The sequence below is a fragment of the Leopardus geoffroyi genome, chromosome B1, assembly GCF_018350155.1.
Source record: "Leopardus geoffroyi isolate Oge1 chromosome B1, O.geoffroyi_Oge1_pat1.0, whole genome shotgun sequence".
Taxonomy (NCBI): Eukaryota; Metazoa; Chordata; class Mammalia; order Carnivora; family Felidae; genus Leopardus; species Leopardus geoffroyi.
In genome coordinates this window covers 109,934,475-111,061,282 of record NC_059327.1, presented here as the reverse complement: position 1 = coordinate 111,061,282, position 1,126,808 = coordinate 109,934,475, and the positions used below count along the sequence as shown (strand labels likewise).

Sequence of the window (1,126,808 nt, the reverse complement as noted above, 5' to 3'; positions counted from 1 at the left end):
ACTTCTTCATTTTTATTATAAAAAGTTATCAAGCTATGAATTTTTTCCAGGTATACTTTTGGTTGCATCCTTATGTCTGGAAATGTTTTGGAAAAACACAGTAAGATGACTTGTAAGTGCTATTGGAATTTCCAAGCAGGCCGATTACAATTCTTTTTGTTGTTGTTAATAATTAGAACTGTTATGCATTGTCAAAGAGCTCTTCCTTTTGAGGGTTTGTGAAGTTTCTTTTGATCCTACTACATTATTCATCTTTATAAATGTTCAACAGTAATGCACACTTAAATATATATTTATTTTGGATAAAAGATGAAGGGTGCATTTATAAAATCATTTTGATTAATGAACTGTTTTATATTAATTTTTATTCTTAAGTATAATTATACTTAGGGGGGCTAGGGCAGAGGAGACAGTTGTTTTGAGTAAAATATCATAAACAACTTTAAATGTACCTAACCCTGTACTTATTTCCCTACCTTGTTTAAATTAGAAGTGTGGGAAGAAGGTGATAATAAACAATCAGGAAGAGGTAGAAGAAGGAATAAGAATCACATGACAGAGATGCTTTAGTAACTTTTAAAGTGCCTCAAACATGGAGGAGACACACTACCTAGGAAGGACATTTGCTAAGGTCTAGATGATGGAAATAAAATCTTTCAGAGTATGTTTTACTTTGGAAATGATTGGGATATAAAATTAAGTAGAGAATGATACGAATTATAAATGAGACTTTGGTGCCAGGATTAAAGAGAATACAGCATGACAACTCATAGCAAAGTGTCTTTTTAGTGTCTGAAAGTGCCCAAGTGGCTCACAGCAAGATAAATAATTGGTCACCTGTCTCATAGCTTAGTCACCTCAGAATAACTGGCAGATAATACCTGCCACATAGTAGGTATAAGACAAATCCAGGCCTACTTAACTCCAAACCCTGAGTTCTTTCCATTTGCCATAAAGCCTTTCTAGCATATGCTTATAAAGAAAATGGCCAAAATAAATAAATAATACTATTGTGAAATGTATTTTAACTTGTACACATATTCAAAATTATTTGAAATGACCTATAATGAGACACATAGATGTGTCTAGAACTATTAAACTTAGGGTAAATAATGTGGACCAAAAAAGGTAGGATCTGGGTTGATGAATTGTATAAGATTATCTAAGTAAAGGACACCCATGAACTAATTACAAAATCTGGCTCTGAGTTTCCTGGGAGTAAAGGCAAAAAGGAACAATATGATAAGGTTTAGATCCTAACAATCTAATAAAAAGAAATGTGTCCATTTTGTATGAAAATCAGAATGTCTCCTGCTTTAACCATAGAAGAATTTATTATGTGGGACTTTAAGTAAAAATAACTCTAAGCAGCATAGTAAACATCTTCAATGGCAATTTTTACAAAACATTATTTTTAAAATTACAATTTATAAACCAATTATATTTTTATAACTAATTATCATAAAATAAGGAAAACAAAATCAGTTTCATTTATAGCATAGTGCTTTCCTTTAAAAAAAAATCCTAGCATTAGTAAGGGAATATCATCAATAGAATAATGGACTTTACTTGTTTTCCTTTGTTTTAAATAAAAACTTACATACATTTTCTGCAATGTTGTACAATTTTTATTGTTTATTATATTTTATTGAAATTGGGTACTGGATTATCTGTCTGCTCTTTAGTTGGGTATCATAAGCTGAATCATCTTTGTCTGTAAGAGCTACCTACAAATTACTGCATCTAACTGTTATCCTGCAACATCTCAATGTTTTTCTCTAAAAATAAGGTAAAGGAAAAAAACCTGTGACATCACTAGGTCTCTTTCCCCTGATTATCCAGGATCAGATTCCCTAGACAGAAGATGTGGTTAGCATTTGATCCTAATCAAAGGACCCAAAATACGTGGATATAGTTCATTTTAATCTTAGTTGAAAAGATTGTGGATAGACACTTAGGAAAAAGTGAAATCAGCATAATATCTCCTCTTCAAGTGCAGTCCAGCTTTCAGAGTGGTAACTTGGATTTCAGCCTCTTCATAGTTGTCCTTGATGAAAACAGAAGGATTTCACAGCACAGAAAGCAGTGGTTTATGAGGCTGGGTACAAGACAGACGTACAAGAGAACTCTGTTCATCTTCTTCAAAGTGATGCAGCGATGGCACGGCCGCTGCTGTGGCCACATGTAATATAGCCTGTAGCTCTTTAAAGAGGATTAGCTTTCGCGGCTGGGAGCATTCAAAGCTGGATTTCATGTAGAGTGGAATATGCTAATGAAATGTAAATGTCTATGGCAAACATTGCGTAATATCGAAACCCCTCAAAACTGAGCTTTGTCTCTTGCACAGTGGGAAACCAAACTTTATCATGTCAGAAGAAAAAGTAGAAAAGAAACAACCCTAATACGTTTCTGCCCTATGTATCTGCGTCTGTAAAACGTGAATTTAAATATATATACACATGTATATTTATATTTAAACTAAATTAAATTTTAAAGTCAGTGGGGAAAGCAAAGTCATTCAAAAATATCTTGATAGATCTGTGCCCACAGATAGATGTGAAATAATTCATATTAGTAGAAAAGGATATATGCATCATATGGATTTTTTAAACACTGTTTTCAACACTATTTTTAAACACTATTTTAAGTCTGCAAAGGGCTTCACAAGGTTTCCCCCCATTTCACCTTAAAATTTTTATTTGTAATTTTTCCTTTTTTTTTCTACATCATGTCCTTCTGTTCAATAATGAAAAATACTGTGTCTCTATCATAATTTTCCATCTAGTTCTTTTACTACTAGGAAGCCAGTATGAGATTTGATTCGTCTCTTAAAGCTACATATGTACTTAATTAAATTAAGGTCATTTTCACGTATTAGAATTTTAGAACACATCTGACATTGGGAAGGTGAATTCATTATATGAGGTGTGTGACTGGCAATCCATGTAACTGTGTATAGCATCTTGGACTCCACACACATGGTTCCCAAAGATTAAAAAGCCCTTAAAGAATTTCTTCTCAATTGCTGGGAAATAAAGATCCCAGGAATCACATGGAACCGGGTGCTTGTGTGATCTTTCATTAGTTACTAGCATTTTCACTATGCTCAACCGAGTAGTTTAGGTTCTCTGCATTTTGTTGGTCAGTGGTGTGTGTGTGTGTGTATGTGTGTGTGTGTGTATTTTATACCTCAGTTTTTGAAGGGTTTGTCTCTGTAGACACTGAGGAGGAATGGTAATACATATTCATGAAAGAGTACTCTTTCCAGGCCCTGCTACCTCTGACAAAGCCTTAGCTGTTTCACACAGCAAGCTGACTGGGATTGTGTGTGAGGGCTGCATGGCCAGATTAGTGCAAACAGCAAGCCCACTCCTCTGCTTGTTAGGCCTTGCCTTCCTGACAATTTCCCCAATTGTCGCTTGTGACAAGGCTGTCATTAGGTGATGGCTTCTTTTGGCCATTTTCAGATAAAGATAATTTCCTTAACTTCCATTTTATTTGACAACAAGCAGTTTGGGAGAGAAAGGAAGTGCTTCAGTAGTTTATGGATTAGGGTTTTGTCACTTCAAAGGCATCTTTGATCTAAAAATATGTGCTGTACCAAATTCATTATGTCTTTCCTTAAAGAGCTTTTAAATTTATTGATCTTCTCCTCAATTATTCTCCTTTTACGTCCAGTAATGATGTGTGAGATGGTAGTGTTGGGAAAAGCCTAAGGAGGAGTGTGGGGAAAATGCAGCCAACTGGTCACTTCTAAGGCCATTACAAGAATGAAACAACAGGTGCTTTTGTTTAGTGTCGATTCTCTTCTGAATCCCCATGCAGACAAAGGCCCCTCTGCTGTTTATCACTCAACATAAAGATATCAGTACCAACAGGATAAGACAAAGTTACATTTGATATTATAACCTAGTAAAGCAAAAACCCCGCAATTTGTGTAAAAATTATGCCTGCAATTGTTTTCATTCTCACCATTGACTACTTGAGTTCCAAAAGCCTGTGTAAGAGTAATAGAGAAAGAGCAAGTGACTTCTTTGAGGACCAATAATTTGGCTTCCTCTAGAAGCAATATTACATTGTACTGAGGCTCAGCTTGCCAAAATTCTTAAAATTGGATCATTAGACTGCCACCGAGAGCAGAAAATAAGAGATGATGAATCCATATGTGAAAATTTACTTGAAAAGCTGAGCAAGATGAGCATTTACAGCTTCCATGCTAGATTCTCTTATTTAGAAGGTCTACTTAGCCTTTTCACCTTCCTTTTGCTGTTGTTGTTGTTGTTCTAAACAAATGTTATGCGGAATTATTGTGTTTTAAACAACACCTAGGACAAAGAAGTAAATAGTTTACATCTAAACTATCACGATTAACCATTGTCTTCTAATGCTTCACCTATAATAACTTCAATTTAGGACAGAGCAAGCCACTCCCACTTCTGCAACTGGAAAAAGGGGGTTAAAACAAATGGCTTCATTTCTTTTTTCTTTTTTCTTGTCTCAATGTATTATTTTATTAGCCTTTTGTCAGGCTATTTTATAATTTAGAGATATCCAGATGGTTTTGATAATTAGTTCATTTTAGCGAAGCATCATTTTAAAATCTTACACATTAAAAGAAATATGTAATTTAAAAGCATGACCTTAGGTTCCTAAAGGCAATAAAAATTGTTTCTTTTAAAAAGTCAGTTTTCTGAATTTCCAAAGACCAGTAGAACATCATGTCTTTCATTCTGAAAAACTCACTTAGAGGTTTGGGACTCTATCTTTAGGCCCTTAATACTCCTGTCCATAAAGTCAGGATTAAAAACAGCCCTCAAAACAAAATGTCAGAAGCATTTTCCATGTGTTAGGTTATTTCATCCTTATTAAGAGGTGGATACTATTATTAACTCGATTTTACAGAAAGAAGCTGAGGTGCAGAGAAGTTATGTAAGTTGGCCATTATCTCATATTCAGTAAGTGGTAGACCCAGACTTGAGTACTTGGATGCAAAGCTTATGTTGTTAATGGTAGGTCCTAGAAGACGTAGGCTCTGGAATATCTGCTGGTACTGAACAAGTAAATGTTAGCTTTCTTCTCCTTCCCCATCCTTCAGCTCCCCAGTCCTGGGCCCTTGTTCCACAGAGTCCAAGAAAATGGGAAGAGAGAGTAGGAAACAATAATGTGAAGGGGGCTGATCCAGGTTTCCTTCTGCCCGTGTGTCAGACGCAGGGGTGCTGACATGCCAAAATCTGATAAATTCAGACAGTGGGTTCATGGTTCATTGTGCTGTCTTTTCAAGGAACCTTCCACCCCTTCATTATAGACCTCTGATGTGATTTGCCTTGACTTCGTTTTAACCAGGAAACCTTATTTTAACTTCCTAGTGAAATCAGTAAGTGCCACTTTGGAGGAGGAAAGAAGTGCTTTTTGAGCAAGAATGTTTTGGAGAAAGATCCCTGTTTTGTCTTAGAGTTCACCTGCTCTGTAACACGTGAATGCACCACAGAAACTGGCAGGCAGCAACACCACCAGCCTGCCTCCGAGGAGACAAAAGTAAACACCCGTTTCAAAGAGATTGCACTGAAATATGATATCAGCTGCAAGAGAGGGCCATCTCCTCTGGTCAAATGAGAAAAATCATATTATCCTCACTGTGGTATACAAATAGCTTGTAAGCCACATTCTCCATTTGAATGATAACAATAAAGTGCTAACCTCACTGCTGCCGGGCCAGGGCCAGCCTGATCCCATCTCCAAACACAAACACTTCTGCCTCGGTTTTGGCTGGGGGCTGTGCAGTGGCCTCCCAACCCCCACCTTTTCTTCCCCCCCTGTTAATTGGCTGAGACCACCAGAATTTGGAGGACACAGATGTCACTGATAGTTTTCCTAGGGAGCACATTCATGCCCATCTGTTGCAGCCTAGAAGGCTGTTCATATATCCACAAGGCCTTCATTTAATTCTTGTCAGAAAGTAATGTAAATCCAGTTTACCTCAGAGGTCGCAGCCGAGATTTATGCCAATGAGCCCCCTGCAATTTACACACACTGTAGTTGTATAGGATGAAAAGAAAGCCTTTCATGTTGGTGCATATTAACAAGAAAGCCTGCCTTCCGAGAGGGGCTTTTTGATTGAGGTTTCTCCTGATTTTAATACAGCCGATGCCAGTTGGTATACCCAGCTTTAGAAAAAGGAAAAAAAAAATCTAATCTTTAAACTAAAGTTTCTTCTTTTATAAGATGTAAAAGAGAGAGAAATCCTAGCAAGTGGCACTGCCATGTCTTTAATTATCTGCTATGAGACAAAACTCCCCTGCACTTGCAGAAGATAGAGTGTGACAGGAGAGCGTGTTCTGGCCTGAAGTCTAGGGAGAATTCAGTTGTAAGCAATTGTCTTTCCAATGTGAAAATAGTAGTGGTGACCAGTTGAATTAGTCTCTGACTTTTCAGTTGTCTCTTTCTCGTATGTTTAGAGGAAATTATGGCATTTGATTAACTTTCTTTGGACCAGGCTGGGTAGAAATTGATTCATCAGTAAAGTGGAAGAGTACATACGTGATACATACTTATGTATTTATAAAATTATTGGGAGCCTACGAGTGCTTAAAAGGACTTCCATTCATCCTATCTTTCCATACATTTTGAAATATTCAGGACGGTATCAGTAAGCTGGAAGGCAAATAGTTTTAAAAAACACCCATCAGGTCAAAATCTTCTGGAAAGCCTGAATATGCTTTTTATGAAGTATATGACCATGGGCAAGTTACTTTAACCTCCATGACCTCAACTTTCTCATCCCTAAAGTGGGGATAATAAAGCCTATATTATAAGGTTTTGTGTCTTAAGTATCTTGCATAGGACCTAAGATAGAAAATATTCAACCTGTGATAATTTCCTTCTCCATCCTGCCTTTTGGCAGTGTCTGTGACAGCAAACTGTAGATTAAAACCGTTAGTTAACTTGATTTAAAAACTCTAAGCATTCAAATCATCAGATTACTTTTTCATATTTTTTAAAAAGGTTAAACAGACATGAAGTTGGAGATTTTCTTTCCAGTTTGCAATTTTTGTTTTGAGTTGTTTAACTTTTGAATCCTGTAGAAAGTAGAATAATAGAAGTGTGTTACATAGTTTTGTTAAAAGCAGGCTTGGCTTCTCTACTCATTCAGTCCTAGCCTGTGATTTCCCAAGACAGTGTTAATAGGGGGCGTGCTTCTCTTGTTTTTGTAGACAGTGCTCATTTACCCATGCTAATGGCTTTGAAATATTGGTATGATTATTTTTGCACACATTTAACTTTTTGTTTATATCTTTGTTAGGATAATATTCAAATTGCCTTGTGCTTTCTAAGCACGTACTGTTAAAAGGGAAGTGCAGCAAAAAAGCCCAGATTATATGATGAGGATGGAGGTGGAAGGGGCCGTAATTAAAATTATGTGTTGTTGGTAACTCATTACGCAGACACTTCAAATACACATAGTCATAGTCTGGACTTAATTACAGAATCAGATGAAGCAGTGGCTTCACTTTAGAGAGTAGGGCTCACATTCACGAGGGCAAAGCACAGTTTTGTTGGCTATCCAAACTTCGTACTAGGCAGATTTAAAATAATTTCAAAATAGTCTTTGACCGCTTCTCAGAGTTTATCAAGACATTTCTTTTTTGCTTACAGTCTTTAAAACAGAATCTTTAAAAATTTTTCATTGTACACAATTTCAAACGTACAAAATTAGAGGGGGCAATATAAGAAATCTGATACATTTTATTCAGTCTCAACGTCTAACGATCTGTAGCCAATCTTGCCTAATTTATACCCTCACTTTCTCCCCGCCTCCACGTCCCAGATGATTTTTGAACCAAATTTCAAACTGCATGCAATTTCATGTATAAATATTTCAGAGTGTTTCCCTAAAATATATGAACTCTTTTTCTTTTCTTTTTTTCCTTTCTTAAATGAACTCCTTTTTGAAAAGCACAGTACTATTATCTCACCTTAAAAATTAACACTAATTCCTTAATATCATTTATTGCAACTTAGTATTATCAGTGAGAAAATGGAAGGCCCCCCTCCATTATTTGGAAGATTATTATTTGGTGGATTATTTGGATTTCATGTTACAAATTAGTTATTTTGCTCCCACAACACAAGAGTTTCATGAATACTCTTTTGTAACAACTTTTAATGTTGATTTATGTGGTCGGTGTGTTTTGTGATATGTGCTAGTATCTTCCTAGAATGAAAATTTATCATTTTATTGGAAAATAAAAATTGTATCATTATTCTACTCCTACCTACCTTCATTGATTCATTTGGGTAAGTGTTTTCCAAACTTATTAGCTTCAAATGAAATTATGCATGGAAAGCCACTATATAAAACGGATGGAAATGAAATTGCTCTGGGGCCATGTTGCCGACCTCTCATTTGTCCCATTCTGTCCCCATGTGGGGTTTTGGTAAGTGAAATGCTTTTTTATAAATGTATACCATTTTCCCATTCTGGTTTTCGGGCAAGACAAATTGCTATGTGAAACAATGTAAAGAATAAGAGAGGATTGCATACATAGCTGAAACGACAAGAAAATGACAACATACTTAATTTTTAAGCCTACTACCACTAAAAAGAATGTTTCACTTAAAGTAATTAAAATGTTTATTGTAATGGGAAAAATCTACTGTGTTCATAAATAATGGCCCCACTTCTTAGTTGACTATACTGGGGCCTCCTGGGAGGAGATGTATTTGCTCCCTGTCAGGATTAATCTATAAATGCAATCACCACTTAGACCTCATCAGTTCTTTCCTTCCCCTTCATTGGTCCCTCTGGAATTATATTGCAGCTTGAGTAAGGTCAAAATTAGGATACTTTTTCCCCAGGAAAAACACAGCCGTTGTTATTTCAGTGCTTTAAAATTTGACAATCAACCCAAGAGTTACTTCTTTGAACAGCCTGGAGTATACATTTCTGTCACAGAATCAATATTCTACCAAAGTAATGCATTCTGTTTTTCAGTGTGTTTATTGGTTTCTTTCCCACAAAATCCAGGGACACAGAGTAGTCTCACATGAAACCACAGTGGATTGTATGTTTAAAAGCCTGTGTCTAACACCTGCAGATAATCCCAGTGAGTTGCCATTTGAACTTGGACAACCACTGAATTTCTGACTTTATCTTCAAATGTGGGCCATATTACTAGCTATCTTCCTCACTGTAATCTTACAAAAGTAAGGTAATTCTCCGATTTCCTTTGTCAAGTTTTAATATGAATGTCTTTGCCTCCAACTTGTCTAAACGTAAGTAATCTCATCCTGGTGGGTCAGAATACTGCTTTGGAGTTTTTTTCATAAGCTAAATAATATACTTATTTTGCTTTCCCAATGAGGCTGTCTTCGAGGGTTGTCTATTCTGTTTCTTGGCAACCTGTAGAAGTATCAAGTACAATATATAATGGATACTCAACCTATGCTTAACTACCATTCAGAAGTTTGCAAATGCAGTACATATTATTTTATATTTTAAGCCTGTAAGTTAGCTATCAAAGCTAAACCTCAAGGAAATAGTAAGAAACAGATCATTAATTTTTGCCAGGAAAAGATTGTATAAAAACTAATGTGTTTCAGTTGCTTACTTTGATTTACTTATTTTAAAAAAATTTTTCTGTTCTACACTGGCAAATATTCCTTCATTAGCTAAAAGCAAAGAATAGAATTAACACTAAGTCTCAGATCTCCATCCTTCTCATTAGGGGAAAGAGAATATGTGAGTTCTTCTGCTTGAGGAGCTACCAAAGAAAGTGAGTGGAGTAGTTCAAAAGCAATAAAATTATATCCCCAAATCAGGTGATTGATGTTCTGAGCACATTTGCTCTGTGACGGAGCAACATTTTATCCAGTAACAGAACTCTTACTGAAAGTGAAGAATCCTGAAATTGTAAAACTGTACTCATTTTCCAAGTCAGCCTGATGAAAGGAGGGCCTGGAAGCTCTCTATAGGTTACAGAGAGAGCAGAAGCAGGTTTGGTTTTCTAATAGAGTCTTTCTGGCTCCTAAAATGACTCCCATTAAGGAGTCTGTGCACTTGTATATACCTTAGGATGCATATAAGCTGTGAACAAGTAAGTAAACAAAAAATTAAACGTGCTAACTTTTCTTTATAGACACCTTTCCCCCCACCTTAAGACCACACAGGAGTGGTAAAATCCTGCTGTAAACTCTCCTACAGAGCCCCTCACCCCGGGGCTGTACGTGGTTGTCACTATGTTCAATTAGTTTGGTGCGTGAATATTTGCCTCATCGAGTGATATTTTTGCCTTTGTGCCCTCCGAGGGTGTGGATATCCCAGTGTGTGGATATCCCGGCGGTTCTCCCTCAACAGTCTCTTGCCACTCCAGAAAATTCAAGTCGTATTTGTTCCCAGGCCAGTAGGAGGCTCCCTGCCAAGACCCATCCGCTGCGGTGACATGCACACGCTGTGTGAATCACATGGCCACATGGTGGACTTTTATTATGTCGGCCTGGGAGTGTGGTCTGCCAAACCCCAATCCAGAAGTCCACCCCCTGGCGCCTTTGACATTTTAAGTAAAAAATAAATAAAGAGCTTTGTGTGTATCTCAGAGTGAAGAAGAAGATGTGGGGTTGGGGGTGTTTCTGTCTGATCTGTAATCCGATAGACGTTCTTTCCCTTAGCCACTTCAGGGCTCGCTTTCCTGCCGCCTCAGATAGGGGAAAGGCTGAGTACTGGAGGCAAAGGCTGATTAAACCAAGTTGGCTGGGTTTTAAGGGCTTTTCTTTAAGCAAGTAAAACTCACATTTTTCTTCCTGAAAATATCTAACTGGTTATAATATTTCAATTCTCTAACATATTTTTATTCATTAATGAATGTGAATCTGGAGAATTATTTAGGGAATAGTCCCATTACTACAGGACTTTATACTGGGGAAAATAGCAACATATCAAGAATCTGAAAACTTTGCATCGCCAAGCAATTTTCTCTCTTAAGAACATAAATGCTAATTAAGTCAATAAGGAAATCAAATCCAAATAAGGTGAAGAGAAATTAGGTGACCCTTTAAAATATGAAATTTTATTTCTTGAAACTTTTGTTAATAACAATAACTGACCACTATGGAGCACTTATTGCATATGCTAGGCAATGTTCCTTGTGTTCTATATATAATATATTATATTTACATTATTACAGTTATCTAATATCATAATATAATCCAATCGATCCTTATAAAACTCTGTGAGATTGGTTCTATGATTACCCTTTTTTACAGACGAGAAACTGAGACATGATTTATCTCAGGCTGCTCAGCTAACAAGCAGCAGTACTGAAATTTAAAGCTGAGAACCCTGACTGCAAAGTGCTTGTGCTTACCTTGGCTACCCAGTGATGGCTTGGACACTGAAAGGGCAATTCCTCATTTTACTCTCTTCATTTTTCTGCTTCTATAATTTCAGAGCCCCCTCATCCCTTTCCTCCAAGACACAGTGTTCTTTCGTAGGCTATCTCAATCCGAATCTACATCAAAACAACTCTCCTGGCTGTGAGAATTACAAATACAAATTTGAAATATTTTGTTGCAAAAATAACTTTAATCCCCACATCAGCTGGCCTCATCAAAAGTCTGTAATGTTTCATAGCCCTGGCAATTTTATATCATAGTATATACGTCATGCCATTTCCTTTTGCATACGGCACCATTGCCTGGTCTTTCCCCCTAGTCCACCCCGGGGACATCCAGCAGGTTTGCCATTCTGAGTCTGTCACACAGAGCATCTCAGTTGCCTCATCAACAAAACACAGACTACATTAATGGTCAAGTCAGCTCCATTTTTTCTTTTAAAGATTTTTCTTCCAGTGAAGTTATTCTTGCTGTGTTTTTCTCTGGAACTCTGGTATCCATTTAATGAGAAGGTGTGTTTTAAGGACAAGTCCTTAAAGCTTGTTATATTCCTATCCTACTTGTCCAGAATTCCTATCCTGATCATTGCTTGGGACTTTGGGCAAGTTACTCAACCTCCTCCTCCTTCTGATTCGTCACCTAGAGTTTGGGTGGACAATATCTGCCTCCTAGAGTATAGTTGTCACTTTGAAGGCCCTTCAAAGTTTGTAAAATAATTTTTTCTTGCTCTGTGAATGCCCCCCAGTGTCATGGAAGCTCTGGATTTGGGGACGTATGGAGTTAGTAAATGTGGCAGCTCTTCTCTTATTTCGGGTGCAAAACTACAAAGAAAACTCTTCCTGGAAGCACCACTTGGAAGTACAGGATCCTTGAGCCAGACCAGATGGCAGGTTTGGCTCACCTTGACCTGAGATGTTACTCTTCTAGCCATGGGGGCCGGGCTTCTAATTCATCGGATGTCACCATGGCTGATGGAGTGGGTAACTGTAGCTGCAGAGTATGAGCAACAACCCCCACGATGATGACCTTTTTTTTCCCCTCCTCTTTCTTCCTGAGGCCAACAGGTAACCCATTCATGACCCGGAACACTCTCATTGCACTTTCCTGTGCAGTCAAGTTGAATAAACACATTCAGCAGTCAGCAACTGAAGAGGGTGGGGCACAAGGGCAAGAGACACAGAGACAACTTTGAGAGAAGGGACAACTTTGGCCTCCAGTCTCCTGTTCTAACAAGGTGTGGCCTTTAGGCTGGAAGTCTTGATATAAAAGAGCCACAGGAAAAAACTCCTCTTTCATTTATAGAATTCCCGAAAATCTTTTCTTGTTTTAATTACATACACTCCTTCATTTTCTTTGTAAATGGAAAGAAAAGGTGAATTGAATTTCTTGGCCATCTAGTGTTTGTGAAATTAATGGTTCAAACTGCCTGTCTTATTATTTCACTAGTCACTGCTACCTCATGGATCCTCAATACAAGATGAGGATCTCCTCCTTGGAGTCTCTTGTCATTCCACTCCCCAACTAGATTTCTTCTCCTCACTTCTCTCTCCAACTATTTCAGATCCTACCTCCTTGAAAAGTCCCAGTGCAAGTGCCCCTTCCTACTCTGAAACATTCTTTCATTCTTTCAATGGAATCACTGACTCCAATCCTAAGGGCAGGAATTGATATTTATTACCTGTGCAATACTCCTAGGCTTGAGTTTCTATTTTCCGCTTTTTAATTTTTTCATTAAATGTCAAATAGGTATCAAAAAATTATAAAATAGGGGCACTTGGGTGATTCAGTTGGTTAAGCGTCGGACTTTGGTTTAGGTTATGATCTCACGGTTTGTGGGTTCAAACCTTTCATCAGGCTCTGAACTGACAGTGTGGATCCTGCTTGGGATTCTCCCTCTCTCTCTCTCTCTCACCACCCCTCCCCCACTCACGCTTTTTCTTTCTCTCTCAAAGTAAACTTTACAAAATTATAAAATAGGTGTAGTATACCGAGAACATGATGAATGCTCATAAATCAAATAGTCTGAGTAAAAAACGTACCACTTTCTTTGACGTTTCCTGTGTTCATATGCTTCCCCCTCATCTTCTTCACTCTCCCCTCAATAAATCCACTGTTGTTAATTTTTAGTTTATCATTCCCTTACTTTTCTTTGTAATTTAACATATATATTTGTATCCTGTAATAATATATTGTTTAGCTATAACCATTTTTATGCACATATTCGTCTATGACGTGCTTTTTTATATTTCTAAGATTCATCCATATTGCTATATGTAACTGTAATTCATTCACTTACTTGCTTATTCTATCCCAGTGTATGAATACACTTTACACAGTTTTTAATTAACTTTTTTTTTTAAGTTTATTTTGAGAGAGAGGCAGAGAGAGAAAGTGAGGGAGGGGCAGAGGAGAGGGGGAGAGAGAGAATCCCAAGCAGGCCCCATGCTGTCAGCGCAGAGCTTGATGCAGGGCTTGAAGCCATGAACCATGAGACCATGACCTGAGCCAAAATCAGGGGTCAGACACTTAACCAACTGAGTCACCCAGGCACCTCTACACTTCGGTTTTTTAATCCATTCTCCTCTTGATGGGTAATGGATTGTTCCTTTTGTTTGCTATTACAAACTGTGTCACTGTGAACATGCTCATATTCCCTAGACACAGGTCCCAAGATTTTCTCCAAACTAGAATATCTAAGAGTGGACACTGGGTCATAGTGCACCCACTATGTGCATTTTTTTTACTTTACTGTATAATGCCAAACTACAGTTTCCAGTTTCCAACAATAGTGAATGGAAGTAACAGTGACTATTCTTTTTTTTTTTAATTTTTTTTTCAACGTTTATTTTTTTTATTTTTGGGACAGAGAGAGACAGAGCATGAACGGGGGGGGGGGGGGCAGAGAGAGAGGGAGACACAGAATCGGAAACAGGCTCCAGGCTCTGAGCCATCAGCCCAGAGCCTGACGCGGGGCTCGAACTCACGGACCACGAGATCGTGACCTGGCTGAAGTCGGACGCTTAACCGACTGCGCCACCCAGGCGCCCCTAACAGTGACTATTCTTGACAACTGTTATCCAACTTAAATTTTTTTCTAATCAAGAAGTTGTGAATAATGGTCATGGTTTGAATTTGTATTTCCTGATTACCAATGAGCTTGGACACATTTCATGTGTTCATTGGCCATTAATGTTTTCTCTTGTGTGAAGTGTCTGTTCAACTCTTTTGTTCATTCTTTTTCTACTATGAGATTGGTCCTTTTCTCAAGGATTTATAGGAATTCTTTGTATATTCTCAGTAGAAATCCTTTGACAGTTACATACATTGCAAATACTTTCTCCCAGTTTATGACTTGTCTTTTCACTTTCTTTATGGTGTCATTTTACTAATCAAAAGTTCATCTCTCTCACTAATTAAATAGCAATCTTTTGTGATTTGCTCTTTTTATAAGTGTTTGAGAAATTCTTCCCCAACCAATGGTCAAAAGGGTATTCTGTCTTAGATACTCTCCTCTAAAAGTTGCATACTTTTGTCTTTCACATTTAAGTCTTTAACTAGTATTGATTAAAAAAAATAACCAATTAGCTCAAGGTCATGTATTGAGCTAGTGTATTAAACAAATTCCCATATATACATGTGTCTCTTGCAGAACTATATTTAGAAAGGCAATTTGCCTATCCTAGTGCCAGTAATTTTTGCATCATTCAATATGATTTTATTATTAATTATTGACATCTGTTATGATACTCCCCGCTCCTCCCTTGTTATTTTTCATTAGAAGTATCTTGATTATTCTTGAACTTCATCCTTTCACATAAATTTTAGAATCATCTGGTCAGGCTGGCACACAAACACATGTTCAGCTGTAACAATTTTTATTGGAATTGCATAAAGATGGAAATAAATTTGGGAAAAATTGCTATCTTAATAATATTGTGCTTTCCAGGCCACTACCATAGAATATTTCCTCATGTATTTAGATTTTCATTAATGTCTTTCAATGAAGTAAGTTTTATAATTTCTTTCCAAAAGTCTTACATAGTTATTATTAGAATTATTCATAGGTTACTTCATATATACACACATATAAGTTTTAATTATACTTTATATATTTTATGCCATTGTAAATGGTGTATTTTTATTGTTACGTGTTTTTAGCTACTTGTTGTAGATTTAAGGATATTTTGCATAAGACTGAATTTATTGGCTTGTTGGATGTTTGATAAAATTTTACTGGTAAAACTGTATGTTCCTGGTGTTTTCTTTGTAGGAAGGTTTTTCAACTACTGATTACATTTCTTTAAGATTACAGGACCATACAGGTTTTCTGTTTCTCCTTGGTTTCTTTTAAGTAAGTTATGCTTTTATATGAATTGCCATTTTATTGTTTTCAAATGTATTGGTATATAATATTTCATTATTCACTTGTTAGCTTTTTTTTTTTTTAATTTTTTTTTTCAACGTTTATTTATTTTTGGGACAGAGAGAGACAGAGCATGAACGGGGGACGGGCAGAGAGAGAGGGAGACACAGAATCGGAAACAGGCTCCAGGCTCTGAGCCATCAGCCCAGAGCCCGACGCGGGGCTCGAACTCACGGACCGCGAGATCGTGACCTGGCTGAAGTCGGACGCTTAACCGACTGCGCCACCCAGGCGCCCCTCACTTGTTAGCTTTTTAAAAATCTCTGTAGTATCTGTTAATGTCCCCTCCTAAGATTTTTAGTCCTACTTTTATTTGTTCTCTATCTCTTGATCACTTTTACCAGCAGTTTGTCAATTTCAGTGGTCTTTTGAAAGAACTTTATTTTATTGAGCTTCCTATGGAATATTTGTTTTTTCCATTAATTTCTGTTTCATCCCATTAATTTCTGTTCTTTTTTTTATTTCACTTTTTCTACCATTTATTTTTTTCTATTCATTTCCTTACTTTTGGTTATTTAAGTTTAACTCATTAAATTTCCCTCATTCTTTATTTCTATTGTAAGTATTTTGGCTATAAATTTCCTTTTATGTTCCACTTTGATTGAATTCCACATATTTTGACATGCAGTATTTATCATTCCATTGTAATACTCTCTAATTTTCATAATGATTCTTTCTTTGACCTGCAAATTATTTAGAACTGTATTTCTTAATTTTCATCTATTTGAATATTTTTCTAGTCATCTTTTTGTTATTGGTTACCTTAATTGCCTTTCAGTCATACAATGTCATATGCAAAACATTAATCTGTTTTCTGAAATTTGTTGAGATTTGTCTCATAGCACAGTAAACCTTAAATTCTTATGAATGTTCCTTCCAGGCATGCTTGAAAGTAATGTATAGACTGCCATTGATATGTTATTTCATAAATATCTATTCAATCAAGTTTGTTAATTGTGTTGATCAAATCAGTGATATCATTACCACTTTTTTTTTGTCTGCTTAATGTATTAGTTTCTAAAAGAGGTGTGTTAAATTTTCCCACTATGATTATGTATTTGCATATTTTTCTTTATGGTTCTTTTTTTTTTTTTTAGAGACATTAAGCAACCTTTTAAAAAATTTTTTTAATGTTTATTTTTTTGAGAGAGAGGGACAGAGTGGTAGCAGGGGAGGGGCTGAGAGAGAGGTAGCGAGACACAGAATCCGAAGCAGGCTCCTGGCTGTGAGCTGTCAGCACAGAGCCCGATGCAGGGCTCGAACCCAAGAACCATGAGATCCATGGCCTGAGCTGAAGTTGGACGTTTAACCGACTGAGCCACCCAGGTGCCCCTATTGTTCTTTCACTTTTTGTTTCATATATATTAAAAGCTATACTCCTAGATGCATATACATTTAGAATTGCTATACCTTCCTGGTGAACTGAACCATGTATCATTGTAAAGTAGCTTTTTTATCTTTATTAATGCTTTTTGCCTTAAAGTCTGTTTTGCCTGATATTAATATACTTTCTTTTATTTATTTATTTTTATAATTTTTTTAATTTTTAAATTTTATTTTTATTTTTTTAAAGTTTATTCATTTATTTTGAGAGAGAGAGAAAGCATAGGTAGGGGAGGGGCAGAGAGAGAGGGAGAGAGAGAGAGAAAACCCCAAGCAGGCTCTGCACTGTCAAGTGCAAGCCCAGTGTGGGGCTTGAATTCACAAACAGTGAGATCATGACCTGAGCCCAAGTCAAACGCTTAACCAACTGAGCCACCCAAGGGCCCCAATTTTTCAATTTTAAAGAGAGCACGCTAGTAAGGGAGAGAGGCAGAGGAAAGAAGAGAGAGAGAGAAGCTTCTGCACTATGCTCAGTGCAGAACCTAATGCTGGGCTAGATCCTGTGACCTTGGGATTATGACCTAAGCCAACATCAAGAGTCGGAAACTCAACCAACTGAGCCATCCAGGTGCCCCAATATACTAACTTTCTTTTAGTTAGTATTTTTCTAATATATCTTTTTCTTATTACCTTTAAACTTTCCTTATTGTTATGCTTTAAGTAAATCCATGTGACTATTTTTAAAATCAACTCTACCTTTATCTTTTAACTATAGCATTTAGTTCATTTATATTTATTGGAAATACTGATATATTTAAATTTATTTCTGTCATCATATTTTGTATTTTAAATTTATCCTGACTTATCCTTGTTTTTTTTCCCCTTTTCTTTTCTTGCCTTCCTTTGGATTGTTTTGTTTCTTTTCATGTTTTACCTTCTACCAGTTTGAAACTTACATGTTTTATTTTTAAAAGATTATCTTAGAAGTTTTTATCACAGTCTAAAGTTAAAATCTCCCTACCTCCTGTCAATTCCAAGATCTAAAAACACTTTGACATCAATCACTCTCCTCCTCATATATATGTTGTTTGTATTTGTATGTGTTTTTTTTTCTATTTTTTAATCTCATAAGACATTGTTATTGTTGTAGCTTTATACAATCAGTATTTATATTTAGCCAACATTTCACCACTATTTTTGTTTATTATTTTCCCTTCAGTCTCAGGCCCTTCATCTGTGATCACTTTCCTTCTATGTAAAGTATGTACTTTAGGGGTTTATTTAGTAAGAATCTGTTGATGTTTATTTTTAAATATTTTTATTTTTCAAGGTTTCCCCTCAGTATATTGAAGATATCCTTTCACTGTCTTCTAGTTTCCATTGTTGCTTTTAGGTAGGTAGCTATAAATCCACTGTTGTTTCTTTGAAGGTGCTGTGTTTTCTCTCCAGTGACTTTAAAGATCTTCTCTGTGCCCTTGGTATTCCCTAGTTTTGCTATGATATTTCTAAATATGGATTTTTATTTATTTATTTAATCTGCTTGAATATTATGGGTATTTTAATTACTGTCTTTCTCCTGTTCTTAAAGTTCTTAGTCATTATCTGTCCAAACATTTCTTTTGCTTCTCCCTCTTCTTCCCATCAAGGATTCTTTTTTTTTTTTTTTTTTAATTTTTTTTTTCAACGTTTATTTATTTTTGGGACAGAGAGAGACAGAGCATGAACGGGGGAGGGACAGAGAGAGAGGGAGACACAGAATCGGAAACAGGCTCCAGGCTCTGAGCCATCAGCCCAGAGCCTGACGCGGGGCTCGAACTCACGGACCGCGAGATCGTGACCTGGCTGAAGTCGGACGCTTAACCGACTGCGCCACCCAGGCGCCCCAGCCCCCATCAAGGATTCTTATGAGGCATATGTTAGAGCTTTTCCATCAATTTTCCCTGTTTCTGAACCTCTCTTTTGTATTTTCTCTCTCTGTCTTTTTTGTTGTTGTTGCAGTTTAGATATGTTCTGATTTATCAACAGTTTAAAAATTCTATCTTCAGCTAGAACTAATATTTGACTGAATCTATTTAATTCATAGATTTAAAAATTTTTAACTATTATTTTTTCATTTATAGAAATTCTATTTGATTCTTTTTCAGTCTGCCTATATCTTTGTATAGTTTCCTGTTCTTAACTCATATACTCAATATACGCTTTCACAATTTAAGCATGTATATTTTGTAGTCTGTATCTGATAATTCCATTAACTAAATTCTTTGTGGGTCTGATTTTACTATCTGTTGTTTCTTCTTTCATCCATTGTTTCCTTTTACCTCATGCATTTTGTGAGTTGGCCAGGGACTCATATTTCTTGGTATTTTATAGGTGGAAATTCTTTGAAGCCTAGTTTGAAGTCAGATTCCTTTAGAGAAGATTATGTTTCATTCCACCAGTTGCCTGAGAAAACCACCAACCAAGGACCTTTCTTTTCTTTTTTTTTTCCATGAAATTCACGTATGTAAAACTACCTTTTATTTGCTCTAGCTATTTTTTTTTTTTTTTGAGAGAGAGAGAGAGAGATTGAGGGCACAAGTGATCGAGAGGCAGAGAGAAAGAGAGAAAGAATCCCATGAGGGTCAGAGAGAGAGAGAGAGAGAGAGAGAGAGAAGCAGAGCTCATGTTCTCCTGAAGCAAGGCTCTTGGTCATATGATACGGGGCTCACTCACCCATTGTCAGACTCGAACTCATGAACCCTGATAATCATGACCTGAGTCAGATGCTTAAACAACAAGCCACCCAGGCGCCATGCTGTAGCTATTTTAAATAACAAGCACAGGGTTAGAATATTATTTATCTCTCATGATGTTGAAAAATATCATATAAAAAGCTAAGGAATGAATGAAAAAAAAATGATTAGGTATTTGACATGTTTTCAATAAACACATATGATCTTGAAAAACATCATATAAAAGCTAAAGAATGAATAAAAAAACGATTTGGTATTTGACATGTTTCCAATAAACACATGTGATCTTGAAAAACATCGTATAAAAGCTAAAGAATGAATAAAAAAACGATTTGGTATTTGACATGTTTCCAATAAACAGTTAATTAAAAAATTTACATGAGCTCTGCATGTTGCCTGGGTCGGGATGTCATTATGTTATAAGTGGACTTTACAAGGTATGTTCTCCTGAAGCTTTAGGATCATTTTTAAATAACTTGTTTTAAAGTAATTATTAGCCGGAAGTTTTGTAGATCTGTGGAAATTCTCAAGAGAAAAAAAATCTGGTCTCCCTCAAGAGGCAGCATGTTTTGCCACAGGCAAATTTCCTGAGAGGTGGCAGGAGAGGATGAGGATTCACTTTTAGCTTGCCCTTACACTAAAGGATCAACCTTTACTGGGACATCAGTTTTATGCAAGGGAACAGTGTCTTCTTATACATTCCAACTTGGGTAGGCCTTCGGTTTTATTTCCTATCTTCCCACACTCCAAGATCGTGAAAACCAAAGTTTCAGCTTACAGTGTTTGCAAATACACTCAAGGCAAAAGCTAACTTCTGTACTGGCTAACCTTCTGGGTTCCAGCTTTTTCTTGGTTTGTTTTCTGAGTAGTCCTTCCTTTCTTATAATTTTTTTTTAATGTTTATTTATTTTTGAGACAGAGACACAGCATGAGCAGGGAAGGGGCAGAGAGAGAGGGAGACACAGAATGTGAAGCAGGCTCCAGGCTCTGAGCTGTCAGCACAGAGCCCGACGCGGGGCTCGAACTCACGAACTGTGAGATCATGACCTGAGCCGAAGTCGGACGCTTAACCGACTGAGCCACCCAGGCGCCCCCTTTTCTTATCATTTTTATTGATACATTGTAGATGTGATAAAGGGCTTTTGCAGCATTTTTACTTGTTTTCAGTGGGAATGTTGTTCAGAATGTATAGTCTTCCATACCACTAGAATAGAAGTCTACCCTTTTGGGTTTTGGTGACTTAGAAGTTGCCTTCTCCTTCTCTTTTTATTCAGTTTTAAAATGCCAAAAATATCTATCCAAGCCCCACAGTTGTCTTACTCTCCAATCAGTTCTCTTTCTACTTTTGTGTCCCCACTTGCACAGACCAGTACCAGAGGCACTATGGACAGAATTTGTGTGTGGGGTTGCTCAGGGGAAGGTGAAAAGGTGGAAAAAGCTGCATTGTCATTGCTGGTGACTGATCAGAGAAATGTATTCTTGTTGTTCTTCGTTAGATACCAGAATAGAACAATATGATAAACGATTTTGAATGTAGATGAAAAAGTAATTTTAGTATAATTATTCATTTATATATGAATCAAATGAGCTCTGTATGTTCGCTTGTGAGTCTAACCAAACATTAATTGAATTCCAACAAAGATATTTTAAACTGAGACTTTGGACTATAATCCTGTTTAATATTTTAATGTACTTATGTCTTATTCCCATAATTATATTATAACTCCTTGACAGTGTAGGCTTCTTTATGCCTCTACTTCTTTATGCTTCCCCACATCGTTTAGCTTAAGGATTATGACTAGCTGGCTGGTGGATTATTACAGAAGTGGCAGCTAGTAGACCATGGAATGCCTTTGGAATTCTTTTATTTTCTTTGATTTACCCCCAAAGGAGTACTAATTGTCCAAGAAAAAGACTCACAAATGCCAAAAGAAATGGGGTTTTGAATAATACACTGATTTGCCTTCTCTTAATGATGGCTGATTTCTCAATTATCTTACAACTCATCCACTCAGCTGTATCCTAGGTCACCAATAGAAATAAAATACACAAATATCAAAATCAAACATAGAATATATGAACACATGACCATTTGGCTATGTGCGTGCATGTGTGCCATAGATTCTAACTTTGTTGGATATCTAATATTATCCTGGAAGTATCTGTTTGTATGTTCTCTTGCTCTTGATGGCCTCTTTCTATTTAATTTTTTGAAAAAATGTATATAGGGGATGTCAAAATAGAAAAAATAATTCTTAGATTACAAAAAATATGGGGAAATTAACATTATTCAATTTAGGAATAGGTACAGCTCACAGAAAACGCCACAGTTCAGGGAGCAAAAATTGATATGTGTTGAAATTGAAAATGATTCTTTTATAAAGGAAGCTGACCAAAATTTCCAGCAGGATCATTGCCTGAAGGAAAATTTTCTAGGCTCCAGCCTCTGTTATGCTTAACAATGAACCATACAAGTCTGGACAGATGGTTGGATTCCAAAGTGTTTCTCATGTTACAGTATTTTCTTCCTATTGTCTCTCCTGAATTCTGCAGGGAAATGAGAAAATGCTATAACTTTCAAAAAGTATAAAGAATATTTTCAATATATTTTGGGAAGTCCCAAGTACTAAACATTAATTATCCTGGAAATCTTCTTTTCTTAGAAATGCTTTCTTGGTTAGAATCCAATTGTTTATTCTGGACAGTATGACTTATCTTTCTATCTTCATTGCTAGAAATATAAAATACAAAATGCATTTATGCCTTTTCCTAGATCTCTTCTATGTTCCCTGTCTCAAAGTATGGTAACTGTCCATTCAACTTTGAGCTATGGTGAGCCACAATCTTGGGACTCATTTTTAAGACCATATCTATCCAACAGCAACACTGCATTTATTCCCTAAACAGCCCTCAAATTTGTCCAACTTTCTGTCTCTATGACTCTGGCCCAAAGTTCTGATATTTCTCATCTAGATTATTACAATAAATGCCTAACTAATCTACCTGCAATCACCTTTTTCCTCTCTGCCCCTAAACACCCTATAGCCAAAACAGAATGGACTTTTCCAAATGCAAATCTGGTCATGTTCCTCCTGCTACCAGTAGTTTCCTATGACTCTTGGGTTAAACACAAGATTCCTTACCTGGCACACAGGGCCCTGAACAGCCCCTACCTACTTCTCCAAACTCACCTCATCAACTTTCTCCTTTTATCTCTAGTTAAACTAATTTGACCTTCTTTCATTTCCTCTATATTTCTATCTGCATTACGGCTGTTCCCTACCATTTTAATTTCATTAAGCCCTGTTCTTCTTACAGAGTTTAATTCAAGCATCATATCCTCAAAGAATCTCCCATTAACCTGCTGTAGTTTCACCCAAATTATTAGGACAAGTCCTGTTGTTTGCCCTCACAGAACCACATTTCTTATCTCTCTTTCACAGCACTTAGACAAAGGGAAGAGATTTATGATCCTGTAGACATTAGGGTTTCAAGTGAGGGAACAAAAGCAGAGTTATATTTATTTAGTAATCAACCTCTAAGATTCAAGCCAACATTTCTAAACCACAGAGAAAAGTACACATAAGAATATTATACCTAAGTGTTCTCAAAAGAGCCAAGAATTATGCAATAAATAAGTATCAGATATTCTTAGGCAAAATAGACAATCTGCTGAGTATGTAATTTAAGACCTGGAAAGATATTAGCAATTGTTCCCACTTAACCCCCTTAAAATAGAGATAAGAAAAATGAGTCTCCACAGTGAACCTCAGAGGTCTCACAAATAGTTGATGATAGAGAATGAAGTGGAATTAGTCACAAATATCTGTTGAACACTATTATGTGTAACAGTTTTCCTATATCCAAGTCCTCTATTCATTACTACATGCTCTTTCTGTTTAAACATTTACAGAAACAGAGCAATTAAAGTTTATTTTAATTTGTCAGTATAACAAAAGACTACCTCCTACCTTAAAAGGATGATATGGCACCAACAAAACATCATTCTAAGCCTTTAGACAAAGGAATGGTGTGCTATTAACATTACATCACAGTACAGGATTATTTCTTTGTGCATGAGTTCTTCATATTTTCTTATTATACTCCTCTTTCTATATGAGGTTCTAAAAAGGATCCTAAAAAGAGAACCCCCTTCTTCCTTTCATTTGAAGAAAAAGGAGTGTGTCCTACTCACTTTCAGTTAATTTCAAGCAAGGTTTGTTAAGTTTCTCAATTACCAACTGCATTTCTCAATCTCCATGCTAACCCTCCATTAGAGCACAGCTCCCTTTTTCAGGAATGGTGGGCCATTCCATTGCTACATGGCTTCTTGCTCGTGCTACTCCACTAATTAGCTCTCTGACCAGCCGTTACTTCTTGGTTCCTTTCGTAGAAAGGCAAACTAATGGCCAGCTCTTACCACACAACATTCGCTTAAAAACACTTGGGCTAAAAGGGACATTGGAAACCATTTAGTACCACAACCTAATCCATGCAGGAATACTTTCTGAAACATCTTTTTTTTTTTTTTTTTTAACGTTTATTTATTTTGGGGACAGAGAGAGACAGAGCATGAGTGGGGGAGGGGCAGAAAGAGAGGGAGACACAGAATCGGAAGCAGGCTCCAGGCTCCGAGCCATCAGCCCAGAGCCTGACGCGGGGCTCGAACTCACGGACCGCGAGATCATGACCTGAGCTGAAGTCGGACGCTTAACCGACTGAGCCACCCACGCGCCCCTGAAACATCTTAAACAGAAGAGAGATTTAATTTATACTTATGCTTTAAATGCATCCAGTAACTAATTCATCACAATCTCACTTCTGTGAATTCTCTTTCAAGAAACAGGAATTTTGTATCCAAGTACTCTACTTGTGTTCTTCACCAACAATACACCATTATTTTAAGGAAACAAGCCTGTTACATCCTGAAACTTTGCTGTGGCAGTTTTCTGTCTAAAGAACGTGTGTGTGTTTTCAAACCCAAAGTATATAAAGTATACCAGCCAGGTTAGAATGAAAAAGTGAAAAGTTTATATTACACAGTTAGTTCATCTTTCATTTTCTGTTCCTGTTAAGGAAAAAAAAAGAAAGAAAAATATTTTCTTGCTATTTAAAATTCAAGACTAGCTTCTTAAAATGAGACTTTTTATCCCAACACCTACACAATAATTCATGACTTTAATATTTTTAATGATTACTTCCCTGCATGTATAAGCCAGGAGATGAAAGAACATGAGTCATCCATACATTTGTTACTTCCTTCCCTTTCAGACTCTCTTGCTTTAGTAATAAAATTCTATGTGCCCTAGGGGCGCCTGGGTGGCTCAGTCGGTTAAGCGTCCCACTTGGGCTCGGGTCATGATCTCGGGGTTTGTGAGTTTGAGCCCCGCGTTGGGCTCTGTGCTCACAGCTGGGAGCCTGGAGCCTACTTCGGATTCTGTGTCTCCCTCTTTCTCTGCTCCTCCCCTGCTCCCACTCTGTCTCTCTCTCAAAAATAAATAAAGATTAAAAATTTTTTTTTAAAATTCTATGTGCTCTATAAGAATGTCTAAACCCTATAGCAGCTCCACTCTATTCTGGCAAACTCAGGAAGAGTTTCTTTGTTTCATTTGTTCATTGTAAACAAAGGAAGTTTGTTTTGTTTACAGTGCACATTCCTTAATAAAGGAAAGATTTATAGATAATAAGATAGTATTCTTATTTATTTATTTGTTTATGATCTGTAAGATAATAAAGATGTGTTAATCCAGTAATTTTATGGTATTTATTGGCCAGGTACTTTTGTACTGTTAGTAATTTATTTTGTTCGTGAAATTACCTTGACTGCAATAGATCATTATAGTATATTCATATTTACATATGCAATCTGTCATCCAAAAATTCATCCATACACTAGATCTAGGAAATTGGGCTTTCTGGGATATCATTTCTCTATTTTATTTGGCAATACGCCTGGCGGTGAAGAGCTTTAAATTTGGCATCTGTCATTGCCTATCTTGGTCCAAATTATATGATGCTAAATACCATGAAGAATACTTCACAGGGGAAATCAGTAGTGGGTTATGAGAATGGTAAACTTCATATCACCATGTGCTTGTATCTGAATATTAGAACTGTTAGCCAGATGCTTCCTGTAGACTTCCGGAGAGACAGAAAGTGCGGTGCCACTGGGATCCAGAGGCACTGATGGGAAGTATGCAGAAGATACATAAATCACAGAGTATATTCATTTCATTTGGCTTCATGGGATTCCACTGACATCACTGCGGGTAACCAAGGTCTGCACCAGGACCCTCTCCCTTCTGCTCTCTGACGCCTTCGAGGTGCTGCCCATCTAGACCAGGCCCTGCAGTAATTTCACACACTCCCCTAATAAAGTCCTCCGGGGCTGTCATGTATTTTCATGTGTTTGCCCTATTATCCCTCCCTGCTTGAGTCTTACAGATAATTGATGATGCTTCAGTTAATCATCTTTCTCTCGCTTTTGTTCACCAGGTACCTTCGCCTTGAAGGGGCTCTTTTATTGAGAATCGATGTCTTCTTCTGGGTAATTGATCACCATAGACCCAGGGACACTTGACTCATCGTTGAGGAAGAGTAATCATCATGAATAATCAAAAAGCCGTAGCTACACTACTGCAAGAGTGCAAGCAAGTGCTGGACCGGCTCTTGTTGGAGGCGTCAGATGTGTCGGAGGAGGACAAGAGCAAGGACCAGCAGTGCAGAGGTGAGGTCCTGAGGAGAGGCGCTGGGGGGAGGGAGAAGCCAGCAGGTTTGCTCTCAACTCCCCTGCCTGAACGACATGTTTTCATCTCTGCCCTATTTTTCTTCTCTTGGCAGATGACCACCGAGAGATGAGTGGATTTCTAGGGCATGAATGGGACATGGGCTACAGGCGGACGGGCAGGGGAGGAAGCCCACTTTGTTGCAGTGAATTGCTGTCAGTTCTAATTTTAGGCTTCAGTAAACATGAGGCTACAAGAAAACAGTTTAGTTCAAGAAGAACAAAGGGTGCAAGTAGGCTGGTGCTCGTAAATTTCAATTATTAAAAAATTGAAGCAACTTCTGAATGGTGGCATATACTTTTTTCAAACTAAGCTTTTGTGCCTCATCAGTTTCCATAGGCTTCTACGGTTTCCAGAAATATGTCATCTCATTGGTCCAATCTTTCTTTTTTTTATTATCAATACATTTCTCATGCTGCATTCACATGCCATTTGTAAAATAAATCCTTTCATACCGATGAATACTGATTGCATCATTATCAGGGTTTAAGAATTTGGCCTTTTGCTCATTTCATAGTTTATGCCATTCATAGTTTTAGATGAGTCGTTGTTTGAGAAGTTTTGATCACAAAGTCTAGAAAGTTAAAACATTTATTTCTTCCATAGACAGTTTTGGAGAGGGAATTTTCTTTCCTTTCAGCATTTGCATAAATTTTCCTGCGTTTCTATAAGTGTATCTCTTTTATGTGCTTTTAATTTTTTTTTTTTTTTTTTTTTTTTTTAGTGACTGGCTATTCCTTGCAGAGATAAGATTACATAAAATGCACACTCCCCATCTCTTTTGTTGTGGATGATTATGTAATGGGAAAGGTTCTGGAGGAGTCTCTCCCACATTCTTGTATACTGGCACACACACACAGAGGCACTTCAGGTACCTAGAGGCGTCTTAAATTTTTGCAATCCGTTATTTTTGCCCCTTTCAAGGTAAAATGCCCCATGTCCCATTGTTTCACAACACCTTAGTTTTTGTGTTTTCCTTCTTTATTAGCCAGATACACCACTGCGTGATTTTGCTTGCTAGTTATACGTGCCCATCAGCCTGGGCACACTCTGGCAGGTGTTAGCCTCTTGTCAGGGAACGGCGGGTACTTGGCGCCTCCAGAACACACTGCAGGCTGGTTCTAGTTCCCTCAGGGCCAGCGTATTGTGTTCTCTCTACTGAAGTTTTTCTCTTGTCCTTTTACTACATGGCATCCTTTGTCTCTTTAGCCCAAATTCCTTCAAGCTTTGTGTTCTCCCTAGTGAAAACTCAGAGCCCCCACTTGGGTAGCATTTTCTTCTTTTTTCTTCCCACAGAAGAGGAGAAGTGCCACAGAAGAGGAGAAATAATCAGTTTAGTTCCAGATAAGGCAAATCAGGGCTACAAAATCATTCGATTAGCAACGGCCCTTCAGGTACGCTGCTTGGGGAAGTAAGTGATCAGAGACGCAGAAGAGGATACTGCTCCGTCAGGGGCTGACTGCTGGGGTTGGCTGAATCTGATAAGCCAGTGCGGGAGGAAATTTGTGCTGAGCCATTGATAATCTCAGCATTAACCGATCCGCATGGAGGCAGGCTTCAAGATCCACCCCAAGCACCATCAGTACAACTGAATGCAGTGTGAGTGCAGAGTCCCTCCCTTAGCAGGTGGTTTCTGAGCCATACTAGTGACTTAAGTGGTCACTCACATGTGCTCCAAGAGAAAGGTATTAGTACAGGGCAACTTATGGTGACAGGGCAAGCCAGAGAACTCTAAACATGATTACTGTGGTTTTGTTCTTTCCCTCCTCTTCACAACCCTGTTCTCTTCCCTCAGAAATTGTCCTTGCCAACATGGGTGACTACCTCTAGCAACTTCCTCAGAAATAGAAATAGAGAAGGAACTGAAATCTAAACAGATATATATATATATATATATATATATATATATATATATATACACACACACACACACGCATATATATGTATATATACATATATATGCATATATATACACATATATACATATATATGTATATATATACCATATGTATATGGTATATTTTATTACATCATATGGTATATTTTATATAATATAATTTACTATCAAATTGGCTAACATACAGTGTGTAAAGTGTGCTCTTGGTTTTTGGGGTAGATTCCCATGGTTCATCACTTACATATAACACCCAGTGCTCATCCCAACAAGTGCCCTCCTCAATGCCCATCACCCATATTTCCCCTCTTCCCATCCTCCCATCACCCTCAGTTTGTTCTCTGTATTTAAGAGTCTCTTATGGTTTGCTTCCCTCCCTCTCTCAAACAGAGATATATTTTTTAAATGTATTTCAGAAGCATCATTTATTTCAGTGTGCCACACTGGACTATCCATGTTCTGGCATGATCTGTAAGGAAAGGGTAGTGTGGAGGAGGCAAAATGAGTTGTACAGAATCAGATTTTCTCCATCATCATGAAAAAAATTGAAAATATTGAGACCATTCAGTGCCAATATAAGGTGAAATTCTTTGAATCCAGATATCAGATTCCTGTTGTCATTTGACTACTCATTTGACTCCAGAGCTTGATACTCACGGGCAGAGTGTCCAAATTTATTGGTCAAACTGGGACACTTGAGAACAAGAAGGAGCACTATTAATAAGTACAGGAGGACCACAGAGAACTGTCCTAAGTGAACAGGACTGAATAGTCATCCTATTCCCAACTATTTAGAAATATCATTTAAGAAACTTTCTTTACATACATACCGGAGCATTTCTGGCAATCAGAGGGCCAGGCTTTCCAGCAGATTATGACCACATAGGTCCCTAATGCCATGGCTCTGCTTTCTTTGGAGGAGTGCTATCACACAGTCAGTGCTCCGTAGTTCTGGGTTGCTGAATCAAGAAGCAATGATTTCAGTGTGATATTTATAAATCATCCTCAGTAGTCAGTATGGATTACTCACTGGTGTGGCCCATCTGATACCCTCTCAATGCCAAGCAGTGTCTCCTCACCAGCAGTCATCCATACATTTGCCCACGTGGCAAGGACACAGAAAGGCATCATGGACCAAGGCAGAGTTAGGTTTTCTTCCTTCTCTTCTTTTTGTGTTTTACTCTCTCTGTCATATCTCTTTGGTCCTATTTAGCATGTCTCATGCAGATATCAGACAAATCCTTTTAACCATCAGGGTGTGAATTACAACAGCGATAACACACGATGTCTGTCTTCAGGGAGCTCACAGTCCAATGAGAGGACAGTATAGTTTCAGAGCAGTGGGATGAACACTGAAAGGGCATCTGCATTTGGGGACTTGGGAGCACTCAGGAGGGACATCTCAATTCTGTAGGATGGACATCTCATGGCAGGCTGATGAGAAGTACCCAAGTTTGCACTGAGTGCTAAAGCCAGTGGGCCTGAACTTGATCATGAAGGGACTGGGAGAAGGCAATGCAAAAATGAGGACAGAGTATACAAAGTCATTGAAGAACTGTATGCAGGGCAATGGTCTGCTCCATCTTTTTTTTTTTTTTTTTTTTTAAGCAAAATGGGGATCAACAGTGTGGAAGTTGGAGTGGATGAGGCAAGATAGGAAGCAGGGGTTCAGGCAAGAATTACTGATAATGAAAAGAAGGAAATGGATTTTTTAGGATCTACAGATTTCAATAGCCAGTTAGATTCAAGAAGGAAGAGAGAGCAAAGAATCTAGACTGACTTTTAGGTTTCAGACTTGGTGACTCAGTGAATGGTGGTAGTGTTCGTCAAAATAAAGAAACAGATTTAGAAAAAAGACAGTGAGATAAGTTTCAGATATTTTTGAGTATGAAATGTCTGTAAGATAAGCACCTAGAGATTTATAGCTGGCAGTCATATAATCAGGTCCATAATCCCTTATTCAGACCACTTGGGGTTCACATGTGCTTCAGAATTCAGAATTTTTCAGGTTAGGAAGGTAGTATGGAACATGTACCATCTACTACATTCATACTCCCGTGGAAGCTGGACAGCACCTGTAGTCAAACATAATTTTTACAACAAAACTTTTGGCTTCTCACTAAGTAAGATAAACAAGACCATAAGTATTCTCTAGTCAGTTCAAGTCTGGTTTGGGTGCCAAACTTAAGAAAAAAACCTTCTAGTTTCCAGAACTTTTTGGGTTTTCCAAGTTTGGACAGGATATTGTGGACCTCTTATAATGAGGTTTGGTGCCCAGGAAGAGATCGAATATGTCTACTAATGTAATACAAAGCCATCTCACAATAAGTCGATACCATTTCAAATTTCATTTTTTGGTAGCCATTGTCAATATTCAGATGTAGTCCATAGTGAAAGTATGAGGTGAGGCGAGAGGTCTTGGAGAGGTAAAAATAGGTTGTACAAATTGACTCTCTGCATTACCCAGCTGCCACAAGCCCCAGATGTCATTCCATCTCAGTCCCTTTCTCATTTTACAGGGAAAATAATATTTCCTTCATTCCTTTCTCTGATTCTTCATGCAGAGATAGTCACTGAAGTGCTTTACTTCCTGCTAAAAACCTTTCTTAATGCCTGACTACCCCAATTTACCTGAAGGGCAAAGTAGACCAGGGCCACCCCTGACAGATAGCTTTGCGCTATTATTCTTTGAGTCAGAACCACCAGCTCAGACCAGCCAGCAAGAGGTAGAAAAATTTTTTTTTGCCACGGAGGTGCTTCATCATAACATTGGTAACTCAACAGCCTTTTCTTTGACTGCAATTTCCTTACCTGAACTCTGACCTTTTCAGCTTCACTCCCCAGTGAATTAAGGACCCTGATCCAGGAGGCAAAGGAAATGAAGTGGCCCTTCGTGCCTGAAAAGTGGCAGTACAAACAAGCTGTGAGCCCAGAGGACAAAACAAACCTGCAGGATGTGATTGGCGCCGGGTTGCAGCAGTTACTGGTAGGAAGAGCCACACCACCTGTTCCTCTGACACCCTGAAGTGAGGCATTTAGCCTCTAAGTGGTCTAATAGATTAAATTTCTTTGAAGCATAAGACAGCCCCTACCCTTATGGTCAGCTCTGCCAGATTGACTAATGTGGGGGAAATAGCTTTTAGAAAGCGTTGCCTGCCTGTAAGACCTTCTGTTGGAAGCCAAAGCAAGTAAAAGTGAAGAAGAGTGGTCAGTGGGTCTATCGAGAAAACTGTCATCCTGAAATGTTTATTATATCCCTGGTAGTCCAGAAGCACTGGTTTTGGTTCTGCCGTGTTTCTTAGCATTTTTATTTTGAAATGCTCCTTTTTAAGGGTTGAGTAGCTTGAAAAAAAAAATCATTCACCATTATTTCATCAGTATGACATGCTGTCCACCATGTCCCTTCCCAAACCTGGGATCCTCCTCATTCCCTTGTCTCCTCACAATGCGGGCTGTTCAGGAAGCATTAAATCAAAGTCATTGACCTGCTTATTCCTCAAATCACTTCTTGGAAATTGATCAAACTGCTATCTCTTCCTTGGATAGAAGAGGACCTCAGGAACAGCACATGAACTCAGAACTGAGCTCAGATTTCAGCCTTAGGTTCTAGGGATGCTACACAGAGTGTCACTGTTCTTTTTAGTAGCATTGTTTTTTTACTTACATTCTCTCAGATGATTGTCAAGAAAGAGAGTCTATTAGCTTATATGTATTTTTTCTCATGTAAAAATATATGTTTGTCTGGACACCAGGCATTACAAGCAATGATAATATCCTAACATTTTTATTGCATCAGTTTACATGAGAATGTGTTTTGGGGTCACCCCCAAAACAAGTGTACAGGTATTGTGTTTTCCTACCGAAACAGAAATCTGGGAAAGGTTCCCTGATCTATGTACATATAATGGCATCTTTGGAGACTTAGTAGAAATAGCAAAGCCCCCACTTTTCCCGTGACCTACCCCCGCCAAAAATATAAACAAACAGACTGAGGTTAAGCAGACTGGAGACTGCAGGAAAAGGAAAGTGGGTATTTGGAAAGTATGCAGTGGTGAACCAGCGATTTTAAATGACCAGGCTTGGTATATGGGGAAAAGGGGAATGGAATAATAACTATGGTTTGCGTATCACTGCAGATTTTACAAAGTGCTCACACATATATCATCTCCTTTACTTCTCAAAATGGCCCTCCTGTAATTACCACCATTATCATCCCCATTTTACAGATGAGGGAGTTAAGGTGCAGGGAGATTAACGTGCCCAGGGGAATATACCTGTGAGTGGTGGAGCTACCCCTTCCTCCATCTAGCTACCGATTCTCCTTCAGAAAGCCCCATGTGAGGAACTTGAAAGCACAGGTAGAATCCCCAAGACTTGTTTACTCTAAAGCAAGATGTAGGCTATCCAGTAAAACTTCCTGCAACGCAGGAAATGTTCCATAGCTCTGCTGCCCAGTGCGTTAGGCCCTGGCCACTTTGGCTCTCCAGCACTTGAAATGTGGCAAGCATGAGAACTGAACTTTTTTGTGTTATTTAATTTTTAAAAATCAATTTTTATATAAATAGCCACATGTGGCTAGGCCTATGGTTTTATGGCACAGGGCAGCTCTGGAGAAGTGATACTTAAAACGAGACCTCACAGCAGCAGCACTAGAAACTTGTGGGATATTCAGATTCTTGGGCCCCACCCAAGACTTATCAAATCGAAAACTCTGGGCCTGGCAATAAGCATAGACAAGCCCTCCAGAAGATTCTCATGCATGCTAGAACTTGAGAACCAACGTTCTAAAGAAAAGAGGAGGAAAGTCAGAGAGCCTGACCAGGGATGTGAGGGGAGAAGGAACAAGGTAAGGGGTAAAAGGAGACTCCAATGTGAAGTTTCCAGGAGACCAACCGTAAAAGCAATCTCCTTCCCATTAATTCCAGGAACTTGTTTAAACTTGGGCCAGTTCTTGAAAAGCCATAGTTGCTTCACCTGCTTGGGAAGCCTTGTGTGATTCAGCCGAGGGTGGCGTAGAACGTTCAAGGCTTCCAAGGCAGGTGAGAACAGGACCTCTTCTTTGACCTTTGGGACTTAGAAAGTTCCTCTGAACTCCAAACATAGGCTGAGAGAGGGAGACACATCACACCACGACAACCATGGTTTTACTCCTCTTGGTCCATCCGCAATCACCAGATCCCCCTCGCCGCATGCAAAGCTGTTAGTGACTCTAGATGAAAAACTCAAGATGGTATTTTAAAAACTGGGTCTTGCTGCATTTGGGGGCTAATGTGAGTTGGCAGACAAGGTGTTCATAGTTGTTAGACTGTATTTATTCCTTCTACTTTCCCTCTACATACTGCACGGATGTCACAGTTGGGAAAATAGAGACATACAGAATTTAAGACATTTGTGTCCGGCTCACGAGATCACTAGTGGCAGCTCTGAGAATCAGTCCATTAGGCTTCTTTAGTCCCTGATGTATTTAACCTGGGAGCTTTTTGAACTCTGAGCATCATTTTCTTTCGCTTCCCCAGCAAGCTATAAATTAAGTAACCACACCTCCTAAAGACTCTTAGGATGCTTTCCTATTGTGTCAGACCCCAAGTGCACAATTACTAAACCACTCTGTTTTGTAAATACAGAGCACTATAGCACTCTGTGAACTCATGCTACTTTCGATATCTTAGCTTGCCAAAAGTATCCCGAGTGAATTCCATGATTTGTTTTTGTCCCATTATCTGTTGGTTTCAATATTATTCTTTACTGAAGCAGGCTGGCCATGTTTTAATAATCAATTCATTACGAGATTCTCTTCTTTACATAAAAAATTGGTTAAAGGCTGCTGAGTTTTCTGTTCAGCCAAGTTATGTCTTCTTATGCTTTTTTCCACAAATCTAAACTTGCCATGATTTTCTTTGCCTTGAAATGAATCCTTCCCATAAAGTTTCCCCTCCATTTTTAAAATTAGCATTACACTTAGAGTCTAGCCACTGTTAAGTTTAATTTAATTTAAGTTAATTCCACAAATAACATATCAAAGTTAAGCACAGAATTATGCTGAGTGCCTGAGTTAGTGAAATTAAGGGTCATTTATAATGTTACTCTCTTAGGCTAAACTTAATCAAGAAAAATTACATGTGTTTTATGCTTTGCTTTCTGTTCTCCACAGCCTCTCCCATTTCCTCCCTCCCCACACGCTCCCCCCCACCCCGCCTCCTCCTTCCCCACCCCCAACCTTTTCTCCTTTGGTGTGTGGCCACAGACAGAAATTTATGGCAGGGGCCAACCTCCTTTACACTCCACACAAAGCTCGCTGACTTGAGAGAGTTTGTTCGCTCTCTCCCAGAAAAAACACCTGCAGCACGCTCCCCAAGAAACCTGGAGAGATGGGAGATTAATGTGGCTGTAATAGCTGGGCAGTGTTTTTGGTATTATGCCCTCTCCCCAGGTAGATGGGTCTTTTCCGAGATGATACCAATTATTTATTGCTGAAACATCTGTTGATAACTGCAGCTGCCCTTGTGAAACAAAGCCTATCACGGGGTCACAGGCTATAGGGACCTAAAATCCTACCTCATGCTAGTTTTAGACTATTCAATAACACCCTCAAGTCCATGGGTTACCATCATCTTTAATGTCTCATCATGCCATAGAAAATACTTTGTAAACACTGCACTGCCCTGCCCTACAGGCTTTGAAGTATTATTTCATCTCCATTGGTAATTTATATTCCAGTGCCATTGTGCTGTGGGAAAAAGAGGGGGAACCTTTTTTGTTTTCCATTTAATTGTATATCGCCTGACACTTTGACCTGTATTATTAGTATTAGTCAGAAAAAGGATTTTCTCCCTCTCTTATTTAAAAATAAAATTTCAAGGGAAAGTGAGCGCTCCTTCAGCTCTTTTCACTCAAAACAATGTTTACACTCTAAGAGGAAAAGATGAAAAGCACAAGCAATTTTTTTCAAGTGTCGGAGAAGGGCATTTCAGTTTTTGAAAGAGAACAGTAAGGCCCTTATAAATATCATTCAGCAAAACCTTTGATGGATTTTTTTTTTTTTTCCAAAAAGTATTGAAGGCATTTACCATTAGCTTCTGTTTAGCTTGGTTTTGGGCGGGCACAGTAGCGTTCTTACTAGTAAAACTCTCCTTGCTTCTGAGATGCCAGGGAATGAAGGCACCGGCCTCTGTGTAGATGCCACCTTTTGTAACTTTTCCAGTAACTTTTACACTTCTAAAAAGGATGCTTTCTGCACAAATAAAGAAAGTATGAAAACAAAACTTGTAAAAAGGAGATTAAAGACATGTTTGGATTTGCATGTCTGTCGCAGTTGAGAGCAGGCTGGGTTGCCGGGCTAAGAGAAGTTGCTGGCCAGGCCCTGCTTTTGAGCCTTCCTGCAGATTTGGGCATCCTGATCTTGGCAAGGATCTGGCCTCTCCTCAGCCCTGTTTCTGTGGAGAAAGGGAACTTAAGTTTAGTGGGGTGTCTCTGCAAAGAGATATGGGGTAATTTTTAGAGGTTGGCTAGAGTAGGGTGCAAGGAGATAAAGCAGTCTCAAAATGAGGATTTTTCCCCATTTTCTCTTTAACTATATAACCATGAAAATGGATAATATGATAACTTTTATTCCACAATTTTTTTGGAAATATCTGTGCTACCAGTAATTTGAAGAGAGACTACATAAATAAGTAGTTGTTTCCTTATGTGATCTTGGGTGAAAAAGCTTTGTGGATGAACGAAGTTTGATAGATTTAACTTCCAGAATATTTATATGTCTGCAGATAATCTTGTTGCCTTTAATTTGTTGATATTGTTATTTTTAAACTACTTAAAGTACTAAGAGGTCAAAAATTAAAACATAAATAGGAGCTCCTGAGTGGTTCAGTTGGTTGAGCATCTGACTTCAGCTCAGGTCATGATCTCACAGTTCATGAATTCTAGCCCTGCATCAGGTAAGCTGCTGTCAGCACAGAGCCCACTTTGGATCCTGTCACCCTCCCTCTCTGCCACTCCCCTGCTGGCGTTCTTTATCACAAAAACAAATAAGCATTTAGAAAATATATAAAAAAATTAAAACATAAATGAAAATGAATAAAGATAAGAGTTGTTCATTACAATATTATGGGGAAAGGTTTTTAAAATGGCTAGTGTGATTAACCTAAGAGCAGAGAGGACAGGAATAGTATTTAGCAAAAGATGACTATAAATGTATTAGGAAATGAAAAGTCAAGTTCAAGAAAGATACATTGTGTGAGGACTAGGTAAGGTGAGATGCTATCCCTGGAAGCAATAAAATTCTTCTCCATGAATAAGCTCTGGGTTTAAGAAGTTCTTAAAACCAATTTTAAAACATTTATTTCAGGTGTCAGTTTTCATATTAATAATAGAGAATTCTTGGCTTAGATCATGATTCAGGTCATGATCTCACAGTTCATGGGTTCAAGCCCCACATCAGGCTCTGTGCTGACAGCCCAGAGCCTGGAGCCTGCTTTGGGTTCTGTGTCTCCCCTCTCTCTCTGCTCCTCCCCTGCTCATGCCCTGTCTCTCTCTGTCTCTCAAAAATGAATCAATGTTTAAAAAATATTTTTAAAAAATAGAGAATTCAAAAGCAGTAATAGGTAATTTTTGGATTATGATTCTTTCAGCAAGTGATTTTTTCAAATGAAGTTTCACCTTCAACTATGTGCCTTGGGGTTTTAATAGTGGAGATCTTTTTCATTAAGATGCAAAAGGCAAAATGAATGCAAGCTGCATATTCATTCATTTACTCAGGAAAACTTTACTGAGTATTAACATGGGCCACACATTTGATATATTGAACACTGAAAGAAAGGCAAAGGAAGTGGAAGACCTAGTGTATGTCCTGGAAAAACCACCAGAATGAGGAGATGGGTCAACCAACCTTTGTCAAAAGCCCTGCTTGTTGGAACAGTTCCTCCCATTTGTCGATCACTTAATATGTGGCAGGTGCTCAATACATATTCTTCTAATTCTTACAGGCTCGGCCATATGACCTGTCTTAGCCAATGAAATGTGATTAGAAGTAACATATGCCAGTTCCAAGCAGAAGCTTTATAAGCCATTGTGTAGTTCTACCACTGGAAGTCTTCCTTTGCCTCATGAACAGGATCATGGCTACTCCCTCAGCCTGGCTTCTGAAAAGGGCAAAATACATGGAGCAGAGTCTCAGAGTTAGAGCCAAACTGCAGCCAATTCTAAATATGAACGACAACCAAGTAACTTTGTTGTTAAAGGTACTGAAATTTTGGGGTTATCACAGTCTTACCAAGTGATCTAGGTTGATTTGTCCCCCACCAGACGCATTGAAGTCCTAACCCTCAGTGCCTCCAAGTATGATTTTATTTGAAAATAGGGCCATTGCAGATGTAATTAGTTAAGATGAGGTTATACTGCAGTAGAGTGAGCCCTCAGTCCAATCTGACTAGTGTCCTTATAAGAGGAAGGCCATGGGAAGACACAGAGATACAGAGAGAATGCCACGTGAGGACAGCAGCAGAGGTTGGGTTTTGCAGCCATCGGCCAAGGAATGCCCAGGGCTTCTGGCAACACCAGAAGCCGAGAGAGAGGCGTGCAACCTTAGAGAGAGTGTGTCCTGCTGACAACCTGATTTTGACTTCTAGCCTTGAGAACTTTGAAACAATACATCTTCGTTGCTTTAAACCACACAGTTTGTGGTGCTTTGTTATGGCAGCCACCGGAAACTAATACACTAAAGGAAAGCTGGCTAATGTACATGTGGAAGATAATGCAATAAAAAAACTCTCAAATGACCTCAAGATTCTTAGTATGTGGTCCTATGCCTCTATAGAGAAGAAGGCAAAATATACCACAGTCCACAATCAAGAATAGAATTTGTTCAAAAGGACATTTCAACAAAAATGGTTTCTAAAAGAAAAAAAAAAAGTAGGGTAGGGTATTTACTATATTATTTCATCCTTAAATGTGGCTGGAGAAAACAGATTGGAAAAAGCCAATCACTCTTTCTATTTCATTCAGTTTCGGGGCTATAGAGCAGTCAACAGTCCACTAACCATCTCTATTTGGATGTCCCAGATATCTCAAGTCCCCTAGGGCCCAAACTGGCTCATCATCTCCCCACTTCTGCTCGCTCCGTCCACCCCATTGTCTCTTCCTCCAGTGATCACAATATCAGTAAATGGTATCATGAACCTCCCAGTTACCCAAATCAAGACCTAGGAATCATCTTTAATTCTATCTTCCCATCAACCCTCATGTCGTATTAATTATCAAGTCCCACCGTTTCCTCATAAATATCTCTCAAATACATCTTCCTTTCTCCAACCCTACTGCACCTGTGCTGGTTCAGACCATGACACCTCCTTCCCAGATTATATCCAACCCTTCCCCTACCTCTAGTCATGTCCCCTGTATAAACAAGAATAGTAAGGTTAGGCTGCAGAAAAAGCAATGCCAAAACTTAAAGCAATAAAGGTTTGATTTTTCACGTCTCTATATGTCCATCTGAGGGGGGAAAGAGAGCTCTGCTTCATGGCACTCCCCTCAGGGACCCAGCTTGATGGAATACCTACCATTTAGAATATTGCTAGTTGCCATGGCAGGAGGAAAAGGAAATGATGAATTGCACAGTGGCTCTACATACGTGCATACAGAAATGACCACAGGTCACAGTAAGCGATGCAGTCACAACTGACGTCAAGAAGGCTGGAAAACACCATTCTTCCATGTGCTCAGGAGGGGAAGACACAGAAATAGATTGGCAGGTAGTACTCATTATCACCATGACCCACCAGCTTTACTCTACACTGCAACCAAAACCATCTTTCTAAGATGGCCATCCGCTACTTCTTCTGGCTTAAATCTCTGGGGCAAATCTCAGTTAATTTGAAAACAAGAACTCTTTTAAACTGTACATCTTACAAAAGTACCTAATACTAATCCTGAACAACAAAATCTACATAAATTTGGATGAGCATTTCCATGAAAGTGGTGGGATTTTACTTTTATTTACTTGACTTTTATTCTTTATACATTTTTTTATTCTTCACCATAAACATCTCTTACCATTATGAAAAAGGAAGGAGAGAGAGAGAGAAGAGTATCTGTTGATCAGTCCCCTTTAGATCCAGATCAGGTCAAGGGCGCCTGGGTGGCTCAGTCGGTTAAATCCAGATCAGGTCAAATGTTCAGAAAAACTTAAGTAAGGGTAGTAAGTTTATGCTGCACCACTTCTCTCACACCAAGTACAGATACGGAATTGCTTCTATCTTAACAATGAACAAGCTAAGGTGATTAATTAAGTGACTCGGACAAGGCATCTTTTGCCGATAAAGGAAGGATTTGAAATTGCAACGTTCTTATTTCTGAATCTTCTCTTCCCATTTAATGGCCTGCCATAAGCTAAGTATCATTCTTCTCCTGTTATGTTTTTGGAGATTATTTTAGCACACAGCTGTGTACCCACACATACACACATATGGAAAATATATGTGTATATATCTATATAATTGGTATGCATGAATACAATTTCTTTCTTTCTCTTTCTTTTTCTTTTTTTTTCCAAGAGAGTACATGTGTGAGTGCAGGAGGGGCAGGGGGAGAGGGAGAGAGAAAATCTTAAGCAGGCTCGACATGGGGCCCAAAGCAGGGCTGGATCTCACAACCAACCATGAGATCTTGACCTGAGCTGAAATCAAGAGTCAACCGTTCAACCTACTGAGCCACCCAGGCGCCCCAATACAAGTTCTTTCTTTACCAAATGATAGAACATTGAAGCTGGAGGGAAATTTAGAGATCATTTCTTTCAAGCTCATCATTTGGTCAGTGGGGAACTTAAACCCAGAGAGAGAAAGAGGTGGCTCACCGTAAGTCACAGACCCCATCAGCAAGAGCCACAGGATATGACACCCAGGTCCCTGAATCTCCCTGAATCTGCACACCCCCATACTTCACACGGGCCTGTGGTAGAACTTGACCAGCCTTTCCTTGCCGCCTTCCTATTCTTTCTGCTGCCCTATAATCTGCCTTGGGCTCCCTCTGCTAACATCATGGGACTTTTTTACTTAGAGCAGAATTAATTAAGACAGAAATTTTATCATTTCCTATTATCAACACTTAAAACCTTAGCTTCACCTGCTGAACCTCATAGTCCTTCTTTGGAAAAGCAACCAGACAAAATGTTCAGATTCATCAAAAATAAATTTCATTCAATAAGTGAAAATTAGGCACCGAGAGAATGGAGTCCTTAAAAGACAAATATTAGCCCCAAGGCCTATGAAGTTTCAGACTTTAAGATAGAGTCTGATTAAAATCACCAAGGATTTAAACCCTGCTCTAAAACTGTGCCAAAAACCGCCCCTTTTAATACGGTACTTTCAAGTTTTAAATTAAAACGATGACTTGTTTTTAAAATTCTACCAACGAAACTTCAGCTGCCACAGAATCGGGCATGCGAGTTATCCCTTTGATGAGGGCTAACCCTATGGCATGAGCTTCATGTCTCCCCATAATGAAACCCCAAGGCTGAGCCAAGTCTTGGAAGAGTTGATCCGAATAAGATGAGCAGACAGAGCAGCCAAGTTCAAAATGCAGGAAATTAACACGTTGCAGTCCCCGGGCAGACAGAAGAAAGCAGTGACCTTCAGAAAAGGATAAATCCTGGGGGGGTGTTTATTCAGTCCTGTCAGTAAGTAAGAATAACATCACCTCCTAAATCTTATAGGTGAAAAAACTAAGGAGCTTACAAATATCATCTCTAAAAATACATCTCCCTATATCTGACACGGATCCTATTAGTTCAAACAATATGAAAATATCGTCTTTGTATGTCAACAAACATCAAACCGTGGCAGTTTCATAGGATTCAATCTGATATGTTCACAACATACAATCTTGAGAATAACCCTCAAAAGTAGATTTGATTATGCCCATTTTGCAGATGAGGTGATTGGTTCAGGGAGCTCAAGAGACTCTCCTAAACTATATTACCGAGTGTGGCTAGGCTGAGATATAATCCAGACCTCCCCCTGTGCCTCCTCCCTCTGCCTGCCTTCATCCTATCATGACGTGAAATCATCTACCCAGCTTATTAAACCAACTTGCCTCACTCTCAAGGGCAGACACCAAAAATTTTTAAGCTCAACAAATTTCGCAGATATTTGGGATTAGCCCTTTCTTTTTTAGGCTATATTGGTACAGCACCAAAGAAAACTTACGTTATCCCACTGATGAACATATTCTGCATCAGTTGCCTTTGATTTTTGTTGTTGTTGTTGCCCACCCCATCAGGAAAAACATTTTAGCAGGCACCCTGATTTACATGTAATTTTTCTTTCTTTTTTTATATATTTTTAAATGTTTATATATTTTTGACAGAGAGACAGAGTGTGAGCGAGGGAGGGACAGAGAGAGAGGGAGATACAGAACCCGAAACAGGCTCCAGGCTCCGAGCTGTCAGCACAGAGGCCGACGCGGGGCTGGAACCCACGAACCGTGAGATCATGACCTGAGCCGAAGTCGGACTCTTAACCAACTGAGCCACCCAGGCGTCCCCGTTTAATTTTTCATTTAATAAGTTATATGCACGTACTATGCATATGTATATATATTTCTATAGAAGGGAAACTTAAGAACAACACAAAGATTAAATGACCACTTTACAATAATTTTTTAAATTACATTATTGGCATGAGAACTTCTTGTTCAATTTAAAATTATAATCAAATATGTTTAATTAGATGTTATGTTTAACATCTTAGCACTGTGCCTTGAAGATATGGGGAGGATAGGGTTTTTTTAACACTTAGTTTTTTTTAATGGCTGTCATAGTTGAAAAACCTTATCCTTCTAACATAAGCAGATCCAAATAAAAGAGGTCAGCTAATCCATACTACCCATATTTCAATCCATCCATGAATCCTGAAACATCATGTGCTGAAATTCAGCTGCAAATTTCCACATTTTGCAAGTTAATCAGAAGATACTATTTTTTTAACGAAGGATATAAAAGCTCTTCATGAAGAAGATTTTTAAACAGGTTAAAAATTTCCCATTTGTGTGAGTTATCTTTATGTGATGCTTTATTTGGTATGAAGATCACAATGATGAAAACATTTCCAGCCCTCATGATCTGAAAAACATTTTCAAAATACCTTTTGGATAGCATACTGTTGTCAGCCACTTATCACAGGAAAGGAAATTTTGGAGAACTTGTCTGTTTATAAAAAATCTAAACCCTGTAAAGTTGACAATTCTTTAAAGAACTTTGCCTTGAGATGTTTATAGTCTTTCTCCCTCTTATTATGAGTTATTTCAAAGCAGCCGTGATTTATAATACTATCATCTGTCAATCTACTTAACCAGATATGTAGAAACTGCAATACAAGCAACTGAAAATTGAGTTCAGAGTTCTCATTGTTGGCCCCTCCAAGATGAGGGCTTCCTCAGGTAACATCTGTACTAAGTGGCCATCTGACACACAGGCAAAGTAAGGAGCTGGTGTCCATCTACTTTTTAAAATGTCAGTAAAGCTTAATTTCTTTCTTACTAGTAAACTTCAGAGGAGTCTTTTTGAATTGTCTTTCTGTTTTGAGAACAGAGAGATTGTGTACGGCCATACCACCCTGAACATGCCTGATCTCATCTGATCTCGGAAGCTAAGCAGTGTCAGGCCTGGTTAGTACTTGGATGGGAGAACTGAGACAGTGATTCCACAGATCTACTCCCAATCCACTCTCAAAATAATGAGTTCCTATTACTGAGCATCTATTATGGAGCATTTTACATACGTTCTCTTTAATTTTCTCAGTAATCTGTACAGTATTATTATCTTTATATATAAGAAGTTGAAACTAAAAAGTTAAAAAAAGTTACCCCATACACATACATATATATGTTATTATATATATAAATATATATATTATATATTTATTTATATATAAATATATATATTATATATATTATAAATATATATTTTATATATATATATAAATAAATTATAAATATATATTATTTATATATAATGGAATATTATTCAGCCATAAAAAGGATGAGGTTGTGCTATTTGCAACAACTATTTGGGCCTAGAGGGTGTAATGCTAACTGAGAAAGATAAATATCATATGGTTTTACTCATATGTAGAATCTTTAAGAAAAAATAAACCAAAAAAAGCAGAATCACACCTATAAATACAGAGAACAGTTGGTTGCCAGAGGGGAAGAGGAGTGTGGGGATGGGAAAAATGGGTGAAGGAGAGAGGGAGATATAGGCTTTCAGTTATGGAATGAATAAGTCACAAGAATAAAAGTCACAACATAAAAAAAGGAAGCAAATATAAAATATTTTATGAATTTTTAAACCTTTTGATATTACAGTATTACCTTTAGTATTAATTTATGTTTTTAAAAATACCACTTAGCTGTTAAGAAACTGAATTATTATTTAAAAAAATTCTCTGGAAGGACATATACGAAATAGATAATGTCAATCACCTTCTCAGAGGGGAGGAAGGAGCCTGGGCCCAGGGGGCCCAGGGTGTCGGACTTTTCACTATATCCCCAAGCACATTTTGAACTATGTGAATATACTACCTCCACAAAAAAATAAATGAAATGTAATTTTTTTAAAAAAAGACAGAAGCTAAGATCAAATAGAGTAATCAAGACTCTAGCTGAATTTTGCTATCAAGATATCAAAAATGACTGAATTTTTTTCAGATTTATCTATTAATGTATATAGGCAACCTTTCAAACAATGCAAAGAACTTAACATTCCAAACAGTATGTTAGTGACTCTGACAGTTGAACTTCTTCATGAGTCCCTCTCCCAGTACCAGCAGTCACACACCACCACTATAAAAAAAAAAAAAAAAGGAGAGAAAATAATGTACCTGTGGAAGAACCCCAGACCACAAAACTGATTGTCAAGCTGGCCTCTTCCTCTGCAACCATTGATGACAGCCACTGAGATAGAAGAATCATAAGCAGTGATGAACCAATATTCTGGATTCTTCCCTGGAGCGCCTTAAGGGCAAAACCTGAGACTCCTTTGCTATTACCACTCATGGAACCCATTAGCTGTTAAGAGGAGTAATATCCACATGAGGTGAACACGGTTCCCAGGAAACAAAAGAACATCAGTTACAAAGGTCTTCCAGTTCCATATTAGATAAGAACTTTTGCTTTTGACCTGACTTGGTACTCTTTGAGAAGGGAGACATCTCCTCAGGAACCAAGGTGGTTAGGACAAGGGAGAAGAATGCATCTTCTTCATCAAATAGCTCTTCTTCTGGGGACCTATTTTTGGACTTGAACTCAATGTGTTGACTCAGATTATAATGCTAAATGTTTGGTCTAAATATTAAATTTTAAAAAATTTTTTTAATGTTTATTTATTTTTGAGAGAGACAGAAAGAGAGAGAGAGAGAGAGAGAGTGTGTGTGAATGGGGGAGGGTCAGAGAGAGAGAGGGAGACACAGAATCCAAAGCAGGCTCCAGCCCCTGAACTGTCAGCACAGAGCCCAACATGGGAATCAAACTCATGAATTCTGAGATCATGACCTGAGCTAAAGTCAGATGCTTAACTGACTGAGCCACCCAGTCACCCCTAAATATTAAATTTTTGTTTTTAACTCTGACATTCATCTCTTCTATATTTTCTAAAAACCACCCAATACATTGAGCTGGGAAATTTCATCTTCAAAATGTTTGAAGATCAGATATCACCATGTCTGTCTTTGTTAGTATTGTATATCCAATGCCTATAAGATACATCTTATATCTTAAATATTTTGTTGGGTGAATGAATAAATTCTCAGTAAATCATATGCCAAGAATCATTTGATACATTATAAAGCTTCACGTGCAAAATTTTCCCCTATAAATGGAGTGTATTGCAATAATGAGTTCCCCTTCATTTTTGAGATTAAGCTCATGGGCCCCAAATCAGTTGAGTTCTGTCCGCAGTCAAGTGTCACATCAACTAATATAGACTTTTGATTTTTCTTTTCATTTCGTTTATTTCCAAGTTAAGCACTCTCCAAGAAAATAGTTTTGCTATGATTTTAGAGATATTTTCATAGTTAAAAAAGAAGGAATAAGAATTCTAATTTCTCAGGCTTCTCTGACATTTCTTTGTCATTACATGTAACCATGACATTGGTATCAATAATAAATATTGTAGACATTTGTACATAAAGGTAGAGCCAATAGGATTTGCTGATATATTGGAAAAGAGAAGGAGAAGAGTCACAAACCTGGAGTCAAAGCTCTAAAATTTTGTCCTAAACAAATGAATGGATGATTTGTTTTACTGAGATAGAGACACCAAGAGAGAAGCAACCAAGTATAGAAAATAAAGAGCTCTGTTTTAAATATGTTAAGTTTGAGGGGAACCTAGCTGGTTCAGTTGGTAGAACATGCAACTGTTGATCTGAGGGTCATGAGTTTGAGCCCCACATTAGGTGTGGGGCCTACTTAAGAAATAAAATTGGGGTGCATGGGTTGCCTAGTTGGTTAAGTGTCTGGCTCTTGATTTCGGCTCAGGTCATGATATTAAGGTTATAGAATAGAGCCCCATGTTGGGCTCTGTGCTGAGTGTGGAGCCTGCTTGGGATTCTCTCTCTCCCTCTCTTGCTCTACTCCTCCCCTGTTCGCTCTCTCTCTCTCTCTCTCTCTCTCTCAAGATAAATAAATAAATAAACATTAAAAAATTAAAAAAGAAAATAAATATGTTAAGTTTGATATACCTAATTGACAAGTTGGCTGTTATCTAGGCAATCTCATATACAAGGCTGCATTTCAGGAAAGAGACCAAGGATGGTATTCAAATTTGGGATTCACCAACAGAAATGATATTTGAGGCTATGGGACAGTCTAAGTGAGTGCAGCTAGAGAAGAGAAGCAGCTTTAAAACTTTTAGGGCATTCAACTTTCAGAGGCTGGAGAAGGATACTCCAGCAAAGTAGAGTGAAGAAAAGAAGCAATTGAAGTAGAATGAAAACCAGGAAAATGAAATGCCAGAAGTCACTTGAATAAAAAGGAGGGACTAATTGACTCAACCAAATGCTTCTAGGAGTTTGAATGAAGATTAATAAATGGTCGTTGGATTTGGAGGCTGTTGGCAACCTTGAAAAGGATGGGTTCAGTGGAGTGTTGGGGATGAAAGATATAGCTTTAAGAAAGAATGAGAAATGAGGAAGTAAAGACAGTGAGTTTAGACAACTCTTGAGATTGACTGTAAACAGGGACAGAGACCATGGCATAGGAGCTGGGGAGAGATTGCCGTGGACTGAGTACTTGTATCCCCTCACCTACCCCAAATTCATATGTTGAATTCCTAACCCTCGCGGTGAAGTTTTTATGAGGTGAGGCCTATGAGAGGTGACTGAGCCATGAAGGCAGAGCCCTTATGAATGGGATTCATGCCCTTATGAAAGAGGCCCCAGGGAGACACAGGAAAAACATGGCGTCTGTGAACTAGGAAGTAGGGTCTTACCAGACACTGAATCTGCTGGCGCCTTGCTCTTTGACTTCCCCAGAATTGTGAGAAATAAATGTCTGATGTTTATAACAAGGTTTATACCACCCAGTTTATGGCATTTTATGTTATAGCAGCCTGAACTAAGACAAAGATGTACAAAGACATATGATTAAGGGAAAATTTTTTAAGATGGAAGACACTATGTCTGTATGCTGATGAGAATGATCCAGTAGAGATGAGGAAATTAATGATGTGGAAGAGAAAAAGGGTGTTTACAGGAATCGTGTCCTAGAGCAAAGAGGGAGGGATAGAACTGAGTATATAAATGGGAGGTTGGCCTTAACCCTGGCAAAGGGACAGTAGGCAGAAACATGGGTTCCACTGCAAGAGGGTTGATAAATCCGGGTAAGACAATAAGAAAGGTCTCTTCTCATTGACTGTTTTCTCAGTGAAAGAAGAAGCCAGGTTGTCCACAGAAAGCATGGCACCTTGAGAAGAGAGCAGAAGGTGTGAGTGTAGCTGGACTGTCAGGCTGTGCTGAGGGCCAACTTCATGTTAAGGTCATAAATTCAAAGTGTCATGGTTGTGTGTTTTTCTCCAGCCACATGCAATTACTTGGGTAGAAGCTCAGGTTAGGCAGAAAAGTAGATATAATTTGGGGATTGTAAGTAGCAACAAATAATACTCATTGTCACCTACTGTGTTCAGAGCCAACTGAAAGATAGATACAAAAGAGCAGCCTTCATTATTCTAAAATGGATAAGAGAATGTAGCTTTAGGTATTCAGACAAGTGAGTTGGTAAATTCTCTACCCCAAACTCATTTTGTTGCTGGCAAGTTCCTTCCCTTATTGTAGAACAGGGAGAAGATTTTTTTTTAATTTTTTTTTTAATCTTTATTTATTTTTGACAAAGGCAGAGAGACAGAGAGGGGAGGGACACAGAGAGAGGGAGGCATAGAATCTGAAGCAGGCTCCAGGCTCTGAGCTGTCAGCACAGAGCCCAACACGGGGCTCGAACTCACAAGCTGTGGGATCATGACCTGAGCCGAAGTCAGACGCCCAACCGACTGAGCCACCCAGGTGCCCTCCCCTTTTTTTTAAAATTTTGTTTTAATCTTTATTTATTTTTGAGAGAGAGAGAGTACAAGTAGGGGAGGAACAGAGAGAGAGAGGGTGACATTGAATCCGAACGAGGCTCCAGGCTCTGTGCACAGAGCCTGATGTGGGGCTTGAACTCATGAACCACGAGTTCATGACCTGAGCTGAAGTCAGACACTCAACCGCTCAACCAACTGAGCCACCCAGGCACCCCGAACAGGGAGGAAGTTTTGAAGAGAGGGGAGAGGAAAGGTCTGAGCCAGGTATGCCCCCTCCCATCAGATAACTCATTCCACCTTTAGCAAGAGAAGGAATTGAGGGATGAGGAAAGTGGCTAACAGTCAGGCTACCCCAGGGATTCACAGCTCTGCCTGCACATTGAATCACCTGGGGATATTAAAAGAAATCAGTGCCTGCGTACAATTCCCAGAGAGTTCAATTTAACTGGTCTGGGGTGCCATCTAGACATCTGAACTTTTTAAAGTTCCCCTAAGAGATTTTGTTTTTGAGAGAGAGTGCAAGAAGAGAGGGGCAGAGAGAGAGGGGGCTCCACACTAACAGCAGTAAGCCTGATGTAGGGACCGAACTCAACGAATCCCAAGATCATGACCTGAGCCGAAGTCGAAGGCTCAACCGACTGAGCCACTCAGGAGCCCCTCCCTTAAGTGATTTTAATGTGAGGCCAACATTTTTCCTTAACAATAAATATAGTTGGAATTGCCAGATTTATGTGACAGAAGCAGAAAGTGACAAAGGCATCAAGAATGGGTTTTTTAAAGTCATTACTTGGATGCACTGTGGGAATTTAAATTTTTTTAATGTTTATTATTTATTTTAGAGAGAGAGAGTGCAAACAGGGGAGGGGCAGAGAAAGAGGGAGACACAAAATCTGAAGCAGGCTCCAGGCTTTGAGCTGTCACCACAGAGCCCGATGCAGGGCTTGAACTCGCAAACTGTGAGATCACAACCTGAGCCAAAGTTGGTGGCTTAAATGATTAAGCCACCCAGGTGCCCCAATGCATCGCAGGAATTTAAAGAGTCAAGCGAGCACATGAGGGGATTGGTTACACAACAATAGTAGGGGTCAATGGATTGTGTGGATGTCCCTGAAGGGTTGCAGAATTGTTGCAGTTGAGCTACTGAGAAAGGCAGTTAGAATAGTAGATAAAGATCAGAGAATCAAATGGTTAAGTTGAGATTCCAACTGGGCTGTTATCAAAATTTTAAGTTCTAGGCTATGACTGACCATGGGAGTCATGAGTATCATAGTCATAGAGACTAAGGCTTGGTGTAGAGCAAGATCACTGGAGATAAAGAGGCTGTGGCAAGAGAGATCAGTGTGCTAAGTGAATCGTCGATGTGGATTTTGAAATGACCAGTGGTGACTGGAGTGATAGTGGCCATCACAACCTGGAAGAGGCTAAGGCATGCAGGTCCCTGGTTCTCAGGGACCATGAGATTCACTAGGATCCTGGGCAAGTGGTCATCTGTTTTGAAACTGCTTTCTTTTTCTTCTAAAAGACAGCCAACTCCATCTATGGTAGATATAAGGGAGAGAGGATGAAAAGCAGGGAGAGATGATTGCAAATGCTGTCATTAGGTATATAGAGAAAAAGATATGCAACTATTTTGCAAAAAGGACTTGCATGTTCTACTGGTAAAATGAAAGAAGATCAGTGAAATGTTAACCAGCCTTGGGCATAAACCTTAGGAAAGTTCGGTTCTTTTCCTCACATTTCAGCGGGTGGACAAATTTAGAGCATGACATGCTTGGTCCTCCGTTGACCTTGAGTAGTCCAATTGGACAGGTTCTACTCTTACTCTGCTTTCCTTATTGATGTATAACTATGCAGGCATCATCATTTTTCATTTGTTTATTCTGCTAATTCCTCACCTCAGGACATCTTCCCCACTTTCCCCTGCTTTTTTCCAATCTCCCAATTTGCTATGCAGCAATAATTTCCCTTTCCACTATTCCTGCCAATTGCAATGCCAGATGGCTTCAGTTCTGAGTCCCCTCACCCAGCCCCCCTAGAGAACAGCTGCCATTGTCATTGCTGCAAACGCATCATGGCTTTGAACCCATAGCTGGGACCCAAACTTGATGCTCAGCATCGGGAGGGGCTAGCACTAATGCAAGGAACCATGAAAACGGCACACACTTTTCCTTGCTGCTGTTCAGCAAAAGCCCTTAGAAAAAGCTCTTTAGCATTTTTTCAATCATCTGTGTATTGAAATCTCATTGTGGAGTTTAATTCCTTTACCACCTGACTCAGCTTTCTAGCCGTGAAGTTCCCTTTGTGCCATAAACTCAATTAGAACCCCATATTTTCCATTCTGAAAACAGATGTGAAAAAACAACTGTGGGGCTGTTGCACACATGCACGCACACACGCACACACTCATTTGTAAGCCTGTCTCTAGAAATCCAGCACTCTCTTATCTACATCCACATATTTTTATTTAAACATGATCACTCAACAAGAAAAACACAAGTTGGTGGCTATTTGAACAATCTGACAGCCCTTAAGTCAAGCTCTGAAGAAAGATAAAGGAATAGAATTCCTGTTCCTTTTTTTTTTTCCTTGAGTTATCCTATGTTGATTCCAACAACTAAAATTCTGCTACTGTGAGATTGTCTAAAAAGATCATATTTTTGAGTGCTCTGTGATGGCAGGTCAGTCATAGGCCTACAAACCCAAACAAAAGAACCTGAATCAAATTCCATGTAGACCAATATGCATTTCAAAGGCACTGCCCATGTAGGCAGTGGGTTAGGGTTTTTGTGTTGTTTTCTTTTTCTTTCTTTTTTGGGGAGTGGGGGTGGGGGAGGGACTCTCTTTCATGTTAATCTAATTGTGCATAACCCAGGCACATTTTACCATGTAGGGAAACTTTCTCTTTTAGTGTCCTTCCTTGCCACACACTCTGGCCTCCTTTCATTACCCTCGTCCTGAAGTCAGAGTGCTCCCGGGGCGTACATTTGGGGGAGATTCCCAGGATGGTGATGTATTCGGCGTTGCCGCTGAGGAATTTACTATCCCTTCACTTGGCAGCAAATGAAAGTGGGTATTAATTTCTCAGAGTGCTGGTAGAAATGCGAGAGAGGGGCGACAAGAATGATACCCACCTAAATCTGTATGTAGTGCACAGCATGCCGAAGTTTCAAAAGAGGGAGAGAAAAGACAATGGCAAGAAAGAAAAGATTCTCCTGAGTTGACTTCTCTGCATTTTGCATCGTTAGGTTTTGGAGAGAGATGCGAGAAGCTCAGCCCCAAACGGAGTTAAATTATGCAGCTGTGGGGATGCCAGGTCCTCCAGAATAGGATGCTTCGTTTAGATTTTCCACAATGCTATTGAAGTGCTTATTTTCCTCCTGAAGAGACACAAACAGATGCAAACTTCTGTAAACACTTTAGAAATGAATTCAGTGAGTTTGGCCTCTCAGCAGTGCTCAATAGCTGACAGAAAAATGTCTAATTAGTGCAAGTGGAAATAATAGGGCCACTTGGATTCCTTCCATCCTCCTCCAAGTCTACTTTTCCAAGGAACTCAAAGGGCCTTTGTCTGGCAGGTCACCCTCTCTCAGGCTTTTGTGCTCCAATCTATTAAGAGTAGAAGGGGGAAAAATAGATTAGGCAATGTTCTCTGCTCAAATATATGGCGTGTTCATGCGGGATGCAGAATGGGGTGTTTGCAGCATCAGTTTACAGGTGCTTGGGGAGGGATTCCTCCATTGGCGACAGCCAAAAGCAACTCGCACGTGCTGCGAAGGCTCCCTTTCAGGAACCCGCTTTCCTTCACCAACTGCCATAAAGCCTGCTCATTTTCCTTTTTTTTTCTCAGTTTCTAGCAACATCCCTCCTTAGAGTTGGCGAAGAGAAGAAAGAGATTAAAAGAAATTAGAGGCTTAGTCGTATTCTGAGATGAGCCTTATAGATGTTATACACATGATCGATTATTTCCTTTTCACTCTATTGAAAGTTCTGCTGACGGTTATTTTCAGAGCCTGTCTTTTCTTGTTATTTTGCCATAAGGAGAAAAGGAGTGCATGAACTGACTTCTTTTTCCTATCCCCCCCCCCCACACACACAGTATTCCCTGTCATTTATTAAGCACCCACCATGTGCCAGGCCCTGTGCTGAGCATTTGACTCACATTTCCTCTAATCCTGATACAGCACTGAAAATAAACATTATCTACATTTCACAGATGAAGTCTTTGAGACTCCGAGAGGTTAAGTAATTTGCCATTGACAAATAAATGCCAGCTAAGAAACAAATTCAGATATCTGTGGTTTCATTTCAGACATTATATATTTTTTAATCTCTAGAAGTTTGATTTGGATCAACTTTCACATCTCCCTTGTATATTTTTAACTCTACCTAATTTTTACTCTACCTTCTGAAACTTACGAAATACAGTTATAATAACTGTCATTTTGAGGTCGGTTTCTATTGATTTATTTTTCTTTGCAGTTTGGGCTTTTTTTTCATGCCTGGCAATTTTTGGCTGGATGCCAGACATCGTAAATTTTACCACATTGGATGGTGGGTATTTTGCAAGTCCACAAACACTTTTTTTCTTAATTTTTTAAGTTTTATTTATTTGCTTTGACAGGGAGGGAAAGAGAGAGAGAGAGCACACGCACAATCAGGGGAGGGACAGAGAGAGGGGGGGAGAGAGAATTCTAAGCAGGCTCCATGTGGTCAGTGCAGAGCCTGATGTGGGGCTCAAACTCAGGAACCCTGAGATCATGACCTGAGCCAAAATCAAGAGTCGGACACTTGACCCGCTGAGCCACCCAGGTGTCCTGCCTATAAATATTTTCGAGGTTTGTTTTGGGACTCAGTCAAGTTAGGAAATTGCTCTTTTTCAAGCTTGCTTCTAAACTTTCAGAGTAGACCAAGAGCCACTTTACTCTAATTTTAACTCACTATTGAAGTGATGCCCTTCTGAATACTCCATGCACTGTGGACAACAAGGTTTTCATTTCTGATTGGTGAAAATATAAGACCTACATGAAGCCTGGGGACTGTTTCCTCTAGTCCTTTTAGGAAGTTCTTTCTCCAGCTTGGTGTGGTGCCTTTCCATGAATGAGGTCTCCTGAAAACTTGAAGGACCTTTTCAGATCTCTGGACTTCTTGCTTTGTGCTCCTTTCTCTGTGAACTCTGGCCACCTTGACCTACCCAGACTCCTAGAAACTCCATCTTTCCAACACAGGAAGACCACCTCACAGAAGTTACCACTGGAATTGCAAAGTGTCTTTGCAGCTCAGTGTGAAGAATGTCCAGCTGGAATAATTTCTAGCTAATCACCAAATCATCATTTGCTCTCATGGCACCAACTTTAACTAGAGAATTTCAAAACAGTGACAGTGAAGGCCATCTCCCATAAAGTTTCTTTTCTTTCTTTTACTTTTAAATACATAACAAAAACACTCTTTTCAATTGTTGTGGGGGTTTTTTGTCCCTCCCCCCCTTAGAATTTTCTCATCATAATAAAGGATATGGTTTCCTTAGAGCTACTGTTTGGGTTCAGTGAGTGATGAGTGTAGCCCTAGCTCCAAAGACCCAGTATCCTATGCCCAGATCAAGCACTGAGCCAAATCACCTTGATCAGACTATAAGGAGAAAGCAGAAGAAAAACTGACCTTTTAGACATTTGAATTCCTCAAGTGTTGGCCAAGGATATGGAGAAATTGGAACTCTGTTCACTGTTGATGGGATTGTAAGATGGTGGAATCTCTAAGGAAACCCAGCCTGGAGCTTTCTCAAAAAATTAAAAATAGAGTTACCATATGACCCATAAATCCCACTCCTGGATATGTAGCCACAATAATTGAAAGCATGGCTTTGAAGAGATATTTGTATGCCCATGTCATTAGCAGCACTGTTCACAATAGCCAACAGTTTGAAGCAACCCAAATGTCCAACAACAGATGAATGGATAAACAAGGTCTGGTACATATATACAGTGGAAAAATTCTGCCTTAAAAGGAAGGAAATCTTGTCACATACTATAACATGGAGGAACCTTGAGGACATTATGCTAAATGAAGCCAGCCAGCCACAAAAGGACAAATACTGTATGATTCCAATTATTTGAAGTACCTAGAATAATCAAATTCACAGATATAGAAAGTAAGGGGAACCTGGGTGGCTCAGTCAGTTGAACTTCTGACTTTGGTTCAGGTCATGATCTGACAGGTTCGTGAGTTTGAGCCCCACATCAGGCTCCCTGCTGTCAGCATGGACCTTGATTCAGATCATCTGTCCCCCTTTCTCTGCCCCTCCTCTGCCTGCCTCTCTCTCTCAAAAGTGAATAAAGTTAAAAAAAAAAAAAAAGTAAAATGGCGGTTACAGGGACTGGGTTGTGACAAGGAAGAGGAGTTGTTTAATCAGTATAGACTTTCATATTCACAAGATGGAAAAGTTCTGGACATCTATTCCACAACAATGTGGATTAACACTAATGAACTGTACACTTAAAAATGATGAAGATGGTAAATTTCATGTTACGTATTGTTTACCACAATAAAAAAAATATTTTTAAAGATGCAGATTGGGGTTCTTGCCTGACCCTGACCCTCTGACTTTATAAATTTGGAAAGTCACTTAACCTCTCAACTTCAGTTTCCTTACCTTACTTAGATTTTATAGTTACTCTAAGTTTAACTGGGCTAATGCACGTGAATGTTTTTCATAAACTGGATGGTGCTACAATGATGGAAACCATTTTTATCAGAGAGGTAAGGATTGAGAATCACCCTTGGAAAATAGCCTGTCACTAAACATTGCATCCCATGTAGGTAAACAATCACCTTAACGCTGAAGTGGGGCACCTACGAGAAGGGAGAACAGAACTAAACATTGAGCATACACTGAAGTGCAACGTCGAAGAGAGGGAACCCACTGTGGCTTGCTGAGTACCCTGCAGGATACATAGTCATGAGCAGGGTTGCAGGAAGAGTGCTGCACTTTCCAAGCAGACCTGTAAGGAAGCCTGGAAGTGGAACAGGCTGCCAGTTGTGCAGGGAACAGCTGAGGTTGCAAACTCACGGACTGTGTCACGTACACCTCGCATAGGAAGGACTCTTGATCAGGAACAGGCCTTACTGAACAGAGTAAGGCATACATAACACCATAAATTTTCCTTTCCATTTGATTTACGGTTTCTGCATGTCAAATGGCTGACTTGTTCTTGCTTCAAGATTTGTGTTTTTCAGATTGATGATTTACTTGACAATTCTCAATAGAAGTTTTGAGCATTGCAGTTTTAGTTCGGGTTTTTTTTTTTTTTTTTTTTTTTTGGTTGGAAAGAACAGAGGTTCACTCAAACATATTCACAAAATGGGGTGTACATTATTATGAAAACATAATGGAACAATAAAGGAGGCCTGTAACTCTAAAAATGGCCCTCATGAAAAGGTAAATTTGGATTCAGAGCCATCATTCTTCAATCTTCACTCTGCCATTGCCCATAAATATGACTTAGCTGTATTCTATTTTCTGCTTCTTTCTACCCTTCTATATTTCTTAGTTCAGATTTGAAAGTTCATTTTTTCAAGCCAGGCCACAGAGTCGTGGGGCCGGGTACTCTTGGGTTAACTTTGAGCTGGTGCGTGGGTGGGGAAATGGAGTCAAGGGCAAGTAGCAAAATGCATAGCTATTTCAAAGGCAGGGACCCTGGGCAAAGCAGTTTTCCTCAGAAAGGGTTATGATATATCAGGCAATAATTAATGTTGGGATCTTTGAGAGGATCCAGGATTCCTTCCCTCCTGGATTCTGAGCAAGCTGAGAGAAAAAAAAAAAAAAGGTAGGCAGAATCAGGTTAAACATTACTTTTAATTCTGATAAAGACTAAATTGAAAGACATAGCCTCAGGGGCACCTGGGTGGCTCAGTCGGTTAAGCCTCTGACTCTTGGTTTCGGCTCAGGTCACGATCTCATGGTTTTGTGAGTTTGAGCCCCATGTGCTGCCAGCACAGAGCCTGCTTGGGATTCTCTCTCTTCCTCTCTCTCTCTCTCTCTCTCTCTCTCTCTCTCTCTCGCCCCTCCACCCCGTCTCTCTGCCCCTCCCCGACTCGGACTGTCTCTCTCAAAATAAACAAATAAACTTAAAAAAAAAGAAAGAAAGATATAGCTTCATATTAGAGTACAAGGGGTCTGCTAGCTGAACCCCTAAATTATGTAGACATCCTCATTCAATCACAGAAATTACTGAGGCAAGCAGAACACCACATAAAGGGTGGCTTTCTGGATTAGACTTATGATATGAAAGAGCAGAGAATCCTGTTTCCCTTAGACACCTGTTCCCAAGGAAACAAAAGAGAGAGAGAGAGAGAGAGAGAGAGAGAGAGAAAGAGAGAGAGGAGGTAAGCCAGACATGCAGACATGCCCAGTTTCTTCTTCCCAAATTTACCAGATTAGTCATTCCACCTCCCCTGGGGCAGAGTGGGTAAAGAAAGAGGCCAGGTGTGCTACAGTAAGTAAGCTCCCTTCACGTGGAAAAAAAAACATCAAAGGAAGACATCGTCCCCCCTAAAATATGGCATCAATACCACAATGAGAGCAGTGATCAATTTTAACAAAAGGATAAATATAAATGCAAATGATCACTTTCCAGACTTCATAAACACAGCGATAGCTTAAAAGCTTTAATGAGTTGAGAGCATCAGTATGAAAATAGAGGGCTTATTGTACTGGTTATTGGTAGGCTTTACCTGATGGATGAATACCTATAAATACAAATGTTATTTTCTATATGCAGTGCTATAGATAAGCACACCAAAACATATATGCCGAAAGCCAAATCACATGAATAAGCACCATAGATAGAATTCTGGAATGGGCCAGATATAAAAGTTTAGAACAGTTTTACTCATAGATACACAAGTATCAAATTACAACTCTGAAAGCACTGTTCCAAGCAGATTTTGAAAAGCAGAGATTATTCTCTCTCAGTTTGAATGTATCCTCTCTTACCTTAAATTTGTTAAAGTAGGGGTGCCTGGGTGGCTCAGTCGGTATCGGCTCAGGTCATGATCCCATGGCTGGTGAGTTCAAGCCCGCGTCAGGCTCTGTGCTGACAGCTCAGAGCCTGGAGCCTGCTTTGGATTCTGTGTCTCCCTCTCTCTCTGCCCCTCCCCCACTTACACTCTGTCTCTCTCTCCCTAAAGAATAAACAAACATTTTTAAAAAATTTAAATTTGTGAAAGCAAATCATGCTTCAGACCAGCAACTCTAACAACACTGATTACATATTTGGTATTTATGGCATCACTGCAAGTATCAGATAATTGATGTCCAACTACTGTTTTCTTAAAAAAGTCGGTGCAACATGGGACTTGAGCATGTGGGATGTGGACCTGGACTTCCTGTGTTCAAATCCTCCCTCTTAGTCAGAGGTCATGCGACCTTGGGCATGTTACTTAACCCCTGTGAGTCTCAGGTTTCCTGCCTGTTAGGATTGTTGTAAAGAGTGAGTGAATTAGTACATGGCATGCACTTCGCACTGTGCCCAGTACCTAGTTTTTATCCAAGAAATGTCAGTACTTCGGATTATGTAGCAGTGCTTCGTGTAGTAACATCGTGCTAGGAAAATAAGCAAGGCTTTCAGGGCTTTATACGTGAGTTCACATGCTCGGAAAACACAGCTTGATTTAGTTTAGTAAACAGAGAAAGTACTGCTGGGTGGGAAACTCATTTATGCTAGTAGCTACAAGGCTTTGAGTGTCTTTAATGTAACACCTCACAAGACCAAAAGATGATGTTTCCCACAATTCTGCCTCATTTATCTCATTCTTTATGGTACACTTTCATTTCCTGCCAGTTTTCTTCTTTTTCTTGTTGTATTCATTAACTACATATAAATCACATGTTTAAAATGTTACCTAAAATTTTGTATTTCCTCTTAATGACAATGTAGGCATTAAATGAAGCAGAGTGTGGTGAATTGATGTGGAACCCTCTTCTAGATGTTACCATGACTGAAAGAACCAGCTAGCATAACAATATGTGTAGTGTAATCTCATTTATGAGAGAGAAAAGGAGGGAGAAGAGAAGGGGGGGGGGGGCAGAAAGCAAGGCAAGACAAGGAATCAATTAATGCCTAAACACACATAAAAGGGTAGAAGTTTCTAGAAGGATCGCTCTGACACCATTATGAGAAAGAATGAGAATGAGCTTGGGGGCAAGGAGGGTAAAAACTAATGTAAAGAGTCGACTAACTAAGGGGCACTTTTCATTTTTACCTTGTGTTTGAATTTTCTAATAACAGGAAATATGCATTTAGCACTTGTATAATTTTAGAACCGTAGTGGGGGAAATGAAAGAAATATTTTCTGTCCCAGTTGAATTGGATTTTTCCATTTTCCATTATTCCATTTCCAAAAAAATTATTTTTTTTCTTTTAGTTCGGCCGCCCAAGAAAGTATGTTTCTCCCCCTAGGTCTAGGTTTTGTTGCTCTTGTTTCAACAAAAACACCTAGAGATTAAGCTTGGTGTCCCGGCTGCCTTCTTTTTGCGCCGGGCGCGGCTTCTGTCTGGTTCATGACGTCCCGTGGATGTCCCTCCAGGCGTCCTTGAAAGCCTCCATCCTCGCCCGCGACTGCGCCACGGCTGCTGCCATTGTGTTCTTAAGCGACCGGTTCCTGTACGGGCTCGACGTGTCGGGCAAGCTCCTGCAGGTCGCCAAAAGGCTCCACAAGTTGCAGCCGGGAACGCCAATTGCCCCGCAGGTGGTCATTCGCCAAGCCCGACTCTCGGTCAACGCAGGTAGGCCTGCTCCCGCCGGCCCGGGCGTCCAGCCGCGGGCTCGCCTTCCCTCCGGGGCTACTTGACTTCCGCGGGGGAGTGCGGCGGGCACCCGGGCCCGCGGGCCATCTTTTCAAGCTGCGGGCTCTCCCCGCCCCCGGCCCGCGATGCCCTTCCACCCGCCTCTTGCCAGCACAAAGGCCCTGGCATAAAGGGTTTCAGAGCCAAAAGCGGTAGAGAAAATTGTGAAAGGGTGTGGAAAATACTAATTGGAGCTTTTGTCTTCTAACAAATCTGTCCTGCTGCTTTCAAACAGGGGTATCTGAATTGCTATACTTCTGACCAAGAGCCTTTAAAAAGCAGATTAAAATTCTACTATTTTCTCTTAGTTCTCCTGTCTCCTTTCTGCAGGGCCACTTGACTATGCTAACAATAGAGCTGACAAACCCACTGAAGTAATTTGAGGGGTTTTTCCATCCCTGGGAACACCGGTACAGTACCTGATTAGGCCTTAAAGTATCTTTTTTTTTTCCTTCTGTCACTTTGAATGAAATGAAAAATGAGGCTGACATTCTAACTTAGGATGTAATGTAGAGGGGGATTGGAGGGGAAAGAGACCTGCTATGCATTACAGTGAAGTTTACTTCTATAGCATTTTTGAATTATTTAAGTTACTGATAACCATGAGGTTTAGAAATGTGTAGCCTGCTATTCTCACTTCTAAGAGTGAAAGAATAAAGGACAGAAGTAGAAAGCAAGTTGCCCTTCCCGGACTGGCTCAGTTTTTTAAATTGATTTTAGCTATTGTTGCTGTTTTTAATAAGCCTGGTCTGCAAGGAGTTAAAATATCTTTACTTCGCTTCCTTTTAAAACTGATTTTAGCTATTGTTGCTGTTTTTAATAAGCCTGGCCTGCAAGGAGTTAAAATATCTTTACTTCACTTCCTTTGAAAAGGAACTGTACTGACTATACTAAATGGGACAATTGTTGGATGCAGAGAGGCACAGAGATAAAAGGACATGAGAGAAATGGGCTTGTGGAGGTTAACTTTTCAAAAGCCCAAGTTCATTCACTTTCAAGTTCTTGCAGCTGTGCGTAAATTGTGTCCATGTTGGTTACTCTTCTAGAGTAACTGCAGGGATGGAGTGGAACTTAGGAAAACTTCCTTCCTTCCAAAATCCCTGATCTTGGACATTTTACAGTGTTTTGAGTTTATAATGTTTGGGGGATGAGGAAAACCTAGCAACTAATGTTCCTTCTGATGGCATCAGATGGCGATGATGTGTGTGTGTAGCACTCTGTGGGGAGGACAGAATGATGAAGGCCAGGCGTGCGCAGGCAGACTTCCATATTGGTTCTTCTCAGTTGGAACTTGGAAGAGTTAATGTGACCTCGTTTCTGGTATATGGAATTGCTATGGTGGGACATAGAAATTGAGGTCAAGTGGTAAGCAGGCCTGTTGATAGCTTTGCTTTACACAGCCAAACCGAACTTTTCGCTGGTTCATTTTGTTGTTTCTCTCAGGCTTCCAACTATGATAACAACTAAGCCTATATATCGTCATGAGCAGTATGCTCCTCTGTTCACATATCGTACACCTTAGATAAAATCCTAGATCTTACTCCCCAACAATTGGGTTGTCTTTTCCTCAAAGAAACTACCAAAAGAGCCACAAGAACACAAACACAGCCTTGGTTAAGTGAAGACAGTAAAACCTTGGTTTGCGAGCATAATTTGTTCTGGAAATATGCTTGTAATCCAAAGCACTTGTATATCCAAGTGAATTTCCCCATAAGAAATAATGGAAACTCAGATGATCCGTTCGCCAACCCAAACATATTCATATAAAAATGATTACAATACTGGAATAGAATACAAAATAATAAAGAAAATACAAAATATAAAGAAAAACAAATTAACCTGTACTTACTTTGAAAACCTTCATGGCTGATGTGAGGGAGACTAGAGGAGGGTTACTGTGTAGGATGACTTTCACTATCAGTAACAGAATCACTGCTATCTAGTGGCTCCATGGAATCTTTTTCTTTTCATGCAACTTTAATAAGGAACCTATCCAAGGACTCTTGCTTTTGCCTCCTTTTGAGGATTTCGCTGAAATGTGACATCCCATTGTTGTTAAACAGATTCATTGTTCACACGGCTACAGCCTTATTCGGGTGGTGCTTTTCTGTAAAATTTTGCACTGCTTTCCATATTTTACACATCTCCCTAATCTCATTTGAGGTGAGGGATTCCTCTGCCTTTTTTTCCTCCTCCTCTGCAGATGAGACAAGACACAGACTTATAAAATCTTGAAGTTTTGGCCACTCGCATACCTCATTTGACCTTCTCCACGATTTCCTTCTCAACTTCCACCATAATCATCTCCTTCTTCTTGCCACCTTTCTTTTCAAACTTTTTCTGCATGGGAGCCATTGTATATGCTCACATGGATGTTGACTACAGCACAGCATTAATAAACTCTTGTCATATACCATATTTAATGTAACTGGCAATAAGGCAGCAGAGGAAAGAGTCTATATCTGCAGGCAGCCTGACCTAGAATGAAGCAAAGCATTCCTAAGCTTACTCTTGTATGGAAAAGCAAAGGACTGTCCATAGGTGCTTTGAAGTGACAAATAATACACTATCGCCAGGTGTGGGCACCTTCCAACGTTCTGAAAAATCACTGATTTCTGCCGAACACTACGGTCTGAGACCCAGCATCTGACCATGGGAGAAGATCACCCACAGTCCCGCAGAGAGAGAAGAACCATTGGCTCAGTTGTGATAATGTGACATTCTACTTGTATTGCAAGACATTGCTCATTTATCAAGTTAAATTTTATTAGAAATGTTTGTTTGTCTTGGGGAACACTCACAGAGCAAATTATTTGCAATCCAAGGTTTTACTGTATTTGTGAATTTCTGCCCTCAAACAACTCTTGAGCCTCCCCCTACACCAGATGTCTCAAAGAGAGAGAGACTTAGAACAGGGGTGGTGTCCTGGTAAAGAAGGTGCCATGGAAAGGGGTCTCCATCCTCAGCACCTGGGACTCTTGGGTCAGAAGAGTGAGATGCCTATATGATATTATAAGGAGTAAGGAAGAGGAATAAAGCTAATATGAGGGGACAGCACGGCCCTACTATTACCCTTCCTGATATTCACCCAAAACACATTCCAAGGGTGGGGGCATTTCAACATGTGGGGTTTCAGAGGCAATGGAGGGCATCGTGAGCCTGCTCAGCTCACTCTTGCCTAAAATTAGGAGGCCAAACCTTTTAAGCCATAATTAGAGATAAAGGTTAAAATTTCCAGTTCCATCAACATGGAGAAGTAAGCAAGCATAGAATCTTCTCCCATTACATAAATATTGTGAATAATTTTTTTTTTAAGCGCTGGAAATACAGAAAGTGTTCAAAGTTATAACAGTAGACTACTGCTCATGACACTATAGCCGGAGGGGTTCACACTTGGATGTGGTCCTAGGGGAAGGGACTGTCATTTTAATCCTCATGCAAGGACAAGAGACAGCACCTTGGGCCTATGTGAGGAGTGAAATATTTACATAAAGCTGAATTCTTAAAGGTGTGCACAGCTATGTGTGGGTACTGAACAGCTCCACCAACTCTCCCACAGAAGTGGCAAGGAAGCTTGCTCTCTGCCCAAGCTCTGGGTGGAGGCCAAAAAAAAATCTCCCCAAACAAATGAAAACCCCAAGACGTGAGTGTGCCAAACGTGAGTATGGAGTCTCAATTTACCCTACACGTAAGAGAGGGAATCCCCCCAAGTAATTAACAGAAAAAAAACAGTTTAGTACTTACATTTTGGGGGCCCAGCAGAATATCAAGTACAAAACTATGCTCTAGAGAAACATCCACAGTCCGGAAGCATAGGAATTCCACAGGAGACTATTACTTGCTGAAGATGCCCTCGGATTAAACTGTATAAGCAACGAAGGAAATGAAACATGGGAGAGAAGAACAGTGTGTACCATACACAGGAAACGTGGTACTCCAAAACAAAATATAAAAGTAGAACAACTTAAAAGACTCATATGGCTTTTTTTTTAATTTTTATTTATTTATTTTGAGATAGAGTGTGTGAGTGGGGGAGTGGCAGAAAGGGTGAAAGAATTCCAAGCAGGCTCTCTGCTGGTAGCATGGCCCAACGTGGATCACGCTTGAACACACAAACCATGAGATCATGATCTGAGCCCAAATCAAGAGTTGGATGCTTAACCAAGTCACCCCTGGCCCCAAGACTCATATGACTTTAAAAAATCATATGTTTAAAGAATAGAACACAGGGGTGCCTGGGTGGCTCAGTCAGGTAAGTGTCTGACTTCGGCTCAGGTCATGATCTCATGGTTCGTGGGTTCGAGCCCCACGTCGGGCTCTGTGCTGACAGCTCAGAGCCTGGAACCGGCTTTGGATTCTGTGTCTCCCTTTCTCTCTGCGCCTAGCCTATTCTCTCTCTCTCTCTCTCTCTCTCTGTCTCTCTCTCATACTCTCTCTCAAAAAGTAAATAAACAAAAAAAATAATAAAAAGAACACAACAGGAAAAGAAAATGATTCACTGTTTTTAAAAAGAACTTAAGAGAACTTTCAGGAAAAAAAAATACAGCAATTAAAATTAAAAATCAGTGTGGTTGTCAGAAAGTTTAGTAATTGGTAGGAAATTGCCTACAAGGCAGGCACAGCATATAAGTTTCTTTTTTTGTAGCTACAGGCTACAAGAGTGCAACCATACAGTGATGGCTAGAAAGAGCCAAAAACCCAGCAGCTCTCCCAGTTGGCGGTGATGCTTTCCGAATTTCAAGTGCTGATAAGGACACCACCTGCCAAACAAGCTGCTTAAACTGAGGTGAATTCAATAAAATAGATTATTAGAAAAATGAAAGGAAAAAAAAAAGAGACATAAAACTTTAAGTCCAAAGTATTTATTATTAGGTTGAAGAGTCACAACATTACTTTGGCAAAAGATAAAAAAAAAATTTTTTTTCTAAATGTTCACTCTCCATTTTTCACTTAATCTCATCTCAGACCAATGATAAAAACTCACAAATGGCGGTGCTTCCCAAACTTTGATGAGGCACCTGGAGAGCTTACTGAAAATGCAGATCCTGATTGAGTAGGTCTGTGGCAGGGTCTCAGAGTCTGCGTTTCCAACCAGCCCCCAGACAACACTGATGCTGCTGTTCCCCGAACCTCACTTGACCAGCAAAGGACTATCCAAAGACTAAATATGCGCCTGCCTGCTCCCGGTGAGTGGTAACAACCTCCCAGTAAAGATCAATTTCCTAGGCCAGTTTCTCAGGTGTTCCATCCCCCTTACTGACCTACCTCAAATGTGTTCCTGCAGCAGGTCAAACGGCGGGAGAGAAAATGATGGACCTGGGTGTTATATTTAAGGAAAATCCTGAGAATGAAGCATATAGAGTTAGGTGGATGCAAATATGAAAGAGGCATTTTAAAAACTTGGAGAAATAGAATGTAAAAAACATAATGGGACTTCTGGGAGAATTGACTGGAATCGAAGGAAAAAATGTGTCTTTGAGCAGAAAAGGTGGACCCAACCTTGAGCAAAAAAAAAAAAATTTAATAAAAAATCACCCAGACACAAAACTACAGAAAATCAAACAATGAGGAAATCTTAAAGGAAACAAGAAAAGACAGATTATTTATATGGGAACTATATTTAGACTGAAAAAAGCATCTTATCAGGAATAAGAGCCCAGAAAACAATGAAATCTACCAAAAAAAAAAAAAAATTTGAGAGGAAATAGCTTTTCAGCCTAGAATTTTATACTCAGCAAAAATCATCATTCAAAAGTGAGGACAAAATTCACATTTTCAGACAAAGACTAAAAATAATTATTATTCTCAAGACATCTCTCTCACGCACACACACATTAAAGAAAGTGTGTTGTTAAGGAGGAAGTTGAATCCATACAGATTGAGTAGGAGATTCAAAAAGCAATGGTAAAGAAAGAATTGGTAAATGCATAGGTCAAACTAACTAAAATCAAAATAAAAGGAAATTATATGGTAGTATCATTTACATAATTTATCAGGTGCAAAAATCTTAAAATAATATCAAATTGACCAGTATTGTATTAAATTAATAATAATACATTACAGTAAAGGAAGGCTATTATCTGTTTATTCCAGAAACATAAGGATGGTTAATGTTTAAAAGTTGATCCATTCACGGGCTCCTGGGTGGCTCAGTTGGTTAAGCATCATACTTCAGCTCATTGGGATCTCGCAGTCTGTGAGTTCAAACCCCACGTTGGACTCTGTGCTCACAACTCACAGCCTGGAGCCTGCTTTGGATTCTGTGTCTCCCTCTTTCTCTTCCCCTCTCCTACTCATTCTCTCTCTCTCTCTCTCTCAAAAATAAATAAACAAAAAATTTCTTTAAAAAAAAATAAAAATTGACTCATTCAGGGTTGCCTGGCTGGCTCAGTTGGTAAAGCATGTGACTCTTGATCTTGGGGTCATGAGTTCAAGCCCCACATTGGGTGTAGGGCTTACTACAAATGATAATAATAATAACTGACTCATTCAATTCACCTAATGGACAGAATAAACAAGAAAACTATGTGTTCACCTAAATTGATGTGAGAAGTGTTTTTATAAAATGTTAACCCATTTAGATTGAAAATACAAACTAGAGTTAAAGATGTTATTGGTCAGCTTCCAGCCAGGAGTCAGAAACAACACAATAATTTGAAAAAGGAAAGTTCAGTATAAAAGAGTTATTAACTATATCAGGAGATTAATGAGGGATTGACTAGTAAGTAGTAAAGAAGACTCTGAAGAATACAGGATAAGCAGTTATAAGGAGCAGCCACTATCCCTTATACTGAAAGCATATGAGAAAAAGTTCACAAGCGCACAGCCAGGCACACCAGGGCCATGATCAAGACCTTGTTGGAGAAGGCACCGCCATGACTCACTGGATGGTAGAGAGGTCAAGGAGTTTCCATGCCAGCAGAACTCACTGGAAATCCACCCTCTGGGGTGCCGAGGGACGCCATCCACAGAGAGGTGCCACCACAAAGCAGCTCTTATGGAACACCAGGGGGAAACATTCATGGAGCCGTGCCTCACTGGCAGGCAGCACTCACTCCACTGTGAAGTCACCTGAGAGGATGCTGCAGGAACCTGCTGGCTGCTGGGTGCCGCTGACCTTTGAGGAGCCAGGTGCTGGAGAAGCCACCTGTGTTGTAGGAAGAAGGCACAGGAGAAGCCAGGATCGCTGCAGGAGGCAGGCATTGGAGAAGCTGTATGCACGGCAGGAGCCTGGCAAGAATGGCACGCTACATGAGGAAGAGAAGCATCTTCCCCTTGTAGTGTCTTTCCATGCCATCTTTTATTTTTTTAACGTTTATTTATTTTTGAGAGAGAGACAGACAGACAGACAGAGTGTGAGCAGGGGAGGGGCAGAGAGAGGGAGACACAGAATCAGAAGTGGGCTCCAGGCTCTGAGCTGTCAGCACAGAGCCCGACGCAGGGCTCGAACTCACAAACTGTGAGATTATGACCTGAGCCGAAGTCGGACGCTTAACCTACTGAGCCACCCAGGAGCCCCCTCTCTCCACACCATCTAATGACAAAGCTGGCACAGGAGAAATATTTACAAGGTCCATTCCCATTATTGCAAAGCAGGCAATAAAGGATGAATTTGAAGCTGAAAGGCAATAAGCTGATAGCTGCACAAGAGGGAACTTCTTAACCTGATAAAAAGGAAGCAACTGGAAACCTTTGGCAAAACTACTGATGGAAAATTAGGAATATTCCTTTTAAAATCAAGTCAAGAAAAAAATGCATCTTGTTATCACTTCTGTTTGATCGTAAACTGGAAGTCCTCCCAATGCAATGAAAACAGAAAAAGAAATAAGAGGTATAAAGATTAGAAATGAATAAACACGATTAGCAGGATTTGTGCACAGTGTGATTGCCCACATAGAAAACTTCAAGAAATACACAGATTATTAGAATTAAGACATTCAGCAAATGTGGCAAATACAAATCAATATGTTTTAAAACTACCCATCCTTATATATCAGCAAAACCTAATTAGAAAATATAACTTTTGGGGCGCCTGGGTGGCTCAGTCGGTTAAGCGCCCGACTTCAGCTCAGGTCACGATCTCGCGGTCCGCGAGTTCAAGCCCCGCGTCGGGCTCTGGGCCGATGGCTCAGAGCCTGGAGCTTGCTTCCGATTCTGTGTCTCCCTCTCTCTCTGCCCCTCCCCCGTTCATGCTGTGTCTCTCTCTGTCTCAAAAATAAAATAAACGTTAAAAAAAAAATTTAAAAAAAAAATAACTTTTAAGAAGAAAGATACCTTTGGTAAAATTTATTTACATAGGTATTTCAAGTTATTGCTCTCTTTCCAAACATTGGAATGAATAAGTTTTAATCAGGACCTGACTCATGATTTCAGAAAGTGGTTTTCCCCTTCTTTCCTTCCTTCCTTCCTTCCTTCCTTCCTTCCTTCCTTCCTTCCTTCCTTCCTTCCTTTTTTCAATAGTCTTGTTCACAGAAAGAAGACACAATGTTTTACAATGGTTTATCTTTACTTTTCAAGCCTTATTCTGTATGAATGAGTGTGTGTGTGTGTGTGCTTGTGTGTGTGTAAATCTAGTTGCCATTTCAGATACTGTGAAACTTCCCATCTCACCGATTCCTGGAAATGTCATCTTTCTCTTCACTTTGGTATATGATGTCGTTATTGCTGTTAAATTTTAAAATAGCGTGTTTCCAAGAGAGGTAACAGTGTGTTAACCTTAGAGCTTAAACTGCTAGTAGTATTGAAGGCACATATTCAGGTACTAATTGTGTGGCATTTGGTTGCTTCTTTTCAGGGAAACTTTTAAAAGCAGAATATATCCTGAGCAGTCTAATAAGCAACAACGGAGCAACAGGTAAGGTGCTTTCCTATCTTCACAACGACCTTCACCTGCAGTCCCTTCTGGAGTTCTAGTTTACAAGCACCTGAATGACCTAATAGTTGCTGTAGACTAGATGTCTCCAGAACTAGCTAGGACTGACTTTGCCATTAGTGAATGAAGTGGCTTTGGTCAAGGAGCTTATTTCTCTGTGTCTTCATTTTCTGTAATTAAAAATGAAAGCAAAACAGAACAACCAAAGCTCCTAAACTTCTGGGCTTATTGTAGAGTGTACTATCTAAGAACAATATGCTGTTAAAGCAGGTAACTCTGTGGGCCTCAGGAGGGGCTCAGTAGCAACCTTTAGGAGAATTGTAAATGGAGATAAAGTCTGTAAGTTGAGAAAAATATATTTATGGCTTTATGTATTTAAATGGTTTGGAAAGTAAATTTGATTTTGCTATGTATGTACTTTCAGAAAAACTTATTTTGAAATGGAGTTCTTTCAATATTTAAGCATACATGAAAGGAAGCAAGTACTAATAGTTGGGCAACAAATCATTTATTCCTTCAGATATCTTGTCTGAAATTCTGGGCGTTAAAGACAACAAGTTTCCCAGTAAGTTGAACACAACCTCCAGTAGACTTTTAAGCTCAGTCTGCTTGGATGTAAGGTCCCAAGCACCTTGAAACTTGTAGACATTCCAGTGGAGAGGCGGTTTGGAATATTGATATTGACCACATACCCATCATTTGTGTTCACCATCACTAACCTATGATATACACACTTCCATCTTCTACACCACATATGCAGACGCACACACACACACACACACACACACACACACACACACAGATTAAAAGCTGGGGAGAAAACAGAAAGGGTGATGTGATAGAGAATCAAGGGGGTATAGTAATGAGTTTGACTCTGTTTTTGGTGTTTGCCCACTGACAGTTTTCAGACCCCAGCCTTCTGCCACCCACTTTGTCCCACAACTGGACAGGCTGGGGCGGGGGGGGGGAGGGTTGCTTTTTGGTTTGTTTTAAACCTACTCAGCAGTAAACCAGGCATAGCTTGTGGGAGACTTTACCCCAGCCCACACCCTAATCACAACAAAAACCAAAGCCACTCACCACTCTCTTCACACAAGTCAAATGAACCAGCTTGGGTGCCTATCTCCTCTCCTCAGAAAGACTCATTATGTGAGTACTAAATCTTTTCATATCTTGGGGTGTGTGTGTGTGTGTGTGTGTGTGTGTGTGTGAGCACGCACAACCATCAGTCTCAACCTACAAACTAAATTTTGGGTGGATAGGGAGGATCCCACCCTCCATTAGGCAACCACAAGACAGTGGGGTAGTACTATGGTAAATCAATCTGGGGGGCTTGGAGGCAATAGCATTGAGGCTGAGACCTGAAGTAGAAGGAGCTGGTCTCCTCAGGAACCATGCCATGGCAGAGCACAGTCAGTTGGGAGACTTGGAGACCAGACAGGAGTTCAAGTGAGAACTAGGATTCTCGGTATTCACATACAAGTTCTGTGAAGGCTTGTATGTTATAGCAAGGAGTTTGGACCTTTCTCCATGTAGAGAAGAGATCGTCTCTCAAACCTGTATCACATGTGCTCATGAAGGCTTCGGTGAAATTAGTTTCGTTTTACCAGGCTCTTTACTTGATAACTAGGAGCTGAAACTACTTTTCTTTTTTCCCTCTTTTGTTGTAGGTACCTGGCTGTACCGAAACGAAAGTGACAAGATTCTGGTGCAGTCAGTGTGCATACAGATCAGAGGGCAAATTCTGCAAAAGCTAGGTACGGTCATCAAACATTCGCTGCTCTCAGGGCTCATTTACCAAGCCTGGCTACGAGATATTACTGTGGAATTTTCTCATTGTATCTGGTTCAAATTGCTGCTCCTCACTTTTCTTAGTTTCCTCATCGAAAAGAAAATGACATTTGAGATCCCAGGAGTGTTATGAACATTAATAAAACAAAATATTTTCTGTTGAATTGTGTTAAAGAAATGTACAGTTGTACACTGTGGTATTAACCGTAGGATTCTTGGTAATAATTCTGGCATCTGACTTTCAGTTCTACAGGACTCTATGTGATAAGAGGGACACCTTATTCTAAACCACCCTGACACCTTACCCATTCACTCCTCAGAGGGCATTCCTCAGGTTGTAAGGCAAAACTTATAGAATGGTAGTTGTGCTTTATTTTTTTTTTCTCTCTTTTAATGTTAAGGGTATACCTTAAAAAAATGCCCTTAAAGCTCCCAAAGGATGGTTAAAAGGAGGGAAAACAAACAAGGAAAAAAGATAATACGGCCAGCAATTACCAAGAGCTCTGCGGTAATAGGCTCAGAACTGTTAGACCTCAGGTTCAGATGGGCCACGAGGCAAGTACACCTGAAATGCGTAGAATGCTAGTTGTGCTTTAAAATGCATGGCCCTACCCTGCTGTTTATGGTCCATAAAGCCTGAGTGGCTTGCCAACAGCCCACGAAAGGGTCTCTGGCACTGTCCCCACAGACAGGGCAACCTGGACATCAGAGGTTCCAAGGAGGGGTCCTGAGGAGGGACACAGGGCAGCGGCTATGCTGTCAGCTGGAGGGAAGAAGGAACTACTGGGAGCCGCTGGGGGCCCTGTGGGCTTCTTAGACTGTCCCCAAGCCCTTTGCTCACCTGAACGTGGAAGACTTTAAAAAACAACAAAAAGGAAAAATAAAAAGGAGCTGTAGGTGCTCAAATAAATTACTTAATTAAATAAAATGCAAACTAAGGTGTTTGAAAATGTTAGCATAGAATGGTAATTATTCTTATAAATACTGTAATTATTTTTATGTTAATGTAGTATTATATATGATATGTAATATTTTTTACTGTTTTCCTGTGAAAGGGAAGCATTATCTGTATTAAATCCAGCCCTAAATTTTCCTAACGGGAGCCAGTGAATCTTCTTTCTGTATTAGTTTTCAAAAGTATTTTCTAGCACAATGCACAGATACTAGCAGTTTGTCTCATCTCTCTCCCTTTTTTTTCAGGGATGTGGTACGAAGCAGCAGAGGTAATATGGGCCTCAATCATAGGGTATTTGACCCTTCCTCAGCCAGATAGAAAGGTGGTTTATCTAGTGCTTTTTTCCCTCTCCTATCCTACATTTGTCTTTGGATGATTATCTCCTTGTGGCAAAATGCAGTGTATTGTTTATCAATTTTATTGGTCCTATTTTTATTGATTCTACATGGGCATAGGACCACGAACACTTGGTAATTTCCTCTTGTGTCTTGCTCCGTCCCCATTCACAGCCAGACTCCTGGCATGTATGTAGTGTTTTCACGTTTATTTCTTTTTTTTTTTTTTTTTATAAAATTTTTTTTTTTTCAACGTTTATTTATTTTTGGGACAGAGAGAGACAAAGCATGAACGGGGGAGGGGCAGAGAGAGAGGGAGACACAGAATCGGAAACAGGCTCCAGGCTCTGAGCCATCAGCCCATAGCCTGACGCGGGGCTCGAACTCACGGACCGTGAGATCGTGACCTGGCTGAAGTCGGACGCTTAACCGACTGCGCCACCCAGGCGCCCCTTCACGTTTATTTCTAACTATCTTTTTTTTTTTTAATTTTTTTTAAATGTTTTTATTTATTTTTGAGACAGAGGGAGACAGAGCAGAGTGGGGGAGGGGCAGAGAGACAGAGAAACATAGAATCTGAAGCGGGCTCCAGGCTCTGAGCTGTCAGCACAGAGCCCGAAGTGGGGCTCAAACTCACGGAGAGTGAGATCATGACCCAAGCCGAAGTCGGACACTCAACCAACTGAGCCAAATCTATTTATATTTTTATTTCTATTATTCACTTATCCATTTCTTTTATTATATATTTAGCCTTTGCCTGATTCCACAGCAAAGTTGAGATAACCAAGCTGCTTATATGTAAAATCATTTTCCCTCCGTTGAGTGAGCAGACTCCAATTAATTGTTTATGTGGCGTCTTTATCCAAGAAATTTAAGAGGCACCATTTGCTTTCCTACTTAATGTTTTCATTCTCTGTACCTCTGTAAGAGTATTCTCCTCATTAACTGGAGCACTGGGTTATCATCTGTATCAGCAATGCCACCGCCTACAACCCTTTTCCCACACGGACAGAATGGGATGCGAGGACGCATGCTTGGGCCAATCCTTTAAGCCTCTAGGAGTATGAAGAAGTTAGTGTTGACAGTCCAGTAAAGCCCAACTAAGAAATAGCTGTGTTTACACTCAGGTTCTGATGATCTTTCAAGCCTGTGGCATCCAGTTTAGAAGTATTTCCACTGTCAGAATAACAAGAAGGAGGAGGAGGGGAAAGAGGAGGAGGAGGGAGAGGAGCAGGAGGAGGGGGAAGAGAGGAGAAGCAGAAGCAGCAACAGCAGCAACAATATTTCATATGGAGGACTAGTCATGGCCTTCAGGCCTTGAGATGAGACCCGTAATGGACCTTGAATTCCTAATCTGTGTTCTGTTTGTATTTTTCTTACAGGGTATTTCCACATCACTAGGTATACTGGCAGATATCTTCGTTTCCATGAGCAAAAAAGATTATGAGAAGTTTAAAAACAATCCACAAATTAACTTGGTAATTATCACTTGGTCCAGAATGGCATCACCTACAAAACTGCCAACGTTTTTGGTGCTTGGTTTATCAATCTCATTCTCTTTCCGGAAGTCAGGGAGCATGGTGTCTCCCCTCTTCAAGTAACATGAACATTCCTGGGGACAATTTCTATGGTGTCCTATTTGGCTTGATTATCTTAGCACCTAGCACACTACCACACATACAGAGGGAACTAAAAAAATAAAAAATGACAAGTAAAAGAATGAATAAATATCATCAAAGTGATAAATGCTTTGAACCCCACTGAATTCTTTTCAGATTATCACAGAATTCAGTTTCCACACTTGGCCCATCTCAGTGATAAAGTAAAGGGATAACAATAATAAAACTTTAATTACCCTGTGTTCAAATCAGAGCATCTGTCACTTGTCTAGATTCTTATTCTTAATAATGAGGGTTACTGGGGCGCCTGGGTGGCTCAGTGGGTTAAGCGTCCAACTTCAGCTCAGGTTATGAATTCACAGTTTGTGGGTTTGAGCCCTGCGTTGGGCTCTGTGCTGATAGAGCAGAGCCTGGAGCCTGCTTCAGATTCTGTGTCTCCCTCTCTCTGCTCCTCCCCCCCACCCCCCCAACACTCACTCTCTCTCTCTCTCAAAAAGCAAATATTTAAAAAAATTTAAATAATGATTACTAATTTTTATATATTCCTTTATAATTCAAAAAGTATGTGAGTGTATGTGTGTGTATATATATACATGTATATATGTGTATATATATATATATATATATACATACATACCTGTATACCCATATATATACATATATACATGTATACCTGTATATATATACATATACATATGTACATATATACATATACATATATACGTATACATGTATATATACATGTATATATGTATATGAGCTACACAAAACCCTATGAAGTAGGTAGAGCAAAATATATCATTCTGATTTTAGAGAAAAATAAACTGAGGTCCAGACAAATTAACTGACCTCTATAGTTTGCACACTAGGTAGGAAGGAAACTAGGAGCAGAATTCAGGTCTCTGTCCAGTTTGGAGCATCAACATAGACATTGAGCTGCTCCCCTGCACTGCACTGATACTGAAATTATTTTTTTTAAGTTTATTTATTTTGAGAGAGATACAGATACCTCCCTGGGGGAGGGGCAGAGAGAGGGAGAGAGGGAGAATCCCAAGCAGGCTCCACGCTGGCAGGACAGAGCCCAATGCGGTGCTCAAACTCACAAATGGTGAGATCATGACTGGAGCTAAAATCAAGAGTCAGATGCCTTACAGACTGAGCCACCTGGCACCCCTGATATTGAGATTTTTAATAGTATCACAAAGATTGGCATTTTTTGTTAAATACTAAAGTGACAATAGTAACCATACTTAATAGTAATGAGTGTGGCGTAAGAAGGCTTGCAGCTTGCTGCTAACAATCTGAGTTTTAACAAAATGTTGCTTGTGCTGTCAGACCAACACACAAGAAAAGGGTTATATCTCTAGTTCAGTGCAGTTGTCTCTGATGACTGTTTAAAATTGTAAACTGCCAGGGCACCTGGTTGGCTCAGTCGGTAGAGCATGTGACTCTTGATCTCAGGGTCATGAGTTCAAGCCCCACGTTAGATATAGAGCTTACCTTAAAAAAGAAAGGAAGGACGGACAGAAGGAAGGAAGAGGAAGAAAGAAAGAGAAAATTTTTAAAAAATTGCTAACTGCCTCCCCACCCTGGAGCTCCTTGACCTTTTCCTGCTTTATTTTTCTCTTGACTGCTTGTCACCGTGTCAGATAATATGCATTTTACTCATTTTGCGTATTGACTAATCCCCTCCGCTCAATAGGAAGCAAGCTTATTTACTGCAGGCTCAACTGTCTGCTATCGCCTTCGTGTTTAGAACAGTGCCTGGCACATGGAGGTTCTCAATGCATATTTCTAGGATGAATGAATGAATCTTAATTGCTGTGAAATCATACATTAAAAGGCTCTTTGCCAAGAACAGTGCAGAAATCATCAGCTAATTTGGCTGCAAAATGTGGGGGATTTCTGTGAACAAAGGGTTGCATGATCCTGCAGAGAAACTTGTGTGAATCATTTTGCACACGTTAGGCCCACTCTGGGGAGGGAGGGGATGGACTGTGTATCGGTGTTGGGGGATAGGACACTCAATTCCCTAGGGTCCTTTGAGACGCTTAACTCTTTCTTGGCACTGTTCGGGTGTCGTTGTGGTAAAGGGCAGGGTGTCCCTCAGATCCTGAAAGAAAAGTAAAGGAATTTCATAGCCTGACTTTTGCTAATGGATAAATAATTGTCAACACAACACTTGGCCTGTTTTCTCACAGGGTTTGCTGAAGGAGTTTGACCACCATTTGCTCTCAGCTGCAGAAGCCTGCAAACTGGCAGCTGCCTTCAGTCCCTACACACCCCTCTTCGTGCTCACGGCTGTGGTAAGCAGGGTGCAGCCCCACACTCTACCTCTCCCCAGTGATGGAAGCTACCAGTGAGAGGAAAAGGGCTAACCTAAAGTAGGCTTTGTGCACTTCATTAGAGAATTGTAATCAGACCTCATGTATGGAAAGGTTTTATCAGTCAGGGTAGTGACATCCTGGTGGAAGCTAAATTAATTCAGCCTGCGGGTCTGATGTTGTCTGCCTGAGACCAATGGTTCCCAAGCACAGCAGAATCACGCAAGGAGTCTTCTCAAAATGCACATTCCTGATCCACCCTAGACCCACTAAATGCAAATGTCTGGGATTAGTACTCAGAAATCTTTTATTCTGAAATACTGCCCAGGTGCACAGAGGGGTTTGGAAGCCACTACTCTGTTGTTTTGACTATTGTTAAATAAATGATGTGTTTATATATAGCAGTCTTATTTCTCTTTTGCATAGAGAAACATACTGTGTCCCTGTCCCATGTATAGACTGTTTGCTGAAACTAACAACAGCAGTAACAACAACAACAAATTTATCATCTTTGATCAAAAAGTATCAGACCCGGGCTGGCTCAGTCAGAAGAGTACGTGACTCTCGATCTCAGAGTCATGAGTTCGAACCCCACTTTGGGTGTAGAGATTACTAAAAAAATAAATAAACTTTTTTAAAAAGTGTCAGGCCTATAGTAAGATGGTAGTTAAAGCTAATCTCTTACACCTTCCTGCCAGCCAATCACATCCATCCCAGTCCCTTTCCCTGATTCACCAAAGAGACTTTAGGTCCTTGACTCAATATGTGATTGTGTATTTTTCTTAGAATATCTGTGCCACGTGTTTATTTTCCTATAATATTTCTAATGACTGTCCTCCAGGAATGAAGTGTTTCCTGATTCACTTCCAATTTCTATTTCAGTGTCTGATTTTGTGCTTGGTATTTTCCTCAGAATATCCGTGGCACGTGCTTGTTGTCCTATACTAGCTCTAATGACTGTCCTCTGGAAATGAAAAATTCATATCTGTGTGAAGCCAAAGAGGCCTTTGAAATTGGCCTCCTCACCAAGAGATATGATGAACGAGTTAGTGGAAAACAAGAGCTTCACAGTCTTCTCAAAGCTGCTTTTGGCCTCACCACCGTGCACCAAAGACTGTATGGGGAGACAGAGGTGGTCCGTACAGCAAGTCAGCTCTGTCATGAAGCTATGGGAAAGCTGTACAGTTTCAGTACTTCCTCTGAAAGTCAGGAGAGAGAAACTCTCTCTCAGGAGATCATGTCAGTTATCACCCAGGTAAAGGATCATTTACAAATTCAAAGCTTCTCAAACTTAGATGACAAGTCTTATGTTCCAGAGAGTTTCAAGCACGGGTTGGATAAACCCATCTTGCATGGGCAAGTAGATTTCCAAAAAATCCTTGAAACCTATTCACAGCACCACACTTCAGTGTGCGAAGTTTTTGAGGGCTCTTGTGGGAACAACAAAGATAAACAGAAAGATACGAAAACGGGAGTCTGTATCACTACTCTAGAAACAGAGACAAAAAACATAGATACTGTGTGTACTACTGAAGACAAACCACATTTTCAAAAAAGCATCGTAATATCTTCCTCCCACAAGGCTAAGAATGGTCAGGAGAAACTCAGGAGGATAGCAAGGAAAAACTGGACCCGTTCTGATGCCTTTCGAGTCTCCTTGGATCAAGATGGGGGAACTGAGGTTGAGTCATCAGATCACAGCCACGGTGAAGGAGCTGTTTTGAACAAGTCTCTGAGTGACAGCCAGTGCTCCAGTTCTTGGAGCGCATTATCGGTGGTTAGCTCTTCTACCAGCTGGGAGGAAGTGAATTATGTGGACGACAGGTCAACCAGAAAAGAGCCTTGCAAAGAAGTGCACCTTGTGGATACTGAGTGTTCTGCTGCCCCGTCTGAAGACATCAATGAGGAAACCAGACCTGTACATCCACTATCTTCAGAGCTTCACGGTCTCTCTCTCCAAGTGTTCCAGGATGACAACTTAGAGTCTTTGCAAAGTCAACGACACAGCCACGTGCCCTTGAAAACCTCCCATCCTCATAACACAACAGGCATGTTCTCAGCGTCTGGGGCGGGGCTGTTAGAAGGAGTTCCAGAAGATGTGCAGAAAGCCAGAAATAGGGGATCCAGAAATACTTCTGCTCATTCCAGACCCTCGTTTGGTTCTGCTTCTTTGTCCTCTTTTGATGCTGGTTGGCCCAAGAACATAGCCACATACCCTTTGGTCCAAGAAGAAGAAACCTTTGAACTAATTGATGAATTTCCAGAAATCAACTATGATGCCGAAGACAGGCATGGAGAGGAAATCAAAAGAGGCACAGGCCTTACATTTAAAGAAAGTTCCGCCTGGGTTGACCCGGAAGGAGAAACAGCAGAAAAAGAAGAGGATATGCCCTTAGACTCTGACATAGTCATGGAGGATTCCCTGGGCCAACGTTCCAGGACAGCACGTAGCTTTTCCACTCTTCATTGGCCTGTTCAAAATCCTGACTCAGGAAAGAGCAGTGGCTCAGTCAAAGAGCAGGGCATCAACCCTGATGCCTCCACAGTGGATGAGGAGGGCCAATGGCTCGACAGCACAGATGTTCACCCCACAAGCAGACGTGGCTCTTACAGCCTATGTGCTCTGAGACAGTCGCGTGGTCAATGGCCTGAAACCCCCAACTCCTCTGTAAGCAGTAACACTCCCTCCTCTGATTTTAGCAAGGACTGCACTACCACAGAGGAGGGAAACAAACTAGGAAACATGCTAAACTGCAGCCAGAACTCCACCTCGTCCTCGGCAGGGTGGTTGAAATCACCAGCATTTTCCAGCGGTTCTTCTGAGGGGGAAAACCCGCAGTCCTTTCTGAATTCCAGTGGAAGTTCTTTTGTTTCATTGCCGGGAATGACAAGGCAAGAGATCCTAGAGGCTCGAACCCTGCTCCCTGATGACTTTGAAAAACTTTTGGCAGGGGTGAGACATGATTGGCTCCTACAGAGACTGGAGAATACAGGAGTTTTTAAGCCCAATCAACTGCACCAAGCATACAGTAAGTACAACCTTTCCAGTAGGTACAGCCTCAGGAAGTATCTATGATTCTGATCGAATAGCTCTGGGGTTTGGATCCAGGCATGAGTATTTTTTAAGAGCCCTCCAGTGGCTTTGTATAAAGCCAATGTCAATAACCTTTGCTTCAGGGTATTCCCGTGTTTTGCCTGCTGCCTTGAATTCAGACTAAAAGGACAGTTCAGGTTGTTACAAAAAAGGGCAAAACATTCCACTATAATAGGGTTTCCCTATTTTCTATTCCCTGTTTAGGGACTCTGAAGGTTCAGAATCACATTCCTTAGAGTTAAGTAACTGCTTTATTGTTATGTGCCAGTTTACAGGTGAAAAGCCATATGTACATGATCTCATACCCATTAGGGAAACATTATCATCCCCGGTGTACAGATAAGAAAAAGAGAGGAAGCCCAAAGTTGGAAAAACAAAACAAGTTGTACATTTCCTCCTTTCTTCTTCCCTCAATTCACTTAGCCTTCCTATGTATGTGTGCAAGAGGCCCACCTTCTGTTTCCAACCCCAGCTTCTCTGATTGAGTTGCCCAGCCCTCGTCACTATCTTCCCCAGCCTCCAGTCATCTCCCTCCCCAACCCCAGACCCATGAGTTTATCTTATTTTAAGTACTTTTTCTCCTGAGTCTTCTGTTCATTCATCCATTAACATGACCTGGATGCAGAAGGTCCTTGTTCACTTTATCTTAACTTGGATCCCAAAATGTTGCATTTCTTCCTTAGGGCTCATGTCTTTCCCCCTCAAAGAAATGCTTTCTAGCTAACACTGTTCTTCCTTTCCTTCTGGTGGAGACAGTTTTTACTTTTCCTTCCTATCTTTTCCTTTTTCAATTGAGTAGCATCTTCGTACAGTAGCTGTATTTTCTCAAGTAATTCCTGGACTTTCCCAGCTTAAACAAAACAACTCAGAGAAAATTAAGGTTCACTTTAATATGTAACCATGATTTCTGGAGTTTCCAGGAATCTCTGAGGTATAATTGTTTCATTTATTTCTATCTATGTGGTCTGGCACAGGTAGTAGCCTTCATTATCTGGGCCCCCCAGATAATTAGAAGATGCAAACATGTATCACTGTTCCAATATGAACTCTGGCATTTTACTGTTTAAAAAGCCCTTTATTTTTCACTGCTTTCTCATATATGTATGTGTGTATGTGTGTGTGTGTATATATATATATATATGTACATATATATGTATATGTATATATGTATATATATGTATGTGTATATGTATGTGTACATATGTGTACACATGTATATGTATGTGTACATATATGTGTATGCGTATATATATATGTATATGTGTATATATATGTATCTCATATGTGTGTGTGTATATATATATATATATATACACACACACACATACATATATACATATATATATATATATATATATTTTTTTTTTTTTTTTTTTTTTTTTTAGAGAAGGAGCAGGGGAGAGAGAGAAAGAATCCCAAGTAGGCTCCACACTGCCAGTGAAGAGACTGGTATAGGGCTCAGTCCCATGAACCATAAGATCATGACCTGAGCCAAAATCAAGAGTGGGACGCTCAATCGAATGAGCCACCCAGGTGCCCCTCCACTGCTTTCATACAGAAATTCTAGCCTTAATCCCTCTCCATCACAAGAGAAAGGTTTTGTGAATCTTCATTATATTTGCAAAGCTTTACTTTTTTATTGTACTTCACTAACTTTTTAGTAGTATTCATAGAGAAGGCTAAAATTTGAGAAAATGTCTAAAGAAGCTAATGATTTCAGACAAGCTGGATTAAGATCTGTGTCACTTCAAATTTATTCATGAATTGTAACATCCCTTTGAAAATAACATCCAGGGGCGCTTGGGTGGCTCAGTTGGTTAAGCGTCTGACATCCACTCACATTATGATCTGGTTCATGAGTTCAAACCCCACGTCAGGCTCTGTGCTGACAGACTGGAGCCTGGAGACTGCTTCAATTCTCTGTCTCCCTCTCTGCCCCCCACCCTTGTGTGTGTGCAGTCTCTCTCTCTCTTTCTCTCTCTCAAAATAAAATAAACGGGTAGCTCAGTCAGTTAAGTGTCCGAATTCAGCTCAGGTCATGATCTCAGGGTTCATGGGTTCAATCCCCATGTCGGGCTTTGTGCTGACAGCTCAGAACCTGGAGTCTACTTCGGGTTCTGTGTCTCCCTCTCTCTCTATGCCCCTCCCCTGCTCATGCTCTGTTTCTGTCTCTCAAAAATAAAAATAAACATAAAAAAATTAAAATTAAAAAATTAAAATAAACTTTAAAATACAATTAACATCCATTTTTTCTTACCTTTTTTCCAGATGCTCTTTTATTAAAATATTCTAAAAAATCAGAATTATGGACAGCCCAGGAAACTGTTGTGTATTTGGGGAACTACCTGAATGTGAAGAAGAAAGGCAGACAAAGAAACGCTTTCTGGGTTCATCATCTTCATCAAGAAGAAACTCTGGGGAGGTATTTCTTTAAAACATCTATACCACTAATGTAAAATGGGCTAATTATGCCTTTCTCTTAATCATTTATGAAATTTTGAAAGAGCTGAAAAATTTGGCCAAAATACATATTTCAGATGTCTACTCCTTCCTCCAACTCATTAATTAATTAATAGCAGTTACCACACATTGACCACCATTATGTCAGCCATTTTACATAGACATACATGATGTCAAACCTATCAGGGAAACATTATTATCCCCATCGTACAGATAAGAAAATGGAGTTTCTGACCATGTGGCAGGACAGAGAGCCTTAAGCGCTCCCACTAACAAATGCTGACAAAAAAATCTAGTTAAACTACAAAAGCCCCACTTATAAGTAATAAATGAGCCTGCAAAAAAGGTAGTAAAATCCTTTGAGCCTACAGATATGAAGCATATCCAGGGATATAAATGTATACCGAGCCCCTAGGACACTCTGTACAAGTTTTGAGAGGGGTAGGATGAGATGGCAGCTACTAATAAAAATTACACATGGAAGGGAGTGAGTTTAGATACCATCCATCCATATAGAGCAAGGATTCAGGAATGGCTATGTCCTCAAGGAAAAAGTTTTCTTAAAAATATACTAACCCCATTGAGGTAAACACCTGGAAAATTTTTAATTTGGCCTTAGTTCTTGACAACAACTTTAAGCAAAAACTTACTTGAAAAATTAGTAACCATGTTACTATTTTTCCCAGTTGAGTCTGAGGCCTACTTTTACATCATCTGTGTATTGGAAAAGACCTATCAGCCAAGAATTTTAAGGTGAATGCTGCTCTTTATCCAAATCCAAATAATTTAAGAAATAAGTAGGAAGAGAGGAAGTAAGAGAGAGAGAAATTGGGTGATTCTTAAAAAGTGGAAGTACATTTCTTGAAAAGGTTGTTGATGATAATAATAGTAGAAACAGGGGCGCCTGGGTGGCGCAGTCGGTTAAGCGTCCGACTTCAGCCAGGTCACGATCTCGCGGTCCGTGAGTTCGAGCCCCGCGTTGGGCTCTGGGCTGATGGCTCAGAGCCTGGAGCCTGTTTCCGATTCTGTGTCTCCCTCTCTCTCTGCCCCTCCCCCGTTCATGCTCTGTCTCTCTCTGTCCCAAAAATAAATAAACGTTGAAAAAAATAAATAAATAATAGTAGAAACAATAAATATATTTACCAAGTATATACTTGCCAAGCCTCATTTTAAGTCACTTTTATACTAATCTAATCAATCATCACAAAACCCTATGAGGTTAATATTATTATCCCCATTTTACAGATGAGGGAACTGAGGTGCAAGATGTTAAGAAACTTGCATCCAATGATGGAGCCGTGTGTTATGGGTTGAATGATTTTTTAACAGCTGTGTGCCCTCAGCCTCAGATTCATACGTTGAAGCCCTAACCCCTTGTACTCAGACTAGGATCTTATTGAAATAGAGTCATTGCAGATTAATTAGTTAAGATGAGGTCGTACTGGAGTAGAGTGGGCCCTTCGTCCACTATGATTGGTATCCTTATAAAAAAGAAATTTATTTTTTTAATGTTCATTTATTTTTGAGAAAGAGAGAATGTGCATGTACCTGCACACACGAGGGGCAGAGAGAGAGGGGGACAGAAGGGACCCAGGCACCCCTCTAAAAAGGAAATTTAAAGAGAGACATGCACTTGGGGGTGCCTGGATGGCTCAGTCAGGTAAACATTCAACTTTGGCTCAGGTCATGATTTTGCAATTGGTGAGTTGGAGCCCCACGTTGGGCTCTGAGCTGACAGCTCAGGGCCTGGATCCTGCTTCCGATTCTGTGTCTCTCTCTTTCTTTGCCCCTTCCTACTCACACTCTGTCTCTCTATCTCTCAAAAATAAATAAACATTAAAAAACAAGAGAGAGATATGCACACAAGGAGAATGCATATGAAATTGTAGTTATTGTTGCCATAAGGCAGGAACCACCAGAAGCCAGGAGGGAGGACTGGAAAACATTCTTCCCTAGTGCCTTCAGAGGGAACATGACCCTGCTGATAGCTTGATCTTGGACTTCTAGGCTCCAGAACTGTGAGAGAATCTATTTCTGTTGTATAAGGCACCCAATCTATGGCACTTGGTTGCAGCAGCCCTAAGAAGCTAATACACCAGGATGCATCATAGGAGGATCTGAGATGGGAAATAAAAGAGAATAAGAAACATGGAAGATGGAGTGAGAGGGTACAATATATGTCTGATCAGAAAAAGATAACAAAGCAAATATCTATTTGAATAGATAATATCTGATGATTTTCCAGAATTGCCAAAACCCATTAATCTTCAAATACAGGAATCACAATGAATCCTAAACAGGATAGAAAAGGAATGAGGGAAGAAACTAGAAGAGAGGAGGGGAGGAGGGAAGGAAGGGAGGAAGGAGACAATCATAACTCCACTTCTAGCCACATTGTAGTCAAACTTCAGAACACCAAGGACAAAGAAACAATCTTAAAAAGCAGTCAAAGAAAAAAGAGTTTACTACTAACAAATCTTTACTGAAGAAAAACAACCCCAGCAAAATGGCATAAGATGCCAGAAAGAATGGGTCTGCATTCCCAGATTGATGATCCTGTGCCTAGCACTGGAGGTCCTCTGACAGAATGGTTGGGAAATGATCCTGTACCAAGGTTTGCTCAAAGTTCCAAACTGGTTCAAAGTTCTTGCAGCCCAGAGGTCTGTCCACAGCAGAAATGCTCGCAGCACTGACGGAATACCTCTATTAGGACAGCTGGTCCCCTGCAGCCTGCTTTCTGATGCCATGTGGGTTCCTCCTCTGCAGCCACCCCTGTCAGGTTTCTTTTCGGATCCCCAGGAGGCTGAATGGCCAAAACTGCAGCCAACGTGGATTTCATTATCTTATTGGCAGAAACTTCTGGAGAGAGTTTTCTCTAGTTGAGGCCTGTAACTCTAACAGTTCCCTTTGATTTTTGGAGGTCGCTTGGACGCATGTGAATTACTCATGAATTCACACGAACGTATAGCAAATATAAACCACAGTAAAGTGTGATAGTTACTTCTTGCTCCTTTCAACACTTAATCATTTACTGCCTCATTTATTTTGTCTCCAAGTATGCATAAGTCCTTGAAATATACATATTTCATACTTTCTTTGAAACACTCAGGTCTGGCTAGCACAATGCTATACACATAATAGGTGATGATGCAAACAAGTATTTGTAGAGATGAAGGACTCGCAAGGGGAAGGGGTAGAGGAAGGCTTCAGATTGCTTAGTTAGCCTGTTTAAGACCACGCTGCAGGTAGTAAAAGATCTGGTTGCAGAGTCTGCACTTTCTGGTGCCCATCCTGGCTCCCTTGGCTTACCAAGGAAGCCTGGCAGGCTGATTCGTTAAGGGGAGATTTTCTCTATAATCAGTATTATCCTGGATCAGTGTATCAGACAGGGTTCTTCAGAAAAACAGAGCCAAGAAGATGCAAACATATATAGATGAGAGTTATTGTCAGAAACTGGCTTCCATGATTATAGAGGCAGGAAAATCTCAAAATGTGTAGTTGGCAAGGTGGAGACCCAGGACAACGAATGGTGTAGTTGCCAAGGCCAACAGGCTGAAGACCCAGGAAGAGCCGATGTTTCCCTTCAAGTCCAAAGGCAGGAAAGACCCATGTCCAGCTCCAAGGCAGTTTGGCAAGAAGAATGTCTATCTTGGGAGAAGGTCAGTCTTTTGCTATTTGGTCCTTCAGCTGATTGGATTGGGCCTATCCACATTAGGGGGAGCAATCTGCTTTACTCAGTCCGTTGATTCAAATGTGAAATTCATCCCCAAACAACCTCAGAAAAACACCCATAATAACGGTTGATCAAATCTGGGCACCTTATGTCCAAGTGAAGGTGGCACATAGAATTAACCATCACAGTCAGCTAGCATGAATTATGTTCTGTTGTTCAGGAGGCTCTCACAAGATTATTTGAGTCATAGGAGAATTCAAGATAATATTGACTGTCTAAGGTAGAGAAAGAGTAACATCTTTCAAGCAGTTTTGTGTATCTTCTTTGGTCTTTGCTCTCTTACTCTATGATAGGATCACTTTTGCATTTCTTTTTGTATTTTTTTCCTCTGGTCATAGATATGTTGGGAAAGAATATAAGGAGCAGAAGGGGCTCTGGCACCACTTCGCTGATGTGGAACGGCAAATGACCGCACAGCACTACGTGACAGAATTTAACAAGAGGCTTTATGAACAAAAGATCCCAACACAGATATTCTATATCCCGTCCACAGTATTACTGGTGAGATTAAAGGGAGTAAGGGTTTGCTTAAACAGGCCTATAAATATATGTCAGGTGAGATTTCTGGTAAAATCCAGTAAACTCAGTTACCAGACTCCTTCATCTACTTCATCTGCTTTATCCACTTAGACATGTCAGAACTAAGACCCTGTCTACCCTGAATATACAGTTTGGATCTTGGATCTCCCAAATCACTCTGTTAATTCTGGTATCTGGTCTGCATACATGGTCAAGCTGGCATTTGTAGTATCCTTTCTTTGTGTACTGTCTGTACTTTCAACGAGAGAAGAAGGACCCTGAAGATCATATGTAGTACAAATTATTCCCTCAGCACGATGCATTCATTCCCTGTTTCACATCTGTTGGACCCCACCCCTTGTGACCAAGTGATTACTAAGTCATAGCTTAAATACCTTTAGTAAGGACAAATAATTATTACCTTTTCACTTTCAAATAATTCTAGTTGTTAGAAAGCTCTTAGATTTAGCCCAAATCTGTCTTCCTCTGAATTCTACCTGTGAATTACAGCTCTACCTTCTGGGGCCATCGAGACCAATGTGTTTTCACTAAGATATCTCTTTAAATATAGACAGGCAACAATCCGCCTCCACTGACTTTTCTCTTATTTGGATCAAGAATATTCTGCCTCCCCAACTATATCGAATCCTTATCTCATTCACACCTAAAGGATTTTGTTTTACTTTGGCCAGAGACATTTTTAGACCCATATTCTATTACCACTAATAATAGCTATCATCCATTTTTCACTTTCTTTATGTCAAGCACTATCCCAGACATTTAACACATTAACCTTTGAAACAACTCTGCAAAATAGATGATACACACAAACGCTTAGCTGACATTCCAGTCCCGCGTCCCAGCACATGATCTATCCACATATCCTAACGGGCTAGCTCCCTGGGGTAGGTCCCATCATGGCCTCATTTTTATGTGAGCATTTTAAAGAATAATAATAATTTTAGGTTCTCTTATATATCACATAATGTGTTAACCACCCTACATGCATTTTTCTCATATAATTCTTTTAACACTCCTATAGTGGCTATTATTATAATACCTGGTTTACAAGCGAGCAAACCAAAATCTATAACAAAGTTCCTAAGTGGCAAAGCCTGGGTTCAAAGTGAGGTCTACTGGACCCCAGAGCCTGCAGCCTTCCTAGCCATTGTGGTATATTGTCTCCCATTTCTATTTTTCAGATTTTGGAAGGCAAGACAATAAAGGGATGTATAAGTGTGGAACCTTATATCCTGGGAGAATTTGTAAAATTATCAAATAATGCGAAAGTGGTTAAAACAGAATACAAAGCTACAGAATATGGCTTGGCATACGGCCATTTTTCCTACGAGTTTTCTAATCATAGAGATGTTGTGGTCGATTTACAAGGTATGTGAAATTGGGGATTATTTTTTTACTTTTAATGTTATTCATATGTAAATATGAGATCTTGTAACTAGCTCTTCCAGTCATTATTTAATAGATTGTTCAGTGCCTAGACTACTATGTGTAATTAAATCAATCGATTTTATGGGGTGCCTGGGTGGCTCAGTCGGTTGAGCATCTGACTTTTTTTTCTTAGTTTTTTTTAATTTTATTTTTTTATTTTTTTTAAATTTACATCCAAATTAGTTAGCATATAGTGCAACAATGATTTCAGGAGTAGGTTCCTTAGTGCCCCTTACCCATTTAGCCCATCTCCCCTCCCACAACCCCTCCAGTAACCCTCAGTTTGTTCTCCACATTTATGAGTCTCTTCTGTCTTGTCCCCTTCCCTGTTTTTATATTCTTTTTGTTTCCCTTCCCTTATGTTCATCTGTGTTGTCTCTTAAAGTCCTCATATGAGTGAAGTCATATGATTTTTGCCTTTCTCTGATTGACTAATTTCACTTAGCATAATACCCTCCAGTTCCATCCGCATAGTTGCAAATGGCAAGATTTCATTCTTTTGATTTCCAAGTAATATTCCAATGTGTATGTGTGTGTGGGGGGGATGGTGGTGGTGTGTGTATATACACACACACATACCACATCTTTATCCATTCATCCATCCATGGATATTTGGGCTCATTCCATACTTTGGCTATTGTTGATAGTGCTGCTATAAACATGGGGGTGCATGTGTCCCTTTGAAACAGCACACCTGTGTCCTGTGGATAAAGAGCATCTGACTCTTGATTTCGGCTCAGGTCGGGATCTCATGGTTCGTGAGTTCAAGCCCTATATCGGGCTCTGTGCTGATCGTGCAGAGCCTGCTTAGAATTCTCTCCCTCTCCTTCTCTCTCTGTCCCTTCCCCACTTGTTCTCTCTCTCTCTCTCTCAAAAGAAATAAACTTAAAAATAAATAAATAAATTTAATAAATTGATTTTACTATATGTAGCAAGTGCTGTCTGAAAAAAAAATGTCTAAGGCTTCTACAAGTGTCTAGAGTAACACATAATCAGTGAGAAGATCTGCCTCACATTCTGTTGGGCTTAATTCTAGAGCAAATCCACAACAGCTTTTTTAAAATTTCACTTAAGTGTATTTGAGTGATGTAGGTTTTTTAATATTGCATGTTTTAATATGTGAAAATCTTTCCACTTTTTCATTTCTTCAGCTCTTTACCCTTATTACAAGTGTGATATTGGGTTTCATAAATGGTGATCATTATGGAACAGAAAGTTGTGTGTACAAAAATCTGACTTTTTAAAAATTTTCCACATTTATATTTTAATTTCGTTTCAGTTCATCTAGTATTTTATTTATCAGAACTATTATACTGATATAAGAGCCAATACTCTTCATTTAAATGATAAATGAGGTTTATTATAATTATTTTTAGTAATGATTCTATGACCATTCCCCAAGATTTTGTCTACTCCCCTTCTGTAGCATTTATCATCACTCTCTGCCATATTATATATTTTACTTGCTTATATTGCTTCTTAATCTGTCCCACTTCACCAGAATATTAGCTCAATGAGTGTAGGGATATTTTTTATTGGGTTTTTTTTTTTTTTTTTTTTTGAGAAAGAGAAAGAGAGTGCATGTGCATGAGTGGGGAAGGGAGAGAGGGAGAGAGAGAGAGAATCTTAAAATTTTTTTAATGTTTATTTATTTTTGAGAGAGAGACAGAGCATGAGCAGGGGAGGGGCAGAGAGAGAGGGAGACACAGAATCTGAAGCAGGCTCCAGGCTCCGAGCTGTCAGCACAGAGCTCTATGTGGGGCTTGAATTCATGAGCAGTGAGATCATGACCTGAGCTGAAGTCTGACCCTTAACCTACCGACCTACCGACCTACTGACCTACCGACCGACGGACCGACCGACTGACACACCTGGGGGCCCTGAGAGACAGAATCTTAAGGAGGCTCCACACTCAGTGCGAAGCCTGACTCAGGGCTCCATCACACAACCCTGGGATCATGACCTGAGCCAAAATCAAGAGTCAGCCACTCACCAAACTGAGCCACCCAGGCACCCCTAGTGTAGGAATTTTTGACTCACTCGTTCATTGCTAAATCCCCAGTACTCAAAACAGTGTCTTGTACAGCATGTATACTCAATAAGTATTTGTTAAATGAACAGATGAATATATGAATTAATGAGTTAGGCACTAAATAAACTTATGCATCATGAAATAAATATTCAATATATTGTGATCTTAGTAATTAAACTAAGTGCATTTTACTGCTCTCTAATTCCTTGAAAATTGGTGATCTAGGTATGTCATAGCTGACAAATTTAATTATTCAGCATTTAGTTTCCCTTTTTAAACCAACTATTAGAGTATGCAATACCAAATCCCTTAGCAGAAATTTATTAAAAGTAAACCATTATGACCAGGTTTTTAAAATATCTCTTTAAGCATATACATTTTATTTCTCTGAAACACATTACTGACATCTGTAGAGGATTTAATTCTCATACATATTTATTTCTCTTTTAGGTTGGGTGACTAGTAATGGAAAAGGGCTTATCTATCTGACAGATCCCCAGATTCACTCTCTTGATCAGAACGATGTCACTACCAATTTTGGAAAGAAGGGAATTTTTTACTTCTTTAATCACCAGCATTTGAAATGTAATGAAATATGCCATCGTCTTTCTTTGACAAGACCTTCAGCTGAGAAACCAAATAAGTCATAGACTATCTGGCGTGGTAATGGGATGGGCTTGGTGCCACTCACGGGAGCTGGGTCTTCCTCTTCCCCCAGGCACACACAGTATCATGAAGCCTGGTCCCCTCAGACTTAGGCAGGGCTGTGGGACTACTTCTGGCCAATGACTTGTGAGAGAAATTAGTGACTATCCATTTCAGACCCATATTTAATTGCCAGTGTGACTTGTTATGGAGTTACTTCTGCCACAATTACCAAGAATATGTCAGGAGACAGCTGCTTATCGGCATAAGTCCTACAATGAGGGCAACACGGAAAAGGCCCCCAAGTGACCCATCATGGACACAAAACAGATGAGAAATAAACTTTTGTGTTTAAGCCATTGAGATTTTGGAGTTTTTTGTCACTATCAATGCTGATACCATGAGTGTTTTTCTTATTGCAATATTTAGGAGTTCTCTGTACATATTAAAGAATTCAGGACATTGTGATAAAAGTTACGGTTTTTTTTCTCTTTGTCATGTGACATTTGACTTCATATGAAACTTTTTCTTCCATGCAGAATTTGTTTAATACAGTTGAATTCATTAATCTTTTATTTTATGGCTCCTAAGTTGCATGTCATATGTAGATCCTCCTGACCATGCGTTTATTTTAATCCCACTATATATATATATAATATATATACTTATATTTATATTTATATATACTTATACCCTTATATATATACACTTATATATATATACTTATATATATATACTTATATATATACACTTATATATATATACTTATATATATACTTATATATACTTATATTTATATATCTATTTATATTTATATATATATATTTTTTTTTTTTTGAGAGAGAGAGAGCACATGAGAGTAGGGAAGAAGGGCAGAGAGAGAGAATCCCAAGGAGGCTCTTCTGAGCCCAAAGCAGGGCTCAATCTCACAACCCTGAGATCATGACCTAAGTCAAAATCAAGAGTCAGAGGCTCAACCAAGTGAGCCACCCAGGGCCCCCCCCCACATTTTCTTCTAGTGCATTTACATTTGTGAAAAAACAGCCACAACAGTCCACTCCTTGCAGTACACAGATCTGCTTCTTCACACAGGTGTGGGGGCAGCTCATCCAGGATCTTTCTAAAAAAAACTTAAAAAATGGATATTGGTGAAGTGTTCCTTTCCTGAAGTTAGGCTTAGGGACTGCAACTAGTTTTCACCCTTTCCCTCCTCCACAATTCATTCTAAATTTCCCTCATTGTTTAGTATTACTTCCGCAAGTCTTAGTGTTTACCTGGTGATGTGACTCAGACTTACATATGTGAAGTTTCTGCATGCTTGATAGAGCTTTCTCAGGGGTTACTGCACACATCTGTTCACAACTGCATCAGGGCAAGTGAGAACAATTCAGATCTGCTGCTGTGGGAGTGTGGTTGACTGGGAATCCAGCTTCCACTCCACTGGGTCCACTGCTGAGTTCATGGTGAAGTCACGCTCCCCAGTGTGCTCTCAGCCACTGACTCAGCAAGGCCAGGACACTTTAAACAGGTAACTGCACATGAAGTCTTCCCACTGGCCTGATCAAAAACTTCTTACCACTGCTGTCCTCTAAGACTCTTCCTGCTGAACCCTCCTTTGTCTGCTTTCTCCTTTCTCCTACACGGATGTCAGACCTGTGTACTCTTGTTCCCACTGCTGAGCCTTTACAGTCATTTCTCCCAATAAATATCATATATGTCTAATCCCTTTTTGGCATCTGCCTCCTAAACAACCCAAACCAACACAAGTTTATTAAAGAAACGGGAAAAACCTCATCCTATTCACAAATAAAGAGCGAGGGGTGCCTGGGTGGCTCAGTCAGTTAAGTGTCCAACTTCAGCTCAGGTCATGATCTTGTGCTACAATGCTACATGAGTTCAAGCCCTGTGTCAGGCTCTGTGCTGACAGGTCAGAGCCTGGAGCCTGTTTCAGATCCTGTGTGTGTGTGTGTGTGTGTGTGTGTCTGCCCCTCCCCCCACCTCTCTCTCAAAAAGAAATAAACATTAAAATTTTTTTTAAAAAATAAAGAGGGAAAATCATATTGTCTCAAAAGATGCAAAAAAAAAGGTTATTTATTGAAAATCAACTCATGGTAAAAATCTCTTTGCAAACTAAGCACAAAGGAAAGCTTTCTGGATCTGATAAAGGGTTTTTTTTTTTAACTTTTTTTTAAGTTTAATTATTTATTTTGAGAGAGAGAATGCGCACTAGCAGAGGAGGGGCAGAGAGAGAGAGGGAGAGAGAGAATCCCAAGCAGGCAGAGTCTGACTCAGGGCTCAATCCCACCAACCATTAGATCATGATCTGAGCCAAAACTAAGAGCCACCTAAGCTCCCCTAACTTTGTTTTAAAAAACAGCAATATCATGGGGGTGCCTGGGTGACTCAGTCTGTTGAGCATCTGACTCTTGATTTCAGCTCAGGTCATGATCCTGTAGTCATGGAATCAAGCCCCGCATTAGACTCTGCACTGAGCATGGAGCCTGCTTAAGATTCTTTCTCTTTCTAGCCCTCTGCCCATCCCCCATGCACGGTCTCTCTCTCTCTCTCTCTCTGTCTGTCTCTCTCTCTAAAAAAAGAAAAAAACAAAAGGAAATCACCATACACCCCTTAATGAAATAATAGACCTGGGAAAAAATCACTGATAGAAGAACTTTACAATGGAGGAATCAGGCTGATGTTACACCTCAATCAACTGTATCACTAAAAGTGGGACAATAAATCAATGATATAATAACACTTTGAGGACAATTAGGGATTTTTAATGTTTACTGAGTGTTAGATAAAATTAGTGAAGTGGTATCTTAAAACAATACTAAAGCCAAAAAAAAAAAAAAAAGTGAAGGTGGAAGTGAAAAAAGCTTGGTTCTTTTTTGGTAATGTTGAAGCAGGGATACAAGTACATGAGTATTCATTATATTAGCCTTTCTCATTTTGCATATATTTTTTAAATGTCATTTTTTTCACTGGAAGGTCATAAAAAGGAAGAAATACCAAGGATAAACCAAAGAATGGGTTGGTAGAGATGATGAAAACTGATTTGTCAAACAAGCTAATCAAGAAAGAATATAAGAAGGAGTGTTCGACAATGTGAAGTCCTGCAGAAAAATCAAGAAGAAATAGAATATGTATTGAGTGAGGGCCTGAGGATAATGAAGAGATTGGTGACAGCTAAAACAAGCCATTGATTGACAGAATGACCCTTTGGATATTGTAGAACAGAGATCAGCAAACTATGGCCCCTTGGGTCAAATCCTGCCACCATTCCAAGTTTTATTGGAACAGAGCTACACTCATTCAGTTACATATTATCTGTGGCTGAATTTGTGTTACAATGGCAGAGCTGAGGAGTTGGGTCAGAGACTGTGTGTCCTACAAAGTCAAAAATATTTATTACCTGGGCCTTTACAGGAAAGGTTTGTTAACCCTTGTTGTAGAAGAAGAGATCAGGAATAAAGATCAGGTTTTTACATTTACAAAGAAAATGTGAGTATCTCTACCAACACAAAAGAAAAACAGGTAACACAAATGGATGAAGAAATTGGAAATTTGAGGTGATAAAGAAGGAAGTTGATGAAAAGCACGTATCAGAGCACCCTTTCCTTTTTGAAGTCAACAGTCTAGGCTATCTGTTGAATGAGATGAGGCTAGCAACATGAGGGATTTGAGTGGACGGAAGGTTATGAAATAATGCATATTTCTGTATCAAAAAGAGCAGAAATAGGGGTTCCTGGGGGGCTCAGTCAGTTAAGTGTCAGACTCACTTTTGGCTCAGGTCATGATCTCAAGGTTCACGGGATGAAGCCCCCTGTCAGGCTCTATTCTGACAGTGCAGAGTCTGCTTGGGATTCAGTCTCTCTCTCTCTCTCTCTCTCTCTCTCTCCCCCTCTGCCCCTCCTCTGTGCTTGTGCTCTTTCTTTCTCTCAAAATAAACTTTTTTTTAAGTACAAATTGTACTACTGAGGGGAGTTTGCAGAAAATTACATTTTAAGAATCTCTTTAAATTGTTATATATTTACACCAACACCAATATATCCAACATCTGGCTTAAGAAATTAAATGTAATACTAATGTTGAAGCCTCCAGCAGACCTTTCCCTAATCTACACCTCCTCTTCTGCCCAGAGGCAATCACTACCTAGACAGTGTTGGTTATCATTCCCTTTAATGTTGTTACACATTTACTTTTATTAAATGTTGTTATACATTTATGTTCATATAAAAGTAATAATAAAGGGACTTTTTAAAATATTTTTAAGGTTTGTATAAATACAATAAAGACCAGAAGGGTTTAAAAAGAGCCAGACTGACTTTAGAGAAAATGAAAAATACAGTCATTGATATTTATGATTTAATAGAAAGGTTAAACAACAAACTAGGCATAATTCAAGAAAGAATTATTGAAATGCAAGGTAAATGTGAAGAAACTGGCCAACATGCAGAAGAAAGATAAAGGGTTGGAAAAAGCAAAAGAAAGAACATAAGATTTGGAGGAAACATGGAGAAGGTCTACCATGTAGTACACAGCTATATCTGCTCACCTCAAGTTTACTAGCCAATAATTTAATTCATAGTACTCTTCTTATCTATAAGCAGCATTTGACACAATTGATCACGTCCTTCTTATTTTTTTTAAATTTTATTTATTTTGAGAGAGAGAGAGCATGTGTGAGTGAGTGGGGGAAGGGCAGAGAGAGAGAGAGAGAGAGAGAGAGAGAATCCTAAGCAGGCTCCATGCTGTCAATGAGAAGCTCAAGGTGGGGCTTGATCTCACAAACCGTGAGATCATGACCTGAGCTGAAATCAACAGTCAATTGTTTGAGCCACAGAGGTGCCCCTATATTGCATTCTTCAGTCTAGCTCTTCTCGAATACAGTTCTTTCTCTGTCTCGATGACCAGGACTTTGAGATCTGCATGATCTCAGACTCTGGTGTTGCCCCACATCGTCCTCCGAGATACTGGTGGTCTCTCTTAAATACAAATCTTCCTATGTCATTAACTTGCTTTAACTCCTACTATGAAATGCAAATAAGGGGAAAAAGATAGAGAAAGGATGTGAACAGAGGATTCACCAAAAGGAAATACTATTTTCACTTATCAAATTGCAAATATGTTAAAAGTTCATACTCAATTCTGGAAAGGTTGGAAGAAACTCTGACAATGGGAATATAGATTACAGCAGCCTTTATGGAAAGGAATTTGACAACATATGTTGTCCATTCTTGGACCCACTAATACCTCCACGAATCTCTAATGAGGAAAGAACAGAAATGTGAACAAATACAAATGTGTCTATATCTTTACTCATGATAGTAAAAAATGAAATAATTTAAAAGTTAAAGAGTAGGGGAATAGTATTATATATTATAATGCATCCACATGGCTAAATGTTATTCATCCATTGAAATTTTTATGTTTTCAAAAATATTTAATTGTATATAAACTTTAAAGTAAAAACTAGCAATCTATAAAGCAGAATTTGTAGTATTGCTCCCAATATCAGTATGTATGTATATGTAAATAGAAAAATATAATACAAATGTATGGAATAGTTATTGTAGTTTTCCCTGGCTAGTGAATTTCTGGCAGTGGACTTATATTTTCTTCTCTGTCATCTATATTTTCCATAATTTTTGGATTAAGCAGGTACTACTTAAACCAGAAAATGTATTTAATATGAAATTCGAATGGTTCTCTTTTTTAGTAGAAAGTCCACATTATCAGATGAGGATATAGGGCTTTCTCTTTTAGCCCAACACTCCTCCTAGTCTTGTAGTCTTCTACTCTGTAGAAACACTGAACTGTTAATGGTTTCAGTCCAAAGGCACCCTGCCTCTGCCCACCCCACTACAGTCTTTTTTGTCACTTGGTGACTGTTTTCATGCTTATGCCTACAAGGACAGTCACCCCTATGTCTTCACATCTTTGAAGACTCACCTCAACCAACACTTCTTTCAAAAACTCCCCCTTGAGAGGTGCCTGGGTGGCTCAGTCAGTTACACATCCAACTCTTGATTTCAGCTCAGGTCATGATCTCAGGGTTTATGGGATGGAGCCCCACATCAGGCTCTGCACTGACAGGGCAGAACCTGCTTGAGACTGTCTCTTTCCGCCTCTCTCTCTGCCCCTCCCCCACTCATGCTGGCACATGCACTCTCTTTCTCTCTCTGAAAATAAATAAGTAAACTCAAAAAAATCCTCCTTGATATCCTTTATTCCCATTCTTTTTTTTCTCTACAACCTAAGTACCCCTCCTTTGATCTACCACAATAATTGTGCAACTATCACTGCACAGTTATCATGGAAGCTAATATACACTTATGTCATATTATCTACACTATAGCTGAATTATAATTATCAGCTATATTATTCCTCTATTGCTGCATGGCAAATTAACCCAAAACTCAGAGGCTTTGAATGACAAAGGATTATTATATACAGAAGATTATAAAAGGCTATTCTCTTGAAGTTTCCACAGATCAGAAATTGGGGAGTGGCTTTGCTGGATAGTGCTGACTCAGAGTCTCCCTAAGGTTGCCATCACAGTATCAGCTGGGACTTCAGTCATCTGAAGGCTTGACTGGGACCAAAAGATCTACTTCCAAGCTCTCTCATGTGACTGTGGTCAGGAGGCCTCTTCCTTGCTGGCTGTTGGTCAGAGGCCTCAGTTCCTCATCACCTGGGCCAGTCCATATCACAATATGGCAGCTGGCTTCAATCAGAGTGAAAAATCCAAAGGAGAGAGAGACAGAAGTCACAAGTCTTTTATAATGTAGTCTCAGAAGTGACATGCCATCACTTCTATATTCTATTAGTCACACAGACCAACTGTGATACAATGTGGGAGAGACCAAAAGCACATGAATACCAGGAATCAGGGATCAGGGATCATTAGAGGCTGGCTTGGAGGATATACTATCTGACCAGCCTAAACGGAGCCCTGTGCCCCGTTGTACCACAGCACTTGCCTATGTTAGCGTCTGCTTAATAGTCGGTGCTTAAACAGTTCATTTTTGTTTAAATAATTGAATGAAAAAGTAAATTAAATGAATAAGCAAATGCTAATTCTATGCATTTTATATACCCAATAACTGCTTATTAGCTAACTACTTCTTGCTACATAAGGCAAGAGGCAATAAGGATTTATGTCCTAATTACAGAAGAATGTCTGCGCTCTCCAGACTTCAGGAAACCATTCTACAACGAGGTAGGATGGGGATAGATAAGCGGACGGACAAGGATGGAAAATTGGAAGGAAAGAAAGACAAATAGAATTTCCTCAGTTGTACTTCTAATTTATAAAGAAAGTTATTTTGCTTCCTTATGTTTAAACTTTTCTAATTTCTTCCCCCACTCCTATTCTTTAATGTTTATTGCCCACAGCAAAACGGATACTGGGATATTTTCAAGTCAATTCTAGAAAACTTCCATTATCATGTTGCTAAATCTGAATAAATAATTACCTTTCAGTTTAATCTTTTGTGTGTAGCATCAAATGACAATATATAAAATGCTAAGTTTCAGGAGTTGTGTTCAACTTCAGGAGATGTAATTTTTGTCCCTTCAGACATCAGAAATATCAGGCTTTTGTTACTGTCTTTTAGCACTGCTATTGTCTGGAGAGGATGTTTGTTCTGTATGGTTTGCTTATACAGATGTCCTCTGCCTGAACGGTTCAGTGGAAACTAGGTGTAAAGTGTAAGAAGCAAGAGTGAGAGGAAAAAAAAAAAATAAATCTCTTTATTATGGTGCATAAACCTTCAGTGTGAGGGAGCTTCGCAGCTGCACAAGGAGAAAAATGCATTCAAAACCATAATGCCAGTGTGAATAATCCTTTCTCGAATGCTGCTTGCAGACTGCTCCAGCTTTGTCAGGTGAACTTGAACCGGCCCATCAGATTTGCCCCCATTCCCATTGCACACTCTGTCTATCACCCCAGGGCATTCACCATCTTGACTGTTGTTTAAAGAGAACAAGCAATCCATCATTGAACCAGGGAGTCACTTTCTCATAGAAAAGTAAAATCAGCATGTGACACTACTCAGCCCTAGTGTTTTGCAGATTAAAATGATACATGGCGACTCACGTGTTACTAGGAAGATTAAGTCGGTTATCTTGTTCCGCTGCTCAGACAAAAGAATTCGCCTCAAGCAATAAGTGGGAGCTTTACGGAGGCTGAAAAGTTGGACCCAACTATACGATGGTAAAACAGAATTTAACAAGAAGACAGAAAAAGAATGTTATTTACATCTCCACACCTTCCCTGCACATGATGGTACAAAGAAGAATCCGTCCCGAAAGGGGGAGCTGTTAAATCTTTGTAGAAGCCTTTGCAGTTTGAGATGCCAATTTTATGACCAGAGAGCACACACAATTTATTGTCTGACTGCCTCCGCAATTGATTTAAATATAGTGAAATAAATGAGCAGCCGCTGGCCCTGAGGCAGTTTGCTTCATAAGAGAAGGTTGCAGCTACAGAATCAAGTTATTAACACTGTTATTCCATTGTGTGACCCACACAGTAATAAAATTTTAGATGAATCTCATACAGAAATGAGCTCACAATGGACTGCCTTCATTTACCAAGCCCAGGCAGATATTTACCATATAACAGAAATAGTATTTTTGAAATAATTGAATCCCTAACTGTTAGATTTGTTTTTAAAAAGTGATTTTCAAAAGGGAGAAGACAAAGATAAGTATCAAAGGTTTATTTAATTTTAGATTAAATAAGTGTGTTAATAAAAATTAATGTATGAAGAGTCCATTTCTTTCTAATTAAATTTTTTTTTAACTTAAAATAATTTTAAAGTTTAATATGTGTTTTGCCATTTAGACCTTACATCGTAAATGACACAGGTTAAAGAGAAAGGACCTGTGTTTTCTTTCAGGTTCTGATGGATTTTAGGAAACACTGTTGTTGCCAAATGCTTTCTTAAAATACAGACCATTTTTCTAGTCAAAGGAATTTAGAATCAGAGAATGCCCTCTTTTGTTACTTCTAACTAAATTTTCAAACATTGCGCATCCATAACCAGCTATATGTTATGTAAGTGTTCTGTAAGAATACATGAAAGCATTGGAATATGTAAGTTTTCTCTGCCAAGGACAGACACCGGATTTAACCTTCGTTTTCTACACAAATCACCAGAAAGGAGAAGGACTGTTTAAATACTTTTGTTAGACATTTGACATGGTCTTTTCCAAATAACAGAAGGACCCACAGCGACTGGCTTTGAGGGGCCGTGTTCCCAAATGTGTTTTCAATGGGGAACATTCTCTCTGAGCTGAGCACCTGGGTCGTGTGCAGCGTTCCCTTGGGCTGGACAGCAGTCACTGAGCCACCTGCATCAGAGAGGATGGTAGATGAGGGACAGGAGCCTCTGGCCAGCTGTATCCTTCCCCAGCCTGCAGGGCATATTTGTGCAGGAGCCAGGCCAGGCCAGATCGGCACACGGGCATCCATCTGGGTGGCTGTCCTCTTTGCCCCACCATAGGCAAGTTAGCAAGAACCCTCAATGGGTATAAGTAAAGGTTAAGAGCAATGGAGCCCAAGAGCCTTTAAAACATGCCTTGTGCAAGGATTCAAAGCCATAAATTGTTCTGACAAAGGCAGTTTAAAATATCAAAATCCTAAGGGGCACCTGAGTGGCTCAGTTGGTTAAGCGTCTGACTTCAGCTCAGGTCATGATCTTGCGAATTCATGAGTTCAAGCCCTGTGTTGGGCTCTGTGCTGATAGCTCAGAGCCTGGAGCCTGTTTCAGATTCTGTGTCTCCCTCTGTCTGCACCTCCCCCGCCCCCCCCCCCCCCCGCCACTCATGCTGTCTCTCTTCCTCTCTCTCTCAAAAATAAACATTGAAAAAAAATTTTTTTTAATATTCAAGTCCTAGGACTTTCAACAGGCACCAGGGAAGATGACCAGAGATTGAGCTGGATACTAGAGCAAGCTTTACAATCCAGCATGGCAACCGACTGCAAAACAGATCTAAGCTCATCCCCTTCCCCCCACCCCCCATCTCTTTTTGTCCCTCCATCCCAGCAACACAGCCTCTGCATTGTTTGAGCTGAGGAAGGACATACACTCAACAAACAAAAATTATTCCTAAGTATCTGGAGACAGTGTGATCACTATAAAAGTGAATTAAACTTGACATCTCTGAAACTGCATTGCCAAGCACCAGCTTTTTTTTTTTTTTTTTTTATACTCAACTCTTGGTTACCAGAAATGAGGGGGAAATGCAAACAACCAAAAAGAGGAGTATTGTTTAAGATTCATCCGACATAGGGGCACCTGGGTGGCTCAGTTGGTTGAACATCTGACTTCGGCTCAGGTCATGATCTGGCGGTTTGTGAATTCAAGCCCCACATTGGGCTCTGTGCTGTGCAGAGCCTGCTTTGGATCCTCTGTCTCTCTCTCTCTCTCTCTCTCTCTCTGCCCCCCCCCCCCCAACTAGCACTCTCTCTCTCTCTCTCTCTCTCTCTCTGTCTCTCTCTCTCTCTCACACACACACACACACACACACACACACAAACATTTTTTAAAAAACAGATTCATCCTACATAGGCTGACAACAATTTTGTTGTTCAATGGCTACACAGTATGTGCTGACTGGGAGACAGAAAATTCCAAATCACTCTGAACGTCAGGAGAATGCCAGGGTTTGTCATCAGTAACTTACAAATTGAATTAAAATACAGATCAAGATGAATTAAGTGGTCATTTGGTATATGTCAACTATTCTACTGCCTTGACGGTGTTTGAAAAACGTGCCCATACTACCACGCTCAGAACATCTATCAACCAGAGTATATCTCGAGTGCTTTAAAAAAAAAAATGAACTAGAAAAGGTACTTAGGAAAGTTAATGTTTTATAAATTTTGAAGTTCAAGTTATCAAGAAAATACTGTTTTCAGAAAGCATTTTATAGTTTGGTATAGCTGGTTCATGGAATTTCTAGAAGAGAGAAGGACCCTACTCAGAAGTTTGCATATTTATTGTAGTGTTTTCCATTGGGAGAATTAATTATATATTCACTCCGCTGAAAATGGCTTCTCTTCTGCCCCTGCAAAATAACCCTACAGTGATTTTCTCTTTCAAACTCTCACAAAATCATATGTTTCTTATGAAAAGAGATAAGCTTCAGACAGGCACCTAAGTCTCAATCCAAACACGTGAACTTTAAGAAAATACACTTTTTTTTTCTTTCTTTCTTTCTTTCTTTTTTTTTTTGAGAAAACTATTTAAAAATCCAGACTATGAATGGCTGCTTCACAGTTAGAAAGGTCACTTTGAGTGCACTGTCCACAACATTAACTAGAAATGACCCTTGTCATCACTCTCAGCATGTGGGACAGAAGAAACAAATGAAAAGACACACCCAAAAGATGGTTTCTCGAATAGGCCACTTGGATAATAGATGAGATGCTGTACTCCTGGGTCGCAAGGGCCCCCTGAGGCATTGTTTCCACTGTGCATTGTAGTGTGTTGGGTGGCTTCGAGATGACAAGGCCACAGGGAACCACAGAGTCTCAACTGGATGGCCATCCCAAAGTGATGGAAATGCTGTCTGACTTTCCAATTTCCCAGCTGAGAACACTCCTTTAGTAACATGTTTCAAGTTTTGGTCTTGCATTTTCCTGACAACCTATTCCTTTCTATGCACATTTATTAGGGCAATAAATCGAGGGAAATGGTTTCATCAAATGATGTCCACACAGTTTTCTCCCCCTGCTATGTAGCTGTTGTCAGGAAGGACTTCACTAAGCAGAATGTGCTTTGTTCTTGCCACGGTAAACAAAGAGTTACGTTATAGAGCCAGCTGGTGGCTTGCCAGGGAGGTTAGAGAGGAAAGAACAGCCTGCCTCCCCTTTTCTTCCCATATCACCAAAATACACCCTATACACCCCCATCCTCATCTCTTGCTGCTTCCCCTCTGCCCCTTTCTACCTCCCTGGGGCCAAAATAATTCAAATTAAAAAATATGGACTTCTGACACCGAAGTTATTCATGTGGCTACACCCGTATTCTCATCGTCGCTCTTCTGGGCAATACATAAACAACTGGTGCTCAGTCCCTTCTGGTTCTATGTGCGGTCACTCTCGCCAGGCCCCCCTGAAGGATAAGGTGCAGTGAAATCACAGGAAGGCGCCCTAGCTCTGCTGAGTGCTAGGAAGGTGGCACCCAGTCTCTCAGAGCCTCAGAGTTCCAGTATGTCAAATAGGTACAAAAGGACACTCCTAGGGGTGCTGTTGTGAGGATAAGAGATAACGCATGTGAAGGACTTAGCACAGTAGCCAGCACACGTTGGTGTTCGGTAAGGAATAGGGTTTTATCACCATTATTACATGCACTCTTTCCCCAGTACAGTCCTGCAGAATTCATTTTCCCAGTCCCACTCTCACTGACTTTGGCGGCCAAGACCACTTCCTTCCATGTAACCTCAGAATCTCCCTCAGACACCAGAACAGTCTTGGTCCTAGGGAGGAGCCCTTTCTGATCAGACTGGGGAGTGAGAAGTGCAAATAACAGCACCACCAACAATAGAATCAGAGTTCAGGTAGTTATTTACTGATGCTCATTCATCATTATGTCATCTTGAGATATCATTTAAACCATATCAAATTGCTGTTTTAAGCCTAAATAATTTATATTGGCAAGTTCATATGATTCAACCTAAATAATCCCCAAACATGATCCTCTCATTTGATCTCTCTCCAACCTCATTTCCAGATTATCCTACAGCCTCCAGCCTCACCTGGCTGCAGCTCCCCACGTGTAACCTGCCCTCCCACAAATGTTTCCCAAGGCCCTTTCCTGTGCCTGGGAGATCTTCCCCTCCCTCCCCTTGGAAATTCTTGTCAGTCAAGACCCTGGTCTTGTCACTTCTTCAGGGAGCCCTTCCCTGGCCCTTCTTCTCCTACTTCCCTCCAGTAATACACACACACACACACACACACACACACACACAGAGGCTCCATTACACCATCACAAACCACTATGGTGGGACCTCAGCTGCACAGTAACTTCTTGTTTATGTATCTGCCTCCCCCATCAGATTATGAGCACGTGAAAGCAGGGACCGAGTTCATTTCGTCAGCCTCAAGGCTTAGCCTAGCACTTGGTTGTTAATAAGGCCTTGTTGAATGAAAGAAGTAAATCATTAAAAATCACAAGATTAATTAAGAGTGTAGTTTTATGATTGGCCCATTGTGGCATATCTCTTAGTGTAATACAGTATTTAACATTGTGCTGTGCACATAGCACGTGTTCCATAGATGTTTGTGAACTGAATGAATGAATGATGGCAGGTGAAAAATCTCTTAATTAGATCCAGAGGGTCCTCTTTATTTGTACAATCCAAATAAGAAAGGCGTTCTCAGACACTGAAAAAGCTATGCCGACATCTTTGTCTTACAAAAGACTCATCTGAATGATAATGAGCGTGGAAAATGGATTAGCTCTTGGGTGGACAGGGTTTTTTTTTTGTTTGTTTATTTGTTATTTGTTTTTGGATTTTTTGTCTGCATGCAAAAGTAAAAATGCTTGAGTGCTCCATCATTTAGGGAGATTCAGTCCCCTCTTATTATCTATGATTTTGATTTTAGTTACTTATTTAATTAAGAAAATCGAACTATTTGCGGTATACAAATTAAACTTGGTAAAAGACAATGGTTCCTTTTATTAATGTTGATTTTTATTATTATTTTGTATATCTGCAAATTTGATAACTCTGGAGAATTTATTATGATTTGTTCTTGGACTCTAATGATAAGGTGTAATTATCTCTAGGTGTATTCTACAACTGTGCGAGCAAAACGTGTTAGTGATCTAATTTTTTAAGATGATCAATAGGGGAGGGGCACCTGGGTGGCTCAGTCAGTTGGTGCCTGACTTTGGATCAGGTCATGATCTTGCAGTCCGTGAGTTCGAGCCCCACATTGGGCTCTGTGTTGATAGTCCAGAGCCTGGAGCCTGCTTTGAATCCTGTGTCTCCCTCTCTCTCTGCTCCTCCCCTGCTCATGCTCTCTCTCTCTCTCTCTCTCTCTCAAAAATAAACATTAAAAAAAAAAGGGGGGCGCCTGGGTGGTTCAGTCAGTTGGGCAACCGACTTCCGCTCAGGTCATGATCTCGCAGTTTGCGAGTTCAAGCCCTGTGTCGGGCTCTGTGCTGACAGCTCAGAACTGGAGACTGCTTCGGATTCTGTGTCTCCCCCTCTCTCTGCCCCTCCCCTGCTCACACTCTGTGTCTCTCTGTCTCTCAATAATAAGTAAATGTTAAAAAAAAAAAAAAAAAGATCAATAGGGGAACCTGACCGGCTCAGTCAGTAGAACATGTGACTCTTGATCTCAGGCTCATGAGTTCAAGCCCTACATTGGGAGCCCTACGTTCTTAAAAAACAAACGGTGATCAATAAATGTTGCTATAAACTCACATTATATGTATTATACGATATGCTTTCAATAAAGCACGAATTGCTTTAGAAATAAAGAAGGCCTAATTTATTGGTGCTGGCTCAGACACCAAGTGCTTTTAAGTGCATTAAGAAGGGTATTTTTCTGGGCGGCTGGGTGGCTCAGTCGGTTGCATGAACTACTCTGTCTCAGGTCATGATCCCCTAGTTCATGGGTTCAAGCTCCAGGTTGGGCTCCATGCTGGCGGTGTAGAGCCTGCTTGGGATACTCTCTCCCTCTGTGCCCCTCCCCAACTCATGCTTTCTCTCTCTCTCTCAAAATAAATGAATAAAAACTTAAAAAATGAAAAAGAGGGGTGCCTGCGTGGCTCAGTCGGTTAAGCGGCCGACTTCGGCTCAGGTCATGATCTCGCAGTCCATGAGTTCGAGCCCCGCGTCGGGCTCTGTGCTGACAGCTCAGAGCCTGGAGCCTGTTTCAGATTCTGTGTCTCCTTCTCTCTGTCCCTCCCCTACTCATGCTCTGTCTCTCTCTGTCTCAAAAATAAATAAACGTTAAAAAAAAATTTTTTTAATAAAAATAAATAAATAATAAATAAATAAATAAATAAACAATAAAAAAGAAGGGTATTTTTCAGTTTTAAGAATTAAAGAGTTCACTTCCTTCTTTAGCCAGAGGAGATAAGCATTACTGAGATTAAGGGCACATTATAAAACTACAACAAGCACTTAAATTTTCTGTCCCAAGATACTGCCATTGTTTCCTGGTTTTTTTCCTGGTTAATCTCAGGATCATTCTTCATTACCTACACCCAAGGGTTAAAAGATTAATAGTATCAAGCTGAAAGATTTTAAGAATTAGGAAAAGCATACATAAAGTTATTACAACGGTGTTTGTCGCCGAGTAAATATTCCATAAATGGTTGCTCTTGTTTCATCATCATTATTTATTCACCATATTTTCGTTCTCTAAACCAAAGCAGAACCACTGTTAGGTACTTTAGCTTTGCTTTCCTCTAGAGCTAAGGCTAGTTTCTAGATGAAGGCCAGTTGCTCTAGTTCTCGTTTACTGATAGAATCTGCTTTCTGCATAGTTACCTCCCCAGTCATCCACATATGGTTTCATGGTATTTCCTGCATGTTTGCTATGATTCAGTCTCTGCTGTAAGCCCATTCAACATCATGAATCTTCCATCCTCATTATGAAAACCTGTCTTTCCAAAAGCCTCTTATTCTGGTAATATAGGGTCATTTAACATAGGGTCACACAGTCATTTATGATCAGGGCTGCGGGACTGCACAGCTTCTGAGGATTCCGTTCCCCTGAAATCAACATGTAGTAGTTTTCTTTTGCTATGTAACAAATTACCACAAATTTAGCATCTTAAAACAATGCAACTTGTTATCTTACAGTTCTATAGGTCAGAAATACAGAATGGTGTAGCTAGGATCTCCGCTCAGGATCTCACAAGGTTAACATCAATGTGTCAGCTAGGTAAGTTCTCATCTGGAGATTAAGTCCCTCTTCCCATCTCATGCCTGTTATTGGCAGAATTCTGTTCCATGCAGCTGTAGAAATGAGATCCCATTTCCTTGTTGCCTGTTAGCTAAGGATTGCACTCAGCTACTTGTGGCCACTCTCCAGTCCTTGCACAGGGCCCCCTCCACCTTCAAAGCCCACAAAAGTACACTGAAATCCTTCTCATGCTTCAAATCTCTCCAACTTCTCCTGCTACCAGCTGCAGAAAACTTTCTATTTGAAAAAGAGTCACCTGATTGAGTCACGCTCACCTTGAAAATCTTCAGATCTTAAAGTTAGCTGCCTTGGGATTTTATATCTGTGAAATCTCTTTATAGCAGTACCTAGATAAGGGCTGGAATAGCCAAGGTATGAGAATCTTGGGAGTCTGTCTCTAAAATCCTGCATACCACACAATGTGAGTTTGGTTCTCCTGATTTTGAGATGCTGGATGTCATGACATTGTTTAAAATTTTTAGTTGCAGGGGCGCCTGGGTGGCTCAGTCGGTTGAGCGTCCGACTTCGGCTCAGGTCATGATCTCATAGTCTGTGAGTTCGAGCCCCGCATCGGGCTCCGTGCTGACAGCTCAGAGCCTGGAGCCTGTTTCGGATTCTGTGTCTCCCTCTCTCTCTGACCCTCCCCCATTCATGCTCTGTCTCTCTCTGTCTCAAAAATAAATAAACATTAATAAAAAATATTTAAAAAATAAAAAAAATAAAATTTTTAGTTGCAAAGAACAGACATTCTTTAAAGATAATTAATTTGGGTCCACATGAGATGATAAGGAAGTAGTTTCATGTAAAGTCACTGATTGACTTCTTTCTGTCTTTAAGTTTAGATTTCTAGAGTTTGCTTCTACATAGGAGGTGGAAAATCAGAAGAGAAACACAGTTCCCACCTTAGCAACCAAACAAAGCTAGAAAATCTACAAACTTTTCTTGAGCCCATATGAGAGCTGAGGCTACAAGCCAATCAAACAAGTTAAATCCCAAATAATTGCAAGCCCTTCCAAGGAGAGACAGGAAACACAAACTCCTTTACCTTTGGCAAAACAGAAAAGAAATACATGATCACTATATACGTCAGTAAGGAAAAATTAAAAGTTTGATAAAGTCTTAAAGGACAAGTATGGACTAGAGTATCAGTGTGGAATGGCTGGGAGTTGAAGACAAGAGGACTTTGCCCTAATCCACAAGTTCTTTTCCACTGGAGTCTCATGAGAAAAGCTAGAGTCAGAGCGGGCATGCAGGAGGTGATCAGTGGTGTAGACATATAGGAAATTTTTGGCTGTCACTGTGGCAAAAGTGTTGAAAACCCACCCAGCAACCTGGTTCGTTCTCTCATAAAAAGCAAAAAGGCTGAACCTACTGGAGGAAGGGGCAAACCTATTGCTTCTAGGGAATGAATAGAAGCAAAGGTCCTATGCCTCTACACAAAAGCAGGAAAACTCTTGGACTCAGGATCCTGCCCTGGTGTGAGGACGGGTGTACTACTTCCAGGAATACACAAGAAACTCTTTTCTATCCATGACCTACAAGTAAGAATTCAGCAGGCATTGGCAAGAGGGGTAAGAAATGCTGATAAAATCCTATTCCTGACAATCAGGCACATGGAGTCTGCCAAAGACTAAAATCCCAGAAAAATAAAGATTCCTTCTTTTGGGGCGCCTGGGTGGCGCAGTGAAGCGTCCGACTTCAGCCAGGTCACGATCTCGCGGTCTGTGAGTTCGAGCCCCGCGTCGGGCTCTGGGCTGATGGCTCAGAGTCTGGAGCCTGTTTCCGATTCTGTGCCTCCCTCTCTCTCTGCCCCTCCCCCGTTCATGCTCTGTCTCTCTCTGTCCCAAAAATAAATAAACGTTGAAAAAAAAAAATTAAAAAAAAAAAAAAGATTCCTTCTTTTGTATCATAAGCCTAGTATGACAGGGAAAGATAAGATTCAGTAGACAGAAAGGGAGAGGCTAGGGCTTAAAGGTCCCTGGGTGGTGAAAAACACACATTTTAAAATATTGCTGGAAACATCCTCAAGCAAACTCCTTCAGGTGTAATTCCTCTTAAGAATGTGACAGACATTGCCTATCCCCCTCAGGTTTCCCTCAGGAATTTGACAAAAGACCTGGCTAAAAATAAGTAGACCATAAGACATATGACCCACAAGGAACAATATGGCCATAGACCACCCCTCATACAATGGAAACGAGCCAATCAAAAAGGAATGACTAGGCACTTCGACTTACCTGGCCAATAGGGGTAAAACCTGAGGAGGAACAAGGGGGAAAGAAAGGGGCCCGACCAAAATCCTATAGAGCAAAGTCCCTTACATATAGCCGAGGCATTCACTTTCAAATACCCCCTCTCTGTAAAGACAGCTTTCATACTATTCTTCCCTTCTGATCTTATACTCTACTAAACTTCTGCCTGCTGCTCATTTTGTTTTGTGTCCACCTCTCCATTCTTCGAAGTGGGGAGACAACGAACCCCGGGCATGGAGGTAAAAAATCCTGCAACACTAGTGCATAGTAACAAGAAATGTTAGCTCACGGTAGAAGGAGGACGAAGCACATGGAAAGAGAAACAGGCACGCAGGGAGTACGGGACGCTGAAAATGGGGCAGGAGCAGTAAGAACAAAAAATGAAAACCCACAGTCCTCCAGGAGCCCAGGCCCGCCCAGCTCTGGGCACAAAGCACAGGAGCCACCTCTGCAATGAAGAAAATGAGAGTAACAACGAAACCCAAAACCAGCTGAGCTTCTGACCAGACTAACTCAACTTCTGACATGACAGCCTGACAAAAGAGGCATGTCTATTTTCAGAGTTAAATATTATTTCCCTCAGCTCCCTTTACTCTTCGATAAATGATATCAAGACTTCGTTGAAATGGTATGCAATATTAAAAAGCATAAAACACAATCTATTGTTAACATATAAAGCAATCAATAGAAGTAGTCATTACGGATGACCCAGATGTTGAAAGTATCGAAGACTTTTTTAATTGCTATGATTAGTATTTTAAAAATTTAACAACAAGGTTGACAGCACGTATGGGAACAGATAGGAAATTTCAGCAGAGGCATAAAAACTATAATTTTTTGAAGTCAAATGGAAGTTTTACATAAAGAAAAAGAGAAACACATTATCAGAGATGAAGAATTCCCTATATGGGTTTATCAGCAGACTATGCAAAAAAAAAAAATCAGTAAATTTGAAGTTCGATCAGTATATATTATATAAGCTGAAATGCAAAGAGTAAAAAGAGTTAAAGAAAGAGAGAGAAAGAGAGAGAAAGAGAGAGAGGGTTACCAAGAGCTGTGCTGCAATATCAAAAGAACTAATAATATACATGTAATTAGATTTCCAGAAAAAGAAGTAATAGAGAATGTGGCAGAAGAAATATTGCAGAGATAATTTCTGAGAAACGTCCAAAATTAATAAAAGACAAAACCCTACAGATCCAAACACCCAGAGAATCCCCCAAAGTATAAATACCAAAAGAAGTCACACCTAGACACCTTATAGTAGAATGGCTAAAACCAAAGATAAAGATAAAATCTTGAGCCACCAGGAAGGCTCAGTCAGCTGAGCATCTAACTCTTGGTTTTAGCTCAGGTCATGATCTCATGGTTTGTGGGTTTGAACCCCACGTTGGGTTCTGTGCTGACAGTGCAGAGCCTGCTTGGGATTCTCTCTTCCTCTCTCTCTGCCCCTCCCCTACTCTCTCGCTCTCAAAATAAATAAATAAACTTAAAAAAAAAGATAAAGTCTTGAAAGCAGATAGTAAGTGTGAGTAGGGTGGGATGGAGAGGGTGTTACATAAAGAAAAAACAAAGGTGAGAATTATAGTAGATTTTTGGCCAGAAACTATACAAGTCAGAAGACAATGGAGAAATATATCTGAGGTACTGGGGGGAAAACAGTTAAACAGAATTCTATACCCAACAAAAATCTCTTTTAAAAATGAAGACAGATACTTCCAAATAAACAATAGCTGAAGGATTTCCTCACAAGCAAAACCGCTGCAAGAAATATTAAAGGAATTTCCTCATGCAGGAGTATGATACAGACAGAAAGCTGAATCTACAAAAACCAAAGAGTGGAAGAAATGTTTATAATCAATTAATTAATTAAGAAGAAATAAATAAATATAAATGTATATGTAAAGGATGATTTCCTTTTTTTTTTTAATGTTTATTTATTTTTGAGAGAGAGAGCATGAGCAGGGGAGGGGTAGAGAGAGAAGGAGACACAGAATCCCAAGCAGGCTCCAGGTTCTGAGCTGTTACTTGACCGCTTTGAAGCCCCACCACTCTTTCTTACCTTTCTGCCTCCCATCTAGAGAAGGCAACCAGAAAGCCCAGGTGCTTTCTCTTTTGGCAGCAGCAAGAAGTTAAAAGTATGCCAATTCCAACTTAAAAAAAGGGTTTTTATTTTTTTTTTTAATTTATTTATTTATTTTGAGAGAGACAGAGACAGGGTGAGAGGGGGAGGGGCAGAGAGATGGGGAGACAGAATCCCAAGCAGGCTCTGCACTGCCACAGCAGAGCCCAATACGGGGCTTGAACCCATGAACGGTGAGATCATGACCCGAGCCATAACCAAAAGTCCGACGCTTAACCGACTGAGCCACCCAGGCACCCCTTAAAAGGATTTTTAACGAGCCCCTCCCTCTAAACACCACATAACTTTAAGCCCATTCTTTCAAGCCATTTTAGACATGTTTGGAAGCCTGACTTGTTCCCCCCAGAAAGTTTTATTATATGAGCGATACTCTCTTCACACTGTTGGTGAATGTGTGGCATCATCAGTCTCTACATCCAAATTTTGTATCTGCAGGCTGATCACAAATAGGGGAGAATTGACATCGTAGCAATATCAAATCTTCTGATCCATGAGTACCACACATCTTTCCATTTATTTAACTCTTCTTTAATGTTTCCCATAAAACATTTAGTTTTCTAGCTTTCAGCATGCACATCTTGCCTATATTTTGTTATATTTGTCTTTGAGTCGTTTTTTTTTTTTTTTTTTTAAATTTTTTTTTCAACGTTTATTTATTTTTGGGACAGAGAGAGACAGAGCATGAACGGGGCAGGGGCAGAGGGAGAGGGAGACACAGAATCGGAAACAGGCTCCAGGCTCTGAGCCATCAGCCCAGAGCCCGACGCAGGGCTCGAACTCACGGACCGCGAGATCGTGACCTGGCTGAAGTCGGACGCTTAACCGACTGCGCCACCCAGGCGCCCCGAGTCGTTTATATTTTTTATGGTATTGCACATAGTGTTATTTTCTTATGTCAACTTCAATTGTTCTTTAATAGTTCATGGAGGATACTTCAAATGCCATCAGCAAGATGGCAGAGTAAACATTTTCTACCTTCATCCCTCCATAATACATCAATTTTGGCGGTCACCCATAGACAAGAATCCATTCATGGGAGTCTGGGAGACCAGCAGAGAAGTTGCATACAATTAGAGCAGAATAATCCAAGAATAGATGCATTGAAGAAGGTAAGAGGAACAGTTTCACTTTGCCCTCAACACTCGTCCCCCAAGGCAGGCTGGCTCAGTGCCAGGAGACACCTCTGCAGATGTGATTCCTCCCACAGGGAAAACTGAGAATAGGTAACGGAGTTCCTGCCTTCCCTAGCCATGCAGGATGCTGCCCAAGAGACCCATTTCTTTCTTACCTCACCCAGATTACTGAGGTGATCTGCAAGCCTCAGGGATTGGAAGAAGTTAAGAGTATAAACGGCCAGGGCTCTGAACTCATCAAAACGATCTTACTAACTGCTTCATAGTTCTGCTACTAACCAATTCACAAACTCCATTAGGAAGCCTACTCACAAAAAAACATGGATGCCCCAAACGTGGGCCCCAATTGCCCCACATCCATCTCTAATGTTTCTCATGCATCATCCACACTCTTCTCTCCCTGCATGGCCAGCTTCCATGGACAGTGAGAAGGAGACTTTGCAGCTGACTAGCAAGCAAGCACAGAAAGCCAGACTAACTCTGTGCGAGATTAGGAGTACGCTCGCATGCATTTCAGGGCACCGTCCCAGGGAAAAATGGGAAATTCTCAGCACCCAAAACCCAGTTTTGTAAGATTAAGAGAAGGCATACAATTTTAGTAATTTGTCCCTAGGAGGGAACAAAAAGTATGGAGTGGCACACCCATAGAGGAGATCTGAAACAGCCTCAGAATCCCTACCTGTACTAATATGTGACGGTATCTCTCTCCAAAAGCCAGTCGTTTTCCTAAAGGAGGTAACCACTTCTTTAAAAATAAAAACAGCAATGTGAGACTTCAAGGAACATGAAAAATCAAGGAAACACAACACCACCAAAGGAACACAATAATTTTCTAGCAACTGGCCCCAGAGAAATGGGGATCTATGAATTGCCTGACAAAGAATTCAATGAGATAATTATTTTAGGAAGCTCAATGAGTACAACTCAGATAGATACAACACAGATAGATAATACAATAAACTCAGTAAAACAACACAGGAATGAAATAAAAAGTTCAGCAGAAATATGAGCTATTTGAGAGAGAAATTAAGAAAATAATCTCATTTAAAATAGCATCAAAAAATAAAATACTTAAGAATAAGTCTAACTGGGGCGCCTGGGTGGCGCAGTCGGTTAAGCGTCCGACTTCAGCCAGGTCACGATCTCGCAGTCCGTGAGTTCGAGCCCCGCGTCGGGCTCTGGGCTGATGGCTCAGAGCCTGGAGCCTGTTTCCGATTCTGTGTCTCCCTCTCTCTCTGCCCCTCCCCCGTTCATGCTCTGTCTCTCTCTGTCCCAAAAATAAATAAACGTTGAAAAAAAAAAAAAGAATAAGTCTAACTAAGGAGGTAAAAAAATCTGTACACTGAAAACCATAAGACATTGATGAAAAAAATCAAAAGCTCAAATAAATGGAAAGATATCTTGCATTCTTGGATTGAAAGAATTTGTATTGTTAAAATGTCCATATTACCCCAAGTAACCTATAGATTCAACGCAATCCTTATTAAAATTCCAATGGCATTTTTCATATAAATAGGAAAAAATCCTAAAAAATTTATGGAACCCCAAAAGACCCCAAGTACCTATAACAATCTGGAAAAGAAGAACAAAGTTGGAGGCATCACATTTCCTGATTTCACACTATATCACATAACCATAGTAATCCAGGGTATGTTACCATTTTATGATTTTATGTTAGTACCATAAAAACAAATACATAGACCACTAGAACAGAATAGAGAGCCCAGAAATAAAATACAATCAACCAATCTTTAACAGTGGTACCAAGAACACACATGGAGGTAGGATAGTCTATTCAATTAATGGTTTTGGAAAAACTGGATATTCACATACAAAAGAATGAAACTGGACCTCTATCTTATTCTACTTCCCCAAATTAACTTGAAATGGATCTTAAAAGCCTTAAATATAAGACCTGAAACTATAAAACTCCTAGAAACAAACATATAGGAAAAGTTCCTTGAAATTGGTCTTGGCAATGATTTTTTTTTGAATAGGAAACCAAAAACACAGGTAACAAAAGCAAAAATAAACAAGTGGGCTACATCAAACTAAAAAGTAAAGGAAAAAAATCAAAAAACTTAAAAGGTAAACTATGGAATGGGAGAAAATATTTGCATACCATATATCCAATAAAAGGTTAACATCCAAAATATATAAGAGATTCATACAACTCAGTAGCAAAAAACAAGCAAATACATAAAGAATAATACTATTTTTAAATGGGCAGAAGAACTAGACATTTTTCCAGAGAAGATATACAAATGGCCAATAGGTATATGAAAAGATGTTCAACATTACTAATCATCAGAGAAATGCAAATCGAACCAAAATAAGATATCATTTCACACACCTTAGAATGGCTAGGATCAAAAAGAGATTATCAAGTGTTAGTGAGGATATGAAGAAAAGGGAACCCTTGTACACTGTTGATAGGAATGTAAATTGGTACAGCCATTATAGAAAAAATATAGAAGTTCCTCAAAAAATTTAAATTGGAATTGCTATATAATCAAGCAATCCCATTTTTGGGTGTATATGCAAAGGAAATGAAACCAGTATCTTGAAGAGATATCTGCACCCCCATGTTCATTGCAGCATTATTCACAATAGCTAAGATATGGAAACCACCCAAATGCCCATCTACTGATGAATAGATAAAGAAGATAATAGACAGAAAATTCAGTATTGTTCAGTCATAAAAAATGAGAATCTTTTTGCTACTGAGTTGTATGAATCCCTTATATATTTTGGATGTTAACCTTTTATTGGATATATGGTATGCAAATATTTTCTCCCATTCCATGGGTTACCTTTTAATTTTGTTTTGTTTTGTTTTGTTTTTTTTCCTTTCATTTTTAGTTTGATGTAGCCCATCTGTTTGGGACAACATGGATGAAACTGGAGGGCATTAAGTAAAATAAACCAGGCAAAGATAAGTGCTGTATGGTTATCACTTATGTGGGGGGTGGGGGGGAAGGTTAATCTCATAAAACCAGAGTGTAGAATAGTGTTTTCCAGGAGCTGAGGGATAGAAGAAGTGTGGAAATGTTGGTAATGCTGGCAAAAGGGTAGAAGTTATAAGATAAATAAGTTCTAAGGATCTAATATACAGCATAGCGACTATACTTAATCATACAATATGTATATTTGAAATTTGCTAAGAGTAAAGCTCGTGTTCTCACCACAAGAAGAGAAAAGGAGGGGCGTACGTCTGGCTCAGTCAGTGGAGCATGAGACTCTTGATCTTTGGGCCGTGAGTTCAAACCCCACATTGGGTGTACAGATTACTATCAATATAAAATAAGTAAAATAAAGATAAAAAAGGAAATATAAAATATAAAAAAGAAATATAACTGACTTCTGTAGAATGTGCTTATATCCTCTGATCTTACTAAATTCTCTTAGTTCTAGTAGCTTTTGTGTAGATAGGTAACATGTCAACAGTGTATAGTGGTATTTTACTTCTTTCCTTCTAATCATTATGCCTTGAATTTCTATTTCTTGCCATTAGCACTGACTAGGAACTCCAGTTTGATAGTGAATAGAAGTGGTGAGAGTAAATATCCCTGCTTTGTTCCAATCTTAAAAGGAAAACATTCAGCCTTTTATCACTAACTATAATTACTGTAGGGTTTTTGTTGAGGTCCTTTATTGGGTTGCCAACATAATTTCTTTCTGTTCCTAGTTTTCTGGAAACATTTCTGATGAATTGATGTTGAATTTTGTCAAATGCTTTTTCTGCATCTATTAATGGTCGTGAGGATTTTCTTTTTTAGTTTCTTTATATGGTGAATTACATCGACGAATATTCAAATGTCAAACCAACTTTGCAATCTTGGGACAAACCCTATTTGGTCTTGAGGTATTTTATATATATATATTGTTAGATTCAATTTACTAAAATTTTGTAAAGCTGTTTTGTCTCAATATCCATCAGGGGTATTTGTCATTTATTTTCTTTACTTAATTATGTATTTAATAAAATACTTTTTAAAAACTAATTATCTAATAGAAATAAGTTTCTTTTATTGTAATGTCTTTGTCTGGTTTTATTATCAGGGCAATCCTGGTCTCACAGAATGAGTTGAGAAGTATCCCAATCTCTTTTATTTTCTGGATATGTTTGTGTAGATTTGAGATTATTTCTTCCTTAAATGTTTGAAAGAACTGGGGCGCCTGGGTGGCGCAGTCGGTTAAGCGTCCGATTTCAGCCAGGTCACAATCTCGCGGTCCATGAGTTTGAGCCCCGCGTCAGGCTCTGGGCTGATGGCTCAGAGCCTGGAGCCTGTTTCCGATTCTGTGTCTCCCTCTCTCTCTGCCCCTCCCCCGTTCATGCTCTGTCTCTCTCTGTACCAAAAATAAATAAACGTTGAAAAAAAAAATTAAAAAAAAATGTTTGAAAGAACTCATGAGTAAAAACTGTGCCTGGAATTTTCTTTTGTTGTTTGTTTGTTTTTGCGAGAAAGTTGTGAGATGCACATTCAATCACTTTAATGGCTATAGAGCTGATACAGAGAGTTCTATGTAGCCATGTTCTGTTATGGTTCATCTGGTACAAAGTACTTCCTCTATCAGCCTGTAAGGAAACAGAGGTTCTGTCTTTCTGGTTATGTTTTAAAAATTTTAAAGGGTGAGAGTTTAACTGTTGTTTAGTGGGTACTGAGTTTCTGTTTGGGATGATGGGCAAGTTCTGCAAGTGGATAATGGTGATGGTTGCACAATATTGTGAATCTTTTAATGCTGCTAATTGTACTTAAAAGTGGTTACAATATAGGTTGTATGTTTAAAAAGTAATATGGGTTCAATGTTGAAAAATAGAAAATGTCAAATAAACAAAAATTATAAATTTTTAAACATTCATAATCCAAACAGATTACTATGAATATATAAAGTTTGAATGTCTTCATCTATAAAGCAGGAATAACAATAGTGCCTACTGTGAGATTTTTTACACAACTATCTACGTAAAAGACTTAGCAATGGCCTTCACACGTGGTAAGCACATGATGAAATTTAGATATTATTGTACCTAGTGTGTGACAATTTTGCAGACATTATTGTAATCTGCTCCTTTTAATCTTATGATATATTGAAAAGAAACTTCGATGTGAATAAAAAGACACGTGGTGTCTTATTCCTGTGCACTCTTCAGTGTAAGAAAATTAATGTAAGTGCATAGTTTAGCTACAGTGCTATTATTTATGACAGCTTTGTATCAGCTAGAGAAAAACTGCAAATAGTCTAAACACCTTGTGATAGGAAATATAGCTTACAGGTGTAGAACCAAGGGTTCAGAAAGGCTAAAGAACTTATTCAGAATTACACAAAGAACTCAAACCCAAACCCAACCTTCTCATTACGAATGCTGTGCTTTTTCTCTCAATATACTCCTTTTGATTATCAAACTTTAACCATCAGTACAGTATAGGCAAAAGGGTCTTTTGTTAGACATCGAATTTTTTGAGAGATAAAACTTTAGAACTTTTTTCAGCTTGTAGGAATTCTCACTCTCCCCTCTACCTGTTGTCCCAGCAGAAACCCATTGTTAGAAACTTCTTCCAACACATGTACCTGCTTTATTCTCAAATCATCATCAGATCAGAAGCCTTGTGCACAACAGATGTTTTGAATATGTGTTCACCTTATCCTGGAAGAACTTTTGTCAAATAACCCTTCATAGGCCTAAAATCCCCTTAATATTCAAAATATATGTAATGACTTTTTCCCTTTTTTCATAAAAAAATGAAATAACACATTGTAAACTATTTTCAGGATAGTCCCACCATGATCACTGTGCATATTCCTCAGAAAGAAAAATAATTCACAACATGGTAACAAATGGAATGTAATATTTGTCGAGTTCCTTTGAGTAATTCTTCTCCAAAAACTATACCAACTTACAGCTTAATGTGACTGCCAAAGAAGAGAGAGAGTAACCTGTCCATTCACCTTGACTCAAATGAGGCAATGAAGTTAGGACTAGATGTTCTCATTGCCAATCCTATTTGCCAGAGCAAAAGCATTTGGATGACTTTAAGGTGACTTTGAAGCAGATGCCAGGTTAAGAGCAAACCCTACTGGAGAGTCTAGATTTGCTTAGATAGATGAGAAAGAAAGAAATTTCTCAAGGAAGAGGCTAAAACTGATTGGATTAATTTGAATATTTTAAAGCAGGAAATAAAGGGTCAGCAAGATTATCCCTTGACTGGTCTCCAGGTCTCCGGGTGTCCTGAAATTGCTGTCCCTTTATTAATTGTCAAAGCAAAGTAAGGCTGGCTTAAAGAAGAGAGTCAAACCCCAGGTTGCTGGGTGGCTCAGTCAGTTAAGTGTCCAACTCTTGATTTTGTCTCAGGTCATTGTCTCACAGTTTGTGAGTTCAAGCCCCATACCCAGCTCACACTGATAGTGCAGAGCCTGCTTGGGATTCTCTCTCTCTGCCCCTCTCCTGCCTCACATGCTCTTTCTCTCTCAAAGTAAATAAAAACAAAAAAAGAGAGAGTTATACCCCAATCTCACAAGGACCAAATATATGTCCTGACAGAAGCTTAGGAGGCTTGTCTTGACTATATTTCATGTGTTTATTGGTTCTTTTTAATTACCTGGGTGATTATAACCTCACAAAATTGTATACCCTATTGTATATAGTACAAAGGATACGGGCCTCCTTTACCCCACCAATGCAATCCCACTCCCCAATGGCTACTGTTACTATTTGATGTATATTCTTTCATATGTTTTCCTATGTTCATGTGAACAAATGGATATAGATAAAAATATGTGGATATTTTTATTGAGATTGGATGATCCCATGCCTGCATTAAGCGAGACATTACAATGACAAAATCCACAAAGCTAATTCAGCCGCAGCTTGAGAAAGAACTCAACACTACTGAGTTACTGTTCCCGCTGCCCCCAGCACACTGGACAGTTCCCTGCACTGCCCACCACCTCCCCCCACCCCTCCCCCCGTTCCCCCCCCTCCCCCCCACTGCAGGGAAAGAAAGGCAAAGAATTTGAATTCTCACAGTTGCCCCTCAAACCAGAGTTCCTGGAGTGCAGTGCCCGAGGGTGGAAAGAAGGGACACTGGCTCCACTGATAACCAGGACCTGGAAAAATGGCTGGCTAAAATTGCCTGATAGGCAGATCCAAAGTGCAGGACATGAATGTGTATGTGTGTCCCTGACAGTTTTGGAAAAGGGTGTGGTAGTCTGGAGTTGATACGAAAAAGCACAGAATGTAATTAGAAACATTGTCTTGTTCTGGAAACTGCTGTTGAAAATAACTTGGAATTTTTTTAAGTTTAGTTCTCTGTCATTGCTTTCTAGACACTTATTCCACTTGTGTGTCTTCCCTTTGTTAAGGTGTAGGTAATGTCCCTTGAGCGTATGCTTGACATAGGGTCAAGGTCTTTGTGACCACAACAAGTGTATCCACATAGAGAGGATATTATCATGGGAGTGTGTTTATCATCTGAAAAGGTTTTTTTTTTGAGGTGGGAGGAGAGAGAGAGAGAACACGCACAAGCGAAGGAGGGGCAGAGAGGGAGACAGAATCCAAAGCAGGCTCCAGGCTCTGAGCTGTCAGCACAGAGTCCAAATTCACGAACCGTGAGATCATGACCAACTGGAACCAATTGATTTCCAGTTGCTCGTGACATTCATGGGCAGCATATCATCTAGGTCTTTGTGAATTCTCAGGTGCGTGGTTATAGTGACAATGTGGTCTCCTGACATGTGAAGACAGGTAGAAAATAACAAGTCCATGTTGACAGTGGGTCTGTTCTTCATCAGCTTGGTGACCTGTCCACACTCCAGCCTTACAGCACTTAGGTTTCAAAAACATGTCTTCAACCCTTGGAGTCATTGACAGATGATGGAACTGGAAATACTAAGTCCCCAAATGCTAAGGGTCTAGTGTGTTCTAGTGGTTTCCCTTAACTGGGGGATTATATGGCGATTTAAAAGCTGTTCTATTTTTCTGGATGGCAGAGGGCCCCTGGGCTATGTTCGCTTTGTTGTTTGTCCAGCCTCTATCCTGTACTTTTAGCTAGAATGCTATGGAATACATGTGAATAAAAGTTCTCTTAAAAAAAATAAAGATTGGATGATTCCGTACATAATATTCTACAACTTGGTATTTTCATCTACTAAGATATTGTGGGCAATTTACCCCTTCCCAGTTTATCCCAAGGTAGACTTTCCCAGGAATAATGTAAATGGGAAGCATTGCCATAACTTAATACAACTTTCTTGCAAAACAGCCCTCCCAAATTGCATACCTGTAGTTCCACTAAAGCCATCTGGGAATAACCCTTCATATGTGTCTTTATTGTCTTATTTCACAGTTCCTGAATGTCCATCCCAAACTGATGCCAAACTGGATGCCTCAAAATCATTTCAGTTTTTTAAAAAACATACAGATTCTGGGCTCTTGCTTCAAAAAAGTCATCCCATAAGTCTGAGGAAAGGGCTGGGAATCTATAAAATATAACACATATAAATATAAAATATAACACAAGTGATTCTGGCAATAAGCCAGGTTTGTAGATAATGAAACCGTCAGTGTTTCCTGGAGAACACGTTACCGGTGTTAGTAGTGGGAGATGAGCTCGTGATTATCCGAGCAAGTCAGTTCACCTAGCAATACTCCATTCTTTTGTGATGATGTGTACTTTTCCAGCACATGAATGTGCCAGGCATGAGGTAACTTATTCCCTACTGATGAACATTTAAATTGCTTCCAAACTTTTTTATTTTATAAGCAACACTATCATAAATATGTGTGTGTGTGTGTGTGTGTGTGTGTGTGTGTGTGTGAAGAACAGAGAGACAATGGGAGAGTTCCTGTAGGATAACTGCCTAAAAATGGAATTTCTTGTTCTAACAGTATATGCTTTTTGATTTTTGAAACAATTCGTCCAGAACCACATTATATAGACTCCTATCTTGTCCCATAATATATTATCAAAGGATGAAGTATTTTATTTCACCTCTCCAAAGAATTATATTCATTGTAGTTATTAACTGTAAATTACCTCAATATAAAGTCAATGGTAGTTACAATTATTCTAAATTGTTACTACCACAGTAAAACCTTGGTTTGCAAACATAATTTGTTCAGGAAACATGCTTGTAATCCAAAGCACTTGTATATCAAAGCAAATTTCCCCATAAGAAATAATGGAAACTCAGATGATTCTTTCCACAACCCAAAAATATTCATATAAAAATGATTGCAGTACTGGAATATAATACAAAATAACAAAGAAAATACAAAATATAAAGAAAAATAAACAAATTAACCTGTGCTTACTTTGAAAACCTTCATGTCTGGTGTGAGGGAGACAAGAGAGAGGTTTATTGTACAGGACAACTTTCACTGTCACTAATGGAATCACTGCATCTTTTGGCTCCATGGAATCTTTTTCTTTTCCTGCAGCTTTAACAAGGAACCTATCCAAGGACACTTGCTTTTGCCTCCTTCTGAGGATTTCACCGAAATATGACATTGTCGTTAAACAGATTCATTGTTCGCACTGCTACAGCTTTATTCTGGTAGTATGTTTTTTTCTACAAGACTTTGCACTGTTCCCCACATTCTACACATCTCCCTAATCTCATTTGAAGTGAAGGGTTCCTCCGCCTTTTTCTTCTTCTCCTCTGCAGATGAGAGGTAGATGTAGACTTCTTATAAAATTTTGCAATTTCAGCCACTTCCCTACCTTGTTCATATTCTTGATGATTTCCTTCTTAATTTCCAACTTAACCTCCATCTCCTCACCACCGCCTTTCTTTTCAACCTTTCTCTGCATGGGGGCCATTGTATACACTCGCACAGATATTGACTAACCTCTTGTCATCGACTGTATTTAACGTAACTGGCAATTAGGCAGCATAGGAAAGGGTCTATATCTGCAGGCAGCCTGACCTAGAATGAGGCAAAGCATTCCTATGCTTACTCTTGTATGGAAAAGCAAAGGACTGTCTATAGTGCTTTGAAGTGACAAAAAATACACTAGTGCCCGTGTGGGCACCTACCAATGTTCTGAAAAGCCACTGATTTCTGCCAAACACTGTGGCCTGAGACCAGGAATCTGAGCATGGGAGACCATCACCACAACCCAGCAGCAAGACAGAGAGAGAGAGAGAGAGAGAGAGAGAGAGAGAGAGAGAGAGAATATCATTGGCTCAGTTGTGATCATGTGGTGTTTGGTGTCACATACTACTCCTGGAAGATATCACTCATGTATCAAGTTAAAATTTATTAGAAATGCTTGCTTGTCTCGAGAACACTAGCAGAACAAGTTACTTGCAATCCAAGATTTTAATGTATACATTTTTCTTTGATATTTTCATAAACCTGATGTAATTTTTGAAACAACTAAAATTCTAAAGCCTGTATAATTTTATACTTAAAATATCATGTACATTTGGTACTCATAATTTTCAAGAAAATAGTGGAATAGCAATCATTTATTAGGACCTACTATGTGCCAAACACATGACATGCATTAGCTCATTTAAATAGCTCATTAGAAATAGGGGACTAGGGGGGCGCCTGGGTGGCACAGTCGGTTAAGCGTCCGACTTCAGCCAGGTCACGATCTCGCGGTCCGTGAGTTCGAGCCCCGCGTCAGGCTCTGGGCTGATGGCTCAGAGCCTGGAGCCTGTTTCCGATTCTGTGTCTCCCTCTCTCTCTGCCCGTTCACGCTCTGTCTCTCTCTGTCCCCCAAAAAATAAATAAACGTTGAAAAAAAATTTTTTTAAAAAAGAAATAGGGGACTAGGGGCACCTGGGTGGCTCAGTAGGTTGAGCGTCCACCTTTGGCTTAGGGCACGATCTCTCAGTTTGTGGGTTGAGCCTCGCATCAGGCTCTGTGCTGACAGTTCCAAGCCTGGAGACTGCTTCGGATTCTGTGTCTCCCTCTCTCTCTCTCCCTCTCTTGCTGGCACTCTGTGTGTATCTCTCTCGAAAATAAATCAACATTAAAAAAATTTTTTTTAAAAAGAAATAGGAAACTAAGCTCAAAATTAAGGTGCTTAAGACCACAAAGACAATATATATTAGAAGTGGGATTTGAACTCAAGTTGATTGATTCCCAAACTAAGCATGTAATAATACTCAGAGTATTAAAATTTATTTGATTTTAGAGAAAGAAAGTGAGAGCACAAGGTGCGGGGAGGGCAAAGAAAGATGGAGAGAGAGAATCCCAAGCCTGCTCCACACCAAACATGGAGCCCGCCATGGGGAAGGGGGAGGCTCAATCCCAAAACTGTGAGAACATGACCTGAGTCGAAATCAGGAGTCAGATGCTTAACCAACTGAGCTGCCCAAGCACCCCTCAAATTTAACTTTATTTTGTTGTGATAGCAATGTGAATGGAAACTCAAGTATATTAAAATGCAGGTAGAAAGGCATTGCTATTGACTCTTAATGTCTTCAAACAATTGTGTTTATATAGAATATATCTGAGCCCCTAACTCCCACCTCATTCACTACTTCACAATATTATTGTAAGTATGCTTTTCTTAGCTCTGGAAGATTCCAGATGCAGCTTGAAAAGATGAACTATTGTGTAAAGAAGAAAAACTAGAATTTAGGCAGACCCACTTATGACCCCATCTATGACAGAGGTTGGGTGAAATGTTAACATTTGAACAAACTTTCTTCTTATCAAGGAGTCAATGGGGGAAGGAACATTGAGATGTGTCTTAATTGAGTATACATATAAATAGGAACTTAGAACTGACTATTCTTTGTCTATAAAAAATTACTTCATGGAGCGCCTGCATGGCTCAGTCAGTTAAGCATCCCACTCGGTTTAGGTCATTATCTCGCAGTTCTTGAGTTTGAGCCCCACATTGGGATCTCTACTGTCAGCGCAGAGCCCACTTCAGATCCTCTGCCCCCCCATTCTTCACCCGTGCTCACTTTCTCTGTCTCTCAAATATAAATAAACATTTAAAAAAATTTCTTCATCAACATTAACACAACAAATATTTATTGAGCTCCTACCGTGTGGGAGGCACTACTATAGGTGATGGAGATAGCACCAAAGAAAGCACGCACATGCATGTGGGTACACATGCACGGGGGCACGCACAAACACAGGTCCTCCTGGCATTTGCATTCTAATGAGGGAAGACAATGTAAACGAGTTACTTGTTGGTGATTCACATAAGAAAAAGAACGATGGGTGGGCGTTTCCAAAGTAAGGGTACAATGTAACTGGAACAAGAGTACAAAAAATCATAGATGTATTTCATATATTGTCTAACTGAATCAGTACCTAAAAATAAGCTACAAGTTTATAAAGGTCATTTATTGACTTGGAGCTCTCCAAGTCTCTGCATCATGAAGGGAAAATCAAACCTCCTTAGGAAAAGATGGATACTTTTGTTACTTTTCATGAAGTTCAGTGACAGAGTAGAGGATTTCATCTAGCCTTTGGAAACAAAGTATTATTCTAAGTTGATGCTAGGTGAACACTAGTTCATAGGAGTGAGGTAAAAACCCTAACTGACCTGCTTGGGGCTGGTTACTTCAGATTTCACTACCTCTCTCTGTTCTACAACTCTCTGTGCTGAGGCCCACCCTCTCCCTTCTTCAGCAAACCAGACCGTCATGTTAATAAGAGTTGATTTGTAAATAGCGTCTCCCTCACCCCATCTCTACCCCCCTTTGGCCAGGCTCCTACTTTTCTGCTCAATGGCACAGATGCGGCTTTGAGCTGACTGGGACCAGGCAGCTATTAGCAGCAAATCCAGTGAGGGAAATTAATGAAGGGGACAGCTAATAAAAGACAGCTCAGGACAGCCAGACTAACTTGCTCGGAGCAGTAATTAACTTTTTTTTTCTTTCTTTCTTTTTTTTTCTTTTCTTTTTCTTTTTTAACTCATGAAGGTAAATATGCCATCAGCACTGGTCCAACTCTTCTTTATTAAAATGGAGAGAGCAGAGCTATTCATGGGGACCTGAGATTTAATCTGTTTTCCCCCCAAGAAGAACAATTTTAAATTACTTATGTGATGTGTTTATAGATCCATGATGTCCAAATCAAGAGACGCCTTTAAAGATGAGAAATAAAGGAGGCAGATGAAGGAATATGAGTCCCTGAATAAAAGACATAGTCATCCTCTGCCTGGACGCAGCTTAAAAGACAGAAATCTTTTTTAAAGGTTTGCTTTTCTTCCCCATCTAAAATGATTGGCTTCTGTTCAGTGCCAAGTGTTGAATGGAAAAAAAAAAAAAAAAGATCGGATTCAAGGTGCATGGCAAGTCTTACGTGTCAGTGTGAAATAATAGCCTAGCTTGAGGGACTTTTCAATTGTCTTCCTCAAACCTCCAGTTTCCATTTTTGAAGACCCATTTATTAAAGGCAACTTAAAATTTGGTTTCTCCATCCATTTTTAGAAATCAATATGGCTCTTTTAAAAGTAAATCTTTCTGATATCTCTTTTGCACTGCTGGTGGGAATGCAAACTGGTACACCCACTCTGGAAAACAGTATGGAGGTTCCTCAAAAAGTTAAAAATAGAACTACCCTATGACCCAGAAATTGCACTACTAGGTATTTATCCAAGGGATACAGGGATGCTGTTCCAAGGAGCACATCACCCCAATGTTCATAGCAGCACCTTCAACAATAGCCAAAGTATGGAAAGAGCCCAAATGTCCATCAATGGATGAATGGATAAAGAAGATGTGGTATATATGTATATATATACAAATGTGTGTATATACAATGGAGTATTACTCGGCAATCAAAAAGAATGAAATCTTGACATTTGCAACTACGTGGATGGAACTAGAGGGTATTATGCTAAGCGAAATTAGTCAGTCAGAGAAAGACAAAAATCATATGACTTCACTCATATGAGGACTTTATGACACAGAACAGATGAACACAAGGGAAGGGAAGCAAAAATAATATAAAAACAGGGAGGGGGCAAAACATAAGAGACTCTTAAATATGCTGAACAGAGGGTTACTGGAGGAGTTGTGGGAGGGGAGCTGGGCTAAATGGGTAAGGGACATTAAGAAATCTACTCCTGAAATCATTGTTGCACTCTATGCTAACTTGGACATGAATTTTAAAAAGTAAATTTTTTTTTAAAAGTAAATCTTTCTAAAAAATACATTGAGATAAAGGGTGCCTGAGTAGTTCAGTCAGTTAAGCATTTGACTTTTGGCTCAGGTCATGATCTCATGGTTCACGAGTTCAATCCCTGCATCAGGCCCTGTGCTGACAGCTCAGAGCCTGGAACCTGCTACAGATTCTGTGTCTCCCTTGCTCTCTGCCCCTCCCCCACTTGCGCTCTCTCTTTCTCAAAAACAAATAACATTAAAAAACATTTTTTAATTACCTGTGTGTCCCCTTATTAGGCTTGGGTACAAGAGGATCAAATGACATTATGACAGTGAGTTTTATCCATAGTGTCCCAGGAATCAATCTACTCTTCAAATGAATCTCCAAAACCTATCAAACCACTTCAATCACATTCTGATAGAATGAGGCAAAAACATAATTACCTTCAGGGCTCTCTCAAGAATAGGTGGCTTCATTCAAGAGGGACAGGTACGCAGATAATGGGTGCCCTCCCTGCAAAATTGCCCTCAATCAGTCACTACTATACAAAGGAGAGCACAGCTCCATATTAATAATTATTTCCCACAATGTAGCAGAAAGAGCAGGTGTGGTAAACAATAGAACTTTATACAATGTTCGTTTCTACATCAGCAGTGTGGAGAAATAAAATTAAATCTTATTAAAATGAGATAGAGAAAAGTAGGGGCAGGGATAACATGTGCTTCAAAAATGAAAACAGCTTTTATTATATAACATATGTAACATACTCAAATTCATAGAAAGAACAGTGGTTTCCAGGGTAGGGAAAATAGGAGTTGTTATTTGATTGGTACAGTGTTTCAGTTTTGCAAAATGCACAAGTATGGGGATTACTTGTACAACAATGTAAATATACTTAAAGCTACTAGGCTAACAAAATGGCTAAGATGATTTTAAAAATCACTTTTAGGATGGCTATAGATTTCCAGGCATTAAAGCTTTTTTTGCATGGCTGTAAATAAAAACTAGAATGTTTTTTGTAACAGAATCTTCAAGCTTTTCAGAGATTAGTTACCAAGTTTTAGTCAACTATAAGACATTGTTTTGCTGCAAGTAAGTTATGTAGTCCCCAAATAAATATACATGCATATTAATCAGAGTAGGCTATTACAATGCAATCATATAACCACCAAGTCCTAGTGGCTTTTAACTCACAAGTTTTTTCTCTGTCACTCAACATCCACTGCAAGTTTAGGTGACTCAGGAGGACCACTGCTGCTTATATGGCCATTCAAAAGCCCAACCAGCTTTACTATTTGTCCTCACCATGTCAAGAGAAGAGGAAGATAGAGACCAGAGATGGGGCCCCACCCAATGGTAAGGGCCCTGAACATGCCCAATAGGGTTAGAACATCAGATACTGGTGGAGACTAGGCACGTCCTCCACAATATCCAGCAGCAGGGTTTTGTCAGATGGAATGAAATGAAATAACGGGCTTTGAATAATCATCAGATCAGCTTCCTCTGTAAAGTTTAGAACCTTTTGCTTTGAAAAAACTCTAGGGAGTCTAGAAAACTCCCCCCGGTATGAGAGAGCAGAATTGTCTAAGATTCTAGAACTGTTCTACATGAGGAGAACTCAACGCTTTTTAAATGACTTGGTCACAAAAAAGAAAACTCATTTTTCACTGCATTCTTTCTGAACTTCCCAGACCGAAGACGTTGTCAGGTGGACTCTCTAAGTTTCCTGCACAGGACAGGAGCTTCTTTTGCCAATGCCAACAAGAGCTTGGGAAAGGTTTGCCTGTGTACATACTCCCTGCCATGTGGATATGGTGAAATCATTTTTCTTCCAACTCAAGAGAAGCACTGGATTTGAATTCAGGACTTTCAAGACTCTTTTTCCTGCTCCACCAGGAAAATGATGTTTCACTTCCCTACTTCCAAGTTTCTGCCACGGCAATCTTTGAGAGTTAAGGAAAATAAGACTAGTTCAGATGGGCTTGATTTTTTTTTTTTTTTAATGTTTCATCATGTTCTAGGCACTGTGATATGAAAGAAGTATTAATGCATTAATACCATACTTATCCAAGGTTATGGTTACACTTTCCTCCACATAGTTTCAAAGATATGTTCGAGGTCTTAACCCCACATGATTTCTTTTTTCAAAATTAGCTGGAAAAAAATTATATCTTCACATTGAATCTGTCTTCTTGTATTTGTTTGCATGTTGTGTTTCGTTAGACGTACAAGCTTGAAAAAACAAAATCAAATTAAAGTTATACTCAAGATCCCTCATTTTTAATTATTTCAAGGCATACCAAGATTTATGTACTACAGAAAGCAAGCCATGGCAAGCCTGTGGGCTTACTCTTTTGTCACACTGGCACTAGTCTGGCTTCTTTCTGCTATTCTTATACCGAGGAGGCAATAAACCCCCTTGAGAGTCATGGAGCTGCCCGTGGAGCCCCGACGGTGCGGAGAAGCTTTTATGCCAAAATACAATGCACAAAGGGATCATAAACACGTTTGAAAAGGAAGATGACCTCTTTGTCACAAGGAATTAGGCTTTATTGCAAGCTGCTGCCATGGAAACCAGCCCTGAGTTTCCCTCTGCTTATTTTGAAGGTTCCTGTTTCCATGTTACATGGACTTCAGCACTTTTATTTAATTGTTGCTGGATCAAATAAAATAGGTGAAAGGTTTTGGTTCTTGGCGCCGCTGTTGACCATCTCCAGGTACTCGTCCAGGCACTGGAGGGAAGAGAAAGACGTGGTGATGGTATCATAAGAAAGCAAGGAGGAATGTGGAAAGACCTTGGTGGCACAGTCTGCTCCCTGCAATTCAACAAGATCAGAGAAGATACGCCCTCGTTTCTAAACCTTTGAAAAGCCAGTTACAGTGCAAACAGCCTCTCCTGGAGACGTGTCCTTTGAAAGAAATTTAACTTTTTGCAACTAGATTTCTTACACCCCTGGAATTCAATGTCCACTATTAACTACAGTGCCTACCAGGTCACATGAATCTAAAAGCACTGCCCCCAAAGTCCAACCAAAATTAAAAGTATGCTTCCACTGGGAGGAATCTTAGATCCCAAATCCTTTTATTTCTTAAGAAATGCGACTTTTGTATGGTGAGAAACTTGACATGAAAACCTAATGCTGACACAGTTACAGCCTTGACAAGTACAAGGGAAAAATAAGTAAAAAGAGGACTGATAATGAGCTAACCACCACTGAAGCTCTGAGATCCCAAAGCTGGTTAGAACACCTGATGAGTAATGGCCCCGAGTCCGCTCGGTGAGAGGCGGGGGCTAGAGAGGGAGAGGAAAGCCCTGCGGATCTTCCTTCCCGCCTGCAGCTCCCCACCCCCAACCCTAAGGGATTCCGGCGCTCTGATCCCAGGAGGCTGAGCCCCTCCCGCAAGGTGAGAGATCTGCTGGGTGGAGCGCAGGGCTGGCCCCTGTCCCGGTGCTCAGGGAGTCCCGGCCATTCACTGGGTGTTCCTGGTCGATAATCCAAGTTGACTTTGTCCCTTTGCGCTGTGAGTGGCTGGAGAAGCCTGGTGCGAGCGAAAGCAGACAGGAGCACTCTTATCGCCCTCCCTCTTCCTCCGGGGGGCGGGGGGCGTCATTTGTTGTAGTGCGCACACCATCGGGATCCTTTCCCACTCCATCCTCCCGACTCACGCCACCTTGCAGAAAAATAATAGCTTCGGCCACACTGGCTTTCCAGTTCTGCTTTCCGGATGACTGCATTTCTTTGCTCCTCTCTCCTGTCGGGGACCATCTAAAACTGCCCCCAAGTGGTGTTCCCAGGAGACCCCCCGGGTCCGACTCGGGGACTAAAGAGCAACTCACTTCATCTTCCTCGGTAAGAGGAGCTCATCCAGGCTGAATAAAGCAAACTGGAAAAAGAAAACCAGGGGGTAGGGGTGGGGGTGGGGGTGCAAGGAGAACCGCTCCTGCAGTTCTCGCTCCTCCCAGCCCGGCCGGACCTTGCGGGTGCCCACTGTGTGCCACGTGGGGCAGCCCCTAGCGAGCCGCACCGCCCCCCTCCCTCCACATCCACACCCAAAGGTTTTGGAAAAGAAACTAACTGCCCAGGGCAATGAACCCTGGAGGATAGGGAGAAGGGGTGGGGGGTGAGAACCCTCGTTTTTCACACTCACACACACACACCCCTTTTTGGACATTCCTTAAGTGTAATCATTAAAATGAATTTTTAAAAAAGGGAGGCAGCAGCTTAACGGTGCCGTTTCTGACAATCTGCCCCACACACTGTTAGCGAAGTGAAAGATCTGGACCGAGCTTTGTTGCTTCGCTACCAATAGCAGACTTGGGGAGACCAAGCCTCCGATTTCTGGCCACATCAAAGCACTGATTATGCAAATACCCCCCCCCTTTATTTTTAAGAATAAAATGGAAGGGGAATTATTTATCACACAATGAACCCCCTGCCAGGGAGGGAAACAATAGATCAGACCAGATAGCCCTTCTAGCCCCAGGCTGGGGGAGCGGGAAGGGGGGTGCTGGAGCCCTCACGTTTTATTGGTCTAACCTAATTTCACTAATTCTCTTTTCACACATTTTCTTTTGCGGATTCGGAGGCCGGGACTTTCACGCTCCCGGGAGCGCCCTGCATCGGTGCGATTCAAGGGCTGCCTGCTTTATTTAATTAATACATTCAAAGCTCGCCTGGGAGCCCAAGAACTGAGGGGGCGCTGCGCCGGGGGATTGTGGGGGGCGGGGGGTGAGGAGGCCCGGCACGCGGAGGAGGCGCTTTTAACGGGTTCCAGGTGTCGGTGCCCAGAAGTCAGAACCTGCCCAAGGCTGTGCAATGCAGGGGGTGCGCCCGACGAACGGCGGCAGGCGGAGGGCGAGACGGGTGGGGGACTCGCAGCTCCCAGCCTCTCCCGCAGCCCTGGCCTGCCGCAGCCAGAAGCCCTTGCCATCAGGACCCGGGGGTGTGCGCGGCTAAAGCGGGCCTTGGGCCCGGATGTCCTTCGTGCGTAATCGGGCTAAACTCGGAGAAGGACCGACGACCCCTCGCCCTCTCCCGGCCAAGGCCGCCCTGGGCCTTCGGCTGCCCTAGCCTCAGCCTGCAAGGCTCAACTCCTGCTCAGGAGCGGCGGGACCCCGGGCTCCTCTAACCTCGGCTGGGCCTGGGCCGGGGTCCTGCGGCAGGCCCAGCAGTTGGCAGCCCACCTCTCTGCTTTTTTCCTCCTTGTTGGCCCTCAGCTGGATTTATTTAAATCTGGTGAAGAAATAATAAGGCTGTTAACAAGTCCTGGGCAGTTCAGAGCAAATAAATATGACCTGTGCCGGAAACCTGACGGCGTCGAAGCCACGTTTCCAAAGAGGACAGAACCAGGCTTCACACCTCTCAGCCATTAGGTAAACACGCGCAGCTCACGGGCTGGCGCGCTGGAAAGATCTAGCAACTCTGCTGGTGCGGGACTGGCATCGGAAGAACATCGCCTTGGCCTAGTTTGAAACATATGCCATCAGATAGCTGCCAGAAAAGAATGGCCGCTCGGCGGCCCACGAGCCCTCTCGGTGTAGACAGACCAGCTCTTCATGGTGTGGTCAAAGCGTGGGGAGGAAATGGAGAAACTGGAAGAGCGACTACACTCGCTACTGCAGAAGCAGTGGCTTCAACCGTGTAATTCTCATTCCTACAGAGGCGAGGAAAGGGCCGTGGGGCCTCAGCCCACGCGCTGTGGAAGTTGCTGTAGGTTGGGGAGGAGAACTTCCAGCGCGAAGTGAGGCAGAAAGAACATCATTCTTAAGCACTAAGAGAGATTGGACGCCATAAAAAATAATTGCGCCAATTTAGTGTAAAATAAGGTCTGCTCTAGATGGGGAAGGGAAAGCCTGAGTGTAGATCACAAATGGTGGATGGAATTCTGGCCATGTGTGACCACTGACGTCTATGGGGACCGACAAGCTCCAGCTAAACAGGTCTCTCTGGTGCCCTGTGGAGGTGGCTGCTAAGCTGAGCAAAGTAGCGGGTCTAGTCGTTCGCTGTATTACTCTTACTCAAAGCTGTGATTACTGGACCATCTGACCATGCCTCTCCAAGTAAACAACGAGTGTCACCTGTTTATGGGGTCACCTCACCAACTGAGGAGGTTTCCCCTAGTCTTGGGAGAGTAACTGCACCTGAGAGTTTGCCTCCACAGACCTGTGCCATGAACTGTTTCCTTGGCAAATTTCTGAAAGCAGCATCTTGTATCAACATAAGCCGCGTCATGATGAGAACAATTATTTGTCACTAACACTGACATTTTAAAACTCCCATACATACTACAATTGTTTTGCTTACAACTGTTTAGCTTCTTAAACATTAGAATTACAGATGTAAATATGAGGTATGGCACTTTTTTTCTCATATCAGATAATCAAGAGTGCCTAGGAATAACAGGCTTGAAAATAGAAAGGTATTCTAACAGGTCTCTGTTATGTCCAGCTATGAAAACAAAGCAAAACCCTGGCTCGGTTCTTCCTTTGATAAAAAATGGAGTCATTAAGATATTAAACACTTAATATTTTCCATATGGATAGACAGGAGGAGTCATTTCAGATAGATATCTCAGGAGAAGTTATTGTTGCTTGAAGCAGAGGACTGGAGGATTTAACCCAAACCAGAAGCAGATATGAAGTTCATGGGCGGTGGGGGAGTTGGGCAGGAATGACCATTTCTTTGCCAAGGTGATTTTTTTTTCAGCTTGTGTAGTCCAGTGGACACCCTCCCCCCAAGGAAGGGGCTTAAATCTAGAATGGGGTCAACCTTCACTTGGTCATCTTTTTTTTTTTTAATAATTTATTGTCAAATTGGTTTCCATATAACACCCAGGGCTCATCCCAGTTGGTCATCTTTGACCCATGGTGCTATTCATTTCTGCTTTGGAGATTGAAGTGCAAGTTATAGAGTTTTGTGCTTTGGAGATTAGGAAACCATTTTTGCTTTCTCTTTGAAGAAGTTTTGGCTATGTAATTATTCTAACAAAAAATGAAAGCTAAGCTATTTCCCTTAGATACAATTTTATCCCAGCTCACTCTGAGTATTTTTTCTCCAGGAGTTTGCTTTTCAAACCAACAAGCTTGTTAAAGCAGCTAATACAAAATCAGCTTCTGATAATGAATTATAAATACAATACAAATGCTAGAACTGGAAGGGGGCCTTCCTTAGAAGTCATTGTCTAATTCCTACAATTTACAGATAATAATTGAGACTCAAAGTGTAGGCACCACATTTTTACACATTCTAACAAGAAATTTCAACTTCACTATCTCTTTTTAAATCAAGGTTTCTGAACTTTGGAACTTACCGTGATTTAATTATCTTTTAATCCCCACCCCACCCCTTTTTTACTGATCTCGTATGCTCAGAAATTGATTTCTTAAAAATCAAATTTTGGTTGTATGCAGAGCAACACTCTGATGTCAGTGTTAGTGTCTCAAATATGATTCAGCTTCTTGTGATTTCTTAGACCTTATATGTCAGTGAAATTCTACACACACACACTGATGAAAAATACAAGGACTCTACTCAGTTTGCTATAAGGAGAATTTCACAAAGACACAACACATTCTTCTAAAAACCACATAAGCAGGCAAAAGTTACAACACACAGAAATTATGAAAATTATATATTTTATTTATAGTTTAATCACAAGAACAATTTTTTTTGTTCAAGATGTAAATACATACTAGAATAAACTCTGTAGAATATACAAAAAATACATACTTTTCCCATGAAAAATTTCTTTATAATAAATAGAAGGGAACACGTGTGTGGCTGATCCTGATAATGCTCCGTGTCTGCTTAGGTTTTCAGTCTGTTGATTTATTTTTAATCTCTTGAAAGACTGGGGGAGTTCCTTCTCCCCTAAAAGGTCGAGATAAATAATGCATGAAGCAATCCTCCCTCCTGATTTTTCCCTTTTCCTCCACATTTTTCCTTTTGATAGAGAGTTCAGCCTAAATTTCCACGCTTGCATTCAATCATTACAAAGCCTACAAATTATACAATGACTTCTAACCTGGCCCTCTAACAAAACAACTTTTTTCCCCCTTATAAATCATAAGAGACAGATGGCAAAATGGAGAAGAAAAAGGAAAGAGAAGGACGGGACAATAGGCATTGTGACGAATCTGGGAAACAGAACAAAGTGCACATCAGAGAGGGAAAGTTTGGTTTGACAGGTGAAATTCCCACAGCCCGCAGACAGCAATGGGAATAAAGCAGATGCCAGCCATTGCAAATCTGTGGATAATATTATTACCGGTAAAATCATTCAGATGCTAAGATACATTTCTTTCTACTCGACATTAACATCTCTATGTAGAAGCAAAGGTGAAGAGATCAGAGGAACCAGTTGCATTCCCCCTGGGAGATTCACACGCACTGCGCCGGGTCCCTCTGGTGTTACAGAGAGGGGGAGGAGCGTCAGTCCGCTCTGCAAACTCTTTAGACTGGCCACCTTCTTTGCTTCCCAGCATCTTTTTAGCCTTAAGAAACGCCCCCTCCCCCCCAAACTCTACCATCCTCTTTGACAATAAGCTCCATCACACCTTCAATAAATTAGAGACCGTCTGACGGAAGGAAACCCTTGGCCAAGGAATGCAGCGAACAACCCAGGAGTCAGAACGGCTACATCTGCCCTGCGAAATGAGATGGTTTCCAGGGCATAGAAGTGGGGACAGGAGAGGGGTGGGAGGGCTTGGTCCAGGACAGGAAAGGGAACCCACTAAGGCCTGGCGCGGGTAGCAAGGATGGCAGTTCTAGATACAGTCCCTGACTATGGGGAGGTGAGGTGCGTAGCGGTGCTTGTCGGGAGGTGGGGGCTGCCAATAGTCCATGTCAGAACCAGCCGGGCTGGCAGGAGATAAAGTGCAGCTGTAGGGGGAGGTGGAGTTGGAGGACGCCGAGGAGGACGGCGCCGGGCTGTTGGTGCAGCTCCAGGTGGAGGCAGGCGACGGACTGTCTCCGCTGCTGCTCAGGGAGGCGCTAGCGCTTCCCGGACTCAGCAACACGGTCTCGGAAAAGAGCGCCCCCGGCAGGCCTCCGCCGCCACCCCCGCAGTGGTCCGCCAGGCGAAGGGTCTCGGTAAGCGCCCAGATATAATTGTGGGCAAAGCGCAGGGTCTCGATCTTGGTAAGCTTGGCGTCCTCCGGGAACGTGGGGAGTACCTCGCGCAACGCGTCCAGCGCCGCATTGAGGTTGTGCATGCGGTTGCGCTCACGGTTGTTGGCCTTCAGTCTACGGGTCTTCTTGATGCGCTGCACGGTCTCGGCTGTCTTGGCGCCGCGGGAAACGGCCCGCGCCCTGGAGGGGCGCCGCTTGCATTCATGCACCAGACCCAGCAGCCGCGCTGGCCGGCAGCCCTCAGCTCCGGCCGACGGGCCGCCCAGCCCCCCGGGCCCGGCCTCGGCCCCAAGCTGCCGTCGCGCCCCTCCCGACGCGCCCAGCTCCTCCTCTTCCTCCTCGTCGGCGCTGGACGACAGCGGGGTGAGGGCAGCCGAGGCGGGGGAGGCCGAGCCGAGCAGGACCAGCACGTCCTCTTCCTCCTTCAACTCCAAGGTCTCGGATTTGACAAACATCCTACCGGGGAGAGCGGGGAGGAAGAAAGAACCAAACGAGATGTAAATACAGAAGCAGAGGCACGTTTTTGGTGCCAGCGGGAAGTACTCCTGCGCGCACCCACGAGGACTGGTTCGGAAGGGCGGCGCCAAGGAGGAACGTAGTTAGGGAAGAGACCCCGCCAGTGCTCTCCAAGCTCAGGAGAGCCCCTCGTTGTGTCCCCGCTGCCAGCCAACAGGGTCCCGCCCTCGGCTGGTCGACCTCGCGGCTGTGTTCCCGCCCGGAAAGAGACAGCAGCCCCTGGGACAAAGATTCTGTGCCTGCAAAGGGTGCTCGGACGTGGTGGAACAGAGTGCCGGAAAAGAGTGCCGGAAACACCCTTCCAAGTTGGAAGACACCGGCGGATACTTACGTAGTTCGCTCCCTCAGTGCGTCTCGGCGAAGCTATTACTTTGGCGTGTGCTGCGATTCTCCGCGCTGCCGGGAGCGCAGCGCTGCGTCCTTCTCTTAGCGTGAAAGCGGCGGATCTGGCGCGGCTCCGCGGGGGACCTCTCCGACTGGCGAGTTTGCCAAGAGCCCCGGAGGCCGCGGCGATCCGCCCGGGTCTCGTGTGTTGTGGTGGTGGTGCGTGTCTGTCTGTCAGTCAGTCCTCGGCCGTGCAGCTCCTGGCACGCGACTCCCGGGCACTCCAGTTAAAGCGAAGCTGCTTGTGGTTCAGTGGCTGCGTGTCTGGCACACGACTCTCCTTAAAACCCCTTATATACCACCAAGAAAACAATCAGATCTGCCCCCAGGGCCCCCACCTCCCCCCCAACCCCTGCCGCCGCCTCCTCCTCCCCCCTGTGCAGGCCCCCCTTCTCCCCCGCTTTTCCCTCCCCCGGCTTATTCTTTTCATTGCATTATCATCATTCATTTCTTTCTCTTTCTTCACCCACTTCCCCCCTCCCTGGCCCTGCCATCCATCCTCCTCCTCCCATCGCCCCCCGCCTCTCTTTTCCCCCTTTATCTAATCAGCATAAAATGGTTCTAAAGCTCCTGTTTGAGCTCGAGGCTGCGGTCGGAGCGGCTGAAGCCGCGGTGGCAGCTTCAGCTCAAGCTGCGGCTGTTGTCGCCGCCGCTGCCCATTGTGATTGGTGGCTCGCGCTCGGCTGGAGCGTGCCGCTAATTTATTAATGAATGGAGGTCGCGAGGCGCAGCTGGCCAATCAGGGCGCCCCGGACTCCGGGAGGCCTGCGAGCCACGCGCACCGGAGCCCGCTCCCTTTCAGCAGCTCATTAGGGGCCGGGGCGCCGGGGGCCGTTGGGGAGACGGAGGCTACCTCCCCCCGCCCCCGTCCTTGCGGCCGCACCCCACCCCCAGCCCCGGCGCGCGCTCGCGCACCGCACCAGGCGCTGCCCGGCCTCTCAGCTCCCGGACGTTGAGCTCCGAGGAATTAGTTAATGGGGGTCAGAATCTCGGGGAAAGCAGCAACCCTCTGGTGCTACCCGGCGTCTCTTGGCAAAGCCTCTTAGGAGCTGTACCAAATAGTAAATGGTTTTAAAACGCATTCATTTGGTCAAGGGAGGAGTGGGGTGTGGGTGGCGAGTTGTGGGCACATGGTGGGCAAACGTGTTTAGGTTCCAGAGAGAATGGCGTAGAAGGGTGAAGGAAGAGGACGTTGGAAGGTTCATCGAGGCGTCTCCTAGAAGGGGAGATCCAGTGCGGGAGCGGTAGATGGGCTTTTAGAGGATGTGAGAATAAACGCGCTCACAGGTTAAAGCTAAAACCCTCCTCATTTTGCCGGTGACAAACGGAGTCTCCGGGAACCGACACAGGTTCTGTCTGTTCGTTTGCTTTGTTTTGTTTGCTTTGTTTTGGGGTTTAACCCCGGTTTACGGCAGAGCCAGACAACAAGGTGGCTTCCTTGCAAGGGTGGCAGCCAGCGGAGTGGGAGGAGCGGCCGACCTGCAGCGCCTGTGAGCGCCTGGGCTGAGCTGACATTTCCGTGACCTCTGCTCCGCGCTGGGGGGCGTTGTAGGGACAAGGGGCCCGTCCTGCCGATACTCGGCGCTTTTCAACGGGAAAATAGAGCCGAGGGCTACTGGACTTCGGAGGGAACTTGTTCTGAATTGCTCGTCGGCCCTCCCTCTCCCCTCCTCCCCCACGCTCACGCCCACCCTCTTGTCTCCTTGACTGACTTTTCTTAGAGACAGAACCAGAGTCTCTGGAAGTGTGTGTGCCGGATGGAGCGTTAGACCGTGCCAGAGTAGCTGACAAGAATCTGGACTGCGGTAGATAGGAGAGGAGTCCCTTGAGTTCCCTTTTGCAAATTCAGTTTAAGCAAGGCGTATTTGGAATGGTGGAAGTTGAAAAGTGACAAGAGAGAAAAGATTCTTGTCTGTAGATCTCTGTGTCACTCAGGTTGTAGGAATTGGAAACAAATGTATTTCAGAGAAGGGCATGATGAAAGCGGTTGTTAGTGTTTTGGCATGGTTTCAATTTGTTTAATGTTTTCTGCATGGAGTAACAGAATTGGAAGGTGCAAAGTAAAGAAAATGAAAATTAGAATCCCGTGAAAGAGACTTTTGCCCACTGCAGCCCTCCAACCTCCAGACTCCCTTCTGTCTTGAGATGATTTGAAAACTGCCACAATTTTCACTTTGCTCGTTGATATTTGTGTTTTGCCTCTCTTCCCCTTGGAAAGAGCAAGTTCCCTACGCTTAAAAGCATTATTTCTCCAGATGCCCCCTCAATCTTTTCAGAACAGCTTGATTTCATGTGTTAGCAGTGCAAACATTTATAAAGAAGAGAGACACTTTCAGTCTCCAGAATACAGCATCTGCCTCTCTCACACTTCTTCGGGTCTCTGATTCTGGATCATGAGCCTACAGAATCAGAACTTCATAAAAGAGTTTGATCAAGCAGAAGATAGGTCAGTAGTAAAAGTTACCAGAAGTGCTTTACCATGGTTGCATGTATATCTTAACATTATTTTGCAGGTGATGCTCACCGATACCAAACAAGTGAATACTCTTCACAGTCCCTCTAAAAGAAAGCCTTCAAAGTCATGGCTAGCAGGTAAAGATTGAAGGAACACAGGAACACTGCAGTGGATGCAAGATTTTTGTGTTAATTTGAGTGAAACAGAGGATGAGAATGCTGGGTTCTGAGGAAATGATCAAAGACTGCTAAAAAGAAATACTGGGATAATGGGAGGAACCACACGCGGAGTGTCAGTCTTTAGATAGATACATCTTATGTAGGAGTTGCCCACAAAGAATGACAAGCCAATTGGTTAATGTAACAGAAAGCAAAGGAAGGTTTATTTCGGTATCAGTAGAAACGTACCCTTTGGACAGGTTGTTGTAAAATTTTGGTTTGGCTAGAAAGTGCTGGGTTGATACGATAAAATATATTTGGGTGAAGAACAGAATCAGAATCCAGTTAAGAAGCTTAAAGGAAAATCTGGTAAATCTTGTATAACTCTACACAGAGATCCAACTGGGTCTAATGCTTAGTGCTAGTGAAACACACAATGGATTTCTTTAGTTGATTGTTAACAGCATTTGGGTGTCTGACTTCCCAACTTTTATGTTCTCCCAGGTTTTATGTTTTTATGATGCACCAAAGGGGTGCATGCTTTCTCTTGTCAAAATCCAAACTTTCTACACCGTAAGAAGTTAATAATACATATTTAAGCATGTTCTGTGCAGATATTTAGTAAAGATAAAATATCATGAGGGTAAACTGCACATTTTGGATTCCAGAAATTTCCTTCAAAAGGAAAAATTCTGCGGAGAAACTTAAGGTTTCAAACATAGACGTAAATCAGCTTCTAATCTTTATAAATATAAGGATATCTTGGAGTTCATAGAATTTTATCTTTAAAATAAGGGCTTCTTTGGGTGTATGCAGTGGTGTATCTTAGATTACTGTGCAAAGTACAGAGTTTTTAAAAATCACCCTTTATATCATCTTGGAATTCTAAGAATTTTGGTTGTATGTTTGTGTTATAGCTTTCAAGAGAATCGTCACTCAGTAATAGAGCACTTCTGGAAATATTTCCCACTATGAAGAATATTATTTTTAAAAAGAAAAGAAAAGAAACAACTCCAAGCACAGTCTAACAACGCTAGTGAAGTCCAGAAACCAACCATTCACACTCAGTTGCAGAATTCTTTTTGTTCAGCATTTTGCTCAGTTTTGCTGAAAGAAAGAAATTTTAATTTGTACTCAGATGTGCGAAGACGTGACCGACGCCAAATATCCTTAGCTGGACTCTTCTAGCACTCTTTTAACTTAAATAAATTCAAGAGGCACTTGTGTGGTCTAAAAGATTGTCCAGATGAAACGAGGCTGAAATGTTATGCGAAGGGGGAGGGGAGCGCGTGAATAGCATCAGTGAGGACGGTGACCGAGGGCCGCTCCTGTCCACTGCGTGAACTGTCCTGAAGGGTCAAACTGTTCATCTTCAGCCCTTCTTTCAGTGTGCAATCCTACTTTAAGAGAACAAAAGCTCAAAGCAGGCAGTTATCAAGAGATGGGAGCACAATGATTTAAACTCATCCCTAAGCCTTCGAAAGAAAGGGGGTCGAATCGTGTAGCGAGAGAAAAGTGAAGTAAGGGGAGGGGTGAGAGGGTGGAGATCTTTAGAAAGTCTTTGTTGCCTCTAAGAAGCTTGAACTTTGAGGCGACCCAAAAGCCCTAAAGTTTAGGGTAGGTGTTGCTGTGGGGCCATAGGCTACATCCCATCCACACTTCGACCTCACAAGTGGCCAAAGAGGGCAAATGGTCTCCTCCCCAAACTCACACTGCTGCAGGTGAATGAGGGGGTGAGGGTGGGCGGGGAGGCCGCGAGGGAGGGCTCTTTTCCCAGAGTGCAGGAGGAAAAATTTGCCTGCCCAGCGATCCTGTCCCCCAATTCCCAGTAAACCACCCTGCCTGCAAGGAGAGGAAGCGTCTACACCCTGCTAAAAGGATAGGGTGCCGTGCCTGCCAAAGGGATTTTATAGCCTAATGTCCTAATCCCCCGAGGGAGCGCTCAGAAAGGTGTAAAGATGGGGAGAAAAAGTTAGCCAATCCTGAAAATCGTTAGTTCTTCACTGGGGGCTGCAAACGCCGTTTCCAGGGCCGGGGAGGCCGGGCTGGAAAAGGTTAGCTTTCTTCGCCGAGGACTCCTCGCGCTGCCAGAGTTCGTTATTTGTGACGACAAGCGCTGGCAGCTAGTGTGAGCTCGGGTACATTGGCGGACCCCTTCCGGGGGGAAAAAAAAAAGAAAAAACAAAACAAAACTATGTGAAATCACGCCCCACTTTCGTCCTGGACCCCTGCATGGAATTCCCAGTCTTCCCCGGCTTTCCCCTCGGATCCTGTCTGGGGAGGACTGGGCATCACCCTCGAACTGGAGAGGTGCAAGCTAGGAGCTTCACCGCGCCAGCGCCCCCGCCCCCCTCTTCCATAAACTGGTAGTCGCGGAGAAATCGACGGGAGGAGATCCAGGGCAGGGTAGACCATCTCCCCACCCGACCGACACCACCCTACTCCCTGTCGGAGCCCCATTCCCGAGATCCTCGCTCCAAGCCCGCACAAAGTGCTTTGGTCCCTCAAGCCAAATATTCAGGGAACCCATCTTGACGCACGAGGTCGTCTTGAAGGCGGCGAGATCTGCCCGGCAAGCGAGGGGAGGCTCCCTTTCTTCCGCCCGGACCCTAACCCTGTCCCCATCAGCTCTGGAAAGGCAGTGCCCTACAGGCTTCTCCTCACTCCTTAAACGACCCAAGTGCCCCTTTGCTTTCCCAGGAAGGAAAGAAATCCCTGTTAGAAGATTTTGCCAATCCACACCAGCTTTCTGATTGTTTTCTTCAGGTAAGAGGAAAAGAACAGCCGGCGCGTGAATGGGGACCTGGGGGCCCACTAGTGAAAGGCGGCTCCCCCACCCTAACCCTCCGTGCCTGCAAAAAGGGACATTGGCTATCCAGGGGAAAGTGCAAGAAAGAGAGCACTAATCGCTGAACCAGGAGACAAACACGATTACCAGCTCCGAGCCTTGAGTCAGAAAGTCTCATAGACTTTAAGATGTTAATCCCCAGCATAATCCTTCCTTTGGCGTGTAGGAATAGTGCAGCCACAAGAGTTGTTTTGTTATTTATATTGGCGTTTAATAAAACTCAGCCAGCGGTGAATGGGCTGCCCACTCTCCAATGGTAATTAATTCCTTATTTCAGTGACCCAATTGTCCTGGGACAGAGCGTTGGGCCCGTCCCGGTGCCCCGGTCCCCCTTTGTGCGGATACACGGCCCTCGTGCTTCAACAGCTATGGAAACTCATTCTTTTGATGTCATTCAAGGAGTTTTCCTTGGGCATCTTCTAAACTTCAAGGACCCTTTTCTTTCTCCGTTTCATGAAAAGCAGTGCGAGCTTGACCACCTCTGTAGAATTTAATGATTTGGTGAAAGGGCCCTTTGGGTTTGTATAAGGAGTTAGACCGAGAGAAAGGAAATTTGGCAGCCTGCTCCCTCGCCCGGACAGTACCGAACCTGGAAAACACAAAACTTATTCAGAGCGATGGATAAAGATCTGAAAGCTGATTTTCCCCTCTGCTTTCCCCACTAAAGAAAAAAAAAAAAAAAAAAAAAAAAAACCCCAAACACTGAATTCTCTTCTGGAGATAAATGCATTTTTCATTGTTGCTGATATAGATTTTTTAAAAGGGCGAGATTGCACTAAATAACTTCGAATCTTTAGGAGAGAAGGTTCTTTAATCGTATCTTTGGGGAATAGGAGGATCCGTTTACCGCTTTAACTCATTCATTCAATCATCCCTCCTTCCTACGTTCAAAATACACTTAATGAGTACCCTATGTGCGCCAAGCACTGTACCAACCCCTGGGAACAATGCGACGCGCAAGACAGACACGATTTCTACTCCCATAAAGCTTGCATTCAAATAAGTAGGCAAGAAAAGAGAGAGTTGCAGAAATCAGGAAAACGTGTGTTGTGTGGACGATAAGACAGTGTTATTAGTGTCAAGAGAGAGCGAGACTACGTTTTCTTTTGAGAGACCCAAAGTATATTTTAGAACCGAAAACATTCGGGGTCGACCCTTGTCGCTGATGTATTCATTCTTTCATTGCCCCCGAGTCTCCTCGAGCGCCTACTGTGCGCCAGGCGCCGTGCAAGGCGCAGAGTACGCACCTCGGGCGAACCAGACAGCTGCGGCCGGCTCGGTGGTTGGTCACGTCAGTGTGCTAATGCCATCGCTGACACCGCACTCCGCCGAGCGGCGACGGCCGGGTCTCCAGGCCGGGAGGGGGCGGCCGCGGCGCGCCCGGGCAGCGCTCCCTGCACAAGTAGCTCGTCTATGTCTTTATACGCATTTCCAAAAAAACTTCGCAAGTCACAGAAACAATACAGAATTCAACTAAGAAAATACAGAGTGAACCATATGGCCTGGGTGGCTCGAGTCGGCTGCATTTTCCTCCAGACAAAGAAGGGATTGAGAGTTGAAGGAAAGGAGAAAAAAACCAACTTTCCGGCTGATGAAGCTGTTGTCTGGAGGCAATGATCCCAAATCTGAAGGCTTTATTCCGGCTCCGACGGAGACGTGATATGTCATATGATTAGCATCTTTCATATTTACAAGAGTGGTATGGGCTGCCAGTCTTGAGAGAAAGGCCAGAGAAAGAAGGGGGCATATGCTGAAATGGATTTTGCATTTGAAAGAGAGAAAGGAGATCGGATAAATACACTTAAACGAGGATTTCGTTTTACTCCTGTTGAGTTCTAATGGATTGTTGATTGAGATTTTAGGGGCCTGGAACCGAGGTGTCAGCAGTAATTTAAAGAAGGCATTCAGTCCCCCAGCGCCTCTTTTCTCCGTTTCCCCCTCCCACCCCTCCCACCGTCTCTCATTTACGCCTTCAAGCAGTACCGGGACGGAGAAGGCTTTTAAAACAAAACACAAAACAAGATCTCACGCGAGGGCGATATCCGAGGGAACGCGAGCGGCTGATGGGTTTGGAAGAGGCGCCCCCTACCGCCGGCCGCACCCCCTGGGTCAGGCTCCCTTCCGGTCACACCTAGAGTTAAGCGCAGAGGGTCCAGGGGAGCTGGGCGCGCGGCGAGGTCCTGGCGCCCCCTGGCGGGACTACGGGCGGACTACGGCGGGGCCCGGGGTCCGCCGGCTGCAAACAGGACTTTGGGCTGTCCGTTACTTCGCAGTTCCTCCGGTGGTACCCTCTGGTGCCTTCACCTGGACTTGTTTTACAAACGCATGGCACCCGGCCACTTCTAACCATCAGACTCAAAAGCGTCCGTAGTGTGTGCGCGCCTCGGAGCCGAAGTAAACATACAAGGCACCTCCCCCAGCGATTCTGATGGTGGCCAAGTTTGAGAACAAGGGGGCCTAGGCCCCAAGACTTTTGTTTTGAGGATTTCTCTATTCACCAGCTAGAAGTGACGCCAAGATGCAGTAGACTAAGGAGAAGGCCTGAATTCCAGACTGTTGAAAGGACTTCATATGCACTTATTGAGCATACACTACATCTGTATATTATATAAAGGGTGTAGATGAATGTTTCTCCTGACACACAAAGAGCCATTTTCCAGACTCCTTCTCAGATTGCTTGCCGTTCCCCTAGTGTATGTTTTTCTCTTCCAAATTGATATTCGATACGCATTTTAGCTGGATATCATGTATGTTGGGAGAGGGGGCTATGAGGCACACAGTGCCAATTGCCTTAAGCTTCATCCCTTGGATTCAGAGGCTCAAATTCCAATTTCTGCTACCCATTTTCATTTCTTCCCCACTAGATTGTACTTGTCTTTAACTTTGTCAGGCAAATTGGGCTTTCCCAATTGTCAAAGATAACTTAAGGACTTATAATTTTAGCACTTCACCTGTGATTTTTTTAAGTTTGACCATATTTACCAATGTAGAGTCTAATAATAAGTTATAGTATTACCACAATAACAAAATGTCGTGCAAACTTTCAAATATTTTTGGCAGATATTTCACCTTTAAAATCATGATGTAATTCTTAGTATGACTCCAGTTTGTAGACAATATGTATACTTGAAAGATTGCAGGGACATAAAAACACATACATCCTGGAAAGAAAAATATTCATCGTGTTTTTTTGTTTGTTTGTTTGTTTGTTTTGCCATTGGGTAGTGGTAATTGAAATTTTCTTCTTTGTGTTTGCCAGGTAAATTTGGGGACATTTATAATCAGAAATTATTATTTAAAAGCTAATGACCTTCTGGGGTTCACCTTTGTCTTTTGTAGAGTTTGTCAAAGATTGGGGGTAAATTTCAGATCAGAGATGCCTGAACCGGGGTGAGTTAGATCATAGAACTCCTTCACGGTTAAAATTAAGGATCACACAGATGGATCGATTGATCCATCTTTGGTTGATTGATATTGATTGATATTGGCTTCTGTAACTTGAAAACCAACATTTAAAACTTGCTCTTGAACCACAGTGTAAACATTGTTGTATAGGAAACATTCAGTGCTAATTTCAATATTTTTGTAAATCACAATTCTTGGGGTTGGATAGGGAAAGGAAATCTCCTTGATGCTATTGTTTTCTATATTCTGGGTAAATCACATATAATTTTCCCAAAGAGATGAGATCTCATCACAGATAGTGTTTTGATGGATATCTAAAGAAAGATTTTTTAACCGTGTATCAAAGTAATATATCCCCCTTTTAAACGGCACTTGTTAACAGAACATTCTTTGTGTCTAATCTTCCTTAAATGTACTTCTTCTTGACCTGTTCTTAGTAGTGATTAAAAACTTTCCTCCTCTTACATTCTGTGCTTGAAAATACGGCATTTAAAACTTCTATTTAAAAAACAGTCAGGATCCAGAAATTGTTTAATTCTGAATTTTGCTTTCTGATGCTATTAGGGCTTTGGCTTTATTGACAGAAGCCATCTTTACCCTGAAGGAGACTATTGTGGGTTTCTATTTAACTTTGCATTTTTATAGCACCAATCATCACACTGAAACTATGTTGTGTTATTGTCTGTGTATGAGGCAGCAGGACTGAGAATAAGAGAAAGGAAAGGATTTGCCAGAGGATAATGGCATTCTTCTCAGCAAATTCTCTTTTTCTCCAAGGTTTTTTTTATTTTTGAGGATTTGAGAGTTCATTTTCTCTTGGTGAAAGGAAAAGAATAATTTCACAATATTAAGCAGAAAAATCAAGAGATATTTTTTCTAAAGTTTTTTTTATGGTAAATGTCTGTTAAGAAATTTCTGAAAAAGAAAACTTTTTTAAATTTCCCAGCTGCACTGAATCTAATATGCCCCTAAAAATTGGAGGAAAATACAGTTTATTTTTTGCATGAATCTGATCACCTTTTATCCTTATACTTCAAATTATTTGGGCTACATTGGATTTGAGATCAACAGTTTCTCAGGAAACAAGTCATTGGAAGGCTTAAAGGAAGTTGTTTTATGACGAAGTGCATTGTTCCTGAGAATAAATTGCTGGCTGCTCCCGAAAAATCACATGGTATTTGGTTTTCTCTCCGAATATTCCTTTGGCACAGTGTCTCACAAAATAGGCATAAAACAGTGCTTACCTACCCCCATGGTGATGCTTGGAAACAATTCTTTTGTTCAAAATAAGCTAACCAAGGAGTAGTGTCTTATTAAAATACAGTAAAACCTTGGTTTGTCATCATAAATCGTTCAGGAAACACGCTTGTAATCCGAAGCACTTGTGTATCAAAGTGAATTTCCCCGTAAGAAATAATGGAAACTCAGATGATTCATTCCACAACCCAAAAATATTCATATAAAAAATGATTACAATACTGTAATATAATACCAAATAATTTTTAAAATGCAAAATATAAAGAAAAATAAACAAATTAACCTGTACTTATCTTTGAAAACCTTTGTGGCTGGTGTGAAGGAGACAGAGAGAGAAGGGTTATTGTGTAGGACGACTTTCACTATCACTAATGGAATCACTGCTATCTTTTGGCTCAGTGGAATCTTTTTCTTTTTATGCAGCTTTAACAAGGAACCTATCCAAGGAAATTTGCTTTTGCCTCCTGTTGAGGATTTTGCCGAAATGTGACAGTGCATTGTCGTTAAACAGATTCACCACTCACACTGCTACAGCCTTATTCTGGTGGTGCTCTTTTTATACAAAATTTTGCACTGTTTCCCACATTTTACACATCTCCCTAATCGCATTTGAATGGAGGGGTTCCTCTGCTTTTTTCTCCTTCTCTGCAGAAAAGACACAGATGTAGACTTCTTACAAAATCTTGCAATTTCGGCCACTCACATACCTTGTTCATACTTTTTGATGATTTCCTTCTTAACTTCCACCATAATCATCTCCTTCTTACTGCCTTTCTTTTCACCTTTTTTCTACATGGGGGCCATTGTATATGCTAACACGGATGTTGAGTACAGTATTAATAAACGCTTGTCATATACTATATTTAATGTAACTGGCAATAAGGCAGCAGAGGAAAGGGTCTATATCTATAGGCAGCCTGACCCAGAATGAAGCAAAGTATTCCTAAGCTTCCTCTTGTATGGAAAACAAAGGACTGTCCATAGGTGCTTTGAAGTGATAAAAAATACACTAGTGCCAATTGTGGGCACCTTCCAGTGTTCTGAAAATGTTAACTGATTTCTGCCAAACACCTCGGTCTGAGACTGAGCATCCGAGCAGGGGAGATCACCCACAATGTAGCAGCGAGAGACAGAGAGAGAGAGAGAGAGAGAGAACCACTGGCTCAGTTGTGATCATGTGACATTTGTCATCACTTACTACTTGTATGGCAAGACATCACTGGTTTATCAAGTTAAAACTGATTAGAAATGTTGGCTCGTCTTGTGGAACACCCGCGGAACAAGTTACTTGCAATCTAAGGTTTTACTGTAACAGGTTTTTCCTTCCCTCTTAACTGAAAAGCTCAAAGTGCTTTTTCTTCTTCTCATAAAATAGAAATAAAAGCAAGTAAGACATACAGATTTTTTAAATAATAAATACAACAAATTAAATAAAATATATGCACACAGTCTAATAAGAAGTCAGTAATACATTTCTTGGTTCCAAGCATTTGGCCAAGAAAGGATACCTAGTGATTTCAAGCATAATTTGGCAACTGAAATTCTAACTTAATATTTTTTTTCTTTTTAAATTTTTTTTTCAACGTTTATTTATTTTTGGGACAGAGAGAGACAGAGCATGAACGGGGGAGGGGCAGAGAGAGAGGGAGACACAGAATCGGAAACAGGCTCCAGGCTCTGAGCCATCAGCCCAGAGCCCGACGCGGGGCTCGAACTCACGGACCGCGAGATCGTGACCTGGCTGAAGTCGGACGCTTAACCGACTGCGCCACCCAGGCGCCCCTCTAACTTAATATTTATGGAGAAATAAATCTGTAACTAGAGAACACAGAGTAAATTTAATCATTGTAGAAAGTCAAGTCAAAATTTAGGTTAACACAGCATTCACAGAGATGAGGACCATCACTTTTTCTTCTTTTTTCGTTAAGCAATATTGATTACATAATATGTAGTTGATAGATGTATCAAGGCTGTGTCAGATCAACATCAGCGATCTTGATAAAACTTTTTTTTTAAAGTTTATTTATTTATCTTGAGAGAGAGAGAGAGTGCAAGCAAGCATGACTGGGGAGGGGCACAGAGAGGGGGAGAGAAAGTTTCCCAAGCAGGATCTGCACTGTCAATGGAGAGCCCCACATGGGGTTTGATCTCACAAACCAGGAGATCATGACCTGAGCAGGAATCAAGAGTCAGATGCTTAACCAAATGAGACACCCAGATGCCCCAAAACTGCGTTCTAAAGGAATGATTTCTTGGGCAGTTTTTTCTCCACTTAATCTTTCCCCATATTTTTTGGTTGTAGTGAACAGCCAGGGAAGACAGTGTTTTCAGGCTGATACCTGATGAAAACTGAGAGAAAAGAAACTACTTTTTTTTGTTAATTTATTTTTTCAAGTTTATTTTTATTTATTTTGAAAGAGAGAGAGCAAGTTGGGGAGGGGCAGAAAGAGAGGGAGACATATCCCAAGCAGGCTCTGCGCTGACAGTGCAGAGCCCAGTGTAGGACTTGAACCCATGAACTGTGAAATCATGACCTGAGCCAAAATCAAGAGTTGGACCCTTAACCGACTGAGTCACTCAGTCGCCCCTGTTTATTTATTTTGAGGGAGAGAGCACAAGAGAGTAGGAGAGGCGCAGAGAGAGAGAGAGAGAGAGAGAGAGAGAGAGATTGAGAGAGGGAGAGAATCCCAAGCAGGCTTCATGCTGTCAGCATAGGGCTTAATGCCACAAACCGTGAAATCATGACTTGAGCTAAAATCAAGAGTCTAACACTTAACCAACTGAGCCACCCGGGTGCTCCATTTTTTTTAAGTTTATTTATTTATTTTGAGACACACACACACACACACACACACACACCAAGGTCACATATTAATTAAAGGTCAGGATCCCAGTCACAGACTAGATCTGTCACACTGTATACCTAGACTTGAGAACTCCAAGCCTATGCCCTTCCCTTGAGAAATGGAAAGAAATATTTGAAACAATGACTGAAATTTCCCCCCAAATTAATACCAAACACCAAATCACAAATCCAGGAACCTCAGAGAGTACCTAGCAGGATAAATGCCCCATTCCCACCCCCCCCCCACTTCCTGCTAAAAATCACCGAGGCTTTATCATTTTCAAATTGCAGAAAATCAAAGATGAAGAAAAAATACTAAAAGAAGCTGGGTTGGGGCAGCAATACCTTACCTGTAGAGGGGCAAAGATAAGAATTACAGTTGACTTCTCCTCAGAAACCATGTGAGCAAGAAGACGGTAGAGTGAAATATTTAGTGTTGACACACAAAAAAAATAAAAATAAAAATAAAAATAAACAAACAAAAAATACCACTCACCTAAAATTCTGTACCCTGAGAAATTATCCTTCAAAAGTGAAGGTGAAATAAGGCTTACTCAGGAATACAAATATTGAGGGCATTTTTTGGCCAGTAAATCTGCCTTGTCAGAAATGTTAAAAAAAAAAAGTTCTTTTGATGGGAATGCAAGCTGGTGCAGCCACTCTGGAAAACAGTATAGAGGTTCCGCAAAAAACTGAAAATAGAATTACCCTATGACCCAGCAACTGCACTACTAGGCATTTATACATGGGATACAGGTGTGCTGTTTTGGAGGGACACATGCACCCCCATGTTTATAGCAGCATTATCAACAATACCAAAGTATGGAAAGAGCCCAAATGTCCACTGATGGATGAATGGATAAAGAAGATGTGATACACACACATGCACACACACACACACACACACACACACACTGGAGTATTACTTGACAATCAAAAAGAATGAAATCTTGCCATTTGCAACTACGTGGATGGAACTGGAGGGTATTATGCTAAGTGAAATTAGTCAGTCAGAGAAAGACAAAAATCATATGACTTCATTCATATGAGGACATTAAGAGACAAAACAGATGAACATAAGGGAAGGGAAAAAATATAAAAACAGGGAGGGGGACAAAACAGAAGAGACTCTTAAATATGGAGAACAAATAGGGTTGCTGGAAAGGTTGTGGGAGGGGGTGTGGGCTAAATGGGTAAGAGGCAGTAAGGAATCTACTTCTGAAATCATTGTTGCACTATATGCTAACTAATTTGGAGGTAAATTTTAAAAACTAAAAAATTAAATTAAAAAAAGTTCTTTTGAGAGAAGGAAAATGATATAGTTCAGAAATTCAAATCTACATAAAGAAGAATAACACCAAGTAAAGAATAGATGAGGGTAAAATGAAACCCTTTATTATTCTTATTTTTAATTGACCTAACAGAAAACAATTTGTTCAAACTAATAATAACAACAGTGTATTGAGTTATGTATACTTATGTGTATATGCTTATGTCTGCTTATATATAAGTGAAATGAATAAAAGCAAAGATACAAGGAACGGGAGAAAGGAATTAGGTTTATTTTATTGTAAGGTACTCATGCTACCTGTGAGGTGGTATAATGGTATTTGAAAATGGATCTGGATTAGTCATAAATACATATTGCAAACTCTAGGCAATCACTAAAAAAAGTAAAAAAGTAAGAACAAACCAACAAAAGCAAAAACAAAAAAAGAAGTCTAACTGACGCACTAAGGAGGAAAAGAAAATGTAATCATATAAAATGTTCAATTGAAACCATAAAAGGTAGAAAAAGACAAGAAGACAAAACAGGAATAAAGATCAAGGACAACAACAATGAATGTGGGAGATGTTAATCCAAATATATCAACAATACTTTGAATGTCAATGCTTTAAATGCACCAATTAAAAAACAGAGTCTGTCAGAGTGGTTCAAAAAACAGAACACAATTATATGTTGTCTACTGGAAAACCACTTTGACTACAGACAAATTATAGATTAAATATAAGTGGAAGGAGAAAAATACACCATCCTAACACTAATCAAAGGAAAGTGGGAGTAGCTATACTAATTTCAGACAAAACAGACTTTAAAGTAATGAAAGTTATCAGGGATAAAGAAGGGCATTACATAATGATAAAGGAATCAATTCTCCAAAAGACATAACAATCCTTAATATATATGCACCTAACAACAGAGCATCAACGTAAGGGAGGCAAAAATTTATAGAACTGTAAGGAGGAATAGATATATCCACTAATATAATTAGATACTTCAATACCCCTCTCAGGAATGAACAGTCCAACAGGTAGAAAATCAGTAAGGACATAGTTGAATTCAACAACACCATCAATGAACTGGATATAATTGACATCTCTAGACTACTTCATTCAACAATAGCAGAATACACATGTCTCTCAGACATGGAACACTTACCAAGCTAGAACATATTCTGGACCATAAAACGCCGTAACACATTTAACAGTATATAAACCATACAATATTGACTTTCAGACCACAGTGGAATTAAACTAGAAATCAGTAACAGAAAGATAACTGAAGAATCCCAAAATATATGGAGACTAAACAATACACTTTTTTTTTAAGTATATTTATTTATTTTGAGAGAGAGAGAGAGAGCAAGGGTGGGCCAGAGCAAGAAGGAGAGAATTTTAAGCAGACTCCTTGCTCATCGTGGAGCCCAAAGTGGGGCTTGATCCCATAGAAATGAACCAATTCCGGGGCGCCTGGGTGGCTCAGTCGGTTAAGCGTCCGACTTCGGCTCAGGTCATGATCTCACAGTTCGTGAGTTCGAGCCCCGCATCGGGCTCTGTGCTGACAGCTCAGAGCCTGGAGCCTGTTTCAGATTCTGTGTCTCCCTCTCTCTGACCCTCCCCCGTTCATGCTCTCTCTGTCTCAAAAAATAAATAAACGTTAAAAAAAAAATTAAAAAAAAAAAAAAAAAGAAATGAACCAATTCCTTGAAAGATACAATCAGTCAAAACTCATAGAAGAAAAACAATCTGAAAAGGCCTATATTTTTAGAGAAATTTTATCAATAACTAATAACCTTCCAAAACAGAAAGTACCAGACCCAGATGGGTTGACTGGTGGATTCTACCAGACATTTATGGAAGAAATTATACCAAATATCCAATTCCCTGCAATCTCTTTCCAGAGGATAGAAGCAGAGGGGATACTTCCTAATTCTTTCTTTTTTTTTGAGGCCAGCATTACCCTAATATCCAAACCAGTCAGATATAACAAGGATAGAGAACTACAGAACAGTTATCTCTCATGAACATTGATGCAAAGATCCTCAACAAATTATAAGCAAATGAAATCCAAAACAGAAAGAATTATATGCCACAACCAAGTGGGATTTATATAATCCACCACATCAAAAACTGGGAAAGAAAAATCACATTATCATCTCAATAGATGCAGAAGAGGCAATTGGCAAAATCCAATACCTATTCATGATATAAACTCTCAGTAAGTTAGAAAAAGAGGGGAACTTTCTCAACTTGATAAAGCCTAGCTACAAAAAACCTACTGCTAATTCCATACATAATGGTGAGGAATTCAAAGCTTTCCCACTAAGAACAGGCACAAGGCAGGATGTCCCCTCTCACCACTGCTTTTCAGCATCATACTGGAAGTCCTTGGTAATGGAATAAGGCAAGAATAGGAAATAAAAGGCAAAGAGGTTAAGAAAGAAGATATAAAACTGTCTTTGTTCATAGATAATATAATCGATCTGTGTAGAAAAGAGTCCACAAAAATCTCCTAAACTAATGAGCAATTATTGCAAGGTTGCCAGTTACAAGGTTAATAAACAAATGTTAACTGTTTTCCTATATGTTGACAATGAACAAGTGGAATTTGGAATTAAAAACACAATACTTTTTATATTAGTACCCGATTCAATGAAATACTTAGGTATAAATCTATTAAAATATAAGATCTATTTGAGGGAAACTACAAAGCTCTGAAGAACAAAATCAAAGAACTAAATAAATAGGTATTCCATCCTCACGCACAGGAGGACTCAATATTATCAAGGTATCAGTTCTTTGCACTTTGATCTGCCAATCCAATATAACCCCAGTCAAAATCCCAGCAAATTATTTTATGAATATTGACAAACTGATTCTAAAGTTTATGTGGCCAGGCATAAGACCTACAATAGCCAACACAATATTGAAGGAGAAGAACAAAATTGAAAGATTGATGCTACCAACTTCAAGACTTGCTATAAAGTTTTAGTAATCAAGACAGTGTGGTATTGGTAAAAAAAAAAAAAAAAAATAGACAACAGAGCAGAATGGAGTCTAGAAGTAGACCCCTATAAATATAGTCTACTGATACTTGACAAAGGAGCAAAGGCAATAAAATGGAGCAAAGGATAGTCTCAACAAACGATGCTGAAACCACTGGACATGCACATGCAAAAAAATGAATGTAGACACAGACTTGACACTCTCCACAAAATCTGCAAAATGGTCCATCACCTAAATGTGAAATGCAAAACCATAAAACTCCTAGAAAATAACATAGGAGAAAACCTAGAGTACTTTAGGTATGGCGATGCCTTTTTTGATACAACACCAAGGGCATGATCCATAAAAGAAAGAAATGATAATCTGTGCCTCATTAAAAACTTGGGCACACACAAAAAGAAAAGATCAAGAGAATTAGAAGACAAGCCACAGGACTGGGAGAAAATATTTGCAAAAGACACATCTAATAAAGAGTATCCAAAATGTACACAGATCTTAACACCTCACCAAAAAAAAGATACAGATGACAAATAAGCATATGAAGTGATGCTCCACACCATATGCCATCAGGGAAATGTGAATAAAAAAAACGAGAGCACTACACATCTATAAAATGGCCCAAATCTAGAACACCAAAAACACCAAATGCCAGTGAGGATATGGAGTGACAGGAACTCTCATTCATTGCTGGTGGGAATGCAAACTGGTACAGCCACTTTGGAAGATAGTTTGGCAGTTTCTTACAAAACCAAATATACTCTTACCATATGATCCAGCAATCACACTGCTGGGTTTCAACAAAGGAGTTGAAAACGTCTGTCCAAACAAAAAACTGAACATGGATGTTTATAGAAGCTTTATTCATAATTGCCAATACTTGGAGGTAACCAAGATGTCCTTCAGTAGGTAAGTAGATAAATAAATTGTGGTACATCCAAACAATGGAATATTATTCAATGACAAAAAGAAGCTATCAAGCCATGTTGTGGCACCCATTTGCATATTAGTATAATTTTCATCTTTTCATGTATAATTTTCTCAAGAGCACCCAGCAGCAGCCCAGGAATGAGAAATGGAAAAGGATGTTAGAGTTTTATCAGCTGGAAAAAACCACAGCGAAGAGTCAATGCACCAAGGCAGTTGAGTGTGATTAACACAATGGTGTCTGGGCAGACAGGAAAAGATCAAAGGATGCAATAGGGTTGGCAGAACAGTAAGGAGTCAGGAGATGAGAGATCATGATGAAGCCAGGGAGTACATGTTGGGGAAGTGAGGGAGAGGCTGTGGTCAGTGGCATGTTGGAGTAATTTATGCTGATGACAAATCTCAGGTGATTGTTTAAAAGTATGAACATGGCATGAAGTGGAAGACAATACTGTTCAGTAAAAAAAGCAAGTACAAGAAAGTGTGTATAGTAGAGTACCATCAGAGGGCAACACCACTAATATTTATTGTATGCTAGTAAAATATTTCTGGAAAGAAATTTAAGAACCTCATAATATTGGTTGACTCTGGGGAAGAGAACTGGGTAGCTGAGGGACACGACAGAGAGGTAGACTTTTCACTCTACTCCCTTTTGTTCCTCTTGAATATTGAATCATGTGTATGTTATTACCTGCTCAAAAATATATAAGTAAGCCTAGACAAAAGGAAGGGAAAAGAAAATATGATATAATGAATAAACACAGAATACAAAGTGAGGTATTCATGCTTTAAGTATACAAATTAGGCATATATATGGACAAATACTAGAAGGTGAGAGAAATAAGCTCAATTTGATTTGTTTAAAAACATAGAAGAAAATGTTTAAAAAGAAGAAAGGAAAACATACGACCTGAACATTCTAGATTTTATATTATTCAATGTGCAAATACTGAGAACCTATTGTGGTGGTGCTGATCCTAATTTAGAAATGCAGAATAAGTTTTGAAAAGCCATTGGCACTAAAGTTATGAATGTAGCACCCTTTGCAATATGTTCTTTATTTTGTCCTTAGCCCCTTGTATTCAGTCAGCTTGCTTACACAGTATGCCTGATACGTGAAAGCAAGTCTCATACAACAATGTCTAGACTCAGCAATTTCCCTGAAATGCTGTTCATTATACTTCGTCTGATGCCCTGATTCTGTACTCATGTGATGTCTCCATGTGGAAGGTCATCATTATGCATTCAAAACACTGGATATGGCCCATGATACGTGAAAAGAGTCATAGACTACTTGAAGATGCCATCTGGTTAGACACACACACACACACACACACACACACACACACACACACTCACCCCATCTGTGAGAGTTGGTATCTTTTCATGCCTCAGAATTTGTCAACCCTGAATATTCCCCATCAGTTACCCCCCTCCATGCACATCCAGCCCTCTTCTACTTCTCGTTGCCTTACCTGGTCTTCAAAGATCTGGCCTCTGCCTCACACCCCAAAGCCTGACACTAACTCTAGGAGTAAGGAATCTGGAAATGTAGGTAACAATGTATCTGAGCTCCCAACATCATCATGGCCATGGTAGTTCTTGCTTTATTTAGAAATAGACACTCCAAAAGAATGGTCAAAGAAGCCTGATATTTTTACCTCAAGAATTCTGCCAAGTTTCTCTATCAGGGAGAGCTTTAGCCTGCCCAACATAGGCGCAAGGTGGTATGTAACTAATTCACCTGTACTCCATGCCTGGGCTGACAAATAAGACAAGCTGCACACATGTGTTCCCGAATACTGAACCAGCCTGCTTTCCATTGAATATGGGGCCAGCCACAGAGTAGATGCTCAATGAATGCACTGACTTCAACTGAATCAAGAAATGATTTCTATTTCCCAAAGCCACGAATCCATTATAATCCAGCCAATAAAATAAATGTACTCAAAGTTTCTGTTGTAAAAGAGGTACTCTAGGGGCTCCTGGGTGGTTTGGTTGATTAAGCATCCAACTCCTGATTTCAGCCCAGGTCATGATCTTAGAGTTCATGTGATGGAGCCTCGCATCGGGCTCTGCACTGACAGAATGGAACCTGCTTGGGATTCTTTCTCTCTGTCCCTACCCCACTCATTCTCTCTATGTCTCCAAATAAATAAATAAACTAAAAAAGAAAGAAAGAAAGAAAGAAAGAAAGAAAGAAAGAAAGAAAGAAAGAAAGAAAGAAAGAAAGAAAGAAAGAAAAGAAAAGAAAAGTATAGGAGAGAACATCAATAATAAAGAGACTAAATAAAACAGAAGAGTTAGGGGCGCTTGGGTGGCTCAGTCGGTTGAGTGTCCGACTTCGGCTCAGGTCATGATCTCACGGTCAGCGGATTCAAGCCCCGCGTCAGGCTCTGTGCTGACAGCTCAGAGCCTGGAGCCTGCTTCAGATTCTGTGTCTCCCTCTCTCTCTGCCCCTCCCCTGCTCATGCTCTGTCAAAAATAAATAAACATTAAAAATTTTTTTTTAATTAAAAAAATAAAAATAAAACAAGAGTTAAAAATATTAACCTATCTAGTATTTCAGGATGAAAAGAACTCAGGGTCTTGCAGAGATATTTGTATTGTATTTTTCCTTTATTCTATCATCAAGTCATGCTAATATAAACCAAAAACACAACTTGAGCTAAACACACATTTCACTCATGACTAATTACGAAGCAGGCATTTCAAGTCAGCATTAAGCTAATGTTTTTAGAACAATTATTTAATTTTCAAGGTCCAATATCTGTTGAGTAAATCACCAATTTCCATTTCCTTCTTATTTAATATAAAAAAATCAAATTAGTAGAAAGCTATTTCACAGCTGTCTTTAAATTAAACCATAGTCAAGAGCACACAGCATTGCCAAATCAAACATTCTTTTTGTTCCAATATCATAGAACAATACCAAACGTTACATTTTACTGTGGAGTTTTAAGCTGGGCTTCATAATCTCAGATTTTAACTTGTGATTTTTCACAAACGACTCAAATATTGAAATGCATATTTCTAAGGACAGGGGTTGGCAGCAGAGTATGAAACATATATGTTCTTTTTAAGTCAACTTTTGAAAATAAGGATTTTAGGAATCACCAGCTCAGCTATTAAACTTCTTTGCTGGTAATCAGTTTTTCTTGCATTAAGTAGCAAAGTGGATCCTAGTAGCAAATGTAGACCTTCAAAGACCTTCAAAGAGCAATCAACAATCTGATTTCTTCACAGTTTGGGTGAATGTTTAAGCGTGCAATTGCTGTTAAACTCAGGAACACATTTGGGACAAGGCTTGGAGAATTATGAAACAAGTTTCGTTTCTTCAGTGGCTTTATTTCTTTCCCAAACATAAAAGAATAGTTTTATAGAAGTAGACTGGTCATTTTTTATTATAAAATAATTCAAGTAAGCGGTTTTCTGTTTTAACTGATAAAGACAACACTTCATTGCTATTAATTATAATCAAGCCCTTGCCATTTTTCCATATAGAATGAGTATATGTTCCTTTGTTAATGTTTAAAATCATACCACAAATGGGTTAACTTATTCACATATATACATTGTTGTTTGTAACGATTATCTCTGGGTAGTGGATCCCTAAGTGCTTTTTGTTTTCTATTGTATACTCTGCTGTATTTTACAAATTTTCTACAAAGAGAATGTATTCTTTTCATAATAAAAAATTGGGGGAGGGGGTAGGCACCTGAGTGGCTCAGTCGGTTGAGAGTCCAACTTGATTTTGGCTCAGGTCATGATCTCATGATGGTGGGATCAATACCCACATTGAGCTCCATGCTGCCTGCTTGGGATTCTCTCTCTCCCTCTCCTTCTGCCCCTCCTCTGCTCATGTGCACATGAGCACACACATTCTCTAAATAAATAAATAAATAAATAAATAAATAAATAAATAACTAATTAAATAAACAAATAAACATTTTTTAAAAATTTAGGAGTGATGTCAACAAGATGGTGACATAGTTGTTCCTGACTTTGCTCCCCCACACCAGAACAAACACCACTCAAGAATAAGACCCACTGAGAGAATCCTAGAACACAAAAATGAGGCTGAAACACCCCCACGTCACAGACACAGGGAGAGACTGCATTCAAAGGGTAAGAAGTGACTACATGTTGACCACATTGCCCCTACCCTGAGATAGCACAGCACCACTTGGAGAGGTCTCCCCTGAACCTCTGGATCTTCCAGTGAGAAGAGACCCAAGAGGAATAGCCAGTCATCCCCAGTGTTGGGTCACTTTAAGGAAGTCCCTACTCTGATCTCACTCCATGGAGATTGCTGGGGAATCTGCAGGGCCCAGCCACTGGGAATCTGACTGTGACAAAGGAGGCAGGGGCTTACAACAAACAGGACAGTCAGACTGAGTTCATGCCTGCAGTGCACAAGAAGTAATCCCAACCAGGGGTTTTTGCTTACCTGCAAAACTCTGACCAGGGAGCTCAGCAGGTAGGAGATCTGCCTGATTTAGTTCCTCAAATGAATTCTGCCAGCTCTAAAGCCTGGCTTGCCCCAGGCCCAAGCCAAGGACCTGAATCAGAGCTCCACCCTCTGTGGAGTGCCTTATGGCCCCATCTGACCAGAAGGGCTGGCACAACTGGAATCTGCGGTCCAGCAGCAGCAGTAGAGCAGAGAAGTGGATGGGCAGAGCTGACTGTCCCCGGAACAAAGCCAGTACCGGGAGTGGAGTGTTCCCACACTACACACAAGCGGAGGGGTCAATTCACAGCCCAAACTGAGGGTAACTTCTGGCTCCTCCCGTGAAACTTCAGAGTAGCCTGAAGTAGCCTCTCCCCTTCCCACCCAGACAAAGGAGCGTCAACATAGCCCCATCCCTGTGAACAGTGGCTTTCGACCCCATCTGACCAGAAGCACTGTGACAACTCCTGGAAACTGTGTGGCCCAGCAGAACTCAAACTGAGAGGTAGACAGCAGAGCCAATAATTTGACAAGCAAAGCCATGGTCCTGTTCATCCAGGGAACGTGGGATGTGGGTTGGTTTGAGTTAAGACAACAAAGAGCATCTGAGAATCTCCCACGGCATTTGAGAATCTAATTCACAGCTCTGCTCATTGCTGAATATAGCCTTTAGTACGTCTGACCAAGGAAACTAATACACAAGATGCTACACAGTCCATTCAACAGCACTGCTTACTGTGGCACTGGAACAGAGAGCGCAGCCCAGGCTTCCCCCCTCTGCAGAGAAGAGCCAGTGGCCTCACCTGACCAGGGAATTCAGTGTACAGTCTGACCTGATTTGGGTCGCTCAACGATGAGCCGTCTGGGCCCTGGATCCTTTCCTACTGCGCAGGCAACCCAGAGACCATCCTACAACCTCGCTTGGGTAGGGGACTGAGCCAGCCGTTCTATCCAAATGTTCTCTGCCAGTGGCACAACCCCCCACCTAATCCTCAGAGCTCAAACCCTTACCTCACCCCAAAACAGACAATAGCATGCCCCACCTGCCCAACACCGCCAAGAAATCCAAACTGAGCTGACTGGTTAAGAACTGTCTCTGCGAAAGCAAATCTTTAAAGACTGGAAGGGGAGCCTGATTGCTCAAATGTACAGGTACAACATACAGAATCAAGGAACATGAAAAATCAGGTAAATATGATACCAAGGAAAGCTAATATAGCTCCAATAATTGATCCTAAAGAAATGGAAATCTATAAATTATCAAAGAGTTTAGAATAATCCTCTTAAAGTTTAGTGAACTATAAGAAAACACAAATAAATTAAATTAGGAAAACAATGCATGAAAAAAAAACAAGAAGTTTGACAAGGAATAGCAACCATCAAACAAATTAAGAGACATAACCCCCCTTTTTAAAACTAGGATTGTAAGTGAATTATGTACCATTATTACTATGTTGCAGAATCTAACTATGACTATATATTTACCATTATTGGTGGGATTTACACTACCTGTGTTTATGTTAATTAGCATTCTTTTACTTTTGCTCAAAGAACTCCCTTTGGAGGTCTGGTGGTAAGGACCCCCCTCAGCTCTTGTTTGTTCAGGAAACTCTTTATCCCTTTGTTTCTGAAGGACTTCACTGGCTATAGAATTTCTGGTTGACAGTTATTTTCTTTTGGTATTTTAAATATGTCATCTCATTCTCTCCTGGCCTGAAAAGTTTCTACTGAGAAACTGGTCAATAGTCTTATGGAGTTTCCGTGGTATATAACTTCTCTCTTTTCTCTTGCTCTTTTTAAAATTGTCTTTGACTTTTAACAACTTAATTACTATGTGTCTCAGCATAGTCCTATTTGTGTTGACCTACTTGGGATCCTTTATCCTTTGGGCCTCATAGATCTGAATGTCCATTTCTCTCCCCACATTCTCTGATTGCTTTAAATACAGTTTCTGTTCTTTTTTCTTCTTCTGGAATTCCCATAATGTGAATAATGTTTGTTTTGTGTTTCATAATTCCCAAAGGCTTTCTTCAATCTTTTTTTTTTTTTTTTTTTTTTTTTAGTTTTTGCTTCTCTGGAGAATTGTCAATATCCCTTTCAATGTCCTTCACGTAACAAATTCTTTCTTTTACATGGCAAAGTCTACTTTTGAAAATCTCTATTGAATTCTTCAGTTGTATTTTTTAACTCTAGATTTCTTTGTTTTATTTTTTTTTTCAACGTTTATTTATTTTTGGGACAGAGAGAGACAGAGCATGAACGGGGGAGGGGCAGAGAGAGAGGGAGACACAGAATCGGAAACAGGCTCCAGGCTCTGAGCCATCAGCCCAGAGCCTGACGCAGGGCTCGAACTCACAGACCGCGAGATCGTGACCTGGCTGAAGTCGGACGCTTAACCGACTGCGCCACCCAGGCGCCCCTAGATTTCTTTGTTTTAGATGGTGCCTATTTCCTTGTTGAACTTCTTGTTTTGTTCATACATTGTTTTCCTAATTTAAATGCACACTAAAAGGATCATTCACTGTGATCAAGTTGGATTTATTCCTGGAATGCAAGGACAGTTCAATATATACAAATCAATGTGATACCCTGCAATAGAACAAAAAAATGAATCATCATAATCTCAATAGATGCACAAAAAGCATTTGACAAAATTCAATATCCATTCACAATAAACTCTCAATAAAATAGGCAGAGAGGAACATATCTCAACATTATAAAGGCTATATATGACAGGCCCACAGCTAATATCATACTCAATGATAAAAGGCTAAAAGTTGTTCCTCTAAGATCAGTTAAAAAAAAATGGGCAAAAGAACTAAGTCTTTTCTCCAAAGAAGATATATGAAAGGCCAGCAGGTATGTGAAAAGATGCTCAACATCACTAGTCATTAGGGAAATGCAAATTAAAACCACAGTGAGGTATCTATCACCTCATGCCTGTTGGAATAGCCATCATCAAAAAGACAAGACAACAACTGTTAGTGTGAATATGAAGAGAACCCTTGTGCATGTTTGTAGGATTGTAAATTGGTTTAGCCACTATGGAAACAGCATGGAGTTTCCTCAAAAAAAAAAAAAAAAAAAATTAAAAATAGAACTACCATATGATCCAGCAATTATGCTTCTGGAGATACATCCAGAGGAAATGAAAACTCTAACTCAAAAAGTCATCTGCACCATTCATAGCAGCTTAGACGTGGAAACAACCTAAGTGTCCATTGATGGATGAATGGATAAAGAAGTTGTGATATAGGGCTGCCTGGCTGGCTCAGTTGGTAGCACATGTGACTCTTGATCTTGGGGTCATGAATTCAAACTCCAAAAAGGGTGTAGAGGTTACTTAAAAAAGGCAGAAGCTGTGATATATATATGTAAATATGAATATGAATGTACATCATATATGAATATCACATATGTATGTTATTTAGCCATAAAAAACAAAGAAATCCTACCATGGATGGACCTTGAAGGCATAATATTAAGTAAAGTAAGTCCAAGAAAGACAAATACTGTATGATCTCACTTATATGTGGCATATTAAAAACAAAAATCCCCAAACTTCTAGAAAAAGAGATCAGACTTGTGGTTACTAGAAGTGGAGGGTAGAGGGAGGGGGAGTTGGAAGAAGGTGATCAAAAGCACAAAATTCCAGTTATATGATAAATAAATACTAGGAATGTAATGGACAACGTGATGACCACAGCTAACACTGCTGTACAATATACAGGAAAGTTGTCAAGATAATAAACCTAAGAATTCTCATCACAAGAAAAATTTTTCCCTTTTCCTCCCTCTTTTTATTGTACCTATATGAGAAGATGGACGTTAGCTGAACCTACTGTGGTCATCATTTCACAATACACGTAAATGAAGCCATCATGCTGTATGCCTTAAACTTATGCAGTGACGTATGTCAATTATTTCTCAATAAAACTGGCAAAAAAAGAGTAATATACGCAAGTAGATTACAGTTATTTTTATAGTGGAATATCAAACAGGAACGAGAATATTAAAAACTACCAATATTCAAAACAATGTGAATGAATCTCGTGAGAATATTTAATCAATCACATGTAGAAGCATAATGTGATTCCATTTCTATAAAGTCCAAAGCCTGCACATGATAACATGAATCTCAAACCTATGTTTTTAAAAGTTATGATATTGGTTACCCTGAGGGTGAGAGTGTAGTAGCAGTGAGGGGACACCGAAGGGGCTTCGCGATACTGGTTATGTTCCGTCTGTGATCTGAGTGCTGATTACAAAGATGTATTCACTTTATGAAAATTCACTCAGCTGTATACTTGTAATTTGTACACTTTTCTATACGTGTGTATTAAAAAATACTTCAAAATAAAAAAATTTAAATCCCTTATATATTTTATATGCCAATATCTACCATGTGAATAAATGCACAGGAAAAAGACTAGAAGGAAACCAACCAAAGGTAGTCTCTCATTCATTCATTTGTTCATTCATCCAATGGCTACTTACTGAGAACCTACAATACCAGGTATGGTGCTGGGTACTGGACAAGGCCAGGTACTGAGCACTGCATTCTCCAGGAGTGAATTTTTTGTATTTTTCTTCTTCTTTTTATATTTCTAAAAAGTTATTGTGAATATGTTTTTACTTATAACTGGGCATTATATATATTTAGTTTTTAAAGATTCTGATAGAACTGTAGTTCAGAAAGGGGTGTATTGATACAACTTTGTAGCCATGTTCTAATAGATGAGTTTTTGAGATATTTACTTATTTTTGAAGTAACATTGGTATTCCCCAGGAGCTTTTCCATACCCTTTGTAAAATTTATTCCTTTAGCAAAAAGAAATAATAATTTTTAGAAAAAAGTGTATTTTTATTAGTAAGATCTTATATTACGTTCAACATCTGCCTATCTTAATATAAGTATGTACATTTTTTGAAGAACAAATTTTTATTTGGAGTTAATTTATTACATAAATATTATAAATTTTTTTATCAATAACAACATTTTGGGGTAGTAAAAATATAAAAAATATATAGTGTAAAATGAATTTGAATTCATATAAATACAAATTATCTATGCCATGACTTTTTGTAAATGAGATTTATCTTTTTCACTCTTTTTCTTCTGTTTCTCTTCTGCTTGTTTTTCAGAATAGTCTTTAAGAAGATGATTCAGCTGTGGTTCACATTGGCTTGCATGTTGTAATCCATCTTCCCTTCCTAAAAAAGAGGTAAAACGTGAGACGACGATATTTCAGTCATCTCACACAGTGGCAAAGTCAGAGCTAGTCCTACCTGAACCACTCCAAGCACTAACTCAAGAGTCATTTTTAATTCAAAACACTTGAATTAAAGATATTTTTATATTTTACCTTCACAGTGTTGGATCACACGTCCCCAGAGTCGATTTTTCCGCAAACAGGCTAAATTTCCCACGATCAATAAATGCCTCCTTCCTCTGGTCAATGCAACATTCATTCTTTTTTCTGAATCAATAAATCCTACTTGTCTTGTCCTTACACAGGACAGAATAATAATCTCCTTTTCAGCTCCCTGAAAAGCATCTACTGTGGATACCTGCACGGCTTTAATATCAGGATGATCAAAGTCCACGGCATTGAGTGAATGACAAAGCTGTGGAGGAAAAGACGAGATCACACAGGGAAGAGACCATGAAGAACTTAAGCCCTGAACCTATTCACAGCAGCCATTTTTATTTAACTAGTAGTGGATAATTTTCATTTTTTAATGATTCACATAGATTTGGTAGTTTCTAAAGTGATTCATAAATAACTAGATGACAATATAAATTAGGAAACAAAAGCAAAAGTGATGATTTATCTATTGTTGGGGAATTCATCCAGATATACTAATTCAGAGTTGAAAATTAATAATAGAATAGATGAAAAATATTTTAAAAAAGAAAAAAAGTAAAAACTAGTTAGAAGTAATTGGTTTACATGTACATTAATATCTGCTATCTACTTTTGATTTATTAATAAAATGAAATAATAATGAAAACATTTTGGAAAACAGAGATTGAATCCCATCTGGCCCAAAACACAAAGCATACACTGTTATTTTCTTCCCTCTAATTTGTTTATTTGCATTTTTGCCCTAACAGCTGTAAACTGAATTTAATTAAACCTTGTTAGGTTTACATTTAATTATACAGAAAAAAAGCCAGACCACACAAAAATCAGAATTTTTAAAAATGTTACACTCCCAAAAGTTTTTTAAGTACCAAACCCAACTACTACTCAAATGTAACTATCAAATATTGTAACAAAAAGTCCCAATATTGAAGTGTCATAATACGATACAAACCTTGTACATCTGGGATTTGTATAATGTTATCACCCCGATCACCGAGCCTGCTATTCCACTTACAATCAGTGATTGAATCAGCTTGAGTGTAAAAGCAGCTTCTGCCACATTATGAAAGCTGTTATCTCTTTCAATCTGGAATATGAAACAGAGCCTAAATTATATTTCCCAGAAAGGCTGTGGAAAGACCAAGAAAACCATATAAACAACAACAATAAAATTAAACCAGGAAACTAAACCATGTTGACTCTCATTAATGTCATTTACCTGCTCCAGTCCTTTAACGTTATAGAAACACAGAGTTGGGAGCCATTCCAATAAAGGGCTCCTCTCTGTTTCTGAAATGCCATTCATGAGGTTTCCTTCATAAAAGAGATCATTAGAGATAGCACTGATTGCAGGGTGACAACGGTATTGGGTTCTCAACAGAACTGGCTTATGACCCTAAGAAATTTAAATGAAGAAAAAAAAATTAAAGCATTTTTTTCCTTAGGGGGAAAAAAAAGATTAGTATTTAAAAATTTAAAAATATCAACATACTGTGCTCTTAGTAAATGAATTACAACTATGATCAAATAGACTATAAATAACAATTTTTAATTACTAAAAATATCTTCATGGTAACCTATTATTTACACCACAAAATTATAAAGCATGTCAAATATTAGACTTATCTAATAAGTTTGGTGCCTAACATTAGGTGGTTTCATAATGTATGTGGAGTTGACCTGACACTAAATTGAAACGGAATCTTTAAAACATATATATCTGAGGGGCACCTGGGTGGCTCAGCCGGTTAAGTGTCTGACTTCAGCTCAGGTCACGATCTTGTGGTCCGCGAGTTCGAGCCCTGCGTCGGGCTCTGGGCTGATGGCTCAGAGCCTGGAGCCTGTTTCCGATTCTGCGTCTCCCTCTCTCTCTGCCCCTCCCCCGTTCATGCTCTGTCTCTCTCTGTCCCAAAAATAAATAAACGTTGAAAAAAAAAATTTTTTTTAAACATATATATTTGAGGGGCACCTGGCTGGCTCAGCTGGTTAAGTGTCTGACTTCAGCTCAGGTCATGATCTCATGGTTTGTGGGTTTGAGCTCTGCATCGTGCTCTGTGCTGACAGCTCGGAGCCTGGAGCCTGCTTTGGATTCTGTGTCTCCCTCTCTCTGTCCCTCCCCCGCTTGCGTGCGTGCTCTCTCTCTCTCTGTCTCTCTCTCAAAAATAAATAAACATTAAAAATTTTTTAAAAATGTTAGAAAGAGTTGTTGATAGCTCATTAATTTTCCTCCTTGGGCACAAGCCATCTTATATTCTGAATCCTCAAAGAAGTTTCCAATCTTGTTAGTGCATCATAAAATCCACATTCCATCCAAGTTAGAGCTCTTGTAGAGCATGCTCTGTGTTTGCAAAATGTTCTGGAGCACTATTTGAACATTTTGAATAACTACAAGGTACTCTAACAATAATAATGCATAGTTAAAGGCAGGATTAATGATCACACAGACAAGGTATCTTTTATGGAAGAAAAACAGTAAGGAAAAAAACAGTCCTTGTATTATTTGGGGCATAAGTTTGCGGATGAGTCTAAGTCAGTGGACATGTGAAAACCTCTGCCAAAAATACACAATATGCTCAAAGTACAAAAATTCTCAAATGATTTTTTTTTTATTCAAAGGACCATTATTTAGTACTAGAAACAATGTTAGAAAAATGATTAAATCATGGTATATTCACATAATATTTGGTGATTAAAATATTTGTGACAACAGTGATTACAAAGCTAGTAATAACACAGGGAAATGGCTTATTATAATGCAAAGTTTAAAAAAAGGCAGGAGAGTAACTACATGGTATGGTTTCAACTATGTAAAAATACATATTTTTACAGATTTATTGTGATATAATTGACATTTAACATAATTGTGTAAGTATAACACAATTGTATAAGCTGAAGGTGAACCATGAATTGATTTGATATTCATATATTGCAAATTGACTACCACCATAGCATTAGGTAACACCTCTATCACATCACATAATTAGGTAATTACATTTCTTTTTTAATAGTGAGAGCATGCAACATCTACTCTCTTAGCAATTTTCAAGTATATGATATTATTAACTATAATTACCATGCTGTTAATTAGATCCCCAGAACTTACTCATCTGATAACGGGAAATTTATGCCCTTTGACCAACATCTCCCTCTTCCTACCTTTCTACCTCCTAGCTCATGGTAACCACCATTCTACTCTTTGTTTCTATGAGGTCAGCTTTTTTTTAGATTCTACAGGTAAGTGATAACATACAGTATTTATCTCTTTCTGATTTATTTCACTTAGCATAATGCTCTCAAGGTATATCCATGTTGTTGTAAGTGGCAAGACTTCCCTCTTTTTTTATGGCTGAATGATATTCCATTGTGTGCACATATATCAAATATATGTATTCTTACAGTGTATATATTTGATATATGCAGACACCCCTAGGATAAAAGCTGGAAGGAATGATACCAAAATATTACAAAGGATTTTCTCTTGGGGGCAGTGAGGTTATTATAGATTTTTTTTAACCTTTTAGTTTTCTGTAGTTTCCACACTTTCTATAATGAATAATAGATATTATTTTTGTTTCTTTTAATTAATTCTGAACTAGTTCAAATATACAGAAAAGCAAAAAAATATAATACTCATCTATGTACCCCACAAATCTGACATTAGTATTTAGTCATCTTGCTTCAGATTTCCTTTTTGTTAAAATATGAAATGTGGCATAGATAGCTATGCCTCCCCACCTGCCCCCGCGCTCATCTATTTCCTCTACCACCTTCTCTAGAAACAGCTCCAATACTAACTGTGTTTTATGGCATTCCCATGCAAGCTTTATATGTTCCATACATGGGCATGTATGTATGAATAATACACATTATTTGCTGTGTTTCTGAAATTCACATAAATTGTATTTTATACTATGTATATCTCTTTGTACCTTGCTTCTTTCAACATCTACTATGTTTATGAGAATGATCTATATGGATCAAGTTCATCACCTTGAATGTTTTATATATTCCATTTCGTAAATTCAATTCCATTATATTCTACAAATAAATCCACTTTTCAGTCTATCTTTATTTGCCCTTTTAAAATTCCCTCAATAATCTACTTCATGTTTTAAAAATCATCGACAACAGATAAGTGAAAGAGGAAAGAGCATAACGGCATGCATTGTATGGTAGCATTTGTAAAAGAGGGGGGAAATATTTTATGTATTTGCTTATGATGGCATAAATTATCACTAGAAGAATACAAGAAAAAGATGACAGTGCTTTGGGGGAGAAAAACTGAGTGGTTGGGGGACAGGAGTAAAAGTCTTCACTCTACTTTATGGTTCCTTTAGAATTTGCATTTTGAATCATGTGACTAGGTTACCTATTTAAAAATGTTTTCAGAATCTAAACAATTTTTTAAATTAAGATTTTTAAAAAGCCAATGGAAAGATCTGATTCAAAAGAATCTGAACATGGACTTATCATGGAAGGGGTAGAAAGTTGTGCAATTCAATTCAGTTACAATTAATAACTCAAGATAATTGAAAGCTTGAGTCTTCACAAAATTGAGTACAACTCAACTCAAAACAACACAACTTGAAACTCAGTGTAAGGGGAAACTTCTGAAAAAGGTGGAATAACACTGCCTTGCACAATCCATTCTCCAATATCTAAAGAAACATCTACAACAATATATTAAAAACAATAGCAAAGGAAAAATTCAGTAGCCATGCACCAAAGAAAGGTTTAGAGACAACTCAATGCCATAAAGTTTATAAAGTGCTTATCAAGAAACAGCATTCTAAAGCAGAAGGGAGAGGGGCGCCTGGGTGGCTCAGTCGGTTAAGTGGCCGACTTCGGCTCAGGTCATGATTTCGCGGTCCGTGAGTTCAAGCCCCGCGTCGGGCTCTGTGCTGACAGCTCAGAGCCTGGAGCCTGTTTCAGATTCTGTGTCTCCCTCTCTCTGACCCTCCCCCGTTCATGCTCTGTCTCTCTCTGTCTCAAAAATAAACGTTAAAAAAAAAAATTAAAAAAAAAAATTAAGCAGAAGGGAGAAATGCAGTACAGATCTTTCTTGACTTATGATGGCGTTACATCCTGATGAACTCATCATAAGTTGAAAATGGAAGTGAAAATGCATTTAAATTAATACACTTACCCTATAGAACATCATAGCTTAGCCTATTCTACCTTAAACATGCTCAGAATACTTACATTAGCTAGCAATTGGGTTAAATCATCTAACACAAAGCCTAATTTATAATGAAATATTGAATATTTCATGTAATTTATTTAACACAATACTGAGAGTGAAAAATAGAATGGCTGTATGGGTGCAGAATGGCTGTAAGTGTATAGGTTGTTTACACTCATGACCATATGGCTGACTGGGAGCTGTGGCTCGCTGCACTGCCCAGCATCATGAGAGAGGATCTTACATCATATCGTTAGCCTGGGAAAAGATCAAAATTCAAGATTCAAAGGATAGTTTCTACTAAATGTGTATCACTTTCACACCATCATACAGTTGAAATTGTTAAGTCCAAATATTGTAAGTCAAGGACCATCTGTATGGTGAGATTCCTAACTTCTCTAGAAGTCATAACATAGAAATTGCTCCTAAGAATAGTAATGAAAGAGGGAAAGTGATCTGAGCAGTTAGTTTTTAGTGAAGTGAAGGCTCTGAGGATGAAACATCAAACTGGGGGGACACCTGAAGTCCAAGAATATTCCTTGTCTGGGAAAGGGACAATACCTCCAACTATGTGGAATGAATCCTGATACCGGATATTTAATAAAACCTTAGAATTGAGAGAGCCCATGTAAGCAAAAAAAGGCAGTACACGTTCTTAACTTTTTTTTTTTTTTTTTTTTTTACTTATTTTTGAGAGAGAGAAAGAGAGAGAGAGAGGGAATGAACAAACGGGGCAGAAAGAGAGACACACAGAATCCGAAGCAGCTCCAGGATCCAAGCTGTCAGCATAGAGCCCCACGCAGGGTTCGAACCCATGAACCGTGAGATCACGACCTGAGCCAAAGTTGGACGCTCAACCGACTGAGCCACCCAGGTGCCCCAAGACAGTACACATTCTTAATTCAGTTCTATTCCAGTCCCACACCTACCCCACTCCCCACACCCTATTTTCAGGGTACTAAGAAAATACAGAATCTGAGAGCTACCCAAGCAAGAACATCAGGAGATCAAGCAGGAATGGCAACTGTGCTAACACACTACAGCTTCCCCTCAAACTAACAAGATAAAGACAATGCAAACACTATGTATAGAACGCAGCCTAGACAAAATATAACCAAGAAACAGAAGAAAGTTTTCCTCAAGTCTCAACCTTTAGAATATAATCAGAATGTAACTGAGTGAAATAAAATCTCAACCGTGAGATGATGAAAAGACAATGAGATTTAAAAAGATAATGAGGGGCGCATGGGTGGCGCAGTCGGTTAAGCGTCCGACTTCAGCCAGGTCACGATCTCGCGGTCCGTGAGTTCGAGCCCCATGTCAGGCTCTGGGCTGATGGCTCAGAACCTGGAGCCTGTTTCGGATTCTGTGTCTCCCTCTCTCTCTGCCCTTCCCCCGCTCATGCTCTGTCTCTCTCTGTCCCCAAAATAAATAAACGTTGAAAAAAAAAAAAATTAAAAAGATAATGAGATTAAAAGGGAAATTTCAATCCTAAGAAAACAAACTAATTTTCAAAATAGTATCATTAGAGAACTAAAGGAAGCAAAGAACAAATGGAATTTCTTCATAAAACTCACTACAACCCAACTCAAAACTCAATGCAACTTCAAACTCAATGTAAGGGGAACAGACATATTAGAAAGCCTTCACAGATAATGAAGACAAAAAATTAAAGTAACATTAATGGAAACAGATAAAGATACCCAATATAAAAATAATCGAGGGGCCTTTGTATTTTAGACCAAATGTGTCTCCGACCCCAGTTCCTATGTTGCAGCCCTAAACCCCACAGAGATGATATTTGGAGGTGAGGCCTTTGGAAGGTAATTAGGTTCAGATGAGGTCATGAGGATGGGGTCCTTATGATAAGATTAGTTTCCTTATTAGAAGAGGAAGAGGCCAGAGTTTTTTTCTCATTCTACCATGTGAGGACACGGCCAAGAAGAGCATTCTTACCAGGAACCAAATCTGAAGGTACCTTGATCTTGGCCTTCCCAGCCTCCAGAACTGTGAGAAATAAATGTCTGTTGGTTAAGCCACCCAGTCTATGGTATTTTCTTACAGCATCCTGCACAGACTAAGCTACTGGTAGAGAATTCATCAGGTAGAGCAGAACCCTTTCCTGAAACAAAGAAACAAGAGTCTCCAGTTTGAGAGAACTTTTATTACAGAACGATTAGTTACAGAAAGCTCCACACTGAGATATACTGTGGCAAATTTATAAACTTTAAGGTTGTAAAAAGAGTTATTGTATCTAGGTAGAAAAAATAAATCATTACAAGGGGAAAATAATCAGGCTGGCCCTAAAATTCACAGCAATACTTGATGCAACTATTCAATAAGCCAAGATGCCTTTTACATTTAAAAGCAATGGACATTTTGAAACAAAACGGACTCAGGAAAGTATGTATCTATAAGTCATTCTTGAAAAAAAAAAATTGATGATGAAGTCCAAAGCACCCATATGAATGACACTGAAACTTCTAAATATAGAACTAATTCTAGGGTCACCTGGGTGGCTCAGGTCATGATCTCATAGTTTGTGAGATCGAGTCTTGTGTCGGGGCTCTGTGCTGACAGTGTGGAGACTTTTTGGGATTTTCTCTCTCTCCCTCTCTCTCTGCCCCTCCCCCACATGCATGCGCACACGTGTGTGTGTGCGTGCGTGCATGCGTGCTCTTTCTCTCTCTCAAAATAAACATTTTTTTAAAAAATTAAAAAATATATAGAATGACTCTAAACAATCGTACAAATTATGACTATAGAACAAAAAGAATAATAACGTAACTAACAAAAACAGGAATAAGGGAAGGGATAAGAAAAGGGGGAAAAGCATGAGAGCACTAATATCTCTACCGTTTAGAGCAAAGCAATCAATCCATCCATCTAAAATCTCTTGTTAGAAGGATCTTTTAGGAAATACTATCTCTTAAGGGTGAAGAAACATTTATTTGAGATTTAATCATTCTTTTAGTTTCATTTCCATTTTTCTTCCTCTGTTAAGAAAGTAGAGATTATTGGGTGTCTGGGGGGCTCAGTAAGTTAAGCATCTGACTTCAGTTCAGGCCATGATCTCATGGTTCATGAATACAAACCCTGCTTCAAATGAGCACAAGCCCCACTTTGGGTGAGCATGAGCCCTGCTTTGGGTGAGCCCCACTTCTCTCTCTCTCCCCCCCCCTCTCTCTCTGTCCTTTGCTCGGTTACACCCTCTCTCTCTCTCTCAAAAAAAGTACAGATTATTGAAAGTTCAAACAGCAAAGTAACTCCTTAAATGCAATTTAAGCTAGCAACACTGATAAAATTTTTCTTTTGGTAGATTTTCTATATTCTTTTGGCCATAATATTTTAATCTTCTGCTTATAAAAATAGCTTGATTTTGAACATTGCATCAAAACAATAGTAATAATAAATAGATAAGCAAATTGTGGTACATGCATACAATGGAATATTATTCAGCCATAAAAAATTAAATAATATAGACCAATGGAATAGAATAGAGGGTCCAGAAATAAACCTGCACATAGTCAACTGATTTTTGTCAAGGGTGCCAAAACCATTCAATGGGGAAAGGACAGATTTTTTTGACAAATGGTGCTGGAAAAACTGAATATATGCATGGGGGAAAAAAAAAACTGGACCATATCTTATACCTTTACAAAAATAAACTCAAGATGGATCAAAGAATCTTAAGTTAAATGTAAGACCAAAACTATAAAACTCTTGAAGAAAACACTGGGGAAAATTTGTATGATACTGGATGAGGTTTCATGGATATGACCCCAAAAGCACAAGCAACACAAGAAAAAAAAAATAGATAAACTGGATTTCACCAAAATTACAGAACTTTTGTTCATCAAAGGAAACTGTCAAGGGGCGCCTGGGTGGCTCAGTCAGTTAAGTGTCTGACTTCAGCCCAGGTCCTGATCTCACAGTTCGTGAGTTCAAGCCCCACGTCAGGCTCTGAGCTGATAGCTCAGAGCCTGGAGTCTGCTTTGTATTCTATGTTTCCCTCTCTCTCTGCTCCATCACTGCATGCACTCTGTCTCTCTCAAAAATGGACAAAGGTTAAAAAAAGAAAAAAAGAAAAAAGAAAAGAAAAGAAAGAAACAGACTCTTAACTACAGAAAACAAACTGATGTGGTTACCAGAGGGGAAGTGGGTGGGGGATGGGTTAAACAGGTGATCAGGACTAAGAAGAGCACTTACTGTGATGAGCGTCAGGTGTTGTATGGAAGTGTTGAATCACTACACTGTACACCTGAAACTAATATTACACTGTATGTTAACTAACTGGAATTTAAATAAAAACTTAAAAAATAAAAAATAAAGAGAATGGATTTAAAAAAAAAACCATAAAATTATTATATGACCCAGTAGTAGCACTTCTGCATGTATACTCAACAGAACTGAAAGCAGAAACTCGAACAGGTATCTGTATACCAATGCTCATGGCACTGTTATTCACAATAGCTGAAAGACAGAAACAACCCAAATATCCATCCACAGATGAGTGGATATATGAAATGTGGTATTACATACAATGGAATATTATTTGGTGTTAACAAGGAATGAAATTCTGACACATATTACAACATGGACACACTCTGAATGGATTATGCCAAGTAAATAAGCCAAACACAAAAGGACACAAATCACATGATTATACTTATATGAAGCACATAGAGGAGGCAAATTCACAGAGGCAGAAAGCTGAATAGAGGTTACCAGGTGCTCAGGAAAGAAGAGGAATTATTGTTTAATGGGTACAAAGTTTCTGTTGGGATAATGAAAAAGTTCTAGATATGAGTAGGGAGATGACTACAGTACCATTAAGAATATTTTTATTTAATGTAATACAGTATTGATATATGCTATAATGTGGATGAACCTCAAAAACTCGGTGCTAAGTGACATAAACCAGGCGCAAAAGGTCACATATTGTATAGATTCTGGGTTGTATATGATATGAAAGTTGTAAGATTGTATGACATAAAGTATACTGACTAGATACGACTATACAGACTGAAAACAGACTGGTGGTTGCCAGGGTCTGGAGAGAGGAGGGAATGGAGAAACTGCTAAATGGGTATGGGTTTTTATTTTTGGGTGACAGAAGTGTTTTCAAATAGAGCCCGTGTTTACACAGTACTGTGAACGTATTAAATGCCACTGAATTATCCACTTTTAAAACGGTTAATTTTACATTATGTGAATGTCACCTCTATTTAAAGATACATTATCACCACTGTTATTCAACACAGTATTGGAAGTCTTAGCCTCAGCAATCAGACAACATAAAGAAATAAAGGCATCCAAATCGGCCATGAGGTGAAACTTCCACTTTTCGCAGATGACATGATACTCTATATGGAAAACCCAAAAGATTCCACCAAAAAACTGCTAGAACTGATTTTGAATTCAGCAAAGTTGCAGGACATAAAAACAATGCACAGAAATTGGTTGCATTCCTATACACCAACAATGAAACAACAGAGAGAGAAATAAAGGAATCAATCCCATTTACAACTGCATCAAAACCCATAAAATACCTAGGAATAAATCTAACCAAAGAGGTGAAAAATCTATACACAGAAAACTATAGAAAGCTTATGAAAGAAATTGAAGACACAAAGAAATGGAAAAAGATTCCATGCTCCTGGATAGGAAGAACAAAGATTGTTAAAATGTCAATACTACCCAAAGCAATCTATATATTCAATGCAATCCTTATAAAAATAACGCCAGCATTCTTCACAGAGCTAGAATAAACAATCCTAAAATTTGTATGGAACCAGAAAAGACCCCAGATAGCCAAAGCAATGCTGGAAAAAGAAAACCAAAGCAGGAGGCATCACAATTCCAGGCTTCAAGCTATATTACAAAGCTGTAACCATCAAGACAGTATGGTACTGGCACAAGAACAGACACTCAGATCAATGGAACAGAATAGAGAACCCAGAAATGGAACCACAAACATATGGCCAGCTAATCTTTGACAAAGCATATTTATCCAAGGGATATAGGTATGCTGTTTTGAAGGGGCACATGCTCCCCAATGTTTATAGCAGCATTATCAACAATAGCCAAAGTATGGAAAGAGCCCAAATGTCCATTGATGGATGAATGGATAAAGAAGATGTGGCATACACACACACACACACACACACACACACACACACACACACACACACAATGGAGTATTACTCGGCAATCAAAAAGAATGAAATCTTGCCATGGGCAGCTACATGGATGGAACTAGAGGGTACTATGCTAAGCGAAAGTAGTCAGTCAGAGAAAGACAAATATCGTATGACTTCACTCATATGAGGACTTTAAGACACAGAACAGATGAACACAAGGGAAGGGAAGCAAAAATAATATAAAAGCAGGGAGGCGGACAAAACATAAGAGACTCTTAAATATGGAGAACAAACAGAGGGTTACTGAAGGGGTTGGGGGAGGGGGGATGGGCTAAATGGATAAGGGGCATTAAGGAATCTACCCCTGAAATCATTGTTGCACTATATGCTAACTAACTTGGATGTAAACTAAAAATAAATACATAAATAAATTAATTAAATTTTTAAAAAGATACATTAATAATTAGGGGAGACTGGGTGGCTCCATCGGTTAAGTGTCAGACTTGGTTTAGGCTCAGGTCATGATCTCATGGTTCACGGAGTTTGAGCCCTGCATTGGGCTCTGCGCTGACTTCTTGGGATTCTGTCTCTCCCTCTCTCTCTGCTCCTCCCCTGCTCAGGATCCCTCTCTCTCAAAATTAGTAAATGTTAAAAAATATATATGTGTATATTAATAATTAATTTAAAAAAATTCTTTTAAATGTGAAGCAGCACTCTACAACAGCTCTACAATAGGGGACATGGATAATAAAGACATTATAGAGTTTTTTAAGATTTTAGAGCAAAAGCAATATATTTACTACCCACTATTAAAGTAGTACCTGGGGAAAAGATTCATTATATAAAAGGGTACTTAAATTACAAGGTGCTAGTTATCTTTAAGAGGGGTACTTTCTAAACAGTTACAATTATTTTAGGGCAGGGACTAAGTCTTCTAATATTTTCATTTTTGATCTATCTACACAGTATATAATCCATAAATGATAATTCTGCATGAATTGAACAGTAGTACCATTAAGCAGAGCCGATCAAAAAGAGTTTGTTCTAATCCATTTTCATGAGCTGCATCAGAACCCTGAATAGTAGGAGGAAGCTGTTTGGGATCTCCAACAAGAATCAGCTTTTCACACTCAAACCTAAAAACAGAATTCCAAAAATTAATCTAAGCAATAAGAGAAGGCATGCATTGACATCATTTGCTGCACTATTTTCCAACATGTATTCCCAGAGTTCTGGGAACTAACAAGGCTTAATAATGCTAATAAATGTATTAAAAGGCTTTGAACTTAGTAAAAAACCCCTTACAATTTTTTCCTACATAAAACGTACTAAATGTCCCCTTGCCTCTGCATGGAATTAGCATTTTGCACAACACGTTTTGAGAAACAATGACTTTTAAATTCTATAAACTTAGAGGCTTTCATAGGAAACATTTGGCTTAAACTCTTGCTTTAGAGATGAAATAAATTAGGTTCCTGGGGCTAAATGTCTTTTTAAATTGAGGTAGGATATCGTGGGAAAATGTCCAATTTTTTGTAGAAAAACTTGTATCTAAATCTCAACTCCATTATATTCTATGGACACAACAAGTTATTTAACTTCTCCAAGCTTCAGCACTCTTACCAGTAACCTGGATATGCTACTACTTTGCATAACTGTTATCAGGACTTCGTGCAGTATATAATGTGTTTAGTATACAGCAGGTGCTTCACATAACAGGAAATATTTCTTGTTACTCATATTAGCATCATTGCTTCTATTGTTAAATAGATTAACCCTATTACTCCTCTATCCTCTGTGCAGGACCTTACTATTCCTCCATTCCCGGCTCCTGAGTGGGGTGACCAACTCATATTGGTTTGCTTAGGACTGTCCCAGTTTAACCTAAAATTCCCATGATGCGGGACCTCCCAAGTCCTGGGAAAATCATGACAGTAGGTACTCGTTCCCTCATTAACTGGGGATAGAACAAGGATTAGAACTCAGGCCTACTGAGTCCAAGTCTAGCACTCTTTCCACTGCCTTCAGGATCCCTCAGTTAGAGATGCTTTAAAAGCACAATGTTTCAATTAACTGATACAGCTTAGAAGATTTTATAGTCTTCTAAATTTTATTGGACAAAGTTTCATTTTCAACTTATTTTTCTGTACATAGTTTATATCCTTTCATAATATAAATTTTATTTTCAGAACTTAAACACTGGAACTTTATCAAAGTAAGCAACTGAAGAACATTCTTCAGTAGACTTAGGTTCTCAAAATAGGACTAAAGAAGAACCTCTAATCTAGGTGAGAAACCTGCAAGGTTCTCTAGTAAAATTCTAGCACTAGTGTTATCAAGGCTTTAAAAATTATGTGATCTATCATCAGGGAAATGTAAATCAAAACTACAAGGAGATATCACCTCACACCTGTTAGAATGGCTAAAATCAACAACCAAAGAAACAACAGGTGTTGGCGAGGATGTGGAGAAAAAGGAACCCTTGTGCACTATTGGTGGGAATGCAAACTGGTACAGCCACCATGGAAAACACTGTAGGGGTTCCTCAAAAAGTTAAAAATAGAACTACCCTATGATCTAGCAATTGCACTACTAGGTATTTACCCAAAGGATACAAAAATACTAATTCAAAGGGATACACGCACTCTTATGTTTACAGCAGCATTATTTACCATAGCAAAGATATAATAGCAGCCCAAGTGTCCATCCACTGATGAATGGATAAAGAAGTGGTGTATACATACAATGAATATCATTCAGCCATAAAAAAGGAATGAAATCTGGCCATTTGCAATGACACAGATGGAGTGAGAGTATAATGCTAAGTGAAACAAATCAACCAAAAAAAGACAAATACCATCTCATTTCACTCATATGTGGAATTTAAAAATAAACAAGAAAGGGAAAAAAATAAGAGAGGTAAACCAAGAAACAAACTCTTAACTACCGAGAACAAACAGATGGTTGCAAGAGGGGAGGTAGGTGGGGGGAATGGGGTGAAATAGATGATGGGGATTAAGGAGGGCACTTGTGATGAACACAAGATGATGTACAGAATTGATGAATCACTATATTGTATACCTGAAACTAATATAACATTGTATATTAACTCCCTGGAATTAAAACGAAAACTTTAAAAAGAATTATGTGATCCAAATGTCTCAACTGTGATCTAACAAAATTTTGACACATTAACCCCTCTCAAGTTCCCCTCTGCATTCTTTTAAAAGTCACTTTAGTACCTAAACTGTTAAAAATTTTCCAAAAGTTTGGTAAGAGTTTGAAGTGCAAAATTATTTGAAATATTATGATATCTGAGTGTGTTTTGGAAAGGAATTTTTTAGGTTACCTTGCAATGGGAAGGAGAGAGGCCGGTTCAGTTATTTGACTACACTCATCCAGCACAACTACAGGAAATTTAAGATCATTCATGCATGGGAATGGGCAGGCTGCACAGGTAACTCCAACTACCCGCACCTTTATTACAATAAGAATATTATTAATTAACAAACTTTTAAAAAATAAGACAATGTATTTACCAAAGAACTTGTAGGCTAAAATCAGAAACGAGCTGTCCTAATTTAATTACTGGCAATCAGAAATCATAGGTCACTTTATTTCCACATTTTTGTCATTCCCACAGAGTGAATGGAAATCACAGCATAGAGGCTACTTAAGCCACAAGCCCCTTAATAAGAACAAATAAAAGACACATTTTGATATTCACAAGGGAGGTATTACAGTGTCAGAATTTAAAACGTTAAGGATGATATGCATATTTTATCCTTCTAGATGAAGCTAAATAAACACCACATGTGTTATCATCAACACAGGCCAAAGTGCTCCACGAAGAGCACTGAACACACTAATGAACTGCACTCTAGGATTTTAACTTACTTAAGAAAGTAAAGATGGCTACTTCTAAACAACAGTAAATTAGTGTCCTTGTGGCTTGTAAGTATATTTGAATCTTATACGAGAATACCATTATTCTCAAGGCAAAAAGCCTGATGTAAAAAAAAAAAAAAAAAAAAAAAAAAGCTCATATTTAATCTCTGCAACTAAATATAAACAAGAGGAAAATGACTGAATTTTCTAATTACGTGTGGCCATTGTACTAGTGGTCTAATAGCTACACACACACACACACACACACACACACACACACACGCACACAAACACACATGTGTGTATAGATACACATACACACAAGCATATATACATTTTTTTTCCTCTCTTAACAATCTGAAGTATAATTCTACTTCTTGGTAGCAAGGGCAGTCCACACAAACTGACCAAAATTTTGTCAACAAATGTGATTGACAAAAATATGCTTTACAAATTAAACACTGCCTCCGTAGGCCCTGTGAAACAAGAAATATTATAAACTCCTTATTTTCTTTAATAATAGATAACATTTATCACATACAATAACCCTTTTTCAGTTAGGTTTTCCTCTTGTTAAAAACAAAACCAAAAATCCCAAGTCCCCATTTATATTAGAAACTCCACAGTTTTTAAATATTCAGCTCTTGCGAAAGGATCCAGCAGGGGACACCACACTGTAGCACTATACATTCTCATGGTACCACTCTCAAATGGCATTCCTCATTTAATTTCTGGGAACTGTATCTGATAAGACAACCTTAGAATGAGAACCTTGAAGTTGTGACCCAGGAAGCAGTTTTTTTAGTTAAATAAATATCTAATACAAAAACCTAAATAACTAAGTTTTCTTTAAAATATCATATCATTATTGAGGAGGGCACTCATTGGGATGAGCACTGGGGGTTGTATGTCAGCGATGAACCATGGGAATCTACCCCAAAAACCAAGAGCACACTTCACATGCTGTATGTTAGCCAATTTGACAATAAATTATATTGAAAAATAAAATAAAATACTGTATTATTTATATATTTTAATTGTCCTTGTATTGCTGAGGTTCTAACCACAGAAGAGATTTTTATTATTGATCTAGGAAATAGTTAACCACGAAGCATTTTTTAAAATTAATTTTATTGGAAAGACATGCCACTTTAGAAATGTGTTAGCTCTGACCTTGGAAATTTGCTAAATAAACTTTAAGAAAAATATTTCCTTTAAAAGAGTTCTCATTTGTGAACAGATATTACCAGTGAGCAACAGATTATGCTATCTGGGCTTTCGCTCAGAAAATTATCAAAGAAGTCGTTAACAATTATTCTTACATGTCAATATTATGTTGAATAAGTGACTAAAATGGTAAATAATTTACATAAATGACTAATTTGCATTGATTGAACACAGTCAAACTAAGCCCTTCTGGATTAAGTAGAGAAGGAAGTAGAATTTGACTCTATAATTCAAAATACTTGAAAGCTCGTCTGAAGCCTTCTGAGGACTTCTGTAAGCAAAACTTGTTGCAGATTGGTTATCATTTCCAATTTCCCCGTCCCTCCTTGTGAGAGTATTACACATCCGCACCCTTTGCCATGTGGCTTTGCAGCGCTTCCCACCAGAGAAGTAGGTGGAGTGTATTTCCCTGTCCCACTACTGCTGGGCTTGGCCATCTGACCTGTTAAAGCAAATGGAGTATTAGCAGACATAATATGAACAAACGCTTTAAATGTATTTGTGTGATCCTGCCCACCTTCTTGTGCTTCTGCCATCCGTCAGGAGAAGGCCATCATGCCATAGGCAACTGTTCTCAGAACGAGAGACCTGAACCACAGCCTCTAGCTGGGCCGTGCCTAATGACCTCTATAGTCATGAGTCTGTTGTCTTAAAGTACTGAGATTTTGTTTGTTAAGCAGCATTTTTTGGAAAGAGCTAAGCAATACCAGGACCCAAGCATGTTGATTTTTCCAAATTTCTTTTTATATAATTTTTTTAAGTTTATTTATTTTGAGAAGGGGTGGGGGAGGGAGAGGGAGAGAAAGAGAATCCCAAGCAGGCTCCACACTGTCAGTGCAGAGACCGATGCGGGGTTTGAACTCATGAACCGTGAGATCATGACCTGAGCTGAAACCAAGAGTCAGCTGCTCAACTGACTGAGCCGCCCAGGTGCCCCGATTTTTCCAGCTGAAGGAAGCTGCTTTGGATGAGAAGTTGATAAAAGGGATGATGCTACCTGTTACAGGTTAGGATCCTATGTGCCCGGTCTTGGCTTCCAATACCTAGAAGCAAGTATCTGAGACTCCTAGATTCTCAGATACAGACAGACCCTGAAAGGCTTGGCTTTCTAGGGAAAGCATTAAAGACAAATTTCACTTGATATTTTGCCCAGGTCAGACTTTCTCCTCTCCAATTTCACCTAGAAAAAAACCAAGTTTCACTTAACTTGCCAAGAAAACTATCTTCTGTTTCCTCTTTAAGGGGAGGTTTTTCTCAATAATAAATAATTATTATAAATAATATACTTATATATAACTTATATAAAAATTATAAAATAATGCATTAATAATAAAAACCTTTTCTCTTTCCTCTTTAAGCTTATAAAAAGATATACAAATAGGGGCACCTGGGTGGCTAGGTTGGTTGAGTCTGACTCTTGATTTTGGCTCAGGTCATGATCTTACAGTTTCATACGTTCAAATCCTGCGTTGGGCTCGGTGCTGACAGTACGGGGCCTGTTTGGGATCCTCTCTCTCCCCATCTCTCTCTGCCCCTCCCCCACATGTGCTCTTTCTGTCTCAAAATTATAAATAAATAATGAATAAATATTTTAAATACACACACGCAAATACAGAAAAGGAGAAAAGATAACTCAGTCATGGTAAGCTGGATCTGTTCACAAATTTGAAGAGTGTTTTCCGATGGGATAAAACACACACCAGATGGACATACACACACCTTATTTGAATCTAAACTATCACAGTCATTTGTTTTATTTAAAGGAAATATTCTCCGTCAACAAGAAAAAGAAATCTGAATAGTACGTATAAATGAAGAAACAAACTTACCTGCTTCAGCAGGGTTTTATTGGTCCCCAATTTATGCTGCTCAATACTTTTTCTGACATAGATCTTTTCCAGAGGAGTCAAGTCTTCTTTCATTAGTGCATTCAGTTCTTTTAGTTGCTCATTTTCATTTTCTGAGCTAGCATGCAAACTAAAAAAAGTATTACATAAAACAATATCCCTCTTTGTCCCATTTTCACATTATAAAAATATAAAATATAGATTTTCTAAGTTAACCAGAAAAAAAAAGATAAATCTTTCTCCACTCTTCTTCAAAAACCAAATTTAAGGTAAGAGTTATATAAAATTATTATACTTCTTGGGGCGCCTGGGTGGCTCAGTCAGTTGAGCAACAGACTCTGGGTTTCAGCTCAGGTCATGATTTCAAAGTGTTGGGATCAGGTCCCAGTGCTGGGCTCCACATTGAGTGTGGAGTCTGCTTAGGGTTTTCTTTATCCCAATCTCTCTCTGCCCCTCCCCTGCTTGTGTGTACGTGGGTGCACTCTCTCTCAAAAATAAATAAATAAACTGAAAAAAAATATTGTACTTCTCTGAGCACTCTGTGACTTCTGGAATTCAGTGTTCTCACCTATAAGGTAAAATTGGTTTGGCAATCTTCCTAACACTCCCAACTCTGACGAACTTTTCAAATCCAAGACTGAGAAGCCTTTAAAGAAAACAAGGTAAAATAGATTCCGATTATTTAGGAGAATATAAAGCAAAGTTTCATATAATATTTATGTTACTAAAATTTTGTGTAATAGTGTATTTTATAGTTATAGAAGTCAATCTGAAATGTCCAAACTAGAGTAAATGCAATGTAGCTAAAAGTCTTTTTTATATAAGGTGTTTTATAGAGAATTTTTAAATTCAACTGAGGGTTCATTAAATGTTTATAAAATATTGGTGTTAGTATTTATCACATATAAAATTGTCTCTAACAACATAATAATATGGAAAACAATAGCTACCATATACTTAGCATCAGGATTTATTAGGAATAAATACTTTATCTTTATATACATTATCTCATTTAATATTCATTACAGCTCTGCACGACAGTATCTCATCTTCTAGATGAGGACTCCAAAAAAAAAAAGTGAGGTATTTTGCTGAGGCCACATAGCTAAAAAGTGGAGTCAGCCATGATTCAACCTAGGCAAGTCTGTCTACCTCTAAAGGCTATGATCATTTGTATATATACATCACTCCCTTTCTGAAGGACAATTTTGCAAAATATATTAGGGAGCTTAAAAATGTTTGTATCTTGGGGCGCCTGGGTGGTTCAGTCAGTTAAGCCTCTGACTCTTGATTTTGGCTCAGGTTATGATCTCACAGCTTACAGGTTCAAGCCCCACGTCAGTCTCTGCACTGCCAGGGTGGAGTCTGCTTGGGATTCTCTCTCTTTACCTCTCTCTCTCTCTCTCTTAAAACAAATAAATAAACTTATAATAAACAAACAAACTTAAAAAAAAATTTTAATGTTTATATCTTGGGGCACCTGGCTGGCTCAGTTGGTAAGAATGCAACTCTTTATCTCGGGGTTGAGAGTTTAAGCTAACATTGGGCACGTTGGCCACAGAGCTTACTTAATAAGAAAAAAAAGGTTGATATCTTTTATTCTAGACCTGGGACTGTTTCCTAAGGAAAGAATTAGAAATGGAGATAAAGATTTATATTTAAGGATTTTGTCACAATATTATTTATAATGGCAAAAATATGGAAAAAATTAACGGATCAAAAATTGATAAGGGGCACGTGGCTGGCTCAAGTGGAGGAGTGTGCAACTCTAGATCTCAGAGTCATGAGTTTAAGCACCACGTTGGTTGTAGAGATTACTTAAATAAATAAAACTTGTAAAAAAAATAAAAATAAAATAAAATATTAGATACTTAAATACACTAGTCATACCTACCCAAGAAGTACTCTGTCCACAGCTACGTTAGTGGAAGAAGAAATGAGAAGTTTCCATGGTCTTGCATTTCCAACTGTAGGAACTTCACTCTTTTCAAATAGCTGTACAAAAAACAAAATCACCACTGCCAGCAAATAACTCTTTCCTGCTCCAAAAACACCTAATTATTTTGAAGGAAGGGGAAATAGAATAAAGGCAATGTCATAAATTTTTGAAAGTATAAGAAATATTTCATCCATCTGCTTCCCTCTCCCTTTCATTTAATTAATTTAGTCAAAAGACATTCACTGAGTGACTACTATGTGCTTTGCACAAGGGATAAATAGATAACCAAAGGCCTCCACATTTAATGAATCTACGCAGGAAAACAAAGTGAAGGAACAATGATCATATGATAAGCAACACTGTTATTGTATCAAAGAAAGAACATTCCTCTCTGCTTTGGTAGAGATGGGAATGCTTCCTAAAAATAAGAAGTAGCAGAACTAAGTCTTCCAGCATAATATATCCAGACTGCTTAAAGAAAGGGTCATTCCAGGCAAAGGCATGGCAAAGTATGCAGATGTTAACTATTTCTATACAGCCTATAGCAAAATAGGTAAGAGACAAGGCCGACAAAGTAGGCAAGAGGATAAATCACAAGAATTCTGCTTGGTGCGGCTAAAAAGTTTAAATTTTGTCTTGCAGACCAGGGAAAGTCCCTGAAGGATTTTAAGCAATAGAATTGACTTAGGCAGACTGTATTTTGTAAAAACTACTTGAGTGAAAATATTAAGAAGGATAAAACTAAAGGTGGAGCAATTAGAAAGGGGTGTGAGATAACCATAACAATAATACATGCTAACTTTCCTCAGTGCCTCCCATGTGTCAGACACTGTTCTACGCCCTTTACCAGCGTTCACTCATATGGTCCTCCAACCCTAAGAGAAAGATGCTGTTATCAACTTATGTTACAGAGTAGGAAATTAAAGCTGAGATAAGTAACCTGCTAAGGTCATGCAGCTAATACATGAGAGCGCCAGGATATAAATCCAGGATTCCAGCTCTAGAGCCTACCTTTTCACCACCAGGCTATATAGGAGGTACAGTGAAGGCTTGGATGGAGGGGACCGAAGTAACCTGGAGAGGAGAAAACTTATAGGAAAGAAAGGTAGAAACCAGAAGTGAAACATCTCAGTGACTAATCTGATGGGGGGAGATAAACAGAGAGGAGGAGGAAGATTAAGAGAGTCACTTCATCTAAGGAGAAAGAATAATCAAGGATGAGTCCCAGGTATCTAGCTTGGTCAACAGGGTGAATGTGATATAAATCCTCAAAATAGCACAAAATAGCTTTGGAGTGGATGTTTGAGGAAATGAGCTAAAAAGGTGACGGAATCCAGATAGAATTATTAGCTCTGAAGAGGGGGAAGTAAAGCTCCTTTACTGGGACAGAACCAAAAAAGGTAAAAATAGGTTCAAACTTAGGTAAAATGGGGGAGAGCAGGATATTGAGAGGAATTTCTGTTATAAACTCATTTCCTGTTTTAAAGGCAGAATCAATTTTAGAGGGAGTAGGGCAAGGGCCAGGAGAGATTAAAGGTTTGGAATAGCTGCTGGGGGAGGATGAAAGTGTGAGCTCACTAGGAATTAACAAAAGGCTTTGTTGCTCAGGCTTGAAGTTCACTCTGATAGTGCAACACATAGATATCTAGATCAAGTCTGGATACTGTGAATAATGAGTATATAATGCTACTCATTCATTAGATACGCTGCCTATTCTCCCTTTCAGGATGGTCAGTTCTGCTCTCATCTAATAGTTTACTAAAGTAGGTTCAGACTCAAAATAATCTATGTAGAGTCATTCTAGAATCTTCTGTGATTAGGAAATTACAAGCAGAGTTACAAAAGTGCATATAACAGTATATTTATTAGAACTGCTTTCTTTCTTGCTTCTTACCATGTATGATCGTGATAGGGAGGGTATGTGTTTGCAGTTCCTTCACTTCAGCATTTTCGTGCGATGCCATCATTTGAGCTATCTGAATTAAGGCTGTAGCTTGATCCTCATTTAACTTGTGTACCTGAATTAATTGACTAGCTAACTGCAATGTTGCTTCTAGGCTGAGAAGTTCAAATTTTGTATTGATACTTGAGAAGGCTGGTGGGATAAATTTTCTCTTACTGACTCTCTTGTTGCTAACTACAGTTGACGAAGACCTAGTAAAAAGGCAGCAAAAAAAAAAAAAAAAAAAATCAAAGGAAAATGAGGGGTTTTTGAAATAGTGAGTAAACCTATTAATAACCTTCATTTCATAAGCATCATAGAGAACATTTTTTTAGGGCAGAAATGGATATATATACCCCATTTTGAAGGAGGGTAGAGGAGAAGAAAACTAATGTTTTAATGCTATTTTGAATACCAACTATGTGCCAGCACTATGCTAAGCATTTTACATATTATTTGATGTGATCTTAAAAACAACACTAAGAAGTAGTTAATTAGCCCAAATAAGATACAGAAATATTAAATTTTTTTCCCAAAAAGCACACAGATAATAAGTGGTGTACTGACTTTAAAGCCCATGTTCTATTATACAAGGCTGTCTTAGGTAATTAATACAGCCTCTATTTCAGGTAAAACTATAATAAATAAATTGGTTTTATTTCTATTTTTATAAAGGATCAATTCATTTCAAAGATTAAGTAACAAAGATAGATAATAACATAATGGGATCATAAGGATTTTTATTTTTTACCTAGAACTTCATTATACTGAGAGAAAGGAAACACCACAAGACAGATAACATTCCAAATTAGAAACTAGACTTTTTCTACTATTTTAGTGAATTTAATAGAATATCACTTCCAATATTTTAAAAGGGGGTATTTTAAAACTTGAGAAATTAAGTTTATGTCAAGAATAAAGCGAGAACAGGGCGCTTGGGTGGCTCAGTCGGTTAAATGTCCAACCCTTGATTTCGGCTCAGGACGTGATCTCACAGTTCATGAGATCCAGCCCCCCACAGGGCTCTGCGCTGACAGCATGAAGTCTGCTTGGGATTCTCTCTCTCTCTCAGTTTCTGCCCCTCCCTTGCTCGTGCATGCACGCTCCCTCTCCCTCAAAATAAACATAAAAAAAAAATAGTATCAATGTACATACTGAATTCAACCTATAAAAAGGATTCTTTTTTATTTTAATTTAGTTTATCTTTTTAATTTACATCCAAGTTAGTGAGCATATAGTAAAACAATGATTTCAGGAGTAGAATCCAGTGATTCATTATCTATATATAACACGCAGTGCTCATCCCAACAAGTGCTCTCTTCAATGCCTCTTGCCCATTTAGTCTATCCCCTGACCCAACACCCTGCCAGCAACCCTCAGCTTGTTCTCTGTATTTAAAAGAAAATTTTTTTTTAATGTTTATTCACTTTTGGGAGACAGAGGATGAGCGGCAGAGGGGCAGTTAGAGAGGGAGACACAGAATCCCAACCAGGCTCCAGGCTCTGAGCTGTCAGCACAGAACCTGACACGGGACTTGAACTTTCAAGCTGTGATATCATGACCTGAGATGAAGTTGGACGCTTAACCAACTGAGCCACCCAGATGCCCTTGTTCTCTGTATTTAAGAGTCTCTTATGTTTTGCCCCCTTCCCTGTTTTTATATTATTTTTGCTTCCCTTCCCTATGTTCATCTGTTTTGGATCTTAAATTCCACTTTTGAGTGAAGTCATACAGTATTTGTCTTTCTCTAATTTCACTTAGCATAATACACTCTAGTTCCACCCACGCTGCAAATGACAAGATTCCATTCTTTTTCATTGCCAAGTAATACTCCATTGTATACATATATATATATATATATATACACACCACATCTTCTTTATCCATTCATCAGTTGATGGACATTTGGGCTCTTTCCATATTTTGGCTACTGTCAATACAGCTGCTATAAACACTGGGGTGCATGTGCCCCTTTGAAACAGCACTCCTGTATCCTATGGATAAACACCTCGTAGGGCAATTGCTGGGTCATAGAGTAGTTCTAATTTTAATTTTTTGTAGAACCTCCATACTGTTTTCTAAAGTGGCTGCACCAGTTTGCATTCCCACTAAAAGAATTCTTTTACATGTTAAATAATTTGTGGCATAAAAACAGAAATGAATAAAAAATCAACACTCAGAATCTCCCTAAAATATCATTCCTTGAAGAAGGCAAAAATTTACACTAACATCCTTTTAACTACTGACAGACAGTAACCTCATGGTCTCTGAAAGATAATTAAAATATTTTTGGCAAAAATGTATGTAATGTACTTTGAACGCATTTTCATATTCACAGTTAGTCACCATTTTTGAACACCAATGACCGCTGGTAAATAATGACTTACATTGTTAACAGGTATGGTGTTAGAGGTAGAGTAGCTGGGTTAAAGTAGTCCTGAATGTTTTTCAAAGTGGTCAGTTCTGTGCTAGCATTACAAACCAACAATGCATGGACCACTACTGTAGAGAGAACGCAGAAACTGAACATTTAATGAAAATAAAATGGATCATAAAGGAACTATTTAAAACATTCGATACAACTCAGAGCTCAGCTACTGCATTAACCACATGACATAAAATAAACCCTTAAGTATATGGGGAGGTACTTCTACCCATTAAACTACTATACAATCTACTTATTCATACTTTTTCCACAGGTATCCATAAATTGCATAACTTAAATCAAACTCGGACTTCTATATATCACCTAATGAGCAATAACTACTGTTTTGAGTTAGTGCATGGTGACCCTCCTTGACAGTTCCAACTAATCAGCATACCACCTTGTGCTGTATAGTATTTGTGTAACTTCGGAACATTTTCTTTCATTCTTCAACTATTTTATAGAAATATATGGAAAGCAGAAAGTTAGAATGCTGATATTGCTGGGGAAACAACGGTAGCAAATATTAAAATACACATATGGGGCGCCTGGTGGCCCAGTCAGTTAAGCATCTGACTTTGGCTCAGGTCATGATCTCACAGCTTGTGGGTTCAAGCCCCACGTCAGGTTCTGTGCTGACAGCTCAGAGCCTAGAGTCTGCTTCAGATTCTGTCTCCCTCTCTCTCTCTGCCCCTCCCCCACTCGCACGCATGCACGTGCGCGCGCTCTCTCTCTTTCTCTCAAAAAAATAAATAAAAATAAAAATAATACACATATGGAAGTGACAAATTAAGTAACAAATGTTTACTTAATTAGGCAGGCTCTTACTGGACTCAAGCTAGTTGACTAGATTTATTTCGTTCTTGAAGAAAATATTCAAAAGTTAGAAATGTATATGAAGTACTTAAACGAATCATTAAATGTTGTCTTTAATTAGTTATAGACCAAATTCGACCATCAGGAATTATTTCGGAGATCAAGATGTATAGAGATATCTACAGATTCTTAGAACTGAACAGGGATTCAGCCTACTAAAATTTCCTTTATTAAAATAGTAATAAGACTGGTAGCCTAGTAGCTTATTGAAAATTTCTCAAGACAGATGATAAAATACCCTCAAAATAAAAATCATACCCTCCTCTTCAGTTGCCTACAAAATCTCTTGCAAAATCTATAAGACCTTCTCAATATAAAATAAACGATTTATTTACTAAATGTACCCTATTAGAATAATAAACCAAAAGAATTCAAAAACCAAGAGAATCAAAACTTGCTGTAAGAAATTATTTGAGAAAATACTTATTTATATGTTTAATGTTTATATTTTTAAAAATCAGGTATATTCTGTGTAAAGATCAACTTTAACAAATTGAAGATTCAAAATTTTATTATATTGTTATCCCTCTGAGACTTGAACTACAGAAATATTTATATATTCGACTTTTATACATATTTTTCAGGAACACATTATACAGAATAATAGGAGGTAGAGGTGGATGCTTTTTGTTGGCTTTAATCAAATAACCCCAAAGTTAGCATCCTTGCTCACAATACATCTTATGTCTATCATTCTTCTTTTAATATAAATTAATATAAGCATGGCAATACTTACTGTTAGTGGGCCAGTTAGAGGGGAAATAACCTTGCAAAGGTAGTAGCTCCACCTCGTTGGTAGATGATGGTCCAAAGAAAGCACTACATGCAATAAAAGTATCCAATTCAAAGTCTAGGGTTTTTGAAACCACCCAAAGATCATCTGAGAAGACAAACAATTTTTAAAGAACTTAGAACCATGCTCAATTTAAAATTACTCTGGACTTCTTACATGTTTAGTCCTATGTTATTTCTCAAAAAAACAAAATTGAAGGGCACCTGGGTGGTGGTCAGTTAAGCGTCTGACTCTTGATCTTGGCTCAGTTCGTGAGATCGAGCCCCAGGTTCATGAGAATGTGCCCCATGACGGGCTCTGCGCTGACAGCTCAGAGCCTGCTTGGGATTCCCTTCCTCCCTCTCTCTCTGCCCCTCCCCTGCTCACGCTCTTGCTCTCTCTCTCTCTCTCTCAAAATAAATAAACATTTTTAAAAAGACAACTTTATAACTGTATTAGACTTTCCCAAGGTAGAACATTAGTCTGAAAAGAGGCTCTTATATAATGGTTTTCATGCTCAAATAAAGTTGGCAATCTGTGGATAGAATACAAGTTCTCTTAATGGATTGTCCTTAACTGATGCTGTAGATTAATTAATGTTCTTCTTTCTTTCTGTATAACATGCCATCTCCATGGCATATTGAGCACTCATAGCTAGTAGGCTATTTTCCACAATACCTGTACACCATTTCTACCACCAGTTGAGTTTACACTTACAAAGAGTCAATTGTATTTGTTCTAAAACTTATTTATACAGGGGCGCCTGAGTGGCTCAGTCGGTTAAGCGTCCGACTTTGGCTCAGGTCACGATCTCACGGTCCGGTCCGTGAGTTCGAGCCCCGCGTTGGGCTCTGGGCTGATGGCTCAGAGCCTGGAGCCTGCTTCCGATTCTGTGTCTCCCTCTCTCTCTGACCCTCCCCTGTTCATGCTCTGTCTCTCTCTATCTCAAAAATAAATAAACTTTAAAAAAAAATAAAAAAAAACTTATTTATACAGTTGGATTAGTTATAATTATATATTACATATAATTGAGTATGAAGAAAAATAATTGTTTTACGAAAACTAAAGTAATAATTTAGAAAGAATTCATTACAATTTGCTTTAAGAAAACCACAAAACACAAAAACACTGCTGTTGACTCAAGCATAGGTGAAGTAAATATAAAAGATTAGAAAAGAAATTGAAAACATTTAAATCATTCTCTACTTAGATCGCTTCACAAGTTCTTGCTCCATGTTTAAGAATTCAGAATGGTAAATCTCTGAGTGCTTTATTTGTGGGTATAGTTTATACAAGATAAAAAAGATCTCCAACCAAAAACCCCACATTCCAAGCAAAAACCTTGATTCTTCATCAAAAGATCATTAAATTATCTCATGTATTTTAAGTTAAAATGTTTAATGTTCATATGCATTATTTATTATAATCCCTGACCTTAACCAACTAAGAAAATTAACTGACAAACCACAAGTCTCAACTGTATCAGAAAAGATAGTGTACTGGGCTACATTCCCATCTTGGAAAGTCCAATGCATACCAGCATGTTTAAGATTCTGAAAAATCTTAGATTAAGGTTATTTGTTTAACATAGCACTCTCCAAATTTATTTAGCCACAGAACCACCTGCCCCCTTTTTTTACACTGAATTTTATCATACCCCATAAAACTACTGTTTTAGAAAATATGTTTAGGAAACTATTTTTTTAAAAGTTCATATATATTTTATATCTAATTTTTAAAAAACTACTTGCCAACTTATGTAATATATATTTAAACAATTTTCCCTGGGCACCAGGGTAAGATGAATAGATCAGAATCTATTGGCAGATCATGCATCTATGGGAATTTTTTTTTTTTTAATAAAACGCAATAGCCTAGGGGCAGCCTGGCTAGCTCAGTTGATGGAGCATGCGACTCTTAATTTCAGAGTTGTAAACCTGAGCCCATGTTGGGTGCTGAAATTACTTTAAAAAAATAAAATCTTCCAAAAATAAAAATAAAAAACAACCTCCACACAATAACCTATATTATATTCTGGGTCAATAGATATTTTAAATGTCAAGTAGGTATTATTATTATCACCATTTTATTGAGGAAGGAAGACTGGCCCAAAGAAGTTAAATTGTCCATAGACACAAGGCCAGTAAATAGCAGATCTGGGACTGAACCCAACTCCCTGACCTCATTGGAGCTGACCAGACTGTGGTCAGCCTTCACTCATATGCATTGTCCAGAAGGAACAGCTGATACCACGAGGGGAAAATTAGTTCACGGGCCAAAATAATGAGACATTTAAGGAGACAAAGACTTCAAAAGAAAAACATACTGGATTACAGAGTCCTACAGAAAAGGAAATACCAGAACAGATGGACCAGTCATTTAAATTTAGCCTGGTAAAGAGATTTTTTTACAAGAAGGAAGAGAAGACAGTTGCAATGCAAAATAAGAACCAGAAAATAATGAAAGGTAATGAACAAAAATATCAGGTTGAAAAATTATGGTAGTTGAAATAAAGCTATAATTGATGTGTTAAATCATAGAATGGATACATTTGAGGAATAACTAAGCAATTTAGAAGACCATATTAAGGATATTTCCTAGAAGGAAGAGATGACAAAAGCCTAGACAATATAAAAGAAATGTTGAGTCAGAGGTGCTACATTGGAATAATAAAAGTCTTAGAGAAATAAAAGTAAAATGAAGATTATTCGAAGATAAAAGAGATCAATTTCCCAGAATTAAAAAAAAAAAAGATAAAGGACTTTAGTATTTTTTTTAAAAAAACACCTTATGGAGGTATGAATGACATACAAAAAGCTGTACCTATTTAATGCATATACTGGATGAGTTTGGAAATAGACACTTAATAGATTTAAAAGGCTCACAGTGTGCCCAAGAGGAGAAAAAGGAAAAACCACATTTAGACACATTACAAGGAAATATAAGACTATAATAGTCAGAGAGAAAATTCTAAAGCTTCCAGTCAGAAAGAGCGAATAACATACAAAGGAATAAGAATTGGAATGCCAAAAGATTTTTCAACAGCAAGAAGATAACCAAGTATATTAATATTTTCTTAAAACATATAAAATTGCTGCTTCTGGGGGTCAAAAGTATTAAGTGAAAAGAACTTATAACCTAGAATTTTATGTGCAGCCAAACTATCATTCAAATATGAATGTATAACAAAAACATTCTCAAGCATTCAAGGCTTAGAAGGTTTACCATACAACAACCTACATTCAAAACAGTTTTCGATGAAATACATTAATAAGAGAGAAAAATTTAGGAGACACTAAAAGAGATACATAAACAAATGTAATTAAATTACCCTGGACAAGTCTGAGTCATCTTTTAAAAAGTACTTACATTCAAAGAAGATAGAAAATAAATCCATACTAACCTAAAATTTATAGGTTTAGATTAGTGCTATTCAAAGTAGCCTGTCTTAAATAGTTCTGTTATAGGTCTGCAACATAAAGTCTGTGCTAGAATGCAATTTAACAAATCAACATAACTCTTCCTTCATTCAGAAGTCTTGCTACAAACAAAACAAAGCAAAACCCAACTAAACTAATTTGCTTATTGACATGGGTAGTTTATAACACCCTGGAGCAGCTCCTCACCTCTCTTTGGAAACCAGTGACAGTGTTTGGACTAAAACCAGTCTGCAGACCATACTTTGAGTAGCACCATTGTAGAAAATATCAATAAGATGTAGGGAAGGGGAGAGTGAAAGAAAAGGTCAAGAGGAAGAAACAAGCTCTTAAAAAAAAAAAAAACAGGAAGACACAAGAGGTGTGTTTTGTAAGTTCTTATCTTATTGGACGGTAAGCTTTTAAATATCAATTTAAAAAAAAGCAAGAAATGATTTAAAAGAGCATAGATAAAATGGGATAAAAAGAAATAATTTAAAATTGTAGAAACACGAAAGGGCACATGCGCCCCCATGTTTATATCAGCACTATCAACAATAGCCAAAGTATGGAAAGAGCCCAAGTGTCCATCAATGGATGAGTGGATAAAGAAGATGTGGTGTGTGTGTGTGTGTGTGTGTATATATATATACACCAATATATATGTGTGTGTGTACACACACACACACACACACACACACCAGTATGGAGGTTCCTCAAAAAATTAAAAATAGAACTACCCTACAACCCAACAACGGCACTACTAGGTATTTATCCAAGGAATACAGGTGTGCTGTTTCGAAGGGACACATGCAACCCAAAGATTATAGCAGCACTATAAACAATAGCCAAAGTATGGAAAGAGCACAAATGTCCATCGATGGATGAATGGAGTATTACTCAGCAACCAAAAAGAATGAAATCTTGTCATGTGCAACTACGTGGATGGAACTGGAGGGTATTATGCTAAGCGAAAGTAGTCAGTCAGAGAAAGACAAATATATGACTTCACTCATATGAGAACTTTAAGACACAGAACAGATGAACACAAGGGAAGGGAAGCAAAAATAATATAAAAACAGGGAGACGGACAAAACATAAGAGACTCTTAAATATGGAGAACAAACAGAGGGTTGCTGGAGGAGTTGTGGGAGAGGGGATGGGCTAAATGGGTAAGGGGCATTAAGGAATCTACTCCTGAAATCATTGTTGTACCATATGCTAACTTAGATATGAATTTAAAAAATAATAATGATAAAAATTAAAATAAATAACCATTTTAAAAAATAAAATTGGAGAAACATACCCAAGCATATTATTATTATTATAATAAATTTAAATACTGGACCTATTCCATTCACAAGTCAAAATTTTAAAAATTCAGACATGTGCTATTTATAAGGGACAATGTAGGAACACACAAAGGTGGAACAAGAATGTTAGAAGACTTATCAAACAAATACTAATCGAAATAAATCTCACAGTTATATTAAAAACTAGATTATAAGAAAAAAGTATTATTACAGATGAAGAGAGTCTCTATACAATAATAAAAGTTTCAGTTTATCAAGAAGATAATAGCAATTTAAAATATAAACCTCAATATATTCAAATATTAAAATAACCTCAATGTATAAGATCCAAAAAGTAGTAAAATAGCAGGGAGAAAGTATACCATAGATGGAGCTACAGTAATTTAGACAGTATGGAATGGACACGAGGATATACAAATTGAACACTAGTATACAATAGGGAGTCCAGAAACAGATCAACATTATTTTGAACTTGGCTATAACCGAGATAGCATTTCAATTTAGAGAGGAAAAGCAGGACTAATTAATAAAAAATGATTACTATGCTAGCAAAACTGTTAATTAAAGAGACAAAAAATGAAATTGGATCCCTATCTCACACCATGTACAAAAAAAAATAAAAACTCCAAATGGATTGAAGATTTTCGCATGTAGTATGTCATTAAGAAAACCTTAATAAACTTTAAAGAAGTAAAAAAAAAAAGTCAAAAAGAAAACTAAAAAAATTAGAAAATAAAGGTGAATAATTTTAGACCTCAGTATAGGGAAAGATGTTAAAAATGAGACACAGAGGGGTGCTTGGGTGGCTCAGTTAGTTAAGTGTCCAACTTCAGCTCAGGTCTTGATCTCACAGTTTGGTTTGTGAGTTTGAGCCCTGCAGGGCTCTGTGCTGACAGAGTCAGCTGGCTCTGGCTGGCTCAGTCAGAAGAGTACATGACTCTTGATATCAGGGCCATAAGTTCAAGCCCCACAGTGGGTGTAAAGATTACCTAAATAAATGAAACTTAAATAAATAAATAAATAAATAAAAATAAAGTAAAGTGAAAAGACAGGATACAAACTGTGAGTGGACAGTCACAATATACATGATCAACAAAAAATTAGCCAGAAAAATATAGAAGAACTATAAATAAGATTACAAATAATAAAATGGGTAAGAAACAACAATACATAAGCAAAAAACACATGAAGAGCTGTTCGACACCATTGGTGAGCACAGAAATGCAAACTGAAACCACAGTGAGATCCTTTTACACCCATCTGATCAGGCTGATGCAAGATAGTAGAAGATAAGCTGATGTAACCACTTTAGAAATGACTTTGGCACTACAACCTGAAGGTGTGGGCATTTTCATTCTTAGAATTATATCCAAAAGAAGCTGTTGCACATCTATAAGACAGTACAAGAATATATGTAGCATACTGCTCACAATGGCAAAACTTAGAAACCAAAATCACCATCAGTGGAAGAGTGAATGAATAAACTGTGGCACATTCACAAAATAAATTGATATAGCAGTCAAAGCAAGTAATCTACACTCTAGATTTCAGATCAACATCAATAAAATGTCTATATTGCAACGATATGTCACTAAGTGAAAAAGATAAACTCCAAAAGATTACAGATTTATATCACTTTAATAATGTTTAAAAAGAAAAATTTAAATTACAATTGACTCCTGAACAATATGGAGGTTAGAGGTGCTAACTTCCCACAGTTAAAAATCTACGTATAACTTTTGACTCCCTAAAGACTTATCTACTAATAATAGCCTACTGACCAGAACTTTACAGATGGCATAAACAGTCAGTTAACAAATACTTTGTATGTTATATGAGTTATCTATTGTATTCTTACAATAAAGAAACAAAAAAGAAAATTTTATTAAGAAAGTCATAAGAGAAATTATAGTTACAATACTGTACTGTATATATTTTAAAGATCGATGTATAAGTGGATCCGCACAGTTCAAACCTATTTTGCTCAATGGTTAACTGTACGCTCTTGAGGAATTCATTTCTATAAACTTATAAACAAAGAGGAGCAAGATGCTGATGAACACAGGGATGAAATGATAATTACCTTAGGTTAGGAAACAGCCAGATGAGTTAGTGGGGTTACTTTATATTAAATGTAGGTAGCTATAAAGGTACTTGATTTTGCCTCAGTTTGTAGATTCACAGATCATTACATTTAAAGTAACTAAATAATCAGAGCACTCTAGGTGAGAACCAATGATATGAGTAGGTCATGAAACCAAAGATAATGATGAACCCAAATTTAGTACATCTAAGCTCCTTAGAAAAAAAAAATTCTTTTAAGGATTTTATTTCCAATTCTCTAAAACTGGTGGTCTAGTCCTGTCAAATTGTGCAGACAATGACAGAAGTGTCAATAAAGTCATTACATTTTCAGTTTATTTTTTTAAAGTTTATTTCTTTATTTTGAGACAAAGAGTGAAAAAAAGAAGAGAGACAGACTGTGAGCGGGGGAGTGGCATAAAGAGAGGGAGAGAAAGAATCCCAAGCTGGAACCTGACACAGGGCTTGAACCCACAAACTGTGAGATCATGACCTGAGCCAAAACCACGCATCAGATGCTTAACTGACTGAGCCACCCAGGTGCCCACATTTTCAGTTTATTTTTGATATTAGGTCAGAGTACAGCTGAATCAATATACTTATTTATATAATGATAAGAAGCTAGTATAATTTTTCTAAACAAAATTAAATAGATTTTGTTAGCCTTTAATAAAATTTTTAGGGACTAAAACTAAAATTTTAGGGACACTTGGGTAGCTCAGTCAGTTAAGAGTCTGACTTCAGCTCAGGTCATGATCTCACATTCCGTGAGTTTGAGGCCTGCATCGGGCTCTGTGCTCTGTGTGTCTCCTTCTCTCTTTGCCCCTCCCCCCTCACGCTCTGTCTCTTTCACCCTCAAAAATGAATAAATATTTTTTTATTTAAAAAATAACAATAATAAACTAAAATTTTAAAATACGCTTTTTTGAAATGGTCTAATTTATTACATAATAACTCTTATATAATAACTCAGAATATATGCTACTATTAAACAGTACTTTATAAACCTTCTTTAATGTAAAGAATTTGCAGAGCTGTATGTAACTGAGATACAAGGGTAGACTCTGTCACCACCATGACCAGGTCAACTTACTTTTACTATAAGTTGAAGAACTTTCCTTCCGACTCAGCTTAAGATAAAGTTTGCTTTTAGGTTCACTATAAAATTCAGGATTTACAGTTGTAATCTTCTTTAGTTTGCCATACTGTTTTCTTTGAAAGTCAAATCCTTTTCTGAAAAATGAGAAAAAACAAAAATGAATTTAAATATTAAGATACAAATTTTTACTGAGATATAATTGTCAATAACAATTGAAACAATTGTATTAGGTGTACAATATAATGGTTCGAGATATGTGTGTGTGTGTGTGTGTGTATTTATGGTAAAATGATCACCAAAATAAGTCTAGGTAACATCTATCACCACACAGAGTTACAAACTGCCTTCCGTGTGATGAGCACTTTTAAGATCTACTCTCTTAGCAACTTTTACATATACAATACAGTATTATTAACAACAGTTACCATGCAATACATTACAACCCCAGGACTTTATAAGTTTGAAAGTACATTTTTTTTTTCATCTTTAAAATATAGCATTAAAAGGAGGGAACCAGAGTGAGTGTATGTTTATATACTTTCATCCATGGACAAAAAATAAAAAAGTAGGAAGAAAATAGCAACCCTCACAGAATCATTAGTTTTATTTTGTTTTAATGTTTTATTTATTTTTTGAGAGAGAGGAGCACAAGTGAGGGAGGGGCAGAAAGAAGGGACAGAGGATCCGAAGCTGGCTCCACACCAGCAGGCTGACAGCAGCAAGCCCGATGTGGGGCTCGAACTCATAAACTACAAGATCATGACCTGAGCTGAAGTCAGATGCTCAACTGACTGAGCCACCCAGGCGCCCTGAATTATCATTAGTTTTAAGATGAGTAAGCCAGGGGCGCCTGGGTGGCTCAGTCGGTTAAGTGTCCAACTTTGGCTCAGGTCATGATCTCATGGTTTGTGAGTTCAAGCCCCGCGTCGGGCTCTGTGCTGACAGCTCGGAGCCTAGAGCCTGCTTTGGATTCTGTGTCTTGCTCTCTCTCTGCCCCTCTCCCGCTCACGTTCTGTCTCTCTGTGTCTCAAAAATAAATAAAACATTTAAAAAATTAAAAAAAAAAAAAAAGAGAGACTAAGCCAGGACAAGTATTGAAAAAGTACACAAAAGATAGAGTATCTCAGCTTCAATAACTGTAATAAATCATCCCCATTATTTCCGTATCTTATAGGTTATTATGATGATTAAATGAAATAATACACACAATGTCCTTAGAAGAATGCAGGCATGTATAAACTCCCCAAAGATGTTATTAAATTACGATGCACATGTTCATTATAGCTACTTTTTGGATAATCCCACTTTTATAGGACATGTTTCCAAATTGTAGCATTCTATTATCCTATAAAACTAACTAGTTAGGCTACCTATTATCCTGCACTGACAAAAATTATTCTTGTGGTTTGTTCAACAGGGTTTCCTAAGGATTATGACTATATATAAAAATGATTGTCTAGGGGCGCCTGGGTGGCGCAGTCGGTTAAGCGTCCGACTTCAGCCAGGTCACGATCTCGCAGTCCGTGAGTTCGAGCCCCGCGTCGGGCTCTGGGCTGATGGCTCAGAGCCTGGAGCCTGTTTCCGATTCTGTGTCTCCCTCTCTCTCTGCCCCTCCCCCGTTCATGCTCTGTCTCTCTCTGTCCCAAAAAAATAAATAAACGTTGAAAAAAAAAATTAAAAAAAAAAAAAAAATGATTGTCTAAAAATAGCTTTAGAAAATTATTTCCATTTTAAAGTTAGAAAACCTGAGGTACTCTATCTTTCAGATAATTTACCTATCTAAATATCTTTTAAAACTGATAACAATCATGTGAGGTTATTATTTTCTAATATAATAATTAATTACAGGCATTATTTGCTACCAAAGCATACCTCACCAAAAGCTGGCATTCCTCAAAGAGGGGTATCTTTTGACTTCTTAAGTATAAGCCAATACTCTTTATATCACTTAAAACCATGCTAGTTAGAGAGGCTTCCTTTGTTAAATATCCTGGGGTCACTTCTTCAAGCCACTTGAAAAATTTACATCGGTTGGCTTTGGGTCCATCACAGGTATAAAAGAGACGACCCTAAGAGGAAAAAGATATTGCAATTGAGTAAGAAAAATTTTATATTTTACTATTTTTGTATTATGTTTGTCAAGACTTCTATAAAAAGGTGCTTGGCATTAATGTACTCCAATAAATTATTCATCATACAAGTTAATCTTTTTATTAATACTAAACAACAAATTAGAATTTAAAACCACTTAGTTGACATTTCTCTTTATCAGAAAATTACATTATTCTGAGAACATAAGCTTATTTTAAAAATAAAATTTTTTGTTTCTCCAATTTAAAATGTTCACCATAGACACCCTGAAGGCTACCCAGAAACAACTACAAGAAACATCTTGTGCATTTCTTTTTGGCCTTTTTTGTCACTCACATAAGTGTGTGTGCGCACAAGGACACACACATACATTGTTTCTTTTAAAAAAAGTAAAACTCAGATGATGATGTGTTTTCTATTCCATAACCTAATATAACCTAACACAATAACATGCTGTACGCATGACAACCATGTCATCAAATTATCTTAAAAAGAAAAAAAAGACTTTTGATGGCTCTATAATATTTTATTCTATGGTTATAATATTATTTACAAATTCTTGCCTTTGACGCCTAAATTTAAATCTCAATGTATGTACGCAATACATAAACATTTTACTAACTTGACATCGTCCATAATAATATGTTATCAGCAATGTAAATTAAATCAGTTTGCTTTTACATTCCTCAGGCCTTATCTATTACTCATACTGGGGCTCACACGGGAGACTGCTTCAACTTTCACTTCTTCAGGCTCATCTCTGCATTCTCTAAGATCTCAGGTTGGGACATATTCCTCCTCAGTGTTCTCACTGTAACTTGGGCATATCCTTCCTATTCTATCAATTATACTATTACATAAAATTTATTTTTATGTTTCTGTCTCCAGCCACCACTATGCAATAGATTCACAGGCAATCTGAAGGATTATCTTAACTCATACTTTTATATCCTAGAACACAGATCATCTTTTAGTAAAAATTTACTGGGACTTTACTGTAGGTTAGTTACTAATACCTCAAGTAGAAGGCTCCTAATCAGGACCTACTCTTTAACAAAGCCGGTCATAAAGCAATAGGTACCTAAATTTTCTACAAGACAAGTATTCGGTGGGGCAACCGGTGAGTAACAGGGAACAATACCTTATTTGGACCTTCCTTTTTAACCGTGACAAGTTTTGCAGGTTGATGATGATGGCAGGATGGCACATTACTTTCTACATTTTTCAGTTTCTCTCTCTTTAGTGATGTGTAAAATGATATGTCAACTTTTGAAAGAGCTTTGTGCAACCTCTGTGCCAATTCAAACAGCAATATATTTAGATGTTCTACAAAAAAAAAAAATATATATATATATGTATATGTATATATATGTGTATATATATATATATAAATACAGATGAAAATTAAATACAAAATAAGTTTGTGTTTGTATCATATGTACTGTTAGCTAAGTTTGAAAATGACTTTTAACAGTAATCTATAATCTAACACTAATATTCATTTTTTTAAAGGCAAGTTTTGCCCTTGTACAACAAAACAATCAAAACTAATCATGCATCATACTTAAAATTTCTTAACAAAACCATCTGTAACACTTCTAGTTGTTATTTATTTTTTAAAATTAAATTGAGCCATCCAGGCACCCCAGTAACACTTCTAGTTTAATAAAAAAAAAAATGAAGAGGTGCTTGGGTGCCTCAATCAGTTGAACTGCTAACTCTTGATTTCAGTTCAGGTCATGATTTCATGGTTTGTGAGTTTGAGCCCAGCATCAGGCTCCGTGCTAACAGCCCTGCCCCTCTCCCTCTCTCTCTGCCCCTACCCTGCTCTCTCTTTCTCTAAAAAATAAATAAGTAAACATTTTTTTTTAATGAAAAATTCTAACTTGTAAAAGATAATACTGTCATTTCCTACTTTTGACACTCAATTTGACCTGAAATTAGAATATAAGTTACTGTTGAAAACTGGAATGGACATATAGAAAATAACAAATCTCAAGTAGAGAATTTAATATGAAAGTTCACAATATAAGATACTATGTCTTCTCACAGCTATCCTACTTACATTAAGCAGCAACCAATTATAATAAAATAGGAAGATAAGTCATACCTATGAGACAAGATGTAAAAATTTGCTTATAATGAGCAGGAGACTGAAAAACAGACGGTATATGAATTTGCCTTTGGGGAAGATAAGCAGATTTTATTTTCTGCCCACTAGGGAAGCACAGCTCAGAGCCACTTATCCCCTGAAATGGAATAATTCAAGTTATTATAACAACTCCAGAAAAATACTGTCTACTAATGAGTAAATTATTTTCTATATATATGTTTAACAAACACATTTTTTTGATTTTTCAGAATCCTTGAAAATCATTTTCTGATTTTATTATTATTATTAGTAGTAGTAGTAGTAGTATTTTAGAGAGAGAGAGCACAAGCAAGGGAGCAGGGCAGAGGGAGAGAGACAGAGAATCTTAAGCAAGCTCTATGCTCAGCGCAGAGCTGGATGCAGGATTCCATTCCATGACCTTGGGATCATGACCCGGCTGATATCAAGAGTCAGGTGCTCAATCGACTGAGCCACCCAGGCACTCTTCATTTTCTCATTTTAAATGAGATACCAAGTATAGCAAGAATGGCTATGCATTGCACTTTTAATCATATAAATAAGACTAAACGTGGGGCGCCTGGGTGGCTCTGTCGGTTGAGTATTCAACTTCAGCTCAGATCATGATCTCATGATTCATGAGTTTGAGCCCCATATTGGGCCCACTGCTGTCAGGGCAGATTTCGCTTTGGATCCTCTGTTCCCTTGTCTCTCTGCCCCTCCCCCACTTACCCTCTCTCTCTCAAAAATAAATGAACATTTAAAAAAACCAAAACTAACCATTTCTGGTCTGCCTCTTAATAAGTTTGTAAAAACTTTTTTCTAGGAAAAACTTAGCTGATGTGAATGGATCATTATGTGTTTCTATTTCCGGTTACAAGTACAATAGAATTTTGCAAAACCAATGTATAAGATGTAACTTTACCCTAATCATGATGTGATCGGCAAAATTGAGCTGATAGTGAAAAATGAAAACAATCACAGTAATAGTAGTGGCAGAAGTGGAAACAGTTGGAGCTATCATTTATTAAGTACCTATTACGTGCCAGATACCACATAATTTCATTTAATGCTCATAACTACTAGGTAAGATTTTAAGTCAAAGAAGATATGACTATAGCTAGAGTTCTGTAAAACTCAAAAAAAGAAGTCATTAGCTCTAAAAGTAAAATCATCGCTCCTATATGATTTTGGTAATTCTTTTGTTGAAATTCAAACACTAACTATTGGAAACAATGCACCAAGATACATTGGCTCATTTCCTCACCTGTAAATCTCCTGTTACACTGTAGTTGCAGCAGGCAGACTCTCCTAACACATTGTGAATTTTCTCAGTCTTGGTAGTCTGCTTTAAATTCAAAGACAGTGCTTTCTTTCTGGAAATCAAATCCTGACTGCTAAAATCCTGTTGCTGCTGATGGAGCATGTCTTTTATCATTTGCAAATGCATGGAGCTTTCATTCACAGCCTCACTCTGTCTTTCACCTATGTCACTACAATGTGTCCCAGAAACAACCTCAGCAAAGAAGCCATCTGTTACTTTATCAACTACATTTAGAGTAGTCAAGTTGCACTGGGGTATGTTTTGATATTTCAGCCACTTGCTTTGAGTAGATATATTATTGAGAAGTAAAACATCCTTTGGAGTCACTTCTCTGGATTCTTTAGAGAAGGAAGTTTCACTTTGGTTGTCAAGTCCAAAGCTAAAAGAAAGAACCGCTGACTTTTCACACAAGTTGAATATGGGGGAACCAGAAGATTCTTGCCTGTCATAGATGATGTCGTATGAACGAGAATCTAAATCAGGTGACCTATCAACACGTGGCAAAGTAATAAGTGGAACTCGGGTTCTACTTACTAATGGAAGCCTTTGAAAGTTCTTATTCCCCAGAGAACTGGGTTTTTTGATAACTGGAAAAAAAAAAAAAAAAAAGAGCTGATTAAATAAAAATGTATTATGGCCATCAACTAGGCTCTAAAAACCAGTAGCTATCTATACAAGAAAGAAAAAGTAATGACTTGCCTTGCCAAAACAAAAAAACAAAAAACAAAAATAGGTAATTTTAGTTCCTTTTTTATAATAAAATATTTTTAATGATTTTAGTCTCAAAAAAATGAAGATTTCAAAGCTCAAGAGACTCAAACTTTTTTAAGGTTAATGCATTTGAAATCCTTCCCTTTTTCTTTTTCCCTTAGCTAAGATTCCCCCCAACCCACCACCACCAATCACTAGATTATATTTCATAGCACTTAACTTCTCAAAGTACTTTACAACCATGAAAGGGATTTATTATTCTCATTTTACAGATGAGATTGCCAAGGCCTAGAGGTAACATGACTATCAACTGGCAGAGTCAGGACATGAACTGAGAACTGGTTTTTTGTTCTTAATTGTATATTCCTACTCCAGAGACTGAAGTTCATGGTTTATTTATCTATGTGACTGTAACTTCCTTTATATTTACCATACCCATGAAGTTATATGTTAACCTTCAGGGTAAAGAAGACAGTTAGCTTTATTCTGATCTATTGGTATGTGGTAAGAGTATAATTCTCCTAAACTAGATTTTGGCTGAGTTTTAGAATTCCTTCTGTCAGCAGTATTAGTAATAAATATATTCCTAAAATGTAAAAAGCAATAATAAATATTTGTTCAATAAGTAAATGAATAAATAATACTGCAGGGGAGTTATACAAGCTTAACGTTTTTATCTGACAATGCTATGGTTTCCTATTTTATAATAATGTACCTTCTTGACAGAGTTAATATTTGTTGGAAATAAACTTTGGGGATCATTTGGGTAGGTAGTAGAGCAGTAAGTGAGCAAATGATATTCTTTTATAGTGTTATTTTACAATTCTAACAAGCCAATCAAGCAACACTGACAGAAAAGTTAAAACATCATTAAAGAGTAAAAGATTGGCACAAAAATAGACATATAGATCAAGGGACAGAGTAGTGTCCAGAAATAAGCCCACACTTATGGTCATACAACAAAGGAGGCAAGAATATACAATTGAGAAAAGACAATCTCTTCGACAAATGGTGCTGGGAAAACTGGAGAGCTACATGCAAAAGAATAAAACTGGACCACTTTTTTACACGAGACACAAAAATAAACTCAAAATGGATTAAAGACCTAAATGTGAGACCTGATGTCATAAAACTCCTAGAAAAGAACATAGACAGTAATTTCTTTGACACTGGCCATAGAAACATTTTCCTAGATAGATCTCCCCACACAAGGGCAACAAAAGCAAAATTAAACTATTGGGACTGCACCAAAATCAAGCTTTTGCACAGTGAAGGAAACCATTAACAAAAGAAAAAGGCAACCTACTGAATGGAAGAAGATATTTGCAAATGATATATCAGATAAGGGATTAATATCCCAAATACATAAACAACTTATATGACTCAACACCAAAAAAAGCCAATAATCTGATTAAAATGGGCAGAGGAACCAAGGCACCTGGGTGGCTTAGTCAGTTAAGGGTCCAACTTTGGTTCAGGTCATAATCTCACGGTTCGTGAGTTTGAGCCCCACACCAGGCTCTGCGTTGTCATCGCCAAGCCTGCTTCAGATTTTTTGTCTCCCTCTCTCTCTGCCCTTCCCCCGTTCTCACTCGCTCCCTCTCTCTCTTGCTCTCTCAAAAATAATATAACATAAATAAAATAGGCAGAGGACCAGAAGGGACATTCTCCCAAAGACATACAGATGACCAATAGACACATGTAAAAATGTTCACTAATCATCAGGGAAATGCAAATTAAAATCACAATGAGGTATCACTTTACACCTGTCAGAATGGCCAAAATCAAAAAGACAAGAAATAACAAGTGTTGGCAAGGATGTGGAGAAAAAAAAACACTGCACTGTTGGTGGGAATGCAAATTGGTGCAGCAACTATGGAAAACAGTATGGAATTCCTCAAAAAATTGAAAATAGAACTACCATATGATCTAGTAATTCCACTGCTGGGTATTTACCCAAAGAAAATGAAAACGCTAATTTGAAAAGATATATGCACCCCTATGTCTACTGCAGCATTGTTTTCAATAGGTAAGATATGGAAGCAACCCAAGTATCCATTCGTGGATGGATAAAGAAGAGGTAGTACATACCTACCCACACAACACACACACAAACACAATGGGATATTACTCAGCCATAAAAAAATGAAATCTTGCCATTTGTAACAACACGATGGGCCTACAGGGTATAATCCTAAGTGAAATAAGTCAGAGAAAGACAAATATATTATTTCACCCATATGTGGAATTTAAGAATCAAATGAACAAAGAAAAACGGAGATAAAAAAACAGACTCTAACATACAGAGAATAAACTGGTGGTTTCCAGAGGGGAAGTGGGCAGGAGGAGGAGGGAAAGAGATAAAAGGATTAAGAGCACACTTATCTTGATAAGCACTGAGAAATGTCTAAAGTTGTTAAATCATTACACTATACACCTGAAACTAATATAACACTACATGTTAATCATACTTGAATAAAAAATTAAGAAATCAAGAGTAAGATTCATGCTTTAACTATGAAAATCATCTATTATTCCATTGTCACTTCATTTGTTTTCGATACCCACTCCTCCCATACTGACTTTTCCCTACCTTGCTTCCTCTACTAGCCATACCCACTAAGCCTTCTTCAACCCAACAACCCATTCACATTACAAAGTTGGTGGAGTTTTTTTGTTCTTTTTTTTGTATCGTCCACTCCCCAAAATTACCTATAACTTCATCCCTTACCCAACATAACTTCGGAATCAGGGAAGATACGTTGGTGAGATTTCAAGAAAAGAGAGAGGGAAAGAAAAGTTAGTGGAAAGAATCCTACAGAATGTACTGTACTTATCAAGAAGCAGGAAATTACTCATAGGGAAGACTTAAAATATATGAAAATACAGAGACCTGAGAATGCAACTGTGGTAGCAACAGTTGGAAGAGTTCCCTGATTTTGCCAGGATCCCAAAGCAAAAAAGGGGAAACTAAGAGGTTATACCAAAGTCAACCAATGGTGTAAATCAGACATTCACAATGAATCATTCCCTGGGAGGGGAGGGCACTATAGAGGGGCCCGACTCTGGAGTTACAGCTGTGAGAAGTACTGCAATGATGGAAGACATTTGCAGAGGTCTGTCATGAGAAGTTGAGAGGAGAAGAAGGACCTGAGGGTTAGAAGGGTGTACTGTATTTGGAAGTAAGAGCCATCTCAAATAGAAAAGTGGTGTGGGAAGGATTGAGGGGGATGACACTGAATCTGGTTTCAAGATATTTTTAGTTTAGTGACAATTTCTCAAATAAAAAACTTCATTTTACACATATAAGTATTATTAGAGCAGCAGGGTAGCAACTGTCTAAGCTGAGGAAGTAAAGGTCACCAGGTAAAGTTCTTGCTTTCAGGGACTCCGTAGAGAATTCTAGCACAAAGTCTTCATCTCTTGAGTTCAAAGAAAAAGTAGAAACAGGGTTTAAGGTCGAGATCTTTTGCTCTGGTGATGTCATCTATTCAGAAAGAAGAAACAAAATTACTAACCAAATGTTACCACATTTTTTCCCTATAGTTTGAATGAATTCTAGTAATCTATATCATACAAATAATGCTTTGAAGCACATTATGTAGAGCTACAGTAGGGCAAAAACTCTTCCCAAAGGGACAGGATAAACTCACTAAAATCAATAAGAATAATAAAAAAATAAAACGCAGAACATAAAAACCACTGGATTTATTTGAAATGGGTCAGATCCTGACTTAGACTGATCTGGGTCATGGGGATTTGGTTCTGAAGATGAATTTCTAGTCAATAGGGCTTAACACTAACTCAGATTTCATGTTTGAAGATGTGAAGGTAAAACTTCCTGCAGACTCATGGAATGAACAGCTTTCTCTTATGTCCTCAGGTCTAGGGTTTATCTACAGTTGACCTAAACTTGAAGATACTACTCCCAAATGGACTGAATTTTTTTGATCTATTCCAGACATGAATAGTCATATTACTCATTATGTTATTCTCCTTAGAACAGTATTTAATTTTCTTGCTGCTTCCAGAAATTAATCACCTTAAAAATATAATACGATGATCACATTTAATATATACATATATTTGTATAACAATAGAATGAAAGAATAAAAGTTTGGAAGAATACATACCAAACTGTTAAGAGTGGTTGGTTTCTAATGCAGGTGGAATTAAGGAGAAAGGATTCTTGTAACTTTATGTACTTCTGAATGGTTTAAATTTTTTAGAATGTGCATGTCTTTTTTTTTTTCAGTAAGTTACAATAAAGTTTAAAAATGTATATATAAATTTTAAAACACTCTCTTAATTAGTCATTTGGTTCTAGGTGCTGTGCTAGGAAATAAGGATGTGAAGATGATTACTCATGATCCCCACATTCAGGGAGTTCAGTCTAGTAGAAGAAACTGACAAATCAATGGGAAATTACATTCAATCATCACCATAGTAATAGTCTTATTATAATAACAAATTCTTACTATGTGCTAGGGACTGTCCTAAGTACCTTTTAGTTTTAACTTATTTGATCCTTACACAACCATATGAGGTCAGTACTCTCATTTTCCTTATTTTACAACTGAGAGAATTGAGAAAAAGAGTAGTTAAGCAATTAAACTTGTTTAAACTCATCCAGCTTATTAGCAGCAGAGTTGGGATTCAAACCTAGGCAGCCTAGATTGTATTGCACTTTCAACAAAAGTAACAATAATAGGCAATACTTACTGAGTATGCACCTTGTTCCCACAGTACATTCTCTATCAACCAGCCACAGGTTTCTTTCTAAACATAAGTTTAATCATTTCACTCTTCTCATTAAAACCAATGGTTCCCAAACTCTCTCAAAGTACAAAGCTCTGAAAATGTCCTACCCAGTTGCCCTATAAGATTAGGTCCTTTACTTCCTTTCTGATCTTACTTCCTACCACTTTCCCCTTCGTTTGTTCACTCATTCCATGGCTACCTCCTTGCTGTTCTACAAATTGGCCAGCATTCCCCTGCCTCGAAACCTTTCCATCTGCTATTCCTTATGCCTGGAATGCTCTTCCTCCAGATATCTGCATGGCATGCGTGTCCTCTCCCTTCCTCTCTTTTCTTTCAGTTCTCCACCCCAGTGTTTTATTAGAGAGGCCCTATTTTACCTATAAAATAGAACTCCATCCCTCTTACACAGCTTTATTGTTCTCCACAGCACTTAAACCCTCTAAGGTACTATATACTTGCTTATTATCTGTCTCCTTTCATCAGAAGGCAAGCTCCAGGAGAGCAGATCTTTGCCTGTTTTATTCATAGGCCTATCTCTAACATGTAGAACAGTGCAACATACAGTAGATGCCCCCAAAATATTTGAGGAATGAGTGGCTAATCAATCAAATATGTTACTCTTTTTAAGGAATTTTCCATATCCAGTCACTACTTTCTTACATCTCATTTACCATTTAATCCATCTAAACTGGTTTCAATCCTCACTATTTCACTGAAACTGCTCTTGCCAAAGTCACCAATGACCCTCAAGTTGCCACATGAACCTGTTTCTGTCATTTTACCAATGTCTCCACAATAACTGACATAGCAAACCCTCCCTACCCCCCGATTCTTAAGAATGGGATATAACACATTCTCCTTTCTCTACACACTCTTGAAATGAACCCATCCATTCTCAGTGCTTTAAACTTTGCTATGTGCAAATGACCATGCAAACTTCTCTGAACCAGACCCATGTACCCGATTTCTAACTTTACATATCTACCTGACTCACAGGCGTTTCTGTCTGTTCCTATGTATTCACCAAACCTGCTCCTCCCTGCTGTGGACTGAATTGTGTCCCCTGCAAATTCAGATGTTGAAGCCCTAACCCCAATGTAACTGTACTTGGAGACATGGCCTCTAATAGGTAACAAAGTCTAAATGATAAATGAGGTCATAAGAGTGGGGCTGTGATCTGACAGAATTAGTGGTCTTATAAAAAGAGAGCTTGCATTCACCTGCTCTCTTTCTTTCTTTCCATGTGTACACATCGAGGAAAGGCCATGTGAGGACACAGTGAGAAGGCAGCTGTCTGCAAGCCAGGAAGACAGTCCTCATGAGAAACCAAATTAGCCAGAACTATGATCTTGGACTTCTGGCTTCCAAAATTCTGACAAAATAAATTTCTGCTGTGTAAGAGACACATTCTGCAGTATTTTGTTATGGCAATCCCGGCAGACTAATACACTCCTCCTTCTTACTCCATGCAGTGAAAACCACACAATTGTTAAGTCAGATAGCCAGGAATCTTTCTTCTCCCTTTTCCTTCACCCTAACTATCTACATTCAATCCATCAACATCCATGCTTCTAACTCCTTTCACTGCCACAATGCCTATTCTTAAGTCCCTATCAATTAAGTCTCCTCTAAACTGGTTTCTCTGTTTCCACCACAGCATCCATTAAACCCATCTACCACAGAGCAACCAGCAAACCTTTTAAAAATGTAAATTAAGTCATGTAATTTTCTGCTGAAAACCCTTCATGGATTTCCCTGAGGAACACAGAGGACTATCAAAATTCTTTACCTCACCTGTAAGATTGTGTGTCTGGCCCTGCTCACTTTTCCAATCTCTAATTACCACTTTCAAGCTCTACAATCCCACTACTCTGGCTTTTGTCCACTTTCTCAAGCCCACTCAACTCTTTTCGATCTCAGGGTATTTATACTTGCAGTTTCTTTACAAGGTATGTTCCTCCCCCTACAGCTGCCACAGCTGGAAAAGCCATAAAGTAGATTTATCCATAAAGTAGATTCCCCTATTTCAGAGTACGTTCATAGCTTTCTTACATAGCAATTATCTCAATTTATTTGTTTGCTTGCACTCTTGATTAACATCTCTCTCCCTCCTTTAACCATCTCATATTCTTTCTCCTTGGCCTTTAAAGACAGAGATCATACATACCTATTTTGTCCATCATTCTATACCCAAGTCTTACAAGTTCTGACCTACAGAGGGTATTTGGTATTGGTGAATTGCTATGTATTCATGAATTTTATATTTCACAGTAAAATTTCATAGTCTATTCCACACATGTTCCATATATTTACAATTAAGATTATGCCTAGGCATTGTATATCAGTTGTTATTATTGTCGGAACACTTTTTCTATTATGTTTTCTAACTGGTTCAGGAAAGCTATTAATTTTTTAAGTTTATCTTGCCTTCAACTCACTTACAAAATTCTTCTTAAACTTCTCATTTTTAATTGATTCTTCTTTTTCTTCCTCTTTAATTATGTATGCCTCCTATGTCATGTCATATTAGAAAATTCAAAACACCTTTGAATAAGATGGTAGTCATCTACATTTTGTTAATTATTCTAACAGAAATTTTGCTGCTTGTTTTATTGTTAAAATAATGTTGGCTGGTTATTGATAAACTTTATCATGTTAAAAATGATCCAATCGGGGCGCCTGGGTGGCTCAGTCGGTTGAGCGTCTGACTTCGGCTCAGGTCATGATCTTGCGGTCCATGAGTTCGAGCCCCGCATCGGGCTCTGTGCTGACAGCTCAGAGCCTGGAGCCTGTTTCAGATTCTGTGTCTCCCTCTCTCTGACCCTCCCCCGTTCATGCTCTGTCTCTCTCTGTCTCAAAAATAAATAAACGTTAAAAAAAAAAAAAAAGATCCAATCTTAAAATTTTTATTTTTTCATTTTTTTTTTTTTTTTTAATTTTTTTTTTCAACGTTTATTTATTTTTGGGACAGAGAGAGACAGAGCATGAACGGGGGAGGGGCAGAGAGAGAGGGAGACACAGAATCGGAAACAGGCTCCAGGCTCTGAGCCATCAGCCCAGAGCCCGACGCGGGGCTCGAACTCACGGACCGTGAGATCATGACCTGGCTGAAGTCGGACGCTTAACCGACTGCGCCACCCAGGCGCCCCTATTTTTTCATTTTTAATGGATTCATTTCTTATAAGACTACCAAGATTTTTTACTACCAACTATTAAAACTTTGCTTACAGTGTACCTTATTTGCTTCCAATGAAGTCCTCTCTGCTGATTTAAAATTAGAATCCAAATAATGATATGAACGTTCTGACTTTTTAGGAGAGAAATCTAAAATTGCTGTGGAGAAAAAAAAAAAAAAAAAAGCATGGATTTTTACATAATGGTTTGTTCAATGTCAAATAACTTTTTAATGTTATGTTTTATTTAGAATTTACTTACAGTCATTTTCAACTGTGTCCTTATTAGACTCAGCTCTCACTTGAAAATTGTCTTCAATATTAAAACTAATACCTCCTTTTGGAAAGTCATCTTCATCTGGGAACTAGAAAACAGAGATCCATTTACCAATTTATTTAGTAAAAAGAAACTGTATGTGTGTGTGTGTGTGTGTGTACATATCTATATCTTTATCTACCTCTATATATACACACATAGCTTGTGGTTATAACGAGACACAGACAAACAGAAAGCAATATGTTATGAAACCAATTCTAGTCAGGAAAAGTAGAGTATATTACATTTCATCTATTCTTACAGTTCACATTTCTTATACCTTAACACCATTGAAATGCAGATGAATCCTGTGATGACACTTTTACATCTGTATAGCACCAGCAATGGTTGTAACATAGTTGGTATTGCTGTGCAAGTGAAACTATATGCAAGTTAGACATACTGTTCATATATTGGTCACTTAAATAGGAGTTTGCATTAACATTACCATGTTATGAAATTTTGCTGTTTAAATGTATTCAAAAGGATGACATTATCATTTGCCATTGAACAAAAAAGTCTTGTGTTCACAGACGGGCAAGGAAACAAAGCAGGGTGATATACCTTATTTGTGATATACAAATAAATCCAAGACTTCTTTCAATAAATATAACATTAAAAATCTAAGTGAAAGTGAAAAAGTTCTAGAGATCTGTTTCACAATATTGTAAATATACTTCACATGACTGAACCATACACATAAAAACGGATGAGGTTGGAAACTTTATAATGTGTTTTTTACCACAATAAAAAGTTTTCAATAAAAAGTCTAAGTGATAAAGCATCGTATGTTAACTGACTGTTCTTCTTTCTTAGTGGTGTATAATAGAACAGTGCGCCTTTCAATCAGTGAGAGCACCTGAGAATTTAATGAACTACAGAATTTTTTTTAAAGTTCAGAGACTGCTATATGCAATTTGCCACATTCACACCAAAAAAATTCTCTCTGTTCCTAGATCTATCTGGTCATTTTGCCTTAAAACATATCATAGAAACTCATGATACAAAACATTACCATAACCAACGTATGTAAAAATAATTAGAAATAAAACAAATGGGGGTGCCTGGCTGGCTCAGTCGGTACAGCATGTGACTCTTAAGCTCAGGGTGGTGAGTTCAAGCCCCACATTGGGCACGGAATATAAATAAAACAAATGGATACAAATTTCATTTTCAATATGAGTGCCTCTATTCTCCTCAAAAAAACCATAGGAAATAAGACACAAAAACATCTTTTATCTTTGATGAAACTAAGAAACAATGGTAACCTTTAACAACCATATGTTAAGAGGACGGGGAAGAATACAAACTTCATCATATGAAAGAAAGTCACACCAAAGTACCTATTACAGGGGAGTCCAATGACAAGTAAACTGATTTACCCCTATAACCATGGAAACACTTAGAAACTATGCCATCCACAGGGGCTGCTGAAAAAGTAGGCTACAAAAGGCTAAAAACATTTAATAGAAGCTTTAGAATGAGAAAAATCAAGAAAATAATGGGGAGGAAATTACCAAAAAATTATTTTTAAAAAAATTTTTACAGGACTGGTGGACTTGTATCTGCAGGATAGATTCACTGAGAATTCAATATCCAGTATTAATAAAACCTGAAGGAAGGTTCATCACTGTGAAATTTCAGGAATAAAGAATACAAAGAAAATATGCTTAAAAACCTCTAGGAGAAAACACTGCTAAATTTAAATTTAAAAAGAAAAATAGCAGATCATATCCAACTTCTATATTTAGCCTATCAATCAAGGATGACAACAGAATAAAAATATTTACAACATACAAAGTCTCCCAAATTCTATTTCCCATTCTCCCTTTCTTCAGAGGCACTTAAGATGTGTCATAACAAAACAAGAAAAAAAGACAATGTTCAAGATATAGGCAACTCAAGCTAGGAAATAGGCAAAGTTTATTTATTTTTTTTAATTTTTTAAAATGTTTATTTACTTTTGACACAGAGAGAGAGAGAGAGAGAGAGAGAGAGAGAATGAGCGGGGGAGGGGCAGAGAGAGAGAGGGAGATACAGAATCTGAAACAGGCTCCAGGCTCTGAGCTGTCAGCACAGAGCCCGACACGAGGCTCAAACTCACAGACTGTGAGATCATGACCTGAGCCGAAGTCGGACGTTCAACCGACTGAACCACCCAGGTGCCCCTAGGTGAAGGTTAATTTTAAGATGCCAACTATACAGTGTAGACTAGGACAGATGGAGGACATAGGAAAGAGATCCAAGGGGGAAAAAAATGAACTAACAAATTTATCTAATAAGTTTGTGTAGATTCCTGTATTGAAGGGTATTTTATAAAAAGCTTTTCGAGTATGTGAAAAATCTTTACTCCAATATTCAAAGAATACTAAGCAAATTTTTAAAAATGAGACAATTAGAAACTAAGAAAAAAAATCCAAAATTATAAAAGAAACAAAATGTAACCACAGTATATTGTTTCAGCTGTGAAAATATTACAATATTTATAATACAAATGTTGAACATCTATTTATCTAAAAATGATATAGTTATACTAGGAATCTGAGAGAATATAAAGAAGGAATTCAGAAATAACTTATTCTACTTAACATAGCCGATCATTAGTTCTTACTAAAAATAGTGTAAAACCATGATAATAAAGAAAAGCAACAAGATTCATTATTAAAAAGAACTAAAGGAAAACTTCAGAGTTCTGGCTCCACAAACCATGAAAAAAAGCACTGATAGATCTGATTACAAAAATATTAAAAATGCATTTCTGCAGAAAATCATAAACAGAACCAAAACACTAATACATTAGGAAAAATGGCAAACGGTTAGTTTTCTTAATATGAAAAGAGCTCCTACAAATCAAATATACAAATAACAGATAGAGAATGCTGTATGCCACAAATGTAAAATTTTATGGGAAAAATTTAAGATCAAAATAGAAAATACATTATTACAATATTGAAAAAATATCAATAAAATATTGTAAAAATGTCAATTCTCCTCAAGATTTACATACACAATGAAATTCCAATCAAATTCCCAGCATGTTTATGCACATGTGTGGAAATTATTAAGCTAATTCTAAATGTATATGGAAATGCAAAAGCTAAAAAGAAGAAAGTGGGAAGATTTAGAGATGCATGAAAACACATACTTTGTAAGATATGAAGACTTCCAAAACTACAAACCAATGAATCAGAAACAGAAACCAAAACTGGACCTGAAATATAAGGACACGTGATTTATACAGCAAAGGGGGAAACACAAAAGGATGGAGAAAAGATAGCCTTTTCAATAAACGGTGCTAGGTCAACTGAATGTCCATATGGAAAAAATATGAAACTTTATCCATATTTCAATACATAAAAAATTGTACATCAAAGTGTGAAAGGCAAATAATAAAGCTTCTACAGGATAATATGAGAGAATATTTTCTTTTCTTTTTCCTTGTTTTTTTTTTTTTAGAGAGAGAGAGACTGCATCTGAGCAGGGGAGAGAGGGCAGAGGGAGGGGGGGAGAGAGAGAGGGAAAGAGAGACAGAGAGAGAGAGAGAGAGAAAGAGAGAGAATATCCCAAGCAGGCTCCACAGTCAGCACAGAGCTCAATTCCGCAACCCTGGGATCATGACCTAAGCTGAAATCAAGAGTTGGATGCTCAACCACTGAACCACCCAGTTGCCCCATGGAGGAAAGACTTCTTAGACCTAAGACAAAAAAGCACTGATCATAAAGGAAAGGGTAGATAAATTGTATTATGTTAAAAATTATAAACTTCCATTCATCAAAAAGCATCATTAGGAGTAAAATATAAGACAGAATCAGGGAAGGTATTTGCAAAGTATTCAACTGACAATGAGTATATATCCAATATATAAAGGATTTCAAAAATTAATTAAAAAGATAAACACATGAATTAAAAACTGAGGAAGAAATCTGAACAAATACTTCATCAAAGAGAATACAGAGAAGGCCAATAAGCATCTATAAAGGTCCCAACCTCACTGTTAGGCAGGAAAATGCAAACTAAAACCACAATGAAATACCACTACATATCTACCAGAATAGCTAATATTCAAAACACAAACTGTCAGAACCAAGCGTTGATGAAGATATAGAGTGATGGGGACTCTCATACACTTCTGATAGAAATGTAAACTATAACAACCATTTTTGGAAAGCAGTTTGGCATTATATACTAAAAGCAAAGATATGCATATCTGGTGACTCAACAATCTCACTCCAATAAAGTATAATTAACAGAAGCGCATGGCAGCACATGAATGTTCCTATCAGCATTTTCCATAACAACCAAATGCAAACAACTGAAGAATGGATAAACTGGGGAATATTCATACAACGGACTAGCACACCAGCAATGAAAATGAATAAACTACAGCTACAGGTAACAACAGTGATGAACTTCAAACGTTCAGTGTTGAACAAAAAGAATGAGACACAAAAAATACATTGCATATTACTTTATTTACATCAAGTTTTAAAAGCACAATGAATATACGGTGTTTTAAGTCAAACTAATGGTTATCTTTGGAGGGAACAGAAGGAGTAGTAGTTGAAAGGGAGTAGAGGGGGACTTCTGGGTGGAGGTTACATGGGTGTGTTCACTTCATGGTAATCATTAAGCTGTGTACTTATGGTATGTATATTTATTTTGTATGTGCATCACACTTTAATAAAAAAGAAAAAAAAATTTAATCTCTTTGACATTGTTTCAAATATATGCATATTGTTCTCTCTCTATGACCTCTATTTGGTAGCAATGAGAAGTACCTGGTGTCACAGTGAAGTGGGGGTGGGGATAATAGAAGAAAAGAAAAAATCTATAGCTGTTAAATATATTTTCTAAATGTGATCTATTTGCCATTGTCATGAATCCCTAGTCTTTTCTTAAATGAAAAGTAATCCTTTAAATTCCAGGTCCTAAAAGGCAGCAAATCTTTCAAATAAAATATTTTTCTCTTATTTAGATTGATTTCAGATACCATGCTTCTTATCAATTTACTAAACTCCTTTGTAACTTACATTTGTTCAAAGATTTAAATATAATCTGTTTATAAGATTTAACACTTACATAAAGAAAATGATTTGGCAAGGTGCAACTAGAAAAAATATTTTTACCTGCAAGAAATCAATCTGCATACAAGCGCTAGTCAATTTTGGTGTCAAAAAACAAGAGTCCGTCATGCAGTTTCCATACTCAATACTATCTGGAAACTGACTGCATTCTAGCTGTGAGTTGTGTCCTCTGACCATCACAGTGCTAGTGGCTGATCCTTTCACTTGGTGCCCTTGAAACTCAACAGGCTACAAGTAAATTATTAAAAATGAGTATTGCATAAGTATATATTGATATATAGTCACAATGTATATATACACAGAAATCACAATTCAGCTCTATTAAATATTACTTAATGTAAGTAATTACTAAGTGACCAATACTAAAACCAGGAAAGACCCCTATTATCCTAATATGTTAATTATGAAATATAATTCAGTTATTGATTTAATTCAGTTCAAAATGAATAAGTACTAATTTTTTCATTATAAGCATAAAAGTATAGTTATAATGAACTAATTCCACCAGAAAGATGTGGAGCAGCTCACAGTTTGTGAGTTCGAGCCCTGTGTCAGGCTCTGCGCTGATGACAGTATGGAGCCTGCTTCAGATTATCCCTCCCTTTCCCTTTCTCTCTGCCCCTCCCCCACTTGCTCTCTCTCAAAAATAAATGAATAAATTAAAAAAATCAGAAAGATGCAGCACCTGGGTAACTCAGTCAGTTAAGTGTCCAAGTCTTGATTTGGGCTCAGGTCATGATCTCATGGTTGTGAGACTGAGCCCCCAGTCGGGCTCTATGTGGGATCTACTTGGGATTCTCTCTGCCCCTCCCCTACCTGTGCATGCTCTTTCTCAAAACAAATAAACATTAGAAGAAAAAAAACAGGAAGACATAGTTGCTCCTTTCTCTATGCTTCCCCTGTACATTATAAAATTTTCCATTATAGACTTATCACATCATAGTACAACGAAGTTTCTTCTTATCTATATACTACCTATACTGTAAGCTCCTTGAGGGAAGAGACTTTTTTGTTTCATGAGGATATAATGTGCATTTAACACTGTCTTTGGCATATAGGAGACAGTCAATAAACATGATAATAGGAGGGAAAGTAAGAGAAGAAATACAAGAAGCACTTTCCTTTGTTTAGGCATTTTGTACACTATCAGGCTTAATAGAGGAGGGATGGGGGCTCCCAGAAGATCTGATCCTATTGCTCTGAGACCAGAGGCCTAAGAATAGGATGCCAATCTAGGCATGTACTTCAGGGAGGTACTGTCATCTCCTCAGAGACTTGATCAGCTTTCAGGCTCCAAATGGCTTTCTCTGCTGCCCCCTTGAGGGCTCTAGGATTTTTACTCCTCACGGGTGACCAAACCTACCCAGAAAGTAGGAAATTAAGATTGCTAATAGAGCCAAAGGAATGTACATAAAGGACAAATTTATTTCTAACTCATAAATGAACAAAATTATAATAGTATACAATCTGAATATTCTCTTATTAAAAATGAAGATTCTAAATCATACATTTGAGAGGAAAATCAAATCTAAATTGCCCCTGTATGGGACTTTTATTGAAAATATCCTGAATTATGAAGCACACACATTTCAATAAAAAACAGTCTCAATTGTTAAAGACTGTATATTTCCGTTTTGCTTGATGGGGAATACACATTCTCCACAAGAACACAGATGCCTTGTTTTCTATGTTTCTAAGTGGATCTCTTCTGTAGAGATCTATTGGGTTTAAGAAACAGAATCGGTACTTACAAATCTCAACTATTTATATGCTACTTTCTCTATCAATTTTTGATATGCAGTAGGTGGAACTACTTAGACCTTGGTTTATATATACTTCTACAGAGGTAGAAGTGGTAGAGTAGACTATATGTTCATAGCTATAAAAATCTCTATTTTGTTCTCCACAGAACATTCATTAATTATACTTAATTTATCTTCCTGTCCAACCCCTAGGGCATCCTTCACACATATATATGTGTATATATACATATATACAGAGAGAGAGAGAGAGAGATACATATACATGTATATATATATATATATATATATATATATATATATATATACATATCCTTCATATATACATATATATGAGATGCATTATTATTAGTTCATGAGTAAAGAGAAAGGGCTCAAGACCAAACAAAGGCTAGCAGTCATTAGTTACTCTTGCTCTTAAAACCAGGTTAATTCATTATGCTCACTAACCTTCTACCTATGAAAACTCTTGACAGTTGTATAAAAAACAGCAGGAAAAGATAGTAGATTAGAAAATCAGAGTTCTTCACAAGTTTTACCTTAGGATCACAGGTTTTTCTCTCTAACTGTTTAGGAATAACATCTAGAAAAGTAGCCTCTTCTTCACCTCCCAAGGGAAAGAACTAGAATAAAATACCAGTAAGTGTGTTAGCTACAATAGTTTTGTAGGTGGTTCATGGGTTAGATGGGAAAATACTCCCAAAACTTAAAGTTTCCCATTTGAAAATACACTTGCCATTTCAATCTTCTGTATATACATATGTATAAAAGGTACCCCTGGCAAAGGAGTTCTCTAGCAGATAAGGCACTATGCTAATTAATTTTAAAATTCAGCAATAAAAAAATTCTAATTCTAAAATTTTAATTGAATGTTTTAACACTAGAAAAAATTGTTGAGTACCTAATAATTATCCATCAAACCTAATATTTAATGCGAATGCAGATTATTTAATTCAAAAATTAGTATGAAATCAAAGGAGGAAAAATTGTAAACAGTGTTAACAGTTTATCTAAAGAATGAATCAGGGCGCCTGGCTTGCTCAGTCAAGCACGCAACTCTTGATCTCAGGGTTGTGGGTTGTGAGTTCAAGCCCCAAGCTGGGTGTTAAGCCTACTTAAAAAAAAAAAAAAAAAAAAAAAGAGTAATTTTCTAGCAACCATAAAACACAAGATATAGACAATAGAAACTAGTCATTTTTAGTTCATCAAATGACTATGTAAAATAACCATGACTTCTACTATGATTTAGACAGAAAAATGAATTCAACTGAGAAGCAATTTTTATGTTTAAAAAATATAGAGAAAAAAATTTCCCCAATAGACAGAAGAGATAAATTAGTGTACTTCTTCAAATAATGGCAGCTTTCCATTAATAAAATACATTAAAACATCTCCCAACGAAGTAGTTCTTGAAAACTTTCAACTCTTATTTTATTTTTTTTATCAACTCACATTTTAGAATTAGAATTTTCTAATACAGTGAATTTAAAAAATCAATTAGCACAGCACCTTCTCTTCTGCTTTGCTATGTGTAGCTAATTATAGAAATAAAGTGGCAGTGTCATTAAGTGTATCCTCAAAGAGGACCCTAATTTAAAATTTTGAAAGTTCTTTCTATGACTAGTGTACATGAAGAGACTGCTTCAGAGGGTTGTAGTACAAAACGCATTACATAAATGCAAATATATTCCTATATTAATGCTACAGATTTAAATAATTTTTTTTTGCAAAAGACCGTAAGGCCTTTTTCATTACTATTAAAATTACAATGGACTTTTTAAAAAACATGTAATTATTTACTTATTTATTTAGAGAGAGAGAGAAAGCGTGAGCAAGAAGGGGCAGAGAGAGGGAGAGAGAGAATCCCAAACATCTTTGCACTGTCAGTGCAGAGCCCTATGCAGGGCTCAGTCTCATGAACTGTGAGATCAAGACCTGAGTCAATACCAAGAGTTACATGCTTAACCAACTGAGCCACCCAGGCATCCCAAAACATGTAATACTTGTTTTAAGAGGAAACTCATTCTGGAGGAAAAAACAGTGATATTGTTTATTTGCAGTTTATACTTTGTGATAACTGTTCTTGAAAGGGTTAAATCCTAATTTTTCAAGTGAAAGAAAGCATTAAGAATATGATCACATATGGCCCCTGGGTGGCTCAGTCAGTTAAGCGTCCCACTCTTAGTTTCTTTTAGCTCAGGTCATGACTTCATGCTTCGTGAGTTCACACCAGTAGCCTGGTTTCTGCTTTGGATTCTCTCTCTGTCCCTCCCCTGTTCCCGTGCATGGTGCACCCGCTCTCTTTCTCTTTCAACATAAATGAACTTAAAAAAAAAAAAAAAAAAAAAAAAAAAAAAAAAAAGAGGGGTGCCTGGGTGGCTCAGTCGGTTAAGGGTCCGACTTCAGCTCAGGTCCTGATCTCGCGGTCTGTGAGTTCGAGCCCCGCGTCAGGCTCTGTACTGACAGCTCAGAGCCTGGAGCCTGTTTCAGATTGTGTGTGTCTCTTTCTCTCTGACCCTCCCCCGTTCATGCTGTCTCTCCCTGTCTCAAAAATAAATAAATATTTAAATAAACAAATAAATAAATAAATAAATATTTAAAAAAAAAAAAAAAAGTGAGGGGCTCCTGGGTGGCTCAGTCAGTTAAGCTTCCGACTTCAGCTCAGGTCACCATCTCGCGGTCTGTGGGTTCGAGCCCCGCGTTGGGCTCTGGGCTGATGGCTCAGAGCCTGGAGCCTGCTTCCGATTCTGTGTCTCCCTCTCTCTCTGCCCCTCCCCCGTTCATGCTCTGTCTCTCTCTGTCTCAAAAATAAATAAACGTCAAAAAAAATTAAAAAAAAAAAGTGACCATTTATAAGCTAAATTATGCAGTTGCTAATTTTGATTTTATACATTTGCTCTTATTATATACATAAAGGGTGAAAAATGATTGAGCCACCACAATATGAATTTTATTTCTTATGTTTTGTTCTCTTTTAGGCAAAGGAGTTGCAGGTGCAGCTGTAATTGTCAATGAATTCTTGGATTAAGTAATGCTTACAAAGCTTACAGACTTAGTTTTATAATAAAAGATTTGTTATATAACCAAATTGCATTGACCACACAGGCATTGGTACAAAAGATAGCAGGATCATCTAAATAAGTATAAAGGAGCAACTAATTATAAATGAGATTGAAAACTAGTGGTGCCTGGGTGGCTCAGGTGTTAAGCATCTGACTTTTGATTTTGGCTCAGGTCATGATCTCACGATCATGACCTTAAGATTCTCTCTCTCTTCCTCTCTCTGTGCCCCTCTCCTACTTACACACATACTGTCTCTCTCTCTCAAAAATAAATTAATTAATTAAAAAATAAAAAATAAGATACATGAGACTGAAAACTGACAATGTAAAATACAAACATAAAATTATATGCCATACCTATATATACAACTATAATTTCTGGCTACTTTATAGTTTAAAAATGAACATACCTGCAAAGACTGAAGTGGTCCACTTGGTTTGACTTCATTTTCTTTTATAATCTTAGGAACAGAATATTAATATAAGAACAACTAAAAGGTAGTAGTAAGTTACAAAAAATACATAAATTTCAATTAGACATAAGAAATAAAAGAACACCATCACTAATAATCAAGGAAGTAAAAAATGTTAATGAAACACTATTTTACTTAGCAAGAATTGAAAATATCTTAGTACTGGTGAATGTAGAGTGAAATAAATATTCATATTGGAAAACAGTAAGACTTTTAAATTTGACAATATATATCAAGAAAATTGTTCTTAGCCTTTCAAGCTATCAGTTCCACTTCTGGGACTCACATCTAAGGAAATAACTTAAATGTAAGCAATGATTTATGTGCAAAAACATTTACTAATATTTTATTTATCCTAGCAAAATGCTGGAAATAACCTAAATGTTCAAAATAGGGCACTGCTTGTCCAAAGCACAGGATATCCATAGGACAGAATAGTAAGTAACCTCTGAAAGATATATTTAACTGCTGATCAGTACCCAGTAGCAAGCCGCCAATGCCAAACTCTGTTCCGCAGGATGGGGTTTATTAAAGTTGTCAAGAATAAGACTGATTTCAAGAGATACCAAGTGAAATTTAGAAGACAAGAGCACAAAACTGATTACAAAGCTTTGAAATGCTTGGCAATTCAGGATAAAAATAAGTACAACACACCTTAATACAGGATGGTAATTTGTGTAACAAACAGAGATCTCATTTGTCAGATTGCTAATGCCCCTAAAGGAGATACAGTAGTTTGTGCAGCTCATGGGCATGAACTCCCAAAGTATGGTGTGAAGGTTGGTCTGACAAATCATGCTGCAGCATAGTGTACTGGCATGCTGCTGGTCCACAGGCTTCTCAGTAGGTTTGGCATGGACAAAAGTCTATGAAGGCCAAGTGGAGGTGACAAGATGAATACAACGTGGAAAGCACTGATGGTCAATCTGGTGCCTTCGTCTGCTATTTGGATGCAGGGCTTGCCAGAACCCCTACTGAAAATGAAGTTTGGGAGGCCCTCAAGGGAGTTGTGGATGGAGGTTTCTCTACCCCTCATAGTACCAAAAAATTCCTTGGTTATGATTGGGAAAGCAAGGAATTCAATGCAGAAATACATCAGAAGCACATCCTGGGTCAGAATGCTGCAGATTATATGTGTCACTAACGGAAGAAGACTAAGATGCTTACAAGAAACAATTCTCTTGATACATAAAGAACAATGTAACTCCAGGCATGATGGAGATGTATAAGAAAGCTCATGCTGCTGTACAAGAGAATCCAATCTTTGAGAGAAGCCTAAGAAAGAAGTTAAAAAGAAAAGGTGGAACCATTCCAAAATGTCTCTTGCCCAGAAGAAAGATCGAGTAGCTGAGAAGAAGGCAGCTTCCTTAAAGCGCAGGATCGGCTGCTGAGAGCTAATAAACCAAACCATAATTTTCTTTGAAGATTTTTCAGATTAAAGATAATAATAAACCTATTCACCAAGCAGCTAAAAAAAAAATAAATTAATAAAAGATATATTTAATAAGTGTTTTAATGATGTGAGAAATACATTAAGGGGATAAGATATAAAACTATTTGCACACATCAAGCTAACCATATTTTTAAAAATAGGCCAAAAAATCCTGGAAACACTAATAATAATTATCTCTCAGTAGGTTGTTTTATTTTTTCTTCACTTTCTTCTATAATTAAAAAAGAGAAAACATCAAGATTATTTAAAAAAAAACCAGTAACATGGAAAACAGAGTAAGATACAAAGTGGGGCAAATGAAACATTTCACTTTCTTTTCTTTTAAATATATCTTCTCGAAAAAGTGTCATATGAATTATCCCTCCAAATATGCTAATAGTATCCCCACTGAGAAACAAGAATTTAGATTTATTCTAATAAATTAATTTTATTCTAGAATTTCAATGTATCTAATTAGTACTATTATTTTTATATTACTACAATGGTTCCCAAACTGTTCAAGGTACTTTGGGGTGCCACAGGAAACTCAACATGGGCTCCATAAGATATTTTAAATTTAAGGGAAATACAGTGCCATTTGACCTCTATTGAATGAACTACTAACTCAAGGTAGTTCCATTTCAACAACAGATCTTATGTCATTTCTCTCAATGGCACCTTGTAAAGCTGAGTTTTCAGAAATTGCTATGATAAAAAAAATCAATTACCATGAGAAAAACAATGTGAACTAATTATTCTAAGGTTTGAGAAGCTGAGCAGTGCACAACAAATGCATACATTCTATCAGTGATTGTGTTTAAAAATAAAATGCTTACAGCAACTTCTTACCTAACACATCTCTAGAGGCAAGGGAAACAAAAGCAAAAATGAACTCTTGGGACCTCATCAAAATAAAAAGCTCTGCACAGCGAAGGAAGCAATCAGCAAAACTAAAAGGCAACCGACAGAATGGGAGAAGATATTTGCAAATGACATATCAGATAAAGGGTTAGTATCCAAAATCTGTAAAGAACTTATCAAACTCAACACCCAAAAAACAAATAATCCAGTGAAGAAATGGGCAAAAGACATGAATACATATTTCTCCAAAGAAGATATCTAGATGGCCAACCGACACATGAAAAAATGCTCAACATCACTCATCATTGGGGAAATACAAATCAAAACCGCAATGAGATACCACCTTACACCTGTCAGAATGGCTAACATGAACACCTCAGGCAACAACAGATGTTGGCGAGGATGCAGAGAAAGAGGATCTCTTTTGCACTGCTGGTGGCAATGCAAGCTGGTGCAGCCACTCTGGAAAACAATATGGAGGTTCCTCAAAAAATTAAGAATAGAACTACCCTACAACTCAGCAATTGCACTACTAGGTATTTATCCAAGGGATACAGGTGAGCTGTTTCGAAGGGGCACATGCACCCCAAAGTTTACAACAGTGCTATTGACAATAGCCAAAGTATGGAAAGAGCCCAATGTCCACTGACGGATAAATGGATAAAGATGTGGTATATATATATATACAATGGGGTATTACTTAGCAATCAAAAAGAATGAAATCTTGCCATGTGCAACTACATGGATGGAACTGGAGGATATTATGCTAAGCGAAAGTAGTCAGAGAAAGGCAAATATCATATGACTTCACTCATATGAAGAATTTAAGATAGAAAACAGATGAACATAAGGGAAGGTAAACAAAAATAATATAAAAACAGGGAGGGGGGCAAAACTAAAAGACTTAAATATAGAGAACAGAGAGTTGCTGGAGGGGTTGGGGGGGGATGGTTTAAAAGGGCAAGGGGCATTAAGTAATCTATTCCTGAAATCATTGTTGCACCATATGCTAACTAACTTGTATGTAAATTAAACAATAAACTAAAAATTAAAAATAAATAAAATGTTTACAGTAATCATTTCACTATACATATATCAAATTATTATGTTGTACACCTTAAACTGATCACAATGTTATATCTTTTATATCAATGAAAATGGAAAAAATAAAAAGCTCACTAAATTACTAGGACATAATACTTACTATGTTGTTTAATACTACTAACAAGTTAATAAATGGAACTGCCAGGTTTGGTTTTTCTTTTTTCCTTTTAGCCAAGGGATATAATGAAAAATATTCTGATACAAGGTGTGGGAGAGTCATGAAGCAAGATAGCTTGGAACGCTTTATATTACTGTAATTTCATTACTAATGACAACATTCTATATCAAAATATAAGAATATGCTGATAAGAAAAAAAAAAGACATACCTGTTGAGAATCCTGGTTCAGATGAGGAAACTTTGGTAAAGTTTGTGAAACTACTTCAGTCAATGGTTTCCTAGCTATAATAGATAAAATGAAATTATTTTATTCATCATACATATAGTAGTGTTTTAAACTTTTTAAAAACTTATTTCTAGGGGCACCAGGCTGGCCCACTTGATGATGACAACTCTTGATTTCAGGGTTGTAGGTTCAACCCCACACTGGGTATAGATACTACTTAAAAATAATAAAATCTTTGGGGGTACCTGGGTGGCTCAGTCGGTTAAGTATCTGATGCTTGATTTCAGCCCAGGTCATGATCTCATGAGAGATCAAGCCTCCATGCTGACAGCACAGAGCCTGCTTAAGATTCTCTCTCTCCTTCTCTCTGCCTCCCCCCAACTCCCACTTGCACGAGTCTGTGTATGCTCTCTCAAAATAAACATTTAAAATAAAACAATAAAATCTTTAAAAAACCACCTAAAACTGAATGAAACAAGGAATACAACTTAAATTTGAAGGTAAGGTAGTCTTGATAATTGTTGAATATGGATTTTGGATATTTGAGGATTCGTTGTCTATTCTCTGTATGTTCAAACATTTTCATGATAAAAATTTTTAAATAAGATTTTTGGTTATGTTCTAAGTCAGTACTAGAAATGCTTCCTTTTTTCAAACTAATTGAAAAACTGAGTAAACAGCTAATAATCTATACTAAAAATTCTAAAAATGAAACATTAACTGTTAGAAGAAAGCCAAGACCACCACTATACAGCTGCTATGTGCAAACACGGAAAAGAAAAGAAGAACTTCATGCTATTTCTGGGTCTATTTTAAACCCATTTGACTATGGTTTGAGAAAAAAAACTTCAATTATTTCCAAAGTGTATTATGCCAGACGCTGGGAAAACAGCAGTCCCTTGAAAAGGGAGAGCCACAGAATAAACAAACCACATAAATTCAGATTATGATACAAAAGGGCATCATAAAGGTTGATATGACAGAGACTAATGTAGATATGATGATTGGAAAGCTCTCTTGTGGGAAGTGATATTTAAGTTGAGATCTGAATATAAGAAAAGGCCACCAGCTATGCCAGGGGTAAAGGTGTTGAGACCAAAGGCACAAGTAAAAAGACTCTGAGACAGAGAAGTTGACAAGTCTACTGAATACAAAGGACATGGTGGCCAGGCCATCCTACCTTGTTTCAAAATAGGATTTTTTTTTTCTTAAAGAAAAGTGCATATTCAATCATTTCAATTCCTTCTAAAGTCACCAAGACTATAATTTTTTAGTCAATTGTTATTTATGGTTTCATTATTTTCCTGTTAAAATTCAGAATACATTAAATGAAATAAAAATAAGTGGATCTTGGAACTTGATGCTATTTTTAAAAAGATTTTCATGCACTGCATGAAAATTGGTGTGTTTTCCTTGATTGCCTTCACTCAAGAATAAAATTCTAAATTAACATTTCAAAGTTATTCTCAATTATCTCATAAAAACTTTAACCTACTGAAGAAAATCTTTTTTTTTTTAACACATTCACACATCCTAAATTAGTGGTAAAACTGACTCATCTCTAATTCTGTATTAATTTTCTCAGATTGTCTTAAGAAAACCAACATTCCTTTTTGAAGAAATACATTTATATCAGAAAACAAATACAGTTAATCTTCCTTACTCACAGATCTTACCTACACACTAAAATTTATTCAGAAACCCCAAATCAATACCCTGTTTTTGAGGTCATTTGTAGACATACAGAACTACAAAAAATAAGTTGCCTGACATATACATTCCCAGCTGAGGTAGAACAAGGCAACACTCTGCCTTCTTGAGCTCTCATACTATAAACAAGTATCCTTTTTGTCATCTACTTAGCCCATGTTTTTGTATTTGGGGGCTTTTTGTAAGGGACTGTGCTATTTAAAATGTTCCCTAAGCATAGTGCTGTCTAGTGTTGCTAAGTGCAAGAAGGCTGTGATGTCCCTTACAGAGAGAACATATGTTAGATGAGTTTCTTTTTTCTTTTTTAAGTTTATTTATTTATTTTGAGAGAGACAGAGAGAGAGTGCAAGCAGGGGAGGGGCAGAAAGAAAGGGGGAAAAAGAGAGAGAGAGAGAGAGAGAGAGAGAGAGAGAATCCCAAGCAGGTTCTGCACTGTCAGCACAGAGCCTGATGTGTGGCTCCAACTCACAAACTGAGATTATGACCTGAGCCGAAAACCAAGGGCTGGACGCTTAACCAACTGAGCCATCCAGGCGCCCCTAGACAGAGGTTTCTTTCAGACATTAGTCATAGTGCTGTTCACTACAAATTCAATGTTAATGGATCAACAATATATATTGTCTTCAAATGGAAACACAGATAAAAACAAGATTTTGATCAGTTGATGAAAATGCTTTGACCAGAGGCTTGAAGGAATCTACCCCTAAAAGCAGTGACTCATTTTTCACTAATTCAGTGTGTATGTTGATTTTATAGAATATAACTACCACAAATAAGAAGAATCAACTGCAATCCTCTTTTTAACTTGATGAGAAAAAAGATTTCTTAAAACTAAATTCTATAATTCTCAAGTCTTCATACTAGGGATTTACATCCTTATATGATATTACCTAATCATATCTACCCCTACTTATTTTTCATTAAAATTTCTTCTTTTTAATTTTTAGAAAACAAACTATCAACTGCCATCAAACAACTACATTCTTTAAATTAAATTAAATTTTATTTTATTTTTACTTTATTTATTTGTTAATATGAAATTTACTGTCAAATTGGTTTCCATACAACACTCAGTGCTCATCCCAACAGGTGCCCTCCTCAATGCCCATCACCCACTTTCTCCTCCCTTCCACCCCCCATCAACCCTCAGTTTATTCTGTTTTTTTTATAGTTTTTAAATTTTTTTTAACGTTTTTTTAAATTTATTTTTGAGACAGGCAGAGACAGAGCATGAACAGGGGAGGGTCAGAGAGAGGGAGACACAGAATCTAAAACAGGCTCCAGGCTCTGAGCTGTCAGCACAGAGCCCGACGCAGGGCTTGAACTCACGGACCGCGAGATCATGACCTGAGCCAAAGTCAGCTGCTTAACCTACTGAGCCACCCAGGCGCCCCTATTCTCAGTTTTTAAAAAAAAATTTTTTTTTTCAACGTTTATTTATTTTTGGGACAGAGAGAGACAGAGCATGAATGGGGGAGGGGCAGAGAGAGAGGGAGACACAGAATCGGAAACAGGCTCCAGGCTCCGAGCCATCAGCCCAGAGCCTGACGCGGGGCTCGAACTCCCGGACCGCGAGATCGTGACCTGGCTGAAGTCGGACGCCCAACCGACTGCGCCACCCAGGCGCCCCAATTCTCAGTTTTTAAGAGTCTCTTATGGTTTGTCTCCCTCCCTCTCCAACTTTTTTTTCCGTTCCCCTCCCCCATGGTCTTCTGTTAAGTTTCTCAGGATCTACATGAGTAAAAACATATGGTATCTGTCTTTCTCTGTACAACTTATTTCACTTAGCATAACACTCTCCAGTTACATCCACGTTTCTACAAAAGGCCATATTTCATTCTTTCTCATTGCCAACTAGTATTCCATCGTGTATATAAACCACAATTTCTTTATCCACTCATCAGTTGATGGACATTTAGGCTTTTTCCACAATTTGGCTATTGCAAACAACTACATTTTAAAGAAACATATCAGGGGTGCCTGGGTGGCTGAGTTGGTTAAGCCGGCCAACTCTTGGTTTTGGCTCAAGTCATGATCTCACAGTTTGTGAGTTCGAGCCCCTGCTTGGGATTCTCCTTCTCTTTCTGTTCCTCCCACACTTGTGCTTTCTCTACCCCTTTCTCTCACTCAAATAAATAAATAAACAAACAAACTTAAAGAAACATATCAATACATAAAATAATTTATTCCTATTTTCCTCAGGAATCCTTGAGATATTCAAATAAGAATTCAATTTTAACTTTTCTTTGAGTATCATAAAGTACATTGTTCATTCACATTCATATGTATATAATATTTGCTATATTTACTATGTTCTATAATAGTTTTTCTTTAAAAAAAATGTTGCTGTTGGCAACATACCATAAGCAAAGTCGGGAGACCAATACCATACTGAAAGAAAATATCTGCAACATATATCATAGATAAGAGGCTAGTATCTCTAATATATAAAGAACTCTTACAAATCAATGAGAATAAAAAGAACAACACCCATTAAAATCTGGACAAAAGGGTAAGAAAATTCATGAAAAAAAGATATATAAATGATACTTAAACATATGAAAAGATGCTCAATTTCACTTGTAGTAAGAGAAATGCAAATTTAAGTATACTGAATGCCATTTCTCATCTATTAGATCAGCAAAATTCAAAAGCTTGGTAACACACTATATTGGCAAGACTAGAGAAACAAGCACTCTCATACATTACTGACAGGGCTACGAAATGGAGGGAATTTTGAAGTATCTAATAAAGTCACGCATTTACGCAGCAAACCTACTGGGAATTTGCCCTGAAGACACACCTCAAACAATATGCAACACACACACACACACACACACACACACACGGTTATGTATTGTCACATTATTTGTAATAGCAAAGTATTGGAGACAGGTTGCATAAATGATGGTTTATCCACACAGTGGAGTATTACACAGATATAAACAAATAAAATGAGGATGTGTCCTATGAATTGATATGAAGTGATTTCCAGAATATATTAAGTGAAAAGTAGGTGCTAAAGAATATACAGACTTTACTGTCTTTTGTTGAATATGTGTGTGTTGGGGGCGGGGGGGGGGGGGGACAAGAATTTAAACATGGAGCTGTTTATTTTTGCAAAAAAGAAACACAGGTATGATATATTGGTTACATATAGCAGGCGAGTAAGAACAGGATAAAAGGCTTAAGGAAGGCATATGAATTTATGTTTTTATACAGCTTTGACTCTTAACTAGGTTCATATTTTACATAGTCAGAAATAAAAATAAATCAACAAGGTTGCACAAAAAAACCCTCATACTGAAATATAAACAATAAACTTAACTATATTTACATCAAATGATACTACAATCACAGTAAAGAAAAGTAACCCAAGTAACTTTTGAACATAATACTCCAACTCTATATTCCCAGGATATATTCTAAAAAAAAACCAAAAAAACAAAAAAATCAAAGGATTTGTGAACTTCACAAACTTGTAAAGGTTTTCTGCTAGTAGTGATACTAGTATAACAATTTGGAAGATATCTGATGCGTATTGTATGTAGAATTGAGGAAGTAAATATACGGATGTTGTTGGGAACCAGGGCCCCTTCTCATTTTAGAAGTAAAGAAATATAATCATGAAATGGAAGGACAGGAAGAACCGTGTGGTTTAGAACTGGAATTAGAGATATCAATATGAACTCATGATTATTTTTTAAAAATATCTTCCAGCAGGGTGTCTGGGTGGCTCAGTCGGTTGAACCTCTGACTTCAGATCAAGTCATGATCTTAGGGTTCATTAACTCGAGCCCTGCTTCGGGTGAGTGTGAGCCCCACTTCTCTCTCCCCCTCTCTGTCTCTCTGCCCCTTGCTCACTTGCGCTCTCAAAAAAAAAAAAAGCATCTTCTAGCACACATCTAAAAATGTAAGACAGGAATGGATATTCACACACACATTGCTTTGCTTATATATGCCTATATATGTTTATATATGCATAAAACATTTGCAGAAGGATATCCTGGAAGGAAACTGTGGCTAATTCTGAGGATTGGACTGAGGGACTGCAGTAGAACTTACTAGATTATCTATTAGAATTGATTTTACCGAGTACATGTATTACCTATGTAAATACTATGTAATTCTTAAGTTTATTTATTTTTAGAGAGAGAGAGAGAGAGAAAGAGAGAGACAATGAGCAGAGAGGGAGAGAGACAGAGAATCCCAAACAGGCCCTGCACTATCAGCATGGAGCCCAACACAGGGCTCAAAACCACGAACCGTGAGATCACGACCTGAGCCAAAATCAAGAGTTGGACACTCAACCGACTAAGCCACCCAGATGCACCAATACCACGTAATTCTTTAATGTAGCCTCCAAAGCAAATACTTCTCATCCTTACAGTTATACAGAGAACAATCCAAAACAAACACACCAATCTAACCTTCAGGATTGCTGTCTGGCTCATATGTCTGCAGAGTTCCTTGTTGCTTAAAGGTTGTATTTTTCTTTTTCAATATTTCCAAGCCTTCTAAAGCCGTACTATGTTCAGACAATGACTTTAAAAGGGAAATGTTATTTACTAATCCAGAGAGTTCTGAAGGATTTCTAGGAATATTCCAGTTTTGTTTGCTTTCTCCAACAGTTTCTACATCAATATGGTCATGGTCTAAACTTCTAATCCTTCCCAAATCTTCTGGTTCAGGAATACACGCTTCTGTGTCTTTGGAAATTGGATGCTTTTTTCCCAGAGGGTAAAACAAAGAATTAGAAACTTGGGTATTTGATTTATCAAGTGCAACACATTCTTCAGAGTGATTCTGATTGACATTTAATTGTTGGATACTGATATCACTGCTAGAAGTTAATGGTAAAACCCATTCATCATTTTTGTCTAAATTACTTCCCATAACAAAAGGCTGAGGCTCCTCCTGGTCTGAGAATAGGATATTTTCAGGAGTCTGATTAATGACTGTATTTAAATGAGGAATATGTAAATTCGAGCTGACATCTTTAGATTTACTCAGTAGTGAAGCAGTATCATAGTTAATTCTCACTTTTTGAATAGATTTATTAGCATCTTCATTATTATCTACAAATACATCATCAGTCCATTCTAAGGATGAGTCAAAATTGCTTAATGTGTCACTGTACTCTTCTGTTCCTTTTCTAACGTTTTCAGCTTTCCAAGGTCCTGTGTCAACACCCACATAAGCTTTATCACAAAATTGTGATAGAAGAGTCTCTTTAATAGGAAATGTCTTTGTAGGTTTATCCCCAATAGACGTTAAGGGAGACAAACGTTTACTGCCAACTTCTGTACAGCTTATATCTTCACATCTCTTTTGAACATCTGGACTACTGCCATTAACCAAAGTTTCCTTTACATGACTCCCCGAATCCTGGGAAATTTTGTTGTTTTCCTGTGACTCCTCCTCAGTGTCACTGGTTTCAAAATTGTTTAGATTAAAAGTCACCTCCACAAGTGGCTGTGTTACATTGCTCATAGGTTTGGGAATACTATTAAGACTTTCACTATCAGTATTACTGTTAGAAAGTATGCTGGTAAAGTCATCAGAGACCCTAGAATTTTTACTTCTAGAAGATTCAATCTGTAGATGTTCAGATTCTGGCAGAAATGACACTGGCTGTTTGTACTCCTTTTCTGGTGTTCCACATATATTTATCTCCTGAGTATTTTCTCTAATGAGAACTGATCCTTTTAGACACATCTGGTCATTTTCATTAACAGGTATTTTATTATTTTTTTGAATGTCAGGTTCAGATAATAAGCCATCATTCTCTACATTGCTACAGGTAACTGGTATATGGTTGCTTTCACAGAATGAAGGAATTTCCAGTTTTACTTCCTGATCCCAAAATTGATCATTAGCATCTACTGGCTTGTCTTCATTATACTTTTTACCCTCTTCAGCACATGTTTCAAAGAACTGTATCTTTTCTTGTACCAAAAGGTCTCTCAAATTTAAATCTATATTGTCTCCCTGGGCCTTGGGTTTCCTTTCTATATTATTTCCATCTTCACTAGAAGAATGTACAGGTGAGCTCTGTGAGGATAAATACATGGCCCACCGGCTTTTATTTCTCACATTTTTTTCTGATTGATGCCGGTCGTGTAAACTTTCTGTGCTCTTCACGTCAGCACACTCTTTCTGTTCAATTATGCACTTTGGTTTAGTAGGAATGTTTATACTTCCTTGTAGTTGTATCTGAGGGAGATGTTCTGTAATCCCAGAATTTAGCTCCTTACACATAGTTGACTTGGACTTCAAAAGAGCTAATATATGTGCTTTGCTTCTGACGTTTTGTGAAACTCCCAAACAGTGAGATATCAAACCATCTTTTTTTATGGCCTCATTAGTCAGTAAAGAATCTGAATGCTTATTTACAGAACAGACAGGAAAGCAAGAATAATTTTCTTCACATAGCATTTCTGGGTTACTCTTAAAAGATGGAGTAGAGACAACTGAAGAAAAACGTAAGCCATTTGCTTCTCTATTCGTGTAAGTGACAATGTTCTCAGGGTCTATTGGCATATTATTTATATCTTTCTTGCCAGCAGTAGAAAACAAAGGAGGTGTGCTGTACAAGGGAGAAAGAAAATTAGGGCCAGGTTTCTTAGCCTCAAGTGATGCAGTTGATTCACCATTTTCTGTAATCATCATTTTCTTTGGCACTTGACGTGGTCCTTGAAAACCCTAAAAATATTAAAACAATTATTAGCTGTCCCATTATCTACAAAGGAAGTGTAAAATGAACTGGCTCAAAAAAAAAGGAAAGAAAAAAAAGGAGTCTGTTTTACCAGGTACAGTAATAAAGATATAAAATCTGCTAAATTAAAATGTAAATGCTCATTTGTATTAAGATTTTTCTAATTAGGGTTTACTTCCCTACCTAAACATATATTATGAAGTACCATTTTAATGATATAGAGTACAATAGCTTCAAATTCACTACTTCTTGGAACAATATTATAAATATATATTGACTTATTATTTTCAACAGATAAACTTACAGTAAACTTCCTTTTTAAACCAGCAGGCTGACATCCAAGGGATCGGCCAGAGGATAGAAATGTCCTTGGACTTAACTCTGGTGCTTCTTTATTGACATCCTGTTTAATAGCTATGCTTCTAGCAACTTTAACCTCCTCAACTGTGATTAAGTATCGGTCACCTTCTAAGTCATCTCCAGGCTTCACCTAAATTTTAAACAATACATTTTAAAGAACAAATAAGTTCTAAAACATAAATTCAAAATCACATATATCTAATTATTGGATTCTGTGTTCTGGTAGGTCACTAACACTACTAGCAAGACACAATAGGTATTCGATAAATAATTGTTAAATGTATGAATCGATAACTAAGTCTTTATTTATTATTATGTACTAGTTAAGAAGCACAAAAAGGAACAATACAGCAAAAAAATTGTCACCAATTTATGTATCCAACAATACACATATGAGACCCTTTGTTGCATGCAGGAGGTACAACGACAAGCAGCACAAGTATGCCCTCTCTCAAGGAGTTCACCAGGAAGTAAACGCAATTTTTTAAATTAGAGCTATTAAATAGCAATTATATATTTATCCTTATAAATTCAGATGAATTATATGCTCATAATTATTACAAATTAAATATTATTATAAATTATTAACTGAAATAATATTATAAATTATTAACTGAAATTGCTGAAATAATCATAATCCAAAAATGCATTTTAATTACTTGAATAAACAAAATATATTTTTTAAGATGTTTATTTTTGAGAGACAGAGAGACAGAGTGTGAGTGGGGGAAGGGCAGAGAGAGAGGGAGACAGAATCTGAAGCAGGCTCCAGGCTCTGTCAGCACACAGCCCGACATGGGCTCAAACTCACAAATCATAAGATCATGACCTGAGCTGAGGCTGGATGATTAGCTGACTGAGCCACCCAGACACCCCATAAACAAAATACTTTTAAAAAACAAGACAGGGGCGCCTGGGTGGCTCAGTCGGTTGAGTGTCTGACTACAGCTCAGGTCATGATCTCACGGTTTGTGGGTTCGAGCCCCGCACCAGGCTCTGTGCTGACAGCTCAGAGCCTGGAGCCTGCTTCAGATTCTACGTCTTCCTCTCTCTCTCTGCCCCTCCCCTGCTCACACTCTGTCAATCTCTCTCTCTCAAAAAATAAACATTAAAAACAAAAAAAAAATTTTTAATAAAAAAAACCCAAAAAACATAGCACCTGCCACCATCTCTGTAGCATAAAAATAAGATTATTAACCCCTGGTAATACACAAAATCTGTGTATTATCTCAGACAATGTGCTTAGTCTTTACTCATTAGTAAATGATTTAAAATGAAATAACAGTAGTTAGGCCCAATTAAGCATCTACGGAGATAGTGCTTTTCCTCTTTATGATAAATATAAAGATACCACAACCACTATTAATGTCACATAAAATTTTAGAAGATTTATGGGGCGCCTGGGTGGCTCAGTCGGTTAAGCACCCGACTTTGGCTCAGGTCATGATCTCACGGTTCGTGGGTTCGAGTCCCGCATCGGGTTCTGTGCTGACAGCTCAGAGCCTGGAGCCTGTTTCAGATTCTGTGTCTCCCTCTCTCTCTGCCCCTCCCCTGTTCATGCTCTGTATCTCTGTCTCAAAAATAAATAAACATTAAAAAATTTTTTCTTTAAAAATTTTAAAAGATTTAACACCATGGTCAAAATCAACACAATGATAACAAGAATATGCATTTTAACACTTTTAGAATCACCATACTAAACTGCTAAGCACTTCACATACATTATTTCTAATTTTTAGACCAACACAATGAAATCTGTCTATTGTCTATATTTTATAAACAGTAGAGAAGTTAGACACAGAGAGAGGTTAGCTAGGAAGCATTTGAAAGTGGGACATGAACCCAGAATGACCTACTTTAATAGCCTTATTCTTTACACTGAAATATGCCTTTAGTTCCCTTTTTTTCCCTCCAAAAGGGAAAAACAGAGAATATGTGAGAAAATATTATAAATAGGAATAATTTCACAAAATATTTCCCACTGTAGTTCTCAGCCTATCAAGATCATGTAATAGAGTTAGGCTATAGGGTCACTTCCTGGGTTCAAATCCCAGCCCTACCACTGTAACTCTATGAACATGAGCAAGTTACTTAACTTTTCTGTACTGCACTCCTAATCTATAAAAATCACAGGGTTGTGGAAAGATTAAATGAAACAATATCTAAAAGTTTTTAGCACAGAATGTGGCTAATAATAAATGTTCAATAAGTACTAACTATAATTAATACTATAGTAACATTAATAGTAACACTAACAGTATTTGACAATATTCATAAAGGAAAAAAAGAGATGTTTTTAACTTAAATATAGAGATTTAGATAACTTAAAAATAAGATAGAAACATTAAAATACCTCAAGGCACTTAAGAAATATACTCTCCAAACATTCTCCTTTGTCATCATATAAAATTGCCTGTATTAAAACAAATGTTAAACAATATAATATTGCTTTTCTTAAACATCTTCAATAAATAGCAAATCAAAAGTTGTTGCATAAGTAATCATATAATGAAAGAATTACCCACTTTGTTTTGGACTAGAAAGTGTATTTCAGCGCACCTGGGTGGCTCAGTGAGTTAAGTGTGACTTCAGCTCAGGCCATGATCTCATGGTTCATGAGATAAAGCCCACACTGGGCTTGCTGCCGTCAGTGCAGAGCCTGCTTCAGATCCTCTGTCCCCATCTCTCTCTGCCCTCCCCAATTTGAGCACACTCACTCTCTCTCTCTCTCTCTCAAAATAAACAAACATTTTTTAAAAGGTAAAACAAACCAAAAAACAAAAACAAGGACAAAAAGTGCATCTATCTCAAATGTTTCCTAAGCAACTATTCAGTCTGTGCAAGAGAGCAAAGGTATACATATAAGGAATTCACAAACTTAATCTCTACCAGAAGGATCTGGGATGGAACTGGAAAGAAAACAGAACTGGAATGTATTAGAGGGCAAAACAGAAGGCAAAATGAGTAAACAGATTATGGTAATGGTGTGGCACAGAGCACCAGGGAGATGATCAGTGCTTGAAATAAGTCATCAGCATTGGGACGGATACTTGTTTATGAGGTATAAGGAATAAAATTTGAAGGAGAAAAAGGAAACTAAGGTAGTTATAACTTTCTGGCTTTCTCCTTGTTATCTCTAGACATTTTTTATACCAGTTTCTCCACTAGTCCCTTAAATATTACTGTTTCCATCACTTTGGAAAATAGTTTGGCAGTTGCTTAAAAGGTTAAACATGAGATGCCACGTGATCCGGCAATTCCACTCCTAGATATATATACAGAGAAATGAAAACATAGATCTTCACAACTTCACAAATATTGCACACAAATGTTCATACCAACATTACACATAACACACATAACAGCCAAAAAAGCGGAAATGACTCATATGTATACCAATTGAAGAATGGATAAATAAAATGTGACATATCTACACAATAGACTATTACTGAACAATAAAAAGGAATAAAGTATTGACACATGCTTCAACATAGATGAACCTTGAAAACATGCTAGATGAAAGTAGTCATTCAATGAAAGAACACATATTATACAATTCCATACACGTGAAAAGTCCAGAATAGGCAAATCTATTGAGACAGTAAGTAGATTAGTGGTTGCTTAGGGTTGGGAGGTGGATACGGAGTAGTGACCATTAATAGGTATGGGATTTCTTTTAGGGGTGACAAATGTTCTAAAATTATATTGTAGCAATGGTCAGCAAAATTCTGTGAATATACAAAGAACCATTAAACTGAATACTTTAAATGGGTGAATTGTAAAGTTTGTGAATGTTATCTCAACACAACTCTTTAAAAGATTGGTGTTTACAAAGGCCCTATCTTTTCCCCTCTATTCTTTACATTCTCTACTCCATCCTTTGGCGATATCATCCACACAAACCAGATCATGTCATGCTTCTGTTCAAATCCTTCCAATGTCTCCACAGCTCCCAAAGAATAAGAACAAAAGTTCCTACAATGACCCATAAGGCTTACATAATCCCCTTTATCTCCATTCTCACCCTTGCTCACCCTGCTCCTTGTTGTTTGCCTAACTCACTAGCCATACGTATTCATTTAGTTTATTGGTCTCTTTCCTCCATGCTATTTCCATGAAGTCAGGGATTTATGTGTTTTGCTCTCTCTGCATCCCCTAGAATAGTGTGTAACTCATAACAGGTTCTCAAAAAATATCTGCTAAATGAATAGATGAATGTATTCACTCCAGGAATTTCAAATATCTAAGTGTTACATACTCCTAACATATCTATATCAGTGGCCCAGAACTTTCCTGAGTTCCAGGTCTCTAGAAACTATTACTTAAATGTTCCTAGGACAGAAAAAATTCAGTAAATTCAAAACAATGGAACTCAAAATCTTAATTTTTCCTCCTAAACTTGCTTTTTTTCTTTTTGAGATATCCTATTTCAGTACCATAAAAACAATACAAAAACCTGAAAGTCATTGTGAATTCTCACCTTTCACATCCAAGACCTTAAGATTCTATAGTATTTTCATAATTTCTCCCTAATCATCCTTTCTCTCCACTGTCATTGCTAATGCCTGGTTGGCCAGACCCCCATCACTTTTTGTCTACATTATTCTTTAGACTACACTCTTCCTAACTTCATCCTACACAGCTTAGAAGTTATGATACACATTGCTGCCAAAGTGATCTTTATAAAATAGAAACATGATTATGTCACTCTTCGACTCCTAATTCTTCACTGGCTCCTGAAGCAGAGAAGACAAAGTCCTTCATTATATGACTCCTGACTGCCTCTTTAGCTATATTCTACAACTGTCCAATATGAGTCCTTCATTCCAGGCATATTTAATTGCTTATAGTTCCCCAAATGTTTAATACACTTCCATACCTCCACGTTGTTACAGTTATACCATCTTTAGCTTCCGTCCCTCCAAGTTATCAATTGTTTACAAAACAAAACAAATCCTCAAAAACTATGCTTCATCTGGAAAGACTTCTCTGAACCAGAGTCAGACTTTGATGTCTCTCCTTTGTAATCTCATAGGACCCTAAGCATATCTCTTTACATATTATAATCTTATGTTCTCAGGTAAAAGCTCCTTGAAGGCAAAAACTATAATAACAGTTACCATTTATTGCATTCTTACAGTGTGCCAGGTACTCTGATAAGAGATTTATACATTTTTCTTATTTTTCTTATTTAATCCTCAAGACAACTTAAAGAAACTATAGCCCTTGAGAGGCTAAATAACTTGCCAAGATTACACATCTAGGAAGTGAAGAACCAGGATTCAAACTAAGGTTGTTTGACATTAACTGGTCTTCTACATTGCCTCCATATGTCTTATTTAACTTCTCCCACTGCCTACCAGCAACATGTTTATTGAATGATGACTCAATTAATGGAAGATGAGTAACTGTGACAGTAAGAATTTGGATAGGTAGGGAAAAGGTAATACTAGTAAGAGAAATGGTGCAAGCAGTGGTTTGGATTTGAGAACAAGGCTGTAATTTAGGATCTACTAACTTTCTTGCATCACAGAAAATCCCTAGGACTAACTTGAATTTATCTTGTCTTCCTGTAACTTACCAATGAGAGGCATAAAATAGACATTCAATAAATATATGCTATACGTGCATATAAAGTTGGATAACACCACTAGTGTGACCTAATATTATGATTTTGTACCAGAAGACATGAAGGATATGCAGAATCTAATCAGATGCCTTTTTTTTTTAATGTTTATTTATTTTTGAGAGAGAGAGAAAGAGAGAGAGCAAGGAAGGGGCAGAGAGAGAGGGAGACAGAACGCAAAGCAGGCTCCAGACCCCGAACGGTTGGTACAGAGCCCAATGCAGAGCTCAAGCTCACAAACTGCGAGATCATGACCTGAGCCGAAGTCAGATGCTTAACCAACTGAGCCACCCAGGGGCCCCAGATGTCCTTTTAATATAAGACAAAATCTATAAGACTTTGCAGACTTGGCCCAACCAAATAGGAAAACTATTAAATATGTGTATATATAGAGAGAGAGAAAGAACAGCTCAAACAGTGAATGGATTAATTAGTTTAAGACAAATTATTTAAAAATATGAATGAGGGCAGGCATAGACATTCATCTATTCAGATTAAAAGAATTAGGTAATTGCAAACTGGTGCAACCATTCTGGAAAACAATGTGGCAGTTCCTCAAAAAATTAAAAATAGAACTATTCTACAATCCAGCAATTGCACTATTAGGTATTTATCCAAAGGATACAGGAGTGCTGATTCGAAGGGGCACATGCACCCCAATGTTTACTGCAGCAATATAAACAATAGTCAAAGTATGGAAAGAGCCCAAATGTCCATCAACTGACAAGTGGATAAAGAAGATGTGGTATACATATACGATGGAATATTACTCGGCAATCAAAAAGAATGAAATCTTGCCCTTTGCAACAACGTGGATGGAACTAGAATGCATTATGCTAAGTGAAATAAGTCAGTCAGAGAAAGACAAATATATGATTTCACTCATATGTGGAATTTAACAAACAAAACAGATGAAGATAGGGGAAGGGAAGCAAAAATAAGATAAAAGCAGAGAGGGAGACAAACCATAAGAGACTCTAAATACAGAGAACAAACTGAGGGTTGCTGGTAAGGTGTTAAGAGCAAGGATGGGCTAAATGGGTGATGGGAATTATGGAGGGCACTGGTCGGGAGGAGCACTGGGTGTTATATGTAAGTGATGAATCACTAAATTCTATTCTTGAAATTATTACATTATATGTTAACTAACTTTGACTTAAATTTTAAAAAATAGGGATGCCTGGGTGGCTCAGTCAGTTGAATGTCTGACTAGCTCAGGTCATGATCTCAAGGTTCATGAGTTCAAGCCCCTCATCGGGCTCTGTACTGACAGCTCAGAGCCTGGAGCCTGCTTTGGATTCTGTGTCTCCCTGTCTCTCTGCCCCTCCCCCACTCACGCTGTGTCTCTCTTTCTCTCTCTTTCAAAAATAAACATTGAAAAAAAATTTTTAATAGTAAGTAAAAATTAAAAAATAATAAAAGAATTAGATAATGCCATGACTTAAACCTAAGATACCAACTATGAGACCAACACTCTCTAAAGGGCATGGACTTAGAATTCCTGTTGTTACTCCCACTAAACACAAGGCTCAACATATCCCTTTATGATGCTGGTAAGGGTATAGTGATTATCTATAACCCTAGGTCTCAAGTCCCAGCCTAGAATCTAATTAGTAACTTGTGTTCACTGATATACCTTCAATTTACTTGGGCAGTAACATTTTTATCTAAAGTTTATTTATTTGTTTCTTTGTTTATTTTTAAGTAATCTCTACACCCAATGGGCTCAAACTCACAATTCACAACCCTGAGACCAAGAGTCACCTGCTCTATGGAATGAGCCAGCCAGGTGCCCCTAAAAAAAAATTTTTTTTTTAACTATGGAAAAGGACTTTTTAACTCCTGAAACATTTAGAACTGGATAGTGATAAGGCAGTAAATCACCCCCAAAATATCAATGCTTTTGAATTAAGATCATGAATAGGTTTTAGTAATTATGCAACCCATGATTTTGAAGTATCTGTGCTATTTTAACATTCAAAAATTATTTTTTACTTTAAAAAGTACTTGTAATGTTTAAATTTACAAAGACAGATTATACATTTATGATCCCAAATGTGTAACTGAAAAATTCATTTTGGATATGTGGCCTTTATTTTTTTTGTAACTCTTACAGAGAGAGGAAGGAAAGGGGAGAGAGAGAGAAAGAAAGAAAGAAAATCAGAGTCACCTGGCTGGGTCAATGCAAGCAGGAGAGAATGCAAGCAGGGGAGAAGAACAGAGGGAGACAGAAAGAGAATCTTAAGCAGGCTCCATGCTCAGCACAGAACCCAACATGGGATTTGATCCTACAACCCTGGGATCATGACCTGATCTGAAATCAACAGTTAGATACTCAACTGAGCCACCCAGGTGCCCCAGATATGTGACTTTTTAAGTGAAAGAGGTGGGTAACTTAATTTTACTAAGTTTATAAACAGTATTAGAATACTTACAAAGCCTTAAGAATAACTATGTTTATGTTTAATTTACTAGATATAATAGAAGGATTTTGGCAATTGGGAGGTTTTTATTTGTTAGGACAACTAAAATGCTAAAGAAAGAAAATCAGAGGCACCTGGCTGGCTCAATTGGTATGGCATGCAACTCTTTTTTTCTTTTTCTTTTTTTTTTACTTGAGAGATGGAAAGAGCGTGAGTGGGGGAGAGGCACAGAGGCAGGGAGAGGGAGAATCCCAAGCAGGCTCTGCACTGAATGTGGAGCCCAAGGGAGGGCTTGATCCCACAACCCTGGCATCATGACCTGAGCTGAAATCAAGAGTCAGACACTCAACCGACTGAGCCACCTATGTGCCCCAGCATGCAACTCTTGATCTTGGGATCATGAGTTTGAGCCCCACATTGGATGTAGATATTACTTTGGGGGGGGGGGGGGGAAGAAAGAAAAAAAAAGAAACGGACACCTGGCTTGTTCAGTAGGAGGAGTATTTCACTTTTGATCTAAGGGTTGTGGGTTTGAGCCCCATGTTGGGTATAGATTACTTAAAAACAAAATCTTAAAAAAAAAAAAAAAGAAAAAGAAAAAAGAAAATAAATTTATAAATTTAAAATATTTAAAATTTTATGTTTGTTACTAGACTGATGATTAAAAGTATCCAGCTTGTTCAACTTAAATTGACTGAACGTTAAACCCACTGAAGGTTAAAGTTAATAGGAAGTGTAAGTTGAACTTGAAGGCTTAAAGCAAAACAATTTTCTCTTTTAATTTTAACTAATTGCTAATTTAAAAATAATAACAAGTAGCCTTTCTACATTGAAAAGCTTCTCTGGTAATTTCACAATGATATGTAGAATAAGGACACAATATGGAGATCTTTAACTGCTAACTGAGAAGTATGACTTCTAACTTCATGTATTGTCAACTCAAATGTGTTGGAGGGTTTTTTTTGGTTTTTGTTTTTAATTTGTAATATTAACAGAGACAGCAGAATGGTTAGGATATGGGCTCTGGAGCCAAAAAGCCTAGGGTCACATATGACTTCTCCATTTTCTAACTGTGAGATCTGTGGACAAGTTACTTCACCTTTCTGTGCTTCAGTTTCATCCTCAGTAAAATAAAGATAAAAATAGTACCTAATAGTGGAGTTATGTAGACTAAGTAAGTTGACACATTTAAAGCATGCCTGGCACCTAGTAAGCAGTTGACAATATAAGTTTTTTAAAAAATCCATCTGGGGGGCACCTGGGTGGCTCAGTTGGCTGAGCATCCTACTTTGGCTTGGGTCATAATCTCATGGTTTGTAGGTTTGAGCCCCACATCAGGCTCTGTGCTGACAGCTCAGAGCCTAGAGCCTGCTTCAGATTCTGTGTCTCCCTCTCTCTGGCCCTCCCCTGCTTGCACTCTGTCTCTCACAAAAATAAATAAACATTAAAAAAAAATGTTTTTTTAATCCATCTGGGAAGGGGAATGAAGGGACAAAATGGATGAAGACGTCAAAAGACACAAAATTCTAATTATAAAAACAAATAATGTACAGCATAGTGACCATAATTAATACCACCATACTGCATATTTAAAAGTTGCTAAAAGTAAATCTTAAAAGTACTCATCACAAAAAATAAAAGAAAAAAAATTTTGTTAACTATATATGGTGACAGATAGTACCCTACACTTACTGTGATCATTTTGCAATGTATAAGAATATCAAATCACTACACTGTACACCTGAAAGTAACATAATGTTAAATGTCAATTATACCTCAATAAAAAAATAAACAAATAGAGCAGATTGCTCTCCCTAATTGGGTGGGCCTCATCTGATCAGAGGAAGGACCGAAGAGAATAAAAAGCTTGAGTAAGAAAAAACTCCTCCTGCCTGATTGTCTCTCAACTGAGTTATGAGTGCTCTCCTGCCTTTTGACTCAAACTGAAATACTGGCTCTTCCTGAGTCTCAAGCGTTCCAACATTTATATTGAAACTACACTATTGGCTTTCTTGGGTCTCCCATCTTACCAACTACGGATCTTGGGACTTGTCAGCTTCCACAATCACATGATCCAATTCCTTAGAATAAATCTCTTTCTCCCTCTCTCTCTCTACATGTGTGTGTATACACACACACACACACACACACACAGGGATAAAAGAGAGAGTAAGAAAGATTTATATACCTTTATGTATTTCTTTATAAGTACATGTAAGACTGAGTCCTAAGGAAAAATTTAAAGTTTGAGAAGAGAATGAGCCCACAGAAAATACTTAGACATCAGTAAGCAACATCAGGAAAGTGTGGTGTCACAAAAGTCAAATGAAGAGGTATCAGGAAGAAGAATGGAGGAGCCAACAGTGTTGCATAAGGTCATGAGAACTGGTTAAAGAATATTACAATTTGGTAGATGGAGATCCTTGGGGGTGAGAAAAGAAACCCACAGAAGGATTACCATATCTAGTAAAGTAAAAGATCACCCTAGCAAATAATTCTCTCAAGACTGATAGGTACATATCACAATCAAAGTAACTGATTGAAAGAAAACATGAAAATAAAGAGTACTCTGTACATAATTTTAGAAATCAGCAACTTTTCTACAATGGTGTGTCAACTCTGTACATACCATTTCCCTCTATTACCATGTTCAAAATATATTTTAATATATTTTTTTTATCATTAAACTCATGCCTGTAAAGAAAAAAAATATGCCAAAATTCCTAAAACATTTTATAGAAAACCTAAGTCAACTTTTGAAAATCAAAAAAAATTCAATAATATTTACTGAACTTTTATAATGCACAAATTAATCACTATAATCATCTGATCACTTCTGTTTTCATATTGTTTCAGTTTATGGACAAATTTAACATTCTATCATCTATAGAGTCTTTTTTAATACTCAATCAAAAGGCAAGAATCTAGCTCTTGAATTTTGTAGTCGACTGCTTTGTACTTACTTTGTTTCCCAAGTGAGTGATCTTCAGAGTTCCATCTCGCCACACTTTTGACTTCTTCATTTTTTGATGAGTATATAGTACCTTATTTCCAAAAGTACAAAAGAAATGGTTTCTTTTTACATGTATTAAATGTTATATATCTTTATACACTTCCTACCCACAAGAAATATTTAGACATCTTTTATCGAAACAAAAGATATAACAACAACAACAAAACATCAGGGTGCCTGGTTGATTCAGTTGGCAGTACATAACTGTGAGTTCAAGGCCCACACTGGGCCCTGAGCTTACATGAAAAAACAATAATAATAATAAATAACAACAAACATCAATTTAAAAAAAAGAAACTTGGTAGTAAAAGTCAAGGCAGGAAAGAAACAAGATAAAATCTAAAGAGGAAACTGAAAAGTTAACTGGACAACAACAATTTTGAGGGGCACCAGGGTGGCTTAGTCACTTAAGCATCCGACGCTTGATTTCAGCTCAGGTGATGATGCCAGGGTTGTGGGACTGAGCCCCATATTGGGCTCTGTGCTGAGTGTGGAACCTGCTTAGGATTCTCCCCACCTCTATCCCTCTCTCCTGCTTGCACGCACACTTATACGCTCTCTTTCTCTCTCTCTCTCTCAAAAAAATAATAACAATGATAATTTTGAGCTTCTCAGTCATCTGTGGGAAGGAAAATATTTGTTGAGTTATACAGAAGTCATGATCTGTGCTCAAAATGTAGTCCAGAGACTCCTATAAGTCCCCAAGACCTTTTCAGGGGTCTATGAGGTCAAAACTATTTTCGTGATGTTATTTGCCTTTTCTCTCATTTCTTTAGGCATGCAGAATGGAGTCTCCCAGGGTTATGTATATGCAATGTTGCAAGATTCAATTTTAGACTAACGCAGAGGCAGATCTGAGAATCTAGCGGACTTTTATTAAGTCAATTGCTAGGAGGATTTGCAAAAAAAAGTAAAGCAATGCCACTTTTTTCTATGTGTTTTTCTTCTGTTGTTGTTTTGGAAAATATAGCTATTTCCATTAAAAAAAAAAGTAATTTATGTCCGATGTAATGGGTTATTTTTAATGAATTAATAAATATTTTTTAAATTTGTTACAATTTATCATATGAAAGACATCAATAGACATAAGTCCCATAATCAAAAATTCTCTGGGGTCCCCAGTAATTGTTTAGAGCATAAAAGGATCCTAAGACCAAACAGTTTTAAGAATCACTAATCTAGATAGAAGAGGCATGCCAAATCTTCAAAAGAAATTATTTCCTGGTCCTAACAAAGAGCTTACAAAGAGTTTGTTCCAAAGGACTTTGTATAACAAACCTGAATAGTAGGCAAGAGATAGGGTTGCCAGGTAAAACATCAGGCAATATTTGAAATATACATATTTATACCAAAAAAATTATTCACTGTTTATCTGATACTTAAATTTAACTAAGTGTCTTGCTTTTAGGTTCTGAGGTTGTTTGTTAAATCCATCAACCCTAGCAAGACATTTGTGAAATGTGAAAGGAAGTAAGAAAAAGGAAATAGTGGGGCACCTGGCTGGCTCAATGGATGGAGCGTGCAATTCTTGATCTCAAGGTTGTAAGTTAGTGCCCCACAGTGGGTGTAGAGATTACTTGAAAATAAAATCTTAAAAAATAATAATAATAATAAAATAAAGAGGATTTTAAAAAAAGAAAAAAGGAAATAGTGAAAACTGGTAAGACTCACAATAAATTCCTGGCTTTCCATTATTTCTTCCGAAGTTATAAATGAGTCAGGTCCAGAAAATAACTGTGGTTATTCAATTATTTGTATCACCTAAAATGAAAACAAAGAACATTCAACCTTGATGAAAAGAATAAATATCAAACACAATTGTTTCCCACAAACTCGACAGAAGAGAGAAATCTGAGAGTTCTAAGTCTCTTAGAATCACCAAGGGAAACATAGGTATAATCAAATTATCTGATACTAAGTACACAATAAAAGAGTGACCCTACCCTGTGGAAAAAGAATTTGCCAAAAAAAACTAAAAGAGGAAACTAAGTAAAATATGTAAGATAATGTATATTATAAAATACATAAAATAACATGTTATTAATATAGATTATATAATAATATATATACTATATAAAATAATTAGCATGGAAAGCTTTTTCTAGGTGCCATAACATGTATCTGAAAATGATCCCACAACATATGGGATCCTTGTGGAAACAGCTTCAATTTTCCATTTTCTAAATTGCTATAGGCACCACAAGATGGCCCCCTTGCGTTTTGGATTTTTCCTTTTACATCTTAAAGTCAACATATCCTAGCATCCAAGAATATACAAATTTCCTCTGCAAGGAATAATCTTTGCAATATCACTGCAATGATATTGGAATGAGTACTGTAGTTATCCTATGCTACTGGATAAAATTGTTACTGTGGGCAAATTTAGAAATCTAAAATTACTGATGGGGAATTGAAGAAGTAAACAGAGATGCTAATGAAAAAAAAATTTCTAAAGCACTGGTTCCAAAGGTATGAACCCTGGACTAACAAGACAACATCACCTGGGAACTAGTTAGAAATTCAAGGTCTTGGGTCCCACCCCTGACCTGTTCAATCAGAGAGTCTAAGGTCAGGCCCAGTACTTCGTTTTAACATGCCCTGCAAGTGATGGTGATATATGCTCAATTTTGAGAACACACGGCTAAACCACCCAGGATGATTCAATGAAACTATAATTTGTGATTCTATATTCAAATCCCCTTTCGTACATATAAAATATACCACATACGTATCATTTATAAATTACATATATTATTTCCCTTAGTACTTGCCAGACAATGTGCTAAACTAGGTACTAAAATGAACAAAATACTATTCTTAATCAAGGAAATTTCAGTGTAGCAGGGTGAAAATCAGTACTTACAATAAACCATGACAGAAATAAGCACAGGAGGGGCACTTAACTGGGTCTAGGGCATCAAATAAGGCTTCCCGAAGAACATAATGTCTAAGCTGCAAGTTGAAATAACCATAACCGAAAGAAGATGCCAGGAATGTATTTCCAAAATGAAATCAATATATACAAGGGCCTGTGAAAAGACACAGCAAGGCATGATCAAGGAACTCAGTACAATTAAGGAGTCAAGATAGGGAATAGTGAGAGAGAAGACTGAAAAAAACTGAGAAATAATAGGAGTCGGAGGGCCTTCTATGCTATGCCGAGTTGTTTGAACTTTGCATAAAGGCAGTGGGAAGGGTAGGGTTTTAAGAATAAGATTACATAATCTGACTTGGGTTTTACAAACATTGCTCTGGTTGCTGAATGGAGATAGGAGGGATAAGGGATTAGGCAAACGAGGTATGAATACTTGCCCCAGGACATAGTTCACAGGACAGGACACAGGCCTATGGAGGCACTGCCTTTCAGAGATAAAAACTCCCATATCCTACATCCCTCCCCTCAAACCCACAGGAATTGCTAAATCCCTAATGAATGCCAAGAAGATAACAGATGTCCAGAGAAACACATCTTTCACTACTGTTTTAGAGCAACTTGCTCCCAGCCACTGAATGTGTTGGACATTCTACATATGTATGAGACTACATGGTGTAGGCACAGTGCTTGGCATGTGGCAGTTACTGATATGAGATTGCTTTAATAACAGCTATCATTTATTCAGTGCAATTATGTGCTAGACATCTAACATGCTTTAAATGCTCACAACCTTACTGTATAGATTTCAATTTTCACATTATTTTACAAAAAAGGGAAACGAAAGTATATATCAGTAAATAATTTGCCCAAGATCACAAAATAAATGTGATTCAAAATTCAAACTAAGATTCAAAAGATTCAAAATTCAAAACTAAGTAGTTTAGGGGCCCCTGCCTAGCTCAGCCCCTAGAGCATGCACCTCTTGATCTCCAGTTGAGTTCAAGCCCATGGTGGGCATAAAGTTTACTTAAAAAAATACGAAAATTTAAAAACTAAGTAGTCTAAACTCTGGCATTCATACTCACAAATATGACATATAACTATTTATTGAGTGCCTAATATATCAGGCAGGAAGTAGACTAGATAATTTATATCATATAAAAATTATATATAATATTTGCCAGTCTCAGAATCCTGAAGGCATGATCTAAAGCACTGGTTTAGATATTATCACCACAACATACAGATTAGGAAACCAGTATTTACTAATATAGGATTACTTATATTCTATTTAGGAATTGCAAGATAAATCCCCATTGTTTTCCTAAATCTGAGATACTACTTTCGGGATTTACAATTTAAAAGGAATTGTAAAGATCCATGCTCTCAGAAGTGTAAATTAGATAATAAAAAATAAAAAAAAGACTAGCTTAAAAAAAAGGCTAACTGTATTCAAAAATATTTAAAGAGGCCTGGAGTGCCTGGGTGGCTCATTCAGTTAAGCACCTGACTCTTGATTTTGATTCAGGTCATGGTTTGTGAGTTCAGGCCCTACATCAGGTTCCTACTGACAGTGAGGAGGCTACTTGGGATTCTCTCTCACCCTCTCTCTCTGCTCCTCCCTCTCACACAGGTGCACACACTTGCTCTCCATCGCAAAATATATAATTTTTTAAAAGAAGAGCTAGTGGGGCGCCTGGGTGGCTCAGTCGGTTAAGCGCCCGACTTCGGCTCAAGTCATGATCTCACGGTCCGTGAGTTCGAGCCCCGCGTCGGGCTCTGTGCTGACAGCTCAGAGCCTGGAGCCTGTTTCAGTCTGTGTCTCCCTCTCTTTCTGACCCTCCCCCGTTCATGCTCTGTCTCTCCCTGTCTCAAAAATAAATAAAATGTTAAAAAAAATTTTTTTTTAAAATAAAAAAATAAAAGAAGAGCTAGTAACTATTCTTCTCAAACTGTTCCAAAAAATAGAATTGGAAGGAAAGCTCCCAGACTGATTCTACAAGACCAGCATTACCTTGATTCCAAAACCAAAGACCTCACTAAAAAGAAAAATTACAGGCCAATATCAATGATGAACACGGATGCAAAAATTCTCAACAAGACATCAGCAAATCAAATCCAACAGTATATTAAAAGAATTATTCACCATGGTCAAGTGGGATTTATTCCTGGGCTGCAAGGGTGATTCAGTCTTCACAAATCGATCAACGTGATACACATTAATAAAAGGATAAGAACTATATGATCTTGTCAAAAGATGTAGGAAAAGCATTTGACAAAATACAGCATCCATTCTTGATAAAAACCCTCAACAAAGTAGGTATAGAGGGAACATACCTCAACATCATAAAAGCCATATATGAAAGACACACAGCTAATATCATCCTCAATGGGGAAAAACTGAGAGCTTTTCCTTATAGTCAGGAAGGAATAAGACAGATTTCCAGTCTCACCATTACTATTTAAATAGTACTAGAAGTCACCCTCAGCAATCACACAACAAAAAGAAAAAAACAGGCATCCAAATCAGCACGGAAGAAGTCAAACTTTACTATTTGCAGATGACATGATACTCTATGTAGAAAACCAGAAAGACACCACCAAAAAAATTACCAGAATACATGAATTCAGCAAAGTCTCAGGATATGAAATCAACATGCAGAAATCTGTTACATTTCTATACACCAATACGAAGCAGCAGAAAAAGAAATCAAGCAATCTATCCCATTTGTAATTGCACCAAAACAATTAGATACCTAGGAATAAACCTAGGTAAATAAAGAGGTAAAAGACCTATACTCTTGAAGACTATAGAACACTTATGAAAGAAATTGAGGAGGACACAAAGAAATGGAAAAGCTTTCCATGTTCATGGACTGGAAGAAAAAACATTGTTAAAATGTCTATGGTACCAAAAGGAATCTACATATTCAATGCAATCACTATCAAAATAACACCAGCATTCTTAACACAGCTAGAACAAACAATCTTAAAATCTGTATGGCACCACAAAAGACCCCAAATAGCCAAAGCAATCCTGAAAAAGAAAAACAAAATTGGAGGCATCCTGATTCTGGACTTCAAGCTATATTACAAAACTGTAGTCATAGAGACAGTATGGTACTGGCACAAAAACAGACACATAGATCAACAGAACAGAATAAAGAACCCAGAAATAAACCCATAATTATACAGTCCATTAATCTTTGACAGAGCAGGAAAGAATATCCAATGGAAAAAAGACAGTCTCTTCCACAAATGGTGTTGAGAAAACCAGACAGCAACACGGAGAAGAATGAAACCAGACCACTTTTTTACACCATACACAAAAATAAATTCAAAATGGGGGTGCCTGGGTAGCTCAGTCAGCTAAGTGTCCAACTCTTGGTTTTGGTCATGATTTCACAATTCGTGAGATCAAGCCCCATATCAGGATCTGCACTGGCAGCACAGAGCCTATTTGGGATTCTCTAGCTCCCTCTGCCCCTCCTCAGCTCATGCCATGTTTGTCTCTCTTAAAATAAATAAATAAATTTGAACGCATGAAAAAACTAAATGTGAGGTACGAAACCATCGAAATCCTAGAAGAGAACAAGCAGCAACCTCTTTGACCTTGGCCAGAGTAACTTCTTACTAGAGACACTGTGGAAGGTAAGGGAAACAAAAGCAAACATGAAGTATTGGGACTTTATCTAGATAAAAAGCTTCTGCACAGGGAAGAAAACAATCAACAAAACTAAAAGGCAGCCTATGGAATGGAAGAAGATATTTGCAAGTGGCATATCTGATAAAGGGTTACTATCCAAAATCTATAACAAACTTATCAAACTCAACACCCCAAAAATAAACAATCCAGTTAAGAAATGGGCAGAAGGCACGAATAGACATTTTTCCAAAGAAGACATTCAGATGGCAAACAAGACACATGAAAAGATGCTCAACATCACTCAGCATAAGGGAAATACAAATCAAAACCACAATAAGATACCACCTCACACCTGTCAGAATGGCTAAAGTAAACAACACAAGAAACAACAGGTGTTGGCCAGGATGTGGAGAAAGGGGAACCCTCTTGAGTTGTTGGTAGAAATGCAAACTGGTGCAGCCACTCTGGAAAATATAATGGAGGTTCCTCAAAAAGTTAAAAATACAACTACCCTATAGTCCAGCAAATGCACTAGTATTTGCCCAAAGGATAAAAAAAGCACAGATTCAGAGGTACATGCATCCCAATGTTTATAGCAACATCAACAATAACCAAACTATGGGAAAAGCCCAAATGTCCAGTAACTGATGAATGGATAAAGAAGATGTGTTGTATCTATACATATATACATGTACACACAATAGAATATTACTCAGTGATCAAAAAGAATGAAATCTTTCCATTTGCAACGATGTGGATGAAGCTAGAGTATATTATGTTAAGCCACATAAGTCAGTCAGAGACTTACAGGATGGGGGGAAAAAAGGGAAACAAACCATAAGAGACTCCTAAGGATAAAAAACAAACTGAGGGTTGATGAAGGGAGGACGGTGGGGGACAGTAGATGTGTGATGGGTACCAAGGAGGGCATTTGTGAAGAGCCCTGGGTGTTGTATGCAAGTGATGAATCACGGAGTTCTACTCCTGAAACCAAAATTGCACTGTATGTTAATTAACTATAATTTACATAAAATTTTGAAAAGAAAAAAAAATTTCCTTAAAGTCTTCATCTAACCACATCAAGTGTTGATCCACTAAAGGGTCAATGTTTAATGTGGAAAACTTTTAAAGTGGTATGGAGCCCTCAGATGGTGTGATGATTATATAACCAGACACATACAAACACACCCCCCACACATATATATACTCATACATCCTTACACTGCTTTGTACATTCATATATAAAATTCAGTGTTCTCAATAAAATGAGTACCACTTCCTTTTAAGTACCACAAGATTTTTTTGGTCTTTTATTCTGGAACAAGCAGGACCTTTAGAATCCCTAAATGGTTCAGATTCAAAAGTTGGAGTCTCGAACCCAATATCCTGTTTAAGAAACCAGTCAGTCCAAGTAACCAAAAGAAGCCCACACTTCATTTACCAAGATAGTAATTACCATGATCCTGTGTTAACCAAGTGGCAATGAGACTTGACCCTTTGTCAGTCCTAAAAACAAACAGAAAAACCCTCCCTGGTCCTTACACGTATGCGGGAACTGCAGAGCAGAGGCTTGGAAACGCGGCGAAGAGGAGGCAGCAATTTTACAGGGATTCGGAGCAAGTTGCGACAGTCACTACCCAAACGTGGTCCGCACGGCACCCGGACCAGTCCGCTTCTGGCGGAACAGATTCTTTTAACTCTTTGCCCTAAATCAGTGACGCTGCCTCTCGCTCAAAATCCCCTTGCCTATCCACCCTCAATCCCGGGAAAACAGTTCACTTCACCGGCCCATTGCATAAAATCCACTTTCGAATTTCTCCCGCGAAAAACTGTGACGTCATTAGCCCGCGACCGGAACAAATCAGGACCCAATACTTGGCCCGCCCACGAGAAGCAGTATTTTCAAACCGCCAAACTTTTCGCTGAGAGCCTAGGCCAGCCGCGTACTCCGACGCCCCGCCCCCTGCGCCAGCTCACGCTTGTGACGTAAGCGACGGACGCGCGGTCTCCGTGCTCGTCTTTTCCGAGGCGTACAGGAGAACGGTGTCGCTCGTCCTATGACGCGGAAACCCGGACCATAAGGATCTAGAGACGAAAAGGTTGGAAGACGCAGTCCCCAGCCCTGTGTGTTGGGAATTGAGCGGAGTAAGTTCCAAGTAGACTGTAGATAGTGTTGGTCAGGTTGAGCGAGGTCTCAGTTTCTCTTTTTTCACGCAGTCCATTTTATCTATCGTTCTTCTCACCTCGCCCCCTCCCGCAAACCCATCAGTTTGCTTGTGCTAGTTCTCTGTGCGCACGCGCAAAAATGCTTTGGCAGCCCTTGTAGTTCCAGTTTTCAGAGGTTGGGGGCGCGTATTGTCCGGCGTTGGGAGATTGGGGGTCCGCCCAGCATTTGGCGACGTCCTTGCGAAAGGACGGGTGCTGAGGGGGGCCGTAGCCAAAGTGGAAATTAACCTTACTTCGTCGATCTGAGCCTTGGCGGCCAAACGATAGCGAATGTGAGGGCTTGTGTTGTGAAGTTAAGTCATTTTCTTTTTCAGGATTCTAGTTTTTGTCATCAAAGAATGTCGAAAATCAATTACGGAAAGGAGCTAACGAAGTAGAAGTGTTAAGTGTACGGAGTGCGTTCATAGATGCCCTTTAGGGAAAGTAAGGAAGCAGTTAATTAAGGAAGAAGTGGTCTTGGAAAGCTATAGAGAGTAAGATGCCATGTAACGTGGATCTTGAAAATTGAATAGAGGTTTATAAGACAAGTAAGGTAAAAAGACTAATTCAGAACTTGCACGCAGGCAAGGGAGTTCTGGTACCGTTGGGTGGTCAGCCGTGACTAGAACTTAACGTTTTTGAAACACCATTTCCTCCAAAAACGATAAAAAGCTATGGATGGGTTTCCCAGGAAAATTCATGTACATGTCCAAATATTTTGCGTATAATTTTGTAGGGAAATTATGAAGAACCTTGAAACGGCCAAGAAGCGTTATATTGTATGTGTTGTCCAGGTTATCTCTTTCATTGTCATTGAGTTATTTTACTTTGTGTAAGTTGTAGAAAACGATAATAATGGAAATTAGTCTTGGAATTAAACTAATTTTGCAATTACTGCCGTAACCAGTTTTACACCTATTAACAAATTCATTTCAGTGTTCCTGATTGCTTATTTATTTTAATTCTCCTTCGATTTGGTATTTTATATAATTTTTTAAATTTATTATTTATTTATCTTGTTTTAGGTAGGCTCCACACCGAACATGGGCCTTAAACTCATGACCCTGAGATTAAGGGTCACGTGGTCTTCTGAATGAGCCAGCTCTGCACCCCCTGAGCTAGTTTTTAATACTTAACTGTTTCCTAACACAGAACACACACATAAAAAATCCTACTTAACTAGTTCCGTGATTTATTACTTAAAATATTTGATGTGTATTCATTTTATATTCACATATTTAGATTTCTCTTTTTAAAATGTATCTTTTAACAATTTCATGAAATTGACAAGAATGTTTGAAACCCATCCAAAATTCCCTGGACTTTAGGTTAAGAATATCTGAGTCAGAAGATAGAATGAATGATGACAGACTACAAGAGGTTCTTTTTTTTTTTTTTTTTTAATTTTTTTTTTCAACGTTTTTATTTATTTTTTTTGGGACAGAGAGAGACAGAGCATGAACGGGGGAGGGGCAGAGAGAGAAGGAGACACAGAATCGGAAACAGGCTCCAGGCTCTGAGCCATCAGCCCAGAGCCCGACGCGGGGCTCGAACTCACGGACCGCGAGATCATGACCTGGCTGAAGTCGGTCGGACGCTTAACCGACTGCTCCACCCAGGCGCCCCGAGACTACAAGAGGTTCTACTAATAGGAGTCGAATTTACCAAAACTTGTTTACCTAGCTAGTTTCGGCCAATTCACTTCACCTTTAAGCCTGTGTCAAAACAAGTTGGAAGAAACTACCTGATTGTGACTGAGGATTTAAAACAATATATGTAAAGTAACTGGCATTGTTATACAGTAACTTTTATTCCTTAAGCCCCTGTTTAGAAGCCAGTTAGATGTCACTGGTTCATCACCAATTTTTTAATTTTTATTTTTTTATTACCAGTTTTTTAAACTTGCATATTGTAAGAAAATGCTAAAGGATTTTTAATGTTGAAAGTTTTAACATTAAAATCATAAAATTAGATCTGTGTTTTGGACAAGTTACACAGCTTCTGAGAAGGATAGATGACTTCTGGAACCATTTATAAACTGTTCCCGTATTATAGTGACAGTAGTTGTGAACACACTGGAAGGAGAGAAAGAGCCCTTCCAGAAGTTGGTAATAATAATAATGGTTACGTTTTATGGAGGGAGTGAGAAGGTAGAGTTGGAGAATCAAGACTGACAAAAGTACTGCCGTGTAACTTCCTGATTTTCTAGCAGCCATTGCATAGGAAAGTTAAATTGAATCCTATCTTGTTACTTTATGTTTCATCCATATCTTCCTCTAACAACAGAGATGTATTTGATTATCTACAGGATATATTTCTTAAAATCGAAATTGCAGACATATGTTATACACACTAGGCAAGAGTTTTGGAACTTAATTATTCGGGTCACGAAAATAATCCTTAGGAAAAGGAATGAGGAGGGTCTCTGAGATGAGAATGATAGGAAAAATCTGGTTTGGGGAAATCGTGACTTTCTTCACTTCTGCAATTCTGTCCACTGTTTCTTTAGATGGTGGCTCTGACAAGGAAAGGAACTAGAGAGCTAATAGTATGCCATTTACTAATTTGGAGTTTTTACAAAAAGGAAAGTTAACATTGGATCCTTATGTAATAATTTTTAGCTTCCACGTATTTTTAAATTATAATCCTACCCCCTTTCAAAAGAACTTGAAGTGCTTAACGTTTTGCAGTGTATGAGAGATCCTTTTAAATAATTAGTTAACAAATGCTTAGGTTGTGATCAAGCTCAAGTCCCTACCTTCATAGTTTTTTGCATTCTAGTGGGGTAGACAGACAATAAAATTATAACTCCAAGAAGATACAAGGATACAAAGTGGTGACAGAGGGGATAGGTAGGGTTAAAGTTGCCAGGTAAGGAATATCTTAGATTGAGTGAAAGAAAGCCTTTTTGAGAAATTGACATTTATGGAGACCTGAATGAACAGGGAAGTAATCCCTGCGATGTGGCAGGGAAGGTAAACAGCAAGAGCACAGGCCTTGAGATGGGAATGGCCTTAGCATGTTTAAGGAATGATGTGTTGTAGTTGGAGTGAACCTGTTGGAAAGAATTGTTAAGAAATGAAGTTAGATATCCCCAGGCTAGAGAGCATACTGCTTAGGCATACTATGGATTTTGGATTTTGAGTGTGATTAAAAATCCTTTGGAGGACTTTGTCCAAGATATTGACATCTCTGGTTTACATATTCTGGCTGCTGTCTGGAGAGTTGGTGATAATGGAAGAAGAGTAGAAGCAAGCACAAGTTAATTTCTTGTAGTAGTTCAGACAGGACACAATGATAGCATGAACCAGGTGATAAATGAAAAGTATTCATATTCAGGATATATTTTATAAAGGTAGAGCTAACAAAAATGCTAATGGATTTGTTGTGGTATATGAGGAAAAGAAGGAGGATTTCAGAATTTTTGCTCTCAACAGTTTTGTGATTGGTGTTTTCCAGAATGGGGAAAACAAGGCAAAAAGAGGTTTGTTAAGATTTGAACGTTCGGTTTTTGCCATTTTCCACATGAGATATATACAGTTCAGGAAGATAAGTGAAGATGTCAAATGGATGATTGAATATTGGAATGGGGGGAGCTAATGGGAGAAGTAAGGGCTGGAGAATATAGATTTGTGAAACATCAGCATAGAGCTAAACAGCGTAAAGCCTGGGACCCTCAGAAAGGATATGTGTGGAGATAAGAAGGGAGCCCAGGACTGAATTCAGTTCTGGGTAGCATGTAAAGGTAGAGCAGAATAGAATGGTCCAGAAAAGGAAATTGAGAAGGAGGAAAACTCTCCTGGAAGCCAGATGAAGAAAATATTTTCAAAGAGGGAGTTTGACTGCAAGAGCTGCTAAGGGGTCCAGTAGTCAGTGGAGATCACTGTTTTCAGTTTCACTAGAATGATGGAAAGGGAAGCTTCACAGGATGGGCTGAAGAATGTGGTTATTCAGCACTAAATGACACCTGATTGGTTTTTGGGTTGTTTTTTTTTTTAATGATTAATTCTGACAAGTAACTCTTTTATATGTATCTCAATAAATACTTCATTACTTGTATATTTTCAAAATTGGTACTTGGTCAATCAGCTCCAGTCTGTTCTGAAAATGCCAAAATACTCATCTGATTTTTGTGAGATTGCATGTTTAGTTGGAGATTTGAAGTGAAATGCATTAATGGCTTGTATTCTCTTACTGGGTGTCACTTTGAAACACATTTTCTATTTCTATTACTGTCTGCAGCATTGGTGCTCAGTAACTGATTCCAGCTGACAGGCCAAAGAGACAGAAATAGGCTTTAATACTATGTACACTGAGCTTTAAAGAAGGATAAAGACAGAAGATACAGTAGGGACAGCATCTTCATCTCATCTGGAGTCTCGGCCCCAGCACTTACTCAAACTGAGCAATTAATCCAAATCCACTTTTTCCCCCCTTTACATTACAACAGACGTGTGTGACTTCCATAGATAACGGACCAGAATGTTTTAGGTCACCTTGATGTGTAAAAGCCTTAGCCCCTGTTTCCTATCATTCTGGTCGCATAGGTCCAAGGCCTGCATACCAACCAATAGTGGCTCCCACCCTGGTGCAATCAGATAAAACTCTCCCCATATGTCTTCACTCTCCTGTGTCCCAAGAAAACAGTTATGGGAGCCTGGGAAATAAAATATGGGAAAACTATGTTACAGAGATAAATCTCACCGCAGGCCCGATTTAATAAGCCTTTGTTCATTTACTCCTTTTTGTGTATGTACTTCTAGTGGTTCAGTGAAGAGGCCACAATTCATTCAACAAATTTTTGAGTGACTACTGTGTGCCAGGGAATGGGAATTCATCAGTAAACAAAACAGACAAAAACCTGATTTCATTAATATTACATTCTAGGAAGGATAAATAAAAATGTGCAGTAGGGGCACCTGAGTGGCTCAGTTAGTTGAGCATCCAACTTCCAGGTCAGGTCATGATCTCACGGTTCATGAGTTCGAGCCCCATGTCAGGCTTTGAGGAGCTTCCCTAGTATTGTCTATCTCCCTCTCTCTCTGCCTCACCACTCCTAAAAACAAATAAATAAGCATTTTTTTAAATGTACAATAATGTTAGAAGATAAGTGCAATGAAGGAAAAGTAAGGCAAGGGAGATACAGGTATCCAGAAATTTGCAGTTTTAAATGAAGTGACATTTGAACAAGACTTTAGCAAGTGAGGGAGCAAGCCATGTTATCTAGGCAGCAAGTATTTGGAAGGGAACTGCAAATTCAGAAGGCCCTCAGTTGAAGATTTGCCAGCCAGGTTTTAGGAACAGCTAGAAAACCAGTTTTAGGATGAGCTAGATAACCAGGTTTTAGGAAGAGCTAGATAACAAAGAAGATACATGCAAAGTAACTCAAGGAAAGAGGTTTGCTGTCCCAAGAAATAAACACTGGGATGGGAAGGTCACCTGGAAAAGAGAAAGCCAGTTCTGTTTCTAATGAACAGAAATTAACATTTCTGGGCACGTGGCTAGCTTAGTCCATAGAGCATGGGACTCTTGATCTCAGGATTGTAAATTCAAGCCCCCAAGACCCACTTTGGGTGTAGAGATTACTTAAGAAAACACTGAAAACAAAAACACTTAAAAATCAAAACCAAGATCAACTTATTTCATTGGAGATTTATTTTTTAGTTTGTTAAGATGGAGAATGTCTAAAAGACTTTAATCTTATTAATTTGACATATTGATTTAGAAGTGTAGCTTGGTGAGATATAGATGTTGGTAGAGATTTTATGCTATACTAGAACATTCTGGCCCTGAACTAAAATGCATCAAAAGCTTAAGCTAATTAATGACATAGGTTGTAAATTATTTTGAGAGTAAAAAGGCCAATGAAAAGTGAACAGGTAAGAGATTTAAAAAAAAACCCACAATGAAAGTTTTCTCAGCTAATTACAAGTGTTAACCCAAAGTTTGTTCTCTGCCAGCTGAATGAGTCTATTAACCCTTCAGACAATAAAAAGGGTAACCTAAATATTTTCCTATTATTACATGTGATATAAACCTTTTTTCAGTACACAGGAATGGAAGCTGAAAGTGGAAATCAAGAAAAAGCAATGGAAGAAGAAAACCCTGAAAAGAAAAAAGAAGTAGAAAAAAAGAAACGGTCACGAGTTAAACAAGTGCTTGCAGATATTGCTAAGCAAGTGGATTTCTGGTTTGGAGATGCAAATCTTCACAAGGATAGATTTCTTCGAGAACAAATAGAAAAGTCCAGAGATGGATGTAAGTTTACTTCACTGTATAATGAATGGAACTAGTTTTAGAGGGTTACTGCCTTAAACTTGTACAATGGTAGCATATTTTGTATTGTGATACATACCATATACTATACATACAATCCATTAGTTTTTACACGTGAAAACTATTATAGCTCACTTTTGCTTTAGAAGACAGATATTTCTAGTGTTAAAAGACAAAGATTTCAGTTAATTCTGGAGACACACATACTATATTTTTTTCTTTATCTTAGAGATAGAGCAGAGATATGGGGACAGGGGTTCACAAGCAGGCTTTGTGCTGAGAGCAGATTATGACCTGAGCTAAAGTCGGAGGCTTAACCTAACTAGCCACCCAGGCTCCATGTTTGTGTGGTTGAGCTCCTTGCAAGCTCAGTGGGTAGAGCAAAGTTTTCAGTGTTTTTTGAGTTTTCTTGAATGCTGTCTGCTTAGTGCATTAATTCTCATAAGGCATTTTACTAATTAATTTTGAAAGGAGGGGAATGTGATTAATATTTTACCAAAATGCAATTATTCTCTGTAATACTAACTTATGCATTTCCATTAGATGTTGATATATCACTTCTCGTGTCTTTCAACAAAATGAAAAAATTGACCACAGATGGAAAGTTAATAGCCAGAGCACTGAAAAGTTCATCTGTTGTAGAGGTAAGAATTATTACAACTGTATCATGGAATTATTATGTCAGTTATTAATCTCATGTAACTATTTCATAGCTGGACTTAGAAGGCACCAGAATCAGGAGAAAAAAGCCTTTAGGTGAACGACCAAAAGATGAGGATGAGCGGACAGTGTATGTGGTATGTATGTGGTGAGACCTTATTTTCTAAAAGCTCAGTGCTGGCATTCAAAAGAATGACAGAAACATTCCAACTTTACAAGTAAAAATTTATTGACCCTGAAAAAGTACTTCTATTTTAATGTTGCTTCTCACTTATAGGAATTACTTCCCAAAAATGTTAATCACAGCTGGATTGAAAGAGTATTTGGGAAATGTGGCAATGTTGTTTATATAAGTATACCACATTATAAATCTACTGGAGATCCAAAGGGATTTGCCTTTGTAGAATTTGAAACAAAAGAACAAGCAGCGAAAGCTATTGAGGTAGGTCCCGAACCTAAAAAGAAAAGCAAAAACAATTAGCAAGTGTTTTTAAATAGTAACAAAATTTTTGGTTTTCAGTTTCTTAACAACCCACCAGAAGAAGCACCAAGAAAACCTGGCATATTTCCTAAGACAGTAAAAAATAAGCCTATTCCTGTCCTTGGAGTATCAGGTAACTTAATATTGATATTTAAGTAAACGTAGTTGGATTAAAATGAACACTAATGATAACATTGTTACAGAAGAAAAGAAAAAGAAGAAGAAGAAGAAAGGCCGAATGAAGAAAGAGGACAATATCCAGACCAAAGAGTCAAACATTGACACAAGTAAAGAGACTGTAGGAAAAATGAAAAGATCCAGGACCACATCTGAGGGATCTGAAGTAGAGATTACTGAACCCCAGAAGCCACCGTCAAAGAAAAAGAAAAAAAGGGAAAGAGCAGAAGCATCCAGCTTACCTACAGTCAGAACGGGGAAGAGGAAGAGAAGTATCTCTGAAGAAGCGGAACACCCAACTCCCAGGTCAAAAGTAAAGAAAATAACGCAGAAAGACAACATTAAAAAAGAAGATGTAGACGTTCCCAAAGAAAACAAAGGTATTGACAACTTCAAGGTTAATTTATCTACAATTAAATTAAAATGAGAGATTAAGAAATCCTTATTTACCTAAAGTTAACTTTTTGATATTAAGATTTAGAAGTCTCTACTGAAGAGGAAAAGGATACTGGAGATGTAAAAGATGGATCCCTTTTAAAAGCAAAAAGGAAGCATAAGAAAAAACACAAAGAGAGGCACAAAATGGGAGAAGAGGTTATACCCTTAAGAGTACTTTCAAAGTAAGTAGATGATACAGATTCTGTAGTTGAAAATTGGCACACGCCATCACCATTGCTAAAGTGCAATTCCAATTTGTATTGAACAGAGTTGCATATTAGCAACAGTCATGGCATGTAGCCAAGATCTGCACACATAATGGATATAAGGCAGTTGAGGATTTGAAAGGAACCACCACACTAAAACATGGAAGCACTTATTTTTATCATGTCACAGCAAGTGTCTCCATGTTAAAGTAGAGGGCGTTCCTTAACAGTTTCAAGGGTACAGCTTAAATATACCATAGATGGTCATTTCGGTGAGGCTTAAGCCTTGTAAGTTTCTAAAATGTAAAAGTAAGACTTACCATCACTAAAACATGGAAGCACTTACTTTTTTAGATACAAAGCAAGTACATCCACGTTTAAGTGGTGGGGAGCCCAGTCTTGTAAAAATGTGAAAAAGTTACCATTCCTTAACCTATAAAGTAAGCTTAGAAAATGCCTGATCAAGATAAAAGTTGTGTCCATTTGGGAACACCTCCACTGAAACATGGAAGCACTTACTTTTGTTTTACACAGCAGGTACCCCCATGTTAAAGCAAAGGGGCTCCCCTTGGGCTATATAAGGAACTTGCCTTGTTACATTCAGAGGAATGATTTGGATTCACTTCTACTAAAACATGGAAGCACTTACTATTTAAAAGTCAAAGAAAGTACTTCCATGTTAAAGTTAAAGGGAGTCCATCCACACAAGAAGCGGAAGCCATGTAGGAAAAGAAAAGAAAAGACAAAAAACCATACCTTTGCCAAGAAAGTTTTTCTGATCCTTCTTGAATTGTACTCTCGAAGTGCCCTGTCCTCCTCTTGAAGGTTAAAAGGCAAGGACTTCAGGCACTTGTATTTATACTATTCTTAACTGCTGAATTCCTCTTGCCTTTTTATCTCAGAGAATCATTACAAGAGGTTTTTGTTATTCTAATGTATCAGCTCTCTGGGAATGTATGATCCTGGGTGGGTCTGGATACTTTTTTTTTTTTTTTTGAAGTATACAGATGTCAATAATAACAGCTAAGACCATTACCACAAGATATCCTCTTTAAAAAAAAAAAAGAAAAAAGAAAAAAACCCTATCTGCTTGTTTGATGGCATAGATTAGAGTAACAATGAGTGCTCCTGTGGAGCCTGGAGAGGCATTGTGTTTCTATCTGGAGGAGCTCTAGCTGTTTGAAGAAACATCTACATGTTAAATGCATGTAAATAAATAAATTGCTTCCATGGGGCGTTTTTTTTCTTCTTAGAAATTCCTTTTGAGTCAAGTAAATGCTAAGGAATGTTATCTCCCAAATTGGAAGCAGTTTAACAAATAATCTCTAAATAGTAATCTGCCATTTTCCCCTAGTGATGACTAATTGTTACTAGTTAATTAATTCAAAACTTTTATTTTCATAAATGAAAATATTTGAAACATACTCAAGAATTGAATTGTCAAATTTAAAACATTTAATCTGAATGTTGGGTCAGATGGAACTCCCCTTTATATATTTACTGGATGGACTTAGGACTCCAGAAGTAGTGTGAATGTATGTGTTTGAAGAAGGAAAAGATTACAAGGCACTGTGAATGTATATACTTTGATAATAACTTTTTATTTGACCATCTTTTTTCACTATTTCAAAAGTACATTCTTTTCGTTACAGGAGCGAATGGATGGATTTGAAAAAAGAGTATTTAGCACTGCAAAAAGCCAGCATGTCTTCTTTAAAAAAAACAATATCCCAAATAAAATCGGAGTCAAAAATGGAAACAAATGGAGTAGCTCCTAACTCTGGAATAGAAAATGAAAAAAGTAAATACCACTATAACAGTTTTTGTAGTATTGTATTGTGTTTATATACTAATGTCCTATTTCTGAGTTACAGGATAAACCTTAATTTTTAAAAACTTAAATGTGCAATTTATTTTTGATATAAGAATATTTGAAGTGCTCGTTTTCATGACTCCTGTTTTTCTGGGCACCTGGCTGGCTCAGTAGAACATGTGTCTCTGGATCTGCGTCCTATGTTCAAGCCCCTTGTAATTCAAGCCCTTGACATTTAAAGAAATACAAAAAAGAAAAAAGAAAGTGTCTTTTTTACTTAAGTTTTCTCTACAGTTTTTATTAATCAGAATTAGTGATGAGTGTCTATCAGTTGAGTAAGTTTGTAGAAACAAAAATTACAATTTCCGTCTGTAATTTTATCCTATTAGGACATATTTGGAATTCTTACAAATTGAAAATCTTAAATTTTCACATTTTAATCATAATGTTTGTTGAATGTTCTTAACATACTGTTCTGTGTATGTTTACTAAGTAAAGTACTCTATTATTTGGTTAAGAAAAAGGGGGAGTTTTTTCTAAGGTTTTACAAGTGTTCTAACCAGGCTCTGCAATTAGAGTAGTAAAGGGTTGGGTATTTTTATTCATGGTAATCTGCAGTAAGCAGTATGACACCAGAATAACTTATTTTACAGTTACATTAAGTAAATTAAAATTGGTTACTTAAATCAGCTGAAGAAATTACTGTTGTTCTTCTAAAGTGGGCCTACTAAATTACTGAGTGTAAGAGGCTTATTTCTCTTTCCTTTTCAAATCAACAGCAAACAGTGAAGAGTGTTGTCCCCAGGAAAAGGTTAATGCAACAGGACCACAGTTTGTCAGTGGGGTGATTGTGAAGATCATTAGCACTGAGCCTCTGCCTGGCAGGAAACAAGTCAGGGTAATGCTTTTGTGTGTTGAGGATAGTTGTTGCTCTTTCCTTTTTAAAACTTCCCCATGTGAAAATGTTTTGCATATGGAAAACAAAGCAAGTAAAATTAGAATTTGTTCCTCTGCAATAAACTATGTCTAGATTTGATTCTACCGTAACTCTTGTATTTGACTTGAAGCAAAATCTGAAGTCTGAAATTCCCTGCTGGATGAAATTTGCAGTGAGCTCAGTTTAAAACATCTTTCAATAGAACTGCACTTGGCTTATTTTTATTGGTGCCGTTAACGGTTGATTGAGTAGTTGAATGAGTAAGCCTTACTATAGTCATTATAACTTAAAAGAATAAATTAGTAAAATGCTTTCCTGGTATTCCTTTAAGGGACATCTATTTTCAGAGAAAATTTATTTTAGAAAATATTTCATGCTAAAATGTATTAAATATCTAGTCAACGTTAGAGTTGGTCTGAAGTTATTACGAATTTTTAATCGTCTGTTGTCTGATTTTGTAGCGAATGTAATTCGTTTTCATTAGAGCTCTTAACTTCCAATAGATTCCCAAAAGATTTTGTGACCTAAAGAAAGTCAGAGCTATTTTGGAACAAAGGGGATATCATATGCATATTTTTTAACTTAACGTAAATTTAGTAATTTTGTCTGTTAATCCTCTTGGAAATTGAAATTTTTTCCTGGAAGAAATGAAAGATTTTTTTGGAGAAAAAAGGTTTTGTTAATATTATTTATTAATTTTTTTTGCTATTTTCAGTCTGCACTGATTGTTTAAAAATGTGAAACAATTTAAAAAAATGTGAAACAATTACAGAAAAGTGAAAATATTTTGAAAAGCTACAAAAATTTTGTATGCGTGTACAAATAAATACGGAGTCCTATATAATTTACAGTACACATTGTTATATCTATTGCTCTGCAATCTTTTTTCACTTTATCTATTTGATCTTCTAACAGCCTTTTGTAAGAGCACAACCATATTTCTTTCTTACTGACATATTCCTATGTAAAATAGCATATATATTTTCATAGCAAATATATTTTCAATTGTTATGCTGACATTCATCGTCATCTAGTATGTTGTTTTGATTTTGCATAGACTCCTACCAGTCACATTTTTTAACTTGCATGACCATTGAAGTTGCTCACTGAAATAAGCTTGTGAACACTTTATCTGAAATCCTGTTTCCTTAAAATCCTGTAGCTGTCACTAACGTAAATTTAGATTCTCTTTAAGATGTTGATGAGGGATTTGGTGAATCCCAAATTGGTATTACCAACTTATATTTCAGAGTATGGTAACAATACAGAATTTCAGATCAGAAGGGTAAAAAACTGAGGATGTAAATGAAGCTGTGGTTAATCAGGTTGCAAAAGATTTAAAAGAAAAATTAGAAAAAGTTTGTTATTTGAAATAACATAGATTCAGTAATATTCATCAAAGAGCTTTTGTTATCTAAAAGATAAGTATATCAGTTAAAAATTACTTACAAAATCATAACATTGTTAAAAGTTAGTAGTTACTTACATTTTGCCAGAACAAAAATTGAGTTATTATGGTATTTACTGCTATTTAACTTGCCCATGTGATTACCAGGCTAATTTATCATTTTAAGGAATGGTTTTAAGTCCTGGGATTAGCCTAACATTATAATGGATATATAGGTAATATTTTGAATTGTAGTAATCGGGTCTATCTGGTAAGTCAGTTACAAAACACTACCAGTTAATATATTCACATTTCATTAACTATGTTCATACCAATTATTTGTCTTGCTTTCTAAATTTACTACTCAAGTACAAGTGGAAAGAATTGGCAAGTATATTTCCCTCCAGTTCTATTTTTTTCATGTAATTAGCAATCAATAAGTGCCAATTTTGAGATAGGCAATATGCTAAGAGTAGGGTTGAGTTAATACTCCCTGGCTTCTCAGGTTTTTATTGCTTATTCTTTATTATTAACTAATAAACTTTTCTTATATTGTGGTGAAATAATATTTCCAGAATACTGCTCAGTTACAGAATTCAGACCTTAAAAATCCAACATCTAAAAGTAATCTAAATTCTTTGAGGCTTGAAATTTGGGTCACAAGTAAAGCCAGATGCGTAAAGTGCTTTTTTTTTTTTTTAAGTTGGGAATCTCTAGTAATTTCTTTGGTTTTCTGAATGGAAGTTGATGAATGAAGAATTATATAACATTCCTGCATAATTGCATTGTTTACACCACAGAACATGCTGGGAAGAAATGGTTAGGAATGCAGGAATCTTGTTAATTTGCCCTCACAGCAGGCATTATAGGTAAAACTTTTCCTTGCTGGGGGACCACAACTTGTTTAGAAGAGATTGTTGAGGTATTTCATCAGAAAGTATGAACTCTTGAGCTATATTCCCATAGATCTACTCAGGAACCTAGGATTTTTGTAGGCTCCCATGAAATGTTTTTTTTCACAAGTTGTTAGAAAAAGTTGAATTTTTTTCATATATTTTAAGTCATAAGGGATTTTGTACAGATAAGTGGAAACGCACCTTCTCCCCCAATCCATTCTGGGTTTTTTGTTTGTTTTTAATTGTATTCCTTATTTTAACTATACCGTGACTTGTAATCCCCTTCTTGATGTGGGGGCTAGGGGAAATTATTTGTACATCCTGCTCTATAAATCTGTTGTCTCTCTGTAGTAGTCCTATTCTAGTTAATATTCTAAGATTGTGATTGAAAAAAAGGGTTTGATTAGAGTTTTCAACTTTGTCCAAGTCAATTTTAAGAGTATTTGTGTATATTTTAGAGGTGCGTGGCTGGCTCAGTCAAGAGAGTTTATGACTCTTGATCTTGGGGTTGTGAGTTCTAGCCCAGATTATGTAAATGATCTCTACCCTCAACATGAAGCTCGAACTGAAAACCCCTAGATCAAGAGTCACCTAACTTGTACTGACTGAGCCAGCCAGGCACCCCTGTGTATGATAAGTAGGATAGTTACTCCTCATTTTAAACTGGATATGGCTTATTTATGTAACACATTCTAACACAACCATGGGAATAATTTTAGAATTATTATCAAACATTTCTATTATTTATGTAAAATCTTTCTAAACTCTAATGCAGGATACTTTGGCAGCAATCTCAGAAGTTGTTTATGTGGACTTGCTAGAAGGAGATACAGAATGCCATGCTAGGTTTAAAACCCCTGAGGATGCTCAAGCAGTAATAAACGCATATACGGAAATTAAAAAGAAACACTGCTGGAATCTCGAGATCCTTTCTGGTAAAACGTCAGAGTCTTTTTTAATAACTCTTACTTAGAGGTGATTGTACTATGTTTTCTGATTTTGATTAATAAACTTTTTATTCATATTCTAGCATGTACAAAGTAGTATTTAATCAGACAACTATAGATTTATTATTGAAGTGTGATTAATGCCTTGAATATGTTTCTTCATTTGTGTCAGTGATTATTGTTTTTGTTTGTTTTCAAGGTGATCATGAGCAGAGGTATTGGCAGAAGATTTTGGTAGATAGGCAGGCCAAACTTAATCAGCCTCGTGAAAAGAAAAGAGGCACTGAGAAGGTAATCAATTAATTTTTTTTGTTTTTTGTTATAGTTGTTTGATAGCTTAAATATAATAGGTTGAATGTTTTCTGGAAGTCAGTAATGTGTAGTCCTAAAATAACCTTGGTTTTCCTATACACGATAAAGATTTACATGGTGTATACTGCATTTTAAATTGTGAGAGACAATACTTGTTTCCCTGGATTTTGAGATATACGAAATTAGAATTATTTTCCCCACAGGGTACATAATTTTAATTTAGAGTTTTCTTGTTTTCCTTTCTTTTATTGTACCTGTTAGTAGCAGTTTAATTTCAACAGTGTTGAATTCTGGCTGCTATGTATCATAGTTTGGTAGTAAATGATTATTTAAAGATTGTCTTAATGGTAAAAACACCATGTATTTAAGAGTGTAGTTTTTTAAGATATGACCCCCCACAGATAAGATTGGGAGACTTTATGCCTAATGTTTGTTATAGCAATGATAAGCTTTATTCCTTTTTCTCTATAGTAGTCAACAAGTGAAACAAACAAGCTTAAATACTTTAAATAATGTAAAATAGACTCTGTTTCAATAATTTCATTTTAAATGATACTGAGTAATTTAATACTTGTTGCTTGTGTGCTGTCACGTTTATTCTTTTTAATCAGATTATTATAAATAGTAGTACATCTTTAAGTGCTTAGGACAAATTAAGGGTACATAATAACTAATGCTATTATAAAATTTTTAAATGTGTATTATTAAATAAGAATCTAAAAAGATACGCATTCTTCTATGACTGGTTACACTTAAAATCATAATACTTCCTGTGTGCTAGGTTTGTTGAGTGTTTATCATTGGCCTTGCATTGCCTAGGATTCACTGGAATTTAAGATGATTTGAAGGGAGGTTTCCTACTGGTCTTTGTTAATTCTGTTTCCATGAATACAGACTGAATTTGCTGAAATGTGGGAAGGCCTCCTTCCTCCCTAAGGATTCTTTCAGGTCTAAGAGGTGGTAATTTCAAAGCCTGCTTGAGATTATTTAAATGTTAAAATCATTGAACCAGAGCTCATAACTAAAATGAAATCACTTTGTCAAATAGTATTTACCATTCTAATTGGTGTGAAATTTCATTTAAATCGTATATGTTTTTAAAACTAGGAATTAGTTTTGTTTTTCAGAAAGATCCAATCTCCATAAATAAACTTGAGGCAAGGAAATAAACAATGACTGGGGAATTTTATAAGTTTCATTGGAACACAATGAGTGCCTCTGTTACTGAGTTGGAAAGTTTTTTCCTGATCTCATTTATCTGTTGCACCACCAGTCTTGTCCTTAGCATGATTTGTTTGATAAATAGTATAGGATTCTAGCTGAAAATGTGAAAGTAGCTAGTTGGCTCCCGTCCTGTAATTAAAATAAGGTACCACACACAGTGGGTATTGTACATACTTTTCAGAAAACACAGTAATTAGTATGTCAGTCTACCTTTTTGGTAATTCATTTAATTAATATTTTTTGAGTGCTGATTTGTGTTAGCTACCATTCTAGGAAATAGCTGCAAGTAACAAAATACCCTGTTTTTGTGAATTTTGCAGATGAACAGTTTAGGTCAGGTGATGACAAATGCTGTGTATAAAGAGCAAATTAAAGGGTATTGTGAGATATCTTTACATCACATGAGGTTCTGGGAAGTTCTCTGTGAAAGCGACACTAGAGCAGACCTTAGGAAAGTGAGCATACAAGCAGGAGAGCTTAAATGCATAGCTTTCCAGGCAGAGGCACCAGAAAGCACAGAAGTCTTAAAGGGAAGGAGGCCACTACAGCTAGATCCCTGGGAGCAAGCACCGTAGTAACGGAAGTTAAATATTTAGAAAAAAATTAGCAGCTAAAAAAGTATGACATTAGCGCTTTTCTGATACGACAGTTCAAAGTTTCCCAGTAGTATTGTAGTGTTTGGTCCATGAGCGAAGGAAGAAAAGCACTGGTAATGAATCTTCGTTCTGCATTTTCATGTCGGGGAGCAGAAGGAAACTAGGGACAGTTTCCTAAGTCCCAGTCAGTTTATGCAATATTAAAAGAGGAGAATAGGTGAAGAAAAAAGGTGTTTTATACTCATGGTAGTATTTTTTACATATAGAGATCAATATGGGTAAATTCTCACAAAAGATTAGTAAGATGAGGAAGCGTCCCCCAGAAAGGGGCTCATTCCTTCTGGCGAGTCTTTGTAGCCTTTGTAGTCTTCCCTATCACTTTGAGCATGTGGGTAAAATGCAGTAACAGCTACTGGAGACCATGAGTCTTTTCTCATTCATCCTTCGCTTTTAAAGCATTTTTGAAATTTAGTTAGCATGGTCTTTTTTCTACAAATTACTGATATATCAGATATTCAACAGGTAAAGACAGAATTCATGAAATTATAATGAGGAACAGGCTTTTGGTTTAATCTTAAAGTGACTTTGTACAAAAACAACAAATACAGGGGCATCCTAATTTCATTTCCATGGTAATAAAATCTTAAATATATCCCATAAACCTTTACTTCCATAGATATAAACCCTGGTTCTGGCTTTGCTGATGACTTTTGTGAATGTGGTCCTCATGTGGCTATTACTGTTTTCTATCATAAACAGACTGTTTGGTGACTTTGGCATCTTTTGAGTTTTTGTCTTTAAATACTTGTATTTTTAACTTGTGTAGCCGGTCTATCTCTATGCTGACTTCTACTTTAACTTTTAAGTAAACTTTTAATATTAAGCAAACACTTTAAGAAACTAAACAATAAATAAAAGTGACTTCCTACCAATGGGCACAGTCACAAAACATTTTAATGAAACTGGTGAATAATTACTAGAATCTATTTTTTTTATTTTTTATTTTTTGATGTTTATTTTTGAGAGATAGAACACGAGCAGGGAAGGGGCAGAGAGAGAGGGAAACACAGAATCAGAACAGGCTCCAGGCTCTGAGCTGTCAGCACAGAGCCTGACGTGGGGTTCAAACCCATGAGCTATGAGATCATGACTTGAGCCAAAGTTGGATCCCCAACCATCTGAGCCACCCAGGAGCCCCTAGAATCTATTTTTTAAGGGAGTAAGATTTTCATTTCCTCCAAAGCTACAATAAGATATTTAAAATTTTTACATCAAGAAAACTTTTGGAATATTTAGACGTCTTAAACGGTCTTCTACATTCCATACAATTTCATTTGCCTTTAAAAATATTAAAGTATTTATGTAAGGGTGTGGTAAGTAATAAGTTCTCTTAAGAGTGGATCCCTAGGTAGAATATTTTAATCTTCAGATTTGTAAGCAAACCTTTGTGTAGCACTCAGACCAAAATATATTGTCTCATTCCAATAATGCATGAATTTGCACGCACAATATAATTATTTAGGACCACATATCTTTTAAGAAATGTCTTAGTAATTAATACTCAAGTCCAAGGAGATATGAAACAGCTACAATATGGGTCTTGAACCCTCTTAAAAGGTTAAAAAAAAATTGCCAGCATGGAGTGACTGTTTTCAACTGAAAATTTTTTAGTAATGTGAAACTAAAATTTGAGTGTTTTAGGTAATTCTAATATTTACTATCTATTATACTTAATAAGCCATAATCCTGAACAGTTCTTTCTATATTGATTTGGGCTAAGCTTAATTTATGTCTTTTGTCTACCTTTCCCTCTTTTAAAAAATTTTTATTCAACCTGATTTTTCTAGTCGTAATTATCTTTTTAAGCATCCGGTACATTCTGATTTCTAATTTCTTTCTCCATAGTTAATCACCAAAGCTGAGAAGATTAGACTGGCAAAGACTCAACAAGCAAGTAAACATATTAGATTTTCTGAATATGATTAAAAAACACTTTTGGTTCACCTCTTAAGATTTCAATGATTACTTGAACTTTTCTTAGGAAATCCATTTTATTATGGTAGTCAATAATAAAGAATGTTTTTCTGAAACCTACGTTAATTAAAAAAAATACCTTTGTTCCTTAACTTGTAAATGAGACTTTTTTTTGAGACAAGTACATTGTATACCCACAGTTTTACATTAAACGTCTTATTTGCTGAAATTATCTTCTACAAATCAACCTCAAAATAATTAGTAAATATGTTTTGAACATTATCATTGATTTTGTTGTTTTTATATTACAAAATACAAAATATTTGCAAAAATAATACTACACAAATAGTTTAAGAAAATCTGTTTGACAGTAGACTCACTGTACTTGTTTTATAGTTTGCTTTTTCCATTTCAAAGATCTAGGATATCTTTTCATGTTGACTTATACAGAGACTTATGTGTGATACTTCATTCTGTTCATTGCACTTTGTTTATCTGAGCTTCCACTGAATAGGCCATATGAACTGTCCAATTAAAATATTAAACTTTTAAAAGTATTGAGTTTGTTTTTCATAAATGAAGTTAAACATTTTATTTTGCTTAACCAAAGTAAAATGTACCAGATGCTCTGAACACAGGGAGAAAAAACATCTTCTCAGAATCAGCCTTGGGCATAACTGAACTCTATCATTTTATTCAGGAAAGTGGCAGACTGGAGTATTTTAAGTCCTTCTCAGAACTGAATCTACAGGGCCTTTTCATGACTGGCATCTTGATCCCCTATCAGAATATTAAAAACAGCCATGGGGTTCATTTCCTTGGGCTAGAAACCATTTGTAGTTCCATCAGCTTTATCCAGAAGTGAGGACCTCATTTGGTGCCTAATTGTAGAAGACCTACAGTCAGGAAACTACTTCTGTGGGCCAGGGATTTGAGGAGATTGGCTGCCTCACTGGTTGGGGTGACAGCAGTTTATTAATACTAAAAATAGGTATCTGGCAAGTTGCCCACTGACTCGTTCCCTTTTTTTTCTCCATGAAGGAAAGCTAACGTACACACACTGTAATGGAGGGAAAGAAATATCTGTAAATAGTTACTAAACCTTATTATGAAGATTATGACTAAATATGCTTCAGTTGATCCAGAATAGTCAACAGTTGGATGTATGTTTAAAGGATTCAGTTGGTCTCAGTGAGGACGGTCTTAAGGTGACTTTGGAAGGGTTATTAAGTAAAATTTAAGAAATTCTCCCCTTGGCAGTTTTTAAAACAAGATAAGTGGTCATTCAGCAAATATCTTTGGACACTTTTAGCACTTGGGACAAAGATCTCTCTCCCATGGACCTTATAGTTCAGCAGTAGTTAGAGATGGTAAGCAAAAATAAGTAATAAAAGTTACACTTTGTTAGGTAACTCCTTAGGACAAACAGAAAAGGTGGAGGAGAAACCCCATTCATTCATTCTTCTATTTATTCTTTAATTCATTTAATTAAAGAAATACTTAGTCTTTGCTACACCTTTGACCCTGACAAACAGCTACAAATGAAAGGTAAGGCATCCTGCCCTTGAGCAGTTTACAGCCTTGGGGAAGACCCACAAGCCAACATAATCATGATACTATGTAAGTAATGTAACAAGTAGCTCCAGATTATGTGGGATACATTCCTAAAAGCTTACTCATGATAATTGAGTGACCTTCCAAGGTTTCTATGAACCTTTAATTTGGGGGGGGGGGGGGGGGGTAAGTGAATTTCCTTTTTATCTAACACTTAGCACATAGTAATTGTTTAATACATATTTGTTTAATTGAGTTAAATTGAATATGTGTTTCAAGATGTTCCCCCAGGATGGATGTTACAGTTTGCTCCAATGAAGGATATTTTCTTACTCAACTTGCTGATTCTCAGTGTTCACATTCCTTTTTTTTTTGTAAGTGCTTGCTGTGTACCTGTCTTTATGTATTTTGGTGGGATTTAGTTTCTTAACTGCAAAACTAATTTTATTTAAGCACCTTACAGTAGCTCAGTACCACTCATTGGTCATTGTCTGTTGTTAGTAGTTGTTGAAACTGAAGCACTTGTCAAAGGTTATAATACCTAACTAATCTGAGATTTAAGCTCAGTTTCTCTTATTCTAAAGACCACACATTTAACAACTGTGATACCTCCCTTCTTAACCACCTTCCTGCCTTTCTCCTTTTTTTTCCTTATTTTATTCTTTCTAGCCAATGTTTTCCATGTTATGGTAGAGATGTACTGTACTTTATTTAACCATGCTTCTATTGGACAAGTAGTTGTCTGCTTTTTTACTACTAAGAGCAATGCTGCAATGAACATCATGTCCACCTTATTGAAATGTATTTGCAGGATAGATTTCTGGAATAGGAATTGGGACAAAGATATCTTTTAGGGGTGCCTGGCTGACTCCTTTGGTAGAACATGAGTTCAAGCCCCATGATGGGCATGGAGCCTACTTAAAAGCTAAAAATACATATATATCTTTTATATTAGTATGTCTGAAATAGCCCAAAATGGTGTATAAATTTTCACTGGGCAGCAATTACATTTTCCCTTTTTTTTTTTTTTTTAATCTAAACTCTTACTAATACAGAATCTGGGGTGCCTCGCTGGCTCACTCAGCAGAGCATGCACCTGTTGATCTCAGGGTTATGACTTGGAACCCCTCTTTGGGCATAGAGTTTACTTTTTAAAAAGTACAGGTTGAGCACCTGGGTGGCTCAGTCAATTAAGCATCCAACTCTTGGTTTGGGCTCAGGTCATGATCTCATGGTTCTTCAGTTTGAGCCCGTCAGGCTCCACGCTGATAGCTCAGAGCCTGCTTGGGATTCTCTCTCTCCCACTCTCTCTGCACCTTTCCCCCTTGTGCCTATGCTTGTTCACTCTCGAATAAACTATTAAAAAAAGTACAGGTTCTAATCATAATCAGTCGTTTTCGTTTTTCCCGATCTAAACATGAAAATGTGAAGTGTATTCATGATAAATATGATCATGACGTGAGCCAAAAACAAGATTCAGATACTTAACTGACTAAGCCACCTGGGTGCCCCAACAGATTATTATTTGTAGATTTTTATAGCATGGATAATTTCTTTTTAAGGACTGAACTGCAGAACTTTTTATGTTAACATATCCTTATAAATATGTTCTCCCATTTAACCACTTGCCTTTCAAGTTGGTTTATAATACATTTGTTTTATAAATATTTTATATTTTTACAGAGCCGTATCTTTCAGTCTGCTTTTTACAAAATAATTTCCCAGTCTGGAGTCTGTGAATCCTGCCTTCTTTTCTTATTTTCTCATGTTCAGAATATTGACAGATAAGCAGGAATCTTTGAGTTAGCATGAGAGACTTTGTGGACAAGTGCAATTTTTTTTTTTTTTTTAACATTTATTCCTTTTTGTGAGACAGAGCATGAGTGGGGGAGGGGCAGAGAGAATTCAAAGCAGGCTCCAGGCTCTGAGCTATCAGCACAGAGCCCGATGTGGGGCTCGAATCCACAAACCGTGAGATCATGACCTGAGCTGAAGGCAGATGTTCAACCAACTGAGCCACCCAAGTGCCCCGCGGACAAATACAATCTTAATTAAAGCAATACCTTTCTTTAAAAAATAAGTCACAAATTTTATTTTTTTTAATACCTTGGGAAGTTTATAATATAAAGAGAATTAAAATGAAAAAGTAGGAAGTAGTCGCACTAGAAGAGTCCACACTATCACTTTTATTTATTCCCCATTTGTCTGATGACTGACTTATCACAAACAAGATTGTCTCATTTATGCAGCTGCACAAGTTATGTACCAGTGCTAGCATTTGCATAGACTACGACGTGAAGGTGTTCTTGGAGGTATATAGTGCACAATCTGCACACTGTACATGACAGCCCAGTGATCCTTAGCTTTTTCTGTTTTGTGAATGAGACCATCCTTACACTGCTGGGGAAATAAGACAAAAAACTAACATTCTTGTAAATTACCACAGTACTCCAGGTCTGAGGTGATCCAAACCTGGAGACTTGGTTTATATTACAGAGCAGGTTATCATCAAAATAGGGACTTTCAAGTATAGACATTATACTAGGGATCTCTAAATGTCAACCTGAGGTTTTGCAACCATTATAGGGAAAATTTCTATAGCAATACTTACAACTGTAATATATATAACTATATTGTGAATGTCTACCAAAATGTTTTAGATTTGCTTTATCTTGACTAACCAGGGCTTGGTCTTAAAAGTTGTGTTTTGGGGGCACCTAGCTGATTCAGTGGATAAAGCATGAGACTCTTACTAATCTTGGGGTCACAAGTTCAAGCCCCATGTTGTGCACAGAGTTTAGTTTTTATTTTATATTTATTTATTTATTTATTTATTTTTAATGTTTATTTATTTTTGAGAGAGAGAGACAGAGTGTGAGCAGGTGAGAGCCAGAGAGAGAAGGAGACACAGAATCCGAAACAGGCTCCAGGCTCTGAGCTGTCAGCACAGAGCCCAACACGGGTTCGAACCCACAAACTGTGACATCATGACCTGAGCTGAAGTCGGATACTTAACCGACTGAGCCACCCAGGCGCCCCCAGAGTTTAATTTTTAAAAAAGCATCTGGGTGACTCTGTCCATTGAGCATCCAACTCTTGATTTCCACCCAGGTCATGATCTCATGGTTGTGAGATCAAGCCCCATGTCAGCTACGTGCTGAGAGTGGAGTTTGCTTAAGATTCTCTCTTTTTGCTCTGCCCTTCTCCCATGAGCATGTGCGTGGTCACTTTCTGTTTATCTGGAAAAAAAAAAAATAAAGTCAACTACACTCACTTAATATGGCACCCAAACTCGTCCCAAGATCAAAAGTCATATGCTGTACCAACCAAGCCAGCCAGGCACCCCAGGCATAGAGCTTACTAAAAATATATATAATAATGTTTTCATATTTGAATAGCTTATTGAAATGATAATATTTATTGGCTTAAAATATTACTAAACTTAATTTCATTTGCTTTTTTTAACCTTTTTAATGTTGCTATAGAAAATTTTATTTTTTTAATTTGTTTTTAATGTTTATTTTTGAGGAAGAGAGAGTATGCACACACGAGTAGGGGAGGGGCAGTGAGAGAGGGAGACAGAGGGTAGGAAGTAGGCTCAGGCTGTGTGCAGACAGCAGAGAGCCCATGCAGGGCTCTCCAACTCAGAAACCTTGAGATCATAACCTGAGCTGAAGTCAGATGCTTAACCAACTGAGCTGCTCAGGAACCCCCGCTAATAGAAAACTTTAAATTACTTACATGCCTCACATTATATTTCAGTAAGCTAGCACTGACTTGGAGAAACCACAATACAACTGGAATCAGTGGTAGTATTTATAGTAATAGCTTTTATACTGACTCAGTTACTGAAAGAATCAACCGAAAATATCCAAATGCTTATTGCTCTACAAAAGACTTAGTCGATACTAGGAAAAGAAAAGTCTGTTCTAGGTCTTACCATTTGGTAAGGTTTGTTATCTTTTGATTGGAATAGATCTGAATTTGTATTTCTGTAAGTCCCTAGTGGGGTAACTAAACAAAAATTGTCGGGGGTGCCTCGCTGGCTCAGTGGGTAGAACATGCAACTCTAGATCTCAGGGTTGTGAGTTCAAGCCCCATATCAGGCATAGAGCTTAAAAAAAATTACCAGGATTTAAGGGGTTTCTCCCCTCTATACCTGAAGAACTTTTCATGAAATTACTTAGTAACCAAACACACACCTGCCTAATCCTTATTTTAAATAAAGTGATACTTAGAAAAATTGGGTGAATGTGTTAAAATTAATCTTGATATACTATGGGTTAACTAGTGAATTCATTATATAATTGATAAATTAGATTTTGGATCCAATGGATATGGTCAAATAATGTTTATTTTACAGTACTTAAGTATTACAAAATCCAAGGGTACCTGGGTGGCTCAGTCGGTTGAATGACTGACTTTGGTTCAGGTCATGATCACATGGTTAATGAGTTCGAGCCCTGCATATAGCTGGCTGCCGTCAGCCTGGGGCCCTCTTCAGATCCTCTGTCCCTCCGTCTCTGCCCCTCCCCCACTTGTGCCCTTTCTCTCTCAAAAATAAGTATTACAAAATCCATTATTTCTGTTGCAATATAATAAATCTTGGCCCACAAAGGTGTGCAAGAAGTATAACTTTATGTTTTTATAATTCAACTTAATTTCAATTTCAAGCCCTACTTTCTACAAAATTCTTAACCTCAGTCAATGTAGGGTTCTCTCCCTTTTTCTTAAAAGTTGAGTCAATATTAGATGCTTATGCAATACCAAGTGGGAGGGGCACCTATTTGTTTCCAGTCCTATTATCTGAGAAGGCCACTGCCCCAGTTCCAAGTCATTCATTCACTCCAGGTTTATAAGTATCCCTTGTTCCTGCGTACTTAGCCCAAAAGTTCTCATGCCACTTCTCAAGCATGCTCACGACTGGTAAATAACTACAGAGCTTTTGTGCTGTGCTATAACTTGCCCGTCTCATGAAGTAAACACTCCGTGACTGTTGATTTACTTCTCTTCACCTGTCAGAGTAAGGATAGGTCAATATGGGACCCAGCAACATATTTACAGAATAAGTATGCAAGAAAAAAAAAATTAGAAGAAAGAATAAGTGTGCAAGAGCAAGTGAGAAATATTTTGTTTTTGAGAGAGCACAACGGGAGGGGCAGAGAGAGGGCGAGAGAGGATCTGAAGCGAGGTCTGTGCTGACAGCAGAAAGCCCCATTGTGGGTCTTGAACTCAGGAACCACAAGATCATGACCTGAGCTGAAGTCAGATGCCCAACTGACTGAGCTACCCATATGCCCCTTCTCTTTGGTTTTTGTTTGTAAGTAGGCTTTACACCCAATGTGGGGCCAGAACTCATGAAAATGAGATCAGGAACCTAATGTCCTACTGACTGAACAGTCAGATGCCCTATTTACTATTTTTTGGTTGCAGGAAATAGAAACTACACTAGGTTAAGCAAAGGGAAAAAAAAAATTATTGTAAATACAAGGGAAACTTGTGAAATCTGAGAAAGAAGTAAATGAAGTACAGGAGCCAGGACAGCTCTGGATTTCCTCACAGATTTTAGAGAGGCTAATTACTGTTCAGTCGATTCAGCAACAATGTTCTCCAGGCTCATGGACTCTCAGTTCAAAATTCCCATTTCCCTTAGAAGACCAACTCTCATGACCAAGCTTGGGTTGAGTCGAGTGCATTCTTGCATTATTATTAATTATAATAAGTAGATATTCTGAAATACAACTACAGGTTTAGGATTCATTCTTCAAGACGACAGCAAAGGTTGTTAGCTGACCTTTGTTACCATCTCTTGTATCAGTAGAGTTAAGAAAACAGCACATGTAAAAATGCTAAAGGAGGAACTTGCTTGGTGTGTTTGAAAAATCTCAGCAGCTGAAGAAAGTTGGTAAAAAGAAAATAGGGAAAGATAAAGAATAGGATAGGTTGATAAGGATCGGTCTATAGAAGTTTTTTGAATGTCAGATTCAGGGATTTACCCTGTAGCAACTGTAGATTTTAAACAAGGGAAAGATATCATAAAGTATCAGTGTAAAAAAACCAGCATCAATATGTCAACTATTGGAAGGAAAGAAGGAAGAAACAAGTAAGTGTCTGGCTCTTGATCTCAACTCAGGTCTTAATCTCAGTTTTGTGAGTTCAAGACCCATTATGGGCTACAAGCCCAACATGGAGCTTACTTTAAAAAAAAAAGTGTCGGTTGGGGGTGGTGCCTGGGTGGCTCAGTCGGTTAAGCATCTGACTCTTGCTTTTGGCTCAGGTCATGATCTCACGGTTCATGAGTTTGAGCCCCACGTCAGGCTCTGTGCTGACAGTTGTGGGCCTGTTGGGATTCTGTCTCCCTCTCTGCCCCTCCTCTGCTTGCTCTCTCTCTCTCAAAAATAAATAAACGTTTAAAAAAAAAGTTCTTAAAAAAAAAAAAAAAACTATTAGACTATTTCAGTCATGAAGCAGTGGAGTCCAGAGAAAATGAAAAAGATGTTATGAATGCAAGGTCTAGGTCACAAGGGCTAACAGTCCTTGGTGACTGATCAGATAAAAAATGGTGGAAATGGAAGAGTAAAAGCTATCTAAGAAATTCTAGGCTAGGTGACAGAACACAACAATTGATTTTAAAAAATAAAATAAGTTCGAGACTCACATCAGGCTCTGCACTGACCATGCAGAGCCTGCTTCGGACTTTCTCTCCATCTCTGCCCCTTCCCCACACACAAGCTCTCTCTCTCAAAATGAACTATAAATAAATAAATAAATAAGGTTAAGATGAGAGTTGATTTTCAGGAGGTGTGCTGGTGGGGTGAGGATATAATTAGCAACTTTTTAACATGTTAATTTGAGGGTGGAGTTCTGTATGAAAATGTCCTACAAACTGTTGGACGAATAGAAACTACAATCATAATTAATACAAGAGGCCAAATACAAGGATTTTGGGTTTCTCCCAAATAGCTGTGTATAAAAACTGATGCCAGAGCAATATCTGGGAATGTAAGGTTATATGTGTTAGTCATACATTTGTAACAATTATATATTTAGTTGTTTAAATATGCAGAAGCACAGAGCTAAAATTCAGTAAAAGTAACCTAGCTAATCACTTTATGTTGCATAAAGCACCACTGTTTATGTCCTATAAAGCACAGCACCAACAACTACCTTTTCAACTTCTTTTTTTTTTTTTTTTTTTCTCAACGTTTATTTATTTTTGGGACAGAGAGAGACAGAGCATGAACGGGGGAGGGGCAGAGAGAGAGGGAGACACAGAATCGGAAACAGGCTCCAGGCTCTGAGCCATCAGCCCAGAGCCCGACGCGGGGCTCGAACTCACAGACCGCGAGATCGTGACCTGGCTGAAGTCGGACGCTTAACCGACTGCGCCACCCAGGCGCCCCTACCTTGTCAACTTCTTAAGAAGCACAACATGTATACTGAAAACTGTACTTTGTGTTTTTGTTTGTTTTTTGAAGCTTAGTAAAGATCAATGAAATTTTACAAAAGGAACACATAGGTAAGCAGCACCCAAATCAAGAACTTTCATCATGAGCACCCTCGGAGTCCCTCTTCCAGCCACCCGCACTCCCTCCACAAAGGGAGGAGACTTAGCATAGATTACTTTCATCTGATTTTGTACTTTATATAAGGAGAATCAAATGTTTAGATGTTCTTTTGTGTCATCGGAGTGGTCATTCCAGGAAAAACTCTAAATCTTCAAAAAAGAACTAGTTCTTTACATTACTATATGTTTATCCAATTGAATGCTTTGCAGAGGTTAAGATTGAAGTGGAGGAAAGATGTTACAAGTCAGTAATAGAGTATGAGCCCATCTGGGTAAATACATTAAAGATAATGTATCTACTTCAAAAAGCATTTATCATATTTGTGCTGTTGCATACATTAAAAACATTTTATTATTATTATTATTTTAATGTTTATTTATTTTGAGAGAGACGAGGCAAGCCAGGGGATGGACAGAATCCCAAGAGAGAGAATCTCAGGGCTCAAACTCAAGAAGCTTGAGGTCATGACTTAAACCAAAATCAAGAGTCAGACATTTAACCCACCAATCCACCCAGATGCCCCTTTACATTAAACACATTTTAGAATACTACATAGGAAATTGATAACCGTGATGCCTTTGGTGAAGATGACCTGAAGTAAAGACAGACTTTTTGGGGGCTCCTGGGTGGCTCCATCTGTTGAGAGTCCTACTCCAGCTCAGGTCATGATCTTGGGGGCTGTGGGCTCGAGCCCCCCATAGGACTCTGTGCTGACAGCTCAGAACCTGGTGCCTGCTTTGGATTCTGTGTCTCCCTCTCTCTCCTTGCCCCTCCCTTGATTGCACTCTGTCTTTCTCTCTCTCAAAAATAAACATAAAATAATTTAAAAAAAAAAAACAGACTTTTTAATTTTAGCTCTTTGTGTCTTTAATTTTAACAACCATGAATTTTATTCAATTAAAAAAAACATGAGTAGAAAGTTGAAGAATCCTTTAAATACAATCCTCGCATTTGAGAACCCTTGTTGACTACTGTGGTAATAAAACATTGGCCCAAGAACTTAAATCACAGCACTGAAAATGTCTGAAAATTCTAGGAGTAACTGGTGACCCACTTAAAATTGTTGATTTAAGCTGTTAAAATTGTTGATTTAAACTTTGAATCAGGCCATTTTCACAGTCATGATTTTCAAGCTCCCAGAATAAAATCAGAATGATAATTAGTATGCGTATCTATTACTCAGGAAATCCAAACAGTTTTAAAAGAAAGTAATGGAAAAAACAAAAAGAAAAGAATGTTTGGGAGCTTTAGCTGCTATTACTAAGGAAACCAACTCTATTTGCCCTGTCACTAGATTTTAAAAAAGAAGACCAACAAGTTTGATAAACAGTAAGGAAGAAAGACTAAGAGAGTGAAGAAAGATTTTTAAATTCTCGCAAGTACTGAAAATAACTTTTTTTTTTTTTAAGTAGGCCCCATGCCCAACATGGTATTTGAACTCACAACCCAGAGATTAAGACTCACATGCTATACCAACTGAGCCAGCCAGCACTCCCCTGTCCCCCAGTTGGGGTTGTGAGTTCAAGCCCCAGGTTGGATATAGAGCCTACTTAAATTTTTTTTCAAAAAACAAAAAATGAAAAAAAAAATTTGCCTATTATATTTGAGTTACATAAATAACACAAATTTATTAAGGAAAAAATTAGAAATTGTATGAGAACAAAACAGAAAAGAAAGTCACCAAAATTTTATACAGGTTATTACACTTTCATAACCTCCTATGTTTAGTGAATAATATACTGTAAAGATTTTTCTGTCAATAGATATTAACCTTCTCCAAGTGAGGTTTATGTTTATTTTTATTTTTTAAGATTTTATTTTTAAGTAATCTCTACACCCAATGTGGGGCTCAAACTTAAAATCCTAAATTCAAGAGTTGCATGTTCTGAGTGAGCAGGCCAGGTGCCCCTCCAAATTATGTTTTTAATCTACAAAATATGGACAGTAATATTATGTACTGTGTAGCACAGGCCTGTCATATGATAATCATTCAAAAATAGCATCTTTTTTTTTTTTTTTTTTAAAGCACCTGGGGGGTGTTCAGTCATTAAGCATCTGACTTCAGCTCAGGTCCTAATCTCATGGTTTGTGAGTTCAAGTCCTACATTGGTTGTGCTCGAGCACCACAGTGGGTGAGCTCAAGCCCTGCTTTGGGTGAACATGAGCCCCACTTTGGGTGAGCCCCACTTCCCTCTCTCTCTCTCTCTCTCTTCTCCTCTTGGGATTCTTTCTCTCTCTGTCCCTCACTCACATGCCGCCCCCCCCATAAATAAATAAATGTTTGTTTATTTATTTTGAGAGAGAGAAAAGAATATGAGAGGGGCAGAGAGAGGGAGAGAGAGAAACCCAAGCAGGCTCTGCACTGCCAGCATGGAGCCCAATGAGGGGCTTGAACCCACAAACCACAAGATCATGATCTGAGAAGAAACCAAGAGTCAGACACTAGACTGAGCCACCCAGGTGCCCCACATTGTTATTTTTATTTTTATTTATTTTTATTATTATTATTTCTTTATTTTTGAGAGAGAGTGCACAAGTGAGCAAGGGGCAGGGTGGGGGGGTGGAATCCCATGAGGGGCAGACAGAGACAGAAAAAGAGAAGTGGGGCTTACCTGGGGCTCGTGTGTGTTTCTTTTTTTTTTTTTTTTTTTTAACCCAAAGCAGGGCTTCTGTTGACCGGAAGTAGGCCTCAAGCTTGCCCCATGTGGAACTCAAAATGTGAGATCATGACCTGAGCCCAAGTCAGAAGCTTAACGGCTGAGCTACTTAGGCACCCCTACATTGTTATTTTTAATAGCTACTTAATACCCTTTTATGTTATCTACTATAGCTTCTTTTTTAAAGATTTTTTGTTTTTAGAAATTTTATTTATTTTTTATTATTTTAGAGAGAGTGGGGAGTAAGGGGAGGGGGCAGAGGAAGAGAGAATCAAGCAGACTCCATGGTCAGTGCAGATCCCGAATCAGGTCTCGATCTCATGACCTGAGCAGAAATCAAGAGTTGGATGCTTAACTGACTGAGCCACCCAGACACGCCAAGATTTTTTTTTTAATTTTAGTTTTAAGTAGTTTTTATCTGTACCCAATGTGGGGCTCAAACTTACAACCCTGAGATCAAAAGTCACATGCTCTACCGAATAAGCCAGCCAGGCACCCCCTACTATAACCTATTAATGAAACAATTATTGCTTGACATTTGGTTTCCTAATTTTCTTTTAATTTAAAAAAAATTTTTTTTTAACGTTTGTTCATTTTTCAGAGACAGAGACAAAGTGTGAGTGGGGGAGGGGCAGAGAGAGAGAGAGACACAGAATCTGAAGCAGGTTCCAGGCTCTGAGCTGTCAGCACAGAGCCCGACACAGGGCTCAAACTCATGAACTGCAAGATCATGACCTGAGCCTAAGTCACTTAACCCACTGAGCCACCCAGGTGCCCCAGAGATTTTTATTTTTAAGTAATCTCTGCAGCCAACATGGGGCTTGAACTCACAACCCCAAGATCAAGAGCTGCATGCTCCACCCACTGAACCAGCCATGTACTCCATCGATTTCTTTCTGATTATAAAATAAATACAGTTAAGTGAAAAAGCACGTTGAAGAGTAAAACAATTTCACTCATATAAAACATGTTTACATACATACAGATATAAAATTTATATTTGCATACAAAAAATAGGGACAAATATAAGCCAAAATATTAACAGTGTCTATATCTGCAGAGTGAGATCTGGTGTGGATTTTCACTTTTTACTTGATTTTTTTTAACATATATATATATTTTTTAATTTTTTTAACGTTTATTTTTGACAGAGAGACAGTGCATGAGCGGGGGAGGGACAGAGAGAGAGGGAGACACAGAATCCGAAGCAGGCTCCAGGCTCTGAGCTGTCAGCACAGAGCCTGACATGGGGCTTGAACTTATGGAGTGTGAGATCATGACCTGAGCTGAAGTCAGATGCTCAATCAACTGAGCCACCCAGGTACCCCTAACATATATTTTTTAATATTTATTTTTGAGAGAGAGACAGACAGTGTGAGCAGGGGAGGGACAGAGAGAGAGGGAGACACAGAATCCGAAGTAGGCTCCAGGCACTGAGCTGTCAGCACAGAGCCTGACGTGGGACTTGAACTCATGAACCATGAGATCATGATCTGAGCCGAAGTCAGTCATTTAACCAACTGAGCCACCCAGGTGCCCCTTTCACTTTTTACTTTATACAACTCTGTATTAATTAATAATAAAAGTGAATACAGGTGTTTACTGTGCCAAGCACTATAGCAAGCACTATATATTTATAATTCATACTTAGAACAATCCTATGAGATAGATACATTTACATATGAAGAAACTGAGGATCAGAGAGATTAAGAAACTTGTCCAAGATCACAGGCTAATAAAAGGGAGAGCTAGGATTTTAAACCAGGTCTCCCCAGTGCCCAGATAAGTTCCTGGTGCATAGAAAGCATCAAAATAGATATGTTGGTCATCTTGATAGATGCAGAGAAAGTATTTGACAAAATTCAACATCTTTCATGATAACACTCTCAACAAATTAGCTATACAAGCAATTTACATCAACATAATAAACACTTTATATGACAAGCCCATCATACTTGTGAACATCATACTCCATGAAAAGCTGAAAGTCTTTCCTCTAAGATCCGGAATAATAAGATAAGGGTGCCCACTCCTACCACTTCTATTGACCATAACACTGAGAGTCCTAGCCAGAGCAACCAGGCAACAAAAAAGAAAGCACAAGGAAATAGAAAAGGAAGAAGGGAAATTGTGTTTGCAGGTGACATGCTCTTATATATGAAAAGAACTAGACTCCACCAAAAACTGTTAATACTAATAAGTGAATTCAGTAAAGTTGAAGGATGAAAGATTGACACACAAAAATTTGTTGCGTTTCTGTTCACTAACAATGAACTATTTACAATAGCATCAAAAAGAGTAAAATATGGAGTGCCTGGCTGGATCAGTCAATAGAATAGGCAACTCTTGATCTCAGGGTTGTGGGTTCAAGCCCCATGATGGGAATAGAGTTCACTTTAAAAACAAAAAACAAAAAAAGAATAAAATATTTAAGAAGAAATTTAACCAAGGAGCTGAAAGACGTATTTACTAAAAACTATGACACTTTGATGAAAGAAATTGAAGAAGACACAAATAAACAGAAAGATACCCTATGAATTGGAAGAATTAATATTGTTAAAATGTCCATATTACCCGAAGCTATCTACGGATTCATTGCAATCGCTATCAAAATTTCAATGGCATTTTTCACAGAAACAGGAAAAAGAAGCCTAAAATTTGTATGGAACCACAAAAGACCTTGAATGAATAGTCAAAGCAATCCTAAGAAAGAACAAAGCTAAAGGCATTTTGCTCTCTGATTTCAAACTATATTACAAAGCTATGTTATTTTTTAAAAGTATGGTACTGGCATAAAAATAGACACATAGACCAATGGAACAGAATAGAGAGCCTAGAAATAGACCCATGCACGTACAGTCAACTAATCTTTGACATGGCAACAAGAATTCACAATGGGTAAAGTATCTCAATAAATGGTGTGGGAAAACTGGAGAGACAAGTGGAAAATAATGAAATTGGACCTTATACCATACATAAAAATTAACTCAAAATGGATTAAAGGTTTAAATGTAGAACTTGGAACTATAAAACACCTGGAAGAAAACATAAGGAAAAGCTCCTTGATACTGGTCTTGGCAATGATTTTTTGGATTGGACACCAAAAGCTTAAGCAACAAAGGCAAAAATAAACAAGTGGAACAATGTCAAATTGAAAAACTTATGTACAGCAGAGGAAACAACAAACAAAATGAAAAAGCAACATATAAGAGCAGTGCCTGTGTGGACCAGGCAGTTAAGCATCTGATCTCATAGTTCATGAGTTCAAGCCCTGCATGAGACTCTGCACTGACAGTGTGGAGCCTGCTTGGAATTCTCTGTCTCCCTCTCTTTCTCTGTACCTCCCTCACTCCTTCTTTCTCTCTCAGAAAAAGAAAGAAAGAAAGAGAAAAAGAAAGAAAGAAAAGCAACGTATGGAATGAGAGAAAATATTTGCAAATCACATCTGATATAAAATATAAGGAAATTATATAAATTGATAGCCAAAAAAATCTGATTAAAATATGGGCAGAGGACCTAAATAAAGACATACAGATGGTACTGTATGTAGGTTCCTAAAAAGGTACTCAATATTAGTAATTATCAGGGAAATTAAAATCAACCACAAAAGATACCACCTCACACATGTCAGCATGGCTATTGTGTATAGGACAATAGATACCAAGTGTTGGGAAGGGTGTGAAGAAACGGGAATACTTGTACACTGTTAGCAGGAATGTGAAGTGGTAACAGCCATTAGGGAAAACAATATGGAGATTCCTAAAAAATTTAAGAATAGTGCTACCATGTGATCTAGCAATCCCACTTCTGGGTATATATACAAAGAAAATAAAATCAGTATCTTGAAGAGATATTTGCACCCCTAAGTTCACTGCAGCATTTATTAACAATAACCAAGAAATGGAAACAACCAAATTGTCTGTTGACAAACGAATGCATAAGGAAAATGTGTTATATGGATGCAGTGGAATACTACTCGGCCATAAAAAAATGAAATCCTGCCATTGGTGACAACATGGATAATCCTGGAAGACATTATGCTAAGTGAAATAAGTCAGGCACAGAAACACTGTATGATCTCACATGCAGAATCTAAAAAAGTCAAATTCATAGAACTACAAAGTAGAATGGTGGTTGCCAGGGTCTGCAGGTGGTAGAAATGGGGTGATGTCAGTCAAAGGGCATAAACTTTCAGTTATAAGATGGTAAGTTCTGAGGATCTAATGATCTAATCTACACATGGTGACTGCAGTTAATAATACTGTATTGTATACTTGAAATGTACTATGAAAAGTAAATCTTCAGTGTTCTCGTCATAAAAAAAGGAAAAATAAAAAGTTGGTAACTATGTGAGGTGATGTGTGTGTTAACTAACTTGACTGTGGTTATCATTTCATAATGTATACATAAATCATTGTATTGTGGGGCAACTGGGTGGCTCAGTCAGTTAGGCATCCGACTTCGGCTCAGGTCATGATCTCACGGTTCATGGGTTCGAGCCCCGGGTTGGGCTCTGTGCTGATGGCTCAGAGCCTGGAACCTGCTTTGGATTCTGTGCCTCCCTCTCTCTCTGCCCTTGCCCTGCTTATGCTGCCTCTCTCTCTGTGTCAAAAATAACTAAACATTAAAAAAAATTTTTTTTAATTATTATATTGTACACCCTTAAGGAAAGATTAAACATTATGAATAAATTAAGCTTATTTTAATTAGCATAAGTAAGGTATTTTTGATTACCTAGATACTAAAAACAGAAGAAATATTCACTTACATGTATTATTAACTTCAAATTATTCCTATTTAGTGATACTGTGCATGCTGTTAGTCCATCTTCAAGTACTGCCAAGGACTATATGTCAAAATAAAGAATAAAATTCTTTTCAGTTATTCTTTAAATCAGATTTTAACTAATTCAGACATCTTTCTCCATTGGTTTAATTTGTGAGGCCAACATCTATGAAATCACATAGAAGTATATTAACTGTAGATCTGGGTTCTGCTGAGCCTTTCTCCTCAGAGACGGCCATCTTTGTGGAATCTTTAGGGAGTATTTCATGTTGTTTATGATAGGGGCTCAAAACCCTATCCTACCACTTACTAGCTAACTGCTTTTGGGAATTTTCTTCACCTTTTTCTGCCTCAGTTTTCCAAACTACGAAGTAGAGATGAGGATAATACTCTATTGTAGAGCATGTGGGGAAAATTAAGTCAGTTAATAGGTCTCATGTGCTTAGTACAATATCGGGCACGTAGCAAGGGCTCTATACATACTCATTGCTATAAGAAAAAAGATTAACTGGTATTTATGTAAATAATACAATAATCTTTTAAGAAGGGATATGAGAAAAGTGATCATTCTATGCCATAGTACTTGTAAAATTTATTTTTAAATTTTGAAAGAATTTTCAGGTCTCAAAGTAATATCATTTTGAGATGTGGAGTGAAAGAACAACAGAAAATGCTTATTGATTGGCCTATAAGCAAACATGAGTGATCTTTCTTTTCTGACACATTTTGCACATTTCTTTTACCTATTTTTTCTATGCCTTCTTCTTATTCTGATGTCTTCAGTTTCTTAGCTAGTTCTTCATATAATTACTCATTTTTATTATTTTATTTTTTTTCTTACATTTATCCTTAAAAACACACTTTCCATTAAGAATCAATAAAAGAGGTATACGATGGAGTATTACTAGGACTCAAAAAGAATGAAATCTTGCCACGTGCAACTTCGTGGATAGAACTAGAGGGTATTATGCTAAGCGAAAGTAGTCAGAGAAAGGCAAATATCATGACTTCACTCATACGAGAATTTTAAGAGACAAAACAGATGAACATAAGGGAAGGGAAACAAAAATAATATAAAAACAGGGAGGCGGACAAAACAGAAGAGACTCTTAAATATGGAGAGCAGAGGGTTACTGGAGGGGCTGTGGGAGGGGGGATGAGCTAAATGGGTAAGAGGCATTAAGGAATCTACACCTGAAATCATTGTTGCACTATATGCTAACTAACTTGGATGTAAATTAAAAAAAAAAAAAAGAATCAATAAAGTAGGAAGAGAACACCTGGCTGGTTCAGTCAGTCAAGCATCTGACTCTTGATTTTGACTCAGGACATGATCTCATGGTTCATGGGATTGAGCCACTGTGCTGATAGTGCAGAGCCTGCTTGGGATTCTCTCTCCCTCTCTCTACCCCTGCCCCCCCTCAAAATAAATAAATGAAACAAAATCTCAGTCTCAAATCTACATAGATAATTAATTTAGAAAACTTCTTTAATTTCTGTAATACAGGTTTGCAGTATTAACTAATTTTCATTAATTGTATACTTGTTGTTGTGATCTAAGCAGGAACTAAAAATTCCTGAACCTGAGGATGGGGTTCAATAGGTTAAATATTTTATTGATAGTTCTAAAAGTTCAGACTCTTTCTGAGGCAGGGATAGATAGGTCTGAGAAAGGAAGGCTGCACTTGGAATAATCATGTGCAAAAAAGACACACAAGCATCATCTTGTAAATTATTGCTTATGTTACAGATGAGAAACAGAAGCCCTGAGTTGTTCAATTACTTATCCAAAGTCACAGGACAAATGGAGTTATCCCAGATGCTAGATTCAGGTGCTAAAGCCAACACCTAGGAGAAACACCACTAGTAGTCAAATTTATCCTAGGGAAAAAGAATCCCCCAGGAATATGCCTCGGTAGAAAAATTAATTCTCGAGGCACATGGGTGGCTCAGTCAGTTAGGCGTCCAACTTCGGCTGAGGTCATGATCTCACGGTTCATGAGTTTGAGCCCCATGTCAGTCTCTATGCAGACAGCTCAGAGCCTGGAGCCTGCTTCAGATTATGTGTCTTCTTCTCTCTCTCTGCTCCTCCCCCACTCTGTCTCTCAAAAATAAATACATGTTAAAAAAGAAAAATTAAGTTCAACAGAGCCAATTTTCCCATTATTAGAAGCAGTCCCTGTTCCTTCCAATGGACACAGATGTATGTGAAGATCATGTCATGAGACAAGTGAATCTTGCTTTCACTCAAGCCCATGGTGCTGGCAGGATGGGCAAGTGTCGTGGTCTTCATACTGCCAGGAAGCTCCGTAGCCACTGACGAGATCAGAAGTGGTAAGATAAACAGTACAAGGAAGCCAATTTGGGCACAGTCCTGAAGGCCAACCCTTTTGGAGGCTCTTCCCATGCGAAAGGAATTGTGCTGGAAAAAAGTAGGGGTTGAAGCCAAACGACCAAATTCTGCCATCAGGAAGTGTGTCAGAGTCCAGCTGATCAAGAATGGCAAGAAAATCACCGCCTTTGTACCCAATGATGGTTGTTTGAATTTTATCGAGGAAAACGGTGAGGTTCTGATTGCTGGATTTGGTTGCAAAGGTCATGCTGTTGGTGACATTCCTGGAGTTTGGTTTAAGGTCGTCAAAGTAGCCAACGTCTCTCTCTTTTGGCCTTATACAAAGGCAAGAAGGAAAGACCAAGATCTTAAGTTTTGATGATGAAAACATGACAATAAATTTTCATATACAACAACAAAAAGACAAGTGAATCTTTTTAAAAAAATTTTTTTAACATTTATTCATTTCTGAGAGACAGAGAGAGTGTGAATGGGGGAGGGGCAGAGAGGGAGACACAGAATCCAAAGCAGGTTCCAGGCTCTGAGCTGTCAGCACAGAGCCCAACGTGGGGCTGGAACCCACAAACCGTGAGATCATGACCTGAGCCAAAGTTGGATGCTTAACTGACTAAGCTACCCATGTGCCCTAAAACTTTTTTTTTTTTAAGATTTTATTTTATTTTTATTTTTATTTTTTTAATTTTTTTTTAATGTTTATTTATTTTTGAGACAGAGAGAGACAGAGCATGAACGGGGGAGGGTCAGAGAGAGGGAGACACAGAATCCGAAAGAGGTTCCAGGCTCCGAGCTGTCAGCACAGAGCCCGATGCGGGGCTCGAACTCATGGACCGTGCGCGAGATCATGACCTGAGCCGAAGTCGGCCGCTCAACCGACTGAGCCACCCAGGCGCCCCAAGATTTTATTTTTAAGTAATGTCTACACCGAAAGTGAGGCTCAAACTCACAACCAGAGATCAAGAAGTCACATGCTCTACCCACTGAGCCAGCCAGGCACCCCAAGTGAATCTTTAAGTGCTAAATCACACACAAGTGTGGCTCAATGTTCACACTCAGAAAAGAATTTGGAAAATGAAGCCTGGGAAGAGGATATTCCTGTTTCCCAATTAAGACTTTCCCATATAAATTAAATTATCACACTCTCCTTTCTCTCCTCTTCTCCCTCTTCTTTACTTTTCTTCTTTTTCTCCCTCTCTCCTTTCTGAGCTTGTAGGATTTGTTATTTCAGGGAAATGCATGGATTTTCTTGACTCCACCAAGGTTGATGGGACCGTAGGACTCTATAAGAGATACTGGAATAGTGGAAACATCGAAGAAAATACATGAATGACAATCATCTGTTATCTAGGAATCTGCCTAGTGACTTTCTTTGGTTTATATCACATAGGAAGTATTTACCATTTTTTTCTCACCATCCCAATGACTTACTCTCCCAAACCTCAGACCTCATTTCTCAGTACTTGAAACAGTTTGGGCCAAAAAACTATTTAAACACGTTGAACCAAATCTATGGGTTCTGCTCTTCAATACTTTGCTCTGCCTAGCTCTCAGAGTCCTTAACAAGTTTGAAAACGTTTCATTTGGAAATCATCACTCCGCAGGGTATCGAGCCTTGGCAAAATTCCCTCACCAATTCATTATCCATCAGCTCTGCCCTTGATTTAAACTCACTACCTGTGGGGGTGTCTGGCTGACTCAGTCCGAGGAGCCTGCCCCTCTTGATCTTCGAGCTGTAGGTTCAAGTCCCACGTTGGGTGTAAAGATTACTTAAAAATACAATCTTATGGGGTGCCTGCATGGCTCAGTCGGTTAAGCATCCAACTCTTGATTTTGGCTCAGGTCACGATTTCACGGTTTATGAGACTGAGCCCCGAGTAGGGCTCTGTGCTGCGAGCATGGAGCGTGCTTGGGACTCTGTCTCCCTCTCTCCCTGCCCCTTACCCACTCACTCGCCCTCTTGCACATGTTGTTGTTCTTTTTTTTCCCTCTCTCTCTCTCTCCCTTTCAAAAATAAATAAGCATTTTTAATTAAAAAAATAAAATCTTAAAAAATTAAAAAAAAAACTGAATTCACTAAGGTATCCTGGAGTTATATGGACCCCAGAGTGAACAATTACTGCTCAATTACAGATGGCTTCTCATATATGTAGGATTTTTAAATTAAAAACAAAAATAGAATTCAGGATTAGAACTGGACAGTGTAGCATCACACTTTCACTTTTATTTAATGTATTTGGCATATCTAAAATATTAAGATTTTTAAGAGCTATTTTCAGCCCTGTTACTGCTCCAGTCAAAGACAGTGAAATGTGAGTAGAGATGCAATTGCATTAAATGAAGCTAACAGGGTTTGCAAAGCATATACAAGCAAGGGCTTCGCTGGGTTGACTAAGGTTAAGCAATGCAGCTTTAGAGCTCAATGTAGGTGGAAGGGGATCAGAAAAGTACTTCAGAAATACAGTGTTAAGACTGACTCAGGAAAACTTGAACTACTTTTGCATGACAGAATTCGGAGTATCAGTCAAAGGCTATTCTTCCTACCACAAACTTACAATGGAACTATTTTACCCGGTGATGCTGGAGGAAATAGGACAGAGAGTTGTGAAAGCACCTGAAGTATACAAACAAAGGAAGAGAGGCATAATAGTGCAAATTATTTTACATCTTACAATAATTCTTGTTTTAAATGGCTTACACTGCCAGCTATGAAAACTTGTGGATTTTACTTCTATATCAATACTCATTTTGGATGTCAACCTTTTTTTTTTTTTTTTAATAGTTTTATCACATCACTGCCTCATTTGTGAATCTATCAAGATTTCCTGTTTACTGGTTACTATATCTCTTAGCTTAGCATTCTGGGCTCATTGTCAACTCCTCAACCTCATCTTTTGTTATTTCCTAACATGACCTTCTTCTTGAGCCAAGTTAATTGGCAGATAGCACCCAGCACATGACTTGCTAGTTCCTCTCTGTGGGCCCTTGGAAAAGCCATTCTTTAAATGTGGAATGGCTTTGCCACTCTCTGCCAATCTATATCCATCACTTCCTCTCAGTGCTGATCCAAAACTTAATTTTCTCCAAGGAGTCTTGGAGACTCTGATCACTTCTTTACTGCATATTCCCCAATCATCTAAACTCTGAGGTGCTTCTTACTGTGGTCCTTGTTAATTTCCTTAAATTACTTTATGTGACTGCTGTCTCTACAGAACTGGGACTGATTCTTTCTTTGTTATTTGAATTGAACTTAGCACCTGGTAGCACTAACTGATTCCAATGTTATTGCCACTACTTGTCATATCAGAGTGACCCTCTGATAAAACATCAGAGTTAATTTTTCAATATTTATAAGCCAGGGAAAAGGAAATACAAAGAAAGATTGTAAAGCATAAAAGTAACAAGCACATGGGATAAACTGATACATGAAAGTGTGCACATAAACCAAGTGGAAAAAAAAAAGCAATAGACCCTAATGCTTTATGGATAAAGGTAAACATAAATATATTTTAAAAATAAATAAATAAAGTCACCTGGCTGGTTCAGTCAATAGAGCATGAAACTCGGGGCCCCTGGGTGGCTCTGTTGGTTGAGTGTCCGACTGGGTCTCAGGTCATGATCTTAACAGTTTGTCAGTTCCAACCCTGCGTCGGGCTCTGTGCTGACAGCTTGGGGCCTGCTTTGGATTTGGTGTCTCCCTTTTCTCTCTGCTGTCCCCTGCTCATGCTCTGTCTCTGTCTCTGTCTCTCTCTCTCAAAAACTAAATAATAAACTTTAAAAAAATTTAAAAGATAGAGTATGTAACTCTTGATCTCAGGGTCTTGAGTTCAACCACCCACGTTGGTCATACAGCCTACTTAAATATAAATAAATAAATGAACAAATAAACTAAAATAAAATAAAAATTGTATCACAAAATAGTATATATACTGATTTCGACTCAGTAAAATATTAGGTACATTTATGTCATACCTTGTAATTGGTGTTAGAGATTAACTTTTGTTCTATAAATTTGAGTCTAACAAAAAACAAAAAGTAAGAGATAGTGATGGAAGTTGAATAGTTCTGCTTCTTCAGTTTAAGGGAATACACCCCCATCCCTCCTTTCCTGTCGTCCACAAGAACTGACGAAGAACATATCCTGTGCAGGGCATTGGCAGTTGTGATCTATCTACAGGTGACTGATGCTCACTAATGTTGGAGAATCTCTGCACTAGGGCACGAGATCCTGTGGTTCAGTGGTACTCAAACTTTAGGAATGCATCAGCATCGCCTGGAGGGCTTGTTAAACTCTCTCCCTCCAGAGTTTCCGATCCAGTAGGTCTGGGATAGGTCTGAGAATTTGCATCTCCAACGAGTCCCCTGATGATGCTGATGCTGCTGGTCCAGATGGCTCTCTGAGGACCACTGTCTTCATGATTATCTGACGCTAATCAGATTACCTTGTACAGCTAATTTTTGCATATCATATGGCTTCTTCTACTTGCTTAAGCCTATATCATATTCCCTTGTAAACTAACCTATGGTCTGCGTCCATCCAACATAGCCCCTCTCTCTTTCTACTTAATTTTCCTTCCCCAAGGCCTCTATGAAAAAAACACCACCACCCTCTAACTTACCTATGCCAAGAAAGAGAAAGCTATGATTAAAAGTTCTCAGAGCAAGTTTTTGATGACTCTGCTTTAGTCGACACCCAAAGCTGATGTTTAATCCCAGAGGCATGAGACCCTGTGCAGGCCTGAAGAAGTGTTCGGTTTCACCACACTTCTGCCCCCAACCTGCATATCATTGAAAGGTAACCTCTTCTGATTATATACTTAACTTTAAAATGGTTTCAAAAGGTAGGAGGGGACTTAAGACCTTCCTTATGTTCTGCTCTCACAGGGTTATTGAGAATTGATTTCACAAAGACACCCAAACCGAGGCAGAGGCTGCAGCTACTGTTTGAGACTATGCATACCCTCAGAAGTGAGAATGCTGTCAGCACATGACAAATGTTCTTGCAGCAGCTGGGAAGGCATACCAAGCTTCCAATGTGATACGGTATATTTTTGCCCAGAGTCACGTAGTCCCTGCCTTTAAATATCCAGGTTGCACTTTGAAAGGATGAGCCAAATACCAATCATTTAAAGTTTCTGATTATTATATGCAAAATAGGGAATTGTTAACCTTAGTTTCTTTAACTTTTCTGTCTCAAAGTTGAAACCAGGAACAACGTAATGTGTTCCTTGTTGATAGGCTCTTATTTTGGCAGTCTTTATTTTTTACAGTACAATGTGGTTATATTTAGTTAGTCATTCCCTTCTAAGCCCTTGAAATTTTTTGTTTGTTTAGCTGGTTTTAGTACCCTTAGAGGAAGAGGAGAGATCTATTAACATAAATGAGAAGTGACCACAAAAGTGTTTTAATACAGCAGTGGAGCTTCTGAGATTAGGGTTGGGTTTTCTTCTATTGACAGGATTAATGCAGTCTTGTTTCTGGCCCACTGAAGAGGGTTGGCCTTCTGCAAAGTGATCAAGTAGACAGGTTAATCTTCAGGGTCCGAGACTGTCCCATTCTTGGGATGTCTGGATGGCTCAGCTGGTTGAGCATCCAACTCTTGATTTTGGCATGAACTCTCATGGTTCATGAAATCAAGCCACACGTTGGTCTCCTTGCTGAGTGTGGAGACTGCTTGGGACTCTCTCTCTGTGTCTCTTTCTCTTTCTCTTCCTCTGGCCCTCTCCCCCACTACGTGCTATCTCTCTAAAATTAAAAAACAAAACAAAACGAAAACCTGTTCCATTCTCTGTCCTTCACCTTCTTGGGTGGTGTCCATCTGATCTCATGCCTCCTTTCATGATTGTACTTTTATTAAAATATTTTCTTAGATTTTTCATTACAAATAGCAATGTATATGATTCATGTATTAATTCAGCAAATATTTATTATACAGCTATTTGGGGCTAAGCATCAGCAGCAAAATAATATATCTGGCTTGGCTGAGCTTATATTCCAGTGAAGGGAAATAGCTGTATATGTATATGTATATGTATATGTATATGTATATGTATGTGTGTATGTATGCACACACATATATAAAACATTTATATTTATTTATATATAAATGTACACACACATGCATACACTATGTTAGATTATGATACACACTATGTAGAAAAACAAAGCCAGGAAAGGAGATAGGGAGTTCAAGTGGGTGGTGTGTATGCAGATACTGCAATTTTAAATAGGACACTCAGGGGTTGGTCTTACTGAGAAGATGACATTTAAGTCAGGACCTAAAAGATGTGAGATAGAGAGCAATCCAGCTTTCAAGCCGAGGAGGAGCAAATGCAAGGGCCCTATGGTGGGAATGTGCCTCAGATATTGAGGTAACAACAAGAAGCCTGGCCTGGATGGTGTGGAATGAATACGGGAGAGAGAGGCAGGAGATGAGGCCAAGTGTGGAGGTGGACGTCAGATGATATAGAGCCTTGGGGATCACTGCAAAAAAAAAAAAAATTATTTTGATTCTGAGGGAGATGAGAAGCCACTGGAAGGTTTGGAGCAGAATAATGTGGTCTAAAACATCTTAAAGTACTATCCTTTCTGGGACTACAGCACTGTAGAGGTAATGACAATATGTAATATTATGTGTATTATAATGATGATAGAAATAGCCAACATATATTGAACAATTAATATGCACAGGCACTATGATAAGCATTTTATAAGGAGATTCTAAAATAGAATTTCAGCGATAGATATTTTTAGGCAGGAAGTGTCTTCTTTATGAAAACACCTCATTTTCTCTCATTCTCTGTCTACAGACAAGATCAGTCATCCAGTGCCCTGAATTTTGCTGGTGATGTAGAAACTAAACTGCTCTTTCAGTCAGAAGAGGTAAAATAGGAAATAAAGAGAAAAGTTTCAGATTACATTTTTCCAGAAACACTATTCTTTTTTTTTTTTTTTTTTTTTCAACGTTTATTTATTTTTGGGGGGACAGAGAGAGACAGAGCATGAACGGGGGAGGGGCAGAGAGAGAGGGAGACACAGAATCGGAAACAGGCTCCAGGCTCTGAGCCATCAGCCCAGAGCCCGACGCGGGGCTCGAACTCACGGACCGCGAGATCGTGACCTGGCTGAAGTCGGACGCTTAACCGACTGCGCCACCCAGGCGCCCCTATTCTTTTTTTTTTAATATATTTAATTTTTTTTTAACGTTTATTTATTTTTGAGACAGAGAGAGACAGAGCATGAACAGGGGAGGGGCAGAGAGAGAGGGAGACACAGAATCTGAAACAGGCTCCAGGCTCTGAGCTGTCAGCACAGAGCCCGACGCGGGGCTCGAACTCACGGACCATGAGATCATGACCTGAGCTGAAATCGGACGCTCAACCGACCAAGCCACCCAGGCGCCCCCAGAAACACTATTCTTACTGGAAACCCATCATTAAGGGAAACCCATCATTCCTAACTCAACCAAAAAAAAAAAAAAAAAAAATGCTGACCAACTCTTAGCTCTTCATATCCATTCAATGCAAATTCACAGCTCTGTCCTTTTTAATCTTAAATTCTTTCTAGGATGGTGCAGGGCAATTATTTCTCTTTTCTTCCTAAATTCTTTAAATTCTCTGCTTGAATCAGATTTATACTGAGAATCTCTGAAGCTGATGGCTAATGCAAAGTCATCTATGTAACTTTGTGTCGATTCAGTAGGGCAAGCTCTATGGCAACATGGTGGAAAATTCCTGGGTCTGTGTCCTTCCTACTGGCCACTCTTTCAAATTCTCAGTCTCTTTCTTTTCTTTGACATGCACCCAAGTAGATTCTTAACATAGTACATGTATAAGTAAATGGCAGTGTTGGGCACCCTTCTGCAGCACCGGAAGACCAAGGAGCTCTCTCTCAACTTTGCAAAACTTCTCAGATGCCTATGCTTGGCAGAGAATTAAACTGATGTTTATGTGGTGTGCTCATCTATTTAATTCAATTGCAACAAATACACGAGACACCATTCTAGCTGTGATAAGGAATAAAGGTTTAAGAAACTATTTGCCTGGCCTTATATTTGTCTTTTTGAATATGTTATTTCATATAAAACTTAAATTTTTAGTTAGGTATTATTAGCTACATTTCATCTAAGGAAATTGAAGCTTGGAGAATTAAGATCCTTGATGAAGTTCTTATAACTTATAAGTGGCAAAGTCAGGAGTAAGATTTCAAATTCAGCTGACATTGAAGCTCATGTTTTGTCAGCATAGGTGGTAACATTTTATAAAATAGAATGTAAATATCAAGCACACAGCCCATATATGTATTTATTATTCTATGGAACATTTAACATAATTAACTTATTTGAATTGTGTATTCCTGTGGCAAGAGATTTCTTCTTCAATCTTTTATTGAGATACCAATGTTGTCAAAACACAAGGAAGTCCCCTAAGGCAATGCCAATCACTAGAAACTACGAAATCACTCAGTACCAGCTGGAGTGTCATGGGCGTGTGCATTGTAGGGTTAGCACAGGAGACTGGGAGTTTAGGCTCCTCATGTCTTAATGTGTGTCTCCTCAAGGGCAGGAGGGAGGAGGGAAGTCAAGGGCGGGCACTTGGTGTTCGGCAGGAGGCCAGGTGCAAGATGAGAAGCAACAGCAGCTGAGGATCCGGGGCCTCTGAACCTGTTCTTTTTCTTCGACCTTGACTTACTTGTTTCTATTTTCTTTTACATCCAGTATCAACCTTCTCTCACTTGGTGTTTTCTGTTCCCTGAACTAAATAGATAGGACTCCCTAAATCCCTTTGAAAAAAACATCCCAAGAATATGAAACTTCAGTCCAAGGATACAGCTTTTGTGTGTGTGTTTTCCAAGATGAAAAATTAGTTTTTTCTTCACTGTTAATGGCAAATAACATAGATAAGTGCAGATGAAGTGCAAGGGGCACATACATACACATGCATATACCTAAAAAAAAAAAAAAAAAAAAAGATGTAGAGGGGCGCCTGGGTGGCTCAGTCAGTTAAGCGTCTGACTTCAGCTCAGGTCACGATCTTGCAGTTCGTGAGTTCGAGCCCCGCGTCGGGCTCTGGGCTGATGGCTCAGAGCCTGGAGCCTGCTTCCGATTCTGTGTCTCCCTCTCTCTCTGCCCCTCCCCCGTTCATGCTCTCTCTCTGTCTCAAAAATAAATAAACATTAAAAAAAAAAAATGTAGAAAGGTATATGCTAAGAGTTAGCACTGTTGCCTGGATTGCAGTGTTTGTAGTTCTTTTTCCTTGTCTGTTTTATAATGTTCTTTTTTTTTTTTAAGTGATTAGGTATTGCCTTTTTAATAAGGAAGATGAAGATTATAGTTACTATGCACGTATGATGACTTATTGACATATTAAAAGTGAAAACTAACAAATAAATTTGTTAGTGAAAAATAACAAATAAAACTAACAAAGACTATGTAAGGACAAATGCAGAACCAAGATAGAATTAAGAAAACTCAAAATAATGGGTGAATAGTTAAGAAAAATATAGCACGGGGGCTTCTGCAAACATACCTCCGCTTTTTGGGAGAGTCTGTTCAGTGGACATGGGATGCTGAGGAAAGACTAAAGACCGCTTAACTTGATAGATTAACCTAATTAAACTCTGATGGATGGATTAACAATAGTCAAATATAAATCATACTGATATCCAAGTAAATCCATAGAACATTATTATCATTAAAAAAGTATTTTTATGGGGCACCTGGGTGGCTCAGTCGGTTGAGCATCCAACTTCGGCTCAGGCCATGATCTCGCAGTTTGTGAGTTTGAGCCCCACGTGGGGCTCTGTGCTGACAGCTCAGAGCCTGGAGCCTGCTTTGGATTCTGAGTCTTCCTCTCTCTCTGCCCTTCCCCTGCTCCCACTCTGTCTCTCTCCCTCTCTATAAATAAGTAAACATTAAAAAAAAAAAAGTATTTTTATGAAAACTGTTTAATTGTGTGGGGAAATGTCAAATGAATAAGTCAAGATGAAAAATTGTATTTGTAGTAGGAATACAAATAATTTTTTAAAGTAATCTAAGCATTAAAAAAAATAATAACTGGAAGGAAATTTACCAATAGTCTATCCATGACAGTGATTGTGTAGTGGGACAATGAATAAGCTGTTTTTCCTACTTCTTTCTTTCTGTATTTCTAAAAATTTTTAAATAAGTGTATTACTTTTGATAGGAAATAACAGTAAAGCCATAGTAATATAAGTTTTTAAATAACTATCTTTTTCTATATCAATCAAATAATTTGAGAAGGTTGTTCTTGTGGGATTTTTGAGTGAGAATTTAAAAGCTTAGGCCTCCATAAAATTTTATGTTCACCAAGTTCAGTTAAATTTTTGTTTTAGTCATATAGATACTGAATAGAGAAATAGAATTAAAATACATTTCATGAGATTAGACTAAATATTCATTTTTTTTTTTTAGTAATCTCTCTCCCCAACATGGGACTAGAACTCAATGACCCCAAGATCAAGAGTCACATGTTCTAATGACTGAGCCAACCAGGCATCCCTTAGATCATAATTTTAGATTATGCTCTAAATTATTAGTAGCATGCTCTACTCTTGATTTCAGGGTTGTAAATTTGAGCTCCACATTAGTTGTAGAGATTACTTAAAAATAAAATCTTAAGAAAGATAGAAAGAAAGAAAGAAAGAAAGAAAGAAAGAAAATTATCATCTAATAATATAATCCAAAAAAAGAAACACTCCTTAAATATTATTTATTTATTTACTTACTTAGTCATTCTTTTTTTTTTTTTTTAATTTTTTTTAACACTTATTTATTTTTGAGACAGAGAGAGACAGAGCATGAATGGGGGAGGGGCAGAGAGAGAGGGAGACACAGAATCGGAAGCAGGCTCCAGGCCGTCAGCACAGAGCCCAACGCGGGGCTCGAACCCACAAACCGCGAGATCATGACCTGAGCCGAAGTTGGCCGCTTAACTGACTGAGCCACCCAGGTGCCCCTCATTCATTCATTCTTAAGTGCTATTTATAACAAAGAAGAATTGGAAGATGATGCAAGGGGAATAGTTACTGAAATTGGGATGTAAATACTTTGTATTGTACAACCATTGTACATGCTACTTTTTTTTAAACATGCTACTTTTGATTATCATGCAGACAAAAGGTAAAACTGAATATGCAATATAGACAATGGGTTATCCCTGATAATTTCATTATGTAAAAATATGCATGCATTTTACAAATTACTAGGAAAGGAATATACAAAGTATTAATGTTAGCTTTAGGGAAGTGTTATAATGGATGATTTCCCCTTATTTTATATATACAAAAAACTTAAAACATTTTTATAAATGTAGTTTGCTTTTTAAAGGGAAAAATCATCTACAAAATTGCCACTCAAAAAATAACCACAGAGCGAGAGGGGCTATTTTATGTGAGAACAAGTCTGGGCTAGGCAGAGGCAACAAGAGGATAGTACCTATCTGACAGGATTATTTAAGAATTAGTAACGGAGTGCTTAGTATAAAATCTAACACAACATATGTCCCAATGAATGAGGGCCATTCTTACCAACTTTCTCACCCAATTTCTTTCATTTGCTCATTTATTCATCAAACCTTCTTTAAAAAAGGGGGGGGGGGTTCGGACACCTGGGTGGCTCAGTCGGTTGAGCGTCTGACTTTGGCTCAGGTCATGATCTCACGGTTTGTGGGTTTGAGCCCCCCGTCGGACTCTGTGCTGACAGTTCAGAGCCTAGAGCCCACTTTGGATTTTGTCTCCTTTCCCTCTGCCCCTCCTCCCACTCATGCTCTGTCTCTCTCTGTCTCAGAAATAAACTTTAAAAAAAAAATAAAAAAAATAAAAAGATTTTTTTCTTAAGTAATCTCGAACTCACACGAAAATCAAGAGTCACATGCTCCACCAAATGAGCCAGCCAGATGTCCCACATCAAACCTTCTTTAAGTGACCGGGCATATGACATGCTGAAGGTAGAGAAGAGTCTTTCTCTTTGGTTAAGACTAATAGGTATCTATACCTACAAGTTGGGTTGACTGTGTTCAAGAAAGTTCCCTGAGTAGAAACTGGCTATTGAGGAAATTAATGACTTGGTATAGGCACAGCAGACATCACATATGCAGCCCACGGTATTCTTTTGGGCTTAAGAAAATGTTTTAATTTATTTTAAAATCAGAAGGAAAAATGACTTTCAGGTTCAAAAAAATATTTTGTATTTTAACACATAATATATATTTGCCTTTATACAGCACAGTTATTAACTATAGTTTCAATATTTATAAGGGGACCATGAAGGTAAAAGTGCCAAGGCCATGAAGGTGATAATTTGGTTCTGCCCTCTAGATGTGGTCAGCACTTTGATAAAACACTCAAAACTTTAAACTTAAAAGTACTATAGAAAGGACATTGAAGAAGAAAGAGTGACATTGCAATGCATTGGCTGTAGTGGTATTATCAGGAAAAGGCCAATATTTCGGGTTGACCCAACAGACCTCAAAGGGGAGAGACATGTATTTGAGGCACACTAGAAAGTTACACTCTCTGGGGGATACTCCACAATGGTTTAGTTAAATACCAACTAAGTTCCCTTCCCCATTTGTGCTCAGCAAACAATCTTCTCATGTCTTTTCTTTGTGATTCCTTCATTTTGTTATGTTATAATTAAATGGAATCTGTTATTCCCCATAGGACTATAAAGACCTTGAGGGGAAAAAACCATAAGCTGCTCATTATTTAACTGTATTAACTTGCAGATAATAGGCACTTAATGTGTACTTGTTGAATTTGTTATTAAACTGATTAACCAGATAGCTCGTCAATAGGAAAAGAGTGATTTGCAAATAAGACACATATATTCAGTCACTAGTGGACTATACACTTTATTTCAAATAAGTGAATTAGGATGCCTGGTTGGCTCAGTTCATGAGGCCTGTGACTCTTGATCTTGGGGTTGTGAGTTTGAGCCCCACCTTGGGTGTAGAATAAAATAAAATCTTAAAAAAATATTATATTTATAGCATGTGAGTTTGGGTAGCTTGAGCCATCCTTGAGTAAGCTACCAAGGTCCCAGATCAAAGAAGTTGAAGAACAGACTTTAACCTCATGACCCTTGCCAGAGTATCTTTAGCCCCAGGAGGTCCCCAGTCTTCTTAATCTCCAGTTAACTTTGTCTCAAAATTGCTCCTGCACACCACAAGAAACCCCCATGAAGGGTGTGAACACAAAAGTAAACGGCAGGTAAACTATGATACATAAGTATGCCTAATATTTAAACATTTTAAAGTATTCAAATAAATGAAAACTAAAGCAACAATGGAAATCTTTTTTTTTTTTTAATGTTTATTTATTTTGAAAGATTGAGAGAGAGAGGGAGAGAGCGCACACGTGTGAACAGGGGACATCAGAGAGATAGGGAGGGAGAGAGAGTATCCCAAGCAGTCTCTGAGCTATCAGAGCCCAGCACAGGGCTTGAACTCATGAATGGTGAGATCATGACCTGATCTGAAATCAAGATTCAGAGACTCAGCTAACTGAGCCACCCAGGCGCCCCAACAATGGAAAATCTTTTACTTTTTTCTTTACTGCAAAAATTGACAATTAAAAAAGTTACTACTTGGGTCTCCTGGCTGGCTTACTTAGTAGAGCATGCAACTCTTGATCTCAGGGTTGTAAGTTTGAGCCTCACATTAGGTGTAGAGATTACTTAAAAAACAAAAATAATAGAACCTTTAAAAAATTTACCACTCTGTGCTGACAAGGGTCCAAAGAGAAAAAAGTGATCATATGTTGCTGATAGGTATATACTTGACATTTTCAAGAGAACTACTTAACAATTTCTTGAAGAACTTTCAAGAAATTTTGGTCCTTTGATCTAAAAACTCCGTTTCCAGGATTCTTTTTCCCAAAGAAAATAAGTCAGATATGTGGGAATGGTCAAGAAAATTTTGGTATATTCATAAGATGAAATAAGATGTAGCCATTAAAGATAATATTTTTGAAAGACTTTACATGACATGTCAAAGGAACTATATTGAGTGAAGAAATATTGGGTTCAAAACTCTGTATAGAGTATGATCCCAACTATGTGACATTACATGTTTTCTAGACAATACATACATTAGATATTAAATGACAGGAAGAAACCTTGTTTAATATGCTCATATTATAGGGGCGCCTGGGTGGCTCAGTCCGGTTAGGTGTCCGACTTCAGCTCAGGTCATGATCTCACGGTTTGTGAGTTCGAGCCCACGTCGGGCTCTATGCGGACAGTTTAGAGCCTGGGAGCCTGTTTCAGATTCTGTGTCTCCCTCTTTCTGCCCCTCCCCCACTCATGCTCTGTCTCTCTCTGTCTCAGAAATAAATACACATTAAAAAAAACTTAAAGAAATCCTCATATTATAATAAAATAATATTTCAAGGAAGAATATATGTTTAAATTTCAAGACTTGAATACCTTGATGGGGATTTTTTTCTTTTTTTTGCTTCTTTCTCTCAAAATATCTTCAATCAATATTAGTTTTTTTTCAGTTTATTTTACTTATTTTGAGAGAGAGTGAGAGAGAGAGAGAGCACAGAAGGAGCAGAAAGAGAGGCAGAGAGAGAGAATCCCAAGCAGGCTCCTCACTCTTAGCACAGAGCCCAATATGGGGCTGGAACTCACGAATCCTGAAGTCATGACCTGAGTCTAAATCAAGAGTTGGACACTTAACAAACTGAGCCACTCAGCCATCCCAATATTAGTTTCATGATCAGGAAAAAAAAAAAAGTAATTGAAAAATATGCTTCTAAAATCTGCTAGGCTAAAAGGTTTTCTTTTCCTTGCTTTCCAGCATCTAGCACATTTATTGGCATTCTGTCAGCTTGCGGAAATACTGGATAAATAAATCTATAAAAGAATGAACAAGTAGATGAATAAATGAAATAAGACAAAGTCCTGTATATTTAAGCCACTTTAACTGCTTTCTTGTCTCCACATTTCACATCCAAACCATTCTCAGATTTTGTCAGTCTTATCTTTATAAACAACCCAAATCTGACCTTTATTGTCACCTATGATACCATCCTAGTCTAAACTACATACTTGCACAACTGGACATGTGCAATAACGTCTCAGCTGGCCTCCCTGCCTTCATGGTTGCTGCCTACAATCTAATCTTAAAAAGCAGTAAGAGTGTGGCTCGGAATGTATAACTCCTCTGCTCTGAAACCTCCAGTGATTTTCACTGTCAATCAAAATGATCAAAAGTCTTTACAGTGGCCCATGAGGCCCTTTGTACCTGGCCCCGCCCCACTTCCCTCTAACCTCTTCTACCTCTTTTCACTGCATTCTGGCTACATTAGCTTTTTGCTCCTGCCCTAGGTCCTTTGCATCTGCTTTTCTCTCTGCCTGAAATGTTCTTTCCCAAAATAACTGCAAGGCTTTGCTCCATCACTTCATTCAGGTCCCTGGTGCAAATGCCAGCATGACAGAGGGGACTTCCCAGATCCTTCTATTAAAAACAGCACTATTCCCATCCATTATTCTCCCATCATTTTCTGTGCCTTTACCTTCCTTTTTCTTCTTCACAGCCCCTTTAACCACCTGAAATATATATATTTATTTGCAACATCTATCTCCCCTCCCAACCCCCTGCCTAGAATGTAAGCTCCATTAGGGCAAGGGATTTTCTTGTTTTTTCTCTGCTACACACAAAATTAATTTTTTGAAAATGACAACACAATTACTAATGATCAAAAGGTTAATGATATGTTCTCCCCTCTGAATTACCTCAAAGATTTGTAATAAGGGTACCTTAAGTTCATTTCTTCTTTAATTTCAGTTTCGAAAGCTGCAAAGCTCCAAAATGTCCTCATGCTGTAAGATAATGTGTTAAACTGAGCTGTACAATGAGAGGTACTAGACATCTGGTATATAAAGAACTATAATGCACTTTGTGTCCCAAATTAGAAATATTTTGATTGATTGCATTTTTAAAAACATTTTAAGGAGCGCCTGACTGTCTCAGTAGAGCATGTGACTCTTGATCTCAGGGTCATGAGTTCAGGCTCCATTTGGTCTAGAGCTACTTTGAAAAATATGTATATAGATATATTGGTTAACATTAATTTATATTGAAAATTATAAATTTCCTATATAGTTGTCATATAGCTTATGACAGAAGAAGTATTGTAGTAGTCATTGCTTGATATTTTCTGAGGTTGTATCTTTATGAATATGACTTCTGGGGACCTGATTTGATTTCAAACTCTTTGCTACAGTCTTTTTTGTTTGCTTGTTTATTTTTCTTTGCTACAGTCTTAACAATTACCTAGAAACACTGGTTCCACAGAGCATGTCCCATATATTTGTTTCAGACAATTTAGGTGGACCGAATATTATGATCCTTATTAATGTACATATTCCAAGATTGTTCAGCTCTTCACTGGCTTTGTGATCTTGATCAATGAACTTAACCTCTTCAAACTTCAGTATTCTTATATGTAAATGGGGATGATAATAGCAGGTAACTAGTAGTCTTGTAGGAATTAAATCAGATGGTATCTATAAAGTACTTGGCATAGTGTCTGAAACACAGTATGTGCTCAGCAAATACCAGCTATTTTTATTATCACAAAGACGTATTTATAAGAGTGAGGAAAACAATCTCTGGGAGGCTCTCCTAAGCAAAGGCACACATGAAAATTTGAAAGAGTAAGTTCAACCTCACTAGTCATCAAAAAAAAAAAAAATCAATTAAACAATATATAGTATTTCACGTATCAAAATATATTTTTAAAAAATCAATGCACACTGTTCATAAATATATGGTGAAAAGGCTACTCTTGTATTCACCACTCATGGGAGTCTAATTTTGTAAATTCTTTCAAATCTGTGTTATGTATCTAAAGCTTCAAAATGTATATGTAAATAAATATATTTTGAAGTGCTAGAAATGCATTTGAAAGCCATAATTAACAAGGGGTAAAAATATTCAACTATAATGGTACTGATGGGGCACCTGGGTGACTCGGTTAAGCATCCGACTTTGGCTCAGGTCATGATCTCAAAGTTCATGAGTTTGAGCCTCACATCAGGCTCTGTGCTGACAGCTCAGAGCCTGGAGCCTACCTTGGATTCTGTATCTCCCTCTGTCTCCCTGCCCCTCCCCTGCTTGTACTGTCTCTCTCTTAATAAGAGATTAATGTTAATAAGTAAACATTGAAAAAAAAAAGCACACATAACAGCATAGTTTACATATGTTATAATGAAATAAAAAATTAGAAACAATCTGAATAGTCAAAAATAAATAACTGAATAATAATTTACGAATATAATAGAATTCTATGCAGTCGTAAAAAGACGCTGTAAAATCACATTTTTTTTTTCAGATTATAGATTTTTATTTATTTATTTATTTATTTTTTCAATATATGAAATTTATTGTCAAATTGGTTTCCATACAACACCCAGTGCTCATCCCAAAAGGTGCCCTCCTCAATACCTATCACCCACCCTCCCCTCCCTCCCACCCCCATCAACCCTCAGTTTGTTCTCAGTTTTTAAGAGTCTCTTATGCTCTGGCTCTCTCCCACTCTAACCTCTTTTTTTTTTCCTTCCCCTCCTCCATGGGTTTCTGTTAAGTTTCTCAGGATCCACATAAGAGTGAAAACATATGGTATCTGTCTTTCTCTGTATGGCTTATTTCACTTAGGATCACACTCTCCATTTCCATCCACGTTGCTACAAAGGGCCATATTTCGTTCTTTTCATTGCCACGTAGTACTCCATTGTGTATACAAACCACAATTTCTTTATCCATTCGTCAGTTGATGGACATTTAGGCTCTTTCCATAATTTGGCTATTGTTGAGAGTGCTGCTATAAACATTGGGGTACAAGTGCCCCTATGCATCAGTACTCCTGTATCCCTTGGGTAAATTCCTAGCAGTGCTATTGCTGGGTCATAGGGTAGGTCTATTTTTAATTTTCTGAGGAACCTCCACACTGCTTTCCAGAGTGGCTGCACCAATTTGCATTCCCACCAACAGTGCAAGAGGGCTCCTGTTTCTCCACATCCTCTCCAGCATCTATAGTCTCCTGATTTGTTCATTTTGGCCACTCTGACTGGCATGAGGTGATATCTGAGTGTGGTTTTGATTTGTATTTCCCTGATGAGGAGCGACGTTGAGCATCTTTTAATCACATTTATTTTTTAATTTTTTTAAATTTTTTTTGTAAAATCACATTTAAAAGATATTTATGATATATTATTAAATTAAATAAATTAGATGCAGTTTTTTAAATAATTTTTTAAGTTTCATTATTTATTTTTGAGAAAGAGAGAGCACATGTGAGCAGGGGAGGGACAGAGAAAGGAGAGAGAGAATCCCAAGCAGGCTTTGTGCTGTCAGTGTGGAGCCTGACTCAGGCCTTGATCCCACAAACTGTGAGATCATGACCTCAGATGAAACCAAGAGTCATACTCTTAACTGATTGAACCACCCAGGTGCCCCCCTCTTTTTTGGAATCTCCACCCACAATGTGGGACTAAAACTCAGGACCCTGAGATCAAGAGTTCCATGCTCTACCAGCTGATTCAGCCACGTGCCCTAGATGTTGCACTTTTTAAATCAGTAGAAAAATAGTTGGAAGAATTAATCAAGGTGTTACTAGGTCAGAGCCAGTTGGATTATAAATACTTTTTATTTTTTCACCTTGTTATCTATATTTAGAATTTTTTCAATGATAATCTTATGGTATTGCACAATTACGAAAGCACACAGAAAGGCATTTATTGAATGAGAGCATAGCAGTTAAAAGCATTGGCTCTGAGTCAGATGGCTTGTCTTGTCATCCAGCTGTTCCATCAACTATATAAACTTTGACAAATTATTTAACTTTTTTGAACCTCACTTCTCTCTTACAGGAGTCTTGAGGACTAAATACACCAGTGAGTCAAAGTTTAATATTACTTTGTAATAATAATGGCTAACATTTATTGACTACTTACTGTGTGCCAACACTGTTTTAATCTTTACACATATTGAATCTTTTCATCTGTAAAACAGTCTTCTAAGGATGAGCACTCAGTAAATGATGTAATAAATGTAATAATAATTATTATGGTTATTTTAATTGTTCAGTTTAGGACTATATACATATATAAGTAATGTATGTATGTATGTATGAATGTATGTATTTAAAGTAGGCTCGACGCCCAACGTGGGGCTTAAACTCACCGCCCTGAGATCAAGAGTCGAATGCTCTACTGACTGAGCCAGCCAGGCATCCCAGGATTATCAGCTTGAAAACATAGCTGTTTATAAAACAAAAAATGTACACCAAGCCATAATTTTCACATACAGAGGCAATGATATATCTTGTCAACCTATTTTCTGGGGGAGCATCATGGAGGGATTCATCCCAAAGTCATTCCCAGCTCTGAGCATATGATGCCATGATTGAGATATTTGCTAGAAAATTCAGGTATACCTCAAACATAATACATGTTGACCTAATGGTATTCAGAAATAGATCACAGTATCCTGTAGGCCTATTCTTAGACATTAGCTTTTCACACATTGTGGATAAAATAACTGTGTCATCTTAAAACTATTAAAGCAAAAAGATCACTTCAGTACCACATGGGCTCTCTATCTAACAGATTGCTATTTTATTTTTTAGACTGACTTACTTAATATGTAGTTTAGAAGGAAGCTAAGAGGTGTAGGAAGGGGACACGTTAGTAGAGAACATAGAAGGAAAAAGACCAAAGGATGCACATTTACTGAATTTGTGGTACTACTATGAGTCCAAAGGCATTGAGTGCTTTATGCAGATTCAGAGCGCAGTGATAAAGAGTGTATGCTCCGGGGCCAGACCACCTGGTTCTGACTCTGCCTCTGACACTCTCAGGGTGATCTTGAGCAAATCGCTTAAGCCAGTGCTGTCCTATAGAAGCTTATGAGACACATACTACTTATGAAACACATAAGTAATTTAAATTTTTTATAGTAGCCAAGTTACAGAAAGTTAAAGAAACAAGTATAATTAATTTTGTTAAAATATTTTATTTAAGCCAATATATACAAAATATCACTTCAACATGCAATTAATGTAAACCAATATATATTTTTTAAAGATTGTGTTTTATTTTTCCACATAGACATTTTTTTTATTAAAAAAATTTTTTTTAACGTTTATTTATTTTTTTTTTTTTATAATTTTTTTTTTAAATTTTTTTTTCAACATTTATTTATTTTTGGGACAGAGAGAGACAGAGCATGAACGGGGGAGGGGCAGAGAGAGAGGGAGACACAGAATCGGAAACAGGCTCCAGGCTCTGAGCCATCAGCCCAGAGCCCGACGCGGGGCTCGAACTCCCGGACCGCGAGATCGTGACCTGGCTGAAGTCGGACACTTAACCGACTGCGCCACCCAGGCGCCCCAACGTTTATTTATTTTTGAGACAGAGAGAGACAGAGCATGAACAGGGGAGGGTCAGAGAGAGAGGGAGACACAGAATCTGAAACAGGCTCCAGGCTCTGAGCGGTCAGCACAGAGCCCAACGCGGGGCTCGAACTCACGGACCACGAGATCATGACCTGAGCCGAAGTCCGACGCTTAACCGACTGAGCCACCCAGGCACCCCGACACATTTTTTTTTTTAACATTTATTTATTTTTGAGGGAGAGAGTGCCGGCAGGGAAGGGGCAGAGAGAGAGGGGTACACAGGATCTGAAGCAGCATCTGCACTGATAGCAGTGAGCCGATGCAGGGCTCGAACTCACAAATTGTGAGATCATGACCTGAGCCGAAGTCAGATCCTCAACACACTGAGCCACCCAGGCACCCCAAAGTAAACCAACATTAATGAAATAGCTTGTATTCATCTGTGTATCTCAGTTCAGATGAGCCACATTTTTTTTTTTAAATAGGCTCCATACCCAACATGGGACTTGAATTCACAACCCTGAGATCAAGAGTCTCATGCTCTCCCAATTGAGCCAGCCAGGCGCCCCACACAGGCCGTGTTTCAAGTGCTCAATTGCCACATGTGCTTCTGACTACTGTGTTGAACAACCCAAGCTTCCACTTCTGCCTGTCTGTAAAACGTGTGTAAAATCAGTACCTGACTGAGGAGTGGGAGTGAGGGCAGGCAAACCAGGGGAAGAGAGTCAAAAGCTACAAACTTCAGTGGTGCTTGGCTGGCTCGGTTGATGGAGAATGTGACTCTTGATCTTGGGGTTGTAAGTCTGAGCTCCCGACTGGGTGTAGAGATTACTGAAAAGTAAAAGCCTACAAACTTCTGGTTAAAAAATAAATAAGTCAGGGGCGCCTGGGTGGCTCAGTCAGTTAAGCCTCAGTCTCTTGATTTCAGATCAGCTCATGATCTCACGGTTTTGTGAATTCAGGCCCTGCATCGGGTTCTGCCCATGAGCCTGCTTGGCATTTTCTCTCTCCCTCTCTCTCTTCCCCTCCCCTGTTTAAGCTCTCTCTGTCTCTCTCAAAATAAGCAAATGAACTAAAAAAGAAAAAAAAAGTCGTGAGGATGTAATGTACAGCAAGGCATCTAGAGTTAACAATACTGTATTAATATATTAGAAAATTGCTAAGAAAATAAATCTTAAAAATTTCCATCTATTAACTAGGCATTGTGGTGATCATTTTGCAATATATATAAGTATTGAATTATTATGTTGTATGCCTGAAACTAATACAATGTTATTTGTCGGTTTTACCTCAACGAAAAAAAAATCAAGATAGCATAAAAGAAAAAAGAAAACAACGGTACGTGTCCCATGAGATTAAATGAGTTAATGGATAGAAAGCGCTTACCACAAACTCAGAATTAAACAAGACAAAACAAAACAAAAAAGCCACCTTTACACCTTCTTCAAAAAGGGCCTCGTATTCTTTAGGGGAAGGCCTGAAGCTTGTTGACAAATAAAGGAGGGGAGATCTCACAAAAGCAGGCTGAGCATGGCTGTAACCATGTTAGCAAAGGTTACAAGGTTGCTTGAAAGAGGCACTGATAGCATAAATGTAAAAGGGATTACAAGATTTGCCTAGTAAAACATTAATGATCTACCATTTTGTTGAGGCTTCAGCTCTCTTTCTCTAATTACTGATATATATGCCTATCTTATTTTGGAGGAGTTCATTCCTACAAGAGAAAATGCGCAATAAGCAATTGCTCTTAAACTATTATCTTTTAAAAAATTTTTTATTTTACTGTGGTAAGTCCACTTAACATAACAGCTACTCTCTTACAAATTGTTAAGTGTACGTTGTTGACTATTTAAATTATTATCTTAATCTATTCACAACACAATAAGAAAAGTTTTTTTTGTTTTTGTTTTTTTTTTTTTTTTGTTGTTGTTGTTGTTTTAGTAAGTTCCACACACAGTGTGGAGTCCAAAGTGGGGCTTGAACTCATGACCCTGAGATCAAGACCTGAGCTGAGATCAAGAGTTGGATACTTAACTGGAGCTATCCAGGCCCTCCAAGAAGAGTGTTTTTACCTCCATTTTTCAGGTTAGGGATTTTATAGATCACAGAAGGTAAAATAGCTGTTACTCAAAGATCACCCAGGGGTGAACAAGGATTTGGACCTGGGTTATCTGTTTCCAAAGCTCATGCTCTTTTCATTTCACCATATAGTGAGGAATTTCATAGATTCTGCCGGATGTTTAAATCAAATCAATTTTGTAATTTGTCTTTTCACAATACCGTATCTTTTATTTATTTACTTATGAATTAATTAATTATTTTTTAAAGTAGGCTCCAGCCCAATGTGGGGCTTGAACTCATGACCCTGAGATCAAGAGTCACATGCTCCACTGACTGAGCCAGCCAGGGGCCTCCACAATACCATATCTTATTACTATTTTCTAAACAGGTATATGTTCAAATATTAATTTCTGTTTTGGTAGATTTTAGTTTTTAAAATGGTACTAAATTTGGTACATTAATACCACTGCTATACAGAACCCAAAGAATCTTGAAGTAAGCAAAGTATTCTGAGTATGCAACAATAATTGTCCTAAAGTCCATTGCTCTAGAGTTCATGCCTATTCTCTTTTTTTAAGTTTATTTCTTTTGAGAGAGACAGAGACAGTGAGCAAGGGGCGGGGGTAGGGGGGAGAGAGAGAGAGGGACAGAGACCTGAAGCAGGCTCTGTGCAGGCAGAGAGCCTGACACAGTGCTGGAACTCAGGAACCACCAGATCATGACCTGAGCTGAAGTCAGAGCTTAACCGACCGAGTCACCCAGCCACCCTCATGACTATTCTTACAAAAGAATCTTCAGGACCTCATTCTGTATCCATTTGTTTGTATTTTGCATATAGTTACAGCAACTTTTATGATGTGTCTTCTAAACTTAGATCAGATTGGTGTTAGAGGAAGAACATCTGTCTCGAGTGGCATATTGACAACAGTAGTAAGCAAAAAATCATTTCATATCAGCAAGGAAGGAAAACAAAAATATAGAAAAAACTTAAATACTTCAAAGAAAAGTAATAAGGAGTCATTTAGTAAGGTCAAACAGTAGTAGTATTTCTTCAGACAGCAGGGAGTTTCCACACCCGAAAGACAAATAACCCAGTGAAGAAATGGGCAGAAAACATGAATAGACACTTCTCTAAAGAAGACATCCGGGTGGCCAACAGGCACATGAAAAGATGCTCAATGTCGTTCCTCATCAGGGAAATACAAATCAAAACCACACTCAGATATCACCTCATGCCAGTCAGAGTGGCCAAAATGAACAAATCAGGAGACTATAGATGCTGGAGAGGATGTGGAGAAACAGGAGCCCTCTTGCACTGTTCGTGGGAATGCAAACTGGTGCAGCCACTCTGGAAAACAGTGTGGAGGTTCCTCAGAAAATTAAAAATAGACCTACCCTATGACCCAGCAATAGCACTGCTAGGAATTTACCCAAGGGATACAGGAGTACTGATGCATAGGGGCACTTGTACCCCAATGTTTATAGCAGCACTCTCAACAATAGCCAAATTATGGAAAGAGCCTAAATGTCCATCAACTGACGAATGGATAAAGAAATTGTGGTTTGTATACACAATGGAGTACTACGTGGCAATGAGAAAGAATAAAATATGGCCCTTTGTAGCAACATGGATGGAACTGGAGAGTGCGATGCTAAGTGAAATAAGCCATACAGAGAAAGACAGATACCATATGTTTTCACTCTTATGTGGATCCTGAGAAACTTAACAGAAACCCATGAGGGAGGGGAAGGAAAAAAAAAGAGGTTAGAGTGGGAGAGAGCCAGAGCATAAGAGACTGTTAAAAACTGAGAACAAACTGAGGGTTGATGGGGGGTGGGAGGGACGGGAGGGTGGGTGATGGGTATTGAGGAGGGCACCTTTTGGGATGAGCACTGGGTGTTGTATGGAAACCAATTTGACAATAAATTTCATATATTGAAGAAAAAAAAAGAAAGCAGGGAGTTTATAGTACATCCTAGAAATTTTTCTACATAAAATGATTAATACAAAAATATTTTTGGTGCTTATAAAGAACACTGTCAGCTATCCTTTAAAATCTCCAACCCTCTGTCTGTCTGTCCATTCATCCTTATGGATGAATCCACTATGCAGGGAATTTACATTCAAAGAGGGAGAAGAGACACATAAATCATCAAAGCACAGTGACAGTATAGTAGAATTCCTGGCACATAGTAGGCACGCAAATAATTGTTGAATGAATGAATGTGTAGCATAAGTAAAATGAGAGCATAAAACAGGAATTTATGTGGGGGTGGGAGGTAACAGAACCCAGAAGAGGGACCTTGAGCATTGGTTTATAGAAGTAAGAATGAGCGTTTGACTCATAGGCAGCAGGGTGTTTGAAGGCAAGATGGTAGAAAATAGCAAGATATATTCAGGGCACGTGTGGAAATGGTAGCTGATGATGCAAGAGCCATGGGCAGGGACCAGACTGTGAAGAGCTTTGCTCATTAAACTCAAGGATTTGGATTTTATCCTGAATCCTGTGCAGTGCCTTTGAAGGAGTGAAAACAGAAGTGCCACCTGATTACACTTTTGTTTCAGAAAGATCATTGTAGGATAGATCATGGGATCAGAGTCAGACAGAGCAGTCAAGGAATCCCTGCCATAAAATGGGAAAAGGTGTCAGGAGCTTGAAATTGTGGCCACTGTGAAGAAAGAAAAAGGGACTGTTACCAAAGAAGTTGGTATGAAGGGAATTTAATAACTGATGTGGGGAAGATTGGTGGAAGAGAAGAAGGAGATTAGGATGATCCCGGAATTTCTGGTTTGTGCTGTGAGAATGAGAAGAAGCAGCTGAGGTTGGTTTTGGTCATGCCATGTGGGGTGCTCACTGGTCCTGAATAGTTGACTTCTAAAGGATGTTTTATCCTTGTCTTGGTCTTTCAGTATTATCATTCTCCATATCCCCTTTTGCACTTAAGAAAGAAAGATGCATAGAATTGAAGAAACTATTTCAAGGACACCAACTGAAACTTTGCTTACGTGCCCAATTGACAAAAAAAAAAAAAAAAAAAAAAAAAGATACTTATCTTAAAAGCTAAGTAACATATAAAGCACTTTTAGCAGAACAGGGAAATGGTTGTTTAGTGTGGGGATTCAGACATTATTATTATTTTTTTTTTTTTTTGAGACAGAGAGAGACAGAGCATGAACGGGGGAGGGTCAGAGAGAGGGAGACACAGAATCTGAAACAGGCTCCAGGCTCTGAGCTGTCAGCACAGAGCCCGACGCGGGGCTCGAACTCACGGGCCGTGAGATCATGACCTGAGCCAAAGTCGGATGCTTAACCGACCGAGCCACCCAGGTGCCCCACAGACATTATTTTATCACCGAAGTAAATTAGTCTTTATTTCTTTCCTGTTCTCTCTGATCTGTTTCTACAAAGTCACATCTATGCGCCATCTGCAAAGCAATGAAATTTGTTATTCAAAATTCCCTAGTTGTTTATGAATATTCTGCTCCAATTTACAGATCCTTAGATTGCATTTTAATCGATAAAAAACATACAGGGTCAAATGCACATTTTCTCATTTATAAAAGTATATCTAACTTGATTTCTTCTGCTTTTATTCCCTTTATTACTTCACCAAGAACTAATATCTATTAGGAAAGAAATTCTATCATATGGCAGAATTCTTATTTATTTTATAAAGTTGTTTTCTATTCTACATTCTTCTTTTAGAAAAGTACTTTTTGACAGAGTCCTATTTCACATTTTTTCTTATTTTATTTTTTTAATGTTTATTTTTTATTTTTGAGAGAGAGAGGGAGAGCATGAGCAAGGGAAGGGCAGAGAGAGAGGGAGAGAAAGAATCCCAAGCAGGCTCTGCTCCGTCAGTGCAGAGCCCGACCCAGAGTTCGAACACAGGAACTGTGAGATCATGACCTGAGCTGAAACCAAGGGTTGGATGCTTAACCAACTGAGCCACCCAGGAACCCGCTCTTTCACATTTTCTGAAACACTTTATACAGCTGTTTCAGCAACTGTGAGGTGAATGTGTCCTAAATTTGTAGTTTTCCTCAGTCTTCCTTGTACTTCAGTTTCCTAATTGCTCTGAATGGTCACTATTATCTATTTGGAAGGTGGATAATACTATCTTAATACACTAAGGTACTTCCTGTCTTTCAGTGGGATTTGTTTCAAACACTAGAGCAAGTCTATAAAAGAGTACTTCACCTGTTTGACCTACACAGCTGATTTTAACATTGGCTCTTCATGTACCAGGCATATTGCCCTGGATGAACTGGAAAATATCCCAGTGAAGAAGGTCAGAAGCCTTCTGGAGGTTTTTTTCAGTCAAGATTACCTTTTCTGTCCTTTAAGGTCAAAGTAAATCATGTTGTCCAAATGATAAAACATGCAATAATAATGGTATTTTCTAATTGTAAACATTTTCTATTGGAAAGACTATCCTGCACCTCATCCAGGACAGTACTCCTAAAGGTACCATCACACTCCTGAAACCAAGCCTGGGCCTATATTAATTTCATAACACAACCTTTGACTTTTAGAGTCACTTATATTTGATTTCTTAAAAATGTGCTGTGATAGAAGATGCTGCGGTGTCTGATAATACCATGTTGTTTATGGTATTAAGACTTCTACTACACCACGATCAAAAGAAACGAACCACTGATTCATCCAACAACTTGGCTGAGTCTCCAGGGAATTCCCCCCAGCGAAAATGTCAGTCTCAACTCTTTGGTCTTGGCTGCAGAAAGGAGATGACAAAGGGGACATCATCATTTGGAAAGTGTTGCAGGGGTGCCTGGATGGGTCAGCTGGTTAGAGTCCAACTCTTGGATCAGATCATGATCTCATGGTTTGTGAGTTTGAGCCCCGAGCCTGCGCTGATGGTGTGGAGGCTGTTTGGGAATTGTTCTCTTCCCCTCTCTCTGCCTTTCCCTGGCTCACGTGCTCTGTCTTTCCCTGTCTCAAAATAAATAAATAAACTTAAAAAAAAAAACTGAGTAGATTTGTATATACTGATATGGAAACATGCTATATTGTACAGAGATTAAAAGCACCTTGTGGGGGGAAAAAAAGGAAAAAAGCAACCTGTAAAGTAGAATGTATAACATAATTCCTAAAATATACTTATTTTGCCTTTTCAGACACGTGTGCTAAGAGTTCTGAAAGGACAAATAAGAAATAATTTATAGTAGTTGACTACTAGGGCATGGGACTAAAGTAACGGGAAGTAAAGGACTCATATTTTTCACTTTATATACTTTGTATGTTGTCTGTTGTTTACTATGAGAATGCATTAGCTTTATAATTAATATTTTATAAAAGATTCAAGCTTAATAACTATTTAGAATCTTAATAAAATTTTGTAAAATACTGAGATACACTTATAAATATGAGTGTCAAAAGCATCTGGAATATCTTCAAGTGATAAGGTATATTGTTATTTAATATGTAAATGTAATGCCATATATTATAATATGTAATGCATGTACAGGTATAAGGTGCCAACTGAAGACCAATGTGTTCTTCAAAACTTGTCTCTCTATACTCCTTATTATTTTGAAGAAGTCAAAAATGACTGGAAAATGAGAAAAATATCCCTTTCTTTTTGGAGCTCCTACATAAAAACTAATGTCCATTTCTAGGGATTTTTTTTATTTCTGGTGACTTTTTAGAAATATCAACAATCATTTATTTCATGCCTATTATTTGTAGGACATGTACTGGGTTCTGGAAATAAAGGCAATTATATGACATAGCCCCTGACTTTAAGCTGTTAATGACACAGCAATTGGGAAATAAACTGCATACATAAAATACAGAAAACTATACACTAAGTGTTACCCTGTATTATATATACATAAGAGTGATAGGATTGCTACAGACAAAAAGTGCTAATAAATAATCAAAAGTTATGGCCATTAGAGAATTCTAGGGAAATCCAATAATACTCTAACTAGAAGGCAGAAATAAATGTGGGAATTAACTTAATGACTTTTTTGTTTGTTTGTTTTTAAGTAGGTTCCATGCTTAAATCGGGGCTTGAACTCATGACTCTAAAATCAGGAGTCATGTGCTCTACTAGCCAGCCAGGTGCCCCTGTGGGGATTAATTTACACATTAGATTGGTTCAGCTGAAAAAAGTTTTATGTAGACAAAAGATAGGAAATAAAATTTGAAAGAAACAAAGGAGTCCTAATGGAAATCTTCAGTGTCAGCTTCCTAACATTCAGCCTATATTTCATAGGAAACAGAACTTGGATCAAGATCTATGTGAGCTAGAATATCTGAATTTCAGTCTATTGATTGTTTTTAAGTTTATTTTGAGAGACAGAGAGAGAGAGGGTGCACAAATGGGGGAGGGGCAGAGAGAGAGAGAGAGAGAGAGAGAGAGAGAGAGAATCCCAAGCAGGCTATGCACTGTAAGTAGACCCCGACACAGGGCTCAATCTCATGAACCCATGAGATCATAACCTAAGCAGAGATCAAGAGTTGGATGCTTGGGAATGCAAGCTGGTGCAGCCACTCTGGAAAACAGTATGGAGGTTCCTCAAAAAACTAAAAACAGAACTACCCTACAACCCAGCAATTGCACTACTAGGAATTTATCCACGGGATACAGGTGTGCTGTTTTAAAGGGACACGTGCACTCCCATGTTTATAGCAGCACTATCAACAATAGCCAAAGTATGGAAAGAGCCCAAATGTCCATCGATGGATGAGTGGATAAAGTAGATGTGATATATATATATATTTTATATATATATATATATAAAATATATATATATATATATATATATATATATATATATATATATATATGGGCTAAATGGATAAGGGGCATTAAGGAATCTACTCCTGAAATCATTGTTGCACTATATGCTAACTAATTTGGATGTAAATTTTAAAAAGTAAAAAAAAAAAAAAAAAAAAGAACATAGATTCTGGTGCAAGACTACCCACCCAGGTTTAAATCCCAGCTCCACTCTATTCATCAGCTTTGTGGCCTCAGGCAAGTTACTTTTTCCTTATCTATGAAACAGGGATCATATTGATCCCTATTTGATAAAGTGATTGTCAGAATTTAATAAGTAATTACCTACAGGCTGCTCAGAACAGCACCTTAGAAACATTAAGCAAACATTGAAAAAAAAAAAAAAAAAAGAGTTGGATGCTTAACTGACCGAGCCACTCAGGTGCCCCTATTTTTTTTTTAAAATCTTTTTTGTAACGTTTATTTATTTTTGAGACAGAGAGAGACAGAGCATGAACGGGGGAGGGTCAGAGAGAGGGAGACACAGAATCTGAAACAGGCTCCAGGCTTTGAGCTGTCAGCACAGAGCCCAATGCGGGGCTCGAACTCATGGACCGTGAGATCATGACCTGAGCTGAAGTCGGCCGCTTAACCGACTGAGCCACCCAGGTGCCCCTCAGGTGCCCCTATTGATTTGTTTTGTGTAGTTGAAGCTCCTGTTCTTTTAATTGATTAATTTTAAGATTGTTTTCGACATTATATATATATTGTTTTAATACATTTATTTGGGAACGAGCCCAATTCTCTTTAGAGATTTATTACCCTTTTCAATTTTGTATGGAAGCTGTAGGAAGACTTTAATTTTTTTTCTTTTTTTCCCTCCCAAGTTTGTGTTTTGCTTTGTTTTGTTTTGTTTTGTTTTGAATTCCATTTAGTTAACATACAGTGTGATATTATTTTCATGCATAGGATTTAGTGATTCATCACTTACACACAATACCCAGTGTTCATCACAACAAATGCCCTCCTTAATATCATCCCCCATTTAACCCACCAGCAACCCTGTTTGTTCTCTATTTTTTTGTTTTTTTTGAGTATAGTTGACATACATAGAGACTTTTTTTAGCTTTAGAGTTTAGTGTGGAAAGTAAGGCCTTTAGACTATAAATCCTGCCTAAAATGCCAACTGTACTATATTAAAACTATCTTCTCTTATGAATACGATGAGTCCTTAGCTTTCCCCCCCCCAGTTACAAATGGAATTAGAGGAGGAGAAAGCAGCCATAAATGAATGAAAACACTGTAGCCAGGTGGTATGCTGAGGACAAGGACACTCGACATCTGTATGCCCTGGCTACTTATTCACAATTTGCTATCGCATAGCATATACTTGATCCTCTGGAAGGCAGCCCTGGATAAACATCAGAAGGGGTCGAGTAATGGCACATTAATGGTGGACCCATGACTTCTAGGAAGTTGATTCAGCCGTTTAGGTGATGTACCCTGGTTACATACTGAAGCATGCATTTCATGTTATTCGTGGTCTTCAGCTGATTTTAGGAAACCAGGAAAAAATGGTAGAGGAAAATTAGGCATCAGAGTTCAAACAAAAGAAAATTCTTTTTTTGTCAGAATCAGAAAACACCCGTGAATTTTTCCCCTCCCCCCACCCTCCGCCAAAGAAAACCACCTGTGAATTTTACTAAAGTTCCAATGTAGTGTAATTCAAGAGAAAATGTTCAACAGGAGCTCTGAAAACAGCACTTACTAGCATGACTTGGGTCATACATCTAAACCCTGAGACTCGTTTTCATTATTTATAACATAAGCATAACACTGTCTTGCTACTCCACATAGTAGTTGTGGGCGTAAAATATATGATACCTATAAAAGCCTGCAGATAGGGGCGCCTGGGTCGCTCAGTTGGTTAGGCCTCTGACCTCGGCTCAGGTCATGATCTCATTGTTCCTGAGTTCGAGCCCCACATTGGGGTCTCTGCTGCCAGCAGAGCCTGCTTTGGAACCTCTGTCCCCCTCTCTCTGCCCCTCCCCAGCTCGTGCTCTCTCTCTTTCTCAAAAATAATAAACAAACATTAAAAAAAGCCTACAGATAAAATAAATGTGGAATGTCAGATTAAGGAAGAAAATAAGACCTAATACAGCTTTGTAGTCATTGAGTGTCCAGACACAGTAAATGATTTATATCGCCTCTAGACCTCCAACTCCTACCACACACATACAACCTATAAGGTTTAGGGGGTAACTTATAATCAGATATAGAAGCCAGACTCAAAGCCAAGTTTGTCACATCATAATACGCACCTTTAATTTTCGGACCTACACAAATATCGCACCAGTGATAATGAGTCTCTGTTCTAGAATGGAGATCAATAGCTATTTAGACATTTGAAAGGTTGGAGGCTCTGGGTTTTTTGAAGCTTGATTGAAATGTTAATGAACTTACTTTAAATATATTTATAATAATGTATATAATACTATTTGGGGAGATATGTAGATCTATGAAAATACAAGATCATACAAATTTATGTGTAAATTTCTATATCTCCATAAGTGGTTGTAATCTCTTTGAGGAAACAAAACATACACCTTTGAGAAGTGTTGACTGTTTTCTGAGAATTGTAAGTTAAGAATTATGTGGTTATGTTTCTTTGCTTCATATTTGACACAATGGTCACTCCAAATTATTTATACAAACACACGAACCTACACACACGTATACACATTCTCACACACACACGTAGTTTGGTGGAAATTCAATGCAGTCAGCTAGCTGTGGTCATAAATTATGATTCGATATTGTTTCAAGTTGTGCTCCTTGAAATCACAAGCTTTATAGAGCACTTACTAACTGTGAAGGGCTCTGCTAGGAACTGAAAATTCAGAAAAAAAAAATCCAGTCTTAACTCCCTTTGAAATCTCGTAGTCTGGTTGGGAAGATAACTGTGTAGACAGAAAAATTACAGATGTGCAAGTATTAAAATAGAACTGGCTAAAATTGCTCTGGGGGCACTGAGAACAAAACTCTATCTAAAGGAGTAAACAAAGACTTTTTCTTGATCTAGGTCTTGCAAGGTGCACAGATGTTAGTTAGGTGAAGAAGGGAGGTGAGGGCATTCTGGGCAGATGGAACCCAGCATGTGGGGGGCCAAAGGCATAGTCGAGGCTGGTTTCCAAGGACAAGAAAGTGGCAGAAACAGAGAGTGAATCAGGAGCAGAAGGAAACAAGCTCAAAGGCCTAGTTGTGGAAAAAATGGAGAAGGGCACTAAAGGAAAACAAACAAACAACTGATAACTTGAAACAATTATTTTTTTGCCTTTTTAAAAAAGTTAGGTAGGCTCCACACCCAATGTAGGGCTTGAACTCAACACCCTGAGATTATGTGTTGCATGCTCTACTGACTGAACCAGCCGGGGGCCCCTTGAAATGATTTTATTATGAAAACTACCATACCTAAAATATTTGCCTGAAGAATTATTTGAATGAGTTAATGGCATTCCATTATACATTCCTGTATATGGAAGTTCCACAATGTATGTAGTCAATTCCCTTCTTTAGAATATTTAGGTGATTTCCAGGTTGTTATTGTTTATTTGTCTTTGTTTTTACGATTATGAAGAATGCTGCAATAAAAAAACTTTTGTTCATGTTTGTGATCATTTTCAAACTCAAAAATTATATGTATATTTGTATATTTTACAGCTTTTTTTGTACAGAGTGACAAGATATTCTTCAGAATTCTTTTGGAAGCTCTGGAGGGATTTTCATTGCTTAAAATTCTCTTTTCTGCCAATTTAAACATGAAAATAGTAGTTTCTCATTTGCATTTCTTTTATTACAGAAGAGGCTAAACATTTTTTTTCATCTGTTTATTAGAAATTACTATTCTTTTGTGAGTTCTCCTAAAAGTCCTCCTCTCTTTAAAAATTTTTTTTGTTTTTTTTGGGAGCTAGCATGAGCGGGAAATAAGGCAGAAGGGCAGAGGGAGACAGAGAGAATCTCAAACAGGGCCCGGGCCCAGCTTGGAGCCTAATGCAGGGCTCAAAGCAGGGCTCTATCCCATGACCCTAGCATTATGCCCTGAGCTGAAATCAAGACTTGACACTCAACTGACTGAGCTACCCAGCTGCCCTCGGTCATTTAGCTTTTAAGTTTTTTCTGTTCACACACAAATACATATTCATAAATATTTTCATACCCTATAATAGAGTGAGTTTTAATGTAAAGAAGTTTTATAATTTTATGTAGGAAAATCTACCACTTCTTTTAAAAATTTTTTATAGCTATCATTCTTAGGAAATCTTCCTGAGCATTAAAAAAGTATATTAATATTAAGAAGGGTTTTTATTTCAAAGTGAAAGGATGTAGATTTCATCCTGAGGGCAACAGAAAGCCATCAGGGCTTTTGAAATGGGAGGGTTTTTTGTTTTTGTTTTTGTTTTTAAGGAAGATACTCTGACTGAATTATGCAAGATGTTTCAGAATAGAAAAAGCTCTGAAGGGCCATTATTAAGAAGCTACAATAACACACTAAGTGTAGCTGAACTAACCTGGACTAAAGCCATGGATATGGAGAAAAAGAAGCAGGACTTTACCATATTAGAATTCACAGGGTTTGGTGAGAGATTATAGAGTGTGAGAGATGTAGAGAGGTTGAGAATGACACTAAAGTTTCTAGTTTGAGTGACTCAGTCGACAGCGAGACTCTTTATGCAGATTAAGAATGAAGAGGTTGAAGCAGGTTTTGAGTGTTTGTGTACATGAATGGATAGATGGGATGCATAGGGAAAAGAGAGGTATTGTACTTTGAATACCTTATATTCAAAGGACTGAATCATGTCTTTACTTAACCCACTTGAAATAGCTCACACTTTCCTGACGCACTTTTAAAAAAATTTTTTTAATGTTTATTTTTGAGAGAGAGAGAGAGAGAGAGAGACAATGAACGGGAGAGGGGCAGAGAGAGAGAGGAAGACACAGAATCTGAAATAGGCTCCAGGCTCTGAGCTATCAGCACAGAGTCCAATGTGTGGCTTAAACAGAGGAAATCTATTCTCTCTCAGTTCTGGAGGCTAGAAATCTGGGATCAATGTTGGCAGAGTGGGTTCTTCTGAGGGCTGTGAGGGAAAATCTGGTCTTTGCCACTCTTCCAGCTTCTAGTAGTTTGTTGGCATTCCTTGGCTTAGAAATGCATCATCCCAATCTCTGTCTGCATATTCACATGGTGCTCTCCCTGTGTGTGTGTCTCTGTGTCTAAATCTCCCCCTTTTATAAGGACACCAGTCATATTGGATTAGAGGCCAACTCAGTATGACCCCATCTTAACTAACTACATCTGCAACCACTCTGTTTCTTAATAAGGTCATATTCTGAGGTACTGGGGGTTATGACTCAATATATGAATTTTGGGAGACATAATTCACCAAGGAGACCTCACTGATAAGGTGATATTGGCACAGGGGCCTGAAGGAAGTAAGGGAATGATCTATGATGATATCTTCTGGAGAAGTGGTTTAAGTCCAAAGGGCCAAAACCAGAGTAGGCCTGGAATGCTCAAGAAGTAGAAACAAGGTGGTGGGCAGGAATGGAAGATGGATTACATAGACTTTATCTTATATCAAGAGGCGTTTGCTCTGACTCTGAGTGAGATGAATAGACATAAGAGGTCTTTGAGCATTGGCCAGCTGCTCCATTACAAGCCAACTGTGAGGAGCAAGGGTGGAGAATACAGACTGATTAGAGACTTGTGCTATCAGGCAAATGAAAGATGATGGTGGCTTGGGCTAGAGAGACTAGTAAACGAAGTGATGAAATGCTGCATGAACATAGAACCAATAGGATTTGCTGTTAGATCAAATGTGGATCGTGGGAGCAAGAAAGGAATTAAGAATATCTTGGAGGTTTTTGCCCTGAACATCTGAAGGATGGGTAGAGCTATAGCTGAGCAGTTGATTTGGGAGGGGAGGATAAAAAGGAGCTCAGTTTTGCATCTGGTAAGCTTGAAACTCCTAGATATCCAGGTAGAGGAGGAATTAGTTGGCAGTAGGAGTTTAAACTTAATAGGGGAATTTGGGGGTGGAGATACACATTTGGGAATATGTATCAGAATACAGATTTTATTTATTTATTTATTTATTTAACTTAAAAATTTTTTTTCATGTTTATTTTTGAGAGACAGAGACAGAGCATGAGTGGGGGAGGGGCAGAGAGAGAGAGAGAGAGAGAGAGAGAGAGAGAGAGATTGAGAGACAGAATCTGAAGCAGCCTCCAGGCCCTGAGCCATCAGCACAGAGCCCGACATGGGGCTCAAACTCACAAGCCGTGAGATCATGACCTGAGCCGAAGTCGGAGGCTCAACTGACTGAGCTATCCAGGCACCCCATAATACAGATTCTATTTAAAGCCATAGAACTGAGGTCATCTTAAGATCAACAACAAAGTGAGTATAAATAGAGAAGAAAAGGTGGACCAGGACTGAACTTTTTGATATTTCAAAGTGTAGAGGTCTGGAAGATGAGAAAGAAATAGTAAAGGGGACAGAAGAGAAGTACCAGTGAGTTAAGAAGATGATCAAGAGGAATGGATTTTTTTTACAGTCATGTTTATGAGCATTTCATAATGTATATAATTGTTAAATCACTGTTGTACACCTGAAACTAATATAATATTACATGCAATCTATACTTCAATTAAAAAAAATATCCTTTAGGGGTGCCTGAGGTGGCTCTGTGGGTTGGGCATCTGACTTTTGATTTCTGCGCAGGTTATGATCTCACGATTGGTGGGATTGAGCCCTGAGACGGGCTCTGTGCTGACAAAGTGGAACTTGTTTGGGATTCTCTCTCTCTTCGCCTCCCCCACCCTCAAAATAAATAAATAAAACATTTGAAAAAATCATTTAGCGGTCAAGCCAAATGAAGACTGAGAATTGACCATTAGACCTGGTAACATGAACATCACTGGGAATCTTGGCAATAGGAAGTTTGGTGGAATAAATGGAGGAAAGCTTCTATAAGAAGCTTTAGTGGAGAGTGTAAGGATAAGAATGGGAGGTATTGGAACTTTGTTGAAGATCTTGCTGAAAGAGGTATAATCAACTGAAATATTAGCTGGGGGATAGGAGTAAGGGGAGCGTATCTGTGGTAAAGTTTGTTTTTTTAAAGGTGGGAATATGTTTGTATGGAGATCCATAAGAAAGAGGAAATTGATGCATGAGAGAGGGAACAATTAATCTCTTGAGGGTCACCTTATCTGTAAAAAGCTGTCATTTCCACCTCAGTGGGGCAGCTGAGCCAATAAAGAGAAAAAATGATCAGGTCTTGGAAAGTGGTTTGCACTTAGTCAATGACAGCTCCAGATGTATCCCTGAGAGACAACAATGCAAACAAAGCTGGTCCCTGTGCGGGATTCACTACTGCTGCCACAAGTTCTTGCACAGATTGAGGTCTGCAAAACCTGGTCCTGTCTTTTAAGTTCTTCACAGGGCTACTACAGAGGACGTTCTCTTCACCTTAGTGAGGATGGGGTCCATCACTACCCTGGACAGTAGTTTGACGGATACTTTCTCATGAATGAAGATGGGAGGGGAGAAGCTGGGTCTTGGGGAAGGGGAAACGCCCAAAGAGTAAGGGACACACTGCTTAAGGCAGTTCATCAGCCCACAGATGACATAGGTTGAAGTCTCAGTGGCATTTCACGCCGTGTCCAGTCCATAAATGAATTTCTCCTTCTCAATAGGGAGTGGTTGACAGAACAAAGAATGTGTGCCTGTGGAGGCTAGCGGTGAGCGCTGGTGAGTGCGTGGCTATCACAATGCGAAGGGGGAGAATGGGTGTGAACAGGCAATGTGTGCACTGTATGAATGAAGAGAGACGAGCGAGTGTGGAGATGGGCAGGGAAGAGCTGGACGTGTCCTGCAGGCCGGGGGCCTCCCGGGGGAACGTCTGCCTGTGATGCGGGAGCGCCAGCCGAGGAGCCTCCTTCTCCCCACCCACCTCCCGAACTCCGGCAGTCAGTGGTGCATATAGACATATTTCTGGGAGCTGTCCATGAGCTCATCGCTCTCCTGGCGATAGCGGCAGCAGCGAGGGAAGCAGCCTCCTTTCTCCCGGCGCCGCTAGAATAAGCCCCGCCGCTAACACATTCAGACACACGCGCGGAGCGCGGCGCTGGGAAGTGGCCGCCGTCCGCCCGGCTTCGCGGCCAAGGTCGCGCCAGACCCCGGACCGCCATGGCCCCGAGTCTCCCGGCCGGGAGGTAGGTGGGCGCGGGAAGGCGCTAGGGGCTCCGGCCGGGACTCCGCCAGGGCGAGCGAAGGGGCCGGCCGCTCCTTGCACTCTGCGGCGGAGGGGCCCGGGCGGGGCCGCGGGGCGCGGCGGCTGCGGAGTCTCCCGGTCCCTGCGGGGCCGCGGGCCGCAGGCCGGACGCTGAGGACTCCAGGAGACGCGGGGGACCCGGGCGTGACAGGAGGAAGAAACCCGGAGCACCAGGAAGATGGCTTCTCCCACCTCCCCGGCCCCGGAAGGCGGGGCCTCCACTCCGTCGAACCCGCCGCGGATTCGTCAGGTGGGTGCACAAAGTGCGGGAGGGGCGCACCCCATTGTCCTCGCCTCCCTCAAGGACGGGGACCTCGCCCCAGGGTAGCGGCTGAGCGAGAGGTGGGGCTGACATAGGCGTACTTGGCCGCATCGCCTGGCCCAGGACCAGTCTCCCACTCTCTTTTTCTTCATCTCACTTCACACACAGACACACACACAGGCACATAGACACACACACACACACACATACACTCCTAGAGAAACACGTCTTCCAAAACCAGACATGTAACTTCTGCACACCCCCCCGCCCCCGCAAACTCATCCTCCCACCCCCCACCCCCCCAAGTCGCGCACAGAGGCACACACCCAAATGTCACATGATCTACTGCGGAGCTGCACCATTAGAAGAAACCCGCGGTGCCCTCAGGGTGGAAATGCACCCCAGACCCAAATCCAGCGAGGACTCTGAGAGGGACTGCCGGAAGCGTTCACTTCCCACTCTTAGGAGAGGAGGAATCTTGTCTATATGTTACTTACCAGTTCTCAACTTTCAGACAGAGCTACCCCGGACAACTGCAGCCCTGTAATAGACATGTAGTACTAGAAAACATGTGTTCCTGCTCTGTCGTGTGCAAAGACAGTTTTCCCCAATACTGCAAGAGGGGAATGCACATTGCTTTGGCTATTTGAATGAGTCCTGTTTTCTGTTTGTATGGTAATATTAAAACAAGGGAGTACTCCATCTGGTTGTGATCTGCGATTTGGTATCTGAAAGAGTTGTGTGTGTGTGTGTGTGTGTGTGTGTGTGTGTTTCCTGCTGTCATTGCCTGAACTACATACCACTTTAGGCTATCGCCGTAGGAACGCAAGGGTTAGCCCTGATCAGGGTAGTGCATGGGTGTGAAAATATGATCCACTGACTCCAAGGAGGCAACCTCTTTACCAACGATAATTGGATTCCTGTTTAGAAATAGGGTAAAATTGGTTTGTGGAAACTATCTGGGCGGGAAGATAATGCCCAACACAATGGTCTTTTTTCAGGACGGTGTAGAAATTATGAAGAACACCAGGGGCTTCAGAATTTCTGAAAAAAGAAATTCTGCCCATAAAATTTAGTTGACACTTAACCAGGTCTTTGCCACATTTGAATTTTAATATGTACAGGTAGTGCTATTTTAGGGGCAACCTTTGTTTATGTGCATTTTTTAATGCAACTAAAAATTAATGTATACTTTTTAAAATCTTCTTTCTTAAAAATGTATACTTTTTTTAATGGCACTTTTTAAAATGGTATCCCAAAGAAATTGTTAGGGTTTTAAACTCTTATAGGGCACAGGACTCTAATTTTATGACAATGCGTTTTTAATTGCACATGGAGCTATTTTTTTTTTTCCTGAAGAATTGTGGTGGCAGGTATCATTAAATCTTTGTGATAAATATTTGTGATATTTATGCATGTAAGAATGAAGGTGAAATTATTGGTATTTGCAATATAAGAGAAAACACATCCTATGCAAAAAAATAGGATGAAAAAACATTTCTATATCTATTTGACTAAATATGTATATATATATGTAGTATATATATTCATATAAGCATTAAGGATAAAAATATATTAGTTTAAACAGAATATACGTACTCATAAAAATCTCTATGAAATCTTATTCTATATTTAGAATACTTGTATTGATCTAAGAAAGTATATATGCAAATAGTTACTAGAAAAAATTTGTAAGGAAGGTCATTGTTATTTTGTAGATATCTACTTAGAGGACCTCCTAACTAGAAGCTGTGTAAATGACATAATGCTGCAACATTCAAGTAATTGAGTGGTGTCCTCTGGTTAGACTTTCATTTATATGACCTTAAAGAAGCACTCTTTTAGTGATTGGTGCATTAATTTGCATAGGATGTAGAAATAGGCTCCTGGAATTATTGGTCATTCCATTCTACCTGATTCATCCAGGCAGGTGGAAAAAAAAATACTGACAACCTCTGACTGCAGTATCTCCATTTGCCTGCAAGTGATTTTGAGACAATTAGGAATAAAAAAAAAAAAAACCCAAAAACCAAAAAAACAGAAGAGATAACAGTGTTTTCCTGCAAGTGGTGAAATATTTTAGGCCCCAGTCCCAGTATATTTTAACGGTGTCACTGTTTCTCACACATCTTTTTTCCTTGTTCTTTAAGAATTATTTTTCAAACCAATTCTGGATTGAATCACAACTGACTTAAAATCTGAATTTTTTTTCTTTTTAAGTCATGATTGAGAGAAAAAGTATAATTGAGAAAGCATAGAACTCCAAAGCAGTGAATTTTAATTATGTAATGGACATTTAGAAATAAAAAATACTTTAGAAAGTCTTTTTGTGAATATAAATATAATTGGTAAATTAGTGTATTTAATGTCTAATTTCAATGAGAATATGTTATGTGAAGATTCATTTATTCAACACACATATATTCTGCATAAGGTAATATTTCATGCCTTAAAGATAAAGAAAGGAAGAGGACACACACAAAAATCTTATCCATTAGCAGGTGTAGGTATTTTTAATGAAGACTAACATTAAAACATTTAAATTCTGAATTGCTTATAAGGTCCTTTCCACATTATTTTAAAAATATGTTTATTTCTCAGCTTTTGTTTTGATCATTCCTCTAATAATGAGCCTAAATAATACCTAGGCCTGCATATATCTAAAAAGTCACTGTATGACCAAATTCCTGTTTGCATTAATTTGATATATTTCTGTTCTCTTTTAATTATTTAATATGTTATTAGAATTACATATCAGATACTACGTGTATTATTTTACAATTTGATATTTTGGACAAATATTTTTGCTTAGCTTTTGGAAAATACTGATGCAGCATGAAATAGCTAAAGTAGTCCAGTGGCTTCACATACCGTGGTTAAAATCTAGGTTCCAAAAATGAGAAGGTCAAGGGAAAATGACCTTCAACTTTATTCTGTCATGTTGAGGGAGAGAAAATTTATCAATATACTCTGTCTTAGGTTCCTAAGATACTAGATACATAATTTTACCCTCTTTTTTTTTATTATTAAAGCAATTTTTAAATGTTTATTTATATTTTGAGAGAGAGAGAGAGAGAGAGCAGGGGAAATGTAGAGAGAGCCAAAGACTGAATCTGAAGCCAGCTCCAGGCTCTGAGCCGTCAGCACAGAGCCCGATGTAGGGCTCTTGAACTCGTGATCTGGAGATCATGACCTGAACTGAAGTTGGTCACCTAACTGACTGAGGCACCCAGGCACCCCAGTTTTTTCCTTCTTTTAAATAAAGGTTTATCTTTATTTTATATACAAGATGACGTGGTACAGACGTTTCACCTACTTTATAAATATCTACATTAGATTAGTTTCCAGCAGAAAGACACATTTACTGGATTTCTTCCTGTGTTTATTCTTTATTCACTTTTTCACTTTGTAAAGAAAAGATTAAGAAATGGTAGTTTTGCAACTAAGTTTTTTTTTTCAACGTTTATTTATTTTTTGGGGGGGACAGAGAGAGACAGAGCATGAATGGGGGAGGGGCAGAGAGAGAGGGAGACACAGAATCAGAAACAGGCTCCAGGCTCTGAGCCATCAGCCCAGAGCCTGACGCGGGGCTCGAACTCCTGGACCGCGAGATCGTGACCTGGCTGAAGTCGGACGCCCAACCGACTGCGCCACCCAGGCGCCCGGCAACTAAGTTTTTAAATAGTTTGTCTGTGTATATTAAGAGACCCATATGATACCTATGGTCATTGCCAGAAAACTTAAGTCAATTAATTAAATGAGTATTTATTGACATCTTGAAGTTAAGATATTTTGCTAGCCTCTTCCTGGCCTTAACCATCTTTCTGATGAACGCTGATGGGAGTTTCCAAGGCAATGATTGCTAGGAGAATTGAAAAGATAAGAAATCCTTTGAAATTGGTGCTAGTAACATTTAGTGTCTTTTTCATTTCATGATCAATCTTTCTCCAAGATTTGTTGGTACTGGTGTCTTTGCATTTATGGCAGCAAACCAGTGTTCCTTCTTTGTATGCTGTGGGAACTTAGACAACTCCCATATATGATAATAATGAAATATTTATAATGACTCAGGTGTGATGCTAAGCTAGGTTTTTCTCAAGGGTTCCATGAAGGAGGTATTGTTCTCTCTTTTCCAGATGAGAAATGTGGGTTTAGAGGACCTGAGCTACCTGCTCAAGGTCATAGCTAGACAGTTGCAACTTAGGGATTTCAAACTTGGTCTTAATTGATCATGCCTTGTTTCACGATCACTATTATTTATTGTATTCCCCTTCTAATTTTCAGACATTGTGACTCTTGAGGGAGCTTGTCTTAGTACTCTTGCTAAGAATGTAACCATTCTCCTTTAGGTTACCTTGAAAATAACTGCAGAATTTATAGCAGAGTGAAATAATTTTCATTATTGTAATTTGTCAAACGAGAATAACTTGAATTCCATTTTCACTTCTGTATTCTCTAAGAGAGTATTTCTCTAGCGTCATGGTTGCTGAGAGACTAAAGCCCTCATTTAGCTTTTGCTTACCCCTGAGGACTCTCCAATTATTCCTGCTGTTAATACAGTTGTCCTGAAAAAAAATAATTTTGGGGCACCCGGGTGGCCCAGTCAGTTAAGCGTCCAACTTCTGCTCAGGTCATGATCTCACGGTTTGTGAATTCGAGCCCCACATTGGGCTCTGTGCTAACAGCTCAGAGCCTGGAGCCTGCTTCAGATTCTGTGACTTCCTCTCTCTCTACCCCTCTCCCGTTCACTCTTTGTCTCTATCAAAATGAAAAAACATTAAAAAAATTTTTAAAAATTCTGAAAATGAGTTGGGTTAATGGAGAGTCTTCTGGAACAGGTGTAAACAAACAAACAATAGGCTTATATTTTCAAGTTTTTCAATACTTCTAATATCAATTCCATTCTTTGTTTATGGTTGTCAAGATAACTTATATTTTGAATTTTCATGTTATGTAAGGTATTTTAGTAACAAAAGAGGATAATTTCCTTCAGACAGTGAAGTAATGGAAGAACAAGGCCATGAATAATATAGCAATACATTGATGTAACTGGTTTCGAGTTTTTAATTTTTAAAAATTTACATACAGTAAAATTCACTTTATATACAGTTTTATGAGTTTTGACAAATACTTAGGCTGTGTCTCCACCACCACTGCCCGGGTACAGAACAGTTCTATCTCCCTGAAACATTCCCTTGTGCTAATGCCACTGTAGTCAAACAAATCTTTCCTTCTCTGACCCCTGGCCGCCACTGCCCACAGCCACTGACCTGTCCTGTCCCTACATTTTTGCCTTTACCTGAATTATTATAAATGGAATTATCTAGATAATCACCTTTGGATTTTTTTCTTTCATGACAATGCTCTAAATATCCATCTAACTTCCTGTGTGCATTAATATTTTGTTCCTTTTTTATTGTGGAGTAGTATTCTGTTGTATGGATGGTACCACTGTTCAGCCATTTAGATGAAGGATATTTGGGTTGTTTCCAGATTGCAGCAATTGAGAATAAAGTTGCTATTAAGGTTTTGTGTGAACATAAAGTTTTAATTTCTCTCGGGTGTATACCTAGAAATAGGATTACTGGATCATATAGTAAGCGTATATTTAACTTTATAAAAAAACTGCTAAACTATTTTCCATAGTGATTATACTATTTTGCTTTCCTCCCAATAGTGAGAATTCCTGTTGCTCTGAGTCCTTGTCAACATTTGATGTTATCTCAGTCAGAATGGCTAAAATTAACAACTCAGGCAACAGCAGATATTGGCGAGGATGTGGAGAAAGAGGAACTCTTTTAACACTGCTGGTGGGAATGCAAACTGGTGCAGCTATTCTGGAAAACAGTATGGAGGTTCCTCAAAAAATTAAAAATAGAACTACTCTACTACCCAGCAATTGCACTACTAGGTATTTATCCAAAGGATACAGGTGTGCTGTTTCAAAGGGTCACATGCACCCCAATGTTTATAGCAGCACTATCAATAATAGCCAAAGTATGGAAAGAGTCTAAATGTCCATTGACAGATGAACGGATAAAGAAGATGTGGTGTATGTATATACATATATATATATATATATATATACACAATGGAATATTACTCAGTGGTAAAAAAGAATGAAATCTTGCCATTTGCAACAATGTGGATGGAACTAGAGTGTATTATGCTAGGCGAAATTAGTCAGAGAAAGACATATCATGTGACTTCACTCATATGTGGAATTTAAGATACAAAACAGATTATCATACGGGAAGGGAAGCAAAAATAATATGAAAACAGGGAGGGGGACAAAACATAAGAGACTCAAATACAGAGAACAAACTGAGGGTTGCTTGAGGGGTTGTGGGTTGGGGATGGACTAAATGGGCAAGGGGCATTAAGGAGGGCACTTGTTGGGATGAACACTGGGTGTTATATGTAGGGGATAAATCACTGGATTCTACTCCTAAAATTATTATTGCACTCCATGCTAACTAACTTGGATGTAAATTAAAAAAAAAAAGTATACAAATTGGTGGTATCATTTTTTTGTTTTAGTCATTCTAATCGGTATGCAGAGGTACCGCATTGTAATTTTAATTTGTATTTCTCTAATGAGTGATGTTGTTGAACATCATTTTCATGTGCTTAGTTGCCATCCTTACATTTTTTTGTTGAAGTATTCAAATACTTTGGCCATCATTTAAACTGGGTGTTGTTTTCTTATTGTTTAGGGAGTTATTTATATATTCTGGATGTAAGTTCTTTGTTAGATCTGAGATCTGAAAACATTTGCTCTTAGTCAGTTTCTTGTCTCTTCTCTTTACACTTTCTCAGAAATGGCTTATAATTTTGATGAAGTCCAATTATCATTTTTTTTCTTTTATGGGTTGCATTTTTATTGTGTTTAAGAGCTCTTTCCCTAATCTAGAGTCACAAATATTTTCTCCCATATTTTCTTAAAAGTTTTATAGTTTTAACATTTTACGTTTAAGTCTATGGCCCATATTGAGTTGATTTTTTATAACTTATAGATCAAGATCCTTTTTTTTTTTTTTTTTTGCCTATGGCTATCCAGTTGTCCCAGCACTATTTGTTGATATGACTGTGCTTTATCTATTAAATTGCCTTTGCATCTTCATAAAAAAATCAATTGACATATTGACATGAGTCCATTTTTGGACCGTTTCTTCTAGGTTTAGATGTTTTGAGTTTTTCAGATTTTAGAAATAGGTATGTATCATGTAATTTTTAGGAAATCTTAATGACATTAATATGCTTTTGGCTTTGTTTTTTAAAATATTATTTACATAATTTTAAATCTAAATGTTATATGAAAGTACGAGGCAAATCCTCATGTCTGGGAGGGAAGCCATTTATAAAAGTGAAATGCATACAATAAAACTATATCAAGAAAACAAATGGAAAATGACAAGATAATATGTCATGTTGTGTCTGCTTGATGAGTAGAGCTTCCAGGGGCGTTAAGAAAAGTTTCTAAATCAGCTATATTCAATATTGGTAATGAAATGAAAAATAAATAGGGACTTCATTCATTGTAGGTTTTAGAGAAGATTAACGTTTCATGTTTTTTGAAGTTATTTTAAAAAAGAGTTATTTGGGGTGGCTGGTCTGGGTGGCTGAGTCGGTTAAACGTCCAACTCTTGGTTTTGGCACAGATCATGATCTCACGTTTCAGGAGTTCAAGCTGCACATCGGGCTCTGCACTGACAGCGTGGAGCCTCCTTGAGATTCTCTCTCTCTCTCTCTCTCTCTCTCTCTCTCTCTTCCCCCCTTACCCCCCCGCCCACTCTCTCTCTCTCTCAAAATAAATAAAGATAAAAATAAATTAAAATAAATTAAAAAAAGAGTTATTTTATAGGTAGGTTATGGTATATTAAGGAGCTAATAAGGGGGTGCCTGGCTATCTCAGCCTGTAGAGCATGTAACTCTTGATCTCCGAGTTGTGAGTTCAAGCCTCACCTAGGGTATAGAGTTTAGTTAAAAAAAAAAAAAAATAGAGCAATTACCTATTCCTAATGACACATACAACCTTGAGTTCAGTAAACCTAGCTGTGATTGCAAAGATTTATAAATAAAATTTCAGTGACCTATTGCTGCATAACAAGTCACCCCAAGCATAGTGGTTTTGAGCAATAGTAATCATGTATTTTGTAATCTGCAGTGTGAGCAGGGCTTGATGAGGGCATTGGGAATCAGCTGGGGTTACCAGAAGGCTTGAGGTGACTTTCTGGCTGGGGGCAGGAATCATGTAAGGTTTGCTCACGGACATGTCTGGTGGACAGTGCTGGCTGGGCTGTTGGTTGGAACGCATGCACGAGTCCTTGCCATGTACACACTTCTCTTCCTCACAGCGTGATGACTGTGCTCTAACAGTAAGAGTCCCAAGAAATCACAGCAGAAGTAAATAACATCTTTATGATCTAGACTTGGAAATCACACAGGGCCGCTTTTGCCATAATCTATTGGTTGAAGCAGTCACAAATTTTCACCTAGATCCCATTACTAGGTGGGAGGGGACCTAGATCCCATTACTCCATGGGAAGGGTGAATATCAATCCTACATTTTTAGAACAGCATGGGGGTTAGGATATTAGCCACTTTTGAAAACGTGATCTACCACGTTCAGAGAGTGAGAACCAAGTTAACACAAAGTAAGTTGGTATATTCAGCACATTGTTTTTGTCATTGGAGCAGGAGGTAATACACAGGTGACAACAACTAGTTAAGTAAACATTTCAGAGGAAATATTTTCCCACTTACATCTTTGTCAATCACTATATGAAAACACTGAATACACTTTGACTGACTTTCAGTTGCTCAGTGGTCCTAGATTTGGGTTCTGTCATTGGAGTTTGGAGGGTGTCACACAGAATCACCCTTAGACAAAAGCAGAAGAGTCCCCGGCCTACGGACGCTCCCACTCTGGGCCTCCTCTGATGATACCCTTTTCTACCAAGGGAGGAGTGGTTGGGGCCAGGGAACTTGCTCACACTGAGTCAGTACTTCTGTCTTTGGAATTATGCTCTGGGTAGTCAGGAACCAGAATTTTCTGTTCCAGTGACTTCGGGTCTGCTTTCCTCCTAGTCTGTTCTCCAGAGACCAGACTGAGAGGTACGCGTGTGCACCCGTGGCCCAAATATTATTTGTGGAGGGTGTAGACAGAGCTTGACAGCGAAGCCTGGGGTATGCAGGTGTCCTGTGCAAAGTCTGGTTTGGTCACTTATTGGCCATGTGACCTGATCTTAGGCAAACTACTTAACCTATTTGTGCCTAGTTTCTTCACTTATGAATGGGGGAATCATAGTGGTATCCACTACATAAAATTAGCTTAAAATTAAAGAATATAATGAATACAGTGCGCAATGCCTTTTGCTTAGTGCTTGGCACTTGGTAAATACCAAATAATTTTAGGTATTGTCGTTATACAAGAAATACTTAATAAATATCAGCCCCTTCCCTTTCCCAGGGACAGTGCTAGAAGTAGACATCTAAGTCATTTTTCTGAGGAGTAGACATAAAAGTCAGAAGTCAGGCTTGTACAGCTGACCTGGTTGCTATTTGAGTAAATAAATAATTCTGAGTAATTCTGAGTAAATAAATTATTCAGTCTTGTTAAGCCTTAGTTTTATAATCTATAAAATGCAAATAAGAGCGCCTGGGTGGCTCAGTTGGTTAAGCATTTGACTCTTGATCTCGCTCAGGTCATGATTTCACGGTTCATGGGTATGAGTCCCATGTCAGGCACCACACTGACAGTACAGAGCCTGCTTGGGGTTCTCTCTCTCCCTCTCTCTCTGCCCCTGCTCTGCTCCCCTGCTCTCTCTCTTTCTCTCTGAAAATAAATAAACTTAAAAAAATGCAAATAATTATCATGCTAGCCAAAAGGCCTAGTATTAAACTAATAATTCTTTTAAAAAAAAAATTTTTTTTTTCAACGTTTATTTATTTTTGGGACAGAGAGAGACAGAGCATGAACGGGGGAGGGGCAGAGAGAGAGGGAGACACAGAATCGGAAACAGGCTCCAGGCTCTGAGCCATCAGCCCAGAGCCCGACGCGGGGCTCGAACTCACGGACCGCGAGATCGTGACCTGGCTGAAGTCGGACGCTTAACCGACTGCGCCACCCAGGCGCCCCAAACTCTAATAATTCTAAGTAAACCTTACTCCAAACCCAAACTCCACAACCCCCTACCACTAAAGCAACCACTTCTTATGTATTCCCTAGAGAAATATTCTGTGTTTATATAAAAATTTCCCTGTATACATACCTCTACCCCCTTTCATTTACATAAATGTGATCCTACTGTACACATTGCTTTGTACTCTGTTTCTTTCATAAAAAAATATTTTGGTCATCACTCCATTTTGGTACATACACTTCATTTTTTATTCAGCTATGAATTATCTTATTAAATGAGCATATCATAATTCATTTCAAACTTTCTTTATGAATGGACGTTTCTGTTGCTTCCAGCATTCTGCAACAGTGAAGATCTTGCACATTGTGTTTAAGGGGATGTGTGGGAATATATGGGTTTTTGAACACATGTATTGGTAGATAAGTTCCCAGAAGTAAAATTGTTGGATAAAGGCTACTTTTACCTCCTCTCACTTCTGAGTACTATATTCAGCAATGTAGAAACTCCAAGTAATGAGTGAATTACATCAGTTTTGGTCCTAAGTATATAATTGCCAACCAAGCTTTATAGTTTGCAGATCCTTTTTTGTTTCCCTCCACTTGAAAAAAAATTTTTTAACGTTTTATTTATTTTTGAGAGAGAGAGAGAGAGAGAGACAGAGTTGAATAGGGGAGGGACAGAGAGAAAGGGAGACAGACTCTGAAGCAGGCTCCCGGCTCTGAGCTGTCAGCACAGAGCCTGATGTGGGGCTTGAGCCCACAAACTGCCAGATCATGACCTGAGCCGAAGTTGGACACTTAACCTACTGAGCCACCCATGCACCTCTCCTCCACTTTTAATGTTACATGGTTATATGTAATCATATTAGGGAAAGAGTTATCAGAATCTTGTGATGAGTCCTAATGGATTATATATACTTTGGCCGAAATCTTTTCTTTAACTCTATTCTTTTCTTAGATCACTTTGTTTATTTTCTAAGGTTTTATACGTATATAGTAATCTCTACATCCAACTAGAGGTTTGAACTTACAACCCTGAGATCAAGATTAGCATGCTCTATCAGCTGAGTTAGCCAGGTGCCCCCTTAGATCCCTTTCTTTCCTTTCCTTTCCTTTCCTTTCCTTTCCTTTCCTTTCCTTTCCTTTCCTTTCCTTTCCTTTCCTTTCCTTTCCTTTCCTTTTCTTTTCTTTTCTTTTCTCTTCTTTCTTAAGTAGGCTCCACACCCAGTGTGGAACTCATGACCCTGAGATCAAGACCTGAGTTGAGATCAAGAGTTAGACGCCTAACCAGCTGAGCCACCCAGGAGTACCTTAGATCACTTTAGATTAAGCTCCAGGATGTTATTAGCAAGTACCCTTTCTGTTCACTTTTCATATTCTCTCTTTCATAATCACTCTTTTTTTTTTAAAGTTTATTCATTTATTTTAACAGAAAGACAGAGAGAGGGGGGAGGGGCAAAAAGAAAAGAAGAGAAAGAATCCCAAGCAGGCTGTATGCTGACAGCATCGGCCAATGGGTTCTGAACTGTGAGATCATGATCTGAGCCAAAACCAAGGATCTGACCCTTAACTGACTGAGCCACCTGGGTGCCCCCATAATCATTCCTGACAGTCACTTAATGACTAATATCTGTAACAGCTTGGAAAGCAGATAATCTGTATTTTAGATTTCAGATTAGGTAAGTGGATGCACAAGGAGTATAATGTGCTCAGTATTACCTAGCAAGCGAATGACAGTCTGAAAAAGACCCTGATTAGTAACTATTTGCTTTTAATCAATGGAACTTTATTGTCTTTCAAAGAAGAGTGCTATCGGCAATCACATTTCCAATTTTAACTATCATTTGATGGAAGATATACTAACAATGTAATCTTCCTCTACAATTTCATTGGACGTTATAAAAGGTTGCTCTTAAAATGAAAAACCAAATTGCAAGTGTAGGTGTCTCCTGGAATATTCCTCTAGGTGGACATTATAAGTGATAAGTTCCTCAGATTTTTTAAAAGATAAGCCATGATTATAGAAGTTCTGGTTTATTTGGAAAATTTTTCCTAAAACGGACTTTAGATTTACCTCTACTCTCAAAATCTTAATAATTCTATGGAAGATGAAATCAAGGAAGGTACATAGCTTACTATAATACAGATAGAATATGGTAAATACAATATTAGAGTACAAAATACCATAAGAAGACAGATAAAAGACGTTTATTTTGGTTGGGGGAAATCATATTAGCTTTACTGAAGCAGTTGAAATATGAGATGGATATTGAAGAATAGATTTAATTTTGACAGGTAGAGATTGGATAAAAAACATTTGAAGGGAGCCTGGCTGGCTCAGCTGGCAAAGCATGTGACTCTTGATCTCTGGGTTATAAGTTCGAACCCCATGTAGGGTATGGATATTACAAAAAGAAAATCTTAGAAGAAGAAGAAGAAGAAGAAGAAGAAGAAGAAGAAGAAGAAGAAGAAGAAGAAGAAGAAGAAAGAAACATTGGAAATTCAGAATGAGTGCATGAAGAAACACATAGAAATGGGGGGAAAATGAAGAGTAGACAGAATGGTTAGTAATCAAAACTGACTGGCTACAGAGTAAGAGACCAGGAGTGAATAGTGAAAGATGAAACTGGAATGATAATTGATATACCATGGAGAGTCTTCAATTTGCTGGAGTTTGATCTTTATTCTGTAGAAGGTAAATACCCCTGCTAGGGTTTGGCTCTATCATCATTATCATCATCATCACCTAATCATGGATAAGCCATATTTTTACAGTTTTAACTAAAATGTGAATAAAAGTAACTCTAGGAAACTACTATTTTCATAAATTCTGTAACATAAAATCTAAGAAAAACGATATGTTTATGTTCTGTACGAGTAATTTCACATCATGCTTCCTTAGAATCTCCCTGTCTTCCTATCATATTGCCTCTCTTAGGTCCCAACTAAATAGAAATTCTGAAGCTGCTGCTGCATGCAGGGATTTTAGTTGAAAGAATAATTTATTTCAAAGGCTGAACAATAATAGATTTAAGATCATATGTCTAACTGAGACCCTTTTGTGTAAATATAACTTGTAGAACGCTCAGAAAAAAATGAGCACTGTAATAGATTTGCTTATCTGGTTTGGCTCATTTGAGCACCAGAATCTTGACCAATATTTAAGTATTAGACCAGATATCTTTTTATAACAATGCTTGCAAGAGGTGTTTTTGTTTGTTTGTTTGACTTTTTTGTATTTTATTTTTATTTTATTATTTTTTAAAGTTTTTTAAATTATTATTTTAAAGAGAGAGAGAGAGAGCATGAGTTGGGAAGAGGGACAGAGGGAGAGAGAGAGAGAGAGAGAATCTGAAGCATTGTCAGTGCAGAGCCCAACACAGAGCTCGATCCCATGACCCTGGAAACGTGACCTGAGCTGAAATCAAGAGTCTGACACTCAACAGACTGAGCCACCCAGGCACCCCATCCTTTTAAATTTTATTTTGTATTATTTCCTTAGGATTTTGTTTTTAAGTAATCTCTACAGCCAACATGGGGCTTTGACTCCCAACCCTGAGGTCAAGAGTCACATGCCCTACCACCTGAGCCAGCCAGGTGCCTCTAGTCATTTTTTAAGTAAGCTATACACCCAACATGGTGCTTGAACTCAAAACCTGCAGATCAAGAGTCCTGTGCTGTACCACCTAAGCCAGTCAGGCATACCTAGTTTCTTTACTTTTAAGACTTTATGAAACCAGTAAATAATTCATAAGGAATAATGGAACTCACAATATAAATAAAAATTACATGCATTTAAAGATACAATAGGGACACCCGACTGGTTCGGTCAGAAAAGCATGCGACTCCTGATCTTGGGGTTGTGGGTTTGAGCCCTATAGTGGGAATAGAGATTACTAAGAAAATAAATTAAAAAAAAATGAAGATACAATAAGTTAAACACATCTGTGGTTATTAATACTATCCAGTCGGGGTTTGAAACAAAATACTGTGCCTCTTCACTAGGAAGTCTCAGTCTTTGGTTTTTCCAGATCCAGCCTGATCATATTCTCAATTCCATATTCTTTCCTAGAAATGTCTATGCTGTGATTGATAACTTCCTCGTTTTAGGGTTGTTGTCATTATTTACATGTTAATCTTATTTGATGCTAATGTGATTTAGTTTAAAATTAATTAATTTAAATCAATTAATTTCAACATTAATTTAAATGTTATTTAAAGTAGTAAATTTTACAGTCTGATTTCTGGGGTCTTTTGCTTCTGTCACTTTACTCTGCAAAACTTCTACCATAATCTACCTATTAACCTGATAATGATATCTATCTAATCGGTGTCTTCTGTCTTGAACATGTGTATTTGGTCATGATCCCCATTTGGTGAGCTGGAGGCGATAGGAGGGATACTTTAAGTTATAGCTTACTAGGTCATTTCTGGGTTGAGTTCAGACTGAAAACAAAATCCTTTGGGCAGAGTACAGACTGATGGTATTTCCTATGTTGCATGTAACCAGTTTAGGTGGGGATGTGCCCAAGTTTAGGTGATGGAAACCCAACAAGAAGTCAAAGATATGATCATGCTAGTTGAGAATGGGTATCTTACAGCTTAAAGAAACTAGAGGAGACATCAAGATAGGAGTTACTGTCAAATGCTATATCTGGACTTTATTTTTTCTTTTAATGAAATTAAGGACCTAGGACATATACTTTTGTTTTATTTGCATATATGTAAAACAATGTTTTTTTAAGCAGACTTCATGCCCGGTGTGGAGCCCAACATGGGGCTTCAACTCACGACCCTGAGATCAAGACCTGAGCTCAGATCAAGAGTCTGATGCTTAACTGACCGAGCTGCCCAGTTGCCCCTCTTTTTCTCTTTCTTTCTTTTTTTTTTTTTTTTTAATGTTTCTTAACTTTTGACAGAGAGGGAGAGTGAGCACAAATGGGGAGGGGCAGATAGAGAGACAGGATCTGAAGCAAGCTCTGCGCTGACAGCAGAGAGCCTGAGCCCAATGTGGGACTTGAACTCATGAACTGTGAGATCATGACCTGAGCCGAAGTCTGACGGTTAACCACTGAGCCACCCAGGTGCCCTACCCCCTTTTAAAAAGTAAACTTTACCCCCCAACATGGGGCTTAAACTCATGGCTCTGAGATTGTCATATGCCCTACCATCTGAGCCAGCCAAATGCCCCAACAATTTTGTTCTTAAAAGAACAAAGCATTTAAAAATGCTTTATTTTACTTGGAGTAACATAGCAATAAATCACCTCGAATCTTCCACACTGTCTTATATAGAAGTTATTTATTTCAACAATTTTCCTTTATAATGGATGGTAGCTTGCCAGACACTTGGTATTAAAAACTAGACTCCTAGCAATGCAGTTTTTTAAATTCATTAACCTTTATTCAACTCTTATGGTAATAAAAGTAGAAGGATCATGTCATTTTTCTGCAATGTATGATATAATATAAATTGGGTTTGTATGACCTAAAGAATAGGATTATAAAAGTACAAGAAATCGGGGCGCCTGGGTGGCTCAGTCGGCTAAGTGTCCAAATTCGGCTCAGGTCATGATCTCAGTTTGTGGGTTTGAGCCCCGCGTAGGGCTCTGTGCTCACAGATCAGAGCCTGGAGTCTGCTTCAGATTCTGTTGTCTCCCACTCGCACTGTCTCTCTCTGTCTCTTTCTCTCAAAAATAAATAAACATTAAAACTAAAAGAAATCTTCCCACAGGTTTTATGAATACTGAGTTTCTATTCTAATGTCTGTCTTCACTTTCATATCGTAAGGTCATTTCACCCTAGTTCATTTTGGGATCAGGCAAGTGAAATAAACGCTTTTGGGAACTGGATTTAACCTGGTTTAACCAACTTGCTGCCTCATGTAATGAATATTACATGCATCATACTGTGATATTGCTTGAATTAAGTAAGCTTATAAATTTAAGAATAATGCATATAGGGGTGCCTGGATAGCTCAGTTAGTCGGGCTTCTGATTCTTAATTTGGGCTCAGGTCATGATCTCACGGTTGGTGGGATGGAGCCCTGTGTTGGGCTCTGTGCTGGCAGCACGGAGCCTGCTTGGGATTCTCTCTCTCCCTTTCTCTCTGCCTGTCAAGCTCTCTCTCTCTCTCTCTCTCTCTCTCAATCTCTCTTACAATATAAATAAATTAACATTAAAGAAAAAGAATAACAAATATATTTGACATGACTTATATGGACTATTCACTTTCATAATACTAGTTTATAAGGAAAAATACTTGTTTTTTAAACCTGCACCATTGAGCTAAAAATAATACTTATCAAATCAATGTATGTAGTGCTATTACCTATCCATGATAGTTATCAAGTATTTGTATACCTTTTTTTAGAAGTGCTCATACAGTTGATTTAGACACCAATGAATAATAAAACACACATTTACAAATATAAGAAGCTAAGTTGTATGAAAACACCAGAGCTGTTGACTAAATCAGAATTCTAATTGGGTGAGGGACTTGTATGCCAACTTTGAAAATCCTATTTCCTTTTTTTTTTTTTTAATGTTTATTTATTTTGAGAGAGAGAAAGAGAGTGAAGGAGGGGCAGAGAGAGGAGAGAGAGACAATCCCAAGTAGGTTCTGCACTGTCAGTGCAGAGCTCGACGTGGGGCTCAAACTCACAAACCATGAGATCATGCATGACGTGAGCTGAAATCAAGAGCAAAATGCTTAACTGACTGAGCCACCCAGGCGCCCCAGTCCTCTCTGTTTTTGATAAAAGCAGATTGGTTTCTTGTATTACTGACTTAATTCTTTCATTGAGAGTAAAAAATGTTTTATTCACAAATGCCTCTTTTATAGTCATCCTCTTTAGTTATAAAAGAAAACCAGAAACATACCTCCAGCTCTACACATAGTATTTTACATATTCTTGCTTTCTTTCTTCCTGTTTCATAGGAAGAATTATCCTGACCTTGATCCCACTCCTTTTGCCTACTCTAGGAAGTTACTTTGCCTAGGAGTTGTTTTTTTCCCCCCATTTTTTTTGTCTTCATAGTTATGGAGACTGGAGCAGGGTTGAGCCTGATGGTGAAGTGAAAGACGCCCAACTATGTGGAGAGAAGGTTGCTTTGGTTGAAAATTTAACAAACTGACAGCCCTAATCTTACTAGACTTCTCAGCAGTTTTGATTCTGTTGATCTTTCTTTCCGTTTTGAAACTCTTCCTGGGCGGACTGTAGAGCACCATTCATATATTCAACCATTACATTGAACTCCCTCTGAAATATGATGCTAACTCTTAACTGAGCCTGAGTGTGTGCCAAGTTCTATACATGTATTCTCTCATTTCGTTCTCCCATCCATTCTATGAGATGGGTACAGTAATTATCCCAATCTATAAGACAGAGAAGTAGGCTTAATAGTTTACCTATGATCACATGGGCAAGTAAATGGCAGAGTAATGGATTTATATCCACATGTGTTAGGCACCATAGCCATGTCCTTAAATAGAGCGTATAATACCCACTCCTCATTCCAGGTGCCCTGTTAAGGCCTGGAAATGCAGAGGTGAAAACAGTCACTACTCATGGAAGTTACCCTATGGTGGGAAAACAAAACAAAACAAAAAAACAAATAGAATGTGATGATTTGGATCATGGGGGTATGATCCCAGGCAGTATGGGCCTTTGTTTACTGGGGGGGAATTCATCAACGGCCTGGGAGAGAAGCTGGTGTTTGAAGGAAGAGTAAAAGTTTGAAAGATAGAGAGGAAATTCCAGGCAGAGGACAGAGCAGGTGCAAGGGCATAGAAGTAGAAAGCATATTGTATTTTAGTGAGTTATCAGCAGATATGAATGGCTGAACCAGAGTGTTGAGAGGGGGTCAAAGGAGATGACACTGGTAATTCAGTCAAAAGCCAGATCATAAAAAGCCTTATTTATGACCATGACTCATTCATGATTTTCCTCCCAGTGCTTTCCCAGGAAGTTCTTTATTATTCTCCATCATTTCCTCTTCTCTCACTTGTCTTCGTTATTAGTGTCTCTCAGTGTTCTGCATTGGACCGTTATTCTCCCTCCTTCTCTCTTCCCCCGCCCCATCTCTCTCCCTCTCTCTGCAAATGATGAAGTTGTGGTCTGGAATCACAGCTGTTTAATGGAGGAGTGTACCTAACACACATACATATACACACATCATTTAAGATGCTTCAGCTAATCTTGCCTTAAGCCATAAAGAATCTACTGTTTACCTAACAAGGAGGTCAGAAGTTATTGATGTTATCAGTAATGTTATCAGTGATTGAAGCCTCTCTAATCTTTCTGTTTTGCAGTCCTCAGGTGTAATCTATGTTGTACCTCTTGGTCACAGGATGGCTGCCACAGTTCTAAGCATCATGTAGTTTTTTGTGGTAAACTACATCCAATGTGGGGTTCAAATTCATGACCCCAAGATCAAAAGTCACATGCTCTGTTTCTTTTTTTGTAAATTTAATTAATTAATTATTTTTAAAATTTATATCCAAATTAGTTAGCATATAGTGCAACAATGATTTCAGGAGTAGATTCCTTAGTGCCCCTTACCCATTTAGCTCATCTCCCCTCCCACAACCCTTCCAGTAACCCTCAGTTTGTTCTCCATATTTATGAGTCTCTTCTGTCTTGTCCCCCTCCCTGTTTTTATATTATTTTTGTTTCTCTTCCCTTATGTTCATCTGCTTTGTCTCTTAAAGTCCTCATATGAGTGAAGTCATAGGATATTTGTCTTTCTCTGACTGCCTAATTTCACTTAGCATAAGACCCTCTAGTTCCATCCACATAGTTGGAAATGGCAAAATTTCATTCTTTTTGGTTGCCGAGTAATACTCCATTGTATGTATATACCACATCTTCTTTATCCATTGATCCATTGATGGACATTTGCACTCTTTCCATACTTTGGCTATTGTTGATAGTGCTGCTGTAAACATTGGGGTGCATGTGTCCCTTTGAAACAACATACCTGTATCCCTTGGATAAATACCCAGTAGTGCAATTGCTGGGTTGTAGGGTAGTTCTATTTTTAGTTTTTTGAGGAACCTCCATACTGTTTTCCAGAGTGGCTGCACCAGCTTACATTCCCACCAACAATGCAAAAGAGATCCTTTTTCTCCTCATCCTCGCCAACATCTGTTGTTGCCTGAGTTGTTAATGTGAGCCATTCTGACAGGTGTAAGGTGGTATCTCATTGTGGTTTTGATTTGTATTTTCCTGATGATGAGTGAAGTTGAGAATTTTTTCATGTGTTGGTTGGCCGTCCGGATGTCTTCTTTGGAGAAGTGTCTATTCACGTCTTTTGCCCATTTCTTCACTGGACTCTTTGTTTTTTGGGTGTTGAGTTTGATAAGTTCTTTATAGATTTTTTTTTTTATAAAATTTTTTTTTTAACGTTTATTTATTTTTGAGACAGAGAGAGGCAGAGCATGAACGGGGGAGGGTCAGAGAGAGAGGGAGACACAGAATCGGAAGCAGGCTCCAGGCTCTGGGCCATCATCAGCCCAGAGCCCGACGCGGGGCTCGAACTCACGGACCGTGAGATCGTGACCTGAGCTGAAGTCGGATGCTTAACCGACTGAGCCACCCAGGCACCCCAGTTCTTTATAGATTTTGGATACTAACCCTTTATCTGATATGTCATTTGCAAATATCTTCTCCCATTCTGTCGGTTGCCTTTTAGTTTTGCTGACTGTTTCCTTCGCTGTGTAGAAGCTTTTTATTTTGATGAGGTCCCAGTAGTTCATTTTTGCTTTTGTTTCCCTTGCCTCTGGAGACGTGTTGAGTAAGAAGTTGCTGTGGCCAAGATCAAAGAGATTTTTGCCTGCTTTCTCCTCGAGGATTTTGATGGCTTCCTGTATTACATTGAGGTCTTTCAATGTATTATTTTTGTGTATGGTGTAAGAAAGTGGTCCAGGTTCATTTTTCTGCATGTCGCTGTCCAGTTTTCCCAGTACCACTTGCTGAAGAGACTGTCTTTATTCCATTGGATATTCTTTCCTGTTTTGTCAAAGATTAGTTGGCCATATGATTATGGGTCCATTTCTGGGTTCTCTATTCTGTTCCACTGATCTGAGTGTCTGTTCTTGTGCCAGTACCATACTGTCTTGATGATTACAGCTTGAGTCACACACTCTTTTGACTGACCCAGCCAGACGCCATTACTCCCACCTCCCCGCGCCCACCAAGTATCATGTCTCAATGTAATGTTATCCAAAGCAGAAAGCAAGGTTATGTGGAGTGTGGCACATGATGGCCAGGTCTTTCTCTGGTCACATCCCTTTTTGTGTATCAGGGAGAAAAATCTTTCCTAGACGTCATCCTTCAAAAACCTCCTTTCATTTCATTGTTAGAACTGGATCATGTGCCTACCCCTAGAAAAATCTCTAGGAATAAGAACACGATGCCATGTGTTGGGGTTGGGTACATTATCATTTAACCAAAATGGTTGGGGAAAATTAGAGAAAGGTGTTAAGTAGCAAATCAACAATATCTGCTAAACTAAATAGCTAGAACTTGATTGAATTTTAGATCTCATGAATCTGCAGTTAATTTACTGGAATTTACTTCTGTGAGGCTTAAAGACTGAGTCTTATGTTCTGAGTTTTATGTTCTGAGTTTTATGTTCTCTTTCTATTTAGCTATCTCTATGAGGGCTTGATATAAACTTTGTGGTTAATGTTTCCATGGTGATCAAAAGCATTATCATCTAAGAGCATTCCTTTAGAACCTAACAGCAAAAGACACAGTTTAGATGATGATCACAGGAATAAACAAAAATGGTCCCTGGCAATTGTTGAGAATGTGTTTAGAAAGAATTTGTTCTTCAGTTCATGTGATGTATGCATTACATTACTGAAATTACCTCTGGGTTTAAACTTTAAAATATAATCAATAGAGATAAGAGTCTCAATTTTACACTCAAACTTCTGAGAGAATCTGTTGAGATGGTCTATATAATAATTCCTATAATAACTATGCTCTTATCTTTTCAACGTGGAAATTATACTAAGATAGTGGTGCCTGGCTGGCTCAGTTGGCAGAACATGAGACTCTTGATCTCTGGGTCGTGAGTTTAAGCCCCAAGTTGGTCACAGAGCTTACTTAAAAAAAAGAAAAAGAGAAAAAACACAAAGAAAATTATGCTAAGATAAAAGAAGGTGTGGTATCGCTTAGTTCATTTTATAAATATTTTTTGATGCCTAATATGCCTTTATCACACTGTCAGGCAGTGTTACAGAATTTGGGAAGCAACAGTGACAAAATGAAGTCCCCGGCTTCATGAAGCTTATATTGCAGCAGGTAGGAAAGATAGAAAAGAAAGATATAAAAATAAATATATACCATCCTACGCCTATTGGTATAGCTACTATCAAAAGGCAGAACGTAATTATTGACAAGGATGTGGAGAAATTGGAGCCCTGTGCACTGCTATTGGGTATGTAAAATGATACAGCTGCTGTGGAAAACAGTATGGCGGTTCCTCAAAACATGAAAAATAGAACTCCATATGATCCAGCAATTGCTCTTCTAGGTATATAACCAAAAGGGTTGAAAGTGCGAACTTGAACAGCTATTTGTATATCCATTTTCACAGGAGCATTCTAGCCAAAAGGTGAAAGCGACCAAAGTGTCCATCCATGGAATAGTGGATAAACAAAATGTGGTATATACATATTATGTTTCACATATATGTTTCACATATATTTCACATACAATGAAATATTATTCAGCCTTAAACAGGGAGGAAATTCTGACACATGCTACAATATGGATGAATTTTGAAGACATTATGTTAAATAAAAGAAGCCAGTCACAAAAGGACAAGTACTGTATGATTCCACTTCCATGAGAAACCTATAGTAGTCAAATTCAAAGAGACAGAAAGTAGAATGGTGGTTGTCAGGGGCTGTGGAGAGGGTGGAATGGGGAAATTGTGTAAGGGGTATGAACTTTCGGTTTGGGAAGGTGAAGACTTCTGGAAATTGGTTGCATGACAATGTGAATGTACTTTACGCTACCAAACTGTACATTTAAAAATAGTTGAGCAGTGAATTTTATGTTATCTGTATTTTACCACAATTAAAAAAAATAAAACAAGAAGGGAAGAAGGAAGGAAGGAAGGAAGGAAGGAAGGAAGGAAGGAAGGAAGGAAGGAAGGAAGGAAAGATAGGTAGAAATATTAGGTAGTGATAAGGGCTATGCAAGAAGTCAAACACAGATATGGGAGCACATGGCATGAGCAGGGTACAGATTGCTCTTTTATGTTTGGTGGTCAGAGAAAACCTCCCTGATGAGCGACATTCAGTCGTACAGAGTTTTGAAGCATAGGAAGGAGGGATCACCCATCTGGGGGAATAGCATTTTAGGCATATGTTAAGCGGATGAGAATGGTCAAAGGTAGGACCAGTTTGGTATTTTCCAGGAATAGGGAGATTGTCGTTGTAGTTTAAGCAGTCTAGGTGAGGTCGAATGAGGCCTCAGAGGTGAGGATGGGCAGATTGTGTTTCAGGTTGTGACACTGAGTGTGTTAAATGCATCTTGGTACGAATAAAATATGGATATTATATTTCTCTATACTTGTAGGCATAATGTCATTTGTTTGAAAGCAGATGATCATATTGACCTAAATCATATATGTTTTCATTCTGTATACTCCTACAGTTAATAGAGGAACGTTCATATTGGTGTATACAGCCCCTAAACTGTCTTTAGTGACATTCTTGTCTACTCCCCTCACCACCTCCCACTCTACCCCATTTGCCCATCTTTTAAAGGAATATTTTTCCAAGATTTTCAAATTACAGACTTAATATTGTGTTTATATCTTCAGAGTCAGAAATTAAGCTTGTTTTAAGAATTCTGCTTTTGAAAAAATAATTTAAAAGTACAGAAATCAAAGTATAAGCCTTCTTGATTTTAGAATCATTGAGCAATTTACTGAAAATGTATAATAAGAGGAGTTTTCTTAGTGTTTACAAATATCCAGCAATAGTTTACTATTAACTTTATATATAAAATTAGATATTACATACATGGTTCAGTATATAGCTAGCTGTAGTGTTCAATATAGACAGTTATTGTTAAAGTACTATTATATAAATTACTTAACCCAAATTTTTACATGGAACTGAAAAACAAAACAAAGCAAAACTTGTTGTAATTATGGCACAATGTGTGATTATGCCATAAGATTTAGCCTCAAAAGACCAGGATCAAGCATGTATTATTTACTAGATGTAAGCCCTTTGGAAAGCTGGAAAGTTAAGAATGCTCTCTGAAACTCAGTTTCTTCACTTGAAAATAATATCCATCCAACATGGTTGCTATATGGACTAATTGAGATATTGTAAGTAAAGCACATGGGATACACTTAATTAATTGTTACAAAATTAGGAATCATATGTGGTTAATAATGTCATTCAAATAGGAATTATTAATGCATTTACAGTGGCTCTCCTCCATCTAGAAGGGGATTAGGGGTGGAAATCTGATTAGAAGGGGCAGATACATGGGGGACTCTGTCTTGAATCTGTAGTTGCATAGCAAACGTACTGTTTCAGTTAGGTTGTATGTTCTTTGGGGGCCTCTTTTGCCCCCTAGGCACCACTATGAATTTAGTTATTCTGAAAATTACAGTCTGTTTCAACATTCCAAAATCAGAGAAAATGCTATCATTCATATTAGTGTATATAGTGACTAATATCTACACATTTTATATATATAGCACTTACCAAGTGCCACTTTTATAAATAACTTTACATGCAGTGATGTGGCCATGTAACCAGTTCAAGACGAACCTATTGTTAAAATACCAGAAATTCTGTGAGTTGACGAACCTCACATTGGTAGGAAATTGGTAACTGCTACAAAGCATCCTTACTGCCCAGACCGATTTTTAAACATTTACGATCACACCATTATGTGCACCAACTCCATTTACTCTCACAGTGACTTCATAAAATGGATACAATTATCATTCCCACTTTACAAATGACGAACTGAGACCAGGGAAGTTGAGGTCACTTGTCCCGTCCACGGTCACATAGATAATAAGTTGCACAGTAGGGATTTTTATTTCAGCAATCAGGCTCTGAAGTTCATGGTCTTAAACTCTTTGCATTGTCAATGTTGATTGATTCCAAAGCTGTGTTCTCTCCTTGCAGTGTTTTCTACAAAAAAGAATGCAGCCTCACAATGGAAGGTTGGAATGTATTCTTAAAAGTCATCCACATGGCGGGGGCGGGAGTGGGGTGGGGGGTGTGCCTGGGTGACAGCCGACTTCAGCTCTGGTCATGATCTCTCTGTCTGTGAGTTTGAGCCCACATCTGGCTCTGTGCTGACAGCTTGGAGCCTGGAACCTGCTTCAGATTCTGGGTCTCCTTTTTTCTCTGCCTCTCCCCTGCTCATGCCCTATCTCTCAAAAATAAATAAACATTAAAAAGAAAATTAAAAAAAAAGTCGTCTACATTGGTTTTCACCGACAGCAGACACAATGGGCTACTCTGGATTGGAAACAGCCTGGGTCTCCTTCTACTTCTAAATAGCACTCATTTACCCCCTGAGACTTGTATTCCTCTTCTAAAAGTAAAGAATTTGATTATATCTAAAATGTCTTCCATGTATAAAATTCCTACTTATCCAAAGCCTATCCAATTCTGTCTCTTGGCACCGGTGTTTGTAGACTCAGCATCTGCCCCACAGGTAGCCTGTAATTCTACCGGTGAGCAAGCATTTGAGTCTATTGGCAATTTTTCTCTGGTTGTTTTATACACGTACATATTTTTTATAGAAATCAGGTAGGTTTGGGGCACCTGGGTGGCTCAGGAGGTTAAGCATCCAGCTCTTGATTTTAGCTCAAGTCATGATTTCACTGTTCCTGGGATTGAGCCCTGTGTCAGGCTCAGAACCTTCTTGGGATTCTCCATCTCTCTCTGCCCTTCCCCTGCTTTCTCTCTCTCTCTCAAAAATAAATAAGCATTAAAAATTTAGGTAGGTATTAGGCTAATAGCTTATCATGATTTTGAAAATTACACTTTAAACGTTGTGAAGGCGGAAGCCCTATCTGTTTTGCTCACTGGCATGGATGAAGTATTACCTCAAATTTTGACAGTTGTTGAGTGATTACATGAAATTTTCTTTGGTTCATTTCAGCAATTCAACTGCAGTTCAAATCAACAAGTGTTACTATTATGGGTGTAGTTGAATATATTGGAGGTGGAAATAAATTAGAAAATTGGAGACAGAAAAGCTACTTGCTGGCTTAATCGGTAGAGCATACAACTCTTGATTTTGAGGTTGTGAGTTCAGGCCCCACAGTGGATGTAGAGATTACTTAAAAATAATTTAAAAAAAAAAAGAAAGAAAAATAAAAATAAAAGAAAATTGGAGACAGACACCAGTGATGTGATGTCATATGTGTGTAACATACATATTTGCATATATTTGTATAGACTATCTGTGGAAGGAGGGGCGCCTGGGTGGCTCAGCTTTAAGCTCCCGGCTCTTGGTTTCAGTTCAGGTCATGATCCCAAGATCGTGGGACTGAGTCCCCCATTGGGCTCTGCAATGATTGTGGAGCCCACTTAGGATTCTTTCTCTCCCTCTGCCCCACTCCCTTGCTTATGTTTTCTCTCTCTCTCTCTCTCCAATAAATAAAATAAAATGATTAAAAAAAAAAGAATATCTGTGGAAGAAAATGGAAGAAACTGATAACATTGCTTTCCTTTAGGAATGAAAAGTGTAAGTTCAGTTGTAAACCTACCCACAGTCTCTCCTTAAAAGAAGATCCCATTGGAACGTCTGGTTGGCTGTCAGAAGAGCATGTGACTCTTGATCTCTTGTGAGTTCAAGCCCCACACTGGGTGTAGAGATTACTTAAAAAGACAAAAAAAAAAAAAAAAAAAAGAAGATGCCATATCTTCTCTTCTTGTGGAGAGGAAACTAACTCCCCAAATTGGCTCAATGATGGGACTGTCAAGTTCTATAAAACATCTTAGCCGATGGGAGCCTTCCTGCTGTTCCTTCCTTCTAGTTAAGTGCAGGGCCAAAAGGCACCTTAGGAATGGTGTAGTGACTTTCCATCATATGTATTCAAAGTCATTAATTGTCAAGAGCTATTGACTCAGACATTATGCTGGGAAGACCTCTGTTAGGGGTATTTAAGATCAATGGAAGACAAATAGCTGTAGTCCCCACTTTGCTTGGTGATACAGAGATAGAGAGAGTGATCTGAGAACTTTGAGGAAATCTGACCAGGAGAACATGTCCCCTCATTTTATTAAGGATGATCCCTGGGGCACCTGGCTAGCTCAGTTGGTAGAGCATGTGACTCTTGATCTTGGGGTTGTAAGCTTGAGCCCCATGTTGGGTGTAGAAATTACCTAAAAGTAAAATCTTAAAAAAAAAAATCCGCATCATTTTTCTTTCAGGATCTGAAGGAATAATTCTCTCATTTTCCAATGTCATTTATTATAATAGCGATTTGTTTCACGAAATGTGTTTCCATTGTACAAAGTGTTCATGCTTATTTTAAAACATAAGGATAAAAAGTAATACAGAGAAAAGGTCTTCCATTGTTTTACCACCCCAAAATAACCACCATTGCTGTGAGACATTTCTTTCCATTTTCACTTTTTATAGTACTTTGTTGGTGTGTGTAGGAAGTAATCTGGGCATTTTGCCCAGTTTGGTTTAATTTTTGTTTATTTGTGAAGTGTCTTAGGTTGCATTACACTTATTAAATCATTACTGTTATTAGCTGTTACTAATGATACATCGTAATGGGTTCTTATCAATCTAAAATTGAAGCAATAAAAGTTCATTCCTTAGGGCAATCTCTCATATATTGTTTTAATTATGAAGAAGTGACACACAGTGGAAATATAACTCTAACTACAATGAATTTAAAATTCCCTGGATTGTGGTTCTTTAAACATCTCTTCTCTGTATATATTGCTTCGTGTAAAATCAGAGTGTTTCTTTTCCTGTCCCTAGCACTCTGTGGCCTTTTCTACCTTCCCACTTTTACTCATCTCTTCAATCTTCCCAATCTCTACCTGTCAAGACTCAGGCCATCTTCAAGGACTGACTCCAGATTTACTTCCTACAAGGAGGCTTTCCTTGTCCCACTAACTTTCACCCTTAACTTTCACAACTTAAACAGCGGTGAATCTGTCATTTTCTCAAGCTCCTGCACTACTTACTATCTGTACCATTCATGTGGTATTTATATTCCATTTCCCTTTTTTATTGCGGTCAACAGCTCATAATGTAAAATTGACTATCAACCATTGCTAAGTGTACAGTTCAGTAATGTTAAGTATATTCATACTGTGGTGCAACTGATCTCCAGAACTTTTTCAACATGCAAAACTGAAACTCTATACCCATTAAACAACAGTTCCCCGTTCCTCTTACCCCAGCCCCTAGGAACCACCATTCTGCTGTGTTTCTAGGAATTTGGCTACTCTTGACACCTTGTGTAAGTGGTATCAAATAGTATTTGCCTTTTTGTGACTGACATTTCATATATTCCATTTTCCTGGGTTGTAATTATTTACATATGTGTCTTTCCTTTTCTATCAGATGTTAAGCTACCAGAAAGATATTGTCATGCACGTTTTCTGATCCTTCGTATTGATCAGTATGGAATAGTTTTCATTAAATGTGCTCAACATGGGGCGCTGGGATGGCCAATTGGTTAATGAAGCGTCTGACTCTTGATTTCGGCTCAGGCCATGATCTCACTGTTCTTGAGATCAAGCCCCCACATTGGGTTCTGTGCTGACCCTGCAGATCCTGCTTGGGATTCTGTCTCCTCTCTCTCTGCCCCCTCTCTGCCCCTCCTCCTGCATGCACTTGCATGCTCTCTCTCTCTCTCTCTTTCTCAAAATAAATAAATAAACTAAAGAAAATTAAATATGTTCAATAAACTTGTGTTGAATGAGTACAGTCAGATTTTCAAATCTGACCCATGCATAGAATTGCTTTAGCTGCATGTCCTGCATACTTGTGGGAACCATGAGGGATACTTAGGTAACATTTCCAATTCCTAGGTTCTTTTTTTTTCTTCTTCTTTTCACAGCAAGTTTTAGCTTTGCTGGCAGATTCAGTGTAGATAATTTGAGAGTCATTTGTACTGCTTTCCCCCAAATTCTATGTTTTCTTTTAGGTTTCAGAATAGAGGGGCACCCGGGTGGCTCGATCGATTGAGCATCTGACTTCGGCTCAGTTCATGATCTTATGGTTGTGAGTTTGAATCCTGCGTCAAGCTCTGACAGCTCAGAGCCTGGAGCCTGCTTCATATTCTGTGTCTCCCTGTCTCTCTGCCACTTCTCTGATCATGAATGCACTCTCTCTCTTAAAAATAAATAAAAATTGAAAAAAAAAATGAATGGAAATAAACCCAGGGATTACCAGTACCTTTCAATTAAATTTTATATATAATATGTATGTTATATATAACATATGTTATATATAACATATATATGTTATATATAACATATATATGTTATATATGTTATATATAACATATATATGTTATATATAACATATATGTTATATATAACATATATATGTTATATATGTTATATATAACATATATATGTTATATATTAAATACTATATGTTATATATAGAATTTATTATTTTATTATTTTACTACATTTTATTATATTATTACTTTATTATTTTATATGTATAATCTTTTACCTAACTTAATGACTTAAACTGCTAAATTACTTCATTTATCTAACTTAAGGACATAGCTGCCAAGTATATCTTAAAGAAATGAAAAATAGAACCATAGAATTTATAAGATCAAGTTCTCTAATTTACACATGAAGAAATTGAATCTAGAGAACTGGGGGTACCGAAGAATGTGGCAGATCATCATCACTTCCCCTCCGTGGTGGCAAATTTCAGGCTTGTACCAGTTGGGGAAGAAATTTTTGATCACATAGACTTTTCCTTGCAAGCCACATCATTTCCACAGGTGCTGAATGTTGGTAGGGTTAACTCTCTTTCTGCAAATCCTTTTTAGAGGTAAAATGGGTGGTAAGTCATCCCACTCACAGGCCCTGGTGGGGGGCTAACTTACAGTGATATTGCCCCTTATTCCAGTAGCCCTGGTGGAACGGAGCTCTGCCGAGCTGGGGAGAAAGAGAAGTGCCTAGAGAATCATGACAGCAATTCTTCCTTTAAGGAGCACAATTAAAATGGTTATGACAGTTGGGTAGTGGTGGTGGTGATGGTGGTGGCTCTTTCCAGAATGTCCCCTAGTGTTTTTAAGATCTTAGGCTCTGAAGAGTCACTGTCTAGGTTGAAATGCTGGCACTGATGCTTACTTGCTGTGTGACCTCAGACTGGTGACCTCATGTCTCTAATCCTCAGTTTCCACATCTGTAAATTAGGGATAAAGTGTAGCATAGAGCTGTCGTGAGAATTAAATGAGGGGCACCTGGCTGGCTCCATCTGTAGAGCATAGGACTCTTGATCTCAGGGCTATGAGTTTGAGACCCACATTGGGGACAGAGATTACTAAAAAAAAAAAAAAAAAAAAAAAAAAAAAAAAAAGGAATTAAATTATATCTGGCACATAGTAAATACTTTATAAACATTAGTTATGTTACATGGCTGAAAGAAAAGTGCTAACAGGTCATAATGCTTGATTTAAAAACACAGTAGACTACGATATGTCCAGAAAACATATAGCTTCTCTCTGGAAATTTGCTGCCTGTCACTGAAACAAGTCTTTCAGTGTACATATAATATTATTTCTGTGAAATTTAAATTAATATATATCAATCATCTATCTTGGTTATCAGTTCCTGCATAACAAATCATTTCAATATTTACTGGCTTAGAACTATAGTAAGCGTTTATGTGTTCATGATTCTGCCATTTGTGCAGGACTGGGTATAGCACCTTGTTTTTGCTGCACATGGCATCAGCTGGGACAGCTTGCCTGGTGTTGGATGATCCATTTGTTTTTTGTTTTTTTAAAAAAAAGTTTAACATTTTTATTTATTAACTGAGAGAGAAACACAGAGCATGAGCATGGGAGGGGCAGATACGGAATCCGAAGCAGGCTCCAGGCTCTGAGCTGTCAGCACAAAGCCTGATGTGGGGCTCGAACTCATGAACTGTGAGATCATGACCTGAGCCAAAGTCGGAGGCTTAACCAACTGAGCCACCCAGGCTCAGGATGATCCATTTGTAAGATGGTTCATCATATGACTGGGAAGTGGGTGCTGGTTGTTACCTGTGAGTTTGGTTGCAGGAGACGTTCAGTTCTTGCTCAGCTGCAGTTCCTTGGTTCTTGTCAGCTGGGTTCTTGGCTGTCTTCCATGTGGCCTCAGCATACAGATAACTTGGGTTTCCCCCTAACTTGGTGGTTTCACGATAGTTGACTGTGTATGTGGGGAGTAACTTCCATGTGTGCAAAAAGAGAAGCTACTAAGCTTTCTTGAGGCTTAGGCCTGATTAGTGGTGAGCATGTATCTTCCACTGTATTTGACTGGTTAAAGAGTGTCGGATTCAAGGCACCTGGGTGGCTCAGTTGGCTGAACATCCAACTTCGGCTTATGTCATGATCTCACAGCTGGTGGGATGGAGCCCCGCATCAGGCTCTGTGCTGACAACTTAGAGCCTGGAGCCTGCTTTGGATTATGTCTCCCTCTCTCTCTGCCCCTCCACCACTCACGCTCTGTTTCTCTCTCTCAAAAACAAATAAACATTAATAGATTTAAAAAAACCAACAGTGTCAGATTCAAGAAAAGGGGACTGCATAAGGATGTAAATAGCAGGAGATGTGGGCATTGGGGCCCAAACAGCATCATACCACTCATCTAATATAAACATTTGGCTACTTCTTGGAATATAAGAGAATATTCATTTATTATTTCCACAATTATTTGCTGAGCATCTATCCTGTGCCAGGGCTTGTAGTAGACACCAGGGATACCACTTGAACAATTGAACAAAATGTACAAGGTCCTTGTCCTGATAGATCATACATCAGGCAATTAAACAAGTGATTTCATTAACTCATAATTTGATGGGTGCTCTGAAAATGGTAAGAGCTATACTGCCAACATTTAGCAGGGATCTCAACTTAGTCTGTGGGTTCAGGGAAATTCTGATTTGTGAGGTAAAAATAATACATTCTATAGGATTTGATGAAAGGAGAGAAACAGTTAAAGTAGGCAAGGAAAAGTCTGTTTTTTCTGCTATTAAATGATGCGAAACACTTGAAATGGTAAGGTGTAGGGAGGATGCTTTCCAGATGAAAGAAATGAGTGCTGAGCCTGGAAGCAAGTGTGTGTGTGTGTGTGTGTGTGTGTGTGTGTGTGTGTGTGTGTGTGTGTGTGAGAGAGAGAGAGAGAGAGAGAGAAAGAGAGAGAGAGAGAGAGAGAGAGACAGAGAGGATGAGAGAGAGAGAGAGAGGGAGAGAGAGGTGAGTGGTTCCTTTCTACAGCAGGAGTGCTAGGTTGTAGTACTTTACTGCTCTCTAATTTGGGGCCATGGCACATGCTTACAAAATAGGCAGAGAGGAGTGCATTTGATATTCATGAATCTAGGGATTGGCTATTTGACCTTGAGGTAATCAGCAAAATATCCAAGTGATTCCAGAGAGAGGGAAGGCAAATGTGCATGGGATGCAAGCTTTTAAAGGCTACCTCTGCCTTCCCTCCCTTGTGCCAAATTACCAAATTCCTGATATTCTCATGGTAGAGGGCGGGGAGCGGTTTCCTCCCATCTCCCCTCCAATCACTCTTTCTGACAGATCTATGTTGTTGCCCTTTCTTTTATTAACAGAGGAAAATATTAGAGAAGCACTGGTTTAATTCAGGTGTGCTGGGAAGTTTCCAGAAAAAAATTTCTTACTGAAAATACCATTGTCATTGTTGAATATTACCATTGCCTGATTTCCTATTTAAAGTAGGCATTTTTATCAATTAGAATAAAGCAGGGGCACATTTAATCAGTTTAAGCCTACTCACCTATGTAATAAGGAAGCTGGATTAGATCCAGTAGTTTAGGTTTAATACTCTGTTTCTGCTTTAGGAATTAAAAACATGTAGTTTGAGTTTCATTTCTCAAATATATTTGTTTCATTTTTAGGCATTTTTTTAAAAAAGCATACACATTGAAATACGTTAAGTGCAAAATTTAATAACTGGCAAACACAAATTTGAGTTAAATTAAAATCTCTATTTATTTCAAGCCTGCACCCGATAGTTAAATTTGGTCAATGAAAAATACACAACAGTGGTGTGTCATTGTCCATCAATAATCCTGAACCTTAAGGGACTCTTCCCCTCTTCCATTCATGCTCTGTCTCTCTCTGTCTCAAAAATAAATAAACGTTAAAAAAAATTTTAGAAAAAAAAAAAAAGAAAAAAAGGGGCGCCTGGGTGTCTCAGTCAGTTGAGCGTCCGACTTCAGCTCAGGTCACGATCTCGCGGTCCATGAGTTCGAGCCCCGCGTCGGGCTCTGGGGTGACAGCTCAGAGCCTGGAGCCTGCTTCCGATTCTGTGTCTCCCTCTCTCTCTGACCCTCCCCCGTTCATGCTCTGTCTCTTTCTATCTCAAAAATAAATACATGTTAAAAAAATTTTAGAAAAAAAAAATAAGGGACTCTTAATGCTGTCCGGAAACATTCCTGCATTTCCCTCATCTCAGGCATTCAGATTTCATTGAGCATCACTCTCACCTAGGGGGCCTGTTAAAACATGAATCAGGGGTGCCCTACCTCCAAAGTTTCTGATGGGGCCTTGAGAATTTGTAATTTCTAACAAGTTCCCATGCCATACTGGTGCGGCTGGTCGGGGCACCACAGTTCTGTAAACCTGTGTCTTAAGCCACTCACTCACTTTATTTCACAATTTCCTCTCTCCATTCTCTTGAACTTCTAACATCTGCTCCTTCACACTCATTCTCAGCTGATGACCTTGCTTCTGGATTCACTGAGAAAACTGAAACTATCAGAAGAGAAGTACGAAAACTCCCATCAACATCAGCAAGTCTGTGCCCACCCAGTGGGGCCGAGCACATAATAAGCAACCAATTTATTTTCTTAGATAAGTCTTATGAAGTGTCTTAACAACAAAATATAGATTTGGATTTAAATAACACATTTATCCTAATAAAATACAGCTTATATATCGCTTTTATATTAGTGAACATAAATATATTATGTATTTATCTATTTGAGTTATACTGCAAAAAACAAAATTGAAAACCCACTGGAGTTTATGACCTTCAAGATCCCTTGCAGCTGAATCGCTTTTAAGACTTTATGTAATGTGGAATAATGAGATAGGAAAACGAGACAGAATAATCCTCAAAAAGGGAAGGAGGGGTGTCACTTCCATAGACAAGTTAAGTGGAGAAAAGCTGCAGGAGTTATTTTGTTGGGCAAAAGGTCATTGTCATGATGAAGGACTTCTATAAAGAGTTGCTTATTAGTAATCCGTCACCACATGAAAAGATACTATGTAGGTGAGTGATCATCTGAATTATGTTTAAAAAAATCACTTGCCACTGTGTGGTGCTTAGGTGCAATGAGGACAAGAGTGTTAGCGTGACTGGTGAAGGCAGTATAGTAATCCATGGAAGAGATCATGGTAATTTGGGTTAGTGCCATCAATAGAGGTAGAGAAAAGTGAATGGTATTGAATATTTAGGAGACAGAGTGCACAGACTTCCTGATGAATATGGTTGTTGAGGGAAAGAAGATGATGCAAGGTTTGTCATTAATGATAGTTCGAGTCATTGTTCTATTTTCCTCTTAATACTTTCTGTATTTCCCCAATTGTTGTCTTGCGTTAATAATGAGAAAGAAGGAGGCAGCTGGGTGACTCAGTCAGTTAAAATGGGACTCTCAATTTAGTCTCATCTCAAGGTTTGTGGGTTGAGCCCCGTGTTGGGCTCTGTGCTGACAGCATGAAGCCTGCTTGGGATTCTCTCTCTCCCTCTCTTGCCACCCCTCCCCTGCTCCACACTCTCTCTGTCTCTCTCAAAATAAATAAATAAACTTAAAAAAAAATCAGAATGAAGTAACAGATGTGATTTACAATATTAAACATAGTGAATAAAGTTGTAAGCCATCTAAAAGTAATATATATTATATATATATTCTTACATATATTTTTAAAGTTTATATCTAAAATATTCTGTTTACAGAAACAATCGTGACATATTTATTGAACGATAGATACTTTAGGAGGACAATCTTCAATCTCTCGGCATAAACATATGTTGTATTTTCTGCACTAGTATGTGGGAACTTCAACATACTCCAGATTGATTGGATCGCTGTTAATCCTAGGGGATTCTTTCTAGCTGTAAGAAAGCCCAGGTAAATGTCAGGTTGCTGTTTTAATTAGTGGTTTCTCTGTTTACTTATTTCCAAGAGGGTGACAGTTTGCTCTGTGTTAGAAACCTGGTCTGCTTTAGATGCAAGTGCATAATTAGCACTAATGTTCATGCAGGGCCAGAAAACATCAGTATGCTTTTTTTACAATTTATCAGAAAAATATGATTAGAGTTTTTGGGGCTGAGAGAAGGGCTGTATAATGCATTTTTATACTAAAATAATAGATCAAAATTAAATCGTTGCCAGTATTGTTCCTCCCCTCCCCCAGGTAGGATGATCAGGTAGTGACTCTTACATGTTCCCTGTGTTCTTTTGCTTTCCTTTCTCTCTTGTCTCTTCCTAGCCTGTCTCTAGTCTCACGCTGTTCTAGTTTATCCTTTACCACTAGAGAGATCTTTAATAAACTCACATTTCATAAAGGCTTATAAAGATATGTTTCCTTGCTTGAAACAATTAAATGATTCTTCATTACCTTTAACAGAAAGTCCAAATTCTTAATAAGGCTTCTGAGGTTCTCCAAAGTCTGGCTTGTCCCTTCTGACCTTCAGGGACTTCAGGGCCCCAGGTCTCTGAATGGGCCGGGAAATTTTTGCTTCTCATCCAAATTCCTTTGTTTAGATCCCAAGTCTTCCCCCTCCCTTTCAACCGAGGAGTCTACTTCTCTTTCTAGAGTCCTCTCAAGAGTCACCCCTCTATGGGAGGCTTTTCTGAGTCTCCAAGGTTGAATGCATCAGCCCTTCTTTGTGCTCTGCCTCCACCTTTACAGGCTTGCATGACTGTCGCCTACAACAGCTTACTGCACTTCTTTTTGGTAACATCTGTCACATCCTTAAAGGCATGGACTATGTTTTATTCATCTTATTCCCAGTGTCTAGCACAGGGCATAGTGCAGAGAAGGCACAAGATATATGTTATATGAATCATTCAATGAATGGTAGTGGTTTTCTTGGGAAAAAAAACTTTAAGAAGTAAACATTTTGGTTACAGGATGATTTTCTAGCTTGGATGTTTTATTTTCCAAATTCTCACCACCATCCGGTTCCTTTAAATGTGGTTAGCTGTCAGTATTCTAGTCCAGGTTCTGAAGAGGGAGAAAAAAAAAAAAAAAAGGAAAAGCAGAAACAAATAGCTATTACCAAAAGGGCAAAGGCATTATTCTCCAAAGGATTATTATCTCATATGACAACCACTCTCTCCCTAGCAACCATCATTTATCATGTGCTTCTGCATCCAGAGATTCAGCTCTGCCTTTTGCACCCAGGCATCAACACAAGAGAAAGAGATTAGCTCAACTTCCTTTCCTTCTGTGATCTAACTGCTCTCATTAGTCTTTTCCCTAATGAATAGGCTTCCCCTTTTCTAAAAGCACTTTCCAATAAGACATCTTCTTCCCAACAAGTCTGGCACCCCTACACTTGGCCCTACCCAGAGAGCTTCCTTTTCCTTACATTGTCGTCTTGACAGACAAAGCCTGTCCTGTCTGTGCTCTCTCTAAGGGCTGGAATTAGGAAGTGTGGGTGGCAGAGCAGCCTTAGGGTTCATAGCGTTGTCTAGTGCAAGCATTCATAGTCAGAGTTTGTTCTAGATAGAATTTAGAATCACGATTTTGTTTTTTCTTCACCATTACATTTAGATGTTATTATTCTTCCTGTAAAACAGCTTGTTTGTACATCTCTATAATTGGCATTGGACTCAAACAACTGCATAAAGCATTTTCCTTACTAATTGATATAGTTATGATGTAACAAAGTTTCAGGTACTAGATGCTAAATACATGGCCCCTTTACTTGAATAGGTTACTGTTTAGAAAAGGGAATAAACACTTAAACAAAAGTGTGATAAATACCATGCAAACCTGAGGAAGGTCTTCAGAGAGGAGATGAAATCCATTCTATGTTAGCATGGCATCCTCCTTAAACTTTGTACCGATGAAAGAAAGAGGGTGGGGGGGAAGGGGGGTGTGGAGTTGGATGAACAGAGACCCTAGATAAGGCTGGTTCAGGTAGGTTGGGGCCAGAATGTTAAGGGCCTTGTTTGTCTTGATAAGGAAGAGTTAGGGCATTATCCTTTGAACAATGGTCACCCATAATAGATTTGCAAGTACAGGAGTAACATGAACAGATATATTTTCATTCTTAGAACAAAGTAAAAGTAAAATTGCAGAAAAGTCCCCCAGAATAAAATGTCAGATGATCCAAATGTCAGATGATGGTTCAATGACAATTCATGAGATTTGGGGGATTAGCCCTCATTCCCTATCTCCTTTTGAGATCTGTGGGGGCTACCAAAACAGATCAAAGCCCAAATATTGACTCTGATCCTTTGCATGAAGAGTACGGAACCCTAATCTTCCTCAGGCTGTAAAAGCAAATCTTTTTCCATATCAGCTCACTACCTTGCTTGGTCAATAACACTGTTATTAGGGAACTGGATTTTTATCCAGTCTTGCCATTTTAATGGTTGTTCTATAATCTTTCCTTTCCATTTAAAACAGAAGTGTGAAAGTGAAGGCAGTTCTCTTTGGCTGACACCTGGCAAGTCCTATATAGTAGAATTTTATACGGTTCACTTTGCTTACTAAGTTATTATTTACATATTTTATTTTAATCCTACATAATGAATTTTATTTAAAAGTGTGCAATTTTCTGGTTACAGCATAATATATGCTTGTAAATCATCAAACACTCTAGAAACATATCAAAGGGAAATGGCGATCTTTCATAGCTTTCTTCTCTAAAGATAACTCCCGTAGTAAACAGTCTTCCAGCTTTTTCACAAGTTGGTTGCTTAAACCAACACTTAGAGATGTATTGTTCTATATTTTATATTTCTCATTAACATTTGGATACAATAGCACAGATAGATTTATTGAATGGCTATAGAGTATTAAATTTAATGGATAATTCTACTCTTTGAGACCTTTCCATTGTTGCCAGTTTGTTTGTTTGTTTGTTTTTAAATTTACATCCAAATTAGTTAGCATATAGTGCAACAATGATTTCAGGAGTAGATTCCTTAGGGCCCCTTACCCACTTAGCCCATCCCCCTCCCACGGCCCCTCCAGTAACCCTCAGTTTGTTCTCCATATTTATGAGTGTCTTCTGTTTTGTCCCCCTCCCTGTTTTTATATTATTTTTGTTTCCTTTCCCTTATGTTCATCTGTTTTGTCTCTTAAAGTCCTCATGTGAGTGAAGTCGTGTGATTTTTGTCTTTCTCTGACTAATTTCACTCAGCATAAGACCCTCCAGTTCCATCCACTAGTTGCAAATCATTGTTGCCAGTTTTTCATGTTATCTATATTATTTCCTTATGATGAGATCCTAAAAGTAGAATTTCTGGGTCAGACTATATGCATTTTAAATTTTAGTATATGTTGTCCTCTGCAGTTATGGCACAAATTTACATTCCTGCTTAAAAAGAGTATTAGAGTGCCTGTTCTGGCAAATGCTTCCCAATATTAACTATTTTCTCTTATTTTTTAATCTTTGCTAGTCTGATAGCCAAAATACATTTCATTTGGTTAGCATGTATTTCTTCTTTTGTCATCAGGTTAAATATATTTTTGTAAGCCTATTAGCTATTTTTATTTCCCTATTTGTGAATGTCTGTACACAGTCTTTGTCATTTTTTATTGGTGCTTTGGACTCTTTCTAAGTGACTTGTGAGGCCTTTTTATATATGTGTCACATACGATCAAATAATTCTTTCCTGGTGGAATTGGAATCCTTGGATTCCATTTATCATGTTTTTTCTTCATGTATTCATAAGTAGGTAATCACATTTATCAGCCCTTTTCTTTCTTCACTATTTACTTCTTCCTTGACTAATTTGTAAAAATCAGTAACATGTATTCACCTATCACACAGGTCACAACACATATGCCTGAGGTATAAATTCATACATAAAAACGATTTTAAAAATTCTGTTTTTTGCAACACAGTATTCATCTTGTCCTCTTACCCACCCCTTCTCACTTCAGCCCATTAAAGGAATCTACTGAATTTTCAATTATGCAGTGGCTCAGATATTTTGGAAGTTCTTAGAAAAGATCACAAATTTGGGGGATTACAATGAAGTTAGTAGGTATAACTAGCTTTTGTTGATCATCATGTACAAGAATTAAGAAAGTAGAAAAATTATATTAACCTGAGACTAGTTTTCCAAATATATTTCAAGAGCACATTATTTGCGTTTAACTTCAGTGAAAACTACTTTTTCAACTCTTAAGTATGATGTAAATAAAGGAGAGTCTAGATAAGATGCTGTTTGGTTTGTGAAGTAGCAGAATTAACTTGGGAACCAGAAAATGCCTTTGAATACCTCTCTCTCCTGACATGCAAATGATATCATCATTTCTCTTGTATTGGAAAGGTACGGATGATGTGTTCCTTAGCTTATGCGCATGCTTTGCTGTTAAGTAATATTTAGTATCACATGAAGATTTGTAAAATAGAGACAAATAACTTGACACGTTAATCTAAAGGAGTTTGTTCATTTTTATAATTTAAGATAGGTTTAAATAATAAGGTAAATTTTAATCATGCATAACAGAGAAAACCTGATGGAAGTTAAAGTTATTCCTATTTGATGACAAAAGATATGGTTTTATTTTTCTGCAAATGCTTCAAATATATTCAGAAATCCGATTTTAAGCAGTAAGTAGGTTTATAACTGTATTCACATATTTATGAGATCCCTAATATGAATTTCAACATGTATTACATTATTTTGGGAATTGAGTACAATTAATGGTGTCAGACTTAAAGCAGCAGACATTACCTTTACATTTCTCAAAAAGAAGAGAGGAACAGTAACCAGATCTTCTAAGGTTGAGGAATTCCTAAGAGCATAAATTATAATAAAGGGTATCAACATCCTGAGGTGATACATTCTTCACCCAAACTGTGCGGATTTTCAAAGTGAGAAATTCTTTTGTATCTTTGAAACGAGGAAAATCAAAGGAATTTCTTTTAATCTGGCTTACATCCAGGTCAGTGAGTGGCACTAATAAGGAACAAACACATTAGCACCAAAAGGACATGATAATTAGAAAAGAAATCTTAATCCGTAGACCACAGGCTGGGATGTCTAAAGCCTTGCCACCGGACTTTAAATGTAAAAATCACATTCAAATGTGCAAAATGGTAATACACAAGAATATTTGCATGTGAAAATGAGTGGCTTATGCGCAAATTGATTAGGTGAATACCTTTTGTTGGGGAGATGGAAGATGGTTGTTTTCTCCTAGGAACTGTTGGGGGTGGGGAGCGAAGCATGAGTTTACACGAAAGCACTGAATTTAAGAGAAGATTTATTTTTTCAAATTAATAAGTAAATAAGTGCTTCTGATTAAGCAAAGTGCTTTTGCTCTGATTTATTTTAATGGTGGTTCTCTAAATTTGGTTCTGCTTATCGAAAGCCATTTCCCTTCTTAATACTGAGAATGAAAAGAAGGTGGGAAAAGTATGAAGAGTGATAGGACACAATAACAATCTACATTAAATAACAGACTTTAACTCTTAAATATCTTAGGGGATGAAAAGAGGTATTAACTGTGAGACAAAAGTTGAATACTGATACCTGCTCATGTTTTCAGTATAATCCCTGCACAATGAATTAATTTCTATTGCAGAGAGTTCCCAAAGATGTCATCAAATATATTTTATGAACTTTTTTTCATTGATGAAAAGATTTGCCTATTATTCTAGAATATAAGCTCTCCATTAGCTATCGAGAGGTAGTAAAAGCTGTTTTCGTACATGTATCTTTTGGTAAGCATACTTCAACTAATTTCAATATCTTCAGTACATCAGGAAAATGTGGTGATTAATATTGTATGATGTATAACACCAAAAGCTCTTCTGGAAGACTGTCTTGTTCTTGGATTCCCATACCACTTGACAAGGGATGCCCCAAGCAAAAACCAGTTTTTAATCTGGAGCGGAATACCATCTGATTTGCTTGTTTACACAGACATGTTTACTGTGTAACAATTGTAAGATGGCAAATTAGAATGATCATCATGGGTTTTTTAGAGTAAATGTGGTGTGGCAAGTCAGAAATAAGTTTCAAGGTCCCCACGTGGTGCTAAATCTAATTCAGACTTACTAGACCTGAGCTTGCTGAGGAAATGTAGAGAACACCTTCATAATGAGCCTGAAACAAAGTATGTCTTCTAGGAACATGTGTGACCAGCTGTCCTTAGTCTCTGAAGAGGGTCAGTTCATAGTGATAAATTCTTTGTTCCTGAAATCTGCTTTTTTTCTTGTTTGCTTTATCTTTAACCTAGGAGGGTATGTTAATTTCATGCACAGACAATACATTGCTGTTTGACCTTCCTGTTTTTTCTCTGGCTCCTGCTGCCTTTGGGCCTGAAGTTCTCAACATGATTTTGTCCTGGATATGCTCTGAAAATGGATGCATACAGGATACTCATATACGTACATGTTTTATAGTCCCCTTAAAGCAGGGCAATTGAAAACCACTTGGTTGGAGAACATCTTGAAACATACCTATATTTTTTAAATGCTTGGATTATTGGAAACAAGAATTACACATTATTAACTTCATAAATAGCAGTGAAAAGTAGATTTGGTTCTTTAAAATAAAGGTATAGTACTGACTCATGATTCGCAATCACCTTTAATTGATACTTTTAAAGATTTTATTTAATTTTCTAAAGTCATCTGTAACCCCAATGTAGGAAGCAGACTCAGGACCCCTGAGACCAGGAGTCACATGCTCCAGTGACTAAGCCAGCCGGGCGCCCCTCCCTTTAATTGATTCTTTTTGACTCGTGTACATTTCATCAGTTATCACCATAGATAAAATCTCCAGTGATGTTATTCGTACCGCATATGTGAAGATTTTGTTTCTGGTGGAAAAATGTCTTGGGTTGCTCTGTACTTAAGTATAAAAGTAGATCCATAGATACTAATGGCAAGCACTTGTTGATGGATCAAAGTAAATTTTGGAATTTGGAAGAAAGTGTTACATTCAGAAAATGTATGGAAAAGCATGGGTTGTTTACTCTAAAATTTACCAAAGTCAGCTATCCCCAGCTCTGCAGAGTTTGTGAGCTAGATTGTCTGAATAGAATCACCGGATTGAAAACAATCACAGCAGTATTTTCTAGGATTGCCCTGTAATGTTCCTGGATGGTGCTGGATAAAGAGGAAGGATTTTTTTTTTTTAAATATATAGAGGCTTGGGGCACCTGGGTGGCTCAGTCCATTAAGTGGCCGACTTCGGCTCAGGTCATGATCTTGTGGTCCGTGGGTTCAAGCCCCGCGTCGGGCTCTGTGCTGACAGCTCAGAGCCTGGAGCCTGTTTCAGATTCTGTGTCTCCCTCTCTCTGACCCTCCCCTGTTCATGCTCTATCTCTCCCTGTCTCAAAAATAAATAAAAGGTTTAAAAAAATTTAATAAAAAATATATAGAGAGGCTTATCATGGAATATAAAAGGTGTTCATTTCAGTATTATTCAAACCTAGGCACCTTCTAACACATTATTTTCTTATTTCCACAATTTCTTACTTAGAAACCCAAAAAATATGCCTCATGTCCAACTTTTTTGATTACCCTAGTGATCATGAATGAGAAAAATCCAAATAGATCAATATTATATACACACCTGTTTGTTTCCATGCAGTAGAGCATGGATATTATTAGGCTTCATTTTATCTATAAGAACATTTGCTTTCTGTTAAAGTAGCAGATACTGAGGGAGTAAATCTCAGGTTAATTGAAGAGGAACAGGAGGAGTCAGTGGTTAAAGAAAGCCCCCCGGACACTCTGCCCCATTCCACACATCAAAGAAAGAGAGTAATGGAAGCCCTTCAGAAATTCACTAAGTAGGGAAAAAGTCTGCCATTGTTTTTAGAAAAATCACCCTTCAAACTTTTTTTTTTCTTTTTTTTTTTTCAACGTTTATTTATTTTTGGGACAGAGAGAGACAGAGCATGAACGGGGGAGGGGCAGAGAGAGAGGGAGACACAGAATCGGAAACAGGCTCCAGGCTCTGAGTCATCAGCCCAGAGCCTGACGCGGGGCTCGAACTCACGGACCGCGAGATCGTGACCTGGCTGAAGTCGGCCGCTTAACGGACTACGCCACCCAGGCGCCCCACCCTTCAAACTTTTATGTATTTGTGTCTGGATGAGTTATAGGTGCAGACAAGGATCTCAGCACACTTTCTTTTAACCAGATTTATTGATTACTATCATATATATCATTTCTACACACACACACACACACACACACACACACACACATACACAAACACTTGTGTATATCGTATGTATCTATGGACTTTGAGATTCCTCCAAATTTCTTTCTACCACCTGCCTGCACAGTTTTTCAAATCTCAGCAGATGAGGCAAGACAGGTGCTCTGAGCCCAAGGGAAGCACCAGGTGAGACAATGAGGAGTCCTAAGAAGGAGAAGGCCTAGGGCTAGAGAAAAGAACGGGAAACCGAGGCCTGAAGAGAATGAGGAACTAAACTGGTAGGAAGGTTTCTGAGAACAGCACTGGTATGAAATGAAGGCGGTGAGGGGAAAGAGATAGTCCCAGGCAGGGGAGGGTTGTTTGGGAGAGCTGGTGAGAAAGGCTGTGTGTATACTTCAAGGCCAGGCTGAGAATGAAGCAGAGAAGCATTGATTGACCCAAATGTAATTACCCAGAGAAAAAGTGCCTCACTTGTTTCACCTCATTCCAACCGTGTCCCAGCGGCAAGAGCAGTGCTCTCTATGGATAACCTACAAGTATCTCTCAGGGTAGAAACAGATGGTAAAGAGCAGAAAGGAATGTCAATTGAATGAGGACCAGAAAGAGAGTGAGGTTCCAAAGTGTCTGATAAAGAACTCAGTAGAAGACTGATGAATGAATAAAGGGTTGATTTTTCCTCCGTTAATTTCTGTCTCCTAAAACAATGGTAGTTCCTGGATGAGGGCATCAGTCTGTGGCACGTGTATAAGAAGTCTTGCCTTCAGTGGTCGTTTGCCCTCATGAAATAAGTCTTAGGAATGGTGGCAAAAACACCAGAGCACACCCCAAACTCTATTTCCCTTCTTTTTACTGAGAGTAAAAGTAACTCACTAAAATTTCATAGCCTTCCTTAAGCAAAGCTTCTCACCTCTGCTGCAACATCCCTTCTCGAACCCTCACTCAGCACAGCCCCCAGAAGAAAAGATCCAAAAATTTGCCCCACTTCTTCAAGCCTTAACAATTCTCTTGGGATTCTTTATGCACATGGACCTCACTTCCTACTTTAGAGATAAAATCTCTGCCATCTGTTGTAAACTCCCTCCACACCTTAGCATATCTCTGGGTGCATTCCTGTCCCTACATTTTTGCTAAAACTATTTCCTTCAGCTTTCCCCTCCCCTGCTTCTAATTCCATCCCTCCCCCACTGCTCCTTAATCCTTCTCATCCTTTAGGACCTAATCTAATCCATTGCTCCTCTGCAAAGTTTTCCCTGACATTTCCTGCCCACAATGATATCTTTCTTCTTTGAACTTCAATGAAATCTGTCATGAAATGTCTTAGAATCACCAAACTGGCAGGCAGCTCCTTAAGTCGCCTTGTAGTCTAACCTCATCAGTTTACATATTTGCTTAGTCTTTTGGCTAGTTAATGGCTGAGCCAGGACTAGACTTCTGTTTTTTCTGATTCCAGTGCTGTGTTAGCTGAGCCACCATATTGTTAAAATTAAAGGCCAAGTGTTTCTTTGCTTTCACAGATTGCGGCATTCCAAATGCTGGCAGGTTTCCTCCATATATGCAAGCATGGTCACGTTTTATGTTGCTCCATTTCCTTGGTGGGAGGGATTGGGGTTGTTTTTGGGAACCAAGAGGCAGTATGGTAGAGCAGGAAGAGCTTAAGGCTGGAGAAGAGACTTGGGTTGAGATGACAGGCCTTAACTGGCCATCAGATACTTGATACTTCTTTCTTTGTTTTATTTCTTCTGTACATTGAACGATCTTTTATTATTGCATGGACATTGATAAAACTACTTTCCAAACATTCACAGTTTCTTTCTTCTGCTAGACTGTGAGCAGCTTGAGAACAGGGACTTGAGGGCATCCATGTTGTCTGTCTGGTGTGGTAATTTATCACCAATTAACACTGATTCACTTGTACTGAAGCCACAGTTCCTCTCTGGGCCAGTTTCTCTTTGACATAAAACAGAGTGTTTGCTCCTGATGATTTCTAAAATCCTTTCCAGTTCTAAATTTCTATGGCCAATCTGAATCTTCTTGTAAATTGAAAGCAGAGGTAGCTGTCAACTTATGGGCTACGTTGGGTTGATGTCATATTTTTGGTGTGTGTGTGTGTTTGGCTACATTATATTAAAAATTTTTAATTAGCTTCCAATGCTTAAAAGTCTTCATATAAAACTGTGGACTTTTACCTTCTCTCTCTCTTTCAAAAAAAATATATATGTATATATATATATATATGTGTGTGTATATATATATATATGTATGGCACACTGAGTTTGCCAGTGACTTTCCTTCAGTTTGCAGCCACCACCTGCAGACTCCTTGAAGTTCCCCAGTTTCCAGGTCTCCAACCCGTGTCAGCCTTTCATGTGTATTTCCTAGCCACTCTGTGTACTGTGTCTGTTGTCCCTGCCCTATAGCTGCCCAAGAAAACCTGCTAGAAAGGAAAGTGGTAGAAGAGAGTGAGGGGTCATGGAAAGAAAAATCCACAGTAGAGATTTGGGGGAATGAAATACTGAATTGAATGATAGATTCTAATATGATGACAGTAGTTACCTCTACAAATAATGACAGAAGAGTAGAAAGGAAAAGGAAATTTTTTACTTTTTACCTTAAACTCTTGAGTCTTGACAGTTCACAAGCAAGGAAAAATCCAAGATGAAAACTTAAAGGCATATCAGCAACTTAAAACTAGCTAATATTTACTTTGTTAAGATTTTAAGTCTTATGATTGACTAATACATATGCCTTGGCAGGAACAACTCTTTTTCATTCTTTTCATTAACCTATAAGCCCTGTGGAATGCTATTGGTATGGAATAAATGTTTATTGAATTGAAATTAGAGAAATATATATTTTTAAGTTTATTTATTGTGAGAGAGACAGAACACACACATGCGAGCAAGGGAGGGACAGAGAGAGAGGTAGAGAGAGAATCCCAAGCAGGCTCTGAGCATTTGGCACAGAGCCCAATGAGAGGCTCAAACTCACGAATGCAACCGTGAGATCATGACCTGAGTGAAATCAAGAGTTGGACGCTTGACTGACTAAGGCACTCAGGTAATCCTGAAATAAGAGAAATATTAATTTTAAGGTTATTTTTTTATGTAATTGAAACATGTGGGGCACCTTGGTGGCTCAGCCAGTTGAGCATCTGACTTCGGCTCAGGTCATGATCTCACAGTTCATGCATTTGATCCCCGCATCCAGGTCTCTGCTGTCAGTGAAAAGCCCGCTTTGGATCCTCTGTCCACCTCTCTCTCTGCCCCTACCCTGCTTGTGCTGTCTCTTAAAAATAAATAAGACATTTAAAAAAAGTAATTGGAATATGCATATATTTCAGTATTCCTCAGAGTTGATTCCTAGAATCCTTTGGTCTTGTCTTTGAGGTTTATGGATGTAATTTGAATCTGTTGTGATAATGGTTCCGGTATTTCTGATGTGCATTTGCCAGCATCTAGAGGATGTTTATTCAAGTGGCTGAGGGCAGATCATTGGATTCTAGCGCATTAGCATGTCATATGGCTCCGTTCCTGCCCTTTAAACTGTGGACCTGGTTTCTACAGTTTAGAAAGAAAAGACTACATTCTCAAAGGTCAGGTGGTAAGTTCCTCATAAATATTTGTTGACTAGATGACTGTGGTCCTTCCGATATTATCTTGTCAACATTTTTATCCAAGGCTGTTCTGCTACTGAGAACAGTGGAGGAAATGGGAGCCTTAACTTTAAAAATAAAAATACTTCAGTTTAAAGAAGTTTAAATAATCTAAATATACAAGCTCTGTTTAGGTCTATCTATATTCCCTAACACCTCCTAAATGCCAGACAGATTCAATGTACCATTTAAGTTTCTTTCAGGAAAGTCATCTAGTTTACTCTGTAGGTCTGCCTTTTCTAATTTTTTAAAGATATCCAAGTTTACTCAATTGAATATTCTTCAACAAAACTAAGAATGTTTTTAACATTTTAAATGGTTGAAAAATTGGAAGAATAATAGTATTTTGTGACATGTGTAGTCAATGAAATTCAAATTTCAGTGTTCATGAATGATGGTTTTTGGCATCAGAAACATTTTTATTCATTTATGTACTGTCCATGGTCACTTTTGTAGTACATGGTAGTGGGTGAGTAGTTTTCAGATTCCATAGTTCAGACAGAGAGGGTATGACTGGAAAAACCTAAACTATTTTCTATTTGGTCCTTAACAGAAAAAGTTTGTGGACCACTGTTTAGTGTTATTCCTTTTCTAATGGTCAGAATCATTGGTTCTAATATTCTATGATTCTGGGATTCTGGGATTCTAAGATTCTATAAAATAGCATTCAACTTACCATTCAGACCTGAACATCAGATACAGACCAATGAGGGTGCCTGTTTGGCTAAGTTGGTGGAGCGTGTGACTCTTGATCTTGGGGTTGTGAGTTGGGTGTAGAGATTACTTAAAAATAAAATCTTAAAAAAAATAAAATCTTTAAAAAATAATATAGACCAGTTGTTGGAGGTCATATCTCACATGTTCCTAGGGAGAACTTAGACCATAGAGACTTATCAGAAGAAAAGCATACAAAGGCTTCATTCTTCTTGAAGCAGCCCTGCTCATCCACGAAGTGCTGGGTATAGAAGGCATCTGGGTAATGTAAGTATTTGGGGTCTATGAGGACAAAGCCAATCAGGGGCAACACATTGGTGCCTTTGGGCAGAAAGTAGCCTTGGAAATGAATGTCCCTGGGTGGCATTATGGGGGACACCCTTGGTACAATATTTGTCAGATTTTATATCTTCTGGATCACAGCATCTGTGTAGGACATTTTGACTTGGTTATCTACACCTGTGGTCCAATCACTTAATCTCTTCATGAATCTTGGCTTTCACCTTAGGATGCTTCATCATTAGCATAAATCCACAACATTGCATAGAGCTCACAGTCTCTGTGCCAGCCAAGAAGATGTTGAGAGTGGTAAGGACCAAGTTCATGAGATTGAATTCTATGTGGGGATCATTTTTATCCTGGAGCATCTGGATGAGTAAACAGTCAATGAAGTCCCAAGGGTTTTGTGGGTCAAGAGATGCTTTGTTGATTTTGATCCTAGAGGCAATGAAGTTCTTGAGCTCCTCTAACAAGTAGTAGATGCAGTTGTGTCCTCCTGGCAAATATTGCATGATTCTGGAATACATGTCATATAGCTTTGCCCAAGGTGTGCTCATCTCAGTGAAATTCTCAATGATCATGTGCAGCAGCTTCAGGAACTGCTTGTCCTCACAGTCTAAGTGGCTTCTGAAGACAACCAACTGATGATATTGTAGACAGTGAGGTTCAGGAAGAAGGTGGGTTCAGTGGGAACACCTGTTGTCTTCTATCATACCTCTACTAAGAAGCCCGTCTCCTCCTGGATCCACTCCTCAGTGCCCTACTTTCCTATCCCAAAGCCCAAAAGAATGGTTAGGGAGACGCATCAGAGAATCTTCCATCATTCTCCATTAGCCAGATCTACACCATGACTTCGGAAGTTACACTTCATTGAAACCAATTCTCTGCGGCCACTGAACTCATCTGCTCTATGCACCAGGGCCTCCTTCACTGCTTCTGCCCACATAAAACAACTACTGGCTGGGGACCCATATATACACAGTGAAGACTGGGCTATATTTCTCCCTGAGCTTCATATAAGACTGAAAAATGGCATCAGTAGGGACTTGCAAGAGTTGCCCAGGAAGTGTATCAGTGTGGAGCGGGGGATGCTTTCCTCCTTTGGTCCTCTGTCTCCAGGCAATAAGGATGAGTAGACAAGGAGAGTGCCAGAAAGACAGTGGAGGCCCTTCCCAGCTCCATGATGCCAGGTCCAGGTATTTGTTGATATATTTGTTGTGTCCAGGGCACCAGATCCTGCTCAAATATATTCTGGGAAATTAGCTGTGCAGAAATCTGAATATCCTGAGATTTAACTTTTCTGGGTTTGGATGCCATTAGACAGGATATTGCTGTATCTGGTGGGTGGTTATATAACCTAGAATCTCCCACCTGAATAAAGGTGGATTGAGGGGTGCCTGGATGGCTCAGTTGGCAGAGCATGGGACTCTTGATTTCAGGGGCTGTGAGTTCAAACAGAATGTTGGGTATAGAGATTACATAAAAATAAGATCTTTAAACAATAAAATAAAATCTTATAAAAAAAAGTTTGATTGAATTTACCCAGGGACATCCACTGGGGCCACTCCTTTCTTCTTATTTCCAGTCCCTCAGCTCAACTCCTAGTTCAACATGTCTTGGTAGGATGTGGGAGGCACTTGAACATCATTTTTAGGCTATTGCATTTAGGAATCAGATGATCTGGGTTCAAATTACGGTGCCTTTAAAAATTTTTAGAAACAAATGTCTATTTTAATTTTAAGCTAAGGTTTACTATTGCCCTTGTAGTAAATTCTGTTGGGAAAATACCAATATAGTATTAGCCTTTATAAAATCAGACTGTTGAGGGTAAGAAGATAAGCTTGTCCATAGTTTATAGAAAATAAACTGAGAGTCCAAAGGTTCTCTGTGCTTTATCTTTATCAACATTTATATTCTATAGTTCAATTAATGGCATTAAGTTCTTGCTGTTTGTGAGAAGGTATAAGATGTATAGGGACCCTTCTAGCCCTTAGCTGCTGACAGATTGGCGGGGAGGAAAGGACTTGAACAAAGAGTGGCAGTGTGATGCAGGGGGGAGGAATGCCATATTAAGGCAACAAAATTAAGATGTTACAATTCAAAATAACTGGTAGCATAATAGGTAAAATGAGAATTACTCAGAGGCAGTTAATTAGCATTCTTTTATCCCCCTTCATTTGATTTACAACTTTGGCTAACTTTACCAATCTTATGTATCTTACCATCTCTTACGTAGGTTAATTGTTGTATTATTATTTTCTAACCATTATGTTTATAAGTATTATACATTGTCTAGCTATTTTTTACATCTTTTTTTACTAGAAACAATTATTAAAATGAGTCACTGTGTTTCTGGATAGTTTTAAACAAAAAGAAGAAAATGTCCTCTACTCTTCAATGAGTGGAAAATATATTTAAGATAGAAAGACCCCTCAGTCCTTCTAACAAAGGGCTTTCCTTGATGGGATGTCAAACAGCCCTTGAATGAGTCAGGAATGCAGGATTGGCTTCTGGCTACTGAGCCTTCACCGAACTAAAATAGAATCTAGTGACAGGACAATGCAAAAGGGGCCTAGAAGAGAAAGCAAGTGTAGGTGGATTTCTTTCTTTCTTTCTTTAAAACACTCTTTCTCCGTATTACAAAAGCAGTGTCCAAGTATTTTCTTTAAATAGAACGACCATTTCTTGTAGGATTTTTGAGAAACTGATATTATTTGTTGCCTCTGGGAAGAAGAGCTTATGTTGGGGGAGGGAGAGGATACTTTTGTATATTTTATCTCTTAAAACATTTGTATGTAGTAATTAAAAAAAATTAAGTGATGTCTTGTAATTGTAGAAAAATAAAAGTAAAAAAAATTAAGCAAAAAGAAGAAAATAAAAAATACCCTGATTTTATAACCCCCAAATGATCATTGCTAACATTTTGGTTTTTTTGTTTTGTTTTTATTTTTGCTTTTAAAGGAGTTAGAAGTTTATCGAATACACTGTTAGGGAGTGGAAGATAAGACAGCAAAGGAGAGACTGCCTTATTGCTAACATTTTGATGTATACTTTTCTTTTTCCCCCTCTATGCATCTGACTTTTAACAAGAAAAGCAGGTCATACACACACACACACACACACACACACACACACACACGCACACATGCACCTCATTCTCTAGGAAGACAGGCTACTGTAGCACACCCCCCTTTTTTTCTTATCCTTTTAGGGTAAAGTTACAGAAAGCAAGTTCTATCAATCTATCAGATGCAGGTGACAAGTAGTGTATCAGTGGTTGAGGAAACCCCTGTTGCAGTTAGATCAAAATATTTTAGATTAGAAGAATCTTAAAGATGGAATTCAAATCCCTCATTTTAGAAGTAAATTGTGTTGTGAAAGGTAAGGCTACCAAATGGTGCATGAGAGAAGTGGCCTGACTCTCAGGTGAGGGATCATCGTCTCACTACGTCATTCTTCTAAAAGTCCTAAATTTCAGTGTGTGGACAGACTCCACACGAGAGGAAAGCCTAGAAGGGACCAGACTTCCCCTGACATTGAAGAAGTTCAGTTTAGATATATGTAGGAACTTGATTTAAAGCAAAGATTATTAATGACAGTAGAAATGAAGAACAAACCAGCAGAAATACAACTCCTCTTTTGAGTTAAAACTTTTGAAGCTAGCAAGAGACTCAATAATAAGTAATAGTAATGATGTTGTTATTTCTTAATTATGTTGTTGTTTTAAGAGCTGTGTACTTCTTACTGCTTTTTTAATTTTTAAAATCCCTTTTCTTACTAGGGAAGTTTTCAAGCCTTTATAGAAGTGACATGAATAATTTATTATTCCTTTATATAACCATCACTTTGGTTCAGCAGTCACCAACATTTGACATTTGCTTCATCCATCCCTATTTTTATCTTTCCGCCCATCCTTCATTTTTGTTGCTATAGTATTTTATTTTTTGTTACTTCTTAAAACATTTTTAAAACATGTTTTTTATTTATTTTTAAGAGAGAGAGAGAGAGAGAGAGAGAGAGAGAGAGGGAATGAGTGGGGGATGGGCAGAAAGAGAAGGGGACAGAGGATCTGAAGTAGGGTCTGCACTGATGGCCGTGAGCCTGATGTGGGGCTCAAACTCATGAACCATGAGATCATGACCGGAGCCGAAGTGGGACACTCAACTGACTGAGCCACACAGCTGCCCCTGTTGTTATAGTATTTTAAAGCCAACCCCTGATTTCTCATCATTTCACCTTTTTTGCATTTGTGATTACGTCACCCTGTAATTGCCATGTTACAATTTCATTGCTGACAATTTGGGTTGGCACTTTCCTTAGATCTCTTAATGCCAGCAGTGACATATTTTATCAGTAACTGTCTAACAGAATTAATGAGAGTCTACATTGATGGAGTACCATGTGCCAGGCAAAGGTCCAGGCATTTTTACGTGTATTAAATTTTTTAATCAGTTCTGTGAGGTGCGAGTTACTATCATCTCTGGTTTTATAGATGAGGAATTGGAGGTATAGAGAGTTAGTTTATGGTAGATTACTTATGGGCAATTAATCACTTATTTAATAAGTAATCCACAGTTTACAGGTTATGAATCTTCATAAATTGAAGCCAGGGAGCTTCTCACTCATGAATATTTTATACTTTTCTACATTTTGCTCTCCAGATATTAGGCTAAATCTTATTTTTGTGTCTTTAGTCATTTTCTCATACCACAGGAGGTAAGGCTGAGGACTGAGAAGTGTGTATGTGAAGGAAAAAAAGAAAGGTAAAAGGTTTCTTAATTTTGAGCTGTTAATTGTAGACGTTTTCCTTGATCTTCCAAGGTTTCCTGGCTGGGTCTGAAATGTAGACTGACAAAGATTAACAGGAGAAAGCACGCAAATTTGTTTAATACAAGTTTTACATGACATGGGATCTCTTATGAGAAAAGATCTGAACGAGTCGTTAAACTGGAGTGCTTTGATGCTAGGTTTGATGAAGAATGACATTGTGGAAAGATATGATAGGACAAAGAGTGTGAAGTAGTTGTAGTAAACTGGGGAAATGTAGCAAGCCCTATGCATTAGATCTCCTTCTGTGTCCCTTTCTCTTTAGAGATAGGGAGGGCATCTCACATGAGGAACTTATCACTTGCTTCAGGGAAGGTTAGGAAGTTCTTCCTGCACCTCCTGTTTTTAGATGCCTTCAGTTTAGAATGTTCCAAATGCACAGGTGCCATATTTCGGGGTAGTATGTCTTGATTACATACCCTGTATAATCATTTTAAAGATGCATAATTGGGGCACCTGGCTGGCTTACTCGGTAAAGCATGTGACTCTTGATCTTCGGGTTATAGGTTGGAGTCCCACTTTGGGTGTAGAGATTACTTACAAATAAAATCTTAAAAAAACGCATTGTTTTAGGTGCATGATTCTGAGTTACATTCAAGTTTTACTAGTGAGTTGGAAAATAGGATTTTGTTTTCTACTTATAGCCTATCTGGGATTTGAAATACAAGCCTACATATATTTTGTTCTCTGATCAGTTTTAAATGTTATTTCTTCCTACTCAGTTTTTCTATTTATAATTTTCAGAAAACAATAGCTTCGGTGAGATCTGCTGTCAGAACAGTCTTTACAAGATAGCCAATCTTTCTAATTACTGAATTTTGAATAGCTATTTTCTTTCCCTTTCTAGGAAGTGTTATCAGACAATAAGAATAAAGGTGGATGTTGCCTAAAAATAAGAGGATTCCCTCCAGCCTGTCCCTTGGTGGTAAATTCCATCTCAATACTGTAGAGAAGGGGGAGGTGAGTCAGTTAGCATGTGAAAGGAAAGCCCACTTTCTCCCTTATCCTCAGCTTCCCTGGTTTTGATTAGGTCCTGTAGTTTCATTTCCACATTTTCCTGTCATCCAGGTCTGGAACCATATTGGATTACTAATGATCATTTTAACTCCATACCTTGTAGGGGACTTGATGCTTTTCAAAGTGCTCTTACCTCCTGATGTACTATATGTTGTTCCTTTCTTCCCTTTATTTTCGTCCCATGCAATTTGTTGTCAACTTCCTATTGATTTCCTGACTATAATGTCTTTCAAATTCCACCCCTCCTTTCCAGTAGCTGATACCATAAAAATTACAGCATGGTGGGGCTGGAAGTATCCTTAGAGATCATTTAATATGAACTCCTCATCTTTTAAATAAAGATATTAAGATATCATGACGGTTATATAACTTTGGCAAGATTAGAGGTACCCTTAGGTCCCCTGACCACTTGCCTTCCAGGCCACAAATTAAAGCCTGACTGCTTAGTTCCCCCACCCCCACCCTAACCCCAATTCTAGTTCTTTAGTGTGAAGCTTGGAGGAAAATAGATTTCAAATTTCATTTTTGATTTCAAATTTCATTTTTGTAACGATGACCTCTCTCCTCTAGACTTAATGGGACTTCTTATTTTCTGATGTATTAAATCAAAAGTGTCTTGGGGCGCCTGGGTGGTGCAGTCGGTTAAGCGTCCGACTTCAGCCAGGTCACGATCTCGCGGTCCGTGAGTTCGAGCCCCGCGTCAGGCTCTGGGCTGATGGCTCAGAGCCTGGAGCCTGTTTCCGATTCTGTGTCTCCCTCTCTCTCTGCCCCTCCCCCGTTCATGCTCTGTCTCTCTCTGTCCCAAAAATAAATAAAAAAAAAACGTTGAAAAAAAAAAAAGTGTCTTAGATTGGTTTAGTATGTGTTCTTTTTAAACAATTCTTTTTTCCCCTAAACACATGTGTTTTTTATAGTAAATTCATTAAAGTTAAATATATATTGCTTTTATAGTGTCCTGAAGTGTTGGATATGTATTTTTTATTTATCTAGTAGGCTTAAAACATCTGTGAGGAATGATATCCCTTATTTCTTTCGTATGCTTCTCCACAGTGCCTCCTATGTATGGTGTTCTGAGCTGGTACTCAGTTAATAAAAAGAAGGTTCCTTTCCAAGGTGAATATAAAGACAGTGTTTGGAAGTATTTCTTTTAATAATGTATTCTTAACATTTACTGATCTCCCTGTCTTTCATTATTATACTTCTATTTTTGCATGTAACTGTATTTTTTTCCTCATTTTACTCTATTACTTATTGTAAGGGAGCAAAGATATCTTTCTTCTACCCTGTTAAGTTCTTAACTGAGACATCTGTAACAAGACATAGATTAACAAGAAAAAAGCATACAAGTGTATTGAGTGTAAGTTTAATGTGACATGAGAGCCTCCATGAGAAGGGAAGTCCCAGTGAGATGGTTAAGCCTGAGTGCTATTATGCTAGGTTCGATGAAGAGTAGGAAATGGTGGAAAGATATGATGGGACAGAAGACAGGAGGAAAGTGTAGGAAACTGGGGAAATTTAGTAAGTGAGGCTTGTTCATTCGGATTTCTCTCTGGGAATGTTCCTTTCCTCAGGGACTTGTGACCTTTCTCTGGAGAAGGTCAGAAAGCACTCCAGGCAGGTGTCATTTCTCAAATTCCTTAAGCAGAAGATATTCAAAATGCCAGTTTGCCACATTCAATCAATATTTACAATATTTAACATTTAATTTGCCATATTTGGGGGAAGCATGTACTGAACCCTGTGATATAGACTCCTCGAGGGAAGAACCAAGCCACTGGTGCATGCAACATAGTAGATCGTTAAGAAATATTTCCTTCATGTAATTGCACTGAGTACACCAACTATTGTAGGAGTACAGAAATGCACAGAGGAAGGAATCTTTGCTTTTTCTACAGGTGATGTGGTGCTAGAGAAACCTGGACCGACATTTCAACTAAGCCTGGAATTACCGAGCTAGGGAAAAGGACATTTCAGGTAAAAGAAATTGTTTTACCAAAGGAGGGAGAGTTCCACCATTTTAGGTGGGATTTTATCTAGATTGCCCCAGTTGGTTAGTGCATCGGAAGATTGAAAACACAGACTTCTAAGAAAAGTGTGCTTCTTTAAAATTTACTTTATTATTTAAGTAAAAAAAATGTTTCCTTAACTTTTGATTAAATCATTGGAAAATGAAAGGATGCAAAGATACTTGCTAGTTAAGGGAAAATTGCTAAGCTCAAATTTGCACTCTTAATAAAGCGAGATAATCTGCTTGGTTAGGCAGAGTAACATCTGATTTGAAATTGCAGCAAGGTTTGACAATGTTGTTCTGTTGAAACTTTACTTTTGTAAGAGTTTCAGATATTTTTTGGCAATGTTTAAAAATCAGTTTAAAAAAATATTTAGTGGGAAAGAATAAAATTAAGCACAAGTTAGTTTTCCTAAATATCTTGACACTCTAACTTGTACTTTTTTGGTTTGTTTTTAACACTTCAGAATTGAATTGTGTAGCAACTTGAAAACTGCTTATTTTTTTGTTTGTGCTTCTTGGCTTTTGGTGCCCTCCAGTGGCAGGAATGAACTGTTAAATCCTTAATTAAGTGTTTTGAAAATGCTCAATACTACTTGATAGAGTTAATTCTATGCATATTCAACATTTCATTAGGAGAAAATTAAACTTGCAACTAATGGGAAGGAAGTACTAATTTGGATTAGTATAAAGTGATAACTCCTGGAAATATTGTTGGAACACATGATGAATATTCAATGCATTTAAGGCAAGAAAAAGAATCTGCTGCAATTTTCGAAAGGTATTAAGGAACATAGCTTGGAGCTGAATCCCATGGAAATTTTATCTAGGAAGATAAGTGTATCAAATCAAGAGGATATGGAGGACATACAAAGTGTAGTGATAATTTACATAGTTTCTTACATCTATAGATTTGTGATAATTAGGGAATATGGTCCCTAGGAGGGGTAATCTGCTGCATTCAAAAGATAAGTAAATGTGGTGGAATTTTCCCTTGTCCCAGAAATCAGATTATAGAATTACAAAGTACCAGATAAACTGGTCAGTTTCCCAACTTGAGTTGAATCATCCAGTTGAAACTTTACTTTTAAAAAGTAAAGTGGTTCTAGTTCAAGATCAGTGTTTGATCAGCAGTCACTAGTGGGAGGGAGGTTCCCACAATATTATATTACATTACATTACATTACATTACATTACATTACATTACATTACATTATATTTAAAATGTTTATTTTTGAGAGAGAGACAGAATGCAAGTGAGGGACAGGCAGAGAGAGAGGGAGACAGAATCTGAAGCAGGCTCCAGGCTCTGAGCTGTCAGCACAGAGCCCAATATAGGGCTTGAATCCATGAACTGCGAGATCATGACCTGAGCCAACGTCGGATGCCCAGCTGAGCCACCCAGGCGCCCTTCCCACAATATTTTATATGCCCTTGTTTGCCATCATGTTTGTGGTGGGCTCAAGATCCAGAATCCCAATACTGAGTTTGGGCAGTTGCCCCAGGTCTGACTGGCCATTGCCATTATCCTTCTTGGCTTTGTTTTCTCATCTGTAAAGTAGGGATAGTTATAGTTTACCATTCATTACTTTTGTGCCTTAAATGACATGTAGAGATAGTGTGTTTCCTAACTTTAAAAGAACTTTAGGTGGCTCAGTTAGTTAAGCATCTGACTTTGGCTGAGGTCATTATCTCTTGGTTCGTGAGTTTAAGCCCTGCATCTGGCTGTCTGCTGTCAGCAAAAAGCCCACTTTGGATTCTCTGTCTCCCTCTCTGTATCCCATCCCTGCTCACGCTCTCTCTCAAAAATAAATAAATGTTAAAAAAAATCTTTAAAAATTAGGTTATTATTGTTCCTAGGCTGTGAGGAGACAGAGCCATGCAGGGCCTTTCAGAAGTGACATTTCAGCCAGGCTTTTAGCAACTGCTAAAAGATTTAAAAGATTTTGCCAAGCTCTTGAGTTCAGAACTGTAATGCATAAAGGAGACTAGATCTGAAAGGTAAATGAAAGTATAAAGAATTAGTCTCCCGCAGGAAAGGCACTACACATTTCTTTCTAAATCTGTGAACAGTGTTTATTTTGCACTTTTCTCTTCACTACATAACTGTTAGGTCTTCATTTGAGCTGTTGTTGGGGGAGTCTGGGGTGATCTCATTCCTTTATAAATTGCCCTTGATACTTTTCGAAACTCATTTTATGTCAATTATCACTTTATTTAGGAATGACCATTAAGATCCAGGCCCAATGCAAAACCTCTGCTTTTTCCTACTTGAGTCTGCCTATGAGAGTTAACACTGCAGTAACTCAGACCCAGAGAAGCTTCTGGAATGGGGAAGGTTCACTGTTCTAAGAGTTCTTTCTATACTTTGACTAGCTCTACCATCTGACAAACAGGAAATTCTCCCTCAAAGCAATCATTCCCTTGGGAGTCCCAAACTTTTCTTCCACTGAGGTATTTCCCAGTATCTTCTATCTGGTCTTGACCCCACTCTCAACTCTTGTTAATTCAGTGAGTAGCTCATAGTCTCATTAATGGAGAGCCCATACACAACTGCTGAAGCTAATTTCAGGAGTTCCACGGAAACTTGAATATTAAGAATGCCCGAAGAACCTTGCTTGTGTTGAATTATTACAATAATTTCTCATTAACTTAAGGCAAGGATAACTGCCAACATTTCTGAGGCAGAGCCTCAGCATACGTTGCTGTCTTCCCCCTAACCCCCCCCCCCGGAAATTACCTGTCTTTTGCACTCAACACTTAGGAAATATTGAGTGTTCACACTTTCGGGTTTTTTTTTTTTTTTAGCAGACTCTTATTTAATCCTCATAACTTAATGAGGGAGGTATTATTATGAACCTCGTGATACAAATAAGGGACCAGATGGAATAGAGATGTGAAGTAATGTGTTCAAAGTCACTTCCTAGTATTTGGCAGGGTGAAGATTTGAGCCCAAGAAGCATAACTCCAGAGTTCTTGCTGTCAACCATAGTACTATGCAGGCTTTTTGTTTTGCTTAAAATCCTTTCTTGATCCTGCCAACATGTCCTTTCATCACCCAAATCGCATCCACTATCTCTATTCCCTTATCAATGGCTTACTCTTCACCTCCCTCATTCTGGCTTTCTCTATTGACATTACTTCTTTCCTTTTTTTAAGATCAGTAATCACCAGCTGTTTCACATTTTTCATTTTTTTAACCTTCCTTTATTCTTAGCATTGTTAAGTCTTTCCTCCTTGAAACTCTTTCTTTTGTTTTTGGTGACACATCAATCTCTTAATTGTATTACATTCCTTTGACGGTTCCTTCTTTGAGTCATTTATTCAGGCTTTCATTTAGTGTGTGTGTTGTGTGTGTGTGTGTGTGTGTGTGAGAGAGAGAGAGAGAGAGAGAGAGAGAGAGAGAGAGAGCAAGATTAAGAGACAGGCAGAGCAGGCAAGAGGCACTACTTGTCATTGGAGGTTGAAAAATTGTTTCTTAACCTGAGCGCTTATTAGAAGAATATGTTTACTTTGTGAAAATTCATGAAGCCCTGCATTATTATTTGTGCTTTTTATGTCAGTCTTCAGTAAAGCATTTATTTATTTTCTAAGGTTTTATTTATTTTTGAGACAGGGAGAGACAGAGCATGAGCAGGGGAGGGGCAGAGAGAGAGAGAGTGAGACACAGAATCTGAAGCAGACAAGGGGCTCGAACTCATGAACTGTGAGATCATGACCTGAGCCGAAGTCAGACGATCAGCCGAATGAGCCACCCAGACACCCCTTTAGTAAAACATTTAAAAACAAGTACATGTAATGAGGAGCTCAGGGTCTGGTGTGGGAAAGACAAACAGCTAATGACATTGCAGTATGATTGCATTTAGACTGATGTGGGCCATATAGACTGATATAGACTGATGTGGGCTGTGACCTAGAGTCCTATGAAAGTACAGACTGAGCAGTGACAGCTGAGGAAGTGATGCCAGAGTTGAAAATCACACACAAAAAATGTTTAAGAAGGTCGAAGAGTTTGAAGAAGATTTAATTAGGACTGTATGTAAGCACCTTTTAGACAGAGGTTATGGCACGTCAAATGTACATTTTTTTAAACAAGGTTTCTTAGTGTTATGCTTATTTATTATTTTTTAATGTTTATTTGTTTTTGAGAGAGAGACAGAGACAGAGAGAGCGGGGGGAGGGGGGAAGGCAGAGAGAGAGGAGAGAGAATCCTAAGCAGGCTTTGTAGTGTCAGCACAGAGCTGATGTGGGGCTCAAACTCAAGAACTGTGAGATCATGACGTGAGCCAAAGTCCAATGCTTAACCAACTGAGCCACTCAGGTGCCCTGTCAAATGTGCATTTAAAACATAAAGAGAGGTTGTTAAGTTTGGAAGGTTTCATAGCCATCGGTCCATCCATGTGATAGTTTTTGAGTGCCTATGCTTGGATGCTGTGCTAGGAATGGCAAAGTCAGTCTCCATTCTCAACGAGTTTACTAACTAGCACAGTGTATGAGATAGACAGTTAATGAAGCAGTTAGTGTAAGGTGTAATGAGTACCACTACCAAGGAAGTTGAGAACTAAAATAAATCAATAGACATTAGACTTGAAGCTGAGTCCAAACCCTAATGGTTATATTAGTTGTTTAGGATTTTATCTCAAAGGCAGTTTGAAGCCACTGATGAGTTTGCCATTGGAAAGCAAAAGGGTCAAATTTGTAGTTACGGGAGGTTCTCTGTCTATGGCTGTGGGGGTAAGACTGGACCTAGGATCCCAGTAAAAAGGATGTTGAGACAGTAGACATGTAAGAGATATTAGATGCCTGGATTTGCTAGCTGCCTTCATGATAGTGAGACCAGGTGGATTCCATAGACTGACTTCTCAGAACCTGGTGTTAATTGGATGTCAGCCAGAGAGGGAAGGGAAGCCTCCCTCAAGGGAGCCTCTCATGCCTCAGGCACGTTCAGTTGAAGAAGACCAAACGCTAAAACTGAGAATGTGAGATCAGGTCTTGTTGTAGGGAAAGCTGATAAGTCTAGTTTTGGCCTTGTTGAGATGAAAGTTCCTTACGGCTGTATGGCCACAGCAGGTTGCAGGTGGACTAGGGACATGGGTGGGTAGCAGATCTGTGAGGACATTCCGTGTCTGTCTGTGCCCTTGGAATCTCTCCTTAAAGGCCCTGAGGAGCTCTGAGAGCTTCTTCCATCCCAATATTTGACCCTCAACATTCTTACACTTACTGATCTCATTTACCACCAATAATTATTATGTTCATGTGGGATATTCCTAAGTCTATGTTTCAACGTACATTTCTTCAGCAATCTGCATACATCATTTCCATTGGCCTACTTGGTGAGAGGTGCCATGTGGTTGTCCTATATCTCTCTTTAATATCTCACTCACACTTAAATTTCAACATGACTCCCACATTTGCTCCTTCTTGGTCTCACAATTATTTTTTTCTCGCACCGTCCTCCCAATATACAGCCACTAAAAATTGGCAGAATCTTTGATGTCATGTACTCTGCATATTCAGTAAGTTCCTGGTCCCATCGATCTCTTTTCCGGTGTCTCTCTCTAATCTTGTTCCTTATTTTCCAGTTACTTCTGTGTTTCCTTTTTTTTTAATTAAAAAAATATTTATTTATTTTTGAGAGAGACAGAGAAAGACAGAGCATGAGTGGGGGAGGGCAGAGAGAGAGGGAGACACAGAATCCAAAGCAGGCTCCAGGCTCCGAGCTGTCAGCACAGAGCTGGATGCGGGGCTCAAACCCATGAACCATGAGATCATGACCTGAGCCAAAGTCAGATGCTTAACCGACTGAGCCACCCAGGTGCTCCATTTCTGTGTGTTCTTTATATTTCTCATCGATTTTGCCCATATATCTTCTGACTGGTCTTCCTGACCCCACTATCAATCCTCTCTAAATCAGTTGTCCTGACTGGTGGGCCTGGCAAACGTGGTCATCATGAATAAAGATCACTTATGGTTTTCTTTTATTTCTTGTCCTACATAGTTTGTACATCTGTAAAAAGGAAAGGATGCATATATATTTTAATATTCTCTGATAAAGTTCTAGTTTTCTTAACATTTTATTATGAAAAGTCTTTTAACATAAAGAAAAGTAGAGAGAATAGACTAGAGAAAATTCATATATCCAGCAATATTTTAACAAAATAATTAAGAAGTAATTAAGGAGAATATTCATTAAGATGCTAAATTGAGTCTTTAACCCAGTATTCTAGCTTTAACAATTTTTAAGATTCTGCCACATTTAAGGGGCGCCTGGGTGGCTCAGTCAGTTAAGTGTCCAACTTCAGCTCAGGTCACGATCTCGAGGTCCCTGAGTTTGAGCCTCACGTCGGGCTCTGGGCTGATGGCTCAGAGCCTGGAGCCTGCTTCCAATTCTGTGTCTCCCTCTCTCTCTGCCCCTCTCCCGTTCATGCTCTGTCTCTCTCTGTCTCAAAAATAAATAAACGTTAAAAAATAAATAAATAAATAAATAAATAAATAAATAAATAAATAAATAAATAAATTTAAGATTCTGCCACATTTACTTCATCTTTTTTTTAGGTGAAATATTCTAGAGTACTTAAAGAAGACATGATCGTTGTTCACCTCTGAATATTTACCTATACATTTCTAAAAATATGAAGATTTTCCTACATAACTGTATCAAACAAAATGAACAGTTCTTCATATTATCTAAGATCCAAACTATGTTCAGGTTTTTCCAGTTGTCCCCAAGCTATCTTTGACAGCTGATTTGTTAAAATCAAGAGCCCAGCAAAGTCCACATATTTATTGCATTAAGTTGTTTTGTTTCTTAGGTCTCTTTTAATCTAGAACAGTCCTCCCTGCCCCAAGCCCCACCCTTTTTTATGACCTTGCCTTGTTGAGAGGGAAGACCAACTGTCTGCAGAATGTCGGCCCTTTGAATTTGTCAGATGGAAACTCTATTTTATCATTAGCTTGTTTTATCTGGCTCCTCTGGTCACCTCAGGCATTTTTTTCTATGTTGGTCCTTAATCATTTGCTTTTTTGAAACATTTTTTTCTACTCACTGAAACCTTTATTTGCCTTTTATCTTCTGATACTGAATACCACTCTGTTCTGCCTTCTGGAACAGATTTTCCTTTTCCATTTGTTTTCCTTATTGGGACTTCTGACCTGTCTTTTATACAGGATATGCCTGACCGCTCTAAAATCCTCAGTTCTAGGATGTCATGGTCTGGATCTTTACCTGAATTCAGTGGTTCCCAGTCAGGAGTAGTACTGCCCCCTAGGGGCACTTCTGGAATGTGTGATACTTTCAATTGTTACAGTGACTGGGGTCTTACTGGTCAATATTCACCAGTGGCCAGGGTTGCAAATATTCTTCTCTACTTGGAATAATCTTGAGCAATTAAGAATTATCTTCCCTAAAATAATAATATGTTGAAGAACACCTGATCTTTGTTAATTTACTCTTGGGTTAACTGACGAGATGTGATACACCAGCACATAGTAGGTGAAATGTTTGTTGAATGAATACGTGGGTTTTGAAATTTGACCTTTTAAAAGAAGACTTGTATGCAGGTATGTATGTAATCTCTACACCCAAAGTGGGGCTTAAACTCATACCTCCAAGAGTTTCATGCTTTTCTGACCAAGCCAGCCAGGCACCACAATAAAATCTTTTTAAAAAAAGAAATCTCTACACCCAATGTGGAGCTTGAACTCACAACCCCGAGGTCAAGAATCACATGCTCTACTGACCTAGCCAGCCAGGTGCCCCAGACAGTGGGAGGTTTTAGAAGTTTTTTGAAAAGAGATTTAACAGAACTCAATACTATTTGTGGAAAACAGCGTCACAAAGAGACTTGAGCCCCAGGAAAATAATTTTTTGAAACTCTCAGGATTTTTATTGGTATACAACAAGGTCTTCCCATCGGTTTCTTCCCTTCTCGTGGGTTTTTTCCAGAAGGAGTGTGGGGGACAGATTTGTGTGAGGATCCACCAGCAGTGAATAGACTGGGTACTGATTCTCTGCAGCATAAACAGTGAAGGTCAGAATGCAGAATAGGTCATAAGAGATGTTGCTAAGGTAGAGTCAGAACGTGGTGACCAGATGGGGCAGATAAGAGAAGTAAACTAAAATACATGTTTTTGGGGGCGCCTGGGTGGCGCAGTCGGTTGAGCGTCCGACTTCAGCCAGGTCACGATCTCGCGGTCCGTGAGTTCGAGCCCCGCGTCAGGCTCTGGGCTGATGGCTCAGAGCCTGGAGCCTGTTTCCGATTCTGTGTCTCCCTCTCTCGCTGCCCCTGCCCCGTTCATGCTCTGTCTCTCTCTGTCCCAAAAATAAATAAACGTTGAAAAAAAATTTTTTAAAATACATGTTTTTGTCTTTGTTGTTGTTGTTGTTTTTTAATTCTCAAGTTAGTTACAGTATAGTCTTGGCTTCAGGAGTAGAACCCAGTGATTCATCACTTACATATAACACCTAGTGCTCATCCCAACAAGCGCCCTCCTTAATGCCCATCACCCATTTAACCCATTTCCCCACCCCCATCAATCCTCAGTTTGTTCTCTGTATTTGAGTCTCTTATGATTTACCTCCCACTCTGTTTTTATATTATTTTTCCTTCCCTTCCCCCATGTTCATCTGTTTTCACAAATTCTACATATGAGTGAAATCATATATCTTTCTCTGACTGACTTACTTCACTTAGCATAATACCCTCCAGTTCCGTCCATGTTGTTGCAAATGGCAAGATTTCATTCTTTTTCACTGTCAGGCAGCACTCCATTTTGTGTGTGTGTGTGTGTGTGTGTGTGTGTGTGTGTGTGTGTGTATCTCACATCTTCTTAATCCATTCATCAATTGATTGACATTTGGGCTCTTTCCATAATTTGGCTATTGTTGAATGTGCTGCTATAAATGATTTTTAAGATTTCTGGGCTAAGACACTGGGTGAATGTTAGGTATTAACTGAGATGGGACAGTAGGAAAAGGGACAGGTTATAGGGTATAAGTGGTAGGGAGAGGGGTAGGAAGATAGGAGCTTATTGCTTTGTTGGATTTGAGATACACTGAGGATATTCAGATAGAGAGATGTAGCAGGCAGATGAGAACTTAAGTCTGGAGCTCATAAGAAAGGCCAGAGCCAGCAAGTATAGATTGATTGATATTATTTTTAAGTTATCTTTATACCTAATGTGGGGCTTGAACTCATGATGCCAAGATCAAGAGTCCAGTGCTCTACCAACTGAGCCAGGTAAGCTCATCCCTAGAGTTTCTGATTCAGTCTGGGCAAGGCCCAAGAGTTTGCAGCTCTAATAAATTTCTAGTGACGCTGCTGGTCTGCTGACCACACTTCAAGAAGTACCAGCCTAAAGAAATAGGTAGTGAACTGGGTGGGGGTGGGGGGGGGCATTGGAGAGTGCCCAGATTAAGAAGGAAGTGAAGGAAGAAAAGCTAAGTGAGAGATACCTATAGACATGTCTTACAGTCCTTGCATTGTAATAGAAATAATTGTACATTAAATGTACTTATTATGCACGCTTCTTTGCATATTAAATGTGCACGTATTGGGTATACAGTTAGATAAGGAGTATCAGAAGAGAACTGAGAAAACAGAGAATGCTATGAATCCCAGAAATTTCGTCTTTGGAAGAATCCCTCTCATTCTGTTTAATCCCTAAGTGGCTTTCATTTGGGACTCATCCACTTTATACAGGCCTCAGTGGCCAGTCCCATTCCTGGAATAAAAATGTCAAGCCAAGGGGCGCCCGGGTGGCTCAGTAGGTTAAGCGTCCAACTTCAGCTTAGGTCACGATCTCACGATTTGTGGGTTCAAGCCCTGTGTTGGGCTCTGTGCTGACAGCTCAGAGCCTGGAGCCTGCTTTAGATTCTGTGTCTCCCTCTCTGCCCCTTCTCCACTCACACTCTGTCTCTGTCTCGTCTCTCAAAAATAAATAAACATTAAAAAAATTTTTTTTAATGTCAAGCCAAATTTATAATCTGAGATTTTCTGTGAGTTGCTCCTAAAAAATTAAAATGGATTTTAATTTTTTTTATTATAAGGAAAGTGAAAATAACATCAGTAACAAAAATAACTCAGTGAGTGTTGACATAATATATTCTTGTTAATTTTATTGTTTCCATATACAGTTTTGTTTTGAGGGAGAAACTATAGCTCACCAGCAATATGCATGCAGAAGACTCAAATGAGCTAAAATCACATTGTGGGGAACTTGCTCAGCAAAGCCAAAATTTTAAAAGCCCTGTTACTAGTAAAAATATTGAAAGTATTGAAATTAGTTTTTAAAAAAAATGTCCATGATCTCATATTTGAGAAATAGCCACCATGAAGATTTAGGTATATTTCTTTCCAGTCTCATGTATATTGTAGGGGAGGCAAAATTATTTTTCCTACTACCCTCTAGGTTTGCTTGCTGGGGCCCTGCATATTGGACTAACAAAAGATTAAGAAGAGAAAAAATACATACACATTTAAGTTTTATGTGGCACAGGAACCTTCACAAGGAGATGAAGCCCTGAAGAAACCCTTGGGTCTGAGTGTTTTTATAGGAGATTTGATGAAGAATGTATAGTCATGGACAAACATGATAGAATAAAAGGGTATGAGCTAAGGGGAGTAAAGAAGGGGAGACTTAGCAAAGCCTGTTCATTCAGATTCTTCTTTACCTCCAGGTAAAGGGAGGGCACCTTTCCCACGAGAGTCTCATGACCTGTGTTAGGGGAGACCAAGGAGGTCAGAGAATCCTTCCTACACCTGCTGTTTTCTCAAACTCCTTCCAGTTAAGTATTCAATATGCCAAGTATTTGGGTGTAGCATGTTCTGAACTCCCATCAGTATTTGGAAAATTAAAATAAAATAATTGATTCAATTTTGTATCTCATTCTTTTCCACTCGGTATTATAATGGGACATTTGTCCATGTCATTAAATGTCTATTGGCAACCTCATTTTTTTTTTTTTTTTTGAGAGAGAGAGAGAGAGAGAGAGAGAGCAAGCACACAACTGAGGCAGGGGCAGAAGGAGAGAGAGAATCCCAAGCAGGCTCCATGCTGACTCGGGGTTTGATCTCACAACCGTGAGATCATGACCTGAGCTGAAATCAAGAGTCAGATGCTTAACGGGCTGAGCCACCCAGGCTCCCTGGAAACCTCATTTTTATTGGCAGCCCTGCATTCTAGTTTATGGTTGTATCGTAATTTATTTAACTATTGCCTCAAGTTGTTTCCTTTTAAAAAATCATTCTAATCAAAACATAGTGAGGTAAACATTAACATTCTTTTTTGTATGGTAGAGAATTTCTTCTAAAATGTCATAAACAGATATTTGGTTTTTGGCAACATTCTCTTTGCTATTTAGATATTTAGGTGATATTTTAGTTTGACGGATGCACCTAGTGCTCAAATATACCCAATAGTTTTACTTTTCTCCATTTCCTTCATTTTGTTAGTCATGAGTCACCTGGATGGGGCAGTTTTTTTTTTGCTAACTGTATGTGTATAACTTTTAACAATACTCAGTAGCAAACCTGTATTGAACTATTATGAAGAAATATTAGGTGTTCTGGGAAATTACAGAGATGCTCCCAGAGAGATGATATACAGTGAGGCAAAAATATGAGTAGACTATAAATGATAATCAAATTTTTAAAAAAGATTTTCTTTTTAAGTAATCTCTACACCCAAAATGGGACTTGAGCTCCCAACCCTAAGATCAAGAGTCGCATGCTCCTCTGACCAAGCCAGCCTCCCCCCCCAATATTTTTAAAATGATAATCAAATTTAGTTTTTTGGTCAACCACTCTCTGACTTAAAGTTCCAAATTAAAACAAAGAAGTTGTATGTATGAAATTGTAGATTTTCTTCACATGTAGATTGTAGAAATGTAGATTGCTGTATGTAGAAATTGTATATATATTTCCCTCCTTCTCTAGTGTCAGGAATAAAATTCCAATTGTGTTAAATGTGCATGTTGAATAGAAAATGCATCCCTATATCAGAAACATGAAGTGTGCAAAGATACATTTTTCTGAATTGAGAAATTGTCATTTATATGCATGTATCTGTCTGATATATGTCTACCTATCTATCACCTATCATAGATCACTTAGTGATAGGTATTTTTTTTCCCTCTTTAGATTACCTAAAGAGTCTCTTCTTCTAGAACCAATTTGTGGACACTTGACTGGTATCTCTGCCTTCAGTCACCTCTGATCTGGTTTATTACTTCCAGACCAATATTCCCAATCCCCAGTTCTCATCAGGACAAAGTGAAATCAAAGTCTGTGCTCATCTGGGGCAGCTCATCCCAGCTGATTCTGGGATTGTCAAGACAGTTGTTCTCCATCTTGGTCACAATCGAGACCAAGATCCTGCTGTTACCAGTGAGATCTTGAAGAGCCAGGAAGGGTGGAAATCACCAGCCCTTTTCTTTTCTTTGGTTGCTGAAATGTGATAGCTCATCAGATGAGGTTTGGAGAAAAGCACACTGGATGTAGTGTAACACAGTTTGAGGCCCATCTTTGTTACCAATCTTTGTGTCTTTAGGGAAGTGTCCCATGTAGTCTTGGTCGGCTTTTATAAATCAGGATAACCACTGTTTAGCTCCCTCTCAAAATTGTGGTTAAAAAGATACCGACTGTGTATACGAAAGTGCTTTCAAAAGGATAAATCGTTTCACAAATATATAGAAGTTAAATTTTGTCAGTACCCTGCTACTGCAAGGGCTGACTAAACACAAATCCCAAAATATTATGACTTACAATCAACTAACTTCAGCAAACATCTGTGGAGGATTCAGAGACCCTAGAGGTCCTAAAGACCGGGGAGAAAGATAAATAGCACACACAGTTCCTCTCCTGAAGGGGCTCATCATGTCCAGCTCCTGGGAAGCAGGTCCCGGTGCCTTGCTGGCCCCCTTGCCATAGCTGCCATGGAACCAAATCATTGAGAATGGATACTAGCCTGCAACTGATGGCTAGCTAGAATGTTCCTGTTTGTGCTCGGTGGGGGGGGCAGGGTGGGGGGTGTGATGTGGGAATGGCTGACTACTGGACAACTATCCAGCACACCATTGCCTAGAGCTGGATCTGTCGGTTTGCTAATCTTTTGTATGGTGGAAACTGAATTTATAATGACTTCCAACTTCTCTCAGCATTATCATTTACAGACAACTCTAGTGCTTGCCACTGATTTCTAACTTGCCGAGCAAGCTCAAATTGCCTGTTCTTTGCATAAAATTGGACCTCTAGGGAAATCTGGTTTGTACCAAAGTGGTTAGGAATGGAAGTCTGCTCCCGTGGGAGTTTTCTGTACCGTCAGGTTGTGTGATCTGCAGCCCCCATTTTTCAATGCTGGGGGAACCACTTTTGGTGAGGTCCTGGCGTACTCTCTCTAGCTGTGCACATCCTGTAATATCAATGTGGAGTAAGCAATTTTTTGATCATTCTGCTTTGTTCTTTAAAAATTAGTCACCTTTTTCTTATTGACAAGGCAGTATAATAGTACATAGATTTCTCATTTTCTTCTCATTGACTCACATAGTTATCTCAATTACACAAGTGCATGAGAGATTTTACCACCAGATTTAGCGTTTTTCTCGAGATCCTGGAGGATGGAGTGCTCTTTCTACATGACTGTTTTACATAAGCATTTATACATATCTCAATCTCAGACCTTCTCACAATTATTTTATCAGACAGTCTACCCTTGCCTTCACCTGAACAGAATCCTAAAGTAGGATTATGGAGGAAAAGGAATCATGGTGGAGCCTGACTTCTCTGTGTTCTCAGAACGAGCGGTTTGTTGCAGAGCATCTGTCAAGATTTTCTTTTGCCAGGAACTAAGCCGGGAGAAGGCGCTGTGCTCTGTAGCCCCTTGCCGGCCCTGAGTCATTAGCCAGCAGTGAAAACCCTGCAGTTGGAAAAGCCCATTAGCCCCAGAGAGGCTGACAGGAAATGAATACGCTTCTGCATCTCCAGTCAAGGACAGTGCCATTAAGAGCTGCAGAACTACAATATCCCAGAGTAAAGATTTTCAAATTCTATTGCTGGTGCACCATTAAGACTTTCACTGCAATTTCGACCCAGGGCCGGAAACCCAAGTAATAGGAGCACAGTTGTTAAGGTAGAACATAATTGGGATTATGAACGAAACAAGTGAATTCTAAAGGGAATCTATATATTGAGTTAGCTGTAGAATAGGTCTCTTAGTGTTTGTTATTCTTTAATGACCGTAAGTTCAATCTGTTTTTAATTTTCAATGATATTTCCTTTTTAAAAAATGTTAATTGATGGCTATGCCTCGAAAGACTGCACTGGCAAATTTTATTTAAGTAAATCTAGTATGTGCATATAGTAAAAAGGTGAACGCTAAAGAAGAGTAAAAAATGAAAAGTAATGTTTGCTTTATTGAATTTCTGACTTCCATTCCCACTGCCAGTGGTAATAGTGTTTTAAATATTCTTTTAAAAATAATGAAAACCCCCTGAATGGCTAAAAAGCAGAAATAGGCCTGTATTTTTCACTGTTTTAAATTTAATTTAAAACTTAATGGGACTCCTGGCTGGCTTAGTCGGTAGAGCATGTGATTCTTGATCTTGGGGTTATGAATTCAAGTCCCACCTTGTATGTAGAGATTACTTAAAAAAAAATGTTAAAAATAACCGTGTAAGAGACTGTCAGCCAGATGTAAGATATGGAACCTTACCTGGATCCTGATTGGACGAAATTATTAAAAAACTCCAACCCTCCCCCCTCCAAAAAAAAAAAAAACAAAAAACCTAATGTTTTATTTCTTCTCCCAGGTGCTGGCTGGTTATGTGGGTAGGTTCACTTGGTAAAAAATTCAGCAAGCTGTATACTATAAATACTGCAACACAAATTTACTTATAAGCATTTATAAAACAAGCAAGGAGATGTTAATATTTTTATAAAGTAAGCTCTAGTCCCAACATGGGGCTTGAACTCACAAGCCCAAGATTAAGAGTTAAATGCTCTACCGACTAAGCCAGCCAGGTGTCTTCATGAAGGAAATTTCAGTAGTGACTAGATATTTGATAATATTAAAGAAATGTTAATTCTTTTTTTTTTTTAATTTTTTTTTAACGTTTATTTTTGAGACAGAGAGAGACAGAGCATGAACGGGAGAGGGTCAGAGAGAGGGAGACACAGAATCTGAAACAGGCTCCAGGCTCTGAGCTATCAGCACAGAGCCCGACGCGCTGCTCGAACTCACGGATGTGAGATCATGACCTGAGCTGAAGTCGGCCGCTTAACCGACTGAGCCACCCAGGTGCCCCGAAATGTTAATTCTTCAAGTGTGATAATAGTATTTTTGGTTATGGTTTTAAAAACCCTTATATATTAGAGATCTATAAAGAGATACTTATGGGGCGCCTGGGTGGCGCAGTCGGTCAAGCGGCCGACTTCAGCCAGGTCACGATCTCGCGGTCCGTGAGTTCGAGCCCCGCATCAGGCTCTGGGCTGATGGCTCAGAGCCTGGAGCCTGTTTCCGATTCTGTGTCTCCCTCTCTCTCTGCCCCTCCCTCGTTCATGCTCTGTCTCTCTCTGTCCCAAAATTAAATAAACGTTGAAAAAAAAAAAAAAAAAAAAAAAAAAAAAGAGATACTTATGGATGAAATCTAGGATTATTTTGAAATAATCTAATATGTGTTTTTGGGACGGGGATGGGGTAGAAGGGAAATGTAACTGGCCATGATTTGCTAATTATTAAAGCAAAATGATTGGTACATCTATGTTTATTATACTAGTCTCCCTGCTTTTGTTTATACTTATAGTTTTCTATAATAAGAAGTGAAAAAATATTTTCATGAAATATTCTGAGCATAAAAACTGTAAAATAATAGTAGCTAAATTAAATAGTGCTTACTCATGTGTGAGGCATTAAGTACTTTACATATATTAACTTATTTGATCTTCTGTCCCTGTGAGATATGTATTGTTATTATCCTCATTTCACAGATGAAAAAATTAGGTTCAGTAACTTGTCTAGGGTCACAGAGCTCAATAGTGGTAGAGCCATATGGGTTTCTGTGAATATTTGCCTCTTAGCTTAAGAAATAAAACCTTTTGAGACGCCTGGTGTCTCAGTTAGTTGAGCCTCTGACTCTTGATTTCGGTTCACATCATGATGTCATGGTTCATGTGTTCGAGTGACAGTGCGGAGCCTGCTTGGGATTCTTTCTCTTCCTCTTTTTCTGTCCCTCCCCTGCTTGCCCTTTCTTTATCTCTCTCTCTCAAAATAAATAAATAAACTTAAAAAAAAAAAAAGGAAATAAGGGGCGCCTGGATGGCTCAGTCAGTTAAGCGTCTGACTTGATTTCAGCTCAGGTCATGATCTCATGGTTCGTGAGTTCCAGCCCCACATTGGGCTCTGTGCTGTCAGTGGGCAGCCTGCTTGGGATTCTCTCTCTCTCCCTCTTTCTCTGTTCTTTCCCTGCATGCATGCTATCTCTTTCTCTCAAAATAAATAAATAAATAAATAAATAAATAAATAAATAAATAAATAAATAAATAAGGAAATAAAACCTTTTAACATAGCCAATGACCACTTATATTATAGGTTGAATCATGTGATATTGTTTTTATAGGTCAAAAATGGTGGCACATTGGCAACATCATGTGGTTGACCCCGATACTTCTTCCTAATTACATCCTGCTCTGAGTCCCCAGATAATAACTACCATCATTCCCACTCATTTCTTTGTAGTTTTATTTCACGTGTATATGTTCCTAATAGTGCATAGTATTGTTTCTCATGTTTTAAAATTTTATATAAATGATATCATCCTATTAGCATTTTAACAATTTGCTTTTTGCTCTCACCTTATGTTTATAAGATGTATTTATGTGGATATGTTTATAAATATACTCATATATGTGGTATATATATGGTATACTCATTCTGGCATAGTATACAATAGTAAAAATACACAAACAAAACCTAAACATTTTATTTTCACTTTCACTTACTATTCTTTGGAATGTTTTCCATAGCAGAAATATAGATCTATCTCATTCCTATTAACTAACTGCAAAGTATTCATTCATTGTATGAGTAAACTAATTTATTTAACCAGTTCCCAACAGATGGATATTTAGGTAGTTTCCAATCTTTTGTTATGATAAGCAATGATCCTACAAATGTATATGACATACTTGTATGAGTTTAAAGAATAAACGTTAGGGGCGCCTGGGTGGCTCAGTCGGTTAAGTGTCCGGCTTCGGCTCAGGTCATGATCTCACGGTCTGTGAGTTTGAGACCTGCGTCCAGCTCTGTGCTGACAGCTCAGAGCCTGGAGTCTGCTTCAGATTCTGTGTCTCCCTCTCTCTCTGCCCCTCCCCCACTCATGCTCTGTCTCTCTCTCTGTCTCAAAAAAAATAAACATTAAAAAAAAGAATAAACTTTAAAAGTTTGTTAAAAGAATAAACTTCTATCAACAATGGCAATTTATAAACTTTAAAATTAGTAGGTAAAAATGCCACACTAATCTTCTTGAGCTTCTAGGACATATTTGATTGAATTTTATTTGGTCCTCCCTGACCGGATTCCAGATGGTTCTCACCGATATTCGTGACAGACTACATTTCATCTGTTGTTCCGGAAAAATATACCTCCCCTTAAAAGCATTTGAAAATGTGCATAGATAGGCAAAGCAGATAATGTGGTTGAGTTGGAAAATGTTTACTCAGTTTGACACAAATAAAACAAGAAAGAACCAGAATTATGGGAAGAGAGGGAGTCTTTAAAATAATAAAAAATTAATCTTAAAGTAAATTACTTTGATGTAGCTTTGGGAGCATAGCTGCTTGGTCTGGAGAAAAATCCTTCTTCAAGTGTCTGTGGGCTGAGGATAGAGATGATGGTAAAGTTTGTTCTTCTGTATTGTTGGTGGGGATATTTATCCTTTTTGACTGCCCGCTCTCCTATGCTTCTTTTGCTACCTCTCCTTGATCCCTAATATGTCTTTTTTGCCTCAGCGTGGATTATGAACAACCTTCCTGGTGACTGTCAATGGCAAGGCTCTTGGCAGTAGTGACTCTCACCTAAAACCTGAAAATGTGAAGGGAAGCCTGAGGTTCAGTGATAAATACTGGGCATCCAGGATGAATATTCTCTGCCCAGTTGCAGCGGCCCTTGTGCTATTGGTATACATACACATTTGTATAAAGAGGTAATAGGTGCTGGAATGACTTTGGGAAATGAATTGTTACCATATGTGCATAAGCTTATTTCTTATTCCAACCTTAGCAATCCTCAGTGGTCAATGTTCTTGCATTGTGGGTAGATTCTTAGTTGAGACCATCTTGGAAAACTGGATGTTTGCTTTCCTATTCTGAATAGTAAGCTGGTTTTGTAAAAAGGTTTCAGTGTTTATCTCAGCCTTCACTTCAGAGAGAGCCAAGGAAGATATTTTAATAAAAGGATTACAGTTAAAAATTTTAAAGCATACTAACTAAAGAAAAAAATTTTAGCATCTTATTCCTTTAGGCTTTCTTGCTGCTTATGCTTAGCTTTAAAAATCCATATTAAAGGAGACCCTATTATCATACATTAACAATCGGAACCATAAAGCCTTTAATGTTTAAATTCAACTGCAAGAAAATCAGTCTTTGAGATATCCTGTAAACTTTATAATGTTGACCAAAATATTTTAGCTTGCCAAATCTATTCTTCACTGTGTGAAAAAAAAAATATGGCAATATGAGGTGTGGGTGTAGATGTACTTTTTTTAAGCTTTATTTTTTTAGAACAGTTTTAGTTTCACAACAAAATTGAGAGGCAAGCGCAGAGATTTCTCATATACCCCTTGCCCCACACGTGCCTAGCCTCCCCATTATCAATATCACTTACTAGAATGGCACATTTATTACCAAGGATGAACCTGTATTGACAGATCATAATCACCCAGAGTCCATAGTTTACCTTAGGGTTCACTCTTAGTGTTGTACATTCTAATTCTTTTTGTTTAAAAAAAAATTTTTTTTTTAACATTTATTCATTTTTGAAAGACAGAGAGAGACAGAGTGCGAATGGGGGAGGGGCAGAGAGAGAGGGAGACACAGAAACAGAAGCAGGCTCCAGGCTCTGAGCTATCAGCACAGAGCCCGATGTGGGGCTCGAACTCACGGAGCATGAGATCATGACCTGAGCCGAAGGCGGCCACTTAACCGACTGAGCCACCCAGGCTCAGTACATTCTAATTCTATGGTTTTGGACAAATGTATAATTACATTATCCATCATTGTAATATCATACAGAGTATTTTCACTGCCCTAAAGATCTTGTGTGTTTTGCCTACTCATTCCTCCCCATCACCTTGTCTCTAGCAACCACTGATTATTTTTTACTATCTCTATATTTTTGCCTTTTCCAGGATGTCATACAGTTAGAATTCTACTATATGTAGCCTTTTCAGATTGGCTTCTTTCACTTAGCAGTTCATATAAAATTCCTCCATGTCTTGTCTTGGCTTGATAGCTCATTTAAAAAAAAATTTTTTTTAACGTTTGTTCATTCTTGAGAGACAGACAGAGCATGAGTGTGGGAGTTGAAGAGTGAGAGAGGGAGACACAGAACCCGAAGCAGGCTCCAGGCTCCAAGCTGTCAGCACAGAGCCCATCACAGGGCTTGAAGTCGGACGCTTAACCGACTAAGCCACCCAGGCACCCCAGTGGCTCATTTTTTTTTTTTTAAGTACTGAGTAATATTTCATTGTCTGGATGCACCACAGTTTATTTACCTATTCACCTACTGAAGGACATCTTGGTTACTTCCAAGTTTTGGCAGTTACGAATAAGGCTGCTATAAATATTAATGTGCAAGCTTTTTTTGTATGGACTTTTTTTCAGCTTTTTTGGCTGAATGCCAAGGAGCACAGTTGCTTGATTGTATAGTAAGAGTATGTTTAATTTTGTAAGAAACTGCTAAACTGTCTTTCAGAGTCGCTGTACCAGTTTGCATTCCCAACAGCAATGAATTGGAATTCCTATTGTTCCACACCTTTGCCAGCATTTGGTGTTGTCAGCTTTCCAGATTTTGACCGTTCTAATAGGCAGGCAGTGGTATCTCATTGTTTTAATTTGCATTCCCTTGATGAGATATGCAGTGGAACATCTTTTCATATGTTCATTTGCCATCCACTTATCTTCTTTGATGTCTGTTAAAGTCTTTGGCCCATTTAAAAAATTATTTATTTAATTTTTTAATTTTTATTTTTTTTAAAATTTAAATCCAAGATAGTTAACATGTAGTGTAATAATGATTTCAGGAATAGATGGCCCATTTTTAAAATCTGGCTGTTTGTTTTCTTATTGTTGAGTTTTAATAGTTCTTTTTGTATTTTGTTTAACTGCCCTTCATCAGATATGTCTTTTGCAAATATTTTATTTTTCCAGTCTGTGCCTTGTCTCTTTTTTGCAGAGCAGAAGTTTTAAATTTTAATGAAGTACAGTTTATCAATTATTTATTTCAGTGATTGTGCCTTTGGTATTGCATCTCAAAAGGCATTTTCACACCCAAGATAATCTAGGTTTTCTCTTGTATTATCTTCAAGGAGTTTTATAGTTTTTGTATTTTACATTCAGGTTTATGATCCATTTAGAGTCAATTTTTCTGAAGAGTGTAAGCTGTGTATAGATTCATACTTTTCTGTACATGGATTTCAGTTGCTCTACCACTGTTTGTTGAAGAGACTATCTTTGTCCCATTGTATTGCCTTTGCCCCTTTGTAAGAGATCAGTTGATTATATTTATGTGAATGTATTTCTGTCCTCTCTATTCTGTTCCATTGATCTATTTGTGTACTCTTTTGCTAATACCACACTTTCTTGATTACCGCATTTCTAGTAAATCCTGAAATTGGATGGTGTCAGTCTTCTAGTTTTGTTCTTTTCCTTCAATATTGTGTTGGCTATGCTGGGCCTTTTGTCCCCTCATATAAACTTTAAAATCAGCTTGTCAATAAATGACTTGTTGGGATTTTGGTTGGGATTGCATTGAATCTATATATCAAGTTGTGAAGAACTGACATCTTGACAATATTGAGTCTACCTATCCATAAACATGGAATATTTCCTCACTGATTTAGTTATTCTTTGTCTTTACTAATCAGAGTTTTGCTTACATAGATCTTGTACATATTTCGTTAGATTTATACCTAAGTATTTAATTTTGGGGGGTGCTAATGTAAATCGAATTATTTTTTATTTCAAATTTTGCTTGTTTGTTGTTGGTATACAGGAAAGCACTTGACTTTTGTATGTTAATCTTGTATCCTGCAGCCTTGCTATAATCACTTACTAGTTGTGGGACTTTCATTTATTGAATCTTTTGGATTTTCTACATTGATGATCATGTCATCTGGGAGCAAAGACTGTTTTTTGTCTTCCTCCCAATCTGTATACTTTCTATTTCCTTTTCTTGTTTTATTGCATTAGCAAAGACTTCCAGTACAATATTGAAAATGGTGGTGAGAGGAGTTATCTTTTCTTTGTACTGATCTTAGTAGGAGATATATATCTTTTTTGTGTGTGAAAAAAGAAAGATTTAGAACATCTTCTTACTAGGTCAACTCACCACTAGACTTTTTAATGCCTTTAGTCATCTGTGACAAAATAGGTATAAAATCAAACATTTTTATTTGTGTCATTCAAGTCATATATATCTCTTATAAATTAATTTATTTCAGCCTAGACTGATAGATTCTCTCTCCTTTTAAAAATGTTTCCAAATTCACAATGGCAAAATTAAAGTAAGATGAGATTAAAAAGGAAACTAATATAGCCAGTATTCAAAGTTTTTCACATGTGAAGATCTTAATCTACTGTTTAAGACTTAACTTGTGCTACTCCTCTGGATAAACCCTTCATTTGGGATAGACTTGTGTATTGCTTGCTTCCCAAATATATTACATTAGGTTATTATTATTATTATTTTTTGGTTGCAAGGAAGAAATTCACTCATATAACCTGAAGATAAAGGGTTTTATTGTGAATACCCAGGACTTAGACTTTGTCTAAGCTGGGTGGGCCAACTTGGCTAAGTGGGCTCTTGGGTCAGGCCCACTCTGGTCCAGTCAGTGGCCACTTCCTGTGAAGAATAGAGTAACACCACTGTCATGGGCAGGCAGTTTCAGCTGAAGGATGAAAGTTTCTGTGTGACTCTGGGACTGTCATATACAGAACATGTCTCAGGTATTTCCACTGCTCTCCCTTTGTTGATATCTATTCTCTTATCCATAGGGTGTTTTCAGTGAATTCACTCATATTTTGATTCTACCCAGATAAAATAGTATTAAGTTAATCAAATCCTGCCTCAAATAGTGCAGTCTGCTGACATATTCCATCTATGATCTTTTAATGGATCACTACTGAGGGCATATATGTGCTAATATTATTTGTAAAGTATTAAACTTACATATTGAATCATCTTTTTAAAAGATTTCCTTTATTTTACATTTTCTAAAGTTTATTTTATTTGAGAGAGAGAGAGAGAGAGAGAGAGAGAGAGAGAGACTCTATATGCAATGACTTTTTAGTGAGAGTACTACTTTACTGGAATTGGGTAAATATATTACCGTTTCTTTAGAAACGAATGTGATTTTTAAAAATAGGCAAAAGGCACTGAATCATAACCTAGTACATAGAATCCATGCCCTAAACATTTTGGGGAAAATAAAGACACACAGAGATGGCCCTTTCCCTCAGAGAGTTTATACTCAGATGATTCAATATATGGAGTGCCTGGGTGGCTAAGTTGGTTAGGCATCTGACTCTTGATTTCAGCTCAGGTCATGATCTCATGATTTGTGACAGCCAGCCCCATGTCAGGCTCCACACTGACAGTACAGAGCTTGGGGTTCTCTCTCTCCCTCTCTCTCTCCGCCCCCTCACCCACTCTGTCTCTCACTTTCTAAAATGAAATAAACTTTAGGAAATGTAAAATAAAGGCAATCTTTTAAAAAGATGATACATACTGATGTAAGCTTAATAGTTAAGAAATAATATTAGCACATGATATGCCCTCAGTAGTGATCCATTAAAAGATCATAGATGGAATATGTCAACAGACTGCACTATTTGAGGCAGGATTTGCTTAATTTATTACTATTTTATCTGAGTAGAATCAAAATATGTATGAATTCACTGAGAACACCCTATGGATAAGAGAATAGATATCAACAAAGGGAGAGCAGTGGAAATACCTGAGACATGTTCTGTATATGACAGTCCCAGAGTCACACAGAAACTTTCATCCTTCAGCTGAAACTGCCTGCCTATGACAGTGGTGTTACTCTATTCTTCACAGGAAGTGGCCACTGATTGGATATAGTTATTATAGAGTTGACCCTTGAACAACATGAGTTTGAATGGCATGGGTCCACTTATATTCAGATTTTGTATAGTTCAGTACTGTAAATGTGCTTTCCTTTCTTTAAGATTTTTTAAATAACATTTTCTTTTTTATAGTTTACTTTATTGCAAGAATGCAGTATATAATACATATAACAAACAAAATATGTGTTAATTGACTGTTTATGTTATATAATCATAGTTAAGATTCTAGTCAACAGTAGGCTATTAGTACTTAAAGTTTAGGGAGTCAAAAGTTATATTTGGGGATGTGGGTGCCCCTAATCCTTGTGGTGTTCAGGGGTCAACTGTATTGTGGTAAGATGGCAGGTTCAGAAAAAGATCAGAACAGACTTGAAGAAAACCCTCAATTTAATTTTTATTCATTTATTTACTTTTTATATTATTTATTTATTTTTATTAGAGAGAGAGACAGAGAAAGTACATGAGCAAGTGGGGGAGAGGGGCAGAGGAAGAGGAAGAGAGAATCAAGCAGTCTCCATGCCCAACGTGGAGCCTGATGCAGGGCTTGATCCCATGACCCTGGGATTATGACCTGAGCCAAAATCAAGAGTCAGATACTTAACTAACTGAGCCACCCAGGTGTGAAAACCCCTAATTTTAAATGAGCTGAAGCCTGGGGCTCACAGCTCACTAGAAAATCCTCAATTGTTAGAAGACTACAACATCTATTAGAAGAAGAAGATAGGTGAGACAAAGACATCCAGACTAGGAAGATCAAAATGGAGAATTAGCTAAAATGATACTTGATGACTAAATCATTGGGGATCCTTAAAGGAAGAGCACTGAGCATACCTTCTAAGTCAGTAAGTAAGATGGCTGTCAGGAAAATGGTTATGATTTGGGACCAAGGAGGTGAGGAAGGACCTAGAAAGGAAAGACTTTTTCAACAGGTTATAGGAATGCAAATATAAAAATAATTACACTTATTAAATTTAGAGTTGAATTTATGCTGGTCTTGGGGTTGAGGGGAGAAGCAATGTGGACTAACAAGGACAGCAATGATCACTGAATGGTTGACATCTTACCAGTGATTTACCTCAGGTGTATGTGGTTTGTATCCCCTTAGGTCTGTTATACTCTAGTGGATCTGTGCTTTTTATCTCTGTGTTATGGACCATTAGCAGTTGGTATTAAAAGTAATTTTCTTCTGGCAATTCAGATGTGACATATTTACAAGATAGGCACAACAGCTGAAATAAGAAAAAGAAGTAAAATAAGAGGACATGAACCAAAAGGTGCAGGGCTTGAAGGCAAAAATCTCCCTCTCTTTGATCCTTGGAAGTAACACCAGAGAGTTTCAAGATGGTGACAGCAAGGGGTTCATTAAAGAATTCCCATGGGGTGCCTGGATGGCTCAGTTGGTTAAGCATCCAACTTCTGCTCAGGTGATGATCTCGTAGTTCACAAGTTGGAGCCCTGAGTCGGGTTCTGTGCTGACAGCTCAGCCTGGGACCTGCTTCAGATTCTGTGTCTCCCTCTCTCTCAACTCATCCCCTGCTCTCTCTCTCTCAAATAAATAAAACATTAAAAAAAAAAAAAGAATCCCCTAGACAGCAAAGAATTAGGCTTATTTGCTCTTCTAATATAGTAGAGATAGCTTGTGTAAATGTGTGTTGGGCTACCTAGTTTGTCTCTCTGGAAAAAAAGAAAATGAATAAGAGAAAACTCATTTAGACATTTTGGACATCAGCAAGATGATAAAATATAAATGAACTTGTACTTGTAAGAAGGAAGAATGGATTCTTTGCCCACAGTGACCTTGAGGTAAGTAATCTGTCCTTGATGATGTACTCATTTATCTTCGTGAAATTGATCTTGAAGTCTACCTTGTTGATTTCTTTTTTTAAAAATATTTATTTATTTTTAAGAGAGAGAGAGAGAGAGCATGTGCATGAGCACACACAAGCAGGGGTGGGGGGCAGAGAGAGAGGGGGACAGAGGATCCAACTGGGCTCTGTGCTAACAGCAGAGAGCCTGATGTGGGACTCAAACTTACCAACCATGAGATCCTGACCTGTGCTTAAGTCAGATGCTTAACCAACTGAGCCACCTGGGCACCCCTACCTTGTTGATTTCTGAGCCAGCTCACTAGATTTCCATCAGGGTAAGGGGGGATTATAGAAGGTTTTTCTTCATAGATAGATGATCTTGTTGACTGTTTCCTTCCTCTTAAGGATTTTTAAGGGTGTGCAGATAAAAAAGTAGCTTTTCCTCAGGAAAATGCTACCCATTAGGACTAATTTAGCAAATATATTTACAGAGTATTTGAGAAGTCTTTCTAGCTGCCACATTTTAAAGAGAGTCTTGACAAATTGGGACATTTCTAAGAAAGTCAGGGCCTAACAGGGAAGAATTCTTAAAATATCTGGGTCTCTTCATGTAATTTTTATTTTTAATTGAAAGAAGGAGATAAATTTATACCATATAGCTCCAGAAGGTGGAAGTTAGATTATTGGGTAGACCTGCAGAAAGCAGATTTTCTTAAAATAAGAACTTTCTAACACTTAAGAGTTGTTTGAGAGTGGAACTGGCTACTTTGTGGAGCAGGCTGTATTAGTCATCTTGGGCTGCCAGAACAAACAATGATAGGCTAGGTGGGTTAGACAAGAGAAATGTATTTCTTTCATAGTTCTGGAGATCAAGATCAAGGTTCCCACTGATTTAGTTTCTAGTGAGATCTCTTTTCCTGGCTTTCAGGTGGTTGTCTTTTTGCTGTCCTCATATGCATATGCACGTGTCTTTTCTCAGCACACATATGTAGAAAGAGAGAGAGAACACATGAATGATTGCAAGTGCTGTGGTGTCTCTTATAAGGACACCAATCCTATTGGACCAGGGTCCCACCCTCATGAACTTATTTAACATAATCACTTACGTAGCAGCCTTTCTTCACATATAGTCACACTGGGGTTAGGGCTTTGGCATATAAATTTTAGGGAGACACAAACAAAATAGGACAATACTATGTTTGGAGTATTTAAATAGAAGCTAGTTAGCCATCTGTTAAGATGGTTGTAGAGGGGAATCCTCAAACTAGGAGTTGCTTGATCTGATGATCACAGTTTTCTTGAATGTAAAGGAACAGGGTAGAGCTGTAGAGTGTTGGAGACAGGCATACATAAGGGTGCATATTTGAAAAAAAAAAGATTTTATCTTATTCTGGGAGCTTCTTAGGAACCTAAATCATAGTTGTTGGAAAATCAAGGTAGAAATAAAGAAAACCTCTTACCTCTAGAGCTGCTTGGACTTGGTTAGACGAGGGAATTGAAAACGATAGACTCTACCTACATAGAATTTTCAAATACCTTAATCTTCTTCATCAATCATAAAAGTAAAGGTAATATATACATATTTGTCATGTAGCTGATTCTTTAAAGGACAGATTCATAACATTATACATATGCTGTGTCATTAATAGATGCTGGTAACTACTTTTAGAGAACATAAGCCACATTTAATTTTGTTTTCCAACACATCCTTTTTTGGGGGGGTGGGAAGAGCACACGAGCGGAGGAAGGGGGATGGAGAGGGAGATAGAGAATCTAAAGCAGGCTGCATGCCCATCGCAGAGCCCAAGGTGGGGCTCAATTCCACAACCTGAGATCATGACCTGAGCTGAAATCAGGAGTCTGACACTTAACCAACTGAGCCACCCAGGTGCCCTTGTTTTTCAACACATCCTAACACATAGTTCCTTTTCATTAGGCAGTGAAGTAAGTTTTGCATCCAGTAGTGTATCAGAATTGGACCTAATAACAATTAACATTTGAATTATTTGAAAAACTTTTATATACAGATCGTATTGTGATGGAATTTGAATCCATTTAATATTAAAAATGAATGACAGTCAAAATTGCTCAGTGTTGTTGATGGCTATAACATAGTTACTGGGAGAATATGGTTATCGTTTTAGGTGTTTGGTATTTACTATGGTTCTTATATACATTAATATTTATGTTAATCACAGTAAAAAATTTGTTTGCTGCAAGATATGCAAGAAACATAACAGATGCTACACATTATATAATGTTCCATTGTAGGGGCCCAGGGCAGGCTGCCCCAAGATAGGCCACTTTGGCATAAAGATGATTTTCAATTAAAAGTGATCAAAATCCAGCAGATTCAGGAAAAGCTCTCTGCCTCCCCCTCAAATGGCTAAATTTACATTGGAAAGGAGAACCTGTAACTAGAAGAGAAGCTATTAATGGAAACTCTTCTTTACCTAAGAACTTTATCTGCATAGTGGGGCAACCTTGTTTTTCCAAACACCTCCTTTCACCTTCTTGCTAATGAACTTTCTCTCCTTTGTATCCTCAGGCTTCTCTCCCTTGCCTTAGCTCATATAAGCTTCATGTTGCCTCATTGTCCTTGGAATTTCATTTCTGTGTGGATTCCCCGTGTGTATGCTATAAAATTTGATTTTCTCCTGTTAATCTGCCTCATGTTGATTTGATTCTAAATCCAGCTAGAAAGACCATAGGGCAGGGGAAGGTCTTCCTCCCCAATGTTTAGTTGATGTGCTACTATTTTGGGAACATGGAGAAATGAAGATCCAACAGGAAGTAGAGAAATAGAATAGTTTTGCCCTGATATAAAGGAGGTTGTGAATTTTCTTTTCATGTTATGCTATTTTTTGTTTTTCTTTCATTATAAATTTGATACATACTTATTATAGAATGCTTTGGGAATACGTATTATTTTTAAACTCACCATCTGTTACCTCAAAACTCAATTTTTTTGGACAATATGAATTCATCATTCCTTTCGATCCAAAGTCTTAAAATAAAACAACAATGTGGTTTACTTTAAGGAAAACTTCAATTTTTACTACTAAAAACCTACAAATAATTTTAAAAGTAAGAAAATCCTCAAATTAATTTTCTATCTTTTGATAAAATTTATTAAATTGTTTTGTCCAAGAAATTAAAATTAAGTCACAAATGAGCCAAAAATTAAGGTGTTAAGATGGCTCATATAAAAATTATTGATATGAAAGGCTGTGATAATATTTATATCTTGTTCAAAGAATTTAATTATGTGATAAGCATATTAGTATCCAATAATAGGGGTACCTGTGTGGCTCAGTCAGTTAAGCATCTGACTTCGGATCAGTCATGATCTCGAGGTTCTTGAATTTGAGTCCCGTGTTGGGATCTATGCTGACAACTCAGATCCTCGAGTCTGCTTTGGATTCTGTGTCTCCCTCTCTCTCTGCCCCTTCCCGACTCACACTCTGTCTCTCTCCCTGTCTCTCTCTCTCTCTCTCTCTCTCTCAAAAACAAATATTAAAAAATTTAGTATCCAATAGTAACTTACAAAAGTGGCTATAAGGCAAGTAGTTTTGAGTCATTATTGTTTACCCTGAAAACCCTTTGTTAATGTGGGGTCTCCAGATCAGATGGGGGCCACCAAATGTGGGCGACTTGATGAGGTCGTGGCTGGCAGCATGAGTGGTGAAAGAATTCACCCAAGGCAGAACAAGAGACAGAAGTTTATTGAATACACTGCAAGGGAATGGCGTGCAGGACAGCAAAGCAGAGACTGTCTGCCATGAGGTAGTGGTGGGGGGCTGTAGTTAAAGGGGAAAGTGAGGACTGGTACCTGTGTGCAGGTGTAAGTAACCCAATGTTTAGCTAGGGCTTATGGATATTTTCAAGTGCGTTGTCTAATGGGCCTGTTTGTATTCAGCCCATTGGGAGTTGGGGCTTACTAGGGCCTGTCGACCTTACTCAGCTTTCATTGTTCAAGTTGGTTGCCCAAAAGTGGCCTCTACAGTTAAGAATTTTATCTTATTATGCCATTGCTTACTAAAATTTAGATAGGAACTATTTTATATTTTGGTTTATAATATTGCTGAATAACCAAATTATAGAAACTCAAAGACTGAAATATCCTTGGAGATGATTTTGTTCAATTTCATTTTTCATAATGAGAAAACTAAAGCTTAGACAGAAATGAAATAACTTCCTCCATTGGGTTACTAGTAGCTCCCTCCCCCGTCATCACATTTCCTGTGTGGGATTTATAGAATAACTAATTGTTGATTCCCCACCCCAATCCAGTGTGTTGTAAGACATAGTTAACAATGTAAAAGAGAGCTCTGAAGTGCTTCTATGACAAAAGTGAATTTAAGACAAGCTATAAAAGGCCATGAAATTTCTCTGGAAAGTTATCATGCAGTTAATAGTTTATTTGTCCAGATTTCTAACTTGGATGTCTTTTTTTTATTAAAATTAAAAAAAAAAATCTTTATTTATATTTGAGAGAGAGAGTGTGAGCAGTGTGAGAGAGAGAGGGAGACATAGAATCTGAAACAAGTTCCAGGCCCTGAGCTGTTAGCACAGAGCCTGACACGGGGCTCGAGCTCATAAACCATGAGGTCATGACCTGGAGCCAAAGTCAAATGTTCAACCAACTGAGCCACCCAGGCGCCCCTAACTTGGATGTCTTATAAAATCAATTGCTATGAACAAAGATTTTATTTATAAGAATGTATGTATTGATACAGTATTTTGACAGATAATCCTCCTGTTGTCTGAAAGAGGCATCACACCATTTGCTGGAAGATATTTAACTGGTTCAATGATTAATAAAAGCAGAGTATGTAGTTCTCTTATTTGTTTACTGCTTTGCCTGTTCTTAGCCAATTAAGTTAAACCAATCCCATAACAAGTACTCCTGGAAATGCAATTTAAGTATAATTAAGTCTACAAGGTCTAGTGTGCTTGTAGGGGAGTACAGTATCCAAGCCTGAATTTATACTTAGTGATTTTCAGGCAGCAGGTTTAATTTCTTTTTGTTCAATATGAGCTGGTGACTACGTTATTTATTTATTTATTTATTTATTTATTTATTTATTTATTTATTTGACTTTTTTGAGCCAGGGAGGTGCTGAATGCGGAAGAAGCACTTTCTTGTTACCCCTAATTATTCTAGGTGGGAATCAATCTTAAGTGCTTCCATTAAAGAACAGACTTGCTGCCAAGAGCCTTATTTATCTGCCAATGTTAAGAATTTAGGCACAGATTTTGATTTCTTAATGACATAGGTCTTTTCAAGGAGGAGCCAGTGTTAGAAATTGGCTCTATAGGCAACAGTGAAAGTGATAAAATGAGTCTGGGCTATTGAGTCAAAAATAATTAGGTTTGAATCCTGGTCCTAGGAATTGTAAAGCAGTATGACTTTGGGAAATATTAACTGTTCTGAGCTTTAATTTGGCCATCTATGAAATGAGGATAACAATATGTTTGTTATGAGAATCAAATGAAATTGTGAATGTCAAGCATGAAGGGCAGTATCTGGTACACGTTGTATAAGTCTTAATTCCCTTCCTGCCTCCTTACAAATCCAATTCTACTTCCCTTGGATTCCTTTGCAGACTAAAGTGCAGAATACTTGAAGTGGGGATAGAGAGCATTGGGCTACTACAGCAGCCATTTTATTGGTGAATATTACCTTCCAATAAATGTAGGAGAGGGATCAAGATTACCATTCCCCATTGTGCTCCAATCCTAACCCCAGTTCTAATTGCAAACAGCCCACATTCAATTAAATCCAATTCTCAGAAGCCTCATCTGTGGATATTACTTAGAGACTTGACACAATGATAGTCCTGTGTTGCAAGGTGAGGTAATCCAGGATTGGCCTCAGTTGCTTACAGAGTCCCGGTGCTCCGGTAAAGTGGCTTTTCTACTTTTCTCTATGAAAGACGGACAAGAGCTACAGCTGTTAAAGTAAGATAGATGCCAAGATCCAGGGACAGGATCAGAAGGACAATTAGATTAATTTTTTAAAAATTATAGGAGGCACCTGGGTAGCTCAGTTGGTTGGGCACCCAACTCTTGATTTTGGCTCAGGCCACGATCTTGTGGTTCATGAGTTTGAGCCCCGCATCAGGCTCTGCAGTGATGGTGCGGAGCCTGCTTGGGGTTCTATCTCTGTTCCTCCACCACTTGTGCTCTCTCTCTCTTTCTTTCTCAAAATAAATAAATAAAAACTTAAAAAATTGTACATATTATGTATATATCATAAGCTTAATCATTTTAACCATTTTTTTAAATTATTTTTTTAAAATTTTTATTTTAGAGGGAGAGAGTGGGGGAGAGGGGAAGAAGGAGACAGAGAGAGAGAGAGAGAGAGAGAGAGAGAGAGAGAGAATGAATCTAAAGCAGGTTCCATGCTCAGCATGAAACCTGATGTGGGGCTCAATCCCACAACACTGGGATCATGACCTGAGCTGAAACCAAGAGTCAGTTGCTCAACTGATTAAACCACTCAGGTGCCCCTAACCATTTTAAAAAATGTTTATTTATCTGTTAGAGAGAGAGAGAGAGACAGAGAGAGACAGAGAGAATGCAAGTGGGGGAAGGGCAGAGAGAGAGGGAGACAGCATACCAAGCAGGCTCCGCCCTATCACTACAGAGCCCAATGTAGGGCTTGAACTCATGAACCATGAGATCATAACCTGAGCCAATATCAGATGCTTAACTGAGTGAGCCACCCAGGTGCCCCATCATTTTAGCCATTTTTAAGTGTACAGTTCAGTGACATTAAATCCATTCACATTGTCAGGCAACCATCCCCACCATTTTTACTATTTCTACACCAAAACTCTGTACCCATTAAATAATAACTTCCCTGTCCCAGTCCCTGGAAACCACATTTTATATTCTTTCACTCTATAAATTTAACTATACCTCATATAAATGGAATCATATAGTATTTGTGCTTTTGTGATTGGCTTATTTTGCCTACTATAATGTCTTCAAAGTTCATCTATAGTACAGCATGTGTCTAAATGTCCTTCTTTTTTTATGGCTGGATAACATCCCATTGTATGTATATATCATATTTTATTTATCCATTCATTAGAGATGGTTGCTTCCATCTCTTGGCTATTGTGAGTACGTAGGTATGCAAATATCTATTGGAGTGAGTGTCTGCTTTCGTTTTTTTGTGGTATATATCAAGAAGTAGGATTGCTGGATCATATGTTCGTTTTATAATTTTTAGAGGAATTGCCAAAACTGTTTTCCATAGTGGCTGTAGCATTTTACATTCCTACCAGCCATGCACAAGAGTTATAATTTCTCCACATTGTTGCCAATACTTGTTATTTTCTCTTTTTTCTTTCTTCCTTCTTTCTTTCTTTCTTTCTTTCTTTCTTTCTTTCTTTCTTTCTTTCTTTCTTTCTTTCTTCTTTCCTTCTTTCCTTCTTTATTTTGATAATGTTGTCCTAATAGGTGTAAAGTAGTAAATAAAGTAGTAAATTACTCTTAAAAACATGAATTGTGGGGGCACCTGAGTGGCTCAGTCGGTTAAGCGACCGACTTGGGCTCAGGTCATGATCACGTGGTTCATGAGTTGGAACCCTGCTTGGGACTCTGTGCTGACAGCTCAGAGCCTGGAGTCTGCTTCGGATTCTGTGTCTCCCTCTCACACCCCTCCCCCACTGGTGTTCTCTCTCTCTCTCTCTCTCTCTGTCTCTAAAAAAGAAACATTAAAAAATATATTAAAAAAATTTTTTTTAATGTTTATTTATTTTTGAGACAGAGAGAGAGCATGAGCAGGGAAGGGGCAGAGAGAGAGGGAGACACAGAATTTGAAGCAGGCTCCAGGCTCTGAGCTGTCAGCACAGAGGCCGATGTGGGGCTCGAACTCACGAACTGTGAGATCATGACCTGAGCTGAAGTCAGACGCTCAACCGACTGAGCCACCCAGGCACCCCTAAAAAATATTTAAAAACATGAATTGTGATATACAATAACCTGTCTCATTTCCTAGCCTGGGATCCAGGCACATTGTAGGTGTTTGTTGAATGAATGGGCAAGAATCCACATGACATATATGAAATGAAATATCTGTGGAATATAATCCAGGAAGTAATACAATACAACATATTCATCCATCCATCCATTCAGTCAATGAACAGGAGTATGCACTATGTTAATTGTTAGGAGGTCAAATTTCAATAAAAATTGAAGCCAAGACAAATGAGGTTTCTTTACTCAATGAACCCACAGTCTGTTATCTCCTTAGGGAGGAAGGCTGAGTCACCAAGATATGACAGCTCAATTAGAGTATCAAAAAAAAAACCCAAAAAACAAAACAAAAAAAAAACCCACAAAAAACAAAACCGAACCCTTTTGGCATCAAAGTCCGTATTTTTCAAGCCTCATCGTGATCAGTAATGATACTATATTCTAGTTTTGGTGACACATATGTTTTCTTATGCAAGTTAGTAAATAATACATATAATACACCCACATATATGGATTACATATATCTGTGTATATGGTTTAATTCATGATATTTAAGCCCATCTGAAATTCTGGGATTGAAATAAGCCCAAATGGCTCTAAGATAGCCATTGTATCTAGTGAATTAACTTTTCTTTTCATCTAGAATGGTACTAGCTATTTGCCATCTTAGGAGAATTGAAAAATAATCACTCAAATCATTTTCTGTATCTTGTGTTCAGATGAAGAACCCCTGTTGAGAAAGTCTGCCTCAGTGACTTTCCACTTCTCAGTGAAATAATAAAATTGATCTGAACCTGCAAAGCTTTTACTTTCTGTATAAATTGAGAAGGATAGGTGGACATTTATTTGCAACTGAATCATAGTCTTTCTTCCCATAGAGAAGAATGGGCTCCTTTTTTGGGGTGGGATTTGCCTTTTTTTTTTCCAAATTTTTATTTAGATTCTAGTTAATTAACATGTAGTATAATATTGGTCCCAGGAGTAGAATTTAGTGATTCATCACTTACATATAACACCCAGTGCTCATCATAACAAGTGCCCTCCTTAATGCCCCTCACTGATTTAACCCATTCCCCACCCACTTCCCCTCCAACAACCCTCATTTTGTTCTCTATCATCAAGAGTCTCTGGGATTTATTTGTCTTATGTCCAAGTCAAGAAAATGTTGTAAATGATCATACTGTCATTTGGTTTATTATACTCAAGCTATGCACTGAACTTAGTCTCTGAACATAAATGGACGGTACCTTGCTACTGAGACTCTGCATTACTTTTACTACCTATTTAATTCCATTTTATTTAACAATTATTTATTGAGATCCTACTATGTACTCAGTACTATGCTAGGTCCTGATAACAGAAGAGTGAACTGATCCTGTGGCCTAGTGGTGGAGAAAGACAAATGAATAGACAATTATAATTGCTAAGTATTAATTAAATAGCAGAGCGAGCACAGGATGCTGAGGTAGCACAGAAAAGAGACCCCAACTGAGACAAAGAGGATTAGAGGAGACTTCCTGGAGGACTGATAATTAAGATCTAGAATTTTTTTTAAGTTTATTTTTGAGAGAGAGAGAGAGAGAGAGAGAGGGAGAGAAAGCAGGGGAGGGGCAGAGAGAGAGGGAGACACAGAATCTGAAGCAGGCTGCTGGTTCTGAACTGTCAGCACAGAGCCCGACGCGGGGCTTGAACTCAACGAGCATTGAGATCATGACCTGAGCTGAAATCGGACACTTAACCGACTGAGCCACCCAGGTGTCCCAAGATCTATGATTGAATAGGAGTTAGCTGAACAAGGAAAAGAAAAATTCTTTCTCCGAAGAAACAGCATGGGTAAGCATGCATTCTTAAGAAAATAAAACAAGATAAGAGTGGTTTGAGACCACATTGTGAGCGTGTGAGATGAAGCCAGAGAGACAAGCAGGAGCTCATTTATCTGGGATGTTATGAATCCTCTACAGGACTCCATTCGGAGAGCATGGAGACGCACAGAGCTTGAGGAAAGGGTGCATCACGATGAAATGTATGTTCTGAAAAGATAGCTCCAGCTGCAGTTGGAGAAGGGGTAAGGGAAGGGCAAGGGCAAGTCAGGGAGACCATGAATTTTCTGTACTAATCCAGGGATAGAGATAATTGTATAAATTTGGACATTCTTTTCCAGGATTTGGGGACTTTTTGGATATGTGATGTGGAGGAAACGGGTGACTCCTGGTTCCTGGCTTGGCCACTAGGTGAGATGGAAAACGGAAGGTGTAGCTGTTTCCTAAGGAAGATGATAAGTTCAGTTTTAGATAATTTATATTTGAAGTGCCAGTGAGACAATGAAGAAGGCTGTTGTGGTGAAGTTTTAGGGGAGAGATTAGGGAAAGTTATTGTTGATGTTTAAGTTTTGCTCTTATTGCCCATCTTCTTTTAGGATGTCACTATGTGATTAATAATTAGTAATTAGACACGCAGTGTTTAATAATAATAAGACACTGGGTATCTAATTAATTAATTTTATATCTTATTTCCTGTGGAATTGGATCCAAAGAGTACAACAGGAAGGGATACATGACTTGCTGCTTGGGAGCATGATGAGCTGAGGTAGCATTGTTTTGATGATCATTTTCTGCCAACAGCTCAATGTTTACTCCTTCCTATTTATATAAATAATAAATAAATATTTAATTGCAAATGTATGTATATGTAGCTAAGTATGATCTGTTAAAAAATTTTTATGTTTGTTTATCTTGGGGGGGGAGAGAGAGAGAGAGAGGGAGAAAGCAAGTGGGGGAGGGGCAGAGATAGAGAATCCCAAGCAGGCTCTGCATTGTCAGCTCGGAGCCTGACTCGGGGCTCAAACCCATGAACCTGTGAGATCATGACCTGAGATGAAACCAAGAGCTGGATGCTTAATTGACTGAGCTACACAGGTGCTCCAGACAAATATGAGGAGTGGGGAATTACTAATTTATATAATCTTAACATTGCTAGAATTTTTTTTTTTGCACAAAGTATTTTATTTTATGAAAATAATAAAATTATTGAGGAAATAAATTGAGTAAAACTTATGAGGAAACTGTGTTGATAAAAAATAATTGAGGGGTTGGGAGAATTTTGAAGCATAATGTAGAAGAAACAGAAAGGAAAAAAATGACTGAAGGTAACAGAAGGTTTGGTGATACTTCACAAGTTACATGGGGGAAGGTCTCCCTGCCTTCTTGCCTCCCTAAGTGGTATATTAGGAACCATGTATAAAGAATTTTTGTCATTCAGTTGCTGCTTCTTACTTATTCTCCTGTAACAAGCCTCCAACATTATACTTGTTAGGAGACTAATGCTCAACTGTTACTCACTGGTAGGCTGTGGTGGTTATTTATAGCTGGTATCTGTTCTGGTTTGTCTGGTTGCTGGTTGTTATTATTACTGCTTTAGTAATTTATATTCTCTGACAGCATTGATTTAGGGAGCCTTTCTTTTCTTTTTTCTTTTCTCTTTTCTTTTCTTTCTTTCTTTCTTTCTTTCTTTCTTGTCTTTCTTTCTTTTTTTAATTTTTTTTTAATGTTTATTTATTTTTGAGACAGGGAGAGACAGCATGAACGGGGGGAGGGTCAGAGAGAGAGGGAGACACAGAATCTGAAACAGGCTCCAGGCTCTGAGCTGTCAGCACAAAGCCCGACGCAGGGCTCGAACTCACGGACCGTGAGATCATGACCTGAGCCGAAGTCGGACGCCCAACCGACTGAGCCACCCAGGCGCCCCCTTTTTTTTTTTATTTTTTTTTAATGTTTATTTATTTTTGTATTTTTTTAATTTTTTTAATGTTTATTTATTTTTGTCTTTTTTTAAAAAGACTATTTTATTGAAAAAATGTGTATTTATTTTGAGAGAGAAAGAGGTGGGGGGAAGGGGCAGAGAGAAAGGGAGAAAGAGAATCCTAAGTAGTCTCTGCACTGTAAGCATGAAGCCCAACACAGGGCTTGATCCCACAAACCACGAGGCTGTGACCTGGGCCAAAATCAAGAGTTGGATGCCCAACTGACTGAGCCACCCAGGCCCCCTTCTTTTTTTCTTTCTTTCTTTCTTTCTTTCTTTCTTTCTTTCTTTCTTTCTTTCTTTCTTTCTTTCTTTCTTTCTTTCTTTCTTTCTTTAAAGTTTACTTATATATTTTGAGAGAGAGAGTGCGGGAAGTGCAGAGAGAGGGGAAGAGAGAGAGAATCCCAGGCAGGCTCCACACTGTCAGCACAGAGCCCAATGTGGGGCTCGAACCCATGAACCATGATATCATGACCTGAGCTGAAGCCGGATGTTCAACCGACTGAGCCACCCAGGCACCCTCCTCTTTTTATTTTTAAACTTTTATTTATTAGTTTAGTTTAGTTTTGTTTTTTTGTTTTGTTTTAGTAAGCTCTGCATCCATTGTGGAGCTTGAACTTAATGAACCTGAGATCAAGAGTTGCATGCTCTACTGACTGAGCCAGGTACCCCTGATTTAGGAAGGCTTTCTTGACATCTTCCTCTTCTTCCTCTTTTCAAGTTTAACTGTCAGCTCCTTCTCTGCTACTCCAGTATTCCTGGATACATATCTGTAATGGCACCTGTACTAGGCTGAATTATGGCTCCCGAAGATATCAGGTCCTAATTCCTGAAATACCTAAATGTTATCTTATTTGGAAAAATGGTCTTTGCAGATATGCTTAAATTAAAGATCTGGAGATGGGACAATTATTTTGGATTATCCAGGTGGGCCCTAAATGCCATCACAAGTGTCCTCATAAGAGATAGGCACAGAGAGATTTGACACAAGCACAGAAGAGAAGGGAATACAAAGGTGGAACAGAGATTTCAAGATGTTTGCCTTGACCATTGGAGTGATGTGGCCATAAGCCAAGGAATGCCAGCAGCCATCAGAGGCTAAAAAACACAAGGGACTGCTTTTCCCCTAGAGTCTTGATTTCAGCCTAGTGAAACTGATTTCAGGCTTCTCAACTCCAGAAATGTGAGAGAATGAATATTCTAAGTATGCATGTACTTATACATATTATTTGTTGTTTATCCGAAATTCAAATTTAACTGGGTGGACCTCCTATATTTTATTTGGTAACCCTAGACAGAGATCACGTCTTAATAATCTCTGTGTTGTTTAGCAGTATTTGGTAAAATGGATATTTGGTATAAATGATGTTATAACTTTGCAAATTTTGCAAATAGTTAAAAAGTGTGTTTACTATTGAGACTTCCAAATATATTCAAAAGCAGAGAGAATAGTCTGGCAAAGCCCCATGTATCTATTACCTAGGTTCCATGGTCATCAATACATGTCTCATCTTAACAGTTAAAAAAATACTTTGGGGGCACCTGGGTGGCTCAGTTCGTTGACTGTCTGATTATTTTTGCTTGTTTTTTAAAAATTTTTAAAAATATTTACTTATTCTTTGAGAGAGAGAGAGAGGCAGAGCCTGAGTGGGGGAGGAACAGAGAGAGAGGGAGACACAGAATCCAAAGCAGGCTCCAGGCTCTGAGCTGTCAGCACAGAGACTGATGCAGGGCTTGAACTCATGAACCTTTGAATAATATTGAATTGTGTGTTTATTCATTCATTTATAGACAGACGGTTAGGTTGTTTCCGTATCTTGGCTACGGTGAATAATGCTACGTGACCATGGGAGTGCAGATATCTCTTTGAGGCACTGATTTCATTTTCTTAAGATACCCAGAAGTGAGATTGCAGGATCATATGATTGTTCTATTTTTAGTTTTTTGAGGAACCTCCATACTGTTTTCTATAATGGATGAACCAGTTTACATTCCTACCAACAGTGTACAAGAATTTCCTTTTCTCTACATCCTTGCCAATACTTTCTATCTCTTAAGAAAATATTTTTAATGTTTATTTAGTTTCAAGAGAAAGGGAGAGTGAGAGCGGGAGCAGGGGAGGGGCAGAGAGAGAGAGGGAGACATAGAATCCGAACTCTGAGCACCAAGCTGTCAGCACAGATCCCAACGTGGGGCTCGAACTCACGAACCATGAGAGCATGACCTGAGCTGAAGTCAGACACTTAACTGCCCAGGTGCCCCCCAAAAAGGTGAGTTTATTAAAGCAGAGGGAGGGGAGAGAGAGAGAGAGAGAGAGAGAGAGAGAGAGAGAGAGAGAGAGAATCTTAAACAGGCTCTATGTCCAGCATGGAGCTTGATGCAGGACTCAATCCCATGACCTGAGATCATGACCTGAGCCGAAACCAAGAGTCAGATACTTAACTGACTGAACCACCCAGGTGCTGCTGTGTAGTGTGAACATTTTAACAATATTAATTCTTACAGTTCATGAGTATGGAACATCTTTCCATTTAATTGTGTTCTTTTCAATTTCTGCCATCAGCGTATCATAGTTTTCAGTGTACAGGTGTTTTACTTCCTTGGTTAAATTTATTCCCAGGTATTTTTTTGATGCAATTGTAAGTGGGGTGGTTTTCTATCAGCAGTTGCAAAAATTTAGGGCTCCAGACAAGTAGACAAGCTCCTTTCTAGAAGATACCAGCCAGCTGTACTGAGGCAGATGGATGACGCGTAGATGGCCTCCCTTGGCTTACATTGCTGTCGTTCCCTGAGAGCACTTCGGTAGCCTCTAGATGGTGCCCAACCTGAAGGCTGCCCCTGGGGCCTACGCTCCAGGACTAGCACGCAGGCCTCTTTCAGAGAAAGGCTAGGGGTGTGTTTTAGCATGCTGTCCGTGCAGTGCCCTGGAGGTGGTAGCCTGCCAAGAACTGTTTTTCTAATTGTCAGTCTCATGGGACTCAGGAATGCAGCTCCCTCCCCCTCCTCCACTGGCCACTAGAGCCAGGCAATCAAGAGGTCACCCTTCTGGAGCAGCCGACAAAACCAGGCACCAGTCGTAAAAATGGTCAGCAGACACATATCACAGCTCCCCTCCAAGAGGCGCTGGTTCTCTGGAGCACGGCAGAAGGAGAGTGTGAGGATAATGCCTGTGCTCTGAAGTCCCAGGAGAGGTTTATGGTCAGCCTTTAGATGTGTGTTTAATTAGAAGCCTGTCTCTCAGGCTGCAGCTCTGAGGAGAAGCTAATAGGTCTCTTTCGCAGAAACATCCAGCACCTGGGTCTGTTGTCTCTTGCTGAGCCCTGGGGGTGGTAGCTGTTTGAGTCCTTTCTCCATTGGTTGTAGGTCTGTGGGACCTGCGAATATAACCCTTGCTGGTCACTGGGACTGGGTGATGTAGAGGAGTCCCCTAAAAGCAACACCAATAATCGTGAAACCACAAAGGTATAAGATCTATTCTGGAAGACACTAGTGAGGTGGAGTGAGGCAGAGGGAGCATTGCAAAGACTGTCTTCATCAGCCTCTGTACCGTAAGCTGCTATGAATGTGCGGAACAAGAAGCCTGCCCCTCAGGTAAAAACTCTTGGACAAGAGATAGGCCTTTTTCACAGAAAGTCCAGGGGTATGTTTCGGTCTGCTATCTGTGCAGTGCCTTAGGGGTGGTAGTCTGTCAAGAAATGTCTTGGGTGGCTCAGTAGGTTAAGCGTTTGACTTTAGCTCAGGTCATGATCTCATGGTTTGTGAGTTCAAGCCCCACATCAGTCTCTGTGCTGACAGCTGGGAGCCTGAGCCTGCTTTGGATTCTGTATCTCCTTCTCTCTCTGCCCTGCCCCTGTTCGTGCACACACACTCAAAAATAAATAAACATAAAAAAAAAAAAAAGAAATGTCTCTTAGATTGTGACAGTCCCATGGGACCCAAGAATGTAAGTCTTTCTGGCTTCTGGAGCCAGATCCTCAAGGGGGCATTCCCTGGGTGGCAGCAGCAAAAACTGGGTCACAAGATGTAGAAACTGGAGCACCATAAATATGTAGAAGCTACCCTCTGGGAGATACCGGTGCTCTGCAGTACAAGAGAGGGAGTGTGTAAAGATGACACTGGCTGGATTGAAGCAGAGGAAGAATGGCAAAGATGGCACCCACCAATAAAAGGAAAAAGAAAAAGAAAGGAAATAAAAAGAAAAAGAGAAAAAGGAATAGGGGAAATAAAAAGAAAAAGGAAAGTGGGTGGAGAAAAAGGCCCTTTCTGGTGTTAGCAAGGCAAAGAGTGAGTGTCCAAGATGGTGCCTGCTGGCTAGAGCATAAAGATGGTACCCGTGGGAAAGGGAGAAAAAAAAAAAAAGGATGGTACCTACTGGTTTTAAAAGTGCAGTGTAAGAGCAGTAACAGCCTGCTACCCCCAGAGAATATCTTAGCTGGCCCCTGTCCCTCAGACCAATACTTTAAAATTAGGAATGAGTTTCTTTCACATAAAGTCTGGGCATTTTTCAAAGGGCTGTTTCTTGGCCCTGGAGTGGGTGAGTCTGCACACAGGCCCTTTAAGAGTATTCCTCAGTTTGGCACAGACAGACCCAGGATCTTGTGGGCATAAGTCCCATTGACCTTCAAAGCCAAGTGTTTTGGGGGCTCATCTCTCAGGTGCTGGTCTTAAAAGTTGGGGTGTCTAATGTAGGGTAAAACCCTTCACTCTTTAGATAGAAGCTCCTGGTTTGAGTTCCCTCCTGACTGTGGGTTGTCTAACCAGGAGGTAGGATTTATAGCACTATTGCGTCTTAGACTTTCTTCCTTGTTGTGCTTTCCCTCTCATTTGCCTGATGTGAAGGCACTGTTTATCAGTTTTTTAGTCCTTTTTTTTTTCCCCAGAGAAAATTGTTCCATATATAGCTGTAGATTTGGTGAGTCTGCAAGAGGGGGTGAGTTCAGTATCTTCCTATCTTGCCATCTTGAACCAGAACCTCATTATAATTTCTTGTTGAAGAGACTGGGTCAATTTTCTGGTAGAATTCTACCTTCTGGATTTATATGATTGTTTACTTACATTGAAATTCTGGTTTACTTTCCATTGTATTTCCTGTAAACTGGACTTTTTTTTTTAAAGTTTATTTATTTTGAGAGGGAGCAAGAGAGCGAGCAGGGGAGAGGCAGAGAGAGAGAGAGAGAGAGAGAGAGACAGAGAGAGACAGAGAGAGAGAGACAGAGAGAGAGAGAATCCCAAGCAGACTCTACACTGTCAGCACAGAGCCAGATGTAGGGCTCAAACTCACAAACCATTAGATCACAACCTAAGTGGGAGTTAGACACTTAACCGACTGAGCTACTCAGGCACCCCATGGACATTTCTATCTAAAGTTGTGACTACAGTCAGGTGTCAGGTAAAACATTCTTGTCAAGACTATTTCATGAGTGATGCTGTGAACGTTATATTGTGCCATATCAGGAGTTGCATACTACCTACTTGTCTTTATGTTAACCTCCGTCATTAGATTCATTGTTACTGTGAAAAATGCCGCATCACTCCATTGGGAAGTTATGAGTTTTCCCCTTGAGACAAGTAAATATTCTGTGTGGAGACAACCTGGCAGCAGATTGTTATCCAGTCTTTGTCAACCTTATATTCAATTTTTTTTTTAAGTAATGTCTAGGCCCAATCTGGGGCCTCAACTCATGGCCTCAAGATAGAGTCACATGTTCTACTGACTGAATCAGCCAGGCGCCCCATACACAATGCTTTTAGCACCCGTTGCTGACTCCTCCCTGAACCAGTTATTCCATTACAGATTGCAAAATGCTGATTTTTCCAATTCTGTCAATCCTTTTTCATTCATTAAGATTCTTCTATCAAGAAGAGCTTCTTCTCATCAACTGAAGCCAACTGTTCCTCTGATATAGAGTTTCATGTGGTAAAGAAATAGTACTTAAAATCTCTCTACAAATTTTCAAGTCAGAGAGCTGGTATGATGAATTGAACTTCTTCTCAATTAGTGGCAAATATGTTCTTTTTTATTTTTGTGTTAAAGTATCATTAGGATTTTTATATATTCAAGTGGATTAATCATTATTTATTATTCTTTAGTATTCTTTATGAATCTGTCACAGACTGTATTCACCTAAGAATGCTATACCAATATATTTGGTCCTACATGTTGTTGTTGTTGTTGTTGTTGTTCTTCTTCTTCTTCTTCTTCTTCTTTTTTTAAATGTTTATTTTATTTATTTATTCTTCTTTAAATTTTTTTTAACATTTATTTATTTTTGAGAGACAGAAACAGAGCATGAGCGGGGGAGGGGCAGAGAGAGAGGGAGACACAGAATCCAAAGCAGGTTCCAGGCTCCGTGCTGACAGCTCAGAGTCCCGACGTGGGGCTCAAACTCACGAATTGTGAGATCATGACCTGAGTTGAAGTCGGACGCTTAACCGACTGAGCCACCCAGGAGCCCCTATTTTATTTATTTTTGAGAGAGAGTGAGCACGTGCAGGGGAGTGGCAGAGAGGGAGAGAGGGAGAGAGAGAATCCCAAGTAGGCTCCGTGCTGTCAGTGCAGAGCCCCATGCAGGGCTCAAACTCACAAAGCACGAAATCATGACCTGAGCCGAAACCAAGAGTCAGATGCTCAACCGACTGAGCCACCCAGGCTCCCCCCACATGTTCTTCCTATAAAGTGATATTGACATTTCTCCATTGCTTCTGCCCAGCCCTCTCTAGGGATATGTGCTTTCAGTGAAATCCAACCACCCTGAAGCCCCCACACCAAAGAAGAGAAAGCATATGGAGAGACAACATAGAGATATAGGAGATGACCAGAGAGTCCTGATTGTTTCATCCCTTAGTTGTTCCAGGCCAGGCAACAAACATGTGAATGGATGGGTGAGCCTTCAGATTTCAGCCTTTAGCTTTTGAGACGATCAGTTGATGTGAGTGGAGTGGACACCAGTTGACCCACTGAACTCTGCCCACACTGAAAATTTGAGAGAACATGTATGTTGTTTTAAGTAAAGTTTGGTGTAGCTTTTTGTGTAGCCACAGTAGCTAGATGAAGTTGGCCTGTAGGAGCCTCCCCAAATTGATTCCTACATTTTTTGACATGATGTTTATGCTCTTCTATAGTTTCTTTACTTCTGGCATAAAATAATGTCTTAAGCTCATGTTACACATGTTCTGCCTCAGATCTGAAATCAGCCTTTTCTCCAAAGAGTCTTGGAGAAGACTTTTAGTGGGAAAAGGTATTGAGGGTTCAAAATGTGAGCATTAAGAGAGTTTTCAAAGAAGCAAATTTCAATAGAAAAATTACAAATTTGATGATAATAAAACATTTCAACATGTTTCCTGAAAGCAGAATTGAAAGACAAACTATGACGGTCAACAGAATGGACAAGAAAAGTAATAAAATTCTAACAAAAGTAAAAACAACATGTATAGTGTTGTCTCGCTGGCTCATTTGGTAGAGCATGTGACTCTTGATCTCAGGCTTATGAGTTCACGCCTCATGTTAGGTTTAGAGATTACTTAAAAACAAAAGCAAAAACAAACAAGAAACATGAATAAGCCATTCTCAAAAGGTGGAATACCTATGGATAGTAAATACTGAATCATGTTCAACTTCCTTTTACTAAAAAAAATTGAATATATACTATTTTTTCTTGATCAAATTAGATTTTCCTTAGAAGAAATAAGCTTCAACATGAATGTAGTAAAAATGTAGAAAAAATGTGATCTTGTACACATTGGTAGAAATGACACTTGATATTTGGCTTTCTGCTAAGTAATTGGGTAATATGAATTATGCTACAATATTAAAAAGTTGCAACCATTCTTACTAGTTAGGATAGAGCCTATGATACTGTGACAAAGAGGTATCAAATGAGGTCTCTTGAAATTAAAAAAAAAAAATTCTCTCCTGCAACAGGTTGAGAGTGAGTAGTCCAGGTTGGAAGGGCAGCTCTGCTTTCTGTGGTCATTTAGGTACCTGGTTCTCTTCATTCCCTTGTTCTGTCGTTTCCTAAGTGTTAAAGCTGTGTGGTTCAAACTAGGTCACAGGCAAGTCCGGGTTCCAGGTTGTATGAAGAGGAGAGAAAGAAGTCCAGGACAGGCACTATTCTCTTAAGGAAGAGAGGCAGAATTCTGCTAACAAGGCCCCACTTAGTTGGAAAGGAGCTGGGAGCTGCGGTGTTTAGACAGGAACTGTTTATCTAGCTTGAACCCTGTCACTTCGGAACAGACCACATCCTTTGATTCAATAATTTCCATTTCTGCTAATCTATTTTAATGAAATAAATCAATTACAGAAAATGTGTTAACTGCTTAACAATTACTCCGCCAAGGAGAATAATGTTCAGTTACGTACTCGAGAGGAAAATCACTTGAGAAACGTCTTATACATATTATTGGAGCATTTTAGAGGCCATAGCAAGGAATTAAACGAGGTGGAAAACAGTGGAGGGTTTTGAGTAAACGAGTGATTCAGCTTAAGAATATTTTGCTTGCTGTTTGGAGGACAGAGTGGAAGCAGTTGCCAGAATCTAGGAGACACATGACGATGGTAGTTTGAACTAGGGTTTTAGCAGTGTTAGTGATAGTCAATCGAATATTAAACTTTTATTAGCTGTGTAGATTTTGGAAGGAGCATTTTGTCTGTGAGGCCAAATTTCACACTTTAGTTTGCCCATGTAATTAGAGATAGTGGTAAAAGATCACTAGGTATAGACACATATCTAGAGTGTTATTTGTTTATATCTTAGTTTATTAATATGCTCTTTCCCACAGAATAATAACAAAATAATGATAAACAAGGTTTTCATTATTTTGTCTTTGTTCCTTACATTTAAAGTGGATTTCAATATTTTTGTATGTATTTACTAAAGCTACAACATCAATATTTAAACAGTATCTACATATCCTCTTTGTTATGGGGATAATTGAAGAATCTATTAAGCTATATGATTATTAATATAATAACCTATTTGTCACTATATATATATATATACACATGTACACATATATGTATATATATATACATGTACACATATGTGTGTGTGTGTATATATATATATATATAATATTTAAATCTTCTGCTTGTTTTGTATCAAGTTTTCGATATTTTCTCCTGAGAAGGTGACCAGGTTGCTTGTGACTATGGAATTCAATATGTGATTCCATGAGGCAGCTAATTTCCATTTGATTTCTATTGGGAATAAGCCATATAAACAATACAACTGTTTGAGTCAATTAATTTATTCTCACTACTTGTTGAACACCTATGACGTTTAACACCTATTTACACTGTGTCACTGTAAATAATACCAAGGTGCATGTAGAGACCTCCTGTTTCTACATAAATATCTGAAATACAGTTGATAAACCAAATTCACAGGAAGTAATACAGTTAAATTAGACAAAGAAAGTGAATTCTCCTCTTGACCAGGGAAGAAGTATGCTTCTGGTTACTGCTGCCTTACTTGGCTATGATTTTGCTTCATAAAAGCTTAATAATTGTTGTTATTTTTACCTTAAATGTTACATTTATTGCCATTTATTATAATGAAACTGAGATGAAACATAGTTTTATTACTAGCCTTCAGATTCAGTATTAGAGACAAAACATGTTATAAGGAGCCTTGAGAGAGCCATTATTTCTTTGATTTATCACAGAAATAGAATTAGAAACCCTGTGCCAAATAAAAAGAAATCTTATTTGAAGATTCAAATACCCTGCCCCTAAATCTTCTAACCCCCTTTGTAGTAGGTGCTTAGTAGGTGATCAATAAATGGTTATTGAATGAATGAATGCAAGCATGAATCGATGATTTTGAATTTCTACTTACCTAAGTCTGTAAGTCTATTTCTGTTGGATTGTATGTGAGGAATTATTGCACATGGCACTGAATCTAGTGGTTACCTCCCTGAGAAATTCCATGAAAGAAAACCAGTAGTGACTAGCTTAAATAAAATTCACACACAACCCACCAATATTTTAGGACACGTACACATATATATCTACTGAAAGGGGGGGGGAGGTGGTAGTGATTTGCAGATGAAATTACTCCCATGGTTCTTGGCATCTTGGTGGTAGCTCATTTTTCACCTTCTCTGAACTAGGTGTGGAACTTCAGTTACTTCCCATATATCTGCTAAGTTCTGGCTGCAAACACATCTCAGTGCTTTTCTTGCTTATTTCTTCCTTGTGTTAGAAACAGAAGGAATCAGGCAAAAAAAAATTTTTTTTGTGAGAAAACAATTCCTTACTCTGTACCACCTGCTTAAATGTAAGCCAAAGGCACCCAAATGATGCAGCCCACGAGTGTAGAAGAGGCTGGCGGACGGCTGTCACGTCTGGCTGATCTGATGTCAGAGCGGATCATGTGGTGCTCCGTGGGCCGCTGGGACTGGCCCGCCGAAAGCACATGGATTACCGTCTGAGGCTGTAATGGGAAAGTCGGCTCCGGGGCTGCTGTCTCATAGACACCAGCCTGCAGGGAAGCTGGGGGCTCTCCGGTTTGCCCTGCTCCGGGGCCCCTCCTGCTGTGTGACTCACAGTTACATTGCACAGAGAAGCTCCTGCTCCCAGTAAGTACTTAAAGAAGGTTTTTATTCAGAGCATTCTGGAAGCGGGGAGGAAGTGTTGGTGTTGATGGGGGTTACTGGAAGCCCTTTGTAGAACACTCTCCCAGGATCTGGGCTGGGCAGAGCGCCTTTCCATGCCATCCTGGAGTTGATAGGCAGCGCTGATGTGCAGATGTCCCCCAGCCCTGATTTCGGTTTGTTCTCCACGGTGATGTGTTTTTCTGAATTGCATTTTCTATTTTTGTAATTGTGGGGTAGATTTGTTAGATGTGGTTCGATTGAATTGATTTCAGATTCTCACACCCCTGAGTGGTCCTGGTGTTCTCTGTATGGTAAACAGGGAGAGGGGAAAGAGGGTGGTGTCTCTCTTGGTCAGAAGCACTGTTTATGTTAAGATACTGGCTGTGTCTGTGCCGGAGAAATATTTAGTGGTTGCCCCCTCTTTTTTGGCTTTGGGTAAGTAGGTGATGGGAAAGAAAGCAGGGTGAACCAGCAGTGAGGAGCATATAGATTTGAGGAATTACTGGTAAACTGAAATGCTGTTAGTATATTGCTTTTTAATGGTCAATTTTATGTGAGGTAGTGTCAGCTGGCAGCACAGGTGCCAGTAATGGAAGAATGATGGAGTTCTCTCTCCCTTTTCCCAGCAAGCAAATTGTTTTTACTGCTTGCAAAGCCCCGTTAAAGAGTGGTGAGAAGTGCAAGCAGGGCAGATTTCTAAGCACTGTTTTTTGTTGTTTTGCTGGTAACAAGCATCACATTCCCACACTCATGGATCAGGAGAGATCCTTACCTCTGTAATGTTTAGGTGTGGCCTTTTTGGAGAGCAAGGGAATACACTCAGTAACATCTTATTGTTCCTTCTGGGCATGTAACACTGAATTTGTTTTAGAGACTGAAAATAAGTCTCTTGCAAGGGGCTACAAAAGGAAACTTAGGGGAAGAGATTGTTTATTTGCCTGGGCGCTTTTCTATGAACACTTGACAGAGTTTTAGGTCAAGGTGTGGGATGTCCACTTGAAAGACATAAATAATTATTTAGGCTATGTCTTTAAGCATTGGGAAATATTTATTCTTTTTGTTTGTTTGTTTGTTTGTTTGGGTTTTAGGAATAACCCTAGTCTTTTCTTTGAGTCTCTGCATTAACTGTAGGTGTTGGGGTCAAAGCCTGATTCTAGAAACCTTTAGGTATCGAAGAAACTTTTGGGTGGGAAAGACAGTGGGATGGGAGCAAAGCAAGTATGCTTAGATGCGATCCATTCTTTTTTGTAGGCTTTTGCAATAGATGATTTAAGTCACAGAACATCAAACAACAGACGAGAGCTTGCCCCACCCATAGTGTTGTGAACATGGATTATTCATTCACTTGCCATTTTATTCCAATGAACTGCATAAGCACTAAGTGCAGAGAGGGTTCTAATTCATCGTTTGAGCCCCGTGGAAGCAGAGTACAAGCCAAATAAAATGAAGCTGTAGAAAAATGAAGCTTCTCTCTTTCCTGCCCCACCCCATCTTGTTCTCCCTCCATATTGTTGAGTGAAGCTAGATTTATTCTGGAAAGGGTCCTTATTACTGCTTGTAATTTCGTTAGCCATTTCAGAAGAGGGGACAAAGGGCATAGGATATGCAGCTGGTACTTGCTGGAGGAGAGTAGGTGAGCATAGTGTGAGAAATGTTTTCAGAGGTACTCTTACTGACCCAGCCCTAGACCACACCCCCTTTTTTGGCTAGCTGCCAAATACTGTATCTCTGTCTAGGGAAGCCCGATGAACTGATGCCCATGCTTTGGCCCATCGATTCTTTGGTGATAAAACTGAGGAGCCCTCATCTCTGCAAGGACACACCAACCTGCTTCTCAGGGTAGAGATGCCAGTTTATGGGTGTTTTAGAATTTCTTTTCTTCAAAAATTAATATACTCTTATGAAAAGAAATGGAAGAAAATGACTCATTTCCCTATCTCACTCACAAAAGCTTTGCTTAATGCTTCTGTTTCCTTGTCTTCATTGTCATTTTTGGCAGACTGTGATTAATGCACAGGGGCTATCTACACCCCAGATTTCTACTTTTCAGGGAAGGCATATGCAGTTAGGGACTTAGAAGTAGAACAGACCCTCAGGACTGACAGTCCATCTGCTTATTTTACAGGGGGCAAAGTGGCCCGAGTCATACATGTGATGAGTGACAGAATCAGGACCAGAACCCCGCTCTCCTGACTCAGTGTACCTTTCACAATCACCTAACTTAAGGAGAAAGCATTTTTCTATAATTTTTTTTTCCAATTTTAGGTGATTTTTCATTTTATTTAGCTGTGGTACTACTAGTAAAATCACTACAATTTTGCATTTCTTTCCTAAGAATATCTTGGAATATGTTGGAATGTCCTTTGAAAGAAAATTAAGTTTTATTTTGTTAGGGGAGTAGCATGCTCTTTGTGGGTCATGTGATGAGATCTCAAATACCTGATTATTAGTTTTCCAATCTTGCCTTACTGGGAATGTGGACCACCTTAATTAGTAAAGTGATCATTATTCAATCATTGTTCAATTATGGCAAACAAATACCACAGTAGCATTGAGAAGCTTCTTCCCATTTGGGTAGTTTTCTTTTTCTTTTATTCTTTTCTTTTTATTTTTTTATAAGATTTTGTTTTCAAGTAATCTCTACATCCAACCTGGGGCTTGAATTTACAACCCTGAGATTAAGAGTGGCATACTCTACCTACTGAGCCAGCCAGGTACCCCTGGGTCATTGTCTGAGTCATATTAATATTCTTTCTTTACATAGGCCCTATTCATGGGGACATATTTAAATCATTTAAGAGATATTTAGGGCTGCCTAGGTGGCTCAGTTGGTTAAGCATCCGACTCTTGATTTCAGCTCAGGTCATGATCTCATGGTTTGTGAGATTGAGCCCTGCATCAGGCTCCATGCTGGCAACACAGAGTCTGCTTGGGATTCTGTCTCTTCCTCTCTCTCTGCCCCGCCCCAGCTCACTCTCTTTCTCTCTCTGAAAATAGATAAATAAACTTAAAAAAAAAAACATTTAAGAGGTCTTTAAAATAAATTTTCAGCTTAACTTACCCTCTTTAGATTGCTGCTAGACATAAAAGAGATTAAAAAATGCTTATTGATTGAATGATAGAATATACAGGGCATTACAATGCCTGCTGATGAGTGTATTGAGATTTAAAAGGTAACACAATGTTATGCTTTCCTATAATGGAATTAGAATATCCATCTGTTAATTATTCAGTCTAATTTTGGTCAGGGTGAGATTCACATATTTGTTTGAAATCAAAATAAGTAAGAATAAATGTCACATGTAATTCATGCTATTTGTAAAAGCAAGAAACATAATTAATTAGATAGGGTGTTGTTTAATTACATTTTTTAGAAACCTTGCCTATAATACAGAGGATCTCTGATTATATCCTTAATGTGTAATAATCAGTTTCTACTGGTCTAGTGAGGGCATCTTTTCAATCTAGACATTATACTATAGTGATATATTGGAAGAAATTAGTTCTGGTGGCTTTGAGTGGTTTCAACAAGAATAATTGGAACACTGTTCCAAAGAGCCTGCACTCTCTAGCTCCGAAACAAATGGCTGCATGTGTGACATTTCTAAATGGTGACATCTTCAAGGAGCCCTCTAGCTGATTTCTTATTTTAAGTTTCAGGTTATGGTGGGCAAAAAGAAAACAGAAAAGAGAAATTGTTAATATTTCTAATATGGAGAGACAAGGGCTTCAATGAAAGGTATTACTTATTTAAAAAAGATATAACTAAGAGGAAATGCAAAAACAATGGCCAGAGGAGCCTCAATACAGTGAATGGCTGCTGTCCGTGTTGTAAATTTCACTCTTTAAGGCCTTGGATGCCTTTAACTGGTTCCATTTAGGCAGAAAGCACAAGCGAATATCTCTTGTTGTAAACAAAGCAACAGATTTAAGTTAATGCTAATGTGTTCACGGCCAGAGCCAAAAGCTTTTCAGGGTTATTATAACACACTGGGCTCTTAGCCCATCCATCTAAATGTCTAAAGTAGACTAAAGTTATGGATCAGCCCATTGTATACACCATCCCACATGAGAGCCAGATGCTACTGTTTACTGTGCTAGTAACTTTGCCAGCTTCAATGTGAAATCTGAGATTACTGTTTGGGGTCAATGGAAGTTATAGATTGATCTCTTTGATCATGAATTTAAGCTCCTACACTCCAGTCTGTTTTGATTAATGCTGATTTTTTAGAACGATCTCTTAAAGTTAATTTACACCCAACTGTCTAAATTGTTTAGATGGAGGGCTTCCTCATGAAAACTGTGTTTATTTATTATCTTTTGGGTCTTTGGGTTTGATGTAGGTCTTCAGCATATTTTTTGTCCTTTGTCTTGTGCATGGAAAAGAAGTTACGAAGATCTATTGCACAGCACTACACTTGAAAAGAGCACTACAACACAACTTTTGAGGAGAATTGGTAGAAAAATAGTTCTATATTTCCTAAATATAATGGTTTAGGAAAAGATTATCTGCTGCCATCAGTCAAAAAGAAAATTCAATCATTCAAGACCCAGTACTGGGTTTTGATGACATTGTTAAATCTTTATTCCTTAATCTTAATCTTAATTTGATTTGTACCTTATGTATCAGATTAAACTGGGTTTTGAGGAAGTATCATAAGTAATAACAATAACAATGACAATAGCAGCTGCCATATGCTGAGCACTTCCCATTTGCCAGACCATTTCCTAACCTTTCATTTATTTATGGAGATTTCACAGATGGTAAGGTGAACTTGCACTAAAGCACTTGACTTGTCAGCTCAGATTCCAACCAGGTCTTTCTAAGTCTAAGGCTCTATCTCTTTTAACTGATGCTATTGTTTCAAGTATAGATTTCTGTAGAGTTGTGTACACAAACATGAAGATTGTGGTAAGACCTATTTGTTTATATATATAATACAGATGTGGGGAAGGGAGTGTTGACTTATAGGTGAGGAGAGAATGCCTTTATTTTGGATAAGATTCCATTATGTTAATAAATTGTGATGTGATATGATTAAAAGATATGGGAAATGTTTAGGAGTAATAGTTACCTGCTTATTAGTTCTACCAGGAGTATTTAGAAGACAGTCCCCATTACAAGGTCCTAATAGATACCATAATTTGACAAAATTTTGTTTTATTTTTTTAAATGGAATAAACATATTCTCTTATTTATTTATTTATTTATTATTTATCATCAAATTAGTTTCCATACAAAATTTTGTTTTATAAGACCTTATTCTTAAAAGCATAGTTCTTTCAGCTTTATCTAAAACATGGTAGCTTTATAACCAATTTAACTCACAGCAATATGATTTGTGGACTCTGTAAAGGTAATGCCCTAATAAAAATATATCACAAGGAAACAACAGATGTTGGTGAGGATGTGGAGAAAGGGGAACCCTCTTGCACTGTTGGTGGGAATTCAAACTGGTGTGGCCTGGAAAACAGCATGGAGGTTCCTCAAAAAATTAAAAATAGAATTACCTTACAACCCAGCAATGTCACTACTGGAAATTTATCCAAAGGATACGGAAGTGCTGATTCATAGGGGCACATGTACCCCAATGTTTATAGCAGTGCTATTGACAATAGCCAAATTATGGAAAGAGCCCACAAGTCCATCAACTGATGAATGGATAAAGAAGATGTAGTATATATATACAATGGAATACTACTCGGCAATGAGAAAGAATGAAATATTGCCATTTGCAACAATGTGGATGGAACTGGAGGGTATTATGCTAAGTGAAATAAGTCAGTCAGAGAAATACAGATATCATATGTTTTCACTCATGTGGAACTTGAGAAACTTAACAGAAGACCATAGGGGAAGGGAAGGGGAAAAAACAGAGAGGGAGGCAAACCATAAGATAGTTTTAAATACAGAGAACAAACTGAGGGTTGATGGGGAGGTGAGGCAGGGAGGAAAATGGGTGATGGGCATTGAGGAGGGCACTTGTTGGGATGAACACTGGGTGTTGGATGTAAGCGATGAATCATGGGAATCTACTCCTTAAGCCAAGAGCACACTGTGCACTGTGCGTTAGCTAACTTGACAATAAATTATATTAAATTTTTTTTAAATATATATCACAGAACAATATTACTGGAAGTCTGAAAAAGCATGTTATCATATTTATTACATTTTCTTCCTTTTGCCAATCAGTTCACATTTCCTAACTTGAGTAGTGAATTACCCACTTACCTTAGGCTTCTTTAAGTTCCTTGAGAGAAGGGCTCTTTTACCTTTGTCTTCCCAGAGCTGGGCACAGTGACTTGTATAGGATGTTGTTTGTTCACAAAATTGCCATCCACCATGAGGCCCACCTCTCTAAAGGTGTAGGTTTTGTGGTCAAAACTCAAAGTAGGATTTCTCTGACATTTTAAGAGAACACATTGTGGAAAAACAGAACTAAAACCAGAAAACAAAATGTAAGTAATCCAGACTGAACTGCTTATGTCTTGTTTTTTAGCAAAACGATTTCACAGATCCTTTCATACTAGCCATTCAGAATATCCGTTGTTGGGGTTCCTGTTTGTGACATGTAAAAGTATACCCTTGAGTGTGGTTTTCAAGTGCTAAAGAAAAAATAGGCTCCACAAGTTTCATATGATTAGATCTTTCTCATCTTGATGTTGGAACATCAATGCTGCAATTCATAACTTTTCCTCATATCTTAATATCATTGGGTTTTATACTAAAGGGAACATTAAACCATCCTAAATGAAGAATGAAGCTGGGTTGAAAGTAGATTTTACATCATTTTACTGTCATACCATTATTTTGTTTTGCTCAGAAAGGACTATTGTTCCTTCACATTGTACGTATTTACACTTACTAAAACTTTGTTGATATACATACACAAAAACATATTCTTTCTAGTTGTAAAGTTACTTGTAGAACAATACTGAAGAATTTTAAACACCTTATTCTGATATCACATGGTATTCAATTTCAGAATAAACTAAGTTCTGTTAAGAACATTTGGCTCAGATGTTACTAAAAATAATTGTTGTTCTGAAATCTCACACAGGGAATAAACATTCCATGCCTTTCTACTTGTTACGCATTTTCGCTTTGTTTCCATTTGGGACTGAAAAGAGGACATTTAGGAGAAATATTTTAAAAGGAGATGTATTGGTGCTTTATAAACTCCCAATATACTGCCTCTGTTAAATCTAAATTGTTGCTATAAAAAGACAGCTATCTACTTGTGTTTAGGCACTAACTGTAAATTATTTAAAATGTAATTTAGAAACAGACAAATCCCCCTAAAGATAGCTAGCCCAATATATGTTAGTTAATCAGTACTTAGCTAGACCAGGTAGGATAGAAAATGGTCTGTAGCATCTACATTGTACGGCAAGTCTCATTTGGACACAGGACAGTTTTGAAAGGTGGTCTTACTTTCGGTTTGAACCACGAGAGGAATTAACAGAGAGAGCCTTTGCTCTACTGAAGAAAGTCTTGAAGTGCAGAAATAAATGTCCACATATGACATCCATTAAGACCCTTTTAAATTTTAATACTTCTTTTCCTTTTAAAAAAAGGTTTGAACCAGAATAAGCCAAACAGGAAGTAGTACGTAAGAGGAGATGACAGTAAGCTGAAGTGGCAGTCTTTTAGACCACAGTAGCTCTAAAACCCAGAACCCTAGAATATTGGATTGGATAGATGGCTCAAGATTTCTGATTTTAGCGATATCAGGGCAATTTTGCATTGTCAATCTGGTAGGCTACCAAAATTAGATTAGTGTAAGCTGTGACTGATGATGACAGTTAATGATTAGTTTTGGTGATGCGTGATGTAACCAAGTGGCTGTGCATTCTGTTTTTTCTTTTAATTTGTGAATGATTTATGTTTTTAAAAAAATTTTTTAAATGTTTTTGCTTATTTTTGAGAGACAGAGCACAAACGGGGGAGAGGCAGAGAGAGAGGGAGACACAGAATCCGAAGCAGGCTCCAGGCTCCGAGCTGGCAGCACAGAGCCTGATGCAGGGCTCAACCCCACGAACTGTGAGATCATGACCTGAGCCAAAATTGGATGCTTAACCGACTGAGCCACGCAGGCCCCCTTGATTTATGTTTTTGAATATATGATATACTCTCCCAAATTCAAAAGATAAAAAAGAATGAGTAAGTTTTCTTGCCTGCTGCTCCAGTTCCCCTCCTCAGAGGTAACTGCTATTTTTAGTTCCATGTGTATCTTCTGGTTATTTGCCTTAACTAAACATACATATATCTGTCTGTATCTTGTTAAGCATAAATAGTAGCATACTGCATACACTATGCTGCTGTATTTTTTCCACTTAAAATGTCTTTGCCATTGTTCCATATGAGGTAACATACAAAGTTACCTTATTCTTGAAATAAATGTTTTTTTTTATGAAAAATTTAAAACATATATAGAATTAGATTATGTAACGAACACCCAGGTATCTATTAACCAGCTTCAACAGACATATAAATATTTTTGACAATCTTACTGTATATTAGATAATATTAAGGGACTTACCATTAGCTTTGTTAGGTGTAATAGTGGTCTAGTGGTTATATTGAAAAAAATTTCCTTATCAATTAGAGATGCATGCTGATATATTTATGACTGAAATGATGTGTTGTCTGATGTTTGAGATTTACTTTAAAATATGCCAGAAGAAAAAGTATGTGTGGGAGATGCAGCTTGAGCTAAGATTGGCAAAATGTAGAAGCTGGATCAATGCAAATTCATTATTTCTTTGCTGTGTGTATGTTGGAATAATCCCAAAATAATAAATACATTTGCAAATCTAGTTTCATCTACAGCTCCCTCTTTTTCTCTGGAGTATTTATTTATTTATTGTATTTTATTATTATTATTATTATTATTTATGTTTATTTATTTTGGAGAGAGAGAGAGAGACAGAGAGAGACAGAGAGTGAATGAGGGAGAGGCAGAGAGAGAGGGAGACACAGAATTCAAAGTAGGCTCCAGGCTCTGAGCTATCAGCACAGAGCCTGGCTGGGGGCTCGAACTCATGAGCAGTGATATCATGACCTGAGCTGAAGTCTGATGCTCAACTGACTGAGCTACCCAGGCATTCTTGGAGTATTTTTTTAAATGTTTATTTTTGAGAGAGAGAGAGAGAGAAGGAGAGGGAGAGGGAGAGAGAGAATGCGCAGGGGAGGGGCAGAGAGAGAGGGAGACAGGATCTGAAGCAGGGTCCGTGCTGTCAACGCAGGACCCTGTGTGGGACTTGACCTCATGAACCGTGAGACCATGTCCTGAATGAAGTCAGACGCTTAACCAACAGAGCCAACCAGGCACCCCTTCTCTGGAGTATTGTAAAATAAATCTTACATATCATGTAATTTACCCATAACTACCTTTGTATGTATACATTTTTCCTCTCTGTATGTATTTCTAAGAAAGACATAAAGACTTAAAAAAATAACTATAATACCATTGTCACATCTTAGAAAATTAACAATAATTCTTAATATAATCCCAAACCCAGTCTATTTTCCAGTTTCTCTGTCTCAAAAGAATCTTTTTATAGTTGTTTTGTTCGAAGTAGGAGCCAAATTGTGTCCACATATGACATCCATTAAAACTCTTTGAAATTTTTAATACTTATTTTCCCTTAAAAAATGTCATTTATTTATTTTAAAAAATTAGTTTTTTTTTTTTTATCCTATAGAAGGCCATACTTTTGGATTTGACTGTTTCCTCTAGGTGCTTTTCCACTTGTTCTTCTATTCCTTGTATTTGAGGCTTGGTTAAATTCACGTTGAATGTTTTTGGCAAGAATTCTTCCTAAGTGGTTCCTGTGTTCTTGCTCAATCACCTCGGGAGGCTCATATATCTCATGTTTCACTTTGAGTGATTTTAAGATTGAGCAGAGGATTTGGGTGACATCGGGCTGATCTGCCTGTATAAAGTTTCCCATTAATGTTTCACCTAATGTTTTTGGCATTCAGTGATTATTTTTGCTGTAATCCATTATTCCATTAAGGGTTGCAAAATGATTTTCCAGTTCTTCCACTCATTTTGCATTACCTGGGATTGTTCAATAAAGGCATTTCTCTCATCTTTTTGATTAGTCTAAATATAGTTGGTTTATTCTTTTTAAAGACCATATAGCATTTTATTGTATCATAATTGAACAGGTCCACCCCCTTTTTTTTTTAAATAAACTTTACCCCCAATGTGGGGCTTGAATTCATGACACCAAGATCAAGAGTCACATCCTCTACTGACTGAGCTAGCCAGGCGTCCTTTAGAATGTTTCTCTTACTATTTCGTGATTTAAATATTTTTTCTTACTGTTTATTACCTCATATACTTATGTATTTATGGTGAATAGTAAACTATGGAATTTTAAGAGAATTATATTTTAATTGAAAAATTACTGGAGTTTTACTTCCTGCATGTTATTTTCATATAAATATGAGAGTTAGAGTCAGACAGATCTGTATTTTAACACTGGATCATTTATTAAAAACAGGATCTTGGGCAAGTTATTTATCCTTTCTAAGCTTCATATGCTGAGAATAATAATAATAATAATAATAATAATAATAATAATATCTGATTCCTTGACTATTTTAAGGATTAAATAAAATAATCTATCAAAATACTTGGTACAGTGCCTGTCATACAGTGAGTGTTGAATAGGATGAACTTTTGTTAATATTTGATGCTTAAAGAGCACCTGCAAACTCAATTTGGCCTGGCAAATAGATGCTCAATAAATAGTGCTACTCTTTTCTCTTTCTTCACTTTGTCTCCAATCTGAGCAGTCATAAAGATTATTCTTTTTCCTGACCGTTTTCAGGAATTTAAGAAAAAAAAAAAAAAACCCAAACATGTCAGCTGCCCTGAGCCTTTTGTTGTTTTCATCCTGTAATTCTGCTATTAGCCTTTCTGGAAACTCACCAGCCCCCTATCCCAGGAAGCCTTCTTGCATACTGAGAAACGCTAACTTTCAGACTGTCCCAGTCCAAAAAGGACCAGGTGGAATGCAAACTACACTACATTTTAATCCTGAGCTGTGGAAATAGTGTTCCTCTTGTCTGTCTTGCTCACCCTGTCTCATCTATAGTTGCCAGTTCATTTTTAGGATTAAAAAGTTAGTCTGTTACAACTCTGTGTATTATTCCTTGTGCTCTGTCTAAACTGTGTGGGAACCAAAACTAGGTAGAATTATGACAAATTAATCTTCCCATCAAACTTTAGAATAAAGGGCATTTGCCTTGAAAGTTGATATGCTGACTTATTTTATTCTAGCAACTCATGAGAATTACTATTTGTTTTGCTCTTTTGGTATTTCTCTTTTCCATATATTCCTCTTCTTTGTAACATCTTCAACCTTAACTTTATTCCTCCACTTTCCTCTATCCAATCCTGGCCAGCCTTTCCTCTTTCCCCACTGGACTTCAGACTTCTAGCATCCCCTCTTGTTACTTTCTGCCTCCATCCTGTAACCTTTCAATTCTTAGACGCATCATGTGTTGATGAAGTAAGTAGACATTTTGCCCCACTCCTTAGCTATGTGATTGGATAAAGCTGGGCTTTCTTGGCATCATCTGGTCTCTTTTTCCTCTGTCTTTATGTAATACCTGGCAAGCATTGTACTTTTGTTCACTGACCCCAAGGTTTTAGATACACAGAATGCAAAAAGGTTAAGTGATTTGAAAGGAAGTGTTGAAGATAACAACGTAGAGCCAGCACTGCAGATTAGAGACAACACCCGGCTCCCGGATACTCAGATCAGGCTGTTTCCCAGTGAAATCTGCCAAAGGAGCTCACACATATCTTAGTAATAGCCCGGAAAACAAGACATACTTTTCCTCATTCTAATGGTACTCTTTCTATTTTGATAGAAGGATATGATAAACATGGGCTGAGTCTTTAAAGAGCAATGATACTACATATTTTGACAAATTTGAATGACTTCTTAAGTGTTAAGAAGTGTGGTTTGGTTAAGATAAATCCTATTTGGTGTGTTAATTAAGATTTGGAGCATCACAAACTCTCACAGAATGACACTACTCTTTAGCTAAAAAGTTACGGTATAAAGCAGAGGAAAAAGATTAGGAACAGGGAGGCTGGGAACAGCATGGAATATGCTAGGAACAGCATGGAGCCTGATGTGGGGCTCAATCCCATGACACTGGAGTCATGACCTGAGCCGAAATCAGGAGTCAGAGGCTCAACCAACGGAGCCACCCCGGCGCCCCTCAATGTCCAGCTTTAATAATGATCCATGTCTGCTCTTCATCTTGGGTATAGAGTTTTGTTTGTGTTTTGTTTTGTTTTGTTTTGTTTTTGATTGAAGGATGCCTTTTAAAAAATTATACATAATTGTTGAAATTTTGTCTTGCTCGTTTTCTGTGCCTGGGATTGCTTCAGGGGGAAAATCTCCTAAAAATGCCCATTTCTAATCTTTCTCTGCCAGTTTTGCATTCCTCTGTGTGTTGGGCAATGGATTGTTGTTCCCAATCTATGAAGGACAAGGGTTTTCCTGTCTGCTCTCACACATGCATTCTAAGCAACTATTGTGTGCTAGGTCTGGTGCCTCGTGCTGCAGGTACAGAGATGAGTAAGACATGGTCCCAGTGTAAGAGCTGGCGCTAGGTCAGGCATCTCTGCTTGGAACAAACAGGGTTCCCAGAGTGTGGTCTGTGGTCTCGCCTGGGGCCCTGCTTCAGCTATTGACTAAGAATCTCGGGATAGGCTTAGGACTCTGCATTTTCATCAAATGATTCTTAGGCATTGGCCCAGAGCGTGGTAGGAGCCAGGTGGTTCATGGAGAGAGGAGCTGCCAGTGTGCAATGCATTGCATCTTTTAGATGCTTTTAGAGCTTTCTACTCAGCATTAATATTTCTGGGAGGCTCCTCAGGAGGGAGACACCTCACCTGGCTTGAAGGAACCCCCTCTGGAACAGGCAGGCTAAAGGGCTAGTAGAAAGGCTTCTGGGAATGGCGTGAACTCTGTCTTTCAGAAAGTCATGGTCCTGAATTAAGGGGCAAGGTTCTGGGTTAGGTTGGGAGGAGAAGAGCCAAGGATTTGGATCCCTAGATGATTCACAATTTTGTCCCTGTGGTGTCCAAGGGGGAGAATATAGCTCACGGCTAATATCATGAGGATTCATCTAGGGAGAGAAAAAATGCAGAGATAAAACTCTAAGAGCCAGCACATATATAGTGTCTTGCTGTGCCTTCCTTCTGTTCCGTGCACTTTACGTATGTTAATTCCTCCAATCCTAACATCGATCTTAAGAGCTAGGTGCCAGTACCAGAGGTTATGCAATAGTCCTTTGGCAGAGCCAGCATTTCAACACAGGTAAGTGTGGAGCCGAACAGAAGTTCATCACTAGAGCATTCCAGTGCCTCTCAGAAGATCATCACCGGAAAACATAAAAGCAGAAGTATACTGTTCTCCTTGAGCATTGGCTTCTTCCAGCTTGTCGCCAGATGATACCCATCCTCCCCCGTGGGCCACCCAAAGAACACTTTGGAAGCCCTGACAGTTGCTCTCTTAAATGCCTTCAAGGCTAGTTTCTTCTGTTACAGAGAAGACATTACATGCTTCCTTTTGTTGTTAACCTTATAATCCAGATGCGTATGAAAATCTCCTTGGCAGTAGATCTGATCCTGCACTTCACTGCCTGAAGTGAAGACTGGACGCACTATTTTTAGAGGCAAACCCACTGCATCTTAGCCTTTGAACAACTGCGTGATATAAAAAAAGAAAATTTCGCAGTGCCTATTTAAAAGCATGAACAACTTCTGAGTGTTTTTAAATTTGATTTTAATATGGGATTGGGTATCTAAAGGCTTTGTGTGTATTCAGTAATGTGGATAGTTATTAACAAATTAAAAAAAAAAAAAAGGTAACCAGGAAAGGTACATTTTAACTGCATCTGAGCTTCTGACGTGAAGAGTTATTTAACCTGAATTCTTTTTCAGGAGCGATTTCACTTTTTACGTATCGTACCAGATGCCAGAGACCTGGCTTGCAAGCTGATCTAAAGATGTCCTGAATCAGTAGGAAGTCAGTGAGCTGTGATATTGCTCTATTTATTTTTTCCTATAGGATGAGGAGTGAGAGGGCTGCCATTAGAAATTTTGCTCCAGTGGCCTGGCAACTTAACCTTTTTCCTGGTCTCCTTGTTGGAAGAGTTGCACCCACAAAACATTATCTAACTGACGAAAACCATTCTCAGGTATAGGTTTATTGCACAAACACTTATTCTTTCACTCAATCAATGCCTACCTGTGTTAGCACTGGTAGAGTTACTGAAGGGCATGGTTAATTCTGGCAATGAAAGGATGCATAAACCTCTCATAAGGCAGGAACCACTGTCGACTCCACTGAATATTTAAACTCCAATGATTTTCATTAGTCTAAACCAATTCTTTTCTATTAAAAATAGTATACGCTTCTTGTTAAAAAATTCAACAGAAGAAGACATGTTTGAAGTCAAAGATGAATGACGCTCACCCCGAAGTATTTTCAAAGTCAACGGATATCTAGTGCTTCTTTTAAACTAACATTACCGGGGCGCCTGGGTGGCGCAGTCGGTTAAGCGTCGGACTTCAGCCAGGTCACGATCTCACGGTCCGGGAGTTCGAGCCCCGCGTCGGGCTATGAGCTGATGGCTCAGAGCCTGGAGCCTGTTACCGATTCTGTGTCTCCCTCTCTCTCTGCCCCTCCCCCGTTCATGCTCTGTCTCTCTCTGTCCAAAAAAAATAAATAAACGTTGAAAAAAAAATTTTAAAATAACATTCCCACTGAATAAAGTGATATTTCAACTTATGATGACCAGAGTTATAATTCCTAATTTTTTTTTTTTTACTTTTAATTACTTGGACATTATATTAGTTTCCTATTTCAGTTGTAACACATTTCCACAAATTTAGTGGCCAACACAAAAATATTACTTTATAGTCTGGAGATGAGAGTTCCCCACGTGGGTTTCACTGGGCTGAAACCAAGGTGTTGGCAACCTATGGTTCCTCTGAAGACTCTAGGGGAGAATTTGTTTCTTTGCCTTTTCCAGATTCTAGAGGTTACCTGCATTTCTTGGCTCCTGACCACATCCTCTGTACCAAGGAACATCACTCTGATCTCTGGTTCTGTTACCACATTGCCTCCCTCTTATAAGAATCCTACCTAGATGGTCTTTCCATCTCAAAACCCTTAGTTTACTCACATCAGGAAAGTCCCTTTTGCCATATGTGGTAACGTTCAGAAGTTCCAGGGATTAGGATGTGGACATCTTTGGGGAGGGGGCATCGTTAAGCCTACCAAAGAGATGTACAAATCCGATTTGCTAAGGGATTTTGTGTGGGAGAAATTCATACTAAATTAGTACTTCTCCTTCAACTCTTCTTTCTGTTTTCATTCAAATACCAGAAACTCTATTATGGTCTCACATTTGATTTATCTGGGAGCACCTGACCATGATGTGAAGGGTCCTAGAGCAACATTTTCTAAACTGAAGCTTGCTATCGTCTGTGATTCCGAATGTATTTTACAACGGAATCTTTTATTTCTCTTTCTTCTTTTCTTTATTTTTTCTTTTTTAAAAAAATGTTATTAATGATCTTCTTAAGGAAACCAATGTGTTATGATTGGGAATTGTTGTCCTTAATGCAACTTTCATTCTAAAGCTTAACTATATTCCCCTGAAAAAATAAATAAAATAAAAAGGGTGTATTTAAACTGCCTCTAAATATCTTCTAAATGGCATCTTTCATATTTAATCTTCTTTCTCTACTACCTATGTTGAACTTAGTTTCTTTAGACTTTATTTTTTTAATTCATTTATTTTGAGAGAGAGAGAGAGAGAACACAAGAGAGGGGGCAGAGAGAGAGAGAGAAAGACAATCCCAAGCAGGCTCTGCACTGTCAGCATGGAGCCCAATGTGGGGCCTGAACTCATGAACCATGAGATCATGACCTGAGCTGAAGTCAGATGCTCAACCAACTGAGCCACCCAAGCACCCAGTTTCTTTAGACTTAAAGCAACTAACTTTCATAATTTGAATTGAGGTTAAGAATAACTTTATATTTCTATAAATAAAATTTGAGTAATATTACATGCAAGCAAAAATTTTGTGACTATGATAACACAAAATTGTTTTGAAAAGTAATTGTTTAATGTCAGAGTTTTTCAAGGTGTGTAGAAAAATGTACTATTTGACTATTTCAGAATCCCAGGACTGGCACACATTAATTTCTTTAAAAAATTGTATTATCTTTTTCCTATTTTGGGAAGGTATTTCCTCTAAAGTGGTCCACAGTGGTACCTGATAATTAATGCTGGGTCACCTCAGAGCTCCCCAAAATGATGTGAAGAGATCTTCAGCCTCCTCTGCTGGGTTTGTGGTGAGATAGCCCTTAGCACAGGTTGGCAGTTCAATCTTCACAAGATAAAAGTTTTTTTTTTTAAATATTCATTTATTTATTTTTGAGAAAATGTACTTGCGAGTAGGGGAGGGGCAGAGGATCCAAAGCAGGCTCTGTGCTGACAGCAGAGAGCCTGATGTGGGGATTGAACTCATGAACCAGAGATCATGACCTGAGCCGAAGTTGGACGTTTAACAGGCTGAGCCACCCAGGCACCCCAAGAGTTTTTCTTTAAAATAAGCTCTACATCCAACATGGGGCTTGAACTCATGATCCTAAGATCAAGAGTCACATGGTCTACTGACTGAATAGAGTGCCCTGCCATGTGCCCTGCAAGATTCATTGCACTTTCTTTGTCCTTTTCTTATGACATTGATTTTTATTTTCTCACACATCATTAGTTACATGCATGTTATGGTTTATATGCCCAGAGTAAGGTTCTTAAGGGTAGGAGTCATCACTATATCCTTCCTGGTGCCTGGTTCAGTGCTTTCCCCACAGTAGGAACTGGACCAGTGCTTGTCAAATGGATGACTCCGTGAATGAATGAATGCATTAACTTATGATGGAAATATTAGGTGTGTGCTTCAATCACCCATCAGTTGATCCACATTTATATCCTACCCTAGTTAAAATTTGGGGAATGTCACAAAGATACACATATAAAGTAAAAAAAAAGCTAGATTACTAATAGGTGAGATAACTTGGACAAAGGAAGGATAGGGGTTAGAAAGTAAAATCGATTTAGGAGTGGCTGTTCTGAAAAACATGTGCCATAAAATCTTATGCATTTGCCGGTGGAGGACATTAATTTGGTACTCAGCTTATTAAGAGCCTATGAAGGAAACAGTTGGTTATTTGATTTTCAGTATCTAGAATCTATTTTTTATTTTTATTAAAATTTTTTAATGTTTATTTATTTTTGAGAGAGAGAGAGACAGACAGACAGAGCATGAGCAGGGCAGGGGCAGAGATAGAGGGGGAGACACAGAATCCGAAGCAGGCTTCAGGCCCCGAGCTGTCAGCACAGAGCCAGACGCTGGGCTCAAACACACAAACTGCGAGATCATGACCTGAGCCGAAGTCGGATGCTTAACTGACTGAGCCACCCAGGTGCCCATAGAATTTTTTTTTTATGTTTATTTAGTTTTGAGACAGAAAGAGAGAGAGAGAGACAGGGAGAGAGAGTGAGTGGGGTAGGGGCAGAAAGAGGGAGACACAGAATCCAAAGCAGCTCCAGACTCTGAGCTATCAGCACAGAGCCCAAGATGGGGCTTGAACCCACAAGCCAGGAGATCATGACCTGAGCCAAAGTCGGACACTTAACAACTGAGCCACCCAGGCACCCCAGTATCTAGAAAATTTTAATTTCAGTTGCTCACATGAAACAGCTATTTCTGGAACTAGGATCAGAGAGAAATTCTTCCCATGGGATATCAGAAGAAGTTTACTGTGTAATATGAAGAATAATGTATGCAACATATCTTTACACTAGATACAGCAATGCATTTTAAAGAGAATTTCTTATATTACCCTTGGTTACTGATAGCATCCCCACCACATCACAGCATAACCAACTAAGGAGTACAGCTGTAGAAAGGGATAAACAGTGGTTCATGAAATCATTTTATGCTAACGAAATTGCAAAACAGTTATCAAACATTTTTATCCAATGTTTAATTAGCAATTAATATGGATATAAAATTCCACTAGCAGGGAAAAAAAACTAGTATGGAATAATGCAGCATCTGTTGCCTAATTGTTAGAGTAAATACATTGTAATCAGTCTTTATAATCAATTATCTGAAGGTGGGGCTCAAATACTGATGACCGTTATTTACTTAAAGTGTTTTTTGCCAAAATTTTCTTTGTATAAAGTATTACAGAATGCGCCAATAGGACTGGCTGTTAAACAACAGGAAAACGTCAGCTAAACATAGAATATATTTCTTCCTTAAGTTGCAGTTTAAGTTCCTTTTCAGTAGAAAGAAACTGACTCTAGTGAGAATTCACAGATACCAATTATCCCAGAAAATGATGACTTAAAAGGAAGGTGTGAGAATAGAAACCAATTAAAGAAGGGCAGGCACCTGGAGCCCTCTCTGGGGAAAGGGAAAGTTGGATGGAAGCGTTCTAACTGCAGGGATGTGATGGATGGAAATAGCATGTCTTCTGGGAAATTAACTGCCACTCACTTCCTTTCTTATGTGCCTGTGTGGATCTGATACTGCCGGCATGTAATAAAGACAGTGCCAATGTCAGTTTGGAAATACCTTTCAACAGCCATCAATTTATTGAAAAGAGTTTATAAGAATGTGGGATTCCCAAAAGTTTTTTTTAGATCTTGGGAATTTTCTTGGAATGTTGCCTTAACATTGGAGGTTTTGAGGTTAGGATAAAAACTTGCCCTGACCTCCTTCCTTACATCTGACTTCTGGTGTTGAGGCTGATTGGGGTGTCCAGCCAGATCGAGTATGGCAAAGAAGCCTTATTATTTGGTTTCTAATTCCTTTGGGTCACCGTGACTTTACATTGATTCATATTTAAGAGTTTTGTTAAGTGTGTGTAAGAAATTGTAATCCTGACCTGCAAAATACCTTTTTTCCATCTCCTTCCCTTCTTGAAACAGTAGTCTTCCTTGCTTGTATCTGCTTCCTTCCATCCTAATAGCCTCTAACAAGCCATTCACCCCTATGACTTCACTGACTTTGTTTTGGCAAAAGTCACCAAATCTGTTAGCTTCTTTTTTTAAAATTAATTAATTTATTTTTTAATTTACACTCAAGTTAGTTAGCATATAGTGCACAATGATCTCAGAGTAGATTCCTTAATTCCCCTTACCCATTTAGCCCATCCCCCCTCCCACAACCCCTCCCGTAACCCTCTATTTGCTCTCCGTATTTAAGAGTCTCTTATGTTTTGTCCCCCTCCCTGTTTTTATATTATTTTTGCTTCCCTTCCCTTATGTTCATCTGTTTTGTATCTTAAAGTCTTCATATGAGTGAAGTCATACAATATTTGTCTTTTTCTGACTAATTTTGCTTAGCATAACACCCTCTAGTTCTATCCACGTAGTTGCAAATAGCAAGATTTCATTCTTTTTGATTGCTGAGTAATACTCCATTGTATATATATGCCACATCTTCTTTATCCACTCATCCATCAATGGACATGTGGGCTCTTTCCATACTTTGGCTGTTGTTAATAGTGCTGCTATAAATATTGGGGTGCATGTGCTCCTTCAAAACAGCATACCTGTATCCCTTGGATAAATACCTAGTAGTGCAATTGCTGGGTCGTAGGGTAGTTCTATTTTCCATTTTTTGAGGAACCTCCATACTGTTTTCCAAAGTGGCTGCACCAGTTTGCATTCCTACCAGCAATGCAAAAGAGATCCTCTTTCTCCGCATCCTCGCCAACATCTGTTGTTGCCAGAGTTGTTAATGTTAGCCATTCTGATGGGTGTAAGGTGGTATCTCATTGTGGTTTTGATTTGTATTTCCCTGATGAAGAGTGATGTGGAGCATTTTTTCATGTGTCGGTTGGCCATCTGGATGTCTTCTTTGGAGAAGTGTCTATTCATGTCTTTTGCCCATTTCTTCACTGGATTATTTGTTTTTTTGGGTGTTGAGTTTGATAAATTCTCTATAGATTTTGGATACTAACCCTTTATCTGATATGTTGTTTGCAAATATCTTCTCCCATTCTGTCGGTTGTCTTTTAGTTTTGTTGTTTCCTTTGCTGTACAAAAGATTTTATTTTGATGAGCTCACAAGAATTCATTTTTGCTTTTGTTTCCCTTGCCTCTGTAGACATGTTGAGTGAGAAGTTGCTGTGGCCAAGGACTAAGAGGTTTTTGTCTGCTTTCTCCTTGAGGATTTTGATGGCTTCCTGTATTACGTTTAGGTCTTTCATCCATTTTGTGTTTATTTTTGGGTATGGTGCAAGAAAGTAGTCCAGGTTCATTTCTGCATGTCGCTGTCCAGTTTTCCCAGCACCACTTGCTGAAGAGTCTGACTTTATTCCACTCGATATTCCTTCCTGCTTTGTCAAAGATTAGTTGGCCATACGTTTGTGGGTCCATTTCTGGGTTCTCTATTCTGTTCCATTGATCTGAGTGTCTGTTCTTGTGCCAGTACCATACTGTCTTGATGATTACAGCTTTGTAATACAGCTTGAAGTCCGGGATTGTGATGCCTCCAGCTGTGATTTTCTTTAGCCTCAGCAATCAGACAACACAAAGAAATAAAAGGCATCCAGATCGGCCAGGAGGATGTCAAACTTTCACTCTTCGCAGATGACATGATACTCTGTATGGAAAACCCATAACTGCTAGAACTGATCCATGAATTCAGCACAGTCACAGGATATAAAATCAACGCACAGAAATCAGTTGCATTCCTGTATACCAATATTGAAGCAACAGAAAGAGAAATCAATCCCATTAGCAACTGCCCACCAGCAATTGTTCCACCACGGAATCAGTTCCATTAACAATTGCCCCAAAACCCATAAAATACCTGGGAATAAATCTAACTAAAGAGGTGAAAAATCCATACATGGAAAATTACAGAAAATTTATGAAAGAAAATTGAAGAAGACACACAAAAAAATGGAAAAAGATTCCATGCTCCTGGATAGGAAGAAAAAATATTGTTAAATGTCAATACTACCCAAAGCAATCTACATATTTAATGCAATACCTATCAAAATAACACCAGTACTCTTCACAGAGCTAGAACAAACAATCCTAAAACTTGTATGGAACCAGAAAAGACCCAGAATATCCATTAGCTTCTTTTTAATTTCCCTTCTAGTTTTCTCCTCTCCTGTTTTACATTTCTAAAGCAGCCTTCTTGCCTGAGGCATCCTCCTCTCTCATGATCTCCTCCCTCCTCCTGGCTATTTCTTTTCAGTCTTGTCAATGGGGCTTTCCTCACTTTTTAGAGCTTGTTGTTTATTATCAAGATCCTCTAAGTTTTCTTTCCTTGTTTTCCTGGTTGATCTCATTCATCCTGAGGTTTCAACTACATGCAGATAACTCCTGCAGTAGTCAGAGTGAGGCTGAGCTGCTGTAACAAAAAGGTAGCTGGGTGATTCTCCTGAGTGATGAAGTTACCCAGGAATGCGCTTTTCTTCTCTCTTGCTGCTCTGCCACCCCCTCATGTGTAGTCTTTAGCTGCACAATCCAAAGTAGCTCAACAGCACCATGTCTGTGTTCCAACATCCAGGAATTGAAGGTAACAATTTCCTTTTAAGTAAGAGAAAAATAAGTTGTACATGAAATTTCTGCTCAAATTACATTGGTGAGGAGGCAGTCACCTGACCACCTGTAGCTTCAAGGGAGCCTGGGAAATGAGTGGCTTTGTACTCTGTAAAAATTGTGAGTTTTGATAACTATGAGGAAGAATGAGAGAAGGGATATGGGGGCAAAGTTAATGGCTTCTGCTAAAATACCTTCAGACCTGCTCTTTGATGTTCCAGATACATAGATCTGTTTACTTTGTGAGGTCTTTGCTTTCTTAAATGGTTCATTAGATTAAAAAAAAAAAGTCAGCTTTGGGGTGTCTAGTTGGCTTAGTTGACAGAGCATGTGACTAGATCTCAGGGTTGTGAGTTCAATCCCCACGTTGGATGTAGGGTTTACTTAAAAAAATAAAAATATCAGGTTTATTGAGGCATATTTGCTGTATAAAATTGTAAGATATTTAAAGTGTACATCATGGTGATTTGTTATACATATATACGGTGAAAGGATTGCCCTTATCTAGTTAATTAACCCATGTGATGTCTTCTGTGTATCCTGCACCCACTCAAATTTAACATCACAAAACAGAACAAGTCTGAACTAATTATTTTCTCTAAGCCTATTCCTTCTACCACTTTCCCAACTCAGTTAATGATCGTTACTCAGTTGTTTGAACTAGAAACTTCAGTCATTCTTGATTCTTCTATATGTCTTATTCCTCAAGTAAATTTGTCACCATGTTCTGTGTATTTTGATTACTGAATTCATTCTTCTACCACTATCTGTGTCTATCTAGACCCTAAAACCTCTATCTTGTGTGTGTGTGTGTGCGCGTATGTGTGTGTGTGTGTGTGTATTTTTTTTTCTTTTTTAAAAAGTAATCTCTATCCCCAATGTGGGACTTGAACTCACCACCCTGAGACTGAGAGTTGCATGCTGTATTGACTGAGCCATCCAGGTGCCTGAATATTGTATATATTTTTGCTAATCATTTTGTATACTTTTTGAAGCCTCCTGACTGGCCTCCAGCCCAAGAGCTGTTTCCTTAGATGACCATCCCTCCCACACAGCCACTGTATTTATCTTTCTAAATCACATATGGGATGATTTCATTTTCATTCCTTTTTTTTTTTTTCTATTTTTGAGAGATAGAGGGCACAAGTGAGCTAGGAGCAGAGAGAGAGAGAGGGAGGGAGGGAGGGAGGGAGAGAGAAAGAGAGAGAGAGAGAGAGAGAGAGAGAGAGAGAGAGAAGCAGAGCTCACCTGAATCAAGACTCGAGCTCACTGGAAGCAGGACTTGAGCTCATCCAATGTGGGACTGGAACTCATGAACCATGAGATCTTGACCTCACCTCGGCTGAAGTTAGATGCTTAACCGACTGAGCCACCTAGGCGCCCTCATTTTCATTCTTAAAAGTCTGTCATGACCCTCCATTTGCTACTGTGGGTCTGTAAATGTGATTTTTAGAAATGGAACCCTCTTTCTTTCTTTCTTTCTTTCTTTCTTTCTTTCTTTCTTTCTTTTTTTCTTTTTAGAAATGAGTCTTCCACCAAATTACTCAACATAAAAAAAAAAAAAAATGGAGAACTTCTTGGATAGGGATTGTCTCCAGAGAATGTAGTGTGAATTCACTGGCCTGCAGAATTTTAATTTAGATTACTTGATAACAATTAAAAGAGCCTTCACAAACCAGTACCAGCTGACTTTCCCAGATTTATTTTTAGCCAGCATTCCCATCATCTTCCCTGCTTTAGTCACATGGCATTAATCACTTCTGTCACTTGTGGCAGGCATTTGTGGGTCTGTGTTCACTCTTGTTCCTTCAGTCATAATTGGTGTCTCTCCGTTGTTCACTGGGCACACCATTACTCCTCTGAAAGAGCAGGAGCTTTGGAGATTGGCAGAGCTGGATTAAGAGTTCAGTTGAGTCCTAGTTTTCTCATCGGAAAAAATGGATTCAATAAGAGAATCTACATAAAGTACCCTGGCCATAGGGGAGTGTCAAGATGTCAGTCCTTTCTATCTCCTTCTCAGATGTCACTTCTGTATTTTTTTTGTGATCACCACGGGAGAAAGTAGTTTTCCTCAGTCTCATATTATTTCACATTATTTGATTTCATACTATTTGATAAAGCTTGTATTAGAGAACTTTTATGATTATATTTATGTATGTATGTGCTTGTCACATCTGCTGGACTTTGAACTCTTTGAAGGTAAGAGTCCTGGCTCACTCACCTTTGATCTTATGCTGGGCAAAAATAGACATGAAGTAAAGGTTAAATTGAATTGCATTGAATCGAATCAAAATGAATTTACAGTAGAAAAATAAATCCAGTTTCCTTGGCTCTGACTCACCCTCCCCATAAGGAATGGAGCAAGAGTTTGATGGATGTGCATATGCTGTTTTGTAATAAAAAGGAGCAGTCTTCTGATTCTGAACATGAAATAGCCGCTGCTGGACTATGAAACAATCTGCAAAATTGCATTTATCCTGGAGTGTTTTGTTTTGGCATCAACAGGGTAGAATGTTGTTTCATAGTCCATGTTTATTGAACCATGTAAGGGATTTACATGAGCATCTGTATGGAGGCCAAAGTTAAAGTGGGGCACAGTCCCAAAAAAGTGACATGTAAGACAAATTGATGTATTCAGGCATTCACAGTTGACAGCATAATCTGCTATTTTTACAGACGACATTTTCACTTTCACACTGGTTGCAGAGTGTGTATATATGGGACAAATCAAGCCCGATATCACCTCCCCACCCCAAACATATAAGCAAATTTTTCTTTTCTTCTCTATTTCTTTTTTAAAAATGTGGTTTGCAAAAACCATATAACATTAAATTTATCATTATAACCATTTTTAAGTGTCTAGTTTGCTAGTGTTAAGTATGTTCACGTTATTGTGCAACAGATCTCTAGAATTTTTTCATCTTGTAACCCTGAAATTCTATACCCACTAAACACTGATTTTCCCTTGCCTCTTCCCCCTACCCTTGGCAACCTCCTTTTAACTTTCTTTTTCTTATTTTGACTACTTGAGATACTTCATCTATGTGGAATCGTACTGTATTTGTCCTTTTATGGCTGGCTTATTTTGCTTAGCATGATGTCCTTGAGGTTCATCCATGTTGTAGCATGTTATAGGATTTCTTTCATTTTTAAAACTGCATAATATTTCATGGTGTGTGTATACCACATTTTCCTTTTCTATTTATCAATAAATGGACAGTTGGGTTACTTCTATCTCTTAGCTATTGTGATTAATTCTGTGATACACATGGATATACAAGTATTCCTTCAAGATCCTTCTTTGAATCTTTTAGATAAATATCCAAAGTAGAAGAGGTGAGTCATATGGCAATTCTATTTTTCACTTTTTTGACGGATCTCCGTACTATTTTCAGTCATGGCTGTACCATTTTACATTCCCATCAGCAGTGCACAGGTGTTCTAATGTCTCATTTTCATCAACACATGTTATTTTCTCTTCTTTTGATAGTGGTCATCTTGATAAGTGTGAAGTGATATCTCAATTGGTTTTGATTTGCATTTCCCTAATGATTAGTGATGTTGAGCATTTTTTCATGTGCGTATTGGCCACTTATATGTCTTTTTCTGGAGAAATGTCTATTCAAGTCCTTTGCTCATTTTATAGTTGAATTATTTGGGTTTTTTGTTGATGCTGTTGTTGAATTATAGAAGTTTTTTTTTATATATTCTAAATAATAACCCCTTACCAGTTATATCATTTGCAATCCTTTTGTCATATTCTACAGGTAGCTTTTTCACTCTGTTGATTGTTTCCTTTGATGTGCAGATGTTTTTAAGTTTGATGTAGTGCCATTTGTCTATTTCTGATTTTGTTGCCTGTGCTTTTGGTGTCATTCCCAACCTTTCTATTTTTTTTTAATGATTTTTAATGTCCAGTCTTTGTGTTATATAGGTTTGAAATCTCAAAATTATTTCTCTTTCACATCCTGTATTTAGAAAGTTGCCTAAGACCACTCATGTCTATAATAGTTGTCACCTTCATTCATTCTCTCTCCCACTCCCTCTCCATGCACACATCTGGTTTATCACCTCATTCTGAATTCTTCTCTCTTCTACTTATTTTATACCTCTTATATTTCCAAACTACTAAATATGCTGTGTCTAGTTTATGCTTCTTTTTAAAAAAAATGTCTATGTATTTTTGACAGAGAGGGGGTGTAGAGAGAGGGGGGGACAGAGGATCTGAAGTGGGCTCTGTGCTGACAGCAGTGAGCCTGATGCAGGGCTTGAACTCACACACTGCGAGATCATGACCTGAACCAAAGTTGGACACTCAACCGATGAGCCACCCAGGTCCCCCTCTAGTTTATACTTCTTAAGAAAGAGTCTAAGTCATTCAGAATACTTCAACTTTCCTCATTGTTGTCCAGAAATGTCTAAATTTTTCTAAAATTGGGTTCTCACCTATCTTTCCTGCTTTATCTTTTGTTCCCTTTTTTCATTACCTACACACAGTTTATAGTTTAGTCAACAGGGTTAATTGCTATTTTCTCATAGTGCCACATAGTTTCCTGACATGGCTTGTACTATTCTTTTTTATTTAAAATATATAGAGTGCTTTAGTGACTCTTCTTTGGTGATTCATTTGTCTGTTCTCAAGTTTCCCACTCAACCTCACATAGGAAGGAGTGAGTGAAGAGGTGGAATGGAGCCAAGGGGGTAATAACACTACTGGACATTTGCCCATGTGGAGAAAACATTGGGAATTGAAAGAATATTTCTCCTCTCCCCCTTCCCCACATATATCTCTATCCAGATATCTCACTATCACCTCAAATAATGTTTATCATATTCTCCTTCAAGACACCTTTCTTCCCCAATTGCTTCTGTTACACTAAAAGATTGAGTCAGCTTTGACTTGACTTTCCTCAAATGCTACAGAGTTGAATATTATAATATCATTGTTTTTCTTTAACATGCATCTTTTATTTTGTCTGTTCGTCAGTATTGCTACCACCAACTGTGACAAACCTTTAGCATCCTTGAATAGATCTGTCCAATATGTAGGTCTTCTTTGCTTCTGGTTTGCTTCTTAAAGATTGTTCATAAATCTGTAGTATTTTGGATTAGATGCAAACTGACACTTAAGTGTCTCTCCATTGCCCTAATATATGACATTCTTTTACAATATGTTCCAGCATATAAACAGCACTTTAGGAAAGATGATGTTTTGGGAACACACCATGCTCATTCCTATTGCTCCTTTGCCCAAGTGGGCAGCTGTGCCCGAGAACAGCTTCTTGACCTTCCATAGTCTTAAATTTCCCAATTCAACCTCCCTATCTCCCAGATGCCATGTACTCTAGTCTGCATCTCTGCTAGTGTACTTAACTGCTTTGTGGAATTAAAATGATTATTTTATAATTCTGAAATTGTTTATATTTTGGCTTTAGCTTTCTAACTAACTTGTATAGAAGTATAGTTTCCTATACTTCTAATATCTCCCCACCCTTCCTCTGCATGTCTAGTAGAGACAAAACACATAGTAAATAATTAATGAAGTTGATCAGTATAGAAAGTTAGAATGGCGTATTATTCAGTATGTTTGAGGTTAAATTTCTAGGCTAAGATGTGAGCCTTTTAAGATTTCTTCCAATATTTCCTGCTTAGAAATTTCTATAAATAAGTAGCATTTATATGTACATGATTTAAACTTCTTCTGATGTATTTTATGTTGGATAATAAGACCCTTTTCTTTGGTGAATCCCAAGTAAGAGTATGGGAATGGAATACTGACAGGAAGGGGGGAAAAAAACAACAAAACCTTTCAGATAACACATGGCCTCAATCAAGAAAGCATTGGAAGAAATTAAGAAGGCATTTGGAGAAAAGACATATTGTCATCTGGACACATTGCTTTTAAAAGAAAAAAAAACATTTGGGTGTATGTAATATTTAAATCCATTTTGTGGACCCCTCTTCTTGAAAAATAAAATAAGTTATTTTTTATAATGACTCCAGTTTGTCTCTGATGCGTATACTTGCAAACTTGAATTTGTTTTGTACAACAGCATAAAACATGTGATGGAAAGGCCAACAAGCATTCCAGAAATATCTATTAGAATTTAGTTGCCTAGACTATAGATGCTGGCAAGAATGTGGAGAAACGGGAACCTTCTGGCACTGTTGATGGGAATGCAAACTGGCATAGCCAGTCTGGAAAACAGTGTGGAGGTTCCTCAAAATATTAAAAATAGAACTACCCTATGACCCAGCAATAGGACTGCTAGGAATTTACCCAAGGGATACAGGAGTGCTGATACATAGGGGCACTTGTACCCCAATATTTATAGCAGCACTTTCAACAATAGTCAAATAATGGTAAGAGCCTAAATGTCCATCTATTGGTGAATGGGTAAATACGATGTGGTTTATATATACAATGGAATACTACTTGGCAATGAGAGGGAATGAAATCTGGCCTTTTGTAGCAGTATGGATGGAACTGGATGGTATCATGCTAAGTGAAATAAGTCAGAGATAAACAGATACCATGTTTTCACTCATATATATGTGGATCTTGAGAAACTTAACAGAAGACCATGGGGGAAGGGAAGGGGGGAAAAAGTTACAAACTGAGAGGAAGGGAGGCAAACTATAAGAGAGTCTTAAATACAGAGAACAAACAGGGTTGATGGGGGTTGGGGGGAGGGGAAAGTCGGTGATGGGCATTGAAGAGGGCACTTGTTGGCATGAGCGCTGGGAGTTGTATGGAAACCAATGTGACAATAGATTATATTTAAAAAAATTAAAAAGAACTTAGTCTTCTAAGGAAACTTAAAAGAAGAAACTTTTGTCTTACTTATATCCACATAATTGCTTTAATAAATGCAGAACAACTTGAGAGAGGTTGATTCCGAGAGCTTTTATTTTTCTTGAATTTCAATTATTAAAAAATGTTTTCCTTTTGATATTAGAAGAACACCTATTAAAAATTAGCTAATCAATTGAGTCTTTCATCTTCATGAGTATTTTGGACAATTGGGAACAGAGGGATATCTAGAAGAAATTGGAATGTTTCTTAATTCACAGGATTTCAGTATTTTGGAGAAGGTGCCATTTCTAGGAATGGCCACAAGATGGTGTAGAAATAAATACCTAGGCATTCATAAATGTCATTCATTCATTCAGTAAACAAGCATTTAATAATCCTCAACCACATGCCCAGGATAATGTTAGGCATAAGAGATACTGAAGTGATTTATATACAGTTCTGGTCCTCAAGGAACCAAGAGTCTAATAGGGGAAGGTGTATCTGTAAGAAAATAAGGACAATAGTATTTTAGGGGCTATGTTGAGCTATATATGGCAAAGAATGGGGCCCCAAAGGAAGGAATGGACACCTCTACAGATGTTAGGGGGTGGGTTTGTAAAGGTATTGGAGAGATAATGATTCTAAAACAGAATCTTTTATACCTGGAGAGGGGGTTACTAGGAAGTAGATTATATAGATTGCAGAACTGGAGGAGGTGGTGCCTGGGAGTAGAGGGAGATACATGAGGGAAGGACCAAAAATCCAAGAACCAGTCTGGCATATTTAAGGAAATTGAAGTAGTTTAATATAATTAAGACATACAGTAGGAGACTGTATATAATGCAGGCTAGATAATCAATGGCCTGGCATGCCTTCCATGGTGAGTTTGTTTACTCACTTTTAGGGAAGTCACTTTTACGTTGTTTACATAGTTTACATAAATGGTGGCCGTGAGATATGGACGTAAGTTGGGAGCCTATTGTAGCCTGTACAGGAGAGATGATAAGGGTCAATACTGTGGGAATGAGTGGTTAAATTCACATGATTTGACAATAAAATGGCTGTCTGGCAGAGGTAGTATTCTAGGAAGGCATCAGGAGTTCTGGTTTAAGTGATTGTCATAGATACTTGACCAAGATTGGAATTATAGGAGGAAGAATGGTTTCAGGAGTAAAACTATGAGTTCATATTGGACTTGTGTCTTGAGGGTTCAGTTTGGGACTAATGGTACAGAGATGGGGACTGAGGTGATGAAGGGGAATGGTGGGGATGACCACTGTACTGAGATGGGGCTCAATGTGGGAGAAGTGGGGCAGAATGAAAGGTGAGGTGTTGTGATTTGATTTTGGTTGACATTTTTGTATTATCTGCGTTCCTGATTGGTTGTTAGAGTTAAGTTGAGGACCGCTTGCCAGACCACAAAAAAAGATTTTAATTTGTTTCTAAATATGAAACTCTCAATGACACAAGTATTGACTGTGTTGTTTCTTAATCCTACAAATACATTGATTAAGACAGGCTGTGTACTCTCTGGGCATGGACCATGAACTTGGGCTCTGCATGGCTATATGACATTGGACAAGTTAATTATTCTTTCCTCAGTTTCCTCATTTTAAGGTGGAAAACTTTATTTACTAAGGAGGTCATGTATAATACTTTTCTCTTCCCCATGGGTTATAAATCGAGAATGACAAGGACTCAGGCAAATGGACAGCAAAGTACTAACTTTAGTACTGAAAAGATGCTCTCTGAGAGGAGGTGGCTTAGATGTGTGGGAATAGTAAACTTCCTAATATTTGCTTTCTCTCATAGCAACCTTGGAATAGATAAATCGCACTAAGGAGAAGCACTTTCGGCTGTGTTTTGTGAAAATTAAAAACAAGTGCCTGGACCTGGGGCCATCTTCCAGGCCTTACACAGATCCCTGGGGGGTGGCACTGCCTGCTGGAATCACCTCAGCAGCCCCACTGCCCAGAGCTCTGCATCCATCTGCCTTCTCTTAACACCCATCAGCCTGCTCCGACTGAGGTGCTACCAACATTTCTACTCTGTTGTTGTCGTGCACTTTAAACATCTGCTGGGACAACTTTCAGTATGTCAGGTGGCCTACCTGGGCAGTTTAAGCTATTCTGGTACAGTTTTTGGTAGCGTTCTGATGACAGCTTGTGTAGTTTTTGAGAGGTACCTCTATTCCTTCCCTTCCTGCCCCCGCCAGCCCTGTATTCTATAGTTTTGTAGAATACAGAGAATTTTTTTTCCAGAATGTATATATCAAGCTACAGCAGAAGTACCCGTAAAGATAACTAACACTTAGCTATTACTTACTGTGTGCCAGGAATTACCCTAAGTGAATTACACCTATTTACTTGAAAACGATGACAGACAAGGTAGTATACTTACAGGTGAGAAAACTAGAGGCACGGAGGTCAAGTGACCTATGCAAGATCCCACATCTGGAGAGAGACAGAGCCGGGTTCAGAGTTAGGCAATTCTGGCTCCAGAGTCCATGACCTTAACAACTATGTTACTTATCTCTTCAATGAACAGCAAATGGTGAATAATAATGGGTACATGTATCACCTCTATTATCCTTCCCATTCGTTGCTTTCTTCGTTCCTCTTCCCATTTTTCCAGTACCCTCAGTGATTGTGTTTCATCGTTCGGAAGAAATGGGAATTGTCTGTGAACTGCTGCAGGCAGCCTGGGCTCTCATGGCCCTGTCAGCTGCAGGTGTCTCACCTCAACCTCATGCGCCTGCTCAAATGCCTCTCACCTTCTGTGGGTGGTCCCAGCAAGGTTCTTCTCCCACTCTCTGACTGCAAGGGCTTTTCTGGACTCCTGTACTTTACCTTTGTGCTCTCTACCCTTAAAGGAAAAGATTTCCCCATTATCCTGATTTTTACGAGATGAGAAGATGGAGATGGTGGTGATGGTGTTGGTGTTGGTGTGGGTGTGTGTTTGCATGGAGGGGCCGTGAATGCCATACCTTAATTCTTTATTAAGCTTCATTGATAAAACATACCCTGCCCTTCCCATGTCCTCCTTTTTTTTTCCCAAAGAAAATGAAGCCCTCGCTACACGGTTCAGCTATTTTCCCCAAGTAATTCACAATGTGAGATTTTAAAAAAGGGTTCCAGGGGTGCCTGGCTGGCTCAGTCAGAGGAGCATGTGAGACTCTTCATCTCGGGGTCATGAGTTTGAGCTCCATGCTGGGTGTGGAGATTACTTAAAGAAACAAATAAACAAACTTAGAAAGGATGAAGCACTCTGTGACAATTGTCTTTAGAAAAACCCTAGATTAAACCAAGTTACTAAGACTCCATTTTTTTCAGAATTTTTTAGAACCATTAAATGCTAATGTGATTTAGAATTTTTTATATGCGAATGAACACACTTTTAAACTGGGAGCATTGAGTATACATTCTTTTCCAAGTTTATTTGATCAAGGAACCACTTTTTTGGAGAGCATCTCATCGGCTAGTGTTCTGCAGAATGTGGCCTTGGAAAACATACATTTGGATAAAGAAGCGCAAAACAAGGAGATCCCGCTAAAGTGTCCTGAAATTGTCTTATCATCTATCCACATTTTAGTGACTGCATCTACTTTGATGTATTTTGTTACTTTTCAGACTTGAGAGTATTTAGAGATTTATTCAAAAATGTCCCCAGTGAAGATGCAATAGCTTGATGTAATGGGCAGTGTTACTTAGAGTACCTACCTCTTTGGAATTGGACTGCCAATCTTTGGTTCTTATGTCCCTGCTGCCATTCGGATGGCCTTTGGAGGGTTGTGAGAGGTCTCACATAATTGCTTTTCTGGGACTTAATTTGAGTTTCATGAGCAGTGTGAGTGAAACTTAGATGTGGGTCCTTGGCCAAGATGTGAGTTAATGCGGGATCGCCGTACCTCAATTGAGCTTGCTCATTTCTATCCACACTCCAAACAGAAATGGGTCATGAATATTTTGGGACTGCCCATTTTTGGAGGGTCATTTAGATGCTTGATTTTCTTTTGACTATCCCTATCTAGCATTCTGGATGAAATTTCAGACTTGCCTCCTTAACTTGCATTTGGTAAGCTAAATAGTCCCAAGTATACTTTTCATAAAATGTATTCTATTCAATTCTATTCCCAATGTTTTATAGCTCCCTGTGGATAATCTATACTTCTTGGCAGCATTTGTCTGTGCTCTGGCTACCTCTTAATAAGAATTTTTAAGGAAGTATGTTGTTAAAGAAAAAAATATTCTGAAACTTGCTAAAATGGCAAAGAAATCTCTTCAGGACTGTTGTGAATGGTGTCAGCACTATTGTACCAGGAGAGGGAGGTTGTAATAGGGAAGAGAGACGGAGTTACACTCCAAATCCAGCAAAGACAGCTGGAGATTTACAGCCAAGGAACAGAGTGAGGGGGTTAGTGAGTAGGAAATTACTAAGAGGAGACATCAAGGTAGGGGGATTCTTTCCAAACTGACTTAACATAATTCTTGCTGAAGAGAAGTCAGGGTGACCAGAAATAAAGGGTGGGAGGTGAGGAATTTGATCAGATCATTGAGAATGGAGGCTTCTTTATAAACTGTCTTATCAGGATTCTTGCTAAAATTTGGCTATCTAGGCCCATCAAGGCTGGGGTCCAAGATGGAGGCTTAGTTGAGGAAGGGGTTCAGAGAAACCTGACTAAAGTTGCTTTAAGGAGGGTCTTTATCAAGATTAAAAAAAGATAGAAAAAAGGACTTTGAATAAGAGACGTGTGGATGAAGTTAGTTTTTACTATACGTAAAATATTCTGCCCTCTGAGTTCGTTGTTACATGTTATTGAAGATGTATTCTCTTCTATAATGGCCATAGCTCCAAGGACAGGGGCTCATGATTTGGTTTAGGCACATTGAAAAACATTAGGAAATACTCATCTAGTATTCTCTTGTATGTCATGTTTGAGTTCATAAGAATATATTTGCCTGAAGTTTAGCACCATGGATATCCCAAGTCCCTTACATATTGTACAAAGCTCTAAATGGTTATTTATTTATATTTTAATTAATTATTTATTTTTTTATGAAAAAAAAATTTTTAATGTTTATTTTCTTTTGAGAGAGAGGGAGACAAAGCATGAGTGGAAGAGGGGCAGAGAGAGAGAGAGAGAGAGAGGGAGGATCCAAAGCAGGCTCCAGGCTCTGAGCTGTCAGCACAGAGCCCAATGTGGGGCTCGAATCCACAAACCATGAGATCATGACCTGAGTCAAGTCAGACAACTTAACCGACTGAGCCATCCAGGCACTTCAAGTTTTTTAAATTTATGTGTTATTTTATTTATTTTTTAATTTTTTGAGTCAGAGGGAGAGACCAAATCTTAAGCAGGCTCCACGTGCAGCATGGAGCCCTTTGCAGGGTTTGATCCCACAACCCTGGGATCATGACCTGAGCTGAAATCAAGAATTGGACACTCAACTGACCTAGCCACCCAGGCCCCCCTGGCTGTTTTTTTTTTAAAGAAATTATATATTATTGTTTTTGCATTTTTATAAGGTTCCCAGATGATGCTGATTCCTCACTCAGGTGAATAGCAAAGACCTAACTCAAAAGGAAAAGCACTAAATGCTCTTTTGAGCTATTTATTTACTTTTTTCTCCCCCCCAATTTAAGAGAGGTAGTTCCTAGCTTCAAAACACATGTATAAAATGAACTACTGGGCCCTCATCAAAATAAAAATCTTCTGCACAGCAAAGGAAACAATCAGCAAAACTAAAAGGCAACTGACAGAATGGGAGAAGATATTTGCAAATGACATATCAGATAAAGGGTTAGTATCCAAAAATCTCTGAAGAACTTATCAAACTCAACACCCAAAAAGCAAATAATCCAGTGAAGAAATGGGCAAAAGACGTGAATAGACACTTTTCCAAAGAAGACATCCAGATGGCCAACTGACACATGAAAAAATGCTCACCATCACTCATTATCAGGGAAATACAAATCAAAACCACAATGAGATACCACCTTACACCCATCAGAATGGCTCACATTAACAACTCTGGCAACAACAGATGTTGGTGAGGATGCGGAGAAAGAGGATCTCTTTTGCATTGTTGGTGGGAATGCAAGCTGGTGCAGCCGCTCTGGAAAACAGTATGGAGGTTCCTCAAAAAACTAAAAATAGAAATACACTATGACCCAGCAATTACACTACTAGGCATTTATCCAAGGGATACAGGTGTGCTGTTTCGAAGGGACACATGCACCCCCATGTTTATAGCAGCACTATTAACAACCGCCAAAGTATGGAAAGAGCCCAAATGTCCATCGATGGATGAATGGATAAAGAAGATGTGGTATATATATATACAATGGAGTATTGCTTGGCAATCAAAAAGAATGAAATCTTGCCATTTGCAACTACATGGATGGAACTGGAGGGATTATGCTAAGTGAAATTAGTCAGAGAAAGACAAAAGTCATGTGATTTCACTCCTATGAGGACTTTCAGAGACAAAACAGATGAACATAAGGGAAGGGAAACAAAAATAATATAAAAACAGTGAGGGGGACAGAACAGAAGAGACTCATAAGTATGGAGAACAAACTAAGGGTTACTGGAGGGGGTTGTGGGAGGGGGGATGGGCTAAATGGGTAAGGGGCACTAAAGAATCTACTCCTGAAATCATTGTTGCACTATATGGTAACTAATTTGGATGTAAATTTTAAAAAATAAAATATAAAATAAAAAAAATCCCACATGTATATATTTATAGAAGAGGGAGACAAAAATTTGCCCTCTAGTTACTGTCTTACATTTTTTTTACTAGGATGTGCAAATTGGACTGACAAAACATTGTTAACAGAAAAGACATATGTATTTTATTTGATGTTAATATTTTGATTTTTGTGCACAGAAGCCTTTATAAATGAAATGAGAATTTGAAAAAGCAGTTTGGCTTGAGAGCCTGTATACATTTTAATAAAAGGTGATAAATCGTGGAGAGGTGATTAGACAAAAGAAAAAGTGTTTGGGTTTCTAGGGGCAGTGAATTGTGGGAAGGTAAATATATGGGGAAAACTGATGGAAGATGATGGTTATTTTACTAAGCTTTACTTGTGCAGACCCATATCAGGTTCATCTTTCTGTCTCCAGTGATGACAGTTTTCTTCCTCCTGGTAGAGACAAGGGAAGGGGAACACCATCACAAATGGAAATTTGTGTCCCATTTTTAGGCAGATGGGGGAAAGCAGAGACCTCTTTCTACATTTGCTGTTTTTTAATTGCCTTCAGTTCAAAGAAATCCTTATGCCAAAGTGACATATTTGGGGTGGCATGTTTTGATCCCCATCATATTCTTGTCATGTTGTGAAGAAAATCAGAATTGTAAATTATTTATTACTTCCAAGCAGTGAAGATGACTGTTATTTCATGAAAAGATTGTGCATTATTTATAGATATCACTGCTTCCTCAGTTCTAGGATCCCTTATTAGGAGGAAAAAAAGCTATTTTTATGGATATAAGTTCCTAAAGAGTGACAATATTATTATTCATAAAAATAACATCAATAATAAAAATAACAAAACTGTCGTACATTGAGCCCAGACGATGTGCTAGGCATTTTTCTAGGTGCTCTTTATATATTATCTTTATAAGTCCTTACAACAAGCTTGCATAGTAGCAGTAGCTATTATTAAATATATTTTGATTGAATGACGAGGAAACCATAGTTGAGAGAAGTGAAGGTATCTGCAGTGCTAGAAGGGAAGTTTGAACTCAGATCTGCTTGACTCCAAAATCGTGTATAGTCTATAAGAGCAAATCTAATAGTAGTAATAAGAATAGTATCAGGTCCCTTATTCTACTAGGACAGTTCTATTCCTCATTATCCATCTTAGCTCATGTATTGAGTGAAACAAAGGGAAAATTAGAAAAGAAGACCAGTTTGGCAAAATGATCCTGTCTAGGACTATGGCTGTAACATCTGTAAGGTCAAAGATGATTAGGGAATATTTAGTCTCTCATTTTCTCCCTTGAAAATGTCTCTTTTCTTGACCTTCTCTCCACCTGGTAGGTAGTCTTTCCCCCTTTTGGACTGAGAGATGCACACAGTCCAGAGCAATTTGGCCATTCAACAATTATCAGGTTCTTTTGGAAGGTACCTGAGTAGCTTCTGCTGGCTAATGTCATGGGGACCACGGATCCCCTCCATAACATCTTTCTGTTAGAAGGAAAGTAAGTCTTAGATCAAATTCTGTTGTGCCTATAAATACCTATATTAGTAAGAAGACCAGAACGGTTGTAATACTTGTTACTAGAGTTTGCCCCAATCTCTGTCCTCAGGGACTCTGCACTCTTCTTCAGAACTTCCCATGAGAACCTCCCTCTAAGGAAAACACAAGAAGTTCTCATGAAAAGGCCCAGCTAAGCTTGTGGGAGATGAGGTGACCAAGCCCTCCTTGAAGTGGACAGAACTGGTGGTACCAGTGGGATTCCAGATATGAGTGTGCTGTTCGTGTAGGGCAGTGGGGCCCAAGCAAGTCTCCACTCGTTTTACAAGGAAAAACTATTTCAAACCTCGTTTGTGTTAAGTAGCAAACCTTCTGGGTTAGATTGTAAGAAGGATATTTGAAGTACTTAAGAAACCTCCTTTGGAGTATTGATTTACGATTACTTTCTGCAGATGTTAATCAATCACTTCCAAAGAATAGACTAAAAATTAACACATACAAGCATTTTCAATAAATTACCATGCTGGCAGCGTAATACTCAGTGTAATTTGTTTTTCTTCATAGAAGTGGGTTCTTGTAAAAAGAGGCAGCATAAGGTTTGGTGTACAAGCTGACAAGGCCTGAGAACAAAACCAAAAACCAGGGGCCTGAAGGATCGTATTTACTGAAAATTGCATGTGGTTCACAGCTTAGCAAACCTTCAGAGGCTGTGCCTCCAGTCACCCTGAGGTCCCACAGTGTTCCACTTGTCAGCAGTCAGTGGGATCGAGCTGTGTACGGCTACCAACATCACCCATATATACCAGCCTTTTCCTTCCCACTTAATCATTTTGCTAACTAATCTGGGGATTAGGGAGGTAAATGTAGCAGTGACAATTTCAAAAGAAAAAAAAATTAATCTTTATTTCTGAGAGAGAGAGAGAGATAGAGAGAGCAGGGGAGGAACGGAGAGAGAGGGAGACACAGAATCCGAAGAGGTTCCGGGCTCTGAGCTATCAGCACAGAGGCTGATGTGGGGCTCCAACTCATTAACTATGAGATCATGACCTGAGCCGAAGTCGGATGCTTAACTGACTGAACGACCCACGTGCCCTGACAGTGACAACTTTTATAGTACTTTATTCTAGAGAGGGCATAGTGTGGGTAATTTTCCATCAATTTCCTATCTGTACAAAACAAGCACAAATAGATGTGGGCAGTGGTTGGGTCCAATGGCACACCTCTCTTGAGAGTATAGTCATTCACAGTTCTCAGGTTCTTGTTTTTAATTAAAAAAATTTTTTTAGAGGAAGAGTGAGAGAGAGAGGGAGAGTCAGGGAGAGGGCCAAAGGGGGAGAGAGAGAATCTTAAGCAGGCTCCATGCTAAGCACAGAGCCTGACGCAGGGCTCGATCCAACCACCCTGGGATCATGACCTGAGCCAGAGTCAAGAGTCAGAAACTCAATAGACTGAGCCACCCAGGCACCCCTCTCACAGTTTTGGTGCACATTGTAGCCTCCATGAGTGGTGGAGGTGATTGGAAACTGTCTTCTGTCTAGTCCACAACCTTAGTACCAGGTAATCTGATACAACAAAGGCATGTGTTGAACCAAATTGTGTCCCATGAGCATACATTTGATAGTGAACAAGCACGAGAGCAATCATACAACCTGGAAGGCAACTTCCGGTCTCCACTGTCTTTTCTGCACTTCTGCAATTATCAACATATGGAAGGTTCATCTAAGGCAAATGCTATGATGTTCTGGCAGTAGGGTTCCTAACCTTGTAGTTGGATCAGGTGCCAGAAACCTGTGTTATGTGACAGACACAGGAACCAATGGAGTTCTAATTACAAAAGCTACCTTAAAGTTGTCATGCAGCTAGGCTAGACAGGTGCTTATACACCATGCAGGGCCGAGCTGGCCAATCAGTGTTTCCAGCCAGTGTGCATTGTATGGACAGTACTAATTTACCTGTAATAGATGATACCTAAGACCCTTGTGTTAATTAATAACCTCTCTCAGCAGCTTCAGATGGAGATGCTTAAAGTGTTTGCCCAAGCAGGCTTGGGAGTTTGGTTTCCTCGCGGGGTTTGTCCAATGCCAACAACCGGCCCAGGAAAACATGACTCAGGGTGTAGATTAAAATCAGTGTATGATCACATCATGCACTGCCTATCCTGACATTTCTTTAAGTAAGTGACAGACACATATGTCTGACCAACGGCTAAACAGTTACTGGGCAAAGCAAAAGAGAGAACTTAGTGGGGTTTTTTGTCTTAGTTGTACACTCTCAAAGAATTTTCACATGAGATAATTATGATCATCTGTTTCAATATTTACATTAAAATACTCTGACTTTTAAACTCCTGGTACTCTTATTTTGTGCTTTTGGATTTGGGAAAGGATAAGAGAGGTAGGCCCAGTTAGATGTCTGTCTTTCTGACTTATCCGGCCTCAGCAGGATCCTTCTTCTGTTCAGGAAGGTTCCAGCCCTCAGGGGAGCAGAACTAGCTTGGCTTAAACTTGTACCCTTCTATTGCCTCTTATTTGCTGCCAGCTTATATGGCTGGAAGCCAGAGCATTTTGTTCCTCTGCTTGAAGTCTCTTTAATAAAATCTCTGCAGAGGAGCAAGTATGTGTAGAAAACGGTGTCGCTACTTATCTGTGACCACCCTGCCTGGACCACAGCCCCTTTCTGGGGCTCTCTTTCACCTGGCTGATTTCAGCTCAGATCGTGAAGAGGGCTAGCATACAGGGACTGGTTTCCCCAAACTGATGACGTTTATTACTTAAAAAAATAATAAAAAGATGAAACTTTAGTTGCTTACTAAATTTGTCCTGGTTTCCATGATGTTGGTTTGCTACCTAACAGATGTGAATACACTGGCCGATTGCTGCTCTGTCAATAATAGAGCAACCATTCTCTGCAAAATAAGGGGGTGTTGTTCCATCAGTTGGGTGGTACGTACCAGCAAATCTGGTCCATCCTATGGGGGAAAATTGCTCTAGTGAAAGGAGGATTCATATCCATGTTTTATTTTTACAGTGTTCTATCACCCAGACAATAAAACATCTATTTGATTACGTGCCATTTACTGTACTTCCCTTCCCAGTCACCTTTTCATCCACACAGTTTCTTGGAGCCAGATTTACCATTTAATGTGACCCAAGTTTTTTTGAACAGAGGTTTCTTTCTTTCTTTCTTTCTTTCTTTCTTTCTTTCTTTCTTTCTCTTTCTTTCTTTCTTTCTTTCTTTCTTTCTTTCTTTCTTTCTTTCTTTCCCCCTCTTTCTCTTTCTTTTTTTCTCTTTCTTTCTTTCTTTCTTTCTTTCTTTCTTTCTTTCTTTCTTTCTTTCTTGTTTTTTAAATGGTGGTTGCAATTTTTTTTAAGTTTATTTATTTATTTTAAGCAATCTGTACACCCAATGTGCGGCTTGAACTCACGACCCTGAGATCAAGAGTCGTATGCTCTTCCAACTGAGCCAGTCAAGTGCCCTTTTTTTTTTCTCCTAAAGTTTTTATTTGAATGCTAAAAAATAATCGAAAAGATCTGGGTTCTGGATTCCCCTTGCTACTAACTGGAAAAGATACTTGAGCTCTCTGGGCCTCAGATCAAGTATGTGGAAAAATGAAGTGGTTGGAAAAAAATGATTTCTGATATCTTTAGGTCTAAAATTCTATCGCTATATATTTTACAAAACAAGGCAATGCTTGCTAAATAGGGGCTTGCTTCATTACACAAGTTTCATAAATACCAGTATAATATGTAAGAAGTTAACATTTTAAAGTGGTAAGATTTTACAATGACTATTTTTTGGATGTAAGTCTTGCTTTCTAAGGTTGGGTGACTGGGGCTATTGTGATCTGGGGTCCCTAGCCCTAGGGGCTGCCAAAGGGTACAAAAGAATTGCTTCACTGTTAATTCTGCTGGACTTTTCTAACGGTAAACAAACTTCCTTTGACATGAACAAGTTCCCAAAGCCTTGCTTAGGGAAGGTAGTTGAAGTTAACAGAAACAAAGCCTTTCGATTTAATTCACTGGGTGAACATGAAAGCCACACATAAATCTTACAACTGTGCTCTGCTAGGAGGCAAAGCATTCCCCTTACACTCTGAGGTGGGGATATGCTGGAGGGGCCCAGGAGGTCCCTGTGAGGGTGCAAACCAATTAAGTAGAAGTCTTGAGCTGAAATAGCTTTTTATCATCTGGGTGAGAAGCCACAGATTTAAAGAAAAGGACTATTGTTTGACAAAGATCTAATTAGCTGGGCTACACTCAAGCTCTTGGATTTATATCTTATTAGGGAAAGGAAAGGTTGATATTGTATATGGAGTACTCATTAGGTTGGAATTCCTTGAAATTTGGAACTTACATCCATTTCTGAGGAATACAGGACTCTCCCAAAGGCTGTGTGTGTTCGACTAACTAGGTTTTAGATTGAGACCCAAACTAAATATGTGATTACTCTGATTGACTGAGGGCTGTCTTAAATATTTTCTTTACTGCAGGCTTGGTGGGTAGCATACCTGTTTTAGCCTGTTAAAGAACATAAACTCCAGAGTAAATAATAGGTGTGTTTCCATTTGAGCTGTACAAAATCTCAGCTGTCCACTAAATAGCTATTTGCTTTGAGGGTAGTTATTTGAATTACTTGAATTTATGTCTAAAATGGGGAATGCACAGTGTTATTGGGAAGATTAAATAAAATTTAATGGCATTGTTAATGTCCCAAGCAACCTGATAGGGCTTCTCATTCTTACTTGGTATGCTGTTATTTATTTTTTAAAGTTTATTTATTTATTTTGAGAGAGAAAGAGGAGAGACGGGGAGGGAGAGGGAGAGAGAGAGAGAGCGGAGGAGGGGCAGAGAGAGAGAGGTAGAGAGAGAGGGAATCTCAGGCAAGCTGTGTGCTGTCAGCATGGAGCAGGATTCGGGGCTTGAACTCACAAACTGCGAGGTCATGACCTGAGCCAAAATCAAGAGTCAGATGCTTAATCGACTGAGCCGCCCGGGGGCCCCTACTTGGTATAATATTTAAAATGTGGCTCTTTCAGGGTGGCACTATCTCATTGTAAACATGAACTTAGTTAATTCATCTTCGTTAAAAGTAAACAAGCAAACAAAACGATGGTAAGTAAGAAAGAGGAAAGAATGGGAGCGGGGCTCACAACTAGGTGGAGAACGTAACTAAGAAAATTTTTCCTTATTCTTTAAGAGCAGCAAAGACTTGGCACTTCACGTTTGGCACTTCACTTCAACTCCTTGGTTGAAATCTAGAGTGTGCCTCTTAGCTGAGTGGGGTAAATTATTTAATTTCTTTGCCTCCATGTCCTCATCTAAAAATGGTGAAGATAATGGTACTCCTGGGGTGTTGTGAAGACGAAGGGAAATAAAAGGTGTAAGGAAAATACCTGGCATGCGCTCCCCGCCCAGTAAAAGCCCCCATCATTACCTCCACGACTGGCATGAAACTGCCCAGCACTCATGTACAAAAATAGGAACAAAGAGCTTTAATATTCTGGTGTTTGACAGATTTAAGGAACAATGCTTTCCCTTAAAGTATATTAATTTCATAATTTTTTACCATGCAATTATTACTTTTTGATTTCTAAAGAGATATAGATGGGCTTGTCCAATGAAAACACTTCTGAGCAACATTTTTAAACAGGCTAATCTTCCACGTGAAAACTGGGCTTCATTATTTCTGGAGTGTTCCTGGCCAAGGCAGATCAGAGTTTTAATTTTTGGAATGCTAAAAAGGGCAGCTGTATTCCAGAGTCCCAGTTGTTTTTATGGGATTTTTTTTTTTTTTTAAGTCCAGAAACAAAACTAGTGGGAAAAATGTTTATGGACTCTCAATCCCTTGCAAAGGGTTATTTCTCTTCAAAATTAGATGGCAATAAAATTAGTCAATCAAATACTCAAATGTGAGGTCTCACGGCTTATAACTGTATTGTTAGATTAGTTTTTTCTTTGCAATTAGTTTATATATTTGATTTTGTAAGCATATTTAAGGCATGAGATACATGTTTTTCCTATAAATAAAAAGTTGAATGAGAACCATTTACTCTAGAGGATTCAGGGAATTCCAGTGTTTGAATTTTCCTGTAAACACAGTTTTTATACATAAAACGTTACACGTATCTTTTTTGATAAAGTTTTTGGAATTTATCAAATGTTTTGCCATTTCATAATTTATCCTAATCTTTGTGTTTTTTTCTTGAACAAAAGGTTAGGAAGTTATCTTATTTTTTTTCCTCAAAACATGCTGTATTTCACTTTTGAAAAAATGATTTTGAGACACTAATTTCTATATAGTCAGTGTGAGTATAACCATGAAAACCCAAATGGTCTTTCAGAAGAGAAAAATGCTAGGAGGAACAATTTTTACAAATTGTGAGTCATGAAAATGTTGGCTATTTAAAGTTTTTTATCTTTCAAATATTTTTATTTAAAAAATTTTAATGATCATGTATTACTCCTAAATTAAAAAGTCATAATTTCCAACTTTATGTAAGATGTGATAAATTCAATAGCCTGAGATTTCAGCATTATCTTAAAAATTACAAAATCTTGTTTTTGTTTTTAACTCATTAGGGGAAATATATGACTTTAAAGTATCTTTATATTATTTTGATACGGTGATGGCTATAACTGGTCAACTCCATGTTATGTGCTATGAGGAAAATGATTAAATGTTTATAAACAAAAGATTGATAAAATACTGTTATTGAAAGAATTAATAAAAAAATATAAAAGGCAGTACAGTCTGAGATCGCCAAGAGCCTTCCATTTATGTGGGACTACACGCAACTGGAAAAACCGTCTCAATGTAGAGGTCATGGAAGAAGCAGCAAGGATTAGATGAGGGATTATGGAGAAAAGCCAAAAATTACTTGTAGAGAGAAGAAAACAGATTTGAAATAATAAGAAATCACTAAAATAAGTATTCTGGTTAATTCATGACTATATTTTATTTATGTAGCATTTAACAAAGATTTTGTTCCAGGTGAGATCAAGATATCCCCTACCCAGACATATCACTGGTCCTTAGTGTCATATGTTATCACTATGACATTATGACCTTGGGGAAGGACCAGTAAAATTGTCACTAATTAGTAAGGATTAAAAAAAAATCAGCTTTATTGAGGTATAATTGATATATAACATTGTCAGATATTTACATTGCACATTTTGGTGATTTGATACATGTATACATTGTAAAGGAATTACCCCATCTGGTTAATTAAAATATTGGTAAGGATTAAGGAAAAAAAAATTTTTAAGAAAGACACTGCCAGCATCTGCATCTATGACCTTTCTTTTTGTTTCCTCCATACTGATGAATTCCAATTTAAAATAGCACATTTTTACTTTAAATGTGTTTATGTTGTCAGTGAGGTCTGAAAGTGTTACTGACCTTACAGACTGTCACTCAGTTACTCAACAAATATTTGTTGAGATCCCATTAGGTACCAGGCACTGATTAGGGCAGGAGGAATATACTAGTGAACAGCACAGACAAAAGTCCCTGGGCCCACAAGACTTGTATTTCCTCTCTTTATTTAATTTCTGCTACTTTGCCTCTTTAAGATAACTTTGCATTATAGTCTTATTTTATAGATTAATAGTTTGAGGCAATTAAATTTCTCATTTGTGACTCTTGCCATTACATACTGCCTATAAATACAAAAAGCAGGCGGTATCTTCTATAAGGGTTTTGGAAAAGGGACAAAGGCATGGAAGTTCTACAGGTGATAACAGTGTTGGAATCTACACCTCCAAGGTTTTTTTTTTTTTTTTTTTTTGATGTTTACTTGGCCAAAAGTGATTCATTAGCACATACTGTGTTTGGATATCATATAAAAACAACCAAATGCTATGCTCACGGTACTTTGATTTGAGTGGCTGCTAGGAGTAGAAACTAGGGATTCATTAGCCTTAGAAATGGCACTGGCGAAGACCTGTGCGTTGCAGTGAGTGTAATCCACCCAATGCTGTGGGCATTCTGTTTGCTGTCAAAGTAATGTGGACAGCTCTGGTTCAGCATTGAAAGTCATTAATTCCCAAAAGCAATATAGCCAGTCATGAAGCTTAATGCAGAGAGATTTTAAAAATGGCAGCGAAGAAAATAGCCCTCCTGTCTTTCATTTTCTCCCAACCCTTTGAAAACTGTTGCTGCAATTACAATGAACTTTGGTTCGGTTTATACCAAACTCACAACCGTAAAATGTCTCAAAGTGGGTGTTTGAATATGGTTTTTAATTCAGGTTTCCTGAGTACGTAAAAAGCATTATTCTGCCATGTAAAAAGGATATATATTTACTGGCAGTTTCACCTATGAAAAATAGATAAATAAACTACTTACACAATGGTTATGGCAAAACGAAATGTGGTGTGGGGATGTGGAGATGGGGAACGTGATGAATCGCGTGAAAGAAGTTTTGAGGCAACTACAACTTATAAACTGTGTGATAATGGGAAATACTACAAGACATCTAACCTAATCATATGCCATGACCTTAAAAAATGTAAATATTGTCATTTACCTAAGATTTATTTTATGACACATACTTGAAATGCTGAAGATGGATGAATTTCACAAATTTCCTTGCAGCTTTATTAAGACCTGTTACCGGTACGGATGGTCTAGTAGGTTTCTTATGCATTCATTCCAAAATAATCATTGCTGCAAGTTTTAAAGAAATGAAGTAGCCTGTTATTTTTCATAGCAATGGGTGTTTCAATTTTCTAATAATGTTTTGTAGGAAATTAAGATTAATTGCACACATGGACGCACAAACATGCACATATGTGGCCTTACTTTAGCTCTTTGGTGGATCATTTTTCTACATTTATGAAGCATTCTATTTTAACAAGACTCAACACGGTAGTTTTCTTAAGTACCAGCCCTGGCCATTTTTTAATTTGGGTCAGTATATGGTGCAGCAAGGGAAGATATTTTTTGGAGAATTAAATACTCTTTTATTTTGTTTGTTTTTGTTTTGAGAGTGAGAGAGAGAGAGAGAGAGCACAAACAGGGGAGAGGGGCAGAGGGAGAGAGAAAATCTTAAGCAGGCTCCATGCTTGCTCAGTGTGGAGCCTGACTCGCAGCTTGATCCCACAACCCTGGGATCATGACCTGAGCCAATACCAGGAGTCGGGGCGCCTGGGTGGCTCAGTGGGTTAAGCCTCTAACTTTGGCTCAGGTCATGATCTCCTGGTCTGTGAGTTCGGCCCACATTGGGCTCTGTGCTGACAGCTCAGAGCCTGGAGCCTACTTTGGATTCTGTCTTCCTTTCTCTGCCCTTCCCCGCTCTCACTCTGTCTCTTGGCTCTCAAAAATAAATATTTTTTTTAAAAAGTAAAAAAAAAAAAAAAAAAAAAAAAAAAAAAGTTGGACGCTCAACTGACTGAGGCACTCAGGTGCCCCAAGAATTAAGTACTCTTAACTGTCAGTTACTGGGTATCCACTTTGTGACTGTAGTTTATGTTCTTCCCACCTGCTATAAACCTAGATAGGAAAATCTTTAAAGCAGCATAATAGAATGGCTGCTTCTTATCCAGCTGCTAGGTAAGGACATCAAAATCTGGATCGTAGTTGAGACCCGGTTAAGGTTTTAGTCAATATACCTGAGGGAACCATTTATGTGAGAGTATATAAGGACAATAAAAAGATTGAGTGACTAAATCCAGACTATAAGAATGATATGAAGTTGAATATTCTTCAGGTAAATTAAACACAGATATATTTACATAACAAACTAAGATTAATGTACAGTATTGTTCTTTTTTATTATTTTGTAATGACTTGGTTATTCCAGAGAAAAGATAAAATTAACAAAACACAAATAAGCAAAATGAGACAACAAAGTTCACTTATCATTTAGCCATCCAGAAATTAACGGTTATTTTTTTAAAGTTTTTTTTTTAATGTTTGTTTATTTTTTATTTTTTTTTCAACGTTTATTTATTTTTGGGACAGAGAGAGACAGAGCATGAACGGGGGAGGGGCAGAGAGAGAGGGAGACACAGAATCGGAAACAGGCTCCAGGCTCTGAGCCATCAGCCCAGAGCCTGATGCGGGGCTCGAACTCACGGACCGCGAGATCGTGACCTGGCTGAAGCCGGACGCTCAACCGACTGCGCCACCCAGGCGCCCCAATGTTTGTTTATTTTTGAGAGAGATAGAGTGCGAGCAAGGGAGGGGCAGAGAGAGAGGGAGACACAGAATCTGAAGCAGGCTGCAGGCTCTGAGCTGTCAGCACAGAGCCTGATGAGGGACTCGAACTCACAAAGCACGAGATCATGACCTGAGCCAAAATAAGATGCTTAACTGACTGAGCCACCCAGGTACCCCAACAATTAATTTTTGATGTTAACACTGTTGTAAACTTTTTGTATATTTTTCCTTGTGTTTATTATTATTATTATTTTTTTTTTAAAGTTTAAAGTCTTCTTTTTTTTTTTTTTTTCAGCGTTTATTTATTTTTGGGACAGAGAGAGACAGAGCATGAACGGGGGAGGGGCAGAGAGAGAGGGAGACACAGAATCGGAAACAGGCTCCAGGCTCTGAGCCATCCGCCCAGAGCCCGACGCGGGGCTCGAACTCACAGACTGCGAGATCGTGACCTGGCTGAAGTCGGACGCTTAACCGACTGCGCCACCCAGGCGCCCCAAGTGTTTATTATTTTTAAAGGGATGGTAGCATTATGCTGTGGTCCTGAAGTTAAACTCTAAGCTTTTCTTAAAAGTGAACCGACTAAAGGAAACCTTTATGTCATGAATTTTTCCTTTTTCCTCACAATTCTATATTGTAGCTCAGCAAATGTATGTTGGATGATATTTGGAAGTGTGGATTGAAAAACTGAGGGACCAGAGTCAGGAAAACTAGTTTGCTTTTGGAATTTTTGGCAAGAGACACATAGATGAATGAAGACGATTCTGAGAAATTATGTTTAAACTCTCTAATTACTTTTAATTTCTGTTTTTATCATTAAAGCCAATGTGAAATAGTCCCTGGGTAGTTGGGATTTTTTTTCTCTTCTGGAGATTCAGTGTCTTTCCTATATTTTGAAGTGCTTTCTCTCATGAGGATAATCAGTCCTTTGCCAATGTTATTTTTCAAGTAAGTTTGTAATTTGAATAAATAGAAAGCCAATATATAAACTGAGCAAAAAAGCAGCTTAAAGGGACTCAGCACCATGATAATCACAATATCTCTTTAAAATAGGGAGTCCTGCTTGGAGTTTCTGTGTGCTTTGTAGCAAGTTAATTTAAATCAATGTAATTTTGCATATATTGTGGGGACATTTTGAGAGATTATGCAGCATTATCAATCAGGATTCTGACAGAAAGCAGCTGGCATGCTCAAAATAGGATACATTAAGGAGGTTTTATTTATGCTGAAACTATTTACAGAGGTAACTAAAGAGGAGGAGGAAACCAGGGGAATGGAAGATATTTTAAAAGCAAGAAAAAAAATGTGGGGGATGGAGGGCACAGGTGTAGGCTTTAACTTTGAAATGAGATGTACCACTTCCTCCAACCCCGCAGGAAGGGACTAAACAAACAGATGGAGATACACGTGGATACACGGGAGCCAAAAGGTGATGGGAAAGTGCATGTTGCATGCCTGGGACGAGGCTAGAGTTCTTGTCCTGGATTCTCACTGATTGCACAAGGCCTGTTTGCTGCTAAGGGGTAGAAGGTATCTTTATCTTCTAGCCAAACAGAGAGTAGTTTTTTCATTGAGGAGAAATACTGCACATAGACAGGTCTACAGAGGGTGAGAGTTGATCTCCCCGTGAACCTACACATCGGGTACCACACAGTGCAGTGTACCAGATCACTTTTGTCCCCCTGTCCCCACCAGCAGAGACGCTGGACAGAAGTGTAGTGTGGTTGTACTAACAACTGCAAATGACGCAGAGCCATGGACTCAATCCATTAAGTGTTTAATAGCTGTATTGAATTAACGTGCATTATATTTAGTAGGTAGAATTTGATAAGTTTTGACATAGGTGAACAACTGTGACACCATTAGCACAGACAGGGTGGTGAACATACCCATCATCCTGGGAGTTTCCCCAGGCCCCTTTGTGTAATCTCTGGCCCCCCCTTCCCCCTCTCCTCCCCCATCCCCCAGCCAGGCTTGTTGTTACTGTAGATTGATTTGCGTTTGCATTATATAAATGGAATGATACAATATTTACTTTTTTCATTGACTTTTTTTTTTACTCAACATAATTATTTTGAGATTCATCTATGTAAAATGTTAAAATAGCAGTTGCGCTCTCTCTTTATCATTCAACCCTTCTACCTCCTTTTGGTGAACATTCTTTTCAGTTCCTTCTGATGTTAAACATTCTTTTTCTTGTCAAGTTTTCTAGCCAACAGCCTTTTCCTCTTTTCCACCTTTTTCTAAGTGAATGACTTTTTTTTCTTCATTGAGATAAATAAGACCAGAACTCTGTTCTTTTTTTCTGTTTTCACTTTTCCCCCTCTAGTTTCAGGGAAGAGGTGTCCTCCTTTCTTTCTCAGTGCTATTTTACTCTATCACCAATCTCCTCTTTCTTCTGTACCTTCAATGGTACCTCCTGTACCACTGCCTCCTTTCCCTAAGCCTGTAAGCCTTTCTCATCCTAAAATAAAAATAACAACAACAACCACCAGAATAACCAAAAATAACAAACAACCGCAATAATAGAATTCTCTGTTGTCTGCATATCAGTCTGATTGCTTTCTGTCTCATCTCTCTTTCCTTGTTTAGTCAAGCTTTTTAAAATTACACTCTATCCAGGACTGGCTACAGAATTTGCAGAGTTTGGTGCAAAATGAAAATGCAAGACTGCTTATTCAAAATTATCAAGAATTCCTAGATGGCAGCAGTAGAGTAGTAAGCCAGGCGTGGGCTCTGGGCCCCATGTGACTGCTTAGGTTGCACACCATGAAGCTGACTCTGGGTCTCCATGCCTCATTTCTACTTACTGAATTCCCATTCACCTCTCAACCCACTGCAGACTATCTTTTACCTCCTTCTTAATGCCATGTAAGCTCACATGTAGCTAAAATCAGTAGATATTTTCCAGCTCTTATTTTGAACTTTTTGCATTAGTGTAATCTTTCTATGTATTCCCATCTTCCTTCCATCCATTGTAGTTGCTGGAAAATTATTTATTGAATGAATGAATGACCATTCTTGGACTCCTGCTCATTGGATTTCAGGGTCCTCTCTCCTCACTTACTCCATACCTTCACCCTAGTTAATCCCTCCAGGTTTATGTGTAAACTGGTGACCTCAAAATCTATGTCTAGGTCTTCCTCTAACTTTACACACACATATACACACACATATGCAGATTTGCTGTCTCTGTGATATCTTTACCTGGATGATCAATTGATATTTTAAATTCAACATATCTCAAACCAAACTTAATACCATTTCTTACAGTAAACTTTGTTTCTCTGTGATTCTTATTTTTAATGGCACAAAATACTAAGGAGGACTTATTGAGGGAAAGATTATATATATATATATATATATATATATATATATTTGTTTATTTATATTATATATATAGGTGCAAAATGAAAATGCAAGACCGCTTATTCAAAATTATCAAGAATATGTATATATATATTTTTTTTTTTGAGGGAGAGATTATATTTTCTGACCAATGTAAGGAGCTTAGGAAAGATACCAAGTCTGAAATAAAACTTGAAAGGTGAATAAATGTGGAAAGATACAAGTGAGATAGAAGTTACATAAAAGGTAAAATGCTACTGTTTTTTTCTTTTGGAAAAGAAAAAATAGATGTGACTGTGGTAGCTAGCTTCTAAGATGGCCTCCAATGATACCCACCTTCTGATATTTACACCTTGTATAGTACCTTCCCGTACTAATAGAGCTGACTTGTAGAACATACAGGAATTTGCTGAAATAATGAAGTTTGACTTCTGAAGCTGGTTTATGAAAGATATTGTGGCTTCTATCTTATTCTCTTGGATCACTAGTTTTAGAGGAAGCCACTTCCCATGGTGTGGAGGACTCAAACAGCCTGTGGAGAGGTCCATTGTTTGAGGAACTGAGGCCTCCAGACAAGAGCCATGTGAGTGTCCCTTCTTGGATGCAGATCCTCTACCTCAAGCAAACCTTCAAATGCTTGTAGTCCTAGCCCTATGTGTTGATGCAAGTTTGGGGCTAATTTGTACACAGCAATAGATAACTAATGAAGAGGGCTTTTCCTTACATACAATTTTATAGGTGTTGCACTTTTGAACTTTAGACATGTATTATCTCTATAAAGAAACACAGCAACAGAACTACAAAGGGAGCTACGAAAATAAAATCCCTGCCTCAGTCCCCCAGTGGTTTCCCATTACACTTAGAATTCCTTGTACTTACCTCCCCAGTCTACGTGATCTGGCTCCTGCTTCCCTCTTCAGCATCTCCAGCCAGGCGGCACTTAGGGCTGGTTCCCCTGGACTTCTATTAATGTTCTGACATTTCTGACTTCCAGGATCAACAAAGATCAGGTTCTTGAATTGAAACTCCAACTGTATACCCTGAAGCACTTTTTACCAAAAGTGATATTCCCTATATGTTTCTAGCACAGTGGTGCACACACTCACATACACACACACACACACACAGTGAACATTATGCTTAAAAGTTTCCTCCAGGCTATTTTGTAGGCTTTTCCTTCCTCTCACCTTGTCTCCTCTGCCCTAAACTACTTATCTAGACAGATTATAGAACATTTCCATCATTATGGAAAGTTTTATTGGAAAGTGCTTGTGTAAGTCTTATAAACAATACCTGATTTTGTTTTGTTTTAGTTAATATACTAGTTGTCTATAGAGCCCATGAGTGTTGGAAGCTAGTAGTGCAGGAAAACAATTCTATTGACAGCTGTTGATGAGATAGTTCTTGGCTTTTAGAGATCTGCCTTCCAGATCAGCTGAGGTATATCAAGTTCACACCATTGTGCAGTGTGAAATGCCAATAGCGAAACATATTCCTCTAGGAAACTAGTTCCTGACTATAATTAGAAAAGGTAGCTTTATAGGTTGAGAGAGAAATTTGTAGTCTTTGATTGAGGGAGGGGAAAACCAGAGTTTGTTCCTTCCATTTAATTATCAGATACAAATCTGACCAGAGTATCCCCTATCTGTATCTTCTAATCCTGGTTCCTTTCCCTTTTTTCTCTGCTTACCATGGATTGGTCTCTTCCCTATAAACCCTCAAAGAGGTTGATGGAATTAGACAGGGTCGTATTTGGTTCTTTACTTTTTCCTATGGAGGCTTATACTGAGGGAAAAATGGGATAATACAGTCTTTTCCTAGAGAATAGCTCCAGTTGTTGTTTCTTGTTACAAAAGCATATTGTTTTTTTTTTTTTTTAAGGTTTATTTATTTTAGAGAGAGAGAGAGAGCGAGAGTGCATGAGTGGGACAGGGGCAGAGAGAGAGAGACACACACAGAATCTGAAGCAGGCTCCAGGCTCCAAGCTGTCAGCACAGAGCCCGACGCAGGGCCTGAACCCATGAACCATGAGGTCATGACTTGAACCGAGTTGGAGGCTTAACTGACTGAGCCACCCAGGTGCCCATGGAAAAGCTTATTGTTAAAATTAGATGTATTTTCTCTCTTTCAGAATAAATGAATATCGTTTTTTTTCAAAGGAGGTGTCCGAGTGGCTCAGTTGGTTGAGCATCCAACTCTTGGGCTCAGGTCATGATCTCATGGTTTATGAGTTTCAGCCCCACGTGAGGCTCTGCACTGGCAGCATGGAGCCTGCTTGGAATTCTCTTTCTCCTGTCTCTCTGCTCTCCACCTGTGTACGCATGAACTCTTTCTCTCAGAATAAGTAAAGAAACTTAAAAAAACTTAGATGTGCAAATGAGTTAAAAGACGAATGTAAAAATCATGACCATGCTGAATCACACAGAAATAACTACTTAATATTTTAGTATGAACAGAATTCTCATTCACCTTATAAAAATGAAAATTGCAACATATATTTTACATCTTATGTTACTTACTCATGTTACTTAGGAGTGTATTATGTTATCAAATATGTTCTGTAGCGCAATTTTAAATAACTGATGGAATTGTATACTATTGTTTACTGAATATTTGAATGTATCACCTGCTGTGAATAAAGGCTTTTATTTTCCTTTAAGCCTTGAATTGTTTGTATAGTCCCATATATACGGAAAAATACACAGAAGTAATTCCCAGCAATATTAGAGTCAAGTTAGTTTACAAAAGCAGAAAAAAGTAAATCAATTTTTAGTTGCTGAAGTATTCATTAGTAGTTTAAAATGTGTTTTCCATCTCAAATCCTGAATGATGCTTACTAATTTTCAATGGTTGGAAACCTGATCTGAGGAATGGAATGTGGCAGCTGTTCAATGGTTCAGAACAATAAGAATGTTGGTTTAGAATCAGGATGACATATCTAATTGAAACTTTCTGTGGAAAAATTTATGTAGACAGAATGAAATTTTCCAAATCAGAATTATACAGGAATACCTGCTGTAATGCATCAAGAAATAAAAGATTAAAGAGAGAGAGAGAGAACAAAAAACCTGGCTTCTGTTGATTTCATCCCTTAATAAAGGCATATAATATTTAATATCATTTTAGGAACATTGAGAATGTGAAAAATATTTCTAGGTAAATTCCATGAAAGTGACTGTGTCTCTTACAAAGGATCCAAACCTTTATTAGCCTGTAACAAAATACGGTGGAAGTGTTTGCAAAGCCCCGAGGCTGTATCAGCTTCTATCTTTTTTCCCCTAGGAGACCTCATTGAATGGGTCCATGATGTGCTGAGTGTATGCGGCTAGTGAACACTTTCTGATTTGCCTAGGAGTTGGGTGTCTACTCACGGTCACTTGTGTTTCTTCTCACTTGTATTTGTTATTATAATTATGCAATTCAATTAAATATTACATAGGCAGATGAAACATGTTTGAAAAAATTATTTCTTTAAAAAATGGAATACTTTGGGGCGCCTGGGTGGCTCAGTCGGTTGGGCGGCCGACTTCGGCTCTGGTCACGATCTCGCGGTCTGTGAGTTCGAGCCCGGCGTCGGGCTCTGGGCTGATGGCCTGGAGCTTCTGTGTCTCCCTCTCTCTCTGCCCCTCCCCGTTCATGCTCTGTCTCTCTCTGTCTCAAAAATAAATAAAACGTTAAAAAAAATGGAATACTTTGTCAAGACTTGATAAAGGTGAATGAAGGTGGGCTAGAAAACTAAAAGTTTGGGGAGAAATTCACCAAAAATCTTGAAAGATCTGAATCCAAGTTGCTTCTCATTTGGCTTGATAGCTATTTATATATCTTTCTTATGATTCTTGATTCTACCTTTTTCAGTTTATAATCAACACGTGGACCTGATTGCTCTAGATAAGGTTATAGGAGAGTGTTTTTCAATAGATTTAAAAAATAATGCAATAAAGGTTCAACCAAATGTGGTCTCATTTCATAAATTCCCCCAAGTGAGTATAAAAATATCACTTAGACTTATGAATGTGTTTCTTAGTTACAGAAAAACTTGAAATTCTGATAAAAGGTTTTCAAAAAAGTGATAGACAACGGTACTCACTCAGGTACTCTTATCACAAAAATGAAACAAACTGGCCTATTCTTTTTTTTTTTTTTTACACTTATTTATTTTTGAGACACAGAGAGAGCACAAGTGGGGAGGGGCAGAGAGAGAAGGAGACAGAATCCGAAGCAGGTTCCAGGCTCTGAGCTGTGAGCACAGAGCCCGACACGGGGCTCGAACTCACAAATCATGAGATCATGACCTGAGCCAAAGTCAGACGCCCAACCGACTGAGCCACCCAGGTGCCCCATGGCCTATTCTGACTTAATATTAAACTTATTGGTCCTTAGGCAATAGAATAGATCATGAGTTTGGTTATTTAGATGAGGGATTGCAATTTTTTTTAAGGACTAGATAGTAAATAATTTTAACTTTGTGGATCATATGGTTACTACTCAACTCTGCTCTTGTACTAAATGCAGCCATAGGCAAGGTGTAAATGAGTCAGTATGGTTGTGTTCCAATAAAACTATTTATGGGCACTGAAATGTGAATTTCATATAATTTTCACATGTCATGAAATATTCTTGTTTAGATTTTTTTCCAACCATTAAAAAATTTAAAAACTATTTTTTAGCTCACAGGCTGTAAAAATCATGTGGCAGACTGGATTTGGCCTTCGGACCCTGATTTACCAACTCCTGATCTAGACACCGTTACCTTTCTCACAACCTTCTAATCAGGTTGTGTTAGTATTACAGAAACACATTGTGTTCATATTTGCTTACACATTTTTTGGCTCATATTTCTTCTTGTATAGAATATCTTCTGTTCTTTTAATCCAAAAATCAGCTGACTTCTCTGTCCTCTCTTATTATTTCCCAGACCTGCTAGCCCTCAGGTATCTCCCTTGCCACCAAATTCTTTTAAGTACCTTCAGTCTCTTTCACACAATTAGTGTGAATTAGTTTATTATTTCAGAGATGTGAGCTTTGATTTTTTTGAATATCACATTTTAGAGCAGGGACTATGTGGTATAGTCCCTCTAATTCCCTTCGCATAATATTGGGCATGGAGATGGATAAATACTTACTAGAATGACATGTTTGCTATCAAAATACAATATTTATTATTCTTCTATTATGTTTTAAAGCACTTTTATTTGGCTCTTTGGTCTCAATACGCTCTTTTTTCCCCCTCTGGGTTTTCACTTGGTCTTCCCTCACTAGAATTCCTTCTCTGTCCATAATCATGCTCAAGTTCTCTCTTTGTAAAACCTAGCAACAATAACAATGAATCTTCCATTGACATTGATACTCATCTATTCCCTATTGAGTTAAGGAATTCAATTATTCCTTGAGATAATGTTTTTTCAGGATGCTTTAGATACTCAAAAGGAGACACATGAGCAGGGCCCTAGCTTCTTTCTGGGAATGCTTCCCAGTCATGGCACATGGAGGTGGAGACCAAATGGAACACAGTCTCACTGGGCGGAAGGGGCAGAGATCATTGTTTATGCATGCTGAAGCAGCTGGAATTTGTAGGGCAGGGTCCTGGAGAAGAGGAGAGTCACAGAAGTCTGTATCCTTAGCCAAAGGCTGACCTGCACATTTGTAAGGAATTCCCTGCTACAGAGATGAGAGCTGAATGAGATACAGAGGTTGCATAGTGCTGGGAGTTGTTTAAGTTATGGCCCAGTTAGAATAGATACTCCTTTGGGCACCTTGAGTGTCCAGCTGAGACCCTATGAAGGCTGCATTCCAGTAAGTGTGTGGAGTAAGGAGTAAGAGCTATGCTCTAAGTCTAAGTTCAAAACAGATTTGCCCTAACAAGTAATGCAAAACTGACTCTGATGGGACCAAACAGATCTGTCAATAATTTAACTGCCTTTTGCAAAAATGCTCAGCACTCTTGTAGGAAGATGGCATAATCTAGACTTCCTATGTCTCACCCACAGTGTTTACTATACAATAAAACATTTCTATTTATTTGAATAAAAAATTCAAAGAAACAAGAACAATGAGACTCATAATCAAGAAAAAAAGTTGAGCCAATAGCAGCAGTACCTGAGATAATTCAGATATTGCCATCCCACGAAAAGTCTGTAATGTCTTTCCCCATATTTGTTGTTGTTGTTTTGTTGTTGTTAATATTGAACCCGTGCTCAAAATCCTATTCAAATGGTAGGAGATTTTCAAGAGGCTTCTCTGAATTCCTCCAGCTTGAAATAATTTATTTCTCTTGACTTCTCTCTGGTTTATGTCTCTTCCAGGCTACCATATTACATTAATTATATTATTTTATTTTATTTTATTTTATATTAATTTATTCATGATATGAAATGATACTAATGTTATCTCCATATCTACGTGTTTTCCCCCCTGGTTGAGGTCAGGTTTTTTGTTTTAGCTTCTTATTTTTATCTATTTTTTTAAGTTTATTAATTTATTTTGAGAGAGAGACAGAGAGACAGAGAGGCAGAGAGAGTGCAAGCAGGAAAGGGGCAGAGAGAGAGAGGGAGAGAGAATCCCAAGCAGTTGACCTGGGGCTCAATCTCACAAACCATGAGATCATGACCTGGGCCAAGATCAAGAGTCTGTTGCTTAACCAACTGAGCCACCCAGGTGCCCCTGTTTTTGTTTTTTAAATCTTTTTAGTCACTAATGGACGTGCCCACCAAAATCATATAATAAGCACTCAGTTATTATTTTTGAATATACGAGCAAAAGATGTATGTGTTCTATATACTCCTGTTTAAAAAATACTCACTTTCTGGGGGTGCCTGGGTGGCTCAGTTGGTTGAGCTTCTGACTCTTGATTTCAGCTCAGGTCATGATCTTATGGTTCGTAGGTTTGAGCCCCCCATCAGGCTCTGTGCTGACAGTGCGGATCCTGCTCCAGATTCTCTCTCTCTCTCTCAAAATAAATAAACTTAAAAAAAATATATTCACTTTCTGAAATTTTTATATTTTGTATTTACTCATGTACATATATATATATGAATGGAAAATCTTTAATGTTATCATTGATCATGAGTTTTTATAGAGGTTTTCACAAATTAGCTGGCTAAAGTGATTGCTTTTCTCTTCCTTTGTATAAATGGAAAAAATAATTGCTTATTGTTTTTATCCCAGAATATTGAACATAAATTTATTTATGTTTATCTTCTCCACTGCAAGTTCTTTGGGAACAGAAAGTTTGTTTTGTATCTTCTGTATTTTCAACATTTTCTGGCACAATAGTAAATGCTCAACAAATATTTATTAAATGCGTAACATTGGGCGTTTGGCCAAACTTTGCTAAATATGATAGACATTTTATCATTCATTATAAATTATTTTAAACCATTTGAGTGTCAAAAAAAGCTTTCAGAGTTTTAAAATAGTTTTCCTCAGAATTTTTACGTGGAATATAAGGCCTATTAACTAAAATCTAGATTTTAACAAAAATAAGTAGTCTTTTTCTTGTTAGTTACTTTGAAGATGATTTTAGCTGTACATTTTATTGCTATTTGTACATATAATACTGACAGTATTTTTATGTTCCCTTTGTTAACAACTCAGAAGTTAGAGAAATATCAGTTGGTGGGGAATTGTCTGGTTATATAGAGGGTGGAAGTGGTTAATAGAATGTTTAATGTCATCATCTTTTAAAGCTGAAATGGACCCTAGAGATCATGTAATCACTAGAGATGTTGAAAATGAGTTCCAGGAAGTTATGGACAGTGGTTTGCAGAGTCAAAATAAGTCTCTATTTTGTATAATTAATGAAACTTTTTTCAAGCAAAAAATACACACACACACACACACACACTATATATATATATATATATATATATATATATATATATATATATATATTGCATTCTGAAAATACACAGAAGTTTGCATTTTAAAATGTGACTAAGACAAATATCCAATATCAAAAATATACTTTTTGGGGAAAGTTTTAGCAATGTAAACTCTAAAGTTTTAGCAATGTTAGCTCTAAATTATTTTAATTTTGATACTTTGTTTCGACTCTACAGAAAGGGAGCCCTGTCTGTTTTCTAACCTCTCACCTTCCCACCCCCAAAAAAGAAACAAACCAGCAACGCTCAAAGGGATAAATCCAGCCTTTGTTCTACCAGATTCTTTCAATCTGGCACTGGCACTGCTACTGGCTTGGTTTGATTATAGTTAATCCACTGCCTACAACATGACAAATGTTTTTGGTCCAAGTTGAATGGTAAAGTCTTTTCAAATGGGAAAAGCAGTTGTCAGCTGTCGTTGTTGTGGTCCCAACATGTATCATGTCAGGACAGCCAAACAAAGAGGAGGATGATTCAGAATGCTGACCTGGGTACACTGAACCTTATTAACTTGGATGGTTTCCTAGAAGGCCTGTTAATTGTGGTGGAAAAAAAGAAATCAGGGCATAAACCCTATGTTATATTTTGTCCCTTTGATGGATATAAATTTATCAACTAGCTGACATCAAGTGGTGTGACAAAATTGTGAATTGCAATTTCTAAGTCCCCTATAAATGATATGTTTCTCTTCTTAAAATCTCAATTTTTGAAGGTTTCCTTAAAATATTTGTTTCCCAGTTTTTTTTTTTAATTTTTTTTTCAACGTTTATTTATTTTTGGGACAGAGAGAGACAGAGCATGAACGGGGGAGGGGCAGAGAGAGAGGGAGACACAGAATCGGAAACAGGCTCCAGGCTCTGAGCCATCAGCCCAGAGCCTGACGCGGGGCTCGAACTCACGGACCTTGAGATGGTGACCTGGCTGAAGTCGGACGCTTAACCGACTGCGCCACCCAGGCGCCCCTATTTCCCAGTTTATTAAGCCTGTTTAGCGGAAACTATCTCACTTACAGTTCTTGAATTCTATGAGTGCTGTTTCTCTTGAAGTACTCATTCAAAAAGATAAACTTGAAATTCACTCGAACACTGTGCCTACTCTTAATGATTGCTTTTATGGGAGATATTGCCTTCTTTTCTCTTTGGGGTGAAGATGCATGATATTGTTTCTAGAATAGAATATACCGACTATGATACACATTAAGGGATGTGTGCTCTACATAGCCTATCTTGATCTTTCTAGGTACAGTGGATCCCACAATTCTGCAGAGCTATACTGAGTAGATTAGAATAAACACTTATCTCAACTTTATGTTAGATGTCTACTTTACTTTTTTTGGCTATCCTATTATATTTTTTTAGAACTTTCTTTTTATCTTTTCCTTCTGTTTTTTTGTGGGTTCCTGATTGTTTTCCTTTTTTTTTAAATGACCAATTTCTAGTTTACAAAATTAATGTGAGAAATGGAAGTACACCGTGATATTTTATTTACTAGTAAAGCATGTCATGATTCAATAGGTTTATGTTTTAATTTATCTTTGGAAAGAACTGAGTTTATGGTCTTTATTTCACATCCCAGCTGTTAGGGAATTACTAAACCCATAGGGAGTTGCATGAGTTATTTAATTGGCGTGAATTATTTGAGTTTAAAGAAGCACAATCATCCCAGAATGTAGTGTTAGCCAGTATTGGATGAATCCACATTCTTCAAGGAATCAGGGTAGCAAAGGTCTGTGGAACTGTGATGTTTTCTTAGTTGAGTGCCGTTTTAAATTTATTTCTGCTTTTATAGCTGGTTAAGTGAAAACACATCATTCTTAAGCATCTTGCCCTATTACTACCTAAAAAAAAGCCATGCTATGAAGAGAGACCACTTAAAAGATGAAATAAACAAATAGGCTTAGGAAATGTTAAACTAATAATACTGAGTAGTTTATAGTATATTCAGACTGTCCCCATTTTCTCACCTCGTTTTCTTCCTTTATAAACACAGTACAAGGGAGTACACACACAGTACTCCTTGCCAAATAGTTTTGTTCTTTCACAGGGGGAGAAAAGGAAAGAGCTTCATCCTACCTTGCTGCTCTGGGATTTCCTTTCCTCTTCCCTCAAAATGAGTCTTAAAATTTGGCTCCTCAGTCTTTGAAGTCTTAGATTCTAGAATGAAAATAAGTATCCAAAGCATGGTGTGGTTTTGCTACTTCAACCTACATGGTAAGACCACCTACAATGACTAGATACTTGGGCCACAGAATATTACGTGGCCTTCAAGGAATGCATTATGGGATGGATTCATTTTCATACATAATTCCCAGTGCTATCACTCTGAAGAATAAAGACTGTAGCAAGAATTAATGCTATACATTTCTATTGGCCCTGTAATGTTAGGCGCCTATCCAAAGGCTGTTTAATCCCTATAAGAGCTCACTTTCATCTGTAGTGGAAAAAATCGTGTATGGTAGAAGAGAAACTGTTTTTCAGAGAATAACTTAACAGCTATTTTTTTGAGACCTTACTATGTGCCAGGTGTAATGTTACTGTTCCAGGCACTTTTCCTATTTAATCCTATTTGCTTTTCACCACAGCTCTGGGAGTTAGTGTTTTTAACTCTATTTTATAGGTAAGATTAATTGAGACATACAGAGGTTATGTGACCTGCCTGATGACACACAAATAACCATTAGCAGAGCCTGGTCTTGAATCAGTTTCCTTTGACTACTAGTTTTTTTGTTTTTCCTTCCTCTTCGTACTCTCTTTGTGTGTCAGTGAATATGTTACAGGTTTAGTTTATCTGGTTATAATAAAATCGGCTAAATTAATAATCTTGTTGTATTGTTTCTATATATGACTATTCCAGTCATGTCCAGTTAACAGTTACTCTTTCAGGGGCCCCTGGGTGGCTCAGTTGGTTAAGCGTCCACCTCTTGATCTCAGCTCAGGTTTTGGTCTCAGGGTCATGAGTTCAAGCCCCACATTGGGCTCTGCACTGGGCATGGAGCCTACTTAAACAACAACAACAACAGCAAAACAATTACTCTTCTATAGAAATAGGGTGACAATATAAATTATTCTTTAAGGAAACGCTGTTTGAGAGGGAAAGGGTGCTATTAGTTATTCTGGAAAAATAGGCTTATACCAGAATTATCCCAGGCAAATTAGGACGCATACATGCCTCGATTATAAAACAAAAACAACAGAAACAAAACTTGAGGTAGTATAGCTTACTAGGAACAGCAGCTCTTGTGACACTGTGAAGTTCAAACTCTGATTCCAGTATTTAAGAGCTACGTGATTTTTGTCAGTGCCTCCCCACTGTTTTAGTTTCCTCATATGTAAAACAGGAGTATATTACTAGTACCTGTTTAATAAGGCCATGTGTTTTAAGTGAGGTAATACATGTATAGCATTAAAACAGAGTAAGTACTGATGTTATCTATTGTTATATGTAGAAAGAAAATGACTTCTGGAAATATACCTTCTTTGAGTGCTATCCAAAGATTTGTCAAAGATAAACATAGCTTCGTTGTTTCTTAGAATTAAAATTTTTTTTTCAACGTTTATTTATTTTTTTTGGGACAGAGGGAGACAGAGCATGAACGGGGGAGGGGCAGAGAGAGAGGGAGACACAGAATCGGAAACAGGCTCCAGGCTCTGAGCCATCAGCCCAGAGCCCGACGCGGGGCTCGAACTCACAGACCGCGAGATCGGGACCTGGCTGAAGTCGGACGCTTAACCGACTGCGCCACCCAGGCGCCCCCGTTGTTTCTTAGAATTAAAACGTTAGTTTTCCAGAAGTACTACATAATAAGTTCTCAACAAGTTTTTATTTAAAAAAATGAATATGCGCTAGCATCCGTATGTGTTACAAAGATAATTTGTATTTCAAAGAGACACAAACGAATAGAGATGGGTTAGGACAGTTTGGATGATGGCAGTGGGAAGACGGGAGTTTGCGTAGGAGAAATACTGCATGGAATTCCTGGGAAAGCATCTCAGATGGGATGTGGGATAGATGTGGGGTGTTCTAGACAGCTCTCAGCCAGTGAAACTTCTCTGGATACCAGGTGGAAGGAAGAGGTGGAAATGGAAGAGGCCCTTCGGATACATGGTATTTGCACAAAGATTTTATTGGCATTATGTGCTAGGAAAAGAGAAATAGGTTTGTCAGGGTGAGAGAATTTGGCCCTTGAAATTAGACTATGTTTATTAATCTTGTAGAAGTCCCTTGGGCAAATAGCCTCAGCTTCATATTGGGGAGCTAGGGATAATAATACTGACTTTATGGAGCTATTATAAGGATTAGAATGAAGCATGGGTGTGCATGTACCCGCGCGCGCGCGCGCGTGTGTGTGTGTGCATGTATATAATGTTCTTGGTGAAAAGTCAGCAAATTGGGGCTTTTATAATTTTTTAGGATCATAATAATATTTGATTCGTAGCATTTTGAAGTAAGGTATTTGATGGCTCTTTGTGAACATGAAGTGCTTTGCAGAGATAGGGACTTGCTGTGAATGCTGACATTGCCCCAGTTACAAGCCCTGGCCCTTAGGTGTGCTGCTATCATGAAATCGTGGTGTTCCCTGTTCATGTGATCAGAGCAGCGAGAATTTAGTAACGGTTGTGACTCCTGTGTATGCTAAGAGTGTATTGAGGTTAAACTTGAAAGCATGATTGCTCTTTTTAGTCTCCTTCTACTCCCCTTTGAATCCTGAGGTCACAGGCTATGGGGTTTTAGTACTTTTGAGCTTAATAATAATTTCTGAAAAAAACAGGTTGACTCCACATACTTAATGCTGCCGTGACAGTGTCCTTTAAGGTGAGGACCTTAAGGTAAGATGAGGACCTTAAGGTACCTTTAAGGTAAATCTTCATGCATTTTCATATGCTTTTCAAGTATCTTACTCAAATATTTTTACAAGTCATTCACTTAAACTGATAACATGTCCCCCAGATATTCATTTCAACTACACTTTGGTTAAATGTTTGAGTTTTCTTTAGTTAAATTTTTAATGTTTCCTTAATAGCTCATTCTGATTTTTCTAACTCAAATCTTGTGAGTATGCCCAGAAATGTGAACTTCAATTTTCTCAGGTATAAAATGAAGATAACACCACTTCACAAGGTTGTTGATAGGTTAATAAGGTAATCTTTTAAGGTGCTTAGAAAAGTACATGATACCCACCAGTGTGAGATATCATTATTATGGTGAATATAAATAATAGCGCACTTTTAAATCTTAATTTGCTATAAAGAACCTCAGGACATATTATCATAATAATTATAATTTGTCATGCTGCATTTTGCATCTATTATTCTCTATTCTATAATGGTCTTGCAGGGTTCTTCTCTTTTTAGAGATGGAGAAAATCTGCAGGGATATTGAATTATTTATTCAATGTCACACAGCTAGGAAATGGCAAAATCAGGATGCAAATACAAGCCTGTCTGACCCCAAAGTTTGTGCAGTTTCTACTGTGTCATAAGCGTATTCTTTTTCAACCTAATTGTTTCATTTCTAAGCACCTACTCTTTACCAGATAACTCATAGGCCCAGCAATATAGAAGTGAATACAAACAACACTGGTTCTATCCTTGAGAAATTCAGTCTAGTCGGGAAAGGGGACTCCATACATTTATATAGATAGAAGACATCTGCTAGTCTTTTCTTTTTAAGGAAATTGAAATTGTTGGCTAACATCAAATCTTTTTTGACTATTTTCTCCGAGTGTGCTATAGAATGTTCCATAATTGCCTAAGAGGTATAGAAAACAATGAAATACACAGACTCAGAGATCCATATCATTCTTTTCTTAAAAATTTTTTGATGCTTATTTATTTTTGAGAGACAGACAGACTGGAATAGGGGAGGAGCAGAGAGAGAGGGAGACACAGAATCCGAAGCAGGTTCCAGGCTCTGAGCTGTGAGCACAGAGCCCCATGTGGGGCTCGAACACACGGACTGGGAGATTATGATCTGAGTCAAAGTCGGTCGCTCAACCGACCAAGCCACCCAGGCGTCCCCTATCGTTCTTGACTGAAAGCATGATATTCTCTTGGGTTAAGTCACTGCCCCAAGTTTTTCACCATCTTTTAGCTATTCCAGCATGACTTCACAGGAATGAAAACAAGAGGGAAGTTTGTTATACTCATGTTTTAGTGATGGTTTCTCTGAGTCATATCAGTGAAACAGGCTTTAGAACAGCAGAACTCATAGATATGATAAGGTTGCATGATCTGAATGCCAGGTTTGGTGTATAATATTTCTTTCTTTCCTTGATCTTTATGAATAGCAAGTGATAAAATTTTAAGTAATTCACTAAATGCCTGGCAGGGTTAATGAACAAATTTTACCACTTGGTGACATCAGGATGCTGATGCATTAGATACATTCGTTGCAATAGTTTTATAAGGCCACTCCCAAAGGAGACGCTCAGAAGCGAAGCATCAGTGTGCTGGTAAATGACCTAATGGTAATTTAGTTATCCTGAATGCTATTAAACATATTTTTCTAATGGAAATTTTTATTGTGATAAGCACTGAGTCACTTAGTATCATTGCTATCATATTTCATGTATCTGGGTAAAAACACAGATGGTACTAAAAACAGCACATTAGCCTAATGCCATAGTGGATGACATCAGTATTAGGGAGACATCAATACACTGATCATAAAGGCTTTGAATCTTCTCTTTCACACATGTGAGTAGGCAAGCCTGTTTTCAAACGAAAAGAAAAAATCATTCAAAGAAGAATTTGCAAAAGGAATTTTCACTTTTTTCATTTATTAATGAAGACTGGGATTACTTTCTCCACCAATTTTGTGATCCTTTAGGTGAAGAGTATCATTGGTTTCTCTCCAGACTGGCAGAAAGTTATCATTGTCTCTTCTTTGGGAAATTAAATAGATTTTTAGAACGCTGCACTGAGGTCACAGCTTTACTATGGGCTTGCAGAATGCTGGCACTTAGGTGTTTTCTAAACAAGTGATACAATCATTGTAAGAACCCAAAGGAACACTTTTAATTCATAAGCAGCTGCATTACATAGTTCAGTTACTTCGAAATTCTACCCATGACCCCCAGAATGTGTTCTCACACTAGAGAGTAATGCAGCTCCTATGTTTAAAAAAATGCCAACAACAACAGCAACAACAAACCAGGAAAGACATCAAGTCAAGTCTATTTTCCTAAGTATTTATGAATTCCAAAGTCAAAACATGAACAAAAGCAACTTAAAAATAGTTTTCTTGGCTGGCAGTAATTTCAGAAACCAGCTAGAAAACTGTTCAACTCTGGGAGTAAGTGGCAAAGTGAAAGCATTCAAACCGTGTGTTTCGATGTTGGCACATTGTGGCCTGTGCATTGCCCCTAATTGGGCTGGGTCTGTGAGCCCGACTCTCATTTTGTCTGGACAGCTACACAATGGAAGTATTTGTTCTCATTCTCTCGTCGCCCTACTGCTTCAGCTCCAGGCCACTGTGCCCAGACTCCAACAGAGCACAAGGATCTCACGTTAGAATGCTTTGAAGGGTCAGCAGGATTGCTGGACTTGGAGTAAAGCTCTGACTTATGTCCACTGGCTATTTAGAGAGTTCAGCTGTTTGCAAACTGCTTTCCAGCTACAAGGGGAAGGAGCTGAAATGCACTTTCAAAAGCTTTTTTGTTTTTTTTGCCATGTGTGTGATATAGACTATGGTCTCAAAAAGTTGTTTGGAGCCAAGTTGTTTATTCACCGGGGACATATTCTCAAGTGAAAACATGAATTTCTCCTGCATGCAATCTGTTGCCAAGCCCTTTGGTGTGTCTAAGCAGGTAACAATTCTGAGAGGTAATATGTGTGCCTTGGAAAGAAAGTACAAATCACTTCACCAGAAGAAAATAGAGAGGAGGGGGGAAAAAGAGGATTGAGGAACACAGCATAAAACTCAGCTTACTGAGATCTCTCTTCCTTTACAGGAAGGAAAAATCAATGTGTGGGTGCTGGTAAGCCTTTTCCCCAGGTAGAGAAAGACAGCCTTTGAGTTCTCATTTAGTTCACCTCAGATGCTACAACGGGGGTTAAAGACATTTTGGCCAAGTTTGTTACTGCTGCTAGGGGGCTGGTTGGGATAAACGCTGTAAATGCGGAGCTCACACATCTTGCTTGTTGTTCATTTCTGCTGTCACCAACCCGAGACCTTATAATTAGGGTTTTCTCTCTGTCTTCAACCTTGGAAACATGACTGGCCACTTACCTAAGAACAGCTCCTTTCACTGAGTCATCACTGACTTCATAGTAAAACTGTTCTTTAGAGGAAAACAGACCACTTACCTCCAAGTGTAAGGAAGCTCTCAGCTTATTAACTATTTGCAGACATGCTAATTAAAATGCAGTTTCATGGATTTTAGGGGAAGATTCTTCGTCAGTCATGAACTCCTTGTTTCAGTTCCCCTTCCCTAGTCCACTAGCTCTCTTCCAGCTGATCTGACAAGTCTTGTTTGTCTACTAGCCAGGCCCTCTCCCTGAGCTTCTCTGATAACTGGTCATGAGGAACTGGCCAGTTTTTAGAGATCCAGTTATTCAGGTTTTCACTCAGGCAAAATGAACACCATATCTGCTTCAAAAAACCTTGTATGATTATAGCTTTTGGTCCTCCATGACAGATGTTTCTTCCCTCTCGTGGGTTTCCCATGAGCCTTGTATTTATTGACCTAGTCTACCAGTCTTCTTTCTTGCTCAATGCTTCTTGTTTGTGCCTTTGTCCTTGCTATTATTTCAATGGCCCCTTCTCCGTAAGAGGAGTTCAAATGGAAAATATCACTTGCGTCAAGCAAAAATTATCTGCGTACATGATTATAGAGAAATAAGCTGATGTTCTTTCTTTCTTTCTTTTTTGAAATTAATCTCGGGACACCTGGGTGGCTCAGTCAGTTGAGTGTCTGACTTCAGCTCAGGTCATGATCTCACAGTCTGTGAGTTCGAGCCCCACATGGGGCTCTGTGCTGACAGCTCAGAGCCTGGAACCTGCTTCGGATTCTGTGTCTCCCTCTCTCTCTGCCCCTCCCCTGCTCGTGCTCTGTCTCTTTCAAAAATAAAAAGAAAGATTTAAAAAAATAAAAAAAAAAAAGAAAAAAAGAAAGTAATATCTACACTCAATATGGGGCCCAAACTCACAACCCGAGATCGAGAGTCTCATGCTCCATTGACTGAGCCAGCCAGGTGCCCCTAAGCTGATCTTCTCTAACTCTTAGAATCGGCTTCTTTATTTTTCACATTTCAAAAAAGTACTAAAAGGATTGCTTATCAGAAATTAGTTGGCTGTTGAAATTTCCTCCTCAGTGCAAATGAAGGGATTAGAGCAGATGATCTCTTAAGGGTCTCCCTAGCCCTAAAAATTTTCATGCACTGATGATCTGTCTTCTTGTGGAAGAGGACAGATGGATGCTCAGCTCTCCATACTGCACATCTTTTTGATCAATGAGTTGAACATCTGTTTGGGACCTCTTACACCAACATACTGCAATTCCCATTGCTCAGTGTTTCAGCTAGCAGCAGCAGAATGCCTCTCCAGAAGGTGTCAGGCCTCCTGTCTCTGGAAGAGCTTCTTCTTCTCACTATTTCCAAGAATAATAAAAGAGCTAGCTCCTTCTATATCCACTCTTTGAGACTGGTTAATCTATTTTGGAGTAATGCGGAAAATATGTGTATTCCTCTCAAGAATCTCAAAAGAACAGAAATTCAATATTAATTTATAAACCTTAACATATAAGTCAAAAAGGTAAGAATATATTTTGACTTATTTCATCAAGGGAGAAGCCAATCTTTTAAAAAAATCATAGACTTTATATTTAGAACAATTTTATATCTATAGAAAAGTTGAGAGGGGTGCCTGGCTGGCTTAGTTGGTAGGGCATGTGACTCTTGATCTCTGAGTCATGGCGTTTGAGCCCCATGTTGTGCATAGAGATTACTTAAAAAAAAAAGTTGAGCAGATAGTAGAAAATCCCCATATCTCCCCCTCAATCCCCCATTTTACCTATTATTAACATCTTACAAAAGTATGATGCATTTTTTTTATTAGAAATTTTTTTTAGTGTTTATTTTTGAAGAAGAGATAGAGCGTGAGCAGGGGAGGAGCAGAGAGAGAGAGGGAGACACAGAATCCAAAGCAGGCTTCAGGCTCTGAGTTGTCAGCACAGAGCCCTATGTGGGGCTTGAACTCATGAGCTGTGAGATCATGACCTGAGCCGAAGTCAAATGCCCAACTGACTGTGCCACCCAGAAGCCCCGAGTACGGTACATTTCTTAAAAGTTAATAAATTTTTATTAATTATAGTTATTGGTTATAGTATGCGCCTTTGTTTTTAACCCAATGCTCCTTTTCTGTTCCGAGATCCCATCCAGGACACCACATCACATATACTCATGTCTTCTTAGTCTCCTCTTAGCTATGGCAGCTTCTTCAGGCTTTCTTGTTTTTGATGACCTTGAGAGTTTTGGGAGTACTGATGAGTCAACTGATAAGTCAACATAACTTATTACTGTTGACGTGGACCTTAGTCATTTGCCGGAAATAGTGTTTGTCAGGTTTCTCTACTGAAGCCAACTATTTTTAAACTAGTGTTGACTAGTTTTTCAAATAAAAGTTCTAGATTCTGGATTTGGAAGATTATTTGGAAATTATCATGAGGAAATGGCCTTTAGTGTAATGAAAACATCGGATATAATACATTTGTTTTTCTTCTCCTGTCTAAAGAACACAGAGCTAGTTATCTGTGACTTAGACCATTATCCTAGGGAGATAAATTTTGTGTGTGTGTGGTTGACACATCAAGAGATAAAAAGTGAGGAAAGAGAAGATGATTCCCCCCCCCCCCCCCCCCCGGGATGTGTCAGCTCCATGAAGGAATTTCTGCCCTGTTGATCATGACTGTTGGCTCATATATTTCTCATCTGAGAGACTTTTAAGGAAGTGATCATCCAGGGGTACTTTTAGTATTTTAGAACACCTTGCTCAGGAAGCATTTCCTAGCCCTTGTCTGAATCTTTCTAGTCTTACTCTACTCAGGCTGACGGAATTGTGAAGCCTTTCCTGTAGGCTCAGGCTCATTATTTTTATTTAAAATTGAAAGAAATGTAGGGTGCCTGGGTGACTCAGTCGGTTGAGCATCCCAACTTTGGCTCAGGTCATGATCTCAGGTTTTGTGGGTTCAAGCCCAACGTTGGGCTCTCTGCTGACAGCTTGGAGCCTGGAGCCTGCTGCAGATTCTGTTTCCCTCTCTCTCTGCCCCTCCCCCGCTTGTGCTCTGTCTTTCTCTCTCTCTCTCTCTCTCTCTTAAAAATAAATAAATAAATAAATAAATGAAAGAAATATTACAAAGAATAACTCAGGTATGTCGTTACTTGACTATCCTGTCACCAATTTTAATATTAGTGAAAGTTAGCAACGTCCTTAACAAAATACAGATGTGACCTTAGTTAGATATCCTCTAATTTGTATTCTTCCAGAGTTTAGATTCTAAATACACATATTTGAGTTCAACAAACGGAGTCATCTTTAAATAAAACCCATTGAGTAGATTAATGTGTATTATTAATGTGTATTTTCATATTTTCTTAATGAGGTCCACAATGATTTTTATACTACTTATTTATATATTTCTCCATATTTTTTCTCATTTTAGTAATTAGTATTTTTTTTTTTTTTTTGAGAGAGAGAAAGAGAGCATGAGCAGGGGAAGGGCTGAGGGAGAGAATCCCAACCAGGCCCCATGCCCAGTGCAGAGCCTGACGTGGGGCTTGATCTCATAACCATGAGATCATGACCTGAGCCAAAATCAAGAGTCTGGGACACTAAACCAACAGAGCCACCCAGACACCCCTCATTGTATTAATTATTGCTATAGGATGCATGCATATACAACTTCCTCTATTTTATCCTTTGGCTCACATATAAAAACACAATTTTCTTAGCCATTTAGTGTAGATGACAGGATCAAAAATATGATTTTCTTTTAGTTATTTTATTATTAAAGGTAGTTATATTATTAAAATTAAATTATAAGTGGTAGGAGAATCATACTGTTGCCTTAGAGTTTCTTATATTTATCCCCTTTTCTTTAGTTTCAGTGCTACTAGTTCAGTTCCCATCCTCGGCCTTTCTCAATCCATTAGCCACTCTACTACCAGACTGAGTTTTCTAAATACTAAATTGAATTATGTCTCTTGTGTCTCCACTGTAACTTGTCCATATCTGTACATCATGCGTGATGACTCTGGATTGCTGTCACTAATTCGCTGTCCTGCCTCCCCTACGTGATTATGAGATCTCTGAGGGTAGGGACAGTGTCCCATTCACCTATGAATAACTGGCAGCACACTGTAGGCTCAGTAACCATGGGCTGGATGAATGAATGAGTATAACCACATTTGGAGGTTATCTGGTGGACATCTCCATGACTAAAATGTTGATGTTTGTTTTCGTTTCACAGCCCACATTTTAGAAGACTCTTAAAAATCTTTTGTGGACATTTTCAAACACAGGCCAAAGTAAGGAGAAGAGTATAATGAATTCCCATGTAACCAGTCAGCTTCAAAAATCGACATCAGCTTGCAATTTTGTTTCATCTGCCTCCCACCCCACATTTTTTTTGGTTTGAATTTGGTGGAGTATTTGAAAGCAAACACCAGACGTCATACCATTCACTTGTAAACATTTCATAAAGTATTTAACTAGTAAAGTTTTTTTTCATCATCCCATTATCACACCTCTTTAACATAATTTAATACCAAATATCTAATGTCCATATTTCCTCAAAACTGCCTTTCTATAGTTGATTTGTTAAAATCAGGACCTGAACAAAGCCTGTACATTGCATTTGATTATGTTGAGGCATTGTTTAGTCTTCACATATAGGGGGGTGTCATTTATGTGAAAGATAAATAAGTGATGGCCTGCATAAAAAATGTATTTCTGCTTTGTTTTCTCTCTATTCTATGTATGTAAACATTTAATAACATTAGGCCTAGAGTTAAACATTTGCATGACTGAGCATTTTGGCTCATTCACACCGTTATTCATTCAGTAAATATTTATTGAGTGCCTACTCAATGTTAGGCACTGTTCTAGGCACAGAGAGTCAACAGTTAACAACATGGAGCTCATGTTCCAGTGGCTGGAGCCTCTGCACGTGTTCGCTTTAGACTTGAGCTGGGGTAAGTAGGGGTAGTTCCTGAATAAATCCAGAAGGTTTAACTGAGGCAGACTTGACATGTAGGAGCTAGGATCTAATTCTTAACGCTTGAGATGTTTTGCAATTGTCAGGTCCTTGTTAGAACATTATTGCCATTATAGTTAGCTCTTTCTAACCTCTACACCAACCAGGCTGCCCCCTTGCTGGATGAATCTCTGTAAAACTCCATTTTGATCTTGTCATTGCCTTCCTAAAACAGCTGAAGCATGACTTGTCATTCCTATCAATAAAGGTCAAACCGCAATACCTATAAAAGTAACCGTAACTTACACTTTCAATTTTATCTTTTTGCTATATCAACTTTACTGTCACCAGGCTGGTCTCTTGAACTTGCCTTGAGTTAATTCTGCTCTGTAACTTTCTTAGGCCGGAATTAACTCGTTACCTTCTCCTCTTTCTCTCCCCTTCCTTCTTTCCTCCAATTTTCTTTTCTATTCTTTCCTCTTAATTTCCTTAGAGCTCAGCTTAATTTTCGTCACCTCTGTAAAGATTACACACCACCAAGCCATTTAATGCCTAATCCACCAATATGACACTTAATTTACATTGCCTTGATATATAAAACCACCTGTGGTTGGGGCGCCTGGGTGGCTTAGTCAGTTAAGCAGCTGGCTTCGGCTCAGGTCATGATCTTGCGGTTTGTGAGTTTCAGCCGATCATCAGGTTCTGTGCTGACAGCTCAGCGCCTGGAGCCTGCTTCAGATTCTGTGTCTCCCTCTTTCTCTGCCCCTCCCCTGGTCATGCTGTCTCTCTCTGTCTCCCAAAAATAAATAAACGTTAAAATTTTTTTTAAAACCACCTGTGGGTGAGACCTAGGCTTTATAAATCAGAAAGCCCTGGATTTGATTTTCAGTCCAGCCACTTATTAGCAATATGGTCTTGGGCAAGTCTGTTTACTTCTTAGAGTCTCACTTTTTTTTGGTCTATAGAATGTAAATATAGGTTGATTTTCATGGGGTTTCCTTGAATAATAATTAAGATAATATATGTAGTCAATATAATTTTTGATACTTGGAAACACTCTATAACTGGTAGGTTATTATTATTATTACTTATATTTTTGTCTAATTACGTCATCTCCAACTAGATGGGAAGGCACTTAAATAATGCCTTGTACACTGTTGATATTGCACATTGTTTTGTGAAGAATCATTTTTAAGATCTTCTGCTTTTGGCTCCAGGGGTTCCCACACAGTCATTTAAATATTCATCCAGTTGTTCAGATGTGGTTTTTAGTAGTGATTTGAGAGTGGACAACACTAAGGCAGGAATGGAAACATACATCCCAGAAAATGGTCTAGAACATGTGGGAAAGAAACTGTACCTATTATACTATTTAAGTAGTTGCTAAAATTAGGCCAAAAAAGTGATTGAAATTAGTGAGTCTTTATTTTCATATGAGTTCCTTTATTAAGTTTAGGGGAAAAAAGCGATGTTGTGAATCTGATGCTGAGAGCATCTGTCTAGTTAATATTTTATTTGCTGCAAATGGTTCTCCGTGTTGTTTCTTTGCCAACCTCAAGGCAAAATACTCTGCCTTGAAAGAAGGAAATTAAGAGGCATGATATATTTCACTACGGAAAGCTGGTGAGAGTCCGGGAGAATCAAATTGAATTGTGGGTCTGAAGGAGGCCAAGAAAGAGCATTTTAAGCCTAGCTAAGCATAAGACATTGCATCATTAAGCCGGGAGAGTTACAGGCTCATAGTGAAGAAGAAAGCACTTAAATTGCTCTCGATTCTCTTGGAGAAGAATAAACACATATGCAAAGGCCCAAGATCTGATTTTCACTGTCAAAAGGAAAAACAATTCGTATTCTGTCAATGGAGCTCCAATTATTCAAGGACTCAACCGAACAGCCCAATGGGAGCTGGAAGCAAGGACTTCATGCAGTAGCTCTGTGTCTTTGGCAGTCTCTTGAATTTGGGACTAAAATTAAAAGTAGTTGAGTGCAACCAGTTCTAAATGTCAGATGGAACACTTTGCTCAGCAGGCAGTGCACAATGCTGATTTTCCTGTTATGTTCTGCATTGTTATGTGAGATGTTGAATCAGGTCCTTGTTAGTGCCTTCACTAATACAAGAGCTGGAAAGCAACTCCACAATTAATATTCTGTGATGTTATTGCCTATTTGCCTTAAACTTTAATTGGGCAAGGTTTTTGTGAACTTGTTTTTTTCTTTAAAAATTTTTTTTCTTAATGTTTATTTTTGGGAGAGAGAGAGACAGACAGACAGAGTGCAGGTAGGGGGGGAAAGAGAGAATCCGAAGCAGGCTCTAGGCTCTGAGCTGTCAGCACAGACCCCGATGCGGGGATCAAACTCATAGACCGTGAGATCATGACCTGAGCCTAAGTCGGACGCTTAACTGACTGAGCCACTCAGGAGCCCCATGAACTTTTTTTTCTCTTTTGACACCTGGAGGCAATATTTGTCTTTCAATTTGATTGGTCTTTTCTATGAACACTTCTTATGAATGCTTAAAAGTTGTACTTTCTAAATTGCTACTAAGGCATAGAGAAGGTTGTTTACTACATAGAAAACATAGAAAGTGAAATATGGGAAGACTTTTTTCAAAAGACTATTATGCCAACCATCTGATCTCTATGGTTACATATACTATTCTAAGGGAGTTTTAAACGATGGGTCTGATTTAAGCTTCTGAATACCTGTTTATGATTTTGGTAGCTCCTAGTAAGGCTACGTGAAGGTGGACACTGCATCCAATCTAGACATAGGGTAGATCAAATAAGATGAAGGCAGAAATGGAGAAATGGTGGGCTTTGAACACTGTATGTGCCAGAGGCCTGTTATTGACAGTTCATAGAGCCTCCTGGGCGACTGAAGAGCCACAACGCGTGGCTCTATAACGGCTCTAGAACATTCATCCATGAGAGAATGCAAGTAGTACAAAAGATCCAGAAAATTGCTCCACATAGGGCAGTACTCCTCAAACTTTCACTTACATCAGAATTACCTGGAAGTCTTCCTAAAACACAAATTATTGGACCTCATTCTTGGAATTTCTAAATCAGAAGGTCTGGGGTGGGGCTTAACAATTTACATCTTTAGGGTGCCTGTGTGGCTGTCATTTGAGCCTCGGACTTCAGCCTAGGTCACGATCTCACAGTTCCTGAGTTCAAGGCCCGGGTGGGTTGGGCTCTGTGCTGACAACTCAGAGCCTGGTGCCTGCTTCAGATTCTGTGTCTTCCTCTCTCTGCCCCTCCTCTGTTTGCACTCTGTCTCTCTTTCTCTCAAAAATAAATAAATTAAGAAAAAAATGAATTTACATCTCTGACAAGTTCTTAAGTGATGCTGATATACTGCTGGTCTGATATCCACTGAAATAAGGCGATGATTCTTGCCGTATTTCTCAAACTTTAATATGCAGAAGGATCATCTTGGAGAAGTTGTAAAATGTGTAGTCTTTAAAAATTATACTGGTGAGGCTCAGGACTCTGGTTTTATTAAAAACACCATTAGCGATTCTGCTGTAATTGGTCCAGGGACACTGGCCTAGGGACTCTAAGCCATTGGAACATCTCTAACCCTTTAGTATTTGAGTTTTTCATGTTGTCATAACCATTCATGGCTTGAATGTCAGTTAATGACTGTGAAGTTCTAAATCTCCTTGAAGAGCAAAAGAAAATAAAATGGAAACATTACAGTATTTTAATGGCTTACTGATAACATAGGCCAAGCCACATCTCATGAAAATATGATACTGTGATATAATATGATTAGCATGTAGCCAAACTTAAATATAACATGACTTTGGCATGAAAAAATTGTCTAATCTCCTGTTATTAAGTAAAATGTAAGTAGACCCAATCTTTTGAAGGAGGTAACAGGATATAATGAAAAAGAAGACTTTGGAGATAGATAGATTCTAGTTCTAACACTTACAAAGCCTGGACAAGTTACTTAACCTTTATGATGATTAGTTATCTCTTCTGTAAAAGGGATTTAGTAATTTATGTCTTTTTTTTAAACTTTTTTTTTTCCTTAGTACGATCCATGCCCAATGTGGAGCCCAATGTGGGGCTTGAATTCACAACCCTGAGATCAAGATCTGAGTTCAAGGGTCACTCAATCAACTGAGCCACCCAGGCTCCCCAGTAATTTTTGTCTTATATGTCATGAAGAATAAATAGATAATATATAGAGCTTTTAATATATTGCAGATGTTTACTAAATGATAGTTAAAGAAGAAATGATAGACCACAGGCATCTCTCATTTCATAAATTTTTTTTCATTTTGGTTTAACTATGATATGGAAGATGCTTATTCAACTTAACATTCCTTGGTCAGCCATTTCGGCCAATGCTTTTGTACAGATTTTAGACTGACTCTGAAGTAAATTTCATCCCTCAGGTTTCTTTCATATAAGAATTATTGAGACATCTGGCTGGCTCAGTCTGTAGAGCATGTATGTGACTCTTAATCTCAGGGTTGTGAGTTCAAGCCCTACATTGGGTGTGGAGCCTACTTAAAAATTTAAAAATAATCAATTTGACAATAAATTTTGTATTAAAAAATAAAAATAAATAAAAAACTAAAAATAATTATTAATGTAGTCTTTGCAGATATAAATTAAAACTAGGAAATTTTAAAACTAATTGTGGATGTTGTATGATGAAAAGAATGCCTTTTCTTTGATTAAATAGGTATATGGTGCATGCATATTTTCTGTTAGGCTAAGAAAATATTTTTTTTAAAAGAACAGATGAATTTGTATATACTGGCATGACCAATATCCACAAGGACAAAAAAAAGCAAGTTCCAAAGCAGTATTATATAATTTTTTTTAATGTTTATTTATTTTTGAGAGAGAGAGAGAGAGAGAGAGATGGAGCATGAGCAGGGGAGGGGCAGAGAGAGAGGGAGACACAGAATGTGAAGCAGGCTCCAGGCTTTGAGCTGTCATCACAGAGCCCAACACAGGACTTGAGCTCATGAACTACAAGATTATGACCTGAGCTAAAGTTGGATGCCTGACCGACTGAACCACCCAGATGGCCTAATTCACTGAATTTTTAATGTAAATTTGAAAGCATTCTTTTCCAATTATTACAAATTAAAAGGAGACCTTTAGAATATTATGAAAAACTGGATCTTAGTAGAAAAAAGGAATGAAAACAGAAGATAGGATGTTACAATAGAGACCTAGCATCAGAGAGACAATGGCTAGAATCCTGGATCAGCACTGATCATTTGTGAACTTGTTCAATATAGACTCTGAACCCATTCCTCATGGGCTTACAGTGCGTAATATTTCACATGGCTATTGTGAGACTAAATGAATAAATGAATGTAAAACATTTAAAGTCAAGACATGGCCTTCTTTCAACAAAGTATAAAACCTACCACCTTTTGAGTGCCAGCCTTATGCCAGGAGCATCTCTAATCTTCCAAGTAAGCTCATTTCATGAGAAGAACTAAGGCTCAGAGTTTAAGCAATTTTTGCAGGGCCTATAGTTAGTAAGTGGCAGAGTTAGGCCTTGAAGCCTGGCCAATAAGATTCCAAAGCCAGGCTCTTTCTGTTAAACTGCAGTTCACATCCTTTGACCTTTTCTCCCATAAGGCACAAATACACTTAAAATAGCTTTCTGAGAAAAGCCAAAGGGTATGATTGTGTAGTAAGTTCTCTTTGCAAATCTGTATAAGAAAACTATTTAGGTTGATTCATACAGGCTCGTAAGGCAAAGGTATAAAATACTTGAATATTCTGTGTGATCGAAGCCTGCTTTTGAAATGTGGCTCAGGAAGTCATCTTAATCGTCCTCACTGCCATCAACTCCAGATTATTCTGCGTATCATAGTCTGTCTGCCTAATTTTATTAACTTCTATAGTGGGGATACTCAGGAAAAATTGGTGCATTTTCCTTATAGTTTTAAAAATTGTTATGTAATCAGAGAAATGTCAGAAACTTTAAAGAGCCTATAAACCCTAAAGAGAATAAACACAAAATAAAAGAGGAGGGATTAATAAGATTAATATGTATCAAAGAGAAAATGCAAGAAGAAGATCCTGTTGACAATTGAAGAAGAAAACGTATTAAATATTTAGAAATGAGCTTAGGAAAGGGTGTGCATGGACTATACAAAGAAAACTGAAATGTTTTTTTTGGGAGATGAAAGGAAATATTGAATAAGGGATGGATGAGATGGCAAACAATTGTTGTGGTTGTCAATTCATGTAATCTATTTATAGACTGAATGCCCTCCTCTTAGGCCTTATTGGACCTTAAGGAATTAAACTCAAGAAATTGATACTAAGCTTTATTTGGAAAACACATAGGCATGAATCTAAAAGTATATTCTGGAAGAAAAAGAAAAAAGAGCAACAAAGAAGGATATATCCTACCAGATATAGCAAAACACATAAATCAGCAAAAATTAGGACTGAAGATGAGTGGAGCTGAAGAGATAAAAAGAATACACACACACACACACACACACACACACACACACACACATACACACAATACACACTCATACTTAAATTATTTTTATAGAAATTTGGCAGTATTTAAAGTCATTAAAAAGATAATGGCTAACTAAATTTGCAGACCTTGAAATGACATGCATGAACTCTAGGCAGTGACATGGAAAATAATTATAAATAATAATAATTAAGAAGAAGAATACAATAGTTTATATTTACAGTGTGTTAGATATGCTAAGTTTAAAGAAGTACATACTTAACATTCATGCGAGGATTATATTTACCTGTTAAACTGAGCACATATTCATATTCATAGATTTAAAGGAGAGAGAACGTGAATTAATAAGAACAGTGTTGAGTTCAGATAGTGGAGTAAGAATGATTTTTGTTGTTCCTAAAATTCTTTTACTGTTTTCATATTGTTTTAACAATAAAAGTTTTAATATTGGTTATGTAAACTTTTATGTAGAATATGACCAAAGCATCAAAGTATTGTTTGGCATATTAAACTTGAACCAATAAAGACAGTTCTCTAGTATGAACACAAGAGTTTCATCTTGTTCACAAGTATCATGAGCATGTCAAATCTACTAATGTTGCTTAAAGTTCCCTATGATTAGATATTTTCATAATTTCTTAAATCTGTTCCTCTTATATATGCTATTTTTCCATCTTTTCACTAGCTTTGTTTGCCTACTTTTCTGGGCTCTTAAAATATTTACATATTTTTTTGTTTTGCTCTTTTGCATTTATAATAGAGTGAGTTTTCTTATAAAGTAATTTTTAAGTGCTACTACAAACCTATTTTTATTAGAAATGGAAAAACTCTTCTTAATAATAAATTAAAATGATTTCAAACTTACGTTTCCTTTTTTGTTCTTTTAGGTAAGTAACTGAACAGGGACATGAAGAACTGATATTTCAAATGACAGCCATGTTGCAAAAGGTACTTTTGGTATTTTAATATCACTGTAAAAGTAATCCTATCGAAAGATATAGAGGTTGGAAAGTAACTAAGTACAATTTTGGCAAAAATAATTTTTTATGTAAACAGATTTAAAGATGTTAGAGCTTTAATAATATTTTAATTATGAAAAATGTAATATTGTCAGTATTACAGGGGAGTAGAAAGATAAAGAGATTGATCATTTTGTCAACATATTGACTGGTGGAAAGAGGGAGGTTGGGGACCAAGTTTGGTGTAATAGACAAAAGTGAACACATTGGGATTTGTGCATCAGAGTCATCTATTTTCTCTAAGGGATTATGGTTTCTTGTCTGTTATCAAAACATTATCTCCAGGATTGCTCATCAAATTGATTGCTCTAAGCTTGTCAATAGCGCAGTTTGATTCTGGATAATTTAAATAGATTGAATCACTGTGGAGAACTCTCCAGATTCTATTTATGTAAAAAAAAATGTTTTTAAACAGAAGGGAGGGAGGAAGGGAAGAAGGAAATATTACACTTAGAGAGAAATAAAGAATATAAAAATTCTCAGTTCTGAATATCTGTCACATGCATGGTTTGTGGAAATCTGATTTTTTTAAGTCCCAAATCTCATCTAGAAGAATCTCTTTCTTCTCTAGAAGAAATTCTTAAAATATTGTAGAAACTATCATTGTCACAGGGGAAACAATTGCATTATGAATTGTTAGACGAGCTGTGTGATACCATTAACATTGGCAATCACACAAAAGACTGTGATATTTTAGATGCACTGAACCATGTATTGTCCCTTTGTACTAAATTAACAATTCATTTCAATAAGCAGAAGATACATGAGAATATCAGAAGAAGAGAAATCAACTCAAATATAAAATCACAATAAAAAAACTTCTCATTTTGCTTAAAATTTTCTGAAGGATCTTACAAATCTCAGGACAGGTGCCACTGAAGAGGCCTAATGTGAAGAGAAATTTGAAAAAAAAAATTGGGGGAACAACTTTATACTAGGAAGTTTACTTTTTTAATGATCATTTAATTAGCATACATTTTCTCTGCTTTGTGGCTATTCGTTTGTCAAATGAGATCTGGGGAATTTTATCAATACTGATAATGAGAGCACTAATCAGCTTGGGCTGTTTTTAGAAAGGGCAGATATTACCCTGTCATATTATAGTAATATGTTATGATACAATTTGCTTCACTTGAGGTATAGTGAGGCTTCCAAGTGTAAATGCCAAGTCAGCAGTTGGATTGATGAGTCTTAGAAACTCAGAGAAGAGATCTGTGGTGGATTTTGAGAATCATTGTCTCACAGTTCGTAACTAAGACCGTTGAAATAAGTAAGCCACTTTTGTAGAGACTATAGTGTGATAAAGATTTGAGGACTAACTCCAATACTTGAAAGAAAGGTGAGACTAATGAGTTGACAGAGTGTCAAATGTTACTGACAGGTCAAGAAACATGAAGGCTTCAATAAACCCATTAGATATTCCCATGTGAATGTCCTTAGTAACACTGGCAAGGGAAGTTTTGGTGAAGTAAGGACAAAAGCCAGATTGGAGGTGGATTGAGGAATAAATAGGAAGTAAGGACATGGAGTTGGCAAAAATAATAGCTCTTTGAAAAATTTGTCTCTGAATAAAAGTGGAGAGGACAGTAGCTGGACAGGGATGTTGGGATGAGAGAGAGCCTTGAACATGTTTAAATGTTCATGGGAATGGTGCAGAAGAAGGGAAGAAACGAAGGTATGGGTTTCTTGAGAATGAAGAAAGGGCTGGAGTAGGCAGTGCAGGAAAAGAGATTACCCGTACCTGGTGGGAGGATACCTACTTCAACATAACTAAGGCAGGGACAGGAGGGTGTGTACATATACAGATAAGCTCATAGACTTGGTATAATACTTATAAGGAGTATTAACCATGGTTTCTCTTTTCTCTATGAGGAAGGTATGGCCAGTGCAGTTAGGAAAGTTTTTGAGGAAAAGAGGAAAGCTGGAAATAGTGTTTGTAGAGAGTAGAAGGGGAGAGGGAAAGTTGTGTTGGAGACTAGGTTGTTAGACTAGGCTGGTATCAATGACTGAGAATTTGTAGTTTATCAGATTCTCTGAATTTTGCAGTGGTCTTAAGATTCCAATTTGTGAACTTGCCAATTCAGTCAACCTTTGTAGATTGTGATAAGCCTTAGGTGGTATAAGGATTTATTGAAACCTAATAAATGATTACCTTCTTCCATAGAATTAGGATGGAACCATATTTGAGGACATTCATCTAAGTGTGGTCATTTCCCTTAATTTTCATGAATATATACTATGTATATTTGTAAATGTACTATATGCATGAATATTATTTTCAAAAAATCAGAAATCAAAGATCTTCTGCTTCAAGGAAAGGGATCAGAAAGATAATGACTATTCTTTTTCAGGTCCTCAGTTTTGGTGTGTATTTCCTAATGACATTATTTTCATGGCAAAATTTAGGATCACTATTTGACTTTGAAGAAAAGATTCCTTTTTTTAAAATCCAAAGTTTGTGTCCTATTTGCCATGACAGAAGAGAGCCTGTTGTCCCTACTCAGGCGTCAATAGCTTGGCACATTCTTCCTCTTCTGGCGAGTATCCTTTGGATAGTCAATTAGACTGTGAAAGTATTAAGTGGGTCCAGAAGATGAAAAACTTCAGTTTGTTGACTTTGAATTGTAAGACTGTTATGTTAATATGCACATTTAACTAGAAACTCTAAATTTCCATTTCCCATTTTGATTTTTAAGAGTGTTTACTTGAGGGCATAGAGCTCTTTATTAGACTGAAGAGATCTTCTAGTTCAGGAACTTTCAAATGTTTTTTTAGCTGCAAAACCACTTTGAAAATTAAAATTTGGTATAAACAAAGATAAAAAGAGAATTGTTCTGGTTTCATTAGGCATGGGGGATCTTGGATCCACCTATAGTCACCACCTCCTTCTCATCCCACTTTTGGGTAGGTCTTCTGAGACCTCACCACTGAACCTTGGAATATTGAAAATTAAAATTCTAGGTGATCACAACTATACTGAATTTCATTAAAATATAAAAATTCTAAGATAAATGGTGGTTTGTGGATAATTTTGTTCTCTGATTAAAATAAGCAGGTTACTGCCTACTTTGACCCAAGTCATATAATTATTTTATAATGCTAATTTTAGTGATAATAGATACTAATTTTGGCCAAAGAGATTCCATAAAAACCATTTCTAACTATGTTTCAAATCTGCGGTTGAAAATGCCAGGCACTCCATTTAATTATGTTTGCTGGTCCGGATGACCAAAGTTTGTAAATGGGGAGCCCTTTGGTAAGCTCATGAATAGAACTGTTCTTTATTGTTCTTGAATGATGGACATATGACTATGGTAGAGAGGATTTAACTGCCTTGATCTTGAGCCACCATGAAAGTGTGTAAGTTACCAAGATGGTACTCTTCCATTATGGTATGACTTTGCCTAGGGCTGACAGTATTTATAGACATGGAATTGAATATTTTCGAGAGAATAACAGTACCCTGTCTAGTTGGAAACTGGAACATGGATAAAACAGATACAGTAAATGGTCAAAAGAAGGCTAAATCGGAGTATGTGAACTTGCTAACAGAATTATAAAGACAGACTAATAAAATCAATTGGGGAAGTACTAAACATATGATATGTGACACATACAATACCAAATAGTTTATTTGTGTTATTTTTAATAGTTGTAGCAACCCAGTAAAGTCGATATTATGACTTGTTTTTATATTGGATGGAACAGAGGCTCATGGAAGTTAAGTGGCTTGTCCAATTTGCACGGTAAATTACCAGCAAATGTGGTAGAGCCAAAATTTGGCTGGATCATTTTATTTCAAGACCAAAGTGGCCTAGTGAAGTCAGATCCAACAGCCTGCTGGGATTAGAAGTAGCCGAAGTTTTGAAGGGAAAGTTCAAAACTGTTAGAGACATAGCAAGAAGAGACTTGGTCCTCCATGCCAGAGAGTGCTGCCCAAGAAGTTAAATACCTCAGTGGTTCACTGAGAAAGAAGTGGCTCTGAGAGTCCAATGAGGGTTTGTGTCCTTAGAACCTACTGCCTTTTTAATTGCCTCAAACAGTCCTCCCTCTAAATAACTGTGGTGATTAGAGGACTATCTCTTCAAGGCTCAGGTCACTTGGGGCTTATGCCAAAGAGAGCTCTGAATATAGAGATCAATGGGATGAGCTCTGGCTGGCTGAGGACTCCCTGTGGTGTCCCTGACTTTGGAAGCCTGGCCCATTGTCCTTTCTTTCATTCCAAGATTCATTTCCTGGGGAAGGAGAAGGAACTCAGTTCTGGATTATGTCCCTGACATCTTCAATTCAAGTGTATATCCCTGAATCATACATTCGAATCTACACTGGTACATGAAATCTTGTTCTAGGTATAGAGAAACAAGTAACAAAAGGAAATGGGAATAATTAAAAGAGTTAAATAGGACATCATGTGAGCCAAATATAAAATTTACAGTCCTGAGTTTTTACATTTTTTTCAAGGCTTGTTTAAATATGTAGGGCTTAACTAATAATAATAATAATAATAATAATAATAATAATAATAATACAACTTTAAAAAGGGGCACTTGGGTGGCTCAGTGGGAAGAGCATGCAACTTTTGATTTCCAGATCATGAGTTTGAGTCCCATGTTGGGTGTAGAGATTACTTAAATTAAAAAAACAAAAACAACAAAAAAACCTTAAATATGTAGGGCTACTGGGAGAAAATAGCAGAGACTAATCTTTTCAGGTATTAGGAAATAGAATAACCTACATTGACATGACTATTGATAATATGTATATTTTTGCTTGCCTGTGATGTCAACATTTTTTTATACTTCAAATTGTGCCAATGTATCTGTTCATGTAAATCATATGTAATATTTGAGACATTTCCTCTGGTAATGGAGTATTGGTCCTTTGTTTTGATCAACAATTGTAACACGGTTTGCTTAAATTTAGTTAACCCCAAACTCTCAAGCTCTGTATTTTTGGGGTATTTTTTCCTGAAGAACATATATAATTGAGAGAACAATAGAATTACATTTGCGCATCTTAATCCATTTCAATGTTACCAAACCTTCAAATAAAAATGGGGGCTTTATAGTCTCTCCCTCTCAATTCTTGTGACCAGAGAAAAGAATGCTTTTTTCTTTCATTCTGTTTCCTCTTTTGTTATGTTTTGGTTTTGGTTAAAGCTGTTTACAGCTGGCATACCCCCCCCCCCCTCCTTTTTTCTGTTCTTGTGAAAAAAGGAGAAAATGAAGACTCAGTAAACCAAAGCACTACTAATGTTTCTAAGTACTACTAATATACTAAGAAAAGAACATAATTTGTGTGTGTGTGGGGGGAAGTGTTCGCTCTATGACAAATTTTCCTCTTTCACAACCGGAAATACTCCTTCACTCTGGTCAGTCTATGTACAACAGAGACTATGTAGAAAGGATTGGATCAGATAAAGTGAACAAAGCTCTAATGAACTAATTGATTACTTACTTTTTTTCAAAGCAAAATTTGCCTCCTGCTCCCATAATTCCTCCATTTAACTTGTATAAATTATAATTCTAGCAAAGCTAGTGACTATTACAGTTATTAATTGGTCACGTAATTAACCACAGGCACAACAGTAAAATTTATGTTAGTTTTGGTGGTCAACCATATCTTTAGTGTTTTAAGTTTTTGTAACAAATAAACAATAGAGTAAGCAAGTTCTTCTTGGGCTTCTCCCACCGTCTCCCCCGCCAAAAAAAAATTAACATGAATCACATCAATTTCTAATGTCTGAGGCCACATGCTTAGAGGCAAAGCATATGAGGAAAACAGGACCTTACCCTGATCTAAAGCTGAAAAAACGGATCTCACAGAAAAGAGCATGCCCTTCTTAGCATGCATCTGGCCCTTTTCATTTTGCTTTCATCAGCTGGGGCTGTTCAGTGGTGCAAAGAAAACATTGTAAAATGCTTACAGCTTTTAGAAGTGCTTCTGAACTCTTCAAATAATGGTAAGAGTTGCAAATCTTATAGGAAGAGCCTATCACAGAAAAGCTTTATTCAGCTCCACGGGGAATGGTGAACTTCAGTTACTGAGAGCTGCTCTAAAGTAAAATACTTATGATAAGGAGGTACTGGAGTATTCATTGTGGTAAAGCTTAACGGGAACAAATGTGTGTTTCATTGCATGTCTAAATCTAATATCTGTAAAGGGTGTCTGTGGCCGCCAGCAGAAAAGGAAAGAGTGAGATTTTGCAGATGGATAAAAAGGAACTTTGAATAACCAAGCTTAGGTTTTTGGCAAAAATCCAATGCACTGGGAATTCTCTAGCAAAATGGGTTGAACTTGGCAGATATACAAATATGCATATTTCTACTCAGAACAATCAAGCAAACATAGAGACTTCCAGAGGAACTAATTATCTTTGTCTTTTTTACCTTAGAAAGAGGGTCATATTTGGAAGACAATTAATTGCTAAGAGATTTTAGAAGCAACATTTAAAAAATGTTGAAAGAAAAACCTATATTTAGCCTTTTTCAAAAATGTTTTTAATACCCCTTTGTGCTCCCAAAATAATTTATCATAATTGACAGAAGCCCAAGCCATATGGGTTTATAATTTGACGGCTTGTATATTTTGCCATTTGCCTTTTGAGTAAAAGGAAAATTCTATTTCAATATCTTTTGTTTTTCTTGCTACTTATTGCTGTAGCTTTATCATTATGAAATGAATCAATGCAGTCAATTTTCTAAGTATGTATCTGTACAAGACAAACCCTGTCTACTGACTCAGATTATTTACATTACAGAAAAACAAGCTATAGAGGAATATATATGAACGTATCTCCAAAAAGTATTTTCTGGAAAACATTGCCATGTGAAAATGTACTGTATATATTGATATTAATATATAGTATATGTTTTATATTTGATCATATGCATATAAATAAATTGGGTGACGACTTGGTTTTTCAGTATAAAATATTATAGCAATTACAACTAATTTGACCCTGTGTTCTAAATTCAAATATAGGTATTTTAACTATTTTATTTAAAAAATGAAATCATACAAAATAGTAGAAAGAACTGATTTACTTAAAATGTAAATCTCTGAATTTCACATGTTGTAAATTTTTCAGTTACAATTGGGGTATTATAAAATGTTTGGGCTAAAAACAGAAAAATTAAGAGAACACTTATTTTTAAGAGTGGACTGGTAGATAGAGAGCTTTTTAAATAGAATGAATAAATTTCTATTTTCTGAGGTAGAAAGATGTCAAGGTAAGGAAAAGAAAAAGAAAAGAAGAGATAGAACACCGTGTGTGAATCTATTTCCATCATAAATATCTGTGCATAGTTCTAGAAAATATCTGAAGGATACTACACAGTTAATTGTGGTTACCTTTGGTAAATAGAACTCTGTGATTGGACACAGGAGACTTTCACTTTTATAAATGCATTTTATACTGTTTAGATCTTTTTTTCAATATGTATGTTTTCACACACACAGACACACACATATTTTTATTTAAGGCAGTATGTGTACATATTTAAAGGGCTAACACAGTGAAAAAGACTACTGGTCCTGACTTGACCAAAAGTAAATTGATCTGCTTATTTTATATCATTATTATGAGAATTATTTGGCATTACGAGTGAGGAAGGGAAGATTAGTTCTTTTTTGTTGTTGCTGTTAAATAGGAACACTAATAGCCAGAAAATGGAGCAGGTCTACTGAGACAATTAGGCTGAGAATAAATAGATCTGGTTGACTTTTGTAGAAAGTATAGAGTTAAGGTAGTGTTGTTATGAGATTAATACTGACGTAACATTGTTTCTTATTGTAAATATTGCCCTGAAAGGATTGAAATTAGGGAGTCACAAAAACATCCACATGGTAGAAAAGATTGTATGTGATAGTTAGAAAATATATGTCATTAGCCTTTGTTAGTGAGTGAAACAAAAATAGCAATTAGGTTCTCCCTCCCCCCCCCACCCCCATAATACATGTGGAATTCTGGTTATGGTCCATCGGTTTCACCTACTATAAGTCTACATTAAAATTCCATACAGCCTATATCCTTCAGGAATACGACTAATTTAAAATTTTTTATTATAGTACAGGCGTGCATAACTCTTACGCTACTGTTATAAGCTTCCTAGATTGTGTGTATATATCTATATGTATGTATCTGTGTATCCCTTTAGCTGATGAGTATTTCACATTTGATTTTTATTATTATTATTTTCTGCTTAATGAAATTTATGAGATGAAACAATTTAGTAAACTTATCAACTGTGTGAAAAGTTTAGTGAATAAACAAACTTGATTAACAAGAGACAAAAATGAAGAACAATAATGGCAAAGTAGTAGCAAACCTAAAATATCATAGAAGCACTGTATTAAGATTTTTATTTTATTTTATTGTTTATTTATTTATTTATTTATTTATTGCACCAAGAACTTGGTGAGAACTTTTTATTTTTGTCAATTTTATGTAACAACCAAATGAGAGAATTATCAATATCCACTTACCAAGTAGAAGGAGAGTGAGGAACAGAGCATTTAGAAAATCATCTCAAAGTCCAGTAATCATTTAAGAAGAGTGTGGGAGTGACACTACTTTGTCTTCTCTGGATATTGCAATAGTGTGAATAACTGTTGAGTTTCTGCCATCTACTGCAAGGCACTGGCCTAGCCCTGGTGAATTCCACCTCCACCTTGTCAGTGTTACATTTCTGTATTTCCATGGGCGCTCCTTATCATTTCTTCTCATGTGTATTGTTTGACTTAAATTTTCCTTGTGGAGAACAAAGGGATTAAAGTTATTCCAACCAAGATAACTACAACAAAGTTGAGGATTAAGCAGTTAGCCAATTCACTTGATGTCCTTTTTGTTTCAGGAGAATAAATCATGTTGCTCATCCTCTTGTATATTATGGGCATTTAATAAATGTTGCATAACTGGAGGAATGAATACATTAGGATGCTATTACAAACCTTATCAGTATACTTCATGATTCTTTTACTATAGCGAAACCAGAATCCAACTCTAGAATTTATCATTTAAGTCTTATCTATAATTTTAAAAAATGCTGGGACACCGAACAGTTCTGTAGTTCACGTAGGTTACACGGATTAGCAATCAAAAATAAAGCAGCCAAACCCACATTCCTATAAAATTAAAAAAAAAAAAATTACGTTCATTTGTTTGATGGAAACTAGAAGTGTATCTATCAGATAAGTAAGTAACAAGGGGTGGGGATTCTCCTTTTGAATTAACCATTTGATAGTGCCTTATAATCACCTACAGATTAAGATTACTTGGATGACATGGGCTCAAATATTGATGGTCTCTTAGATATATTAAATTTTGTGTGGTTCTATTACCTTTTCTCAGTGAGTGTTTGTGTAGTTGATTGGAAATGTGCTCTTGGCTAAGCCTGAGTGTATTTGAGACCAGGTCAACTGAGTGATTGACTGATCCTGTCAACAATATGATTTCTATATTTGCTTTCAAAATGTAGACACAAATGTTTGGTATTTTGTGAACAACTCAGTAATGAACGTCTTTCTATTTTAGTGCGTTTTACAAAATGTCCCATACCTAGGGGCTGTGTCTCAGCATCCCCCAAGAAAAGCCATTGGTTTTACCATATATCCTGTGAGTCATGGGTAGAAATTCAATACTTTTTTTTTTATTGTGGTAAAAACCACATAACATTATCAATATAATTTTGAACAAAGTCTAACGCTACTTTTGTACTTACTATACTGTCAATGATACCAAAAAAGAAGCTAAAGTTGTCTCTATATAATTTGTTTTGCCAAGTTATTCAGATAAAAAAAAGAAAACCAATATGTACATAAAATTTGTCAATAATTTTTTGAGTCAGCTAGAAAAATAGTTCACCTTTCTGAAGCAAGTTAGCTAAGAGCATAGTTATGTAACTACTGTACTAGCGATTATGTCATGTTAACAAATTTGGGTATGGCATTTTATGGATATGTGGGCACAGTATTTATGGCTCAGGGGAAAAAAGGCCATTTTAATGAATATTTTTTCAGTAACATAAATTTGGGAAAAAGGAGAAATCACTTATAAGGTCTAAGAATTTCCAAACAGGACTGCCCCACTAGTTCAATTGGTAGAGCATATGACTCTTAATCTTGGGGTTGTGAGTTCAAGCTCCATGATGTATCTAGACCTTAATTAAAAAAAAAAAAAAAAAGAATTTCCAAACATACTTCCTATTAAGAGATGACCAAAAACTTTGATACCTGATATAAAAGCATTGCTTTATAAGCCACTCATTTCTACTTCAGCTTCCAAGCAAAATTCCACTGGTATAATATCAAATGTAAGAAAAACCATTTAGCTGCCAATTTATTTTGAGGGGAGTGGGGAGAGGTTATATTAGGATTTTATTTTTTCTGTCCCTCTCATTTTCTTCCATGAAAAGCAATTTGTCTTTTCAGTGGGGATTCCCAAAGGACAAAAATGTATATTCTTAGAAGAGTTAACATGGAAAATATCCCACAATTCAGAGAGCTGGATAGTGGGTGGCCCATACTACGGTTTCTAGAAGACTGAATTTGTAAATAGCCTAATTTATTTTAATATTATGAAGAGCAAGTCAGCCATGTGAGCATAAGTGGAGTAGAGATAATGCATTTGTAAATTAAATACTTTCCAGTTTCTAGAAATAACTACATCCAGGAAAATATGATTTAAAAAAAAAAAATACTGGACTGGAAATCCAGTGAAGTCTCTAAGGTTTCTTCCAGATCTATAATTTCATGATATATTGTGTCAATCAATGATTGGACCAAGACATACTACATAGGCCCAGGGTTGCCTATGTAACAATAAAAGAACTATTATTAGCTTGCATAGTACTTTACATAGTTGTTCACATCTATTGTTGTTAGGTTCTTCCCATTGTAACTATTCAAATTATTTGTAACATTGGAATAATGCTGTATTAAACATTGCTTGAACTAAGTGTGTAATATTAAGTATTTATATAAAAGGCCAGTAATAGGCACTTCAATATCCTTCAGCAATATAAGCTTTTATGGCAAAATGCAGCTTGTTGTAAAGGCTTTTGAGCCATATAATTCCTTTCCCTGTTGAATAAAGTCATTATCATTCCCACTTTCTAGCAAGGTAATGAAAATACTGGGAGGATAAGAGATTTGTCCAATATAATATATCCTTAATAAAAGCTTTTAAAAATAAATACAATCCCTATCATTCTAAAAACAAAAGAGGTAAAAAGGAAGGAAAAGAGAGATGGAGGGAGAGAAAGAATGAGAAAGTGAGACTTCAGTATATCATAGGAGCACTTTATCAAGTCAGTATTAATCCTTTATAATATAAATGGCATATTATAGGGTTGGAACATTGATTTTTTTATTTTGTGCTTTTTACCTATTTTCCTAAAACTGTGTTTTTTATTAGAATTATTTTTATTAGAATGTATTTCAAAATAATACATTTTGAAAAATATATATTCTTGAATTTTTCCCCAGTTAGATTATGGATTCTATAGGAGGTCAAGACCTTGAATTGTCTAATTGCTTTAAAATTCACTTCAGGGTGCCTGAGTGGCTCAGTCGGTTAAGCATCCAACTCTTGATCTTGGCTCACTCAGATCATGATCTCACAGTTCCTGGGTTTAGCCCTGCATTGGGCTCTGCTGACAGCACTGAGCCTGCTTAGGATCCTGTCTGTCTCCCTCTCTCTCTGCTTCTCCTCTGCTTGCTCTCTATCTCGCTCTCAAAATAAAATAAATAAATAAACTTAAAAACAAACAAAAAATCTCTTCATCTGTCCTCTGTCCTCTTCATCTGTATTGACCTCTTCTGTAAATTTGTTAGACATGTATCATAAAGTTGTACAGATATACTATTTTTGTCTAGTAAGTTGAAAGTCCTACTTGGAAACCATAAAGAAATTGTAATACAGTACCTATAGTGGAGTTTGAAAAGAAGTTCAAACGTATAAAAATGGGACAGTTTGCTATGAAATTTAGCTATAATTGCATCTTCAAGATATGTTTTAGGTATAATTGCATCTTCAAGATATTTTTTCTCCATTTATGTTTTATGTTAGGGATCATTTCACAGATGTTCACCCTGTGTTCTTTTCAATTGAAATGTTTGATTGCAATACCAGCTGACATCTTTAGTGCTTACTTTCTGCTAAGGACCTCAGGTGCATCATACTTGGAGGTATAGTTTTATTATTTTGTGCTTTTTATATTTTGTATTTTGCATTTTGTAGAAGTGGAAGTTGAGGTGAACATAGCTATATAACTTGTCACATGAATTGTGGCATAGCTAAGCTTCCAACCTACCCCCGTCTGATTTCAAAACTCATGATTTTACTCATGAAATCAAACTGTCTCAATATATAGAAAACTGTTACATGTACACATAATGATGAAATGTTCATTTGTGTTACCGTTATTGCATACAGTTATTTACAGAGTCATCATATGGTAAAGTTAGATATGATTGCATAAGCTATCTAATGTGGACTACAAAATGATTTTTTCCATACCTGCTTGCTTTTCTTTCTGTGAGCTGAGGGAGAAAAGGTCCAAGCACATGTGTATGGAGACTGAGAAGGAATGGTACATGCTATTTCCTAAAATTTAGAGATGGAAGGGGCTTTAGAGAACTAGTTCAACTCCTGTTATTTATTTATTTATTTATTTATTTATTTATTTATTTATTTATTTATTATTCTCAAGTTAGTTAGCATACAGTGTAGCCTTGGCTTTAGGAGTAGAACCCAATGATTCATGACTTACATATATCACCCAGTGCTTAGCCAAACAAGTGCTCTTCTTAATGCCCATCACCCATTTAGCCCACCCCACCCCAATCAACCTTCAGTTAATTCTCTGTATTTAAGTCTCTTATGGTTTGCCTCCCTCTCTGTTTTTATCTTATTTTTCTTTCCATTCCCCTGTGATCATCTGTTTTCTCAAATTCCACGTATGAGTGAAAACATATGATATCTGTCTTTCTCTGACTGACTTATTTCACTTAGCATAATACCCTCCAGTTCCATCCACGTTGTTGCAAATGGCAAGATCTCATTCTTTTCATCACTGAGTACTAGTCCATTGTATGTATGTATGTATATATATATATATATATATATATATATATATATATATATACCACATTTTCTTAATCCATTCATCTCAACTCCTGATTTGAATTCTTGTCTCACGATTGAAGTGATAGTCTAGGTAAGAACATAATGTTTCCTTCATTGGAGGAAAAATTTGTTGAGAATACATGAACATGTGAATTTGAAGATGAATTCTACTCTTGGAAACCTTAAGGCAACACAGTCTAATATTAATGGTAATGACTGGTGCCTCTGAATCCCAATGACTGCTGCTTTCTTCTAAATAGTTACTGGAAAATATATCTAGAGTAAAGTTTGTGGCTAAATTTAGGGTTCATATTTTCTGATTTCCCCAAGATAATAAGTCTTTGACTTCTACTGAATTGAACTGAGTTATAGTAATTAGATTTTGATTTCTTCTCTAGTTATTATTGCTCTCTCCACTTCCTTGTGTGTTTTCTAGAGAGAACTCCTTCGGAGCAAGAGCCTTCTCTGCTTTCTTAGCCTCAGTATCCTCAGTGAAACACTGGGAGAGTTCAGTAAACATCCTGGGATACACATACAAATGATAAATGCCGAACCTGATCTAATGAAAGAAATCCTTACTGAGAACATAAGACCTGATAGGGCAATAAGACTCAAAAGAGATGTTTTTTTTAAGGATAAGTTAAAATTCTCAAAGAAAAATACAGGATGGAGTGTGTCTTGCATAATATTTTGGGGTTTTAAAAACTTGTAACAAGATGCTATGAATTATTTTTCAGTTTGTGTTGGGTTTCAATTTTGTGTTTGCTTTTGCTATTTAGGCTTTGCAATTTGGTTTGTAGGCACATGACTTTGCTTAGTGTAACTAGTAAGTATAAGTATACTTAGTATAACAGTTGCCTATTATCACCGAATTTGATATCTAGAATATCAAAGATTAATATATGCAAATTTTTTTCTTTCCTCCTACTTTTTAATGTTTTTAATTGAATTTAGATATTTCATTGAGGAAGCTGATGTGTGTGATTCATTAAGACAAGAAAGTTATTCTTAAATTATCTACTAAACATGTTTGTTTTAGAGATCAAACAATACTTTTAGCTCATGGACTCTAAATGTTATAATTTCTGAATTAATAAACCAGTCACGTGAATCCCTAGTATTTTTGTGTTCTGATGCAGTTTTGCAAAGAAAACGGGTTAACATTAAACCCAATAGTTTATGAATATACATAATAAAAATCTGCTTTCGATTTGGTTATTGAAGGTTAATGCAGTAAATGTACAATTGCATCTTTATCATTGAGCAGGTCTGTGAGCTTCAGTAATGGAAAATTAGAAGAATGTGGGGTTATTTATCAAAGTCATCTTTGATATACATTATAATTATATACCTAAGCTATCATTATGAAGCAGAGGAAATTGATCTATAAAGACTTGATGAATAACTAATGCATAAATTAGATTTTCCACCTTTAATCTGTTAAATATTTACGCACTTCAATGAAATATCTGTAGTTTATGCATATTTTGTGGCATATTTGGATAGCAATGTGACTGAGAGTGAAAGTGTCAACATTCACTAAAACTATAATCTCTTTCATGGTCAAGATTGAGTCACTTTCATTTTTCCGTTTCTAGCACAAAGCCTGACACATTAAAAAAGTAAAAAGCGAAAATCTTGATTACACATTTGTCAGGTTGAGCAAATAAATGATTACTTATGAGAAGATCTTCAACTATTATCATAGTATCAGGATTTTCATTCAATGTATTTTAATGAATAATTCAGTGATCCAATTTCCTATCTTCTTACTATATACAAAGTACTATGAAAAACACTTCTGGGACGCCAGGCTGGCTCAGTCGGTAGAGTGTGTGGCTTTTGATCTTGGGGTCGAGTTTGAGTCCCACGTTGGGTGTAGAAATTACAAAATAAAATCTTTAAAAAAAAACAAGAAAAGCACGTCTATGGAATTAACATGACTTAAACAGGACCTTGCTTTTAAGGAATTTGTACTCAAAATGGGAATATATAGTGACAACTTAATTCCAAAGCTATGGGAACAGAGAGGAGGCAAGACTTGAGCAAAGGCCCATTGGCGTTCTGGCAAGAAGTAAGAGTGTGTGCAAAGGTACAGCAGTGTGTGGAATATGCCACTTCCAGAACATCCAGTAATTTGGGGTTGCTACAGCTCAGAGTTTGTGCACAAGGTAGGTTTGAGTAGGAGGCTCAAGGGTCACACAGCTGCTTTCAACGACCTTATTTCTGCCAAAGCACCAAGCACCACCACAGAACTCCTCACAATCTCTTTAGTGATGTCCCTTTTGAAATTTTTCTTTTTTAATGTTTATTTATTTTTGAGAGAGACAGAGTGTGAGTGGGGGAGGGGCAGAGGGAGAGAGGGAGACACAGAATCTGAAGCAGGCTCCAGGGTCTGAGCTGCCGGCACAGAGCTTGACGCAGGGCTCCGTCTCATGAACTGCGAGATCATGACCTGAGCCGAAGCTGGACACTTAACCGGCAGAGCCACCCAGGCACCCCAGTGATGTCCCTTTTGAATCCAAACCCAGTTGCCATATTATATTATATCCAGGTCAATTCTACAAGCTTTCCATGCTCCCAGCTTCCAATGTGGTTTCTTACTTTTCTATTTTAGATTTTGCTTCTCAACTTTAGATCTGATAGTGAAGCAACATCCTGTCTTCCACCACCAACACTGCCATGGGTGACACTCCTGTTGTTGGTACTGTTTGTTCCATCATATTGGAGGTAAAATTGGAAAAATATAAAGGGTGGGGCTCAAATCACAAGGGACTTTTCTTCCACATGTTACATGTGGAGAGTCCTCTGAGAAAGATGTAGCCTTAGCAATAAACTCCAGCTATTTGGTTGTTATGATATATTATTAGATGATCTAGATCTTGGGGAATTCATCATGGTTTTACACTGAATCCTGACTTTATAGCCCAGGAACTAAGTTTGTCAGCACATCAAGCAATTTCTTTTTTTTTTTTTAAATTTGTTTTTTTCAACGTTTATTTATTTTTGGGACAGAGAGAGACAGAGCATGAACGGGGGAGGGGCAGAGAGAGAGGGAGACACAGAATGGGAAACAGGCTCCAGGCTCCGAGCCATCAGCCCAGAGCCCGACGCGGGGCTCGAACTCACGGACCGCAAGATCGTGACCTGGCCGAAGTCGGACGCTTAACCGACTGCGCCACCCAGGCGCCCCTCATCAAGCAATTTCTTAAGGTGAATTCATATTAACTGACCTTGTAGAAAGTTAAGTAAAACAGAATTCCAATGTATTGTCACATAAGGTGTGTAGGGTCAACATGAGTGTGGTATTCTAACTTTATAGGCAAATAAAATTATATGGGAACAGATATTAACCAGAAGGTTTCTTGCATGAAAGAGGAGATAAATTTATAATTTGATTGTCAATGGCATCGGCCTAGTATCCCAAGGCACCATCTGCATTAAGGGGACTATCTGGGGATGCCTGGGGTGGATCAGTGTTGAATGTCTGAGTTCAGCTCAGGTCATGATCTCATGGTTCATGAGTTTGTGACTGTCAGCTGTCAGCATGGAGCCCACTTCGGATCCTCTGTCCCCCTTTCTCTCTGCCCCTCTCCTACTCGCACCCTCTCTCTCAAAAATAAATAAAACATTAACAGCAAAGACAGGACTATTTGGCTACTAGGATTGGAACGTAGGAGATGTGGGGCTTGTGGATCACTTCCCTTGCTTGGATTGGCTTGATGACTCTCAATATCTCTCCTCCCTGAATCTGTTTAATTGTGAGTCCAGTGATGCCCAGGCCCTCCTCTGGTCAGATCACTCTTTTGACTACCAGTATCTTCAGAAGGTGTATAGGTTTTATTTTATGGGCCATCTCTGACGGATTGGATGTGGCTGCCTGGAGCAGTTTTGAGAAGGACTCTGAGATTCAGACAAGCTCAGTGGGCTAGAGTACCTGGGAGGTTGTACTAGAAGACTGCACTCGGCTAGGGAGGAATGGAAATAATTCACTGGATTTTCCTTCCTTTCGTGAGTAGTTCAGATTGTGTAGAGCACCTGAAAGAGCATAAGCAGGAAAGTGGCATCAACAGGTTTTCACTTAGAGAAGGACAAGATCACGTCAAATCAGGTCACCTGCCCAGATTCGTCGTACTCAGCATCGCTCTGGGTGTCAGCTATCTGACCGGGGGTGGCTGAGAAGTATGGCAGCAACATTTAATTCCAGACACTGGTTTTCTATGGTTGCTTTCTCTGTGGCTGATGTATTTCTTGTCCAAGTGAGTATTACTTTCTCTGTCTGAAGAACGAGGAGAAATAGATATAAAAAAAATCTTTGTTTTGTTGCGCAGAATTGAGGGAGTTTTTAAATTCAGTCAAGACTCCTTAAGTATAAAGCAGAAAATTCTTGCTTAATTACTCGGTAATGGCTGATTCAAAGATCAGGGCATCATGTTGTATTAATGAAATCTTCTTGTGCCTTTTTGTTTGAACACTACCTAGTATTATTCAGACTTTTCTGCTAAGTGCTTTTAATGCTTACCACCATAATTCTGTGCTCACATCTAAAGACTTGTAGTTTTGTTTGTTGTTTATTTCATAAATAAACAGAATCAATTTGATAAGAGACTTTGATTGATAGTCACTTTCATCAGTTTTGCTGTAGGTGGGGTTAGGCAGTCCATGACTATAGCCTGAGTTGGGTGTATACCTCACTAATAGAGTTATGAACTTTTCTTGAACAGCATTTTTTTTTTCCGGGAAACAGACTTTTTAATGACTAGAGTCTCATTTTCCTGTTAAAGATTATTTTTAAAATATTACATATAAGGCACTATGTTTAGGGATATAATTTATTTTAAGATGTGGTTATTTTTCCAAGTAACTATAAATGAGTGTACTTGGGACTTTTATGAACCAGATGCTTTTTATGTGCTAGACACTTTGTGGATGTAATTTTGCATCCCCATGTCTAATCTTTGAAGGAGCATTATTAATATTTTCTTTTGCAATATACATTATAAGGAACAGAGGTCAAATAATTTGTTTGAGTTAGGCAGCTAAAAGCGATGTTTAAATGATGTTTGAACCCTTGTATTTGAACCCACGTCTGTTTTAATGACACAGCCTACAGTCATTATAACTACATAGGACCATATGTGAGGGAATACAGTTTGCAAAATACATTAATTTGAGTGTTATTGGTGCTGTTTTCCCCCAAAGGATTCTGTAGGGCATAATTCAATTGATAGTATTTACATTCTCTCTCAAAACCTCTTGACCTGAAAATTATGCCACATTCTAACACATAAAATCAAAAAGCATGGCAATAATATTAATGATACTACCTACCATCTCCTTAGTATTTTGCATTTTATATCTCTGTTGTTTGGCATACCAACAGGATTATGGGTTTTGGACTGCAAATAATTTTTTGAAACCTTTAATTTTCATGCTAATTTCGTTTTGCTTTTGAAAAATTGTTAAAAGTTTTCCCATGGCCATTTATTTTCCTATGTCCCCACCTGTTTGTTTACTTGGCTGTTGTTTACTAGGCTGGCTCTAAAACTAGGATTCGTGTTTGCATATCATCATTTCTGCATGGTTGTTGAAATTCTCTATGTTGTTCATCAGAGGTGGCAATATACTCTGCTTTAATGAACCCTTGATCACGTAGACTCTCTACTGAATTTCCATTTAATAATGGAAATAATTTCCATAAATACAAAATTATTCCACTTTGTATTTAATAATAAAAATTTATTTCTCATTTTCTACATGCAAAACCTTTTAGGGCTACAGTGGAGGTCTTCATTTCTTAATAGGAATTTTTCAGTATACTGGAATGTGCATATTAATATTATCCTCAAGACTTAGCTCTACATTGAAAATTGGCAGAAGCATCTATTCATAGGTGACAACAAGGACTTGTAGCAGCTCTATGGAGTAGGGAATAGCATTAAGGAAGTCATTATTTTTCTGTTTATACTTCCATTAGCTTTAGTTGGGTTTCATTTCTTTAATGCGTATGTTTTAATTTATACGCATTAACTACGTTTTAAAAGTGGCATTTTATTTTATTTCTTTTTCAAGTTTTTACTTAAATTCTAGCTAGTTAACGTATAATATAACATTGGTTTCAGGAGTACAATTTAGTGATTCATCACTTACATGTAACACCCAGTGCTCATCACAACAGGTGCCCTCCTTAATGCCCATCGCCCATTTAGCCCATCCCCACCCACCTCCCTCCATCAACCCTCAGTTTGTTTTCTATACTTAAGAATCTCTTATGGCTTGCTTCCCTCTCTTCCCCCACCCCCCTCTTTCCCTATGTTCATCTATTTTGTTTCTTAAGTTCCACATATGAGTGAAATCATGTGGTATTTGTCTTTCTCTGACTTATTTTGCTTAGCATAATACACTCTAGCTCCATCCATGTCACTGCGAAAAAGGTGATATTTTAAAAACAAGTTTAAAAACTTAACATAAGCTCACTCATTGCTGGTCATTAACGTTGGTTGAAGTCCAAACTTTCAGATGAGGAAATAGAACAATTAGTTTATTTTATGAGGGTCAACGGAGGATAATTAGTATATATACTAATTTTAATACACTTATTTTAATATATGTTGAAATATTTTAATACACCTAGATCCTAACAATTTGAGTTGCATAGCGCTTTTAATATTCTCTTTACTTTTCCTAAGACAAACAAAATTAGTGTATGACTACATCTAATTCCCTTAGCAAAAAAGTAGAAAATTTATAAACTGGTATTTTGTCAATACTTCTGTAATAGGGAATAGTAGTCCTGTTTGTTTTAGTGTACTAAGTGTCTTGCTAATGCTTGCAAATGTAGCTAAGTGAGGTCAAATCAAAGTTCCAGTTGGAAAATACAAAAGTGAACTTGAAATGCATTGTAATGTCTGCTATTAATGAAGGTTGAACATCCTAGTGAGAAAATTATTTATTTTGTCTAGACAAGAATAAATATCACTTTAATCAATCTGTTAATCTGCCTATAGTTTAACTCATGCGGCTACTAATAAAATTTACCATATTTCATAGTGAATAATAAATTATAGAATTTTAGGTCCTTGAAAGGGCCCTGACAGGTCATTTGAACCAACGATCTTATTTTAAGTACAGTAGACGTACAGGCTCTTCCCCTGGCCGGTTAGCGGCAAAGCAAGATGCAGCACTCCCGTCACCTGCCTCTAAGCCCAGAATATTTTTCACCACACTACACTGCCTCTGACCTATATGGTAGGTGATATCCACTCAGCTTTTTATAAGATACAGAATTGGTCTGCACTTCCCATATTGAGGACACTCCACTCATTTTTCTTCTCACAAATATTTATAAAATATCGTGTGCTGGCATATTAGTAGTTGCGGATAGGTTGTCGGGTGAGAGACACGACATTTGAGTGGGAAATGACAATGTATACAGATAGTCTTCCCATAGCCAAACAGAACGTGTTCCCTATTGGAAAGCAATAGTTAAGACATAATACATGTTCCCAAATATTACATACATAGGCAGAGGATATAGAGTGTAACACTAATGAGATAAGATGCATTTTATTTTTTTTAAGATCTCTGCTTTCAAAATCTGAACAAAGTAAAACAGTCTTCAAGGATTTGGGGTTAATAACAATTATATTTTATTTTCAGTTATAACTAATGTAATTTCAGCATTAATATTTTAGATTTCCTTGGATTTTGACAAGATTTACCATATTGGTTGTATACAAGTAGTGTACAAATTGGCACAGAGAAGCCATTTATTAGCTTTCTTTCTTCATAGATATATGTATACAGAGTATGTATGTATATACATATATATGTATAGTTATATGTATGGATGGATTTTAATACTACCATCAAAGACAGTCTGTTCTTTTTGGTTTTTTTTTTTCCTTTTTTTTTTTTTAATATATGAAATTTATTGTCAAATTGGTTTCCATACAACACCCAGTGCTCATCCCCAAAGGTGCCCTCCTCAATACCCATCACCCACCCTCCCCTACCTCCCACCCCCCATCAACCCTTAGTTTGTTCTCAGTTTTTAAGAGTCTCTTACGCTTTGGCTCTCTCCCACTCTAACCTCTTTTTTTTTTTTTTTCTTCCCCTCCCCCATGGTCTTCCGTTAAGTTTCTCAGGATCCACATAAGAGTGAAACCATATGGTATCTGTCTTTCTCTGTATGGCTTATTTCACTTAGCATCACACTCTCCAGTTCCATCCATGTTGCTACAAAAGGCCATATTTCATTTTTTCTCATTGCCACGTAGTATTCCATTGTGTATATAAACCACAATTTCTTTATCCATTCATCAGTTGATGGACATTTAGGCTCTTTCCATAATTTGGCTATTGTTGAGAGTGCTGCTATAAACATTGGGGTACAAGTGCCCCTATGCATCAGTACTCCTGTATCCCTTGGATAAATTCCTAGCAGTGCTATTGCTGGGTCATAGGGTAGGTCTATTTTTAATTTTCTGAGGAACCTCCACACTGCTTTCCAGTGCGGCTGCACCAGTCTGTTCTTTTTGAAAAAATATTTATTTATTTATTCTTTCTTTCTTTTTTAAATGTTTATTTTTTCTTGAGTGAGAGACAGAGCACGGACATGAACAGGGGAGGAGCAGAGAGATACAGAGACACAAAATCAGAAGCAAGCTCCAGGCTCCAAGCTGTCAGCACAGAGCCCGATGTGAGGCTCAAACTCACAAACCGTGAGATCATGACCCGAGCCGAAGTCAGGTGCTTAACCAACTGAGCCACGCAGGTGCCCCTTTATTTTTAAATTTTTTAAAGTTTATTTATTCTGAGAGAGAGAGAGAGAGAGAGGCTCGAGCAGGGGAGGGGCAGAGAGTGAAGCAGAGAGAATCCTAAGCAGGGTCCACACTGACAGCAGAGCCCCGATGTGGGGGGGGGGCCTCGATACCATAAACCATGAGATCATGACCTAAGCCAAGATCAAGAGTCTGATGCTTAACCGACTGAGCCACCCAGAAGTCCCTGCTCTATTCTTGTTAATTGAATTGTCATGTTTACTTTGTAGATTTGCTTTAATTCTGGCTATCCCTTATTGCACACACACATACCTAATGATCAAGAATTTCTCATTCCACCCATACTCCCTCCTTTTCTGTTTAATATTACTTTAAATGCCCCACATAACGTTGTGAAATTTTATATTTAGAAATCCAACCACAAATTAAAACTTTGGCTTGCATAACTCAGGGATTTCTGGCTAAGAAATATTCAGAGAATCCTATTTATTTAAATACATCATGTTAGCAAAGTGGTTTCAATGGCGATTGGTCCAAATGAGTAATTCTATGTATTATTTTCTTATGAGAATATTTTCTGCATTTGGTTTCTTAAATTCTTTGTATAGTTGCTATTTGTTATATGCTCTGATACAGAGGTACAGTAATGTATTTTCAGAAAGCAAGACACCATTTGTCATTTTTATCAAATTTTTAAGAGTGAATTTGAGATATAGTTCCACTTGTTTGCATTTTTCCATTTGTTCTTGTGTTTAATTAAATGTTTGTTACCATGGCAGCTAAGAAGAATTGATCACTTGTTTCTTGTCAGATGTCAAACATCATGAGCTCCTGTGTGTCAGGCTTAGAACTCACAGCAATTCAGTTCTAGTTCATTTGTCCTTGAATACATGTACCTGCGAACTGGCACCTGACCAGCAGCAGAGGGAGTAGAACTCTGGGCTGGACGTCAGAAGACTCGCGTGCACTATCCAGTTCCAGTGCTATTTAATCTTGTGACCTTGAACAACTGACCAACATTTCTGGGCCTCAGTTTCCCAAGTTGTTAAATGAAGAAGCAGGACTGAATAATTTTTAAGGTTTTTTTTAGTTCAAATATTATAAATAATGAAATCATAGGGCTACTCTGATTGATCTTGGGAGTGTTTGTATGCATCAATCTCTAGTACCCTTGGTTCCCTTTAACTGGATAGTTGGAGAGGGAAGAGTGGTTCTTATCTTTGGGAGTTTTGAGAAGAGAAAGAAATTCTTGAGTAGATCTGTATTGGGCAGCACCTGAGTCAGCTTGTACTAACCTCTGTACTTTTCTTGAGTGATTGTCTAGTCCTCTTTTTCATGGAGTCCAAGGGTTCTAGATGAATTCATGATGCCACATTCAGTTTTGCGACTGGGTTCTTTACCATCTCTATGAGCCATACATAAGATAAAAGATTAATATTATTTATCTTAAATTTAGTATTCCTTGTCAGTGTTCACCAACTATGAAATCATGTTCAACTAACTTAGCCCAACTAGGATGTATGTTGGCAAACTTTGAAGTGTTCTCAATTGATGTTCTGTAGCAAAGTGATACAAAGAATCGAAAGATAACTTGATTTAATGACACTTGAGTAGGAAAAACTCACTTCTTCACCTGTGTGTCTCTCCTTTACTACTCACACAGAACATTTCACTTGATACCTCTAGTCACGAAATGTGTGTGGGGTTTTCCCATACCAAGAAGTTCTGTGACACTAGCTACGTGTTCTATAATTTACCTTAAATTGGATATTCTTTACCTGCAAATACGGTTAGATCCCCCAGATTAAGGCCTAGTCTTGCAAGACTGCCCCATCCTCTCAGATGCTAATGGCAAGCCCAGGTTGTTACCAGTGCTTCTGACCTACCAACTAGAAATTGGACATTTTCATAATTCTTTCCTCTGGTTCAATGATTATGTTAGAGCAGCTCATAGAACTCAGGAAAACAGTGTACTTACTGTTTACTGGTTTATTCTAAAAGGAGATATAAAGGACACAGATGAACATCCAGATGGAAGAGATGTATAGGGCAAGGTATGTGGGACGAGGCATGAAATTCCATGCTGTCTCCCAGTGTTCCACTCTCCCGGTGCCTCCATGTGTTCACCAACCCAGAAGTTCTCTGAACCCCCTACTTTGGGGATTTTTATGGAAGCTTCATCATGTGGGCGTGATCCATCATTAACTCCATTTCTAGCCCTTCTCCCCAGTCTCTGAAAATTGAGACTGAAAATTCCAAGCTTTTGGATTTTTCCAAAAGTCCTCATTCACGAACCCAGTCCTCATCCACAGTCCCACCAAGATCCAGGATCACCTTTTCAGAACAAAAGACACTGTATGACCCATGAAATTCCAAGGAATTTAGGAACTCTGTATCAGGAACAAGGGTTAAAGACCAAATATTAGAACAGACGATGCTCCAAATGCTCTCCTCACTTAGGATATTACAAATGCTTTTAGGAGCTTTATGCCAGGGCGCAGGGGCAGAGACCAATAGATATGTTTTGTGGTATCTTTAACACTAAAGTTCATATTAAATAATGTGTGTTTGCTTTGGAGGGTTTGAGATAATAGCAGAAACTACTCAGCCTGGTGTGATGGAGTCTGAGATGGGGTGAGTCACTTATTTTGAGCAAAGATTTCATAAAGAGCATATTTGGAATATTAAAATGAAGGTCTTGAACTTTGGTGCTGACTTAATGCATTAATCAATTCAGACAGTTTGATATTAATGTTGCATTTTAGTTAAGTATGGCCAAACCTTGAAGAAGAGCTATAATTAAAAATGTGTAATATTCATTGTCACTGACACTAACCTAGCAAAACCCAAGATGCACTAGGGGAGGAAATAGAGTTCTTATTTTAGGTTTTGTCTCCTCTTTTTCTAGTATTATAAAGGATAAGTTGTTTTTAATGCTCCTTTAAAAAAAAGAAAAAAATTCTTATGTAATGCTAAGATTACTTTTCTAACCATACAAAAAATAATACCTTGAACTTTAGAGAGACATTGATTTAAAAGTCACAAGGTATATATATATCCAAAATGGATGTATAGTTTTATTAATAAATGTACTCTAGTGGACACATTATTCTATTTTTAGCTCTTTTGTATTTTGGCATTTAATAGCACTAGATTCAGAGCCAACCCCACTTAACCTGTAGCATTAATCTAGAGATCAGAGAAATTAAGTTTATTTATATTCCAACACTTTAAAGAATTGCTGTAAGGGATAATATGAAGAGTTATTTAAAATGTCTTTAATATTGTTGTCTCCTTGCCTTTTGAAATCAAATGCTAAAACAATTGGTCTAGTAGAGAGTGCTGTGTGTTAAACTCCATAATATGGAATTACTTTTGGAATGATGCTGATTATTAAGCTAATTGTTGCTATGTTGTTTTAAATGAGCACTGAGCTAATAAAATCCCAACAAATAGCAAACTCAAGTAATATATGAAGTGGGGGGAAAATAATCCGATCAAGATATTTTTGAAATGAAAAAAGACTATCTTTTGCAAATATGAATTGGATATCAAGCAAAAAAGTTCATGACTGCTCTAAAATTAGAATGTTCATTTTTAATACCCAAAGGGCCAAGTGTTGATATTTGAACAAAATGGGAACCAAAATATGAATATTAAGCAATCTCTTGAGTAAAGTTGTAAGAAAAAAAAAGGATTGGTCACTTTTGGCATATTGCTAAGCTTTAGATATTGGAACAGAGAGGAAGGAGGAATTTGGAAAAGAATATAATGAAACGCCCAAATTCTTGGAATTTGATTCAAACCAAAAGGAAATGATTTCTGAAATTTAGCACACATTTGAAGATAATGATTCTTCCAGTTGTGAAACACTTTAGTCACACCTCTGTTTTAATGACCCAAAATATAATTCTATAAGTTTTGGTATGAAAAACGAAAGGCTGTATATAAAAGGATTTTTAAATTTAATTAATTAATTTACTTATTTTGTCCAGTTTTATTGAGAAATAATTGACATACGTCACTATAAATTTAAGACCTACATCATGTTGGTTTGATTTATATACATTGTGAAACGATTACCACAAGTTCAACTAATATCCATCTTCTCATATAGTTATAATAAAAAGAAAAGGAGGAAAGAATTTTTCTCATGTGATCAGAATTCCTAGGATTTATTTTCTTAACTTTCCTATGTCATCATGTTACACATTACATTCCCAGTACTTATTTATCTAGTAACTAGGGCTTTGTATCTCTTGATGAGCTTCTTCCAATTCATCCTCCCCAAACCCTCCACTTCTGGTAACCACAAGTCTGATCTCTTTTTCTACGAGGTTTTTTGTTTTTGTTTTTAATTCCACATATAAGTGAGATCATACAGTATTTGTCTTTCTATGTCTGACTTATTTCACTTAGCGTAGTACCTTCAAGGTTCATACATGTTGTTGCAAATGGTAGGGTCTCATTTTTTTTATGGTCGAATATTTACACACACACACACACACACACACACACCCACCACAATTTCTTTATTCATTCACCCACTGATGGACACTTAGGTTGTTTCCACTATTGTAAATAATGCTGCTAAGAATAAGGGATGCAGTTATGTTTTTGAGTTAGTGTTTTTGTTTCCTTTGGATATATTTCTAGAAGTGGTATTGCTGGGTCATAGCAGTTTTATTTTTAATTTTTTTTTTACAGTTTATGTATTTATTTTGAGAGAGAGACAGAGAGAATGAGCAGGGGAGGGGCAGAGAGAAAGGGTGAGAGAATTCCAAGCGGGCTCTGTGCTGCCCCCCAAAGAACCGCACACAGGGCTCCAACTCACAACCTGTAAGATCATGACCTGAGCTGAAATCAAGAATCGGATGCTTAACTGGCTGAGCCACCGAGGCACTCCTATTTTTAAATTTTTGAGGATCCTCCATACTGTCGTAGTAGTGGCTGTACCAATTTACAATCCCAGCCACAATGCACAAGCATTCCCTTTTCTTTACACCCACGCCAGCATTTGTTATCTCTTATCTTTTTGATGATGGCCATTCTAACAGGTGTGTGGTGATACCTCATTATGGTTTTAATTTGCATAAAAATGATTTTGAAATTAATTTAAAAAGCTGAGTGCATATTGATATTTTAAAATTAAGGGCTTTTAGAGTTCTTGAAGCATCTCCAGAAAATTTGAGTTGTTTATCCATGACTAATACTTTGTCTTAGACAATTAGTGCATAATTTGGCTATTGCTTGGGAGAAAACAGCTTTTCAAAAGCTGGCTCATAGTTTTTGTAATTGCCCCAAATTGAAAATAATTAAAATATTTCATAATAAAGAAGTTGTTAAATAAATTAAGGTATATCCATGAAATGGAATATTATGCATTCATTTAAAAGTAGTTTTATTTTTATTATTTTGTTAATGTTTATTTTTGAGAGAGAGCACATGAGAGTGAGGGAGGGGCAGAAAAAGAGGGAACAGAGGATCTGAAGCAGGCTCTGTGCTGATAGCAGAGATCCCGATGTGAGGCTTGAACTCACTAACCGTGCGATTGACTTGAGCCAAAGTTAGATGCTTATCCGATTGAGCCACACAGGCACCCCTGAATGTAGTTTTTAAAAGAAATTTTAATGACATGAAAATGCTCATTATTTATTAATTTAGAAATTCAGCATAAAACATGTACCAAATATGCTCTCAAATATATAATCCATATGTAGAGAAACATGCAAAAGAAATACATATATATATGGGGTGCCTGGGTGGCTCCCTCGGTTGAGTGTCTGACTTCGGCTCAGGTCATGATCTCACAGTTTGTGGGTTCGAGCCTTGCGTTGGACTCTGGGCTGACAGCTCAGAGCCTGGAGCCTGCTTCGGATTCTGTCTGTCTGTCTGTCTGTCTCTCTCTCTGCTCTTCCCCTGCTCATGCTCGGTCTCTCTCTCTCTCTCTCTCAAAAATAAAAAAATAAACATAAAAAAAAAGAAATACGTATATATCAATAGTAGTTTTATCTGGATACTTATTATTTTTCTTCAATTTTTTTCTTGCATTTCAAATTTTTCCTATAGTGAATATTTATAACTTTTATAATTAGGAGCTACATTTTTAAAAACTTACTGATTCCAAATGTTCCTTACAGTGGTGAAAATAATCATTATCAAAAGCATATGATAAAATCTTCTTTTTGCTCAAATGCGTGGGGAAGAAAGAACAAAGAATGAAAAAATACCTGTTACCCTGAAAGTAGCATCAAATGCTTTAGTTCACCTCCCAAGCATAGCAGTCACCGTCTTAAAAGAATAACATCCATCTGTATTCCATCTGCCATAGTAAGTCATATAACATTTTTAGAAATGCTTACACTTTCATTGTATTATCAGTACAAAAGATACATCTACCTAATGTAGATCCCATTGACTATATGAATTATGTTTTGAAAGAAAAACTTCACATGGTTGGAAGAAAATCATAGCTTAAATCCAGCAGATCCCTGCCAATATGAACTTGGTATTGTCCTCTTACTACACTATGATAGTGATAGTAAGTACCTCAAAGGGATTTGTTAAAAATGTTTATTTGTTTGTTTTGAGAGAGAGAGGGAGAAAAAGAGAGAGAGAGAGCGCTTGTGTGCACATGAGCGGGGGAGGGGTAGAGAGAGAGAGGGAGAAAGAGAATCCCAAGCAGGCTCCATACTATCAGTGTGGAGCCCTACTTGAGGCTCGATCTCATGAACCAGGAGATCATGACCTGAGCTGAAATCAAGAGTCAGACACCTAATTGACTGAGCCACCCAGGTGCCCCAGGAATTTTTAATTAATAAAATCAAATTGTGCAAGTATACTATAAACATTTGGGGACTATTCAAGAGGAATAAACTTGGAGGAACTTTGAGAGATTATTCAGAGGAGCTAACTGGTACAGAATATAATAAATAATTTAATTAAAGTTATACAGCATGAAATGAGTTTCTTTCATGGACTTCTCTGGTAATTGATCCATTGTTCCACAGTTGAGGGGAACTATGGTTAGCTAAGGGAGAGAGTTTGTAGTTATCATGAAAAGAAAATATAGTGATACTTTGCTTTTAATAGAATAGTTACAAATAAAGTTAGGCTTTAGTTTGTGTTCTAGACCCCTATGCAATTTAGAAATAACTTCCTTGAACATTTACTTTTCAGTTGACTATCAATGTGTCTCCCCTGTGGCTATGCATCAGAATTGTTTAAAAACTTCAGAGACATGGATTTTATGCCTGGAGAACCTGATTTTGGTGATGTTCAGTATAGTCAGTGTGACTATAGTTAAACAAAACAAAACATGAAACTTTTTCTCGTGGGGCTCCTGGATGGCTCATTCGGTTAAGCGTCTGACTCTTGGTTTTGGCTCAGGTCACCATCTCAGAATGGTTCAGTGGTCGTGAGATTGAGCCCCATGTTGGGCTTTGCACTGCCTGCTTGGGATTCTCTCTCCCACTCTCTCTGTGATCCACCCCCCCCCCAGCTTGTACTCACTCACTCAGTCTCTCTCTCTCTCTCTTTTTTTTCTCTTTCTCTCAAAGTAAATAAATAAACATTAAAAAAAATCTAGTAATGTTGATGTGTAGCACAAATTGAGAATGACTAGGATGTATATGCAAGTTGCTGGGATTACAAAGAAATAAAATATCAGGCCAGTCCTCATATTATGCACTCTCTGAAAGAGCAGTTCAGTCTCTACTCTTTCACATTGGTAAAATATTCATTTTTTTAATACAAAAGATAATCTCCTGTCATGAGCTCTCCACCTACATATTGATAGATTTTATGTGTATTGTCAAAGGTTCTACCATTCCAGGAATACAAGGGCAAAGAACAGGCTGATTGATTGATTGATTCAATTATGTCAGAATAAATTGTCGAAGATCTAAAATGGGCAGAAGAGATTAATGGGTGTGTGTCCAGTGGAGTGCTGGGTGTTGTCTAGCAGACCCTTCAGGAAATCACTGCTTTTATAAGGGTGTGCATATTTAATTCTTCTTCAAGACCATTTTACAACTTTGTAGAAGTATAAGTTAATTTTTAGAAAACAGTAATGCAAAACATTTTTTTAATAGAAGTACTAATAAATTTTGCCCAGTATGAATACAATTAATTTTTACCTGTAGAAAAGATAATCCCAAACATAATATTTTATTGCCACATAAAATATTAACCAGTTTTGCATGTATGGGCAAAATCATTTCCATATTTAGCATATATAGTTGTCTGTATAAATCTGCTCTTCAACAAACCCACAGCTGCTTTTTACTACTGAGTAAAAAGCATAAAGTTTTTCCTCTAAGATCAGGACAAGTCAAGGATGCCAGTTTTATTCAGCATAATAGTGGAAGTCCTAGCTACAACAATCAGACAAAAGAAAGAAATAAAAGGCATCCAAATTGATAAGGAAGAAGTAGAACTATCACTGTTTGCTGAGAAATAATAAGTGAACTTAGTAGTCATTAGATACCAAATTAGTATACAGAAATCTGTTATATTTCTATACACTAATAACAAACTAGCAGAAGGAAAAATTGAGTAAACAATCCCACTTATTATTGCATCAAAGAATAAAATACTTAGGAATAAATTTAATCAAGGAGGTAAAAGACTGTACTCTGGAAAGTATAAGACAATGATGAAAGAATTGAAGATGACAAAAATAAATGGAAAGACGTACTCACAAACTGCAAAAATTCATATTGTTAAAATATCCTTACTACCCAAAGAAATTTACAGATTCACTGCGATCCCTATCAAAATACCAATAGCATTTTTTTTTTATAGAACTAGAACAGATAATCCTAAAATTTATATGGAACTACAAAAACCCCAGTGGCCAAAGCAATCTTGAAAAAGAAGAACAAAGCTGGAGGTATTCCACACTCAGATTTCAAACTATACTACAAAACTATGGCAACCAAAATAATATGGTATTGGCACAAAAATAGATTTATAGATCAATAGAACAGAATAGGGAGCCCAAAATAAGCCCAGGCTTATATGGTCAATTGATCTATGACAAAGGAGGCAAGAATGAATGAAATTGGACCACTTTCTTATACCATATATGAAAATAAACTCAAAATGGATTACAGTCCTAAATGTAAGACCTGAAGCCATAGAACTTCTAGAAGAAAACATAAGGAGTAAACTCTAGGACATTGGTCTTAGCAATATATATATTTTTGGATGTGTCTTCTCCGACAAAGGTAACAAAAGCAAAAATAAACTATTGGGATTATATCCAACCGAAAAGCATTTGCACAGCAAAGGAATCTATCAACGTAATGAAAAGGTAACCTACTGATTGGGAGAAAATATTTGTAAATGATATATCTGATAAGGGGTTAATATCCAAAATATATAAAGAAGTCCTACAACTCAACATGAAAATATTATAAATAAATAAACCACCAAACAATCTGATGAAAGAATGGGCAGAGGATCTGAGTAGACATTTTTCCAATAAAGATATACAGATAAGTAACAGACACATGAAAAGATGCTCAACATCACTCATCATCAGGGAAATGCAATCAAAATTGCAATGAGATATCATGTCACATCTGTCAGAATGGCCAAAATAGAAAACACAAGAAACAACAAGTGCTGGCAAGGATGTGGAGAAAAAGGAACACTTGTGCACTGTTGGTGGGAATGCAAACTGGTGCAGCCACTCTGGAAAATAGCCTGGAAGTTCCTCAAAAAATTAAAAAAAGAAATTACCCTATGATCCAATAATTGAACTACTGGGTTTTTAGCCCCAAGATACAAAAACAATAATTCAAAAGAATACATGCACCACTATATTTGTTGCATTATTTACAATAGTCAACTATAGAAACAGCCCAAGTGTCCATTGATAAATGAATGGATAAAGAAAAAGTGGGGACATATGTGTGTGTGCGTGTGTGTGTATATATATGTGTGTGTATGTATGTATGTGTGTTTTTGTGTGTATATATATAATGGAAATATTATTCATCCATAAAAACGAATGAAATCTTGCAATTTGCAACAACATAAATAGAGCTAGAGAGCATAATGCTAAGCAAAATGAGTCAGAGAAATAAAATACTTAGGAATAAATTTAAATAAATGTGGAATTTAAGAAACAACAGTTGTTAAGCAAAGGAAAGAGAGACACAAACCAAGAAACAGACTCTTTACCTAATTAATTAATTAATCAATTAATTTCTAAATATAATTTATTGTCAAGTTAGCTAACATACAGTATATACAGTGTGCTCTTGGTTTTGGGAGTAGATTCCCATGATTCATTGCTTACATACAACACGCAGTGCTCATCCCAACAAGTGCCCTCTTCAATACCCATCACCCATTTGTCCCCCTCCCCCCGTCAACCCTCAGTTTGTTCTCCATATTTAAGAGTCTCTTATGGTTTGCCTCCCTCTCTGTTTGAAACTATTTTTTTCCCCTTCCCTTCCCCCATGGTCTTATGTTAAGTTTCTCAAATTCCACATATGCAGACCCTAAACTGTAGAGAACAAACTGGTTGCCAGAGGGGAAGGGAATGGGAGGATGGATGAAATAGGTGATGAAGATTAGAGTGCACTTGTGCACTTGTCATGATGAAAAAATAAATAAATAAATTGGTGTGAGAAGAAAGAGACAAAAAGTAACAAGTGTTAGCAAGAATGTGGAGAAAAGGGAAACTTCATGCCCTGTTGTGGGAATAAAAATTTCCACTTTGGAAAACAGTGTGGATGTTTCTCAAAAAATTTTAATAGAAATACCATATGGTCCAGTAATTCCATTTCTGGATGTTTACCTGAAGAAAACAAAATCACTAAATAAAAAAGATATATGCACCCCATTGTTTATTGCAGCATTATTTACAATAGCCAAGATATGGAAGCAACTAAAGTAAGTACCCATTGATAGATGAATCGCCATTGATAGACAGAATGAATGGATGGACCTAGAGAGTATTATGCTAAATGAAAAAAGTCAGACAGAGGAAGAAAAATATCATACGATTCCACTTATATGTGCAATCTACAAAGCAAAACAAAAGAACAAATAGAACAGAAACAATTTCATTAATACAGAGAACAAACTGGTGGTTGCTGGGGACTTTGGAGAGATGGGTGAAATGGATAAAGGGGATTAAGAGGTACAAACTTATAAAATAAATAAGTCACAGGGATGTAAAATGCAGCATAGGGAATATAGTCAGAAATATTGTAATAAATTTGTGTGGTGATAGATGGTAACTACATTTATTATGGTGAGCATTTTGTAATATATATATATAAAATGTCAAATCACTATGTTATGCACTTGAAACTAATGTAATATTTTGTTAGCTATACTTCAATTAAAAAATAATACAAATTTGGTCTTCAGATTCTTTAAACTAGTTTTAACATGTTACTCATTTTCTCATTTCCCATTAATCAGCTACATTATGTCTTTGACATGTATCATCTTGTATTTGAATGAAAATTAGATGAAAATGGTGATTTCACAACTATAAATATCGGCATGCCTTAGACTTGCCTTTGGAGTGGATTTTGAATCAGGGATATTTCTACACCTTATGCTATTTCAAGCAGTGGCTCTTTTCTCACTCATCACTACTTGCCACTGGAGATAGGATATACATCCTCCTTGACTATCAGTGCTTCTTTCATAATTTGAGATGATATATTGGTGACTCCTCCTCTGATATTACACAGAAAAAAATTATAGAATCATCTACCCAGGCTTTTTCTGAAAAATACATTCTGGCAGATTTGTTGACAAATAACTATCTTGTAGCTATTGATTACATCATAACCATTTTTATGGCTTTTGCTAAGCTATGGTCATAAATTCTGTGTTCACTGGAGAAGCATTTTTTGCTACCATGGCAACAGTCAGAATATGTCAAAGTTATATATAAATTGTATTTATTTCTTTGACCTGTGCATGGAGATGTGACTTTGCTCTTGAAACAATTCAGAGATATCCTCTCTTGCTTTCACAACCAATAAACTCTCTCATCCCAAATGATCCTAGCCAATATAATGCTATTTCTAGACACTCTCCCTACTTAAGAAAGCCCCTGCTCTGCCATTAGCCTATTAAATTTATAAGCATTTTTGATTTTCTAATGGTCCTGTTCTAATCAAAATAATTGCATTTTGACTTAAAAAATCAAGAAAAATTAATGTGTACACTTTTCAAAATATCAGAAAAATAATTTGCCAAAGAGTAGAATAATTTATGATAATTTATTTCAGTTTTGAAATAGTGCAAATATGGAGAAAAAATAATCTATTGGATTTCAGATTAAAACAGTCGCTGGTTGTTTTGTTTTGTTTTTGAACTGAGTTTGGAAATCATTGCAATTGATAGAGGAAGTAGTTTTCATTTTCCTAATCTGATCCAATTAGGGTATGTTCCAAATAGAAAAATAATATATTCTCATGTCAATAGCACTTATGATAGAGAGCACAAGGCACTATGAGATCGTTCCATTGACAACCGTAAAAATGTACAGTTTTCTTAAAACATCTAAGGTAGAAGTTTTTGGCCATAGTAATTGTTACAGACTGAAGTGTGTCCCCTCCAAATTTGTATGTTGCCTAACCTCCAGCACTTTAGAATGTGACTGTATTTGGAGATACGGTCCTTAAAGAGATAAATTAAAATGAGGTCTTTGGGTGGGCCCTAATCTAATATGACTGGTGTCCTTAAAAGAAAAGTTTAGAACCCAGAAACACCCAGAGGGAAAACCACATGAAGACCCAAGGAAAAGACAGCCATCTATAAGTCGAGGAAAGAGGCTTTGGAAAAAACTAACCCTGCCAATATTTTGATTTTTGACTTCTAGCCTCCAGAGTTGTGAGAAAATAGATTTCTATTGTTTAAGTCACCCAATCTTAAGCTTTTTTTATTTTTTCCCCATTGAGTTCAAGATAAAATAGGGCAATCATATATATCAAATTCTGTAAGTAAGTTGATTTGTGATTACCAGTCAAAATTTATTTGTCTTTTTTGTGGGGAGGGGAGTCAGAGTCAACCTCTGTTTTTAGGAAATCCCTGATTTATGCTACTGCACATCTCTTAGTTTAAAAATGATTGACCTGGACTCCTGGCTGGCTCAGTCAGTAGACCATATGACTCTTGATCTCAGGGTCATGAGTTCAAGGCCCATGTTGGGTGTGGAGCATACTTAAAAAAATTTAAAAAATATAAATGATTGACCTGCTATTTATTCCTTAGACATATATCTATTCTAATAAGGGTTTACAACGATGAAACAAATTGCTTTCGGGAATAGAAAAATATAGAAATGAAGAGAGTTTTGCAGGAGGGAAGCTCCTAAATGAGTAGACTTACTGTGACAAATATTTATCCTATTCTTTTTGGATTCATTCTGTTATTCTGTTCCTGAGCAGCCCTTGCATTCATCTTCCTTTATTGTTTCTGTCATGGCCAACACAGGCACTAGCCAGCTGGTCATGCTTATTTTCCCCAAAGAAATCTTCCATTTCTTAATCTCCAGTGACTGGTCTCTAGGTGAACTCTGAGATAAATGAGGTCTGGATTACAGTGAGCTATTGCTCTTGTATCCTGAGGTAAGCTCCTCCTTTGTTGTTTTCACCCTAACAATCTGCACTACAGACAGCCTTAATTCTTTCTCTGATGATCACAAACTTAATGATATCTCTCTGTGGAGTGAGGACCGACATAGTAACCTGTTCTCCCCAGAAAATGGCGGTCTGTACAGATATTGGAAGCATATCCCAAACCCAGTTTACATTGAATTAGATGTTTCCCAGTGAAGAGACGGGGATAGAGTCTCTGATTCATGAAGTGCAGTCTCTTACCACTAGAGTGATTGTCTTACCACTAGCAGGATAATGCACTTTTTGCTTCCAGGTCCATAAAATAGAGTCGGTGAATAGGAGGTACAGAAAGGTCAGAGGAATAGAATATTTGGTTGTGGAAGATCATATCAGAATGAGGATTCCTCTACTTTTTTACAGTCATTTTCTTAGTTGTTGAAAATGTTCAAGTGTTGTCTAGGATGCTCCCTGTGAATACCAGGCAGGGGAGTTAGGGTATGAGGGGTAGAGAAGGTTGGATTAGACTGTAAATGGGGGGGGGGGGCGGGAAGAGGGGGAAGAGGTATAAGATTAGGCTCTAAGTGAGAAAGGACAAATACAGGAATAACAAATGAAGTCTCCTAGTCTCCAGACATTTACAAATATAACATTCCTTAGGAGGAAAATTAAATTAAGCAAGGATTGAGAATACCTGCCAGGGTTTGGTCAGAGCACACTTGGAATAGGACATTGGGGCTTCAGGGTATCAGAGGTGTTGGCCAGCAGGCAGTCTGGTGATTTGTAATGTCCTTTAATCCTTTTCTCTTATGATGAAACCGACTATAGACTCTGCATATGGCTAGGGAAAAAGCCTGAGTGCAGATGGCAGGGAGACATTTCTGGCAAAGTGATTGAGCAGGGCCATAGAGACCAGAGTAGGTGTTGGAAATAGAGGGCAGCCATCCTAAGAAATTGGTCTTTCCTCAAATGCTCACAGCATAAATATATAGGGATTTAAGGAGCCATATGTTTGTTGTAAGTTAATGACAAGCTTCATTGCATACAACTTATTTTGTATACAGTTCAAAGATTTCTACCTTAATAAGTTCCATAAAGACCCCTCCCCCACTTAATGTAACTGCAGGTTGGTCTTGCTGCCTTGATTAGAGAATCATGATAATTTCATCAAACCGCATCCACTACTGATTCATATCCTCAATCCAGGTATCTCTAATTATCATAATAACAATTGTACGTTTTTAACAGACAAAATTAATTTTCACTTGTATTTGGGAGTTGTCATGAAATCAAACAATGAAAGCTGATAGCAATTCTAAAAAATGGAAAAATCACTATTTAATATAACATAGGTACTGGTTTCCATTTAATTCATATTTTAAAATGAATCTTTTAAAGTATGTCTGTTAAAAGACAACAGAATATCAGAATGTTCCTACTACTAAGAACCAATTATTTATCAACAAGTGTTAATTTGCTTTTTAATAAGTGCAAGGGTCAGCCTCTAGCCTGAAAGAGTGACAAAGATAAAATATTTGGCTAAAATGTTGAACAGTTTTAAAAAAGCTAGCCTCCTTCTGTTTGCAGCTGTGGCCTTTTGTCTGGCAAAAGATATAAGGCTTAGTGTTAATCCAAAGTTTCAGTTGTTTGTAATCAGATTTCATAGAATGTTTTAAGGCCAGTGAGAAAGAAAACTTCTTGACAGTATTTACCAGGTCACCATATATAATTTTACTCTTTAAAAATGTCTTTCAATTAGTTTTTAAAGTAGTTTCATAATAGATAAAATGAAAGTTTCCCGAATATAAAGCTGAAGGAAAATGATGTCTTAGTAAAAAACTTTAATAAAATGGCAAACATACTTTTTCTTGACTTAATCCAAGGAGTCAATATCATGTTACCTTTGATATTCTTCTATTTTTTCCTATAGTCAGGAAAATGTAAAAATCAGTTAATTGATCTTTCAACAAAGAATTATTCCTTTCACTTGTATTTCCTTAAGCATATTTTTTTTCCTATTTGTTTATAATTTCCATGATATAGTAGGAATAAGAATGGATCAGGAGTTACAGGATATAACTCATGAACAAATTAATTCCAAAAAAATCTAATTGTTTTGGACATACACAGAGAAATATAAATGTGGAGTAGGAGATGATATTAAGAAATTGTTATTATTTTTTAAGTAAGCTCTATGCCCAACATGAGGCTTGAACCCACAACCCCAAGATCAAAAGTTGCATGCTTCTCCGACTGAGCCAGCCAGGTGCCCCAATATTAAGAAATTATTGTTAATTTTCTTAGATGTGATACCAGTTCATGGTTATATAAGCAAATGTCTGTATACTTTTAAAGATGCATACTAAAAGATTTAGTGATAAAATTCCAGGATGCTTGCAATTTGCTTTAAAATATTTTATCAAAGGATAAGAAAAACTTGGATGAAGCCAGTGCCGATAATTGTTAAATCTAGGGAGAAAGGATATGGATGTTCATTTTACAAATCTCTCTCTGCTTTTATGTATGTTTGAAATTTTTAATAGTATAAAGTTAAACAAAAACAAAACCAGGGGCACCTGGCTGTCTCGGTAGATAGAGCATGAGACTCTTGATCCAGGGCTATAAGAACAAGCCCCACATTGGGTGTAGAGATTACTTAAAAATAAGAAATCTAAAAACAAAAACAAAGCAAAACAAAACCAGATATAGGTATTCTGATATCAGATCTACATTCTGTAGTTTTGGATATATCAACTAACCCTTCTGATTCTCAGTTTTTCCAGCTTTAAAATTGAAGGGGAAAAAAGCTTTCTACAATGATGACTGAACAATATAATTCATGTGAAAGAACTCTGAAAAAAGTAGAAAATTATTTTCTAAAATAAAGTATACATTATTGATGTAAACATAATCACCTAACCTGGGCCTATCCCTTGCCGATAACCTTTTTTAAGCAGCAAATTGAAAAATTAGGATAGATCTGAAGAAGGTTGACTAAGAGGATGACGATCTGGAAACCATGTCATATGAGATGGCCAAAGACACTAGGGAGACTCAGCTTGGAGAAGGGAAGACTCATATAATGGGTGGAGGAATTGGGCCTGTTAGTGGGTTTTGAATATTTGAAGAGTTGTGGAAATGGAATCAGCGTAGTTCTGGAAGGCAGAATTGTGATCAGTTTATGGGAGATGTAGGTGGTTTGGGTTCAGAATGTGGAAGAACTTCTTAATGAGAATTTGCTTCTAATAGAATTTTATTGTCTTGTAAATAAGACTATTCCTGTGGCTGAAGTTTTCAGTTGAAGCTGGTGACCAACTATAGAGCCTTGTCGAGGTGTTTTTGTCTTTAAATGGGAAGTTAGATTCTCCTGAGCCCTGAGAAAACTTCCAGCTGTCTGTGGTTTCATTGATCCCTCTTGCTCCATATCTTTCTGTTTTTCATGTTATCCAAGACATTACTCTCTCTTAACATTCTTTTCTTCTCCCTCTGGTCTCCTAATTCCTCTCTACTTAAATTTTTAGCCAACATCTCTGCGTTTTCAACATTTAAGTCAATTCAATGGTATTTATTAGATTCCGCTATCAAATTTCCTCTTTCCATCATTAAAAGTCATTATCAATCCACCTCCAATAGAGGTACTATTACTGTCCCTATTTTACAAATGTGGGGGTTGATAACTTTCCTCAAATCCTTTAATTGGCAAGTGGGGAAAACCCAAACAGTCTGTATTCTACAGAGATCATGTCCCAAATTACTCTCCTGATAAAGTTTACTTATATTTCAACGACTTTTTCTTTAATCCCAATGCATAGATCCAAACTTGTTTTTAAGGAGCTTTCAAGTGTCTGAACAGGGTCTTGAAGGATTGGATAATATAGTGATAGGTGGTGAAAGTCATATCTTTCATTTCTTACCTTTTAGATGGCAGGTTCTGTGTTGGAGCAGCTATAATTAAAAAAGCTATATAAAGCTGTATGTGTGTATAGATGTTATCTGACTGATCACAATTCTTATCTCTTTTAATTTGGGGTATTTTTAGGTCTGATTAGCTTCATTTCCTTGTATGAAGCAGTTACATTCATTACTTTGCTGTCCTCTGAAAAGAATTCCTGTGTTTTAGTCCTAGCATACCCCGAATGTTCCATTGGTTATGATGTTTTCAGTGGTATAGGAACTCTTCAGACAGCTCTGTGATGGATGTGGGGCATAATAAAGAGGTGGTCCTTGGGAAAAGATGAATTCTGCTGCTTAAAGCTGTGTGGCCTTTGACAAGTTACTCCATCTCTTTGTAACAGTTTTCTCGGCTATAAATGAGGATAATAATGGTGTCTACATTCTTAAATGAATTATTATTTTAAAGCAGTTGGAATAGTTCATGATACATAGTAAGCACTAATTGAAAAAGTAAATTTAAAATATTTTTTATTGTATTCATAATTCCAAAAACCATGTGTTTTCTCTTAGCCAAAATATCTTGTTAGACCCACACGGCTAAATGTGTCCAAAATAGCAGACTTTAAATCATTTAAATCATTCAATCTTTACGAGACCCTTGTAGGTGAGTAAGGATATATTACTCTTTGTTTTTCTAATGAGAAACTTAAAGTTCATGGTGATCAGGTGAATTGTCCCTGGTTGCTCATTTCAAGTTGGGTCAAAGGGGAGACAATGCTAGGACTTGAATGCATAACTCTAGACACTTTCTCTAGGCTTCTTGTTCCATCATTATACATTTCTTCCTAGGGGTTCTCGTCACTGGTGGTGAAGTCTGTTAAGCGTCATGTGTGTTGGGGTATGATTGAGTCACAGATCATGCCTTATAGCTTGTCTTGTTAGATTAGAAGGTGGTGTGCTCTAGCAAACTCAGACCTTTAGCTCATCTTCTTGTGTTCTCCAAAATGGCATATGTTAAGCCGTCTTTTGGTCACGGAAAAAGCAAGTTAAAAACAAAATCAAAGGAAACAAAAAGAATACATTCCCATAGAAACAAGAAAAGTTGCTTTTATTCTGATAAATGAGACAATGCCACCTAGTGGATTTTTTCTAGATAGGTGATCTATGAAAGAAAAATTAGAGGAAGCAAGAACATATAAATGGAAAATGCTGAAATAAACGATGTAAGACATAATGTCTATTTACCACCTCAGAATCTCATCAGGGGAATATTACACTGAAATGTAAGTGCCATAATTTTTCTGTTTTATTCACTAATGTGTCTACCAAAACTCAGAATAGTACCTACCAAATAGTAGGAGCTCAATAAATATTTATTAAATGAATTGATTGTTAAAGTTATTTTTTTAATGTTTATTATTGAGAGAAAGAAAGAGAGAGACAGAGCGTGACAGGGGCAGGGGGGTGGGGGCAGAGAGAGAGGGAGACACAGAATCTGAAGCCAGCTTCAGGCTCTGAGCTGTCAGCATAGAGCCCAACCCAGGGCTTGAACTCATCGGTGGTGAGATTATGACCTGAGGTGAAGTTGGAAGCTTAACCGACTGAGCCACCCAGGTACCATGACTTATTTTTTAAATTAAAAATATTATGCATATATTTCCTTTTGCTGGACAATTTTCTATACTTCATATATGAAAACGGTTTTTCAGTTTTATTTGTACTTTATAGTTTTGTATCCTAGCTCCTATTGTAAAGTTAGTTTGCTAGTATTTAGTGGAAATTGAAACAAATGTCTTTAATTTTTTTTTTATTTTTAGAGAGAGAGAGAGAGAGAGAGAGAGAGAGAGAACACATGTGCATGAGTGGGGTAGGGCAGAGGGAGAGAGAGAAAATCTCAAGAAGGCTCCACGATCAGCACAGAACCTGATCTGGGGCTTGATCCGAAGACCCTGGAATCATGACCTAACCTGAAATCAAGAATCGGATGGTTAACTGACTGAGCCACCCAGGAGCCCTGAAACAAATGCCTTTTTAAAACTAAATAAGACTTGTGGAAATATTTCCATGGCCAGTATTTAAATTTGCTTGAGAAATGGCAAGTTAGTTGGTAGAAAATGGGAAAGTGAGTAGGCATATTAAGTCAAATTCGGATAGACTAAATAGACTATAAATTTAAAAAGCATAATATGATGGAACATATTAAATTTTTATTTTAAAATTGGACATTCAGTAAAAATTTTGAATTCAAAATTCAAAGGTACAAAAAAAAAACATTATGAAAATTCATCCTCACTATCTCTGTTCTCCAGTTACCTGATTCCCTTACCAGGAAGTCACCAAAGTTATGTTATTTTATGTTTTTTAACATTTTTAAATGTTTATTTATTTTTGAGAGAGAGACAGAGAGCATGAGCAGGGAAGGGGCAGAGACAGACAGAGACACAGAATTCGAAGCAGGCTCCAAGCTCTGAGCGGTCAGCACAAAGCCTGATGCAGGGCTTGAACTCACGAGCCATGAGATCATGACCTGAGCTGGTCAGATGCTTAATCGACTGAGCCACTCAGGCGCCCCACCAATGTTATTTTTCCATGTGTCTTTCCTGAGACTTCTTTAATGTTTGCAAGTGAATATGCTTTTCTATAAAATTATACCTCTTATTATAAAGAACCACTATACAGAATGTACCTATTACTACAAAGAACAAAATTTGATCGAAAATTTAGAGTTGTCTCAACTTCATAATATGCTTTCAATTTGACAAAAATGGCAATGTTTTCCTATTGAAAAAATTCCTTTTGGCATTCCCTGGATTATGTTTAAATGGTAGTTGTTATTTTAGCTTTGTGAATTTAAGTTTGTTTTTATAATAAACATACATTTGCATGTAAATTATTCACATGGATGTTCAGTATGTTGGGTGACAGTTTTACCAGGTTGTAATTGTCATCTCATGTTTCCAGTGCCTTAATAATTTGCTGCAATTGTTTCGGCAGGCAAGAGAAACACAATTATGGGCTTTTTACCTTATCAAATGTTATTTATCTATTAGCCGGACCAGTTTTTGTCCAATTTCTTTATTTTGCCATTAAGCAAATGGTAGAGAGAAGGAACATACATATTCATCTGACAAGTCATTCTTAAATACTCTATGCTAGAGACTGTAGAAATCACCTAATAATCATGTAGAGCACTTATGGGACAAACCCTACTTAGGAACATAAAAATAAAAGAAGCTAGTGACATTTAAAAATTTGGCTCTATCTGAACACACACAGGGAATGTCTAATTACTTAAAACAATTACTGGCACCAGATCACCTTCAGTATTTGGTTATAATGAGAAGTGATGTCATTAGTATTTTCAAGAATCTCCTAAATGCTGGAGGCATTGTACAGAAAATGAGAATACCCATTAATATTAGGTGCTGGGCTTTGGACTGTCTGACATATGCTCAGTTGAACAACTGTTGTAGGACTTCATTTGACATAACAGCCTCTGAATCATAACTCTAATGCTAGCCCAGTATTTACATTTCAAATAAAGGAGCACAAAGTCTCAAAGTGGTGGAATCTATTGAAAATCTTTGAACATTTTTTCTTTTGCATGGAAAAGCAGCCTTTTTAGTTGAGACAGTTGAAAGCACATTGATTTCTCCCCGAGGCATCCGTTCTGTCTTGGTGAAAGCATAGCCAAACAAGAATTCTTATGTCAAGCAGTATGATTTATTTATGTTCTGGAGCACAGGCTTCAATGCTTGCCCTGCCATTAAGAAGTTAAGATCAGTGGGAGGAAGGGACAGATACTTTCAACCCCCTCATGCTATTGTTGATAAGATTTGGCATTTTTAATTTTTTTTAATCTTTATTTTTGAGAGAGAGAGAGAGAGAGAGAGAGAGAGAGAGAGAGAGAGAAAGAGAGTGAGCAGGGGAGGAACAGAGAGAGGGAGACACAGAATCCAAAGCAGGCTCCAGGCTCTGAGCTGTCAGCACAGAGCCAGATGCAGGGCTTGAACTCAGACCACGAGATCATGACCTGAGCCGATGTTGGACGCTTAACCGACTGAGCCACCCAGGTGCCCCAGATTTTGGCATTTTTAAAGATTGGGGAAACACATGCTGAACAATTGTTAGAGGAGTTTGGCTACTTTTTTCATGAAAGTTGTTAAATGTATCTTTAAGATATTTATATTGGCCATTTATATAATATCCTATTATATACTCAAAAGTACTCTAGAATCATATGGCAGAAAAGCCAATAGTATCGGAAAATGTTTATGTTATTTTCTTGAGTGAAAAAGCATATTAGGAAAGGACATATTAAAGCATATTTAAAAGAACATGAATTATATTAACCTAATTTGTTTAAAAAGAAAACTGTATATAACATGTACACAGGAAAAAAATGGAAATCTATACATCAAAATTTTGATAGAAGTGTTTTCTGTGCTTTGGTTTCTTCATTTAATTTTTTTTTAACATTTATTTGTTTTTTTTGAGAGAGAGAGAGAGAGACAGAGGGTGAGTGGGGGAGGGGCAGAGAGAGAGACACACACAGAATCTGTAGCAGGCTTCAGGCTCTGAGCTGTCAGAACAGAGACCGACATGGGGCTCAAACTCATGTACTGTGAGATCATGACCCAAGCCAAAGTTGGACACTTAGCCAACTGAGCCACCCAGGCTCCCCATGGTTTCTTTATTTTAAAAGTAAGGATAATGATGGGAATGCAAGCTGGTACAGCCACTCTGGAAAACAGTATGGAGGTTCCTCAAAAAACTAAAAATAGAACTATCCTATGACCCAGCAACTGTACTACTAGGTATTTATCCAAGGGATACAGGTGTGCTGTTTCTAAGGGACACATGCACCCCCATGTTTATAGCAGCACTATCACCAATAGCCAAAGTATGGAAAGAGCCCAAATGTCCATCGATGGATGAATGGATAAAGAAGATGTGGTATGTACATACAATGGAGTATTACTCGGCAATCAAAAAGAATGAAATCTTGCCATTTGCAACTACGTGGATGGAAATGGAGGGTATTATGCTAAGTGAAATTAGAGAAAGACAAAAATCATATGCCTTCACTCATATGAGGACTTTAAGAGGCAAAACAGATGAACATAAAGGAAGGGAAACAAAAATAATATAAAAAAAGGGAGGGGGACAAAACAGAAGAGACTCATAAATATGGAGAACAAACTGAGGGTTACTGGAGGGGTTGTGGGAGTGGGGATGGGCTAAATGGGTAAGGGGCACTAAGGAATCTACTCCTGAAATCATTGTTGCACTATATGCTAACTAATTTGGGTGTAAATTAAAAGTAATAATAATAAAATTAAAATAAAAGCAAAAAAAAAGGATTATGACAGGACTTATTTCATAGGGTTGTTATAAAGGTTAAATGAAATAATACTTACAATATGCTTAGAATAAAGTCTGGCATAAATGGTAGCTATTATTGTTTTTATTGCTATTGCTATGCACAATGTTTTATAGATTACTGTTTTTTCATTTTCCTAATTTTCTATAACCAACATGTTAATTTTATAATTAAGTTATTTAAAAATATATTATCTACTTCTAGAATTTTTTTTTCAGCACCCAAACTCTGTCATCCAAACATTAGAGGGGGGATAGGATCCCAGCATTCTCCTTTGCAGCACGTGCTGATATTATAATTAATTAATTGTTTGAGGATTGTCTTCTCCAGGAAGCTGTAAGCCTCACTGGGTAGGGATGTGTTAGTCTTACTGATTTTAGTTTCCTTTGTGACTAATGCTTTTCCACTTCTTAGTTGGTGCTTAATAAATATTTGCTGAATAAATGGAAGTTAAGGATATATTCAAAGTAATTCATGGTCACTTAGTACTTTGTGGTTTAGTTTATACATTAAGTCATTAAATCCTATTACCCCAATTTATAAATGAAAATACCAAACAGACTCACAACAAGCAAGTAGTAAAGTCAGAATTGGAACCCAGTTAATGTCATTAAAGTATACTGCCACCCATAAGAAAACTGAGGAAAGGGGCACCTGGTTGGCTCAGTCAATAGAGCTTGTCTTGGGGTTGTGGGTTCGAGAGCTGCATTAGGTATAGAGATGACTTAAAAGTAAAAAATCTTAAAAGAAAATGAGGAAATATGATCAAAGTAATACTATCTAGGAGAATTACACCAAAATATAGGACATGCTTGAAATATTTATTGGAATTAAAAAAAAACTGAAACTGAGAGGAATAGAAAAGAACATGTAGCATATCTATCATGCTTTACAAATGGGCTTGTGTGTGTTCACAAGCTATCCTTATGATTTCCCAAACAAGTAATTATTATTTACATCCACTTTGTTTTTCACTGGTGTAGCTCTATATCCCCTCTTATTCATAAAATAAAAATAAGAAAATACTTTTTTCCATTAATTTTTTACATACTACCTTTTTCAGTGGAGGGGTGCTTTTTAAACTAATGGCAATCTGAAGTTTTAACAACAAAACAAATTGCTACCTTGAACACAATTTTACTTGCTCAACCTATAAATGGTTAAACTTGGTAACCATTTTCACAGCCCTTGATCTTTCTCCTTTCTCCAGACTTCTGTGAACAGGGGCAGGGCAGAGCCTAAGTCTCATAATGGACCCCTAACCCTGAGAACAAATTTAAGTAGTAAGAAAAGGCCTCAGCAGGTCGCTAATTCTCATCCTTGGTCTATAGGTGCTGATGTCTCAAATGTAAAACTTGAAAGGAAAGTGAGTTCTCTGTGAGACCTCTCTCCTAATAAATTGAAAGTTTCTCTCTCTCTTTTTCATCTCTCTTCTTTCCTCCTTCTTTCCTTCTCTCCTCCCTTCCCCCTCCCTTCTTTCTTTCTTCTACTTGCAAATCTGGGCAGCCTCAGTTAACAAACTAATGATTAGATAGCTGCTGGAACAAAGAGATTCGGGGAGAACCAGATTCCTGTTATTCTTCTCCTTTCTGTTTATTTTCACTTTGTGGCCATTGTGCTGTGAAGGAAGAAGCTCTTGACTGAGAGTTACATAATCTCCATTCAGGTCTTAGATTTGATTTCTGTAGGATCCTGTCTCCTCATTGTTACAATAATGGCATTAGGCATCCAAGGACCCCATCAGCCCTAAACCCTTCTATTTTGATTGCGTTTGCAAGAAGATATTGTGTATGTAAGAAGATAATGTCAGGATCAATGAAGTTCCACAAAAATAAGAGTAAAATGAAGTTTATAATTTTTTTTTTCTTTCTCTCTACCTTGTTTTGCTGTAAACATTTGGGGATGGAGTAGGGGTGGTGGAAACAGAAGATTACTGTTAGAGAATATAATTTAATTTGTTTTCTGGCATTCTTGGGTAACAATTTTTAATTAGGAAAGCAGAGTTGGTATTTAGTCACAAGGTTTATACATACAAACCTAATTTGTATGTCAGATATAATTTAGATGACTTCAGACTATTTAAATGAAATGGGAATGGGTTTTGGCAGCCCTCGATTAGAGAAACCAGGTTTTGCAGATTTTTGAGTCCACTGAATTAATATTTATATTTAGCAAGGACTAGAAAACACAGGTATAAGGTTTATCTGCATAGAAATCAGCTATGAAACCCTCTTCCATTTCTGGACAAGCTTTTCAGTCTAGTAGGATTTGGTCTTGGTAGGCATCTCTTTGTTACGGCCTTTTCCTAATTGACAATAAATGATGTATTGAATTAACTGCCTTGTCTGGTTACCGTGATCTCATCCACAGACTACTGCAGAAGTATTTTCATTTCCAGTTAATAAACTGAGGAAATGATTTTTGCAGTCAACAGACCTGCCAAACATAGTGTTTTCTTTAACTTGGGTAAAGAAAATCATCCAGTAGTTTGGAGTTCGTAAAAAATGCAAACATTCTAGTTCTTTGTGAATAGAATAGGATGACGATAACGGGAAATTATTATTAATGAACACATTTAATGAATGTTACAGCCTATAAAAGGTACCCTTAATTTTAAGAGTCTAGGGCCTTCTAAACCCTAATTTTCTCTTTTATGTCCATTTCTTCTTCTATTGGTGGGGATCTCTAATGTGCGGATCCCTGAGGTTTGACAAGCTGGGTAGTTGCTTGCATGTGGGAATTGGGAAGTGGTTCCGAGGTTAAGATTTAACGTGGAAAAACAAATGAAAAGACTGTAGTTTGTTTACAATGAAGAGAGCTGAGGCAGATAACACAGAATAAAAATATGGCTTGTAGAGGACATCAGACGGAATGAGAGGTAACACAGACTTCGGTGGACTGCTGAAAATGATACCTTGCCTTTGAGACAATATGATTTGGCGCAGGTAACTCTCCTTCTCGGGGCTGATTACCTTTTAGGAAAAGAAACCTTATTGAAAAAGGCAATGCTGTAGTAAGAGCTAACATTCTCTAACCAAGAGTGCGATATCCAAGAATTTATATAAGTTATTATATAACATTTAATCATCTGTGTACCAGTCAACATGGACTAGGTTGTACTAAAGTATAACATAGTGACAGAAAAACCACAAAGATGTATTTCTTGCTCATACCACGTGTGTATCTTGGGTTGGTGGGGACTGTGCTCTGCCTTGTCCTCATTCAGGGCACAGGCTGGCAGAGTTTCCACCATCTGGAAATCTGGAATATTGTTGTCTGCCGTGGCACTGGGAAACAACAGGATGGAATGTGTGTTGCTTATAAAAGGCTTCTCCTCAGAAGAGAGGAATGTTACTTCTACGCATACTTTATTGATGAAAGCAAGTGCAGGAAGGGGCGGTCCAACCTTGTGCCCAGAAGGAGAACCAGAAACATTGGGGAACTGCAATCAAAAAGAGCAAATAGTATTTCCAAATATTATTTATATCAATGTTTTTCCAAAATATTTTAATTGTGTGGATAATTTTGCCAATTCATTTCTTTTTATTATTAAAAAAATTTTTTTTAACGTTTATTTATTTTTGAGACAGAGAGAGACAGAGCATGAACGGGGGAGGGTCAGAGAGAGGGAGACACAGAATCTGAAATAGGCTCCAGGCTCTGAGCTGTCAGCACAGAGCCCGACGTGGGGCTCGAACTCACGGACCGTGAGATCATGACCTGAGCCCAAGTCGGCCGCTTAACCGACTGAGCCACCCAGGCGCCCCTTCATTTCTTTTTAAAGATGTTTTTATTTATTTTTGAGAGAGGGAGTGAGAGAGAGTGAGCAGGGGAGGGACAGAGGGAAAGAGAGGGGGACAGAGGATCCCAAACAGGTTCCACGCTGATAGCAGAGAGCCCGATGTGGGGCTCAAACTGGAACTGAGAGATCATGGCCTGAGTCAAAGCGAATGCTTAATGACTGAGCCACCCAGGAGCCCAAGATTTTTAAAGTAATAAATTAGTTCAGGAAAAATGGACCTAGGGACTAGTTAGAAAAAAAAATTATTTAATAAGTCCTTGGGTCATGGCTACCATTTCTGATTGGTAACCACACAGCAGTCACTCTAAGAAACTGGTAGGCTGCTTTCCAAAAACGTTTATTAATGTTTAAGAAGGAAAAGTTTATTTCTCTTGTAAAGTTATTGGTTCAACGGACTCTAGTTTGAGATACACAAGATTGTATCACATAGTCCTTAGCTCAGAAGCAACTGACCTTTGTCTGGCCTTAACGTTCATGTGCTCAGCCACTACTCTGATAGCTTGCACCAAACCTGGGCAGTACGTGATCCCTGAGCACTGGGTCCGTGGGTGGTTCAGGAGACAGTGATGGGGAGAGAGCTGGTGCAGCTGGATCAGCTCCGGGGGAAGAGTGAGGGATCTTGGCACTCCACAGAAGTCGTGCTCATCATCTTACCAGAACATAGAAGTGTTTTAAAATTAGTGGTTTTCGGTGCTTTCGCTACAGAAGCTCAGTTATTGTTGTTGTTTTTCCTGGGCCTGGGAGGAGAGCTCTGAGTGAGGCTGGGAGCCAGGGATGTCCCAGAAGATGAAGACCAGAGCTCTTCCTGGAAAGGAGCCCCTGCCGGGCAGAGCGGCCTCCTGATGCCCGGATGTGGTGCGGCCGCCGGCCGAGGGTGGCGTGGGCTGTTAGGGGCCGGAGTGCTGAGCAAACGAACGGGCTGGGCCGTCCTGTTAGCCCTCCACACCCTAAGTGCTGCAAAAGTCAGAACAGGGGTGTAAATGGCGTGGGCTGTGAAGATTCTCGTAAATTGAAGACTGCCTCTAATTTGATTAAGGCACAGACAGCTAATGGACCTTTATAGGAGTGCTTAAAGCCAATCAGCCAGCGAGGGAGAGGGCGCCTGGGGAAGAATTAAAAGACAAGCAGGGTCAAATTGCCAATCAGACGCGGCTGTCCATTATTCACTGCTAACTCATAAAGGAGGCCTATATCATTTATATATCATGTATATATAATTTATGTACAGGAATAATGTCAGTCCAACTAACTTTGGAATTTGTAACAGTAAAAATCTTATTCTTAAAATTGGCTGCGAAGCAGTGCCAGGCGCTGTGCCAAATACAGATTGTTTTGACTCCTCGCAACAGTCCTGTAAGGCAGGTATTATTATTCCATTTTACAGGTAAACAGCTGAAGCCTAAAGAGATGAAGTCATTTCCTCAAAGTGGTATGGCTGGAAAGTGGTGGGCCTCAGCCTCCGATGTCTGCTTTCCTTTGAAATACACTTACAAGGGTGATGACGTTCAGGGGATCAATTCTTTCAAGTTGAAGAATGGTATCTTAAAGTTGTTACCCCGCATTGTCTAAACTACCTTTCCCAATTAACACTGATAGGCAGAAACAGCACGCAGGATTTTCTCATGAATAGGTCCTGCATGCTTATTAAGTCCATATTATCTTTCCATCATATTGTATGCCCTTTGGGAGTAGGAACCATAGCCACACAGTTGTTTCACTCCCATTATTCTTGGTGCGGTGCCCATCGGTTAATGGCTGATTTTATGAAGTGTAGTTTTTTTATGGTTAGGCACTTGGTGTAACTCGTTAACTGATAATACATGCCCATAATTTTAATGAAAATCTTTACTTTGGTACCTTGCTATCAAATAAGTTGCTTACGGTTTGTTCTGAGTTATGCCAAAAATGACTAGAATTATTTAACTCTATTTTTATAACCTTGAAATATGGAAAAGAGAAGCATGCAGGCATCTGGAGCAAAGCTCCAGAGGGAAGATAACTAAAATCCTCACAATTGAGGGTTAGAATTTTATTGTTTCCAGACAAGTAAAGAGTATACATTTATTTTTAAATTGTTTTAAAAGTTTATGTATTTATTTTGAGAGAGAGAGAGAGAGCACAAGCAGGGGAGAGGCAGAGAGAGAAGGAGAGAGATAATCCCAAGCAGGATCCTCACAGTGCAGAGCCTGACATGGGGCTTGAACCCACAAATCATGAGATTAAGACCTGAGCTGAGATCAAGAGTCGGATGCTTAACTGACTGGTCCACCCAGGTGCCCCTAATGGGTATACATTTAACACAGATGTTATACTGATAAACTCCAAGATTTACAAAATGAAAAAAATCAATGCAATGTATGGTAATTAGCTAGAGAGCTTGTGGGAAGTAATGGAGAGCACATGGGGCACAGTCTGTCAGGTTGACTTGAGTTCACATCCAGGCTCTGTCACTAATAGCTATGTCACTTGTAGCAATTCAAATAATCGTTTTGAAACTTAGAAGATTTATTACACGGAGTTTGTAATTTCTAACTTGTAATGTTCTGAGGATCAAATGTGTGTAAAACATCGAGACCTAAGTAGGCACATCAGTGAGCAGTAATTACTATTATTGTCATCATTGAAACCCAACACTCAGGACTATTTTGATAAGTCAGAGAATCGAATGAAGATGTCATCTTTTCTGGTTTTCTGGAGAATACCTTGTGGCTAAATGGAGAACCTTACAGTATCTGCCAGCCTTATGACAAGATTTAAAATTTCTGGTCCCACTAAGTGCTTAGAGTCACTCTCCCTTGTCATTTTATTACAGGCAGGTGTAATGTATGCATGCAGACCCATGATCACCATTTTCCTCCTCGCGGCTTTCTGCCCAAATCAGAAATCAGAGTAGGGAAAGGGGAAAAATGCAGATTTGGGGGTGTTATCACAGAGGATCAGGTGTGGGCCACTTGCCTGGGGCCACTAGGCCTTAATAGTCAATAAGGTTCCTGGTTGAGGAGACCGCAGCTAACTTTTGTCTATTTCCTAAAAATCAACACCTTGCAGAAGCCGAATGTCTACTGTCTGTCTATGGTTCATTTTTATGAGAACTGACACAAACTTGTAACTGTTTTGATTAAAGTCGAACATATTCGTTATTTGTGTTTGAATAGTTTAAAAGTAACAGTAATTCATCATTAAAACTGGCCCTAGTGAAGAGAGAAAAGAGCAATGAGCCAGAACAGAATCCAGAAAGAAATCCAATTATATGATAAATGCGTAACTGGCTTCATTCAGTGAAGGAGTTACACACAGGAAACAGCTTTGATTGTTCTCCCCACATTTCATTCAAACAGGCTCTGTCATCTCTCTTTAGTGGCCTGGATATGATCTCAAGTCATCCAATAGCTTTTTGTCACTCTCATGTGACCAAATGGCCTCATTTTCAGACATTACAATGCCTGGGGTGCCTGGCTGGCTTACTCGGTAGGGGATGCAACTCTTGATCTCAGGGTAGTGAGTTTGAGCCATGCCTGGGGTGGCTTTAAGCTCACTTAAAAGAATAAACTAAAAATAAAAGTCTGGTCCGGGTATATAAAAACTTTAGTTTGATATCCAGTTTAAAGCCTTTGCCTTCTTTCAGCTCAGGTCTGACTTATGGTTGACTCTGGAATGAGCAGGGAGTGAGGAAGAGTATGACCTGTTCTTTCACTCTTCTTGCCCCATATTCTTCCCACTTTTATATCTGCTAGGGTTAGGGGAAGGAGGATAATGAGTTTTATTGTTTTTGGTACTTTCCTTGTATCAGATGCCCTTTTCATTTCAAGTATTCAGATGCTGTCTCTTTTGTGAGGTCACGAGAGTTCTTTCCAGATTACATGTGGAATTTCTCCAGTGACTCTGAGAGTTTTTCTTCGTCCTGAGCTTTTGCCCCGGGCAGCACAATTCCAGTCATTTCCTGTTAGGCCTTTTGGCCCCTGCAGGCAGCAGCTTTCTTGGGGGATACCTGTCAAGTCAAGATGGCAGAAGTCTAGCTAACTGCTGGAATCTACTTTCATTGTTGTCATCTGGAAGGAAGAGATTGTTATCTCCCCAGCTAGGTAAAATGGTAAAATTTGCAGCCATCTCCATAGTGGTTCTCTTGGTCCCTCCTTTTCCTACAGGGGTTGAGGGAGAGAAAATCTCAGAGAGCAGTCTCCTGAAATTCTCTTCAAAGAAACAGTCTTTCTAATGAATCGATAGCCTTCTTGTATATGTTCCCTGGTTTGTGGTCTTTTAATTCCTGTAAAGATGATGGATCTATTGGTTGGTTTTAGAATATTTGTGGATATTGCTGACCTACTGCGTCAGGGGTTAACAACTCAATATAAAAAGAAATGCAACTGATCAATAAACATAACTATAATTACATGTCCTCACAGATAACTTTCTGTTTGGTCTGCTTACAGACTTCTCCCCTTTTCTTACAAATTTTATCAGGTCTTCACTCTAATATTCTTTAACTCACTAACTCCCCGTCTGCCACCATTTGAATAGAAGCTTTTTAAAAAAAAAATTTTTTTTTAACATTTATTTATTTTTGAGACAGAGAGAGAGCATGAATGGGGGGGAGGGTCAGAGAGAGAGGGAGACACAGAATTTGGAAGCAGGCTCCGAGCTGTCAGCACAGAGCCCGACACAGGGCTCGAACTCGTGAACCACAAGATCATGACCTGAGCCGAAGTCGGCCACTTAACCGACTGAGCCACCCAAGCTCCCCAAATAGAAGCTTTTTAAGATCAGGGACCTAGGGGTGCCTGGGTGGCTCAAGTCAGTTAAACGTCTGCTTCAGCGCAGATCATGATATTGCAGTTTGTGAGTTCAAGCCCAGCGTTGGGCTCTGTGCTGACTACTTGGAGCCTGGAGCCTGCTTTGGCTTTGCCCCTTTGCCTCTTTGCCCCTCCCCACTCATATTCTGTCTGTCTCTCTCTCTCTCAAAAGATAAACATTAAAAAAAGTTAACAACAACAACAACAACAACAACAAAAAGATCAGGGACCTAATCTCTGTTTCTTTTTTCTGACATATATCTAGTGACTGGTCCCAGTAGACTCTCAAATGGTTATTGAATAAATGTATATATGAATGAAAGAATTAATAGCAAGTAAATAAAAACAATTGAATTGAAAAGGTTAAAAACTGAAACTACCCAGCATGGGTAAAATAGTGTATTCTCATTTCTGGAGGTGTAAATGAGCACAATATTTCTGCAGGAAGATTTGACAGTTTGCATCACATTTTAAAAGGTGCACCCCTTAAAAAAATAAAATAAAATGTGAGCTCTTTCAATCAAGTAATTCTACACTTTGGAACTTACCATAAGAAAATTATTGGATAAGTGCATGCGGTTGTTTATTAAAGTATTGTTTATAATAGGGAAAAGTTATTAGCAAGTGAAATGTCTATTAATAAATAGAAAGTTGATATATTGTAGTGTATCCAAATAGCCAAATATTATGCATTCACTAGAAATGATGTTATAACATCTATGTATCTTGACATGAAAAAAGTGATACAGTAGGGAAAAATAAATTATAAAGAAGTATGGATAGTATAATCCTACAAGGTTATTCACCAAAATATTGACAGTACTTAATTCTTGAGTCATATTATGGGTCATTTTGCTTACTTTATATGCCCTTGTTTATTTTCTGAACTTTTTATACTGAACATGGGTTACTTTGATAACCAGACATTACAAGATAGCTTTTTATTTTTATTTATTTATTTATTTATTTATTTATTTATTTATTTATTTTATTTTTTATTTTTTTCAATATATGAACTTTATTGTCAAAATGGTTTCCATACACAAGATAGCTTTTTAAAAGGTCATAGTTTACTTTTATAATATTATTTAATGAATCAAATGAAAAGAAAACAGATGAAGTAATATCTGTAAATTTCCAGTTTGCTTTCCTGAGGTTTTCTTAACTCATGTTACTGCCACCTAGTGGATAAGTGTTAGTTTACTTTTTGACTATTTGAGAATATAGCTTGTTTTTTTTCCCCCAAAGATAGTTCTTTTGACTTAAGAGCTTAAAAAAATAAGCAGGGAAGTATACTAAATGTTTAACAATTAGCTCTCTCTCCAGAAAACAAAATGCATACATATATACACACAAACATGCATTTTTAGTGAATTTTACCTATATAAAGGATATACACAATTTATATAAAAGTAACACACAATAGGGGCGCCTGGGTGGCGCAGTCGGTTAAGCGTCCGACTTCAGCCAGGTCACGATCTCGCGGTCTGTGAGTTCGAGCCCCGCGTCGGGCTCTGGGCTGATGGCTCGGAGCCTGGAGCCTGTTTCCGATTCTGTGTCTCCCTCTCTCTCTGCACCTCCCCCATTCATGCTCTGTCTCTCTCTGTCCCAAAAATAAATAAACGTTGAAAAAAAAAAAAAAGTAACACACAGTATACAAGTAATAATAAAGGAAGAAATACTCTTTATTTAAATTAAATACATCTAATTGATTACCAGAAAATGCTTTCATTGATTTATGCTGAACCTATGTGTCTGTAGCCAATCTATGGTTGCAGTACAACCATCAATTGACACACGGAGTTATATTCCAAGACACCAATTCTTTTCCCAATTATCATTAAATATTATATATGGTCTACTGTATAGCTATGTCCCACCCTTTTACAAATTGTATTCATTAAACTCAGATCTCAGTTTTAGCACTAAATCAAACCCTTATGTGTAGCACTTGTAAATTTTGGTTGTATAAATATTCTTACCATAGTCAATTTCAGTCTACCAATGTGACATCACTGCACGTGGATTTGGGAACAGACTCACAGTAGCACACAAGTATGTATAGTATTTTCACCATACAGGTATGATAGAACCTCAAAAGCATCAATAATAACCTCAAAACATCAATAATAGTAAAATATAGTAAATGTAGCATAATAAATAGGAAGTGATGAGTTTTAAATGTATATTTATCTCTATTTTTAATGTAATTTATTTAATTATAAGTTTATGTAACTTAAATGACAGTTAAAAACAGGCTTGCAAAGTTCTTGAAAATTTAACACTTGGCTCTTATTAGCCTGTGTGAGTCAGCTCCGGCACGTCCTTGAATATAGTTGTTATCTTTGCTTTCTGAGTTATCTTTATTGTTCTAGGAAAACTGCAGAACCATGAAAGAGCGCCATTCTTAGAGTTTCTAATTTGTATTTGTATGGCATACGATGGCATGTTTTATTGTTATCTGCCATTAGTGCATGTTAAGGAGGAGTAATCGCTCCCTTAACATGCACTAATTATGGAGATTATTCTTCTTTAACGTGTGCTGTAAGCCTTTGAGCGTCTTGCAAAAAAAAAAAAAAAAAGGAAGAAAGCGTAAAAGATACATGCAAAGTTCTCAATTACTTACTGAAATTATTACTATACAGATATAATTATCTAAACTAAAATATCTCTTGGAAATACTTTATAATGTAATCTTTTTACTTTTAAATTCCTTCTCCACGTTGTCTCATTTAACCCTCTTAACAAACCTATTAAAGGGGGTATTATTCCTTTCATTTTACATGTTGGGAAACAGGGATGCAAAGATGTAAAGGCGCTTGACCAAGGTCAGGAGAGATTAGGAGAGCTATGACCAGAATTTTTTTTAATGTTTGTTTATTTTTGAGAGAGAGAGAGACAGAGTGCGAGCAAGGGAGGGGCAGAGAGAGAACGATACACAGAATCCGAAGCAGGCTCCAGGCTCTGAGCTGTCAGCAGAGCCCCACGTGGGGCTCGAACCCACGAACTGTGAGATCATGACCTGAACCAATGTCAGACACTTAACCCACTGAGCCACCCAGGTGCCCCAGGAGGGCTATGATTATAAAGATGATAAAACAGCAACAGTGTCACAACAGAAAGGTTGGCTGAGCACTGAAAATATGCTAAACAATATTCTAAATACATTGCAGGTAGTATTTCATTTAATCCTCTCACAAACCATATAAATCTCCATTTTTCGAGTAAGGAAACCAGACCAGAGAGGTAGAACAATTTGCCCAAGATTATAAAAGTAGTGGGGATCATGTGATTCACAGCCAGGTGTGTCTGACCCCAGAACCTAACTCTAAGAGATACTATAATCGCCTGCCCCCATTCCTTACCTGTCCCATGCATATGAAGATAAAATGCAATGTCGTATTCTATCCATTTCTCAGGCAGGTATACTTTATTATAGCTTAAGTATTGCGAAAATAGTTTCAGAAAAATATTGAATACCAACTTTCTCTTTAAACAGGATTGGTTTTCCTTTTTATTTCGTAAACTTGCTCTTATTTCAAGGGCCTAAAAGGGATTTTAATATCTTTGCTTTAAATAAGTAAAACAAAACAAAACAAAACAAAACAAAAAAAAAAAACTATGGTGAATCACATTAGTTTTTTTCCCCCAAATCTGTGGTAGAAATAATACCAACTTAAACTAATTGTAGTATTTCTGAAACATACATATTATTTTGATTTCTGTTTTACTGTTTTTCTTTGTGCCCATTTTTCCCCTTTCCCTTTCTTTCCTCTGACACTTTTGACCTGCCCTGATCACCCTTGACCTCACCTGACAGTCTTCTCATCCAAGAATTAACATATGGTAGTAATTTTTCTTCTTTGAATATTTTAATACCTAGGAGAAGAATACACCATAGCTATTCTTAATAATAAATAATTAAAACTGGTTTCTCATAACAAATATACTTTATCATACCACATAGAGTTTTGTTTGTTGATTTTGGTTGAATGTGTGTCTTTCTGCTAACTGGATAAACTTAAAATCCTGCCATTTGGGGGACTGCATATTTTTAAACGATTAGCCACTAAGTAGTACAGCTTCATTGTTCTCAGCTACACATGTTCCTATTTTGCATCATTCCAGAAAGAAGTAAAGTGCTGCATTCAGATATTTGGTGCTATGGGAAACTTAAAGGCTGGAATTCTTTTCTGATGTTCCAAAGGGGGAGATGTTCACAGCAAGGACCACCCTGCTTACTATTCCTAAGCCTCCGCATATGGCTGTGGGGAGAATCCTATCATTAGTTTTTTGAGAGGATTACATATGTGTAGTGTGCAATAATTTCAGAGCTTTGACATTAGAGTTTCTCATATGGGACTCTTTCTGATATTCCCAGTTAAGGAAGTTAAACTTCTGGCATTCTCTAGAGGTCAAGCCATTGACTTTTCCCTGGCTCTCCACTCTACAAGAAGGTAGTTCTTTTTTTTTTAATTTAAAAAAATTTTTTTAATGTTTATTTTGGAGAGAGAGAGAGACAGCGTACAAGTTGGGGAGGGGCAGAGAGAGAGAGACACAGAATCTGAAGCAGCCTTCAGGCTCTGAGCTGTCAGCACAGACCCTGACCTGAAGCGGGGGGGGGGGGGGGGGGGGAGGTGAAGGGGGGGGCTCAAACCCACAGACTGATATCATGACCTGAGGTGAAGTTGGTCACTTAACGGACTGAGCCACCCAGGTGCCCCTAGAAGGTAGTTCTTTTGCTTGCTTGTCACAAAAGCTTGCCTTTTGAATTTTGGTAAAATTATCAGGTGTTTGGTGGTCTAATAAACATCTCATACATCTTGCAAATAAATAACTAGCCACAGAAAGCTTATCCACCCCATTCAAATATCTCAATTTTTCAGTTTCTTTTAGGTGGTTGAAGTCACATGCACAGATATTTTCTGCTTTTGTATAAATGTGAAGGCAAAAAAGAAAAACAAACAAACAAACAAAAAAACCAAACAAACAAAAAAACAAAGTAGGATATAGAATAGGGTAGGTTGGTTCTTTATAAACTCAGAAAAATGCAGTAACTTCTGGCCATGTTTTAAACCCAAATGAGATTTCAGTATCTAATTGCTATTGCTATGTGAATAATTCGGTTTCTTTTTATAGAATTAAATTTACCACTGGATAATGATGCCCTCCTTTCTTCCCACCCCTTCCCTCCCTCCTTTTTTCCCTTATTTCTCCTTTCTTACCTCTCTCTCTCCCTCTCCCTTCCTTCCATTTTTCCAAAAGCTAGTTCAGTAATATGTCAGCACTGAAGAGCATAGTTCCCTCTACCAAATTACAATGGCAAAAATCACTTCCATTAAATTATTTTCTGGACCAAGGCAAATATTATTTGAACTCTAGTTATGCCATTTACTGTCTATGGAAACAATGAGATAAAGTATTTAAATGGAAGAGATTGTGCACAAGGAATCCAGATGGCTCATGTCTAACACATAATTCAAATACAAGCACACTACTAAGAACTCTGAACTGTTAAACAGGTGGTGGCTTTGGGACTTAATTCAGTAGAAAATAGCATTAACTCTCTAGACCAGTAATTCCCGGCTTTCATCCTCCATTGATTTTTAATAGATTTAATTTTATTTGGCCACTACCCATTAACATTGATTTCTAACCAAAATGGATAGCAAAATATAAATATAGTCTTTAGGAAGACTTTGGTTTCTTAAACTAGGAAGGTGCTAATTTTAGAAATGAAAAAGTTGAGAGAATTATCTGGCCATCTTTTCTTTTTGTATGTAGATCTAAAATTATAAATAGGGTCTGTTTGCTGGTATGAGTGTAAGATGGGATGATATTTGGGGAAAATAATTTGGAAATATGTATTAAACAGATGAAAATGTATATAAGCAAAAAGTCAACTTTTAGGAAGTGGTCCTAAGCAAATAATCCTAAATATACAAAAACAAACAAACAAACAAACAAACAAACAAACAACCTTGCATGGCCAAATATGATTATAATTGTGAAAAATGTAAATCTTTGGCAAGAGGTGTCAAGATACTTTATGCTCACATTACAATTATGTTAACAAAAACAAGGCAGTAAAATGGAAATTATGGCAACGTAAGTAAAAAAAAGAGATGGAAATCATTCTTTGATAAAATCATGTAAAGTTCACTAAAACCAGGGCAGCAATTTAAGCTCTCTATGGAAGAAAATACCAATATATTAATAGTGGTTGTGGGATGAATATTTTTCATCTTTTTTAAGTTAAAAAGGTCATATTGCCTTTGTAATGAAAAATATGAAAACTCAGAAGCTGCATTCCTGACCCAGAACTAGGCATCAGATTAACCTAGGCCTAATGATTGAATAAACCATCTTTAACTCACATAATAATTTAAGATTACGCTCAAGGTAAGAGTTTTTAATAGTGAAAGGGCCAGAACCTTCGAGATCATGTATTCTAAATTTCCATTTGGAATGTAGATGTGTGAACATTAGTAACAAGAAAGCCTAAAACCCTAGTCTTTTTTTTTTTTTTTTTTTTTTTTTTTACGTTTATCTTGAGAGAGACAGAGACAGTGTGAGTGGGGAAGCGGCAGAGAGGGAAGGAGAGAGAGAGAATCCCAAGTGGGCTCTGTGATGCCAGCTGTTAGAGCCTGTCACCGGGCTTGAACTCGTGAGCCGTGAGATCATGACTTGAGCTGAAACCAAGAGTCAGATGTTTAACCGACTGAGCCACCCAGGTGTCCCTAAAGCCCTACTCTTTTAATTCTTAGTCCAAAATCTTTTTTAAAATTAATTAATTAATTTTTAAATTTACATTCAAGTTAATTAGCATCTAGTGCAACAATGATTCAGAGTCCAAAATATTTTAAACCACAAAACATCTTGTAATTTTTTTTAAAGTGAAAATGAAATTATTGCTCAGTTGATTATGTAAGGAATTACAATTTACCACATGGTACACATACAGCCTGATACAATGGGATTCTAGACTACTGTGTCATAAATATTACTTACTAAAAACAAGCATTATATATGTAGTAGTATGCCGGGCATAATAAAACATTGTATATATAATTGCCAATATTTATGTGCTAATATTTGGTCATTAGTAGAATTGAGGGAGAAGCGAAAACAATGGACTTATACCCTAGTTAGGAAAGTTTGCGTGGATGCCATCTTGTTCCCTAAATATATTTTTTCTCTGGCAAGTACAGGCATTTATTTACTCACATGTTCACTTAGTAGATAATTATAAATCACCTATGATGTGCCAATTGCTGTTCTTAGTACAGGAGAAATAATGGTTAGTATAAACATATAAAAACATTAGAAATAATTGCTTTTCTATTCTTCCCTCCAAAAAGAGCCATTGCATTTTATAAGTATCAGGCATCCCTAAGGTACTCATTGTGGATAATCCCTCAGTCATTACTACCTGAGTTCTTAATGAAAAAACTGAAATTGAACGAAGACCATTCAATGCGTAAAGACATTGAGTGCTCTGGGTTTTGGTTAAATTTAATGGCTAAAGATAGAAAGACACTGTCCATACTATGTATTTCTAATGCAGTTTTTAAAAAATGGCCTTTTAAATTTCCGTAAAGCAAATCTGCAATATTGCCCTCGTCTTAAAGATTTCATGTATACTACATAAAATCAATTGTTTGGTATCCTTTTTGAGTTGCCTTTACTTGAAAATCATGTTATGATGCATTATTAATGATTAATAATTGTTACTAATATTATTATTAATAGGGCCAAATGTTTATCCCTATCCAATGATAATGGTTATCTTATTGGGACAAGGGAGGTTAAAAGGGAGAGTGGAACCCTAACTTAACCTCCAACAACAGATTTTCCAGATGAAAAAAGTTTATGATATGTTAATTTTTTATGTGATTTATTTATTTATTTTCAAACATTTTTATTTGTTTTTGAGAGATAGAGAGAGACAGAGCGCTAGCAAGGAGGGGAAGAGAGAGAAGGATACACAGAATCCAAAGCAGTCTCCAGGCTCTGAGCTGTCAGCATAGAGCCCGACGCGGGGCTTGAACCCACACACCGTGAGATCATGACCTGAGCCAAAGTCAAATGCTAAACCAACTGAGCCACCCTCCCCACTGCCACAGATAAGAGGATGCTTCTTAGGGATTTTGAAAGTTATTTTCAAGTCTCAAGTGCTTTAATCAATGCTTGCCTAACTGTATTGATGCAAAGGTAGAAAAGTGAAGGTTTGGTAACCTTGTGAAAATATTATGGGACACACATATGTATAGATAAGTAGATAGATAATGGTCTCTTCTACCTGAGACAGTCTCTGTAGTATAATTGTCTTTCATGACCAAAATTCTTACCTCAAATGTGTCCATGTGTAGGAATATAGGTGCATTTTAGTTTTTTTTTTTTTTAACGTTTTTATTTATTTTTGAGACAGAGACAGAGCATGAACGGGGGAGGGGCAGAGAGAGAGGGAGACACAGAATAGGAAGCAGGCTCCAGGCTCTGAGCCATCAGTCCAGAGCCCGACGCGGGGCTTGAACTCATGGACCGTGAGATCGTGACCTGAGCCGAAGTCGGATGCTTAACCCACTGAGCCACCCAGGCGCCCCTGCATTTTAGTTTTTATGTTTGTAACTAGCAGTGTTACTAATGCAAGTGCTGGTGTTAAGATCAAAGAGCAGAAGTCAAAGCAACACTGGTCAACAGACCCAGGAAGATTGGGAGAAGAATTATCGGATCCAGCTCCAACTACTTGCGGGGTCCCCGAGGAGTACCAGTTGGAGGAACCCCCTTTGAAATCTGACTTAGAACTGTCAACAATTGCAAATGTTCCTACAACCTGGAGGCCAAGGCTTAGACAGACTTAATGTTAAGCAGCTGAAGTAGTTTGAAACCAAAAAAGTAAAGTGCATAATAATAACTCTGATGAGCCTTTCATTGTACTGGTATTCCATGGTGACACTGGTAATAATAATCATTTACTTAAAATAACCCAGGTAGAGACAAAAGTCTTTGTGTATTCAAGCCAAACAACTCAGATGAATAGTGTTACCTAGGAGAAAAACTTTCGGGAAAACCATAGTGTAATAGAGTTAAGCCCACCTGTGTCAGTGATATCAGGAGGTGCCACTGTATTTCTGTCCAAGAGCCTTCTTCTGGGGCAAGGTTGCCTATAGGGTGGCTGTAGATGAAATGTATGTAGGGTGGGTGTAAACCAGAGAAGTAACAGTGTTAATATCTGCTTTAATTTTTAAAAATGTTATTGTTTTCTTCTGGTATCTCATTTCCAAAACCATTCAAAATGACAGAAAATAGATGAGTTGAGTATTATACCAGGGACATAAAAAGTTTCTATTTTCTCTTTTTAAAAAAGATTTTATTTTTAAGCAATCTACACCCAACTTGTGGCTCAAACCCACAGCCCCAAAACCAAGAGTCACATACTCCACCATCTGAGCCAGCCAGGTGCCCAGGAAGTTCATATTTTCTAACCAGTTTTCCCGGTTCCCAAATGTAAGCACAGTTTGCTTTCTTCTGTGTTTGTTTTTTAAGAACCAGAACCCAAAACATCCTTTATTAATTAATTAATGTTTTAAAAACATCCTTCAATTTAAAAGAATTCATTAGTTCTAAACTTTGGGGCAATGATAACATTCCAAATTAGATTGTATTTCGTTCAATACCAGAATTAAATCAATTAAAAAAAAAAAAACCCACGAGCACTATTGTCTTGATAAATTTATTCTTTAACATAATAAATTAGTCAAATCACTATTTGTATATCTGGAACTGATATAACACTGTATGTTAACTATGCTGAATTAAAATAAAAACTGAACAAATTAAAAAATAATAAGTTAGTGACAGTTCTTCTTAATTAATGGTTCTCTGCCATTGTTTTCCTCAACGGTAGCATTTTTACAGTAATAAGAGTAATTTATTTTTTATAATTGGTTTGCCAAGTTTCCTCCTATGCTTTTGCCCCCTTTTTACTTTCACAGTATCCCTACAAGGATACTGAGGGTAAGTATCATCACTTCAATTTACAGATAAAACCAAGCTTCTGGAAAGTTCATTTTTTCCCTTAGGACATAACCTCCATATTATTTTCAGTTTGCCACATTGCCTTAAATCATCAGACACTTTCACAAATAATCAGATATGTGAGGTGTTAGCAATACTCAATTTCCATACCAATCTTGTGTAGCATTATTATTTTTTTAAGGTGTATTATAAATTTTTTAGCGTATGTAAATTATTTAAGTAACTGCTGCTTAATAGAGACAAATAGGGCTACAGATACAATTCCATTACAAAAATGTCACTACCGAGAACAGTTTTGCACAAAAGCTACCTCGTTGTCTGGGCAGACAGCCCACAGAAAGTGCCTGTCTGATCTAGTTGCAATGAATTCTCTGTGAAGAAAAACAAGCGCTTTCTCTGGATTCTAAAAGTCAGTATAACGATAGCAGCAAAACTCTTATGTGCTACTTTCACTGTAGATAGGAAAAGGAGAACTGAATTAAGGTTTGAGTTTTTAGGGCTATGGAGTGATAGTTACTTGTTTCCATCTTAAAAAGATTACCAAACAGAACCCTTCTCTACTTCGATATTACCAAAACAAAGCTGCAAACATAAAGATTCCGAACACAGGATGGAGAAAGGAAAAGTGTGCGTTTAATAAATTCCCTATTTCTTTAATGAACTCAGTACTTTCAAATGCTTTAGGGACTGGGCCTTGGCTTACCTGTAGGTACCGTAGGTTGAAAAACCATTGGCTTTCTACAAATTGTAACCAGAATGAAAGCATGCTCCATTTCCCTTTGTCATGTTTAAGACAGTTGTACCATGTGTCTATGGTCATCTTCTTGTTAGCAATTTTGTCTCCTTAAGTTAATGGGAGGTATTGTGCAGATGATCTTCAGATAAAAATTGCCAGCATAATTATAACAACTAGAGCAGACTGAATCGTTGCAGGAAGTGAAAAGAATGCAGTGCTTCTTAACCCTGTCTGCCTATTAAAATGACTTGAGGGCCCTTTTATTATTTTTTAAAAAAAATTTTTTTTTAACGTTTTTATTTATTTTTGAGACAGAGAGAGACAGAGCATGAACGGGGGAGGGGCAGAGAGAGAGGGAGGCACAGAATCGGAAGCAGGCTCCAGGCTCTGAGCCATCAGCCCAGAGCCCGACGCGGGGCTCGAACTCACGGACCGTGAGATCGTGACCTGAGCCGAAGTCGGACGCTTAACCGACTGAGCCACCCAGGCACCCCATGAGGGCCTTTAACTATACTGATGTTGGGCCCCTCTCCAGAGATTCTGATGTAATTTATCTTGCATGGGGCCCGGGCTTAGGAGTTTTTCTAAAGCTTCCAAAGTACCTACAATGTGCAGCTCTAGTTAAGAACCACTAATCTAGTCTGTGGTCCTCAAACCTTGGTTCCTTGTAGATAATGAGGACTAATTAAGGAAACATGCGTAAGTCCCACCCCAACTTAATGAATCAGAATCTAGGGAGAGAGGACTGCCAGCATCTTTTTTTCAACGTTTATTTATTTTTGGGACAGAGAGAGACAGAGCATGAACGGGGGAGGGGCAGAGAGAGAGGGAGACACAGAATCGGAAACAGGCTCCAGGCTCTGAGCCATCCGCCCAGAGCCCGACGCGGGGCTCGAACTCATGGACCGCGAGATCGTGACCTGGCTGAAGTCGGACGCTTAACCGACTGCGCCACCCAGGCGCCCCTGCCAGCATCTTTTTAAAAGCGTTTGCGAATCACTGATTTATGGCAAAAGGAGAATGGCATGACTTCACTAAACCTTAATTAGACTTAAATATGGAGTTGCTCAGTGATAGGAAAGGAAATCATTTACTCTGGGAATCTCCAGTAGGTTACTGCTAATCATTTGTGTGCTGAAGTGTTATTTCTTTTTATACCCCAGCTTATCTTCAGCTAATAGATGAATATTTCCTGATTATTTAGTTTGTTTCCCACCATTTAATTATTTTTTATAATGCTTAATAGTCAATTACCTAGAAGAAATGTTTAATAGGCAGTGGCATGTTCTGTCTCTGTTGTCCTGGCAATGAGATTGACTTTTCTAAGTCATCTGGAGCTGCTCCCTTCTCTGAAAGCAATATGAGAATGTAGTTTGATTTAATTCTTTCTCTTTCAAAGCCAAGTGTATTTCCAAGTACATGTTGGTTATCTTGGTGGACTCTTTTAGTTTTTAATGATCTTGATGATAATAAAGCCATTCCCACCTTTATAGTTGTGCTGTACAAGGCAAGAAGAACATTCTTTTCTGGGAATGCACCATACTTCATGCATCTATTACCTCTTAACTTCTAATAGTCAAAATATCACGCCACCAAAGGTAATTATAGCTCCCGGGTGAGTGGGTTTTAGTAAGATTGCTTAGATTTCAGTCATTCTTGAAATTACACAAATAATTTATTAGTTCAAAATTTTGATAACTAAAAATAATCTATGGGCCACAGTAAGAGAGTAGCACTTGGATTTATTGTGGATGTTCAGAGAAGCAACAGGGTTAATTTGCTTTCCCAATTCAATCACTATTTCTCTCCATGACACTTTTTGGTCTCAATGGGTGCGTCTATAAAATGGAAATAAGAAAACATTTTTAACTTTTCACATATTTCCCTCAAGGAAAAATAATAGCATACAAAATCTTCATAAGATATGGAAAAAAACATGTCTATATAGAATGTGATAATTTTAAGAATCAGTTATAATTCAAAATATCTAACATAACTTTGAAATAACAAAATGAAAATTACAAGTGATAACACCCAAATACTAACACAATTCCATGTTTTCTGTTCTTTTACAGTCTTTATGCCTATATTTATAGTAGCCAACTATTTACCCTTACTAATAATGTTGGTATTTTGTAACCACTCCTATGATTGAATATAGTCAAACTATTTACCATGTTAATGCCTGCATTATATTGTTGTTCAACTGTATCTCTATTGTAGATTCTTATGTTATTTACAAAAAGAATGACATTTTCAATTTCTACTATCCTTTTATCTCTAGATGATATTTTGAAATTTGTTTTTAAAGTTTATTTATTTTTGAGACGGAGAGAGACAGAGTACGAGCAGGGGAGGGGCAGAGAGAGAGAGGGAGACACAGAATCTGAAGCAGGCTCCAGGCTCTGAGCTGTCAGCACAGACCCCGATGTGGGGCTTGAACTCTCCAACTGCGAGATTATGACCTGAGCAAAAGTTGGATACTAACCTGACTAAGCCACCCAGGAGCCCCATTAGATAATATTTCGAATCACATTTGTTAAAATATTTCCTCATAGCAAACTATGCAATACTGTATTTTATAATAATACTTATTGTCTAATTTTACCAAGCCATGAAAATTCATAAAAAGAATTTTAATGACACTTTCAAATTTAGAAAGACTCAAAATTAATATATTTAAATAGGATTATATGTCACATTAAGTATAAAACTTTTAAAAGTTGAAATCTATAAACATGTTTAATTATAATACGTTAACTATGTGCATCAATTAAGGTTAAAATACTTTAGGCAGAAACTACAATGATATGTTTCCATTGCCTTGTGAACACTTATGCTGTGAAACCCAATTATATTATAAATGTTTGATTAAACTTATGATATCTTCTGCTTCTTCCTAAAAGGTTATATGACTCATTAAAAAGTTAAAATATACTAAAATAATTTTTATTAATGCAATGCAAGCATAACTTTTTTCATATGTATTTCTCATTATAAATGTAATCCACAGAGGCACCTGGGTGGCTCGGTTGGTTAAGCGTCCGACTTCAGCTCAGGTCGTGATCTCACAGTTTTTGAGTTCGAGCCCTGTGTCAGGCTCAATGCTGACAGCTCAGAGCCTAGAGCCTGCTTCGAGTTCTGTGTCTCCCTCTCTCTCTCTGCCCCTTCCCGCCCCTGCTCACACTCTGCTTTCTCTCTCTCAAAAATAAATAAACATTAAAAAAATCTAATCCGTATTACTAGTAGAAAATTTAGAAAATTATTCACATTAGTCACATTAATCACGTTAATTAATGTTAATGTTTGGTTTTTCATTCTAGTGTTTTTAAAATAATATGTGTATATATATATATATATATATATATACAGTTTTTAAAAGCAAATTTGTGATCATATTAAAAATTAATTTTAACAGTTCTTTAATAAGAATTTCTTATGTTTGTAAATATTCACAGGAAATATTCTCTTCTCAGTGTTGCACTTTTCTTTTTTCTTTCTTTTTTTTTTTTTTTTTTTGGCTATATCAGGTTAATGTTATAGTGAACATTTTTGTTTCTAGAATAAACTTTTAGAGAATTAAAGATGTCCATATTTGAATATCACTGAAAACTATAACCATATGTAAGATGGTAGATATAGAAAATAATATATTCTACATAAGCCCTTAAAAATCTATTATGAAATTGTTTTACAAACATTTAAGAAACTGGATCTGTGGTATTTGATTGACAATGCATAAAATGGGGTAAAACCTTATTAAATGATATTGTTGCGCCTTCTGACCCCCTCTTCTTGGAATGGCAAAATCTCATTTTCAGCCTGAACAAGCACTGCCAATAAATATAAGAAAATGTAAGAATGCTTGATGAGAGCTTGGAGGTAGCACGTCAGGGAAAATTGCTGGTTGTTTTGCCATAATAGTTATTTGGGGATGTTCTTAAGACACATTAAACAGTTCTGAATTGTAGGAGAGAATATCTTCTTTTCAGAGAATTTAGACATTTTCTCAGTTGAACCTCTCATGAAATAAGTACTTATAAATGTTAAATGCTGAAATATTATGGCATTGTACCGAGTTGCAAATAAGGAAGTAAATGCAGTGTCCTCTCTACATTCCAGGACAGTGCAACTTGCAGGCTCGCGTATGGCCTTAGCTTTCCCTTGTCGGAGACAAAGGATGGCCGGATTAGCTCCTATTTCTTCCTGGGTCTGGGAACCAAGAGTCAAGGCTAGATTAATCCAACTCTTTCCTTTTGTAAGTGAGTGAAATGATGCTACAAGAGGCTAAACAGCTTCCCTAATAATACCCACACAGTTCTGTGCCAGAGCTGAAACATGCCTTTGCAAGACCTACTTTGATCACCACCATGTAGTATAGAGATTCAGAAGTCTCTCCTTCTTCTTTGATCAAAATAGTAGTTTAGATGACAGAAGTCGCCCATATTATAATGGCTCTTGCCTTTTTTAAATCTGAAAAATGCTACTAAAATGATGTGTACATTTCTAAAGGTGTGAAAGAATAAAAATGAGCAGAGATAAAACCAAAGTAAACTAAAAGTGTTAATGATTTCATGATTTCATATAATACTAGCTTTTATTTTAGTTAGATCCTTCATTTCTTGCTGTGTAATCACACTGAGATTTTAAATGCAAAATCCTTGGTGAGGATGGCAAAAATGGAGAGATAACAGCTTGCTTATTTTAATATTTAATCATCTCCCCTCTCAGCTTGAGGTGAATAGACAGAGGCTTGTGGATATGTCAAGGAAGAGTGTGGAATCTATTGTCTCCCATAAAGAAAAATCTAACTGATCCATTTCATCTACTATACAGGCATCTTGCCCTAGTAGTTAATAGTAGATTACGTATGCTACTAGGTAAAATTAGATAATGCTTACTTGTTTTTTTTTCCATCTCTGACCTTTTTTTATTCCAGAGACATTTACCCAGTAAATTTATAGAATGTGTAAATCTCAAAAACATTGAACTCTCTTTCAGTTGGTTATTCATTTGAAGGTCTTTCCTATGAATCATTAATCAGTATTTAACATTAATTATTAGTAGGTTAGTGTTTTTCTTGAGCGGAAAGTTTTATTACTGCACAGGGTTCAAAGAGGTATTAGCGCTATTGAATAATGGTCAGATGAATGGATCCTCTTTAGCCACAGATTTTACTTTCAGAGGTTAGGGCAGACTGGGACATTTATCACCTCATTGTTGACAGGGCTCATTGGACTGGCTGGATGGTGCTGTTTCCTATCTCAGCTCGCCTACTCCAGACGTTTGGCTGAGAGGATGGCCATCCCAGAGAAAAGAGTGTTTTTAGTTGAGGAATTGTTTATGCAGCCTTAGGCCAGATTTTTTCTTCTATTTGTCTGTACTAAATGTATCCTGGACAGAGGATGGGAATGGGAAATGGGAATACAGAATTTCTTCAAAGACTGATTCCCTACAGTATTATCACCTTTTTTTCCTCTCTCTTGAATCTTTTTTCACATTGTGATTGCTGTTGCCTATAGCAACCACCATCACAACATTCAAAGCAATTTTTACTACAGTGGGAAGGAATCCCAAGTTAGAAATTGCATGCTTTTTCCATACAGGACATATTCTTTCATTACTTAATTAGCTCAGTGTAGGGTTAAAGCATTAAACAATCTCTTCCAGAGAGTTTAATATTTTTACTAGCCCTTTAGTTGCTCACTTTTTTCCTGATACTGACCTTTCTTGATTGTTCACACCATTTTAAGCCAGTGGTAGATCCCTGGAAAAACAGGGTCTTTTTGTGTCTTGGCCTCAGATCCGTCTCCTCAACCTGAATTAAAAATGCTATCTTAATACCTATAGATTAGAATTAATTAGCTAGCTCTTTGTTTGGTCCAGGCACTATGCTGGAGGCTCTGCATACATTGTTTAATCTTCACATGAAACTTGCAGGGTAGGTGTAATCATCATATTCCACAGATGGGAGGAAGACAGGGACTCTTATCCAAGGTCATATAGTTAATAAATGGTGTCTAAATCTCTCAGACTTCGGGCACTGGAACTCTTTTCATAATCCACACTCACTCTGTTAGTGAGAACTACTTCAGCTTCACTAAATACTCTTTGTTTTGGATATGCAGCATCTCATTTCTCCTGAGGTAGAGTCTACCATTTTCTGAGTATCCAGGGTGTAGGTGTTGGCCACATTTTCCCTCCGTACCTCCAATCTCTCTCTGAAATTTTTATCCTTTCAGCCTTCCTTTCTGACTTCTCAGAGAGTCTTTGGCTTTGCTCAGGGCTTCAAAGTTGAACACTTTATGCTGTTTCCATAAGAAGTTCGGACTCTGTATGGGAAGGCTTAGGGGAAATGGAGGAGAAGGAGGAGAAGTGAATTTAAGGCTAATGCTCTGAAGAGGCAGAATATGAACTGAATGCTATGGAGGAGAAAAGCTCAAGCAAACTTCATCTAGTCAGTTTTTTTCAAAATATTTTAGGATATTTTCTCTATAGAATATTTGTTCTTACATTTAACCCGACTTTTGTCCCGTGAAATGAGCCCGTATCCTCTCTTTCTGTTATTGGTAGATATGGGTAGCAATTTATTCAGCAACTTCCTTTTAAATTTGATAAGGAGTATTTATTTTGTCATAGCTGAGCCCTCACATAAGATTTAATATGGTCTCACTGGTGGTAAGTCTGAGAGGGCTAGTGTCGAATTCTAAATACTGTTTTTGATGCAAGCCCCTTTCATACTGTTTTATTTGATAATATTGCATATATATATATATATATTTGTCTCTACTAAATTTCCATATATACATATACGTGTGTACACACACACATATCCATATATGTGGATAATATATTTAGATGATGCTTTCATATATAAATATAAATATAATCTCATTTTAATTTATTTCTACCTGACTTCATTCTATAAATGATAAATAATTCAGGCTAACCTACAACAAAAATACATATAACAAAATGGGAAAATATAAATGGAAATTTAAATTTATGATTACATAAAATATGCTAACATATAATTTTAAAAATGAAAACTCCTGATTCATGAAAAGATAAAATGAATGCATGCTGCAGATTTCATTCATCTTATTAACTGATGAGGAAAAAAGTAAAATGTTAAAAACCTATCCAAAGAACATTTGGTTTTTATTAGATTTATTGCAATTTACTAGATTGCTAGATTAGATACAAAACTGGCTATTGTCCAACAGGGCCATAAACCACAATTTTGGGGTTCCACTGGATAGTGATTATTTGCATATCTATTAAACCAAATCTACAAGTTAACCTCTGTCCTTACACATTGTGAATTGTCACTAAATACAATGTCAAGCCCAGCACTGCCCTGAAAACATACCTAATAATTTCTTTTGCCTTTTCCCAAATTTTGGATAATTTTCCGACAAATAATTCTTAAAATTTGTGTAAAGGACCATGATCAAGGTGGGAAATGAAATTTAGGTACATAGGCAGTAAGGGCCTACATAATTGCTATCCTTGAAACTGGCATTTAGTTTCAAGTTCTGTGGAAGCCCAGAATGGAAGATGTGAAAGGTTAGAGGATTTTATGGATAGAAAGAAGAAGTACTTCAGTTCCTTCAAGGAAGATAAGTTTCTCTTCAGAAAAAAGACACACGTACCTGAGGAGCTTCATACTGGGGCTTGGAATTTCACATCTCACAGTCTTTACACAGCCATCCAGCAAATGAAAAAACAGACGTCAGAGGGCTGTTTTCTTGGAGTACACTGTAATGGAAGCCTTGAGTGTAACATTGAAATCCACTCAGAGAAACCAGTTCCAGTGGAGCAGGGGTGGAGTGAGAAGGGAGAGGAAATGATAATTATAGTCCAGGAGCCTGGTTTGAAGATGGCCTACTTGATCCCTCTCTAGCAGTGGGTCTTCATCAAAGGAATGTAGAAGGATCACTCAAGGTTTCCTTTTCACAGTTCTGTCAAGAGCAGTGTCAGGTTTAAGGGAGAGGAGTCTTGCCAGGGTAGGCAAATAAAGTAAACTTACTTAGCATAGTGCCTGGTATGTAGTAAATGTTCGATAAACTGTAACTGGTATTATCATCATTGTAATTATTACTATTATAAAATAAAATTTTTAAAAACATTTTGAAGTTTATTTAATTTTTTGAGAGGGACAAAGCAAGCACCCAAGTGGGGATGGAACAGAGAGAGAGAGAAGGAGACAGAGAATACCAAGCAGGCTCCGCACTGTCAGCGCGGGCCTGACACAGAGCTTGAACCCACATACAGTGAGATCATGACCTGAACCAAAATCAAGAGTTGGGCGCTTAACCCACTGAGCCACCCAGGCACCTCCAAATAAACTTTAATATGCCCCTTAGATATTTAGGTGGGCATGTCAGGTAGACCCAAGTTCAGAGGATAGAAGGGGACTGGTGATAAATGTTCGAGAGTTACCAGTGTTTGGGAGTTATTGTAAGCCAGAGGAGGGACTGGAAAAGACAGGTTAAGGCCTTGTCAATATGATAGTACAAATAGTGAATGTGGGGGTGATAGTACTCAGGCTTTCACAAATATAATTTCCTCAATAAGGCTTGATACGAGTAGGACAACAGAGAGTTGAGGTTATTTTCTCTGGAATGCATAGCTTTCATGTTTTTATTTTAAAAATCAAATGAGCAGATGTAGTTAGAGTTTCCCCAAACTCTAGCAAATAGGTGTGGTAGGACATTTCTATCCCCATTTATGACTAAAGTATAGAAATGTGAAGCGATATGCTCAAGATTTAACCGTATATGTATAAATATATACTTATATAATATAACTAGAATAATATATTAACAAATATATATTATAGATTTATCTAGTAGATGGCAGAGTCAAGTCTTGGCCTCAGAACTCCTGGCTAGTTTATGGCTTTTCTATCTTATCTTTCCTCCTCCATTATGTTGATCTCTACTCTCCTGGCCGAGTTTTGTTGCCTTGCGTTTGATAAAGGATCCAATTAGATACAGTCTCAGAGCTGATTAATGTTTTCTCAGATCCTAGCCTCTGCCTTCCTCTCAGCCTGGCTTCCTATGCAGATTTAATGAGCGTGTTCCTTGTGCCATCACTGAGAATATTGACTGAAATCTTAAATAATGTAGGCTCAGGGCCACTTCTGACCGTTGTTCCTTCAGTCTGAATAATCACACTTTGGGTGATGGGTTGTGTGATGTAGGTGGTTCTCCATTAAGGAACTAGATTAAAACCAGAAACTTATTTCTTACGGGCCACTGCACTGTTGTTAGGGGTCAGTCACTGTCCATGTGACTGGATGGATAGCTGAAAATAAGAAATATTTCATTATAATCTTAGGAAAGTCTCAAACTACTTATGTCACCATAGAAAAAGAAAACCATTAAAAGGTATAATAACTAAAGCAGTACCTTACCCTGACCTTGCCTCTTGATTTCCTGGGACATAAAAATTGTTTGCTACAGCAGTCAGCTTTGGATTTGTGGTGTGTTTGAAAAACAATTCAAATCATGTATTGGAAAGAGGCCAGAGACCCATCTGCTGAGAGTTTGTCTTTCTAAATTGGGCACAGTGCATAGTGCTGAGGGAAAATGACACACCTCTCTTATGAATATTTTCATGAACCTTCGCAGTCTCTAGAGAATCCACCCATGCACTGTTAAATTGTGTCATTTGTGGGAACACAACGACAAGGGCTAAATTAGGAAGTAATACAGATTTAGCAAGAAAAGGTTTTCCATTCAAAGGGGACTTTGCTAATTTCCTGTGTCCAACATAAAGAGGGATCGAATGAGCAACATAAAGTGCTAATCCCAAAGGCGTACTTTCTCGTTACTAAATTAAAATACTACCTGATATTTCATATAGATCATCACACAGAGTGAAGTGGAATTATAAAATGTTTGTGAAGAGAGGGAAAATACAATAAAAGGAAGGAAGTGAAGACGTAGACAAACCTGGACTGTAGTCTATTTTTCCTTCCATCTCCTCACTATAAATAAACAACAGCACTAATAGCCAGACTTAATTAAGTGCTTTCTATGCATTGGGGACTCCATATGGATTATCAGGATAATTTTACTACTTCACTTTATAGGTGAGGCCAGTGTAGAATTTGGAGAGTTTGACAAATTGGTCTCGTTTCCCTAGCTAGTTTTCTATAAAGAACTCACATTCCCCATAGAAATTCCTTTTTGGTTTCTTCTCTCCCACTCTCCAATTTAGCTCCTGTGGCAAAAGTAGAAAAAGAAGAAAGGAAGTGAACACAGGTTGGTCTCTGCCTACATGAAAGGGAAGCAGGGTTATCAAAAGAAGAGTGGGAATGCCATAGAAGGAATTTGGCAGGTGACCTATTCCAACATTTTCATTTTCGGTTGGCGTAGCTATATTTAAAGATAGTAAAATGAAACATTTAGTTAAAAGTAAATCTGAATTAGAAACTGATGTTACCTGGGGCGCCTAGGTAGCTCAGTTGGTTAAGGGTCAGACTTTTGATATCAGGGTCATGGGTTGGAGCCCTGTGGCAGGCTGTGCGCTAACAGCATGGAGCCTGCTTGAGATTCTCTCTCTTCCTATCTCTCTGTGCCACCCCACTTCTTTTTAAATAAACATTTAAAAAAAAATGATGTTACCTATTCCCAGCCCAGCACTTCTCAGATATCAGGTTGCCTTTTGTCATTTCAAATCCTTTTTCCTTCCGCTGAGAAAAATCGAAGTTACTTATCTGACATTATCTTTTGTAAAGGAATCTACTGTTTAGGAACTTTCATTTAGTTACGTGTATAAAATGAGTATATTCTGTTGATGTTTATATTCACTTAGCAGAAGTCATAAATTTCCCAAGTTTATGATAATTTTGTCTTATGATTTTTTTTTTCTGGCTAGAGTAAATTTGGAGATGCTACTGCTCCTTTAAATAAAATGATATACTCATAGTTTTCAGGTTGTTAAGTGTAGTTGAGATAAATATCAACTTGGAAGGCCAAAAAAAAAAGATGCTTATTGGATCTTAAACAACATTCTAGAAAATATTACATACAACTTTAAGTAATCTTTCATTGTTTGTTGTATCCAGTAATACAGAAAAATGGGTTTATTTAAACTGGAGGAAATAGGGGCACCTGGGTGGCTCAGTCGGTTAAGCGGCCGACTTCGGCTCAGGTCATGATCTCGCGGTCCATGAGTTCGAGCCCCGCGTCGGGCTCTGTGCTGACAGCTCAGAGCCTGGAGCCTGTTTCAGATTCTGTGTCTCCCTCTCTCTGACCCTCCCCTGTTCATGCTCTGTCTCTCCCTGTCTCAAAAACAAATAAAATGTTAAAAAAGATTAAAAAAAATAAACTGGAGGAAATAAATCAAAAGGAAGGGCTGATAGTTTTATTTAATGTGAACTGTGAATTGAAAGCCAACACCATCAACCACTCTAATTTTTATTTCTTTTATAAATAGTATACAGCAGGACTGGAAGCAAATAAACTTCCTTTTATAGTTCTCCACTTTTCTCTGTTTTTGCACAAACGCCCGCCTTAATATTGGCAATAATCAGGTAGCATCATTCAAGGGAAGTTCCTTTGTATCATGATTATCAGATATTTCATTTAAACTATCAGATTATTAGATTAGAGCACCAATTAATTACTTTTTAGAGAACTTGCTAAAATCGGTAACTGGGTACCATCTATGGATACATTTGAATATGACTAATCTGTGTCTGATACTGGTTAATCATTAGTTGTTTTTTTTTCCCCCTTTATTATTCAGAAAGCCTCAGATGCCTGAGTAGTTATATTTAGTTGATGTTTCTCAATTTGAAAATTTAATATGCCAACACATGCTTCTGACATCTCTTCATTTCGTGTTGTTTTTTTCTGAAATCCACAAATTCTTTATGCCGTTCTTTTGTTAGCCAAAAGTGTGAAGTTTAGTGAGGAAGCAGTTGAGAAATTAAAAGAGTTTATTATAAATAGTCCTGGGGTTACTAGCTCCATAATTTTGAGCTGGCTGCTTCTCTGGGAGATACCTTCCTCATCTGCAGTGTGGGAATAATTAAGAGGCCTTGTAGGGTTGTCACATCCAGTAAAGTACTGGATGAGAAATTGCTTACTAAATTTTACAATGAAGGATAAGGTGATATCAGAAATGTAAGGTGATATTAATGCAGATATTGGTTTCTTTCTAAAGATACCCATTCCAAAACAGAAAGACTTGTAATTTTCTTTCTTTCCAGTCAAGAGAGCTCCAGAATCACCACACTTAGATTAACTACTTCTTTGTGTCCCTACTATACGTTCAATCTACCTCTTTTGTTAAGTCTACTTCCTTGAATCTCTGCCCACAACATGGAGGTGCATTTACATACATGTTTATATCTCCCATGGACTCAGTTCTTTAAGAGCAGGGAGAAAGCGTTTTAATCATTTTTGTATCTCTAGCATCACGTACTGGGGCTTGTCAATGGTAAGCTTTTGCAAGTCACTGTTGAATTAGATTTAATGTGGAAGACTAGGAAACAGGATTTTATGTTCTATTCTTACACCTGGTTTTCTTTTCTTAAAGTGGAGGTTTGTCCTTCTAAAATAAAAGTTTATACTGATCCAAGTTTATTTTAAAAATTAGATTTTTATGGGGCACCCGGGTGGCTCAGTTGATTAGGTGTCTAACTCTTGATTTTGGCTCACGTCATGATCCCAAGGTCGTGGGATTGAGCCCTGTGTTGGGCTCTGTGCTGTGCATGGAGCCTGCTTAGGAGTCTCTCTTTCTCTCGGGGTGCCTGGATGGCTCAGTTGGTTAAGCCCCTGCGACTCTTGATTTCAGCTCAGGTCATGATCTCACGGTTCGGGGGTTTGAGCCCCATATTAGGCTCTGCACTGACAGCACGGAACCTGCTTGGGTTTCTCTCTCCCTCCCCCTCTCTCTCTGCCCCTCCCCAGCTTATGTTCTCTCTCTCTCTCTCTCAAAATAAATAAATCAACTTTCAAAAATAATAAACTTACTTTCCAAATTTCTTTACATTTTGAAATTAATATAAAACTATTCTCAAATGTCCACAAAGTACTTTGTAACAAGTCTATGGTTTGTTTAAAGAGAAAAACATATGCTGCTATTGTTCATTTCTACAATATTTTTAAGGAAGAAAGGTAATTGTTGATTTTGTCCATACTGAAATAGTCAAGCAATATAACATCAACAACTCATTTCTTTAAAGATTATAAACAACGATGATTATAAACAAAGATTATAAATAAAGATGAAACAAAGGCATATGGATACAGCTTAATCCCTACTCTTTGCTCCTTTTATACAAATCTAATTTTTATTTATTTATTTTTTAATTTTTTATTTTAGAGAAACAGAGATGGTATATGCAGTCAGGGAGAGGGGCAGAGGGAGAGAGAATCTTTATTTTATTTTATTATTTTTAAAATTTATTTTGAGAGAGAGGGAGAATGAGCAGAGAAGGAGCAGAGAGAAAGGGGGACAGAGAATCTGAAGCGGGCTCCACACTGTCAGCACAGGGCTGGTCAGGGACCCTGTCAGGGGCTCAAACTCATGAGCCATGATCATGACCTGAGCCGAAACCAAGAGTCGGACGCTTAACCAACTGAGTCACCCAGGTGCCCTTGTTTTCACTTTCATTTGAAAATTCATCTTACTCTGAGTTAGCAACAAAATTTTGTTCCAGTTTTAAAAATTGTGGTAAGATATACATAATGTAAAACTGAAACATTTTTTTTTTTAATTTTTTTTTTCAACGTTTATTTATTTTTGGGACAGAGAGAGACAGAGCATGAACGGGGGAGGGGCAGAGAGAGAGGGAGACACAGAATCGGAAACAGGCTCCAGGCTCTGAGCCATCAGCTCAGAGCCTGACGCGGGGCTCGAACTCACGGACCGCGAGATCGTGACCTGGCTGAAGTCGGACGCTCAACCGACTGCGCCACCCAGGCGCCCCAAAACTGAAACATTTTTAAGTGTATAGTTCAGTGGCATTAAGAACATGCACATTGCTATGCGAATATTACCACCTTCCATCTCTAGACTTTTGCATCTTCCCAAACTGAAACTCCATATTCATTAAACAATAGCTTCTCATTTCTCCCTTCCTCCAGCCCCTGACAACCATCATTCTACTTTCTATCTCTATGAATTTGATTAGTTACTTCATGCAAGTGAAATCGAAATCATAAGGTATTTGTCCTTTTGTGTCTGGCTTATTTCACTTATAATGTCCACAGTGTTCATCTGTTTTGTAGCAAATGTCAGAATTTCCTTCCTTTATAAAGCTGAATAATACCCTCTTGTATGTATATAACGTATTTGGTTTATCCATTCATCCATTGATGGACATTTGGGTTGTTTCCATCCATTAAAAAACTTTTCCCAGTAATGTGATGCTTCTGGGACTGTAGTTTTAGCAATTTGAAAATGTTTCAACAAATATGAATTTTATGTAGTCATTTGACCTTTTACACTATGAGACCACAGTGTATGATTAGGCCCTAAATGGGCTCAAGTCTTAACTCTGCAGATCACTAACCATGTGACCTTTAATAAGTTATTATAGCCTCTCAGGGATATGATGGTTCTAAGAGCAGGATTAATAAAATCAGAAGGAGGAAGTGACTTGGAGAGAAGGGGGGGGGGTGAATTCTGTTTGGGGTAGTTTGAGTTGAAGAGTCTAGCAATTAATCCTTTTGCTGGTATACTTAAGGAAGGAATATTGGGGAACACTAACTTTAGTGCTAAAGAAAGGTCAAGTGATTCTGGGTTAGAGATAGGAATTTGGGATTGCAAAGTAGTGTCTTTTCCTTAGAAATAAATCCTTAAACTCTAAGATTGAGAAGAGGCCAGGTTGTGTGATTCTAACTTTATTCTTCAAAAATCATAAGATGCATTTTCTTGGGAGTGGGGGTGTGACAGTGTTTCTCTGCCTTTTGTCACTTGTCTCTGGCAACATGATGCTTGTGGAAACAGCAAAACTTTCACTTTGACTTAGAGAACATCTGGGACAAAGTTTAAAAATCCCAGCAAGACTTTGTCAAACTGAACCATTCTCAGTGTGTTCTGTGACACAACAATCATTAGTCCATGGAGAAATAAAGAGGCCAAAAGAGTTTGGAAATGCTGGAGCTACAAAAAGGTAAATCCTTTTTTGAAAATTATAAAATCTTGTTTTATTTTGCTTCATTTCATTTTGACTGGACTTTGGTTTTGAAGTTACCATTTATTCACCATCAATCATTGAGAGAAAACTATAGAATGCTGAACATTTGAGGGATTTTGAAATAGAGAATAATTTTTAAAAATCCTAAGCATAACGGAGATAAAAATATTCCTATATTCCCTTTAGCTTGGACGTGCTACAGGTGTGTTTCTTTTCCTAGCTCCTGGTCTTTCTCGATGTGACCATCCTCAAACCCACCATCCAGGATTCCAAACCTAACATCTTTTCTCTTAAGACTTTTGATCAAGACAGACAGGTTAATCTTGTTTTCCCTCCAAACTGGGGCCTGTCTTGATTCCTGTCTATGGATTTGCCTCTTTTGTGGGTCTTTGACATGAAAGCTGACCTCACTTGGATAGTATTATTCTCCATGATTAGGATGAAGCAGTATTAATTTTGTAAGTTTTAACTGAGTAATTACATTTCAATACAATATAATCATACAATGTTTGTTATGGGTTGAATTTGTCCCCCTGTCCCTGGTTCATATGTTGAAGTTCTAACCCCTAGAACCTCAGGATATGATTGTATTTGGAGATTGTACTCAGAGATAATTAAGTTAAAATGAGGCCATTAAGGTGGTCTCTAATCTAATATGACAAGCATCCTTATAAAAAGAGGAAATTTAGATACAGGCATGTGCAGAGAAAAGATGGTGTGAAGATACAGGGAGAAGACAGCCACTGTCAAGCCAAAGACAGTTGCCAGAAACAGACCCTTCCCTCACAAGCCCTCACGGGGAAACTTGATCTAAGACTTCTAGCCTCCATAGCCTGAGGAAATACATTTCTGTTGTTTAAGCTCTTCTATCTGTGGTACTTTGTTATAGCAGTCCTAGGTGATCAGTACAATACAATACAATATATACAGTAATGAGAGATGTTAAAGGGAAAGATTGGGAACTATCATTTCCTTAGAATGAGGTAGGCATCTTCGTTGAGGACATTTATGAAGCCTGGTGAAGGATGGGGTCATTGAGGAAAAGAGTACAGAGAAAAAAAATTGATCAAAGGAAGAAACTTCAAGGAATGTCTTTTTTTTTCTTTTAGAGAGAGAGAGAGAGATTGAGAGAGAGAGAGAGAGAGAGAGAGAGGCAGATAGAGGAGGAGACAGAGAATCCCAAGCAGGCTCTGCTCTGTTCAATGTGGTACTCAAACCCATGAACCTTGAGATCATGACCTAAGCTGAAATCAAGAGTTGGATGCTTAACTGACTGAGCCACCAGGGGCCTCAGAAAGTGTCTATTTTAAATGAAAAGATAGAAAAAGAGTGGAATGCAGGCAACGTGAGCCTTGAGAGGCAGAAGGAAAAACATAAACTTGATGGACTATAGAAGCTGAAGGAGGAAAAAAGGTTTTAGTTTTTTGTTAGGGATCTCCAACATTAAATTTTGAAACATGATCATCTTTGACAGCCACTGAAGAGTCATATTGTTATTTTATTAGAACTATCAATTTTAAAGTAATTAGAAAGGCAATAATCTAATTTGTATTAAGAATATGAATTCAGCAAATTCTGAAATCTAGAGAGCAATGGAGAATTCTTCTTTAAAAATCAAAATTAATTAAAAAAAAATTTTTTTTCAACGTTTATTTATTTTTGGGACAGAGAGAGACAGAGCATGAACGGGGGAGGGACAGAGAGAGAGGGAGACACAGAATCGGAAACAGGCTCCAGGCTCTGAGCCATCAGCCCAGAGCCTGATGCGGGGCTCAAACTCACGGACCGCGAGATCGTGACTTGGCTGAAGTCAGACGCTTAACCGACTGCGCCACCCAGGCGCCCCCAAAATTAATTTTAAAAACACAAATAATCCAATTAAAACATGGACAGAGGACCTGAAAAGACATTTTTCCAAAGAAAATGTACAGAGGGCAGACACATGAAAAGATATTCACCATCACTAATCATCAGGGAAACGCAAATCAAAACCACCTTCCACCTGTCAGAATGGCTAGAATCAAAAACACAAGAAACAATAAGTGTTGGCGAGGATGTGGAGGAAAAGGAACTCGCATGCACTCTTGGTGGGAATGTAAATTGGTGCAGCCACTGTGAAAAACAGAATGGCGGTTCCTCAAAAAAGTAAAAATAGGAATACCATATTATCCAGTAAATCCACTAATGAGTATTTACCTAAAGAAAATGAAAACACTAACTTCAAAAGGTATATGCTTTATTTATTTGTTTGTTTATTTATTTGTTTGTTTATTTGTTTATTTAAAAATTATTTTTATTTTTTAAAATTTACATCCAACTAGTTAACATATAGTGCAACAATGATTTCAGGAGTAGATTCCTTAGTGCCCCTTACCCATTTAGGCCATACCCCCTCCAATAACCCCTCCCATAACCCTCAGTTTGTTCTCCATATTTATGAGTCTCTTCTGTTTTGTTCCCCTCCCTGTTTTTATATTATTTTTGTTTCCCTTCCCTTATGTTCATCTGTATTGTCTCTTAAAGTCCTCACGTGAGTGAAATCATATGATTTTAGTCTTTCTCTGACTAATTTCACTTAGCATAACACCCTCCAGTTCCATCCATGTAGTAGCAAATGGCAAGATTTCATTCTTTTTGATTGCCCAGTAATACTCTATTGCATATATATACCACATCTTCTTTATCCATTCATTCATTGATGGACATTTGGGCTCTTCCCATACTTTGGCTGTTGTTGATAGTGCTGCTATAAACATGGGGGTGCATGTGTCCCTTCGAAACAACATACCTGTATCCCTTGGATAAATGCCTACTAGTGCAATTGCTGGGTCATAGGGTAGTTCTATTTTTAGTTTTTTTTGAGGAACTTCCATACTGTTTTCCAGAGTGGCTGCACCAGCATGCACTGCCACCAACAATGCAAAAAAGATCCTCTTTCTCTGCATCCTTGCCAACATCTGTTGTTGCCTGAGTTGTTAATGTTAGCCATTCTGACAGATGTAAGGTGGTATCTCATTGTGGTTTTGATTTGTATTTCCCTGATGATGAGCGATGTGGCGCATTTTTTCATGTGTCGGTTGGCCATCTGGATGTCTTCTTTGGAGAAGTGTCTATTCATGTCTTTTGCCCATTTCTTCACTGGACTATTTGTGTTTTGGGTGTTGAGTTTGATAAGTTCTTTGTAGACTTTGGATACTAACCCTTTATCTGATAGGTCATTTGCAAATATCTTCTCCCATTCTGTCGGTTGCCTTTTAGTTTTGCTGATTGTTTCCTTCGCTGTGCAGAAGCTTTTTATTTTGATGATGTCCCAGTAGTTCATTTTTGCTTTTGTTTCCCTTGCCTCCAGAGATGTGTTGAGTAAGAAGTTGCTGCCGGCAAGATCAAAGAGGTTTTTGCCTCCTTTCTCCTCGAGGATTTTGATGGCTTCCTGTCTTACATTGAGGTCTTTCATCCATTTTGAGTTTATTTTTGTGTAATGTGTAAGCACCACTTGCTGAAGAGACTGTCTTTATTTCATTGGATATTCTTTCCTGCTTTGTCAAAGATTAGTTGGCCATGCACACCTATGTTTATTACAGCATTATTTACAATAGCCAAGATATAGAAGCAACTCAAGCGTTCATTGATAGATGAATGGAGAAGATGTGGTGTATATACAATGGAATATTATTAAGCCATAAGAATGAAATCTTGCCATTTGCAGCAACATGGTTGGACCTAGAGGGTATTATGCTAAATGAAATAAGTCAGAGAAAGACAAATACCAAATGATTTCACTTATCTGTATAATCTAAAAAACAAAACAAAACAACAAACTCTTAAATATAGAGATCTAGCAGGTGGTTGCCAGAGGAGATATGGGGGGGATGGGTGAAATAGATAAAGGGGTACAAATTTGCATTAATGGAATGAATAAATCATAGAAATGAAAGGTATTGCATAGTGAATATAGTCAGTAATATTTTTAAAGAGAAAAAAAGGCAAATATTAGTAGCTGTGCTTTTGAAAAATACAATTGAGTTGATACAAGAATTTAAAAAAAATATTAAAAAAAAGTCATTTGGTGAAATATCTTCAGTCAATGGGGAATTTCTAGGACCTCTGTCCTAGGGGGAAAGTCATAGAGAACATGGGGGACAGCCCTAGAGAGGGGCTTTTGAAAATTCATAGAGGATGGAGGGCACCATGGTATGAATTGTGATTCTTATGAGACAGATCAATCCCTGTTGAAAGCTGTGCCCAATGGAGGTGGGGGGGAGGGAAATGACATAAATGCTGACCAAATTCAAAACTAAATCACCTGGAACATTCTATGTTTACAAATTTCTGTTAACCAGTTCTAGAAAGTCCCGTCATTTAGTATATGTTGTATGGTTTCTCCTGGTAGTTGAAGGAGAAAGCAGAAATGAAAAAGCTGTTTTGCAATCTGTGCAGTAGAATTCATTCTTTCAACCCTTGTTATTGAACGCAGAACTGTATTATCCTCTATTTGAAGAACGCAACAGTATACACCATGGCAACCAGTGCACCAGGCCCATATGCCATTTCAGCCACCCCAACAAGACTAATAATAGTAATCATTTTCATTTTTCTCATTAACTCTAAGCAGTATATTTAGCCATCTTTTAAGACAAAATTCCCTTTTATTGCCTGAAGAAAAACTGTCTGATTTTCAAAATGATACGCATTTCTGAATATAATGGCTTTATTCCCTCACATTGTTATATATTTCATTTTATTCAACATATTAGATTCTCTATTATTTTCTAGTTCACGTACACATATTATAAAATCATTATTCAGTGACAAAATGTTTATGTTTTCTTGACCTTTGGGTGCATTAAATCTCTATGTATTTGAAGTGCTTGGACTTCTAACATCATTGTGCAAAATGGGAGCTAAAATTAAGAAACTGAACCCCCTTGGGGCACCTGGGTGGCTCTGTCAGTTAAGCATTCAACTTCAGCTCAGGTCATGATCTTGCGATTTGTGGGTTCAAGCCCAGGTGGAGCTCTGTGCTGACAGCTCCGAGCCTGGAGCCTGCCTCAGATTCTGTGTTTCCCTCTCTCTTTGCCCCTCCCCCACTTGTGCTCTGTCTCTCTTTCTCAAACATTAAATAGTAAATAAAAAGAAATTGAACTCTCTTTAAAAATTTATCTCGTGGGGGTGCCTGGGTGGCTATCGGTTGAGCGTCAGACCCCTGATTTTGCTCAGGTCATGATCTCACAGTTTGTGAGATTGAGCCCTGCATAGGGCTGTGAGCTAACACCATGGAGCCTGCTCGGGATTCTCTCTCTGTCCCTCTTTCTTTGCCCCTCCCTCTGCTCTCTCGTTCTCTCCCAACATAAATAAATTAAATTAAAAAAATTATCTCCTGTGTTTCTTTTCGTCTTTCTCCATATTTTAATGGGTAAAATAGAAAGCAGTAGGAGCTGAGTTCTGGAAGAAGACTAAACTTCTATCTTTCTCTTTTCCTCTCTTCCAATACGCTTCCATGATACAGTAGACACTTCAGGAATTTTCAGGACTTCAGGGTCAACCATTCAACAACCCAAGTATTTTATTCTAGATGTATGGAAGTTAAGGAAGCAAAGTCTACTTAACAGAATTTATCTATATTTTTAGCATTCTTGACAAAATAATAATGATAATTTGACATCCTACTGCCTAAAAGCAATTTTAATTTTTTTCAAGTTTATTTATTTAAGTAATCTCTGCACCCAATCTGGGGCTCAAACTCACAATCTCGAGATCAAGAGTTGCATGCTCTTCCGACTGAGTTTGCCAGGTGCCCCTGAAAACAATTTTAAAGTTTTAGACAATTTTTCGCCTGGACAAAGGCTCAGCCAATATGGAATCATAACCAAAGGTCTTTTGCAATGTGTTTGCATCAACTGTGTAAAATTTAAATTAGTATCTTGGTTTTTCTGATGTATGAGGAGAAGATCAGGAAGTTTGATCAGTATAAGCAGTGAGGTCAGTTAGGATCTGAACTGATTCAAAGCCCAGGTCTTTATTACTAGGCTCATGGCTTCCTGTGTGAAGAATAAAGAGGACTGGGTGTTTAGAGCCCTGGAAATGTATCCAATTCTAGTAGATTACTACGTAAATTTTTTTCAACTCTTTTGAGGTATAATTGAAAATAAAATTGTAGGATATTTAAAGAGCACATCACGGTAATTTGATGTGTGTATACAGTGTGGATCCATCCATCTAATTAACACAGGAAATGTCTCACATTTTTATCTTTTCTTTTCTTTTCTTGCTTTTTTTTTTTTTTTTTGATGAGGACATTTAAGTTCTCCTCTCTTAGCAAAATTCAATTATACTATACAGTGTTAGCAACTGTCGGCACTATGTTTTACATTAGATCTGAGACCTTATTTAATTTATAACGGAACGTTTGTATCCTTTTACTAACCTCTGCCTCTTTCCCCCACCCCGTGGCAACCACCTTTCTACTCTGTTTCCATGAGTTTGACATTTTTTAGGATTCTGAATATAAGTGATACCATGTGGTATTTTCTTTCTCTGTCTGGTTTATTTCACTTAGCATAATGCCCTCAAGGTCCATCCATGTTGTCCCAGATGTTACTATGATTAAAGTTCATAGCAGCAGTCAAGAGTGAGCTCATGCACCCCACTCTGGGGAGAACACTGAGATGGTCTCTGGATTTAGGTTTTGCAGTTAGGTCACCAGCGTGTGTTGTAGCCATACATAGTACCTGATAAACTGAGCTCAGTGAACCAACTCCTCTATGGCTTGATTTCTGCTCTACCCTGTCCAACATCTTGTTAGTAAAAGGTCAAATATACAGAAAGTTGAAATATTATATAGTGAATATTTATAGATCCACTACCTGAATTCTACAATTAAACTTTTATGTACCTTGCTTTAAAAATTTTTTTTTTTTCAACGTTTATTTATTTTTGGGACAGAGAGAGACAGAGCATGAACGGGGGAGGGGCAGAGAGAGAGGGAGACACAGAATCCGAAACAGGCTCCAGGCTCTGAGCCATCAGCCCAGAGCCTGACGCGGGGCTCGAACTCACGGAGCGCGAGATCGTGACCTGGCTGAAGTCGGACGCTTAACCGACTGCGCCACCCAGGCGCCCCTGTACCTTGCTTTTAAATAATGGTGATGTTGTCATTGGAAACGGGACCGCACTCCTGTATCTGCTGACATGAAGATGGAATTATTTATGTCTCAAATCTGTCTATTACATTATCTCTGGGCCTCCCTCAAAATACTCACCTTTGAAACACTGTTCTATGCCGAAGCCACTCCAACGAGATTCAGTTCCAGGTATTAATCAAGTGTGTCTGCAAACATGTCATGTTTGACTCTGACAGGTAAGAGATTTGCATTACAACTTAGACTACCCCACAACACCCACCTGTGCCATTGCACTAAGAATGCTAACTTCAGCCTGAATCTTCTCTGCTTCTCTCCAGTCATTTTCCTAAGGGTGAAAAACACGCAGTGAGAGCAAAAAGGTTCTAGGAAGGCTCTCGTAGGAGTGTGCTTTTCCTGTTTGGGTTGTGGTTTTAACAGAAAGAGAATTCTTCCCGGGCTTCTATTGAGGATAGACCTTATTCTTGGTACAGTAAAATCTTGATTTGCAAGCATAGTTCGTTCCTGAAACATGCTTGTAATCCAGAGCACTTGTCTATCAAAGCAAATTTCAAGAACCATTGGCTCAGTTGTGGTTATCTGACCTTTGGCATCACATACTACTCGTATTGCAAGACATCGCTCGTTTATCAAGTTAAAATTTATTAGAAACGTTTGTTCCTCTTGGGGAACATGTGCAGAACAAGTTACTCGCAATCCAAGGTTTGACTGTATTTGTAAAGTGGTTCTCCTCCGAAGATTTGTGAGGACATTTGCTATTCCATACAGATGTGCTTGGTTTAATGTTAAACTAGCTTTAGAGGACATGTGTATATTGTTTTAGTAACATAGAAATCTACCTTTAGTCTCATTATCAAGTTGTCTAGTGGACGCTCTGATTAGAGTCCACAGCTCTCCCTAGAAGGCATAATTTGGGGGGGAAGAGTCAGACACCCTAGGCTCTGATTAAAGGAGTATACTCCGGTCCAGGTTAACAGAATCAAAGGGATGAAGATCCAGGTGAATTCAGTTTAGCTCTCTAGTTCCTGTTTATAACTGACCGGTGCAATACATTTAGAGAACTGAGTAGCTTCTCTGTATACAGAGCCAAATTTTTTCTAGTTGAATAAGTTATGTCTGTATATACAGTTCAAATATATTTAAGGATTTAAAACATAGTAGAAGCTTCATCAATAAAAAACACAAACTTACAGAATTTGAAGTACGCTGCTGGTTTTATACGAAGGCACATGATTTGGTAACCCACATGAGCATAAAATGCAAATTGTAAAAACCCCAGAAAGGTAGTCAGCAAAGTGTTTTCCAATACATTACTCCAATCAGGGAACTGTTGAGAATAGGGTAGAAGAAACACATGCATAGAAGAAATGGCTTTTGACTCTGGGGAAGAATCTTCCTGGTAACGTTCAGCTTGGAAAATCTTCACCATGACCGAGATGCCATATATTGTGTGACTGCAACAGATGTCTTTGTAGGTGACATTTTTACAGAAAGCAGTTAACAGAGTGTTTTTAAGGCATTTCACTGTTAAGCATTTCCAGTATTTTAGATACGTGAAATATCAAATGGGAAAAAAAATCACTAGAGTAATTGCATAATGGGTAACGAAATAGGTGGAGCTGTTTAGCGTGAGCACTGGGTGCTTGCTGATGAGACTGTGCAGCGTTCCACCTTTTGTGTTCAAATTTCACTTAATTTGCACTTTAGCACATTAGATAGACCTCAACACATGTTGCATATATCGAAGTCAATTTTTTCCACGTATCCATTACCTAATGATTTCAAGGTCTTCCACGGGTCTACAGTCCTATCCTCCTGTCTGTTCATACTATGTTGGCATATAGGGTGGGTATCTATCTGCCTTTCTGCTTGAACTTCCTCTGCCCCAGTGCTGTGGGCAGTGCGGGGCTGTAAGCAGGTGGCAGTACAGCCGGGTGATGCTCTCTGAGCTCACCTCTCCTGGTTGTTGGGGGCAAGAGATAAACAATGGCCCTTGATCCGTTGCTTCTTATACTAACCAGATTCAGTTTGAAGGCCAGCTTTCTGACAAGCCTATGATAGAAGGTGGCAGGTCTTTGGGATGCCTGACTAAATGTGGTAGGACATGGAAATGACCAGTTGGCTCCCAGGTCAGCAATTTCCAGACAACTGTGAAAATTATCACCCACCAGCTAGATTGCATGGCCCTGTGGGAGGGCCAGAAAGAAATTTAATTCAGGAATTATTTGTTGTGCTTGATTTCTGAGGGAACAACTATAACATGAAGGTCTGTTGCCCAACTTTGAGACAATAAATGTTGTAACATTTTTTTTCCCACAGATACATTACGTATGAAAATAGGGAATTTTATAGTTGTCATTTCAGATTCTAGGAAGTGACAATATTAAGTATGCACCAGCAAAGGATAAAGGAGATACCAGAGGAGATCTAGTATGACAAAGGAGGAATGGGTTGCAAATTAGGATGTGGGTTATACTCTAACATTTCCTCAGTGTTTGTTTCACTAAAGAAATCAGTGGTTTACACTGCAGAGTAATAACAGCTGTATGTTTGTGGAAGAAGAACTCTTTTAGAAACTGTTAAAGAAGCATACTTAAAGCCAGTGAATTTGTTCATTAGATATTTGTTGAGCATCTACTATGAGCCAGGCACTTTTCCGGCAACTGGGGTGCAACATGAAACAAAACACAGAAAACCCTTTGCTCTTTTGGTACTTAAACACATTCGTGGGAATCAAGTGTCCTCGGTAGACCTTTGTGTTTGTTATCCTGGTGACCACATCAGGAGTGTCCCCTACAGGATAATGACTGAAGTACCTTGAGTGGGTGATCCACTTCTGACTTATGTAGACTTGTTAATCCAAGGTTTGAGATGTAGAAGCAAGTATCTAGGAGGTCAATGGAAAGAAGGATTGAGCTGAGAAGAAGTCAGCATGCATTTACTCTGTAAGGGAGAGGAAGGAAGCTATTTGCTACAGGCCAATCAAATATAGTTACTTCCAGCCTCCAGATTTAGGGATGGAAATGGGAGAATAGTACCTGGAGATACGATGACTAATTTGGGATGTGCTTTGCATCTCTTTTTATTAAATAGCAACAGCTAAAATATGTACAATGCCTCATTATGTACAATCTTCTTCCCCGCTAGCATATCTTATTGTAACCTAACCTAGATGTACTCCTATTGGGTCCATAGGAGAGGTAGTATTAGCCTAATTGTGTGCATGAGGACCGATAGATGGACTAGTAGAAGGAGGTTAGAGTCTTTAATGTACTGACAGTTAAAACAAATTTTTTAAAAATTTTTATTTATTTTTGAAATAGAGCGCGAGCAGGGGAGGGGCAGAGAGAGAGGGAGACATGACTCTAAAGCAGGTTCCAGGGGCTGAGCTGTCAGTACAGGGCCTGATGTGGGCTCGAACCCATGAACCTCGACATCATGACCTGAGCCGAAGTCAGACACTTAACCGACTGAACCACCCATGTGCCTCAATGTAGTGACAGTTTTTAAGCAGACACCAATATCTAAGCTTTTGCTGGATAACTCAAATGGTAAAAAAAAAAAAAAAAAAAAAAAAAAAAAAAAGAAAAAAAAATCTGATGGGAGAACAAAGGAACTTGGTCTTAAAACAGTATAAAGCAAGGAGGAAGATTTTCTAGTGTGCCAGGTTCCACGGGGATGATTCTGTGGACTCTGTGGACACAAATGCTACTTTAATTTATGTGCAGATAGATCTCCAAGTTGTTTTTCTCTTAAAGCAGATAAAAACCAATGCTAGGACTAGAGGTAACCCTAGAGATCTAGTTATCTTGTTTTAAATGAGAAGACTGAGACACAAAGAGGTTGTCAGTTTCCCAAGTTAAAAATTCTTACTTAATAAAATAGCAGAAAGTCATATTATAAATAACTTTAATAAGACAATTCACATTATAATATTGATGAAAGTGAAGCCTGTAGACACAAACGGATGATCAAACGTGTGGTCTTACTGATTCATTGATTCCTCTTAGCCATAATATTTACCTACCAAATTTCCTTCTATCTGTAGTGGTGTTTTATATTTATTGTAGCTAATTGATTCTGGGGATAAAAATAAGCTCTTGTGCCTCTGAAAGCCTCAGCAGCCTTGTACAGTATGTTCTCATTATAATTTCATAATGTAAGTCTCTGGATTACCAGATGTTAAGATACATCACAGTGGGCCAAATTTAAGTGAATAGTTTCAGAAAATATCCTGTAGCCTTGTGGTGTAGGCTTGTTAGCTCCCCAAAATGGTGGAAATTCATCAGAGATCTTGGAAAGAGTAGAGTTTAAAAAGGAATGGAGGGAGGTCAGGGAGCCTGATGGTTTAATGGTAATATATATTATGTTAATACGCTGCTTAGTTTTGTACTGCAAAAGTAATAAATGCTTTTAAACCAACTAATTATAAGGAGGCACACATATACATGAGTGCATTTGCGTTTTTTGACTTCGGGTAGTTCATAACTATATCCCTCCAAGATGAAATTGAAAATTAACATTTAATTTCATAGCTCAATAGGAATTGTTGAAATTACAGTGTTTTGGCAAACTAAATTAATAATTTTCTAAAACAATGTAGGTATTGAGCCAAAACAATAGTTTTGAGGCCATAACAAGGCTGGCATAATCAGAATCTCTAATAGTCAATGTATGAAAGTCCCTTCTCTCAGCTGTTAGACAGCACTCCACTCTGAGTCATTATTCTTTGATTAATCCCAGATGCTTCTTTGTTCTTTAATGTCCAGCATGTTTGCGAGAGGGATTTTTTTTTTTTTTTTTTATACCTGTCTTGGTGTATCTAAGAACTACATATCCATGCTTGGGTTTGTTCCAGGGAGAGAGATTCCACTTTATCATCTCTAATGCACCCATGTAGATCAACATTTCATGGTTTTAAGTGATAGCCACTGCAGAAAAAGAGAAGACACAAATTTGGTGGGGGGATGGAACACAGTAGACAATGATCCATTGCTTATATGTATAAAATCTATCCTCATCCTGGGACAGAATATGCTTAGAGTACCAGCATTCTCCTGTCCCCTTCTCCCCCCCTCCTTTTTTTTTTTTTTAATGTTTATTTATTTATTTATTTATTTATTTCAACGTTTATTTATTTTTGGGACAGAGAGAGACAGAGCGTGAACGGGGGAGGGGCAGAGAGAGAGGGAGACACAGAATCGGAAACAGGCTCCAGGCTCTGAGCCATCAGCCCAGAGCCTGACGCGGGGCTCGAACTCACGGACCGCGAGATCGTGACCTGGCTGAAGTCGGACGCTTAACCGACTGCGCCACCCAGGCGCCCCTATTTATTTATTTTTGAGAGAGAGAGAGAGAGAGAGAGAGCAAGCCTGCACAAGTGTGAGCAGGGGAGGGGCAGAGGAGAGAGAGAGAGACAGTGAGAGAGAGAGAATGAGAATCCAAGCAGGCTCCACACTGTCAGCACAGAGCCCGATGTGGAGCTCAAACTCATGAACCGTGAGATCATGACCTGAGCTGAAGTCGGATGCTTAACTGATTGAGCCCCCCAGGCACTCCACTCCTGTCCCCTTCTTGCTCTCCCTTCACTCCTGTCCCATCCCTCTACATGCACATGGTTAGTGTGACTGTGTTTTTGATGTGTCCACTTGCTGAGGCTACAGTCCCGTTATATAATCAAACTCTAATCTAGATGTTGCTGTAAAAAAGATGTGATTAAAGTCCATTAACTGATTTTAAATAAGGGAGATTAACCCAAATGGTCTGGATGGGCCTAATTCAATCAACTGAAAGGCTTTAAAAACAGATCCAAGGTTTTCTGAATGAAGAAAAAATTGTCTTGTGGACAGGAGCTTCAGCCTGTACCTGAGAATTCCAGCTTGCCTTTTTCTTGATGACCTGCCCTATGGAGTTTGGACTTGCCTAGCCAGCCCCACAATTGCATAAGCCACTCCTTGCAATAAATCTTTTAATATGCATCTCCTACCAATTCTGTTCCTCTTGCGTATCTTTTATATGCTATGCATTGTTATGGGTGCTAGCAGCATAGAGGTAAATGAGGCGAAGTTCCCACGTACATGCAGCCTACATTCTGGTGGCAATTGCATTCCTTAGCTCATCTATACACACAAATATATTTCCATTTGACAGTCTGGGACATCTTATTCATTGCTAGGTAGGTTTGCATGCTGACACTTGGACCTGAATGGGATAGTGAATGGATTAACTGAAACACATTTGGATCTAACTGATTTTCTTGTAAGAGTTTTGACATAATTTCTGAGAGAGCAACATTTTTACAGATTCTCACTGACACTTGAGGAAAGGACATTTCTTCTTTCATGTTTTGCCACATATGGCAATAAACAAGTAGACATAATATCCTTCTCTGGTAAATTCATTGCACCTCATAGCAAAAAGAAAATTCTTGTGATTGTTTACAAAATTTAAATACTTACATGCAGGCTAGGCCAATAACTCATGGGAGAATTAGCTAAGAGCTACTAGGGAGTTTCTTCTACTAATGAAGTTGTGGCAGCACTGAGAATGCAAGTTTTCATGGGCAGGTCTCCATTAGTTTAAATAATTCTTCTCGAGGGAAAAATTGGTTCAGGGAAATAATTCAGAAGACAGCTGTAGTGTTATTTCAGATAAGAGATGTTTGTAGCTTAGGCTAGGGGTTCAGAAATGGAGAGAAATAAATGAATTTGACAAATATTAGGATGTGTAGAATGTATACACTGTGAGATAGATATGAAAAAACTTTTAGCTATTTGCTGTATTTTAAACCTTCATTTATTTATTTTAAGACAGAGAGAGAAAGAGAAAATGTGAGTGGGGGAGAGGCAGAGACAGAGAGAGAATCCCAAGCAGGCTCCAGCTGTCAGTCCAGAGCCCAATGTGGGGCTTGATCCCATGAACCATGAGATCATGACATGAGCCGAAATCCAGAGTTGGAAGCTTAACTGACTGAGCCACCCAGGCGTCCCTCCTATATTTTATGTTGCCTTTCCTTAGAACACCATTCCTGCTTGCTGGTGTATCAGTGTCCGTGGATGCTTCTGCACCTGTACTGGGGGAAATAAGGAATGATACAGATCAGGAATAAGACAAAAGTTGCCAATGAGTAGTCAGTCAGTACATCTTGGTATCACCTTCAAATTCTCTTTGGGATATTCAGTCAATTCAGTGTTCACCTCCCATTAAGTGCTGTTTCCTCTCTGTCAATGCATATTCTCTTCCTTTCTTCCCTCCAGCGTTGAAATGAGAGGTCTAGACACACATGCCCTGGTGAGGAGAGGATCATTTTTGTGCTTACTGACTTCTCTATGCCTTCAACAAGTTGTTCACTTTGCTTGGTCCATGGTGTCCTGAGACTGTACTCTGAAATGAAGTCTGTTCTATGATTAGGGAAATAGAACACTTGCTCAAATAGTCTTGGATTATCCCAGATCTATCTGGGTGTCTTTCCTCCCAATTCCCCTGAGGTTTGGATTGTAATAGGAAGTCAGAATACTTATTTCAATATTCCTAAACATTTTCATTTCTCTACCTCATTTACTCATCTCTCCCCCAATTCACACCCACCCACCCTAAATAGTCTTTACCATTTCTCATAAAAAGGGACTTTCTGGGGCGCCTGGGTGGCGCAGTCGGTTAAGCGTCCGACTTCAGCCAGGTCACGATCTCGCGGTCCGTGAGTTCGAGCCCCGCGTCAGAGGGCTGATGGCTCAGAGCCTGGAGCCTGTTTCCGATTCTGTGTCTCCCTCTCTCTCTGCCCCTCCCCCGTTCATGCTCTGTCTCTCTCTGTCCCAAAAATAAATAAACGTTGAAAAAAAAAATTAAAAAAAAAAAAAAAAAAAAAGAAGGGACTTTCCCTACATCATATCATGCATTTCCATATCATGCATGTGCCTATCATATATCCTCCCTGAAAAAGCCTTTATCAGAATGAAGTTTATGTTTTGTTCCTCCTAGTATACTTTATACTCCCCAAGTCTTATTCTTGGTGTGTAATTATAAACTTTAGATATTGGAAGACCTTTGCCTATTTCTATAAAACCTGGATTTCAATATTAACATTTTACTATTCACACAAATGAATTCTAATTTGAAAGTCAAAGTGAAACAAAGAGCTATTTATTCTTGACTATCTTCCCTACATCGTATGTAATAATTCAAAGATGGAAAATGTAGGAGCCCATAATGGAATTATATTTACATGTAATAAAAAATTGAAGCATGTTTAGAAAAGAAATTCTTTGTGATATATACATTGGGTTTTTGATAGGATGATCCATTTTTATGGGGTATTGGTGAGGATTCTACATTCTTTCCAAATTCATATGTTGCTGGTGGAAATGTAAAATGGAACAATCACTCTGGAGAACAATTTGACAGTTTCTTACAAAGTTAAACATACATTTATCATATCCAGCCATTCAACTCCTAAATATTTACCCAAAATAAATAAAAGCATGAATCCATACAAAGACTAGTATGCAAATATTTATAGCAGCTTTATTTGTAATAGTCCCAAACTTGAAACAACTCATCAACTGCTAAATGGGTAAAAAAAAAAAAAAAAGAGAGAGAGAGAGAGAGAAAACTATTGATACATACAGCACAGATGATCTCAAAATAATGATCTAAGTGAAACAAGCCAGATATAAAACAAACACATACTGTATTATTCCATTTATACACAATTCTAGAAAATGCAAACTAATCAATAGTGATAGAAAGGAGATCAAGTGAGTTCCTAGGGACAAGGATGAGAGTAGGGAGACAGATTACAAACGGCTGGGAAGAAGCTTTTGGAAAGATGAAGTTAATTTATACATTAGAACCCACATTATGGAGGCGGTTCCAGTGGCTGGGCCCATGTCACAAATCCAAACCTAAGTCAGTCTGCAGTTACTACTAACGCCTCACTGTCAAGGAAACTTAACACACACCAATCACAATCTTCCAGCTCAGCTTCAGTTAGCTTACCTTACTTAGAAAATAGGACCTGCTAGTCTAATAAGGAAATCCTCACCTCCTCACCAATGATGCCCTGTTTCTCCATGCCTCTTCTAATGCTCTGTAAACCTTGCTCTTACCCAAAATCCTTTGGGAAGAGTACGCTACTGCTTGTGAGGCACCGCACCCCCCCAAGTCCATGGAGTGGTTCCCCTTGAATAAAGGACATCAAATTCGTTACTAAATTGTTTTAGTTTTGTCATTTGACAGGAAGTAATACATGTTCAATATTTTAACTGTGGTTACAGGTACGTACATATATGAAAACTCATAAAATTGTTCTCTTTATACACAGGTTATTGTGTATCAATTCTACCTCAACAAAACTATATTTAAAAAAGGAAAACATATATACTCACTTAAAACATGTCCTATGGTTGTAGAAGGCAATAGGAACAGTTCCTTTTATTGCACCATTCACTTAACTTTCATAATATTTCATCTGTTTTACTCCACATACATTTTAGGGTTCTCTGCTAGTGTGTTTGTGCTCTCTGGTATGTTAAGATTATGGTTGAGATTATGGTGAAATGAATTTTCCTGTAGTAAGACTACATAAAGATTTCAGATTGCACCTACATCCCTGTTCTGTGGAACTTCTGACAGACCAACTGGAGGAGCTCCCCTTCCTCAAAACTACTGGTATCAAATATGCTTAGCAAACACAACCAGCACAACCGGTTTTTCACTTCAAGCCCTTCAAATGCAGAGGTGATGCCTTCATCAAATCTCTTGGATTTTTCATTGCTAGTTAAATACTTAAAAAGACGCAACAGAACTCCCCTGTTTGGGGAGAATGTATCCTTTTTTTTTTTTTTTTTAGAGTCTATGTGTACACAAATATTTTGGCCATCTTTCTAATTGCAGGGTCAATTTTGACAAAACATTGCTACCATTGACTACTTTGTCTAATTAGATAGCATGTGAGACATAATACCGTATACAAAGGTCATCTTTTGAGCTGTGGTCCTAAGTGTGATGGTCTTAATTCTTCATATTTTATTCTTCAAAGCTACTGGAATCATACAAACTCTATTAGTTGGACTAATATTTTTACACAAGGTCTGATGCATTGTGAGTGTTTCATCAATCTTAAGATAATCCAGTGATAGTAAATAATTGCCATTTTCAAGGTACATTTGGTGGTTTTGCCAAGGGCAAATGGACTCTTTCAAGCAGAAGTCAATTATGCCTGCCTCCTTGTAGGTGCAATTTTCCCCTCACTCCCTGAGCCCTTAGGGTACAATTCAGAAGAGGTTTTGTGCCCAAAATGAGTGATGGTCTTTAACAACTGTAATACTTGGTGCCATTTGCCAGAAGTGTCCTCTGCCTTTCATTCAGTCTCAGCCACATGCATCATATGAATTTGCCGGGTTTTCCAGGATGACTTTTAGGTTGAAAGGGAATGTTAGTGAATGAGAAAAAAAGTGCTCAGCCAGCCTAGTGTACAGTCAGCGCTGAGGGTCTTTGTTTTTTTAAATTAATTTTATTTTTTATATTTTGAGGAGGTATCTTTTATTTTATAAATAGCTGCTGCATATCTGAAGCACACTGCATTGGTCAGCTATTCCCAAATTGTGTTATGAGAGCACTAGAGGTTCATGAGATATTAATAGGAGGTTGCTTAAAAAAATTAAAATGTCCCATTAAATAAATGTGCCTGAGTGCCTCAGTTGGTTAAGTAGCCGACTATTGATTTCAGCTCAGCTCAAGATCTCATGGCTCGTGAGTGGAGTCCCACGTCGGGCTTTGTGCTGACAATGCAGAGTCTGCTTGGGATTCTCTCTCTCCAACTCTCTCTCTGCTCTTCCCTTGCACGTGCTCTCTCCCTCTCAAAATAAATAAATAAACTTAAGAAAATAAAATAATTTTGGGAAACTGTGTGTTAAATAAAAGTTGAGCAGATTCCTCCGCAGCAGGATTTCTCAGAACCTTTCATAAGCCACTGAATTCTTAATCCCTAAGATAAACCCGTAGTACACAGTACTGACTAAGCATACCTGATCACAGCACCTTTTTTTAAATTCAAAAATGCCTAATTTTCATCTTGCAGAACATGAACACACTTAAAATTAATTTGGAGAAATCCTTCTCTATATGCTGCTTTTCATATATATTTTAATTAAATATAAAACCAAATAATTAAAATAAATTTTAATTTAGTTAAAATAAAATAATTTAATAATTTAATTAAAACCAAAATAGAAATAGAAAAATGACTATAAATTTAGCAAATAAATTTGTCTTCATACTTGTGTATGTATAAAGTATATACATATATATATTAAGTATTGCAACACATATATTATACAAATTGCCACATGTGTGCATTATTGCCTTTTTAAAATATTAAAATGAATAACTTCCTGTCATGCATCACACTTCTACAATTTTCCTCTGCAACATTCACTAAAGAACATCTAAACTTTTGTACAACAAAGTTAGTAGATTTTTAGTGAAGTGCCTCTGTTCATCACCACCTTCCTACCCCATCATCCTCAAAAGGAAGAAAAGAAAAGTTGGTTAATTGTCCGACTTTGGCTCAAGTCATAATCTCATGGTTTGTGAGTTTGAGCCCCATATTGGGCTCCCTGCTGTTAGTGAGGAGTCCGCTTTGGATCTCCTGCCTCCTCCCCCCCCCCCCCACCGCCAGCCTCTCCTGGCTCCTTCTCTGTCTCTCTTTCTCAAACTAAATAAACTTAAAAAAAAAAAAAAAGAAAGAAACTCATTAAAGAAAAAGGAAAAAAAAAAAAGGAAAGATAAAGGTAAGAGCTAATATTCACTGTCAGAATGCCAAATATGAAGTGTTTTGCTGTCGATTTTAATTTTATTTGATGCCCCTAGAATTCTTTCTGGCTTTTCTTCACAAATATCATAGCAAAGTTTTAATTTTGGAATGTGGTATCTGGAGAGTCTAAGAAATGACTGAAGTCTAGAGAGATAAAGGGAGTTGATTCAGTAACACATGCTAAAGTTGGGGCAATTGAGAGTAACATTTGTCTTTCCTTTTTTTTTTTTTTAATTTCCTTCCTTAATTTTTAATTTTTTTAATTTTTTTTATTTTTAAGTAAGCACTATGCCCAACACGGGGCTTGAACTCACAACCCTGAGATCAAGAGTTGCGTGCTCCACCAACTGAGACAGCCAGGTGCCCCAAAGATTATGTTTCTTAATTCACTGTTGAATCAATGTGTTTATGGAGGACGATAATCTGATAAGTGAGTTTCAAAGTTTTAGAGGGATGTAGAATGATAGGAAAAAAATCTGTGAGAATAGAAATTGAGAAAAGCTGAATATATTAGCTAAAGATAGAGTTATATTTTGAGTAAATCAAGAAAACTGCTTCTGGGGAGAAAGTGTGGGTGGTTCAGGTCAACTACCAGTAAATCCACTAAAAACTCCCAGTACCTTCACATAGGTCCTTGTTACAGGTCTTAATGACTGAACAATGACATTAGGATTGTTGATTTCGTTGTCATCCTCCTCATTATCCAAACCATCAAAATTGTGAGGAAGAGTGACTACTTTTTTTTTATTTTGCTTTATCTGTTTTTTTACAAAAGACACAGAAATAATGTCTACAAAACTTTGAGATAAATGTTGAACATCTTCCTCCTTTTCAATGTTTTCTTGCTCCCTTTCACTTTTTCTTAACAATAATGTAAACTTTTATAATTGGCTATTAAAAATATCTTATATATATGTGTGTGTGTGTGTGTGTGTATATACATATATATATATATATATATATATATATATATATATACACACACATACATGTATATATGTTTTTTTTTTTTAATTTTTTTTTTTCAACGTTTATTTATTTTTGGGACAGAGAGAGACAGAGCATGAACGGGGGAGGGGCAGAGAGAGAGGGAGACACAGAATTGGAAACAGGCTCCAGGCTCTGAGCCATCAGCCCAGAGCCTGACGCGGGGCTCGAACTCACGGGCTGCGAGATCGTGACCTGGCTGAAGTCGGACGCTTAACCGACTGCGCCACCCAGGCGCCCCTATATATGTTTATTTTTGAGAGAGAGAAAGCTCAAGCTGGGGAGGGGCTGAGAGTGAGAGAGGGAAAAAGAGGATTTGAAGCAGGCTTTATGGGGCTCAAACTCATGAACCGTGAGATCATGACCTGAGCAAAAATCAAGGGTTGGTCGCTTAACTGACTGAGTCATCTAGGCACTCCAAAAATACCTTTATTATAAAACAAAACATGAATCATGAAGCAAAACTTCCAGAGGGAAGACTGCGATCAATGGTTGATGTATTCTTGAATATTCTAGGCATGTGTCAGATTAATAAATATTTAACTAAGATTTCTCCCTTCCACCCCAGATTCAAAGCATTTCAAGTGTCCCTATGATTTTGATTAGGTAAGAGTTATTCAAATATTATTTTTACCTTTGATTCTAGTGACCATTCATTCTTTATGAATTTGATCTTATACTGGATTCTGGGATACCAGTGAATAAATTCTGCTTACTGTTGTGGTCATTCCTCAGTCAGTCTTGCAAGGATTCCTTTTCTCCACCTGACACTTATTTGAGATTTCCTAGTTTTCTGTTGTCAGGCTTCTGTCCTTTCCCTTAGCTCTCAGGTTGAATGTGAAATAAACCACCACTAAATGAGTAAGTTAACTGTAACTGTGTGTTTTAATTATCTCTATTTGTCTATCTCCTTGAGGTTCTCTCTCTAATCCCGGCCAGGAACATGTGCATGCCAAAGAGCTAGAATTCTCTCTCTTACTTGCCATATTCTATCATTGATAAGTCCTAAAATTCTTGGGGCGCTTGGGCGGCTCAGTTGGTTGAACATCAGACTCTTGATTTTGGCTCAGGTCATGGTCTTGTGGTGCATGAGATGGAGCTCCATGTCGGGCTCTGTGCTGACAGCATGGCACCTACTTGGGATTCTTTCTCTTTCCCCTCTCTCTCTGCCCCTCCCCCACTTGTGCTCTGTCTCTTTCAAAATAAGAAAATAAATTTTAATTTTTTTAACGTTTATTTATTTTTGAGACAGAGAGAGGCAGAGCATGAATGGGGGAGGGTCAGAGAGAGAGGGAGACACAGAATCGGAAGCAGGCTCCAGGCTCTGGGCCATCATCAGCCCAGAGCCCGACGCGGGGCTCGAACTCACGGACCGTGAGATCGTGACCTGGCTGAAGTCGGACGCTTAACCGACTGAGCCACCCAGGCGCCCCAAGAAAATAAATTTTAAAGGAATAGATAAAATACACCACTATACAAGTCCTAAAATTCTACTTCTTAAGCATCCTTTAATCCATTCCTTGATCTTATTTCAGACCTTTGTCATTTCTTACCTTGAAAATTGAAATAACCTCTATTTTCCTAATTACCAGGCTAGTCCCTTTCTGGGGCACTTTGGACCTTGTCTATTTATAACCCTTCAGTATCTGTATAATCCAAACCCCTTGGCAGGACATAAATCCCCGTTGTGATTGGGCCCTTGTCCACCTTTTCAGCCTTATCTCCCCCCATTCTGTCTGAGGCTGACAGATTTGTTCTGGGAAACTATTGCAATACATCAAGTTACCTCTTTCTCTCAGGCCTCTGCAGTTTTGTACAAACTCCTCCATCCATCGGAAGCACTTGTGCCTCTTTGTCTTTTGAGAGACACCTATTTATCCTTCAGGTGACACTGTTGTGTGCTGTCATCTTCATGACCCCAGTCCTGTAGAATGTGTTCACAGACTTTTTTTATGACATGCATCATATTATATTTTAGTGGTCTTGGAGACCTGTGTGTTTTATTTGCGTATGGAAATCTTACCTTGCAGCTCTTTGTACGCTCAATTACAGTTTCAACATAAAAGATAAAATAACTAGGAATGAACAAAATGACAAGTACATGATTTTTTATGAAAAAGTTTTATATATATTCCCCATATCTTAAAGAAGACATGAACAAATGGAAAGGCATACCTTGTTTTCACATAGGAAAATTCAGTATCTCATACATTTTTTTCCAAAGTTTATCTAAATATTTAACATCCTCCAAAAGTAATATCACTGATGTTTTTCTTTATTTTTTTGAGCTATACAAGTTGAGTCTAATATTCAAATGAAAAAGAAAAAAGAAAAAAATGACCAAAAATTGCTGGAAAAGGAGAATAATGTGTGAGGGGAAGAGGACCAGCCTGGATGTTTCAAATATTTAAAAATATTGTATTAGGTATTTAAAGCATTAAATATTTAAAAACATTATAGGGGCACTTGGGTGGCTCAGTCGGTTAAGCATCTGACTTCAGCTCAGGTCATGGTCTCATGGTTTGTGGGTTCGAGCCCCGCACCAGGCTCTGTGCTAACAACTCAGAGCCTGGAGCCTGCTTCAGATTCTGTGTCTCCCTGTCTCTCTCTCTGCCCCTCCCCTACTCATGCTCTGTCTCTGTCTCTCTAATAAATAAATAAATATTAAATAAAAGAAGAAACACTATAGCACTATAACACATAGAACATAGTATTGGAATAGAAAAAGATACAAACCAATGGAAGGGAATAGAAGGCCAAGAAATAGATTGGGATACATATGAAGGTTGAATGTATGATTAAGGTGGCATCTTAAGTCTGTAGGGACCAACAATTGCTATAGGGACTATGATCAATTTTGAAAAATAATTTTTACGTGACACCACAGTAAGTAGCATTGAATTAAAGATTTAAATGTGAACAATTAAAGCATAAAAGAAATACTTCAATAAGCCATAGGAAAATCTGTTGATAAAATTGGAGTAGGGAAAAGCTTTCTTCACTATATGATGTAAAAACAATAAGCCATAAGAAAAAAAAAACTGATAAATTCAACTACATGTAAAGAATTTCTGCATGCAAAGATTACCATAAATAAATTCAAGAAATAATCTCCAAATTAGGGGAAAGTATTTGTAACTCGTACCACAGACATAGGGCTAATCTACCTAATATACAAAGGGCTCTCACATATCAATAAGAAAAAGACCAATGAACAAATAAAAATAGGTAAAATAAATGAGGAGATAGTTAACAGAAAAGGAGGTATGAATGCTCTTCAGTGTAGGAAAAAGAGCGTGACTTTACTCACAAGAGCAGTACATATTGAAACACGTTGAGGTAATATTTATTGTCTTTCAGATTAGCAAATATGAACACATTTTGCCAATAATTTGTGTCAGAAGATGTGGGAAAACAATCTTTTCCCAGAGATTGTTGGTAGGAGTGTAAATGGGTACAACTTTTACAGAGGGAAATTTGGCAACATGTATGAAAATTAGAAATCCAACGATTTGATCCCACCATTCTCTATGTAAGGATTTAATTGACAGGTATATTTGGGACTGTGTTAAGGTATTTCCTATTTTAAAATATAAGCAAATTTTTGGGGCGCCTGGGTGGCGCAGTCGGTTAAGCGTCCGGCTTCAGCCAGGTCACGATCTCGCGGTCCGTGAGTTCGAGCCCCGCGTCAGGCTCTGGGCTGATGGCTCAGAGCCTGGAGCCTGTTTCCGATTCTGTGTCTCCCTCTCTCTCTGCCCCTCCCCCGTTCATGCTCTGTCTCTCTCTGTCCCAAAAATAAATAAACGTTGAAAAAAAAAATATAAGCAAATTTTTTAAATAAAAATTAAATGAACTTTTGTTTAAAAAAAGCCCTCATTTCACCATCTTTTGGCCCAGATTTTCCCTACATTTTGTTTCAAACATTTAGGACTTTGTCATGAATCCACTGTGATTCTGACAAATACATTTCTCTAGAAACTACATACTTTAAAACTTAGTAAAAATTAGTAGAAAATTTAGAAGGAAAATGTTTACTCTTCGTATCTTCAAGTTTGAAACTGAAATGTTAGCATTTTATTTGGCCTGAGAAAGTAAAGGGTCTTAAAAAATTATTGATATAATATACATTGGTTATATACCATCCACTGCTTTTCTAAAACACTTATTTTTAAAAAAAATTCAATTATGTCTTTTAGGGTGGATGCTTTGATCAAATGTTGTTCGCTTATTTTAACTGAGAAGAAAAATTAAAAATATGTGTGACATATGGAATTACCTGACTCGATGGTTTTGTGGAGCTATCGTATAAATATTTGACCTTCATCTGGGCCTCCGGGGAGCAGAGTAAGCTTTAAGCTTTTCAGAATAGAGATCTCACACATATGGCTACATGCTCTGCTGTCCTGGAGAAGCAGGTGGCTAAGTCTGGCCCTGGCCACAGAGTCCCCAAAGATTTACTTTTACCTGCCAACCACACAGGGAAACTGTATAATCAATAGTTCCATTATAGGATACCCGGAGTACCATGTGCCTAAGCGCATCGGGATGTCTTTTTTTTTTTTCCCATGTGCTTCACTGAGAGTGTTTTTTCCTCCCCTTCTCAGAAGAAGACTGTTCCCCAGAGAAAGAACTCCGAAAGACTTTGATATAAGGAAATATTATGTAGAATCACACTGCATTTAATTAACGACACGGGTTGCCAAACAGAGAACACGCACACTGAATTTATTGGTGGCGAAGAAGTTTATGCCTTGAAGTACAGCACTGAGATTTTAAAACAGAAGCAGATAGATACAGGTAAATAAATAAGACAATGTTATACAAGCACAGGCATGGCTAAGATGAAAACCAGTACTGGAGTGGATTGCAAACTAAATTGTAATGTGGCATCAAAAAATCAAAATGTAGCATTCAGGAATTGCAAAGTGCCGTTTCCGAACACCGTGTAAATCCAGGCTAGTACGCTCAAGCATTCCAGTTCACCTCCTCCGTAATCTTTCAGTTTCAGGAGCAGCATACATTTTCATCTTTGCAGCCACCATTATGTGCAGGTTTAATTTTGTACCCACACTATTCACTTATTAAGGTTTTTCATTTTTTTCTCCTTCTGAATGGAATTCCCTTGTTTTCCCTTTTGAACTAAATTTTTAGAGGAAATAAACACAGGTTGTGATTTTAGGATTTCTCAGTTGCATAGGACTCTAAACACTGCATAAAGTGTTGTGTGTTACACTTTATTGCCTTTCAAAGGCAGTTGAGTGGAGTTTATTGTACAGAAGTCTTGTATTTGTGGTTAGAGAAAAGCCTCACATGATTACCATCTGTTTGTTTTTGCAAGAGTAGCCTTAGAATTTAGTTTAGATATGCCAACGGAAATGTTATTTTAGTTTTAGTCAGGACTGGAGTTTTTAGACAGGAAATTTAATTCTCATACCAGAAAGAATATTTGCGACCTCTGATCGTAAGCCACTTTTAGGCTACGACTTTGAAAATCACTTACAAAAAAAAAAAAAAAAAATAGAATAGGTGGTGTAAGAATTTCATTTTAATTCCTGCTTGTTACAAAGTTGGGGTCCCTGAAATAGGCCTTTGTTATTGGGGGTTTTAATGTGGAATAAATGTATCCAAGTACTATGTGGAGAACATAGGGAGAAATTTACTGGATCAAATGGTCATTTTCCATTTTGTGTCATTAATGGAGTGATTTTGTTATCTAATATTTCAGACCCTGCATTACTTAAGTAAGCACAATTCTGGCTGGCTGGGGGCACATTTCGGCATTGCATGTCTGAGTGGTGAATAGGAGCAATCCGGTCCAGCTGCCCCCCAGCCTCAGCCTGTTCATTAGGGAAAAGGGCTCAGTGACCAGAGCTAACAAAGACAAGCTGGGGAAGAAAACAAAAAACTTGCAGCTGCTGATCGTCAGCTGCCTCACTGAAGGGGCCTCAGAGAAAGAATTCAATTTGTCTTACAACACACCTGCTCATAGAAATATTCTTCAACCATGCCTGAACCAGAGATTTTAAATTATAAACATGTGGAGATGCAGTTAAAGGAGAACACCGTTCTGGTTGGTGGGGTCTTTGCTTGTTTGTTTTGTTTCTTGGGATCAGAGCAAGAACAAGTGACATTGATGTGGGGTCAAGTGGATTCCTCAGAACGAGGGCAAATCCATGCTCTTCTTTGGTTTAAATGTATTCTGAAAACTACAGTGTTCAAAAAGTCTGGACCCGTTTTAAATATACATTAGTTATTTTTATTTTTATTTTTTGTGAGTAAGCTTTATGCCTAGTGTAGGGCTCAAACTCATGACCCTGAGATCAAGAGTCTCATGCTCTATGGATTGAGCCAGCCAGGTGCCCCACCTCAGTTATTTTTTTTTTAATGTTCATTTATTTTTGAGACAGAGACAGCATACCTGTGGGAGGGGCAGAAAAAGAGGGGGACAGAGGACCCAAAGCAGGCTCTGTGTCAACAGCGGAGAGCCTGACGCGGGGCTCGAATTCAAGAACCAAGAGATTGTGAGTTGAGTGGAAGTTGGACATTTAACTGACTGAGTCACCCAGGCGCCCCTCCTCCCCATTGGCCACTTTTAAATTTTATGTGCTCAGTGTATGTTTCTTCATTCTCCAGATATGTTTTTTTGTTGTTGTTGTTGAGGTACCCAATTGTTAATCTGGAAAAGATACAATAAATACAAAACAGAGTATGCAAAAAGTCTGCAAACACCAGGAAATTTAGAGGTAGTTCACCTGAAAACATGTCTGGAGGTTGAAGAAAAACATATTGAGAATGCTTTGTGTAAATATGACTAACATACTCTTCTGTTTCCCAACACCCTGTGGTTCTAGAAACTGTAGTTGGATGCAACTTAGTCGCATCAGAGGATGCCTGGACCTCTCCTGAGGATAAAAAATGCTTTAAGGAATGAATTTGGAAGTTTTAGCATTTGGTTGTCATATGTCCTTTGTAAAGTAATCCACATTAATCACTGTGATTAACCATTTTTGGAAATGCTTAATTGTATATTGAAAAAAATGTTTTACCTTTATAAAGTAGTCATATGCTTCTAATTCTCATCTTATCTTCATAAATAAGCCCAAAGATTTGGGAGATTCCATGCTTTCCAGGGCTTCATTGTTAGGAGAGATCATGTACACATCCATATACACACACTCACACACATCCACACCACTATGCTTGTGGTCCAATATGACAGCACTTTGGTTTGGGAATTAGAAGAACAAATAACATAATAATTCACACCTGGTGGAGGGCAAAGAAGTAATGTGGATCTTCTACTGGGACTACTTTTGTCTTTCACTTTTATTTTGCCTGCTTTCTCATTTTGGAAGAATTGCTCTGTGTGATCTTGACTGAAGAAATTCTTTTTTTTTTTTTATTTTTTTTTTCAACGTTTATTTATTTTTAGGACAGAGAGAGACAGAGCATGAACGGGGGAGGGGCAGGGAGAGAGGGAGACACAGAATCGGAAACAGGCTCCAGGCTCTGAGCCATCAGCCCAGAGCCTGACGCGGGGCTCGAACTCACGGACCGCGAGATCGTGACCTGGCTGAAGTCGGACGCTTAACCGACTGTGCCACCCAGGCGCCCCAAGAAATTCTTGATAGCAGGAAGATTATGTACTTTTTGTAATGATAAGTGCTTTGAGAGGAGTGTTTGGTGTAATGGGAGTCAATTCAATCACTGATATACTGATCATGTAAAAATTGTTCCCTCGATTCCAAAAGGAACACGTGGTTTCTCATAGATAATTTCAAACATAAAGATAAGCCCCAAAGGAAAAACAAAAACAAACAAACAAAAAAACAAGCACCCCTGCATCCACCAAATTGTTAAATTTGGTCTTTTTTCATCTTTTAATGCACATATATTTACAAGAACTCTTCTGTTTTCTCATTTATTCATTCAACAAATATATGCTGAGCACAGACTAGGTGCCTGACATTGTGCTAGATGCTGTAAACACTTCAGTGAATACGACAAATAAGATCTCTGTGCTCCTGGCACTAGCTGGGAGTGACAGACAGTCACTAGATGTGTAAGCGAAGAAACAAATGGGATCATCGATGCTTGTGATAAGTACTATGAGGGAGGTAAACAGCACATGCGATGTGAGATGGAGAGTAATGCAAGGGTCCTCTTTAGACCTGGCAGACAGGAACTGACTCTAGGAGGAGATTCGTAAGTCCAGATCTGAACTGAAGGATAAGAAGGAACAAGCCATGTAAGAGAGAGAGAGACTATTTCAAGTAGAGAGGACACTCGAAGCGTACACAATTTTTATCCTGCCCTTTTCCACTAAATATAAATGTCCGCAATGCTTTGTAGACATCTCTTGTGGTGATATTTGGGAATTCAGAAGTTTTTGAACTCTTGGAACGTATTATGGTTAAGTACGCATATTTGGTAACATTTTCAGCAGTGTCTGGGCAGCACCCTGTAATCAAACACATGACTATTTCTGCAATGAAGCATAAGAATAATCATGCTGTGTGAGATAAATAAAGCCTCTGAATAGTCTCCCTTCTAATTAGGTTTTGGTGTCAAATGAGTTCTAGCGAGATTGGGTTTTTCTGCCAAATAATTTATATATAAACTTGACTTTTTGTACTTTCTAGGTTTCAAGATCATAGGTAAGGGGACTGTGGAACAGTATTCCATGATACAAAACATCATAGGGGTGTCTGGGTGGCTCAGTCGGTTAAGCATCCGACTTCTGCTCAGGTCATGATCTCACAGTCCATGAGTTCGAGCTCCGCGTCAGGCTCTGTGCTGACAGCTCTCTGAGTCTGCTTCAGATTCTGTGTCTCCCTCTCTCTCTCTGCCCCTCCCTGCTCACGCTCTGTCTCTCAAAAATGAATAAATGTTAAAAAAATTTAAAAAGAAAATAATCATAATTAATGCCATGTTTTTGTATATTTAGATCGTCTCCACTTAATTGTTATTTTAGCCTGCTGGGATGAACATTCTTCTAGCCACCTATTTGTGCACATTACTGATGATTTTCTTAGGAAGCGTTAAATCGTTATATAAGGGATGTGCAAAAAACATTTTAATGCAGATTTTTATATAGATTTGATATTTTAAAGGAACGTACTAAAATTGGGGACTCCTCAAAAGAGCTTCCTAATTCTAAGCTTAGCTGAGAGTAATTATTTTCATAGTATCACATCCCTATCAAATTTAATAACTTTTAAAGGCAATGAAAACAACAAAAAGCGTATCTTTGCTTCTGGTTGGTTTTCACCTTGATACCTTTTCACTCCTCCACTTGTAACAGAAACCATGTATATAGAGAGATTGGATTATTAACCACTACAATGTCACCACTCAGGGGAAGGGGAGAGTGTACTTGGTTTATTTGCTATATCCAAACAATGATTCAGGATCTCTGCTTATAGAAAAAGCATCCTTCATTTAATTATAGAAGCGTGGGTCATGTTTGCAGATTTCCGGGCTGTCGTTGTCTTCTCTGAGCTTTTATGGATCTGATCATGCATCTGACCTTCCTGATTAAGATCAGCCTGGGGAGAACTCCAGAATTTAGTATTCAAACCTTATTCTGCTCAGAATGTGACAGATCCTTCCTTTCAAAGCAGTAACTCAATAAGTTCCTCACATCAGCTCTGGTTTAAGCATGTGTGATATCAAGGCCGCATTTCTGCTATGCACCCTCATTATGAGCCATATGGTTCTCTCTCAAAAGTACCTGGAGGTTTTCAAGTGTGATGCCAATTCTGATGAAAACTTTAGAATCAAAATGTCAAATTGTTGCTGTTTGTTGCAAATGTAATTTTATCATCTCTGTCAATTCACTATGAAAGAGTATACAGTTTGTTTGAAGAGCATGTAAACTTTAGCAACTACAATATGAAATTCAAGGATTCTGCCATTACTTACACATATGTGCTCCAAGAGCCAAATGAAATTCTTCTTTACTTACACTGTACAATACACCTTTATATGGGTTTACTGTATGCATACAGGGTGTGTTCAAGACCCAAGTGCATTATTAACTCGCGATTCCTTTGGATCTCACAGGCTTCTCAAGCATAGATGTCTGTCACTGAGATCTGAATATTTTAAAAATTGGAATGTCAACATTATTCTTCTTGGAATAAATGAAGGGATTGTGGGTGTGAGTTGTGGCTGGTTGCTAAGAATATCTAATCAGGTTGCATTGCTATAGCAACAGTGTTGCTAGGACTTTAAAGTTCCCCTGCAATCAGTTGGAATTCATAAGTGAAAGACATTGTTTATCTCAGTGGTATTTTAAAGTGATCCTGGCTAGCATAAGGCAGGAATCCCATACTTTGGAAAGGAATGATGCCCCAAAGAACTGCACTCTATTTTATGATTAGTTCAGAGTATATAATCTGCAGTACCAGGGTGATAATCTAACAGCCTGTTTTTAAAAGTGTTTCTCTTTCACAGACACTACCTAATTCAAGGGCATTACCACCTGACTCCTCCACGGGCCCACAAAGTAGCCAGACCATCAATTATCACACATTAATTATTTGAGAGGAAAAGTATCATTTCACATTTCTGTCATACATCAGAACGTTGATAATGCCAAAAGGGGCGCCTGGGTGGCGCAGTCGGTTAAGCGTCCGACTTCAGCCAGGTCACGATCTCGCGGTCCGTGAGTTCGAGCCCTGCGTCAGGCTCTGGGCTGATGGCTCGGAGCCTGGAGCCTGTTTCCGATTCTGTGTCTCCCTCTCTCTCTGCCCCTCCCCCGTTCATGCTCTGTCTCTCTCTGTCCCAAAAATAAATAAACGTTGAAAAAAAAAATTCTATTAATGTTCATTTTTCTCGCTTCCAAAATGAAAATCGCTTTTTTTTAAATTATAGTTGACATACTTCTTATCTAAAATACAGACAGTTTAGAAAGCATAAAGCAGATAGTTAAAAATCTAGAGCTACCTACTTTTAACATCTTGTAGTAAAAATCATGTATATCCATATTTGCTAAATAAATAGATATAAAGCATGTATATGTTTCCTTGGCAGTGTGTTATTTCAAAGGTAACTTTACACTGGATTTTTAAACTGCTTTAAAATTGTCTTCATGTTTGGTCTATTGTGGTTTTGAACACTTTTTTTTTCCTTCATAAATACACTCAAAACACTGAAATTGTTAGGGGTTAGTCTCAGAGTGGAAAGCCTCTGTGTTTCTTACATATCTGCTCTGTCCTATTCTAAGAAGTATTCAAAATATTTGGTTAAGGATTTTGGTAATCACCATCTTAATGGAACATAAAGCCAGCATTTTTTTTTCTTGTTTTAGTCACTAAACTTTTAAATGAGGGAAAGACATTGTATGACTGTTTCATTTCAACTTCATAATATAGAATTTGATTCAGTTTAAAGAATTAAAATAACTACATTTTTTTAATGTTTATTATTTTTGAGAGAGAGAGAGAGAGAGAGAGAGAGAGAGTGAAAACAGGGGAGGGGCAGAGAGAGAAGGAGACACAGAATCTGAAGCAGGCTCCAGGCTCTGAGCTGTCAGCACAGAGCCTGACATGGGGCTTGAACTCACGAGCCGTGAGATCATGACCTGAGCAGAAGTCGGATGTTTAACTGACTGAGCCACCCTGGCGTCCCTAAAATTACTACATATTTTTTTTAACAGGTTGAGCACTGAGAACTGAAAAGCTAGTTTTAGGTTGGCTGAACATGTAGTTGAAATGAGGCATGAACTATAAGTAGTATTCTCTGCTGTTGGTCACCTCACAGAGACCCAGAAATGAAAATAAAACAGAAAATCTTTGAAGATTTCATGGGGTGGCTTGGCTAATCAATAAGAACTGAGCTGCTTGTGGACCTAAGAGATAATAATAATAACTAACAATTTTTGAGAAATACATATGTGCCGGGCACTGTTATAAAGATTTCATTATTATTAACTCACGTAGGCTTTAGGATACCCTATAAAGGTTCTATTACTTATGATAGCCCTATAAGATTTCTGTTATTCCCATTCTTTTTTTTTTTTTCAACGTTTATTTATTTTTGGGACAGAGAGAGACAGAGCATGAACGGGGGAGGGGCAGAGAGAGAGGGAGACACAGAATCCGAAACAGGCTCCAGGCTCTGAGCCATCAGCCCAGAGCCTGATGCGGGGCTCGAACTCACGGACCGCGAGATCGTGACCTGGCTGAAGTCGGACGCTTAACCGACTGCGCCACCCAGGCGCCCCTGTTATTCCCATTCTATAGATAGGAACACTGAGGCAGAGTAAACAGCTTCTCAAGGTTACATGGCTAGTAAATATCAGAACCAGAATTTAAAACTGAGAGTTCACTTGCAGAGCCTTCTTTTAAAACCACAGTACTTTGCTTTGAGAAATACTGGGTGGCTGTTTAAGCTAAGCTTTTCTGTTGGGGATTCACAGCCCATGATTTTATCCACAGTTTTGCTGGTCAAGAAACGTGCTTTTGGTTTTGTTGGTTTATCCAGGGGGTGGACTATCTTTAGTGGTTTGCTCACAATAAGTCAATGCACAGGGTATGGATTATAAATCATTTAAACTATCTACGAGGAAAGATACAACTCACCCAGATACACAGACTAGTAATCTCCACAAAGCATATATCATTTTCTTTGTATAAATCTACTAGAGAAGCAAGTTACAAATCAAAGAGTTCTGATGAAAATGGAATGAGAATAAGTATTTCTCAAGAGAAGCTTTCATTTCCTTTTTTTAAATTTATTTAAAAAATTTTTTAATGTTTTATTTATTTTTGAGAGAAGAGGGAGGGGCAAAGAGAGAGGGAAAGAGAATCCCAAGCAGGCTCCACACTTACAGCAGAGAGCCAGATGCGGGGCACAAACCCATGAGCTGTGAGATCGTGACCTGAACCAGGAGATCGTGTCCAGAGCCAAAGTTGGACACTTAACCAACTAAGCCACCCAGGAGCCCTGAGAAATATTCATTTTCATTGTATCTGATTTTCTTTAATTCTAGGAATATATTATGTGAAGAAAAAAAAGAGGTCATCTGAGATCAAAACACCTTCTCTTCACAGCAGTACTGATGGAACCAGCCAATTGGTATTAATTGGTTATTCTTCATGCATTTAGCTTGCCTCATGTTTTGACAAATGACAATTTACTTCTTCATTTGCTGACCAACTTGAAGAGGTTAAGGCAATATTGCCAACTGGTTTAGGGCCATAACTTTTGCAGGCCGACAGACTGGGATCAAACCTGACTTTGCCCCTTAATGGCTATGCCCTTTTGGAGAAGCTACTTCTCCAAGCCTCAGTTATCTCATCCTTATAAATAGAAATCATAAGGGCACCTGGATAGCTCAGTGGGTTAAGCATCTGACTCTTGATTTTTGCTCAGGTCATGATCCCAGTGTTGTGAGATCCAGTTCCGTGTCTCTCTCCCTCAGCCCCTGTCCCCTGCTCATGTGTTCTCTGTGTCTAAAAAGTAGATGATAGATATAGATAGATAGATAGACAGACAGATAGATAGATAGACAGATAGAAATAATAAGTAACTATTGCTCTATTGCTATAGATTGAATGTGTTCTCCTCCCACCCAAATCCATATGTTGAAAACCTATTGGTATTGGGAGGTGATGCCTTTGGGAGGTGATTGGATCATGAGGGTGGACCCCTCATAGATAGGATTAATGCCCTTACAAAAGAGACCCCCAAGAGCTCCCCTGCCTCTTCTGCCATGTGGGGGGTACAATGAGAAGTCAACAGTCTGCAGCCTGGAGGAGGCCACGCTGGCAGTGACCACACTGGCAATCTGACCTTGGACTTCCAGCCCCCATAACTGTGAGAAATAAATTTCTGTTGCTTATAAGCCACTAGTCTGTGGTATTCTATTATAGCAGTCTGAAGGGACTAAGGCATCCTCTTAAAGTTACTGTACAGAATAAATGAGAAATGTATATAAAGTGCATAGTGCTGTGTCAATACCCTACTGCTTGGAAGCCAATATTCTGTTCATATTGATTGGACTGGGGAGACATCATTTCTGTAAGTGGGGATCATATAGCATTTTGTCTACTGTTTATGGAGCGGGTTTAAAGAAATTGTTAGAAATAGCTCTGGCACCTTATAAATGTGTAGCTTTTGGCAAATCCCTAACCTCTTTTAAGCCTTAATTTCCCCCTATCTTTGAGAGTTATAATAATACCTTATTTTCAAGGTTGTGATGAAGTTTAAAGTTAGGATGAAAAGAGACTTAGCTCAGAGCCCTAAATAAATGCTAATGACTACTTTTTACAAATGTGACTGGTTGAAATTTTAACAGGTCTTACTTTCCTGATCATATGCCCAAACTTTGAGAACATCTAACCTGTAGCTCTCTATGCACTGTTAACTGCATTTTGAGTTGTTGAACTAAATGTTATGACTTAACATGTTCATAAAGTTGTTCACAATATCAGTATTCTTGAGGTTTTTTTTATTCCTTTTCTACCTACAGTTTCATTGCTCTTAGTTCTACTTCATGAATAATAAAAAATATGTGGATTGTTGGATCACATTGAATCATGTTCCCTTTTCAGTGCAAACTACATGGTCTAATTAGGGTTAGGTGGGGTGTCATTTCACAAAAGGAATTCAGAACTATCATGAAACCTGACAGATTTTGAATTCCCAGTTGTGTATATTTTCTTTTGTTCATCATGTTTTTTTTTACTTCCTTGAATTTTTGCTTGTTTATTTCCTAGAGGATTGAAGACAATTCAGCATAAATCCAAAAAGTCTTGCTCAAGGTTGAAGGATTAGCATTTGGGGAGCATCTTGTACATTTGGGGAGATGAGCATCTTGTACATTTGGGGAGATGAGCAAATAAGGAGATAATGGTATGGTCTTTAGAAGTCAGTGTTATCAAAACGCAAATGTTATCAGGGTACAAAAAAAAAAGATATAGAAACATTCAAGAGAATTATCAGAGAAAGTTCTTCCCAGATAGCTTTGTTTTTTTTTTTTTTTGTTCTTCTTAATTTTTTTAAATGTTTTTATTAATTTTTGAGAGACAGAGAGAGAGCACGAGCAGGGGAGGGGCAGAAAAGAAGGAGACAGAGAATCTGAAGCAGGCTCCAGGCTCTGAGCTGTCAGCACAGAGCCCAACGTGGGGCTCAAACCCATGAACTGTGAGATCATGACCTGAGCTGAAGTCAGATGCTTAACCCACTGAGCCATCCAGGTGCCCCTCACGTAGCCTTGTTTTATTCCAAATTCCCTGGTAGATGACAGGTTTCCTATCATTGTGGACAATTAGGGAGAGAGGCCTAGAGAGATAGAAACTTCATCTGATGTGTGGCCCGTAGAATCTTTTATGGACATTTTAATGACTGGGAAGCACAAACTCTTCTAGGTTCTTCACCCACCAAGTTTCTGCTCAGCAACTCATAGCTCATGTGCCAAAAGGTGATGCAAGAGAGTTTTGATGGAATGGTAAAATTGTCACATTCTTTTTGAAAACTACCCTTTTCATTTTCAGAGTCCCTACTATCTCTTCCTGCTCTGGCATGCTCTTCCCCATGTCTCACCTTCTTCACTGGGCTGCCATCTTGGCCCTGCAAAGGGCTAAATTTCTGCTGAAGGCATTAGCTGATGTGATACCTCCCTTCACCTCTTGTGGCAAGAGCTGTGACACATCTCCACCACTGTAGGATTTGTGCTTTTTTCACAAGACCCAAAGGAATGGAAAATTATAGAGAAGGGTTGTAGAGAAAGGATTCTGATTTTTTAGTGAGTATGTACAACATTCTACCAGAGAGACTTGTCATGGAGAGATTGTGGGAAGGTAGTGAGGATGGGAAGGTTCAAAAGGCCTACTTTTGCTACTGTTCTTCCCTGTTCTGCTGAGTCTAAGGCTCAGAAGGTGTGGATTGTCTCTCACTGCCCACCTCACATCAGCTTAGAGGGCTTGGGGGCCATGTCTCCATACCCTCAGCCTGATTCCTCTCTCCAGCAGATGAAGGAGAATTGCCATTAGCACTCTTTACTGTTCCCTTCACTTTTTTTCTAAGCCTTAGAAATGTGGCTCCCAACTTCTGAAAATTTTGTGGGTACCTACAGAAAATAAACAGCCCCTAATTTTTTAAGAGAGTTTATTTTTAAGTAATCCCCATACGCAGCATGGGGCTTAAACTCATAACCCTGAGATCAAGAGTCTCATGCTCTACCAACTGAGCCAGCTGGGTTCCCTAACAGCTCTTAATCTTTAATTTAAAAGTGTCTCAAAGGCTTTGTAGCTAATTTTTAACCTCAGTGTATGCTGCTGGATTGTCTTTTGCAAAAGTTTATCTTCCTATTTTGTTTAGCTAAATATTAAACGTATTTCATATTCCTTGAGTACATTCTATAGCTTAAATGTTTCTAAGCACCCATTTCACTTTTGGAAAATGTCTTGGATGTGTGAAAAGTCTGATTTGGTCAGTTTTCTGTTTTGTGAACAGCATTGTGGCTGACAATATGACTCTGCAGAAAGTAGAAATAGAAAAAACAAAGGGTGAAGCCCAGTGTGCAGTATGTCTGAACAAGGTAGTGTTTTGTTTTGTTTTGGTTTTTTAGGTTTTTACTTAAATTCCAGTTAACATACAGTGTAATATTAGTTTCAGGTGTACAATATAGTGATTCGACAATTCCATATATCACCCTGTGCTCATCACGACAAATCTGCTCCTTAATCCCCTTCACCCATTTCAACCATTCCCTCTCCTGCACCTCCCTTCTGGTAATCATCAGTTTGTTCTCTACAGTTAAGAGTCTGTTTCTTGGTTTGCCTTTCTCTCTTTTTTTCCCCATTTGCTCTTTTCTTTTGTTTATTAAATTCTACATATAAGTGAAATCATATGCTATTTGTCTTTCTTTGATTTTGCTTAGCATAATACTCTCTAGCTCCATCCATGTCATTGCAAATGGCAAGATTTCATTCTTTTTTTAAAAACTAAACACTATTCCATTGTGTGTATATGTGTATATATATATGTATATATGCCATATATACATACTGTGTATATATATATGTACACAACTGTGTATATATATATAAACACACATATGTATATGTACATATATATATATATATATATATATACACACACACACACACCACATCTCCTTTAACCATACATCAATCGATGGACACTTGGACCATTTCCAAATTTTGCCTATTGTAGATAATGCTACTATAAACATTGGGGTGCATGTGCCCCTTTGAGTCAGTAGTTTTGTATCTTTTGGGTAAATACCTGGTAGTAAGCATAGTCGTTTTTGGGTTTTTTCTTTAAAGAGAAAACTTGGCAAGACTGAAGTCTCTACTTTGGCCTATCACAGAAGAGAAAAGCTAAAACCAACATTGCAGAAATGAGAACTGTAATACATTTTCTGAAGATTCTAAAATTTAGTTAATGAACTCTTTCTTATGAAATATGCTACAACTGTAAATCTTTTAGGAACCCACATTATTTGGGTTCCATCCAAACCTTGGATTTGCATCTCTCATTAACATGCAGATTTTCATATGGACCTTTAATGCTCTAGTTGTTTCAAGTGCACTTGAAAATGGATTAGAAAACCTTGGCTGGTGAAGGGTGAATTTTAGCCTCAGCATGCAGTTTGTACGGAAGCTCCTATCAACTAGACACACTGAGCCAATGGTATATGATACAATGAGATCCATACCAATTGTTCTGAAAAGCTTTTTCTCTCTACCTTTATTTCAGTGTCAAATGACCCATGAGGCCTGGTCCTCAGATGTTGAAAACATTCATTTTCCAAATAATTGGTTGTGGTGGGTGTAAAAGAAAAGGGCTGCTGAGATACTCTTTCTTATGTAGACTTAATGGGATAAAAAGAAGAAAAGTTCAAAGTAATATGTGTGAAAACAATGGGAATCTATCACCCTTCTTGATGATATTTCCCTTGAAAATAACAAGATGAAATGTTTCGTGCGTTAGGTTTTTAAAGAGTGCTTTCATTGTCAGTCAGTCTCACATCTGCCTGTTCAGACTGATGAGACCAGTATTGTGTAGCTGGAGGCAACTGGCTGAAATTAATGATATGAAACACAGGCAACTTGACAGCAAGTCATTTTACAAAGCTAGTGGTTGTGACTTGGAGAAAATGTGAAATGAAGTCTATCTTGGAGTAAGGGCCGTACTTTGAGGGATTTTAGTCATTGACCATCAATCAAAACACCAGCTTACAATTAAAATGCACGGTTTTAACTTTGGTGGCAAAATCTCTAAGGAACTGTTGTGTTAAGAGTCGGTGTCATAGGAGTTGCTCATATTCTTCTAGGAGAGAAGTCTCTGTGAATGGAAGATAAGTTAAATCATTCTTTATTATTTGACAGCTTACCAGTTGAGAAATTTAGTTGAGGAATAGGGTCCAAAGGCTGCTTTCTTTACCACTTGTGCCGTACGTGGTAAGTGAGATGATTGTTTTTCGGAGCCATAGCCAGGGCCAGCCACAGCAAAACTGTAAAGAATATACCAGTTCTAGCATCGACATGGTTTCTCTTCCTGTCATCCTACAGAATCACAGGAGCCTGAGGCCTGGGGGATGTTTCTCCAGATTGTCCCTGGCCTTGTTTCAGCCACCAACAGGCAACTGCAGCAGTCCCATTCTTCCTGAAGGGCTACTTTTTGGCTGGCACCACTGTTTTCATTTTCCCCATTTCCTTGGGATGTGAATGAGCAGAGTTTGGGTTGGTGATTCTTGCAAGGATATCAATTTCTTGTGTTAACTTTATAATTCTCTGTGATTATCTATTATTCCTTTCATCTAAGTTGACACATAAATCCAAGGTGAAGCCAATTCTACTAAACTATTGGACTTCTCCCAAAATTAGCAAGTTTAGGGGAACAATGTCACCTTCTTATTCTTGAGTGCTTATGGTAGGATTTCAAGGGTTTTAATTTAAATTAGCAATTAAAGATGTATGTGTATACTTACATTTAAAGATATACATACTTATAGATTCTGATCTGCCAGGTTTTTAAAAAAATTTTATTTATTTATTTATTTATTTATTTAAGTATGAAATTTATTGTCAAATTGGTTTCCATACAACACCCAGTGCTCATCCCAACAGGTGCCCTCCTCAATGCCCATCACCCACCCTCGCCTCCCTCCCACCCTCCATCAACCCTCAGTTTATTTTCAGTTTTTAAGAGTCTCTTATGGTTTGCCTCCCTCCCTTTTTTTTTTCCTTCCCCTCCCCCATGGTCTTCTGTTAAGTTTCTCAGGATCCACATATGAGTGAAAACATATGGTATCTGTCTTTCTCTGCCTGACTTATTTCACTTAGCATAACACTCTCCAGTTCCATCCATGTTGCTACAAAAGGCCATATTTCATTCTTTCTCGTTGCCACATAGTATTCCATTGTGTATATAAACCACAATTTCTTTATCCATTCGTCAGTTGATGGACTTTTAGGTTCTTTCCATAATTTGGCTATTGTTGAAAGTGCTGCTATAAACATTGGGGTACAAGTGCCCCTATGCATCAGCACTCCTGTATCCCTTGGGTAAATTCCTAGCAGTGCTATTGCTGGATCATAGGGTAGATCTATTTTTAATTTTTGAGGAACCTCTACACTGTTTTCCAGAGTGGCTGCACCAGTTTGCATTCCCATCAACAGTGCAAGAGGATTCCCATTTGTCCACATCCTCTCCAGCATCTATAGTCTCCTGATTTGTTCATTTTAGCCACTCTGACTGGAGTGAAGTGGTATCTGAGTGTGGTTTTGATTTGTATTTCCCTGATGAGGAGTGACGTTGAGCATCTTTTCATGTGCCTGTTAGCCATCTGGATGTCTTCTTTAGAGAAGTGTCTATTCATGTTTTCTGCCCATTTCTTCACTGGATTATTTGTTTTTCGGGTGTGGAGTTTGGTGAGTTCTTTATAGATTTTGGATACTAGCCCTTTGTCCAATACATCATTTGCAAATATCTTTTCCCATTCTGTTGGTTGCCTTTTAGTTTTGTTGATTGTTTCCTTTGCAGTGCAGAAGCTTTTTATCTTCATGAGGTCCCAATAGTTCATTTTTTGCTTTTAATTCCTTTGCCTTTGGAGATGTGTCAAGTAAGAAATTGACGTGACTGAGGTCAGAGAAGTTTTTTCCTGCTTTCTCCCCTAGGGTTTTGATGGTTTCCTGTCTCACATTCAGGTCCTTTACCCATTTTGAGTTTATTTTTGTGAATGGTGGTAAGAAAGTGGTCTAGTTTCATTCTTCTGCATGTTGCTGTCCAGTTCTCCCAGCACCATTTGTTAAAGAGACTGTCTTTTTTCCATTGGATATTCTTTCCTGCTTTATCAAAGATTAGTTAGCCATACTTTTGTGGGTCCAATTCTGGAGTCTCTATTCTATTCCATTTAAACTATCCCTATCTATTCCATTTAAACTATCCCTGTCAAAAGCATTTTGTATTGGGGCGCCTGGGTGGCTCAGTAGGTTGAGCATCTGACTTCATGACCTTGTGGTTTGTCAACTCAAGCCCCACATCAGGCTTTCTGCTGTTAGCTTGGAACCCGCTTTGGATCCTCGGTCTCCCTCTCTCTGCCCTCCCCCCGCTCACACTCTCTCTCAAAAATAAACATGTATTTTGTATTTCTCATTAATATCTAGTTAAAAGTGCTCATCAGTTCTGTCACTTCACATACAGTGTAAAATAGATACACAGAGAACATGTTACTTTAACTACACTTGTAAATAAAGTTGTGAACACACTTTCTGTATCTAAAATCTGCCCCTAGATTTATAAAAGTCCTTCCAAGCAAAACACTTTCAGTTAAATGTTTTTATTTGTTCTTGTATAAATGTTCTTTATTTTTTCTTTAATTTTATGGACAGAAATAAATCAGGTGAAACAAAACACATACAAAATATTCCAGAAAAAAAAATTGTACTGGTTCTTAATGATCTAGTGATCTAATGATCTAGCTATTTTTGTTCTTGTTAGTATTTAAATTTTTTGAAAGAATGGATTCAGTGTTAAAAAGAAATTAAGAGGTATGTTATTTATGAACACAGATTCACAATCATTTTAAGTCTAAATGCCATTGTACATGAGAAAATTATAATGGTACTCAACAAAATTCAGTACTTCTGAGGATGTCGTTTTGGACCATTATTATGTTTTAAGGAGAAAACTCCCATTTTTCTATTTTCTAGCAGAGTTATTTCACTAGGTTAAAATCTAAAATAGCGAAGCTATTTTTTTATGATCATAAAAATCCAGAAAAATAGTGTCCATATTCCTAAATGCAACTGACTGTATTTATTTGTGGATTTTGTTTCTAAACTAAGTGTACATGAAGGAGGCATTCCCTATTGTCTAATAAATGTAGTGCAACTGTATAGATGATGGAGCAAACTTCAAAGACTGGATGTTGTTTACTGCATCAAAGATATAGTGGTCTTGGGGCACCCGGGTGGCTTAGTCGGTTAAGCATCCGACTTAAGCTCAGGTTATAATATCATGGTTCATGAGTTTGAGCCCCACATCAGGCTCTGTGCTGACAGCTCAGAGCCTGGAGCCTGCTTCAGATTCTGTGTCTCCCTCTCTCTCTCTGTTCCTCCTCTGCTCACATTCTGTCTATCTCTAAAAAATCAATAAAGCTTTAAAAAAATTTTTTTACCAATATATTGGTCTTGCTGTGATTCAGAAGACCTATGTAGCTGGTTATTCAGTCATTAGATTGATACCAGCTGTGCAGAATTTTTCTATTTTAAGTACTTATCAGCTAAAAAATTTATATGCAAGACATATCCCATTTTCGCTGTCTTGGATTTTTTTGCTTATAGTTTTTGACCCCCTGAGCCAAAGAAATCCTTCACTTTTGCTTCTGAAATAGTTTTAATGATAAAATATTTCTGGTCTGTATTCTACCAAAAGACAAAGTGAGATTCTTAATGAATTTATCTGAAAAATGGAGAGAATAGCGTAGCAGTTCATTTAGAGGATAGGAGTATAAATTCAGGGCATTGCTTTGGGTTAGAGAAATAGAAATAATAAATGATTTTTTTCTTTCTTTTTACTCTTTTCAGCAGATACTCATTTATTATAAGGCAGGAGCTATATAGCATTAATTAATAAATAATAATGGCATGGAACATGTTCTTTGGAATGCAGCTCATGGCTTCTTGCCCAGGACAGCAGAACAGCTGTTTCTGCTGAATTATTGGAATGTGAGAAGCGATGATGTAAACTCTTCAAAGCATAGCGAGTCAAGGGATTTTTTTCTCTTAAATCCCAATGAATAGAAGCTTTTATACACAAAGAGAGAATTCAAAGAGCCTTGTACTTTTTGAGCATAACACTTCTTCCCTTTGCACATTCCCATTATTCCACTAGATTCTGAGTGTGAGATGTTCCAGGGGTTTCTGGTCACATAGACTATTCTATTCTCCCATAAACTACTCAGAACCAGACCCCCCTAGAGTCTCTCTAGTGTGAACACCTGTAAAAGCTCTGCAGCGACAGGGTGGAGAGCAGTGCCAAGTGGAGGGAAGCTTGGGCGTGACTATCGTGTGACCCATAAGGGCTCTGGAGCTGAAGGACCTTAGAGCAGATCCCAGCTCTGCCTCTTCTTAGCTCTGGGAACTTAGTCAAGTTACTTAACATTTCTATGCCTCAATTTTTAAAATTAAAGAAAAAATTATCAATAGCACAAGGATAATAATAGTAGGATCAATCTTAAAGGGTCCTTAATGAGTATTAACAGAAAAGATTTGTGTAAAGCAAAATGGCTCCTGGTAAACACTGAATGAATGTGGAGCTATTTTTCATTTTATTCCAAGGCATTTTTCAATAGGTTCATTGTACAGTAGGTAACATTTATAGTATTGAAAGATCTGTTTAAAAACATACTGGAAGGAAAATCAAGGAGATCCTGGTCAGACACTACTAAATACTTTTTGTATGATCTAGAAAATCATTTAGGGGTGCCTGGGTGGCTCAGTCGGTTAAGTATCCGGCTTTGGTTCAGGTCACGATCTCACGGTTCATGAGTTTGAGCCCCATGTCGGGCTCTGTGCTGACAGCTCAGAGCCTGGAGCCTGCTTCAGACTCTGTGTCTCCTCCTCTCTCCCTGCCCCTCCCCTGCTCACGCTCTGTCTCTCTTTATCTCTAAAGAATAAATAAACTTAAAAAAATTAGAAAATTCATTTAACTTCTCTACATTTCAGTTGACGTATCTGAAAAATGAAGGCAATAATGGCTTATATTGATTCTATGCTTGTTACATGCTAGGTACTGTGCTAAGCGCTTTGCATGTCTTAGTTGATTTAATCATCCTAACAACTTTAAGTGATAGGAACTGTTTACAACATTATACAGAGGAAGGGACAAGAGAGAAATCTGATTCCATTCATTTGAAGAGTACTTACAGGACACCTACTATGTGCCAGACACTTTTTCTTGAAGCTGGAGATGTAGCCATGGAAAACATAGACAAAAAAGGCAACAGCAGGGTCTCTTACAGGCCTATGTTCTAACAGGAGAAGAGAATGAACCAAGTGTTTTCAAAAGAAAATATAGCATATATTGGGGTCATAAGTGCAAAGAAGAAAAAAAAAAGAAAATGAAAGCATGAAACATGTGGGATGATTTGTAATATTAGGTACAGTCACCAGGGATGATCTCATGGCAAAAGGTAGCATTTTGAGGGTAAAACCTGAAAGGATTGAAGAATTCTAGAGAGCGGAAAGAAGAAAGTGTTTGCATTTTCAAATGCTTCCCTATGCTGCTAGTGTAAACCCACCCACCTCTTTGAGCTCTTGAGAAGATCAAATGAAATAATATGAATAACCTTTGTAAACAATAAAGCACTAGGTAAGAAATAATAATCGTTATTCAGAAGAGGAAGAGACCGTTGTGATACAATTTAGAATCAGACAGAGATCTATTAGATTTTCTTGACTCTTTTGTTCCTTAAGACTACATTCTCTAATACAGAAGACAATGTGAATTCACTTCCTAAGGCAAATCTTCATAGAGAAAGCACCTTACTCTGCTATCTACCAGAGGTAGACGCATCACTGAATTTCATTAGCTCCTTGGCAAGTTTCTTGATTTGTCAAAATGAAGGCAGTGTGGGCTATCAGAAAATTCTTTCTCCTTTTGTGATATAACGTTCAAATAATGCAGCTCTTTCTAATTTTTTTTCATAGTCCAGTAATCATTAGTCACCCATATGATTCAGCCCCACCTGACTCAAAACTAGCACTGAAAACACTTGCGATTTTGTTTAACAGCTTCATGATTTTCTAATGACCCAGGTGAGACCAAGTTAGCCAAAGTGACTGACCATTTATTCCAGTGATTAGATCCAATAAGTTCTCTCCTTTTCCATTGTTGTTTCTTTTAAGGTCGTATGGCTTTAAGTAAGAATTCTTCCAATGTATTTACTGAAGTTTAGGAGTCTGTAATATAAAAAAGATTTATCTGGGAGAAATCTCATACAATTCAAAGAAGCTTTTCTTTTAGGACTGCAAAGCTTTCAGATCATATAACCCACAAACTTTAAGCCTTGTATTAATTCTGACGATAGTGAATACTCCTCTCAGTTAAGTAACTATTGATACCGTAGGTGATTCTTCATGTTTCATTCCTCTTATCATTTTTTTAAAATAAACTTTAAATATATAACATTCACATCAGCTTTGTAGTAGAAGAGCTTCCCAAATGTATGGGGTAAAATGATATAGAGAGCCTCTGGTGATTGATCCTGAGTTGAGAAAGCATATTCCTAGCAGAACCAGGGGAAAAAATCCAGACTGGGTTCCTGAGGAGCAGAGAGCTAAATTCTTTGGACACTTTCTATTTACGTCTACTGGATTGGACCCCATTTTATCTCTCTTGTATGATTTTTTAAATGTCAAGCAACATTATCTTGGAAAAAAACTTTGCCATCTTTCTAAGCAGATGACTTTCTGAAATATATACACGTATCTGTACTTCATTGGCTGAGATATTTTATTATGTATTTACGGCAACCCCTCTACTTCCCTATGTGATTGTTTGTTAAATCTGTGTTACACACAAGTATGTATTAGGTAATCTGAGTCACAACTTTTGAGGAGCTTGGAATCTAAGGGAAAGAAAAAACACTTAGATAAAACTTTTAAGAAGTAACTATGCTTTAAAATATTAACATAGGGGCGCCTGGGTGGCGCAGTCGGTTAAGCGTCCGACCTCAGCTCAGGTCACCATCTCGCGGTCCATGAGTTCGAGCCCCGCGTCGGGCTCTGGGCTGATGGCTCAGAGCCTGGAGCCTGTTTCCGATTCTGTGTCTCCCTCTCTCTCTGCCCCTTCCCCGTTCATGCTCTGTCTCTCTCTGTCTCAAAAATAAATAAACGTTAAAAAAATTAAAAAAAAAAAATAAAATATTAACATAACACGAAGCTTCCCACTTTGAAGTCAATAGTCCTTGGATAGCTTTCTTGTTCTCTCCTACTTCCCCTTTTTTTCCCTAAATCTTTGAAACTTCTAAATGTTTCTCCTGTTTAGGTAATTTTATATTAATAGATCAAAACTTTGGAATTTTTTTGCTGGTCAGGGAATCTGGCCAGTTTGCTTCTACAAAGAATTGTGTGTGGGGGCACCTGGTTGGCTCAGTCGGTTAAGTGCCCGACTTCAGCTCAGGTCATGATCTCACAGCTTGTGGGTTCGAGCCCCGCATCGGGCACTGTGCTGACAGCTCAGTCAGCTGGAGCCCATTTCAGATTCTGTGTCTCCCTCTCTCTCTGCCCCTCCCCCACTCGCACTCTCTCTCTCCCCCCAAAATAAATAAACATAAAAAAAAAAGAATTGTGTGTGCACATGTTCATGTTTGTGTGTATTTTTTCCCCCATGGGAAGGGAAAATAGGGCAGATTATCAATCTGTGCATGCAATGTTGCAGATTGTATGTATGTGATAACACACATAAATCTACACATCATTATTTTACATCAAATTCAGCATTATTGTTCCCATTATTTATGAAGTGTATGTTTTACCAGATTGCAAACAGGCTTAAGAGGAAAAGCCATTATTTCTGTTAAATTGTATTCTAGTTCCTTTTCCTTAAATTGCATATTTCTCATATGTATTGTATTTGATATTCAGCTCTAAAATAATGGCATTGTCCAACTGGAAGGGGCTCTGGTACAAACCCTTCACTCTTCACAGTGGCGTAGAACAGTTCAGAGAGTTACCTAGTGTTTGGTAGGCCTGGAACCCCGGTCACATTCTACAGGCTCTTGACCGTTGCCAGTGAGTAGGCACGGACTATATGTGGAATTTTAGGGTGTATTGCATCCATTAGAGTTACACATGATAAAAATTTTAGGAACCAAAAATATAATTGCTACTGCTTCTGTCAGTGTGGCTGACATGAAGTCATTTAACCTTGAGGGAGTTAAGGGAGTGGCTTTGGTGTCATAAGAACTATGGCCTATTTTTAGCGGAAACTTCGTATCACCTTTCATTGACTGGATGATGCAATAATAAGTCCTGAAAAATTAACCAAATTTGCCTCATTATGCTTTTTCCATTCTGATGGGAGCAGTGCTGCTGAATTTCAAGAGGTTAGCATAATCAGTACAATGAAGTGACAGCAAAATGGAAGATTTCTCCTTCTATTACTTAAATTCTTATAGAAGTAATACATGTTAAAACTGATTTTAAAAAATATGTACACAGTTCTAGGGGTGTCTAATATTCAAAACTAGTTTGGAGTATGGGGGGCGGGAAGGAAAACAGGAGCGAGTCAGTCCATAAATGAGGACCAAAAAATAGAGTGAATTCAGATCACAAAAAGCACTTTTAAAATGCTGCAAAAATTTTTCTTGATCTACAAAAACACACAAATGAAACACACACACGCAAATTCAAGACACTCCAGGGGATACTCCTGACTGTCCCTGCCAGGAGTTGTGTAACTATAGCAATAGTCACGTGGCTTGTGGCCAGCATGGTAATTGTGAACTACTCCAGGACAAACCCATTTCTCCTGGGTCTTTGTAAGGACTGTAGAGCTTTTATCTTAAGGACTCCAAGGACATTCTGCAAATTTAAATAAACCTCTACTTGCCAGCCTTACAAAGAGCATAAAATGAATACCGTGTACAAATTATTGTTAGAGCCTGGACGATAGTACAGTCTAGGTTATTGGTTCTAAGTATTTGTTAGCTGCAAAATTTCAGGCCCTGTGGTAGTAGTAAAACGTGTGAAGAATGTGCTATTAAACATGGTAAAGATTAATCTCTTCCAGCATATATTTTCTTTTAGGTTTTAAACTAAAAGAAATCTTTAGTTAAAAAAAAAAAAAAGACTTTTTTTTTAAAGTCATTTTAGGTTCACATCAAAATTAAGAGTAAGGTACAGAGATTTCCCATATACCCCCTTATCTTTACATTTATAGTTAATCAGGTTGCTACAGTTTTAGAAACTATATTTCATGTTAGTTTTGTACCTCTTGGTTTCTGTAGCATACAATTGATACTCTTGGAATGTTCTCTCATTAATTATCCAGAAACTAAAATTCTGAAAGTCATTATCTTTTTTTTCCTAATTCTTACATTTGTAATCCTTGTACAAAGTACCCCTCATTATTCCTTTCTGTTCTAATTATTTCGTTGGCTCTTTTCTGCCTTAGTCCCTATTTTATCCTAAAAATAACAGCCAGGATCAATCCTTAGATGCCACTCTAATCACATTGCATTTTTTTTTTAAAAACAGGACAGCATATATAAAGGGACTCCCTGCATGAACTCCCCCATCCCTGACCCTTCACATGATGTAAGAATTGTGGCAGCACGGGAGGTATATATGTGGGTATTGGGAGTCTCCCTGGCTATTCTTATATACTTTACTTCATTCTTGCCACCCCCTCCTCACATATTTATTTCCTGATAGGACCATTTCCAGGTGTATTCTTCACTTTGTCCAAACAAACGTAAATTTCTCTCTCTTTCTCCCTCTCTCTCTCTCTTTTGTTCCTTTATGGATAATCTCCAAACTCCTGGTATATATTGTTCCTTCTATTCAAAACATTGCTAAAAATTAATCTCTGTGACATTTTCTAGGCTTCTCTTGGATCGTACCTAAATTTCTTCAAAGTGAATAACGCTATCTCCTTATGCAGTTGTAATCAGCTTTGTATGTTTTTTTTTCTCCCCCATGGGTTCTTGTGAATGGTTAATGAGTACCTCTTTCTTTTTCTATGTGAAATGTGTAAATGCAAATTGCTAAAGGTTGGGGGAAGGGAATTATTTTGTGGAAAGTAAGTTTTTGTGAGATGTGGCTGTATGGGCGGCATAACTAATAGCTATATAATTTTAAATAGTGAGAAATTATACATAGGTAAACTTATAAAGACTATTTCATCTTTATGTGTTTTGATTTCCTAACTTATAAGGAGGCCAGGGATATAAATTAAAATAGGAACAGACAGGTTAAGTAAATGAATGAAGCAGGATGGGCATAAGAATTGCTTGGTTTCTCGGTTATTTTGCACTTTGACATTGATAGACACAGAATAGAAGATAGATTTCTTAAGGAAAAACAACACCTACAAACACAAGTGCTGTGATATATGGCAACTGGCACTTGGGACCTGAGATGTGGAAAGCAAAGCTCTCTCTAAAAGGGACTGCTACAATTTAGCTCTACTTACTGTTTCCATGTAGGGATGTGAGATCCGTGTTGCCAGATCTGAGTTTTCAGAAGTAAGAAGTCAAAATTTTGATACCAAAACTCCTGACTTTTCTTTTTAGTGTTTATTTATTTACTTGTTTATTTTGAGAGAGAGAAAGCAAGCAGGGGAGGGAGAGGGGGAGGGAAAGAGAGAATCCCAAGCAGGTTCTACGCTGTCAGCACAGAGTCCAATGCAGGGCTCGAACTCACAAATCATGAGATCATGTCCACAAGCCTTGAGATCATGGCCTGAGTTGAAATCAAGTCAGACGCTTAGCTGACTGAGCCACTCAGGTGCCCCCAAACTTCCTGACATTTTAAGTTGAATTCTAACAAAAACAAAAAACTGTGTGGGCCAAACTAAACATAATGAGGCTACGCAGTGAAGCCATCTTCAGCCCAAGGACTGCTGTGATCTATGCCCTAAAGACTAGGCTATCTCTAAGATTTCTTCTTGTGCCAGAGAGCTCTCTTCTAAGTTCCTTGGGGTCAGGAAGTGTCTACTCGTACCTCTTTAACTGCTGCTGTGGATTAACAACTGATAATCAGAAATATTTTTATCAAAACTTTCATTGGATTGAATTTTTACAGAGAAATTTGGCCAACTGAGGTATTTTCAGTGGACAGAGAACGTTGATAATCCTGAGAGCAGCCATTTATAGGAAAGGGCCCAAATGCGAAGCTGTGAAATATAGTCAAATCTGGCTTAAAAGATCTCATAGGATGCAAAGAAAAATGACAGAAATGACTGAAGAGGGTGGGATCATGTCGGGGAGTGCAGGGAAATGTCTGGAAGTGCAGAATCAAGGAGAAGGAAGTTATTCATGGTGGTGGACTGTGCTGACTGGCTTTTTGGAGGAATGAAATAAAATGATTAGTCCAGGAAAGAAGCAGTTTGATTTGGCTGAGAGGAGGTTATTGGAAACCTTGGAAAGGGTGGCCCTTTGCAGTAGTTGGGATCGAAGCCAGACTGGAGAAGGTTAATGGAGTTAGAGGTGAGAAACTGGAAGCTCCAGAGGTATGCCACTTTTCCAAGAGCTTGGATACAAAGAGAAAAGGGACCGGGATGAGAGTGAAGGAATCCACTGGTTTCAGAGAAGACAGTGCATTGAAAATGGGGAGTGTCTGTGTTTGCCTGAAGCTGGATGGTGATACACTCTCTTCATTGCCGTTGGTATCTTGGAGAGTAAGTGACTTCTTTTGACTTGCATGTCTGGTGACAAATGTGAAGTCCTCTATGGTGTCGAAACAGCATTTCTTGGTAACTTCTGGGTGGAATGATTAATAGAATTTTGAATCATTATTTCAGTATATTCAGCATATATTCAGAAGCTCAATACCTTCGCTAAGATACAGGTTTCATTATTTCCTATGTGTGAAAGTCACTCTAGCATGTAATAATGTCTCTAGACTCATGGTCTTAGTTCCTTAAAGGTGGGTTGTACTTCAAATAATACCACTGTGGAGCCAACCTGAGCCAAGTATTTGTGCTGACCGTACAGAACCTGATCTCTACCTGTTTACAGGCAACACTTCTACTGAATTCTGTCTGTTCCCTTCCTGGGGCTACCATTACGTGAACTGAACCACATGTTCATATCCCTAGGACTCTAGCATTATATCAGGTTGCCAAGAGCTTAAGGAAAAGCTCATGTCCCCAGGTGTCTTACAGTCATTTTCTTTGATCTCTTTTGAATGGTATGGTACATTACTCTTTTCAAGAATTAAAAAATTCCTGTTAGCCCGTTGTTTCATAAAAGTTAAACATAAATCTTGTATTGGGAGGTATTCAGGAGATAAGTAGAAATAGGAGTCTTTGTTCTTGTTGAAATTCCCTAAAAAACAGAAATATAGCTCATATACAGTAGGGAGACTAGTGAATTTATTTAGAAATGGTGGCTTTGGGTGAAATGATTGATTTCTTTGCTTACAATACACTATCGTGTTGTCATGTAATGTGGTGGCACAGTTTTGTGGATGTTATAAATAACAAAATTATGATGGTGTAAAATGTGCATTCCTCTAGCTAGTCCATTTATTTATTTCAAATTTCAAATTTCAATGTATTTCTTCTGCTCTGGTACAGCTATTAAAATAGGTGACTGACATTCACCCATACTAAAAACACTTACTTATTTGGGACCATCTGTGGATTCTGCACTAGTGGTGATGGTAAGCAAGTTGCACATGTCTACTTTGTTTAGTGGGAAACATGGCCAATTAATTTTTTTTTTCAACGTTTATTTATTTTTGGGACAGAGAGAGACAGAGCATGAACGGGGGAGGGGCAGAGAGAGAGAGGGAGACACAGAATCAGAAACAGGCACCAGGCTCTGACCCATCAGCCCAGAGCCCGACGCGGGGCTGAACTCACGGACCACCAGATCGTGACCTGGCTGAAGTCGGACGCTTAACCGACTGCGCCACCCAGGCGCCCCGGGAAACATGGCCAATTAAATGATTGCAGTGGAGTAACATGTGCCACGGCCGGGGAGTGCAAAGTACAATGAGAGCACAGAGTGGACAAGCAGCTGATCTAACAGGACAGAGCTTCTTTAGGAAGTCACCTTTGGAATAAGACTCAGAGGAGGCATAAGGGGGAGCCAAACAAAAGTATAGTTGTGACCAGAGGGAAAGGCCGGTGATACTGTCCAAGACGTAAGTCAGGGCATAGCAAGTCAGAAAAATGCAGAGAACATCTGTTAACTCTCTTTCATCAGAGAGAAAGAGAGGCATTGGATTAGGCGCTGGGAGCTATGAAATGCAAATGTCTTCATGGTGTTTATTATGTAGGCAGGAAGTAACTGGGCATTAATGCATTAGCAAATAATTGCAGGACAGTGCATAAGAACTGGAACAGAGGCATGTACAAAGGGTGCGGTAGAACAGAGGAGAAATAATTATGTTTGGAGTTCTGAAGGAAGGCTGGAGATTTATTTTACAGCAACCCAAATGTAAGGGGACCTTTTGTTAGGTTTTCATTTTGGGGCTTAATTCAGAATTTAACCTTGTGCGGCCAAGATGGTGTTTGCTTTACAGCAGGTTTCAGAATAAGAAACCTAGAATGAATGAGAAGGATGCTTATGGAGTGTCCATAAATCCTATTCAGGGCAAAGGAAAACATGTGTTGTTTTCATGATGGAGAAGAACAATTTGCTAACTCAAGGGTTGCAGGAGATACCTCAAAGGCCTTCGACTTCTATCATAAATTGCTTTATATGAACCAAATATGCGTAGTCTCCTCAGATAGGGGATTGAAGTAGTCAGTGAACACAAGTACTGGGTCTTAATATACATTAATATCTTGGAATGACATGTTGCTATGTGTTCTGTTAGTGCAACTCGGTTTCTGTTGGCTTGATCATATTTGATGTCAACACAGTTGAGTGAATTTAGAAGATTGAAATAAAAACCTGGATTCAGAATAATTGGAAAAACTCCAGGCAATTTTAACACATAAATAAGAGTAGATTATATATTACTTGTCAGTTTTCCTAGAAAAATAATATTTTAAGAAAGCGAAATTACTCTCAAGCAAGAGGTTTTATGATACATGGGGATTTGGTATTTTTAAAAAGATACTGCAAATGAACAAGACAGAGGTTTCTCTAAAATAAAATGGACATATGGAGCTTACAAGAACCACAGTGATTAGTTGGTTTGAGGCCCAATGAGTTGGAGTGATCTGCTCAGAATTATACACCCACAAGTAGAGCCTGACCTGTGCATCTCTCCTCATTCTTGCCTGTGATTTTCTCTGTAGCTCCATGCCTCAGGATGATAAGCTTATCTTAAGAAAAAAAAATATATGTTTACATATATATTTATATGTTTATTTATTTATTTTGAGAGAGGGAGAGAGCATGCAACAGTGTGAACAGAGGAGAAGCAGAGAGAGAGAGAGAGAGAGGGAGAGAGAGAGAGGGAGAGAGAGAGAGGGAGAGAGAGAGAGAGAGAGAGAGAGAGAGAGAGAGAGAGAATCCCAAGCAGGTTCTGTGCTGTCAGCATGGAGCCTGATGTGGGGCTGAAACTCACAAACCATGAGATCATGACTTGAGCCCCAGTCAAGAGTTGGTTGCTTAACTGACTGAGCCACCCAGGGGCCCTGACAAACTTATCTTGACAGCTCAAATACTTTTTTGTCAAAATTCCCTGGTAAATTAAGGAGGTAGAGTTATGGGGACACCTGTTGGCTTATTCTTAAGTTATAAGTAAGAGAAATAATACAGCATGTATACCTTATTACTTGATTAATATTCACACAATTTTACATGATTTTCTCATTGCTCTATTTGAAATTGAAATGTAAAATCTGGTTTACTTTTTGGTTTATCTGCTACTGAGGTACGCTTTTTTAATGAAAGTAAATAATGATATTTATTATCTAGGATAAAATATATTATTAAAAAATAATATCTAGGAGTGCCTGAGTGGCTCAGTTGGTTGAGTGTTGGACTCTTGATTTTGGCTCAGGTGAGTACTCTCTCTCTAAAATAAAATAAAAAAATAATCTAGTGTACTATGTGAATCAAAAGGCAACAGAATGATGGTGTATAGATGGGTAATTTTGGAAAAGAAGGATGTGTTTCATCTGTAGAACTAAAAATTGGAAGAGAGTACATTCTTCATATTACAATAAAAAATAAAATAAATCAGATAACTTATAAGGGGAGGGATCAGCCATCCGGAGAATGGAAAGTCTTATATTTGACTCGTTTGATAGTTTTCTAAACAAGGTGGTCATCTCTAGGCTGGCTGACCTGTTGAGAAGGGAAGAGAACTGAAGTAAGCACCTAGGCAGTTCTCCATAGTTCCGTTCCCTTCTTCTGAGATATCAAGTAATGGGATGGGGTTGAGGTCACTTGATTTAATATCTTTACAGATGACCTGGAAAAAAGAATCTGGAATATGTCTGTCAGATTTGTATTAATGTTTAAATTAGGTGAAACCCCAAAGGATAGAAATAAAAATTCAAATAGTTTTGCAAACAGAATAAAAATTATATACGGAGAAGTATGGTGCCCTTTATAATGTGAATACAGGATTGGACTCAGCATAAGAAATGAATCTGGAAAAAAGCTGAATATGAGTTAGCAGTATGTTGCCATTGTTTAAAAATGCCTGCACCATGCTGACTGTGGTTTTACTAATTCCATGTTTGTGAATTGCTAAAGTGCTTTACGAACTAAAAGGTAAAACTCCAGAGTGGTTAAAATGTAATCCATGGTGCCTGGGGGCTCAGTTGTTAAGCATCTGACTTCAGCTCAGGTCATGATCTCACGGTTCATGGGATCCAGTCCCACATCTGGTGAGCTCAATCCCTGCTTCTGCTGAACATGAGCCCCAGGTGCCCCAGCTGAGCCCCACTTCTCTCTCCCTCTCTCTCTGTCCCTTGCAAACTTGCGCACTCTCTCTCTCAAGAAAGAAAGAAAGAAAGAAAAAGAATAAATAAATAAACAAAACTTTAAAAAATGTAATCCAAATGATAGAAAAGAAAGAAAAAGGAGGTCACTCATGAGTACAGGTTTAAGAAATTAGGATGGTGCTAGCCAGAAAATTTAAAAAAAAAAAAAAAAAAAAGGTAAGGTAAAAATTAATCATGTAGATGCTTTTAAGTACAGGAAGAGATATTTTTTTGGTTTTGGATGAGGGAGAGGTTGATCCTTTCCTTTTTATACTGAGATGAACAGAAAATGGGTTCAGTGAAAGTAAAAAGATATTTTTGGTGACTATGTGAGTAATAAATATTAGAAAGACAAAGAGAATAGTGAAATTACCATCCTGGAAAGCTTGACTAAGATAATGAATGGTTGTTTTTCCTTAAGATTTGAGATATTTACTTGCTTGAAAAATACTTAGCAGATGACTTGAATTGTCTAGTCTGCCAATTCTGTGACTGTATTTTGAAGTTTGCCAAAACGTCTTTGAAATGAATTGTAAATTTTAACTAAAATAAACAAAAAGAAGAATTAGGCAACATTGTTAATGTTGAGACTTCTGTAGAGATACATTAGAAAAAATTTTAATTTTGTAACTGATTTATTATTTAGTTCAATATTTCTCTTTATTTCATCTTGTTTGGAGATATTTGTCTTTCTCTGAACCATCCATTCATCTTGCCTTGGATTTATTTATTTAAGGAGAGAGAATGCCCTGGGGACTGTTGCAGAATAATGGGCAGATGGGCTGATTTCTTGCTTATTAGTAAGCTGGAATGATTTGACTATCAACTTCTTCCTAAGGGATAGGAGCCACTTAAAATGAGGTTTGCTCAATCATGGAAATATAATTAAAAAATAAAGATATTATTTTGTCTCTTCCATCCCCCACCTTGTTTCTCTTTTTTTTTTTTTTTTTTTTTGGTATTCTGGTTTGGCTTGATGACTTGGTGTTATCCCTGATGAAACCTTAAGTAGACCAGTGGTTTGTTCTTTTGTTCTTTTGTTATCAGAGTTGCACAGATGTAACTGCAGGATTCAGCATTAGGTAGCTAGGAGAAGCCTCTCATTAAAGAAGAATTGGGAAATCCCAACTGAACGCCCTCCTCCCATTATTTAGTACACGGGGGACGCATGATGAATAAAACAGGGAAATTTTTAATATCAAATGCAAGGGTATGCAAAAACTGCTGTCAACCTATGTGTGCCTTCTTAATTTTTTTCTTTTCTAAAACAAAACATTTGCATTTACTGAAGTTAGACACGGCATGTTTTGAGGTAGTCACAATTGGCTGCAGTTACTACATTATCAAGTTGTAGTTGAACTCTTCTGTGAGCCCGATAGAGTACTTGAAAAATAAAGAACTTCTGAAACCAAAGCATCCCAGACATCCGTGGCAGGAATGTTAGTGTTATCACACATAAATCAAAGTATGATGTTTGACTCTAATTCATAGTTCTATTTACTGTACTACTCTTTGGCTACATACACTATTTGGTAAATATATGCAACTTAAATCATGTGTCTGCAGTTTTTGGAGGGAGAAAAACAATGACTGTTTTGAATTCATCTCTTTCTCTCTCTCTCTTTTTCTATTTTTCCAATTGGTTTCTACATATGGAAAACCTATGGTTCCACGAATTTGTCCCAGACCTGGGCACAAACGGTGTGGAGAGTCAAGAGCATGGGTTAAATGTGGAGCATGTGGAAAGTCGGAATGGGAACTAAAGAGTCTGTGTTGCAGCCTCTCCCCACCCTCCCTTCCCCCCACCAAGTGGGGTTTGCCTGGATTAGTAACCTCTTGGAGCCACAGGTCCCTTCCCATATGAAACAGGAGAACCTCTTCATAGAGGGTTATGGTGTACATTAAGGACAATAGTCTAGGTAAAGTCACCTTTGCATGTTAAGTGCTACGGTACCAGTTTGGTTTCTCATTGGGGAACTGAACTCCATTTTCTTAGTGAGCATAAAAGGTATCCCAGAGAAATGCAATATTAATCTTTCTTGTTTGAGTCTTTATTGCCAACTATTCTTTATTCCCACCTTCATCTTTGCAATGAGTCAGACTGTAACATAACTAAGAGATATCGCCTAAGGTAGTTTCTTCTATTTTCCACTGTCAATGATACTAGTGAAAGACCTAAGAATCAGCTTAGAGAGAAGGAAGGTTCTCTTTTATAATTGAGTAATCTCACTTGTATTATATTATCCAAAGAGACAGTCACCCTGTAATGTTCTCTTTCTGATAGGACAGTGTTCCTAAGCTGAATTTGAATACTCATTCAAATACTTGTAGATATATCCTTTCTGAAAACATCTACTGGCAGCCAGGTGAAACATTCTTTTCTGATCTGTGAAAGTAATGAGTTCCTCCCGAAGAATCAAATTTTGGAAAGAGTTTTAGAAGAGGATCCAGCTGACATTCACTATACCACAAAACAGCGTCCAGTATCAGGGAAAGCATATGCATACACATTTGTGGAATCACAGATACTGCTTTATTTGCCCACTTGGGCCATTTAAATTAGATTACACTTTCCTGTGTTTGGAAAGCCGCTTATTATCTGGAATTAAGAAACATGATAAAGATCCAAGGAACAACATGTGGCCACCAATGTAACACAGGATGACATCACCATCTTGTATTATATAAGGTAAGGATGGCTGAGTATATATCAGAATTATAGGTTCGTAGAACAACCTTGGAAATCATACCTGTAGTCTAACTTTCTAGAAATAAAGGCACAGAGATTCAGGTGATTTGCCCACAGTGGTAATTGTGGTCCATCCAGAAATGGGATTCTTGTGTCCTGACGACTCATCCTATAGAACAAACCAAAAACTCATGGTCTATAATGGCATGATATGCAAAACAGTTCTCTTTAGGCAATTAAATCTAAGAAACATAGAGAGATACTTAAAAAAATAAAACAAAACTTCTCCACATCAAATGCTCACTTTGTGATATTATCATATGATCTTATTACATTTTTGGAGAAGAGAGATTTCTTTCTCTAATAATGTTAACTGACGATTTGAAAAAGAAGTCTGTGGATTTGATTTTAAGTTTGGTTAGATGAACATTGTCATTTTCACTACTGCCTTATCCAACATTATCAAGAAACCCAGCCATATGCGTGATTATTTATGATAAAAAACAAACTTAGGGGGTATTTTCCGTTGGTTCTAGGAGTATAGGTTCTGTGACAGGCAGCAGTTTAGGGACAATCTAACTGCCCATTTCTTACTAGCACCTGACCCCTGTATTGACAACCTCCAGCAGTCACGTGCCTGGATTCTTTCTCCCACATTGTCTTCTTTCCACACCTTGGATGCCTGATTTGTCTGAGTCACAGGAAAGGCAGTCTTAATGATCCTGAAGAGTGTGTTGTGGCGTGCTGGCTGGACCTCCACTCCCGGCCAAATCTCCAGACCTGGTAGGTAGATTTGGGAGACCATCTCTTTTCTTACTGGTTCTGTTTTTCTGTGAGTGTGCTGCCACGCCAAGTTAGCTAGCTGAATGGAATGAGTAGTTTGCTTGGAATCATCAAAAAAGTTCAAGAGGAAGAAGCTCTCTCTTTTTTTAATGTTTATTTTTGAAAGAGAGAGAAACAGCACAAGCAGAGGAGATGCAGCATCTGAAGTAGGCTCTAGGCTCTGAGCTATAATTACAGAGCCCAGATATGGGGCTTGCACTCATGAACCATGTGCCAAAGTTGGAAGCTTAACGGACTGAGCCACACAGGTGCCCTGAGGCTTTAAAAGACTGAGGTTGAATGGTAGAACAGGAAAACCTTGAAGATGGGGTATATCTGAAGATGAAAATTATACCACGAGAGGGAGTCACGATCAGTTTAAATTATGTCACAAATATTCTTTAGGTGGGCCAAGAAGAGGCATCTCTGCCGTTTGTATTTTTGTTTAACTTATAACCAGATGGAGTTTTCCAATTCAACTAATAATAACTGAATAGTCTTGATTTATCTGCAATCTATTCAATTGATTAAGAAATATACACTGCCTGCTGTGTGATGAGTACTACCAGAAATATTGATAAGAAAAGACTGCAACCAATGTAAGGGAATCTCCTGGGGGTGGTTTTAACCTTCCTAGGTTAAAGTGAAGGCCGAACAGAGAGTTCTCAATGAGGATGCTTTTTCATGCATACCCTTGAGGGCAAGCATCATGTCTTAATTATCTGTGTGTCTAGAATGGAGAAAGGAACCTGGCACTTAGCAGATATACAATAATGTTTGCTGAAGGAGTATTGACAATCTTTCTGGGTAAATGTAGAGAGTGAATAAATTACTAGATTCTTTTTCACCTAATGAAATCCCTCTCCACTTTTCTCCACTACCATGATGAGGACATGTATTTTGGAATCTCTAGTGGAGTATGAATTTGATTTTCCTATAGAAGACATATTTAAAATGGCAGTTTAGATATATTGAAAACTGTTTTGGGGAGCACAAGGAACTTTGTGGATTATCTAGGAACGTATCAAGTCATATCTAACATATATGATAGGTTCATACCCACTTGTTTTAAAAAAATTTTATTTAAATTCCAGTTAACATGCAGTGTAATATTAGTTTCAAGTGTACAATATAGTAATTCAGCATTTCCATATATCAGCCAGTGCTCATCATAAGTATACTCCTTAATCCCTATCACCTATTTAACCCATCACCCCACCCACCTCCTTTCTGGTAACCATCAGTTTGTTCTCTGTAGTTAAGAGTCTGGTTCTTGATTTGCCTCTCTCTCTCTCTCTCTCTCTCTCTTGTTTTCCGTTGCTCATTTGTTTTGTTGCTTAAATTCCACATATGAATGATATCATATGGTATTTGTCTTTCTCTGACTGATGTTTATAACAACATTATTAACATATTAATAGCCAAATTATGGAAACAGCTGAAGTGTCCATTGACTGATGAATGGATAAAGAAGATGTGAGATATAGATATATAGATATATATTTAAATATTTATACTTATATTTTATTAATAAATATATTAAAATATATTTATGTTTATGTTTTAAATAATATATAATTAAATATTACTCAGCCATAAAAAAGAATGAAATATTGCCATTTGCAACAACATGAGTGGAGCTGGAGAGTATTATGCTAAGAGAAAGAGTCAGTCCACCTGTTTTTTCTAGATAGGCTCTTCTACTGTTCTACTATTCTAGCTGCTATGAGTTTGTAGAGGAAACAATAAATACCAACAGCACCTTGCACCCAGGATAAAAAGATACTTATCAAAGAATATCTTTTTTATGGTGAGAGGTTGTCTTGGATTATCCATGGTTATTTTATTTGATGTTGCAAGGCATCTAGTTGGGCATACAAAACAGATGCATATTCAGCAGTTAACTAGTTTGTGTGATTAATGCAGAGAAGTGGCATAGTGATCTCGAGAGAAGGAAAGTTTGATGTGGTTTGTTGTTAGAAAAAGCTCCATGGTCAATTTGGGACTTGAGTTGGGTACATTTTAGAGAGAAGGAAAAAAGTAAGAGTAGGTTTTTTTTTCTCAAAGTGGGAATTTTTCACTGACCCACCAACTCAGGATTTGATGCTCCTCCCAGAAGCTCTGGTAACATTTCCTTAATAAAAATCTGATCACATTATATTTTGACTTACCTATCTGCTTTCATAGGCTACCTTGGAGACAGGAATGTATAAATGAATTTGAGCAATAATTGGAATGCTTAAATTTATTCTGGGGATATTCAAGAGTGGAAAAAAATGTTCTATGAAGAATAAAAGTGCAACAGTCTGGAGGTCAGATTTGAGGAGGAAACCTGAAGGTGATGAGACAGCAAATCCTGTTGATTAAAATAGTTCAGATAGGAGAGAGAAAGAGGTGGTGCTGCGGTGATAGAAACAGAATGGCAGGAATAGGTAAGATGTGTTTCCAAAGTAGAAACAAAAGGTTTTGTTTCCTGGGTATGAAAGCCTGGAAAGAGAGAAGGGAAAGGTGACTACAGTTTCAAGCCTACTGGACACTTTCAAATTTCTGTCCAAACTGGTGGGTAAAACTCCACAGCATTGTACAAGTGCCAGATTTGCTTTCAAGGTCTAAATAATTTGTGCCATAAATGTTAGCATTTCTCTTTTCCTCATTTTCCAACTTCATTTGTTGACCTTGAGAAAAGTTAAATTCTGTAGCATCATTCATCTTCTAGTGGGAAAAAGAAAAGCCCATTGAAAATGAGGACGGCAATATGACATTCTGTTTGCTATTGTATCACTGGCTATTTAATCTGCTCATTAAATTCTCTTTGAGTTATTTTCCCCCATAAAGTGTAGGTTTGTAGATTCAAGGCCTTTAGCAGTAAAAAAAAAAAAATACAGAAAAGTATCTTAGAGAAAAATAAGAGAATGATCACACATTGGGAGAGATATAGAAAGTGAAGACCAGGTAAATTATACGACATGTTGTGAATAAATGGCTGTTAATGACAACATGGGGATTTAAACCTACATGCACTGACTTTCAAACTCTTTTTCCTTATTGTATGCCATAGAGGTTCTGGCAAAACTACAGATAATGTGTGAAATCTTCCAAATGATATAAGCTAACTGTTAAAACTTACCTCACAGACATATATGTATGACTGCAGAGAATATGCAGGAAATCTTGCTTAGTTTCCATTTAAATTTAGACTGTCACGAAGGGCATTTTGGCATTTATCTCCTTAACTGTAGGATAACCTGTATTTTTTGAAACTTCCTGTTGAAGAGAGAATTATCTGTGGGCTCCTTACATTTCTGTACATCTTGCAAGCCAAGACACTGACTTTGTTCCAGATTAGTTTCTCAAGGAAGTTGGTATAGCAAACAGCCTTGGAAGATAGAGAAGCATGCTTTACTATCCAGTATAATAAAGGTAATGGCTTCCTCTGTAGCAAAGCACAGATATGTTTACTGCCTACTATAAAAGATTCAGGTGTCCTAAAGTCAGGGTTCCTCTTTTCTGTTCAACCCACTGATTGTGCACGCATCCATTTAGACCATATCCCTCTGGACCACATCTCAATTCTGTGAGAATTGAAAGGAAAACTGACATGAGTATGCTGATGGCCATGCTATGCTGTGAGTCATGAAGTTCTTTGTCTCTGACCCAGGAGTCTCATATCTTCTGGCAGTATCCATAAAAATACAGCAGTCCAACTTGTTAGGTTGTAAGTAGGATCTCAGATACTTCACAGTTCTTGACACATACTAGGTGTAGAGGTTTATGGGCCAGGGAAAAAAGCTGATAATTGGCTATGTATAAATAAAATTCGAAATGTTGTATATCAGTTTTTACTCAGACTGTAGTTTTAGATTGAACAGCTTAAGATCTGAGTGTGGTATTACTATCCTGGGGTTCACTGATAGGATTTGTGAAGTAGTACTTGCTCTCATCCATGACAAACTATACAGCATTGAATATAGTATTGTTGTTATATTCTAAATTGCTTTTGTAAATTTATAGGGTGGAAAAGGTTATTTTGGGAACAATTATTCAGGATAAGCTGGTAAACACATATTATGTAGTAATTTGTGTAGATAGTCAATGTGACCAAAATGGATGGCTTCACCATACTTTGGTCCCTGAAGTTTGCTTGTGTGAGTTGGAGAACTTCCTGGAGGAAGATGCTTCTTCCTACCTGAACTTGGAAACTTCCTTTCCAGGTCTGTTTCTTACCATATTATCAAGGCTCCAAACATTTTGTTCTTGGTTGCCGGAGACCAGCTCCAGCAACCAGGGGTTCCTGAAGGAAGAATGGCGTAGGTGAAAATAAAACAAAACTAAAGTAAAAAAACTAAATAAAAAATGAAAACTAAAATAAAAATGGACACAGACAACAGCAGTGTGTTGAACTGGCTGATTTATTGTAGTAAACATGGCATTATATATGCTAGTGATTTCCTTGTAGCATACATCATCTATGTTTTTCTAACATTACCTAATTTTGAAAATGTTCCTATGTGTAAACAACCTTTAAGAAATAACATGGTGAATTTCCTGTAATATTCCCACATACCCTTTGATTATTGATTAGTTTCTTACATTATTCCATTAGGCATCTGCGTTTATCTATAGTTATCTATAGTCTATAAAGCATTTGCTTTGCTGTTCGCGTCAAAGGCCCTCCATTTCTCAATACCTCAAGTGGAACAGTTACAGGGACATGACCTCCTAACCACATGAGGCCAGAAGAACAATGTGTTTGCCTCGGTCCGAGGTGCCAGGAAGGGGCTGAAAAAGCCTTAGAAACCCATGCCTCATACATTCTCAGAGAGACAATGCACCTAGGAACCAATGAACCATTCTGTATCTTAACCGACTAGGTTCAGTCATCATCTGGAATGCCTCTGGGGGGCCAGGTGGGCCTAGGAGTTGAAGTCACCTGTGCCCAGAGATACACTCCTTAGTTGCCGGAGTGAAGCTTTCAAATCCATATGTCTCTCCTTTACAGGTCCTCTTTGCTGACAAATCTATGAGGCTATCCTTCCTGTAAGTAGAGGAGTCTCCATAGGGGATGGCAAGGACTAAATGTAAGGCCGCACAATTTCTTGCAGAACCTTATTTTCTTTCCTAATGGTTCTTTTCCCAGAGGGGCTGTCGAGGGCAATTCCCCAACAGACAACACCCCAGGTAGTTTTAAGGCCAAATTACCTAAAAGCGGGAGTACAAGAAGCTTCACTGTCAGTGGGCCGCCTTGAAGTCACCAATCTGTCCACAGCCCGGGCCCTGCCACTCAGGCTGGGATAGCTCGGCTTCCAGCACTTGGGAATTAAGCAGATTGAATAATTAGAATAGACATTGTCTGTTTTAGTTTTGTTTCTAAGCTTGAAACAGTAAATGTGAGGCTTACAAAGAAGAAGACATCATAAAGATTGAATGACAAAGGGAACCCATCAGATACATAGGTTTTGCTAAGGTCTGAAACATAATAGCCAACATCTACACAAATCACTACTAAAGACTAAATTTGGGTATGTGGTAACAGTGTGGTTAACAAGCTAATAATCTTGCCTCCAACTCTAATGTATGTTTAATCATGTTCTTGGTGTTGGGTTTAAAGCTAACAATGAATATGGCTGCACTGTATGTCTCTCTTTGGACATTATTTCAAGTTAGTTCTAACCTATTTTACTTTTATTGCTTTTGTAGGCTTTTTTAAAATAACTTTTTGTGCAGTAGAATTTGTGTTTTAAAATCATATTTATATTGTTTAAAAGGATAGAATGGGTGCAAGAGTGGTAAGAGAGGACAGTGCAAAGAGAGTGAGAGTAAAGAGAAATGTGCAAAAGAAGCCATACTTCAAATATACAGTACTTTCTGTGAATGTATTAGACACAATGGCTCATGTTCAGAAAATCTGATACATGAAACTCATCTTCAGAGATCAATAGAGACTTTACTTTGAGAGGAAATAGTAGAGTTTGACCCAGTAATATGTAGTAAATCATTCCAGAAACTGACATTGATAACCTTGTTTGTAAAAAAAAAAAAAAAAATATGCAGAACGGTGCATTTCTAGCTAGCAGAGTCTGCTCATTTGGGAAAAGACTTTGTGTTTATAGTATGCAAAGTCAGCCCTTATACTTCATTTCCCTCATGGCCTACTTTACTTGCTAGCCATCTGTGGCAGATTACATTTTCCAAGATGGCTCCCATCCCATATGTTCTTCTGCGATGTGACCTGTCCACCCCCTCTCATCAAAAGGTGGAGTCCCTTAAAAACTGAAGATAAACTGAGGGTTGATGGGAGGTGGGAGGGAGGGGAGGGTGGGTGATGGGCATTGAGGAGGGCACCTGTTGGGATGAGCACTGGGTGTTGTATGGAAACCAATTTGACAATAAATTTCATATTAAAAAAAAAAGTGGAGTCCATTTCTTTACTACTTGAGTCTAGATGGGCCCCGGGGCTTCCTTGAACAGTAAAATATGGCAGAGCCCTTAATTGACTTGGTACTTTACATTTCCTGAAAGGTAGATGCCATGGTCTCTAAATTACCTTATACATCATAATCTTTGTGTTTTGTCACTTCCGTTACCACCATGGTTACACATCTTTTTAAAATATGATTTTACATTTATATAAAACTTAAATATGGAGCCTCTGGATGTTTTCTATGTTCGGTACTTATAAATGGACACATACTCTCTCTTCATAGTTAATAGAAGCAAAAACATTTGCCATTTTCAAGATGGTTTAAGATTTAAAATATTTACAGTAATAAAGTTCAGTTGCACTGGAAAAAATATGTCTGTCAAGGACACAACCTACCCCAATGTGCCATTCATTTGCATCTACAGGGAAACCCAATTATAACAGCTATTTTCAAGAACTAATATCACTGGAGACTGAGCAGAGCTACCCTGTAGTAGAGCAAGCAGGTAACAGCGTGTCCTAAAAAACTGACCTAGACAGGAACATGTACATGGTGAGCTTACCCACATTATATTATTCCCCCATGGAATTCTACATTTGATCTAAAATACTGTTGCTAATGTTTATGTAAAATGAGATTATAATTAATCATTATGCTAATTTTAATAATTTCGTGTCTCAGGTGGATTGAGGTGCTAAAATTGTATGTCGTGGGTTCCAAAAACTGTCTTTTTGGGTTGGGCATGGTACATTTTGCAACCAAATACCTCCTTTGTAAACCTTATGTAAGACTGGCATAAAGCGAAAGAAGCAGGTCCCTAATCAATTGTTGCTGCTACTTTAAGATCTATCTCAAGGAAACATTTGTTGAGCTCACTCCAATCCCTGGCAGGACACACACCATATTTACATAAGAAAGAAGGGTCATTCTTCCCAATCATTCCTTGGGGGAGTGGACTAATTTCTCTCTGGTCTGTTACACCTTATGCAAAAGCTGATGGCTCCTTAATTTCAAATAATAATAAATAAGATTTGACATAGGCTTTTTAAGTTCACCCATGTGGAAAGGCTGCTCACTGAGGTGGCATGATCCCGAACTTCCCTATGCCATTAACTAGTTGTGGAACCTTGAGAGCAATCTCTAATCTTTCTGAATTTTGTTTCCTCGTTTGTTAAAAGAAATGGACTTCAGAAAATTTTCTTTGAGGCCTCTTACCAATACCAGACTTTAATGAAGATGAACTCTCTTTCCCCTTGTTATTTAGGCAGGAGACCTCCCCACTGCCCTCTGCTTGCTTCTTACTTTTTCCTAGGACTTATGAATGGAACACTGTTCACAGTGACAGATTAAACAGTGCGTCTGTCCACTCCGTCACCATCTTTTCTTCTCCCAGACTGCTGATAGAGCCTCTTAAACACATCTCTTCATATCCATTCTCTGTTTGGTTCCCACACAATAGTTCTTTATATTAAAACAAAAACAAGACCACCAGATCTTATGATTTCACTTCTCTCCTTAAACCATGAAAAATGGCTTCGTGTGTCTTTTCAGTCTGAATCCCAAACCCTCAACATGGCTTACTGAACTTTCTGCTCTTTAGTCCCTCCCTACACCTCTGACACTTCTCTTGCCCCCCTCACCTTTCAGTTTGCAGTAGCCTGGAGTTGTCCCTCGGAAGATTGAGGTGGCAGCTTAGTGAATATGAATACTTTGTTGTGGTATAAATGTGTTGCAGTAAGCACAATGGATATGCTTTTACCAGAAGACTTGGTGACGTCAGACAGAGAAATTGCTGGATATGGCTTCTTAAGTGTCCTAGTTCTTCCTGGGAAGCATGCTCAGTTTTGTGGTCACAGAATTTTTCCTGTCCAGAGTATGGGTTGGTTTTTTTCTATCTCCAAACATGATCCATGAACCTATGGAGATGATATGTTACGTGGTTGCAAAATCAGCCTTTTCTGGCCACACCACTTGCTTTTAACATCCATAAGCCAACAGGGCCATCTGACTAGTGGTTTGCAAGTTGTATAATAATGATTAGATATCACACATGGATACTTACATGGAACAATAACCAGTCTATGGACAGGCACATTTGGTGCTACATTATGGCCTAGGATGGAGTCACTACTGCAGGCCCGCCTAAGGAGTACTATGCAACCACATGCACCTTGTCTCAGTTATGCCAGTGCCATGTTCCTTCCTACTGGAGCGCATTTACCCTTGCTGTTCCTTCTTGGATCATTCCTCCCAAACCCCACCTTATACCTTCCTTTCCATTTAGATAATTCCTACTTATCATTCACATCTTCTCAATATTTGAGTTACTTCCTCTTAGAAACATGTCCTGCTCTTTAGACTAGGTTGGATATCCCTGTCTGGTCCTTCCATAATGCACTTAACATCCCCTGTAGATAGAGTCCTTGCTCTTGCAATTCAATGATTGTCCCACTTTTAGATTTTAAGCTCTTTAAGGGAAAACTTGTCTAATTTATACAGAACCCCAACATCAAGCATGAGGCCTGACATATTAAGTAGCCAGTCACCCAATAAAGTATCTGTTGTTTGAATAAAGAAATACATGAACCGTGGAAGGGGAACTCCTAGATGAGAAGAAGGAACAGATCACAAGGAAGGAGAGGAAGTACTTCCTGCTGATGCTGATGGTGGAACTGCAATTAACTGTGAGGTAAAAAAAGAAAAAGTCTCCTGCCTGGCCCATGAGCCTGACTTCAGCTTCCAAGGAAGTGTAATTGTTAGAGTCTGCTTAGGTTTCCTGTGGAAGAGAGATTGCATCAAATAAGACCTGTGCAGTACACCCAGCAATTCAAGAAAGGCACCAGAAGAGAGCAGCCCTGAGGCCTGGAAGTGGATCTGAGCACAACTCTGGCTACACACCCCAATGCATTCTAGGACTTGTATGGTGAACTTTGAGAAACTATGTTTTTCCTTTGCTCTCCTTCCTTCATGTTTTATTTCTTTTTTAAAAAAAATTTCTTTTAATGTTTTATTTTATTTTTGAGATTCAAGAGAGAGACACGGTGCAAGCAGGGGAGGGGCAGAGAGAGAGGGAGACAGAATCTGAAGCAGGTTCCAGGCTCTGAGCTGTCAGCACAGAGCCCGATGCGGGGCTCAGATCCATGAAAGCAAGATCATGACCTGAGCTGAAGCTGAACACTCAACTGACTGAGCCACCCAGGCGCCCCAACCCTTCATGTTTTTCCCATTGATAACAAAAATATTTAAAAAGAGAGAGAGAAAGAAGAATCATTAGAGGACATCAAGAAGTTATATGCTTGCCAAAAGATAAGCAAGCATTCTGTGTTTTCATTCTCAGTGGGTCAGAAGCAATGGCATCTGGAAATAGGAAAAGAAAGGATTTATCCAGGAAGGGAGATAGGAGAAAAAGGGGAGTGGGCAAAGGCTGCTTTGAGATTGTGATCCCCTGAGACCTATCAGGTATCCCTTTCTCGTACCCACCCCTAATCAATAATATTCTTCTCTTCATCTCTTCTGATTCCCCTCTAATTACTTGTGGGCCTTTTTTTTTCATCAGAGTAGCACCTTTGCTCCTGGACATAGGATCCATTTCCAATGGCTAAAGGCTTTGTTGCACTGAGAGTATCATTGATAGAACAGGCAACCCAAAATAGAAGTGTAAGTACATATTCCCTGGGAAACATAGGTAGACATGGTTAGGTACCATAAGCTAACTGTTGTAACAAATAGCGCTGTAGTCTCAGTGACAAAACACTCATGAGAAAAAAGTTACTCATGTCTACTGAGGGTCAATGGAGGAGGGAATGGGAAGAAGAGAGACCCTGCTCCACACAGTGACTCAAGGACTCAGGCTTTTTTCCAACCTGTTACTCTTCCACCTTCTAGGTTATGTCTTCCTCTGTTTTCAGCCAGTCGGTGGGTAAAGAAAGAAGATCACTCTTGGGAGGGTTGTATTAGCTAGCCCTGAAAGTGGCATACACTTCCATCTTTCATACAAGCCAGAACTAAGTCACAAGGCTGCACCCAGTGGCAAAGGTAGCTGGCAAATATGGTTGTCCTACTTTCCCAGGGTTGTCAAAACAAAGTACTGGGTGGTTTAAATAACAAAACTTATTCTATCACAGTTATGAAGGGTAGAAGTATGAAACCAAGGTGTCATCAGGACTAGCCTCCCTCTGAAAACTTTAGAGAAGACTCTTTCCTTACCTCCTCCTTGCTTCTGGTGGGTTGCTGGCAATTTGTCATCACTGGCTACAGCTACACTTCTCCAGTTTCTTCCTGAGTCTTCACATGGCTGTCTTACCTCTGTGTCTCTGTGTCCAAATTTCCCTCTTTTTATACGGACACCAGTCATTGGATTAAGGCCCACTCTAATCCATTATGACCTTATCTTAACATGATTACATCTACAGAGGCCCTAATCCCAAATAAGGTCACATATACAGGTACTGAAAGTTAGGACTTAAACATATTTTGGGGGGAGAAGGGTTGTGGTACACAGTTCAAGTATGACAGTGGCCTAGAGGAAAAGACGAACTGGTGAACCACTTTCCAATCTCTCTCTGCCTAGCTGTTAAGATACTCTATCACAAGTAATGGTGAATAGGAAGGCCTTTTGAAGGGTTTTTTTTTTTTTTTTTTTTTGAAGGTTTTAGAGAACTAAGCCTTTATTTATCACATTGTTTCTAGATTAACTGGATTTAACACCAGGCAACTCTGACTGATAAAGGAACTTTTGGAAGTTAACCTACCTCTAAGACATAACTGCTTATACCTCAGGGAAATTTACCCCACTCAAATAATGTTGCAAGTTTTTTTAAAGTAGTATGTGTCACATTTCATAATAATATTAACTCTGATGGTTCAATAAAATAAAAGTAGGCATATTAAAATTAATATAAGCACCTCTAAAACTCCATGCCTATTAAATATGCTTAGCATAAACCAATAAAGATTTCCTTTTTCTACTTGGGTCACTGTCATCTGACTGTGGTTTCTGCTCTTGGCATTTTCCATCTTGGTCTTTGCTCATCTGACCGCACTTTATTAAAGTGTGCACTTTGTTAAGTCAGCCATGATTTAATAAAAGAACAGTGGCCTTAGAATCCGAACTTTAGCTCTGTATTTTATTAATTTTGTTATCTTGGGCAAGTCACCAAAAAAAAAAAAAAAAGTTACTGAGTTTACTTCAATGTTTTCACCTGTACTGTGATTGATATTAACCCTTTCCCTGTGTGGTTATGAGAATCCTATAAAGTCACTTAATATTTGAGTGTGTGTCATATGCCAGGATTGTTATAAGTGCATGAGATGTATCAGTGACACCCGACAAAGATTTGTCTTCACGGAGCTTTTATCCTAGGAGATAAAAATCGTATACATTATAAAATGCTTTACAAAGGTAAGGTATTATCATCATTGCTATCTTGCCAGCAGCAGCTCTAATTTTTCAAATATCTTTAAAACTCTTATTATATGTATCTCCTAGATATCAAGTACACAAAAAGAAAATGTAAGAAATGAAGTATTTACCCATTAGAAGTTTAACTACGAATATAAACTGGATGGTAAATATCGAAAATGTTTCTTTATTGCACTTAAAAGTAATCCTTGGACCCCTAGTATATGTTGTGAATGAGGCTTTGTGTGGAATGTGCAAATAGGCATTAATCCTGTCTTCAAGGAATTTATAGAGTCCAGTGAAACACATGCCCACAAAATACCTGCAGTATTGGGGGGGAGGGTGCCTGGGTGGCTCAATAAGGGTCTGATTCTTGGTTTCAGCTCAAGCCATGATCTCATTGTTCCATGGGTTTGAGCCCTGTGTCGGGCTCTGCACTGACAGCGTGGAGCCTGCTTGGGATTCTCTCTCCCTCTCTGTCTGCCCCTTCCCCATTTGCACTGTCTCTGTCTCTCTCAAAAAACATAACAAAACAAAAACAAACAAGCAAACAAACAAACAAACAAAACCCTGCACTGTGAGGATAGAAAGTGCATAGTGCCCAAATGTGAGGCACCAAAAAATTGATTGAAAGCTTCAAAAGACCACCCCGAACACCTGCAACACTGTAATGTCTTATTGACATTTTCTATATGTAAAATATTTACCTTCTACTGTTGTGATGGACATAGCACTCCTAGCACCTGTTTCAATTACCTACTTACTGCGATTTCATTTTACACGCTGAATGTAGATGTTGACATCTGTGGTATGCTGCTACCGTGTTTGTGCCGTACTCTCACTCTGTAGTAGAAATATATTGCCTAAGAGCCTGCATGATATTTCAGAACAGCATCCGAGCATCCAGAAGGTTATAAGTCATTGTCAAAATTGGAGGCCTGTACCTGACTATTTAAAGAAAATTTTTTAACATTTATTCATTTTTGAGAGACAGAGTGTGAGCAGGGGAGGGGCAGAAAGAGAGAGGGAGACACAGAATGTGAAGCAGGCTCCAGGCTCCCAGCTGTCAGCCCAGAGCCCAACACGGGGCTCGAACCCACAAACTGTGAGATGATGACCTGAGCTGAAGTCGGACGCTTAACCGACTGAGCCACCCAGGTGCCCCTGTACCTGACTATTTAAAGCCATGTATATATATTTGGGTGTTGGCAGAGAAGACACTGTTATAAGAGCCTATCTCATCTTAATCAGAAGTTTCTAATTCATGAAGTATTGAAATGTGAAGTACATTTATTTTCGGTTTACGTTGCAGTGATTGGGCTCCTAATTGGTCCACCAAACCCCTTGATTAAAAAACACATTTTGATGTCACTGGAGAGTAAAGGGTGTTAGTAACACATCTCTTCTATTGATCCAGTTGCTAGAAAAGTTTTCCTTTTTCCTTCTTTCCCCCTTTTGGTGATATCACTTTTTCCCCAAAATATGTGCCAAGAAATTCCCATTTCAGAACTTTGGAGGGCTGTTCTTCTTGGCTAGAGTGTTTTTACTCCAGGTAATTGCTTGACTTGGTCCCTGAGTTCATTCGTGTTTTTAAAGAGCATTCCTCACCACCGTACCTAAAGTAGCACCTGTCTCCCATCACTCCTTATCCTAAACTTTTTTCCCAGTAGCACTTACCACTTAGCAGTAGCAGTGTCTTAGTTCCCCTGTAAGAATATAAGCGCCATGATAGTGGAAATGTTGCCAGTTTTGTTGACCATTATACCCCCAGTGGTTAGGACAGTCTATCCCTAGTGCTTAGTTCCTGGTACATGGTAAATGTTCAATAGATATTTATTGTTTAGATGAATCCAGTTTCCAGGCTGGGGGTGCTCCTGAGAAAGCTTGAGTAAGGGGGCCCCAGTGGGGATGGGTGAGGGAATAAGTGGAATAGCTGAAGGGCTAGCAGAGGATTAGGATACCATGGGGGATTTCTGGCAGGGCTCTGACAACAGTGGGAATTGAGTTCCCGAGGTTTTTGTACAAGTCCCTGTAGGATTTTGTTTCATAAAAAAGAGGCCCAGTGCCCCTGCCTGGCTGTGGGATCCAAGACACCATTGGTGGTGGGTGTATCTGCTCAAGAGGAAGGAGGGTGGAGAGAGTAAGGGGCAGCAAGACTCAGTTGACTCGAGATGAAGATGTGACAAATGTCTTTAGGGTGGTAAGCCAGAGAGGAAGATTAATCCCAGTAGCAGTCTGGACGGAAGGTGAGTTTTTCTTCTCATGTCTATTAAAAAGATGAGTTCCCAATTTTGGTAGCCCTTTTCATGTTAGAAACATTTTTTAAGGTCAGTTTTTCTAAGCTGAAAATTACCTGTATTTGTAAAAATAATGGTAGGATCAACAACGACAATAACACATTGACATAGGCACCTTCAGTTTTCAAAGTGTATTTAAATACATTATCTCACTGATTTGATCCTTACTTTATTTTTACATTTAAGTATTCTGTGTATTATACTTTGAGTTTGTTTTCTAGGAATAGGGATGAATGTTTAGCATATGTATTAGTATAAAATACTGGTTGCATCCACAATTTAATACGTTCAAATATACAGATATGGTCACCTTGATCCAAAAGATGAAATTGGGTTTCTTGTGATAAAAACCAACCCTGTTTTCTTCTTATCAAGAATAATTCTGGAACTTTATATACATAATTTCCTTAAAAGCTGGGATTGCGTTTTATTTGTCAGTCAATAAGGAGAATTAGGTTAAGATTACTTATAAAATGTTTTAACTGCATGAATTTCTTGTATTTCTATTACCCAGTATCTTACATATAAATTGACAAACCTTGACTAACTGCCTTCAATATATCATGCTTGGTTCTGGGAAATGCAGTGATCTCCCTCCAACCCAAGCACGCATGTACACACACACACACACACACACACACACACACACACACACACACACACACTTTCCCTGGCCTTAAGACGCTTCTGTTGGGTAAACATACAGTTGTGCGATATGTTACAGGTGCCTTGTCAGAAGGGTACAGTGGAAAGAGGAGGCACAGGGGCGGGAGTGGTCTGTGTTACCTGCTTGATGGGGAACCTGTTTTCAAGTCTCCATGACAAAAGTCATTCTTAAGCTGAGTTTTGAAAGATTATCATTTGAAACCAAGTGAATAACATCTTAAAACTGTAACTTTCCTACATGCACTTTAGGATATTAACAGCTAATCCTTTCCCTTGAGTAGCCTCTTCACTGGCTGAAATGTATCTCCTCAGTTTCAGAGACATCAAGATTGTTATAGTTTTCTTATTATGCATTGTGTCTGTTCTGTGTTGAAGTACCTGTAGGAAGAAAATTAAGTGCAGGTTTTGTGTGTGGGTTGAGAGCTGATCGAATTGAAGGTGTGTCAAGAACCAACCAGCAGTGTCCCCACATCATCCGAGTCCCTGGTATTCTTTTTTCCAGGCTTTCTGCATTGTAACCGGTCCCGATGGTAATTGGTTGAATCAGATTTAACAATGCAGTCAGATAAACAGTTGTGGCAGCTGCTGCCATGGCAACGTCACCGTCCTTACCCTCCCAGCGCGCGCCCCTTCCCCACCCCTCCTCCTCCTCCTGCTTTCCTCCAGTAAGTGCATACTCGCTAGTGGTCTGTGCAGGCAGCAGGGTTTAATGGCAGAGCTATTTTCTTTCCAAACTGTTCAAAATGATGAACGAAGATGCAGCTCAGAAGAGCGACAGCGGAGAGAAGTTCAACGGCAGTAGTCAGAGAAGAAAAAGACCCAAGAAGGTAAATTGGCAGAATTAAGAATGTCTGTATCTCGATATGTGTGTGTATGTGTTAGTGTGTAATCTCAGTGAGATTATGGAACCCGTAGAGCCTTACGAGTGACTGTAGACTGTAGCAGTGCCAAACATTGCTTTTTAAAGAGGCAGGTGCACACTGCTGCTTTCTGAGAATAGGAAAGGAACCCGGGTTCATAATGGATTCATTGACTCGAGCACGGTGAAGTGAGCAGAGATAAGGTGTGTTCTGTATGTGGATTGTTGAGGATTGTGGCCACCGATGGATGCTTCTGGTGTGAACTGGGTATAGAGAGAGTCATTTTATTTTTAGAATGGGCGAGTTTAAAAGGAAATGTTAAGCAAGGTGGATTGTGAAGCAAAACGAAGATTGTGGCCAGATGTTTGCTCGGGGATGATCTTGAGACAGCTAGACAGCAAACGCCTTTTGGTTCCGTGCTAAGTGTATTCTTCCTGAGGAGAAAAGACTGTTGTGACAGGAGAAATATGATCCCCAGCATGGTATTTCTTTGGTCTGCTTAGCTCCTCTACAGTTTTCTCAGACATTATAGTGTGATGCCTCTTTCATTGATTAAGATAAACAGCTAAAGATATTATGGGTCGGGGGTGTTGGGCACACAAAGCCGTGTGTAGGTTTTTTTAGCCTGGCATACATTCCCACACCCTTGATTTTCATGGAAACGATACCAGTGAGAAACAGTGGGAAAAGATGCAAACTATTCAGCCCCACCCAATGCTAGCACTTCTTTCTTTATGGCCTGACTCCTTCTGGTAAACTGTTGCAGCCTCACAGAGCCATGTGAGCCCCACCTCTGACAGAGATGTCTTTTAAATAAATTCTCCTAAAATCCGTTTATTTCTTGAGGCGGTAAGACGGGCAGAATGTAACATGATTCTAATGTAAATGCATTCCGACGTTAGACGGTTTGCATTTTGAATGAGCAGGTTGAAAAAATTACCATGAACAAATGAATGTTTTTCATTTTGACAATTTTGAAATTGCATTGCACTTCAAAATTATAGGTCTCTGGTACTAAATGTCTCATAATCTAAAGAATTAGAAATGATTTGAAGCAAACCTCTGATATTTAAAAGATCATCGTATTAGCAAATAGGGGTTAGTAAATTTGTATGGTGCCGCGTAATTTGATAAAGATAAGCATGCCCACATATGAGTTTAAAAAAAAATAATAGTGTAAAGATAGTGATGCAGTCTGATAAAGGCAAAGGATAATTCAGGGTAGGCAGGAACATTGGTAGAATATCCTTTTGTACCTAAGGATTCTGGATCCTCCAGCCCTCGATGGCATTTTTGCAGAGTGTTAGCTAATTAATTGGTTAACCTTTAAAAGAGAAAAAACAAATAGAAAAGAAAAAACAAATAGAGAAGAAAAAGAGAGCAAGTGATAGGGAAAAAGAAAGAAGGAATTTTTGTTTGAATTCACAGTATCGTTTCAAATTCATCTTAATTTCTCTCTGAAGTCCCTATGCTGCATTGGAAACATTATACTCAGAACTACTAAAGGGGTGGAGAATCTGTATCACGAAGATTTTATAAGCTCTGAGGGTTGATACTAAATTCACATGGCCAAAGCCATCTTAAAGTATTTGAGGTGGCAGAGAAGATGAAATCATCGTATGTGAGAGCTATAATATTTTTTCAGCTCTATTTTCTCAAATATGTTTATTTAGGAATAAAGTCTTTTCAAACTTGTATTCAAAATGATAGCAATTGATTGTAAGCTTTGCGTATGTGTGTGTATTTTTACATACATTCAGAAGCATATATTAAATGAGCTATGAAAACACAGTGAATATTGAGGGTTAGGAGAATTGCACCTAATAGGAAAACATCCACACACATGCATGCACAAGTAACCAACCTTTAGTTTGTCAAATCAGACATAAATGGGTTTGAATCTTAGCTCTATCTCTGAATATAGTGTGTTTGCAGCATATCGTTTAATTTCTCTGACTTAGGTTCTCATCTACAAGGTGAATGATTCTATACACCTATTGGTATTTTGTGAGGATTAGAAATAACGGGCATCAAATTCTTTGGGCAGTATTTAATATATAGTTCATGGCAATGACTTTTAGGTGTTGTTACAATTCCCTTGAATGGAAATTACTTATTAGAATAAGCCCTATAGAAGCAAAGTCTGTTTATATTCTTAAGAGAGGCAGAATATAATATTGGTACTTCGCAAAGGCTAGTATTCATTTCTCAAAAGGCCAGAAGTTATATACTATAATTGAAAACTTGTGATCTCATACAGATTATTGAGATCCACATAAATGTAACTCAGGTCTTTAGATTACTGCTTCACGTCTTTTCATAGCAGGCGACTTAAATTTTCATATTTAGAAACTAGACCATTAAATGTGCTTTGATGAGGAAATAATAATCAAGAGATAAGCATCCCTAATAAGGATAAAATCTGAGCAAAGCAAGAACTGGAGCAAAGTCAGTGTCATATCACTTCAATCCAATTGTCTGTTTTTTTACTAGAGGTTCACATTGAATGCATGGTAGGATTCTGTGTGAGCATCCAGGACTGTGGACCACCAAGCTCACTGTGGCCCGGGTGCTGATCCAATAGGATGAATCATATTCCTTGAAAACATGCCTCCTCCTCTAGTAAATATTTAACAGATGAGCCATAATACACTTGTTTATTCCACATCTCATAAAAGTGGTTCTTCTCAGGGACAGAATGAAAGGGTCTTTTGCCACAACACCCACAATGTGGAAAAATAAGCAAAGGAATTTATTTTATATTAGAGTTTTAGTGAGTACCTTGAAAATAGAAATGATCCTACCTTTAGTAAAAAAAAAAATTCTATTCTGTTTTTAATAATTGATCACTATGCCTTCCATGCAAAGACCACTAAGAACACACCTGTGATTGGGGGCGCCTGGGTGGCTCAGTCGGTTAAGCGTCTGACTTCAGCTCAGGTCATGATCTCACGGTTCGTGAGTTTGAGCCCGGTGTTGGGCTCTGTGCTGACAGCTCGGAGCCTGGAGCCTGCTTCACATTCTGTGTCTCCTCTCTCTGCCCCTCCCCTACCTGTGCTCTGTCTCTGCCTCTCAAAAATAAGTAAATGTAAAGAAAAAAAATTTTTTTTAATTAAAAGATAAAAATAAAAAAGAACACACCTGTGATTGAATGTGTCGGGGTTACAACTCATTGCAGTGAGGGAGGATGTACATTGTGAGCAGCTGAGTTAGCAAAGACTCCTAGGATTTGGGCTTTGGATGAGTGATTTGGGGGAGGGTCCAAGAAAGTGGGAGCTCACTCTGGATTGAGTGCTGTCAGAAAGCAGGGACAGTTCTATGATTGTTTATCCCAAGAAATCTTAGCTCTAAGAATGCAGACTAAAGCTATAGTTGGGAAAGAAAGAAAGAAAGAAAGAAAGAAAGAAAGAAAGAAAGAAAGAAAGAAAGAAAGAAAGAAAGAAAGAAAGGAGGGAGGGAAGGAAGGAAGGAAGGAAGGAAGGAAGGAAGGAAGGAAGGAAGGAAGAGAAAGGAAGAAAGCAAGCAAGCAGGAAAGCAAGAAAGCAAGCAAGAAAGCAAGAAAGCAAGAAAGAAAGAAAGAAAAAGAAGAAAAACTCCCAGCAATCTCTCATTTAGTAAGAAAGGGGCCTATCTGGTGTTCTGTGGCTTGGACACAATGTTCATGTTTTGTCTGTGTTCAAACATGATAAGGGACTGGTGCTGTTTTTGCCCTGCTCCATCTTAGTCCCAGAGTGGCCTGGTCTGATGATGATGCTCTGGGAAATTGTTTATGTTCAGCAAAACACAAAGGCCAAGTTGATAGTACCCGGCTCACTCCTGGGTGCCAGTGACTGCTTTTCTCTTTCTCAAGCTTGAACACAAAGATTCTTTTGGAGAGACAGAGATTTATTATTGGATGCTCTTTAGTGTTGAAGGAAAATAAATCAGATATTGTTGCTAAAGTATTCATAGAAATCTTTCTCATGTAATACTTCAGCAAATAGCTTACTTAAGGCCCAGTTATTTCACGCAAACAAATATTACCCAAGGTACAGATCTGGGGTTGATATTCTAGTGGTTGTTAAGTGGAAAAGAGGAAATGGGAAATACTCTAATTTCCAGCGGGAATCCTGGACTAAAAGGAAGTACAGAGACCCATACTGTATCACTGTAGGGGAGTGTTTAGCCTATTCTAATCCCAGACAACTCGATAAATATTTTATTCCAGACAATATTTTGGCAGATTAGATGAAAATAATTCAAGACCATGTTAGTGTGCAGCACCTCACATTTCCCAATTTTGTGTCAGTGACAAGACTGTAGGAGCCTCTGATAATTTACATAAATGAAAATGGAAATGCCCAAGCATCAATCACACATGACAGAGCCATCTGAAACCATGAGGCTTTGTGAGTTCTTCTAAAACAAGTAAACAACCAAATGACTTAATAACTATTCACTCATTTGGTGGAATACCTATATAAAGATTAAAATATAAATCCTACTGTTTTCAATCGAGTAGTAGGATAAAATGGCTTTGCGGCATATTTTATATTCATTTACAATGTTTTGTTCTGGACCATTATTTTAAAATATTCATGAGCGTTGCAAAATTTTTTGGTTGTATATATTTTTATTGCTGTTTACTTGCCACTGCCTAAATAGGGAGATGAAAGTGATACCAGATGTGTGATTGAAATGTTGCACCATTGAAATGTGAATGAGAGACACAGAAAAAAAAGGTTAATTTTCCAGCAGCCACAGAACGTATGGCTTTTCTAGTACAATCAGGCAGCAGAGCCAATGTTTGGGTGTTCAAATCTTCTTGCAGGCAAATTGGTTTTGAATTTAGTTGGTGCCTTACCTAGTTCAGTCAAGTCTAGAAAGGCTTTCATGTATAATTCATTCTGAATAATATCCCCATTTCTTCAATCTTCCAAATAAGTTATGATTTACCTTTTTTTTAACATGAATTTATAACCCAAAATAGCATGTGTTGCCTGAAGACAGCAATTCCCCATCACTGAAGGTGTTTAGGATAACCATCTGTCAGAGGTGATGGAAATTTTTTTATTGGAAAGAAGAATCCCTTACAACGTGGTATTCTGTGGTTTTCTATGTCTCTCCAGCTTTCTACGTACCTTCATAATAGGATTCTTTCACTGATAATTTCGTATATAAATAGTAGCTACATATTAAACCTAAAATACCCTTTTTAGAGTAAAGTCCTGTCTGCTGATCACGACTATCAGAATTCCCTGGGTTGCCTGATAAATGAAGAGAATTCTTAGGACCCATTTCAGACTTGCTCAATCACTTTTGGGGATTTTTTTTTACCAGCTTCTAACTCTTTTTTATGGACACTAGAGTTTAGAAACATTGCCTTAGAATGTGGTCAGCAGACAGGAAGTGGAGTTATTTTAGAAAGAAGAGTCTCTAATTTCAGTTAGATGTGTTAGATTGTTACTTGGCTCTTACAGTTACATCTATTTCTTTTAAGTCTAGATGGCAATAACAATGACACAAGAGAATAGACAGCATTTCTCCCCTATTTTACTCTTATTCAATGTCTAGGACCTAGAATTACTTCACATACACCATCTCTTTTAATCTCCAAAATAACTCTCGTGAGTATTATTACGCCAGTTTTGTAGATGAGGAACTGGAGACTCAGGCTTTATGTGGGGATGTCGCTGGAGAAATGATAGACATTTTTCCTACTATTCACCAAATGACATATTTTGAACCATTTCTCCCCCAGAAACCAGGTGCTAACCCATATCTCTGTGTCTCCTGCAAAGCTTCTAGAGTATCTATGGCTTCATCTTCTGCTATAAGATGTCCTCCAGATTTTTCCCCCAGTTTTGCTTCCTGTCTTGCTTCCTATCTTCTACCAGTTGGTGACTTTCTCCAAAATGCTGACTCTAATCTGGGAATAATATATGTAAAGGTGATTTATTTCCTGGATGTTTGTAATATTCTTCCATTCAGGCCTCCCCTTTCCTCTCCTTTTGCTCCTAGTACATTTTGTGATATGTTGGGGTAGCTGTTTCTTTCAGTCTATACAGACATGTACTGGACTTTGAAAAATCCACAAAAATGAATGGGATAACATAAGTAAACAGGTATCTTTCTGTGGTTTAGGTGTATCAAATTAAGCTAGCATAAAAAGTTGATCCTACTTTCACAACTTTATTCTAATTGCCTGAGAAACTTTGTTAGTATGATATTCTCAGCAATTGTTGTATGAAAGATTCATTTTCACATACAGTAAAGTCTTGGTTTGCAAGCATAATTTGTCCCAGAAACATGTTTGTAATCCAAAGCACTTGCATATCAAAGCAAATTTCAAGAACCATTGAAATGGTTGTGATCATGTGACGTTCAGCGTTACATACTACTCGTATTGCAAAACATTGCTCGTTTATCAAGTCAAAATTTAGTAGAAATGTTGGCTCATCTTGTGAAACACTCACAGAACAGTTTACTCACAGCCCAAGGTTTACTGTACTCTTTTCTAAAGTATTTGTGGGTTTTTTTTTCCTTCTCAATAAAGTTTCTAAAGAGACAAGTGAATGCATATTGAAATAGAATTAAGATTTTTAAATCTGTATTTGTTACTATCTCGCCCTGATTTAGAGCATACTAAATTATAAATATGCCTACAGCTTTGTTTCTTTCCTGCTTGTAATGTGTTCAAATTCCTGTTGGTAGCAGAAACAAAACCACTGTCTATTTTTATCTCAGTGGGCACTGGCAGGATTCATCACAACAAATAAACTTACCATCTCCATTTCCTTTCACTTGAAAAGATCGAGTTGGAATTGCTACCAAATGAGACCATCTTTTGATAGAAAAAAAATTAACTGTTTTATAACTTGAGACCAAATAAATATGATAGGATATTCTTTTTCTTTGAAATTCATTAATACCTGCCAACCCGTTTTGGAGAGTCAATTTTTAAAAGCCAGAGGGAGAGAGTGAAATATGTTTTCATGAATGATACACCTAATCTAGAGGGTGAGCTTATAGTTAGTTATCAAACCTGGTTTTTATTCATGTCTTTCTGTTAACTCACAATTATCATCTTCCACCCACTAATTTGTGTTTGTACTCATTAAGAAAAAGACCTTGATTTCTAACGTTTGCTTAATGAGCTTTAGTTTCCAAGAATCCACTTGTTTAACTCAATTTAACTTAAGTGTTTCCTCCTAACACACAGGAAACCTCCCTAACTCAACAATTTTGTATTGGTTTGCTAGGTGCATATAGCACTGAATTCATATAGCACTGAATTAACTGTTATGGCATTTCAGGGATGAAAGTCAATGGTTGATACCTTCATGGAGTTTATAATCTGATGGAGTAGACATTTCTATCAAAAAAAGGTAATGAGCAACTCAGAAATATTATAAGTATTATTTAACAAGGATTGTAAGTATTATGTTGTGCAGTGCCCAAAATAAATTCTCTAGGATCCTGGAGAAGAGCAAGAGATCAGTGTGATTTTGTTAAATTATTAAGCTCCACAAGGCGGTGAACAAATAGCCCTGGGCCTTGATTTATGGCTAATACTGGAGTATGAAGGATGGGGATAGATAGGCAATCTAGATGGGACAACCTCAGCCATGTAATCACAAGTCACATTAATGATTAGGAAACTGTTGAGAAATTTGTTGTGGTTTATCATCATACATTTTTTGGGTGAATTCTCCTTGACATGTCCTTATGCTCTGAGCCTTGGTCAGTTCTAGGCTCACATTTTAGAATTCATCTTCTTTGGGAGACTTATCCTGTGCCCTTCTCTTATAGCGCATATTTCTTTAATCACTGATCTTATCTCTGAAGCCTTCCCCCATATATATTCATGTTTATAAATTATTCCTTTTGTCAATAGTAAATTCCAATAAATAAGCCTCCAAATTAATAAGGCATTTCAGTCTACTGCTATATTATTCTTTTTAATTACCCAAATAATCAACCTCTGCCTTTAGAGAAACTGCTATGGTTACCCTAGGACAATAGTTGTCTAGAAACTTACATAGGAACTCCCAAGACTTTGCACTTACATGTTAGCTAAAAATGGTTTTTCTCATTTGGTTATCATTATATCTGTTATATGTTGGCCCATTTTATGTATTGGCATACTTTTGAGTTTGTTCGGAGTGACTAAATCCTGTTGAATTTTCAGATCCTTGAACATGAAATTCATGACTTTCCCCTCCTTTCCACTTCCTGGTCTGTCCACAGGTTTCTGCGTATGGTCTTTGTTCATCTTCACTGGCAGGCAGAGTGACTTAGGGTCAATTATTTTACCTCTGGCTGCCTTGAACTTTTTATCCATAAGAACAATTGTAGCCACTGGTACTTCAGAGAACACTCATGGTTTAAAAAAAAAAGTAAGGGGGGCATATTAGAAGTAAAACTATGGAAACAGAAATAAGTGTCAGGATCTGTGTTGATTTGGGAAGTTTGAAGAATTTAAAAATGGAAGGTGGACCATTCTAGAATGTTTTACCAAGTACTAGTAAGTGATATCTTTTTATAAGTATTTTAATGTAATAATGTAGTAATTTATCATACTGCTGATCTTTAACAACATTTTTAAGGATAAATATTTCTCTGTGAAAGTTGAGCCAGTCTAGGTGAGGGTGTTCTAACTGGACAAAAAAAATACTAAAAACTTAAAAAAATTGAAACACCATGAAAATTATGGATGGGAAATTTGGTATTTTCTGTGTCATGATTTTAGTTCCCTTTTCACATAATACTTATCCCTAAAGATTCCTTTTCTCAGATGTTCTAAATGCTTGCCCTGAATTCAGGGGGTGTGACGGCAGATTGACTTTCTCTCTTATTTTATAGTATTGTCTCGTAATCATTGCACGGGGGTGAGGGGTGGAAGTGGGGAGTGGCAATAGAGATAAAGACCAGTATTTTATTTATTTTGTTTTAATTTTTTTTTAACGTTTATTTATTTTTGAGACAGAGAGAGACAGAGCATGAACAGGGGAGGAGCAGAGACAGGGAGACACAGAATCTGAAACAGGCTCCAGGCTCTGAGCTGTCAACACAGAGCCCAACGCGGGGCTCGAACTCACAGACCGTGAGATCATGACCTGAGCCGAAGTCGGACGCTTAACCGACCAAGCCACCCAGGCGCTCCAAGACCAGTATTTTAGAGTGAAAACCAGGAAGCGAAAAACTAGAACAAGTACAGACATTTTGCATTCGGTAGTTTAGAGACGCCATTAGAACTAGTAGATCTATTCATCCTATTGGGTTGTTAAAATTGGCATGAATATCTGCTTTAATTTGTTCACATTCAGTCAGACCTGTATCAGATCAAACTGGCATATGATTGTTTAGTATTTTCCATATAGTTGTCACAGTAAGTCATTTCGGTATCCTCTTGAATCAGTCAAATTCAAAAGAGTAGGTTTACTTAAGAATTTGATAGGTGTACGTTGTTGGTATGAACTGTAGTAAATATATTTGTAATTGTCTCTGCAACTTAGACTTAGTATGATCTATCACATAATATCATTTGTGTAGAAAAGTTGTTCAAAAGCCAGTGAAGATACTTTCTAAGTACCCTATAGGAATCAGTTCTGTTCTGCCTCAACATGAAGAGAAGATTAGCATAATGCTGTATTCTTATAGGTCATTCTTCTGTCCTGGTACTTTGATGTGGCTGTATGCCACACATCTGTGCATTGCTGGGTCACACAGCGTGTAATGGGGATGTGTGTCTGTGACAGAGTTAAGGCAAATTTGTCACACTCAGGGTTGTGATAATTCTTCTAAATCTCATGAAATAAAGCTGGTATGTTTTTTTCAATATGGTTGTCGGCTTCCCACCTTGTGTAGAAAGTCAAGGTTCCTGCTCTATCCTAATGACAATGTTTTATCCTGTGTAGTACAAGGATAAAAGGTGAGGAGAAGGATTAAGGAAATACCATGTAGCAGCTCCTCTTCCATTCATTTCAGAAGCCGTGCATAAGTCTGTGGATTCAGAAGTATGAAAAACATTCACATCTGAGGTTTACCTGCAGAATGGTTTTGTTTGTGTTTCGTGTGACGATCTGAGAACATAAATCTGATATTAGAGTAGAATTCACCTGTAGAGTTTACCCCCCCACTATACCAAAGGGATATGGTTCTCCCAATACAACGTACAGAACAAGTGACAGGGGCAAAGTAAAGTACACCTGTAAAATTCTTTTCTGAGAAGTTTGTATTTGTACTTTGAGAATTCAGAAATTGGCAACACTGTCCTCGCAGTTGACGGTTTACAGTAGTGACTGTGAAGAGACTTAATGTGAATTATCCATTTGTTTTAATGATTTTAGACTCTTTTGAAAACCACATTTGAGTAGCATTAATAAAATGTTAATAAGTAACACATTATTCTGAGACTCAGAATAAGTCCGTGTAGTGAGGTTTCAGGATAAGTGGTGACAAGGTTTTGGTTTGAATTGCGCAGCTGGTTAGGACATAGTGCTAATCTAGCCACTGCTATTCCACACAAGGCAATTATCTTCATTTAGTCTCAAAGGCATAAACTTCATTCTTAAGCTCACAGAGTAGCTGATCAAACGGAGACAGTACAGGAGAATACTGCTAGATGTGTACAAACCCAAATCCATTACCCCACAAAAATAAACTTAAAAATCGACATTCTTTAGGCACATATTTATGTGTCAAGATTATCCCCTAATTACTTATCTCTTCAATATGAAAAGGAATCCCAGTCCCTTTTTAGGAGGTCCATGTGAGGGGTAACAATAGTAATAGAATGAAAGTAAAAATGGAGGTCTTCTATGGCTTCATGATGAAGTTAACTGAATTCAAACTTGTTTGAATAAGTTATGTTTTTTCTAATAAGCTGAACAGTTTAATTATGGAAATATTTTTCATTAGGAAAAATAGCTTACCTCATTAAAACATTTTATAATAATAATAGGAACAACATTTTTGAATAATAAACAAAAAATAATACATATTGAGAGTTTATCATTGTATTATGCACTACCCATTGTGCTAAGAGTTCTACATAGATTATCTAATTTTATCTGCACAATAATTCAATGAATTGGCACTATCCCCATATTAAAGAGGAAGAGGTTGATGTCTAGAGGGATTGAAAAACTTCCATGATTGAATTCACATAGCTGCTAAATGATGGACCCAAGATGTTACCCCAATTCAAAATCACCTTCCTGCCTGTCTCCAAACCCCTGTGCTATGCTGATAGAGCAACATTTTAAACAATTAAAATAGGATCAAGAATTCAAAAAATAGAGGTTTCTTTATGTTCAAAACCCATTGGCCCCAATATACCTCGCTGATTAGTCAATGAATCTAAAAAGGTATTTTGATTGGTTTTTTTTTTCAAATATATTTCAAAACTGAAGTATAAACCCAAATAGGAAAATGTTTTTTTTTTATTTGGTCATTGATTAAAATTATCAGATGCGCTCATAATATTCAAGTCAGATGTGAGTTCTTGGTCTTAGCACTGGAACACTGAAGAATGAAGCCTTATATGTTGATATTTCCATCTGCACTTCAACTATTTTTGTCAAATGGCTGACACTCTTAACATAGCCTCTTCAATATAAGGGGGAGTTTGTTAGTGAGTTCATGTTGTTTGTCCTAATTCAAAAGGTCAGTAATCTATCATGTGCTTCATAATCTCATTACACAGCAGGGACTTCTTTCCAGTTGTTAAAGAATCAGTAGGAGTGATTGGGCCATTACATGGGGCAATCAGACATTTGTATACGGGCCCATGTAGGAACATGCACTCTAAACTATTTTTTGAGTGGGTAGGAGGTCTGTTCCATCAGGAAACTCTTCCAGATGACCTGACCCCAAGTGGCTTCCATGCCTGATTTGTGCAGGTAGTTCTTTGGCAATAGCAACAGGTTGGATGTGGTTTGGGAATTTACTCTTATTTTGACAAAATGCCTTGATCAGATAAAAAACTGTTGTTGCAACAATTTTCTGAATCACTTGCTGGCCAGAGTCCAATGGAAGAGTGAAGTTTGGCTCCTTATTGCTTCTTTCTGATAACAGTTTTAAGGGATGATTATTTTTAAAACTTTACAATTTATCATATATGAAGAAAATGATTTATGAATGGAAATAATTCATCCTTTGCAGAGCAATTAAAATTTTCTTTTTTCAAAAAGGAAATTGGGAGATACTTCTTATAGATTGCCTATACAACAAAGTCAAGAGTTGAGGAAAAATTATATGCACACATAGATACACACTTGGATTATTCTCGGTTTCAGATATGATACTATTGGAAATGGCTTAGAAACTTTGCACTTTTTAAAACAATAGTCTTAATCATGCTCTAATTCATAGTTTCCTGGTGTTTGAAGTGTTTTCATTATTACCATCACCATAGAAAGCTTTTATAATGATAACTAACCCTCTAAAAACCTAATGCCATGTCATATGCAGATTTTAGATCCTTGTATAAAGCTGGATTATTAATTTGGAAGTCATAAATTGAATTTCCAAATATTCAAACAGGCTTCCCTCCCCCTAAGGTGAGTTTGGCTCTCTTTTTCTGTGTGTGTATGTCAGGACCTATAATGGTAGTCTCATGTTCCAACCCAAGAATCAAGGGGCATGTGAACACTATCAGAGGATGGCCTAATCTATAATTTAAATACCATGTACATTTCCATTTCATATTTTAAAATAAAAGTAATATTTTGGGAACTTTTACTATTTAGAATGATTTCTCAAATTTATTTTAACGTCATCAGTGAGAAATGAGTTTGGATCATAGTATATTCTTTATATCTGTTGCTATACAGTTCTTTGTATACTTCTATATGAATACATATCAACCTTTTGCAGTGTCTTTTTTTTAACATCCATAAGAGCCTTATTTTAAGTAGAGATTGTCCAATACTATATGAATTGCAGAAGTAAACAGTGTGAATAACTTGATAAATTGAGAATATGTGGTCTAACATGGGACTTTTAGAATATATTTGACACAAATGAGTACATCACAGGGGTGATTGATACTTAGGCAGGTACAGCTGACTACATCTTTCAACATACTGAATTTTCTGGAATATGAGAAGGATTCTTGGCAGCTTTTCAATGGCAACTGTCTAGTACACATTTATTTACTATTTGTCCAGTAATTTCAAGGTTGTATAGCTCAGATATTTATGAGTATGATTAATATTTTGCCCTTTCTTTCTACAGTACTAATTTGATTATTTTCCCTAGGTCTATCATGATGACAAGTAATTATGTCTTTTGACCCTAAGATGACCTCAAGGAAATGAGGTGCTTATACCAATTTAGCTAACAGGTGACAAGTGTCTGTCTTATAGCTGACCAAAATTCAAATTCTATAGTGTAATATCTTCTTAGAGTTGAAAATTCTGAGATAGAATATGAAATTGAATATAAATGTATCTATACATAATCACTTCTACATAATCACTCATATGTGTGTACGTGTGCATAACAAATATTACCTTTGGATATTTCCAAATAATAGCAAAAATGCCACAAAATTTGCCGTGTTTCCTAAATGAATTGTATTGGGTTATCATTTAGTAAAAGTTTTCAAATTATCCCTGCAGCCAGTATTGCACATAACATTTGGTAACAGTCGTTAGTAAAATAAATTCTGGGAGAGGTAAATTTCAATGCTGCTTTCTCAATGCTGCTTTATCAAAAACTATATTGTAGTTCTTGAATTTGCTTTTTTCTATGTAGTGTCTAGTGAAAATGTATTTCTTTGATGATGCAGATATATCCTTTCTCAGTGTAAAATGCATTGCTTTTTATTACAATCAGAAAACATTGGTTTTGCGTGGCTACTTTCTCAGTTGGCAGAAGATGAGAGATCAAATAGATTGATAAGTAGAATCCACATCTATGATATTAATTACAGATTATTTTTATTGGCTGGTGGTTATAGGTAGGTATTTTTTATATCATAATTAAAAATTCTTGCAAATTAATAGCATATGTGGAAGTCAAAGAGTTGAATTATGAAAAATGGTATTTTTTCTCACATAAAAATATTTCTACTTTTTAAGATGTATGAAACTTGACTGTGCAAATATAAAAGTAAGGCTGAAAAACACATTTCAGGGCTATTTTGAGTAGACATTGTGTTAATTCTTGCTAATTTTCACCTAACTACATTGAATTTGTTTAGATTGCAATGGGAAACATACTTTTCTGTTTCTTTATTTCACTTGACGCCTCAAATGGCAACTTACTTATGGGAAGCTCACCTCCCAAGTTATTTTAACATAATGTTTTATTTTCGAGTTGACCTATAACATTAAACTGAAATTTAATTTTTTTTCATAAACACACACACACACAAACTGTTTTTTCAGTAGATATATACAAATGTCTTTCTTCCCACTGAAAGTTGTGTTTGGAATTTATAGTAACATGGTCCAATTGAAACTGTATAGCTTTTAGGTGTAAAAGATCTATCTATATTATATTGTTTTATTTTAGCTTATTTTTATTTTGAATACTTTTTTTTAAGTTTATTTATTTTGAGAGACAGAGCACGAGCAAGGGAGGGGCAGAGAGAGAGGGAAAGAGAGAGTGCAGAGTGCAGTGCAGAGCTCAATGTGGGGCTCCAACTCATAAACTGTGGGATCATGACCTGAGCTGAAATGAGGTGTTCGACACTTATTTTAAAGAAATTTTGGGGTGCCTGAGTGGTTCAGTCAGTTAAGCGTCCGACTTCGGCTGAGGTCATGATCTCAGGGTTCTGAGTTTGAACCCTGTGTCAGGCTCTGTGCTAACTAACAGCTCAGAGGCTGGAGCCTGCTTCAGATTCTGTGTCTTCCTCTCTCTGCCCCTCCCCCACTCACGCTCTGTCTCTGTCTCTCTCTCAAAACTGAATAAACATTAAAAAAAAATTAAAGAAATTTTGCCTTGTTAATTCTTTAGAACATGAAGTGCTTTAGAATTTGGTTATGACACAAATGCCTTTTGCTGGGAGTCTAACAGGAGAAAAAAGTCCTTTTTACCTACCTCATTATCTCTCAGTGCAGACTAAGCTCCCATAAGAATACTCTGTGTGGTTTATCACGATGGTGGGATTTTGTGTCTGATTCAGTAATGTTTCCCATATGCAGGTAGCCAATTGTTCTGGGGGTTTATACATAACAGCAGGTGGTACGAGGCAGGATTCAGCTAGGATTAAGGAGGAGGGCTCTACATTCCTCTGTGGTGCATTGGCCACCTTTTGTTTTTCCCATGACTGAAACCCCTTACCTCCCCACCTGCCAGACCAGTTTACCCATCTCGCTCTAGGAGCTCAGTCTGTGGTGATGTGCCTTGCCACAGAGTACTTACTAGTCCTTGCCGCCTCTCACGCCACCCCATTTTGAGAAAATCCAGACTATTTATGAAAATTGTGGCCTTGTGTGGTTCTTTGGAAAGTTAACTTTCTAGGGCGCCTGGGTGGCTCAGACGGTGAAGTGTCTGACTTGAGCTTGGGTCATGATCTCACGGTGTGTGAGTTCGAGCCCCACATCTACTCTCTGCTGTCAGCGTGGAGGCCGCCTTGGATCCTCTGTCTACCTCTTTCTCTGCCCCTCCCTCACTTGCACACTCACTCTCTCTCTCTCAAGAAGAAAATATAAAATAAACATTGAAAAAAAAGAAAAGTTAACTTCTGTGATTTAAGCCATGCATTAAAAATTAGCTTCCTTGTACATCTGTAGAACCTCCAACAAGTAAAACATGTTAAAATTGAAATTTAAACAAACACAGTACCTCTCAAATTCTACAGAAACATATCATATCACTCATCCTGTGTGTCTAATAAAAGCAATGATTATTTTGTTATTGCAGTCAATATAAATATATGAGTGCACTCTCTCTCATGCATGTGAGAGCGTGTATACATACAGGTGACTTTGATATTTGATTAACACTAGTTTTCTTTGAAAGCGATACAGGCAGGTTGGATCTGAGGACCCAGAGAGGGGGTCCCACAGGACCAGCCAAAAGAGTCCCTCGCTTCACATAGGATAGAAATCAAACACAAGGTGGAGAAGGTAAAAACAGAGTTTATTGAATAGCATGAGTGACAAAGAATAGCAGAGTATTTAGGAGACTCGGAAAGGAAAAGAGAACGAGTCCTGTGGTTGTTTGGGGTTAGGGCTTTATATCGGAAAGGGATCGAGAGTATGTGTTCCTTTGGGGATCTAGGGTAGGGTTCTATCAAAGGCGAGTGTCAGGTGAACAATAGATGTTATTCCAAAATTATCCAAGGTAGGGTATTGATACCAGCATCAGCAGAGGCTTGTTTGAGGCTAATGTCCTAGAACATATGCAGGATCTTCTTAGATGTTATAAGGTGTTTTGGGTCTAGGACAAAACTCAGAGAATGATTAACTTTCTTGCTTCCCCCCTTGAAGTGGGAACATAGCTTCTATGGCTTATTCAGGGGCAGAATACAGAACATGGGTAAACGGCCTAGCAGAAAAACAGAAGAGACAGGGACTTTCTAAAATGGAGTCCCTTCAGCTTCCCTACGTCAAGAGTGTAAGCTTATAGAGCTGAAATTAGCTTAAAATTTCCAAATTCAAATGTCTTATGTTACGTGAGGAAACGGAGACCCAGAGAAGTCAAGCACATTGGCCAAAATTGTGTAAGCAGTTACATGGGCCTAGACTTCACATCTCCTGGCTCCTAGTGATCTTCCTATTGCTTAGAGGTCATCTTAAAGAGCAATAATGCCTAGCAGTGAGAAAGAATTTAAGTGTTGATGTTGAGAGGTACAGCATCAGAAATGTCCCTAATGTCTGCTGTGTGAAGGACATGTGGGCCAGCTTGACAATGAGGACAAGCTATGTTTCAAACACCAAGTGAGGTACCAAGTTTTTATCTGCGAAGATATTATGCAAAAGCCAATTTCCTGGTATTTACTATCAAATGCTTCATGAGAATGTGTTATACTAGGGCTACTAAACCAGAGCTGTCTTTCACTGTGACTTATGAAAGGAGAGCTGCTTTGCTGTATCATTGCTCTGGTGTCTGCCTGGATTCAGGTATATATTTTATGATACCTTAAGGCCTTTTTAAATTAGAACTTTAAAACAAACTAAAAAGATGGTTGAAATCAAAACATTGTGAGGGAACCGTATACTGATTTGTCGAACCATTAACACACATTAGTCTTAGAAAGGTGCTTCGTTTTACTTTGTCTGTGTATACCATCCTTTTCAGTCGCTTGCTCCCTTGATTTATGTTATCCTGTCCCTCTTCCTGCATCACGCGCGCGCGCATGCACACACACACACACACACACACACACACACACACACACACATTCAGGCTTCATAAGGTTTTTGTAAATCAACTGCAGTGACTACTGAACTCACTCTGTAGGTACTGAAAGTTCAGTTACTGTAGTACTCTTATCAGGAATGGTTCTTGGTTCCTGGTGGGGGTGCCCTTTACTCCTCCACGTATTAACTAATTCTTCACTCAGCACACATTTATCGAATGCCTCTTAATGTCTGGACACTGCTGTGCAAAATACAAAATATCAAATACAAAAATGAGGGAGACATATTCCTTGGCCTCAATTAAAGAGAATTCCTCAAGGAATAGGTCCCCTTCATTAAATAGATACATTTTTAAAATTTGTTTTATTTGAGGAACCTCTACACCCTACATGGGGCTCAAACTCACAACCCTAGGATGAAGAGTCACATGCTCTTCTGACTAAGCCATCCAGGAGCCCCTAAACAGATAATTATTATATTAGAGGTTAACTGCTGTGATGGGGATATACAGAGCCTACTATAGAAGCATAAAATAGGGGCACCTGGGTGGCTCAGTTGGTTAAGCATCTGACTTCAGCTCAGGTCATGATCTCACGGTCTGTGAGTTCAAGCCCCGCGTTGGGCTCTGTGCTCACAGCTCAGAGCCTGGAGCCTGCTTCAGATTCTATGTCTCCCTCTCTCTGTCCCTCCCCTCTCTCAAAAATAAACATTAACAAAATTTAGAAGCACAGAATATATACACATATATATGTTTTATATACAATATAAAAACACAGAAGTGGCCCCTGTGAGGAAGGGAAGAAGGTTAGGCAAGAACTCCTATAAGTTGGTAGTGACTGAGCCGCTATCAGCTATGATGATTGCATTGAGCTTTAAAGGATATGTAGGATTGACCAGGCACTGGGGTGACAGAAGATTTTCTGACATACGGTAAACGTGGGCCATGTCGTGGGGAAATGAGAACAGGGCTTCCTCCCAGGAAGGGAGGGCATAATGGGGTACAGCATGGAGTCTGCACCTGGACCACATGTTCTGACATGTCAAGGTGTGTAACTTTGGGCAAGCAGCTTACTTCTCTCTGCCTGTTTCTTCATCTATAAGAACTGAGGTAATTACGGGACCTGCCTAATAGGGTTTCCGTGAAAATTGTGTGAATTAATGTATATAAAGTGCTTAGCGCAGGACTTGGCAATAGTGAACACTCTGTAAGCTTTCTGTCTAACTTATAAAGGGAAAAGTAAGTAGGTCTTATGATAAATGAGACTGAAAATGTAGGCAGGAGTAAAAATGTTGTACCTCATGCTCATAAGCTTGGGCTGTATGCTGGGTAGCTAATGAGGAGACTTTGAAAGACTTTAAGCAGTAAAGTGCCATGGCCAGATTTTTTTCCCCATTACGGTGGAGACAGCAGAGAATGGGAAAGTCTGGGGGCAGGTTTTATTTAGGGAGCTGTAATGCCTGGGGAGATGTAGTATGGGCATCAACTAAAGCGTCGTATAGTAGGTGTGGCAAGGAAGGGATAGATAAAGGCAAATTAGCCTGAACCAGCCATTGAGTGGATACAGGGGTGAGGTGGAGGTGGCAAACAGCAGGTAAAAAATGACTTCTACATGTCCAACTCTGGTGACATGGTAGCTGGGGGTACTAGGAATTGACATAGACAGTAGTAAGGGAGGAATAGGTTCAGAGGGCAAGATTTCGCGTGGAACCTCATCCCTGAGGTTCCTGTGGGATAGGCAGATGGAAAAGTCTAGCAAGCATTTGAAATGTGACACTTGGGCAAAAGGGTCAAGATAGATATAATTTTAGGAACCGTCAGCCAGGTGAGGTTGAAATCGTAAGACGTAACGAAATCACTCGTTGGTGGAGGACAGAGTTTTGGACAGAGTTAGCTACAGGGAAAGTTAAGAAAGAGGTTTTCAGGAGAGACAATAAAAGGAGATAGCAGAGCTCCCAGGAAAGCTGGGAAAGAGAATGTGTTCATGTTTTTGCCTCCAAGAATGATTTCCCCATTTGAATGCCAGGCTTAGATTCTAACAGGTGTTCTTCTGAGGCTGCACTTTGCAAATCGAAGCCCCAAGGAAGTCTAAGTCTGCCTAATTTGTCAACACTCCATGTAGGCTGCCTGGCCACAGTGAAAATAAGTTAACCGGTCACATCTTTCTCTCTGGGTGGGTGGACCACTCTTGCTCTCCGTCTATACTGGTCACACCGTCACCGTGTCTCTGGGGCCACTCGGTGATGCCAGTTGCTTTTCCAAGCGTGAGGTTCTGAGTCTATCTAGTTCCTGGGGCAAATGCAAATTAAAGAGATCATTTGGAAAACTATTCCCAAAGAGAATCAAAACAAGTCCTCTCCATCGAATTCTTATTTCTTTCTCTTCTGTTTTCCCCTGAGTGTTAGAAAGATGTAAACTTTATAGCCACATCTTTGGAACAAAAACAAATCTGCTAATAGTTGCCTGTGAGTAGCAGATAAAGGTCTGTAAGGGTTTTTCTGCCCTATGCATGAATTTCACCTGCACAATGAAAAGATTGTAAAAATACACAACAATTGAGACAGTTAGTTATGTCTAGACTGGATGGGTTGCATATAAGCGAGACTGGATGGGTTGCATATAAGTGAGGCTGAAAATTATCATGAGAAAATTTACATTGTTATTTTTTATTTTTTTTTTCAACGTTTATTTATTTTTGGGACAGAGAGAGACAGAGCATGAACGGGGGAGGGGCAGAGAGAGAGGGAGACACAGAATCGGAAACAGGCTCCAGGCTCCGAGCCATCAGCCCAGAGCCCGACGCGGGGCTCGAACTCACGGACCGCGAGATCGTGACCTGGCTGAAGTCGGACGCTTTAACCGACTGCGCCACCCAGGCGCCCCTACATTGTTATTTTTAAACAGTTTGCATGCTGGAGGTCTTTGGCAATCCTTTAAATTTATTTTACCCTTATTTATCTCTACTATTTAATGGTTCTGAATGTCACATAAATAGGCTTCTCATAAAAACTGGAAAATTTCAACTTTATGATGTAAGATGAAAAACAAATAAAAGTATATAACACTATTTTAGTAATGGATTTAAAAATTCCCTTGTGTAACAGGATCCTAAGTGTATTTTCCAGATTTTAGATAGAGAGTTTGCTATCCCAGAAGGATAAAGAGAATGATCCGAAATGAATCATACGATTGTATATTTGGATATTTGTATTACAGTAAGAGCAATGACATGGCTAGGAGTCAAAAAATTGTAGACGATTTGATAACAAACAAACAATGAACAACCACTTTAGGTTTAAGGGAACCTAAGGTCTAAAGTCAAGTAAGGGATTTCAGACTCAACAGATTAAGAAAATGAAATGAAATGAAGATCGAAGTCCTGAAAGTAACAAGTAATGTAAGCAGATCACAGAAGAGAGTGTAAAACAAGGAGTGAGAAACGGCCTCCGGGGCGTGTAATCGGCGAGGAGAGAATGAGCAAGGTCAGGGAGAAATGAAGAAAAGAACATTTATGCCCTAATTAGCCAGCAATTTGTTATAAAACAGCTTTGCCACCTGGAGAGTAGAATTAAAAAATTTATTGGCACAAACCATCAAATGAGCCAAATGAGAACAGGCCGTCTTCCAGGTCCGCAGCCCAGGCTGCAGCGGACAACTGGTAATAGCAACACAACTCGCGAGGTCTGAGTGAGAAGAAAGCGTGCTTTACTAAAGTAAGACAGAAGACAGTCAAGGATCAGCATAAACTCATGAGACTTCCATATTGCAGTCAGTCCTTTAAAAGTTAAATAATGAGGGACCCCTGGGTGGCTCAGTCAGTTGGGCATCCAACTTCGGCTCAGGTCCGTGGGTTCGAGCCCCGTGACAGGCTCTGTGCCGACAGCTCAGAGCCTGGAGCCTGCTTCGGATTCTGTCTCCCTCTCTCTCTGTCCCTCCCCCACTCACGCTCTGTTTCTCTCTCCTTCAAAAGTAAATAAACATTAAAAAAAAACTTTCTTTTTAAGTTAAATAATGAATTTGGCCTTTGGCACAACTATATGATATCTTAAACTGAGTGTTTTGCTGCCACATGAAACTATATAGGACAAGGAAAGAGCTGCTCATCTCTTTTTTACATCATCATTTATGCTAAACTTTTCCATTGAAGGGTCATGTTTCTCTTTAACCTTGGGGCCATATGTGACTCATTGTTCTTTCTTATGCTGAATATCCAATATATTTCTCTAACTCGTCACTTTTACCTTTAGCACAGTGCCTATTCATTCCTCCTTCTCTAGCCCCCCACAAAGACTGCACGACTCTGTTCTACCTGTAGGGCCCCTGCCAAAGTGGTCTCTTCTGCTTGACTCCTCCCTTTCATCTTGTTTTTTAGAACTGGGGGCTTTCCAGGCTTCCATCATGCTGTGAATTGATACTATCTCCCTCTGTGTTTGACACTTGACCAGAACGACCTAAACCATCTCCTCCTAAGCCCAGTTGGATGTCCCAGTCTACACTGTCACTCCGCTCATGTGTTGAGAGTCAGTCCACATTTCAGCCTTTACACCACTTGTCTCTTTTGTCCCTGATCCTGAGCGGACACTGCAGAGAACTGGCACACAAGTTCTTTCCATGCCTTTATACTCAGGGAGACTACATCTTTATCCTCCAAATTGAAATGTAGCTTCCTTTACTCACTTCCCTTCTCTTGGTATGCTTTCTCTTATTCTAGACAAAGTTGATCAGCTCTATTCCTAGAATTTGGACATTATCACTTTATCATTTAAAAAATCTTGGCATTGTTAAAGTCATGAAACCGTGAGTCCTAACTACAAGGGTAGTGGTGATTCTCCAAGCACATGATTACATGGCATCTTTTACTTGGAGATTCATCAGTATCAATGACATTGTTCCATATTTAAATTTTTCCTTCTCATTCTGACTGAACTTAGTGACTCTGAGTTTGAATCTCAACCAAAATGTACTTATTTTAATTTCCTGGTTTGCCACATCCAAGCAATAAATTTCACTGGAAGACAAAGGGTCCATTTGCCTTATGAGTCTATCTGTACAATTTAGGAACCAACCAATCAAACACTATTTTTTGTCCTCAGGTGGCAATCATTTCTGCTCAGTCAGACTATACTACATTTCCTTCCATGGAGATCCTGCAGCCCCATTCCCTGGTGTAATTTTCCTGATTTTATTCACTGCTGCCATTGAATGCATTGAGTCTTTTAAAAACCCTTAAACACTAATTAAATGAATTTATGGCATATGTCATTAACATCCCATTCTGCTTTCATCTTTTCTGTCTAAGACAATAAGCCCTTGGGGCATTTGAAATGCTTAGGTTTAGTTGCTTAGTAAATCCTTAGTACCCATCATAACTCAGATTTTGATGACAGTAATGGTGATGGATAAAGGAGGCCATCACACCCCAGAGAAGTTATGAGCCAAGAATGTCTAGTTGGATTTATTTAGAAGAAGTAACGGACAGGATAAAGCACTAAGAATAAGCTTGGGTTCATTTTAAATTGAGATGACAACCATCCCATAGTCCTAAAATAATGACTACTTCTCTTATATACTGTACATGTCTAAATTGCCTCACATTTATTTAAAAACAAAGCAGTAAATGAAATAGCAGCTGACAGAAGTTTAGGCCTTATGTCTTTTCAGTCGGATTAGGGACAAGGACTGGCAGATACAATGGTTTCAAAGTCAGTCAGCTGACAGAATAGTAAGCTAGATAATAAATCCCAATTACAGTTCACTGTGATAAAGGCTATGATGCATATTTTTTAAGAGTGGTACAGAGAGGGGTGGTGCCCCTGGCTGGCTCAGTTGGTAGAGCATGTGACTCTTGATCTTGGGGTTGTGAGTTCAAGTCCCGTGTTGGGGATAGAGTTTACTTTAAAAGAAGAAGAAGAAGAAGAAGAAGAAGAAGAAGAGGAGGAGGAGGAGGAGGTGGTGGTGGTACAGAGATTCATAGTATGGTTCCCTACTCAGACCAAGGGATCAGGCAGGGCTTCATGAAAATCACCATGTATTTCATACCTATGTCTTACCTGCAACTCTAGCCTACCTTGGCTGCCAAGATGACTCTAACGAGACTTAGTTCAAATCCACCTTCTCCTTAAGCCGGACTTCCTCTTTGCTTGATCAACTAAGATGTTCACTCTTTCTTCCTCAGGGTTTTCATAACCCTGGTAGGACTTATTCCTTCCATTTAGTTGCCATAATAGCTTTATAGTCTGGTCTAGGCTTAGATAGAAGTATATATACCCTGTCCCTAACCCATTTTGAATAAAATCAGCACCGTACAGCTAGAGAGATCAGACAGAAGGACAAGTACCTTAAGAAGACATTTACAAGCTAAACCACCCACATTTACAAGCACTTTTACCATTGCCCTATTAATAGCAGTAGAAAAGGACTCTGGGTTCATGATAATCTAAAGGTTACTTGGTATGGAAAAGAAGGTCAATAAAACAACAGCTTTTATAATAATCTTTACATGCTCAAACCAGATTCCTTTTCCAGGACATCTTCAGCATGGAGGGAAGGATTCAGAGACTCAGTCCTATGGAGTCATAAAATCAAACTCGAGCAGCATATACAATTGGATTTCTGGGGAAAATTGTGTTTCCAATGCTACAGTATTCTTTTTTTTTTTTTAATGTTTATTTTTGAGAGAGAGAGAGAGAGAGAGTCAGTCATGGAGGGGCAGAAAGAGAAGGAGACACAGAATCCAAAGCAGGCTGCAGGCTCTGAGCTGTCAACACAGGGCCCGAGGCAGGGCTCGAACTCACGGACCGCGAGATCATGACCCAAGTGGAAGTTGGACTCTTAACTGACTGAGCCACCCAAGCAATCCCCACCCCCACCCAATGCTACAGAGTTCTGGTGCCAGTCTCTTCAGGTGTTCAAATGTCAAAGACCTATGAGACTGGTCTTTGTGACATCCAAATAAAATGAGCATGAGATATCCTCAATATTAGAAGACAGCCGTGACTATTTTCTTAGAGGGGTGTGTGGGGAATGGGGCATGAGAACACCTCAGCTGAGTTGTAGAGCAAGGTTGTGGGAGCAATAACAATGCCTAGGCAATGCTCAACCAAAATATAAGTGTAAGAAATTCCACTATGACTTTTTTGCTCTTCTTCCCCGCCACCCCCCCCCCCCCGCCCCAGGAAAATGAACAGTTACTTAAAAAAAAAAAAAAAAAAAAGGTTTTCTCTGTCCTGCCTTTCCAGCTTTGAAAACATGTGTTTAAACTTTTTATTGTGTGCTATAATTGTAGATATTATAGTGTCTTTACTCAAACTGTTTCTATTATAGGATTTATGACAATTACATCTTGCTATTAGTAGACCCGTCTTCACAACTGTGTCACAGACACTGTGTCTTATAATTCCTGGATTTTTGCACAATACCTGGCACATAAATATGTCTCAATTCATTTATTTTTAAAATAATGAGTAAATTAGCTAATTATTGATTGAATACATACAATTTCGATCTCTACTAAATGAGACTGAAGCATACCAGAACAGATTTATCTGGATAATACATCCAAAACGACCCGGTATACCTGGATCATCTATGTAATTCAGGTGAAACTAGGTCTCAGGCTGAATTATTTGAATAATTGCCCAAGTCGTCGGCAGAAGAGTATAGGCCGAGTAGAACAAAGCAAGGAGAATGGCATTCTTTCTTACAGTCAGCTTTTAAAACACCCCACTCTCTTGTTTCCATGGCAAGAAAATCTCCTGGGTGCATTGCCAGGAGGTTCTCCCTTAGAAATTGAAAAGAAGAAAGAGATGAAGGGAAAGAAGCAACCCGTTGCTGTGTTTTCTGAAAACAGCCTTACTCTCCTGCTGATCATCGACTGCTGCCGCGCCGTGGAAACACCTCATCCAATGGTGCCCAGGCCGCCTCTACTCAGCATGCTGGAAGCTCGTGATTAATTTTGTTTGACAGCAGCAAAAAGTGTGTCCTACCTTGGATGCCAGCTGATTATTTCCAGTATGGTTGCTGCTGAAAATTCCATTAATGATTTGCAATATCTATTCAACTTAAAGAGAGGAGAAAAGTGCTTTCCTGAAAAACCAAAAGTAAACCGGACCCAATCTTAAGGAAAATCCTAATCTACAGAGTGAACATTTGATGACAGAGGATTTGAGAAAGAGATCAGCAGCTTCAAAATTTTTTTGCACAAAAGATTTGGTCTGTTATTGACAATGTATCATTAAAGAATGTGTTGTGAAAAAATAAGTTTTGATTGATGTGCTTTCCTTTTCTTTCCAGTATTCAAATATGACAAATGTGCAATTTGTGTGTATTTATTAGGTGCCTACAGTGTTCAAGGTCCTTAGTAAAATGTATTGAGTTGAACTGAGTGTACTGTTCCAGATGTTTGTGAATAGGACCTAGTGCAAGCCCTTGAAGAGCTTCTCATCTGAGACAGTGATTCTCAACTGGGGCTGCACATTAGAATCCCCACAGATGACTTAAAAAAAATCCTGATGCTGGGTTTCTTCCCAGAGACTTTGATTTAATTCATCCAAGGTGAGGCTTGTGGCCTCAGTATTTTTTTCTATGTCTCCTTATCTCCATGATGTGCAACCAGATTTGAGAATGAAAAACTGATCTAAAAGGAAGTGAAAAGGTAGCACATGGCCAAGTCGAAGTCTCTGTACAAAGGACATTGTTTTTAATAATTTGTCTGCTTGAAAAATATAAAAATTTAAAAGGAGGAGAAACTACATTTCATTGAGTCTATCAGGAAACATTTCAAGAAGGAAGTAATATTTTACTGAACTTTGAAATTTTGATGGGCAGAGATAGGCATCAGAAAGAGGGTCAAAAGCAAGGCTAAGCTTAAGCCAGTTCTGTGAAAACTAATGCATACCTGATATTATGAAACTTATCGCAGATTTGTAATTTTAGCTAGCTAGTAAGAACTCAAATACATTTATTAAATGGTGGGATATTTCAGCAAGTTTTTTTTCCCATACTCTAAACATTATTTCTAAAACAACAAAGCTGAAAGTGCCTCATATACGGTGGGGCAGGCATATATTTAAAATGCACTTTAGTACCTTGCTATTAAAAGTATATGATTCTCAGATCAACAGCATTAACATCATCTGTAGTTTGTTAGAAATATAGAATCTTGGATCCCACTCCAGACCTAATGAATCAAAATCTGCATTTTAAAAAGATTTTTGTATGGACACTGAAGTCTGAGAAACACTACTTTAGTATATAAATTACTATTACATAATTAGCTATAATCAATTGAGGGAGGTAGAAAAGTGTACATATGTTTTAATAAATTAAATTTCTATTTGACTATGTGAACAAAGAATAGTACTGACAGACAATAATCTTCTCATTTAATCAGACACCATTAAAAATGTTTGTTTGTTTGTTTGTTTGTTTGTTTATGAGACAGAGCATGAGCAGGGGAGGGGCAGAGAGAGGGGGAGAGAGAGCCCCAAGCAGGCTCTGTGCTCTTAGCATGGAGCCCCACGCAGGGCTCAGTCTCACGAACTGTGAGATCATGACTTTAACCAAAATCAAGAGTTGGATGCCTAACCAACTGAGCCACCCAGGCTCCCCTCAGATACCTTTTTATATTTATCACACTATATATTGTCATGTAATAATTTACTTAAGTGTGATGAAAAAATTTAAATTCCTGTAACTTTGTCTTGGTGTTTCTCTCCAGTTCCATCCCGGTCCTGAATAAGACCTTGGTAATATTTCCTATGCTTTTCAAATGGATGTCCTCAAAATCACCTCTGAAAACCAATTATAATCTAAGATTCTGTGCCTCTGCCATCCCACTGCACATGGGTTTGGGTGGCATATGGCAGATGGGAAAGAAAGACATGGGACTAGAAAACTCCATCCATGGAAACAGGGATGCCAGAGTAAACTTGTGGCACACAAGAAGATGGTCTAGCGTGGGTGCTTAATCATTATTTACCTCTTTAAACTGAATTAAACAATTAACTATAAATAATGATTCAGAGAAGTTTTGCTAAATAGCAGAATATTTCACGGATGGGGGTTTTCCAGCAATGCCTCTGATCCATGAAAAGGCAATATATTTACAAATAATTATTAAAACATTCCTTTTCCCAAGTAGTATTGAATTTAGTGATCTGGTTAAATCACCTTAGGTTGATACTTAGCAACAAGAGCTAATATGCTTAATTAACAGAAATGATCTGCCTTTCTTGAACTGTAGTGTGCAAAAGAATATCTGAGAATGTTGTTCAAAAAAGGTGTTCCAAACCCTACTGAGATTGTGACTCAGTAACTTGGAGAAAGGCTCAGGAATCTGCACTGAAACAAGCAACCCAGGAAATTCTGTTACTGGTGCTAAGGATATTACATGTTGGAAGAACATTGCTCTAAGACACTGCATTCTGAGGAATTGCGAACTTTCTTCTAGTCCCAATTGTCAGTCTAATGGTAAACTGTAGATTGATCCATTTAATCAGGCAAGCTTTCTGAAGACGATATTAAAAAATTACTTGTATTTGCTGGACGATTTTGTATTTTAAGCATTAAAATATGCAATCCATTATGTTTAACTATTGATCATGTTGCATTTTTATAGGGAATAATTCAGTACTTTTTTTTAATAAGAAAACTATAAATTAGTATCTGACTAGTGCTGGGAGGTTTTTTTGTTTTGTTTTGTTTGTTTCTTACTACTTACCATTAAAGGAGGAAAAGAAGGAAGGGTGGAAGGGAAGATGGGAGTAGGGAGGGAAGAAGAAAAAGGAAATAAGTGGTGTTTATTGTGATGCACTTCAGTGGACTGAGAAATATTCGATAACAATTTTCCTGTTGTGAATTTGTTACATGGGTCCATGTCAGGAACTTTTAATTTTGGAAAAGTGGAGAGTTTGTATCATTTCTCATTTATCAGTGAATATTTGCAATTGTGACTAGACAATGACTTCATTGCATTCCCATGTAAAATGGAGCTAAGAGAATTTGTAATATATACAGAATACAGGAGTTTAAATATTGAAGTTGACAGATTTGGAATATCTTTTTGACAAATAAGGGAGGAAAAATACCATTGATTTATGTTACTTGATTAAGACACCATGAAATCTTTTACTTGAGGATTTATTTATGGCATGACCAAAAGATGGCTCTTTCCTTTATGTTTCAGGTCACTTTATCTCTTGTTCCTAACTTTATGTTCCATCAGACAACAGCATTAAGAGTTTGTAACATCTTAGACTTTGTTGTATTCCAAGGCAGTTTATCTCCAGTCATTCAGTGTTTTGTCAAGGGTGGTTGTCAAATCTCCTTCTCTGTATGTCTTTAAAAATAAAATATGTTCCAGAAATATTTACATACTTTTAGATTGCTGAATTAAAAGATAAATATAAGCATAATATTCAAAGTTGATGAATGTAGAGGGTGCCTTTTTTTTATATTACTGGTGCTTTCTCAAAAACAACTTGTCAGTGTTGTAATAAAAATCATAAAATCTGAATACGTCCTCAACTAGTAATTCCCTCACTAGGAATTTGTGTAAGGAAATAATTAGAAACTTGAATTATTTGTATGAGTAGACATTGTAGTATCATTTATCAATAGCATAATAAATCTGTTGACCTGTAGAAACATAGGTAAACATATTATAGTATACCCATATAGTTTGGAAAACACAACCATTTAAATTCATATTTTCCAAAAATATTTAACATAAGACTCTCACCATACAATGTTAAGAGAAAAAAGCAGGATACAAGAAAGTTGATTTTGAAAATAAAAAATATATATACACATTAAAAATTTGGATGGAAACATGTCAAAGTATAAGAATGGTCATATCTGGATTATTGAATTGCAGGTGATTTAAACTTTTTTTTCTTGATAACTTTCTGTACACTCCAAGATCTTTTCAATGAGCTTATGTTACTTTTACCACTAGGAACAAATTTTAAAGGAATATAAATTTAAAAATTTAGATTGTTTTAAGGGTAGTTCTGTTTAAGAACAGGTGGAAGGTGGGGGGGAACCTGGCTGGCTCAGTCGGTAGAGCATGCGACACTTGATCTCGGGTTCATGAGTTCATGCCCCACGTGGGGCATAGAGCTTACTTAATAAACAAAACAAAACAAACAAACAAACACACAGGTGGATGGGCTGAATGAACCTTTAATGTCCCTTCAGTTCCATGGGCCATCTGCCCAGTCCTATTAACCAGTAACCACTGAAAGAAGTTCTATCCAATTAGTAAAGGCAGAAAGAAACCATGCTTTTGTGAGTTCTGTCTGTTATCTCTGTGCATATCTGCTGCCTTAAACTAATGGACTATTTATTGAGTTCAAGCTGTCCCCAAGGAAGGCTGTTTCCACTTTGCTTCTATGCAAGTGTTGTTCACGTTTTGCAACTAGCTACCGGATCAAAGCCAGCAGCTGGCCATTCGTGCTGCTGCACAGATCCACAGCCCAAGTCCAAGAGTCTCAGGAATGAGCCTGCTCCGGTGTCTTGAATATGCCTGTATAAAAAACAGACACCACTGAGGATGGTTCTATCTGCTTCTGCTCATGAGGTAAATACATAAAACGTGAAGACAAAGCGTGTGGAGGGCCATAGCTTATTGGGTGACCTTGGGAAAGTCAACTGCACTCCAGTTTATTTATCTTTAAAATAAGAATCATAATGGCTTTCTCTGTTTATGTCCTATAAAATATTGTAAGAAAGAGGTTTCTAAACTACAGTTTTAAAATATTAGTTGATACATGGTCATATTCACCTTTTCCACATTTTTCTTTTCCTTCTTAAGTACATAGTGATGCTAAAGAGACATTAAAATAGCAGCCGTCCTCCCGCCTTGCCCAGGACTCATGCCGCTTTGTAATGTGATCTCAAAATGGAGTGCAACTGGATGGCCTGATGCTATTTATTATCACCACTTAAAGTGAACCCATATGCCAGTGGCATATTGAGCTGACAAGCTGTGATGTCATTGGCAGGAGCAGTACTTCCAGAAGGCAGAGTTGCTGAGGATTGTTTATGACATTATTGTATGAACATATTGAATGCTGCTGGTCAATAGTAACAGTGGTGTCTGGGGAAATAAGGTCAAGCGAAGTGAAGACCTGAGTTGCTAATGACTTAGGGGTGACCACCTGTTGGAGGCACAGGCTGGACACAGATGGATTATGATTTTTTTTTTCTAAAATTAGGCTTAAATCCAGTAGTGTTGTCCGCACTTATTTCTTTTGCCTTCAGAAAGTTTATTAATTTTATGGTAGATAGACATTTACCCTTTGTCAAAATAGAAAAATACCCAGGTGTGAGCCCACCCTGCTATGTTTTCTTTTAGCTGTTTTATTACTGAATTTATAGAGGAATATTCCTGTCTTTTTGGGAAAGAAGACATATTTTGATATATTTTACAATGGTCAGTACACTGTTCTGATTCTCTTTCTACCTTACTGATTGCACTTTCCGTGGCATCCTGTCTGAGGTCATTTTATGATATTTTTTCTGGAGCCTGGTAAGCAAAGAAAGGTGAGTAGGCACCACATATTTTAAAAGCCTTAAAAGCCAAACTACATTGTCCTGTACAAAGTGGAGTTTTGATCAAGACAGGGAATTGTGGAAATACATATATTATGGAAAGGCCACTTTGGCAGCTATGTGGACTGCAGGCAGGGAGACATATGAGGAATGAGGAAGCTATGATAATCCAGATGACACATGGGAATTTCTTCAAAGAGGGCATTAGTAGTCAGGGATCAGAAGGATTCGAGAAATATTTAGGAGGTGAAATCAAACAGGTATAGATTGGGTGTAACGATGACTCCAAGTTTCTAGACTGGGTATCTAGGGGGATACATCAAGAAGTAGCTACCAATGCTTTTTGTCTACTTACAGTGTTCCTTGAACTTTTAACTTCCGCATCTTGAAGTTGTACTTACTTGATTTTTATGTTCAGTTTTCTAGAGAGTTGGTTAATTGGGGACGGGAATCATGCTTTATTAGTCCTAGGTTTCTTAGCGCTCAGCATACTGCTTGGCACATTTCAAAAAACGCTTTTTAAGGGCGTGACCTTAAATATAACTGTATTTCTTTTAAAAACATCCTTAGTTTATGTCGACTTTCTTTCTCATTAATCTAAATCATTGTGTCATTATTGAAAATGATTCGATCAGATGAAACAAATATTTCAGTTGCATGTGGGTCGTTATCTTACTTGATTTTCCCTCAGAATACCACAAATACCCAAATACAATAAAGTAAAAAATATTCAAATGTAACTAAAAATGAAAGCATAAGGCTGTTTTAACTATTAATTTAAGAGAGGAGAGCCAGGTGCAAGCCTGACATTCTATGTCTTCCTTCTGGAGGATGTGGTTCTAACCAAGTTGGGTGGGATCTTTGTGACTTTAGAGAATGATGAACCTGCCACATGGTTTAGCTGGGCTTTGAGATGATCTCTAGAGCCCAACTGTTGATATTCCTCTCCTGAGGAAGAGATTTGTGTGTGGCTTATTGCAGTGGAATTGGTTTTATTTCTTTTTTAAACATTTTTTTTTTCAACGTTTATTTGTTTTCGGGACAGAGAGAGACAGAGCATGAACGGGGGAGGGGCAGAGAGAGAGGGAGACACAGAATCGGAAACAGGCTCCAGGCTCTGAGCCATCAGCCCAGAGCCCGACGCGGGGCTCGAACTCACGGACCGCGAGATCGTGACCTGGCTGAAGTCGGACGCTTAACCGACTGCGCCACCCAGGCGCCCCTGGAATTGGTTTTATTTCTTAAAGCGGTCTGTCATTTCACAGTCAACCTAGAATCGTAGTATTTTCCATTGTTATTCTTTAGTACTAGAAGACTGAAGATCAGGAATGATAAAATCAAGTACCACAGTTCTGGAGAGCCTTTTAAACTGTTGGGAAAGCAGTTTTGTTTATGAGGTTCACAGTTTGGTGGCCTCCTTTTCATATAGTTTTGAGAATATATGCTCAATATAATTAATATAAACTCTACTGTATATAAGACTTAGATTCTAATCAAAGTTAAAGGTCACTTTGTAAATGGAACCATGACTGATTTCTATATGATTATGAATTATGACTAGGCTACACAGGAAAACAAATCTCATGACTTTATAGTTTTACGTGTTGCAATGTTCAAGTCTGGAATTACCATGAGTATATGCAAAGACATTAGAATCCCTTCAAATGGAAAACAAGACATTCTGCTACTTGGAAAAAATCTGTCACATCTGTAACTGGCTTGGTCTGCTTTACTAGCTTTCCTTTTCCCTTTTTTTTTTTTTTTTAATTTTTAAGGTTTATTTATTTTTGAGAGAGAGAGAGAGAGAGAGAGAGAGAGAGTGTGAGCAGGGGGAGAGGGAGACACAGAATCTGAAGCAGGCTCCAGGCTCTGAGCTGTCAGCACAGAGCCCAGTGTGGGACTTAAACCCAAGAACCACAAGATGTCATGACCTGAGCTGAAGTGGGATACTTAACCAATTGAGCCACCCAGGCACCCCTGCTTTACTAGTTTTCCTAAATCTATGCCCTGTCACCTGTTGGTTATCAAGTGAGCTACTTGGTGATTTTGTTTTCTTTTTCACACCTTTGTCTCTGTAGGCCTGTATTTGGAATCAGTCTCCCTAGGACAGAAAGGCAAAGGAGATGTAAAAGAAGATGAAACCAGGGGTGCTCTGGAGAGCAAATAGAGATGGAAAGAGGTTGGGCAGAGGAAAAAGACACAGGAAAGTCTGTTAGGTGCTGTGTGGTAACCTCCACACTGATCTGCTATCAATGCATTGACAAAATGAACAAAATTGTATGGAAACATTTTAATCTATAAAATACACAAGCCAACTGTTTTTAAACGCTTCAAAGGCATTACTTATGAAATGTATATTATTCTTATCAGACTCCAGATATTTATTTTGTATATTTTAAAGAAGCTGAGTTTCTTTTGAAAAAACTCCAATAGAGAGTTTTCACTAACTCAGAATGTCTTTTCTTTTAATTAGTCCTATTGATAAGAGTTTACCGCATGTATCTAGTACCACTTACGACTTTACATTTTAAAACTCAGCATTAACTGACATCAGTGGGAAGTTCCTATTGACATCGATTGCTTTTAAGTTTGAAAGGAGTATTCTTCTAAATGGTCGTTGGTTCCTTCAAAGAGCATGATTCCCTTCCAGGATGACATTCCTTGATGCCAGCTAGAATGATGGGGCATTTTCTCTTAATTAAAAAAGCTGACTTCTATTTAACTTAATCACTAATTCAACTATCTTAATGCCAGCAGCATGACATGTAGACCATTTAGCAATAAAGTAATAAGAAGCTGAATAGTTTATAGAAAGATCTATTTTTTATTTTATTTACTTATTTTTATTCTGTTTCTCTTTTCTTTTTTCTTTTTAGAGAGAGAGGTAGAGTGCGTGCATGCGTACAAGCAGGAGAGGAAGGGGCAGAGAGAGAGAGAGAGAGAGAGAGAATCTTAAGCAGGGCTCCGTGCTAAGCACAGAGCCCAATGGGCAGCTCCATCCCACAACCCTGGGATCATGATCTGAGCCAAATTCAAGAATCAGACGCTTAACTGACTGAGCCACCCAGTCACCCCCCAAAAAGATCTATTTTCTAACATGAAAAATTCATTGTCACTGACAATTCTTGGGGAGATTTTTTACTATCATGGCAATTATTCTTAGCAGAGTCTTGCCTTGTTCTTCTGTTGTAGATCCAGGTGTTTTGATAATAGGACCTTAAATAGGAACCACCTTCCTTTGAAGAAATTATTTAAATCCCTTGTGGGGAATACATAATAGTTGTCAGTTTAGATTTCAAATAGTTTTGTATGGTAATTGATACAGTGCCTTTAATGATGATGAAATATTATTTATTATTAGCAAGCAAAGCTGGCCACTCATCTGTCCAGTCTCCACTTAGATGTTTTTTCCTTAAGGAAATCTTTCTTCAACCTAGAATTAAGTAAATTCAGTCATTAAATTCTACACTTTTTCATCTTGTTTCCCATAAAATAACTTGCTCCTATTTATATTCCCATCAATTAGTACAACAGCTGTACATTGTAAGTGCTCAATAAATATTTGCTGAAAAAATAATACATGAACACCTGCATACAAAAATTTTACATTTTGTACTAACTTGGGTTTGAATTTGTATGATTTATGTTTTGCATCTAAATATGTAGCAAATGTGTATAATAATTTAGCTTTATTTTCTACAAGAATGTATTACTTCTTATTTCTTTAGGATTACATTTATTTTTAGATTTTGTAAAAGTTATACATTTTATTAATTTATTTAATAATTAATTTTGTATCACTATTAATGATGAAATGCCATAATTATGAAAACTTAATGAAACTTTTTTGAAGTTTATTTTATTTATAATCTCTACACCCAACGTGGGGCTCAAACTCACAACTCTGAGATCAAGAGTCACATGCTCCACCAACTGAGCCAGCCAAGCGCCCCAGAAATACATTTTTTTTAATGTTTATTTATTTTTGAGACAGAGAGAGAGCATGAATGGGGGAGGGTCGGAGAGAGAGGGAGACACAGAATCTGAAACAGGTTCCAGGCTCTGAGCTGTCAGCACAGAGCCCGACGCAGGGCTCGAACTCACGGACTGTGAGATCATGACCTGAGCCGAAGTCGGATGCTCAACCGACTGAGCCACCCAGGCGTCCCTGCATTTTGTTTTAATGCATGATTTCCTCTTCCATTTTATCCATTGGGCTGTTTATAAAACCAGTTCACCTTCAATATTGGAAACATACATCGGAGTATTCCTCTATTGTGGATAATTTTTTCAGTTGTGAATATTATACAAGCAAGGAGAGAAAATGTGGTTTAAATATTCTGACTTAAAATAGTTTGCATCTTATGAATATAATGAGGCAGAATGCCTTAGTAGTTTAATTCCAGTTCTCTCTTTAAATTTTATATATTTGGTGCTCATTGTTATGGTTCTTGAAATAAAATATCATGTAAATTTGCTATAAATGTTGAGCCAGCTTTATAAAAGTGGTCTTGCTGAAGACTACAAAATCTGTCTGGGAGTCACATAGGAAGGTGGGAATGTGTCCGGGCAGCTTGGGCACAAGAATCTGAGTGACTCTCAGATACATGCCCTCAGCCTGATCTGGAGAGGACAAGGCATGTCTCAATATTTTCTTAACTGCTCTTGCAGTTAGATAGCACTAGTGACTTGCATCTGGTTTTCAACCCTATCCTCTAACCAGGTCCGCGGTGACAAGGAGTGGAAAAGTGGGATTGCTATTATCCTCCCATTGTGTAATCTATAAAACTCTCTGCACCAAGCAAAATCACGTGGGCATTTTAGGTCAAAACCGTAACATAGATATGTTGATTTATAGTGGTAGCGTTGCTTAGGCAACAAGCAATCTCTCCAGTAGGCAGCAAAAAATCTTAATCTCATTAAAGAAACTAGTCACTAGCAAATTTAAACTATATGATTTTATATATCTGGTATTTTGAGTCAGTTCATTTGTGTTTTCTCCCCCTACGGCTATATCTCCAATGGATATTGAGATTTGATGCTAAATTTAGCTGATATGAGAGTTATGGCTGATAGTTGCTATAACATGTAAGCCTGCAACTTCACGGCTTAGCACAAAAGGAGCTTAGTTTTGGTTCACCTGAAGTCTAGTGGGGTTGATGGTGGAAAGTGGCGGGGTGAGGCTTTTGTATCTTTTACATGCAATTGTCAGGGATTTGAGCTTGTATAAGTTTGCTTAGAGACTCAGGTTAGTAGGAACTCTACTTCTCCCATTGGGCTTCTGAGACCTCCCTAGAGGTTGACATCCATTCGCCAATTGAGAAAGTGACAATGTGGAGGCCAGAAAAGGTATGCATCTCTTCTGCTTAGGTTCCGTAATCCGTCTTATAGTCTAACCAAATGCAAAAAGGAGTGGGAAAATGAGGTCTTCCAGTGGGGTGACCATTTTCCAAAAACAACACTTCTTCGTGATAAGGCAGCGTGAGTTTTTGGTGAATAGCTAGCTTCCTCTGCTAAGGTGAGAGAGTGATTATGATTGCTATATTCAAGCAACAACTGAAAATTATCCTTAGAGTAATGGTATTGGAAATAAGGCTATTTTTAAAAAATGGAAACAAAATACTATTAACCCATAATTGAGTAAGTTTAGGACTAGAGGGGTTGCTATGTCATCAAATAGAATCCTGTTTAGATGATTAAGGAGATATTCTTAGATTTCAGAAATTCAGAACAGTTGTTCCCCTTTTTTCCCTCTGGTGATTATTTTTAAGTGGAGGGATAAAAATCCTTCTTTCTACAGTTGCTTAAATAAAATTGCTAAGCAGAATGATAGTTTTATTTAGAGGATACATACAACACATCCCTCTGTGTTATAATGATTATATAAATATTCTATCATGCTAAAATAAATTTCTGTGATTAAGAATAACTATGTCCTCATATACTTTACAAAGTATCTCTAGGTCTTTGTGCCACTTGAGCCCCTCAATGACCCTTTGAGAAAGTTACAGTAGGTATTATTAACTCCCCTTTTGGACAAGGAATGTGACACTCATAAAGTTTTTGTTTTGTTTGTAAATACTCACATAGTTTAAATCACTATCCCAAAAGCCTTTGGATTGTAAGGGTTAGAGGAGTGAGGACTAAAACCCTGTGATGCTGTTTTCATGACCCAAAGTGGTATCTATCTGGACACTGGAAAGGACCATTAGTGTCAATTTTTCAGTTTGTACAATCTATACACATGACCACAGATGCAGATAATGTGAGAATCACCAAGGTGACTGAAATGACAGATCAGCATTGCTGGTTTTTCATTTTGCTGGTGTAGGCATATTTTGTGTTTTGGCTTTTAAATATTTATAGAGTAGAATTCCGAGAGTGGACAGATATTAAGCCTTTTTCTTTTGATCCGCAAGGCATAAGCCATCAAAACGACAGCTCCAATGTATGTATTTCTCAATGAAGCCAGAGCTATTTCTACTATTTTCAAGAAATATTCTCATTTAGTATAGTTGATTTTCACCTTTTATTCATTGCCTCTTTATTGAATTTTTATTGCCTAAAATTGTTCAATACAGAGATAAAAGATAAGGTCCCTTTTCCCAAGATCACAGTCTTCATGAGGGATAGACAAGAGGAAGCTGAGACTTCCTGTAGTCGAATAAAGGTGATAAACGAAAGCTACTAAGGGAGTCTTATAAGCCCTAGGAGTAGAGGCTAACAGCTTTGGGTGGGATGGAATGGGGTGCTATAGAAGGTGTTCTGGAGGAGGTGATGTTTGAATTGATTCTGGAAGGATAAGTAAGAGTTCAAGTGGACATGTATTATTTTTTTAAATGTAAAATACAAACTTCAGTTATATTTATATTTATTTATAGTTGTTTTTTTTTTTTTGAGAGAGAGAGAACATGTGCATGTTGTGGGGAGAGTTGCAGAGAGAGAAAGAATAGTAAGCAGGCTCCACACTCAGCATGGAGCCCAATGTGGGGCTTGATCCCATGACCCTGGGATCAGCCAAAATCAAGAGTAGAACACTCAACCAACTGAGCCACCTAGGTGCCCCCAAAATTTAATTACATTTTAAATATTTCACTTAAATTCAGAAATAAGTCTAAAATATAATATCCACATCTGGGCTTCAAAAAAATATTTAAAGGACAGCTCTGTAGAAAGTCATAAACACTGGGAAATAAAACCAATAAAAAATACTGGGTGCTAAGAGTGCCTGGGTGGCTCAGTTAGTTAAGTGGCTGACTTCAGCTTAGGTCATGATCTCGTGGTCTGTGAGTTCAAACCCCAGGTTGGGCTCTGTGCTGACAGCTCAGAGGCTAGAATCTGCTTCCGATTCTGTGTGTGTGTGTGTGTGTCTCTGCCCCTTCCCTGCTTGCTCTGTCTCTCTCTCTCTCAAAATTAATAAACATTAAAAAAAGATTTTAAAAATACTGGGTGCTAAAGTCAGCATGCAATAAATATTGTTAGATTCATAATGAACTTGAACTTACTCTGTACTTCCTCATTTATTGTGACCTACGGATATTTCTTGATTTGTAAAATTTATCCTTCTTTTTAACTCTGTCTCTGTTCTGACTCTGGCTATCCTATATGAAATCTGTCCCTGCACCTGCTGTGATGTACTTATTATGTGTATTTTTTCCATAAGTATATAAATATTACATATATTTGTTGATTATTTATGCCCAGTTTCATTGTATCAGCACTCATCTTTTATAGATTTCTGTAGCACTTATGGTTCTGTGGGAATTTTTTTTTTGTTTTTATTCCCAATGGCGATATGTATTGTCTACCTAGAAGTCTTCTATGTTTGCATATGAAAATAAAAACCTTTATCTAATTTTCTTTTAAGAGAAATAGGCTCTCATCTTCTGGAACAGTTTATGAAAAGTTATGCGTGACAGTAGAAGAGAAAGGGAAAGATGGAAAGAACAGAAGGCCTAGAAAGAACATATTAGTTTTGAGCCCCATATATTGTAAGTCAATTTCGTTGGAACTTTGTCTGCAATAATTCTGAATATTTCTGTGAAATATAGAATCCTATAGTCCCAGTGCTCAGACTGCAAAAGGTTTCTCCTGTCTTTGGTACTTTGTTGGCAAATGGCTTGAAGGCAATGCGGCTGAAGAGCTCGTCCTTGACTGCGATGTCAAAGAACAGGGTGGGTTGACCTTGGCCAGCCTGCAGCAGTGTTGATTGCATCTGCAAAACCTCATTGGTACTCTTTTTGAAGATTGATGTTCTTCTAGAATTCTAAAAGAACATTGTATGCTGTCCATAAGAAATTAGAAATCATGAATGTTTTTCATTGGATATGTTTTAATTGCTGTGTCAGTTACCCCTTGATGCTCTTCATTAGAAGTTCTATGGTGAACCAATGTTTTGGGAACTGTGAGCTGTGTAGAATTTGAGCTCAGGGACTCTGGGGTTCTCCAGAGGAGGAGGCAGCTCCCTGAGAGGCACGATTGGGTCACTGGGAGTTTTCACAGGTGCCTTTCTGGCTATGTGCTAGGGCCTTCATTAGTATTAGCATCATTCTTCATTTTCAAACATAATTCTAGAGTGGAAGTGTTTACCTATATCCGGTAAAGATTTTTAGAGCATACCATCACTAACAATTGGCCACACATGTCTAAAAGCATGATCATAGTCTTATTTTAGTGGACTTTATATGACAAAGCTCAGAAACCTCGGAATATTAATCTTTTACAAACTGGTATTTAGAGAAGAACATTTTATGTCTCCAAAAGACATTGAAACAGAAGTCAAAGGACCTGAGCTGAGAAGGAAACTAACATTTATCTGCCTATGGGCCTTTCTTCTGCTAGTGGAACACATCAGTTCATTTACCTGCCCCAGTTGTTACACAGACATAACTAGCACCATATTACACAAATGCCTAAACCGAGGCTCAGAGAAGTTGGACGACTGTATCATGAATCGGAATCTAGGCCTTTCTGGCTCTTATGTCCATGGTGTCACCTATCAATTCTACTTAAACGCATCATTTAATCTTTCTGAGCCATGATTCTGCTCTACTTAATTATCACAGCATAATGAACCACCCCAACACTTAATGGTTTAAAACAACAACAATTTAAATTCTCTCATACTCCAGTAGGCTCCATCAGCTTTATTATATGGTAGTCTCAGGGCAGCATTCCAAGAAGTGAAAATGGAACTAGGATCTAGAAGTCCCACGGTGCCACTTCTCCACATTCTGTTAGTCAAAGCAAGTCCTAAGACCAGCCCAAGTTCAAAGGGTGGAAAATAGTTTGTACCTCTTGATGGGAGGAGCCACAAATTATTTATGATCATATGAAATTAAATTAAATTAATTCGTTTATCTTTTTAATTTTTAAGATGTATTATGCTGCACCATTACCAAAGCACTTAAAATGTTAGAAAATGAAGTTTTACATTCTTAAACATGTCTTCTAATTTTGTCCTACTTTACCATTGTGAAGGAGATAGTTGAAAGAAGATGATGAGCATGAAGATACCTTGAAAACCTATAAATAGAGCCCTCTGTAAGCTAAGGTGTTATTATGATTTCTAGAAGATGCTAGAAGGACTTACAGTTGAAAGGAGTTTTTCATAGATTAAAAATAAATGAAAAAGAGATTTGAAACATAATCTGTAGTTTACAGGGCATGTAAATTTTCCTCAAGACTTGGAAGTATGATTGGTTTTCTGAAATGAAATAAGATGTGATTTTTTTTTTAAAGTAAATGTTTTGTTGCTTGTTTGTGCAGAATCAAGCAATGAGTAAAAGTTGTGCAAAGTCAAAGTCTTGCCATATTTTGGGTTAATAGTATTAGATCCAGATGCTTTCATACCAACAAGTCTGTGGAATCATATCATGGACATGGGATCATCCTGACAAATGCAGAAATGCCAGATTACTCAATCTTAATCCCTCCATAAAATCTAATTCCTTTTGGCATCCCAGAATATTGTTGCAGTGTGCTAAAATGAGTTCTAAAATGGGAAACCTACGTGGTGCTACAAAAAAAATATCCTCCAGGGATTTCTAAGAGAGGGCTGGGTGAGATTTGGGGACTTTATTTAGGAAGAAGTTCTTCAAAATTAACCTTGGGAGACACAGGTTTCCAGTTATGGAATGAAGAAGTCACGAGAATAACAGGTACAGCACAGGGAATACAGTTAATCGTATTGCAAGAGCGTTGCATGGTGACAGGGAGTGGTGAGCATAGCATACTTGCAGTGAGCACAGCATAATGTATACAGTTGTTGAATCACTATGTTGTAGGCTTATAAGTAATGTAACATCGTGTGTCGATTATATTCAGGTCAAAAAAATGTATCGGTGTGTCAAAAAATATTAACAACCTGGTCACCATGACCCCACTTTCCACACTTGCATAACCTGCTTGCCTGTGTGAGGCATTTGAGTTTGAGACAGTGATAGAATTATGGCTGAAAAGAGTCAAACACCGCCCTCATGTTTGATAATTAAAGAATTTGGGGGCTGCTAGTGGGCATGTCAGTGATACATCAGTGACAAAGGGTACAGACTCTCAAGTGTAGGGAGGCAAAATGAAAGGATGGACATAAGAGTTTCGTCTATGCCTCCTGATCCAGCTCTGAAAAACAGTGGGGCAGATTTTGCCTGTCTATGAACCATATCATAAAACCCGATTTTGGCAGTAATACTTCAGCACAGATTGCACCTGCTGCTTTGAAAATGCGGCTTATCAGTCATCCTTAGCATCATATTGATATCCAATCCAACACAGCCTGAAATTTTGACTTCTCTCAATATTGTTGTGAACTTACTTCAAAGAATGGAGAAAAATATTCACTCCAAACTTCCTTGAATTCTGAATTCAGAAATTTAAGCAAACTGAATAGTAGTTAAATTCTTTAATCATATTTTGGATTGGCATAGCCTTTATAAGATATGATATATATATATGATATATATATATATGATATATATATATGATATAAATATATATGATATATTTATATATATATTGATATATATGAAAAGATATATATGATATGTTTATATATCATATCATATATATCATATATGATATATATGTGTATATATCATATGTATCATATATATATCATATATTTATATCATATATATATTTATATCATATATATATATATTTACATTTAAATGTTATGAGTTCTGTTGTGTTTATCATTATTAAATTTTTCTCAGAGTATAGCTATGATTTTCATACCAACTGGCAATTTTAAGATTGATTAGAAAGAAAAATTACCAGTGATGGTAGTTCCGTTTTCTGAAACAAAGAAATGAAATAGATCAACTTGGATCATTTTGAAAATTGCCCACTCAGTTTTAAATAATGGTAGCTAACATTATTGAGTGCTTATTATGTGCCAATGTTTTAAGAATTCCATATTAATTAAATCATTTATCCCTGTTAGGTAGCCCTGCTTCATAGATGAGAAAATTGAGGCATAGAGAGGGAATAAAATTTGTCTAGATTCACAGAGAAGAGGGATTTGTTTCTGGCAGTTTTATTTCCATGTCTGGTCTTAATCACTCCCTTCTACCACATCTTGCCTTGTCTCTCTCAGACATGCATCTGGTCTCCACTACATTTCCCACAGGCCTGGGTTTTTAGACATTGTTACAATGTGCAAGAGTCTAAACTTTATTGGGCTTTTGGAATATTTTGTATGAAACTTAAGTATGTATAATCATAGTTGCTGTAATGACGGTATAAAGTATAAAAACAAAATCCATCAATACAAAGATTGGTGGAAGCTGTGGATTTTCCTTATTGAATAAAATCATGTGTTTCCACCCTAAACATTATTCTTCTCTTCTAAGATGGTTTGAATAGAGCCAGTGTACATTCTCAAAATTATTTTTTAAATGTGGTAATGTGCGATAATGAAAATTTAGGTTAGAATATGAGGATTTACTTAGAATGGTATCAGCTACAGGATTACAATCCATGTGGTCAAAGTACAAACTATATACAACAGCAAAGTTCTATGCAGCACTTATGCTAGGGTAGAACTACCCTCATTCCTGACTCTGAGGACTGGAGTTTAATAAATATTAAACTTAATAAATGCAAGGAAGCAATAGTGAGAAGAAGCAACTTGATAAACAGGCAAAAACAATGGTACAAGTCCTTGCTGTTTAAATTTTGTCCAGGGGTGCCTGGGTGGCTCAGTCGGTTGAGCGTTGGCCTTCGGCTCAGGTCATGGTCTCATGGTTCATGAGCTCAAACCCCCATGGGGCTCGCTCGCTGTTCTTAGTGCAGAGCCCACAGTAGGTCTTCTGTCCCCCTCTCTCTGCCCCTTCTGCCCCTCCTCTGCTCACACTCTCTCAAAAATAAACATTAAAAAATAATAAAATATATAAAGTTTGCCCATAAAACCAGGAGCATGGACATTACCTGAGAACTTGTAAGGAATGCAGAACCTCAGATGCCAGCCATCAGAGCCCGCGGGGAATCAGAACCCATGTTTACATCAACAGGTGATTCATGTGCGCGCTGAAGTTTGAGAAGCCCTGGGCTAAAGCATTGGTATTCTGTTAATAATTAGTTGTGTAAATATGAATAAGTCACTTACTATGCTCTGTGTTTTAGTTTCCTCCATTCCTGGTCATTTAGTGTGCATTGATTCTGGACGAGTTAATTCTGTAATCTTCATTTAGTTGTCTGTAAAATAGAGGTACTAATAATAGCTACTTTATATCATTATAATGATTAAATGAGGTAATAATAATTGTAAGGTTTGTGGAATACTGTCTGCATAAAGTATGTGGTTAATATATGCTTGCAATTATTATTTTAGTTATTGTTTCCTCTGATACGCTATATTATCTTGTGGATTACATGGCAGCTGGGATAATGAATTTCTCCCAAATTTCCTATACAGATACATAGATTGTTTTTTTTTTTTTTTCACATTTTCAGCTTTATGAGATAATGCAAAACTCTTCCAAAGTGGTTGTACCAATATAAATATTGGTTTTAAATACTTGCCTTTAAAAATTGAAAAGTTTAAAGTCGCAAAATTTTCCAAGAGTTACAGTGCCCAGGGGGAGAAAGTCACTGGCATGGAGATTAGATGGACTATATAATCTAGTCCCAATTCTTCTGACCTCGAACCTGTCATTTAACCATTTGGCTTTCGTGGATGTTATATGAGAATATAAAGTGCTTTAAAAACACTTACAATACTATTTTATGGATTTTGTAGAACTGGCAAAACCCGGGGTGCCTGGGTGGCTCAGTCGGTTAAGCGTTCGACTTCAGCTCAGGTCTCGATCTCGCAGTTCGTGAATTCAAGCCCTGCGTCAGGATCTCTGCTGACAGTGCGGAGCCTGGAGCCTACCTCGAGTTCTGTGTCTCCCTCTCTCTGTCCCTCCTCTGATCACACTCTGTCTCTCAAAACTAAATAAACATTTTTTAAAAATTAAAAAAAAAAAAGAACTGGTAAAACCCAATTATGATGCATATGTTATTTTAGTCTGTGAGAATTTGTGATAGGGTGTTCCCACAGCTCTTTTGTGGCACCGTATCGGGTACTTTTAGAAGCTTCAGAAAATCTTCCAGATTATATTACTGTTTCAGCCTCAAATATATGCTCTAATTCTCTTGATTTAATCCCAAATTCGTGATGTCTACGAGAAATAATCTGCTGTTTGAAAGCGTGCTCATTATGGAATAGTATCAACACATTTATTAAAACTTCACAAAGAAGTCTTCTGTCTTCTCTTCTATCACCTTATTGTCCGGGCGTTATGTGAGCACACTGGCTGAATCTTTGCAGGCCTGCAACAAATCTTCACTGAATGAAAGACAGTGACTTCACCTGCATTGTTCTCCATTTGAAATTTCACTGAAACTTGTTGCTTACCTTTCTTGATAAATAGTTTGTAGCAAAATATCGACTCTATGATAACCAAAAAGTCAAATGTTTGAAGTTCACTGAAAATGAAAATCTGTCTCCAATTCACAATTAACTCAGCCAGTGTTTATGTGGGACCAGAGTATATAATGAGACTTTCATAAATGAAAAGAATTTCTTGAACTTTCCTTAGTTTGCTGCTTTTGTTTCTCTTTCTCAATTAGCGATGATAAATTTCCCTGCTGAACATGTGGCCAACAGACTAAATAAATATTTAAATTGAACTGGATGTTGAAGTGATTGCAAATTAAATAAGGTCATTTTTTCCCTGCTTATTCTGATTATCTGCAAGTCACAACCCATTGAGGTACTCTGTGATTTAAAAAGAAAAGAGCAGTTTCTTAAAAACTAGGGGAATGAGATTTTGCTTAATCGTTGGATTCATAAATAAGTAAAGACTGTTATCAACATAGCTCTGTGGTAAAGACTTTAAGTCATTAGAAAAGAGATGGTCCTGAGGGAATTCCATTTATATAAAATTTTAAAATGTGGACGTTCATCTGAAGATCTGATTATGTATTCAAAACAATTGCTTCAGCACCCAGAGGGCCAGAAAGAATTTATTGTCATGGAGAGCAGGGTACTGCTTTTATGCATATAGAAGTTAAAAAGCTGCAATGGATCTGTTATCTTCCTTTCTTTTAGTAGCTTTTAAAGATGTGATTGACATAGATATTTAGTGTGGCGTGCAATGGGAAGTTTTGACATATATATATAAACTATAAAGCCATCACCACAATTGAGATAATCAACATATTTAGTGATGTTTGGAATGATAGAGGTCTTTAATTGAACTATCAGAACCAGATTCCATCTTTTCTTCAGCAAATATTTTACTACTGGGTTGGATTTTAACATTAAAATGAGATCTGAGTACACGTTTTTGTGGCTAGTCACAAAGCATTGTTTTCTATCATTTAGATCTATTCATGTTTTAATTTAGGGTGTGGCTGGAATACAAACTGTAGCATGACTGGCCTCCAGTGGTGTCTTTGAAGAATAGCATCACAGCTAGATTCAGAGCCACAGGTGAGACAGAGAAAAGAGCCTTTACCTGTCAGCTAAGATCATGCACATACACTACTTGGCAGGGCTGGTGAAATGGAACGTCTATCGCGGGCAGATTCCTCTGTATTGGAAAAGTGTGCTGATGCTAGGTTATGTTTTAATGCAATTGCTGCTCAAACCTTTTTTTTTTTTTTTTTTTTTAAATTTTTTTTTCAACGTTTATTTATTTTTGGGGGGACAGAGAGAGACAGAGCATGAACGGGGGAGGGGCAGAGAGAGAGGGAGACACAGAATCGGAAACAGGCTCCAGGCTCTGAGCCATCAGCCCAGAGCCTGACACGGGGCTCGAACTCACAGACCGCGAGATCGTGACCTGGCTGAAGTCGGACGCTTAACCGACTGCGCCACCCAGGCGCCCCTCAAACCTTTTTTATAGAGGAAGATTTACACTGATTTTCATTTTAAGAAAAGAGACTTCCTTCTCTCTGCCTATGTTCTCTCTGCTATGCTGATACTTCTTCAAAATATATCTTTATTATATTACCTGTTTTTTCTTTTGTGTCTTTTTTTTTTTTCCTTACAGCTTTTGATTTTGGTTAACTACTCTAAGGACTCTGAAATGGCACCTATATGAGTACAAATTAAGGATCCACATAACAATGGCATTATTAATTGGAAGTAATTTTAATGATGAGTGAAAGTAACTGGGAGGTTTGCCTATGGTTAGTATCAGGCATGAAGACAAGAAGTATTCAGATCTTTTTTTTTTTAAATTTATTTTAACATTTATTTATTTTTGAGAGACAGAGAGAAAGCATGAGCAGGAGGGGGGCAGAGAGAGGGAGACACAGAATCCAAAGCAGGCTGCAGGCTCCGAGCTGTCAGCACAGAGCCCGACACGGGGCTCGAACTCAGGAACCGCGAGATCATGACCTGAGCCGAAGTCAGATGCTTAACCAACTGAGCCACCCAGGTGCCCCAAGAAGTATTCAGATCTTAAACTGCTGTGTTTGGGTGTGTTTTTACTTTCTTGCTAGTATTTCTCGTATTCTATTGTCCACAGCAGTTGAAAAGAGGAATCATAAACAAAATAAGGGAAACCAGGGAAAGAGTCTAGGTTAGAATAAGTGAAGCAGATATTATTTTTTTCTGATTATAATAACAATTCTTCTATAGAAAATAAAATCTTTCAGCATAGGGGTGGGGAGCCTGGGTGGCTTAGTCAGCTGAGCATCTGACTTCAGGTCATGATCTCATGGTCTGTGGGTTCGAGCCCCGCGTCAGGCTCTGTGCTGACAGCCTGGAGCCTGGAGCCTGCTTCGAATTCTCTATCTCCCTCTCTCTGTGCCCCCCCCCCCCCCCACCATGCTCTGTCTCTCTCTTTCTCAAAAATAAATAAACATTAAAAGAAATTTAAAAAATCTTTCAGCATAGGAAAAAGAGGACTTCAAATACTTGGATTGGTCAGGGCCAGTTGAGGTAGACAAGAAAATCTGTCCCACCACTAAATTTTTTTCTCAGACTTTTCTGCTCACTTTCTCCAAGCCACCATCACTACCTAACTTTCTTCTGATTTCTAGCCAAGGCTAGGAACTCTGGAATCTTTATGTTTGCCTAGTGTCTCATCTAAATACATTTATGCCATTTATGCTGTACCTCTCACTGTCTGTGTGTGCTCACATTTATGTTCTTCTGTTGCTGTTGTACATGTAGGTTTGTATTTGTTCACTGTAATTCAGGCAAGGGCGGATGGAGACCATATCTAGATGTCCAAATTTTCTTAGGCCTCATCAACTATGGGTACAAATGAAGTCAGTTTAATAGTCACATGTCTTCTTTTATGACCCATATCACCATCCCAATCTCCTGAAAAGCCTGCTTTTCTTCCCCCATTCACCACTCTTGTATTTTTGGTGGGACTGTCTTCAGATGGGTCTGATATGCTCATGAATGAATCGTGTGAACCATCTCATCAGCTGCCATAGAGTCTCAAAACATATTATCCCTTTTCTTCTGCTGCCCACTGCCCTATGACCAGGCTCCACTGAGTCACTGCACAGTGACCAGGCTCCACTGAGTCACTGTCAGATGCCAAAGACAACATGTTATCTCATTGGAACCCATTCCCCCATTGTGTTATGTTGGAGGGTGACTGAAGTGGTTTTGCTTTTGCCTCAGTGCCTGACAAAGTACATCCCGATTCTTTCTATAAAGTTTAAATATGAGAAGGACTTGGGAGCTGGCAAGGAGTTAAACATCTGTGACAGCAGCCAGCTCTTCCTGTTTTACGAAGAAGACCTAATTATTGCATGAATCTCCTGTGATTTGCTCTCCTTCCATTTGGATGAGTTCTTTACCAAAAGGCTCTCTGGTTTCTTTATCAATTAGGATTAATTGATTAAATAATTGATTTGCCATTAGAACCAATGAAAATCTACAGTAACAGTGGGTTAAATGGGTTAGAAGTTAATTTCCCTCTCATAAAATAAATCCAGATATGAATAATCTGGGGCTGATAAGGTACACACTCTACTTGGTCAGGATTTGAGGGTCCTTTTGTCTTTTGCTCTTCCATCCTCTCCACGAAGCTTCTACCTCATAGCCTGATCTGATGGTTCACGTTCTAACTGTTATGTCCAGCAGAATGGACAATGGTGGGGAAGGGTATTTATGCTTTGTCTTAAAGGATATTTCCAAAGGTTGCAAGTAAGCCTTTAAAAAAAAACCCTATTGGTCATCACATAGTTATACAACTACGCTTGGTTAACTGATGAGGCTAGAAAATGTAGCCTTTACTATAGCAATGATGTGCCTAACTATTATTATTATTATGATTTTATCAAAGCAAGAAGGGAGCACATCTATTAAGGAAAAACAAGTGGACTTTGTCACAGTACCATGGAAATAGGTTTCCAGAACACCCAGCCTACCAGCTGACCTTGGGCCAAACCAAGATTGTCATTTATAAAATTGTCCAGTGCACTTTTCCTTCCTTTTTATCTCATTGGATTAGCTTAAAATGAGACACTCATTCTTTCTGTGCTGTGCTAGATTTATCTATATGATATTATTGGTTTCCTGACTGTGATCTTTGCACCAAATTGTGTCAGATGGCATGCTTTGATGACAAGTATTCATTCCCTTGATACCAAAACCATATAAAGACATGACAAGAAAGGGAAACTGTAGACCAATGTCTGTCATGAAAAAATAGGTGTAAATATTCTTAATAAAATACTGGCAAAGAGAATGCAGCAATGTACAAAAAAGATTTATACATCATGACTAAGTGGCATTTATTCTAGATATATATGCTAGGTTCAACATCCAAAAATTAACTAAAATAATTAATTACATCAATAGGCTAAAGAAGAAAAATCACATAATCATATCAATAGATGTAGAAAAAACATTCGACAAAATCCAATACCAAATTGTTTTGTTTTGTTTTTTAGGTAAACTCTACTCTCAACGTTGGGCTCAAACTTACGATCCCAAGATCAAGAGTCACATGCTCCACTGACTGAGCCAGCCAGTCATCCCCAATATCAAGTTTTGATTTTAAAAAAACCTCATCAGGGGTGCCTGGGTGACTCAGTTGGTTAAGCATCTGACTTTGGCTCAGGTCATGATCTCAGAGTTCATGGATTTGAGCCCCACATTGGGCTCTGTGCTGACAGCTCAGAGCCTGGACACTGCTTTGGATTCTGTGTCTCCCTCTCTCTCTGCCCCTCTCCTGCTCATGATCTGTCTCTCTTTCTCTCAAAAATAAACATGTTAAAAAAAAAACTCAGCAATCTAAGAATAGAGGAAACTTACTCAACTTGATAAAAAACATCTACAAAAACCTACAGCTAGCATCGTACTAAATGCTGAGAAATTATATGCTTTCCCCCTGAGACCAAGAATGAGACGAGAATGTTCCCTAGTATTTTAACATCATATGGGAAGCTTAGTTAAGCAATAAGATAAGAAAAGGAGTGTATAAAAATATTGGGAGAAAGAAAAGTTTCTTTGTTTATAGATGATATAATTTTCTGTGTAGAAAACCCCAAATAATCAGCAAACACACTTATGGAACTAATAAAAGATGATAGTAAATTTGCAGGATACAAAGTTAATATACAAAACTCAATTGCTTTCCTATATGTCATCAATGAACAATTGTAATTTGAAGTTAAACACAAACAGGTACAAATCTGACAAAACGTATACAAGAACTACATGAGAACTACAAAACTCTAATTACAGAAATCAAAGAACATCTAAATATTCTATGTTCATGTATAGGGAGACTCAATATTGTTAAGATGTCATGTCTTCCCACTATGGATTTAACACTGACCAAAATCCCCGTAAGTTATTTTGTGGATATTGACAGAGTGATTCCAAAGATTACATGGAAAGGCAAAAGATCCGTAACAACCAACACAACACTGAAGAATAAAAGAGGACTGACACTACCCAACCTGAAGACTTCTCAAAAAGCTACAGAAATGCAAACAGTGTGGCATTGGTGAAAGAATAGACATAGATGAGTGGAACAGAATAGAAAGCTCAGAAATAGACCAATGCAAATATAGTCAACTGATCATTGGCAAAGGAGCAAAAGTGATTCAATGAAGCGTCTTTTTAACTAATGGGGCAGAATAATGGGACATCTGCATTCAAAAAATGAATCTAGATGCAGATGTTACACTTTTCACAAAAATTAACTCAAAATGGATCAAGATTTAACTGGAAAATTCCAAACCATAAACCTTCTATAAGAGAACATAAACCTTCTATAAGAGAAAAAAAGTCTAGGTTACCTTGGGTTTTTAGGTATGACACCAAAAGCATGATCTATGAAAGCAAAAACTAATAAGTTGGACTTTATTAATATTTAAAAGTTCTGGGGACGCCTCGGTAGCTCAGTGAGTTAAGCATCTGACTCTTAATTTTGACTCAGATCATGATCTCACGGGTTTGTGGGTTCGAGCCCCACAGTGGACTCTGCTCTGGGCCTGCTTGGGATTCTCTGTCCCCCCCCCCCCCCCCCGCCCCTCCCCTGCTCATGTGCTCTCTATCTCAAAATAAAATAAATAAAATTTTTAAAAAAGTTAAAACTTCTGTCCTGCAAAAGACACTATTACAAGAATGAAAAGACAAGCCAGAGACCGGGAGAGAAATCTTTGCAGAACACACACCTGGTAAAAGGGACTTGCATTAAAAATACATAAAGAATTCTTCAAAGGAATTCAACCATAAGAAAACAGCTCAATTTAGAAGAAAGAGACAAAGGATTGGAATAGACACCTCACTAAAAAAGACAATACGGATGGCAAATAATCATATTTAAAAATGCTGGATCTTATAGGTTAAGGAATTGCAAATTAAAACAGCAATGAGACACCACTCTACACCTATTGGAATTATTAAAATCCAAAAAAACCTGATAATACCAAATGCTGGTGAAGATGTGGAGTAACAGGAGTCCTCACTTATTGCTGTGGGAATGCAAATGGCACAGTCACTTGGGAAGTCAGCGCTTAGCAAAGCTAAACATAGTTTAGCAGAATCCAGCAGTTGTGTTCCTAGGTATTTACCCAAATGAGATGAAAACTGTCCACACAAGAACCTGCACTTGCATGTTTATAGCAGCTTTAGTCATAATTAGCCAACACCAGAAACAATCAAGATGTCCCTTAATATATGCATGAATAGGGGTGCCTGGGTGGCTCAGTTGGTTAAGCATCCGACTTTGGCTCAGGTCATGATCTCGCGGTTTGTGAGTTCGAGGCCCGCCTCGGGCTCTGTGCTGACACCTCAGAACCTGCAACCTGCTTCGGATTCTGTGTCTCCCTCTCTCTCTGCCCCTCCCCTGCTCATGCTCAGTCTCTCTCTGTCTCTCAAAAATAAATAAATGTTAAAAATTTTTTTAAAATATGCATGGATAAATAAACCGAGCTACATTCATACAATGGAACACTACTCAGTGATAAAAAGAAATGAACTATCAAGTCATGAAGAGATGTGGAGAAATCTTAAATGCATACTGCTAAGTGAAAGAACCAAGTCTGAAAAGGCTCCCTACTGTTTGATTCCAACTATAGGACATCCTGGAAAAGGCAACATCATGGAGATAAGAGAAAGGTCAGCATTTGTCAGGGTTTCTGTGCTGAGGTGGAGGGTAATGAATAGAAGAAGCATAAGGATTTTTCAGGTGGTGAACAATTTTGTATGATCCTTTAATGTTGGATACACGACATCCCAAGTTATTCCTCCCTATACTTCTAAGTTTTCTCCTTTTTGGACCAAAAGAAAAGGATGTCTCAGAGACAGCGGAGGCAGGAAAAGGACAAAAGAAAAGGGTAATACAACATACAATGCAGCATATGATTCCTTTGTACCATTCTTCACAAAATTACTTTTCCTCCCTGTTACAATACCCTGAGTTACTTGCCTTCATCCACTTAGAAAATTCAATTATAAAATATCTGTTTAATATCTGAAATGTCTGAAGTTCAATATGAACCCCAGGGGAACTTTTCATGAAGCCCATGTAAATACATCCTTGTTTGGACTGCTTCTGGTGTGTTGAATCACAAATAGAGCTGTTTTGCATTGCTGTAATCCATAGCACAAAATGCAATTGATCTTAGTGTGGAGGACAGATACTGTGATATGGCTTATGTCAAGATGACTTGAAACTTTTCATCCTTTTTTCACTTATGTTATTTCTTTATAACATATAAGAAAAGCCATTTAAAACTGTTTGTTTATTTTGAGAGAGAGAGAGAGAGAGAGAGAGAGAGAGAGAGAGCGCACAGGTAGGGGAGGAGCAGGGAGAGAAGGAGAGAGAGAATCCCAAGCAGACTTCACAGTCAGCACAGAGCCCAACACAGGGCTCCATGCCACACACTGTGAGATCATGACCTAAGCCAAAATCAAGAGATGGGTGCTTAACCGACTAAGCCACCCAGGTGCCCCAAGAAAAGCCATTTTTGTTCATATCAGAAAAGACTTGGGGGATGTCTGGGTGGCTCAGTCGGTTAAGCATCTGACTTCGGCTCAGGTCATGATCTTGCAGTTCGTGGGTTCGAGCCCCTCATGGGACTCTGTGCTGACAGCTCAGAGCCTGGAGCCTGCTTCAGATTCTCTCTCTCTCTCTCTCTCTCTCTCTCTCTCAAAAAATAAATCAACATTAAAAAAGAAAGAAAAGACTTGGCATTAAATGCTAAGAATAAATGCGTAAATGGCCAGGAATTGACTACGTTTGTTGGCCTTTATGGTACAAAAGCATCGACTATTTTGAATAGTGTTATCTAAGACTAAAGATTTCTTTTAAGTGGAAAGTGTTTTTTTTTTTTTTAAATAAAGGTAAATGTTAGTAATGTTTTAATGGCAATTTCTGAAAGTAGTCAAAAGTTGCTCAGGTATATACATCATCATGCATTTATTGTAAGGGACTAAAATCATTTAGAATCCTGCTTAGCACCAAGCAAAATCCAGTTAAACTGGGTGCTTAGTATTTTCAAAGCACATAGGATCTCTGGAAATGCATTACTGAATATTATTTGTGCCTTTAATGATTCATCAACATTTGGGAATATAAGCTTTTATTGTCAGTGTTTTAAAAGTCAGCTATATAAAGTTGATAGAGTATACACATTAGATATACCCATTAGTCGTTTTTCAGGAAATGGAATATGTATGCAAATCTGAATGTTTATCTAGATATAAAACAAGAGGAAGATACGCCTCATTTTGTAATAAAAGACAAATATTTGAATTTCAGCAAGTTAAAAAAATATTAGTTGTCATTTTTGTCCCTGTCTGCCTTCATGCCTCTCATCCTTTCCCTCAGAAAACACACAAGCTGCTTACTCAGGCAGTACTTTTTAAAATATCAAGGACCTCAGAAACCTAGGGTTCTATAGTATTTGATAGTGTTAGAATAGGCTGAAGGGTAAATCTTTGTCCACACTTTCATTTTCCAGCCTGTTTCTTTTTTAATAGTTAGCCAGGAGTATAACCTCTCCATAATATTCCTGTTCCCTGAGTGAAATGCCTCAGACCTTTTTTCAAAAGTTAGATGCTGTGTGTGTGTGCGTTGTGTGTGATATTGATGGAGACATGGTGGGAATTCTGGGTTGGGAAATGAGAAAAAAAAAGAAAAGCAGGTTTTTTCCCTTTGCCTTTTAAAAAAATTTGGAAAACTAATCACAAAGAGCTTTACAAATCTAGGCAGTTGCTTTGAAGAAAAGAATTGTGAAAAACATGTAATTAATTAAGAAAAAAAAACTGAAAGAGAAGGTAGGATCATTTTATTTTTTTTTATTTTTTTTTTCAACGTTTATTTATTTTTGGGACAGAGAGAGACAGAGCATGAACGGGGGAGGGGCAGAGAGAGAGGGAGACACAGAATTGGAAACAGGCTCCAGGCTCTGAGCCATCAGCCCAGAGCCTGACGCGGGGCTCGAACTCACGGACCGCGAGATCGTGACCTGGCTGAAGTCGGACGCTTAACCGACTGCGCCACCCAGACGCCCCGGTAGGATCATTTTAAAAAAGGCAAGTGAAGTGAGTCTATGATTTAAAATTAGTAAAATAAAATATAATGGGTGAGGATGAAAAACCTAATTTTGGTAAAAGTGTAATATTGTTACTGGACAGAGAACCAGTTCTGAACTCATGTTTTCCTGCTCAGCACTTGAAAATCAATACTCAAGAGATGAGTGAGAGGTGCCTGGGTGGCTCAGTCAGTTAAGTGTCCAACTTGGGCTCAGGTCATGTTCTCACAGCCCGTGAGTTCAAGCCCCGTGTTAGGCTCTGTGCTGACAGCTCAGAGCCTAGAGCCTGCTTCAGATTCTGTGTCTTCCTTTCTCTCTGCCCCTCCCCTGCTCACACTCTGTCTCTGTATCTCTGTTTCTCTTTCAAAATAAATAAACATCAAAAACAAAATTTAAAAATAAAAAAAAAAGAGACAAGTGATGGTGGAAAAGAAAGGTTACTTTATTCAGGAAGCTGGCAGCCTGAGAAGATGGCGGACTAACCTCTCAAAGACCGTTGTCCCCACCGATACCAAGCTGGAGGGTTTGAAAGGGGAAGGTACAAAAAAGGGAGGGAGGCCTATGTTCAGGAGAAGCAGGTGCCCAGGCTAGTTTGTCAATGTAACCCTGAACAGACTTGCTGGCATCCCTGGTGCTGTTTTCAAATGTAGTCAGGCCTTATCTCTAGGGAAAGTCTGGTCCTTCACTCCTCAAGGTGAGTAGTCTGCAAATCTCAAGGAAAGTAGGTTAGTTCTGCTGCAGGCCAAGGGACTTAGGTGAGTAAGCAAGGAGTACATAAACTGGAAGCAAGTTAACCCCTCAGACCAGTTGGAGTGCTGTTACAGAATCTCGGGACTCCTCCTGGCAGTGTCTAATTAAAGATAATGAAGAGCAGACAGAGGAAGTAGCTGGACTTCAAACACTCAATGGTTGTGGTGTTCATAGAAAATGGCCCCAGGCAGTAGGTAATAATCCAAACAGATTGAGAAGGTCTAATGGGCATGATGCTCACATGTCCCAGCAGGCAGGTTATACTGTGGACACAGAAATTCAGGAGAGGAGATTTGGAGATTCAGTAGAATGATGGGCAGTTGGTAATAAGCACATCTTGCCCGTTGGCAGCACTTCTAAAGTCCTACCCATTTTACCAACCTAAGATGGGATTAAATTTTGTCATCAAAGCATAAGCCCAGTTATCTAAACTGAGATGCAAAAGTGAATCGATCCTACATTTTGGTGAATTAGAAAGGAATTCCTTAATCCCTTTTTGTTTTAAGACAGGACTAGCAGAATTTGGAAGTGAATGTCACATGGCTCTGTCATGACGGTAAGAAAGTTGAAGAGACTGTAGACCAGGCAAAACCTTATCAATGGTTTTGGAAGCAGCAGGGACAGCAGCTAGATATATGAAGAGAGGATTGAAAATAAGAATTTTTTTTTTAATTTATCGCTTTTTAAGTTGATTTATTTATTTTGTGTGAGAGAGAGACAGAGAGCATGCACAAGCAGGGGAAGGGCAGAGTGGGGGTGTGTTGGGGGGGGAGAAAATCCCAAGCAGGCTCCGTGTTGTCAGCACAATCCAACCCTGGGCTCCATACCACAACCTGTGAGATCATGACCTGAGCCGAGATCAAGAGTCGGATGCTTAACCCACGGAGCCACCCAGGTGCCCCAATAAGAAACAGTTTTAAGTGATACAACAGGAAGGTAGGATTTTAGGAAGATTAGATATGTGAATAAAATTAATCCGAAATTGATCCAAGATCTTTAGAGACTATTTCAAGACTCATTCATTTTGAGACTTACTATTAAGACTTGCAAACACACATCAAATAATTTTCCAATTGGGTTTGGAGGTTCATTTGTAAAACAATTTTTGTAAAGATAATAGTGTTCTAGGACCTGGCATGCTTCAGAAATTGTACATCCAAATTAAGAGTTGAATGAATATTCTAGAGTGATTCTGCCATCCTGTTGAGAAATTATCTTGCTCTAAAGAAAAAGCCTGATTAAATTGTACTACTCAGATATGTAGAAGAATACAACTGACTTAGTGCATATTAGTGTACAGTTTGAGACTGCATCAACAGCTCTTTCCCCGGTATCTCACCGCTGCGTCAGTGCAGGCATCAGCAAATTAATGAGAGGAGAGAGGAGGCCCCTGAGACTGCATCAACAAATAATTTTTTAAATTAATTATAAATATATTAATCTTACCTAGAATGAGGTTAAGACAAATACCAGATACGGATTTGACAACTGAGAACTTACAAACATCTTGCTTGTGCTCAAATTTTACTCGCTTTGTTTCAATTTCTATTTTTATTAAAAAAAGAAAACCCTGGGGGTGCCTAGGTGGCTCAGTCGGTTGAGCCTCTGACTCCGGCTCAGGTCATGATCTCACGGTTAGTGAGTTCAAGCCCCGCATCGGGCTCTGTGCTGACAGCTCAGAGCCTGGAGCCTGCTTTGGATTCTGTGTCTACTTCTGTTTCTGCCCCTCTCCCGCTCACACTCTGTGCCTCTCTCCCTCTCTCTCTCTCTCTCTCTCTCTCTCTCTCTCTCAAAAATAAATGAAAATTTAAAAAATTAAAAAGATGTGTACTTAAAAAAAAACCCTGCACAATATTTGAATTTATAATCTGTATTAGATGCTTCTGGTTTAATCTATATTGTATGGCTTGGAGATATTTCCTGTCTTTCTTGTGTAAAACAGAAAAATACCCACTAAATAAAAAGAAAAAAGTATATATCTATATATATTGCAAGCATTAGAATAGTCCTCTAAATCTTATGGAACATTTAGATCCTCAAATACTGCTTTCTTGTAACTGCATTTAATATCTCTCATCCAGCAGAGGGCTATCAAACTCCATTAATTTCTATTTACACACACAACGACATAGAGTTTACTTCACTCTTCTGGTCTTTTTTTTCCTGTTTTTATTTATTTATTTATTTATTTATTTATTTATTTATTTATTAAGTAGCAAATTCCTTTCTCAAAGTGGAGATTTCCAGTATGTAAAGTAGGTATATATATATACCCAGAGATGCTCTAATTGCAGAAGGGACCCGAGCTGCCACTGTGAAAACCCCCAGCAAGGTGTGGAGGATAATGGAAACTCTCCGCTCTGATCTATCCAAAAAATACTCTTCCAAATTCAAAGTCAGCTCTTCTTGGGTGGAGTTGTAAATATTTTTTCCCTCTGTAAAAATCCAAATGCTGACACTGCAGGGAAAATATATAAGCAGGATGATATCCAAGTTATGGAAGTTCCTCATGGTTGGATTGCCTTCAATTGCAATTGTAATTCATACCGTGCGGTTGTATGTCTTGTTTGTTTTTGTTGTTATTTACTTATTTATTTTTTTAAACGTTTATTCATTTTTGAGAGACAGAGAGAGACAGAGCATGAGTGGGGAAGGGGCAGAGAGAGAGGGAGACACAGAATCCGAAGCAGGCTCCAGGCTGTGAGCTGTCAGCACAGAGCTCAACGCGGGGCTCAAACTCACGAACCGCGAGATCATGACCTGAGCCGAAGTCGGACGCTCAACTGACTGAGCCACCCAGGCACCCCGTTTTTGTTTTGTTTCAGTAACGATGGAATATTATCTTCAGTATTTATTATGAGTACAGAAAGCATTTATTTTGACAAATTTTGTTCAAATATTTTAGGTGCCAATTTGATGGACTGGTTGACTGTGGCTTTCTATATTTATGGCAATGGGGCCCGTTCTGCTCTCTTCTAAAACCGAATTTTAGGGATTAATTATGAGAGTGAAAAAGCATTCCATCTCCTGACTATTTATTACTTTGCATTAGTAATAAATCCATTTGCGGAAGAAGCTATTATAGAACCTTCCATTTGGAACTATGCCTAGTTGGTAGTCTAATGGTAATTGTTCTTTGTTTTGCTTTTCCATTCAAAACAGAGCTTTTACATGGTGTCCCTTTATTCATATTGAAGCCTGGTACTGAATTGGTACTGAATTCATTTAAGTAGTATGACCATAAGGAGCTGTGTTATCATGGGGTTAATAAATACTTTCTCAGGCAGAGATTTTGTCTTCGTCTGTTCGGGCTGCTATCACAAGACACTATTGACTGGGTGGCTTACAAACAGCAGAAGTTTAATTCTCACAGTTCTAGAGGCTGGGAATCCAGGGGTGCCTGGGTGGCTCGGTCGGTTAAACGTCTGACTTCAGCTCAGGTCATGATCTCGCGGTCCGTGAGTTCCAGCCCCGCGTCGGGCCCTGTGCGGACAGCTCGGAGCCTGGAGCCTGTTTCGGATTCTGTGTCTCCCTCTCTCTGACCCTCCCCCGTTTATGCTCTGTCTCTCTTGTCTCAAAAATAAACGTTAAAAAAAAAAATTTAGAAGCTGGGAATCCAAGATCAGGGTGCCAGTGTGGTCAGGTGAGATGAGGGCTCTTTTTCAGGTGGCAGACTTCTTAGATCCCAACGTGGTGGAAAGGACACAGGGAGCTCTGTGGAGTCTCTTTTATAAAGGTGTAATCTCAGTCATGATCTAATCACCTCCTAAAGGCCCTCTCTACCAACATCAGCACACTTGGGGTTAGGATTTCAACATATGAATTTTGTGGGAGGTATAGAAACATTCAGACCATAGCCTACGTTGCCTGATTTTTAAGACTCATTCCACAGTGTTACAAGCTTTATCGTTAACACATAGTCTTAAGGATGAACACACTTACAGAGTGATCAGCATTTTTTTAAGTTTATTTGTTTAATTTGAGAGAGAGAGGGAAAGAGAGAGTAGGGCAGGGGCAGAGAGAGAGAGAGAGAGAGAGAGAGAGAGAGAGAGAGAGAATCCCAAGCAGGCTCCACGCTATCAGTGCAGAGCCCAACACAGGGCGTGATCTCACCAAGTGTGAGATCATAACCTGAGCTGAGATCAAGAGTCAGACGCTTAACCGACAGAGCCACCCAGGTGCCCCAGAGTGATCAGCATTTTCTTCCCACACACTATTTTTGGGGGTGACCCTGTCTCATTTTCTGTCTATCCCCCTAGTTTCTGTCTCAAAAGCCTACTTTTCTTCCCTTTTGTGCTTTTATATTTATGTTTTGTGTGTGTTTGTTTTTCTCAGAACAGTAACCATAGTAGTCACTACTTACTCAACACCTACTAGATGTTTGACACGTGCTATTTCTCTCGGTTCTGTCAGGTAGACATTACCTAAAAATCTATATAAAAGGAGATTGGAGCTTACAAAGGCTAGGTAACGTACCTGACGTTACAGAATCCAAGTTGGAATTCAAAACCCGCCCCCAAGACCCTTCATCACACAAATAAAAAGCTCAATTTTATAACATATCAAATCTCTATTATTCGATCAATTAATGAAAAAAAGATGCTTAATTAGAATACAAATGATGAATACTGCTTTGGAATATCTGCCTTTAGCAACTAACAGGAAGTCACTGATGCCTCAGCTGTGTCTTCGTGTGATAATTTTGAATCTATAAAACATTAAATAAAAACGTTTAGTGAACAACATTTAGTTGGTTTATTTAATGTTTCATATTATGTAGTGTGCCTATAGGTAATAAAAAAGGCAGACTTTCTTTTTTTAATTTAAATTTTAGTTAGCTAACATACAGTGCAATATTGGTTTCAGGATTAGAATTCAGTGATTCATCGCTTACATACAACATCCAGTGCTAGTCACAACAAGTGCCCTCCTTAGTACCCATCACCCATCTAGCCCATCTCCTGCCCACTTGCCTTCATCCACCCCATAATTTGTTCTCTATCATTAAGAGTCTCTTGTGGTTTGTTTCCCTCTCTTCTCCTCCCCTTCCCATATGCTCATCTGTTTTGTTTCTTAAATTCCACATATGACTCAAATCATGTGGTATTTGTCTTTCTCTGACTGACTTCACTTAGCATACTACGCTAGTTCCATCCATGTCCTTGCAAATGGCAAGATTTCATTCTTTTTGATGGCTGAGTAATACTCCATTGCATATGTACACCACATCTTCTTTATCCATTCATTGGTTGATGGATGTTTTGTTACTGCTGATAATGCTGTAAGCCACAAGCTTTTAAGTGGGCATTTGTGTTCGTAGAAGGAATGGAGATATTTTTTGAGTAAAAGGTAAGAGAGCCTCTATTCTATGTCTTTCAAGAAATGAGGGAAGAAAAGGTAATTTGCTTTCTGTGAAGACATTGAGAGCTAAATGTATCACAGGACTTGAAACAGTAAAAATTCCAGAGATGTTTTTACTTTACTAAGTTAATTGGGTTGAATATTGATGAAAGTTTTTACTGAAGCCACGTTTGTTTCCACATAAAATTTTCAATATGTGAAATTATTCTACTATATTTTTCAGTTACATCTTATTCGATTTTGGTGACAGTTTTGAATTCTCGAATGTTGAAGGATGCAAAAATATTTTTTTATTAAGAAAAAAAATAGACCTTCTAAAGTCCTATTATAAATACATATACTCCTACAGTACATATTATTTCTACAATTCCTTCGATGCTTAAAATGTTCATTTACCTAACATTTATTATTATCTGTTCTTACTCAAATTAGCATAGCTTGGTGGACAGGGAGAGGTAAAAACGTGAAATAAGCTTGAGCTCAGTGAGTTCAGATTACTTAACTCCCGACTAAATGCTTTATATGCTTTAATGCTTTTATATTTATGTAAATATAAATGATATATAAATGATATATAATTATATAAATGATATATAAATATAAATGATATTACTTCGGGGAAACTGTTGTCATTGTTGTTTGTTTGTTTTTTGTTTTGTTTGTTTTATTGTTTGTTTCTTTTAATAACTCATCCCTTTTGTGTCAGTGGTTTGTCCATAGTTCTATTATTTGAAGGTTTTAAGGGTCTGTTTCTCTGTCCTGTTGTTTCTGCTATATGCTTGATCATCTCTGATTGTTTGCTGATCACTGTACTTGGAAAATTATTTATGCACATAATTCAAGGCCAAGGATGGAGGTCAATCCTTCACAGAAGATATATATTCGCTTCAGGCTCTGTGGTTAAAAATGATTTGGAGATCACCCTAAGCCAAGTTCAAGGCTTGAGTTTTGTTGAAAGCCCAGAAAGTAAAACCCAGTTTGTAAACCTGCTGGAGAACTGGTTATTAATTATTCTACCCTTAGACTAAGGGTATGGCTTTTTGAGGTTTCAGATGATTGTAGGGAGGTCCCATAGTGGACCCTCCATCTTGTATAGACACTGACCTTTGATTTCTGCCCTCTTGCTTACGATGTTTTCAGAATGAAAGTTTAAAATTTCTAGGGAAATACACTCAGGAAACAAAAGCAGTTTCTCTGTTTGTTTATCTCCCAGTGGTTCCATTTTCCTTCAGAAATTCCTTATTATCATGCCCGCTATTTGTGGCTTCTATGAAGTTACTTATATTTTATCCAGCATTCCTAGCTTGCTTCAGTGGGAGGGTTGGTCTGAGGGACCTGGCTCCTATTAGCTGGGAACATACACTTTATAGGTAGATACTTCGTATTTCAGTGATTGATTTGATTCAGAAGTGATATAACCACCGTGTCACGAAAAAGGTTTGATTATGCCTTACCTTTGAAAGTGTGGTTTCCAGAGAAAGTTTGATTTAATTTTATGCTTTGGTTTCCATATTTATGGACTATGACTTTGCATGAGTAGGTATAAAATGAAAAGTGCTGGTCATGCCTAAAGCAAGAAACATTAACTGCCTAGCAACAGATTTTATTTATAGGTCAATTGAACAAGGGTTGCAATAAAAAGAATAGCTTGTATCTGTTGGTGAAAAAATGAAAATGGTTCATGGAAACTCTTTCTATTTTAGTGTATATGTAGGGAAGGTGGGGAGATAGTTAACTAAATGTGGTGGCATCCAGAAGCAGTAATAATCCAGATGTTTATTATACGTTCATAAAAATTACCAACCACCCACGGATACAATAGTAGCACTTTGTAGCACTGCAGTTTTCTGGTACCAACAACACAGCCACAAGGGGATTGTTTTTTGTATGGCTGTGTTATTGAAACAACATATTTCAGAAGTCTTTTATATTTATTGCTGTATCCATGCACAAAAACTCTACTGGGTATAGAATTGATTGTAGGAATTGCCAAAAGTGTTTATGTCCCTGTCTTAATGGTAAGGGCATTGGGTCGGAAAACTGGAGATCTTAAACATCTGTCACTGATTTGATGTTTGATCTTTCACAGATCTGGATATACTCTAAGATTGCATTCTGCCATCTTTCTGTTGTTAATTCTGAAGAATAATTAGATATTTTTGCTAATAATTTACCGGCCAGGAATGCTGAGTAAGAGAGCTATAATTCATGGTCCATAAAAAGTATAGGATTAATAGCTCTGTCATTTAGAGCCCACATTTACTCGCTTTTAAGCCTTATTGACTTATATGCAAATATAAATTATTTCACAAAATTTAAGATACACATGGCTTAAATTTGGAATCACGTGAAGAATAACAATTAAAAACAGTTTGTCTCAATCAAGAAAAATTAACCTTTGCCTTTTGCAAATAATCTAATTAAAACATTTACAATCAATGGGGCGACTGAGTGGCTCAGTCGGTTAAGCGTGGACTTCGGCTCACGGTTCATGGGCTCGAGCCCTGTCATGTTGGGCTCTGTGCTGACAACTCAGAGCCTGGAGCCTGCTTCAGATTGTGTGTCTCCCTCTCTCTCTGCCCTCCCTCACTCACGCTCTGTTTGTGTCTCTCTCAAAAATGAATAAACTTAAAAAAAAAATGTCCTATCAAACTGTCCCAAAAGCACTTCAAATTGACACTATTCAAGTGCACAAGTTTCAAGCATTGATTCCAACTTCTCTCTCCATTACCAATAAAGTTGTTTCTTTTAAGATACTAAAATACTAACATATAATTCCCAAGTAAAAATATAAATCCTAAAATAAAAATAAAAATTTCTTTATAGATAAAAGGCACACAAATCTGTCTTCGGGGATCTTCAGGACTAGCAGGTTTAAGGTTGCATTTTCACATCTTTTTTTTTTTTTAATTTTTTTTTTAATGTTTATTTATCTTTGAGAGAGAGAGCATGAGCAGGGGAGGGGCAGAGAGAGAGGGAGACACAGAATCCGAGGCAGGCTCCAAGCTGTCAGCATGGAGCCCAATGCGGGGCTTGAACTCATGAACCGTGAGATCATGACCTGAGCCGAAGTCTGACGCCCAGCCGACTGAGCCACCCAGGCACCCCGCATTTTCACATCTTAACCACAATTTAGTGCTTTTTATTTGACCAAAATAAAAGGACCAAGAAATATGCGCAGAATTTTTATGGGGAGTTGTTACAAACCCAAATGGCAGGTTATATGTGTTTTAAACCACAACAGCAAATTGTCAGCAGGAGTTAGAATTTAACTCAATTTAAGTCAATCCCTAAAGGACTATGTGGCTTCCTGATCCAGGATTGGTCTGTTTTTTTTTTTTTTTTTTCCAGAATAAAAGTCCATTTATGAGAAGAGAATAGTCCTGAGAAGATATTTGAAGATATGTAGAAATAATCTGAAACTTGAAACCAAGCATTTGAAAATTGTGAAGCAGCTTTCTATTCGAGATCTGAATATTGGTAGTGGTAATCACTGTAGATTGAACACAGTGACTGAGATGTTGCCGGAGGTCTGCAAATAATTCACTTATAACAGCTGGATTTTTATGACTTTATCATTTTCACTGGTGGATCCCCAATGCTTCTTGACTGACTCAGATTAGGCCCTCAGTAACTGTAGTTGATAAAAAGATAGCATCAGAGATAGGTGCTGTGCAGTAATGGGATGACAGTGAGAAAGTTTTCAATTTAAACAAAGAATATTTAAAAGGCAAATATAAATTCCCAGGCTTTCAGTCTAAGATAACATATAGCAAACTAAGAGGAAGAAAGATTTTAGCCTTGTGAGGCTTTTCGAATTCCTGAATGAACTTATTTCTTTATTTCCCGTCCAAGTGAGCACAGAGAAAATAAATTTGATTAAGAAGCCTCAGTGAAGGGATTTTCTGTCAGAAGAGTTTTCACAATGAGCAAATCCCAGCCCCGTTTACACAGGCTGCCTCCAATTTACACAACCTAGGCTAACGCACATTCATCTTTGTTCATCTGGGTTTGCACTTTGGGGATGAATGAATGGAGTTGGGGATGGAGGTTGGGTGGGCGGCACAGGGAGATAGGCTGTGTCTCTCTTTTCCTTGGGAACAGTTTTTGATTTTCCTTTCCCTGTGCCTTTCCCTTCCCTCTGCTCATTGAGGATGTGGCTGCTGTGGGTCATCCCCTGACCATCCTCAGAGTGGTTATAGAGCCACAGCCTAGGGTGGTGACAAAATACTAACTATTTGTGACCTACACTTTTGTGGCTTTATCTTCTTTACGTATAGGGATCCCCAGAGGGAAGCTTTTCACTCCTTGTGTACTTACCATTGTTATTAGCTGGAAAGTTTCTGTGAAACATCAAAAATGTTAATGAGCTCGGTTAGGAGGCTGGAGGATAGGGGTCTTTAGGCTCCTGCTTCCTTGTCTTAAACTCTAGACACCACTTTATTTTGACTTGGAACTGGGGTTCCTCAGGCAGAAGCAGAAGAACTATACCATTTCGATAGTCTCATTTTAATCAAATCATCTCCTTACAGAAACTGTTAGGAACGGGAAGTAGGATCTAGGATTATTAGCAAGCTCTGCTCTCTTAATTTAGTGTTATCAAATTGGCTTTTGGATTTGGCTCCGGGTAAAACAAAGTGGGGAGGTGGATGGATGAAGGCTACTATTCGTTCAGTCTGCATTATCTTACGCGGACCATTCGGGGGTCTCAGAACACATGTGAATCCTCAAATACAAACACCATTGCACTTAAGCAGAATGAACTCTTGGCTCCTAGCTCAAGTGAGCAGAACCTTTGCTTTTTTTCTTTTTCCTTCCTGATTAGGTGATGCTTTAGCCGTCTTTGTGGTGCATCTGCTTCTTTTCCCACTTACCACCCACACTCCATTTGTGGTAGAGTGACAATATATGCTGTTTAATTGCATTGCTCCTTCTCCTGGGTGAGACTGGGAGAGAGAAGGGGGATTAAGTTGCATATGGCTAGCTCAGTTGTTATTGAACGATGCCCTGACTGATGCCCGAGGTCTGCAGAGGATTTTCTTTGGATTCTGATCAATGGAGTGCTGGACACTGAGGACAGCAAATGGCCATTTTCTCTCCTGCCTTTAAAATGAAGTATGTCCTCTCTGAAGGGCAATCTATCTAGGCTGGCTCTCAAGTTTAAATGTAAACGACAGTGTGTTCCTTACTTTGAAGGCAGACACAAGCTTATCCCATTGATGGCCAAGATGCTTTGTGGAAGGAAGCGGCTTTTGTTACAAGTTTAAAATTCAGCCAGTATTATATCTCTGCTGGAAGCTTGATGGGAAGACGCCTTTAATGTGGTGCGTGTATCCTTTAAATGGCTGGGAGCTCCTGGGACTGGAACCTGGTGCCCTGTCTGTGCAGAGGTCAGCTGGTGAGTGTGCCCTGCTCTCTTTCCTCAGAAAGACTGGCACTGATTTTTTTCCCATTCAAGTAGAAATCATAGGAAAGTCTGAACAACACAAATATACAAGAAGGTATGGTTTTAAAAAAAAAAATCTTTTTCTCAACAGCTTACTATTGAATAAGTCAGTTGTAGAGAGACAACATTATCACTGCGTAGGGATGCCTCATGTGCCTGGTGCTCCAAAAAGGGTTCTGTGTTGCCATCCGTCTCACCAGGAAGCAGTATGTTCTATGATTGGGGGAGATAAAAATAAAAGATTGCACGCTAAAAAAAAAAAAAAAAAAAAAAAAAAAAGGACTTGTGACCAGTTCATTTTATTTAAAAATATTCATCCCAGTCTGAGATTTCCTGTTTTGTGATTTGAGTAGTAGAGCCTGCAATGGGGCTTTTTGAGTGGGTTCCTTCTCCCGAGATAGGCTGATTTATGAGTGCTGAAACCTGGTCCCCCTGCCATTGTAAACTGTCCTGGGGAAACTATCTGGAACACGTTATTCGCCTTCTAGTGTCCTCAACTAGAAAAACACAGTGACTTTCCTTCTCTGCATCGCATCTAAAGACATTATGAGAATATGTAACCAAAGTAGGGTAATTACTCTTTTTAAAGATTTGGCAATCGTAGTGAAATATTTATGTTAAACCAACACCTGACAAACTAACATCTGATTCATTATCTTTTCTTCATGAAACAAAGTAATGAAACAGCTCTCAAGCCTTGTAGAAAGAGGGGACAGAGGGACACCTGACTGGCTTCGTCGGTAGAACATGCGACGCTTGATCTCAGGGTCGTGAGCTTGAGTTGGGCATAGAGTTTACTGAAAAAATAAATTATTAAAAAAAAAGAAAAAGGGAGAGAATCTTGAGGGCTAAGACTGTTAACCATGTCTAAGAATGTGTTGTTGTTGTTGTTGTTATCAGATTGAAGTTTTAAAAGTGTATAATTTTCCTGGCATTAGAAAACAGCAGAATCCAATTGATACTGTCCAATGTACAAGTAGGGCTGTTGAGCTCATTAAAGACTAATGAAATAAACATGGGTTTTTGGGGTTTTTTGCTTTGTTTTGTTTTTTGTTTTTATTTTTGTTTTTTTATAACAGTAACTCCTCACTTTCTTCTCTAGCTGTGCTTGTGATTTTCCGCCTTCCTTTTGGGAGAGCTACAAAGGGAAGAATATATTGTGAAACACTATGAACAGGTTCTAAAGGGACTAGGGAAGGGCATTGTCCCAGAGGAAGCCCAAAAAAGTCCTTCTCACTAACGGGAAAACCACTGTATGGCTGTGGCTCAGCCACATTTTTGTTGGGACACATGTTATTAAGTTAAAAGGACATCCACGATCCAAAAAAGAGTAGCTTGGTTGTAAACATTTTTTAAAAAGTATTTAGAAGAAGAAAAAAATGCCAGATGGTGTTAAGAACACCCTGTGCTCCAGTCCACCGCTTTCCCTGAACCACCTTCATTCCTAATGACTGTTTTGACACCATCACCACTGATTATCTTGAAGTACCTCAGGGAAGAAAATGTTTCAATTATGTTATATCAAGTGGCAGGCGATGATTCACCTGGTTAAGAACATATAGGAATCCTCCCCAAGTCCACATATTATCTTCCCAGGAGGCCTAAATGTCTATGTGTATTTCCTTGTAAATATGTACAAGATTTTCCAGAGGAGGGAGTTGATAAGCTGCTACTTTTTTTTTTTTTTTTTTAGGAGATTGATTCTCAGCTGTTTAAGTCAGGGAAGGTTATGCGTCCCGTACATAAGAAACTAATAGTGCTGGCTAGAAGTTCACTGACCTCTGAACCATGCATGCTGGCCCATACAGTGGCAATTATTTTCTCCTTTGACTGGCTTTTGGACGAGGTTAAGTGCTGGGTTCATCCTGATTACTGAGTTGTATCCTTTCATTCAATGAGTCTCCCTTTCCTGTACGTATACAGCAACATCTAGGAATGTTACCCCCTCTTTACTTCATCACATGGCTTAATGTTTATTTGGTGTTTAACAGACGCCTTTGGTAATTTAACAATGAGTACCTGTATGCCCCTTAGAATGATGGAGAGTGGTTTTAGGTGTTCCTACCCCCTCTCTCCCTTTTGCCTCTGCCTTCCTCCCCCTCTTTGGAGGGCCCACTTTTTCTCCCAGGGTAACGTGGCTGAGCCCAGATTATGCTGTGTGCTCACTGACAGCTCCTTTCGATTCCGGCTTAATGCAGCTCCCTAATGCAGCCTCACGTGGGGGCTGTAAATGACACAGTGAGAACCGGGCTACTCCCAGCGCTCACCCGGGTATTGCCATAGCGGTGGCAAGTAACTCCAACTGTGCCCGTCTTCTCCCCAAATGGCAGCGTTGATTCTTTTCTGGAAAGGAACCTTGGAGAAGGGAAGGGCTGAGATTTAAAAGGCAGGAATTCATGTCATGTGCTACAGCAGAACTGCCGTAGCAACAGCAGCAGCAGCAGCAGCACCCGCAGCGGCAGCGAGTCATTTAGTGAGACTGCACCATTTTCTTCTCACCCTGCATAGAGGTGTGGTTGGAAGCGGCAATAAACTACCCACCCCCTAGCAGTTCCACAGAGGTGGCCTCTTCCTGGCTCCAGTCGGAAGACACAGACTGTCTGGAGGAGTCCCCAAAGACTGTTCCAATTGGTGATGTGTGTCTAAGGAAGGCTTTTTCAACTAGTAGGATGCTTGCCTGCACTTGCGGCCACCCAACTGCTGAAGAGCTCCAAGTCTAGTGCTCCGCCTTCCCCTGGGACCATTTCCCAGTGTGGGTGCACACCTATGCCCGCGTGTGTGCAGGTGTGTGCTGCTGGGGGGCTTGGCCTGGGACCTTGGTACGTGCTGGTGAATTATGGGTGCTGCAGAGGCTGGAGCAAGATTATGACCTAGCTCGGGGGCGAAGTGGATTATTTTGTGAGTGCTCTGGCCGCCAGCCATTGCCCTGGTGGGGAAAACCGTATCTCCATCTAGCTCTAAAATCACCTGGCTTGCTGGGGAGTGGAAACTGAGCCGCCGAAACTGCTTCTGCTGATTTTCTCTGCAAAATGGCTCACGCTGCTGCTTCTATTAAAAAAGTTCGAGAGGCTGAACTGGATGAAAAAGAAAAAAACCTTGAGAGAGAGAGGAAAAAACAACGGAAAATCCCCAGGGAACGTATGGAACGGAAAAGAAAGGTAACGAGGAGCATCCCTTTAACCCTTTGCCTCTGAGGCTACGTGTAGAAACCCTCCGTCCTCAGAGCCGGCAACTTCATCTTCCCTTCCCTCCATCATTCCCCTGCACCATTCCCAAGCTCAGTTTGCAGCCTATAGCTCATGTCCAAATTTGCTGCATTGGGAGGAGATGCCTTGAGCAGGGCAAATTTCCTTCGCTTTAACCAAGCCAAACCGCACTCCGTTTTTCTCTGGTTTTCTCAGTTATGTGTACTCAATCTCAGAGCCAGGTGCTTTATGCCTCCAAGTAACTCCCAACACTTGTCTTAGGAGAAGGAAAGGGCTGATTGATGGTTAGCAGGGTAGAGTATTTTTCTCTTCTTGTTCCTCATCTCTACTTACTAGACCTTCAGCACAGCGCCTTCTCACTGACGATATATGTTATGTAGATCGCTGGTGGGAATAAGCCTCAGGTTTTATTTACTCCTTTTTCTTTCCCCTTCCGGAGGTGCACACTGTTCGATGTGAAACTGCACTAAGAATATTGGTGCAGTGAGCTGTGTCCTTGCATCTTTAAATTTTTAATTCATTTATTTTCTGGTTTCCATCAGTAATCTTATGATTTTCTCTCCTGGCTGTAGCAATTAGGTGAAAAGACCAAGGTTAAATAACAGGAAGAAATGCGGATTCCCTATACATTAAACTAGAGAGTTGTCTCTTTCTGTCTTTCGAAACATTATTTTTTTCTTTACCATAGAAATAATCTTACACCTGGGCGGAAGGGAAGTGTTCATTTAGTCAGTGGTCTGGTTCTATAAGGGAAGAAGATCTCTGTAAATGCCTTAATTAACAAAGTAGGTCACTGAATAATTTCAGAATGTGATAAACAGCATATTACATTAGCAAAGCATAAAAATAGTGGTTGGTACACAAGCTGTTGTTAAACATAACTCGGGGGTTGGGGATACACTGCAGATCAGATGCTCAATAATCCATATGTTCAATGCTTCCCCCACCCTTCTTCATTAATAGGTATGTTTACCTTTCCATTTTGAGGATGCTATCTTTGCCTAATTTTCGGAAAGACACGTGAGGACCCACATTGAATTAAGATCTTACTATGTAGGGATTTGTCCCATTTCAGTTTTACTACTTATTTCACCACTAGTTAGTGGAAGTAACTATTATTAGGCAACATAATTAAATAAAATTAGAAGCATATTCTCGTTTTTCCTTCTGGGAGAAAACTTTAGTATTGCTTGTCTGACCTTTAGAAGGCCTTGTTTCAAGGATGCCGTAATTCTTTTTTTATAATACCTTGGCCATTTTTGTGGGAGCTGGCTTACTTCTTGACAGTTACCACAGTTCTGCTTCTAATCCTCTAAATGGAACATTATTACGTAAAACAATTTCCTGTGATCGTATCTTTTTTATCTTATATTCTCCAAAACATAGTATATTGCTTCTTGGCCAGGACCGTTCAGCATCCAGTTGTGACCTAGTAACTTTGCTTAGCTAGAGTACCACGCATACACCTAGAACATTTCTTGGTCTCGCTGTGGCTTGTTTCTGTATCTAGTTCACTTTTCCCCTTTTCTATCCGTTCTTGAAATGGAAAGACTACATCATTAAAATGGAAAGGTGCCAATAGTTGTCGAGAATCTCCATTGTTTTGATGCTGCATTGCTTTAGCTTGAATCCAGCACCGTGGCAAGATCGATGGTTAATCATGCAGTCTTATGACAGCATTATCTGATCTTCACATCCAGATAATATCATTAAGCTAGAACCAAGGAAAATTGGGGGAATAATCGCATAGCTATTATTTGTTCTTGTTCTTTTTTTTTTTTTTTAACATACCTTCTGGACCTCTTCCCTTTTATACTGCAGATGCTTGAGTATTTACACAGTATAACAAATACTAGCTTAGAAGAGTGACTGACATTTTTAGGTGTTTTAGATTTATTTTCAACACCCCCCCATAACTACTTGAGCCAGTTCTAAAATTTGGTTTAAGATAAAAAAGTGTACCTCATTATTATTATTTAAGGTATGTAGAATAGTAGTTCATAAAGAAATGAAAAAAGGATAGTTGCCTGTTAGTGGTACTCTGGAACACCATCTCCTGAAAGTAACCTAAAACTTATTATACTTTATTTGCTGTTGCCTTTTTATAACCATAAAGAAATGCATCAGTAGTAGTGGTGATTAAACATATCACTTAAATATCCATTTGTAAAGTATCTTGCGAAAGAACTTGCTTATTTACAAAATTCAGATGAGACCTGCCCCAATTCAGGTAATAGCCAGCTATGGAGCTCAAAAAAAAAAAAAAAAAAAAAAAAAAAAAAAGCTGGTGTTGAAAAGATTTTTACTGAAGTAAAAATGATTGAGTATTAAATCAATTAGGCAGCTTCAAATTTGGATCTCATTTTAAGATTTTTGTAAACTTGCTGTTGATTAAAAGAATCTTTGCATTATTGTTTTATACTCTGTAAAACATTTTAAGTAAGTTTTAATTATTGTAAACTTGAAACACATTGCATGCTTGGCTATAAGCCTTCTACTAAGTTGTCAGTGGTATGTTTTTTTTTAAATGACTAATTTGTATAGTAGGGGATCTAGTTTCAACCTCAGTATAAGCAGAATTTATCTTGGAATAAAATGTTCAGTCTTCTTTGAGTCTGGATAGCTAATATTTAAATATAGCGTATGTTAAATATATATAGTATATGTGTCATACTATGATAGAGCTAGAATAAAGCTTTCCTTTAAGCAAAGGGACCAAGATTAAGATTAGTTGAAGCAAACAAACATTTTTTGCCCCAAATAGTACACTGATATTCTAGGTTTTTACAAGAATAAGAGGATATTCCTATACTAATTATTAGCTTATATGAACTGAAGTTATTTCTTTGTAAGTCCACATGTCTTATTTCTACACTAGAACCTGAGACATTAGACTTGAGAAGGATGCCAAAAGGAATGATTTCTCACAGACTTGTAAGACTTAGTTGTAGGAAGTGATTTTGAGTATAATATTCTCTCCACAATCACTTTTTTTTTAATTTGGAAAAACATAATTTCAGAGAATCTGTAAAAAACAAAACAAAACAATTCCATCCTTGGAAAAAGCATATACTTAAATAACCCTTCTTATTTAAGTTTATGATTACCAGTTATTTTCAAATAGTAGATATGTTTTCCATTTCTCAGCATCGACAGACCATTCTCTAATCCATTATAGTGTCTACAACATTCGCTGGAATCGTATGTCATAAAAGGCAATCTGTAGGACTAGTGCTCAGCATTGTGATGTTTAAGAAGTTCTTCCTTTATTATTTTAGTTTATACTATTCAACAAGCCAGAGTTCATGTTTTCTGTATAAATTATACGATAATAATATTTATTGAGTACCAATATGGCCCTGTATCTGGCACTTTATATACATTGTACTGTTTAATCAAGAGACAGGTCTACACATTAGGGATTATTCTCTCCATTTTGCAAATAAGGAAACTGAGACTCAGACTCATGGAAACTGCTGTATCATATGCAGCTATTATGTGGCAGAGTTGGGATTTGAATCCAGGCTCCAAAGTTCATTGGGAAAAAGAGGTGATGATTCCTTGGTCTTGTACATACACTGAATGTAGGGAATAAGTAAATAATTTAATCTGTCAATGCTTCAATTGCTTCATCTTCAGAATACCTCCCTACACTGAAAGGGATTTTAGTTCCTGTAAGAAGTTAAATGACATGTTTGAGAGGAAACTACGTATTTAAGTTTGTGATTCTATCATAATTGCTTCAAAATATTCCATGAGATTTCTTGGAAAATCAACTTATTAAAAGTTAACATTTGCTCCTTAAATATAGCAGTTGCGGTCAAGGATAGACTATGATATATTATCACTCTTTGTTACAATTGTATCAGGACTTCAAAATGTATTTGTATATTCACATTCCCAAGCTGACACAGGAAGGTGATTTTGCAGGGGATTTACATAGAAAATGAAACCAAACTTTTTTCCAAGTCTTTTAAATTGAATTTCATAGGAAAAGGTTCTGATCAGTTATTTGCTTTTATTTTTTCTATACATAATTTTTATCTTGAAGGGAACAAGGCTCACTGTTTTTAGGATAACCTTTGGGAACCCTCACTGACACTCCCCCCCCCCCCCCCATATTCTTGTCCACATGGTTATTAAGTTGATGACAATGAGAATACTTATTGAGTATATATAATGGACTTATCATCCAGTTGTAAGGAGACATGGAGACTTTCTAAAGTTATTAATTAGTATACTTTATTAAAATGGAAGAATGTTTTATTTGCAGTTGTGGAGATGAATATATTCTGTAACTTTTTTATTGTGTTTTAAGAATGAGTTTGTAAAGAAACACAATAGATAATGGCTGACTGTGGCATTTTTCTGGTGGTCTGTAGGTGAACCCTATGGTGTAGGAGGAAGGTGGATAGCCCAATCATTCTTTCTATCTTTCAGTGTTCTGCTCAGACACTCAGCAGCATGATTCCAAAGGCAAGACCAACACTGACAGCAACAATACTTAGCCAAGAACCAAGTACAAAAAGATTTCCAGGCACTAAACCAAACATAATGTGATGAAAAATACAATGACAACATGATAGTGTGATCCTTTGTATTTATTACATGCTAGATCTTTTCAAATGTGGTAAATGCCAATAACACTTTTTAGGACTTACATCAAATTGTCTTTATATAACTTTTTATAACCCCTTCATCAATATGTCAGTATTTACAGAAACCACACTAACATAAGGTAGGTTGGTGATTTCTTAAGCTTTACCTGGACATTCATTTGCTCTTCCTATGTCCTAATGTCTACTTATAAGTAAAAACTCAAAAGTTTTGTTGTTGATTTCCCATTTGAGTCTAAATAAATATGTTCAGGTATATCTACTTACATGCGGAGGTTTCTATGGAATCATGGTTTTTTTAAACCCCATTGTCTTCTTCTTTAACATTCCTTCTGTCCCCTTTTGTAGTTCAATTCATAAACCCTATCTTGGCTAGAACAATTATCTTTATATAAGTGACTTGCACCATTAATGGTATTCTTTGCCAGTACTGTAAGTCTGAGTTTTTATTAATTTTTACTTATAAAGAACCTCTTTCAACCATTGAGTGGGTGACTACTAGCTTAGGGTTACAGCTGTCAAATTTGTGGGATTGTGGCAAAAATAGTCCCAATTATATGGCTTGAGATAAGTTTTTAAGAAGACTGTAAAAAGACAAAATCAATGTAGAAAAGCTACTATGAATGAGTTTAATTTATTTTGGAACCTAAAAACATATAAATGTTTTTATCTTGAACAAAACCAGGATTAATTCACTGGTGTTCTTTATTACGAAAGTTTTAATTTTATTAGTTACCTCATTTATCCATAATGATATTTATAGCACATTTTGACATCATAAAGAACACTGAAAATACTTTATAGAAGTACTGTAGGGGTCAGTGATAATATAAGGAGGTTAAGTCTACTCACATCATATTTAATAATCTTTTAGTGTTTATATTTTACATCGAGTCACACTTTTTTCATTCATATTTCTCAAAATAATTTCTTCCTCACAAAGAATACACCTTTTTTTTTTTTCAGTGACACTACAAAGAAGGCACTTCCCAAATTTTGGAGTTCTACATAAATTGCTAGTGGAATCATCAGTATTTAAGTGTGACCTTTTTTCCCCACAGAAGTGACTTCTGATTTTAAATGTGTACAGTATTGTGGAAAATCTCATCAGAGTGATTTAACTTTATCCCGATAATAAGAAGTCAGAATCCTGGGGTAGATTGGGAAGGAAAGGGGACTGTAATCTATATATTTTTTAAGTTCTCCTGGTGATTCCTACCAGAATTGAAAGCCACTGGAATAAATATTCATATTCCCTCTGCCATCCCCTCCCACCCCAACTCTTACTCTGTCCCATCTTTGAATTTGGAACAATAAGAGATCTACTTTTAATAATCAGTATGACGCTAAACTGCTACCGAGAAAAAAAAATTCCTGTGTCAATAGGAGACACTCTGGCAACCTTTTGAAAGTTTAATGAGACTAAGTGGTCTCTATAATAACCAATTAATTCTGGGCATAGAGAGGAGGAACCAAATGTTTAGGAGATAAGTTGTAAAGCTTCACGGTCTGTATGACCATCTCTGCCCTAATGGAGTAACCTTCAGGAATGAGGCTTGTGTTTTTCTGAGTTCTATGTTAACCAAGCTCAAAGAATATCAGACAGTTATGTAAGTTAGGGTTTTGAAGGAAAGCCATTCAAATGTGATTTAAAAGTGATGTCTTAAATAGATTTTGCTGTTTTGAATACACTCAAGTAAATGTCCCGGGGATTTCATGGGTAACTTAGCAGTCTTGGTGTCCTCAGACCTTTAGAGATGTCAACACTTCTGGAGCTCCTGATGCAAGTCAACAACTACTTTTTGTTTCTTGTACCTGGCTTTGATAGATTTTCTGTATCTTTATTATATATATAATCCTTATATATATTTATTATATATTATTCTTTAGATATTTCCTTTTAATGTTTCTAATTCATTAACTTCTTAGTGCCAGGGTTTTTTGTTTGTTTGTTGTATGTTTCTTTTTCACGTGAACATTTGACTTTCTCACTCTCTTCCAAGTTCACTGCAGCTGCCAGGACAGCCAGAAATGGATTTCCCCACCAGTGTGTACAGAATTCAGGAAAGGACTTTTTAGCATGTATAGTTGGAATTACTCCTTCCATTTTCCCTCACTTTTTTTAGTAGCTTGCCAGGAAAAAAACCCTTTTCTTTCCCTTTAGAACTTCACTGTAAATTCAACCTGGCCTTTTTCTAGAGATGTTCCTTTAACTCTATATCATTACTATGCTGCTTATGTAATGCGGAACACCTCGATAGAAAACCATGTATCTTGTATTAAAGAAGAGAAGTACCAGGGTGCAACAATTATTATAAACGTATCAACCTAGTCCCCATTTGATTGGGAGTGATAGTGTTATTTCACATTAATAATTTTATATGAATATGTATTTCTTGGATTTTTATATATTTTGCATGAAGACCTGTTCATTACCAATTTTAACTCACTTGTTTATAGTCCTTGTCTGTAAAACAAGGCTGAAATCTAGACTGACAGTGACCTCTCTCTTTATGTAGCTCTATGAGAGTAATGGCGGTTTTCCCAAATGCCTGACTTTCAGGGGAGCTATTACATCTCAAGGTTAAATATTTTAAAAATAATGTTAATATTACAAACATGGACTCTAAGAATCGACTTTAGCTTTATTATTAATATAGAGATAAAATATTACTTTTGCCTTTGAAATCAACTGTAGCTGTCAATACTTTCAAGATGTTAAGCACAATTAGAAGTGGATGTGAAATGTAAGAATAGACATCACAGCTACAGAGAATATACAACACAGCAGAAAGGTGTTTACTAACTTAATAAGTGATGTTTATACAAAATTATCAGATGCTTCTAAAAGCTCCATAAAAGCAGATTTAGGAGACTCGCGTTTAATTCTGTCTACTGACTGTGACGTTGGGTAAACAACTGATATGACCTTAGTTTCCACATCTATAAAATGACGAGGACCTGAGATCTGTTAGAATTCTTTCTGTTCTTGTATGACTGTACAGTTTTAACTGTGTCTTTCCCTCTTTTCATTTTTATAAATGATTGAGATAGTTCAGTGGAATCTCCAAGGTTTTCTTTATTTAATAGAAATTTTCTTGAGTTGATACTACATCCAAGGCACAGTGCCTTCCTCCAAGGGGTTCTCAGACCAGCCCGGGGTAATAGGTATTTTGACACATAACAAGAATAATATGTTATTTGGGCTATTAAGTTGGGTTGGAGATTGTTTATCTTGTATATATTATGCAATTTTTCTTTAAGAAGTCTTGTGTCTGTAAATTCTTATCTGGCAGAAGAAATAATAGAAGGGAGTAGTTTCTGTTGTGGTACTTGAAATTTTCTGGAAGCTGTTAAGGCAAGATATATAAAATGAAGCATTCTTATGGATCTGTGTGGTTGGATACAGTATTTCGGATACTGATTTGAGTCATTTCTCAGAAAGAAGTTTATTGCGGTTCCTTTAGATCATCCGTATGCTGATAATACCATGAATTATAAATCTACAGAGAAATATTATCATGGTGTTTTAAATCATTTTACAAAGATATAATAGTAGCCAGAATAGCTATCTTTGAAAGGCAGGACGCTATGATGAACAAGAGTCCACTGTAAACACTTCTACCCTAGCAACTCACAAACCATTCAACTGTCCAGCTCAGTGAAAATAAGACATTGCCTGAGTTGTTCCAGGAGTACGAGTATAAACTTCCTCCTTATTTATGGTTTCTGCCTCAAACTGGGCCAGAATGCTTAATTAAACCATGTCACATCCTGAAACAACTGAAACCAATAAAGTGTAAGTGGAACAGGTTACCTGGAAACAGTAACTCCTTTGAGAAGAGAAGTCACTTAGGAAATGAGGAGCTTTTGTTCAGGGTGGTCACCTTCAAAACATGGGGCTTCAGTGTGGGCTCCGAGGGACAGGAACCAAAGACTGGGTGTGGGTGGGGGGGAGAAAAAAAGACATCTGTGTAAGCACAAGTTGTCCTTACTGGGGAGAAGGCAGATGACAAAGGACCAAGTGGCAGATGCCAATTCTCTGAGTACAAACACTTTATCGAATTGGATAAGGGCCTTTGGTATAACATAAACTAGTCATACTCAGTCATTTAACACAAAAAGAAATATTTCAGAACTTCTGGCTTTTATGCTAGAAAACAACACTGGAAAGATAGAAGAAGAATTGGTGACAAGCTAGTATCAGAAATATTTTGCCATCAAAGGAAGCTTGATAACTGAGATGCATTTCACTTTAGTCACTGCAATTAGCCTTCCTACAAGATCTTTCTGGGTTACGTATTCCCTAGTAAGTTGTATAAGAGCTCATGAAACAATTTAGTCACTCCAGTGGTCTTTAAAATTCTATAAAACTTGATTAATCAGGAAGCTCAGATAATTATACTTTCTAGTTTTTATTGCATTTTACACTTAAAGTCAACCAGAATCTCTTTCTTTCTCCCTCTCTTCCTTCCTTCCTTCCTTTCTTTCTTTCTTTCTTTCTTTCTTTCTTTCTTTCTTTCTCTCTTTCTTTCTTTCTTTTTCTCTTTCTTTCTTTTTCTTTCTTTCTTTCTTTCTTTCTTTCTTTCTTTCTTTCTTTTTCTCTTTCTTTCTTTCTTTCTTTCTTTTTCTCTTTCTCTTTCTTTCTCTCTCTCTCTCTCTCTCTCTCTTTCAGTTTATTTATTTAAGTAATCTCTACCAAAATGGGGCTCGAACTCACAACCCTGAGATCAAGAACTGCATGTTCCACCAGCTGAGCCAACCAGGCACCCCTCCAGAAGCTCTTTCAAATTATGCTTGTTTGTTTCTCTTCCTTCTTGTGCTGGATTAAAAAAAATTATCATGCTTCATGTACCATCAATCATCTTCCCTATTTTCAATGTGAATTTGATATGTACAATACATGTAATTCAGGATATTTCACTTCTTTGGATCAAAGAATTATTAAATAACTACCATGAGATAAATTTTAAATCTTGGTCAAGATTTTGGTTGAGTTAAAATTTTTTTCTCAAGAAATTTCTCTGTTAGATAGGTATTTAAGGTTAATGTCAATGGGGAAAAAGTAGAGGACAGTGCTAGCTTAAGTGTTATAGCTTTTTTATGTTTATAGAAGTTGTGGATTTCAAGCTGGGCCTTGGGAAGACAGTCAAGTTTGGCTTAAGTGGAGGGAACATCTCAGAGGACACACATAGGAGCTGATGAAGGGTCTGGCATGACATGACCAGAGTGGCAGGGCTGGGTAGGAGTTGGTAAATACTTGGAAATAATGCTGACCACACAGGAGGGCCTTCAGGGCAAGGAAGAGGTAACTGAACTCAATAAAGAAAAAAAGAAAAAAAGAAAAAGAAGAAAGAAAGAAAGAAAGAAAGAAAGAAAGAAAGAAAGAAAGAAAGAAAAAGGGAAAAAAAAGAAACTATGGAAGGTTGTATGATAATGTAAGATTATGGGGGAGGTCTCCTGACCTCCAGGAGACTGTAAAGTAATCTAAGAGGGATGAACAGACCTGGATTAGAAGATTTGCACAGGAAAAATCAGTGGAGAGGGAAACAGGATGGATATTAGCACCCAAGTGGGAATAGTGAAAAAAAGAGAGGTGAATAAGCATGACTTAAGATTACATATTTCAGGGGCACCTGGGCGGCTCAGTCAGTTGAGCATCTGGCTCTTGATTTCGGCTCAAGTCACGATCCCAGAGTTGTGGGATCGAGCCCCACATCAGGCTCCACAGATTACACATTTCAATGATATTTGAAAGGTGCTGGTGTCATTGGCAAAAAAGAAAAATTTCAAGTGAAATTGAGGGGAAAAATAAAAATATATTACTTTATACATGGTTAATTTGAAATGTTGTCAAGATGATCTCTGTCATATTTAAATGCAGGAAATTTTTATATAAAAGGCCAAAAAATAGAAATGTTATCTATCTTTCTGATTTGGTATAATGGAAGAAGTTGTAAAATGTAGAGTCAGTGTACTGCTTAGCTCTACCAGATTCTGGTAATCTGATCCTTAAATTGGTTTGCTTTTCTGTAAATCTGGGTTAGTAATAGTTAACTCTAATAATTAACAACATATATATCATAGAGGAGGTGTAAGGACTAAAATGAAACAATGTTTTGAAATCACTATGCACGTGATATTATTCATTATTATATTACTAGATTTACTTGCTTTTTATGCAGGAAGAGCAAAGGAAACATACTTGCCACTGAAAGGATTAAAAATGTTCATGTGAGCGGCAGTATAATGTGCTCTGTCCCCTGAGAGCCCCTGGCAGCAATGATGCCTCGGTAGCAATGAGCCTATGTAGCCCAGATTTTTTCTAAATGGCATTTTCCAATGGAAGGAACCAGAACTTCTTGGGCAAATGGCTGATTCAAGTAAGGAAGTGTTCAAAAAGTGATGGGGCATGTCAACTTGCAGGAGCTTCCAGTGACCTACTATAGAGAAATTGGAGCAACAAAATAAATAATGGAAGTAAGGAATTATAACTCACAGAATAAATCCCTATGAGTTCGTACTACCAGAAATAAATAATTGAATAAGTGAATAAATAAGTAAGCAAGAAGGGAAAGCTTTTTCTTCTAGTAGAATTCCACTTAACACATTTGTAAGAAATCATGTAAATTATAAATAATACAAAGGTCAGCAGTTTAGCCTATTTGATAGTTCAAACTATCAAAAGTTCCATAGTGAATTGTTTTTAACTACAGAATTCGTAAGAATTAGCTGACTGTGTCTAAGGCATCACAGAAGGAGGAATTTAAGAGACACAGTTACCTTGTAGAGTTTAGAACAGCTTTTGCTCTCTCTTCAACTCCCGGATACATTCAGAAAAAGAAATTGTGTTGATATTTATTAATGATTTATTTTAAAGACATAATGAAATTATAAATGCAAAACAGAATTTTTTGTTTTTTAAATATACTTTTGCAGGTTTTTACATAAATTAATATTTTCTTTATTTTTAAGTTTATTGATTTATGAGAGAGAGAGACAGCATGAGTGGGGGAGGGGCAGAGAGAGAGGAAAACAGAATCTGAAGATGGCTCCAGGCTCTGAGCTATTAGCACAGAGCCCAACGCGGGGCTTGAACTCACATACCATGAGATCATGACCTGAGCAGAAGTCAGATGCTTAACTGACTGAGCCACCCAGCTGCCCCTACATCAATTAATATTTAAGGAAATGGTACATGTAAAGAACTTCTGGATAGTATTGAATGATATAACCAAATTACCAGCATAGTATTTTGTTTATGATTGTTGTTTTTTTTTTTTTTTTTCCAAATAGCTGCACTTGGTTTTTACGAATCACATGTCTGCTTATATTGAACATGGCACTCTTGACATGGCTGATGTCAGCACTGATGCAGTGCTTTTAAATGCAGTGCTTTTATTTTTTTAAAAAAAAAAAATTTTTTTTTCAATGTTTATTTATTTTTGGGACAGAGAGAGACAGAGCATGAACTGGGGAGGGGCAGAGAGAGAGGGAGACACAGAATCGGAAACAGGCTCCAGGCTCCGAGCCATCAGCCCAGAGCCCGACGCGGGGCTCAAACTCACGGACCGCGAGATCGTGACTTGGCTGAAGTCGGACGCTTAACCGACTGCGCCACCCAGGCGCCCCAATGCAGTGCTTTTAAAATGGACTGATGATGCAGTCCATTTTATTCCTGAATTCTTTCTGGGTAAAATGGTTATTTAAAAGATCGTTTTTCTGGTAATGGGTAGAAGTTTTATTTATTTATTTATTTACTGGTGATATTATATACTTAATGTATATAATAACATTGGCAACTGACATTTGTTGAGCACTTTTCATCTTCTTACCAGTCTGGAAGATTTCATTTTATTTAGTTTGAGTAACTCAGATAATCATCTTACTTCTCTGCTTCTTCTTCTTCTTTTTTTTTTTAATGTTTATTTTTGAGAGCAAGTGAGCACCAGTGGGGGAGGGGCAGGGAAAGATGGGGACAGGCCATCTGAAGCAGGCTCTGCACTGATAGCAGAGAGCCCAGTGTGGGGCTGGAACTCAGGAATAGGGAGATCATGACCTGAGTTGAAGTCAGCCACTCAACTGACTAAGCAAGCCACCCAGGTGCCCCGTCTGCCTCTTTTTTGTAACTGACACACCATGAGTCTGTACGGGAATCTGTGCGATGTGCTGCTTCTATTGCAGTGGTGATAATGCATGACTGAGTTATCCTTTTCACTTTGGCCATGAGAATTAACTTTCTCTTTTATTTACAAAACTTGATTCTCTAATAATTTTCATGAGCAGGCCGCTGCTCTCCACATAGAGATAATATTCTCACAACTAATGAATCACTCCCTGGTCTCTTCGAAAAGTGCACTCCATTTCTCATTTTAATTAACTTTGCTACTGCATGGCCAAACTCAATAAAATTTCTCCTTCTGTTTTCTCTGCCTTTAGTAATTCACTTGCTTATCTTAACTGAGCTTGGTAAAATATTTAGGTATGTAATGTTGGTTCCCTCTTGACACTAAATTCTTAGTTATAACCAAGTGTATAATGATACTGTAAGTTGAGCATATATTTTAAGTACTATAGAGCACTTGACCACCGATCAGAGAAAACACAAGTACTTCTATTAAAGTTACATACATGTTCTCTTTACCTAAATGTGTTTACCTTAGGAGGATTTTAGGTTTTTTTTCTAAGCCTATGTACTTGGAAGTTTTATTTTTTTTTTTTATTTTTTTTTTTATAATATATGAAATTTATTGTCAAATTGGTTTCCATAAAACACCCAGTGCTCATCCCAAAAGGTGCCCTCCTCAATACCCATCACCCACCCTCTCCTCCCTCCCACCCCCCATCAACCCTCAGTTTGTTCTCAGTTTTTAACAGTCTCTTATGCTTTGGCTCTCTCCCACTCTAACCTCTTTTTTTTTTTTTTTTTTTTTTTTCCTTTTTTCCTCCCCCTCCCCCACGGGTTCCTGTTACGTTTCTCAGGGTCCACATAAGAGTGAAACCATATGGTATCTGTCTTTCTCTGTATGGCTTATTTCACTTAGCATCACACTCTCCAGTTCCATCCACGTTGCTACAAAAGGCCATATTTCATTTTTTCTCATTGCCACGTAGTATTCCATTGTGTATATAAACCACAATTTCTTTATCCATTCATCAGTTGATGGACATTTAGGCTCTTTCCATAGTTTGGCTATTGTTGAGAGTGCTGCTATGAACATTGGGGTACAAGTGCCCCTATGCATCAGTACTCCTGTATCCCTTGGATAAATTCCCAGCAGTGCTATTGCTGGGTCATAGGGTAGGTCTATTTTTAATTTTCTGAGGAACCTCCACACTGTTTTCCAGAGCAGCTGCACCAATTTGCATTCCCACCAACAGTGCAAGAGGGTTCCCGTTTCTCCACATCCTCGCCAGCATCTATAGTCTCCTGATTTGTTCATTTTGGCCACTCTGACTGGCGTGAGGTGATACCTGAGTGTGGTTTTGATTTGTATTTCCCTGATAAGGAGCGACGCTGAACATCTTTTCATGTGCCTGTTGGCCATCCGGATGTCTTCTTTAGAGAAGTGTCTATTCATGTTTTCTGCCCATTTCTTCACTGGGTTATTTGTTTTTCGGGTGTGGAGTTTGGTGAGCTCTTTATAGATTCTGGATACTAGCCCTTTGTCCGATATGTCATTTGCAAATATCTTTTCCCATTCCGTTGGTTGCCTTTTAGTTTTGTTGGTTGTTTCCTTTGCTGTGCAGAAGCTTTTTATCTTCATAAGGTCCCAGTAATTCACTTTTGCTTTTAATTCCCTTGCCTTTGGGGATGTGTCGAGTAAGAGATTGCTATGGCTGAGGTCAGAGAGGTCTTTTCCTGCTTTCTCCTCTAAGGTTTTGATGGTTTCCTGTCTCACATTCAGGTCCTTTATCCATTTTGAGTTTATTTTTGTGAATGGTGTGAGAAAGTGGTCTAGTTTCAACCTTCTGCATGTTGCTGTCCAGTTCTCCCAGCACCATTTGTTAAAGAGGCTGTCTTTTTTCCATTGGATGTTCTTTCCTGCTTTGTCAAAGATGAGTTGACCATACGTTTGTGGGTCTAGTTCTGGGGTTTCTATTCTATTCCATTGGTCTATGTGTCTGTTTTGGTGCCAATACCATGCTGTCTTGATGATGACAGCTTTGTAGTAGAGGCTAAAGTCTGGGATTGGGATGCCTCCTGCTTTGGTCTTCTTCTTCAAAATTCCTTTGGCTATTCGGGGCCTTTTGTGGTTCCATATGAATTTTAGGATTGCTTGTTCTAGTTTCGAGAAGAATGCTGGTGCAATTTTGATTGGGATTGCATTGAATGTGTAGATAGCTTTGGGTAGTATTGACATTTTGACAATATTTATTTTTCCAATCCATGAGCAGGGAATGTCTTTCCATTTCTTTAAATCTTCTTCAATTTCCTTCGTAAGCTTTCTATAGTTTTCAGCATACAGATCCTTTACATCTTTGGTTAGATTTATTCCTAGGTATTTTATGCTTCTTGGTGCAATTGTGAATGGGATCAGTTTCTTTAGTTGTCTTTCTGTTGCTTCATTGTTAGTGTATAAGAATGCAACTGATTTCTGTACATTGATTTTGTATCCTGCAACTTTGCTGAATTCATGTATCAATTCTAGCAGACTTTTGGTGGAGTCTATCGGATTTTCCATGTATAATATCATGTCATCTGCAAAGAGCGAAAGCTTGACTTCATCTTTGCCAATTTTGATGCCTTTGATTTCCTTTTGTTGTCTGATTGCTGATGCTAGAACTTCCAGCACTATGTTAAACAACAGCGGTGAGAGTGGGCATCCCTGTCGTGTTCCTGATCTCAGGGAAAAAGCTCTCAGTTTTTCCCCGTTGAGGATGATGTTAGCTGTGGGCTTTTCATAAATGGCTTTTATGATCTTTAAGTATGTTCCTTCTATCCCGACTTTCTCAAGGGTTTTTATTAAGAAAGGGTGCTGGATTTTGTCAAAGGCCTTTTCTGCATCGATTGACAGGATCATATGGTTCTTCTCTTTTTTTTTGTTAATGTGATGTATCACGTTGATTGATTTGCGAATGTTGAACCAGCCCTGCATCCCAGGAATGAATCCCACTTGATCATGGTGAATAATTCTTTTTATATGCCGTTGAATTCGATTTGCTAGTATCTTATTGAGAATTTTTGCATCCGTATTCATCAGGGATATTGGCCGGTAGTTCTCTTTTTTTACTGGGTCTCTATCTGGTTTAGGAATCAAAGTAATACTGGCTTCATAGAATGAGTCTGGAAGTTTTCCTTCCCTTTCTATTTCTTGGAATAGCTTGAGAAGGATAGGTATTATCTCTGCTTTAAACGTCTGGTAGAACTCCCCTGGGAAGCCATCTGGTCCTGGACTCTTATTTGTTGGGAGATTTTTAATAACCGATTCAATTTCTTCGCTGGTTATGGGTCTGTTCAAGCTTTCTATTTCCTCCTGATTGAGTTTTGGAAGAGTGTGGGTGTTCAGGAATTTGTCCATTTCTTCCAGGTTGTCCAATTTGTTGGCATATAATTTTTCATAGTATTCCCTGATAATTGTTTGTATCTCTGAGGGATTGGTTGTAATAATTCCATTTTCATTCATGATTTTATCTATTTGGGTCATCTCCCTTTTCTTTTTGAGAAGCCTGGCTAGAGGTTTGTCAATTTTGTTTATTTTTTCAAAAAACCAACTCTTGGTTTCGTTGATCTGCTCTACAGTTTTTTTAGACTCTATATTGTTTATTTCTGCTCTGATCTTTATTATTTCTCTTCTTCTGCTGGGTTTAGGCTGCCTTTGCTGTTCTGCTTCCATTTCCTTTAGGTGTGCTGTTAGATTTTGTATTTGGGATTTTTCTTGTTTCTTGAGATAGGCCTGGATTGCAATGTATTTTCCTCTCAGGACTGCCTTCGCTGCGTCCCAAAGCGTTTGGATTGTTGTATTTTCATTTTCGTTTGTTTCCATATATTTTTTTATTTCTTCTCTAATTGCCTGGTTGACCCACTCATTCGTTAGTAGGGTGCTCTTTAACCTCCATGCTTTTGGAGGTTTTCCAGACTTTTTTCTGTGGTTGATTTCAAGCTTCATAGCATTGTGGTCTGAAAGTATGCATGGTATAATTTCAATTCTGGTAAACTTATGGAGGGCTGTTTTGTGACCCAGTATATGATCTATCTTGGAGAATGTTCCATGTGCACTCGAGAAGAAAGTATATTCTGTTGCTTTGGGATGCAGAGTTCTAAATATATCTGTCAAGTCCATCTGATCCAATGTCTCATTCAGGGCCCTTGTTTCTTTATTGACCGTGTGTCTAGATGATCTATCCATTTCTGTAAGTGGGGTGTTAAAGTCCCCTGCAATTACCACATTCTTATCAATAAGGTTGCTTATGTTTATGAGTAGTTGTTTTATATATTTGGGGGCTCCGGTATTCGGCGCATAGATATTTATAATTGTTAGCTCTTCCTGATGGATAGACCCTGTAACTATTATATAATGTCCTTCTTCATCTCTTGTTACAGCCTTTAATTTAAAGTCTAGTTTGTCTGATATAAGTATGGCTACTCCAGCTTTCTTTTGGCTTCCAGTAGCATGATAAATAGTTCTCCATCCCCTCACTCTCAATCTAAAGGTGTCCTCAGATCTAAAATGAGTCTCTTGTAGACAGCAAATAGATGGGTCTTGTTTTTTTATCCATTCTGATACCCTATGTCTTTTGGTTGGCGCATTTAATCCATTTACATTCAGTGTTATTATAGAAAGATATGGGTTTAGAGTCATTGTGATGTCTGTATGTTTTATGCTTGTAGGGATGTCTCTGGTATTTTGTCTCACAGGGTCCCCCTTAGGATCTCTTGTAGGGCTGGTTTAGTGGTGACAAATTCCTTCAGTTTTTGTTTGTTTGGGAAGACCTTTATCTCTCCTTCTATTCTAAATGACAGGCTTGCTGGATAAAGGATTCTCGGCTGCATATTTTTTCTGTCTAGCACACTGAAAATCTCGTGCCAATTCTTTCTGGCCTGCCAAGTTTCAAAAGAGAGATCAGTCACGAGTCTTATAGGTCTCCCTTTATATGTGAGGGCACGTTTACCCCTTGCTGCTTTCAGAATTTTCTCTTTATCCTTGTATTTTGCCAGTTTCACTATGATATGTCGTGCAGAAGATCGATTCAGGTTCCGTCTGAAGGGAGTTCTCTGTGCCTCTTGGATTTCAATGGCTTTTTCCTTCCCCAGTTCAGGGAAGTTCTCAGCTATTATTTCTTCAAGTACCCCTTCAGCACCTTTCCCTCTCTCTTCCTCCTCTGGGATACCAATTATGCGTATATTATTTCTTTTTAGTGTATCACTTAGTTCTCTAATTTTCCCCTCATACTCCTGGATTTTTTTATCTCTCTTTCTCTCAGCTTCCTCTTTTTCCATAACTTTATCTTCTAGTTCACCTATTCTCTCCTCTGCCTCTTCAATCCGAGCTGTGGTGGTCTCCATTTTGTTTTGCATTTCATTTAAAGCGTTTTTCAGCTCCTCATGACTGTTCCTTAGTCCCTTGATCTCTGTAGCAAGGGATTCTCTGCTGTCCTGTATACTGTTTTCAAGCCCGGCGATTAATTTTATGACTATTATTCTAAATTCACTTTCTGTTATATTATTTAAATCCTTTTTGATCAGCTCATTAGCTGTTGTTATTTCCTGGAGATTCTTCTGAGGGGAATTCTTCCGCTTGGTCATTTTGGATAGTCCCTGGTGTGGTGAGGACCTGCAGGGCACTTCCCCTGTGCTGTGGTGTATAACTGGAGTTGGTGGGCGGGGCCGCACTCCGACCTGATGTCTGCCCCCGGCCCACCGCTGGGGCCACAGTCCGACTGGTGTGTGCCTTCTCTTCCCCTCTCCTAGGGGCGGGATTCACTGTGGGGTGGCGTGGCCCGTTTGGGCTACTTGCACACTGCCAGGCTTGTGATGCTGGGGATCTGGCGTATTAGCTGGGGTGGGTAGGCAAGGTGCACAGGGGCAGGAGGGGCAGGCTTAGGTCGCTTCTCTTTAGGTGATCCACTTCAGGAGGGGCCCTGTGGCAGCGGGAGGGAGTCAGATCCGCTGCCGGAGGTTTGGCTCCGCAGAAGCACAGAGTTGGGTGTTTGTGCGGAGCGAGGAAGTTCCCTGGCAGGAACTGGTTCTCTTTGGGATTTTGGCTGGGGGATGGGCGGGGGAGATGGCGCTGGCGAGTGCCTTTGTTCCCCACCAAACTGAGCTCTGTCGTCCGGGGGCTCAGCAGCTCTCCCTCCCTTTGTCCTCCAGCCTTCCCGCTTTCTGAGCAGAGCTGTTAACTTATGACCTCCCAGACGCTAAGTCGCGCTTGCTGTCGGAACACAGTCCGTCAGGCCCCTCCGCTTTTGCAGGCCAGACTCCGGGGCTCTGCTTGGCCGGCGAGCCGCCCCTCCGCCCCGGCTCCCTCCCGCCAGTCCGTGGAGCGCGCACCGCCTCGCCGCCCTTCCTACCCTCTTCCGTGGGCCTCTCGTCTGCGCTTGGCTCTGGCGACTCCCTCCGTTCTGCTAATCCTCTGGCGGTTTTCTGGGTTATTTAGGCAGGTGTAGGTGGAATCTAATTGATCAGCAGGACGCGCGGTGAGCCCAGCGTCCTCCTACGCCGCCATCTTCCTGGAATCCTCTGGAAGTTTTAATACATGAGATGAAAATAATATCCTACCTGGTGTCACAGTATTTGACCAGCTTGCTGTGCCCATAATGAGCACTGATTTTCTTCTTATATCATGTGACATTGCCTTAGACACAGCAAATATGCACTGATTCTAAACATCGAATTATTGGGGCACCTAGGTGGCACAGTTGGTCGAGCATCCGACTCTTTTTTTTTCTTTTTAGTTACGAAAGTATTTATTTATAATGAGAAAAAGAATCACAATGAATTACACATTTTAAAAGTAATAAATACCACATACCATGAAATCCAGATAAATAATATGATATTTTTATTAATTAATGGCCTGAATCACTTTTTTTTTTTTTTTTTTTTTTTTACTTTACATCCACATCAGTTAGCATATAGTGCAACAATGATTTCAGGGGTAGATTCCTTAATGCCCCTTACCAATTTAGCCCATTCCACCTCCCACAACCCCTCCAGTAACCCTCTGTCTGTTTTCCATATTTAAGAGTCTTTTATGTTTTCTCCTCCTCCCTATTTTTATATTATTTTTGCCTCCCTTCCCTTGTGTTCATCTGTTCTGTGTCTTAAACTCCTCATATGAGTGAAGTCATATGATATTTGTCTTTCTCTGACTGACTAATGTCACTTAGCATAATACCCTCTAGTTCTATCCATGTAGCTGCAAATGGCAAGATTTCATTCTTTTTGATTGCCGAGTAATACTCCATGGTGTGTGTGTGTGTGTGTGTGTGTGTGTGTGTGTGTGTATACATATATATATATATATATATATATATATATATATATGTGTGTATATATATATATATATATATATATATATATACACCACATCTTCTGTATCCATTAACCCATTGATGGACATTTGGGCTCTTTCCATACTTTGGCTATTGTCGATAGTGTTGCTATAAACATTGGGTGAGCATCCGACTCTTGATTTCAGCTCACATCATGATCCCAAGGTCATGGAATTGAGCCCTATATTAGACTCTGCACTGAGCATGGAGTCTGCTTGAGATTCTCTCTCTCTCCCTCTGCCCCTCTCCCCTGCTGGTGCGCTCTCTCTCTCTCTCTCTCTCTAAAATAAAAAATAAATAAATAAAATAAACATCAAATTACTATTTTTGTGTCCTAAACTCAAATTTGTCATAGGTTAGTGTTCTGAATCAAACCCAGAGGACAAGGTTATTTGGGTAAGTTGGAGATTGTATCAAGCATGGGCACATATTACAGAATGAAACCTAACCAGAGCTTTTAACATTTTGTGATCAACTATTCTCAGTCACATATATTAACAAGGAAATTCAAGACATTACAAAAGAGGGGACAAAAATTTTTCTGAAATGTATTTTTTAATTTAAAAAATTTTAAATGTATTTATTTATTTTGTGAGAGACTGAGACAGAGTGAATGGGGGAGGGGCAGAGAGAGAGGTAGAGAGAGAGAATCCCAAGCAGGCTCTGAGCTGTCAGCACAGAGCCTGATGCAGTGCCGGAACTCACAAACCGTGAGATCGTGACCTGAGCCGAAATGAGAGTCAGACACTTAACCGACCGAGCCACCCAGGTGCCCCTGGAGAAATATTTTTCATCTTCTTTGGTACAAGTAATATTTAAATGTTAATTCCCTGTGTTTCCATCTTAAAGTCACACTAATGTTTAAAAACTATTAAACACCCTTTTAATTGTTTTATAAACTATTAACTTTACTATTTTCAATACAAATTTTCTCACCTTTGTGGGACGTGAAACGTTCCTCTGGAGTACATGAAATCTACCACATCAAGCTGGCATGACCCCCTCAATACCCTATTTGCACTGTTTCTCTCCTAACCTTGATTCTTGTTCACACTCAGTACATATTATTGGCATGTTTAGCTGCCCTAAAGCAGGGCTAAACTCCGGAACTTTCCTTATTCTCTTCCTGCTTTGTTTTGATGAATGTCACTCAAGCTCCTGGGATGAGGTGCCTACAGGCCAGTGACTCAAGTATATAGATTACCTAGATATAAGTTACATTGCTGAAATCTAGGTTCCATTTCTTCTAAGATGTATCAGTGCTCCATTGATTTATAAAACTTTTGAAGGACCCCTCCTCTGATATATAGGGGTTTCTCCCATTTGAAAGCTGCTAAAAGGCATGCATGTCATTGTAATCCAAAAGGACTAAAACACAAGGAATTGAAGTGTGGTGCTCATTTAGACGTTAAAGGCTGGGTACGTGGTTGTGCCCACGTCAGGTTAGTTTCCAGACTCTCAAGCGGAGACAAACCTGTATGTAGAGCACGCCACCAAAGACACTTCGGTTACAACAAACAGTATATCGTAACTGACTTTAAAAGCTTCTAACAGTCCTGCACACTAAAGCACAGTGGAGTTAAATGGGATCTCTGTGATTCCACATATCCTAAAGAAGCAGTTTTTCTCTGTGTGAAACCACATGCATTTTCATGGACGATTCAGGGATAAAAACACATCCGGGCAAGATACAAGAGTGGAATGTATAGACAAAAGCTTTAAGGGTTCAAAGGCTTTTTCTTTTTTTCCCTTCTCTTTCCTCTTTGAGCTCAAGTATCATTGAATGCCATGGAGTAAATAAGGTCAAGAATTTGACCTAACAGAGTAACAAAGTTGACTAGGAAAATGTCTCTAACATATAAAAGTAGAATACTATCCTGAAATGTCAAAACTATCAGATCCTAAACTCTGATACAACTTGATTAGAGTGTTTTTTTCCTAATTAACTCATTTCAAAGTAGGTTCTTATTTGAGAACATCTATGGTTGGAATTCCATTGTTCTTAAGGTATGTTGTGTATGTATATGTGTACATATGCATGTGTATACAAATATACCTATGTTTCTCGAAGTTTTACTTTTATATGTGTTTTATCTCTCTCTGCTCTTTTTTCCTATGAATTTTCAATAAATTGAAGTTACAGTGTTGTAGTTTTACTACAGTAGGTACTCAAATGTACTTCAGGGATTGATCATTTTAACAAACTTTATCAAAGGGATGGATCCTTTTCATAAGCATGTGAAATTGAAAACAAATTTTGTAAGTTAAACAGTATTGAAATTTAAAGTATAGAATCATTCCACAGAGCAGCGTTGTACTTTGCAAATATATCGTGAGGTATGGTAGTCGTGTCTCAACCAGACTCGGCCCATGAGGGCTTTTGGGATCTGGCTTTAAAATAGATCTAGCTGCAGACACTGGGCCCAGCAGACTATGATCAAAGATGGGATCATGTGTCACTAAGATAAATAAAAATATTTCTGACATATCGAGGAACAAAGCAAACTGGATAGGGAGAGCCTCTTAAGAGTTGTAATGTGGTTTATATAACAAAAAGGTCTTTAATGATAAGAAATGCAAAGAAGCAGGACAGAATGGTTAGAACTATCAAGTACTCAAACCATCTGTAATACCTGTATCTCTAACAATCAAAATAGTATCAACAAAGATGTCTAAGTCCTAGATGTTTTCAACAGGAATCTCTTAGAAGAGTGGGGGACAGATGAAGTCAGTTTCACAGATCCAAAATTCAAATGGTTAATATGAAGTCTGTTTATCAAACTGCAGAGGAAGGTCTAAAATTTCCTGAAAGTTAATTTTTTTTCACTGGACTACGGAAAAAACCCAAGGACATAAATATATAGCAAACTGGACAAGGAAGACTACTGAGGTACTATTGGCTACAGAGACAAAACATAGCACATAAAGAGCTTTACATGCCATTTCTGCTCTGCTGAACAATGAGATCAGGGGTCTGTATGATACCTTTATAACATAGAAAGAGCCATCTTCCATTATGTTAGTGTGGGATATTAATAAACTGAACCGTATCAGATTATAAAACAAAGAGAAAGTAATACCTTATCAGAGATCATTTTTAACGTTTGATCCCCAAAGCAGCTAAAATTGAATGTTCCCAAAATAGAAACAACATATTTCAGTAAAATTGACATTTTAAAATGTCAGTGGTTAATGGAAGCTACTTTCACTCTTATTGATGATTCTTTTTTTGGAAGAATTTAGTATAAAATTAAGTTGTCGTGACATACTTCTTGATCAACCAAATATAATAGGACCTATGTGTTTAGTAAAATTTGACAAAATTCGGTTAGAATCTTGCCATAAAGTCTAATGAATTATCAAAATATGAAGTCAGAAATAAATGTTACTGCCTTAGGGATTTAGAAGCTAGAAATCCTTACTTTGTTTATTTTTATTTTTTTTAATGTTTGTACATTTATTTTTAGAGAGGGAGAGTAGGAGATGGGCAGAGAGAGAGGGAGAGAGAGAGAGAATCCCAAGCAGGCTCCACACTGTCAGTGCAGAGCCTGACGTGGGGAGGGGCTTAAATTGATTTCCATGAACCGTGAGATCATGACCTGAGCCAAAAATAAGAGTTAGATGCTTAACTGACTGAGATACCCAGGTGCCCCTGGAAATTCTAATTGTAAACATTAGAATGTCATAAAAAAAGAAGGCAAGACTTTAAATTTTTATGGTGCTCCCTTCTTCAAGATGTGCCTTTATTGCAGTTAACATACATCTAAATTACTGATATCTAACAGTGGAAAAATTGGGGAGTTCCACCTGTCCCCTTGAATTGGTTGTTTATCATGAACAAAAGTAGGAAACGCATGTCTTTTCTATGACTACTTGCTATAGGCTGATAACTGTAAGGTATTTTGCTAGGAATTTGTTATATTATTGGTTGTTGTCTACAGAGGTTAGTGTTTGTGTTGAAAGCAAAACATGTTAGAAGGAAAGGTATATATGAATAAATAAAGGGAAACAGTGGAGAGAAGGAGAAAGAATTGAGTGTCATAGGTAAGAAGCAATGTCAGAGAAGGTCATGGCCAAAAAGAAGTGAGGTCTGTGCAGAGGATTAGTTGTGACTGTAAGGGCAGGGACCTATGGATAACCCATCATCCTCAATAAAAAAGAATGAGATAACACAGAGCAACTCTATGGGTGGAAAGAATGGAATGAATAGAGGTTTCCAGGGCCCACGATGGCCAAGCCATGGCGTAATCGGGGGGAGGGGGGCGGTGTGTATGTGTGTGTGATAGACATTCATTGTAAGAGTAATCTATTTGTCCCTCTAGAGAACAACTGGAGTGTTTCTCTGGCATCAACAGTGATTACTCTGCATAGGCTTTAGGCATGGCTGGAATATCCAGTGTGATTAATAGTCTTATCCTTACTTAATAAACCATCTTCTGGTTTGTGGCCACTATTGCTCTTATAGCCATTTGCATAATTGTTCCTCTTTTCATTCCTGCTTATATTCAAATGATTACCAGTAGGTTCAGTGCCTCGACCACTTCATGACAAAATCAAACATCTGAAAAAATAATCTAACAAGAGCTGACAGAATGGTAATGCGAACAAACAAAGGAGCATTTACTGGCAATTGAATAGATTGCTACAGATTGCCATTCCCAGAGATTTACTGAAGAATGTATGTGTACATCAGAAATACTGCCCATTTGCCTCTTTTTATTTAAATGACATGTTCCAGCCTGGCATAGAGTGCCAAATAAATATTTATGGGATAAATGAAATGAATGTTTGTGAAAACCAATCGTATTTTAAATGTGTCAAGAAAGATTTTTTTTATTGTTTATTCAGTAATCAATTATGAGTGTCTGCTCTATTAGAGACATTGTCAGAAGTCCTAGGAACAAACAGACAAATAAAATATAGTGTCTGTCCACCATGAGCTCATAGTCTAGTGAGGAAGACAAGCATGCAAAAAGATGATTACAGTGCAGGGTAGCTATCGCTGTGATGACTCTGTGTTCACAACAGGCCCTCAGTCTTCTTTTGGCCAGGCAGGGAGGGTTCCAAGAGAAGTCTTGTAAATACAGTGGGAGGGAGGGAGGTGATTTTATAAAAGTCCAAAAGAAATTACAAGAGAAAAGGCAAAGATAAGATAGGGGAGCGGGGCCACATCATTCAGGACTCTGTAGAGCACATTAAAGGTTTTGTCTTTTATCGTGGAAATTATGGGAAGTGCCCCGAACAGCTGTGAGCTTCAGAAAGCTCACTCCAGCTATTGTGTGGGAAATGGATTTGGAATAGAGCAAGGCCAGAAGCAGGAAAATATTCAGGGGAGAGTTCTAGTAATTCAGTCAGGAAATGATGAATCCCTGACCTAAAATAGTGACTAAGAGATGGAAAAATGCAGACTCTTTAGACCTAAATGTATGGGAAAAGGAATGTCAAAAACATCAACATTTCTAGCCTGAGCAGCAGAGAGTATAGGGTGCTGGTCAGTTGAGCCAGAGGAGGCAGGGCCAGGAACAGGTTTGAGGAGAACACATACTTAGAGGAGAGATTCTTTATTGACCTAGGAAAGCCCTGAGAATATTTAAATACTAGCTCTAAAGAGCTAATAGAAAGGAAAAACATTTTTATTAGAAATATTTTTAATAAGTGCTCTTAAAGCAAAAACTCTTCTTAAATTTGAGAGACAGATCTGCATTTTCTTATATTTACAATCTTTCCTTCCTTCCTTCCTTCCTTCCTTCCTTCCTTCCTTCCTTCCTTCCCTCCCTCCTTCCCTCCCTCCCTCCCTCGCTTCTTCCCTCTTTTATTTCTTTCTTATTGTCCTGAAGAGTAGGTAAATTATATGCTGACCTCATAGGATGATTTATAAACTTATGACTCTAAAGATTTAACACATACAAATATTAGCGGAAGAGTCTATTTGCTGTAACTCATTATTATACAGATTGGAATACTAAAGTTCAGATTGGTGACTGGCAGTGCTCTGCCCAGTGTTTGTTCCTTAACAACATATGGCCAACAACATTGTAGCTCAGAGGACATAAGACCACAATGGCACAGTTTTAGGAGAATTGAATTAATGATATTGATTTTATAATATTTTTATTTTTAGTTTTCCCAGGGTTTTGATTGCCTATAAAATTATTCTCTCTTCCAAAAAAAAGTAGGACATAATTAAAAACTTTACCCCAAAATTTCCCATTATCCAGGGGAACAAATGATATATAATCAAGATATTTATTCTAGTATGAATAGTAGGTAAAGGATTATAAACTATTATTTATACTTTAAGGTACATGGAATAAGTTTGCTCAAGAGAGATCTTGAAATGGAACCCAAATTAAATATCAGTTGGACAATGAAATTCAGATTCTTTTTGGTGCTCTAAGTTTTTTCAGCCTTTGAAATAAATTGAATTTAGTCAATCATTCTGTAATTGTTAATTTAATTCTTGATTAAATGCATACTCAACATGTAATTTAAAAAAATTAATAATAATGTATTTTATAATTAGTGAAACTTCTTGACTTATTATTTTAATGTATAGTATAAGGAAATCAGTTACCATCCTCATAACAAGTCAGGTTTAATTGGTAATTTTGATAAATACTTAAATCTGCTCCAGTTTGAACTAATATTAAAAATTTAGTTTGAACTTGAGTTTGTTCTTAATTGATCAGTTCCTGGCTATAGCCTGGCAGTGTATTTTAAATGTCTATGTCTCCTGTCTAACTTCAAAGAGTGTATGTGCACGTGTGTATGTGTGTGTGTGTGTGTGTGTGTGTGTGTGTGTGTGTGTGTATTTGCGTGTGCATGTGCATTTATTTTGTTGGGAAATTACTATTTTAAAATACTTTGAGAGAAATAGATTAAAACATTTGAGTGTATGATTACATTGAACTGGGCTCTGCTTTAAATTGAAGAGACTTTTTCAGTAATGGCAAATGTATCAAAACATTTAAGCCTTCATATTGCATGTCATAACCCAAAAAATTTATGAAAAGTTGCTATTTCTCTAGAACCTCTAGGGTTCTCTAACTGAGAATATGTGTATGTAAAATAATGCCTGTGAACCATCAAAGGAAAACTGTCCATATAGTAAGTGAAATGAGACTTGAGAAATATGTAAAGGATAAATGAACTTTTATTTGCTAATCTCAGCCATGGAAAATTTATTTGAGCTTAGTGGTGGGGTTTCTTATATACTTAACAATAGTAAGACATTATTTGGAGAGGTTGATTATAAATTCTTGTTAGGATAGCACTCCCGTTTATCTTGTTCTAATTAATGATCAAGCATGGTGTCTAACTACCATGGCATGTGAGAGACCATTTTCATAGATAGGTCTAGACAACTGTGGCATGCATCATATAAAGCATAACTGGTCAGCTTGTGAAGAGTTACATCCTCTAAGAACATTGTTCCTCTAGGCACTAGACTTTACCCCATTCAGTGATCGACACTTGTGCTGTGCACCATTCATTCATCTTAAAATCCCCTTAACAGAGTCCTTTTCAGATTACCTCTATCCACTGTCTCCCTAGTTTACAGATGGAAACTTACAAGAAATGTTAATAAACTAAAATACTGACTTAGGTTTCAGAAAGTAACTATTAAAGCCTGATTGCAATGGAGCCCCCTTCCTGCTTTTTTATTTTCATCCTTGACTCTTTCTACAAATAAAGCCTTGGGAGAGCCCCTGCGTTAGTAGTTATCCATTTTCTGAGTATTATGTGAATATGTATTTTTCTTCAGAAAAAGTAGGAGTGCACAATGGCTAAATTGTTTTATGTTGTGTTTCAAAATGCTGTCCAATATGACAGCACGTCACGAACTAGTCACGTGACCCTTTAGGCTTGCTTTGGACACCCTACACTTCTTGGCTCATAGTGTCTTTAATGTCAGTTACCGACACTTATTGAGTGCCCACTTTGTGCCGGGCATTGTGTGGAGTAGCCTTTAGAAAACTTCTCAAGTTGTTAGCACTGTTTACTAAAGAATGTCCTCCTTTATGTACTAGGAGTCAAGAGGCAGCAGTTTGGAATGAAAATAATAGCTGGGAGGAATGTAAAATTAAATTGGTTAATTGATGTTTGTGGGCACATAAATAGCTTGGCAATATTCATTTTGATTAATTTGTGGACAGCATAAACAGTAAAACTCATTTATTCTGACCTCAATTAGAAAAGTTATGCCACATGTTAATATGGAGAATCTGTGTAGATCTATAAATTATGCAACAGTTTTCCTGATTGATCAATTATATAACAGATCCAACTGGTAAAAATAGTTACATGTTTAACTTTTAGCTAAAGAAATTATATTGAATGCACCCAAACAGGGGAGAAAATAACGTGCTGTCTCCTGTGTTGCACGGAATGTTCTAGTTTTATTTCCACAGGTCAGTGATTCCCAAAGTTAGGGGAATTTGTCCCTGGTTTCACGTGATTGGACATGGAGAATTCTGCACACAATAGGAGTAATGAAATATTAGTTTAATCAGATAAATACATTTGACCAAAACAATCAGTTTTGAATTACAGCTAGCATGGTTTTAAAAAAGGAAAAAGCTGTTGGTGAGGAGAACAGGGGGAGGTGGATTGTAATCTGAACAGTTTTCTAAATTCAGGATAACTCTTACATACTAATGATCTGCAAAATGCAATCAAAGTGGTAACTATCATGTTAGGACTTTTATGCTGCAATGATAGTTTAGATTAAGAGACTGCACTTCGCTTTTTTCATTTCTGTGATACATATCCTTGCATAACCCTTACCACTTGGAAGAGAGAAAAAATTAAATTCCATAATTCTGAGTGAAACATTCTTTCAGATTTGCTACTTCCAAGGCTCCTGGCAAGATACGTTTTTCAGTATTTTTAATATTGATAGCACTTGCCCTTTAAGAACAAAGTAATTGACATATATGAGGGAGAATAAAATCCTTTCTATTGTATGCAGCTGATTTGCAAAAACATTGTGCTACAAAATCCTATAACGCTGTCCTACAACATCAGTTTTCCAGACCGAGACCATTTCCAGGTGAAAGCTGTTTTACTCTTGTGAGATGTAGAAAACCGGCAGGGTGAGGTGTCCAAAATGTTTCCCGTTTTTCATCGGAGCTAATTTTCAGGAAAGGTGGAGCAAGAGCAAAAGGGTCTTCACCTTGCAAAAGAGCTCCTAGATACCAACAGTTTGTCGCGTTTCACACAATGGTCCTTTCAGCTTCCCTTGTGAGTGTCCCACGGAAATGCCACTGAATGCAGATAGCTCGTAGAACCAGGGACCTGTGATGCAAGATATTGAGTTGTTCTTATCTTTCTCTCTCATGCCAGCTAACTAAAGAGGTGGGCAGCGTCAACTCCCCTCTTGTTGGATGTATTTTCAAATGTAAACAAGTAAGGTTGCATGGAACTGAAGAACTCCAGAGCTGGAAGGGATGGAGTCTGACCTCCTCATTTTAAAAAAGAAAACTAAACCTCAGATTTGATAACGGTTACACAAATCCATGCAGGGAAATTAGTGATCGAACCAAAATCTGGGATTAGTTTTTCCTAGCTAAGAGGTCTTTTCATTCCTCTGCAGGAGCTGTGATCTAACTCTTTAGGTTAAATTCGAGAACTGATAAAGTTATTTCTTCTCCAAGGGGTTAGTTTTCTGATGATTCTATAATCGCTGCTTCATATTTAAAAGGTGAACTTTATAGAACTGCAGTGGTCAAAACTGCTTTGCTGTCATAGGGACTTTAACAGCTACTTTCAGAAGATTGCAGTTGAGAAGCTGGCTTTTGTTCTCGGTCCTTAATCGCTTTTCTCCTGATGGATTTGAAACAGCAATACAGATGAAATAATAACAGTAAAAGTCCCTGGAAATTTAAGAAGGATATTGAAAGTATGTCACGTCATAGGGGCTTTGAATTTCACTTTCTAAATCATGTACCAAATGCAAGTATCCTGCTCTAAGTGTGGCCAAACATGCAAATATTTGCTTTCTGAGTAATTTGCCCTAATGACTTTGAAGCATTTTTGAGAAACAGTGGTGACATTGTTCTGCCCTGGCAGAAAGCATATCCCTTGTCAGATGTCCACAGAGATCCCAACAGTCTACGGGTACATTAGTAAGGCATGGGTAGTGCACAGTATTTGCTAACTTTGCCTTCTGATTGGCAAAATGTTAGGTATATGGGTTGTCACCTCATCAAGGTTTTGTGACAAGTCTGCCCAGCAGCCAATCTTAGTTTGGCACTAGGAAATGGAACTAGCAGTGTTTTAACTTCTAAAATAATGCTCTCTTCTGCAAACTCCTCTCACCCTTGTTTTTGATTACGTAGAAAACACCATGGGCAAAGTCTGGGGTAATCACGAGTAGTATGAAGTTGTTCATTTGAAAGTTCTATTTTTCACACTTCGATAGCTTCCAGATTGATAATTTAAATCTGTTTGGCCAGGGGCGTCTGGGTGGCCGTCAGTTAAGCACCGACTTCGGCTCAGGTCATGATCTCGCGGCTCATGGGTTCGGGCCCAGCGTCGGGCTCTGTGCTGGTAGCTCAGACCCTGGAGCCTGCTTTGCATTCTGTGTCTCCCTCTCTCTGTGCCCATCCCCCGCTTGTGCTCTGATTCCACCCCCCCCCCCCCCACAAAAACATTAAGTAATTAAAAAAAAAAAATAATGAAGTCTGTTTGGCCAGAAAATGGAAAGTTTTAGCAATCACAGGAGCACCAGCAGTTTATATTTGCCTTTCCTTTTCCCATACTCGTTTAGGCACTAAACTTTAGTAGTGGGACTTTGTTGCCACCTTGGATCCCTAATGATAAGGAGGGTAGGTGTTATTCTATTCAGCAAGCAGAACATTTTTCTATTGGGAAAAGGATGGGAAGATTTCCCTGGGATGAAGGAAAGAGAGAAGGGTAGAAAACTAATTGGTAGATGTTTAGAAAAATTATTTTGTAAGAGTTGTTAACATGTTTCTTTTCTGGTTTATGTTCTTAGTATACTTTACAACATTTTTTTTTCTTTTGAAACAAAACACTACAAATTATTTTCTAGGAAAATTTACCCTAAACAATGTTAATATTTTTTAAAGGCTAATCAGAGTGTTTATTGTAAATGTGGAAATGAAATCAAAGATTTGTCACACTTAAAAATGTTTAAAATTATTAAATCTGTTACCATTAAAGGGTAAAAAGAAGGTTAGCATAGTGCAGTTAAATATTGAAAAAATCAATTGCCCTCCTATCGGTGGCTGCCTTTTATTCATTTACTTAACAAGCATTTAATACTGCCGTGTGCATTTTACATCTGTGAGGTCAAGGAGAGAGACAAGGCATATTCTGTAAAAAAAAGCAAATAGCTGATAGTAGTCCCAACTTCATTAAAAAAGATAGAACAAATTAAGGGACTAATATAAGTGTAATTAAGACTTGTAGGAAAAAGTGATTTTAAGATGTGCTTTGAAAGAGACGATGAACAGGGACTGGTGGAGAAAGGGGGATGTATGCTTGGCTGAGGCAGAAGCCACTTGAGGGCATAGTGGTAGAATGGGTAATGTATTAACAAGACGGAAAGATTCCAGGAAATGATTCATGCTGTTAAAGCACTACAAAATTATTTATCAAGCACCTAGGGACATATTTCCCTAAGCTGGAGTGGTTAAATATTCCTCTCACATGTGTAAGTACAGGGATTCAGATCTAAGCTCTAGAATGAAGGAATGAGGCTAGAGAGAATTTTTAGGATTTGCCTCCAGGTTTTAAGTTGCATGATCTCTATTAAAAGACTGCTGAATATTAAATTTTTAGGTTTTAAAAACACTCCACTAACTGATTCTGAAAGAGAGAAAAAAAAACTGTACCTCTTTTAACAGCTAGCGAAATCTTGGTTCATAATCTGAATGAGATCGTTCATGTATATTCAAGAAGAAGCACCTGTTTTAAGACTTTGTAAGGCCCTGTAAGGCTCTCAGCACCTTAGAGAAGATAGGAAATTTTAAAACCCATCCTTTTAGGAGAGTTGCTAAACACATGATTAAACATCATTTCTTATTTAATTTCTACAGTACACTGTTCAAGTATGTGTGGCATTTAATGAGGAATCACTGTATTGTGATAAATCATTAGTTTATATAAAAATAACATGAGCAACACAAAAGGTTTTGCCTGGTACATCTCAGCTACTAGTCTGATCTTGTTACTGATACTGAAGCTTCATCTTCATGAATACTTTCACCTTCACCTGTCACATCCCCCCCCCTTTTCTTAAGTTGTTATCTAAATTCCAGTTAGTTAACATAGAGCCTAATCTTAGTTTCAGGTGTACAATATACTGATTCAACACTTCCATACATCATTCGGTGCTGATCACGGCAAGTGCACTCCTTGAACCCCATTAAACCTTTATCATTTAAAATGTTTGGGTTATGCTTGTCTTTAACATGAATGGAGAAAATATGCCCCCTCCATTTGTGTCATAATATTATTGGTTCAGTCAATATTTTTTTAAAAAACTTTTAAAATATGCTATCATCCGTAGCTGAAAGATAAAAATAATTTCACTGAATACTGTCAGTGCCTCTCAGAAATTGGAATGTAAGGGTAGGATCCTTATAGTAAATAGTATACACTAGGTTCTTAAGCTCTGGGATAAAGAGCTATTCAAAGAGGATTGGTAAAACAAACAAACCAGCATGGGGCTGTAAGAATCAACAATCCAAAAATATCATTCTTGGATCTGAGTTTGTTAGGGCTTTGGACAGCAATATAGAGTGATAGACTATTTGAGGAATGCTGTTTTTAATTTAAATAAATAATAATAGTGATGGCATTTTTAGTTTTTAGAAAATGGCAAATCAGAAAGGTGAATTTTATCCTATCAAATGAAATGTGGTTGATGTCTAAATATCTTCCACATCCTGTGTTCCCCAAATGATTGCTTTCAATTCAGTAGATTTCTTTAACATTATTTAATACATAATGTGGATGGGTGATAACAAACATCTAAATCTTTATCCCGCCATTGAGTAGTTTAAAACCTGTTTAGAAGATATGAGAAAAGAAAGCAAATAACAAGGATAGGACTAATAGTAAAGCAATGACATATATAAAGTTTTAGAGAAAACCCTAATGGGGGGTAAGGGGAGGAATAAAATTTCATCAATAATAGTCAATAACAAAGTCTTGATGTATGTCACAATTGGCGTCATAAATCTGTGCTCTCATCTCCGTGGGAAACAATTTCTTTCAAAGATCTGTAATGTGGTTTCAAAGATAGTATGTATGTTTTTAAAAGCCATTCTCAATTATTCTTTTATAAAGCTGGAGGAAACATTTTCAGAATATTAAAAATTAAACTTGTACGTAAAGCAAAATGTTTGCTCTACCGTAGCACAATCATGAATAACGGAAAACTGTAGATACTTTGTAAAATTCAAAACATCCAGACCAAGGTAAAATGACCCATTTTGATTGCTGTGTTTCCGATGAATTTTAAATGCTGCAAGGACAACCAGTTATTTTCTGTAAAAGATCATGAGAAAGACGATGTATGTTAGCTGAGTGCTCGCCTCTTGGTTTAAACAATTACAAAAATAATTTCTATCTATTATGTGGGTGAAGCGGACTCATTAGCAGATTTGGTGTTCTGTGTAAGTAGAAAGACAGAGGGGGAAAATCAAAGGATTCAGAGGCATTCACCGAGTAATGCAAAAATTCTCATATGTAGAGACATTTTACACAGCAGGAACTTAAGTCCATGTGTAGAGCAGGCTGCTCACATGGTGAAAAACAAAACAACACCGCCCCCTCCCCTGCTCTCTCTTGGCCTCACCTCCCTCACTCCATTGACATGCATAGCTGGCCTGGTAGGTGTAAAAATAGACTGGCAGAGCCTGAATTGGAAATGGTCACCGAATGCAGCCTGCAGTTGCTGGGGTTTTGAGTTCTCTCTCACACCAGCAAGCCAGCCAGCAGATGGGGAGAACTGGTGAGGGGCGTTTAGGGGACTTGAGCGGAGGAGCCAAAGATCATCTGGATGAATTGTCCGCATTAGTGTCCCCCAGGGAGCCCTGGACAGAGCACAGAGGGCAAGCACGGGCCCAGGCACGGCAGGAACTGTAGGAGTGAGATGGGTAATGCAGCTCTCTGCCCGTCTTGTCATGCGGATAAGAGCGTAAGAGTACACGGACACATGCAGGAGTTGGACAGAACCCCAGACTACTATGGCTGTAACAGCGAGGACACCCAAGAACTTGGGGTGTGGGTAAGTTCTAAGCCACAAACGAGAAGGAGGGGAGGGTGGTGCCATAAGAGTCAACAGTGGACCTCATTGGTCAACCTCTAAGCTTCCTAGAAGGAAGTAGACAGAATAAACCCAATGTGACCAAACTACCCAACTGCCTCGGGTTCAGCGGCACGCTGTTGTTTCCTCGTGGAGCCATGCGGTGTCACATGTCTGTTCCTCCTGAGTTGGCTTTAGCTGTGAACTGATATTTGGAATAAGCAACGATGTTGTCTTTTTAAGTTGAAACTCTGTCCCAAGCTGAACGTGTATTTCATTATAGAGTGACTTGTAGCCTCATGGCACTTACATTCAGGGTGTCAAATTCTTTTGCCTGTTTATATATTCATGTATGGTTCATTTTCCATTAGGTCACAGGGCATTTTTTAAGCATATGCTAACATCGACTCCCAGGTGCAGCTTATAAAAGTGTTTTTCTTCCAATATTTGACTAACCTCAGTGGAAAGGCCTTTAAACACTGTTCTGATTATGATAATAATATTTTGTGCAGAGGCTTAAAAGTTGAGCAAATATCTAAGTGACTTTCAGATTTTTGTAATTCATTGTCATGATATGTTCCTTAAAATAGTTACAAAGGTTTATTGTGAATTTGGGGGGGGGGGCTAAAATCTCTTTCTGAAATCTTTTGATTTTCAAATTTGCTGGAGAATAAAGTTGATCTTTGATCTGCCAGGCCCAGGAATTTGACCTTATTGCAAGTTATTTATTTCAGAGCGAAACCATGAGACTAAGATGTGTAGGATTTCTGAGTAAAAGAAACAGAGGGGTTGGACTCATATTTAGTTTGTGTACCTGATATTTCCAGGGGTGAGAATAACAAGTAGGTGAGGGGTCTGAGGTGCTCTTTGGCTTTTACTCTGATCTGGATGAATTTCATAATTTCCTAGCATTGAGGCTGTTAGACCACAGTGAAACTGAAACAGAAACTAAGAACTTACCAGTACAAACAACCTGCAGAGGCAGTGTGTGCAATTAGCAGAAGTGAAAAGAAAGTCTGTCAGCACTGTAGTGAAAAAGAGGACAGTGCTTCTGGAATGGGGATGGAAGTCACCAGGCAAGAGAATTAACTTGAAAGGCGGGGAGCTTGGCAATCCCGTGGGGGAGGGGAGAACACCTGCCTGAACAACCACACAGCTGAGGTTTCTCCTTCTGGGTTACGGCTTAAATTATCCGCATCCACCAGGAGAGTCACTCCAGATTTCTGATCGGCCACTTCTAGTGCAATTTCTGAACTGAGGTGTCAGAAAAGGTAAACTTTTTTTGGTAACTTTTTAGTAACTCCACATGCTTGCTTTGTTACAATATGTAAATATATTCCCTGAGAAGTAACCGTCTTGTTTAAAAGGTAATTTCTATGAATATTTTTTATTAACTTAGAATGTAGACCATTCTTACAAATGTTAGTTAATAATTCCTTCAATATTTTTGTTACCTAAGTGTATTCCATTTTTCACCTTTTAAACATCATTAAGAAAAATGTAATGCATTAAAATAAGTTAAAGGTGCTTTAAAAATTAAATATAGGTAAACACGAGCACGTGTCAACATGGTTTTGAGGTCCAAGGGCTGGAATGAGAAATTCACTCAAAACTTCAGAGTTCAGAAGACAATGAAAAATGTTTTAAGAGGAAGACATAATCACCAGCAAGAAAGATCATCCCCTGGTTGAAATCCTTCTATTCCTATTAATATAGATAGGTTCTGAAAAATGGGAGTTGACTTTAAAAATATATTACAATCTGATTTCTCTGAATTAAATAACATTCTTATAACCTGCTGATTATTGAATAAACTCTTCTGTCAGAGATTTTATAGATGGGAGCGTATAACGATTGCTGTGACTTAGAAAGTTATAGTAGAGGTTGAAATCCACCTGTTGTCCACCTTCGGAAGTGATGTTCTGCTCAGAATTTCTCCACTTTGGCTGTGGGACCAAAAACCAAAAAATAATTAATTTCTAATACCAAGGGTGACTCAAACTAAATATGTTGTTGTATCTTGCTGAAGTTTTCTGAACTTAAGAACTGTGTCATCTTTTCTTTCACGTTAAGTGGGTACTACAAGACTGATGTCACTCTCTGAATCGTGTAGATAAATGTGTTCCTTAGTCACTTTCCATCATTCATGTTTGTCACAATTAATGATACACAGTTGTTAAGAACTGTAGAACTGATTGACTTATATTTTTATTTTGTTCTTTTTTGGGGGAGCAAGACAGAAACAGTGGTACTGGGCACTTTTTTTCTTGGAAATAAACTTAGAAATGTTTTATATAATTTATTGTATTGTTAGGCCAGAAGTTTCAAATAAATAAATTTTCCAATTTTTTTTTTTTCATTATCAGAAATCAACTTATGGGGAAAAGTAAAATTTGAGATGCTAAAACAGCTTTTTGTGTAAATTAATACTTCATTTTTTCTGTAAGTTTTATTTAGAATTTTGAATATTCTGGCATTTATTTGTATAGATTGTATAGCAATGAGGAATATATCAGCAATTGTGTTGGAAGTAAGTAACCAAAAATAATTTCTCCTTGAACAATGTTATTGTATGTCCATATTTGCAATTCCACTTGTGTATAAGCTTGCAAGTTTTTTATAAAAATGATAAAGGAAATCAGACCAGAATAATTTCCAGATATGTTACATAGCAAAACACAGAAATTATACCAAAAAAAAGAAAGAAAATGAAACTCAATATTATTTTGGCATTATGACTATTTTTTAAGTTAAAACAACTTTTTAAAGGTATAGTAAAAGAGATGAACAGCTATTATGCCAAAAATTTTTTAAATTCTATAACTGGACAAATAATATGTTATTTTCATCGCACATATACTAATTAAGGCTTACATTCCAGAGCAGAATTAGCAAGCGTTTTTTTTTTTTTTTTTTTTTTTTTTTTTTTTGTAAAGAACTAGCGAGTGAACATTGTAGGCGTTGCTGGCCACCTGGTCTCTGTCACGGCCACTTCTTTCTACTATTGTAGAACAAAAGTGGCCATGGACAATAGGTAAACAAATCGGGGTCTGGCTATATTCAAACTTTTACTAAATTTTTCTATTATTATTCCATGGCTAACTTTTCAATTACTAAATATTAATTTAGTTACTCTTTTTCTATTTTGTAAAGATATAAATTAAAATATTAATAAGTTACCATTCCACTAACAAAGATGTAAAATATGATAATATTTAGTCTTAGAAGATTGCCTTGAGAGTGATGAACTTTCCTGGGTGTGCTGTAAGTTTTCTAATTATTTGAAAAGCAATTTGGAAATACATTTCAGACTCTAATTACAATTTCTGCTTTTTAATTTTCTAGTGCAGTGAGGACTCTAGTAGCAGGCAGGTATTTTCAGGGAGACAAAAGAGTAGGTAGGTAAAACTTCTGGGCAGATTCCCACCTCCAACAGCAGCTAATGGGCTGGACTGGACTCCAGTCCATTTGTTGTAAGTATTCCCAACACTCTTAAGCATTCCTCCTTTCACTCAAATTTTAGGGGCATGAGAGAATTATACTCCTTGAGACCTTATTCCAAATCCACTGAGAAAGTAACTGCCTTCCTAATGAATATATAAAGCTCCTGAGCGTATGTTAGGGTTTTCCTCTGAAATGCGGTTGCCTCTTACTTTAGACTTTAAAGGACTTGAAGATCTATTATTATCACAGTTAGTTTTTTTTTTCAGTTTTTCAATTTTTGTGAATTTCAATGTAACTGGCACTCAATGTTATATTAGTTTCAGGTGTACAACATAGCAATTTGACTCTATGTTATGCTGTGCTCCCCACAAGTATACCGACTGTCACCATACATTGACTATATCTCCTGTGCTATACCTTTTGTTCCCATTACTTATTCATTTCACAACTTGAAGCCTGTATCTTCTACTCTCCTTTACCCATTGTGCTCATCTCCCCACCCCCTTCCCATCTGGCAACCATCCCTGTGTTCTCTGTGTTTATAGTTCTGATTCTGTTTTTTTGTTTAGTCTTTTGTTCTGTTTTTTTTTTTATTTATTTTTTTTTAGATTCTACACGTAAGTGAAATCATATGGTATTTGTCTTTCTCAGTCTAACTTCACTTACCATGTTGTCACAAATGGCAAGACCTCATCCTTTTTTATGGCTGTGTAATATTCCATTATGTATAATATTTCTCACATCTTCTTTATCCATTCATCTCCCAGTGGATGCTTGTGTTTCTTTCATATATTGGCTGTTTTAAATAATGCTGTGATAAACATAGGAGTACCTATAACTTTTTGAATTAGTGTTTTCCTTTTCTTTGGTTAAATATACAGTGGTGATCAGTTAACACTTTGACATTTCCTTACAGAGGAAGCATGTGGAGCAGATAGGAATCCAGAACAAAGTTCAGCTGTTTTAAAATTCTTATTCAGAATAAATCCGCATAATGGTTCTAGTTTTTCCTGTTGATCGCAGAAGGGAAAACTGCATCATCTCTCACATTCCTTTTCATTTTCACTTATGCAGATAACTGGTATACATATTCCAAGTTCACCTACAAAAAAAGAAGCTCTTAGAGATGCCTTATAGTCTTTGCCCTTGTTTCCAGGATAGCTGTATCTGGGACATGAGTCAGCAAAGCCATGAGGAATCCAAGTAGGCTCCAGAGATATGGCTTATTGACCATGCTTTGGTAAAATGCAATCTAGAACAACATGAACAAAATCATTTCATGTTCTTCTTGGCTTGTATTTTTATTATGGCATCATTTATAGATTTGTATGTTGCTCTAAGTGTACTCTCTATTTTTCTTGCACGGAGATCACGTATTTTTAATTGTAGTTTCTTTGCTGCATCACATTACTTTGCTTTGTCCCAAGAACAAAACCACAAATTTGTTGCATCATCACAAATATTACTTTGGTTACCTGTCCTAGCTGATTTTTGAGCTATTACATTCTTCACTTTTTTATCAGTTATGCTCAGAGATTTTTATTTTCTTGTTTCATTTATTTGAACAATTTTTCCAATTTCCATGAAGAACTTTATCTTGTTTATATCAACCATTTGTTATTCTATAAGTTTTCCTATGATTTTTTAGACCATGAACAGTGATTTCTGATGTTGTGAAAACATTTTAGTTTTTTCTGCTATGCTGAATCAAAAGATGGTTTGTTCATCAGCCAGTATTTATTGAGCTGGGCCTTCTTCTAAATGTTGGCGACGGAATGATGACAACAGTTTGTGGTGGGGAGACAAACTTTAAACATATGTTGGGGGAGGGGGAGTGTGCTGCCTAGCTGAAGTAAGAACATGCTGGGGGTATTCAAGGGACAGAAAGACAGCATGGCGGAAGCATAGTCGTCAAGGAAGAGGGTAGATGCCAATGGGGTCTGAGAGGCAGGCATAGCCCTACCATGGCAGAGGTTTGGATCACTCTCCTTTTTTTTTTTTTTTTTTTTTTTTAAAGTTTATGTATTTTGAGAGAAAGGGAGAGAGAGAGAGAGAGCGAGAGAGAGAGAGAGAATGTGCATGTGCGCAAGCCAGGGAGGGGCGAAGAGAGAGAGAATCCCAAGCAGGCTCCTCACTGTCAGCACAGAGCCCTACATGGGGCTTGAACTCATGAATCAGTGAGGTCATGACCTGAGCCAAGTCAATAGTCAGATGCTCAACTGACTGAGCCACCCAAGTGTCCCTGGATTTCTTTCTAAATGCAGTGGGTCTTGGTAAAAGAGTTTGGATGTCATTCAAAATACACTGGGAATCCTCTGGGAAATAGTAGGACCTCATTTATGCTTTGAAAGCTCTCCCTCTCTTGCTCTTCCCTTGGTGAAGGAGGGATGGTGAGTGCAGCAAGAGTGAAAAAAAAAAAGAGGCTAAGTTTGGTGGTCCCAGAGACCCCCGAGGTGAATGATGATGGAGGATCAGATTTAGGATGCTAGCAGGGGAGGCCAGAAGTGATCAGATTATGGATGTGTTTTTGTTTTTATTGAGGGATTGTTTTGGCATTGTAAAAGAAATAAGGGACTTTTGGCTTAAACAACTAGGTACAAGACAATTCTATTTATTAAGATGGAATGGTGTGTGCTTAAGAAAGAGAGAGAGGTGATTCTTCATCTAAGAACCAAACATGTCCAGACATCAAGACAGTTAAAAATTTTCTTCAGTTTTGAGTTCTAAGTGCGTAGAAATTAGAGACTTTAAGTAATATAGTGAGCATAAATGATGTTCAGTGGTCTGTCTATAACTGCTATAAGGAAACTTCCTATAATTTTGATATTAACTCTAAAATGAGCCAAGAGTATAATGAAATCTATTCTGATACGGCACTTCAAATAATACGAAATGATACGGAGCATGGTTATATAACTTTTGGATGATTTATTTAAAGGTAAATATTGAAAGAAGATGAGATCCTCCAGGAGCTTTCAATCTAGTTTGAGAACTAGAACTTATCCACATGCAATCAATTAACCATATAAGGCAATAGGCAATAAAGTGACAATGCGAGTGATAAAATGAGCACCCATAGGAAGCTGAAGAAGGGGAGAGCAGTGCACGGCTGTGTTTGGGGGATGCCTTATGGACAGCGCTGATGTCCAGCCAGTATGGAGCAGAACAACTGTCCAATTGTTTACACTTTGAAGTGCTTCCATACATGTTAATTAAACAGTTGCTTTTATGAGCCCACCAAGCTGCACCTTCTACTGAGGCTGCCTAGAACTGATTTCTAGGATTTCCTAGTCCATTCCATCCCCTAAATAAGCAAACAAAGGAATAGTGCCTGGACCAGCAAGGGGCCTCCAGGACCACTTGCCTCTAGTGCTACTGCCGACATCGACTGTGATTGGTTGGTGCCTAAGCTGTACCAGTTGTTAAATATTTTGGCTCTCCCTCCGCTGATGGAGAAGCTGGAGCCTGTAGTAAACCTTGGAAGCAGAGTGCAATCTTGGTTCCTGCTGAGAAGAAAGTATATGCAGTAAGCATTTATTGAGCAACTGCTAAGTGCCGGCCACTGGGTCTACTGAGATGAATAAGACATGCAACCTTGGTTTAAAGAATGTAATCTAAGATGGACAAAGCAGGAGTCCCAGTGTTGCTACGGTGTCGTGAGAAGGCACAGGGTGTTGTGGAACACCTAAGGATGACAACTCAATCAGAGGATTACAGAAAAATCAAATCTTGAAGCAGTATGGGTAGATCACAGAACCAATGTTGGAGTCAGTAGTAACACTGGAATGATAGAGAAGCAGTAGGTAAACCCCCATGGCTATGACACAGCTAGTTTCTATCGGACATGTGTGGAACTCAGGAAATTTGGATAGTAAGCGTGGAATCAAATTATCAACAGTTTCATAAGCCACGCTTTAGAATTTGGACTCTATTCTGGGGAAAGGTCACTGAAATCTGTTTTAGAAGAATCGATTAGATCGTAGTTTGCGTATCAGAAGCTCCGTCCTCTTTGCAGGGCCTAACAGAGTACCTGGCACCTACCTGGTGATTACTATGTATTTGAGAAAAACAGGAATAATGACTAGGAAATCACCCAAGTTAGCCAGTCTAGTTGTGGGTGTTTTCCAGCTGCAGGTGACAGCTGAAAACAGACGAAACCAGAAGCTGTGAAAATGGAAAAGTGATAGAGGCACAAAAGACATTTCCAAAAACATTAAATTAGTGGTGTGAAATAGTAATTGTATGAAACATTTTTACTATATAAAAAATATATTTTCTTGACTTATTAGGCATTCTTTAGATCAAGTTGTACATAAAATGCAATAGTTTGAAATTCATTGAAAGATTACATTGTGATAAGAGGAATCATTATAAACAGTATTAATATAATATTTCTCTTGTATTTTTCATATACTGAGGTTCATCCAAACCAAACATAATTCTTTAATTGAACTGTGTAATAGTTTTTAATAGTCCTTCTTCTGCTATATTTAATAAAATTAGTTCCACTGCGTATATAGTGGCTTTTTCAAGGTCACATGTATGATGGAGCTGAGAATACTCTGTGGAAAGAGCTCTTTTCAACCACATTTTGCTTCCTTCCCACACAGACATCTGTCATACTGCTTCTCCACTTTCATTTGCTGTCTTAGATTTAATGCCCTTTTAGTGAGTGAAACTTAAGAAATTTGGGGCATACTAGATCATATTTGACTGTCAGAAATTTCAGTGTTTGACTTTTCAAAGCTTACATTCACATCATATTTGTGTGGGCTTATGGGACTCTAGTAAAACATTCTTGTGCCTTTCTTTAAATTTGCTTATGAGACGTAAAAATACTACAGTGCTCATCCAAAGTATAATCATCTCAGTGTTATCTTTGTGCTGACTAATTATATCTAAAAGCTATGCAAAAGCCAGGTATTTAAACAGTAGAGATTGTGAATTGAAACCATGTTTTTGATTAGTTATAAATATTGCTGCCATATTATTTTAAGTTTTGAGATTTTTTGGTAGTGTATCTACAACAGTTATTAATGACTTACACAGGGGGGCATTGAAGTATATTTAAAAAAAATTTTTTTTAATGTTTATTTATTTTTGAGAGACAGAGACACAGACAGAGTGTGAACGGGAGAGGGCAGAGAGAGGGAGACACAGAATCTGAAGCAGGCTCCAGGCTCTGAGCTGTCAGCACAGAGCCTGATGTGGGGCTCGAACCCACAAACTGTGGGATCGTGACCTGAGCCTAAGTCTAACGCTCAACCGAGTCACCCAGGTGCCCCTGAAGTATATTCTTATACAGTATGCCTGATACTCTAACAATTTCTATGTTCTGGTTAACAGCTCTATTAAATAAACATATCATGTACTTAAACATTAAATTTCTAAGATCAATAATTTATCTAATAAAGAATTGCCTGTCACTTTATCAAGGCTAAATATGAGAAATCGGTCAGTCCAGGCAGAAATACTGTGTTAAAACTAGAGCTGAAGTCATTTAGATGTTGCCACTTCAGTATCATATCCTTCTAGGTTGTTGACACGCTGAAGGAAATTGGCAACCATCCACTAAGACCTCTAGTGAAATAGAAGGATGTAAGAAAATTTGTGACTCTTAACTTTTCGGAAATCACTGGTTGTCACAAATAGTTTTCTCCCCCATATTTACAAAAGGAAAAAAGCAATTTTTAGAAGTAAAAGGGATTCAAAAAATTTCTACCAATAAGGTGTATGTTTTACAAAATTGTCCACATATCTATAATACATAATTATTATTTTTTTAAAAAATGGCTTCTCAGATTCAGCCTGTTATCCATTCTTACATCAAACATTTTGACCAAGTAAATGATGGATGATGACATAAGGGATAAGGCGTATTTGAGTCGTGTAATAAATACATAGAATGAAAGGTCTAGTTAATCCCTTATGTCAGCACCTCCCAAAGTGTGTTCTGTGAACCACTCACATCAGAAGAATCATCTGGGGTGTTTTAAAGTGATGTGGATTGCTGAGGCCAACTTCCGACCTCCAGAATTAGAATCTCTGAGATGGGAGCCAAGAATATCTATTTAATAAGATTAAGCATGATCTCTAAGTAACCCTTAAGTGCACTAAAATATGATAACTACTGCTTTCCGTTCTAAGAGGTTGATTTTATTGAAGAGACAGGACTGAATATGTACCATCAGCACAAAAGGACAAAAGAGTATAAAAACCCTTCACATTTGATTAAGATTCTTCTAATCCAGATTCATTCAACTGATTGCCAAATTTGGTGGCAATTGCAGAAGCCAGGACCACACAGGACACATGGGAATGGAGTCTGCTTTGCTAGCAAACGTTTCACAAACTTGTTCGTATATCTATAATACATAATATTGTTTGGACTCCTGCAGTTCTCATGTACAGCTTTTAGAAGTAAGAAAGTGCCTGCATTGCATTCAATGGAATTTTAAACCTCAGCACTTAGAGTACATTTCAGCTCCACTTTCAAAAGCTAATAATTACTGAACGTGTGTATAGCATCCTTTTATTCGTTGTTTAATCTTGTAAACTCCCATCAGATATCTAGGCACTGAGGTTCTATAAGATATTGTTGTGCAAATGTGTCAAAATTTTTTAAAAAATCAGAATTTCATTCCACTATTGAGCAGCCAGCATGAACAGCCAGATTGTTCCAAGTGATCTGATTCTCCCCTAGAACTGACGTCTAGTACAATATCCTGGTTGAATTCCACACTGTGCCTAAAAAGTTATGTAGCACATAACAGATGATTAACAAAATTCTTCTGGTCTTGTTAAAATTTCTTAGTACATCAACTAATGTGAAGCATCAAATATTCTTTCCATATATTTTCAACTTTTAAAATTATTTATGTATTTCTATTTTGTTTTAAATTTTTTAAATGTTTATTTATTTTTGAACAAGAGAGACAGAGTGTGAGCAGGTGAGGGGCAGAGAGAGAAGGAGACACGGAATCTGAAGCAGGCTCCGAGCTCTGAGCTGTAAGCACTGATCCCGATGTAGGGCTCGAACCCATGAACCGTGAGATCATGACCTAAGCCAAGGTCGGATGCTTAACCAACTGAGCCACCCAGGTGCCCCTATATATGCATTTCTAAAAGAGCTGTGAAATTAAGTATGAAATCAATCTCTTCCAAGAAAGTACATAATGAATTCCATTGTCTATATGCTCGCTCCTCTTTCCCTCTCTCTCTCTCTCTTTCTCTCTCTCTTTTATTATATAATATATAAATACAGATTGAAAATCAATCTTTTCTTTGGTGTTGATTTACATATACTCACCGAATAATTTTTTGAAGAATTAAGCAATGATCCAGATGGACATGTTAACTTCCATTCCTGTTTAAACTGCGTGGGTCATACAGTTATAGCTACATGTCAAATGGCCTATCCATGGACATCGTCAGCCAAGTTATCGATACTGGTTTGCTTTCTGGCCCATCTCTAACCTCTTGATCTGGTACTGGGACTAGACCTATTCTACTTGGGATCAAAAGTAGACTGAGATGTGGAAAATAATAGTAGCATTTTTAAAAAGAAAGAAAATAAATAAAAGAAATGTAGACATGTATGGAGGGATTCCACATTAACTATTAATAATAATAGCTACCATTCATTTAGCTCCTATTCTTCACCAGATTCTGTCATGGTGCTCTACATACCATTGACAGAACATAAATGCCCTTTACTCCTGGCAATAGCTCTGTGAGTCAGGTATTCACATTTCCTTTTGCTGAGTGTGTGCTTCTCAATACATTCTTTTTAAGGATTTCACATACATTACCTTCTTTAATGCACATAACACTATGTGTTTTATAGACCAGTAATTTGAGGTCAGTAATTTGCTCAAGATCAGACATCTCATGGTCAAGTTTTGGAACCAGGATTGAAAAGGAAGTCTACGCTGACTATGTTATGGTTTTTTAAGGAAAGAAAAATGTTAAAAAGGAGACACTAGAGAAATTTAAAAGTGGGTTGAAAGATTTTCAACAATTGGAAAAAATTGCCCCCTTGGAAAATGCCAAGTAACATTGTAACTTATGCTTAATACCAAAATAAATTTCAGAGAATTAAAAGTTAAATGGAGGGGTACCTGGGTGGCTCAGACAGTTAAGTGTCCTACTCTTGCTTTCTGACAGTGTAGAGCCTTCGAATTCTCTCTCTCCCTCTCTCTCTGCCCCCCCCTTAAAATAAGTAAATAAAAATCCTTAAAAAAAGAGTTAAATGTAACTTTTTAAAACTAGAAGAAAATGAGGAGAAGTATTTCATTGATTTCAGGGTTGGAAAGCATAAAAGCAATGGAATAAAAAAATCTAAAAGTAAGATATTTTATACTTTTTAATTTATAAAATTAAAAACTTCTAGAGGTCAAAATATATGTTAGAAAGAAAATAACAAACTCAGAAAAGTTTGCAACAAACAAACAAACAAAATCTTAACTTGTCAATATGGAGTTTTCAAAAATAAAAAGGACATTTAAAACTCCAAAAGGACCAAAAATGTGAACAGACAAGTCAAAGAAGACAAAAACGTAATAGACGATACATGTATGATTAAGTGCCACATTCTTCAAAAAAGGAAAAGATAAATCAAAACCATGATGATACACATAGCAACTGAGCAAAGCAAATTTGAGGGTGTTGTGTGGAGATCAGCTCTTCTACAAACAGATACGACTGTATCTTTTGATTCAGCCTCTCTCAAGGGAAGTTTTGCAGTATTACAATATGTGCCAAGAATCTACATCTTTGACAGGATTATTCCACTTTTAGGAATTTAAACAATGGACATAATCACAACAAGGACAAAGACAAAAACTTTTCGCCATGACCTCCTTGACAATAATGAAAATCAAAGGTACTAGTTGTACAAATGATTAGGAAAAGCTAAAAAGAACTGTGATCTATCAACTATTTGTATGAGAATTAGAATGTCTTTGAAACTTTTTAATGATGTGGCAATACTTAGTTGATAATATTTTAAAAGGAGAAGACAGGGTATTATTTCTTAGCTTTGTAAAAACCTGATCTTTACACACGTATACAGCATATAGGTAGAGAAATTCTAGAAGAAAATACATCAAAATATGCACTGTTAAATTTGAGTAATGGAATTGTGGCTGCTGGCTGATTTTTGAAAATTCACTTTCCAAATGTTGTACTGTGAGAACATATATGTTTTTATAATTACCCCTCTACATTGTTTAAGGGAAGGGAGATATAGGAAAAAAAAATTGAGTTAAAGAACATAGGAAGTTGTATGGTTTTAGGCAAATACTCTTATGGGATATATATTTATATATTCTTTTGGTTTTATAACAAATTATTATTTTATTTAATATCCTACTGTTATTTAGCATTTCAGTTCATTTGCAGGAATAGACTTTTTATGGGAACATTTTTACTACTTAATTTTTACTGGGAAAATAAGATTTACTATTAAGCTTTCTTCTAGGTGTAATCAACATTTAAACAGCAGGTGTGATGATTAATTAAGAACAGCTGAGAGAGGTTTCATCCCTCTTGGAAGCAGTCCAGGTTTAAATCCCACTCAGGGAAATATGTCAGTATGAGCTAGTAAAAGTCTGCATGCTGCTTTAAAAACAGAGGAACAAATGTCTTTGAAGCTTTCCATGCTGTGGAGCTTGAAAAAACTTGTCCTTTGTATGGTAATAGTGATCACTGAGAGATGTTGCTCTAGATCGCCAAATATGGTTCGCAGTCATATTTTGAAATAGTATAGCTGTGTCTTTACAAGTCACAACTCTTGCGGGGGCGCCTGAGTGGCTCAGTGGGTTAAAGCTCGGACTCTTGATTTCAGCTCAGGTCACTATCTCACGGTCGTGGAACCCCATGTCCGACTCCACGCTGGGCATCTAGCCTGCTTGGGATTCTCTCTCTCTGCCCCTCCCCTGCTTGTATGTGCATGCCTTCTCTCTCTCTCTCTCTCTCTCTCTCTCTCAATCTGTCTCTCAAAAAAAAAAAAAAAAAAAAAAAGTCACAACTCTTGGGTTAGCAGTGTTAAAGAAAAATCTCAGTATTCCAGAGGTGTGAGTGCCTTATGGTTAAACTTTGGGCCCTGCCTCTAGCTCAAGAAAGGGAACTGAGCATCAAGAGAGATAAGAACATGATCTTTGGGCCAGGAATAAGGCCGCAGTAACTTTTTCTCCAGAACAGAAAGCAGCAGATACTCCTGGTAAGTCAGTGAACAGTGAACAGTGAAAACTATTTGGTGGTTATGATTATGACCTCTAGATTGAGACTGGAGACCAGTCTTTGCTCTGGCATTTATTACCGAAAGTCCGTGGACAAGTGGCTTCACCTCACTAAGCCTCAATTTCCTGACTTGGGTGCTTTATCAGGATTAAGTGGGAATATAAATGTGTTTGGCATACTGTACAAGGAACCGTTAATATTACAGTGGAAAGTGTAAGAAATACAAAAAGTACAAAAAACTCCCTTTAGGGAGTTGTATGCACACAAAAGCAAACTGTATGTTGAAGAGTCCCACGAGTGGGTGGACAATTTAGAGGAAGCAATTCTGGGTGGTATGTAGAATCTTCACGTGGTGTGTGTCAGTCCATATTCTGTAGGATGATATTTATACATTTTAATAAAGGAATCACTAAAATTACATTAATATAGACAAATCATGTAAAAATGATGAAGAATTGACTTGCTCACTCACAATGCTTTTTGATAACTGTATTAAAACAAAACACAGTGAAAAAATGTAAACCCAATAATAACATGTGTAATCAATTCTCTTGCTCGAAATCATAATCAGAGAGAAAGGCTTTAGGTCAGGCTCAATCTTTGTAATAACCACTTTACATAGTAAGTGATAAATTGATAGTTACATTTATGAGAAGACATTATCAGAGGAAACTCAGTTACAAAATGCCCTACAATTTTTATATGTGGGAAAAATAAACCAAAAAGAAATGGAGCTTCTCCAGCTATAGAGGACTGTATCCTATAGCGATGCCACAGGATTTAAACGTATACCCAAGTTCTCGTCATGCTTCACATATGTGTTGGGTTCCCGTTTCCAATGTTGCTAATCAGGAATGGCCCAATGTAAACATCTTTTTTAAAAATTATTTATTTTGAGAGGGGGGGGAGGGGCAGAGAGAGAGTTTGAGAGAGAGAGAGAGGGAGAGAGAGAATCCCAAGTAGGCTCTGTGCTGTCGGTGCAGAACCTGAAGGGGGGCTCGAATTCACAAAACTGTGAGGTCATGACCTGAGCCAAAACCACGAGTCAGATGATTAACTGACGGAGCCACCCAGGTGCCCCAATGTAAACAACTTTTAAATAAAATTCTCAATACCTCTTATTTTCACAAGGTTTGTCCTTGAATTATGGAGACAGAGGTAGCCTGCCACCTGGTTCTTAGTCAAGGACCAGTAATGAGGTATCTATGGTGTTAATATTTATGAAGAGTTTTGACATTTCAACTAAGTTAATTTTGTTAGATGAACAAGAACTTTTTGGCTGTAGTTAACTACTGCTTTGCAAAACAAGTTCTAATGCTATCTTTTTATATGTCCCAAAGTAACCTAATGCTTGTTTAGAAATTTTTTAGTTTCTAAAGTTTAATTTTTGAGCAATTAAAGCTAGAATAACTTCTTTTTATCTTATCTGTTGTCACCTTTGTATAAGCTTTGTGTACGTGCTAATGTTCTTCCCAAGGTTTCATTATCCACATAAGCGTCTTTATTGACTAATATATATATTTTTAGGTAGGAACTAGCCTTGGAAATTCTAAGGATTATGGCATGCTTCCTGCCTTCAAGTAAAATTATAGTTTTGTTCTGAAGATGTGCTATATGACTCTCTGCACACACACACACACACACACACACACACACCACACACACATCCCGGTTTACTTTTATATGTTATACCACAGGTAGATATTTAAATAAGAATGTAGAGGTGGAATTAAATATGCAGGTTTCCTATGACTAAAGTGAGGTATATTTTATATGCATAATAATTCTAAGAGAAAACAGCTTCTCTTCTGTGTATCTTGGTCAGAATAATTGAAACAAGCCAATGATCTTTTTAAAAATTTATTTAGAAAGTTAATTAGTCTCCTGGTAACTACTGGGGATATTGAAAGAAATTGCTGTACATTGTTATGCATTCAGAAATACTGAGTTGTCAGGAATTCTCCTCCTCTTTGGATAATTTATACAATATTAAAAGCTTATATTATTACTTTATATAAAGTTTTTTTTTTAATTTTTTTTTCAACGTTTATTTATTTTTGGGACAGAGAGAGACAGAGCATGAACGGGGGAGGGGCAGAGAGAGAGGGAGACACAGAATCGGAAACAGGCTCCAGGCTCTGAGCCATCAGCCCAGAGCCCGACGCGGGGCTCGAACTCATGGACCGCGAGATCGTGACCTGGCTGAAGTCGGACGCTTAACCGACTGCACCACCCAGGCGCCCCTAAAGTTTTTTTTTTTTTCCCAGAGAAGAATGAAGTTATAGTTTCTTATTTCTAAAAAAACCAGAACACTAATGGTTCCGTGTAGTTAGTATCAGTAAGATACTAGTTCCTTCTATGTTTAATTTCTTTACTAATGTCATTGTTGTTACTATCTGTTAACCTACTCAATCAGAGAATGTTGAGCTCCAGAGCCCATCTAATCAAGTCCATTGCTAAGGATGGTAGTGTTCTCATGACTTCAACTGAAAGATAATAATGATACAAATGGAGGCCATCCTTACCCATTACTCTTTATTCATTTATCCCTAGGAAGAGTTAGGCATCATGTGGTTTTATTGTGGATATCTGATAGAATTATAAAAGAAACTTCAAAGAAATTTAATCTTGGGTAATGAGTTTTAGATAAATTAATATAACAAGTATAAATTTTGCTGATCAATATTTGAAACCAAGTTTTAAAATTCAGGAAATCTGCAGAAGTATTTACTTGATTTAGCAAAATTTTCACTAGTTTAATTCCTATTGACCAGTGCTGATTCATGCCCCTATTTGGTCAAGTTTACCTTGTTGAACTTCTTCCTTTGTTTCATTTCCCCAAATATTTATTGATCTACTCTGTGTTGGGCACTGTGCTGGGCAGTGGAGACACAAAGATGAGTAAGTCATGGATTTCCTCTACTGTAGAGGGCCAATCTAGTTAGGGAGATAGGTAAACAGGTAAACTGTGGGCGCTAGTGAATGACTGAATGCTCAGGGTGTTATGGGATCCCAGAGTACAACTTAAGGAGAGGGTAGGTTAGGAAGGTTTTTTGTTTGTTTATTTTTTTTAATGTTTATTTATTACTGAGAGAGGGGCAGGAGGGGCAGAGAGAGAGAGGGAGAAATAGACTCTGAAGCAGGCCCCGGGCTCTCTCAGTACAGAGCCTGACTGGGGAACCGTCAGATCATGGGGCTCAAACTGGGGAACCGTCAGATCATGACCTGAGCTGAAGTCAGATGCTTAACCAACTGAGCCACCCGGGTGCCCCAGAAAGGTGTCTAAAGAAGCTATCCCAAACTTCTGGGAAATAGACCCACAGGGTCCATTTAATATAAATTCTTATAGGAGGCAGAAAATTAAAAACAGCTAGTAGGGGATTCTTCATTTTTCATTAAACCTGGCTTAGGCCTGATTTTTCTTTTAAAATGGTCTTGGGCATCTGAACTAAAGCTTAGTTCTATAAGATGAATTAAGCCTGTTTTTGTTTTAGTTATGTTTAAATTAGCAGTTCCATTACTTTTCAAAATTCTGTTTAGAGTTGATGCCAATGCTCTTATACCAAAAAATCAAGAATTTGTTTTGAAAGCTGCTTCAGAAGACATGCAGATATTCTTTGAAAGTCAGTAATAAGTAGAGGAGTTTTTATTGACCGATTTCCAACAGAGGGATTTTGTAGTATGAGCTGGAATGTTTAGGGGAAAAAAAAGTGGTGCAAGCTACAAATATTTGATTTGTTCATCTTTTTTCCACTGCCATGTGTTATATACTATAATTAATCAAATCATTGCTTTTTAAAGCCAGTTTTCCATTCTGTGTTTTACATTTCAGTATAAAAGTATATAAGCTCTATACCTTGCATGAATTTAGTAGCTCAAACCATTCTTGACATTTGCAGTTCATAGCACAAGGGTAAATTTAGAAAATTATAGTAGGTCACATCCATTGAGGATAAAGCAATATCTTAATTGTATTCCAGTCTTGTGGGGAAATGTCAGCTGCATGATATCAGTATTCTGAGCCCATGAGAAATCTCCTGTACAGAATTCTATTTTAGTCTTAGTCTCACTGATATATATGCTGTGTACATACATATATATTGCAATTTCTATTTTATTAGCACTTCCTGGCATTTCATGCAAAATGTTGATGGGTCAATACTATTCACTTGTAGAGGCAACACAAAAGGGCTTCCCTGTTCCTAGGAGTGTTATGGACAGAGAAATGGTTAAGAGTGAAGCAAAATCCAGTATTTCTACAAAAAAAAAAAAAAAAAAAAAAAAAAAAAAAAGACCATCACCCAGAGGTTATTTCTATGGGCTATTTCTTTAGTACATACTCTCTCTTGGACTCTGTTTATTTTTTTTTATTATTTCTTTATTTTTAAATCATTCATTTGTTTAGATTTTATATTTAAATAATTTCTATGCCCAATGTGGAGCTCGAACTCACAACCCACGATCAAGAGTAGCATGTTCTTCTGACTGAGCCAGCCAGGCACCACATTCCTGGACTTTTTAGTCTTGTATTTCTAATACACTACTGTGTAGTGTTAGCTTTATATTTAATCAGTCTAAAACCAAACTATTGTATTCTCTCCAATTTTAGGGTATTTTGTCCCTAAATTCCTAGATTGATTAGATAGGTCACTCATTACCTGCTGAAGCTAGATGCCTCCAAGCTTTCCTTAATTTCTTCTCTTCCATAAACCCTCTAATTCGATTTCCCCAAGTTTTACAGCTTCTTTTCTCTATATGAGAAATTATGTCTTTTTCACATTGCTGTCTCTGATGAGATTGCTCATCAGGACTATTGCAGTAGTATTCCAAGTTGTCTCCCAAGGTCCATTCTTTTTACCCTGTAACTCATCCTCCATACGTTACTAGAATGACTGTTTTAAAACAACATTCTGATCCTAGCTTTTTTTTTTTTTTTTGGCCCCCCACGTATAAGGTGACAATCTTCTTATGATGGCATACAAGAACATTCATGGTCTGGGACTGCCAGACTTCTAGAATTTTACTTCTTTCTTGTTTTCAGCATGATCTTTATAATTCACATACACTGAATTACTTAGAGTTTTCTGCATACTATATTCTTTTATGCCACTATGACCTTGCACTTGCTAGTCCTGTGCCTGCTATGTTTCCCACCTGACTTATCTCCAGGAACTTTATCAAATACTATATTGCTATTTCTATTCTATATGTTAATGTGTTTGTGAGCAAACATATTTGTTTGTAGTATGTTTTTTTTTTTAAACAAAACAAGCATTTATCTCTTGGACTACTGCTTCGAAATTGATCTCCCCGGATCCACTAATGTCCACTTCTAATTTATGGACCATACTGCAGCTTAAATTGCTCTTTTGAAAGTTTTTGAGGGGATAGATAATATTTCTTCTGCATTCAATCCCTTGCATCTAACACAGCACCTGGCACATGGTAGGTGTTTCAACAATATTTATGACTCCTGACTAAATAATTTATCATTAAGGACTGACTAAATTATTTTAATTATTATCAGAATAACTTGTTGTTTCACTAATTTGTTTATACTTTTTTCAAACCAAAGAGATGGTTTTTCTGGTGCGTACACATTTAGGTAGGTACAACTGTAGACGCTCCAGGAATTTTTTTTTTTAATGTTTATTTAGTTTTGAGAAAGAGCATGAGTGGGGCAGGGGCGAGAGAGGAGAGAGAGGGAGACACAGAATCTGAAGCAGGCTTCAGGCTCTGAGCTGTTAGCACAGAGCCCGACACGGGGCTTGAACTCAAGAACCGCGAGATCACGACCTGAGCCAAGGTCGGACACTTAACCAACTGAGCCACCTAGGCGCCCCTCCAGTAATTTAATCAACATCATTTAGTGAGTCTGAGAAGTGATTTTCTTCTTCCTTTTTTGTATTTTTTATTTTTTTAAATGTTTATATTTATTTTTGAAAGAGAGAGACAGAGACAGCATGAGCAGGGAAGGGGCAGAGAGAAATGGAGACACAGAATCTGAGGCAGGCTCCAGGCTCTCAGCTGTCAGCACAGAGCCTAATGTGGGGATTGAACTTGAGAATGGTGAAATCATGACCTGAGCTGAAGTTAAGACACTTAACTGACTGAGCCACCCAGGTGCCCCAAAGTGATTTGCTTTTTAAACAGTATACATCTTAAAAATTATTTATTTTTTCCATTTTTTAATGTTTCATATTTTTATTTACATTCTAGTTGCTAACATATAGTGTAATATTAGTTTCAGTAGTAGAACTTAGTGATTCATCACTTATATACAAAACTCAGTGCTCATCACAGCAAATGCCCTTCTTAATACCCATCACCTATATAGCCCATTCCCCCCACCTCCCTTCCAGCAATCCTCAAGTTTGTTCTCTTTAGTCGAGTCTCTTTTATGATTTGCCTCCCTCTCTCTTTTTTTCTTTCCCTGTGTATGAATTTTCTTAAATTCCACACAAGTGAAATCATACGGTATTTGTATTTTTCTGATTTATTTTGCTTGGCATATACACACTAGCTCCATCTATGTCATTGTAAATGGAAAGATTTCATTCTTTTTGATGGCTGAGTAATATTCCATATATATATATATATATATATATATGTATATGGAGAGAGAGAGTTGTATATACATGTACATGTATGTATCTATATATCTATATCTATATACCTATATCTATATATAGATATATATAGATATAGATATATATCATCTTTATCCATTCATCAGTGGATGGACATTTGGGCTTTTTCTATAATTTTACTATTGTTGATAATATTGCTATAAACATCAGTTTGCACGTATTCCTTTGAATCGGTATTTTTGTATTCTTTGAGGTTTTTTTTAACATTTATTTATTTTTGAGAGAGAGACAGAGCATGAACAGAGGAAGGCAGAGAGAGAGGGAGACACTGAATCTGAAGTAGGCTCCAGGCTCCAAGCTGTCAGCACAGAGCGCAATGTGGTGCTCGAACTCATGAACTGAGAGATCATGACCTGAACCAAAGTTGGATACTTAACTGATTGAGCCACCCAGGCACCCCCTTTGAGGTTTTTTTAAATTTGACTTTTAAAAGTTTGTTAACATTCTCCTCTGTAGCACTGAACCGGCATCATAGGGGCCAGGAAATGGATGTAAAAATGATTTTATGTATTACATTTAGCATTATGCTGTCTTATTAGAATTGGAATTTTGCCTTCTAAAGCTCATTGTTTGCACTCAGTGTCCATGTAGATCATTGCAAACATGCAAAAGAGGCTGAAAGCAGTGCATGCCCCTTTGGGACCCACATACTTTAGAGAATGGGGCAAATAAACAACTTCTTAAAAACTATGTGCACATCAGAAGGGTGGGCTCTTGCCATCTTACAGATGACAGCGAACTTAATAGTAGTTTAATGAAAAGGACTAAAGACACACAAATTATTTCTAATAAACAACATAATTATGCTGAAATTCATGACATCCAGTAATTAGAAAGATTTTCAAAAAAAAAAAATAATAATAAATAAATAAATAAATAAATAAATAAATAGGAAAGAAACCCTAAGGGTGGCACAACCAGAATTCTTGGGTCTATTATTCCTAGAAAATAAATATATTGTCTTGAGACAGTAATTATATTAGAAAGTAATGGCTTCAAATTCCTGTGTTATTCTGAAGTAGATGTTAATATTGTGGGACATATGTACTGAAAAAAACGAAAATAAAAAATCTGAATTGGGTAACTGATGCACTTGCTCTTAGTTTTTTTTTTTTTTTTTTTTTTTTAACACTCTAAATGAGTTCAGAATTGCATTTAAACAAGCTGAGTCAGGTTGTCACAGTGTGTGGTTGTTAAGCTGTAATTAAGTGATCTCCCTAGAAAATCCATGTGACCCACACTTACAGATGTACTCCAGGCTGTTGTAAACACAAAACCCTTCTGTATTTCTACATGCTTCTTAACAGGGCTACACGAAAGTCAACAGTGTAAGGATATATATCATGATAGAAAAACATATGCAAGTTCTTTTAAGATAGTGGTTATATTATAAAATAAGCCATTTGTGAAGCTTTCATTGCAAGAATGTACTTTTTTTTTTTTTCAATCCTGAATAAGTCCATGCTAAAGAAGCAGTTTACTTTTTAGTATGTGCCAGCCATGGGGGTGCAGTCCGCTCCTCATCTGTGTTGCCTCACGAAGCTGCTTCCGTTTGAGTGATGTCTCCTTCAGAGCATATGGTCTGAAGATGAAGAATAATCAGACAAATAGGGATAAAAATGCGGTGCCTACCCTCAAAGGGGCAGTAGAAAATTAACACTGTAGGATGCCTGGATAATAAAAATTGATGAAAGATATTTTCACTTGGTTGGGTCTGTTTTTTCATCTCCAGTTTTAAGAGCCTTCAAGGGAGTCTAAAACCTAATTCAGGTCCAATAATTCTGATCCTTAAGTATAGCAGTGGGATGAACTCTAACACATCTTCTCTCCTCAAAGGTTCTGTAAATTTGAACACGCTGATTAGTTAGGGACTGAAAAGAGTTTTGGTGTGGAGAAGTTTCCTTAAAGAGGTCAATATTGTTACCAACTTTTATCAAGAGCTTTCTTTTTTCTCCTCACCTCAATGTTATTACAGTTGGTTATTATTCATTTATAAATCTGACTCTTTTTATGGCCAGTGACGATCCAAAAGGAAATTCCTTTGGGAATTTGTGAACACTACATAAAAACTCAATAAGCTCTTCCGTGTTTGGCCCATGTTCATTTGGGCTGTGTTGAGTTTAATGTTGGCAGAATACTTTTATAGAGATGTCCAGATAGTGGGAAATTAGAAGAGAGATTTGGTCTGGGATACGAGTTATTTAATTTTTTTCATTATTTTACACACAATTAATACCATTTGGGGATCCCTGAGCAATAATAGAGAACTATTTAGGATTCAGCCGTGTATGGATATAGTATGTATTATTAAACTTCTATGGTGGATCTCTAAGTTTTCATTATTTTTATTGTTGGCATGTTAAATGCAGACTCCCATGTTACCTTAGCTATTGAAAATATTAAGGGATATTATGGAGAAACTATAATACTCAGTATAGGATTTGTGGACCATTTTGCTTGCCTTTGCATCCTCAGCATCTTGAACATAAAAACCTAGGCAGGACTTTTCCAATAGACCAGGTCAAGCAATAGTGTATTAACTCTTGTTCAATAGTTTAATAGCTAAAGCAATCATGAAGGTTCTTACCTGACTGAAACAGTAATGTCTTAAATCTGTTCATGTAACTGACACTTCCCAAAGAATGTATTATCCCTTGAAAAAATCTGAAGCATTCAATGTCAGTACTTTTCAATTTGTTTTTAAGATGACTCTCAAGTTATTTAATCTGACATCAGAACTATAGCTACAGCAAAATGTTTTCCCTATTATTCTGATTTTCTTGTGGAGATTTGTAAATGTTGTGAAAGGAGCCGCAAATATTTCCATCTACAAACTTACCATTTTCTCATTGAAATTCAGAAAAAAATGACATGTTGTATTCAGTGATGGAACTTCTGAGTTCTGTAGGTGTTTCAGAGTCGTAGACAGAACATACACCAGAATACAAGTAATCAAAGCCTGTGGATTTTCTGCCTTATGAGAAGTTGCTTAAATTCACCATAACGTTCAATGGGCAAGTGAGAACTATAAGCAGTTAAGAATGTTTCCACCTGTCTTTGTAAAAGTTCCCATTTTAGTGAAAGTTTTGATGTGTTTCATTACAATAAGCATCTTAATTATGAGCCTGGATATAGAAACATTTTCTAAAGCCAAACTAATGTCAGCAAAACACTCACTTTTCAAGTCAGACTTCTACTGTATCATAAAATACTTACTGGGGAATTCATATTCCTCTGCTCAGTAATTCTTTTAAAAATAGATGCATATAAAAATTTATAGAAATTTCAAAATCATGTAGGGAATTTGAAGTATAAAATAGTTATCAACGGTACATCACAAATGTTTTTTCTAGCTTAGAGTTACTGTTTCTACTAGTTTAGGATTTTTGTGTTCTTGTGGTAGTAATTTCAATTCATTAAGGAATGATATCATCATATTATTAATATTTTGGTTCAGTTTTTAGAAAGTGTCACAGAAAAGTAAGTGTACAGAAATTTTTTAAGGTATAAAATTTTTAAGGTATAAAAGGTGAGATCCTTGAACCAGATCTTGTCTTCTTAGATTTGTAGTAAGCATTTTGAAGAGCAGAGGAGTACTATTTGTATGATATGTACAAAGGACCAGAAAAGTAGAATAACCTTAACTAATGCTAAAGGAAGAGTATAATCAATGTATGATGAGAGAGAATCATAAGGTTTTTATAATTGCGAAGTCTCTATAAATATCAGAGACACGAATAAAGAGCTGCTCTAAAATTTGACTTAGGAAACCTTTGGAGTTAAAGAACAAAATTGTGGGTAGTTAGTACTCTTCATTGCTTTTTCGACTGTGTAATACCTTCAATATATTTTCATTAAAAACCTTGCATAATACGAACAGTCTGAATTAGAAAAATTGTCTCCACTGTGAGAAAAAAGATACTGCTTTTGAATACTAATTTTTTCATCTAGTTAGTCTTAAGTGCTTTTGTTACCATTGTGGAAGTTAAAAACAACATGCTTATCTCTCAGTGTCACCATTTTTTAAAGTAAATATTTCATTTAATTATAACATACATAAAAATGCATAAATTATAGTGTTCATCTTGATATTTGTCACAAAGCTTACACACCCAGTTAACAACACCCAGAGCTGAAAAGTAGAATTAGGACATTACCAGCAACTAGATGCGTTTTTTCTGCCTCCTTCTAGAACCTACTATTTGGACTCCTAACAATATAGATTAGTTTTTTCTGGTTTTTGAACTTTAATAAATGGAATCATAAAGATGTTCTTTTTTAAGTCTGACCTACCTTGCTTGGCATTGTTTTTGTGAGATCTGTTGGTCTGTTATCTGTGGATAATGTTTATATTCATTCCTATTCCTGTATAATATTGCAGCTTTACTCTCCTTTAAACTGTAAGAATTCTACAAGGGGTTTATGAATCTTCACATAGTATTGTAAAACAATCTTAATGTTCTGAAAGGGATGGAATTGGTATATGTTATAGTTGTTTTTTTTTTTTTTTAGTTCTTATTTTTTATGGGTGATAATCTTGGGGAAAACATCAATGAGTGAAATAATTTACCTGGTGTGCTAGTGAAAATCAACATCAAAGTGCAATACTAAGGGAAAAAAATCCCTTATCTTTATATAAAAATGTAATTTCAAACAACCGCATGTTTAACTAGAAATTGTCGGGTAGGATTGTGTGGTGTAAAGTGTTTTACCTGTCCTATGTGTGTTCTAACTGCAGAAGGACCACTTGTGAAATTATTTCTAAAAAAATTCTAGTACATCTAGTGTGCGGTTCTCAATTGCCCCCAATTTTTGGCTTATAACAAGATAGCGATAACAATTTGAGTTACTAAAAGACCTAATACTTAAACAATCCAGCAATCCTTATACAAAAGTATGGCTATTTAAGTAAAAACATTACTACATCACAAAGGGGTGCTTTGTCAAATCTTTGTAGTTGGAAACAGACCGCACACATCCCATTCTGGTTTCCTTTTTGTCCTTTTGCACCCGCACACATCAGAGTATTTTCAAACACTCTGGTCTTCTGGCAACAGCCTTTATATTCAAAGAAGATCATGAAGATGCATCTATACTTAGCTTTGCTCACTGTGTCCTCAGTGTGCCTGTCATAAGGCTAAGCACCTTCAAATCATCTTATTTAATCCCCGCAGAAACTACAAAGTACATTTATTTTTTTAATAAGGAAACTGAGATACACAAAGATGTGAGATCATACAACTCGTGATTTGCTAGACACGGATTTACCTTATCCAGCATTCCTAGGAAAAGACCTAAGGAATGGTAGAAATGTCCTCCATTTCATGATATTCATATTAAGATTCCTCCTAAGTTATTTTAATAAATTTCATTTATTTTGCATTGCTATAAAAATGTGGATCTCAGCTAGACTGATAAACCACCCTGCTTTTATAAAGGAATAACTGCGTCCTAAGAAAATAAGCAAATTATTAAAATTCCACAGGGAACATGTGCTTTCCTTCAGGTTAATCAGCAAATATTTGTGGAGGCTGATAAAGGCTGCTGGCCGACTCACACTATTCAACCCATGCTTCTCAAACTTGAATAATGTAGTCTACTCTTTCAAAGTATAAAAACAAGTTCATGACTTCCAGTGTTGTTATATTTATTATAGTGTTAATTTTTTTTAAGTTTCTTTATTTACTTAGAAAGAGAGAGAGATAGAGAGAGTGAGTGGGGGAGGGACAGAGAGAGAGGGAGAGAGAATCCCAAGCAGGCTCCACACCATCAGCACACAGAGCCCGACGCGGGACTTGAACTCACCAACTTTGAGATCGTGACCTGAACTGAAATCAAGAGTCAGGTGCTTAACTGACTTAGCCACCCAGGCTCAGTTTTGGAAAAACAAAACTACACAAAGCTCCTTAAATCATAACCCATTGCTAAAAAGAAAGTTTACAAAGGAAGCATAAACAAAACTACAAAACAAGCGTTATTCAAATGCTTGACTCCAATTGAGTAGAATGTATAGCACTGACTAAAACTAACAGATACAGGTTTAAGAGTAAAAAGATTTAACCCCAGATTTCTATAATTTAATAGGCTTCTGAATTTGACTTGAATGAAAATAACAAAGAATTGTTTTTGTAAGCATGTTGTACAAGCCATTATTAACACGTTTAAGGTTTTGTTTTTCACTTCAGAGTAATAAAACTTAAAGCTATCAGAGAAATTTGCTAATGTCAATTTTAACGGCATGCCATTTGATAATCGTTTAAAGCTCTCCATATTTACTCAGAGAGGAAATTAATATTTCCATGGAGGTTTCTACATACATAATCCAGTAAATGCGAAAATTAGGCACTGAAAAACGTTTCCCCGTGGACTTTCTGTTACACTCACTGCCAATGGTTGATGCAAGTTGAACCATGCAAAGATAGCATCTGAGCCGTACGTTTATTTGCAACTTTAATGTGGCTGCTGACTGCTGTTTTTTTTGGTTTATCATGTGTACCATCCTGCCATGTCCAGTGATCAGATTCTCTGATCATTCCCTGCACCACAGCAAAACTTTCTGCATATCATGCATCTATATGGCGTATCTATTTCACTTGTTTTGCAGTGAACTGTAAAGACAAAGGCATATACCAAAATTGCATGGTTGTACTTGTTAAAGGGTAGCTATCTAGATGACCTGGAATGTGCTTATATTTCACTTGTTAGGTTATTGTTGAAATGTAAGCACAGAATTAAAAAAAAAAAAAATCTTGTAGCAAACTCATGGACGCCTGTGAATATGCCCCTAGACTCTGGGGAAGCACTATCTTTAGGATATAATGTGGCTCTGTGAATGCACATTCCTCTTTGCCTTTCAAGTCCACCCTGCTGGGTGCTAAGAAAGTATTCTGTTTTTCTAACGTTCAGATACAAAAAATGTACAGAACTGTGTCAAGAGGAATTTAAAAGGAAATTTTTCTTTCTTGGCTTGAGATGCCACACCAGGGTTGCAAAGGGGGCAAGTTTTAATGACATCCATCTGTTTCAGATTCCAATAAGTGGGACTCAGCATTTGAATTCCTTGTCCGGAATCAGACTTTATAGGCCTAAGTACAATTGGTTTTAGGATTTGAGAGTCCTAGGACATAAAGCAGCAGAGCAGAAAGAGGTTAGTTTTACATTTGTTAGAGACTTTCCCCCAAGGCATTGCTATTACCTCACTTTCTCTTTATTGAGCTGTTATGTGTGAAATCAATCTATTTTGAGAGCATACTTCCCCCCTACTTACACTTAACTTTGAAATAATTACTTTTGTCATAACTCCGAGGGAAACACGATATCATAAAAGCTGCCGCATCTCTCACCGTGAGTCCCCGAATCCTCTATCATCTCGGTGTTGACTGAAGGTAACCAGACAGACTACTGTTTATCTTAAGCTCTTGTGTCGAGAGCTTTAATCACAGATTGACCTCATTGTAGCACAGGGAATGCCTGTGTCTACGTGGAAGCGGGGAAAAGAATATGGATTTCCATGCAGGTCTATACTTTGTACCTAAAATGAGGTCAATACACATAAAACTTGAACTCTCATTTTCATTTTCTCCTTGAAACCCATCTTCTGGATCTATTTTCTAATAACACTTTCGTTTGTTTGCATTTGCAAAATGCATTTATGATGCATTTTCTCCCTAAGTTTCTTTAGCGGGTTCTAAAAGAATCCAGCTTACCATAACTCACTGTTGAAGAGGTCCCTCTCAGGGTGGCTCAGATGTCACATTTCCTTTGGGTCTAGACCCACTAGAACACTGGGAATGCATTTTGCTAAAATTCCACAGATTGACTGTAAGTCTTTGACTTGCATCTACTTTTTAAAAGTTTGCTTCAGGAAAGAGAAAAACGGTTATGAAAAACAGTCATGTAGGGGTGCCTGGGTGGCTCAGTCGGTTAAGTGTCCAGCTCCTGATTTTGACTCAGGTCATGATTTCACAGTTCCTGAGATGGAGCCCTGCATGAGGTTCCATGTGCTGACAGCACAGAGCCTGCTTGGGATTCTCTCTCTTCCTCTCTCTGCCCCTCCCCAGCTCACGTGTGCACTCTCTCTCTCTCAAAATAAATAAACCTAAAAAAAAAAAAAAATGTTGTGTAATAGCTAAAGCAATCCTCTGTGTCATCCCCAGTCCCTAAAGAAGTTCTAAGAGGGTCTATTGGGTTTTCCTCAGTGACGCCTGTAGCTCCCTTCAGATCAACATCTTTGCTTTAAGCTTCCGCAGCTATGTCTGCAGGTGTTTCTTCATCCCTTCAGGATCAGGTGTTCCCTCTGGCTCTACTTATTCTAGGCATTCTTTTTTTTACCGGAATGACAGAGCACCCTGATCTTAGCTCCTGAGTTTAATCCTATTAGGCAGGTAGGCAGAGATAGTCCACTGGCTTTTTAATATAATGTGTGCTTCACCCCCTCTTCTCCTCATTCCCCAAAGATTATGTTTCTAAGTAGTTTTTCACAAGCCAGCTCTTTTTTTTTTTTTTAGCTTTCATCCACTCCACAGATTTAGTTTATTTCATTTTATAATGAGCACCAGCAAATGCGCCTCTCAAACCAAGAACTCAAATATCACCATTAACAACACATCTTACGTACCCCCCTCCCATTTCATCCCCCCCCGACTTCCCTCAGAAATAGCCACTAGCTGAATTATACAGTTAGCATCTTCTTGCTTTTTTTCCCTTACCTTATCACATTTATGATACTTTTGCTTACCTTTAAACTTTATTTGTTTATATATTTTCTCTTTTTTTTCCTTTTTTAATTTACATCTAAGTTAGTTAGCATATGCAACAATGATTTCAGGAGTAGATTCCTTAATGCCCCTTACCCATTTAGCCCATCCCCCCTCCCACAACCCCCTCCAGTAACCCTCTGTTCTCCATATTTAAGAGTCTCTTATGTTTTTGTTCCCCTCCCTGGTTTTATATGATTTATACTTCCCTTCCCTTATGTTCATCTGTTTTGTATCTTAAAGTCCTCATATGAGTGAAGTCACATGATATTTGTCTTTCTCTGACTAACTTCGCTTAGTATACTACCCTCTTGTTCCACCCACATAGTTGCAAATGGCAAGATTTCATTCTTTTTGATTGCTGAGTAATATTCCATTATGTATATATATACCACATCCTCTTTATCCACTCATCCATCAATGGATATTTGCACTCTTTCCATACTTTGGCTATTGTTGATAGTGTTTCTATAAACATGGGGGTGCATGTGCCACTTTGAAACAGCATACCTTTATCCCTTGGATAAATACCTAGTCGTGCAATTGCTGGGTCGTAGGGTAGTTCTATTTTTAATTTCTTGAGGAACCTCTATACTGTTTTCCAGAGTGGCTGCACCAGCTTGCATTCCCACCAACATTGCAAAAGAGATCCTCTTTCTCTGCATCCTCGCCAACATCTGTTGTTGGCCTGAGTTATTAATGTGAGCCATTCTGACAGGTGTGAGGTGGTATCTCATTGTGGTTTTGATTTGTATTTCTCTGATGATGAACAATGTGGAGCATTTTTTCATGTGTCGGTTGGCTATCTGGATGTCTTCTTTGGAGAAATGTCTATTCATGTCTTTTGCCCATTTCTTCACTGGATTATTTGTTTTTTGGGTGTTGAGTTTGATAAGTTCTTTATAGATTTTGGATACTAACCCTTTATCTGGTATGTCGTTTGCAAATATCTTCTCCCATTCCATTGGTTGCCTTTTAGTTTTGCTGATTGTTTCCTTCGCTGTGCAGAAGCTTTTTATTTTGATGCAGTCCCAATAGTTCATTTTTGCCTTTGTGTCCCTTCCTTGCCTCTGGAGACATGTTGAGTAAGAAGTTGCTGTGGTCAAGATCAAAGAGATTTTTGCGTGCTTTCTCCTCGAGGATTTTTATGGCTTCTTGTCTTACATTGAGGTCTTTCATCCATTTTGAGTTTATTTTTGCGTATGGTGTATGAAAGTGGTCAAGGTTCATTTTTCTGTATGTCACTGACCAGTTTTCCCAGCACCACTTGCTGAAGAGACTGTCTTTTATTCCATTAGATATTCTTTCCTGCTTTGTCAAAGATTAGTTGGCCATACGTTTGTGGGTCCATTTCTGGGTTCTCTATTCTGTTCTCTGAGTGTCTGTTTTTGTGCCAGTACCATACTGTCTTAATGATTACAGCTTTGTAATACAACTTGAAGTCCAGGATTGTGATGCCTCCTGCTTTGGTTTTCTTTTTCAAGATTGCTTTGGCTATTCGAGTCTTTTCTGGTTCCACACAAATTTTAGAATTGTTTGTTCTAACTCTGTGAAGAATGCTGGTGTTATTTTGGTAAGGATTGCATTAAATATGTAGATTGCTTTGAGTAGTATTGACATTTTAACAATATTTGTTCTTCCTATCCAGGAGCATGGAATATTTTTCCATTTTTTTGTGTGTGTCTCCTTCAATTTCTTTCATAAGCTTTCTTTTGTTTTCAGTGTATAGATTTTTCACCTCTTTGGTTAGATTCATTCCTAGGTATTTTATGGGTTTTGGTGCAATTGTAAATGGGATCGATTACTTGATTTCTCTTTCTGTTGCTTCATTGTTGGTGTATAGGAATGCAACTGATATCTCTACATTGATTTTATATCCTGCAACTTTGCTGAATTCATGTATCAGTTCTGGCATTTTTTTTGGTGGGATCTTTTGGGTTTTCCATATAGAGTATCATGTCATCTGCAAAGAGCACAAGCCAGCTCTTACTTTTTCTAGGTGTATAGATGGCTGATAGATGTGGGGACAGGGATGTCAGCCAAAAATTCTCTCTCCAGCTGAGGCACTCTATTTAGGAAGTGCCATGATTTGCAGAGCAAATATGTAGACCAAGGGCGTAACAGTTTTCTCACAACTGAAACCAATCTATAGCTCATACGTTAGGTATCTGTAGTAACATCTGCTTTGATGCTTTGGAGGGGTGAGATAGAGTAGCAGTTAAGACTAGCTCTGGACTGATAAACATAAGTTAAATCTTGGATCTTCCACTAAATAATTGTGTGACCTTGGAGACCTTCTAAACCTCACCTATTAAATGAGCATAACAATAGCTTCGTTCTCATAGTGTTATTGTGAGTATTAAGGATATAATACATATGACTGGCTCCCTTAGCTCTGTGCCTGACCCACAGTAACGAGTGAACGTTCACTATAATTATTTAGCCTCATGTACAAGATAACAGTAGTTACTAGGCATAATCTCTAATATCATATAGAATATATAGTGCATAGACTTACTTTTTAAAAAACTATATATGGAAAATAATGTCATACTTTCTGTGACCTAATAGTGTTTCATTTTAGTTTTTTTATAGTAACTAATGTTTCCTGTGAGATATTGACATAACATAATGCATAGTATGATCTTTCACTTTTAAGTGCTGTGGCAAGAAACCTGAGATGGAAAATCTTCCTGGAGATTAGAATTTGCCGCAAACCACAAAATAATTTCATCGAATAGGCAGTTTAAAATGAGTCACAACTCAGTCACTGTGGCATTGCAGATACACTTAGGGCACCCTGCCATGGGCATAGCTTTCAGGAGAGGCAAAGAGCGAGGCACTGCAGATCACAGCCATGCAGTGAGGGAAGGACAGTCAGGTGTTAACCAAGTGATAGACTTCTAAAGAGTGAGAGCATGAATTCCAGATGTATAGATTTCGGTCATACCTTTCAACTCTTTGTAAATTATCTATCTGATTTATAACTATATAAATCATTGTGGTATTTGGGTTAAAAGTGAGGTAACTTAGTCTTGGATTTTCCATCTTCCCATGTGTAAATCATTTGAACGGTATGCAAATAATTCCCTATTTGAGACTCCCAGAAAAAATACCTCCATTTCTATCTCTGTACATCATCACCAGCCATAATGAATAGGTCTGCAAGAGTGTGCCAAGAGCCCCTGCCAAGCACATTCTTCAAGGGAGAGAGGCAGTGTAGCCTACTGGGGACAGTGCTGGATTCCAAGCTGTCACAATGGTGTCTCACTTCCTAGTAGGTCAGTGGCATCCCTTTTCATGTTACCACATTCTCTTTAGTCAGATGCTATACCACAAGAAGAATTATAAAGTTACACAAGTGTCTTGGAACCTAACAAAGTTTATCATCGTTATTGGGCTAAGATTTGAAAGTCAGGCTTTGCCAGTAAGCCAGAGAGTCAGGTGACTATGGCTTCATCTCTGGAGCGGCTCTCTTCTGGACGTTCTGTGGGGAAAATTCAGCTGTTTCTTCCATGATCAGATTTTGAAAGGTGCTGGGGGAAGACGAGGACTTAAAAAGCAGCCTCCATTAAGAGTGCTCATTTTTATCAAGGGATTTTAGTTTGGTATTATGTCAGCTGGGTTAAATTGAATCTTGTTTTCCCAAAATCACTGGGATCACAAAATTTGCATTGGCCCAGTCCACACCTGCCAACTAGCGCTATCCTCTTTCCTCAAAGCATCCTCGGAGCTTTCTGTTTTTCTCTTGTAATGAGGACAGATGAAAACCAAGCGACCCATGCTCAGCATTCTCCCTCAGACTTTTCCGAAAATCAAACAGTAAAGGAAAAGAAAGCAGAAACCCAGTGTCTTTAATTTCTTTTACTATTTTGATTCCTTTTTGGCTTGACATTAGGCTTACTGTAAGGTCGCAAGCATCTCAAAGCTAAAATGAATGGGTAACAGTGGATTTGGGGGTAGTGTAAATCCATCTTCAAATGTGGCCAAAGATTTAAAATAAAGCAGTAACGAGTATTTTTATTTTAGTAGTTCTTCTACACTCTGTAACATAGCAGAACACATTGACTTTAAACAACTCTCTAGAAATACTACGAAGTTGCTACCTTATCCTATGAATTATTGTTCAGTGTTTTAAACTCAGTATTGAGGTATTTTGCAACTACAGCTTTTTTACCTGCATGTAAACTTTCTTTGTCTTTCTGTCTTTGATATGTTTTTATTTTATCAGTAATAACCTAAAAGTCTTTTCTTTTTCTCACAGTCTGACAGCAATGCAAGCTTCCTCCGTGCTGCCAGAGCAGGTAACCTGGACAAAGTAGTGGAATATCTGAAGGGGGGCATAGACATCAATACCTGCAATCAGGTAAGAGCATGACTGTACACAGTGAAGAAACACTCATTATCTATAGATATATTCCAAGAGCCCAAGGTTAATTTTTGTCTTTATTGAATTTACTAAAATATCAGTGATTCAGACTTATGAAAATCCATTTTCATCCTCTTACCAACTTTTGAAGCCTCAGACATTTGTGTCTAGACCTAATTTTGCAGCAAAGCAGATAGATCAGAAATAACAATTGAATGTCAGTTTTTGTCTATGAAATGGCTGGGCCTTGGTCAATAGCTGGAGTATTGACCAAGAATGATGTTTCACTTCTCATTTATCATCAACTAGTTATCCAGACTGGCTTCTTTTCTTCTCTGCCATATGCATTTTACTCATAGGTAACTGAGTGTTAAAATTTGAGATAGAGAAATAAGAGAATAAAATAAAAATTATCCCCCCCCTCCTTCCCTAATTATTTTTAAAATATGGATTACAATGAGAAGAGTTTGAAACTGTTGGCTTAAGTATGAAGTGTTTGGATTATCCATTCATTTACATCCATTCAGTAATGACTCCAGACAGTATTGTACATTTTGGATATTATTCGGTCCCATGGATATTGAGATTTTTGTGCTATTTTTGGACAAGATTTTTGTACCATGAATACAGTGTCTAGTAGACTTCAGTGTTCACTACAGTGTGCTAAATGTTGGTGGTGCGTGTGTGTGTGTGTGTGTGTGTGTGTGTGTGTGTGTTTGACAGAGCTGACTGGGAAGTGAGTAATCCTGGCTAATTTTAAGTGAACAGAAGGAAAATCTCATCGTTGGATTCTACCTTATCTATAGAATGCCCCTTTATATCCTGGTATATATTGAGCCCAGTTATGCTCAACCCATGGTTTCCTGAAATTAGTAAATCTTTCAAACACAACTTTTCAAAAAGTACACATATTATCTCAAACTTACTCTCCTCTCAAACTTCTACCTGCTGATTTCCTCATCAATGTGTCAATTCCAACAGTTCTCCTATCATCTCCCCCTCTACCCACCAACCCAGCTCCAGTATGGCACTCCTTTCTTAGTCCATCTTCTACATCCATATTTGCATTAACTGAATCACCTCAGAGTCACTTATCATGGTTGCATAATACCCTCCTTAATTAGGTTCTGTCCTCATCCTGTCCACTCTGGTCAATTTCTACACTATGCCTTGAGTTATTTTTATAAAGTAAAAATATAATTATGTTATTTCCCCCAACAAACTTTCAGTGGCTCCCAATGCTTAGATTAGTGAAGTGGTTGTACCAAAATCACTTGCAGGATTTTGCAAAGATTGTAGGATTTCCCTTGCTCCTCACCAGCAAGGGAGAGGTGACTCTATGCTGAAAGTCACCAGCATAGAAAGCATTGTCACTGTTGGCAATATTTTTTATCCTTTAGAGGAATGCATTTCTTGGCATTAAAAAATGGTGACAGCCACTTGCTATTGGGAAAAGCAATATGCTGTTTCCCCAATATCTCTAGTATTCTTTTGAGTATGACAAGAATTGAAGGACCCTGAATGTTCTTTATCTGGGCCATTTCTTAGGGTGTGCTTACAGTGAGCAACCTTAGGTACCATCTCCCTCTTGACAAAAAGCAGGCTTATGTTTTCTTTTTTTTTTTTTTTAAGTTTATTTACTTATTTTTGAGAGAGAGCATGAGCATGCAAGGGGGAAGGGAAATAGAGGGAGAGATAGAATATGAAGCAGGCTTCAGGCTCTGAGCTATCAGCACAGAGCCTGACGTGGGGCTTAAGCCCATGAACCATGAGATCATGACCTGACCCAAAGTTCGACCCTTAACTGACCGAGCCACCCAGGTGCCTCAATGTGTTTTCTTATTATAAAAGCTGCGTCCTTCTTTAACATAACCCAGTGTGCACAGGCATCTATCATTGGCCCTGTGTGTCACTTCTGAGGGATTGGGAAGGGGCATAGGGAACTGACACAAGCAGCATGGTGACACCCAGCAAGGGCTTTTGCTGTGAATCATAAAGTCATTTGTCTCTGATCTAGGAAACTCTTACCTTCTGCCAGCATCATGAAAGAGTAGAGTTTGACTTTTTAGCTTGTATGTGAGATAAAATTCCAGACCTTACATACTGACACTGACCTATGGAATAAGGCCAAATCCCTTTATCCCAATATATAAGATCTTCATATTCTGCATCTACATTCCTTTCTTTATCCATCTTATTTTCCATTAAGAATTGTTTTGATATGTTTCTCGTGTCCTTTTGAACAAATAATTTGAACTTTAAGTATATTAGTTACTCTAAAAGAAAAAGAACATCTAAATTCCCATATGGATACATGAACTTCTTCCAAAAATGCCTATGAGACTAAATATAAAATATTTTTATAATTTTAACATATTGCCTTAGATATTTTAAAGTATATGAAATACATTCCCAAATTTTAATATTGATCCATTAAATTTCTAAATGTGCAACATGCTAGAGAATAGGCAATGAAACTATCAGTTCATTTAGGTAAAATTATCATCAATAATGCCAAAAAAGGAACCCAAGGAAAATGAAGTTGACTGCGGTCAAAGCAAATGCACTTAAGCCAAAATTGTAACAAATATATTAATTGTATGAAGGATCTTAAGGGTTTTTTTAGGGTTCTTTGTTTTTTTTTTAGAAAAATAATCTCTCAGCAGTACTCAGTTTTTTTCTCCTCCATAGACCAACCTAACTTTTTGAGTTACCTCAAAAACTTTTTAGTGCCTAAATTATTTTTCTTACAGTGGCCAACTGTCCAGTAACATGTTGCTATACAAGGGAAGAACATTTATTTTTGTGAACACGTAGCACAGTATCATGAAACCACACAAAACTTAGAGCCCAGAGACTACAATTTAAGTTCCCTAAGTTCCCTCTCCACTTTTGTCAGTCATTTCAATTCAGAAAGTGACACTTTTCTAATCTCTAAAACAAGATAATAATAATAATACATTCGATCTTATATCACTGGGTTGCAGGGTAAATTAAATTATTAAATAGGAAAGGAATTTTTAAGTTGTACATGTTCTAGTTGCAATTAGTATATATAATTCACCAAGAATCAGAAAAATTAAAATTCAACTGCATACAACATATGAGATTGAGTCTCCTCGATCACCTGAATTTACTAGGTAAAAAGTAAGTATTGTTGTCTGGTGTTGGTCTTTATTATTACTATGCAAGGATGTACATTAAATAGAGATTAGAGAAATAAAGTGACTAATGTTAACTATTTAGCCACTGTGTATCAGGCTTTCCGCTGGGGTCTTTACATGTGATGTTTTATCAACCAGCAGAGACAGATGTTATGAGGTAGGTAGGTATTTGCTGGAACTTACAAATGCAGAAATTGAGCCCACAAGTGGTTAAGTGATGTTCCCAGGGTCACACAGATCTGTCTGTCTCCGGTGTACAAGTGTTTTCTACTGCAGGACATTTTCCTGAGATGTTGGGATCTGTCCTTCAGGATGTACAATGTGGCTTCCTTTATCTTGAAGCTCAAATCTTCGAGATGTACCATTGTTAGTGTAAAAAGAGCTTTATTCATCCTTAACATAATAGTAGATAGAGGGACTTTTAAATCAAAGCGCACCACTACCAGGATTACACCAAAACTCAAAATTCAGAGCTGAGTATAATTTCTGAACACCTAAGAGGACAACTCTTCAGCCAAAATACAGCTGTATCTAACGAATATGTAAAAGCTCAAAGTTACTATGGCATATGAAAGAAGAGAAGAAAAAGTGTCCATTATTTTGCTTGTAAGCCTGGGTTTCTGGGGAGCATCATGGCATGTGACACAGAAACCAGAACTTTCTGTACCCTGCTATATTTCTCAATGAAAGGCAATCTGGGCTGTACCAGCTTTCCAAAAATATCGCGTGTGTTGGTGTTCTAAGATTCCTTAAGCTGAAATTTGGATGAAAATTTTTTTCTTTATAAAATTTGTCTCATGACTACCAGGAGAATTTTGAAATTTAATCCAAAAATACAATTTGGCTTTTAATCACTTAAAGGATATGAGAAAAAAATTCATAATTTTGGCACAAAACAATTTTCTTAAAAAACAAAGACGACTTCAAGTCTTCATTTTTCTTTTCCAAATGGTTAAAAAATCTGTTAACTTCTGTTTTCTATAAAAGATAAAACTAGTAATTTATTTATTTTATTATCTCTTGTACACTCAGAAAAGAGAATAAATCTTAGCATTTGCTCCCGATCTGAAACTCATATATATGTAATGCTTTTATTTATTTAGTAATTATTCACAGTCTAATAATGTTATCAACAAGGTTAATGTCCAAACATTAAAAATAGACACTATAACCTTTTCATAAAAATATTTATGGCCGGGCACCTGGGTGGCTCACTCCGTTAAGCATCCGACTCTTCATTTCGGCTCAGGTCCTGATTTCATGGTTTGTGAGTTCCAGCCCCCCACTGGGTTCTGTGTTGACAGTGGGGAACCTGCTTGGGATTGTGCTCATACTCACTCTCTCTCTCACTCTCAAAAATAAATAAATAGGACCTTAGAAAAAATGTAGCCAATTACAAGTCAATAAAAGGCTCAGAAGATTTAGGTACTTTCACCAGGCATAAAATTTATTGGTTTCACTGCAGTGACTTCAAAATAAAGGTTATCACTTATCATTTATTGAATGTAATCCTGGAGATGACCCTGAAAGTTAATAGTCTTTAATATATTCTAATTTTTGGTCTTAACCTTTTACTACTGAGGTATAAAGGTGCAAAATTACCAGTTAGATCTTATGCTTCCTTTGTCAAAGACAGAAGGCAAGGTTAAAGGAACATTTTCAAAAGAATTTTAATGTTCCTAAAATACCAATCCTTTACCAACAAGAAGGTACACCAAACAATGACTGTATCATATGCTCACGTAGTTATGACTCAGACCACAATGCATTTTTGGAAGTCATTTTAAGAATGTAGGTGCTGGAATCCAAATTCTCATTTTGTCCACTTACCAGCTATGTGACCCTGGACACCAAGTGTTTCTAAGACACCGTTTTCTCAGCTGTAAAATAGTGATCGTAACAACACTGGAGCAATAGCATAGTTGTGATAATTAAATGCGATGTTTGCAAAATGGTTAGCAGAATACACAGTCAATAAATATTAGCAAATGATAATCCTTATTATAATAATACGGTCTTTTTATATTGATTCTCAGCCTAAACTTTAGCAAAAGTGGTGCTGGTTCTCATAGGCAGGGCAGATCATAAAAGGTATTCTCATAGCCTGTGTCATCAAATAGGAAAGATCGCATTTAGTAGCAATTTAGTAACAATTTCTGTTTATCTGGGTTAAATTTAACTAAATTTCTTTTCTGGAACTAAAATCCTTTTTACCAATGCCATTTGGATCCATCCACTCCGGACCTCTCTTTAAAAACACTAACACCAATTCTATTAACCTGGGAATTTATAGAGGTGACAGTGATGAATACTTGAGAATTGGACTTCTGGAATTAATGGAACATGGAAGGAACTATATCCAGTTTCCTAACCAATTAAATTGGGGCACAAATATACCTGCAAACAATCTTGTTAAGTATTCATTATCTGACATCTCAGAGGAAGCAAAAGGTGGCACGTCTATCTGGTTCTGATTACATGTGTCCTTTTGGTTTTGGATTCTATATTATTCTCTAATTCTCTTCAGTGCATTAACACTGGTCCTTGGTCTATACTAAGTAGTACAGATTCAGGTTGGATTTAAATAACATCTGCCCAGTATTTTGAGCACTTAGAATTTTCATTTTCATTTTCTTTCTTTCTTTTCTTTTTTTTTTTTTTTTTTTTTTTTTTTTTTAGAATTTTCATTTTCATGTTTGTAGTTGTTCAATGCAAAGTAATCCCAGTAGACTTTTCATCAGCCACTTGTCCATAACTCTAAAAAATTTTGTCTCACAGATTTAGGAAGATGTTTGAAGTGCAACTCTTACTTCATTTAAAAATGCCAGGGGTAGCTTCATGCAAAGCATTTCTGTGACTGTCTTCTTACGTACTGTGCTGCGGTGGTTTAGATGAAAACAGAACGATTTATATTCTGGGAATTCTCTTGAATGCTCTTTTCCTATGACTAAAAGACATGGGTTTTAATACACAACTCCCATGTAGCCACTCCATTCTCCTTAATTCATCTCAGATATTATAATCACATTATTTCTGCCAGTCTGAACTCAGGCTCACCATTTGTTTATCTTTTTATTCAAACATATAATATGTGTTTACTATGTGGCAGGCACTGACCTAGGCGCAGTGAAAACAGAGACAACACCCCTGCTCTCATATAGCTTATAATCTACAATGTAAGAAGACAGAGGTAATCATCAACCAAAAAAGTTAGATAAGTGGGGCACCTGGGTGGCTCAGTTGGTTGAGCGTCCGACTTCGGCTGGGGTCATCGTGGTTTGTGAGTTCAAGCCCCACATCGGGCTCATTACTATCAGTGCAGAGCCCACTTTGGATCCTCTGTTTCCTTCTCTCTGCCCCTCTCCCTGCCTGCGCTCTCTCAAAAATAAATAAACATTTAAAAAAAGTAAAAATGTGAAAGGGGTAACTAGTAAGTGATAGTGGGAAAATATAGCAGGAGAGAATGAGAAGGCATGGAAGGTAAGCAATGTGTTATTTTAGATAGGATGGTCAAAAAAATGCCTGAAGAATTTGACCAAGGAAGCCCTGCACTATTTGCAGGGAATATATTTTAGAAGAAGGCCTGACAAGTGAGAAAGTCCCAAGGCGGGAGCATGCCTGGTGAGTTCAAGGTCCAGTAAGGAGGCTAGCATAGCAGGACTAGTAGGAGATCAGGGGAAGAGAAGTAAGAGGTCAGGAAGAGTCATCTGCAGCACCAGGTCATATAAGATGTTATAGGGTATTTTAAGAACTTTGGCTTTAATTCTGAGAGGGAAGAGAAGTGATTGATTAGAGGGTCGTTAGCAAAGAAGTGACATAGGTTGACTTAAATTTAAATAGTAACGCTCAGACTGAAAACTGAGAAAGGGCAGAGGAGGAAGCACTTTTGTAATACTTTAGGTAAGAGGGCAAATGTTCTAGACCTGGGCAACAGGCAGGAGAGATGGTAAGATGTGGTTGGATTATGGATATATTTTGAAGAGAGAGCTGATAGATTTTTTTATGGAGTTAGTATAAGATAAGAGCAAAAAAGGAGGAGCCAGGGATGAAGGTTGGGGTCACAAGGAGAATAATAAGGGTTGAAGATTCATTAACTGAGAGGGGAGAGGAGGTGGGAGACAATCATCTAGGAGAGTGGAGGGAGAGTGAGTAAGGGTGGCGGAGCATGATTGGAAGGCGGAATTAAAAGCCTACTCAAGGATCGTGACCAGCTAGTATGTACGTGTGTTCTTCTGCAGCCACAGTCAGATACGGACTCAGATGGAGAGTTATATATAACCAGGAATGTGGTTTAGCTAAGCATGTATAGTATAGCTAGAGAAAGACAAAAGAATTGAGGATGCATGCAAAGGAATGAATAAAATGATTCTAAAAGATTGTGCATGCGATGTAGCTCCACTGAGTGAGGAGAGAAACAGGCACTGTGAAAAGGTGAACAGACTGTAGGTGTCAGGCATAGAAGGATTGTTGAAGTTGGATCAGTAGATTGTCAAGAGAGTAAATGGTGGTCAAAAGGTCAATGTTCTCAATTGAGATCTGGGGCGGGGGACGGGGGGAGCAGATTATATTATTGGAATGAGAAGGTCTGGAATGTGACGATAGATGTGAGGAGATGATGTAGAGAAAAGGAAAAATCCTTGGCCAAGAAGTCAGGAACACTTAAGTCCAGAGTTTTGGAAAAATCACTTTTGTATAGGCTGGAGAAAGTGGCAGTGTGTGTGTGTGTTGATGATTATAAAGGAGTAAACTAAATCCTGTCATCTCTAGTCCTGTCAAAGCCTTTTCTCTCCTTGTATAAGAAGCAGAGGGAATAAAAAGGAAACCTTGTTTTTAGATGGTAACTTCCCCCAAATTCTCAGAAATGAAGAAAATAGATATGTAGAAGAGAATGTTGCAGTCCGTTATTAAAAAGTGGCTGTCTGCTGAGCTGGGCATGATCAGAAGCTACCTGTCTGTTAATGAACCTGCATATGTACATGTATACACCTCAACATAGGCAATGCTTTTTACTTTCATACTCAGTTTCTCTTCAGCCTCTTCCCTCAGAAATGAAATGTCTTCAAGATAGGGTGAAAGAGTCCAAAATGCAGAAACACAAAAGCTAATAAGGGTATACCTTGGAGCATGTAACTCCCGGCTCCCCCCTCCCACCACCATCATCACCACCAAAAAAAAAAAAAAAAAAAAAAAAAAAGAAGAAAGAAAAAAAAAAAAGAAAAAGAAAGCAAAGCGGTGGGGGGGGGGGGGGTGTGCCTCAGTGGCCCAGGTGGTTGAGTATCAACTTTGTCTCGAGTCATAATCTCATAGTTCATGAATTTGAGCCCCTCATCAGGCTCACTGCTGTCAGCACGGAGCCCACTTCAGATCCTCTGTCCCCCTCTCTCTCTCTGTCCCCCTCTGCTCATGTTCTGTCTCTCAAAAATGAATATAGACATTTTTAAAAAAAGGGCAAAAAATATCTTAAAAAGCCAACATCAGTGAAAAAAGAAAGTTCTTTGTACAGGGCAGAGTGGGCAGTGGGGACAGTCTGAAATGAAACCCTGTACCTTAGTGGTATGCAAAGTCATTGCTGGGGTGAGTAAAGAATGCTTGGGAAAGGGGTTTATGAGAGAATTCATGGCGTGATGTTTTCTTGAGGAATGAGGAAACACAGCAGTTGTGCCCATGGCACGTAGAGAAAGGTAGGAGACAGAGAGAGAGAAACAATTTATCAGGGAGTTAAGAATATATTTTCTCATCCAAAGCAACCACCAGAAGTTTATCAAGAGATTTGTTATTCAAGTTCCCTTGGAATTATTAGTTTATTATTATTTTTTTAATAAAAACAATCCCACAGCATTCATTGTCATCCAGTAATGACATAAAGGTAACCAAAACAATAGGAACAAATGTTTTAGAACTATGCTCCCAACAATGGACCTCTAAAAAAAACAAACTACATGGTCTTCTCAAGAATTTCTCACTTCATTGATCATTTATAGTTGGAGACACTTTGAAACAGGGTAATATTATCTCCTTTTAGCATGATCCGACCCAGTTGTTTTCTTGACTTTGTTTTAGAATGAATCTCTGCTGCATCATCTAATACAAGGTTCACGTACTCATCAAAATCAATGATGCAGCGCTCTATCTACATGTTCACTTGCTCATAAAACCACACCTGAATCCAAGATCTATTTTGCAGGTATCTGAAGATGAGGTTGATGGGCTGCACCATCACCTTCTGCACTTTTTGACCCTGGCCATGGTACGCCATGGTGGAAGCTGACAAAGACCGCTGGAATTATTAGTTTAAACATCAAACTAGCAATGGTCTCTACAGCGTTTCTGAAGTATAGCTGACATACAAAGTTATATTAATTTCACATGTACACCATAGTGAGTCAACAATTCTATGCCCTAAGCAATACTTACTGCAACAAGTGTAGGTACATCTGTCACCATACAATGTTCTTACAATATTATTGACATATTACCTATGCTGTATTTTGCATTTCCATGACCTATTTATTTTACAACTGGAAATTTGTACCTCTTCATCCCCTTCAGCTATTTTTCCCATTCTTCTGCCTCCCTCCCCTCCAGCGATCACTTTTGTTCTCTGTATCTATGAGTCTGTTTCTGTTTGTTTTTATTGTTTAGATTCCACATATAAGTGAAATCATCCTGATTTGCCTTTCTCTGACTTATTTCGGGTAACACAATAAGCTTTAGGTGCATCCATGTTTTCTCAAGGGGCAAGGTCTCATTCTTTTTATGGCCGAGTAGTGTTTCATTGTAACATATACTCTGGAGCCCTTTTTTAACAACACCTTTTAGTGAGATTTTTTGTGTTTCTCTAAAGGGGCACTAGATTATTTTTAGCTATTTGCATCCACAACTAACGATTTAGCAATATGCAGAAAGCTGCATAAACTGGGAACTTGGAACATTAGCAACACAGGAAAATTAAGAGGTTTATAAAGAAAGGTTCATAAAATATACCAATACAAATATGGCTAAAATTAAACCTAAGGGGAAGAGAGGCTAGCACTGACTTATATGATCATGACAAAGAATGATTACAAACTAGAATTTCAGCTTCAGTGTTGTTGGTCAGTGAAAAGGGCACTCTGTTGGAAAGACTAGGAGACCCAGGATTGGCACATAGTAAGAATCCAATTAATATTTGATAAATAAATAAATAATTGAATGAACACAGACATTTGGCCAGTCACTTAAACTAGTCTGAGTCTCAAATTATCCATTTTTGAAGTGAGAAATAATAATACCTATGATATCAAATAGTAGTTACCTTTGGGGTACCTTGGTGGCTTACTTGGTTAAGTGTCTGACTCTTGGTTTTGGCTCAGGTCATGATCTCACAGTTCATGTGTTCAAGCCCCATGTCAGGCTCTGTGCTGACAGTGCAGAGCCTCCTTGGGATCCTCCCTCTCCCTCTCTCTCTGACCCTCCCCTGCTTGTGCTCGCTTTTTCTCTCAAAACAAATAATTAAGCTTAAAAAAATAGTTACCTCTATTGCATGTCTACAATATGCTTATCACTGTACTGCATACTTTATAATCTTCTCAACATCCTTCTCTGTCTCCAAGGGAGACCACTGGGTGCTCAAATTATACATGTGAAAACCCATTGTGTTGTGCACACTCAGGAGACCAAAGTATGGTTCTGACAGTTGCAGTTAGATAGGATTTAATTAAGATGTATGGCCATGATTGATGATTTCACTCAAACTAGAGTAGCTGTATGGACAGGTTTGGGGAAAGTACTAACAAGTTTATTCCTTCTAACTTAACCAAAATTGTCATTATTTCTTTCAGATAACTTGTAATTTTGTGTAATGTACAGGAAGGTCTTGGTCATGCCTCCTCAAACATTTATTCTGCTTTCTAGATGGAAGGACCCATGTTTTGTCAGGTTATGTTTACAAACCATCTCTTAAGGCAGTATTTCTTCTCTGTAGAGAGAGGAGACTTTTTTTAGAACCCTGAGAATACATCCATATGCTTCAGTGTGAGAAATGCTGCGTTTAAATTTGGGTGTTCCTTTCAGTGATCACTTGGAATTTAATTGACACAGTCATAAACATGACCAGGAAATTACCACATGATATTTAATTAAATATCCTCAGAATCCTGAGATCCTTAAGAACACCTCAAGGGATTTCAGACTGAGAAAAGCCCCTATAGATTAAGTGTTTCTCTCAGGATCCAATTTCGTCTTATGCATGTTAATGTCAACCAGCTTTAGCCTCAGAGAGTGAACTTTTCCTGATTGTGTTTACAAAGGCTAGAAATCATTCTGTTTGTACCTGACTTGCCCACGCATTGACTACATTTACTGACAAATGTAGAATAACTGGATGGATTAAGCAGACGCCTATTTACCTCCATATGGTGCTTACTATTCATTAGCTCACCCATTGTACGAACATTATTAAAGTATCCTTTTTCTTATACTAGATACTATATGAGGTGTAGAGCTTACAAAAGTGAATAGGATTTGATTCTTGCCCATGATAAGCCTTGTTGGGAAGATAAACAGAGAACACAAACACAATTGTAAGAAGAACCAAATTTTGTGATTACTCAGAGGATAAACTAAGCCAGCTTGTGAGTCTTAGACAAACCTGAAATTGACACTAGATGAAATTTGTGGGAATCATTTTATAATGATGGAAAGCAGAGTAATGGGATGTTACCTGGAAGACTCCTAAAGCCAACCTTTATTTTGTGGTGGCTCCTTCCTTGCTCTCTTCATATTCTTTTAGAGTCCAGGATGCCAACTTTGGCTTGTTTTTAATTAAAGTTGTTTTAAAAAATGAGAACATTAGAAGTCATTGTAATTCTATAATAATATTGCTAACTTTTTTTTTTTTAATTTTTTTTTTCAACGTTTATTTATTTTTGGGACAGAGAGAGACAGAGCATGAACGGGGGAGGGGCAGAGAGAGAGGGAGACACAGAATCGGAAACAGGCTCCAGGCTCTGAGCCATCAGCCCAGAGCCCGACGCGGGGCTCGAACTCCCGGACCGCGAGATCGTGACCTGGCTGAAGTCAGACGCTTAACCGACTGCGCCACCCAGGCGCCCCAATATTGCTAACTTTTATATGGGTACCTTCACATGTAGACTTGGTTCCTAGCACAATTTGGCATACCATAAAAGTTCAGTAAATGTTTTAATATGTGAGTAATCGACACTCAACTGTTATTTCACATTGAATTTAAGCTTCCTCTAGTCTATATTAAATTTAAACTTTGTACCATGTTTTTATCTGAATTTAATATTTAGTACAAAACTGTTTCTTCACTTGTGCCTCATTCGGAGTGGGAGGATAGGGGGGGTGCCTGGCTGGCTCAGTCGATAGAGCATGTAAAAAAACCTCTTAATAAACAGGTTGTAAGTTCAAGCCCCACGTTAAGTGTAGAGATTACTTAAAAACAAAAAATCTAAAGAAAAGAAAAAAGAAGTAGGAAGGTAGGGTACATTCTGGAATTGCTATGGAACGTTTTTATGTTCTGTTCTCCCTTCTTGTTTTCCTTCTCTTTGAGATCCTGCCACTCTTTCCCTTTTTTACTTCAGTCTCATCCTTGAGCCCTGGAGGCACATCCACTGGAGGCCACAGCACTAAGGAGTTCTTCCGTTTCATTAAAAAAAAAAAAAAGTTACTGGTTGATTCTGATATATACTCCTTATCCTTGCTTACCAATTTTGATAAGTTCCATGTTAGAAGGAGAAAATCCAGGTTTTAAAAAAATGTTTATTTTTGAGAGAGAGAGAGAGAGAGAGAGAGAGAAAATACGCGCGCATGCTCGCACACAAATGGGGGGAGGGGCAGAGAAGGGGGACAGAGGATCCAAAATGGGCTCCAAGCTGACAGCAGAGAGCCCAATGTTGACAGCAGAGAGCCTGATGTGGGGCGAACTTACAAACGACGAGATCATGACCTGAGCCAAAGTGCAATGCTTAACCAACAGAGCCACCCAGGTGCCCTGAAAATGCCCTCTTTTAAAATGAGTTGATTGAAATATTAAATGAGTCAGTGATAAATCTACAAAGGCAAGATTTATTCTCTTGTATATTTATTTCCTTTAAAATCTTCTGGAAATTATACCCTCATTACTTGTCGTTTGATCTAAGAACCACAGAATTTTATTACTAAGAAACTTAAAGGATCAACCAATCTAAACCCTTTCCTTAATTTTTACTTTAAATTAAAACTAGCTAAGTTTCACATGGATATGATAATAATATTCTAGAATGCATTATAGAATTCTTTTCTAATTTTGACACATTTGGACACTTTATGTCTAGAAAGGAGATTTCCCTTTAATTACTGACTTACTGTGAGACACTGAGATACTTACTATTCCACAAAATACCAAATAGAATTAATGAGAAATTGAAGTCTAAAGAGAGCTAAATAGGATTATAATGCAGGGTCCATAGATTTTTTTTTTTTTTTCAATTCTAGGAGTTAAGGGTATAGTTTCTGAGCTAGAATCACCAGGTAATTCATAATTCATAATGTTCAATTTAAGATTAAGTGAGTTAATGCAATTAAAAGCTTAGAACCAAGCTTGACACTTAAGAATGTTGTATGTTTTAGCTATTTAAATAATTTGCTGCTGACTTTTAAAGTTAATATTTAAATCTCTTTAAACCATGACTATTATAATAAGTAGCTCAAATAATGTTCTTTCTTTGAGCTTCATATAGTATTTTGCTTTAGCATGTGTTAAGTCAAATATGAAGGAAATAGTGTATCTATTATTTCTCATTAAAATTAACCAAAGAATGAGCCCATGTGAAAACAACACTTAAATGAAGAGAGTTAAAGCTTTCTGTCATAAAATAGCAGCTCTTTGAATTTTGTAAAGGATGACTACTAATGGACCAGGTTCTGTCTTTCCTAGGTTTCATTAGAATTGAAAATACCTTCTCTTTAAGATTTTATTTTTTTTAATGTTTAAAATTTATTTTTATTTTTATTTTATTTTGAGAGAGAGAGAGAGAGAGAGTGAGTGTGAGTTGGGGAGAGCAGTTCAGGGAGAGAGAAAGAGAACCCCAAGCAGGCCCCATGCTCAGCGCAGAGCCAACACGGGGTTTGATCCTACCACCCTGGGATCATGACCTGAGCCAAAAATCAAGAGTTAGACACTCAACCAACTGAGCCACCTAGGAACCCCTAAAGATTTTGTTTTTAAATAATCTCTTTACCCAAAGTGGGGCTCCAACTCACAACCCCAGCATCGAGAGTCACATGCTCCACAGACTGAGCCAGCCAGTGGTCCCAGAATCGAAAATACTTTTAAAGTAAATAATTTCTGCATAAATTAATAATTTCCCTAGTCCAGGTAAACATTGTACAGTAGACTCAAAAATGCTCAATTCGACTCATTGTATTTAACCAAATATCAGTGATAGAAAACAGGAGTTAGGAGTATATGAATTTATTACTTCTTGCACTTAACAAGGAAATCATAATATTTTACATTTGCATATTATTTTATAGATTCAAAATAGCATAAACATGCATTATTTTATATTCTTTTTTAAAATAACTATCTGAAGAAAGCAGAGTGGGAAATTCATCTGTTTTACTAACAAGGAAACTTGAAATTGTGTTGTTAGTAATGGAGACAAGCTAGGAACCCAGGTTTTGTGTTGCCTCCCCTGGACCACACCCCCTCTCAGAGCCCCGGATGTGCATGCGGTTCAGCAGTGACTTAGTGGATATTTTCAAAGTGAAGAACTCTTCTTTGTCCCATCATCATCCTTCATATTTACATCACAACACCCATCTAAAAATAAGAATTTTTAAGTTAAGAAAATTCAAATAAGCATACCATAAAAACCAATCCTCTCTTAGAATGGTCTTTGTGAGCGTTAGCTTTGATCTGAAAGAACATCTACTTTTCCCAACATGCTCGCATGTCTTACCTAAACCTCCTTAGTTTTTTTTTTTTTTTTTTTTTGCGGTCCAGACCATGCATGTGTACACAGTCTCTCTCTGACACACACATGTGTGTGCATGTATGTGTGTGTATTGTGAAAATTTTCACCAAAAAAACCCCAAAACAAAACAAAATCAACACTTGTTCATCTACTTGCACTGTTTGTCTTTATACCACTTTATATTTTAAAATGTTGATTGGCAGTCCATTCAATAGATTTTATTTTTTTTAGTTTTATTCATTCATTCATTCATTCATTCATTCATTTAAATATAATTTATTGTCAAGTTAGCCACCATAAAACGTATACAGTGTGTTCTTGGTTTGGGGGGTAGATTCCCGTGATACATCGCTTACATACAATGCCCATTGCTCATCCCAACAAGTGCTCTCCTCAAAGCCCATCACTTATTTTCCCCCCACCCAACCCCCCCAATGAAACCTCAGTTTGTTCTCTGTATTTAAGAGTCTCTTATGGTTTTCCTTCTTCTCTGTTTGAAACTATTTTTTCTCCTTCCCTTCCCCTGTGGTCTTCTGTTAAGTTTCTCAAGTTCCACATATGAGTGAAAACATGATATCTGTCTTTCTCTGACTGCCTTATTTCACTTAGCATAATACCCTCCAGATCCATCCACATTGTTGCACATGGCGGGATTTCACTTTTTTCTAATTGCCAAGTAGTATTCCATTGTATATGTAAACCACACCTTCTTTATCTATTCATCAGTAATAGATTTTACAACCCACTTATGCAAAATGACCTACAGTTTGAAACTTGATTTACAACTTAATTATTTTAGCTTTACAAACATAAATAGGTAACTCAGATCAAGTTTGGACTTCTGCTCTTCCTCTTTTTAGTGGTGAGGATCTTGAGGCAAATTACCTGATTTCTGAGAATTTTAGGGTCCTTCTTTGTAAAATATAATGTGTGATGTAATATATGTAAAATATAATAATGATATCTATGTCATTGAGTTTCTTATTCTTTGATTCATCAAGTATTTATTTCTCAGCCCCATAACTTCTTCATCCCTCTTGATCTTGGTAAGTTTTGAAGAATTTTCACAACTCTTTCTTCTTCCAGGCCAAGTCATCATCATATTTAATGTCATTCTCTATATTTGGGGGATTATATGGTAGAAAGATTTGATAGGGCTGAACAGGGGACAAAGACCAGTGGCCACAAGGGAGCTACTAGCCAGAAGCACTACAGATATCTGGGTGGCCCTGGATCATAGATGATCCTTAGATGAAATGGAGATCGGGAAGTGGACTATACAAAGTGATATTTTCAAAGCATTCTTATTCTAAGCATTGTCCCATGTAATGATCAATGAGCTACCAAACTCCAAGCCTCATTGTAAATATAGGAAATACCTTACTAAAAATTCATCTTTTGGGAATTACAAAGAAAGCGTTGAAGATTTGAGAATAACTCACTAATAAAACAAGTTTCCTCTTGGGTCACCCACAGTTTGATTTACTATATTAGATCAAAAACCTTTGAAGACCAGCCAAAGACATGATAAAATCAGTTAAATTATATCTGACACATTGTTTGCTTTGCTGTTCCCAATCTTCCCCAAAACTGAATGAATCCTTAATTCCATCACAGTAAGTACTCTTAATTTAGAGCAGCCACCATGGAAGAGATGGGAAAGGTGCAGCTAGATTATGGCTGGGTGTAACCAGTGAAAATTGGATTGGGAATATATAAACAGGTATTTTTGTTATGAGTTTGATTTTTTTCCATATGTAGGTAATTTCTTTTGCTAATGTCACTTATGCCAATGTAAGTATGAAATTGTAAATCATACTCATAATTATCGTATCTCTAGATGTGGGCATTTTAGTTCCTCTTGAAAAGAACTCCTGGTTTAAGGCATCTCTGACACAGGAGCCCCATTCAGAGTGGGGGTGAGATGGAGATTGGGGGTCAAGTTTCATTTTCTTTTCTCTGTTACTGCCCTTTGTCCCCATTTGCTCTCCCTTTTCCTTCTAATATTTTTCAAGAACTCGTATATTTCAGTTGCCTCCTTCCTAATATTTACATGTTAGTAGAATTAAGGAAGTTAAGGAAGTTAGTTGTACTTTTCTGATATGCAGAAGACAGACTGGAGTACCCTTAACTCAAAATGTAAAATTTGTAAAGAAGAGAAGCCAGAGATTTGAAAAAAATCACAGACAAGTATATGCTCATGCAGAGGTGGTTTTCAAGTGTGTAACTAATAACTATTTTGGGGCTCTTTGGGGACAGAAAATACATCACGTGTCCTTTGCTTCTCCCTTAGAACATAGCTCCTAGAGATGAGCACTTGGTGGGTAGCTGGCACACACTTGCTGATTAGCTGATACCTTCCTAAGTATTGATGCAAAACAGTTGAATGGATTTCGATGCAAAAATTTAACCTTTATATATGTTTAGCTGTATCTTCTTGAATCTGTTCCTTAACTTTCTCAGATGGACTACTCTATATCTTACCTGTGTGTGCCAGAAATGTAATCGATGCTTGAATGGCTCTGTACAAATTTTTATTGACTATCTGTTCTACCTGAGGTTTCATATGATCATAGTTTTATATGATCATAGAAAAGCAGTCAATGGGCAAAATATCTCATAAAATCAACAAGAGAAGTGGTGACTACAGCTTATTGTAAAACCTGATTGTAAGCAAAATGTTATAATGTTGCTTTATAAAAATTTAATAGAACAAAAATATGACCTTTGATTGAGTAATTTGCACATGGTTTGTTTCAAAGCAGCATTAAGACTTTATTATTTTTTAAAACTATTTAGTATGTTTAATCATTTTAATGATATTATATACAAAAAGCATTATTCCAAAAGTTGTAGAATCAAAGGTGAGAACTTGTCTAGGACTTACAGAACTATAAGCCCTTGCTCACAGTAAGAGCTGAATTAACATTTGTTGATTGTTTCATAAGACTCAAATTCATATTGTTTTTATCAGCATTAATTAACATTAAGTCAATATCAAGGGCTTATCAATAGTAACCTGCTGTGCTTGGTTCGCATTCAGTATGTGGCCACGACATTAACTGGTAGGGTTAGCTCCAGGACTCCCGGTGCAGGAGGGCCTGTAGTGCTGGGCACCAGCAGAGGAATCCCGGATAAGAGCAGCAAGGAATGCTTGAAGGAAATGGAGGTGGGGATTTGAACAGGAAGTTCTGAGGGCTCTAGTAACCAGAACCCCCACTGTCATGCCTGCTGCACCCAAGGTCCCCACGGTAGTACTGGTGCAGGTGCCCGTAGCTCCTGTGATTTGCCCAATTATTGTGACCAAAACATTCCAGCACATCCAACAGACTCTTGGACTCATGGTTCCTCCTATGGTCCACTTAGCTTTGGCCCTGGTGATTGGAATCATTTGAGCAGTCTGGAGGCTCAGGGAGCCCTGTTCCTATCTATGTCATGCAGCTGTGGTCTCCCAGAGGAACCCTATCCTGCGTCTGGCTTCATTTGCCACGTACTGCAGAGAGCAGATTATGATCTTAACTCTGTAGTAGGTAGTCTCTCTGCCTCTGGCTTTGCGGGCCATCCCACCGGTCTTTGTGGGGCCCCTATCGTGCTGCCCGGAATGGCCGGCCCACTTCCAGTCTCCATGGGTGCTCTGAGGCCTCTCCTAGAAGGGCCAGCAACACCCTGAGAACTGGGCTTAGGCCTGGCATTGGCCTGAAAGAGAAGGAAGAGGTAGTGGCAGCAGCGGATGGGCAGTAGCTAGACAAGACTAGTGCATTGGTGGCTGTGGAGCAGGAGGCACCCCAGCTGGTGTTGCAGTCACCGGTCTCAGCCAACCAGAGCGGCCCTCTCCCTGCCTTTGTCTGAGCTCTAGCCCCAGCCCCTCCCATTGGAAGTCAGCTCGCACAGTGCATATCTGGACTTTTGTCCCTGAGTCTATGGACCCGGCCACTTTGCCTTGACCTTATAACTTTGGAGGTCCCAGAGGCCCTGGATAAGGACAAAAAGGAAGGAGAGCCAGAGGAATCGAAACGCACCATTCGTTCAGCACCTAGGAGTCCCCCAGCCTGCTGGAGCGGGCTGCAGATGACTTCCACATCTTCTGTGGGGATGTGGGCAGTGAGGTGAACCATGATATCTTGCATACACCTTCAGCTGTTTCCCATCCTTTTTTATGGCTAAGGTGATCTGCGACAAGTCTGAGGCAAGACCAAGGGTTCGTCAGCTCTTAACGACCCCAGCCATCATGCACAGACTATGTGCATGCCAAGCCTGAGATGAATGGGAAGTAGGTGAGCTTGTGCCCCCCTAACCCACACACCTCCCCATCAAGGGTGGAAGGACCGGTAGCTGGATGTGGTGCAAGAAGCAGGAGAAGAAATCAGACTTAAGATGGGGTCTGTGGCCAGGCACCTACCCCCTCCCTCCCGGGGGGCTGACTCGTTCCCACAGTTCTCTTTGGAAAACCCTCAACAATTCACCCACACATCCTCCCCCAAACCAGTTTCAATAAATTTACATTCATTAAAAATAAAGGCTAAAACAATGACACACAACTGGTGCTCATAAAGTTTTATTTCTTTATCATTGTCATTGAGTTTTCATTATTCTCATTATCATCATTTTTATAGATAAGACCATTATAGGACAAAGAGGCTAAGTGATTTGCCCAAAGTCACACATCTGGTTTGCAGCAGAGCAAGGACCAGTTTGCATTTCTTATTCCCAATAGCATGTTATTATTTCTGCAGTTGATCACACTGTCTTAAAAAAGGAAGGAAGGAAGGAAGGAAGGAAGGAAGGAAGGAAGGAAGGAAGGAAGGGAGGAAGGAAAGGAAGGAAAGGAAAGGAAGGAAGGGAAAGAGAGAAGGAAGGAAGGAAGGGAGGAAGAAAGAGAAAAGAAAGAAAGAAAGGAAGGAAGAAAAAAGGAAGGGAAGAAAGAAAAAGGAAACACATTGTCAGGTGTGTACAAATGAGAAACATTTAACCTTTTAACAACCTTAAAAGGAAAGATTTCCAATGAATGACAATAAATGCTCTTCCAATGTCTCATACTTTTGTTTTTTTTTATTGTGTATTTATCTGTTTTCCTCCAGATTTGCTTCAGTAGAGTTATAACACCAACACCTTTTATTCTCAAGCATGCTGAGGATATCAATTCAGCTTTTAGGCTACTATTTCTCAGGTTTAATTTATTCTTAGATTTTCCTCTTGTACTTTTGTTTTTGATTTTTAAATGATTTTACATTTTCTTCTAAGTTTTTTTTCCAAACTGTTGGTCAGTATGTTGAGCCACTGAGTAGCTAATTAGAATCAGCAACCATGTTGCCAAAGCATCCTTGCTGTCCATAAATCTTGTGAGGTAGGGAATACATCAAGCTCAGTGAAAGCACTTGGCATAGTGCTGTTGTAAGATACAAAAGATGTGAAAAATTAAAAAAAAAAATTTTAATGTTTATTTATTTTTGAGATAATGAGAGAGACAGAGTGCAAGCAGGGGTGGGGCAGACAGAGGGAGACAGAATCTGAAGCAGGCTCCAGGCTCTGAGCAGTCAGCCTAGAGCCCCACACGGGGCTCAAACTCACGAACCGTGAGATCATGTCGGACGCTTAACTGAATGAGCCACTCAGGCGCCCCAAGATGTGACAAAATTTTAAAGTTTTGGTGGCACTACATGTACATACATACATACACTCCCATGTACTATCATTCTGACATCATTAAAAATGAAACAAGATAAAAGGAAAACCAAGTAAAAAGAGGAATCGAGAACTTGTGGTAATTAATTCTGATGAATACTGAATTTATTTTGTGTTTCCTGGAAACTAGTGAAAAAGACAAACATATGGATTTATGCTGTTTTCCTAAATTAAAGTTTAGTAAAAAGAAGCATAGAGGGTTTTCCTATTACTAAACTTTTCCCTGTTATTAAATTCAACAATAGTTAATCCAGAAAATCCATATAAAACAAACACAAGGATATAAATATTGTTCAAATGGACATTTCTTATATTCACTTGACATATAAGCCAAATATGTAGTAATATTTTATAATTCAGTGAAGCCATTTCTGTAGGGAATACAGATAACATACTCTAGGTACATTGTTTCCTGGTGATCTAACTGAATGTCTAACCTGATATTAATTTAAGAGAATGAGTAGTTATTGTTTCTGTTAAATATGAATTGTTTCAGAAGACTCTTTGGCCAGAACCCAGTAAGCTCACAGTGAGTGTTCTAATAAATACAGAAACTGACAATATTTTATGTTTTGGTTATGTGCCTCAAACACTTTATGTGTGGGAAGCACTATTGAGAAAGTTCTAGAACCTGCCCTGTGTTTGCACTCAAATATAAAAGATCTGACTAGTTGGGCATGTCCACCTCCTCATTCCCTCACTTGGCAAAGTGAAGAATACCTAACAACAACATACCGTCCTTTGAAATGTAGGCCAATATTACTAACTGACCATGGTAAGCCAAAGTATGTCAGTGTGGCTCCAGTGGGAAATCTGAATTTTAGAAACATGACCTCAGGGACTCACCAAAATGGGTTGACTGCAAAACATATTCTCTAGGAGTTAGCCGAGTTGTACTATTAGATGGGATTATTTATCACCTTTCATTTAAACATGATTAATTTATATGTTAGCTCATATTCACCAGATAAAACTTTTTTCTTTTAAGTCTATTGATGCTGAGCTGCTTTTTTAATAACAATTACCCAGCGTATTCAATTGCTAATTAAACCTATTTTTGGTTAGAAATTCCGGAAACAAAACATTAAGCGGAAAGTTGCTTGTCTTCTGATTCCTACGGCTAATTCAATAGGATAACAATAATGTGATAGTCCCAATTTGATTGCATTTTAAAAGAAGGCAGATTAAAAATTTATAGCATTTATAACTAGAATGGCACCCATCATCTGTCTTTATATCAACTCTAGTTTCAGTAGAGTTAATATTACAGAAATCTTAAAGACCCATGTATATCCTGAATTCAATTTATAGCTTATATAGGGTTTACAAATTATTCCCTCATATAGAAATTGTAATCACATTCTTGATGATGTTTTCAATAAAATGCAACTAAATTTCAGTGATTTGTAGTAGGATCTCTGTGCTTCCAAAAAGGGTGCTTTTCCTTAGAAAATTCTTTTAAATTAGAGCCTCAGCTTTGTAATCAATAAAGAAGAAAGCTAACCCTTTTACTGAGGACATGTTTTATCTTGTTCTGTGGATTTAAATGTTTTGCTTATTTTGTGAAAATGAGGTCAGCTACATTTTGAAATGGTGAAAAGAAAACTGGAGTAAACTAAGGTAAATAGTTTGGCATTGGAGTCTTCTTTAAGATAACTTCTGAATATATTTAATTTAAATATATATTTGAAGGCGCCTGAGTGGCTTAGTCGGTTAAGCCTCCGGACTCTTGATTTCTACTCAGGTCATGATCTCAGTTTGAGAGTTTGAGCTCTACATTGGGCTCTGTGCTGACAGAACAAAGCCTGCTTGGGGTTTTTTCTCTCTCCCTCCCTCTCTGCCTCTCTCCCTGCTCACACGTGCACAAGTGCACTCTCTCAAAATAAATAAACATAAAAAAATAAAATAAATATATATTTGAACTTTATAAGTTTTTAGACGGTGTCAGCTATATCATATTTGAGATAGCGTCTTATTAGCCTTGTCAATTTTTTTATAAAATGTTTTCCCAACATTTATTAAAACACAAAAATAGAAACTGTGTTCTAATGGTCTGGGCTACCATAAGTTATAGCTTTCGGCTGAGGTGGTACTCTAGAGTTCAAGGAGAAAGATCTCCCAGAGGGGAAATTGAGAAGAGTATTATCAATCCTTTAAACATCAGAGAATTGGCCACTCATGGAACTGAAGAAAATTTGATACCTTTTTAAACATCTTAATTCTCAAACTTTTCTATTTTAAATTAATAGAAAGTTATATTCAGAATGCCACTGTTGAAATCACTTTCAAGCCAGTCTACACCACCCATTTTAAGCGATAAAGGGTTGATGATTAGTTAACAATGAGGTTTTGGAGTGGTGGTGGAGGTTGGGAGCCTACGGCCAAGAAAGAATTCTTGAAGATATCTTTGGTGCAAAAAGGGTGATTTTATCAAAGCAGGGGAATAGGACCCTTGAGCAGAAAGAGCTGCACTGGGGTTGTGAAGGGTGACTGCTTATACACTGTGGGGTTGGGGGAAGTAAGGTCAGGAGGAAGTTTCTTAAAGGGATTTCCATATGCTAAAGAGGTCACAGATAACTGGAGGTCTAGCTATAGTGAAGCTAAGGTTGTTTTTCCCTCTAGCAAAACATTACCCTTAAGACAGTAGGGAGTTCCTGGGGTGCCTAGGTGGCTCAGTGGGTTGAGCATCCGACTTCGACTTCGGCTCAGGCCATGATCTCCTGGTCTGTGAGTTCAAGCCCCTTGTCAGGCTCTGTGCTGACAGCTCAGAGCCTGGAGCCTGCTTCAGATTCTGTGTCTCCCTCTCTCTCTCTCTGTCCTACCCTGCTCATGCTCTGTCTGTCAAAAATAAATAAACATTAAAAAAATTAAAAAAAAAAAAAAGACAGTAGGGAGTTCCTGGAGATTAGGCTATTGATAAGATTGCCCTTTTTTTTTAATATTACTAAAATACTTGTAAGCTGATGGAGACTATCACTTTAACCATTTGTTTTCTGTCCTTTTCTTTATTCTTGGGTAGCCAGGAGTGCCTAAGGAATGTCATACATATCCCACCTGGGTGGGGGATGTGCTAGTTTGTGCTTGGCCCTCAGCTTGCCTTGTGGTCCCTCAACAGTTAATACTTGACTCTTTATAAAGCTTGTAAACAAGATTACCTGTAGATATATCCCATATTGTAGAATTTTAGACATAAATGAAGACCAGATTCAGGCCATTGTACCTTAGAGATATTGACCATTGGGGAGCCATTTTTTCAGTTCACATTATTTATTTATTTTTTTAAATGTCATTTAAGAGAGAGAGAGAGAGAGAGAACAAGTGTGGGAGGGGCAGAGAGAGAGGGGAACAGAGAATCTGAAGCAGGCTCTGTGCTGACAGCAGCAAGCCTGATGTGGGGCTCAAACTCATGAACCACGAGATCATGACATGAGCTGAAGTTAGACACTCAATGAACTGAGCCACCCAGCACCCCTCCAGTTCACATATTTTAAATATAAAACTGCTGTCAAACCATCTGACTTTGGCATGCAGTGATATTGCTGGTAAATGTTTAACAACTGGCTCTCTGGAGTGGGAGGGAGGGGAACCCTGATACATATTATTTGTTGACTTGCATAGTAAAACATTTCCATGACAGTATAGGAAGACATGATTCTGAGAAATATTAAATTAAATTAAATTAAATTAAATTAAATTAAATTAAATTAAATTAATAAAATATTAAATTAAATATTAAAATTAGGGGCTCCTGGGTGGCGCAGTCGGTTAAGCGTCCGACTTCAGCCAGGTCACGATCTCGCGGTCCGTGAGTTCAAGCCCCGCGTCAGGCTCTGGGCTGATGGCTCAGAGCCTGGAGCCTGTTTCCGATTCTGTGTCTCCCTCTCTCTCTGCCCCTCCCCCGTTCATGCTCTGTCTCTCTCTGTCCCAAAAATAAATAAACGTTGAAAAAAAAATTAAAAAAAAAATTAATAAAGAACTAAAAGAGAAATCACTGGCAATACTGAGAATATTGAGGAGATGCTTTATTCTTCTCTTCCCTGTCCTCCTCCTTCTTCAACTGATTACAGCTCAGAGCCATGGGCTTAGTCCAGGAAAACTTTGTAACTGGGGTGCAGGAGTATAAGAGCACCTGGCTCTGGGGTCCCAAATAGACCAGGTTTCACCACTTGCCTCCAATAAAATCCAAAGACAGAGAACTGAGTGGTGGTGAAACAAGAAAGGAATTTATTTCAGTGAGGCCAGAACTGGAAAGACAGGGGACTAATGTCTCAATGACTGTCTCCAAAGTGCTGAAAATACTTCCAGGCTTATACCAGGAAAATATGGGACAGAAGTTGGTGGGTGCGTGTAGATGAGCAATGTAGTTCAGGTCCATCGTTGTCTTGGGGTCAATCATGTTTTCTGTCCTTTTCTTTGGATCTCTCTGGCGTCAGGTCATGGCAGTTGTATTGCTTGAGGGGTGGTTTTGGTTCCCATCACTGGATGCTTTGCCCACCGAACCTTTTGCCTGAGTTAAAAGATAAGCTGGAAAGAATCAGAAAGTACAGACTGAAGTCAAAATGGAGGTAGTTCAAGTCCTTTTTTAATTTGATCAATTTGGGGTGGTTAAAGGGCTCTGGAGAACTTAAGGTGGGAAATCTTCCATGTTCTCTCAATTGGGAATTTCAATTCACAGGTTAAACTCTTCATTTAATTTACATAAGTGTTGACATCAGATAAAATAATCACTAAAAAGTAAAAGTCATCCAGTGAGAAAATTCTAATGGGATATAGAAGTTGACAAAAAAAATTTTTTTCAAAAGCTAAAAGAGAATTGCAGAGGAGCAAATAAAATGATTCCCCATTCTTCCAGTCGTGGAGAGGAAGGAACTTCATAAAGAATGGATCAACACAGTAGAAGTATCAGCTTCATAAAGAATGGATCGCAGTCAGTTAGAGCATGCAACTCTTGATCTTGGGGTTGTGAGTTCAAGCCCATGTTGGGTGGAAGAAAGGAAGAAAGAGTGGATCAACACAGAAAGTCATATATGAAGAGGTTTTATTATTTGAAGAAGCCAACTGTTGCCCCTCATGTAAGAACTTATGGAATTATATGGCATGAGATTTTAGAAAGAAGATAATGTAACTGAACCATTGTGAGTTCTCTCCTTGGTGAATCACAGACACACCATGTGGACTTGTTGCACCAAGTAAGCTTAATTTGCAGCAAATAAGGTGGTCATGAGGAATAACTTTCAACCCAAAAGGGTGAATGGATTCCTTTTATTTAGGATTAGGATGAGTATTTGGATAGGGAAGCCCTGTCATATGTAAAGGTGGGAATAAGGCCATTTATGCACCTTAAGGAAACTTGCCTATATGTGCATTGTATGTTATGTACATTAGGCTTATACTCCTCCTTGGGTGGAAATTTTAGTATTATCATAGGGGTAAGTCACACACAAAGTCGGGACACTGAGGCTTTTCTTTCCAGGAAGCAGCTTTATTCATGCCAGGGTGGGATCATCGGGCTAAGACCCAAAAGGCTGAGCCCCAAGCACGGCGGGGGGGGTGGGGTGGGGTGGGGTGGTGTCACCTTTTGTACAATTTTTTTCCTTTGTCTCCCATATATGGTAAAAAACAGTCTGAATGGGCGGTCTATATTACAGAGTCATGAGGAATGTCGCACACACACATAACCAGGTTGCCTTCCCTTGTCTTGAGGTTTTCACCACATTCCTTATGGAAGGACTCTACCACATTCTCTCCTTTGATGCTTGGACCCCCTATTTTTGGTCAAAGAACATCACCTTGGTTTAGAGGTTTATGTTTCCATAACAGCATCACATGTGTGGCTGCTTTCCTTTTGACCATTACCTCAATGAGGCTGGGACAGACTGTAAAAGTAGGGGAGCTAGGCAAGGCAAGATTAAGCAAGCCCCCCAGGGCAAGAGAAAAATACTTATGAGGGTTTGGAATCCCCTGCAAGTTGAAAATAAATCCTCCTAATAACTCTCCAGGGCCCCAACCTTTCCAGGTCTGGACTGGGACATGAGCAACCTTTCTCATTCGATCTGTGATCTCCTCTATGACTTTTCCTTTACCATCTATCTGTAGGCAGCAGTTACTCAAGTTAAACTTTCCACAAACTCCTCCCTCAGAAGCAAGCAGGTAATCTAAAGTCAAGCGATTTTGATAGATACTATTGTGCATTTTGGTTTGCTGCTTGGCTAGTGAGTTAAGACCTCTGACAGTTTCATTGTTTATAATTTCTACAACTGCTTGCAGTCTGATTATGCGGTGTAGCATGTAAATAGGAGTGTGGTAGCCCCAGGACCCATCCTCTGCCCAGGTGGCAGGGCCATATTGGATTACACACTTGGGAGGCCATTCATCATCTTTCCGGTTACCAATTGTTAGGGCTTGTCGTTTCCTTTGAGTCTCCCAGTCCCCCTACACTTGGACTCTCAAATGTTCCGCTCTGGCAAGTGGGAGCAGGAAGAAAGATGGACAAATAGTTCCCAGCACACATGACCCTGACCAGCATGAGGAAAGTACTTTTTAGGTTGTCCTTCCACATATCCAGTATAGTTCACCTGGGCCCCGCCATTCAATGGCTGCATTGACATTGTCCTAGGCCTCTTGGAGATAAGAGAATTTAGAAAAGGGGTTGGGACCTGCCTCAAGGTGATCTGGCAACTCCCACCATTGGGTTTCCTAGGAAATTGAGTTATAAAATCTTTGGTCTAATGTTAAATGTCCAACATAGATGGTCAACTTTCTTCCCCACCGGGCAAGGCAGTTTTTCCCAACAATTGAGGTTTTGAGAAGCCAAACCCTGGTAGTAGGACTGGGGCATTCTGTTCCATTATAAGGTTCACAGGGATCTAATTCTCTAGCCTCCCATGGCCATTGATTCCCCATGTTGGTTTCCCCACATATATAGCAAGAAGAGATCTTCAGAGTCTGGGCTATAGGCTCTGCTAGGGTTAGAAACAAGTTCCATACTGTGACTGAAATGGGAGGGTGGCTACTTCTTATTTCTTCACAGAAGGAGTGGAAGACTTGGTGGGATGTGGTTGGATGAGCAGTAGTGACTCTCTTGAAATATAGCACAGTCTCTGGATCTCTGTCTCACCTGTGAATCTGGATGCCAATTATCCTGGGTTAATGATGGTAAAATTAACAGGGTTATAGGTTGACTGATAACCTGATATAGGAAGGAGTGCTGTTGTGCCTTCTTTTTTCCAAGTAGCCCATGAAACACAGCTCAGGTGTATAGGCACATAAACCATTTTCTTCACAATGTATTTGTCATTGAGTTGTTTTTTCCACTCCCGATTTAAGGCTCTGTATGGTATATCATGAGTCCTTGGGCCCTCTATGACAAGTGCCTGCTTTTTTTCATATGACAGATGCCTCTGGGCCAATATTTATAACTGCACGTATGTCAAACAGCATTGACACTGGTCCTTTTGGGTTAGTAATTTGTGTCCAGCTGACCAAGCTCCTTGCCCCACCTCTTGGTAGGATTGGACTTCTAACCAATCTTCACTGGGGGAGTGTTGTGGGTCAAAGCAAGTGTATTGACTCTCCCATTGGCAGATAGAATAGGTGGTCTTATTGTGTCTGCAGGACTTTTCCTTGGCATGAGAAACAGGTATGGTATAGTAAAGTCCAAGTGACTCCCTGGCCTGACCTGGTTATACAAATACGTGGGTCACATGATGAGGAATCTAGGCTATGCTTCAGAGTCAAGGGATGTATGAATCTTGGCTCAATGTAGTCTTTAGATCTGTTCAGCCAATATGCATTTCCTGATGGAACTGCTGACAAAAGCTGTAGCCAGTGCCTCAGGAATTGCTACAGAAGGGGTCCAGATTAGAAGCAACCGATACCAATGAAGCATCCTATCCACAAAGGGAAGGTGAGTGCTAACAGAAACCTCTCACCACACTTTCAGCCAGCCTCTGCCAATCCTATGGTGAAAAGTAGAGCAAGAATCACAATAACAGCAAGAAACAAGGGGGACAGTGCATCACAGTAAGGAAACAAATATAGAAAATAAGGACAGTCTATTTGTTCCATCGGATCGTTGATTCTTCAAGCTTCTGCCGTGCGTAGATTAGTCAGCTTCCGGAGTGACTAAAGCAGGGCTGCAGTCTCCTGGAGCCTCTGAAGTCGCAGATTGCTTCTTCCGTGTGGTCAGCTTGCACAGCATTGATGGCTCAGGAATGCACTCCAAGTTTTGAGATGCCAGCTTCACTCTGCTGTGATGAATCCAGGGACCCACTTCAGCTACCTTTACTGAACTAGGGGTGGACAAGATGACAGTAAATGGGCCCCTCCAGAGGGGATATAGGGGTTGGACATTCCACTCCTTCACCCATACCCTATCTCCTGGTTTAAAGGGGTGAGCCTGTCTGGTCAGACTCACAGGTAATCACTTCCTAACCCAGTGGTGAAAGGTGGTTAGGGTAGAGCCAAGGGGTTGCATCTGTTGCCTTAGGGTTAGATTGCCTATCTCATTTAGATCCCCCCCTTATGCCCTTGATAATGGGGGGAGGGCACCCATAAAGGATTTCATAAGGGGAGAACCCCGTCTGCTTAGTGGGACTACATCTGATTCTTAACAGGGTGATTGGCAACACCTGGTCCCAGTGTAGGTGGGTTTCTTGACATAGTTTACTTAATTGCAGCTTCAGGGTTCTGTTCATTTGTTCCATCTTCCCAGAGCTCTGAGGTCGGTATGCCATGTGTAACTTCCAGGTGATTTTTAACCCTTTAGCCACCAGCTGCACCACCTCAGCCACGAAAGCTGACCCATTATCTGATCCTATAGTGATAGGGATCCCAAATCGAGGAATGATTTCTTTTAGAAGTCAGGCCACTTCATGTGCCTTTTCTGTGCGAGTAGGGAAGGCTTCCACCCAGCCTGAGAAAGTGCACACAAACACCAACAGATATTTATAGGCTTGGACCCGGGGAATCTCAGTGAAATCCACCATCATATTTTCAAATGGGGTTCCCCTGACACTCGGCACCCCAGAGGCGGCCTTGGGTCCTTGATGTGGGTTATTCCGGGCACACGTTTCACATTGCTCGCATACTGCTTGGGCTATGCTGAAGAGTCAAGGGATATAGAAATGTCGGCTCAATGTAGTCTCTAGATCTGTCCAGCCAATATGGATTTCCTGATGGAACGGCTTGACAAAAGCTGGAGCCAGGGCCTCAGGGATTGCTACTTGGCCGTCTTCAAATTTCCACCATCCACCTGGGAGTTAGCTTCCATTTTCAGTCAGTACCAGGTACTTTCAAGTTGTGAGTAATTAGGGTCCCATTCTGCCAGTGGACTAAGGAACAGTGCTGCGGTTAAAGCTGCTGATTCTGCTGATCCTTTGGAAGCCACAAGCTTTGCCTCTTGGTCTTACCATTTCCCCATGCAGCCGAGGTGTCTCCCCTTTGATATCCCCAAAAATGCATGATAGCCACTTGTTTAGGGGCCCACACAGTATCTAAGAGTTCAAGGATTTCCTTACCATACTTTATGGCTTTCCTCCTGAGTTTGTTAGACCCTTCTCTTTATATAAATCCCCGTGGTGAAGGCATACTTAGAGTCTGTGTATATACTAACACGTATCCCTGTCTACAGGCAGGTTAGCGCAATGAGCTCTGCCTTCGGTGCCAAAGTCCCCTGACCTACGAATGACGTGTTGACCATCTGCTGGTTAATGGACCCCTCTAGATCAAAAGGGGTGTTGAGACAAAAGCCCTCACATAGTCTTCGTAGAACTGGCTTGGACTCTCCTTGGGTCCATGGAGTACTTCAGATGTTTTGCTCATATTTATGGCCTTTCACCCCACTTTCTTCATGCCATTTAGAAGGGCTTCTTGATACCGTTCAGTCCTTGTGAGCCCTCTGTCTACACTTGAGTCATTTGGGGTCCTCCCCAGGGAAGTGGGCCCAAGCATAAGCCTGAGTGTCTAGTGACCCAGTGGGGCATTCTCCTCTAACCATTTTAGGGCTGCCTGGGTAATTTGGCAACGTTCCTCCATGGCGAAGGGGGTCATGAGGAGTTGGTGGCAGTCCATCCAGGCAGGTTTTTGGGTTTGAATTATGGACTGCATTAGTTCAATCATAGTCTGGGGCTTCTCCGTATAGGAGGGAGTATGGTGCTTCCAATTTAGGAGGTCCGTAGTGATAAAGAGTTGGTGCACAAAAACATGCTGGCCTCCTCAGATCTGGCCTTCCTGATCATAATAGATGGATCCCCTAGTTTTCCCTCAGTGGCATCTGTAGGGCTCCCTGGTGTTGTTTCAGGGAGGGACTGCCTCCCTTGGCCTGATATTCTTATCGCCTTCCAGGAAGGGTATATGGGGTTAGGACTGGTGATCCGGGAAAGCTGGCCACATCTGGAGAGGCCGGTGGTGCTAGAGGTGGGGAGTGAGGCCTCAGGACTAGGGGCAGGCTCTGGTGGGGTTTCTGCAGCTGGGATGTCTGGAGGCACAGATGGCAGTGGGGTACATGGCAGTAAGGTCCCTTCGGGCCCTCCCAACAGTATGGGCTTTTCAGTTTTGGGTTGGCATTTGGAGGAAGCCACAAGCCATCATAACTTTACAGCTCTCTTCAATACACACTTTTAGTCAAGGCGGCCGGTATAGGACTAGGTCTTGCCAACAGTCAATGTAAGGAAATTGGTCCGGGTGGCCTGGATCCCGCACAATGACTCTGAACACTCGGCCAATTAGTTCCTTCTCAAGTGAGCCCTTACAGGGCCAGCCCACCCCAAACGATGGCCAATCAATTTCACAGAATGTCCAGAGCTTTCTGGGAGTTAATTTCACACCATAATTTCCTGAATATCCTTTTTGAAATTCCTCAACATACATTCTAGGGGAGTCAGTTTTCTCTTCTTTCTACCCATTTCCTCCCCCTAACTGGCAACTTTCATGCACAGGAGAGGGCTAGGGGGAAGGGAGAGACTAATTTGGAGAGGACCCACACCAACTTTGTCCACTTTCGGCTGCTCTCCTCTCAGAGATATTTCAGGCACCTCTTACCCTTGATGGGTTCAGTATCAAGTTCTGACCCAGATCAGACTCCCCAGGAAGTCTGACACCACCCTAAGCTGTATGAGGTCACCAAGGAACTGTGGATGGGGACTCAATACTCACTTTGGACCATTGGTCAGGTTGGAAACTTTCTGCTGTTTCTCATTCATACACAGTCACATAGTGACTCCAATCCGTTGCCCAGTGCCCAGCACCTTAGAGTTGGTTTTGTTCCTTATGGAAATATTCAGGCAGCTCTGGGAAGTGATCAGGCTCTCCTTCTATCTCTTAGGGGCAGGTATACCAAAATGAATCCAGGTTCTTACCAGTCTGATGGGCTGTGCTCCCTGAGCTGGTTCCTGGGCCTCGCTGGGTTCCTTTGTGTATCCGGGGCCCTTACCCCGGCATGACAGGAGGGGCTAGTCTCCTATGGATCAAGGGGTCCACTGGTGCCAGGCAAGGTCACCTCTCCTGGTGCCCCAAGCCCTGGTGACAAGGGAGGTGAAACGCTGTGTCTGCCTCCTGGGCAAGCCCCCACGTAATGTAGCAGTGAGTCACACACGGAGTGGGGACACCAAGGCTTTTCTTTCCAGGAAGCAGCTTTATTTGTGCCAGCACTGGATCAGCAGGCTAGGATCCAAAAGGCTGAACCCTAAGCGCAGTGGTGGGGGTGGGTGCCTTTTGTACAAATTTTGCTCCTTTGTCTCCCATATATGGTAACATGCAGTCTGCATGGGCGGTCTATGTTCCAGAGTCGTGAGGAATGTCGCCCTTGAGCACATAGGCAGATTGTCTTCTCTCGTCTTGAGGTTCTAACCACATTCCTTATGGAGGGGCTCTACCACATTATAATGAGGTAAAGTCAGTTGTTTATCATTCTAGAAGTCACTCTGAGGCCTGTCAATGCAGGCACAAGTGGGGAGTTACACTCAAACTGGTCTGGGTGGTCTGGTGGCTAGAGGTCTCATCAGGGTAGTCCCATGGCTCAAGGAGTGGTTTCAGTTTCTAGTTGCCTGAGTTAAGAGATAAACTGGAAAGAAGAACTTAAAGAAGAATGTGGTAAAAAGATTGGTGAGTACAAGCAAGTGGGCAGTGAAGGTCAGGTCTTAGGGTCTAGCTGGTGACGATAACAATTCCAGTGCAGAATAAGTCCAGTTGTTCTATGGGTAGGCCTTAAGCACTTGGAAAATATATCTCCAAACCAATAATCTCTAGTCCCACTTGGATAAAAATCCTGATATATGGAAAGCTTATAAACTTTAGGGACTACTCAGTCTTTTCCATTCAAATATATTACATAGGTTTGATTGTTTATAAATGTAGACTTTACCAAAATATTCCCTCTATGCTCTCTTTAGATTCATTCATTCATCCAACAATATTTATCAAGTAGGTACTATTTATCAGACCTGGGGCAGACAGAGTGTTAGGCAAATCACTGGATTAGATGTCTCAGAGGTCCTTTCAAACCTCTCAGGTGGAAACTTCAGATGGAGGCAGAGACAAAAACTGAGAAAAAGGAAAGGCAACTTCTTATAATAAGCATCTTAATATGTAAATATTTAATATTTAAATCTTCATATTTAAGTATTAGTTGGCTAGGCCATCTAACAACTCCCAGTGATCAGCAGATTTGATTCTTACTTACTGAAGTAACAGATCCAACTTAAAAAAAACATTTATGTAATGGCTTATCATACAGAGTAAAAGATTTCTTCCAGTAAACAACTTAGGCCAACTAATCAAATGTCATGGTGAAATATATATAGAATAAAAAATTATCAGAAAAGTTACAGGCTCTAAAATATCAGGTTAATTATCTCCTTAAAAATTCCTACCCGAAGATCATACTGCTTGTCCTTCATTGTGTCAGAATGAGTTTACTATTTGTGAAGTGGTTTTTACATCTGTTAAAATTAAGTACTTCCACTTCCCGTTACCAAAGGGACTGGGTGTTGAATAACTCAGAAAACAACTTTGGTCTGGTAAAGGGAGTGGAAAATAATTTTGGTTGAATCATTTGTGTTAGTTAATATAGTTATCATTATTTGCATGCTGGTAGGACACGGGAGTCATAAAAGTGTCTTTATCAAGCTTTTGTTATATTGTTGATGAATTCGTTAAATTTTCTAGGATTAACATATTTTGAAAGTACTTTAATTCTTATTATTTTATGCCAGTAAATATATAGAAACCATGACATGCGTGTATTGATGGTACAACTATATCAGCTGCTCAGAGTTAAATGTTGTCGAAAAACCAGGACCATGTTTTGCAAAGAAGAAAAATAAATATTATCTTATTTTTGAAACAGGTGGCTTGAAGGCTTCCCATAAGAGAATCATTAATATAAGCATTGACCAGTAACGGGAAATTTGCCATAGAGCATTTTGTAGATGTATTTGGTTCTCCTTATGTGTGTTAAAAAAACAAAATTCAACAGAGTAAATTTGAAAATACAATTAACTTTATTAAACAACGAGTGGATCAGGCAGCATCCTATCTAACAAGTAGAGGGGAGCTCCAGGGAGTGGTATAAAATGAAAGGTTTTATAGGAAGGAGGGTTGGGCAAGAAAGTTATTAGCCAAAAAAAAAAAAAGTTCCAGGCAAGGTCACTTTCCCTTAGGGGGAGAACAGGGGTTTTTATCATGCAGATTACCTCATCTTCCTTTGGGGAATGGAGAGGGCCCATGTGACAGATTACCTCATGGGCACTGATCAGAAAATTCCTGATTGACTGTAAGTCATTTCTGGGGGAGGTCAGTATAATGTATGTAGATACCATATTTGGTAAAATTATCGATGAGTTTTTTCAATGTTATGATGGGTAATTTTTTAGGAATTTAGATGTGAGTCAGATATTATAGCACTAATGATGGGGTTTGGGGGTGACAGTGGAGTTTGGAGCTTATGGCCAAGAAAGAATTCTTGAAAACGTCTTTGGTGCAAAAAGGTGATTTTATTAAACCACGGGGACTGGACCTGTGGGCAGAAAGAGCTGCACTGCGGTTGTGAAGAGTGACTGATTATATACCTTCAGGTTAGGAGGGGGTTAGGGACAGTGTAAATCTCTAAGGAATTTTGGAAGCAAGGTTTCCAAGACCTTGAGGGGCTAGATATTGTTAGGAAAATATCATTTATTACTGTTTAGTAAAACGTCAGTCATGAGACCCCTCAGATGTATATCAGGGGCCATATGCTTGGAGTATAATTGTCAACATATACTTGGGTGTTAAAGCTAAAGGAGGTTTGCAAAGGAATATTTATGTGTTTAAGGAGACTCACAGGATCCTGAGGGGGTCAGGATAATGTTAAGCAAAGATTCCCTTTTGGCCCTAGCAAGTGTCACTATTAAGGCAGCCAAGCTCCTGGAGGAAGGTCACTCTGCCTGTCTCAAGGACATGTCAATGGGCCGTAGGTACTAAGGAAATTTAAGTTTTAATTTGCCTTTGTTTCCCACATCACCATGACAAGCACTTAAACCCTCTTACATCTTGATGAGGGTGATATTAGGGCTCCAGGAAATGGAATCTATAGGTTTCTGGAGATTAGGTTATGGATAAGATTATCTTTTTCTTGAAGTTTACTAAGTTATCTGTAAACTGAAGAAGACTCCTGTTCTGCATGACTGTGATCTGTATCAGTCAACCATTTGCTTTCTTTTCCTTCTTTTGTTCTTAGGCAGCCTGGAGTGTCTGGGGAATATCACACATATCCCACCTGGGGGTGAGAGGGTGGGAGGGAGTGCTATTAGCCTGTACTTTGCCCTCAGCTTGTCTTATGCTCCCTCATCTCTATCAGAAGTTATAAAATAAATTTTAAATTCTTGGGAAAAAAACTTACAGACAAATTAGTAACATAGTGCTAAGTGTCTTTTAAGTACAATGTTGTTATTGCAAAGTTTTGTTAGCTTAGAAATTGTCCTATGGCTTTTGAATCACTTTTTATGAAAAAAAGATTTCCTTCCCATTTGTTAAAAAGTAAGATTTATTTGAACTCTCTCAATGTTCTAGAAACTGGAAAGAATTTTATTTGTGACTGGTGCAATAAATGATACAGTTGTTCTTTTTTTTCTCTCATTAGAAAAGTATTTAGATATTTCTTAGTCAAAAAATTGTTGAGATAAAGTTGGCAAATTCACGGCTCTAATGAATATTTACTACTTTCCCTCTCTAAATCAAAAACACTGGAAATTAGTCTCTCTGAACTTAGTAGCTTCAAACTAATGCAAAAAGAAAAAGTACAATGAAGAAACCAGAGTCTGTCTAGTCTCTGGGTTAAATACTTGCATAAAAATCAGATACTACCCACAACTATTACTCAATTTCTGAGGACTGTTTGCTTCTCTTTTCAGAATGGACTCAACGCTCTCCATTTGGCTGCCAAGGAGGGCCATGTGGGCCTGGTTCAGGAGCTGCTGGGAAGAGGGTCCTCTGTGGATTCTGCCACTAAGGTAATGTTCATGCTAGTAGAATTTATTTCCTTGGACAAGAGGAAATGATTTAAAGTTATTTTGTCTGGTTATACATTGCAGACGTTTGCTAGAACACCAAGATTTTTGACTGTGAAGAACTGAAATTGGAACTCTTTCCATTAAACTTTGCAGAGTTTGAGTTGATTCTTTTAGAGACTTATCAAACATGAGACTGAAGAATTCTGCATACTTTGTTTCAAATGTTCTGTCTTTTTTTCTTTGATTCATGTAGACACTAGATTAATATAATCATGTGTGGACGACAGCACCTATTTTCCTAAGGTTAATTCATTTTTTCAAAAGTATATTGATGTAGTAAACTTCTCAGTGGAAATGGACAGGTAATTTTCATGCTTTAATGAAGTTGTTATATCTTTTAATGTATTCATTTAACTTGGTAAGAGAATATTCGGAATCTCTTATACTGTAATGGAAAAGAGATTTTGGATCATGGATTGAATTATTGGGGAAAATTAGATTTTATCACTATAATGTGTGTTTGTAAAGCTATTGGACTCATTTTTAAAGAACTGTACAAGATGTTTGGTATACTAGAAACTAGATTTTTTTATTGATAGTCCTTTTACTAAAATATATTTGAACTTTGTCATTGGGGAGTCATTTCAGAAACAACAGATTTAAGTATTTTATTTTACTTGAGGGAGAGAGAGAGAGGGTGGGGGAGAAGAAAAGAAGAGGAAGAATCTTAATCAGACTCCACGTTCAGCTCGGAGCCTGATGTGGGGGATGAATCCCATGACCTTGGGATCATGACCTGAGCTGAAATCAAGAGTCAGATGCTCAACTGACCTAGCCATCCAGGCACCCCAGAAACAATGGATATATATTTTTTAAATATCATTACTGGTGACAAATCTTTGTCTTTAGAAGGTGAAATTTTAATTTGGAGAAAAACAGTAGTTAGTCAGAATCAAGCCTGTTGCCCAGAGCTGGAGTGTGATAATATGGTTGTGAAAGATGCAGAGAGGCTAGGCTGTAGGCCCTCAGGCGACCAGCTGGGGCTTTAGTCTGATCAGGGTTGGACAAAAAGAGTGGTGGAATAAATTAGGAATATGGCCAGTTAACCTGGATTTCTAACACCTCATGCACACATGATTGTCAAAATATAGACTGGCCCGACACCTCACGAGAATTGTGAAGGATGGAAAAGGAAAGCACTATACAGGAGGCTCAGTGTTTTGATGGCAGACAATTTATCCCCTTCCAAGGTGGGCTACTATCTGGATTAGAATGACAAACTTTAACCACTTGAAGTTATCAATCAGCAAAATTGAAAATGCCTGTACATTCGATGTCTACAAAATTTGGAAACCTCTAATATTTTCTATTTTGTTTCTCCGAAACAGAAGGGGAACACTGCTCTTCACATTGCATCTTTGGCTGGACAAGCAGAAGTTGTCAAAGTTCTTGTTAAGGAAGGAGCCAATATTAATGCACAGTCTCAGGTACTGCATTCAGATTTTCTCTGGTGTGAATGAATTTAAATTAGAACAGCTTTGTGAAATTGATTTAATGGGTTGAGCCAGCTGTTGGATAGTTAAATTTGCTATAAATATTTCCGTTATTTATTTCAGCCACATTATTTTATGAACTCATGCTATGATATTTTTTTGATGTATTATGATCCCCTTCCTAATATAACTGAAAATTTGACAACTACACAGTCTGTCATTCTCTTTAAGTGCATTAAAAAAGCATATAAAGTGTTTTTTCCCAGAATGACAGTGACATCTGTGAAATATGAATTATTCATGCAAGTTCTATGTTGTGCTATAAAAGTAGTTTCTCTCCTTAAATTTTAAAAATTCTCAAAAGATTAGCATTCCAGTAGGAGATCTGCTATGAAGTGGGAATCACACTAATTACCTCACACCCCAAATGTGGACTTTACAAAACTCCTGAAGGAAACAAGAAAATTCGTGACCCACAGCCTTACAATGCATGTAATAACAATTATGTAGGATAGAAAATGCGTGTTCTTAAAATGATGTATTTTTTTTAAATTAAAAGAGTAATCAAAATACATCATAAACTTGATGCCCATTTTTCTGCGTGAAGAAATGTTGCTGTGCCCAAAGCTTTCCTTTTGGTATCTATTATGAATCTATGTAGAAATTGAGGGGAGTATCCTTTTAAATCCATTTCTTCTCTCTCTCTTTTAAAGTTTTTAGCCTCTCTAGCATACCACAGGCCATGCCACAGGGACTATTAGCAAAATAAACCAGTTCCTGTCTATCTATTCTTTGGGATAATCTCACCGGCTTGCTTCTGAGGGGCCTTGTGTAGGAATATCTCTACCTATTTTGTTCATTCATTCATTATGTTGACATGTCTCCAGTGGTATAAATAGCACTACAGGGCAAAAGTTAGAATCAGCCCTTTTTTCTTGGACTTTGATTAGAGGGATGACTCTGTTGAAATTATGACAGGCAAGACGTTATTTATTTTCACCTCTATAATATCATACTGTTTTAAATAACCGCATTTTCCTTTTAAAGCACAATTTTTCTTTTGAAAGTCCAATACACATCTCTATTTTAACATTTATTGAGAATATTCCATATTATAACATCTTCATGACATGAAAAATTTTTTTAAAGTGATACCATCTGTAAAGAATTCCCATATAGCGTATAAAGTTAATGGCATCTTGGGCTTAGAGACACAGGACTTGACAAAATCTACTGCTCTAAACTAAGGGATTAAAATCTTTTCTTTATAGCAAGAGAATATCTTTTTGCTCCAGAGCAAAGTTTCCAGACCTTAGCTGGCATCATAATCACCTACAGGGCTTGTTGAAGCATGTGCTTCTGGGCCCAACCCCAGAGTTTCAGATTCATTTCTGGAGTGGGACCTGAGAATTTACATGTCTCACATAATGCTGAGGTTTTCCAGTTCAGGAACACTATGAGACCCACTGCTTTGGAGAATATAAAACTGGGCTTAAGAACACTGCTATAGAGATTCACTAAGTACAGGTTTAATTATGTACATAAATCAGTAGTTTGTATACTTAAGAAGCATGGAAATGAAAACCTGGTCAAGTTCAATTGCCCATGGGAGGTTTTTAATGGGAAGTTCACATGCCAACTGTTAGTGCTGTTAGTATCTATAAAAAGAGCTTGGTTACTTTGCTCAAAATGACTCGTTGAACGTTGTGATTTCATAAAAGTTGACAGGTAGCAAATACTGTAAGATAAGTGCTTGTCAAAAGTTGTATCAGTTATTACACTGTGATTACTGGAAATTTATATGCTTTGGAGGTTTTCAAGAATAAGCCAGAACCACTTAATCGGTAATTTGCTTTCAAGAGTCAATGAGCCCATTCTTTATAGTCATAATCATGCCAGATTATAACAGATCTTATAGAAAGATTTATATTATCATTAAAGTAATCTTTATTTGTATTGTATTTAATTAGCTCAATTTAGGATTCATGTTGTAGGGAATCCTGACAACTAGCTTCAAACTGATTTTGTATTATAAGAAAGTTTTGGAGTGAAAAAAATTAATAATTAAAATTTAGGATGTTTTTCTAGATGCCTAAGTGATTTGATAAGCCCTATGAAATTATTTACTATGTTGAATTTAGGTGGCCATCATTACCAAAGACAAAAATTACTATTACTTAAAATATTTTGTAATTTAATGATTAAGATTAAAGTACAGGAATTTATATAAAACTATTTGATTTTTTTTGTTCCTATGTGTGAACAAATCCTAAAGTCATGGTTTTAAGGGCCATTGGGAGAGGATATGAGTCCTTCATACATGATTCTCATTAGTCTTGTCTTGATTAAGATACAGATTTTTTCCATGACAACAAGGGACCTAGATGGGTGGGTAGGGCCATGCTCGTGGTAGTTAGATAGTCCCTTCCTTTTGAGAACCAGAAAAGGGGCATAGGAATACCAAATGTGCAACATAAATTCTGAATTCTGTGCTCAAATTATACCTTCTCCCATATCTTTCTATGAACGTAATCCAAGACAAATGCAGAATAGTCTGTTACTTTAGGAACGTTGATAGCTGCATAGTACTTTGCTTTTGACAAACTTTTGAATTTTTTGGAAATGGACCACTAAGGTTATTGTCGAATTAAGAAAAGCACCAAGGAATAAATGTTCAGTAAACATTTACAGAGCTCATAGGTCATGGAAAGGTATACACCTGTGGATTTTACTGCACTCTCTATATAAACTGTAAGATCCATGTGAAGCTTACCCTGACATGACACAGTGCCAATTTTGGTAGTGTCCTTAATTCATGAAGAATTCCAGAACACCAGCAGAAGCAATTTAAGAATTTTAAATGGAACTATGTGATCAGTATAATAACAATCCACTGATGTTTAAGTTTCTGTGCTCAGCAGTGGTAGCAGTGTGGTCTCTACTGAGACAGTTGTCCATCTAAAATCTCGATATGATTTTAAATATTGCTCAGACCTTGTAGCTCTCTGGCTTGGTTCTTTGCTCTCCTGGATTCGGTGGCACGGAGATCTCATCAAGGTCTCAGTGCAAGCTGTGTTGGTGGAATAATGGGGCTAGAAGTCAGGTTAGAGTGATTGGAGGAATGCTATTTGCCTTGAGGATGGTTGCTTGCTTTCTGAAAACTTGGGCACTTTCTGACAGTCTTTACTCGGCACATGAACATCTTCTACACAGTCCTACAAAGTAATGCTGGAATGCTTTCTGGATATTTGTACTGGCATTTACTGATCACTTTTATAACCTGTACAGCTATTAGATTCAAAGATATGACTTTTTTTTTTTTTTTTAATTTTTTTTTTCAACGTTTATTTTTGGGACAGAGAGAGACAGAGCATGAACGGGGGAGGGGCAGAGAGAGAGGGAGACACAGAATCGGAAACAGGCTCCAGGCTCTGAGCCATCAGCCCAGAGCCTGACGCGGGGCTCGAACTCACGGACCGCGAGATCGTGACCTGGCTGAAGTCGGACGCTTAACCGACTGCGCCACCCAGGCGCCCCAAGATATGACTTTTAAACCATTGTTCCAATTATATGTTGTACACGAAATTTTGAAAAAAAATAAAAAAATACTCTCAGAGTGATGAGCTCCTTTAAATTCTTATAACACTTTTGCCCATTAATATTTGCCTATCTCAGGTTTATCTTTTGTTATGTATATCTACAGTTTCTGCAAGGTGGTACATTTCTTGGGAGCAGATCATTTTTTTCTCATGTTCCTCTGTATTTTTAGGATTTGGTGTAATACCTTGCACATATATGATTGGAGGCTAAACATATGCACATATATTCTTCCTGTATAAGAATTAGCTCCGTTGCATATTCCAATCATTCTTAGCAATAGATGTTAATAATAGTACAAAAAATAATATTGACTGCCAGGAGCTATCTCTGACGCATTGTGTATATTATCTCTTTTGATCTTCATTTACTCTGTCATCATCGATGACAAACTGAGATAAAGATGATTCATTTACTTACTCATAATCTTCATCCCCAGGCAAAACTGCTTCTTAGAACTCTCATAACAGTTAGACCTTCGCTACAGACCCAGGAAACAATTCCTAAAATTCTTTTTTCTTCTGTCCCAGACCCTATGAAGGTCTAAGTCAGCAGATTTTCCTGCAGCAGCATCCATGCAAAAGGTTTAAGGTGAAAACTTCTCCTGTAGTATTTTTTGTGAACTATAAATGCTAGAGCTCTGCAAAAATGTTCAAAACACGATGAGATTTTGCTGTTGCTGCCAAGAAAATCTGGCCTGCAGAATTTCCCTTCTTTAATTTTCTCCACAATAACATGTGACTTTTTGTTCCTCACACGAGAGTGTTTTTCCTTGCAGTCTTAATTTTATTTTCTCATGTAAAGTTATTAAAATCCAAATGACCCTCATAATAAAATAAAGTTACTTTAAAAATATCTATTTGTTTTTTGTTTTTACGAAGCAAGCCGGTTTGCGTGATGCCTATTTGGCTACAATGAAAAAAAAACAAAAAAAAAAAAAACAAAAAACAAGAGCACAGTGGATTCTGGTATAACTTGTGGTCAACTGTAGCTTTCTGACTTTTACCTTATACAATGGAGACTGGGATGTTTGAATTCCCTGATAGTTACAGAGAGAAAAGAAAATGTGACTTCATTGGAAGAAAGGATGAGCCAGAAATTCCCACAAGTCTGTTTAAGGAGTAGGCGGAAGTGTGTGTCCAGGGAGCTAAGTGTGGGTTGGAGGAGAGTCCAGATGCCACAAAATTACAACCCCATAGTAGTATCTTACACTCAGCCTCTTAATTTTAATGTATAGTTTTACGTATTATTTAATCTCATTTTATCTTTACAATGATGTGAACTAGCAGTGATTACGCTCATTTGGATATAAGGAAATTTGAGGCACAAGCAAGGAAATCTAAGGTCTCATAACATATTAGTGATTGAGTCACAAGCCCAGGGCCATTTGTCATGGACACTTCCCTTCCGATAGTCCTCTACATAGTTCACTGTTTCCCTTAAGCTTTCTCTACAATCTGCCTCTTCTAGGTCAGTTCAGTTACCTCCCACAAGAGCCAGGTCCCTGGCTCAAATGCCATCCATTCTCTCAGGGTCTAGTTGCGAAGATGCTGGGAATAACTAAAAACATTCCATAAAAGCGAGGCATTTCCAAGAAAAGGGATTCATGTACACTGGGACACCTGTCTACATTTGGGACATTTTCACTCCGACATTCATTCTCTTAGGGTGTTCTTTTATGAAACACAATTCTTAACACACGGAAGACTTAAATATACTTTCTGAAGTATAGTTGGTGATGTCTTTCTGATTCATTTTTCTTAATAATTTTTGCATTGTTCTACTTTTTCTTGAATTTCTTGTGTTTTAGTATTATGAGGATTCCAGAAACAGTTTTTTTTTTTTCTCTTTTCATCCTATTTTAGTGGTGAATGAGTCCAAATAAGAAATTCTGATTTGGTATTCTTCATAACATATTTTGCTGAAAATTTACTTCTGTTTTTCTTGAATCCTTTTGCTTGTTTTATGGTCACTACTCTTTGTTCTTTCAATTCTGGAAATTTCATTCCAAAGGAGGACTTTCCTATTTGTAACACAAACATGATTAGACTTTATTAGCTTTTAGATTCTCAGACCGTGGCCATTAATGCCAGTTGCAAGATTACATGACCATTAGTTACACCCCCAGAATTTTAGGGGTGCATATGCCTACTCTATACAATGATAAATGTTTTGTTGGGTGTAGCTTCCAATAATTTTTACTTCATTGGCCCTCACTCATTGTCACAAATAATTTGAATTGGGCTGTGAAGAGGAAGAAAGCCTACACAGTTGGCCGGCATGCCCATTACACTGAATTGCTTCCATATGGCCATGGAGCCATCCCTGGCTCTTAAAACAAAAACTCATAATGGAACATTCCGTTCTGTCACACGCACAAACACACACACACACACACACACACACACACACACAGTATATAAAATAGGATCCGGACTCACAGATCCAAAACAATTGTTATGTTTTCAGCATTTTTCTCCAAATATATACATATAGCTCTTTCTTAATAAGGTTCTTAGTTGTTTTAATTAAGAAAATTATTGTAACACTTTATTTGAAGTTAAGGTGAACGTGTACTTGCATTTGACTGGGGATGAGAAGGAACTTGGGACACTTACGTTGTCTTTTTGACTCTGAAAATCAGTTTATTGAATGATTACACACGTGGAAGTGCATCTACGTTCCTCAGCATTCAGAGCTAAACAAAGGAAGTATGCTTTTCCAATTCTCCATTCTCTGATATGGATCATTTCTCTAAAAGAAATGATGAGAATTGCCATCTTTAAAATTTTGTATAAAATGGAATTCTCTCATATTATAGTAGAATTTCAACACTGAAAGTACTAGTCTGTTCATACACACATCTGAAAAGACATAATATTTTCATTTACAATAAAATAAAGCAGTTTGCTATTTTTGAAATAAAATTGAGACATTTATATTTGTCTTTATCTTCATTAATCTGGGGACAGGTGATGTGGCAAGGCTGAATACTGGTTGCCATATTGTCCTGAAATTTGAATGAAGTAAGACATAAATGTCATTGAATGTAAATCTATAGTAGATGGCCATATATTTATCACTTCAGAAGACTATCTGTGTCCACTATTACTGTATTTTAAAGGAACTAAATTGTAGAAAGGTGAGACTTGTAGGGAGAAGAACAAAATGGCTAAGATGGCTCTACATTTCTCTTAGTAGAAATAGAGTTCAAATTTCATACAGAGGATCCTTCTCTGTCCTTCTGAGTTAAAATGGAGGATAAGCACCTCTGGCAGCAAATAGTTAAAATAGTACCAGAGTGGTTTGCTTCTTACCTCAGATCTTACAGCACAATGTGCACGTTCCACAGCAACTAAGATGCTAGGAAGACCTCAAAGTAGTGATCCTTCCAGACAAAGATCACAAAACAAAACAAAAATGTGAGAACATGACACTAAATAAATGAAGTAAAACTTGCCAATAGAAAAATATTGGAAGTAGTCATTCCCTCCCTCCATCTTTCCCTCCCTCCCTCAGCACGTGTTTGGATATTCAATTTGTGCCCCCTCATGTTTGCTAGAGATACAAAGATGGGGTTGGAGTGGGGGAGACCAGAGGAAGTAGTGACTGAACTGCTTTCTTTTTTTTAACTCATAGATAATTTTATTTTTTATATCTATTTTTTCCAGCTTCAGTGAAGTATAACTGACAAATAAGATCATAAAGTAGTTAAAGTGTACAATGTGATGATTTGATATTAGTATACCTTGTGAAAGGGTTCCAGGTTAATTAGCATGTTCATGACCTAACATATTTGTTTATTTTCCTTTCTCCCTCTCTCTTTCTTACTTTTTAAAATGAGAACATTTAAGTTCTCCTCGTTTAGCAAATTTCAATTGTATCGTCTAGTGTTATTAACTACATAGTCATCATGTTATATATTAGATCCTCAGAATTTACTCATCTTATAACTGAAGGGTTGTATACTTTTACCACCCTCTCCCTACTTCCCTCACCCCTCAGCCCCTGAAGACCATTTTTGTACTTTCTGTTCCTATGAGTTCAATTAAAAAAAAAAAAAAAGATTCCACGTGTAAGTGATACCGTGCAGTATTTATCTTTCTCTCTCTGGTTTATCTCACTTAGCATAGCACTGTCCAGTAACTTTTCTCTTAAAAAAAAGGAATTGATGTGATAATCAGGGGTGAGAGGAGATGCAGTGTGCTGTAGGAAAATGAAATAGGACATGCGAGAGCCTAAAAGAAATCCAGGAGCTGAAACATGAAGGGGAAATGTGGTACATATGAAGCTGAGAGAGAAGATCACAGCCTGCAGGACTCTGTGAGCCATGTTAATGATTTTGTTTTAAGATGCTTATCCTAAGCCCAGTATGAGGTAGAGGTGGGAGGTAGAAAAAGATAAGATTTGGATTTTTAAAGATCACCTTGATGCAGTTTGGAGAACTATAAAAGGGGCATCATAATAATAGTACCTCCCTCATAGAGGATATGAGAATTGAATTAGTTAATCCATGTACGGCACTTAGAACAATGCCTGGCATAAGAACTCAGTGACTGTTAGCTGTCATTGAGATATATATATACACACATATATATATACACACATATATACACGCATATATATATACACACATATATATACACATATATATTTTTTAAGTTTATCTATTTATTTTGAGAGGTGGGGAGGGGCAGAGATGGAGAGAGAGAGAATCGCAAGCAGGCTCTACACACAGAGCCCTCCAGGGGGCCCGAACCCATAAACCGTGAGATCATGACCGCAGCCAAAACCAAGTCAGATGCTCAACCAACTGAGCTACCCAGGCGCCCCTAGCCGTCATTGTTAATAACAGATTCAGTGATAGCTCATTTGTGTCAGAGTGGCCTCTCTGCATGCCCCCACTGCTTGTTCTCAGCACAGTGGAGACAGCAGCAAAGTCAGTTCCTTGACATGTTAACAAGTTGCTACTAAAGGGGTGCCTGGATGGCTCAGTCATCTGTGTCCGACTTCAGCTCAGGTCATGATCTCACCGTCCATGGATTGGAGCCCCTCATCGGACTCTGTGCTGACAGCTCAAAGCCTGGAGCCTGCTTCTGATTCTGTGCCTTCCTGTCTCTCTGCTGCTGCCCTGCTAGCTGTCTCTTAAAAATAAATAAAATGTTAAAAAAAATTTTCTTTAACTAAGTCGCTACTAAAAACGAAAGCTGCAGCTCCCGTGACTTTTTTTTTTTTTTTTTCCCCACATGCTCTTTGGAACACTGTCAATTCGGATGCATGAAATTGCATTATCCTAAGCACAGATATCGTAGTCATGTAATAGTTTAAGTAATTCAGTAGCCAGGACATTTAGGATATAGACTGATCACCTAGAGACACGTGTGGCTTTAGACTAATGGATCAAATATGAGAGTTCTCATCTTAGATATTCTGGGTGATGGAAACTGAAATACAACTACCAAAATATGTTTTTAACCGAGTATTATTCTTGAAAATCACTTTCAGAGAGTAATTCCAGTGTGGAAAATTCTAAATGGAATGACATAAACCAAAAAAGAGTTGTTTACATTTATTTATGGTGAAATAGTAAAAAAGATTTTTGAAGTGTCTGAAATATAGTATGAGTATACCTTAGTTAGAGCAAGGTATCATTGAAGCTAGCATAGAAGTTGAAGATGTGGAAAAACAATTTTAAATTGTTTTTTTAAAAAACATCCAATGACCTTGATTGGTCTGGGTTTATTTTCTTTAAAAATAAAATTCCATTTTACACCTTTTATTTGGGCAGTTACCACTTTTCAGAACTAATGGTAGTAACTTTATGGGTCATTTTAGCTCTCCACTATAGATATTTTTGTACCCAATATTTTAATATTATTTTCAACCATATATTTAATATGTATGCAAATTAATAGATTAAATTTTATTTTTAATAACTTAAAAATATTACTCAGCGAGGAATATCAGGCTGCTTGCAGAGGAAATATACCTAAACCACTGCAAAACCATTTAGAATTATAAGTTATTCAAGGTATTCTCGGGACGCCTGGGTGGCTCAGTCGGTTAAGCGGCCGACTTCGGCTCAGGTCATGATCTCACAGTCCGTGAGTTCGAGCCCCGCGTCGGGCTCTGTGCTGACAGCTCAGAGCCTGGAGCCTGTTTCAGATTCTGTGTCTCCCTCTCTCTGACCCTCCCCTGTTCATGCTCTGTCTCTCCCTGTCTCAAAAATAAATAAAACGTTAAAAAAAAAAATTAAAAAAATAAAAAAGGTATTCTCATGAAAGCCAGTAACAAGACAAGGATTCTTCTTAGTGATACTGTTCAACATTGTGTTCAAGCCCTAGCCAATGTAATAAAATAAGAATATGAATGGAAAAGGAAAAGACAAAAAATGTTGTATTATAGAATATGATTATTTAGATAACTCAAAAGAATCTACAAATCAATGAAGATATTTTTACATTAACTAATTCATTAAAATTCTGCTGCCTGCATTTTTCTATCCCATACATCACAGAGTTGTCTTGTATAGTCTTTGGATAAGATTTTCTTCAGCCTAAAAGTTAAAATGAAGTATTCTCTTAAAAGTTAATACTAAAACAAAGTAGTAAGTTCCACGTCTAAAAATGGTAGATTAGGACTTCATATTCTGTAAAAAAAAATTTTTTTTTACATTTATTTATTTTTGAGAGACAGAGAGAGACAGCGTGAGCAGGGGAGGGGCAGAGAGAGAGGGAGGCACAGAATCAGAAGCAGGCTCCAGGCTCTGAGCTGTCAGCACAGAGCCTGATGTGGGGCTCAAACCCATGAACCATGAGATCATGATCTGAACCGAAGTCGGACGCTTAACTGACTGAGCCACCCAGGTGCCCCAGGACTTCATATTCTATTTAAAATTGGATTTGTGAAGCACAGGTTAAAGCTTCATTAGAGTGTGTTTGCATGACTGCCTTTATATATTCTGTTCTTTTCAAAGCATTGGGAAGTACTTTTCGTATTTTATTTTTATTTTATTTTATTTTATTTTATTTTATTTTATTTTATTTTATTTAAAATGTTTATTTATTTATTTTGAGAGAGAGAGAGATCAAGCAAATGAGCGTGGGTGGGGGAGGAGCAGAGAGAGAGGAAGAGACAGAGAATCCCAAGCAGCGCAGAGCCTGATGCAGGGCTCAATCCCATTACTGTGAGATCCTGACCTGAACCAAAATCAAGAGTTGGACACCCAGCTGACTCAAAGTACATATTTTTAGATTTGCAAATAGCAGCCCTTTAAAATTTTGGAATTTTAGGATTTGAAACACATGTGAACCAACAATGTCATGAAAAGACATTTATTAACTCTCTGCCTGAACATAACCTGGTATAGTACTTTAAATCGTAACCCTTTAAAACTTTAACTTTAAATGACATATTGACTTGAAGATATGAAGAGCAGGAAACATAAGCAGTTGAGTAACACCTTGACATTAAAATGCAAAACAACAAAGGCACATCTTTTCAGGAGAGCAAGATAAAGACATCACTAAGTAAAGACAAACACAGGAGCTGGGCAAATCCCACTCTGGAATAAGAAGAGAAAGGCAATAAAATGTGTTATTAATCCAGGAATACTACATGCAGAGATGGAGACTTCACGAGAGATTCTAGAGTCTAGTGGTCAGGAACCCTACCCTGTCACTTTTTATTTGTGTTACCTTGGACTTGTTACTTAATGGAGTCTTGGTGACTCCATTTCCCTGTCTATAAAATAGGGATACTACTATTTGCTGCACAGGGTAAATGATAAAGATCAAATCGGTTAATACGTGTAAAGTATTAGAACAGTACCTGGCACTTAATAAATGTAATATAACTGTTAGCATTTATCTTAATTATTAGAGATAATGGTTTATCTACTCAAATTAGTGAATAAGTAATAAATGGTTTGGAACACTAATTAAACTAAATGGGATTTTAATTAATTAAGCTGTTTTTTGTCTGATTATCCATTGGAGCTGACAAATTATTATGTTCTGGAGGTAGTGGTAGAGAAAAGATTATACAGAAATTTCATCTTTAGTGATTAGCAATATGGAACGTGTCCTTGGTATGACATAGGTTTGGAACAAAGAACGTGAAGCTGAATGAATAGAAAAAGCACTTGCTACAAACAGCAAGACAGAAAAACAACTATATTCACTGAACACATACCATATGCTAAGCACTGATCTACCCACTGGGGTGCAATAAAATAGTCTCTTGCTTTATTAACTTTGGGTAGTTAAAACATCCACATTTAAAAACATCACTTTTGTGTGTGTGTTTTCTTTATCTAATAATTAATTTTTCCATTTTCTGTTTTTTTAAATTTCCTATTATTTTAACATAACTTCTGTTTTAATCTATTTATTTAACAAATTTAATTAAATATGATTTAATAAAGGAACAAGCTGTTCTTCATCTCTTATGCATGAAAAACACATTTTGAAGGTTGAAGGTAAAGGATTGCTTACATAGAAAAATCCTTATTTTTTTTTTTCTGCTTCAACTGTTAAACCAGGCAGATCTCCCTATGTTTTCTTAAGATATTTCAAGTCCCAGCCTCTTACTGTATTACCTTCCATGAGAAGCAGGGAATTTGGGGCAAAACTATTTCATTGCTAATATTTGTCACAATCTTTCAACTTACTGAGAAAATTCTTAAAACAGTATAAATTCTCATAAATGATTTACTAATGTTTTTGTTACCTTCTGATTTTATAGCTAGGAACTGTCTGAGGCCAAGCTACCAGATGCTGTCAGCAATCTCAGATAATATAAGCTTTCTTAAATAGTGTAGTGTTTAACATCGGGAAAGGAAAGCATTATCGACTGATGGACCACGTTCTAATTTTAGACCTTTTAAGGTACTTCAATCTAAAGTACTTGGGGCACCTGGGTGGCTCAGTCAGTTGAGCCTCTGACTTTGGCTCAAGTCATGATCTCGCGGCTCATGGGTTCGGGCCCCATGTTGGGCTCTGTGCTGACAGCTCAGAGCCTGCAGCCTGCTTCAGATTCTGTGTCTCCTCTCTCTCTGCCCCCCCTCCTCAAAAATAAATAAACATTAAAATAATAATAATAATAAATAAACTATCCGGTGGTGTCTTTACATGATTTAGTAAATAGTCACTTGCCACAGACAAAAGAGAGGTAAGAATTGTGTTCAAGGGCAATGACAATACCTTATGAACACAAACTAGGAGTAATCCTTTTTTGCAGTTAGATCTGTTAAAATATCATCATTGGAGGGCATAATAATCATTATTGTGTAGGTTGGCATGACAATTATTTGGGGCAGGCATGCTCCAGAAAACACATCTGACAGATCAGCCTAGTTAGTTGTTTCTGGGTACGTTTTGAAGCCAATACATCCAGGCAGAACTATCAACATATATTTTTGTTTAAAATTTTTTAGTGGGAGGATGAAGAGTGAATAGAGCATACTTAACATAAATTTATGGGTGAGCTTTGAGGGGTGACCCCTTCCCTCAAAATTATTTGGGTGCCAGTTGTAGCTTCTCTATTTTGAGATCAAGCTCTGCACCCAATTTTTTAAAGCAGATCAAACACTTAAAAGGAAAATGGTGCTATAGGTCCCTGTAGGCTGGAATAAGGCTGCCTCTGTTTCAGTAAGGATATGTCACAGTTTTCAGGAGTAGCATGAATCAACCTTGCCACCTCAGATTCTAATTAGAGTTTATTCTCCTGGGTAAGAACTCTCTCTCCTTCCCATGACAATTCTTCCTGTAACATATATGTACCTAAGAGAGCTGTTCCAAGAAACAGCCTCAGGCACATTTAGACAACCAACTGCTGTGTCTTGTCTGTCCCTTGTATAAAATCAGGATTGTGGATGGCAATCAGCAAGTTTCTGTTTTTTAAAAGTATGATGCTTCCCATCATCTATTACATTTTCCTTATTTCTGTGGCTGCCAAAATCCAAAAGTTCAATTATTGCACCTAGCTCACTCGGGGTTTTGCTTATCTCTGCTAGATCTCTACAGCCAAAGTTGTTTAGGTCTGCTTTTATAGCCTTATCTTGACTATGGATCTATATGTTATCTATAGATGTTTTTATGTTTTTATCTATATATCTATATGTTTTATCTATATATGTGTTTATACACACACACACACACACACACACACAGTGTTTTAAGTAACCTTAAATCCTTTGTGAATATGATTTTGTTTCAAGATAAAAATTATTTAAAAAGTGCTCCAAAGAACACTAAGTCTGGGCTTGTGACTAAGTGGTTGATGTGGTTCATGAGTTTTTCGACCATTTCATTGACAGTATTCATTCTTTAAGATTATATCTTTGGCAAGGTGTGAATTCGAACTTGTGTTAAGTAGCTTTTAAATACTGGGTATACCACTTGGGGCTGGTTGTTTTAATGGATCTATTTTCTTTCTTGGTCTCAGCACTGCATGGGAACATTGCCTGCTCTAACTCTCCAGCAACTTCTAACAGAGTTTAGAGAAGGGCCCATCAGCACACACTCAAACTCACACTTAGTAAGGGCAGAGTTCTATACTAAGGCTTTTGTTGCCCTTAAACTACTCTGTTTCTCAGACATTGCTGAACCTGTGTGTATCCCTTGGTCTTGTTTTAATTTCTATTGGTATAATATGTATAGTATCATCTGAATGAAACTTTGGTTATCCCAAACTGTTCATATTAAATAAGAGGTAACAATAGCATTATAATTCCGACCACTTTTGAGTGACTAAGAAAACTTACAGCGACTATTTTGCAGAGAAAAGGAAAATTTACTTTGAAAATTTTTTTTGAAAATGTTTTAATCCTAATGGAGGGGGTCAGTGTGTTTGTGTCTGCATGCTCTCGACTATATGTTTTAATTTTTAAATTAGAATACGAAGGACTCCAATCATTAAATGGCAAAAAAGATTGACCTTGCTGAAAGAAGCAATAATTTCATTTCATTAAATATTTGGACTTTCTAGATGCATGTTATTAGGCAATAAAAAAAAATCCTGTATGATTACCTTCTATATTTTTTAACAAAGCTCTAGTTGCACCTGTTGACATGGTTATCAATGTGGCTTTTGAAAAGTTTGTCCAAATGAACCATTCAGTGTTTCGATGTTAGATGTGCTTTTAAAGACTTGGAGCAGCATTGGGGCGCCTGGGTGGCTCAGTCGGTTAAGCATCTGACTTTGGCTCAGGTCACGATCTCGCGGTTGACAAGTTGAAGCTCCACATCAGGCTCTATGCTGACAGCTCAGAGCCTGGACCCTGCTTCAGATTCTGTGTCTCCCTCTTTCTCTGCTTCTGCCCCACTTGTGCTCTGTCTCTCTGTCTCTCTCTCTCTCTCTCTCTCTCTCTCTCTCTCTCACTGCCCCTCCCCTGCTCATGCTCTGGCTCTCTTTCTCTCAAAAATAAAAATAAACATTAAAAAAATTTTTAATTAAAAAAAAAGACTTGGCACAGCATTTTATCAAAGACAGCGGGTTAGAATTAAGAAACCTTTTCAGTCATCATTAGTTAAATTTCTCCTTTTTTGTATAATATGCAAGACAACTAATAAGAGTTGTAGCTTATGTTGAGTATTTTATATGGAGAGTAAACACTCTTTGATCCTGATATATTTAAGCAACTTCAAACCAATAAAATAATAACCATTTGAATGAGTACTAGGGCTTAATTAAAAATAATGATTTCAGGTTTATGGATTTCACTCTACTAGGGCAAAATAAAAGCATCCTCCAGTGATTGTTATTAACTTAATTTTTCTTAACATCATGGACCAATACACAGCAGCCAATAGTTTTGCTTTGGGAGATGACACATTTCCTTTCACTTCTAAGCTACTGGGTCATTTATGAAGTTGCTCAACAGTACACATTTTTAAAGCAAATGCTATGTATGCCAAGCAAATTACAATACAGATTTCTAAAGGTATATATAAAGACCTATAAAGATATGGAACCAGTAATTTATGTTGTTCAGTAATTTCAACGTTTAGAAAATTTACTTAAAATGTATCAGGGAATTAATCCCCACCCAATTTCACTATTCAAATATTTATTAACTTCATGTTAAAGTTTCATTACGTCTGCAGAGATTAGTGAGGGCACTACATCTGCAAATTTAAGTTTAGTTGTTATCATTAGAATCATTACATGTGGAACATAAAAGCGTTCTTATAGATTCTTATAAAGTTTTATGTGATATAGTGAGAAAGCACTAAATCCAGTGATAAACTTGCCATTTCTATCAGTAGCTTAAATGAAAGTTAGCATTATGTATGCAAAAATAATACTGAATACCTTATTTTGGTTGCTATTCACGCAGAAAAAAATATTTTGAAATCTTATCTCTTGGAAGAGAAAATGTATTTATTTTATTTTTTCTTATTAAAAAATTTTTCTTTTATGTTTTATTTTATTTTTGAGAGACAGAGAGACAGAGTGTAAATGGGGGAGGGGCAGAGAGAGAGGGAGAAAGAGAATGTGAAGCAGGCTCCAGGCTTCAAGCCGTCAGCACAGGGCCTGACGTGGGGCTCGAACTCACGAACTCATGAACTCATGAGATTATGACCTGAGTAGAAGTCAGAAGCTTAACCAACAGAGCTACCCAGGCGCCCCAGAGAAAATGTATTTCTTTACTGAAAATAACCCACCTATTTTTTTTTTTTTTTTTTTTTTTTTTTTGTAGTTTAACCTTATTCTTAAAGATTGATTTCATACTTTTCCTGCAGATATGTCTCAGGGTCACTGAATGACATTTTTAATATAATAATAGATTTTGCTTTTAATACTTTTGTTTCTGTGATACATTTTGTGATATTCCAGATTTCCTGGAAAATGCTTCATTTTAAACTAATGACAGTAGGGCAAATTATATTTTAGTGTAGATATCTCTATCAACCAGAATGCCTTCAATTGCAAATAAGGAACAACTTACTTCATACTCAGGTGATCAAAAGAGGGACTTTCTTGGCTTTCATGAATATAAAGTTCAAGTAGGTAAGGTAAACTCCAGCAGTATATTGATTTTTTTTCAGTTTTTTTTTTTTTTCTTCTACTGGTGTATTCATAAGTAAGGGCCCAGAATGTCTTTTTCTCTTTGCTATGATTTCTGCAAGCTTTATTTTACCGTTGGCCTCCCCTGTGGACCTGATTGGAGCAATACTTTCTCTTGTTTAGAGTCAAAATAAGGGAGCCCTGTCCCAGCTTTCCAAAAGAGAATCCTGAACTTGACTGATTGGACCATTTTACTTCTTTTGCCCAAACTTGGCCCAGCTTGTATCCAATAGAATGGAATGTGTTGATTGGCTTAAGTCATCTGATACTCTGCCTAGAGCTAGTACAGGAGAAGTTCAGCTTCGTTGGAATTAAATGAACTATGTGAGGAAGCATAGATGCTTTAAAGAAAAACCAGGATGCTATCAAAAAAGAGGAAGGATACTGGGTAGGCATGAACAAATGCCCACTACTATGTCTTGGGCATTCCATGTTAAAAATTAATTTGCTTTTTTCAGTTTTAATATTTTATTTACTTTAAAAAAATTATTTGCTTTTTCTAGGATTATTTAAAAGTTCATTTTACTTTTTATTTTTGGTTTACAAATGCAGTGATATAAACAATAGAATTATTCAGTTATAGCTTAACAGTTTAATGAAGTATTTATTCGCTTTTGCAAAGTAAAACATGAGATGCATGTTTTCAATATTTTGGAGTTATATGAGAGTAAATTAAAACATCACCAGCCGCCTCAACTCTTTGTGGAATGAAGTGGTTGTGAGACACCTGGTACATTTAAATTTTAACCTTGAATAAAGGAGAAATGTACAAATCTATACAAATCTATAATTTTCAGGAACTGAGTAAAATAAAGGTAATGGTAAACTGTTAGCAGCTGTTTATTGGGTGCTTACTGTTTACCCATGAGAGTTCTCATTTCTGTGGAGGATTCTAAACAGTTGTCAGACAGGAAGCTGCTTTTAATTATTTTTTTAATGTTTATTTATTTTTGAGAAACAGAGAGAGACTGAGCATGAGTGGGGGAGAGGGAGAGAGAAGGAGGGAGACGGAGACACAGAATCCGAAGCAGGCTCCAGGCTCCAAGCTGTCAGCACGGAGCCCGACACAGGGCTCGGGCCCATGAACCGTGAGATCATGACCTGAGCTGAAGTCAGACACTCAACCGGCTGAGCCAGTCAGGCACCCTGACAGGAAGCTGCTTTTAAAAGACAAATACAGAAGAAGCGAAGACAAACAACAGAAGATAGTATATGACTTGGTACTAAATTGTATGGAGCCAACAATGTATTAGAGGGAAGACTGGAATTGGCCAAACTCTATTAGAAAAATTGACAGAGGTGGGGTACCTGGGTGGCTCAGTTGGTTGAGCATCTGACTTCGACTCAGATCATGATCTCGTGGTCCATGAGTTGAAGCCCCGCGTCGGGCTCTGTGCTGACAGCTCAGAGCCTGGAGCCTGCTTTGGATTCTATGTCTCCTCTCTGCCTTTTCCCTGCTCTCTCTCTGTCTCTGTCTCTGTCTCTCTCAAAAATAAATAAGCATTAAAAAAGAAAAGAAAAGAAAAATTGACAGAGGACTTGAGCCAGGCATTGAAAAGGAGATAAGGGGAAATTCTCCCCTGCAAAGGTACACTTAAACTTGGTGAGTTCAGAAATATTGGTGAGACAAGCTCATCTGGAAAAATGTCAGAATATATAGTAAAGGTTTGCTCTTAATATGACTATGAAGCAAGGGTACAAAAAATCTTGATCTTCAGCTGTGGTCTATGAAAACTGACCTTCAATCATGGTTGGTAAATAGTTTACATGTTTTCTTGGTTATGTATCCATGAGGAGCTGAAAGCAGGGATTATGGTAGATCTAGTGTGAATACAGTATTTTCAGTGGTGTTTTTGATTGCTAGCAATACCCAGATATGATAAAATAGTGTCCGTCAAATATACTGCTGAAGCACATGGCAGTATAGTATAGTAGAAAAAGCATGAGCTTTAGAATTAGTTATATGTATGTTCAAATCCCAGCTCCACATTTTGAATAGTGTGGAACTTAATACCTGTGAATGTCTATTTGCTTGAGTTGTACAGAGATCTATTACTTACTTCACTGGAAAAATCTTTACACCTAAGAGAACACTTGCACATTCTTCATCAAGCAGTTCATGATAATTCCGTCACTGTCATTAGGTAGAGCTTCCCTGCTTATCTCTAGCGAATGGCTTAGGAGAAAATGGAAGTCAACTAATTCCTCAGTTACTAGATAAAAGCAGGGTGTTCTCTGTGACAATCCGATCTCAGTTGAAGGGAACAGCTGAGGGGAGTGGAAGGAGCACTGGGTTTGGAGTCTCTGGAGTTCAGACCCTGATTGCACCATTTGTGAGTATGTCTTTGGGTGAATGGTTGCCAGCTACAGTGTTCTCTGTTAAATGACCCCAATAGCACAGTTGTGGGGATCAAACAAGATGACATGGTAAATATTCCATAAAGTAGAACCCCCTTCAAAAGATTTAAAACATTAATCATTTTAATGTCATTTAATAGTTTAGCTATAATCCTTTAAAGGGGACCTTTGGAGAGAAGAAGGTGGTTAAAAATAACCCCTAGTATCTTAACCTTGGTAAAGAACTGCCAAGTTCAAATCACCTTAGAAAATTCATATGGTATTTTAATTAATAAAATTCCTTCTTCACTACCAAGCAAGTGTATAATCGTATCTATTGTTCTTTTGCCCTAACTACACCCCCAGAGTACACAAAATAGTCTTTATTTTTGTGACTACAATTAATACCCATTGTTTTTTTTTTTTTTTTTTAAATCCTTTGCAGCTGTGCATTTACGTTATATTTAGGGACATAATTTGAATCATCCTGACCTTAAAGCTGGGTGATAATTTGGGGATTCTTCCCAGCCTTGTCTCTCATAATGCTAGTTCAAAGGAAGAAGATGATACATGGTATCTGGGATAGTAGCTAGAGGAGTAATTACCAACCTGTGCTAACTACTGTCTGATGAAGAGTTTCCTAGGAAGTCATGGCTAAGTCTACTGAAGAATTCTGCTCTGTGAAAAAACCTAAATCTTGATACTGACCTTCCTGCAAAAGACAGAAGCCTTCATCAGAAGGGGAATTCTACTTTTTTTTTTTTTTTTAATTTTTTTTTTCAACGTTTATTTATTTTTGGGACAGAGAGAGACAGAGCATGAATGGGGGAGGGGCAGAGAGAGAGGGAGACACAGAATCGGAAACAGGCTCCAGGCTCTGAGCCATCAGCCCAGAGCCCAACGCGGGGCTCGAACTCACGGACCGCGAGATCGTGACCTGGCTGAAGTCGGACGCTTAACCGACTGCGCCACCCAGGCGCCCCTTACAAGTTCAAACCCAGTGCTATCTATAACCATTTTCATATTCTACTGTTGGAATTGGGTATATAATTTGTTGATTAGTTTTCTAGTGGATATTAAAAGTATATGTAGTACTCTTAGAAAACTGGCAAAAGGCACATGGCATTAGGGGTATTATAAAGCTTTAAAGCTGTAATTTTCAAATTCTCTTAGATTATAGATTGCTCCATTTAAGCAAATATGCACGAGTGACCTACTTCACTCTTTCCTTCTTATAAATGCAAAGACTTAATCTTTTCCAATTGCAAAATACGATGAAGAAGGGTAACACATGACTACCATATTAGGTTGCTTTGTCTTTGTGTTTTGTCAAAATTATATGAAAATAACTGTCTAGGATATGAATTCCTTTCCTAAAAACAAAGGAATCAGTGTAGAATATGAGTGGTAAGAGGTTGGCAAGGTAAACCATGGTCAGATCATGTATGACCTTGTTGGACATTGTGTCAGCTAGCAATTGCTCATAACAAATTGTCTCCAAACTCAGTGGCTTAAAACAGCAATAAACTCTACGATCATAACACTTTCCGTGGATCAGGAATTTAATAGTGGCTTAGCTATGCGATCATGGCTCAGAGTTTTTCATGAGGTTGTGATGAAAACGTTGACCATCTGAAGGGTTTCCTAGGGCTGGAAGATTCACTACCAAGGTGGTTTTTCACATAGTTGGCAAGTTGGTGCTAGTTGTTGGTGGGAGGTCTCAATTCCTGCTCACCCGCTTCTCTCCACAGGCTGCTGGAATGTCATCGTGACTTGGCAGCTCATTACCTCCAGAGCAGGTGATCCAAAAGAGAGCAAGGCAATAAGCCAGTCACTTTTAAACCCTAGTCTCAAAGTCATACACAATAGTTTCCACCACAATCTGTGCACTGAAAGTGAATTACTAAGTTGGCCCACACTCAAAGAAAGGGGAAATAGGCTTTACCTTTTGAAGGGAGGCATGTCAAAGAATTTGAAGACATATTTTAAGACCCCTGCAGGCATAAAAAGGAACTTGGTTTCTTTTTTTGTTGTTGTTTATTTATTTATTTAGTTAGTTGTTATTTATTTATTTATTTTGAGAGAGAGAGAGAGAGTGAGCACAAATGGGGGAGTGGGGGCAGAGAAAGAGGAAGAGAGAGAATCCCAAGGAGGCTCTGTACTGTCAGTACAGATTCTCACGAATCATGAGATCATGACCTGAACCAAAATCAAGAGTCGGACTCTCAACTGACTAAGCCACCCAGGAGTCTCGGGAACTTGGTTCCTGTTCTACTTTATTCACTCACCCGTTTAAATATTTATTGAACATCTGCTCTGTACTGAGAATTGCTTTGGGCATTGAATAAGGCCTCTCAGAGAGGGTGATGCTTATATCAAGGCCTGAAAGATGAGAAGGAAAGGGTAAAGCAAGCATCCCTGCATGAACTGTGTCCATTTACCTTCTATTCTCTCCTTAATCTGTGTAACTGGCCAGTCCACCTGGTGGTGCACTCAGTCTCTGGGTTAAAATTTCCTCAACTATAAAATGATGAGTTTCCTTTCAGCCAGAACATTTTCATCTATGAAAATATGGCAAGTTTTTTAATCATTAAAAATTATTTAATAAGTTTAGCTGCATAAGACCAAGAGTTAAAACAGGTAAAATAACAATGACTAGCGTTCAGAGATACACCATTTGAAATTTCCATAATCACTGTCCACTCTTTTAGCTTATGCTTGATCCATGAAATCACCTAAAGTATATCTTTAGCTAGGTAGTGATGTGAATTTCAGTTTTCTTTGTTATCTGTCTGGTTAAGAATTTAAAATGTTTTTAAACATACATAAATATAAATATATATAATTTTTTTTTAAAAATAATTTTTAAACCTGTAAAACATGTTTTCAGGATGCATTCTTGCATTGGCTTTTACTCATCTTTGGTAATTTTGCTTACTCTTCTTTTACTATTCACTAGATTTGTTATTAGGCTCGGGGAACAGAATTCCCCAAGTGAAATGTGTACCTACAGCAAACGCACTGAGAATTCTCATACAAACACCACATTTCTTGAGAGATGGGGAAAATGCAACCAGAAAAGAATAGCAAATAACATTTTCTTTTCTGTAGATCTACTGTCTTGATTTCATTAAGGCCTCCTAATTTCTTCTCAGATCTATATGCTTGAGCCAAAAGTACCTTTTTTCATGGTACTAATTGCTCGCTCTTTAGTGATCTGATAGCACTTTTTTTATACTTCTTTGGAAATTAGTATGTATTGAGCCAACCATATATATATATATATATATATATATATATATATATGTGTATGTATATATATATATGTATGTATGTGTATATATATATATGTATGTATATATATATATGCATTAGTATATATATATATATGCATTAGTATGCATTTGCTCAATAATATGTATTGAGCTACAGATGGTCCTATATATGTGTATTCTGTGAACTCTGTTATATTTTCTGTTCATGAGGACATAAACAATACTATATTCATATTCATTACTCTCAAGACATCTCATCTAAATGCCTAAGTAACAAACTGTGGACTAAACCTGGTGCTATAAAAAGACCCTCTGAATTGAATAGTAACATTGACTCCAGTTAATATTAGAGTAATTTGATATGATCAATCTTTCAAGTCATCCAATTGATGAATCTCCGTTTGTGTAAGGAGAGAATAAGGTTATATGTGGTGATAGAATTAAGTCTGAAAAGTTAAGATCTTAAAAATTGCTAATGATGATAGTTCTTAGAATTTTTTTTTATTTTGGTCCTTGTCCAAATCATTGATTCTAAATCATTTATTGCTTTGCATACTGACATTATTTGTCTCTGTATAATTGCTTTGAAATGATATACAAATATCAATAGATCTACTTATTTTAAAAATGTTCTGAAAAGCTTCAATAAATCTACATTTGATAGGTAGATACATAAATAGTAGCTCATGTTCATTTAATTTTCCCAGATAATCCAATTACCTAAAGAAATTCTCACCAGCAGCTGAAATCTGATTACTGAGTTGTAGTTATAGCACTAATAAAAACAGGGAAACATTTTTTGTAATATTACAAGGGTTTGAATTCTTGAAACAGCATAATTTCTGGATTTAAGAAGACTGTTATAACCTCAATAATATGAGAAATATTATTCAATATGATCAATCTTTAAGTAGAATATAAATACATAAGTACTAAATTAAATTGTAAAATATCAAAATCATATTAATATTCCTAATCCTCATTTCTCAGCTGGATTATTGTAAAAACCTTATTACTACTTTTCCAGACTATACTCTGGCCATTTTCCAATTCATCCTCCTCAATCCTGGTAAATTAATCTTTCTTTTTTTTTTTTAAGTTTATTTATTTTGAGAGAGTGAGTGAGTGTGCACACGAGCAGGGGAGGGGCAGAGAAAGAAGGGGAGAGAGACTCCCAAGCAGGCTCTTGCAGACTCAGGGCTTGAACTCACGAACTGTGAGATCACGACCTAAGCCAAAATCAAGAGTGGGATGCTTAACCCACTGAGCCACCCAGGTGCCCCAAATGAATCTCTTTAAAATGGAAATGTGATCGTGCCAAACCCCAGCTTAAAACCGTGATTCCCAAGTCTTCCGAATAAAATTCAGACTCCTTAGCATGACACATGGGAACTGATTCCTGCCTGTGTCAGCCTCCTCCTGCTGCTAGCCACATTGAGTTATTTGCAGATCCCTAGATGTTCAGTGTTTTCTCATGGGGTTTCCGCTGTTTGAAGTCCCTTTCCTGCATCTATGCCTAACTTCAGTTTTCGTGATTCAGTTCAAACCAAATCACTCCCCTTGTCTACCAAAGTGTCACTTCCAGTGACTTCCCTTGGATATGATTTCCTTACCCAGTTTAGTTCTGTGCTCTTCTGTGTTCTCTTTATATCCCTCATGTAACTTTTCTTTCTTTCTTTCTTTCTTTCTTTCTTTCTTTCTTTCTTTCTTTCTTTCTTTCTTTCTTTCTTTCTTAAAGAAACGAATTGTATATGTGTTCACTGAACTGTAACATAGTAGTTTTCTCACTTGCCCATCTCAGTCTCTGGACTGTGAGCTCCTAATTAACAGGAACTTTGCCTTTCCTCTCTGAATCACTATGCCAAACACAATGCCTAGCAGTAAAGAGTCACCCAACACATTTTTGTTGAATAAATATACATGAGTGGCAATGGAGACGAATAATGTTAAAGTATTTAATAACTGGTTGGTAGAGGCACCTACTGGTCACGCTGTTAATTATCATAACAGCTGATAATTTGGTGCTTGTTAGCATCCTCCTAGTATCAGCCCAGGTTGTGGATCTCTTTGACTTTTTTATACCAACAAGAAGAAAATACATATACTTTTATACCTACCTGCAGCCAGACTATTTTAGAAAGGCATGGAGACATAATACATTGGAAAGCACCTGGAAGCATGGACACAGGCCAGTAATCCTGTGTTATTAATCTATTTATATGCAGAGATAAAAGCTTTCCTGTAAAATTCACAGTGCTGTTAAAAGGCTGCAGTGCCCTGTCCCAATTACCCAGAGGCATGTTTCACATTTTCTGGCGGAGTATTTCTTGTTAAGTAGTATCAGGAAGTTAGGGAAGGATAATTTCCCACGTCTTTAGGACCTGTAGTAAATCTTTATTGCTTTCTTACTTCACATATTTGTAACAGTAAATAGCTCCCTCCCTCCCTCGCCTAGCCAAGATGTTGTTTTGGCTCAGGCTTCCTTCGTCTTTTAAATGTACTATCGCAAATACTACAAAATCTGATTAACCCCGTACTTTCATTCGTGTCTTCCACCACCCCAAACCACAGTGGGTGTGGTCCACTCAGTGTTCACCAGAGTGGACGCTCTGAAACGCAGATGTGATCACGGCCCTTCCTGCCCTAAACCATTCATTTGCTCTGCATCACCGATAACAATATTCTTCAGGTAATTTCAAAAATTGAGCCTTTTAAAAATTGCAGGTGCTTTGGCTTCACCCATGGAGACTCCAGTTCAGCAGAGACACTTTCACTTCACTTATTAGCTGTGAGATTTTGGCCAAGTTACCCAACTCTCTGAGCCTCAGCTGCCTCAGTTCAAGTGGGGTGAAGAGGGATGCCTGGGTGGCTCAGTTGGTGGAGCATGGGACTCTTGATCTTGAGGTCATGAGTTTGAGCCCTACTTTGGATGTAGAGTTTACTTAAAAAAAAAAAAAAGGATATGGCAGTACCAATGTTGCAGCAATATTTTAAGTATTAGAGATAGTATTAGGCCATTTAATGTGTCATTCAAACTGAAACACTATTAATTATTACTCCAGGGTACTATACATAAACTTAGACATAAACTTAGACTGTCCCAGACAAACAGACACATACATGATCACAGTAATTAGAGGTGACATCGAAATCATCTCTCATAGTGAATAGTGTATAGCAGAAGTTCAATAAATTATTTTTATTGTTATTGTTCTTCATATCTGTATCCCCTATACTGCTGAAAGCCCTTGCATGCTGAGGTGGTGGCACCAGGCACAAATGGGATTCATAATGTACTCTAATCAAGATCCTGAATGTTTGTCCCTGCCCTTTCTCCCCTCCCCTATATGCTATATACTGATATTTCCCCCTTTTCTTTCTCTACCACTAACCCACTATTAACACCTGCAGAGCCCAGGGCATGAATGCAAAAGAGGCCCGCTTACAATATACTTTTTTTTTTTTTAAGTTTATTATTTATTTTGAGAGAGAGAGAGAAAGCATGAGTGGGCAGAGGGGCAGGGAGAGAGGAGAGAGAGAGAATCGCAAGCATGCTCCATGCTGTAAGTACAGAGCCCAACTTGGGGCTTGATCTCATGAACCGTGCAATCATGAGCTGAGCTAAAATCAAGAGTCAGATGCTTAACAGACTGAGCCACCCAGGTGCCCCTACAATATACTTTTTTAAATTAAAAGCTATATATCAAGTTAACTTTAAATAAGTATCTCCTATCTTCCTATCTTGACAAATATATCTTTATAACAATATGACAGGTCCAAATTTAGACTTCTCAGAAACCTTGGAGTTCCACACAGGATTGTGGCTGGTGGCGGGGTGGGGGTGGGGGTGGTGCTGATTCTAAACCCTGGCCTACAGCGGGTTCCTCTTCTTGGCCCATCCCTGGATCCATCCTCCCCATAGAGCATCATGTGTAAAGGTGTGAACACCCTGACCTGCACCTACTACTCTGACCTTCCCTAGCAAACAGCTCCTGGGGTGTCTATTAGATTCCTGTTGCTGCTGTAACAAATTGCCACAAATTCAATGACTTAACACAGATATTGTTATTTTATAATTTTAGAAGTCTGAGATTAGGTTTAGGACTAAAACCAAGGTGCTGCCCCTGCTGGTTCTTTCTGGAGGCTCTAAGTAAAAATCTCTTTGGATCACGTCCCCTTCTTCCAGTTTCAAAGCCGGCAGTATGGTGTCTTTTCTCCTCTCTGACCTCCTGCCTCCTTCTTATAAAAACCCTGTGATTATGTTACACCCAGCTGAACAATCCAGGATAATCTCCCCACCTCAAGATCCGTAACTTAATCACACCTGTAAAGTTCCTTTTGTCATATAAGGTAACATCTACAACTTCCAGAGATTAGAGTGAGGACATATTTGGGGGCCATTGGTCAGTCTGTCACACGGTGTGCATGGCACAGACCTTTTGGAAAATGAACCCAAAGAAGTCTGAGCAAGCACTGGAACCATGCTGGGGGCTGCTTAGTCAAGGATTATGGGTAACTTCATGCCTAATGTGTGGTCTGGAAGCAGGAGAGCTGCAGGATCAGGATGGACATGTCCCTTTGGGCCTCTGGATCCCTACCCTGTTCAAATAGAGGAGGCCCCCTCTAAAGCCCAGGACCCAGGGTGGGAGGCTAAGAATGGTACATTTTTTTTCCCTATTGATGTGGCAACCATGGTCTATCTCCCTTTCTCCTGATCTACATCCAAGATTCTGTCAGAGGAAAACATGTAAGCAAAGTGTTTTACTCTATTAAAAGTTCTGTTTCGTCTTTTTTTTTTCTTTGCATCCTGCCTTTTCCTTGTCATGAAAGAGCCCCATTCCACACCCACTCATTGTTTTTAACCACACTCACTGGCTTTCCCTTCCTTTGAATCTCTAATTCCGTCCTTCCGCCACCTCTTCAGTGTTCTTAAAATACCCAAGATTTCACCTGTTTGCTATGTTTTAAAAAAAAATATGCTATCCAACTACCAAGCTATTCCTGCATCCTACAAAATTGTCAATTCGTTCCTTTGACAATATTTCTTAGTTTAAAAATTTCCTCCTCTTTTGAAGTCTGCAGATTTTCTTTTGTAATCAAATTTAAAATTTCTTTTCTTATTCTACTTCCATATTCTGTATTTTTATATTTTGCCAGATCTTGGCCATCTTAAATAATATTGCCACACTTAAGCGATGCATATAGAAGAATTTTTCAAAACAGTTATTTTTTTCTCCTTTTATGGTTTTGAAAATCCCTTGTTTTTGCTTATTCTCATTAATGCATAGAATTTTTCAGGGAATCAACAACGCGTAAGGCTCTGACATTGTTCTGAGAGAATTGTTAGATTTAAGAGTTTATGTAGTGTCCCATGTTTTCTATTTTTTTACGAAGTCTGTTTTTAATGCGGTGTTACCTATTGCAAAGGATCTGATGAAAAGAAAATCTGCCAATTTAAACTTAATTTTAAACTCAAGCTGTACAATTTCAGTGATTCTTTTAACTGTGACTATGTAATAATGTTATAATATTACCATAGTATATGTTTCATGAAGGCAGATGTCTGTCTTATTTATCAGTGTATCCCAGTGATGTCCCAGCTACCAGTGGCTGGATTTTAGTAAATTACTGAATGCATGAATATGGGAGTTAATGAATGATAGAATTTCAGAATGGCTTTAAAAATAATATAAAGATGTTCAGTATAAACCATATTACTTCAATCAGAATACTGAAATTTAGATTTTTTAAAAAACCTTTTCAATTAGATTTGCAATCACTCCTAGCCTATTACGGAATGAGTAATAATGTATACCTTTAAAAGTGCTAATTAAACTGCATACATTCAAGATAATGGTGGCCTGTTTAAATAGTTTATGATTTAATAAAGTACAGAAGATAGGGGTCCCTGGGTGGCTCAGTTGGTTCAGCTTCAGACTCTTGATTTTAGCTTAGGTCATGATCTCACCGTTTGTGAGTTTGAGCCTTGTATTAGGCTCTGCACTGACACCGTGGAGCCTGCTTGAGATTCTCTGTCTCCCTGTCTCTCTGCCTCTCTCTCTCTCTCTCTCTCTCATAAATAAGTCAATAAACATTTTTTAAAAAAGTATAGGAGAGGGGCATCTGGGTGGCTCAGTTGGTTAAAGGTTTCGGCTTCAGTTCAGGTTGTGATCTCGCGGTTGTTGGGTTTGAGCCCCACGTCAGGTGCTGTGCTGACACCTTGGATCCTGGAGCCTGCTTTGGATTCTGTGTCTCCCTTTCTCTCTGCCCGCCCCCAACTCACACTCTATCTATCTCTAAGAAATAGATAAACATTAAAAAATTTAATTAAAAAAGTACAGAAGTTACTATATAAATATTATTTTATAAATACACTACATATAATGAGAATTTATATGTATGCCATAGGATTATATTAAAATTCTAAATATCTTTAGTTTTAACAGGGTTAGGTAATGGGAAATGTAAATCTCTAGAACTGAAATGAAGATAGGGAATTTGGTAAATATTGTTTCCATATCACTTTGTCCTCATTCTTTTAGGAATTACGTGTAGGAATTGGTTCACTTTGATTATAGCTAGTTTTATAATAGTAAATATATGTATACTACATTGTGAAGGTGTGTTATATGTATCATCATTTCAAAAGTTTACTTCATAGTATTCTCTCTTTCCTTTTCTGGTATTCTTCCCTGGTTTAAACTTTACAAATGATTAAAGATGTCTTTTTTATTGTTGTCCTCAGAATGGCTTCACTCCTTTATACATGGCTGCCCAAGAGAACCACATTGATGTTGTAAAATATTTGCTTGAAAATGGAGCTAATCAGAGCACTGCTACTGAGGTAAGACCATCAACCCAGAGGTTCAAATTCTTTGATCTTAATGTCCATATTCTTTTTATCCAGCTGCAAAGGATCTCCATTATCTTGTCTAAAATATGCTAGAATGTTCATGGGGTGCCTGGGTGGCTCAGTCAGTTAAGCATCTGACTTTGGCTCAGGTCATGATCGGGCTCTGTGTTGACAGCTCAGAGCCTGGAGCCTGCTTCAGATTCTGTGTCTCCCTCTCTCTGCCCCTCCCCTGCTCATGCTCTCTCTCTCTCTCTCTCTCTCTCTCTCTCAAAGAAGAAACATTAAAAAATTTTTTTTAAATAATAAAATATGCTAGGAGTGTTCATGTTACTTGTGTAATGTACAATGATGGCCATGAACAAAGGACCCAGTGCACACAGTTGAATGAGTTTATGCCTTGATTTGGGATTCATGTCAACTTATTCTTACATGAACTCATGCTTCCATCAATTTGCCATTCTCTAGGTTTTGGGAGTTTTTATACTATTTTAAAATCAGATTACAGTAAATCCTATCCATCTCTTTTCATCTCTATTGTATCTGTTAGGATCCAATTTAATTCTCTAAATGAACAATTTTTAATGATCAGAAATTATTCATAGGTATTTGTGTTAGCACAATTTTATGAGGAATGTGTGACAAAAATAAAGCTGTTCACATTTTCTGAAGCACAAATTATGGCATATAGTTGTATGACTATAATTATAGCAACAATTAAATAGGATGTTCAAAGTCCATTTAGTATCAAAATATTCAGGACATCTAGATATAAGAAAGGGTTAGAGTGGGCCAGTTTAGAACATCACTTTCCTTTTCAAACTATGCATGTCCTCCAAGAAACAGACTTGCTTTGTTATTTTCTTTCTCATTTTTGCGTAGGCACGTTAAGGAGCAAGTTCAGTGGTTGCTTAGAACTGTGACTTCTAAGTGATCCTCCAGAAACCCTTGAGTTTGGAGAAACTGTCTCCAAACCACCACTGTGAGGTGGTGCCTCGTGGGGCCAAAGCTTGGAAGTGAGTGACACAGAGAAGGGAAAAAAGTTCCACTGGGTCATGCCACTCCTCACCCCTTTCAACCAGATTATGCAGGCTGTGTTTTTCCTTTCTCATATTTTGTGCCTCCACTGGTAGAACTTTAAAACTCCTGGCTTGGAGTGAGAGATGGTTGATAGATGCTTGCCCTCCAGAAACTAAGTTGGTAACTTTTAACGTCTATTAAGGACTTCCTTTCTTTCTGAACGATTAAGTCTTTAGGTGAAATAAACATGAATTCCTTTCTATCCTGCCCTGGGGGAAGAGATCATCATAATCTATTAAATCCATTTCCAGTCCCTTTGGCAGAAAACTTTTTATGGAGCCAATTGCAATAACTTTCTGACAGCTTATTCTCATTACTTAAAAAAAAAAAAATCCCAAGAAACCACTGTTAATGGGGCCATGTTTCTTATTTGTTTATGACGGGAAAACACAACTGCCCAATGTAAAATGATTTCAAGTTCTGTATTTAACACACAGATTTGACACTCTTACCATGTGGGTAAAGTGTGATTTTTATGATTTGAGGCCTTTTTTTTTTTCTTTTTTCCTGAGACACTATTATGTCAATGAGTAGCATATGACTATCTTCAGGTAAATCTTGAGTAACTATGTGAGACTCTATCTCTGTATCAAGACAACTGAGAAATGTACCAAAATAAGGAAATCTGTGTCTGTTTTATTTTAGTTTCTTGAATGCAGAATCACTTTCCCCAAGAAACCATCACAGTCCAGAGTTCTAGTCACCAGATAGATTTATTATTTCTAGTGTATGGTTTAGAGAAATTCTGCTTGCTGGTATTCATAGCTGTCTCAAGGCTCCTTTGGTGTAGCTCTCTGTAGCATTTCAGTCTGGTTCAGAAATATCCCTTTGTGTACACTGCATCAGCAGAGGCCATGTTGCACTATGATTCTCAAAAAATGAAAACCCTCTCTGATTTCTACACAAAAATGCAGCTTTTGCAAGTGAATCGTATGAGGTTTGAAGCTTAGCTTAGACATGTGTATGCTTGTTGTTTAAGTTTTTAATCACTTAAATAACTAGAATTAATTTTTGACTGACTGGACATCTATAAGCTTAGTTGATTAATCCCCCCCTCCCCTTTGCTGGCCCCAATGATTATCAAGTAACACGCATATGGACATTCCCTTTTAGTCTCTCGTTCTGTAAAACCTACCATGTTTCCAGGGCTTTAGGACTGATTACTGTTTGATATTTTATATTGTATTGCCAGATACCTTGTACAGTCTTATGTGCACACGTGTGAATATGCCTAAAGAAGACATTTCCTCTGAGCCCAAAAGTAGCCCTAATTTGTAAAAATTAACTACTAATCAAGACATTGTGACCACTCTAAAAAGCAGATAATCATGAGATTATTCAATACTTCCATGAAACTCATGTTTGAAAATAAATCTTTAAATATTTGAAATTTCCCATAATTATAGCAATTAGCATTGATAAATAAACGATGAAAAATGAAGCTACTGCATTTTCATATGGGTTTCCTTTTTCATGGAGTTAGTTGAGGCGCTTGAAAAAACCACTTCAAATATTCACCCCTCCCTCATGAGGCATAGAATAGAATGAAATCCATGTGGTAGACATTGAAAGTTAAATTCTTTTAGGGGAATTCTCTGTCCCTCCAGTACTAATTTTTTAACTCTTAACTCTCCTTCTTCCTGAACATTACCAAAATTGAAGGCTAAAAACCTTTTAATTAGGTTCTGTACTGTCAGCAAATACCTTGTCTCTAAGAAAAAACGAAAACAAAGTTCATACTCTTTTCATATAAACTATCACAGTGTTGCAGGGGATAATCGAATATGTATATGACAATGAGCCTGTTCTTTCTTTCTGAACAGAAAACTTAATTTGTGCCAAAGTTCTAAATTTAGGCTACTATTTTTCATTTTACAATGCTACATGTTGTATTCTCCCATTCTATTAAGTAATGTGTTTATTTAAAATTCAATTCTTATTAAAACAAATTCAAGTCTTTTTGCGGTAGTGCTATAGGAAATCACTTTTTCTCAAAACCCTACAGTTTAAAAAAGTTATCATTGAAAACAAATCGAGTAATTAGATTATGGTAAATTGCTGTTGTCTCTAAAATGTAATCATTAATATACAATCTCATTGTCCTCATCTCTTCTATGAATGGAAACTTCTAACTGAGACTTGTTTTCAAGCTTTTGTGGAGTAAGGGAGGTTTTAAAATACACAGAGCCTAGGATATATATGATATATATATAGATTTTTTTCTATTTGTCACTTTTCTACTAATTGAATACTTGTTTCTAGAAAGAAAACATAGTTTCCAAATTTACAAGCATGGTTATCCATCTACCCCTAAAATTCCTTTAACTTTGATGATCTGTGCTATTGTTTTATTTTTTTTTTAACTTGTTGCCAAGTTTAGAATTAAAAATCTGTTTTTTCATTACCTAGCACATTGTATCTAAATGATCTAAGTAACATAAAATTCAATGAAGTATAAAATTAATGAACTAGCCTTATTTATCAAAAAGTTTTAGGTTACATTATGTTCCAAATTTGCCACATTAATTGGTAATAGACCATTCCATTGATAATTATTATTGTTCTCCCCTAATCGATACAGAGACATTTAGAAGCTTGCATATTTAATTACAGAATTTATTTCCCTGTCTTAGCTACTGTATCTTTGCTTCTCAATCAGACTTGGTCTCTCTTATTCCAACCCTTCCCACTTTTTCCTTTTGATTAGCCTGTATACTTAACGTTGGTTCCGATTTTTATTTTCCCATTCTAAACATACATTTAAGTTCACCTTATGTGAAGTATGCTTTGTTAGGGAATGCAGATGTTTTTCAAAATATTTAGAACAGAAGCTAGGAAAATAATCTGATGAAACCAGTCCATAGTACAGCATAGGACAGTTGATCATCTGCTTTAATCTTCACAGGAATATTTGATCCCTTTGCTTTTCTTCTCCATCTTAATTCTTGTTTTAAACATTAGAGGCATTGCTTACAGTTGAATCCCATGCTTCCAAAATTTAATTGAGGGTTTTTCCTTCTATTTTGCTAGGATGGCTTTACACCACTAGCTGTGGCACTCCAGCAGGGACACAACCAGGCAGTGGCCATCCTCTTGGAGAATGACACCAAAGGGAAAGTGAGGCTGCCGGCTCTGCATATCGCAGCGAGGAAAGACGACACCAAATCTGCCGCACTCCTGCTTCAGAACGATCACAACGCTGACGTACAATCCAAGGTAAAAGCTGAACACATTTGTGGACAGGAACTCTCCGGCTGCCAGCTTCCTCCTGGGGGATGATACAGAAGTAGGCCATGGTGATAATGCAAAATTACTTCCGGTCATCCTAAGAGATAAATTACCATCGGAGGTATTTCAGAAAGAAGGGGACCGGCTGTTGGGTATAATAACAACAAAATTTAAGATAATTGTCTCTTAAAGATGGGGTTCAGCTTTTTAGAAATCTGCTTACTTATTCTATTGGTATGGAATAAGAAAGGTATGGAATAAGAAATGGAATTAGAAAGGTAAAATTGTATTGTATGGATAGCATTACGGATGTCTTTTCTCAGTAGAATGTATTTTGGAACAGCGTATCCAGTTGCAGTGAGCAGATTGACCGTTTACTTAATTTTGCACTGTGTAATATCTTCCCTCTTCTTCCCACACAACACTGCTTCAGATGATGGTGAATAGGACCACCGAGGTACAGTATTGTGGTTATACCAAAATATACCTTGTTTTTATTTATTTTAGTTTTTTGCCCAGTTAGAATAAATGCTCACTAATTCGTACTAATGATTGGGATTTCCATTATTAGGAAATTGATTTTAGAGACTTTTCCCATAATTAAGGCAAATGAATAATTCAAAAATTTTAATGTAATATGTGTTTGATGTTTTTTTAAATCAGTGAAACTATTTAAATAACTTACTAGAGTAGAGCATGAAAGAGAACTCCTTAATATGTATTTTACTGAGTTAGCTTTACTGTTAACTTTTTGCCAGTAAGAGATATGACCTTCTCTTAATGAAATTTCTCTGCTTAGAGTTTAGCAAAGTGAAATTTAAGGAGGTTTCTTTGCAACTGTTTTATCTTCTTATCTCATTGCAGTTGCCCTTTTCTTCCTGTACTTTTTTAACCACATTGCATATAATCAATAGTGATACTGAGCATATTATTATCGAAGCATTTGCTTTTATCTTGCTAAGTCTTAACAGTACTTGACATGAAATTATCTATTTTCCACATACCAAAGTAAGTCACATTGATCACCAAGAATATTCAGTTCAGAAGTCTCTCAGTAGTGTGTGTGTGTGTGTGTGTGTGTGTGTAGTCTTTCGACCTTTGCTACTGAGATGCCTTCTATTGTTGAAAGTATATTATAAAAATTAACCAGTATTCAAAGGCAAATGACCGTGTAGATTGATTTTCACTTAGTTGAGGGGACGTTGTAGACTAACCTCTCATGATCACTGGGCTGTGGACCTAGAGAGGTTTTGAACATTCATTTGGTATTTAGTAGTATTAGAGTATTTCTAAAATTAAAATCTTGTTTGTTAACAAATACCTATTGAGATATGAATATATTTGAATTAGTCATATTATTTCTTTTGTTCCATATCTGTGCATGGAACTTCGGTCATAGTTTTTTTTTTTAAAAAGGCCCAATTGGTTGGTGAAATTTCTCAAGACTAGAAACATATAAATTGATACCTTAATTGCTGGTTTTAATAACTTTAATTTTGTAGGTGATTTTTGGTGGTTGTTTAAGAGACGTTTTTGAAAGCAATTTTGGCTGTAAACATTGTATTGAAAGCAGCAGTTTGGGAAGATTCGTACTGAGTTAGAAATATTTCTCTGAGGATAATAGAGTAACAAAGAGGGGAGCCCTTCCATTGATTCCCCTGTAGAAAAGTGAACTGAGCTTTCTACCTCCATGGTAACCAGGCAAGAGTTTCTCCGAGGGGCTTCTACGAGCCACATGTCGATCCAAGAGTCACAGTCTGAAGCATCCTCATGGACGGTTGATGAGGCTGTGTCCGACAATAAATTGGTTTATTTTTGCAAATCAGAAAAATAATTTGAAAATGATTCACCAGCAATCACTACGTTCTTTTCCTGAAATGAAATTGTAACTTAAATGGTAGACTTACATTCAGGATATGTCTAGGTGGCAGGAACTATCAAGATACAAATGAAAAACTTCCAGTCAATTATTTCCTAAAATATAAAAATTTGACATTTTATAAAATAACAACCAGGTTGTAGATTCATGTTTCCCTCCATTTTGACATGAGTATTTGGCATCCTGTAGACACAAAAATATCTTTACCACAAGTGTGGGATTTGGATTGATAGTTACTATTATTATTTTGTGTCTTGTTTCTCTATAGTCAGAAATCATTTGTAGCTAATTTGGTTGATAGCAGGGAGGAATTTCCATTACCTAAGATATCTGAATGCTTATTTAGTCCATTTAAAAAGCAAAATCAACAAAAACTATCAAATGAATAGAAAAATAACGGTTGTGATTCATATAATATTTCTTAAAAACAATATTATATACCTCAAAGTTCATTTCAAATAAAAGGGAATGATACAAATTAACCTCAAAGCTGCAGGATTTGATATCCAATTCTATAGGAACAGTCTTTATTGTTCCTCTCATCTTTTATTGAGTAATGAGAATTATGAAATTATGGAGAGCAAGAATAATAGATTTTTTAGCATTTTAATAATGAAAGAGTAAATATACTTCTTTTGTGAAAATGGCAAAAATTTCTAACTAAATTTCATCAGAATAAGGAATGAAAGAAAATATACTTTTCTTCCATGAAGATTTTCAGATTCATTTTTTAAATATTTTGAGAGTAGGAGTGCAGTTGGTTAAGCGTCTGACTTCTGCTCAGGTCATGGTCTTGTAGGTCATGAGTTTGAGCCTCTCATCGGGCTTTGCGCTGAGAGCGCAGAACCTGCTTTGGATCCTGTCTATCCCTTTCTCTCTGCCCCTCACTCACTCACACTCTCTCTCTCTCTCAAAAATAAATAAACATTAAAAAAATTCTGAAAGTAAACAATTCTCTAATGTCCATACATTTGATTTAACTTGCTTATTATTTTATGTCAATCTTATTGATAAAATTTGGTTTAATTAACATTCAAAATTGTGTTCAGCTAAATTTTTTTTCTTTATTTTATATTTACATTGATGCCAGGTATATTATTTAATTTTTGTTTTTTTTTTAATTTTTTTCATTGTAACAGCATAGTCTCACTAAACAGTTATTAGAGAAGACAGAAATATCATGACAGTGTAAATGATGTGGAATGAATTGTACACCTCTGTAAAAGTTTCTCACAATATTTTCATTGTTCCAAAGACACAATGCCAACCAATGTTGGTTTCTTTTTTTATTGAAAATCCCCAAACTAAACAAAACTATAGTTTTGTGTCTTTCTCTGAAGAAAAAATTTTTAATTCATAATTATGTGAATTCTGTGGCTGAAACCTTATGTTGTTTAATCATATTCTGTTTTTCTCTAAAGCTTAACCAACTGAAGATACATGATTTTGTATAAACAACAAATCTCATAGACAGATAAATCATGAAGCTAATTACAAATAATGTTGCCAAGAAATATAGGGTATTTATTTACCTGCTTATAGCCTTAGTTATTTACTATCTTGTAATACTAAAATTTAAAGAGCTTTATTAAAGCATTTATTATCTTAATTGTGTTGCTCACATGTTAGGTAGACAATTACGTGTGATTTTCTTCACTAATCCAGGGACTATAACATATGGAGGTGAAATTATTTACTGTTATTCTCTTTGCTTTCCATAGAGTGGTTTTACCCCTTTGCACATTGCCGCCCACTATGGAAATGTCAACGTGGCAACTCTTCTTCTAAACCGGGGAGCTGCTGTGGACTTCACAGCGAGGGTATGGTTTAAAATAGTTTCTCATTTTAGATAGCAGTAAATGAGAATTTTATTAAAGTAAAAATGAATAACAATAAAGTTTTTTTTTCCTTGACTGAATCTATGCTGGATATATTAGATTTTTCATTTTTTTCTTTGCATCATAGCACATCATCATGACCCAATAAATGAAAAATAAGAATGTGTAAATTCACAGGCACACAAATCATTTGTAGTAGTTAAGGAGGATATTAGTTCTGACCTCAGTGTGAGTAGTTATATTTAAAGATCACTCCATGAATCATGAATGAGCAACTTCAAGTCAATAAACAATTAAACTGTTAAAACATTAATTATCAAATGTAAAAGAACATTTATACAGTGTTATGATCATTATGGGGCATATAATTTGACAGAAAAATGTTTTTAATGAATTGAGAATGTGCTCATATAAAGAGTCTAACCAAAATACATAACAAAACATCATGTTACATTATATGTTTAATGGTATGCTTTCACTGGAAAGAATTCACTTACATGCTAATTACAACTCAGTGTACTCAGTATGAATCAGTAAATGCAATATTTGAATATTTGCAAAATTACGACATATAAAAAATTAGGTACCTATTCTTGCCATAATGATGATATACGATAGCCAATAAAATAAATAACTACAATTCATATATATGGTGTTTTTGGCCCTGAGAAGTCTTCTGTATTGAAACTGTGTCGAGTTATTTACAAGTTGTTTTTCATACTGAAATATTCTGAAGAAGATGTTTTTAAGAATCTTTTTTTCTAACGGTTATTGAATATGTATATTTGCATCCTGTTTTTAAGTATAGGAAACTTTAAGATGTCAGAATCTTTCAGTTCATGGATATTTTAGAAAGAGTGATAGACTTTGGACTAGAGCTCTGTCCTAAGTAGAATCTGAAATTTTGTTTATTATGCGAAAGTGCTCCCTTTGTCCCTTGACAATGTGTACAATGTAATGTGTACATTCAATTCATATGTTGTGGTTATAGACAAACTTAATTATGCAGCTTCATTCCATTTTTCATTCTCTAACTATAGTGCTTTGTGGTTTGTGTGCTTTTTTGTTCCTTGAAAATCAAAGACATGAAACTTTAAAAACCTTGAATCAAATTACCACATGGGTCACAACCTTCTTTGTGCCTTTTAACACAAAGTTTTCACCATCGTGCCCTGTCATACCCAACATGCTCTTATTTCGTCTTCCCATGGTGTAGAATGGAATCACCCCTCTACATGTGGCTTCCAAAAGGGGAAACACAAATATGGTGAAGCTCTTACTGGATCGTGGTGGTCAGATCGATGCCAAAACTAGGGTGAGTGTCTCTGTTCTTTGAATTTCCTACCATTTTTGTTTTTTGTATTCTTGAAGCAGGCACCTTAAAATACCAGTGCTTAAATAAAAACAATGCATTTTCAAGGAAATTGCTTTCTTGGATTCAATTTAAATTTCATACAATATTTAAATGTTTCTCATTGTAAAGTGAAATTAATATTTGCTCATAAGTGCTGAAGAAACAGAATGCTAGCTTCTCAATGAGACAGTTTTTTAAGTCCATGCTTATTTTGGGGAACAAAGATCAAAGATTGAACGGAAGCATCTCTGATTATCAGCTGTACCTTTCAAAAACCCAAACTCATAAACATACATTAAGCTTTGAGATTGTGGCTTTTACATAAAATATTTTAATACATGTTGACAATCCTTTGCTTCTAACTTTCCAATTTTTAGATCGTTTTTCTTAGGTGGTCATACTATACTGACCTGAACAAACAATCTGCTGTATGCTTATGGAACAAAGAAAGGCATATAGTTATTAGATGCACCTTTAGTCAATCCAATATGATACGAGTCAGTGCCCTTCATTCACTTCAAATTTGTTAAGTAAAATGTAATTCTGAGCTTTCTATACTCCCAACAAATAGATAATAAGATAGGCAGGAGAATACAACTGTTAGAAGCGCAGCCTCTGAAGGCTGACTACCTGATTTCAAATTTTACTTCCACAACTTACTAGCTGTATGATATTGGCAGTTGACTTACTATCTTCTCTGAACTTAGGCTACTGTTGGTAACCTATCTCATACGGTTGTATGAGAATTAACTCTTAGATTCTTATTATTTATTTTTTTAAAATTGGGGGGGTCAATTACTTAGCTACTCATAATTTTTTATTATGTTACTGGAATTATAAGTAGTTACTTGCTTAAACATTAAACCAGTACTTCAATATTCATTCTCTGGAATACATTTGCGTAATCATAGACTTAAGCAAAATTTTAAATATTCCTATAATGTGAACATTTTCAAATACACAGTGGTGTAAGGAGTCTATAAAAGATTGGGGAATAGGATGTATCCCTTGTGATATTTTATTCACTTTGTTTAATCCTGGGACTTTATATTTTCAGAGTCAAAGGACTAGGGATCAAATCTAGGTCTTTTGCAAATCTTGAGGCTAGCAAATGCTTTTATTTAATTAGCCTTATCATCTTTGTGCTTCTAAGAACTACACCAGTCCCAGACTGTACATTCTGTTTTTTAATGACCTCAGGAACTGTTGCTTTCTTAATCTCATTTCTCTAAGACATTTGATCCAGATCATCTACGTCATATTATCATGTGGGAACTCTAGAGTGGTTTGCTTTGTCTGTCAAGATCTTTGTTGTAGTGTCTACTGTCTTTGCATTAGAGTTTTATATGATTTCTACTCTTTGCTGTGTTGGCATGCCTTTTCCCTTGCTGTGCTGTAGGTATGCAGAATTTGGAACCATTATGCACGGTGTTTCATGCCTTGCTTACTTGTTTTTCATGTTTAAAGGACAGTTTCTGTGCCTCCTCTTTTAAATACGTTATTAACATAATGTCTCCCTTTACACTTACCTCTCCATTTCTATTGAGACTCTCTAATAATTGAGAGTACCAATGGAAAGAAAGCACTTGGCAAATGCAACAGAATTTTATCTTGGCCAATGTCTTAAAAATCCGCATGCTCTTGTTAGTATTTTTCTGGAGTATTCATTCATTTTGAGGCAAGTGATTTTGTTCTTATTGATCATTGCAATATTTGCTTAGTTCTTTAAAAGATGCTCTAATTTGCATAGCCTACCTACATTTGCATATGTAATTTAAGTCTAACTCCAATTAGGGAGTGCGTTTTCATAAAAAGCATACTAAGATATGGAGAGAAATGGATTCTTATGCTAGTTCTGCCATTAACTAATTGTTCTTGAGCAAATTAATCAAATATAAGCTTTGGTTTCTTCTGTAAAAGGAATATTTGGGCTGTATTTCATCCAGTGAAACTTTTAGATATAAAAATAAGTTGAATTTCATTCAAGAACTTATAAATCAAAAAGTAGATTTTATAATTGTATACATTGTGTGGATCTTCTGTTCATTCATTCCCTAAACAGATAGTTTTTGAGTTCCTACTTAATGCCTAGAGATACAGCAGTTAATATGATAGACTAGGTCCCTTTACTCACAGAGATGCAAATTAATAGTACCCAAAGAATTAGATTAGCAGTATGCTAGTAAAAGTTTACTAATTGGCTTTCAAAAAACAAACTCTGATTTGGAACTTTTGCCTTTGCTGACTTCTGTAGTGTAAATACTCCCCATACCTCCATCATGGCCAGTTAGAGCTACCAATAGGGTATCACTGAATACAAAATTGGGAAGAGATGTGCAAAAACTTGGCTCTCACTAGTTTGTGTGGGTTGGCTCCGGCACACCCCAGGATTGAGTACAGTACAGTATTGAATGGTGGTACTGAGCTTTTCCCACCATAAGTTAAAATACTTCCTTATCTCTAAGAAGTAGGATTTTAAAAGCAATTGAATTCTTTTAATTCTGGCTGTAACTAAAACAACTATATCTTTCTTACCAAAGGCAAAGTCAAGTAGAAGGTAATACTGAAATCAAGGACTGCGGTCTGGAATTTGGAGGCTGGTTCTGCAACTATCACATTTTATTATTAAAGTAAAAGGAATCTGGTTAGCTTTCTCTTTTGTCTTTTGAAAGTATATTTTAAAACAGAAAAATTTTACATTTACTGTCGACTGCTTTTTAGGTAGTACAATGGAGGCTCTACATAAGGAATTAAGAATAATATTTTTTTTTCATTCTTTATCATAGAGATCTCAGTTTCTTGTAGCAAACATACTAGTCGTAAACATTCTCAATCTAGTATATTCTATCAAGGATTTTCCACCTGATCTTCTCATTGTTAATCTCGTATATAAGGTTTTCATTATCTAGAGAAAAGCAGAATATGTAGAGGCTTTCAGGTAATTAAAAATATCTTGCCCACTGATCCTTTCCCACTTTTGCCAGCACTTTGTCAATCATTGAGACATTGTGCATGTCATTGACATTCTCATCATTGACTGGGATCTAGTGGGAAACTGAGACATTTTCACCAGAGCTCGGTTTTCTGCTATCTGAAAAATCTCACGTCAATGTTAAAAACATTAACAGAAATTTCGTAGCTGGTTTAAAATGGTATTACTAATCCAGGTTTTATTAAGAACATTATTCTGTCTCTATTTTTAAACTTATATATTATTTATATGTGGAGATACTCCATATAAGGTTAAATTATTGAAATGCATGTTTCAATGCAAACGATGAAAGTATACAAAAACATTAAAAGATGATGAACAAAAACCAATATATCAGAAAAAGTGTTCATAATTATTAAAGCAACAGCAATAATGGCCACCAATTGTCATATGCTCACTGTTCTAGGCCCCCTGCTAAGTACCCTACAAATATTTTATTTCGTTTTCCTAACAATTTATGAAGTGTGTATTATCTGCTTGTTGAGAAAATGTGGAGGCCTTCATTTGAGAAATGAGACTCCCAACGGGAAAAGTGACTTTCAGAGGAGTTATGTAACTTGACCTAGGATACACAGGGTAATAATTACAAGAGCCTGTGTTCATACACAGACTTCAGGCTACATCTACAATCTAAGCAGAGGGGAGGAAGGGAAAAGGTAAGGAAAGAACTGGTTGTAAAAAGCTAATGCTGTGGGCTATCAACTGGAAAAATGGTGTCCCTCTAATGTTGATTGATTTAACCTATTAAGGATTATCAACATCATGGTGTGATATGAACTGATTCTAGTGAAGAAAAAAAAAGAACAAAAGGAAAGGAACTGTGGGAGGGGAGGAATGTAAGCTTTAAATACGGTCTTAAGAATTTAAGTTTAAAAAGGTATTGAACAGATCATTGCCCCTAGGAGTTAAAAAAAGTAAACAAAAAAGTCCTGGAACACAAAACCTTGGTAAGATTCAGGGGTGGGGGCAATAATGAGACACTGTACTTGTAGAAAATATCTAAAATCTATTCAGATTGAGCATGTTGGGAAACTTGAATTTAGTATAATTCCCATATCCCTACCCTTGATAAGGGTAGATAAATTGCATCAGATTTAGAATCAATGTAATCCTTACTGTTCTTTGATGTTCTTGTGTGGTTTTAAGTGTTTTTTATATTTTCCTATTGTTATTCTGAGAATATCAGATTTCAACATGATTATACAATGATTATTTCATGTATTCTGTAGGAAAAATACCTATTCTAAAAATGATTTAAGGCAGAGTCCCCTCATCTTTCAAACAAAGGTTGTAAGTTAAACAGGATAAGAAGAATTATCCCCATTTTATGTATTGTGAAGTTGAGCCTCACAGAGAATAAACATAGTGGCTGATCTGAGACTCACACCTGAGGCTCCCTGATTCCAGAGCCCATTTGCTGGACCATTGCATATAATGCCTTCATTCACTACAGTTGATTTCTCAAACTCTAGTTCTCCATGGAGCCCCCACCAAGAATATGTTTGAGAAATCAAGCTATATCTAATAGTATATAAATTAAGTAGCAACTAATGCTCTGTACTTTAACCACAAGGTATGTTATCAAGATACAAAAGCACAATCATCTTAATCGCTTTGCCTGCACAGTTACTTTTTTTAGACTCCTCTCTGGCAAACTTTAAAATAACTTGGCATCCCAACCACAGTAGTTAAATACTTTTTTTTTTCTGGAAAGGCAGTCTTTTCATGCTAATTCCTACATATCTAAAATTGCAAGGTCTATTTTGGATATTCAGTATCTTAATACTAGCTAAGGAGATTTAACAAAGCAAAGTATCATTATAATTCAAGGTTCTAGACCGGGGCACTTGGGTGGCTCAGTCAGTTAAGTGTGTGGCTCTTGATCTCGGCTCAGGTCATGATCTTGTGGTGCCTGAGTTTGAACCCCACCTTGGGCTCTGCGCTGACAAATAACTCAAGGTCCTAGCCAGGACCAGAGTGCATGTTCAAATTTGATCATTTGAATATGGATTTATTAAAGGATCTGTTTATAACATTGAGGGTGGATTGTAGGGAAGGCACAAAGGATAGTAGAGTATCCCCAGAGCTACCAACAGCAGGGCTCATTACCAACCCTAGGCCTGCAAGGTGAGAAGTAGGTTGCCAGAACTTCAAAGGAGAAAACTACATGATGGAGGCTGCTTTGGCAGGAGCATGATATTTGGTAAAGAGACACAGCCAGACTAAGGAGATCCTTTACAGAGTGGCTTTAGGTCTTGCTGCATTTTCCATAGTCAACCAGAAGCCAGAGGGCAAGGTGGCTCACCAATACAATCTAGAGTTCTTTCTGTCAGACATGGAACAGAGGAGAGAAAGGTAGAGCATGGATCTGGAAAGTAAAGGGAAAATACCTAGCATAGGATCCCAGAATGTTGGGATAGGAAGAGTGTTGTGATTCAGATGACTTATATTTATTAGGGGGAAAACATAATTCAGAACAATGGTCCTGGAAACAGAGACACAAAAGATAAGCTATTAGAGTTCTGGAAAATTCAGCTTTTGAAGTCCTCTTAATGTCCCCATCCCTCATTTTCTCTGAATGCTACCTACCTTCTCAATGTCTTTCCCCATGACAATCTTTTTTTTCTCTTAAGCTTGAAATCTCTAGTTAATTTATGTACTCAGGATTTCATTTTCTCTCTCACTTCTTACCCATCGTTCGTACATTTTGCCTGATATTACCCATGCACTCTGCTCTCTGGCCATTTCACCCTAAAGAGAAATAAAATCCAAAAGACAGAGGGAATTTGAGGATTTCTCTGGAATCAGAAACTACCTGAGAAGCATCAAGGTCAGAAAGTTTTATAAGTAACATAATACACAGTTGTGCCATAATTCTGTTTGACACCTTTTTAGTGCTATTATTATTAATAACAAATTTCACCTCTGAGAAATAACTATGTAGTTTTTAAAATGTTGAAAAATATATGTGGAAACCTTTAGAAGAATGTGAAAAACATGACTTTCTTCTCATGAGCAGCAGGGAGCATTTTAGGAGAATTTATAAAACTAGTAACAATTCAAGAGATGACATAGATGGACAAATTAGGTTAAGAAGAATTTGGGGGTGGGGCGCCTGGGTGGCGCAGTCGGTTAAGCGTCCGACTTCAGCCAGGTCACGATCTCGCGGTCCGTGAGTTCGAGCCCCGCGTCAGGCTCTGGGCTGATGGCTCAGAGCCTGGAGCCTGTTTCCACTTCTGTGTCTCCCTCTCTCTCTGCCCCTCCCCCGTTCATGCTCTCTCTCTGTCCCAAAAATAAATAAACGTTGAAAAAAAAAAGAAGAATTTGGGGGTAAAATTGTGTTAGGGCAACCAAAATAAAAATAGTTTAATGACATAACATCTGGTTGTAGTTTCAAGCAAGTAGGGTTTTCAAGTTCGACAAATGCAACAAACTCTGCCTTTCCATCTTCCCAAACAGGGAAACACAGGGCCAACAACATGTGTTTTTACATTGAACCTCTGCATGTGAGATCTCGCTTGCCTACACCCTCACTCTGTTTCATCCCTATCTTTCTTTTTCTCTCTCTTGCCCTCTGTCAGGATCTCTCACTGTCTTGTCTTCCTCTCACTCTTCTCCTCTATCATTTAACTAATAGCAGTTCTATTACTGATGTATTAAATCACTAGGAACAAGTTCAGGAAATCTTCTCTTTGAAGTGGCATAAGAGGCAATCTGTGTGTGTGTGTGTGTGTGTGTGTGTGTGTGTGTGTGTGTGTGTGTTTAAGTTAACTCAGGCTTAATTCTTCAATTCTTTGGACAGGATGGGTTGACACCCCTTCACTGTGCTGCAAGAAGTGGACATGACCAAGTGGTAGAACTTCTGTTGGAACGGGGTGCTCCCTTGCTGGCAAGGACTAAGGTGGGTCATTATGGGTAAGATGGGATCTAAAGAACTCTTTAAGCCACTTTTTTGAATATGTCTTTTCTTCTTGAAATCAAAGCATTAATCAAGTATTTTCTAATTACTCAACAATTGCGTGCTAGAAATGAGGAGTGTATATCAAACTGTTTTAAAGTTATTTAAAACTAACAAATACATGCATTAAAATGTATTGAATGTATACCTTCAAGTTCTTTCTATATTTTTACCACAGATGGAAATTTGAATATATTTCTATTATATGTAAATGAGTATATTGTATATAAATGAGAATATTCCTTACATTCTATACGTCTGTACTTTTATGATTCTGTGGGATGCTATAAAATACATATAAAATTGTCTTTTAAAGTAGCACAATTAGCAATACAAGATATTCTTTTGGCTCTCTAATCTTTATCTCTTAGGCAATACTAGTAAAAAGAATTACTTATCAATGGTGTTGGATGATTGTATTTAGGATTAGTGGATGACATGGAAAGCATAGTTTAGGATAGGCCATCTTCTAAGAACCATTAAACAAGCCTAACATTCTCTATGGCACAGTACATCTAGCATTTCTTGTCTTATTTCATCCATATGCTCAACTATGAAGAAAACTCTAACCAAAACCTGCACTGGGAACTGATTTGTTGGAGGTTTTCATTACAAAATGTATTTTACAAGCATTATTACTGTGCAAGTCCCCATTTTCTAGCCACTCTTTGGGTTACCAAGGAATATCATGAGATACAGATAAAAAATAATCACACAGAACTATTTTATAGCATATGCAACAATCGGATCCTTAATACAAGAAAAATTTAGACAAAGGACGCTTCTTATGTTTTCTCTGTATTCTACCTCGCCTAGCCCCTGAACAGGATTGGCACCAACTGATGCTTTTACTAGGGTAAACTGAGAAGAATAGACAGCCAAAATAAGCAAATTTTTTTAATTTGTATTATATTTTAATTGAATATTTATTTGAAATTATTTGGAGCAAAACCCAGCCCACATATTTAAAATATGTGTAGAATGAACTTAATCTTTAAAGCTGTGCCCTATCAACCATGAAATGGTAGTTTTAAATCATATGTATTATTTTCATTCTCATACTGATACCATGAGTGTTGTAGAGTTTTATCTTTAAAATGTGACATTTTGGGCTGGATAATGCAGAGATAATTGTAGAAAGTTTTGTGGAGAAAACTTATTGAAATTGAAATGAAAATAACAAAATTTCACCAGTCATGTTGCAACCAATAAAAAACATATCAAATTGAGAACAGACAGATTTGCTTTTCCACAAACTATAAAATAGTCTTGTCTACAGAGTTCACCTAAAATTGTCATGTCACTAATGAAGACAATGGATTACCTAGATGAATTTTTTACTGGCTTTCTTATAATATCAAATATCACTTATATGTAAGGATCTAGCATGAAGTATCTGTGACTGCATGATTGTATCTATTCATTTATTCAGTCATTCATTCATCCATGCATACAATTATCATAGTGAGTAGCTACAACGTGCCAGGCAGTGTACTGATCACTAAAGGAACTATCAAGGTAAACAATACACAGTGTTTGTTCAAGAAGCTCAAAATTGAGTGGGTAAGATAGATAAGGAGATAATAACAAAAAGTAGAGCTATGTTCAGGGTAAAGAACAGGGAGAAGATGAACTAATCAGGTTGGCAAGTTGATACCATAAGCCTGTGAGTGGAATAGGCACCTAATGCCAGGCTATTCTTCCCCTTACATAAAACTCCCGGTTTTGAATCATCCATTATTCCTCCTTGAAGCAAATGTTCATCTATCTAGTCACTCCCCCCCCCCCCATTATTTGAAAATGCTAGCTCTTGGCAAACTGACTCTTCACCACAACCCCTCTTCTAATACATGATGACTTTAATGATCTTGGCCACAGCTGTAGACGACCTTTCTGGTTGGCCTCTCAATTTGGTAACTGTAAACCCTGTGTAAACCCCCCTTTCTGTGTCTAACCTCTGACTCTCCAAACACCCCTGTATGTCTTAGCTACCTTTCTCTGGAGCCCCAACTCTAGAAATGTGTTTATTCTTCTAAGTCCATCAGCCACTGTTTTACTGTCCGTCATTTACTTTTATGCCCTCACTTTTGCCCAGCATAATTATTCATATCACTCCCTGACATATTCATGCTCACTTGCTATATTTGACCCTGATCAAATCTTGCAGCTGAGTGTGGTGGCAGAAAACACCCGGCCGTACTGACTGGGTTCACTATAAATTCATAATTGCTCACCTCAAGTTGACCTTTAATGCTGCCTGACAATCACGATATGTTTCCCAAGTGTGTTCGCTCTTACTCCCTGCTACCTGACTGTTCTATACTTCTTTCTTTCTTTAGACTTCTTTCTCTGTTGTCACTTCTCACAGCACTGACAAAACTGAAGTAATCAGAAGAGAATTTCTATAGACTCCTGTCTTCCTATCTACCAATTACGTGAATCTGTCCATATAGTCTGCGTTCTCTCCTCTTGCTATCGTCTGACACAGTTGCTTGCTCCTCTCTTCTCAAAACACTTTCCTTTCCTTATTTGTCTTCTGGGACATTACACCCCTCTGTCTTTCCTTCTGCTTAGTCTCCTTGCCTGTCTCCTCTTCCCTCCCAAGTCGCTGAATGTTAGAACCTCCAGAGCTCACTTTGTTTGTCTATCCATACTCACTAAGAAATCCCATCCAGTTTCATCTTTAAATATAACTTATACGCTGATGACACACATCTATGTATCTCCAGAGCTCTATATTGTAGATGTCAACTTACCATTGCTGCATAGATGTCTACTGTGCATCTCAAATTTAGTAAGTTCAAAACTCAGCTGCTGATATTTCCCTCACCCCTACTCCTAACCCTTCTTGTAGTCTTTTGATCTCAAATGATGTTTATTATCCCATTCTTTCAGTTTCACAGGTCAAATACATCATGCAGTGCTTGACTCTCCTCTCTCTTCATATCCTATCACTAAACCTTGTCACGTCTTCCCTCAAAATACCTCATAATTCAGCAATTTCTTAACAGTCTTATTACCACCCCCCTGGTCTAGATCACTATCAACCCTACCTCAATGATTGCAAGAGATGCTAATTTGACTCCCTTTTTCTCATTTAACCCCATTCGGTATATTCTCAACAGAACAACCAGAGTAATCCTGTTGTCTTAAACCTTCCAAAAGGATCCCAGCTCTCTCCAAGTAGAAATCAAAAAGTCCACCCTGCCTTGTAGGTCTCTTGCCTGAGTTGCTCTCCTTATTCACTCCTCTTACACGTGTCTTCAGCTGCATTCTCCTCCCTACTGTTCATCAGTCATGCTGGTGGTCTCAACCGGACATGCTTGTATCTGCTTTTCCTCATCCTCAAATATTCTCCCCCAGATGAGCAGGACCAGCTCTCATACTGTCATCATGTCTTTCACCAAAACTCACCTTGTCAGCGAGGCTACTTCTGGCTAGCCTATCCACAGTGCACTCATATACACAAACTCCCTTGGCCATCCAATGCTTTAGTGTTCTTCTGAGTACTGGTGACCTTCTGGGGTGCCTGCATAGCTCAGTTGGTTAAGCATCTGATTTCAGCTCAGGTCATGATCTCCCAGTTTGTGAGTTCAAGCCCTGCATGGGGCTCTGTGCTGGCAGCTCGGAGCCTGGAGCCTGCTTCGTTTCTGTGTCTCCCTCTGTGTCTGCCCCTCCCCTACTCACACTCTGTCTCTATCTCTCAAAAATAGATGTTAAAAAAAAACAAACAACAAAAACAAAACCACTGATGGTCTTCTAACATACTATATATTTTAATTCTTATTCTTTTTGAATTGCCTGTCCACCACACATGTTACCTCCATGAAGACAGGGGGTCCCTGTCTGTTATGTTTCTAGTTGTACCCTCAGTACTTGATCAGAACCTAAGTAGGTATGCAGTAAATATTTGTGAAATGTAACAAAGAATTAACTGCTGAAGATTTTATTTTCCACATAACTTTTAAGTGGATAAAACCACATTAAAGATTGATAGACTGTCAGAGACACATGCCACACATCACCCCAGATACTGCCAAGGCCTGAATTTCTTCTACACTTTGCCCTTATGCTATCTCCCCTCCAATGCATAAATACCTTCTCATCACCCTGCTCTTCTAAGTTCATTTCAGGAATTTTTTTAACATAAAAGCAATAATTATGGACAAAGAGTATTTAAAAAACAAAGAAAGTATATTAATAATTTCAGAACTGCATACTTCTGCCACCCACAAATCACAAGTGAAGACTTTGCTGTATTTGGTTTCAGTTGTCCCTCATTGTTGAAATCACCTTCCTTGTTGAGAATATCAGGCCTTCAGCACATTCTGGCTTTTTATCCAGACACAGTTTCTACTTCTTTGAATGTAATGACTTCCAAGCTGGGTACTTGGTCAACAATTATTCCCTAGTCACTGTATTTGCATTGCTTATTAAGAAAATACTCTTTTTTAATGGGCAGATGTTTTCTAATTTAGTTTCTGCCCTAATTTGACATATTTTTTCTTATAAGCTTATTTATTTAAATTTTAAAACGAGTGTCTTACCTAAACTGATAATCCTCAGTGAATTACCCTCCTATCTTACATTCCTGCTATTGGCCTTCTCTGACAATTAAGACTAACGCTGTTTTGGGCACCATCAATGATGATAAATTTATATTATTTTCAAAATTTAAAAGCTGGGAGGTCATTGGCACATGATCCACATTTGTCTCACACTTTTCAGCCCTTACCTGACTGCTTTCTCCAAGTCCAGTTCACGTCTCATGATAGGAAAAAGGAATTCTAGAATTTCAGAGCAGCACGGGTCTAAGAGATGATCAAAATATCTTTCTCTCCTTGATGAACCCACTTTACCCTCCTTCATCCACACCCCCCCCCCCATTTAGAAGTAAAGAAAATCTTGCAGGGGCGCCTGGGTGGCGCAGTCGGTTAAGCGTCTGACTTCAGCCGGGTCACGATCTCGCGGTCCGTGAGTTCGAGCCCCGCGTCAGGCTCTGGGCTGATGGCTCAGAGCCTGGAGCCTGTTTCCGATTCTGTGTCTCCCTCTCTCTCTGCCCCTCCCCCGTTCATGCTCTGTCTCTCTCTGTCCCAAAAATAAATAAACGTTGAAAAAAAAATTAAAAAAAAAAAAAAGAAAATCTTGCAGAGAGATTAATTGAATGGAATCGGATACAAATAATTTCAGCGTCAGCCATCGCTTGTTTTAAATATCTAACATTGCCCTAAGAATTGTGAGAGCCATCTGAATTGCCACACAATATCATGTATTCATTCACAAAAGACGTATTAATTTCTGTTTTGACTAAAATAGCATAATTATGAAATTAAATGTTCTCTTAGCTTCCCTCAGCACCTCACACAGTCTACCATACATTTAGATGTCAAGTGGAGATTATTTTTCCCTCTGCTACCAACTGTACCAGATATCAAGAATTGACTTTGCTGTGTTTCACAACCTGGAAGTCATGACTGAAATGTGGACTTGGTCTTGTTGTGTTTTCGATATGCAGAACGGGCTGTCTCCACTTCACATGGCTGCACAGGGGGACCATGTGGAATGTGTGAAGCACCTGTTACAGCACAAGGCGCCTGTTGACGATGTCACCCTAGACTACCTGACGGCCCTCCACGTTGCTGCACACTGTGGCCACTACCGTGTCACCAAACTCCTTCTGGACAAAAGAGCCAATCCAAACGCCAGAGCTCTGGTAAACCTGGCCTAGTCCACATTAACAGAATAGAGACTGAGATCAGTATACCGTAGTGATTGATCAATGGTGCACCAGCAAAGTGTGGTTACATATATGAAGTTAATTCTGCTAAGTTTGTTGCCTCCTACAAGTGGCCTGCCTACCTCATGCCTTCACAGTTTGCTATTAAATGATGGTGAGCGAGGATAGATTTAGGAAAACACCAAGGTACCATTTCCACAACTAGCAAGCTTCAGATAGATATGAAATTTCTGTAGTGGTAAGCACTTTTAAATGGAAAATAGAAGTTGAAAATAGGAAATCACAAAATAAATTCTAAACACCTCTATACCAAGTCAGAATGAAAGTGTGGAAAAATTGAATGTTATTAATCTCTATTTGGGGAAAAAATGGTTTTAAAGTGCTGAGTAGGTTTGACCATGTTAAGACAGGGTAAAATGTAAGCCTGCAAAGAGTTCACTTAGAGAATTTCCTTACTGACCTGATTCCCCAAACACAATCTAATAGAAAGTGATGCTTAGCACTTTCCTGCTTCAAGAAACATTTCATATAAACTATTATGGGAATTGCTCAAGAGAAATCTACAAGAGGCTGTCCCTAGAGCAGCATATGTATTTCCCAAGGTCTAATATTGAATAAATCTTCCTTGCTTCACTTATATTCTAACAATAATCATTGGGAGTATTAGGCATGTACTAATTTATGCCTCTTGTTTCCTAATTCTCAAACTAAAAGCAATCCTTTATCCTATACATGTACATGGTTTATGCCAGTTAAATTAGTCTTCAGATAATATTTAAAATGAGAGAGTGCCATGAGAATTATTAAACGATAAATCTTATTTTTATTAGAAAATTTTCCATTGGAATCAATTTATTCCTAATTGCCCAGGAAGCAAATATATTTTTAGGGTTATATGAAATTACGTAAGGCTATTTATTTTCTTATAAGGAGGAAAATACTCACTTTCATTTGGATAGTGGTCAATAAGCTTATAAAATATTACACTTTCATAATTAAAAGTCACTTAAGTGCTACACATACATTTGGCTATTTATTCCTGGCTTACTACATAGCTTATAAATGGGAAGTGACTTGAACATCGTGAAGAATAATAAGTCATTAGGTTAAGTAAGACAATATGCTTTCTTGAGAACTGCTAGTGTAGAAAAATATTGACTGATGATCAGTCCCCATTCGGACAAGCAAAGTAACTAACTGGCAGAACAGATATAGCCATTCTGTATGTAGGGATCTTTGTTCAAATGATAATTGTTCAAAGGGATAATTGTTCAAATAAAATTATAATACTTACACATAAGGGTTAAGCATGGGACTAATTAACAAATTTTTATGTAATTGCCCCCAATTCCTACACATTGCCTAGTTTGGAAAGTTAAAAACTGTCTTAGAGACATCTCCACATTCCTTTGCCTCAGAGATATCTTATTCCACTAATTCCAGAAATTCTCCATACTTGTCTTGAAAACATTCAAGAACTTAATAGTCATATCTTTATAAAATGATAAAACTGAAAATGTTTTAATGTAAGAAATATAACTTCTGGATATAAAATATTATCAGCATAATTATTTCTGCTAATACACAACAATTCCTTATAAACATTTCTTAATGGAAGATATATAACTTTTGGAGGTAAAAATTATTAGCATAAATAATGATTTCTGCTAATTTGCAACACCCCCTGCCTGAAGATGTTAGCGAAGCTGAAACATTTATTGTAGAGGCAGTCATGCTTGTAGAGTTTTGAAATCAAACAGGTGAACAGTTTTTATGCCCTAAGAAATGGTCTTTCATCAGAAAAATAGATGTTTACCTTCCATGCACCTTCAAGCCATTTCATCACCTGACCAATCAGTATACTTTAAAACATCTCAGAACTTCTGGTAAGGAGGCCCATGCAGTTTTCTTTACTTTTGTTTTTCTCTGTAACCACACGAATAGAATTCTATACAGGCCCCCCACATATAAACAAAGTTCGGGGCCTACGGGAGCACATACCACTTTTCTTTCCAAATTTCCAACACCTACAGCATTTGAAAAAATGGTAACATTACGTGACGATGTAACATTATTGCCTGCAATGTGCCAGCATGGAGTTGCGTGAGGATCGTTTCTGCATGTTTTCAACTAACTTGATTGTCTTTTGCACAGAATGGTTTTACTCCACTGCACATTGCCTGCAAGAAAAACCGCATCAAAGTCATGGAACTGCTGGTGAAATATGGGGCTTCAATCCAAGCTATCACAGAGGTAGAAAAATGTTTCAGCCTGTCACGAAACATTCCTTCTCTTACTCCTTCTTTCCCTTCCTGTCCCCCATCTTCTGCCCTCTTTACTCAAGTGTTATTTATCTGAAGAAGTCCCCAAAGCCCCCACTGGTGCAGAGGAGTAAAACTGCTGTTGCTTTGTTTCGCAGTCTGGCCTCACACCAATACATGTGGCTGCCTTCATGGGCCACTTGAACATTGTCCTCCTTCTGCTGCAGAACGGAGCCTCTCCAGATGTCACTAACATTGTGAGTATGGCTTGGGTCAGAATAACCACAGGGAGAAGGAGCGAGAGGAAAAGAGAGTATGGATGTGTGTAGGGATGTCCGTGTGTATGTCATCATAGGTAGAGCAGCCGAGTTTTGAGAAGAGCCTCCATAATAACAAGTTATTAAAGTAATCACCGGACCTTTGCTGAGAACAATTGTGTTAGAAAATAGAATGTAAGCTGTGGAAGCTGTTTCAGCTTCCTGGTGCAGATGGATTAAACATGCATCGTAAATCCATTTATTAGAACAAAATACATTCTGAAAGCTCCTCAGAATGTGAATGAATAATTGGTTGGAATAAAATCTTAAGGACACATTCTAGTTGCTTGAGTGAATTGTATTCCAGGTAATTTTGATTGTCATATGAAGTCAGTACCACAATGACTCATAGCAGATAGTTAACCAGAGATAGACCCATATTATGGATTTTCATTTGATATCAGATTCTTCCTCTTTCAATAACATGGACTTTTCATTTTCTAACCTTACTTTGATTTTTCATTTTGATTTGATTTTGTTTGCTAGAGTGGAGCCTCTCTTACCTGAAATAATTATACCATTATGACTTTTTCGTGTATCTTGAAATGAATGTTGGTCTCCAGACAACGTTTATTCTGCCGGGGACTACTGGATGTCCCAGAATTCTTCTGCCTAATCTGAATTAGGATTTTAACTTCCAACTTCCTTATGTTTCTTTAATTTTCTTGGAGTCTGCCACTTTAAACTTTGATCGTTGAATGCAAAATTTCTCCTTACTCTGCACAAGGTGTAGTCAGTATTTAGAGCTCAACAGGGGGCCACTGGAATATTGAGATTTTTTTTTTAAGTAGGCGATAGCGATAACTCTCCCCCAATAAGCATCAGTGCTTATTATTGAGTCATATTTTCAAAAGCAATTGATTGACTACCGTTGTTAAATTTTGGTATATCATTCCATTTGAGTTGTGAAACGGAATGTTTTCATTTGCATTCCCTCTCACTTTCTCATGTCTTTGCATTTTACACACTATTTCTGTGCTAAGTTTCTGATGCATGGACAAAATCCATGTGAGATGAATTGATTTGGTTTAAATATTATTTAATACTCTGTCTTTATATTATTCCCAATTGGAGCATAAAACCATTAAATCATTGAAATATAGTCTATGTTTATATTTCCCTAATTATAGCTTATTGGTCCTAAGGTAATAATATCATAAATTAATCTTTAATTATTCCATTAAGGATAAGAGTAATTTAAAGACATGCCAATTTGAGTTTAATTTCTAGTCACTTCTTAGAACTTTAAAAGTAATCAACATCCTTTTTCTGTGCAGAGATGGTGACCACCTCTCTTTTTTAACCTGAGACCTGTATGAACCAGTAACTTTCAAGGAAAGTGCTCTGTATATTTTCCCACCATACTGTATTTTCTGTATTTGCATTTCAGTGCCTTCAGGATCAAAGAACAATGGTGATACTGTGTTAAATTATGTTATCGTATTATAAGAGTAACATATATAAGTATATTCTATGTGATGCTTTATTGAAATCCCCTAGGTTAATATTTTTGAGGGGAGAATTTTATAGAATCTTCAAAGAAACTCCATATGAAATGGTTGTGTGATTCTGTGGCCACTGTTAATTTGCTTCTTAACTAACCAATTCCAAACCATTTGGTGGTTATGGATTTACTCCATATTCATATGCTCCCCTCTGCAAAAAAAAAAGAAAGCGCTATGTAGGCTACATGTAGATTTTCAAATAAAAATAAATAAAATATTAATCAAAACAATAAAAAAAATGCTCGCATCCTTTAGGCTGCAAAATCCCAATTTCGGTAATTGTAATATCAAACTAAACTTCAACCTACCAGTCACTATAAAGTTCACTTTGTTTTATCTTCTCACTTGTCTCTTACATACTCTTTCCGTTCAGTTCCCTCAAAACAAATACTTGAGAGGCACCTGCTAATATAATCCTCTTAACATGTTTCCTAGTTGTTGTTTTTTTGTTTTGTTTTTGTTTTTTTGGTTTTTTTTTTTTTTTTTTTTTTTTTTGGATTCAGTGTCCTTCAGGGAGCAGATACCATGTAGATAGATAGGGTTATCAGATAAAATACAGAACTCCTGGTTAAATTTGAATTTCAGATAAATGACAAGTAATTGTTTTCAGTATAAGTATGTCCTGTGCAATAGTTGAGACATATTTATCTTAAGATAATTATTCATTGTTTGTCTGGAATTCAAATTTAACTGGTCATCCTGTATTTTTATTTACTAAATCTGGCAACCTACATTTAGAGGGATTTCATTTCTCTAGCAGTGGGATGCCTGTGAACTTGTGCATTCTCAGGACATGAGGATATAACTACTGGATCCAAAACTCTGTGCAGATGAAGAAACTGTGTGAACCCTGACTGCCTGCGCGCTGTGTGAGAGTTGGTCATTTCCTGACCCCAAAGTACCCCACCCTTGGAGCCTTTGTGTGTTGCCTGAAATCCTGTTGCATTTTTGAATGTAATGCTGTCTGTTGTGCTTTGATGCTTTCCAACTGATGCAGCCAAAGTGGAAGTCAATGTAGCTGTCGGCCAAATCAGCTTTAACAACTGAGAAGAGGGGCATGAAAAATTTAGTACCTGCTTTGGACATGAGCGTACCCATTCTCTTGCCAGTCTTGTTTTTGTCTCAAAATTCATTCCAAGTGTGAGATGTACCAATAACTGAATCACGCACAGATATTATTATTGCAAAGCTTCCTTTCCGGAAAGCTCACAAATGCACTTTGCACTTTAAAACCTGGGAAGTGGAACTACCAGTTGTAATGCATCCATAATCCAAAGTATCCGTTGACAACCATGGGAGTCGAAAACGAAGCACTTTGGGGTCTGTCCAGAGTATGGTGTGAGATATTACCAAGTTTTCGCATATAAAAATCAATGAGTTCGTGCCAAAGTTCACACTTTATATTATGTTTAAAAATCCCCCCCCAGTACTTGAGGTGAATTAGTTTAAGATAAAGAAAACAAGGGTGTTGAATAAGATGAGGTACCCAACAATCAAGAAATGGAAATCATTAAAATAATATACACCTTCTTTCATTTTTTTATTTATACTTATGTATAAACAAGGGTAATGTAAATATAAAAGGGTTAGGGAAATTTACAATAAAAATCAAGTACCCCAGAGTCATTAAATAAGAAATGAACAAGACCATTGCTTTAAATTGGAGAGACATGTGTGTATGTGTATGTATATATATATATATATATATATATATATATATATATATAACTTTTCTTTGAATATATAGTTATATATATATAACTATATATATATATATAACTTTTCTTTGAATATAGTGTTTAATATTTTAGATTAGGTTTTATATCTAACTCATTGATTTTAAATATATAAATATCATAAAAATAACTCATTTTAAGTATAAAATAAAATAAGGTTATTGGAAATATTAAGACTAGTATTGGAAACATTTTACATTCTGAAAACTCCTTATTGATAAAGTTTGGCTTGTAAACTAAACATATAAATCCATCCATAAGTAGGAACTCATGACACCATAACTTCTTATAAGAAATTTATTTTTGTCTTTATTTCTACTAACATTAGTAAAATTGCTATACTTCTGTTAGTCTTAGAAATAGAATAAAGATATGAAGGCTTTTTGTGATTGTTTAATAGTTAGATCTTAACTTCATCTATTTAGAGACAGATTAAGTGATATAGAAAACAAGTTTGAAATCGTGGGTGTCCAAAGAGGAAAAATCTTGCCATACACCCAAAGGTTAAGGACAAATATTGCTATTCCAATAATGTGTTTTATGAGACAGCACACTTCAGATACATTTACTTTACAAAAGTCAAAACTTGTCATCATTAAGGCCATTAGAGGATAAGTGAATCATCAATAAAACAGAAAAAAAATTAGAGTAGACATCCAAGTTAATGCTTTCAAAATCAAATCATTTGAAATGAATTTTTCATAACTTCATAAGGAATGGGTCTCTGATACTAGGAAATAAAATGAACTGTGAGCTATGTACCAAACGTAAGTTGTGCAAGGAATCAGAAGAAATGATTCACTGGAATTTGTCAGAAATACGCAATTACCACAACCAACTTTAAGATCAATTGCATTTCTTTGGAGTGGTTTACTTTACATAGTTGAAATCGGCTTTATTTTCTAGAACAGTTGTGGTGACTAGAAGTAATCCCTTCTATTCCAGTGTGTTGGTTTTTTATAACTATAAAATTGTTTGGAAGAATGAACCCCTGCCTTCTTCAGAACAACATGGGGTTTTAAAATACGTTGATTAAAACAAACAAACAAAAACTCCTCTCTCACTGGCAGTACTTAACAAAGTTTTCAATGACAAAACCCTTTCATCTAACCATCATCCTTCATGCTGCAACTTAAGCTACCATTTCCTGACAAGTGTGCCCTATCTTGATGTGGCATGAAAATACTTGAGGAATGACCTGATGTCTGGTGCTGCCCACCTCAACAGATGACTCTGTTAACAGTTGCTTTACTCATCTCTTGGCAGTTCTCTCAAATAACCGTCTATAATTAAATATGCTCATTAATAATAAATAGGGGACGTCCGGGGAAAATCACATTTCTTATGTGAATAGCCATCGTCTAGCCTCACAACACAAAGACAAATTGAATGTAAAAGCATTTATTATGGAAGTAAATTTTGAATTCTGAAAAGGAATGACTTATGTATAGTACAAATGATGTGATTTTTTTTTTTTTTTTTTTTGCACTGTTGACTTGATCTAGCATGTAGAGTTTCTCCTTAAAATGGGGTCAAGTTGTAATCACATAGTCAAGTGTGACAATGACAGATTTTAGGTTTGAAGGATAAAAGATAACACCTAAAGTATTTTTTTTAACGTTTATTTATTTATTTTTGAGAGAGAGAGAGAGAAGAAAGGAAGGGAGGAGGAGGAGGAGGAGGAGAGAGAGAGAAAGAGAGAGAGAGAGAGAGAGAGAGAATCCCAAGCAGGCTCTGTACAATCAGTGCAGAGCCTGATGCAGGACTCAATCTCACAAACCATGAGATCATGACCTGAGCCCAAATGAAGAGTCAGATGCTGAACTGACTGAGCCACCCAGGTGCCCCTCACCTAAAGCAATTTAAATTATGCCAAATTAACTATGAAGTTAAACCTCAGGGTATACCGGATTTGGGGGTAAGTTCACTTGTTTGTCATGGACTGAAAAAAAAAAAAACCTAAAAAACATTTGTTTTATCCTTATGAAGATGGAGAAGATACAAAACTGTATTGTTTCAGACTAAATAATTATGAAATAATTATACCTTTTCATAGATTTCCTAAACCTTTGGATTGATTGCTGAATTTCACAAACAGGCACATTTTCATCCTTGACCATTCAGAGCAGTGAATTTACTTATGACTCAATGGTCTCTGTTTCCCGGCAGCGTGGGGAGACTGCATTGCACATGGCAGCCCGGGCAGGGCAGGTGGAAGTGGTCCGATGCCTCCTGAGAAATGGTGCCCTTGTCGATGCCAGAGCCAGGGTACGTGCTGGTGCCAGAGGTTCTCTCCTACTGCGTGCATGAGTTTCACCTTTATGACGGAATGCTATTCTTCATGTCCCTGACTTGGAAATGCCATGGATTGTACACGAAAGTATCAATTCAATAGCAGTTTTACAGGCAAAAAAGGAAATGGTATAGTAAATATACACAATGGAAAATGCACCCCAATTTCAGAAACATTAACTTTGAAAAAAATGTATAATTTAGTCTCTAAGAAATATAGCATTGACTAGCCTAATAATTTTTTAACCTATGGAAACACTTTTACTTATATCTTTTCATGAATTTAAAAAATTTACCGTATTATAGACATAGTATGCGTATTAAAATATATTTCTTACCATAAGCCAATCAAATTGCCACAGACATTCCTTACTAGTTACTTACAAGCAAATTATACTCAAAGTTTTAATGTTGTACCTTTATCTCTATTATTTTCCTCCTTTCTATCATGAATTATACTTTTCTTCTTACTCTGATTTTACGTATTTAGACAGTCTGCACTTCTGTGATTCCAAGTAGAACAATTGGGGTCTGGAGATTACTTGATCAGATTCTCTTGTTTCTAATTGCTTCAAATCCCTTCACAGCTTGATTTTTCCTTCCTTCCTTCCCTTTTTTTTTAAATTCACTTCCCATTTGCTTTTCTCACCTTCTTCCTCTACACTGAATATGCTAGTAATTTTTTATCAGTGTACTATATCTTCAATTTCCTTTTTCACATCGTTCCTTTAATTATTTATTTATTTATTTTTTGCACTAGCATCTTTGGGATTCTCTCTGCTTCAATATTTGAAGTACCTAAGCTAGAACTCACTTCAGCTTGACTTGTACCATCATGACTCCCTTTTAGAAATGGTATTGTATTAGAATGAAAACATCTGGCTGGAGTCCTTACACATTGTTATTTCAGGCAAGTCATTGCACTTCTAGGTCCTTAAAATATAAAGGTTGGACTTGAAACTCCTTTGCAGACTTCCTTAATATTCTCTGACTCTATGAACTTAATAGAATTTTTTCTACAGACCTTCATGAAAAATCCAGTGAAACATGGGCAGCCTTAACATTACTCTTGTCCTTTTGGATTTTATCTGCCTTTTTATCCATTGTGTGAGCAATGTAATTTATGTTCTTTCGTAATCATCATTGGTATTTTATGCTCTTATATATTTAGAGCTTTTGTTATCCAAACTGTATTCTTCTCTGCCTTGGCACTTTTCTTGTTTTCTCTCACCCCCAAGACTTTTTTTTTTTTTTTTTAACATTCATTTATTTTTGAGAGAGAGAGTGAGCACAAGTGCCTACGAGTGGGAAAGGGGCAGAGAGACGGGGACAGAGGATCCGAAGCTGGCTCTGCGCTGACAGCAGAGAACCCAGTGTGAGTCTTGAACTTACGAACTGTGAGATCATGACCTGAACCTTAGCTGGATGCTTAACTGACTGAACCACCCAGGCACCCCTTCCAAGACTAGTTTTTAAGAGCAGTTTTCGGTTCACAGCAAATTGAGAGGAGATTGCCCATATACTTCCTGATCCCACACAGGCATAGGCCACCCCGTTATCAACTTTCCCTATAGGAGCAGTACATGTGTTAGAATTGAGGAACACACGTTGACACATCATAATCCCCCAAAGTCAATAATTTACATTAGGGTTTACTTTTGGCGTTTCACATTCTGTGGGTTTGGACAAATGTATAATGACGTGTATCCATCCTTATCATACAGAGTAGTTTTACTGCCCTAAAAACCTTCTGTGTTCCACCTATTCTCATTTCCTTTCAAGCTTACCTGGCATTAGTTATTTAAAAAATACACACACACACACACACACACACACACACACACGTATATATATATACATATAGTTAATCAATGCACTCTGAGTATCATGAACTTCAGTATTTTTACCAGAAATGTGGTAATATTTTTAGTAAATATTTGTAATCCATATTTAATAGTAAAAGGGTTTCCTGTTTATCTCTCAAAATTAAACTGCTTAATATCTTTCTATATTCAAATTTAATGTATTTTATTTATTTTATTTTATTAGAGAAAGAGAGAGCACAAGCAGGGGAGGGGCAGAGAGAAAGGGAGACACAGAATCTGAAGCAGGCTCCAGGCTCTGAGCTGTCAGCACAGATCCCGATGCAGGGGCCGAATTCGTGAAGCACAAGATCATGACCCTAAGCCCAAGTCAAACGCTCAACCAACTGAGTCACCCAGACACCTCTAATTTATTCTATTTTTAAAGGAAATTTGCTTATTTTCATGTATCTTTGCCAATTTTTTGTTATCAATTTAACTTGTTATTTATCACCTTATGCTTTTTTGGGTACCATCTGCAACCCCTTCCTCAAAAACCACTGGCTACAGACTCTTTACTGTGAAATATTATAACATTTATGTATGTGTTTATTTTTACACACAAATTCCATCAATTCTATTGTTTTGCTTCTCTTTTTCAACTACATTTAATGCCATGGTCTACATATATAAACATCTATAATTTTTTGTTCCTCCTTATTTAAGTATCACATTTTATGACCCTTTGTTTTTTCAACTCCACCACCTACCCTAGGATGCAAGTGAAATTCCTTTCTTATAGCATCCTTCTGTGGTGGACAGGAGAAACTGCCATAGCCTTATATAAAGGCATGCTAATGAAAGGTCATTATGCATGACATCACCTGGGGATCCTGTTAAAATGCAGATTGAACTCAGTAGGGCTGGGATGAGGTCCAAAATCTGTATTTCTAAAAACTCACAAGTGATGCCCATGTTCCTGATCCTGGGATTATGCTGAGCAGCAAGAAGCTATGGTTTTCCTTTTCACATGTTGTATTTTAAGTTGTACTTTCACCATGAGTTTCTATTTTTATTTAGCCCTTTAGGTTTCCCTGGAAATCTTTGATTTAGTTAACATTTGTACAGTGGTTTATACTTCATAAAGTATTTTAACACAAATTATCTTCTTCAACACACAGAACAACCCTGTGTTGTAGGGTGGTTTCGATTTCTAAAATTCAAAATGTTGCCGTCTTGCCTGAGGTCATGGAATTAGAAAGGATGAGAAAAAGGTTCCTCCTTGGTTCTGTGTCTTTCTCCTAGGTTTTCTCTGCTGACATCATTATCTCCCTTTCAGATGTAAAGGGAGCCCTTATCTCTTTCATCTAAACAAACAACAGGATTCTAGTCACATTTCCCACCTGAGCTGTTCACTATGGCCAGGTTATCCTATCAAGCCTGGGTTCCATGCCCATTCAGGAGGTGGGATGATATTATTGGCAGTCCCCCCAGAGCCACGTGTAGTGTGGGATGTCCCCTTCCCCCAAAGGAGGGAGGGAGGGAGGGCTCTTCCCAGAAGAGTATTGAACAGAAAAACCAACATCTATCTGTTCTGTTTTACCTGCTGGTTTCCCAGCAAGCATACACACATGCCTGCGCTTCTGAAAACTCTGTTAACCTAATACATTGCTTTATAATTCACTCTGTGTCAAAGGGGAGATGGTCAGCAGTTACACTCAGGTACTACACTGAACTCCAAGGGCAAGTTCTCTGGATAGTCTATACTTCTTAATCAGGTTTGGAAATAATATCTCCTGGTTATATAATCATGGCACTATTCCTAATTTATAATGAAAGAAAAATCATGTACTCACAACAGTATCTCTCATTTGAAAAGTGCAAGCGGCATACTCTCTTCAACAGTCAAGAACGCAAGGCATATTTTGCTGGACAGACTGGGGAGCATGGACTACAGTGGCATAAGTTCTTCAGTCAGTCCATATGCTTGCCCTCAGACTCTGCTCTCATCAAGGTTCTTCCTTGTCCCGTATCCTCCATGGACATGACCGAGAGAACCCCTGGAGCCTGCCCATTGGGGAGCTCTCTTGCTTTAGGTGCCCATGTTCTGTTGGCATTATATGGGGGGCTGACATTTGCTTTAGGGATTGAGCAATAAGAAGACCCCTAGGCTTAAACTCACTTGAAACTTAATTCACCTTAAAATTTTAGTCAGCTCCCAGTTGATTAGGTTCCTGGGAATCCTGTTAGCTAAGAACTAATAGCAGACATTTTATCAAATCTTTGAACCTTGTCCCAGCCATTACTGTTTCTGACCCTTGGTAAACGAGTTGGGGCTCAGCAAGTCTTCCTAATTTGGGAAGACTGTAGCTTGTGGTAGTAAGGCAGAGCTCATCTCTTCCTGGTCCAGGCTGTATCACAGTCAATGACACTTTATGATGAGGGAATAATTATTGCCCCTTCTATTTGAAAGAGGCCTAGAGGATCAAGCTAACCCCCCCCCCTTTTAAATCTCTTTCCATCAATATTATTTTCTGTGCTTTCCCAACTCTTTGCCTTGGCTTGAATTAACTTTAGCTTGGGACAGCAAATTCAACTCTTGCAGTTCAACAGGGAAATAAATAATTCTGCAAACCTTAGAGGTCTTATATCTCTAGTTACCATTGGGAAGACTTTCTAACCAAATTTGTTCTTCTCTTTTTCACTTTCAGATAGGACTGTACCAAAAGTTGAAGAAAGGCAAGACAGCTTATTTCTTAACTTAAACAAAAACAAAAACAAAATGAAGGAAACAAAATCAAGTGCCTGAATGCTCTGTAGTCTGAGAACCAAAGGATAACTTAACCAAATACTTGGCTGTTACTAGCCCTAGATTAAGATGTCCTCATTGCCCCAATTCTTCCACTCACTCATCAAGAACACCTTTTAGATTATGTCACTTGCAGTATCCACCTCTATCAAATTGTTGGGCAGAAGTGCAAGAAGGGAAACCCGGAAACAACAGATATTCATGATAGCTATTCTCAAGTTCTTCAGTTCTTTTTTGTTGTTGTTTTGCTCTCCATTTATCCTCATAACTCAGTTTTCCCCATTTGTCTATTTTCTCTGCTATATATTTAAAAACAGTTGTATCTTCTGAAGTGTTGCAGTCTCCTTTCCTATTGAGAGTCGCTTCATTCTGTTAGTTTCCTCAGTGGCCAATGTAACTGTGTCTATTTCAGTAGAATGTATAGAGGAATAAATATCTTTTGAATCCAATGCCTGAGTTCAAGTCCTGTTTTAATAGCCTGGTGATAATCCTGGAGAAATACTTTAATTCCTCTTAATCTCAGTTTTCTAGAAAATGATACTAATACTATATTTTACGCCTTCTTTTCAGGTCTTTAGTAAGACTAGGATCAAGTATGCATCATACCTGAAGGAAGTTTATAAATTGCAATTTTTCAAAAAATTCCAATTCTCTTACTAAAATACTTGTATTATTGTTATTTATTATTTACTTTTCACCACCCTGAAATTCATACAATGCTATTTCCTCTCATCCTGAATACTTCTTTTTTCTGGTACTTTAAGACACTGCATTTATTTGAACAGCTCTTCCCCCACTCTATTATATCTTTTTTCCATTCATTCTTAGCTCAGTATGCTGACCCAGATTTTCCTTCCTCACTCTGATTATGACATGCCTTTGGACAGATTGTAAAGACATACCTTTTTTCATCACCAAGATTATACTCAACTTTCTTTTTATAAGAAGATGGCTTGGCCTGGTTCTCTTACACTGAAATGAAAGCATTTTTCTGACTACACATTAGAGTCAGGTGATTTCTTGAGCCTCCTCCAACCTATCCTCCCTATTCGTAGTACCAGCTATGTCTTCTCTGTGTTTCTAAATGAAAAGCACTCGGCAAATAGTTAACCCCATTTGCTTCTTGCCAGAGTTCCATTTCATCTTTGAAGTCCTGGATCCAAGTCCCAGAACTATATGCAGTGTTTCCTGGGACAGCAGTTTTTAAAAAAAATCAGATTATGATATCTTCTTTTTATGCAGTCCCTTCTTGAAGAAAATGACGAGCATTTGTATCCTTGGCTTGTTTGAGTTAAGTAAGAATGGTTTTCCCTGGATCCCTTTTTTTTCCTCTGGATATAGTTCCCAGAATAAGTACTGTCTCTTAATGAAAGCTTTTGGATGAGAATCTAGGTCTTAGGCCTCTGGACTAGATTTTTTTTCTTACTCAGAACCACGAGTTGGTTTGTATTTAAGCATTAGTGGGGGCTAAAGCCTTAATGAGTTGAGAAACATGTGGGTGTGCCCCGGAAACAATGACCAAGTTCATGAAAGTACATACTTCTAGAAAAGTCTAAGGAAGATTTTGTGACCAAACAAGTCACCTCCATAACAAAATATACCATAAATCATGGTCAGAGTAGTAATAATATCGTTTTGGCTAGGCGCTACTAGAAATTCCAAGGAGACACGAGGAAACATCTGAGTGAAATATGTCATCAGTGAAGTTTGGCTTGTTTTGGCACTAATTTTTTACTTGACTTGAGTTGTAGGAGGAACAGACGCCTTTGCACATTGCCTCTCGCCTTGGTAAGACAGAAATTGTCCAGCTGCTTCTACAACATATGGCTCATCCAGATGCAGCCACAACAAATGGGTACACGCCCCTGCACATCTCTGCCAGGGAAGGCCAGGTAGATGTGGCATCAGTCCTCTTGGAAGCAGGAGCAGCCCACTCTTTAGCTACCAAGGTAAGGGGATGGCTCCATGACAACATGGACCGGGAAGGATCTGAGTCAGGATTCCTCTGTTCTATATAGAGTATTAAGAAAGGTAGATCTCCTTTAGGCCTCTGACTTCTTCCTATTTAAATATTTTAGATTCATTTTCTAAATCATCGAAGGGGATTGTGAAATTCCATACCATACCTTCAGTAAAGAGTGTTAGATTCCATCTTTCTAGTTAGATGTGTTTCTAATACAGGTATCTAGTGCTTTAACTGAGATTATTTCCATAGAGCAAGGGCCACTTTCTCTTCTCTTTCCATCATAAAATGTATAATGTAGTCCCAAGAGAAAAAATATAAGATTCTCAAATACATTGAACTAGTATTACTAATGAAGAAAAAAATTGCATTAAATTGGCAATACTGTATTTGCTAAGAGTTTTAGTACTATCTAGAAGTTCACCTCACTTGATCTTGTAATTTTCTAACTGTGGTATCAGCCAGTTATCATTCCCATTCTGCTCTCTAATATTTATAGGCTATATTCTTGCCTGAGTATGTACAGTCTCTAAATAGAGCTGTGCTAGAAAATCACTTCATTTGTTGTGTATTCTTTGTATATGCCAGCCTGAATTTGACTTATGTTCGGAGTTTCATGCCGGGGTAGAGTAATTTTTCTCCACTTTATACATCCTATTTGAAATTCACTCTGTGGATGTGACTTAGAATAAAACACAAACACACTCAGCTAATCAGTGCTAAAGAAATTGGACGAGTACAGAAGAGTAGGGAAATGAGACAAGTTTAAAGCCTACCACAAGTGTGTTGTTTGCAAGGCAAAACAATTCCCATGAGTACAGCAGTGATTCATATTATTTAAAAGACACTTTCAATTTGCTCATAGTAAATAAGCATAAGTACTACATCTGAGGGAGAAGTATGAACTGAAGTAGTATTGTCGCATCTGTTGTACTAGCAGAAGGGGCAACCGCTAGCTATGACTTAATCTGGTTGCCTGTGGCATGTTTTCAATGTAAGAAATTGATACCTATTCAAATGCTGAAATCTGAAGAGTTGCCAGGAATTTAAAAGTCATTTTTTAGAAAAACCCAAACCCAGAAACTAAGCAACAAACTACTAATAGCAACAACAACCACCCAAGAGAGACTGGGTGATTGTCTCGTCAGATGAAGGTGGTAAATAATTTCAGGTATCTAAAATATAGAAATAGAGAATAAAATATGTGCCTTCCAAAGTTGTTTAGGATTTCAAAAATATGTCTAGAGCAATAGTAAAGTGCAGCAGTCAAATGGAAGGGAATATTAAACTGACCAGTTTAACAGTGGAACTCACTGGGGTTCTGATGAATAGTTGACTCATCATCATTAAAGCTGTTGGAGTGTTTATACATATCAGAGGGTAAATGAAGTCCTGATGAGGTTAACATAGGGAAAGTAGGAATGTGTGACTTGAGATGCTTTCTAACCTCTATTTTGTGATTCTACATTAAAGATTCTATGTAGTTTTGTCTAGTAATAGGTTCCAAATTTATAAAGGGGCTGGATCACTCTTCCAGCAGGACTTTAAGGGTAAGGCATTTATTTTTCTTCCTTACCACATGGTTTTTTTCTCAAAGGATTCTTCTTCATCCTGATTGTCACGCCAACCATTGTGTGCATTGAGCAGACGGAGCACATTAACAGTAAATGTTGGCTTAAATGGGCTAGTGCAAGGAGGAGGAAATACTTCCTGTATTTGTCCCACACTTGGAGAAAGTGAAAGACTCACTCTCCTCCAAGGACTTATTAGTGCCAAAGGGCTCAAGAAGAAATAAAAAGAAAAAAAACATCTTAAAAGTAATTTGTGTGGTGACACTGTGAACGGGCAATATTGTTTCTGGGGAGATACTCTGTATTGCAACGAAGGCTTAAATGGTCCCAAGGATAAGCTATATCTTACACCACCTACCGCAGGCACATTTACTTTGTGTGTTGTACAGGCCCTGGTCAGCTTTAGAATTCTCCCACTCCACTGTAGTGCCAGAAGAGCATGTGGCTAGACTGTCTGGCCAAGAGGATGGATTTGAGATCATGGTGTAGGAACTGTGCCATCCTTGAGATCTGAGCCCAGCGACTTGGCTGTTTTTGTAACACACTGCTAATTACAGAGAATGGCATTAGTCAGGCACATAAGTCATTTAATCTATAAACATGGGTAAGAGAGCATTCTTTTAAAAAAGCTTTACACTGTGGTGGGTTTAAAGGTCTGATGTCAATCAGCTCAACACTGTGCCAGAAGTAGAAGTGTATTTTACAAAAGGAATTGGTCTTTTATACAGCGCAGGTCTTCTGGGAAAGGGGATAACAGGAGGTGCTTTTTAGTAGTGAACATTTTTTTCTCTGTCAGCCATTTATCCTGCTATTTCTGCAGAAGATACAAATCAACTGAATCACAATAATAATATTTTTTTTTTTACCATTGCTGCTGCAATATCCTAAAATTTAAATGAAGAAATTTGGAATTCAGGTATTATAAAGAGAAGGCAGCTATTGTCTCAGTCCTATTAATTTTAGAGACAAGAAAAAGCCAAGCTCCCCTCCACATCCTGCCCAACTCACTAATGAGAGCCATTTTAGGGACACTGGTAGCTTTTTTTTTTTTTTTTTTTTTTAATTTTTTTTTTCAACGTTTATTTATTTTTGGGACAGAGAGAGACAGAGCATGAACGGGGGAGGGGCAGAGAGAGAGGGAGACACAGAATCGGAAACAGGCTCCAGGCTCTGAGCCATCAGCCCAGAGCCTGACGCGGGGCTCGAACTCACGGACCGCGAGATCGTGACCTGGCTGAAGTCGGACGCTTAACCGACTGCGCCACCCAGGCACCCCTGGACACTGGTAGCTTTTAAATCCCAACCCCATAAAGTCAAATGTCAATTTCTAAGCCCTCAAAATAAAATTTGTTTTGTTCAGTCTACTAAGTCAAACTCTTGTGCATTAAATTTCCTTCTTTTTTTCTAGTCCTTGTTTGTGGCTCACAGATTTAATGCTTCTCATTATTTCTCCCAAATAGAGAGACCCAATATAGTTTGCTTAATATGTTAACAAATAAAACAAGTTTTGTTAGGAGTCACAAAAATAAATATTACATTTTACTTTTGTTCTTCACATTCCAGAAAGGTTTCACTCCCCTGCATGTAGCAGCCAAGTATGGAAGCCTGGATGTGGCAAAACTCCTCTTGCAACGCCGTGCTGCCGCAGATTCTGCAGGGAAGGTAAAGGTTTTTACTAATACGTGACATTTTTCAATTAGCAATAATCGCGCCTCGGATAAACCTCATTGGCTACGATACTGCCACTGCGCAAAGCTAATATGTGACATTTTTATAACTCAGTCAAGTTGGAAGCTTTGGAGATCTGTGCTTCAGGGTATTTTTCCCACTCTCCTGAAAGGAATATGAAAGCAACTGATGAGACTATGCCAAATAGACATGATGGCTCTCTGTCCCGTGACCTGTCCACATACACACCAATTTAGAAGGCATTTAAAGCTGTGCCTCCAATGTATGTTCTTGTCACAACAGGGCCCAGAACATCTCTAAATTTAGAAGAGCCCTTGCAATGTTAACGTAGTAATTCTTGCATAGCATCTTAGACTTCTTTTTATGGTGGATATCAAGATAACCTGTGCTAATTAAAGCTCAACCAAGCGTTTTCAGTTTTAGCTAAGTTTCTAATATGAAAACCATTAGGCATTTATTTGATTTTTTTATTGACCGTATTAATTAATTAACACAGACTTAATATACATCGGTTTCCATGCATTTTGGTAGCTTCAGGGCAGCTAACGCTAATTTATTAATGCTGAATTTAAACACACCCTTTACAGAATGGCCTTACCCCACTCCATGTTGCTGCTCATTATGACAACCAGAAGGTGGCACTGCTGTTACTGGAGAAGGGTGCTTCCCCTCATGCCACTGCCAAGGTGAGGACCGCAGAAAAGGGTTTACAGATACAGGGTATAACTATAATCTGACCGCACGTGGGAATTTTTATTTTTTTAAATTTTAATTCCAATATAGTTAATGTACAGTGTTATATTGGTTTCATGTGTACAATATAGTGATTCAATAATTCCATAAATCACCCAGTGCTCATCATGACTAGTGCCCTCCTTAATGCCCATCACCTGTTTCACCCATCCCTCACCCGTCTCCCCTCTGGTGACCGTCAGTTTGTTTTCCATAGTTAAGAGTCTGTTTCTTGGTTTGTCTTTCTCTCTCTCTCTCTCTCTCTCTCTCTCTCCCTTTTTTCCTTGGTTGTTTGTTTTATTTCTTAAATTCCACACATGAGTGGAATCATATGTTATTTGTCTTTGATTTCGCTTAGCATAACACTCTCTACCTGCATCCATGTTGTTGCAGGGAATTTTTTTTAAACACATGCTATGGTATAATTTCAAGTAGTTCTAGTGATAGTAGCTTTTGATATTGACTTTTTAAAAAATTTTCTACCAGTTGCTTCCACAAAGTCGTTTAAGATTTTTTACCAGTCAGTATAGATTAAGGGGATGTGCCTACGAACCAATAGAGATGACTCTTATTGCCAACACTCTGTTTTAGAGACTGAAGTTTTGAATTTTGAGAAATGAAACCTCATAAAGGCAGATAGGTTTTTTCTTTTCCCCTGTAAACAGCATGTTCTCCTATAACATAACCTTTGAATTGTTCATTCCTTTAGACTTCAATTTTTTCATTGTGGTATATGTAAGACTCTTTATTTCTTTTTCTTTAAATAGTTCATCCATGTCAACTATAACATACATCCTTTTAAGTCCCTAGGCTAGGAATTCCTTTTTGGTGTACATGTAGCACCAATTTCCGAGATGGTCCCAATTAAGACTTGTACCTATGGATAGGGCATCTTTCGCCATTGGAGCTGTCCCTTATTTACACTGAAAATACACATGAATGTCATATGATACATAAAGTAGTCATTGTACCTTTTATTAATCCATTCGGCAAACATGTATTGAGAACATATTAGGATTTATTTAAAAAGAAAAAGTATTTATTTTGTTAGGAAAATAGTCATGTAATGTTAGATGACATAATAAAACAGCTCAACCACCGTTTATTAGCCAAGCACTGTGCCTACCACTTTACATACAATATCTCATTTAAATTCATAATAATCCTTTGAGATTGGTGTCATAATAATTTCTATTTTACAAATAAAGAAATGATACTTGAATAGGTTAATTTTTTTGTTCAAAGTCACATGACTAAAAAGCAATGGAGCTAAGATTTGGCCTCAAGCAATTTGACTTTAGAACCAGCACTCTTTTTTTTTTTAAGTTTATTTATTTATTTATTTATTTATTTATCTATTTATTTATTTAGGTAATCTCTACACCCATCATGGGCCTCAAACTCACAACCCCAAGATTAAGAGTCAGACGCCCAACCGACTAAGGCACCCAAGCGCCCCTAGAACCAGAACTCTTAACCACTAGGTCCACTGTGTCCCAAAGCAGTAGAGAGAGAATTAGTCTACTTCTATTATGCAAATATGTACTCACATGTCTATTTAAATTACATAGTTATACATATATAATAAAATGGGATACATTATATAAAAAGTATACTCTGTATAATATTATATATTTCATATATAAGTATGTTACATATATTATAAATATACACAACTTTGTACATATAACTACACATATGTCTGCATATATATTTATACATTACATATGTATGCATATTTTATTGGTACAAATATACACTAACAATAAAATACTTAAACTATCAAAAAAGGAGGACAAATATTGATAATTATGCTTATCATTCTTATTCCTTGATACTCTTTTCTTAGTAATCTCATCAATTCTGTATTTATTTGATGTCTTTCTTCCTGCTAGATTATAAATACTTGAGGACAGTAATTATGTAATATTCATTTACATATTCCTGAATTACCTCATACAGTATTATGTGGGTTCTCAATACATTTAAATGAAAGAATGAAGGCTAAGAAACTATTTCAATGGAATAAAAAATATCTGCTCACTTAACATGCCAGTATTTTTTTCATGAACTTTCCAGGCTGGCCATTATCAACATAGATATGAAAGATTTCATCAATACCCAACAATACTTTAACTCTTCCTATGTATAAAGAAAGGATTGTGGTAAAACATTGTTCTCCTCCCACAAGAGACTCTCAATCTACTTGGGAGAGAAGATCTAAATTATAAAATAATCTGTATGGTTTTGCCAGAGAGACAAATATATCCCTGATCTCTAGCCTCTATGGTGTATGGTCTTAGCCACATGCATGGAGTCCAGAAGACCAGGTAGAGCAATCCTCTGCTTCGGAGTTCACAGTAGCATGGGTGTTCAGGAGACTCCTCTGGTATCTTCCACTCAACCACCCCAGCCTGTCAATGAGCATGAGTCCTCTGGGACTACTCCAAAAAGCCTTCTTGGTTTGGACCCTCACTCCCATCTCCACTTTTTTTAAAAAATTTTTTAATGTTTATTTATTTTTGAGGGGGAGAGAGAGAGAGAGAGACAGTGAGCATGAGCGGGGGAGGAACAGAGAGAGAGAGGGAGACACAGAAGCTGAAACAGGCTCCAGGTTCTGAGCCGTCAGCACAGAGCCCGACGTGGGGCTCAAACCCATGAACCACAAGATCATCACCTGAGCTGAAGTCAGAGCTTAACCTAGGCTGAGCCACACAGGCACCCCTCCCATCCCCACTTTTGACTGTTCACTGCAACCACCTGTCCCAGCCACAGACATAATCTCTTGGGCCTTAGAATCTGTTTGCTTCTTTCTACCAGAGCCCAGAGCTTTTCTTAGTTTTTATTGGATTTTTTTTTTTTTTTTTTAGTTATTTGATTCCAAAAAATGTCACTGTACATGAAGTATGAGGGCTCTTCAGATCTTTTAGGTCAAGTATCTACTGGACAGTCAGATCTCTTATATTGTCAAAATTGACACTCTCTTTGATGATCTCTTATGTTGTTTTGATAAAACCTGCTGTTCTCCTCCACATAAGCCTCTGACTTCCTAACCTTGGTAAATGTATTCTGATAATTCATCTAATTTGTGTAGAGCCTATGTGCAGGGATGGGAGATGTTCGGATGGAAGAAAATACACTACAGTGCCAAAAAAAATACTAAACTTATATGGTCCATAAAAAATTATGTGTCCTTTAAAGGAGCTCTTGGTTCTAAGTGCAGTGTTCTAGAACACCTGAAGCATCTGGGACCTACGATAATATCATGAAAAGGCTTCTAAGGAGAGTTGCCAGATTTCCTCAGCAGCTGAAAGGGAAATATCATTTATTTGAACTGAAAGAGGCCTACTTTTACTTGGAGAAATGGGGGGCAGAGTAGGTAGATAACATAGGACATTGAGGAACAAGATTCGATGATGGTATATAAAGACACTTAAATTCTGAAAACTACTTTTTATTTTTTGGTTCCCTTTGCAGTTAGGCTTCAGGAAATAACATAACCTAAAATGACCTCTTATGATAAACGCACAAGAAGCAATTGATCGTTATGCGGCCTTTACCTTCGTTATAACACAGTTAATGTCAAAACCACCATTTTTAGTTTCTATTACACATTTTTCATGGAAAATTCTACCAGAAAAAGAAAGTTCTACCTTTGAAAAAAGAAAAGGAAAGGGAACAATATAGGTTCCAGACTTACATTTGTTCCATGGGTCTGTTTGTTGTTTCTTTTAACCAAGTATAGGGTTTAAGGTGTAGCTCTTGTCAGCAAAGTCTGAATTCCTCTGGTCCTCTCTACAAACTCCCACATAAAACTAGTAGCCTCATGTTTCTATTTTTGAGCTCACAGGTTATAGAGGCAATGGAAGATCTAGGATTTTACCTGGCCACAGGATTAATATAAGCTAGTTTTTTTTTTTTTTTTTAAATATCTTTTCCATTAGAATGCAACCGCTTAAAGACAGGGATTGTATCTTGTCCACCTTTATATCCTCACACTCTGCCTGGCATGTGCTAGCTACTTACTAAATAGCTATTGAATAAGTAAAAAGTACAATCCAGCTAGAAGCATAGTCGCAGGAGTGTTATAACAAATATACAATATAAAATATACAATATAAAATTCCATTTTATTCTGTACTATTAAAACTGTATCCGAAGCATAGCATTTAGTTCTGGGTAGCACAGTTCAAGACCAGTGTTGACAAACTAAAATCAGTCCAGAACAGATCCTCCTTAATGGAGAGGTCTGGAGATGGGGCTTCTATCAGGAATAGTTGAAGGACTGGGGAAGTTTAACCTGGGAAAGAAGGGTAAAGGGAGACATGAAAACCATCTCCAGGTATTTAAAGGACAGTCATAGGGAAGAGGAACCTGGCTGGTTTTATGTTGCTCTGCAGGAGACAACCTATATTATAAAAAGAGATGTTAAGCTTTGGGGTTTTTGTATCTATACCTGTCTTACAGTAGAATGGGTGCCTTTTGATGTTGGTTGTAAAGATACGAGTGGGTGTTGTTGGATGGGAACTTTAATGGGTAAGAATCTAGATCTACTGTAAACTCACTTTTTAACTTTTCTATTGATTAGAGATTCTTATTTCCTATTGAATATATATTCCTACTTGAATATATATGCAAAGATATATATTAAGGCAAGTGTTAAACTTACAATGTATATATGTTTTTGTTTTTGTGTTTTTGTTTTTTTGTTTTTTGTTTATAGAATGGCTATACTCCTTTACATATTGCTGCCAAGAAGAATCAAATGCAGATCGCTTCCACACTCCTGAACTATGGAGCAGAGACTAACATTGTAACAAAGCAAGGAGTAACCCCACTCCATCTGGCCTCACAGGAGGGGCACACGGATATGGTCACCTTGCTTCTGGATAAGGGAGCCAATATTCACATGTCAACTAAGGTATTCTGTTTTTGCCTCTTGTTTTAGCCAAGAGTCTCTCAGATGAATGTAAAGAGAAACCAATCAAAGATAACGTGTAACAAAAAATGGGGGATATATTAAAAGGAAATAGAGATATCTTATAGAATTCAAGGACAGTAACAGTCGAGTCTTCCGATGAACAAGAAACCACAAGGAAGCAAGAAGCAGACTCTCTGCCTATATGGCTACATTTCTGAATCTTGACTTTTCCCTGTGAGTCAGTTTCATTTACCTGTCTCTGCAGATCTACTTTCTCTGCTTCTCTGTGTTTTGTGAGCAAAGTGATGACCCCATAGCTCCGAAGAGGTAACATCACTTCAGTTTAAGAAGTCAATCCAGATTGCCATAGTACCTGCTGGTCATAATCCCAAATTTCAGACAGAGACAGTAAGAGTGAGGGATACAGAGAGAGGTGACAGTTTTCTGGGATCTGGCCCAAACAACTGCGTCTAAGCTGTTGGTCCATAGCCACTACCCAAGCCATTTTGGAGCCTGATTGAGCATCAGAGGCACCTGAGAGGTTGGGGGGTGGGGACAAGGAACTCGCTAGAAGTCTGTATAGCCAACTTCAGCCTAGCTTGGGTAGTTGTGGTGGTGGTGGCCAGGGAATTAGTGTTTTTAATAAAGGACTGCAGTCATTTAAGCCTTTCTCCAGAAAATGGCTCCTGAGGACAAGCACATTAACTGTAATAGAGCAACAGTTAGGAAGAAGAGGAAAAGATATTATTCAAATATGAAAATATTTGGACTTTACAAGTACATGTCTGTCTATACATCTCCCTCTTTCTCTCTATATATATATCTATAACTCAACCTACCTACCTGCCTGCATACCTACCTACCTATCTATGTAATGTATAGTAAAACATTATACTTACATATACTCCCCTGGAGCCAGCTGCTGAGAAACTAAAAGTTGAAGCCTATGTTTATAAGTCAGTTCATCATTTATATATTTATTTTTATTTTTTTAAGTTTATTTATTTATTTGAGAGAGAGAGAACAAATTCCAAGCAGGTTCCGTGTTGACACAGCACAGAGCCTGATGCAGGGCTCTGAACCCACGAACTGTGAGATCATGACCTGAGCTGAAATCAAGAATCAGACATTTAACGGACTGAGCCACTCAGGTGCCCCAAGTTAGCTCATCATTTAGATCTCTTAATGCTTTATGTAAGACAAGTTATAGGTTTAGTGAAAATTAAGTTTCTTAGGATTTTTCACAAACGCACAAATACAGTGTTTTCTACATCTCACCGTTGAGCTAATTAATGCTTTTGGAGACTCAGTTGTAAATTGGTCTTTATAACATTTATCAATAGGTTATGTAGCATTATGTCCTTTAGAAATAACTATGAAAGGGGCACCTGGGTGGCGCAGTCGGTTAAGCGTCCGACTTCAGCCAGGTCACGATCTCGCGGTCCGTGAGTTCGAGCCCCGCGTCGGGCTCTGGGCTGATGGCTCAGAGCCTGGAGCCTGTTTCCGATTCTGTGTCTCCCTCTCTCTCTGCCTGTCCCCCGTTCATGCTCTGTCTCTCTCTGTCCCAAAAATAAATAAACGTTGAAAAAAAAAAATTAAAAAAAAAAAAAAAAAGAAATAACTATGAAAAAGACAGTTGTCTTGAATGCCTCTAGAGTCCTTTTCTGTGTCTTTATCACTCAGAAATGCTCCAGTAAATCCCTTACCCTTATACACTTCTCTGTTCTCTATCTAAAGTCCTCACAGATTCTTTTTTATAGTCAGAAATAATTATAGAGTTAGCTCTCCAAAAGATATTTATTTATATTTTAACATGAATGAACATGATTAAGCCTTACATTCAATGTATCAGCTGTCATTATAGTCTGGGGCATGGATTTCCTTGTGGTCATCTAAACCATGCCATTCAGGTGGTCATTTACCTACTGGGGCTATTCTCACTATGAGACCAATGGTAGAATACTTCATTTAACATCAGTATATGAAGAGGGCAGAGAGTTTTTATTGTCCATTAAAAACAAATATGCATTTGAAAATAAACACAAGAAATCCATAAACAAATCAAGCAAAATTTTGAGGAGAATGAAATTCTAGGCATTTCATGAAACTGATCATGCAATGCTTCTGATACTGCTATTTTTAATTTGTAAAAATGGTGTACTCATATCTGGAATCAGTTAACTATGTACTCTCTGATAGTATTCCTCTAAACATATTACTTCCTTTGAGGGAGTTTTATCAGTCAGTCAGTGAATCTTTATGAATATTTTTGAGTTGCATACTTCACAGTGAAGAAATATTTTCAATTTTGAACCACAAACTAATTATGTTATCTTCATAACAATGATTTAAATATTAGATTTGAGTGCTGTCCTAAATGAAGGTATGATGTATTTGTCACTAGAATAAAACTTTAGGGAATACGCTTATATATATCTTAATAATAATACAATATATAGAATCTATCTATAAAAATATAACCTTACCCTTTGGTTGGTATTATAATGAGCTAATGCAACTGCAGGTAAAAAGCAAAGCCAATAATACATTTTTCTAAAGCCTTTGAAACATGCATATATTCTTTTGCTATTCAAGACCAACTGCAATCAATAATTTCATACTCTCCAAATGATTACTTCTCAATAAGAACTAAAATATAGAAATTATATTACATTTCTTATCCAGTCACCATGTGATAATGAAAAAACAGTTGTAGAGTCCACTAGTGCATCTCAGGAAATAAGTTCCTCTTTTTGAAAAGAAGTCCTTCAACATCTTCTATTTTCTTGATTTATTAGAAAAGTTTTCATAATTTGATTTAGGTATGCAATTTTATCATAAAAAAGTGTAGAGGACTCTCATCTTGGCTGTTAGTTTGCAATCTTATATTGTAGAAAATCTATTCTGCAAATAGTATAGAAAACAGCAGATACATTTGACATGCCATTTAAAATATCTTTGAGATAGTTCATGATCATTTCCCTTCGTAGTCACTTCAATGACATTTTAAAAGACCAATTGTGTCCATAAAGAGAAATATTTTTATGTTTGCTGTTTTCCTATGAAGAAACTCAAAATGAGGAAGAATCTTCTGTTTTGTCCTTATATTCATGTTGTTCAAAATTTAGGACCGTATAGTATTTGTTTAGAAGGACATTTTGGGGCACCTGGATGGCTCAGTCAGTTAAGCATCTGACTCTTGATTTCTGCTCAGGTCATGGTCTCATGGTTCATGAGTTCAAGCCCCGCATCAGGCTCTGTGCTGACAGTGGGGAGCCTGCTTCTCTCTTTCCCTGGCTTTCTCTGCCCCTCCCCAACTCGCCCTTTCTCTCTCTCTCTCAAAACAAACAAATAAACTTTAAAAAAAGTCCTCTTTTTTCAAAGTTTATTTATTTATTTTGAGAAAAACTTAAAAAAAAAAGTCCTTTTTTTTTCAAAGTTTATTTATTTTGAAAGAGAGAAAGAGCGAGAGCGGAAGTGGAGGAGAAACAGAGAAAAAGGGAGAGACAGAGAATCCCAAGCAGGCTCCACATTGTCAGGGCAGAGCCCAACATGAAGTTTAAACTCCCCAACTGTAAAATCACAAAATTAAGAGTTGGATGCTTACCCAACTGGGCCACCAGGCACCCCAAGAAGTAAGCACATTTTAATGCAAAAGGTCTATCTTCCATCTCATCCTGATGGTTTATAGAACTGAAAGCTGAGCTCAGCCAAAACTATAAGGATTTCAAAGCCCCAGGCCTCAAATAAAAAAAAACTTCTTTCTAATTGGAGAATGTTTTTCTCTCTGTACATTTATTTTTTTAATTTTGTTTTTTAAAGGTCAGAGGACTTGTCCATTTCTAGGAGTATTCCCTGGCTAGAGATCATGAATTTTCAAGAACATGGCTTAGCTGTCTCAACCTAACCTGACTGCAAATCCATGGTCAGGGGAGGCTGGTCAATTCTAATTGGATGTGAATTGGAAAGTGGAGGTGGGGGTGGGAGTAGGGGTGGGCAGGTGGATGGGGGCTGACAACTCAGAACATAAAGAAACTACCTCAGTATACAGCTGCAGGATGTACAGGAAGAGGATGAATATCCCAGGTATTTGAGCAATAGTAGGGGGAGAGAAACATGGAATGAATATACTGCTAACTAGCATACAGGGAAGAAACTTTTGTTCACTGATATATTCAAATACCTACAACACTTCATGGCATATGAAAGGTAGTCAGAAAATACCCATTAAATACACAAATGATTTAGGATTTAAAGGGATTCTTTTAATGTCAGTTTTGTTTGTTAGAAACTACTTGCACATGTAGTGAGGCTGCCAGATTGTGGCATTGACTTAATAAACCAGTTGTTCTCTCTTCTTTCATCTTGTATTAATTCATAACTGTACTTTAATTGCATATACAAATAATCAAAATATTTACTTGATGTGTAGATGCCAAACATTTTACATAAAGCTGGCCGATTTATGGTGCTGTATATAAATGATGGTGTCACGGGGCGCCTGGGTGGCTCAGTCGGTTACGTGTCCGACTTCAGCTCAGGTCATGATCTCACGGTCCGTGAGTTCCAGCCCCACGTCGGGCTCTGTGCTGACAGCTCAGAGCCTGGAGCCTGTTTCAGATTCTGTGTCTCCCTCTCTCTCTGACCCTCCCCCGTTCGTGCTGTGACCCTGTCTCAAAAATAAATAAACGTTAAAAAAAAAAATGAATGTTGTTTGGAAGCTTATTAGCTGAGTTATTTTAAGCACATTATAATATAACATAAATACATCATATATAATATAAATATTTAAGTACATTATAAGTACCCAAATGTAGAAAGTGTAATTTGTTGTTGAAAGTGTTGATTAACTTAGAGAATATGTCATAAATGGAAAGACATATTAACTTTGAGGGTTTGTCTTAGATATCAAAAGTTGCAGGTTCTGGGAGACCCTGTGAATTTTCTGGGATTTTTTAAATAGCTATGACATTATAGATGATGAAATATATTTTCTTTTCCAAATATACCCATTCGCTTCCCTTCTCTCTCTAGAGTGGACTCACATCTTTACACCTTGCAGCCCAGGAAGATAAAGTGAATGTTGCTGACATTCTTACTAAGCATGGGGCTGACCAGGATGCTCACACAAAGGTAAAGCAAATCACCTTGAAAAGTGTGACAGGTTCTGAACTGGGTGACTCCCAGTAGCCCCCATTTAGGTCGCCCAAGTCCAAGCCCCTCTCCTCAAAAGTCCATTCTGAATTAATTATGACTCTGTTTTGCTCACAAATCTATAACGGTTCTCCAGTTTTGCTGGAATCAAGTCTAAATGGAGATGGTGATATCAGAACCCTTTAAAACAGTGCTGGCTTAAGTCCACCCTCTCTCCCTTATTGCTTCTGCCAGTCAAGGTGACTTTGCTGTTTTCTTCCTGTGCTTACTTGCCTCCAAGCCCTTGGTCTTAAACTGGCTTTTCCTTCTCTATGCCATGAAACTTTTCAAGCCCACCTAAGCTACATTTTTCATGTATCTCTTCCACATCCGGCTATCAGACTCCATCTCTCATCTCTGTTTTCAGATTCAGTTATTTGTGTCTCTCTTGGGCCTTTGTCAGATGAAGTCACACACGTGTCTAATTCCCTTTGCTGAAGTTCCATGTGCTCTGGGATCTGCTTCAGTCCATATTTGTCTCCACAGAAAGTGTCAATAATCTGCTAAGTAATACTTACACAGTGGAATAGAATTTCTACCCATCATACCATAGTTGAAATTCTACCTAATCCCTCTCTCCTTGAGTATTAACCATTAAGAGTACTTATTTATTTGTCTGTTTGTTTATTTATTTATTTTAGCTTGGTTACACTCCTTTAATTGTGGCCTGTCACTATGGAAATGTGAAAATGGTCAACTTTCTTCTGAAGCAGGGTGCGAATGTCAACGCAAAAACCAAGGTAAAATATGTGTACTCATTTTTATTTTCTATAAGCAGAAAGCTTCTGCCTTGTGGACACTTCCCTAGCTCACCATAGCTACAAATGTACTTTTTTCTTTTTAGTTCTTCTGAAGTGATTTTGAATAAGCAATATAGTTTTGTACAATTGTTTGAGGCTTTTCATTCTCATAACCTTTGACAGCCAGGTAGGTTAGCTTCAGAACTACTTTTTTTGTAGACTTAAAGTAGCTCATATCCAGTTAACAATTTACTGCAGAATACAATAAAAGCCTGTTAGAACACTCTGATATTCTGGCTGATTCTTCATGTTGTTTCAAGGCCTTGGCCTGCCTTCCTGTCATCCCCTCTTTCCACATGAAGAAATGTAGACATGCAGCCTAGACCCTGAGCCTTTCATTTTTTTTCTTTCAATGTTTATTCATTTTTGGGACAGAGAGAGACAGAGCATGAACGGGGGAGGGGCAGCGAGAGAGGGAGACACAGAATCGGAAACAGGCTCCAGGCTCTGAGCCATCAGCCCAGAGCCCGACGCGGGGCTCGAACTCACGGACCGCGAGATCGTGACCTGGCTGAAGTCGGGCGCTTAACCGACTGCGCCACCCGGGTGCCCCGAGCCTTTCATTTTTAAAAAAAAATTTTAAACTAATATTTATTAAGTGCAACCTGTGAGTCACATATACATTATATATGACTTTATTTATATTAAATCATTTAATCCCTAAATAACCTCATAGTCAGATGCTAGTCCTATCTCCATTTTACACTGTGAATTTAAATAACTTATCGAAGGTCACAGAGTATATATTGGAAGAATTGGAATTCATACTCAGACAGTCTGCCTCAGGGCCAAAGCTCTCAAAGCTTTGGTATAATGATCTAACTTCTACATCGTTATAAGTCATTAATATCAACTCACTGTACCTAAAATTTTATCAGTCATCGTTCAGTCTCCTACCTGACATTTATTCCATGCTATGAAATCCTTCTCTTGAGTTCTCTCACCTAGTCATCCTTTTCCTTGTTTTCGAGTCTCTATATTGTGACCTGAACTAAGTTGCCAGACGACCACTTCATAACTTCCCTACAACTAAACTAGCTTATCAGTGCTTCACTTTCTCACAACAGTATTTTCCGATACTACGTCCTGTGAATAGCAATAGTGCTTCCCTTTTAAATGTGCGTGTACAACATTTTTATTAGCAGTACATACCTCTAAATCTCTGTGTTTTTATTGGTGACACATGATAAAAGGTTGGGTATGTTCTAACCACCTCTTCTTCACCTTTGAGGGAAGGACCTCACCCTCTAAATACAGAGGATATAGCTGAACACAGGACATTCAATATCATGTACTCTTTAAATCCATTGTATTTCACTTAAAAAATGTTTATTACCCTGTGATACCTTTCGCTTGTTTCTCCCAACTCCCCACCCCCTGCTTCTAGCAACCATTAATTTGTTCTCTGTATCTATGAGTTTGGATTTTGTTTTGTTTAGATTCCGCACAGAAGTGAAGTCATATGGTGTTTTCTTTCTCTAACTTATTTCACTTAGAATGTTGCCCTCCAGGTCCATCCATGTTGTCGCACATGACAAGATTTCATTCATTTTTATGGCTGAATGATTTACATTGTGTGTGTGTGTGTGCAATTGTATTTATTTGTTCATTCATCCATTGATGAGCACTTAGTTTGCTGCATATCTTAGCTATTATAAATAATGTTGCAATGAACATGGGGGGTGCAGGTATCTTTTTGAGTTCGTGTTTTAGTTTTCTTATAAATACCCAGAAGTGGAATTTCTGAACCATATGGTAGACCTATTTTTAATTTTTTGAGGAACCTCCATACTGTTTTCCATAGTGGTTGCATCAGTTGACATCCCCACCAATCCCACCAACTCTGTCACATTTGGACTATCACGTGGTAATGCTTAGTAAGGCAATGGTGTGTAAGGCCTGGGTTGCAAGTTCTCAAGGATAATGCAGAGCTGACCTGAGCCCAGATGTTTTTTCTAGTGGCAACTGAAAGGTCCTACTCAGCAAAACAAGGTTGGAGTATGACACCATACTTCCAAGCACTCAAATTGTTTCAAGGGAAAGAGAAGTGAATAATATAGCTACTGCTACGATGGCTAATATAACTTGCAGCTCCAGGTTCTTTGGTCCAAAGAAATATGTAATTACATGTTTGTTCATTTAAGTTTATATATCAGAAATTCTTTATTGCAGCTATGTGAGTGGGCTCGACTAAATTAGTGTGAGCGCATTCAAGAGTTTTCAAAGTCATCGTTCAAAGATGCTAATAATTAGAAACGTAAGTTTTGGAAGTTAGTCTTTTTATATCCTCTTAGAAGCAGAAGCACAATCATGTCTGTACATAAGCATATTTACAAATGAAAAATAGTTGTTTTTAAAATCATAACTACTACTATTGATATTTAAGATTCAAAACTTCTCATGTGACTCTGGGAGGAACAGCTGCTGCCTAGATTCTGAGCAGTTCTGGACTTTTCATGAAATTGTACTTAGAGATCATGTAAAAGGTTGAAGATGAATTCTTCGGTATTAGCACCCAACCCCATTTCTGCTGAGTCAGATCACACTTAAGCATACAGGAAAGACATTTTTTTTTTAATGTTTACTCATTTTTGAGAGAGAGAGAGCATGAGTGCAGGAGGAGCAGGGAGAGACGGGGACAGAGGCTCCAAAGTCGGCTCTGCACAGACAGCAGCAAGCCCGATGCTCAAACTAAAGATGAGCTGAAGTCGGACACTCAACTGACTGAGCCACCCAGGAGCCCCCAGGACAGACATTCTTATTGGAATCCAAGTCTTCTGAGAGGAATAATGGTAGCTCTGCAATGAGACCTTGGTGGAACTTGAAAACAGTTACTGTAGACTTTTGTTAAGTGTGTCAATGTTGAAATAATATTTACAAGCCAGATATATTGTCTAGATAACGTCATTTACCCGCTTGGGGTTTGATATACAATCACATAGACATTTGGTTGAGAGAAAAATCTCATTTAAAATTTTCAAGTTTTTAAAAATTGAACTGTGTAGATTTGACTTGCTTCTGGAAGAAAATATTTCTTTTAATATGTCTTCAGAGGAGTGGACAGATACATAAATCAAAAGATGTTCTTTTAATAAACACTTCAGAATTTTTTTCACATCAAATGGAATTTTTGGAAAAGGATTTATGTTTTCTGCCTCACATCTCATGTAACTATGGTTACTAAAAATTTGTTTTGTTGCTGTGAAAATGTAAACATATGTACTGCCTTTCCCCTCAAACATTCATGATTTGGTATAAGAACTTAGAAAAGTGAACTTGTTTTGTGGGACTATTAGTTGCTTAAAATTAAAATGAAACGCTATAACATCAGCTTGAGGTAACCCAGATTTGGTTAATTATATGATCAATTTGCGAAAAGGGTTTAGAACTTCAGCATGTAAAAGAAAATTTTCTTTGTGAAATATAATGCAAAGATCATAGAATTCTTCAATGAGAAAGAAAAAAAATACCAAAATAATGTTTCTTAGCGTATATAACTTTAGATAAATCAAAGTTACACAGACAACACATCTGATCCTTCACCAGACTTGAAATCTTGGCCATTCCCATTTTGCAAATGAGACAATGAAGGGTTAGAGGGGTTTTGGGATATGCTAAAAGTTGGTAGAACTGGGTCAAGAGCTCCTAGCAGAATGGGCCTAAGACCATGGGTAAGCTGTAACCAAATGTTCATGTAAAAGTTTTTGAGTTCCTCCAGACTTCCCTGGCAAATATACTCATGCACCAGAAGCTTCAGGTAAAGGTTAAATTAAGTCAGGCCCGGGAGACATTTTCCTGGCTATGATGTCCATTGACAACTTGAAAAATGTGAGCTCTTGGGGGCAAGAATGTTACTCTGACATTATTAATTTATGGAAGCACAGTGTCTCTTATTTAGCACATAACATGTGGTTAGTAAATGCTTGTTGAACTTGGTTGATACTGAAGAGGTGAACTAAATTTGGTTGATGGAACATTTGTAAACACAATGGAAAGGAAGAATTTTTGGGAAAAAAATATCACTACTTTATGCTCCTCAGATGTCCATGAATTACTTTATTTGAGAGCAGAGTCCCTGCAATAGCAGGTTTCTCAGAGTCCCTGTAATCGGTTTATATTTCCAGGTTGCCTGGGGTGATTCCATTGCAGGGATGAATACCAAACATGGCAGGGCTGATGATGTTCTAGACTGAAAGACTCTGAGACTGATAGACTCACACACATGTGGGGACATCCCCATGGACAAAAGAGTCACAGCAAAAGCATAGAAGGAATCATGTGGCACCTTGTGCGTGCAGACACTTCATGTAGATAGGAGTAGTATTGGTCACGAGGCAGCAGTGACACTAGATAAAGGGATATATATTCCTACAAGTTCATGGTATGAATGGACTACTCAGAACTTAGAACCCAGACAATGGGGTCTCAAATATATAGATGAAATTTTATCAGGATGAGGCAGGGAGATAATAAAAAAGTAGTCTGATAGCCATTGGCCATTGTGATCTATACAGGTTCTGAACCTAGAATGATCACAAAGAAATTATTTAACTGTTGTTTTCCATTTAATCACCTCTGACACAGGAAGAAAAATATTCATTTATTCAATCATCTATTCACTCAGTCACTCATTATTTATGGGACACCAACTATGTACCAAGCACCTTCATTTTTAGGATGATAACAAAGATTAAAAGACAAATATAAGGTCTGGTATCTGGCACAAAGTGAATGTTCAATGAATAATAGATAGTAATGCTTTGTTGTGCCTCCAAGGATTCTGGCGCCCTTTGTTTAATTAACATGAATATGCAACCAACCTGTGTCCTACCTGCCACCCACTGGAGTTCTGAGCAAGACTGGCTTCCCACTAACCTCACCAGCAGCTCCTCACAAATCACGGATTACAGGCTTTCACCTATGAGGAAGTTCAGACTAGGATATTAAGAAGAACCTAATTCTTAAAGTCATTTTTTGTTGAAAGTGGGCCACTCAGCTTTCAACGAAATGTTCCATTCTCTAAGTGTGCTCTTCTTGGACCAAAGCTGCTCTCTGAAAGGAATGGAAGATTTCGATTTCCTTTCATTGGTTTAGAACCCCTAACGCTGGCCCAAAGATTATTAGAAAAGTCCTAACAAACAAGCAGTGGCTTGTGAAAATATCCTGTGCATCTTTCCGTTAAAAAGATTTTGAGATTTTACTCTTTCTTTTTCCCCGGGGAAGAAATCATTGTGATAATGCCCTTCTGTGATTAGAAATCTCTCAGCATACCCATTTTTAATGCTAATTAGTTAACATATAATAATAGCTATAATCTGGAGTTTGTTAGTCTATTTCATCAGCTAGTCTTTTCTCTTCGTTTAGCAGACCATAAGGTGAGAGGGAGTATTTGCTGGTGAGAAATGGGGTGGTGGTGATACTGCGCTCCAAATAAAAGGCATCCTTGATGGATTTGCTGTAAATAAGACTAAGAGACTCAAAATGAAGGCTAACCTAGTTTTCCTTCTCCCGCTGCAAATCTATGGTCGGGCCGTCGTCGCCACCGTCACCCACAGAACGGCTACACGCCTTTGCACCAGGCCGCCCAGCAGGGCCACACGCACATCATCAACGTCCTGCTGCAGCACGGGGCCAAGCCCAACGCCACGACCGCGGTAAGGCAGGCGCCGGCTGCCCCTCACCACGCTGCTGCTTCCTCCTCCTCTGCCGCCCTGGCGGCCCCTTGTCTGAGCTGAGTTCAGACACATCCCCCTTCGATAAACCCCCGCACTCTGGAAAGCCCGGGATTTCTGGAAAGCCTTTCCAGAAATCAGCGTGACTTCTCCGGTAGTGCTTCCCGGGGAGGGCGAGCCGTGGGCCCGACTCGGGCCGTCTCTCTCTCTCGGGGGAGTGGGGCCCCGCGTCTAGGCTGCTGGAACGTGCTCTGCTTACAGCTGGCGCTCAGATGTGAGCGCGAGTCCGCCCCTCCCGCCCGGCCTTCTTAAGGGAGCACAGTTTGCGAGGCTGCTGGCTTAGACAAAGCTCTTCGGGACGTGGAGCCATTGAAATGTAAACTAAGCGGTGCAATTAAACAAACCGGGATCCCCAGTGGCCTGGGCTGGAGCCTGAGTTGCTGGCTCGCGCTCTTTTGCTGCACCGTGAGCTCTGTGCACAGCTGTAGCTAAATATGTTACTGAGTTCCCTGTGGTAACATCTTACCTGCAGCAGATGGCCTGACCTCTGATGAGGAGTAAGAATATTTGATACTTGCTAATAATTTTTGGAGGCATCATTCTCCGTTCAAGAGGTACTTTCCTAAACACAGTGCAATATCTGTTGGGATGTTTGACAACCTTAGGGTTAAAGCGTCAAGTGCTTCTTATTAGAAGAGCAGGCAGATGCAGCTTGTTGTGTTACCATGGTGACCTGGGCTATAGTCTAAAGAAGTTACAAAGAGATTCAGCTGTAATGGTAAAAACTAGTGATTTTCCTAAGCTGTGCCTTGTTTTGGAAGGAAATGCTGGCTCATGCGGAGCAGCCGGTGAGCTCATTGGCTCAGGGTGCAGTCCTCCCTCTCAGTTCTCACTCTTTCTCTCTTTCACTGTCTCCAGAATGGCAATACTGCCTTGGCGATTGCTAAGCGTCTGGGCTACATCTCCGTGGTCGACACCCTGAAGGTTGTAACGGAGGAGGTCACCACCACCACCACGGTGAGTAAAAGGAACTGATGGGCTTTGGCTCCATTGTGTTGGTTTTCAAGCCACACACTTTTCACGTATAAAACGCGTTGAGCTTTTGGTTTTTGAACTTCTTTTGGTGACTATATTGTAGAACATAGAAGTATGCAGATGTAATAAATACATTTACACAATGGATACAGGGGTTTTAGCTTCCTCTAGTTAACATCAACCCATATAAAATGTAAACATAATTTTATTATATTTAGTTCTCCCCACCCCCCCACCCCCCACCGCCCCGGACTGACTTCTTTGTCGTTTGCTGCTCTGCCCTTTCACTGTAGTTGGGTGTGACACCTACTGCGGGCACAGTTGTAGGACACTCCACAGCAAACTTCTGATCTTAGCCATGAGGTCACTCCAGCCTCTGGAAAGACCCTCAACCTCCAGATGCTGGGCTCATGACTGGATCAAATGCATTCCTGTGAGAACAGTTCATCCTCACTTTCTTATTTCTGATTATTCCTTTACTGAAAAAGAAAATTGATTGTACTTAGTAGGTAAACTATATCTGTATCATGACAGAGTATATATATGCTTAATTTTTTTTTATTGCTTTGAATATGATTGCTGATTCTTTAGGAGAAGCGGTGATAATCACTGCCGTTTGCCAGAGAAACTCTAGGAGAGTGAAGGCTATGGTAATAGTGAGTTGTAAGGCTCTCTTACTATTCAGTTGGAGCAAAGCTTAAAGGAGGCCTCGGAAGAGGGAGCCTCACAGCCGAAAGTGGAAGTGCTATTTTCTTTGAACTTACTTCGTAACGTTTTTTTCTTAAGCGTGAACTCTAAGAACAACAGCTCTTTAATTTCTCTTTTTAAAATAGAAAAATAGAGCGACAGTAGAACATTAGATGTTCTTTAGAGACAATAAGATCATAAATCAACACAAAAAAAGTCTGGATGGGGTTCTAGTAAATGTCTTAAGCGAGCAATGATGCATATAGTTTTAGAACACTTGTTTATTTTGATAGATATGTGGAAAAAGAAAGGAATTTTATTCTTCAGACTGACACCAAGCCCCTGTCAACATTGAGGTAGATGGAATACAGTTGGTTTGATGTGAAATTTTAAATGGAGTGGAGTATGATTTATTAATGAACTGCAAGACACAGCCTGAATTTAGATGGGGGAGAATAGTACTGCTTGTTTTCTCAAGCAGAATCTTAAAACCTTCAGCTAGTGCACCACAATATTTTGTTTAAAGATTTAAGGTATAGCTTCAATAAATTATATAGGAGAAAAAACAAGTCTTGTCACTGCCTGTCACTATACTTCTCAATTGTTATGTGTGGCTGAATCTTAATGGCTTTTTCTTACTAGATGATTAATAGAAGAGGAAAATCTTCATATTAGGAACCTATAATATGTGTCTTTATTTGGAAACTTTGAAACAATGTATAAATCACAGATAAGTAAAGGCTTTAGTGGCAAGATTTAGTGGCCAAGCACATCAGTTCTTAGAAGTCAACTTTATTAGCTTTTCCATGCTCTGGTTATCACGTACATACATTTTTATCAAGTGACCACTAGATGGCAAGCTTGCTTTTTTTTTTTTTTTTTCCTATTTGATCTGCTTTTCCATTCATTTCTTTAAATAACTCATTTTTTCAATATTTATTAGATAAAAAATATGCCCTGGGGTCTGTGCTGAGTACTGAAGAGTCATTAGCGGTGAAAACATTACCACCACCAACCCCCTCCCCTTCCCAACCAGCAGCTTACAGTTTAATGGGAGTGGAGAATGAGGCATGTTTTGTAAGAGTATAAATTCTTCCTTAACATCAACAGAACTATGGGACTTATGTGTCTGGTTTCAAAGGGATTCTAGGCTCATAAATATTACTTAGAGTGAATGATTTTAACTGTATAGTTCTATATTTGAAAACAGGAGCAATTAGCTTGCTAAATGCTATCACTAAACAAGTTCAGATACCTTTAAGAAATTAGACATGTGGTCATATCTCTACCACATGTAGCTCTAGTGGAATACGAAAACTACTCTTAGAGCTGTGAGCTTTTTATCTTTTCTGGTAACTATGATTCTTTACACTGCCTAGCTGAGCATTTCCTCAATAACAACCACTATACTTAGAAATCAAGTTTCTAGGTAAAAAGCCAACAAACAAATGTAAAACATAATAGCATGTTTGTTTTTAGTTGGGATGAGAAGTCATTGCCTACATTAACTAAACAAGTACCCCCTTTATCTAAATGGCTAATTTTATTGGTAACATGTTTTGATGCTGCCCTATTTTTGCTTTCTGCCTCTCAGTATTGAATTCTTCTCTCAGAATTGTGAGTTTTATTGTTTCGTGAAATGGAATTTGGGATTAAGGATTGAAAATACGAACTTATTCCTGTTTATTATGTGGGCCTTCTTACTTTGCACTTCCTCTCTTTAGGAAGAGATTTTCATTCATACTTTTTTCACATATTGTTATGTGAAGCATGTTATCACATGTTAACATAATTTTAATGATATTAAAAATTAATATTTAGCGATTACAGATATGGCAGGCATTGAGGGTAGATCTAGGATTCAAATTTAGGTTGTCAGATTCTGAAGACCATGTTCTTAATCACTCTGACGTAACTGATCTTGACTTTACTAAAAGTAGCTTAACATGAATTTTGTGAAAGAAGTATTTTAATCTAGGGGTGCCTGGGTGGCTCGGTCAGTGAAGCATCCGACTTCAGTTCAGGTCATGATCTCCCGGTTTGTGAGTTCGAGCCTCGTGTCGGGCTCTGTGCTGACAGCTCGGAGCCTGGAGCCTGCTTTCGGATTTTGTGTCTCCCTCTCTGTCTGACTTTCCCCTGCTCACGCTGTGTCTCTCACTCCTTCAAAAATAAACAAACATTAAAATTTTCTTTTAAAAGAAGTGTTTTCACCTTATTTTCTATTAAAAACAACCCATTTAAATAGTGTTCTTTGTTGATTTTCCTGGAGGTATCATATTCAATATTATTTTCTAAAGTCTGCAGATTCACGAAGGACAATTTGGAACTACTCACTGGTGAATAGGCAAATAGCAGAGACCATTTAATAATTATGTAAAATTAATAAAATTAAATTTAATGTTACCACCATTTAAGTGTAACAGTTGAATTACAGCTACACAACAAATGTACAAATTTCACATAAGTAGATTCATACGATGTGCCATTTGAGCAGCCATGTGAGTTCTCTTCCATGAAAGAAAGTTTCCCATGCTAATCCTCCTTCCAGAGTTCTTTCCCCCAAAGTATGAATAAAGTCATTGTGTAGAGAGAAGAGTAAGGCGGCAGTCTGTAAGGGAGAAGCCACTGCTTCAGAAATTTCTGAGACATTCTGGAGTTGTGGTTTGTTTCCTTAACCTTTGCTTTTCTAACTTCACTTTGTAAGACCCAGTGGGGGATATGAGGCAGTTTAGCCTTCTCCCAGGATTACAATCATTGTGTGTTTGCCAGAATGGACATCCAAGTGTGGGGGACACATTTCTGGCATCAGAAGCCGACAAGCTCAATTACCTAAAGCAGTTTGGAAGACTGAGCTATGACTCATCCCTCTACTTATTGATCAGCTGTCATTGATTATTTGTATTATTTACATAATTTCAGAAATGATCATGTTTTAAGTTGCATATAATCACTGTTGTGTAGACTAAAAATTACTGATTCAGCTACTAAAATAACAATGACATCATAAATTACTGAATAAGCTACTAAAATAAAAATGATACTATATTTACATTAGCATTTAAACATTGGGGAAATTTTTGACAAGAAATTAAGGAAATGTAAATATGCAGTGCCCTAAATCTTATCTAATGCTTTAAGTCATTTCAAACAGGAATCATAACAACAGCAATGCAATAAATCCATTTGAAGTTATCTGACACCTTTTGAGGTGGAGTTAAGATCTTCTTTTGAATACAGGTCCATTGACTAGAAGAAGGCTAAATGATCATTCTTGCGCAAAAAAAAATTATGACATACTATGTTTTATTTGTGTATATATCCTATATCTATATCTTAATAGTATGTCTTGATATATCTTAATAGATAGTATCTATATCTTGATAACTATATCTTGATCTAAATACTATCAAGTATATTATCTTAAAGCAACGTATATTATCTTAAAGCTTAAACATTATCAAGTATATTATCTTAAAGCAATGTATACTTAAAGCAAAGTATATTATCATAAAGCAACACTATGCTGAGTGCAGAACCTTTTTAAACTTTTGACATACTTTTTTTTTTCCTTTCTAATCTTCTGTATAATTGTTTCAGCCACACCTGAGTAGCACTTATTTTTGGTGACTCACCTATGTTGAGATTTCCAAACCATTTTCATTAGTTTTTATAGAAAAATATTATTTACATACTATTTAAATTATTACAGACATTCTGTTAACATGTACAATTGGTATAAATAGGTTTGGGAACAAAACCAAATTTAGCCCGTAGCTCCACTGATGGGAGCCATTGTGTGTGGGCATTAGAAGGTGGCATACTAGCCAAGACCACTCATCGTGCTGTGGTGACTTGGTGAGTATGTGATACAAAGGAAATGGTCGACAAGGGATGTGGGCTAAGTAGAGGTCAGTGAAACACACTTTCTTTTGCTTAAAAGAAACCAGATATTATCTATTCACAAAACAGCATGTTAAGGACGCCTGTTTTATTTTTTACATCTTTCTCACATCATAGTGCATATTAAAAACTCATTGGTAAGCCTTCCATCTATCATATCCTGTTTATATTGCCATGTTATCTCATTTAATTACATAGGATTAAATTTGTGCCTTGTGCACCATTTTAACTTTGGAGTGGTTTCTAATCTTGACTACAGAATCTTAGATTCTATAGCAGGAGGAGAAGCCCGTGATCATTTAATTATATCCTTGTTTTCTATGTACTATTCAGATGCATTTGTATGAAACCATATATTTATGTTTTGATAATCAAGGTTTCAAAGGACACTTCTTTTTAAAGGGAAATATGTATTCATTTCTTATAATATTACTCATAAGTAGGAGGGCTTTTTTGTGCATTTGACATGTATTTATTGATGGCCTTCTAAAGGTCAAGCACTACATCACGAACAAATGCATACTATATTGACTACATTGCATGTGGAGGGCATTTTTACTATATTTACAGAAAAATATCTATGACCAATTGATCACTGTGTGTTAATTTTTGATTGCCACCTATATTGGCTGATAATAACTTTGATAGTATTCAATGACCAAACTAAAGCAAAGCTATTTCCACTCTTAGAAATTCAAAGAAAATATGGTCCTATTATCAGTGTCTGAAGATACAAACTAAGAATATTGGGCAAGTTAACTTCATCATTTAAAAAATATTTCTGTCACTTATTTTCAAATACAGAAGCATCCTCTTGTGGAACATGACCTCTGAAGGGCAAATACTCTAGAACATTTCTGCAAAATAAACTTTCTGGTGTAGTCTAGTATAGTAGATATCCCTTCACATTTTTAAATTATTTACACTGAGAATCTTATTTAAAAATTATTAGAATATCATAGTTTAATAGGATGTCACTGTCCCTTTCCTCTATTTTAAATGCAAATCACTTTTTGCAATTTATACCCTTCTCCAAATGGGTTCCATTTTGAGCTCACAATAGACCCATCTGAACAGCTTTTTAAACATACCCATAGTTGGGGCACTTGGATGGTTTAGTCAGTTGAGCTCCGACTCTTGAGTTAAACTCACGATCTCACGGTTTGTGAGATAGAGCCCCTCTGTCAGGCTCTGTACCATGATTGCAAAGCCTGCTTGGGATCCTCTCTCTCTCTCTCTCTCTTGTCTCTCTCTCTCTCTCTCTCTCTTCCCCAACCCTGCTCAATTGCATGCTCTCTCTCTCTCTCTCCCTCTCAATTTCCCTCAAAATAAATAAACTTAATAATAAAAATAAAAATACTCATAGCTGGGCCCTCAGGCGTTCTTATTTAATTGTTCTGTAATGGGATCCAAGTGACAGTGCTTTAAAATTTTCTGATTTTAATTAGCAGCTAGAGTTGAAAACCTTTGATATAAAACATAGGTTTTAATCTATTCATGTTAAATTTATAAACTAATATAGAAATAAGTAAATGATAGTCCTCTTAAGTTTGTTCATTTAACAAATATTTGTTGACCACCTGTTATTATCCAGAATTTTGAATGGGTGCTTTTGTTTTTCCTAAAGTTTAGTTTGTTTTTGGTGAATAAGACATTATGGAATTCTTTAAACACCATCTGCAACATGCAGGAAAGCTGAATTTAGTAGTTTAATCTTCAACTGTGGCTTCATTGGGATGACGCGAGACTGACTTCTCAGTTTCTTCCCATTCTTTAACTGTTTTGTCACCCAAAAGAAAGTCTATTCAGTGGTTATGTGGATTTAAAATATATTTGCATAATTGTGTATCATTGGTTTATTCAGTGTATATTTGAGAAGCACTTAACTATGTTTCAGGTTCTGTGGAAACAGTCATATCATTAACGACCCACAGTCTTCTGTGGGAGCAGATAAAGGCACATACAGCTGTGTATGATGTAGTTGTAACAGTACATAACAGCAGATAGTCACAGTTAAAAAAAAATTCATCAGGGAGGATTGGGGAATGTTTCTCCATGGAAGTTACTTCTAATATGAGCCCAAGAAAAGAGGGAGAAGAATGTTTCTGGTAGAGGAAAGAATACATGGAAAAACTTAGAGGTATAAGAGAACGTTACCTGTGAACGTGACTGTAACATGGAGTGAGAGATGAGGCCTCCCTGCCTCTCCTTTCTACAATACCTGGCTCTTCTGAGCCACTTTGTCTTGCTTTTTCTCGGAGGAGATACAGGACCACTGAAAGGGCAGGTAGTATCGCATTGTGATTTCATCAGTCCCTCTAGACACACAGATATACATGTATATGTGAATATATTTTCAAATAGTTGACTTACCCTGTAAACATATTTGAAGTTCTCTACTGCTTTGGGAAAAGAACTGGTGATAGGGTCATTGTAGCCATTAAAACAAGTCTGTTCTTTATGTAGCACAGTTTAAAATCCTGAGACAAGCTGTTTATTATTGTATTTTAGTGGCTTTAATTAAAAATTTGACTTAGGTAGAGTTCCTGTTAAAATGCCAGTCGATGCACTTAATACATTTTCAATGCAGACACTAGAGATATGAGCTTGAGACTTGACTGTCTTTAGGTGATATTTCAAGTAGTGAGATTGGATTTTTGTCTTTTTTCTTTTAATATGTAATATCCTTGATGTCTGAAACAGTGCCTGGTATGCAGTAGGCATTCTAAATGTTTCTTGAGTGCCTTGAATGACTAAAAACTTCAGAGCCTCTTCAGTTTTAGGATGAATTTAATATTGAATTACAGTTATAATAATGATGTTATGCCTGCAGATATTTGAGTGCTAACATGTTCCAAGCACTGTTCTTAGAACTCTTATTTATATTATTTCACTTAATCTTCATAACAGTTTTACGAACTAGTATTATTATCCCTGTTTTACACATGAGAAAATTGAGGCACAGAGATATCAGGGAAATTGTGCCTCATAGCTAATAAATGATGAAATTAGAATTTGAACCCAGGTAGCCAGTCTTCAGAACCTGGTCTCTTAACCTTCCATTGCCTATCAGGAATGGAAGGCAGTGGCCTTGACAGCTCTGGAGTGCTTTGGTGGAAGGCATATAAGCGACAAACCAGAACCGTAGACCCATGGACCCTCTGGTCCCAGAAGACATGCGTCACATTTTCTGCCCAGTTTGTCTTTCACCTTGTTTACAACTTCTTTTCCGATGGCTTTGTTTTTAACAAATTACATATGTTCATTGCTTCTTTTTAAAGCTTTTCTGGAGACATCACTCAGTTTGTTTTAGGGAAGCCCTGAAAACGTTAATCTGCTTTCTCAATATGACTAATTATTAATGCCATTGCTAAAGAATTTATTTTCAAAAAGGTACTCAAAATAATGAACTTCCTCTTGTACAACTTCACTGGAGTCAATGATCATATATCTTCAGAAAGAACAAAGGAATTTTCATGAAAGAGAATAAGAAAAGAAGCTTCCAAACATGCATGTGGGAAGATGAAATGCCCAGGGACGGGTGGCTTGCTGAGGCTGTCCATGTGACCTCCTCTGTGATTCTTTTGCTCTTGTGTTAGAATTTAACTTGCATATTAATGATTTTTTTCCTTTGCAGACCATTACGGAAAAACACAAGCTAAATGTTCCTGAGACGATGACTGAGGTTCTTGATGTTTCTGATGAAGAGGGTAAGAATTTTATTCAGTTTCTGTGACATCCGTCACTCTCTTACACAAAGACAAGCAAGCCATCCTTTTTCTCAGGGACTAAGCTGGTGCAGTGAGTATGAGTGACAGCATCTTAACATTTAAAATCACTTTTTCACCCTTGTTTCAGAACATACACTTTTGCCATTTGGGGCAGAGAGGATAGCAATTAGTCTGTTTTTTCAATGGGTATTATCTTTAATGTGTTACTAAATGACAGGACTGGAAAAGTGGAAAGGCACTGGAAATTGGCCAACTGTGGAAAAAAAATCTGCCTGATAATACAAATTATTATTAATGTATGTTTTAATTATGTTAAAATACACTTTCAAAATTACTCTTAAAGCCCTTAAAAGTATACTTTCTCAATGGTATCTCGAGCAATCTCTGTTTCTGATTGGTTCCAATGAACAGAATATATTTTAAGTCCAGAGGAAAGGAGGCTTAGATAAGGTTAAAATTAGTAAGTCATACTAATTCAACATAAGAATTTGATTAAGTCATCACATATGTCCTGTATAGTCTTAGAGTTGATAAAAAGTGTCTAAGGCAGTGGATTTCAAAGTGTGAGAGACTAGGGCTCTAAAAGGAGCACCAGGGTCTGCCTGGCGGGAGGATGGGGTATTGGAATGTAATACCCAATGGGGTAGGGAGTGTGTTGCTCCCTACCTCCACTTCAGTTAGAGCAGCTGACTTTCCTTGAACAAAAATATCGCTGCCAAAAAATCATGCATGCAGCTAATGAGGTACGTAATGAAGCATGTAACCAAATTTCAATAGTACAGCTTTTGGTCAAATGTATATGTTTGAAAAATTATTGCCATAGATCGTAGTACTAGTGTCAATAATAACTGCTTTTACTAAGAAATATTAGAAGCAGATTTTTAGGTTCCTCAAGATAGAACCATAAAGTAAAACTTCACTTGAGATGTTATTTGGAACCAATTTGTTCACCTACTGGTAACAGGCACCGACGTATCTCAGCTTTTGTAAGAACTTACGACAAGAATGAGCACGTTTGGTCACTGTATTAGTATAAATAAATAATGGCCAAAGGTTGTAGTTCCAAGTATTATAATAATGTTGTGTTCCTTCCTAACACTTGCCAGCTAATTTTCAGCATCCATATATGCGCATCATATTTTGTTTTCTGGGGTCATCTTTCTTAACAGCTTTTAAACAGTTCGGTGACAACTTTATTGATGGGGAAGCGCTTAGTGATTCAGGTATCTTTAGAGGAAGGGATTGGAGTGAAAGCTTTTTTTTTGCTTTTAATTTTTCTTAACTGGAGAGAAGCAACTCGCCTGCTATTTAAATCTGGGTGCCTAATACTAATCTGTTTCTTTTGAAATAGCATGTCTAATATGGATGGAGTTGTGTGTGTATGCATGTGAGTGTGTGGATTTTATTAACTTGGAATCTTAAAGCCATAACCTGCTTTTACTACTAATGAGTTTGCTACCTATTATTAGAATTGAATTGTTGAGACCTATTAGTAGAATTAAATTACCTAATGAGCATTATATATAAATATTTTTCCGTAACTAGGTCTCTTGTTAGAATACAAATTCAGAGAAAAAAAATAATTCTTTGATAAGTTGACATTTAACTAGCATGAAACTGTTAAAACTAAGACGACTTGACTGATTGTATTTCATATCCTTCTTGGATGGAGATAAGTTTTAGATATGGCTAAAAATATATGAAATGGATAGCTATTATGTGATTTATTAAGGTAGCTAGGAATAAAGAAAAAGTAACTCTTAAAATGATTTAGGGCAGCTTTGGCATATAGGGAAAAATGAATAAAATAAAATATTCTATCCACTGAGAAAGATTCAAGGTACATTTGGCACCACTTTAAGCAAATCTGCTACATGAAAATCTGAATTTATAGATCAAATAAATTAGTGATTTTTTTTTTTAATTTTTTTTTTCAACATTTATTTATTTTTGGGACAGAGAGAGACAGAGCATGAACGGGGGAGGGGCAGAGAGAGAGGGAGACACAGAATCAGAAACAGGCTCCAGGCTCTGAGCCATCAGCCCAGAGCCCGACGCGGGGCTCGAACTCACGGACCACGAGATCGTGACCTGGCTGAAGTCGGACGCTTAACCGACTGCGCCACCCAGGCGCCCCAATTAGTGATTATTTAATTTCCTTATTTCCTACATAATTATTAAATAATTCTGATAGCTAATGCATTCAGAGTACTTAGTGGGTTTATAGAAATTCCATTTATGTGAAACAGCTTCTTGGAGCTGCTCATTGCATAATGTAAGATGTATAACATCTCGTGTACTTTTGTTAAAACATTTATAGATTAAGAGTATTAGTGATAAAAGTCTTGATTTGAGAGAAATATTGGCTAATGATCAAGAATATCTTTTACAGTGAGAGAAGAAGCTTTCTTTTTTTTAGACATAGCCAAACACTTAGTAACATTTTTTTCCGAGAAAGAAATTCAAGTTGAATAATTTTTATGTGTAGGATATACAGTATTTGAGTATTGTGAGGTAACTTTTAGTGCAAAGAATTAGTATAAAGAAACTTGGCTGGTTGACATTGCCAACCCTTTAATGTTTTACGTGCTTAAAATGTTTTTGTGGAACCTATTATCCATATGGACGAGGTGCAGCCACGTGTGTTTTGAAGGTATTAGTCAATTCCTGCCTTTTTAAAAAATCTGCTTTGGTAGTAGTATGTGTTTCAAAATTCAAAAGGATATTTAAGCCAAGTATAGATGTCCTTTCAAGCTAACTTGTTATAGTAATCAGGATATCCACTTATGAATCCAGTCCACAGATAGTAAAAGTGATGTTATCGTCTATAAAGTTCTATCACTGTACCACGGGGGAATCAAAGGTGGGCATAGGGCATGCCGTTAGAAACATATATGGAGAGATAATGTAGAAGTTAAATGAAGTGTAACTGCAGGCACTATCCCATCACTGTTCATATCTGCCCTGGAAGGTCAGGAGGAGAGACCTGGCACAGTGCCGTGGACTTGCTGAAATGGAGAGATCAATAGGAAGGTGACACAGATTTTAGAGAGTAGAGAAGGAGTGTGGAAGTATGGAAGGTCCTGAGATAGGAAAGTGCAAGAGAGAGACACAGAGTGGCAAAATAATCCAGTCATTCGGTTTGGCTAATGCATTAAAACATATCGGGCTTCGCTGTGGAATGGTTGAATTATTAACTGAAAAGTCTGGGAAATTAGGACATATTAAAAATTTTGATTAATGAGTGAAACATATCTAATTTTTACAAAGATTAAGCCAGCCATGATACACTAAACGAGTGTATTAGGAAGAAATTGGAAGGAAGGAGATATTTGATGGAAGAGAAAATATTTGCTAAGCATCTACAATGCTAGGTGCATTATCTCATTTAATCCCCATGGCATCCACATGAGATAGGCTATGGATTTCCCCTCATTGTTTTTCAGGTGAGGAAGGGCTCACCTGAACATGAGAGGACTAAGACTTAAACACATTAAGTAGTTTGCTCAACAGCACACAGCCATTAAGTGCTGGATGAAGAATGTAAGCCCAGTATGAAAGCTGCTATAATAGCTCAGTCATATTATAAATAAGTCCTGGTGGAGCAACATGGCAGGCAAGTGGGAGGAAAAGGTGGAAATGGGAATTCAGTCCGAGAGTATCGTACTGTGCAGACGAAAACAGAGCTGTAAGAGTAATCCTCTACGTCTTCATAGGATCATGAGCTGATCCCCGCCTTTGCTGACTCAGCTCCACAGCAGTAAGTTATATAGTGGGGCTCAGGGGTCATAACACTTATGTAACTAAAATACCTGTAGAAACATGACTCCCGTCCCACATACTCAAACTATTGTTTCCTTTTTTTTTTTTTTAAGTAAAAAAAATTTTTTCCCCGTATATTCCTGTGTTTGGATGGTTTGTACAAACTTCTCCCCTGGCTCTCTGGAATGATGTGTACTAATAATAATCAAGAGAACTCCAGAAGGGCAGTGTTATGATGCAGTGTAGAGGCATCAGCTATTATCTCCATTGGACACACTTCTGCTGTGAACACTTGACACTTTGTGAGGCTGTTCACTTCTTCCTTGTATTACATGACAGATTCTGCATCCAGCTATTCCCTTCACCTTTGCATAAATAAGAGTAGACTTAGTCTTCCCGAATGTTAACAAAACTTGTGTACTTTTTTTTTCTGGAAAGAATTTAGGCTTATAGCCAAACCAGACAAAGCCTGTGTTTCGGTACACCAATTCTTAGAATTGATCTTACAATCTTTTCCCCCAGAAATAAACAAAGGGGCACCCAACTTAGTTGGACTTATAAAAGCACTCCTATGTAAAAATGTACCAATCATACAAGAGAGGGGGAAATAGGAGGAACAAATGAATCCTACAAGGCTTATAACAAAATGTCTGAGCTTCTTGATTTTATCACTATGTTCAGACACTCTCTTTCTGGACTGTTCGCCATTGCTCACCAACATGAACGTGTACTATTGCCAAGTTATTTCACATAGTATTCTCTAAATAAGTAATGATTATTACTCTTTCATATTGTTTTTACTGCCCTCCATGACCCCTTACACATGAGCCTCTCTCCTGAAGTACTGACAATCTCTGCCCATGAAAACTGAGCCCGAACAAATAATCAGCTTCAATTCTTTCTTCAGTGAGTGCTTCACCAGCTTTACTGAATTTCCGAGGAATAGCACAAGAAATTACTACAAACTTAGTGGCTCAAACCTATTCTCTCACAGTTCTGGGAGTGAAAAGTCTATGGTGGGACCATACTAACCTCTGATGGCTCTAGGGAAGAGTCTTTCTTGTCTCCTCCAGCTTCTAGTAGCTGTCAGTGATTCTTGGTGTTCATCCCTTGGTTTTTAGACACATTGCTTCAACCTTCACATGGCATGCCTTCACATGGCATTCTCCTCTGTGTCTCTTTCTCTGTCTCTTATATGAATGTTCACATTGGATTTATCCAGTATTATCTCATCCCGGTCCTTAACTTAGTTATGTCTGTAAAGGACATATCTCCAAATAATGCCACATCCTCAGGTTCCAAATGGACATGAAATTTTAGGGAGAAGACTACTGAACCTACCACATCATCCTAAAGTGATCTCTCTCTCTTCTGACCTTTTGGGCTTCTTTTTTTTTTTCTTTTAGAGAAAGAGAGGGAGAGGGGCAGATGGGGAGAGAGAGAGAACCTTAAGCAGGCTCCATGCTCAGTGTGGGCCTCGATGCAGGGCTCGATCCCATGGGATCATGACCTGAGCTGCAATCAAGAGTCAGATGCTCAACCAACCGAGCCACCCAGGCACCCCTGACCTTTTTAGTTCTTAAAGTTGACAAACATCATGCATTTTGTGTTTGACTATATTGTTATTTATCTGTTGTTACATCTTGCTTTGTGAGGGAACACTTTGAAGAGGAAAATCTATGTAAGGGCTGGAGGTGGGGTGGAGACCACTTTAACAAACATAATTTTAAAAACTTTACTCATGTTTTCCTTAGAGCTATCAGATTTATGAATTTTTAAACAATAAAATTCTATTTCTTTATAATATTTTTGCATAAATGAAATTTAGCTCAATGTGTAATACGTTCACCATTTTGTATTAGTAGAAGCAATAGCTAGCAGTTATTATACTCTGGCATTTTATTACACATTTTTATGTGTTATTTAATTCATATAACTAGTATATGTGATAGATTATTAGTATCATTCCCATTTACTAGTTGTGGAAACTGAGGCTCTGGAAGATTAACAAGCCAGTAATAACAGAATCAGAATTTGAACCCAGGTCTGTCCAATTCTAAAGACTCAACTTTCATTTTATCTTGAAAGTTTCATTTCTCTTTATTTTTGAGAAGGATACAAAAAGCAAATGGAGGAGGGGCAGAGAGAGAAGGAGACAGAATCCTAAGCAAGCTCCACATGGTCAGCCCAGAAACTGATGTGGGACTTGAACTCACAAACCATGAGATCATGACCTGAGCCAAAATCAAGAGTTGGATGCTTAACCAACTCAACCACCCAGGTGCCCTTAAAGACTCAATTTTTAATAATACTCTGGGTATCCTAACTCAGAGTGCTAAAACTCAATAAAAATCTAATGGTGTCCCTGAAAGAGCCATGAAAATATTTTTAATGATGAAACTTGTAACTGTCAAATGTTAAATGCATTGATTTTAAGACAAAAATCTAATGGTGAATAAGTTACGTCCCTATTTACTGAAAGATCTTTTTTTTTTTCAGTCTGTCATCAGCTTTCAGTAATTTAGAGACCTAATAATCTGAGATCTTAAAATCATATATACAGACAAATAATGAAATGTCAAAGACCCACCCTTCTTACAGTTCTTTAATGCTGTATCTCTATAAATTAGTGTTGATTTGGAACAATTATTTGAAACAAATGAGAATAAAACAATATTTAACTTAGTTGTAGGAATAAAGTCCATTCTTTCAAGTTTTCCTTTACATAGATTATGAGGCTTAAAGTGTGTGATTAGTGTCTCAGAGTCCTCAAAGACAGTTTCTCTCAGCTATATTATTTATTTCTTCATCTCAGTATGTTAATGGCATATAGAACATTTCTGTGAATGGGGTATTATTTATTGAATTACCTGAAAAAGATATTGTTGAAAGCATTCTATTCCTAATCACGGGCAGGGGATGTACCCTTAACATTTGGGCTTCTAAATATGAGCCACCACACTTAGTCATCTCTTTCTGCTACAACTTAGTTACTTAATTCACTTTTTTCCCTATAAGTTCACCTTTGGGAAGCCATCTAGTTTCCAACAAAACATACTCTTTATGCTCTGCAGTGTTTTTAAAATTAAATTCAAGGTTGTTTATTAAAATGTCACAATCTGTTCACATTGTTCTGGTGTTCTTTCCCTAATGTGGATATCTTGCTAATCTTATAAATTATATCCCTTCCTTTAATATACCACAGATTTGTTTTAGAGCAGTAGATATTACTTAGCATATTGCCAATGACATGAAGAGAATGTTAATGCTGGACATCATGTACAAAATTATTGGAACTATGTGTAGAAGTTAAGCAGCCTACATATTGTACTAAGTTAAATAATATAAGCTATAAGCCAGCTAAAGAAAATGAGTAAAGAAATGAGTGATGAAGAAGTGAGTAAAGAGAACTGACTGATATTAAGAGAATTAGAATTCAGGTAATTATTTCTTCTTGGTAAGCGATAGAAACGGGTCAAATATTGTTTCTCTAAGTTTTATCACTTTTTAATTGCATGCGTTCTGTTTTCTTTGGTGTGTGGTGTTTCAGTGATGTCAGCGCTATTATGCTGGTATTTTCCACAGTCCTCCTATTTTGTAGTTAATATTACATTCAACGCATAATTCTTTGTCTTTCTCTGGTTGCTTCAAGGTGATGACACCATGACAGGTGATGGAGGAGAATACCTAAGGCCCGAGGATCTGAAAGAGCTGGGTGATGACTCTCTACCCAGCAGCCAGTTCCTGGATGGTATGAATTACCTGCGATACAGCTTGGAGGGAGCCCGCTCAGACAGGTATTCACCTAAAGCTTACATTTGATGTCAGCTAGGAGGGAATGCAACACGTTTTTCATGATAATAATAAAAAAGTAGACATAATTATTGATACCTAAACAGGGACTGCACATAACAACTCTGAGCATGTTACCTTACTGCGTTCTTGAGCAGCTTTTTTTTAAAGTTTATTTATTATTTGAAAGAGAGTGAGAGAGAGCAGAGGAGAGGGAGAGAGAAAGGGGGAGAGAGAGAATCCTAAGCAGGTTCTGTGCTGACAGCACTGAGCCCAATGCAGGGCTCCATCTCATGAACTGTGAAATCAGCTCATGACCTGAGCTAAAATCAAGAGTCAGAGGCACCCAGGCACACCCCTTGAGCAACTTTAAGTGCCTATTTTAAAGAACAGGAAACTGAGTCGAAAGAGATTAAGTTACTTAGTAAAAGTCAAACGACCAGTAAAAAGCAGAGAAATGATAAGTAAAGAAATCTTTACTTTTCAATGTAGTGTTTTAGTTATTTGCCACTTTTTTCTCTAGGCAAATAAAAAGGCCAGTTTTACCTTATGGACAGGCTTACTACATGGCAATTACAGACACATGCAGTTTCCTTGAGTGTTTTTGTTAGTGCCATAATTTCTGTGAATAGAAGTATGTTGTGAAGAAGGATTAAAAAGAAGTAAATTCAGAAGGAACCTGTGCCTGAAACTGACTTTTTCATGAAAAATAATGAGACCACAATCCTCCAAGAACTTGAATACAAAAAGCAATCTGAGAAAAATATGAAGGAGCATAGGTTTTGTAGACAAATCTGAAGAGGTTCATATAATACTCTGAAGTATAAAATCAGTGTTATTTTCTGACTGTTACTTACTAGCATAACTGGTGTTGGTTATTTTTTGAGGCAAGCAGAAGAACATTCCATGGTACCTCATCAAAAGAATGACTGCCAATTTAGGTTAAGCATATGGTTGTCCACATAGCGTGTTTTTCACTAATCAATAATCTTAGCTTTGTAGTTTTAATCTTGGCTGTTTGCTAAGCTATAATTAACATATACAGAGTCTAAGAAATAGACATTTTAAAGTTAATTTTTTAAATGTTTATTTTGAGAGAGAGAGAGAATGAGTGGGGAAGGGGCAGAGACAGAGAGAGAGAGAGAGAGAGAGAGAGAGAGAGAGAGTGTCCCAGGCAGTCTCCATGCTGTCAGCACAGAGTCATATGTGGGGCTTGATCTCAACAAACCATGAGATCATGACCTGAGCCAAAATCGAGAGTTGGACGCTTAACTGACTGAGTCACTCAGGTGCCCCTAGGAAATAAATACTTTAAAACGTAGTCAATTCTAAATGGATAATTAGCAAAAACAAGTTTTCTTGGGGGTTTTTCCTTGAGCATCAATGCCTCCTCCCTATTTTTTCTCTTTTTCTTAAACAATTCAATGTGCATGTAGTGAGTGCCTTTCTGGGCTGGCTTTGTGGTAGTTGCTAGAGGTACAAACATGACTAGGACACAATTGCTAAAATCATAGTCGAATGGGATGTGAGAGAGACTGGGCTGTAGTACCCACAGAATGCAATTGAAACCCCAGCGCTCAGGCTTCCTGGAGGAGATGAGCCCAAACTGAAACACAGTGATGGCTAATGATGGTGAAGAAGGGTGGGAAAGGCATTTGAAGCCTTAATGAGATCATGAGCAAAGGCCCATGGTGTGTGAGAGAAAGAGTATAGTGCAGTGTTGCTAGAGTATAAGTGTGAAGGAGGGGAGATCTTGTCTACATTTTGGGTGGATCCCTCTGACTGTGAGATTAAGGGTGAATTTTAGGGAGAAGTTGTCAAAGGGCTAAACCTGGCAGTTGTGACCACCTGAAAAATTATTGCAGTAATATTAATTGAAGCTGTTAAGAGAAGATTTGAACTTTAACCCTGGTGGTATTGATCATGGAGAGAAATTGGGAAATGACAAATTCAAATTTGTCATAGATAGAGCCTATCTATGAGGTGAAACTAGCCAGGTTTGGTGACAGATTTCACGGAGTGGGTGAAGAAGAGGAAGAAGATTAGACTGACCCCTTGGCTTCAATGACATAGATAGAGGGTGGTCCATGGGGTCAAGAGGCAGAAGGAGGAGCACTCAGGGACGAGAGTGGGAATGCTCATGATGGAGCCCGTGTTTTATAATTGGATTCTGACATCCTGGTAGATTTGGACATCACAATCTGAAGTTTCTTAATAAAAGACTTGAGATTTCCAAAAAATAAAATGTTTATGGCTTTGCACAGATTCATAATAATCTATACATAATCATATCACTGTCAGAGGAAAAAAAACCTTTATTTTCAGCCTGTTCTATTTTACTAAGAATAAATTCTTGATCTGATTCTTTTTCTTTCTTTGAAAGTACCAGGTTAAGAAAAATTTGGAACAATACTATCTATAAAACAGGGGTCAAAGGTTTAATGATTCCTCTTAAACTGAACACTTATCAGCATTTAAGATGAGGCAATAAAATGAATAAGTCATGGTCAGTTCTCTAGGTCCACACTTGCATTTATGGGATCCCAGATTGTATTCATGATCTCCAACATGGAATTACAGGCAACATCTCATTGTCATGGAATTCTTGTTTCACTGATTTTGTTTTTTTTTATTTTGCTTAGGCAGTTAAGTGGAAATTTTCTTTCTTTTTTTTTTTTTTGTAACCATTTTTACTTTTCATTATTTATTTGGTATGCTTTCAATAGTACCATGCCCAGGTAGGTATTAAATAGCATGAAAACATGATCCTCCTGGATACATCCACATTTCCTTGCTCACTTTTCGTGTGTGTGTGTGTGTGTGTGTGTGTGTGTGTAGGCAAGGGGTGCTTATATTCTAGAATTATGGATTTATTCTCAAATTAGAATTTTGATGTATTGAATGACTAAGCTAGAAGGGTAAATATATTACTAGAATAAAAGTCTATGACATGCCCCTGGTATGATTTTGTGTTAACATCACAGCTCCACCTTGTGGCTGATAAAACATTAGCATGGCTTCTCCAAAGGAACCTAGTCAGCCTTATGTGTAGTTGAAGATGGTAGAAAAACGATTCCGATGCCTAAAAGGTACCTGGATGCAGGAGAACAAAAATAAGTACAATTTAATGTACGTTCCTAAAAATATATCCAAATTCTGATTAGATGTTGTGTCCATAGTATTATTGTTTTAAATGAAAAATGCTATTTAAATTTAATGTAAAACACTAAGTAACAATGAACCACAGAAGCTTTTACAGACAATAAAGCACATAGAGCATAAACATTTTTGGATATTCACTTGTTCAGTAGGGTTGAAAAGCTTCATTAATTGACTGTCTAATAGCACAGCATACTAAGACAGTAATTATTTACATTTTTCAGTAACTATTACATTTTCAGACTTTGATACTACCTATTGTGTCCATAAAGTAGTTTACTATAGTGGAAAAAAGTATAAATTTAAGACCATAACAGAACTTTTGGCACAATCCCTAGCTGAACAGCAAGTAAAAATTCACACTTCTATGGATACGTGTTATTTTGACCTTATTAACTGAATGGCACATGACCTCTGAGTTTATGACAAAAATGAATTGCAAAACATTTAAACCTGTTTGTAATGTTTTCAGTCAGGGTAGAGACTTGAATTATTCCAGACATTTGTGCTGGTCATTATTTCACTAGAATAATTTCTCCACTGTTGGAATATTCTAATTTTATTTATTTAAGTAAATTCTATATATCAGAGACAAGAGCAGTTAGAAACTATAAACATTGATTGAACACCCAGTTAGCATTTTAGAAGGCGGCAAACAGTAAGACAGAATAAAATCATAGAGATATTTGGGCCTCGTTCTCACTCATTCATTCTCCCTCCCTCTGTCTCTCCAACTTTTCTTACTCTCTGTTTCCATAGGCTAATATTTTTCTCTCTCTACCCTAATCTCATTTTTGGTTGTAAGTCAACTGTATCTCTTTTGTTTTTTTCTTCTCCTTCTGTATTTCTTTTCTTTTGAGGCTTTAGGAAAGATAAAAAACAAAACAAAAAACACCAGTACTCTTTTGGCCCTCTGATTCAAACCAGTTAAGAGATAGACCCAGGTATCAAGTAGATAGATATCAAAACAATCCACCTTTATTACTGATGCATAGATTGCAAAATGCAGCTCTGTGCTTGCAGCCAAATGAGTTCTTTAAGACTTCATTCCCAAGCAGACAGACATCCACCGAGTTATAGTATCACCCTGAGTGTGGCAATTGAGACCCAACGGCCTTCTTTCAAAGTTCAGACCTTTATAGTGGTGGCAGTTATGCCACTAGGTCTTATTTCATGTACCTTTATTGCCAGTTTGTTCCCATCCAAGCTAAATTTCCACTTTCTCTTTGAGACCTGTGTTTCCGCTATTCCAGTGTCGCGTTTAGGAGTCAGTTCTACCTACTGCCAGAGTCTCTACTCGCTGTTGTGAGCAGGCACGTCTAATCCTGTACCTCAATGCCTCTTGCTCCTTTGGCACTATTCATTCATATAGATCTAGCACATTTACATGTGTAAAGTTACAACTTGGAGCTCTGAATTCTAAAGCCATGGATAGAGCTAATGTAATCAACACATCTGAGCCGGGTAAGAACCTGACAGGGGAAGATGGTTGACCCTATAGACAGACCTATCATTTCAGGAAGCTGATCCTTCACACCTCCTTTTTCCCTTCTCTTGGCCAAATTCAAAACAAAATAAAGCAAAGTAGAATTAAGACCTATGTATCTCTTGCTGCCTGGTACAAAACATATACAAGTGGATCTTAGTTATCTTTATGATTTAAAGCAGGGAAAAAAAAAATTTACTCAGCAGTTGAAACGAGCTTTTGCTGAGATTACAGATCCTTTCCCCCAATAATTTAATCTCTTTTCATCCTCAAATTCAAGGTTAGGCCAAAGTTAATCATAGTAGCCTGCAGCCTGTTTGTGAAGTGCACCATCGAAATCCCAACTGCACAACTGTAAAACCAGCCCCAATATCAGCTGCCAGGACTAAAACCCCTATGGATGGGCTCACTAAGGTGTCTGGGCTGCTCCTGCCTTTGCTGTGTCTGGAGCCTGAATCTTCGAGAGCCTATATAACACAAAATAGTGAATTCCCAAATTAGATTTCTTTGTATTATAAACACACATTTATATAGGATCCGACAATCAGCTGCTTTGCTTCACGTCACTTTACCCTCTGATATTCCAGGTCTATTTTAGGGGCATAAAACCTACAGCAGGATAAGAGGGTGAAGGCCCTAACTTCCTGTGAATTATCTACCAAATGATGATTTCCTCAAAGATAATTGAAGTTGGCTATATTGGCACTTCATAAAAATGACAGTATAAGGCTTACAGAAATAGGTATATTTGCAAAATGAAAATAGTTTTTGCTCAGAAATATGCTAACCTGACATTTAGTCCATAATTCTACAGTGCTTCACTGGCCAAATGCCTACTAGCTGAAAGTAAATGAAACTTTGCTTCTATAAATATTGTGAAAGCTTGCATATCTCTATTTTTCCCTATGGGCTTTGGGCTAATGTTTTGAATACGGATATTTAATTCTTAGACTAACACGTATAAAATATATGAGCTTATATGAGATCTCAATCTATTTGTCATTCGATTGTGCAAATTGATTAGGAAGGAATGAATTGCACTTATGCAAATGTCAAGTTTCACCCGTCACATTTGCGTATATCATTCCGAAGTTTGAAATTCAAGATTTATCAAAAATATACAGCATCAATTATCAAGGCCTAAATCCCATTTTGAAAGCAAGCCTCATTTTTCGGTTGTGTCCACTGGCAGTTTGTTTTTGTGCTGGCAGATGTGTCTGTGTTCTGGTCGGTGCTTAGAAACGGTTTCTTGTGCTCTTGCATCTCATCGCCACAGCAACCGGCACTCTTTGGTGCTTCACTCACCACACAGAGGACATGCAAAGGCAACAATGCTGCCCTTTGAAATAGCATTGTTGGAGACACCAGAGACAAACAAGAGGAACTCCACTTCCGCAGGAAGCATGCATCTGGTCACAGTTCATTTCACTCTGTACCTTCCAGGGGAGTGCACCAGTGTTGAGTCATTCACAGTTGGAGAGGAGGAGAATGAAGCATGGAGAGAATGGAAAAATGAGAGAAAATGAAACCTGTGCTTTCATTTGGTTCTCTCTGAGGGTGGTCTATTCCCCGCCCCCCCCCTAATATTTTTCTTAGTTGCAGGGAGATTAACATTTAACACAGATTTAAGCAACCTATTCTGGCATCATTTCCTGTGTGAATTTCTTGTCCTGGCAGTAAGTAAACTACCGTGGCTGGTTTCAAACACTTCTGGGAGGAAAATAAATCAGATTAGAAGGATCAAATTTTCACTTCTGGATTCCCTTGTGCCCTTGCCATTGAGTGGTAGGAACCAGTCAAAAGATGTGTTAGTTTAGTTGTTGGACAGAAAGGTAGGGCAACACAGAGACCTGGGTTTCCTTCTCCCATGGTTGCGATTAATGTCCCCCTGGAAGTTGCACTGTTAGCTAATAGCAGGCTTTTTTCACTCTCCTGCTCGGCTCATCCTTCCATCCTCCCAACCCTGCCACTGCCGTTGGTACATGACCATGGCCTCCTGCCAACCTACCAGCCTTCGATCCTTCAGTTCCGACAGGTCTCACACCCTGAGCCATGCCTCTTACCTGAGGGACAGTGCCATGATTGACGACACGGTTGTCATCCCCAGTCACCAGGTACGTGACTTTTTACTTTGACGTTTCAACTTTCTGGAGAGCTTTTGAACATTACTGGTTGCTGAAGATGTCCAGAGAAAGTTTTTTTTTGTGTAAAGAAAATCCTTTTAATGTGGTTGACAAGCTAGGATAAGAGTCTGAGGACTTTTCCAAAGTGATATGCTGCATGTTAATTCTTCTGTGGAAATTATACATTAAATCGATTTCTTTATAAAATATCTGTTAAAGGAAAAAGTGAGATAGGATGCATTTAAGGTATAAAATGAAAGGTACAGGTAAAGATACTATATTTACCTTATATTTAAAATTGTTTTCAGTTCCCAGAAAACAGGGAGAGGCAATTATGGAATATTTTAATCTTAGATGTGATTTTATCAGTTTTGGCTGGTTGGATATAGAGAAATAGATGGGAATGCCTATCTTTAAAGACAATTTCACAAATGTGGTCTTATGTCAACAGTGTAATTTAAATGGGAATGCATTATAAAACATGCATTTTAAATGACTCGGTCTTATATTTTTAAATGAAAAGGTGGTAATACCACTTTCCTGTGATGCTTTTTAGAGTTCATTACATTTTATTCACTTGGAAGAAAGTATTTTTGTTAAATCCCGTGTTCTTTGTATTTAGGTGTCAACTCTAGCCAAGGAAGCAGAAAGGAATTCTTATCGTCTCAGCTGGGGCACTGAGAATTTAGACAACGTGGCTCTTTCTTCCAGCCCTATTCATTCAGGGTGAGTAAATCAATATTATGTATCCAGATCGAGAGGTAAAAAGAGATGAGCTTGAAAATAACAGCTTTGTCCAGTAGCTTTAGCTGATGGCTAGCTTACAGGGGAAGTGACCTTTGTTTAAACTTGTAAATAACATTGCTTTATCCAACATGGACTCGATCTACACAAACAAACCTGCCCAAAGAGTTGAATTCAGCATAGAAAAACTGACTGTTGTTTTAAAATAACTAGTAGAATTGCGTCAGACAGCTTGCTAACTAACCAGAATATACCAGTGGCCTCCTTACTGTTCACATTTTGTCTGAAAGATATCTTTAAAAACAGGGACAGGATCACTTGCTTTCTAGAAAGTTCTATTTTTCTAAGGTTAACGGACTAGTTTAATAAATGCCTTTCCTCACATATTCACGCATTTAAAATAATGTTTACAGACGTTTGAATCACACAGATAGAAGAGTTCATATACTGTTTGAAGTAGGGGTGTACCAAAAAGGGAAATTTTAATGCAACCTGTCAGGTTCTCAGTCACCTTCTAAAAGTTATCCTGATAATATATAAGCCATTATGCATGAAATGCTGCCTCTTTGTATAAACCCATTAAAAAGTAGGATTACTTAGAGTTAATACTTTTGAACATACTTAAAGATGTTCGTAAGATGTAAGAATTCAGTTATGCAGAAAATAATTTGCTTAAGGAGTTTTAAATTGTTTCACTCTTCGCAAAAGATTTTTCCCTTACATTTTGGTAGTTTCAATTTGTATAGTAATTTTATAACTACATAAAAGCTTTAAAAATATTTTTCATTTAATCATTTCCATTTTCATTTAAAGAAGCCTCACTTGTATTTTACCCATGCAATACTTTAATATAAATTATTATCCCAAACTCCTTATCCATAATCCCTGGAACTATTTTGAGTGGTGGATCCTTTCTTATTTTTATTATTCTAAAATATTCTCCTTTCAGAAAAGCATTCGAAGATACTGTAGTTAAAAATCTGGGATCTTGTAGTCTAATTTTCTACTACAGGCTCATAGAATTTAAAACTAGTTACATAGATACTGAAAATAATCATAACACTCTTTTCCTTTTTAAATAAGTAAAAGGCAGTTCCTGATACAAGAGTTATTTCAAGTGAATAAAAACCAAGTTAAACGTCATCCAAATTTACTAACTCTTTTTAGGTGTAAAAGAGATAATTAAAGTCTGACAGCTATCATTATTCTAAAGACATAACATTACCTTCTTCTGCCAGATTTCTCAACAGTGCTAAGGAGGAAAAGAGTCTTGGACCTAGAGTACTGAAGGACAATAGATCAGAATCTAGAAATCACAATAAAATATTTGAAGTCTATACCAGCCTACAAAGTGACAAGATTATTTTAGGCAAAGTGTGATTAAATATCAATAGCTGAATTTACAGGAGTCAAAGTGTTATGGTAGTACTTCAGTTTTCAGAATAAATAATTTACTTTAAAAAAGGAATTCCTTAAACCTTTTAACTACTGAAGGGCAATAAACTATTCAGCTTAAGTACATCAATATACACACCAGTTGTATAAAACTAGAAACATGCCATAAGTAATTCTAGTTAATTACTTATGATGAAACAAGATCATCCACTGGTTAAAAATTAACCACTTATTAAGATAAGGATGTTTAAACTCTTGGTCTGTAATAAGCCAATTTTTCTATAAACTTCAAACATGATCATTGATTCTAAACAATTTTCAACGCTGGCTGTACATTAGAATCCCCTCAGAACTTTAAAAAATACTGATACCCAGGCCCCCAACTCAAACTAATTACATTTGAACCTCTGTTGTTGGGGTCTTAGCATTGGCATTTTCTACCAGTGCCAGTAGTCCAAATATATCTGTTTTATATATAAACTGTTAGAAAGGAACAACTTTGCCTAATAAAGCTTTGATTACCAGGGAGATCTAGGTAATTAACATATACCTAGTTCTGTCAAATGTTTTTTTTTTTTTTTTTTTTACCTCTTCCATTCACTTATTTATTCTTCACACATTGCTGAATTCTACAAAGTACTAAACCTTGTGTCAGGCACTAAGGAAAATAGATAAGTAAGATCTAACCTCTACTTTTAAGAAACACACCTCTCTGTTGTTTTTGAAGTTGGGAGACAATCAGTGGAAGGCAGATAACATGTTGGTTATTCAAACACTAACAAAGTGTGCTTTGGAGTCAGACCAATCAGAATTCAGTTCCCAGCCCTGACACTCCATATATGACACTGGGCAAGTTATGTAAAATAACGATTTACATAATTTCAGTTTATCTATAAGTTTCAGTTTATAAGATGAGTGTTATATTATGGATCCCATAAGGGAGCTTTATGGATTCCATGCTTCTTAAATAATTAGCATTTTGCCTTGAAAGAATACGTACTCAATAAATTATAGCTTTTAGTATTTATATAACCCTCATATACACCTTCTAAATCCTTCACAAATTTCAAATAAGTTAAGCAGAATGTATTCAGAATACTTTAAGTGACAATACCACTCTAGTATAATTCATAATGGTAATATTTGACTTGTTATTTTTATTAGGTAATATCTAGTGAGGTCTCTAGAATTTGAATGCAATGCCGCAGATGACTCTAATGGAATGAGTAATTACACTGAACACAAGGATTTTGAGTGTCATGGTATTTGAAAGCTACCATGATATTAAAGGATATGAATAACATTCATTATATCATATCATCTATAATTTCTCTTTTTCATTTTGTTCATTATACACCAGGCACCCGTGTAGTCATTTTTATATAGTTTTTAGGGAACTAAGTTTTTAATTGATTGGGAGAATTCTTAAGTCACTTCCAAATCTGCCCAAAATGTAAGGAATAGTTGATTTTTAGATAAAGGGGATAACAAAGTCAGCATTTTTTTGCATATGCCTCTAATTTTATGTATAATGTTCTATTTGATTCCATAAAGGGCTTTTAGATTAAAAGAAGACACACTTTCTACCAAAAGCAGTATTAGTAATTTTCTTTAACCTCTGCTCTATTTTTCCAATGACTAATGTCCATGACTACAAAAGAGTAGGTATCAGTGCTTAAAAAAAAAAAAAACCTGTTCTGCACCCAGTATATACAGCCAATATCTGGCGAAAGAAAGGCTGACAGTAATATTTTTGTTGCTGTTCTTTGGATCGTGTTACTGATTCACAATCTAAACAGTCATTTCTAGCAAGACCAGTCATGAGTATACCAACATAAGCTTGGGCAAAGAATTTGAAGTTTTTAATTCTCCATTTCATAAGTGCATAATGAATTAACAAATAAGGCACAGTTTCTAGTAATAGTTTTGTGATTCATTTTAAATGTTATTATTTCAATGGTATTATTTTTATAGTCCTTTAATGACAGCCAATGCCAACAATTAAATGCCACTTCGTGATGTTATGCTCAAATATATTACAGGAGCTACAAACCTATAAGAGAGTGATCTTTTAAAGGACTCCTTTTTCATTAAAACATGGTGACAATTTTGCTGTGAATCTAAAACTACTCTAAAAAAAAGTCAACAAAAACACTTATGAAGGTAATTAGCTCAAATAGTGGAAGGTGACGTTAGAAAGGCAAGGAAATCAAGACTGTTTCTCATTTGACAATATTTATCCAATTCCTATAGCAGTTAACTTAGTTGTTTATGTATTTCAGACAACCCAGTTTCTTAAGGTACATGAGGGTAAATTCTTTTGGATGAAGACAACTATTTTCTGAGTGGCAGAACAACTGTTTTGTAAGGCTGGATTTCTGGTCCATTAAACACGTATCCCTTTGTATATTGTCAAGTGTTGAAAACACAAGTGAATCGTATGAAAACTTACGGAGGGTTTTGTGGAAAAGCAGACTCAAGGTGAAGAGGCATGAAAGGACTAGAAAATGGGATTAGACAGTGTGGCCAGTGAGAACAGTAAACCACAAATCAGGGAATGAAAGTCTTGAAAAAAGCATAGTTTTTTGTTACCTGCTGGTAGGTAATTAATGTTACCTGCTCTACCTTATAGTTGATGCTACTGTTTGTCATTGAAGCTATTTAAATTGTGCCTTTTCTGCTTGCATTTCTTTGGAAGAAGACCAAGAGGGCATTACCGTTATTTTGAAAGTATTAAAAGTATGACTGAAAAGTTTGGAGACTATGTCCATCAAATCAAAGACTGTGATTTTTATTACAATGCCCCTTGGTGTGTGGCAACTTCCCCGGGACACTCAGACTTTGTTACATGACCTTCCCCCAGCCAGTGTTGAATAAGGCTACAAATCCAAATCCAGTGATTTTATCACATCCCCAGTTCCCTGAACTGAGAGTCACCGCGAACCCCCATACCTTGCTCTTCTCTCCGCATTTGCATAGAGCTATATTTCATTTGTATTTCCATCTTTTTTCAGTGAATACTGTATTGGTGTATAAGTAATATATTTCGGTTGAAAGTCACTTCTGATTTCCTTCTTTATATTTCACTTTATCCATTCCTTCTCTGTGCTAAAGTATCTATTCTGTTGCAGCCGCACCTCTCCATGTCTTGATCGTGACAACAGCAGGTGAACTTCTGCATAATTCCTTCTCTGAACATGTTGCCTCCTCCTCTCCCCCTTTCACCATCTCCTTCTGCATATACCCCATCTCAGGATGCTTTAGTGTGAAGATACCTAGCCAGAGAGAGAGAGAGATTTATATTCTCCAAATTGTGGTCATTTCTGAATTCTCTTTCTCTGTGGTGAAAGGAAAGTGGGTATTTTTTTTTTTCCTTTGGAAAGTAGGTGGGGTTGCACCACAATTAATGTAGAGCTACTGTGAGAGCCTGTTTTGGACCTGAGTCTCCACATCTCTACTTCTTTGGTGAGAAAAAGTGCTACATAGAGCTGAAGAATGTTATTTTCAGCTTTTATGCAAATTGGTTGAGCTATTTTAGTTATATTGTAGGTTATGATTTTAAGTGTCACTTAGCAGGGTTTTTTTTTAACTATATTCTAGGTGAACCAAAGTCTGAAGATTTATTAATAGGGCATTTCTTCGCTAGTACTGCTTTAAGTGCAACCTTTTGATATTTTGGAAATTGTGCTATAGAATGATTCTAGCCAGTTTTCTAAAAATATCTATTCTTCATTATTTCAATAAAGTTATTTTTAAAGGTTCTTATCAGACTACTGATTATAGTATTTTTATTGTACAGTAATTCACCATGATACCACAGCTTGTCTACAAATAAGACGGTTTTTTATTTTCCAATTTTGGAATTCAAAATTTCAAATCCATCCTTTTACTTTTTCTGAAACACACAGTAAATATTCTGTTTCTACACATGAACGTTGTGAGTGATAAATAATTGGGGATTTTTTACAAATTGGAGCCAATTTTTTTTCAAAGCGATTTTCCACCAGTTTTTCAGCCTACGGAATCTGGAGAGGTAGGAAGGAATTAAGGGAGTTAGAGAGGAGAAAGAGCTCACGATATTGTTTTCTCCCATAACCCCAGAAATCAGATTTAATTTAAGGCCCTCTTGCTATGTATATGTGGATCACTGAAGCACCCTGATGACTTTTTTTTTTCCTATTTTCACCCAGTAACTAACTCTGAATGCTGTTAATTCCCTGTCCCCACCCCTGGATGAATTAAAAGTAAACCTAAGGATTAGTAACTTTTGGGGTGGAGGTTGTAGTCCTCAAAAGACCAGAGTCATTGTTTTCTGCTGCCTCCTCTGAAGCATGTACCTGTTTAGCTAATCAAATTGTGTATTTGCAGGCAAATCATCTGCATAATAATGGTGGACTGCTTTTGCTTTTATTCTTTTTAAATTGTGATAACACTGTATCTCACAATTTAGAAAACTTCAGAAAGACTTTCTGTTTTGCATGATTGCTGAATTTCATTTGGAGAGTAAGATATGCAATTGAAGCTGAGTATATTCTGTGATAAATTTTGTCTGTACAGTCTTCAGTCAGTGTTCAGTGGAATGTGCGTACACATTTTCTCCAAAACTGTTCGTTGACTGTTTTAAGCATCCAGCGAAATAATCTATATTTCTTGCAGTAAAAGCAGTTTATTTTCCAAATAAAAATTCTTACAGAGCGTCTGACGTGAAACATTTCAGTAGGTTTCCAAACTTTAGTTAACAGGAAATGGTACATAGAATTTTAACACCAGCTCACGTTAGAGTTTATTTAGCCGAATTCTCTCATTTTACGGATGAGAAACTTGAGGGCCACGGTTACAGCAGTAATTCAAGACAGAGATAGATTTAATGATAGATGACAGATAGATCCAGGAAAGAGCAATGTACTTGCTCCATTATCTTGTGCCCTGTGATAATAGCTTACTTAAACAGTGAAGTTCATAAACTAATAAAAACTCCACCATTGTATTAAACTGCTTTAGCAAGTTTCCATGTTCATTTTAAATATCTGATAAAAGTTAGTTTCTCTGTTTCTTAGGTGTTGCATTATATTGCACTGTAGTTTTTATGACATTCGAAATACACAAAATCATATGGGTGTAGGGAATGGAAAAGGATGGCAACAAGCCTTTACTGACTTCTAAATGCTTTACCCACACATGATTTAATCCATGCTACACCCTCGGTGGTAATACAATTCTCCCTCATTGAGACAAGGCTTAAGTATTTTTTTTTTTTAATATTTATTTTTGAGAGAGAGAAAGAGAGAGAACGGGAGAGGGACAGAGAGAGGGGGAGACACAGAATCCGAAGCAGGCTCCAGGCTCTGAGCTGTCAGTACAGAGCCCACGTGGGGCTCGAACCCACAAACTGCAAGATCATGACCTGAGCCGAAGTGGGACACTTAACTGACTGAGCCTCCCAGGTGCCTCACAACAAGGCTTCAGTCTTAAAGTTCACAAACAGCAGGGCTGAGCTTCAGTCCATATACCATCTCCTCTGTACATACTCAGTTATATGTTTTTACTTCTGTTCCTTTTACTTCCAAATGTTTACAGTATTACCCCATTTTTAATCTCCTGAAAATATGAGAAATCCTATTTATTTAATTAACTCTAGTATGTGAGCTGATTCATCTCATGACTCATACCTTCCAGGTTTTCACTTTTTCCTGTGGTACAAAAAAAAAGTGCATGGACTCTTACAGTCTGTTTTTTACACTGCAGAATAGCTTTACTAACTCTACTACCTATCCGAATAGTGAAACCTTTTGGTATTCTGGTATTTTTTTTTTTAATTTTTTTTTTTTCAACATTTATTTATTTTTGGGACAGAGAGAGACAGAGCATGAACGGGGGAGGGGCAGAGAGAGAGGGAGACACAGAATCGGAAACAGGCTCCAGGCTCTGAGCCATCAGCCCAGAGCCTGACGCGGGGCTCGAACCCACGGACCGCGAGATCGTGACCTGGCTGAAGTCGGACACTTAACCGACTGCGCCACCCAGGCGCCCCGATGGTATTTTTAATATAAGTGTTCAAATGCTTACCCAATTTTATATTAGAAAGTGTTGGGATTAACGAACATGTTTTATCTAAAAGACTTTTCATTGGCACTTGAATTAGTATTTCTCTTATTCCCTCTCATTTGAAGAAAAGACTTCTTTTAGTATAGCGTTCTGCATATTCAGCTTTTTTATTAGTGGGTATTCCACACTTATGTTATTTGAGTCTGTAGACTATAGAGTAAGTTCTGTAGACTTTTTTCTTGCTGAATTTATACACCTTTTTATTCATTCTGACTACTACTATTTAGTTCTTTCATGTCTTCTCTTCTTTCCGTTTCTCTCTTGACCTGTTTTGCTTTCTTCTCAATTCTCCTGCCTCTATTTCTCTCCCCCTCCCGCCTTCCCTTTCCCTCTTCCCCTCCTGGAAAGCCCCCTCCCTAGCTCTCTGGCGAAAGACAATTCCCTCCCCAGAGCTATCATTTTAGGTTAGTCTTGCTACTTCCTTTAGTTAGTTGAGAAAGACACAAAGGCTTGTTTTCTCTGGAAATGTTATTTTTCTTTTCTCTGAATTATGCATATTGACGCTTTAATTTCCCCAATTTGCTTTGGTTGGGTGCAGTACTTAAGTATTAATTCCCAGATCTATATAAACTTAAATTTATCTACTTGGAGCTTTAGCCTTTAAGTTCTTTTATTTTGATTTCCCAATCTTTGGTCTGTCTTCATGAAATTTTCACTCCTAATAAAATTGTTGACTTTGTTATATTCAAACTCTTGATTTTTGGTTACTCCCATTTTCTACTAATCATCTACCAAGGGAAATAAATATATCAAGTCTCTTATTTGGGGGCAGGAAAAGGCCTATAGAAGAATGTTTAACATTGAGTATAGTCCTTCCCAACTATTTTGCTAGTTTATGAGCTGAAATATCTGGGTGTAGTAATTTGAATGAGTTCTGACTGGATTGGTTGTCCAGAGACCAAATAATTGAATTACCTTCACTTTTGCTGCCTTTTCTCTCTATTAGATATAAATATATACAAGTCCTTACAACTTGCTCTTTTCATTCTTCCATTCACTCATTCAACCATTAGTTATTGATGACCTACTATGTGCTCGATCTATGTTGTTCTAAGCATTGGGAGAACACAGGAAGAAATAGGAGGAGCAAGGTCACGCCCAACATGGTACTTACATGGCTCCTGTATGTGGTTATAATTCACTTCTTATTGACCAGGAAACTAAGTGATTCTGAGTAAGCAAAACCATCATGTGAAACCTGGGGCTTAGACTATGAGCATCTTGGCAGGAGCAACTATATTTTTACTACCAGTATCCTCAGTTCCAAGCAGGGCACCTGGCACTCAGTAGGAGGGAAACAAACATTGCATGCTTCTCATGCATGGGGATGGAAATTATGGAGTAAATAGAACAAAAGAAGATTTCAAAAGGAACAGTCAATGACACAAAATCAGACAAAGTAATCAAACGTTGTTATGGAAACATTGCCACTAAGAACATAGCTACTTCAATTCACTTTTTTAGAAGATGCACCACCAGAAGATATTTAACATGTTTTTCTAGATAGGGACATCATATAGGCCCTAAGTCATCACTGAAATACATACAGGGGAAACACAATAGCATATAACATGAGGTGGAAATTCCCTAAATGGCTTTATAGGTACAAATAATATTCAAGACTGGTAATATTAAGTGGATATATTCTAATAAGTTCTTATGGGTTTGAGTCCCTGTTCTATTGTTCAATGGTGACAGTAATCAAAAGATGAAAAAATTTAAAGAAGGTAGAGAAAGTCAGATATATTGCAATGCATTTGGAACATTTGGAATATTTCAGCTACTAGTTGAAACTTAGTGTTGCCTCGTTTTTATAAAAATTGACATAAATATCATTGTCAAATAAAGATAATATGGAGAAGAAACTTTTGTATTCATCTAGAAGTGTTACCAGTTTTTCTTTAACTTTTAAAGAAAATGTTTATTTTGAGAGAGAGAGAGTGAGCACAAGTGGGGGAGGTGTAGAGAGAGAGAGGCAGAGAGAGACTCTAAGCAGGCTCCACACTGTCAGTGCAGAGCCCAGTATGAGGCCTGATACCAGGACTGTGAGGTCATGACCTGAGCCCAAACCAAGAGTCAGACACTTAACTGAGTGAGCCACCTAGGTGCCCTGAAGTGTTACCAGTTTTACATCCTTTTGAGCTATAGAACATTGTAAGAAACAAATAGAAAATAATTATTTTTAAGAATTCATACTTAGACAAGTAGTAAGAACAGCAGCCAACATTTTTTTTTTTCATTTTGTTTTGATAAAGCCCAGAAACATCTATTCTTGAGTACTGAACAATTGATTACGCTCCTCAGTTTTTGCCCGATACTAAAAACTTAGGGGGTTGGGTGTGAGGGGTAGTTCTAGGCTGGCTCCTGCATGTGAGAAGGACAGTGACAGTTCTCGTGGTCTCGTCCTGCATGATGTGCTTCAGACAGACACTCCAGGCTCCCTCACATCCATTTTTATTACTAGCAACAGGATTTCTGTTTAATAGCATGCTTAATGAGTTCTGTGTTCTGCTATGAGGAAGATGCTAACATATTTCCATCACTTGTCTAAAAATAACATCAATGTATTGTGTTTCTATCCTTACTTTGATGAAATACCTTTCAAATGTTTTAAGTGTCGTCATGGATGCGATATCTAGATACGGTGAATCTGATGTAGTTCTGTGCTTGTTAAGCTCTAAATAGATCCATAATACACCTGTATGTTGCTTTCCTTTTTTTGTTTTGGTATATAAAATCTTGCAAATGCGATGAAAATTGGGAAGGATAGTAATGTAATCTGTATAAGGGTGTACACATTGTTTGTGTCTTTGTGTATATGTGTACAACACTCAGATTGCCTGGTGTAATTTTTGCTGCTTAATGAAACAAGTACCTCCAAGACTTTAATGAGTGTTAGGACTATCAGGGTGACAATAACTCGCACTAGGCTGTAGCAGGATCCTTTAAGACCATCCCACAGGAAGCAACTTCAAGGTTAAAACTAATCCTTTTTCTTGGTACTCTTAAACAGAATCACTTGGATTATAGTTCTTTTATTCAGGAACAACTCATTTGGCAGAAAAGGAGCAAAATAATAGGAATAGGAGCCTTTACATTTCTAAATTATTAGCTGTGATTTTCCATACACAGCTTACTATACTTTGGGGAAAATCATGATGCACAGATCTCTCCCATTAGCATGAGCCCAGGGTTTCCCACTTCAAAACACAGAGTAGAGATGATTTGTTACCTTATTTCCCGCCCACCCCATCTTTGCTTTAGTTACAATGGTATGGCAGAGGGATTCCTACTTAAGAACTGAAAAAGTGCATGTGAACCAGTAAACTCATTCTATCCAAAACGTTTAGTTTTTCCTTCTCCTTTAGAATGCAGTAAGTTAAATACCTGCATCCTGGGTAAGACGACGTTAGAGCAGGATGCATGTACATGGGTTTGATCTTGGGAAAAGCCCTATGAATCTTTTTTTTTTTTTAGGTCATAGAATTAACGTGGGGTGGGCAAGATGCAATTTTGAAAAGTCAGGTTGAATTAACTTAGAAAAAGTGCAATTTGATATTTATTTATTTATTTATTTATTTATTTATTTATTTAGGGAACATGTAGGGGAGGGGCATAGAGAGAGAATCCCAAGCAGGCTCTGTGCTGTTAGCGCAGAGCCTGACATGGGGCTCAAACTCACGAACCATGAGATCATTACCTGAGCCGAAATCAAGAGTTGGATGCTGAACTGACTGAGCCACCCAGGCACCCCAAAACCACAATTTGTTTTTTTCTCTCTATCCGTAAACTATGTGGATTTTTACGGATATACCTAGAAAGGAGAAGTCTTTACATTTGCAACAAAAGAAGACTCACTAGTGTTCATTATATAATTTCATCCCACTTGCTTTCTGAGTCAATTGGACAGATTTTGAATTTATAGTTTGTATTTAACATCGGTATTGTCAACAAAAATTAGAATTCTTCTATAAAGATCAAAACAATACAAAAATGAAAATAATGACAAAACAGAAAGGCACTGGCATAAAGTAAAATAACTTTTAAAGACAGGTATTTTGCCACCATGCCAAAAAATAGAAATGAGAGTAAAGCTTTACGGGAAAGAATTAACTTGGCAAAGCTTGTTTATCTGGTTCCAATATTTCAAAACACAGCTAATCTTCTATCTTAATTTTTAGTTTCCTGGTTAGTTTTATGGTGGATGCCCGAGGTGGTGCGATGAGAGGGTGCAGACACAATGGGCTCCGTATCATTATTCCACCTCGGAAATGTACTGCCCCAACTCGAGTCACCTGCCGTCTTGTCAAACGTCATAGACTGGCGACAATGCCTCCAATGGTGGAAGGAGAAGGCCTGGCCAGTCGTCTGATCGAAGTCGGACCTTCTGGTGCTCAGTTCCTTGGGTAAGGGTTTCTGATAAACCTCCCACTTAGTCACGGATGAGCTTGTGTCCTCTACATGAAATCACTAGGATGGAATGGAAAAAGGTACGTCAAAACGTCGTGAAAGAAGATTGGCCCATGACATTTTTTTTTTTAAATTAGAAGTAGCACCTCCATGCTTGACTCCAATTATATGCCTCTTATTTTAAGGCATTAATGAGTTCAACATTCAGGTGAATTATTATCCTTTCTCTTTGTATATTACCATAGCCGCTAGACTCCCAATGTGAATTATCATGTTTTAGCCATTGGTAGGTTTTTGTTTTTTTTTCATCTGAGACTCACCTCGTCAAATCATAACGAAAAATACTACTCTATTCCAAACACAAATTTAAACTCTTGTGTAGTAATGAAATGGAACGATTATCTTTGGAAATCAGTGTTGTCTTTATATAAGAATATCCAAAATTTTACTCTATGTGATTTGTCTTTTCTGTCATCAAAATTGCTACCTTGAGTCTTAAAATTACACTGGGAGTCTCTTTAGTTGTAGTTTTCCCTAAGATGACAAAATCAAGACTAACTTCTGCCGTGCTCATTTTAGCAGTTTTGAGCAGAAGTGAGCATTTCTTCTTTCTTCTGTTTGTACAACTGCTGTTATATTAAAGTGGTATTACAATATGCCAAAAGATGAGTAGCTGCCCCTGAAAACTGACAAAAGGATGAAGTTTTGGAGGGGGACAAGTTTCAAAATATTTTGAAACAAATCAATTTTATTTAAGTCTTGTCACGTCAAGTCGTTGTTGTCAAAAATTGAGACAAAATCCTATTAATCACAAACTCTTTGCTTTGCCACTGTCATTTTGGGGAGAAGGTTTGCTTTAGAACTCAAGGAACGTTCTAAAGTTTTGTAATTTGGAGCAGACTATTAATGAGTTGCTGCAAATTATGTTCACACCTGAAAAGGGGTGTCTGTATTTCCCAATTATAGAAACCACCTCCCATGTCCTCCTAAATGACCAGAGATTTAGAAGGAGCCTGTGAAGTTCTGGGTTGCATCAGAAAATGCCAGTATGGTTGGAATAATTCCCCAGTGAGCCCTTTCATATTCTGTGCCAGGCCCTCTTCCCTCCCTCATGCTCAGGTAGTTTTAGGCTTTTTAATAAATTTCACATCTGTTGAGGAATATCCATGAAAACATCTGGCCTCTATCCCGAAGTCAGAGTTTTTATTATATTCCCAACAGCTTTGTCTTTCCTGTGGAGCATATATTTTTTTTTTTTGTCATTGTTTATTTTTTGGCTCATGCCCTGGCAGTGAACCTAAACAGGGTCAGATCAAACACCCAAGTGTCTCCTTCCACGTGCCTCCATTGTACACTCTGGGTCTCAGTTCCTTGCTCTTTGTGACCAATGGAGGGGGCAGAACCAAACGCAGTGTGAAACCAAACTTCACCCTGTTGATCAGCTGGTGACGCTGGGGTTCTGTGGAAAACAATACCTGAAGCTTACTTATGTTCTTTCTTTCACTGCTGCTTTGGATGTACTCAGTAAACTTCACCTGCCAACGGCCCCTCCCCCACTTAATGAGGGAGAAAGTTTGGTCAGCCGCATCCTTCAGCTGGGGCCTCCTGGAACCAAATTCCTTGGGTAGGAGTGACTTAAAACAAATTGATGGCTGCTGGCCCCCATTCTTCTCCTTCTTCTGCAATATGATTTCTCTTTTTGTCATTGTGCCCATGACATGTCCCTCCCTATGATTTAAATTCTGTATAACCTATCTTTAGTGGACCATTTCTGACCCTTGTGGTATGTGACTTTTATTTTTGAGTGACGTTTTTATATCTTTTCCCTTAAAGTGCTGTGACCTTCATTTTCGTTTAAAGCATGAGATCTGCCTAGTTGTACTATGTGCTAGTTACGATGTTGTTATGATGAATTTGAAGTCTGTATCAAAGCAACCTGGACTGAAAAATCAAAAGCCTCTATAATTTTTGAGAGTGAATGCGACCTGAAAACATCAGGGCAGTGCATGTTCTGGATCCTGAATATAATAGGCATGGGACACAATTGGGCTATCTACTGAGGCACTCAGTTAGGACCACACTGTGTACACATGCCTATTGTTCCCTTGAATGAAAAAGATATTTAAATAAGCAAAAAACATGAGTGCATGTCTCTTTAGTTCCCAAGTAGTTAACTTTTGTGACATCTTTTCATTTACAACACGTCAAATTATGCAACATATGAGCCATTTTCCTTCTTAAACCATTTTGTCATTTGCACCTTGTAGAAACTGTTTTAGGAGATTGGCACACCTCATGGATATGCATGCACGTTTCTTTTGGTTAAATGCGTTATACTTACATTTATCAAAGGAGAAGTTCCAGAATGCCACATGCACTCACAGGGAAACATTATTTGGCTTAAGGTAGCAGCATGCCCCTAAGGATTGGTGCCCCCGAGGTAGAGTGCTACTGTGTGACCATCTGCTAGCCAATGGGCTCCGGAGGAAAGCCTACTATGCCCCTGTCCCAAGAAAGAGAACAATTCCAGGTCACTTTGCAACAGACAGAGTCAAGGTGCTTGTCTTAATGTTGGCCAGCTCTTGTCTACACTGAATGTTCTGCCTTACTGTGTCAGGCCTGTGATCGTGGAGATTCCTCATTTTGCTGCCCTTCGAGGAAAGGAGAGGGAACTGGTGGTCCTGCGCAGTGAGAATGGGGACAGCTGGAAAGAGCATTACTGCGAATACACTGAAGACGAATTGAATGAAATCCTTAATGGCATGGATGAAGGTACTTCATATTGAGGGTTTTAAAAGAATTCTAAAGTGGAAGCATTCAAATGATATATTTCTTTCTTAGGACCTAGGGATGTGGGCGCGGGGACGGGAGGTGGGTTTAGGTATAGGTGTTCCTTGTGTTATTTTACCACAGCAGGTATTCGGTACATTCCGGGGTTGGAATGCATAATGAATTTGCCTACTCTTACCTCTGTTATATTCAGGAAAACAAATCCTTTCAGTAGGAAATATCTCATTTAAGAAGGAGATATAGCATATCTCCATCCTTATTCAAACCTAAAACATGAGATGGAATAGATGTTGTTTCATTACAGAATGAACTGATACTGGATAATAAATCCATGACTTTTTGAAATGCCTAACAAGACAATTTAGATATAGTTAAGACACTGATAAAAGTGCTAAGCTTTTTTGTTGGAAAACTTACATAAACCCAAAACCAGTGCATTATAGGATAATATGATTTCTTTTGAATTTTCTATTATTAAGGAGGAAAATTAAGTTCACTTAAACTTCCACATGTAATTCAAACAGGGAGTTAGCCAGGGTAGAATCTCATATATACACCTATACATATAGTTAAGGAATTTATTTTTTCATTAGGGCTTTGAGCTCTGTAAATCCCAAATCTCGCTTGGGCCATTTTGCCACAGGTTGAAATAGTTCCGTGTTACCGGAGGTAATGGATTAATTCTCTGGCATCCTTAGTTTGCACAAATACAGAGTGCCAGTTCTAATCCAGGAGATGTGTTCCGCTTTAAGTAACCACACAAATAGGGCAAATTCTTTGCCCAAGTGCCAAGAGCATACCAAATTTTGTACAGAACTGGACAGGCAGCTGTAGAGCTATTTGTAATGTGTAGCTTTGGGTATGGCTCACGGATAGGAGGCGTAGCCTGACAGCAGCTACTTTAATATTTCTTTTTGCATCCTGCTGAGGTAGACTAAGAAAAGGGCCCAGCCTTACCCTATCTAAGAAGTAGATGGAAAAAGAAACAATGTCCTCTACATGCATAGGTTAGTATCTTCCAAGCAAGGCAAAAAGATCAGGATTTTTACTGATAAAGCTTGTTCCATGCAATATTTAGCTGTTTTCTGCTCCTTGGAAACATTTGTTTTGCCTGCATTTAGGTTTAGGATGTTTTCTTCGGAGATATTTACCTGTCATTAACACTGCCATGAGCATCGGCATCTTGTACTTGTATTATACTCTACATGTGTATGAAGCTTGTTTTAAAACAAAGAATGGGATTTTTGTATTTTTTGTTCTCTGTGCTTGGAAATGCATTCTTTTGTAAGTATATGCTAGTGTTTGCCAGTGTATCAGTTTCTGATGCCATGATTAGATCCTGGGACTTCTGGCTTTTGCTATCTAGTTATATTCAATAGTCAAGAAAAACATAATTGCTGTTCCTGCCTCTATAGTAGATTGCAAATGATTTCTAAAAATAAACAAGTTTCCGTTATCTCTGAAAATTCAGTGATTCCCTTAATGCAAATTTTCAGCATTTTAAACCAGTCTGGGTTTGGTGTTGCCCTACATAGCTATACTAATGCAATTTAAAAAGAGCCCATTATCCTGTCTTCCTAATACTAGATGATATGTTTGGTAAGTTAATGGTTTCAGGAGAATATTGAAACCCTGAATTTCTAATCTCTGATTTTTTTTTTTGTATCTGACTATTTCAGAGACAACCATGTCACTAGAATAAACACGCGAACACAAACCTTACCCTTACAAGACAGATTTTATTCCCTCACTATTGCCTTGAGAACTGAAAGGGCCATCTTCCTTCTTAAAACCACAATAACTGGTATTTGAGCTAACTTTCAAATTTGCAAAGAAAAGGAGTCCACAAACAATTTCCTCTCTTTCACGTGAACCAAGAATAGAACAGGTTCATTTCCAGTTCAGGTTTGCCCTCAAAACCCCTCATTTACAAAGGCAGTGCTGCAATACTGTATCTGGAGCTGGATGCTCTCCTTTCCCAGGGCCCTGCAAAGACCTAGTTTCCACAGAGAAATAAAACGTGCAGACTAAATGCCAATAGGTCTTGAGAGACTGCATTTTTTTTTTTTTCTAGTGTTAGGATAGGTAGTCTTGCTTTTTAAATTTTCCTATTATTTAAAACAAGGCATCTTGCTGCCATACTGGTTTACTGTGAACTGTGCCAAGGAGTTTGCTAGAATGTTTTTGGATGGAAATCCTTGCTCTATGAAGATGGGTCATTTCTTGTCTCAGTGCTGGATAGCCCGGAAGACCTAGAAAAGAAACGGATCTGTCGCATCATCACCCGTGACTTCCCGCAGTACTTTGCAGTGGTGTCTCGGATCAAACAGGACAGCAACCTGATTGGCCCCGAGGGGGGCGTGCTGAGCAGCACAGTGGTGCCCCAGGTGCAGGCCGTCTTCCCAGAGGGGGCGCTAACGAAGAGGATCCGTGTAGGCCTACAGGTAGGCCCATGTTGGATACACATTAACCTAACGTGGATTTTTATTGTAGTGATTGGAAATCAGCTTTTCAAATGGGAAATGCAGTAAAACCTTGGATTGCCAGTAACTCGATGAGCAAACCCTTCTAATAAATTTTAACTTGATAAACTCTCAGTGTCTTGTAATACAAGGAGTACGTGACACTGAATGTCACATGATCAAAACTGAGCCAATGGTTCTTGAAATTCACTTCAATATACGAGTGCTTTGGATTACAAGCATGTTTCTGGACTGAATTATGCTCACAAACCAAGGTTTGACTGTAAGTGGGTAACAAGTCAAATTATTCCCAGGTGAGCAAAAGCTGCCATTAGAGATTGTAGGTCTCATGAAGTTTTATATAAGTGCTTAGTACTAAACTTAACAATTATCATGTTTGAAGTGACCAAACTGATTTATGGCTAAAAAGCGATACATGGAGAAACTTATGTCAAAGAAATTTGACATATATATAATGATATATCATTTATTTTAATTTTTTTTTTCTTTGAAAAGGCTCAACCTATGCACAGTGAGCTGGTTAAGAAGATTCTAGGCAACAAAGCTACCTTCAGCCCTATAGTCACTTTGGAACCTAGAAGAAGAAAATTCCACAAGCCAATTACCATGACCATTCCTGTCCCCAAAGCTTCAAGTGATGTCATGTTGAATGGTTTTGGAGGAGATGCACCAACCTTAAGATTACTATGCAGCATAACAGGTAAGTCACTTGTGACTATGCTAGTAGAAGGTTCCAAAAGAAGTAATGTAGATCATTGTAAATACTCAGTACCTTTGCCATAAGATACCTGTGAGGTTATATGCATTAATTCAGGAAAAGCATTCTAATTAGGGACGTGAAAGGCTAAAGGCTATTTATTACATTTATATACAGCTCGTATGCCAAACTATTGGACACTTTATATGCATTGTCATTTTAACCTTCACAGTGGCCCCATAAGGAAATGTTAAACCCATTTACGCAAAAGGAAGCCAAAGCTGAGTGAAGTTCCATAACTTGCCTGAGATCATACCATACATATTTGGCAGAGTTGAAATTCAAACCCAAATTTATATACCTCTACTCCCAAGCTTTAAGCCTTCATCGAAGACCTCATCTTATATCTACTGAAAAACAAACACTTGAATAACTACACCCAGTAGTTCAAACTTCTGTCTAGGAACTGATATGTCTTTATCATTAATCTATTAAACTAACTTTGGAAAAACGAAGTACAGGTTTTTAATCATTAACTGAATTTTGGCCTTTTCAATTGGAAGTTGTAGTAGCTTTCAGATGACTACCACACTCCAGAAAGACATTCCCAGAATATTGGTTTTCTCTGCTCAAAATACCACCACCACTGGGTAAGAGAAAAAAACCCACACAAATAATCTGTGTTAAGACTACATAATTTGACTGATTTCCCTATTTAGCAATAAACACATGGTATTGGCATTCAGTAAATATTTATACTGTTGTCAGTAGGAATAACAACCATCCCTGGTTGTTTAGGTATCGTTAGAATTTTTTTTTTTTCATTTCTCCTCCATATTGAAAGGAATGTTTACTCTTATTTTGTTCTCTTAATTCCCCTTCTAATTAGTGTTCTTCCTCCACTTACGACAGCAAACCATTGAGACTTTACCCCATAAGTTTAATAATATGACAGAATCTTAAGATACACAGACTATAATGAGAAGGAAATCATGCTTCACGTGTGACTACTTTCCCAATTATCCATTTCTAGTCGTCACCCAGCATTCCTGGGTGTCAGTCTGATACTTTTTGTTCCATGGGTATACAGTTAGTCTCTCTATAATGTGCAACATTCATGGCATGGAAGCAAAAGTAGTAAGACCGAAAAGTGTCTGTGGCACACCCTGACCTTGTAGAAGATCCAGTGAAGATACCACGTGGGCCTAGGTGCCACCTAATCTAGTTATTCAGATGGGTTTATGCTAAACACTTTCTTTTTTTTTTTTTTAATTTTTTTTAACGTTTATTTATTTTTGAGACAGAGAGAGACAGAGCATGAACGGGGGAGGGGCAGAGGGAGGGAGACACAGAATCCGAAGCAGGCTCCAGGCTCTGAGCCATCAGCCCAGAGCCCAACGCGGGGCTCGAACTCACAGACTGTGAGATCGTGATCTGAGTTGAAGTCGGACGCTTAACCGACTGAGCCACCCAGGCGCCCCTAAACACTTTCTTAAATTGATTTGTTAATTAAAAAATATGTGAAAGTGTTTAGATTTTTGTGTTTTGCTCTGTTATGTGCTTCTGCTAAGAATTAATATTTTAGAGGCCTACTAGATTAAGGTTCCATGAACTTTCTATGATAACTCATTTCCTTCTTTAAGAAAGTTTAGAGTCACAATTTTTCTTCATCTCAAACATACATTCCTCTTGCAGTGCTTTAAGACTCTTTCATCCTTATCTATGCCAACTTAATTTTCCAGTAGAATGAAAGTTCACCTCAGCCTCCATGGTGATTTTTCTATGTATAGAGGTCATTTCTTTAGCATTCATTCATGTGTTCACCCACCTTTCAGTATTTATTGAGCTCTTAATATCTTCCAAGCTTTTTTTTTTTTACCAGCCTTTAACTAAAAATTGAGAAGAAATTTTATTTCTTTTTTTAAAAGTTTATTTATTTTTGAGAGAGAGAGAGAGAGAGAGGGAGAGAAAGTAGGGGAAGAATGCAGAGAGATTGAGAATCCAAAGCAGGGCTCAAACTCACAAACTGTGAGATCATGACCTGAGCTGAAATCAAGAGTTGGATGTTTAAGCAACTGAGCCACCCAGGTACCCCAAGTAATTTTATTTCTTAAAATATGAATAAAATATGATAGTTAAAATAAAAAATATGGGGGTGCCTGGGTGGCTCAGTCGGTTAAGCAGCCGACTTCAGATCAGGTCATGCCCCGCGTCGGGCTCTGTGCTGACAGCTCAGAGCCTGGAGCCTGCTTCAGATTCTGTGTCTCCCTCTCTCTCTGCCCCTCTCCTACTCATGCTCTGTCTCTCTCTGTCTCAAAAATAAATAAAACATTAAAATAAAATAAAATAAAATAAAATAAAATAAAATAAATACAATACAATCAATACAATACAATACAATACAATACAATACAATACAATACAATAAATGAAGTCCAGGAGAATACTTGGATTTTTTATTATCTTAACAAAGTATTCAGCTCCTTGGTTGATCAAAGTATCTTTTCACATCATCAAATGCTACAATTTAAAATATATTCAAAGCCTAGCAATTACAATAAAAGCTTCAGAGTGTTAGATCTTAACTATAGAGAATAAACTGAGGGTTGATGGAGGGAGGTGGGCAGGGGATAGGCTATGGATATTAAGGACATACCTGTTGTGCTAAGTAAGCACTGGGAGTTATATGTAAGTGATAAATCACTAAATTCTACTTCTGAAACTAATATTATACTACATGCTAGCTAGAATTTAAATAAAAACTTGAAACATTAAAACAAAAAGAATGTCAGAGCATAGAATACTTGGTAAGTAATTTGAGGCATTTATTCAAATAACTTCCCTTAAGTTTCTCGAAAGGTGGTGTCTGCTATTTTTTCTTCAGTGTGTCATTTTTTAGCATGTGGTTTTTAGACATGTTTCCAACATGTCATTTTGAGGGGTGGGTGGGACTAAGAGGTGAACACAGCCAGAACCACAGTGACTTTATTTTACAATTCAAAGTCTGGAGTTTTGCCCACATTTTTTTAAAAACAATCCTATTATTTCAGGTGGAACCACCCCTGCACAATGGGAAGATATCACAGGAACTACGCCATTAACATTTGTCAATGAATGTGTTTCCTTTACAACCAATGTGTCTGCCAGGTATGGTTATGCAGCCCAGAAAAGCCCACTATGATATTGCCCCTCCCCATTGTCTTTTGTTTTATTTAGTTTCTTACATCCTTTAAAAGTACATCTTTTTGGTTTGCTTTTAAAGATCATCTGCATGTTCAGATTTTAAACTAGACCTGCCAGCAAATATCATAGTGATGATACAATAACAAAGGACAACCAATCAAATTAAAATCTAAGAAAAATAAGCGATTATCGGCTTTGACTGTATGACCTTGACTTTGGTTTTAGCAGCCACCACTGATTTTTCCAGTCCTAAAGGTCTTAGGAAAGATAAATTTCCTGCTGTCAAAAAATAGCCTGAACTACTTTTTCCAACAGAGTAATAAAAACACAAAGCCGGCCATGGCTGGCTTAAGTGGTTTAGAGGTTTCAGTGACCCTTATGCCTTCTAACACATTTACCCATTACCCATGTCTTATCCATTTACATATCACACATCTTTTAAAAGCTGAAGCTATCTAATTTTATGTCATGCACACAAGAGTCACTTTATTTAGTTCCCATTTGCATTGGGATCAGTGGATTGCTAAGCATTTTCCCATTTAATTTGACAACTACAACAACTGTGTGACTTAAATAGAACAAGAGGTATTGTGTCCATTTTACTGATGAGAAAACTAAAGTTGAGAGTGGTTAAAACTTAAATTTCTATTTAGTGGGGAAACGAAAAAATAGAAATTCATGAATAGCTCAGTAACAGTGCACAGCAATACCTGGGTTTGATGGCCCATGTTTATAGTCTCAGCCACTCAGGTTCAGCTACTGAGTCTCGAGCTCTCTGTCAGTATGCTCTGCCACTCAGGCATCTACACTCTAATGCAAGACAATGGCAAGTTTTGAATGAGAGGTCCACCAGAGTTACTAAAGAATTCAGCAGAGGGTGTTTGCGTTGGGATGTAGAGGATGTCCAAGAAGAGGTAACTCATGAGACATGTAGGAACCCAATAAGCAGATTGGGAAAGTGGAAAAGAGAGTAACATGAGCTAAGATGCCAAGATAGAATGCAAAAGCATCCTGGGGGGTTGCGACAATGATCCAGGTAATCTATAATTCAGAAGTAATGCTAGATTGTGCATTGTTTATAGAAGGCCTTGTGGGATAGACTAAGCAGTTGGTATTGTAAGTGTATTTAATGGTTACACTTAAGTATGGTTACACAACTCAGGAATGTTGAAAGATTATGGGAAATGGGCCAAGAGGAGGAGGTGATCATTGTTGAGGAAACGTTTCAGAGCAAGAGGATGTGGAACAACCTTTGAAAGTGTATACATAGCAGATTGGGAAAATGTCCATCAATGACCTCTTTTTCAGTGAAGTTGTCTTTCTTAGGGCCTCAGATGAGGGGCGGGGGGGCTCAAGCTTTGCTAAAAGCTTAGCAAAGTTAGTATACTGAATAAAATGATATCCGAGGAGAAAGTTGCCAGGCAATGTCACAGACTTAGTTGGGGTTAGAACTCATAAATTGGTGACAAGCAAATAATTTCTTCTATGAATTATATTCAATATTTAGAAGTTCTGGAGCAAAAGCAAATTGTTTAAAATGGTTTTACCAACCTTGGTGTCTGGAGAGGTTACTGGAAAAGAATGATGAACAAAAGCTGTGTAGATATTATTGAAAAGAGTTTCAGGAAACGAAACAAAGAATAGGAAAGGGAATCAAGGAAATATAAATTCTTATTCAGTGCGATACTTGTCATAATGTCCGATACTGAATTCACATGCTAGAAGATTCTAAAGTGCTGAGATAGAGTTGAGAAGATTGAATACTCAGAAGAGTCTCTATGGAAGAAAATCACAAATACTGTATTTGATAGCTGATTTTAAACACCTAATCTTTCTCTCTTCTCCTGAACTCCCTTGCTCCTTCCCATCTTTCTACCTTTCCTTTCACTTTCTTTCTTTCCTTTTAGTTTCTCTTATCATCTCCCTCTTCACTGCCTTCTTTTTCCAAGAAACATTTAGTGACTGTTTTGATCACAGTGAAGGGATTGTTGTTGTTGCTGTTGTTGTTTTTCAACTGCTGTACTTTAAATTTCAAATACCTTATTTCCTTTTGTAGGTTCTGGCTGATAGATTGTCGGCAAATCCAGGAATCTGTTACCTTTGCATCACAAGTGTATAGAGAAATTATCTGTGTACCATATATGGCCAAATTTGTCGTGTTTGCCAAGTCACATGACCCCATTGAAGCCAGGTTGAGATGTTTCTGCATGACTGATGATAAGGTGGATAAGACCCTTGAACAACAAGAAAATTTTGCTGAGGTGGCCAGAAGCAGGGATGTAGAGGTACTGTATTTACCAAAATAATTTGTATTGACATGGTGTTTATACCCTTACTAATATATTATATTTAAAATAGTATTTAATAAATAGAGCTATAAAAAAAAAGACCAATCCACATTTTGATCAGTTAGAAGGTCAAGGTCCAAAATCAGCCATTCTTAACCTGTTTGGGTATAGGGACAGTCTCAGTGTGTATGAGTAGATAAAAGGACTCTGTTGAAGATTATTTTGGGAAAAATTATGAGTTATTTGTAAAGTATATAACTGACTGTAATAGTTTAGATATCTTTATCTTTCCTTGTTTCCTATTATTGTTTAATAGTAAAGAAAGCAGTTGGGAAGTATATCCTTTGTGTAAATGTGAAAGTACCATATCCAGGACTTTTCTACATTACTTTTTCTTATTTTGGATTTTTTTTTTTTTTTTTTTTACCAGTGGGCCTTTGGATTTTAAAGTCAAGTAACCTGATTCATTATGATGTCAAAAATTACCCAGTCAGAAATTTAAATGTGGGACTTAAAGAGATATTGGTTTTGGAGGGGTAACATGAAACTATTAGAAACGAAAACATTAAAACTGCCACCATGCATTTGAAGATTCCTGTAATTCCTATACCAGTAAGAAGAGGAAGGGGGTACTAACACATGCTTTGTCACCGATAAGACAAAAATGTCAGTCAGCAATTTAAAGATTATATATGTGTATTTTAAGAATTTTCATGGTCCAAGTAGCATCACCACTTTTTTTATGTAAATAACACGTGGTAATTATAGCTATTATACTCTATGTTATTTTTCTCTGTTTTCATCAGGTACTAGAAGGAAAACCAATCTATGTTGATTGTTTTGGCAACCTGGTGCCGTTAACCAAGAGTGGCCAACATCATATATTCAGTTTTTTTGCCTTTAAAGAAAACCGACTTCCTCTCTTTGTCAAGGTAATATATACATGAAATTTTGTAATGCCTTTTATTTAAGATCAAGTAAGGATTTGATTTCCTTTAGGAGGAGATAATATTTGCTTTTCAATGATTTCCAGTAATTTTTTTAAACCATATCTATGAAACTTTAAAGTCCTCTAAAACCACTTTTATTTTTGAGGTTCAAATTCATAAGGCTGAGAATTAGGACAGATAGCCAATTCGTTATTTAGAAAAACTCGCCATTTTTCCCAAATTTTGAAAGAAGTCTCTTTCTTCTTTTTTACTATATTTCTTTTAAATATTTATGCTTAATTTTTAAAGATTCATGAATATCATTAATGTGGAGACCAAAAGAGTTCTAAGTGACAATATTTTGTAATAGAAGCTCTCAAAGGACCCAGGGTCTCACTTAATCTAGTAAGAAATTATCCCAGATAGAGCTGTGAATTGGATATATTTTCAAAAATTCATCCAGCAAACATTTATGGAGACACTTCAGTACACCACGAATCTGTTGTCCCTGTTTAAGAATGTTAATCCAAGTTAGGAATTTGGCCTTAATGGACACACATTTCATTCTAGAGTCCAATTATAAACAGGGACAAAAATGTGTGATGGAGAGATTCATGAAATTAAAAGGAAGTAATAATTCTGTTATCTATTTCTCCAGTCACTCATTTTTTTCTTATTTCTCAGTGTATTTCACTGTTCTAGAAGTCCTAATAATGTTCAATCCTCACAAGATAGAAGCTGGTCTCCATCAGTTTTTTGTTACACTGACTTTAGACTACTAATTCCAAACAGTTTGTCAGCAGTGACTTATTTTAATCCCTTATTATTTTCCAAGTATATGTCAGTACACCTCTTTTAACTTTTTAAAAAATCTATTAAGCTTTCCCCAAATCTCCTCTGAGTCTTTTGTTGTGCCATTTCTGGTTTGATTGTTTTGCCTGCTTAAAGATGAGTTCTGTAGATCATCACGTTAAGCTATAACTGCCGAGTGGTAATGGATCCATTTAACACAAATGGGTGTATAACTAAGCTAATACTTGGTATTGTTGATGTGCAAAAGTCATTCTATAAATAACCAAATACAGAAATCAGCAAAGGACTTAGACATTTCTCCAAAGAAGTTATATGGATGGCCAATAAGCATATGAAAAGATGCTCAACAGCTTAACGAAATTCAAATTGAAACCACAATGAGATACCACTTTGTACCCATTAGGTTTGCCATTGTTAAAAAATGAAATAACTAACACATGTTGGCAGGATGTGGAGAAATGGGAACCTTGATTATTGCCGGTGGGAATACAAAATGATGTAGCCACTGTGGAAAACAGTTTGATGATTCCTCAAAAATTTAAACATAGATTAGCATATGACCCAGCAATTCAACTTCTAGGTGTATACCCAAGAGAACTGAAAGCAGGGACTCAAACAGTCACTTGCACAGCAGTGTTCATAAGAGCATTATTCATAACAGCCAAAAGGTGGAAACATCCCAAATATCCATTGACGGGTGAATGGATAAATGAAATACGGTATATACATACAAAGGAATATTATTCACCCTTAATAAGGAATGAAATTCTGATATAAGCTATAGCATGGAGGAACCTCGAGGATATATCCTAAGTGAAATTAGCCAGACACAAGGGGACAAATATTCAATGTTTCCACTTACATGAGGTACCTAGAGTGGTCACATGCATAGAGTCAGAAAACAGGATAGTAGTTGCCAGGGGAGGGAGGCAAGGGAGGAATGGGAAGCTATTGTTTAATGCAAACAGGGTTTCAATTTGTGAAGATGAAAAAGTTCCAAAGATGAAGGGGGGTGATGGTTGGACAACCACATGAATGTATTTAATGCCACTAAAAACTGTGTGTGTAAAAATGGTTGAAATGGTAAGTTTTATATTATGTATATTTTAACACAATTTTTTTAAAGAATGAAACTTTGATATATGTTGCAAAATGATTGAACCTTGAAAATATTACGCTAGGTAAAATAACCTAGAATCAAAAGGATAACTCTATCCTTTGTATTGTATAACTGTCTATTCAAGGTACCTGGAAGAGGCAAACTGATAGAGACAGAAAGTAGAATAGAGGTGACTGAGGGCTGGCAAGAGGAGAATGGGGAGTTCTTGCTTAATGGGTACAGAGTTTCTGTTTGAGATCATGGAAAATTCTGCATAGTAGTGATGATTGCACAAGTTTGTGAATGTGCTTAATGCCACTAACTTGAACACTTAAAAACGGTAAGTGTAAAAATGGACGTGGTAAATTTTATGTTATGTATATCTTACAGCAATTTTTTAAAAGCCGAATGATTTTTTTAAAGTCATTCTAAATGATAATAGCAAAAGAAAGGAACACCTCTAAATCCTTGGCATTATCAATGAATTTATTTCTTCCTGATTCTTTTGAGTATCCTCTAATTAAAATAAATTATATACATCATATCTGGGTGAAGCATGTATGCCTTTTTCCTTCAAGGTACGTGATACGACTCAGGAACCTTGCGGGCGACTATCATTTATGAAAGAGCCCAAATCCACAAGAGGCCTGGTGCATCAAGCTATTTGCAACTTAAACATCACCCTGCCAATTTATACAAAGGTATTGTCAAATCTGCTGTAGTGCACTTCAGTCTGTATAGGATTTAATTTTCAAATCCTTTAAAATAAATAAAAGCAAAAGCATTGAATGCAAGCACATATAACAGTTATTTTTAAAAGATGTTTATTCATTTATTTGGAGGGTTGGGGGGGGTGGAGAGAGAGAGAGAGAGAGAGAGAGAGAATATGAATGAATGAATTATAAGCAGCCTCCACGCTCACTGTGGAGCCAGACACAGGACTCGATCTCACAACTGTGAGATCACAACCTGAACTGAAATCAAGAGTAGGACATTTAACTGACTGAGCCACCCAGGCACCCCGCTAGATATTACTTTCTATTTAAACCTCTCACCATTACAGAATTCCTTGCTTACTCTGATCAAGTTGAAAATGACAACCGAATGAATTAAATGTCAGGGATAACTTTATTTCATTACTTAGAACAATTTCAACCAGTATCTTTTCCATAGAAAGCTCGCATGTGGCAGCCTATAGGGGGCTGCAGCAGGTCGTCAGAGTGTGTACTAGAGGTTGGGGTGGAGGGTGAGTAGTGGCAGGTGAGACTTGGAGGAGAAGTAGAAATACATTTAAAACCCTAAATCTTGACTCCACAAAAAAAGCATTTTCTACACTTCTTTTTAACCCATGACGGTCTATTTTTCTTAACCAGTTTTTCTTATAAATAGAGATGAGTCACATAGAGAAAAGCTCATAGCATCATGTTTTAATATTGCAAATTCTGATTCTGTGATAAAAACGAAACATTATCTGTATATGTAAACTTACATGTTATTCCAGTAATTAGAACAGAGCAATAGGTGTATCCATCCAAATGAGCATAATCTAATCTCACTCCAGTTGATGCGAAATGTACTTTCGGTTTATAGATTTGTAAGTCACTGAAACAGAATGCCATATAAGAACCTTAACAACATATATACTGCTGTGCAGTCCACCTGCGTGACATATAAAGATGAATGAACTTTGTCTCCGATTTCAGTGAGCTTCAATGTACGATGAAAGAAAGAATTTCCTGTATTGTTACACTGTATTTCTAAGTCAGTACATATTATTAATGCTGTGATGGTCCAGGACAGCATTCCATTTAGCAGCTCAAAGCAAAAAGGAAAATAATGCCGACATTGTACAATTCAGATATACTTTAGAATTTAGTAGTTCCTTATTATAATAGAACTTCTAAATATTACCTGTATATTCAAAATATATTCACCATATGTTTTTTTGTGGCTTTTAAGATTTTCAGCCAGCGTCTGTAATGACTGGGATATTCATCATCATTTCTGTAGACATGAGCATCAAATCCATTAAATGTCAAGCCTTAAGGCTGCTAGTAACCTAGTATCTGAAATGAATATATTTATAATTTTAGTTCCTTTGACTAATAAATTAGCATATAATGTTGGTTCTTTTGTCTCTTCAATCTACAGACTTTGGCATTTAAATCAATCCTTTTTTAAATTTTTGTGCCTGTCTTCTATAAGCCCTTAGAAAAAAAAAGTATGCTGTCTGTATGCTTGCCTGTTGATGTTTGTTGGCAACATATTTAATCTTTTCTTCTAAATACTGTCTACTCTTTCTGCTCTTTTTTCTCTTGCATGGCATCTTGGGGCGGCAAGGAATCAGAGTCAGATCAAGAACAGGAGGAAGAGGTAATTATATGACACTGTTGCTTGTTGATGGCTGTATTTGCTCTAACCATTAAGAAGAACATGTAGTTAACCTGTGTTCTAAGAAGGGTTATACAGTTGTTAGTAATTGAAGGGTCACGGTTTTTCTTAACCTCTCTGAGCCTCTGTTTTCTCATCTCATCTCATCTCGTAGACTCAATTCAAAGAATAGTAAAGCGTTCCCCTGTAAATTGTTACCCTGTGTCTGTGCAGTAATATATGTTTCCCTACCAACTACTGAAGGTCAGACTATTATTTCATTTCTCAAAGGTTGATCTGGAGATGTCTGGGGGGTCAAAACTTGTTTTTAATGCTACTGAGACATTATTTGCCTTTTATTTCCCATATCTCCACAAGCTGTGGAGGAGTCCTCCGGGGGACTGCATTACATATGATGATATCATCACTCTGACTCTGGCATATTGCTTGTGTATATTTGGGTTCTAGCATTTTCTCAGTTTTAATGTATGAAACAGATATTTGTGTATATCAAACATAAACAGAAGTTCTTCAAGGTTCTCAGTCCCTTTTTAGGAGTGTAAAGGAGCCTTAGGACCACAAAGTTTGAGAACCACTGAGACCAGAAACTATAAGTTTTGAGTGTATAGCTCAACCATTAGCCTATAATATTATAATGCAGATCTCTACTAATAATGAGCATTTCTCATAAAATAGATTCTTTATTAAGTGCTCCACGTACCTCATAAGCACTAATGTCTCACAATTGCCCTGTGAGGGCTATGCTGTCATATCATAGATGCTTATATCATAGGTGAAGAAAGCGAGTCTTAGAGAGGTTACCTTGAATAAAGAACCATTTGAATTAGACCTCTTCAGGCACATGTGTGTTTGTTTTCCTTATGAAGATTTGAAGGTGCCCAAACATTATCATAGAAATGAAAGAAATCATTGGGAAATACCTTCTCCTTTCCTATTTACATGCTGGTTCCTGTTTCTAAGATAGACAAATGCAGTTGTTAATAATTGCACATAAATGTTTTCAATAATACTAGTTTTATGTTTTTAATGTTAGTCTGATGGATTTGGAATACAAAAACATAAAGAAAAATATAATAAATACTCTTGTACTCGCCAGCCCAAAATGTAAGGCCTTGTCAGTGCAGAGGATCCCCCTGAATTCACTTTTCCTCCTACTCTGGCAGTGGAGCAGGACAAGAGGGGTGATTATAGACTCATGGTCCCACCATGTGTAACCATATACATAGTACACTGCAACAAGACTGATGTCATCCTTTCCCTCAACTGGAGAGTCACTCTTTTGGCTCACATATTCCGTTTCCCTCCTGCACTTGGTGCTTCTATCACCAGAGCTGTTCAAAATGGTACCTACACACCTTCTGAGAAGAGCAATGCAGTTTTAAAACCATTTTTTTTTTTTTAACATTTATTTGGGAGAGAGAGAGAGAGAGAGAGAGCGTGAGCGTGCACATGCACGTGCCCAAGTGGGGGAGGGGCAGAGAGAGAGGGAGACACAGCATCTGAAGCAGGCTCCAGGCTCAACTCAACTCCGGGCTGATGGCTCGAGCCTGACGTGGGGCTTGACCCCACAAACTGTGAGATCATGACCTGAGCCGAAGTCGGACATTTAACCAACTGAGCCACCCAGGTGCCCCTCAAACCATTTTTGCTGTGTTTAAGTGAGTTTCTTGTGTTAGGTTTATGATTTCTCTATTGAGTATTCTCAGGAGCTGTTCAGGGCAGTAGATCCAGTTTCCTGGATCCTTTTCTGGGTTTGGAATTTTGGCTTGTAATTAATGATACTGAAACTACTTCGTAGAATGTATTACCTGGCATGCTCTTTGTTCTTTCCTTCTTTTTCACAACTAAATTGACACTTACTGTCTAACCCCTATTTTGCACTTTTCCTGGCCTTTCACCTAATAAATATGTATTTCTAACATCAAACACACCCTGGATCACATCTTCCTAGGAACGATATGTTAAAAAGTACTTTCCACTTATAGCACCTAGAAAGGAGATTTGTTTTTTCAAAGTTATGATAAGAATCCAGGAGACTCTCAGGAAGAACTGTAGCAAATTACTCTGACCTTCCTCTGGTTTATGGTGTCTCCCCATGGCTGTGATTATCAATAGGAGCTTACTTGCACATCAAGGGCTGTGAAACAAGACGCAATTTGTAACCATTCAATTTGTGTATCTTTTCTTTCAGATCGATATGACATCAGAAAAAAGTAAGATTTTAAATAAAATTGAATTTGTTTGAAAGCTGGCTACAATAAAGAGAAGCATGAAATAAGATGCAAGCTAGTTGCCATTACTAACCACTATAATTATTATATTTTTATATTGTCCTTATTAATCATTAATGTATATTTAGAAAAGCAGCTTGGCCAGTTAAATTACAAAAATATCTTAATGAGCTAATTAGCAGTAAAATGCAATTATTATTCATCTAAGCATTCACTTTCTTTTGATACCCCTGTTAACCCTGCTACTGCTGTTATGCTTGTTTAGAAACCCACCCTACCGTTTTTGTCCATTTGTTAGCATAACATTGTCATCTCATTTTTTTTTTTTAAGCACTGACATGACAGTATCACTTTTTTATATCAAGCAACACTGACTTGGGCAGAGGGCTCATTATTTTTGTAGGCTACACCTGCAAAAGTGATACTGTCTTAATAGTTCTCAGCTAAAGCTAACCCTCCCCCCACCCCCACCACCTAGCACCTCTTACTGTGGTGAAGTGTAACTGACTTCTTTAGGGCTGAGGTCTAACGGACTTTTGTGAAAACTTTCTGGGAAAGAAAAAAAAAAGAACCAAGAATACAAAGATCAAAAACTCCTGGATGAAATTATTAATCACAACAGTGTGCCATTATAGGGCTAACTTTAAATAATGGTGCAAATCCCAAACATAATTTAGTACAGACACAACTGGTTTTCACAGACCTTAAGAGAGCTGTCTTAGAACTCGTTTCGGGTTTGTAGCAATCCATTAACAGTTTAGTGTTTTGGCCTGTTTCTGGCTTCTTGTGTGGAAAAAGTTGAATTTTTCAGGTTTCTTTTTTGTTTTTATGCCCCAAATGGTTTAGGGAAAAAAAAATACCAATTTTTAACGTTTATTCATTTAAAAACTCATTTTTATTCACTGTATTTCAGGGTGCTAATTCCAAAAGGAGGAAACATAGAACCATGTTTAATGACCACCAGATGTGGTCATCTGACCCTGTGCAATGATCTGGGGTTTTTTTGGGGGGTTTTTTGTTTTTTTTTTTTTTGAAGACTTAGTACAATGTAAATTACAACTAAGTTATTGGAATACTTTTGATTGAGTCTCTTTGCTCTTATATTAAATTGACATTCAGGACTCGATTATTTGAAATTCTGAATGTTTTCATTGGCTTATACTTGAATAAATTTACATCAATATAAATTATTTTAATATATCTTTATATATGCATATTCACAGAGTATGTCTCCTCAACAAGTACTGATTCTCTCAAGGCACTTTTATTTGTTAAAAAAGTGACATTATTATTGCATTAATTAACTCCTTTTCTTAAAAAGAGATTTTGTTTTATTATCTTGCTTTCTTCTTCAGGGCTACTAGGTTTATTTAAATGCCCTTTCTTTTGTTCCTTGAATGCTAGCTAGTAGAAGTTAAAATTTAATACATCCCCGCCCCCACCCCCCCCCACCGCTCAGTCATTTAAAAAAGGAAAAAAAAGTTACTGTGTTGCTATGATGACCCAGATTCTAGGTGTTATAAATATATTTTAAAGCTTAAATATAGACTCGTGTTTGGTTTTAGTTTAAAGACAATCATTAAATGATCTTCATCTCGGTCTAAAATAATCTCTAAAGAAGGGTTCTATTGAAGAGACACTTTCCCAATTCTTTTCAAGAGCAAATCCTAAACGAGTTTGAGTTTTCCTTTTTTGCTGTGAATGGGTGCAGGTCCCCACTACCTATACCTCAAATATTAGACACTCAGCACCTTAGGTACAGACTTGTGTGGAATTAAATATGCCTCACCACAGTAACGTTTTACATACTTGTTCTAATTTCCAACCCATCCTCCTGCCCGTGCATTTCAGCAAGGCCACCTTGGCCACCAGTTTTCCTCCACCTTTGCTTTGCATGGAAATAACTTGGCTTACATAAACTGTGCGTGTGTCCTGTGTGACTGTCTCTGATTTGGATTGCCATGCATCACATTTTAACTTTGGACTCACATATATGTTTAATCACAGTTATTGTTTGGTTGTTTTCTTGTTTTCCTTTCCTTTCCTTTTTTCCCTCCTTGGTCTGTCCGTTATGTGTCTAAACCAGGAGGTTGCTCCAAGGAAAGGACCATGCCTCTTAGCACCAGACCATTTGTTTCATTGTTAGGTGTGAATTTCCCTTAGATGAAATGCCGGTTTGCAGCTGATTCAGACATCTTCAATATAGTCATTGTATATTGGCAGAACAAAACATACTGAATTCCAGATTTTTTATATGATTAAAAAACACATATACATCATTAGAAGGCATTCTGAGTTTGCTACTACTGGCTTTCTCCTAGAGGAAATCAACTTTCTGCAATTTCTAATGCTTTTTTCCTTTTTTTTTCCCATGTTTATATTTTTTTCAACATTGATCTGTAACATCTGAACAATCTTGAGATACCTCTGTGTAATTTCACTGCGTTCGTTCTTTGTTGTGATCTGTGATGGTGTGTGTGTGTGTGTGTGTGTGTGTGTGTCTGTCTTGCCTATTTGTTACAGCTTTGTTGTATGTGTGAATGTGCTACAAGTGAGAAAATTAAGCAAGTTATTTCCTGCTCATTTTTCCTTTTCAGTTTTTTTTTTCCGTTAGCCTTGCTTTGCTTTTGTATCCTGAGACCTTGTGGATCCACCATTCCCAGCCCATTTTGTTGTCCCTCCCACCACAACAGGAAAAGACACTGTGTTGTTTCAGTCCTGATTACATTTGCCAATATATTTTTTGATTTCCATTTTACTTTCAATGTTTTTCATTCACATCAAAGATGATGAGACAGAATCTACAGAAACATCTGTCCTGAAAAGTCATCTGGTTAATGAAGTTCCTGTCCTAGCCAGTCCGGACTTGCTCTCTGAAGTTTCTGAGATGAAACAAGATTTGATCAAAATGACCGCCATCTTGACCACAGATGTATCTGATAGGGCAGGTTCTATCAAAGTGAAGGAGCTGGTGAAGGCTGCTGAGGAAGAGCCAGGAGAGCCTTTTGAAATTGTTGAAAGAGTTAAAGAGGACTTAGAGAAAGTGAATGAAATCCTGAGAAGTGGAACCTGCACGAGAGATGAAGGCAGTGTGCCGAGGTCTCAGTCGGAGAAAGAATTAGTGGAAGAGGAATGGGTAATTGTCAGTGATGAGGAAATAGAGGAGGCTAGGCTAAAAGCACCCTTAGAAATCACCGAATACCCATGTGTAGAAGTTAGGATAGATAAAGAGGGTGACATAAAAGTAGAGAAAGACTCAACTGGGCTAGTGAACTACCTTACTGAGGATCTAAAGTCGTATGTGTCTCCTCATGAAAAGAAACAGCAGACAGCTCAAGAGATAGCAGGGGAGAAATGTGAGGCCCTGGCTGTGGGCAGGAGCTCTGAAAATGAAGGGAAAGATGCACCCCCAGGTGAGACACAGAGTGCACAGAAACAACACAAACCAAGCCTGGGCATAAAGAAGCCAGTGAGAAGGAAATTAAAAGAAAAACAGAAACAAAAAGAGGAAAGCGTACAAGGTAGTACAGAAAAAAGTGAACTTAAAAAATGTAGTTCCGAAGAGTCATTAGATGAAGACACCGGTTTAGCCCCTGAGCCTCTTCCCACCGTAAAGGCCACTTCACCTTTGATAGAAGAGACTCCCATTGGTTCCATAAAGGACAAAGTAAAGGCCCTTCAGAAACGAGTGGAAGATGAACAAAAAGGTCGAAGCAAGTTGCCTGTCCGCGTCAAAGGCAAAGAGGATGTGCCAAAAAAGATAACCCACAGGACACATCCAGCTGTATCACCCTCTCCGAAGTCAGAGAGGCATGGACCAGCATCACCCTCTTCTAAAACAGAAAGACACTCTTCTCTTTCCGCCTCTACAAAAACTGAAAGGCATCCTCCAATATCACCATCGAGTAAAACTGAGAAACACTCCCCTGTGTCTCCCTCTGCAAAAACTGAAAGGCACTCACCTGTGTCATCATCAAGTAAAACTGAGAAACACTCACCTGTGTCACCCTCGACAAAAACTGAAAGACACTCCCCTGTGTCATCTACAAAAACAGAGAGACACCCACCTGTTTCACCTTCAGGTAAAATGGACAAACGCCCACCTGTATCACCTTCTGGGAGAACAGAGAAACATGCCCCAGTATCACCCGGGAGAACAGAAAAACGCTTGCCTGTATCACCAGCTGGAAGAATGGAAAAGCATCCGCCTGTATCAACCTCTGGGAAAACTGAGAAACACTTGCCTGTGTCGCCTTCTGGGAAAACAGAAAAGCAACCACCTGTATCCCCCACCTCAAAAACAGAAAGAATCGAGGAGACCATGTCTGTTCGGGAGTTGATGAAGGCTTTCCAGTCAGGTCAGGACCCATCTAAACATAAGACTGGACTCTTTGAGCACAAATCCGCAAAACAAAAGCAGCCACAAGAAAAAGGCAAAGGTCGGGTAGAAAAAGAAAAGGGGCAGATGCCAACCCAGAGAGAAACACAGAAAACAGAGAGTCACACAGTCAAACGAGGTCAGAGATTTGTGGTAACGGGAGTTACCGAATCCAAAAGAGCGGTCCGTGCTTCCTCCATAGGGCTTAAGAGAGAAGAGGTAGCTGTAGAGAAGGAGAAAGTTCTTGGCCATAAAACACCTGAACCTGTTCAGTCAGCACCACAAGAAGAAAGCCATAAAGAGAGTGAAGTCCCCAAAGAAAAGCTGGCTGATGAACAGGGAGACCTGGATCTCCAGATCAGCCCAGACAGGAAGACCTCCACTGACTTTTCTGATGTCATTAAGCAAGAATTGGAAGACAATGACAAATACCAACAGTTCCGAATGAGTGAGGAGACTGAAGAAGTACAGCTTCACCTAGACCAAGTGCTCACTAGTCCTTTCAACACAACATTTCCACTAGATTACATGAAAGATGAATTTCTTCCAGCTTTGTCTTTACAAAGTGGTGCTTTGGATGGCAGTTCTGAGAGCCTAAAGCCTGAAGGGGTGGCAGGTTCTCCATGTGGCAGCCTGATGGAAGGGACCCCTCAGATTAGTTCAGAAGAAAGCTACAAGCATGAGGGCCTAGCAGAGACCCCTGAGACAAGCCCAGAAAGCCTTTCTTTCTCACCAAAGAAAAATGAGGAGCAAATGGGGGAAATAAGCGAACCTACCAAGTTAGAAGCACCAACAGAAATTCGTTCTGAAAAAGAACATCCCTCAATAAAAGACATTACTGATGGTTCTGAAGAGCAAGGTGCTCTAGTCACTGAAGGCACAGAGCCCTCAGCTGAGTGTTTGCTGAAGGAGACCACCCTAGAGCCTTCCAAAGACACACACCCCAAACAAGAAGATGATTCCCTTGGCAGCTGTAGTGTGTTAGCAAAAGAAACACCCAAAGAATTGCCTGAGGAAGCATCCTCTGATGAGGGTCAACTTAAATATGGTGGTTCAGCCCACAAGACACAAACTGATACTGAAGCTCAGAAATCCACAACCACCGAGCCCTCAGATGAGACCAAGTCCTCTCCACTGCCTGATGCTTCTGTAAAGACAGGCACAGGGGCTGAATCAAAGCCCCAGGGAGTAGCTAGAAGTCCCCAAGGGTTAGAACTTGCACTCCCTAGCCGAGATAGTGAGGTCCTCAGCCCTGGTGCTGATGAATCATTTGCAGTGAGCCACAGAGACTCCCTGGAAGCCAGCCCTGTGCTAGAGGATAACTCCTCACACAAAACTCCAGATTCTCTGGAGCCAAGTCCTCTGAAAGAATCCCCTTGCCGTGACTCTCTTGAAAGCAGTCCTGTGGAACCAAAGATGAAGGCTGGAGTTCTCCCAAGTCACTTTCCTCTTCCTGCAACCGTAGCCAAAACAGAAATCTTCACGGAAGTGGCCTCGATGCGGTCCCGGCTGCTCCGAGACCCGGACGGCAGTGCTGAAGACGACAGTCTTGAGCAGACATCACTGGTAGAGAGCTCAGGGAAGAGCCCTCTTTCTCCTGACACCCCCAGCTCTGAAGAAATTAGCTATGAGGTTACACCCAAAGCCACAGATACAAGCACACCCAAACCAGCTGTAATTCATGAATGTGCAGAGGAGGATGACTTGGAAAATGGGGAGAAAAAGAGATTCACACCTGAAGAGGAAATGTTTAAAATGGTAACCAAAATCAAAACGTTTGATGAACTTGAACAAGAAGCAAAGCAGAAAAGGGACTACAGAAAAGAACCCAAGCAAGAAGAATCTTCTTCATCCTCTGACCCAGATGCTGACTGTTTAGCAGGTGTGGATGAACCAAAACATATGGAGAGTGTGGAGGATGAAAGCAATGTCCCTGTGGTAGTAACATCAGAGAGCAGAAAGGCTTCTTCCTCCTCAGAAAGTGAACCTGAGTTGGCACAGCTGAAACAAGGTGCTGACTCAGGCCTCATACCAGAGCCAGTTATTCGAGTGCAGCCTCCTTCCCCACTTCCATCCAGCATAGACTCCAATTCTAGTCCTGAAGAAGTACAGTTTCAACCTATTGTTTCCAAACAATACACTTTCAAGATGAATGAAGATACTCAGGAAGAATCAGGTAAATCAGAGGAAGAAAAAGATCATGAACCCCACATACCTGAAGACAGTCATACCATTTCTTCCAGTGGCCCAGATACATCTTATGATGATCTGAACAGATGTGCTGATCAACCAGAAGTCTGTGATGGCCATGGGTGTGAGGCTGGGAGTCCTAGCGGCTCAGTAACTCCTGTATCTTCAGGTCTCCGCAGCCCCACTGGAGGAGAAATCAATGAGCAGCTAGTTATCCATAAAGAATCATTACCTCTCCAAGACACTGATGACAAAAACACAGAAGGAGAAGAGCTTAATGTTTCTAGAGTGGAATCTCTACAAGTAGATTGCCCCAGTGAAAGCTCTTCATCTTTGTCCTCTTTTCCTCATTGTCCAGCATCTGAAGGAAAAGAATTAGATGAAGACATCGCCTCTCCATCTTCTTCAAAAATGGAAGACACCAAAACTGACCAAGAATTTGAGAACTCACCAAAGGACTATTCCACTCAAGACTCGTCGATTACTACTCAAACAGATAAATTGTCCATGGATGTTCCTGTGTCTGACCCAGCTGAGACTGATGAAATCTACGATCCTCAAATAATAAGCCCTTATGAAAATGTTCCTTCCCAATCTTTTTTCTCCAGTGAAGAAAGCAAAACCCAAACAGATGCAGGACACACAAGTTTTCACTCTTCTGAAGTGTATTCTGTTCCCATCAAATCCTCTGTCGAAGATGTAGTGGTAACAAGCTTCTCCAGTGGAACTATTTCAAGTGAAGAATCTAATTTTGAGAACCAAAATATGGAAAAAGAATCCAAACAAGAAAGCACCTTGTGGGAACCTCAATCAGAGAAAGGCCCCTCATCTTTAGAGCCTTCTATACCAAATACAGCAGCAGTTGTTGGTGAACAAATGAGCAAAGTCATCATCACAAAAACCGATGTGGATTCTGATTCCTGGAGTGAAATCCGTGAGGATGATGAAGCCTTTGAAGCTCGAGTGAAAGAGGAAGAGCAGAAGATATTTGGTTTGATGGTAGACAGACAGTCACAGGGCACCACCCCTGACACCACTCCTGCAAGGACCCCAACTGAAGAGGGGACTCCAACCAGTGAGCAAAATCCATTTCTCTTTCAGGAAGGAAAATTGTTTGAGATGACCCGAAGTGGTGCCATCGATATGACCAAAAGGTCCTATGCAGATGAAAGTTTTCACTTTTTCCAAATTGGGCAAGAATCCAGGGAAGAGGCTCTCTCTGAAGACATGAAAGAAGGGAGTCCTGCGGCTGAGCCCCCACAACGGGAGACATCAGCTGAGTCACTAGCTCTCTCGGAATCAAAAGAAACAGTGAGTGATGAAGCAGACTTACTTCCAGATGACCTGAGTGAGGAAGTAGAGGACATACCTGCTTCAGATGCTCAACTTAACTCCCACATGGGGAATTCAGCGTCCACTGAAATATCAACAGAAGAGGCTCCTTCTGTAGGAGCTGAGGACCTCTCCACCATGCATATGGGGGATATGCCTCCTAAGTCCAGTGTGAAACATACATCTTGCCCTGACTCCCCTGAACCAGTCATACAAGTTCAGTTAGATTTTTCCACAGTTACTAGGTCTGTATATTCAGATCGGGATGATGATTCTCCTGATTCTTCCCCAGAGGAACAGAAATCAGTAATTGAAATCCCTACTGCACCCATGGAGAATGTGCCTTCTACTGAAAGCAAATCCAAAATTCCTGTAAGGACTATACCCACGTCAGCCACAGAGCCTCCATCTGTGGAGTATGAGAATTCCCTTTCTGAAGATTTTTTACCCAGCCTGGATGAGGAAAGTAAAGAGGATGAAACGAAACCAAAGTCTAAAATCCCCGTGAAAGCACCTGTCCAAAGAGTAGAGCAGCAGCTTTCGCATCTAGATTCATCTCTCCAGAAAACAGTGGCTCCTCAGGGTCAGGACATGACAAGCAGAGCACCAGATAGTGGAAGCAAATCTGAATCTGATGCCAGTCCTTTGGACTCAAAGACCAAATGTCCAGTAAAAACTAAAAGTTACACTGAGGCAGAAACAGAAAGCAGAGAGAGGGCAGAGGAGCTTGAGTTAGAATCAGAAGAGGGGGCCGCAAGACCAAAGATATTTACATCCCGATTGCCAGTTAAGAGCAAAAGCACCACATCTTCCTGCAAGGGGGCCGTGAGCCCCACAAAAGAAAGTAAGGAGCATTTCTTTGACCTTTACAGGAACTCCATAGAATTCTTTGAGGAGATTAGTGACGAGGCTTCAAAGTTAGTAGATAGACTTACCCAGTCAGAAAGGGAACAAGAATTAGTTTCAGATGATGAAAGTAGTAGTGCCCTGGAAGTTTCAGTAATTGAAAATCTGCCACCTGTTGAGAACGAGCATTCAATTCCTGAGGACATCTTTGACACAAGGCCCATTTGGGATGAGTCCATTGAGACTCTGATTGAACGCATCCCTGATGAAAATGGCCATGACCATGCTGAAGGTATTTGCCAGCCACTGGGATTCCCTGTGCTACGCATGTCATAAATTTTATATAGTTTTTTGTATATCTTTTATTTGGTGATTTGTGTCTCATTTTCTTTAAGCTTTCTGTAGTGGTTACTGCGTTTGTGTAAGCCCTTTGTGTTTTGTGCTTTCTCTGTGTACTTTTGTCTATGAAAACAATCTCAAGATTGAGTAATGAGAATGCTTATGGAAAACATAAACATGATAAACAGGCAATGGTGACCTTGCCTTTCTCGAGCCGCTGCACGTAAGGCCATGCAAGCTTTGAGTTTTGTTGCTCTGAAGTCCCAGGCTTAGCCTCAAATTAAGCACTTTGGCTTTTGCACATGAATATATTGGGGTTTGTTTCATATGGTAAGGATTCGTTGCTTTTTCTTCTTACCCTTAAATACTTTAAAATAATCTGTACTTAATAATTCTATAATCATTAGGAAGCCATTTGCCCAAGAAGATTTCACATTACCCCGAAATTCCAGTTGTTGTGGATCTGTTTTTGATTCAAAAGGTTGGATTTCAGATACCATTGGTAAACACTTTAAGCAAACAAATATAAGGTAAAAATGTACTTTTTGTTTTAGTAGTAGGTGAATGAAGAATCTACTCTTATCAGGTAAAGCAGACAACAAAAACTCAAACTTTGCATGATTTAAGTGACTGTGAGAGAGGATGATGGCCCTTTGAATTATAAAAAAGGAAACCATAGATGGCTTTGAGAAGTAGCCTCTGGTCTTCCAATATCTCTACAATAAAGACTATTATTCTTATGTTTGTGTTATGAGAAAATGTCATGATGCCTAAAATGCTGCCCGTTAATTAATTGAGGTTAAAAAATGAATGGGAAAATTACAATTTGTGGAAGTACTATATATATAGCTTACTTAGTAGTAAGCAGACAAAAATTTCACACGAAAGACATAGGTACCTATTGAAACAACAGACACGCATACATGTGCTTTTATCTTCCCTTCTTCCAAGGTCACCAGGACCAAGGAAGATGTTGTTTCTGGCCACACTGAAAAAACACAGGATGGCCCGATTAACCCATGATCTGTGTCTCTTATGAATCTTGGATGTGATTTCTTTCAGACATGACCTGGAAGTGATCTATGCTACCACAGGCAATAGTGGAGGTCCTAACTAGTTACTCCACTTCTGCATCCCATTTATGATTTTTCTGTTGTTTGATGAACAAGATGATTGTCTTCCGGTGGGCAGTATCTTCTTAGATAATTTAAAAAGAAAGTCCTAAAATTAATTACTAGAAATCATTGACTTCTATAATATGTCCAGTGGCTAGTCTTGATTAAAGAGATATGGAAGCAGTTGGTTTTCATGATTTATAATTACATTTATTCCCCATTCCATTCCAGAAATCAGGCAAACACATAACTTTAAAATGATTTAAAATATGATAGCTAATTTGTGCTGTTATCAAATATTTGGACAAGTGACTTCCTTTTTTGGATGATCAGTACTATGGTTGCTCTCCTGTCATAGACAACCTTTGGCCATTCTGTTTTTGACCTTCTGTAGATCAACAGGATGAGCAGGAACGGATCGAGGAAAGGCTGGCTTATATTGCTGATCACCTTGGCTTCAGCTGGACAGGTAAAATGAGTGTGACACACTTTTTCACCAAAATTTGCTTCACTTAAATAACAGTGGCATCAGCCATGTGTTGTTAACAATGAACAAGTTGTGTGTTTTGTTTCTTTCCCTGAGGAAGACCATGTGGAATAGTGAAAAGAATAATAAACTATGAACTAGAAAATCCAGGCTCTGCATTAACTCACTGTGTGAACCAGGGCAGGCCTTTTATTATCTCTGGAATTTAGAAAAATAATACTTTCTTTTTTGTTTATTTCAAGTTTTTATTTAAATTCTAGTTAACATATGGTGTAATATTGGTTTCAAGAGTAGAACTTAGTGATTAATCGTTTACATACAACACCCAGTGTTCATCACAAGTGCCCTCCTTAATGCTCATCTCCATTTAGCCCATCCCCTCAGCCACCTCCCCTCCAGCAACCTTCAGTTCTCTAGAGTTAAGAGTCTCTTATGGTTTGCTTCCCTCTCTTTTTTTCTTCCCCTTCTCCTACGCTCATCTGTTTTGTTCCTTAAATTCTACATATGAGTGAAATCATATGGTATTCGTCTTTCTCTGACAGACTTGTTTTGCTTAGTATAGTACACTCTAGCTCCATCCACGCCATTGCAAATGGTATACACACACCACAACTTTATCCACTCATCAGTCGATGGACATGTCGACTCGTTCCATAATTTGCCTATTGTTGCTAATGCTGTTGTAAACATCAGGGTGCATGTGTTCCTTTGAATCAGCATTTTTGTATCCTTTTGATAAATACCTAATAGTGCAATTGCTGGGTCATAGGGTACTTCTATTTGTAACTTTTTGAGGAACTTCCATACCATTTTCCAGAGTGGCTGCACCAGTTTGCATTCTCACCAACAGTGTAAGAGGGTTCTCCTTTCTCCACATTCTCCTCAACATCTGTTATTTCCTGTGTTATTAATTTTAGCCATTCTGACAGATGGGAAGTTTAAATTTGTATTTCTTTGATAATAAGTGACGTTGAGCATCTTTTCATGTGTCTGTTAGCCATCTGTGTGTCTTCTTTGGAAAAATGTCTAGTCATGTCCTCTGCCCATTTCTTAACTGGATTATTTGTTTTTTGGGTGTTGAGTTTGATAAGTTCTTTATAGATTTTGGATACTAATGCTTTATCAGATATTTCATTTGCAAATATCTTCTCCCATTCTGTAGGTTGCCTCTTAGTTTTGTTGATTGTTTCCTTTGCTGTGCAGAAATGATGAAGTCCCAATAATTCATTGAAAAATAGAACTTTAAATTAGGAGATTTGATAATATGCTACATGTCACCATCCTCCTTTGGGAGCTATGGATACCTAAACTTTGGGGAGATGACTGTGTTTCAAAATCATTGTATGATGTAATTGTCATAAAATTTGGTTGGAGATGTAACCCAGGGCTCCCTATTTTAGATACCTTATATTAGATATCTCCATTGTGAACAGTACTAAAATTTGCTTTGGATGCCTGTTGAAATACATATAAGTAAGATATTTAACTAATTTTCTGAGAGATTAGGATATTTAAGCATAAAAGCTATAATGTATGTTAAATAATTTTTTAAAGGAAAGTGAATTATGGAATCAGTATGATGCATAGAATTCCGTAAAACCTTTAACAAAGGTAATTGATAACAAGACAGAAAGAATAGTCATGTCCTCACTTTTAAACATTTTAAAGCAATTGTTAATAATAATCAGATTTATTTAATTGAGCGATTTAGGGAAAGGAAGGACATCAAAATATCCATGATTGACAAATAGGTAACATTCAGAATTACTTAGTTTGTTTTTTAAATAAGTGTCTTTGTGTATAAAGCGTAGTATCTGTATACTTGTTGAAAATTCAAGCCCCACAACCATACAGAATGGTATAAAATGAAAAGTAAATAAGTTTTTCACACCTACATCTGGTCTTCTAACACCATGCCTCAAAAGTAACTGCTTACACTTTCTCATGTATTCCAAAAAATATACAATACCCACATCTATGTCTGTTATTTAAAAGTAAGCACAATTTTCCCCAGTAATATTCCTTGTAAATATTCCATCAGGGTAGACATACCTGTTCATTCTTTGAAACGGCTATTTCATTTTTACTGTGTGGAAGTATCATACTTTTACCAGTGGCCTTTATTGCTGGATATTTAGGTTGTTTCCTGTTAATGACAAATATCCTAGTGCATTGGTGTATTTTCATGAGTATCTCTACAGGGCACATTACTAGAAGTAGAATTGAATATCTGGGTAAAGGGTATGTATATTTTTAATTTTGAAAGATATCGGCAAGCTGCCCTCCAAAGAAGACACTCATTTACACTCACTCACTCATACCACAATGTATAAGTGTCCAAATACAGTGTTAGTGGTAGACTTTAAAGGAAAAATTTGTGGCTTTCCCCTAGGTCAGTTAATGCTTCCCAGACCTTTTATTCATGTGACATCCAATCAAAGGAGTTTAGCCAACCACCATAATATAACCACAGCCAGTATTTATCCAAGTATCCAGAAATAGGATTTATAGTACTTAAAACATTGCCTAATGATGATTAAAAGTGAGAAACAGTCTATAACTCCTATTTTTAGTAATTTATTTTTCATTATCTTGGTTAAGAGTATAGGCCTGTATGAATGGTCTCTTCTGCATTTTGGAATTAATTGAGCCTGAATTATACATATTTGTATCAACGGTTGTCTCAAACTTAGTGATTCCACAATGAAAGTTATCGATTCTATATCCAGTTTTAATAAAATCCACAATTAGTGCTAGAAGAACAAAGACCTGTTGAGAGTCACTTCTAATACATAGGGGAGAAAATGAACCCTATTACAGCACTACAAAGAATACATCACTTACAAAATCACAAGGCAAGGTGTTAGAGACTCAAATGTTGAAGTACTGTATTTAGAGTAATATTTTCTTGTCTAGAATTAGCAAGAGAACTGGATTTCACTGAGGAGCAAATTCATCAAATTCGAATTGAGAATCCTAACTCCCTCCAAGACCAGAGTCATGCGCTATTGAAGTACTGGCTGGAAAGGGATGGGAAACATGCTACAGGTAGGTGGGAAACTGTATGTAAAAAGCATTAGGCTAAAGGTTGGGGTATATGTCTTATTCAACAAGCCCTCTCTTGCAAATTCAGTAAAATAATAACAAATGCCATCAATCTGAAGTGCTACTGTAAGCAAATGAGAACAAGCTATGATATTTCTAAAATATGCATGTTGCATAAAAATTCTTATATTCCCATGAACAATGTCAGCGGAAACACTGGCTGCTAACAGGAACATTATGAAAGTCCTAAAATTTTCTAAATATTGAGACTGGACGCAGTTACTTTATTTGTCATTGTTTTATTGGTAGTATATTACCTTTACTCCTAAATAACTTACATGACAGAAAGATGTCAGGTAGATATTCTTTATAATGATTTATGTATAATATTCTGACCACATCAAATAAAATGAGAAGTGATAAAGACCATTACTTCCTCTCATTCTTCAGCTAAATTTGCTACTTCCTCTAATGCCTCTCTGAAGATCTACCTACAGACCTCCCTTATAAACATCCAGTCTACATTTATCTTTCTTTCTCTTACCATTCTTCTAGGTAGGATTGACAGATTTTGCAAATAAAAATAAAGGGCTTCCAGTTAAATTTCAAAGAGTCTACAGATAATTTTTTTAGTATTAGTATACCCCCTGCAGTATTTGGGATATACTTATATTAAATTTTTTTAAATCTGAAATTCAAATTTGACAGGATATCCTATATATTATCTGGCAACTCTCCTTTTAGGGCTTTTGCCTATGCTTTCCCCCACTATTTTATGCATACCTCCTTTCTATTTGCTTTTTTTTTTTTTTTTTTTTTTTTACAAAGACCTTTAGTTGGGCTTTGTTTCCTGTACAGATATAAAAATTTTAGTAAGGCAACTAAATGAAAGAGATTTTCAAAAGAGTACCCCTCAGATATTATAAATGTTTTTCTGTTTTTTTTCTCTAATATCCCAGATACAAGTCTCATTGAATGTCTCACCAAGATCAACCGAATGGATATTGTTCATCTCATGGAGGCCAGCACAGAGCCTCTCCAGGAGCGCATCAGTCATAGCTATGCAGAAATTGAACAGACAATTGCACTGGATCATAGTGAAGGTCAAACAATCTGTGTGTGTGGGTGTGTGGTGTATGTATGACTAATTCAGGTGACTGGGACAAATCTTCCTTCTTTTTTTAAAGGGTGTCTGTGGACTCTGGTGATCACATATTTTTCTCATTTTATAGGTACCTTCATACTGTTCATTCTTTGTTATTTCACCTTTTTTCCAACCATTTTGGACTGCTGTAACACAATGCCATAAACTGGGTGGCTTAAATAAGAGAAATTTATTTCTCACAGTTCTAGAGAGTAGAAGTCAGAGATCAGGATGACAGCACAGACAGGTTCTGGTGAGGACCCTCCTTTGGGTTGCAGATGGTTGCCTTCTTGCTGTGTCCTCACCTGGGGGAAAAAGAACTAGCTAGTTCTCTGGTGTCTTCTTATAAGGGCACAAGTCCCAGTCATGAAGGCTCTACCCTCGTGATCTAAGTACCTCCTAAAGGCATCACCTCTCAATATTATCATATTGGGATTAGGGTTTCATCAGATGATTTTAAGGGGATACAAATACTCAGTTCATAACAACACGGATGACCTATCCAATGCCCTTTCCTCGGATCCTTGGTGGTACTTCTTATACTTGTGTCTTACTCTAGCTACCCATTCCTGTGCTCACAACCAAGACTATATCATTACCACTGACTATATTACTTCTGGGTCCTGATTTGAAGCATTACACTTACTTCTTCTTTTGCTTCGATACTAGTGATTCTTCAAACCCACTGGGACCTCCAGCCATTGGCCCTACCACCTTTTCAGTACTAAAGTTTCTCTGATCCATTCTCCTTTATTTGCATGCTCATTATCTTCTCTCCCTCCCTCTCTGTCTCTCTTTCCCTCTCTCTCTCTTTCTGTCTCTCTTGCTCTCTCTTTCTGTCTCTCTCATACCTCTATTTTATACCTTCTCTTCTTCTTTCAAGCCTCCAACATTTCTCTTCTCCTTTTTTAAAGCTAATGACCAAGCTTCGTATTTCATAGAAAAAATAAGAATAGTCCTAAGCGAATGTCCATATTCTTTCACCACAAACTCTACCAAAGTGCATCTCAGTGTCTGTACTCTACCTTCCCTTCTGTATGAAATGTCTTTGCTTTGCTAAAACCATTATCTCTTCTTTTGTACTGGATCTCATCTCTTTTCATCCAATTAAGGACCTCACTCCTTCAGTTATCCACTGTGGCTTCCTACAACTAGATCATGCTCAAGAGCATTAAAACATGCTTTAATAGAGCCCGTTCTTTATTTTTTTAATATGAAATTTATTGTCAAATTGGTTTCCATACAACACCCAGTGCTCATCCCAACAGGTGCCCTCTTCAATGCCCATCACCCACCCTCCCCTCCCTCCCACCCATCAACCCTCAGTTTGTTCTCAGTTTGGGCTCCTTCCCTCTCTAACCTTATTTTTTTTTCCTTCCCCTTCCCCATGGTCTTCTGTTAAGTTTCTCATAAGTTTCACATAAGAGTGAAAACATATGGTGTCTGTTTTTCTCTGTATGACTTATTTCACTTAGCATAACATTCTCCAGTTCCATCCGTGTTGCTACAAAAGGCCATATTTCCTTCTTTCTCGTTGCCACATAGTATTCCTTTGTGTATATAAACCACAATTTCTTTATCCATTCATCAGTTGATGGACATTTAAGTAGAGCCCATTCTTTAAAAACAAAACAAAACAACTCCTTCACCCTATATGCCTTCTTGTATGATTGTTCTGTTTCTCCATTCATTTTATAGAAAATCTCTTCAAAAGAATAGCGTATATTCCCTATATCTACTTCCTGTCTTCCTGTTCTCTAGAACTGTCTCTAGAATCCGTGACATTTTTTGAGTCATCACCACTCAACAGAAAGTAATCTTATAAAATTCACTAATGATTTCCTCATTGCCAAATACAGCGAATAATTTTTCAGTCTTCATCTTATTTACTCCTTAGTAATATTTGACAAAAAATTAATATTTTTTAAAAACATTTTCTTCATTCACTTTCCATGACACCCTCCCTTCATTTTTTTTTTTTTCTTTTGCTTATTTTTCTGGCTATTTTTACACAATTCCTTTCTGTAGCTTCTTTTCATAGATTTAAATGATGGTGTGTGTTACTATCCAATGAAAGTTTGTCCTATCTCCTGTCTCTCTCCTTTTTTTATATAAATCCCAGACACCTGGCCTCCTTGATGTTCCCTGGGCACCCTATGCATTTTGGGGCTTTGGAGCTCTGCTACTTTCTGTTTCCTCCACTCTGGAGCATTCTTCCCTCAGAGCATCAAATACCTACCTATTCAGGCCTCTGCTCAAAATCAGTCTCCCCAAAGGACCCTTTCCTGACAATTCTATCTAAAATACTAGCCCAGTTTACTCTTTACCATGGTTTCCTTTTCTCCTAAAATTTATCATAAATATATATCTGCAGAAATGAAAGTTCAGTGAGGACTTTTTCTACCTTGTTCACTGCTATATCTCTAACGTCTAAACAGCACCTACTACATAGTTGATAATATATACATCTGTTGAGTGAATAAATAAGTAGATGAATGTCAGTCATACCTCTGCTAAAGTTTTCAGTGACTCCTCATTGCCCTGGGTATGATAATATTCCTTAGCATGGCATGAGAGACCCTCCACAAAAAAGGGTACTAACCTCAAGTGTTGTTAATACAAGTTAATACTTGCGGAACACCTAGAACAGTGCCTAACACATAATATTTAGAATGTATTAGCTATCATTAATTATTATTAAACTCTAATCCTTCTTCCCACTTACATTCTATGCCTCAGTAGCAGTTATCATTAGGTCTCCTTAAAATGTCACACCCTCTGCATTTCCCTTCCTAATTCTTTAACCCTGAGTTGGGTGCTCCTGCATTTATTGACTGGCACTGTGGCCCAGTCACTCTGCATTTCAATAGATTCTTACTTGCCTGAGCTTCAATAGATGATCTGTATCTTTTTTTTTTTTTATTTTTTTTCAACGTTTATTTATTTTTGGGACAGAGAGAGACAGAGCATGAACTGGGGAGGGGCAGAGAGAGAGGGAGACACAGAATCGGAAACAGGATCTAGGCTCTGAGCCATCAACCCAGAGCCTGACGCGGGGCTCGAACTCACGGACCACGAGATCGTGACCTGGCTGAAGTCGGACGCTTAACCGACTGCGCCACCCAGGCACCCCTAGATGATCTGTATCTTGAAGGCAGACACAGTTATCTCATTCAGCTTTGTAACCGTGGATCTATCACAGGATGTGGCACATTAATAGTTACCTAGTAAATACCCATTTAATATAAGTGAGCTTCAGTTAATACTTCATTTAAATTGTTTCTCCCTGTAGGGTTCTCAGTACTTCAAGAGGAGCTATGCAGTGCACAGCACAAGCAGAAAGAGGAGCAAGCTGCTTCTAAAGAAAGCGAGTCCTGTGATCACCCTCCCATTGTCTCAGAGGAAGACATTTCTGTCGGTTATTCTACTTTTCAGGATTGCATCCCCAAAACTGAGGGGGACAGCTCAGCAACAGAGCTCTTTCCCCAAACTCACAAGGAGCAAGTTCAACAGGATTTCTCAGGGAAAATGCAAGACCTGCCTGAAGAGTCATCTCTTGAATGTCAGCAGGAGTACTTGTGAGTTTCGAAAGAAAGCCTGTCCAATGTAATTCCAAGAAATAAGCCAGTATGGCAAGAGTGCCAGGCATGTGCAACCGTAAATTGTTTTCAGATGGTTTTCAAATAAGCCCACCAGTAACAAGTGCCAGAACTACAGGAAAAAGAGCGAAAGATTTGAGACATAATTATGGCAGCATTGTATGGTAGATCTGCTTGAAACAACTTCCGGTTCTATGACCTTGGGCAAGCCCCAAGCCCTTTTTGGTTTCTGTTTCCACATCTCTAAGTTATAAGAATATATACCTTATTCATCTCATAGGGTCACAGGTCAAGGATATGCCTGTGAAAGCATTGTTTAAACTGTAAGATTTCATGAAGACCTCATGCTTATTGCTTATAAGACTATTGCACTTGGCTTCTCTGCAGTGCTCTGATATGTGCCAGTTATCCCATGGCTAGTCCACAGTATGAACAGGGATGCTGTAGGCGAAGCAGCCCTCAGTGTATGTCACCAAAGCAGTGGGGTGGCTGACAATAAAAATAAAAACGCAACACAAATTATTCACACAGAATGAAAGACCATCAAAATAAAGTGGGATAAGTTCAGAGTGGAAATACAGAGAAGTCTTCTGGAGACTTTCTGGCTAAAGGAAGCTATAGAAGAGTCAGCTCAGAACTCAAGTACTGGGTTTCATAGAAGCAAATGAGAAAGAGAATTGTTTAAATGACGCTTGTTATATCTAGAGAAGGAAAACAGATGATGTGAAAGGCAAGTGTGTCCCCAGACCTGAAATCTGAGAATAGTGTGTCAGGAGATTACACCAGTAAGTGAGTTTTCTGCTGGGGTCACTGGAGATTGAGAAGAGGGTGAAATGGGTAATAAAATCCTCTTCCTTCCACTGAGCCACCGCCTACCAGCTACCTTTAGATTTTAGGGGAGAGAAGAAAGAAGAAAGAAAGAAAAATAAAAAGATGGGAAGCAAAGAGGGAATATCAGAGAGGCATTTGGGCACTTAGTATCTACAGAGCGACAGAAATTTGTAATAAGAAGTTTAAAAGCAGAAAAAGAATTTTCTTATTTAAAATTGAGATTATAAAGATTGCATTGGAGTAACTCCAAATTAAATCAGAAGAAGAAGTTTTAACTAGGTCTTTCCATCAAGTAATAATTTTCCAGAAGTATAATAAGAATCTCTCCATATTTGCAATTATGATACCCATATTAACATGGGGTTTATGTATGTTTAAAAAAATTTCCCAAACTTTGATTCTTGCTTCAGAAGCCTTATTATCTACAGATCTTTGTTATATAAACCTCCTCAAATCTTCAAGATAACCTTGAGTTATCAAAGAAAAGATGAAATTATAATTTATATACTTTGTAGAGATAAAGAAATGGTAATACATTTTAGAATAATTTTTCTCTTTATAATAGATCCATCCCAGCCAATACTAGATCAAGGAGCTGTAACTGTCTTACATACGATTTTTATTCAAATTTCATTTCTCGGCCACATATACAAAACTTATTTTGACTTGTCATGGACCATGAAGACAAGTTCCATCTTTCATTCCAATTGCCTTGCTTCAGCAAAAGGGGAAATGCAAATGCTCTCATGGTGTAACTTGGCTTTTCCATTTCAGTGTGACAACCCCAGGGACGGAAGTGTCAGAGACTCAAAAGCCTACGGCTATATCTGGCTCTCAAAGCAAGACACCTGAGGAAATCAGTACCCCTCCTGAGGAGGAGAGGCCATACCTCCAGACTCCAACATCTAGTGAGCAGGGCGACTCTCCCATCGTACAGGAACCCGAAGAGCCCCCAGAACATAAGGAGGAGAGTTCTCAGAAAACTAGCCTTGTGATAGTGGAGTCTGCTGATGACCAGCCACAGGCCCTTGAAAGGTTCGATGATGATGCAGCTTTCCATAAGGTAAGAATCTCCTCTCTTTCCTTGCCCACAGGCAGCAAAGCTACAAATCTTCCCCAGTTTCCATGTCTCTGATGGTTTATTTTTTCTCTGAAAAAAATCGACCTGGACCCCGGAAACCCCTCAATCCCCTTTAAAACTTGGGAACCAGGGAATCTAGGAAAAAAAAAAAAGATACACAGTTCTAATTCTTGCTACCTGAACATAAGCCTTAATTTTACAATTGGGAAACCCTTTTGCTAAGGAAAATGAACCCTGGAGTGAAACAGTATGCCTGATGTAGCTTTTCAGAATTGATAACCATGGGCACGAAGACTAGTGAGGGGGATTAACAGGGCCCCCAGTAATTGCCAGCCATGGAAACTTGTGGGAGCCAGACTCTGGTTACATCTGTCTGTGCTGTCAGGTGATGAACACACAGACTGTGGATATCAGGTGGGGTTTTCCTCCCCCCCCCCCCCAAATTTTCCTCATTAAAGGAAGGATTATTTCCAAAATAGATCTCCTTATACCTATTTTAAGAATGACTTTGAAAAAGGTACCTCAACTTATCGTGGTTCAGAATGTCAGAATAAGGAGCAGAAACTTACTTAAGTGTTTCCTTTGTCATTAAGGGAGCTTTGATGTTGCAAAGAGGGGTCTCCGGAGACCATCTAAGAAATTAATTTAAACGGTGTATTCTGAATCATTCCCATGCCTCAGTGTTCACTGGCGGTGTTTAAGCCCTCCTCAGAGGAATGAATCTCAGGGAAGAGGGGAGCGAGAATCTGCATTTTAAATAACTCTCTGGATGATTGTCATGCACAAAAAAGTGTGAGAATCTGTTTGGATTAAATTTAATATCTATTAAATTATATATTTGTCCTTTTAGAATTCAAAAGCATTTTTTTATGTCACCGTGTTTTTAAAGCATTAATATAGGTCTCAGTAGTAAAGAATGAGGTATAGAAAAGAACTGAAAGGTTTTGAAGAAAAGCATGATACAACCTATCTGTGGGCTTAAGTCCTACATTTATTTTTGTTCACTATGAGGGTGTCATCTGCTAGCAGGATTTATCTAAGATCATAACTAAAATTAGGGGAGTTTCAGGCAAATGAGAACTGTGTCCCAGTTTTGGTAGTTATCTTAAATAATGAATTCATCCTGTGAATGGATTTTTATTTTAAGTGTACCTTTGCACAGAATTACTCATCTCCCAAATTCTCAGCTTAAATGAATTCTGGTAAAAATGTTTCAAAGATGCTATCAGGGCTTAGGAGTTACTAAATTTAGCCTAAGAATCCATTGGCTAATTGAAGTATAGATTTCAAACAGTTATCTGTATAATTCATTTATTTTTTCTATGCGTATAAATAAATGTTGATAAGTCATTCTGTATTCCACTTTCTATGGGCCTGTTCCATTTATTCTTGGTGAATATCCAGTTATCTCTGTGACGCTTCCTATTTTGACCCTTAATTCTCATGACCCTAACTTGAGGATCTAACTTCAGTCACTTTTCTTGCTGATCATCTTTCTAGGCAGCAGATTCCAGAATGTATTTAAAGTATAATTTGGTTTCGATTTTACATGTTTTCCTTTAGCAGAAAAGCGTATAGAAATATGTCAGATATTTTAAAATATGTTGAAAAAATATCATTGAGTTTTCTTTAAAAAAAAAAAAAAAGTAGTATCCTGTTAGGAAAGAGTAATTCAGTGGAACGCTCCCGAGATATGTTCTAATCTAAAATTGTGTTCTTAGCTCCATCTTTGACTCTGGGCCAGACCCATAAAATCAGACTGGCCTGTGCATCTTAACTTCTGTGCAAAATGAGTCTAATATTATTCATAGCCTGCCTTGTTTGTTGCCAGGGAGATGCTCAACTGGCTAGATAAGAGCTGCAGGAAATTTTGACTTTTTGCAGAAAGTTCTGCTACAAGCATAAGTTATTTCTATACCTGTGGGTTAATCATTCTAAGCCTAAGCCTGAGTGTTGAGTATTGATGGCTTACAAGTGTTGTGTGTGTGTGTGTGTGTGTGTGTGTTGCTTAAGTTTTGTGTCTACATTTGGTTATTTATCAGGAGTTTAAGTCCAAGAAGTAATGTGGACAAGTTGCTCGTTTCTTCTGATAGATTCTGACAGATGGGCACTCAGCTTTCAGAATTCCAGAGTTGTTTTCATTCATTGAACAAAAAAGTATTCTTACCAAAGTGTGAGACAGACACACACTTGTTTGCTGTGCTGGCTTTTCTAGCACAGCCTCCATGAATAAAACTTTCAGAAAACCATGTGAACTAAAGCAGAAACCAGTAGTGAAGACATTCCTTAGCGTGTTAAACAAAACGATGCTTCCATGCTTCCACCAGGAGCTAACAGAGGAATTAGGTGAGCTGGAGGCCAGCTCAGATGAGGAGGCGATGGTAACTACCAGGGTTGTCCGCCGACGAGTGATTATTCAGGTACCAGCTGTTACGTTCCTGCACGTCCGGGACACTTCTGTCCCCGTAACCCTCAGAGAGTGATGCTAGCCATGGAGCCACGAGGGCTTGGCATGCTCTTTAGGTAGTGCATGGCCATTCAAAAGCAGACCCCTTCACTTAACTCTCCTAAGTTTTGTTCGTAAAAAAAAAAACAAAAACAAAACAAAACAAAACAAAAAAACCTGCAGTGGTGATGACATTGGCAGCCCACTTCCAAGAGAGCGAACAGCAAGAGAGAGACCGCTTCTTCAGTTCCACCCACCTCACCTTGCTTGTCTGTTTTTGTTGGTGTGTTTGTTTTATGCCTAACTTTGGTCCACTCCTCCTAAGCATGTTACTTCCCACCTTTTTTTTTTTTCTTTAAAACACACTACTCGACAGGATTTGGCATCTCAGCAGTGCTTCTCAGTAGCTCCCTTCATTTTCTAACATTATAAGCACTTGGGAGTAGTTTCTCAGAATTGATGCCCGACACTGAAGTGACCGTTTTCTCTCAACTGTTTAGGGAGATGATATGCCTGACATACCCCCAGAAACAGTCACAGAAGAAGAATACATTGATGAGCATGGACACACTGTGGTAAAGAAGGTATTGTCCTAACATGGTTGATCTCAAAGCCTCCTGTTTAAAACTTATCGGTACCCCGGTACTGTCACTCAAACACAAGATACATGAATAAAATATCTTTCAGGTCACTAGGAAAATCATTAGGCGGTACGTAGCCTCTGATGGCACAGAGAAAGAAGAGGTTACAATGCAGGGAATGGCACAGGGACCCATCAGCATTGAGGAAGGAGATGGCTATTCCAAAGTCATGAAGCGCATTGTATTAAAGAGTGACACTGAACAGTCAGAGGTAAGATCATCTGATTCTCCAACCTGATTTTATGGAGAGGTCTAAAACAGAGTTAGAAGAGACGGACACGATTGTCCATACTGGCCCCACTGCTCCCGCTTATATGGCACTCTGCTTTCAGTTGCATATTCACATGTTTCTTCATGATTTTGTGGAATTTTAAACTAACCTTCAAGGACATTTGTAGCCATTATACTCATTGTCTCTGCTTGGTCCTTCTTATTTATTTATTTTTTTAAGTTATTTATTTTGAGAGAGAGAGAGAGTGTGAACGAGCGGGGGAGGGGCAGAGGGGGGGTGGGTAGAGAGAGAATCCCAAGCAGGCACTGCACTGTCAGCACAGAGCTGGATGCAGGGCTTGATCACACAACCCTGAGATCAGGACTTGAGCTGAAATCAAGGCTCAGACGCTCGACCAACTGAGCCACCCAGGTGCCCCTGGTCCTTCTTATTTCTATTTTCTGTTTAATTCATGGCTGAGTACAAAAAACAGAAATCCAAAACTGAAATTTTAAAAGACCAGAATTCCATTTGCTGGCGAGCTGTATGTCATGAAAAGACCTTGTAAAATTGTGTTGTAATGCTTGTGCCCGGGCAGCATAGCAGTCTTCTGTAGGGCACTGGAGATAAATATTTGATATTTAAACTTCTGCATTTCAGTCACTAAAGCCAGGATCCAGAAACTCCTTGATTTATAGTTTTACTTCTTTCTGTTCTACTTCCCTCTCTGAGGAACATTTTGACATATCATTGGTGACACACTCACTGTTTTGCATTCATTCACATCCTCAGAAGTTTATTATCGCACCCACAGTTTCTCTAGAAATCTTCTTTTTCAATTTCTCATATCTTTGAGAGTTCCTCTTTTGGGGTTTAATTTTATCTTCATAAAGTCAAAACCATTTAAACATGGGGGAAAAGAGAGTTCATGCTCAGGTTGTCATGTCGCTGAGGAATCAGTTTCTTATTCATATACTTCCTGACAGATTTTCGTTCAGCTGATTGGTGGGTTTGGTGCTGTGTGTATAGAGTCATTATATAGGCATTACCGGTTGATTATAGGCTTTTTTCTTTCTTTTAGTACCTGCTTCTCTTTTCCAAAATACTATTTTCCAGAAGGCCTGTGTATACCATTTTAAGGTTTTGGGGTTTTGTTTGTTTGTTTGTTTGTTTTTACATAGAAAAATCCATCACTGTTACATTTTGGCAGTCAGAAACTGTGTTATCATGTGTCCTTCATTCATTAGGTAACTTTGTCTGAGCCCAGCATTTTGTCCAGTACCTCACAATTTCAGGCTGAACCAGTGGAAGGCCGTAGAGTCAGCAAAGTTGTTAAAACAACTATGGTACATGGAGAAAGGATGGAGAAACATCTGGGTGATTCTAGTTTAGCCACTGATCTTCCTTCAGCCAAAGATGACTTTGAAGAGGTATAGAAGCATTATCACTTTTGTGTTTTTGTGTTGTGTGTTTTGTGCTTGCTTTGTGTTTAAAAATAAAATGATTTACCATTATGTCATTCCATATATGTATTCATGGAAGGGTGCAGAATAATTCAAGAGAGTAGAGTTGCTGTTTGAATAACTTGTACAGTGAGGTAACGTTTTCTCAACTTGTGGTATCCACAAAGCGACAAGTTCCGTGTCATCTTAAATGCTTTTAAAAGTCTAGATGACCAGGATTCACTTCAACTGAATCAGAATCAGAATCTCTGGAGTTAGGTCATGATTGTACATCTTGCTTAGATGCTCCAGAAGTGACTTTAATTCTTTAATTAGTAAGAGAAAGAGAGAAAGAGAAAGAAAGAAAGAAAGAAGGAAGGAAGGAAGGAAGGAAGGAAGGAAAGAAAGGAAGGAAGAAAGGAAGAAAGGAAGAAAGGAAGAAAAGAGAAAGAAAGAAAGAAAGAAAGAAAGAAAGAAAGAAAGAAAGAAAGAAAGAAAGAGATTGTGAATTATCTCTAGTAGCTAATGCTCTCAAATATTTCCAAAGATAGGCATTAATGAAAACTCTGATTTATTTTGAACCTAAGTATAAAACAAGCATTTATAATTATTTAAGTTCTGATTTTCAGTAATTAGGAAATGGGTCCATAGGGACAGATCCACAAACCCTTACTAGGATTAAAAAAAATCCCAAAATTCTGAAAACCAATACAAATTTTGTAGGTTAATAGCAAGCTAACTTGGCAGTAAAACTTAATGTGAGCTGATATGGAGTTATAATGACATGGAGAGTCTTTTGGTCCTACCTAGACTGAATATTCATATGTTTTTCTGTGGATATATTTATGCATTTGATTAGTAGATGCTGTCCCTGCCCCATCAGAGCTATTCAAATATACAGCATATATATCATACTACCTTTCTAAAATCCAAAAGGGAAAATATTCTGAATTCTGAGATACATCTGGCCCCAGGGGTTTTCACTAAGGGATTGTAGGGCATATGCAAACATCTACAAAACATTTTTTTGCTATTGAGACATTTTGAAGTTGAATGTTATATGTGCATTCTCTTCTACACCCGCAATGTGCACTGAGATTATATATGGGAATGCATTGGGATATGAAAAGCATACCTTATTTAAATACTTTTAAGGACAGTATTTTGACCTTGTATAATCAAAAGGTGAATTATGTGAGTTGTACGCTTTGGGCTTTATTCATTTGCTGCTTGTTTTTGCCTCTGATCATTATATTCATCATTAGAGTCTCCACCGGAGAAAGGGGGGGATGAGGTGTGGAGGAAATTAAAAGTCAATCAGTACAGATGCTATTTACCACCATTTATAAGTAATACAATGCATCTCCCTCACAAATGGGAGAGATGTAAATAAAACTCAGTATTTACATTTGTTCCTAGGATTGTTTTTATTTCTCCTTTCAAGTGTATCTTTTTATGGTATCAATTAAGCAAAGTAATAGCTTTTTTTTAAGTCCATGGCTCATGGTGGGTTTTGTCTTACTTTCTTTTTTCTTCAGGCTTTGAGCTATACAGGTAGCCACATGAAAGTGCACTTACCCAGTTTAGTAGAGAATGAGATTCTGAAAGAGGATGGATCAGTAATTAAAAGGTTTGGGTTAGCATGGGGTTATGCTCTGCCTACTAACACCTTGACTTTTTTTTTCCAGTTGTAAGAAAAACAGAGCCCCTACCTCTGCCCTAACGTCCCTTGGGAATTACCAACTCTGTCTACGTTGTCCGCTTTGCCAAGTGGTAGATCTGTCAGTGTGTCAAACCTGTAGTGTCCTCTTGACGCTTTGAAAATGATACCAAGGCTTGAGGGGAACTGAGACACCTGTTCACACAACCACTCCCTGGGTTTTAACAAGTCATCAGTTTCGTTAAGGCCAACTGGCTAGAATATTCCATTGTGTTGACAGATTTGGAGCACATTTGGAGAGGAAACCAATCAGCTGCTCACAGATTAATCTTGTGACTAACCCTAACCCTAACCTTCAGCTCAGTCGTACCGAATCATAATGCCGAGTGGCACATGCTTTGGGGTTTTGTTTTTGTTTTTAAGCTGCTTCTAAAATCTTTAAGTTGTTTCATGATCTTGCATGTGAGTGGCAAATAACATGAGCATGAGTTGGATACCCACAAACCTGATTGTAAATGCTGAAACCAGGGATTTTAACAAGTTAAGAAAGGGCCATAAAAGAAGTAAGTGGCTCATTTTTGTGCCTGAGGAAAGAGACAAGCTGTGAAGCTCTGTCGCTCTGTCGTCCCTATCACCTACTTGATGCGTGATTGTCAGCACCATTGCCTTATCTCCTGGCCCTTCTCTCTAGTCCCCTCTCGCTTTGGTCCTGTAGCAGCACCATGCTAAAAAAGTGTCCTCAGCTTCTCAGTGAAAAGACACAATGGAAATTCAAGTTACTATTGTTCTTTTTGCTTCTTTGTAAAGAAGAAAAAGATTGTCATTTATAGTACTCTACAGAGCTATTTTCAGCCTGCGGAACATAATAATTAGAACAGCGAATTAAAGGTTCTGTCACAATTCCGCCCTCCAATCACATGTGAAAAACAGCAGCAGCTAAGAATTTAAAAGAGTGTAATTGCTCAGGGAACTTTAAAAATGCCCCGTGAATTAAGGATAAAGTACTTTTTATACTCTGAACTTTTACGTCTTTTATTCAGTTATGCAAAGCCACACAAACCATGTACACCCTAACATCATGAGATCTTTACATTGGGATAGATTTAGAGACCATCTAATCCAAACTTCTTAATTACTGCTGGTGAATTTGAAGCCAGGGATATGGAGCAACTCAATTAAGTTGTACAGCTATTTAGTTCTGGAACTGTATTTGTCAGTACACCGCTTTATCTTGCATGTTGCTGAAGATATTTTATCATCCCCACTGCTCCCCTGAATACACATAAGTAAATTCATTCCACTGCTTGAGTTACATACATACACATGCTCATAAGCACATTCATCTATGATATCTGCACAAAATATCAGGGATTGTCCTGTGATAGAAGCTTATTCACCGCCTCCCCCCCCACCCCCCAGCACAGCCACACCAGTGCCACGAAGGCTGCTATTAGCTCTTGGCAGAAATAATCAGATATTTGCCTTTTCGGGGAAGAAAAATATTATGGGTGCTGAATCGTGAGAAAAACACAATCTGATTTCAACCACTGGAACAAAATTGGACCTTTTTTATCAAGAGGAACAAATTTAAGTTTGCTTTCAGATACAAAATAATTCATGTGGTGTCAAAGGAAGGAGAGAATAAGAAAACATGAGAAGAAGGAAGAAGGAGACAAAGATGCCCAAAAGAAAACCTGAAAGTATTTTGTCTAAAATAAGTCTTTTTTTTTTTTTTTTTTTTAATCAGGAGTATCTTAAATGCATGGCAGTGTGAGAAGGTAGAACAATGAAAACTCAGGATGATCTTAAAGGCATGACAGTGTAGAACCTCTAGCTTCTGAACACTAGGAATCCATTAAGAAAAATGCTGGGGTAAAGCTAAGAAAACTGCTCTTCTGTGGTTTTAAGTGAAGATGCATGGCATCGTGGTTATGGATTCAGGCTCTGGAATCCTTGAGTCTTGGCCTCACTTCATACTAACTGTGTTACTTTGTATTTGGGACATCGCTTAAAATCTCTGCGATTTGTTTTCCTTATTTATTACAATCATAGTGCCTGGCACATAAAAATGTTCACCACATATTTACAGAATGAATAATTCTATTGAGAAGTAGATGGAAAGACAGAGAATGAACAAATTACAGTTTAATAATTTTCAAGTAGGGATACAGGAAAATAGTACTAAATACCACAGTACATCATAGCCCCTTTTGTCAAGTAATCATTAGGAGGGAGCCAAGAAAGCACTAGTCAGTGGCATAGAAGACCAAAAATGGGCAAAGTCCTGGAAATCTGAGCAGATGGAGGAAGGATCTGTCTCTCGGTGTTTTCTCTCTCTCCTCTCTCTTCCCTACCGTCTCCAGATGAAGTTTCAAGGCTGGGGCAGTCCTCATCTCTCGTTGGTATTCACCTTCCTCTATGTTGCTAGAATAAGATTCCCGTTTTTAAAGATCTATGTCTCATGGAAAAGTTTTCCTAGAACATTTCCCAGAACAGGATGCAACTCTAAGGATTAAGCTGACAGCTGAGGTGTTTTCAGAAAATCAAAAACTATTTTTCCTAGCCTGTCAAAAAGTACATATGGAATCCCTGTTTCGGGATGTGCCAAGCGCTTTCAAATCAGTGCACCTTAAACTAACACGAATGATTGTATGGTTGCTTTTGGAGAGAATCTCATTAAAGCATGGTTTTATTTCTTTGAAATAGTTCTGAAAGTTTTAAAAAATATTCTTTGTTCCAAAATACTTTAAAACATTTCATGACTTAACGTCAGATGGGAGAGGCCATGTTTAAAAGAGAGAGATGGAAGGATGGCCGCAGATGTTAAACTAATAGCTCAGTCTAGAAGTATCCAGAGGTAGCCCAGTGAAGTATTTTCGTGTCACAGTGATCACTCCCACCCCAAAGGTGGTGGCTGCCTTGTAGTGAAGAAAGTATAATTCTCTCTTGTCTGCTTTCCTCCAGGACGACAATGAGTAAAGCCAGTACACAGAAGAGGGCTGTGGTGAAGGACCAGCATGGAAAACACATTTACTTGGAGCACCTGGAGGACGTACCAGAAGCACTAGACCAAGATGACCTCCAGCGCGACCTCCAGCAACTCCTGCGGCATTTCTGCAAGGAGGACTCGAAGCAAGAGGCCAAATGAGGGGCTGCCCTGTCCTCACACCAGAAACCACACATCCACTCGATATGCAACTTCCCGTTTCACTAGCAGAGCGACCTAATGGGATACCCTGACACTTCCACTTTTAGCAGAAACACTGCATTTTGTTTTAGTTTTTCCCCATCCTCTTTAACTGTAAGCTAATTTGTGACCAAAGATAGCATCCTTCAGTCTGGATGCTGTATCCACTACTTTGTTGTGTCTGTGCTAAACTGGAAACTGGCCACCTCCGTTGTTCTTTGCTTCTGCACAAGCTCCATGAAAATCCATCGATCAGAAGAACTTCACCTACAGACCTCTTCGAGTGTTGACATATAGGAATCCTTCCAAGGGATATCCTTGTACAATGTATATAGCTAAAATGCTCAGATGAACAACATATTAAAATTAAAACCACTGCCTATCGTAACTACACTGGGCATCATGGAAATAAAAGGCCTCTAGAAATTGCTGAACAATGGTTAATTAAGATATTGCTAACACAATCGAATGATAATACAGTTCTACTGCAAAAGAAGCACTTCAGACCTACCATGTCCTTAGACCTTCCAGAGTAGCCATTGCTCCTAGTTAAAGATGGGTTAATGACCTCAAGGAACTATCCTAACTAAGCACTTATTGCTGGTGCTGGCCAGCCTTGATTTATGATTCTCCAACAGCCACTCTGAGGGAGGGGAGAAGGGGAGCAGAAGGCAAAAGGAGTGAAACAATGAGGTATTCAGCTGCTAGCAGCTACATCCTGTGGCGTTCTAGCATCTTCAGGTCTTTTGGATTTTGGACACATTGGCAGGGTATTTTAAAAGCTATAACTACTGTACTTTTCCAGTTTTCATTGCTGCTTTAGCAAACCACGCTGTCTTATTGGTGGTACTTTCTTCTGGCCACTGCACTGTAGATAATTCATTGGAAACAAGATTTACCCACTACGCAAAAGGTTAAACTCCTTCACCATGCTGGAGTGTTTCCCCCCCCCCCCGGGTTTATATCTTCTCTAATACCTGCATGTAGCATTTAAAAATCAAAACCACAGTCAAAACTTCTCTTCTAATCACACTGATGGTTTTCATTCTTCTGACCCTGAGCAAGCACTTTTCACTTTTCAGCTAGGTCTGTTTTTTAGCTTGCAGACAAGGTTGAGAAATCCTTACAAATTGGGTTTTGGTTAAAATTTTTGATTTATTTATTTGAAATCCAAACTCCCTTGGAAACTCTTAAGTGCATTTGTGCACTTTTTTGTTTGTTTCAAAGAAGGAACTTTAATCATCTGAGTGATTTCCATGTCCTAATTCCTTATTCCTCTAGTGGTTGAAGCTGTGTAGCATTTTAACATATATATATATTCACAAATATATTCATATAAACAGTATACATTTTGAATCAGTTATTTGTTAAAGAAAAGTATATTCGATGAAGATGAAATTAAAAAAAAAAAAAGAGTCTATCCTCCAGGGATTGAACATTTTCCAATTCTATCTGGTCTTTTCCTGTTGTGCAAAAATGACTCATTGCTCCGAATGTCAAAAACAAAAGTGACAAACAATGGCACTTCATCATTTCAAGTAGTGTTGCCAAGGGCGCAAATTTCCTGGGAGGGAGATTTCCCATAAGCCAAATCTCTTAAGCCTCAAATGCTAGCACTTTTTGGCAGTTGAATAGGAAATAAAGCTTTTTTGGCAGCCAAAATGAGAGAGGCTGATGGTGAAACTTTTTGAGACACACCATGGCCTTCTTGTCAGAACCTTCACTGGAGCTCAAGAAAAGCATTTCTGTTGTGTTATTTGCAGTGCAGATGATGTCTGTGTAACAACATAATGGTTATTCACCTTTTTTTGGTTTTGATTTTTGCTGTGTAATCAAAAAACTTGAATACTGTGAGAAGAAGTGAATTTTCAGTTGATGAATCAGCATCTTGTTCCCATGGTGATAACACTAATTGAATATATCTATGAGGGCATGTATTAGTTAATGGAAAAAAAAATACAACACTAACAATACATAGCTGCAAATGTGTACAATGGCTGATTTAATTAAATAAAATGTACAAGTGTTAAATGTGGCAACAGTGATTTATTCTTCTTTGTCACTTAATCTGTGATTTCAGGAGCTAAGACATTATTAAAGAGATGCGATACATTTAAAGCCAAAAAAGACACAAATTGCCCTTTTCCTTGTAGTTTTTATTTAGTAGCTGAAGATGCTACATGCCCAACACTGTGTTAAGCACGGAGATGAGCAGAAAGATTTTGTCCTTGCTCTCAAAGAAATTTGTATTGTGTTATGCAAAAGGAGAAAAACAGGGGCGCCTGGGTGGCTCAGTCGGTTAAGCGTCTGGCTTCAGCTCAGGTCACGATCTCGAGGTCCGTGAGTTTGAGCCCCGCGTTGGGCTCTGGGCTGATGGCTCAGAGCCTGGAGCCTGTTTCCGATTCTGTGTCTCCCTCTCTCTCTGCCCCTCCCCCGTTCGTGCTGTGTCTCTCTGTCTCAAAAATAAATAAACGTTAAAATTAAAAAAAAAAAAAAAAAACAAAGATTTATATTTAGTTTTGGGATCATTACTAAACAGGAATTTGGGGGCTTGGGGAAAATGAGGGGAGTGTAACCAGGGATTGGTAGGGCAGCGAGGCCCACTGGGCATGACTCTTCCATTTTAGTTTTCTCTTACAAGGCAGCGGGGTGCTCTGGAAACACCCTTTTTTGGGAACAGCATTTTGCTGGGGTGCGTGGGGGTGTTATTTATCTCCTAGCCTGAGAATTAAACACTAAATGGATACATCAATATAAACAGCAAAAGGGCAGAAACATACAAGACTGAAATCAGTTGTATTTGGAGAGTTTTTTGAAAAATCTCTTTAGTGCCGCTAGACTATTTTTTACTGTAAAAAACGTACAAAAAGACATGGTTAGGAAATCGAGTAGGTTTTACTGAAGTTTTAACCAGTATAAGCTGTAAAGCTCACTGGATCTGGCTCATATGCCTAGTTGATTTACAAGATCTCCCGAAATTAAAATACCAAGTATGCTTGAAATTAAAAAATAATAAAAACAGAGTCAAGGTTAAAAAAAATTCCCAAAGTAGGATTGTCTGTGTGACCATCCTCTTCCTCTCATTTTTCTCATGGGCTGTGTTTTCTACTGACAGGAACTCATGGCTTCCAGTGCCTTGAGTTTGATTAAGGAGATTAAAGCATCAGGGAATGAATATTCAATGTCTTCTCACGTTTCATTAATTGGTGTACAAACTCCATTGAAACAATGAACAGTGGTTCATATGTCCTTTTACAGAAACATATTTAAAATGTAAGGTAGGGTGAACCCCACCCCACCCCCCCAATTCCCGACTGAGGGAAGATTATGCACATTTCATAAATGACTTGAATTAGTTACGAAGAAGAGACAATTACGTATACACACATTGAAACGGGCACGAACAGCATTTGAACTTAGGTGGCTAGTGATGGAATTCAATATATTTCAGCATGGAGAATCTGGTCTGGGTGTAGGCAAGTAGACAAGCACATGAAAAGAACAGATAAAGAGAAGCCAACCAAATATTTAATGAAAAACAAAATCACTACAAGGTTTTCTTGAAGAATGGAAAAAAAGATGGTCAGCTTGCTTTCATTATTCCATAAGAAAAGAATTGCTTAAATGTCTTGGTCCTCTGTTGCCACTCGCTGCTTAGAAACTACATTCTCCTTCAGTTAAGGTCTGATTTCTGTTTCTGATCTAATTAAAGCTAGAATTACAGTCTTAGAATGAACCACCCACGTAAATGTGTAATACAACTTTTGTTTCACTGTAATAGTGGAACATTTAAGAAAATCTTTTAAGTATCTTGAGAAAAACCTTTATTCCTAACTCCTACAGACAAATTATTGGTTAGACTCCCTGGGAAAAACAAAAGAACTCTCTCACTTTAAATTAGCTCCACAGAATGGAATCGATGACACATATGAATAGCCTATGGGTGGAGGGTAGACAGGGACATTTAAAAGTGGTATTTGTAGTACTCTACCAGATATCTTCAATCACTGGAAGTGTTCATTTGATGAGTCCTTGAAGTGTTTCTTTGAGGCAAAATGGTTCAACAGGTAATCTTGGACTAAGATTGGACTGCTATGTCAGGACTTATGTGACTTTGTGCAAGTTTACCCTCTGGAATCCTCATTAGTAAAATAAGACAAAATAATGCCTTAGAACCCTCTCGCCATACCAAGCGCAGGCAGCGCATCAAGTCCTGTCCCATTTATCAACCCTTTAATTTGGAAGTGCCACACTGGCCTGTGTGTCCTTGGAGCTCATTAGATATGGACCCATATTTGTGACCTTCCATCTCTCTGGGAAGAGAGGGCCTCAGGGTAGGAGTTGAAGGCTGTCACCCCTCTAGATTAGAAAGTAGAGTTAACCGCTTCCTCTTAGGCACTCACAAGATTTTTATTTTTTTTATGTCAGTTACGCCCTTCAATTCACTTCCTTTTCTGAGGAAGGATTCTTCAGGATCTCTTTTTTCTTAGTAGGTCTTCATAACTCAATTCTGGTTTCCATTCCTTCTTCAAACTTCCTGCACATATTCTATTTTTGGGTTTTCACTTTTTCTTTACCCTTAAAACTGCTGAATTAGGTAAAACTACCCAAACTCCCCTATTGAATATTCTCTGCTGGCAACCGGTCTAGCATAGCAGCTGCATGTGCTGCAAGGGCCCTGGGTTGTCCTGGAGTTGGGGATGAACGCAACAGCTGCCTTTGTGGGTGTGCAGAAACAACTGAATTACCGTGTTGCATGACATCCACACCGTGCCAGTTTTTCCTGGGTGTTGATCAGAACTGAGATCTCATCTAGGCCATGAGATGGAATTTTCATGGCATTAGTATAGCAGCAACTTCTGGGTAAGTTGGACCTCGTGTGAATTTTTCAAGCGACTCACTAATATGTGATACCTTAAACACCTCTCCAACCACAGTGTCTCACCCTGAAGAATCAGAGGGACAATGTAGAGAGTCTATTGTTCTCATAATCCAGTTACTGTTCCAACTGGTATGTTAGTTTCATAGGGCTACCGTAACAAAATACCCAAGGATGGTATTGATTTCCTCACAGTTCTGGAGCCCAGAAACCTGAGATCAAGGCCCTTCAGCAGACTGGTCCCTATTGAGGCCTTTCTCTTGGGCTTATAGATGGCCACTTTCTTGCAATGTCCTCAAGTAGTCTGTGGTCTTTCTTCTTTGTAAGGGCATTCCTGGTGTTCCTTGTATATCCAAATTTCGTCTTCTTATCAGAACATCAGTCAGATGTAATTAAGGCCCACTCAAATGGTCTCATTTTAACCTAATCATCTCTCTAAATGTCTATTTCCAAATACAGTCACAATCTGAGGTACTACACCCAAGTGCTTCAACACAAGAATTTGGGGGAGAACACAATCTAACCCATAACAATTGGGTTTAGTCCAAGAAACAAAGCCCACGAGATATTTTAAGCAGGAAAGGATTTAATGAAGAGAACTAGAAACTTATATAAATGTTGGAAGAGCCAAACAAGTGAAGCCAGGGAAGGAAGCTGCTGCTGTCTGGAAGAAACCCATAATGCAGAAATCAGAAGTTCAAGCTGCCACTGATGGATTTGGCTTCATGTAGCAATGAAGTTGATGCTTCTTAGGAGAGTGCCCGGACATAGCTGCACAAAACACTTCATCTGTCTTCTGCTAAAGTCCTGCAGTCTTGTACTCTCCCCAGTTGTCCTGAACAAATGTTTTCCTTCTCTTTACTGTTTGGACTTTGGGCAAACACTTATCTTTGGCAGAATCCAACACGTAACCCCACTGCAAAGGGATTCGGGGGAATACGGTTCTGAGGATCTTCCCTCGGCCTACAGCGAAGAATGTAGAATAGGGTGGAAATGACACTGAGTTGGCAACCATTAGCCATAGAAGCTAAGCCACAGAATAGTTTTCATCCATCCACTAACTCATGTATTCAAGATCTACTATATTCCAGGTATTGTGCTAAGTGCTCAGGTAGATTGAGGTCAAGACGTTCATGATTTTTACTAGTGCCAGTCACCACTGAAAGTGCCCTGGAGATTTCTTTCGTTTCTACCACAAGCCTATTAAGTAAATACCGATGAGGAAACTGAGGAGCAAAAAGGTTGAGTATCTTACCCAAGATAATGCAACTACAAAACAGCAAATCTGGGACAAGAACACAAGCAAATGGCTCCAACAGTAAAGCACGCTCCATCTTTGAAAGACAGTCCTTACCCCTTGAATTTATAAGCTTGCAGTATCGATATATGGAGTCAGTAAGTTCACAAATAATTAAACATTAATTTGCTTTGAGACAAAGACCTTTTATACAAAGAAACAAGCCCTGTTCAGTACCATTCTCATTTCTATTCTTCTACAAAATTCCTTTCTTTTTTCACAAACCTACTTTACCTTCCTCATGTACCTCATGCTCAGCAGATGACCTTGATTCTGTTTTATAAGAAAGTAGGTGTCAATGGGTATAATTATTTCAATGCTGTATGGGTCAGGGTTCTCCAGAGAAATAGAAATAATAGGATGTATGTATAGATAAAGAGAGATGTATTGTAAGGAATTGGCTCATGTGATTATAGAGACTGAGAAGTCCCAAGAGCTACAGTCAGCAAGCTGAGACCCAGGAGAGCCAATGGCGCAGTTCTAGTCCAAAAACTGGCAGACCCAGACCTCAAAGCCCATGTTTCAGTTCGAGTTGGAAGGCAGGGAAGGGCTGAAATCCCAGGTCAAGGCAGTCAGGCAGGAAGCGTTCCTTCTCATATAAGGGAGGGTCAACTTTTATGTACTATTCAGGCCTTCAACTGCTTAGATGAATTCGACCAACCTTAGAGAGGGCGATTTGCTTTACTCAGCCTACCAATTCAAATGTTAATTTCACCCAGAAACACCCTCAGAATCCTATTCAGAATAACGTTTGACCAAATATCTGCCACCTGTGGCCCAGACGAGTTGATGCATTAAGTTAATCATCGCAAATGTTCTTCCTATTTCTACCTCCAAAATTATGTTTATCTACCTCCACCCTCACACAAAATCCAACTAAATTTTACAGATCTTACTGGCTTTATTCAGAGATTCATGAGTTGGGCAGCATCCCATCTAGCAGATAGAAAGGAGCTCCAAGGAGCTGTACATCCTGCACCAAATGAAACACTCTTACAGGCAGATGGGAGCAGAATAAGGAAGTTATACTAGGCAAAAGTGGGTTAGTTATTACTGTTCCTTTCCTTTGGGGGATGGCTGGGGTCTGTCAGGCAGACTACCTCACTAGAGCTGATCAGGAGATTCTTGACTAGTTTAGGATTCCATTTCTGGAAAAGCTGAAACTAATTAAGCCTTGATTTCGTGATGTGGGGCTTAGCATTAGTGACTCCACTTTGCACCTGTGTTCTGGTTTTTAACACATTCTTGGTTCTCGTGGATGTTCTCTACAGCTTTCTCTCCCAGCCGAGGCATACGTTCAGATTTCTCCTGGTTACAGAGAAAGAAAAATTATCCTTCAATCCTGGCTTTGCATCTAACTAATGCTCACTCTCTTGCTCACTTTCCCTCTCTCTTTTATTCTCTCTCACTCTTTTTCTCTCTTTTTTTTCCCCTCCTACATATGCTTCCCCAGTTTCTTATTTCTCAATCCTCCTTCAGTCTTCAAAGAATCTAAAAACTTAATGTATTAGAAACTATGGCTTAGCACCTGTTTATGGGTAAGCACCTAAGCCAGGCTTGGGAACTGGCTTAGCAGAGGTCCTAGGAAAACCAAAACCTTAAATGGGAGAGTCACAATTAGTATGTCCACATGGCCAGACAGGAAAATAATGCATGAATTATCTTGGCATGGGAAATAAGAATTAGTGGGGCCCCGTGGCAAACTTAAGAGAGCATGCTGCATGTTATATATATATATTGAGATAAATATAAACCATCAATAATTAATGTATTATTTAGAATAGAAAAATAGTAAAAATACAAAATATATCTGAGAGCTCTCTTTTGGAATAATACAGATGGTCGCCACTGACATAAGCAAGAGGTAAAGAAGCAGAAATGTGCAATGTTAAAAAAGAGAATTGGGGAGTGTGATATTGTGATTTATAATATATATTTTGTTTTCATTCATTTCTGGCACAAAACTAAAACCCTTGGAAGTTCCTGAGCAATAAGGGCATCTTTTGTTACAGTATTTACTCTCATGTCTTCAGTTTCTGAAATGGTTCTAGAGGCACAAGGTGAAACGTGTGTCTTGTTATTCTTAACAAGCCTCTTTCCACCGCACCTGAGTCTCTGTTAATGAGGTGACTTCTGGAACGCACCTAGGAATGGGGGCTGGTTGCCAGGGAAAGGACCGGAACAGAGGCAAGGAACTTTTAGTCCCACCCTCTGATTTCCAGAGAGGGGAGAAAGGTCTAGAGAGTCAATTAATCACCAATTTCATCAATCATGTCTGTGTAACAAAGCCCCCATAAAAACTCGAAAAGGAGGGGCTTTGGAGAACTTCCAGATTGGTTAACACGTAAAGATTTTGGGAGGGTGGTGCACCTGGAGAAGGCTTGGAAGTTCTACACGGCTCCTCCCACACCTCACCCTGTGCATCTCTTCTGTCTGGGTGTTCTTAAATTATACCCTTTTGTAATAAACCAGTAATCTAGTAAGGAAAATGTTTGAGTTCTGTGAGCTGCTCTAGCAAGTTGATCAAAGCGAAGGAGTTTGTTGGCATCTCTAATCTATAGCTGGTTGGTCAAAGCACAGGTAATGATATGGGCTTTTGACTGGTGTTGGGGGTGGGGGGTCCTGTAGGACTGAGCCCTTAACCTGCAGGATCTTAAGCTATCTCCAGGTTGATGGTGTCAGGTTGATAGTCTCAGATTCCCAGTTTGTGTCAGAGAATTGTTTGTTGGTATGGGAGACCCTCCCTCACCCCCCCCCACACTCTCTGGAATTAGAAGCAGAAACCCTTTAGGGAGATAATCAGAGAGGAAATAGATATAACAAAATGTTCCATAATTTCATGTAAGCAAGTGTAGAAAACTGAATTTTGTTCTGATTTTGTTTAAACAGAAATTACTAAAATTTACCACAGAAGAGATAGCAAAGGTAAACCCCAAGGTGGTGGTATTTTTCCGTGTCTGCTTGACTAGGCTGAGGAATGCCTAGAAAGCTGGCACATTATTTCTGGGTGTGTCTGTTTGCTGTTTCCAGAAGGATTCACATTTCAGTGGGAAAAGTGATGAAAACCCACCCTCAACAGTACAGGTGGGCATCATCTAATGCATAGAGGGCCTGAATAGAACAAAAATTCAGAGGAAGGGTGAATTTGCTTTAGTTGGGATATGTATATTCTGCCCTTGGACACCAGCGCTCCTGATTCTTAGGTCATGGAACTCGTACCAGGACTTGGGCCATGGACCCCCTGGTTCACACGCCTGTGCGTTAGGACTAGAATTACACCACTGGCTTCCCTGGGCCTCCAGCTTGCAGACAGCAGATACTGGGTCTTCTCAGCCTCCACAATTGCATAACCAATTCCTCACAATATGGGTGCTGCCACATTATTAAGCTTTCAATAAACAGATAATTCCATTACCATTAAACTGACACAGGGCCCTATGAGAAAAAAAAGTTCCCAATCACTTTAACAAAACGAACCCCCAAAACATCAAAAATAACAACAAAAACTCGGATAAATTCATTAAGGAATAGCTATACAAAAAGTCGCAAATAAAATAAATGTAATCTGGCATATATTTTGAAAATTAAACCAACCAAGTGGCTTCATTCCAAGTCCAAAACTGGTTTTTTACTGATAGCTGTTAGTGTAAGTACCCTCATTGAAAGGCCAAAGGAGTAAATGTATAATGATTCCCATAGATGGCCAAGAGACATTTGGTAAGATGTAGCATTGGGTTCTTGATTTTTCTATTAAGAAAATCAAAAGAGAGATACGCCGCCTTAAAATGATCAAAGGTTTTATGTGTATGTATAAACAGCACTTCTCTAACAAATGTTTAAATAAATTTAAGTGAACAGCATTTAAGTTATGCTCAGTTTAGCACGGCTTTTGCAATAATTTGTCATAATAGAGAATACCTTATCTCTGACAGTACACACTACTGGCTCGTTCCTTGTAAGGTGATATCAGTCATGGAAAGTTTATGAATCCTGTCCTGTAAAGGGTTCAAAATTAATACATTCATTGAGTTATTTTTTTTAAAGTTTAAAGCCAGAGAAAAGAAAGAATGTGCCACAAATAGAGGATTCTTTTATTTATCACATAAATCAGTTAGAAAGAATTTACACTTAAGGTGTAGTTCACTAATGAATTTGCAATTTTAGCCAAAATTTGTGCTCATAGGAAATAATTTTTATTTCATGCTTTTTTGCATTTTGTTTTAAAAATGAATTTTTAAAAAATGGATTGAAACACTAAAGAGGGGACATGCGGTCCTCATGACTAAGTTCATCTTAATGATGAACACTGGGAACATTCTTATTTTAAAACTGTGAACAAAACAAAAAAGTTTAATATTTCCATAATTTCCAGAATGGACCAGGAGGTATTAATCAATGCAAATTTACAAAAAAACAACAACAAAGAAATAAAGCTTAACAATGGGAAAACAAGAGGCAAATATTATCAATATAGGCGGATGATAGGTTTGTGAACCGGAGAAACCAATCAAACCAAAAGAAAAATTAATCAACAATGTTGTCATTATTTTAAAAGTTAAAAGAAAATCTGTAACTTTCTTTAACATAGAATATTTCCAAATTAAAAATAAAAATGGAAGAAACAGTCATATAATTTACCATAACAGTAAAAAAGATAAATGCCTAGTTATAAATTTAACAAGAAATGTACAGGGTCTATTAAAAAATGTTAAAAGGTTTTACTTAAGTTACTGGAGGAGCATACACTTATATATAATTATAGAATATGAAGATGTCAATTCTCCATTAATTTATTTCCTCATAGGATCACAATAAAATTGCTTGTGAGATTTTAACTTGACTTTACGTGAAAAAAAAATAAGCATGTGAAGTTAATCAAGATTCTAGGATTTTAAAAAGGAATGTATGTACCAAATTAGCCCTACTAGATATTAAAATGTTTAAGCTATCGTTTCTAAAGCAGTTCAGTATTAGTGTCCTCATGTAACATAACTGACATGAGTTCTCTCCTTTGTGAATCACAGATAGAAACTACCCCAAGTGAGTTGTTGCACAAAGGAAACTTTGAGGCAAATAAGGAGAACATATGAAACAATGTAAAAGGCTGAGAGGGTCAGTGGGTACATTTTTCTTAGGGTTAGGTTGAATATTTAGAGAAACCTTGTCATCATATGCAGAGGCAGGCACAAGGTTGCACATGTGCCTTAAAGAGACATGCCTATCCGTACATTGTATGTTATATAGGTGAGGCTTAGCCTTCTCCTTGGGTGGAGATTTTAGTATTATAAAATGATGTAAGGGTAATTGTTGGTCATTCTAGTGGTCACTCCATGGTCCATCTGTGTAGGTGTGAGTTGGGGTTTAGTTCAAACTGGTCTGAGTGGTCTGGAACCCTGGAATACTGGAACCCTCCTTCTAGGCATGCAGTCATTGAGAGGTAGTTGGTTTCCATCTGGGATATTGTGCCCATCCTGTGGGGTCTTTTGCCTGGGTTAAGATATAATCTGGAAAGAAGAGTTTCAGGGAAAATGTGGGACAAAGGTCAGTGGGTACAAGCAAATGAATAGTAAAAGATCAGGTCTTGGGGTCTAGGTGGTGACAAAAACAATGAAATAGAGGGGCACCTGGGTGGCTCAGTAAGTTAAGCATCCAACTGTTGGCTTTGGCCTAGCTCATGATCTCCTGGTTCCTGGGATTGAGCCCCTGTCAGTCTCTGTCCTGAAAGTGAGGATCCTAGTTAGGATTCTCTCTCCCTCTTCTGCCCCTCTGCACACTCCTACTCCCTCTCTCAAAATAAATAGGTGGACTTAAAAAAAAAAAAAAAAAAAAAAAAAAAGCAAGGAAATAGAATGGAGAATCCAGAAAGAGAAATTGATCCAAACTAAAAAGAAATTTGCCATATGATAAATGTAGTCTTTTAAATCAACCAGAAAAGAGTTGATTTAACTCAGAAAATGAGTTAAATCAACACATTCTATATAGTGTTAGGTCAAATGACTAGTTATTTTGGAGAGGAAATAATGCTAAACCTGTATGTGTTTCTTTCATTAAAACAAATGGTAGTTCAATTATTACATATAATTTTTTTTTAGGTAGAAGTTACAAAGAGAGCAAAGGAAAATTGTTTTAGCACTTTCGATGGGGAAGATCTTTGTAGACAAACAAAAACAGAAGCCTGGGTGAGGAAAAAAACCACAAATTTGACTATATAAGTATTTAACATTTCCATGAGGAAAAGATATAAGTAAAATTGAGAGATAAATGGAAAAGTATAATTTACTAATTATATGAAGAGATTGCATGCGTATGTAAATTAATATATAAACAGAAAAGACTATTCATACAGCACTGGAAGAAATTTGAATGACTTGCTTACCTGGGAAAATAGCCCAGTACCACCTGTATTTAGACATCATAAACTAAAACACCAACATGATATTTTTAAACTTATCAATTTGGAAACAATTACCATTTCATAAGCCCAAGGATGGGAAAATGGGTCATGTATGCCAGTGGGAATGAAAATGTCTTTCAGAATTAAATATGTTCAAGTTCTTTGACTCCACAGTTCTACTTTAAAGGATTTATTGATAGTCTCCATGTGGATGGAAAATATTTTATCTTTTTAAAATAATAGGTAAAAAAAATGGAGACAAATTTTATATCCATAATAAGATGCATGAATAGGAATAGTATGTAGCTGTTATCTTCAAGTATGTCTATGGGAATAAGCCTGAATAGGTAAGGTCCAAAAGAGGGGGCATAATATGCCTACCTCTATTTAAAAATTTATATGTGTTGCTGTAAATGTGTAACAGTTGTTCTCCAAGTCTGCAGGTAAGGGAGACTAAGTTGGTACTATGTAGCCTCTGGCTGTGTTTAATTTCACTCTTTTTTTTTTTTTTTTAAAGTACATGCTACTTGAAAGAAAGGGGTGAAGGTGCTGTTATTATATAGATGATTAAGTCCAAGTAAAAATAGATACTGGTAATGAGCTGTTGTTAAAAAAAAAAAAAACAACCAACACTTTAAGTAATTTCAAACAAATTGAGAGGTGCATTAAACAGAGAAATTTAGGGGCACCTGAGTGGCTCAGGTTGAGCCTCCGACTTCAGCTCAGGTCATTATCTTGCTGTTAGTGAGTTCGAGACCCACGTCGGTCTGTGCTGACAGCTCAGAGCCTGGAGCCTGCTTCGGATTCTGTGTTTTCCTCTCTCTGTGTCCACCCCCCACCCCCTTTTCTCTCTCTCTCTCTCTCAGAAATAATAAATGAATAAACTTTATTTAAAAAAACAAATGTAAATACTCAAAACACAGGAAAATCCTTTGTATGATTTGTATAAAAACAATTTCAGCTACTTGTAAATATAAATAATGAAGACATCCAGTAGTTTTAATTTTCGCTTTCAATATAGAGACAATATATAGGAGGCTTTGTTACATGCCTGGTGAGCCTTCTCTTAGTGTCATTTCCATTACTGTACATAAGAAAATTTCCCCAGTCTGCCATGAGAGGGCAGCAGACGATCAGTCATTTGCCCAACAGCTTCAGGTCCTGGCTGCCGCATTAGAATGGCAATCTCCCAGCTCAGGAGGTTTGTGACTAAAAAAGTTGCTGAACTTGCTCTTAAATCTCAATTTTACTAGCAAAATGTAAAGGGGTTGTGAACTAGATGACCCTAAGACCTTTGCCAGCAATATCAGGCTGTGATTTAACTCACAGTTAGATTCACATAGTGACTATAGTGACTGCTGTTAAGATAAAATGTAACCATGTTAAAGTGTAACCATTAAACAAAAACTATTTCATCTCCAATCTGTTTAGATACTTTTCTATTTTTTTTAAAAAAATAGCTAACAGTTTTTGAGAGCTTCTTATGATCCAGATACTGTTCTAAGTGCTTTGCTTGTCTTGTTATTTATATAACACTCCTGTTGAGGTAAATGTAGTTATTATAGTTATTATTCCCATTTTACAGATGAGGAAGGTGAGGACAGAGCGGTAAAGTAACTTGCCCGCAGCTAGGAATGGTAGGGCCAGACTCTGAGAGCTCTGACATCCGAGGCTAAGTTTACAACTGCTCCATCATGCAATGAAACTACCAGTGCAATGAAAGGCAACCCAAATGTCTAATAAAATCAATAATTGCATCTGGCAATGCATTGCTTTGTCCTTATAGAAAATGACTTTCTTGGGAGCTTTTCAGGGCATATAAATCATGCAATTGTACCCTATACCTTGTACTTAAGCAATATTTTGTTACCATAAAAACACTGTAATCTGTCCATTGCAATGACTGTTGATCTCTGAGCTAATCTCTCTGCTACCCCAACTCCATAGCTGCTGGCAACATTCCCCCACAGCTTTGCTGTGAGCCCCACTGCAGTTCACACAAGCTTTTCATTGAATGGCTCTCTCCCATCCCTGTGGGCCATGCTTCTAAACCATGACTCAAGCGTGGTCTCCCTGTAAAGCTTTCCCTATGTGGCAGTCTAAGGTGCACTTTTTACATATCTCTACTTTAGCAACAATCTTAGTGTACTATATTTGTTTATTTTGTTGTTTTTTTTTTCCCAGCTAGATGTAAACTCTTAGATACTTTATCTCTTTTCCTCTTTGTAACCTAGAGTTTAACATAGTACCTGGAATATAGTAGATAATAATTATTCTTTGAAGGAATAAATGAATGAATGAATGTAGGGTTTTCAAACGTTTGCTTTGAGGACTTTGAACCAATCTGCCTTTTACATAGATTTTTTTTTTTCCTGCCAGTGACCTAAATGATTTTGAATAACCTAAAAATAATTCTCGACTTTATTTAATTGCTCAATAATTTGCAATGACAGTTCTTCTATTTTGCTTTACCTTGTAAAAGTCATTGTGCCCAGGTATCTTGGATGCTGAAAACTTGATTAATGATCTCTAGGTACAAGTTGGTATGCCCAATCATTATGAAGAATCAGCATTAGGTATCAATTGTAGGGAGGCAGGGTTGCAAAAACCAGCAGCATGTGGGAGATTCCCGACACCTACTGGGGTGTGTAAACAACTGACTAGATAGAGGTAGCTTCTTACCAATTTTGGAATAAGCAGTTTAAGTCAGAACCATGTAACTTCCATCTAGAAACACCTTATCTTGCTTAAGGGGTCACTGGATTCAAAACATTCTTGCTGGTTGCTGATTCTAAAACTAGATTGTTTTTCCTCACAGCTGCTGAGGATTCAGACCAGGGATTATGCCTGGCGGGTAATCGTTTTTTACCTTCTGGATCAGCTCTGCTAGCTTTTGTTTGGTTTTAAACTGGTTTTCGTATGGGTTTCTACCCAAGCTTTGGTACCTCAGGCAAAATGTCTTTCTAAAATGGGTGTCCTTCTGTTTACAAATATGTATGAAATCAATGCCCTCAAAGTACTTCAGCCTCTCACACTTTTCTGTAAGTTGATGTTTCCCTCTTTGAACTGTGCTTTTGATAGCATCCTATCTCATCTCAGTTCTATCTCTGAGATATGAAGTTCTTTCTCCTTGACTATAAATATGCTTAAACTTTTTCTGGCTAATTTAAAACAAACCTCACTAGAATCTGTTATGCCCCCAAAATACATTCCCTCTCAAGCACTCATGTTCTCTCTCTCTCTCTCTCTCTCTCTCTCCTTCTTTCTTCCTTTCTTCTCAAACCAAAATGTTCACTAACATTCCTAGAAAGGTGGAGAAAAGCCTGGAGGAATGTATGAGCACAGCAGGGAAGAGGGAACGTGTAAAGCATATTCAGGGAGTGTGAAAAGACCAGTTTCCCTGACAGAGGAAGTTTGGGGGAATGATAAGTAAATCTGAAGAGATTTTTTTAAGTTAAATTACAGAAAGTCTTGAATGCCAAGCTGTGAAGTTTGGATGTTATGTGGTTGGCCATGTACAACTATAGCAGATACTCGGTCAGTAAAGTGCTAGGTGGAATAAGCTTAGGGACACAGACAAGAGACATAGAAAGCTGCCATGTGGTCTAGGAATGAGGCCCTAATGCATGCTGGAAAGAAAATAAAACCGTGATGATGTTATCAGGATTAAACTTTTTGAAAATTGAGTTACTGGAAATAAAATATAGTTTGCCAAGGTCAGGGTTTTGTTAAAATAAAGCTGTAGCTGGTATTCAAAAATGTGTTTATACATGTGTTTATAAATATGTTTACACAAAAATGTGTTTACACATAGTTGAAGATTTTAAAGGAGTATTACTAGTATGTGGAGTAAAATGTTATTTTACAAAGGAGAAATGCACATACAAACACATATATGCATAACTAATGTTTTTAAAAAAAAAAACCTAAGAGGAATTAAAAGGAACAGGTTTGTCTTCCATTCTGTGTGTGTGTGTGTGTGTGTGTGTCCCAAAACCCCAGCTACCAGTGGTCTGCACTGGGGACTACTTCTCTCTGCCATGTCCTCATAATGAATCCTCAGGCAACTCAAAGCCAGTCACGTTTTCTTGTCCACTTGGCTCTTGTGTCATCTCGCCCTGTTAATCTCTAAAAATTCAGGCCATACCAGAGTAGACCTGTTTCTTCTCTTTGCTCTGCCATTACAGACCACAGATCACTCTAGACTTCCCAGTTCCATCTCCCAAATTCGGAGGACATATGCCTAGTTTTTGCAAGTGGCTTCCCTGAAGCTCCCTATGCTTAGCTGGGGAGTGAAAGAGGAATTCACAGGACATCAGCAGTCTCTGTAAAGTACTCCACACCAACAGGCCTGGCTCTCTCCATACCTTTTTCCTGTTAGATTCTTGCAAAATAAGTGATGAGCTCAAGCTGCCAAACTGGTTTCACAAACTCATCCTGTCCCGTATGGAGGGATGGTCCAGCACCTATAGTCGTTGACCTTTGGGGCTCTGAAAGCTCTAAGGTCTGAGTCAGTAGGAAGATTATCATTTAGCATCTGACACATGCGCACACTTTCACATGCTCACACATTCTCACACACACACTCACGCACATGCAGATAGGACTAGAGCAACAATAGTTATCTGAGTACAAGAACTAGCTCAATCTTTTTCTTTGTGTCTTTGTGTGTTTTCCAAGTTTTCTGCCTGGAAAACATATTACTTCTTCAAGTAACATAATAGCAAAGATTGTAAAATGAAAGAAATTATAAGCAAAATAAATTTTACGTATTATTTGCTCCAGTTAGATAAAACTCACCAGAGAAAAAATATTTTCTCTGTAATATGTCTAATGACCCATTAGAATCCCATCTATTTGTGATGCTTTACTGTCTTATTAATTACTTTTCAGAAATCCTTACTAATTTATGAATAAAATCATTGAAATATTTATATATTTTAAGTTGTTGTACCTTGAAAAGGAGACCCTACAATTGTGCTGATTTCCCATTTCATTGAAAATTCAGTCTGGGGGTTTATAATGCATAGGAACTGTTGTGGCTCATAAATATCTATTTAGAAAATTTGATTAATGCTTGAATGTTCTTCCTTTCCTTTAGATAATTATAATATAAGCCCTGAATCACACATATAATGTCAACAAAACTTTGTCCCTACCCCATTCATCTCACCACAGACTGGAGATTCTGAACATACTTGCATTTGGGCCTTATGTATCCCAGCTGCCTTATCATCTCTAGAGAGGTTCACAGGTGACCCTGAATTTGATCAACAACAAACTCAGAAAATCATTCAAAAGGGATATTGGAATTTCCACTTTCAAAATGAGTTTTTGAAACTAGTTTTCATAAACCAAATCTGAAATATGTACAAGGAAGTTAATCTTTTTCCTTAATTATCTATTCCTCTGCTTGGAGTGAGGTCTGAGGTCAATGGTGAATCACATCCCTCCTCTGTGAATGCTTATCCAGATAGGGAAAGTTATAGGAGTAAATACCAATTTTATTTTGTTAGGTAAAAATAAAATAGGCTTAGGCATAGATTTAGAGCCCTAATTGGGCTTTCTCCTCTGACTTTTCCACCCAGTTCCAGGGTGGGTGAAAAGGCTTTGCCCTGATGACTTACTTTTCATGTGGTGGCATGGTAAGTGTCCTGTAAGAAGATATGTGTTCTGCAGATGTCTGGACTGGCCCAAGCATGGTGAAAAGAAAAATAAAAGTTTTATTCTATTCTAAAATGGTTTATTCTTAGGCAATAGAGCTCCCCTCCTTAGCAATACAAGGAACAAAGCAATAAATGTCATGCTTATTACTGAACTTGTCTGAATGCTTTGTTCCCATTACTAAAAATGTAAAACTCTGTAGATGAAATGTGATTGGTGGATCACCTCCAGCAATGTCTTTGGTGGTTATTTTCATAGTGCTTTACATAGGATTTCATATAGTTTCTTCTTTGGGATTAAATGAGTGGAGTTAGTGATCATCAAAATAAACATAATAGATCATGAGTATTTAAAAAAATTTTTTTTAATGTTTATTTATTTTTGAGAGAGACAGAGACAGAGTGTGAGCAGGGGAGGGGCAGAGAGAGAGGGAGACACAGAATCCAAAGCAGGCTCCAGGCTCTGAGCTGTCAGCATAGAGCCCGACGTGGGACTTGAACTCACAGACTATGAGATCATGACCTGAGGTCAGTTGCTCAACCTACTGAGCCACCCAGGCACCCCGATCATGAGTATTTTTAAAGTAAGAACTCAGGAGTGCCTGGGTGACTCAGTGGGTTAAGCATCTGAGTCTTGATTTCAGCTCAGATCATGATCTAACAATTGGTGAGTTTGAGCCCCACTTCTAACTCCTCACTGGCAGTGGCGAACCTGCTTAGGATTCTCTCTCTCTCTCTCTCTCTCTCTCTCTGCCCCTCCCCTGCTTGCACACACTCTCTCTCTCTCTCAAGTAAATAAACTTAAAAAAAAAAAAATAAAGAACTCTGTTCCAAGAAGAATGTTGTTTTTGTGTATTGGTTTGATATGACTTCAAGTCCACTTGTTTATGACTTAAGTGGAGTTGTTTTAATCCATTTGTTTATGAAAAATACCAAAAGAAAAAAAGGTTTTTTTTGATATAGGAAAGAAGTTCTGTCAGAATGTCATCATCTCATCTGTTCTCACTGATAAAAACACGGTAAACTCAGCAGGCTGAGGGTCCTGCTAGGGGCTTATGAAAACATATGAAGAAACCCCTAACTGTGGCAAGAGACATTTGGATTATAAATACCGAGAGTCTGCAAGAACTGAGAGTGTTCAGTCTGGGCAAGGTGGCTCTTTGCTGATCTAAATAGCTCTCTGGAGATCTTGGGGCAATTGCTTCCTGCATGGTAAAGGCAACTGTTTTACCAGCTATAGCAAAAGCTGTACAGCAGCCTCGAGAAGAAAATCCTCTTGTCCATCACAACCAGTGCCCTTGTTCCCTAGTAATGTGCTTTAGCAACAAGGGACAGTCACTTTTGCACTGGCAGCTGGACCTCAGCTCTCTGTTGGCTAAGGCCTCTCATCCGAGTACTCACCTGTATAAAGGTACACCTCAACTACATTTGGGCTGTATTCCTTTTATCTCCCCTAGCTTGGAATAACAGTGATCAATCCATTATTGGTTTGGATCAATGATAGACTTCTACTGTTATTTCTTTATTGGCTTATTAAGAGACATTATCCTATATGCTCTTGGCTGTGAAATTCACACAGCAAACCTGTGTTAAATAAATTGTTGGTGAACACAAACTCAGTCTCTGAGTATTAATTTTCCTCCCAAACAAAACATTTGCCTTCCTGTTTGGCCTAGGGATGAACGGAGTAAACAGATCATTATGGCATCATGTGCTTTCCTATCAGAGGAAGATCTGGTAACTGAGCATCCCTGAAACAACCTGTGAGTCCTGTAACCAATGGAAACTGATGAATAGAGGTCTTATTTGTTTCTGGCCTGGATTCCTCAACAGTGATCCAAGATTTTGTGCAGAGAACCGAGATTTGGTGTTGATCCAGGATTTTGTATTAGGAGCCAATTTGAATTAAGAGCATATTGCTCACAAGAGGTCAAAGACCTCTCCCTGACAGGGGAGGAGGGATGGGAGCAGAGATGAGGAACAAAACTCCTCTACTGTCCTTCTCTCCAACGGTTCACATTCTCCTTCACTCTCAGCAGCTGCCTTAGTGGAAGTCAACCTTTTCTTCTGAACTTAAATCTCCCAGAATGTGGGGAGATATGTACATAAGGGTAAATTTCCTTCATATTAAAGGAAAAATAGGAAAGTGTATGCTCTCAGCAAATGCCTCCTGCCCAGACCACAGTAGACACTCAGTAAATGCTGTTCTACTACATAGAAGAGGTTTCAAAATGACTATTTGCATCAGCAGAACAGGTCACATAATATTAGACTGAGCAGCAAAGCCAAAGGAGACTAATAAACCAACTCCTTTGGAAGCAACATCAGCCATCACTCTATCCAGTGGGATGCTCCAGCCATGGTGATCTTGAGTTCCAGATGTGAGCCCCACCTTGCTCTGTGGGAAGCCCAATCATAAGCGGCAGAGATCTGTTAACCTCTGGAGGTTACAGGGGTTTTTGGACGTGTGTACATTGGCTGGCACATAGTGGGTTCTCAGCAAATACAGAGGAACTTCTTTAAACATACCCCCAGAGGACAGCAGACACTTGTGTGACTGGTGTTTTGAGATAGGCCGAGAGAGAAGTCATATATCCTATGAGCACACAGAAGGTAGGGTTTAGTCTACCAAGTCCACTATGTTGGTTGAAGCATGTAGTACACAAAGTTGTGAAGGATGCAAAGGTCACTCTCACCCACTCCGTCAGGATTCGGATCTCTTCCTTTTTTTTTTCAATTTTTTTTTAATGTTCATTTAGTTGTGAGAGAGAGAGAGAGGGAGAGAGAGAGAGAGAGAGACAGTGTGAGCAGGGGAGGGGCAGAGAGAGAGGGAGACACAGAATCTGAAGCAGGCTCCAGGCTTCTAGGCTCCTAGCACAGAGCCCCATGCAGGGCACAAACCCACGAACCGTGAGATAATGACCTGAGCCAAAGTCGGATGCTTAACCAACTGAGCCACCCAGGCACCCCGGGGTTCTGATCTCTTCTTCTATGTTCCTTTTTATATGTCTTCTCCTCTGTGACCCGTGTCATAATCACATCTCAGGCAATCTTTGAATGAATCATCTCACTGAGGAGAAAATTACCAAAAGAGCATTTATTTTATATATCCCAGACATATTTGCCTTTTATTAGGGTTGGACAAAAGAAAAAAGTTGAAATCCAAAGCGGTACATTTCCAACAGTGGAGTTTAAGACAGTGTGTTAGGTAGAACAAGTGAAACCACCACGTCAACGGTTCAAACGCAACAGATTTTTATTTCTCATTCACATAACAGTTCAGTACGGATGTTCAGGTGACTGATTAGATTTCCTTAAGATGGTAATTCAGAGACTATGTCCTAGGCCTCATAGTTACATGCAGCCAGCAGAAGAGAAAGAGAGTGCAGAGGCCAGCTCCTTTGTTAAAAGCTCCCATCAGGAAGTGGCAGAATCACCTGTGTAATGTTTCATTGGCGAGAACTTAGCCACATGGCCACACCTACTCACCTGTTAGAGTTCCATCACCCTGCAAGAAGAGGGGGGTGCATTTTGGCATACGACCAACAGTCTCCGCCAAAAACCTTAACCCTACATATGGAGCTCCCCTGCTCTGGCGGGGTGTAGACAATGAGGGAAGGTGAGCTCTAACACTCAACTATGTCCTTCGCAGTTACCACCTAAACTGAAGCCCTCTGCTGCTGCTGAAACTAATTCCCAAGATTTTTCAAACAGATTGACTAACATCATTGTACCTCTTTGCAGCTCTCCCTAGTTTTGCAACAGTAGAAAAGTTTTGCACGGTGTTATATGGCCACTAGACGCAGGGCCATTTACCAGCTCCTCCACTGCTCCAAGCAGACCCAAGGAGTAAATCCCAAAAGACCCTATGGTAGCAGGGGTCCCATTCACTGACTCAAGGCCATTGCTTTGCTTGGAATCAGCCACGGGGCCTCTGGTTTCTCCTCCTTCCCCTGCTTCTTCTCTTTTCCCTGGACTGTTTCAACACTGATTAGCATTTGAACCAGATGATGAGGAGAATGATACAGGTGGCAAAATAAACATAAGCCTGTTAATTACTTCTTAAAGCTGTTGAAAATAGAATTGACCGGTTGCAGCTGAAATGCGGTTAGAATTGTGGGTAATCATCCCTTACCTTTTCTGGGTAGCATTAAGCACAGAGTTAAAAGGTGTCTGTGATATTATTTAACACTCTAACTTTATCACACATTCATGTTAAGAAGAGTTTAATGCATTTTTTCGCAGGGTAATGTAATATGATTTATGATAAGAAATATTTATTTGGTTTTCATCCCCATTTCTAGCTCAGAGCTCTTACAACCATTGGAATTTCCTAAGTGGTGAGAGGGATAAAGGTGTCTTATGATGCTAATGACAACTTTTGGGAAGCACTCAGGTATGGGGGGCTGGTCGCCATTGGAGTCAATCAAGTGATTAGAGGGTTGGAACTTTCAGTCCTACCTCCTGACCTGGGGGCAGGGGAGGAGAGTTGGAGTTGGAAGCTGAACCAGTTACCAAAGGCCAATGAGTTAATCAATCATGCCTGTGTAAAGGAGCCTTAATAAAAACCGAAAAGAGAGAGGGTTCTGGGAGTTTCTGGGTTAGTAAACCTGTTGGCAGTGTTGGGAGAGTGTGGTGCCCAGCGAGAGCAAGGAAGCTCCTCGCTCCTTTCCATGCAACTGGCCCTAGGCATCTCTTCCGTCTGGATGTTCATCTGTATCCTTTCCCATATCTTTTTATAACGAAGGTAAGTAGAATGTTTTTCTTAGTTCAGTGAGCTGCTGTAACAAATTAAACCCAAGGAGAAGGTTGTTGGAAGTTCTAATCTACAGCTGGTGGGTCAGAAGCACAGGTAACAACCTGGGCTTGCTGTTGGCATCTGAGGTGGGGGTGGGATGAGGCATCTAGTAGGATTTGATGCTGTCTCTGGATAAACAGTGTCAGAATTGAGTTGAAGTGTAGGACATTGAGCTGACGTGAAGAATCGCTTGGTATGGCAGAATGGCTCCCACAATTTGATGGCCAAAATTGTCAGAAATGAAGTGTTCTGTGTGAGTAGTAAAGGAAACATACAGAAAAGAAAAACACAAGGGAAAGACTTCTTTTCCTCCATGCTCGATAAAAGAACTATGTGTTTCTTTTCAAACCTGTTAACAAGAAATAATTGTAACAGTGAATGTTGATTGAGAGATTACATGTCCAGTGTGGTCTTAAACACTTTGTGTACATGGTTCCATTTAATTCCCTCTGCAGCCCTGACTAGTAGGTACTTTTATTAACCGTATTTCATAGTGAAGAAAATTGGGCCATAGCCAAATACACATACCAAAGAAGTGACAGAGGCAGAGCTATATAATTGCAGAGCCCAAGAATTGAACCTTTATGCTATTTGCCCTCCCTACTCCAGTAACCAACTGTGGCATGCCCCCCCCCCTTTTTTTAATATGGTGCATGTATTTTTCTTTTAAGAAGGTGGATTAGTCTGTGAAAATTGTTCTTTCTTCCATGGGGTTAGAATGGAATGAGCTATCTAATCAAGATCTAAGATTCCCCATTCTATGTTGATAACTCTGTCATTAAAGCAACACACCCTGGATGGTCTTCATCAAAATAGTGGGCAATGAACTATCATGGAATTTAGATAATCCATACGTCCCCAGCCTACTCTAAAGAGAGAAGGTTTACAGCAGATGAAAATGTAAGGCAGAGGCAGGGAGCCACACTGTGTACCCATGTCCCCCACACAGAGGACAGAATAGATGGGGATGGTACCAGTTCCTGTTGACTAGTCTACCTAGTTTATGAAGGAGATCCCCTGTAGGGTTGGATAGCAACTGTGGGCCACCATCACGGATCACACTGAATCTTTTTCAGTCCTTCCTGTTCTGTGACTGGATAAATTGTAAACATTTCTCTAGCAAGTGCCAAACAGAGTAGCAATGAGCATGGAGCAGGCAGTTCGGGTCACCTGGGGACACGCCAATTGCTGTGCCTAATGAGAATATCGGAAAGCCCAATTAGCCCCAGAAAGTTCCCTTGAGCAATCCCCGATATGGTGTTGACTTTTGTGAGGCCTCGGCGATACTGAGCACCTGCAAGGGGCTCATTAGCTATAGGAAGTATCTTTTGCTGTTCAGCTGCACCTCCAGCTCAGAAACATGAAACTCGTGGTGGGTAGAGCCTGCCAGCAGCTCAGGGAAATGTTTCCTTTGGTTTTCGTTCACAAGACTGAGTGACATTTTCAGTCACCTGAAAATCCACAGGAAGATGCAGCCAGATGTCCCCGTTTGTAATAGTCATGGCCATACACACTGCTTATTGTTGCAGAGTTCCAAGCAGTATAAAGCACTTTTAAGAATTAGTCTCTCGGGGCGCCTGGGTGGCGCAGTCGGTTGAGCGTCCGACTTCAGCCAGGTCACGATCTCGCGGTCCGTGAGTTCGAGCCCCGCGTCAGACTCTGGGCTGATGGCTCGGAGCCTGGAGCCTGTTTCCAATTCTGTGTCTCCCTCTCTCTCTGCCCCTCCCCCGTTCATGCTCTGTCTCTCTCTGTCCCAAAAATAAATAAACGTTGAAAAAAAAAATTAAAAAAAAAAAAAAAAGAATTAGTCTCTCAAATACAGAATTTTTATGCCCCCCCTGACACCTACAGAGCTCACCCCTTTCCTGTGTTCTATTTTGTAACCTCTAAAAATAACGTCTCACGCCAGCCATCACTATTTGTTTTTAGTATGTTTGATTTGCCCTGCAGAGACCTTGTAGGATATATTTTTCCTGGATATATAAATTAACTTCATTTACAGTTAAGTGACTTCAGAGATAACTTTAAGGCACAACTTTTTTTTTTTTTTTTTAATTTTTTTTTTTCAAAGTTTTTATTTATTTTTGGGACAGAGAGAGACAGAGCATGAACGGGGGAGGGGCAGAGAGAGAGGGAGACACAGAATCGGAAACAGGCTCCAGGCTCTGAGCCATCAGCCCAGAGCCCGACGCGGGGCTCAAACTCACGGACCGCGAGATCGTGACCTGGCTGAAGTCGGACGCTTAACCGACTGCGCCACCCAGGCGCCCCTAAGGCACAACTTTTAATCACAGTCTCTCTCCTTCCTTCAGTAAATCTTTATTTACTCTGCATTATGTGCCTGCACATTAGACCCTGGGAATATGACAGCAAATAAGAGACCAAGTCCCTTCCCTCATGGAAAAAGGGAGATCTTCCTAACTAAAATAAATGAGTATAATAAATAACACAGATGGGAAAGGTTTTATTGAGATGAATAGGGAAGCACAATAGGAACTAGTGTGTAGGGATGGTGTTGTTTTGAACCAACTGGGCAGGGAAGATCTCACTAAGGTGACACTTGAGTAAAGACTTAAAACCGTCAAGAAAATGAGGCAGCTCTGGGTGGGGAAGAGCAACTGGTCAGAGAAGAGGGAGTGTGGTTTTATATGGACTGGTTCCTTTCAGTCCTTCTATTGCAAAGGGAGCAACAATTCTATATTGACTGGTTGTGTTTATGACTAAAACCCATTGCGATGGACTGCATTGCCGGTGTTCCCCTCGAATTCACTGCTGAAACTCTAATCCCAGTGTGATGGTATTTGGAGATGGGCCTTTAGGGGGTGATCAGGTGATGAGTGTGGAGCTCTCACCAATGGGATTGGTGTCTTGTAAGAAGAGGTCAAAGAGCTCCCTCAGGCTCTGCCACCTGCCATGAGGTCACAACCAGAAGCCAACCTGGAAGAATGCTTCCAAGACACAACCATTCGGGCATCCTGATCTCAGACCTCTAGCTTCCAGAACTGTGAGAAATAAGTTTGTATTGTTCGTAAGCTACCCAGACTATGGCGATTTGTTATAGCAGCCCCAGTGGATGAAGACACCCCTCAAATTAACTAATTAGTTTGGAAGGATAAAACATTCTGGAGAAATCTCACAAGATTTGGTCTAGACTGGCTATGTTGATACACACAGATTTGACTGTTTTATTTTAGTATGGAATTCAGACAAAACAAAAAACTATATTTTATCAAATAACTGCTTTAACTACTTTTCATTTTGAGGCAGCTATTTTTTTGGCAAGTAACAACAATAACAAAAAAGGCTCTGTGTGGAGAAAGAGTGAAGATATTAGGCAAAGATCAATGAAATTCAGGTAATGATCTTTCCTCAGGAGGAAATTAATCAGACTTGATTTGCCAGCTGCTGTTTATAAGTGAGATAAATCTAATAATTTGAAAGTATTTCATTTTGCAAGCCTGATAGGCTCTACATCTCTGAATCTTCTGCTAATGATGGAGGATATCCCTATACTGTTCTTGTAGGTGAAAGCAAAAGTTCTGGTCACCCCCACCCCTATATCTTGATAACCCCTGTATCTTGGAAAATCCTTTAGTGCCTATGCAATTCTCATCCTGTTTTCCATGACGAGAAACTATAGGGAAGAAAATGGTAAGAAAGCAAGGATGCTGTAACTCTTTACTGGTTTTCCTCAGTGGTGACACTGTCAAAGTTCTAGAAGAGAAGTATCCATGTCTGTCCTCCGTCAGAGAGGGAACCCCACTCTGCTCTGGGCTTGTGGCAGGCACAACACACCCTCGAATTCCTTGAAGATCAGTAAGCTTCAGCACTCAACAAGTGTTCAGAAAAGTTTTCAATGAGGATTCAGTGACTAACTTAGTCTTAGGAGTTCAAAGGCTGGTTCTATTATTTTTGAGTAAGTGACAGCACAGAGTGCTGCAAGGAAACCAAAGGAATGGGAGGGATCAAGGGTCTCTGGCAATGCACAGGAAGCTCCAGATAGGGCTCTGCACTCAAGTCAGGCCTGACGTTGTAAGCTCTGCCCTTGCCGAGGCCTTCTGTGCACTTAAGGCCACAAAGGGTTAAGACTCACTAGACATTTAAAATCTGCCATTTAAACACGGTCAGCTTCCAGCTGAGAACCACAGTTTCATTTTCCCAGTTCCTTTTAAACATACTCAGTATTTGTTACTGGTTTGGAACCATAATAGTGAAATGGGCTCTTTCTTCGTAGAGACCTCAGAAATCAGCCAGGGTTTCTCAGGGACTTCACATTCTTTAGCAATGGTTTTAACTTTTGGATTTTTTTTTTTTTTTTTGTATGTTTGTTTGCTTTTAATCCAAACTGCATTATATGGTTTGTCAGCTGAATGGGTTATCTCTATCTGGTGTGCTGTTCTTAATGATTCTCTGTGGCATCTTTTCCATTTCTCATTCCCTGATCACCAGAAGTTTATAACAGAACTCTAAACAAATGAGCCACTATTTCCAAGGGACCATTTCTGCCAGTATTAGATTATTTTTGTATCATGTGAGGCTGTTGCCTAGGAGCTTTTATTTTCAGTAACCAGTTTTTGTTGTTTCTTGCTATCCTGGATGGTAAAAAAAAAAAAAAGGCAGTTTTGGAAGTATGTGTAGAAAAAGTATCTTCAAAATCCCCAGTTAACATGGCATATAATTTTCTATAAAATTCTTCCTGTGAAACACAGAAGAGGAACCTTTTAATGGAAGTAATTACTATAAGCTTTGTATTTAAAGCACCTGTGAAGAGCTATTTTATAAGCTAAATCCCGTATCCCAGAACCCATTTAAGTTCAATGGGTGAAGTAACCGTAACCAATTTCAGCCTGTGGAAAATAATTTTACCAGTGTGTTTACTCAAAGAAGTCTCTCACAATGGACAAGGACTTTTAACTGATTGAGAGCTATTTGGTTGAACTCTATGAAATAGCCCCTTCTCTGCTGCCCAACCCCCCCCCCCCACCCCGCACTGGTCAAAAATGGTGGGATATCAGCAATTTCATAGGTCTGATTTACTAGACTTAAAATGATAGGAGAAGTTCAAAAATACAGTAACTGCTATACAGAAACCTGAAGAAGGGGAGGAGAAAAGATCTATAAGGATAAAATAGAGCAGCTAGGTAACCAGGTGCTGATTCTCCACTGGGTGCTCTTCTGCTTTGCTTCAAAATGTAATGTCTGTTTTTGTGGAACAATTACTATGACCTAGTCACTACATGACTCGCTCTGCATTTTCTATATATGTTGTCTAGAGATACCTCACAGATTGACAAAATAATATATTTTAGTCTTCATTTTCATGTGTGAAGGAATTATTTCTCAGAATTGAAATACCTTTCCCAAGGCCGGACAGCTTTCAAGACAACTCTCTTGCCTGATCCTAAAATTTCTGTGCTGAATCATTATGCCATTTTTGTCTTAAAACCAGAAAGTAGGAGAAAGCCTAGATGCTGGAGAGTCTTTTTGGTGGTGGTGGGGAGGGGGGTGCTCTGTGTGTTGTATTGTCAAGAAAAGAATCCATTCCCCAAAGCAAATTCTGCAGTGTTTCTCTCTTTCAACCTACTCTTTATATATATATATATATATATATATATATATATATATATATATATATATATATAATCAGAGCTTTAAACCACCAGGTGTTAGAGTCCTGCAGATTTTAAAAGAAATCATTTCTTGCTATACCTCAAAGATTAGAGTGTTTTATTTACAGTTAGAGTTTAAGTTATAAATGCCATCTTTTGTTCTGCCAAGGATGCATCAAAGATAGAAAATAGCTCAGCGGCAAGAGGTATGGATGGATAGGAATGGGGCATGAGGTTGCAAGAGTGGGGGGTGGGGGGAGAATGTCTTCCTGTTTCATCCCAGGGTTCTGATATCTTGGAAGTTGTTGAATTGTGAGCCCTCCCCCATCACGTTTCCTTTTTTCAACTTGTATCTGATTTGTATTTAAAAAATAAAGGGCCACCTGGGTGGCTCAGTTGGTTAAGCCTCTGACTTTGGCTCAGGTCATGATCTCACGGTCATGAGTTCAAGCCCCCCATCAGGCTCTGTGCTGACAGCTCAGAGCCTGGAGCCTGCTCCATATTCTGTGTCTCCCTCTCTCTGTCCCTCCCCTGCTCAAGCTCTATCTCTCTCTCTCTCAAAAATAAATAAACATAAAAAAAATTAAAATGCAGATATATACGATGGGAGCAGTGTAAAAACATGGGAGAAAATAGGCGTTTAAAACAATTAAGTCCTTGAACAAATCTACACATGGGTATTTACAAATGTATCTTTAGTTGGGGAGAGTTAGATTCAGAATCTTTATAGCTGTGACAATGCCTTTAACATCACTCCTCCCCACCTCAAAAAAAAAGAATACCACACATGCCTCCTTCGTATTTGTAAGCTTGTCTTTTACTTTGTATGTCTCCTCTTTTGTGAGCTTAAGCTGATGTGGTTTTGTTTGTTTGTTTGTTTTTTAAATTTCTCTGCCCCACAGGGGCACCTGGGTGGCTCAGTTGGTTAAGGGTCTGACTCCTGATTTCAGCTCAAATCAAGATCTTGTTGTTTGTGAGCTTGAGCCCCACGCTATACTGATGGTGCAGAGCCTGCTTGGGATTCTCCCTCTTTCCTTCTCTTTCTGCCCCACCCCCACTCTCTCTCAGAATAAATAAATAAATAAATAAATAAATAAATAAATAAATAATTAAATTTCTCTGCCCCACCAATCTTAGAACAAATCTAGTGAAGTAGATGCATTGCAGGGTTGAGACCTGGGGAGCTGGCTGGGTTGCCAGTGTGAGTTCCACTATGGATCTGACACGACTGGAGATACTAAGAATTCTCCTAGAAGCTTTTGGGAGAAACTAGCTCTACTTTCCAGGAAGTTAGTTTATTGATTCATCATTAGACTACTGTTTTTTCATTGCCTACTTTAAATCAGGCGTTTTGCCTGTGTATCTGTGGATACACAGATGGTTTGGGCATAATTTTTACCCTCTCGGAGAAATGACAATGGGTTCAGACAAATAAACTGTTAATGACACAGTACTGTAGGAGAGCTGTTACAGGGCTGAGGGGAGCACAGGATGCTAGCCTACACCAGAGGAAGTCAGATAAAGTGTCTGTGGAAGTGACAGAGCTGTTCATATTGAAACAGCAGCCCTAGTGGGAATGGTATTCCTCAGTAGTTTTTGGGTTTTTTGTTTGTTTGCTTCTGCCTACTATGTAAAGATTTATTTAGGTCATGGTGCTTCTGGTTCTCCATTGGAGTACTTTCCTTCATGTGCAACATTTTTGTGATCCATAAAAAAAAAAATGCGACTTCTTCAGTTGACGTCAGACAAATGTGAAGAGAGGTGATCTGATGGGCAACAGAAAAGGAAAAATGAGTACATCTCTACAATGTAAACACTTATCCATTTTGTGTATGGTCAACCACGGGCAAGATAGTCATTCAAAGGAATTTAAAGTCATGCAAAGGAATTTAAATAAAGTTTTAGTAACTTGTCTAAGAATTAATGGCATCTCTGCTACTAAGGAAGACAATCCATCAGTCCCCTATTCTGTTTCTCAGTAGCTAATTAACTACATAAAACCCCATTTCCATACTATCAGTTGGCTATAAGGAATGCTTAGAATGTAATTAGCAATGGCCAACAATTAGGGTTAGTTAAATATATCCATGAATATTACAAATCATAAATAGAATTCATCCCTACCTTTTCAGTTTGTCTCCTAGAGTGGGGTCCAAGGAGTAGCTGCATTACAATCAGATAGATCGCTTGTTATGGATACAGATACTTGGGTCTCTCTTCCAGATCTGATTCAGAATTTCTTTGGGTAAGGAAACTAATATGAATTTTAAAAAGGAGATTGCTCAGTATTCATGCCACAAATCAGAAGGCACTGCTTTGATAGCTTGCAATCTTAGAGTGTAATCTGGAATAGACATTCTTATAAAGTAAGAATATATATAGAAAAAAGAAAACATTTAATAAATGGATAGAGAGAATAATATTCATGATACTGTGGTCCTGAAAGCCATTGACATACAATATGTATTGAGCAAAAGTGCAGAAAGAACACAAGTTTAGAGACTCTTCATGGATCTGCTTAGATTACAAGAAAACCTTTCAGCTGGACTTCAAAGAGGCAGCCTAAAAATAATTCCTTACCAAATTTGTCAAATTATAAAATAGTACTGGGGCATCTGGGTGGCTCCGTTTGTTAAGCATCTGACTTTGATTCAGGTCATGATCTCACAGTTTGTGAGTTCGAGCCCCGCGTCAGGCTCTGTGCTGACAGCTCGGAGCCTGGAGCCTGCTTCGGATTCTGGGTCTCCCTCTCTCTCTGCCCCTCAAAAAATGAATAAACCTAAAAAATTAAATAGTTTTTTCCACAAAGCTTCTAGCCATATTGCATAAACAGGTACCAAGGGCCAAGACACAGCGGTGATCTGTGAAGAGTTCAAGCATGCATGCTCCCTTCGTCTATCATGCCTTTCCAAAAAGAGCAAAAAGTTTTGGGTACGCTCCATGCCCGCCAGCATTAGGATCTTTTTTGTTACTAAGTGGAAACCACAGATGCTAACTACTGACCAGTCTCAGATCCAGGAATTTTAGGTCAATTTTTCGGATGGCTTTCATTTGCTCATATGCTACATGTATCTTTCCAGCAGTAGGTTCAAGGACTGTTTCCTAGGCACCAATGGCACCTTGATATAAACAAAAATTTGAAACCAGAGTCCACTTATCCCATGATATTAGTCAGGATCTGGGGGTGAGAGGATGTCCTATCACAACCAAGAACTGTACAAATTTTATCTGCGTTACAAGCGGTTTTCTTAATTATTCAAGTCTAGATTAATGGATTGCACATGCAGAATCTTACCTTTCCTCGACCACTATTCATCTCATTGTAGATGCTCGATTTCTCCTTCTTTTGGCTCAGCCCCATCCCTCTTTCCTGGGTTTAAGGATCACATATTCCTAGCAAACCCTCCTAACCACATAATTCTAGTTTATGATCCATGTTGGCTAAAGCTAACTTAATTAGATAATTAGCAGAAAACAGGGAAGTTTCCAAAGTCTGCATCAGGGACTTAGATTTTCATACTGTATAGGAAGAAACAGTGATGGAAAAAGGGAAATATTGAGGAGAAAATTATGTACATATAAAAATAAAGCAAGATTATGCCAACTGGAAACATCAGATGACAGTAACATTTTATAAAGGCCAAACTTGGAGGGGGAGGCACTTTTACTTATAAAAGGTTTTACTTAAAAAACTTGGTTGTGATAGGACATCCCCTCACCCCAGGTCCTGACTAATATCATGGAATAAATGGACTCTGGTTTCAAATTTTTGTTTATGCCAAGGAGTGACATTTGGAGTGACATTGTTTCTCTTCCTTCTTGTTCTGGGTCATCTCGTGTCCTCCCCAAAGATGTGGAAGTCCTAACCTAGAGTATCTGTGAATACAAACTTATTTGGAAATAAAATCTTTGTAGATGATCAAACTAAGATGAGGTTATTAGGGTGGTCTCTATCCAATATGACTGATGTCCTTATAAAAGAAATTTGGGCAATAAACAGGTAGAGTAAAAACAAGGTGAAGACTCAGGGAGGAAACCACCTGCAATGAAGGGACACCTGAGGGTACCAGAGGAGGAGAGAGTCACAAAACAGAAGCAGATTCTTTTTTATAGACTACAGAAGGAACCAGCCTTCTCAACACTTTGATTTCTGACTTCCAGCCTCCATAACTATAAAACAATGTATTTTTGTTGGTTAAGTCACCATTTCATGGTATTTTGTTATGGCAGCCTCAGGACATATCTATATTTATATAACTTCTTAAAAATATTTCAGAAATAAAAGAACAAATTAGAATGCTATCAAGATCTAGAACTTTGTGGGACATGAGAATTTTCTAAGCAATTTTCTGTTTTGGTAAGTGATTGATAGAAATTGAGAATAGGCAAATCCCAGAAACCAGTCATTTCTCTGAGTCCTGGTTCCTTTCATGGGAGGAAAGTATAAAAGATCTGATCAATAGGTATACTTGTTGCTACTGGGGTATTGTTTTTTCCAGGCCCTCTCAGCTCCAGAGCAAGAAAATGGATGTGTGTATAATAACCCATACATACATTACAAATATATGTAATCATTTGTATCTACATTGAACTCAACAGGAGTTCATACTGAAATCTCCAACTGGAATCCATTACTACATGGATCTTTCTACTCTGTCCCTTATTTATCATAATCTCCCATTCAAAGCACCCATTTTCCATTTATGTAATATTTGCTTCCAGTGTTTGTGTATAGCGGTATCAGAGTTATAATAAACCCATACACCCAGGGGAAAGAACTTTATCAATTAGAGTATATAATCCTTTGCTTTTTGTCTTATGGATTCCACTCTGTTACAGAGTTACCTAGGTCAGTGTCTTTTCCCCTACCCTCTTCAGTGAGGCTGTTGTATCCATTTGTAATTCAGTTAGATTATATCGTCACATTCTGTGTGCCATCCTTGGATCCCTCCAATTTCCTGTATGACATTTTTTAAATGTTTATAAAGATTCTGTCTTGATACTGTAAAATTCTGTGGGTTTGACAAACTCATAGTGTCATATAGTCATCACTACAATATCATATGGGATTTTTTCACAGCCTTAAAAATGTGACTTGTGTTTCACCTATTCAACATGTCCCCCCACATTAAGCCTCTGCCAACCATTAATTTTTTTAACCATCATTGGAACTTAATCTTTAGGATGTCCTCTAATTGGAATCATCGAGTATGTACCTTTTCAGACTGGTTTCTTTCCCTTATCAATATGGATTTAAGATTCATACATGGCTTTTTGTAACTTAATAGCTCTTTTTTTAATTGCTGAGACAGTATTCCATTGTGTGGTTGTACCAGTTTGTTCACCCATTCACCTTTTGAGGGTCTTGGCTGCTTCCAGTTTGTATTATGAATAAAGCTGCTATTAACATTCTAAAACAGATTTTTGAGTAGACATTTTCACCCATTTGGGTAAATACATAGAAGAGTGTGATTTATGGGTTGTATGGTAAGTCTGTGTTTAGCTTTGAAAGAAATTGCCAAACTGATTTCTAAAGTGGCTGTACCATTTTACATTCCCACCAGCAATGAATGAGAATTTCTGTTGCTTCATACCTTTGCCAGCAATTTGTGTTATCAAGTGTTTTGAATTGTAACCAGTCTAATGAATGTGCAATGCTGTCCTATTGCTATTCTAATTTGTAAAATACCTAATGACCTGTAATGGTAAGCATCTTTTCATATGTTTGTTTGCCATCTGTATATAGTCTTTGGTTAGGTGTCTATTCAGATTTTCTTTGACCTATTTTTAAAACGTGGTTCTTTTCTTGTCAACTGTTAAGGGTTTGTGTGTGTGTGTTTGGGATAGAAGTCCTTTACTAGATGTGTGTCTTGCAAATATTTTTTTCCTAGTCTAACCTGTCTTTTCATTCTCTTAACAATGCCTTCCACAGAGCAAAAGTTCAATGTAACAATCTTTTCTTCCACGAATTACACTTTTGGTGTTGTATCTAAAAACTCACCACCAAACCCAAGGTCGTGAAGATTTTCTTCTTCTAGAAGTTTTATATTTAAAAGAAACTATAGTGTGGGAAAATAGGTTCAGCTTACATAAATGGGTTAGAAAAAAGCTTAGGGTGAAAAGCTGCCACCATGGGGCAAAAGCACCAAAGTTTAGCTAGCGAGATATTGTAATGAGATTACAAGTAATTTGTTATATCACCTGCAGGAAATTACTTTCCATCTGGTGCCAGTATACTATTGTACCTTGATCACAAACATCACTTGCCCCCCAGACCCTTTGCTTCTTACACATACAAGTTAATGATTACTGTCTGTTTTCGCCACATTCACGTGTGTAAGATCTTGTTTTCTTCATATTCACCATGTGGGTAATATCTTGTGAACTCAATAAATAGAGAGACGAAACCCCTGTTTGGGGCTCTTGTCTCCTCCTGGACATTAGCCTCTCTCATATTCAATTCTGCATCTCTCTCTTCCTGGACAAGAGAGAACTCCAGACTCCTAGTCTGTGACACTATAGCAAAACTACTATAGCTTTCCACTTAATATTTAGGTTTGTGATGCATTTTGAGTTAATCTTTGTGAAAAGTATAAGGTCTAATTTTAGGTTCTTCTTTTGTTGCTGCATCTGGGTATCCAATTGTTTAGCATCATTTGTTGAGAAAAACTAGTCAGTCTGCATTAAATTGCCTTTCCTCCTTTGTCAAAGATCTGTTGGCTATATTTCTTTGGGTGTATTTTTTTGGCTCTCTAGTCTGTTCTAACGACTGGTATGTCTGTTCTTTCACTACTACTACACTAGTATTGATTACTTGATTACTGCAGTTTTATAATATGCACCAAAATTGAGTAGTATAAATCCTGCAGCTTTGTTTTTCTTCTTCAATATTGTGTTAGCTATGCTGGGGCTTTTGCTTTTTTTTATATCAACTGTAGAATCATTTTGTCAATTTTCTACAAAACCACCTGATTTTGATTGAGATTGTGTTGAAGCTATAGAACAAGTTAGGAAGAAAAGACATCTTAACATATTGAGTTTTTCAATCAATGAACATGCAACATTTCTCTGTTATATCTTTCTTTCCTCAGAGTTTGTAGTTTTCTGCATATACATTCTGCATATATTTTGTTCGTTATTTTTTAGTGCTACTGTAAACAGTATTTTTTACTGAAGTATAGTTGACACACAATGTCACATTAGTTTATGTGTATAGCATAGTGATTCAACAAGTTTATATGTTATGCTGTGCTCACCACAAGTGTAAGCTACCATCTGTCACCATAAAATGACTATACTCCCTATTCCCTTTCATCCCTGTAACTTATTCATTCCATACTGGAAGCCTTTATCTCCCATTCCTTCTTTCATTTTGCCCATCCCCTCACTCCCTTTTCATCTGGCAACTACCAGTTTGTTCTCTGCATTTATGGATCTGTTTCTGCTTTTTGTATGTTTGTTTTTACACTTGTTCTTTAGATTCCACTTATATGTGAAATATATGGTATTTGTCTTTCTCTGTTTGACTTATATCATTTAGCTTGATAGCCTCCATGTTGTTGCAAATGGCAAGATCTCATTCTTCTTTTTATGGCTGAGTAATATTCCAGTGTGTGTGTGTGTGTGTGTGTGTGTGTGTGTGTGTGTGTATGTGTGTGTAGACCACATGGATACTTGGCCACTTGGGTCACTTCCTTATGTTGGTATTGCAAATAATGCTACAATAAACATAAGGATGCACATATCTTTTCAAATTAGTGTTTTTGTTACCTTTGAAAATTACTGGATATTATGGTATTTCTACTTTTAATTTTTTTAAAAAATTTTAATGTTGGGGCGCCTGGGTGGCGCAGTCGGTTAAGCGTCCGACTTCAGCCAGGTCACGATCTCGCGGTCCGTGAGTTCGAGCCCCGCGTCGGGCTCTGGGCTGATGGCTCAGAGCCTGGAGCCTGTTTCCGATTCTGTGTCTCCCTCTCTCTCTGCCCCTCCCCCGTTCATGCTTTGTCTCTCTCTGTCCCAAAAATAAATAAACGTTGAAAAATTTTAATGTTTATTTTTGAGAGAGACAGAGACAGAACACAAGTCGGGGAGGGACAGAGAGAGAGAGGGAGACACAGAATCTGAAGCAGGCTCCAGGTTCTGCACTGTCAGCACCCAGGCACCCCTTTACTTTTAATTTTTTGAAGAAACCACATTGTTTTCCACAGTGGCTGTACCAATTTACATTCCCACCAACAGTATATGAGGTTTTTTTTTTCCACATCCTCACCAACACTTGTTTTTTCTTGTCTTTTAAATTCTGACAGATGTCAGGTGATGATATATCATTGTGGTTTTGAGTTGCATTTCCCTGAGTATCGTTCCATGTGTCTATTTCCCAGCTGTATGTCTCCTTTGGAAAAATGTCTGTTCAGATCCTCTGCCCATTTTTAATGGAATTGTCTGGTGTTTTGTTGTTGTTGTTGTTTTGGTTTGATTTGGTCTTGAGTTGTATAGTTTCTTTGAAGAATTTGTATATTAATCCCTTACCAGATATATCATTTCAAATATCTTCCATACAGTACGTTGCCTTTTTGTTTTGTTGATAGTTTCTTTATTGTGCAAAAGCTTTTATTTTGATGTAGTCTTGATAGTTTAATTTTGCTTTTCTTTCCCTTGCCTAAGGAGACATATTCATAAATACTAAGACTGACATTCAAGAGATTACTGTCTATATTTTCTTTTAAGAGTTTTACAGTTTTGGGTCTCACATTAGGTCTTTAATCCATTTTGAGTTTATTTGTAACAATGGGGTCAGAAAGTCACCCAGTTTCATTTTTATGCATATAGCCATCTGGTTTTCCCAGCACCATTTATTGAAGAGACTGTCTTTTCCCCATTGTGTTTTTTTGCTAGATTAACTGACCATATAAGCATGGGTTTATTTCTGGTATCTCTATTCTGTTCCATTGATCTGTGTGTCTGTTTTGGAGCCAGTACCATACTGTTTTGATTACAACAGCTTTGTTACAGATCTTGAAATCTGGGTTTGTGATACCTTTGTCTTTGTTCTTTCTCAACATTTATTTGGCTATTCAGTGTCTTTTGTGGTTCCATACAAATTTTAGTATTATTTGTTCTAGTTCTGTAAAAAATGCTGTTGGTATTTGGTAGGGATTGCATGGAATCTGTAGATTGCTTTGGATAGTATGGATATTTTAATATTCTAATCCATGAGCATGAAACATCTTTCCATTTTTTGTGTCTTCTTCAATTTCTTTCATTAATATTTTATAGTTTTCAGAGTACAGGTCTTTCAGCACCTTGGTTAAGTTTATGCCTTTGACACATTTGTAAATAGAATTTTCTTAATTTCTCTTTATTCTACTCGGTTATTATTGTATAGGAATGCAACAGATTTTTGTAGGTTGAATTTGTATCCTGTGATCTTAGTGAATTCGTTTGTCAGTTCTAATAGTTTTTTGGTGGATTCTTTAGGGTTTTCTATATATAGCATTATGTCATCTGTAGATAGCGAGTTTAACTTCTTTCTTTCCAGTTTGGATGCCTTTTATTTCTTGTCTGATTGATGTCGCTAGGACTTTCAGTACTACTATGTTGAATAAAAGTGGTGAGAATGGACATAATTGTCTTATTCCTGATTTGGGGGAATCTTTGGTTTTTGCCATTGAGTATAATGTTAGTTGTGGGTTTTTTTTATATGGTCTTTATTATGTTGAGATATGTTCCCTCTAATCCCCTTTGTTGAGAGTTTTTATCACGTATGGTTGGTGAATTTTGTCAAAGGTTTTACCTGCATCTATTGAGATGATCATAGGATTTTTATCCTTTGTTTTTTTTTAATGTGGTGTGTCACATCGATTGATTTGCATATATTGAACCACCCTTGTATCCTCAGAATAAATCTCACTTGATTGTGGTGAATCATCTTAAAGTATTGTTAACTGTGGTTAGATAATGTCTTGTTGAGGATTTTCATCTATGTTTATCAGGGATATTGGCCTGGGAACTATTATCAGGGATATAGTTTTTGTTGTTGTTCTTTTCTCATAGTGTCTTAATCTGCTTTTGGCATCAGAGTAATGATGGCCTTATATTTGGAAGTTTTCCTTTTCTTTTCTATTTTTTTTTTGGAATAGATGGAGAAGAATCAGTATTAACGCTTATTTAAATATTCAGTAGAATTCACCTGTGAATCTATTTGGTCCTGGACTTTTGTTTGTTGGATTTTTTTTATTACCAGTTTAGTTTCTTTGTTAATTCTTGGTCTGCTCAGACTTCTGTTTCTTTCTGATTCAGTTTTGGAAGATTGTGTGTTTCTACAACTTTATCCGTTTCTCTAGTTTGTCTGATTTTGTGGCATAGAAATTTCATAGTAGTCTCTTAGAATCCTTTGTTTCTGTGGTGTTGGCTGTTTCCTTTCCTCTTTCATTTCTAATTACATTTCTTTAGGTCCTCTCTTTTTGTCTTCATGAGTCTGGCTAAAAATTTATCAATTATTTATCTTTTCAAGGAACTAAATCTTGGTTTCACTAATCTTTTCTCTTTTTTTGTCTTTTATTTTTAACTTCTGCTCTGATCCTTGTTGTTTCTTTTTTTTTTTTTTTTCAGTTCCTTTAGGTGTTTCAGATTTTTCTTGTTTCTTAAGGTAGGCTGGTATCAATATAAATTTCCCTCTTAGTACTGCTTTTGCTGTATCCCAAAGATTTTGGACTATTATGTTTTCATTTTAATTTGTCTCCATGTATTTTTTTTTAATTTACTCATTGATTTCTTCATTGACCCGTTGGTTTTTTAGTAGCATGCTGTTTAGCTTCACGTGTTTGTGTTTTGTCTAGTTTTTTTTTCTTGTGATTGATTTCTAGTTTCATACCATTGTGGTTAAAAAAGATACATGCTATGATATCAATTTTAAACTCATTGAGACTTGTTTTCTGGCCTAATATGTAATCTATCCTGGAAAATGTACATATGAAAAGAATGTGTATTCTTTTACTTTTGGATGGAATGTTCCATATATATTTGTTAAATCTCTCTGGTCTTATGTTTCATTCAAAGACACTGTTTCCTTATTTTCTGCCTGGATGATTTGTCCTATTGATGTAAGTGGGGTATTAGAGTCCCCTATTATTACTATACTACTCTCAGTGTCTCTCTTTTTGTCTGTCCATATTTGCTTTTATTAGGTGTTCCAATGTTGGGTACATTAAGTATTTATGATTGTTACATTCCTTTGCTGGATTGACCCCTTGATTATTATGTAATGCTCTTCTTTGTCTCTTGTTACAGACTTTGTTTTAAAGTCTATTTTATCTAAGTGTTCCTACCCTGGCTCCCTTCCCCATCTGCCCTCCACCCCCACCACTTCCATTTTCATGGAATCTTTTCCTCCAGTGTTTTCCTTTCAATCTGTATGTGTCTTTAGGTCTGAAGTGTATCTCTTATAGGCAGCATATAGTTGGGTCTTGTTTTTTTTTTTTTTTTTTAATCCATTCCATCACCCTATGTCTTTTGATTAGCCTTTAGCCCATGTACATTTAAATTAATTACTGATAGGTATGTACTTGTTGCCATTTTATTAATTGTTTTCTGGTTGTTTTTGTAGTTCTTTGTTCTCTCTTGTGATGAATGACTTTCTTTAGTGTTATGTTTGGCTTGCTTTCTATTTATTTATTTATTTATTTATTCATTTATTTATTTATTTATTGTGTATCTATTATAGGTTTTGGGTTTGTGGTTACCATGAGGTTTATATACAACATCCTGAGTCTATATTAAGTTGATGGTCACTTAAGACTGGACACATTCAAAACAACGTTTTTTTTACTCCCCCCCGCCATGTTTTAGGTATTTGTTATCATATTTTACATCTTTTTATTCATAATTATCAACTTTTCTTCTCACTTAGAGAAGTCTCTTTAACATTTCTTGTGAGGCTGGTTTAGGGGTGAGGAACTCCTTTAACTTTTTATTTGTCTGGGAAACTCCATCTGTTCTTCAATTCTGAGTGATAATCTTACCAGGTAGAGTGTTCTTGTTTGTAGGTTTTTTTTCCTTTTCAGCATTTTGAGTATATTGTACCTCTTCCTTCTGGCCTGCAAAATCTCTGCTGAAAAAATCAGCTGATAGCATTATGGGGTTTCCCTTGTATATAACATTTTGCTTCTCTCTTAATGCTTTTATTTTTTAATTTCTATTTAAAAATTTTTTTTAATGTTTATATTTGAAAGAGAGAGAGACAGAACATAAGCTGCGGAGAGGCAGACAGAGGGAGATAGAATATGAAGCAAGCCCCAGGCTCCTAGCTGTCAGCACAGAGCCAGATGCAGGGCTTGAACTCACAGACCATGAGATCATGATCTGAGCTGAAGTCAATGCTTAACCAAGTGAGCCACCCAGGCACTCCTCTCTTGCTGCTTTTAAAATTATCCCTTTATCTTTAAAGTTTGACATTTTAGTTACAAGGTGATGTGGTGTGAACCTCATTGGATATTGTCTTGATTGAAAATCTCTATGCTTCCTGAACTTGAATGTTTGTTTCCTTCTCCAGTTTAGGGAAGTTTTCAGCTATTATTTCTTCAGTTAAGTTTTCTGCCCCTTTCTCTCCCTCTTCTTCTGGGATGCCTAAAATTTGAATGTTTGTTTGCTTGATGTGTCCAAGAGATCCCTTAACTTACCCTTTAAATAAAATTCTTTTTTCTTTTTGCTGTGCAGCTTGAGCACTTTCTATTATCCTGTCTTCCAGATTGCTCATCCATGCTTCTGCCTCTGCTAATCCACTGTTGATTCCCTTCAGTGTTTTTTCCATTTCCGTTACTGTAATCTTCATCTTTGTTTGATTCTCTTTTACATTTTCCATCTTTGTTGAAATTCTCACTGAGTTATTCCACCCTTCTCTCCAGTCCAATGAGCATCTTTCTGACCATTAATTTAAACTCTTTATTGGACATATTGCTTATCTCTGCTTTATTTAGTTTTTATTTCCTGTGGTTTTGTCTTGTCTTATTTGGAGAATTCCTCTGCCTCCTCATTTTGCTTGACTTTCTGTGTTTGTTTCTATAAATTAGGTAGAACTGCTACTTATCCTAAACTTGAAAGAATGGTCTTGTGTATGATCATCCCCTTTATGCCTGGTGACTTCAACTGGCTGGAGCTTTGGCTGGCATGGGCTGGGGATCCTGGGCACTCTTTGCTGGGGTTGCCCTTATGGGATGACAAGGGCCAAAGTGGGCACGGGATGGGGCAGTCCCAGGGTTATCTATGATTTTTTTCTGTGCTCCAGAGCCTCTGGAGCTCATGTGGGCTAAGGGGCTGGAGCTTGCTGAGGTGGCGTGCCAGCTATGGCATTCAGACCCTTCTCCTGTCTGCACTACTAAGGTGGATATGGAATGTAAACCATGTCCCTTGCCAGCCCCTCTAACCTGGAGAGAGTTCCATTAGATTCCCTGCCATTTGGGGGAGTTCTAAAGCTGGAGCTATTAAATATAAATCACCCTTTTAAACCACAGCTTTTTTTTTTTCTGTGCCCTAGGGCAGAAAAATCTGCTCATGGTCCCTCAATATTATCCCTCCCCACTGCAGTTCACAATGTGGGTGAATGTACGTTCCCTTTGTTATTGTGTCTCTGTCTCTCTTGCCATTCTATATGTGGTCTCTATCTTTTCTTGTGAAACTGTTCAGTCATCCCTCATTTCTCTTTTAGGAGGCATTACTCTATAAACAGGCATAGATTTGGTGTGACCATGGGGTAGTTGAGTTCAAGCTCTTCCTATGTTACCATCTTATACTGGAACTCATGTAAACAGTATTTTTATTTTTAATCAAGCATTGAATTATTCATTGCTGGTGTAAACAAGCAATGATTTTCTTACATTAATTTTGTATTCTGCAACCTTGCTATATTCACTTATTCATTCCAGGAGTTTCTTTTCGTTTGGGACTTTTGACCTACGCAATCTGTAATGCTATTTTGTCATCTGCCAACAAAGGCTGTTTTGTTTCTTCCTTTCCAATCTGTACACTACTTTCTTACTGCACTAGCTCAAGCTTCTGGTAAAATATTGAGTAGGAGTTGCAAAAGAGAGCATCTTTGCCTTGTGCCTAATTATAAGGGGAATGTATTCAGGTTTTTACTATTAAGGATGATGTTAGCTGTTGGTATTTTGTAGATGTTGAGAAAGGCCACTTCTTTATCTCATCTTGAGGTATGATAAATAAAAATTGTATGCATTTAAGTTGTACAGTATGATGTTTTGACATATACACATACATTGTGAAATGATTACCACAATCAAGCTAATTGACATGTCTAACACCTCCCATAGTTAACCTCTCCCTTTTTGTGGTGAGAACACTTCAGATTTACTCTTAGCAAATTTCAAGCATACGATATGTTATTGTTAACTATAGTCATCATGCTGTACATTAGTTCTCCAGAACTTATAACCTTGTTTTCTCTGACCAACATTTCTTCTTTCCTCTACTCCCCAGTACCTTGGCAGCCACAATTCTACTCTGTCACTATGAGGACCTTTTTCTTAGATTCCAAATATAAGTGAGATCAGCAATGTTTGTCTCTGGGTCTGGCTTAATTTACTTAGCATAATGACCTCTAGATTCTTTCATGTTTTCATAAATGACAGGATTTCTTTCATTATTAAGGCCTTATAATAATTTCTATTGTGTGTATATGTATATAAACACATATAAAACAGTATGTATGTTCTATTGTATATATGTATATGTGTATATATTATATATATTCTATCATGTATATACACACACACAATATGTTTTCTTTATTCATTTATGGATGGATACTTAGATTGTTGCCCTTAGTTTCTGTGAATAATGCTGCAGGGAATGTGGGAATATAAATATCTCTTCAAGATAGTGATTTTATTTCCTTTTGATATATTCCCAGAAATGACATTTGCTGGATCATATGGTAGTTATATTTTTAATTAAAAAATTTTTTTAATGTTTATTTATTTTAGAGAGAGAGGGAGACAAAGAACGAGCTGGGGAGGGGCTGAGAGAGAGAGGGAGACACAGAATCCGAAGCAGGCTCCAGGCTCTGAGCTGTCAGCACAGAGCCTGATGCAGGACTTGAGCTCAGGAGCTGTGAGATCATGACCTGAGCCGAAGTCAGATGCTTAACCAACTGAGCCATCCAGAAGCCCCATATTTTGATTTTTTTGAGGAACCTCCATGCTCTTTTCCTTAATGACTGTAAAGCTTGCATTCTCGCCCAGCAGTGTACAAAGGTTCCCTATTCTCCACATCCTCACTAAAAATTGTTATCTTTTGACTTTTTGTTAGTTGCCATCCTAACAAGTGTGAGATTATATCTCATTGTGGTGTTGATTTTAATTTCCATGATTATTAGATATGGTTAGCATTTTTTTCACATAACTATTGGCCATTTGTATGTCTATCTAGGTCTTTTGCCTGTTTTTAAATGAGGTTTTTTTTCTATTGAGTTGTTTCCTTTTATATTTTGGACATATACCCCTTACTGGATATATGGTTTCCAAATATTTTTTCTCATTGTGTAGGTTACCTTTTTATTTTGTTGTTTCCTTTGATGTGCAGAAACTATATAGTTTGATATAGTTTAACTTGGTTTATTGTTTTGCTTTTGTTACCTGTGATTTTGGTATCAAATCAAAAAAATCATTGCTAAGACATTCCCGCATGTTTTCTTCTAGGACTTACACAGTTTCATACCCCACATTCAAGTCTTTCATTCATTTTGAGCTGATTTTTGTTAAGTGTAAGTTAATGATCTAGTTTCATTTGCATATGGACATTTAGTTCTCCCAGCACCATTTATTCAAACAATGTCCTTTCCTTATTGTGTATTCTTGGTGTCTTTGTCAATGATTAGTTAACTGGATATGTATGGGTTTATATCTGGGCTCTTCTATTCTATTCTATTCTATTCTATTCTATTCTATTCTATTCTATTCTATTCTATTGGTCTATGTATCTGTCTTTGCACCAGAAGCCTGTTTTGATTACTCTAGCTTTGTAATATAATTTTAAATGAAAAGGGGTAGGGACGCCTGGGTGGCGCAGTCGGTTAAGCATCCGACTTCAGCCAGGTCACGATCTCACGGTCCGGGAGTTCGAGCCCTGCGTCAGGCTCTGGGCTGATGGCTCAGAGCCTGGAGCCTGTTTCCGATTCTGTGTCTCCCTCTCTCTCTGCCCCTCCCCCGTTCATGCTCTGTCTCTCTCTGTCCCAAAAATGAATAAACGTTGAAAAAAAAAATTAAAAAAAAAATAAATAAATGAAAAGGGGTAATGCGTCTAGTTTTGTTTTTCTTGCTGAAGATTCCTTTACCTATATGGAATTTTTTGTAGTGCCATATGCATTTTAGGATTTAAATTTTTTTTTGAAATGTTATGGAATTTTTTTAAGTTTATTCATTTATTTTGAGAGAGAGCGAGAACGAGAGCATGGTAGGGGCAGAGAGAGCGGGAGAGAGAGAGAATCCCAAGCAGGCTCTGCACCATCAGCGTAGAGCCCCATTTGGAGCTCGAACTTCCAAACCACAAGATCATGACCTGAGCTCAAATCAAGAGACACTTAACCAACAGCCACCCAGGCACCCAGCCATTGGAATTTTTATAGATTCTGTTCAATCCATAGATTGCTTTGGATAGTGTGAACATTTTAATAATACTAATTCTTCTAATCCATGAACACATATTCTTTCATTTATTTGTATCTTCAATTTACTTCATCAATGTGTTGTAATTTTCAGTGTACAGATCTTTCACCTACTTAAATTTATTCTTAGGTAGTTTATTCTTTTTGTTGCTCTTATAAATGAGATTGTGTTCTTTTATGTCTTCAGAGAATTTGCTTTCAGTGTACAGAAATGTAACTGATTTTTGTATAGGCATACCTTGGAGATATTATGGGTTTGGTTTCAGACCACTGCAATTAAGTGAATATCACAATAAAGTAAGTAAAATGAAGTTTTTGGTTTTCCAGTGCATAAAAAAGTTATGTTTATACTATACTGTAGTTTTTCTTTTTTGAGAGAGAGTGTGAGAGTGCAAGCAGGGGAGGGGCACAGGAAGGGGGAGAGCAGGAATCTTAAGCAGGCTCCAGGCTCAGTGCCGAGCTCCCATGCACAGGGCTCCATCTCATAAACTGTAAAATCAAGAGTTGGATGCTTATTGACTGAGCCACCCAGGTGCCTCATAGTGCAGTTTATTTTTTTTTAATTTTTTAATGTTTTATTTATTTTCAAGAGAGAGACACAGAGTGTGAGTAGGGTAGGGTCAGAAAGAGAGGGAGACACAGAATCCAGAAGCAGGCTCCAGGCTCTGAGCTGTCAGCACAGAGGCCAACTAAGGGCTTGAACTCACGAACAGTGAGATCAGACCTGAGCTGAAGTCAGACACTTGACTGACTAAGCCACCCAGGTGTCCCTAGTGTAGTTTATTAAGTGTGCAATAGCATTATGTCTAAAAAATGTACACACCCTATTTTTAAAATGCTAATGCATTATCTGAGCTTTGAGCAAGTTGTATCCTGCTTTAAATGCTGATGTCCACTGACTAATCAGGGTGGTGGTTGCTGAAGGTTAACGTAACTGGCAATTTTTAAACATGAGGCAACAATGAAGTTTGCTGCATTGGTTTACTCTTCCTTTCACTTGAACACTTAGAGGCTATTGTAGGGTTCTTAATTGGCCTAATTTATTGTTGTGTCTCAGGGAATAGGGAGGCTTTCAACGGGGAAGGGTAGTCAGTGGACTAGTCAGAACACACACAACATTTATTAAGTTTGCCTTCTTATGCTGCCACATTTCATAATGCAGCAAAACAATTACAATAGTAATATCAAAGATCACTGATCACAGGTTACCACAATAATATAATAATAAAAATTTGAAATTTTATAAGAATCACCAAAATGTGACACCGAGACATGAAGTGAGCAAATGCTGTTGGACAAATGGTGCCAACAGACTTACTTGATGTGGGGTTGCCACAAACCTTTAATATCTAAAAAGGGTGTGTGTATGTGTGTATACACACACCTGAAAAGCACAGTGACAGTAAGTACAGTAAAATGTGGTTTGCCTGTATATTGATTTTGTATCTTGAAATTTTACTGAATTCATTTATGAGTCTTAATGGTTTTTTTAGTGGAGTCTTTACATTTTTCTAAAGAAGATCATGTCATCTGCAAACAGAGACAATTTTGCTTCTTCCTTTCCAGTTTAGAGGTCTTTTATTTCTTTTTGTCATCTATTTGTTCTAGCTTGGACTTCAGGTGCTCTGTTGAATAAAAGTGGTGACAGGGAACACACTTGTCTTATTCCTGATCATAGAGGAAAAGCTTTCAGCTTTTGAATGTAGAGTATGATATTAGCTATGGACTCGTCCAAATGGCCTTTATTACGTTGAGGCACATTTCCTCTATAGCTAATTTGTTGGGAGTCTTTATCATAAAGCAATGTTGAATTCCATCAATGATGAATTCCATCAAATGATTTTTCTGCATCCATTGAGAGGACCATTTTATTTTTATCCTTCATTTTGTTAATGTGATATATCACATTGATTGGTTTCCTTGTGTTGCTTAATTATTGCATCCCAGGAATAAAGCTCACTTAATCATGGTGTATGATACTTTTAATGTGCTGTTGAATTTGATTTGCTAGTATTTTCTTGAGGATTTTTGTGTCTATGTTTATTCAGTAATATTGGCCTTGTTATTTGCTTTTTCCTTAGTGTCTTTGTGTGGCTATGGTATCAGGGTAATGTTAGACTGGCAAAATAAATTTGGAAGTGTTTCTATAATTTTTTAATGTGTTTGAAAAAGATTGGTTTTCTTTAAATGCTGGTAGAATTCACCAGTCTAGTCATAGACTATTCTCTGTGGAGACTTTGACTACTGATTTGATACCCTTGCTTGCTTAATATATTTTGGTGCTCCAGTGTCAGGTAAAACTATATTTACAATTGTTATATCCTCTTAATGAATTGACCCCTTTATCATTATATGATAACTCTTACTCTTGTTAGAGTTTTGGACTTGAAGTCTATTTCCTCTGATGTAATTGTTGCTACCTCCTCTTTTGGGTATCAATTTGCACGAATATTTTTTCATCCCTTCACTTCAGACTGTGGGTGTCCTTAAAGCTGAAGTGAGTCTCTTGCCAGCAGCATATAATTATTTGGGTCTTGTTTTTTAATCCATTCAGCCCCTCTGTGTCATTTGATTGGAGAATTAAACCAATTTTTAAATGGTTTTTTGATTTTGATTTTTGAAAGAGTGGGGGAGAGACAGAGATCGGGCAGGGACAGAGGATTGGAAACAGGCTCCATGCTGACAGCAGTGAGCCTGATGCGGGGCTTGAACTCGTGACCTGTGAGATCAAGACCTGAGCTGAATGAAGTTGGATGCTCAACCAGCTGAGCCACCCAGGTGCCCCTAAATCCATTTATTTTTAAAGTACATTATTAACAGATTAAGATTTACTACTGCATTTTGTTAGTTGTTTTCCAACTATTAGTTTCTTTGTTCCTTTCTTCCTCTCTTGCTGGCTTGTTATTTGAATTTTTATATGGTTTGATCACTTTATCTTTTGTGTTTTTACTATAGTTTTTTTTTAATTTATATTCTTTAACTTTATTTATTTATTTTGAGACAGAGACAGAGACAGACAGATGTGGGAGGGGCAGAGAGAGAAAGAGAGAGAGAATCCCAAGCAGGCTCTGCACTGTCAGCAGAGCCCAAGGCGGGGGCTGAATCATCTTAACTCTGACATCATGACCTGAGCCGAAACCAAGAGTTGGAAGCTTAACTGACTGAGCCACCCAGGCACTCCTACTATTGTTTTTTTTTGAAATGGATGCCATAAGCCTTACATAAAACATCTTATAGTTGAATAGTCTATATTAAGATGATTTTGCATTTAAAAACTACCTTTTTACTCTTCTACCCACATTTTATGGGATTTTTTGAATGTGGCATAGTATTCATTTTCCCTGCAGTTTTACTGGGAAATAATTATACATCACTGCGTAAGTTTGAGGCATATAACATGGTTTGAGTTGCATATGTTGTCAAATGATTACCACACTAGGTTCAGCTCACCTCTGTCTTCTATGTGGATGAAATCAAAAGAAAACCAAAAAAAAAAAAAAATTAAAATTAAAATTTTTTTCTCCTTGTGATGAGAATCCAGGATATGCTCTCTTTTAACAGCTTTCCTATATATCACAAAGCATTGCTCACTATAGTCATGATACTGTATATTGCACCCCTAGTACTTATGTATCTGGAAGTTAGTACCTTTTAACCATTTTCTCTAATTCCCCTTTCTACAATCCCATCTCTGGTAACCACAAGTCTGATCTCTTTTGTATGAGTTCAGTCTCCTCCTCCTCTTTCTTTATATTTCACATTTAAGTGAGATCATATAGCGTTTGTCTTTCTCTGACTGACTGACTTCACTTAGCATAATAAAGTCCCATCCATGTTGTTGCAAATGGTAGGAAATCTGTGTGTGTGTGTGTGTGTGTGTGTGTGTGTGTGTGTGTGTGTGTTTTAAAGGCTGAATAAGAATCCATTGTGTATATATACCACAACTTCTTTATCCATTTATCTACCAATAGACATTTAGGTTATTTCCATGTCTTAGGTATTATAAAAAAATGCTGCTATAAACATGGGCATGCAGATATCTTTTTTTGAGTTAGTGTTTTATTTCTTTGAATATATTCCCAGAAGTGGAATTACTGAATCTTTTAGTAGTTGTATTTTTAGTTTTTTGAGGATCCTTCATACTGTTTTCCATAGTGGCTGTACCAATTTACAATCCAATCAACAGTGCACAAGGATTCCCTTTTCTCCACATCTACACCAGCAGATATCTCTTGTCTTTTTGATGATGGCCATTCTAATAGGTGTGAGATGATAGGCCACTGTGGTTAATTTGCATTTCCCTAATGACTAGTGATGTTGAATATCTTTTCATGAGCCTGTTTGCCTTTCATACATGTTGTTTGGAGAAGTCTTTATTGAGGTTCTTTACCCATTTTTTGACTTTGGCTATTGATTTGTATGAGTTTTTAAAATATTTTGTATATTATCACATAGATAAGATACATGATTTGCAACTATTTTTCCCATTCTGCAAGTTGTCTTTTCAACTTGTTGATGTTTTCCTTTGCTGTGTGGGAGCTTTTTAATTTGATGTGATCCTATTTATTTTTTGTTTAATGTGCTTTTGATTACTTTAATTAACATCTCATAGCTTGGTGTAGATATCTTTCATTTTCTTAGTTAAATTTATTCTTAAGTATTTTATTCTTTTTATGTTATTGTAAGTGGGATGTACTCCATTTCTTTTTCAGAAAATTTATTGTTAGTGCGTAGAAACACTACTGATTTTTGTGTGTGAATTTTGTAACTTGCACCTTTATTATTCATTAATTAGATCTAACAATTTTTGGGTTGAGTCTTTAGGATTTTCTATATACAAAATCATGTCCGCTGCAAATAGAGACAGTTTTGCTTCTTCTTTATATTTTGATACCTTATATTTTTCTTGCCTGATTGCTTCAGCTAGGACTTCCAGTACCATGTTGAGTAGGAGTAGTGAGAGTGGGTACTTTGTCTTGTTGATCTTAAGGAAAATCTTTCATTCTTTTATCATTATGATGTCAGCTGTGGTGTTGTCATATGTGGCCTTTATTATATTACATTTCTTCTAAACATACTTTTTTAAGTGTTTTATTGTAAGTATTGATTTTTTCAGATGATTCTACTGCGTCTATTGAGGTGATTATATGATTCTTTTCTTGCCTTCTTTTAATGTGATGTATCATATCGATGTATTTGCATGTGTTGATCCATCCTTTCATCCCAGGAATAAATTCTACTTGGTCATAGAGAATGATCCATTTAATGTGTTGCTGAATTTGGTTTGCTAGTATTTTATCAAGAATTTTTGTATGTATATTTATCAGAAATAAAGGCCTATAGTTTTCTAGTAGTGTCCTTTTCTGGTTTTGCTATCAAGATGATAAAGGCTTCTTACAGTGAGTTTAGGAGTATTCCTTCCCCTTCATTATTATTTTTTTTCTTTTTTGAAGAGTTTGGTAAGGATTGGTGTTAATTCTTCAAGTCTTGCAAAATTCACTAGTGAAGCCATCTCATCCTAGGATTTTCTTTTTTTGGGAGATTTTTAATTGTTGATTCTCTCTCCTTACTAATAATTGATCTAGTCAGATTTTGTATTTCTTCCTGATTTTGAAAATTGAGATGTAAGTTGATTCCTGATTCAACCAATTGATAAATTGTATGTTTCTGAGAGTTTTTCCAATTCTTCTAGGTTTTCCAGTTTGTTGGCATATAATTGTTCATAGTAGTTTCATGATCTTTTGAATTTCTTTTGGCATCAGTTGTAATGTCTCCTTTTTCATTTATAATTTTGTTGGTATGAGTTCTTTCTTACTTGCTTCCTTGCTTTCTTGCTTTGTTGGTCTGTTCATGTCAGTTTCATTTGTCTTTCAAAGAAGCATATCTTAGTTGTGTTAATTTTTTTCTATTTATTTCTGTTCAACATTTCATTTACTTTTGCTGTACTGTATATTACTTCCTTTCTTCTGCTAACTTTAGCACGTTTCTTCTCTTTCTAGTTCCCTTAGGCATTAAATTAGGTTGTTCATTTGGGATCTTTTTTCTTCTCAATGCAGGTGTGTATTGCTTTGAACTTCCTTCTTAGAACTGCTTTTGCTGCATATCATAAATTCTGGTATGTTTTGTTTCCATTTCATTGGTCTCAAACTTTTTTTTTCTCCTTTAATTTCTTTTTTAATCCATTGGTTTTTCAGGAAACTGTTGCTTAATTTCTATGTGTCCAGGGTGAGGGGCAGAGAGAGAGGGAGACACGGAATCTGAAGCAAGGCTCCAGGCTCCAAGCTATCAGCATAGAGCTCGATGCAGGGCTTGAACTCACCAACTGTGAGATCATGACCTAAACCCAAATCAGATGCTCAACCAACTGAGCCACCCAGGTGCCCCAAAATTTTATTTTTTTAAGTTATCTCTACCCCCAACATGGGGCTTGAACTCCTGTAATTCTGAGATCCAGAATTACATGCTCTACTGGCTGAGCCAGCCAGGCACCCCTTACTTCTATCAATTTATAATGTGTCTTGGTGTTGACCTCTTCAGGTTCAATCTATTTAGGGTTGTTTTCCCTTCATGGATCTTGGATGTCCATTTATCTTCCCAAATTTGGGAAGTTTTCAGCCCCTGTTGCTTTAAAAATACTTTGTGTCCCCTTTTCTTTCACTTCTGGAATTATGCAAGTACTGTTTTGTTTTTTTTTTCCATTGCATCTCATAATTCCTATAGGCTTTCTTCACTTGTTTTTATTCTTTTTTTTTCCTTTTGCTCTTGTGACTGGGTAATTTCCAATCATCTGGGTCACTGATTTTTTTTTTTTTTTTTTTTTTTTGCATGGTCAGTCTGCTTTTGAAACTATTGAATTCTGAAGTTATTGTATTTTTCAACTCTGTGATTTCTAGGTTGTTTTGTTTTGTTTGGGGTTTTTGTTGGTGGTGGTGGTTATTTCCTTGTCAAATTTCTCATTTTTTTAATGCATTATTTTCCTAATTTTGTTTAGTTGCCTGTGTTCCTATAGTTTACTAAACTTCCTTATAAGGATTATTCTGAATTCTTTGTTGACATTTCATAGATCTCTATTTCATTAGGGTCAGTTATTGGAGTTGTTAGTTTCATTTAGTGGTGTCTTACTTACCTGATTTTTTATTATCCTTTATTCTTTATGTCAGTATCTATTCATTTGAGTGATCAGGCTCTCCTTAAAAACTTTACAGGTTTGCTTTGGCAGAGGAAGTTTCTCACCCGGCAGCTCAATTTGGACTTCTGGGTGTGTCTGCTGGTAATGTCTTTGCACAAGTGGAGCCTGTCATTATGGTCGGTATTTGGGTGAGGCTACCACTTGAGTTCTGAGGACAAGGAAGAGTGTTGTGCCACTGGCTGAGAACAGTTGGATATGACTGTTGGCTTGGTTTCCTACACAAGTGAGGCTGTAGGGTGGGCTCCATGGTTGTCTAGGTTCTCTAGTCAGGCTTACTAGATGGTCAGGACTAGGCACTATATTCAGTAGTAGCTGGGGCTATGAATTAGCTTCCCTGCCCAGGCAGGGTAGCAGGCTAGGGCTTAAGGCCTGTGCCACTTGTTATTTGGGAGCCTGAATGAGGCCTGAGTATATTCTGAATTCCTTGGTTAGAGGAGGCCACAGGTTTTGCTTTGCAGTTGGGGGAAGACAAGAGTTGTGCTCTCTATTCAAGTTCCATTGTACAAAGAGCTTTTGAATGGGCTATGCAGTGGGAAAAGCATCTCTAAAATTGGTAAGGCTCTTTGTTGTCTTATTTTGAGCAGACCCACACCCCCAAGTTCCCTGGATGAACAGGATCACTGGCTTTACTTTGCAAACTAAAGGCTCTCTCTGCTCTCTAGGCTAAAAGCCCACAGCTCCCACAGCTTTCTAGTGTTTTTGCTAGCATTTCTGTTCATTTTGGGCTAGATGACATGCTCCACAGTAAGTGGGACTATGTCTCAGCCCTTTTGCCTGGGCTGGAGAAGGAGAGGATGCTCCAGGCTACTCTTAATTTTCCAAATAGGGTGTCCAGTTTTTAGGAGCCTTAATCTTGTAATTAAATTAATCCCCCTACTTGTATGTAGCACAGAAGACTCCACACCCTGTACTGACTTTGTTATGGAGGCAATTAGCTCTGTACACCTCTTGACTCAAGTGCCAATGTATAGCTCTCAGGGGTTGCTACCAACCCTCTGGTCAGATGGGGCTGGAAGCACTCAGTTCTGCACTCTGTCAAGTTGTCTGGTCAGAATGTGCTCTCAACTTGGTTCTGCAGATGGGCTAAACTGCTGGTTGGGATTACTACTGGGGCACTACAGGTGTAAACTCAATTGGCTAAGATATATGTGCTAGTTGTTGCTTTATTCTATCCTTGTGTTCTAGAATTCTCTCGGTGGTGTCTTGTTCTTGAACAGATGTTAGTTCTCATGAGGGGGAGCAACGTCAGCAATAACCTTTGTTGCCATTTTGATGACACTTTCCCATGTTTTTGATACCATAATTTTTTTTATATTGTATATGTATTAACAAACTATTGTAGCTATAGTTATTTTTAATACTTTTGTTTTTATACTTTGATACCTGCTCAACTTATCCTAGAGTTAACAGTGATTCACACACCACCACTGCAGTATTAGAATATTCTAAATTAGAGTTTATACTTACCTTTACCAGTTAGTTTTCTGTTTTCACATGCTTTATGTTATTAATTAACATCATTTTTATTCAGCTTAAAGAACTCCCTTTAACATTTTTTATAAAGTACGTCTTGTGGTGATGAAATCCCTCAGCTTTTGTTTGCCTAAGAAAGCTCAGTCTTCTTCATTTGAGAAGGACAATTTTTCCAGGTAAGATATTCTTTGTTGGCAGTTTTTTTCCATTCATTTCCATTCAGCACTTTGAATATATCACCCTACTTTTCCTGGCCTGCAAGATTTCTGCTATGAAATGGACTGATAGCATTTTGGGGTTCTTTGTATGTGAAGAGCCTCTTTTCTCTTGATGGTTTCTAAATTCTCTTTGTCCTTGTTTTTTGATAGTTTTATTAAAATATGTCCTGGTGAAGGCCATTTTGGATTCATTTTGAGGACGGACCTATTAACTTCATATACTTACATGTACAGGGTTCCCCCTAGATGTAAGGTGTTTTCAGCCTTTTTTTTTTTTTCTTTAAAAAAAGAAATCCCCTTTTTCTTTCCCTTTGACTTCTTGGAATAGCATAATGTTTTTGTTGGATAGTATCCCATAAATCTCATGGGTTTTCTTCATTATTTTTCATTATTTTTTTTTCATTTTTTTCCTCCAACTGGAAGCAATTAGCTCTGTACACCTCTTGACTCAAGTGCCAATGTATAACTCCCAGGAGTTGTTACCAGCTCTTTGGTCAGATGGGGTTGGAAGCACTCCCCACGGTGGTTAGGGCTGTGACTCAGCACAGAGAATTTCAAGTGAATTGTCTTTAAATTCTCAGGTTTTTTTCTTCTGCTTGATCAAGTCTTCTGTTGACACTCTGCAATATTTTTTTCATTCCATTCATTCTATTCTTCAGCTCCAGAATTTGTTTCGTTCTTTAAAAAAATAATAATAATTTCTATCTTTTTATTGATAGAAAGGTTTCTATCTTTCTATCTTTTCTTATCCGTTTTGTTCATGTGATCTTTTCTTAATTTCATTTTTTTTGGTTTATTTGTACTCTCTATAGTTTACTGAACTTCCTTTAAAATAATTATTTTTAATTACTATTTATTTATTCATTTTTATATAATTTATTGTCAAGTTAGCTAACATAGTGTGCTTTTGGTTTTGGGGGTAGATTCCTGTGATTCATCTCTTACATACAACACCCAGTGCTCATCCCAACAAGTGCCCTCCTCAGTGCCCATCAACCATTTCCCCCCTCCCCAGCTCCCCCCATCAACCTTCAGTTTGTTCTCTGTATTTAAGAGCCTCTTATGGTTTGCCTCCCTCTCTGTTTGAAACTATTTTTTCCCCTTCCCTTCCCCCATAGTCTTCTGTTAAGTTTCTCAAATTCCACATATGAGTGAAAACATGTTATCTGTCTTTCTCTGCCTGACTTATTTCATTAGCATAATGCCCTCCAGTTCCATCCATGTTGTTGCAAATGGCAGGATTTTATTCTTTCTCATTGCCAAGTAGTATTCCATTGTATATATAAACCACATCTTCTTTATCCATTCATTAGTTGATGATGATAATCATCACTGGCATCATAATTTGGCTATTGTTGAAAGCACTTCTATAAACATTGGGGTACATGTGCCCCTATGAATCAGCACTCCTATATCCTTTGGATAAATTCCTAATAGCACTATTGCTGGGTCATAGGGTAGTTATATTTTTAATTTTTTGAGGAAAATCCACACTGTTTTCCAGAGTGGCTGCACCAGTTTGAATTCTTTGCCCAGACATCCATAGATATCCCTTCTTTGGAGATGGTTATTGGAAAATTATTGGGTTCCTTTGGTGGTATCATTTTGCCTTGGTCTTTTCATGTTTCTTACAGAGTTGCATTGATTTCTGCACATTTGATAAGTCACCTCTTCCAAATTTTATGGACTTATCTTGGTAGGAAAAGAACTCCACCCACTAGTGGGTGTAAGGTCACTGGATGGGTGGAGGTGCAATGGTTCCAACTCTGGGTAGGGTACAGCACCATAGTTTCCTTGCAGCTACATTAATGAGACCAGGAGTCTGTGATGCAGGTGCTCTTGCTGCAGAGTTCTTGCTCTGGCATCCTAGGCATAGTTGCTTGTGGAGTAGCTGCTGAGTCAGTATCTGAAGCATGGGCTACTGCTTGGGACCTGGGGCATGCATAGTATTTACGGGGGGAGGGGTGACAAGGGTCATGGGGTGGCATAACAGTAGCTCCTTTTTGGAGAAGGGGGTCATACAGAAATGTCTCTCTTTCCAGGGGTCTGCTGCAGTGATGGCTATTGGTTACCTCTGTGGCAAAAGCGGCTCATGTACTCCATGGAGAAGGCTACTAGGGTCCCTGTTAATGAACACTATGGAGCCCTCTGCTGTAAAAGCTGTGGGGAGTCTGCAAATGTCAGCTGCTATAATGGTCAATGTGGACCATCGTGGCACCTGACAAATGACTGATATTGATAATCTCCACCCTTTGTTCCCAACCATTTCTCTGTTATGCTGATCTCTCCAGAGATCTTTTGCATGCAGTTATTCTGTTTTTTTTTCTTTTGCTCTGCTGGCCTCTTGAGCCCTCCCAAAGATATTTTTTTTTTTCAACGTTTATTTATTTTTGGGACAGAGAGAGAGCATGAACGGGGGAGGGGCAGAGAGAGAGGGAGACACAGAATCGGAAACAGGCTCCAGGCTCTGAGCCATCAGCCCAGAGCCCGACGCGGGGCTCGAACTCACGGACTGCGAGATCGTGACCTGGCTGAAGTCGGACGCTTAACCGACTGCGCCACCCAGGCGCCCCGCAAAGATATTTTTATTCCTGGGTTAGCTATATAACTTTTGAGTTTTGTTGGGGAACAAAACTTGTATCACTACACCATCTTGCTGACTTCACTCAAGGAAGGCCATTTCTGTTCCTAGTTTGCTAAATTATTATCATGAGTGGGTGTTGAATTTTGTCATGTTTTTTTTTCCTACAACTGATATGATCATAGGATCATTTTTTTTTTTTTTTACCTATTGATGTGATGGATTACATTAATTGATTTTCATATATTGAACCAGATTTGCATATTTGAAATAAATTCGTCTTGGACATGGTACATGATTCTTCTTAAACGTTGTATTCAATTTGTTACGTTTTTTGAAAATTTTTACATCTAAATTTATGGGGGATATTGGTATATAGTTTTTCTTTCTTAGAGTGTCTTTATCTAATTTTGATAATTATGAACAGGTTAGAATGTGTATACTCTGCTTGTATTTCCTTGTGAAGATTTTGTGTTTGTTGTCTTCTTTTAATATTTGATAGAATTGGCCAGTGAAACCATCTGGGCCTGGTGTTTTCTTTTTTGGGGGAAATTTATAATTATTGATTTGATTACTTTATTAGATTTAGGCCTATTCAAATGATCTTGTGTGAGTTTTCATAGTTTATGACTTTCAAAGGATTGATCCATTTAGTTTATCAAATTTGGAGCAGGGAGCTTTTTATAGTTTTCCTTTATTATTTTTTTGATGTCTAAGGGATCAGTATTAATGATCCTGCTTACATTTATATTAGTAATTTGTGTCTTTTGTCTTTATTTGGTGACAACTTTCTAAATCTTTGAATTTATAAAATTTGTTTCCATCCAAAAAATCATTAGTTATGTACCTTATCATAAAATTTTTTCCTATTTTAAAAATAAATTGCCTCAGGGTATACATTGGAATGACTTCCTCCTGATAAGATGGATAATTCTTCAGATAATACTTTGCTCCAGGGCAAAGAGAATCCACCAGAGATGGGTTCTAGACTCACATTTAAAAATCTACAATAAACTAAAATTCCACCTAACTGAAATAAGTATCACAAATATAAACATCACAAATAATAACCTCAAGGCCTTTAGTAAAGTTATCGGAGCACATTATCTTGAGACTATACTTCATGAGATTATTTGTTTGCAGTCCTACTTCTTGGCATATTAAATCATAGTGTAAGGAATGTTACCATGCCATGTCTCAAAATCTTTGCAAATATCTGTAAAAAAAATTATTAGTCCACTGTTCTGTACAAAGTCAACAATATTCTACATAAACTTTACTGTCATTCCATTCTCAGTCTCCTTGTCAAGTTTATCATACCCACATGCAAAGGAAATAATGTTTCTCAATAGACAACACTGTACCACTGCCTCATTCTCCTTAGATTTCTTTAGATGCCAGTAATTATTTTATTAAAGGGGAGTGGTTATCTTCCAGAAGTAGAGAAATAGATAAAAACTTAATTATTTTGTTTGATTTGAATTAATTAGGAGATATGATGTACACTTTCAAACTACACAGAGAACAGGTCATTATAAAATGTAAAATCACCACAGGCAGTACAACACAGATGTTTTGATTTATTTCTAAAACACGAGTAATAAAGTCATTAAATAAGTCTGGAATCCTAAAGAGATTAAATTATAGTTCTAATATCACTAACTCTGTAGTCTTAGACTACAAGAATTACTTAATTTTCTCTAAATTTCAATTTTATCTTATGTAAAATGGGAGTAATAATTGTTGGTTGATATAGAAATAATAGCTACAAAGCATTTTAGGAAAGTGCCTGGTATAAGTACCCATAAATATTAATGATGATAATGATGTCAGTGATAATGATAATGATGATTAGTTGAATATATTCAGAGAAGAGCAGGAAGTACATTTGCCTACCTTTCTTCAGGGTGACTCTTTTAAAAAAATCATTTGTATTCAGATCTACCTAACATACTATAAAAAGTCACCAGTTTAACATGTATTGGTTTTAAGATACCAATTTAAAGTGTATCAGTGGTTTTAGTGTATTTAGAGTTGTGCATCACCACCATCTAAGTTTAGAATACTTTCATCATTGAGGCACTTGGGTCAATCAGTTAAGTGTCTGACTCTTGATCTCAGCTCAAGTCATGATCTCATGGTTGATGAGGTCAAGCCCCACATTGGGCTTAGGATTCTCTTTACGTCTCTCTTTCTGTCCCTCCTCTTACCCCCTCTCAGAATAAATAAATAAACTTAAAAAATAATACTTTCATTACCCTCAAAAGACACCTCATATCCATTAGCAATCATTTCCCACTCCAGCTCCTTCCCAAATCCTAAGCAACTGCTAATCTTTCTATGTAGAGTTGCCTACTGTGGACAGTTATATACAAGATACACCATATGTGGTATCTTGTAACTGGATTCTTTCACTCAGCATTATTTTCAAGGTTCATCTAAGTTGTGGCATCTATCAGCACTTCCTTTCTTTTATCACCAAATGATACTCCATTGGATGGATGCAGCACATTGTATTTATCCACTCATTTGTTGATAGACATTTAGGTTTTTCCACTTTCTGACTATTATAAATGATACTGCTCTAAACATTCACATATTGTAAGTTTTTGTGTGGACATACAAGTGATGATTTTAAAGAAGAAGTTTGATAATTTGCTTTGGTAAATATGGAGAAGCACTGCCCAGACCCCTCTAAAAAAAAGAAAGTCATGCTGCACAGTTTATGGTGTATGTGAATGTCAGACAACCTGAGCTGTCCGCTCCTTCAATTCTCCCTCAGCTGCAGAGAATCACCTCACTCAGGTTCATGCCCTTCCTGAGGCAACCCACAGAGAGTGACTGATTGAAATAGGAATATAAAGACCAGTCATTTCAGTTTGATGTGGGATACTCTGATGTGCCACATTTGTTCAAGAGCTCACACTGTGTTTGGCCACAGTTTGTTGGCATTCCATTGTAGTTTGACTTCTTCCTATGTCCAGTCTTTCTTCCTCCCCTTTTCTTCAAAGATCTTGATTCTTAATAAGCATATTGCGACCCTAACTCCATCTCATCCTTACCTTCCTGATAAATCGGTTTGGGACATTTCTGAATGGAAATGATGTTGGGAAAGAATTAATGATAATGATCACTTAATAATGATGATAACGAGTCCTTCCTATCTTTAGTCCATTGATTCTAGGATTACTTTGGAATCCTAAGGCTAAGATATCCAGAATGGTGGCATTTTATGGCCTTTGGTAAAAAGTAGATATGAGAGATTTCAGAGAAAGAAGTTCCCACATATCTAATGGCAATGTGACCAACGTCCTCCCCCCAACAAATAAATGAACAAAAACATAAACTCTGGAAAGTTCAAAGGATAAATCTGTGAGTTGATTGGCAAAACAGTTGCCATCCTAAGGAACAATCCTTGACAAAGTAAAAATTCAATACTATTTGACTGCCTAAACCTCCTAATCATTGTTCTAATAATCCAGACTACCCTAATGAGATATTTACCAAAAGGAAAAAATATAAAGACTATCTTATCTCAGATTCTCTGTACTGCTTCACTTAGGGCTTACAGTTCAATTTGTGAAGAAGCAAAATGAAAATTTTAGATAATTAATTATTAATCTGATACTTGAATGTATCTCATGGATGAAAAGGGATTTATTTCCTTGATCTTTAAACATGCTTTTATCTAAGGTAGAGTATGAAACAAAGTTCATATCCATGATTTAGTCAGAACATCTGTTCTCTGATACCCTTATTTAAGGCAACTTTAAAGAGAGAGAGAGAGAGAGAGAGAGAGAGAGAGAGAGAGAGAGAGAAAGGAAGAGATAGGGAGAGGAAATACTGATGAGCAATTATCTGTCTGAATTTCTTAGGTAAGGTGGATTTCTCAGGGAACTCAGAGGTTGACCAGTAGTCCCTGACATGGATAAAGGACAATGGAATGTTAGTAGATCTTAAGTATCACAGACTTTTAAAGATAATTTTATAATCTCTACAAGTTTATTGCCATCAATCTTGCCTTGTTAATATGTACCCTATAATTGACAACTGTCATGTTCTTTTCTATGGAAAGTCATGTATCCATCCAACCTAAGCAAAATCAGACTGCTTTAGGAAACTTGAAACTCAACTGCCTAGCACACTTCAGACTATAGTCACTGGCTCTTTATTTCCTTTACTTGTTTAGTTTACAATTTGCATGTGGAGATTTTCTCCTTAGTAATACCATTTTGTTAGAGGTCTCAGGAGCCTGAATCTATTTTTTTTACTCTCTTGGGTTTATTCGAGTGCTTTGTTCTGAGAAATCATGGTCACTTTTTTCAAAGCACCTGAGGATTTACTTGCTATAAGCCGATCACAGTTGCATCTTTGACCTTAGGAGACTTCCTAAATTGTTATGCAATTACATGTGTAGCTGTATATTTCAGCTCTCAGTACCATCCCAAATAGAGTCTATTTCCCTCAGGTTTGCTGTCTTTTTACCAATTTTTTCTATGTTGTAATGTTTTTAACAATAGATTGTATTCACTCAGGTTCTTTAAAGATAATCCTGGCTCTTCATAATTTATTGACAAATTATTAGCCTTTCCTTTCATCCTACTGAAGAATTATGTGGTTGTCATTTCACCCTACAAGAGGATCTCTTTGGAACCAGAATCTTAGCAAAGGTCTCCACATAAGAATACTGGCACAGTTGCTGTATTAAAGATTGTGAAATTTTAAGGTGTCATCTTTATAAGAGAAAAATAGTGCTTAGATTAGGTATATGTGCTGAAGCTTGCCTATACATTTAGGAGAGAAAAAGAGGAAAAATTCTAGTTTGAACTCCATTTTCTATGAGGTGTGTGTGTGTGTGTGTGTGTGTGTGTGTGTGTGTTTGCGTTTGAATCTGTGAAAATGTAATCAGAATCCTTACTTGAACAGTAAATTTGAATTGAACAGTTGCATTTTCTTCTTATAGTCCAGCTCAATCTCTTCATGACCCTTCTCATAAGAAAACATATTTACAGTTCCAAAAACCATGTGGTTGCTTCAGAATGTTCTCAACCACTCAATTGGCTCCTCTCCACACAAAGCTGTTACTGGGGTTTCTATTTCCTGTCCACTCAACCTTCCCTTTTAGTAGCAGGAGGACACAGCCTCTCCTCTGGCTCCAACTCTGTTCTGAAGAGGCATATTCAACCAGGAACTCTTCATCATAACAACCCTATTTTTATTTCAGGACTAAGTGAAAGATGGTTTTGCTGTTCTATGTACTGTATATACTTCAATTGATATTTTCTTCTCACAACTAGGTGCTTCTGGCTGTTTGAAGAACATGCACATTTAAAGGGTTAGTGTAGTTTTCCAGAATTTATTTATTTATTTATTTTTTTAGTACACCTTCTTCTCTTCCAAAGCAAAGTTTGGATTTGGAATTACTTGCTGGAATTCTCACTGCCTGGCTGCATTATTTAACTCATTTGGTTAACTAATTTTTTTGTGTGTTTTGTTTTGTTTTAAATCTGGTTGTTAGCAGACAGAAGGGCTACACCATGTTAATGAGGCCAAAAGCAGTGACTCATCCTTGTCTGGAAGTGCTGATTTATCCTCACGGGATTGAGAAAAGAAACCTCTTTAATCAAGATGAGATGATCAGCCTTGCTGCCATGGTGATAGAATGCGTGTTTTCAGAAGTAGTCAGAACTGGATGGCACTCAGCATTCCCCTGGGGAGAAAGACACCAGTGCCAGAACTCCATTTTGCTCCCAGGTGATTTCAGGAACCAGTTGCTTACCATGATGACGGTTCTTAATTATGAGTCACAGCAGTATTGGGTCAGGCATGTCTAAAGAGCTGTTGTTTTAGCCTTATCCTTCTTAAATTTTGCCTAAGTTAATAACAGTGTTATTTTCTGGACACTGCTTTTATTTTTTAAATGACTTATTAATAAAGTTCCTTTTTGGTGAGAAAAGAGTTTCCGCAAATTCAAATCTGTTTGGCTTTTATTTTATATTTATATTTTTTTATTGGAATATTGCATATCACCTATAATTCATTAGTTTCAGATGTACAATATAGTGCTTTGACAACTTTATATATTATGCTATGCATACCACAAATGTAGCTACTCTGTCACTATACAATGCATTACAATATCACTGACTATATTCCCTATGCTGTACTTTTCATTCCTGTGACTTAATCATCATGCCTCTTCCCATTCCCACTCCTCTTCCATTTTTCCTATCCCCTTCCCGAACTTCCCTCTGGCAACCACCAATTTGTTCTCTGTATTTATGGGCCTGTTTCTGCTCTGTTTTTTCATTTGTTGTGTTTAGATTCCACATATAAATGAAATCATATGGTATTTTTCTCTGACTTATTTCACTTACCATAATACCTTTGAGGTCCATTCATTTTGTTGCAAATGGCAAGATTTCATTCTTTTTTATGGTGAAATAATAGTCCATTGTGTGTATATATTTGTGCATGTGTGTGTATGCATGTATATGTAATATGGATATAGATTTAGATATAGATATGCACACCACAACTTCTTTATCTGTTCCTGTCAATGAGCATTATGTTGCCCATTGGAAATATCTTGGCTATTGTAAATAATGCTGCTGTAAACACAGGGGTGCTTTTTATCTTTTGTAATATTATTTGAAGCCTGGAATTGTGATACCTCCAGGTTTGTTTTTCTTTTCCAAGGTTGCTTTGGCTATTTGGGATCTTTTGTGGTTCCATACAAATTTTAGGATTGTTTGTTCTAGCTCTGTGAAAAATATTGGTGGTTTTGATAGGATTTGCAGTAAATGTTTAGATTGCTTTGGGTAGCACAGACATTTTAACAATATTTTTTCTTCCATTCCATGAGCATGGAATGTCTTTCCATTTCTTTGTGTAATTTTCAGTTTCTTTCATTATGTTTTATTGTTTTCAGAGTACGGGTCTTCCGCCTTTTTGGTTAGGTTTATTCCCGGGTTATTTTATTTTTCCCCATTGCAACTGTAAATGGAATGATTCCTTAATTCCTCTTTCTGGTGCTTTATTATTGATGTATAGAAATGAAACAGATTCCCATATGTTGATTTTTGTCTCCTGCAGCTTTACCATGTTCATTTATCAGTCCTAGCAGTTTTTGGTGAAATCTTTTAGGTTTTTTATAGAGAGTATCATGTCATCTGCAAATAGTGAAAGTTTTACTTCTTGTGGATTTGCTATCTATCTATCTATCTATCTATCTATCTATCTATCTATCATCTATCTATCTAATTTCTGTGGCTAGGACTTCTAGTGTAAAATAAAAGTGGTAAAGAATGGACACCCTTGTCTTGTTCCTGCCTGTAGAGGAAAAGCTCTCAGTTTCCCCCCATTTAGGATGATATTAGCTGTGGATTTTTCATCTATGGCCTTTATTATGTTGAGGCATGTTCCCTTTAAACCTATTTTGTTGAAGATTTTTATCATGAATGGATGCCGTACTTTGTGAAATGCTTTTTTTTTTAAATGATATCATTTTGTTTTTTCTGTAAAATGTAACGTATCATGTTGATTGATTTATAAATATTGAACCACCCTTCCAGCCCAGGAATAAATCCTATTTGATAATGATGAATGATTTTCTTAAATGTATCATTGGATTTGGTTTGATAGTATTTTGTTGAGGATTTTTCTATCTATGTTCATCAGAGATGCTGGCCTATAGTTCTCTCTTTCTTCTCTTTATCTTTTGTCTTTATCTGGTTTTGGTACTAGGGTAATACTGGCCTCAGAATGAATTTGGAAGTTTTCCTTCTATTTTTGGAATAGTTTAGAAGAATAAGTGTTAACCCTTCTTTAAATGTTTGGTAGAATTTGCTTATGGAGCCATCTGGTTCTGGACTTTGGTTTTTTGGGAAATTTTTGATTATGGATTCAATTTCTTTGCTGGTTATCAGGAATTTATCCACTTCTTCTAGGTTGTCCAACTTGTTGGCATATAGTTTTTCATAATATTCTCTTACAATTGTATTTCTGGGGTGTTATTTTTCCTCTCATTTTTAGTTTTATTTATTTTGGTCTTTTGTCTTTTCTCTTTTGATAAGTCTGGCTAGAGGTTAATCAATTTTATTAACTTTTTCAAAGAACCACTTCCTGGTTTCATTAATCTGTTATATTGTTGTTGTTTTAGTTTCTATATAATTTATTTCTGCTTTAATCTTTATTATTTTCTTCCTTCTGCTGGCTTTAGGCTTCATTTATTGTTCTTTTTCCAACTCTTATTTAGGTGAGGTTGTTTTTTTTTTTTTGTTTTGTTTTGTTTTTGAGATTTTTCTTGCTTGATGTAAGCCTGTATTGCTATAAATTTAATACCACTTTTGCTGCATCCTGAAGTTTTTTGACTGTTGTGTTTTCACTTTTATTTGTTTCCATGTACTTTTTTATTTCTTTTCTGATTGTTTTGGTTGACTTATTCATGGTTTACTAACATGTTACTTAACCTCCATGTATTTGTGGTCTTTCCAGAATTTTTCTTGTGGTTGATTTTGAGTTTCATAGTGATGTGGTCAGAAAAGATGCATGGTATGATTTCAATTTTTTGAATTTGTTGAGGCTTGTTTTGTGGCCTAATATGTGATCTATTCTGGAGAATGTTCGGTGTGCACATGAAAAGGATGTGTATTCTGCTGTTTTAGGATGGAATGTTCTGAATATATCTATTAAATCCATCTAGTCCAGTGTGTTATTCAAAGCCACTTGAGTTTTTTTGTTGATTTTCTGTGTGGATGATTTGTCCCTCGATGTGTGTGGGATGTTAAAGTCCCCTACTATTATTGTACTACTACTGATTAGTTCCTTTATGTTTGTTAGTAACTATTTTATGTATTGGGTGTTTCTATGTTGGGCACACAAATATTTGCAATTGTTATATCCTCTTGTTGGAATTTCCCCTTTATTATATAGTATCCTTCTTTGTTTCTTTTTATAATCTCTATTTTAAAGCATATTTGGTCTGATAGATGATTGCTACCCGAGATTTCTGTTGACATCTATTTGCATGATAAATGTTTCTCCCTTTCACTTTCATTCTGCAGGTGTCTCTAGGTCTAAAATGAGTCTCTTGTTGGCAGAATATAGATGGGTCTTGCTTTTTATCCGCTCTGTCATCCTGTCTTTTGATAGGAGCATTTAGTCCATTTACATTCAAAGTAGTTATTGAAATATATATATTGAAATATATATGTGTATATATTTATATGTATATATTTATTATATATGTATACATATACATATATGTATATATGTACATATACTTACATGTATATGTATTATATGTGTGTGTGTGTGTATATATATATATATATATATATATATACAGTCATTACTTGTTTTGTGGTTGTTTTTCTGGGTTTTCTCTAATCTTCTCTTTACTTTCTTTTTTAATGTTTTGCTGGTTTTCTGTAGTGATATATTTAGATTCTTTTTATTTTTTGCATATCTGTTACTTTTTTAAAAAAATTCTTTTTAATGTTTATTTTTTGAGAGGCAGAGATAGAGGGTGAGCAGGGGAGGTGCAGAGAGAGAGGGAGACACAGAATCTAAAGCAGACTCCAGGCTCTGAGCTGTCAGCACACAGCCTGACGCGGGGCTCAAACTCACAGACTGTGAGATCATGACCTGAGCCTAAGTTGGATGCCCAATTGACTGAGCCACCCTGGGAACCCCTCTTATACTTTTTTTTATTTGTAGTTACCATTCAGTTTATATGCGACATCTTCTGTATTTAGCATTTTTATATTAAGCTGCTGGAGGCTTAATTTTGAACTCATTCTCACTCCTTTCCCTTCCACATTTCAGATATTCAGTATCGTATTTTATATCCCTTTATTTTGTGCTTTTCTTCACTGAGTTTTACAAATATACTTAATTTTGTTTTGCTTTTGTTTCCTATGTTGTTGTTGTTTTCCCACTCACGGAGTTTCCCTTAACATTTCCTATAGGGGTGATTTAGCGGTCATGAATTCTTTTAACTTTTGTTTGCCTGCAAAACTCTATCTTTCCCTCTATTCTGAATGATAATCTTACTGAATAGAGTATTCTTGCCTGCAGATTTTTCCCTTTGAGCACTTTGAATATATCATGCCACTCTCTTCTGGCCTTCAAAGTTTCTGCTGAAAGATCAGCTGATAACCTTATGGCACTTCCTTTGCATATAACTGTCTTCTTTCCTCTTGCAATCTTAATATTGTTTATCACAGTTTTTGTTTTTGTTTTTTTGCCATTGTCATTACGAAATTACTATGTCTTAGAGTGGACTTCCCTTGGTTGAAGTGTGGGGAATCTCTTTGCCTCTTGGTTCTGGATCTCTGCTTCCTTCCATAGATTTGGGAATTTTTCAGCTATTATTTCTTCAAATACATTTTCTTCCTTTCTTTCTCTTCTCCTTCTGGAATCCCTATAATGTGAGTGTTATTACACTTGATGGTGTCACCGAGTTCTCTAAGTCTGTTCTCATCATGTAGTGTTTATGTCTTACATGTGCAGCTTGATTTTTTTTCATTACTCTCCTCCAGGTCATGATGTGTTCCTCGGCTTCCTGTAGACTATTATTTATTGCATCTATTTTATTTTTCATTTCATTTATTGAGTTCTTCATCTCTGATATGTGTTTTTATCTCTTTGTCAAGGGTCTCAATGATGGTCTTCACCCTTTTCTAAAGTACAGTATCTTTATTTTTATTATTTTAAATTATCCATCATGCATATTATTTATTTCTGTTTCACTTAGATCTCTTGCTCTGATTTGGTCCTGTTCTTTCACTTGGGGCATATTTCTGTATCCTCATTTTGTCTACCTCTATGTGTCTGTTTCTCTTTGTTAGGAAAGTCAGGTACTTCTGCTCTTGAAAGTAGTCGCTTTACAAAGAAGATGTCCAGTAGCACCCTGTAGTGCAACTTCCCCTGTTCACTAGAACATGGCACTTCAGGGTTGTCTCCTATGTGTATTGCTTGTGTCTTGCTGTTGTTTGAGTCACTTTTTATTTCAGTCCAGACATCTGCATTGCTCTTTGCCTATTGTAGACTGTGGTTGCTGTCTGTGGTGTTAGTGAGAGCCAGGCAGGCTGCCTCTGAGGGGTCCTGACCACAGGCAGGCTGGAGGTGGAGTGGCAGTGTTAGCAAAATTTGTGCTGAGCTGCTAGTCTTAGGCTGGATCCATGAAGTAACATAGCTGCCAGGGCTGTGGAACACAGTGGTGGCAATTGGGGACATGGTGCTCATTGGAGGTGGTAGCCAGGTGTGTGGTGGTTGAGTGGGGTAGCAAATTTTCGATGCAAATTTGTGACTTGCTAACATGTGATGTTAACAAATTTTGCACTAAAATGCTAGCCCTAAGCCAGATTCCTAAAGTACAGTGGCCACTAGGTCCATGGCTTGTGACAGCAGTAGCCAGGGTCATGGTGCATGGTGGCTGGACACAGTACACTGGATGCTAACAAAATCTGTGCTGAGCCCAGAGTTGAGACTAGCATACTTGGAGTGGATGAGTCCTCAGGCAAACTTCTGGGTGGGAGCAATTGCTAGCCGGCTAGGTAGCAAGTATCTGTGCAAAGCTACCTCCTGCAGCTGCCACTGTGTTTATGTCTGGGGTCAGGGGAGGAAAATAGTGCCTGTCAGCTCCTTTGTTCCAAGAGAAGTTCCCTAATACACTCTGAAGTCCATATAAACAGATCTCCCTCGAATGTAGATGCTGGAGAGGATGTGGAGAAACGGGAACCCTCTTGCACTGTTGGTGGGAATGCAAACTGGTGCAGCCACTCTAGAAAACAGTGTGGAGGTTCCTCTAAAAATTAAAAATAGATCTACCCTATGACCCAGCAATAGCACTGCTAAGAATTTACCCAAGGGATACAGGAGTGCTGATGCATAGGGACACTTGTACCCCAATGTTTATAGCAGCACTTTCAACAATAGCCAAATTATGGAAAGAGCCTAAATGTCCATCAACTGATGAATGGATAAAGAAATTGTGGTTTATATACACAATGGAGTACTACGTGGCAATGAGAAAGAATGAAATATGGTCTTTTGTAGCAACGTGGATGGAACTGGAGAGTGTTATGCTAAGTGAAATAAGTCATACGGAGAAAGGCAGATACCATATGTTTTTACTCTTATGTGGATCCTGAGAAACTTAGCAGAAGACCATGGGGGAGGGGAAGAAAAAAAAAGGTTAGAGAGGGAGGGAGCCAAAACATAAGAGACTCTTAAAAACTGAGAATAAACTGAGCATTGATGGAGGGTGGGAGGGAGGGGGGAGGGTGGGGGATGGGTATAGAGGAGGGCACCTGTTGGGATGAGCACTGAATGTTGTATGGAAACCAATTTGACAATAAATTTCATATTAAAAAAAAAAAAACTGATCTCTCTCTTGTTTGCACCAGTCATGTAAACTGTCGCTAGTGCATTCCCTCTCAGTTGGCTGTGGTCTCTTTAAGGGCAGGGACCTAGTTATCATTTGCCTTTCTGGCCTACACAGTACTGAGTCACTGACTTTCAAAGCTCCAAGCTCCAAGTCCCACTTGTCATATAAACGCATAGAATTCAGCCCCTCTGGTTTTCAAGGCCACCTGTTACAGAGATTCATCTTCCCCAAGTAGGCTCCCTGATGCTTTCCCCTCTCTGTGCCCCCTCTTCCCTCCCTCCTGAGGGCAGCTCTCACCACAGTTTGTGCCCTTCCTAAACTCTCCAATGCAGCTTATTCTCTACATTTAGTTGTGGAGTTTGTCCTGCCAGTCTTTGGATTGCCTTCTGGTTTCTTTACTCAGATGTGACTACTCTCTAGTTGCAAACATGGAGCTTAGGGTCTCATGCAAACAGTGAGCTTAGGGTCCTTCTACTTTGCCGTCTTCCCAAGTTCCCACCTAAAATCTTCTCTATCTCTTTGTCGACGTTTGCACTGAGTTCTTCCACCTTTCTCTCCAGTCTAGTGAGAACCTTCATGATTATTACTTTAACCTATTTTTTAGGCATATTACTTATTTCAGTTTCATTTAGTTCTTTTTCTCTGATTTTTGTTGTTGTTTTGTTTGGAACATATTCCTCTGTCTTCTCATTTTTCTTAACTTTGCTTCTATGAATTAGATGGAATAGCTTCTTCTCCTAAAGTTGAAGAAATTGTCTTGTGCAAGGTCATTCCCTGTATAGACTGGTGACTGTAGCTTGTGGTTGGATTTATGGCTGGTATTGACTGGGGTTCCTGTGGTACTCTGTGCTTGTGCTGCCCTGGTGGGATGGCGAGAGCTGAAGTGAGCATGGGGTGGGGCTCTCCACATACAGTGTGTGCCACCAGGACTGCTGAAGCTGAAGTCAGCGCAAGCCAGGAGGTCCTGAAACTCTGTATAGAAGGAGTCCTGGCAGGACAGCTGATGGTGAAGTTGGTGCAAGCAGAAGGGTCCGGGTGCACTCTGCTCAGAAGCCACGCTATTGGGGCAGCAGCAGTGAGAATGAGTCAGAAGCTTGTTGAGTCCTCTGTGCTGAGACTGCACTTGCAAATCATCAGGAGATGAAGTGGTTTGGACTTGGACTGTTTGGGGGTGCCTTGTTCCTGTGTCATCTTGGCAAGGTGGCTAAAGCTGTAGTGAGTGCTGACCAGGGATGTCCTGGAGTGTGCCACTCTGAGGCCATCTTGGTGGGATGGCTTGGGCTGGTGTGGGCTAGAGACCTGGAGATCACTGGGGTGATAGACTAATTAGGGCACCCAGACACTCCTCTCATACCTCTTATCAAAGTGGAGGGGAAACATAAACTGTTGCACTTACTAGGATCTCTGAACTGCATAGAGTTCCAGCATCTTCCTCTTTGTTTGGTGGAGTTTGGGGCTTAATTCTTTATATTCTGTTAGCTCTTTTAAATCACTACTTTATTTCTGTGCCCCTAGGCAGATGGATTTGCTCATGATTCCTTAGTGCTATCCCTCCTCACTGTAGTTCGCACTGTCAGTGGGGTTTCCTATTTCAACATGTCTCCATCTCTCTTGCCATTATCTAAGTGCTCTCTCCATATTTTGTTGTGCAGAAGCTGTTTAGTCATCCCTCAGTTCTTCTTCAGGAGCAATTGTTCATAGACAGGTGTAGATTTGGCATTTCCATGGAGGTGATTTCAGATTCTTCATATATTGCCTTCTTGGACTGGAAGCCTCTTCAAACCCAAATTTGGAAAAGCACCTTCATAACCTTCTACCTCTGTTGTATCACCAACCCATGGGAAACTAAAGGATGTTGCACATGAGGGCTCTTTCATCATCATCATCATCATCATCATCATTAAAAAATATTTTTAATGTTTATTTTTGAGAGAGACAGAGTACAAGTGGGGTAGGGGCAAAGAGAGAGAGAGGGAGACACAGAATCTGAAGCAGGGTCCAGGCTCCAAGCTATCAGCACTGAGCCCGACACAGGACTCGAACTCACAAACCACAAAATCATGACTGAACTGAAGCTGTATGCTGAACTGACTGAGTCACCCAGATGCCCCTGATCATCATTGTTATTAAACAGATATTAGTTGGAGGACTTAATATATGCTAGAACCCAGTAGTAATGGTTTATGTCTTAGAGACAATCACATCTGGTTATTAAGATGTACGTTTTTTTAAATTATTTATTCTTACCTGAAAATAATGATTAATTATAGAGAGCATTCTAAGGTGGTGTGGATAGCTGGCAATTGCATTCCCTGATAAAAATTTTCCTCTTCCAGAGCCTTGCTGTGAGCATCACAAATGGGGTCCTAGTTCCACCACTTCATGGCTGTGGAGTTGTAAACAAGTCTCTTGATTCTGTCTGGATATAAATTTCTTGACCATGAAGTGGGATAAAAATAATTGATCATATCTTCTCTGCCTATTTCATAGGACGGTTGCAAGCATAGAAAAGACAAAAATAAATGCCTCAAAGAGTTAATAACATGCTTATCTTAGATGAGCAAACAGGTCCCACATAAAAGGAATTTGGGGTTAAGATGGCAGAGCAGCATGGAGACCCTGAGCTTGTCTCTGATCCCAGCCAGATAAGCACCAAATCATTTTGAACACCTAGGAAACTGACTTGAGGATTAACAACAATCTGCAGAACTTGAGCCACAGAACGTGGCAAGTACACAGTGCAGAGAGGTGAACTGGGGCAGAGAAAAGCTGTGGAGGGTAGGGAGCTGTTTTTGTGGAGAGAGGACAGAGAAAGGGAAAGGGGGAGAGTGTGGCACACCAGAATCATGCAAGTGAAGCACATCCCAAAAGTCTCCAGAGAGAAAGGGAGAGAGAGAGAGAGAGAGAGAGAGAGAGAGAGAGAGTAAACTCTTATAGGGGACTGAACAAGAAATGTCCTTAAAAACATTGATGGGAAGAAAGGAGAGGATTTCAATATCACCAGAATTCTATAAACAGTAGAGTGCAGAGTCTGAAGGTTCAGAGCTCAGTGCCTGGTGGTGCTCTGGTGAGGAAGCAGAGCAAATCCCCAGGAGCAGACAGTGGGGTCTGAGGGGTTCATGTACCACACGGGGAGAAGTGGCTTCCCTGCTTAGAGTGCATTTGGTAGAGGTCATATGGCCTCCCCACAGCAAAGGTCCTAGCAGACCCAACAGAGCAGACACGTTTGCTGGTATTGGGGACAAAGACGCCAGAGTGTGATGACACTTGGTGCCTGTTGTGCTTTGTGGTTTACCATAATCTTTGAAACTCTGCCACAGGACAATCATATAAACGTTTTCTGGGGCAAGCCAGTACCTGGCTGTTGCTCAGCGAGACCCTCACCTAAAGCGTTGGCACTGGTCCAAGCCACAGGGGTCTCTGAAGCATGGGGTTTGAAACATAATCCCATCTGAGATAAAACTCTGGAGAGAGGTGCTGCCTGGCAAGTGGACACCTTGGACATGAACAGGATAGAGGCAGGGAGTGGATAGAGGCCTGAGACAAAGGAAGGGTCCTTGATCACTGGTGGGTGAAAGCACGAAGTTCCTGTGCCAGAGCTGGGTAAAGCAATTTCCACCTCTCCTGCTCATGTGTGCCACAATGATCCACCCCAGTAAATTAATCAGCGCCACCTACTGGAGAACGAAGCTGTTACATCAAGTCCATACAACTGCGCCCTCCAAGTACATCCCCTAGAAGACCAGCACGAGTCACTCCCCGTGCTTAGTGTATGGACTATAGAAGACTTCACAGTTTCAGTTCTAGGGGAAACTGGATGTAATGTCATTTGTGTTTCATTCTGTTTGCTGGTTCATTTATTTGTTCATTTTCTTTGTTTCTTTTTGCTTAAATTGCTTTTTTCTTTCTTTCTTTCTTCCTTTCTTTCTTTCTCCTTCCTTCCTTCCTTCTTGCCTTCCTTCCTTCCTTCCTTCCTTCTTTCCTTCCTTCCTTCCTTCCTTCCTTCCTTCTTGCCTTCCTTCCTGCCTTCCTTCCTCATTCTTGGATACAGAAAGAGAAAATTTTACTTCTTTTTTTTCTTTTTATTCTTTTAATATTATATTCTATTTCTTTTTCTTTATTTCATTTTATTCTATTTTTTATAATTTTTAAATTTTTTCTTACATTTTTTCCCCTTCTCTTTCTCTTTTTATTCTGTCAAGCTTCTTTCAACAAGCAGACCAAAATACACCTAGGATCTAGCTTCCTTTATTTGATTTTTGTTTTTGTTTTTTTAATTTTTATTTTTTATATTAAGCTTTTTTTCTTCCTCCAAAATGGCAAAATGAAGGAACTCAGCCCAAAAGAAAGAAGAGGAAGAAATTATAGCCAGGGCTTAATCAACACAGACGTAAGCAAGATGTCTGAACTAGAATTTAGAACCACGATAAAAGGGTTGAAAAAAAGCATAGAATCTCTTTCTGTGGAGATACAAGAAATAAAATCTAGTCAGGAAGAAATTAAAAATGTTACAACTGAGAAACAGTCTCAAATGAATGCCGATGACAGCAAGGGTGGACAAAGCAGAATGGCAAATCAGTGATTTAAAAGACAAAATTATGGAGAGTAATGAAGCAGAAAAAAAGAGAGAAACAAAGGCAAAAGATCCCAGTACAAGATTTGAGAACTCAGTGATTTATTAAAAAGGAATAAAATCTGAATCAAATGAGTCCCAGAAGATGAAGAGAGAGAAAAAGGGGCAGAAGGTTTATGTGAGCACATTATAGTGGAAAACTTTCCCAACCTGGGAAAAGACACAGACATCAAAATCCGAGAAGCACAGAAAACTCCCATTACATTCAACAAAAACTGACCATCACCAAGACATATCATAGTCAAATTCAAAAAATGCACAGACAAGGAAAGAATTATGAAAGCAACAAGGGGAAAAAAATCTTTAAACCTTAAGGAAAGACCATCAGGTTTGCAGCAGATCTATCCACAGAAACTTGGCAGGCCAGAAAGGAGTGGCAGGATATATTCAGAATCGGAAAAATATACAGCCAAGAATTCTTTATCCAGCAAGGTGGTCATTCTAAATAGATGGAGAGATAGAGTTTCCCAGACAAACGAAAACTAAAATAGTTCATGACCACCAACCAACCCCTGAAAGAAATTTTAAGGGGGACGTTTTGAGTGCATAAAATACAAAACAAATAAAAAAGACCAAAAGCAACAAAGACTAGAAAGGACTGGAGAACATCATCAGAAACACCAACTCAACAGGCAACACAATGGCACTAAATTCATATCTTTCAGTACTCACTCTAAATATCAATGGACTAAATGCCCCAATCAAAAGACAGGGTATCAGAATTGATAAGAAAAGATGATCCATTTATATGCTGCTTACAAGAGACTATTTTAGACCTAAAGACAGCTGCAGATTGAAAGTAAGGGATGGAGACCCATCTGTCATGCTAATGGTAGTCAAAAGAAAGCTGGAGTAGCCATACTTATATCATACAAACTAGATTTTTTAAATACTGTAACAAGAGATGAAGAAGGGCATTATATAATAACTAATGGGTCTATCCACCAAAAAGATCAAACAATTGTAAATATTTATACCCCCAATGTGAAAGCACCCAAATATATAAATCAATTCATCACGAACATAAATAAATTTATTGATAACTATACCATTACAGTAGGGGACTTCAACATCCCACTTGCAGTAATGGAATGATCATGTAAGCAGAAAATCAGCAAGGAAACAATGTCTCTGAATGACACACTGGACCAGATGGACTTAACAGATACATTCAGAACATTTCATCCTAAAGCAACAGAATACACATTCTTCCTCAGTGCACATGGAACATTCTCCAGAATGGGTCACATACTGGGTCACAAATCAGCCCTGAAGAAGTACAAAAAGATCGAGATCATACCTTGCATATTTTCAGACCACAACACCATGAAACTCAAAATCAACCACAAGAAAAAATTTGGAAATATCAATATTAAGAGATTAAAGAACTCCCTATTAAAGAACAAATGAGTTAACCAAGAGATTAAAGAGAAATTTAAAAAGTACATGGAAACCAATGAAAATGAAAACATGACAACTCAAAACCTCTGGGATGCAGCAAAGGCAGTTATAAGAAGGAAGTACATAGCAATCCAGGCCTTCCTAAAGAAGGAAGAAAGTTCTCAAATACACAACCTAACCTTACACCTAAAAGAGCTGGAAAAAGAACAGCAAATAAAGACTAAAATCAGCAGAAGAAGTGAAATAATAAATATTAGAGAAGAATTCAATAATATCAAATAAAAAAAATCAATGAAACCAGGAGCTGGCTCTTTGAAAGAATTAACAAAACTGATAAACTCCTAGTCAGATTGATCAAAAGAATAATGGAAAGAACCCAAATAAGTTAAATCACAAAAAAGAGGTGAGATCACAACCAACACTGCAGAAATACAAACAATAAGAAGAGAATTGGGCATGAGAGCAATTATATGCCAACAAATTGGGCAATCTGGAAGAAATGGATAAATTCCTAGAAACATGTAAACTACCAAAACTGAAACAGGAAGAAATAGAAAATTTGAACAGACCCAGAGTCAGAAAACAAATTGAATCAGTAATTAAAAATCTCCCAACAAACAAAAGTCCATGGTCAGATGGCTTTCCAGGGGAATTCTACCAAATATCGAAAGAAGAGTAAACACCTATTCTTTTGAAACTGTTCCAAAAAATGGAAATGGAAGGAAAACTCCCAAATTCATTCTACAATTCCAGCATTACCTTGATTCTAAAACCAGACAGAGACCCCACCAAAAAGGAGAACTACAGACCAATTTCCCTGATGAACATGGACACAAAAATTCTCAACAAGATACTAGCCAACCGGATTCAACAATACATTAAAAGAATTATTCACCAGAATCAAGTGAGATTTATTCCTGAGATGCAGGGCTGGTTCAATATCTGCAAATTAATCAATGTGATACATCACATTAATAAAAGGATAACAACCAAAAGATCTTCTCAATAGATGTAGAAAAAGCACTTGACAAAATACAGCATCCTTTCTTGATAAAAACCCTCAAGGAAGTAGGTATAGAAGGATATATCTCAAGATCATAAAGGCCATATGTGAAAAACCCACCGCTAATATCATCCTCATTGGGGAAAAACTGCAATCTTCCCCCAAAGTTCAGGAACATGACAAGGCTGTCCACTCTCACCATTGTTATTCAACATAGTGTTGGACGTCCTAGCCTCAGCAGTAAGACAACACAAAGAAATAAAAGGAATCCAAATCAGCAAGGAGGAGGTAAAACTTTCACTCTTTGCAGACGACATGATACTCTATGTGGAAAACCCAGAATACTCCAAAAAACCTGCTAGAACTGATACATGAATTTGGCAAATTCTCAGGGTATAAAATAAATGTACAGAAATCAATTGCATTTCTATACACCAATAATGAAGCCGCAGAAAGAAATCAAGGAATCGACCCCACTCACAATTGCACCAGAAACTGTAAAATACCTAGGAATAAACCTAACCAAAGAGGTGAAAAATCCATGCACTGAAAACTATAGAAAGCTTATGAAAGAAATTGAAGAAGACACAGAAAATGGAAAAACATTCCATGTTCATGGATTGGAAGAGCAAATATTGTTAGAATGTTGACACTACCCAAAGCAATCTATAATATTTAATGCAATCCCTATCAAAATAACACCAGCCTTCTTCACTGAGCTGGAATAAACAATCCTAAAATTTGTATGGAACCAGAAAAGACCCCGAGTAGCCAAAGCAATCCTGAAAAAGAAAACCAAAGTGGGAGGCATCATAATTCTGGACTTCAAGATGTATTACAAAGTTGTAATCAAGACAGTATGATACTGGCACAAAAACAGACACATAGATCAATGAAACAGAATAGAGAATCCAGAGATGGACCCACAAATGTATGGGCAACTAATCTTTAACAAAGTAGGAAAGAATATCCAATGGAAAAAATCTCTTCAGCAAATTGTGTTGAGAAAACTGGACAGTGACATGCAGAGGGATGAACCTGGACCACTTTCTTACACCATACACAAAACGAAACTAAAATGAATGAAAGACCCAAACGTAAGACAGGAAACCATCAAAATTCTAGAGGAGAAAACAGGCAACAACCTCTTTGCCCTTGGCCACAGCAATTTCTTACTTGACATGTCTCCAGAGGCAAGGGAAACAAAAGCAAAAATGAAAATTATTGGGACCTCATCAAGATAAAAACTTCTGCACAGTGAAGGCAACAATCAGCAAAACTAAAAGGTAATTGATGGAATGGGAGAAGATATTTGCAAATGCCATATCAGATAAAGGGTTAGTATCCAAAATCTATACAGAACTTATCAAACTCAGCACACAAAAAACAAATAATCCAGTGAAGAAATGGGCAAATGACATGAATAGACACTTTTTGAAAGAAGACATCCAGATGGCTAACAGACACGTGAAAAAAATGTTCAACATCACTCATTAGGGAAATTCAAATCAAAACCACAATGAGATACCACCTCACACCTGTCAGAATGGCTAACATTAACAACTCAGGCAACAGCAGATGTTGGTGAGGATGTGGATAAAGAAGAACCCTTTTGCACTGCTGGTGGGACTGCAAACTGTGCAGCCACTCTGGAAAACAATATGGAGGTTCCTCAAAAAATTAAAAGTAGAGCTACCTTAGGGCCCAGCAGTTGCACTACTAGGTATTTATCCAAAGGATACAAGAGTGCTGATTCGAGGGGGCACGTGCACCCCAATGTTTATAGCAGCACTATCAACAGTAGCCAAAGTATGGAAAAAACCGTAATGTTCATCGACTGATGAGTGGTTACAGAAGATGTGGTGTGTATATATATATATATATATATATATATATATATATATATATATATATATAATTGAATATTACTTGGTGATCCAAAGAATGAAATCTTGCCCTTTGCAACAACAGGGATGGAACTAATGTGTATTATGCTAAATGAAATAAGTCAGAGAAAGAAAAATATCATATGATTTCACTCATGTGGAATTTAAGATACAAAACAGATGAACAAAAGAGAAGGGAAGCAAAAATAAGATAAAAATAGAAAGGGAGACAAAGCATAAGAGATTCTTAAATATAGAGAGCAAACTGAGGGTTGCTGGTGGAGTGTTGGGTGGTGGGGAGGGCTAAAGGGATGAAAGTCAGTAAGGTGGACACTTGTTGGGATGAGCACTGGGTGTTATATGTAAGCGATGAATTACTAAATTCTATTCTTGAAATTATTATTACACTATATGTTAACTAACTTGGATTTTAATTAAAAAATAAATTAATAAATAAATAATAAAGAACCATGACTTAAAAAAAAAATAAATTTGGGGCCAAACCAGAATTAATACTCATTTGTATATTTCTGCACCAAAAAATATATTTTTTCTATATTGAAACTGAATCATTGTGTTTAAAAATACTATTAATTATAAGTCCCTTCAATCCAGAATTGAACCAATATGTTTAGTAATTAATATAGATACAAAACATAATCATATCTTTGACATCTTAAAAAATATAGAGAGCATTTGGAAAATCCAGAATACCATAATGAAAAAGGCAGGAGTTATCAGTAATACCAATATTCAGACATGTTTATTAAAAATTTAATGGATATTCTTCCTTGATTCTTCTATTTACATAGGAGCTTATCACCAAAATGGTATGATTCCATATATATGTGCTTGTATTGCTTTTTCAATGAATATGTCAAATGTTACTATTTGAGATTACATATTTCATCTTTTATGATAAGCATCATGTATTAGGACAGTTCTAGCTATTATTATATGCTATGCAAACTATTCTATCATAAATATGCTGACAAGTCTATGACTTACCTCAAGAGAAGTTTATTCCTAACTTATTTCACAAGCCAATGTAGGTAGTTTGGACAACTTTCCATGTATGGATTCAGGCATCCAGGCTTCTTCCATTTGTATTTTGCCTCTTCCTACGTTACAAAATTTATTGCCTTCAGTGCCATATGGAGGGAAAAAAATAGAGAATGCACAACTGTTTCACAGATTCGAGGTTTGAAAGTGACCTGCATCATCTGCACTCATATTCACATTTCTGAGAACTAGTCACAGGACTCCACCTAGTCATGCAGGAAATGGGAAATGTGGTCCCTCCCTGAGCAGCTATTTTCCAGGGACAAGCCTACAATGCAAGGGAAGCACAAGAGTTTGGTGATCAGTTAATCGTTTCTTACATGGTGCATCCATCTGGGCAGCCGGTAAGCAAATCAAAACTTTTCTGTAAACACAGAATACAACTACCTCCTCCCAAAAGAACCAGAGTCCCTTCAAACACCAGATCTCAAAATCCTAGATCTCAAGATAAAGAGCAGTCCCTCTGTATCAGGTTTGGATGTGGCTCCTCACAGTTTGGCAATATATACATATTTTTTTAGTTTGGCAATATGTGATTTAAAAGATGCCCCTTGATATCCATATCATGGTAGAGAAGGATCAGGATAGCTAGACTAGTGATAATTGAGACTGTGTCAGTGTGACTTATATACATATTGTGGACCACAACTATGTTGTTTGTTCCAGGTGAACTTTGATATGGAAAGACATTGCTGCAAATAAATAAATCATTTCATGGTTTGCTTTAGGAAATCCCCATTTATCTTTTTTCCCCCAATTTAGACACAATAGCTCACTCATCTGGTCTCAATTACTACTAATAGCTTACTTATCGAAGCTTTGCTTCAAGACCTTCTTTTCACTTACACTTATAAATTCTATATTATATTAAATACTTTTTCTTGTCTCAAATTGTTCCCCACATTGAATGACTTGACTTAAATCGGTTGATCCAGACTGAAATCTATAAATATCCCACTCCTGACTTCTCCCTCTTGAGACACTGCTAAATCTCTATTAATATGGTAATTTCTCACACTGCAGTAAGTTCTTAAAATTTTAATTTTGTTGTAACAGACTATCCATGATATTGGGGGTTCAACAATTGAGAGGGAAAATGGGAGTCTCACAGCAATCATTGGTCCCTGGCAACATTGAAATCATGTGAGCTTGTGGCATTGTGAAACTCCTCGGTCACCGTCAGGGGGTGGGTGGTGGTGTGACTTGATTAGGTATTGAACTAACTGTCTAGTAGGGATTCCACCGTTCGGAATGGCCATATCCGAAGTGGGCAATAAATCCAAAGAATCCTTTGGTTCTATTGAACTTTCTGTTTGTGTAAGTTTTGTGGTTTCAGGATAATGCTTAATATTCAATGACATTTTTGTTCAGGATTCAGGATTCTTTGGCAATACAAATCCCCCTCTCAAATACTTGGTAGATTCCTGTTCTGTTCGCTTCTGGGCAGTTACATTCCAGAACTTATAAGTAGAGTTTTACCCCAGGCCTCATCCTTAGGCCTGCTTTTTTCCTTGACTTTTTTGCCAATGCTTTTCTCTTAATAGTTCCTATTTTATACCTATCTTAAAACAATGGGCTTATGTGGGAAGGAAACATCCTTATTCTGATTTTTGATCTAAGACTGAGTTACTTTTCTAACTGAAAAAAATAAAAAGCTTCTGATGTTAAAATCCTTTTTGGTCTTATCTCTTTATGTTTGGGTTCTAGAATTATGCAGGTTTTTCAATTGTGAGAAACCCCAGATAGTTGGATTCCCTCTATTCACCTTTACTTTTTGCTTACAAACTGGTCCATTCTTGCCTGAGCTCATTTTTCTTCTGATATCCTGCTAAGAACAGTCAGTATCAAGCTAACACAACCAACATTATAATTTAGAGCTACAAGCTTGGCCAGCCAAATCTTTTCAAGTCTATTGCCACTGCATAACACGACTCTCCATCCCTCCTATGTCTTACAACGATTCTTTCATCCACTCAATGATGGCACATACTTTAGGATTCTGTTAAAACAGCATTCTAGTTGCACCAATTTTTAAGATGGAAAGAGATAAGCCTCAAAATCAGTATCTTACAAAAAAGTGTACTTCTTGGTCCTCACACAGACCTATGTGGGTGTTCCTGGTCAGCAAGTGACCTCCCCTGTAGAGATTTAGGGGCCTTTTATATTGTGGTTCTGCACCCTCCTGTTCTCTTTGCCACCCAGAGACTCAATCCTCATTCAGCCAGAGGATGGGGGAAAGAGAAAGTATAGATAGAATGCACACCTGGTTTTTGAGGTGTTTGGTTTTAGAAGTGACATAGTGTTTCTGTTCACATTCCATTGGCAAGAAATAATCACATGGCCATAATTGCAAGATGATTGAGAAATGTAGTCCCTCACCAGGCAACAACTCTCCAGTAACACCACTGTACTTTGGAAGGAGAAGAAGGATTTGTGGTGGTGAATTAGTCATCTGCCACGTTTTCTTTTTTAGAGAAAATTTCCTTTTGATCTGGATACTGGAATACTAAGTTTCTATGTTCACAACTCTACTAAATACCCAGTATTTCATTCATCCAGTACTTCATCCTCTCTTCTCCACATGCACTGTGACTGGCTCAGGAGTCTCCATCATTCACCTGGATTACTGCATTAAATGCTTAGTTGAACCCTGTATTAGTTTTCTGTCACAGCTGTAACAAATAACTACAAAATTAGTGGCTTAAAACAACTCATATTTATTTTCTTGTAATTCTGAGAGGACTCTCCCTGGGCTAAAATTGGTGTGTACCTTATAGAGGTTCTCTGAAAGGTTCTGCTTCCTTGCCTTTTCTAGCTCCTAGAGGCCACTTGAATTCTTTGGTATATAGACCCTTCTTCCATTTTCAAGGTCAGTAGTATAGTCTACCATCCTCAAATCTCTCTTCTCTCTATCTCTGATGTCTACTCTGTAACCTTCTCTAATCTTCCTTCCTTTTTCCTCCTTATAAAGACCTTTGTGATTATGCTAGGCCCACCTAGATAATCCAGAATAATCTTCCCATTTTAAGATCCCTAATTTATTCATGTCTGCAAATCCCTTTTGCCATGTAAAGTGACATATTCCTAGATTCTAGGGGTTAGGCTATGGACATCTTCAGAGCTTTATTATGAATCCATATCTCTAATCTTGACATATTTCAGTATATGCCCCACACTGCTGCTAGAATAACCTCCTTAAATACAGAACTAACCAAATAATTATTATTGTAACTTTTTTTTCTAAACAGTAGTATATTTCATTACTAAACTGGTAAATTAAAAAAAAATGAGTTCTCAAAGCAACCTAACACATGAAGAATACAATGAGATTACACAAATTGGAGAAAATATATACCGGATTTGGAAGTATGAACATTTGGGTTTTTTTTTTTAACGTTTATTTTTGAGAGAGAGACAGAGTGTGAGCTGGGGAGGGGTAGAGAGAGAGGGAAACACAGAATCCGAACCAGGCTCCAGGCTCTGAGCTGTCAGCACAGATCCTGACATGGGGCTCAAACTCACTAGCCACAAGATCATGATCTGAGCTGAAGTCAGATGCTCAACCAACTGAGCCACCCAGGTGCCCCAGAAGCATGAGCATTTGTAATTTCCCAGTCTACTTTGTTGTGTCCTATAACATATATAATATATATTTTTTAATTGAGGTATAATTGACATATAGCATTTATTGGTTCCCAGTATACAACATAATGATTTAATATTTGTATATAGTTAGAAATGATCACCACAATAATTATAGTTAATATCTGGTCCATAGTTATGCATTTTTTTCTTGTGATGAGAACTTTTAAGATTTATTCGCTTAGCAACTTTTAAATATTCAATGCAGTATTAATACAGTATTAACTATAGGCACCAAGCTGTATATTACATCCTCATAATTATTTATTTTATGACTGCAACTTTGTACTTTTGAGCCCTTTACTCAATTTGTCCACCCCACCCCCTGCCTGTCAACTACAAATCTGTTCTCTGTATCTATGAACCTGTTTTGTTGTTGTTGTTGTTGTTGTTGTTGTTGTTATAGATTTCACATATACGTGAGATCATATGTTATTTGTATTTCTCTGTTTGATTTATTTCATTTAGCATAATGCTCTCCAAGGTCCACCCATGCTGTTGCAAATGGAAATATTTCCATTCCTTTTTATGGCTAAATAATATTCATGTGTATGTGTGTCTCTGTGTATCTCCACATCTTCTTTAGCCATGCATCTATTGATGAATACTTATATTGCTTTCAAATATTGGCCGTTGTTAATAATGTTGCAGTTAACGTGGCAGTGCATGTATCTTTTCTAGCTAGTGGTTTCACTTCCTTTGGTTAAATACCCAAAAGTGGAATTGCTATATCATATGGTGGTTCCATTTTGGATGTTTTGATAATAGCCATTCTAGCAGGTGTGAGGTAATATCTCATTATTGTTTTATTTGCATTTCCCTGATGATTAGTGACATTGACTGTCTTTTCAGGCACCTGTTGACTACTTATATGTCTTGTTTGGAAAAATGTCCATTTAGATTTTCTGCTCATTTTTAAATTGGGTTGCTCTTTGGCTATTGAGTTATATGAGTTCTTTATATATTGGATGTTAACGCCTTATTGGGTATATAGTTTGCAAATATTTTCTCCTATTCAGTAGGTGGCCTTTTCATTTTGATGGTTTTCTTTGCTGTGCTGAAACCTTTTCGTTTGATGTAGTTTCAACTTGTTTTTTTTTTTCTTTTGTTGCCTTTGCTTTCCATGACAAATCCAAAAATTATCACCAAGACCAATGTCAAGGAATTTACCATCTATGGTTTCTTCCAGGAGTTTTATGGTTTTAGATCTTACATTCAAGTCTTTAATTAATTTTGAGTTAAGTTTTGCAATATGGTGTAAGATGGTAGTCCAGTTTTTATTTTTTTCCATATGACCATCCAGTTTTCTCAACACCATTTATTGAAGAGACTGTCCTATCCCCATTGTACATTCTTGGCTTCTTTGTCATAAATTGACCAATGCATAAACCGTATATGCATCGGTTTCTTTCTGGGTTATCTATTCTGCTATATTGATCTATGTGTCTGTTTTTATGCTCAAATTATACTGTTTTAATTATCAGGGAGTATATAATGCCTCTAGCTTTGTTCTTCTTTGTCAAGATTGCTTTGGCTATATGGGGTATTCTGTAGTTTCATACAAATTTTAGGATCATTGTATTTCTGTGAAAATTGCCACTGAGCAAAATAGGAATTTTATAGGGGCGCCTGGGTGGCGCAGTCGGTTGGGCGTCCGACTTCAGCCAGGTCACGATCTCGCGGTCCGGGAGTTCGAGCCCCGCGTCAGGCTCTGGGCTGATGGCTCGGAGCCTGGAGCCTGTTTCCGATTCTGTGTCTCCCTCTCTCTCTGCACCTCCCCCGTTCATGCTCTGTCTCTCTCTGTCCCAAAAATAAATAAACATTGAAAAAAAAAATAGGAATTTTATTGAATCTGTAAATTGCTTATGGATATTTTAACAATATCCTTTCAACGCATGAGCATGGTATATCTTTCCATTTGTTTGTGTCCTTAGATTCTTTCATCAGTGACTTACAGTTTGCAGTGTACAGGTTTTTCAACTCTTTGTTACAATTATTCCCAGGTATTAATTCTTTTGGATGCAATTATAAAGCATATTGTGTTATTAATTTACCTGTGTGATAGTTCACTCTAAGTGTATAAAAATATAATAGATTTGTTGTATATTGATTTTGTATCCTACAACTTTATTGAATTTATGTATTCTAACAGTTTTTTTGGGGGTGGAATCTTTAGGGTTTTCTATATTTAATATCATGTTATCTGTAAGTAATGACAGCTTTTGCTTCTTCCTTTCTAATTTTGATGTCTTTTATTTTGTTTTCTTGCCTAATTACTTTGTGTAGGACTTCCAGCACTATGTTGAATACAAGTAGTAAGAGCGGGCATCCATATTCCTGATCTTTTAGGAAGAACTTCCAGATTTTCACCATTACGTATGTTATCTATGGGTTTGTCATATACGGGCTTTATTATTTTGAGATACATTCCTTCTATACCCACTTTGTTGAGAATTTTAATCATAAATAGTTTTTTGAATTTCGTCAAATACTTTCCCTGCATCTATTGAGACAATCATATGATTTTTGTCCTTCATTTTGTTAATGTGGCATATCACATTTATGTGATGGCGTATGGCTTATCACACCTCAGGAATAAATCCTACTTGATTACCTTATACGATCCTTTTAATGTATTGTTAAATTTGGCTTGCTAATATTTTGTTGAGAATATTTGCTTTCATCAGGGATAATGGCCTGTAATGTTCTCGTCTTATGATGTCCTTGTCTGGTTTTGATATCAGGGTAATGCAAGCCCTGTAAAATGAGTTTGTAAACATTCATTCCTCTTACATCTTTTTTTTTTTTTTCTTAAGAGTTTAAGAAGGATTGGTATTAATTATTCTTTAAATATTTGATAAAATGCATCAGTGAAACCATCTGATCCTGGATTTTTGTTTGTTGGGATGTTCATTACAACTCTTCAATAGCTCACTATTCATTATGTACAAGTAAATTGTGTTATTCTGAACATATGTGACATAGCACATTTTTTGCTGATACTTCTGACAGATTAATCTGCCAAGAGAAAATTCTAAGCCACCATTCTCTCTAGTATTATTTCCTGATACCCTCCCTGCTTTTCTGCTTTTTGCTCCAGCAGCACTAAACAACATGTAGGTTTCTAAATGTACAATTAATTTTTACTTTTATTTCTTTGTGAATGTTGTTCCACCTACCTGAATCTCCTTTTTAGTTCTGCTCGCAAACTTCTCTCAGTGCTTCAAATTTTAACATATGTATCCACTTATCTGGTCTTGGATATTTGCCTTCCTGACTATTTCCAACTATTAATTTGCTCAATAGCAGCACCCAAACAGATGAACACGAGAGCAGAAACATCTTGCACTTTGCTGACTTACATTTGCAACCACAAACCCGAGTGGGTTCTTAGAACTTCCTGCTACTCCAACTACATTTCTCTAGCCTGTTCACTCTTGTCCTCCTTCCACCCCCAACAATATTTCCTACCTTCTCTTTGCTCCTCAAAAGCCCAATATCCTCTTTTCTGTCTTCACAGTAAACTAAGGATTTTGCTTCCTATGTAATATGAAACAACATCAGAGAGAAGAGAATTTCATATGGCCCCTCCAATAACTTACTGTCTTGTCTGGGGTGAATTACTATTCTCCATATTGAAAGATCTACCGGTGCTCCCATCTAAGGCAAGCCATCCTCTCAGGCACTGGATCTCATCTCCTCTCAACGACAGTGCTCCTACAATTATCCTCTTTCACTAATGTGTCACAGATGCAGAAGCTCCTAAACCCCAAGTTCAAGAAGCAGAGAAAATACACCAACATATGTCATAATCAAATTATGGTTATATTTTTCATCAAATTTGGGAATGCCGGCAATACCTTCTTAAAATGTTTTTTTCATTTCCTCCTATTTCCCTCCTTTTATAAAGATTTCAATTTTGCATATATTAGGCTGCTTGAAGCTGCTCACAGCACACTGATACACTGTTCCTGCTTTTTGAGTTTTTCTCTCCTTGCTTCATTTTGCCTAATTTCTTTTTTTTTTTTTTTTTTTTAAATCAATTTTTTTTTTTTTCAACGTTTATTTATTTTTGGGACAGAGAGAGACAGAGCATGAACAGGGGAGGGTCAGAGAGAGAGGGAGACACAGAATCGGAAGCAGGCTCCAGGCTCTGAGCCATCAGCCCAGAGCCTGACGCGGGGCTCGAACTCACGGACCGCGAGATCGTGACCTGGCTGAAGTCGGACGCTTAACCGACTGCGCCACCCAGGCGCCCCCATTTTGCCTAATTTCAATTGCTATGTCTTTAACTTCACAGTTTCTTTTGTAAGAATGTGCTAATAATTCCATCTAGTCTACTTTAATCTCAGATATTATAGTTTCCGTATCTTGAAGTTTTTAAAAACTTTTTCTAAATATATTTGAATTTCTCTCCTTAACACATTCAGTTGTTTTTTTTATCTTAAACACATAAGATATAATAAATTTTGATGCCTTGTCTGCTAATGTTACCATTTACATTATCTCTGGATCTGATTCTTTCATTAATTTTTCTCCTGATGGTTCATGTTTTTCTGCTTCTTTGTATACCTGGTGACTTTTTTTAAATTTTTCCTTATTTAGGGGACAGAGACAGAGTGTGAGCGGGGGAGTGGCAGACAGAGTGAGAGGGAGACACAGAATCCAAAACAGGCTCCAGGCTCTGAGCTGTCAGCACAGAGCCCAATTAGGAGCTTGAACTCATAAACCATGAGATCATGACCTGAGCTGAAGTTGGCCGATTAACTGACTGAGACACCCAGGTGACCCCCTGGTGACTTTTATTGTATGCAGACATACATAGTGAATTTGACCTTACTTATTGCTAGGTATTTTGTATTCCTGTAAATTATTCTTTTTTTTTTTTTCCCTCAGTGTCAGTTAAGTTACTTGGAAACAGTTTGATCCTCTTTGAAGTTTATTTTCAAGATCCGTTAGGTGGGATCAGGAAAGACTTTAGGGCTAATTTTTTTCCCCACGATAGGAGTAAATACACTTTTGAGTACACTGTCTACTGCCCTGTGAAGGACTTTCTACTCTAATGAAAGCACTAATGACAGCACAAACTGTTCCCAGCCCTGTGGGAGCCCTAGGGATTAGCCTTTAGGTGTTTTTCCCCCAGCCTTCTCAGCTGAAGACTCAGGAGGACCCTCTGCAAATCTCCATAGCAGTTCTCCTCTTTCTGAAACTTTCTCTGGAAAATTCTATTTGCCTTGACCTCCTCATCTCCTACTTCCCATCTGCTCAACTTAAGGAGACTACTGAGCAATGCTCGGACCCCCTTGTGCTATAGGCTGGAAACGCTCTTCAGGCAGGAAATTGGAGTAATCATTTTAGGGCTCACCTTGTTTCTTCCTGTCTCTCAGAGATCACTGTCCTGTGACACTTAATATCCAGTGCCTGAAAACCTTTTTCATGTATTTCATCTGTTTTATAAATGTTTCAGCAGGAGGGTAAATCTGTTCCTGGTATTCCATCTTGGCATATCTAGAGTAATTTGATTGCTTGGCTGCTTCTGCCTTCCTCCTCCATTCTCCAAATGTCATACTCAATACAGTTAATTACTATGTTTGGCTGCTCTTTTGCTCCCTGTTTCTGTCCAAATCTATTTCTCAGCTTATCTTACTGATCAGTGATAACTGGTACTTTGTTCTCATCCTACGTTTAATTAATTATTAAATATCTCTATTTATAACCATCACCGTAAATGTATTGAGGGAGAGTAGGTTCCAAATGGTTTATTGGTTAGGCCTTCAGAAACATTACTACATGGTCAAAACTACTTTTATAATAATACTAAAGTCTTAACTACTACTTTTATTTTTCTCTAAAGATTGCACACTGGAGTTTTCTAGAAGCTGTGTGATGTGTGGTGACATCATTGTTCTAAGAGTTAATGGATGGTGTATTTGCATATTATCATAATATGTATTAAATATGTATTAAATGTAAATATGTATTAAAACCTACTTGGTTTTAATTCATCATATAGTAAATCCTCCATGAGGATGTCAATTATTTTTAAAAGTATGAAGTGTCCTGAGACTATATTGTTGAAGAAATCTTGTTCTAGACTTTATAAATTCATCCTTTTTCATTCCAGTTTTAAAATTGGCAATAACTATTCTTTGGGATTTCTTACTCTTAATAAGATTCGCCATTAGATTGGATACCATCTACAAACTGTCCGTTTCCATGTTCTTAAAAATGAGAGATTTTTTTTTCTTTCTTATATTACTGCTAATATTGGTGTAATGGTTAATTTTCTGTGTCAACTTGACTGGGCCAAGGGATGCCTAGATATTTGATCAACATTATTCTGGCTGTGTCTGTGAGAATTTTCTGGATAAGATTAAGATTTGAGTTGGTAGAATGAGTAAAGCAAATTGTCCTCCCTAATGTGTGTGGGCCTTATCCAATCCGTTGACAGCCAGAGTAGAACAAAAAGGCTGACCCACTAGTAAGAGGAAACGCTTCCTGCCTGACTACTTTTGAGCAGGGACTTCAGTTGGTCTTTTCTTACTTTTAGACTTGAATCGAAACATTGGCTCTTCTTGGGTCTTAAGCTTGCTGGATTTCAGATTACAACCATGCAGTTGGCTCTTCCGGGTCTCCAGCTCACTGACTGCTGATCTAGGGAATTGTCAGCCTCTGTAGTAATGTGAACCAAATCCATATAATAAGTCTCTTTTTATATAGGCAGAGAACCCTAATACAACCAATAGAACAAAAATTACAAGAGGATATTATAGTGGATCTTGGATCCTTTTGAGTTCTCATAATCATTTCTCCCCAGTCCATAGTGCCCAAATTGATAATCTAGATTAATTCCATCAGAACTCACAAGGCTTGTCTAGAGAATGTGGCATCCCAAACATAATTAAGAGCAACCTAAATTATATCTAGGAAAATGTCAATTTTGAAGCTCAAGATGAGGTGAAAACAGAACAAAACAAAACAAAAGGACACTAAGCAGCAAGGCCCATGTACAGAAAGATCTGGAGAAGAATGTAATCAAGGGGCGCCTGGGTGGCTCAGTTGGTTAAGCATCAGATTTCGGCCTAGGTCTGATCTCACTGTTCGTGAGTTCGAACCTCGTGTCCAGCACTGTGCTGACAGCTCAGAGTCTGGAGCCTGCTTTGGATTATGTGTCTCCCTCTCTCTCTCTGACCCTCACCTGCTCATACTCTGTGTGTGTGTGTGTGTGTGTGTGTGTGTGTGTGTGTGTGTCTCAAAAATAAACAAACATTAAAAAAAAAGAATGTAATCAAGTGGAAAGAACAGGCTGAGAACAGCATTTGAAAACTAAAGCAATGAATAACAACAGTGTTCTGAAACTTCCCTCCTATGTGGTATGTTGTCCTTCCAATGTGGTGACCAGGGTCTAACTGGTAGCTTAAGGAGCTGTGGATGATTGGACAGTGGAGAATACAGTGGACACGCAATGAGGAAACCTAGTAGTGTTTGCCACTGAGCGAGCTTGGATATGTGATTTAATCTCTGATCATTTCTGCCCTATAAATCTGCTCTATCACTGTTTTTCTGAGGCTAAAATGGAATGGATTACTCAATATTTTCTCCTCTGGTAGTTTCCCTAATAAAATAATCAAGTAGCAAAAAAAATTAGCTATAAATATGCTCAATGCTTATTGTTCATATCATAAAAATAAGAAATAATCATGTTAAACAACAGGTAATTGATTAAATAAATGACATATCATTTAGATAAATAGATTAGTACGAGGCCACTAAAAGTAATGGTATGGGGGCATTGTTTTGAAATGAAATTTATTATATGCTAATAAGTGAAAAAAGCAAGTTATATAAGAATATATAGTATGATCTCTTTGTTATATGTACATAACTGGAGAACCAAACATCCCTTTTTACTTTCTGCAGATGAAGAATGATAAGAACAAAAGATCCTTAGCATTTCAAAGCCTCTCTTGTAAAATAATAATTAAGGGCAATAAAGTTCTGTAATTTTTCTAGTTAACTTGAAGGAGAAGTAGGAACGAAATCAAACATGCTAAGAATGAGAAGGGACATTGATCATGAGGTGGCTGGCAAAGCATTTTGTTCCTATGTCCTGGAAGAATTAATACTTGATCTTAGGAGGGTGTGTGTATTCATGCCTTTAACAGATATGTTAAAAAACAGAACAAAACAAAAAAAAGAGTGGAGCACAGAGATGAGTTTAACCCAAAAGAAAAACTTGAGGTTTTGTGCTGCTGAGAAGCTACAGCTTCAAAATTCCCTTTCTCTCATTCCTTCCTTCCTGTCTTGTGGCATTACATCATCAGCGTAGAAATCACATAACACAATACAAGGCCTGGATGCTTCTCTAGCCACTGTGTCTTCAAACCCTGGGAAAGGCTATTGCGGGAGGAGTAATGAATTGGTGGTGAGAGACCTCTTTCTGTGACTTCTCCCGAAAGCAGGATGTGTTTACTTGGGTAAGTTTTAAGAAGGAGTTCTGTGGCCTAAGCATGAATCAGAGGGCAGTGGAGCCAGGTTAAGAATGAGCGAGAAGCCCACAACTGCAATCTCCTGGCAAGGGGCTGTCTCTTTCTGGGAAGATTTTTATCACCATTCCTCTAATGTAAGAAGCACTTAGTGGATGCTTCCCTCTGCTCTGGTTTCCTGCCTACAAGGGAATTTTTGTTTTATTTTCTTTCCCAGTCACCATTTCTTTCTTTCTTTCTTTTTTAATGTTTTATTATTTATTTTAAAGAGAGAGAGAGACAGAGTGTGAGCGGGGAAGAGGCAGAGAGAGGAGGAGACATAGAATCTAAATCAGCTCCAGGCTATTTTTTTTTTTTTAATGAACTGAAACAGGGGAATGCATGTGTGTGAACTCATTTGTTACTTTAAAGTCATCTTCTTAGCGGTGCCTGGGTGGCTCAGGCAATTAAGCATCCGACACTTGATTTTGGCCCAGGTCATGGTCCCAGAGTCATGGGATCGAGCCCTGTGTTGGGCTCCACGCTGAACATGGAGCCTGCTTAAAGTGCTCTCTCTCTCACTGTCTCTCTCTCCCTATGCCCCTCTCCCATGCTGGTGCACTTTCTCTTTCACTAAAATTAAAAACAACAACAACAACAACAACAAAATGTCATCCTCTTAGCCATGCCCTAGAAGAAGTTCCTTCCTCACAGTTTAAACAATAGAGAATCGAGTTCTTTTGCTTGGGGTGAAAGGGCTATCATGAAAATATTAAAAAGGCAAATATGAGAGGAAGTTTAATTCTGAGAGTTAAAACTTTTCTTAAAAAAGACTGGTGATTAACCAACCTCATCTTCAGTAGGAGATGTCTCTGAGTCACGTATATTTGTAACAATAATACAAAAAGGAGCCTTGTACACATAAAACCACTTAATCACAAATCAGTTAGCTAAACACTTCCTCCCACACAGCAGCAAATTGTTGCTTCAGACCATGAGGGAACAGGTTATATAGACGAATTGCTTGTTCTTTTGTTCACTTTGCCAGGCAGTATCAAGTGGGTGGATGGTGAATAAGATCGTTGATGTTTACTTAGTTGTAACAGTCTCCCCCATTTTCCTAACTTTATTTAAAGTAATAAGAAAAGCAGAACTGAAGAAGATTAACCAGTAAATGTGGTTTTGGGCACCAAGTAGTCTTCACTTTTTTTTTTTTAATTTTTAAAATTCTATTTCGGGGTGCCTGGGTGGCTCTGTCGGTTGGGCGTCCCTTCGGCTCAGGTCATGATCTCGCAGTCTGAGTTCAAGCCCCATGTCAGGCTCTGCGCTGACAGCTCAGAGCCTGGAGCCTACTTCAGATTCTGTCTCCCTCTCTCTCTAGCCCTCCCCCACTCACACGCTGTCTCTCTCTCTCAAAAATAAAATAAAAATGTAAAAAATAAATAAAATTCTATTTAAATCCAAGTGATTCATCACTTACATATAACACCCAGTGCTCCTCCCAGCAAGTGCCCTCCTTAATGCTCATCACCCATTTAGCCCATCCCCCCACCCAAACACCCTGCTTGTTCTATGTATTTAAAAGTCTCTTATGGTTTGCCTCCCTCTCTCTTTTTATCTTATTTTCACTTTTTTTTTTTTAATTATTGAATTTCAGGCAGGGCAAGGAGGGTATCTGGAAGAGGCAGGATGTAATTGTGGTTTAATGGGTCCTGCTTGGGACCAGAGTTCCTGGAAGAAATTCAATTGGAGTGAAATGATTAAACTTTCCTAGTCCCCAAGACTTATGTGCTGAAAGCACTCTCCAGCACTGAACTGACTGGGCAAATCAGGAACACACAACACAAGTAAATGTACCAGTGGGTGAGATGTAGAGTTTGGAGACTAGGCTTTATTTTCTCATATATTTCCATCCCTCTCAGGACATGCACAAAATAGCAGCTTTATAAGGGACAATAAAAACAAATTTATACTTACTATACTGGACAATGTTGGTTCCCAAAATCTTTTGTTAAAAAAAAAAATAGGCAACGCAAACTGGTCTCTGTTCAGATATCCATCCTTCTGTGACCACCCATAAAGAAAGGCGGCCCACTCATAGCTCCAGTTTTAGTCTTTAAATCAGGCTAAGCTGAATAGGATATGGCAGTTGGGCCAGTTCTGGACCAACTGGGCTACTAGGAAATGTGTCTTTGCTGGGGGGGTGGGGAATGGAAGAGAGAGGGTATGATCCCTTCCATTGGATGTTCTCCTGTCTGGATGTGACACTAGGAACCAAGTCCTGCATTTTGGGACCATTAGGTCTCTTCACCTGGAGTACAAAGTTTATGCTCTAGAAAGGGCAAGATAAAAAAAATGGGTAGAACCTGGTTCTTTTTTTATGTTGTTGATCACTGGAGCTAACAACACTGGATCTCACTCATCTATCTTTTTTTCTGTAAAATAATGTATTTTCTTATTATTTAAGATGTTTGAAATTAAGTTTTCTGTTCTATGTGCCTAAAAATTTCCAAATTTGTGCACAGATGCTAAAAATTCCAGTTTTTTTTCCCCCCAAGTAATTATGTAGGCAATTTACAACCTCTAGGATTTCACTGAGGCAACTTTTAAATGGGCTGGGAGCTTCAGCTTTTCTAGCTGTAAAAGAAGAGGGCAGTTCATTAATTTTTTTTTTTTTTTGTTCAACTACATGTATCAAGCAGCTTCTAGGTTTTAGACACTGTTCTAGACACTTTTCTAAGAGGTGTATCAATGAATATGAGATAAAAATCCCTGCCCATGTGTATATTTTACTGGAGAAGAGGATTATAAATAAAATGAAGAAAACAATGTGTTAAATAATAAGTGCTAAGGAAAAAAAAATCCAGGAAGGAGAATACATAGTGTCCAGTAGGGGACTGAAGTTTTAAGTCTTGGATGAGATGATCTGGGAAAGTTTTACTAAGAATGTGACTTAATTATATAAAGAAATAAGTAAAGCAAAGAAGATAGCCACTTGGATCTCTGAGTATTCCAGGAACAGTAAACAGCAAATTCAAAAACCCTGAGTTGGGGACATTTCTAGCATGTTTATAGAAGAGTGAGTGGGAAGGGTAAGGGAAAATCCATACCTAGTTTAACCACAAAGGCCACTCGAAGGACTTGGATTTTTACTCTGAGTGATAAGGGAAATTATTGGATGGTTTTGTGCACAGAAGTGACATGTTTTGGCTTATAACAAGCTCATCCTAGCTGATGCATTAAGAGTAAAGAGAAGAGAGAAAAGAATAGAAGCTGAGAGACCAGTGAGGGGGATAGTCCGGTACTATAGAGAATATGATGGTGATTTGGCCCAGAGACATGGCAGAAGGCATTGTGAGAAGAGGTCACACTCTGGTTCTATTTTGGAGGTAAAAGTGAAAGAATTTCAAATAGAAAAGAATTAGAAAAGACACCAGGATGTCTGGCCTGATCAAAGGAAGAATTGTGTTGGCAATTACTTGAGATCTGGAAAGTACTGAGGGAAGCAGGTTTCGGTATACTCTCAAGAGCTCAGTTTTGGACGTTTTACTTTGAGATGCCTGTTGGATCTACACTGTAGATTTCAAATAGGCAGCTGGATCTCGATGATTAGAGTTTAGGGCAGTTATCCAGGCTGGACATATATACTTGAGAATCAATATAAGCTAAAGCCATTGATCGCATGTTAATTATCCTGGGAGTATGTGAAGACCTAAAAAAAATTCCAAAATTAAAAGTCAAGTTGATGAAAAGACAGCAGTTAGAGATTAGATAGGGGCATCTAGGATGATAGGAAGAAAATCAGCCAAGTGTATTGTCCAAAAGACAAGAGAAATATATTTCGAGATGGAGAGGGTAGACGACTTGACAGATCAAGTAAAAGGAGAACTGAGAGTCGATCCCTGGAATTAACAGGGTGGCCACAGAAGACTAGGAAAAACTTGTGAGGCAATAAAGGCAACTGGAGTGGGTTCAGGAGGAATGGGAGGGAGAAACTGCAAGTGGCAAGTTGGGACAGCTCTTTCATGGAGTCTGTCTACTAAGGGAAGAAGTAGGCATCGGTGGGGACAGCTAGCAGGGAGGAAATGCTTTATAATGGTGAAGTGGGGAGAGTTGCTAGAGAGACATCTATGAGTAGGTGTGGGGGGGGGGATGGGTGTTTGGCAGGTGCCTAAACTCTTTATTCTCACCACTGGAGACAAGGCAGGGTGTGCAGAAAGAACTGCTGAGACAGCTTCATTTCTTGCGGTGAAATGGAAGCGGGGTCCTCCACTGAGTGACGATGGGGCAGGAAGAGTTGGAAGTGGAAGATGGTAAGGAAAGTCTGACCTCACTCGTGGAAGAGTGGGAGAAAATGGACTAGGTAGGGAAATACAATTCCTGGGCAGCCACGAGGATCTGTGAGGGGTGTGAATGGCCATGATTGTAGAGCAGGACTTGTCAGCAGTGTTGGATACTTTCCTTCAGTCACATTCAGCAGCCAGAGCATGAGCATGGCTCACACAGACCGATGGATGTTAACTGGTTGTGGATTTCCAGGTGAGTGAGAACGGAGGAAGGAGCAAGGGAGTTTGTAAATTCAGACTACATTATGTGTTAGTGGCTGAGTCAGGCCCTTTGGCCTTAGGGTAAATTGCCAACCCTGCATCCCAAAGCAGTTTCTGAATATCTAGTTATAGACAGAACATTGCTAGGATTTATATAAATAGTTCACACCTATCCTGTGCTGCCTATATAAACCTGGCAATAAAAATTACCTGACAGTTCTTGGCCATTCAAGACTTTGAGAATGGGGTAAATTATTTTCCATGAAAAGAGCCCGCATTCTTCCTTTAATATTTCAAATAGTACCTTGGAAAAAAATTTGTGCTTTGGATTTATTTTTGTGGATCTCCATTTTCTTGTTTAAAATGAAGTCTAAATAATTCTGGGTACTTTAGCTGGAGAGACCTACTAGGAAGACAGCTGCCTAAGGAGTATGGTTCAGGGATACGAGGAGCACCCCCTCTGTAAACCCAGCAGGCAGCCCATGCCTGCTTGCTGAAGCCTGAGGTGTCAGTACAAGTGCTGACTTTAAAAAGGGGTTAAAACTCCAGTGTCTGCAGGAGCTGGCAGCAGACCGGAGTGGAGCATTTGTGGGCGGGGACAGGCCAAGCGCTTGGTCTCCTCTAAAAGAGGCTTCGGCTTTTCTGTCACCACAAGTGAACACAGGATGCAAAATCTTACAAGTTTTCAAATTAACCCAGAAGTCGTGACTTTGATATGAAACCTCCGATTTTAAAATGTTGGCAACATTTTTTTTTCCTCAAAAAGCTAAAAACCTTTTTTATGGGCAAACCAGAAGAGTTTGACTTGTAAAGTAGTAAAAGTCTCTAAAACTATAAATCCTTCTGGGGTAAGACTGAATTTCATTGATGTTTCCTACTGGAATCTACGGAAGAACATTTCAGCCTACTTCTGAGAATTGGTTTTGTTTGGGAAAAGTAGGAATACTCGGAATGCTTCATGCCGCTGTCTCAGCAGAGGGGGCTTATCCCTGCTTATTGCTCACATCATGGATACATGGTCTAGTATACTGATGTTTATTATAATCTTTTTATATATTCTCACTTCTTAAAATCTGACAAAAGATTCCATGAAAACAGTGAAGGAATTCTAGATGTCAGTAGGATTTTATTTAATGAAATCAAATGTCGTGCCACCTACGTTTACCCCTACCTTATATATGATTATTTCTACAAGGATTCAGACTCTCAGTTACTTACGATTGATTCCTTGAGAGTTTTCCTAGAATAAACTGATTTGCTTCATTTCATTTTCCCTGCTTTTGGCTAGATGACTACCTTATTCAGTATCTCTCATCTTCCTGCTGAGATTCGATATGAATATATCCTTAGCAATATTCGTAAACCAGCATTAAGACAGCAGCCCATAAAATAAGAGTGTTACACTCCCCTGAGTAAGGAATGGGGACAATGTGAGTATTAATATCAGCAACTGTAATAGTTATAGCTGCTACCATTTAATTATTACTCTGGTACTTCGTACTCATCATCTCTAGTCCTCATGATACCCCTATTAGATTGGCATGATTGTCCTCATTTTACAAATATAAGCTCAGAGGGAAGAGTTAGCATGCTCAGAGTATCAAAGACAATAGTGACAGAGGTAAGCATTATACCCAAGATTGTCTGGTTGACTGACTGCATCTTGAGGTTCCCATTTACAATTTGGCCACAGTTCAAAACTATTAATGGCTTCTCCCTTGTTGGCCCTCTTTGAGTTTAGAGATAAAAAAATGAATATACAGCTCTTGCCTATAGAGATATTATGCTCCACAGTGAAGACACAAAGATGTATCTTCGAAACCATGTGGCTGGCGGGAGGCAGACCCAAACTACAGCTGGTATTGAGAGAACGAGCAAGCTTAGAGTGTGGTCGAGGAAAGTTCAATCAGGTGGGTGATACTCTAAACTGAATGTTTAGGAATGAGTAAGAATTAGGTTGAAGAAATAGGGGAAGAATGTTCTAGGTGAAATACAGCATAAATAGATGTGTGATGTTTGCGGTCAATTGAAAGGTGGTATACTTGCATACATGTAAGCAGGAGATGAGGTGCTTACTGTAGACTGGAAGCGACATTGAAATGGTATGCAGTTAGAGTTGACTTAAAAAAGGAACATCCTAGCAGCCAAGTGAAGGATGGAACAGAAGACACACTTAGCAATTTCACGATTCTTGTTTTTAACTACTTTGTTCTCAGAAAAATTTTCCTAGGAGAGACTTACTTTGGACATATATACTAAATTAACTTGCCATTATTACCAAGTGCATTGTTAAAAGGAAGCACAGTTCAATAATTTCATCTTTGCATCAAAGGTAAATTGTTATGAATTAATGAGACCACGGTAGGACACACGGCTGCTGGCACTGGCCAGCATCGTGGATGAATCAATACAGTACCTCTTCTTAAGAAATAAAGATGGAAACGTTGTCAGCAGAAATCACAAATTTATTAACTCTTAAATATATCAATCAGTCATTTACCATTATGGCAAGAAATATATACAGTGTCCCATGGTAAACTGCAGTGTTTCAAAATGATAGAAGATAATAAATGTGTAATTCAGTTGTGGTGGAGAGAACAAATCACAATTTCCTCACATCTTAGTGCGGAAGACAAACTTGATCTATGGTAATACTTCAACACCACATGCTAAGTTAGAAGTGTAAAAAAAAAAAAACACTATACCTATTATTTTTAAAATACATGTATGCCACGTATAGCCGCTTCACAAAAAGGTAGAAGAAATCAAAAAGGGAAAAACGAGGCCATTACTTTTCACAGATCTCATTGGCAGGTTAACATGGCTCAATACATTTACTGTATATATTTATTTTAAATATATATTTTTAAATCGTGTAATTATCAGAAAAGCTTCAATCCATCTACCATACATCCACTAGCAACAATATCTAAAGTGATTAGTAATCAACACAGAAAGGTGAAATGAGAGAAAGAGGGAGGGTTGTTTTTTGTTTAGTTTTTTGCTTCTGCTTTAAAAATAGGCTTCTGAAGATTGTGAATTACTATTGTTAAAATAATGCTGATGAAGATACCATGCACTAGAAAGCATTTCAGGGAAGAGAAACTGCCTCACAGGAGTTGAGAAAAGAAAGGAGAAATGAGAAGCACAAAGAAAATCCAGGCATTTCCCTTTTCTTTTTAAACTGGAAAATCCTAACTCCTCACAGGAAGATAATGTCACTGACACAAGAGAGAAGCTAAGAAAGCACACGCCACAAAGATCAAGTTCTAAACACTTAGGAGAATGGAAATCACTTGCAGACCTCTCTGACTTTAGAAAACTAGCCAGTGGTGAAGCAGGAGGGGCCCAGTCGACAAGGCAGAACTAAGTGCCTTTGCACAAAACCCTGATCCACTACAACTTGGTGTTGTCCTTGCAAGTCCCCTAATTAGTAAGACACCTCTCAGGTAAACTAGGAACTCCCTGCTTTTACCTAAGTTTAAATAATTCTAATACCACCAACATAGGCTGTAGTTTGGAAACAGGGATTCTAGGCAGAATTAAGAACGTTTAAAATCTTGACAACGTTTTCAGGGTCCTAAAGATGATAGGAGTGCTAGTTTAGTCACCGCCATTATGCAAATTTCACTTTCCTTTCTGTCTAGTAGTGTGTGAGAAAAGACAGAAGAGGATGGAGAAAAAGGAAGCAAACAGCAAAAAGTGAGATCAAATGGAGAAAACAGAGCACATAGGTGAGAAAGGAACAGGAAATACAACAAATTCACAACTGTGAGTATATCCTAAAGTGATCACACGTAAATTATGTGAATTTTTCCAGTTTACGATTTGAGCAAAAACAGCATGACTTTATCTCGCTTCCACATTCTTGAGTGATTTTGCTCACATATCAACCTACTTTAATTGTTAAAGAGCAACAAAGCTTTCAACCAGGATCCCAGGATCACACTAGGAAACTGAAAGTGTTTTTTTTTTTCTTTTTTTTGCTTTTTGTTAAACAAACAAGCCAAAACTGATTAACAGCAAAGAGTTTTAAAAATTTACGTTTCTCTTACAAACTGTCATTCAGAGAACAATAATTTTGAAGTCTGTTAAATCTTGGCATAAACAGAAACTTGACGAATAGGTTGTATTTGGAACATTGTGGAATTTTTTTTGACCTCCCTCTATTGTTTGCCAACAGTAATTTAAGTTTGCATGGAACATCCCCCTAGTTGAAGTGTAAACAATGTGTGGGAAGGAATAGATGACAAGATGATGTATCACATATGCATTACATGTAGGACCTTCACAACTTCATGCACTCAGAAACATGCATGAAGAGGAGGAGAGGACGGCCCAGGGTTCCCATCCAGGTGCCTTGAGAACAAGAGAATGCAGAAGTGGCACTGTTGACATTTAGCTGAAAGAAAGTGGGGGAGGGGGGAGGGAGAAATAAGTTACACCGTTTTACAAAATATTGCCAAATTGTTTTGCCAAAGATGTGACTAGGGTACAATTTTATACCTTAGCTAAATTAATTGAAAATATAATGTATGAGATGTTTGCTTGCAAAAGATGAAATACACGATGTTAAGCAGAAACAAAATTAAAATAGATAACAACAGCATTAATTTTCTGTCAACTTTGTCCACACAGAGCTAAGCTGAAAACAGAAACAGGAACCCAGGCTTCAATCACATTATTGAATATAAATATGCATTGTAAGCATTCATGTTTTGTTAAAATGAAGTTTAAGTTCATCCTTAGCTTTTGTCATCATTCTTAGGCTCCTTGGAAAGTTAAACCTAGAAGTCAATTTAACAAGGAATATAGCCTCAAAAGTAGATGAAACATAATGATTTAATTGGAGGTTGTTTTTTTTTTTTTTTTTTTTTTTAATCCAACTGCTGGGAGCACTATTTGTTAAAAGCTCTGATAAGGTTCAGTGCTTTGAGTGGAGAAAATATTCACAACATTACCACATATATCTGGATCCTAATCCAAGTGAAGAAATAAATCTTAAAAAACAACACAGGCATGAATTTAATTACAGTCAACTTTCAATTATCCTCTGGAATTACCTACTATGTGAGTTTTAAATTTCAGCTTGACTTCCTCTTGTGGCCTGCGCTCATGGTCAAATACTATTATACTCAGTCAGGCACAGCAAATTAATTTATAAATTAACCTTAGTCAAGTGCTTAACAGGAATTACCACCTCTAGAAAAATGGACACCAAAAAATCCTACAGCTTGTTATAAATTAGGTCTGGATAATTGAGAGTTGTGAGAATTGACCCAGACATAATGGACTTTTAAGGCGAGAACTCCAGGATATTCTAAAATGCCAACATCCATATGCTAAGGCTCTTCTCAGAGCTTATTACCTTTAAAACAAGGGTTATGCTACAAAATGAGGCCAAACATTAGACTCAAGAGCTCATGCAAAAGTGCTATAAATTTCCAAAGACCTTTAATATTTTCCATTGAATATAATGCAAAAGAAAATATTCTTAAAGGGAAGAAAAACAGCCATGCAGCTTTTTAGTCATTAGCTCCATTCACAAAGTATCCCGGAGCAGGATGTTACTTACAAGACCCATATGTGAATGGTTTTCAGGCCTTAGATGTTTTGCCACAAAGAGGTGCTTCCTGAGAAGTTTTCTTTCCCATTTGGAATACAGGATGGCCTATTAAGAGAAGCCCCATTTAAGCCACTTGGCGTAAAATGAAGTTTTCTTAAATAGGCTCTATCCCATAAACACTTGGGGGAATTGTAGAAAAACCTTACCCTCTAGTACTGTATGATTGTAATCCCTTCCATATTAACTGTCAATTAGTGCTGTACCTCTTTGGGGTAAAAAACACACAAGCATGGGTGTCTTCATTATTCTATTCCTCTTGTCATTCTCTTCATTACATAGCTATCTATTTTTCCTTCGTCTACTTTTTATAAATCCAACAGTGATAAGTAATTATTAAGGCTATAGAGAAGGTCTTTGAAAACCACTGTGGTACATTATTAAACCGAGAAATTTTGATAGATTCTCTGGAGTTGAATGGCTGTTTGTATAAACTTGACTCCCCATCCTACTCCCTTCTGAATATTAACAGGTGATCCTGGTGAGACAATTTGGAATGAGACCAACATTAGGTCAAACTTCTGAGTCTAAACTCTCCTTCTTGTTTTCATCTCATCCCTTCACTGACACAACCTTATTTCTCATTAATATTCCCCTCTACTCCAGTTGGAGCCAGCCTTCCTTATCCATAATCCTCTACCATACAAAGCTAACATCCTGACATTGTCCTTTTCTTATGATATTCCTGGACTATCTTCCATTTGCTCTATGTCTCCAAATTCCACTTGGAATTTGGACAAGGTCTTAAATGATATATTCTGTGCAAGATATACTTCTAAACTACTGTGAACAGTTTGTTACATTGGTCATTCATTCCATTCTACTCTGAAGTTGATTGCAAACCTCGTAATTTTTCTTTGGTATCAATCATAAGTTGATTTCTAAACTAGAATATAAGTTCCTGGAAGACAATTATCTTTTACCTTGTATTTTATCTGGCATAAGTTAATCACCTAGGAGATGTGCAAGAAATATTTGTCTAATTATTGATTGGAAGAGCAAACATAACATCTGAGGTAGAGTAGCATAGTGAGGAAGACACTGAAATACCTGTTCCTTGTATTTTGAATGCTGTGTTTATAAATTTCTTCTAATACCTGTTAACTGAGCCCAGTAGATCATGTACAAAGGTTCTGATATGATAATGGTCATTTTAGAAACGCCTCCTTATTTTTTCCTCCCACATCACCCTCCTCTGCCAATTGTGACAATGAAGTCACAAATAGTTTGCCGTATTACGTGATTTAAGAAAAAGAAACCAGCTTCCTGGGGTATCCTCCAGTTTCTATTATACGTGTGTTTCAACCCCCAAACAGCTGGTCTAGTTGATCTTTCTAGACAGTTATAATCTATTTCTCCTTAAACATTCCCACCGATGTAACTGACTTCCAGTGTTAAACAACACTATGTCATGTCATTAACAATGGAATAAGTAAAAAACACTGGCCATGGGTATATTAACAAAGAAGCTGACAGACTGGAAATATTTACTTGATGGGTACTGTTGGCGACCCAGAGCGATGAAAATGAACATTCTGCCACTTTCCATCCCGGCGGTGCCACACACGGGTTTCTTCTGACTGCATTGTCTTTGGCATCCCGCTGCCATCCATGTACTGTGTGAGCCTAATGTACGCTATGCAGGCAGCATCATCACCTACCAGGTGTACATGGGGGTTCAGGATAATAGTGTGGATTGGTTTATTGCTTTTGGACAAAGCTGAAAGAGAGTAAAATGAAAACAAAACTTAGTTACTACATACAGAAAACCGAAACCAGTAACTTCGTCTGGGGCCAATGAATGCAATGCCATTCATTCATTCAACTACTAATTGTTTGCTTTGAGTCCCTGGCACTGTGCAAAGTAAAAGAGAAAGGAAAAAAGAGCAAAAGTAGATAGTCATTATTTTCTTTGTTTACCTTCATAGAGAAGTTGTCACTCTGGAAACTCAGGGACACACAAAGCTGAAGGTGAAGAGGTGTATTTATTTATAATGGGAAGTGGTTAAAAACAAAAGCAATACTGGGGCACCTGGGCAGCTCAGTCGGTTTAGCCTCCGAGTTCGGCTCAGGTCATGATCTCACAGTTTGTGGGTTTGAGCCCCGCATCAGGCTCTGTGCTGACCGCTTGCTCAGAGCCTAGAGCCTGCTTCGAATTCTGTGTCTCCTTCTCTCTCTGCCCCTCCCCAGCTCACGCTTTGTCTCGCTGTTTCTCAAAAATAAATAAATGTAAAAAAATAAAATAAAAACAAAAGCCATGATACAAATAGAGAGGTAGAGGGCCTGGCCGAGATGCATGGAGCAGTTGAGAGGATACCCTGTGGTCTTGTTCGTTTTGTTAGTTGATGAAATACATGGGACAAGGAAATATATCAAGTATCATGCTTAACTGACTGAGCCACCCAGATGCCCCTAAAATGCTTTTTATTTATTTTTGAGAGAAAGCGAGAGAGCAAGTGAGGGAGAAGAAGAGAGAAAGGGAGACAGAGGATCTGAACTGGGCTCTGTGCTGACAACAGAGAGCACAATGCAGGGGCTTGAACTCATGAACCCTGAGATCATGACCTCAGCTGAAGTAGGACGCTTAACCAACTGAGCCACCCAGCTGCCCCTGATGTTATTCCTTTAGATCACTAAAACAGGTTAAACTGTTTTACCTGTTATGCAAACCTCTCTCCCATTTTCAGAAAAGATCTGAGTAAATTACTAAATGCTACAGTCACATAAAAAAGAATATCCCATTATGAAGAATATGTATTTATGGTAAGTAATGACATATAGTTTCTGTTGAAGTAAGTTAAACATTTAAGGGGTTAATTATTTTATTAGTGATGAGATGGTGTCGATTGAGAACCAACTGGAAGAAACATTATGAGAGAATCAGGAAATTTACTGAAGCTTTGTTAAGGCCAATTTACCACATAATTCTTTCCTTGCAAATGCCTAGTGACTATGTAAAAAAAAAAATCATTAAACATACTTTAAATTAAAAACCCATGCCACAGCAGACATTCCTGTCAATGCTTATAATTATTGGAAGTGAATTTGATTATTCTAGTCCTTGCTACACTTCCTCTTTAATTTGATGAATTCACTCTATGTATCATGCAAACAAAAGACAATTCCTAGTCTTCAGGTGTAAGGAAAAGAAAGATAAAAGGAATTTCTGGTTTACACTTTTGTTGATGATCTCAAGGATCTCAGGAGTTTCTTTTGCTACTATCTCTGAAATGTGGCTATTTTCTCTAAGACCAAATTCTTATAGTGAAAACTGAAATATTTATTTACCCGATCACTCATCTTCAGGTACATTTCACTTTGAAAATGAGCACTATGCTTGAAAGCACCCCTTTATGTCAAATATTCTGATATGCTATGGTGTCTTTTACTTTTTTGTACATAAACAATGTTTTATGAAAACTTATTTTTTTGGTAATTCATTTTGCAGCTTATATATACATTTGCTGGGACTTAGCTGGGGTACGTTCCATCAACATTACCTTTTATACAAAATCAAAGAGTTTCCAAAAACACCAAAACTTTTAAGCTTGTCATTTTTTTTTTTTCAGTTTCAAATACGAAAAGTGTTATGATGTAAAATACTGGACTAAGGTGAAAATTCTCATTATAGAATAGAGAAAAGCTATAAATTTAAGAGAAATTCAAAGAGAAATTGGAAAAGGCATGTTATTAAATTTAGAATAAATGTACCATTTTCAAAGTAGAATCGGTGAAAGTCCATCCCTTCCACTAAATTACCCAAAGCTTCAGGTTCAAAAGCAGTAAGGCCCGGGTCACAGATTTTTCTGTAGGGGAAAAAAAAACATAATGAAAATAACCAATACATGGGTTAATATGTTTTGTTTATATAATATAATATACTTTGTTTCACACATATCCAATCTTATTTATCAAGTCTTATTTTTCACTGGAAGGAAAGAATCTTTAAAAAACATAAACATATAAAATTTCTTTCACAGGCCTTGGCAAGTTGAGTTGAGGAGCAGATGCTATAAAAGCATTTTGCAGGGAACTCTGATAGGCGCAAGATAACACAGCAAGTTCCAGCAGATAACTAGACTTCTTTAGGAGTCTCCTTTTTAAAATTTCTGCTTTTTTACATTTCCAAGATGAATTCTCTAGGCTTTCTCCAGTTTTTCCTCTTATTTTTAATTTTTTAAATGTTTGTTTATTTTTGAGCGTGAGAGAGCGCGCCTGAGCACAAGCAGGGGAGGGGCAGGGAGAGAGGGAGACACAGAATCCCAAGCAGGCTTCAGGCTCCGAGCTGTCGGCACAGAGCCCGAACTCACAAACCATGAAATCATGACCTGAGCCAAAGTCATATGCTTAACCCACTGAGCCACCTAGGCGCCCCATCTTACTTTTATTTTTTTACACTTGATCTTAGCCAAAAGGCCGAGAACTGATTTACTCTTAAGTTGTCGGAGTCCAATACACTCTCCAAGTCCTACAAAATCAACATTGGCTCTGAAACTAAATAATTTTGTAACAACTTTTGACACCTTCTACATTCATTGATTTGAAAGCATATATCACATCCTGTACTTTCTGGAAAAGCTGTTTTTAAAGTTTATTTCACTTGGGGTGCCTGGCTGGCTCACTCGGTTAAGAGTCCAACTTCGGCTCAGGTCGGCATCTCACGGTTTGTGAGTTCGAGCCCCACATCGGGCTCTGTGCTGACAGCTCAGAGCCTGGAGCCTGCTTTGGTTTCTGTGTCTCCCTCTCTCTCTGCCCCTCCTCTGTTTGCACTCTCTCTCAAAAATAAAAATAAAATATAAAAAATAAAGTTTAACTTTTAAAATAAAATTAAGAGATTCAAACATACAGATTAGTTTTCTTTTTAATACTAGAAATGTAATTCAACAAAGAGATAGGACATTTTTAAATATTCAGAGAAAGCCAATGGCTTTCTTTGGAGAAATTTATTCCATGAAGAATTGTTAAACACCTATGTGGCAGATATTCTTTGAAACAATTATAATACAACAATTAAGACTGGAATAGAAATAAATACAAAGTGCCTGAAAACCAGATTACTTACATATGGGACAGGAAAGATTTAGGAGAAAAAGTGAGCTGGGCTTTGAGGAGTGTGTAGAAGTTTTCCAGGTGTGGGGAAGATGGTAGGCAGGAAGAGGGCAGCAAATACAATAGCTTAGTACTGAGAGAATAGAGAGTATGTTTAGGGAACAACTAGTCGCTTGATCTGGTGAGCACTGGGTCAGTGGGTATGTATATAAGTCCCATAAAGGGGGAAACAGTTCCTTGGGCCTGGGGTGATCAAGGCAGGCTTCTCAGAGAAGGTGACCTAAAATCTGGATTTGAGGAAATAGTGAAAGTTTACAAAGCGATAAAAGGATTTGGGACTATTTATTTTGGGGGAAAAACATTTTAACTGTTCAACAGAAATACAAGTTGGCCAACATGTATTCAAAAGGCCAACTCACTATGGTTCTTCACAGTATTGTTCATAGTGCATGGAACCGATTTTTTAAAGAATGCTTTTAAAGTAGAAAATACTTGGGGCACCTGGTTGGCTCAGTTGGTTAAGCATCCGACTACAGCTCAGGTCATGATCTTCCAGTTTGTGAGTTTGAGCCCTGTGACAGTGCTGACAGCTCAGACCCTGCAGCCTGCTTTGGATTCTGTGTCTCCCTCTCTCTCTGCCCCCTCCCTCTCTCAAAAACAAATAAACATTAAAAAAATGTTTTTTTTAAAAGAAAATACTTTAAAAAATCAGTGAATATTTCTGTGGTTTAAAAAAAAAAAAAGCCTGAAAGGCAGGAGTGGCAGAGGGGAGATAGTGAGGAGGGCTTTTACATTTTGTCTCAGACTTGCTGGTGGGCAGGTACTTTCAAGTTCAAAGTCAAATATATATAAGCTCTAAGGGGAGAAATGGGAATAGCCGTGTTGCTATGGTAACAGGAATTTATTCTGCCAGGGGCTATTACTTCCTCCGCAAATATGACTTCTGGTTGTCAACATTGGTGAATCAAAAATTTTTACTACCTTATATTGGTGCTGAAATCATCTGAGAATCACCGTACTATGATGGATCTCTTTACCAACCACCAAAAAGAGTCAATATATCTGAAAACCTGTTAATCTGTTCTTTCTTTCTCTCTCCTCTGTATATATGCATTTATCACCTGTCATAGGCTTTGGATTAATAAAGGATTCACAAAGCTGCCACTTGATATATATATGTGTGAACACACATGCTCTGAACAGGTGTCCTAAGGACCAGTTGACAGGGCTTTACCAGTGTATTCATCCAAAAAGCTCCCATGTAAGGTCCTGTTGAATTATCCCTGGGCCTGAGTTGAAACATCAGGCCAGATTACAGGCCTCTGTAGGTAAATAGATGTGATTCCACAGGACTGCATTATTTAAAATACCTTACATTAACCTGTCTTAGAATATAGGAAACATTCCAATTTTGCCTGGCTACGACCACCAACAAAATACACTTTCTTACTATTCTACAGGAAAATGCTATTACAAAAAAATACATATTTGAAAATAGTATTCTCATATTTGGAGAACATGTTCTCATGTTTTCCTTAATAGAGTTCTCAGCAAAACGATAGGAGAGCAGCTTTTATGGCACAGAGTTCTCCACAACTGTTTAAAAGGGAGCTCTGGTCTCCGACGAGAGTTTTATTTTAAACTTCATATCTTACTATTTCAAGTGTACTTTATTAAATCATGTGAAAATAGCTGATACACACAAATATATACACATGCATATGCATGTGTTTGCATGTATATGCATTTACACATTTAATTTATAAGAAGCAATCCTGCATTTAATTTAGTTCTTAAACTCATTTACTTTTCATATTTTATAACAGATGATAAAAGCAATACCTTATATAAAATTTGGGAAAAAAGGCAAGAAAAAAATTCACACATAATTTCATCTCCCAGAGGCAATGTCCTTTTTTCCTTTTCAAAACCAATTTGTCATATCTCATTCTATTTTTAATGCTTTTTCTCATGTAGTTGGAATAATTATGTACATTATAATTACATCATAAGCATTTTCCAGATTTCTAGAAACTACATAAACATCCACTTACCAAATGCACCACATATTACTTAATGGTTTCCTTAATGACGGACATATGTTTCCAATTTTTCACTATTATGAACATCGCTTCAGTAATATTTTTGTTTATATTTTTTGTCCATGCTTTAGATTAAAAATCCATACCCGTGTTAAATTTTTTAAAGTTTATTTACTTATTTTGAGAGAGTGTGCATGAACAGGGGTCATGAGAGAATTCCAAGCAGGCTCTGTGCTGTCAGGGCAGAGCCCAACTAGAGTCTCGATCTAACAAACCCTGACATCATGACCTGGGCCAAAATCAAGAGTTGAACGCTCAACCAACTGAGCCACTCAGGTGCTCCCATACCCATGTTAAATTTTTATCAGTAAAATCAGAGGATTAAAACAATTTGAAACTTTAGAAATAAATAAATTTGAAATAAATGCTTTCTGGTATATAAGAACTAAACGTCCCTTCTAACCACTGCCACCACCACCAACCTAAATTTTTGCCTCCATTTATACTCCATCCAGTGTTGGAGGAAAGTCATCATAGTCCTACAGTATCTGCACTCCACTGCTTGTCAGCAATTTTTACCCCTGCTGATCTGACTGGCAGAAAATGGTCTTGCATTCACATTTGCACATTTGGGCTTTCTTTCTTTCTTTCTTCTTTTTTTTTTTTTTTAAGTATACAAGTTTTATCTATTTGGGTAGCCTAATCATTTTATCTTCTCATTTGTCATTACTTTCTCTGCTTTTAAATTTAGGTCTTTCCAATCAGAGATCAAATTCAATCTTTTTGCATTGAACTCTTTCATTCAAGAGGAGCTCACTCGTATGGAGTAAGAGGAAGGCTTGGACTGATTTTTATCTTTGTCCAAATGGCTAGCTTGTTGACCTACATACTTTGTGAAATAAGCCTATTTATTTGAATGCTTTATTTTTACTTGATTTCCTTTATATACCCTATGGTCCAGTAGTTCATAAACTTTAAGCATTGGGACTTTCTTCAAATAAACTGTTACCTAAGAGACAAACTCATAAAAGAGACAAAGAAAGGTTGAGGCGTGCTGGCCCAAGAGGTAGAAGGCTGCCTCATGTCACCTTCTGATCTCTCTCTGTCCCAGGATCTTGACAGAGCTGCGAGGCAAAACATCTCTTAAACCAAAATGTACTTCTATGTGCTTTCCTGTCTCTTGTGTTTTTGCTCTCATGGATGCTCTGCCTGGAATGCCTTCCTCATATGGAGGAGTGCGTGATTACAAGTCTGTGCATTGACCGGGAGAGCACCAATCCTCCTATCAGAAGCTTTGTGTTTCCTCTGTAAATCCTATTTATTTATGAAATAAAGCTATCATTGACCTCAAACCTGGGGTTAAATATACATGAATTCTGGTACACTGAAGAATGCACTCATATATAAAATATTTTGTTCACATGCATGAAAGCAAAATAAATGTGCCTCTACTCACGTGTAAGCTTCAAAGTCCCCATTGTTGATAGCTTCAATCAGTTGTTCAGTGACTTTGATAATTTCTTGCTTTCGTGCTAAAGGCAAAGATAGATTATTTTATGTGGCTTTTGTCCTTTGTTCTCATAAAACTCTAACAATATTGCTATTTTTCTTAGAGTTTTAACATTTAAGACCCATCCGTCCCCCAAACATGGTGTTATTCTCTCTACAATCTTGCTGTTTATAGTGCAGAGATCAGCATCATCGACTTCTTTTGGGAGGCTGTAAGACACACAGATTCTCAGGTCTACTCCAGACCTACAGATTCAGAATCTGCATTTTAACAGGACCTTTAGTCACCTAGAAATTCCAGGCTATATTTTTTAAATAAGTTCTCATTACCTTCATCAACATAATTGGGTTTGTAATTTTTTTTTCCTTGAACATTTAACAGATGTATGTCTATCTTCAGAATACAGAGGATCTTTTACATTGAGACACTTTAGATACTTTTTACCGTTCAGCTCAACCAACTCTGCAAAAGGGGATGCTGACACTGTAAATGACATCATATTTAGACAAATGGCCTTCAGTGAACTCTATGAATTGGAAAACCAACATATGAATCAATATGTGGACATAGGCAGATAGTTCGATGGAACCTCCCTGAAGAGCTGTCAATTCCAACACCAAACATGCTTTGTTTCTATTTCCAGCCCACAATTGGTAAAATTATTAATAGTTGGCTTGGCTCAAATCCCACTTACTCAGTAAATTTCTTTCTGATTCCATTTGCAAATGTTCCTTGCCTTTTCTGAATGCCTACAGTGTATCATTCATTTGGTAATGAAGCATATGCTATAATACCACAACACCTTTTTTAGTTAAATCATTACTAGTTTTAAATTGTTATTAAACTTTGTTCACTGTGTGATGGTCTTTCTAGTTAAATTAAAAGTTCCCTTGGGGTGGGGGGGGGGCTATTTTTTGCATCCTCTAAGTTTTATTCCAATGTCTTTAAAATAGGTGCTCAATAAATGTGTGAATTTGATCAACTGCCATTAATGATAATCTTTTGATTTCAGAATTCTATTGGTACTAATGAAATTAATGCATGAAATTTTTAAAATTTAAATTTCTATGAGTTTTGCTTTAAGAACATTGTGATACTTTCTTAAGTCACTGGAAATTAACTAGGAGAGTCACGAAGAGTTATATTCATTCTATCTTAGTGAAGCTGCTATTCATAACAGAAAAAGCGGAAGTCTGGTTTTAGATAATTTTTTTTTCCAAAGTTTGTTTATTTATCTTGAGAGAGTGAATGAGAGTGCAAGCAGAGATGGGGCAGAGAGAAGGGGAGACAGAATCCTAAGCAGCCTCTGCGCTGTCATCGCAGAGCCTGGCTGAGGACTCACCAACTGTGAGATCATGACCTGAGCTGAGATCAAGAGTTAGACACTTGATCGACCAAGCCACCCAGGCACCCCATTTTGTTATTGATTAAAGGCAACCAATATGTATTTTTAATGAAACTGATCATTATTAAACATGTTTTAACCACAAAGTTAAATGCTTACATTTTCCAAGTTATGATGTTCCTTATTTAAAATAAATATTCTGTAAATCTAATCTCATTTATACTATATGAAACTACCCTATAAAATATGACTGCTAATAATGCCAAGGTTGATAAAATAAAAAATCACTTATATAGGTTAGATTTCATTTTAGTTACATTATTAACTTTCATTTATATTATGAAAAAAAGTTTCTTAGCTCCTACACACATTTAAAACATTTTTTTGCCCTTGTTCGGTTGATTTATGAATATCTAGAATATATCCAACACCAAAACATACTGACACAAGTAGTAGCAGGGAATAATTCTGTAATAGGGATGCCACCAGTGGCACATTTTAGCTTAATTTAGTTAGGCAATAAGTGATTCATCTGTTTCTGGCCTCAACAGTATGAACATTTGGCAAAAGTGCATGACAGCTGACCCGATTCTGGAATATAAAGGACACTGGTGCTCAGAAAAGGAGATTAAGAAAATGTGACTATCAAAACCTCCTCAAAATTAAATCCTTGTTTAAAGCTAATATATTTCCTAGTTTGCTAAGTAAAAAACTAGAGTTTAGAAAATGTCAATTTTTAAAAATGAGATGGAAGAAAAACGAATGTGAAATCAGTACCCTTTGTAGAGCTTCATTAGGCTAAGGCTCAGTTTACAGAGCGTGAAAAGTTCAAGGTCACGTTCTGAATTTTCTGAACATCTCTACCTTCCCTGATAAACAAAATATGGAATTAGAATATCGGCTTTAGGTATGGCCATCTCTCATACTGTGAGTCACTGTGGAAATACTTATTATCTCTTTAATAGTTTACAAGCTACAACTGGCTTAATTTTTGTCCTGCACAATCAAAGCAACACAAATTGCCTTCTCTCTTAGTTCTTAGGCTCAGAAACAATGGTCCTTTAGCTGGCAGCACAGCAAGTGGGAATTAGTGAGAATGCTTCTGTGCTGCATCATCAGGAAAACAACATGACAATCTTGGCTTGGCCCTGGAACTCAGGAATCTTTAGAGTGCTTACTTCCCTGGGGCAAAGGAGCCTGAGTGAGTCACAGGTAGCACATGACAGCTGACTCTTTAAAGGAAAGCAGAAGTCTGGAAATGAATCATTTGTATATAGTAGTCTACTGTGGTTGGGACTATTGCCACAGTGACCTACAGGAAGAATGAGGTTTTGGTGCTCGCTAGCAAACAGTGAGGATGAGGAACAATCTACTTCTCAGAAGTGAGGTTAAGGGACAGTCACTGTGCTAGGTGCCTGGCTGCCTATCTTCTGTAGAAAGGGACCCCTATCATCTGGCCTTCCCTCTTCCTAAATATCAAGTAATGAGCACTCCAGAATTCAAACTGGGGACAGCTTGTGATGTGTCACTATTTAACAATTCAGATGAAGGAAAACTGTACCAATATGGCATTCCCTGCATACCAGAAGTTTTTCCATCTTTAGCTAGCACTTTAATCACTGGGAACTGATTACTCAGTAGTTTCATTTACAGAATAAAGGTACTGAAGCCTATACCCATAAGTCCCAAAGTAGTTTGTGGGGATTTCCAGGTTCCTAGGGGAAAGGCAGGAGAGAAAAGTAAGTGGGAGAGATGTTTCAGATTCTGAGTGTAATTGCTTCCCATGCAACCATGCAAAAGACCTAGAAACATTTTCATGTTCAAATTCATATTCTTTTTGGCTCCCTTATTTTTCTAAAGAGGACTGTTAGATAAGGATGTGAATGGTCCCAGTGTTAAAAACCAACCAACAAAACAAGAAACCCTGGGAACTGAGAATAAGTACATAATAAAACAACGGATAGATTTCAACATTTCTCAAACATTATCAGATCTGAACAATGATCAACAACGCTCTGGGATATGCACACAAACATAACCTACCGGTTTTACAGGTAAGTACAGAGAATATAGGCACTGACCAGGGGACATAGAGTTTGCTGATTACTCCTTCCCTCCATCTTGAAATACTTTTACTGCGTTCCTGCTTTTCTTAATAATTGTGTGATCATATGATCTCTTATTTACTAAGTTCTCTTTCTCTACCTGGACTTTAAATGTTTCAATTCCTTTCAAAGGTTCAATTTGAGGCCCTTCTCAACATACACTGTATCCTTCTGAACCCTTCCACACCAGTGTTTTATATTGCTATTTATGTCCCAGTGACTGGCACATTGTTACTTCCTTTTTTCTAGTCTTTTCCTCTACCTCTGTGTGTCAGTGCCTGTTTTGGAATCTTCATTTGGACATCTCAAATGCATCTTGAACCCAACATACGCTAAACTGATCTAATGAACTTCTACCTGCACAAATCTACTTGCTTTTCCAGGGATCTCCCTCTTGGAGAATGGCAACATCATCATCCAGTTGCATAAGCCAGAAACCTGAGAATCATCTTTGAATCCCTTATCCTACACACCCCATCCAATCTTTCAAGTTCTGTTGATTTTGCCTTTTAAAATATATTACATATTGGGGCGCCTGGATGGCTCAGTTGGTTAAACGTCCGACTTCAGCTCAGGTCATGAACTCGTGGTTCGTGAGTTCAAGCCCTGCGTGGGGCTCTGTGCTGATAGCTCAGAGCCTGGAGCCTGTTTCAAATTCTCTATCTCCCTTTCTCTCTGTCCCTCCCTCACTCATGTTCTGTCTCTCTCTCTCTCTCAAATAAACATTAAACATTTTTTTAAAAATTAAAAAAATAAAATGTATTACATATTAGTTCTTACCTTCTTCACCACCACTCTGGTGTAAGCACCCATCATTTCATAATAAGTTATCTGAAGAGACACTATGAAATCTGGCATAATCTCGACTCTGCTCATCTCACCAGACTCATTCAAAGGCCTTTACTTTATCCTCTCCACTCCACCCATACAGCCTATTCTCAGAAATGGAAAATGGCCAAACTGCCTTCTAGTGTTAGCCCATGTATATTATCCTCTCTTGGAGAACTGTCCCCCATCTTTGCTTCCACTTCTTTTATCAGATCTCAACTATTATTTCTTTGAAAAAGCCTTCTCTGACCCTCATTTTAGGAGAGGTCTCCATGTGATAAATTCACACTTATCTTCTCCTACAACTGCTGTTTAAAAGCACTTAGTATACTAGAATTTACATATTTATTTGTGTGGATTTGATTACATTTTCTCTATTTGTAAGCTCCACAGGGGCAGATAACTTACCACTGCAACCCAACATCTAGCATAGTACATGCTTAATAAATACTTGAATGAACAATGGGTCCAGAACAGACTCAAGCACTTTCTGATTCCCAATCCAGTGGCCTTTCCAACATATAAATACTTCATTTTTAAATGATGGTCAGAGAGCCTTTAAAAAATATACAACTAATAAAACAATTCAGATTTTAAGAAGCATACCTTATTGTTTACTGACAGTGAAAGAAAATACTCTTCAACTTGTCTAAAACTAACCATCAAATTTCTTTCTCTTTTTGGCTTCCTTATTTTTGCTAATGCAACCACAATTTTACTGGTCTCCCAGCTCAAAACCTTGGGTTACTTCTAGACTCTGTATTCTCCTTTGTCCTCATATTGTCCTCCACAAGTCATTTAATTTTCCATTATCATCTACATGATGTCTCCTATGGTATATCCTTAGCCTCTTCGTCTGTTTGCTTGCCCTTGGCAATCTCATTTACTCCTCTGGCTTTGACCATATAATGAAGACTGCCAAACCTCTATCACTAACCTTAAACCTTTCTGGGCTCCAAGTTCATATTTCTATCTGATTGGTAACATCTCCAGTTAGCCTGGCATTTCAGACCTAGTAGGGTGCCAAGATGGACCTCAAGTATCTTTGCTGAGAAACCTGCTGCTTGTCTTCTATCACTCACCTTGGATAGTGATGACATAATCTGCTCAGTTGCCCAAACCAAAAGCCTTGACACTTCCTTTTCTTTCAGTTCTTCATATAGCTGATCACCAGTTCTTCTTCACTCATCTACATCTTTCTCAGATCCATTTATTCCTCTTTAGGCTAATGGCCACTTCTCTGATTCAGGCTCATAGAAGTTCCTAACCACTCCTGCTCCAAGGTCACATCCCACTCACTCCCACTCTCCACCCCTCACTGTTGTAAAATCATCTCTATAGAATAGGGCTAACCATGCCTTTCCCCGACTGTCTAGAAGCCAAGCCCAATATTCTTTGTTCTTGGAAGATCTTCCTACTTTATTTTTCTAGCTTTGACTCTTCACACTTCTTTTCCCCCAGGAGTCCCATATAACCTATTCTATAACTACACCAAGTGTCTCACTTTTCCTCAACTAATCCTGGATCTTTGATAATGTTTTGCCTTTCTTCTTACCATTTCTTCTGTCTGAAAACTCCCCCTCTTCTGTCTGGAAACCTTCAATATTCGGCTCCAAAGTTATCTCTTTCCTATAGCCTTTCTTAGGTGCTATTCACAACTCTTTGGTTATACTGCAGTCTTCCTAAAGCATTATCACAGGATGTTCATAAATCTGCTCAGGCAGGACTTGACAGTTTTCTACCTTCAACACCTGGCACTGAATAAATTCCTATACACGCATGCACATATGAATACATAGATGAGGTGTATAAAATATTATGTACATTTTGAAACATTAGATAAATGCCAAGTATGCTGGTGATGATCACGTCTGGCAGCAGTTTGAAAGTAACTGTGCTAACTGAAAAGGCACTTATGGGGGCACCTGCGTGGCTCAGTCAGTTAAGCGTCCAACTCTTGGTTTAGGCTCAGGTCATGATCTTACGGTTCATGGGTTCAAGCTCTGCATCAGGATCTGTGCTGACAGCATGGAGCCTGCTTGGGATTCTCTCTTTCCCTCTTTGTCCCACCCTGCTCCCTCATGCTGTCTCTCTGTCTCTCTCTCTGTCTCTATCTCTCTCTGTCATAAATAAATAAACTTAAAAACCCACAAAATCCCTTAAAAAAAAAAAAGAAAGGGCACTTACAGATCTTGCATTGCTCAGAATCAGCAGAATGACCACTCTGTGTGACGCCATGGTATTTTAGATGCCAGAGTAATTTGTATAGATCTAGTAAGATAAACTGGGCATATCTAGCCAATGTTTAAACATGTAATTTCTTTTCAAGAGAACTGAGTTCAGAGAAATATCCTAGTTATTCAAGCTTGAACTTTCCAGTAGTTACAGATTTTGGATTAAGAAGTTTGCTGAGATGAAACCACTTGACAATTAACCTTACTCAGGCGTCTATCTTGTCTACTGTGAAACTCAGACTAGGAAATGAACTGAATTTATAGATGCAAGTTGATCTTTACTAAAATGTTAGCACAGTATCATACGCTGAAATCTTTTAGTGAACTGTGCCTAAAGACTACTTAATGATCAAAAGTTGCACAATTAAGATTTTAGCTTTTTGGGGTCTATTAGCTCATTAGCAATTCTGCTCATTTACTTTTTGCCAAGAGGTATAGTTCTATTTAATTTAACTTCTTCTTTTTACATATCTCAGAGGTATCGGGCACTTGGCTGCCAGAGACTTGAAGGACAGGGAGGTTAAGTGACTTGCTCAAGTCATCCAGCAAAGTCAGAAGTTGTGCCAGGGCTGGAACTTTATTTGGCTGAGGTATCTGTTTAATTCACTAATCTATGTTCCTTTCCAGCCCACAGTGCCTAATTCAATATTTTGAAATAATAAACTTAAATGAACCACCTAAGTGTCTTTGAACTTACTCTGGCAAGGTGACTGACTACTTAATTACTGGGCCAAGGTTGTAATTAATTATTATACCGATTTCACAAAACTGGGTGCCCCATGGTTTCATTGTCTTTTTCCACACTGTCATTAACAAAAATAACTCTTAGGAATAGTTATTATCTTCGGCAAATATACAAATTAGGATCATTTTCATGCTTTTGGTAGTTTATAGAAAAAGGTGTCTATCAACTAAGCTGTTTGGCATTTCCTATGCAATTAACAGCTTGCTTCTTAGTGAT

General features: G+C 38.0%; 6 protein-coding genes, 4 long non-coding RNA genes and 4 pseudogenes across 92 annotated transcripts in view; 7 read left to right on the top strand and 7 right to left on the bottom strand.

Moving 5' to 3' along the window:
• Positions 1–25,984: 25,984 nt before the first annotated feature.
• ALPK1 (alpha kinase 1) lies at positions 25,985–89,134 on the top strand. Of its 4 annotated transcripts, none has more exons than XM_045470123.1 (14): positions 25,985–26,593; positions 31,377–31,531; positions 58,685–58,883; positions 67,738–67,797; positions 68,336–68,380; positions 69,486–69,572; positions 70,807–70,829; positions 72,279–72,374; positions 74,717–74,821; positions 75,753–77,868; positions 80,202–80,355; positions 84,465–84,627; positions 85,848–86,034; positions 88,577–89,134. In XM_045470123.1, exons 1-14 carry the CDS (start codon positions 26,473–26,475, stop codon positions 88,774–88,776), a joined length of 3,711 nt encoding a protein of 1,236 aa, XP_045326079.1. In that variant the 5' UTR covers positions 25,985–26,472; the 3' UTR covers positions 88,777–89,134. The 4 variants fall into 4 exon arrangements, with proteins under 4 accessions (XP_045326079.1, XP_045326059.1, XP_045326069.1 ...); XM_045470103.1 differs by having other exon boundaries at positions 25,986–26,593; positions 70,807–70,883; XM_045470113.1 differs by lacking the exon at positions 68,336–68,380 and having other exon boundaries at positions 25,988–26,593; positions 70,807–70,883.
• A 35,917-nt stretch (positions 89,135–125,051) lies between these two features.
• LOC123583138 lies at positions 125,052–127,119 on the bottom strand. Its single transcript, XR_006704749.1, has 2 exons — positions 126,961–127,119; positions 125,052–126,566 (listed from the first exon to the last, which is right to left on the bottom strand). It is a non-coding gene; the product is annotated as an uncharacterized LOC123583138 (long non-coding RNA).
• Positions 127,120–131,953: 4,834 nt separating this feature from the next.
• Positions 131,954–134,707, bottom strand: NEUROG2 (neurogenin 2). The gene is made up of 2 exons (XM_045470080.1): positions 134,313–134,707; positions 131,954–133,921 (listed from the first exon to the last, which is right to left on the bottom strand). The coding sequence occupies exon 2, from the start codon at positions 133,918–133,920 to the stop codon at positions 133,102–133,104; it is 819 nt and encodes a 272-aa protein (XP_045326036.1). The 5' UTR covers position 133,921; positions 134,313–134,707; the 3' UTR covers positions 131,954–133,101.
• A 555-nt stretch (positions 134,708–135,262) lies between these two features.
• LOC123593732 lies at positions 135,263–138,202 on the top strand. Its single transcript, XR_006710481.1, has 3 exons — positions 135,263–135,426; positions 136,879–136,957; positions 137,896–138,202. It is a non-coding gene; the product is annotated as an uncharacterized LOC123593732 (long non-coding RNA).
• Positions 138,203–156,504: 18,302 nt separating this feature from the next.
• LOC123593720 lies at positions 156,505–162,359 on the top strand. The gene is made up of 2 exons (XR_006710479.1): positions 156,505–156,672; positions 162,140–162,359. It is a non-coding gene; the product is annotated as an uncharacterized LOC123593720 (long non-coding RNA).
• On the bottom strand, positions 161,010–253,320 carry ZGRF1 (zinc finger GRF-type containing 1). 7 transcript variants are annotated; one of them, XM_045469971.1, is made up of 30 exons: positions 253,035–253,320; positions 246,643–246,732; positions 244,922–245,002; positions 236,263–236,322; positions 233,854–234,039; positions 231,262–233,536; positions 225,104–225,177; positions 221,317–221,367; positions 218,384–218,467; positions 216,127–216,312; positions 210,947–211,049; positions 210,747–210,844; positions 206,114–206,237; positions 201,983–202,626; positions 200,716–200,854; positions 199,747–199,931; positions 198,387–198,583; positions 196,509–196,648; positions 188,569–188,712; positions 186,919–187,030; positions 184,484–184,743; positions 182,545–182,704; positions 181,219–181,296; positions 180,633–180,780; positions 177,038–177,165; positions 174,701–174,824; positions 163,583–163,759; positions 163,316–163,450; positions 162,361–162,622; positions 161,010–162,208 (listed from the first exon to the last, which is right to left on the bottom strand). In XM_045469971.1, the coding sequence occupies exons 2-30, from the start codon at positions 246,661–246,663 to the stop codon at positions 162,063–162,065; spliced, it is 6,522 nt and encodes a 2,173-aa protein (XP_045325927.1). In that variant the 5' UTR covers positions 246,664–246,732; positions 253,035–253,320; the 3' UTR covers positions 161,010–162,062. The 7 variants fall into 7 exon arrangements, with proteins under 7 accessions (XP_045325927.1, XP_045325937.1, XP_045325916.1 ...); XM_045469960.1 differs by having other exon boundaries at positions 161,012–162,208; positions 186,919–187,033; XM_045469995.1 differs by having other exon boundaries at positions 161,014–162,208; positions 186,919–187,033; positions 202,574–202,626.
• Positions 221,886–222,848, top strand: LOC123593716 (annotated as a pseudogene).
• A 204-nt stretch (positions 253,321–253,524) lies between the features above and the next one.
• On the top strand, positions 253,525–272,578 carry LARP7 (La ribonucleoprotein 7, transcriptional regulator). 5 transcript variants are annotated; one of them, XM_045470045.1, is made up of 13 exons: positions 253,525–253,637; positions 259,745–259,955; positions 260,517–260,617; positions 260,687–260,770; positions 260,911–261,075; positions 261,154–261,247; positions 261,321–261,671; positions 261,767–261,911; positions 263,588–263,736; positions 264,528–264,646; positions 267,744–267,903; positions 268,115–268,206; positions 271,953–272,578. In XM_045470045.1, the coding sequence occupies exons 2-13, from the start codon at positions 259,754–259,756 to the stop codon at positions 272,031–272,033; spliced, it is 1,743 nt and encodes a 580-aa protein (XP_045326001.1). In that variant the 5' UTR covers positions 253,525–253,637; positions 259,745–259,753; the 3' UTR covers positions 272,034–272,578. The 5 variants fall into 5 exon arrangements, with proteins under 5 accessions (XP_045326001.1, XP_045325975.1, XP_045325985.1 ...); XM_045470019.1 differs by having other exon boundaries at positions 261,318–261,671; XM_045470029.1 differs by having other exon boundaries at positions 253,528–253,637; positions 259,752–259,955; positions 261,318–261,671.
• An 18,261-nt stretch (positions 272,579–290,839) lies between these two features.
• On the top strand, positions 290,840–291,328 carry LOC123583131 (annotated as a pseudogene).
• Positions 291,329–328,551: 37,223 nt separating this feature from the next.
• On the top strand, positions 328,552–1,011,337 carry ANK2 (ankyrin 2). Of its 50 annotated transcripts, XM_045469626.1 has the most exons (53): positions 431,399–431,558; positions 510,218–510,278; positions 799,748–799,849; positions 836,045–836,143; positions 837,532–837,630; positions 866,662–866,760; positions 870,877–871,062; positions 871,508–871,531; positions 874,675–874,773; positions 876,008–876,106; positions 882,940–883,038; positions 888,611–888,808; positions 890,987–891,085; positions 891,252–891,350; positions 896,821–896,919; positions 903,306–903,503; positions 906,652–906,750; positions 907,365–907,463; positions 912,233–912,430; positions 917,465–917,563; positions 918,265–918,363; positions 923,979–924,077; positions 925,014–925,112; positions 933,355–933,427; positions 934,618–934,671; positions 940,863–941,007; positions 943,729–943,740; positions 947,659–947,761; positions 948,393–948,496; positions 953,041–953,076; positions 960,196–960,420; positions 961,950–962,048; positions 963,042–963,196; positions 965,447–965,658; positions 966,193–966,397; positions 969,445–969,541; positions 971,634–971,862; positions 972,672–972,797; positions 975,285–975,407; positions 977,047–977,079; positions 979,289–979,310; positions 982,115–988,366; positions 989,923–989,997; positions 992,932–993,063; positions 994,020–994,163; positions 997,497–997,782; positions 999,409–999,697; positions 1,002,043–1,002,135; positions 1,002,662–1,002,745; positions 1,002,849–1,003,013; positions 1,004,261–1,004,443; positions 1,005,994–1,006,085; positions 1,009,080–1,011,337. In XM_045469626.1, exons 2-53 carry the CDS (start codon positions 510,258–510,260, stop codon positions 1,009,261–1,009,263), a joined length of 12,444 nt encoding a protein of 4,147 aa, XP_045325582.1. In that variant the 5' UTR covers positions 431,399–431,558; positions 510,218–510,257; the 3' UTR covers positions 1,009,264–1,011,337. The 50 variants fall into 50 exon arrangements, with proteins under 50 accessions (XP_045325554.1, XP_045325582.1, XP_045325602.1 ...); XM_045469598.1 differs by lacking the exons at positions 431,399–431,558; positions 510,218–510,278 and adding an exon at positions 328,552–328,750; XM_045469646.1 differs by lacking the exon at positions 871,508–871,531.
• LOC123593665 lies at positions 808,965–809,542 on the bottom strand (annotated as a pseudogene).
• LOC123596668 lies at positions 906,633–906,845 on the bottom strand (annotated as a pseudogene).
• Positions 945,775–955,280, bottom strand: LOC123593673. The gene is made up of 3 exons (XR_006710438.1): positions 955,270–955,280; positions 948,869–948,871; positions 945,775–945,884 (listed from the first exon to the last, which is right to left on the bottom strand). It is a non-coding gene; the product is annotated as an uncharacterized LOC123593673 (long non-coding RNA).
• A 96,221-nt stretch (positions 1,011,338–1,107,558) lies between the features above and the next one.
• Positions 1,107,559–1,126,808, bottom strand: part of CAMK2D (calcium/calmodulin dependent protein kinase II delta) — a 316,543-nt gene continuing 297,293 nt past the window's right edge. For 15 of the 21 annotated variants that reach the window (XM_045469296.1, XM_045469390.1, XM_045469317.1 and 12 more), the window contains 5 exons: positions 1,119,282–1,119,357; positions 1,114,446–1,114,540; positions 1,112,226–1,112,454; positions 1,110,687–1,110,782; positions 1,107,559–1,109,513 (listed from right to left, as the gene is read on the bottom strand). In XM_045469296.1, the coding sequence (XP_045325252.1) occupies positions 1,110,716–1,110,782; positions 1,112,226–1,112,454; positions 1,114,446–1,114,540; positions 1,119,282–1,119,357 (467 nt within the window). In that variant the 3' untranslated portion in view covers positions 1,107,559–1,109,513; positions 1,110,687–1,110,715. Of the gene's footprint in view, positions 1,109,514–1,110,686; positions 1,110,783–1,112,221; positions 1,112,455–1,114,445; positions 1,114,541–1,119,281; positions 1,119,358–1,126,808 lie in introns of those variants that run through there. The other 6 variants (XM_045469345.1, XM_045469428.1, XM_045469447.1 and 3 more) reach the window with 2 other exon arrangements.

Bases quoted from the DNA above. Each gene is read 5' to 3' on its own strand.
- ALPK1 (XM_045470103.1), top strand. From the start codon at position 26,473: ATGAATAATCAAAAAGCCGTAGCTACACTACTGCAAGAGTGCAAGCAA. The intron at 84,628-85,847 runs GTGAGATTAAAG...TCTATTTTTCAG, and splicing joins TCCCGTCCACAGTATTACTG to ATTTTGGAAGGCAAGACAAT. The intron at 86,035-88,576 runs GTATGTGAAATT...TTTCTCTTTTAG, and splicing joins TGTTGTGGTCGATTTACAAG to GTTGGGTGACTAGTAATGGA.
- NEUROG2 (XM_045470080.1), bottom strand. From the start codon at position 133,920: ATGTTTGTCAAATCCGAGACCTTGGAGTTGAAGGAGGAAGAGGACGTG.
- ZGRF1 (XM_045469960.1), bottom strand. From the start codon at position 246,663: ATGGAAAGCCAGGAATTTATT. The intron at 245,003-246,642 runs GTGAGTCTTACC...TTTGGAAATAAG, and splicing joins TGGAAAGCCAGGAATTTATT to GTACTATATACTCATCAAAA. The intron at 234,040-236,262 runs GTATTTTAATGT...TTTAAAATTTAG, and splicing joins TATTTCTTAAGTGCCTTGAG to GTGAAGCCTGGAGATGACTT.
- LARP7 (XM_045470019.1), top strand. From the start codon at position 259,754: ATGGAAGCTGAAAGTGGAAATCAAGAAAAAGCAATGGAAGAAGAAAAC. The intron at 260,618-260,686 runs GTAAGAATTATT...ACTATTTCATAG, and splicing joins AAAGTTCATCTGTTGTAGAG to CTGGACTTAGAAGGCACCAG. The intron at 261,672-261,766 runs GTATTGACAACT...TTTGATATTAAG, and splicing joins CGTTCCCAAAGAAAACAAAG to ATTTAGAAGTCTCTACTGAA.
- ANK2 (XM_045469504.1), top strand. From the start codon at position 766,239: ATGGGTAATGCAGCTCTCTGCCCGTCTTGTCATGCGGATAAGAGCGTA. The intron at 874,774-876,007 runs GTATGGTTTAAA...CCCATGGTGTAG, and splicing joins CTGTGGACTTCACAGCGAGG to AATGGAATCACCCCTCTACA. The intron at 883,039-888,610 runs GTGGGTCATTAT...TTCGATATGCAG, and splicing joins CCTTGCTGGCAAGGACTAAG to AACGGGCTGTCTCCACTTCA.